Here is a 983883-nt window from a genome sequence, read left to right as displayed (position 1 = left end):
GTGCTCTTCCAGCACCACTAATCCAGAATTTGGTTTCCAGCATCTGCAGTCATTGTTTTTTCCTTGTTTTTACCCAGCCACATGACCTCCCAACTCCTATACTCAAAACACTGACCAATTAAGACAAACATCCCAAATGCCATATTCACTATCCTATCTATCTGTGACACCACTTTCAAGGAACTATGAACCTGCACTGTAAAGTCTCTTTGTTCAGCAACATTCCCAATGTCCTTACCATTAAGTGTTCAAATCTTGATCTTTGAAACAAAATGTTTGCCACTGGCCTCCTCCTTTCATATATTCAGTAATGACTTTGCACAACACTACTTGCTGGTTTTCTAATTAAGTTCTAGAATTAATTTATACAGATCATTTGCAAGGACCAATATTTATATGGAAGTTGTAATGCAAGAAACTTTGAGTGCACTGATGCTTGAGATATAATTCGGTGACTTAGCTGATGTTGAGATGCTTGCTTTCACCATTCCACAGAAATTGCATTAGAAATTTAGAAGATTATTTACTTGGAGCCATTTAAGTCATTCTAAGTGCATTTCATTGATGGGCAGCGTGAAATTGTTTTTTTTATTAAGATATCTAATATTTTGATTATAGAAGTAGTTGCTCTCTGAATCCTCAGTGGATTTAGAGTCTGTTCAACTCTTTCCTTAAAGTGGTAAGCCCATTGAATATTTTTAGGGAGAAATAGACAGAATTATTGATTAGTAAGGGTGTGTGCATCTTTAGACATTTGCACAAATTAATGTGCCCCAGTACCTCACTCTCAAACTTTACCTTTTATATGGTTTAGAATGTAAAAGTGTCACAAACATAAGTATGTACTAACTAACTACAGGAACTTTTCATAACCAGCCCCACATTATAATATAGAACCTGTCCTGAGTATATCGACACCATATGTTGGCCAAAATGATTAAAGTCTTAGGTTGCATGCAAGTTGAGAAATCAGACTTTACTGATGAAGCCAGGTATCCAATCACTCCTTCGTTAACAATTTTGTACTCTGTACCCTTTTGAAGACTGACATCTGTCTTGAGTATCCGAGTTCTTTTATGATTAAATTTCTGTAGTTAGTTAACACCTTTTATTGACAATGAATACAAGTTAAACATTTTTGCAGTTATACTTGGAGGGGCCTCTAGTGTGTATTTAAGGAATTGCACACTTTTTCCTTAAATGTTTTAACTGTCACAAAAATACAAACTTTTTTAGTGCGTTTGAACATTACATTATATATTTCTTTTAAACAAGTAATTTTTTTTACTGTGAATTTCGGCCATGTAAATTTGGGTTCAAATACTTAACATTGGAACCCAGTTCATTTTATGCTAATAAAATAACTTTGAATTTCCACTTGACTCTTGAAGAGTGTCATTTCATTTTCTACAGATCAGAACTGCATTTTATAATATTTCAAAGTTGCATGTGAAAGTCATAGCACTAATGAATATAAAAGGACAAAACTAAATTTCATAGTGTCGTACAGCATGGAAAAGACCCTTTAGTCCAATCAGTCCACGCTGAACATAATCCCAAACTAAACTAGTCCCACGTTCCTGTGTTTGGCCCCTATCCCTTCAAATATTTCTTATTCATGTATTAATCTAAATGTCTTTTACACATTGTAACTGTACCCGCATCCACCATTCCTTTGGAAGTTCATTCCATACACAAATGACATTGTTTAAAAACAATTGCCCCTCACGCCTTTTAAAAATCTTTTCTTCTTTCACCTTAAAAATATGTTCTCTGGTCTTGAAATACGCTACCTTAGGTGAATAGCAGGTGTCTTTTCTCTATACCCCTCATGATTTTATAAGCCTCTAAAAGGTTACCCTTCAATTTCCTATGTTCTAATGAAAAAAAAGTGTCTCAGCCTCTCCTTATAACTCAAACTGTCCATTCCTAGTAAATCTCTTCTGAATGCTCTCCAGCTTAATAATGTCCTTCCTAAACAAGAGATGACCGGGATGGGACACCGTACTCACCAACTCTACAACTTCAATGTAACGTCCCAACCCCTATACTCAAATGTCCAAGCAATGAAACGAAGTGTGCTGAATGCCTTCTTAACGCATACCCTCTCTATATGTGATGCAAGCTTCAATTGATTATGTACATGAACCCCTAGGTCTTCTGTTCTACAACACTACAACTTAATGACTCTCCACATAAACACAATGGTTACAAGAGCAGATCATAGGCTAGGAATATGGCAGCGAGTAACTCCCCTCCTGACTCCCCAAAGCCTGTTCGTCACTTAGAAGGCACAAGTCAGGAGTGTGATGGAGTACTCCCCACTTGCCTGGATGAGTGCAGCCCTAACAACACAGAAGAAGCTTGAGACCATCCAGGACAAAGCAGCCTTCTTGATTGGCACCACATCTACAAGCAGCATTCCCTCCACCACCGACATTCTGTAGCAGCAGTGTATACTATTTACAAGATGCACTGCAGAAATTCACCAGACAGCATCTTCCAAACCCATGACCACTTCCATCTAGAAGGACAAGGGCAGCAAATATATGGGAACACTCAAGTTTCCCCTCCAAGCCACTTTTACCATCCTGACTTTGAAATATATCCCCATTCCTTCACTGTCGCTGCATCAAAACACTGGAATTCCTTCTGTAATGAGATTGTGGGTTAACCCATAGCAGGTGGACTGCAGCAGTTAAAGAGGAGTGCTCACCCCCACCTCCTCAAGAGGAACTAGGGATAAGCAATAAATGCTAGCCAGCCAACAACACCCACATTCCACAAAATGAATAATTATAAATAAACTACCCAGGGTTCTACTTTCAGTTGTACAAGTCCTGCCCTTGTTTGTTTTACCAAAATGCAATATGTCACATTTATCCAAATAAACCCCATCTGCCAATCTTCAGCCCGTTGACTCAATTGATCACTATCTTTTTAATCTTCAATAATGTTCACTGTCCACTATAGCAAAAATTTTGGTGTCATCCACAAATTTACTAACCATATCCTCTGTATTCTCATCTTAATCATTTATACAAATGACTAACAAAAGTGGACCCAGTACCGAACACAGTGGAATACTGCTGCTCACAGACCTCCAGTCTGAAAATCAATCATCCTCCCTCACTCTGTCTCCTGCCGTTAAGCCAATTTTGTATCCAATTGGCAAGTTCACCTTGAATCCTGTGAAATCTAATTTTACTAATCAGTCTACCATGCAGAACCTTGTCAAAGGCTTTACTGAAGTCTAAGTAAACAATGTCTACTGCTCTGACAGGCACGATAGCAATTATCCAGTTTATTACCATTTCTGATATATATTTGCACTGTTATACCAATTGCATTGAGAAACCTTGATGAACTCTAAAATTAATCAGATTGGACACCAATATTCCTTCAAATGTACACTTTTACTACAGATAAATAGCATTGTAAAACATTGTAAATAGCATTTCATTTTGAATTTCTAATGTTAACAAATATCTCAATACCGTCTGGAATAGATACATATTTGTCATAACGGTATGAAATATTGTCCATGTATCTTTAAATTTGATCAACTGTTTTAATATCTGGTACTTTCATGAATGGAAACAATTTTGTAAAAGGACCAAAACTGACTTTAAATATCCACAGGGGTCATCAGACCCACAACGGCTAGCCACATTTCATAAAACTAAAGTGCATTAAGATCAAAGATAGTCTGAGCTGAAGAAATTAACACCTTTCTGAAGGGTAATGAAATCAGTTAATCAGACCACATAGGGAGTAAGAAAACTTCCCCATCTCCTATTAGATTTACACCATTATGAGAATCTTGATATGCTGGAGATGAAACGTCACCTGCTGGAAAATATAACCTCAGCAGACAGAGAATCTACAACAGCTGCTATTTCAAGGAGTCTTTCAGAAGACCAAATATTGTCGAAATAAGTCATGCAGAACAGGGGTGGCACGATGGCTCAGTGGTTAGCCCTGCTGCCTCACAGCACCACGGACCCAGGTTCAATTCCAGCCTTGGGCAGACTGTCTGTGTGGAGTTTGCACATTCTCCCTGGGTCTGCGTGGGTTTCCTCCCACAATCCAAAGATATGCAGGTTAGGTGAATTGGCCATGCTAGATTGCCCATAATGTTCGTGGATGTGTTAGTTTGGGGTAAATGTAGACTAATAGGGTAGGGAATAGGTTTGGGTGGGATACTCTTCTGAGGTTGGTGTGGACTTGTTGGGCCAAAGGGCCTGTTTCCACACTGTAGGGATTCGAGAACTAACTATGAGCCAGGAAGTCTGTTTCTCCCTCCACAGGAACAGAGGTTTGATAATTTGGCAGCACTTACTTGAAAGAAGCATCAAAGAGTTTAAGAGATGACTGCAATATTTGCTACAGCATCTAAGAAACCAACTAACCTACTGTGGTCTCAGGTAAAATCTTTGAGGAATGAGAAGCAGAAGACGGTAATTCAGTCCCTTAAGCCTGCTCTGTCATTTGATACAATGATGGCTGGTCTCATTTCAGCCTCAACTCCACTTTCTTGCTCGTTCTGAATAACCCTTTAACCCATTACTAATTAGATATTGCCTATCTCCTCCTTAAATTTACTCAGTGTCCCAGAATCCACTGTGCTCCTGGGTAGGGAATTCCACACATTCACAATTCTTTGAGAGAAGTAATTTCTCCTCAGCTCTGTTTTAAATCTGCTACACTTTATCCTAAAACAATAATCTCCCATTGTAGATTGCCCCAGATAGAGTCATAGAGATGTACAGCATGGAAACAGACCCTTCGGTCCAACCTGTCCATGCCGACCAGATATCCCAACCCAATCTAGTCACACCTGCCAGCAGCCAGCCCATATCCCTCTAAACCCTTCTTAATCATATACCCATCCAAATGCCTCTTAAATGTTGCAATTGTACTAGCCTCCACCACATCCTCTGGCAGCTCATTCCATCCACGTACAAGCCTCTGCGTGAAAAAGTTGCCCCTTAGGTCTCTTTTATATCTTTCCCCTCTCACCCTATGTCTACTTTGTCAGTGCCCTTTTGTATCTCAATTAGTTTTCCTCTCATTCTTCTAAACTGAAGACAGTATAGGCTTAGACTATTCAATCTCTATCCATAAGGTGCACCCTCATCGCTGGAATCAATCTAGTGAATCTCCTCTGAGCTGCTTCCAATACAACTACATCCCGCCTTAAGTAAGGGGACCAAATTTTATGCAAACTCCAGGTCCTGTCTCACAAATGCCTCATACAGTTACAGCAACATGTACCTGTTTTAAAACTCTACAATAAATGCCAAAATTCCATTTCCCTTCTTTATTGCCTACTGTTTCTGCATATTAGCTTTCTGCAATTCATGCACAAGGACAGCCAGATCCCTCTGCAATGAAGAACTCTGGAGTTTCTCTTCAACCAGATAATAAGTTGGCTTTCTATCCCTCTGACCACTTATCCATGCTAAACTTCGTCTATCAAATTTTGGCCAATTCATCTATCATTGGGCCAAATGGCCTGTTTCCACACTGTAGGGATTCTATGATTCTATCCATATCCAAATATATTAAGGGATATGGGAAACAACATTATATGGAGTTAGTCACAGATCAGCCATGATCTAGTTGAATAGTGGAACAGGATCAAGTTCTTAGTCTTGTTCCTAAGTTCTGTATCTTTGTAAATTTCCTATTTCTTTATTGTAACTTACTTTCTGTAGTGATTGGAACCATAGCCAGATGGATCTCATTGAAAATGAGATTCTTGTTTGGGGTTGTTAACCTGGGACAATCAGGAAGCCCTGGCTGGCAGATACAAAATAGGAAATTCAGAAAGTCTCCTTAGTCCAGGGACTGGCTTTGAGCTGGCTGGTCACAGCCCATGTACTGTGCACATGTGAAGTAAGGGTGATTTGGTGACAGGGCACTGGTCTCTGTGCAGTTATTTCACTTTCCCATTTATTTTAGTGTCATTTGCAAATCTGTCTATAGTACTTTCTATCCCTGCATCCAAATCATTAATATAGAGCACACATAATTGTGGCACACTAGTTACATTTTGCCAATGAGAAAAAGACCATTCTATTCTGATTCAGCTTTCTTTTGATTAGCTAATCCTCTATCCAAGTTAATATATTCAAGATTCTAAACTGTAGATTACTTTATCTTCCTCTGTACTATCCCCTTTTAACTTGTGTATGTGGCGGTCCAAGTGACTCCTGAAAGGTTTGATGTCAAATCTTTAATATTTTCCTCAGGGTTAGTAGGCAATACATTTGGGTCTTTCTTTAAAAAAATCTTGTGGTTGGTTCTTTGTTACTTACAGTAAGAATAGTTAATCACATTTTTAATTGGAGAGAGCTATACCTTGTACTACAAAGAACTTACACTTTTATGGCCAACTGAGGAGGTTAAAAAGTGGAAAGTCAGCCCAATACTTCTCATCTGGTTGAAACAATTTATTAATTTTGTGAATAAAATTTGACTGATTTAAATAATTTCCAATATAAATTAAGGCTTGCAGTAAATCATTTACTTTTCTTCATTTTTGTTCATATTCTGTCTCCATCCTATTACTAACTCACATAATTTATTTTGTACTTGCCACATTAATTAGGAAACTGGGTTGCAAGGTGATATAAACGAGTTTAGGTGTGTAATTGTGTAAGTGTTTATTAGCAAGTGAACAGCTAAACAGAGGCCAGATACTTCACAGAGGGGAAATAAAAATCAGAAAGAATGAATTTACAGTGAAAGACCTTTCTGTCATTTGTACTTCCCATGGTTTGCATTGGTGCAATCATCCAACCTATTTAGATTATACTCACCAGGAAAAATAATACATTTGGTGATTTAATTGAAATTACTCAAGGCACCTAGGCATAGCCTGAGGAGGTCACAAAGAGAACATCTGCTTGAAATTCTAGGATTACCATACATGCCCCTCCCAACTCTTTATCAATAGCTGCATGTCTAAAAACTGGGAGTAACATTGCTGAGAAACTCAGCAATGATTTCACGTAGTAATTCAATGAAACATCACGATGAGATTCCGGTGTCTTGTATTCAGTAGGATTCTATCAAACAATCCAAATCATTAGCAGTTTTTCTCTTGTGGCTAGGGTTTCAATTAGATGCAACATGGATAAAAATGCTAAACATAGAACATGGTAGTTTGCACATCAACCCTGAATTTTCTGGTAATTTATTTACTACTGCATTCACTGTTATGAATGTTCTGTGGAAATCTGATTTGAATTGAAGACCTTCACATTTTCAGGGCTGCTTGACTTTGGTAGCAGAAGGCATCCTACAAGATGATTCATTGGGATGCCTCTCAAAGGTCAGATTTGATAGATTTTGTTTGACTGTGCCTTAATTCTGCAATAGGGCTTTGTAGTGGCTAACACCAGTCCAAACGCAACTAAGAACAAATCAAAACAATGAAAGAATATAATACATTTTCACCACAATAAATAAGCCAAAATTTAATATATTGAATGATCCAAAGAGCTGGGACACTGAAATGATTTATATTTGACTTGTTCTCAGACACTCACATCACAACTTGCATCCAATAACAGTGACATTAGCAGGGAGGGCTATCAACTAACTACAATGAAACAGTTTCACTGTAAAGCAGAAGAAATTAGAATTTTGAAGCGACTGTGTACAAGGTATATTAATAGATTTGGAATCATAGTTAAGTAACCTAATTCAGATCCTTGTTTTATTTTTAAATATTTCTTCTACCCTTGTACAGCAGACACAGTGGGGAAACTTAATTGTAATCAGCATATTTGTCTCTTTAATTGCATAAAAACAAACTAAGGACAATATATTTTTGCTGAGGTTGAAAGTACATATCTTAAGCTACAACAAAAAGATTTTATAAACACAGTCAATGTTTGTAGGTTTTCCCATGTGCTCTTCCTTCATTCCCACTCTGGCAATAGGTGCCCATCAGAAAGTTTACTATGAGTTCACTCCATGTCCTTTACTCCATGTGATACGTTTTGAGTGTAACTCAAGTGCAAATAGTTATTTGTACAATGGTCGAGTCCAAATGAACTGTTTTATTTGACAATATTGCTTGACACAATTTATTTTTAAAATGCAAATTACATTTAAAACTAGTTCTTAGTTACAGTGAGTGAAAGCAAACATAAACTTAGAGTAAAGTTTTTAGAAACACAGGCAGTATTGAGCAGTAAAAGATCCAAATTTCTTATTTGCTTATAGATAAACCAGTTATTCTGTAAACAGAAAAAAAGCCATTTGACTACAATTTAAGAATTTTGGCTGTGCCATGACATAACATATCCAAAGTTGGAATAGGTGTTACCTCTCCGCTGAAATTCTGCTCAAAGCGAGCGTAGAAGTCGTTGAGACGATCTGGGAGGGATGTGTCATCGTCTGCTATCTTGCACTGTCTCTTTTTAGAACATTCAGTCCTTGCCATAGTCACCAGGTGTCTGTCTGGGTCTCTAGTTTGGATGGGGATTGGTCCTTGGCTATCTTAATGGCTCTACAAAGGTCATTACTTGGATTCCTTATATTTGTGTGGGTCTCCTGATCTAAGGCCTCGTGCCTGGTTTTTAGCAGGTTCTGTATGTCCTGATTCATCCAGGGTTTTCTGTTGGGGAACACCTGGATTGACTTCCTCAGTATGCAGTCCACCACACACTTGCTGGTAAAGTCTGTAACGGTCATGGCATACTCATCCAAGGTACTTGTGGACTGTTTTGAACATAGCCCAGTCAGCCAATTCCAGACAGCATCGGAGTTGATCCTCTGCTTCCTCTGACCAGCACTGGACCTGTATCTGTGAGGGGGATCAGCCCCCGACTGTAATCACTGCATACCCATGACTATGTCGCCAAATACCAGACTAATGCCATTTACAAGTTCACTGATGACACCACTGTAGTTGGTCGAATCTCAGATAGCGATGAAACAGACAGGAGGTGGAAGACTTGGAAAAATGGTGCACTCAGAACAACCTAGCTCTCAATGCTGGCAAAACCAAGGAACTCATTATTGACTTTCGGTGGGATGTTAGTCACGCCCCCCTACACATTAACAGCACAGAGGTGGAACGAGTGGAGAGTGTCAAGCTCCTGGGAGTAGTCATTCATAACAAGCTTTCTTGGACTCTTCATGTGGATGCACTGGTTACAAAGTCCCAACGATGTCTCTTCTTCCTCAGGCAGCTGAGGAAATTTGGCATGATGGCGAATACCCTTGCCAACTTTAATAGGTGTGTCATCGAGAGCATTCTTTCTGGATGTATCACTACCTGGTATGCCAACTGTACCATTCAAGATCAGAGACGGTTACAGAGAGTGGTGAACTCAGCCCGCACAATCACAAAAGCCAGCCTCCCATCTACAGAATCTATCTACCAGGCCTGCTGTCAAGGAAAGGCCGCCAACGTTCTTAAACTCCATCCCACCCTGGCAATGTTTTTCTACAACCTCTACCATCGGCAAGAAGGTACAAAAGCCTGAACACATGCACCAGCTGGTTTTGTAACAGTTTCTATCCTACTGTTGTTAGAAACTGAATGGACACAAAAGAGTGAGTTAACATTTGCCTGTACCTGTGTTTTTGTTTTTGCTGCTGTTTACCTATAATTTATATCTATGCTACTTAGCTCTGTGATCAGCCTGTATTGCTCGCAAGACAAAGCTTTTCACTGTGCCTCGGTATACATGACAATAAATTTAATTCAATTCAATTCAATTTTGTTAGAAATTTGTTTGTCCTGAACTAGACAGTATACAATGCAAATCCAGCAGGTTTAGACATGATGGATTCACTTCAGGACAAATACTTAAAACGCTCCTTTTTAATGGGATTGAAAAGATAATGAAATGTAGTTGAAGCCTATCAGGAACAAATACATTTACCATATAAAAACTATGAGATTTATATAATTACCATTACAAACAACAGAGTAAACTATTTTATTACCTAAACGTATTGTCGAGAAAGTGCCTTTAAACTCTCTTCCTATAGTTAGGTTAGAGACCTTAGGGTATAGTTTTCTCTTCACCATTTGAGTGTTTCTTAGATTAGATTCCCTACAGTGTGGAAACAGGCCCTTCGACCCAACAGGTCCACACCAATCCTCCAAAGAGTAACCCACCCCCCTCTGACTAATGCTCCTAACAACTATGGACAATTTAGCATGGCCAATTCACCTGGCCTGCACATCTTTGGAATAGGGGGGAAAACCAGAGCACCCAGAGGAAACCCACACAGACACAGAGAGAACATGCAAACTCCACACAGACAGTCAGCCAAGGCTGGAATCGAACCTGGGTCCCTGGTGCAGTGAGGCAGCAGTGCTAACCACTGAGCCACCATGCCACCTGAGGCAGAAGACAGAAAACAAAATACAGCAGGGAGGATTGATATTCCTTACAGAATCAAATAGAATTAAGGAGAATCCAACGGGTTTTTACAACTATATCAAGGACAACAGAGTAACTAGGGAGAGAATAGGGTCCCTCAAAGATCAGTAAGGCAGCCTTTTTGTGGAGCCATAGAAAATGGGGGAGATACTAAATAAATATTTTGCATCAGTATTTACTGTGGAAAAGGATATGGAAGATATAGACTGTAGGGAAATAGATGGTGACATCTTGCAAAATGTCCAGATTACAGAGGAGGAAGTGCTGGATGTCTTGAAACGGCTAAAGGTGGATAAATCCCCAGGACCTGATCAGATGTACCCGCGAACTCTGTGGGAAGCCAGAGAAGTGATTGCTGGGCCTCTTGCTGAGATATTTGTATCATCGATAGTCACAGGCGAGGTGCCGGAAGACTGGAGGTTGGCAAATGTGGTGCCACTGTTTAAGAAGGGCGGTAAAGACAAGCTGGGGAACTATAGACCTGTGAGCCTGATCTCGGTGGTGGACAAGTTGTTGGAGGGAATCCTGAGGGACAGGATGTACATGTATTTGGAAAGGCAAGGACTGATTAGGGATAGTCAACATGGCTTTGTACATGGGAAATCATGTCTCACAAATTTGATTGAGTTTTTGAAGAAGTAACAAAGAAGATTGATGAAGTAGATGTGATCTATATGGATTTCAGTAAGGCATTTGACAAGACTCCCCATGGGAGACTGTTGAGCAAGGTTAGATCTCATGGAATACAGGGAGAACTAGCCATTTGGATACAGAACTGGCTCAAAGGTAGAAGACAGAGGGTGGTGGTGGAGGGTTGTTTTTCAGACTGGAGGCCTGTGACCAGTGGAGTGCCACAAGGACCGGTGCTGGGTCCTCTACTTTTTGACATTTACATAAATGATTTGGCTGCGAGCATAAGAGGTACAGTTCGTAAGTTTGCAGATGACACCAAAATTGGAGGTGAAGTGGGCAGCGAAGAGGATTACCTCAGATTACAACAGCAACTGGAACAGATGGGCCAATGGGCTGAGAAGTGGCAGATGAAGTTTAATTCAGATAAATGCGAGGTGCTGCATTTTGGGAAAGCAAATCTTTGCAGGACTTATACACTTAATGGTAAGGTCCTAGGGAGCGTTGCTGAACAAAGAGACCTTGGAGTGCAGGTTCATAGCTCCTTGAAAGTAGAATCGCAGGTAGATAGGATAGTGAAGAAGGCGTTTGGTATGCTTTCCTTTATTGGTCAGAATATTGAGTACAGGAGTTGGGAGGTCATGTTACAGCTGTACAGGACATTGGTTAGGCCACTGTTAGAATATTGCATGCAATTCTGGTCTCCTTCCTATCGGAAAGATGTTGTGAAACTTGAAAGGATTCAGAAAAGATTTACAGGAATGTTGCGAGGGTTGGAGGATTTGAGCTATAGGGAGAGGCTGAACAGGCTGGGGCTGTTTTCCCTGGAGCGTCGGAGGCTGAAGGGAGACCTTATAGAGGTTTACAAAATTATGAGGGGCATGGATAGCATAAATAGGCAAAGTCTTTTCCCTGGGGTCTGGGAGTCCAGAACTAGAGGGCATAGGTTTAGGGTGAGAGGGGAAAGATATAAAAGAGACCTAATGGGTAAATTTTTCATGCAGAGGATGATACATGTATGGAATGAGCTGCCAGAGGAAGTGGTGGAGGCTGGTACAGTTTAAGATGCATTGGGATGGGTATATGAATAGGAAGGGTTTGGAGGGATATGGGCCGGGTGCTGGCAGGTGGGACTAGATTGGGGTGGGATATCTGGTCAGCATGGACGGGTTGGACTGAAGGGTCTGTTTCCATGCTGTACATCTTATGACTCTATAATCCATTTGACTTTCCCTCCATTAATTTTAATAAAAGGAAAGTTCAACTGGTTCTGTAAGAAATATATAATCCTCTGCCAGCTTTTCTTTTGTATGCTCCATCCCCACTTATGTGGATTTTTCCCCAGCAAAGGATATTACCTGAAGTGGCAATGCTATTCATAACATAAGAAATTAAATGTAGGTAATGAGCATTGTAGGATCCAACTGCTGTTATTATTATGTATTATTATTATTTATTATTGCTGTTTTATATACAATTAATATATTCACAGTCACATTGGTGAGTAGGTTGAACTTAAGCTATGAAGTTATAAAGGGCAGCAGACTTTTATGAGTGTGTCAAGTGGACCAAATTAAGATGGAGTATGCAAACCTGTTTGGAGGTTTAACAACTCGTCCTGATTTGGTGATTGTACTGCCACCTGCAGGAGTGGTGACTACTGTCAACCAGCATCAGAGTCTTCGTCCTCCCTCTCTTCATGAATGATTGGTTTGTCGTACGTTGATCCGAACTGATTTTCATTCTTTTGCAATGGAGTACAATGTTCAGTGATGACTTCATATGACTTGATCTGGTTGCACATTTTAGAAATGTTTTGTGGTATCTAAGTATTTACATCTGGATTTCTAATTTACATCCAGTACCCAGTTTTGGTGGTTATTTACCTGCCTGATAATTATGTATCTCTCTGTCTTTGAAGAAGAATGTCCAATGTCTGAATGGTTAGATATTGGCTGCTAGACAAGGTCATTTCCACTGAACATAAGTTGTGCTGGGGTTGGTAATCCCTTCTTCACTGTTGTTGTATGAAAATGTAGTAATGAAATACGAAAACCTTGTTTTTCACTCAGTGCTTAATAATCATTGATTTGATAGCATGCATCAAACTGTTGATAGTGACATGACAAAATGATGTAAGTCACTCCATAAGACTATAAAAATAGGAACAATAGGCCATTCAGCCCCTCAAGCTTGATCTGCCAAACAATACAATCATGCCCCTTTATTTTGAGACTATGTCCTTGATCCTAGATTCTCCCATGAGAGGAAACATGTTTTCAGCATTTATCCTGTCAAGTCCCTTAAGAATCCTGTATGTTTCAATGAGACCCCTGTCATTCTTCTAAATTCCAATGAATGGGTTCCAAACTGTTTAACATTTGCTGGTAAGACGATTCCTCCATACTGGAGATCATCCTCATGAACTTTCTTTAAACTATCTCCAACGAAATAATATATAATAAAGGGAACAAAGCTGTTCACAGTACTTCAGATGTTGTCTCACCAGCACCTTGTGCAATTGCAGTAAGACTTCCCTACTGTTATACTCTAACCCCCTTGAAATAAGAACCAACATTCCATTAGCCTTCCTGATTGCCTACTGTACCTGTATGTTAGCTTTCTGTGTTTTGTGCACAAGTATCCCCAAGTCCCTTTGTGTTGCAGATTCCATTTAAATATACATTGTTGTTTTCCTTTTCCTTTCCAGAATGAATAATTTCACATTTTCCCACAATACACTCCATTTGCCAACATTTTGCCCACTTATTTAATCTATCAATATCTCTCTGTAAACTGTTTGTATCCCTCTCACAACCTGCCTTTCCAATTATTTTTCTCTCATCTGCTATAGTACATTTGCTTCCTTCCTCCAAGTCATAAATATACATTGTAAACATGAGTTCTGGGATTCTTTGTCACACATTCTGGTTTCTTTAAAAAGACCTGAAGACCATTGCCACTAGTAGCTTCTTTTCTGTACTATTTCTCCTCTCCGCCTAAATAAATCTACATCCTGATCTTCTTAGTCATGTCTAACTATTGCACAAGTATCATTCATGTTTAAAAGTGCAATCCTTCCACTTGTATCAAGTTTCATATTTCCCTTAAATGTCCTATGATTCTCAATATTCAGGACCCAATCCTTGCCATCCTGAAGCCATGTTTCTTTAATGGCTATCAGATCATATTTAATTACTTCATTGTGCATTATCAATTCATTTTTGTTAATGACAAATAGCGTTTAGTTTTGGCATTCTGCTATATTTGTAAAATCTGATTTTGATTGTTGGTGTATTTTATGTATTTGTAGATTGTTTATCCTTTGCCCCTTCCTAGCAAATATTCACTGCATTTAATTTCCCGTATTAACAATTTCTTCTCTTACCTTGTTCTTACTCTTGGATATACAATAAATTTTGACATTTGATCTTTTGCCCCACTATTTAGTTTAAAACCTCCTACTTCCCTAGTTATGTGGTTCACAAGAACACTAGCCCCACCATAGTTGAGGTTTTGACTAAGTCAACAGTAAAGCCACCATCTTTTCCAGTACTGGTGTCAGTGGACCATGAACTGGAACCCGTTTCTCACATGCCAGTCTTTAAGCCACTTATTCATCTCTCTGAATTTATATACCCTATCACAATTTGCATGCAGTTCAAGCAATAATGCAGAAATCATAAACTTTGCATGTGCATGTCCACTGACTCTTGGTGCCCCCTCATTCCTGATGAAGGGCTTTTGTCCAAAACGTTGATTCTCCTGCTCATCGGATGCTGCCTGCCCTGCTGTGCTTTTCCAGCAGCACACTCTTGACTCTTGGTGCGACCTGCTTTCCAGGTATCACAAAAGTTTGGATAGCTTTTGGGTAGATATGATATTCTGCATCAATTCCAGACTTTGTTGTTTGGTTGTATTTTGCTAATTGTAGCAATAATGTTGGCTACACTTTGGCTTCATATTTGAATCCATCCTCAAGTAATGTATCAACTGTACGCCCCTTTTCCTCACCCAAAATATCCTTCCTAAAGGCATTAATTGGTGTAGATGTAGTCATTAATTGCATAAGCCTCTCTCCAGAAAAGTTGCTTTGCTACAGCATCATCTGACAAACTGGTCAATAGATTCTTGGGATTGCTGATATGAATTAGAGTCTGTTCTTCCTAAATTTAATTAGTACCTTTATCTCGGATGACTTTCCATATCTTTCCTGGATCTTTCTGATCATTGATGGAAAAATCAAAAATGTTAATTCTGCAAAGCTCCTCCTTGCTGATGACAAGCAGGATTAGTAGAACTCTTTTCTTGGAATCAACTATTGCTCAGTCTTTAAAATAAAACTGCATACATTGTTTGCAAGGTTGTATTTCAGTAAGGGTATAATTGGATGTGCATTCCATAATTAAGTCTTTGCCTTTCATTTCTCTTTAGAGGATCTTTCTATTTTGTTTAGAAGTAGAGCCCAATGCAATGTCTGCTTTATTTCATGTCTGTTTCATTTACTGATTCTGTTTCTCGCTCATTTTTTCTCCCTTTCCTGTCATTGTTCTCGTTTATTTTTCCTGTTGCTGGTCCTTTAGGAATGTTAACTTGAACAGTACAAGTTTCAAAGTTTGAAGTCACAGGTTTGAGAGTGCTTGCAGTGTGGTGGTAGTGTTCTTCCCTCTGGAATAGAAGACTTTGGTACAGTTTCACCTGCTCCAGATGTTGTCATAACATCCTTGAACAGGTTGATTAAGAAGATTTGAAATTGCAGGTTTCTCCATCCAGGTGGTGTTTGCACCAAATTAGGACCGATGGCATCACAATTTTTTTTAACTTTTGAACATTTGAAGAAAGAAAATGATTGATACACCCTCGGTCTGGACAAAGATAAACCTTTTCAAGTGAAAACTGCTTTTCTAGTTTTTTTTAGCTGAATTTTCCTTTGGGAAAACTTTGTAATTTTGCTTCTAGAATGGTTAAACTGCAAGTTTTTTTTCTTTTGAATTGGAACTGTAGGGTCTCAGCATTAACTGGTGGAGGTCTATTGTCTTTGATTTTCATTGTATTGATAAGTCAGTCTTTTCGGTTTTAAATGAAAAATTTCTTCTAACTTGAACTAAACTTGCTTTTAATCAGAAATAAGTTTGCGCTATCTTCTGGATGGTCAATGCACTATTTGCAGATTTGTATGGCTATCCGTATTCACCGAAAGTGTTTTCCCAAAAGTTTGCCAGCAAGATTTTGGACTCATTTTTATAGATGGCCACCACTGCTAACCATGATGTGGGTTTTGCCTGTACCAGACAATATTATCTGAAACAGCAATGCTTGTGTTATCCCCCGTACTTAAGAAACTAGGCCAGAATAATATGGTAGTGAGGCATCCATCAGATGTTTATTACATCAAGCTAGTTATTTTTACATTTACAGACACATCAGTCTCTAATCACCATAACATTAAGCTATGAAGTTACATAGCATGTTTCCATTAACGTAATGTGCCTCAAGCGATTTAGGTTAAGAGTATGTGGACGCTTTGTGTTTACGTCACATGTACAAGTGACAAAGTACAAGTGATAGTATCATGAAGATGTCTTTTGAAAGTATATGAACATGTCATGTATGCTGAAATTCTGACTGTGAGACATAACCCAAGTTCAATAAGTCCAAGGTAAAATTAAAAATATCACAGCATGTTGTCATACCGTGTGTGAGAAGATGTATTTATTTGGTAATTATGCAATGTTTACAAGTTTTAAACAGTGCTTTTGAAATGCTCTTATAAAATGCACAGTACACCAATAAGGTTCTGTAGTGATTGGAATGTGGTCAGCTAGGTGGACCTCATAGAATATGAGTTCCTGAATGGGACTATTAACCTGGTCCAATCAGGGAGCCCTGCTGACTGATATAAACAGGAGTGTCAGGGGTTCTTTTCACTCTAGGAGCCAGCTCTGACCTAGTACTAAGTACTGTGTATGTATAAATAAAGGATGACTTGGTCACGGGATACTGGCCTTCAAGGAATTATTTCAGGTTCATGTACAACTGTTAAATGCATTACCATAGAGAAGTTACTGAATGTCAAGCATGAGTAAACCGACATAAACATAATGCAATCAAACATTCAATGACTTGTGCGTTATCATTTAATTTCTTACAGTGAAGGATCTTAGCATTTTCTACAAATTCATCTGCTAATGGTTTAATTGTTTTAAGAAAGTTACATTTTTAAATGAACAATTAAAGCACTTGAAAGGTTGACTGCACCATGCTTAGAATGAAATTTCAAGAAGCATTTTTTGATGTTTATGAGGATATTTTAAAAAGTCTTAAATTGATGTTGACATTTATGAACAAGAAGCACTTTATATTTCAAAATAGTGTCAATTCAGAAAATCGTATGTCTTTCTGTGTAATCTTCACAAAGTTTTGCACTGTAAAAATCAAAGTTCACTCCATCTTCATGTAGCTGCACCATTTTATTCATTTGAAGGTTGTTAAATGGAAAGTCTAGTTTTACTTTAATATTTGTACAACAGGGCCTGGCCTAATAACTGCTAAACCAGTAACTAGTGAAACATAGATCTTTATTAGAGTCACAGCGTCATACAGCATGGAAACAGACCTTTCGGTACAACTCATCCATGCTGACCAGGTTTCCCAAACTAAACTAGCCCCATTTACTGAATTTTGCCCATATTATTGTGAAAATCATGAATATCTCAAACATCATTTTTATACATTTACTTAGCATTTTGTAAGGAGAAAGTGAAGACTGCAGATGCTGGAGATCAGAGCTGAAAATGTGTTGCTGGAAAAGCGCAGCAGGTCAGGCAGCATCCAAGGAGCAGGAGAATCGACGTCTCGGGCATGAGCCCTTCTTCAGGAATGGGGGAGGAAGAGAGCTTCTTCAAGGAAGGCATCCTTGCAAGAGGATTCGCAGTAGGTTAAAATCTTCGAGGAGAAAGTGAGGACTGCAGATGCTGGAGATCAGAGCTGAAAATGTGTTGCTGGAAAAGCGCAGCAGGTCAGGCAGCATCCAAGGAGCAGGAGAATCGACGTTTCGGGCATGAGCCCTTCTTCAGGGCTTATGCCCGAAACGTCGATTCTCCTGCTCCTTGGATGCTGCCTGACCTGCCGCGCTTTTCCAGCAACACATTTTCAGCTCAGCATTTTGTAAGCCTTGGTATAAAATTGAACCCACCTTCAATACATCTGGCTTTCTCGTCAGTTTTGAATAAGGTTAATAAATAAAATGTTAGTTTTCATTTTACAAGAATATATATTCTGCACTCTGATAAATTGCCTGATGTACTTGTGTATGATATGATTTGCCTGGATGGCAGGCAAAACATTTTTCACTATATTTCAGTACATGACAGTAAGAAATTCAAATCAAATCAAGACTTTCCCTCCAAAATCTTGAAAGTTCAAGGATGTGGTCAGTTATCCTTTGAAATTTCCAACAGAAACTGAGTCTTTCTCCATTTCATGAAATATGTTCCAATTATAACATGCTGTTTTAATATAACTCTGATTTCCATTCTACTTCTTTTGCCATTTTTTAAAATCTATGTTCTGTGGTTGCTGATCCATTTACCAACAGAAACAGGTTCTCCCTGTTTGCTCCATCCTCATAGAGTTGTACAGCACGGAAACAGACATCCCAATGTAAACTCGTCCCATTTGCTAGCATTTAGCCCATATCACTCCAAAACTTCCTATTCAAGTATGCATCCAGTTGCTTTTCAAATGTTGTAATTATACCCACCTTCACCATTTCTTCTGGCATCTCCGTCCATATGTGCATCACCCTCTGCATGAAAAAGTTGCCCTTTAGATCTCTATCAAACATTTCCCATCTCATCTTAAACCTATGGTACGGTATTTCTCTCTTAGGTCTTTCCCTAACCTTCTGTGAACTAAGGAGGATAGTCACAGGTTTCGCAATCTTTATATTGAACTGAAAAATTTGGTGCTGAGTATATCTTCTCCATGCCCTCTCCCAGATTTCACAATCAAACTAAATTATGTGTAGCATTTCATACAATCTCCAGCTGAGGCCGAACTATTCTGCATTCTTTTCTATTACCCAGATGTTCTTATGTAAGGTATGACCTGTCTAGTTAGCACACAAAACAATACACTGTATCATGTATATGTGACAATTAAAAAGTCAAATCAAATCAGTTGTTTGAAAGGGTTCCTTGATTTTGTATGCAGTACCCCGTTTAGAAAATAAATTTCCTGTGTGTCTTAACCGTTTTATCAAATATGGTGAAAGACTTATAAAAAACATACGTTGTCATTCTACCGTACTGACACCTAGTCTTGAAGTAGTACCATTCAGACAATACAAAGTTCACTCCAAACTGCATCATCCACGTTGCTTCATGAAGTCGCATCTTCCTGGGCGCTGAAGTAAAACGAATCCTGATTTTTGTTTCTTCCTCTGGAATACCCACTGCACCCAATGTGAGTTTGGGCTGGGAACCGTTGTCACGCGTGAAGCGTCGCGTCAATTGTGAAGGTGTTGGAGATGATACCACTTCTCAGGCGTTTCCCAGATTTGGCCAAAATGGAAACACATAATCTAAGAACAAAATTGAAAACCTCGCCCCCTAAACCTTATACACCAGCCCCTCATGAATTGCTATTGATTTGTAATTGCATATTTATAAACTAGAAGTTGGTTCCTTTTGTCAGACAATAAGTTCATGTGAAATGTCATGTCTACACAATTGGGATTTGTGGGCGAGGTCGTGGGTCGGTGAAGTTGCTTTATTGTGGGTTTGGACTTGCACTGGGCGGTGCTGAGGATGCGTGCTGCCCTTAGCCCGCACACACTCATCGCTTCAACTTCCTTATGATGATGATGATGATGATGGTGATGTGTTAATTACATAAGCACACGCAAATAAATCGCGGGAAAGAGAAAAAATGGCGGCCGATGGGGCAGGGAGCTGTGAGTGTGACTGCACATTGTGTCTGTGTCCCCCTAGCAGCACAGGCGACTCCGCTTGACTGATTGTTCTGAGAAAGGACTTTTGTCGATCAAGGGGAAGCGGCACTTTCATCAGACTGACCACAGTGAAGTGGAAACGTGTGTGTGTGAGAGAGAGAGACAGACAGGCAGAGAGGGTAAGGCTGGAGCTGGAGCAGGTTTGTCTTACACTAGGAGAGAGAGAAGGCGGGGAATGAGTTTGAAAAATTCAGAAATGTTTTGATGTTTAATATGAAGTTAACTATGATTCGGATCAAAGTGTTCGGAGATTCGGAATGCAGCCTGAAGTATTCTTTTTAGCAATTAACTGACTTGCTGAAACTCTCAAAACTCCAGCTAAAGTTTCCCCCTCTAAATATAAAGTATCGCCCGATGATTATTGAAAATATGCATGTGCAAGTACGTGCAAAATATGTAAAACATTAATTAATTTCGCTGGATGACGCAGACAGTGCTCGCATGCGAATTAAAATTGATCATGTATAAATCTACTGAAGTATTTATCGTTTCAGAAGCCTTCTGTTGCCGGCATCTGGAATTTATTTGCTTTTCAATCAATTAAACAGTATAATATGTTACACTAAATGTATGTTGATGAACGCACAATTGTATATTTTTCAAAACTATTGCCTGAAAAGCGGCCATATTTGACATATAGGTCTTTTAGCTCTGGAATGTCCTCTGCTCAAGTTGCACTTTATTTGTGATTTTATCTTCTGAATTTTCTTTTGCTTAAGGTGTCTGACCAGTTTGGACTGAATTAGGGCGGGATCTGACTCAGTGTTCTCAGACAGTGTCAAGGTTGGTTTTGGGTGGAAGGTGCATTTTTTTTCATGTATGAACTCAATCCTTTCTTCGCTGCTAGTGAGATAAAATTTGCAAAAAGAAAGTAACGGCGCTCCTGTCAATGTCAGAGACGCAGAGAGGCTGCCAGTGACCACCCCGAGTCTGACTGACATTGAGATGGACCACTCACAATCTACCAGTAGGCCACTGTAAACTTTGGACCAATCAGAGCCATCGGGGGCGGGGCTAGAGGGCGGGTTGTGCTGGACGTCATTGGCTGCTGGGATCCAAAGGGGCGGGTCTTTATTGGCGCGCTTTGACATTCTCAGGAAGTGCTTGGTGTCGAGACAATCATTTATGCAGCATTAGATGACAGGCTCATTCACCTCAGTTGACATCAGCGTCATTACTGCCGAACCTGCCCCCAGTAGGTGAAGTCAAGCTTTCAGCAAGTGAAGTAGTCGGCAGAGAAGTTGAGTTACATTGAAGTCACATGCTGTAACAAAAACAGAAATTGCTGGAGAAATTCAACTGAAGTTCTGAAGGAGGGCCACTGGATCGAAACGTTGACTCTGCTTTCTCTCTACAGATGCTGCCAGAGCTGCTGAGTTTCTCCAGCAATTTCCGTTTCTGTTTCAGACCCTCAGCATCTGCAGTTCTTCATTTTATTTTTGTGCTGTACTCTAAACATCGGCAATGAATCGGCATTCTGTCTTAGTATGAAATTGTTACTTAAAATTTATTTGGTAAAATTAAGAGTCTTTTTTTTCAAGAATAAATGAAATCTAATATGTTTAAAACATAATCATGGTACAGGGGATAGCACTGCAGCCTCACAGCACCAGGGACCCAGATTCGATTCCTGCCTTGGGTGACTGTCTGTACCATCTTGCCATGTTTGCTTGGGTTTCTGCTGGGTGCTTCAGTTTTCTCCCACAATCCAAAGATGTGCAGGTTAGCATGTCATTGTTAAATTGCTGTGTAATGTCCAGTGATGTGCAGGCTAGGCAGATTAACTATGGTTAATACAGAGTTAGCTTGGGAGTGTGAGTGGGATGCGCTTTGGAGAGTGGGTGCAGACTCCATGGGCAAAACGGCCTCTATCTGTACTCCATGATTCTAAAGAAAATAGGAGCAGGAGTAGGCCATTCAGACCTTCAAGCCTCCTCTACTGTTCAATATGATCATAGCAGATCATCTAACTCCATGTCCCACTTTTTCTCCATATCCTTGCACCTCTTTCAGGCTAAGACGTAATGAAAATATTTAAGGAGTTTATAGAATTGTAGAATGTGTTTAGTATGGAAGGAGACGATTCATCCTGTCAAATTAATAGTGGGTCTCTGCAAGAATAACTTCGTTAGTTCCACTGCCTCTGTCCTTTCTCCATGGTCTTGTTACTGCTTTTCTCTTAAGGCACTTATCTGATTCCCTTTGAAAGCCACAATTAAATCAATTTCTCAGACTGTACAATTCTGATTCTGAACACTTGGTATGTTTTTTAAAAAAAATTTGCCTTTGGTTCTTTTACCGATCATCTCAAATCTGTGTTCTCTGGCTTTCAACATTTCTGCAAATGGGAACAGTTTTTTCTTGAGCTATTCTGCGTGAACAACTCATAATTTTAAACATCTCTTTTATATCTCCTCTCAAACCTTTTTAAGGAGACCAACCCCAGCCTCTCCTATCTACATAACTGAATTTGCTTATCCACAAATCAAATCTCCTAAGTAGTTTCTGCACCCTCTTTAAAACTTTATATCCTTCCTCCTGATGACTATATCAACATAGGTCTTTGATAAAGAGTTATGTTACTGAGCAAAAGTTGGTGTTTTCACAAACCTTGTTTGGATCCAGAGTAACAGGGTTGAAGAATTGCCCAGGAGTTCTTTCAACGTAATTGGTGCTGTTGTGACCAATATTTTGAAAGAATGTATAAATAGAATTAAATACATTTGTTCAGAATGACCCTTAAATTGTCCACTTTGTGATGTGCTTTGCAATAATAAATGTATTTCGTAAAATTGAACAATTGAAGAACATAGGTTGTGGATGTAAGGACGTTCAGAAGATTACAAGTCCAGCATAAATGGGTTACAGAATGTCAGGTTCCACTGCAACACTATTATTTCTCAAACCATTGTGCAGTTTCAATATTTCAAAATCAGGTTATGTTGATATTATTCTGACAATCTAGATCCCAAAAGAGAGAATCACATTTCTGGCACCTAAGTCTGACATCCTTGTTGGAGGATGTAGTAAGAAAATGTGCACCTCTGTTGCATCTGTAATAGCATTTATTTTGAGAAAAACATTTGTAGCCCAAAGGCTGAATTGTAGCAATTTGCATCAAAAACATCCAAAGACCCAATAATAAACTTGAAAATACGCAACATTGTAATAATGACAAAAATAACCATTCAACAAGTAACAAAAGTTGATATTAAAAGAAGGTAATGTTGAACTAAAATTGCAAACCAATTCACCATTTCTGTGAATTTCAATTGAAGCTGCAGAATTCACAATGTGTGTTGATTGATATCCCAGAGACAATGAACAGAATAAACTAATTTGTTTTTCGGATTTAATTGAGCAAACAAATTGACTGCAACATGGATGTGTTTTAAATCTTGGTGTATTTCAATATGAAAATAATTGACATTAATTTTTTCCTCCAAAATATAAATACATCTGTGCAGATTTTTCACAATTTTATTTTAATCTTCCTTGTTACGTTGTTTTATTCTTCAAACTCTCATGTAGATTCATTTAAACAGATGCCATGATGTGGAGGAGCAGGTGTTAGACTGGGGTGGACCAAGTTAAAAATCACACAACACCAGGTTCTAGTCCAACAGGTTTATTTGGAAGCACTAGCTTTCAGAGCACCACTCCTTTATCATGTGGTTGTGGAGTATAAGATCATAAGACACAGAATTTATAGCAAAAGATTATAATGTCATGAAATTGAAATGATATATTGAACAAACCTGGCTTGCTGTTAAGTCTTTCATCTTTTATAATGGTTGCAAGTTTCAGTTCATTAATATGTAAATCACAGAACTTCTTTTAAGTCACCTTGAGATAACATCTCAACTCAGACAATGCATTAAAGATGTGAGGACAGAGTCTGTCTGTATTCTAATCTTGAATCAGACTGGTTCTATTTCCAAAGTGGAATTTACAAACTATCTCATGGATTGACTGCCTGCAGATGGTGCATCTTTCAAGAATGTATCTGTAAATATAATTCTGCAAAAAACAAATTCAGGCCATGGACTTATATGTGTGTGTGTGCATGAGAGAGAGTGTGAGTGTGAGCGTGTGAGTGAGTGTATGTTTGCATATGTGAAAGCTTGCTAACACGTGTGTGTGGGCCTGTGAAAAGGTGTGAGTCTGGGGTGTGTGTATGAGAGAGTGTGTGTGTATAAGAGAGGGTTCTGCATGAGTGTGTGAGTATATGAGAGTGTGTGTTTGTGTGTGAGAGTATATAGTGTAGTGGGGTCACCTGTAGTGTGACTTGAACGTAAGATCCCGGTTGAGGCCATTCTCATGGATACTAAACTTGGCTGTCAGCCTCTGCTTGGCCACTTTGCATTGCTGACTATCCTGAAGTCTGCCTCAGGGAATGGTCACCCTAAGATCCAAGGCCGAATGTCCCTTACCGCTGAGTGCTCCCCGACTGGGAGGGAACATCCCTGTCTGTTGATTTTTTGTGCATGTCCATTCATCTGTTGTCATAGCATCTGCTTGATCTCGCCAATGTACTATGCCTCAAGGTATCCCTGCCCGCAGCATATGAGATAGACAACGTAGACCAAGTCATATGAGTACCTGCCACGTACACGGTGGGTAGTGTCCCCATGGGTAATGGTGGTATCTGTGTCGACACTCTGACACACTTTGCAGTGGTTGACATGACAGCGTTGTACCGTGTTGTGGTCAATGTTGTCCTGAAGGTTGTGAATGATCGTCTGTTTAAGGTTTGGTGGTTCCATTTAAAAGGAAGGGAACTATAACAGAGACAATAAAGATTTCTAAAGTATCTTATAATTGCATTGTTTCAAAACTTGTTTTAGGGAGTGGTGACCATTATTATGGAGGTAAATCTGGTTTTAAATGAAGGAAGGATATTGGTCAGTTTATTAGGGGAACTTCCTGCTTGTTTTCAAACAATGGTGCACTCCAGCTAAAATAGGCTCCCCAAAGTGGTGGCTGGAACCCAGAGAGGGATTATGAACTGAAATTCGGTGTCCAAGGCTCTGAGGCAACAATGGAGCTCCGACCAAGTTACAACAGCTATGGTCCCAATCTAACAGGCCTCTGCTTCCACAGTTCTCACTGAGGAGATGCATTAATATCAAAGTTTCAAAATGGTGACAGTGGGAAGGTGTTTGGGATGCACTGAGGTAACACATTAGTTGTCTCTTCTGAAGGACATCTATCAACATTACATGTCCCAAAGTTGAATTAGTGTATTAACTTTAATTAGGCACATTAAATTAGGCACTTAAATTACAATAATTACCTTATTGTAACATGTTGACACCAAAACATGGATACTATCGGCTGACTTTAGCTGATATAATATGTACAGTATTGACATAAAATTCATTTCAAATTTGTTATTTTATATACAGAAATGTCAAAAAGTTGCCAGTTAATGTACAGCATGTACAATACACGTAAAGGCATTTTAATAACAAAAGGAGAATTTAGACAAGGATCAGATAAATGTGATGTTAAACTTATGAATCTTAGTACTAAAATTGTAATAGATACTTTCTGGTGATTCTTTCTAAAGATGCTACCAGAGGAAATCTTCAGAACATTTGTGGAATAGAAAGTAAAGTTTAAAAAAAAGAAAGATGCAAAGCAAGCAATCCAAGTTTGGGGAGATCTAGATGCCAAATCCAGATGTATTGCAACCACGGGCACTGAAAGGTAGTGAGGAGAAACCAGAGGCACTAGTGTTTAGATATAAAAGCAGAAATGCCAAAGCATTGACAACAAGCATATACAATTCTTCATTGCAAAAAAAAAGTATAACAAGACCTTGTGTTTAATAAATTGCCTAAGTACAGCTCTCGCAAGAAATGTAGACTCATAGAGATGTACAGCATGGAAACAGCCCCTTCAGTACAACCTGTCCATGCCGATCAGATATCCCAACCCAACCTAGTCCCACCTGCCAGCAAGCGGCTCATATCCTTCCAAACCCTTCATATTCATTTACCCAACTAAATGCCTTTTAAATGTTGCAATTGCACCAGCCTCCACCACTTCCTCTGATAGCTCATTCCATACACGTACCACTCTCTGTGTAAAAAAGTTGCCCCTTAGGTCTGTTTTATATCTTTCCCCTCTCACCCTAAACCTATTCCCTCTAGTTCTGGACTCCACCACCCCAGGGAAGAGACTTTGTCTATTTATCCTATCCATGCCCCTCATGATTTTATAAACCTCTATAAGGTCACCGCTCAGCCTCCAACCCTCCAGAGAAACCAGCCTCAGCCTGTTCAGCCTCTCCCTATAGCTCAAATCCTCTAACCCTGGTAACATCCTTGTAAATCTTTTCTGAATGCTTTAAAGTTTCACAACATCCTTCCAATAGGAAGGAGACCAGAATTGCATGCAATATTCCAACAGTGACCTAACCAATGTCCTGTACAGCTGCAACATGACCTCCCAGCTCCTGTACTCAATGCTCTGACCAATAAAGAAAAGCATACCAAACGCCTTCTTCACTATCCTCTCTACCTGCGACTCTACTTTCAGGGAGCTATGAGTCTGCATTCCAAAGTCTCATTGCTCAGCAGCACTCCTTAGTATATAAGTCCTGCTAAGATTTGCTTTCCCAAAATTCAGCACCTCGCATTTATCTGAATTAAACTTCATCTGCCACTTCTCAGCCCATTGGCCCATCTGATCAAGATCCCGTTGTAATCTGAGGTAACCTGCTTTGCTGTCCACTACACTTCCAATTTTGGTGTCATCTGCAAACTTACGAACTATACCTCCTATGTTCAAATCCAAATCATTCATGTAAATTACGAAAAGTAGTGGACCCAGCATCAATCGTTGTGGCACTCCACTGGTCACAGGACTCCAGTCTGAAAAACAACCCTCCACCACCACCCTCTGTCTTCTACCTTTGAGCCACTTCTGTATTCAAATGGCTAGTTCTCCCTGTATTCCGTGAGATCTAACCTTGCTAATCAGTCTCCCATGGGGAACCTTGTTGAACACCTTACTGAAGTCCATATAGATCACATCTACTCCACTGCCCTCATCAATCGTCTTTGTTATTTCTTCAAAAAACTCAATCAAGTTTGTGAGACATGATTTCCTACACACAAAGCCATGTTGGCTATCCCTAATCAGTCCTTGCCTTTCCAAATACATGTACATTCTCTCCCTCAGACTTCCCTCCAACAACTTGCCCATCACTGACATCAGGCTCACTGGTCTATAGTTCCCTGGCTTATCCTTACCACCCATCTTAAGCAGTGGTACCATGTTAGCCAACCTCCAGTCTTCCAGCACCTCGATGATACAAATATCTCAGCAAGGGGCCCAGCAATCACTTCCCTAGCTTCCCACAGAGTTCTAGGGTACACCTTATCAGGTCCTGGGGATTTATCCACATTTATGCTTTTCAAGACATCCAGCACTTCCTCCTCTGTAATATGGACATTTTTCAAGATGTCACCATTATTTCCCTACATTCTATATCTTCCATGTCCTTTTCCACAGTAAACACTGATGCAAAATACTTGTACAGTATTTCCCCCATCTCCACACATAGGCTGCATTGCTGATCCTTGAGGGACCGTATTCTGTCCTAGTTACCTTTTTGTCCTTAATGTATTTGTAAAATACTTTGGATTCTCCTTTAACTCTATTTGCCAAAGCTATCTCATGACCCCTTTTTGCCCTCCTGATTTCCCTCTTAAATATTCTCCTACTGCCTTTATACTCTTCTAAGGATTCATTTGATCTATCTTGTCTATACCTGACATATGTTTCCTTCTTTTTCTTAACTAAACCCTCAATTCTTTAGTCTTCCAGCATTCCCTACACATACCAGACTTCCTTTCACCTCAACAAGAATATACTATCTCTAGACTCTGATTATTTCTGAAGACTTCCCATTTTTCAGCCGTCCCTTTACCTGCGAACATCTGCCCCTAATCAGCTTTTGAAAGTTCTTGCCTAATATCGTCAAAATTGGCTTTTCTCCAATTTAGAACTTCAACTTTTAGAACTGGTCTATTCTTTTCTATCACTATTTTAAAACTAATAGAATTATGGTCGCTGGCCCCAAAGTGCCCTCACTGACATCTCAGTCACCTGCCATGCCTTATTTCTCAAGAGTAGGTCAAGTCTTGCACCTCCTCTAATAGGTACATCCACATACTGAATCAGAAGATTTTCTTGTACACACTTAACAAATTCCTCTCCATCTAAACCCTTAACACTACGACTGTCCCAGTCAATGTTTGGAAACGTTATAATCCCCTTCCATAACCACCCCATTATTCTTACAGATAACTGAGGTCTCCTTACAAATTTGTTTCTCAATTTCTCTCTGATTATTAGGGGGTTTATAACACAATCCCAATAAGGTGATCATCCCTTTCTTATTTCTTAGTTCAACCCAAATAACTTCCCTGGATGTATTTCCGGGAATATCCTCCCTCAGTACAGCTGTAATGCTATCCTTTCTGAAAAACGCCAATCCCCCTCCTTTCTTGCTTCCCTTTCTATCCTTCCTGTAGCATTTGTATCCTGGAACATTAAGCTGCCAGTTTTGTCCATCCCTGAGCCACATTTCATGAATTGCTATGATATCCCAGTCCCATGTTCCTAACTATGCCCTGAGTTCATCTACTGTCCCTGTTAGGCCTCTTGCATTGAAATAAATGCAGTTTAATTTATCAGTCCTACTATGTTCTGTGCTTTGTCCTTTGTCCCTGTCTGCCCTGACTGTTTGACTTGTTTCTGTTCTCAACTGTCCCAGTCACAGATTGATCTCTTTCCTCATTATCTCTCTGCCCTCCCCCACCCCCTCCACCTTACTAGTTTAAATCCTCCTGAGCAGCTCAAGCAAATCTCCCTGCTAATATTAGTCCCCTTCCAATTCAGGTGCAATCCATCCTTCTTGTACAAGTCACTTCTACACCAGAAGAGATTCCAATAATCCAAAAATGTGAATACTTCTCCCATATGCCAGCTCCTCAGGCATGCATTCATCTGCTCTATCCTCCTATTCCTGCCCTCACTAGCTCATAGCACCAGGAGTAATCCAGATATTGCTGCTCTCGAGGACCTCCTTTTTAAATTCCTGCCTAACTCCCTATATTCTCCCTTCAGAATCCCATCCTTTTCCCTTCCTATGTCATTGGTTCCAATGTGTACAATGACTTCCTGCTAGCCCTCTCCCCCTTGAGAACATTCTGCACCCTCCCTGAAACATCCTTGATCCTCACACCATTCTGATTTTTCGCTGCTGGCCACAGAAACTTCTGTCTGTGCCTCGGACTAGAGAGTCCCCTAACACAATTGATCTCTTGGAACCTGAAGTACCCCTCATTGCATTGGAGCCAGTCTCAATACCAGAAACTTGGCTGATTGTGGTACATTCCCCTGAAAGTCCATCACCCCCTACATTTTCCAAAACAGCATATTTGTTTGAAATGTGGATAGCCACAGAAGACTCCTGTACTACCTGCCTACCTCTCCTACCTTTCTTGGAGTTAGTTCACCTACCTGACTGTATCTGTGGCTTTTTCCCCTTCCTATACTGCCATTCATCACACCTCCAGCTCTTGTAAATTCCTATTTGCATCTCCAACCGATCCATTTGATCTGATAGGATTCGCAACTGACATTTATTGCAGATATACTCCTCAGTGACTCGTAAACGCTCCCTAAACTCCCACATCCATTAAGAAAAGCATCTCACTCTCCTAAAGGTCATTTTTGCTTCTTTCAATCTACAGACCCAGAAAATAGCACTGTCTTATTTCTCCACTGCTCCAGGCTAACTTAATACTTATGGCTTATATTTTTAAGTTTAATCAAGAGACATATCTCAATGAAACATAGAATCAAGAAAGAACTTGCTCTACTCACTACTGCAGACTGCTCACTTCAAAATATTCACTTATCTGTTTCTGTGCTGTTAACTGTCCCAAACAGGTTCCTCCAAGATCAATTGTGAATTTCGCTGTTTGTTAATTTTTCCAGATGCACTCTGATGTCCAGTGATAAAGATAAAATTTGTCCAAGCCATGTATCCTACTACAACTGTTAGCCAAATGCTTTTTCAGCGATAAGTTAGATGGAGTATCTGTAAGGAGGAAAATAAGGTTAAGGGAGGAAATTCCAGAGCTTAGGAATTTAATTAATGAAGGTATGGCCACTGATGGGGAAAAGATTAAAGTGAGAGATGTTAAGAGGCTGGAATTTGAACAGCACAAAGTTGAGGTTTTTTTTTGTAAGAGGACAAATAGGGCAGCTAGTTATTCACTGAAAGGTAATAAATCTCCAGTTATTCTCCACTCCAATTAGTTTAAGTGAAGCATTAACCTGTTGAGCTGATTCTATTTTCTGTACTGTTGTTTCTGCAAAATATTAATCAACTTTGCTATGACTTACATTTGTAATAACTTTGAACCAAAAGTCTGGAGGTGGTGAGGATCTCCAGAAATAATGGATAGTGGTTCAGAACTTAGTAAATGTTTGCTGCAGCAATTGCTTCTTCTGGAACAAAATAATCACTTCATTTGAGTGTAATAGAGATTGTTAATTGACTGATCTTCATTAACATTACTGAAATGTGAATTTTCTTATTTTGATTTACAGCATTAGGAGGAACTGATGGAGAAAAGTACATTGGAACCACAACGGAGAGATGTTGGTGCTATCTCCAAATGCATCCAGAAGAATTCTAATAAATCCCTGCAAAATGGAGCATTGTATATAGAACAGGGTTGTGCATTTTCTGAAGGGCAGTATGTCTTATCCAGATGGACAGATGGTTTGGTCTACCTGGGAAAAATCAAGAAGGCATGAATATTCCTGAAATTCCTAATTTAATTTGAAAATGCCTCTCTATATAAATTTCTATCTATAAGAATGTGTTGCAGTTTTCCTATTTGCCGCTCTCTCAAGTTGAGGATATGAGAACCCAAATTGTGTGAATCTCTACTTTTCTTAATTAAGCTTTCAACAGATTATATTTGGCCAATGTGGAAAGGAATGTCACTATTTCCACCAACTAGATATTCTCTCTTGCACTCTTTCTCGCTGTTTGTCCTCCCCACACCCCCACCAATCCACCAATGGCCCCACGCCCAGAAAATACGTGTGACTTGCAGTGGAACTTCAGATTCAGAATACACTACTTTGATACTCTTCATTGGGCCATTTTTATATTTGTATGATTCATACAGCGCAGAAACCTTCAGACCAACTCATCAGTGCTGACCACATTTACTAAACGGAACTGTTTGCTTGTGTTTGGCCCATATCCCTCTTAACCTTTCTTACCCATTACCAAATGTTATTTAAATGTTGTAATTGTACCTACCTCTATCACTTCCTCTGGCAGCTTGTTCCATATACGCACCACCTTCTGTGTGAAGAAGTTGCTCCTCAGGTCCTTTTTAAATCTTTCTCCTCTCACCCTATGCTGTCTAGTTTTAGACACCCCTACCCTACCTATTGCTGAGAAGAAAATCAGTTCAGTTCTGCAGAGTTCATCCTTGCAGTAAATTCACTCCCACATTATACTCTCGAGCCTTATTTTGATTTGCACTTTTTAAAAAAACTAGTGCCTTGTTTGAGAGATTATTCTAAACATTTAGGGTTTTTTGAGTAAAGATTGTTTTATTTTTTCTGTCTTTGCACTGATGCACTGTGGGTACAGCAGACCCTCAAAGAGAACATGGAGAAATAAAATGAAAAAATAACATTTATGTTCATAATGATTAAAGCAAGATCATCTGTTATTATTACTGAAATATTAATCATCCATTTGGAGCTGAATTAGTAAATTGAGCTTTTTCTTAAAAATACTTTTCAGGTGAACAAGCATAAACACAGTTGCCTTTTAGTCTTTGAAGATAATTCTGAATTTTGGATTTTGTGGAAAGATATACAGCATGGTGAGTACAACTCAAAATTGTATTTAGACTCACTATCTTCTCAGTATCAAATCACTCCAGTATTTAAAAAGATTAATATTCTGACTTTTCACAATAATTGACTCTCCCTCATGATATTAGTATTTTTTCTACCATTTTTATTATGAGTAAAGTAAGGATGAACTGGATCGTATTTTGTTTGACTATTTTACGGTTTCTCCACCTTTAGGTAAGGTATCACAGGTGCCAGAGGCCATTCTTCAAGTGTAAACCCAGAGTGTAGAGTCATAGAGGTGTACAGCATGGAAACAGATCCTTCGGTGCAACCCTGTCCCTGCTGACCAGATATTGAAAATTAATCTAGTCCCATTGCCAGCATTTAGCCCACATCCCTCTTAAACCCTTCCTATTCATATATCCATCCGGATGCCTTAAATGTTGTAATTGTACCAGCCTTCACTACTTCCTCTGGCAGCTCATTCCATATATGCACCACCCTCAGTCTGAAAAGGTTGCCCCTTAGGTCCCTTTTAAATATTCCCCTCTTACCTTAAACTTATGCCCTCTAGTTTTGGACCCCCTACTCTGAGAAAAAGACCTTGTCTATTTACCTTATCCATGCCCCTCGTGATTTTACAAATCTGTGTAAGGACACCCCTCAACCTCAACGCTACAGGGAAAATAGCCCCAGCCTATCCAGCCTCACCCTATAGCTCAAACCCTCCAACCCTGGCAACATTCTTGTAAATCTTTTCTGAACCCTTTCACATTTCACGACATTCTTCCTACAGCAGGGAGACCAGAATCGAAAGCAGTATTCCAAAAGCGGCCTAACCAATGTTGATACTGGCAAAGTTGTTGCTTTGTGCTTCTTATGTTACTCACCCTCCCATTTATTGTTCATTGATTGCAGTCCGAAATGGGGACCATTTGCCATTCTTCCACTTCCTTCACTTATTTTCTTTCTTGAGTTCTCTATCTGTTGGAGGTTCTTGGTGATTTTTTTTTAAAATAGCAGGTAAATATTTTCTAATCAACCTGTTCCGTGATGTTATGACACATATCTGGTATAGGTAGACTTAACCTGTGTCTCGTTGCTCAGGTGTGGACAGTAGAAAGCGCCGTTGTGCTGCCCCACCCCCCCAGCTGTGACGTTCATCATATCCATGTGGTAGATATCTGGTGTACTCACTCTCACACGCACATGGAGACAGGCTTTAACATGTATTTCTCTCATCAAATGGAATAATAGGTATATTTAGTTCAAAATGCCCTTCAGTTTTATCTAAGCTGCAATTAGTGACATTGAAACCTGCAAACAAAGCTTCTTCTGCCAATTTCCTGAAGACAGTGATTCTTGCTAAAATACAGTTCACTACAACTTCCTCCAAGTGACTTAGAAGGTGAGTGTCAATGAGCTACCTGAATAAGGGGAAAAATCACAGCTGTGCTGATCCAGATGCTCCCCTGAAATTGACACAAATGCTGTCCAATTGCTGTCAGTGGGGCAGATGCTGACAACCAGGTTGGTGTTAATGAATCAGCAGCCCATTTTGCTTTCTGTTCTTTCTCTTCTCCCTGTTGACTTTAATTAAGATAAACCTCATGAAAGATGTATAGCATTCACCAAATTCACATTTTGTACAATCACACAAAGTCCAGCTGTACTTTAACGTATTGCAATCAGGGCAGATACCTAGTTAAATTTTTACCCAACCTTATTCTGCAAACTTAAACCATTTGGAAGCTGCAGCTCTTGAAATATATCAATATTATTTCATTCTTGTTTATCCTCTTGTTTCTTCTCATGCTTGATTCTTTGTAAAAACAAAAATTTGCATTAAAAGGTCATTTTGTATTAAACAGCTGGTGTTCCTGGAGAAGAGCCGAGGTGTAACATCTGCTCGGAGAAAGCATCTGCACCACCGAATGAAATATTGATTTGTGGCAAGTGCGGGCTAGGTAAGAGGTACTGTTATAATCCCCTTTGAAAAAGTCCAAGCCCAGCTAAAGATATGCCTGAAAGGTCATCAGAAGAAATGTCATCATGGTAACCTGCTTTCCACAAGATGAATTTCTTGTCATTTCTAGTACTCCTAGGGTAGTGTCAGGGATTTGCAGGAACACCAGAATAAGAAATATGGGCTGAGAAAGTGGCATGACATGTGAACACTTAAAAGTGCACATCACTTCATTACCAGGCAGAGGAAGTAACACAATGGGAGGAATTAAAACAAAACTGAAGTGAAGGATTATTTTTAATGTAATAAGACCAGAAAATACTACAAACATTCATCATGTTAGGCAACATCTGTGGTGCGAAAAGAGTAAATGTATCAAATCAAGATGACCTTTGAATTCAAATTTGTTAAGTGCATCCAGGAGGGATTCGTGAAACAATGTGTAGATAGTTCATCTCGGGAATGAGATACATTAGATATGGGTATGGGGTATGAGCCTGGCCAAGTGATCACACTTTCTGGGGAGGTGGGGGGGAGGCTGCATTTTGGGAATAGTGATCATAAATTTTGAGACAATTATACAAAAGGATAAGACTGAACTTCTGGTGAAAGTGCAAAATTGGGGGAAGGCTAATTACAATAGTATTAGGCAAGAATTGGATTGGGAGGCTGTTAGAAGGTAAATCCTAAAAAAAAAACCACAGCAAGCCTTGCAGCATCTGAAGCAGAGTTAACGTTTCAGGTCCAGTGACCTTTCTTCAGAATTGAGGTTAGTGAGGAAAAAGTTGGTTTCTATGCTGAAGATTATGTGGACAGAGGGAGTGAGGAGTAAATGGTAGGTAGAGATGGAGCCCACAAAGACAGAGGGAAAAGTCAAAGGAATGGGTAATGGTCAGCCTGGGAGAATCAATAGCTGCTAATGGAGACCATTAGTGGCTGATGATGGATTGAGTGTGGTAGCAACCTATGTGGTGACAAATTCTGGTGTGTAGGGATTGGAGTAAGGACATGGGAGGGGGTGCTCAGGTGCTGCAATTATTGACTTGATATTGAGTCCTGAAGGCTGCGAATAGAAAATGATTTGCTGTTCTTCCAGTTTCTCTGAAGCACTGCAGTAAGCCTGAGACAGATTTTGGTCAGGGAATACAGGGGTGTGTTGCAGGCAGCAGGAAGCTCAAGGTCATTTTTGCAGACAGAACATAGGTGTTCAGCAAAGCAATCACCTGTCTGTGCTTCATTTCACCAATGTAGAGGAGACCACATTGTGAGCAGCGAGTACAGTAGATTGGATTGAGTGAAGTGCAGGTGAATCAGGAGTTATACCTGGAGTCTTGGATCGTGTGGAGGGAGGATGTAAACGGACAGGTTTAGCACCTTCTGCGATTGAATGGGAAGATGCTTTAGGGGTGTGGGGAGGTGTTGGGAGTGGAGGAGGAGTGGACCAAGGTGTTCCTGTGGAAAGCTGACAAGGGAGGAGAGGGGAGTATTTGTCTGGTGGTGGCAGTCCACTGGAAGTTGTGGAATTGGTGGCTAATAATCCTTTGGATGTGAACACTGGAGGGATGGTAAGTGAGGATTTGGAGTCCCTATCGCTGTTCTGGGAGGGAAAAGAAGAAAAGAGATGTTAACTACATGGACTTACTAAAGCATTTGACAAGGTCCGGTATTGGTAGGCTGGTCCAGAAGATTAAGCTGCATGAGATCCGTGATAAGTTGGCACTTTTGATACAAATTGGCTTGGCTGTAGAAGACAGAGGGTAGTTGTGGAGAGTTGTTTTTTTCTGACTGGAAGTCTATGATCAATGGTGTTCTGCAAGAATCAGTGCTGGGACCTGTTTTTGGAATATACATAAATGATTTGGATGAAAATGTCAGGAGTCTCTGATTAGTAGTTTGAAAATGACAATAAAATTGTTGGAGTTGTAGATAATGAGGAAAAATATCAAAGAATGCAGCAAGATATTGTTTAGCTTTAAAACTGGATGGAGAAATGGCAGATGGAATTTAATCGGGACAAGTGAGGTGATGCATTTTGGGGAGGTCAAATGCAAGAGGGAGCTATATAGTAAACGCCTGCACTTTTAGGAACATTGATATATGGAGGGGTCTTGGGACATAAGTCCAAAGCTTCATGAAAGTGGCAACTCCAGTAAAGAAGATGTACAGCATGCTTGCCTTCATCAGTCAGGGCATTGAGTATAAAAGTTTGCAAGTCATGTTGCAACAATATAAGACTTTGGTCAGACCACATTTGGAGCACTGTGCACTCTTTTGGTCGCTGTGCTATAGGAAGGATGGAAAAGGTTTAAAAGAGGCTTACCAGGATGTTGCATGTATTGGATATAAGGAGAGGTTGGATAAACCTTGATTGTTTTCACTAGAGCGTTGGAAGCTAAGGGACAACCTGATAGAAGTATATAAGATTATGAGGGACATAGGATGAATAGTCAGGGTCTCTTTCCTGAGATGGAAGTGTCAATACTAGGTTTCAGGTGAGAGAGGGAAAGTTTAAAGAGGGAAAGAGATGTGTGAGGCAAGTTTTTTTTCTACATAGGGTGTTAGTACCTGGAACATGCTGCCAGGGGAGGTGACAGAGGCAAATGGAACAGTGAAGTTTAAGAGGCATTTAGACAGCCACATGAACAGGCAGGGATTAAAGGGATATGAACAATCCCAGCTTCCCCAGTCTTTTCAATAACTGAGCATCATTATCCTTGGCTTGCTACGGACTGTCTTGTAATCTTTACATGACAGAATATTTTAACTAATTAAGTGAATTAACTGAAAACCCTTGATTTTTATGTCAAATATTCAGTTATTATGTGAAGATGACATATCAACCTTATCTGCGAATCTGATTCATTTGATTTTAAAAGTTTGTTTAGAAAAGGATCTCATTTTCCACTGTTAAATTCATGTATTTCAGTATTTCTGAATATGCTAGTGCAGAAACAAACTCTGGAATACACTAACTATACTCTCAGGAGAATATTAAAAGAGGTTAAATGTCTTATTTCCAATTGAAAGCTAGTAAAATAGAAAGCTGATCATCAAAGTCATATGTGAAATGAGCTTGGGCACTTCAAACAATGCATGCGTAGGTGCACAGCTCAGAATTGCTTTTAATTCAGCATCATTCAGCATGAGATCAATAATCTCACACTGTAAATTTTTATTGTATACCACACTGATACAGAATGGAACGTTCTTCTGTGGATAAGCTAGCTTGTACAAATGAATTGTATCCTACAGCCACATCTCTTTGACTTGTGAGAGGGATTGATTTAGCTCAGTTAGCTGAATGGCTGACTTGTTGTGTGGAGTAACACCAACAGCCTGGGTTCAATTCCTATGCTGGCTGGGCTACTATAAAGGGTTCCCCTTCTCAACCTCTGGCTTTGCCTGGGGTGTGGTGATCTTCAGGTTAAACCACCACTGGTCAGCTCTCTCTTTCTAATGAGAGTGCAGCCGTATGGTCTGGTAAGAATATCATGTCTTTATCTTTAGCTCAATTTTGACACTGGATTCCTGAAATTGCAAGATATTTAATTCTCAACAAAACACACCTCATCTCGATGAACACAAAATGTTCCCATTTGTCTCCTAATATCTTATGAAACTGGTTTACTTGTTTCAATTACACTTTCATGTCTGGTACCAGAATGCAGATTATTTGTCACTTGCCATCTAATATAATTTAAGTTCAATTTGAATAGTAAATCTTTGTTTCTGTTTAGGTTACCATCAGCAATGCCACAATCCCAAAGTAGATAGCACAACAAATGCATCCACTTCACCTTGGTTTTGTCGGCAGTGTATATTTGCATTGGCTGTCAGGGTAAGAGCCATTATTGCTTAAGTAACTCGTGGGTTTGACATCTTGGTGCAATACTGTGTGTGTGCTATTAAAATTACAAATACATATTTATAAGATTATTCAGGTTGTCCAGCAGGTGAAAGAGTGCTGAAGGAAGAATAATAGTGATGATTTGTTAATATTTAGGATTTGGGAAAGAGCTTAAAACAATTATGCATTTATAAAACTCAAAAAGACAGGTGTGGACAAGAGGAAAGAGGAATTAAATTATAGATCAGCAAGAAGTATATAATAAATTGTTGGCCAAGAGTTATGGAGCTTGTATCCCAGTTATTGGTGATTTTCAATGATCATCAGTGCATGTGTGATGGATATATCAACCTTACAAAGACAACAACATGACACAGTTTATTGATATACTCATCATAACACCCTCAATGAGGAACCTAAATTATGCTGTATTACATCCTCAGGATGTTCCAAGACATTTCAGAGCTGATGAATTACTATTACTTGTCATAGTTACCATTGGTATTGAGGCTAACAGAGCAGCCGTTTACTGCACAGTAAGATCCCACAAAAGCAAGTGAAGTGAATGACTTTTTCAGGCTCATTTAAAATGAGGAAGGATGCTGGACAAGAGAACTTTCTATTGCTTTGAACTCTGAAAAACAACAGAAATTCTCTTTTCTCCACCTGATTATTGATGGTCCTCAGTATGCATGCTATTGTTGGTATTAGAAGTGACCAGGACAAAATCTGAATATTTAGCCCTGAAACACAATACTTGCCTCCATATCTGGTATTATGCCAGGATGTACAGTGTGCAAGACTAATTCTTAGGAATTTCAAGTGTTTAAGCAACTTTGCTGTGATGTTTAGGTTTTTTTTTGTGTGAGTAACAGTTCTCCATTGAAATTGTGCACCACAAATTGTGTGATTTTCATCTAAAGGCAACCATGCACTGTGTAATGTACATAAATTATTCTGTTGGAAAGATGTCCTTTTTATACTACAAAGTATAATTGTTTTGAATAGGTATTATCTGATCTGAGGGAATTTGCTGTTAGATGTATCGAATCCCTACAGTGTGGAAAGAGGCCATTCGACCCATGTCTGCACCCACTGTCCGAAGAGAATGCCACTCAGACCCAGCTCCCGACCCTATCCCCAAACTTTGCATTTACCATGGTTAATCCACCTAGCCTGCATATCCCCGGATAGTAAGGGCAATTTAGCATGGCCAATCCATGCTCTGTGAGAGGAAACTGGAGCACCCAGTGGAAACCCACAGACATGGCCACTGTGCTGCCTACATCCTAAGTTCAAATAGGGCCTAATTGCCATTCCTTTGTCCATGCCTTTTATTAAATTGTTTCATTTGTTGGTTAGTTTTCTGTCCATTCAGTTGTGATTTACTGCTATTTGATGGCAAATATCATGTTTGTAAGTCAGGAGCAAATGTTATAATCAAGTTAACCAATGTACTACCTCTGAAAATAAAGCAAAACAATTGATAAAGCACCGAATTTGGTGCAAATGATAAATTGCTAAATCTAAATTCAAAAGTAAAATATGAATGCTGGAAACTGGCTTCTCAGGAAAGCTGATTCACATACAGAGGAACCTCAATTATCCAGCATTTGATTAACTGAATTTTGGATTATCCGAACAAGATCGTGAGGTCCCAATGCTTGGCTGACTATGTTATCTGGCATTCGATTTAACCCAACGAAATACTCCCTGCCCTTGTCCTTTGGATAATCGAAGTTCCTCTGTATAACCTGTTTTCATCCACATGGTGCACAGGTGAAAATAAATTATTACAGGCAGCTTGCGTCAGGAACCCGAGGTTGAGAAAACACTTGAGCTTAAGTGAGGTACATACTGATCAGTGTGGAATTAAAAGACAATGAAGAAAGATAGTAACACGTTTTGGGTTGGCTTGGTCATTAGACAGTAAGGGAGCAATGATGTACGCTCTCCTCCTACTGAGCGCTAATGTTGTGCACAGCTTCTAGTGGAGTTGTAATAAATGAGATGCAATGATGCCTAAATGGTAACACTGGATTTGTTTTTGTTTTGTCTCCTTATAACAGAAAGGAGGTGCTTTGAAAAAGGGACCACTTGCTAAAGCTTTGCAGAGTGTGAAAAGAGTTTTGCCATACAACATGGATGAACTTAACTGGGATTCTCTGCATAGAACCAACCTACAGCAATGTTACTGTTACTGTGGGGGACCTGGAGAGTAAGATTTGCACTATAGACTTTTTTAAAATTCCAGATATTTCAAATTTTACTTCGTTTATCTTTCACTACCTCTGGTGCTCCTTCCTATTGACTGATTGTTTGGGAACATCCTGTGAGACTGGAACAGGAAGACCTGTCTTCAGGTCTTTGACTATCCCTTTTTCCTTTTGGTAGAACTCATTTATTACATTTCAAGAATTCTTATTAAACTGAAACAATAGAATCTCTGTAGTGTGGAAACAGGCCATTCAGCCCAGCAAGTCCACGCTGACCCTCTGAAGAGTATCTCTCCCAGACCCATTCCCCTACCCTATCTCTATCCCTATAACCCTGTATTTTCCCATGGCTAATGCACCTGTGGGCAATTGAGCATGGCCAATCCACCTTTCACATCTTTGGACTGTGGGAGAAAATCAGAGCACCGGACAGAAACCCACACAGACACAAGAAGAACATACAAACCTCGTATAGACAGTCACCCCAGGCTGGAACTGAACCCGGGTCCCTGGTGCTGTGAGGTAGCAGTGCTAAACACTGAGCCACTTTGCCACCGCATTGTGAATTAAATGAACCACTAGCCAAGTTTGACTCTAAAAGAGCTACAAATCACTGCTAAATGAATTCTGTATCCGTTGCCTATAAGGAAAGCAACTTTAGTATTTCTTATTCCATTGCCCTTGCATAGTTAGGCCTAAAGAATATTTCTTTCCTGACGAAATTTCCATGGCCAGTACTGTCTCGCGTAGGCTAAAAGGAGTATGACTACTGAGGGGAAATTAAAAGTTTGTTCTTGGGGAGAGGAAGGGAGAACGGATTACCTTTTTAAGAAATCTCATTATTTATATAATGCCCAAGAACGGTTTGATTGTATTTTTAAAATCAAATTGTTAATCATAGCTGTGGGAGTATGACAAGGTTTGTGGTACTGGTAGCTCATGATCACTTGAGAAATCAGTCCTTGGTTCCTCAGACACTATATATTTCAGTTCTGCAAATCATCGTTGTCTGTATTCTTTCTTTTCTTTCTCTCTGTCTGTCTCTCTCTCTGTCTTTCACTCTCTCACTGTCTCTCTCTGTCTGCTTTTTGGGCCACCTCAGATGTGCTGATGCTGCATTCACCTGAGATTATCACATGATAGCCATCAGTGAACTGAACCATCAGATGAGCTTCTATTGGCTGCATGTCCTCTTCTTTATTTCTGTCTTCCACATTGGATGAGTCAGTGACAGGCCTTATAGTTCTGAATATATACATTCATAAGTCATAAGTGTTAAATTCACATGACCTCTTTGACTGATTAACTGATCAGAGCTCACCCCATAGGAATCAAAAGCAAAAACTTGCATTCATTACTACTTATTGCTTCAAAACAGCACCTTTATACATAATAAAGAAAATGATTGGATAGGAAAGGGCATTAAATGTAGTTTCACCTTGTTTCAGCACTCAGCTTTTCTACAGTGAAAAACTGACAGACCAGTTTGGTCCTGTACCATATGGTGCTTTGACATTTTAACAATTCTTTATTTGTGTGAAGGATTCAGTGAATCATCTTTGCGCATCAATCTTCTGTTATATTAGTGTGGTGAACCTGGACCAAGTGGGCAAAAATGCTGAGCCACAAACCATGTGGTGCCAGATTCTTTTTGTAATTTCTGTTGGAATAGCTACTGAGGTGCAGCACTTGGCCAGGGTTTAGAGGATTAAAGCCAGTTAATCACATCCCTAAGTGTCACCCCGTGCTTGCTGCTGGAAAGATCTCCTAGAGTGTGATGATGTTGGGTGTCAGGATTGGCCACAGCCATGATGTCATCAATGGTCTGCCACACTTTGATTCATTTGCAAAGGGTAACCATTTGGTTGAAATACTGGAGGGATGCCATCACCATGGAAATATATCCAAGGAGTGTCTTCATAAGGAAAGGCAGGAGATTTAGGGATGAGACTGAGGATATGCAGTTCATTCTTGCAAGTCCCAATACCATTAATTTTTGAACAATCAGTGCCAGGAAACTCTTAATGTGATCTTTCTGCGAGAAAATCTCCTTTGAAATTTTATGTTTTTATTACCTAATCTTCGGCTGTTTACTTGTCAGAAATTGCTGAAACTGACCATGTGTGGTATTAGCCAGGAAAGGTTAAATGTGTTATATTGTAAATGTGTTGGTACTTCATTCTGAGGTAAATGTGATTCCTCTTATCTGTTAACACGAGGTGGTACCTGAAGATGCTTCAGTGCTGCAGATGTAAGCAGTGGTTCCATGAAGCCTGTACCCAGTGTCTGAATGAAGCCATGATGTTTGGAGACAGGTTAGTTCACATTCATTCATTTTTCTAACATAATGATAAATGACAAATCTCAAACTGGGTTGGGAGAAAGTATCTGTAGAGTGTTATACTTTCACTCACTGCCACACCATGTCTATTATGATTGACCTTTGACTTCACTATTCCCTTATAAAATGGAATGCATTCTTCTGCTGAGCAACTGTTGGCATCAATACACTCATGAGATTGATGCATCCATATTTACTTAAAGGTCACAAACCTTGTTTGTTTTTCTCTTTTCTTGTTGCTACTTTCTTTATAAATTAATAAACAAAATGTTTATTTCGGTACATATTTAATAAAAAGGGGTATCCCCCCCACACCCATTTTGTGAGACACAGACTATGGCTGGAACAAAGCACTTCAACGAGAATTTTGCCCAGGACATACCGTGATGCTGCAGTGTCTGGGGTACAGAGGCTAAACCAGCAATATGTTTGCATCCACCTGGCACCAGATCTAAAATAACCTAACCAATCACAGGCTCTGCCTTCTATGTACAATGGCTGCCACATCACACAGTGATTGGAAGAGCGCTACATGACCTTGTTGCTGGGCAGTATTAGCTCCTTTCGTGATTGACTGTAAAATATGTTAACCCATTTGAAGTCTGTGAAAGATCTCTTGAAGGTTAGCTAAGACATATTGTGGATCTTGTGTTGTGATCATATATTATCCTCTTCACACCTTAATTTGCACCAATTTACACCTTTTTCTCTTTTACCACCATTAATAACTCTGTCTTTTGTGTTGGGCTTCTACACCATTTGCTTCCTTGTTCCTCCTCCACCTGTCAGAAGAATATAATAAACTTATTTTCAAACACCTTCCACTTCTGAGAAGTCCAATCAGACCCGAAATTTTCCCTTTCCACAGATACTGCCAGACTGTTGAGTTTCTCCAGCATTCTCTGTGTTTGTTTCAGATTTCCTGCAGCCACTGTATTTTGCTTTTGTATGTCAAATATTTTGTTAGATTCTATGAGAAACATGAATTCAGTGAAATGATAGCTAATCTCCTACTTTCTGGATTAGTGGTGCTGGAAGAGCACAGCAGTTCAGGCAGCATCCAAGTAGCTTCGAAATCGATGTTTCGGGCAAAAGCCCTATATCCTACCCCTTATATATTTTCCTAACACAACTTGATGGCCTTCATCCTGTGCTTAATTTGAAAAGGAGCAGTCAAATGAACTTCCTTTTCTTGATGCCATAGTTGAGAAATCAGCCATGGAGTACACTACTAATATCAATTGCAACCTTCATAAATCAGTAAATGCATTGGGATTCTTACAGTTCCATGTGTTACAAGATTAGCTTTATCAGAAACTTCATAAATAAGATGCATCAAAATTATCTGTGGGATAATGGCTAACCTAATCAGATTTTTTTTTGTTTCATATATTGTGAAAATGTCATGAACAGGCCTAAAGTGCAATATGTCTTATTAAAATGACTGCATTTTCTGTTCTCCTGTTTTCAGATTTTATTTGTTTGTCTGCTCAGTGTGCAATAAAGGACCCGAATATATAAAGCGCCTACCCCTTAGATGGTAAGTAGTAAAAAGGTAATCACCATCGACTTGCTGTTTCATTAGAAAGAGACAACTGGTAGTGGTTTAACATGAGAGTTATCACACCTCCATTGATGAGAGAGATTGAGATAGAGAATTCTTCTTGGTAACTTCAGCCAGTGTGGGAATTGAACCCACGCTGGTGTTACTGTGTAATCATAGACCAGCTATTGAGCTAACTGAGCTAACAAATCCCAGCAAGTAATGCAAAGGTATTTTGAAAGAATTATTTCTCTCTTAGTGTTTCCCACTACCTGGAGTGAACACAGCATAGAATGTGTTTGAACACCCAGTCATATGTGAAAGATAATCCCCAAAGAGCATAAAGAAAGACATAATCATAGATAAAGCAACTGTATTGAGATTGATGATGCTGAAAGCTGTAACAATGCTATGTGTGAACTATCCATTTACATAAAGCAGAAGTAATTGGGGACAATTTGCATGCTGTAGTTGTACACAATGAATTAATGGTATGATCAGAGGTACAACCAAAGGAATGCAACTGTATTTTTTTCTTGGTTAATGTTCCCTGTTTAATTAGCTTTTATTAATATTATATGACTGTATAAAAATATGTTTGGCTTTCAGTATGGAGTATTGTTAGAAAGGCTATTAAATGGGAAATTGAGTTTTACAATGAGTTAGCATGTCATCTTTTACTCGAACTTGAAGTTGTTAGGGATAAACGTCTTTTTCTCATTGCTGTTCTAGTGTCAGCTAAATTTGCTAACCCTAGCTCACTTTTGAATAGGCACAGCTCAACTACGAAACCACACAGAGCACCAATTGACAGTAAATCAGCAGTCTCGTGCAGTGCCACAATGAAATTCAGATGTGAGGAATGTAAATTCACAGTAGTGGATTTTGCAAGTTCTGTGCTTAGGCTGGCTCACAATATCAATTCAAAGTAAAAGAGTACTCTGATCTAAATTATGCCATATGTGCCCAGAAATGAGGGAAACAAAATTGTTTCAATTAGTGTAAAAATTCACCCATGTAAAATAAAAGTAAGGAGCAGGTAAAAATCTTCTCTAAAATGGAGGTTATTTACAAAAATGAAGTATGGATTTCCAATGCAGGTGATGGGTGCTCCGTTAAATGACTATCATAATCCATTTGCACATGTACAGTTATACCGTAATCTCATGCCAATTAATAGGGGGTGGGGGGAGTGGGGGAAGCTGCCTTTTAGCGAAGTTCTGAATAAGTCAATCTGACCACAACCAGTTCACTCTGGTAAAACCAGATTGAACATGAAGATGAGGCAGAGGTGGAGGTGATTGTCCATGATGAACCATGATGCAAAATCAATAATAAACTAAGATAATTCAATCAAGGATAATGGAAAACATTGAACAAAAATAGGAATGTTTTGCTTCTGAGAAGATCAGGGCAGGCTTGCTGATATAGATAATTATGCAGCTACCATAATTCTGTATTCTCTCTAGAAAGAAGGTAGTTCGATGCAGTAAGTCACCATTAAGCCATGAAATTATTATAAAGACATTATCAATGTTTTTAAAGTTACCTTTGTTGATTCCCCTTCCCCTGAGATGGCCACTGATGGGCAACAGAGATATTTCAGTGTAATGAAATCTTCTTGATGCATATCACGTTCTACATCAATTTCTTCTCAAAGCTGCATGACTTGTAGCAACTCTGTCCTGTAAAATTATGGCTTTATTGTTGCTAAAAGCCATTTCAGAAATCTGTTGCCTACGTTTAGGTTTTGAACTTTGCTGCTGGTTATGATATTCATTATGATCAATATATACAGGCCTCAATATTTCGTAGGGGTGTTCTCAAATAGAAATTGTTGGCTACCCACAGCAACTACATTTTAGCCATGTATTGCACACATAATACAGGCAAATGTACCACAGGTATATATTTGCACAAACACATTTTATCGTTCACTGCAAAATGTTGCAATCTTTTGTGGTCAACAATATTTGAAATTCAAGTTTGAATTTTTCTGTCCCAGTCCATTTCTGTGCAGCTTCCAGGTTTTCGTTGTTGCAAATGGTATCCTGGTGATGGCTGAGAACATTTAAATGGACAAAGAGACACACCAGACACCCCCCTCTCTCCCTCCGTTTGGAGAGACAAATGAAAATGCAGTAAATCCAGATGCCACATGCAGAAAGCTTCAACTACCCCATTTCCATATTTCTGATAACTGTACTGTCAGTAAATCATAAGGATATTTGGAAGCACTTAGTTCTTTTATTAAAATCTTGTCCTTTTGTTTTTAGGGTAGATGTCGTGCACCTTGTTTTGTACAATTTAGGGGTCCGTGGGAAAAAGAAATACTTTGATTTTGAAGAGGAAATATTAATATTTATTAATCAAAACTGGTTGAGCCTCCAGCTTGGAAAGGTAGGTCTGCATGTTACTGTAGAGCTGTTGTATAGTTCAGCACTCTCCTGCTCTGACAGAGGTACAAACAGTATTCTACATCAAAGAATTTTTCTAACATTAAAACTGGCTTGTCTCAAGCAATATTTGGAGAACTATTAGAAGCCTGTTGATGAGTGTTAAGTAATGAATCTTAGTGCTGGTATCTCTCATTTGAAACCAACTCATTTCAGGCTCTTAGACCTTAGAATGAAATTGTGAAATCAGAAGAACAATTATTCAAAAAGATGATCTAATGTGAGGTTCAATATAAAATTCAGACTCTGCAGAAACAATCATAATTGCCAGTACTTTTTAAAATACAGTCAGGGGTTATGACTTGGTTTCAGTAATTATAGAAAAGGCATTGAGAGCATTAATGAAGTTCTTAGTTTTATGATTACAAGTGTTTAATTGCTTTAAGAAACCTCAAATTGGTTGTCTTAGGACATTTTCAGTCAGGCAACCAACCTTTTGCCTCAGTATGCATCCCTCCAAATGGAACAACTGACCAGTTCTCCACTGGACTTTGCCCTGGTTTTATCTGTGGGTGGGAATCAGGCTGGGGGCATGTAGAGTTTTTTAAAAAAAGCATCAGCAAACCATGCAGTCCCCAAGTTTTATTTCTGTTCTTCCTGAACTGGGAGAGTATGAGAGTTGTGGTGATAAAATGTTCCCAATTCACTTAAACTACCAAACCGGTGCATAAAGATGAAGCACTAAATATCTTGGATACTGAAATCAATTCGAAGATTGCGAATTTTTTAACTTGCAATTAAATAAAAGGTAAAGTCACCATAGTCCTATCAGACCATGGGGCTGCTCTCTCATTAGAGAGAGAATTGATGGTGATTTAACTTGAGGGTTACCACGCCTCAGCCAGGGGCGAGAGGTTGAGAGGAGAGTCCTTCATAACAACCACATCTGGTGCAGAAATTGAATCCACGTTGTTGACATCACTGCATCGCAAACCAGCCATCCTGCTGTAAGGGGTACAATAGAATAAAAAGGCTTGATTTTAGCTCCTCCTAAATAGTTGGGTTTTGAAAGAGTTAAAAAATCAGACAAATGAAAAATAAATTCAAGAATAACAAAGTTCTGCACACTTGGTGAAAAACCTGCAATAGAAATACATTCAACCAGATTCAAGTTATTGTATTATTCCCTTTGGCCGCAGGTGACCATTTTGCAATGTTATTTAAAATTGTCTATTTAAATAGTGGATAACTTAAATTATTTGGCAACAAAGAGAAAAATCACTTTGAATTGTCAAGTATAGAAGTTACTATAATAATTAAACTATACAGTGGGTTTTGTGACAGGAGTGGTGAATGATGAAGTTAAAACCAAGTTCTGAAGCAGTTAATTAAAACAAACCTAATGTTGATATGAATGGCCAGAAAAATGGAGTACCTGACATTTTAGTGGTTTTGAAATGTTTCTGGTTACAATGCCACAGTTGAAGTTCGTTTGGGTTCAGTTCTGATGACTGTGTTGCAAAGAAAATTCATTTAAAGATACAATGAAAGGCAACAAAGATGACTCCCAAGTACAAAGGGAATGAGTTATGAGGGAAGGGAAAGTGAAATCCAGGCTGAATGTGTTAAATACCAGGAGATTAAAATATTGGCACAAAGGATGGGTGGGAGGGTGAACTGTGAAGAGGATACATAGATGTTGTGATTTGGATAAACTCAGTGAGCGGAAAAATACTAGCAGATGCAGTACAATGTGGACAAATATGAGTTATGTACCCAGAGAGTGGTATGCCAGTGGAATCTCTTGCACAGAAAGCAGTCAAAGCCAAAACATTATATGATTTCAGAGAGTTAAATATAGCACTTGGTGCTAAAGGGTTAAAAGGATCTAGGGGAGAAGCCAGATCAAACTGTTGATATGGATGATTAGTGATGATCATAATGAATAGTAGCGCAAACTCAAAGGGCTGAATGGCCTACTTATGCTCATATTTACTATGTTTCTGGGGGTAGGCAGTATCGAGTCATATACTTAATTCACACACCACAAGCTCCCAACATCACTGATTACTTGTGCCACATGTTAAAAAAAATTATAATGTGTGTGTATGTACACTAGCTGTCACCCAATTGTCCTATAATTAACATATCTTTTTCCTAGTTCCATTTGGTCTCTGCCATTCCTGACAGATCCTACTTGATGATAACAATAGTTTTCTTTTGGAACGTGATTCTCTATATTCCAGCCTAAAATGAAATTTAATCTTAATCATCAGCATTGAATTGAATTTTCCAGCTCTTGGTTAGCTCATGTACCCAGCATGCTGGGTGAGAGCGATATATTCATCTCAATTGAGTTAGTGAGGAAACTGTTGAGACAAAATGAGTGTGGTTAATAATTCTGTTGTCAAGTGTGGACCAAAAACATTTCTGTGTTAGTTCTGCAGCATTTTTTTTTTTAAAAAGATCAATAAAATTCCATTTACAGATTAAACTCTCTGGAGATGTTGTTGAAATATTGCAGTGTTTCAGTGCTGAATAAACACTGTTACTTCTCTTTAGCTGACAGAAACAACAGTGCTCGAACGAAAACAGCATCTCCTCAATGCTTTAAACAGCTACAAAAGCCGGTAAGACTTTATCTGTGCTTTATGTGTAACACTTAACACAATTGCAAATGCCCATCGATAGTTTATTAATTTGATTAATGAGAGACTTAATCATGAAAAGACCATGTGCAGTTCATTAAACTACTGCATGTCAATCTTGTGTCGTGAGAGTTCCTGTGGTAAAGTAGTAGTGACTCTACCTCTGAGCCAAGAAGCCTGAGTTTAAGTCCCATCTGCTCCAGAAGTGTTTAGTCGCAACTCTGAACAAGTTGTTAAATCATTTTTGCTTTTCATGAAGAACATTAGTTTACAACATATCTATTCGAACATATTTTATTAAGAACTTTGCAGTTTCTGTCCACATATTTCATTTCCTTCTCTCATTTTTCATGATGTTTTTTGCCTTAACATAAGATAGATTCATATAATGGCTATGATGTAGATTGAGACCATTAAGTGCATTGTTTCTGCAATTGCTTTGTGCAGGAGTATTCCATCTAGTCACATTTCCACATTCTTCACCCAGAGCTCTGCTGTCATTTTTTTCTCTGGATGATTGTTCAATTCTCCAGCACATGCTGAAGCAGTATATTCCAGATCCAAACCATGTACTCTGTAAAAGGTTTTTCTTTATTTTTACATGTCTTTTCTCTTTCCATTCACCATAAATTAGTGTCCTCTGATTCTGGATGCTTTCTGCATATCTAGCTTGTTCATATCCTTTATATTCTTTCCTAGAATGTAGCGCCCAAAGCTGGGCACAGTATCGCATTTGAAGTTGAACCAGTGTTTTATACAGATTTATCATAGCCACCTAGCTTCTGTACTCCACACCCCTATTAATAAAGTTCAGAATCCCATATACTTTATGAACTGCTTTCTCAAACTTTTCTGTCACTTCCATTAATTTGTGCATTTATAACCTTGGTCCGCATGCTTCTGAATCCCCTTTAGAATTGCACTCTTTATATATTAGGGTCCTCTCATTCTTCCTATTAAAATGAATCACTTCACACTTATTTACATTAAATTTCATTTGCCTGTAAATGCCACCAGCCTTGTATAATCATTCGAAGTTTTGTAACATTGAATGTTAATATGGCATTTTCGAACATAAACTGGTCCTCTAACAGTGTTTGCTTGCTGCAACCACTAAATGGTGCTGTAGCTCTACTGTCCTCTAGCATTATTTACTTTGTGAATAGGTTGTAGAACAGACCATTCAGAGACATAAGACATTCAGACATGCGAATGTTGGTATTACTGCATGAAGCACAGGTCTGGCCCATTCCCCCAAGTTTGTGCCATCTGAGCCATTTTCTATATCATCTGAAGGTCAAAGATGGACTATGTCCACAGGGACACCAGGTACAATGCTCTATACAAGCAGAAGGAGAAGAATGTACCCAACACTGCTCTCCCCTGATGATCACCTTTGTGTGTGGCTGCATCAAGCTGAGTGTAGATCCTAGGGAAACAAACACCAAGTGTCACTACCTATTGAAGTTCTACCTGTCTCCAGTGTTGTGACAGATGGATCTGGCCTCAGTGTTGTGGAGGGTGCTGTAGTTGGACTGTTCCATATCATCTGCCCCTTGTGAAAAAACTTGCAAAGAGAAACACCCTTCATAACAGGTCCATCAGGAAGTGGGTAGCATGTAGCAACTTTGAGATTCTGCTGGGAAAAGGAGCAGGTAGGTGCTGTTGTGGGTTCCTGAAGCAGGCTGTCAAGGTCATCCAGCAGAATGCCTCATTGCCAGAAGTTTCCAACAGGCACCAAGATGTACCTTAGCTGTGGTGAGAAGGGCACAGCCTGTGAGATCCTTCATGCACATCTGGACTCTGTGCACCACTGCATGCTGCATGATAGGTTGTGGGAGGTAGAAACTTTCACACATCTCATTCTTGAACATGCCTTTGCAAAGAAGGTCTGGAAAGAGGTGCTGTGTGTTTGTCGAGGATTTTCTTGAGCAGCTCTGTGACACAGGACTTGTGGTCCAGTACATGCACTGAGACAAACATGAACTGTGCCTGGAGGACCATCAACTTGATGAGTGACTCTCTTGGTCTGCCTGAATCTTGTTGGTCTTCCGATCTAAAGAGTTGGTCTCGATTGAGTGTTGTAGACTGGCCCATTCCAGTGTCCAGGACTACATGCTGAGGGACTCACTGAAGCCTGGGCAGCTGTTGCCAAGGTGCAATGGGGGAAGATCACCACCTAAGGTCTTTCTGCCAAGGTATAATGAAAGTCTGTTCAGTTTTCAGAACTTCTCCTTGCCTCAGAATGATTGTAAATAAGGTCTAGAATGAATAGGAAATGCCTTTTGATTTTTGCAACTGCTGGAATGTCAAATTCCAATGTTTGTTTTCTCATTTGTATGCAAAGACTGTACAGAACTGCTTTAGTACCTGTGTATGTACATAAAGATTTTGTTTATGAATGAAGTATATTTTTACAATAAAAAATTCAAATGTGTAACAGTTGGCATTGGGTTGATGGGGTGCAGTAATGGAAAAGAAGCTGATTGCTGTTTTAGTGTGCACTGGGGGGAGAATGACTGTGTTGCTGGAGAAAATAGAGAACTTAGCTGAAACCTGCATGAATACATAAAACAATAACATTTTATAAAGTACTTTTTAAAAGCAGATTTTCTGTTTATGTAATGTATTATTTTGGGTAAACGTTAATAATTATGAAATAAATGTTCGTGTAATGCTCTGTTTTTGCTGACATCTGGAGTCACAGTAATTTTCAGACATTAAAATAGGGTCACATCAGCAAATAATTTGGGAAGTACTGACACAGGGTTACAAATCAAAGTAGCAAAATATTTAAACGCACCCTAGTGTTGAGAAAGGGCCAGTTGAATTGAACTTGCTTAATTAGGTGTAACCAGTCCCCTATGTTGTGCAGTCTATCACACGGCTGCTTATGCATCACATCATAATGGAGAGTTAAGACTTCTGTCTGGAATGGTACCCTTCTTCTATTTGAGGCATTCAAGATGCTTTGGATGATTAATTGAATAGAAATAGTGTGCAAAGATATGGGAGAAAGCAGGAGATTGGCACTAAGTAATGATAATTATTTGACGAGCTGGTGCAGGCACAGTGGGCTGAATGGCTGTAACAATTCTGTAATTCTGCTATCATTCATGACCGTACAATATAAAGAAAAATCACACTTCTGCTGGTGGGACAACTTTTGAATATTCAATTAATCACTTAAATACTAGAACATTCGATTAGAAAAATGATCAGTTAACACAGACCTAATTAGTTAATGTTTCTGTCTTTCATATTTAGAATGTATTGTTGTAGTACAATCAAATTTACCAGAGCGAGGAGAAAATAAGTTTAATGACAATTCTGAATCAAAGCCTTTGCTGAGTTTTATTATATTGTACCTCACTGATTGATGTGAGGATATGAATTTGAAGGAATAAATTAAATCCCAGAAAATATCTCCATGTCACATAAATGATTGCAGAACTTTAAAATGACAACTAAAACCTTCATTCTGACTCACAATTATTAAACCCATCCCTTGAGATGTGGAAGTATTTGGCAAGGCTAATCCCAATATAAAAGCAAAATATTGCAACTGCTGGAAACCTGAAATAAAAATGAAGTGCTAGAGAAGCTCAGCAGTTCTGTGGAAGGAGTGACAGAGTTAGTGTTTCTAATCCGTTATGACTCCTCTTCAGAACCAGATTCTTCACTTCAAGAGCTTCAGTTCTGAAAAGCAATTGTATCAGACTTGAAATATTAACTCCGTCTCCCTCTGCACAGATGCTGCCACACCTGCTGGGATTGTCATTATTTCAGGCTATTGCTAATCTCTGGTTAATTTTGGAACACTTCTCCCCTTCATGCAAAGTAAAGAACAAATATGCTATTTAAAAATGAAGGGAATGTTTCACTAAGAAGCCTCCTTCACTGACAGTTTAGAATTTAAATTGCTAGAGGTCATTTTTGCAATTACTATCTGGTGTTAGAAGGGAGATTGTTCACTTTGTGTGGTTTAATCCAAAACCCATTTGCAGCTTCTGAACTTGTGCATATTATAAAATTGAGTTCATCCTCACTTAGAAGTACTGTATCACATATTGGTTGGCTCCATGCTTTCACTTAGTGAGATGTTGACTCACTATCGGTTCAAAGGTATCAGTTCAAAGCTGGGAGTCTATTGGCTTGTTACCTGGGCTTCTGTAGTGAAAATCAATAGAGAGACACTGTCAGCAGTGTAGGGACAAGCCTACAGACTGCATTCGCAATCAGAGATAGAATAGTGGCATAGCGAGAGGGAAGAAAGATAAATGACTGTTGACAAGAAGTTTCACATTGATTGTATTCAAAGACTGAATTTTCGTTCTATTGTATGTTCACTAATAAACATCTGGATTACTCTCTTGCAAAGAATTTCATGAAGTTTATTCATGTGAGAAACACCATAATTTTTACATTGCTAACACAGTAACTGTGTTAGAGGGGAAGGTGGGTACAGTGACTGTGTTAGAGGGGAAAGTGGACACGGTAACTGTGTTAGAGGGGCAAAGGTGGCTACCGTACCTGTGTTGGGGGGGAAGGTGGGTACAGTAACTATGTTAGAGGGAAGGTGGGGACGGTAACTGTGTTAGAGGAGGGAAGGTGGGCACGGTAACTGTGTTAGAGGAGGGAAGGTGGGCACGGTAACTGTGTAAGAGGGGGGAAGGCGGGTACAGTAACTGTGTTAGAGGGGAAGGTGGGCACAGTAACTGTGTTAGAGGAGGGAAAGTTGAAAGTATGTTAATGTTATGATGTCTATTGGAGTCCAAACTAAAGGGAATCCCCAGGTTGATAAGAGGGCTTTAATGTATTAACCTTTTGTGTTAAAGGTTTATCTGTGGTAAAGAAATTAAAAAGAAAAAATGTATTTTCCGCCTCCGTACTCGAGTACCTCCAGTTCCTCCGAATATTATTTTGCCAGAGAATATTGGCCAGTTGACTGATAGTGCTTCCAACGAGATCAAGAGAAGGGGGAAGAATATGTTGGTGTTTGCACCTAAGTATGGGTGAGTACAGAGCATGTTTACAGACTGACTATGCTGTAGGTACATGATTTCGAATAAATATGTTAGGTTGCTGAAAAATCATGATTGGAGTAAATGCCCAGTGTCTTTAGTCATGATAATATAATAACTGTTGAGACTGACCTCAGTTTATTATAGCCAGTACCTGACGTTAGGATGGTTGCATCTAGTATTTACTTGCCTTTGACTCAGTCTTGTTTGTGGTGTTACAGTCCCCTACCAGAAGTGCCTCAACCTCGCAGGCGGAGGCTTCCGTTGAAGTGGGGGATGAAATGCAAGAAGTCAAACTGGTTTCTGCAGGATGCTGTTCCAGAGGTTAGTTACATTCTGTCTTGCTTCAGCTAAGAATGGGAAAAACCCTTCTGTATGAAAGCCAATAATTGTAACCAGTAAATCAAGTTTATTCTGCTGCAAAACCCTGGATGCAGTGTGGAAATGTTGGTGACACAAACAACATGGAGTCTTTAACCATCCTTTCTCAGTTATCTCATGGTTAATGTCAGTCCCTTGGTGAGGGTGCAGAGAAGAATTACGAGAAATTTACCAGGAATGTAGAACTTCAGATAGGTCAAGAGAAACTGAGATTACAGCATGAAAGGCCAAGGGGAGATTTAATGGACCTGTTTATAATTATGTGGGGTTTTGGTAAAGATGAAGAAAGCAATTTGATTGGAGGTTAACTTAGCCAACAGATTGGTTTCACAAAAAGGCTTGAGATTTATTGTCTGAAAGAGAATCAGATATTATTTGAAAATATTCAGAGCTCTGGGGAAGGAGCAGGGGTTAGTCTTTGCAAGAAAAGACTCACCAAGGGCCCTTTGACAACACCTTTCAAATATAGAAAATAGGAACAGGAGTAGGCCATTCAGCCATTTGAGCCTGCTGCACCATTCGTTATGAACATGGCTGATCATTCAACACAAACAGTATGTTCCTGCTTTCCCCCATATGCTTTGATCCCTTTAGCCTCAAGTGCTAAAAAGGGTTTAGAAGGATATGCTGGCAAATGGGACTAGATTAACTTGGGACATCTGATTGGCATGAACAAGTTGGACCGAAGGGTTTGTTTCTGTGCTGTACAACTCTATGATTCTATATCTAACTCCTTGAAATCATAGTTTTGGCCTCAACTGAGTGACCTGTGACCTTGATCATCTAGAAGAACGAGAACAGCAGCTGCATAGGAACACCACCACCTCCAAATTCCCATCCAAGCCACATGCCCTTTTGGCTTGGAAATATATTGCCATATCTGCAATGTCAGATGGTTGAAATCCTGGAACTCTGTCCCCAGTGGAACTGTACTGACACCAAATGGACTGCAGTATTTCAGCAACTAGCCACCGCCATGTCGAGGGCAACTGGGGATGAAATATTGGTCTTGACAATGTTATGATACAAAGGTGAACCTTTTCTGTTAATTCAGCTAAACACCCAGAAAAGCTCGCCTTGCCTCATAATCTGTTAAAATATGAGTGACAGAGAGTTCCCAAATTCCACTATTTCAAGAAAGTAACATCAATTTATTTTCTTGCTCTAAAAGTGAACATGAACCAAAAAATCTATTCACAAATCTAAGCCCCCGCTTCTCTTAATTGTTTACTCTCTGACTCCAAATCTATAACAATATGCTGTTCCAATAAGACACTTATTAAAATTAAATTAGCTTAATCTCGTAGTCTTTGTCTTTTCCACTATCTTCAGTTTTCCAGCTGCTAATCTCCCTGGATCGTCTTCTTTATTTGTACTGCGAATAGGCTTTACATGAAAAAGTACCTTTGATAGAGAGTGTTTTCTAATTTCTTTGAGAGCAAGATGTTAGATGGGCAATTAGTTCTCCAGCAGTTTCTCTCTCTACAGCAGTTGCTCTCTGACGAATTTTCAAATTGTCCACATTCTTATATCCCCCAACATTGGATCGTCTCATTTTAGATTAGATTCCCTACAGTGTGGAAACAGGCCCTTTGGCCCAACACGTCCACACTGACCCTCCGAAGAGTAACCCATCCAGATCCATTTCCCTCTGACTAATACACCTAACACTATGGGCAATTTAGAATTCACCTGACCTGCGCATCTTTGGGAGGATACCGGAGCACCTGGAGGAAACCCATGCAGACACGGGGAGAATGTGCAAACTCCACACAAACAGTCGCCCAAGGCTAGAATCAAACCTGGGTCCCTGGTGCTGTGAGGCAGCAGTGCTAACCACTGAGCCACCGTGCCACCCATTGGTTCGATGTTGGCAAAATAGTAAATTCAAACTTGATTAGGTTTTAATATCCTATGGAATAATTTAAACTGGTTAAATTTGAATTGCCGTCAAAACAGCAATCAATACTCAGGTATTCATTTCACAGCGAAAGGTTGCATATTTTCAACTTTCTAGTACAGTCTGGTACTGCCATTCAGTCATATACACAGATGATTGTAATCTCTAAGTTCAGAACAGCATTCTCTCACTCTTAAAGGTATAGTACACGCCTTCATAACAACAGTGATGCTCAGATTACCTGAACAAGTAAAGCAAATCAAAGGGCCAGGTGGATCATCCTTTATACTGGACTGTGTGGTTTAACTTCTTTTAGCATTTTGGCAAATTGTATTCTCTGTGCTCTTGCAGAAAGTGCATTCCCTAAATTTATTTACAAAAGGATGTTGTACAATGCTGGCAGGCAGACAGCAGAAAGCACGCTGGGCTTTAGTGCAAAAGAGTGGTTGCCATAAGTTAGTCTGTGACCTATGATGAGCTAATGGTTGATTGTACCTCTCTGTGCTGTAGCCTGAGGTAATCCTTTGCTCCTTCCATACCTAACCCCGATGTGGAGAAATTTAAAGGGGAGAACGCAGTGGCTTCAGAATTTTACAGAAATGGTGTGAGTAAAGTCAAAGGAAGTCTGACAAAAGTCAGGGACTCCGAGTTCCCCACTTGCATTGGGTCAGTCCATTTTCCACTCAGTTTCCAGCTTGATAAGCACCTTGGAATTGGGAAACAGCCAGTGATCAGTAAGAGGGAGGAATGAGGCCAGAAATCTGGATGGGGGAAGACCACAGTTACCTGAGTGGGGGCACTCCTGCTTCTCTTCCCCTTAACCAAATGTTCCAAAAGCCCATTTTACTTTGGGAAGATGGTAGGTCCCTGCTTTGTTTTACTGCCGAGTTTCCTGATTCCCTGGAAACCCATGCAGCACAAGACAATGTTATACTTGCCTCTAATTGCACTGTATAACCAAATTTAAAAATATTAATAAATCTGTTGCCTTTTCATGGTGGGATAGTTTGATACCCAATATTCACCCAAAGCATTGGTTGTGTGTTGGGGTTGTGCAACTAGGTTCTTAAACTTTGACCATTTTTTTTCCTGTCTGTCACCGGGGCTTGGATCAAGGATATGGAGTAAAGTTCCAGAAGCCGTGGGAGCCCATTTGCAACATAGCACTGAAAGTGACCATGAATCCAAAGAACTGTGGTTTCTGTAAATCAGAAACAAAAACAAAAATTGCTGGAAAAAAGTCAGCAGGTCTGGCAGCATCTTTGGAGAGAAGGCAGAGTTAAGGTTTCAGATCCACTGACCTGTCTTCACAACTCTCTGAAGAAGGGTCACTGGACCTGAAACATTGGCTCTGCTTTCTCTCCACAGATGCTGCCTGACCTCCTGAGTTTTTCCAGTAATTTCTGAAGGCAGCAGTGACTGTGTCACTAGAACCAATGTTCTGATTAAAGCACTTCGTTTATGAGAGTTAACGACAATATCCTTGATATGACAGAGTGATGGCAGCAATAATTGATTTTATTTTAAATGTACATGGGAGTTCTTCTGAAACTAGTTCGTAGTTTGACTTTGGCCATTGCAGAAAGCAAGAACAGGAAGGTGTATGGTGGGGCACCCGATATTCTCCTCATGATTAAATGATGGAACGAATAGATGTTGATGATCAGACATAAATGTCTGAAACTCTACATTTTCTTTGGTATCCAGCCTTTGCTTTAGGGAATGCATTGATGGCTTGAGCTTGACTTGCTGATAGTGGGATTGTCTCTGCCTCTGACTGTATTACCAGATTTGACCCCATAATGAGGAGAAAAGACCAGAGAGTGTGCAATGTAGAGAGGTGGAGAGAGGGGTCAGAAGGAGCCTACTGACCAATATTACCCATTTATGCCAAATTACCACCTTCCCTGCTGTAAATTCAATCAAGTCTACTAGAAAGACTGCATCCTTTGGTTGATGTTAAACTGAGGCCCTGTCTCTTAGGCGAAGTGAACTTTAAAGATTCCAAGGCACTAACTGAAGAAGATTGCAGAGGTCTTCCATTGACCAACTAAATTTCTTCCCTCGCTCATAGTACCAGAAATTGGTTCTTCGTCTCGTTGCTAATTGTAGGACTCTATCAGCAAAAAATGGCAATCACAGCATGTGTAAAGTAATGCACTGCATGAAATATTGACATATTTCCAAACGATGAGGTTTTTAATAAGTTTTGATTGTAATTGTAATAATTTGCAAATAACTATCCCATTGTTGTTCATAATTTGACTTTTTTCCATCTGTAGAATGACTTCTCAACCGCTGAAAGTGCCAGCTACCATTTGGCGAACATTTTTGACTTTACTGTAGATGACATTCAGAGTTTGAAAAGGTGAGTGAGTTCCCAACTGAACAGGTTGTATGTTGGAAAAGGTCTTAGACGTGTGCATGGGGTGAAAGGACAGGATGAAACTTCTGAGGACAGGCTCCAAAGCTGCTTCCAGCCCTGCAGCTTTGTTTCCCCGAAGCCAACCAATAGATAAGAGCAGCCTTGCCAGAACGGGTGGATAAGGCGGTCACATGGCATACAGCAAGCTTGCCTTCACTGGCCAGGGCATTGAATATAAAAGTTGGCAAGTTATGTTACAGCTGTACAAAAATTTAGTTAGGCCACATTTGTGCAGTTCTGCTTGAACACTGCCAGAAGGATGTGGTTGCTTTGATGAGGGTGCGGAGGTTTACCAGGACATTGCCTAGCCTGGAGAGTTTTAGCTATGGCGAGAGGTTGGATAAACTCTTGATTGTTTTCACTGGAAGGACTGAGGCTGAGGGGCACCTGATGTAGTCGACAAAATTGGGAGATATAGACAGGGTAGATAGTCAGAGGCTTTTTCCCAGGGTGGAAAGGTCAATTACAAGAGGGCACAGGTTTGAGGTGAGAGGGGGAAAGTTTAGGGGAGACGTGCATGGTAACGTTTTTCACAGAGCATGGTAGATGCCTGGAATGCACTGCGAGTGGAAGTGGTGGAAGCAGGCATATTAGCCACGTTTAAGGCATATCTTCATAGACACGTGGGAGGCGAACAGAGGGATAGAAACTGTGCATGGACAAGATGTAGCAGATCTAAATAAGGATTAGAATTGGTGCAGACTCAGTGGGCTGGAACGCCTGCTCCTGTGCTGTATTGACTTGTATAATAGCTATTCAGATATTCTCTCTTTTGTCCTGGGCAAGATTCTCACTTCTGATCATTACTGCCCTATAAGTTCTGGCAGAGCTGGTCTTTGAGATGCATCACCATCTCCTGGCCTTATAAAAACCTCTGTCTTTGTGATTGTTTCTTCTCTGTCTAGATTTAACTCCTGTCATTTCTTTACCTGCTTTCAGTGATCGTTCTGAGGGAACCTTTTACTCTGACTTAGACTCGACAGATGCAGCAAGTACATCTGGCTCAGCCTCAACAAGTTTATCCTGTGACTCTCTGTAAGTCCAATGTTGTGATTCAGAATCATTTACTTGTGTACAAATCTGCCACCGAGTCTTTGTTTTTGTGCCTAATTACAGAAAGAACCCATAGAAAACAGGCAGTAAGAATTTTAATCAAAAATGGCACATTGCATTAGAGCTCAGGCACAACTGGGTTTGAAGAGAGAGTTCCTAAAGAGCTACACAACTGTATCTTAACCTGTCTGCAGTAAAAGCAAAAAAGCTGCAATTGTTAGAAATCTGAAACAAAAATAAAAATTGCTGAACAGGTCAGGAAGCATCTGTAGAGAGAAAAACCGAAGTAAAGTTTCAGATTTGTGAATTTTTATTATTTATTTTCGTGACTTTCCTTGTTCTGTTTTATTTTCTTGCTTTTAGAAAGACTATGGGGAGCCGTAAAAGGAAAGCACCAGTAGAGTATTCACTGAGCAACAGAAACAAACAGAAGAAAGGCATTTATAATCATCCAGAGAATGGAATGGATCAGACGGAACAATCTGTGGATAATAATTACATTAATGGCCACACCTTTGAAAGTATGAGTGATGATGAAACCTCCCTTTCCCATCTTAAGTCCTCGATCACTAATTACTTCGGTGCTGCAGGAAGGCTGGCTTGTGGTGAAAAGTTCCAGGTGCTTGCTCGGAGAGTGACTTTAGACAAAAAAGTGCAGTACCTGGTAGAATGGGAAGGTGCCACTCCCTATTGAATTGAATCACAATTGGGATTCCATTTAGTCTGCTTAGCAACAAGCAGACCAGAGCTGAGCAAGCGTCTATAAACTGCCTCCTGAAGTTTTTTTTTGAAAAAATTACAATAAACTACAGCAGAGTCACCTTAGTTTCCAGAAACAAACATTCAATTGAAGATATGAGATCTTATTAGGTACCTGCTGTACTAATATATTGTTTTTATGAATGGTACAGATGAGGCTTTCTGCTGCTGTTGGTAGTTAAATTTTACATAGTAAGTATCTGGTTGAAGAACATTTCCAGAACATTCTAACTATCCAGTGGCAATGAATGAGCGATGCAATAGTGTTATCGAGCTGTGCACGTGATTTGCTATCTCTCAAGTCAGCAGCAATGAAACTGTCTGTTTTGTTACATCAAGAAAGTGGAGTTGATGTAGAAATTCAGTCATGATTGGATTGAATGATGAAGCAGGCTTGACAGCTGTTTATTTTACTGCTGCTGCCATTTCTTAACTATCAATACTCAATTTGGATTGTTTTGCTGATGTTGATGTCACTGGCTAATGACTTGGTTTGCCACCCTGAGAATCCGTCGTAAAAATTTGATTATAGAGGAGGTTTTATGCATTGGGATGGACATTAGGCAATTCGGTTGCAAGTGACTGAAAAGTTAGGTTGAGATGTGAATGTTTTGATTCTACAGATTTAAGCGGCAACGTTTGATGTTGCAGTGAGTGGAGATTTGTGTCGTATACTGAGAATGTTTGGAAAAGTGGAATTAAGCCTTCGCAAAGTTGATTTTACATAGGCTCCACTGAACCTGCTGCACTCTTAACTCCTTTTTATTAATACATTTCCATACACATCTTTGGTTTAGAACTATCCCAGCTCATTATGTAGCCAGTTGCTATGTAACTGATCAAACTACAAGTAGCTTTTGAAAGTCTTTTGTATTTTCCCAGAGCTCTACTGCTTACATCTTCCTATTAGCCAGCTTTGCTAAAAGTTTTATTTTTGGCAAAAAGAAAACCTTGTTTATTAGATTGAAATATCTCGCTTCAGCGGATGACGTGATATTTAGTTGAGTCTTGCTGCTCTGGAGTGCCCTGTGCCAGGGTACCAACATGTTCCTTGTTGGGACAGGAATTTCCAAAATGGAGAATATATAAATTTTTATGCTTGAGAGAATGTGAATGGACGGATATTTAAGCTGCTGCTCTTGCTGTGTGAGTTTGTCTTATTTGTGTAGAAGTCACATGCCTTGCAGTTTTTACTCTTTTTGAGAAAAGGCTCGACATTCCTCTGCCAACAGTGTAATTGTAAAGGGCTGAAACTTGTTTCTTTTCACTTCCAAGTTGCTAACTGTGACATTGTGTGCAGGTCACACTGTGTTAGGTTATTTCTTCTGTTGCCTTCCTTTGGTTGGGAATTTACTTTGTCACTTCACTTTTGTTCCTTCAAAGGTTTTGTTGGCAGGCACTTTAACTTGTGTGTTAGGTTTTGACAGACCTTGAGGAGCCAAGTCCAACTCTCCCAACTTTACCAAGTGTCCTGTATCTCCACCATTTGAAACATTGAAAACAGTGTGGAGGCATGGCACAGCACTTCAAATACTTCAGCTTCAAAAACAAAGTAGACTCTGACTAAAACAAAGATGTGGAGTGGGGAAACCATTTTAAGCAATCCATCGTTTGGGAAACTGACAGGACTGTCAATGATCTTCCCTTTTTTAGGTGAGTTTCAGCAGGTTCTTTTAGTCATAGAGTCATGGAGATGTACAGCACAGAAACAGACCGTTCAGTCCAACTGGTGCATGCTGACCAGATATCCTAAATGAACCTAGGCCCATTTGCCAGCATTTGGCCCATATCCTTTAAACCTTTCCCATTCACATACACATCTAGGTGTCTTTTAAATGTAGTCATTGTACCAGCCTCCACCACATCCTCTGACAGTTCATTCCATACACACCACCTTCTGTCTGAAAAAGATGCCCCTTAGGTCCCTTTTAAATCCTTCCCTCTCACCTTAAACCTATATCCTCTAGCTTTGAACTCCCCTACCCTTAGAAAAAGATCTTGACTATTTACCCTTTTATTGCCCCTCATGATTTTATAAACTTCTTTCAAACCCAGGGAGCAAAGTTTGCAGTAGAGCAAAGTTTTACAAAACCTTTGAGGACCGATTCGGAGGCAGGAATACTGGCAAGAGGAGGTCAGTGGGTGGTATGCCCCCTGCTGTATTGCCACTTTGTCAGGCATGGGAAAGAGAGCTCGCTTGCTCAGAGCCCAGTGAACCACCTAAGTAGTTGAATTAAGGGCCTGTTGCTGCCTCTGTTTGCATTTTACTGATGCAGTGGAGGTGACCTCTGTGAGCAGGTAGACCCTTAGGTAAACTCAGCTGCCCTCCTGGGGCAAGGCAGCTCTTTCGGTCCAGGGCTGATAATACACTCCAGCGCCTGTGATGCTCCGTGTTCACAGAAGGCTTAAAGTGTATGACTGGATACTGCATACTCCTTTCCCATGGACATCAGGATATGGATAGGCAGGTAGTCATCCCTAATGACCCCCTATGTGGCCTGGCCACATCCGGCTGCAGGGTTGTGCTGAGCTCCTCTGATCTGCCTATCCTTCCCCTCTTACCCATGTTCTCCCAAACAGTACCGCCGCCACCACCCCCCCCCCCCCCCCCATGCCTCCATCTCTGGCAGCAGGACCCTGTCTTTTCCAAGTATCCCTGCTTATACCTCAGCTTATGTGAACACTTTCTGGCAGGAATCACAGGATTGCAATCAGGAGAAAGAATCAGATTGCATTTGCTTTAATTTCGACCCCTGGAATTCCAAAACCAAATGTAATGTGTCTCACAGCCAACTGTGGCTGAGAACCCCACAAAAACAAGGATCAAACTGGGGACATTTCTCTTCTGCCTGAGTCAGCTCCACACTATCTATGCACTAACGATCAGAGCAGTCGTGGGAACTGAACCTGTTTCACGAATTCCCTTCTGCAGACAGGTGCAGAAAGGCTGTGCACTTTGAAAACTGCAGAAATTCTGCTTGATCTCAAAAGTTGAGCTTTAATGTCTTTGAATGTACCAACCCATGTTCCAAATGCAATTCTTGGATGCTATAGTTATTATTGATAATCAAAGTGTATGATATATATTGTCATGGTAAAGTGTTGCTAAAGATGTTATGGTCCCATGCAGCTTAAAAATTAAAACGGTTGTATGAACTCTTAAGTTAGTTTGAAAGAAAACTAGTGTGTTTCAACCAGATTAAAGGTGTCGGTGAATTGTCGTTTTCTCTCAATTAATACAGAGGTATTTTTATTGTGAAAAACCTAGTTCTTTCTCTGAATTGATCTGAGTGGGATTGAAATTGACATCAATGACCAATCACTCAAATCATGTTTTCAAGAAAACTGGCAAGTTAATTTTTAAAAATGCTGTTCTTGATAATATCTTGCTTTAAGTCTCCAATGGAGAAAGATCATCTTCTTAACGTTGACTGTGGCCAAAACAAAACACAATAATTTTAGTGGCTCTTTCATGTGTGCAATTTGGAGGTTAATTTGATTCTGATTTTAGACTCCATAGAATAAGCCTTGCTAGCCAAAGACTTGGTGTTTTTGTGGCTTTATTTTTCGATAGACAAAAGATTTTTTTTTAAAATTACCAATAAATTCTATGGCAATGAGGGAGCGAAACTGGTTTTGATAAGGAAACAGGAGCTAGTGAAAAAGCTGCTTGAGCTACATGCCCTAATTCACTTTTAATAAGTGGGGTGTGATGGAAGACATTTCGTCTGTTTGTTATCCCTAGTTTTGGATTATGACCCAGTAGTAACAGGTTTGAAAGGAATGTCTATCTGATAAAGACCAGTAGGAACCTTTACATTAGAACTTGCACACAGGCGGAGGAAATTGGAACTTAATTTTACCTGTTTGTATGGACAGAATGCACCTACAAAGTGTCAGTTTTGTGGATCAATACCTTACTCTGCTAAAAGGCCTGATAAAGCAGATCCAGAACCAGGGCCTGTTCAGATGTGGGATGACAACATGCTGCCGGATATGTGCTCAACAATGGGCTGAAACGAGTTCAGTATCCCAGGCACTGTACATCTGAACCCAGCCCAGCTTCCCAGCAGGACAATCTAAAGCAAACTGAATTATATACTTAAGTAGTAATACCTCATCTGTCAGGCTTCGTGGGTCTCTCAGACTTTCTGGTTTGATTTCCCAAAGACAAAAGTTCAGTTTCCTCTCTCATGTTCCTCATTCAGTTTTCATTGTTCACTTTGTTGGGAGGACAATGTTTTGCTGTTGCTATCAGACCCAGAATCTGGGTGGTGTAAGACTGTGATCGGAGCCAGAAGGGAAAACCAGAGAGCAAACAGTAAAACCTGGAAATGGACTACTGGAGCTCCATTTTTTGAGATATAGAAGACAAGTTGGATGAGTTTACATCATTCTTAAGTTTTACTGGCTTTTCCTTTGCAAGACCTGCACATTGTTGAAATAAAACCCACCAAACAATTCATCTGAAAAGTTCTATCCATGTCAGTTGTGATGAAATAAAGCTTTTCTCTTCACAGGTTCTGTAAGTTTAAGGTAATTCTGCTTTTCAGTGATGGTATGACTTGCATAGTGCTCAGTCCTGGCTTAGAAAACATGAGAATTTCCATTATTGTGAATAAAAAATGTTCAGTCTGTTTTATGAAGTTCCTTTCAATGCTCTTTGCTTTAGTAATCTTTGTGAGAAAGAAAATGAAGTTGCAAATAGCAATATTACTTCAGAAACCATGAATAGCAAAATGTTTTGTTGAGTAGGTGGCATGTAAAGACTTACTTTGCTGTCAAGATTGTTTAACATACAGACAATCAACTTTTCTTAGTTTATTTTATTATTTATGTCTGACCAGTTATCACAGTGGTTTAAACTGACAATAACCAGAATTGAGCAAATGCTATGACTTTCACATATGGCCACACAACCTTTTGGTATCGTAAGAGAAAGTGAGGACTACAGATGCTGGTGATTGGAGTTGAAGAGTGTGGTGCTGGAAAAGCACAGCAGGTCAGGCAGCATCCGAGGATCAGGTGAGTCATCGTTTCGAGCATACGCTCTTCATCATTCATTCCTGATGAAGGGCTTATAATTGAAACATCAACTCTCCTACTCCTTAGGTGTGGCCTGACCAACTGTGCTTTTCCAGCACCATGCTCGTTGGCATTTGGTACTGTATGCCTAATGGGAACGTTATAGGTTGCAAAAGGAACTGAAAATGGTGAGTGCTTGGTACTGTACCAAGTCTCTAGCACTGGAATGCATCTTGCTGTTGGGATTCTTATGCCTCCTGAAGTGTTTGATTAAAATCAATTCTAACATTAGAAAAATCTGACATGACAATCATTGTACAAATGTTACCTACACAATGTGATTTGCATAACCATTAGTGGTTTCACAGTATTACTTTAACATTGTACATTTGTAAGCAAGCACAATACATAATCACCCTTTTCCCTGTAATGAAACATGTACCTTTCTTATGCAGTCAGTATTCTTTTCTGTATTATCCAGCTTTGCAAAACAATTGGCAATAAATTCTTGGGCTGTTATCCTGTGCTGTTGTCACCTTTCTCAATTTCAATACTTGCCCACAGAAGGGATTGGAAAAGGTGATTTCCTAAAAAAAAATCCCATGCGCTCTCATGATATGTACTTTTTCAAAACAAAAGGGGGTAGAGGGTAGACACTTTGACCAAGTCAGTAGCTGTCATGAAAATCTTGTAGTTCAGTATGCTGAAATCTTTCATCTGAACTAGAAACTCAACACAATTATTTTTGTTTGGGCTGAGCCACTAGTTGAAGAAAGGAGTTCAGTGGAGGAGCTGTCTTTTGACACTGGAGTAGTAGTTTTACTGGGAAATCGTTATAGCATTCAGAAGCTTTTTTTGTATTTATACAAGTTGACAGTTTGTCAATACTGGATCCGTGACAAAATAGAAATGTCAATATGTACAGCAACACTTAGGTTATCACCTTGTTGTTCAATCTTAAAATAAAACAAAGAAAACAAGGAACTGTCTATTTCCAGAATTTTAGTACAGATCTGGTTGTAAATTGGACATGTTAAATAGACAATTATCCTGGAAGAAAAAAAAGATATGTTTATGTAATAGTGGTAGTGTTCCTACCTCCAAACCAGGAGGTCCAGGTTTCTATCTGACCTGCTCCAGCCATCTGAATTTGTTGCTTCCAAAATATCCTCAAACTAGCCAGATTCTGATTTCGTGGTGGTGGTTTAAGATCCAGATTCGTTCACTGGACCGGTCAACCACATTGTAGTTACTGGCATGTCCTCTCCCATCACTACCCATGCCTCAAAGCTTCCTGTTGTTGACTGAAGGCAGAGTAGTCCTGTCTTTTACAAACTGTTTTGATCAGGGTTTCCTTGTTAATTAAGAAAATTCATGCACCTTAAAAGATAAGAACTTCCTATACCATGTTATTGCATACAGCAACAAGAATCAAGGAAGATTGGGAATTTATCTGGCATGGTCTCAAATTTAGAACCAGTATTTTGTTCCAAGTTCAATTTTTTAGTGATTTAGAGTGAACTGATCAGATTGCCTTTTACACTAAATTGAGGAAATATTTGCTTTTACTATCACAGTCACAGTGATCCTACACTTTTCACCCCACCCCCCCCCAATATCTCATTCGTCTCCTCTGTACTCTCGAGCTGATGTTGTTAACGGCATTATTCCTGGACCTCTCCCAGTACCCATTCTACAATGGTTGCTGGGTGGTATGTGAACAGTGCACTGTGGAACATGCTTACGATGCTGAATAAACTATCCCTTTAAAAAGATGTTGGCAAATCTCCTGTATGTTTTGAGCATTTCCAGATATGGGTGGGTAATAACAGACAGTAATGGTGCAGATATGGTACATTAGACAAAAGGAAGTCTGTGATTCATCATAAATCTCAGGAATAACTCTTACCTCAGAATGTACTGCTATCAGTTACCAGGAATTAAGAAGCTGGTTCTGCTTTTAGTTTATTTCAACCATCCTATCCCTCAACTCCACCCACAGGTTTTTTTTTCCCATTAGTTCATGGGATGAAGACATCTCCAGCTAGGTCAGCATTTATTTAACTAACCATCTCAGATGGCAGTAAGAGCCAACCATATTGCTATGAGAGTCACATGTAGGCCAAACCAGGTAAGGATGGCAGTTTACTTTGCTAAGGGACACTAGTGAACCAGGTGGGTTTCCCCTGACAAACAATGGCTTTATGGTCATCATTAGACTCCTAATTCCAGATCTTTATTGAATTCAAATTTCACCATCTGCTGTGGTGGGATTTGAACCCAGGTCCCTGGGTTGACAGTCCAGTGATAATACCATTAGATCATTGCCTCTTTAGCTCTATCATGAAATGTACATGAAAGATTTTGAAGGAGCTTGGCAGGCTAGAATCAGAAATTGTTTCCCCTGGGACCAGGAAATCTAGAACACAGGAGTACAGTTTCATGGTAGAAGATCAATATTTAGGGCTAAATCAAGGAACAGCATCCTCACTTAAATGTTGTGACCCTTTGGAATTCTCTCCTACAGCCTGAAGATACTATTGTTGAATGCATTTAATTTATAATGGGTAGACATTTGGTCTCCCAGGCAATTAAAAGAATAAAGAGAATGTTTGAGAAAGTTAAGGGGAGGCAGAAAATCAGCCATGATTGTATGGAATGAGAACAGCACAATCTATCCCTGCTCCTGTATTTATGTTCCCACTTCTCAGTTTGATGTCACAGGCTAATCAAAATATAAAAAAGATAATTAACAACCATTTATGGTGCATAATAATCATACATTTAATGTATCTCACCTAGTTACATTTTTAAAGAAATCTGAGTTGCACTTTAAAAGAAAGTTGTGGTTTCATAGAACCTTCCCAAGCAATAGAAAATATTCTAAATTGACATATTAAGCCAGTTACACAATTACAGAACAATAAAACCCTGTACAAAGTCATACAAATTCTTGTCTTTGTATTGCAAAATCACCTCAATACCTACATGCAAGGCCACAGGAGACTGGATAAGTTATTTTTTAGAACTCCTGGTTAGTAAGCTCTCAAAAGTTGTGGGGAAAAACAAACATTCTACTGTTTAGTTATAAAGGTATTAATCAGGTTGCATTAGTGACATTCAGCTCTTTTGAAAAAATACCTATTTCTGAACTTCTGGCATCAGTTCCCATTTTAAAAAAGGCTTTAAATATTTCTGTATTAAAAACTAAAAATTCAATGAGATTACCAATCTAATTTCAAGATATTTCACTTTTATACATCTTAGACTATAATTCTCTCATGTCACCAGCGGGACTGTAAAATCTACATTAAAAAAAGTCTTACCCACACTACAGCCTCACAAACCTTTTAATTCATGTGGGATGAGAAAATATCTTAATATTCAATCAAAGTTTGCAGACATTTTGGCTACATTTACAGACATACAATTTAGATACTCTGAAATGAAAGTAAGTGTCTTATTTCTGAAAACCTGGGCATGGCTTATCTGTGAGATTGAAATTTTGTAAATGTGGGAAGTTAATGTGTTTGCACATCAGTGAAAGAGCAGGGTTTTGATACAATGGTTTTAGATTCTCTTAAGTAAAATGAGAAGGTCACTCAAGACAGCATACAGTGTAAAGATATAATTTCCCTGAAAAACAATGTATTCACTATCAGGAGTTATGACAACATTTTTATATCAAAACAAGACAAGCATTCAATTCTACACCCATCTTTTTTAAAAACCTGTAATGGAAATCAAATTCTAGGACTTGATATTGCATATCCCCACTACATGTTTTGGTGAGGGTAGCATATTATATACATCAAGTGGTTAGGCCATCACCTCCTTATTCCCAGGACTTAGAGGGGTGGGATGTAGTGATTGGAATAATGCCAACCAGGTGGATCTCACAGAATACAAGTTCCCTGACTGGACCGGGTTAACGGCCCCAGAGGGTCCTGGCTGACAGGTATAAACAGGAGTGTTAAGGGTTCTGTTCACACAGCTGGCTCTGTGGCATCTGGGTCAGTGTCATGTATTATGCATGTGTAAACAAAGTGACTTGGTGATGGGATACCATCCTCTGGAGTTAGTTCAGTTGCAACAAGGGGAAGAACATGCCTCTGAAGAGATTTGCCTACAATCACCAGCTTGGAGTTAGGGTAAGCATTTCTAGCATCATACCATTGTTTGGGAAACTGGACTTTAGTCCAGTCTTCAACAGCAGGATCAAACATGTGGAAAGAATGCATAATTGTTTCTGGGCAAATGACATTGGGGCAGACAAAAAGCAATGAGTAATTCTCCTGACAGCTTCTGGACAGTTTTTTGGTTATTAGAAGCCTAATTTTTTGTGAGGTACCAGATACGAAAACCATCCAAGAGGTTTTAACTAAGGAAGATTATGATTCCAAGCCTCCTGTAATTGAGATTTATTCGATTTTACTCAGCAGATTGATTAACAGCAGGAAAGTTAAGTATTATTTAAGTCACATGGCATTTGGCATGTCAGGACAGCTCCATACCATCCATCATCCAACGGTATGGTGGAAAGAACAGTCCAAACTTTGAAGGCAGTCTTAAAGAATCAGGCTACAGCTTCATTGGATACCGAACTGTCTTGTTCTTGTTTGATCATAGGACCATCTCAACTACAGGGACAGCTCCAGCAGAGCTGCTAATGGGGGAGAAGACTCTGCACCAGGTAAAACCTGATCCTCCCAAACCAGGGGAGAGATGAAACTGCATCAGAAAGGCCAGTACTGGACACAAAACTCCTAAGCAGGAGTGGCAGTTTACTTCAGAGTTTGGTGTTGAAACCATAAGAATGGCCCTGCGTGGATAAGAGGTGTGATTGATGCATGGTCAGGTCCTGACACAAAGTTCAGGGAGTCGAGGCAGTCCTGAGCACATGGGCTGCTTGAAAGCTGCAACCTTGCAAATGAGGCAGGAGTAAAACATCTCATGGCCCCTCAGAACAGCCATGAAGGCTGTCAGAACCTATGGGTTCTCCTCCTCCACTTAGCATTGAAGAAACTTGAGGACGAGATGAATACAGTAGATGTTGCAGCCTTGACACTGTTACCACCTGAAGATGAACTTTGCCGAATCACTCAGGGGGTGAGTGACAGGCCACACAGTCTGATACATGCCATGAGTATCAGAGGCAGAGTTGAAGGAACCAGACCTGTTGTGAAAATGCCCCAGGAGAGGCTACAGGGAAGAGAACGGACCTACATCCCAGGACAGAGGGGAAGTGATTGGAGCGAAGTCAGTCAGATAGACCTCAGAATAGGAGTTCCCTGATTGGACCGGGTTAACAGCCCCAATTGGAGTCCTGATTGACATATAAACAGGGGTGTCAGGGGTTCTGTTCACTCTGGGAGGTGGCTCCATGCTAGCTGGGTCAATGTTTAAATAAAGGTGACAGTGATGAGATACCGGCCTCTGGAGTAATTTCAGGGACCTAATTTTTTACAATGTGTCAGGGGGTTGTCCTCTGTGACAGAGGTAGAGTGAGCTCTGTTTGCCCACCCATAGCACTCAATGGAGCTTCTAACTGGATAATGAGATGATCACACCAACTTTCCCTCTGGGAGGCAAGCCATCTGCACACTCCTGTAATTTTCCACTCTTATCTAGTTTTTAAGGCAGTGAGTAAATCAATCTTCAAGTACTGTCTCTTCTATCCATTTCAAGTATAAAGGATTGCCTTGATCCACCAAAATGCTTATAACCTCAGGAACTTCAAAAGGATGAACTGATCTGGGAGAGAAAAGAAAGCAAGAGTTTACAGTATAGATCTTCACAGGTTTTCAGACAAAAGTTATTGTCCATTTACTCAAAACCCAGCAATGCCCTATTATAATGCTGAACATGTGAATAAAACCACAAGAATAAGACTTAACTAGATCAAACAATTACCAAAGCAGGGACTTGAATCTAATTCCTGCCAGTAATAGGGGAAAAAGAACTTGCACTGTATAACATCTCAAAAAATTAAAAACATCTGAAAGCACATGACAGGAACATTGTAAAGCAAATTCGACACCAACCCACAAGGCAATATTTCAGGTCAAATGGCTGAAAGCTTCAGGTAGGTCTTGAGTTTCTTGAAGAAGGAAAGACAGAAGGGAAAGGAATTGCAGAGCTCAGAGCTGAGGTGGCTGCAAGAGCCATCATACATGAGCATATCATGGGTGAGCATTCAAGGGGATTAGGACACAGACAGAGACAGACTCAGTCCCACCACTTAATGGTGACCATAACCAAACTAAACTAGTCCCACTTGCCTATGCATGGCCCATAGCCTTCCTGTCATTTCTTATTCATATACTTATCCAATGTCTTTTAAAATGTTGTACCTGTACTCACATCCACCATTTCCTCTGGAAGGTCATTCCACACACTGAACAGTACAGCACAGAAAAGGCCCTTCAGCCCACGATGTTGTGCCGACCATTGATCCTCAGGTAAGGTAAACCTAATGTACGAACCCTCAAATTTCTGTGACCATATGCATGTCCAGCAACCTCTTCAATATCCCCAACGACCTCACTTTCACAACTGCTGCTGGCAGTGCATTCCATGCTCTCAACTCTCTGTGTAAAGAACTTGCCTCTGACATCCCCTCTATACTGTCTGCTTAAAACTATGACCCCTCATGTTAACAATTTCTGCCCTGGGAAAAAAAAAGTCTCTGGTTAACAATGCCTCATTATCTTGTACACCTCAAGTAGGTCCCCTCTCTTCCTTTTTTCCCCCCAATGAAGTTCAAGCTCAGTCAACCTCTTTGTAAGATAAGCCCTCCATTCCAGGCAGCATCCTGGTAAACCTCCTCTGAACCCTCTCCAAAGCATCCACATCTTTCCTACAATAGGGCGACCAGAACTGGACACAGTATTCTAAATGCAGTCTAACCAAAGTTTTATAGAGCTACAACAAGATCTCATGACTTAAACTCAATCCCCCTGTTAATGAAAGCCAAAACACCATATGCTTTCTTAACAACCCTGTCCACTTGGGTGGCCATTTTAAGGGATCTATGTACCTGCACACCAAGATCCCACTGTTCCTCCACACTGCCAAGAATCCGGTCTTTAATCCTGTACTCAGCTTTCAAGTTCGACCTTTCAAAATGCATCACCTCCCATTTATCCAGGTTGAGCTCCATCTGCCACCTCTCAGCCCATCTCTGCATTCTGTCAATGTCACGCTACAGCCTACAACAGTCCTCTATACTGTCAATGACACCTCCAACCTTTGTCATCTGCAAACCTGCTAACCCATCCTTCAATCTCCTCATCGAAGTCATTAATAAAAACTACAAAAAGAGTAGAGGCCCAAGAACAGAGCCCTGTGCAACAACATTCACCACTGACTTCCAGGCAGAATACTTTCCTTCCACTACCACTTACTGTCTTCAGTTGACTAGCCAATTCTGTATCTGACAGCTAAATTTCCCTGTACCCCATTCCTCCTGACCTTCTGAACGGTTCCATGTGGAACCGTATCAAATGCCTTTAAGTCCATATATACCACATCCACTACTCTACCCTCAACTTGTCTAGTAACATCCTCAAAGATTTGTGAGGCATGACCTGCCCCTCAAAGTTGTGCTGACTGCATTTAATCAAGCCATGCTCTTCCAGATGGTCATAAATTCTATCCCTCAGAATCCTTTCAAACACCTTGCAGACGACAGACGAGACTGACTAGTCTGTAATTGCCGGAGATTTCCCCATTTCCTTTCTTGGAGAGGAATTACATTTGCCTCTCTCCAGTCCTCAGGTACGACTCCAGTAGAGCGTGAGGGAGGCAAAGATCTTCGCAAGCGGCGAAGCAATCCCATTTCTCGCTTCCCAAAGCCGCCAAGGACAAATCTGGTCTGGCCCTGGCAACTTGTCAGTCTTAATGTTTGTCAAAATTTTCAGCACATCAGCTTCCTCAATCTCTATCCTTTCCAGCATGCTTACCTGCTCCTCAATGGTTTCATTCACTACAAGGTCCTTTTCTTTAGTAAAGACAGAAGCAAAAAACTCATTTAGGGCTTCCCCTACTTCCTCAGACTCTATGCACAAGTTCCCTATGCTATCCCTGATCGGCCCTACTCTTTCTTTGATCATTCTCTTATTCTTCACATACGTTTAAAATGCCTTTGGAATCTCCCTAATACTTCCTGGCTTTCCTCAGACCATTTTTGAGCTCCTTCCTCGCCTGCCTGTAATCCCCTAGAGCTGAGCAAGACCCTTGCTTCCTCCACCTTACGTAAAGCTGCCTTCTTTCTTTTGAAAAAGGCTCCTCTGCTCTCGTCATCCAAGGTTCCTTTATCTTACCCCTTCTTGCCTGTCTCAGAGGAACACATTTATGCATCACTTGCAACTGTTCCTTAAATGGTCTCCACATGTCTATAGTGCCCTTTCCATGGAACAATTGCTCCCAGTCCATGCTTCCCAACTCACATCTGATAGCATCAGTTTCCTTCTCCCCAATTAAATATCCTCCCATTGTGCCTGCTTCCCTCCTTCTCCATAGCTATGTAGAATGTGAGGCAGTTGTGGTCACTATCACCAAAATGCTCTCCCACCACAAGATCTGACACCTGCCCCGGCTCATTGCCGAGCACCAAATCCGAAATGGCATCTCCCATCGTCAGCCTGTCAACATACTGAGTTAGGAAACCATCCTGAACACACCTTAAAAAAACAGCTCCTTTCAAACCATCTGCTCGAAGGAGTTTGCAATCAATATTGGGAAAGTTAAAGTCACCCATTACAACAACCCTACTACATTCACACTTTTCCAAAATCTGCCGACCTATGCTTTCTTCAATCTCCCTGCTGCTATTGGTGGGCCTGTAGTAAACACCTAATGAGGTGACTGCTCCCTTACTGTTCCTAAATTCCACCCATACTGACTCAGTAGGCAGACCCTCCTTGACAATGGTAACGTCTGTAGCTGTGATACCTTCTGATTAGCAGTGCTACACCCCCTCTTTCCCCCCTCCCTCTTCTTTTTAAGTGTTCTAAGCCCTGGAACATCCAGCAACCATTCCTGCCCCTGAGAAATCCACGTCTGTTATGGCCACAGCATTCACTGATCCATGCTCTAAGCTCATCACTTTTATTCCTGATACTCTTGCATTAAAGCTAACACTTTAACCGATCCCTTGGTTCTTTCCCACTAGCTACACTAGCTCTTGCTATTGCCTCATCTCTAACTCTCACCAGTGGATCACATGAACCACTTCAAAGTTACCCTTCATGTCTTTTTCAAAACCTCTCTCCTCACTTTATAAAACGTGCCCCCCTAGTCTTGAAATCCCCCATCCTAGGGAAAGGCACCTGTCATTCACCTCATCTGTACCTCATGATTTTATAAACCCCAACCTCCTACTCTGCAGCCTACCCAGCCTCTCCTTACAGCTGAAGCACTTCATTCCTGGTAAGTCTTTCCCGAATCCCCTGCAGCTTAATGTGCTTCCTATAACAGGACCACCTGAACTGGACACAGGACTCCAGAGGTTGAGCGGTGTTATGGAGGTGGAGTGTCAGGCAGGATTGCAGAGGTAGAAGTGGTATCAGTAAGTGCAGATATGTGATCAGAAGCCCACCAACAAAACGTGAGGATTATTTAAATCTTGAAGTTCTCTTACTGACTGAGTTCATTCAGGAAGCCAATCTCCAGTTTCCTTACAGGTGAGGTGGGTCCATTCACTTCCAGATCCTGTCCCATTTGCAGTTGAATAACTCCTCTGATGAAGGCAGCAACCTCAGTACTTCAGCTCAAAACACTGCTTACCAATAGACTACAATGCCACTTATGGCATCAGTAGGTTTATGGAGGAATCACTTCAGTGAACTGATGTATGGAAATCTCATTTGTGGCTTAGAAACTTCTCCAGAATGGATTCCTGAAGCACTTGAACATTTATGAACAAGATGTACAGGTTTCTGTATTGAAAAACCTTTTAGTTGGAAGTTGAGGCAATCTGTTCTGTGCAGCTAAATACCTTTAAACATTAAAGATTCACTTCAGACTGTATTTCTAAAGTGTTAATGAAATACAGTACTGTTTTTTGACCCCCATGGTTACACACTTTAAGGCCCTTTAGTGTCATTCCCAAATTCTGAGTTTTCTCCTTCACTCTTTATTCACGTTGAATGGAACATCTAATTGAGTAAATTGTAAACTAACTACACCTGTGAAAATCCACAAGAATTATTCTTTATGAAATTAATGGTGGTAAATGAACAGTCCATCCATTTATACAAATACAACCAATTTGATATTAATATTGAAGGTACATGCTGATATTCTAGCGTTCTTGCTTGATTTCCTTCACAGGTCATTTCAAATTAAATAGTAATCTTCAATGTAATAAATGGGTCAAAGTTCAGCTCAAGGGAAATTGTATATGATTTGTGGAAAGGAGTTGAGGTGTTGAATGTTTTTCATACTTTATATTCTTGAGTTAAAACAAAACCAACACTGATTGGATAAATTCTGCCATTCTATGAGTAATTAATAGACTCACCTGATAAATTCTGAGAGTTTGTGGATTTTTGAGGTTCTTGTTTTTAATACCTATGGAAATATTTTAAAAATCACTTAGTATCTTTCATGGGCTATAAATTACATTCTAACTATAGATATCGGTTTTCTGTATCTGGTATTCTAGGCTGTGATTGTTGAATACTGGTCTACAGGGTGGAACCGGTGTTGTTATGTTTGCTTCTCTGTGCAGTACTGGAGTTAGAATCATTGAATTTAGCATGGCCAATCCACCTAGCCTGCACATCTTTGGACTGTGGGAGGAAACCCACATCGACGCAAGGAGAACATCTGTGTAGAGTTGGCACAGTCCATTGAGGGTAGAATCAAACTCAGGTCCCTGGCACAGAGAGAGCATTCATTGCCCAACTCTCCATGTCTTTCAGATTCTGTCAGCCACATACCTATCTTTTTCCTGTATAATGGGGATGGAAAATAAATTTCAAAATATTGTAAGTAGCAATAGCAGTAGTCTTTACTCCGTGATCTTGAAAGACTGATGAGAGATAGAACTTTCATAAGCCTTTTGGGAACTCCTACCTACAGGCCTAAACCAAGCGTGAAGGGTTGGGTACAATACTTGTCGCTCAGTCAATTAAAGACAGATAAAATAGACAACTACAGACAAAAATCAAAAAGCCTGAATTCAATGAAACTGCAGCCATGTGTCGAGGGAAGGGGGTCACTGAGCACAGCCGAAGTTGTAGCCTACATGGTCACCCTGTGTAGGCAAAGGAGTAGCTAAAAAGGAGATTCCACATCCACACTCCAATTCTAGTATGCATGGAGAGGCTGCAAGAGTGCACAAGCTGCTGATAGCTGCCTTTCAGATTCTGACATGTACACTTGTGGCTCAACTGGGCTCCAGTAAACCATTTTCTACTTTTCCTGGCACTGGCAAAACAACAAGATGATGGGAATACCATTATGGTTCAGAATGCCATCTTCCAATTCTTCATTGCCAACCTCCCTAACAACCTGGAGAGAAAGGCCAATAAAAGTCAGCTGGAAGGACAGATATGACAGCCATTTGCAAGCAGTTTAGTTTTTTTCAGGTAATAATAGATGGTTAATCTAAAACAACTGTACAAAATATGCCTAAGCTCCAAGTTTGCAGATGACAAAACTAGGTGGGAGTTTGAGCTGCGAGGACTATGCAGAGAAACTTTATGGCGATTTGGAAAGGTTAATTAAGTGAGCAAAGACATGACAGATGCACTATGACGACAAATGAGGTTCATCACTTTGGAACAGGGTAAATGCTAAAAGGATGCTCTGGTGACTGGAGAGTCTAGAATCAGGGTCACAAAGGATAGGCATTTTAGGTCAGAGGTGAAGAGAAATTTCTTCACTCAGAGACAGATAAGCCTGTAGAATTTATGCCATATGAAATTGGATTTACCAAAATTTTAAAACCTTTTAATGATGTAGATACAGTTCTTAGGACTAAAGGAATCAAAGAGTACGGAGTGAAAGTGGGTTCAGGGGACTGAGTTGGATGATCAGCAATGGCAGAGCAGGATAAAAAGGCTAAATGACCTACTCCTGTTCCTACTTACTTTCCATGTAAAGATGGGATAAACAGATTTTAAAAAGGTTTTGTTAATTAAGCTTAGAATGCTCATTGAGAATTTCATCAGCTTTATTAAACATTTTAGAAATTTAGCTTTCAAATAACAACAATTCCCAATTCGTACCAATTGTTGGATATTGTATTAAAGACAATCTCATCCATTATCAGGATAGTTGACACTTAAATCTCCACTGGAATGTTCTAGGTTTATGCATCATACTTACTCCACAGGATGGGGTGATGCATTTGACACCAAATGCCTCTGAAAATAATTTTCGTATTGTGAACAATTGACACATGCAGCAACTCACCATCAGAACTTCAGTAGTTTCTGTTATTTCATTGTCCCAGTTGTATCTGAACACAGAATGGAAAGAAACAGATAGTCAGCAAAGATGGGCAAGGACATTCCTATTTCCAGGAAAGTGATGCTGCCGTTCAGGAATTGCTTTACAGCAGACAGACCAGTAGAGTGTGGAAAAGGATGGTTTAACGTCTGCACATATGGCTTTCAAATACCAGTGTTTAGATTAGATTAGATTAGATTAGATTACTTACAGTGTGGAAACAGGCCCTTCGGCCCAACAAGTCCACACCGCCCCGCCGAAGCGTAACCCACCCATACCCCTACATCTACATCTACATCTACCCCTTACCTAACACTACGGGCAATTTAGCATGGCCAATTCACCTGACCTGCACATCTTTGGACTGTGGGAGGAAACCGGAGCACCCGGAGGAAACCCACGCAGACACGGGGAGAACGTGCAAACTCCACACAGTCAGTCACCTGAGTCGGGAATTGAACCCGGATCTCTGGCGCTGTGAGGCAGCAGTGCTAACCACTATGCCACCGTGTACATTATCAATGTACCTTACCATTAAGTGTATAAGTCCTGCTAAGATTTGCTTTCCCAAAATGCAGCACCTCGCATTTATCTAAATTAAATGCCATCTGCCACTGGCCCATCTGATCAAGATCCCAACTGTACATTATCAATGTACAGTTCAATTGCAATGGCTGCTCCTGACATCATTCACATGTTACACAGACATGAGATTTAACAGGAATAGTTTGCTCTGTCCTTTCTGATTTTGGATGTTAAAAACATTAAGAGTTGCAGTTTGCCCAATGACAAGACAGATTTGTTATGTGCAAAGATCATTTTCTTCAGACAGCCATCTTCAGAGAAGAGCCTGAGATTTCCAAACAAAAAGGGCCTGGTGCTCTTAAGCTTAAGTAGAAAAGTGCAGGAGTTCAGAAACTTTAGAAGGAAGCAGCAGGATTAAAAAGAGTTAGAATTTCAGAAGACATCAGTATGATCACTGAACGATCTCTAAAGTGGAAGCATTGGGAGGTAAACAGTAATCCAATGAGACAGAAGCATAGGTTGATCACTTTGTTGGGGTGGAGTAAGATTATAGAGAAATTAGAGGGTGAGAATACTGGTCAAATTGTTGGGACATAAGAGTGCCAGTGAAGCTTGAGAAGGATCGTCTACAGGATATAATATAGGAGGGTATTCAAGTTAGGTGGTTTTAACTTAAGTTTGTGAATGTCCAAAAGGTGCTGAATATGCAGACTAAGGACTCTGCAACAATGACGATACTCAGCAGCTGACAGCAGTCTTGCCAACTGATTTCAGAATTTCAGTTTGTAAAACATGCTGAGGTTGTATACCTCTGGATTTAGCATGTAAAGGCAACTGGATAGGTTGACAAGTGGAGGCTAGAGATATGATCTTGACAGGAGCAAAAAAAGTTTCAGCTCACTGATGTTGAGCTAAAAAAAAAAGGATATTTTGACTCTTCTACATTTTCATATTGAATAATATAGTTGGCAAATCCAACACAATTAGGGAGCTGCTGAAGAAACAATAAAAATAAACTTCATTCAGAAGTGTACTGTGTACTCTTAGATGTTGCTCCAGGGTTATTTAAAGGACTTGCATGCCATCAAAAGAAATATTTGTGTTCACCTAAAAACACTCAAGATGTAGTTTGTCTTGGAAATGACCTGAGGGATAAGAGGGTAGTATCATGGAGAAGACTGAAGGAGGTGGTGGTAGAGATGACCAAAATGATCATTGGTCCCACAAGCAGTGAGAGAACAAAAAGGAACAAACTGAATACTGTCCTAGCCGTATTATTTACTTGAGTTCTCTCGCAACCTGGAAACTGATCTTAAGAAACAAAGTGATGTTGATGCACGTAATTTCTTTTGCTTTTTGACATATTCAAGGTGGGATAAAACAGGACGATATCTGGATATGCACTTGGTCTAGAGATATTGTGGTTTATAACAATCCCAAGAATTAGCTATCTTTTCTCTTTCAGAGATGTTAATGTTGTCAATACTGAATATATTTTAAATTCAGTAAGTGAACAGGACAATTTGTATCTAATTATATTTGAGGCTAGAATTCCATTCTACTAGATTACAAATAAATGAAGAAAATATTACCGGAATTAATACCAACATAAAAGTAAGTTTAGTGACAAAGTAACTTAAGTATGAGAGTCATTTATCTGTTCAATTTTTTAAATCCCAAATCTCATATACTCTTGACTTCCAAGTAAAGATTTCTCTTTTAATGATCTTGCTTGATTCTGTAATTAGGATCCTCTGGGGGCAGAACAAATTCTCCCAATTGTTTGGGTGGAAACTTTTCTTTGCTTGATCACAAGACTATATGTTTGTACTTCTGAAAGATATGATTTTTTTTAAAAGATCCAATGGTTTGAACTGTAGCAAACTGAACTGAGACGAGGTTGATTGCTTAAAAATATAAAGCCACTGAAGTAACTTCAGAGGCTGGTAACCTGCCAGCATGTCACCCATTATTTACTTGTGCACAGTACACAGTAGCCAGCCAGCTCAAAGCCAGTCCACTCAGCTGAGATTCTAATCTCCTGATAATATTTTTTTGATCCATGAAAAAGTAGGATTGACTGTCACATGCAGCACATGAAAGCTATGTTTTATAAACCAAAAATCACAAGGTCAACCTTTGAGATTGATTTTTACATGTCTCTGAAATAACTGCACAGAGGCTGGTTCCAGTCACTAAGTCACCCTTGCTTGATTAGTGCACAGTGCATCAGTCCTCACCTGAGGAGAATCGAATTTATTTTCTTCCAGACTGGAGACTTTCTGAAACTTCGTTTTTTTCCCCTTAAACTCCCACACTGCTACCAGTGTCACTGCTTATTTTCCCCAGTAACCATGTATGTGCGCACAGGTGCAGGACAGTGAAGAAATCTTTACTTATATTCCACTACCGGAAGAAAAGAAAACACCTGAGTGGCCAGTGATGAGCATGGTCTTTCTCAAGAAGGGCAATGACTCAAAGTAAAAGGGGAGGGCAAGGACTAAATCAAAATAGAACCAGAGAGGGAAATAAAACACTCTGCACCCCCACAGTACCCACTTCTCCCTGAAATCCTTGGGTGTTGGTAGATAGTGCATGCTCCTTCTCCAGGGACACCCAGGCCCAAGTGTACCTGCAGAAGAGAGGCAGGTAATCAACAATAACGACCCCTCTCTCCTGATTATACTTGGCTTTTCCCTTTAGTGAAGAAAAAAGATGCACTTATTTATTTTCCACCACCAGGAAGGAAGGAAACACCCGAGTGTCCAGTGTACAAGCAGTGACCAAAGGGCAATGCTGCGTGGTCAAAGAGTGAAAGGGGAGGGCAGGGACAAAATCAAAATAGGAGTTGGAGGGGGGAGTAAAACATGACACACCCCACAATGCCCACCTCTCCATGAAAATGACCCCCTCTCTCCTGGCTATAAAAGTTTAAAAATTTCTATTTCTTTTGTTATTTTCTTCTTCCTCCACCCCCCCCCACCCATCCATCCACCCCCCCCCCCACCCACCCACCCACCCCACCCCCAATCCTGGTAACATCTTTGGAAATCTTTTCTGAACCCTTTCAAGTTTAACATCCTTCCAACAGGAAGGATATCAGAATTGCAAGCAATATTCCAAAAGTGGCCTAACCAATGACCTACAGCCACAGCATGACCTCCCAACTTCTGTACTCAATACTCTGACCAATAAAGGAAAGCATACCAAACGCCTTCTTCACTATCCTATCTACCTGCGACTCCACTTGCAAGGTGCTATGAACCTGCACTCCAAGGTCTCTTTGTTCAGCAACGCTCCCTAGGACCTTACCATTAAGTGTATAAGTCCTGCTAAGATTTGCTTTCCCAAAATGCAGCACCTCGCATTTATCTAAATTAAATGCCATCTGCCACTGGCCCATCTGATCAAGATCCCATTGTAATTAGAGGTAACCTTCTTCACTGTCCACTACACCTCCAATTTTGGAGTCGTCTGCAAACTTATCTACTCTACCTCTTATGCTTACATCCAAATCATTTATATAAATGAAAAGTAGTGGACCCAGCACCAATCCTTGTGGCACTCCACTGGTCACAGGCCTCCAGTCTGAAAAACAACCCTCCACCACCACCCTCTGTATTCTACCTTTGAGCCAGTTCTGTATCCAATGGCTAGTTCTCCCTGTATTCCATGAGATCTAACCTTGCTAATCAGTCTCCCATGGGGAACCTTGTCGAACGCCTTACTGAAGTCCATATAGATCACATCTACTGCTCTCCTCCATCAATCCCTGTTACTTCTTCCAAAAAAAAAACTAAATCATGTTTGAGACATGATTTCCCCTGCAGCAAGCTATGCTGACTATCCCTAAATCAGTATTTGTCTCTTCAAATACATGTACATCCTAACCCTCAGGATTCTCTCCAACAACTTGCCTGCCATCGACCTCAGACTCACTGGTCTATAGTTCCCTGGCTTGTCCGTACCACCCATCTTAAATAACGATACCACATTTGCCAACCTCCAGTCTTCCGGCACCTCACCTGTGACTATCAATGATACAAATATCTCAGCAAGAGGCCCAGCAATCACTTCTCTAGCTTCCCACAGAGTTCTAGGGTAAACCTGATCAGGTCCTGGGGATTCATCCACCTTTATGCTTTTCAAAACATCCAGCACTTTCTCCCTGCAATGTGGACATTTTTCAAGATGTCTCCATCTACTTCCCTACATTCTGTATCTTCCATATCCTTTTCCAGTGGACACTGATGCAAAATACTCAATTAGTATCTTCCCCATCTCCTGTGGCTCCACATAAAGGCCGCCTTGCTGATCTTTGAGGGACCCTATTCTCTCCCTAGTTATCCTTTTGTCCTTAATGTATTTGTAAAAACCCTTTGGATTCTCCTTAACCCTATTTGCCAGAGACATCTCATGTCCCCTTTTTGCTCTCCTGATTTCCCTCTTAAAGTATCCTGCTACTGCCTTTATACTCTAAAGATTCACTCAAATTTTGTCTACACTTGACATATGCTTCCTTTTTCTTAACCCTCAATTTTGTTCGTCATCCAAAATTCCCTACATGTACCAGCCTTTCCTTTCACCCTAACAAGAATATTACTGTCTCTGGACTTGGATTTCTGAAGGCTTCCCATTTTCCAGCCATCCCTTTACCTGCTATGGTCTGCACCCAATCAGCTTTTGAAAGTTCTTGCCTAATACTGTCAAAATTAGCTTTCCTCCAATTTAGAAATTCAACTGTTAGATCTGGTCTATCCTTTTCCATCATGATTTTGAAACTAATGGAATTGTGGTCACTGGCCCCAAAGTGCTCCCCCACTGACACCTCATTCACCTGCCCTGCCTTATTTTCTAAGAGCAGGTCAAGTTTTACACCTTTAGTAGGTACATCCACATACTGAATCAGAACGGTTTCTTGTACACACTTAAATTCCTCCCCATCTAAACCCTTAACACTATGGCAGTCCCAGTCTATGTTTGGAAAGACAAAATTCCAAACCATAACCACCCTATTATTCTTACAGATAATTGAAATCTCCTTACAAATTTGTTTCTCAATTTCCCACTGGCTATTAGGGGGATCTATAATACAATCCCAAGGAGGTGACCATCCCTTTCTTATTTCTCAATTCCACACAAATAACTTCTCTGGATGTATTTCCAGGAATATCCTCCCTCAGCACAGCTGTAATGCTAACCCTCATCAAAAACACCACTCCCCCTCCTCTCTTGCTGCCCTTTCTGTCCTTCCTGTAGGATTTGTATCCTGGAACATTAAGCTGCCAGTCCTGTCCATTCCTAAGCCATGTTTCTGTCATTGCTGTGATATCCCAGTCCCATGTTCCTCACCATGCCCTGAGTTCATCTACCTTCCCTGTTAGGCCTCTTGCATTGGAATAAATGCAGTTTATATTATCAGTCCTACCTTGCTCTCTGCTATGTTCCTGCCTGCTCTGACTGTTTGACTCACTTTTCTCAACTGACCAGTCTCACATGGATCTCTTTCCTGTCTCTCTGGGTCCCACCCCACCCACCTTACTAGTTTAAATCTTCGAGCAGTTCTAACAAATCTCCCTGCCAGTCTATTACTCCCCTTCCGATTCAGATGCAATCCAGCCTTTTGTACAGGTCACTTCTACACCAGAAGAGATTCCAATGATCCAAAAATGTGAATTCTTCTCCCAAACACCAGCTCTTCAGGCATGCATTTATCTGCTTTATCCTCTTATTCCTACCCTCACTAATTCACAGCATCGGGAGTAATCCAGATATTACTACTCTAAAAAGGATCTCCTTTTTAAATTCCTGCCTAACTGTCTATATTCTCCCTTCAGAACCTCATCCTTTTCCCTTCCTGATCATTGGAAGGAATGTGTACCATGACCTCCTGCTGGTCCCTCAGAATATTCTGCACCCTCCCTGAGACATCCTGGATGCTGGCACCAGGGAGGCAACACCATTCTGATTTTGTGGCTGGCCTCAAATGTCTCAGTGCCCCTGACTAGAGAGTCCCCAAACACAACTGATCACTTGGAACCCGACTTACACTAGAGTTGGTCTCAATACCTGAAACTTGACTGCTTGTGCTACACCCCCCTGCGAATCCATCACCCCCTACATTTTCCAAAACAGCATAGTTGTTTGTAATGGGGCTAGCCACAGAAGACTCCTGCACTAGCTGCCTACGTCTCCTACCTTTCTTGGAATTAGCTCAGCTACCTGACTGTATCTGCAGCTTTTTTGCCTTCCTATAACCACCATCCATTACACACCCAGCTCTTGTAATTTTCTCATTGCCTCTAACTGTCATTCCAACCGATCCATTTGATCTAACAGAATTCACAACCAACATTTATTGCAGATATAATCCTCAGTAACACATCCTCTCCCTAAACTCTCATATCTGGCAAGAGCACATCACTCTATTAAAGATCCTGGCACCAGGCAGGCAACATATCATTCTGATCTTGTGCTGCTGGCCACAGAAATGTGTCTGTGCCCCTGACTGGAGTGAAGGCTCCCTGCCTCTATTCTTGAAGGTCTTTTGCCCGAAATGTCGATTTTCCTGCTCCTCAAATGCTGCCTGACCTGCTGTGCTTTTCCTGGACCACTCTGATCTAAACTTAAATCAATATAGAGTTGAGGGGGAAATAAAACACTCCACTCCCTGCAGTGCCCACCTCTCCCTGAAAACCTCAAGGAAGACAGAGTAGACACTGCATGCTCCTTTTCCAAGGACACCCAGGCCTGAACATAACTGTGGAAGAGAGGCAGGCAATCAGACATAATGACCCCCTCTTATTTTTTTTTCCCCTTTTTGAAGAAGAGGGCAATCTCCTGTTTATTTTTTTTCCACCCCCACACTACCACCTAACTGCGGTAGTGCTTATTTTTTCCCCAGCACCCATGGTGTGTGTGTGTAGGTGTGAGACACAGTGAAAGACACAAAGTGCATGAATCTTTATTCAATTTCCACCACCAGGAAAATAGGAAAAACACCCGAGTGGCCAGTGACAAGCACTGCCCTTCAAACCAAAGGGCAATGCTGTGTGATCAAAACAGTGAAGGGGAGGGTAGGGACTAAATCAAAATAGAGTTGGAGGGAGAAATAATACACTCCACTCCCTGCAGTGCCTACCTCTCCCTGAACAACTCCAGGGTGTTGGTGGACACCACGTGCTCCTTCTCCAAGGACACCCAGGCCTGAACATAACCATGGAAGAGATACAGGCAATCAAACATAATGACCCCCTCTGTTATGTTGGTCAGCCAGGTCCTTCCTGCTTGGCCCAGATTAACAGCCTCAATCAAGTAGTTAACAAGGTCCACCTGGTTCCAATCACTACAGCAAAGAAAAGAAAGCAAAAATAATTGGCTTCTGGAACAAACACTAAAGTATCAGGGAACAGCCACATTTCCATGCCAAAGGAATCAACTAATTTCCCTCAGCCCTAGGTTTAAACATTAATTCTAAAGACAATGAACTCTAAACTGTGTAATTTTCTTTTATACTGATCACCACCATTCTCCTTTAACTCTTTGAACATGTAAGAGGATGTCATTGGGAAGCACCAAGTGACTGCATGAGCTGTATGCTTGATGTCACGCAGTAAAAATTGGTCTTCACGCAAGAAAACCCAATGATTGGCTCCTTATTTCTTACAGTAAAAAGAATTAAAAGGAGCTGAAAAATAAAAATGGAAATCAGTTCACTCCTCCTCACCTAGTAACAACAGATTTTAGATGGTTTAGTTTGAATTGCAAGAGGAGATGTTTAGCTTTGGAATAACCCATGGACTTTCACAGATGTGAAACATTCAGATTTGCTTCCTGACAGGCTAAACATTTAAAGAAAAAAATCCTTTTTGTTCACTTACATGGAAAACACCTTTGGTAAGATGCTCACACAAGCAGCCAGCTTCTTCTCCACAATAGTCCTAGGGAGGGAGGTCAAAAAAATATCAAAATCAAATGAGCCCACTATTTTTGAAAGGTAATCAACAAATTTACACTCATTTTATTATTGTAGTTATTCTTTATCTTTAATATGTACCCAGAACTGCATAGGCCTCAATTCAACATGTTACCATGACAACCCAGATAGTGGTAGCAAAGCATGACTATTTGCTATTCTCACAAAGTGTAATTAGTGTGACAGTTCTGCATTTCCTTTAAAGTCTGCACAACTTGAAGAATCCATCCTATCCTTTATCATCAGCCAGTTTCTACTTTAGTAGAATGGGAAATGTTGCTTAACAGACAATATTTTAACATACTGAATAATAGAGAAAAGATGTTGCTTTCAGGGGTGGTGATTGATGGAAAAGTGTCACTGATATCACCAACAACTGCACCATCTGAGAGATTACTGAATAGTTTCCATTTTGAGGTGAAGTAAACCAATCCATATACAGAAGTGTTCAAATGTGGCCAGTAGTCCTACATGTACCCACATTACCCAAGTGATCACAAAACACCCCTCTAACTTCAGAGAGCAAGGGGTTTCATCCCACAAAAGTCTCCGCATTCAAAGGATCATCCTCTGCTATTGTTAGAAATTTAGTTAAGTCAATTGCAAGTACAGGGCTACAAACTACTATGAGAGTGAGTATTTATTGGGAATCAATGATACTTCTTGTTCATTAGACCTGCCTTTGTGTGTTCAATTTCCATGAACAGTTGAAAGGTTAACATGAAGGACTTGGGTGGATAGGCCAAGCTATTGAGCATCTCCTGAGTGAGATTAGACTATTGTTAATGAACAAGGCAGAATTTGAACGGTGGTAGGAGATTGAAGTCAAATGAGGTACAGAAATTTAAAAATTAAAAGATTGCATATGAGATATGGCACAGAAATGGACCAGCCAATCCACACTATTCTCGTGTTCCTGCTGCACTCGCGTTACCTGTCATCTTACCCTCTAAAATCAACCATACCAGCCTCCTTTTCTTTCTCCATGAAAATCCTCATCCCACTTCAATTGAAGACATCTGTGCTATTTGTTTTTACCACATCCTTTGGTAGCAGGTTCTACATCATTTGGGGGTAAAGAAACTTTTTCTTGAATTCCTATTTGTTTTCTTATCACTCATTGATGGGCCCTAGGTACACTGCACCCCTACAAAGGTAACTTTCTCTGTATATACTATAAAAACCCTTAATTTTTAATAGCTCTATAAAAAAGTTCTTTTTCAGGAGGCAAGACCCATTCAGTTGATCCCTTCTATGTTTTTATACTAATTTCTGGCATCATCCTAGTCAATCCTCAACACCATTTTTTAATCCCTTTTATAATATGGTGACCAGAACTGCATGCAAGACTCAAGTCTGAAACAATCAAAATATGATAGTCAAACAATTTCTCTTTAAAAAGTTTACTTGTTTAGAAATAGAACACTGGAATAGAGTGGATTGGCTGGTCCATTTCTGTGCCATATCTCCTTTGCAATCTTTTAATCATTTTAAATTTCTGTACCTCATTTGACTTCAAAATCTCATACCACCGTTCAAATTCTGCCTTGTTCATTAACAATAGTCTAAATCTCACTCAGGAGATGCTTCAATAGCTTGTCCTAATCACCCAGGTTCTCCATGTAGTTGTGTTATGGCTTTCCTACCCTATGGTATAACCTAGTGAGTAATTGTACAAGAGTTCCCTTTGTACCTCTACAAGTATTAATTGTGCTGCCTACTAAAACAAAAATTAAGTGGGAGAGAAAAAGACAAAGAAAAAAAGGTTATAAAATGTACAATAATTAAAATCTGAAGGAATGGAGATTTACACTCAAACGTATCATTTTCAGTGTCAAAGATTGTTTGGTTGTCATTAAAATCTATTATGCCATTGAGGTTACTTAAACCCACCACAGATTGTTAGGGCACATCTGTTTCAATAAAAGATAACAACAAGAACTTCACAGTGTTCAATAAGTTTGAATTGTACATGACTTTTGGTACAGTTTACTGAGCAAAGGTGACCTTTAGACTTCTGGATTTTCACCTTTAACTGTATGTATTTGCTGAACTGGTTACCAACTTGGACACAAAAAACTAAAGCGCCATTAGCATAGTTGTTATATAATAGTAAATTAAAGGTCTTATTATTTAAAGGCTACATGAAACTAATATGGGTGTAATTTCAGTACCTCATGCAAAAATTAAACAAAGTGTTGAGTGAGCCAGTTGGACTTGTTAGTGATTTTTTTGGGGTCAGTGGAGCCTGAAAGCAATCAAGCAGTTTAAAAACTAGGAGTATCCACTTCAAAACAAAGTATTATTCAGCTGTTAGCATCCATCAGTTCTAGATATCCATGGAATTATTTTTTTTAATAATAACTGGACCTACAATATACCATTTACAATATACCTTTAATGTTTGTGGTTCAAAACAATTGACTTTGACTGTCAATTTCAAATAAAATTTCTGCTTTTTTGCTCCTGGAATGGGGACACTGCTGCCTCCAAGTACACTTCCAAGCCCAATTTGATACTAGAATCACCGTTCCTTCCCTGTTGCAGAGTCAAAACCTTGACATTCCTTTTCTGACAGCACAGAGAAAGTATCTGCTCACATGGATTTAAGCAGCTAAAGAACACATGCAAGACAGAATTTCAAGACTGCAAATGAAACAAAGTGTAGAATTTATGAACTGGGAGGGGAGAGAGAGAGAGAGAGAGAGAGAGAGAGAGAGAGAGAGAGGGAGAGAGATAGTGATGACTTCAAAAGGACTGGTCAAGTGGGCAGACAAACCTCAGGATGAAATTTAATCTAGAGAAGTATGAAATGATACATTTTTGTAGGAAGAATGCAACAGAGGCAACATAATATAAATCGAAGTGTTGAAGTTGGAAAGGTAGGTTGAGGAAGTGGTTAATAAAGCTCCTGGGCTCTAAGTAGGTGCCTAGATTACAAAACGAAGAATGTTTTGGAAACACTGGTCCAGCCTCAACTGGATTATTATGTTCAATTCTGGGCAATAAACATTAGAAGAATGTGAAGGTATTAGAGAAGCTGCACAAAAAGTTACTGGGAGGGTTCCAGGGATGAGGGACTTATGTGGATAGACTGGAGAAGTTGGGGCTGTTTCCCTTACAGAAGGTTGAGAGATTAGTTCATCGAAGTGTAAAAAATCATGAAGATTCTGGATGGAGTACATCAGGAAGAAAATGTTCCTTAAGGACCCTGCTGTGGGCAGCAACAAAAGATCCAACAGGAATAGGTGGAAATATCCAGTTGTGTTTAAAAAGGTAAGAACAGGAGGTGCACTGATGGAAAGGGTAGGTCAGAAATGGTAAGGAAATGACTGAGTTCTTATAAAAAACCACCACAGGTCTGGACCCCTCCCATGTTGTGACCATTCTATACCAGTAGCTAAAGCACAAACTTAGCACATCTCACTAAAGATTTCATATGATCTCTCTTGTCCACATTCTATGTTTAGTTGTGCTTAATTTATATCTGATAAGTAATTTCATTTTTTTCACTATTATCTGTTTATTTAGTTCAGTAATCAATCAACTCAAACATGACAGATGGAATATGATAAGATCTAAAATCAATTTCAAAATTCTATTAGATGCATGAAGTTTGTGACTGGATTATGAAGAAATTAAACCCCTTGTTCCAACCTGGAAAATATGCTTGCATAATAAATAAGATTCAAGTTACAAAAGATCAACTAGGTCAGTTGAGACATGGCATGATGTACAGGCTTATTTTCAAACACTGAGTCAGGGTGTAACTAACTTCAGTAGTGCCCGATATACTTGACCATTGGCAGGAGCAGTTAACCACACTGCTGCTTCAAAGAAGTCAGAGATTGGTGTGGCCTCTTCAAGAGCGCAATCAGCTTGATGCTGGAGCCTTAATTTAGTTAGAGCCATAGAGATATTGAGCATGGAAACAGACCCTTCAGTCCAACTTGTCCATGCCAACCAAATAGCCCAACCCAATCTAGTCCCACCTGCCAGCACCCACCCAATATCCCTCCAAACCCTTCCTATTCATATACCCATCCAAATGCCTCTTAAATGTTGCAGTTGTACCAGCCTCCACCACTTCCTCTAGCAGCTCATTCCATACACGTACCACCCTCTGAAAGAGTTGCCCCTTCGTTCTCTTTTATATCTTTCCCCTCTCATCCTAAACCTATGCCCTCTAGTTCTGAACTCCCCCCACCACAGGGAAAAGACTATTTACCCTATCCATGCCCCTCGATTTTATAAACCACTATAAGGTCACCCTCAGCCTCTGACACTCCAGGAATACCAGCCCTAGCCTATTCAACCTCCCTATACCTCAACCCTGGTAACATTCTTGTAAATCTTTTCTGAACCCTTTCAAGTTTCACAGCATCTTTCCAATAGGAAGGAGACCAGAATTGCATGCAATATTCTAACAGTGGCCTAACCAATGTCCTGTACAGCTGCAACATGACCTCCCAACCCCTGTACTCAATCCTCTGACCAATAAAGGAAAACATACCAAATGCCACCTTCACCATCCTGTCTACCTGCTCTTTTCTTGGGGGGCCAAATGGGTTAGAACTTTAAGTGAGGATGAAATAAGGTTTGGTTGTAAATATGCCCATCAATACTCATGGTCGAGGTTCAAGGTTGACTATAGAGGTGGAGGCAAGATGTACAGGGAATCACAATCCAAAAGTAGACTTTCAGGGAGAATGGAAAAAAGGAAAAACATTTTTAAAATGTATTGAAATACAGAATAAGCAAATAGAGAGTTTAAGATAGTGTTATTTTATTGCATGAATTTTTTGAAACATTTCTATGGACAATCAATGTGAGAAATTTCGATTCAGATGCTTTTTTTATTCCAACCAAACCTCTGGGAAGGCAGTATGGAACACAAACTAAACCTTTAATCCTTTTCTAGATTATATGCTTATACAACCATAATTTCCTTTTAAATTTTTAGTTAATCTGTAGAGAATTAAATGAATATAAGCTGCTAGTGGTGCATGTTTCTTAAACATTTCTGAAAGACTAACATGAAAGCAGTAACGGTATTAACTTTGATATAATTTCAGAATTATCATAAGAGTGTGATTTACATGGTAAATCCATGATTTTGCCAGAATTTCAATTATTGAAGGGACAATACAAAGGCATTTTGGAAGATGCAGGGTACAGAACCAAAATATTAGTCAAGCATTCTTCCCTCTTCCAAATACTGGCTGACTTGTGTCTTTCTAGAAAGAATGAATCTAGTTATTTTACTTTGGGGAGTGATAATTTCACAGCTCTGAATTTCAGGTAATGAATTAAACATAATGCTAGTAATTAACTATTTATTTTTTACCTTGCAATGACTTTGCCAACTTGTTCATTGGGACAGCTGAGAAAAACTAGAGAATGTGTTCCAGAAATGTAGCTCCCAGTAACTGCTGAGTGCAAGTATACAGCAACATTCTTTAGCCCTGGATATATTAACAGGCCCATAAGCAGAACCTAAAGACAAAAAGATGGCAGAAAGCCACTGGTTAGTTAATTGTCAAAAATTTAAAGCAGATGTGAGATTGACACTAACAGACAACACTAAAGACTTTCAATTTCAGTGATTAGAGAAAAGCTCAACCAACTGATGTCAAGTCTGTCCCTCAATCAAACCTAGACCTGCTTTCAAGATGCCAGACCTGCAAAACTTCGGAGAATGAATTCAAAGTTACCAAGCAAACTAGTTTAAACACCTCCTAACCTGAAATTATATTCTGATTTTGGTAAACTAACTCAAACCAGAGCCAGAGCCACCCTTTTCTGTAAGCAAGAAAAAAATTTAGGCAAGGCTTTAAAACAAGAACTCCTCTTGCTAAAAATGTTTTAGCATATTTTAAATTGAGGAATATAATGTTATTCAGTCCAAGATAACATTTGAAACAAAAGCTATGGAAAGTGACAGATTCAGTCTTTTGCTTCAAGTTAAAGTCTACAAAATGAGCAAGCTAAGCTCCAAATGTCTATTTAACTTTATGCTTTACATCATTACTACAGATGATTTGGCAGATTGCCATATTCAGTTTGCTGTGTACAATACAATTTAAAAACACCCAAATTTGCATAAGCTCTAGAGCCAGTAGAGTGATCAAACCAGAATTTTCAGACATATTAACCAGAAGCCAGTTACGGAGTTCAGTTATTGCTTCGTAAAACCAACATCAGAGGCATCTAAACACATGGATGTAAATACAGAATTCTGGAAACTGTTGTCAGAGATATCCTGCACCACATTCATATGATGTGACAGTGCAGTTTTCACCAATGGAATTAACAGATTTGATATAGGCATACATTTAAATTAATTGCTCTGTTTTTGCTGTACTAAATTTTAAAAACAAAATCTATTTAGTATAACTGAGCTTTTAACTGTATCAAATTATAACCTGATGAAAAACCTCTGGCCCTGAAAAAAGGTGCAGATTCTCATTCTCAAGAAATGAATTAAATGTTGCAAGGTTTTTTTTAAAAGAAAAGCTTGTGTTTAGAGATTTAGATTTTCCCTTAATCCCATATGGATCACCTGATCTGTTTCACATTCTGTAGAATTAAGTGAAATTTATATATAATTTGTTTTTTTACTGTCTGCTTTGCCAACTAGGAGGATTTTTCAACCTGACTGATCATGGATCATCAGTAGAGAAGGTATCAAATTTGAATTGACCTTAGAAGACATTATGTTTTACAGCACATGAAAGGTTTTATTTGAAGTGCATGGTGAATAATATTTCTTCATCGCAAAACTCAGTCTGACACTTCTGAATGGATTTGAACAATGAAATTAAATGTAGAGTGTAAAACTAATCTTACACTGTAGTCAGTAGTAATGTTTTAAGAAGCATTTGATCATTTATATCTATACTTTAAATTTTCTACCTAATTCAGAGGTAAATATTCAGTCAAGTTTATATTAAAATGTATTAATCACTGCACTTTTTTGGTTAAATAGTTCCAATTATCATAGTACCTGTGGCAGAAATAAAGTTTATTGCAATCTCATCTCACTAATTAGAGTTGTATAGTCCAAATTTTGCAAAGTAGCTTTTTTGTTTTGCATCATCAATTTGTCTCAGCCGCTTTAGAGAGAATACTATCTATATCTGAGCTTGAATACTGTTGAAAAGCCAAAAGACCCTTTGGACAGCATCTTCCAAACCCATGACTACCACCATCTGGAAGGACAAAGGCTGCAGATACATAGAGTACCTCCACCTGCAAGTTCCCCCTCTAAGCCACTCCCCATCCTGATTTGGTAATATCAGACTATTCCTTCTTATTGCTGAACCAATATCTTCCAAACTCTGTCCCAAACACCATTGCAGGTTTACCTACAGCAGCCCGTATGGCCTGCAGCTGGTCTCGAAGCAGGTTCTCCATCACCTGCTAAAGGGCACCCAGGATGGGCAATAAATACTGGCACAGCCAGTGAAATTCACATTCCTCAAAAGGAATAAAAAAATTGAGGATGCAAAAAGACCCTTCTGTGATTACATAGTTGTAATACTAGTGATCTTGCTTCTGCTACATACATGTGTAGCTTTAAGTGAATGAATGCCAGGAAGAGGTTTTGCCATTTTATTTTTATTTCCTCTTCCCTTGAATAAGAACAGATTAATCACAATGTTTGTGGGCCACTGGTTGCTTAAATGAATCAACAAATAGCACACAAAAGGAGAATCAGCACTAAGCTCCTTTGGATTTCTGACTCAGCATTGCTGCATGACCCAGGCTTTTGTTTTAATGAGTGCGAATAAGAATAACTGCCTGGATTTTGGTGGCCAAATTGACATTCTTGCAGCATAGAAGGTTGTGCATCAGAATCCTACAGAATATGCAACTTAATGTAACAATGACTAAGGAAATTGAAAATTTCCACTGGGCATTTCCCCTGCACCTAGAACTGTTCGAAAGCAGTGTGAATCAGAAAATTTGGAGAGTTCCACAGTAATTAATAGCTGCCCAGGAAGAGAGTTAGAAGATTAAAAAACCTAGTCTAACTTCTTAGACAATAATACCATAAGAAATAAAGAAGAGTAGGCTGTTCAGCCCCTCAAGCTGGAACTGCCATTTATTAGGATCACAGCTGGTCTTTGGTAGCTGTTAGATTGAACCCCCCCCCCCCCTCCAAAGAATCACCATTCTCTCCCCAGTTACACTACCCCAGACCGCTTAAAGCATCCCAGCCCAGAGTGGTGCACTCACCTGCCTCTGCCTGAACACCAACACACCCTTCACCATTTAACCCTTGACCTAAATTCAATACTCATCTCTTGCCTGACAAACAACCCATTTTACAGTATGGCACCCTAACCCCACACTTACTCTTTCTCAGGCACTGTCAAAGTGTCTGTCTATGCTGTTGGATGTTGAAGTCACAAGATACAACAACTAATTGCTATTTATACAAATATCTTTATTTCCTCTTCATCTAGAACGTTGCAGTGCAGTACAGGGCCCTTCGGCCCTTGATGTTGCATCAACCTGCGAAATTAATCCAAGTCCATCTAACCTACACTGTTCTATTATTATCCATATAGATGTCTAATGCCAGTTTAAAAGCCCTTAATGTCAGTGAACCTACTACCATTGCAAGCAGGCCATTCCATTCCCCTACTACTGAGTAAGGAAACTACCCCTAATGGCTGTTCTAATCTATCCTACTTGAAAGAGAACAGATTAATCAATGTATGTGGGCCACTGGCAGCTTAAATGAATCAACAAGTCGCACACAAAGGAGTATCAGCAGCCCACCCCCACCCCATTACCTGTGTTACTCAAAATCATTACTATTTCAGGCACACTGCATTTCTGAAGGAGCTGTGAACATAATTTCTATCTGAAATTTTAGTGGGGAACAGCAGCAGCAGAGTGACATCCTGACTGTGATCACTTACTACTCCACTGGAAAAGTATCCTGCCTCAAAAAGTTTAAAGTCCTGGAAGTCCCAACTTAATTGTTGCTCAGCAACTTCCTTCTTCCCCAACATGGGCTCCCTTCTTGAAAGTCTACAGCCTATAACCACCTTCTCATGGACATCTCAATGCCAGCCCTGTCCACAAACCCAGTCACAAATTGATCATGTGCCAGTGTGTTGAAGCAATGTGTCTGCTGTACATGAGTCAATCACCACAGCTATTTCAGGATGGGAATCTAGCTACACAGCTCTTACTATCCAAATCGGTTCCCTCGCCTGAGGCGTGCTGGCCATCAGTTTAAATTCGCTAGCAGTGACTCCTATGAGAGAAGTCCTCTGGCCCCCTAGGACGATAACTTGACGCCTATAGTGACGGTCACGCTCCTCCCCCCCCCCATGACATGGTGTCACCTTTATCACTGACCCTTGACTTTTTCCCCCCCACTTTCTTCAACCTTAATATTGCACTGCGGAGCCTGTCTCTTTTGCTTTCTTAAGAGGAAGATCCTTAAACGAACTTAAGGTCATCGCTTTAAAAAAAAATCGTGTGGTAGACAACTTCTAATCCATTCGGTTTATTTATAACAGACACGGTCAAAAATAGCCACCCGCGGTGATGTTATTGTCCGTTCAGAAGGACAGCTGCAAACTCACCAAGAGGAGTGTGGTAAGCACCAAGCGCAGGGAGCCTTGGAAACGCTGCATGAAGCAGCCCGGTCCTGCACACACTCTCTCCCCGTACGTCTCTGGGTGTGACAAGGGGACAAGACACCGAATCAGGAATCGCTGCTCTCTGGGGCCATAGCGGAGAGTCAGGCTGTCACCACACCCGGCGATAGGATCTACTCGGTGATTCCTCTTCACTCGATCCCTCCGTCCCGCCCTCACCTAAATCTAAATCTAAATCTATCTATCTCTCTCTCTCTCTTAACCCTCCCACCTTTCACTCCAACTTTGACCTCTCAAGCACCCTCAAATTCCCTCTAGATCCACCCGCCCCTGCCCTGGCTCGGTTAAATCCCTCATCAGGGATCTCCGCTCCTTTCCTGACAGGTCACCTGGAGATGATCCTTCTCCCGCCGCCAATCACAAAGCAGCCTCACACCCCCAGCCTCTGATTGGTCAGTGTAACACTGTGCATGTTTCAACTTGACACCCATCACATGGACCTTTACCGAGCTGCCGGCTGGCGAGTGGGGTCAACTCTGACAAGAGAAACTCCTGGGTACTGCTGCCTCAATCTGCTTGAAGTGGTTTGCCATTTATCTCTCTATTTTATTCGCATCGATTAATCCAATCCCCACCATTAAAGCTGGACGCTCTGGATGGTATGTATGCCTGGAAATTTCCAGGGATATGTTTTAAAGACGAGTTGTCTATTTGCACGGTGGTGTGCAAGAAGAATATGATCATGAGGGATACGCGAGTGGAATTGCAATCTCATTGGTCTATTAATCCAGAGACCTGGACTACATCTCCAAGCAGGCGAAAGTGAGGACTGCAGATGCTGGGGATTAAAGTCGAGAGTGTGGTGCTGGAAAAGCACAGCAGGTCAGGCAGCATCATAGGAGCAGGAGAATCAACGTTTCGGGCAAATGCCCTTCATCAGGAATGAATTTGATGAAGGGCTTTTGCCCGAAACGTCGATTCACCTGCTCCTCGGATGCTGCCTGACTTGCTGTGCTTTTCCAGCACCACACTCTTGACTCTTACTCCAAGGACCTGAGATCAAATTTGCCACAGCAGTTAATGAATTTGAATTCAATGAATTAGTAAAAGTGAAAGATCTATCTGGTTCTGCATTCTTTTTCAAGAAAGAAAATCTGATGTTCTCACTGGTACAATGGTGGATAAGAACCCCAATTGTTTTTAAAGACGTTTTTTTACTTGTAGTTCCAAAATGTGCTTTTTTTTAAAATAGAGGACTGCTACAGAGAGGGAAAAAAAGGATATGAATTCAGTGATTGGCAAAAGCCATGGTGTTCAAAACAAAAGAGCAGTGTTTTTGTGGATTACTTGATTACAATGCAAAGAGGTGCTAGTGGAGCCCCCAAAATGTATGTCAGGAAAAGAGTCATCTCAGGAGCAAATTTGATTTTGTAAGTATTGTCTGCTGCTTTAGTGTAACCAGGTTGGTCGATTTCATGCAACTATAGAATTATGTTTTTCTGAAATTTACCACTTGGCCCATCATTGATTTTGTTTTGCATAGGAATCAGTTAATCAATATTCATCAGAAAGGTAAAATGCTGGAATTCTGCCATTAAAATGGGCAATTTTGGAAATGCTCATGATGTCTAACAAAATTGGAGTTAATGGGAATCGGGGAAAACTTTCCACTAGTTGGAGTCATACCTGGCACAAAAGAAGATGGTTCTGATTGTTGGAGGTAAGTCATTTCAGCTTCAGGACACCTCTGTAGGAGTTCCTCAGGGTAGTGTCCAGGTAGGTCCAGCCATTTTCAGCTGCTTCATCAATGATCTCCCTTCCATTGGGCGGCACAGTGGTTAGCACTGCTGCCTCAGAGTGCCAGGGACCCACGTTTGATTCCCGCCTCAAGCAATTGTCTGTGTGGAGTTTGCACATTCTCCCCGTGTCTGCGTGGGTTTCCTCCGGGTGCTCCGGTTTCCTCCCACAGTCCAAAAATGTGCAGGTCAGGTGAATTGGCCATGCTAAATTGCCCGTAGTGTTAGGTAAAGGGGTAAATGAAGGGGAATGGGTCTGGGTGGGTTGATCTTTGGAGGGTTGGTGTGGACTTTTTTCCACACTGTAAGGAATCTAAATCTAAGAAATCTAAATCTAAATTATAAGGTCTGAAGTGGGGACCTTCACTGTAGTTTACACAATGTTCTCTGCCAATGTTCTGCAATTCCTCAGATATTGAAGCAGTCCATGTCGAAATGCAGCATGAACTGGACAACATCCAGGCATGGGTTGAAAATTAGGAAGTAATGTTGATGCTGCATAAATGCCAGGCAATGACTATTTCCAATAAGAGACCATTTAACCATTCTTCCTTGAACTATTCAATGGCATTACCATCACACAACCTCCACTGTCAAAATCCTGAGGGTTACTATTGACCAGAAACTGAACTGGAATAACTGTAGTCAACAATGATATAGGTAATAAACGGGATGAGCTCATTCAAGCAGAATTTAGGGAGTTAGGAGCCAAGTTAAAAGAAAGGACCTCAGAGGTAGTAATCTCAGGATTGCTACCACTGCCACATGCTCGTCAGAGTAGAATTGAAAAAATAGGCAGGATGAATGAGTGGCTTGAGGGAGAGTGCATCAGGCAGGGTTCAGAGTTTTGGGACATTGGGTCTGGTTTGGGGGAGGTGGGACTATTACAAATCAGACGGTCTACACCTGGGCAAGACTGGAACCAATGTCCTGGGGGTGCTTTTGCTAACGCTGTTGGGGAGGGTTTAAACTAATGTGGCAGTGGATGGGAACCAAATGAGGAGGTTAGTGGACAGTAATGAGGAAGTAATTAAAACCTGTAAAGAACTAGATAATGAAGTCAGCATGACTAAGGGGAAGAGTAGGCAGGGAGCAGATGATGAATGCAAAGGGACAAGTGGTCTGAGGTGCATTTGTTTTAATGCGAGAAGTGTAGTAGGTAAGGCAGCTGAACATAGGGCTTGGATTAGTACCTGGGAGTATGATGTTATTTCTATTACTGAGACTTGATTGAGGGAAGGGAAAGATTGGCAACTAAATATCCCAGGATATAGATGCTTCAGGCAGGATAGAGAGGGAGGTAAAAGGGGTGGAGGAGTTGCATTACTAGTCAGAGAGGATAGGACAGCTGTACTGAAGGAGGCCACTATGGAGGACTCAAACAGTGAGGCAACATGGGCAGAGCTCAAAAATGGGAAGATTGTAGTAACAATGTTGGGGCTGTACTACAGGACTCCCAACAGCGAGTGAGCAGTAGAGGTTCAAATATGTAAACACATTATGGAAAAATGTTGGAGCAACAGGATGGTGGTGATGGGAGATTTTAATTTTCCCAACATTGACTGGGATTCACTTAGAGTTCGAGGTTTAAATGGAGCAGAATTTGTAAGGAGCATCGGATAGAGCAGTATATAAATAGCCCAACTCGGGAAGGAGCCATACTGGACCTGGTGTTGGGGTATGAGCCTGGCCAGGTGGTTGAAGTTTCAGTAGGGGATTATTTGGGGGCTGGTGATCATAATTCCATAAGTTTTAGAATATTCATGGACAAAGACAAGACTGGTCCTAAATGAGGAGTACTAAGTTGGGGGGAGGCCAACTATAACAAAATTCCGTAGGAACTGGAGAACGTGGGAGGTTTTTAAAGAGAGGTTTATTAGAGTGCAGAACAGACATGTCCCTGTGAAAATGAAGGATAAAAATAGCAAGATTAGGGAACCGTGGATGACAGGCGAAATTGTGAGATGAGCTAAAGAAAAGGGAAGCATGTGTAAGGTCCGGGTGACTGAAAACAGAAAAAGCTTTAGAAGAATATCGGGAAAATAGGACCAATCTGAAATAAGGAATTAAGAGGGCGAAAGAGGATCATGAAATATGTTTAGCAAACAGGGTTAAGGAAAATCCCATAGCCTTTTATTCATTTATAAGAAGCAAGAGGGTAACTAGAGAAAAGGTTGGCCCTCTCAAGGACAAAGGAGGGAAGTTAAGCGTGGAGTCAGAGAAAATGGGTGAGATTTTTAATAAGCATTATGCATCAGTATTCACTGTGGAGAGGGACATGACGGATATTGAGGTTAGGGATAGAAGTTTGATTACTCTAGGTCATGTCAGCATAAGGAAGGAGGAAGTGTTAGGGATTTTAAAATGCATTAGGGTGGACAAGTCCCCAGGTCCAGATAGGATCTATTCCAGGTTGCTGAGGGAAATGAGAGAGGAAATAGCTGGGGCCTTAACAGATACCTTTGCAGCATCCTTGAACACGGATGAGGTCCCAGAGGACTGGAGAATTGCTAATGTTATCCCCTTGTTTAAGAAGGCTAGCAGGGATAATCCAGGTAACTATAGATAGGTGAGTCTGACATCAGTGGTAGGGAAGCTGCTGGAGAAGATACTGAGGGATAGGATCTGTTTACATGTAAAAGAAAGTAGGCTTATCAGTGATAGGCAGCATGGTTTTATACAGGGAAGGTCATGTCTTACCAACTTAATAGAATTCTTTTGAGGAAGTGATGAAGTTAATTGATGAGGGAAGGGCTGTAGATATCATATACATGGACTTCAGTAAGGAGTTTGATAAGGTTCCCCATGATAGGCTGATGAAGAAAGTGAAGTTGCATAGAGTCCAGGGTGTAGTAGCTAGATGAATAGGGAACTGGCTGAGCAGCAGGACAAAGAGAGAACTATGACCAGTGGTGTTGGGACTGTTGTTTGTGATATACATAAATGACCTGGAGGAAGGTAGAGGTGTTCTGATTAGCAAATTTGCAGATACACTAAGATTGGTGGAGTAGCAGATAGTGAAAGGGACTGTCAGAGAATGCAGCAGAATATAGATCAATTGGAGAGTTGGGTGGAGAAATGACAGATGGAGTTCAATCTGGGCAAATGCGAGGTGATGCATTTTGGAAGGTCTAACTCAAGAGCACGCCATACAGTAAATGTAAAAATCCCTGGGGAAAATTGATGTACAGAGTGATCAGGGTGTTCAGATCCATTGTTCCCTGAAGGTGGCAATGCAGGTCGATAGAGTGGTCAAGAAAGCACACGGCATGCTTTCCTTCATTGGACGGGGTATTGAGTACGAGAGTTGACAGGTCATGCTACAGACATATAGGCCACATTTGGAATACTACATACAGTTCTGGTCACCACGTTACCAAAAGGATGTGGATGTTTTGGAAACGGTGCAGAGGAGGTTCACCAGGATGTTGCCTGGTATGGAGGGTGCTAGCTATGAAGAGAGGTTGAGTAGATTAGGATTATTTTCATGAGAAAGACAGAGGTTGAAGGGGGACATGATGCCTACAAAATCATGAGAGGTGTAGAGAGGGCAGATAGCAAGATGCTTTTTTCCCCAGAGTGGGGGACTCAATTACTCGGGGTCACAAGTTCAAGTTGAAAGGGGAATAGTTTAAGGGAAATACTTGTGAAAAGGGTGGTGGGTGCCTGGAACACGTTTCCAGCGGAGGTGGTAGAAGCAGGCCTGCTAGCATCATTTAAGATGTATCTAGTCAGATACATGAATGAGCAGGGAGCAGAGGGATACAGATCCTTAGAAAATAGGTGTCAGGGTTTAGATAAAGGATCTGAATCGGCACAGACTCGGAGGGCTGAAGGGCCTGTCCCTGTGCTGTAATTTTCTTTGCTGTTTGTTCTTTTCTTTATATAAATACAGTGGCTACAAGAGCAGGTCAGAGGGTAGGAATTCTGCAGCAAGTAATTCACTTCCTGATTCCCCAAATCTGCCCACCATCTGAAAAAGAACTGTGAACGTTGGAAATCTGAAACAAAAAGCAAAGTTGTTGAAGAAACTCAGCAGGTCTGGCAGCATTTGTAGAGAGAAATCAGAGTTGATTTTTTGAGTTCAGTGACCCTTCTTCAGAGCTTTCCATTGTCTGCAAGACACAAGTCAGGAGTGTGATGAAATACTCCCCACTTACCTGGATCACTGCAGTTCCCACACTCAACAGATTTGAGACCATCCAGGTCAAAGCAATCCACTTGATTGGCACCACATCCACAAACATTCATTCCCTCCACTACCGACACTCAGTAGCAGTGATGTGTTCCATCCACAAGATTTATTGCAGTAACTCCCTAAAACTCTTAAGACAGCACCTTCCAAACCACAACTACTTGCATCTAGAAGGACAAGGGCTACAGATATGTGGAAATACCACCACTTGTAAGTTCCCATCCAAGCCTCGACTTGGAAAATTATCGCCATTCCTGAAGTGTTGCTGGGTCAAAATCCTGGAATTCCTTCCCTAACAGTAATGTGGGTCTATCTGCAGCACAAGGACTGCAGCAGTTCAAGAAGGCAACTTCCCACCATCTTTTCAAGGACATTTTTGGATGGGCAATAAATGCTGGTCCAGGCAGTGATACCCACATCCCATGAGTGAGTTACAAAGTTAAAATGATTTGGAGAGGGAAAAACTGAGTTAAGATTTTGAGTTGATAACTTTTCAGCAGACATGTTCCTCATGAAAAATCATCATTTGAAGATTTAAATTTTGTTTCTTTCTGCACAGTTGCTAACTGACATTTTGAGCATTTCCACTGCCTGACTTGCTGAGTCAGACTAACAATTTCTGCTTTCACGTTTGGCTAATCTCATTCTCCTGCAGAGGTATATCTCTACTTTTTACCAACTGTATAATTCCCCATTTTTGTATTAGGTGATGGTTTTGAAAGGGTTAGTGTTGGAGACTGCAACATTAAGCTGCAGCCAGTTTAACGATAATTGTAAGGAATTGGGTCAGAAAAGGTAGAACAGCTTAGGACCTCAAATAGGACAGACCAATCATTGAAGTATTCTCATAGTCTTTGTAACAATGCCTAACTATTTTAATGAATTATTTAGAGGTGCTGGTGGTGGACTGGGGTGTACACAGTTAGAAATCACACAACACCAGGTTATAGTCCAACAGGTTTAATTGGAAGCACTAGCTTTCGGAGCAGCGTTCCTTCATCAGATGGTTAGTGCTTCCAATTAAGCTTGCTGGACTATAACCTTGTGTTGTGTGATTTCTATTTTAATGAATCGGTTTATGACTCACCTCAGGAGCAAGTGGGACTTGAACTAACTCGTCTGGCCCTGAGTTCTGCCTACTACCACTACACCATAAGAGCCCTCAAACTTTCTAATCTAACATGTATACAATTGCTAATATGCAATGAACTTCATGTTGTTTAAGACAAGACCCTTTTCTTGTCAAGATTTTTGTTCTATCCATGCTTTTTATCCCAAACAAGGAGAGAAGATTGTGACAATCAAGTGCTCCAACTGCATGTTTGTAGTGGGTGACATCACAATACATATAGAATTCAGAACAGTTATGCTCCAATAAAGAGCTCTAACCAAGAGTGTCTGCTTCTATGTATCCTTTTGATCATGGAATTTTCTTTATTGCTTCACTTTACATTTTCCTACATTGGCTAGCAAAATGGATGGATATGGAACAATCTCTTTCACAGTGTACTATAGGTTTGAAAAGAAAATGCTAGTTCTCTGAGGAGACCTTGGAATGTTTAAGCCTCACAAAGGAACAAGCAATAGCTGAAGTTCAATATTACCATCCACATCTAAACCTTGGTACTTTGAACTCAAACAAAGCAGTGACCTGATGTCTATGTCTACGATTCACGTGGTTCAGGTTTTAAAGGGTGAATAAGTCAACAATTATAGACATGAAAGATTTTACCATTTTTGATTATTTGTTTTATTAAGATCTGTCTCTTGATTAAATTTTAAAAATATAAAAGAGAGGTACTAAGTTAGGTTGAAGCAGCATTTTTAGAGCAGTAATAAGGTGCTATTTTCTGGGTCTACAGATTGTTAAGGAGCAAAGATGCTCTTTAGCAGAGTGATGTGCTCTTCCTGTCGGACGTGGGAGATTAGGGAGCGTTTCCATGTTACTAATGATTATGTCTGCAGTTTGCGAATCCTATCCTATCGCATGGATCGGTTGAAGCAGCAGTTAGAGGCAATGAGGAATTTACAGGAGCTAGGTAGTGCGATGAATGGCATTATAGGAAGGGAGAAAAGCCACAGATACAATCAGGTAGGTGTGTTAAATCCAGGAAAGGTAGGTGAGAGAGGCAGGTGGTACAGGGGTCTCCTGTGGCTATCCCCATTTTAAACAACTATGCTGTTTTGGAAAATGTAGGGGGTGATGGACATTCAGGGGAATGTAGCAAGAACAGCCAAGTTTCTGGTATCGAGACTGGCTCTAATAAAATAAGGGGTACACCAGGTTCCAAGAAATCAATAATGATAGGGGACTCTATAGTCAGAGGCACAGACGGATGTTTCTGTGGCCAGCAGTGAAAAATCAGAATGGTGTGTTGCCTCCCTGGTGCCAGGATCAAGGATATATTGGAGAGGATGCAGAATATTCTCAAAGGGGAGAGGGACCCGCAGGAGGTCATTGTGCACATTGGAGCTAATGTTATAGGAAGGGAAAGGGTGAAATTCTGAGGGAAAATATAGAGAGTTACGCAGGAATTTAAGAAGGAGGTCCTTGAGGGTAGTAATATCTGGAGTAATCCCAGTGTTATGAGCTAGGGAGGGTAGGAAGAGGAGAATAGAGCAGGTGAATACATGGCTGAGAAGCTGGTGAGAAGGGGAGAAGGGCTCACATTTTTGAATCATTGGAAACTCTCTCCTGGGGTAGAAGTGACCTGTACAAGAAGGACAGATTGCACCTGAATTGGAAGGGGACTAATATACTGGCAGGGAGATTTGCCAGAGCTGCTTGGGAGGATTTAAACTAGTAAAGTGGCAGGGGTGTGGGACCCAGGGAGATACTCAGTATCAATCTGAGACTGGTGCAGTTGGGAAAAGGCGTAAGTCAAACAGTCAGAGCAGGCTGGAGCAAAGCAGGGAATGACAAATTAAACTACATTTATTTCAATGCAAGAGGCTTAACAGGGAAGGCAGATGACTCAGGGCATGGTTGGGAACATGGGATTAGGATATCACAGCAATTGTGGAAACATGGCTCAGGGATGGACAGGACTGGCAGCTTAATGTTCCAGGATACAAATGCCCAGGAAAGATAGAAAAGAGGAGGCAGGAGAGAAGGGGGAGTGGCATTTTTGATAAGACATGGTGTTACGGCTGTACTTGGGGAGGATATTCCTGGCAATATGTCAAGGGAAGTTACTTGGGTGGAAATGAGGAATAAGAAAGGGATGATCACCTCCCAATAATCAGGAAGAAATTGAGAAACAAATTTATAATGAGATCTCAGTTATCTGTAAGAATAATAGGGTTGTTTCGGAAGGGATTTTAACTTTCCAAACATAGACTGGGACTGCTGTAGTGTTAAGGGTTTAGATGGAGAGGAATTTATTAAATGTGTACAAGAAAATTTTCTGATTCAGTATGTGGTTGTACCTATTAGAGAAGGTGCAAAACTTGAACTACTCTTGGGAAATAAGGCAGGGCAAGTGACTGAGGGGCCAGCGACCATAATTCTATTAGCTTCAAAATAGTGATGGAATAGGCTGGATCTAAAAATTGAAGTTCTAAATGAAGGAAGGCCAATTTTGATGGTATTAGGCTAGAACTTTCAAAAGCTGATTGCGGGTGGATGTTCATAGGTAAAGGGATGGCCGGAAAATGGAAAGCCTTCAAAAATGAGATATCGAGAGTCCAGAGAAAGTATATTCCTATTAGAGTGAAAGGAAAGGCTGGTAGGTGGAGGGATTTGCTGCATGACTAAAGAAATTGACAGTTTGGTTAAGAAAAAGAAGGATGCATATGTCAGGTATAGACATCAGAGGTTGAGTGAATCCTTAGAGTGTAAAGGCAGTAGGAGTACACTTAAGAGGGAAATCAGGAGGGCAAAAAAGGAACATGAGATAGTTTTGACAAATAGAGTTAAGGAGAATCCAAAGGGATTCTATAAATATATTAAGGGCAAAAGGGTAACAAGGGAGAGAATAGGGCCCTTCAAAGATAAGCAAGGCAACCCATATTGATATTAAATGAGTATTTTCCATCAGTGTTTACCGTGGAGAAGGACATGGAAGATATAGATTGTAGGGAAATAGATAGTGACATCTTGAAAAATGTCCATATTTCAGAGGAACAGGTGCTGAATGTCTTGAACACGTTAAGGTGGATAAATCCCCAGGACCTGATCAGATGTACGCTTGAACTCTGTGGGAAGCTAGGGAAGTGGTTGTTGGGTCTTTTGCTGAGATATTTGTACCATCGATAATCACAAGTCAGGCACCGGAAGATTGGAAGTTGACTAACATTGTGCCTCTATTTAAGAAAGGTAGTATGGAAGAGCCAGGGAACTATAGGCCAGTGAGCATAATATCAGTGGTGGGCAAGATATAGGAGGGAATCCTGAGGGACGGGATTTATATGGATTTGGAAAAGCAAGGACTGATTAAGGATAGTCGACATGGCTTTGTGTGTGGGAAATCATGTCTCATTAACTTGATTGAGTTTTTTGAAGAAATAACGAAGAGGATTGATGAGGACAGATTAGTGGACGTGATCTATAAGGTGTTCGACAAGATTCCTCATGGTAGAGTGTTCAGCAAGGTTAGATCACTTGGAATACAGGGAGAACTAGCCAATTGGATACAGAATTGGCTTGAAGGTAGAAGACACAGGGTGGTGGTGGAGAGTTTTCTTTGAGACTGGAGGCATGTGACCAGTGTGTGCCACAAGGATCAGTGCTGGGTCCATTGCTTTTTGTTATTTATATAAATGATTTGGATGTGAACATAGGAGGTATAGTTAGTAAGTTTGCAGATGACACCAAAAGTGAAGGTATAGTGGACAGCAAAGAAGGTTATCTCAGCGTACAATGGGATCTTGATCAGATGGGCCAATGGGTTGAGGAGTGGCAGATGGAGTTTAATTTAGATAAATGCAAGGTGCTGCATTTTAGAAAGACAAATCAGGGCAAGACTTATACTCTTAATGGTAAGGGCCAGGGGTATGTTGGGCAGCACAGTGGCTCAGTGGTTAGCACTGCTACCTCGCAAAGCCAGGGACCCAGGTTCGATTCCAGCCTCGGGCAACTATCTGCATGGAGTTTGCACTTTCTCCCCATGTCTGTGTGGGTTTCCCTTGGGTGCTCCGGTTTCCTCCCATAATCCAAAGATGTACAGGTTAGGTAAATTGGCCATGCTTAATTGCCCATAGTGTTCAGGGATGTGTTGGTTAGGTGCATTAGTCAGGAGTAAATATAGAGTAATAGGGAAGGGGAAATGGGTCTGGGTGGGTTACTCTTCAGAGGGCCAGTATGGACTTGTTGGGCTGAAGGGCCTGTTTCCACACTGTATGGATTCTATGAACAAAGAGTGCAGGTTCATAGTTCCTTGAAAGTGGAGTCTCAGGCAGGTAGGGTAGTGAAGAAGACGTTTGGTATGCTTTCCTTTATTGGACAGAGCTTTGAATATAGGAGTTGGGAGGTCATGTAGCAGCTTTACAGGGCATTGGTTGGGCCACTTTTGGAATATTGTGTGCAATTGTGGTCTCCTTCCTATTGGAAAGATGTTGTGAAACTTAAAAGAGTTCAGAAAAGATTTATAAGGATGTTGCTGGGTTTTGAGGGTTTGAGCTATAGGGAGAGGCTGAATAGGTTGGAGCTATTTTCCCTGGAGTGTCAAAGGCTGAGGGGTGACCTTACAAAGGTTTATAAAATCATGAGGGACATGGATAGGGTGAATAGACAAAGTCTTTTTCCTGGGGTGGAGGAGTCCAGAACTAAAGGGCATAGGTTTAGGGTGAGAGGGGAAAAATTTAAAAGGGACCTGAGGGACAGCTTTTTCACGCAAAGTGTGGTGCATATATGGAATGAACTGCCAGAGGAGGTGGTGGAGGCTGGTACAATTGCAACATTTAAAAGGCATCTGGATGGGTATATGAATAGGAAGGGTTTAGAGGGAATTCGGCCAAGTGCTGGCAAATGGGACTAGATTAAGTTAGGATATCTGGTTGGCATGAACATCTTGGACTGAAGGGCCCGTATCCATGCTGCACATCTCTATGGCTCTATGTAGGTTGTGCTCAATTAGCTGATCTCAGCTGAATTCATGTTGTGATTAATAAACTTAGAGTCATAGAGTCAATGTATAGCATGGAAACAGACCATTCAGTCCAACCTGTCCATGCCGACCAGATATCCCAACCCAATCTAGTCCCACCTGCCAGCACCCGGCCCATATCCCTCCTAACCCTTCCTATTCATATACCCATCCAAATATCTTTTAAATGTTGCAATTGTACCAGCCTCCACCACTTCCTCTGGCAGCTCATACTATACATGTACCACCCTCTGTGTGAAAAAGTTGCCCCTTAGGTCTCTTTTATATCTTTCCCCTCTCACCCTAACCCTATGCCCTCTAGTTCTGGACTCCCCGACCCCAGGGAAAAGACTTTGTCTATTTATCCTATCCATGCCCCTCATAATTTTGTAAACCTCTATAAGGTCACCCCTCAACCTCCGACGCTCCAGGGAAAATAGCCCCAGCCTGTTCAACCTCTCCCTATAGCTCAAATCCTCCAACCCTGGCAAAATCCTTGAAAATCTTTTCTGAACCCTTTCAATTTTCACAACATCCTTCCAATAGGAAGGAGATCAGAATGCACACAATATTCCAACAGTGACCTAACCACTGTCTTGTACAGACGCAACATGACCTCCCAACGTCTGTACTCAATACTCTGACCAATAAAAAAAAGCATACCAAATGCCTTCGTCACTATCCTATCGATCTGCGACTCCACTTTCAAGGAGCTATGAACCTGCACTTCAAGGTCTCTTTGTTCAGCAACACTCCCTAGGACCTTACCATTAAGTGTATAAGTCCTGCTAAGATTTGCTTTCCCAAAATGCAGCACCTCGCATTTAGCTGAATTAAACTCCATCTGCCACTTCTCAGCCCATTGGCCCATCTGGTCAAGATCCTGTTGTAATCTGAGGTAACCTTCTTTGCTGTCCACTGCACCTCCAACTTTGGTGTCATCTGCAAACTTACTAACTGTACCTCTTATGCTTGCATTTATGTAAATGACAAAAAGTAGAGGACCCAGTGTGAAAAACAACCCTCCACCACCACCCTCTGTCTTCTAACTTTGAGCCAGTTCTATATCCAAATGGCTAGTTCTCCCTGTATTCCATGAGATCTAACCTTGCGAATCAGTCTCCCATGGGGAACCTTGTCAAACGCCTTACTGAAGTCCAGATAGATCACATCTACTGCTCTGTCGTCATCAATCCTCTTTAAAAAACTCAAATCAAGTACTTGGACTAATGCTTCTGGGTTGAGAGGAACATGATTCATGGTTGCTGCTTTTTATTACTTTCCCATGATCTTTGCTATAAGGGCATGTATGTAGACAATGGTCAAGGATAAAATCAGAGTCATCTCCAGTTTGTTTATGAAAAATTAGCCTGATGCAATTCACTGTGTAATTATTTGTGTGCCAGTAAATTGGACATTTGGTGAGATATTGCAATTCATGGATCCTTAAGCAAACAAGGAGGCAACACCTTCAACAGAGGTGTGTGGATAAAAATAGAAATGATATAAAGGTTTATGTATACTCTTGAGAGCACTTTCATTATCTAGGGTTAGGATTGATACAAACAACAACATCATTGTGCCAGTGCAGCTACCTTATTGATGGCTGATTTCCCAGTTGACTTGAATCACTTTACTACCCTTGTAATTAGATCTGAGACTGGGATCCTTCATTGCTATGTCAAATTGATAAATATAAGCTCAGCCAATTTTCACATTAATATTAGCTTTATCCTATGCTTCAGATTCTTGCCATATTTTGAAATGTCCAGCCATATCAATCACCAACTCAATCATTTTAAACTTTGCTATGTGTATTCTGTCCACCAGCAGGGCATCAGCAGATTTTGGACTTGCAGTACATTTAAAAATCATCTTTAGATTCATAGAAAAAAATGGAACCACCTCTTAATGACCTATTAAATGTTATGTGACCAGAATCAGTGGAAATCCTTGATTTGCCAGACTCAATTGGTTAACTCTAGCACCTAGCCGTTTCAAATCTAAATAGGATTCCACATTCATCCTTATAAAGATGAATTTTGAAATTATTTTAAAGGTTTAAGTAAATTCAACAATTTTGAGCAGTTCGAATATCATGGCAATGCCATTGAAGGAATGTTAATAATCCCTAGTAAGTTAAGGAGACATCTGTGTAAATGGCATCCCCAAATTTGACTGACCTGGAGAGCAATTTGCTGTCGGTTGCACTGGTGAAGTATAAATAGATTGCAGTCATGTTGTAACCTCAAATAAACATATTTTTCGATCACTTACATTTCAAGCAGCAATTATTTATGATGGAGAACTAATTAAATTGTTCATTAATAAGTCTATTACCCTTTCTGCACTCGTCATCATTGTTTTAGCTTGCAATTTGTGAGTTCCTAGAACTCTTACTTGAATTCCCATTAAAATCTCATGTAATACTTTTATGTCTTCAGGGATGACCAATGCAAAACATTGTGTAATGAAAATGGGTAAAGTGGGGTAGACTGACTTCTCTATTGCAAATCTTCACAGAAAGGAAAACTATTTCATCAGTTTTGCGTTTCGTTCAGCTAACATGCAAAAACACAAGACCTTCTAAACAGTTGTTTAATTTTTGGTGCATGGATTTCTGAACACAACAATTAGATATATGTGTAAAATGTGTCTCTGGATGACAGTAGAAAACCATCAGATAAGAATTAGATTTTATTCTCATGTGTAATCAAGTACACAGTTACAGGAGTACAGTGAAAAGTGTACAATGTTGCCATTGCTGGAGCCATCTTGGGTATAAAGTAACCAAGGTACAAAGCAGAAAGATAATGAAATATAGTTGAAGGTTCAATATGCTTCTTCATTACTTAGCCATGCTGGGCTCACACTCCCTACAAGGGTTTGATTTCCTCTGTGGTGGGCTCAACCTTCCCCGCATTGGGCTCAATCTCCCCACACTTGATACCACAGCAGATGCATATTTACATGTGCATAAATTCATTTACTTACTTATACAAATTTATGTATCTGAAAGAGACAAAAAGGAGAAGCAAATGGGTTGAGGAGAGGCAGATGGAATTTAGTTTGGATAAATATGGTGTTGCATTTTGGTGAAACAAACAAGGGCAGGACTTATACAATTAATGGGAGGACCCTGGGTGGTGTAGTAGAACAAAGGTTCAGGTTCATAATTCTTTGAAATTTGTATCACATGTAGACTGAGTGATCAAGAAGGCGTTCAGCACACTTGCCTTCGTTGCTCAGACCTTTGAGTATAGAAGTTGGGATGTCATGTTGAAGTTGTAAAGGATGTGGGAGAGGCCTGATATGGAGTACTGTGGACAGCTCTGGCCACCCTGCTATAGGAAGGATATTTTTAAATTGGAGAGGGTTTGGAAAAGACCTGTGAGGATGTTGCCGGGAATGGAAGGTTTGAGTTCTCTGAATAGGTCGGGACCTTTCCCAATGGAGCTTCATGGTTTCAAGGTAAACTTTATAGAGGCTTATAAAATCATGAGGGGCATCGATAAGGTGAATAGCAAGGATCTTTTCTGCAGGGTGGGGGAAGTTCAAAACTAGGTGGTATATTTTTATGGTGAGAGGAGAAGGATTTAGAAAGGACATGAGGGGTAGCATATTTTTAAACAGAGTGATTCATATGTGGAATGAGCTTCCAATGGAAGTGGTGAATGCAACTATAGTTATAAGGTTTAAAAGACATTCATAAGTTCATGAATAGGAAAGTTTTAGAGGGATATGGGCAAGTGCAAGTAAGTGGGGCTAGTTTGGATTGGGAATATGATTGGCGTAGATTAATTGGACCGAAAGGTCTGTTCCATGCTTTATAACTCTGACTCTAAGTAACTTTCATTACTTGTAGAGTTATGCAATCGCTTTGTCTAAGAATCAGGCAAAAACTTTATTGTGTCAAGTAAGGGGAGAGTTTTTTTTATTATGGAAAAATTTGATGATGTCTAGTCAGATGGCAGAGTATCTAAGCTCACTTCTTTTTCTCTCCTGTCCTCTTTCCTTCATGAACAGAAGATGAGCCCGAGCATGACTACTATCACCTTTAGCCCAGTCTTGGAAATTTCAAACTTTGAAACATAGTAACTCATGGAAGTAGCAAAGCTTCAATTTCAAAGAAACAGATGTAAGTTCTAGTCTAAGTAGTTTTGCAAAACTGCCTCCCTTTTACTTTACCAATCTCTCCCACCTAGAGGCCACCTCTCAGTACACCGTATGGTCACTTTCAGGGACAGGGACATTTTTTATTCCCTCATGAGAAGGAAAGACCAGCATTTGTTGTCTTATCTCTAACTGCTCTCGAAAGTGGTAGTGAGCTGCCATCTTGAACTGTTGCAATCCATCTGAAATAGGTACACGCATGGTATGATAGCAAAGAAGTTCCATGAATTTTATTAAATGTGAAAGAGCTGTGATACAGTTCCAAGCCAGGAAAGTATTGGCTTAAAGAAGATCTTACAACTGGTAGTGATTTCATACATTTTCTGTCCTTCTTCTTCTGGATGGGAAATGTACTTGTTTGAAAGTGCTGTTTTAATAGACTTGGTCAGTTTCTGTAGAGTATCTTGTAGATTGTACACCCGTTGCTACTCTATATCAGTTTTGCAACAGGTGATATTGATGGGGTGCTGACAAGCAGGTTGCTTTGTCCTGGATGGTGTCAAGCCTCTTGCCTGTTATTCTAGTCAGAGCATTTAAATGACTAATCTAGTTAAGTTTATGGTAAGTAGTGTCCCTCAGAATGTTGATTGTGGGTGATTCAATGATGGTAATGCTGTTGAATGTAAAGGAGGGATTTAATATCCTCTTGTTGGAGATAGGCATTGGCTGGCACTTGTTAGATGCAAGTGTTACTGACATTTATTAGGCAGTGTGTAGACTTGTGGAAATTATGGGGGACCTTGAATATGTCCCTGTTTCATCTAATTATGATAAGGAATATGAATGATGGCCAGGCAGATTGGATCCTAAAAGAACACAGAATGGAAACAATGGCTAACATTTTTGGGCACTGTTTCAGTAGAAGGGGGCTCTCTCTCCCATTTTACTTTGCAGAGCACAACTACACCACTCCCAAACAAGAGCACTTGTAAAGGAAAATTCTTGCCAGTGTGTCCAACATGGGAGAAAAAGTTATATTAATCATCAATGACATCCTTTAACTTGGTCATTCAAAAATCTCCCCTCACTGAATGCCTTAGCAAACTCATTACATTTGATCCAACAGATCCAACCTCTGTTCCTTGACCAACCTATGCCCCCACTCAATTCATGGATTTTATTTTCTTGTGCATTGGCTTCTGAATATTTTTAAACAATTTTTGAAAATATGTGACAAGTAAATAGATCATTTGTTGGGTAAGCAAACAAACTACAGCTGCATTTAATTTTTGTTGGAGAAATGGATCTGATTTCCATATTGTGACTGATAGTGTCATCCTATAAATAAGGGACTTCAAATTTATTGGGTTTTAATTAGCTCAGTTTCAAAATTTAAAATGCATCTTCTACAGAAAATATAAGCCACTTCAGCTAATGAACCTTCAAAGAGTTGACAGCAGATGGAGAAGCAAACCAACATCTGGAGTCACTGTGAATTATTAAATTCTTCAGGTTCAAAACTTCCTAGTAATTAGAATATCAGAAAATTCAGGGTTCAAAATGAGCTGCTTTACAATTTGATTAACATGAAATAAAATGTATGTATATATTTACTTTGTTTACAAAGAAAAGATTTTTCAATGTATAATAAGGAATTGAACAACTGAAAATTGTGAATATTGCAAGACTTGAGCACTTTTATATACTATCTCCTTTGAGGTCCTCTCTGTTGGGGAGGTTTAAATAAAGTTAGAGTGTCTACCTGGTGTAATTTTGTTTTTAATTCATTCATAGGAGGCACACATCTCATTTTGCACGTTCCTAATTGCCTTTGAGAAAATGATTAGATTAGATTACCTGTAGTGTGGAACAGGCCCTTCGGCCCAACCAGTCCACACCAACCCTCCGAAGGGTAACCCACCCAGACCCATTTCCCTCTGCCTAATGCACCTAGCACTATGGGCAATTTAGCATGGCCAACTCACCTGACCTGCACATCTTTGGACTGTGGGAGGAAACCAGAGCACCCGGAGGAAACCCACACAGACACAGGGAGAATGTGCAACCTCCACACAGACAGTCGCCTGAGGCTGGAATCAAACATGGGACCTTGGTGCTGTAAGGCAGCAATGCTAACCATTGAGTCACTGTGCCACCCCAGTGGTGCTCAGGTTCCTTCTTGAACCAGTACAGTCCATGTGGTACTCTCACAGCACTAGCAAGCTTTGAGAAGCTTAGATTGAGAATCTGGATGTAAGGTTGCTCGCTGACCTGGAAGGTATGTTTTCAGACGTTTCATCACCATACTAGGTAACATCATCAGTGAGCCTTTGGTGAAGCATGGATGTTAATGACTCGCTTTCTATTGGTATGTTTAGGTTTCCTTGGGTTGTTGATGTCATTTCCTGTGGTGAGGACATGGCAACTGGGATGGGATGGAATTTATTTTTACATTTCATTTAAGAATTTAAGGATTGAAAAGCATCATGACATGTTTTGATATTCCAGGTTTTAAGGAAGTTTGACTGGTTTGCTTCATTTGTGCATACTGTATTCAAATACATAATAGGTCAGCACAGTAAGTAATTGGAAAATAATGGAACTGAAGACATATATTTGAAATAATGTGGAGCTCAAGCCGAACAAAGAGAACCAATGTAATTAGAAACAAAGGCTACACATTTGGCTGAAAACAGACAAAATAGGAGATGAGGATCATGTCCCCATCATGATAGGACCAGAGGCTTTTGAGAAAGTGACAAAGCAATGTGCCCAGGAAACCCCAATGTAATGGAACATATTTAATTTAATGAAATTCTGAAATTGTCTCAGCATGATTAAGAATGAGGTTACACAGAGTTATATTCTATCAAAGAAAGCAGTTGCCAAGTGAGACTGTTACAAATACCATTCTCAAATGAAGGGAGCCTTCTCACCAATATGGGTATGGTGTGAACTTAAAAATCAACCTTATAAACACGTTCACAGGAAGCCTAAGGAAGAATAAAATCCAAATTTAGCTTCTGAAATAATCTGCTGCGGGGGGAGGCCAGTGAAGAGGCCACCGCTATGGAAACAGCAGAGAGAGTTGAAAATTGAAAAGGAATGATTTTCCTCAGCTAATAGAGGAGGTACACTTGATTTGAACAAGATTCATACCGTATCAGCTAGGTTTTACAATCTGGAGAGTCAGAAATTCAGATGCTACTTGTTGCCATGGTAACAGTTTAAGTGCCTTCATTTCCAATCAAAGTGCCTTAAAAACCAAGCGAGTTGGTCACATCCAGAAGGCATACAGTGTAAGAGAAAACAGTAATGGTCCAGATCACAGTAAAGCATCAAGTTGTAGTGGTGCACTAGGTTGAGGTTGTCATATCTAAAGCTAGTTCAGGAGACTGGAAGCCTTGACTGGAAACAAAAATTGATACTGTCCAACAGAAAGATCATGAGCTTTACAGGGAGAAGAGAAACTGCACATGGAAGATGAGATTAAAGGGGCTGAAGATATGTTCCCAACACTCACTGTAAAAATTCAAGTCAGAGATTCGCAACTTACTTTCATCATTAATACAACTGCAGCTACATCTGTAGTCTCAGCAAGCGAGTACCTGAAATCCAAAGTCACATTGTGTTAAGCAAAGCAGACTAATTTTTCCAATAATATTATTCCAGTGTTTATGTGAAGTTAATGTTGGGGTGAAATATGACAATGCATCCTATTATTTGTCACTGATTATAGGAAACAAAGTCTCCTTGAAAATAAGCATTTATTTTAAGAAAATAAGGTTAAACTTCTGGAACAGAGGAGCAAATGGTAAAAATATACAATAATTTTAGTGTCCTAATTCAGCAGATCATGCGAATGACAATATTCTTGACAAATTTCCTCTGAAGAATGATTCACTTCCAGTTACATATGCAAACAATATGCCAGATTAATGAGTAGAAACTGTCAATGCTATTTGTGGTGCTCAGTATACTGCTCAATTAGATAATGAATGGCTGGCCGAAAGAGTGTGAGCATTTCACGCAGAGAAATTAACTGAGGTTGTTTCAAGGTTATATCCAATGGAGTTTGAGTCATTGTTCTACTCAGGTTTAGCAGGCGATTGTTGGAGGAATTTCATCAGGAGCACATTAGAATAATCCACATGACAAGAAGCTATATTTAGTATCCAAAGTAGATGGGAAAATTGATGAGCTGGGGAAAAGTTGAGGTGTGAATCAGAATGAGAAATGATTTCAACAAGGGTTCCTTTTACTCAGTGGTCAAACATAAGAAAATATAGACATGAGTTAAGATTGAAGGGACAGAACGCTTTGTTGATAACATTTATCCACTTGCTATAGATGAGATTATGCCCAATACCTCAAATGTCAAAACTAATAAGGTTTTGAAAATTAGTTTGCAATTTATAGATTACCAGAGGTGTTGGTGTCAGAAAATGGTGCCATAGTTTGTGTGAGAAGAGGTTGAAATATTTCTGAGTAAGAGTAAAATGGAACACATCCTAATAGCTCCATACCACCCAGAATAAAAGAAAACACACAGATTATAATGATATCTTTTCAGAGATATTTGCTAGGTGATAGGTTAGGCAGTAGGTTCCATGTTTCATTTTGACTTAGGCTAGACAATTTTCGGCTCTTTTACATACTAACACTACAGTCCACAACAGGTGGTTCACCTTACATGTTAGTTGTTTTTTTGAACACATTTCAAGGATAATGTTTAGTTTACTTCAGCCTGAGGTCCGTAGCAAAGTAAGAGAAAAGCAATTCATATTGAGTGTGAGTCTTCATACACCAATCATGAAACTTAGAGTTCAGTACTGGTCAGAAGATCATGTGAAAAGCTACTGAAGTGAGAAGGAGAAGCACGTGAGTAGAGTTAACATTAAAAAAAATCACGTTTTGGTTGAAGATTGGAGAGACTTCATTTCATGTAGATTATTTGCATTAAAGAAGAAAATTGACAAAGAGTGAACAGGGTAAACATTCTTCAGGCCAATTTCCTCCACAGTACAAACTGAAAATTAGAAAGAAAGAGTAAAAAAAATCTGAAGGTTTGCCAATATTCCAAAATCTAGTCTTTGTAGTTTGTAATTTACTAAATAATCATAAACAATGTTAAAACTCATTAAGCATTACTGGTGATTGTGTAGTCCAGGCTGTTATATATGCATTACAATTTAATATTTCTCTCTCATTTATGAATTCACAACAAAAGAAAACAGTTCCAAAAGCAATAAAGTCCCCTATGATCTTTAACACAAGCTGTTTCACATGCTGTGCATTAGTTTTGAGCCCAGGTTTATCAATTAATCCCTAATTACTGCATATTTAATGGAGTTCATGTGGAAAGGCCCACCACATCATCCTCCTGTGTCTGTCTTAAGGCAAAAAATGCCATGCTGCATCAACTGTGCTTACAGCCTGACCCTATTTGGTTATGTTTTATTCACAGATTACTTAATGCAGAGAAGTTGAATGATATCATAAGACACCAAACTTCAACAGTACTTTGAGAATTAAAGTAGAATATATAGAAATCATTAAACTGAATATTTTTGAAAGTATTTCTTCAATATTTAATAAGCTAAATGAATGACAGGCAAAACAGATTTTTATTTTGGTAGATTTTCGAGACATGATAAGATGATAAGAATCTTACTTCATGTCTTAATTCTTATTTTCCTATTAGCAATTTTTCAAGAAATCACCACTACTTATCTGATCTAAAGATCTCAAGTTGTTTGAATTGTCAATTACCCGGTCTCTCAGACAAGTTAAGGATGTTATTATATTATTATACAAATGAAGGTTTGGCTTCAAGTCGTCTTTGCCCTGAAGATTTGTCATAACATGTCCAATTAGAATAACTAGAATGATTAGAAAGTTAATGAGCAGGTCTGTGCATCACTAGTTTCCAAGTTCCAGTTAATGCCATGAACCATAAACAATAGATTTGTAACCTGGATGCTGGATTCATTGCAGGATTTACTTCAGTTCAGCTAAATGCAGGATTCATTTTTTGGGTCAATCAATAGGACAGCTCTTCCTTATTTACATTTTGAGGTGATCCTATTTTAGGGTTTTAACATAACTTGATTTAAAAAGAGAATATTGAAGTCTCCCTCATGTATCACTGATAGATTTATGCAATCTGTTCCCCAGCTGATCATTTTTAAAGTTTTTGCATTATAAGAAATTCTGTTAACATGTATCTATGTAATACGGATTTGGTATAAATGACTGTTGAGATATGTTCAGTGCAACTTGAGAAATCTTAAAGGTTGCTTTCATTGGAAATCTCCTTCAGTTACCAAATGACATTAGTTAGTCCTAAGTTCTCATATTCCACAAAAGATTCATAGGCAATTCTCTGGTGATGAAAGATGATCATATGAAGGCTTGTTGAACACATGAGATAGTCTAGTTTGCCAAAATAGTGCATGGATATTCAAGGAAAGGTTGGGGAATGAAAACCTAAAATCTAAAAGGGAAAAATAATCTTTAAAATATATTTTGCTATAATTGTGGAGGCAATGGTCGTGTGATATTATCGCTAGACTATTAATCCAGAAACTCAGCTAATGTTCTGGGGACTTGGGTTCGAATCCCGTTACAAGAGGCTGAAGATATTGACTCTGAACTGTCCTCTGAAAAAGCCCAGCAAGGCACTCAGTTCAAGGGCAGAGAGGAACAGGCAATAAAAGCTGGTTAGCCGGTGATGCCCACATTCCATAAATGGGAAAAAAACCCAAAATATCGCCAAAGTCCAATGAATATCAAGTGGTATGATAGAACAAGTGTGATTACTATTCTCCAGGCACTTTTACAAAGTTATGTCGAAATTTATAGTAAGGCTGATTTGATTTCTGGGTTTAATACAAATCTCATTGAGCATTATGCCTGTTAAAATGAGAGAAAATGCATTGTGACAGATATAAATTGAGTTTCCTCATCCCTGCTGTGCTCCACAGTACTAAGATTCATCAAAGGAATAGCTTGATGAATCATACATAATAAGCACATTTTGTTTTCTCTAAAGTTGGAGTATATTACTAAACTTTTAAACGTCATGATAAGAGGAATTTTATTTTATGTCTACGAGCTAAGCAATATAAAGATTTAATGTTTCATTGGGATTGGAAAGCAATTTTGTTGTAGCTATTGGTTTTTGCCATCTGTATCTGTTACTGTTGACTTTGACAAATTTTAGCATTTGGTGTACAAGGTATTGCGTCATTGTTGTTTAGTGAGTAATATATAAAACTAGACGATTGAAAGCAAATCACAGGCTTTTCACCGAATTTGAATTAATTCTTATCTATTATATGCATGCATTACATTTTAAAATTCAATGACAAATCTGTTACTGTTCCTTTTTATTGTTCATCAGTTTAAACAATAATTTCTTTTAAATGTAATTAAAGATTTTGTGCAATTGCTTTTGCACAATTTCAATGCATAATATTATATACAATACTCATTTTTATAAAATGGTTTTCTACAGCTGCTTCCTTGATTGCTATTTGTGCATTATTTTGTGACTGCTGCAGCATTTTAAGAAGGTTGCTTCTAAAGATAATGCATTTAGTTATTGTACCCACTGGTAACCTAGAGCTGCAACAGCAAATGGCACTAGGCAATGAATGCCTTGTGTCTAAAATGTAAAATGGGGGGAAAAAAAACTCAATGTGACAGCTTTCAATATGGTTAGAAACATAGAAGGTGGGAGCGAATTTTGAGAAGATCTGTAGCTCAGGTTGAGGTTCTGGATGTAGGTTTGCTCACTGAACTGGAAGGTTCATTTCCAGACGTTTTGTCACCCTACTAGGTAATATCTTCAGTGGGCCTCAGGCAAAGCAGTGTACATGATTCCTGCTTTCTATTTATATGTGTGGGTTTCTTTGGGTTGATGATGTCAATTCCTGTGGTGACATCATTTCCCATGGTGATGTCATTTCCTGTTCTTTTTCTCAAGGGATGGTAGATGGGGTCTAACTCAATGTGTTTGTTGATAGCGTTCAGGATGGGATGCCATGCTTCTAGGAATTCTCGTGCTTGTCTCTGTTTGGCTTGTCCTAAGATGGATGTGTTATCCCAGTCGAAGTGGTATCCTTCCTTATCTGTATGTAAGGATACTAGTGAGAGAGGGTCATGTCGTTTTGTGGCTAGTTGGTGTTCATGTATCCTGGTGGCTAGTTTTCTGTCAGTTTGTCCAATGTAATGTTTGTTACAGTCCTTGCATGGTATTTTGTAAATGACATTAGTTTTGCTTGTTGTCTGTATAGGGTCTTTCAAGTTCATTAGCTGCTGTTTTAGTGTGTTGGTGGGTTTGTGGGCTACCATGATGCCAAGGGGTCTGAGTAGTCTGGCAGTCACATCCAATATGCCTTTGATGTAGGGAAGAGTGGCTAGGGTTTCTGGACGTGTTTTGTTTGCTTGTTTGGGTTTGTTGCTGAGAAATCAGCGGACTGTGTTCATTGGGTACCCATTCTTTTTGAATATATCATATAGGTGATTTTCCTCTGCTCTGCGCAATTCCTCTGTGCTGCAGTGTGTGTTGGCTCATTGAAATAATGTTCTGATGCAGCTTTGTTTGTGGATGTTGGGATAATTGCTTCTGTAATTCAATATTTGGTCCATGTGTGTTGTTTTCCTGTAGACGCTGGTTTGAAATTGCCCATTTGCTGTTCGCTCTACTGTGACATCTAGGAATGGCAGTATGTTGTTTTTTTCCTCCTCTTCAGTGAATTTTATGCCAATAAGGGTATCACTGATGGTCTTGAAGGTTTCCTCTAATTTGTTTTGTTTAGTGTTGACAAAGGTGTCATCCACGTAGCGGACCCAAAGCTTGGGTTGGATGGTTGGCAGAGGTGTTTGTTCGAGTCTCTGCATTACTGCCTCTGCTTTTCTTATTCTTAAAATTATTTCAAATGACATTGAATCGTGACGACAGTGGAAAGGCTTTTCATTGTATTTTACTGCTTTTCTTGCTGTAAAATACATGTGAAAATAAAATTATTCATTCATTCAATGTGAGGTCCTAATCTCAATGGTCTAAGCAACAAAGGCAGGTATGCTAAAAGCCTTCCTAAATGCCCTGTCTATCTGCAATGCAACTTTCAAAGGACTATTCACCTGAATCCTTAATGTGATGAAAATACACTGCACTTGCTTGAATGAGTGCAGCTCCAACAACATTCAAATTTCAACACCATCCAGTACAAATCAGCTTGCTTGAATGGCACCCCATCTGACACCCTTCAACATTTACTCCTCCAATAGCACACAGTGCCAGCAGTATGTGCCATCTACAAAATGCACTGCAATAACTCACCAAGGCTCCTACCAACATCTTGCTGCTGACCAAGATCTGAACTAGACCAGCCATATAAATACCATGGCTACAAGTGCAGGTCAGAAGTTGGGACTTCTTTCGTGAGTAACCCAATTCCTGACTCCTCAAAGCCTGCCCACCATCTACAAAGAACAAGTCAAGGAGTTAGGTGAAATACTCTGTCTGGATAATTGAAAGTTTTTGGATTTTCAAGAAGTTCAACATCCAGAATAAAGGTACCTGATTGATTGACAACCCATCTAACCCCTTCAAATTTGCTCCTTTCATTAACGCAGAGAGTAAGCAATTGGTATCATCTACAAAGTGGACTGTAACATCTGACCAAGATCCATAGACAGGTCTTTCAAACTCATGACGCCTAACACTCGGAAGGACAAGGGCAGCATTGGAACACCACCACCTACCTGTTCCTCTCAAGTCCACATCACCCTGACTTGGAACTGCATCATCATTCCTTCAATGTTGCTGGGTCCAAATACGAGACTCCCTTCCTAACCATACTGTGGGTATACCTTCACACACAGACTCCAGCAGGACACGAATGAATTTTTTTTAAAAACTGTTAATTGTGAAGCTCGTTGGAACTACCTAGCGATGTGAAAGGTGCTATACAAATTTGAAATTACATTCATATTTGAATGTTTTCTGCTATTATGCCCTCGTGTGCATGTTTCGAGAATCTGACTTGGCTGCAAATTCTGCATCATGTTTGGATGGCTCAGTCATTTTGACATCAGAAAGAATAATGTTTCTGAAAGGGTAGCTTCCAAACAGAGCAGCATAGACCAAATGATTTTTTTCATTCCTTTGGATATCTAAGGTGGTATTAATTATTTATGAATGTCTGTCTCAGCTTCTCTCTGCTGCAGGATCTTTAACATTTCTTGAGTGAGTGTGATAAAGCGTAACACATTTCTATCCATGGAGTGGTAGAAAATGAAAGTCTCCATGTTCACCTAAAAGGGTCACTGGAATAAGAGTAATAATAAAAATTCTTGCTAAAAATAGTATTATGTTACAAGCATAACTGATCACCATGATTAGATTAATACATTATGTTGTATGTGTTGTTAAATTACTGTAATCAGAATTGTCATTCATTTCAGCACATTTCTTTTCCTGATGTATGCATTCATGGATTTCCTAAGTCCCTGTTCTCCTTGTATAGATCCAAAGGGCTCTATGAAGCACCTCAGCCAAGAACTGTTCAAAGTCAATCAAATAAGTTGAGCAAATCCATCTGACAGTTATAGCTAGCCCCAAGGCATCAATACAGGTCCTTTGGCTAGGAATCAAATCCTTTGGTTGCTTGAGTTACTGGGCCATGTAAGGATTGTTTGTTCATTAATCACTTTTTTTCAATTCGTTTGAAATAATTATTGAAAGTATTTTTCACAGTATCTTGATTATTTTGTGACAACAATCAAAATCCATTTACAAGAGCAACATTTGTCATAATTATGCCAAATGACTTTCAGAATAAGCTTTGTAGAATAAGCTGAAATAACTAATTATAATGTGAAGGCATTTCCAAAATCTAGCCTTAGGTCAGCAATCTGTCCTGCTCTTTCAATTATTTTTCATTATTTCTGTAAAACTCCAAAAGCTTTCAAAGACAACGAAGAAAAAAACATGCCAGAGGGAAGGTGGAGGAAAACAATGCTCCAACTCCATGCCCAGACATTGTGATACCTCACCTAAAACTAATAATCCTCATTAGGCAGAACTGTCATGTTCTACCCTGTCATCAAGACTGAAACCTGTTACTATAGCAATGCCAATCAAATAATCTTACTGTTGCTACATGGTCTGCTGCTCAAAGTCTAGTCTCTGACTTTACAACCATGGGGACATAATATTGTGGTGTTATAATGTAAGACTGCCTCTTGAAATTTATTATTCCCTGCAAGAAATATTGATCTCTTCTGATTCATTTCACATCAAGGGAAAAATAAATAATTTGTCAAACTAGATCGACTCTTCTGAACTGAAAATGTGCTGACTTGAAAGGAACTTCCTACAGGTGTGAATATATAGTTTGTGGATGGCTGTGAGTGAATTACAATGCAATATTGCGTTATAATTGAATAGGTCATAAGCCTGAGTAGTTTGTATTCCTTGCCTTAGCCTTGAGATGGATTATTATCTTTATCCTTCGAATGCCCTTCAATCAAGGAATGAAACTACCTTTTATTAGAATTCCCTGAAGGTAGTTGGTCACAATTCTCTCAGGTTCAGTGCATCTCTAACCTCTGCTTTTACTTGTAGCTCTTGATGATGTTTTTAAAACCAATTGATGTTTTTAAATGCACTGGGATTGTTTTTCAACTTGTCACCCAGGGATTAATCTGATGTTGTGGAACAGCCATCCATTATAGAAATGATTGGATTTTCCATTATGTTGATCTCAATATTAACACTGTTTCTCTAGACATTGTTCTATTCTTCCTGCTAGGCTCTGTATCGTTACCTAGCATGACTTACCGGCATCATCAGTGTGTTTAAGATCAAGATTTATCAAGCTGCCTAATACTCTATCTCTTTTTTGTAGACCCTAAAAGCTGTGGACCATTTTTAGTTTTTCTTTCATTCTATGTGCCTTTGCGTCTTCTTGATTCAATTCATCCTTTCTTTTTGCCAGTAATGATGTTCAAAACTGTGCACCTTGCCCTTTGCAGGGTAATCACTTTAAAAGAGGCTACCATGATACTAATGACTTATTTCACAAGATTGTCTTTGGGTTGCTGAGAAAAGTTGTTGAGTACTTTTTTTTTAAAAGGAACCAACAAATCATTACTGATTAACATAATTAGCCTGTTGCCATTAAAGATAATGTAGCACAGGATCTTACAGGGCTATCAGCAGCATGAGATCTGGTGAGATTTATGGTAGCATTGGCTGAGAGGTCCAGTGAGGCCTATCTCGACATCAGGAACATGTTCCTACATCTTTTCTGCTTTTCACCAGTGGCAAGGCGAGTTTCTCAGTGGCAAGTTGCCAATTTAGGGGAAATTATTGTTTGTTAAACACCTTATTGATGCCACAACCCAACTCATTAGCATCCAGATTCCTATCCTATCAAACTCGCCAATGAAGGTAGACGTTGAGAATTCCTGACATAGAAATCAGAGCAGGTACTTGGCTTGGCCCTAGCTGTGAGGATCCTTCACGTTGCTCATCACCAACCAGCTCCTTAGGGCACTAATTGTGTGCACATCTCATCCATGGACCTTGACATCTTCAAAATCATTTTGGCATCTCCCAGAATCACAGATTTACATTGCAGGACATGCCAACAGTATGCGCAAAATTGTTACTTGATAAAGGAGACTATTCAGCCCATTGTGCCCACACCTGCTCTTCAAATGAGCCTCATTAGCTAGGGCTAATCTCCTGCTTTTCCCACATACACTTGCACACTACTTCTGTTCAAATAATCATCCAGTGCCCTTTGAAACACTCTAATTGGATCTGCCTCCACTACGTTTCCAGACAGTGTAGTCCAAGCGCTAACTACTCACTGAATGGAAAAAGTTTTTCCATGTCACCCTGCTTTGTTTGCACATCACTTTAAATCTACCTGCTTTATTTCTTGTTCTGGTTTTGAGTGCAAGCAGCTTCTCATTATCTACTCTTTCTAGCCCCCTCATGATTTTGAAAACCTCCATCAAGTCTCCTTTCAGCCTCTTCTCTCTATATCTGTCACCTTTCCTCTGCTAGCCAACAGGTATTGAAAGCCTACAGCAGGGACACTTTGTGCACATCGTCAGCTACCCAACCCATGGATTGGAGCAGGCTGTTTCTCAGAGCTGCTCACTTGCTCTCTTAGCACCCACCTGCATGTTCATAGCAGCAATGCCTTGCCTTGTCTTGCCTGTTGGTGTTGGTGCACCATTCAAAACCATAATAAGATGCTCTTTTATGCAGATGTGGAGATAGGTTGCTTGTTATGCTTGTTTTAGGGATCCATCCAAGATCCAAGCTGTACATCGGGGTGTCAATCCAGCACCTACAGCATATGCCAGCTGCCTGCACAACCAACACACAATATGATTATTCAACCAAATGGTCATGTTGGAAACTGGGTGGGAGCTGGTCCTCAGTCCAGTCAATGAGGGTAGGTCACTGTTGGTCAGAGGTCCCAGTAAGTCAATCAGAGGTACAGTTTTCATACATTTCAGGGGCTTGGCCAAAGTCTATCAGCAGCTTGGGCTACTCACAGTCAGAGAATCTGTTCAACTGCAGCCTGTGGACTGGGCAATTTTCGACTTTGAAAAGCCAGAGGGGTTAGCTCAGGCCTAATGCCAATGGATGAGGGATGCATAAGGCTGATGCCAATGCATTGTGCCTTGAAATGTAATTTGGTTTTGCACAACACGGAGGTTATTCAGAGCAAGCGGTGGTTTCCATGTCAAGTTTTCTTGTCAGCTAGCTTATTTGGAGAGTTTGGCAAGAAAGAACGCTCATCATTAGTAAGGCGAGTTATGCCATCAACAAGGTAGTTAACAAGCAGTAATCCTCCTTAATTGGCAACTTGGTGCTCTCCAGTATGTCATCATGGCATCTGTGAAAAGCATAAACTTTGGGGTGAACAAGGCCTCTTGTGGCACTGTGATCGTGTCCCTATGTCTGGGCCAGAAGGCCTGAGTTCAAGTCCCACCTGCTCTGAATAGGTTGACTAAAAATATCTATAAGTGGCATGAGATCCTCCTGATGTTTATATGAGCCTTAGCAGCCTTCAAATTCAATTCAGTCACAAATCTCACTGTTTCCTATGTCTCTCAGATCTGTGTAAGATGCTGTCTTTTTGATGGGATAGCAAACCATGGTCCCTTCTCCCCTGTCACATGGACACAAAAGGGCTTATGTTACTATTCTGGAGAAAAACAGTCTTTTCTTTGCTTATATCAACTTAGGATGCTACAAAAGTCTAAATTAATGACAAATTTATGGCATTTCATGTTGGGTTTAAGAAATAAAGAATTAAAAATAGAACTAATTAGTTTCCATTCAGCCACCATTAGATAATTACATTTTGTTTACTTTCAAATTACCCTTGGGTAGCAACTAATTTGTTTTTTAAATCATCGCTACATTTCCTAATGCATTCTTAATGGTTAAAAATTGTATGATCATTTCACTTCAGAAAAATATCAGTCTTTGTTGCTGACTGATTATTTTCAGTCCTATATTTTCAGTATAAAGAATTGCTGGGACACCTCCAGACTAAAATCCAATTTGACTATTTTATTTCAAACCTAGTTTTTAGTGTGATTGTTAGGTGATAAGGCGAGAAAAGGGTCAAAATTCATGAATAGTAATTTATGCAGTTTCAAGAAGAAGAAACATCAAATGTGATTTACATCTATATTCTCAACTTTGGTGTGCTAAAATAGACTATGGGGAAAATGTATCATGTATTCGTGAAATAAAAGTGTTGAGTTTTCATTGTATTTGTTTTTTACATGGCTAATGCAGTGTGATTTTTAAATTAAGCCTATTCTTCCAATTATCGTAGAATCACATAATTGTTATAGCCATTTGGTCCATTGTGCCTTCACTGGATCTTCAAATCAAGCATCATTACCGAGTGCTAATCTTCTGTCTTTTCCCCATACCCTTGCATCCTATTTTTATTCAAATAACCATCCAATTCCCTCTTGAATGCCATGGTTGAACCTACCTCTGCCACATTTCCAAACAGTGCATTCCATACCCTAACTATTGCTGTGTGAAAAGGTTTTTTTCTCATATCAGCTTTGCTTCTTTTGCAAAAAAAATCAAAGAACCATGGATGCTGGAAATCAGAAACAGAATCAGAAATTGCTGGAAAAACTCAGCAGGTCTGCAGCATCTGTGGAGAGAAAGCAGAATTAATGCTTTGGATCTGGTGACCCTCCTTCAGAATGATTCTGGTGAAGAATCACTGCATCCTTAACATTAACTCTGCTTTCTCTCCATAGATGCTTCCAGACCTGCTGAGTTTCAGCAATTCCTGATTTTTGCTTCTTTACAGATCACTTTAAATCTATGCCCTGAATTGTGAGCACGAACAACTTCTCCCTATTTATTCTATCCAGCCCACTCTGTGTGTCTGAAAGTTCAACAAAACTGCTGAGTTAAATCATCTGATTATAATATTACTCTGTTCCTCCTATTTTAAAATTTGTCTGTTGTATATATTCACTTTTCATTACATTTTAGAAATATGTAGAGGACAGTGTTTTGCAATATATTAGCAAATTTAATAGTATTGGATAGTTTTGGGGATAATTAAACTTTTGAAATTAAAATATTTAATTATATGTGAAGTAATGCCTTCATACATCAAATCAAAATAATTGCAAGTGCATACCGAATGATAGATTGTTTATTAAAATATTTTCCCTTGTAAATATCTGGTTGTTTTATTTATTGTTTTATTTGATAAGAAATGCTTTCTTGCCACAAGAAATGTTTCTTCCTCATTTAATTTGCATATGTATTAATAAATAAATTGCAAATTATTTGTAACTGGCAATTGATAAAGCTGCCAAACACTTTTTTTAAAGATCTAAAAGATTACTACTAAAACTGTAGTTGTAATTTAGGAAATAGATTTCATTTGGAATTGACTTACCCATGGAGGCGAAAGTAGGTACTGCAGGTGCTGGAGATTAGAGTCAAGATTAGAGTATTCCTACGTCATTTTTCCTGCTCCTCGGATGCTGCCTGACCTGCTGTGCTTTTCCAGCACTACTCTAATCTTGACACTGATCAACTTGCTCATGTTGAATTTGTAGAAATCAAGAAGAGAACTTCTATAACATTAATCAGTCTATAAGCAAAGAAAAATCAAAAAGTAACTCCGAGTTACCAGGGAGCAAGCAATTCTAAAGTAGGAGCAATCCTGAAAATGCAAGGCTTGGTTTTTGATGAGCAAAATCTAAATTTATACATGTTCTTGAAATGCATGTCTTCATTTAACTTTCTTTAAATGAAGTATTCTCTTTGTGTGATAACTAAAATCTCTGGATTATACAGAGCCATGAAACTGCTGCAGATTATCATCCAAAATTCCCAAGATGAATTCAAGTACACAGCATTCTCCAGATTATTGGGTTAAAAGTTGGACTTCACCGCACACACGCATGTACAGTTCATAAAACTTTGCAGGGAATGTTGTTTGTGTGTAAGCTGTTGAAACATTATATAAAATAATGCTGAGGGGATCTAAGATGGCGGCGATCTGAGAAGATCACACTGCAGAGCTTCGCATCGCAGCAGGACCAGGACGGTCCTTTAACCCACCCAACCCAGGTCATCAGGATTTCTTGGGCCATTGGAAAGATTGTGGAGCCCCAAGAAACATTTAAAAATTGACTTACCTGTATTTTCAGCTGTCCAGAAATGCCTAAAAAGGGAGGAGGAGCATCTGAGGCCAGGCCTGCAGCAGCCTCAGAGCTGATTACTCTCCAGGACCTGGTGAACCAGCTCTCGAAATCTCGTGAGATGTTGGGGAAACAGATTGAAGAGAAGCTGGCTCCAGTCTCTCTCATGCTGCACAAGCATGAACAGCAGCTGGGAGACCTCGAGAAGAGGACGGATGAGGTGGAGCACAGGGTCACAGTGGTGGAAGCTGATGCCAGTTCATTCAAAGAAGAGATCCAAGCCCTGAAGACGCAGGTTCGTAATTTGCGTGGCCAAGTGGATGATCTTGAAAACGGGCAGAAGAAAAATCATTCGGATCATCGGTCTGCCTGAGGATAAGGAAGGTGAGTGGCCTGCGGAATTTGTTGAAGATTGGCTTCCAAAATTCCTTGACTTGGAGACTGGCATGAGAGGATTGAAGATAGAGAGGGCTCACCGGATCGCAGCACGGAGGTCGGGTCTTGGTCAGTGCCCTCGTCCTTTCCTGGTGTGGTTCCATCATTACTGGGATAAGGAGAGAGTCATGGAGGCTTTCAGACTCCAGGGGAAGGATCCAAAGGCCCTAATTTATGAGGGGTCTAAGATCATGTTTTTTCAGGGCTTTTCAGCGGCGGTGATCCAGAAACGAAAATCTTATGATGGTGTCAAGCGAAGATTGAAGCAGCTTGGGATTCAGTACTCCCTGAGATATCCAGCAGTGCTTCAGATCACCTTAGATGGATGAATGCATCTCTTTGACACAACAGAGAAGGCAAGAGACTTTGTGGACAAACTAACCTAATTTAAACAATTGTAGTGTGTTTGTTGCTTGGGTATGCATTTATCATTCTGTAAAACAAATGGAGGAAATCCGTTTGGAGCTTTGATTTTCCCCTTTTTTTTCCTCTATTGATAATAATTTGGTTCAAACCATGTCTGGCAGTGGTAAAGATGTACATTTTAAATTTCTAAGTTAGGACATACCAAAGGATGGGTGAGGTATTTGTTCCCCTTTTTTTAATGAAAGAATTTTTTTTTATTCGTATTGATATTCTATGGGGTGTTTATTCTTTTTAGCTTGTGCTTGCGATGCGGCTCTAGCTGGGAGAAGTGAAGGTGGTTAAGATGGTTAGATGGAGGGGATCCAAGATGGCGGCAACCCAGCAAGTCTGAGTCGACAGTGCTCCTCCCAAGACTTGGGCAAAGTGGGTCACCCACCCCCACCACACTCACCAAATCTTTTAAAATAACTGTTTAATTTAATTAGTTGCTCAGTGTTGAATTTAAACAATTTAATCTTCAGCAAAAATGACCAAAGGGAAGGGAGCCGGCAGCTCTCAGCAAGCAGGACCCCCTCCCCCACCCTCCCCAGCTGCAGCAGAGGCGTCCACTGCCGCCCCGGGGGATTTACCGATGGTGGCAAGCCTCGTGGAAATGATCTCTAAACTCGATGCGAAGATTGAGGCTTTCATTGAAGAATCTCGAGGTCGATGGGACTCACTTGGCCGCGCTGCAAAAGCACGACCGAGACATTAAAGAAATCAAATGCCGAGTCGGAGGGGCGGAGCTAAAGGCTGCGACCTCCGAAACTACACCACAATCGGCCATGGATCAGGTCCGGACTCTCAAACAGCGAGTCATATTGATGACCTCGATAATCAAAGTTGTCGAAAAAATATTCATTTGCTGGGCCTCCCCAAACAGGAAGAGGAAGGCCAGCTTACAGCGTTTCTCGAGCAGTGGCTGCCACAGCTTTTAAATTTGGAAGCTGGATCAGGCCAGATAAGGGTGGAATGGGCCTACCGGGTCGCAATACGCGGGCCCGGCTCGAAACAGCGCCCTCGCCTAGTCCTGTTCCAGCTGCAGAGCTATAGGGAGAGGCAGATACTCCTAGAAGCCTCTAGAAATCTTGGAAAAGATTCCCAAGCCATGATCTATAAAGGATCCAAGATCATGTTATTCCAGGACTTTTCCCCAGCTCTGGTCTGAAAGAGGAAGGCATTTGATGAGGCGAAGAAATGTTTAAGGGACTTAAATATTCAGTACTCCTTACGCTACTCAGCGACGCTATGCTTTAACCATGAAGAATCATGTATAACTTCAGATCGCCAGAAGAGGCTAAGGGATTCTTGGACTCTCTTAGATAAATTGTAAGAGACAATGGATGTTGGTTTGCCTTTCCCCCACTCCGGTTTATATCCCCCCCCTTTTTTCCTTTTTCTTACCTTACTGTTTAATATTATCTTGGGGGGTGGGAAGAGGGATTTATTTATTTGTTCTCTATTTAACTATGTATGTATGTGTATATGTCTATATATATATATATATATATATGTGTGTGTGTGTGTGTATATATGTGTGTGTGTATATATGTGTGTAGGTATATGTATATATGTGTATATATATAAGCCGGGGGATTTAGTTAATGTTGGTGGGGGGAGGTGGTAACCTTATTCTATTTTATCTCTGTCTCTAGGAGCGGGGTTGTTTTTCCCTTGTTATTTTGTATTATTATATTTAATCATTATTTGCTGAGGTTGTAATTTTATAGTTATATATGTTTATACATGGCATTAACATTACCAAATATATCCAGGTGTGGGTGGGGGGCGCGGGTGGGGGTAGGGTGCTTACTGTTAACTCTAGCTTTGTATTATATCTGAATTCTCCTCATTCTATTGAGGAGCACCTGGGTCAAGGGTGGGGCATTGGTTGGGAATGGATACGATGGACCTTTGGAAAGGAAGTGACACCCCCTGGGAACAAGGGGGGAAATCTCCATTTAAAAACGTTTTATTCCTTTTTTTTATTATTTAGAAATAGTTTTTTGTTATACTGTAGTGAGTATATTAGAGAGCCTTTATTTTTGTGAATTTTATATGCTCTATGCTCGGGATGTTCTGGATAGGGTTTCCCCTCCCGAGGGGTCTCGGATTTGCCCGGATGATTATGGTTGATCAGTCAGTTAAGTGGTGCACCTGGAATGTCAAGGGGAGTAATTCGCCAGTCTAAAGGAAGAAAATATTATCAAATCTTAAGAAAAAAGAGTTGATATAGCTCACCTACAGGAGATACATCTGTTGGATAAAGAACACTTGAAATTACAACAGGGTGGATTTGATCAGGCCTTTTTTTTCTTCTTTTAGCTCAAAAAGTAGGGGAGTTGTTATTCTTATTTGGAAGAATTTCCCTTTCAAAATCCTAAATCAGATAAAAGACGAATCTGGACGATATATTCTGATTAAAGACCTTATAAATGGAGAAGAATATGGGTTTTTAAATTTGTACTGCCCCCCCCCCGGCACACCCCTTTAAATTTATAACGGAAACCTTCTCAAAATTGATGGCTCTTGGTGCCCGTCATACAATTATAGGGGGAGACTTTAATTGTATTATGGATCCGGAAATAGATAGGATTCCCAAGAGTACTGCAGGAGTATCTCCCAGATCTAGTCAATTGGTGGATCTGAATAAACAATTAGGATTAGTAGATGGATGGAGATGTCTTCATCCACAGGGCAGAGATTTTTCCTTTTACTCTAATCCACATAAATGCCATACCAGAATTGATATGTTTTTTGCCCCCTCGATTTTTTTAAATTCCATATCATCCTGTAAAATAGGTAGTATAGTAATTTCTGACCATGCTGCTGTATATATGGAAACCAAGGCGAGGAACAATGGGACATCCCTTCAGCATTGGCGTATGGACCCCTTCCTAATGAAAGACAGTAAATTTGTAAACTCCTTTTCTCAAGAATTTAAAACTTTTTTAGAAATTAATTTAGGTAAGGCTAGCAACCCATCAATGATGTGGGAGACCATCAAAGTTTACGTGCGAGGTTTGATCATCTCCTACTCAGCGACCCAGAAAAAATTAAAGGGAGAACAGCGTCTGCTGGAAGCTCACTTAAAAGCAGCTGAAACAGCATACACTGATAGACCTTCTATTATTAAATTGCAAAGGATTACGGCCCTTAGGACAGCTCTAAACAGTACGCTTACTCAAACGGCTAAGAGGGAAATATTATTTGCAAAACAAAGGTAATATGAATTTGGCGACAAACCAGGTAGATACTTAGCATTTCTTGCAAAGAAAAAAAAGGCCCCTCAAACGATCAGGTCTATCAAGGAAAGTACGGGTATTTTGACTCATGATCATAAAAAGGTTAATGCAATCTTTAGAAAATTTTATTCTGATTTATATAAATCGCAGGATTGTGAAGACAGGACAAGGAAGATGCAGTCATTTTTTAAAAATTTGACCTTGCCAGGCCTAACTCCGGAAAAGGTATCGGTCCTAAATGCTCCCCTAACAGTCCAAGAAATACTTGATGCAATCAGGCAACTTCAGAGCGGTAAGGCTCCTGGCCCAGATGGCTTTCAAGCTGAATTCTATAAAGAATTTACAGAAATATTGGCTGGTCCACTTATGGACATGTATAACTATGCATATAGTCAGGGCTGTCTCCCGCCTTCGCTGAAAGAGGCAAATATCTCTCTTATCCTTAAAAAAGGAAAGGATCCAAAAGATTGTACGTCATACAGACCAATATCCTTGCTAAATGTAGATTTTAAAATCCTTTCTAAAATGTTAGCTTTGAGACTAGAATGGGTACTGCCATATATCATAAAGGAGGATCAGATGGGGTTTATTAAGGGCCGTAGATCATCCAATAATGTTAGAAGGGTTTTGAATATGATTCAAGCCTGTCATCAGGGAAAGATATCAGGAGTAGTAGTTTCATTAGACGCGGAAAAGGCATTCGATAGGGTTGAATGGTCATATTTGTTTTACACATTGGAAAGGTTTGGCATTGGACAGGTGTTTACCAAATGGGTCTCACCATTGTATAGTGATCCCAAAGCAGTTACCAATGGATTAGGTTCGGATAGCTTCAGTGTGGGTAGGGGCTGCCGTCAGGGATGCCTCTCTCGCCATTGTTATTTACGCTAATAATTGAACCACTAGCAGAAGCTATATGAGCTGATCCTAATATAACGGCCCCAAGGATTGGTACAGGTAAACATAAAATTACCCTGTATGCAGATGATGTTCTTCTATTCCTCAGTAATCCTCTGATGTCCGTACCTCGCCTAATCCGAATTATTAATACATTTAGCGCATTCTCAGGCTATAAAATTAATTTCTCAAAATCGGAGGCTATGCCAATGGGTGGCCTTGCTATGATATCCCACTTAGTGGATGGATCCCATTTTCCCTTTCATTTGTCCCTGGAGGGCTTCTTATATTTAGGCATTTTGTTTACCCCAGTATTTGGTCAGTTATACAAGGCTAAATTTGTGCATTTACTGGAAAGGATAAGGCAGGACCTCCAGCGATGGGGAGACCTTCCAATTTCCTGGCTGGGTAGAATAGCACTAATTAAAATGAATGTTCTGCCCCGTCTCCTATACCCTATGAGAATGCTTCCGGTGATGCTGCCGAGGCTAACACTACGTAAATTATATGGCTGGTTGGGTTCCTTTATCTGGAATCATAGACGGCCCCTCATTAAGCTGAAGAAGCTACAGCTTCCACAGGCAAGGGGAGGATTGGACTTCCCAGATTTTAGGAAATATCAGTTAAATTCCTTATTAAGTTACATAGCTGATTGGGTCTTGTCTGATCCACAATCAATCTGGCTGGACATCGAGGCTTCTCAAGTAAAATGCCCACTTATTAACCTTTTATTTTCAGACAAGAGGAAAATCATTACGGATCACTGTAAAAACTCTATAATACTAAACACAATTAAAGCTTGGAATATAATGCGGCAAAATGAGGGTAATTCACATAAAACATCCCCCTATGCGCCGATAGTGGGAGCATGGGGATTCCAACCGGGGTTTACAGATGCCACTTTTAAACTCTGGAGATCCAGGGGTATCTCATGTCTAGGGGACCTCTTTAAAGATGGGGTCTTGATGTCTTTTGAACAGCTGCGTCAGAAATTCGGATTACCTAATAAAGACCTCTATCGATACTTCCAAATTCGAGACTATATACAGAAGAAGACTATGTTATTAGATAGTCTTTATAAATCAGATAGAGAATGTAGAGTACTACGACCAATGGGGGTATCTTCCGTCAGTACTATTTATCATTTACTACATGATGCAGTATCGGGAGATATGGACAATCTACTTAAAACATGGGATCAGGAATTGGGACTAGAAATCTCTATAGAAACATGGAATGATATTTGGGAAAACGCTAGAAGAATCACCATCTGTAACAGAACTCAGGCTATCCAGCTGAAGATACTTCATAGGGCCCATATAGCACCGGATCGATTGGCAAAATTTAAGGCAGGGCATCTCCAATGTGTCCCAAATGTAAAATAGAGGTGGGCACTCTTGTACATTGTCTATGGACCTGTCATAAGATCCGTAGATACTGGACTAAAGTAGCAAGTGCCCTGACAGAAATTTTAGGAACGGAAATTAAAGTGGACCCCGTATCTCTCCTTTTGGGCTTTTCGAACTTGTCCTCCCTGGACATGCATGGGAAGAGACTATTTTCTATTCTCTCTTTCTGTGCAAGGAAAAATATTTTGGTAAACTGGGTGGCTGAGGGCCCCCCTGGACTTTCAAATTGGCACAGATTAATTATGGAATGTATTCCCCTTGACTTCCTTACAAATATGGTGCACCGAAAGACCGTATTATCTTATAAAATATGGCAGCCCTTCTTGAATTATATGAATACAGATATTTCGGCTATCCTAAAAAGGGCTTTTATTTAATTGAGATTATGAACCTGGCTGATCCGGGGCCCCTTGGGAGAGGAATCCCGCACGAATACGGGTTTTGTTACATTTGATGTTAACACATTCCGAGCATGTATCTCACTACCCAATTTCTACGTTATCCGCTGTTTTTTTTTTCCTTTCTCTTATTTGAATAATGTAAGAGACTTAAATCTACACTCTGGTTAGTTATAGGTTAGATTAGTAGTTAGTTGAGATTTTTTTATTTTTCTCGGTATTTTTCTTTTGTTAAATTTTGGTCATTATATATTTAAGATTTAATTGTATATCAATGCTTGTACTTGAGAGTTTTATTTATTTTTGTAAACTTGTAAAAATGTTAAATTTCTGATAAAAATATCTATATAAAAAAATGGTTAGATGCCTATTTATGGGCAGTTCGGGACGGGTAGTTGCCCCCTCCGGGCAGGGGGTGAGTTCCCCTACTCAGCACTATTAGTGCTTTATATGTTGGTTTGTTTTCTGGTTTTTGTTGTTTTTTATTTTTAATAATTTTGTATGTTTGTTAAATGTAGTGGTTTTAGTTTATGTAGTTTTTATATTTGGTGGACCATGCGACACTAAGGCTCAGCAATTTGTGGTTCGGGTTCCTCCTCTCTGGAATTTAAATGTAATTGCAGAAGATTATGGCTAATGATTTGATTAAATGCTGTACCTGGAATATCAAGGGAAGTCACTCACCAATTAATAGGAAGAATGTACTCTTGAGTCTTAGAAAGGAGAAGGTGGATATTGCTTTGTTACAGGAGATACATTTGGATGACAAGGAGCATCTGAAATTACAGCAGAATGGCTTTGACCAAGTTTATTTTTCATCATTTAATACCAGAAGTAGGAGAGTGGCTATATTGGTAAGGAAAAATCTCTCATTTAAATTGTTGGAATGTGTTAAAAACACATACGGGAGGTTTGTAATTCTTAAAGCCTGATAAATGGGGAAGAATATGGCATTTTAAATGTTTATTGTCCCCAGCTCATCCTCTTACATTCTTGGTAGATGCTTTTTCTAAACTGTTAAGTCTCAAGTCTTGGCACATCATTATAGGGGGAGATTTTAACTGCCTCATGGACCCCACAGTAGACAGGTTGCCTAAAGGTCCCTCGATACCCTCTGTACAAACTAAACAGTTATTGGGTCTGTGTGGGAATTAGGGTTGGTGGACGTCTGGAGATGTCTCCACCCTACAGGTAGGGATTTCACGTTTTTCTTCAATCCGCACAGATGTCACACGAGGATTGATTTTTTTCTGACCCCTGCAGTAACCCTGGATCTGGTGGCATCCTGTACGATTGGTAATATTGCCAGCTCTGATCATGCTCCAGTGTACCTCATGGTTAAAATTAAGGATGTTACAGTGGATTCAAGGTACTGGCAAATGGACCCCTTTATTCTCATGGACAGCAGATTTGTGGAGTATTTCTCTAGGGAATTTCGGGCATTCCTAGACATCAACATAGGCTTGGTTGATAGCTCATCTGTTCTCTGGGAAACTGCTAAAGCTTATGTCAGGGGGTTAGTTATTTCATATTCCACCAGTAGGAAGCTGCAGAAGGGTGAGCAGCAACGTCTCCTTGAAGCACGTTTGAAGGCAGCCGAGAAGGCCTATTTTGACAGACCCTCGTTGGTCAAACTATAGAGGATTACGGCACTGTGGTCTACACTAAATTCTGTGCTCACGCAGACAGCAAAGAAGGAGCTGGCTTTTGCAAAGCAAAGGTTATACGAGCATGGTGACTAGCCAGGCAAATACTTAGCATACCTTGCCTGAAAAAGAAGTGCCCCACAAACCATTACAACGATTAGGGAAGGGTCTGGGAACCTAACGTGATTCTAAAAAGATTAATGTTGCGTTCCAGAGATTCTACTCTATATCAGTCTGAGAATTGTGAGGAGGGGCAGGCCAAAATTGAATCCTTTTTTAGAGATCTGAAGCTCACAGGTGTAACTCCCAAATAACAGTCCTTTCTCAATGCCCCATCATCAGAGCAAGAAGTGCAGGAAGTTGTGAGGCAGTTTCAGATTGGAAAGGCGCTCGGTCCTGATGGACTTCCCAGTGAATTCTATAAGGAATTTATAAGTATACTGTCAGGCCCGATGCTGAATATGTTTAATGATTCATACAGTCATGTTTGTCTCCCACCATCTCTGAGAGAGGCCAATATTTCACTTATCCTTAAAGAAGGGAAGGATCCGGAAGACTGCTTTTTCAGGCCCATCTCGCTCTTAAATGTGGACTTTAAGATCCTCTCTAAGGCTCTTGCATTAAGGCTGGAGACTGTGTTACCCTCTGTTATGAAAGAGGATGAGACATGCTTCATAAAGGGTCGCAGATCCTCCAATAACGTTAGGAGGCTGTTTAATGTAATTCAAGCATGTCAACAACAGTCAATACAGGGATTGGTGATTTCTTTAGATGCAGAGAAGGCATTTGACCGAGTTGAGTGGCCGTACCTTTTCTATCCTCTAGACCGGTTTGGTCTGGACGAAGTTTTTATGAGATGGATAAAGGTTCTCTACAGTGTACCTCTCGCTGCAGTCATTACCAACAGGGTACAATCAAGCAATTTTAATATTTCTAGGGGCAGCCGGCCGGGCTGTCCCCTTTCACCATTACTTTTTGCGTTGGTGATTGAACCGTTGGCAGAGGCCGTTCGTGGGGATCTCAATATATCAGCTCCAGAAGTGGGGTCAAAATTACATAAGATCTCACTGTATGCAGATGATGTTCTAATTTTCTTGACAAATCCAGCAGTCTGTGCCTTGCCTGATACAATGCATTTACGCGTTTGGCGCTTTTTCAGGGTATAAGATTAATTTTGCTAAATCAGAGGCTATGCCTATGGGTGGTTTTACGAAAGAGTTGGCTCTTGAGAGTGACTATAGATTCCCATTTAGGTGGTCACAGGGGGTTTTTGTGTATTTGGGCATATTCATTACACCAGTTCTGGATTGGCTGTTCAAAGCCAATTTTACTCAATTATTTGAAAAAATTAAACAAGATCTCCAAAGATGGGAGGCACTTCCAGTCTCATGGTTGAGTCGGATAGCGCTTATTAAGATGAATATTCTCCCTCGTTTGCTATACCCTATACGGATGCTCCCCCTGATTTTCAATAAACCAACACTCAGGAGACTGAACAGTTGGTTCAGCTCCTTTATCTGGCACCATAAACAGCCCCTCATTAAATTAGCCAAACTGCAGTTGCCTCACAGATCGGGGGGAGTAGACCTTCCGGACATTAAAAATTACCAATTAAGCTCGCTTTTGACCGATGTAAGTGATTGGGTTTGTGGGGACCCTCTTTCACTATGGCTAGATATCGAAGTCTCCCAGGCAAGGTCCCCCCTTACCAGTTTGCTGTTTTTGGACAAAGTGAGGACAGTTAGGGAATATAGCCATAACCCAATAGTCATCAATACTGTTAAAACATGGAGGGCAATTTGGCAGAGGGAAGGCAATATTGGCAAAACATCTTTGTTTACACCTTTAATGGGTATGCCGAGTTTTCAACCAGGTATGATAGATTCAGGATTTAAACGCAGCTAGGGGTATATCTTGCATGGGTGATTTATTTGAGGGAGATGTAATGATGTCCTTCGATCAGTTAGTACGGAAGTACGAGTTACCTAATAGAGACCTCTTTCGTTTTTTTCAAGTTAGGGATTTTATTCAAAAAAAGACCACACTTTTGACTGATCTCTACAAATCGGACATAGAAAGAGGGGTACTAAGGGCTAAGAGTACACTCTCTGTCAGTACTCTATATCACCAATTGGGGGGTGCCACCTCAGATGAGTCTGATCGACTCTGCAAGATGTGGGAAAGAGAGCTGGGTGTTGAAGTTTCTTCAGAGGCATGGGAGGATATTTGGGAGAATGCAAGGAAGATATTAATTTGCAATAGGACCCATGCTTTACAGTTGAAGATTCTCCACAGGGTCCACTTAGCCCCAGACCATTTGTCAAAATTTAAACCAGGGGTATCTTCAGCATGCCCCAAGTGCAAAGCCTGTACGGGTACTCTTACCCATTGTCTTTGGTCTTGTGACAGGCTTCAAACATATTGGAGTGCTGTGGTGGGTGCAATGGAGAGGATTTTAGGTGTAGGGGTGGAGAGGGACCCTATTTCGCTCCTTTTGGGCCAACCCATTCCATTTCCTGCAGACTCGCATAAGGAAAAACTTTTCAATATTCTTACATTCTGTGCAAGGAAGAATCTCTTGCTAGGTTGGATATCAGAAACCCCCCCAGGCCTGTCGGGTTTGGCGGAAGATTGTTATGGAGCATATTCCCCTGGACTTTCTCACAAATATGGTACACCAAAAAACTGAGAATTTTTACAAGACATGGCAACCCTCTTTGAAATATCTGGACACAGATTTATCTGCCACACTAACAAGGGCTTTTATATAGCTGTAACGATTGTGTTTCATGAGTCCAATATCCAGGGAGGAGGAACTGTGAATGTATGAGTGTTTTGTTTGGCTGGGCTGAGTTATTACTATTTATTTGTTTGTTGTTAGGTATTTATTTAGTTAGTTACACAGCTAGTTTAGGTTTTTTAAAAATTTTATACTTCTCTATATATGTTTATACATTTGTATAGGAGGGTGGGTTGGGGATTTTTTTTATTATTTGGGTTTAGTTTTGTACTATTTTTGTACTGTTTTGAATTGCATTGTTTTGTATTTGTTGTAATATTTAAAAATCTATTTTTTCTTAATAACAATGTATTATATAGATTGCAAAAAAAAATGCTGAGCTTTGGTTTCATTATTTCTCTATGGATTTGCAACAGAATGCTATTCTCCATAGCTTTATTGAGATGTCAGTTTGAGGTATGGATTCTAGATTTACAAATGATGCTTAATCCGCATTCATACATCATTAGCTATAAATCTGAACCAAGTGGCACTTTATGAGCAGTTTAAAAATACTTCTGTTGCCATACAGTAACTTTATAAACTGTCTAACCATAACTAAGGACATAAAGTGCTTTGTAAGGATATAAAATTTGACAAATAATGCAACATTTATTCCAAGATGATATTTTCATATTTATTATAGGTATAAAAGTTGAAATTTAACGGTATATTGCAATTTTAAAATAATGCACAAATAATTGCTTTTGAATTTGAAATTAATTTGAGTAACTCATTGGATACAATGTATACAGAATAACACCAAAGACCTACTAACGTGGCTAGAAGAGAACAGGAACCACTGTTACATCCAAAGTAGTGCCCTTTATCAATGATCTCCCAGTGGTGGACCACCCCAGGAATAGTTTTGGCAATGCTGCTCCCATAACAGTATTGGATAGAGATCAAACATGTTAAGAACATCAGAACATAAGAAATAGGAACGGGAATTTACCACATTGTCCATTGAGCCTGAACTGCAATGCTAATCATCTGGATCAACTCCACTTTCCTGCCTGAACTTTATATCCCTTTATTCTCTGAGAGAGCAAACATCTCTAAGTATATTCAACTATGGAGTCTCCACAACAATCTTTGGGAGAGAATTTGAAAGATCCACAGTTTTTTGAGTGATGTAATTTCTCCTCACGAAGTCCATCTTTTTGGAAAATGGTGTTCCTTTGTTCTAGATCTCCCCAGCATGGGCAACAACCTGTCAGAATCTATCATGTTATTCACCTTCAGAATCTTGCTAAACAAGGCACAGCAACATGTGACAATATCAGGATACTGTACAACTGTGCAGAAACTTGGAATAAAGGCATGCTTGTCACATGTTGTTGCTATCCTTCTGGTGATGATGGTTGTTGAATTTGGCCACGTAAATATTTTTAATTAACTCTTTCAAACATGTAATTATACAATGCCCGAACAAATGGGACTTGAACCTAGGCTTTCTGGCCAGGCAGTAGGACACTACCATTACTCCACAAGAGTCTACTTCTGGCAATGTATCCTGAAGTTAATAATGCCCAATAATGGAGCAGCTGCATATTTATCTCAGTGATAAGGCATTGAAAATTGCTTTATCTGGTATTGTGCTGGGTCTTCCTGTTAAGTACTTCTGATGAATACCTATTGCAGATTAATTAATCTCAGTTCTGCTCAATTTAATGGAGCTGGGTCATCTTCTGGGTGGTTTTGGTTCTCAAGAAATTAGTGCTGAGGACCTTACAGAAGATCAGCTCTCATTTAATGTACCACAAATGTTAGTTGGTACTTGACACTTTAAGCCTGGGTGTTGTCCAGGCCCCATTGTAAGCAGACCTGGGCTCTTTCCTTATTGAAAGAGTTGTGAAAGGGAGAAATTGTAGATGGATCTGCAAATCTTCAGGGATCAACCCCATCCGAACCTTTTGATGACAGTACATTGAGAAGCTGAAGATGGTTGGGCTGAGGAATCTGTGCTGAGGAACTCTTGAGATGATGTTCTGAATTGCAGTGAAAGACCTCCTTTTATGTCTGATATAATTTCAGCCACTGGAGGATTTCCCTTTGTTCCTCAAATGATTTCTTTTTTTGTTAAGCTTCCTGATATCATAGTTGTTTGAATGCTGTATAAATGTGGAAGAAAATAAAATACAAATGTATAGATTAAAAAAATGACAAGTACATCTTAACAAAATAACACACATGCACTACAAATGTATAATAAGTCACACATAATATGAAATATCCAGTTTATATTCTCATGGATAAGGTTGTTAACTATTTATTATATTGTTCTTCCCTGTTGAGTATCCTTTAGAGCTGTGACCTTGACTATAACCTGTGTATCTGTTTATAGCTTATTTCATGATTTCAACTGAAAATGTTTTTATTTTACTTTATTCAAAAACTGATTTGTTTTTAAGAAGCTGTATAAACACAACCTGAAAGGAGAATCAAACATTAAGTTACATCTAAAATATATCTAACAAGAAATTGTGGTTCATTATCTCAATGCAGCAGGACTGCATGTACATTTTATAATGCTGCAGGCAAAATTTACCTTGAAATTCATTGGAGGCAATGTTGCAAAGAAATTGTAATTCCTTTGACAAGTGAATTAAAAAGCTCCAAAAATGAAAAAAAAAGGAAAATCAGTTAAAGGGGATTTAGGAGACAGATAATGAACTGAGAGCTTTCAGCTCCAGTGAAATCACTAGGGATGTCCTCTTGGCAGAGAAAACCTGTGCATATTCATGAAATTGATCTGTAATAGCTTGCTGTTTTCCATAATCTCCATTAAAACCTATTCTGAAAGAATAGCACATCAATGCATTTCTTATGTTTGGAAAACTTCAGTTTCCAAGTGTTATTTGAGACCAGAGTTAGGGGCATATGTTTTATCCTTTTATTTTGCTGTTCTAAAATGGCAAGAAGAAACTTTGGGAAGAATCCTTCCAATCCCTGAATGACAAGGGTAAGGGCGAGCCAGTTGGGAAAATATAGTGAGATCAGAAAAATGAGATTCTCAATGTAGAGGAAAGAAACCAGTCGAGTTATTCAGCCAAGGTTTCATGGCAACATGTGAATCTCTTCAGTGAGCAACAGGAAGCCTGCTTGCATGTACTAACATCTCATTATTACCAATTGTGCCTCATTTATATACAGCTTGCTATTTTAACCAGGCAGTGGAGAGAAACTGATGGTGACAATTTCCAATATTAAGGCCAGACTTGTTAATTTATGAGGGTTTTTGTCTCTACCACCCTTACTGGTAGTGAGTTCCAGATTCCAACTGTCCTCAGAACTAAAAATATTTTCCTTGCATCTCCTCTAAACTTCCTGCCCCTTTACTTAAATCGATGCACCCAAGTCATTGACTGCCTCCACAAAGAGGGAATATTTCTTCCTGTCTCTACCCCTCAGAAAGTGGAATTTCCAATCAATGGTGCCCTCATGATCTGGTTCAGGTACAGGAGACCTTTAGAGACTTGTTTGCATGGCCTTTCATTGAAGGCAAGAGAGAGGCAGTAGCACTGTACTCTGTGGAGACGTGGCAGTCAGGACACCATGTAGTGATGTCCAGTGTATCTGCAATGCAATACCTTCTTCCAGTGGGGACACCGAAGGCTCCACATCAGTTCCCATGCAGGTCATGTCTGGGGGTTCATTGCAGTACAGTACTGACAGAGGATGCCACTTAATCCTTGGATATTTTGCTCCAGACAACTGGATTTTGCAATGGGGTGTTGTGATGGATAGTGAGGATCTGAGAGAGCCGCAATGTCATAGAGAGTGGGGAAAAGAGAATGTTCTTTTAGATGGAACAGCGCTGCAGCATTCTATAGCTCAGCAGCATCCAACAAAGCAACACAAACAGGACTTCTTTGTGAGCTTCATTCAATGGAATTGAGTTGCGTGAAATTATCTCTCACTAACTGTAAACATTTTGATGCTGCTAAGGCCAGCATTACCTGTATAATTCTAACTGCAAGTGCAGTTTCTTGGTTTGATCCTCTTATGTTTTTCCTGTTGTTTAATAAAAATTGAGGTTACAAACTGTTGGAAACCTTCACAAACTCTGATGCTTCCTAATTCAATCATTACAAAGTTTCATGCTGGTATGAAACTTGGTCTAGATGCTATGGAAGAGTAGCTATTTTTCAGACTGGGTTATAACATCATGTGGTGCTAAAAATGGTGAGCCTCTCAAGAACCTTCATTCTTGTAAATGCAGCTAAAATGACAGTCACTCAGAGTTGCTGATGATAAGTGAAAACGTTTTTTAAAATTCGATGATGCCTACAGGGAGCCTGCCCTATAGATGAACCAATTCACCTTGGAGTTATAGGCAGGTGACCCCAGGGTGTCTGTGTCCAGGCATTATGGGGGTGTTCTGCTCAGATACAGGCTAATCCTCCTTGCCTCAAATTTCCACAGATTTGAGGGTTGCACGCAGACTGGAGGTGGAATGGCTGGGCCCCTCTACAATGTCCTGAGAGGAGATTTCTGCAGCTAGTTCCTCCTCTGACTGGGTGTTTTCTGCCCCTACCCTCCCTCCTGGTGAGGAGGGTCTGTGAAGTGAGGTCACATTCCATCATTCCCCCTGCTACCATGCCATATGGATTGCAGGTCTGTGCATATAGCCAACAGGCACTGAGTGTGCTGGAGAAAGGCAAAATCTTGTGGATGCTGGAGATCTGAAATACAAACAGATAGTGCTGGAGAAACTCAGCATATCTAGCGTCATCTGCAGAGAGAGAAAGACACAGAGCTAATGTTTCAAGTCCAATGGCTCTTCTAAAGCGATGCTGCCAGACCTGCTGAAGTTCTCCAGCATTTTCTCTGTGTATACTGAGGACCTTGCTCTCCTTGACAGCCAGCAATCTGTCCATGGAGACAGCCAAACGTATGCCGCATGCTACTGAGTGTGTTGGTGGACTTCGCAAACCTTTGATTCAGTTTCCTGAGTGTCTCTGACAAACTTGCCTGCTGTTCCTGTGTATTTGTGCATTTTAACGATGTTATTAATGACAGTCACCATTGAGTCCTCTCCTGCCTGGGGTTGAGAGATGCTTGGTCTCCAGAAATCCTCTGAGTGGCAGCAAACTGGAAATGTGCCAGTGATACACCTATCAGACTGTGCTCCCAGCTCTCTCGAATGTACCCACTCAGGTTTCACTACCTGAGCCAGTGAAGAGTGCAGGAGGCAACTTTCCTAGTGCATCCTCTGAGGAGGTGTGGTCTGCGTCTTCCTCCTTCGAGTTGGAGGAGGGGCTGATGTCCAGAGGGACTGGTCTCTTCAAGGCAGAGTATCTGGATGTCAGTGGTGCCTGCAAGAGAAAAGAGAGAGATTGAGTTGTGAAATCAGGGTAGCAGCTTGGTCACGTTAATAATACATTCACAGCGGTGATAATGGGACAGGAGGATAGCACTTGAATCTTACTTAGTTACCATGATATAGCAGTCTCGTCAGTCATCATCATCCAATGAACAATCTCTGTCCTCATTCACTAAGGCAACTATTCTTTCTTTGGCCATTTTCTCCCAAATTGCGATAAACGAAGGGACTGAGTGAGATGGAAGTGCTGGCAACAACTGGTCGTGTTGGTGCAGGTAGAAGAAAGATAGTAAAGTGACCCGAATGAGTGACTAGGAAGTGCAGAGGACATGCAGAGGGAGTCTGGAGGATGGGTGGTGGGAGGTGGGAGTGATTGAGTGAAGATGCTGCGTGCCATGCTGAAGGTTGTAGACCGTGAGCCTCTGGAAGTGAGAGCAGTGACAGAGTATGAGTAGCAGAGAGCAATTGGTGCCACCTATGCTTGCAGAGAGAGAAGAAGGTCATTATCCTTCTCCCTGCATTGCTGGGGAATTCTTCTGGACTGTGAGCACCACAGACCCAGGTGGTAACTTCACACCAGGTTGGCAGGGTCTGGGCTGTGGTCACCTGTAGCGCTCCTGAGGGAAAAGGGCTGCCCTCCACTTCACACCCCGCTCACCAGTAGCCTGTTGGTAAAGTGGGGTGTCAACTTTTCTTTCTCAGCCATGTCCTTCTGAATTCCTCAGAAACACACTTTGACTGGCAGCTCCTGGATTACAGTGTTTGACCTGGTGCCCAGCTGGGATTTAAATATGGCACCAGTAGTCTGAATCCCAAAAGGTCCCAGCAGTAGTGATAACTCATTGCAGCTCACAGAGAGAAGCCCTTCATGAAACTCCTCAAAATAAACCCTTAGCCAATTTTTGGTAAAATTTAGACTTTTGTTTTAACTATGTTCTCCTTTAAAGCTCTAGATGGAGCTATTGTGCAGCATAATCATAATTCACTTTTAGGTAGCTCAGATGAAGGCTATACAACTGTAGCAAAAACAGTTATGTGGAGTAAAATTGAATAGTTGCAATGAAAGTTAAATCTTAAAGATCATTATTTATCAGCAGCTTTTGGAATTGGATTGCAAAGTACCTTTTCACATACAAAATTTTATGATCTACTCCACAGAAGGTGCACAGTGGCACCATAAGGGCAAAGGCTGGATGTTCCTAGAAGTGACCATGGGAGGTGGGTTACTGATGATGGTGATTGGGGTTGGGGTAGCAGGAAAGCAACAAGTGAAGAGAATTCCATCTTTTCTGAACCAGACAGTTGAAAAGTTGATGGGGAGTTGTCAATTCTAGAGTGCCAGAGTTCTGAGAGTGTGACCAAACAGAGAGAGAGCTTTGAAGCAGGCTGTCAGCATTGTAGAGTGGCACTATGAGAAGATTTGAAAATAAGAATTTTAAAATTAATGCATTCTGGAGAGATGGGCATGGCATATCATGAAGAAAAACAAGGGGGTGACATTTTTGTTCCCCTAACACAGCCATCAATTTGTGCTGGCACTTTGAGGAATTGAAAGCATTCCAAAGTTAGGAATTCTTATATTCAGTATAGGGCTGCAGCATAATTAACCGGATCAGAAGATTTTAACAGAGGTGCAAATAGAATGCTGACTTTCACCTTCAAATTTGGATAAGTGGAAAATAAAGAAGTAATTTTGACAAGTTTAAATCCAGATATAACTACTACACTTCTTTTTCTCTTCCGTTTGGAATCACAGAATTCTCATCCAGTTCTTCATTGTTTTTTTTAACCTGGCAAAGAATTAACAAGGAGTACATTCTTGCAAAATGACCCTTTTAATCTGATGCACTGATTCTCCATATATACAGGAAGGTGCCATGTATAGTGTATAATAGTGCACTCAGCACTTGAGATGTCTGATCAAGGAAGAGAGCAATTGGTAAAAGAAGCAGAATGTTGAACTATATTGGGGGTAGATTAGTAACAATAGAAGTCACTGGATGTACTCTGTGCAAAGGTTACATGTTAAAGCTACTGAAAGATTAATTTAAGACTGATGCCAAAAGCTTGTTCATGCATAAGATGATAGGCATTTGAAAAATGTTTGGAATTATTTAACAAAAATCTTGGATGGATGAAGATGCTGTGATGGGAACTGCATTTTTTTTCAGATGAATGAGCAAACATTGCTATATGAGCTAAGTGTTTGCATAGCAGTATGACCACCATAACAAATGCAGAACTAATTCAATTGTTTTATTTAATTTGGTAAGGAAAGACCCCCAGGTCTTTGTAATTTATTTCACAGTAACACTAGCTGCTAAGATTGAAAAATATTACAAACGTCATGAACCAGATTGAGAAAAAGGTTGTTTTGTTCAATAATGGTTGATCTTCTCCAAGTGAATTAAATGCTTATCAGGGTGCTAGGGATTATGGCCTGGATTTTCATCCTGGAGGTGGGTAGCTGAAGTCAGGAAAATCCCCAACTTGGCCTATGTGCCTCAGGAGAAGGAACCTGCAAGGTTCGGATTTTAATTGTGAGAGGGTGAGTTTGGGCTGCATTTGGGCCAGCTGACTTGGGAAATGGTCAGTGGCAGTCAGAGGGCTGCTGGATGCCAAGACATGTTGTTTAAAAAGCCCACCTTGGTGCTGTGGGCCTCCAATATAAACAGCTCTTACCCCCTCACTCAGTCGCTATGGCCCCTCATACAGGTTATGTCACTTTCATGCCTATTCACCCCCATTGTAGACATTAAAGAAATGAAAGAAATATTGACAGCAGGTGTTTAAAAAAAGGACTTTAAAAAATGTCATTCATTCTTAACTTTCTACTATGTTTAAAAACATTCTTTTTCACTTCAGCCCATTAAAACTGTCAATCAACCAGACCTTTTAAATCATATGAAACCTCTTACCCTTATAAGTGTGGTGAAATGACAAATCCAGGAAATAGGCTGTGGAGGGGTCAGACCAGCTGAATGCCCTCTTCCACAGATACGTTTGCATCCAGGTGTCCATGGAAAGACAGCGAGCGGTGTCCACTAACACCCTTGTTGCAATTAGAGAGAAGTAGGTACCAAAGGGGTAGAGTGCTTTATCTTCCCTTCCAACTCCATTTTGATTTAGACTTCTCTCTACCTCTCCAAGGGGTTTATACATAAATTAATCAATTGGAAATCACAGATAATTATGTGTGGTGATAATAGATGAAAAAAGGTATCACGGGTGATTTGGTAATGGGGATAAAAATATTCAATAGTGTACAAGAGCATTTCTGGATATATTTTTTTCAAATTTGAAATTGAAAGTAGAAAATGGATAGCCAGAGCTGTCAATCAAGCAGGGTCATGGGTGTTCAAAGTGAATTGACTGAATTTTCGTAAGTTTGGAGAGGGTTTCCAGCTTGAACAAAATGGCACTGATGGTAATGAGTCATGATTCCAACATCCCATCCCTCAAACTCAGCACTCACCACTTCTGCTGGAGGTAATGGGAACAGGTACTTTATACATCTACGATTCATGGAAGCAACAGTGCAAGCTCAAGTGCAGCTGCTTTCAGTCAGATCACTAGCGGGATGTCTAAAACACAATACATGGGCTTTAAACCTTACAAGAGAAGGTCTAAAGCTGCTGCAGCTCTTTGAAGAGTATCCTTTTGGACAAGTACAAAGACATCCTCAGGAGAGTTCAGGTGGCCTTTGGGAGAGGTCAAATGAGTTTTACATAGACAGGAATGTGTAAAAACCAATAAACTCATGGGAACTATCAAGTTATCAAGGGAACTGTCAAACTCTGAAGGCATTTAAACCTGCTGGCATTCATTTTCCTTCTGAAGAAAGCTGTCCACATGGTAATAAATGATCAAAAAGGAATATTTCATTCTGTCCATTGGCATAAACCTGAGGGCTGTTATAAAATTTGTGTTGTGTGATTAACTTAATAACATAAGTTTGTCAGAGTGTGATGCCTGTCAGTTCAGTTTGATTCACTGCTCCAAGTGCTCATGAACTCTTTGAAGTTGGGCTTTGGATGCAAATAGTTGTTTTTATCAGGGATTAGTTGTTGAAGAATGTTAATTTATAATGAATACGTTTTCATCAATGATTTAAAAAAACAGTGAATTTGTCAATGATTGCTTAAGAATCTCATTTAATCTCAACATGCATCATTAAGTCTGTCCATGATTGATACTGGGTGAGTAGGCACTGAAGATAAATGGCTCAGTGGTTAGCACTGCTATCTCACAGTGTCACGGACTCGGGTTATTCCTGCCTCGGGCAACTGTCTGTGTGGAGTTTGCACATTCTCCCCGTGTCTGCATGGGTTTCCTCCGGGTGCTTCAGTTTCCTCCCACAGTCCAAAGATGTGCAGGTTATGTGAACTGTCCTTGCTAAATTGCCCGTAGTGTTAAGTGCATTAGTCAGGGGTGAACGTATGGGAATGGGTCCAGGTGGATTGCTCTTCGGAGGGTTCGTGTGGACTTGTTGGGCCGAAGGGCCTATTTCCACACTGTAGGGAATCTAATCCAATACCTAGAGGGAAAGGATTGGCATGAGGTAGGGCTATAAAGGGCTTCAAGAGTGAATAGAGAGGCATAGAGTAGCATGGAGGGTGGATAGAAGGGTATTGATTAACATGGAGTGTATATAGGATCATGGGGTTTGAATGTAGATTCATAGGTTGGATGACATTTCTGAGAGCGATGATGGATCTGTGGGGAGCATGAGGTGTCATAGGTTGGCATGGAGAGAGAGTGGGAGATGGAAGAATTTATTTGTTACGTTTTTAAAGTTAGGGCAAAGTGCTGGAGCACTAAGGGCAGTCTTTCAGACTGTCTGTGTCTTCATTCCCTCCAGCTTTTTGGATGCCTCTAAACACCCTTTCTGGGATCTCTGGGTCTGAGTTCAGCTATCTCACACTTTCCTGGCATCAAATTCCATCTATCTATGCATGTTTTCCAGTGTTGGGTGCTAACTCAGTGCTCAGACTCAGGAGCAAAGTGTAGGCTTTGGAATAAAAACCTTGTGAAGTAATTTACGAAATCACAAAAAAAACAACTGATTCGTGAATTTAGTTTTGTGCAACAAAATATTTAATTATTTGATTTCAACATTTTGTTTAAGACCTTATTTTGAGCAGTAAAAATTCTGAATTGTTATGAAAACCAGATTTTTTTGTTTAAAACATTTTAAGTGATTTATTTAGTTCATTAACAAGGCACAGAGACAAAACCTTTATGTATTGATTCTTATATTCAAATGTCAACATATTTATCCAGAGTTTTCCATTACAAATGTTGACATAGCTGATTTACATTATAAATATTAATGTAATGCTCCAGGAAGTGATGTTTGTATATCTGTGTACACAATACACAAGGTTTTAAATAATTTATATAGGACATATTTAATTTTCCCACGCCCTGGGGCAACTTGCATGATTACTTGGAGGCAAGACTTTTCAATCTGTTTTATGTCAAATAACTTATTGACACTCTTAAAACAGGATTGATTTGAAAATCTATTTTTTAAAAAAAATGCAAAATCAATCCTTTTAATATTTGAAAGCTTAAATTAATTTGAACACTGCAAATGAAAGCAGTTTAATTAGTCATTAAACTTAGTAGGTAATCTAGCAATGAAGCAGATAGCATCTTGTCACTGTATCTTTTCTAAGTGTTCTTTCCTGTCAAAGGGTGTAGCCACCTCAGTAGTTACTGAGGTGAAAAGTCACAATGTTTTGCATGCTGGAAGTCTGAAATATGAATCTTGAGAAAAGCTGGAAAAACTCAGCAGCTCAGGTATCATCTATCGAGAGATGATCGTTCATATTGTCATGAGTTGTGAATCTCATGAATTCTGTGGAAGTTCTTAACAGCCCAAGTTAAAAAAGGAACTTGTATTTGTTTTTGATATTGGGATTTAAAGCCTGCAGATAAAATCTAGGCCAATTGGTTTCCTGCTCCACACGTTACCTTGCCTGATGAGCATTTCCAGAATCTTCTGTTTCTGTAAAGGCAAGCTTGGATCTTGTTCTTCCTGATGCCTGCACATAAAACTACTTCTTTGGATCATTGAAGAGCAATTAGGAGTGAGGAAAGAGCTGAATTGATGTTATTCTTCTGTTTCTGATGAAATTTGTTTGTAGTGTTGCTTTGGCTGACATCTTGGACTGAAGGGTGTGTTCCAGTGCGGTGACAGGAGATACAGTGAGATATATCAACTGAAGGCAGCAGTAGGGTTTGCTTTTCTGAGGTTGAGAAACCCTAAGGAACAGATTTCCCTTAGGTCCTGCTGAATTTAACCTGATGATTTTTCTTTGTGTTTCTGTTCCTTGCATTAAAATGTTAACTAGCTGTTATTAACTAAGATTTCAGCACTAGGTTGCTACTGGGGTGCAGAAAAATCAAGGATAAACTCTGAGACCTGTGGGATGGAGTTGCTGTGGAAATATCTGGAAAGGTTGGTACGGAGGAGATTAGAAGCCTTAAGGGTAGGCAAATCAGAAAAGTTTAGGGGAAGGGGTACACTGAGTTTGCAAAGAATGTAGAAGACTTGAGAATAGGTCTTGGTGAAGATCGAAAGCATGTGGGGTTGGTTGGAGGGGAAAGGTTAGTCAGAGAACAGAATGGTTGGATTCAGGAATTGAAGGGTCTCAGGGAGATAGGGGAAGATTAGAGGCCTTTGGTTGGAGATCTGAAATGCCTCCGATGGTGAGATTAGAAGGGTTGGGATAGTGAGTCAAGTAAAGTATGTGAACTAGTTCCATGTGGAAAGCCATTTACCTTCTGGATAAACGATCCTCACTTCCCAGAAAATGTCACGTTTACAAAATCTAGAAAATGCATTGACCATAGTCAACAGTAAGATAGTGTTTAAATAGGAGAACACAGTCTCATTATAATATTTAAATAGACAATCCATCTCCTGGGTGCAGGTTAATTGCTCAGTTGCCCATCCCACCTCTATTAAATTTGAAAGTGATAAACTGGAGCCAGATTGGTGTCAGGATTTGCATTTGTTTTACATCTTATCCCATCCCAACCCATCTGTGTTTGGGAGTTACATTTTAAATCAAACCTGGTGCTCAGCTTTGTATTACTATAAGGAGAGCTTGTAGAACCTCTTCCTTAAAAGAACCTCACAAATTTTGAGGAGATGATTCCTTGTCTTCAAAGAGTTGGGACCATCAATAGATTTTAGTATGAGCATCTACTAATGTATTCTTTGTGAGGATTATTAATACTGTATGAAATCATTGAAAAACTTGTACATGCATTTCTCACATTGACATTGTGTTGTTTTTCTTTAAACACCTTTGATGTGAAATCTGCCAAATGCTAAGAATTCTGCCAAACTCTTCGCTGTTTGAACTTTGTTGCAGTAATGCGATGCTGACTAGACATCAGAAATATATAGTCTTCAACATAGCAGAACTTGCAAGAGTCCATTTTTGTCTAGTGACACGCCTAACATACAAAGCGCAGTGCATGTAAGTCTTAATAAGGTCCTTTTTGTGGCTTTATCAATGCACTGGATTTCTTCTTGGCAGAGATTCAAGTCACCATGAAGGTTAGTTTAACTAATGTGAAGGTTGGTTTACAATCCGCTCATGCTCTTATATCAACTGCCTGAGGCATTGCAATATAATCTGTGCAGTATTCTCGTTTTGCTGACATACAGGTTGGAACAGATTCAGCTCTGACAGATTTGGATGACATTTGAGACAGCTTGCTGTGTGCACTCCAAGAAAGACTAACAGGCATACAGGATGTCATCCACAGTAGCCTGACCCAAGTAGATGACTAGCTGCTCTGCAAAATCTGTTTACACTCATGGTGGTGTGTAAATAATGCGAGAATCTGAGTTTACAGTTCTAAAGTAGTTTTTAATATAGTTAGAAAATTCTGCTTCTACATGCTGGAAGCATATACCACAAAAATGTGCAACCTGAGCGCATGATTTTCCTGATTAATGATTTGGAGGTAGAGAGGGAGAAAATAGGAACAAGGATATTGAATTGCAGAGCAAGTTCAAAGAGCCAAATGACCTACTGCTGCTATTGTTTTCCATGTTCTAGGTAGAAGGGTGTCTGAGGCCCTGAAAAGTTCTATATAAATGCACGATTCTTCTTTAAAGCATTATTTTCCAAGTGGGATACATGTTTTTCTTATGTGTGGCAGTTCAAAGAACAAATTAACTGTTGACATGCAGATTCTTCATTCACTCTATGACACAAGTTAATACACAATGAATAGAAATAATAGAGAAAAAACTTTACCACAAGTATTCAGTCAAGGATGGCTCTCAGTTAGCAATGATTTACAAGATATTACTGGGTTTGGAGCACATGCAATTTCACATTGGACTTTACTTTATCTCCTATTTATGTAGCAGAGCTTGAGGCACCTGTATGAAGTTTTCAGATGGTTTGCAGTGACACATCGTTTTATGTGGCATGGTGAGGCCGGGTCTGTGATGAGGTTCAAAATTAAAATAGGAGGAATTCCAATCAGTCGTTTGGAACGGGCATTTGCATTGCTCTGTACAAAAATTAGTAGATGTACCCATTATACAATATGTGAGTTTTCTTGAAAATTCCAGTAATTATTAAGATTTTTGTTTTAGAAATAATTAACGTTAACATGCAATAAATGTTCCAGGATGATCTAACTTATTAGCTCTCGCATACATTCTTGCCTGGCAACTGAGGAAACAAAACATTTCTCAGAAAAAGAACATCTAGTGAGAAAAATGGAATTGAGGAATTATACAGATAGTGTCAGATAAAGAAGGGCTTGAGAAGTATAAAATTCAGCACAGATCAGTGCTTGGCTGAGTAGCCTGTTCCTGTCGTGTAAGTTCTATGTAATCTTCCACTGATCGACTTTTCGGTGAGAGTTTCAGTTGTTAACTAGAAGGGACTTTGCTTGGACTTAATACATGTCAGCAGATTCATTAATTGTCAAATGTGAGATTATTAGGAAATCATTATATTCATTGATTATTGCTTCTTTTCTGAAAGATTGTGATGATACACGTGAACTCAGGGAACCGGACTGACCTTGTTGTTTACAAGACTCCTGGAATTACTCTCATGGTGGTTTGCATTTGCATCTCAACAAGATTCAAAGAGGTAAATGACATTGTTTACCTTATTATGTCTGCTCAATGCTCCAGTACAGCTAATATCATCAGCAAGGCGACCAAACACTGGTTTAAGAAGGGATTAGTGGGATGCTATATTTTATTACAACATAAAGTTAAAGGCATTATGCTTCAGAAAGACAGGGCATTGGTGAAACCACATCTTGAACACTGTGTGCAATCTTGGTCTCCTTATTTAAGGAAGAATCCCAATGCATTGGAAGTTGTTCAAAGTAAGTTTACTGGATTCATAACTTGAATGAGAGTTTTGTCTTATGAGAAAAGATTGGACAGGCTGAGCTTCTTTCACTGGAATTTAGGAGAGTGATGGGCGGTTAATTTGATATTTGTAAGGATCCTGAATGGTCGTGACAAGATGGATTTGGAAAGGATGTTTATTTTTATGGCTCAGCTCAGAACTAAGTGGCACTTTTAAAATTAGGAGTCACGCTTCCAGGACAGAGATGAGCGGAATTTGTTTCTCATTTAGGGTCTTGCAACTTTGGAACTCTATCTCAGAAAGTATTGGATGTTAATTCATTGAATATTCTTAAGGCAGAGACTGCTAAGTTCTTTTTGGCAAGGTAATCAAAGGCTATTGGTGGTAGGTGGAAATGTGGTATTTGGTATATTAACAGCTCAGCCATCATCTTATTGAATGGTGGAGTAGGTTTAAAGGGCTTTTTTCCATTGATTTTCCTGTTCCTCGGATGCTGCCTGACCTGCTGTGCTTTTCCAGCACCATTCTAATCTAAACTCTGGTTTCCAGCATCTGCAGTCCTCACTTTTGCCCAGGCTTGAAGGGCTGAATGGCTTAATTCTGTTTCTAACTTGTCTGTTTGTATCATTGACAGCCTTCTGGTCCAAAGATCGACACACAGTGAAAGAAGTTAGATCACATGGGATTCAGGGTGATCTTGCCAATTGGATACAGCATTGGCTTAATGACAGGAGACAGAGACGTATGATAAAGGTTGTTTTTTGGACTGGAAGCCTGTGACCAGCAGTGTTCCACAGGGATCGGCACTGGGCCCACTTTTAATTGTCATTTATACAAATGATTTAGATTAGAATTTAGAAGGTATGGTTAGTAAGTTTGCAGATGACACAAAAATTGGTGGCATAGTGAAGAAGGTCATCTAAGATTACAAAGAAATCTTGCTGAATCGGGTCAGTGGGCTGAAGAGTGGCAGATAGAGTTTAATTTGGATAAATGTGAGGTATTGCATATTGGTAAAAGAAACAATTAAAAGTAGGGCCTTGAGCAGTATTGTAGAACAGAAAGACCTATGGCTTCGGGTACAAACTTCTTTGAAGCTTGTATCACACATACAGGGTGATAAAGGAGGCATTTAGCATGCTTTGGTTCATTACTCAGATCTTTTAGTATAGGAATTGGGACATCATGTTGAGGTTGTCGATGTTGGTGAGGCCTCTTCTGGACTATTGTATCCAGTTCTGGTTGCCCTGTTATAGGAATGATATTTTGCAGCTGGATAGGCTTCAGAAGAGATTTACCAGGATGTTACCAGGTATGGAAGGTTTGAGCTATAAAGAAAGGCTGGATATGCAGGGACTTTTTTCACTGGAGCATAGGAGGTTGAGAGGTGACCTTAAAGAAATTTATAAAATCACGAGGGTATAGATATGGTGAATGGCAGGTCTCTTTTCTCTGGGTTGGGAGTTGCAAGATTTAGGAGTCATAGTTTTAAGATGAGAGGAGAAAGATTTAAAAAGAACATGAGAGACAATTTTGTTAGACAGAGAGTGGTTTATGGGTGGAATGAATGTCCAGAGAAAGTGCTGAATATAGGTACAGTTGTAATGTTTAAAAGACATTTAGATAAGTACATGAATAAGAAATGTTTGGAGAGATGTGGCCAAGCGCAGACAGGTAGGAGCAGTTTAGTTTGGGATTGTGGTTGGACTGAAGGGTCTGTTTGTGTGCTGTATAACTCAATGATTCTAAGGCAGTATTTCTGTAGTAAATGTGACTTGAATCCAACTTAGAGTCACTTAAAAATAATTGTAGCAAATGGGTAGATTGCAAAAAATTTCATATACTCCTTGGACTGCTGTCTATTAATAAACTAAGGTGAGAAGAAATTATGCTGCTATACATGTTGTACTTCCAATCTGTTTGATGTGCTATTAATAGCACATAAAATGTTATTATTACAATGCTAGCAGTAACTGAAAAACCAATTTTGCTTATTGGTAGTCCCAGCTAAAATAAGTTGTTTGTCTTGATAATTCTATTTAGTCAATTAACATATAAATCTGAACCAACTTTGATGCATCTTCTCTTTGATGCAATTTTTGAAAATCAATTAGTGACTTGGATATTCCAATATAAATGTGTTTGTAGAAAACAAAATCAAAAAGACAAATTCAATCTAAACACTTCCAGTAACAACCCTGTGTTAAAAGAACACATTAATTACATGAACTTGTGTCTGCCATTCTCATCTGGTTATGTGCAATGACTTAAAAACTGTTATTTCATCTAATTTTAAAATTAAATGTTCTGCTATAAATTGCAGATAAACAAAAGAAGCAATGATGGAATTTAGAATGATTTGCAGCCCTTTTTTGGTTCATCTTTTTTTCGTAGAATTTTCAATAGAAGACAAATGACACTGAAATTTCTCAGCAATCTTTACAAAGTATCCCAATCATTCGAAAGAATGCAATTTCTAATTAATCACTGAAATTTAAATATAAGAAAGGCCTATTTTTACCAGGGCCATGATTAATACTGCATTTTGATTCCTTATCTCTTTCCCAATATCCTTTAGAAGTCAACATGGAAATATAAACAAATCAGAAATAATTATTTCTTATTTTCAACTGAATCAGTCAGAAACTGGCAGGAGTTCAGATTAGAGTTTGTCTGCAAACAGTGATGTCCTGGATAAAATTACAACCAGTTGTTTAGGTTACAGTAGCAATGTTGGATGAGCTTAAAGTTTTCATTCATTCATGGCATGCGGGGATTTATTGTCCAGAGGGCAGTTAGGAGTCAACCACATTACTGTGAGTGTAGAGACACATGAAGACCAGAAATAGCCTGCTAGGCAATCCATAGTTTTACAATGCGGTGGTGAACCCTTCTGCTCATTAAATCAAACACACAGAAAATCTCACCTCACCTTGTAGTCTGATGAGCAGCAGAATTGATATTTTGGGCAAAAATCCTTCATCAGGAATGAGGCCGAAAGGTTGATTCTCCTGCTTTTCGGATGCTGCCTGACCCGCTGTGCTTTGAAGCACCCCACTCTCGACTCTGATCTCCAGCATCTGAAGTCCTCACTTTCACCTCGTAATCTGTTAAACTATGAGTGACAGAGAACTCCCAAAATTCCACTGTTTAAAGAAAAATATCAATTTTATTCTTTTCACTCTAAATGTGAACATGAAATAACAACTATTTACAACTTTAAGTCTCCTTTCTCTTAAAGGTATAACAATATACTGATCCAATGAAAGCCCCTATTAAAATTACATCAACTTAATTTTCAAAACCAGATAGTCGTCATCAGCGTCTCTCTTCCTCATGCTATAGATCACCCTGGGTTATCTTTGGTCTTTTGCTGCAAAGATGTTTCATGTGAAAAAGGTATCTTTGATAGAGTGTGTTTTGAATAGCAGTCTTGCTCTAGATGATGGTTTGTTGCTCTCTCTTTCTGGTTAACTCTCAAATGCCACCTACTTTATACCCCAAACAGTGGATTCTCTCATTGGTTTGATGTTGCCAAAACAGTAAAATTCAAATTCGATTGGGTTTTAGTATCCTGGGACATAATTTAAACTGATTGGTTAAATTCAAATGGCGGTCAAAACAACTGAGGTATCGAGTTTACAGCCAAATGTTACATATTTTTAATTTTCCAGTACATTCTGAGACTGCTAGTCAGTCATATGACAGTTGCCTACAAACTCTCACTGCCAAAACAGCCTTCACTCTCTCCTAAAGGTACAGTACACACTTTCAGCTTCATTACAATAGGTATGGGACATTTACTGTACTTTGTTTAAGTAAATACAGGAATGTAATGGAATCCCAATTCCAATTCTGTATCACTAACTATTTAAGGTGGACTTGGAGTAAAAACCCAATTAGAACAAAGTCAGATTAAAACTGATAAATAACAAACAATGACCATTTACAACAAGAGAATTTACAACGTGGGCGGCACGGTGGCACAGTGTGGGCGGCACAGTGGCACAGTGTGGGCGGCACGGTGGCACAGTAGTGGGCGGCACGGTGGCACAGTGTGGGCGGCACGGTGGCACAGTGGTTAGCACTGCTGCCTCACAGCGCCAGAGATCTGGGTTCAATTCCCGCCTCAGGCGACTCTCTGTGTGGAGTTTGTACGTTCTCCCCATGTCTGCGTGGGTTTCCTCCGGGTGTTCCGGTTTCCTCCCACACTCCAAAGATGTGCAGGTCAGCTGATTGGCCATGCTAAATTGCCCGTAGTGTTAGGTAAGGTGTAGATGTAGGGGTATGGGTGGGTTGCGCTTCGGCGGGTGCGGTGTGGACTTGTTGGGCCGAAGGGCCTATTTCCACACTGTAAGTAATCTAGTCTAATCTAGAATCGAACCATCTTTCCATGACATTCAATAGCATTTCTATTGCTGAGTCCTCTGTATTAACATAATGGAGTAATCAATGTCCAAAACACACTACTGGACCAGCTCCATAAGTATTGTTGGTACAAGAGCAGGTTAGAGGCTGGGAATCCTGCAGTGAATAATTAGCCTCCTGACTGTTAATTACCTTTTGATCATCCTCAAAGTACAACTTAAGAGCATAATAAAATATTCTTCACTTGTGTGGATGAGTGCTGCTCTAGAAACCCCTAAGAAACTCTACATCATCCAGGGAAATAAACAACTGCTTTTAATGGAACCCCTTTCACGACCTTAAATATTCACTTCTTTTACTGTGGTACCATGTTACCAAAATGCACTTCAGCAACTCACTAAGACTTATTCAAAAGTACCTCTCTAACCCATGCTTTCTGCAATCTAAAAGGACAAGGTCAGCTCTGCAGGGGTCACCACCACTCCGAAGTTACCCTCCAAATTAGGCATCAGTTGACTTGGAAATATATCCCCATTTCTTCTTTGTAATTGGATCAAAATCATAGAACTTACTGCCAATCAACTGAATGTTCCCCTCATAGACTGTAGCAGCTCACCACTAGCTTAGCTTCTCAAGGGCATCAGGAATGGGTAATAAAGTTTGGCCTTGTCCACATCCATAAATAAATGGAAAACAAATTACTTTTTGTTAATACTAACAGGGACTTCTCACAAGAAAAAAGTTGATTTTAAGGATCAAGCTTTTTTATATTACATTTATTTAATATTAAAGGATTTTAGAATTGCTGAGATTTTAAACTATATTCAATTTTGCATGAGAGGTTTGTATAATTACATTTTGGATCACTGATTAATATTAGAACAATTCTTGCTTTCTTGGAATGATGATTAGAATGTAATTAATAGTTGGCTGCAATATTCCCATAAGCTACTTCTAACAAATTTCAATGAATAATTTGAATGCAAATCTAATTCTTAATGATTCTACAATATATGGATAATGAAGTGTGTATTTTTTTTTCATGATAACTTGATGATTCCACTCAACCATTGTTTGACCAGGGTTTGAAATTGAATACCACAGTATAGGTTTTGTGTGAACATTCCTGTCACGCAGGAGACAAGTGCAGCCAATTTGCCCAATGTTTGATGGAGGGGTTCAGAGGCCTAAACCTTGCCTTCATATTCAGTTCTCAATGGAAATGTAAAGGAGTGCCAGTAACCAACCTGGTAATCAGAAATATGCAAATCCTCCACGAAGCCCAGCTGGTCACTTAAATAAAAGACATTCCTGAGGAGAGCCTGGATTTAGGGATAGTTTTTGCATTGGTCCTCCTCCTGGGCACACAAAAATTCTATTTGCAAATAACTCATATGGCTTTTGGAACAGCCTGCAGCAGTCTTTTAAGAAGCTGCTGGTTTGATGGCTTAATGTTATGAACCACTCTGGTGGAAGTTGAAGCTTGCATGTCTGTCCATTGGTATTTGGAAATTTACCTTGGGATCTTAGTGACATGTTAGGATTACTGGTGGATCAGGAACAGGGACTGAATAAAATGAATCTAAGTAAAACATTGGTAATGAAAAAATTAGTGGAATTAAAGAGTGACAAATCTCCCAGACCTGATTGCTTCCTTTCGAGGGTGTTAAAGGAAATAGGGGAGCACATTGTATCTGCCCTAACTATAATCTTTCAGAATTCCGTGGATACAGGAGTTGTCCCTTTGAATTGGAAGATTGTACACGTTGCTCCACTTTTTAAGAAAGGTGAAAGATGTAAACCAGGGATTTACAGATCAGTTAGCCTAACATCTGTGGTGGGGGAATTGTTGGAGTCTATAATCAATAATAGGGCAATTGAACACCTTGATAATTTTCAGGTTATCAGGGAGAGACAGTATGGATTCATGACAAATCTTATTGAATTCTTAAAGAGGTGATTAAGGTAGTGGGCAAGGGAATGATTATGGATGTTGTTTACATGGACTTCCAGAAGACCCACTTAAGCCCACGGAACTAGGGGCAAATTATGGCTGGGAAATTGGTTGAGTGGGGTGACAGAAACTAGAGATAACTGGTAAGTACTCCAATTGGCAGGATGTGACCAGTGGTAACCCATAAGGATCTGTGTTAGGTGTCAAATATTCACATTATTTATTAACAACTTGGAGAATGACTTAAAAAGGTGGATATCCAAATTTGCTGATGACACAAAGTTAGGCTTCATTATAGACAATGGAGATGACAGCACAAAATTACAAAGGGATATAGACAGACTAAAGGGAAAAGCTGTGGCAGATGGAGTTCAATGTAAACAGGTGTGAGGTTATCCATTTTTGGACAAAGTAAGGTACTTTCCAGATGTATGAAGTTAAATACAGTGGATGTCCAAGGACACTTGGGAGTTCAGGTGGATACATCTTTAAAATGTCATGAACAGGTGCAGAAAATAGTCAAGGAACGTAATGGAGTGCCGGCCTTTATATCTGGAGGATTGGAGTACAAGGATGCAGAGGTTCTGCTGCAGTGAAACAAAACCCTGGTTAGTCCATACTTGGAGTACTGTGAGCAGATCTAGGCACTACACCTTAGGAAGGATACATTGGCCTTAGAAGGATTACCACATAGATTTACAAGAATGATAGCTTGACTTCAGAGGTTAAGTTATAAGGAGAGTTTATGCAAATTAGACCTATTTGGTGTAGCATATATAAGGTTAAGGCATGATCTGATCAAAATCTTCAAACTATTAACAGGAAAAGACAGGAGTGATAAAGTAAACTATTTTCACTGAATTCTAGAACTAAGGCTTGAGAATTAGGGCTAGACCATTCAGGAGAGATGTTAGGAATCACAGAGGGTGGTAGATGTTTGGAACTCTTTTCCACAAACAGTAATGGATGCAGAATCAGCTGTTATTTTAAATCTGAGACAAGTATATGTTTATTAATCAGGGGTATTAAGGGATATGAGTCAAAGTGGGTACATGGAATTAGGCCATACATCAACCATGATTTTGTTGAATGGTGGAACAGGCTTGAGGGGCTGAAAGACCTACTGCTGTTCCTATTTTCTCCATTTTGGGTAATCAGCCATTTGGCCTGTTTATTTGGGTACCTCCCGTTCCAGGGCTCCGCCAAAATGACACTGGCTGGAATGTCAGGGAATGGTTCATCAAATGCTGGACTTAAATTTTCATTTTACCACCACTTTCTTTCTGAAGGTAAAGATGGATATCAACCCATATATTACTGAAATTACTTTACTGCAATGATCAATACAAGTTCACACGTTTGTGGAAGTATTGAAATCCATTTATGTAATTTTCAGCTTTCAATCTGATATCTTTGAATATTTAACCATTTGTGTGATGTGTTTGTTATGTATGAAGTATTAATTTAAGATTTACATTTTAACAATCATTATTAAATTGAGAACAGATGAATTTAATTCAATGGATTTAATTTCTTCCAAACACATGACCCATTTGTAGAAGAGAAAGGGCAGCAGATACGTGGGAACTTCACCACCTACAGGCTCCCCTCCAAGCCACTCTTCATCCTGATTTGGAAGTTTACCACCATTCAAGTCCTGGAATTACTTCCCTAACAGCATTGTGGATCTACCTGTAGCACATGGACTGCATCAGTTCAAGAAGGCAGCTCATCACTGCCTTTTCAGGGGCAATTAGAGAAAGGCAATAAGTGCTGACCATTCAGGGACACCCAGGTCCCGTGATCTAACAAAAAAAATTAACAACTTTGGTGCTAGTCATCTGAATGTACTCTGCAGCAAAAGCAATATTATAATGTTTAAGAAACTTGATAACAAACTAATAAAGTTATCTTAGTGGAAAATCTCCAACATTTAATTAAATTTGATACATATGACTAAATGTTGCTGTGATGGTATAGGATTTTGAACCACCAATTCATATGCCAAGATAATAAAATATCCAGATTTCATTCTTGCACATCAAAATGCCAAATTCAAGTAATATTGATGTGTGAAGATATCCTAGGTATTTGGCTGCTGGTTCTCTGTTGTAGAAGTAATTCTTTCAATACCAGCTGCACTGTTAATTTCCTCAACATCAACTACACCAAGAATACCTTCCAGCAACACAGGAAAAGAATAAATTCACAAAATCCAAATACATTTTAAAAAGAAATTTAGAATACACTTTTGAAAATAATGGCTGCACTTGTACAACACAATTTCCTTTCTGTTTAATCCACAAATGCACAGGTACCACCATTGAGAAGATGATTTTTCTTTATTAACTCAAACTATATGGGCATGGCCTGCTTGGCCATTATTTAGTACCCATCACTAATTATCCTGGAGAAAGGAATGGTGTGCTGCTTTCTTAAACCACTGCAGTTTATATATTGTAATTACTCCTGCAATTCTGTAAGGGAGGGAGTTCCAAGATTCTGATTCATCAATGATGAAGTGAGTGATGATATAGTTACAAGTCAGGATGTGACTGCCTTGGAGAGGAACTTGCAAATGGTGGTGGTCCCATATATACATAATATATATATAAAATACTGTATATGCTCCCCTTGTACTTCAAGGCAGTAATGAGGATGAAGAATTCCTGTAGTGATATCTTATGTTTGGGCTGATTTTGTGTTTTTCGGAGGTCAATCATCTTTCTTTGTGCTAAGTACGGCTGCAATCAGTTGATACGTTACCTCGTAATTCCCATTGATTCCAGTTTTGCTAAGGCCCTTGATGTCATACTGGAACAAATGCTGCTTAGATGTCATTCTCATTTTCACTTTTGAGATCAGCTGCTTTGCCTATGTTTAGACTAAACATTGTTAGCAATTGAGTGGGCTTCGTGGAACTCAAACAGAGCATCAGTGAGCAATTTATGGTTGAGTAAGTGCCGCTTAATAGCACTGTTGTTACACCATTCATCTTTACACTGATGATTAAGAGTAGATTGATGGGACAGTAACTGGTTGGGTTGGATTTGCCCTGTTTTTGTGTACAGGTCATGCCTGGATTATGATTGTATTGGAAGAGCTTGGCTGGAGGGTCTATTAAAAATGTTGTCATGCCCCCATAGCTTATGCAGAATCCAGTGCCACCGAAGAAACATCAACAGTCCATCTTCAGCAGACGTTTTCCTGCATTATGTTATCCCATAAGATGAACAAGACATCAGTGTAAGCATGTTAGCAAATGATTTAAATCAATGTTCAGATTAGTAACATAGTCTGCCATTTTGTTCATGTACCTAACGGTTGATTCAAATCCTCTGGGTTGCCATCACACAGAAAATGATCATACAATGCAATTCCAGAATCAATCCCAAAATTTAAATTTGCAAAAGCTGTAAAAATTATTTCTGAGTAAAAAAAGTTCAATCCAAGTTTTGTGAAATGAATTGGCTATCAGAATATAATTATTACAGCATTTTTGAGCACAGTCCAGAGATTTTATTCAACCAGCAGATGGAAGAATCCTGAAAGATACTTTTAACTTCTAATAGCTTATTTCAGGGCAACATTAATACAAAACTGAGAACAAGTGACCACAGATCCAAAATTGAGGAATGGAGAGAAAGTATATATTTTTTGGGTTCAGGTGTTGATCGGAGCTTCTATTTAATACTTTCTAAATGTTAAATGTTTATATATTTCTCAGTATTACTTTTATACATTCATTTTTTAAAAAAATTGACATGCCCGGCTAGAGTTCTGCAAGATGTTTTGAATATCTCATAAAGTATCTCCTTAGAAACTGCAACAATTAGAGAGCATGCGTCAATCCATCTGCACTTTTATTGACAATAACCCACCTTGTGCGAACATGTGATATGTTTAGTACAATCATCCTTATGAATAAGTGATTTAAGGTGATGGCATTATTCACATTCCTTGTGCTTATGCATATTTTATATGGTATATACATGCATGATGATTGACAGAAAAGCCGTAAGTTACGTTATAATTAGTGTGAACCTGACATATCACATCCTTTTTAAGCTACCCACACAATATTTTCTTATTTAGTCAAAAAACAGTGTATGTCAAACAAATAAATAAAAGGAATCCATTGCCTCTAGCTTCCAAAAGGGTTCCTCTTTCTGCAATCTATGTATGCCTGTACTACTAATAGCTGTCAATCAATTTTATAGTAAAAAAATTAAGTATACAAAGATATTCATTTATATTCTCCAGTTATTCACTTCATTGTAAAGTGGTTTAAATAATGAAATAGAAATCCTGCCTTTCAAAACAACCTTCCTAATCTGAGGATGTGCAACACACTTGACTGGCAAAGCAGCTGAAATTGACTAAAAGAACAATCCAGGGATGGAATATGAGATCTTCCAGTTGGAAAGCTTGCATCATTGCTCATGCTCAAAATATCCAGCCTCATCCCATTTTTACTCTCCGACTGCTTCCCACCTCTTCTTGCTAATGTATCATTGCTTTTCTACTCCAGTTCCAAATCCTCCTGTTTCAATCCCTTGGTCTTCAAACTTCTTCCAATTCCAAAACCACACTCTTCAAAGAAAAAAAAACCTATGAAATCATATTTTCCTCCTTTTCGATGTTTAATCTTCATTTAATCTGATTGACCAAATCTTCCTTCATAATTTTCATCCATGTTACAGCTTCATGGATTGCCATTGCATGGTTGCAGTCATAAACTCCAAATTCTTCAAGAATCTTTGGTTGTTTCCTCTTATATTTATCTTATCAGTCAGATATCACATCTCACTGACATAATTTGAAAGCATTATGCTAGCTTTGACACACTGATGTCACCAACTGCAACTTATTATTCTTGAACATTGCCTCTACACTGCCAGATGGCTAGTCCAATGTGTAGATGAGTTACAACTACTGCCAGCTTAATGTTAGGATGACAAAACATTTTAATTGAATTATATCATAAATTCTATTCTTTTGCCATTGATTTAGGAATATCCTGGAATGTGAAGTTGAAGTTAAAATTGGATCAGCAACAAACTTATTGAGTGGCAATGTAGGCTCAAAGGGCATGTGGCCTACTCTTGTTCCTTGTTTGTATGTTTGTACTTCATCTTGTCCTCTAGCAAGACTGCTTACAGCCTTAGTGTCCTACTTGACCACCAGCTGAGCTTTAAACCCCATGTACCCACCAATGATATAAAAGCAAGATGCTGTGGATGCTAGAAATCTGAAATAAAAACAAAAAAACACAGAAAATACACAATAGGTGTGAAGATTTATGAAGAAATGTCACTCATCTGCTAACTCTGTTTTTATCCACAGATGTTGTGCAATGCTTACTGCTGCTTTGATACTTATACTGTCAGCATGCCCTCCAAAAACAGATTCTCCACAACTTTGCGATACATAGCCCATGGGACATTCTTAGCATTTCCCATCCCAATTGACATACTGGCATCTCATCACCCACTAAATTAAACTTTTTGTCTTTATCACAACCCATCTCTTTAATTTCCTTTACTCTTGAATGCTGCATGTTCCCCATCAGTGTTTTTCAACTTGCACTTCTTTCAGTTTACAATCAGCAGCATAGCATTAAGTTGCTTCTTTTCTAGTCTTTGAATATTCTTCTCAAAAACTGCTTTTCTTCTTTATTCATTTTTAAATGATAAAAACCTTCTCAAACCAAATCTCTTTGGAAAGCTTTTGGTCAACTCTGTATTTTTGACCACACTTTCCTTGTGCCTTATTTGTGATGTAGTTTGGAACATTCCTTCATATCAAAAGTATTGAATATAATTTGTTCCTTTATGGTTTAAGAACACATCAAATGTGTTTAATATAGAACAGTCTATTTACTAATTTTATCCATGATCTGTAGAGACGTGCTAAATGGAAGTGAATAGTTTTCCCACCATTGCTTTTGTAAGTTAATCTTTCTTGAGCAGTATTGTATTGTTAGCTCACTCCTCTAGGGCAACATTAACAGAAACCTGTGAGCACATATCTGCCTGCTTTCCTTCTGTGATGGCAGACACATAGCCTAGGAAACTGAGGAATTAGGGAGATAATAAAAGGATTGCATGCTATCCAAGTGAAGGAAACATTAAAAAAAAACTATTGTTTCCCTGTCTGTTTCTGCTGAAGCATGTGCTAATGACATCCTGGATCATGAAAAGCTGGAGTCACTACGGAGGCCATCAATGTGGCAATGGAGCTGAATCAATCGGTAGTTACAGTTATTAGCCCGGCATGATTCAAAGATTTGCCATTCAATTGTACATGCTAATTCACTTCCTTCATGTCGCCTGAGTCAACTGACTTCTCCCAATTAGGTCATCAATACTTGTTATTTACACAATAGTCAGTAAACCAATAATATTCTCGTTCACGTTGTTTAAGAAAAATGCTTGATATGCACATAATTTTCTAGATTTGGACAATCCATTGGGTCATGTTGCAATTAAAAATCATGTACAGAATCTATCAGGAATCTAAGTGACATTGGCTAAGGTGAGATTTGTGGCAGAATCAACAAGAAGTCCCATAATGCTGATCTCAAAATTGGGATGCATCTTTTATGGTTATGACAAGCTGTATGACAACTTCCTTGCTAGGCAGCAGCGAGGTGCCAATTAATGAGGATTATTGCTTGTTAACTGCCTTATTAATGGCCCACTTTGCCTCAGTATCCAGCTTCCTATCCTATCAAATATTCCAAACAAACAAGATGTTGAGAAATACAACATGAAAATCAGAGTACGTGGAGAATTCAGCTTGTCATGTTCTCCAAAGGATTTCCATATTGGACAATGGGCACCAACATCTCAGGGCAGGCTCCATGGTGTGATGACAAGTGCCTTTAAGAGGGATTTGTTCTGTCCTGTTTCTCTTAGAGTCATAGAGTCATAGAGATGTACAACATGGAAACAGACCCTTTGGTCCAACCTGTTCATGCCGACCAGATATCCCAACCCAATCTAGTCCCACTTGCCAGCGCTTGGCCCATATCCCTCCAAACCCTTCCTATTCATACACCCATCCAAATGCCTCTTAAATGTTGCAATTGTACCAGCCTCCACCACATCCTCTGGCAGCTCATTCCATACACGTACCACCCTCTGCGTGAAAACGTTGCCCCTTCGTTCTCTTTTATATCTTTCCCCTCTCACCCTAAACCTATGCCGTCTAGTTCTGGACTCCCCAACCCCAGGGAAAATACTTTGTCTATTTATCCTATCCATGCCCCTCATAATTTTATAAATATCTATAAGGTCACGACTCAGCCTTCAACACTCCAGAGAAAACAGCCACAGCCTGTCCAGCCTCTCCCTATATCTCAAATCTCCAACCCTGGCAACATCCTTGTAAATCTTTTCTGAACCCTTTCAAGTTTCATAACATCTTTCTGTTAGGAAGGAGACCAGAATTGCACACAATATTCTAACAGTGGCCTAACCAATGTCCTGTACAGCCGCAACATGACCTCCCAACTCCTGTACTCAATACTCTGACCAATAAAGGAAAGCATACCAAACGCCTTCTTCACTCTTGTTCCTTTCTTCCAAGTGTGACTCCACTTTCAAGGAGCTATGAACCTGCACTCCAAGGTCTCTTTGTTCAGCAACACTCCCTAGGACCTTACCATTAAGTGTATAAGTCCTGCTAAGATTTGCTTTCCCAAAATGCAGCACCTGGCATTTATCTGAATTAAGCTCCATCTGCCACTTCTCAGCCCATTGGCCCATCTGGTCAAGATCCTGTTATAATCTGAGGTAACCCTCTTTGCTGTTCACTACACCTCCACTTTTGGTGTCATCTGCAAACTTACTAACATCCAAATCATTTATGTAAATGACGAAAAGTAGAGGGCCCAGCACCGATCCTTGTGGCATTCCACTGGTCACAGGCCTCAGTCTGAAAAACAACCCTCCACCACCACTCTCCGTCTTGTACCTTTGAGCCAGTTCTGTATCCAAATGGCTAGTTCTCCCTGTATTCCATGAGATCTAACCTTGCTAATCAGTCTCCCATGGGGAACCTTGTTGAACACCTTACTGAAGTCCATATGGATCACATCTACTGCTCTGCCCTCATCAATCTTCTTTGTTACTTCTTCAAAAAACTCAATCAAGTTTGTGAGACATGATTTCCCACGCACAAAGCCATGTTGACTATCCCGAATCAGTCCTTGCCTTTCCAAATACATGTACATCCTGTCCCTCAGGATTCCCTCCAACAACTTGCCCACCACTGAGGTCAGGCTCACAGGTCTATAGTTCCCTGGCTTGTCCTTACCACCCTTCTTAAATAGTGGCACCACGTTAGCCAACCTCCTGTCTTCCGGCACCTCACCTGTGACTATCGATGATACAAATATCTCAGCAAGATGCCCAGCAATCACTTCTCTCGCTTCCCACAGAGTTCTCGGGTACACCTGATCAGGTCCTGGGGATTTATCCACCTTTAACCGTTTCAAGACATCCAGCACTTCCTCCTCTGTAATCTGGACATTTTGCAAGATGTCACCATCTATTTCCCTACAGTCTATATCTTCCATAACCTTTTCCACAGTAAATACTGATGCAAAATATTCATTTAGTATCTCCCCCATTTTCTGTGGCTCCACACAAAGGCCGCCTTGCTGATCTTTGAGGGGCCATATTCTCTCCCTAGTTACCCTTTTGTCCTTAATATATTTGTAAAATCACTTTGAATTCTCCTTAATTCTATTTGCCAAAGCTATCTCATGTCCCCATTTTGCCCTCCTGATTTCCCTCTTAAGTATACTCCTACTTTCTTTATACTCTTCTAAGGATTCACTCGATCTATCCTGTCTGTACCTGACATATGCTTCTTTTTCTTAACCAAATCCTCAATTTCTTTAGTCATCCAGCATTCCCTATACCTACCAGCCTTCCCCTTCACCCTGACAGGAATATACGTTCTCTGGATTCTTGTCTCATTTCTGAAGGCTTCCCATTTTCCAGCCGTCCCTTTACCTGCGAACATCTGCCTCCAATCAGCTTTTGAAAGTTTTTGCCTAATACCGTCAAAATTGGTCTTTCTTCAATTTAGAACTTCAACTTTTAGATCTGGTCTATCCTTTTCTATCACTATTTTAAAACGAATAGAAATATGGTCGCTGGCCCCAAAGTGCTCCCTCACTGACACCTCAGTCACCTGCCCTGCCTTATTTCCCAAGAGTAGGTCAAGTTTTGCACCTTCCCTAGTAGGTACATCTACATTCTGAATCAGAACATTGTCTTGTACACGCTTAAGAAATCCCTCTCCATCTAAACCTTTAACACTATGGCAGTCCTAGTCAATGTTTGGAAAGTTAAAATCCCCTGCCGTAACCATCCTATTATTCTTACAGATAGCTGAGATCTCATTGAACATAGAACAATACAGCACAGAACAGGCCCTTCGGCCCACGATGTTGTGCCGAACATTTGTCCTAGCTTAAACACCCATCCATGTAGCTATCCAATTGCAGCTTAAAGGTCGCCAATGATTCTGACTCTGCCACTCCCACAGGCAGCGCATTCCATGCCCCCACCACTCTCTGGGTAAAGAACCTACCCCTGACATCCCCCCTATACCTTCCACCCTTCACCTTAAATTTATATCCCCTAGTAACACTCTGTTGTACCCGGGAAAAAAGTCTCTGACTGTCTACTCTATCTATTCCTCTGATCATCTTATAAACTTCTATCAAGTCACCCCTCATCCTTCGCTGTTCCAATGAGAAAAGGCCTAGCACTCTCAACCTATCCTTGTACGACCTATTCTCCATTCCAGGCAACATCCTAGTAAATCTTCTCTGCACCCTCTCCAAAGCTTCCACATCTTTCCTAAAGTGATGTGACCAGAACTGCACACAGTACTCCAAATGTGGCCTAACCAAGGTCCTGTACAGCTGCAACATCACTTCACGACTCTTGAATTCAATCCCTCTGCTAATGAACACTAATACACCATAGGCCTTCTTACAAGCTCTATCCACCTGAGTGGCAACTTTCAAAGATCTATGAACATAGACCCCCAAGATCCCTCTGCTCCTCCACCTTACTAAGAACCCTACCGTTAACCCTGTATTCCACATTCTTATTTGTCCTTCCAAAGTGGACAACCTCACACTTGACAGGGTTGAACTCCATCTGCCACTCCTCAGCCCAGCTCTGCATCATATCTAAGTCTCTTTGCAGCCGACAACAGCCCTCCTCACCATCCACAACTCCACCAATCTTCGCATCATCTGCAAATTTATTGAACCACCCTTCGACTCACTCTTCCAAGTCATTAATGAAAATTACAAACAACAGAGGACCCAGAACTGATCCCTGCGGAACTCCACTTGTAACTGGGCTCCAGGCTGAATATTTACCATCTACCACCACTCTCTGACTTCGAACGGTTAGCCAGTTTTCTATCCAACTGGCCAAATTTCCCTCTATCCCATGCCTCCTGACTTTCCGCATATGCCTACCATGGGGAACCTTATCAAATGCCTTACTAAATTCCATGTACACTACATCCACTGCTCTACCCTCATCCACATGCTTGGTCACCTCCTCAAAGAATTCAATAAGACTTGTAAGGCAAGACCTACCCCTCACAAATCCGTGCTGGCTGTCCCTAATCAAGCAGTGGCTTTCCAGATACTCATAAATCCTATCCCTCAGTACCCTTTCCATTACTTTGCCTACCACCGAAGTAAGACTAACTGGCCTGTAATTCCTGGGGTTATCCCTATTCCCTTTTTTGAACAGGGGCACAACATTCACCACTCTCCAGTCCCCTGGTACCACCCCCGTTGACATTGAAGACGAAAAGATCATTGCCAATGGCTCTGCAATTTCCTCTCTTGCTTCCCACATAATCCTAGAATATATCCCGTCAGGCCTGGGGGACTTGTCTATCCTCAAGTTGTTCAAAATGCCCAACACATCTTCCTTCCTAACAAGTATCTCTTCTAGCTTACCAGTCCGTTTCACACTCTCCTCTTCAACAATATGGTCCCTCTTGTTTGTAAATACTGAAGAAAAGTACTAATTCAAGACCTCTCCTGTCTCTTCCGACTCAATACACAGTCTCCCACTACTGTCCTTGATTGGGTCTACTCTCGTTCTCGTCATTCGCATGTTTCTCACATACACATAAAATGCCTTGGGGTTATCCTTGATCCTATCTGCCAAAGATTTTTCATGCCCTCTCTTAGCTTTCCTAATCCCTTTCTTCAGCTCCCTTCTGGCTATCCTGTATCCCTCCAACACTCTGTCTGAACCTTGTTTCCTCAACCTTATGAAAGCCTCCTTCTTCCTCTTTACAAGACATTCAACCTCCCTCGTCAACCAAGGTTCCCTCACACGACCATCTCTTTCCTGCCTGACAGGTACATACATATCAAGGACACGTCGTATCTGTTCCTTGAAAAAGTTCCACATTTCCACGACATCCTTCCCTGACAGCCTATGCTCCCAACTTATGCTCCTCAGATCCTGTCTTACAGCATCGTATTTACTCTTCCCCCAATTGTAAAACCTACCCTGTTACAAGTTTGTTTCTCAATTTCCCTCTGACTATTGGAGGGTCTATAATACAATCCCAATAAGGTGATCATCCCTTTCTTATTTCTCAGTTCCACCCAAATAACTTCCCTGGATGTATTTACAGGAATATTCTCCCTTAGCACAGCTGTAATGCTATCCCTTATCAAAAATGCCACTCCCCCTCTTTTGCCTCCCTTTCTATCCTTGAAGATGGTTGTTGAAATCTGGTACCAAGGTGTTTGCACCATGGAAAGCAGAGTAAGTAGCTTTGGATTTTAAAAAAAAGTTTGACAAAAGAAGCATGAGAGGTGGAATCAGGCTCACACAGACCCAAGGTTTTAGTTTCAGCTTTTAGTTGTTGAATCTGAGGTTTCTTGGGAGTTGAAACTGCTAGATATGACTCACTACTGCCACAGAAGGTCGAGTTTTCTCTCAGCCGCTCGGTTCATTCTGTTGATGTTCCTTCTCCTGGATTAGGGAAGATAGCAAGTGAGAGAAATCTGTTTTACTGAATTTGCTTTTGCCAAGAGTATGTTTATAAGATGCTGCTATATTGGAACAGTTGGTGAGTAGGAGTTAAATAATTTTTGATTTGTTAAGGAATTCAATTGAGTTAAAATTATGCCAACTCTTCTTTTGTATTTTAACTGGGGTATAAGAATAAAGTGTATATTTGCTTAAAGCCTAGCAATTTGACCAATTGAATCACACCTGGAACACAGTACCTCACACTTGCCTTTAAATAAAGTTAGTGTCTAGGCAATCTCCTTGATATGTTGGAGGGAGTTTGGCCTGGTCCATAACAATGTACACTGGCCACACACACGCCATATCCACAAACATTGGCAACCAATATGTGTGCACCTGTAAGGTTCCACATGGCACATGCCTGGTCTAGAGTCATAGAGATGTATAGCATGGAAACAGACCCTTCAGTCCAACCCGTCCATGCTGACCAGATATCCCAATCCAATCCAGTCCCACCTGCCAGCACACGGCCCATATCCCTCCAAACCCTTCCTATTCATATACCCATCTAAATGCCTCTTAAATGTTGCAATTGTACCAGCCTCCACCACTTCTTCTGGCAGGTCATTCCATACCCGTAATACCCTCTGTGTGAAAAAGTTGCCCCTTAGGTCTCTTTTATATCTTTCCCTTCTCACCCTAAACCTATGCCCTCTAGTTCTGGACTCCACAACCCCAGGGAAAATACTTTGCCAATTTACCCTATCCATGCCCCTCATAATTTTGTAAATGTCTATAAGGTCACCACTCAGCCTTCAACACTCCAGAGAAAACAGCCACAGCCTGTCCAGCCTCTCCCTATATCTCAAATCCTCCAACCCTGGCAACATCCTTGTAAATCTTTTCTGAACCCTTTCAAGTTTCATAACATCTTTCTGATAGGAAGGAGACCAGAATTGCATGCAATATTCCAACAGTGGCCTAACCAATGTCCTGTACAGCTGCAACATGATCTCCCAACTCCTGTACTCAATACTCTGATCAATAAAGGAAAGCATACCAAACGCCTTCTTCACTATCCTATCTACCTGCGACTCCACTTTCAAGGAGCTATGAACCTGCACTCCAAGGTCTCTTTGTTCAGCAACACTCCCTCAGACCTTACCATTAAGTGTATAAACCCTGCAAAGATTTGCTTTCCCAAAATGCAGCACCTGGCATTTATCTGAATTAAACTCCATCTGCCACTTCTCAGCCCATTGGCCTATCTGGTCAAGATCCTGTTGTAATCTGAGGTAACCCTCTTTGCTGTCCACTACACCTCCACTTTTGGTGTCATCTGCAAACTTACTAACTGTACCTCTTATGCGCGCATCCAAATCACTTATGTAAATGACAAAAAGTAGAGGGCCCAGCACCGATCCTTGTGGCACTCCACTGGTCACAGGCCTCCAGTCTGAAAAACAAGCCTCAACCACCACCCTCTGTCTTCTATCTTTGAGCCAGTTCTGTATCCAAATGGCTAGTTCTCCCTGTATTCCATGAGATCTAACTTTGCTAATCAGTCTCCCATGGGGAACCTTGTCGAATGCCTTACTAAAGTCCACAGAGATCAATTCTAGCACTCTGCGCTCATCAATCATCTCTGTTACTTCTTCAAAAAACTCAATCAAGTTTATGAGACATGATTTCCCACGCACAAAGCCATGTTGATTATCCCAAATACATGTACATCCTGTCCCTCAGGATTCCCTCCAACAACTTGGCCACCACTGAGGTCAGGCTCACTGATCTATAGTTCCCTGGCTTGTCCTTACCACCCTTCTTAAACAGTGGCATCACGTTTGCCAACCTCCAGTCTTCCGGCACCTCACCTGTGACTATCAATGATATAAATATCTCAGCAAGAGGCCCAGCAATCACTTCTCTAGCTTCCCACAGAGTTCTCGGGTACACCTGATCAGGTCCTGGGGATTTATCCAACTTTAACCGTTTCAAGATATCCAGCACTTCCTCCTCTGTAGTCTGGACATTTTGCAAGATGTCACCATCTATTTCCCTACAGTCTATATCTTCCATATCCTTTTCCACAGTAAATACTAATGCAAAATACTCATTTAGTATCTCCCCCATTTTCTGCGGCTCCACACAAAGGCTGCCTTGCTGATCTTTGATGGGCCCTATTCTCTCCCTAGTTACCCTTTTGTCCTTAATGTATTTGTAAAAACCCTTTGGATTCTCCTTAATTCTATTTGCCAAAGCTAACTCATGTCCCCTTTTTGCCCTCCTGATTTCCCTCTTAAGTATACTCTTATTTCCTTTATACTTTTCTAAGGATTCACTCGATCTATCCTGTCTATACCTTACATATGCTTCCTACCTTTTCTTAATTTCTCAATTTCTTTAGTCATCCAGCATTCCTTATACCTACCAGCCTTTCCTTTCTCTCTGACGGGAATATACTTTACAGGATGCTCCTGCACTTCAATGCTGTACTGGCACCATTCATAGTTATGCTGCTGCGAGGACACTGTCGCTTAGGAATATATACCCAGCTCATGGACTGGAATGGGCTGCATTGTTAATCTCTTTACTCACTGTCATGGCACTCACTTTGAATGCCGGCCTGGTTGCACACAGCATTCCAACCTTGCGTTGCGTTTTAGTGCTTAATTTCTTCAGCCAGAGTTATCAGGCTCATATGACTTATGTCTCGTTTTGCTGTATAGTGCAGACATAAAGTCAGGAAGTTTTTCATGGTTGTCCATCAAGTCAAGGGAGATAGTGTTCAATCAGTGGGACCTGGCAGCAGAATTAGGGAATTTGGCCCATTAGTCTGCTCCATTATTTGATCATGGCTGATATGTTTCTCAACCCAATTCTCCTACCTTCCCGCATAACCCTTGATCCCTTTCCTAATTCGGAATTTATCTATCTCTGTCTTAGATACACTCAATGACATAGCTTCCATGCCTTCTGTGGCAATGGGTTCCACAGATTACATACTCTCTGGCTAAAGAAATTCCTTCTCATCTCAGTTCTAAAGGATTGTCCCTTCACTCTGAGGTTGTGCCCTCGGGTCCTAATTTCTCCGACTAGTGGAAACATCTTCCCCACATGCATTCTATCCAAGCCTCTCAGTATTCCAAAGATTCATTCAGATCCCCCTATTCCTTCTCAACACCATTGAGAACAGACCCAGAATCTTCAACCATTCCTCGTATGACAAGCCCTTCATACTCAGAATCATTCTTGCAAACCTCCTCTTAGCCTCCTCCAATGCCAGCATATCCTTCCTTCATGACAGGGCCCAGCACTGCTCTTATTATTCCAAATATGGACTGACCAGAGCCTTATATATGCTCAGCAGTTTGTATTCTAGCCCTCTTGAAATGAATGCTAACATTGCCTTCCTAACTGCCAACTGAAAGTGCATGTTAACCTTAAGAGGATCCTGAACTCGGACTACCAAAATGCATACCCTTACACTTTGTCACATTGTATTCAATGTGCCACTTCTTTTCCCACTCTCCTAGCCAGTCTGAGTCCTTCTGCAGTCTCCCCAATTCTTCAACACTACCTGTCCCTCCAACTATCTTTATGTAATTTTCAAATTTTGCAACAATGCCCCCAGTTCCTTCATCCAGATCGTGTATATGTAAGGTGAATAGTTGTGGCCCCAGCACCGACCCCTGCAAAACTCCATTAGTCACGAGCTTCCATCCTGAAAAAGATACCTTTATCCCTCTTCTCTGCCTTCTGCCAGTCAGTCAATCCTCTATGCCAGGCCCTTGCCCCTAACACTGTTGGCTGTTATCTTAATTTAGCACCTTGTCAAAGGCCTTCCAGAAATCCAAGTAGATCATGTTCATTGGCTCTCCTTTTTCTAACTTCCTCATTACCACCTCAAAGAATTCTAACAGATTTAACAGGGATGACCTCCCTTTGACAAAGGTGTGCTGACTCACCCTATTTTACCATTGACTTCCAAGTACTCCGCAGTTTCATCCTTAATAGTGGAATCTAAAATCTTATCAATGACCGAGGTCAGGCTAATTGGCTTATAGTTTCGATCTTCTGCTTCACCTCCCCTTCTTAAACAGATGTGTTAAATTAATCATTTTCCAATCCTCTGTCACTTCTTGACTCTAGTATTGCTGAAAGATCACTACTAATGCCTCCACAATCTCCTCAGCTGCCTTCGTCAGAATTCTGGGGTGTAGTCCATCTAGTCCATCTTATTTATCCATCTTCAGTGAGTCAAGGGCAGTTTCTGATACCAGTCAGGAGCTTCGACACATCAGCCACCGTGATGATCAAAATCAAAATTCTGTCCAAATAAAGGGTAAGGAGCTGAATGTCAGGCAGCCATGCACCAGCATTGAATTTTTCTGTCTTATTGGAGGCTGCTTTCCTCCTGGAATGAGAAAAGGTAGGTATCTGATGCAACTCGGACTTAGCCAAAAACCTGTAAGATTCAGCTGTTTGGTTCTAACGAATGACTAGCAACACAGTGAAGGCACATCAACATTCTTGTTATTGCCAAACCCAATTTTTTTTTATTATAGATATTTTTATTAGAAATTTAACATTTTTACAAGTGTACAAAAATAAACAAAACTCTCAATTAAATCAAATATACAATAGCCAAAATTTAACAAAAGAAAAGATACCGAGAAAGAAAAAAAACCAAAACTCAACTGTCTACGAATCTAACCTACAACTTACCAGAGTGTATATTTAAGTCTCTTATATGCTCGGAATGTGTTAACATCAAATGTAATAAAACCCGTATTTGTGCGGGATTCCTCTCCAAAGGGGCCCCGGACCAGCCAGGTTTGTAATCTCAATTAAATAAAAGCCCTTTCTAGGATAGCCGAAATATTTGTATTTATGTAATTCAAGAAGGGTTGCCATATTTTATAAAATAATTCGGTCTTTCGGTGCACCATATTTGTAAGGAAGTCAAGGGGAATACATTCCATAATTAATCTGTGCCAATTTGAAAGTCCAGGGGGGCCCTCAGCCACCCAGTTTACCAAAATATTTTTCCTTGCACAGAAAGAGAGAATAGAAAATAGTCTCTTCCCGTACATGTCCAGGGAGGGAAAGTTCGAAAAGCCCAAAAGGAGAGATACAAGGTCCACTTTAATTTCCGTTCCTAAAATTTCTGTCAGGGTACTTGCTACTTTAGTACAATATCTACGGATCTTATTTCAGGTTCAAAGGCAATGTACAAGAGTGCCCACCTCTATTTTACATTTGGGACACATTGGAGATGCTCCTGCCTTAAATTTTGCCAATCGAGCCGGTGCTATATGGGCCGTATGAAGTATCTTCAGCTGGATAGCCTGAATTCTGTTACAGATAGTAATTCTTCTAGCGTTTTCCCAAATATCATTCCATGTTTCTATAGAGATTTCTAGTCCCAATTCCTGATCCCATGTTTTAAGCAGATTGTCCATATCTCCCGATACTTCATCATGTAGTAAATGATAAATAGTACTGACAGAAGATACCCCCACTGGTCGTAGGACACTACATTCTCTAACTGATTTATAAAGACTATCTAATAACGTAGTCTTCTTCTGTATATAGTCTTGAATTTGGAAGTATCGAAAGAGGTCTCCATTAGGTAATCCGAATTTCTGACGCAGCTGTTCAAAAGACATCAGGACCCCATCTTTAAATAGGTCCCCTAGACATGAGATACCCCTGGATCTCCAGAGTTTAAAAGTGGCGTCTGTAAACCCCGGTTGGAATCCCCATGCTCCCACTATCGGTGCATAGGGGGATGTTTTATGTGAATTACCCTCATTTTGCCGCATTATATTCCAAGCCTTAATTGTGTTTAGTATTATAGGGTTTTTACAGTGATCTGTAATGTTTTTCCTCTTGTCTGAAAATAAAAGGTTAATAAGTGGGTATTTTACTTGAGAGGCCTCGATATCCAACCAGATTGATTGTGGATCAGACAAGACCCAATCAGCCATGTAACTTAATAGGGAGCTTAACTGATATTTCCTAAAATCTGGGAAGTCCAATCCTCCCCTTGCCTGTGGAAGCTGTAGCTTCTTCAGCTTAATGAGGGGCCGTCTATGATTCCAGATACAGGAACCCAGCCAGCCATATAATTTACGTAGTGTTAGCCTCGGCAGCATCACCGGAAGCATTCTCATAGGGTATAGGAGACGGGGCAGGACATTCATTTTAATCAGTGCTATTCTACCCAGCCAGGAAATTGGAAGGTCTCCCCATCGCTGGAGGTCCTGCCTTATCCTTTCCAGTAAATGCACAAAATTAGCCTTGTACAACTGACCAAATACTTAAATATAAGAAACCCTCCAGGGACCAACAAAAGGGAAAAAGGGATCCGTCCACTAAGTGGGGTATCATAGCAAGGCCACCCATTGGCATAGCCTCCGATTTTGAAAAATTAATTTTATAGCCTGAGAATGCACTAAATGTATTAATAACTTGGTTTAGGCAAGGTACGGACATCAGAGGATTACTGAGGAATAGAAGAACATCATCTGCATACAGGGTAATTTTATGTTTACCTGTACCAATCCTCGGGGCCATTATATTAGGATCAGCTCATATAGCTTCTGCTAGTGGTTCAATTATTAGCGTGAATAACAGTGGCGAGAGAGGACATCCCTGACGGCAGTCCCTACCCACACTGAAGCTATCCGAACCTAATCCATTGGTAACCACAACTGCTTTGGGATCACTATACAATGTTGAGACCCATTTGGTAAACACCTGACCAATGCCAAACCTTTCCAATGTGTAAAACAAATATGACCATTCAACCCTATCAAATGCCTTTTCCGCGTCTAATGAAACTACTACTCCTGATATCTTTCCCTGATGACAGGCTTGAATCATATTCAAAACCCTTCTAATATTATTGGATGATTTACGGCCCTTAATAAACCCCATCTGATCCTCCTTTATGATATGTGGCAGTACCCTTTCTAGTCTCAATGCTTACGTTTTAGAAAGAATTTTAAAATCTACATTTAGCAAGGATATTGGTCTGTATGACGTACAATCTTCAGGATCCTTTCCTTTTTTAAGGATAAGAGAGATATTTGCCTCTTTCAGCGAAGGCGGGAGACAGCCCTGACTATATGCATAGTTATACATGTCCATAAGTGGACCAGCCAACATTTCTGTAAATTCTTTATAGAATTCAGATTGAAAACCATCTGGGCCCGGTGCCTTACCGCTCTGAAGTTGCGTAATTGCATCAAATATTTCTTGGACTGTTAGAGGAGCATTTAGGCCCGGAAAGGTCAAATTTTTAAAAAATGACTGCATCTTCCTAGTCCTATCTTCACAATCCTGCGATTTATATAACTCAGAATAAAATTCTCTAAAGATCGCATTAATCTTTTTATGACCATGAGTCAAAATACCCGTTCTTTCCTTGATAGACCTGATCGTTTGAGGGGCCTTTTTTTTTGCAAGAAATGCTAAGTATCTACCCGGTTTGTCGCCATATTCATATAACCTTTGTTTTGCAAATAATATTTCCCTCTTAACCATTTGGGTAAGCGTAGTGTTTAGAGCTGTCCTTCAGGGCTGTAATCCTTTGCAATTTAATAATAGAAGGTCTATCAGCGTATGCAGTTTCAGCTGCTTTTAAGTGAGCTTCGAGCAGACGCTGTTGTTCTCCCTTTAATTTTTTCTGGGTCGCTGAGTAGGAGATGATCAAACCTCGCATGTAAGCTTTGATGGTCTCCCACATCATTGATGGGTTGCTAGCCGTACCTGAATTAATTTCTAAAAAAGTTTTAAATTCTTGAGAGAAGTACTTTACAAATTTACTATCTTTCATTAGGAAGGGGTCCATATGCCAATGCAGAGGGGATGTCCCATTGTTCCTCGCCTTGGTTTCCATATATACAGCAGCGTGGTCGGAAATTGCTATACTACCTATTTTACAGGATGATATGGAATTTTAAAAAATCAAGGGGGCAAAAAACATATCAATTCTGGTATGACATTTATGTGGATTGGAGTAGAAAGAAAATCTCTGCCCTGTGGATGAAGACATCTCCATACATCTACTAATCTTAATTCTTTATTCAGATCCACCAATTGTCTAGATCTGGGAGATACTCCTGCAGTACTCTTGGGAATCCTATCTATTTCCGGATCCATAATACAATTAAAGTCTCCCCCTATAATTGTATGTCGGGCCATCAATTTTGAAAAGGCTTCCGTTATAAATTTAAAGGGGTGTGCCGGGGGGGGCAGTACAAATTTAAAAACCCATATTCCTCTCCATTTATAAGGGCTTTAATCAAAATATATCGGCCAGATTCGTCTTTTATCTGCTTTAGGATTTTGAAAGGGAAATTCTTCCGAACAAGAATAACAACTCCCCTGCTTTTTGAGCTAAAAGAAGAAAAAAAGGCCTGATCAAATCCACCCTGTCGTAGTTTTAAGTGTTCTTTATCCGACAGTTGTGTCTCCTGTCGGAGAGCTATATCAACTCTTTCTTTCTTAAGATTTGATAATATTTTCTTCCTTTTGACTGGCGAATTACTCTCCTCGACATTCCAGGTGCACCACTTAACTGACTGATCAACCATAATCATCTGGGCAAATCCGAGACCCCTCGGGAGGGGAAACCCTATCCAGAACATCCCGAGCATAGAGCATATAATATTCACAAAAATAAAGGCTCTCTAATACACTCACAACAGTATAATAAAAAATCCATTTCTAAATAATTAAAAAAAAGTATTTAAGTGGAGATTTTCCTCCTTGTTCCCAGGGGGTGTCACTTCCTTTCCAAAAGTCCATCGTATCCTCTCCCAACCAATGCCCCACCCTTGACCCAGGCGCTCCTCAATAAAATGAGGAGAATTCAGATATAATACAAAGCTAGAGTTAACAGTGAGCACCCTACCCCCACCCACACCAACACCTGGATATATTTAGTAATGTTAATACCATATATAAACATATAACTATAAAATTACAACCTCAACAAATAATAATTAAATATAATAATACAAAATAACAAGGGAGAAACAACCCTGCTCCTAAAGACAGAGGTAGAATAGAATAAGGCAACCAAACATTAACCAAACCCCCCGGCTTTACACACACACATATACATACATACCCACATATATACATAAAATAATAAAAGAAAACAACCCCGGGGAGGGGGGGGAATTAAATCCCTCTCCCCACCCCCCATGATAATATTAAACAGTAAGGTAAGAAAAAAGAAAAAAAAGGGGGGAATATCAACCAAAGCGGGGGGAAAGGCAAACCAACATCCATTATCTCTTACAGTTTATCTAAGAGAGTCCAAGAATTCCTTAGCCTTTTCTGGTGATCCGAAGTTATACACGGATCCTTCATGGTTAAAGCGTAGCGTCGCTGGGTAGCGTAAGGAGTACTGAATATTTTAGTCCCTTAAACGCTTCTTTGCCTCGTCAAATGCCTTCCTCTTTTGGACCAGAACTGGGGAAACGTCCTGGAATAACATGATCTTGGATCCTTTATAGATCATAGCTTGGGGGTCTTTTCCAAGATTTCTTGAAGCTTCTAGAAGTATCTGCCTCTCCCTATAGCTCTGCAGCCGGAACAGGACCGGGCGGGGGCGCTGGTTCGAGCCGGGCCCACGCATTACAACCCGGTAGGCCCATTCCACCCTTACCTGTCCTGATCCAGCTTCCAAATTTAAAAGCTGTGGCAGCCACTGCTCGAGAAATGCTGTAAGCTGGCCTTCCTCTTCCCGTTCGGGAAGGCGCAGCAAACGGATATTTTTTCGACGACCTCGATTATCGAGGTCATCAATGTAATTCTCTAAAGTCCGGACTCGCTGTTCGAGAGTCCAGACCTGATCCATGGCCGATTGAGCTGTAGTTTCGGAGGTTGCGGCCTTTAACTCCGCCCCTCCAACTCAGCGCTCGATTTCCTGGATGTCTCGGTCGTGCTTCTGCAGCGCGGCCGAGAGTGAGTCCCATCGATTTCGGGATTAGATTAGATTACCTACAGTGTGGAAACAGGCCCTTCGGCCCAACAAGTCCACACCGACCTGCCGAAGCGTAACCCACCCATTCCCATACATTTACCCCTTTACCTAACACTACAGGCAATTTAGTATGGCCAATTCACCTGACGTGCACATCTTTGGACTGTGGGAGGAAACCGGAGCACCCGGAGGAAACCCACGCAGACACGGGGAGAATGTGCAAACTCCACACAGTCAGTCGCCTGAGTCGGGAATTGAACCCAGGTCTCTGGCGCTGTGAGGCAGCAGTGCTGACCACTGTGCCACCGTGCCGCCCTTCGATAAAAGCGTCGATCTTCGCATCCAGTTTGGAGATCATCTCCACAAGGCTTGTCACTGTAGGTAAGTCCCCCGGGGTGGCTGTGGACGCCTCTGCTGCAGCTGGAGAGGGTGGGGGAGGGGTTCCTGCTTGCTCAGAGCTGCGGGCTCCCTTCCCTTTGATCATTTTTACTAAATATTAGATTGTTTAAATTTAATACAAAGCAACTAATTAAATTAAACAGCTATTATAAATGATTTGGTGAGTGTGGTGGGGGTGGGTGACCCACTTTACCCAAGTCTTGGGAGGAGCACTATAGACTCAGACTTGCTGGGTCGCCGCCATCTTGGATCCCCTCAAACCCAAAGTTTTTTAATGCAACTTCCTGGTTTTGGTCAGTAATAAGTAAACTAAAATCAATAATTTTTGATAACGCACCAAAACTGAGTAGACCTAATCAAGAAAATTGCAGTGCTAATTTAGTAACTCTTATAGCTGATACCTTTTGGGTCCAATGAAGTTAATCCAAGAGACTTTGCTCCAGCAGTGTATACTTTTTCTTTAAACTGAATTTGATCAAAATTAAATGAAGATAGGAGTGAGTTGATTTTTTTTAAGTGCCTTAATGGTAAAAATCTATTAATTATTCATGGCTAGATTTAAAAGGAAATCTACTAATGCAATTACGTATTATCTGTTTAGAAATTTAATTTTGTAGAATAACATCTAGAATAGCATCTAATTCAACAGTAAATTCATTTAATTGGAACTGCACTCTAAATAGTTTGTTATAGCCTGAGCTAGTATTAAACACCTGCCCAACACAACAACTTTGAGGGATATGATTACAAACAAATTTTAACAGTATTTTCATGATGTTAAATCCTTTGAAATCCTGTTAATAGCCTAATTTATTGTTAGGCTATTAATCCAGACGTTCAGCTAATGTTCTGGGGGCCTAGGGTCAAATCCTGCCATGGCAGAACTAATCAAAATCTGGATTGAGAGACAAAGGATGACCATGAATTAATCATGACAGGAATAATTTGTCTGGTTCACTAATAACCTTTAGGGAAGGAAATCTGCTATCCTTACCTGGTCTGGCCACATGTGATTCCAGACTCACAAAATAATTCTTTAGTTGTTCATGTATATCAGCAAACACCCTAAAGACATAGTTACTTCCTTAAAATCCCTGATAACAATTTGTTATAGGGAATAGCATAAATAGTTTTATAATACCAAAATTGTGTATTTTTTTCAAATTAAATATTTTTTGATCTCAATTAAATGAGAATGTTACACAAGGATCAAATAGACTGTCTCCAATCATTTTTACATTTTAAAACTATAAAATTTTATTTCATACTTAGAATATATGCGGAATATACAGACAGAGAGTAGCTCATAGCAATATTAACATTAGCTGTGTAATCACGATGAGGCTTGGGCCTGTGAAGCATATCAATTATTAGATTGACATCATTTTCGATTCTATACTTTTAACACAAATTGACATGTAGTATGTGTCCTCAGAAAGCCTCTTCCCAAAACTTGTTCAAACTGAGTCAATTGATAATTTTAAACCTGTGATGGATTTTAATTCAGCATTTGAAGCGAAGATGACTAATTGGAATAAAATTACAGATTAGCCATGATCTAAGTGAACATACCATTGGAATAACCTTTAGCGATGGAAGGAATGTCTGATTTTCCCAAGTTCTTGAGTATCTATTCTCAGCTGCCAAATTATAAACTATGGGCTCAATTTGACATTCTTTGTGCTGTGATAAATATACATTGACACCGCATTTCATGATATGTAGTCAGTTTGCAAATCTATTCACACTGTTGCCTGCTGTGCCACATTTATTTTGCATTGCACAAACAGCTGAAACCAAATTCTTATTTGTATGGTCCCCAGATGCTTCTGCAAAACAATAGAGGGAAATGCTGCCTGAAAGATCTCAACCTGATAGTTAGGAACAGGTAGCACATTCATAATTCTGAATAGCAATTAGTGCATGTCGGGAAGTTTGGATTATTCATTTCCTATTATAGGATCAGGCTTGATTCAGTTAGCTGCTCCATTTACAGCATGAGTTATAAGAAGCTTCAGAATTTGATGTTAGCTATTTACAGGTTTCTAAATGAAACTGTGTTATCTCTTTTGTGAGAAATTGTGTTATGAAGTACATATCCTTTCATCAATTCATCCTGCTTAGAACATGATGGAAATACTCAGCAGATTAGCTGTCTATGAAACGTTGGTCCCCATCATAGCTTAATTACACTGACTTTAAACCTGTTCATTGACTGTTTCTTTATAGATATTGCATGATCACTGAGTATTCATAATAATATTGAAGTCTTGGCTGTGCCATGAGCCAAGCTGTTCCAATAGAAGCCACAACACTGAGATCTAGCAAACAATGTGTAACAGTTCCCAGATATGTCCTGTCCACAAAAAGAGGACAAATCAAATCCCTCCAATTAACAACTTATCAACATACTCTCCATCATCAAAATGATGGAAGGGTCATTATCAGTTCTATTAAGCACCATTTGCAAATAAATTAACCTGCTCACTGAAACTCAGTTTGGTTTTAACCAAGGCTACTCATACATAGAACAGTACAGGACAGGAAGAGGCCCTTTGGTCCACCTTCCATGCTGACCAGGGAGCTATGGACCTGGAACCCAAGATCCCTCTGTATATCAATGCTTCTAAGGGTTCTGTCATTTTCTCTCCTGACTTCAGTATAGCCTTTGTCCAAACGTGGAAACAAACTAAACGTTAGAGGTGAGGTGAAAGTGACTGCTTTTGACATCAAGGCAGCAGCACGATGGCTCATTGGTTAGCATTGGTGCCTCAAAGCACCAGGAACCCGGATTCATTTCCAGCCTTGGGCTATCTGTGTGGAGTTTGCATGTTCTGTCCATGTCTGCGTGGGTTTCCTCCGGGTGCTTCAGTTTTCTCCCACAATCCAAAGATGTGCAGGTTGATGATTTGGCCGTGCTAGATTACCCATAGTGTTCAAGGATGTGTGGTGTCAGGTGTCAGGTGCATTAGTCAGGGATAAATGCACTGTATGTAATCTAATCTAATCTAATCTAATAGGGATTGAGTTTGGGGTGGGATACTCTTCAGCGGGCTGGTGTGGACTTGTTGGGCCAAAGGGCCTGTTTCCACACTGTAGGGATTCTAAGATTCTAAAATTTGATTGAATTTGGCATCAAATAGCCCTAGCAAAAAAAAACTCAACATGAACCAAGGAGAAACTTTCAACTTGTTGGAATTGCATTTAGCATAATGGAAGATGTTTGTGGTTACTGGAGATCCATCATCTTAGAATCATAATATGCCTGCAGGTGTTCACCAGGATTGTGTCTGAGGTACAGCCACTATTAGCTGCTTCACCAATATACTCCCCTCCATTATAAGATCAGAAATAGCAATGTTTAATGATGATTGATCAATATTCAGTATCATTCGTGACACCTTAGATACTGCACTAGTTCATGTCCAAATGCATCAAGATAAAGACAATATCCATGCTTCAGCGACAAGTGGCAAGTGGCATTTGCACCACAAAAGTACCAGGCAATGTTAATCTCTACAAAATAGAATCCAACAATAATCCTTTGATTTTCATTGGAATAGCCATTGCTAAATAGTATTATTACATTTTTATTAAATTTTTGGGGGTTATCATTGACCAGAAACTGAACAGGATCAATTATACTAATACTATGGCTATGAGAGCAGATCAGAGGCTTGTTTTTTTTTGGAGAATAACTTAGGTTCTGCCTCCCAAATTCCAGCCCATCATCTAGAGATCACAAGTCAGGAGTGTGATGCAATATTATCCATTTGCCTGGATATTGACAACAACTTTCAAAAATGTTGACATCATCCAGGACAAAGTGGCTTGCTTGATAGGCGACACAGCCACCATTTTTGACATTAAGTCCTTTCACCATGGACACACTGTGTGCACTCTATAAAATGCACCACAATATTTCTGCAAGGCTCCTTTGACAGCATTTTCCAAAACTGCAACTTCTATTACTTGGAAGGAAAAGAACAGCATGTGTATCGGAACGCTACCATCTGCAAGTTCCCCCCTAAGCCATTCACCATCCTGACTTGGAAATATATTACCGTTCATTATCGCCAATGGGTCAAAATCTTGGAAATGTCTTTCTAACAGAACTGTGGGTGAGCCTACATCCTAAGGGCTGCAGCAGTTGAAGAAAGCAGCTCACCACCACCTTTCCAGCGCAATTAGGGACGGGCAAGAAAATGCTCGCCCAGCTAGCGAAGTCCCCATCCTATGTAAGAATAAAATCACAGCATTTCATTTCTTACTTCATATTTTCAACATTTAATTTATGCTTCATAATCACGACTGGCTGCAGCCTGCAGTCGTTTCCTCGAAGATATTAAAATGACATTTAACCTGCAGCAATATCAAATGAAGCCACGCACACTACTGCCTGGACGAAGTAGTGAAGACTCGTCTCTTTGACACATGGGACACACTACTGATTGGCTCTTCCGCATGAAACCCACCCTATTATCGCATTTGCGAATGGCTAAGGTGGTTATCAATCAGAGCACATGCGGAATTTGGTTGGGTATGGTGGCTGCCTATCAAACCGACTCCGCGCTCGTGATTGGGCTCTCCATCCGTTGATCTCCCCGCATCCTTCAATCAGGTTGAACGAAGAAGGCGGGAGGCTGATCTACCCCCGCCCCAGAAGCGCGGAGGCAGGTGATTTAATTCGGAATGAATAAAAGGCGCTGAGTTTGACCGAGGGTGGTGGGGAAATTTTTTTTTGTTTTAAAAAAAGTTCTTTTCGTTCGCCTGGATAATTGAAGGAGAAGAAAAGAAATAAAGGAAAAAAAAGAAGGAAAGGGGTTGAAGAAGGACGTCGAGTGTTTTCTGTTGGTGTTTGGGTGTGGAGCGAGACAGGACCGTTAGTCGAAGTCATGGTGATGTGAGGCGGCCACTCGGCACTGACCGAGGTTCCATGGAGGCGATCATCGAGGGAGAGTCGCTCCTTTACTTTGCTGCCAGTTTATACCAGGGTTGGCTCCGAGTTTACGGTGAGTCCTGTCAGGGAATAAGGGGCACCGGGCTCGGGAGGGGGTGGGGGGGATGTTAATGATGTACCGCCGTGAGAATTCTCCACCGCGCAAAATGTCTTGCCGCTGCCCATGTGTGGGTGACAGGTGCAGTCTGTCGCCTGGATCTTCCCATCCTCTCCTCAAAACACAATAAAACATGACCAGCGTGAAGTTGCCCGGCCTCAGCACGTTGGCTTGGCGATTAATGTGAGGAAATCGGCAAGGTGCAAAAACGTACGTAAGCCCTATCCATTTGCTTTATTCCAACCTGATTTTTAGTTGTTGTATCAAGCTGTGATTTTGCTTTAATCCCTCGGACAGTTCCCCGGGCGTGAGGGATTTGCCTCACTCCCAGGGCTGTGTTGTTCTTTGGGTGTGGGAAGGATGCACGTGTGGTGGGGAAAGTGTGCACGAGGCAGGGTGAGGGTGTGTGCATGCTGCTGTGGCACATGCCAAAGTGCCAACGCAGTGGTCAGATTTATATCAGGTTCACAACACGCTGACAATAAATCTAAGCAGGATTGGGTCCGTTTGAGGAGAACACATAAGATGTTATCACATCTAGAATTGGACACGAGTCAAAATGTGGGCACAGCACATCAATCAGGGGATGTGCCATTGTTCAAACTGGATGAAGAATGTGTGCTAATCACTACTTCATATACTAGTTAGGTAAATCTGTTGGAAGAGAAGTGAATGTTTTGGAGGCTTTTCAAGATGTGGAACATGTGAAGAGTGTGTGGGTGGTGCAATTGAATTGTGGGTGTGGTGTCAAGCTTGCAGTTTGGCCATTGAAGGCATGCATAGACTTTGAAGGACACAAAGAGGCTCTTATGGGTGTATACTGTATGAAAAACACTTAGAGGTGAGACAGTGATCAGGCATAAGCAGTGTGTTTTAGCAAACTTTTGTTTCCTAGGCCTATTTTGGATGTTGTGCTAAAGCATATTAACACAAGATGTTGTATTTGCAGCCAAGGAACATGTTATCCATGTATTTAAGTGTTTGATTAACAAATTTTTATTCAGTTTTAGCACATTTCATGCTTGCTAATCAAACACTGCTTTCTGTAAAAGCATTAAGAATCTTGGTCAACTGAACAAAATACTAAAATTAGTAACTGACAGATTGCATAATTGCTGATTTGTTTAGTATATAATAAAGGCTTGGGAATGTTCTTGCTGTATTGCTAGTTTTTTTTGAGTGGATACTACTAGTTCTATCTTGTGTCCCATGTATCTTAATCAATTATATATTGTCCAATTTGAGTTTGATTGCTTGCAAATATCCTGAGTCCTAAAGGAGTTGACTGATTTCTACAAGTCCATGATGCCAGCCACACTTCATGCTTTGCATAAATTCATATTATTCACTTGTTAGCATAGTGAATGTTGACAGGCTGCATGATGAGGGATAGTAAGGGTTACTGTTAAAGAACTTTCATTTTTATATAGTGCTTTTCAAAACTGAAGTGTTACAAACACTGAAATACCTAAGTGTAACCATTTATAAGTAATCGGGAACACACCAGACAACTTGTGTATGCAGGAAGTACTTAAAATATTCTAAAATTACAAAGGTGATTTGTGATAACTGTGAAGTACAATAATTTGCCCTTGTGAAATCGTGCCATGAGATATTTTACATCAAATGAGCAGGTAGCTGGAGTCTTAATGGAATATTATCTCATGTGAAAATGGTACCTCTGATATTGCAGCTCTCTCTCGGCACTAAAGTGTTAGCCTAGACACTTTATTCAAGGTCTGGAGTGGGACTTGATGGAACATGTGACTCATGAGCTACAGCTGTCTTTCAGTTTAACAAAGCTTAATCTTACTCTATGAATAAGAGGCTCAAAGGGATTGTGTGTGATACATTATAGTGTGCCAAGATTGAGATGGAATAACCAGAGAAATCATGGCTTTTGGAAAAGAAAGATGAGTTTTGCTAACTTGATCAAAAGGTTTTTTAAATGTCACTAGCTTAGCTGAGGTTATCCCAATAGTTGGTAACCTTAGTTTTTTTTTCAAAAAGCTTTTCATACAGTACATCATCTTAGATTGCTTGTAGAATTTAATGAGAAGCTGTGATAGGATGTGAGTTTTTGGCTTAATGCTTTTAAGGATAGTTATTCTCAATCACCTATGGATCCATCTGGAGACCAGTTTCCAGTGGTGTTCCAAAGAAAGCTGTATTGGGGCCTTTTTGCTTTTTACTAATTCCATTAGCACCCTACATATAGAAAGAATCTTATGGGTGATGCATAAATCTATGCAAGTCTTAGACTCAAGAAAACAAACAACTGCAAGCATTCATGATAATGTTGTGGAGGAATAGACTGATTTTAGCAACCAATGTTGCATTGTGAAAAAATGTGCACGTTGGTGTTCTGTGGATTTAAAAAATCTCTCTTTAGGGAACTGAACTAAAGCCTGGGAGATTCCTGTTTGAGTTTCTCAAGCATTCTGAAGCTTAAGGTGACTATCTTGAAGAGTTCAAGTGACCATCTTTCCTGGTAAGGAAAAGGATGCTGATCTTATATTGAAGAAGCTGTGCTAACTTGGATCAAGGCTGCCTGAGCGGAGAACATTTCCATATCTGGCCTAAATCCTGGCAGAGGCTAGGCAACAAGGAGTTAACCTGAAATGGATGGTTGGACCATCTCAAAGTGTAGCATGGCAGGAATGATTGGTTCCTGAATAGTCTTGTCTGAGTGTGTGCCAAGAATCTGGATTTGAATTGCAAGCAGAACTTGGAGGATCATTTGAGCTGAGCTGCATTTGGTGGATCTTTATGCTGGCTTTAGCCTAATGCCAACTGTGACCTGAGGTGAGGGCCTGTTTCCATCCGGTCTGCACCATTGTTTGTTTTCCTGAACCAAGGAACTGAGCTGTTAAAATCCAAATGTACAGCCCCCATGTCCTGGCAGCAAACATCCTAATCTTCCTGGGAAGGTACATACTGCTTGAAAGAGGCAGTACCAATATAGTGGGGCCCCTGCAGAATCTTGACCAGCAAGTGGCAGGTCAAAGTGACCCTGAAGGTGAATGCTATGGTGAAACCTCTAGTTTCACGATTGGACGGAGTTGAGACTTCCTAACAAATGGGACAGCCTAAGAGAATGATGAACTTGGGAGGTCAGGGCATAGTGCAGTCTGCTGCGATGTCACCCTCTACAGGAATTGCAAACAGGAAGTCCATCTCCTTTTTAAGGATTGTGAAGAGTCAAAGTGCTGCAACTGGTCTGGGGAAATGAGCCCTACCCAAGATGGAGAGGGCACCATATATGCTCAGATGGCCAGAAGTGGCAGTGAGAGCCAGGGACACAAGACAAGTCACAACCCATCAGCAAATCTGAAATTAGGGGTGCCCAGAAGGTAGGACAGACTGGCAAGGAGGAAAAAGTGCTTCCACACTGGCTACATCAATCTAACCTCCACTTGAACAGGTGGAGTCAATGGAAGAGGAGGAAATTAAGGAGGCAGTGGAGTGAGTATCTGAGAAACCACTAAAGGAAAACCTATCAAGCCCCTCCTGGTCTACAGCAAAACTGAGGCAGCTGCATGATGAACACCAGCAGATTCTCTGAAGGTGTGTGGAGGAATGGTAACAGGCACCGCACCATTTACAAGGAGAGGAACAGCTGCCAGCCTAGACACCAGACAGAGTGAGGGAGTCACCTGAAGCCCAATCTCTACCTGTTGGGAACTAAGGGGTACCCACCACCGCTCCAGGCAACTGGAAGCAGTGACGTTCCAAGTTGGGAACAGGAGCGCAATTCCTCTATTCTATTCAGAACGGAACCTTCCTGGTTTTGCTGTCACTCTGACACTGGATCAGGACAATTCCTCCAGGGAGGAACAAGATTGCTACCTCTACACGGAGTGTCTAACAGGTCACTCATGACACAAGAATACAGGGACTCCCCTAGTGACCAGACCATGAGTGAACAGGCCTTTTTGGTCTAAAGGGTTACTTTATGAATCTTAAATGAGTTTTAAAATTGCCTGGTTTAATGTGAGCATTTTTACATCTAGTAATGTTTCCACATTGGTCAGGTAAGCCAATGTCAAAGCAGACCTTGTTTCTGCAGGAATGTGGGGTACTGCATCTCAACAGCTATAGGAAATGGAGTTTAGTCCCACAGGCTTACAGCTTGGTCAGCTGATAACATTTGCTGTTCACCTTGCCTGGTATTCTGAATTTTAAGGAGGCAACTTCACCCCCCCCCCCCCCCCCCCCCCCCCCAAAGTTATGGAGTTGGTGGGCAGGCACTTCTGAGCAGATAATGTACTGAAATGCACCCGGACACTAATTAACATGCATGTCCCAGTGGTAAAGAGTAAGTGGTTGGTTGTCCTACAGTAGCACTCATGGTTGCTAGTAATGCCCAGGCTGGTCATTCTGGGTGGAGACTTCCAGTGCATCACCAATGCATCTGGATGGGTTGACCGCAAACCAACACCATGTCCAGATTCCTGACTTTGAAAGACTGTGCGCAGCTTGGCTTCAGCACCCCTGCGGACAGTGCAGTGCAGATAAACCTGGATGCAGCCAGACCAGTCTAACCACTTGATGGGTTTCCTGTTTGTGTCCCACATGTCATCTGTCAGATCCACTAATGCTAAGCTGGTGTTCTTCTCTGACCACTGCCTCCTGCTGCTTGACTGTCCTCTAACAACAGTCAACCAGCAGGCTGACAAGGGAACATGGAAGCTGAATATGAAACTGTTGATCCCAGAAACGATTTGAAGTGTTGAAGAAAATTTCTCAAGTTGGAGAGCCATGAAAGCCCTCTTCAGTCTCCATTTGAAGTGGTGGAAAACTGTCAAGTAGCATTCCAAGAGGTTCTTTGCCTTCCAAGGTGTTTAGAAGGCAAGAGACTGGAAAACTCAAATCCACAAAAGGCTGTGGCACCTACTCCTGCAGCAGACAATGGGGTTGATGCCACAGAGGGTCTCCAGGAGGTGAAGAGCCACCAAGCCTCTGCCAATGCCTCCTGCCTGTAGGGTAATCTTCTAGTCCAGCTCTACACTGTATGGAGCAGGATGAGATGTGAACTACTGCAAGAAGAAATGCAAGCACAAGGAGAGCTCTGTACATAGCAGCCTGAAATAACATGGCTCAGTAATGTTTTCAGTCTGACGTCCTGAGGATTAGTAAATCCTTAAGACTGCATGATATGAAGCCCACAGTACAGCCTCCCAGTTGTTTCTATCCTCTATCACAGAGCACATGGGAGGGGCTGGACCCTCTGGATGAGCTGACCAAGGCCATTGAGTCATCGTTAAGAATAAAACTCCCAGGAGCAAGGGTATTCTGGCTGAGTTGTATTTGCCTTTGTGGGATTTGATTTGGCCAGAACCTGGAGATGTACAACAGTTATTTCTTGTCCTGTGTTGTACAGAGCCTTTTGAGTCCATGAAGGATGTGAGCCATAGAGGAGTTCCTGCTGATCACAGCCTCTGTGCATCTGTGAGGTCACTTTTTTGTTTTCTTCTGGTCCGGTGGCAGTATTCTGACCTGAGCATGTGTAACCAGTTCAAACTGGCCTTGGGAGCCAAGGTAAATCAAGGAAGAATAACATTTGGGAACTGGGCCAACTGATCCTTCCCCTTCCCCAGCTGGACAGATTACCTGACAGCACTGGAATGTGTTTGAGGGACTGGGGAATATGCTAAACCTTGAGGTGCACATTGCCAAGATGAGGCAGAAATAACTGGGCTTTTGGAGTACCAGTTAGAGTACTAGAGCTGGACAGCAAAAAACCCTTTGGTCCCAACTCCTCTATGCTGACCAGATATCCCAACTCCATCTAGTCCCACCTGCTAGCACCTGGCCCATATCCCTCCAAACCCTTCCTATTTATATACCCACCCAGATGCCGCCTCTTTTTAAAAAATATTGCAATTACACCAGCCTCCGCCACTTCCTCTGGCAGCTCATTCTATACACGTACCACCCTCTGTGTGAAGAACAAATTGTCTCTTAGGTCTCCCACCTTTTTAATACGTTTCCCCCCCCCCCCATCTCACCCTAAACCTATGCCCTCTAGTTCTGAACTCCCCAGCCCAGGGAAAAGACATAGTCCATGTATTCTATCCATGCCCCTCTTCATTTTATGAGCCTCTAAGGTCACCAACACTCCAGGGAAAACAACCCCAACCTATTCAACCTCTCCCTATAGCTCAAATTCTCCAACCCTGGCAACGTGCTTGTAAATCTTTTCTGAACCCTTTCAAGTTTCACAACATCTTTGATAGGAAGAGACCAGAATTGCAATAGTCCAACAGTGGCCTAACCGGTGTCCTGTACAACTGCAACATGACCTCCTAATTCCAGTACTCAACACTGACCAATAAGTATCACTCCCTCTGACCTTACCATTAAGTGTATCAGTCTTGCTCTAATTTGATTCCCCAGAATGCAGCATCTCATTTACTTAAACTCCATCTGCCACCTCTCAGCCCATTGGCCCATCTGGTCAAGGTCCTGTTGTAACCTGAGGTAACCTTTTTTCCTCGTCCACTACACCTCCAATTTTGGTGTCATCTGCAAACATACTAACTATACCCCCCTGCTCGTATTCAAATCATTTAAGTAAATGATAAGTAATAGATCCAGCACCGATCCTTGTGGCACTCCACTGGGCATAGGCTTCTAGTCTGAAAAACAACTCTCCACCTCCGCCATCACCCTCTGTCTTCTACCTTTTTTTGGGCCAGTTCTGTATCCAAATTGTTCTCTCAGTATACCATGAGATCTAACCTTGCTAACCAGTCTCATTTGGAACCTTGACGAACACCTTAATGAAGTCCACAGATCATGTCCACCGCTCTGCCCTCCCCAATCCACTTTGTTACTACTTCAAAAGATTCAGTCAAGTTTGTGAGACATGATTTCCTACACAAAGCCATGTAGACTATCCCTAATCAGTCCTTGCCTTTCCAAATGCATGTACATCCTGTCTCTCTGGATTCCCTCCATCAACTTGCCCACCATTGATGTCAGGCTCACTGGTCTACACTACCTTTTTCGTAAACAGTGAGACCGCATTAGCCAATCTTCCAGCACCACACCTTTTTTTGACCATCTGAGATACAAATATCTCAGCAAGAGGCCCAGCAATCGCTTCCCTAGCTTTGCTGAGTTTGAGTGTACACCTAGTCATGTCCTGGGGACTTATCCACATTTTATGTGATTCAAGATATCCAGCACTTCCTCTGTAATGTGGACATTTTTTTTTTCAAGATGTCACCATCTGTTTCCTTCCATTCTGTCTTGTCGTTTTCCATAGTAAACACTGATGCAAAATACTCACTTAGTATCTCTTCTCTCCTCCTGCCCTGCCCTTCTGCAGTTCCACACAAAGGCTGCCTTACTGATTTTTGAGGGGCCCAGTTATTTTGTCCTTTAATGTATTTGTTTAAAATCCCTTTGGTTTCTCCCTTTAACCCTAATTTGCCAAAGCTATCTCGTGTCACCTTCTTGCCCTCCTGATTTCCTTCAGTACACTCTTACTCCCTTTTATACTCTAAGGATTCACTCGCTCTATCTTTCCTATAATTGACATATGCTTCCTTTTTTTTTTCTTAACCAAATACTTTTTCTTTAGTCATCCAGCCTTTCCTTTCACCTTGACAGGAATATATTGTCTCTGGACTCTATCTCCTTTCTGAAGGCTTCCCATTTTCCAGTCATCCCTTTATCTGTGAACATCTGCCCCCCAGTCAGCTTTTGAAAGTTCTTGCCTAATACTGTCAAAATTGGCCTTTCTCCAATTTAGAACTTCAACTTTTGGATCTGGTCTATCCTTTTCCATCACTATTTTAAAGCTAAAAGAATTTTGGTCGCTTGCCCCAAAAGTACTCCCTCACTGACACCTCAGTCATCTGCCTTGCCTTATTTCCTAATAGTAGGTCAAGTTTGCACCTTCTCTAGTAGGTACATCCACATTGAATAGAAAATTTTCTTGTACACACTTAACAAATTCCTCTCCATCTAAACCCTTAACACTGGCAGTCCTAGTTTGATAAGTTTAAAATCCCCTACCATAACCATCCTTTTTTTTTTCCTTACAGATAACTGCAGTCTGCTTGAAATCTGTTTCCCTCTGACTGTTAAGGTGTTTACAATACAATCCCAATAAGGTGATCATTGCTTTCTTATTTCTCAGTTCTACCCAAATAACTTCCCTGGATGTATTTACAGGAATATTCTCCCTCCATACAGCAGTAATGCTATCCCTTATCAAAAATGCCACTCCCCCTCCTCTCTTGCCTCCCTTTCTATCCTTCCTGTAGCATTTGTATCCTGGACCATTAAGCTGCCAGTCCCTGAGCCACATTTCAGTAATTGCTATGATAGGGCATGGTTAGGAACATGGGACTGGGCTGAGTTCATCTGCCTTCCTTATTGGGTTTCCTTAAATTAAACTGCATTTATTCCAATGTATCAGTCCTACCTCTTGTTCTCTGCTTTTGCTCTTGCCTGCCCTAACTGCTTTAACTCATTACTTTTCTCAAGGATGTCTCCGTATTCCCATCAAGAGGAAACCCTCCTACTCTTTTGATCTTCATTGGCCAGATAGGCAGGGCCTCCATGATCCTGACCTTGCCAAATTCACTGTTTGCTATCGAACAGCCATGGAGCCTTCCATCCTACCAGGAATGATCCCTGCTGTTTGACAAGATTGTTCATCAGAACAGCACTGCGCTTTGTCAAGCTCATCTGTTTTTGAGGCTGTTCTGCAAGAAAGTAAATCAGGCTTCCTAATATCATGCCTACCCCAATCCACTGCATATTCTCAATCACATTCTAGTTCTTAAATACTAGGTTTAAAGACATCAATACTTGAAGGCTGTCAAGACGAGCTTTAGCAGAGTAACCCAAGCGTGATGCATTGTATGAAGGAAAGGTAAAAGTTACAATTTGCAGTCTTAAATGTTAACCGTTTTTGGGAACCCAGCTTACTGTGGATGATGGCTTAGGTAGAGACCATTAGCTATATTTGGATGGCATGAATCTTAGTGAAGTCAAGTTGTCATAGTCCCAGAAAACTATAGGACCTCTTTTTCTTTGGAGAAATACAACATGGGGAGTTTAACCTGAGGGTCATCATGCTTTGGGAAAGGGGCAAGATTCAAAAGCGATTCAATGAATGAATGCCAAATCCAGACATCGATCTACCTCCGGTACGAAAGTCCTAGCCCAATGAATATTGCTATCATTACATAGTTTTACAGTCCCTTCTGTGGTGAATCCCAGCAGGAAATGGCTGAAGCAACCAGATGACCAGAAAGGTTCTTGTAAATCTTCAAACTTTTGTTTCTTTTGAATTCCTTATCAGTCAGAAGGAGCAGGAATGCCTTCTCAGGCCCAATATAGCATCAACCAATCTCTGATTTTTGACCTTTTTTTTTCCTTATCTCTCTGGATCCACCTTTACTAGTTTAAATCCTCTGGCAAATCTCCCTGCCAATATATTAGTCCCCTTCTAATTCAGGTGTAATCTGTCCTTGTACAGGTCAATTCTACTCCAGAAGAGATTCCAATTATCCAAAAGAGTCCTTCTCAGCCATGCATTCATCTGCTCTATCCTCCTATTCTTACCCTCTAGCTCGCAGCACTGGGGGTAATCCAGATATTACAGTACTACTCTTGACCTTTTTTAAATTCTCTGTATTCTCTCAAGAATCTCATCCTTTTTTTTTCCCCCTTCCTATGTCATTGTACACATTGGAGCCAATGGCTTCCTGCTGGGCCCTCTTCCCCCTTGAGAACATTCTACACTCTGAGACGTCCTTGATCCTGACACCAGGGCAGCAACACCATTGAGTGTTTTTGCTGCTGGCCACAACTATCTATACCTCCGACTAGAGTCCCCTAACACAATTGATCTCTTGGAACTTGGTGTACATATCATTGTAATACTGCCAATCTCCATACCAGAAACTTGGCTGTTCTTGCTAATTCCCCTGAGAGTTCATCACCCTCTACATTTTCCAAAACTACTTGTTTGAAATGGGGATAGCCACAGAAGATTCCTGCACTGCCTACCTACCTGTCTTACCTTTTCCTGGAGTTAACCCATCTCTGACTGTGTATCTGCAACTTTTTTTCCCTTACATTTTAAATGCCATCCATCATGCCCTCCTTGCTTTTAAATTCCTCATCGCCTCGAACTGTCTCTCGAACTGATCCATTTGATCTGATTGGGTTTGCAGCCAATGGCATTTATTGCAGATATAGTCCTCAGTAATATGAACTCTCCCTGAACTCCCACATCCAACAAGTGCATATCGCTGTACTAAAGGCCACTTTTCTTTTTGCTTCTTCCAATCTGCAGACCCAGAAAATAGCACCGTCTTATTCCTCAACAAAACACTGCTCCAGGCTAACTTGATATTTATGGCTTGATTTTAAGTCTAATCAAGATACATATTTCAATAAAAATAACATCAAGAAAGAACCCACTGTATTTACTACTGCAGACTTATTGTAAAGCCACACTTAAATGAATAGTTTTATCTGTTTGTGCTGTAACCTCTCCAGAAGGTTACTTCAAGATTAGTTGTGAATTTCACTGTTTTGTTAATCTTCCCAGACTCCATCTGATGTGTAATGATATGTGAATTCAGACAACTACCTAGGGTTTCTGTCTCTGTGAAAACCTGGTCATCAGGTGTGCTGCACTCTGTTCATGGTGTAAATCTGGCCCACTCCCAGAACCTGCACTGTTGCAGTCAGCAGAGCCATCTTTCTCTTGAGGTCCAACATAAACTGTCTGCAGGGACCTCATGTACAAATCCTCTGGATGGGGGAAGGGTGGTGTGGAAGAAGTAACCCAGCACTGCCCTCCTCCTGATGGCCACTTTTTCTTTGTGTAGCAGCATCAAGCTGTGCGTAGACCCTTATAGTGATACTTGGTGCTTGTGTACCATATACTGAGTTTCTACCTGAAGCTGGTGTTGCGAAGGATGGGGTCTGACCTTGTTGCAGTTGGACTGTTCTGTATCACCTTTTCATTCATGGAGAAATTTGCGAGGATTAGTGGTCAAAAAGACACTTCTCTTTTTTTTGATCAGGAAGTGTTCAGCATTTGGCATACTTTAGACACTGTGGGAAAAGGAGAGGATTGTTCCCCAAGCAGACTCAGTCATTTGGCAGACTGCCTCAATACCAGAACTTTCCAACAAGCATTGGGGCATCACTTGCTGATGGTGAGCTAGGCGGTACCTGAGCTCAATCTTCTATGCCCAGACTCTTTACACCACCACCTGTGTTTCAAGCAGTTCTGGTTTGGGGGCAGGGGGAGGCAGGGTAGTGGTGGTGGGAAGGGGAGATGAGTTCGAGACTTGCGTAGCTACCTTCTGGAATGCAGGTTTTGCAAAAGTTGGGAGAAAGATGTAATGGTTTTTGTCAAGGTTTGTCCTGAGCAGCTCTGTCGATTTCCCTGAGACAAACATTGACTACACCTGGAGGACCACCAGTTTGGTCTGCCCAAAACTTGTTGGCCCTTCAGAGCAATGAGTTAACCTCGACCTCCACCAAGTGTTGCAGTCTGGTATATCCTAAGGTCTAGGACTACACCCTGAAGGGGCAGCTGCCGCCAAGGCACAGTGGAGAAAGACCACCGTCCAAGTTAAATGAAGTCCATTCAGTTATTGAATTCCTCCTCAACCCCAATGCTTCAAACATAAGTTTTACTTGTACAAGATTATACTATTTGAGTTTGGCTTGTGACTCTATCCAGCAAACAATATTTGTTTGTTCATATGCTGTACAGAATCAAACTTTTACTGACAAAGTAAACACCTTTTTTTTTGGAAATAAAAGTACTTTTAATTCATAAAAATCACCTGGTAATTTTTGTCCTCGTGTGAGCACTCTGGGCACTGTTACAGGCAAGCAGCGATGTCTTCATCTGATTCTGGCTACTAAATATAACTTCATTTTATATTCAGTGGCAACTTCTTTTTGCTTTGGACAATCACTCTTGTCATTCTCCTACTGTGACCTGGTCTCTCTGGGTCGAAAATAAAGGCTTCTGGTCTGGTTTTCTCTCCTCATCACCAGCTGTTTCCAGTTTTCTTTTGCCAGGACTGGATAGTGTCAGCTGTGACTGAAGTGTCCAGAAAATTTTAATCATTACGGACTCTTCCAGTTGCAGGACCACTGGTGTATCTGCCAGTGGGAGATGGCTCCAGCTCAGTGCATTTACAATTTCTACTTGGCGTCCTGGATGGTGTTCTAATTTCTACATAGCTGTGGGCTCTAATATTGGCTGATTTCTGCCTGAAGCAAAGGGTGGTACTTTCTTGCCGTCCTCTTTAAGTAGACCTAGTAGGGGTTTGTGGTCTGTTATTACAAATTAACACTCCAAGATATTGGTGACTCTAAATATGACCAAGCCTGCCTTTTCTAGCTGGGTGTAATTACATTATCAGCCAAAATCTGGGGAGCATATGCTCTTGGGCATTCCTCTCTCTGGCCCACCAAATGAGCTAAACTACCCTGATGCTGTATGAGAAAGCATCGCATGTTAACATAAGATCTCACTTCAGATCATTAGTGTACCAACATCTTAAGAGGATAATCGCTTTTGGGGAAGTGAAGAAACAGCTGTAGCTTGTCTGTGACGACTTCCAAGGCTGACCCTTTTTTATAGGAGTTGATGCAAAGGTGCTAGGATGAAGGCAAGGTTATCTATGAACTTCCACCAAAAAGAGGAGAAACCAAGCTCCTCGGAGCTTAAGAGCCGGGGACATTTTTTTGATCACCTTCCCTCTGTCTCCAACAGGTGTAGCTCAGTCTTGGCCACTCTGTAGCCTAAGTAGGTCACCTTTGGGTACCTGGAACACACCCAACTTTTATTTTCTACTCCTAAGGCATACACCTTCCTGGGAGAAGTGTCTAAGGACTGTCAAATTTCTTTTTAAGTGCTCCTTTATTGGTCTTCTGTTACTAGCAATTCCTCTAGATAAATGGCTACATGGAGTAAAGGAGTAGACTTTTTAAAATGTTCTCCATTGTCTGCTGAAATTTAGTAGAGGCTGAAAATGCCCCAAATGCCAGTCTCTTGTATTGGTACAAATCCTTCAATGGGCATTAATTGTTAAAAATAATTCCAAGAATCCACATCTAACCAGAATTGCAAGTACACATTGCTCATGTCCAGCTTTGAAGGACAGTCCCCACCAACTTCTCTTGTAAATCCTATGAGAGGGATTGGATTATTGAGTTGTGAAAATGGGTACATCTGATTTGCTTGACATCACCACAAGGCAAATGGACCTGTGCAAACCATCCTGAAAACTGGACTGGTTTGATTCCTACTCTTTTTTTTTTTCAGACTTTCTGCCTGTAATTTTGCTTGTAAGGCAAATGGCACTGGGTGGGCCTTGCGGAACTGTGAATTTGCTTCCTGGACAACTTGCAAGGTGGCCTTGGCTCCTTTGATAGTCCCCAGACCTTCCTGGAAGGAGTCTAGGTATTTAGAACTTCACTCAAGCAGCCATTTTCCTAATTGCAACATGTTGAGCCAATCTAGGTGAATCTTTCTCAATCAGTTTTGCCCCCATCAAGATTTAGGCCTGAACCTTTTGCTAAGTCAGTGGTAACTGAATCAACTGCTTGTCATAAGTGACCAGAACTGAAGTTGTAACCTTCACCTGTAAAAGTTCCCCAGCTTAGGTTCTCTGTCTAAGAGTTGGCATCCAGTGCAAACTTTGGTAAAGACTGGTTCTGTGGTCACTAACAACTGAGCTTCTGGTTGTATGGTCACCTGGTTTTAATGGAGGTCAATAACAGCAATTTGATTTGGTCAGTAGTATCCAAATCAGAGCAATTTAACTGTTCTGAACCAGATGTAGATGGACTTTACAGGGTGTGTACTCCCTGGGTACCAGCTGAGGTTTCACTCCATTTAGGTCCAGTTGGACTCTGTCTTGTCTGCATACCAACAGCAACTAGAATGGCTTGCTGGCTGAGATCCTGAAGAAAATTTTAAACTGTTTGGCTGAAGCTTGGTTTTGCTGGGTGCTGTATATATCACATCCGTGTTTGACACTACGATCTTTTCGCTATAAATTGCCCTACTCCACTAGCTACCTGACAGTGAAGAAGCAGCTCTCCAAAAGTTTGTACTTCCAAATAAACCTGTTGGACTTGTACCTGGTGTATTGAGTTTTAAACTTTGTCCACCCAGTCCAACACTGACACCTCCACTTCATGAATGTTTTTAAGGCAGAGGTAGTTAGATGCTTGTTAAACAAGGGGGTGAAAAGGTTGTCAGGAGTCAGTAGGAATGTGGGCTTGAGGTTACAATGAAATTATCCATGATTTTAGTAAACTCAGGCTAAATAACCTCCTCCTCATTCTTGTGCTTGTGTATAAATTAGGTTTTATAGTGTAGCTGTTGTAGTGATTATCTACAGTTGCTTAATTTTGTGGTGCTTAAAATACTCACCTCCACAAAATGAATGTATGGAGGAAAACTGATTTGTGAATTGCTGATTGAAATGCAGTATGCTGATCATGTTTGTGAACAATACCTGGGACTCTTCAGCTTAAGGATTTGTTGTGAATGATTTAACCAAAATTGTATATCAACAAAATAAGCTCTTGCTTCTGCAGTGGCAGTTCTATCATTCTGATTCAGATGTGAGGTCAGTAGCTTTCATGACAGCATATCAACCATGCTGATGAAGCTTGTTCATGGTCATGATTTAGTGCCTGTTGATTTTTGCTGCTTCAAATTTTATAGGTTAAAGACTGAGCTAGCAGCTTTTATGAATACATAAATGAATATAATGTTCATATTTGAAAATAGTTTTGGAATGTTTTAATGAAACTTCAAAGAATGCTGAATGATTTAATACATGGCATTATGGTGGTGGTTTCAACTTGGTGATTTGTGTGCTAGCCAATGCACAGCAAACCTGGGTGTAATGACAGTATGTTTTTTGACTTTTTAATACAACCTTTTTTGGGGTTCCTGACCAATTAGTTCAAGTAGGTCTACTGAGAGTCCACTTCAATTGACCTGCTTCTTAAAGGGCTGTTGTGAGAATCTGTTCAAGTCTAGTTGAGACATTTCTCCAGAAGAAACTGGAGCAATTAATTTCTGAAATGACAAGACTGCAGCTTGCTTCACAGATGCCTTTCTAGAGCTCTTTTGTTTCTCTCCTAATTTGGACTAGCTTCTGTCTTGCTCACAGCCCCAACTGTTCAGCTACCTGACAACCAAGTTGTTGGTTGCAGTGTTGGCAGACTTTTTTGGTTTGTGGACTAGGGACCAAATCATAAATAGCTGCATTTGTAAACAAGTCCTCTGCTCCAGTTCATCTACAGATTGCTGGAACTCTAAGATACAAAACAGGGTAAGAACCTCTAAGGAGAGAGTTTCCCTGTTGATGGGATGAAGAAATGCTATCTTTCAAACAAGTGTGGCTGATTTAGTTCAAGGACATTAATAAAACAAATGTAGTGCCAATATCATGGACACCGGCTTGGTGTTAGGGCAGGATAGATGTATGTATCCTGAAGGTTCTTATGACCTTCAAGAACAGTCATCTTTAAAAAGAACAAATGTGAAATCCTAGTTAATTACTGAGAATGAAATGACAAAACTTATGCTTTAACACTAAACTTGACAAAAGTCAAATCAAGTAAACACTTATCATGGTAATCACCTATACTTTCCTCAGACAAGGAAGTTTAATATAGATTCAGACTAAGTGTGCCGACTATGAATTACTGTTGAGATTTTTCAATTTTTACTTAATTGTGGACTGAAATGAAAAGGAACGGTTTTAAAGCCAGGGACTTGCAAACATTATTAAATTCCTTGCTTCCAAGGCATGAAATAATTTGCATCAACCCTGTTTTGTATCTTTGAGTTCCAGCAATTTGCAGATGAACTGGAACCAAGGAATTGTTTACAAATGCAGCTTTTTATGATTCACACTTTGGTCCCTAGTCCACAAACCAAAAGTCTGCCAACACTTGCAACCAAGTTGTTGGTTGCACACGTAGCTGAACCACGTGGGCTGTGAGCAAGACAGAAGATAATCCAATTAGGAGAGAAACGAAGATCTGCAGCAACCAAAAACTGTCTCTCTTGGCAATAAGCCATTTTAAAACTGAAGAAAACCAGCGTATTTCATCAGTTGTTTTGCACAATGTGACTGTGACACTAGTGAGTCAGTGCCTGTGTCTCTTGCAAACCAGTGGAAGCATTTGGCATTTGTGAATAAAGGTTAAGAGACCTTGTTCAAGTGAGCAAGAGCCAAATGCTACAGATGTTTTGACTCCTTTTTGAGTAGAGGAGTTGGGATGTTATGTTGAACTTGTACAAGATGTTGGCTAAGTCTCACGTACAATTCTATTTGCCTTCCTATAGGAAGGAGCCTCTTAATTAAATTGGGAGAGGAGTCAGAAAATATTTGCCAAGATGTTGCCAGCAATGGCTTTTTTGCATCATGAAGATGAGACTTTCTTCACTGGAGGATAGTGGGTGGTGACTTTTTTAAACCGATTTTATAAAATCATGAGGGGCATCAGTAAGGTATATAGCAAGGGTCTTTTCCCTAGGGTGGGGTAGTTCAAAACTAGAGGGCATATTTTTAAGGCGAGGAGAAAAGTTGAAGGACATGAGGGGCAACTTTTAACATTGTGGATACAGGTACAGTTACAACATTTAAAAGACACCCTTTTTGGTTAAGTACATGTATTGGAAAGTTTGCAGAGAGATGGGCCAAATGCAAGAAAGTGGGACTAATTTAGTATGGGACCATGGTCAGTGTGGACGAATTGGACTGAAGGATCTGTTTCCATGCTGTATGACTCTAGGAACAAAGACTATGGGACTGTTTTCACAGTTGTCTCTTTGCCCATGTGGATTTTTGTTTACTTAATATTTTAGTTTTAATTGCTTACCTGTATTTTAGAATTTAATGACCTGTAACATAGCAATTTCTTAATGGTCCATATTTTTTAAACAACTTTTTGGATCTGAAAATCAGTTCAGGGATTTTGCATATTTCTTGAACTTTTGTGATGACTCTGACAGGGCTTGATTTACAGTGCACTACCCCCAGTAAGTAATTATGTCATATTTAAATAGCAGCTAAAGACTGATCTTGCAAACTTGGCTTGTAAATCTGTCAAAACTTTTTTAAAACTGTCTTTAGAAATTAGGAAATTTTGTTCTTTTTTTCTATAGTTATGCATAATTTCATGTTCTTGGTCTTCACTTAAATAACAGATGTCTGCAGAACCTCCTCCACTCTGCTTATGGCAGTCTGGATAGTGGATATCCACCAGTGTTATAACTTTAGAGTCATTTAGACAGTAGAAAATCTATTCCTGCATGCAAGTAGTCTGCTCTATAACATCGTGCAGTAGCATGGGTTTCTTTTTTTATTTAAGTTGTGCATAAGGGTCAACCAGGTAATCGGTGGATGATTCTTGAAACCAAATGGCAACTTTTTGACTGTTCTCAGTCTGTGGATCTAGCCCCAGTCTTCAACCTCTGTGCAGCAACACAAATCATTATCTGAACTCTGACTCTATATCCTCTATCAACCAGTTTCAGTCTCATGGTTTTTTGTTTCCAGTTTTCACTTCAGAATAAACCAGAGGATATAATTTGTCCTTTCAGTTTCCCCATTTCAATTAGGATCTGTCTCAAAGATTTGAAACCACAGACTTCATTGCAGCATTTTGGAATAATCACAAGCTTACTTAAAGGACCTTTTTTTGAAAACCCTGCCCCAAGCACCAAATTCCCACTTGGAATAAAATTCTCTTGTTTTGTAAACCAGATAACAACCACTGTTTGTTCTAGCTCTAAACTTCCACCCTAGCTCCGAGTTTCTGCCTTAGATCTCCACCTTCCTTCCTACCTATGTTATTGGTTCCTATGTGGACCACAACTTGGGGCTGCTTCCCCTGCATCTCAAGGATCCAGAAAACCCAATCAGACATCGTGAACTCTGGCACCTGGGATGCAGTGCACCAACCTGGAGTCTCTCTCGTTCTCACGTAACCACCTAAGATAGTTGAAAATTGTATGTGGAATCTGAGGACGTAAGGGAAGCATGTGGTGAATACTTTTAATCGGTATTCACCTTTTTGGAAAAGGGAAATGTTAGTGAGAATAAAGATACAATCTACAAGATTAGGTGGGATTGGGGTTAACAACAGGTTTTAGCAATCTTGGAAGGTCTAGAAATAAATTCCATTGGCATAGGGATCTTATCTTCTGATTCTCTGGGAAGCCAAGGAGGAGATTGCAGAGCCTTTGGCTTTGATCCTTATGTCATCATTGTCGACAGGAGTAGTGCCAGAAGACCTGGAGGATAGCAAATTTTCCCTTATCCAAGAAGAGGAATCAGGACAACCCTGGTAATTATAGGCCAGTGAGCCTTACTTTGGTTGTGGAGAAGGTGTTGGAAAAGATGATAGAGGATTTATTATCATCTGGAAAGGAATAACTTGATTAGGAATAGTCAACACTGTTTTGTGAAGGGTAGGTCATGCCACTCAATTTTGAGTTTTTTTTTGACAAAACATGGGTGAAGGCAAAGTGGTTGTGTATATGAATTTCAGTAAGGCATTTGATAAGGTTCCACACTATAGGCTACTGCACAAAATATGGAATTTTGGGATTGAAGGTGATTTTAGCGGTTTGGATTAGAAACTGGCAAGCTGAAAGACAACAGTGGGTGGTGGTTGATTGGAAATGTTCATCCTGGAGCTCAGTTACCAGTGGTGTGCCACAAGGATCTGCTTTGGGTCCACTCTTTTCAGTTCCATAAATGATCTGGATGTGGGCATAGAAGGATGGTTTAGTAAATCTGTTAACACCAAAGTAGGCAGAGTTGTGGATCGTGCAGAAGGATGTTGGTTATAGAGGGACATAAGTTGCAGAGCTGGGCTGAGATGGCAAATGGAGTTTCATGCAGAAAAGTGAGGTGATTCACTTTGGAAGGAGTAACAGGAATGTAGAGTAGTGGGCCAATGTAGGTGAAGAGATCTGTGTCCAGGTGTATAAATCCCCAGAAAGGTGCCACCCAGCTTGATAGGGTTGTTCAGAAGGTGTATGGTGTGGTGTTTTTATATTATATGATTTGAGTTTCGGAGCCACTAGGTCATGCATCAGCTGTACAAGACAATGGTAAGGCTGCATCTGGAGTATTGCATGCAGTACTGGCCACCGTATTGTAGGAAGAATGTGGAAGCTTTGGAAAGAGTTAGGAGATTTACTACGTTGCCTGGTATGAAGGAAGGTCTTGTGAGGAAAGGCTGAGGGAACTGAGGCTATTCATTGGAGAAGGTTGAGAGGTGACTTAAGACGTATAAGATTGGACAGTGAGAGCCTATCTTTCACCTTGGATGGTGAAGGCTAACGTGAGGGGGCATAGCTTTAAATTGAGGGGTGATAGATTTAGGACAGATGTTGACGTAGTTTTTTTACTCTGGGCATGGAACAGCCTACCTGAAACAGTTGTAGACTTGACATTTTAAGGGCATTTCAGTAGGCATTGGACTTGTGGATAATGGAACAGCGTAGGTTAGACAGGCAGATTTTCATAGGTCATTGTGACCGAAGGGCCTGTACTACGCTGTAACATTTTATGTTCTATATCTTTAGTGTAGTCTGGTGTGGTTTAAAAGGACAGCACTTTTTTTTTCTTTCAGCTGTCTGTGTCTCTGACTGTCTCTCTCGAGTACACATGAAATTGTGTGTCTGATATTTGAGGTAACCCACTGTTCCAAATACATTGAATCACCAGGATAAATCAAGAGATGGTTATTGGCCCTCTTGTGGCAGGCTGGTAGTGTCCCTACCTTTGACCCAGGAGTGGCAGGTTTTAGGTCCTACCTCCGAACCATGGAATCCCTACAGTGTGAAGGCAGGCCATTTGACCTTAAGTCCGCACCACCCCTTTGTAAAGCATCCCACCCAGAGTCACCCCATACCTGTAACCCTGCATTTCCCATGGCTAATCCACATAGTCTGTACACTACGGGGCAATTTTTAGTATGGCCAATCCACTTAACCTGCACATCTTTGGACTGTGGGGGGAGATTTGAGCACTGAGAAAACCCATGCAAAGACTGAGTGTGTGAACTCCAGAGGGTGGAATTGAACGTGGGTCCCTGGCACTGAAGCAGCAGTGCTAACTACACTGAGCCAGTATGTTGCTTTCAGCCACCTGCTCCAGAGGTGTGTTGTAATATCTGTAAGCAGGTTGTTTAGAAAAATAAATCTTTAAAATTTAAAGATTTTCAAGGACTGTCCACTGGCCTGGTTGACTCCTATGTACAAGTTATGAAAAGAAATCCATGCAGAGCAGACTATTGGCATGTTGAAATAGCTTCTCTACTGTCTTGCTGTGCAATATTCAAGAGTTGCTATCAAGGTTAAGATTGGCCTGTAGTATGCAGAACCTTGCCACCATAAGTGGATAGGGCTTGTCCTGAGCTATATGGTGAGTAGCTGAAGAACAAAAGCGTGAGATCATCCATACTCAACATAACTCCGTTTTGATCTTGGCTGTCTCTATTTCAGAGTACAATATTCCTTAACCTCAGTTTCCCATTTACCAGCAGTCTCACACTTTACCCTTCCCTTTTATCACTGTCCAAACCAGTATCAGTTTGGCACAAAGCAAAACTAAAAGCCAGCACAAGAAGATGACAAACTAAACTGAAAATGTTCCACTAGGCATACAGTCAGTTAAACTTTGTTTGCTTGATACATGCCTTGGTGCTCTATGGTACTGTGCCAGATGCCATGACACAACTGGTGACTTTCATTGGGGGAAGCTGTAGACAGCATTGAAAAATAACTATTAAACTGCTACCATTCAAACACCTTTTTATAAATTGTTGTGTTGGGAGGACTGATTTTGCTAGACTGTTACCCTGCAAAACCTTTGAATCCAGGAATCCACACTGGTGGCAGCTAGCTAAAATTTTTAATCTGAGTTTTCACTGTTGTAGCAAATTTCTTTATGGGAGGAGATTTCAAAAACAGCAAAGGTGCTAATAGACTTTTTTCACCACAAAATTGTGTGCTCTAGATTGTGTACATTTTTGAGAACTGTACTCCACCTTACTTCATTGATTGATCGCAGGCATCCCAACGGGTAACTTGCTGTACCAACTATTTCATTGTGGCGACCCATCTGTTCTCTTGTAGGTTAATCCATTGAAGTGCTTGAGTGCTCTGCAGCAAAGATGAATATGATGACACCTGTGCTATCCTTGCCTCCTCCTCTGGAGGCTCACGCTTTGCAGGATGTTTCACCTACATGCAAATCCTACCACCATGCTATCCTTAAGTTATGCTTTGTATCAATCCCTGACTGCGTCATGGCTATCTTTTTCCTTTCTCCATACCTGGCTGGTCTGCACAAAACTACTATGTCCTCCTAGAAATAGAGTGCAGCAACTTGATGTTAGAGCCATATATTTACAGCACCTGCAACTTGTAAATCAGGTTTTTTCCTCTTTTTTTTTGAGATGTGGTTATTGGTGAGACCAGAATTTGTTGTCCTTGAATTTGAGTAGCTTAGTAGGATATTTCAGAGTACTGAAGAATCACCACATCACTGTAGGTCTGAATTTGCATGTATACCAGACTAGTAAAGATGGCCAATTGCCGTCCCTCAAGGGCATTTAGTGTACCAGGCATGTTTTCTATAGCAATAGATAGTTGTCATGGTCATAATCTAGAAAGATATTCTAGATTTATTAATGGAACATATGAACATAATAAGAATAGGCCACTTGGTTGTTCAGTAAGTCAACTCTATATATTCTTGCATATCCCCAACAATCTTTATTCCCTTATTAATCAAGAATCTATCTCTGTCTTAAAAAAAATTAAGATTCTACATTTTGTCTTTTAAAGAAAGATAATCCCAAAGACATTCAGCCTTCAGATGAAAATGTTTCCTTGTGTTTTCAATGGGTGATCTCCTTTTTTATTTTTAAATGAGAATCCCAAATTCTCAATTCTCCCACAAGCAGAAATGTCCTTTCAACCAGTCAGGTCCTGTCAGGATCTTATGTTAACTCACTTCTGACTTTTTTTTTTCTCTGCTTCAGAGGATACAGGCCCAGTGTAGTCTTTCCTTTTTAGAAGGCAATTCACTCATTTCCATTTATTAGTCTGGTAAACCTTTTTTGAACTGCTTCCAATACAATAACATCCTTTTTCATATGTATAATGGTCAGTACAGAAGACTGTACCAGAGCTGGGAATTTGTCTTGCAAACGTTTCGTCCCCTGTCTAGGTGACATCCTCAGTGCTTGGGAGCCTCCTGTGAAACGCTTCGGTGCTGTTTCCTCCGGCATTTATAGTGGCCTGTCTCTGCCGCTTCCGGTTGTCAGTTCGAGCTGTCCGCTGTAGTGGCCGGTATATTGGGTCCAGGTCGATGTGTTCGTTGATAGAGGCATGGCACTCATCCACAGACTCTGGGAATTCCCTGGCTGTTCTCTGTTTGGCTTGTCCTATAATAGTAGTGTTGTCCCAGTCAAATTCATGTTGCTTGTCGTCTGTGTGTGTGGCTACTAAAGATAGCTGGTCGTGTCATTTCATGGCTAGTTGGTGTTCGTATACGGATCGTTAAATGTCTTCCTGTTTGTCCTATGTAGTGTTTTGTGCAGTCCTTGCATTGGATTTTGTACACTACATTAGTTTTGCTCATGTTGGGTCTTGGGTCCTTCGTTCTGGTGAGTTGTTGTCTGAGAGTGGCTGTTGGTTTGTGTGCTGTTATGAGTCCTGGTGGTCGCACCAGTCTGGCTCAGTTCAGAAATGCTCCTGATATATGGTAGTGTGGCTAGTCCTTTGGGTTGCGGCATGTCCTCGTTCCGTTGTCTCTCCCTTAGGCATCTGTTGATGAAATTGCGAGGGTATCTGTTTTTGGCGAATACCTTGTATAGGTGTTCCTCTTCCTCTTGAAGGACACAACAGCTATCCTTAGTAGCCCCTCACAGATGACAAGCAACATGAATTCAACTGAGACAACACTACAATTTAGGGCAAGCCAAACAGAACAGCCAGGGAATTCCCAGAGTCTATAGATGAGTGCCATGCCTCTATCAACGAACACATCGACCTGGACCCAATATACCGGCCACTACAGCGGACAGCTCGAACTGACAACCGGAAGCGGCAGAGACAGGCCACTATAAATGCCGGAGGAAACAGCACCGAAGCGTTTCACAGGAGGCTCCCAAGCACTGAGGATGTCACCTAGACAGGGGACGAAACGTTTGCAAGACAAATTCCCAGCTCGGCGAACAGAACCACAACAACGAGCACCCGAGCTACAAATCTTCTCCCAAACTTTGAACCGTACCAGAGGTGGTGTCTCACCAATGCCTTTACAACGGAAGCATAACTACCCTACTCTGCATTTCTATTTCCATTGCAATAAAACATAACTTTTTTTTGTTAACTTTGAATTCAAGTTAGTGGTGGAATTTGAATCCATGTCCTCAGAGGAAGAGCATTACTAGCCAGTGTCGTTGCCACTTCTTTATCAGCTGCCCCTAAAGAGTCTGGATGCAGGTGAAATGTGTAGTGAGAAGGACAATGAGGATACAGTTGTCTTTTATTTGTTTCTCTGCTGACCCTGGCTTTGGCAATGGATATTCCAATTATGGCTAACGTTCCTTCCTTCCCCCCCCCCCCCCCCCCCCCCCCCCCCAAAGGAGGTTAGTGTCCACCTCTAGTTCCTGCTACTTCTGGTGATATCTTGCCTTATCCAGCAAGAATCTATATCCTATAATCTGAGTGATGTGCCTCTCCTGCTTAAATAGCTGGTTAGTGTGGGTGACAATTGCAGCAGTGCTAAGTGTGAGGGCATAAAGCTAATATGCCCTGATGAAGGGCTTATGCCTGAAACGTCTACTCTCCTGCTCCTCTGATGCTGCCTGACCGGTTGTGCTCTTCCAGCACCACACTCTTAGACTCATACATGTTAGGGATCACTCCCAAAAGAGGTTACCTCCGACACTGCACAATTCATCACTTCCTTATGGACAAAGTAATCACTGATTTTGACCACCTCCGATAATTTGAAGCTCTACTGGTATTGCTTTTGGATCCTTGGACTTGACTCTCATTGACCATGTATCTGTTCTCATTGCCCTTTCGAACATGCCCTTTTGAGGACTTTCTGACTAGTTGTGAAACAAGCATGTCTTCTCATTTTATCTCCTGCTTAAAGTCCTAGAGTGTAATGTCTGAAATGTGCACTTGTTTCCATGTTAAACCTTTTTTCAGTGTTTTCCAGGTCATGGGTATTTCTGTGCACCCACTATCAACCTAGCCAGAGTGCACTTGTTAAAAAATTTAAAATGGTCTAGGTTAAATGTGGATGCGAGTCTTTGATAATTATAGTCCTGTGATGCATCCAGTCAAACAATAGAATAGTTGATTTGTGGCTGGAGGCTCATGAGCAGACATCACAAAATTTGACAGTATGTGTAAGTAGGAGGTGTGTGTGAATTATATTGTGATCGTTGCAACCATTGTGGAAGTTACTGTATTTGGTTTGAGACTGAAACTTCTTTTCTTTTGTAGTAACAGAGGCAGAACCCATGCAAAAAATGTTTCATTTTGTTTAAAAACCTCGAAGTAGCGGTTACAAATTCTGAACAAACCTTTGCATTGAGAAGAAAATAGATACAAATTTTGAGTTCATCTGAAAGATCATTCAAGTCATGTAAGCTAGCTTGTTTTACAAATGGATTATATGAAACCTTACTGGATAAGGTGCTGTGCTATATTTGAGGAACAATAATATATAATTGAGAAATGGTATAATTTTCAAACCAGGAAATATAACATTGGAAGTGACTAGATTAAGTGAGCTGGGAATTCAGAACAAATTGTTTAATAAAACACAGCAAAAATTGATAGGTTTCACTTAATGTAAAATATAATTGTGTATTTTGCCACTTTCCCAGAATGAAGGCTATCTTAATTGTTGAATTTTATTTTTCTAAGTGATGTGCAAATTTAAACAAGGTGAGTGACTTGTTTGGATATGAAATGTACTGTCTGGAAATGGAGGTAGGTTCAATTGAGGCAGGTATGTTGAGGTATGTTATGATGGCCACCTTCTGCACCATCATAATTCTGTGACTGACCAATGTAGTTCATGCTTTATAATGACATCATTCATGAATGTCTCCTCCATCTTGCCAAAGAAAGGCAAACATTTGAGTAGATATTTTCCAATCAACTGACTTCTGATGTCCCACTCCTCTAGTGCAGGTGGGACTTGAACTCTTGGCTCAGAAGGAGGGATCTTACCACTGCACCACAAAAGCCCTCATGCACACAGTACACATCACTTCACTTCACTTCACTTATCACTTCGACTGTTGGTAGTTTGAGAGAGAAGTTATTTATGCTGTAATACTCCATCTTTTTTGAACTAAAGTAATAACATGACAGACACTTGAAGGATGCCCTCATAAGTATAGGATACAATGCTCAACTCTTCAATCACCAATTCCAATGTGCCACAGTGAGAAACTGTAATCTCCTCCTCAGGAGACAGACACTGGATGCGACCAGTAGGATACCCTTCATTGCCCAGTACTTCCCTGGTGCAGAGAATCCTTACAACCTGCAACACATTATTGATTAAGATGTGCACCTCACAAAGAACTTCCCGATGCCTCCGCTTGCCTTTAACAACCGTAAAACCTTAAACAGGCCATTGTTCACAGCAAACTGCCCCAGCCTTCAGGACAACATCAACTACGAAACTGTACAACCCTGTCATTGCAACCACTGCAAGATGTGTCCATGTCAATGTGAATACCACCATTGCACGTGGGGACACCACCCACCATGTACATGGTAGGTACTCTTGACCAAAGGGTCTGTTTCCATGCTGTAATCTCTGACTATGACTCAGCCAACGTTGTCTATCTCATATGCTGCAGGCAAGGATCCCAAGAGGCATGGTACATTTTTGAGACCAAGCAGCTGCTACGACAATAGATGGATGGACACCATGCAACAACTGCCAGACCGGGATGTTCCCTCCTGGTCAGGAATATTCTGCCTCTGAACTTTGGGTGACTGCCCACCAAGGTGAGCTTTGGGGTACGCAACAATGCAGAGTGGCTGAGCAGAGGCTGATAGCCAAGTTTAGTATCCGAGGTTGGCATCAACCAGGACCTGGGTTAATGTCATACTACAGGTGACTCCACTACAGCCTGGAATGGTAGGCCTAAACATATGATGATTGGCTGAGGATCCTGGGATTATATTCATTAGTATTTAGAAGGTTGAGGGGAGATCTAATAGAAACTTGCAAGATAATGCATGGCTTAGAAAGGGTGGATGCCAGAAATTTGTTTCCATTAGGTGGGAATACTAGGACCTGTGGGCACAGCCTTCGAATTAGAGGAAGTAAACTTAACACAGAAATGAGGAGACATTTCTTCAGCCAGGGTGTGGTGGGCCTTTGGAATTCATTGTCAGAGTGCAGTGGAGGCCAGGACCTTAAATGCCTTCAAGGCATTCATAATTCCTTAAGAATTTAAGGGATATGGGGAGAGTGCAGGTAAGTGGCATTGAAATGCCCATCAGCCATGATTGAGTCCACTCTGCCATTCAGTGGGCCGAATGATGTTATCCTGTCTTCTGGTCTTCCACTATATACACTCGAACACACACCCTTTACATACACACACACTCGTGCAGACCCTTTCTCATACAGGCATGCTCTCTCTAACACACCACCAATATTCTCTCTCCAGCTTCTACTTGGTCACGTGCACACTCATTCGCTCGCTGTCAACTTCATATGCATGCACGTGCACCCACTTCTATGGGGGTGAATTTGCATTCGCACATATGTTCTATTTTGCTCAAAGCACACAATCTGCAGGCAGCCAAGTCATCTGACATTTTATAAATTCCTACTTTGGAAATAGAACCAGTTTGACTCAAGTTTGGGATACAGACTGACTCTCTAACTTCACCTTTTAATGCATTCTGAGCTGAAATGTCACTTGTTTTATAAAACTTTAAGTTATCTCAAGTGACTTAAAGGTTCTGGGATTTGCATATTAATGAACTGAAACCTGCAACTCTTAAAGATGAAAGACTTCATGGTAATCTAGGTTTCTTCAAATATATCAAATCATTTGCATGACACTTGTGCTATAAATTCTGTATCTTTTGATCCTGATCCGCAGCCACCAGTACTTCCAAATAAACCTGTTGGACTATAACCTGGTGTTGTGATTTTTTAACATTTTCGATTTTAGTTAAGATGTCCCTTATCATAAGTATAAGGAAGGGAATATTTTCAAAATCAGTCAATTTATAGTATGCCAAGTTAATTTTTTTTCTGTTCTATTGTTTTAGTAAGTCTAGACACTGTCAGTCTTGGGTGCCATAAATGATGATGCTACTATTTTTAGAGTAACAAGTCCCAAAGTGCTTTAAGATTTTTGTAAAACAGAATTTGACATTGAGTCACATTAATATTAGGGAAGATGACAAAAAGCTTGGTCTAAAGTTAGGTTTTAAGTCTTATTAAGAGAGGCAGAAAGGTTTAGTTAGGGGGATTTCATATCCTCAGTTCTTTGACAACTGAAGATATGGTTACAAATGCTGAGTAAATGTGGGTATTCAAGAAATAAAATTTAGAATGTAGATACCTAAGGATTTTGGAGTTGAAAGAAGTTAAGGATGGGGGAAAACCAGTGATTTAAAACCAAAGATGAATATTTCAAAATAGAGGCATTTTTTTTAACAGGGGCCACTACAGTCTAGTGAGTACAGAAATTATGGGTGAATAACTTGATTGGTCACACACATCTGGACAGGTCTTGTCTGTATTCACGACATTAGTGCAGTTTGCTTCAGTATCAGGTAATTACTATGGAAAAGGGTGAGTTGATGTGTACTGAACTTCTTTGGACACACCAGAAACCAAAGATTTCAGTCTTTGCAGTTATTTGTGGAATTTTTTTCTAATTCAGTACTGGATGTTGGGTAAGCAGAATGAAAGGCTAAAAGCATGGCAGGTTAGAATGATGCAGAGTTCTGCATGGCTTGCTTAGATGTGGAAATATACAGGTTTTTCGATGTTTTTTTAAGGACCATTATCTAAATGAAAAACAGGCCAAGAATTGAACTTTGGGGCACTGGTAACAATGGTTTGGGAACAAATCTGGTCTCTGAATTCAGTTTGAAAATTTTATACAGAAAAACCATTTTCTTTTGTGTTTACCACTGATGGTTTAGTTGTGAATTTAGCTTCATTATTGATAGCAAATTTTTCACTTGCTAGTTCCTCTTACAATGAGCAATTGCTGGAAGCCTGTTTTAAAACTTACATTTTGCATTCAGTTCAGTGTGAATTTGAGTCTAAAATAACATTTGAAACTTTGTTTTGCAACACATTCAATCTTCCAAGCAGTACTTGGTATTCATATTAAAGGCCTGTTTTGCTAGTTAATTTTTTAACAAGTTCTTGTGCAGTCAGGTTCCAAACATGTGTGCTTGAAATATTTAAACCTTTTTTATAAAATTTGAAAATGTATTGTGCAAAAAGTGCTGAAATGAAATGTATCTTTCATGTCTATTAATCAGTATTAAACTGGTTTTAAGGTATCAAGATATTACTGTGGTGTACTGATGTAATCTGGATTAAAGATTATTTCGAATTACTGATTAGCTGGGGTATACAATTTTTTTTTAAAAAAACACGACACCAGGTTATAGTCCAACAGGTTTATTTGGAAGCACTAGCTTTCAGAGTGCTGCTTCTTTAGATGGTTGTGGACTATAAGATTGTAAAACACAATTTATAACCAGTTTAGTGTGATGCAGCTGAAATTATATATTGGAAAAAGACCTGGATTGTTTGCCATGTCTCATCGTTTAAAATGACCATGTTGGTTTCATTCTAAATCCCAGGATCTTTTTTAAAGTTACATTCTCAAGTGAATTTTAATGATAGAAGCCATGTCAGTTCAGATAATGCATTGAAGGTAAGATGCCCTGTGTGAGGCTGTCTGTGCCCCAATGTTCAGACTGATTTTTATTTCTTTAAAAATGGATTTACAGAATCTTGCTTGGACTCATGCAGTTTTTAAGCAAAATAAAATGTAATTCTGAAAGTACAAAATCACCCCACAAACCTGTGTTTTGGGAGCTGGGGAGACTGATGTGAGATTGTAAGTGTGTGGTGCAGTGAGGTTACCTGCAGTGTGACATGAACCAAAGGTCCCAGCTGAGGCCATTCCCATGGGTACCAAATTTGGCTATTAGCCTCTGCTTGGCCACTTTTTGTTGCCTCTCCCAAAGTCCCTTTTTTTTTTTGGAGGATGGTCACCTGAAGGTGTGAGGTGGAGTATCCTGGACTGCTGAAGTGTTCTTTGATTTGGGAGGGTGACAGTCCTGTCTGTGCAGTATCCATTCATCCATTGCTGTAGTCCCTGCTCAGTCTCGCCAATGTACCATGCCTCAGGGCATCCTTGCCTGCACCATATGAGATGGGTAATGTTGGCAGAGTTGCAGGAGTACCTACCATGTACATTGTGGGTGGTTAGTAAAAGACAAGTTGTGTTGGTAACTTTTTTGTTTCAATCAAAAATGAAAGGAGAAAACACAGTTACAGAAGTGGTTTGTTGCAATGGTCAATTGATTTTTTTTTTTGATTTTCCTTTTTTATTTTGCAAAATGTTCTTTTCAGCCTGAGAACTTTTTTTTAGTTGAGAGACCCAATTTCCTATTACTTATGCAGTTTTACCTGAGAAGCAGTGCCTTTTTTTACTACCTGCTCAAAATTGAAATAAATGCAGAAATAGTAAAGCAGGGAATCTTTATCACTAGTGTTTGGTTTTTGGGCTATGTGCTGTGATTTGACTTTTCTTTTGGATGGTGTAAGTAAATGTACTGTCACTACCAATTTCAGGCTATAAACAAATAGGAATTTACATCAAAAGTATGTTATGGACACAACCAAACCCGCCCTAAACATACCAGGGAGAGATCCTTGACCTTGCACTTAACATTTATATAAAAAGGAATGATGCTGTGTTATAGATGTAATTTGGTTACACTACTTGACTTTAAGCAAAGCATATTTAAACTGTAGGGTAAGATTAAAGTATGAACTAAAAGAATTGTAACTTTAACAGTATTGGAAAAACTGAACAGGAATATTAGATTATTTAACTACTAAACAGCAACTGTTCAAATACAGTAACCTCCCATAACCTACCCTTAGCAAAGACAAACTTAGAATCGCATGGGAGACAAGTTATTTTACTAACAAGAGACCTCCAGCTTTTTGTTGTGGTTGAGGGAGATGTAACCACAGCTTCCACATCCACCTTCCAAACGTCAGCAACTAAAATTAATCTAAAACCCTGGTTCTGTGGAAGCCTGACTTTGCCCATTTATGCTGCTTCTATTGTTCTAACTTTGTATATATTTAGAAAAAAAAACCAAGGCCTCACAAGCTGTTTACTTTATTGACTTCATATAGATAGCTTGACACCTATGGCTCAAAACCTCTTTTTTTCAAAAAAATGGACAAAATACACGTCCCCTTAAAGCCAATGTTTTGTCACCTCTTCCCCGCCCACTTTTAAAAAAAAAACCCATCATTTTCAAAGATGGCTTTATTTATAAGCATCTTTAGTTTTACGCTGTTAATATAATTCAATACATGTACATTACAATGACTCTAAGAACACACCTATTCAATACTGCACTCTATTTCAGTCAGTTTCTTTTGCCATTGTCATTCCTTTTGAAAGAAGACTGTGCCAGCAATTACATTCACTTGACCTGCCACATGTGCAATTTTTCAAATTTGTGTGTAACAATAAACTCTATCTAAACAATCTGGTATTTTTATCCTTTAAATTTTTTTTCTAAAAATGTTAAGGGATTATGATCAGTATATACAATTGTCTCAGACATGTGACTGGCAATATTTAAATGTTGAATCTTGCAATGCCACATCAAGCTCATTGTGGAATATTTCTGTTCATGGTCATTCTTTTTTTTTTTCCCTGGAAGAATACCAGAGGGGTCTTTCCAGCTTATGTTGGAAGTGTACAACACTAACACTCTCTCATCATTTGCAGCGATAGCTATGTTGAATAACTTGCAGTTAGGTGTGGTTAACACCTTTTTCAGGCCTTCTGACATTCCTCTGTCCACTGAAATTTGCTGCCCTACTTCAAGTCAGTCAGGGAGCAACCATGCTGCTAAAATTTGGTATCAAATTTTTGATTTAAAAACCAGTCAGTCCTAGAAATCATAGTATTTCCCTCTTCTTCAATTTGGTATGGTAAACTCCTGAATAATGTTTTTTTTTGTTTTCACATCCTGTGGACAGTCTATCCATGTCCAATGAAATGGCCCAGGAACATGACTTGACTTGAGCTTTTGAGAACTAACTCTTAGGTTTATTACTAAGCCTGCCTTCTGAAGTCGATCCAACAATTCCAAAAGAGGCTCCAAATGTTTCTCTTGTGAGACAAAGTAACTACACCACACAATTGGGTAATCCTGAAATAGCTTGAAAATACATCTCTTAAAGCCATAGTATCATCTCAAGTAGTTGCACACTTTACTGTTCTTTTTTTAAAATTTAAAATGTCAAAGCAAAATGCTTCTCTTAAACCAGCCCTGAAATCATCTGATCTTTGAAGTATAACATTACAAGCTATTAAAGCCTTTTTCTTTAGCCCAATATCTTTATGACCTTTTGACTGACTATTGGTATAATTGCATAGGAACGCTTCTCAGTCTTTCAGTATCCTTTTAGAAGATATTTCTGGATTTCTTACCTCTCTACATAAGTGTATCTTGATCTTTGTTGTCAATAACATTGGATGCTAATGTTATCTCAGGCCTGCTTGTGATCAGCTGACATGTTAAGCTCACTAATCAAATAGAATAATATTGAAATAAAAATACACCAAAGCATTCTTTTGTAGTATTAGTGCCTCTGGTGACACTTCATTTCCTTTTCAGAATCTAATTTATCACTTTTTCTACTGTGGGCAGCAAGAAAGCATTTAATAAATCCTGTATGGAGAAAGATGTTTCAAGTGCCTCAGTGGTAATGACAACTCAAACATTTAGTGGTGTTTTAGTTCTCCAACTTACTCCTGAATCTCTTGGGCTTTAAAGTAACCAACACTGACTTAAAGCATAAATGTTGGAAAATTGCACAAGAGCATTGAACCTCTGCTCCGATTCCACTTTTTCCCACTGATTCTAAGTGAATGAGGATGTGGCTGGGGATTGGGATTAGATATGGTGGCAAATCTTATCACAATCATAAAATACTCGTTTGAAATTTAAAATATTCATTGCTAAAGTTTCAGTTTCAGAAAATACAGTCAAAGGTTTGTTTCCATGATCTTGTTTAATTTATGCCTGAAGTTAACAATTTGAGTAATTTCCTCCTATTTGACTTGCTGTTTTTCCATGCAAAAGCAAATAACCTTCCATGAAGTTGTACTGCAGGCATGAATCTCAGTTTCTAGTGAGAACCAACCTACTTCCTTCATGTTTGACAAAACTTCATTTAAGATTATAGACTTCATTAGAAGTTTTAGAACTTGTGTTTACAGTTTTTTTTAAAAGATTAGCTAACAATGTTAAATTTTCTAAAGCACCTACTAATGTTCTTATCATAAGATTGCTTATTTACTGGCAATTCTGCATATTAATGGCATGGATTATGCTGCCACATGAAAAATGTGTCCAACCTTTCAATAATTCTAGTATTGGCTGTGTTAAAGGAAGATTCTTGCCTAGCCTCTGCCATTCCCCATTCCACTGCTCTAACCTTCTTTTTCCCCTCCCCTCCCCTCTTTTTTTTTTTTCCCCCCCCCACCTCCTAAATGCAATAATGAGTTTCCCTTGTCTTCACCTACCATCCCACCAGTCTTTGCATCCAGTGCATCATCCTTAAACACTTTCTAAACTCCAAGACCCCACTAGTAAGAACATCTTCCCTTCCCCACCCCTCTCTCAACTTCTACAGGGACTGTTCCCTTTGCAATACATACCCTTCGATTGTACTATCTTCCGAAATCCTGATGAAGGGCTTATGCCCAATACATCAATTCTCTTGCTCCTCTGCCTGACCTGCTTTGCTTTACCAGCACCATGCTCTGTACTCCAATGAGAAAAGCCCTAGCTCCCTCAACCTTAAAAATTAATGGACAGTTGGCCCAAATGTACTGGGTTCCATTTTATTTGCATTTGATATGGCAAATCACTGATACGCATAATGGTTTATTCACTGCAATGTTCTAGATGAATGCATTTTAGCAGTTGCAGTACTCTTCTGACATCCAGTAGTAGCCAATGCAAAATGTGTCACTGCTACTGACACTGTAAAATCCAGACAAATTAATTTTGAACTATAAAATCTATATAGAGTGAAGACTCTTTTTGATGTACTTAATGTTGAAGGCTTACACTTGGCAGAGACTATGCTTCCATCTCATGAGACTGAGCCTGTTTCAAATGCATATCCTAAAGCTGAAATACATTAATGCTGATTTTAATTTTTTTCATCATGTGTTTTTGTTTGACCAAGATTGTTGGGAAAATCTGTGGATCAAATGCAATGTTATATTGATCTTTTTTAGAATTCATTTTTGGTAAAGTTTTTAAAATGGAGTGGTTTTAGCCCTTGAGCATTTTCTAATTTAGCATTTCTGATAATCAAGAACTTTTTGAAATCTCATATTGCCTTTGTTTCAAAGTTCTGAAAAGTTAGTATAGAAAAATGTAAAATTTTTATACCATAGAATATGGTATTTGAAGTCTGAATTTTTAAGCTCAGTTGTAAACATTTGTAAAACAGTTTCAATTTCTCTAATTTTGTCACTTTGAAGCATTTCTTGCCAAAAAAAAGTCATTCAGGCAAGATAGTTAGTTATATGAACAATAGCAGTCAGTGTAATGAATCTAATGGATGCAAATTTAAACGATTTAAAATATGTAGGATCTTTGTATGGCCTCTTCTGATTTTGCAAATAAATCTGCATCATTTTGTGTACTGCAAGTTTGATCTTGCCTGCGATGTATGCCCTTAGAAGTATATCTAAACTTCTTCTGAATGTTTGTTCGTACTATGTACAGATTGAATGAATAGTTTTGGATAGTAGTATAATCCCTGTTGTGGTACTGTCTTTTGAAACCCGTCTGTCTTTTTCAGGCTGGAAGAACAAAGACCATCATAGAGATGTACAGTATGGAAACAGACCCTTCAGTCCAAAGCATTCATGCTGATCAGATATCCTAATCTAATCTAGTCTCAATTGTCAACACTTGGCCCATATCCCTCCAAATCCTTCTAATTCATTATACCCATTTGGTTGCCTTTTTAAATGTTGCAATTGTACTAGCCTCCACCATTTTCTCTGGCAGCTCATTCCATCCCCCCTCCATGGACAAAATTGCCCCTCGGGTTTCTTTTATATCTTTCCTTTCACCCTAAAGCTATGCCCTCTACTTCTGGACCCCCACCCCAGGGAAAATACTTTGCCAATTTATCCTATTCATGACCTTGTAAATCTCTATAAGGTCACCCCTTAGCCTCTGCTCCAGGGAAGACAACCTTAGCCTATTCAACCTCTTCCTATAGCTCAAGTCCTCCAACCTTGACAACATCCTTGTAAATCTCTTCCAAACCCTTTCAAGTTTCCCAACATCTTTCTGATAGGAAGGCGACCAGAATTGCACGCAATATTCCAACAGTGGCCGAACCAGTGTCCTGTATAGCCGCAATATGACCTCCCAACTCTTGCACTCAATACTCTGACTGATAAAGAAAAGCATACCAAATGTTGACTTGACTATCCTATCTACCTGCAACTCCACTTACAAGGAGCTATGAACCTGCACTCCAAGATCTTTGTTCAGCAACACTCCCTAGGACCTTACCATTTAAGTGTATAGGTTCTGCTAAGATTTGCTTTCCCAAAATGCAGCACCTCTCATTTGTCTGAATTAAACTCCATCTGCCACTTCAGTCCATTGGCCCTTCTGGTCCAGATCCTGTTGTAATCTGAGGTAACCTTCGCTGTCCACTACACATCAAATTTTGGTGCAGTCTACAAAATTACTAACTGCACCTCATGCTCACATTCAAATCATTTATGTAAATGATAAAAAGTAATGGACCCAGCACTGATCCTTGTGGCACTCCACTGATCCAGTCAAAAAACAACCCTCCACCACCACCACCTGTCTTCTACCTTTTTAAAAATTTGAGCCAGTTCTGTATCCAAATGGCTAGTTCTTGCTGTATTCAATGACCTCTAACCTTGCTAGCCAGTCTCCCAATGGGAACCTTGTCGAACGTCTTACTGAAGTCCATATAGATCACATCCAATGCTCTGCCCTCATCAATCCTCTTGTTACTTTTAAAAAACCTCAATCAAGTTTGTGAGACATGATTTCCCACACACAAAGCCATGTTGACTATCCCTTATCAATCTTTGCCTTTCCAAATACATGTACATCCTGTCCCTCAGGATTCCCTGCAACAACTTGCCCAATACTGATGTCAGGCTCACTGGTCTATAGTTCCCTGGCCTGTCCTTCCCACCGTTAAATAATGGCACCACGTTAGCCAACCTCCCGTCTTCTGGCACATCACCTGTGACTGTCGATGATACAAATCTCTCAGCAAGAGGCCCAGCAATCGCTTCCTTAGCTTTCCAGAGTTCTGGGGTACACATGATTAGGTCCTGGGGATTTATCCATACTTTGTGGTTCAAGACATCCAGCACTTCGTCTGTAATGTGGACACTTTTTCAAGATGTCACCATCTATTTCCTTGCGTTCTATATCTTCCATGTCCTTTTCCACAGTAAACACTGATGCAAAATCCTAATTTAGTACCTCCCTCCTCTCCTGTGGCTCCACAAAAGCAGCCTTGCTGATCTTTTGAGGGGCCCTATTCTCCCCTTGGTTACCTTTTTTATTGTCCTTTTTTTAAAGTGTTTGTAAAAATGTTTTGGGTTTTCCTTAACTGTATTTGCCAAAGCTATCTCATGTCCCCTTTTCCCCTCTTAAGCATACTGCTATTGCCTTTTATATTATTCTAAGGATTCTGGATTAGTGGTGCAGGAAAAGCACAGCTATTCAGGCAGCATCTGAGGAGCAGAAAAATCTAGTTGATTTTAACCCTACTGCAAATCCTCTTGCAAGGATGCCTGCCTTGAAGTTTTCCTCTCTACTTGAATCTCAGGGAGTCCCTCTCCCACTGCAACTCCCAGGTCATTTACTCTATGCTACATTCTCCCACCCTCCTCTCATTTATCTCTCCACCCTTCAGGCACTCTGCCTGTATTCCTGATGAAGGACTTTTGCCCGAAACATCGATTTTACTGCTCCTCTGCTGCCTGAACTGCTGTGATTTTTCCAGCACCACTAATCCAGAATCTGGTTTCCAGTGTCTGCAGTCATTGTTTTTACCTATTATTCTAAGGATTCATTTGATCTATCCTGTCCATACCTGACATATGCTTCGTTCTTTTTCTTAATCAAACCCTCCATTTCTTTAGTCATCCAGCATTCCCTATACCGACCAGCCTTCCCTTTCACCCTAACAGGAATATACTTTCTCTGGATCCTCATTATCTCCTTTTCTGAAAGCTTCCTATTTTCCAGCAGTCCCTTTACCTGTGAACATCTGCCCCCAATCAGCTTTTCAAAATTCTTGCCTAATACCATCAAAATTGGCCTTTCTCCAATTTAGAACTTCTACTTTTTTAGATCTGGTCTATCCTTTTCCATCATTAATTTAAAATTAATAGAACTATGGTTGCTGGCCCCAAAGTACTCCCCCCACTGACACCTCCGTTGCCTCCCCCTGCCTTATTTCCATGCTCATTCTGGTTCGAACACAACCTCTAAATCTTGCGTATTTTGCTAAGATGTGATTATTGACAGTAACATGTTTGCTGAGGTTAATGAATGAATGAAGCATGTGCCTAGTCTTGTTGATTACTAAATATTTATTGAATTTTTCTTTTTTAGTGATCTTACTCCAGGTTTAAATTCAGATTTTGTGTTACTTATTTCTGCTTTAAAGCAGTTATTTCTTCCTTCTAGTATGATTTTCATGTTCACTTTAATGAGATGACTCACCAAAGCTTAATTCTAGGATATTTCCACTCCGTTGCTTTAGGGTGTTTGGCTGTCTTTTCAAGTGATGACTATCTCAAGTCACTTGGAATGTATCCTTTTGGTTTATATAAATATGTTTTTGATCACACTTCATTATCTCTTTTTAATTCTGTTTCTCCAAGCGCTTTTATGTTGTTACTTTCTCCAGGCCTAGAATTTTTCTTGTACTGTGATTTTTAAAGGTATCGTTAGCAATGAATATAATATTTGGTTCTATGTCTGCATTTTGAAGGCACTCAATTTGGATCACTGTACAACTTCAATTCTATATCTTGTTTATCATTTGTTTTGGTACTGTATTCCTTTAGAGCAATATTTTGCCACCTTTGTCATTTTAGACACCCAGTAGCTGTTATGTTTTTGTTAATGATGCACCTTTTTTTTGATGCATACAAGATGATCAGAGGATTAGATAGGATAGACAGTGAAAGTTTTTTTCCCTAGGATGACAACCGCTTGTATGAGGGGGGCATAGCAACAAACTGAGGGGTGATAGATGTCAGAGGCAGTTCTTTAGAGTGGTAAGGGCATGGAATGCCCTGCCTGCCAATGTGGTTAACTCAACTTGGCCACATTACAGGCACTGAAACCATCCTTGGATACCCATAAGGATGATGGGTGGTGTAAGGATAAGGCTTAGATTAGTTCATAAGTCAGCACAGCATAGAGGGCCAAAGGGCCTATTATGTACTGTATTGTTTGTTCTAGCTCAAATTTTGTGATTTCTTTCTAGCTCCACAATTTCATCACATCTCCTTCTTGTAATATAATTTGTTTAGCCTATCTACATGCATTCCTTATTTTCTTTTCAATTTCATCATTGTTTCTTCTTTTAGAATAATTGCTCATGTCTTCCACTACTAAGTCTTTTGTTTTGCTCCTATTTCCTTTGCAGCATGTTGTATAGTGCTCCTTTACGTTTTTCCATTTCTTCTACATCTGATTTTGTGACCTCTGTTTATTTTGATTATGGTCCCATAATTATAAGATATTACTTTTTTTCTTTACTACTTGGTGAAAAGTGGGCGAATAAGGTAAAAATGTTCACTTTTATATTACCAATCTGTTAGGCTGGAAATGTCACTAACCCCTGCTGAGAGCTGTTCAGGGTGAGTCAGTTCCTGACTTAAATGGAGAAAGGAAACAAAGATTTATCTCTGTAGTATTCATAGTGCACATCTTGTTGTAGATTTGAGAATAGAATGCAGTGGCATAAGCTTGTACCTTTAAAAGATTAGAACATTTAAAAAAAAAAATCATTCTTTTGCAAGCTCATGCTTATGAGAAGATGCATAAAGTTAAGAACGTTTTGAACCACTGATGTCAAACTGCTGTTCATGCAACCATAGTCCTATTGGATTGTTTGTAGTGTTTCCTCATAAAGGTTCTGCAGTCCTATCCAACCTTCGATCTGTGCACACTCTTCAGTTCCCTGCTTCTATTTGAGTTTTCATTATTTGTGGTGCCATTCATTGGTACTGCCTCCCAAAAGGAACACTTAATTCTTTTCCTGCTTCTTTTAAAGACTCTGCTTTTTAAGTGGCATTTTTTGTCATCTTCCCTTGTGACAAAGAGCCATGGAAGAGACGACAATGAGCTGATTTAGACATTGTACCTTGGTGCAAATGTTATTGGAAAACAATAACATTGAATTATCACTAATCTAAATCTATAATACTGTGTACATGTCACTGCAATTTTCCTGGGAACCAATAAAGATCATCCTTAGTTTTAATATATCAAAATTTAACACCATATAAATTTTTCAAAAATGGTGTCTGGTTTCTCTTAACACTCGGAGGAGATCTAACTATCAGAATAGAATATATGCATTTTAGCTTTGAGCAATATATTTTGCTCTGCATATAATTTAAGTAGGAATCTGTGATCTTTTGAACTATAATCGCAACAATTTATCCACTTTTGACTTGCTTTTTGGTGGCAGCATTGGATATGTCATGTTTGGTCATCATTGAAAGTTGTTTAGGAATTGTAATAAGAATTAATTTAATTGGCTAACGTAATTGTTATTTCACTGGCTTGAAATTTCACAAGGAAGGCAGATATGTTCCAAACATCAGCAGCATAACAAGTCTGTCAATGTCGCAGATTATCTTTCCTTGCCATTAAAAGGAATAGATTGGAGAGTGTAAAAATGAATGCAAACAATTTTTTTATTGTTGTGCCATGAAATTCAGTATTTACGTGTTATGGGAGTATCTGAGTTTGGAGTCCCAATGGTAAAGAGGCTTATAGTGGCTAACAATCTCAGCATATCAGAATTTATAGTTTTTAATTGTAAGCAAAACAAGTGTGGTCATCAGTAAAATGATAGCATTTACCCTCCTTAATACTAGATTTAAAACAAAATCTATTTAACTACTGATGAAGATATTATTAGCTATTTGACCTTCATGTGAGTACTTTGGTAGGGGCCTTAGCATAAGCATTTAGCTTGTATTGTGAACCAAGGCATATAATTAAAATCATCTCTGCTGGAGAACAGTCCTTTTTTTTTTCAAAAAAATACTTCAACTCCATTTGATTTCATCTACCTAAAATTCAGCTACATGTCATGTGTTTAGTCTAACTGTATCAAAATCATCTCAGATTTTGAGATGAACAATAACTGTAAACATTGCTGTAATTTAACTTTTACATGGAAAATCTGCTTAATGAACAGAAGCTATGCATTCAGATAGCTGCACTGGCCTGGCAGGTTTCTAGGCTCTGTCTGTCGTCCTCTCTCTGCCCTCTGCCGTTATTCAATAGAAATACCTAGGACAAGTGTTGACTTCTATCTGATCTGCCATGTGCTAGTGATCTGTCTCTGGCATCTTATGTGGAGGCCAATCTTGACACTACACTAGTAAACGTTGGTTTGGGAAAGCTACTGCTTGTGGCTAGGTCCATGTATATCAGCCTCTTTGGTTGTAGATTATAAACTGCTTTAGGAAACAAAAGAAATGTTACAACTGAGTGTTTTTGCTTTTTTTATATAGTGGAAACATGCAAACAGATCTAAGATTTGTGGTATAGCACTACATATTAAGTTTGAAAAAGAGTAAACTATAGGCAATTAATGATAGTATGTTGATTTTTAAAAAAAATCCTAGCAGTTGATGTTTTAAAGGAGGCAGTAAGTTCTATAGTTATCTTTTTCACTGAAATCTCAGATATAGACCCTATATATGGGATTCTATATATTCTCTCTGGCAGCATTGTCTTGCCATCCCAAAATTTAAGTTTGTCTGTACAATTAGTACCTAAGTGGTCTTTTAGTGTCTGAGGGCCAATGCACCTCTGACATTGTCTTCTACTGGAGCTGAATCTCTTTACCAGAAACACAATTTTAAAAAAACTGTATAATGGCAGGATACTAATCTAATTTTATTGGAACACTAAGCTTACAGAGAAATGAAAACTTTCTGCTTTTTCAGTGTCCCATGAACTTGGTTCTTTTCACCTGAGTCCAATCCGATCACTAGACCAGTCAGGCAAATGACTGGTGCTGATAGATCCCTGAGTACAATTACAAAAAATAATACCACAATAATTGAGCTCTGTGATGTCACTTGTAGAGTTTTTTTTTTGAGGAGGAATGTACAGCAGGTTGACAACGTCCAGCACACAGATGGTTTCTTTAATATCACCGGTAACACCCCTGGTGCACCATCCCTTCTAATGCATTAGTATATCTGTCACGTGGGTTGCAGTGGTTCAAGAAGGTTTTCATGTCACCACCTGAAGGGCAATTAGGAAACAAATGCAACCTTGCCACTATTGCTTTAATGCTACAAAGAAATAAAGTAGAAGTGCTGGAGTCAAGAAAATGGATGATTTTGGGAAGGAGATTGCACACTTTATTTTTGCAGTTTATCTTTCATGTTGGTGCACTGTCCCTGATGGCAATGCAATAATTTTAAAAGGTTACTAATTTCTTTTAAGGGCCAATCTAAAGATATGATGTAGATCCCTGGAATTCACTTTATTTCTCCTCCTCTTTGTCCTCTGAGAAGATTTTATGTTGGCATATCCTTTCCACGAGCTGTTGGGTAGTTCTAACTTCCACTTTTTTTATTTTCCTTCTTTTACAGGTCTTATAACAGTGGATGTCGCTAATCCTTGTTTAGTTTGCAGATAGTTTACAAGTTATGTATAGGCAAATTGCTAATTGAAACCAGTGTAGATTTTGTCCACTAGCTAAAAGCTAGATCAAACCTTTCAGCTGTTTTTATCTTCACAAAATCCAAATTAATAGTCCCACCTGCATTCCATGCAATGAAGAATTTAGTATCATCTCTATGAAATATAAGTCTGTGTCTTGATTGCCAGTCTGAGATAGTTTGTTATGGTGTATATTGTAACCGCCCCTTTATTTCCAACTGAATTGTTAACTTGTATATTTGCTGAAAGAAACAATTAAACTCTTCCACCATATGGAATATTTTGGAGCATCTTAAAATAGGAATGTTAAATAATTCTTTTGTTGCCCATATAATTCTAAATGTTTTAATTGCCACTCACCACCATCAACTCTGACATTATAGAACAATTATCAGTTTCTTAACCAAAGTTTTCCATTCGTCTTGCATTTAACTTGTACTAAAAGTTACATTACCAACATCTGAGTAATGAACTATTTATAGACTAGATATGCTTGTAACATAATCGTTTAAATCTTTGTCCTCTGGTTGTACCATAACCAGTTTCTCTACTTGTTTTGGAAAAAGAAATTCATGTTTTTGAGTATTTCTAAAACTTTGCTTTCAATTTCCTCAGCCTCAAGAAAAACAACTCTAGCCTTTCCACTTCACCCAACTGCATAACTTCATTCCTCACAACAGTGAAAGGCCTTGAAAACCTTCCCAAAGTGTGTTGCTCAGAATTGAATGGAGCTCTCTAGTTTTAAAAGCTTTTAGCACCGTTTCCTTACTTTTTCTAGCCAGTACCTCAATCAAATAAACCAACATTGCCTTCTCAATTTGTCCTGCTACCTTCAAGAATTGTGTACATGTGCTCCCCAAGGCACTCACTTCCTGCACTTTTTCTTTTCATCATTTAAGTCCACATTGAGCTCTTAGTACAAAATGTGACCTTCTGAAGTCTGCTAGTCTCCCCATTGTTTGTTGTATTTTTGAATTTTGTTTCATCTGCAGAATTTTGGTTTACGCTGTGTAAACCCAACTCTTAGTTAAATAGTACACATTATTGATACATTAATCTATATAATTTGTACTTTTTCAATATAAAAATAGTCCACTTTCAAGCTAGTTCTAATTCATGAAAGATCCAAAGGCTATCAATGCACTAATAGTTAATTTATTGAACCCAGTAAACCTTGCGCAGTACTTCCTTTTATCCGCTGTCCTGTTTCCTGGTTTCTGGGAATAACCTATTGTCTGTGTTTGTGAATGCAAACACAGATCTTCTAACTGTGTTCAATAAAGTAAATGTTCTACATGTAATTGGTCTTGTAAATTTCTCTCCCCGTAATAACGGGAATGCAGTTGAACAGAGAAGGATTCACAAACTTTGTGTAGCGTGCAATGAGTGGATCTGTTTTTACATTAACTCTGGAACCTGTAATGCAGAGTGCATTTGAAAAACAGTGATGGAGTGGTTTCAAAGTAAGTACACTCTCTTCTATTAATACAAACTACTTTGTTATGGATGTCGTGCAATGCTACATGAATGCTGACTAATCAGCATAAAATTAAGCTGAACTGCAGTTGAGAAGCAATATATGCACTTGAAACAAAGAATTGACACTTTTCACTTCTGCTGTTCTTGTATTATTTCCAAGAAAAATAGCCAGATGACAGTTCCTCAACAGGTTTTTACTTAATATCTGCTAAATTGGCAATATCAGGAAAGGTCACTAGACTCTAAATGTTACCTTTTGATTTCTCTTCACAGATGTTGCCAGACCTGCTGATCTCTTCCAGCTGTGTGCATGTTTCCAGCAAGTCTCAGGCAGAAGTGAGGACTGCAGATGCTGGAAGCCAGTGTTTAGATCAAAGTGGTGCTGTAAAAGCACAGCAGGTCAGGCAGCATCCGAAGAGCAGGAAAATCACCGTTTTGGGCAAAAGCCCTTCATCAGGAATAGAGATAGGAAACCTCCAGGGTGGAGAAATAAATGGGGGGGTGGTGGGATGATGGAGTTGATACCTTAGGTCAGAGGGGAGGGTGGAGTAGATAGGTGGGAAGGGAGACTGGCAGGTCATGAGGACAGTGCTGAGCTGGAAGGTTGGAACGGAGGTAAGGTGGGGGTGGAGGGGAAATGAGGAAACTTTTGAAGTCCAGATTGATGCCCTGGGGTTGAAGTGTTCCGAAGCGGAAGATGTGTTCTTCCTCCAGGTGTCGGGTGGTGAGGGAGCAGCGGTGGAGGAGGCCCAAAACCTGCATGTCCTTGGCAGAGTAGGAGGGGGGAGTTGAAATGTTGGGCCACTGGACAGTGGGGTTGATTGGTGCGAGTGTCCCGGAGATGTTCCCTGAGGCGCTCTGCGAGTAGGCATCTAGTCTCCCCAATGTAGAGAAGACTGCATCAGGAGCAACAGATACAATAAATTACATTGGATGTGCAGGTGAAACTTTGGATGTGGAAGGCTCCATTAGGGCCTTGGATGGTGGCAAGGGAGGTGGTGTGGGCACAGGTTTTGCCATTCCAGCAGTGGTATGGGAAGGTGCCAGGATGGGAGGGTGGTTTGTTGGGGGAGTGGACCTGACCAGGTGTTCATGGATGGAATGGTCTTTGCAGAAAGGGGTGAGGAGGGAAATGTATCCTTGGTGGTGGGGTCTGTTTGGAAGTGGCAGAAATGTTGGCGGATGATATGGTTAATGTGAAGGTTGGTGGGGTGGAAAGTGAAGATGGGGAGTGGGGGTTCTGTCCTTGTTACAGTTGGAGGGGTGGGGTTTGAGGGTGGAGGTGCAGGATGTGGATGAGATGTCTTGGAGGGCATCTTCTATTACATGAGAAGGGAAATTGTGATCTCTAAAGGAGGAGGCCATCTGGTGTTCTGTGGTAGAACTGCTTCTCCTGGGAGCAGATACTGTGGAGGTGGAGGAATTGGGAATACAGGATGGCATTTTTGCAGGAGGTGGGGTGGGAAGAGGTGTAATCCAGATGGCTGTGGGAGTCGGTGGGTTTGTGTGTTTATAATAAAAAAAAAATCCATGTCAAGTTGGATGTCATTAATGGAGGTGGAGAAGCCCAGGAAGGGGAGGGAGGTGTTGGAGATGGTCCAGGTGAATTTTAAGATCTGGGTGGAATGTGTTGAAGTTGATGAACTGCTTAACCTTCTCGCGGGAGCACGACAGTGCTAATGCAGTCATCGGTGTAGCAGGGGAAGAGGCGTGGAGTGGTGCCTGTGTAAATACAGAAAATGGACTGTTCTACATAGCCCACAAAGACAGGCATAGCTGGGGCCCATATGGGTGCCCATGGCTACACCTTTTTGGTCTGGAGGAAGTGGGAAGATTCGAAGGAGAAATTAGTTTGACTGAATTGGTCCTCACCCTTAGTGTGTCAGTGGAAGGGTATGTCGGGAGAGGAAGAACCGGAGGGCTTGGAGGCCCTGTTCATGGAGGATGGAGGTGTAGAGGGATTGGATGTCCATGGTGAAGATGAGGCGTTGGGGGCTGGGGAAACAAGTCCTGGAGGATGTGGGTGGTGTCCCTGGACTGGGGGATAGAACTGTAAGCCATCTTTTCCCAGTATCTACTGTGCACCCCGTAGCAGCATAACTGAGAATGCAATTCGTTTGAATTTTTAAAAAAACTGGAGGATTAACATTTAAAAGGACGTGATGCAAAGTGCTTTGGATAATGTAAATGTTTTCAATAGTCAATTACATGTTTCTTCTATTTTAACACTTTTTCTGTTTTGTCCTCTTGTTTTTTTTTCTTGGTTTGCATCTCTTCTGCAAACCTAGAATTGTAGTTATTTTTAATCTCCCTTTTTGAAGCAGCAGTTGGCTTTTGCCTGACTGATCTGTAAACTGACGTAGGCTTGACAAGTAAAGCACATCATTCATACTGTGTTCTGTTTTGCTGGGAAAATCTTCAAAATCCTTGCCTCTAAGTGGCTAACTTGGCAAAGATTGACTGCATGAAATAGATTGGAATCCTGTTGATTTGAGGCACTCATTTAGCCCAAGATTGATCAGCATTCTGTTGTTCAAGCCTTGAACTGCTTAATGCATGTCTCTATCTACTTTTGGCTGTAAGCTGCGTTAGGTTTTGACGACAAAGCAGAGGAAAAAAAACACCAGGATAACTAGCAGAAGAAGTAACAGTTGAATTCCAAAATATGCTTTCCTTCTGTTAGAATGTTATCTGCAGCACTCATTCTGTTTTTTTCCCACAATTATCAATTATCTCCTCTTCTGACAAAAGGTAATGCTTAATGCATTGTTTAGTAGTTCTCTAATCTCTTATCCAAATATATTAGCACTCTGCCATTAATGGTGCGATGTGTCATACAGAAGAATCCCAAGCAATAAATCATTAAGAGCAGGATTTTGTGCTGTTTATGAAATGATGCAATGCAATCGTGAGTTTTTTTGGAGTGTCACTCCTTGATCAGGTGGTCACAACCACCTGATGGAGTGGTGCGTGGTGCTCCAAAAGCCAGTACTTCCAATTAAACCTGTTGGATTATAACCTGGTGTTGTGATTTTTAACTTTGTACATCCCACTCCAACATCGGCATGTCCAAATCATGAGTTTTTCAGTTTACTTTTAATGTTAAAATTTATTGTGCACACTAAGTCCATGGTATGACGTGGAGGAAGAGCAATCAAGGACAAGGTTTTGATGAAAGGTCTTGTTAATTTCTTCAGGTGCTGAGTATTTTCAGTAATTTTATTTCAGATCCCCAAAATCTGCAGTAGTTTGGTTTTTTTGTATGTAATAGTTATCATTGGATTTAAGTCCTGAGCTAGCTAAAATGTTTCAGTCAATGTGTGTACATTAAGTATCCTGTGACGAATTATGTGCAGAAGTAGTCTACTTGCATTCCGGAAGTTCCAGGTTCACATCCCACATCAGGATGTGATGGCCACGGAGGTCAATTAGAAAAACAATCTTTTTTTTCCCCAACATGGGAAAATTGAATTAAATTGCAATTGAGCAGCATGTTAAATGACAGCACTTGCAAAAGCAAATTGGTACTTGTCAGCCCAAATAAAGATTAAGTTAAACATTGCATGAATCTGGTTTGCTGGTTGGTAGCAAGATATATGCTCTTATGTGAGGTTGTAATTTTCCTGAGTCACCTGCTTAAGAACACTTGTTTGTTTTTTGCTGATTGGTCTGTCATTTCTGCCCTGACAATTTTTTGTTTTAAGTGGATTAAAAGTTGTTTGAGTCTTTTTTTACTGTAACTTTTTGGGTTCTAACATTAAAAGTATAAGTCAATAGGGGGGCTGTGCAGTAAGTAAAAGCCCTGGAATTTCAGTGATGCAGCTATGAGTCCAGTCTGAAATAGAATGGAAATATAGAACATATAGAACATTACAGTGCAGGACAGGCCCTTCGGCCCTCTGTTGCGCCGACCTATTATACCAATCTGAAGCCCGTCTAACCTACGCCAAATCACGTACGTTCATATGCTTGTCCAATGATGACTTAAATGTACTTTAAAGTTGGCAAATCTACTACTGTTGCAGGCAAAGCATTCCATACCCTCCTTACTGAGTAAAGAAACTACCTCTGACATCTGTCCTAATCTATCACCCCTCAATTTAAAGCTACGCCCCCTCGTGCTCGCCATCACCATTCTTGGGGGGGGAAAGCTTCCCCCTGTCCACCCTACCTAACCCTCTTATCTTATGTCTCTAAGTCACCTCTCATCCTCCTCTCTAACAAAAACAGCCTCAAGTCCCTCAGCCATTCCTCATGAGACCTTCCCTTCATACCAGGCAACATCCTAGTAAATCTCCTCTGCACCCTTTCCAAAGCTTCCACATCCTCCTCATAATGCAGTGACCAGAACTGTACACAATACTCCAAGTGCAGCCGCACTAGAGTTTTGTATAGCTGTAGCATAACCTCATGGTTCCGGAACTCTGCCTTTATTAATAAAAGCTAAAACACTGCATGCCGCCATTAACAACCCTGTCAACCTGGGTGGCAACTTTCAAAGATCTGTGTACCTGGACACAGATCTCTCTGCTCATCTACACTACCAAGAATCTTTCCATTAGCTCAGTACTTTGCATTCCGGTTACTCCAACCAGTGAATCACCTCACACTTGTCCGCATTAAACTCCATTTGCCACCTCTCAGCCTAGCTCTGCAGCTTATCTATGTCTCTCTCTGTAACCTACAACATCCTTCGTCACTATCCACAATTCCACCGACCTTAGTGTCGTCTGCAAATTTACTAACCCACCCTTCTATGCCCTCATCCAGGTCGTTTGTAAAAATGACAAACAGCAGTGGATCCAACACCACTAGCAACTGGACTCGAGGATGAACATTTCCCATCAACCACCGCCCTCTGTCCTCTTTCAGCAAGCCAATTACTGATCCAAACTGCCATATCTCCCACAATCCCATTCCTCCGCATTTTGTACAATAGCCTACTGTGGGGAATCTTATCAAATGCCTTGCTGAAATCCATTATACATCACATCAACCAGTTTACTCTCATCTACCTGTTTAGTCACCTTCTCAAAGAACTCTAAAGTTTGTGAGGCACGAACTACCCTTCACAAAACCGTGCTGATTATCCCTAATCAAATTCATTTTTTCTAGATGATTATAAATCCTATCTCTTATAACCTTTTCCAACACTTTACCAACAACTGAAGTAAGGCTCACTGGTCTATAATTCCCAGATTGTCTCTACTTCCCTTGAACATGGGAACCACATTTGCTATCCTCCAGTCTTCTGGCACTATTCCTGTAGACAATGAAAATTTAAAGATCAATGCCAAAGGCACAGCAATCTCCTCCCTGGCTTCCCAGAGGATCCTGGGATTAATCCTAGCTGGCCCAGGGGACTTGTCTTTTTTTACACTCTGCAGGATTTCTAATACCACCTCCTTGTGAACCTCAATCACACCTAGTCTAGTTGCCTGTATCTCAGTAATTTCCTCGACAACATTGTCGTTTTCTAGAGGGAATACCATTGAAATATATTCATTTTAGTGCTTCCCTATCTCCTGAGTCCACACACCACTTCCCACTACTATCCTTGATTGGTCCTAATCTTGTCATTCTTTTTATTCCTTAAATACCTATAGAAAGGATCAGGGTAAACCCTAAGGATATCTGCCAACAACTTCTCATGTCTCCTCCTGGCTCTTCTGAGATCTCTTTAGATCTTTCCTGGCTAGCTTAACCCTCAAGCGACCTAACTGAGCCTTCACATCTCATCCTAACATTAGCTGCCTTCTTCCTCTTGTCCAGAGATTCCACTTCCTTTGTAAACCTTAAGCACTCTGTGTAAAATGTTATGTAAAACACATTGAAAGTGCAAACCTAGCCATCTTTTGGTGCAGATTTTTGTATTCTTGTTTTGAATTAGATGTAGAAATAAAAAGAAATTGCATCGTAGCATTTTGTTTCTTTTTGTGTATGATTTGAGATTCATGCAAATTTCAACAATGTATTGTTGGTGGTTGAAATAAATTCAGTGCTGCTTTTAAAACTCATGAAGTGCTGTGTATTAGCCTAGAACACACTATGACTATCCAGTTTATTTTTAAACTTCTGGATTTTTTTTAATCCAGGGAAGGAAGCCAGTGAAATTGATTCAAGCAGATATGACAGCAGGAGCCAATTTTGTTTTCTCCAAGTAGTTTAAATTATTGTTTTAACTGTTTGAATGCTCAAGAATAGAATAGATTAGTTTTGTTCTGGATGTCACACTTTTTCTGATATCGCAATATAGCCTTAGACAGTGATAAAGCACATGATTAAAGTTCACACTACTTCATTTTTAATTCTCGTGTGTTCATTTGGCTGGGAAATGACTTGTATTGCATATTCAATGATATTGTTTTGATTTACTTGAATCTGAGATAAAAATGTGTGGTGTGTTGGAGGTTTTACAGCATCTTTCTGTGATGTACTGACAATGATTTCATCTGCATGACTTTTTTTTTTCTTCAAAGACTGTGGTTAGATTGTGAAAACTTAGCCCATCTTTTTATTTATGATCAATTGTAGTTATTCTTTGCTTATCTCTCTTTTTGGGGTAGCTTCTTAATTTTCAGTGCTGGATGGAAAGTGTGAATGCACATTAGCTATTCTTGGTCAAGCCTGTCCACTTTATTTCTTTCTGACTATTTCCATCTTTCAGTCCAATAGAAAGTTAAGATCCACCTCTGTCTCTGTGAAAAGTTCAAAAGTTTTCAATTTAAAAATTAGAAATGCAATATGGAATGTGTAAATAACAAATACATTCTTCATTGTTTCTCCACCCAACGGGTGGAATTGTACTTGGTTTAATTCTTATCTTTTAGAATTATCTGTCAATGGTTTGGATGAGGCTAGATGTACAGTAACTGATTTGGTGATGAACCCAAGAAAGTTAGGAAGGAATTTATCAAGAGGCAGTAGTGAGTCTGCAGATGAATAAAAAGATGGGTTAAGGGACTACATTGCTTGTATGCGTGGTGTGTTGCTGCCTTGCCTCCTGAACAGGCAGATTTAGCAAGTGCTCGCTATGTCAATTTTAGGTGCTGGATGTGACTTCCTCGATCTCCAGGAGCAGCAATTACTGTTTTATATGCTGTTGCATTGTTTTGGGACTTTTGGGGGGGATAAAAGTTAAAACCTTTTTTAAAAGGGAGAAGGACAGACCAAGGAAGCACACGGTGAGGTCAGTGCAGGGGAGAGCAAGAAACTGACGCTGCCTTTGCTGTCTTGAATTCATGTATTGCTGGACATCAGAGTGCATCTGGGAAAATTAACAATCAGGAAATTCACAACTGACCTTGGGGGAACTGTTGGGCAAAGTTCACAGCACAGAATCAGATAAGTTAATTGTTTTAAGTGTGGCCTACAGAAAGATTGCAATAGTGAGTAGAGTGGGTTCTTTGTTTTTGGAGAGTTGTCTCGAGTAAACTTAAATTAATAGCTATAGCTTATTTCAACCTGAGGCAGTGTTTGTAGAGGAATAAGACTGTTTTATTTTCTGGGTCTGTAGATTGTGAAGGAGCAAAAATGGCCTTTAATAGTGATATGCACTACTTGCCAGATGTGGGGGTTTAGAGTTTGAGGGTTACTGTGGATTATATCTGCTATAAATGCTGTTGGTTACAAGTCTTGCAGATCGAATCCTTCTAACTGCCTCTCCAACAGATCCAATGAGGAATTTGCAACAGCAACAGTATGCAATGGATGGCAGTTATAGGAAGGGGGAAAGTCACGTAGATGGGTTAACTCCAGGAAAGGTAAGAGGTAGGTAACTAGTGCAGGAGCCTTTTGTAGCTATACCCATTTTAAACAGGTATGCTGTTTTGTAAAATGTAGGGGGTGATGGATTTTCAGGAACATAGCACGAACAGCAAAGTTTCTGGTATGGAGACTGGCTCTAATGCAACGAGGGGTATGTCTGGTTCCAAGAGATCAATTGTGTTAGGGGATTCTCTAGTCTGAAATACAGACTGACATTTCTGTGGTCATCAGCAAAAAAGCAGAATGGTGTGTTGCTTCCCTGGTGCCAGAATAAAGGATGTCTGAGGGTGCAGAATGCTCTCACTAGGAAGAGGGGCCAGCTAGAGGTCATTGTCCACATTGAACCAATGACATAGGAAGGGAAAAGTTGAGATTCTGAAGGGAGATTAGTTAGGCAGGAATTTAAAAAGAAGGTCCTCAAGGGTAGTAATATCTGGATTGCTCCCAGTGCTATGAGCTAGTGAGGGCAGGAATAGGAGAATAGAGCAGATGAATGCATGGCTGAGGAACTGGTGTATGGGAGAAGGATTCACATTTTTGGATCACTTGGAATCTCTTCTGGGGTTGAAGTGACCTGTACGAGAAGGCCCGATTGCACCTAAATTAGAAGGGCACTAATATACTGGCAGGGAGACTTGCTAGAGCTACTCAGGAGGATTTTAAACTAGTAAGATTGGGGTGGGACCTAGGGCGATTTAATGAGGAGGAAAGAGATTGATCTGAGACTGGTATAGTTGAGAACAGAAGTGAGTCAAACAGTCAGGGCAGGCAGGGACAAGGTAGGACTAATAAATTAAACTGCATTTATTTCAATGCAAGGGGCCTAACAGGGATGGCAGATGAACTGAAGGCATGGTTAGGAACATGGGACTGGGATATCATAGCAATTACAGAAATATGGCTCAGGGATGGGCAGGACTGGCAGCTAATGTTCCAGGATACAAATGCTGCAGGAAGGATGGAAAGGGAGGAGGGGGCGGGCATTCCTTTTTGATAAGGATAGCATTACAGCTGTACTGAGGGAGGACATCCTTGGAAATACATCCAGGAAGTTTTTTGGCTGGAACTAAGATAGATTATCACCTTATTGGGATTGTATTATAGCCAGAGGGAAATTGAGAAAAAAAAACTTAAGGAGATGTCAGCTATCTGTAAGAAAAGTAGCATGGTTATGGTAGGGGATTTTAACTTTCCAAACAAAGACTGGGACTGCTATAGTGCTAGGGGTTTAGATGGAGAAGAATTTGTGTGTACAAGAAAATGTTCTGATTCAGTATGTGGATGTACCTATGAGAGAAGGTGCAAAACTTGATCTATTCTTGGGGAAAAAAGGATGGGCAGGTGACTGACGTGCCAGTGGGGTAGCACTTTGGGGTCAGCAACCATAGTTTTAAAATAGTGATGGAAAAGGATAGACCAGTTCTAAAAGTAGAAGTTCTAAATTGGAGAAAGGCCAATTTTGACGGTATTAGGCAAGAACTTTCAAAAGCTGATTGGAGGCAGATGTTTGCAGGTAAAGGGACGGCTGGAAAATGGAAAGCCTTCAGAAATGAGATAATGAGAATCCAGAGAAAGTATATTTTTTGTTGGGGTGAAAGGAAAGGCTGGTAGGTATTGAGAATCTGGGTGACGAAAGAAATTTGAGGGTTTGGTTTTAACAAAGAAGGAAGCATATGTAAGGTATAGACAGGATAGATCGAGTGAATCCTTAGAGTATAAAGAAAGTAGGAGTATACTTAAGAGGGAAATCAGGAGGGCAAAAAGTGGACATGAGATAGCTTTGGCAAATAGAATTAAGAAGAATCCAAAGGGTTTTTACAAATATATTTTCGGGACAAAAGGGTAACTGGGGAGAGAATAGGGCCCCTCAGATCAGTAAGATGGCCTTTGTGTGGAGCTGCAGAAAATGGGGGAGATAAGTTTATTTTGCATCAGTACTTACTGTGGAAAAGGATATGGAAGAGGTGGGGAACCTTTTCATGTTGGAAGGCCGCATTATGTTAGTTGTAATCTCATAAGGCCGCATCCAAGAAACCTCAATTATATATTCTTCAGTCTGAGGATTATTTCATTGAATTTTCTTTTACTCTCTCTGGTATTTTAAAGATTCATTTTTAAGATTCAAATAAAAATAAAGGATGAAAAAAACGCTAATTAAAAAATAAAATTTGTTCTGCAAAATTTGGATTCATTCAAAAGGCCACACACTGGCCTAGAATGCTGCATATAGCCTTGAGGCTGCAAGTTCCCCACTCCTGATATAGACTGTAGAGAAATAGATGGGGACACCTTGCAAAATATCCATATTACAGAGGAGGAAGTGCTGGATTGTCTTGAAATGCATAAAGGTGGATAAATCCCCAGGATCTGATCAGGTGTACCCTAGAACTCTGAGAAGCTAGAGAAGTGATTGCTGGGCCTCTTGCTGAGATATTTGTATCATTGATAGTCACAGGTGAGGTGCTGGAAGACTGGAGGTTGGCTAACGTGGTGCCACTGTTTAAGAAGGGTGGTATGGATAGTCTAGGGAACTATAGACCAGTGAGCCTGATGTCGGTGGGCAAGTTGTTGGAGGGAATCCTGAGGGACAGGATGTACATGTATTTCACAAACTTGATTGAGTTTTTTGAAGAAGTAACAAAGGATTGATGAGGGCAGCACGGTAGATGTGATCCAAATGGACTTCAGTAAGGCATTTGACAAGGATCCCATTGGGAGACTGATTTGCAAGGTTCGATCTCACTAAATAAAGGGAGAACTAGCCATTTGGATACAGAACTGGCTTGAAGTTGGACAGGGTGATGATCGAGGGTTGTTTTTCAAACTGGAGGCATGTGATCTGTGGTGTGCCACAAGGATCAGTGCTGGGTCCTGTACTTTGTCATTTTACATAAATGATTTGGATGTGAGCATAAGAAGTACAGTTAGTAAATTTGCAGATGACACCAAAATTGGAGGTGTAAATGGACAGCGAAGAGGGTTACCTCGGATTACAGCAGGATCTTGACCAGATGGGCCAATGGGCTGAGAAGTGGCAGATGGAGTTTAATTCAGCTAAATGCGAGGTGCTGCATTTTGGGAAAGCGAATCTTAGCAAGACCTATACACTTAATGGTAAGGTCCTAGGGAGTGTTGCTGAACAAAGAGACCTTGGTACGTAGATCCTTGAAAGTGGTATTGCAGGTAGATAGGGTAGTGAGGAAGGTGTTTGGTATGCTTTCTTTTATTGGTCAGAGTATTGAGTACAGGAGTTGGGAAGTCATGTTGTGGCTATACAGGACATTGGTTAGGCCACTGTTGGAATATTACGGGCAATTCTGGTCTCCTTCCTATCAGAAAGATGTTATGAAACTTGAAAGGGTTCAGAAAAGATTTACAAGGATGTTGCCAGGGTTGGAGGATTTGAGATATAGGGAGAGGCTGAACAGGCTGGGGCTGTTTTCCCTGGAGTGTCTGAGGCTGAAGGGTGACTTTAGAAGTTTACAAAATTGAAGGGCATGGATAGGATAAATAGGCAAAGTCTTTTCCCTGGGGTCGGGGAGTCCAGAACTAGAGGGCACAGGTTTAGGGTGAGAGGGGAAAGATATAAAAGAGACCTAAGGGGCAACTTTTTCACGCAGAGGGTGGTATGTGTATGGAATGAGCTGCCAGAGGAAGTGGAGGCTGGTACAATCGCAACTTTTAAAAGTAATCTGGATGGTTAATGACTAAGGATTTGGAGGGAGATGGGACAAGATTAGTTTGGGATATCTGGTTGGCGTGGACAAGTTGGACTGAAGGGTCTATTTCCGTGCTGTATGTCTGACTCTATAACTCTAATCCCGTTGAACTGATGGGGGTGGGTGGGATGTGGGTAGCTTCAGCAATGCTGTAGGTCACTTACACAAATGTCTGCTCCAAAACAAGCCCTGAGACAGAGGGAGCAAGGCAGGCAGAACGTGGAAAAAGGTGTGTTTTTATCCTGGGTTGTTTTGAGGTTTTAAGACTGAGGAGGTGAAGAGCTTTCTATTTAAATCCAATAAAGTAAACTGCTTGTGAGGCCTTCATTTTTGTTTATATAAGTTGGAACAATAGAAGCAGCCTGACTGCTCAAGCTTCCACAGAACCAGACTTAATTTTAATTTTTCTGCAGCAGCAGCAGCTGCTGGGATCTTTTTGAAACTAGGTTTGGAAGCTGCATTATATTTCTCTCTGCTACTCCCTCCCTGAAATATTTCTGCTTTTTCTCCTGGGCTGGAGAATTGCCTGAGAGATAATGTATTTTGCCGTTATCAAGGGCCTGTTTTATGGGATGTTACTTTATTGGAATAGTTACTGTTTAGTAGTAAAATAAGTTTTCCAATAGAGCTAAGTGTTTTTTTACTTTAAGGTTTAGTCTATCTTTTTTTTTGAAAATATATTCTGAGGGGGTTTGCTCTGGTCCATAACACCACCACATTCTCCACATGTTCCTTTGCAGTAGCTCCTGAAATTTAAGATCTCATTTGGATAAAGTGCTACTTTGGGCACCCCTTGGAGGCACATGCAGGAGGGTTTCTTGAAGCAATGTAATTGGCCCATGTATGGAAGGTGCCATACTAGACTGGGTATTGCAGAATAAGTCCAGCCAGGTGATCAAAGTTTCAGTAGGTAGCATTTAGGGAACAGTGGCCATCATTCTGTAAATTTTAAACTACTTGAGGATAAGGGTAAGAGTAGTTGTTGTGCTTCTGTTCGCCGAGCTGGGAATTTGTCTTGCAAATCTCCGACAACAACTCACCAGAACGAAGGACCCAAGACCCAACATGAGCAAAACTAATGTAGTGTACAAAATCCAATGCAAGGACTGCACAAAACACTACATAGGACAAACAGGAAGACATTTAACGATCTGTATACACTAACACCAACTAGCCATGAAATGACACGACCAGCTATCTTTAGTAGCCACACACACAGACGACAAGCAACATGAATTTGACTGGGATAACACTACTATTATAGGACAAGCCAAACCGAGAACAGCCAGGGAATTCCCAGAGTCTGTGGATGAGTGCCATGCCTCTATCAACGAACACATCGACCTGGACCCAATATACCGGCCACTACAGCGGACAGCTCGAACTGACAACCGGAAGCGGCAGAGACAGGCCACTATAAATGCCGGAGGAAACAGCACCGAAGCGTTTCACAGGAGGCTCCCAAGCACTGAGGATGTCACCTAGACAGGGGACGAAACGTTTGCAAGACAAATTCCCAGTTCGGCGAACAGAACCACAACAACGAGCACCCGAGCTACAAATCTTCTCCCAAACTTTGGGTAAGAGTAGTCCTCGGGTGGCAGTACTAAATTGTGGAGGGGGCTAACTATAACAATATTAGGCAGGAACTAAGGAATGTAGATTGGGGCTGAATGTTGAGGGTAGGTTTGCATCTGTCATGTGGGAATCTTTTCTTAAATACCAGTTGACTTAGTGGTTAGGACTAATATGTTCCTATGAATATCAAGAATAAGAATAGCAAGATTCGGGAACATTTGGATGGATGAGAGAAAGCGAGCTTCTTCCAAGAAAAAGGAGGCATACACAAGGTTTAGGAAACTGATGATGGACCAACCCCTTGAAGAATACCAAGATAGCAGGAAGAGTGTTCAAACAATGAGTTCGGGAGTTGGGAGAGCTAAAAGGGGCCAGGAAATGTCCTTGTCCTTGTTAAAAGGATGATGGAAAATTCCAAAGTCCTTTTTATACATAAGGAGCAAGAGGGTAGCTAGGGAAAGGGTAGGTTCACTCGAGGACAAAGCAGGGAATTTGTGTGGAGCTGGAGGAAGTGGGTGAGGTCCTTAATGAAGACTTTGCATTGGTATTTACAAAGAAGAACATATTTTAGAGACCAGACCAGCCTCCACACCCATGCGTGCCCCCCCCCCCCCCTCAAAAAGTTAAGAGCTAATCTAGACCCTAACTTTTGTTGTTTTAAAATGTTTTCGGATCCAGGGCTCAAGATTTACTTTTTCAATCCTCTGCTGCTTTACTCGCACCAAAGATATGACGCAAAGTGTACTGCAGCTTAATGGAAATGTTATCAGGGTTACAAGCTCCTCCAGAGCATCTTGGTCCTCCAACTGTTAGTGCACACTCTTGCCCTCCTTCGACTACATGCTCTGCTCCAATCAGTGCTTTTAAAGAAAAACAAGAATCCTAATTTATCAGAAATCAGTAAGGAAGAATTGACTAGAGATTGTAGTCAAATTGATAACAACATGTAAGTTTAAAAATCATAACACCAAGTTATAAATCACAGGTTTATTTGGAAGCACTAGCTTTGAGCACTGCTCCTTTAACCACCTGATGGAGTGGCACTCTGAAAGCCAATACTTCCAAATAAACCTGTTGGTCTATAACCAGATGTTGTGATTTTTAACTTTGTCCACCCTAGTCCAACACAGACACCTCCAAATCGTGATATGTAATAATAGTAGCATTGCAATTTGGCCTGACTAGGGAGTAAATGCACTTGTATGGTCTGAAGTCTAATGCTATTTCTTAATATGAACTGGAAACTATTGATGGTGGCAGAGCATCATTAGATTTATCTCCTCAATAGAATTAAATGTAACTTTAGTTGCAACAAACATGGCATTGAATCCAGAACACTGAATAGCAGAGGTCTTTTCCCTATATTGGCAGAATTCAAAACTAGGGGCTATATTCTTAAAGGGAGAAAGATTTGAGTCCTGAGGTGAAATATTTTGTGGTTTGTATGTGGAATGAACTGCCAGAGGAAGTAGTAGATGTAGATACAATTACAACATCTAAAAGAAATTGGGATAGGAATAGGAAAGATTTAGAAGGATATGGGCCAAATGTAGGCAAATGGGATGAGTTAAAAGTGGACAAACTCCCAGGACCTGATCAGGGGTACCCTAGAACTGTGGGAAGCTCGGTGGTGGGCAAGTTGTTGGAGGGAATCCTGAGGGACAGAAATTACATATATTTGGAAAGGCAAGGACTAGTCAAGCTGGCTTCATGCGTGGCAAGTCCAGTTTCAGAACTGGATTTATATGTACTTCAATAAGGAATTCGACTAGGTTCCCCATGGGAGACTGATTAGCAAGGTTAGATCTCACGGAATACAGGGAGAACTAGCCATTTGGATACAGAACTGGCTCAAAGGTAGAAGATAGAGGGTGGTGGTGGACGGTTGTTTTTCAGACTGGAGGCCTGTGACCAGTGGAATGCCACAAGATCAGTGCTGGGTCCTCTACTTTTTGTATTTATGCTCACATCCAAATCATGTAAGAGGTATAGTTCGATGTTTGCAGATGACTCCAAAATTGGAGGTGTAGTGGGCAGCGAAGAGGGTTACCTCCGATTACAAAAGTATCTTGGCCAGATGGATCAATGGACTGAGGAGTGGCAGATGGAGTTTAATTCCGATAAATGTCAGGTGCTGCATTTTGGGAAAGCAAATCTTAGCAGGGTTTAACATTAAATGTACAAGGTTCTTGTGTTGCTGAACAAAGACCTTAGAGTGTAGGTTCATAGCTATCAGAAGGATGTTGTGAAACTTGAAAGGGTTTAGAAAAGATTTACAAGGATGTTGCCAGGGTTGGATGAGTTGAGCAAAAGCAAGAAGTTGAATAGGCTGGGGTGGTTTTCTCTGGAGCATCAGAGGCTGAGGTGTGATGTTTATAGAAGTTTATTATGTCCATGCCTCAGATTTTATAAATAGATAAGGTCTAGTTTTTTTTCCCCCTGGGGTTGGTGAGTCCAGACCTAGAAGGCATAGGGTTAGGGGTGAGGAGAAAGATATGTGACACCTAAGGGGCAACTTTATCATGCATATGGTGTTGTGGGTGTGGAATGAGCTGCCAGAGGAAGTGGTGGAGGCTGGTACAATTGTAATTTTTACAAGGCATCTGGATGGGAATATGAATAGGAAGGGTTTGCAGGGATATGGGCTGCGTGTTGGTAGCTGGGACTAGATTGGGGTGGGATATCTGGTCGATATGGATGAGCTGGACCAAAGTGTCTATTTCTATGCTGTCTGACTGACCCTGTATGATTTAATTGGTCCATCATGAAGCTTTAATCAAAGCATACTTTTTATTTTTACAGTTCAATTAAAATGCAACAAAACACAAACTTTGTCTTATTAAGTTTGTCAGTAAGTATTATTTAACCATTACTCATCAACTGTTCCAATGTAAATAGCCTCTTCCTGCTCTGTTTTAATTAATCCTTGCCCCCTCCTTTTACCTTTTTTTTGATCATGCAGCATTGCCCTCTGAGAAGGGCCTTGCTTGTCACTGCTACCCTGGTGTTTCCTTTATTCAACTTCCACCGCCAGGAAGAATGATTTGTACACCTGTTGTCTTTCACTGTCTCTCACCTCCGTGCGCGCACAGCATGGGTGCTGGGGAAAATATAAGTACTACTGCTGTTAGGTGGCAGTGTGGGGGAAATAAAAGGGGGGGGGGGGAGCACAAACAAAAACAAATATAACCAGCCTCCTGCAAACACTCTGCCAAAAATGCATTGCAGCAAAACCGTTGTTATTCTTACATGTGGTCTCGAGTCCAATAGAAAGTACCAAAGAAAATCTGCCTCTTTTGATTTCCAAGAGGAAGCCTCTAAGTGTTTAACCAAGCAGCAGCACAAATTCTATGTCTGCTCCAACAACTGAATGACTTTTTCAAATAAAAAGAATTGAAAGTAAAACTAAAGTCCCCCTGGGTGTGTGTGAGCTTGACCCCCACCCACTTATGATTCTTTTGTTTTACTCTTTTCTTAAAAAAAAAACCCATGGAGAAACCCAAAGTTATTTGCAAATTGCCTGCTGAGGAGGCACCTCTGTGACAAGACCCAGTTGCAAGAGAAACAAGATAGATCACAATGCATGCACAGGCATAGAAATTGCTGGAAAATATCAGCAGGTCTGGCAGCATCTGTGGAGAGCAATCCGTTAACACTTTGGGTCCAGTGACCGTTAAGATCTGGTGGTAATACTAACACTTTGGCCCCATGAACTAAACTTATTTTTCTAATCTCTCATCCGCTTACTGTTTGTCACATGCTGTGTACTACTTTTAAATGCTGTCTAGCTAAGTCACCTCTATTTAATCTTTCCCTGAAATTTGAGTAGTTTGATAATGTAGTCTGAGTCCTGACTTGCTGATTTTTTTTCTTTTTAAATGGTCTTCTCTCATCATATCAAATCTAATTCAAATCAGCTGAATTTAGGTAATTCATTTAGGTGTATCCTTCATTGCATAAGTCTATTGATGGAATTCTTTTAGCCAAACGATCTGGATATTCTTGACTATAGGCCCTCAACATGGTCTTTAAAGTTTGCTGCTGTTCTAATGCTCTCTGCAATTCTGAATGGTAAGCAGTGGATTTCAATTGTTTTATTCCTAAACTAACCATAATTCCTTTGAATAATTTTGTAAAATTTGACTCCTGATCCAATTGATCTCTTTAGGTAGTCTATTTCTAGATTTAAAAAAAACAGTAACTCTTCTACATTTAGCCATTAATACTGCATAATGAAAAGGCCTCTGGAAATCTAGCAGATGCAAACATTATGGTCAACAAATATGGATTCCCACTTTTCTACACAGGGATCCTGTGCAATTATTTAAGACTGATAACAAGATCACAAGAGTCAGGAAAAATCCCAGTATATACGACCTCAATTTTTCCCCTATTTTCCCACAGACTTTTCAATCACAGTAGACATCAATCCCACCTGGACTCCAGCAATATCATTGAGGATAAACTATATTTGTGGAACAGAATTTATCTATTACTCCTACACCAGTTCACTACTTTTCACCAGACTCTCCAGCCTCCCCTTATATAATGGAACACTTCTTGTCTTAGCATGAATTCCACATATCAGCATTTCTTGCAATATTTCTTCTAGATTATGTATTTTTGCATCCCTCTCCATCAAAGATGGACTTGCTCCTATATCCCTTAAGATCTAATTTCTTTATTTCCTCCTGGTACACATGAGTAAACCTTACCACCATAAGTAAATTCTTTGGAGAGATCTGGCAATTTCTTATAGTCCAAGATGGCAGTGGAGTAGCAGCACTGTGTCTGAGCTCCTGACCCGAGACTTGCCTGCTTCCATCTGCTTTCTTTGTATTTTCACTTTTGCTGTCTTTTTTACTTTTTTCCTGTTTTTTTTTTTCCTCCTTTTTGGAGGTCTTTTTGGCATCGTCAACAGGGCAAGAGCGGGCCTCTCCAGTATGCACATCAGCAGCAACAGGAGTCTGCTCCTCTGGGAGTTGGTGATGGCAGCGAGTGTGGTCCCCGTAGCAAGAGATGGTGCTGGAGTGTGGTGATTTCATTGATGGGCCCAGCACAGAACTCTAGGCAGTAGCAGCAGCAGCACCAATTTTCAAAATGGTCATGGCAGGATGGCATCTGCAGTTAGTGGACAAGGCCGCATCTGCTGTCAGCATCAATCAGCTGCGGCAATGAGGTAGGCCTGTATCAGTGTTCCTGGTGGATTGATGGGAGTGGTTGGTCTGATGTCCCACTCTGAGCCAGGAGTGCCAGTCCTGGAATGGACTGCCATACCTCCCTCCGCCCCTCCCCCAAAAATTAGAGTGGTGCAAAAAGGGACGAAGGAGCCTGTTTTTTAGTTATACCTTTAATATTTTCAGTTACTCAACATGGTGCTGGAGCACAGCATGTATTGCATTTTTTATTTGTTTTTGATTTTTATTTCATAAAACATTTAGTTCAAGTCAATTAATCACTGACTAGACTGTACATTCTTTTGCAGCTTTTTAGCTTCCACTGATTTCCTTTATCACTTTAATAAATGCTACTAGCATATCCAGTTTTACCACATCTGTCTTCTCAGTACCATTTTTTAAACCTCCAGCAGTGTGACTTGGTGTACAGTTTTTATTATAGTCAAAACGCCAGAGTTTATTTAAATTGCTCTTCCGTTACATGGGTTTCCCTTTTAACCTCTGGTAAACTCACTTTGCTATCTTCAGTGAGACCTCCTGAGAATTTCTCTTCCCCAAGATGCAAGATGTTAACATCTTACTAGCTCTGCCTAGCAATTTTGTTTGAATCAACAATACTTACGTGGTCAGTGGCCGTTTCATTTATCAGCCACTATGTTGCTCTCGTTGAACCTTGACAACACTTTGACATATTTAAACATAGCCTTGGCTGCGATAGCTTTGTTCTTCTTAACTGCCCTCATTACTGCACCCACCTTCCACCTCTGCCATTTTAAGATGACTTTTTCAGATACAACTTTTGAAGTTCAAAACCTCTTTTATCCTAATTCAAACTGTTTTATTTCCTTTTGGTATTCAAGCTGTTTTAATTCTTTGTTCCTCTGCAGTTGTCTCTTTTGCTTTTGCTTCTAATTCAAGCTGCAATTGAATTTTAGCTATTTCCAATGATTCCATTTGCATTTCCAGCAATTATAGATGCTAAGCTGTAATTCTCTCTCATTTCATCACCTACAAAGGCAACATCAACTACAGCTTGTCTGCCAATTCCAAAAGCTCTGCCTTACCTTCAGTAAACCACCCAAGTGACTTCTTACACATACATGAAACTCTTAACCACTGAAAGCCATTAGTATACCAGGCACTCCTATTTAAACCAACTGAATGCAGAACCTGGGGGGGAAAGAAAACCCCAACACTCACTGCTTACTGTCTTTTGAGTCCAACAATCTTTAAAAACCCAACTTGGAATGATGTCACCTGTCCCTACAGCCTTGGGTGTACGTGTACTCACAGGCACTGCTGCAGACATCAGATTGGCCTTGTTGAGGATGAAGCCACAGAAAGTGATTGGGTTAGATGGAGTCCCTGGCTGTGCACTCAGCTCCTGCTCTGACCAGCTGGTGGGAGTATTTGCAGATAGCTTTAACCTCTCTTTACTAGAATGAGTTCCCACCTGCTTCAAGAAGACCACTATCATCCCATTGCCAAAGAAAAATCAGGTAACATGTCTTGATGACTACTGCCCAGTGACTTTAACATTCATTGTTAAGAAATGTTTCAAGAGATTCGTAATGGCACCCATTGACTCCAGCCTATCTGATTGTAACACAAAGGCAATTTGCCAACTGTCACAGTAGATCTATGGCAGACACCATCTCCCTGGTGTCTTATACTCATCCCTGGAACATCTGGATAACAACGAAATCTATATCAATTTCTGTTTATTCATGATAGGCAGCATGACTTTGTGTGGGGAACGTTGTGGCTCAAACCTGTGTTTTGAGGAAGTGACAAAGATGGTTGAGGACAGGGTGGTGGATGTGATCTATAGGGACTTTAGCAAGGCCTTTGATAAGATTCCTTCTGGCAGGCTGATTTAAAGGAGGTGAAATCTCTCTCGGGATCTGCAGTGAGCTTTTAAGATGGTTACAGAATTGGCTTAGCCAGAGAAGACAGTAGTGGTGGAAGTGTTTTTCTGACTGGAGATTTGTGACCAGTGATGTTGTGCATGGAGCAGTGCTAGGACTCCTGTATGTTTGTGTGTTTTTTGTTTGGAGAATGTAGGTGGTCAGCAGTTAAAGTTTGTGGACAACATAAAGACTGGGGAAGTTAAGATAAGGAGGAATGCCAGAGGACACAGCAGGAGCTAGATAGGTTGGAGACTTGAGAAGAGAAATGGCAGTTGGAGTTTAGTCTGGACAAACGCAAGGTGATCTATTTGGGAAGGTCTAATGCAGGAGAGAACGCAGTAAGTGGCAGGAACCATAGAAGCATGAACACAGAGGGGTTTAGGCGTACAAGTCCACAATTGCCCGAAAGTGGCAACACATATCTATTTGGCAGTGGAGGCAGTTTAAGGTGTTCATGTTTTGTTACATGGCCTCCCAAAGAGTGTTCCCACTTGTAATTGCAAGAACTCAGAATGGAAGCACACCTGGAAACTATGGGCGGTATGGCTTTGTCCTTTTTTTAAGTAGCCCAGCAGGGATTTGTGGTCAGTTTCTATTATAGACATCTGTAGAGGTATTGGTGGAACTTACTTCCCTATCTGCATATATTTGTACTCTCTGCATCAGCCAAAGTCTGGGAAGCATATGCTATTGGACGTCCTTCTCCAATGGGCCATGTATGAGCCAACACTATCCCAAACCCATAGGGGAAAACGTATGTCAGTAAAAGTTCTTGCTTGGGGCCATTGTGTACCAACATCTTAGACTATGATGGCTGCTTCTTCATTTCCCTTAAGGCTCTGTCTTGGCTACAAGACTATTTCAAAGGCTGACCCTTTTTCAGTAGCAGGTGTAAGGGTGACAGGCTGGAGGCTAGGTTATATGAACTTTCCATAATTCACTAATCCAAGGAAACACCTAAGCTCCAGTACAGACGTGGGAGCTGCAGCACTTTTGCGCTCGCTTTATCTTGCAGCAGCTGTAACCTGGTCTTGTCAATTCTGTAGCTAAAGTAAGTCATCTGGGGTGCCTGGAACACATGGTAATGCAGGAAACGTTAGGTGCTCAATAACCAAAAAGCAACGGGTTCACAAGCAGTCAGAAGAATTACTTGTCTGGGAAGATGAAAAGCAATGTCCTTTTGCCCAGGGGAAAAAAGTTAGAAATCTCACCATGATGGAGTAGTACTTTAGCCTGGTATTGTGATTTTTTTTTAACTTTGTCCACCCCAGTCCAACACCGGCTCCTCTGCATCAGAAAAATAATGCATTCTTTCCATATACTGGGCCTAATCTTTGACAGCAGGATCGAACCAGTCAAGCTTCCCAAATAATATCATGTTACACTAACTCAAAGGCAAGTATTGGAAGTGAATTTCTTTGGGAGTGTTTTTTTTCTCGTCCCCACTGAAGTAACTCCAGAAGCTAGTATCCTATGACCAAATCACCCTTTATTTACATGTGGAAAGTACTTTACACTGGTCTGGCTTTGTCAGAGCCAGCTCTTTTAGTGAACAGAACTTCCACTGCTGTTTTTGTTTTTCATGACACTGATCCAGCACAGAGTGAGCAGAACCTCTTTCTTTTGTTTTGCTTTCTTTTTTTCCCCCACACTACTGCCTAACAGCGGTAGTGTTTATTTTTCCCCAGCACCCATGTCATGTGTGTGCAGGTGTCGGAAACAGTGCAGGCCAACCAGTGTGTAAACCTTTATTCATTTCCCACCACCAGAAAGAAAGGAAACACCCGTGTGGTCATTGACAAGCAGTGCCCTTCTCAACAAAGGGCAATGCTGTGTGATCAAAAAAAGGGAGGGCAGGGATTAAATCAATAGAGTCGGAGGGGAAAATTACTGCTGTTTAGATTTCAGTCAGAGCTCCCTGTTTGGACCAGATTAACAGCTACCATCAGGGAACTCGTTCTCTGGTACTCCGTTATAATCGGGTGGTGAACAGATGGTAGGATTATAATTTTAACTATAATCTGAGGCAATTTGATAAATTATTAGCATAAATAACTATTTTGGAGAGCATGAAAATTAAGTTACATTGTAATCCCTTCATGTTAAGCTTGTTAATTTAGTTGACATGTAGTTCTTAAATATTGATTGTGACAACTTCTTCTATTTCAACAATATTTTGAAAAAGAACATTTTTTGGTATGATTTCCGTTTGGAAAAACTCCATTCTGATTTCCTCCCTTCACCTTTAACATTTGAACAGTCTCAGCTATTCTCCGCAATGCTTCCAGTGACTGAAAGTCTCCTTTGTTTCTTGATAGCAGTGACGACTCCTGGATCTAAACGACACAACTACAGGGTATTTATCTGCCTGTCTCTGCTTGTATCCCTCCGTACTCCACTGTTCTTGCTTTCTTAATATTATACTGAACAGGGTGCAGAAAAGGTCTACATGGATGCTATTGGGACTGGAGAAGTTGAGTTGTAGGGAGAGGCTCGATAGGCTGGGACTTTTTTCTCTGGAGCACAGGAGGCTGAGGGGTAAGCTTATAGAGGTTTCTAAAATCATAAGGAGTTTAGATGAGCTGAATAGCAAAGGTCTTTTCCCTGGGATGGAGAGTTCAAAATGAGAGGGCATAATTTTAAGGTGAGAGTTGTAAGATTTCAAAGGGATCTGAGGGGCAACTTTTTCATAGTGCACACCAGTTTGTGGCTGATCTCATAATCCCTAACTCTACTTTCTTGCTTTGTCCACACTCCATCTGATCCCTTACTGATTTAAACATCTCTATCTCAGCCTTGAATATACTTAATGACCCAGGCTTGTTAGCACTTTGTGGTAAAGAATTCAATTCACTACTCTCTAAGATGAGCAATATTTACTCTTTTTTTTAAATGGGTGATTCTTGCTGTGAGATTATACCTTTGGGTCCTAGACCCCTCCACAGATGGGGTGAGAAACCTTTTCTGAATCTATCCTGTCAAGTTTCCGAAGAGTCTGACATAGTCAAGAAGGTTGCATCTCATTCTTTAAATTTCATTGAGGATTCCAAAGGCCCAGTCTTTTCTTTGTCTCCTCATAAGATCATCATTCCGTATCTAGATCAATCTACTGAACCTATCTGGGCTGCCTCTAATTCGTTATTTTTTTCTTGGATAAGAGGATCAAAGCTGTTCATAGTATTTCAGCTGTGCTCTGACTAATGCCTTTGTATAGTTTCAGCAAGACTTCCCTATTTTGATAATCCATTTCCTTTAGAAATAAAGGCCAACATTCCTTTGCTTTTCCCATTACTAGGTGAACTTTTATGCTAACTTTTTGTGATTTATGCATGGGGACTCCCAAGTCCTTCTGTGCTGTAGCTTTTTGCAGTTTTTTCTGCCCGAATAATTTTATTCTACTTGCCATAATGCATTCATTTCCCACATTATATTCCATCTTCCAAGTTATTACCTACTTAACCTGTCTATCCCTCTTTAAATATCTGTTTATTCTCAATACTAGCCTTCCCATTTACTTTGGTGTCAAATTTTACTATAGTAATTTTCTCATCCAAGTCTTAGTCAGAGATGTATAGCACAGAAACCGTCCCTTTGGTCCAACTTGTCCATGCTGACCAGATATCCCAACCTAATCTAGTCCCACCTGCCAACACCTGGCTTTTATCTCTCCAAACTCTTCCTATTCGTAGACCTATCCAGATGCCTTTTTAAATGTTGCAATTGTACCAACCTCTACCACTTTGTCTGGCAGCTCATTCCATACAAGTTCCACCGTCTGTGAATAAGTTGCCCCTTAAATCTGTTTTCTATCTTCCCCTCTCACCCTAAATTTATGTCCTCTAGTTCTGGACTCCCCCCATCCCAGGGAAGAAACTTGGTCTATTTATCCTATCCATGCCCCTTATGATTTTGTAAAGCTCTGCAGTCACCTATCAGCCTCCGATGCTCCAGGGAAAACAGCCCTAGCCTATTCAACGTCTCCCTATAATAGCTCAAATCCTTCAACTCTGGCAACATCCTTGTAAATCTTTTAATCCCTGTGGCATGCTGGTATTGCAGGTTGCTGTCCTGAAAATGCCACTCTGCAAACCCCACCCCATCCCAACTCTGACTTCCATTTGTTCGCCAACCTTATATCATGCTAATATATGATCTCCAGTGCTAGTCTTGTCTTTTTAATTAGCCTAATGTAAAGTTCCTCTATCAAAAGTCTATAAAAATCCCAATAAACAGTATCTACTGCATCACCTTTACCCAGGTTGTTACCACCTCCGGAATTTTAACAAATATGTCAGGCATGATTTCCCCTTCATGAAGTCATCTGACTTTGCTTGATCATTTCACTGATTTCTGCGATTTCAGATAGGTATGTTGCATCTGAAAACTTAAGTACTTCAGATAAAGAATACTTTAGGATTTCAGAGACACTGTCTCGCCAGTATGGATTGTCTCTATCTTGAAACTCATACAGCTGAAGGGCTGCTTTAGCCTCCTGCTACAGTTGCTCATCAGAGCCTGCTTTTTAAACTGCCAGGCAGGAGGCTGGAAGAACACAGCAAGCCAGGCAGCTGCCAGCAGTTCTGTTGACATGATAGGACACCAGTTTGCATAGATTTAAAGGCTCCTGATCTGCTTTAAGCAAGCACTACTTTCACTTGCAAAATCAGAAATCGAGATAAGTGGGTAAATAGTCTGCTCTTTTCTAACCGGCCCATTGCACATTGCTTTCCCCCCCCCACCCCCCAAGTTTGACCAATCCGCATGATGTGCACTGGAGGTGGAAAATAATTCTATTTTAAACTTTTGAAAATGTAGGATTATGCAAATTAGGTCAAATTTTACTGATTAAAGCATTTGGGCCATTCAGGGGGAAAATAAACTTCATTTGGCTCAAATGGACTTGAACGGACATTCTAAATTTGGGCCCCTGTTAGGGGAGAAAAAAATCTTCAGTTGACCTGAAGTGATCAAAAGGTGAAGCTTTTTTTTAAGAACTCCAAACTCCACATGTCTTCAAGTCTGTTTGGGTCTGCTTTCAAAAAGGCCTTTAGTTTTTAGGTCTTTTGTTGGATGTGCAAATAAAGGATACCCAACCTGTACATGTTTATAATAGAATTTAATGTTTTACCAATAACCTGTTAAACTATCTGGTGTTTTTTTAAGCTTTTTTGAAGGGAAGGGGACAAACAAACAAGAATTGATACTGTTTTCCAATTCTCTGGAACTTTTCCAGAATCTAATCCACTTTCTCTGTCGCAAGTCTGTGAGTACACATACTTTGCTAATTAACTTCTGAACCTAAGAAGTGCAAGTATAGGCTTGCTGCAGGCTACAAGGTTAATAGAGGGTGACTGTTGGTCAAGGCTATTTTAAACCAAAGCCTATTGAATGCAAGTTAAATTCAAAACTGCCCAAACTCAGGTGATATGAGCCAGTCATTAAACAATGACAATATCATGACAATGTAAAGTAGAATCTCATTAATATAACAGGGAAGTAGTTGCGAATGGGAACCTGTTCATATTTTTAAGGGATATAAGTTACTGAACGTGGACGTAGCAGGATCCTTATCTTAGTCATGTTTTGGAGATGCCGATATTGGATTGGGGTGTACAAAGTTTAAAAATCTCTCAACTGGTTATAGTCTAACAGGTTTATTTGGAAGCACTATCTTTCATCAGGTGATTGTGGAGTATAAGATCATAAGACACAGAATTTATAACAAGTTTACAATGTGATCCAACTGAAATGATATATTGAAAAAGACCTGGATTGTTTAAATCTCATCTTTTAGAATTAACATGTTGGTTTCAGTTCTTTCATATGTAAATTGCAGAACTTTTCAATTTACATTCTCAAGTGAGCTTTTACAATTGGTGTCATGTCGGCTCATACAACGCATTGAAGGTGTGAGGTGCCCTGTGTGAGACTGTCTATGCCACAATGTTCAGACTGATTCTAATCTCAAATTGATTTATAGAATCTTACGTGGATTAATGCAGTTTTTGAAGAAAATAAAATGTCATTCTGCAAGTACAAATTCACCCCACAAACTTGTGTGTATTTGAGTCTAAAGGGGTATAAGTCAGAGGGGGTGTGTGGGAGTGTCTGAGCATGTGTGTATGGGTCTGTGGGTGTGTGTAGTGCAGTAGGGTCACCTGTCGTGTGACATGAACCCAAGGTCCTGGCTGAGGCCATCCCCATTGGTAATTTTTTTAAAAAGTTCTGGGATTTACATATGAAAGAACTGAAACCAACATGTTTGTTCTAAAAGATGAAAGACTTGAACAATCCAGGTCTTTTTCAATACATAATTTCAGTTACATCACTAAACGTTTGCTATAAATTGTGTCTTATGATCTTCAACTCCACAACCACCTGATGAAGGAGCAGCGCTCTGAAAGCTGGTGCTTCAAAATAAACCTGTTGGACTGTAACCTGGTTTTGTGATTTTTAGCTTAAGAGTAATTTGAGTTGTTGATCTGAGTCAAGAATGCTGTATTTCCTCTTCTCTGCATTGTGGAATGTAGTGTCTTTTCAGTTTAATTACTCTACCTTTTTTGCAGCAGTAGTCCGTAAATAATTCAGGGAGGCACATACTTTCCCAAAGTGTAAGTAAAATGGAATAAAATTTGAGGTTGATGAGTATGAGAAGAGAAGGAAGTTTGTTTTTATTTAAATATCATTTTGCACAAAGACCTGCTGACTATTTCCAATACTGACAACATCTGAAAAAAACGTTTCCAGTTGAATATGGTTTCAGTACTAAAGAGTGGAAAAATGTCTTTGACTTCCTGCTGTTTTGATTGGTGGGAAGGTAGAAGAACAAAGGGTGAAGGCAAGAGTGGTTAATTCCTGAAGACTTCTTTGAAAGAAAAGGCAATGGATTGCAATCATTTGTTTAAAGAAACAATGCATTTATCTAGAGTGCACATTCACAGCAGAATAATCAACCTTATCTTGATGCAAACATTAAAACGAGTTACACATTGTCACTTGGAAAAGAAGAGTGTCAAAATGAAGGACAATTCATGGTCTGAAGTTGTGACATACAATATTGAGTCCAGAAGGCTGTTAAGCACTTCACTGGAAAATTATTTGGAGATGCCGGTGTTGGACTGGGGTGTACAAAGTTAAAAATCACAACACCAGGTTACAGTCCAACAGGTTTAATTGGAAGCACACTAGCTTTTTCAGAGTGCCACTCCTTTAATCACCTGATGAAGGAAACTGGAAAATGAGATGCTGTTTCTCAAGCTTGCATTGGGGTTCGCTGGAACATTGTAGCAAGTTGAGGACCGAGAATTGCAAGAACAGGATGAATTAAAATAAGTAACTGAAATGTTGACATTGTGCCTCTGGGACTTAGCAGATTTTTCTTGAAGCATAATTTGGTCTTCCCAATTTCCAGGTCAGTGTACATTTAGAAGTTCTGCTGAGATGGTGAAAGAATGCAAAATCCTGAATTTAGCCTTTGTCGAAATCAGGGAAGGGCAGGAGAGCAGCATTGTGAATTATTCTTGTAGGGAACTAGCTCAAACATGAGGCTATTGGCCTCCTTCTCTGGCATAATCATTTTATTATTCCTATCTCATTGGGGAAGGTTTAAAAAAGTGAGGGCATTGAAAGGTATGAAACTACATTTTTGTGTGCAGGTAGTTCTCCTATAACACCATGTGATGCTGTGCTATAGAAAATAGAGCAGAAGAATGATAGGACCTTTGGGAAAAACCACCAAAAAAACCACAAATTCAAAACAAATATAGTAGTTAGCCTAACACAAGTAGCACAGTCTAAATAAATTTTAACCTGTTGTAATTATTGTGTAGTATGGTACTATATAGTGCAATTTATTAGAATCTTCAACTGATTACTCAATTGGCATCTATACCTGCTGGCTGCACTACATTCTAGCCAGTCTTCTGATCCCATCCAATGGTAACACTGCTCAAGTTAGATCCCAGAATTAAACCTGTCTTGATAGATCAAGGATCAAATCTTAACTGACACTTAGCAAAATAAATTGTCAAGTTTTTCGTCAAGTTTCACAGTGAGATGCTTGGGGATGTCTATCACTTTATTTTACAAAACCTGCTTGCTTCATTACCTATCCCACCCTTTGGTGCCCCTCTCGCACATTCTAGCACTATCATACCATGTGCCATTTCCAAAACAGCACCACTTCCTGGATATTCCAGAATTGACCAACATTTGTGGTACAGCACCAACTTTGAAAAGATATTGTATACCCAGACAAGAGCTGTCACTTCAGAACTGCCCTGTATGGTTCCTGACATTGGCCCTGGACATGGCTGACACTGGAAAATTGGTGCATCTCTTTCTGGCAGGTATGGCGATACAGCTGATGGTAATGGGGTGTTGCAGAGGCAGGATGTCCTTTTTTCTCCCAAGCCAACACAGGACACCATTTTGCTGGAACAATGCCAAACTGGACCAGGGTTACCATTCAGGCCAGTGCATTCTCAACCATTTTGAAGGAATGTTCAGAATGTAGGAAGAAGATCAATGACCTTCTCCACTCTGCCAATGAAAGTGCCACTAATTTCTCATTGATACCTCACCCACTCTGTCTGATACTGTACCCACCACTTCCTGCAACGTCTTCCCCATTCACTCTCCTCCTTTGCTAACATCTGACCCTGACTAACCCTGAATCTCTTCTGCACAGCCTACGCACACCCTCAGGACATCTCCACATATGCACCAAAAGTAAGTGTGCCTCCCACCTTTCTCTCCCTCACCCACTATGGGCAGAGTTTCCTAACTCTGACCAAATTGAGCAGCTGGTTGACCATGCCCAAGCCCCTCGGAGAAAGTGAGGACTGCATGCTGGAGATCAGAGCTGAAAATGTGTTGCTGGAAAAGCGCAGCAGGTCAGGCAGCATCCAAGGAACAGGAGAATCGACGTTTCAGGCATAAGCCCTTCATGCCCAAGCCCCTGTCTGGTGTTTTTTGCAGTTGATTACCATTGTGATTAGTCATTGAAACAGATTCACCTGAGTCTGCAGATATTCTTTAACATTTAAACATCTTTAAACAAAAAGACAGTTTCTTTAAAAAAAAGCTCTTAATACAATGACAACGCCAAGTGTCAAACTTCTCCATGCTGTCCTTTTTTGTTTTGTTAGTAAATTCCAGTGAAATTTCATTCTTATCTCACTCAAGTTTTTAAATTAACAGACTTCTCCCAGCTGCTTGTCCTCTGGCTATAGAGGCATTTTTACTATGCTTTAAGTCCTGATTTCACAATACCTTTCAGAGCTGTTCATGAGAGTGCATTAGCCAACTGATCAACTCAGAGTCCAGTCCTCCACGCACTGACACCTAGTACCAGGGCTGAGAATCATGTAATTGAAAGGGAGTTCGCTTTATAATAAAAGTCCACAATTTATAAATTGTTACAGACAAATCACATTTACTAAATGCATCTTTATAAGAGAGCTACCTGTATCCACCTAACCTGGTGTGTTACTTCATTTTTCAAGCAGAGAAGCTTATCAATATTTTTTAACCTGGGAATGCATTGTAATTAGGAATATCAAATAGTGAACAGTTAAGTAGTTAATCAATAAATGTTGGTCCTGCCATTGCTGTTAACATAAAAAAACAAATTTCTAACTTTTCTGTGCCATATACTGTTTTTGGAAAAGCATTAGTAATGTTTGAGTATGCTATGTCAGATGTTGCTACAGATTTGCCCACTGTTGCTTTTCAATTGAGTATAAATGACAGAGCTGAAAGAAATTTATTGGTAATTTATTTTGGTAAGCACACCTGTTAATGTGTTTAAATGGCAAACTGACATAACTTCAGTAGTTTAAATTGGTATTTTTTAAAGTGATATTGATATTCCTTATTGTAATAATTCTTAGAACCATAAATCAATAAATGCACAAAATATGAAGGCTTGTTCAATTTAAATCATAACTTTATGAATTTATTCAATTGTTTGATTTGTTGGAAGTGCTGGTTTGTTTTTATTGTGTAGCTATTTGTACCTGAAACATGTTGCTTTCATTGAAATTTGTGGTGGGTAATTTTTACAAAATAGATCCATTGTATGCTGTTAATGACTAGTACCTCGCGATAGAAACAAATGTAACAGGAATATTTTATGACCTATAGTTTACATTGCTTAATTTAAACTTGATTTTGCTATCGAAAGAAATTCCAACAGATATTGCAAGTATATACAATTCAATGTAACTGCGTATGCTTCTCTGTTTTGTATCTATCTGTTCTGTTCAAATAAAGGGAATTTTCCCTCTGCTCCATTTTTTGAAGTTTGGACTTAATCTTTTAACTCTGTTCCTTTTTTTTTATTAAAGGACTTTACCTGAACAAAATATCTCTCTTACCTATTGTGCTCATTTTCCTGTTGGTTTCAGATGCTGTTGTCTGTTACACCACCTTAATTTGAGAGGACAGAGTTTGACTTAGTCACTCTTAAATTAATGGTTCTGTTAATAATAGGGATTCATGCCATGTGACACACTATCATTATAAAACAGCATCTCTTCAGTTGCACTGCAAACTATGCTTAAAGAGATCTAGCTCTTTATGACCTCTTCCATGCATTTGGAAAATTTACTAAAATTTTTGAATGTTTTTGAGCTTTCATTCCTGAAGGTATTGATTTTTGCTTGGACATTATCTGCAGAGACAATAGTGGATATTCTGCATGTATGCCCCCAGATGCTGTGTGAGAGAATCACAGGGGCCTCTGTAATTGTATTCTAACCAGTCTTCAGTTGTAATGTGTGCGCAATTCTGGCATTTCACTATCCCACCCTCCCGCCCCATACATTTTTCTCTCTAGCCTTTGTCTTTTAGGCTGTCAGACCACGTGGTTTACTCACTAAATTATCAGAAAGACTTGAACATAAGGAATATATTTGAGAGATATCAGTCCAATCTAAATGAAGCTCCAGTAACTTAGCAGCTTTAATATGTTTTAAGTATTTTATCTAATTGACTACTAATTCTCCGATTTATAATATGAAGATAATAGAACAGAATTAAAATCAATTGAGGTGAAATTAAACAGTGATTTTGCTGCTTGTTTTAATGAAGCAATCTATTTGAATGTATTTTGTAGTTCTTATATAAATATAAAAATAAAATGCTTTTGGGTTCCATTAACTTAAGAAGTTAAAATGGAGGAAGAAAAGGAATAAGACTAAGCATTATGTGCACTATATTAAATAATCCAGTATGTTGCTCATTATCCATCGAAAGATTAGAATGATAAATTAACATTCTCCCATGAATTTTTATTCTCACTGCTTTAATTTTGGTCTTGCAAATTTCTAAAGGTGGAAAGAGCTAATTGGTTCTTCTACTTCCAAAATGTTATTTTTAAAGGCATATGAGATCAGAGGCATGAGATGCACTCCATATTAATACATGAAGTTATTACTGAGATGCATGTACTTTTTTTGGGAATTATGTTGCATTTTTAATTTGTGCAATGGATCTACATACTACTTAATTAAAAGCTTTGAATCTAATTCATTATGCCTTTTTAAATGCAAAGCATCACCCACAAAAATATCAGGCAGATTTAAGGCACCAAGGTAATCTATTGACACAAGGATTCAAATTACTGAATGTTCAGTTATAAGTGAACTAGCTAAATGCAGTTGATTCATTTATTCCAATGAACAGCAGAAAATTCCGCAAACAAACTAATTATTTTAAAGCTTCTAGTTAGGAATGGACAGGTAACAGAAAATAACTACCTGAATCCTACCTTTTATGATATTCTTACTTTCTTGTTTTTTTTTTGAATAATGCAAAGAACAAACCATTCCTTGAATTTGAAATGACATTTTGGACTTAAACCTTTTTTACTTGAGCTTTGGCTGAAGGGAAGAACCGGCAGTTGATTGGTAAATAGGGAAAATGCATGTTCTGTTTTTCTTAGTATTTGATGCAAAGAACAGGAAATGTAATTGCCTTTTATTGTAAGTGGTATGAGGGTGAACAAATATCTATTTTCTTTTATCCATAGGGGCACTATTCTCCACTAACTAACAAAATGACTTTTTTCTTTAGTATCAGCTCAATCAACATGTTGTTTAGTTTATTATAAATTACATAATAATATGAAAGAGAGGATTCTGAATAACTATTTGGTTTGTCTGGCTGACCATATGAGTCAATTGTTGGATTGTGCATGAACATCAAAAACAACAATTCCATCAGGCTCCCATATTAAGGTTTTCCTACTTTGCTACATTTCATGTGATATTTATAAATAGTACAAATAGATGTTGAGTTTTGTTGATTTCAAGATCTCTTGTCATGATTCCAACCCACTTCATGTATCACTGCTAACTGCATTGAAATAAGCTTGTTTTCATTTCTCAGGAAGTAACAGATTTGCATATAAAATAAGGAAAGGAATGGGAGATTTACTGACAGCTTCACATTATTCACCTGTTCTGTTGATAAAGAATGTTGGCCTAAATGAAGAACGTATCCAAGAGTGGGCTGAAAGGTGACACTCTGACAAATGCTAAGCAATGACTATATCAAGTAGATGGGTACCTGGGTTTTCTCTTATTACCAACATCAGCGTTACTATATTGGGATTCAATATTCACCAGAAGCAATATAGCTGAATCAGGACAGAAACTGGATATTTTAGACTGAAATATTGCCCTTAGTTGGGACCCCAATATTGCACGATGAGCGTGAGAACTGCAAATGCTGGAGATCAGAGTTGAGAGAATTCCTGATGAAGGGCTTTTGCCTGAAATGTCAATTTTCCTGCTCCTTGCATGCTGGCTGACCTTCTGTGCTTTTCCAGCACCACACTTTACCCCAATATTGCACAGCATGATATGAATGCATGATTTTTGATTGAAGATCAGTTAAGAGCAGTGGATTCTGGAAGCTGATAGCATTACCTCTCATTTTGTTAATTGAGGAGCTGCACCTTTTTTTCAGCTTGAGACAACTGCTTCGTTAAGATGAAGATTGCTTTCAGCATTTGGAAAATCATGCACTTTAGATGCTCACAGTCCCTCAAGGCAAACTATGTCAGCCTGCTGTGGGAAAAAATGGATAAATAGTGAAATAGCTGTAGATCTCAACCCTCCCCTGTCTGTTGCTGGGAGCTACCTATTTTACATGGCCATGTTATGGCTGCTACAGTGGACAAGTACCTCACTAATAATTTCCAGTCAGCAAAGAGTGGGCTTGATAAGCCCTGTTAAATGGCTCATGTAGCTATTTGCTGCTTTGGGTAAGTAGGTATTCCATCCAAGTTTAATTTCTTGGAAAAATGCCAGGCCAGAATTTTACTAGCAAACTGCACCAACAATTTGTGGGAAATGCTATACTCGCCACGTGCTGATTTTAAATATTTCCGCATTCTTTACCTCCCCTTGACCCTCAAAAGGCAGAAAGAACCTGTTGACTTTATATATCTTTGTGTCAAAGATTCAGATGCCAGGCATTTCACTAGTATTGCCGTTCTTTCATGTAACCATATAAATGACTTTTCCATAGCCTGTTGTAACTGAAACAACAATAATTCAGCAGAACAGGCAGTAATGAAATCCTAGATAATATGTACTTTCCTACCACACTGTATCATTGATATATACAGTGTGCAGGCTATTTAGGAAGTTTTAACAAGATTGCTTGAATAACATCTCTCCACCTTGCTGTGTTACCACTCTGAAGACTCTTCACCATTATCAATGACATCTAGCATTGGGCTAAAGAAAGGTAATATATTTAAATATCTTCATAGCCCTATCATTTTTAAAAATTACTTTTGGTGTTTGTACTTGGCTTAGTCTCTCCCAAAGTAGGCTTTGGTCTTTTTGCCCATTGTGATTACTTAAGTCACATACAAAATGTAAGTTTGAGCTTTTGTTGTATACCTTAATTTCCAGATTTCAGTGGAGCCATTTGATCAATTAACTCATGGACTATTTTCTTTTAATTGTTATTGAATCACACAGTACAGCAGAAGTCATTTGGCCATAGAGTTTGTACTGCCTAACCAGCATTTTATACACTTCCAACATAATCTCCTTGTTGTATTTTGTGCCTTAGCTGATAAAGGCAAGTATTGCATATTTCTTCTTGACCACCAAGGTATCTGTCCTGCTACCTTCAGGTATCTGTGGTTAGCCACACCAGTATGTCCCAGGGTCCTAACATTACAGTGTAATCCCTTGCCTCCTTAGCCTTCCCCAAGTGCATTACCTCTTGCTTTTCTGGGTTACATCTCATTTGTCACTGCTGTACCCAGCTGACCAATCTATTGATATCCTCCTGCAGTCTATGGTGATCTCCTCGCTATTTACACCCTACCAGTTACTGTGTCTCCTACGAACTTCTTGATCATATTCCCTACATTTAAATCCAAATCATTAATGTACACCATAAAGAGCAAGAGGCCAGCGCCAAGCCTCACTGAAGCCATTATTGGGATTTACTGTAATTGATCTTGTTTGCCATGAGAACTTCCAATAAGCTGGTGTGTTGACCATTCTTTCCCCTATACTGGATTAGTGGTGGTGGAAGAGCACAGCAGTTCAGGCAGCATCCAACGAGCAGTGAAATCGACGTTTCCGGCAAAAGCCCTTCATCAGGACTAAAGGTAGTGAGCCTGAAGCGTGGAGAGATAAGTTAGAGGAGGGTTGGGGTGGGGAGAGAGTAGCATATAGTACAGTGGGGGAGGAGATGAAGGTGATAGGTCAAGGAGGAGAGGGTGGAGTGGATAGATGGAAAAGGAGATAGGCAGGTCGGACAAGTCAAGGAGACAGTGCTGAGCTGGAAGTTTGAAACTAAGATGAGGTGGGGGAAGGGGAAATGAGGAAGCTGTTGAAGTTCACATTGATGCCCTGGGGTTGAAGTGTTCCGAGGCGTCTGGTGGTGAGGGAGCCCAGGACCTCCATCTCCTCGGCAGAGTGGGAGGGGGAGTTGAAATGTTGGGCAACGGGGCGGTTTGGTTGATTGGTGCGGGTGTCTCGGAGATGTTCCCTAAAGCGCTCTGCTAGGAGGCGCCCAGTCTCCCCAATGTAGAGGAGACCACATCAGGAGCAATGGATACAATAAATGATATTCGTGGATGTGCAGGTAAAACTTTGGATGTGGAAGGCTCCTTTAGGGCCTTGGATAGAGGTGAGGGAGGAGGTGTGGGCGCAGATTTTACAGTTACTGCGGTGGCAGGGGAAGGTGCCAGAATAGGAGGGTGTGTCGTAGGGCGGTGTGGACCTGACCAGGTAGTCACAGAGGGAACGGCCTTTGAGGAAGGTGGAAAGGGGTGGGGAGGGAAATATATCCCTGGTGGTGGGGTCTTTTTGGAGGTGGCGGAAATGTCGGCGGATGATTTGGTTGATGCGAAGGTTTGTAGGGCGGAAGGTGAGCACCAGGGGCGTTCTGTCCTTGTTACGGTTGGAGGGGTGGGGTCTGAGGGCGGACGTGCGGGATGTGGACGAGATGTATTGGAGGGCATCTTTAACCACGTGGGAAAGGAAATTGCGGTCTCTAAAGAAGGAGGCCATCTGGTGTGTCCTATGGTGGAACTGGTCCTCCTGGGAGCAGATACGGCGGAGGCGGAGAAATTGGGAATACGGGATGGCATTTTTGCAAGAGATAGGGTGGGAAGAGGTGTAATCCAGGTAGCTATGGGAGTCGGTGTGTTTGTAAAAATTGTCGGTCGTCACTAATGGAGATGGAGAGGTCCAGGAAGGGGAGCGAGGTGTCAGAGATAGTCCAGGTAAATTTAAGGTCAGGGTGGAATGTGTTGGTGAAGTTGATGAATTGCTCAACCTCCTCATGGGAGCATGAGGTGGTGCCAATGCAGTCATCAATGTAGCGGAGGAAGAGGTGGGGAGTGGTGCCGGTGTAATTATGGAAGATCAATTGTACTACATAGCCTACAAAGAGACAGGCATAGCTGGGGCCCATACGTGTGCCCATGGCTACGCCTTTGGTCTGGAGGAAGTGGGAGGATTCAAAGGAGAAATTGTTAAGGGTGAGGACCAGTTCGGCCAAACGAATGAGTGTCAATGGAAGGGTACTGTTGGGGACGTCTGGAGAGGAAAAAACGGAGGGCTTGGAGGCCCTGGTCATGGCGGATGGAGGTGTAGAGGGATTGGATATCCATGGTGAAGATGAGGCGTTGGGGGCCAGGGAAATGGAAGTCTTGGAGGTGGAGGGCGTGGATGGTGTCTTGAACGTATGTGGGGAGTTTCTGGACTAGGGGGGATAGGACAGTGTTCAGGTAGGTAGAGATGAGTTCAGTGGGGCAGGAGCATGCTGAGACAATGGGTCGGCCAGGGTGGTCAGGCTTGTGGATCTTGGGAAGGAGGTAGAACCGGGCAGTGCGGGGTTCCCGGACTATGAGGTTGGAAGCTGTGGGTGGGAGATCTCCTGAGGTGATGAGGTTCTGTATGGTCTGGGAGATGATGGTTTGGTGATGGGGGGGGGGGGTGGGGTCGTGGTCGAGGGGGCAGTAGGAAGAGGTGTCCTCGAATTGGTGTTTGGCTTCAGCGGTGTAGAGGTCAGTGCGCCAGACTACCACTGAGCCACGTTTTATCCGCTGGCTTAATGGTGAGGTTGGGATTAGAGCAGAGGGATTGGAGGGCTGATCGTTGTGAGGGTGAGAGGTTGGAGTGGGGGAGGGGGGTCGACAGGTTGAGGTGGTTAATGTCCCGGCAGCAGTTGGAAATGACTAGGTCGAGGGCAGGTAATAGGCCAGCGCGGGGTGTCCAGGTGGATGCAGTGTGTTGGAGGTGGGCGAAGGGGTCCTCGGAAGGTGGGCGGGAGTCCTGATTTGTGAAAGTAAGCTCTGAGGCGGAGGCGGCAGAAGAAGTGTTTGATGTCACGGCGTGTATTAAATTCAGTAATGCGTGGACTGAGGGGGATGAAGATGAGTCCTTTGCTGAGGACTGATTGTTCATCCTCAGTGAGTAGGAGGTCTGGAGGGATGGTGAAAACTCGGCAGGGCAGGGAGCTGGGATCTGGTGTGGGTGTGGAGCTGGGAGTGGGGTCGGAGCCAGTACCTGGAGTGGGTGTGATGGTGGGGGGAATGGGGGTGGAGGCATGAGCTGGGGTAATGTTCCCCTCTGGGTTCTGGGGTGTGGGGACAATGGGGTCTGTGGGGGGCGTGTCAGCAGAATGCAGGTGAGTGGCATTGGTGGGGGTGGAAGTGGTGGTGATCATGGCAGTAGGGATGGCGGAAGTCACTGAGCGTGTGGCATCAGTGATGATGTGAGGGCCGGAAGTGGCTGTGGGAGTGGCCATGATGGGGGTGGAAGTGACATCATCACTCAGCGTGGGGGGTGGTAGCTGCGTCAACTGCATGGCTAATGGCGTTTCAGAGGCCAGGGGAATCTTCTGGAATGTTTGAGGAGCACTGGTTATGGAGGTGGGTGGATACAAGTTTGTTGTACTTACAGTTTTTGATGTTTGAGATGGAATTGAAATACTGTTTGTTGAGAGTACTCACCCATTGTACACCTTCATCTCCTCCCCCACTCACCCATTGTACTCTATGCTACTCTCTCCCCACCCCCACCCTCCTCTAGCTTATCTCTCCACGCTTCAGGCTCATTGCCTTTATTCCTGATGAAGGGCTTTTGCCCGAAACGTCGATTTCACTGCTCGTTGGATGCTGCCTGAACTGCTGTGCTCTTCCAGCACCACTAATCCAGTATTTGGTTTCCAGCATCTGCAGTTATTGTTTTTACCTCATTCTTTCCCCTGACAAGGCAACAGTATACTCATGCCTAGTTCAGATCCAGTCCATAATAATCTTTTAAACATACTCTGTGCCACTATCTGACTTAGCATGTTAGATCAAGTGATGGGACTACCTGTCAGTGGTGTGGTGTTGCTGTTTTTCTTATGAGGGCTGAATCAGCAGGACAGGTGGTTGGCATTAGAGTAAAAGTAGACAAATGGAAGCTTGTGTTGAAGTCAGAAGCAAAAAAGGTTCCTTGGTTATGCGATCAGCAAATTTACCCTCATGCCTGATGGCAGGATATGGGTGAGCTGCAAGTTAAGACACCGCATAAGGTAGGAACATACGGTTACTTTAATTTCAGTGATTGTTGGATGCTGTGGACCAGCCACAGTGGAGAACCATCTTCTCTATTAAGTTCAGTGTGTGCACGTATTATTGAGCTTTGCTGGTTCTGGTCTAATCCCTTCAACTTTATGCTACCCTGTCCTACATGGAAGGAATGTCAATGATTGTGTTGCATGATATGCCTGCCAACACTGAATAGTTGAAGATGTGGAGAAGTCATGGGACTTGTATGGTACAGACATTTTATTGTGTTCAAGGTGCAGTGGAGAATAAGAGACACTGTGACTAATGTGTGAGGTTGTTAGGTATCGTATGGTACTGATGCTAAATCCGAGGAGTTAAACATCAGGAATTGTCTACCTTGACCATGTGCTTCTAAACTCATGATCATCTCTCTTGGTCTTCTAGTCACATGAAATAAGTATTTGAGCGAAACCTTTTAGTTTACTTCAGCATAGAACAGATAAGAATGATTTTTGTGGTGCAGTGGTAGCATCCCTGTCTCTGGGTCACAAGTTCAGGGTTCAAGCCCCACCTACCTTTTTGGAGGCATATCGCTAACATGACTGAATAGGTTGATTAAACTAATTTAAGAAAATGGTGGTATATTTGGCTTGTCACTGGACTGGTAATACAGAGGTTGAGGTTAATGGTCAAGATTCCTATGTTAAAATCCCTACATAAAAACATAATCTTTTAACCACTCGACTGCTCTACCATTCAATCCAATCATGGCTTATCTCCTCTCAGCCTCAGCTCCACTTTCCTGCTTTCCATATCCCTTCAATTCATTACTAATTAAAAATCTGTCTAGCTCCTCCTTAAATTCTTCAAAGTCCCAGCATCCACCACACTCTGGGCTATGAATCTGTGACATTCGATACCTTAATGAGAGATGCAATTTTTCTTCATCTGTTTTAAATCTGTTACCCTTTTCTTAAAAAAAACTATGACCTCTCATTTTCTCTTGCCCCAAAAAGGAAATATCCTTTCTACATCTATGTTGTTAATCCCCTAGAGAGTCTTGTATATCTCAATTTGATCTCTTATTCTTCTAAACTCTGAGTATAGGCCTGCACTGCTCAATTTAACAAGACAACCCCTTCACTTCTGGAATCAATCTAATTAATCTCCTCTGAACTGTCTCCAATGTCACTACATTCCTCCTCATGGTGACCAAAACTGTACACATTATCCAGGTACAATACCATTAATGTCTTGTACAATTGCAGTAACATTTCCCATATTTATACTCTATATTCCATTGGCAATAAATGGCAGAATTCCAGATCCTTTTGCAGTGAAGCAATCTGAATCTTTTCTCCATTTAGATAATAAGTGGCCTTTCGATACTCCTGACCAAAATTGATAATCTTACTAATCCAAGTTAAACTCCATCTGCTAAAGTTTGGTCCATTCACTTAAACTGTACCCAGTTGTAAATTTCTTAATTCTTTATTGCAGCTTAATTTCCTTTCCATAACAGCTAATGGAATTTAAAAATCAATTTGGGATGGCTCAGGGGTTAGCACTGCTGCCTTGAGCACTAGGGACCTAGACAATCACCAGAGGCTAGAATTGAACCTATGTGGAATTTGTACATTCTTCTTGTGTCTGTGTGCATTTCTTCTGGGTGCTCCAGTTTCCTCCGAGTCCAAAGATGTGTAAGTTAGGTGAATTGGCCAAGCTAAAATTGCCTGTAGTGTGCTGGCTAACTGCGTTGGCCATGACAAATGTAGGGATGATGTAGAGAGGTGGAATGCTCTTTGGATGGTCAGTAGAAAGTTGTTGATGGGCCGAATGGCCTCTTTCTACTCTGGAGGGATTCTGATTCTAACTAATTCTAGGGTCTTGTGGTATACAGAGGTACCTCGATTATCCGAATACCAATTATCCGAAAATCTGATTATCTGAAGGACATCTTGAGGTCCTGATAGAAGCATTACATCAAAGACTGTGTTTCCAATAGTGATTGCGTCTTTTGTTTACAGTGATTTAAACAGGCACAGTCTCGAAATGAGTGACTTCCTGCCCTCTCTCTATCCCCATACTTACCATGGAGTGCTACAGAGTGGTGTACCCTAAGCCCGCCCCCCCCCCCCCCCCAGATAATCTTTCCAACATTGTCCTGGACAGGGCAAATGTGGAACCTGTCAAAACGTTGCAGTAAAAAGGTGTGTGTTTGTGTGTGTGCGCGTTTGTGTGCTATTTGGAGACTTACCCCACAAAGGTGGAGGCAACAACAGAAGTCTGCCCCGGAGAGGGGCGGGGGCTCACGTCCTCGGTGCAGTGCTGGATGGGGTTGGGGGTGGGGGGAAGAGAAGAGAGAGTTGGTGGTGTTTGGGGCGGGGCTCGCGTGCTGTGTACTGCTGTAGTCTCCTGAATAAGGAGCAGACTTTTAAAAACGGCAAGCCCCAGAAGTAGGGTATTAATCGATTTTAACTGAATAATCGATTATCTGAATGAAATGGTTCCCGCCTATCTCATTTGGATAATCAAAGTTCCCCTGTAATGGTGCTGGTCCAATAAGTTCAAGTTCCACCTGTCTCAAAGGTGGGTTATAATCTGTCCAAAAGTAATGACTAAAAAAACCTTGGCTGGAAATACTGTCTTAATGGCTGAAAAATGTCTCTCTTGCTAGGTTCTGTAGTCTCGTTTCTCAAAATGGCCAGAATTCCAAGGGAGAACAAAGAAAACGGCAACAACAAAAAAAGACAACACACTCTGGCTCTCCTTAAAGTATGGCAACATTGATGCAAAAAACAGAAGGCGCTAGTTAAAATGGTGACATCTAGATCACCAAGTTACACCACACGTCTGGTCCAAACACCTCATTGATGAGGTGGAATAAGACATAGGTTTTGAAGTAAGGCCATTCGGCCCATCGAGTCCACTCCGCCATTCAATCATGGCTGATGCGCATTTCAGCTCCACTTACCAGCATTCTTCCCGTAGCCCTTAATTCCTCTAGACAATAAGAACCTATCAATCTCGGCCTTGAAGACATATAGCGTCCCGGCTTCCACTGCACTCCGTGGCAATGAATTCCACAGGCCCACCACTCTCTGGCTGAAGAAATGTCTCCGCATTTCTGTTCTGAAATGACCCCCTCTAATTCTAAGGCTGTGTCCACGGGTCCTAGTCTCCTCGCCTAACAGAAACAATTTCCTAGCATCCACCTTTTCCAAGCCATGTATTATTTTGTACGTCTCTATTAGATCTCCCCTTAATCTTCTAAACTCCAACGAATACAATCCCAGTATCCTCAGCCGTTCCTCATATGCTAGACCTGTCATTCCAGTGATCATCCGTATGAATCTCCGCTGGACACGTTCCAGTGCCAGTGTGTCCTTCCTGAGGTGTGGGGACCAAAACTGGACACAGTACTCCAAATGGGGCCTAATCAGAGCTTTATAAAGTTTTAGTAGTACATCTCTGCTTTTATATTCCAACCCTCTTGAGATAAGAGACAACATTGCATTCGCTTTCTTAATCACAGACTCAACCTGCATGTTTACCTTTCGAGAATCCTCGACTAGCACTCCCAGATCCCTTTGTGCTTTGGCTTTATTAACTTTCTCACCATTTAGAAAGTAGTCCATGCTTTTATTCTTTTCGCCAAAGTGCAAGACCTCGCACTTGCACACGTTAAATTCCATCAGCCATTTCCTGGACCACTCTCCCAACCTGTCTAGATCCTTCTGTAGCCGCCCCACTTCCTCAGTACTACCTGCCTGTCCACCTAACTTCGTATCATCGGCAAACTTCGCTAGAATGCCCCCGGTTCCCTCATCCAAATCATTAATATATAATGCGAACAGCTGTGGCCCCAGCACCGAACCCTGCGGGACACCGCTCGTCACCGGCTGCCATTCTGAAAAAGAACCTTTTATCCCAACTCTCTGCCTTCTGTTAGACAGCCGATCCTCAATCCATCCCAGCAGCTCACCGCGAACACCATGGGCCCTCACCTTGCTCAGCAGCCTGCCGTGTGGCACCTTATCAAAGGCCTTTTGAAAGTCTAGATAGACCACATCCACTGGGTTTCCCTGGTCTAACCTACTTGTTACCTCTTTAAAAAAAAATAGTGGTAGACAAGGTTCGGCCGGGGTTAAAGAAGCAAATCCTGCAGTCGAAGTCTCAATATCTCATGACAAATATGGCCAAAAGTCTGCAGATTGAGAATCAGTTTGTTGAGTTATATGAAGGACCACAGCAGAAACTCATCCTGAAATCAAGGGATAGCAATGAATGACATTAGCAGAATTTGCTTTGCTGTACAATTCCACTGGTATATTTTGGAAAGCAGAATGAGGAAAAATAGCCAAAGTTGGCTTAGTGCATTTGAGGTTTATTAAGCATGCAGAAAAAGGGAACAACTGATGTTTGATCAATACTTTTTTTTTCCCTATAGTCCCCTCACCCTCTCAGATCTTATTATAAAAATATAAACTTATTCTTGTGCTTAAAAATATTCAGTGACTCTCTTCCTCAAAACTGGAATCAAAATTCCAAAGACAGGCAGCTCAACTTTCCTGGCTATTGGGTCGCAGTCACATAGCATGGAAGCAGAGCCTTCGGTCCAACCAGTCTAGGCCGACCATGTTCCCAAATTAAGCTAGTCTCACCTGCTGACGCATGGCCCATATCCCTCCAAACCGTTCCTGTTTATGAATGTATCCAAATGTCTTTTAAATGTTGTAACTGTATCTGCATCCACAACATTTTTCTGGCCGTTCATTCAACAGCGAATCATTCTCAATGGAAGGAAGTTGCTCCTCTTGTCCTTTTTTAAACCTTTCTCCTCTCCCCTTCGAAATATGCCCCTAGTTTTGAACTCCCCCCACGGTAGGGAAAAAGTCCTTGTCATTCAACTTATGTATGCCATTCATGATTTTAAAAATCTCTATAAGGTGACCTAACAACCTCCTATGCTCCAGTGAAAAATGACCAAACCTTTTCAACCTAATTTTATATCTCAAAGCCTCCATTGTCAGCAACATCCTAGTAAACCTTTTCTGAACCCTGTTCAGTTTAACAATATCCTTCCTATAACAGGGTGGCTAGAATTGCACACAGAATTCAAGAGGAGGCATTTGGATACAGAAGGCTGGGGTGTACGGGGGGAAAAGAAAGATGCTTGGGCAACTTGAGTCTTCACTCAAGTTATGATTCATTATTCACCCAAACCACCACCGTAAAAAAAAAGCACTTTTTTGTTTATAGTTTATGTTGGCACAATGAGTTACTGATTATAAGCTTTTGCCTGATTGGTGTAGAGCACAACTGCCAGGGATTACTTCTGAAGACAGGAAAGATCGTCATGTCGTATCATGCAGCTGCTGTCCAAGCGGGCAACCCTAGTCAGTTGGATTCTTTTTCAGCTTTACCTACTTGCTTAATATGTGCATGAAGCTTTGACAATCCTGTCTTTTGACAGGCAGGTTGGTAATGTATGCAGAGGCAAGATAAATGCAACCTGGATTACTGATGGCCTTTTCTTTATGGTTGATGAATGCAGAACCTCTGTGATCGAGAATGCGCTGTAAGTTCTACGTGCACGTTACTTTCTTGCGACAGAGCAGACTGGCTGAAAGTGCATCTCTTTGTAGAGAAATGCTAGATGCCTTTCTGACAGGAGAAAGTTGAAGTGAAATGAGAATGGAGTGGGTTACACAGTAGCAAAATCTGCTAGTTGTAGTGATTTGAGTGCCTCCTGTCCTCCGCAGGGGCTCAGGTTTCTTACTCTTTTTTTTGTTTGTAAACAAGTGGGGTCCTAGATAACCTTTTTATGTGCATCTGTGCTCTGACATTCCCCTTCTCCCCTCTTTTTCCCCCCCACCCACGCTAAGACTGGATGAGGGAATTTCAACACCAGTCTGGTACTAATTATGCAACTTGACCAATGTGCACGTGGGACTGTGGAATTGAGAAGATGAACAATGCTGAGTATAGAACACTGAGTTATACTGTTAGTGTGGCTACTGTGCGATTAATTCTACTTACATATTGGGAAATGGTGCATGGTATCTTGGAGACCTTTTAAGATTGCACCACTGGTTCCAGCAAGATCTCATGATCTCCAGACAGGTCACCTTTAACAGTGTCCTTGTTACTCAGTGCTGACTGTGGTCCCAACCACTTCTCTGTATGTAGCAAGGACATCAACTAAGGAATGATTCGAAGAAGAACAGACGTCTGTAGATTAACTGTACCACTGACCCAGAAAGCACCCATTATTTTCTTGACATCCTTGATCAGACTCTTTTGGATAGTATCGTACAAAACCAGATTGCAGTGTCAGAGTGATATCATCTGCATAAAGCCATCTAAAATATTAATTGTTGGTTAATTAAGTTGAAGAAGCTCAGATGAAGACATTGTATGTGCTGTTAGTTGATAATCAAACAAGGAGAGTTAGATGTCCTTGTTTTTATTTTAAAGTTCCAAAGGACATTTTGGAACATTTACCTAAATAAATTAGTTTCACAGAAGTAGAAGAGTGATTGCAGAAACAATATTTATTCTGCAGCATTCCTGATGGGCAGAGTAAGTACATTATGGCAATTTTGTTTCCTTTTGACATGGGAACAGAAGATTCAAAAGTTAGTTCAGAAGAATCTGGATTTCCACTTGGAAGGTAGAGCAGTTTCTCCAAGCAGGAGAATATGCCACCTTGGTCGTGTTGATCCAGTGGTTTTGATCTGTCATCTTGTGCAAGCAGTATTATATGAATCCTGCACTGGTCATTGGGATGTCTGGTCCTGATTGCATTGACATTGAAGCAAAGCAATAGCAAAAGTGTGACTTAAAATTCAGACTTTTTGTATATCGTTTTTCAAGCAATGTTTTGTTCTGGGATCAGGCTTGTCTGATCAGCTGGGATCATATTTAATAAAACTTCAGTGATTTGAACATGCAGTCAATTGTGCTGTTACAGAAAAAGAAGTCATTGTCATATTAATATTTATTTTTAAATCCAACTAACCATATTTTAGTGCTTCATTGACACCTGGACAACTGTCAGTTCTAACGTGTGTAATTACGTGGATAATCATTTTACAAATGATGAAAATGTTTTTGTTTATTTAGGATATGATATCTTAAATTGCAGGTTTTGAATCTGTGGCTATATTCCCGAAATATAATGAGGTGCTTTGGTTAACATTCCCTCCCGTATTACTGTGATATGGATTTGCCTCTGCTCTGAGAACACTATTTAAGTATGAATATTTGCATCACCATAGCCTTTCTCCCTTAATGTCGGGAATGGATAGTGTTAAATTAAAGATCAGGATTTAATAGATGATTCCATTCTTTCCTTTGTATAAAATAAGCATAGCTGATGACTTTTGATTGTTCTGATAAATGAACAAATTGACAATTATGGTCAGCTGTTGTTGTCTTGTGTGGAATGCAATCTTTACAGAGTAACAGGAAATAGAAGATCCCGAATCAGCTAACATGGCTGATTGGGGTCAAGCTAGGATTTGTTTTACACTTGACATATTATTGTAATTGATAGGATGATTAGTCTTTGCAGCTGCCAAGGATTTAACTGTTAGAATTCTGTCTGTCATTAGATTCTAGGTTATTGAGAAAGGTTTCGTCAGAATGAGTCCTGGTTTTATGGTCTGTGAAATGAATTTAAGCACTTGATATTACCATTTGAATATTTTATTATCAGAAGTGACTGAAAAAAATTACATCTTATCTTTGAGACTTTAATTATTTATCAAACTAAAGATAGTCTCTCCTCAATGTACAGATGGCCAACTTTGTGTATAAAAATACTCTACCACAAAGCCAAACTTCACTGTGAATTGCTCCTTAAATCTTCCATGTTAGATTTTCTGGCTGAATTGTCTTTTCTCCAATTAATCTGCTTTGCTAATTGCAAGAATAGTTTAATGGTAGCAATTGTGCCAACTCTCTAATACCTTCAGTCATTCAGGGACAATGAATGTCAGCAGACTACTTAACTTTGATCATAATCTTTTCCTCTCTTCCTTTTGGGATGCTGAAGTGAATTAAATGTTTTGCCAAATCTTCTGGTTAAGGCCAGCATACTCTATGTAGATGAACAGTTGCGATAAAGATGAATAATATACTATTTTCTTTTGGGATTTGGATTTTAACGTAGAGGTGAAATAGATGTGAAGTTTCATTTCTGTGAAGGGAGTTATTTTTTAAAGAGGCCAGAAGTTATTTGACGTAGAGAACAAAAAAACACCATTTCTAAGAAGACACATGATTTGAAGTGTCCAGCAGGATACCTGCGGTGCTAATTGATAAAAAATACAACCTCGTAAATACTTCATGCCCTACAGAAAAGCAGGCCAGGGGTCATGAGTTTAGTGCAGAAGAACACATTTAATCTAGTTTTTAACATCTCCAAGCTGTGAAGATTTATGTTTTCAGTTTTCAAGCTGTCTGAACTGACGGGTTTCAGCCATCAGAATGGAAAAAGAATCCAGGTCGTCTGAGCTGGAAAGAATGCTCCAGGCCAAAACTATGAAGTGTTGGCTATGTAAGAAATTTTAAATAAGGTGGGAGCAAACCTTCACGGGGATTGAGTATTGAAAAGGATATTGCTCGGATAAAGGTTAAAACTTTTTGATTTTAGATCATCTTGAATTTTTAAAATATTTCTTATTAGATTTTTTTCCTTGGTTAGTAAAATTGCTTTTTGTTGAAGAACATGGTTGCCTTATGTGATTGTGTTCAGTGGCTAGCCATGTAGTAGGTAACTTCAAAAATTTAAACTTGTGATCCATCAATCCAGGTTTCACCTCTGCGACCTGACATCCAGTATTACCATCAGCTAGTAAAACTGGGGAACTGTCAGATCTTTGTGAATCAATGGCATGGCAAATGGCATATTGTGGTAAACATCTAAGAGTTTTGAGGGTTCAATGCCAGTTATTTTAATTCTCTGCTGTATGTGATTGTACTGTATATGAACATGCTATAGGAAATGTTCCAAAAGATCAGTACTCCGTTTAAAACTTTATGATAATGATAACAGTGGTTTAATTTTCTTTGTATATTTGTACCAACTAATGCTGGTGTCAAAGGATTTCAATTTATAGGTATTGCAAGGCAATTTAATGTAACAATCAAGAGAAAATCATCAGTCATTAACTTTGTATCTGCATAGCGTAAATTTATTTCCAGAAGTGGTGGAGGCTGGTACAATTACGACATTTTAAAAGGGATCTGGATGGGTATATTAGTAGGAAGGGTTTAGAAAGACATGAGCTAAGCGCTGGCAAATGGGACTAGATTAATTTAAGATATCTGGTTGCCTTGGGCAAGTTGGACCGAAGGGTCTGTTTCCATGCTGTGCATCTCTATGACAATGTTTTAAGTGTGGAAACACAAATCTCTCAATATCATGAATAAAGAAGGCAAAATAAAGGTGATTATAATTCTGTACTATACAAAGATATTAATTTTACTATAAATAATGCCAGTTGGTGCACATATGTAGGTTTTAGCAGCATCTTGTAAAAGTTACGCAAACCAATTTTTAACTAACGCTCGAATTATTGTCAATTTTATTCTATTTTGCATTTTCTTTCCAACTTTAATTTTTATTTTGAAATAATTTGGAGTGTTCTTCCTCACAAAATCTGTCTTCCTTTTAACATCCTCATTATTTGAGGATTTCTGTGCCACAGTACCACTCTGGCAAGACCCCAGGAACTACCTCACTCAGTATGCATGTTGGACCTTCAATGTTGGTGCTCTCTGCACTACCAATTGAACTAACTAGCTTCTGCCTTCTTGAGAATTACTTTAATGGAAGTATTGATTGTGCATCTCACTAGAATAGGAGCCCACAATAAAATTTGGAAGTTTTATTGTGAAAATAATATCAAGTTTGTGATTGTTCTTTATAGTCAGTAGTACAATGTAGGAATACTAGGCTGTGGAATCTAATACACTTATTGCCTGATACTATTGCAAAAATACTTTATAAAAATAAGTTTAATAAAACTGAATATGTTCCAAGGGAGTTTTAATCTTGTATGACCTGTCTAGGTATTAATTTTGCACATGTATTGAGTGAACTAGTTAGCTATCTCTGTTTTTGTGAAATATTTTGTAACGAGGTTTGATATATAGGCAGCCCAATAAACATGAAGTGAGGATTCTTTGTTCCACTGGTGTCAAGTCATTACAAATATGAAGGTTAAACAAGGAAGGTGCAGTATTTACATAGAATTGATTCTGTGGTTGAGGAAATTCTTTGTCTGATCCTTCACCTGTCTGTGGGAGGTCTAGTGAGAGGGAACAATTGCACTTGATGGGGTTCTTGCCTGAAGGCGGTGGTTGTTGAGATCACTTTCATTTATTTTTTGAATTAAAGAAAATCGATTGTTAGCACATTACGGTTTGTGAGAGTTTGCAGTTTAAAGTTTGGTTTTTTCTTTACATAGCACTTTGCATTACAGTCAATGATATACTTGTAGATTGGGACATCCTGAAGTCATGACAGTGCTATATAAATGCAAGTAATTTATATAGTGTAAAATGAAGAACAATCCATGTTCCCTCACCAAGATGTAGTGAATAACTGAAACACAATGGTTTTGAACTGTCCAAAAGCTAAATACTACAGATGATGGAAACCTAAATAAAAACAGAAAATGCTCAAAATACATAATAAGTCTGTATTTTCATCATTTTGTGTTTATTGTATTTTGACTCCTAACCATTTTTATCTTTTTCCCTAAAAATACACTTGATGTGCACTTTGTGGAAGTACACTATGGAAAGTTGAAACTGTTTTTATTTTGGTTATTTTAACACAGGATGTGGCTCTCTGTGGCACTTTGCTTTATTTATAACTCACATTTGCAATGCACATTTACTGTTCATGTCAAAATAACCTCTGCAGCATACCATTCAAGAAATTTTACACAGGTTCCAACCCAATGAAGGGAGGGTACAGTTGGTTGTTTAACAACCTTCTTCCAGCTTCCTTGTTTTAAATTTCTGTTTTAGTGATTTTGAGGCCAAGGCTTGGAACGTGGGTTCATGTCACCACAGTACTGATGATCAAAATTCCTTTGACTTCCAACATCTCTTCAATTAACAAAAGAAAATAAGTTATTGATGGAAATACTGCTATGCTCCGTTCTCCTTTAAGCTTGTTTACTTTTAACTGCCCACAAATATCATCAGAAAGCCTAATTTTTCAATCTGTAGAAATGTAGCATTTGTAATCTTTCTCTGTTTAAAGTCAAATTATCATTGAAATTTGATTTACCTTGTTTTCCTTTTGTTCTTTGTGATAACACATGGTCATTGTCCTTTCACCTCTGCTTAGCTAGTAAATAGTGAGAGACAGCTGATGTGAATTAATGGAGGTGATACTGTACACTCAGAATTTTCTTCTAAACCTTATTATAGTTTTTACTGAAGTGAAAACCAATATAGACTTCATAATAAATAATTACTTTATTTTTGTCAGGTCAATGTTCCCTTCATAAAGATGAAAATTGCATTCTGTGTTTCAGATGTGAGAGGGCCACTCACACACAGGATATCATGTGGAAAATCACATCATGGACATGCAATATGGAACACCAAATTTTGTGTTGTCACGGATGGCCAGTTGCTATTGCTGGACAAAGAAGAGGTATGTGGAAACTTACCTATTTAAAAAAAAATGATGTGATATTGTGAATGTAACAATACAACCCCTATAGTGTGGGAACAGGCCATTTGGCCCAACAAGTCCACACTGACCCTCTGAAGAGTGTCCCACCCAGACCAATTCCCTATTACTTTACATTTCCCCTGACTAATGCACCTAACCTACACAACCCTGGACACTATGGACAATTTAGCATAGCTAATTCTCCTAATCTGCAATCTTTGGACTGTGGGAGGAAAATGGAGCACCCAGAGGAAATCCACACAGACAGAGGGAGAATGTGCAAACTCCACAGAGTTGCCCAAGGCTGCAATCGAACTGGGGCCTCTGGTGCTGTGAGGCAGCAGTGCTAACCACTGAGCCACCATGCAGCCCTCTTTCTATCAACTTCGCTTTGGTCTTTTGGCCCTCTTATATGAAGACAGATGTTTTGGTGACAGCAGGAGTGCAACAAAGGTTTACCAGACAGATTCCTGGGATGGCAGGACTGATGTAGGGAGAGAGACTGGATTAGTTGGGATTATATTCACTAGAGTTTAGAAGAATGAGGGATGATCGCATAGAAAACTATAACATTCAAACAAGAATAGACATGGTGAATACAGAAAAGATATTCCTAATGACTAGGGAATCCAGAACCATGGGTCACAGTCTAAGGATACAGGGTAGGCCATTTAGGACTGAGACGAGGAGAAACTTCTTCGTCCAAAGTGTGATCAGCCTGTGAAATTCTCTGCCGCAGAAAACGGTTGAAATGAAAACATTGACTATTTTCAAGAAGCATTTAGATATAGTTTTTGGGACTATAGTGATCAAAGGGTACAGGGAAGTGGGGACAGGGTATTGAATTTGATGATCAGTCGTGATTATATTGAATGGCAGAGCATGGGCTAAATGGCCTACGCTTCTTATTTTCTGTGTGTTTTTTAATATTCCTATTTTTTTTTAAAAGACCACCCCTCTTATTTTCCTATACCTTTGATGTGGACTGAAATGGGAAAAGGATTTTTTTTTAAAGCAGAGTATTGTGGAAAGGAACGCTGTACTTTTAAAAAATAATTTACAAAGTCATTTTAAATCATGTGTACATTGCTGCTTGTTAAAACAGCCATGGAGAATGTGTATATGTATGTATGTATGTACATCCATCTGTAGGACGTGTATAAAATGAGATTCGGCTGGCAACAAGTAGTCGGTTTTGTGGAGTCCTGACACGTTGTATCTGACCAAGGCTGTCAGTCTAACAACAATGTGATCAGCTCCTGAGGAGCTGAAAGTCTTGTGGTATGAGTGATACTCGCAGAAGTCTTTGCACCTCTGAAAGGGTAGGTGGTCTTTTCTCTCCAGTAAAATAGCTAAAGTGAGAAGAAAGCCAGATTATAATCATTCATCAACTTCTGTTAGCTGTGGTTTTAAACAGTAACTAAGAGACTTCGCAATTGGTATTCTAATCACCTGTGTTTCCTTAGAGAAGAGCACCTTGAAGAACAATTAGTCCTGGAAAGCAAAAGGATCATCTCAGTGAATCCTGTGGACTGGGGCCATTGAATTATTTTCAGTTTTACCTCTTCACCTATAGTTCATGTCATTTTCTCGTGTGTGTGTGTCTGTGTGTGTGTTAAATAAGGAGGTTACAGTTTAACAAGTATAATTATGTGTCAACACTTCATGGTTGTTAACTGTAGATAGGCTCTATTTATCTTTACTAAAAAAACTGGCCTTATTTTCTATTGGCCTTTGTCTATCTGACAGGATGATTGGGGACTTAGTATACTTTGAACTTCTTGACGTTTGTGATGATTCTGGGAGTAGTGGGGCTTGGTTTTGAGTATGCTACCCCAGTGAGGTGAGTGCTTCAAATAGTAAACTGAGCATTCTGCAGGTCGGGTTTCCAGACACCATCGTTATTCTCAGCTGAATTAGTTGATCTTAGTGAGAACATAGGTTGGCTTGCGCTGATTTTTTTTTGTCCTCAGGTCAAGGAAATAAATCATGCTTCCTGTAATCCTTCTTGAAAATTATACATATTGATGTTGCAAGAGAATAAATTCTCAATATTCTGAGTTTTGCTGCTATACTCAGACAAAATGCAAGACCTATTTGACCTCTTTCATATTATCACTTCCTATTCTAAGACTTGCTGCACGACTTGCTGCACATCTTTCACATGCTTACTTGTTAAATTGCTGAATCTGACAGTGAGTAATGACTGTGAATGAAGGAGACCCACTGAAAAGCTGCTTAGCAGAGTAATTGGATTTGAAAGTTGCAATTTCTCATGGATCTCAGACCTTAGAAGGGGTAGTTGAGCCCAGATCTCTGGAAAGCCTGCAAGCAAAGAGAGATATCTCTCTCCTTCATTCTGAGTGGAAAAGAGAGTATTTGTCTCTGGAAACAACGCTTAACTTGAGTGAACACCTAAGTTCAACTAATCAGCTATTGAATGGAGGGTCTGCTATTGCTCTTCAGTTGAAAACTTTTCATATAATTGTCAAAGGTCAAACGACTGTGTGGGGAAAGTCAATTAATTCTCCTCTTGGCTTGGACTCTTCATCTACAGAATTTGTTCCTTTTTTCGTCTATGCTTTCTACTTGTGATATTTACGCAGAGCTGTCTGTCCTATTTATGAACTAATATGTACGTATTTGTGGGGATATAGTTTCAGTTTGCAAAGCAATGGTTAATACTCTGTTTTGCTGCTTGTTGAAGGATAAAATTGGTAAAGCCCAGCGTGAGTTTCTTTTATCCTAGATAGCAGTCAAAGTGAGGCAATTTAACCGATTTGAGAATTCATTTATTCATTTATGCACGATGACAGCTTGTAGAGTAGCGGAGTTTGATTACCCGTCCATTCCTTCCACCAGGGTCACAGTGTATTTCTGGCCAAACTCCCAGCTTCCATCCTGTATAAATTTGGCATCCAGACAGTCCAAATCCTGACTTTCAGCAAGTCTAAGTAATTAATCACTCCTGTATTCACTGACCTTCACTGCCTCCTGGTTAAAAAAACCTTTTTTTTATTATTTGAGAAGTTCTCCTCCTGTTTGCAAACCCTTTCATGGCCTTTACCCTCTGTCCTCTGGTATTATGAATCTCTATCCTATACACATTCCATTGATTTTAGCTGTTTATATATCCCCTAATTGCTATGTTACTGGCTGTGACTTTCCCTGTCCTAAACATCTCTGCCTCTCTACTTATCTTTCCTCTTTTAAAATCCTCTTCTTTTAAGTTTTCTTTAATCAAGTTTTTGTTCTTCTCCTCTGTTAGCCCTTCTGTATGGTGTCAGATTTTATTTGACTTCTTTCTTGAGCAACACTTTGCGATGCTTTCTTATGGTAAATATTTTTAATGAATGCATATTTTAAATTAACATGCTGTTTGTTGTACATTTTAGATAGTACTATGACTCCTATTTTAAGCAGGAGAATCGAAGTTTTGGGCCCAAAACATCGATTCTCCTGCTCCTCGGATGCTGCCTGACCTGCTGTGCTTTCCCAGCACCACACTTTCTCCTCTTAATTTAAGCAACCAATAATGCTTAATTTTTATCCTTTTATTTTGAATTTCTGATTTTTTGTTCAGGAAATACACTGTGCACTTACTTTTGTTTACTTGCCAAATGGATCATTTTAGAAGCAAAATGCCATCCCCAGTGGCATTGATTTTGAATTTTAGCTTATCTAAATTAACATGATTAAATTTTGTAAAATGGCTAATTTGAGTAGTGTCAAAAAATGCTAGATTTGTGGCACAAACATTTGATTGTCTTTTGTTGGAAGTATTTTGCATGAAATTAGAAGCATTGTTCTGAACTGAAACAGGCCATTCAAGTTGATGCCAGTAATTATGCTTCACATATGTATCGTCCCACCCCTCGTTATTCCCTGAATACATAACATGTTCGAGTGTGTTGTTGGAAAACCATTCCTGATAAAGGGCTCCGGCCTGAAATGTTGATTCGTTTGCTCGAATGCTGCCTGACCTGCTGTGCTTTTCCAGCAACATGCTCTTGACTCTGATCTCCAGCATCTGCAGACCTCACTTTCTCCTACCTAACATGCTGTTTGAATCAGTGACTGCTTATGGAGTGAGTTATGTATTCTAACCACTATCTTGATAAAGATATTTCTCCAGAATTCCTGATTAGATTTATTAATGATAGGTGCCATAATTATCAGACTAAGTTTTGGCCCAGAGTGAAAATATCTCTGTCCATCCTTACTTTTTTTGAAGAAAATGTAATTCAGACTTTGGTTGATAATTGACCAGATGACAAAACAAGCTCTGGGACTTTTAAGGTGTTTATTAAATGACTAAACACAATACACTTTCCAGCAACTTGAACAAACCATCATACAGCATTCCCTTTTTTATTTATTTTTAACACAACTGAAAGTGCACCACTAGGTTTAATTTGTATTGCCATTCAAGACATTCTGTTCTCCTGGGACACGCCCAGAGTAGTTAATTATATGCTAAGGATTTACTTCTGTACATTTCCCTTTGAGACCAGGAACTACTATATCTCAAATTTTAATTTCATGTCTGCATGATGACATAGATTGGGACATAGTTAACAGAGCTACGCCACCACTTTAACACTGGTATTAGTACAATAGAGAGGGATTCCCCTAGGTCAGGAAATCAGAAGTGAATTAGATAGAGATGAGAAATTGTGAAGGTAGGAAATTACTTGGGGTGTGGGTGGTGGTGGCATAGTATACAGGCCCATTACAGAAACCACATGGTAGATGGAGTATGAAGGAAGAAATAATAAAAACTTTTCAGAAAGGTATCGTGACAGTCTTAAGGATCTTAATCTACATACACGTTGGGAAAAATCAGATGGAGCAGGAGCAGGCCTTTCAGTCCTTTTGAGCCTGCTACATCATTCAATATTATTGTGGCAGATTATTCAACTCTGTATCATGTTCCAACTTTATCCCTGATCTCTTTGATTCTGTTAACCCTAACATCTAAGTCCTTCTTGAAAACGTTGCAATGTTTTGGCCTCGACTGCTTTCTCTGGTAGAGAATTCTAGAGTCATACAGCATGGAAATAGACCCTTCAGTCTAACCAGTCCATGCTGAACATAATCCCAAACTAAACTAGTCCCACCAGTCTACTCCTGGCCCATTTCCCTCTAAACCTTTCCTATTCATGTACTTCTCCAAATGGTCTTTTAAATGTTATAATTGTACCCATATTTAACACTTCCTCAAGAAGTTCATTTCACACATGAGCCACCCTCTGTTTTAAAAAAAAACCCTTAGGCTTGTTTCTTGCCGAAATGATCTACACTGTATTTTTAAACCGTAACCCCTAGTTCTGGACTCCCCAGTCATGGGATTATCTTTCATATATTTGCCTCTTAGAATTTTATAGATTTCTATGAGACCCTCTTTCTAAACTCCAGAGAACATAGTCCTAATTGGTCCAGTCTCTCTTCATATGTCAGTCCTGTTATTCCAGTAATCAACCTGGAATAAATTGCACTCCCTCCATAGCCAGACATTCTTCAGGAGATGAAGAGACTAATGATGCACGCGATAATTCAGGTGTTGTCTCACCAAGGCCCTGTACAACTGCAGCAAGATGTCCAACTCCTTAATCGAATCCTCTCTGTCTATGAAGTCCAATATGCCATTTGCCACCTTCTGTGCCTATTGCGGCAGCATGTTTACTTTTACAAAGATAAGGTGCCCAAAGATAATCTACGTCTAATTGCATCCTCCCTTTCCAAATCTGTCACCCTCCACCTTCTCCAAACTTTCATTTCCCCAGCCCCCAACACGTCAACTTCACCATGGACATTCAGTCTTTCTAAACTTGTATCCTTCCATGAGGAGGGCCAAAAAGCTCTCTGTTTCTTCTTCTTCCACAGTCCCAACAAGTTCCCCCTCCACCAACAGACTCATGTGCTTGGTGGAATTGATCCTCACCCTCAGCAATCTTTCCTTTGACTCCTCCCATTTCCTACAAACCAGAGGGGTGGCTATGGGCACATGCATGGGTCTGTATGTAGGATATGAGGAATAGTCCCTCTTCCGCAGCCACACTGGCGTCATCCATCACCTCTTCGGTATATTGATGACTGTATTGGCACTGTCTCCCACAAGGAGCTTGAACACATCATCAACTTCAACACTTTGCACCATCTCTGACACCTCCCTCCCATTCCTGGACCTCTGTCTCCATCTTGTAACCGACTTAGCACTGATATCCATTTTAAACTCACTGACTCCCACTGCTTCCTCAACTACATTTCTGCTCATCCACCCTGCTGCAAAAATGCAATCCCATATTCCCAATTTCAGACACATCTGTTGCCAAGGTTAGGGATTCCACTTCAGGGTATCCCAGATGTCTTCCTACTTCCAGGATCGAAATTTCCCCTTTCTCTTGATTAATAATGCCCTCAACTGCATCTCCTTCATTTCCTGCCCCTTTGTCCTCCGTTCTCCTCCCCCAACAACAATAAGGATGGAGTTCCCTGGTCCTTGCATACCACCTCACCAATTTTCAAATCTAGTACACCATCCTCCACCATTTTCACCACCTGCAATCAGACCCATCATAAAAATGATATTTCCTTCCCTACTGCTATCTGCTTTCCATAGGCACCATCCATTCTGTGACTCCCTCGTCAGTTCTACACTCCCCATCAACCTCTCCTCCACACCTGACACCTGTCCCTGCAACTGCAAGAAGTGTAACACTTACCCCTACACCTCCTCTCTCACCTCTGTCTAAGGCCCCAAACAATCATTCCAAATCCAGCAGAGAGTCACCTGCACTTCTTACCTGGTTTATTGCATCTGTTGCTCCTGATGTGGTCTCCTCTACATTGGAGAGACCGACTGGATTCTGGGTAATCCAAGATGGAGGATGGGAAAAACTTCTGGCTGTAGCAGCTGCTCCTTTTGAGGTATTTTAGGTGTTGGAGGTGATTTCCTCAAATTCCATGAGCAGCAATTACTGTTTTATATGCGGTGGCATTTTTTTTGTAACTTTGGAGAGTTACAAAACTACAGCACTTTTAAAAGGGAGAAGTACAGACAACGGAAGCACATGGTGAGGTCAGTGCAGGAGAGAGAGAGAGAGAGAAAGAAACCCACACTGCTAAATGACACAGCAGTGAACCTGCACAGTTGCTGCCTTTGCTGTTGAATTCATGTATCGCTGACATCAGAGTGTGCCTGGGAAAATTAAAAAAAAGTGAAATTCAGAACTGATCTTGGAGGAACCTGTTTGGGAGTGGTCACAGTACAAAACAGAAGTGCATTTTAAGCGTGACTTTACAATAAGTCTCTAGTAGTGAGTAGAGTGGGTTCTTTCTTGATTATATGTTTAATTGAGCTATGTCTCTTGATTAAATATAAGCCATAAGTATTAATTTAGCAGTGTTTTGTAGAGGAATAAGACAGTGCTATTTTCTGGGTCTGTAGATTTGGAAGAAGCAAAAATGCCCTTTAGCAGAGTGATATGCTCCTCTTGTTGGATGTGGGAGATTAGGAAGAGTTTACGGGTTACTGAAGATTTATATCTGCAATAAATGCCGGTGGTTGCAAATCCTATCAGATAGAATGGATCGGTTGGAGAGGCAGTTAGAGGCAATGAGGAATTTACAAGAGCAAAGAGATGTGATAGATGGCAGTTATAGGAAGGGGGGTGTGGGGGGGGGGGCGGGGAAGTCTCTGGTACAGTCACATAGATGGGTTAACTTCAGGAAAGGTAAGAGAGGTAGGCAGGTAGTGCAGGAGTCTTCTATGGCTATCCCCATTTCAAACGAGTATGCTGTTTTGGAAAATATAGGGGGTGGTGGATTCTCAGGGGAACGTAGCATGAACAGCCAAGTTTCTGGTATTGAGACTGGCTGTAATGTAATGAGAGGTACATCGGATTCCAAGCAATCAAATGTGTTAGGGGCCTCTCTAGTCTGTGGTACAGACAAACATTTCTGTGGCCAGCAGCGAAATATCAGAATGGTGTGTTGCTTCCCTGGTGTCAGGATCAAAGATGTCGCAGAGAGGGTGCAGAATGTTCTCAAGGGGGAGAGGGGCCAGCAGGAGGTCATTGTACACATTGGAACCAATGACATATGAAGGGAAAAGGTTGTGATTCTGAAGAGCGAATATAGAGTTAGGCAGGAATTTAAAAAGGAGGTCCTCGAGAGTAGTAATATCTGGATTACTCCCAGTGTTACGAGGTAGTGAGGGCAGAAATAGGAGAATAGAGCAGATGAGTGCATTGCTAAGGAGCTGGTATGTGAGAAGGATTCAAATTCTTAATCATTGGAATCTCTTTTGGGGTAGACGTGACCTGTACAAGAAGGACAGATTACACCTAAATTGGAAGGGGACTAATATACTGCTAGAGCTGCTCGGGAGAATTTAAACTAGTAAGGTGGGGCATGGGACCTAGGGAGATAGTGAGGAAAGAGATCAATCTGACACTGGGACAGTTGAGATCAGAAGCGAGTCAAACAATCAGGGCAGGCAGGGACAAAACAGAGAACAAGGTCGTACTCAACTTGCTTAAGTTGCACTGAAGCATCTTTGTGTTTTACACCCATGTCTTTCCCTTATTGAAACCATTAATATATTTTGTGAAAAGCTGGGGTTCAAGCTCTGCTCCATATGTCACCCATATGTCACTGCCTGCCACTCAGGGAAAAAAACCCACCTATTTATGCCTATTCTTTGACTTCTGTCTGCCAACCAGTTCTATTCATGCCAGTACACTACTCCAAAATCCATTTGCTTTACCTTTATATGCTAATCTCACATGTGAGACCTTATGTATACCCTTTGAAAGTCCAAATAATCATATCCACTGCCTCTGTCTTATCCTCTCAAAATTTCAGTTTATTTGTCAAGAATTTGATTTCCCTTTCTTACACAGTGGGTTCTGATATAACACAATATGCTCTCATTCGATCTCGCGTTTTAAGATAATGGTGTAGTAGCCAAGCCATTTAAACAAATGGGGCCAGAATCGCATTGTGGCCAGTACAGGTAAGTAAAGTTTAGCGTTCTACAAATAATGGTCTAAATTCTTCTATCGTGCTAAAGCCAATTCACGTTGAAGAAACACACGTTACAACAAAACTGACTGTATGTGTTTACTCGGTCTGATCCTGTCATTGCTTTCCAAGTGCTCTGCTTTTAAATCTTTTATTACGGATTCTAGCATTTTCTCCAATATCAGTATCAGGCTAATTGATCTATAATTCCCTGTCTTCTTAGATTAGATTAGATAGATTACTTAGTGTGGAAACAGGCCCTACGGCCCAACAAGTCCACACCGCCCCGCCGAAGCGCAACCCACCCATACCCCTACATCTACATCTACCCCTTACCTAACACTACGGGCAATTTAGCATGGCCAATTCACCTGACCTGCACATCTTTGGACTGTGGGAGGAAACCGGAGCATCCGGAGGAAACCCACGCAGACACTGGGAGAATGTGCAAACTCCACACAGTCAGTCGCCTGAGGCGGGAATTGAACCCGGGTCTCTGGCGCTGTGAGGCAGCAGTGCTAACCACTGTGCCACCGTGCCGCCCACTATTTTTTAAATAGTGTGATTCTATTACCAACACCGTTCCATCCATAGGGACTGTTTCAGAGTTTATGAAATCTTGAAAGATGACCACTGTGCAGCCACTATTTCTGGTAGCACTTCCTCGGATGTGGATTATCAGGCCCTGGGGATATATCTGGGTTCAATCTCAATTATTTCTGCAACACCGTTTCCCTAATGATTTCATTCAGTTCTTTCCTCTCGCAAGACCAACGCTAAAATTAGTTCTTCTATAACGCGGTGATTGTGTTCTTCTGCAACCCCTGTGTTGTAGAAAAATTGCACTTTAGAAAAAGCATTTAATTGCGTTACAGCTAACACAGATTTTAAAAGTTCGCACTTTAGAAACAGCTCCCCTAATTAATCAATCGTGTTACAGTGAATTTGTGTTGACGAAGCATGCATTATAAAAGAACAACCTGCATATTCTCAGGTGCTACTGCAAAGGAACATGTGGAGAATTGGAGGATGTGTTTTGACCAGACCAGACCCCCTTCAAAATAAATTAAGAAAGTAGTGTACAACCTAACTGTTTCTTATTTTAAAGGTAAATGTGAAGTGCTGTGTTCCAGATGAAATTCAATTGGTCAAACTACTTGATGTTAAGCAAAACAACATTTATTCACACGCTATAGTTAAAATACAAAAAAAGAAAGAGCTTGGTTTAGCTGTAACTCTCTTGGATTGTTTAACAAAATAATAGATACAGTAACTATTACTAATTAACTGATCCAATGCAATAACATCGGATAAACAAGCCTTTGGCAAAAGGCGAATTAAGAAAACCAATTGTCTCACATGCAGTTTTCTAATCCAGGAGGGCAGAACCTCAAAAGACAATTCTGAGAGAGAGAACTTCAGCTTTGAGTTGTGGCAGCTTTTCACAACCTCAGCAGCTTCTGCTGTAGGAGCTGGATCATGCCCATTCAGGCTGCTTCCATTATTTTAACTTTTTTTTAAAAAAACCTAAGGCCTCCACAGCTATTTACTTACTTACAGACTGTTCAGTGCCTCTTGTTCAATGTTTCTTTTAAAAAAAAATCCAGGACAAAAAAACCTCTTAAAGCCAAAGCATTGTCACAGTTATAGTCATAGAATCATAGAGATGTACAGCACGGAAACAGACCCTTCAGTCCACGCCGACCAGACATCCCAACCAAATCTACTTCCACCTGTAGGTGCTCTCAACCTTGCAGGTAGTCCACAGTATCCTCCAGTCCCTACTCCAGCTCTGAAATATGGGTTTCCAGGAGCTGCAGCTGGAGTTGCTTCTTGTACACGTTCCGGTCCCAAGCACTGGGACTGTGCCTGACTTTCCATGTAGAACAGGAGGAGTACACCAGCTCTCATTCCATGTCATATCCCTTTAACTTAAACTCTAGATTACTCTTAAAATCAAATAATATTAATTACTCTAGGGCTCTTCTCTGGACCTCTGCGCTATTGACGTTAGAAGCTATCAGCCCAAATAAAGACCTCAAACTGTAAGCGATAAAATTGGTATAAATACTCAACCGACCTTACTAACCCTGTCTGATGCTTCCTGTTGTCCTGCGTCATCTTTGAAACCTGATGTCACCGCAGGAACTCCTCCTGTGGATTCAATGATTGTTTGTTCTGCTCTGCTTCTGCTGCTCTGACTGAGCTTGATCTCGACCTCGTCCCTCAGGTTTTTATTAGGATACACTGCTGCTGCTGTTTAAACCCAGCTGCTCTGACACCAAAGGTAGTCTAGATGAGGAGTTCACAAAATCTTTCTCGATAATTTCTTTGAACAGCACATTCTAGAGCTGACCAGAGAGCAGGATATACTAATCTTGATATTGTACAATGAGATGGAATTACTTTATGACCTCATAGAGAAGGGCCCCCTTGGTAGCAGTGATCACAATATGATTGAATTTTGCATGCAGTTTGAGGGTGAGAAGAATGAGTCCAAGAATAGTATTTTAAAATTAATTAGGAACAGAACTGAGCTACATTCCCTCTTTCTTTTCTCCAGGTGCATGGATTACAAGGTCTGCACAGTTTGAAGAAAACATTGGTTATTAGATATGTAAACAGAATGAGCTAAAATCAACTGGAAAATTAAATTGAGGGGTAGGTCATGCCATGGAAGACATTTAAGGGGATATTTCAAAAAAATACAGAATATATACATTCCAATGATTCAGGAAAATATTCAAGGGCATCCAACATCTGTGATTAACTTTTTAAAAAAAAGTTAAAGATTGAAATGTGAGAGACCACATATTTTTATTGTAGGAATTATTAATTTAAATGGATGCTGGATTGCTATAACTGAAGTACAAGGGAGTTTTGCAACTTGAAAATCAATTGTTGTATATTGTATAATGCAATGCAATATTGCTGTATGAAGCGGGTGGGGGGGGGAGGGGGGCAAATAATTTGAGGCAGAGCAAGACAGAGAATCTTTTATGTTAATGAAGATCTGCCTGCCAGTAGCCCTCTCTATTGGTTGATCTACATAGGTTTCGAATGCTGCAAGTGTTGGGGGAGCAAAAAACTCCCAGAGCTTGCGTTTGTCTGTCAATGTCTTTTGCATGCTCTCTCTCTCGCATATGCACTCGCACTTTCTCTAGATTCATTTGATCAACCATCACATCAAAGAATGACCATTCCCTACAAACAAATTCCAATGATACATAAAGTTTATGGATGATGAATCTGGTATCCACTTGAGAAAATAATAGTTATGTTATTTACTTGAAAATGCAGTTTTCTATATCATAATTCCATGAAACAGGTTATTGCTACCCTTTTACTTCACTTGTCTAAAATACAAGTTTAAACAAGGTCATGCCCGATGCCTTAATTACTGAAGATGCATCTAATCTGAAATGAGATACTCACCGTGTCAAGGTCATGTTTTGCTCCTGAACTGATTTGCAATGGAGTTCAAACATTTTCAGGCAAGAGACAGAAACAGAAGCTAGTTTCTGAATGTCATTACTCATCTGTGCCCTCTGCTGGAAAAATGTGTAAATTGAGATTATTTCATTTAGTTGTATAGTCAAGAGTTTAATTACCATTCCAGAACTTCCATACACTTCCTGCATTGTTTGAGATGCTAATTTTTAGATGACTTGTTTGCCTGTTCATGAGCGTAAGAATGCTTGACTTTTTCAGGAATGGAAAAATCCTGCTCATGTTCACCCTTCAGTTAACATCACTGAAAGAAAATACTCCCCATTTTAATTGTTTCAAAAATAATTTTAAGTGGCTTTGGTGTGCCTGAAATAAATAGTTATACAGCATAGAACCAGACCTTTAGGTCCAATTTATCCATGCCAACAAAGTTGCCCAAACTAATCTAGTCCTACATGCCTGCATGTGGCCCATACCTCAAAAAAAAATCCTTTTCCTATTCACGGACCTGACCAAATATCTTTTAAATTTTGTAACTGTCCCTGCATCTACCACTTCTTCTGGCAGTTCATTCCACATATGAACCACCCTCTGTATGAAAAGGTTGCTCCCCAGGTCCCTTTTAAATCTTTCTCCTCATCTTAAAAATATACCCTCTAGTTTTGAATTCCCCCACCCTTTGGAAAAGACCTTTGCTATTCACCTTTTCTATGCCCCTCACAGCACTGAGCTATTTGACCCTTCGATTCTGCTCAATACCCTAATTCTGTCCTTTTCCCCCATATCCTTTGATCCCATTAGTCACAAGAACTAGTGATTTTTGAGAAGTTTTTTTAGCTCAAGTTGAGGTTTTGGATGTAGGTTTGCTTGCTGAGCTGAAAGATTCGTTTTTCAGATGTTTTGTTACCATACTAGGTAACATCAACAGTGAGCCTCCAGTGAAGCACTGGTGTTATGTCCCACTTTCTATTTGTGTCTTGGTTTCTTAAGGTGGGCGATATCATTTCTGATTCTTTTTCTCAGAGGATGGTAGATGGAGTCTAAATCGATGTGTTTATTGATGGAGTTCCAGTTAGAATGCCAGGCCTCTAGGAATTCTTGTGCATATCTCTGTTTACTTGTCCTCGGATGGATGTGTTGTCCCAGTCAAAGTGGTGTCCTTCTTTGTCTGTATATAAGGATGCTAATGATAGTGGGTCATCTCTTTTGGTGGCTAGTTGGTGTTCATTTATCCTGATGGCACACACAGACCAAACACTTAATCAAAGAAGCAACATCCCAACACCCACAAACAGAGCTGCATCAGGACGATATTTCAAAGAGCCACAACACACTGCATCACCCAGGAACTACGAACAGCAGAAGAAAAATACCTATATAGCGTATTCAAGAAAAACAGTCCACCGATTCCTAAACGACAATCCCAAACAGACACATCGCGCCCAGAAACTCTAGCCACATTACCTTACATCAAAGATAACTCTGAAATGACTTCCAAACTACTCCGATCCCATGGCATCATGGTAGCCCACAAACCTAACAACACACTTAAACAGTGACTAATGAACCTAAAGGATCCAATAGAAACAACAAGCAAAACTAATGTCATTTACAAAATACTGTGCAAGGACTGTAGCAAACACTACATTGGACAAACAGGCACAAAACTAGCCACCAGATACTCGAACACCAACTAACCACTAAAAGACATGACCCACTATTACTAGTATCCTTACATACAGGTGAAGAAGGACACCACTTTGCCTGGGGCAACACATCATCTAAGGATAAACTAAGAGATGTGCACAAGAATTCCTAGAGGCCTGGCGTTCTAACTGGAACTCCATCAATAAACACATTTATTTGGACCCCATCTACAATCCTCTGAGAAAAATAACCGGAAGTGATATCGCCCACCTTAAGAAATCAAGACACATAAGTGGAAAGTGGGACATAACATCATCAGTGAGCCTCGAGTGAAGTGCTGGTGTTATCTAGCGTGGTGATGAAACATCTGAAAATGAACCTTTCAGCTCCGTGAACAAACCTACAGCACAAGAACTCTTCTACTTTCTTGAAAACATTTCATTGTTTTGATCTCAGTCACCTTATGTGATAGTGAATTCCACAGCCTCCCCAATCTTTGGGTTAAGACTTTTCTCATCTCAGTCCTGAAAGTTTTACCCCTTATCCTTAAACTGTGACTCCCTGGTTCTGAACTAATGCGAGGTTGCACAAGGACACAACCACCATATTATAGAAGAACTATTTACTTATTTAGGTGCAGAAGAGAGATTCGGAATCAACACTGGAGGCTTTCAAATTGAAGCTAGAATAACAAGAGAAAGATTGTCCTTCCCTAGATCATCCAGAAAAATAATGTTATGCCAGCTTTTTTAATCTAAATACCAATAACTAAGTTTATTGGTCGTCTGCATAAGTTTTTAAGTTTGAGGTTATTGACCACCATTGTGCCCCACTTTTGCTTCTGACAACGATGTGAAAATGATATTACAAAGAGAATGTTTTGTACAACATCATTTATTAATGAGGGACATTCATACAGATGTAGAGGCCATGGTAACATGTTTCACTGAACAGTGTGAGAATTGCTGCAATGAGTATTGCTATACTGAAAATAAAACTTCCTGGTGCTTAATGGATCTTTCACTGTGTGAGTCCTGTTAAAATGCAATACGATGGCCAGTGATTTTAGATAACAATGCTTCAAATGGATTTCTTTTTCATTTTTTGAATGGAGACTCAGTTAGCCTATGAATTTGAAAAAGTTTAGTCTAGTGATATGTTGTCAGTGGAGTCAATCTTGATTCTTTAATCTTCTAGTAATGGTTTCCATCTAGGTAGTGATATCCTGTTTTGAAGAAGGCTGCAGTATTTCCAAGTACCAGTTTCCAACTTTGTAGTTGAAAGAAGAATTATGGGATTAAATCTTACGACAAGTCTGTGTATTTAAGCAAAACACATCAGATAAGCCAACAATAAAAGCTGTATGTTTCTACTCTAATTCCAGATCCTATTTAACAATATATATAAGTAAAATTGTAACCAGAATCTTCTGAACTCAAGTACATTGCCGCAGTTAGCAATTCATGGTAATTCCACTACACACTTATTAGTGTTTGAGATTTGCATATGTTGCGCATTATTCTCTCCTTGTTCAGTAATATATTGAATTACCTATGAAATGATTTTAATATGAACTACTGCTTAAAATATTATTTCCATCATATATTGTGGCAGTCTTACATGAGTCATTGTGTCTTATGGTCTGGTACAGTTTGTTTGATATGATTTCAAGCTGTGTGGTTGCAATTAAGTCACACTGCTATTATTTACTTAAGCAAATCAATTTGGTCTTTAATTTCATTAGCAGCATTATTCCTTCTGGTGTTGAAGACCTACATAGATGTCTGATAATTATCATAGATATGCAAAGGGTCTATGCTTAAAATAGTTTACATTGTATTTATTGTCCATTTGCTTGATGCTGTTATATTGAATGAAATTTTGAGTTGATCTGAAAATATTCACATAAAACCAAAGAATTTTGAAAGCATAGGATCACACAAGGCAGTGACTTATGGGCTATAACATATAATAACTCAAATACATAATTAATAGTAAAATAAAGTATAAAAATGGCAATCTCTAGAAATACCACATAGATAAATATACATTCAAGAAATTAGTTATTAACCATGTTGGCAGGGGATTCAGAGCAGACAGTTTTTGTTTGAGCTTCAAATTCAGCTTCTTGTGATCAAATCTTCATTTATCCATAACAGAAAGTTATAAACGTGTAACTTTCTGTTATGGATAAATGAAGATTTGATCACAAGAAGCTGAATTTGAAGCTCATAAACAAAAACTGTCTGCTCTGAATCCCCTGCCAACATGGTTATTAACTAATTTCTTGAATGTATATTTATCTATGTGGTATTTCTAGAGATTGCCATTTTTATACTTTATTTTACTATTAATTATGTATTTGAGTTATTATATGTTATAGCCCATAAGTCACTGCCTTGTGTGACAACATTTGACACTTAATGCCTTCTCACTTCATGTTAAGTGAATTCAGCAAGTTGCTGAAAGTGGTGGCATCACTAGCTAACTTCATGGGTAGACACTTGTTTGGAGCATGAGGGAGACTTTTAGAAATCAGTAAATGATAACCAAGAAATTGACAAACAGAGAAAGTAGAATATAGGAAGAAACTTTCCTTTAAGAAGAAAAGCAGAACTGGTTATAGAAGCTTTTATAGGCAAGTAAAATGGAAGAGAAGTGATTTTACTTGTAGGTCCACCACAGGCAGAGGCAGGAGAATAAGAAAATGGCGGAGTTATAACATTTTTCAAACGTGCCAGAAAATGGAAGATGCAAATAAATATCCTGCAAAAGTGGGGAACCAATATAAAGAATGAGGAAATTAAAAGTTAATTTGTCCAGTGCATATAAAAAAAACTATTAATAGAAGATTTGTCATCGTTTACTCCTAAGATTTATCCTAGGATTTATAAGAGATGGCTGCAATTATAGTGGGTCAGCCTTCCAGATTTCTGTCTCTGTAGATTGACAGAGCTACAGTCTCTGCAAGACAAGGTAAGAGTAACAACACAGGTTACTGGTTAATATGATGTCAGTGTTGATTGTTCACTGGTCCATATGACATCAGTGGTAGGAAAGATGCAAATAATCTAATATTAGGGATTTTATAACAAGGCTAATGTTATTTTGAAAATGATTAATCAGTCAGCACTATTTTATGAAAGGGAAATTAACTTTGACAATTCCTTTTTCTTTCGAGGCCGAAGCAGGTGTTGGGAATACATAATGTTTAAGGGCTACAAGGATATGGAATATTGAACTATTTAGATATTCAGGATTGAAAATCTTGGGAAACCATTTTTAAAGAACATTTCATTTGTTTGAATTGTTCAACATCAATGTGGGCTGTAACTTAATTGCTGGTTACTGAGAAACCTAACAACCTGTAGAAGAGAGCTAAGCAAAGCTTTGAAGAGATAAAAGATGAGGTTTATTACTTTTATTTGCTAGACAGACTTGATTTAGAAGAGATGGTGGTGGGGGGGGGGGGGGGGCTAAAAACTGGAGGTTGCTTGGCAACTCTTCTAGAGTTGGTTTCTGTTTCTCCAGGACATCTGGACCTGGTTGTAGAAGTTCTCCTTGGCTTCCATCAAGATTTGTTTTCGCTCTTTTTTCTTTAGGTGTATCCTGAGAGTTCTAAAACATCAGTATCTTTGCCTCATAAATCATAAAAGCTGAACTGTTAACTCTGTCCAAAGAACATAAGAACTAGGAGCAGAAGTAAGCCCTTAGAACCTGCTCAGTCAATCAGTATGATCATGGCTGATCTTGTGGACTCAGATCCACTTACCTGCACTCTCACCTTATTGTTAATTACTTTAATGTTTTTAAAAAAAAAGTACATTAGCTTTAAGAACTTTTCCTGAAGTAGGGTCAACTACTTCACTGAGCAAGGAATTCCATAGATTAACAACCCTGTGGGTGAAGAAGTTCCTTCTCAGATCAGTCCTAAATCTGCTCCCTCTAATCTTGAAGCTATGCCTTCTTATCCTAGTTTCACCTGGCAGTGGAAACATCCTCTCTACTTTTATCTTATCTATTCCCTTCATAATTTTGTTTTTTACAAGATTTCCCCCCCCCCCCTTCTGAATTCCAGTGAATTTAATCCCAATCTACTCAAGCTGTCCTCAAAAGCCAATCCCCTCAATTCCAGAATCAACCTAATGAACCTCCTGTGCACCCCCTCCAGTGCCAGTACATCCTTTCTCAAGTAAGGAGACCAAAACTACACACAGTTTGGTAAAAACAATGACTGCAGATGCTGAAAACCAAATACTGGATTAGTGGTGCTGGAAGAGCACAGCAGTTCAGGCAGCATCCAACGAGCAGCGAAATCAACGTTTCGGGCAAAAGCCCTTCATCAGGAATAAAGGCAGTGAGCCTGAAGCGTGGAGAGATAAGCTAGAGGAGGGTGGGGGTGGGGAGAGAGTAGCATAGAGTACAATGGGTGAGTGGGGGAGGAGATGAAGGTGATAGGTCAAGGAGGAGAGGGTGGAGTGGATAGGTGGAAAAGAAGATAGGCAGGTAGGACAAGTCAAGGAGACAGTAACTGAGCTGGAAGTTTGAAACTAGGATGAGGTGGGGGAAGGGGAAATGAGGAAGCTGTTGTAGTCCACATTGATGCCCTGGGGTTGAAGTGTTCCGAGGCGGAAGATGAGGCGTTCTTCCTCCAGGCGTCTGGTGGTGAGGGAGCGGCGGTGAAGGAGGCCCAGGACCTCCATGTCCTCAGCAGAGTGGGAGGGGGAGTTGAAATGTTGGGCCACGGGGCGGTTTGGTTGATTGGTGCGGGTGTCTCGGAGATGTTCCCTAAAGCGCTCTGCTAGGAGGCGCCCAGTCTCCCCAATGTAGAGGAGACCACATCAGGAGCAACGGATACAATAAATGATACTGGTGGATGTGCAGGTGAAACTTTGTTGGATGTGGAAGGCTCCTTTAGGGCTTTGGATGGAGGTGAGGGAGGAGGTGTGGGCACAGGTTTTACAGTTCCTGCGGTGGCAGGGGAAAGTGCCAGAATGGGAGGGTGGGTCGTAGGGGGGTGTGGACCTGACCAGGTAGTCACGGAGGGAACGGTCTTTGCGGAAGGCGGAAAGGGGTGGGGAGGGAAATATATCCCTGGTGGTGGGGTCTTTTTGGAGGTGGCGGAAATGTCGGCGGATGATTTGGTTGATGCGAAGGTTTGTAGGGCGGAAGGTGAGCACCAGGGGCGTTCTGTCCTTGTTACGGTTGGAGGGGTGGGGTCTGAGGGCGGAGGTGCGGGATGTGGACGAGATGCGTTGGAGGGCATCTTTAACCACGTGGGAAGGGAAATTGCGGTCTCTAAAGAAGGAGGCCATCTGGTGTGTCCTATAGTGGAACTGGTCCTCCTGGGAGCAGATACGGCGGAGGCGGAGAAATTGGGAATACTGGATGGCATTTTTGCAAGAGATAGGGTGGGAAGAGGTGTAATCCAGGTAGCTATGGGAGTCGGTGGGTTTGTAAAAAATGTCAGTGTCAAGTCGGTCGTCACTAATGGAGATGGCGAGGTCCAGGAAGGGGAGCGAGGTGTCAGAGATAGTCCAGGTAAATTTAAGGTCAGGGTGGAATGTGTTGGTGAAGTTGATGAATTGCTCATCCTCCTTGCGGGAGCACGAGGTGGCGCCAATGCAGTCATCGTGATGGTATTAGCAATAACATTAGCAAATTTGCTGATGATACGAAGCTGGCTGGCAGGGTGAAATGTGAGGAGGGTGTTAGGAGATTACAGGTTGACCTGGATAGGTTAGGTGAGTGGTCAGATGCATGGCAGATGCAGTTTAAAGTGGATAAATGTATGGTTATCCACTTTGGTGGCAAGAACAGGAAGGCAGATTACTACCTAAATGGAATCAATTTAGGTAAAGGGGCAGTGCAGAGAGATCTGAGTGTTCTTGTACACCAGTAAATGAAGGTAAGCATGCAGGTACAGCAGGTAGTGAAGAAGGCTAATAGCATGTTGGCCTTCATAACAAGAAGGATTGAGTATGGAAGCACGGAGGTTCTTCTGCAGCTGTACAGGGCCCTGGTGAGACCACACCTGGAGTACTGTATGCAGTTCTGGTCTCCAAATTTGAGGAAAGACATCCTGACTATTGAGGGAGTGCAGCGTAGTCAATTCCAGACAGACAGACACCCACACTTTCTCTCACGCGCGCACACACTCCCACACACTCCCTCGCTCTTTCTCATGCGCGCACACATTCCCTCGCTCTTTCTCACGCGCGCACACACTCACACTCACAGGCACTCCTATACGCACAGGCACCCACACACCCTTACAGACACACACACTCCCACACACACTCATGCACCCTCTCACAGACCTAAGACACTCTGCACTCACTATATATACACACACACACACACACACTTTCTCACACTCTCAACCCCCACCCCAGACAGACAGATACACACACAGACAGACAAAGACCCACATGCACACATATATTTTGTGGGGTGAATTTGTACTTGCAGAGTTACATTGTACTTTGCTCAAAAACTGCATGCATTCATGTCGAACTCTGAGCTCAAAAATGCATGAATTTATGTAAAACTCTGTTATCTCACTTATTAGATTAGAATCTATCTAAACATCATGGCATAGACAGAGAACACAGGGGGCCAGCACTTTCAATATATTGTTTAGCTATCACCATTGTTAACAGCTAACCCGAGAATACAACTTTTTAATTTTAAAAAAAGGTTTTGTGATTTACACATGAAAGAAGTGAAACTATCACTGTATTCTAACAGATGAAAGGCTTAACAGACCATCAATTTTTCAATGTATAATTTCAGTTACATCACACTGTAAATTTTTGCTATAAATTGTGTTAGGATTGAGCCCTCCACTACCACCTGATGAAGGAGCGTCGCTCCGAAAGCTAGTGTGCTTCCAATTAAACCTGTTGGACTATAACCTGGTGTTGTGATTTTTAATTTTGTATACCCCAATCCAACACCGGCATCTCCAAATCTTGTTTAAAGTTATACAGAAACAAACCAGTCAGAGATTTTGAGTTAGAAAGAGAAAGGGCCTGTTTCAATATATTTGTGGTTGAGATCCTCTGAAGACAGCTCTTAAACTGCAATCAGTCCTTTTTCTGCAATAGCTGGTTTCTCAGCTGAACTTGCTATTTTTTTCTAAAATTTCCCTGATGTATTCCAACATCTCTGATGTATTCCAACTTGAACAGATAGGTTTGAGCCTGAAAACACTGTTGAGAACTCCTATCTCCTCCATCCAATAGAATATTTTGATGTTGCTATTTCTGTTACCCACCCACAAGTTTATAATCATAGCTTTTGACAACTAACGAGATACCATTAAAATAGAGGTCCTACTTCTACCTTTGTTTTGCATATTGAGTTTTGGTGTGGTTCCTTTTGTGCCTGACTACTTCTGTAGAAAGTTATCTGATTTCTATTTTAATTTTCTTAATGTGAATCTTTCCCTGAGATGTTATTTAGGCTCCATTTTGTAATTTGCGTGTGTCTTGGCCAGCTTGCTGGTCACTTGGCTTCCGCAGTCATTTTAAGACAGTGCACTGGCTCATTTAGAGTTGTTTTCTTTGAAAAGCAAATCTGAGGTATTAAATCAGCTGATGCCATTAAACATTAATAGTCCATGTTTTACAACTTCATGGCAACTTTAAGAAGGCAGCATTTAACTGAGTATGGAATCCAGGGGCTCAGTAAAGCTGGAATCCAAAGGAATCTGGGGGGAAATCTCTTCACTGGTTGGAGTCATATCTGGCATAAAGGTGGTGGTTGATAGAGGCCCATATGTCAGTCCCAGAATATTACTGCAGGAGTTTCTCAGCATAGTGCTCTGAGCCCTATCATCTCAGCCACTTCATCAATGATCATTTCTTCAATACAACGGGTTTTGGTTAGGGATGTTTGCTGCTGATTGCATGGGATCCTCAGCTGGAAGCCATCTTTGTCTGCAGGTCAGCAAGACTTTGATAACATTTGGCTTGGGCTTTTAATTCACAGCTAACATTTGCAACACGCATGTCAAATAATGACTATCTCCAACAAGTGAGAATCGAACTGTCTTCCCTTGACATTCAGCATTACCACAGTTGAATCTCTCACTACTGAGGTCCTGGGGTTGACCATTGACTGACGAGAAGCTTAATTTATGGACAAGCCATATAAAATCTAGCTATTAAGCTGGACAGAGAATGCAAATGTTGTGGCCAGCTCCTTATACTTGTAACCTGCCCACTACTATATACATTTATGGAGAGACAGTGCTGTAGTAGTAATGTTCCTTGAATTAGCGATTCAGAAACTTGGACTAATGCTCTGGGAACATGTGTTCAACTCCCATGACAGCAGTTGGTGATTTCATAAAATCTGAAGCTAGTCTCAGCGATGATAACCATGAAACTTTATTGATATTTGGAAAATCTGCCATTTTCACATGGTCTGGCATACATATGACTCTCTGGACTTACAGCAGTGTGATTGACTCTTCATTGCCCTCTGAAATGGCATAGCAAGAGCAATTGGCTATGACTACAACCACTTTCGAGACTTGTTTAATGACACATTCCAAATCTGTGAACTTTATGGCTAGCATACCAGGGAATCAGATGGGTAGGAAAACCACTACCTGCAAATCCCCATCCAAACTTCACACGATCCTGTCTTGGAACACTATTGACATTCCTTATCTATTGTTTGGTCAATCTCCCATATCTCCCTTTCAAACAGCACTCTGGCTGTACCTCCACAACATGTACTCTTGAAGCTTAAGAACGTGGCTTGCCATTACCTTCTCGTTAGCAATTAGGAATGGGCAATAAATGCTCGCCTTGTTGCTGACACTAAAATCTCAGGAGTGAATTTACAGAAAACCAAGAAGAACTGGAGCAAAAATTGGGAATTCATTTTTTTCCTCATTCTGAAGTAAATATTAATAAAACTGAACATGGAGGCAAATCCTAACCAGCAACTCGATATGCATTCATTATTTCATAGTTTAAACTTTTATATTTTGCCTACAGATACAGGAACAATTAAAGACAGCTGTTGTCCGCATATGCATTTTTCATATGACACTTCAGATTTGAGTTTCCCTTTAGCTGTTGCATCAAATTCAATGACCTATCTGTAATTAAAATGCATTAGATGCTTTTGATAGCCTAAACTGCATGAAGGCAGATAAAGACCCAATGAATCCCCCAGTTGTTGTAAAAATTTATTGACACAGTTGACTGATGAAGAAGATATTCCAGTCAAGATGTTATTCTCTTGTGGGCTTGAAGAATCAGACTGTATTTTTCTTTCCAGATTCATCCATTGCTGCTGCAAGAACGGCGAGCAGAATCATGTAGAGCAAGGCTACTATTTCGAACAGTTAGTGTTCCTTCTGAAAGTCAGTTTCCAGAATGTCAACCAAGTGGATCGGAAGAGCATGGTGAGTGGTTGACATTGTCAATTGTATCTTACTGAGCATATCTGTTCACTGAAATAATTGTTCTTCCAGTTCCAATTTTAATAAAGTCTGTTTCAGATGGCCAGTTTTGAATGTCCTTTGTGGAAAAGATATCAAATTTCAATTTCTCTTTTATTGGCATTGTTCGATTTAATAGTAGATATAATAGTTAATTGCCAAGCATTAACTATTCATATTTGAGTTTTTAAAAACATGAAGTCAAGGCAATTTGCATTGTAGATTTATATTTAGGCACAGGATGTAACTGTGGAGAGGCTACGAATACAACTGTTTTAGCCCAAGCAATGTTTCTCTGTCAAGGTTCAAAATAAAAATATCGGCTCCACTGTATGCAACAGAAACAAATTGTCTGTATTAAAATGGTGGTTTAAGCAACTATTGGTGCAGTGAAATGATATTGATTTTTTTTTTCCTGTGATATAGTATTTGCTCAAGTTGTGAACACGTTTTTCTAAATGCAAGTAATAATGGAAATTGCCGTCCAGCACTACTTGTTTTGAAATGACAGCTAGTTCAAAATTCTGTTTCTAATGATTTAGTCTTGAAGATAACCGTGATTTGAAGGGAGGGATTTTCAGGTCACAGACATACATTTCGAGAATCAAGGATTGATTAGGGATAGTCAGCAGGTTTTATGCAAGGAAAATCATGTCTCAACTTGATTTGAGTTTTTTTGAATGAAATAACCAAAAAGATTGAGGGCAGAGTGGTAGACGTTGATTACTTTGCCCTGGACAGGGTTCTGTATGGTCGACTAACTACTAAAGTCGGATGACATGGGATTCAGAATGAGCTTACCAATTGCATATAAAATTGGTTTTATGGTAGGAAACAGAGGGTGGTGGTGGAGAGTTGTTTTTCAGACTGGACGCCTGTGACCAGCAGTGTTCTACAGGGATTAGTACTAGGTCCTCTTTTGTTTGTCATTTATATAAATGATTTGGCTGAGAATATAGGAGGCGTGGTTAATAAGTTTGCAGATGATACCAAACTTGGTGGTATAGTGGACAGTGAAGAGGATTATTTAAAATTACAAAGAGATCTTGATCAATTGGGTCAGTGGGCTGAGGAGTGGCAGATGGAGTTGAATTTGGATAAAGGTGAGGTGTTGCATTTTGGCAATACAAACAAGGACAGGACTTATACAATAATGGTAGGGCCCTTGGTATGTTATAGAATAGAGAGGCCTGAGGGCCCAGGTATATAGTTTTTTGAAATTTGTGTCATTGGTAGACAGGGTGGTTCAGAAGGTGTTTAGCACACTCGCCTTTAGTGCTCAGACCTTTGAGTATAGGAGTTGGGACAACATGTTGAGGTTATATAGGATTTTGGTGAGGCCTCTTCTGGAATACTATGTGCAGTTCTGGTTGTCGTGTTTATAGGAAGATGAGGATTCAGAAAAGACTTACTAGGACATTGCTGGGAATGGAGGGTTTGAGATTTAAAAGTAGACTGTAAAGGTTGAGGGCTAATCTTATAGAAGTTTATAAAATCATGAGGGGCATTGGTAGGGTGAATAGAAAAGGTATTTTCCCTAGGGTGGGTGAATTCAAAACTAGGGGACATTTTTTAAGGTAAGAAGAGAAAGGTTTAAAAAAGTCTTGAGGGGCAATTTTTTTTTTACACAGACCTGACCCTTTAAAACATTTTTAAACAGGCAGCCCAGACTGCAATTTTGCTGTTAGTTTTAGGTATGTGTATAGTGGTTATTCCTGGAGTGAATTAGCTGATCCAACTGCCAAGTTTCAAACAAAAGGTTTATTTACAAAATTAATAAATGAAAGACAAAGAACAGAAAATAGAATACCTGATAACTTATCCTATCCAAAACAGGACAGACTATCCTGACTTAATGATGGTGTTCTGAAAATACTTGCAACAGTCCCAATAAACACATCCCTGAGCACAAAGTGTAAAAATGAAACAAACCAGAGCTTACAGGTTTTAAGTCAGAGAGAGAGAAAGAGAGAGAGCGCCCGGCTGGACTTGCCAGCAGTCTTTCTTCACGCACACTGCTACTGAATTGAATCAAAAACTCTAAACGAAGGATAGCTACATAGCTAGCTGGCTACTCACCTTTGATTATACTAGTTTTATTTAAGACATGAAAGCCTTAGACCAGAGGTGTTATCTGTTAGCAGTAAACAAAAAAAGGCCCCAATAAACCTTTCAAACCCAGCCTAGTTGGAACCTGGCCAATTACCCCCACTCTGGAGAAGAACTCAAGGGCATTGAAAAAACCTGCATTGTGGCAGTACGTCCAGTGAACTGCCAGAGAAAGTGATGGGTGCAGATATAGTAATCGTATTTAAAACCCATTTGGAAAGGTGCATGAAAAGGAAAGGTTTGGAGAGATATTGGGCAAACGCAAGCAGGTTGGACTGTTTAGTTTGGAAACATGGTCACTGTGGACTGGTTGGGCCAAAGGGACTGTTTATATGCTGCATGACGCTATGACTCCATAACTTCAGTTCTTGGTGCTGTAATATACTGTGCCATGATTGCTAGAATGAAGGCTTGGCTTGTATGTACTTGTCTAAACATGGTGAATTCTTCAAAGTTTTGATTTTGGAAGTCATCAACATTGGCTGTGCTTTTATATGTGGATGATGTTTAATCAGTATCACAGGATTCTTCTGATCTTTGAATACAGATTTATGGGCACATTGGCTAGGATATCCTATAAGGCAGGATTGCCAGTTTAAACAATTGTTAGCCCTGTCTCCCCTTCACTGTGAATGCCACTGCTTTTTAAGAGCTTCAGTTTCTCTCAAGTCTTTTTTGCCTTTGTCCTCCTTGGAGCATTGACAATTTGAAAGTTGAGAAAACAAGAACTGGTAGGAGAGATGCTATTTGCTTTCCAGACAGTGTTGAGTCGTTGTCAAACACTTACTGCCACTGTTTATAGAAGGTGGAGCTGTTGCCAGTTTTAGTTCTAATTGATAATGGTGGCCTTTTGAGAGGCTGCCAAGGCATGGGAAGTACTAAATGTGTATTCGAGTCTCTTAGCTTATATGGCAAGTGGAATATATGGATGTCCAAATGAGTTGTAATTAATTTTGTTATGCCAAATTTCGAATGCACACATTGTTTCTTTTGTGCAGAGTTGAGGAGAGAGATGTTGACTTGCAAATATGTTGTGGACTGGGCAGGGACACTGCAGTCCTTATCAAATGTGAAATTTCCAATTTATGGATATGTACAGTATTCTGAACGTATAAGGGGTACTGAACTACCTGACACAGCATCAAGTGTTCTGAACATGGTAACAATGTAACATTTGGTCGAATTAGCTGGGTTGCCAGGATACAAAAACAAATTTGTATTCGGTCAGTCAGTTTAAATTATGCCCAAGATGCTAAACTCCAATCAATGTCAAAAAAACTGTAAATTGTAAAGAAGGCTATCTTGCAACCTTAATCCATGTCAAGATAGTGGCAGCAGTGTAGGAAGTGTTTCGTCTCCTGGGCCTGTCTGCTCCTGTGTGCCTGGCCGACTGCCTCCTTTTTATTTATTTCTTCCTTTCGTATCAAAGTCATTATTTCTTCTTTTTTGCGATTATGATGAAAGAGGGAGGTTGCAGAGAGTTGCTGTGGCAGTGGCACTTGTCCGTTTCCTCATGGCCATGGCCGTTGCTCAAGTCATGGCCACGAGGTTGCATGGTGATTCCGCTTCCGCAGGAATTTGGATGGTCCTGTGGTCCTCCGGGGTTGGGAGGGACCTAGTACTTAGGAATTGGGACAATCTCCTGGCTGTGGAAGTGCTTGATACATGGCTTCGGAATCAGTGGCTTGGTGGATCCTTTCCATTCTCCTGGCAGTGCTGCTTTGGCTTTGTCAGTGATGGTGTGGTGGGTGCTGTCTGAGGTCTTTGTGGTGGCGGTGGGAGGCTCTGTCAGCAGTGGAGGCATTGTAGCTCTGATCCTCCCTCCTTGTATCTTTGGTGGCATCATTTCGTAGCCACTTCAGAAACCCAGGACCTAGGAGGGAACAAAAAATGAGCTTTGTCTTAACTTTGTCTCAATTATTTCTGTTTATAAATTCTGTATTTAAAATGGCGACTTATACACTTTTTTCACGGTATTTTCATAAATACAAGTGGCAATAATTTACTGTGCTATATTATGTCCAGAAGGCATTTGTATCAGATCTTTCACATAAATACTGTTGCTGTTATATCATTGAAGTCATTAGATTGAGATGAAGTTTCTTGAACATCTTAATCTTTGTAGCACAAAACCCAAAGCTTTGTGACGTATTAAGCCACATGCTTTGAACAAGTTGACTAAATGCAATGGAAAGTATTGTGTTATCCTCAAGTATTTTTCTTGCCTGGCAACAATGAATATATTTCCTTTTGGAAGTCTAAAGATAAGACCTCCAGGATTCCAGGGGAATGCATGGCAGAATTTACTGTGCAGTGGACAAGCTGGAGTGCCTGAGTTACCACAGCAAGATTTATCTCCCTTTCTGAAGAGCAAGTTGTCATGTTCCTGAAGTTGAGGACAGGGTTCGTCCATTTGAACTTGGTCTCTACATGGTCCTGGTGGTTTCAAAATGTTTTTGCATGTCATGATGGTCAGCATATTGTTCGATCTTGTACGCTGTCTCTCTGTCTCACCGTCGCGTACTCGTTCTCTTGTGTTCTCCAGCTCTCGCTCTCTCTCTCTCTCTCGCGCTCTCTCGCTCTCGCTCTCTCTCTCTCTTTCTCTCTCGCTCTCTCTCTCGCTTTCTCTTCCCACTATATTTAACTTGTCTTTAAGATTTGACTTTGGATGTCAGCTTTGAGCTGTTGAAATGCTACTGCCTCAACATATTATCTTGGGTTGTTCTGCCAAGCAATGAAGGCTGTTTCTCATCCTCAATAGTTGTGTGGAGATGGTGTTATGTGGAGATTGTGTTTCAACTAGGTGAGGTGGAGTAGAATGGCTTCACTCTTCCCACTCATTTGCAACAGTTTTACGTTTGCCAATTCAGTGAATGTGTAATTGATGGGATAGTGTGTCTCATTTGCAAATTGTACTGTTTTTTATTTGTTCTGGGCGTATAGGTGACATGCACTGCTATGACTGCATTGATAGTGGAGGGAATGAATGTTGAAGTTGGTGGATGACAGTCATGTAGGTTACTTAGTTCTGGGTGAGTTAGAGCTTGTTATGTATTGTTGGAGCTTCACCCATCCAAGCAAGTGGAGAGTACTCCACCAAATTTCTGACGTACGCCTTGTAGATGATGGACAGGCATTTGTGGAGTCAATAGATGAGTTACTCACCTCAGTGTTCCTAACCTCTGACCTGTTGTAGCCTCAGGCTATCTTTGCATTGTTGTGATCCCAGTACTGGACAAATCAAATCTCAGACTCAAATCTGGACTGACAGATCATGTTTTGGTTACAATTAGGTGGTCTTGCTGACCTATACACACAGTTGCACAATTTGTTTTAACAATAAAGCAGAAGTTTATTAACCAAAAAATAGTATAAGCCAAATGATTTATTCACCATAATAATACTACAAAGATATTTAAACACACAGTAAAAGTGTGTTTAACACACAGTAAAAGCCCATTCATCACAAAGCACTCCTTTACAAATTTGAAAATTAAGCAATATCCCTTGTACTGTATGCAAAAATTCAGCATGTCCACAAGAGCTCTACCAATTTTTATAGATGCACCATAGAAAGCATTCTATCTGGATGCTTCACGGCATGGTTTGGCAACTGCTTTTTCCAAGACTGCAAATAAACTACACAGAGTTGAGTACAGCCCTGTCCATCACACAAACCAGCCTTCCATACATTGACTCCCATCTACACTTTCCGCTGCTTTGGGAAAGCAACCTTCATAATCAAAGATCCATCCCACTCAGGTTATACTCTCTTCCATCAGGCAGAAGGTATAAAAGGTATCCCGTATGAATAGATTCAAGAACAGCTTCTTCCCTCATTTTTCACTCTGTTCTATTACCTTAATGCACTTTGTATGCCAGTTTTTTTTATACAAAGCAAGAAATTTTTCACTGAACCTAGGTACATGTGACAATAAATCAAATCAAATCAAATGCACCCCTAGTTATATCCCAGGGATTTTTTTTCTAACACCTTGATAAGCTTAAGATAATTGTAACTCTAACTTATAAATTGGATTTGGAGATGCTGGTGTTGAACTGGGGTGCACAAAGTTAAAAATCACACAACACCAGGTTATAGTCCAACAGGTTTAATTGGAAGCACTAGCTTTTGGCGAACCGCTCCTTCATTAGGTGGTTGTGGAGGACACAATTGTAAGACACCGAAATTCTCCCATCTATACTTTCCGCTGCTTTGGGAAAGCAACCTTCATAATCAAAGATCCATCCCACTCAGATTAGACTCTCTTCCATCAGACAGAAATTCTGTGTCTTACAATTGTGTCCTCCACAACCACCTGATGAAGGAGCAGTGATCCGAAAGCTAGTGCTTCCAATTAAACCTGTTGGACTATAACCTGGTGTTATGCGATTTTTAACTTTGCAAATTGGAAACATTGAACACTTTTTTCCTGGAGGTATCATACCTGGGCTTAAATGTATTCAGCTTTCAGGGTTTTAACCCAACACTTCTGGTTTGAGAATGCCACTAACTCTTTACGCTAAGGTAACATAGTTTTGCTATATTCTCCTCTTCTCAAGAACCCTACTCTACGTAACCATCTCCATTCAAGGACTTTGTGGAACTGCTCAAAATAAAACTGAAAACAAAGCCTTTTTCTCTAAAGATATGAGTGTTTCCCCTAAGCTTAAAAACGATCTGGAAATTTCTCACATACCTTAAAGTACAGTGGTTTACCTTGCTATGTATTATGACATGCAGACAGACAGTTGAACCAAATAAGCTTTTCTACATCTGGATTTGCTACAAGTAAAATTAAAACCTTCAATGACTGTCTAAATTGACCCCAGGAGTTCTTAACCAGCCTTTTTCAATAACTGATTCCGAGTCTATAGCTTAAACAAAGGACTGAGCATTTGTTAACAATGCAATCACGTTAGTAGAGCAAATTAAATAACAAGTAATTTAATTGGTCTATGCTTTAAATCCCAACCCTTTGTTTTACAGCCCCATTCACACAAAAGACAGATCAACAAACAAACAGTTATGGAATAAATAAAAGAAAATGACAGAAGTGGACACATTACTGAAGTGGTTCTACAGTGTTGTTTCACAGGCATAGATGATGATTTTCTGCAAATCTCAATCGGGGTCACCAGTTACAGTTCATTTGGATAATGGCAGTAATACTTAGTTTTTTTTTTATTTTCTGACCTTCCAAGATAAGCGATGCAAGGTAGGGAGCTTTCACATTTTCAAGCTGTAGCATCAATGTCCCACATTCCTTTTTCACAAAGTCCAGTCCAAAACTCCAACTCTGACCACATGCTCCATGAGATCCCAGTCACTCTTCAACATCTGCCATCTGCTTGAGCATAAGGTCTTTTCTGGACTTGCTGGAACCTGTTCCCAAGTTAATAACCTGATCTTGTTAATAACCAATTTCTGTCTATTTAAACATAGCCTCCTCCCTGGTAACAATGCATCTGCAGAGCTTTTTTTTTACCAGGAACTAAACTTCAATTAACTTTCACACCTGGCCTTATGAATAAAAAAAACAACTTGTTTATTCCATTTTCCTTTTAACATAAGCTGCTATCCAAGGTACAAAAGTCATCTTTAGCTCACAGTTCCTAGTTTACAATTCTAAATCAATATTAAATCAAAGAATGATATTAAATATAATAAGTAATCAGTGAGGGCTCTACCTCTCAGTGATAAAACATCCTAAAGTAAATTTTAAAAACCCATAAATGCTGCTACAGTGGTGCTCTCAAACGATTTCTGAAAATAATTTTGGCTGTAGAAATACTTGCAAATTAATTACTAACCTCTGATGCACAGAAAACCAATAAGCGCTAACCCCAAAATCCAACTTAAATAAAATGATATCAAAATACATAAGTTTATATTGGTGTGGCTTGTCAAATTTATTTTTGGTCAGTGATAACTGACAGGATGTTGATAGTGAGGGTTTGTGATTGTATTGCCTTTTGAATGTGAAGAGGAGATGGTTAGATTATCTCTTGTTGGAGACAGTCATTGTCTGACACTTGTGTGGCACAGTTTAAGATCCGTGGTTTGTGTGACTTTGTCCACCCTGTGCCTTTGCTTTCTGCCCACTCCAGATTTTGGAATTCTGGCCAACTGTACCATGTTAGTGAGGACTCAATCAAACAGTTTTGGAACTACTTGGTAGAGAACATGTTATTTAAAGCTTTCCATGCATGTCCATCTCACATTCAGTTCATAAACTACACCTGACAGAGATCTGACAGCTGATTCCTCATCTATACTTCTTTCCATTATTTTCCTGTTCCTATTGTGCTGAGTTGGGATATTCAAGTGACTATTCCCCATATGTATGTTTTAGACTGTGTAAATTTTGATCAAGGATCTGTTTTGATCAATTGAGTCTGAATCTGATTCTACTGTATTTTCCTTCTGTTGAATGAATTGACTAAGATATTCAGAATTCTTGTGACTTGGAGGTGCTGGTGTTGGACTGGGGTGGACACAGTTTTAAAAAAAAAATCTTACAACACCAGCTATAGTCCACCAGCAGGTTTATTTGGAAGCACTAGCTTTTGAGGTGTTGCTTCTTCCTCAGGTGGTTGTGAAAATAAGATCATAAGACACAGAATTTATAGCCAAATGAGTACAGTGTCATGAAGATGTGACGACACATTAAACAATTTTAGATCAAGTTTTTAATTTTTTTAGAATGGCATGTGTTCGTTTCTGTTTCTAAAGAAATTTTTCTTAAAGCTTTCTGTCTTCGGTTTCATATTTCTGGGCATCACTGAAATAAAGGCAAATTCAGGGGGATTTTAAGGAGTCCAACAGCATTGTCATCAAGATTATGTTAGTGGACTGTTACTCCAGTGCATGAAATGATTTGGATGTGAGCATAAGAGCTATAGTTAGTAAGTTTGCTGATGACACCAAAATTGGAGGTGTAGTGGACAGCGAAGAAGGTTACCTCCGATTACAATGGGATCTTGACCAGATGGGCCAGTTGGTTGAGGAGTGACAGATAGAGTTTAGTTCAGATAAATACGAGGTGCTGCATATTGGGAAAGCAAATCTTAGCAGGACTTATACACTTAATGGTAAGGTCCCAGGGAGTGTTGCTGAACAAAGAGACCTTGGAGTGCAGGTTCATAGCTCCTTGAAAGTGGAGTCGCAGGTAGATAGGATAGTGAAGAAGGTGTTTTAATATGCTTTCCTTTATTGGTCAGAGTATTGAGTACAAGAATTGGGATGTCATGTACAGGACATTGGTTAGGCCACTGTTGGAATATTGCGTGCAGTTCTGGTCTCCTTCCTATCGGAAGGATGTTGTGAAACTTGAAAGGGTTCAGCAAAGATTTCCAAGGATGTTGCCAGGATCTGAACTATAGGGAGAGGTTGAATAGGCTGGGACTGTTTTCCCTTGAGCATTAGAGGCTGAGGGGTGAGTTATAGAGGTTTATGGAATCACGAGGGGCATGGATAGACTAAGTAGACAAAGTCATTTCGCTGGGGTGAGGGAGTCCAGAACTAGAGAGCATATGTTTTTCATGCAGAGGGTGGTACGTGTATGAATGAGCTGCCAGAGGAAGTGGTGGAGGCTGGTACTTTTGCAATATTTAAAAGTCATCTGGATGGGTATATGAATAGGAAGGGTTTGGAGGGATCTGGACCGGATGCTGACAAGTGAGACTAGATTAGGTTGGGATATCTGGTCGGCATGTACGAATTGGATCGAAGGGTCTGTTTCCATGCTATACATCTCCGACTCTGACTTGGCATCTTGCATTTGGTAGTTAGAGATTGGTAGTTAATTAAATAAAATGAGGAAGTAAATTGTAAAACCCATCTTGATCCATGGAATATTCATAGTCAAGAAAATGTTCTTCCTTGCCTGGTCTGGTCGCATATGACTGCAGAGTCAGCAGGGCGGTTGAAAGTTCATTGCCCTCTGAAGTGTCCTAACAAACTGCCTATTTGTACAGGGATGGGAAGTAAATATTGGCATGTTAGCAGTCCATGTTATTATTATCGCTACAATTGTATCATTAAAAATATTGCTGACTGCATTATTTTTTTGAATTGATTGATGAATCAATGATCTCGACTATTAATATTGTGATATCAGTTCAAATGATTGGGTCATTGGATATATTTGTATAATTAAATTAGAAAGATTTACATATCTGTTTCAAGTATGGTATCAGCTTTGTGACTCCCAGAAATCAGAGCTATTTTCTCTCTCTTTCCTGTTTTGAGAGAGCAGAAACTATATTTTTGCCATTCTGTCACACTAGAATTTCAGATAGTATTTGTGTATATATATAGTTTAAATTGGAACATTATTTTAATAATCGTGTTGCTTTCTTCTTCTGTGCATGTAATAGTATTTGTTGCATTGTTTAACGATGAAAAGACTAAGAATTTACTGAATTCAAATTTGATTTTCTTGAGTAAAATTATAAAATTATGAGCATCTGTAAGAATTTCACACTCAACTCTCTACTAAACTTGCTAACAACTGATTCCAAACAGAATAGGTACTTGGAATATAGTGAAAAGTCTCACAATTAAATTGGCACTGTTCCTATTCCATTTGTATACCAGTATTCTTCATTTCCACATGATTTCTCAGTACCAGAACTTATTGCCTTGTAGAATGCTACTGCTTTCTTACTAGCTTTGTACAGGAAGCTAGAGCTGCATGGTTGGCATTTTGTGAGGGTCCAATCTTTTAAATTCATGTAAATTCAAATCACATTTTTTGATGTGCATAATGTAAATGGAAACATCTGTCTGTTCATCAGAAGCTTGTACAGTACAATCAAAAATCTTTCCCATTATCTTTGTAAAAAGCACACATCATCTGGGTTTTTTATTCTAATGTTTTATAGATGGCCCTTAATGGCTGCTCCCAGTTTTTGTACTCCCCATTGGTCTTGCTTCATCAGGATTCATGATGAAAAATATGGAACACTTCTGTGGAAGCTATGAGAGGCTGACATTGGCATAAAAATCGCAATATTGTTTAGAATATGATTGTGCAGCCTTTGTTCACCTGGGAAAAGAGTTTTAGATTGCAACATCAAAAATGAAACCAAGCTTAAAGCCTACCATATAATGTGATATTTATGTTGTAGTACAGGACTGAAACATAGACAACATAGAGGAGCAATCTCAAGGCATTGGAGTTATACTATCAAAGTTGCTAATAGTAGAACCTATTAAAGTAAACTATAAACTTCAAGTAAACTATATAAACATTACTAGATAGCACAGGTAGTGGAGGTGAAACATGGCTGGGGTGCTGAGAGTTGTTGAGATGCATAAACCTGGAATTGGGACCTGTAAATAAAGGACTGAAATTATTCTAAAACACAAAGAGGATATAACCATATAAATAAGACCACAGGACCTTAAAAACAGGAGGAGGCTGTTAGGTGCCTCAAGCCGGCTCCACCATTCAATAGGATCATCATCAGTCTGACATTCCACAATGCTCATGTCCTTTGTCAAACTAATCACGTCTCCAAACATGTACAACATTGACTTGTGCGTTTAAATACAAGATCTTCACCTTATATGGTTGTAGCAATTATTTCATCCCCAGATCAAACTTTGTTTTCCAATTTAGAACACCATGGTCTCCTTCCCTTTGTAACATGGAATGGTTTCCCCTTGATCTATCTATGACTATTGGCCCTTGTGGAGATTTAAGGCATTTCCTAGCATTTGTGTTCCTAGCATGAAGTGGTGCTAAATTAAGATTGAGATGAGAAGGAATTTCTTCTCTGAGGGTTGAGTATCTTTGGAACTCCTTGCTACAGATAGCAGTGGACCAGAGTCCTTGTGTCCATTTAAAGCTGAGATAGAATCTTGATCAGTAGGGGAAATTGAGGATTATGGGGAAAATGCAAGAAAATGGACATGATCTCCATCATTATATTGACGAGACACTTGTTTATTTCACAGCATTGTGAAGTACTGTAATCATTTTGTATTTCCTGTAAATATGATAATTGTAAGTGCATAAGTGTGTAACCTAAACAACAATCGATGAGGCAGACTGAGTACTGTGTGTCTTGTGTGCAAATTTATAATAAGCTCATTGTGTTGTTTGTATCAGCAATCTCCAATAGCATTCGGAATACAACAATATGTATCAAGTAGAAAGAACAAGTGTATTAATACCTGGATCTTCTCAAAATGTAGACACAACAAACATTGAAAATATGATCATCAGGATCAGCTTCTTTCTGTTAATCATGTAAACTCAAACATCAGCATTCTCAAAGCAGATTATCTTCTCGCAGCTTGGTCTTATGCCCTGGAGGAGAACAGAAATGTTTCAGCAATCTGCTAATGGTAGCATGAAGAAATTCAACGTTGACTTCAGCTTTTGGGAAACCATCACCCTGGACTGAAACTGATGGAAATAACGTCAGTGGAAATTATCACAGCTTTTGAGATCCAGTAATAACAGCATGAAGAGGAAAAGCAAGACCAGCAAAAAATCCACCTGAATCAATAATGTGATCAGACATTCTCTGTGGCAACAAATGCCCTGTGGACTATGATGTTTGTAAGGTTCCAAATCAGTCATTTTCAGAGTTGTGGAATATCACAATCATGTCTATGAAGGTTAGTTGATGATGTTAACAATACTGTGAGTTTAGCAATACCATGAAATCCATTCTTCTCAATATAATGAGGACCAACCAAAAAATCCCATTCTTTTACTTCCTTGACTGATCTGTGTTACTTTGAGCACTGTCATCCAGGAAAAGCAGCCCTATATTCATTGACATACTTCTGGGAATATAATCATTGATCCAGAAGATGAATACTGTTGCATCTATTTTTGTGGTGCACGAATTGGCAAATATATCAGTGTCATGGTGTCTGTCTCATGGCTCAAGATGCATAAAATATACCTGATCCCCCATATTAGGTTGGAAGATAATCGAACCGCCTGTTTGTTGTTTCCTTTTATAGTGTGAGGCTATGTAACAATTGGGAAGATTAGATTAGATTACTTAGTGTGGAAACAGGCCCTTCGGCCCAACAAGTCCACACCGCCCTGCTGAAGCGCAACCCGCCCATACCCCTACATTTACCCTTTACCTAACACTACGGGCAATTTGGCATGGCCAATTCACCTGACCTGCACATCTTTGGACTGGGGGAGGAAACCGGAGCACCCGGAGGAAACCCACGCAAGCACAGGGAGAACGTGCAAACTCCACACAGTCAGTCGCCTGAGGTGGGAATTGAACCCAGGTCTCTGGCGCTGTGAGGCAGCAGTGCTAACCACTGTGCCACTGTGCCACCCACTAAGTTCCCATACAGGCCACAAAAATGTGTCTATTTAAAGTTACTATGTGGGCATGGACACATAAAAATATCTAAAGTTCCCAAATTGACTGCTGATTTCAAACAGTTTAGCAGGGGTATTTGCTCTGGCTACTGTATAATGCTCGTATTCAGCCCTTTTTACAGATTCATTTGGGGTCTTAATGCCTGTTTTGGAACTTTTTGTTTTATTAGAATTGAGCAAAGCATGCGCCAGAAGTACATCGCTCAGTGTTGTTGGTTTTTCAGTGTTCTTTAAAGGTGTATGATGGCCAAAATCAACAAAACTGCATTTAAAGTTACCTTCATGTGGAGCTGAGAGGAGCACTCTTGTTGCTGTACTTAAATTTGTACAAAAAACGTGAAGGTATAAAATAATGTAAATAGAGCCCTTGACCCTAATCCCACTAGACTGCTGACCATTCAATTTCCCTTCTTGAATTCCATCCTAGCTGATACTTCAACAGCATGGATAGAAATAAATAGATTTGGCATAATGACCGTGAAGGACAGAATAAAGACAGGAGAGAGAACATATCTTCGATTGGACAATCAAGTTGTAAGACTAGTTTGGACAGAACTAATGAATGAGGGACAGAAAGCTAAGGTCTCTGAAGGTGTTGGAATGACTAATACATCGGGAAATTAGAAGTGTATGTAATAAAGGTAATGTAGGTATAATTTAACCTTCAGATACTGTATTGTGGAAAATCAGGGGATGGCAGATACTTTCAGATACAAATCTTTCTGTCCTAGCAACCAAAAGTTCTGTATTTCTTTCCCCATCCTTACTCTATTTATTTATATTGAATCTATCTTACATAAAGAGATCTAAATTAGCTGCAATTTAGATGTCATATCTGTCTTAAGGAGGAAGTTATCAAAAGGGGGAAAAAAGAGAATTAGTGGAAAAACAATGGTTTTGTGACAATGAGGAAGTGAAAGAAATTAGTATGAAAGAAGGTAAACTGAACTAAGTCATTTTATCATGTGGCTGACTAGGAATCTCTCTCACTCTACTACCTGCCAATGGAATGTGATGGACAAACTTGTAAGTAGATACTCAACCTGTTTGTCCAGTTTAGGAATGCACATACATTCCTTTGCCGTCAAGTTCGGAATTGAGACGTGAACCCAGAGCTCCTGGCTTAGAAGTAGGGATGCTATCCACTGTGTCATAAGAATTCCGCACAAGGTAGTCACTGGAAGGTTATTTCCCTTGGCTGGGAGTGTGGAACTTGGGATCACTGTCTCAATAAGGTGTATGTCATTTAGAATTGAAATAAGCAGAAATTTATGTGCATATTTGGATTGCTCTACCACTGAGCAGTGGATTCTGATTTATTGAATATATTCAAAACAGTGCCACAAGTCATGGGGGTAGTTTGCTGAAAATGGAGCTGCACTATTTCTGGAGTCACCACAAATGTGAAGATTTAATTAAACTCTGACTAACTGCTACCCTATGAAAGGCCTTGCACCTTTTATTAATGCCTTAAAGTTAGAGCATAAATGCAATTTGTTGTACATCTTGTGGGTAAGATTATAGGTTCAACCTCTATCTACTATTTAGTGGGAAGTAATTTGCAGCTAATTTGGATCTCTCTATCTGAAGTATGTAAAATAGATTCAATAGAAATATAGAGTAGGGATGGGGAAAGAAATGCAGAACATTAGTTGCTCAGACTGAAAGATTTGTGAAGAAATCCTATTCTGTCCTTTTGAAATTTTTTTTCAAAGTTGATAACACATGCAACATTACATAATTGTAGATGATTCATTCCTTTGACAGAATATAAGAAAAAAGATACATAGCAGGGTATAAATGAGAAGAATTTGTATCTGTTAGATAAAAAGAAAGGAGTCAACAAAGAAAATAAATTCTGCCATATGTAAAGCTAATATTTTATTGGTTATTAATCACCTGTTTTGCATGATTACATCTTCAATCTATTATTTTACATTTTCTTTGTTAATGTGTGTTGTGATTGCTTTGACCGTTCTCATTTTGACAATTGTGTAAGTAACAACAGAAATTATCTGAAATAAAATGTAAGAACTGTGCATACATTTGTGAAATTAGTGTATATTATGCTGAGTGCATATTAAAGAAGTGAATTCATTTATGTTGTGTTTGGCTGTTTGCCGTGCATATAAGTTACTGAGGAAAGGTTTATACTTGAAAGACCAACTGTTGTGTGTTTTTTTATGGAAACTGCCCTGGCCAACTGAGTGTCTAGTGTTTTCTGTTTTTGATTGCATATTTTCAGTACCTGCAAGAGTTTTCTTTTCATCTCTGCTGTTATCCTTCTGTGATGAAGTTCTGTGTATTGTGTTCAGCTGCCTTTTTTTTTCACACTACATTGTAGATTGCATTTTGGTTTTGTAATTACTGTGTTTGCCAGAAATATCCTACATCTTGCCGGTTTTGCTTCATAATTAGCTGTGTTTTTATTCACATTAGCAATTATGCACATCTTGAATAATCCAGTTATTTTGTTTTAAGTGGATGACAGAAGAAATTTCTTCTGCATGCTTATGAAATCATTCATGTTGCATTTGTTTCCATGCAGATCAACCATCTGCTTGGTTTTGTCTGTTATGTTAATACAGTTTGTCATTCTGTCAGATTCTTTGATCTGTATATTTCATGAGCTGGAGGCCCTGAATAACAAGGTTGATGTATATTTTGAAGGTTGACATATATGAAAAGAAATTTGTTTCAAGCTAAAATGTTCTCTTTAACATTTAGAGAATATACAGCAGGCATTTGGAATAATTAGGAGAAAAATCCTTTTTGTTTGTTGAGGCCTATGCTATGTTGTGTTCATACTTTCTATAGTAGTTGCTCTCAGAGCAGTTTGAACTTAATGGTGAATAGAATGAAAGTGTTTTTGGGTAAGTTCTGATTAATCTTTTGAAACACTGAAACCAGATTTTAATTTTTTTCAAAAAAACTGCTTAGTGTTACAGGCAGTAATAATAAATCTATTCTTGAACATTATAGGGTTCCTAAAACATACAAGAATGATCAAATTAATGCATAAATCATTCATGTGTTTATTAACATTATTTTTTAATGTACTTAACTTTTATACTTGAGGCAATTTCACCTGAACTATTTATTCATCTAAGCTCAACACTTCAGGTGGAGAGATCCAAAATATTCTTACTATTTCAAGTCTGGTATGACGACTCCTCTTCAGAACCAGTTAAATAGTTAACCCTGTTTCTGTCTCCACAGATGCTGCCAGATGTCCTGTGTTTCTCCAGCATTCTCAGTGTATGTTTCAGATTTCTAACATTCGTAGCATTTTGCCTTTTAGAAGGTTTCTATTAATGTCTTTTCCCCTTGACATACTGTACAAACATTGTTCAGGAACATTTTTTTTAATTGAAAGAACCTATCTGCTTATTGAGAAATTTCCTTCTGTAGATAAAATGGAAATGCTGCTAGATCAGTATAGCCACTACAGTTTATTTCAAGAGAGCATAATTGCTTGTTTGTGTGATATATAAATGTATGTTCATGCATGTACAAGTAGTTCCTGGGTTGTGACCAAGTTTTGTTCTTGTGTCTGTTCGCAAGTTGATTTGTGTGCAAGTCAGAACACTATTTTATGTTGCCTGCAAAAAAAAAGATACCTATACATATACATATAGGGAAACATTAGTATGTTGGACCTTCGAAAATTGTTACACGCTGTAGGATGGCAACTGTAAGTATGAGCGTTCATAAGTTGGATGTTCGTAAATCAGGGATTCCCTGTGCTTTGAAATTACCAGCTGTGGGGTGAATACTGCGATAAATGCCAATGGAAATATATGTGCCGTATATTATACCATAACTTGAACTCTACCTTATTGTCGTCTTTCCCTTAATTATTCAAGTGTTGCAAAACTGTGAATTATGCTGTGATGTTTACTATGGCCTTGACAAGAAGGCTGGCTGCAAGTCTCAGCTGGAACAGGGATTAGCCTCCACATTCTTTGTGTTACTCTGAATTTACTGGCCCCCTGCACCAAGTTTCATGAACAAAAAAATTGTGAAGTTTCCATATAAAGAGCTTTTGTAAAAATGTTACTGAAATACTAACTCTCTGATGGTGTTAAACATAGACTTAACACTGTCTATTCCTCTAAATTCAAATTAAGCAATTCTGAATTACCTGTTAATTGGAACTGATAGAACACACTTCAAAATGCCTCCTGTGCCATTTTATTAAAAGTGCTTAATTTGAATTGTTGCATAATTCAGACTTTTATCGGCAAGAATGATTTTCAATTAATTAGAATAGACTCCTTCACATGTTTTAGAATATTATAGGGTTTTGAATATTCAGCAGTATGACCAATTTCATATTAACATTTTATTGCATAGTGTTTTGTTATGATTGTTTTTATTTTTGTTTCTTTAAATTGTGGACTGAAATAAGAGAACTGTTTTAAACCATGTTTTAAAGGACTGCTGCATGTTTTTAAAAAGCCAGTTACTTGATACTTACGGCAAGCGTATGTAAACAGTTGTTTGAACTAGTAGCAATTGAAATCATTGCAGACGAAGTGGATTGCAGGGGTTCTGTGTTATATGCAACTGGATGGCAACAAGAGTTGATTGATAACTGGTCACTAATCCATAGACCAATGACGAAAACCTTTTTTGCCTGCCAGTAACTGTGTGATTTGCTCATGGGTGACTGATCAGCTTGAGGTTAGGAACAAGGTAGAGAGCACTCTCCAAGAGTATAGGAATGCACTGTTCTAAGCAGTCAATACTCATTTTGAACTGAAGACAACCAGTTCTAACAAAACTGGATTCATTGGGAATCACGGGGAGAACTCTTCACTTTTTAGGGTCATACCTGGCACATAAGAAGTTTGTGGTTGTTGGAGGGCAGTCATCTCAGTTCTGGGAGACCTATGAAGGAGTTCCTCAGCATGTTGTCTTACACCCACATTTTCAGCTGCTTCATCAATGACCTCCTCTCCATCATAAGAACAGAAGTGGGTTGTTTGCCAATGATTGCACAATGTTCAGTACCATTTGAGATTCCTCCGATACTGAAGTGGTCCATGTTCAAATGCAACAAGATTAGGACAAAGTCTAGGAGTACTGCAGAGAATAACTTGCATCCTTGCTCCCCAAAACCTGTCCACCATCTCCAAGGCAGAAGTCAGGAATGATGGAATACTCTTCATTTGTCTGAATGACAGCAGCTCAAACAACGCTTAAGAAGATTGACATCATCCAGGACAAAGTAGCCTGCTTGGTTCACACTACATCTACAAATGTCCGCTCCCTTCACTACAGACACTCAGCAGCAGTGAGTACTGTCTGTAAATTGCACTGCAGAAATTCACCAAAGATCCTTAGGCAACACTGTCCAAACACACGATCACTTCCATTTGGAACACTAGCACCTGCAAGTTCCCCTCTGAGCCAGTCACCTTTCTGACTTGGAAATATAAATCAGTTCTTAAACTGTCGCTGGGTCACAAATCCTGGCAATTCCTCTCTAAGGACATTGAGAGTCTTAACAGAACATGAACTGCATAAGTTTAAGAAAGTTAATAATCTCACAACATCAGGTTATCGTCCAACAGTATTTGGAAGTACTAGCTTTTGGAGCACTGCTCCTTCATCAGGTAGCTGTGGAGCAGGATCATAAGACACAGATTTTATAGCAAAAGATTACAGTGTATTGAACTAAAACAATATATTGAACAAACCTATATTGCCATTAAGTACTTCATCTTTTAGAATGGGTTGCAGGTTTCAGTTCATTACTATGTAAATCCCAGAACTACTTTCAGGTCACATTCCTGAGGTAACTCAAGGTTTTATTTAAAAAAGTGACATCTCTGCTCAGACAGTGCATTAAAGGTATGAGGTTAGAGTCTGTCTGTATTCCAATCTTGAGTCAGACCGGTACTGTTTCCAAAGTAGGAATTTATAAAATATTAAATGGATTGACTGCTTGCACCTGAAGGATACCCTCAACAGAATAGGGTGTGATGCTCAACTCATCGATCGCCAGTTCTGGCATGTCACAGCAAGAAACCATAATGACCTCCTCAGGATCTCCTCGGGATGCAACCGATAATGTACCCTTTGTTGTCCAGTACTTCCCAGGAGTTGAGAAACTGCACCATGTTCTTTGCAGCCTGCAACAATTATCAGTGAGGATGAACACCTCACCAAGACCTTCCCTACGCCTCCACTTCCTGCCTTTAAACAACAGCCAAATCTTAAACAGACCATTGCTCGCAGCAAACTAGCCAGCCTTTAGGACAACATTGACCACAACAATGTACAGCCCTGTCTTTGCAATCACTGCAAGACATGTCAGACTGTAGACTTGGATATCACCATCTGCACACGCACAAAAGCGCACAACCTGCAGGCAGTCAATGCATACAATATTTTATAAATTCCTACTTTGGAAATAGAACCAGTCTGATTCAAGATTGGGATACAGACAGATTCTAACCTCACACCAAATGAATTTTCTGAGCTGAGATGTCACCTTTGTTTTAAAACCTTAAGTTATCTCAAGATTGTGACTAGAAAGAAGTTCTGGGATTTACATATTAATGAACTGAAACCTGCAAAGCATTCTAAAAGATGAAAGGCTTGTCTTATGATCCTGCTCCACAACTACCTGATGAAGGAACAGCATTCCAAAAGCTAGTACTTTCAAATAAACCTGTTGGGCTATAACTTGGTGTTGTGTGATTTTTAACTTTGCCCACCTCAATCCAACACCGGCACCTCCACGTCATAGGTTTAAGAAGGCAGCTCACCACCACCTTCTTGAGGGCAACTAGAAACCGGCAATGATGCTGGTTGTCTCATGAGTGAATAAATAAAACTTTACTTTTGATTCAGCAGCTGTTGTAATCTGTGACTTTTAACTGATGTCAGTGATCTTTGTTTCGAAGAGAACCAACCACCCTATGTCTGTTGCAAACCAGTGGGAGCACCTGAGAAGCATTATTCTGACTGGCATAAGACTACTTAAGATAATCTTAGCAACCCATCAATAGGAATCACTGAATGGTCTTTCTAGTTTTCCTCTGCCTTTAACTAACTTTTTTCCTTGTCTGTTTGACTGTGTGCTCAAGGGGGAGTTTGTTAGCGGCATAGAGTTTTAATTTGCAGTTTTATATAATGGTTTGTAACTGTTTACCTGTAGTTAGAATCAAATTACTTGCAATAAATAATCATTCTTGTTCGGTGCAGAAACCTGGTCTGTGCTTTCTTACAATCTAAGTTTGGGTAAATTGGGGAGTTCAAAATCTTTGTTGGAGAAAGATTTTATAGAAGTGTATTGAGTCCTGTATTCAGCAGCACAAATCGATCTTTATATGAAGTGCCTTACCAATGCAGCATGTGAGATGTCTCTAGGACACTGATTCTCCCAGTTAGGTACAACATATTTGTGTTCTGTGTTACAATGATTACATGCAACATTTGACATCAATGCTTGCCACATCCTTTCTGATCTACGCATCCAAATGTGTGAATGGACAATCAATGATGGATAACTTCATGGTCAATCCTAGGTTCTCCCATCATTTTGTGATGTTTGCCAGACTCCCTGGCCCCTTACAATACATCTTATGGACCACATTTCCATACTAACTGTTATATCCCTTCCTAGATGTTTGCCAGCGCATCATCTAATTGCTTATTACTGATGAATTTTCAAATTCTGTTCTGCAATTTATAATCCTTGCTAACCTTAATATAGAAAGTTAGAAATGGCATTAATTTCTACCAATTATTATTGTGTGTGGTATCAGCTCCAATATAAAGTTACTTTAAGTTAGACATAATTACACCTAATACTACAATTCTGCGACAAAGTCGACAATATTGGGAGCAGTTTTCTTCTTACTCGATTTTGAAAGATCAAAACAAACAACTTTTTGTTTAGCAACTACAATTTACCACCTCCTCTATTTGCATGCTGTAAGGTGGTTTAAAACAGAAGTTTAATACTAGGAAGGACTGTATTGTCATTACTTTAAATACTTTTCATGCTAGTTCTCTTTACTAAATATAATAGCACCTATTCAAATCCCATTGATAAGAATGAAACTCGAACACTTTTTTATAACTTTATCCAGTCATTTAAAAGAAGCTTATTTTGATTCTTTAAGATTCTGCAGGACATGAGTCTAGATTAGAGTGGTGCTGGAAAAACCCAGCAGTTCAGGCAGTATGAGAGGCTCAGTAAAATCGACATTTTGAGCAAAAGCCCTTCATCAGGAATTCCTGATGAAGGGCTTTTGCCCAAAACGTCGATTTTACTGCTCCTTGGATGCTGCCTGAACTGCTGTGTTTTTCCAGCAGCACTGTAATCTAGACTCTGGTTTCCAGCATTTGCAGTCATTGTTTTTACCATTCTGCAGGACACGACCCTTGCTCTCCCTTGTCTTGTTTTTCTCTGTCATGATAACCTTAAGAGAATGAACAACAGCCGCTTCACCCCCAAATGAACAGACTAAAGATCGGGGAATTGCCATTCTTCCCTTGTTCTTTAGGCTGTTCGTTAGGTTGTGAAGCAGCAGTTGTTTATTCTCTTGAGATCATAATGACCCTGTTTCAGAATTGTTTCTGCCCTCCTTGCTATGTTATTTGTCTCTTGGTACCCTGACAAGGTTATCTTGTTTAAACTTTTTGTTGTTCTAATCTCCCTGCTTCTCTCTACTACCTATATCTATTTAGGTCGTGACAATTACCTAAAAGTTCTTGATTATTGTGGGATCGGACTTTTTTAAACTGTACTAAATAACAACTTTCAAACTAGCTGGTACCAGAGCCTTGTCAAGGTTCTCCAAAGATGTTTATCGAAACCATTCTCTGCATCGAAGGCTTACTGTCTACAGAAATCTAACTAAATTCCCTAATGTTTAATACATTACTACCATTATTATTATATGAATATATGTCTACTCTAATATGTAATTATAATTGTTTATAAGGCCTCATCTAAGGTGGGTCAAGTTTTCTCCTTTTATTTCCTATTAAAATAGGAAGTTTCAAATGGGATATTTTCCAGCTGAGCCACCCTTATCAGAAAAGAGGAGTCTTACTGTTTGCATTCTAGCCCCATTGTGACTCTGTTGCGATTGTCAGAGGCATTGTGTTACCTATGTGTGAAGGCCTATCAACCATAATTTTTTTTCAGCCATCTTATGTCATCTTAAAAAAAAAACATGGTTAGAGCCAAAAACCTGCAGATGCTAGAATCCAAAGTAGACAAGCGGGAGGCTGGAAGAACACAGCAAGCCAGGCAGCATGAGGAGGTGGAGAAGTTGACCTTTTGGGATGGAAGAAGGGTTACACCTGAAACATTGACTTCTCCACCCCTTGATGCTGCCTGGCTTGCTATGTTCTTCCAGCCTCCTGCTTGACTATCTCAAAAAAAACAAGCAGCCATTTTGTCACATTCAGCCACGGGTAACTACAACAATCTTTTAACTTTTGAGGTGACTCTGGGAATAGCAGGTGTTGAATTCCAGCATACTTCCCCAGTGAACCATAACAATTGTTATTTAATTGGCTGAACATGATTATGCATGTACTAATTATTATGTGAGCAAATTTGTCAGCTTCCTTTTGGAATATGTTTGGGCAACATAAAGCCTACAGTCATTACAGTAATGCTGTTCAAGCATACGGAACTGTTGAAGGTTTAAAAACTATTTCCATTTGGAAATAAGTCCATCAAGGTGACATTCCTTTGATCTGTTCAAGGTTCCAGAAGGGCTTTACACTCTCCACCTGATTCTGAGGCTACTAGCTGAACAAAACTATGATTTTTAAGAAAGCTCTGGTAAAATAAAATCTGAGATTTTTAATTGAGATTCAGCTGAAGTGTTTAAATTTATCTTGGTGTTGTTGACTTTCAATTAGCATGTTCATTGTATAGAAGGAAAGGAGTCTGGTGTGAGAATGTAGACCTGCTGCTGAATTTTGCAGACTGTATAGTAGTATCTGGATAGCCACAGTACATGATTTTTCAACCTTAACTGCCTTTGCCTACTGAAATGTCTAATTATCAAGCTTAAGTTTCCTGCACTGCCTTTTTGGGTCTAAAATTATTTAGCAAAACTATCTTCCTTCCAATGTTGCTATGGTTTCATGCCGATAACTGTGTGTGTGTGTGAGAGACAAATACTATTAGCTAACTAATAGTGATTTTGCATGTTTGACACTTGTGCAGAAAATGCCTAATACAGAATGAGTACAAATTGACTGCCACTTGAATAAGGTTCATTTTCATTCAGAATGTACCACGATATATCATGATATTTCCAGCTGCTTCTATCACCTCATTAGTCATCTGATTTTTCAATAGGAGCCAAGGGGTTAATCCATTGTTTTAATAAGTTGTGCTTGACAGTGATGTTGAGTATATAGATAATAAAACTACCACAAAAGAATCCCTTGTCTAAGCAAAATAAAAAGGTAAATACCTCAAAGTTTTGGTGATCTCTTGATTGGAAAAAGTCAATATTTATATATTAGCTTTGTGTTGAAATTTTGTTCATTTAAATTAGGCTTTAATTTTTTTTGGAAATAACCTGTACATTCATAGTTTAGCAAGTAAAGTGAGAAAATAAAATGGATAAGTTTGGATGGATAATTTAAATAGCATTTTTGGATATTCTGTTAAATATTCCAGTTTAAATTCAAGTATTTTCAATGAGTAAATAACAAATGAGTGGTATATTAATGCTGTAATATTTTATTGCTACTTACAATATATTAACAGTAATAGAGTGCCAAAAACAATTAACAATATGAGAAATGCTATTATCACTTTCATAACAACATATTTATCCTCTGTTCTTCAAACATAAATTTATAAAATGTGATAATGTCTCAAATATCCAGTGATAACATGACATTTGACTGATCATGCGAGAGCTGAGGACAATGAAAAGTATATTCTAATTTTAATTGAAAGAAAATGGGTTGAAGCATGGAATGTAAGAGTCTATAAATTGAAAAGGGAAGAACATTAGACATTAATAAAGGCAAATTATAAATGGAAGAAAAATATGGATAAATGAAAATCTGCTCAAGTGCATTTCTGAAACAAGTTGGGGCAAAACAACTTTTTAGAAAACTTGTTGTACAAAACTTGAATTAGATGGACTGTTTAATTTGGCAAAAATAATTTGTATTTCTTTAGGTCAAAGGAAAAGTGCTACGTTGGGGAAGGACAACTGTAGCAAAATTTGGCAGGAGCTGGGGAATGTGAATTGGGAGCAGCTGTTTGAGGGTAAATCCACATTTGATATGTGGGAGGACTTGTAAAGAGAGGTTGATTAGAGTGCAGGACCGGCCTATGCCTGTGCAAATGAGTGATAGAAATGGCAAGAGTAGGGAACCATAGTTGACAGGTGAAATTGTGAGACTAGCTAAGAGGAAAAAAGGAAGCATACCTAAGGTTTAGGTGACTGAAAACAGACAAAGCTTTGGAACAATATCAGGAAAATAGGACCAATCTGAAATGTGGAATTAAGAGGGCTAAAAGGGGTCATGAAGCATCTTGAGCAAACAGGGTTAAGGAAAATCCGGAAGCCTTTTATTCGTATATAAGGGGCAAGAGGGTAACTAGAAAAAGGGTTGGCACACTCTAGGACAAAAGAGGTAAGTTATGCGTGAAGTCAGAGAAAATGGGTGAGATTCTCAAGTACTTTGCGTCTGCATTCACCATGGAGATGGACATGACGGATGTTGAGGTTATAGATGTTTGCTGACTTGACCTAGAGTCATCATAAGGATGGAAGAAGTATTGGGTATTCTAAAAGGCAAGGTAGACAGGTCCCCAGGTCCGGATGGGATCTATCCCAGGTGATAGAGGGAAGCAAGAGAGGAAACAGATATCTTTGCAGCATCCTTGAACACAGGTGAGATCCCGCAGGACTAGAAAATTGCTCATGTTGTCCCCTTATTTAAGAAGGGGAGCAAAGATAATCCAGGTAATTATACACTGGTGAGCCTGATGTTATGGTCGGGAAGCTGCTGAAGAAGATACTGGGGGATAGGATCTATTTACATTTGGAAGAAAATGGGCAACATGATTTTATGCAGGGAAGGTCATGTCTTACCAACTTAATAGAATTCTTGGAGGAAGTGACAAAGTTGATTGATGAGGGAACGGCTGTAGATGTCATATACATGGACTTTAGTAAGAAGTTTGATAAGGTTCCCCATGATAGGCTGATAGAGAAAGTGAAGTTGCATGGGGTCCAGGGTGTAGGAGCTAGACGGATAGAAAACTGACCGAGCAACAGGAGACATAGTAGTAGTGGAAGGAAGTTTCTCAAAATGGAGAAATGTGACCAATGGTGTTGTGGCAGTTGTTTGTGATATACATAAATGACCTGGAGGAAGGTACAGGTGTTCTGATTAGCAAGTTTGCAGATGACACTAAGATTGGTGGAGTGGCAGGTAGTGAAGGGGACTGTCAGAAAATGCAGCAGAAAATAGATTGGAGAGTTGGGTGGAGAAATGGCAGATGGAGTTTGATCCGGGCACATGCGAGGTGAAGAATTTTGGAAGATCCAATTCAAGAGTGAACTATATGGTAAATGGAAAAGCCCTGGGGAAAATTGACGTACAGAGAAATCTGGATGTTCAGGTCCATTGTTCCCTGAAGGTGGCAATGCAGGTCGATAGAGAGGTCAAGAAAGCATACGGCATGCTTTCCTTCATTGGACAGGGTATTGAGTGTAAGAGTTGGCACGTCGTGTTACAGTTGTATAGGACTTTGGTTTGGCCATATTTAAATTACTGTGTACAGTTCTGGTCGCCACATTACCAGAAAGATGTGGATGCTTTGGAGAGGGTGTAGAGGATGTTCACCACGATGTTGCCTGATATGGAAGGCTCTAGTTATGAAGAGAAGTTGAGTAGATTAGGACAATATTCATTTGAAAGACTGAGTTTGAGGGGAGACCTGATTGAGGTCTACAAAATCATGAGAGGTATAGACAGGGTGGATAGCAAGAAACTTTCTGCCAGAGTGGGGGACTCAACTACTCGGGGTCACGAGTTCAAGGTGAGAGGGGAAAAGTTTAAAGGAGATATGTATGGAAAGATCTTTACGCAGAGGGTGGTGGGTGCCTGGAATGCATTACCAGCGGAGGTGGTAGATGCAGGCACGATAATGTCATTTAAGATGTATCTAGACAAATACATGAATAGGCTGGAAACAAAAGGATACAGATCCTTAGAAAATAGGTGACAGTTTTTGATAGAGGATCTGGGTTGGTGCAGGCTTGGAGGGCCAAAGGGCCTGTTCCTGTGCTGTAATTTTCTTTGTTCTTTATTCAGTCTTAATTGGTGTTCGTTGATTTAAGTTTGCGTTATAGACATGGTGAACTTCAGATAACTGGTGAATAAGTCCAGTAATGTGCTTGTAGAGAATATGCCCTGCCCCCCTCCCCTACAAAGTGGAATTTTTCTTACACTTTTAGCAACATATGCTTGTAATGTAAATTAGTTGATTCTCAAAGCTGCTTTTTTGCACAAGGGATAAAATTTCCAAGGGAAATCTTAGTCAGTGGCCAGTGATTAAGGTTGGAATCATAGAATCCCTACAGTGTGGAAGCAGGCCATTTGGCCCATTGAGTCCACACCAAACCTCTGAAGAGCAGCCCACCCAGACTCTCAGTTGACTCTATTCTATTCCTAAGATTCAATATAGCGAGATTAGTAAAGCATATAAAAACATTGGTAAATATACAATAAAATAAAATAATTATTCAGGTCCATAGAAAAACATCAAGAATGGCAGAACAGCTGATCTTTCATAATTGCTGCATATGGGTGCTCTGGATGCCATTTTGGTCCAGAACTAGCATGCCTACAACAAGTGTTTGAGGTTCAAGCAGCTTCAACTCACAACATATGAGAGCTGACTGAGCAACAAATACAGTGCTATATCAGGGCAGAGGTTACCTTGATTATTTGTACCAGGAGGCATCATAGTTAGTCTGATTTTGATCAATGATCATGGAGAGGAGAATGTTACTGTGAGTGAGGCAGTTAAGAGGACCCAGAAGGGAGGAGTGTAGGAGATACTGCCTTTCCAACTAAAAGGCTGGAAGATGTTTCAGCTCCCCTGGATGAGAGTGAGGATTACATAACCGTGGCACAGGAAGCCATTCAGAGAGGGGAGTAAGAAGGAATATAATAATAGGGGACAGTATAATGGAAGCAATAGATGTCATTCTCTGCAACAAGTGAGTCCAAGTGGCCGTGATGTTTGCCACTTCCAGGGTTCCAGGACGTCTTAGTGTTGTAATGAAAAGGAAGAATCCAGTCGTCCAGGACCAATTGTTGCAACATAGGGATAGCAAGCCACGTCAAATCAGATTTGCTAACACTGGATATCACAATGCAATGAAAGTAAAATATTCAATGACCCTCAAAATTGCCAACTGTTTCTAACCAGACTATGAATAATAGATGTCAGACACCAAATTTATAGCTTATATAGAAATTAACAATATTATTACAACTGTAACTTTAGCAGAGCAAAATTAAGCAGAAAAGTTATCCAATTATTGGAATTAATTAGTTAAACACAATCTTTTAATTTTTAAAAATTTAACTTATTTTTTTCTAATCAAACTATTTAAAGACACAGGTCCCCACCGCCAATCCACGGGTGATACATTCCAAGAACTACCGCTGATAGTAGCGAGCCCTATCATTTACCTCCCCGGCAGCCCCTGGAATTATTTCTGCAATGTTCCACGTAATCGTTTTGGGCGGATAACTGAAACCGTGGAATCCGTAGATAAGGGGGTTCTAATGTATTATTGCACACCTCTGGATCAGGTAGGACTGGAACCCAGGCTTGTCAGTTCAGGGATAGGGACACTACCACTGCCACAAGCAGGCTCCAATCTTCCTTTACCCTAACTCACCACTCTCTCAAACATAGGTAGAGTTAAGAGGTAAACGTTATATAAAAAAAAGACTTGTAACTGATCAATAGATTTTAACAGTTTTGAATGATGCATACTAAACCTTCATGCAATCCTTGGATAATGAGTTGCACATCAACACATGGGACTGTATATTTTGCTTGAATACTGAAGTGAGCAGTTAATGCAGACCGCAGAACACATTTACTTGTATCTGACAGTGAGGGGCTCTTTTCTCAGAATTTTCAGTAATTCTGTAACTGGAGGATAACCAGAGAGCAACTAAAACTCCATCTATGCCTTTCACAACCTTCTGTCCAGAACCCAGTCCAAACCAGATCAATTTATGGTTCCTTTTTGTTTGCTTTCAATATTCTCTCTTTGTTTGATTTGCTCAGCACCAGCCTATCTTTGACCATTTCAACAGCCAAGCAGCTGCCGGTCTTTGAGTATAATACACCTCAGCTGCCGGAATATCTGGAGCGGTCTTAGGGTAATAATCAACCTGAAATTGAGTTCTGAGGCTAGTTCCCATAAACAAAATAATAATAACTAGGATAACTGCAGATGCTGGAAATCAGAAACAAAAACCGGCATTGAGAGAAAAATTCAGCAGGCTTGGCAGCATTTGTAGAGAGAAATCAGAATTGGTGGTTTGCATCCAATGATACTTCCTCAGAACTGATGTAGAAAAAGTTGGTTTTTATGCAGAAGATATGTTGGAGGATGAGGGAGGAATGAGTTAAAGCCCAAAGAGAAGAACAATTGGACAGACAAAGGATTGGATATTAATCAGGCTAGGAAAATGAATAGCTATTAATGGGCACTTTTATCAACTCACAATAGATTATGTCTAATAGCCGACCATGTGATAACAAGGCTTGGGGTGTGGGGGTTGGGTTAACGACATGGAAGAAGCTCAAGCCTTAAAGTTGAAAGTTGAACAAAATAAGAGATGGTTGTTGACTTCAGGAGGGCATGGAGTGGCCATTCTCCACTGGACATTGGCTCCCAGCTGGAGATCGTGAAGAATACCATTTTTCTTGGTGTCCACCTGGTGGAGAATCTCAGCTAGTCCCTCAACACCAGCTCCAAAATCAAGAAAGGCTAGCTGCATCTCTTTTTTGCATAGGTTGAAGAAAGCTCATCTCCCATACCCCCTCCCCATCCTCACCACATTCTACAGAAGGTTCAGTGAGAGTACTCTGAGCAGCTGCATCACTGTCTGGTTCGGGAATTGCGCCATCTGGGATTGTAAAACCCTACAAGTATAGTGAGGAGAACTGAGAAGATCAACATGGTCTCCATTCCCTCCAATACAGACATTGACACCTCTCTCTCTCTATCTTCCGTCCGTCCTTCCTTCCTTCCTTCCTCTCTCGCGCCTCTCTCGCGCCTCATGTCAGTAGGCTGAGTACCTCGCCAAGACCTCACCCACACCTCCACTGCTTGCCTTTAAACAACCCCCAAGCCACAAACAAATCAACATTCGTAGCAAACTGCCCAGCTTTCAGGACAACGCCAAAGAACCCTATCACAGTAGGCACTGCAAGACATGTCAGAGTGTGGACATGGCTACCACCATTATGCAGTCAATGTTGTCTATCTTAAACGCTGCAGGCAAGGCTGGCCTGAGGCATGGTACATTGGTGAAACAGAGCAGAGGCTATGGCAATGGATGAATGGGCACCGCACAACCATCAACAGACAGGCGTGTTCCCTCCCAGTTGGAGAACACTTCAGCGGTCCAGGACCTTGGACCTTTGGGTGACGATCCTCCAACGCGGATAATTCGGGACAGGCAGCAGCGAAAAGTGGCTAAGCAGAGGCTGATAGCTAAGTTCTGTACCCATAAAGAGAGCCTCGACCAGGACCTTTTGGGTTTTTGTCACATTACTGATGACCCCATTGCACTATACACGCACACAGACGCACACACACACCCACACACTGATGCACACCCCACACACACAGGCACTCCTACACACAGACACTCCTATACATACACACACTCACACATACACCCTTTCACAGACTTGCACCCCTTTACACAAACACACACACACAAACTCACACGCACACATACATTTGTGGGGTGAATTTATAATTGCAGAGTTACATTGTACTTTGCTCAAAAGCTGCATGAATCCATGTAAAATTCTGTTAATTCATTTTTTTTAGATTAGATTGAGTCTAAACATTATGGCACAGACAACAGAACACTGGGGGCTAACACCTTCAACGCATTGTCTGGGCTGACACCAGTTGTTAAAGTTCACATGAGAATGGAACTTTTAAAGAGTTTTGTGATTTACGTATGAAAGAAATGAAACTGATGTGGTTATTCTAACAGATGAGAGACTTAAACAATCAAGGTATTTTTCAATGTATAGTTTCAGTTACATCACACTGTAAACATTTGCTATAAATTCTATGTCTTATAACTATGTCCTCCACAACCACCTGATGAAGGAGCAGCGCTCCGAAAGTTAATGCTTCCAGTTAAACCTGTTGGACTATAACCTGGTGTTGTGTGATCTTTTCAACTTTGTACAGCCCAGTCCAACACTGGCATCTCCAAATCATGATTACTATCGACACCACTAACTGCCAGCTTAAAGTGGAGAGGATCTCCAAGAAGATCGTGCATATTGACACAGACATCAAGTTTCTATAGCAATGCAGGCAAGCAGGAAAGATCCCAAAAGGATTACTGATCACGAACCTGCTCAAGTCGACTTATAACATAGACTTACGCAGAGAAACTTTGCCTCCACACCTCTCTCAAACTCCTCAATCATCTCATGCACCGACTCTACAGCAGGTGCCACAACTCTGAAATTCAGATGGAGTCCGCACTCTCAGCCTGCACTCAGGATACAGCAGTACAATTACGCGACGTTGCCAAACAGACAAGGCGACAAAACTACACCACTTACATGCACCAAAAACAAGAAGCTGGAGAAACTTGGCATTCTTACTAGTAGTAGCGAAGCCCACCCTGGCACCACAGTGGATAACATTTTCACTGCGGGGAAATTGATTGTGAACTTATCGGACCACACGCTTTGACCGGAAGAGGTTGAAGTCCTGAACAGGGGTCTCAATTTCTGCCCCACAACCAAAATGGACCCCTTGGTTCTTGCAGCAGACATGGAGGAATTTATCAGATGAATGAGACTCTTGGAATTCTTTCAAGATGCCAGCAGTGATCCCAACAAGCCCACTGAAGAACTGAAACAACAGTCATCACAGGGATCTGTGGAGAATCGACCAAAGAAGGAGTCAACTTGGACCCCACCAGAGGGCCGCTGCCCTCAGCTTGACATGTATGCTCAAACTGTCAGGAAATATATAAATGCCAGATTCATCAGCTGCACCCACAAGGTAGAGCAAAACATCACCCATTCACAATGTGACACCATACATGCTCTCAAAACCAATTGCAACATTGTCATCAAACCAGCAGATAAAGAAGGAGCCGTCGTCATTCAGAATAGAATAGATTACTGCAAGGAAGTGTACCGACAACTGAACAACCAGGAACACTATGGGCAACTACCAGGCAATCCAACCAAATAGCACACCCGTGAACTAAACACATTGATCAGGACTTTGGATCCAGTCCTTCAGAGTTCCCTATGCGTCCTCATCTCACATATGTCTCGTGTAGGTGACTTCTACTGCCTTCCAAAGATATGCAAAGCCAATACACCAGAACAACCCATTCTATCAGGCAATGGGACCCTGTATGAGAACCTCTCTGGCTATGTCGAAGGCATCTTGAAAATCATTTGTATAGGGGATCCCCAGCTTCTGCGTTAACACGACGGATCTCTTACAGAAACTCAGCACCATGGACCGGTCGAACCGGGAACATTCCTCATCACAATGGATGTTTCAGCACTTACACCAGCATCCCCCACAATGACGGCATCGCGGCAACAGCCTCAATACTCAACACCAACAACTGCCAATCTCCGAGCACCGCTTTATCCTCGATCCCAACGCCTTCACCTTTGACAACAGTTCTTCATCCAGACACATGGAACAACCATGGGGACCAATGTGCCAATATTTTCATGCACAGGTTCGAACAAGGCGACGTCTCTACGCAGGACCTCCAACCAACACTATACACCAGCTACACTGATGACATTTTCTTCCTCTGGACCCATGGCGAGGAGTCACTGATAAAACTACACAGTGATATCAACAAGTTTCATCCCATCATCAAACTCACGATGGACTACTCTCTACTATCTGTCTCATTCTTGGGCACCTGTATCTCCATTAAGGATGGACACCTCAGCACCACACTCTACCGCAAACCCACAGACAACCTCACAATGCTACACTTCTTCTTCAGTTTCCACCCAAAACATATTAAAACAGCCATCCCCGATGGACAAGCCCTACACGTACACCAGACCTGTTCAGATGAGGAAGAACGTGACGGGCACTTGGAAATACTCAGGGATGCCCTCATATGAATGGGGTACAATGCTCAACTCATCGACCGCCAGTTCTGATGTGCCACAGCAAGGAACCGTAATGACCTCCTCCAGGAGACACACGTGCTGCAACCGACAGGGTACCCTTTATTTGTCCAGTACTTCCCAGGAGCCAAAAGCTATGTCATGTTCTTCGGCCTGCAACACCTTATCAGTGAGGATGAACACCTCGCCAAGACCTTACCCACACCTCCACTGCTTGCCTTTAAACAACCACCAAACCTTAAGCCGATCAATGTGCGTAGCAAACTGCCCTCTTTCAGGACAACTCTGTACAACCCTGTCACAGAACGCAGGAGGCTAACACCTTCAACATATTATCTGGGCTGACACCAATTGTTAAAGTTCACCTGAGAATCTAACTTTTAAAAAAGGTTTTGTGATTTACATATGAAAGAAGTAAAAGTATCATGGTCATTCTAACAGATGAGAGACTGAACAAACAATCAAGGTATTTTTCAATGTATAATTTCAGTTACATCACATTTGTAAACTTTTGCTATAAATTCTGTGTAGTCTACAACCACCTGATGAAGGAGCAGTGCTCCGAAAGCTAGTGCTTCCAATTAAACCTGTTGGACTATAACCTGGTGTCATGTGATTTTTAATTTTGTCTCCACAATAGTAAAGTCATTCTTTCCTAGCAACAATGTTGGAAAGAAAAGATTTCTAAAATAAAACAGGTGATGCAAGTCGCCAATTGTCAGACTGTTTCACAAAGAGAAATGTTTACTAAAGAAATTATTGGATGTTTTCCAAGAGTGAGAGATCTTCTGTTATGTTGAGAACATGGAAGAATGACATGAGAACCTGGAATATTATGAAAATATGGATGGCAATTTTTCTTTAACTGCTTTGTAATAATTTTCTACCTGTAGGAATTTTAAAGAATGGGAATATTGGAGTGGTTAACGCTTTGTTGTATTGTCTTGTGGAACATAGGAAGAAAGCATATTTAATTTCTTTGACCAGTTCCAGAGAGATTTTTAATTAAAAGTCTGCATCTACTAATGTCTGGTTAATGACATAAAGTTTATTAATACTTTAATGTCATGGCTATTAATTGTATTAGCACATATTAATGCAGAGCACCAGCGACACATGGTGTGAGATTAGGTGAGTAAAACTGAGGAAGACATTAATCTCTGTCCATTACAAAAGAAACCTTCATTTCAATATTGCAGACTGGTTAAGAATAGATAAAACCTGTTTATTCCTCATTTCTCCACCTGAAATTTCTCTGTTAAATTTTCATCTAGCATCGAGCCAATCTATTAACTTGTTTCTCTTCCTCACATCGCTTTCAGATGTTTTGTTACTTCTCTAAGTTGGTGCTATCTACAAATTACAGCATTGTGCCTCCACATTCAAGTTCAATTTATTTGTACATACTACATTAAGAAGAAAAGTGGCCCATTTGGAAACCACAGGGGAGTCACCAGAGTTGTCCTTCCTGAAGGTTAGCAAATATCTAATAACCATAACGTTTCCTGGCATTTAACCAATCTTCTATTTTTATTTTTAACACTGTGCCCACTAATTCTATTAAAAACCCTAATCCAGTGTTTTCAGTTAAATTGATGATTTAAATAGCCCGTTGCTCTTTCAGAAAATTTATTTGGGGTTGTCTCTTTACAATAATGAATTGTAAAGCACAAAAAACATTCTGTCTAATGCATCTGGGCAATTTTTCAGTTTCTCATCTCTGAATTGTGACCCATTTTCCTGCTCCGTCCTCATTTTATTTTTCTTTTGAATATTTATTCACTTGCCTTTTGAAAGTTTTATGGTAGAAATTGTAGAGATTCTCACCACAATCTTCCATTACTCAGATACACTAGTGATGTCTGAGGACTGCAGGATTGCAAATGTGATACTATTGATCAATAAAAGGATGAAAGGATAAATATGGAAATCACAAATCAATACAGTGGAAGGGGAACTTCCTAGAACCAGTAACTTTGGAGAAAATAAATATCCACTTGGACCAATGCCTTTTTAATAAAAGGGAGTTTACATGGATTTGTTCAGGGCAAATTTTGTTTGTTATGTCATCCAACTCAAATCAAGTTGGTCAAAGGATGGATCTCAGTTGATATTGTGTATATAGATTTTCAAAAGGCATTTGAGGAAGTGCTATATATTAGGCCTGTTAGCAAAGCTTGCCTTAATGGAAACAGCCCCGATTCCTCAGGTCCCTCCTCATAACTCTGGTGTTTCATCTCTTGAATAAACCAGTAAATCAGTTCGCTGGATGTAGCACATGAACAGCTCATTTTGTGTGGGTAAATTTTATAATGAATGGAGGATAGAAGCCCTGAGCATTTATCATAGATTAAAGATCTTAAATCTGTGCACACTTGCATGGAAAGCAAGTGACTTAGCACAATGTTTCTGTCTTTGTTTCCTTTAACACCAGCTCCTGCTGCCAGTATGGAAAAGAAAATTGAAAGTTGGCTCTTACTGCATCCACCAGCATGAGTACAGTTTCTGTAACTGCTTATGTCAGTGTTATGCATCTGCTGCCTACTATCATAGAGTCATAGAGATGTACAGCACGGAAACAGACCCTTTGGTCCAACACTAACAAACCGACCAGATTCCTAACCTAATCTAGTCCCCTTTGACAGCCCTTGGCCTGTATCCCTCTCTTCATATTCCTATTCATATACCCATCTAGATGCCTTTTAAATTTTGTAATTTGTACCAGCCTCCACCACTTCCTCTGGCAGCTCATTCCATACACGCACCACCCTCTGTGGATAAAGTTGCCCGTTAGGTCCCTTTTAAATTTTTCCCCCCTCACCCTAAACTTATACCCTCTAGTTCTGGACTCCCCCACCCCAAGGAAAATACTTGCCTATTTGTATTATCCATGCCCCTCATGATTTTATAAACCTCCATAAAGTCACCCCTCAGCTTCCGATGCTCCAGGGAAAACCGGTCCAGTCTATTCATCCTCTCCCTAAAGCTTCGATCCTCCGACACTGGCAACATCCTTGTAAATCTTTTCTGAACCCTTTCAAGTTTCACAACACGGCATGGCGGTTTAGTGGTTAGCACTGTTGCCTCACAACGTCAGGGACCCAGGTTCAATTCTTGCCTCAGGCGACTGACTATGTGGAGTTTGCACATTCTCCACGTGTCTGCATGGGTTACCTCCGGGTGCCCCGGTTTTCTCCTACAATCCAAAGATGTGCAGGTTAGGTGAATTGGCCATGCTATATTCCCCATAGTGTTAGGTGTATTAGTCGGGGTAAATACGAGGTGGGGGGAATAGGTCTGAGTGGGTTAGTCTTTAGAGGGTTGATGTGGACTTGTTGGGCCAAAGGGTCTGTTTCCATACTGTAGGAAATCTAATCTAAAATACATCCTTCCTATAGCAAGGATACCATAATTGTGCACAATATTCCAAAGTGGCCGAAACAATGCCCTTGTATAGCCACAACATGACCTCCCAACTCCTACACTTAATGCTCTGACCAACAAAGGAAAGTATACCAAATGCCACCTTCATTATCCTATCTACCTGTAACTCCACTTTCAAGGAACTATGAATCTGTGCTCCAAGGTCTTTGTTCAGCAACATTCCCCAGGACCTTCCTGTTAAGTGCATAAGTCCTGTTCTGATTTGCCTTTCCAAAACTAAGTGCCTCACATTTACCTAAATTAAGTTCCACCTGCAATTCCTCAGCCCATTGGCCCATTTTATCAAGATCCTCTTAAACGGTGAGGTGACCTCCTTCGTTGTCCATCATCTTCCTGTAATCCTGTTCCCTCATACTATTTGCTTCCTTCTTCCTCCTGTTTCCCTCCATGTCTGCCACAGGTACCTTTGGCACATCTGGGAGTAGGGAAAGTAGCAGAGGCAGTGTGAACTGGTGAAGGGGGAAATTAGTGAGGGAAGCCAGGGTGGAAGCTTGGACAGTGCTGCATTTTATGACTTCATTTGATGTTTGTCATGTTTATGATTTTGGATGGTTTCAGAAGCATGCCTGTGCTGTGCACTCAGCAAAGCGTAAGTCAGCAAAGGTGCATCCTATCTTCAGGCCTTTCTACAAACTAGCCTCTTCCACAGTCAGGAAACCTGCCTGTTCACCCCACAGGTTGATGGCAGCCCTCAATCTCAGTTGGTACATTACCAACTACAAACTGGTAATTGGCCTGAGTAAGTGAAGACTTAGCTTTCAGCCTTCAGTGGAAACTCTGGTATACACTCAAATTCTTGAGAATGAGCCAGGAAAGATGTGGCCACTTGCTGCCTGAATGGAACATGAGGAACAGCTTAAATGGTAACTACAGCTATCCAAGTTAGATTGTTATCTACATGCTGAATTGTGGGATCCATTCTTAGTAGCAATGCAACTATTTATATTGTCAGCTGAAGTCACTGAATTGATTTTTAATGACACATCTAACTACAGTTGTTTCTCCAGTAAATGGAAGAAAATTAGAAGAAGCTTTAAAATGAAATGCTTTGACCTTTTGTACATTTTTATAATGTCAGGAGTTTAATACCTCTCAATATATTTGAATGATGAACCAGATTGATGTTTCCATGCAGCTTGCAAAGGAGCATTGTATCTCCAATTGCAGTTTCAGGTCTTGCTGATGAATCACATGCATGTGCTTTCCAGAAATTGATAACTGAATTTGTGCTTAAATTGCATAAATAAATTTGCCGTCATTTTGCAGTAAAATGTGACTTTTATGAGAAATATGGAAAAGTAAATCTTGAATAGAGAAATCATCTAATTATTACCAACTGTTCGAGTTCAGATTGTCATGGTCAAGGCTTTTTGTCAGTGTATAAATACATGATAAAAGCAGTCTGTTGTGTTCTATAGGCCCTTTGTGTAATGTGGTCAAAGACTTTATAAAAAAAAAATTGTACTTAAGATTTCCGTGTGCTAGTTTCCCTAGAGTAGAAATGCTTTTTCTTCTTTGTACTTTCACATTACTGACTGGGGTCAGTTATAATCAACAGGAATTTGGAAATTAACAGATTTATTTTGATACAAGTTTGTATTCCGTATTGAAAAATAGTAAATGAAAATACTCCAAGTTTTGGGATCTTGAAGAACGTGAATACATTTTTGTCCATCTGACCAAAGCTAACATTCTTCACAATGCACATTTGATAGAAATACAGCATAGGCTGTATATTCATTTTTAAAGTAAACTTAACTTTTAAAAAATTTTTTTACTGCATCATCTTCATAGTGAAATTATCCATCTTATTGTTCTTGCGGCAGAAATATTTTGCTACCTTTACTCTTCCCAGTGATGCAAAATAAGGAACTATATTTTAATAACACACTAATTAAACAGCTGCGTAGATATACATAAGGCTCATGCAGGTATACAATAGGGCTCTGATTGTATCAGTGTAATCCTGAAAGTATTTTTAGCGTGGGCCAAAGTAGGAGCGTCATCTAGACTTGAAATGTTAGCTTGCTCTCTCTCCATTGATACTGCCTGACCCGCTGTGATCTCCAGCATTTATTGTTTTCAGTAAAGATTGCAGCATCTGCAGTAATTTGCTCCTACTAGGAATGTAGTCATAACTTTCCCATCAGGCGCCTGGTTCGCAGCTATCAGGAAGGACACAGTGGCTATCCAGGTTCTGAAACGTTTTCCTTTGGGGGTCTCCCCTTATCTTCACTTTTTACCAAGCTTTTTGTTAAACAGCAAGTGGGTGCATGTTATTAAGACCTGAGTACCCTCCCTGAATTTTGCTAATCTTTTCAGAAGCATTTCATTTTCTACTATTGTCTTGGGCAGTTGAAAAACTGATTAAAGATATTAGCTTTTGTTAAACCTCTGCCCTGCCCAGTTAGACTCTCCCCTTCATCACTGAAGCATTCTACTGTTGCTTCATTTGCTTTTATTTATTGCAGTGTTTACCATTTCCATTAGTGACCTACATTGTCCTACCTTAACTCACCTCACTTCCAGTTTTGATTTTTCTGATTATATTTTTAAAAAATCTTATGTTTATCTTTAGTAACTTTGCCTCTTCTTAAGTTTCTGTTTACCTTTTGATCTCCTCATTAACCACACATCTCTATAATTTACAAAGCAGGCCGAGCAGCATATGTGGAGGTCTTCTGGCATTCATTGGCATTCTGAAAAAAAATTCATACTGGGTTCGAAACATTAATTCTCTTTCCACAGATGCTGCTAGACTTGCTGAAGTTTTCCAGCACATTCTGCTTTTATTTCAGATATACAGCATCTGCAGTGTTCTGCCTTATTGTATAATGCATCCAGTTTTTTTTGTCTTACATCCAAAATATTTATTTTGAGATTTATTGTATTGGAAAGTTTCCCACTTCCAGTTTCTCAAACCCGTTTGCTAAATTTTCATTCCATTTTATTTGTGTTAAATGTGGTAACTATTGAAAATTTGCCATTTTCCAAAAATGCAGCACTTCAGTATTCGAAGAACTGGTATAGTAAAAAAAAATTGTAATTGTGAGAATGCTGCTCCTTTAACAAAGTTTTGTTGTCCTTGGTTATTTTTTTCAGAGAGGTAATAAAAGTCACAGACTCTGGGTTTGGATGGGTTTTAGGGCCAGTTTGACTGTAGCTAACAGATGCTGCCTCAGGCAAAAGGCACTCAAGCCAGATGTAGGAAAACTGGATAAGCCAGTAAATTTTGTTGGAATGGTAATAGCAAGTACAGCGGAGGCTAGAAAGCTGCACCAGATTGTACAAGCTGATCAGAGGTTGGTTAAGGAGGAAGTGCCAGATCACCTCAAACCATATACCTGCAAAGGTAAAGTTTACTCACATAGGCCAAGAGCAAAAGGTAAAGAGTTTACAATATTAAGAGATACAGAATCCTCTCAATCTGTGATGTTGAAAGATGAGGAGAAATGTACCTCTGAAGGTCTATTGCCAGAAAAAGTACTAATAACAGGAATTCATGGTGAGACAAGAAACACTTAATTCGGTAAAGTGAGATTAGTGTGTCCAATGAAGAGTGGAGAGGTTGTGGTAGGGTACTGGACAACACTCTCAGCTCCAGGAATACAATTTGTCCTTGATATTGTTGATTCACTGGTAGGAGTGCTACCTACTGTGGTTGAAGGACACATATTCTGGGATTTTTCCTGACTGTGTGGTAATGAGGTCACCAGTTGAAACAGGAGAGATCAAAGAAAGTTAAGTAGAATTAGCAGAGTCAAGACGGTGCTGGAAAGGTACGGCAGGTCAGGCAACATCCAAGGAGCATGAGAATCAACATTTTGGGCATAAGCCCTTCATCATTCCTGCTCCTTGGATGCTGCCTGACCTGCTGTGCTTTTCCAGCACCCTCCTCACTTTCTCCTAGGTGATTTCAACCCTACTGCAAAGCCTCTTCTACGGATGCCTACTTTGAAGAAGTTCTCCTCTCTACACGCAGATCCTAGTGAGTAAGTTCCCCCTGCCGCCGCCCCCCGCAACCCCCCCCCCCCCCACTCCCCTCCTCCCCCCCTCCCCCACCCCGGTCATCTCCTCTGCCCTGAAGCAGACACACCTCCTTCCTCAGTGCCTGCCTATGAGATGACTGATCCCATTTGGACTCTCGACTAACACAATTTGGACCTTAACCGGATAACCAGCACTTACTACAAATCCAAAACCTTCAGCAACGATTCTCTTTCCAGATCCTCCACTCCACGCTAGCAGCCATGTGCCGACACTTACTCTACCTGCAGTCAGCCCTGCCTCAGCTCAGGGCCACTCTCTCCCAGACCTGCAATGGACCTCTGCTGTTCTACATCCTCAGAAGAACTCACACGCTCAACAAATGGATTTCTCCACCATATTGGACATAAAAGAAAGTAAGTTAAACAACGTTCAGGTACTTACCTCAATACATGGGTTTTCTTGACCATTTCAGAGGCTTCTCCTGGTCTCTGGAACTGCTCAGACTCCCTTAACCACACGGCCAATCCTTCCACAACTGCTGTGGTGAATTATGACACCACCGCATGGACCGTAGCCCTGGGCCCACTTTTTCAATCAAGACTCCTGCCCACTCACCGAGGACCCCTTCTCTCGCCTCCAACACACCTCATCCATCAGGACACCCGTGCTGGACTGTTACCTGCCCATGACCTCTTCATTTCTAACTGTTGCCACGATATCAACCATTCCTGATGAAGAGCTTATTCCGGAAACAACGATTCTCCTGCTCTTCAGATGCTGCCTGATCTGTGCTTTTCCAGCACCACACTCTTGACTCTGATCGCCAGCATCTGCAGGCCTCACTTTCCCCTAGAATTAGCAGAGACCCTGTTTGATCAGATGGTTAAGCCAAACCAGGAGCAGATAGATGACAGCAGACATCTTTAGCTCAGATAAATTTACTGTTGGAGCAGAAACATGAAAATTTAGAGCAATTGTATTAATTGGCATACAGGCAAAAAGAATCTGAATGTATCCCTGAATGTTGCAATTCTTTAAAATGATGTCTTAATGAGGAAATGGAGACCATCACATACTCAGACAGATGAGACATGGACAGAAGTTCATCAAATAGTATTGCCAGTGGGTGATAGAAGGGAGAGGTTGCGAGTGGTGCATGAACTTCCTCTAGGGGTTCACTTAGGAGTGAGAAAAACTCAGGCTAAAATACAAATACACTTTTACTGGCCTGGACTGCACGAGGAGTTGATTTTTGGCAGATATATCGTGTCAGGTAATTCGAAAACCATAAGCAGTAACAAAACCCATCCACATCCTACAAGGATTGTAGAGGAATTACTCAAATTTTTCTTAAGATAAAGACTACCCACAGAGATACAATCAGATCAACGGTCAAACTTTACATTAAAATTATTCGAGGAATGTATGGACAGCTTAGGAATAAAACGATTCAAATCTACTGGTTACTATCCAGGGTTGCAGGGAATGCTAGAAAGGTGGCATCAGACCGTAAAGACCATGTTGTGGGCTTATAGTCAAGACTATTCGGATGATAGGGATAAGTGAGTTCCGTTTGTACTTTTTGCAATGTAAGTCAGAATTCAGAGACCGCACATTTGGACTATGTGTCAAAAGTTTGGGAATGATTAAATAGAGGGGGAAGGTGACTAGACAGCATTTAAAAGCATCATAGCATACAATGAAACAGGAAGCAGCGAAGAAATCAAAAACTCGCAATTTTGCTATGAGAGATTAGATGTCAGTTCTACTTTGTGATAGGTGAACTTTTAAAAGCAAGACTTAGTGGATCTTATGTCAAAAGGAAACTGAGTGAGGTGAACTATTTGATAAGGACCTGAGACATAAAGAAATATGTGTGTCATGTGAATATGCTCAAAAGGTATTTTGACAGGGAAGGAAAGCAAGAGGAGAATGTGTTATTGTTACGACACAGAAGGAAGAACGAAGTTCAGAGGATTCTGCATTGGTATTTCCTCAAATTAATTTGGACAATGAGGAAGTTGTCAAAAATTGGGATCAATTATTAAATTACCTTCCAGAGGAAAATCGAAATAACCTGAAAGAGTTATTGCTATCACATGAGGAGATATTAGATTAGATTCCCTACAGTGTGGAAACAGGCCCTTTGGCCCAACAAGTCAACACTGACCCTCCGAAGAGCAACCCACTCAGACCCATTCCCATGCACCTAACACTGGGCAATTTAGCATGGCCAATTCACCTAACCTGCACATCTTTGGGCTCTGGGAGGAAACCAGAGCACCCGGAGGAAACCCATGCAGACACTGGGAGAATGTGTAAACTCCACACAGACATTTGCCCAAGGTGGGAATTGAACCCGGGTCCCTGGTGCTGTGAGGCAGCAGTGCTAACCATTGTGGAAGTAAACTGGGAAGTACTAACTTAATTATGCATGATGTAGATATAGGAGATGCTGTTCTGATTTAAGCAACATTCTTTACAGGCATAACTCTGAAATTGGCACAGGTTCAGAAGGAAATTGAATCTATGCTTCAAGACAACATAATCATAGAACATTACAGTTCAGTACAGGCCCGTCGGCCCTTGATATAGCATCGCCCTGTGAAACCACTCTGAAGCCCATTGTAACCTACACTATTCCATTCTCGTCCATATGCCTATCCAATGACCATTTAAATATTCTTAAAGTTGGCGAGTCTAGTAGTGTTGTAGGCAATTCCACATCCCTACTACTTTGAGTAAAGAAACTATCTCCGACATCTATCCTATATCTGTCACCTCTCAATTTAAAGTTATGTCTCCTTGTGCTAGCCATCGCCTTCTGAAGAAAAAGACTTCCACTGTCAAACCTATCTAACCTTATGATTTTCTTATATGTCTCAAGTCACTTTTCCACCTTCTCTCTAACGAAAAAAGCCTCTAGTCCCTCAGTCTTTCCTTATAAGACCTGTCCTCCATACCAGGCAACTTCCAAATAAATCTCCTGTGAACGCTTTCCTAAGCTTCCACATCCTTCCTATAATATGGTAACCAGAACTGTACGCAATACTCGAAGTGTGGCCACATCAGAGTTTTGTACAGCTGCAACATGACCTCATGGTTCCAAAACTCGATCCCTTTCCCAATAAAAGCTAACACACCGTATGCCTTCTTAACAACCCTATCAACTTGATAGTTGGGTGGCAACTTTCAAGGATCTATGTACCTGGACACCGAGATCTCTCTGCTCATCTACACTACCAAGAATCTTACCGTTAGCCCAGTACACTGCATTCCTGTTATTCCTTCCAAAGTGAATCAGCTCACACTTTTCCGCATTAAACTCCATTTGCCATCTCTCAGCCCAGCTCTTCAGCTTATCTATGACCCTGTATAATCTACAACATCCTTCGTCACTATCCACAACGCTACCGACCATAGTATCATCCGCAAATTTGCTGACCTACTTTCTATGCCCTCATCCAGGTCATTTATGAAAATGATGAACAGCAGTGGACCCAGACAAATCTTTGCAATACACCACTGGGAACTGAACTCCAGGATGAGTATTTCCCATCAACCACTACCCTCTGTCGTCTTTCAGTTAGCCAATTTCTAATCCAAACTGCTAAATCACCCTCAAGTCCATGCCTGCGTATTGTGTACAACAGCCTACTGTGGGGAACCTTATCAAACTCCTTAATCAAAGTGAGTTACAACGACTGGAGCTCACCCATAGTAATGGGTACCAAAACCAGATGGTACCCAACAGTTATGTGTGAACTATTGAAAAATCAATGCAGTTACAAAGGTTGATGCATATCTGATTCTGTGTTTGTAAACTGTGTTAAGAAGGTGGGACAAGCAACTTATATTTTGGAGTTGGACTTGCTCAGAGGCAGGTACCTTTGTCCGAAAGAGCGAAGACAATTTTGGCTTTTGTAACACCGAATGGACTTTATCAGTTTAAAGCCATGCCATTTGGTGTGAAAAATGCACCAGCTGCATTACAGAGACTAACCAATAAGGTCATTGCTGAATTGCCCAACTGTGTCATATGCATAGATGACCTGGTCATTTTCAGTCACACATGGAAGGAACATTTGCAACATTTATCAGACTTGTCTGATCGATTTCAGAAGGCAGGCTTAGTGGTAAACCTGGCTAAAAGCGTATTTGCCAAAGCCCAAGTCACCTTCCTGGACCATATTATTGGACAAATGGCCCTATGGGATGCAAAAACAAAGGTAATTGGAGAGGTTCCCATACCATTAACAAAAAGAGCAGTACTACAGTTTCTGAGATTGAGTAGATTTTATTGAATATTCTGACCAATTTCTTAGCAGTGAATTGCTAAATAAAGGAAAGAGGTTTCAGTGGACAGTGACTGTGAGAAGGCATTTGACAGCCTGAAAGTTGTGTTAACCACTGCCCCAGTCTAGTCACACCTAATTATGCAAAGCCATTCAAGGTGGCTATCAATGCAAGTGAGGTGGGTGTTGGTGCTGTGAGAAGATGACGAGAAAATAGAAAGACCTGTTGGGTAATTTTTCAGGAAATAGCACATGCATCAGCAGAAATGTTCAACAGTTGAAGGAGACTTTGAACTTAGTGTTGGCATTACAACATTGCAATGTTTATGTAACCAGTAACATATCTGGGACATTCATATGCACTGATTATAACCCACTGAAGTTTGTGGAGAAATTTAAGGATAAAAATGTCAGACTGTTTAGATGGAGCTCATTGTTACAGCCATTCAATTTGAACATTGTGTATGTGGCATTAAGAGAAAACGTGCTTTACTGAAAATCTATTTACTGAATTTGCCTTTGCCAAGGGTGTATTTATGGGATGTTACTGTATTGTAACAGTCTGTGAGTAGTTAATATGTTATTTTGTTAAGCATTTTGATAGAATTACAGTTAAGCCTTTTTTAAAAATTTTGTCTGTACTTTAAATGTATTGTATGAAAAAGTATGATTTTGTTCTAAGTCTGGTAGTTTGACCAAATGAATTGTATCCAGAACACAATGCCTTACACTTACTGTTAAAATACAAAAATGTAAGGGTCTAAACTGTCATCTTAATATAGTCTGAGGGAGCTTGATCTGGTCTATACCAAATGTAACCAAGGACAATTGTGATATTTTCCCTGGCAGCTGGGAAACCTGATTGGTTGATTGGGAAGAGGATGGGGGAGGCAGCAGAAAGGTGTTGAGGGCTTGTCTAGGAGTGTGGTTGAACAAGGGTGGGGATTGTGAAAGATCATGAGGGTATTGGGAACCAAGTGGTCAGACTTGGAATTTTGAGGGAGGATCTCTATACATATTAACACGGTATTCTAGAATTGTAATCTAGAATTAAGCATTGTAAGCCTTTTGGACTGCCAAAAATATATTACTGAAATAACTAGAAGGCCAGTACCCCATCATCAAGTCACCCTTTTTTTTTAACACATGCACAGTGTATGACACTGACCCAGCTTACACGGAGACAGCTCCTGAATGGTCAGAGCTCCTGAATGGTCAGAGCCCCTGACACTCCTGCTTATATCTTCAGCCAGGATGGAGGACGGGAAAAATTTCTGGCTGTAACAGGCTGCTCCATTTTTGAGGCATTTTAGGTGTTGCAGGTGATTTCCTTGAACTCCAGGAGCAGCAATTACTGTTTTATACGCTGTTGCATTGTTTAGGAACTTGGGAGGAAAAATATCAAAACAACTGCACTTTTAAAAGGGAGAGGAACAGACAAAGGCAGCACATGGTGAGGTCAGTGTAGTAGAAAGAGAGAGAAAGAACCCACACTGCTCACTGACACAGCCATGAGCCTGCGCAGTTACTGCCTTTGCTGTTGAATTTGTTTATCGCTTGTCATTGGAGTGTGTCTAGGAAAATTAACAAACAGTGAAAATCACAACTGATCCTAGCAGAACCTGTTTGGAAGAGGTCACAGCATAGAGACAGATAAGTGAATAGTTTTAAGTGTGGCCTTGGGGCCTTGCTGTAAGTCTGCATTAGCGAATAGAGTGGGTTCTTTCTTGATTATATATTTTATTGAGATATGTCTCTTGATTAAACTTAAAAACATAAGCCATAAGTATTAAGTTAGCCTGGAACATTGTTTTGCCGAGGAACAAGACAGTGCTATTTTCTGGGTCTGTAGATTGGAAGAAGCAAAAATGGACCTTAATAGTGTGATGTGCTCTTCTTGCCAGATGTGGGAGTTTAGGGAGAGTTTGCGTGTTATTGAGGATTTTATCTGCAATAAATGCCGTTGGTTATGAATCCTATCGGATCAAATGGATTGGTTGGAGTGACAGAGGCAATGAGGAATTTACAAGACCAAGGGGGTGTAATGGATGGCAGTTATACCAAGGGAGCAAAGTCGCAGATACAGTCACATAGTTGGGTTAACTCGGGAAAAGGTAAGAGAGGTAGGCAGGTAGTGCAGGAGTCTTCTGTGGCTAACCCCATTTCAAACAAGTATGCTGTTTTGGAAAATGTAGGGGATATGGATTCTCCAGGGAATGTCGCACTAACAGCCAAGTTTCTGGCATTGAGACTGGCTCTAATGCAATGAGTGGTACATCAGGATCCAAGAGATCAATTTTGTTAGGGGACTCCAATCCGAGGCACAGGCAGATGTTTCTGTGGCGCGCAGTGAAAAAGCAGAGAGATGTGTTGCTTTCCCTGGTGCCAGGATTAAGGATGTCTCAGAGAGTGTAGAGTGTTCTCAAGGGGGAGAGGGTCTAGCAGGAGGTCATTGGCTCCAATGAGTACAATGATTCAGGAATGGAAAAGGATGAGATCCTGAAGGGAGAATATAAAGAGTTAGGTAGGAATTTAAAAAGGCGATCCTCGACAGTAGTAATATCTGGATTGCTCCCAGTGCTGCGAGCTAGTGAGGCTAGGAATAGGAGGATAGAGCAGATGAATGCATGGCCGAGGAGCTGGTATATGGGAGAAGGATTCACATTTTTGGATCATTGGAATCTCTTTTGGAGTAGAAGTGACCTATACAAGGAGGACGGATTGCATCTAAATTGGAAGGGAACTAATAAACTGGCAGGGAGATTTGTTAGAGCTGCTCAGGAGGATTTAAATTATTAGGGGGGGGGGGGAGACCCAGGGAGATAGTGAGGAAAGCGATCAATGTGAGACTGGCGCAGTTGAGAACAAAAGCAAGTCAAACAGTCAGGCCAGGCAGGAACAAAGCAGAGAACAAGGTAAGACTGATAAACTGCATTTATTTCAATGCAAGAGGCCCACAGGGAAGGCAGATGAACTCAGCATGGTTTGGAACATGGGACTGGGATAGCACAGCAACTAGAGAAATGTGGCTTGGAGATGGACAGGACTGGCAGCTTAATATTCTCGGACACAAATCTTACAGGAAGGACAGAAAGGGAGGCACGAGAGGAAGGGGAGTGGCCTTTTTGATAAGGGATAGCATTACAGCTGTACTGTGGGAGGATATTCCTGGAAAGACATCCAGGGAAATTAATTGGGTGGACCTGAGAAATCAGAAAGGGAAAATAAGGCAGGGCAGGTGACTGAGGTGTCAGTGGGGGCGCACTTTGGGGCTAGCGACCATAGTTCTATTAGTTTTAAAATCGTGATGGCAAAGGATAGACCAGACCTAAAAATTGAAGTTCTAAATTGGAGGAAGGCTAATTTTGACAGTATTAGGCAAGAACTTTCAAAGTTGATTGGGGACAGATGTTTGCAGGTAAAGGGGTGGCTGTAAAATGGGAAGCCTTCAGAAATGAGATAACGAGAGTGCAGAGACAGTGTATTCCCGTTGAGGTGAAAGGAAAGGCTGGTAGGTATAGAGAATGTTGGATGACTGAAGAAATTGAGGGTTTGGTTAACAAAAGGAAGGAAGCATATGACAGGTATAGACAGGATAGATCGAGTGAATCCTTAAAGTATAAATACAGTAGGAATATACTTAAGATAGCAATCAGGAGAGCACAAAAGGGACATGAGATAGCTTTGGCAAATAGAGTTAAGGAGAATCCAAAGGGTTTTTCCAAATACATTAAGGACAAACGGGTAACCAGAAAGGGAATAGAGCCCCTCAAAAATCAACAAAGCAGCCTTTGAGTGGAACCATAGGAGATACTAAACGAGTATTTTGCATCCGTGTTTACTGTGGTAAAGGACATGGAAGATATAGACTGTAGGGAAATAGATGGTGACATCTTGAAAAATGTCCGTATTACAGAGGAGGAGGTGCTGGATGTCTTGAAATGCATAAAAGTGGATAACTCCACAGGACCTGATCAGGTGTACCCCAGAACTCTGTGGGAAGCGAGGGAAGTGATTGCTGGGCCTCTTGCTGAGGTATTTGTATCATCAATAGTCACAGATGAGGTTCCGAAGGACTGGAGTATAGATAACGTGGTCCCACTGTTTAAGAAAAGTGGTAAGGACAAGCCAGGGAACTATGGACCAGTGAGCCTGATTTCGGTGGTGGGCAAGTTGTTGTACATGTATTTGGAAAGGCAAGGACTAATTGGGGTTAGTCAACATGGCTTTGTGCGTAGGAAATTATATCTAACAAACTTTTTGAATTTTTTGAGTAAGTGACAAAGAGGATTGACAAGTGCAGAGCGGTAGACATGATCAATATGGACTTCAGTAAGGCGTTCGACAAAGTTCCTCAGCTCCAACATGACGATCTTACTCTTAAATTCAGTCCCACAACTGATAAAGTCAAGTACCTGGTATGCCTTCTTAACTACCTTATTAACCTGTCCTGTGCCTTTAGGAATCCATGGACAAGCACCCCAAGATGTCTTTGTTCCGCTGAGCTTCCAGATGTCTTGCCTTTCATTTGTCATGTCTTGTTTGTTCTTCCCAAGTGCATCATCTCATATTTATCAAGGTTAAATTCCATTTGCCACTGATCTGCCTACAATATATTAATATCTTCCTGCAACATAACATCTCCCTCCTCACAGTCACCAACCCAGCCAACCTTTGTATCATCCACAAACTTACTTGTCATCCCTCCCACGCTTTCAACATCTATGAATATTATAAATAGTAAGTAATGTCTGTGATATGCCACTGCACACCAGGCTCCAGTCACATGAACAGATCTCTATTTGTGGATGTGGAGTAGTTGACCCAACAGTAGAAAGGAGTGGATATATTGAAAGATTTGTGGTGTTGTTGAAGTCAGATTGGCACATTGGGAGCAGGGTGTCAGGGAGAGTACTCTGGCTTGTGATCACAGGCTTGTCAGGAAAGATCAGGGAGGGTGGGGGTGATTCAGGCACTTGACAGGGATGGAGAAACCAAGAGAGATCACAGGGCTGATGGTAGATTAGTACAGGAGGGTACTGACTAATAATTGTGAAGAAGAGTGAATGGAGAGAGATCACTACGTGAGGGTGCTGGAAACAAAGTCGGTCTACTGATCAGGAAGGAGGGAGAAACGAAAGACATTGCAACCAAGAATTTGCTTTAGTGAACTCCTGCCCTCCTGCATCCCTTTACTGACTCGGAAGCTTTGAAAAGTCCTACTACCCAACATTACATTTAACTGGGTTTCAGAATATCAGAAATTTACAAATTTCACAAACGTTTCATAAAATTCAAATAATGTTCCTCTGCTATCTTTAACCTTGAATTAAAGAGGTACAGAAATGGAAAAGTTGGATAAAAAACAAGATGACCGTATATGTAAATAGCACTAAACTGCTTTCTTCAAATGATGTGGAGGTTCAGGTGTTGGACTGGGGTGTACAAAATTAAAAATCGCACAACACCAGGTGGATTAAGGAGCAGCGCTCCAAAAGCTAGTGCTTCCAAATAAGCCTGTTTAACTATAACCTGGTGTTGTGTGATTTTTAGCTTTCTTCAAAGTAATTGTTGCGGCAGAAAAGAGGTTCTTGTACTCCTATATTGTCTCTTTCTATTCAAATTCAATAGCTGTCTTGTCTTGAAATACGTGTCACGTAAAATACATGTCATCTGTAAAAGTTACCAGCATTTTTCTTAACTGGCTAATGAAAGGATAGAGTTAATCTTTTTCATTTTTTCCAGGAAATGCATGTCAGAAAATTAATGAAGTCTGTGCAGCCACTTTGAAAGAAAATGTCAGATAATTATATCAGATCAAACAGATATAAATATAATCTACATTTACCTAATCAGTGCTATTGGATTTGGTACATTAGGGAAGAGAAATGGTATTTTTCTCCAAAAGTTAGTGGCCCTATAAGATTAACTGAAGTATATGATTGCAATTTTATGTCGGTATTGGGATGATCCCACGCAAGAATGTGCAATGAGCTTATAGAATCGTGTAGCTCCAAAATAATGTCTCTCACACTTCTTTTTGGCAAATCTATAAATGTGGAAAGTGATCTTCAGTGCCATACTCTTTTTCCCAGCTCTTTGCTCCTTTTGAATCAACCAAGGCTGGTACTAAAGGGGTAAATATCATTGGGGGTTGTAGTCTCTGTTGTTTCCTGCTGTTTTCACTGTTGAAATACCTGGATTAAAAGACTGCATGTTTAGCTTGGGTATCCACTTGGTAGAAGGAGATTATTTTGTGAGAACAAGAGCCTAGATTAAATATTCAAATAACTGTTCAAAGAGGGCAAGACAAAAAAATTTTTAAAAATTTCTCCATTGCCTACACTTATGTGTTGGCACTTTACTCAATTATCATTGGATTTCTGAATGGAGCCTGTAGAAGTATTGTTACTAAATAAACAGCAGCCAGTGGGCATCTTCATGACCGGTAGACACCCCCAATCCTGTCACTCTCAAGGAGAGTATGAAGGTTATGGGGAAAGCCTGGTACATAAACTGCATTTTATTTTGTTGCAGATATATTCATGACATAAAGATTCCACAGTTTGGAAATGATGTGTTGATTTTAAAAAATAATTTTTTCTATTTTTCATATTGGGCCGGTGCGTCAACTTCATGCAAGTTGCAAGAATTAGTATCACTTTGCAATGGTGTTAAATTTATCTTAAATACTAACCAGCTAAAACTAAAGAATAATATATTATATTTTGCCTTTTGCTATTGCATGGTCGCATTTAAAGAGCAGATGCAATCTTTCATAATTGTACCTGCTGCTTTCTTTGCAGTTTGCTGACTGGCTACTCTTTTTCCAATATTGAGGAGTTGCTACCTTTTAGCGATACATTTGTATCTCACACTAGTGAAATCTTATTCATATTTTTATTTCATTGGAGTATTTTCCACATTTGATTTTTAAAATAGTGGCTCTGCATTGCAATGAAAACGTTAAAGAAAAAAAAATACACTTGTTAGAAAATATTCCATTAATGTTAGTTAACTTGGCAGTGAATGGAATTCTCAAATGCCTTTGCTGGTTAACAAGCTAAATGTAATGACTGTATCTCCAGTGTTGCACTGCAATTATACCACATTACTTTTTATGTTGAATTAAAGGGCACACCCTCCCAAATGTTATGTTTGCGAAAATAGTAAAATATTTGGATAAATTTAGATTATGTTTGAAGTTAAAAGTATAAAGTAAGTCTGTTGGAAGAGAAGACTAGTGAGGAAGGCCCATCAAGGATACTCTATGTAACCTGCAATTCTGTTATAAAACTCTAATTTCTGGAGGTAATACCTATGAACTATGGTTTTATTGAATCACAGATGCAGTTTTGTTGGATGTTTTGTATCCATGTCAGATTAAACTGGAATGGTATTGTGGCTAATGCAATGTTTTTCCTCTCAACGTTTAAAGAAAACTTTAGTGCTGAGGGGAGTAAATCACTTAGAAGTATTCCAGCTAACTATATATAATAAAAAAACCTTTTGTAAAAGAAGTTGCATTTATAATTCCAGCCAATTACTCTATTGAGATTAATGTCTACTATTCTCCTTGGAAAGAAGTGCTGTGCATGCTTAATTTGTAGAATACAATATCAGCTACCAATTCTGAGTCATTAGGTTTCCGCTCATGAATCAAATTCCATGCAATGGTTCAAAATCAGTTCTGCATTTAAAGGTTATATGGAAGGTACATGCTTTTTCCCCCTCTTTCTTCAGTTTTCTACCTTTGGAACAAATAAGTATACCTTATTCTCCTTTCCCATCCCCTCCCAATTCTTATATTCTATGCAGTTTTCACCACTTGATTAATGTTTGAGCAACACTATGCAAATGCAGGCATTTGTTATGACAGTTGCAGAACTAGTCCTAAAAGAAGGTGAATGTTTTCAATGTGGCCCCAAATTTAGCATACAATTGAAAAGCCTGGTTTGACTATAGAGTCATAGGGATGTACAGCACAGAAACAGACCCTTCAGTCCAACTTGTCCATGCCGACCAGATATCCCAACCCAATCTAGTCTTAGCTGCCAGCGCCCAGCCCATATCCCTCCAAACACTTCCTATTCATACACCCATCCAGATGCCTTTTAAATGTTGCAATTGTACTAGCCTCCACCACTTCCTGTAGTTTTAACTTAACTACTTTATACTGCATTCCAAGACTACATGAATGCAGTCACTTTTGAAATTATTAGACCATAAGACATAGGAGCAGAAATTCAGCCATTTGGCCCATTGAGTCTGCTCCACCATTCAATCATGGCAGATAAGTTTCTCAGCCCCATTCTCCTGTGTTTTCCCTGTATCCCTTGATCCCTTCAACTGTCAGAACCTATCTGTCTCTGTCTTAAGTATATTCAGTGACCTGGCTTCCACAGCCTTCTGTGGTAATGAAATCCATAGATTTATCACTCTGGCTGAAGAAATATCTCCTCTCTGTTCTAAAGAGTCTTCCCTTTACTCTAAGGCTGTGCCCTCTGGTCCTAGTCTCTCCTACCAATGGAAATATCTTCCCAACGTCCAGTCTGTCCATGCAGTTCAGTATTCTGTAAGGTTCAATTTGATTCCCCCCTCGTCCTTCTTAGCTCTGTCGAGTATAGTCCCAGAATCCTCAAACATTCCCTATGTGTTTGGCCTTTCATTTCCTGAGATCGTTCCCATGAACCTCCTCTGGACCCGCTCCAGGGCCAGTACATCCTCCCTGAGGTATGGGGCCCAAAATTGCTCACAGTACTCTAAATGTGGTCTGATCAGCGCCTTATAAAACCTCAGAAGTACATCCCTGCTTTTATATTCTAGTCCTATCAAAATAAATGCCGATATTGTATTTGCCTTCCTAACTACTGACTCAACCTGCAAGTTTATAAGATTATGAAAGGATTGGACACTCTGGCAGCAGGAAACATGTTTCCTCTGATGGGTGAGTGCCGAACTAGAGGACACAGCTTAAAATTACCGGGTAGACCATTTAGGACAGAGATGAGGAGAAACTTCTTCACCCAGAGAGTGGTGGCTGTGTGGAATGCTCTGCCCCAGAGGGCAGTGGAGGCCCAGTCTCTGGATTCATTTAAGAAAGAGTTGGACAGTGCTCTCAAGGATAGTGGAATCAAGGGTTATGGAGGTAAGGCAGGAAGAGAATAATGATTAGGAATAATCAGCCATGATCATATTGAATGGCGGTGCAGGTTTGAAGGGCTGAATGGCCTACTCCTGCACCTATTGTCTATTGTTCATCTTAGGAGAATCCTGGACTAAAACTCCCAAGTCCCTTTGCACTTCAGATTTCTGAATTTTCTCCTCATTTAGAAAATAGTCTATGCCTCTTCTTCCTACCAAAGTGCAGAAGCTTACACTTTCCCACCTTGTATTCCATCTGCCACTTCTTTGCCCACTCTCCTAACCTGTCTAAATCTTTCTGCAGTCCCTCTGCCCCTCCACCCATCTTTGTACCATTTGCAAACTTAGCCAGAATGCCCCCAGTTCTTCCATCCCGATCATTAATGTATAAAATTAAAAGTGTGGTCCCAAAACTGAGCCTTGCGGAACACCACTAGTCACCAGCTGCCATTCTGAGAAGGACCTTTTATCCTCACTCTCTGATTTCTGCCAGACAGCCCATCTTCCATTCATGCTAGTACCTTGCCTCTAACACCACGGACCCTCATCTTACTCAGCAGCTTCCTGTGCAGTATCTTGTCAAAGGTCTTCTTAAAGTCCAGGTAGATAACATCTGTTGGCTTTCCTTGGTCTAACCTGATTGTTACCTTTTCGAAGAATTCTAGCAGATTTGTCAGGCATGACCTCCCCTTGATGAGACCATGCTGACTTTGCCCTATTTTACCATGTACTTCCAAGTATTCAGAAATCTCATCCTTCACAATGGATTCCAGGATCTTGCCAATAACCAAGGTTAGGCTAATCTGCGTGTAATTTTGTCTTTTTCCTTACCCCATTCTTAAATGGGGGGTTACATTAGTGATTCTCTGGGACCCTCCCTGACTCCAGTGATTCCCGAAAGATCATCACTAATGCCTCTACTGTCTCCTTCAGAACTCTGGGGTGTAATCTATCTGGTCCAGATGATTGATTTATTCACCTTCGGTCCTTCCAGTTTTTTTAGCACCTTCTTCTTGGTGTTGGGTACCGTAGTCACTTCTGGCCTCTGACTCTCTTGAATTTTTGGGCTATTACTTGTGTCTTCCACCATGAAGACTAACGCAAAGTACTTATTCAGTTTCTCAGCCATTTCTTTGTTCCCCATTACTACTACTTCAGCATCATTTTTCAACAGCCACTTGTCTTGGTTCTGCCTTCAGGAAGTACAGTATCAAACATGAGTTTTCTTTTGCCTTCCCTCCCTCATTTGAACCTTTACCTAAGGAGCCATTATGGATGTTAGTCCTGACATTTGCCATTATCAGATTGTAAGAGGCATCACTCTGAACCCAACCCACCTTTTCACCAACACCAGTCTTTCCTCTCCCTAATCCTAGGTTGGAGTTTGAGGCTAGCTATATGACTTTACTAAAATAACTAGTTAGGATCAGTGCACTTTCTTGATCCCTGCTGTAAACAGTTCTTGGTAATGGACTTAAAATGAACTGCTATCTGTAAGAATGTTAGCTGCGATTACTGCAGGTAATTATTATCTATGGTGCTGTGTTGTGTATCTTTGTGTAGTATCTCTTAGCAATTTTTAAATTTATGTCAGATGTATTTCCGTCTATGCAGAGAAGTAATTGCCCTTTTAAAAAAAAATTGTGAATTGATTGCTACTGTAAAATATTTTTGCTTTGTATTTGAGTATTTATTAAAGTAAGAATTCTGTATTTCCATTTTAATATGTAGATTAGATTAGATTATTTAGTGTTGGAACAGGCCCTTCAGCCTAACAACCTATACCGATCCTCCGAAGAACCCATTCCCCTACATTTACCCCTTCACCTAACACTACAGGCAATTTCGCATGGCCAGTTCACCTAACCTGCACATTTTTGGTCTGTGGGAGGAAACCTGAGCACTGAGGAAACCCACCAAAACAAACCAATAGTCTCACTGAATCTTAGAAAGGTGTATCTCTAATTTATGCAGTGGTAAATTGAAAACTTGGTTTGTGATTGCAAAAGGGTTAGAGGTTAAGCAAGGCTTTGATGTAAAATAGATGAGTTGAGAAGATGATTCTTGTTTTTGCTCTAATTTTTTGACTTTGATAGTGTAGAGTAGCCATAAGAGAAATTCATAATCTAGAAAGTGATATGGTCAGTTTTCTCTCATTGTCACTCACAGTATTGAAAATATAACACCAGGTTGTCATTATTGCAAGATAATTCCTGAAAATTTCAGGGAGTAGCAACAGTACAGAGAAAAGACTTGATGGCATGTAAAGGAAGAACTTTGTACTGTATACCAAAATAAAATCTATGGAGATTGTCTTTCTACACTTGGCTGTTGTTTTTTGTTTTGTTTCAGTATTGCTTGAATGCAGTGTTATGTCTCACACTTAGTATGTCAACATACACATCTGTCATGATTATAGCATTTGACCCGAGGGTATAAATTTCTCAGACTCCATCTTAGCTGGGCCATTTGAAGCATGCAGCTCTTTCCAACCAAATTTATTAATACTAATCCAGCACCTGTGTGCCTGTGAATCAAATATATGTACATAACAATAAGCTGTAGTAATCAGTACCACATTGCCCATGTTTAAGTTTTTGTTTTACAAGAACGTATTGTCACACCCGGTAGTGATACCTTACTGGAAGGAAAATGCGCACAGTAAGTAGTAGTGACCATTATAAAGAAGACTCTAAGAACTTGATGGTAGATCATTTTAAAAACTAATTGAAGTTCGAATGGGCAACAGCCCTGGATATCAAAAATAGTGGTTATTCAGCATTATCAGTCTCTGTGAGTAAAGATGATGGAGCAAATTCTTTTCTGATTACAATGTAACTTTCAAGTTAGAAGAAATTCCTGATTGTGAAGTAAATGTACTGAAAACTCCATCCCTCGATCCCATCCCTCTCAAAAGAAATACTGGGTGTCTGTAGTTAGGATTAAAGAAAACAGCTGTTTAATAATTCTGACAGTACTGCTCCAAAGCCCTGTTGAAAGCTAATTATTGCTTTTTAAAAAATACTTGAAACCATTGTTCCAAGACTTAAATGTGCAAATGGCAGTCGGTTTTGCCATTTTCTGTCTCTAATTTGGTGCAAGAGAGAAGCCATCTATCTTGATTTGGTATGAACATCAACTAGTCACTGAAATTTGCAACTACAAGCTTACAATATTATATCACCAAGGTTTTGGCTTTTAAATCAGCTTTCTTAAGGGGATAAAGGTGAGAAAGGGAATAGCATAAAGCAAAAATAAAGGAAATCCGAGAGAAAAGGCAAAAATTAAAGTGAAAAAATAAATAAATTGAAAGTGAAACCAATATAGATAGCTGAAGCTGACTGAAATCACCTCCATTTTAGTTGGTTCTTAATGTTGTTAAACCACCAAAATGTGTGTAAGCCTGGCCATAATGTTTAGAGTTCAGTGACCCTGCTTCAGAACTGAAAGCAGGTAGGAAAAGTTGGTATTGATGCTTATGATGTGAGGTGGGGGGAGGAGTGAGTGGAAAAAATCAACATTTCAATTTATTTTTGAAATATAAAAATCAAAGTCCAAACTGAATTTGAAGCAATTGTGTTGTAGGTGGTGAAGGAGTCAAGAGAAAGCGAGATGATCAAAAAGCATACGGTGGGGTTGTTTGATAGTAAGCTAGGGAAACCGAGAAGCTAGATGGGTATACTGGGGACCATGAGAATGTAAAAATGTCTTTCAGCTGTGCTAAATGCAACCTATTTCAGAACAAGTTTGGGAGTGTAGGGGTGGGTATAAATATGGAAGGAGGTGTTCATGTTTTAAAATTGTTAAACTTGATACTGAGTCCTTTAGTTTGTAAAGGTGCCCGAGTGAAAGATGAGATGTTCTTTGTCCAGCTTGAATTGAGTCTTGCTGGAGCACTGCAGTGAGCCTGAAACAGAAATGTTGGCGTGTGCACACAGCGGTATATTGAGGTGGCAGGCAACTGAAAGCTCGGGGCCATTTTTATGTACAGAATGTAGGTGTTCTGCAAAGCATTCTCTCAGTCTGCATTTCATTTCCCCAATGTAGAGGAGACTGCATTGTTAGCACTGCATACAGTTGACTACATTGAATGAATTGCAGGTATATTGCTGCTTCGTTTGGATAGTGAGGAGGGAGGAAGCAAACTGGCAAATGTTGCATCTTCTGTGGTTACATAGGAAGATGCTGTGGGAGTATGGGGAGGTGTTGGGTGTGGAGGAGTGGACCACAGTGTCCTGGAAGGAATGGTCCCTGTGGAACACTGACAAGGAAGCAGAAGGGGATATGTATCTGGTGGTGGAAATGGTAGTTTGGATCTTTTGGATGTGGAGGTTAGTAAGGTGGAAAGTATGGACCAATAGACCCTCTGGTTGTTTTGAGAGGGCAGGGGTGAGGAGAGAAATGTGGGATGTGGGTTGGATGAAATTATAGAATTCTCAGAGTACAAAATGCTTAATAATTACAAAACACAATTGCTTCAAATTCAGTTTGGACTTTGATTTTTATATTTCAAAAATAAATTGAAATGTTGATTTTTGGCTATAGTACATATTTTTGGGTAGTTAGCACCAACAAATACACATGGGATATGCTTACTTAAAGTTGATTATCTGATTTGTACAAAAATTAAAAAAAATGGATGCTATGCTTGTTAACAGTTATGTTAATTATCATATTTGATTTGTGTTTGAGAATTTTTACAAGTTTACTTGCGATCGATTATTACTAAAAAAATTTGCATTCTGCATTATATGCAAATTAAATGATACTTTTTGCATGTTGCTTGTTTGAAGATTTTTCAAATACTAATAATGTATTTGTATGTTGCAATATTCTTTTGTGCTTAATCTTTTATGTATTCTCCATTTTAAAAGCACATCCCACTTTCTGTCTGGAATAGCTTTCAGTCTGTATGCTTTCCCATTGTCGACAGCTTATTCATCTTGTTTTGGTAAAAGCTGTAGTGTTGTCTGTAAGACGCTGGGCTATTGAGTGCAGTCTCTTGAAAAGCCCTTGCTGATTGGCTGTCACATAGGAATTCAGCTTGTAGAGAATGTGTGAACACCATCTGCTGTAGGGGGTTGCAGCCAGTGTGCAGCTGGCTGAGCAGGCTTTCAGCTGAAGAGACTGCAGTAACTCCTGGTTTAACTTCCAAGTTTCTAAACTTAAAGCACTTTCCTCAAGTTTTACCTGTTGAGTACAATATCTGTTTGTTGTGATCTATTTATATGCTTTTTCTTTGGAGTTCTTTGAAATGCCCAACTGAAACTGAAGGAGGGAAATTGCAAAAGGATAACTTGTTGCATTTGGCCTCTGAGATGAAGAAGGCAATCCAACATCCTTTTAGCCATCGGTTCATGCCTAGTTAATCAGCAGTTAAAAGGTAGGATCTTAATTCAGATAAATAGCTCTAAATTAAAGGTGTTCTCGTTTGTGGATTTTTAAAGTAGATGTATTGCTTTTCGTACTAATTTGCTTACAGGAAGTGCCCTACGATTTTGTTTTATTTTGCTGCTTAAGGTTTGGCATGTTCATTAACAGCCAGTGGAATTATATTCTATGTTTCTTTAATTCCCATAGTGTATTTCTTTCACAAATCCTGTTTGAATCTATTTGGAAATACTGGTGATCATTTACAACTTACTGCTGTGAACGAAATCAAGATTAAAACCTCCTGATTTAATTTATTTTCTATATATGTTTGCGTGTTGATTGTCACTCTGAGCACTCTGTTGATTATTTTTCATTTATGACTGGTCTTAACACCATTTACAAGATGAGCAATGTTATTTATTTCTCTTAACCCAACCCCTCTAACCCTGCATCAGAGGTTCTTGTATGGCAATCAAATGTGAGAATCCTGTTGCCACTTCCTCTGCCAAAACTAATTATGAATCACTGAGGCCAATGATAATGAATCAACTGCAATTCAACTCAAAACCTTCCTGAATTGTGCAGTTTAGTTGTTTATTGGATAAATATGCCGAATTACCAAACCATGGGCAGGCAGATATAATGGCTTAAAGTTATGAATGTGAATAAGCCTTGGTTTCAATGTTATGTATATACAAAGTGAGCTTTCTAGGGCAGCATAGTTTTAATTGTTTTGAAATCATTATTATCTGCACTTGTGGCTGATTTGGACATCCCCTCAGCTGGAAATACAAAACTCATTTCTAAAATATTTCTAAGTGCTTAATATTCAAAAACTGAAGCAAATTGAAAATCAGATGTACATGATTGTAAATTTATGTTGCAATTTATTTTCATTATTCTCTGTTCTTAAAGATGGAAAGCTGAATGTGAGGCCTCTGTAATACTGGAAGATGTGAAAGGGTGGCAGGTGTTCATGTGATCTCTAGATTTCTCTCTTCAGGACTATCCAAATGTCATGGGTGTTCAATGAGAATTAACTACATAGACCTACATCCTGCCATTCTGTAGTGCTTTCCTTCTGGTCCTAGATACTGTGACGTTTTAATTTGCTGAGAAACAAAAACTATGGCAATGGTTGTTCCGTGTATACATGACACTTATACTTGTGTGATTTAAAGCAAATCATTTAAAATTAGCATTCATATAATGGTTCTAATGTTGAGAATCTGTACAATAGAAGCTGTACAATATAATTTGCTTTACATAACTAATCATTTGTATGCCTGTTTCATAAAATTCAAATCCTTCAGTGAAGAAATGTGTTTTTAGATTGGCATTTTCTGACTGTCAATAGCAGCAAGAGAAACTGTATATTTTCATTTGTATTAAATTTAATCTGGTAAAAAGAAAGCCTATCCTGCCGTCTAAACTAATGTACAGAGATAATATAATAGCTAGCCATAGTACTTTGGATTGTGTCGATCCTGCATCTTGTTTCAATGTGCTTGTCAGAAAATTGAAAACAACATGAAATTGTTCACTCATTCCCTTTTCACTTCCAGTTTCTCTATTTCCTTAAGTTTTCTTTCATACTCCTCAGGGAAGTGACTCATGTTGGCTACCATGATGTGGAGGTACCGGTGTTGAACTGGGTTGGACAAAGAAGTCACAACAGCATTCAACATCTCTCAGGTTATAATTGTGGCTCCAATATGTATCATTACATATTTGACTTCTGAACTAGGAATCCATTGCCATAGTAGGCTGTAAAGGCCAGATCATTGAGTATATTTAAGACTGAGATAGATAGGTTCCTGAATATCAAGGGGATCAAAGGCTACTGGAAGAAAGTGGGAGAATGGTTATGAGAAAATTATCAGCCACGATTGGGAGGTGAAGCAGACTCGATGGTCTGAATGACCTAATTTCTCGTCCTGTGATTTGTAATGTTATGAACCAAGTTCACATTCATATTCATCTAATCATTGTTTTTAAATGACTTGACACTTTGCTACAGTTCATTTTCAGATTTCATTAAGATTTGTCTTGAATCCCCAAATTGAATTATAAACACATATATACATAAACAGGAAACCATTGATAAACTGGGAGATCTACTCCGTACTGAAGTCCAGATCTGAGGTGTTCAAGTTGGGCAGCCCTGATCTATACAGGAATCCAAGCATGACCTTTGCAAGGTCATCAGGGATGCTAAGAGGCAGCACCAAGGTAACCACATGGACACCTGTTGTTTATTGCAAGGCTTATTTAACACAATGGGTTACAAAATGAAGTTGAGCAGAGTCACTGTACACTCCTACCTGATGAGCTCAATTTATTCTATGCTTGCTGTGAACAGAAGGGCAGTGAAAGGATGTCACCTTTCCCAACAGCCTCCAATGCACCCATAGCCTCGGATACAACCGCAGATGCTAGATTGGCCGCCTTGAGAGTGAACCCACGGAAAGCGACTGGGTTGGATAGAGTCCCCAGCTGTGCACACAGATCCTTAGCAGACCAGCTAGTGGGAGTATTTGCAGACTTCTTCAACCTCTTTATGATGATCTGAAGTCCTCACTTGCTTTAAGAAGATCACCATCATCTTAGTGCCAAAGACAAATCATTCAGCATGCTTCAATTACCACTGCCTGGTGACTGACATCCGTAATTATGAAATGCTTCGAGAGGTTGGTCATTGGCTCACATCAACGTCAGTCTCCCAGATTGCCTTTATCCCTTGCAATTCCCCTACCAGTGCAACAGGCCCATGGCAGATGCCATCTCCCTGGCCCTACATTCATCCTTGGAACATCTGGACAACAAGGAAACTTATGTCAGGCTCCTACATATTGACTACAGCGTCACCTTCAATTCAAGACAAAGAGTGGGGACCTAGGTCTTTGCTCCCCACTCTGTAACTGGACTCTCAACTTTCTATACTATAGACAACAGTCAATAAGGACAAGTGATAATCCTCAACACTGGTGCCTCGCAAGACTAGATACTCTGCCTCTTTCTGTACTCCTTATATACTCTCAACCATGTGGCCAAAGTTTGCACAACTCCATTTACAAGTTTGCTGATGACACCGCCGTTGCAGCTCTGATCTCAACAACAAAGCAGAGTATAGGAAGGAGTATGAGTGAGTGGTTAGTGGCATGATGAAAAGATAACAATCTGTTCATCAATGTGAGTAAAATGGCTGATCATTGATTTCAGCAAGTAGAGTGGAGGGCGTACCCTGATTTGCGTCAGTGGTGCTGAGGTGAATATGGTTGAGAGCATCAAGTTCTTGGGGTTGACAATCACCAACAATCTATCCTGGTCCATCCACATGGAGACTACGGTCAAGAAAGCTTCTATTTCCTCGGGGGCTAAAGAAATTCAACATGTCCATAAAGGCAATTAGATTTTTTTTATATAGATCCACCATAGAAAGCATTCAATCCGGATGTATCACAGTGTGGTATGGTAACTGCTTTTCCCAAGAATTCAAGACATTGCTATGGAAAATAAGGGCAGTATTGTCTCTCAGATCCTTTTGATGTAAAAAAATGTAATGCTTAGGCATATTCCTTTTTCCTGCAGTAGACAAATTCCCCACAAATGTAGATTACACAATCATTATGTGTAAATGATTGTGAACCCAACTGACTAACTTTAGGTTGGTTGTTAGTATAATTCCTGGTGTATGCCAGATTATCTAGCAAATGCTGTCCAATTGAGGAAGCATCTTTAATGTTAGACATTATGATCAGAACTTTTCAAGCATGGACTAGTGAAGCGTAATCTGTCCTTTGCCTATTGCAAACAATTTAAGAGATGTACTGTTTTATCTGAGTCATTTTATAGAAGTCACTAGGGCATATGGTCTACATACCTTGCATTGCACAGACACTGAATGTCACATGCTACATGAGTTATTTATCTGCGATTTAGGCTCTGCAAAAAGAGTAAAAAATAATGTCTAGGTGTTGCATCTTTGGCATGGAGACAATTGTTCTCTTGTGCATTTTCTATGACAGCGCTTTGACTGATCAGAGTTCACTTGCTGGACAAAAGTATTCCCTTAAATCATAAATATTGTTTCCTTTGAAATTTTGCATTATTATTGTGTGCAATATAAAAGCTTTGATAGCCTGACTTATCTTTGCTTTTTTCAGCAATACTTGACTGATTATTTTAAATTGGTTGTTAGTGTAGTTGTTGTACTGTCTAGATTGTTCATCAAATGCAGCCAATCATAGAATCACCTAATAGTAGGTATTTAGCCTTACGTTTTGCAAATGTTGACTGGTATAGTGCAGTCAGCACTTTGTCTATTATGAACAACCCAAAGAACATGCTGTTTGATTCATCAGTCAATACTACGGTATATGCCTATGTGCCTGGTATTACATTGGCACTGAAATTTATGTGGTAATTCTGTGTTAGACGAGACATCTTTTGGCTTGATAGCAACATCCTCCTGGCAGGAAATACTCCTCTTGTAAGCCACTGCATAGTAGTGCTCTGAAATAACTTGTTTAACTTGTATAAAGATCATTAAAATGGGAAATGATACTGCTTTAAACCAAGTAAACTGTAAGAGGATGTTAACAATTTTAAGAACACGTTGCTAGGATAAATTGTAAGTTATATCTATGATATGGCCTTATTCAAGCATTTTAGGAAAATTCTAGATAGAATGGCATCACCTTTTGTGTGTTCAGAACAGTTTTGCCCCGAGAGAGTCTGTTGATTGGCATTTCAGTTGGAATCAGTTGTTGTGGTCTCAGGACAGCTCATTGTGGTATCAATCACTTGGTTGGTTCCTGGGCAGGTGGCTGCAGCCTTGTGTGTGTGGACAATACAGCAGAAATATCCACACTGTAAAAATAAAACATATGGCGCTCTTACTCGCTCAAACACCCCCTCTCACTCACTCGAACTTGCATTCTTGCTCACTCACATTCTCTTGAATCCCCCACTCTCTCTCTTAAATTTCCCTTGCTGCTTGAAACCCCCCCCCCCCCCCGCCCCCGCTCACACTCGAATCCCCTGTCTCTTTCTAGAGTGGCCCCATCACTCGTGCTCTCTTGATTTCCCCTCTCGCTCTCTCTTGACCACCCCCCCCCCCTTGATTTCAACCCTTCGATTTCCCCCTGCTCTCATTCTAACTAACTCTCCCTTCCTTCCTTTTCCTTTTCCTTTTGTCCTCCTTTTCCTTTTCCTTTTCCTCCTCCTGAGTCACCCCTTGTGCTCTCACTATCGCTCTATCTCACGGTCTCTGGTACCCCCCCGCCCAGTTCATGTTCTCGAACCCTACCCCTGGTTCTTTCTCTCTCTCAAACACCCCCACTCAGCTGACTCTTTCTCGAACCACACACACCCCCCCCCCCCCCCCCCCAGCTCTGTCTTTCTAACTCCTCCTCACTCTCTCTCAAACTTGCCCTTGTTCTGTCTCTTGAACTGCCCCCTCGCTCCCTCTCGAATTCCCCTTGTGCTCACTCTTGAACCACACCTCGCTGTCTCTGTCAAACCCCGTACTTGCTTGTGCTCTCTTGACCCCCTTTCGCTTCATCTCTCTCTCAAACCCTTTCCATTGGTTTGCGTTCTATTGAACCCCTCTTGCCTGTTCACTTGATCATTCTGTATCAAAAGAACCCCTCACTCAGTTGTGCTCTTTCAAATCTCTACCTTGTCATTGTTTGTTTGTATGTACATGGGAATTCTAAGAAGGGGTAGAGATTTAAGTTTAACATTGATAAATTAGCAATTTAACTTTTTATTGTTTTACCATTGCTTGAAAGAAGTGTTTGATTACAATAAGTAGTTATTTTCTTGTTTTATGGCAAGAGTTGGCGAGCTTTGTTTCTTAATCTGAATTTAGACAGGCATGTAAAATTGGGCAAGTCAATGATTAATCAAATTGTCTTTTTGGTAACAATTCCAGGAATAGTGAGACTTGATTTCTTGCGCTTTATCTACTGAGTTATGATATTTGAGAGAGTTTGCTTTTCCAAGATAATTTGAGATAGTTTGGGCACTTTTTAGCTGTACAAGTGGCGGTCTTCAGACCATTTGAGTATATGCACAATTCGCAGCAGATGATGACTTCAACCGGATCGATGTTATCATAAAGGAAAGCTCCAAATCATTTTTATGTCAAGCTTGCAAGGTGTGCAAATGGCCAAGGCCCTTTTGAACAGATTTCTTATAAGATCAATGTTAAAGCTGTGTAGCTACATGAATCCTAATATCTGTATTGACTGGTATGATGAAGATAGGCTTGCGGTACACAACAGCAGAGAACCCATTAGCAGGTTTCTCAATTAGCATGTCAAAGAAAGGGAATATATTTGACTGCTTCAATTCAAAGGTGAATTTCAGCAAATGAATTTTTGATACCTGTGTTTTTTCAGGTAGTTGGGCTGCATATCCCACTGATTTGTTGAGTCAAATATCAAATTGGTTATTTGTAACAAGCAGAATACAGACTATATTCAACTATTCTCAGCTTCCAAATGCAAAATGAAAGTTCGACTTTGGATGTGATCTCATGATTAAGCAGCACTTGCTGAACAATTCTGGTTGTGCTAACATCAATACGAAAATATAATTTAAGGTGATCAGTCTAGTTCATAGAATGGCTTATGTATACTTGTTAATAGTGGCATGTTTATTTGCAGAGATCTCATTCCTCACAGACAAATGGGACATGTTCAAGCCTTTCTCCTTTGTTGAATTTCTAGGAGCTTGGTGAGCTGATAGCTCTCTATTGCTTTCTCCATGATAATACCGTGGCCAATTTAGTCAACATGTCAACCAGTCAGCAGAGATTTCTCCTGTAGCATCACCTTTTGTGATAATTTTGAAATTTGGCAATCTAGCATTTTCTGAAGAGTGCGTATGGAAAAACTTCAGCATCATCTCTTCTTTAAGCAATATTGAAGTTCTATAATACTAAGTGGGTGAACCTTTGTGCTTCATCTATGGCAATAATATCTTTCCTTTGAGGAGACCAAAACTGCGCACACTACTCTGGGTGCAGTCTAATCACGCTCCAGTACAATAAAAGTATGACCTCAATACACTTCTAATCAAATCATCTTGTGATAAAGGCTAACATTCCATTAGCTTTGCTAATAGCTCACTGCAACTGCATATTAGCCTTCAGTGAATTATTGACATGGACACCTAGGTCCTTTTGTATGTTTACACTTCCCAATCTCCTACCATTTAAGAAATACACTGTGCATCTGATTCTCCTAATGAAGTGGATGGCCTAACATTTGTCCACATCATCATTGATCTGCCCTGTTATTGCTCATTCACTAAGCCTACCCAAATCTACCTCTCAACTCAGATTTCAACTTAGCTTTATATCGACAGCAAATTTGGAAATCTTGCATTTAGTCCCTGTGCCTAAGGCATTGGTATATATTGTGAACAGCGAGGCCCTAGGGTACTGATCTTTACAGTACCCCACGTGTCACAGCCTGCCAGTGTGAAAATATCCTATTTATTGCTACTCTCTGTTTTCTGTCTGTTAACCAATATTAATTGATGCCAATAAATTACCTACTATCCCATGTGTTTCAGTCTTCTTAGACTCTATGGGAGACCTTAAGCACACTATTATAGGTAATAGTCATATTATAGGTAATACGCATTCTTTTATACAACTGTGAAGTCAAAGAAGTATATGTTAAAGCTCTATTTATCATTGCTACCTTTTAACCAATCCTGTTCAAATCTTTGGTTTAATTTGTTATGTAATTTGCAAACTGAGATACTGTAGACTATATGTGGTTGTCTAAGTCATGTATATGTTTTAAAAGTTACCCTTCATCATCCAGTTTCGTTTGACCACTCTGTTCACTATTGTAATGCTGTTCAATTCATTCTTTTAAATTGCCATCTATCTTCTGAAATGCTCTGTTATCTGATAAGATGCCTCCTTAATTTTAAGGTTAATGAGACCCTGACATAATCTGTATGGGTAAGATTAGAATCACAGGTGTTAAATTACAAAATTTAGCCTATCTTTTTTTGAAAGATGGGATCTACGCTTCTATACTTTGACAGAAAAGGGAAAATATTAGTGCCAAATGGTGTGTATTTTGGATTAGATTAGATTAGATCACATTATAGTGTGGAAACAGGCCCTTCGGCCCAACAAGTCCACACCGACCCACCGAAGTGCAACCCACCCAGACCCTTATATTTACCCCTTACTTAACACTACGGGCAATTTAGCATGGCCAATTCACCTTACCTGCACATCTTTGGACTGTGGGAGGAAACTGGAGCACCCAGAGGAAACCCACACAGACAGTAGTCCGAGGTGGGAATTGAACCCGGGTCTTTGATTACATGATATGGAAGATTACCAGGTTGTTGCTGTTTTGTTTCCTCTGTAATGAAAGGTTTATTTTGGCAATTACTACTTAATTTTACTTTATGGTTTGAGGCTTTGTTTTGGACATCAAAAGGTCTTGGACATCAATGAGAGTTTGCTTGCAAATACCTTACATGATTGCATTCATAAAAATATTATTTCTATTGTTATCAATACTAATGGTGTCCCTCATTTAAAATTGATAGTTTAAATAAGGAATCCCATTTAACTTTAATTGAAATCAGAAAACTCCTTTTGAAGGTACTCAAAGAATTCTGATAAAATTAGTTTCATCTATTAAATCTGTGTGGAGTTTGCACACTTTCTCCATGTTTACGTGGGTTTCTTTCAGGTGTTCTGGTTTCTTCCCACAGTCCAAAGATGGCAGGTTAGGTGAATTGGCCATGCTAAATTGCCCCCTAGTGCCCAGGGATGTGCAGGCTAAGTGGTTAGCCATGGGAAATAAAGAGTTACAGGGATAAGGTAGGGGATGGGTCTGAGTGGATGCTGTTTGGAGGGCTGATATGGATTCAACGGGCCAAATGGCCCATTTCCACACCATAAAGATTCTGATTCAAATCATATGGTGTTCGAACACAAAACAGTCCACAATAACTTCCAGTAGAGCAAGGTTTCTTTCATATTGCTTGTAGCAAAATTGTGCAAAGTTCTATAGTAGTGTGTAGAACTTGTATCTGGAAATAACTACTAGGCATTTGTGACTTCTAAGGCTTCTGTTAATTGGACTGCTAAATGCAAGGCTGGCACCAGTTGATTATCTTTGTTTTTCATTTTGAAATGGGAACGCTGCAAATGATTATAGCACTTCACTACTGTTCCAATTAAGAATAACATTTCTGCTAAGCAGGGTGAGAGAGTAAAAATCACAGTTTTTGATTTAGTAAGGTGGGAAACTTATTAAAATTTGCTTTTGGTAATGACATAACAACCCAAAATCCATTTTGAGATGCGATGGTAGGATTGGTTTCATATTTACAATCTAAAGCAATATTTAATGGGACACTATAAGTATTTGCATAAATTAGCATCACAAAGTTTTGATTCCTGCAAAAAAATTTATTGTGTTTTGGAAAATCAAAAGACTCAATGAGTGTTGACCCGGGGCGCTTGATTGTAGGAAGGAGAGGAGCAGTAGCAAGCTGTGCAACGTCAATGAGCAGTGGTAACTTACTGTGTAAAAAAATATACAGGTTTGTCAGTGGAGTGCAGAATGTACAAGGTCAAAGATTCCATGACATGATTTTGAAAAAGAGCAAGGGAATTAACCCTGTCAACTTGGCAAATATTTATCACTCCATCAACACTTCTTTAAAAAGCTGATCATTATCACCTTACTGCTTTTGAAGCCTGTTGTATGTGAATTGGTTGTCACATTTCTCCTATTACAGCAGTGACTACATTTCAAAAGCACCATGAAAGCCTGTGAATGACTGTGACATGCTGAGCTTTGGGACACCCAGAGGTTGAGAAAAATACTATATAATGAAACACATTTGTCAAGGCAACATTTTATATTAAATTACTGGAAATGTTAGATCTTAATAATTAGAGAACATTCAGTTTGTCCCTATTTTACCTTCTTCCTCCCAATAATTCTTAAACCATGTCACAAGGCCACCTCTGTTTTTCTAATAAATATAATTAAATGCCTCCAAAATCTCCATATATATAGCAATATTGACACTCCTGAACTACAATACTGGACACTTTTATAAAATTGAACTAGATTTGTTCAATATGATCTAATCTTCACACATCATGATACTTGTCCAAATGCTCAGTCACTATGCTGAATTCTAACTGCATTATAGTAAAGTGTTTAGTGGTAGGTTGGATGTTAACATTTTCAAAATCTTTTCAACCCTTACGTGAGCAGTTTACTTGCTTCCAGGTTTTGGGCTGGCTGATTTACTCATGATAATCAGGCTAGCTGGCAATTCAAACGAGGGATGGTTTCAAGAATTGTTTAGTGACAGAACTTTATCAACAATTTAATTTCAGCATTGTACAATAAACAGCAGTCATGTTTTAAGGAAGAAGAGAATTTAAATGTGTGCATTATTTTATTACATCATCTAAGATATTTCAAGTTCTAAGAATATCGAGCTGTGTTACTCAGTTTATGATGAGTTAAGTTCCCTTTACTGAAGGTACTTGTTTATTAATTGAAAAAACTGCTTCAGTTTTCACTTCAGTCCTCATGGATGTTATAATATTATCTCAGGAGTGGTCATCTCAATCAGATTGCCCCTTTATTCATTTTTCTTTCTTTTTTGCTGAGCTCTGCATTCCTAGCCAGGAGTTCTGATCCCAGTTGCTTCAGAAATGTGAAGTGTAACTGAAATCAGCATAGATCCCCTGTAGTACAGGATATTCAGGGAAGTTGAGCCACACTCCTCTTTTTTTTTGCAGCAGTCAATATGTTATGTTCTGAGATCCAGTAGCACAGTCAGATGCGATGATAGTTACTGTGAAGGGGTAAGTACATAAGGCAAGTCAGGGGTTGGTGTGGCAGTTGGTTAAGAGGATTGAGTGCCAGGTCAGTGATAGATATGTAGGATGCCAGGTCAGCGAGAGTGTTTGGGGAAGATGACAACAGAGAATGTCAGGTCTCTGGAGTTTAGGCTAGTGTGTGAGGTTGGATTGGGGTATATCAGGTCCTGGATGGGGAGTGGTTGTCAGGGGCTCAGTGGAGATGTCGGCTTCAGTGTATCTGATTCAGTAGAATCTTGATGGATAACTCCAATTTGTGCTGCTCTGAAGAAGAGTTATGCCTGAATCGTTGACTTCTCCACCTCTTGGTGCTGCCTGGCCTGCTGTGTTCTTCCAGCTTCCTGCCTGTCTGTTTTGGATTACAGTCTCTGCAGTTTTTTTTGTCTCTAACCAATGACTACCTGGCCATTGGAATGTCTGAATCGTTTTATTTTGGGGTTTGGATTGTAAAATAGAGGCAGACACATGTGGGTTATTGGATTATAAAATAGAGGCAGACGCACGTGAGTCCTTTTTTTTTAAAACAGCCCAGAAATTGGATATAGGTTTGTTCGCTGAGCTGAAAGGTTCATTTCCAGACATTTCGTTACCTTACTAGGTAACATCTTCAGTGGACCTCACGCGAAGTAATGCTGAAAACTCCTGCTTTCTATTTATATGTTTGGGTTTCTTTGGGTTTCGTGATGTCATTTCCTTGAACATCCCCATGAACACCAACTAGCCACAAAAAGACACGACCCGCTCTCACTAGTATCCTCACATACAGGTGAGGAAGGGATACTACTTAGACTGGAACAATACATCCATCCTAGGATAAGCTAAACAATGACACGCATGGGAATTTCGAGAAGCATGGTATTCCAACCGGAACTCTATCAACAAATACATCAAGTTAGACCCCATCTACCACCCCTTGAGAAAAGGAACCGGAAGTGACTTCACCACAGCAAATAACATCACCACAGGAAATGCCATCACCAACCCAAAGAAACCCAAACATATAAATAGAAAGCAGGAATTTTCAGCATTGCATCGCATGAGGTCCACTGAAGATGTTACCTAGTAAGGTAACGAAACATCTGGAAATGACCCTCCAGCTCCGTGAGCAAACCTACATCCAAAATGTCAACCTGAGCTACAAATCTTCTCACAACTCACTTAAGCCAAGAAAGTCTATGAAATAGTGACCTATATGCATCCATTCCAAGCAAGTGTGAGAGTGTATTCAAGTGTTTGGCAGAGGGATGGTGGTTTTCTGGAAATCACTGCCTGCATTGGTGGTAGAGGCCGAGACCCTAAACTCTTTAAAAAGTACCTGGATCTGCACCTAAAAGAGCTGTAAGCTGAAGGGCTATGGACTTTGTGCAGGAAGGTTGGATTAGAAAGGGCATCTTGGGTGTCTTTGGGTCAGCATGGATAAGCTTTGATGAATGGCCCCCTTCTACACTCTATCATTTCCACATTTATTGTTCTATCCATATGGCATTAATAGATCAAGTTTTTTAATTTTTGAGTTTGCAGTAGAATATGAAACAAATACATTAGTTTTTAAATTCAGTTCAGAAGAATCGGGAGTTCAGTTCAAAAGGGAGAATAGTTTGCTCACAGCATCCCTGCTTTGCATTGCCTTGCCTTCTGTACTTTTCCTCCCTTGTCAAACCGAGATGCTATGTTCATATTAATTATCTTTCGCTTGCCATTTAGCGCAGACATAAAGAAAGCTTGCCATTGTTATCAGTTGGCTTCATTTAGGTCAAAGGGAAATTGGGGGATCCAGCACTGTAAGTCAAACAGCTTTTGGTTTCATTTAGGATCATGGACACTATCAGTCACCTGCTTGGAGGTGGTCAGAGTTAGGGTTCCTTTCATGTAAGGGGTGAGAAACCGAATGTGTTGGGCAACTCACTACCCGTCACAACTCTTATTCTCCATCTGAGGGCTGTTTCTCTCCTGGAATGAGAGATATGTAGATATTAAGGGAAATGAAAGTGAGTGGCACAGTTGTTACTTTGGGAGTTGGGAGGTATCCAAAGGAAGTGTGGAGGGTGCCGGGCTAGTGGTTTTGAGAGTTGGAATGTGTGATAGTGAGGGAAGATGTGAGCTACAGTGAGCATGGTAAAGCATGAGACTCTGTGAGAAGCGAGTAGAGTAGCAGTGAGAGTCAGCTATCAGAAAAAAAAGTGACACTTTTGCTGGCGAAATGGGGACGTTAGTTAGCCGCCTTCTTACATTTCTGTGCATCCGTCCAAACGACTGAGATTGCTTTAAATCCAAGTGGCAACCCTGGACCAGGCTGGCACGGTGAAGTGTTGTAATGTTCACTGCTGGTCCTAGGGAGGATGAAGTTCTTTCTCTGCATCACTCTTATCTAGCAGGACCTGCAAGATTCTGCCCGCAAGGAGGGGCACTGATTTTCCTGTTTCCTGTATCTGGTGAAAATGTCAGGAAGTATGCATTGCAGCTCTCAACTGAGTGTTTGTCTGCATGCACCATGGGCTTTAAAGGTTGGTGTAAATGTTGGGGATCCTGGTCTACTCTAGGACATCTGCTGAGTGATGAGCTGTTCTGGGAAAGGTCCATGTTAAGATGGAGCTAGACTTTGACATTGTGGACTTTCTAGGAGTAGGGTAGGTAGTTAATGAGGTGATTTTCGTAAGATATGACAAAATAACTCTCTAGGCCTTATGTTGACGAAATCCTCTTTTGCAGGTTGTAAGTTTGCTCGCTGAGCTGGAAGGTTTGTTCTCGGATGTTTCGTCACCATGCTAGGTAACATAATCAGTGAGCCTCTGGTGAAGTGCTGGTGTTCTGTCTCTCTTTCCACTTATGTGTCTTGGTTTGTTGTGGTAGGTGATGATCACTTCCGGTTCTTTTTCTGAGAGGTTGGTAAATGGGTTCCAGATTGATGTTTATTGATGGAGTTCCAGTTTGAATGCCAAGCCTCTAGAAATTCCTTTGTGTGTCTTTGTTTAGCCTATCCCAGGATAGATGTCCAAGTTGAACTGGTGGTGTCTTTTGGTTAGTTTCCTGCCAGTCTGTCCAATGTATTTTGAATATGACTTTCATCTACTGGTTGTTGGGATAGGATCCTTTAGATTCATCAATACCTGTTTGTGTTTTGATAGGTTTGTGGGCTACAATGATGCCAAGGGGTCGGAGTAGTCTGGTCATCATCTCTGAGATGACTTTAACGTGTGGTACTTGGATGCTGCCTGAACTGCTGTGCTCTTCCAGCACCACTAATCCAGAATCTGGTTTCCAGCATCTGCAGTCATTGTTTTTACCTCTTTTTTAATGTGTGATAGTGTGGCTAGAGTCTCTGGGTGTGTTGTCTTCTTTAGGCTTGTTGTGTAAGAATCAGCGGGCTGAGCTTATCAGGTACCTGTTGTTCTTGAATACATTGTATAGGTGTTTTTCTTCGGCTTCTCATAGTTCCTGGGTGTTGCAGTGTGTTGTGGCTTGTTTAAATAATGTCCTGATGCAGCTCCGTTTATGTGGTGTTGGGATGATTTTTCCTGTAGTTGAATGTCTGGTCTGTGTGTGTGTTGTTTTCCTGTCGATGCTGGTCTGTAGCTGTCAGTTGGCTTTTCGTTCTACTGTGAAATCTAAGAAGGGGAGTCTGCTGCTGTTCTCTTTTTTTGGTGAACTTTATACCAGTAAGCATGTTGTTTGTTTTTGTGGGTTTCCTCTAATTTGTTGTTTTGTAATGACAAAGGTGTCATCTACATAGCAGACTCAAAGCTTGGACTGGATTGTGGCGGGGGGTATGGGGAGTGTGGAGCTGTTTGTTCCAACCTCTGCATAACTGCTTCTCCCAAGAATCCTGATATTGGTGATCTCATGGGTGTCCCATTGATAGATCTTATCATTGAAGGTGAAGTGGGTTATGAGGTGCAGGTCTACTAGTTTGAAAATGGTGTCCTTGTTGATGGATGTGGTGCTGTCTGGTGTTTGTATCCTTGGTTCATCTAGTAGTGCAGCCAGTGTTTCTTCGGCCAGGGTGATGTTTATTGATGTGAATAAAGCCGTCACATCAAAGGAAGCTATGACCTTGTTGTCCTCTACCTTGGTGTCTTTAATGATGTTCAGGAATTCCTGGGTGGAGTGGCATGAGTCTTCTACAAGGTATTTCAGTTTACGGTGGAGTTCCTTTGCTAGTCTGTATGTCAGTGTGCCAGGAGGTGAGACTATGGGTCCTAGGGGGGGCCCATGGTTTGTGTACCTTTGGTAATCTGTAGAAACTGGGTGTGTTGGATCCTCCAGGTTTCATTGTTTGGAGGTCTGTCTTGTTAATTTCACCTGTCTTGTGGAGTTTCTTGCATGATGCTGTAGTATGGTTTTCTAGCTGTGGAGTTGGGTCCATTGTCACCTGTTGGCAGGTGTCAGTATCTGCGAGTAGCGGTTTGATTTTTCAATGTATTGTGTTCTGTTTGGAATGACTGTCATGTGCCCTTTGCCAATAGGTTTACAATATTTCTGTCTTTTCAAAGTCCTTTCAGGGCTTTCCTTTCCTGTGTGTTGAGGGTGTTTCCTCCTTTCTGCTTAGTATTGGTGCTACTGTCTGTCTGATAGCTTGTTACATTTCTTTAGTAAGTCCGTGTGTTTCAGGGTAGATTCCTGTGCTGCTAGGAAGTCATTTTTGTCCGTGTCCTTGTGGTTGAAGTTCACCTCTCATACTAGGCCAGCCTTTTCCGTGTCCGAGTGTGGTCAGTCCGACAGGTTTTTTTATCCAAGCTTCTGAATTATCTGTGTTATTGCTGTGTGTGAGATTGTCCAGTTTTTTCTTGTAGAGCTAGTTTTTTTCTTTGTCTTGAAACACTTAAACAGCTTTTGATGAATCTAAAGGACCCTGTACCAACAATCAGGAGAATTAACGTCATATACAAAATAGACTGCAAGTACAGCAACAATCATTACATCGGACAAACTGGCAAGTTGCTATCCGCCAGGATATACGAGCAGAAACTAGCCACCAAAGGACACCACCAACTATTGCTAGTATCCAGGCAATGAGGGACACCAGTTTGACTGGGACAATACATCCATCGTGGGACAGGCTAAACAAAGACCTGCACGGGAATTCCTAGAGGAACCCTGATGAAGCACTTATGCCTGAAACATCAATTCTCCTGCTGCTTGGATGCTGCCTGATCTGCTGTGCTTTTCTAGCACCACACTCTGATTCTGATCTCCAGCATCTGCAGTCCTCACTTGCTCCTAGGGAATTCCTAGAGGTCTGGCATTCAAACTGGAACTCCAACAAACACATTGATCTGGACCCCATTTACCAACCTCTCAGAAAAAGAACCGGAAGTGATATCACCAACCACAACAGAGACACACGAACAGAAATCGGGGCAGAACACCAGTGCTTCAAAGAGGCTCTGATGAAGTTGCTGATGAAACATCTGAGAACAAATCTTCTATCCCAGTGAACAAACATACAACCGAACAACAACCTGAGCTACAAATCTTCTCAAAAATAGCAAACATTCTCTTTTTAAAAGAAAACCTAACACAGCTCTGACTTAGCCAAAAAAAGTAAGATTCAGCCCTTAGAGTGAATTTTTTCTGGATTTGAGCATTGATTAAATGATGTTTTGTGCAACTCACTGAAATTTTATTTTGCTGTTGTTAAGATCATCCAAACTGTCTTATGTATATGTTTAAGGTTTTTTTTCAGTTGTGTAATAAACTTGTGTTTTGCTGCTAAAGAAATCTGTGTCCTCCTGTAAATGTCTCACTACGATACATCCAACTGTTTTTAAAAAAAAATGTAAACATATGATCTTCAAGCTTGCCATCAACTGGGGTCATAAACACATTGATGCTGCTGCAGCTCCACGGATCCCTTGTGCACCAGTATAACTTGAAAAGTACCTTAAAATAGCAGTCAGTTGGCTACCAAACAGTTTTATTGCTGCCTTGTTTCCACTGTAAGTGCTCTCAATCCTGTTGCCTAATCACCTCGGGAAACATTGGATTAGCACCTTGGACTTACATTCAGATGTACCATTTAACCAGGCTTTCTTTATGCCTGCCACCTCAAATTTTGTTGTCCTTGAGCTGTTAAAACTCAATTTAGAATTTCAGATTAACACACTGAAATAAGCCCTGTCATTGGCAGTTTGAATCATGTGACACAAAGTTAACAGCCACAGGTTACGTTGTCACCATAGTTTGAATTGTTGGAATTTGCTGTCCCTTTGAAATCTGATTGCTGTTTACTGCATAATTCAGATGAAATAGTAAGAAATGGCCAAATGTGTATTTTAAGACAGAAATTAAAGTGGGTCTAAGTGATATTCATAACTATTCAAGTTAATGTTATTATGGGAACAATTTCAAATATCATTGTTGTAATATTGATAAACAGGTTTTCTTAATTACTCCAGAAAAGTATTAGGTTTGTATGGATTTAACTTTCATAGGTATATATATTGAAGCTGCTGTAAAAGATTTAATATGTTTTGAGTTGGTGAGACATTTTACTGTTAAATACCACTTACTGAAGTTAAGTTAAATATAGAGCAATGAATAGTTGAGTGAACTACAAGGTAGTAATCTACTTCACGTGTTCAGATGACATCATTCTAAGAATACAAATTCATGGTTTATGATCAAGTGAACTTTGAGATTAGGGTGTGGATTTATAATTGCTTCCTGGTTTATCATTTTAGTTCATTGGTTTTTTTTCAGGGATTCATAATGAACTTCACGTTGATGAAAGAGTGATAACTTCTACACCAAAGCATTGGGTGTTGCTTTATAATACAAATTGATTAAGAATGAAATGTGCATTTTCTTGTCAACTTGTGTATATTACAATGCTTAAAGGATTGTACATAGACTTGATGTTACAGTACATAGTAATTCTGAAAATTGCATATTTGGCAATAATACTGATGTCTTTAGAAATAGGAAAGATGCTGTTAAACTTGAGAGGGTGCAGAAAAGTTTATAAAATCATGACGGGCATGGATAGGGTGAAAAGCCAAGGTCTTTTTTCTGTGATGCCATGACAGTATATGATGGAACATCTTTAAGGATGTGACAAAATGGTATAAATACAGAAAACTAAATAACCGCAGATGCGGAAATCTGAAACAAAATCAGAAATTGTTGCAAAAACCCACTAGGTCTAGAAGAATCTATGGAGAGAGAGCAGAGTTGACATTTCAGGTCCAGTGACCCTTCTTAAGAACTCATGATTTCTGAATTAACTCAGCTTTCTCTCCATAGATGCTGTCAGATGCGCTGAGTTTTTCTAGCAGTTTCTGATTTTGTTTCTGCTATAAGTACAGTCCAAGTTATGTTTAAGTTTGATCTAATTTCTTAAATTGACAAATCTTCTTGAATGTTTATAGCAAGTAACCAATATCAATTGTATGTGAAAATCATCCTGTCTACAATGAGATTTAAACATGATGATAGATATTTTTAAACAAAATCTAGTTATGTTGTTGTATTTTTTCCGAGACTTCAATATTTTAGATTACTATTCAAGATGTGGCCAATGCCCTACAACTTGACAATTACCTTTAGCAGTAATTTCTAGCTAGCAAAACATTTTTACTTAGTATTTTAGTTACTGGAATTTCTTCTAAATTTGTACAGGCATATTTTTCTCCCTTAGAAAATCAGCATCATTTCAGATTGGACCTTATTTCAGTCTTTGAATATGAAACAAATTTATGATAAATAACATTTCTACATTCCTTAAAAGAAGTCAATGGGTATTTGTACATTGTTTCAAATTAATAGTTTTCATAACATTTTTTTTAAATTTAAGGGAATGTTGGCATCGCTCGCTCGGCTCACATCAATGCTCATCCCTAGTTTCCCTGGACAAAGTGACTGTGAGCTGCCTTGAACCGCTACAGTTCTTGGGGGTGTAGGAATGGCCAAAGTTCTGTTAGGAAGGGAGTTCCTCATTTTTTTTCCAGTGACAATAAAGAAATGATTATATATTTCCAGGTGAGGATGGTGTGTGACTTGAAGGGGAACTTGAAGTGGTGGTATTTTCATACATCTGCTCCCCTTGTCCTTCTCGGGGGGGTAGGGGTTGAGAGTTGGTCAGTTGACCAGTGTCATAGGATCATGCATCATGTCCATGGCAGTCAGATAAAAAAACACTTAACTATTCTATTTATCAGCACTTGGCCCAAAGCCTTGTATGCCTTGGCATCGCAAGTGCATATTATAGATTGTGAACACAGCACTGAGAAAAGAGGCAGCAAGTTTAAAAAGGAATGCAGAGAATGGGGAGTAGCTTCATTCTGAACACAGCGCTAAGAGAAGAGGGAACAAGTCTTAAAAGAGCAGAGAATGGCTTTATTTTGTATACACTGTCAAATGTGAAAAAATTCAAGAATGATGTTACAGGAAATCTGTAAGTTTATTGATAGTTGAGAAGCTATTAGGGCATGAGTCTAAATAGTTTAAAACAGAAGACTCAATGATATTAATGAAGAGGCAGCTACTTAGATTTGAGGAAGGAGCATTAGTAAAAGGCGAGTAGAATTAAATCCAGTGTAAACTGTGGAATTTATATATCTAAGTACTTATTGTAAGTTTATATTTCTTGGGTTAATAATGGTAAGTTTCTGTGTCTGAAATTAATAATTAACTTGGAAGTATTTGTGTAGCCATGATTTCTTTTAAAAACAATTTTGAGGCCTGGCTTTAGAATAGATGAGTTTTGTTTATTTCAGATTGTTTACCTTGCTGAACGGCAAAACAATGAGGCTTTGAGATTTATTAGAGATTTCAGCAATTCTTTCTTTTTAAGCATAAGGGAAACACCCATGGCCTGCTTAGGGTAGCAGCAGAGGGGTGGGGGGAGCAGTTGGTTCCAGTTTTTACTTTAAGTTTGGAGCACTTCTGTCAAATTGTCTGAATAAAATGGCTATATAGACTCATAGACCTGAGAGGGGAAGGATATATAGTGAACTAGGATATCACAGAATGAGGAGTTAGTGTTATTCTCAGACCAGAATTGTTGATCTAAAACCCTGAAGAGGTCCCTTAAAACTAAGTACATTGAGGTGCTCCAAGCTGAAGCCATCTGCAGTTCCAATCTAAAAGTTTCAGTTGCAAGTGATTTAAATTAACCAAGGTGTTAGGTACAGGGACTCTGAGTATTGTCCAAGTGGTGTTTTGGAAACTGTGTGCACATGTTTTGACTAGTGTACAAATACTGTTTATATTCTATATAAAAGCTTTTTTTTCCAAGTTGTAAAGGAGTGTTTTGGTATTAATGGGAGTATACTTTTACTGTGTGTTTAAAACATTTTGCATTTGCATTATAAATGTAAGTGAATGATTGGGCTTATACTATTTTATCTTAATTTCTTTTGTTCATAAATTTCTGTTTTATCATTAAAGCAAAGTCTGCTGTATTGCATGTGTATATTTCAGAGACATAACTTCATTAAATTCAAAACAAATAAAATTGGTCTGTCAACCTGGGTTCCTGAAAGGGATCGTTCTTGTGACGCAATACTATCAATTGGGATCTTCTGGATCTCGTGTATATGGATTTTCAGAAGGCTTTTTGATATGGCTCCATAAAGGAGATTGGTTAGGAAATGGTGTTTATGGTATTGTATTGACATGGATTAAGCATAGCTAACAGACAGAAAACAGTGCAGGAATAAATGGGTTATTTTTGTCAGTCTGTGAGATACTGCATGCAACAGTACTTGGAATCCATTGATTTGGACATGAGAACCAAATGCAATATTTCCAAATTTGTTGATGATGTAAAGTTAAGCAGGGATATATGTTGTGGGGAGGATGTAAAATGTTTTCAGGAAGATTTGGACAGGCTTAGTCAATAGGTAAGAACATGGCAGATGGAATATAATGTGGAAAAATGTAAGATTGTCCACTTTGGTAAGAGAAACAGATCTTTTTCTTAATGGTGAGAGAATGGAAAGTGTAAATGTGCAAAGAAACTCTGGTGTCCTTGGCAACAGTGCTAATGTGTAGATGCAGCAAATTATTTGAATACAGATCGTTCTGCTATAATGCGATTGACGTTTCTAAAGCACAAATTTTTAAAACGTGTTGGCTGTAACACGATTGCATCACCAACACTTTAAACGTTGTTTCTAAAGCATGATTTTTCTATAATGTGGGGTTGCACAAGAATACAAACATCGCGTTATTGAAAACTCCCTATACAGGAGTACTGAAGTCTTGCTTCGGTTGTTTAGGAGCTTGGTTAGACCGCACCTGGAGTATAATTTTGGTCTCCTTATCTCAGGAAAGCTATTGTTGCCTTGGAGAGAATGTAGCAAATACTGAAGTTCTAGCTAGACCTGTTCCTGTGTTGACAGAACTGTCCTGTGAGGAGAGATTGGGCGAACGAAGCATGTATTGTCAAGAGTTTTGAAGAATGTGAGGTGATTTCATTGAAACTTACAAAATATTTTAAAGGAAGAAATAGGGTAAGTGAAAGTAAACTGTTTCCCCTAGCTGGGAGCCTAGAATCAGGGGACCTAATTTAAAAATTAAAGGGAATGGCATTTGGGACCAAGATGAGGACCTATGCTTTTACAAGTGTTTTGAGTTGTGATAAAAGAAAACATCTCATACTGTTTGACTTATGTGCTGGATGTGATTATGGAATATAGTTATACTTGAGAATTACCAGGCAATAGTTAATTGTTTGTTGTGTAGATGAAGGTTACATATGCACACCTGACCATTTTTTTGTAGATGTATCCTGTGTTTTTAATCCTTATCAGAAGATTACTGACTATGTATTAAATAAATAATCTCCGCTCCTCTGGTCGGAGAACCAAAACAAACAGCTTTGATCCAAAAATTAGAGCTGAGCTGTTCGAGGTGGTCAGGAAGCCTTCTTTTCATAGAGTGTAATGGAAATCTGGATCAGTGTCTGTTAACTAGCTGTTCAGATGAAATCAATTAAAAATTTCAAAACTGTTATTTGCTTAAGTTAATCAGGGATATGTAGAAAAGGAATATAGTTAAGGTGCAGGTCGGATATGATGTAATTGATTGATGGTTCAGTCTGAGTGAACTAGTTCTGTTCCTGTGTTGTTCCTGTTTTTGAAAATCAGCCTACAGTAGAATTTCACTGATGGACTTTATGGTAGGATATGAACAAGTAAATGGAAGCTAATGGACTGGAGCTGTAGAAAAGGTTAGGGTTATGATTAGGTTTAGGTTTTTAAAAAAATGCTATCCTTGGCTAGTGATTCAAGCTATTTTAAGATGGTTGGGGGGACTTATCTGATTTACCATTCAGATATATTTAAGAAAGAAAAGATTGAAACTCTGGAAATCTGAAACATTATCTGATTGAGTTAACTTGTTTAGTACTTACAAATTTCTTTGATCTTTTATGTTAATATTTAAGTATTTAATCATAATCCATGAGGCACGCGAGGCAACATTACTGTTAAAGAGAAACAAGTAGTTTTATAGTTTGAGAGCCATCACTCCAATCACTTGTAGACAAAGGAAAGAGAAAGATCTTCATTAACTATTACAGTTGGTACATAAATTGAACCAACACCATTGGTGTCATTTCACACTGTGGCCTAGTGGTATTATCACTAAACTATTAATCCAGAGATCCCAGTAATGTTCGAGGACCCAGGTTCAAATCCCACCAAGGCGAATGGTGGAATTTAATTTCAATAATCAAAAAAAAATTTGGAATTAAAAGTTTAATGATGACCATGAAATCATTCCTAATTGTGAGGAAAAACCCATCTGGTTCCCTAATATCTTTTAGGGAAGGAAACTGCTGTCCTCACCTGATCTAGCCTATATGTGACTGCAGACCCACAGCAATGTGGTTGACTCTTAACTGCCTCCTGGGTAATTGGCGATTGGCAATAAATGTTGATCTAGCCAGTGATGCCCTTGTCCTCTGAATGAATGAATGAATGAATGAATAAATAAATAAAAACATCTAGCCTTCAAGCTAACTTAAGAAAAGCTACCCTCACTAGAAATATTTAGAATATATTCTTTCCACAAATGTTCGTTGTGTTTTGCTTTTTGATTGAAGTGCACTTCCAGTTCATATCTATGCAAGGAAGTTTCCTCTGAACAGGGGACCTTTTAGAAAAGCAGCATCTTGGTCATTGGTTAGTTCTTTGCTTGGTTACGTAATGCATTTATTGCCATGCTCTCTTTAAGGTCTTGATGAGTCAATCATCTATTTCAAAACTTGAAATGATAGATTTGAAAGCATAGCATTTTCCAAATTGGTTTATAGCTCATTTTGTGTTTGTCTAGAATTGAATAATGTTACATAGAGCCATAGAGATGTACAGGATGGAAACAGACTCTGTGGTCCAACTTGTTAATGCCGACCAGATATCCCAACCTAATCTAATCCCACTTGCTAGCACCCGGCCCATATCCCTCCAAACCCTTCCTATTCATACACCCATCCAGATGCCTTTCAAATGTTGCAATTGTACCAGCCTCCACTACTTCCTCTGGCAGCTCATTCCATACGCGCATTACCCTCTGCATGAAAAGCTTGCCCCATAGGTCTCTTTTATACATTTTCCCTTCTCACCCTAAACCTCTGCCGTCTAGTTCTGGACTCCCCTATCCCAAGGAAAAGACCTTGTCTCTTTACCCTATCCATGCCCCTCATAATTTTTTAAGCCTCTATAAGGTCACCCCTCAGCCTCTGATGCTCCAGGAAAAACAGCCTCGGCCTATTCAACCTCTCCCAATAGCTCAAATCCTCCAACCCTGGCAACATCCTTGTAAATCTTTTCTGAACCCTTTCAAGTTTCACAACATCTTTCTCATAGGAAGGAGACCAGAATGGCACGCAATATTCCAAAACTGGCTTAACCAACATCCAATATAGCCACAACATGACCTCCCAACTCCTATACTCAATACTGACCAATAAAGAAAAGCATACCAAATGCTGCCTTCACTATCCTATCCTATCCTTGAAAGTGCTATGAGCCTGCACTCCAAGGTCTCTTTGTTCAGTTGCACTCTATAGGACCTTACCATTAAGTGTATAAAGTCCTGCTAAGATTTGTTTTCCCAAAATGCAGCACCTCACATTTATCTAAATTAAACTCCATCTGCCACTTCTCAGCCCATTGGCCCATCTGATAAAGATCTTGTTGTAATCTGAGGTAACCTTCTTCGCTGTCCACTACACCTCCAATTTTGGTGTCATCAGCAAACTTACTAACTATAGCTCTTATGCTCACATTCAAATCATTTATATAAATAACAAAAAGTAGCAACCTGGCTCTGATTCTTGTGGCACTCCACTGGTCACAGACCTCCAGTCTGAAAAATAACCTTCCACTACCACCTTCTGTCTTCTACCTTCGAGCCAGTTCTGTATCCAAATGGCTAGTCCTAACCTGGCTAACCAGTCTTCCATGGGGAACCTTGTTGAATGCTTTACTGAAGTCCTTGTAGATCACGTCCACCGCTCTGCCCTCATCAATCCTCTTTCTTACTCCTTCAAAAAACTCAATCAAGTTTGTGAGACATGATTTCCCACGCACAAAGCCGTGTTGACTGTCCCTAATCAGTCCTTGCCTTACCAAATACATGTACATCCTGTCCCACAGGATTCCCTCCAACAACTTGCCCACCATCGATGTCAGGCTCACTGATCTATGGTTCCCTGGCTTGTCCTTGCCACCTTTCTTAAATAATGGTACTGTGTTAGCCAACCGGCACCTTACCTGCGACTATTGATACAAATATCTCAGCAAGAGGTCCAACAATCACTTCCCTAGCTTTCCACAGAGTTCCAGATCAGATATACCTGATCAGGTCCTGGGGATTTCTCCACTTTTATGCATTTGAAGACATCCATCACTTCCTCCTCTGTAATATGGACATTTTTAAGATGTCACCATCTATTTCCCTACATTCTGTATCTACCATGTCCTTATCCACAGTAAACACTGATCCAAAATAATCATTTAGCATTTCCCTATCTCCCTGAGTCCCACCCCCACCCCACCTCCACACAACCCCCACCCCACCTCCACACAACCCCCACCCCACCTCCACACAACCCCCACCCCACCTCCACACACCTCACATCCCACCTCCACACACCCCACACCCCACCCACCCCACCCACCTTACTAGTTTAAATCCTCCCCAGCAGTTCTAGCAAATCTCCCTGCCAGTATATTAGACCCCTTCCAATTCAGGTGCAATCTGTCCTTCGTGTACAGGTCACTTCTACCTCAGAAGACATCCCAATGATCCAAAAATGTGAATCCTTCTCCCGTACACCTCAGCTACACATTAATCTGCTCTATCCTCCTATTCCTACGCTCGCTAGCTGTTTTAGCACTGGGAGTAATCCAGATATTACTACCCACGAGGACTTCCTTTTTAAATTCCTGCCTAACTCTCTATATTCTCCCTTCAGAATCTCATCCTATTCCCTTCCTGTGTTATTGGTTGCAATGTGTACAATTACCTTCTGCTGGTCCCTCTCCCCTTTGAGAACATTCTGCACCTTCTCTGAGACCTCCTTGATCCTGGAACCAGGGAAGCAACACACCATTCTGACTTTTCGCTGCTGGTACAGAAACATCCGTCTGTACCTCTGACTGACTGGAGACTCCTCTAACGTAATCGATGGCTTGGAACCCGATGTATCCCTCGTTACATTAGAGCCTGTCTTGATACCAAAAACTTGGCTGTTCGTGCTACATTCCCCTGAGAATCTATCTACCCCTACATTTTTCAAAGCAGCATACTTGTTTGAAATGGGGATAGCCTCTTATGACTCCTGCACTACCTACCTACCTCTCTTTACTTTTCCTGGAGTTAACACATTTCTATGACTGTATCTGTGACTTTTCACCCTTCTTGTAACTGCCATCCATCACACCCCTTGCTGTTGTAAATTCCTCAGTGCCTCTAACTTTTGTTGGCCTCTACTGAGACCTTGGGTTTATGTCACACTACAGGTGACCCCACTACACTGCATTACACAGACATAGACGCGCGCTCTCTCTCTCTCTCTCTCTCTCTCATTTGCTCACACATACACTCTCACACTCACATGCACCCTCTCACAAAATTATACCCCTTTACACCCACACTCTCACACACAGACTGTCTCACAGACACTCATACCCCCCCACCCTGCACACACACACATGTATATAAATTTGTGGGGTGAATTTGTTCTTGCAGAATCCCATTTTATTTTGCTCAAAGACTGCATGAATCTAAGTAAGATTCTGTAAATCCCTTTTTTAGATTAGAATCAGTCCGAACGTTGGGGCACAGACAGACTCACACAGGCCACCTCACACCTTCAATGCATTATTGAAGGGCCAACGTGATAGCTATTGTTAAAGTTCACTTGAGAATGTAATTTTAAGAATGTACTGAGATTTCCATAATAAAGAACTGAAACCAATATGCCCATTCTAAAAGATGAGAGACTTGGCAAACAATCCAGGTCTTTTACAATATATATTTTCAGTTACATCACACTGTAAACTGCTATCTTTGTGTGTCTGTTTGTTTGCTATAAATTCTGTGTCCTATAATCTTATATTCCACAACCACCTGATGAAGGAGCAGTGCTCCGAAAGCTAGTGCTTCCACATAAACCTGTTGGACTATAACCTGGTGCTTTGTGATTTTTAACTTCAGTATAAATGGTATCAACATATATTTTGATTTCATTTGTTTAATGTTGGTAACAGTTTGGAATTTTGGGTCTCTCCAGACCCAATGTAGAAAATAATTACTTTCTATCCTAATGAATAATATTTTACCTTTCTTTAAAATACTCTTTGAAATATCTCCACAAAGGCCAGTATCCCATCGCCAAGTCACCCTTTATTTACAGATGGTAAGGCCTTGACAATGATGCAGCTCCCTTAGATTCTGGATGAGTGGTGCTGGAAGAGCACAGCAGTTCAGGCAGCATCCAAGTAGCTTCGAAATCGACGTTTCGGGCAAAAGCCCTTCATCAGGAATAAAGGCAGTGAGCCTGAAGAGTGGAGAGATAAGCTAGAGGAGGGTGGGGGTGGGGAGAAAGTAGCATAGAGTACAATGGGTGAGTGGGGGAGGGGATGAAGGTGATAGGTCAAGGAGGAGAGGGTGGAGTGGTAGGTGGAAAAGGAGATAGGCAGGTAGGACAAGTCCGGACAAGTCATGGGGACAGTTACTGAGCTGGAAGTTTAGAACTAGGGTGAGGTGGGGGAAGGGGAAATGAGGAAACTGTTTGAGCGCTTTAGGGAACATCTCCGGGACACCCGCCCCGTGGCCCAACATTTCAACTCCCCCTCCCACTCTGCTGAGGACATGGAGGTCCTGGGCCTCCTTCACCACCGCTCCCTCACCACCAGATGCCTGGAGGAAGAACGCCTCATCTTCCGCCTCGGAACACTTCAACCCCAGGGTATCAATGTGGACTTCAACAGCTTCCTCATTTCCCCTTCTCCCACCTCACCCTAGTTCTAAACTTCCAGCTCAGTAACTGTCCCCATGACTTGTCCGGACTTGTCCGACCTGCCTATCTCCTTTTCCACCCATCCACTCCACCCTCTCCTCCTTGACCTATCACCTTCATCCCCTCCCCCACTTCCCATTGTACTCTATGCTACTTTCTCCCCACCCCCACCTCCTCTAGCTTATCTCTCCACGCTTCAGGCTCACTGCCTTTATTCCTGATGAAGGGCTTTTGCCTGAAACGTCGATTTCGAAGCTACTTGGATGCTGCCTGAACTGCTGTGCTCTTCCAGCACCACTCATCCAGAATCTGGTTTCCAGCATCTGCAGTCATTGTTTTTACCTCAGCTCCCTTAGAGCCAGCTCTTAAAGTATTCAGTCTGACACTCATGTTTATATCTTCTGTCAGCCAGGACTTCCTGATTGGACCAGGTTAACAACCCCACTCAGGGAACTCCTATTCGATGAGATTTACCTGGCTGACTTTGTTCCAATCACTACAGTCTTATTGCACTTTTTCTGGTTTGGCAGAACCTCCATCTTTCTAATCAACCATAATAGTATAATGTTAGTAGGTCTCGTATACTCGAAGTGTTCTGTGACTTGGGAACAGATGGAGTGAATATTTTTTCTTCTTTGAATTTGCTTTAGTTTTGGCATCATTTCTGTTGCCAGTGCAGTGCTTTGCAGGAAATGAATAATGAGACATCAGGTAATAAGACATTTCCAGGTTGGATGGGGAGCATATAGAGTTCAGCAGGTGGCATTCCAACTTAGTACCCATCTGGCCCTCACTAGTCAGAAGTCTTATAGGATACAAGCTACCGTGAGAGAGGTGCTCACTGACCAGTATATCCTTTAGATTCTTGAGACCAATAATTAGTGGAGAGAAGGGATATGCTTGCGGTATCCCTGGTAGTTTTAGATTTCATGCTGTCTCGAGTGTGTGCTCTTACTGCTTGTGCTTGTGCACTGTTGCTGTCCAGTTTGTGCATCTCACTCGCTCTACAAAGTGTATGTCTTGCTCCCTCTTATGTTGCTGTCAGCACTGGCTCTTCTCACCCTGACCTCCCATGCCCTCATCTTGTCTTGTCTTATGAGCGCCTCTTTGACTCTTTTTCTCTCCCCCTAACATTTACATTTTTTTCTGCCTTTCTTTGTCTGTCTGTTTGTTTGTGAATATGGTAATTAAGAGGTAAGGGTTAAGTGGAGTGATAATGAGTTGGCAATTCATTTTTTTCTTTTGTTCTCCATTAGTGAAGAAAATCAACTTGATTGGAATAAATTAGTTATTTTCTTGTTCATATCAGAAATCTGGTGTGTATTTCGTTTAACTTGAATCTGGCAGCTAGGTAAATTGGGCAGTTTGGTAATTTTATTAAATTTTCACATTTGTTGCTACTCAGAATTGTGGGACTTGATATTGACGCAGTATCCCAAGTAAGTGATGACAAAGTTAGGTGGTTCTTTGTCAGGATATTTTGGAACTAGTACAATTGCGAGTGGAGTTGATGAAAATGGTGAAGACTAAAAGGATAAATGCCGGGCTTTTGTAATTCAATGAGGTTGTGTCTCATAAATCAATATTCCCAGAGACATTACAAGATGTAACTAAACTATCCATAGTCCCCACTTTACCTGACTGACAATCTTGGGTTATGAGACAACATCTGCCAGGTTTCTATACTCAACAAGAAAATACCTTTTTTTAATGGACAAATTGTCTCTAATAAATGACAATTATGAAATATGAATTGCTAATGTAACTGTACAGCTTAACTCTATCCCTTCCAAAAATTTCCTGTTCACAAATAGATGGACACACCAAGATATGGAAAATATGAATGGAGAAAGGAATAAAAGATAAGCAAAATACAGCTCAATAACTTCAGAGGTAAAATCTGCTGAGTGTAGGTGAAATGAATAGGGATTTTATGAAAAGGGAAGGTAACCCTTTTTTTTCAGATATATCTAATCACGTAACTATATTAATGAACACAGGAACAACTCAAACTTCTTTGCTGCAGAAAGATTTTATTTTCTCTTTAGAGGGTCCAATGAAAAGCAAATTGCTAATAAACTGATAACATGAAGAATATACCCCAGTTCTGTTCTGTAAAGTAAAATTTGAATGTGACTTCTTGTCTATAACAGTTGCAGTCAAAAATGTAAGAAATACCCGTGGATGGAATTGATTTATCCTAGTGATTTAGCTGGAGTAACAGTTACAGCTTCACCCAAAATCTCAGAAAATCAGAATGAAGTTAAACAGGCAGAATAGTTACCAGGTGTTTTTCTGTTTGTGTAGTCACCAGAGCAATGGCTAAACAAAGTCATGATTTGGAGATGCCGGTGTTGGACTGGGGACAAAGTTAAATATCACACAATATCAGATTATAGTCCAACAGTGTGCTTCCAATTATACATGTTGGACTATAACCTGGTGTTGTGATTTTTAACTTTAAACAAAGTCAGACATCAAGTAATACTACAAGCTGACACTAGAGTAGTCAAAACTGTTTTTAAAGTTTTGGGATACACAAGAAGTATTTAACCTGCTTTTGCTAAGCAAGGTTCAGAAAACAGATCGAGTTAAGTAAGAATACAAGCAGCTCACATTGAAGTTGAGGCTAAGGAATTCTGGAGGTCATTGTGTTAAATATGAAATTCTGATGAGGAAGTAGAAACATCCTTATAGATCCCAGATGATCCCCCAAACTTTGTTATGACTTGCTTGGAAGAATGCGCAGATAATGAGTCCAAGTTCACTGTTCCCTGAGTTAGTTTGCAATTACAGCAAGTAATTAGGCAAGCTAACAAACAGAATGCTATTGTTCTTTGGAAGAGGAATTGAAAAGTGGGGAGGCTGTGTGTCTGATATATATGGTTGTGGAGGTGCCGGTGTTGGACTGGGTTGGACTCAGTTAAAAATCACCCAACACCTGATGAAGGAGCAGTGCTCTGAAAGCTTCTACTTCCAAATAAACCTGTTGGACTATAACTTGGTGTTGTGTGATTTTTAACTCTGATATACATGGTATTGGTGAGACCACATCTGGACTGTTGTGAACAGAATTAGTCTTCCTATTTAAAGAAGGATGGAAATACATCAGAAGTACTTCAGAGAAGTTTCATTAGACTAACACCAGGAATGGGTGAGGGAAATTTAGAAGGGCTACCATTGTATCCACTGGAGTTTATCAGATTAAGAAGTGGCTTGACTGAAACATGTAAAATCCTGTGGGACCTTGACAGGGTGAATGGATAGGATGTTTTCTGTTGTGAGAATCTAAAATTTGAGATCACTGCTTAAAAATAAGGATTGTAAATAATGAGAAATATTCTGAGCAGAATGTAGTGAGTCTTCCGAAGATGGTGGAAGCAGACCCTTTGATATATTTTAAAGCAGAGATTGATAGATTCTGGATCAATAATGGTTGAAAGGTTTTTGGAGGGTAGGTGAAAATGTGGAGAAATTCGATCAGACCGATCAGGCTCGAGGGAATGGGTGGCTGTGTCCTCTTCTTAATTTATATGCAACTCCATTATGTTGTTGAGCAGAATCTTGTTTACATTACTTGATCTCTGCAAAGTTACTCGAGAAAAAGTTCAAAGCATAATATACTTGCAGCCCTCTTCCCAAAGGAACAGCTCTGATTGGAACTGCTGGAGTATGCCTGCATAATTTTCTAGGAAATGAGAGTCTGAACACTGCAGACTTGATCTATGTTGTTTAGTTTTATAGCATAATATGAAACAAATACAGAAAAATAACAGTGAACAATTTGCAAATCTTACTTCATATATTTAGCTCGATTATTTCAAATTTAGAGTTTCTTTATTTAAAAAAAAGTCTATGCCTGAAAACTGAGGGAAAACATGTTTGCAGGATTTGAATTTAAAGGACAATTCAGCTTTTGTCTTTAAAAAACCATCACTAGCTAGGCCAATGCTCAGTCATACAGCAAAGAAGCAGGCCCTTCAGTTCAACTCACCCATGCCACATTTGGTCTTTTTAAAATTCATGATTGAGGGTGTCTATTTAATTTGACAGTTGGAATTACGAGTGGAAGATGGTAAATGAAAATGCAGATTCCAAAATATTTGATTGAGGCTGTAAAGATGTTTAATCTAAATGGGGTACATTTCTAGTTTGGGAATTCTCTATTGATTTTTTTGATACTTTCAACTTTCAGAATGGACGTACGAATTGAGACAGATCAGGTAACTGCTTATGGAATCCTGTAGCATGGAGACAGGCCCTTTGGCCCAAACTTGTCCATGCTAATCAAAATGTCCATCTGCTCTAATTCCATTTCCCTGCACTTGGCTCATATCCTTGTAAACCTTTCCTATCCATGTATTTGTCCAAATGCCTTTTAAATGTTGTTAATGTACCCTCCTCAATCCGTTCCTCTGGCAACTCATTCCATGTGCGTACCACCCTCTGTAAAAATGTTGCCCCTTTTATTCTTTCCCCTCTCCTCTTAAACTGATGCCCTCTAGTCTTTGATTCCCCAACCCTGGGAGAAACACTGAGTGCATTCACCCTGTCCGTGCCTCATGATTTCATACACTTGTATAATATCTTCCCTCAATCTCTAACTCACTAAAGAAAAAATGTCTTATTTTATCCAACCTCTCCCTATAACTCAGGTCATTGGGTCCTGGCAACATCCTTGTAAATTTCTTCTGCACTCTTTCCAGTTTAATAACTTACTTCCTATAGCAAGGTAACCAAAAACTGAACACAATATTCAAAGCGTGGTCTCACCAATATCCTGTACAACTGCAGTATAACTTCCCAACTTCTATTCTCAATGCCCTGACTGATGAATGCCAATGCACCAAAAGACTTCTTGGCTGCCCTGTCTGCCTGTGACTCCACTGTCAGAGAACCTTGTACCTGAACTCCAATGTCTCTTTGTTCCACTACACTCCTTAAGCCCCTACCATTCACCATGAAATTCCTACCTTCATTTGACTTTCCAAAATCCAATATCAAACTCATTTGCTTCTGAAATTTTCCCAACATTTTTCAATCTGCTCTTGTTGAGGTAGCACCTATTAGCAGTAGATGCACTAAATATTGAGATTTTTCCATGAATCATCTACTTTGGTCTCTCTGAAAATATGAATTATTTTTGTCTATATTCTTGAAATTTTTACTGTTCTCAACCAGCACATTTAATACCAGTGGGCTGAGGGAACCCTCGGGTCAATTGCATATTTTATTCGTAAATGTTTTGACATAGATTACAAAAGATTCCATTTTGAAAATGACAGAATTTGCAATGAATTCAATTTGTCACCATGCAACATGTTCCTCAATACCATTGTAATAGTTTTGACATTTATAATATACATTCAGTATCAGACATAGAATCCAATGGTTTCTGCACAATTTCCACCCCTTTGGTCCATTTTGGCTGAAAGGTATTGATAGTGGCTTTTTCCTGTTATTCGTCTATGGCTGCCCCAGCTATTCATATTATGTAAATGACCTGGATGAGGGAACCTAATACAACACTTCCAAAACTAGGCAGGATTGAGAGTCGTGAAGAGAATGCAAGGTGGCTTCATGGGCGATTTGAATAAGTTGAATGAGTGGGAAAACGCATGACAGGTGCACTGCAACATGGCTAAATGTGAAATTATGCACTTCAGTGTGAAAACCGGAAAGAGAGAATATTATTTAAATGGTAATATATTTGGAAATATACATGTAAAATGGATCTGGGATGTCATTGTACACCAGTCAGTGAAGGTAGACAGGTGCAGCAAGAGGAAAATCATGTTTGACCTTCATTGCGAGACAATTGAAGTTCAGAAATAGGCATGTCTTACTCAAGTTATGCAGAGCCTTTGTGAGGCCACGCTTGGAGTATTGCTTGCAATTTTGATTTCCCTACCAAAGAAAGGATATGTTTTCCATAGAGGGAATGTAGCAGGCTGATACTAGGGATTGCAGGAATGTCCTTTAGGAGAGATTGGTTTGATTGGGCCAATATTCACTTGAGTTTAGACAGTTGGAAATGGATCTGTTTGAAATGTATAAAATTCTAATATAGCTAAGTTCGAGCTAAATGCAGGGAGGATATTTTTCCCTGGTTGGGGAGTCTAGAACTCCAAAATCCCACAGTATCTCTATAGAAACGTCTGGATATAAAACCTACAGCTCAGCGAGCAAACCTACACCCTAAATCTCTATAGCCTTGTGGGTTCAGTTAGGAAACAGGCAGTTGAGTAGATGGGTTTTAATCAGAATCTTTTGGGCCATTGGCATCTCTGTCTCTTTGGTTAAAGAATGGATTGCATCTAAGATTGCCTCACCTGTCCATTTCATAATACAGAAGATGGAGTTGCCTATCTTGGTGTAAGCTTTTGTTGTTATCTCTGTCTGTCTCTGTCTCTGTCTCTGTCTCTGTCGAGATTCCAAGCAAGCTCCTATAGGCCAAAGAAGAAAGCTTTGTCATTTGACTAACTGGCTTTACTCTGCTTATCCTTTTTGGTATCTTGTGCAGTTGTAGTTCTTTTGAAATCTGAGTGGTGGAAACAGCTGCAATTCTGTCTTCTGTAACATCTTCCACACCTCCTCCATCATAAATATAGCCTGTACAATAGTTAACTTGTGCTCTTGCTTCTTAGCAATGGCTTTAAAAAGGTAAAGGATCAGCTGCCATCAGTTTTGGGTTTTCAAATTCCAAATCACCTCTGACCCATTACATGAGGCTTGACTGTGGTGTTTGGAGGCAGGCAATATTGAGCTGTGGTTGTCTGTAATGATAATAATCTTCCTTTTATTCCATTAATACATTCTGTCAACTTGCCTGATCTATGCCTTAAAAATGCTGTATTTCATCCAGGAGTCTGGAGTCTCAAATTGCGTGTGCAATATCTTGACATTTGCAAACAGTGTGTCATCTTAGACTTTGTATCATAAAAAGTTTTTGGTGGTATCTGTATCGGTGCAGAGTATAACAGTGGCGCATTCCTTGTTTCACTTTTTGCCATTACATGTTTTATCTTTAATTATCCAGGAATGCTGTGCCCAAGCACAGTAAAATGGTGCAGTTCCATCTGCATTAAAAACATCTCCTGGTGTATTTTTGTTCAAGATGTGGGTGAGACTGTTTTGTAGCACCTGTCTGATAATACTTCCATAACTTCCTCACTGCAAATTGTGTGGAAGACAATGCTGTGTCTTGTCTTGAATTGGTGTAGCCATCACTTGTTGAAGTTCACTTTCTTGTTGCCTAGCCTTTATACAAGATTGAAACCCCTTTCCTCCAGGAGTGGAGTGAAGATGGGAATGCATTCTGCTCTTGTTGCATTGAACCATATTAGCGGAGTTTCTTTAAACATTTGGATAGACAGTCATTGTCATCCTTCTTGTTGGAGATAATGTCTGCTTGCCAAACTGTTCCAAGACGTTTGCCTTGTGCTTCAAAAGGTTGATAAATTCAATAGTGAAATATCCCACCTTTTAGTAATGTCTGCTTTTCAGTTTGATTTTACTCTTTCTATAACAAGTTAACTTTGTCTCCAGTCAGTAATACTTTAACTTACTCACTGGTTTAGCCTTGTTCTAGGGTTTGGACGTTCTTTCACAGTGAGGTTTCAATGTCAAATGGTGGCTTGTTACATCTCTATGATTTTATGATCCTGTGTGGCCTAGTTTCACTGCAGTTAGTTGACATGTCATATGGCAAACTTGCATGAGTTTGGCTAATCTGGAGATACTAGTTCAGACCAACATTTTGTCATATCACTCCATTGGATTTGTTTTTCTTCTGGTGAGAATGGCTGATATCATCAACATACCTAGAATTTTGGGTTATCCAAATTTGAGTCATTGTGATTGAACTGTACAAGCATTTTGCGCATATTTCAAAATTAAAAGAAAAAAGCAGCATTGTACTAAATAAGGTATGAAAACAGTTTGGAAATAAGCATTTTATGTAAAGGACAAATAGTAATTAGTTAAATTGCTATCAGCTTGAAATGTCTTCTTTGGAAAATAACCTCATAAATACAACCAGATGTTTCTAGTCTTTGAGCTTTTCCCACCAAACACATGTTCATTTAATGGTTGACAATTGCTTTTCTTTCCCATACAAGGCAAATATGCACATTTATCATGCTTAAACACAAAAAGGACAAGTGACTTGCTTGGAAAGTTTAGAATTTGGTGTAAAGAAAATAGAATGTAAGTTAGTTTTTCAAAGGTTAAACAAATTTGCGTGGCCTAATGTGTTTATAGATGACATCTGGCTGGAAGAGTCAAGAGTAAGACTCTAAATTGTGTTTATCTTGAGCAACAGAATAAGAGTACTTGGAGAGTTGAATGTTTTTAAAGAAAAGTTTGCAGATCACCAACTTGTTTGGAAACTTCCAATTCTGAGTCCCCTTTGGACCAAAAGACAACTTTTTTTTCCCCTTTTTTATTTATTGTAGCTGCCGCTCTTGATTTCATCCTGCAAAGACCTGGCTGTTTTGGAATCTTTCACACTTCATATGTAACTTCTTTCAATATGAGGCAAGTGAGTAATGCATCATCAGCTTCGAGGTTCTTCATGAAGTCTTAGCCTCAATCATTTTGTTATCTATGCTTGCACTAAACTTAATTGACAAATGAGTAGTCAGTGTATTTCAAGTGGAATGAAACAGGTGATGAATCGTGAAAAACTGAGAACTTAGAAAATCTACATGATCCATTAAGTCTGCACCATTCAGTTTTCCTTTTATGGTAGGCCACTTTGATTCCCAACTGAACACTTTAAAAAGCAATGAAAAATTTCTGGAAATGCCATTGTTCAAGAAATGACTCCTAATTAATTTCTCAAAAAGAGAAGCTATTGATTTTTATTTGGCTAAAAATATGTACTCGAAGCTTTTCTCATTTGCAGGTTTAACAAGAGGTACAGAAGGTGGAAAAAATCTGTCCCGATTTATTATATCTGTACATATTAGTAAAGTTGACATACTTGCTACTTTATTTGACCTTGCTATGCACAAATCGGATATCTACATGCAGTAACAGTGCTTCAAAATATAATTTACAGGCTGTGAAATGTTTATGATTTTCTGAAGGCGTGAGTGTGTGAGATGGGGTTGGGGGTGTGTGTGGCGTGGAGGGGTGGGGTGATAAAAGCAGATCTTTAATGTGCTTCTAAAATCCTCTTGTCTCAATTAACATAACTGAGCAGCTAAAAATTTTAAGTTTACAAATTCTTCCTATTGTTGAAGCTACAGAATTTTAATAGGAGACAGCTTCAGAGATAAAATTGCATTAGTTCAGTGGATGTTCTAAAGGATTGAGCTTGTGCAATAAGTGCCAGCAAACTATTCCATTACAGGTGCCACCGTAACCTGTAATGCTGCTGTCCTTGCTCAGTGTCCAAGCATGCTTTTGAACACTTCCTCGGTAAGCTTCTGACATTTTCTTCCCACATTCATTACTGAAGGGTTGCAGAAGCTTTCTGCTACATTATCTCTGCTGCTTCTCCTTTTCAGGTTGGTTACATTGCAGACCAGAGGTTGAATCTATGACCATTCCGATAATTTGTGCTTAGATGTAAGGTTGCATAACGTTTGATATGAGGTTATTTACCCAGTTAACATCAGAATTTTAATTAAAAAATTAATATTTTGTAAGGGTGCTGGCTATCAGGAAGATTTTGTGCTGCCTTTCCAAAAGGTTCCAAGCACTCAGCACCTTAATTTGCCAGAAATCTGGAATGGGCAGGCCACCAATCCAGAGAACGATTGTCTAATTTTAATGCTAAAGCTGCGATGTGGATCACCTTATGGAGTCAGGTGGGTCATCTTAATTCTTGGTTGATTTAGGGCTACACAATCTTTGATTTGTTAGCAAAGATTAATGCCAGGAAGCATCCACTCCACAGGAGGCCCAGTATGTTTCTCCTGAACACAACTAGACAGATTGTGTAACAGACAATCCAGAGTTCAGATTGTGAGCAGGGTGATCACAGGTTAAAGAAAATATTGGTAATAGTGGCAGGTGGACTGGAGATTACTGGAAGTGGTGAGTGATGGACAAGGGATCCTGAGCTAATGGAAACCTGGCTAACCAGTGTTGAAACTGAAAGCAAGAGAAAGCCTTTGCCATCAATTGAATTATTTAAATGGGAAATTGGCCTCCTTGGAGCAGATTGGTAACTTGGCTCATGTTCTGATAAAAGTAGAAGAGGATAGGCTTGAGGTTGGTTGGGTTTGTGCTTGAACTTTTTAATTTTTGACTTCCTACCCCAATGCAAATGCATTTGTTCTTGGAAGTTGAAATGAATTCCCTTGTGACAGATCTTTTTTACCCAGAAGTGCTATCATGCACAACTGAGTGACCTCTTCACCACCAAAATCATTGTGACGTTTTTAAAACTTCCTTTTCATTTTTATATCTGCTAACCACCACCAGTAATTGCCCGTGTAGCTAATGAAATATTTACAAGCAAAGCCCATTATGGCCGGTGCAAGCCATCAAAAATGAGGGGAGAGGGGGAAGGGACAGCCCTTGTGACAGTTCATTTGTCATCCAAAATCAGTCAAGGGTGACAGTATTTGAATTAACTATTAATTAAAACCTGAATATATTCCTTTCTTCCTAGTGGTGGAAACTGAATAAAGATTCATGCACCTTGTGTCTTTCACTGTGTCTCACACCTGCACACACACAACATGGGTGCTGGGGAAAGAAATAAGCACTACTGCAGTTAGGCAGTAGTGTGGGGGTAAAGAAAAAAAACCAGACTGTCAGAAGGAAAAAAATAACAGGAGTGTCACACATCCTGTTCACTCTGAGAGCTGGTTCTGAGGGAGCTGGATCACTGTCAAGGACTTCCCATACGTGAATAAATGTTGACTTTGTGACAGGATACTGGCCTAAGTGGAGTTTTCTCACAAGGGTGGATCTTATGGCCTCTCAAGCCTACACACCATCAATAATAACATGGTTTCCAGTTCAACTCCATTTTCCTGATTAACCTTGTTTTCCAACAAAGAGTAAAACCTGAATATAGGAATGTAAGGTAAGAGTTTAATCCAATATGCATGTCACATCAAAGTTGAATGGACTTTTTTCTGATGTACATGAATTAAAATTCGACGTAATTAATTCTGCAAAATGTAGAATCTTGCATTTTGTTGCATGAAAGCGAGCTTAGGAATTGATAGGTGTCGTGATCTTTTAGTGTCAAAACGTGTGGCACTGGAAAAGCACAGCAGGTCAGGCAGCATCTGAGGAACTGGAGAGTCGACGTTTTGGGCATAAGCCCTTCATCACGAATATAGTTATCTTTTCACCAACTAAATAGTTTGCAATGTTCATTTATCCTTTGCAAAGTTTGCCATAACTTATTTAGTTATTCCTCCTATATGGACACAGATTTTGCGATTTTCTTTGCTCTACATTTTTTGTTCAGAGATTGGGACTTAAACTACTTTTCTATCAGCTATTCCAACTGAGCTATTTTAGAACTCAGAGCTGCAGAACATATTTTAATAATTTTTCCATGGGCTAATTCAAATTTCTTCCTCCATCAGAATTGTTTTTCATGTGAAGGTGTGAATATATCTTGAATTTGTGATTTCACTGAGGAATGCATCTGCTTTAGGTCCACATAGGGAATGTCTGAAAATACCTGCATTATTTGTGGCACATTGAGGTGGGCCTCCTTCATCGCCGTTCCCTTACCACCAGACGCCTGGAGGAAGAACGCCTCATCTTCCGCCTCGGAACACTTCAACCCCAGGGTATCAATGTGGATTTCAACAGTTTCCTCATTTCCCCTTCCCCCACCTCACCCTAGTTCCAAACTTCCAGCTCAGCACTGTCCCCATGACTTGTCTTCTTTTCCACCTATCCACTCCAGCCTCCCCCTGGCCCCGACCTATCACCTTCATCCCCTCCCCCACTCACCTATTGTACTCTATGCTACTTTCTCTCCACCCCCACCCTCTTCTAGTTTATCTCTCTACGCTTCAGGCTCTTTGCCTTTATTTCTGATGAAGGACTTTTGCCCGAAACGTCGATTTTACTGCTCCTCTGATGCTTCCTGAACTGCTGAGCTCTTCCAGCACCACTAATCCAGTAAGCCTGTACTGGTTCACTTTACACCCTAGCAATTTGTGCAGCCATATTTTCTATCCCAGCTCTGAGCATTGGTGAAATTAAGTATTTTTGAAATCCAAATTTGTCCTTTTTAAAAAAAAATCTTTAACAAGAATTTCAGGATGTGTTTATTGCAAAATAATTTGTGGAATACCGGTCAGAAATTAATTTGAAAATAAAAAGTAGAATTATTTACAAGCCACAAAACTCACCTCCATCAGGAGTGTATGAACATTTTGTTCATCACTTGAGAAATACATTCCTTTTTCATTGCCTAAATAGTGAGCAACAGTGTGTTTAAAGGAACCTTCTTCCATATCAAATTGCATAATTTTAAAACATAGCATGTGGCCATCATGCCTAAATAGCTCTTATTGAATAGTTATCCATTCAGTCTTGCCACATAATCTGATTAGAAATATCACTAAAAGTAATAATCATCTGTGAAAGTATATATTGATGAGGTAGATGTACTTAAAGGGATATGGATACACACAGATTACCATTGAAATTTGATGTTTTGGGAGGAATTAATTCAGAATCCAATGTGCAACTGCTCAAACTGCATTAACCTTTTCTTCCTTCTCAACTAAACCAATGAAGTTTTGTTAAAACTGAGCCATTCAAAAACAACCTTAAAACTTTTACAAAGACAATTTTGTTCTCAAATAGCACCATGTGATGGTCATTAAGGGAGATCAATGGAAAAGAAAGAGTCTATCAGTTTAGCAACAATTCCTATCTGTGTGCTTAATTTAGTTGAATTGGCAGTAACTCAATAAGGTTGTTCATCTACTTTCATTGTCGACTTTATTTATTCAGGGCATTTCTTCATGCTGTGATAACAAATTAATGTACTTAACTAAACTGATACATTTCAAATTAGATGGCTGTTTTTGTTTTCTTTATCATTATTTTCTCTCCCTAATACCTCAAGCATCACCTTCATTTTTGCTGACTGAGCAGGCACTTAATTTTCTGGAAGTTTGAGATGATCAAAAGAAATAACGTGATTTCCTTCTACAGCGACTCAAATACACAGGTTAATAAGCAAAACAATTGGAAATTGTTATTTTATACTGAAATTTTTGATTTAACCTTTCAACCACTATCTTAAATTGATAATAAGTGATTGTATTTGTTAATTGTTCATTTGTTTGTTCTTGAAGGGGATTATGTAACAGCAGTGAATCTTGAATAACTTTTGACAGATTTGTATAATTCTATGTATGCATCATCACTGTTCAGTGAGCGCACTTGTGTCTAAGATTGTGTCTAAGTACTCCCCATTTGGAGTACTGTGTCCAGTTTTGGTCCCCACACCTCAGGAAGGACATACTGGCACTGGAGCGTGTCCAGCGGAGATTCACATGGATGATACCTGGAATGGTAGGTCTAACATACGAGGAACGGTTGAGGATCCTGGGATTGTATTCATTGGGGTTTAGAAGAGTAAGGGGAGATCTAATAGAAACTTACAAGATAATACATGGCTTGGAGAGGGTGGACGCCAGGAAATTGTTTCCGTTAGGCGAGGAGACTAGGACCCGTGGACACAGCCTTAGAATTAGAGGGGGTAAATTCAGAACAGAAATGCAGAGACATTTCTGCAGCCAGAGAGTGGTGGGCCTGTGGAATTCTTTGCCACAGAGTGCAGTGGAGGCTGGGATGCTAAATGTCTTCAAGGCAGAGATTGATAAATTCTTGATGTCACAAGGAATTAAGGGCTATGGGGAGAATGCAGTTAAGTGGAGTTGAAATGCCCATCAGTCATGATTGAATGGCGGAGTGGACTTGATGGGCGAAATGGTCTTACTCCCACTCCTATGTCTTATGGTCTTATGGTCTTATTGGGATTGTGATTGTGTTCACTGGCTTTTAAGATTACAACAAGTAATCACTAAATATGGTGACAAGACACCCTGGTTTTGTTGGATAGTCCTGTTTTTTTCCTTAAACATCCCAGCATTCTGATAATTTGCTTGAACTAGTTGAAATTTCCTGGTTTGCAGCTTTCGGATCTTTGTGAACCATTATCAGAGCTTTCTGTCAGCACTTTATCTTCTCACACTGGATCACTCTTTTCATTTCTTTGTCTTCCTTCTGCTCTAGCTTGCACTTCATTTAATATCCATGAATCCCCCAAAAAAATGATCTTGGCTAAACCATGTAAATTGCAAGCTTTTCCATTTGCTGTGTTCATTTGTGGATGTTGGGATGATTGCTTCTGTAGTTCAATATTTGGTCCGTATGTGTTGTTTTCCTGTAGAAGCTGGTTTGAAGTTCCCCATTGGCTGTTCGCTCTACTGTGACATCTAGGAATGGCAGTGGTCTTGAATGTTTCCTCTAATTTGTTTTGTTTAGTGATGACAAAGATGTCATCCATGTAGCGGACCCAAAGTTTGGGTTGGATGGTTGGCAGAGTGTTTGTTCAAGTGTCTGCATTACTGCCTCTGCTAAGAACACTGATATTGGAGATACCATGGGTGTTCCAAAGGTTTGTCTGTGCACATACGGACCAAATATTGAATTACAGAAGCAATCATCCCATCATCCACAAATGAAGCTGCATCAGAACATTATTTCAATGAGCCAACACACCCTGCAGCACAGAGGCACTACACAGAGCAGAGGAAAATCACCTATACCGTGTATTCAAAAAGAATGGATACCCAATGAACACAGTCTGCCGATTTCTCAGCAACAACCCAAACAAGCAGACAAAACATGTCCAGAAACCCTAGCCACTCTCCCTTACTTCAAAGACATCTCGCAAATGACTGTCAGATTACTCAGATCCCTTGGCATCATGGTGGCCCACAAACCCACCAACACACTAAAACAGCAGCTAATGAACTTGAAAGACCCTGTACAGACAACAAGCAAAACTAATGTCATTTATGAAATACTATGCAAGGACTGTAACAAACACTGCATTGCACAAACAGGCGGAAAACTAGCCACCAGGATACATGAACAACTAGCCACAAAATGACATGGCCCTCTCTCACTAGTATCCTTGCATACAGTTGAGGAAGGACACCACTTCGACTGGGACAACACATCCTTTCTAGGACAAACCAGACAAAGAACACACGAGAATTCCTAGAAGCGTGGCATCCCAACCGCAAGTCTATCAACAAACACACCATCTTACCGCCCGCCCCCCCTTGAGAAAAATAACACGAAATGACTTCACCACAGGAAAGGACGTCACTAACCCAAAAAGCAGGAATTATCAGCAGTGCTTCGCCTGAGGCCCACTGAAGACGTTACCTAGTAGGCTGATAAAACATCATCGAGATATACAGCATGGAAACAGACCCTTCAGTCCAACCAGTCTAAGCTGACCAGAGATCCAAATCCAATATAGTCCCACCTGCCAGCACCTGGCCCATATCCCTCCAAACCCTTCCTATTCATATACCCTTCGAGATGCCTTTTAAATGTTGCAATTGTACCAGCCTCCACCACTTCCTCTGCCAGCACATTCCATACATGTACCACCCTCTGTGTGAAAAAGTTGCCCCTTATGTCTCTCTTATATCTTTCCCCTCTCACCCTAAACCTATGCCCTCTAGTTCTGGACTCCCTAACCCCAAGGAAAAGACTTTGTCTATTTACCCTATCCATGCCCTTCATAATTTTGTAAACCTCTATAAGGCCACCCCTCAGCCTCTGACACTCCAGGGAAAGCAGCCCCAGCCTGTTCAGCCTCTCTTTCTCTCTTTATAGTTCAAATCCTCCAAGTCTAGCAACAGCCTTGTTAATCTTTTCTGAACCCTTTCAAGTTTCACAAAATCTTTGATAGGAAGGAGACCAGAATTGCACACAATATTTCAACAGTGGCCTAACCAATGTCCTGTACAACCTCAACATGACCTCCCAACTCCTGTAACTCAATACTCTGACCAATAAAGGAAAGCTTTCCCATTGCCGCCTTCACTATCCTATCTACCTGCGACTCCACTTTCAAGGAGCTATGAACCTGCACTCCACGGTCTCTTTGTTCAGAATCACTCCCTTACCATTAGGACCTTACCATTAAGTGTATAAATCCTGCTAAGATTTGCTTTCCCAAAATGCAGTACCTCTCATTTATCTGAATTAAACTCCATCTGCCACTTGTCAGCCCATCTGGTCCAGATCCTGTTGTAATCTGAGGTAACCCTCTTTGCTGTCCACTACACGTCCAATTTTGATGTCACCTACAAACTTATTAACTGTACCTCTTATGCTCACATCCAAATCATTTATGTAAATGACAAAAAGTAGAGGACTCAGCACTGATCCTTGTGGCACTCTACTGGTCACAGGCCTCCAGTCTGAAAAACAACCCTCCACCACCACCCTCTGTCTTCTACCTTTGAGCCAGTTCTGTATCCAAATGGCTACTTCTCCCTGTATTCAGTGAGATCTAACCTTACTAACCAGTCTCCCATGTGAAACCTTGTTGAATGCTTTACTGAAGTCCATATAGATCACATCTATCGCTTTGCCCTCATCAATCGTCTTTGTTACTACTTCAAAAAACTCAATCAAGTTTGTGAGACATGATTTCCCACGCATAAAGCCATGTTGACTATCCCTAATCAGTCCTTGCCTTTCCAAATACATGTACATCCTGTCCCTTAGGATTCCCTCCAACAACTTGCCCACCACCGACGTCAGGCTCACTGATCTATAGTTCCCTGGCTTATCCTTACCACCCTTCTTAAACAGTGGCACCATGTTCGCCAACCTCCAGTCTTCCGGCACCTCACCTGTGACTATTGATGATACGAATATCTCAGCAAGATGCCCAGCTATTACTTCTCTAGCTTCCCACAGTGTTCTAGGATACACCTGATCAGGTCCTGGGGATTTATCCACCTTTATACATTTCAAGACATCCAGCACTTCCTCCTCTGTAATATGGACATTTTTCAAGATGTCACCATCTATTTCCCTACATTCTCTATCTTCCATGCCTTTTTTCCACAGTAAATACTGATGCTAAACACATGTTTAGTACCTCCCCAATCTCCTGCGACTGCACACAAAGGCTGCCTTGCTGATCTTTGAGGGGCCCTATTCTCTCCCTAGTTACCCCTTTGTCCTTAATATATTTGTAAAACCCCTTTGGATTCTCCTTAATTCTATTTGCAAAAGCTATCTCATATCCCCTTTTTGCCCTCCTGATTTCCCCATTAAATATACTGCCTTTATACACTTCTAAGGATTCACTCAATCTCTCCTGTCTCTCCCTTACATATGCTTCCTTCTTTTTCTTAACCAAACCCTCAATTTCTTTAGTCATCCAGCATTCCCTATACCTACCAGCCTTCCCTTTCACCCTGACAGGAATATACTTTCTCTGGATTCTCATTATCTCATTCATGAAGGCTTCCCATTTTCCACCAACCCTTTACCTGCGAACATCTGCCCCAAATTAGCTTTTGAAAATTCTTGCCTAATACCGTCAAAATTGGCATTTCTCCAATTTAGATCTTCAACTTTTTGATCTGGTTTATCCTTTTCCATCACCATTTTAAATCTAATAGAATTATGGCCGCTGCCTAAAGTGCTCCCCAATGACACCTCATTCACCTGCCCTGCCTTATTTCCCAAGAATAGATCAAGTTTCGCACCTTTTCTAGTAGATACATCCACATACTGAATCAGAAAATTTTCTTGTACACACTTAACAAATTCCTCTCCATCTCAACCCTTAACACTATGGCAGTCCCAGTCTATGTTTGAAAAGTTAAAATCTCCTACCATAACTACCCTATTATTTTTACAGATCTCCTTACAAGTTTGTTTCTCAATTTCCCTCTGACTATTAGGACAATCGCAATAAGGTGATCATCCCTTTCTTATTTCTCAGTTCCACTCAGATAACTTCCCAGGATGCATTTCCAGGATTATCCTCCATCGGCACAGCTGTAATGCTATCCCTTATCAAAAACGCCACTCCCCTTCCTCTCTTGCCCTCCCTTTCTATCCTTTCTGTAGCATTTGTATCCTGGAACATTTAAGCTGCCAGTCCTGCCCATCCCTGAGCCATGTTTCTATAATTGCTATGATATTCGAGTCCTATGTTCCTAACCATGTCCTGAGTTCATCTGCCTTCCCTATTAGGCCCCTTGCATTAAAATAAATGCAGTTTAATTTCTTATTTGGAAATGAACCTTCTAGCTCAGCGAGCAAACCTACCTCCAGAACCTCAACCTGAGCTCCAAGTCTTCTCAAAACTGGCTGAATATGTCTGTTGTTAAAACTCAACATACAAATTAACCAGCATTTTCCAATGGTGATTGCAGAATAGAAGATTCTGGAATTTTATGACATAAAAGGTTTGATTCAGTTTCATTTGAGAAAATGTGTTTTTTGTTATTCATGGGTTGTGGGCATCAGTAAAGAGTCACCACATTTCTGTGGCTCTGGAAGTGCATGTTGCCATGACAAGGTACAGACGGCAGCTTTCCCTATCTAAAGTAACATTAGTGAACCAGATGGATTTTTCAGACAATTGATAATGTTTTCATCATTAAACTCTTAATTGCAGACTTTTATTGAATTCAAATTCCACCATCTGCCATGGCAGGATTTGAACCAAATTCCTGGAATTTTCCCTGACTCTGAATTAATAGGCTAGTGATAAAACCATTAGGCATTCAATATGCCATTGAACAAAAGCGATTCATAACTGCTGACTTCAATGGTTGAGTTTCTTTGTAAGGTTGACATCTCTGGTTTGACGTACAGTTCATTCTATTATAATGTGCATTTTGTCAACCCGAATTTGCTGTGACGCAATTGATGAATTGGAGACATTGTTTCTCAAGTGTAAACTTTTAAAATGTGTGTTGGCTGTAACGCAATTACAGTACCAACACTTTAAGCGGTGTTTCTAAAGTGTGATTTTTCTATATAATGGGGTTGCACAAGAATGCAACCATTGCATTATAGAAGAACTGACAGTAATGTTGTTATGATCTCCTATCTTCAACTGTTCCTTTCTCAGACTGCTATCATTGATTACCGACCATCATGGAGCCCTGTCTTTCCGAGGCTTTTCACTTTTTGCTGGTTTTCACTTGTGAAAGCCTGGTCAACCTATAACTGAAGTAAGGCAGGCGGCATTTGATAGGCAGACCTGTCTTTTAGCAGCTTGGGAGTTTGAGTTGAAATTTTAAGCTGGAGTTCAATTCTGAACATTCCTTTCGTTAGTAACTTCTTTGTTTAGTATATGAAACACATCTTGGGAAGATATTGTGAAAGTTGAAGTTTCATTCTTTAATCTGTGAAACTACTGTAAGTTTCAATATGTACTATAATTATAAAAAGTAAAAATTGAAAGATGTAACCTTTGGGTATTGGGTATTGAATTAAAGAATTGAGTTAACAATCGTGCTTCGAAGGTTTTTCAAGTTGCTTGGCAGAACATACGTTGTGTCATGGATATTTATAAATTCTTTGTACTGTTTAGTTGCTTTATCCAGCATGAAGTCCCACAATTGTCACCGGTTTAAATTCAGCAGCAACAGGATGTGGCCTGTAAGTGGGCATTAATTACTGAAAGCCTTCCTGCCCCTGGTTTAATCAGGGAAGACAGTAGGCTCTACACTTTGCTACTAGAATGCAACCCCCTCCCCCCTCCAAGCAAATATCAAATTTCACCTGATGTTTCCAATCTCTTAAAATTGTGTTCACAGTTTGTGTTTACACTATTTGTTGAAAGTTTTATTTGGTGCCTCTTCCTTCAATCTGAATCTTGTAGCAATAGTCCATTTCAGGAGCATCTTGTTGGGTAGTTGATCATCCAAATTAAATGTAATTAATCCTTGCTACTTTCACATTTGAGACCAATCTGGATGAAAGACTATTGCATTCATCATAGGAATATCATTATATTTTGTCTTTCCTGGACTCCAGTTACTGCCACGACCACCTTATGGGACCTTGTCATTGTTGTTAATGTAGATTATGTAGTATATTTTAGACCTCTACAACGGGAAGTAATTTTACCATATCTACAACCACAATAATCTCAACCTTTTTAATCTAATCTTTACATTCCTGCCAGCATTACAAGTTTCTAATAGTATCCTGTAAGGTTTGTGTCAATATTTGTAGCTTGGGTACCGGTTGCAGTTGTTACGGATATGTTTGCTGAGCTGGGAATTTGTTTTGCAAACATTTCATCCCCTTTCTAGATGACATCCTTAGCAGTGTGGAGCCCCTTGTGAAGCACAGCTGTACTGTGTCGGTTGGAATTTGTGGTTTCATTCCCACTGCTTCTGGTTGCTGGTTCCAGTTATTTGTTGCAGTGCCTCACAGGAGGCTCCACAGCACTGAGGATGTCACCTAGAAAGGGGATGAAACGCCTGCAAACCAAATTCCCAGCTCAGCAAACATACCCACAACAACTGTATCATGTACATTTCTTGACTACTTTCATAAGCTTAGTACTAACGCTAAGGTCTTTTAAGTTGAAATGGCTCTATGGATTGATATAATCACAGAGGAAAGAAAGTATGACAGGCATTCTTTTTAAGTGCAGACATTTTGAATTAATCTGGTTGCAAGTAGCTTTTATGAAGTTAATCATACACCCTGTTAAACTATGCTAGATAATCATGAAGTATTAAATTGCAGTGTAAATGAAGCAGAATTTCTGCAGGGTTATGAAATTGCTGGAATAAAAACATTTTCCTTGAGGTGAACTGACAGAGGAAATCTGTCACCATTGAATGAGATGTGAGGCACAAGATAAAGAATTTGAAAGCACTTTAGACTCATCAAGTTGATTCTTTTCAAAAGGCTTTTCACTTGCAAAGAATGACAGACAGATGGTCTACATTTCAAAGTGAGATTTTTGTTTGCTTATAATGAGGCATATGTTCCTGTAAAGAGGAAGGTTGGTATATGGATATGGGAAGAGGGTGCACATCTCCACTGAAGTAAATTGGAAAGAGGTTTGATGTGGAATGTTAAAGGAACTATTCCTTGATCAGTCCCTTGAAGATAATGAATGTTTTTCTTTACCAAAATATATAATTGGCTCCTCACAAGGAATCTTGAGAAAACTTTTTGCATTGGCAAGTTTGTAAATGCCCTTTTTGTCAAGATTGCATAATTTATCCAAAATAACAGTGGCCTCAGACTGATGAGTGAGAGGACAATTAACTTTGATTGAATCACAAAATTTTTCAGGGCGTTCATATGGCTCTCAATATACCTGGTCATTGGTACTGCTGCTTGCATGTTTACTGTATGTAGTGCTGAGAAATAATAGCGAGCACTCATATAGCAGTCGTCTCACCTCAAAGCTCTATTGCAACAGCAAGAATAAGTTCGAGGATGCCTTCTGCGATAAAGGCTGTCTGGAATGGTTTCCTGGTTTGTTGTTTCAGAACTTGGAGCTACAATAGCTGTAGGGCACTAATGCAACAGGCAAGGATCCTTAGCAATGTCCCAGCTATTCTTTACAAGATAAACTTAGTTGAATGCTTTAGTGTGTTTGAATTCTGTACTAGATTGTGATCTGTGTCAGCTAATACCTGTTACTTAGCACAAAGCTACTTTTTCATGAGAACATAACTGATTAGAAGCAGACACATGAGCTGGTTTTAGTTCACACTTCACACTCTCAATTAGTTTTTGTTTCTCTCGCACTGCTCCCTGTTGTATCACCATGTAGTTAAGAGTGCTGACAATTAAAACATTCTCGCGCATAACCAATGCTGTGACTTTAGGCTTGAATTTAATTATTCTATGCTGTTTCTGCCTTCATTCCCATGAGAAATGCTGCATTTCTAATTAGAACTTACCATGACAGTAAAAAAAAATTAAGAATAGGAAATTAAGAAAAGTACAACTCTGGAATCTCACTTGGAATCAAAGCAATGTATATAATGCATTGTCTAATATTGGACTGGCACTAAAATGTTTCTAGATATTATATGTGGAATTGTGTTGAAAACACCAAAACATTACTTTGATCCGCTGAATTTTTACAGTTTCATTACTTCTGCCATTAACATTGATCTATGTTACTGTGACAGAAGTAAAATGTATCTGTTATGAGTTAATTGTTGTTTTAAGTCTGTCCAAGAGAGGCTGCAGTAGTGGGTACAGTGGATTCTTTCTTGATTATATGTTTTTGGAGATAACTCGCTTGATTAAACTTAAAATATAAGCCATAGCTATTAATTTAACCTGGGGTAGTGTTTGTAGAGGAATAAGACAGTGTTATTTTCTGGGTCTGTAGATTGTTAAGGAGCAAAAATGGCCTTTACAGTGACATGTACTTCTTTTCAGATGTGGGAGTTTAAAGAGAGTTTAAGGGTTACTGCGGATTATATCTGCCGTAAATGCTGTTGGATGCGAATCTTAGCAGATCAAGTGCATCGGTTCGAGAGACAAATAGAAGCAATGAGGAATTTGCAACAGCAACAGTATGTGATGGATGGCAGTTATAGAAAGGGGGGAAAGTCTCAGATACAGTCATGTAGATGGGTAAACTCCAGGAAGGGTAAGAGAGGTAGGCAACTAGAGCAGGAGTCTTTTGTGGATATACCCATTTCAAACAGGTATGCTGTTTTGGAAAATGTAGGGGGTGATGGATTCTCAGGGGAACTTAGCACAAACAGCCAAGTTTCTGGTATTGAGACTGCTGTAATGCAATGAGGGTTATGTTGGCTTCCAAGAGATCAATTGTGTTAGGGGATTCTGTAGTCAGAGGTACAGACAGATGTTTCTGTGGCCAGTAGAGGAAAAAGCAGAATGGTATGTTGTTTCCCTGGTGCCAGCATCAAGGATGTCTCCGAGAGGGTGCAGAATGTTCTCATGCGGGAGAGGGGACAGCAGGAGGTCATTGTCCACATTGACAATGACATTGGAAAGGAAATGGTTGAGACTCTGAAGGGAGATTACAGAGAGTTAGGTAGAAATTTAAAAAGGAGGTCCTTAAGGGTAGTAATATCTGGATTACTCCCAGTGCTACGAGCTAGTGAGCGCAGGAATAGGAGGATAGAGCAGATGAATGCATGGCTGAGGAGCTGGTGTATGGGAGAAGGATTCACGTTTTGGATCATTTGGAATCTCTTTTGGGGTAGAAGTGACCTGTACAAGAAGGACGGATTGCACCTAAATTTGAAGGGAACTAATATATTGGCAGGGAAATTTGCTAGAACAGCTTGGGAGGATTTAAACTAGTAAGGTGGTGGGGGGAGACCCAGGGAGATAGTGAGGAAAGAGATCGATCTCAGACGGGTACAGCTGAGAACAGACGTTGAGTCAAGGCAGGCAGGGACCAGGTAGGACTAATAATTTATTTCAATGCAAGAGGCCTAATAGGGAAGGCAGATGAACTCAGGGCATGGTTAGGAACATGGGACTGGGATATCCTAGCAATTACGGAAACATGGCTCAGGGATGGGCAGGACTGGCAGCTTAATGTTCCAGGATACAAATGCTACAGGAAGGATAGAAAGGGAGGCAAGAGAAGAGGGGGGAGTAGTGTTTTTGATAAGGGATAGCATTACAGCTGTGCTGAGGGAGGATATTCCTGGAAATACATCGAGGGAAGTTATTTGGGTGGAACTGAGAAATAAGAAAGGGATGATCACCAATGGTCAGAGGGAAATTGAGAAACAAACTTGTAAGGAGATCTCCGCTATCTGTAAGAATAATATGGGTTATGGTAGGGGATTTTAACTTTCCAAACATTGACTAGGACTGCCATAGTGTTAAAGGTTTAGATGGAGAGGAATTTCTTAAGTGTGTACAAGACAATTTTCTGATTCAGTATGTGGATGTACCTACTAGAGAAGGTGCAAAACTTGACCTACTCTTGGGAAATAAGGCGGGGCAGGTGACTGAGGTGTCAGTGGGGGAGCACTTTGGGGCCAGCAACCATAATTCTATTCGTTTTAAAATAGTGATGGAAAAGGATAATTCAGATCTAAAAGTTGAAGTTCTAAATTGGAGAAAGGCCAATTTTGACGGGTATTAGGCAAGAACCTTCAAAAGCTGATTGGAGACAGATGTTTGCAGGTAAAGGGACGGCTGGAAAATGGGAAGCCTTCAGAAATGAGATAGCAAAAATCCAGAGAAAGTATATTCCTGTCAGGGTGAAAGGAAAGGCTGGTAGGTTTCGGGAATGCTGGATGACTAAAGAAATTGAGGGTTTTTAAGAAAAAGAAGGAAGCATATGTTAGGTACAGACAGGATAGATTGAGTGAATCCTTAGAGTATAAAGAAAGTAGGAGTATACTTAAGAGGGAAATCAGGAGGGCAAAATGGGGACATGAGATAGCTTTTGCAAATAGAATTAAGGAGAATCCAAAGGGGTTTTACAAATATATTAAGGACAAAAGGGTAACTAGGGAGAGAATAGGGCCCCTGAAAGATCAGCAAGGCTGCCTTTGTGTGGAGCCACAGAAAATGGGGGAGATACTAAATGAATATTTTGCATCAGTATTTACTGTGAAAAAGGATATGGAAGATATAGGCTGTAGGGAAATAGATGGTGACATCTTGCAAAATGTCCAGATTACAGAGGAGGAAGTGCTGGATGTCTTGAAACGGTTAAAGGTGGATAATCCACAGGACCTGATCAGGTGTACCCAAGAACTCTGTGGGAAGCTAAAGAAGTGATTGCTGGGCCTCTTGCTTAGATATTTGTATCATCAATAGTCACAGGTGAGGTGCCGGAAGACTGGAGGTTGGCAAACGTGGTGCCACTGTTTAAGAGGGGTGGTAAGGACAAGCCAGGGAACTATAGACCAGTGAGCCTGACGTCGGTGGTGGGCAAGTTGTTGGAGGGAATCCTGAGGGACAGGATGAGGCGTTCTTCCTCCACCACCCCACCCCTTTCTGCCTTCCACAAAGTCTGTTCCCTCCGTGTCTACCTGGTCGGGTCCACGCGCCCCTACAACCTACTCTCCCATCCTGGCACCTTCCCCTGCCACCGCAGGAATTACAAAACCTGTGCCCACACCACCTCCCTCACCTCCATCCAAGACCCTAAAGGAGCCTTCCACATCCATCAAAATTTTACTTGCACATCCACTAATATCATTTATTGTATCCGTTGCTCCCGATGCGGTCTCCTCTACATTGGTGAGACTGGACACCTCCTAGCAGAGCGCTTTAGGGAACATCTCCGGGACACCCGCACCAATCAACCACACCGCCCTGTGGCCCAACATTTCAATTCCCCCTCCTACTCTGCCAAGGACATGGAGGTCCTAGACCTCCTTCACCGCCGCTCCCTCACCACCAGACGCTTGGAGGAAGAACGCCTCATCTTCCGCCTCGGAACACTTCAACCCCAGGGCATCAAGGTGGACTTCAACAGTTTCCTCATTTTCCCCTTCCCCCACCTCACCCTAGTTCCAAACTTCCAGCTCAGCACTGTCCCCATGACTTGTCCTACCTGCCTATCTTCTTTTCCACCTATCCACTCAACCCTCCTCCTTGACCTATCACCTTCATCCCCTCCCCCACTCACCCATTGTACTCTATGCTACTTTCTCCCCACCCCCACCCTCCTCTAGTTTATCTCTCCACCCTTCAGGCTCTCTGCCTTTATTCCTGATGAAGGGCTTTTGCCCGAAACGTAGATTTTACTGCTCCTCTGATGCTGCCTGAACTGCTGTGCTCTTCCAGCACCACTAATCCAGAATCTGGTTTCCAGCATTCTGCAGTCATTGTTTTTACCTTATATACTTAATGGTAAGGTCCTAGGGAGTGTTGCTGAACAAAGGGACCTTGGAGTGCAGGTTCATAGCTCCTTGAAAGTGGAGTCACAGATAGATAGGATTGTGAAGAAGGCGTTTGGTATGCTTTCCTTTATTGGTCAGAGTATTGAGTACGGGAGTTGGGAGGTCATGTTGCAGCTGTACAGGACATTGGTTAGGCCACTGTTGGAATATTGTGTGCAATTCTAGTCTCCTTCCTATCGGAAAGATTTTGTGAAACTTGAAAGGGTTCAGAAAAGATTTACAAAGATGTTGCCAGGGTTGGAGGATTTGAGCTACCGGGAGAGGCTGAACAGGCTGGGGCTGTTTTCCCTGGAGCATCAGAGGCTGAGGGGTGACCTTATAGAGGTTTACAAAATTATGAGGGGCATGGATAGGATAAATAGGCAAAGTCTTTTCCCTGGGGTCAGGGAGTCCAGAACTGGAGGGCACAGGTTTAGGGTGAGAGGGGAAAGATATTAAAGAGACCTAAGGGGCAACTTTTTCATGTAGAGGGTGGTACGTGTATGGAATGAGCTGCCAGAGGATGTGGTGGAGGCTGGTACAATTGCAACATTTAAGAGGCATTTGGATGGGTATATGAATAGGAAGGATTTGGAGGGATATGGGCCGGGTGCTGGCAGGTGGGGCTAGATTGGATTGGGATATCTTGTCGGCACGGACGGGTTGGACCGAAGGGTCTGTTTCCATTCTGTACATCTCTATGACTCTCTGACTCTGAGTATTCCTGTTTTCTTTTCAGCTCCATGGTCTAGTAAACAAGTTTTGCCTATCTGTCTTCTAACCTGGCAATTGAAATACTGTGCATTGCAGATGTCCTGCTACCCACAACATATGAGCACTTGTACATCCTGTTATGAGTCCCTGTACATAAGCAATTGCTGGATTGGGAGTAGAATGGTAATTTTGACACAAAAGATTTCAGAGTGTGACTGTATTGCTATTGCCTGGTGGAGTTAGAGAAAATCCCCCCATTGATACTCTTGGACTATTAGGATGACAGAACCTCAACTGAGAGATTAACTAATTTGTTCTCTTCAAGGATAAGTAACTGATCTGTTGAATGTTTCCAACAATTTTCAGTTTTGTTTAGCTTTTGACTAAATTTTCCATACAGCATGACACTTCATTGCAGGCAGTTGAACAAATATTTTGTGAATGATTGATTGTTGATTTAATTCTGCCAGATTGAGTGAATAATCCATCACGTCCTCTTCCAGTGGTCCCCAGCATTACAGATACCAGTCTTTAGCCAATTCAATTCATAGAATCTCTACAGTTCATATAGAGGTCATTACATCCAATTGAGTCTGCACCAATCCACTGAATAGCATCCCACCCAAACTCACCCATCCCCATAAGCTTGCATTTTTACCATGGCTAATCCACCAAGCCTGTACATCCCTGGACACTAAGGGGCAATTTAGCATGGCAGATCCAACTCACCTGCACATCTTTGGACAGTGGGAGGAAACCAGAACACCTAGCAGAAACGCATGCAGCTATGAGGAGAATGTGTGGAGTTTGTACATAGTCACCCAATGCTGGAATTGAACTCTTGTCCCAGGCACTGAGAGGCAGTAGTGCTAACTACTGTGCCACCATGCCACTTTTTACATGATATCAATAAATGATTGGAGACAAGGGGCTCAGTTGTTGTTTCTGGGGATGGAGTCGGATACTGGGCGAGGTATAGTTAGAATTGTGTGTCATGTTTGGTTGGGGAGTGGTGGGACTATCAGTTAATAGTTGTCAAGAGTTAGGCTGGGTTTATAATTGTCCCAACTATGCCTGGGTATCAGTTAACTTAACTGCAATGAACCCTTTGTAATCTCCAAATTAAATGGATACTTTCAGAGTGTTCCAGACGCAGAGCAATTGCCTTTGGATTCTTCAGTTTTTAAGACAATTCTCTCAGAATCTGCTACATTGGGATTTTGTGGAATCCCCAATGTGCTATACTCTGCAGAAATGACTAGTTGGCCATTAGAAAATTCAAGCAAATGTTTCACTTCTCACCCATTCCATCCATTTTAACTTCTTGAAGTGAGAAGTTGTTAATCTTAAACAAGTGTATTCCTAATCTGTCGTATTGAGCAGCACAGACCAAGTAAATGTAAGAGTATATCCTTGGCCTCAGATGACTTAACTGGCTTCAGTCATTATGATTGTTCATGCATTATAGTTGTCCTGAGCAACTTTGGAAAAAACTTAAAAGTTAATCTGATCCTTCTGTTTTCCGATTGACAGATGTTGGGTGAGGGCAGACTTCGTAATGGTGCACTGCAATTGACTGATTCAATTTGATTTCTAAGAATAGTTTTATAGGATAAGTACTAATTACACGAGGCTCTCAAAACACATGATTAGCACAGCTTGAAATCACTGCAGGAAAATGCTAATTTAAGTTAGCGAGCTAAATAGTACAGCAAAATGCAGAAGTTAAATGTTTTAGAAACAATCACCTTGGGTTTCGCCATAAAGTGATGGTCTTCCTATTAATATTCACAAATATAATATTTTAGGTGCATGTTTGATGTGTTCATTTCTGAACTAAAACCTTTAACTTTAACAATAAAGCATAAGAATATTCTGTGCCGATATGTAGAGATCAATAGAGTAAAACTACACTGTTCTTTAATTCATAAAATAACTAATTAATTTTGAAAACTAAATGTCTGAAAGCCTTGCTGAAATAGGTGATAGCACTGAAAATGAAAGGAAATTAATTACTGTTCCTTTATAAAATTCTTTCATGCAATATCAGCATTGCTTGCTTGGCCAACATTTATTGCATGTTCCTAACCCTCCAGGAGGAGGAGATGGTGAGGTGCCTCTTGAACTGTTATAGTCTTAAGGGTGCAATGTTACCCACATTGACTTTAAGAATAGCATTTTAATCCAGTGATCAGTAAAGGAACAGCAATGTAGTTCCAAGTCAGGATTATGTGAGAGTTGAAGAGGAACTTCAGATGGATGTGTACCAATGTACCTGTGCTCTTGTCCTTTTAGGTGGTAGGATTCATAGGTTTGGAAGGACATTTGGCAAGTCACTGCAGTGCATATTGTAGATGGCGTATACACTGTCACTTGGTGTTGGTGATGAAGGGAGTGAAATTGAAGATGACGGATAAGGTGCTAATCAAGTGTCTGCCTTGGTGCATGGATGGTGTTGAATTTCTTGAATGCGTTTGGAACTGCGTACATCAAAGCAAATGGGGAGTATTTCATTACACTCCTGACTTTTATGCTTTGTAGATTGTGAGTAGACATTGGGCTCACTGGAATTGAGTTGCTCACTGCAGAGTTCCTGGCCTCTGACGCACCTAGTTCAATTTATGGTTAATGGTAACCTCAAATATGTTGATTATGGGAGACTTAAATGTGATCATGCCAAAGCATGATAAGGGATTCTAGTTATTGCCTGTCACTTTTATGTGGTGCAAACTTTACTTGCACAATTGTTGTATTGCTAAAAATTTGAAATGATAAAAATATGTAGGACAACAGAAGTAATAGAAGAATCTCTTTCATAGAGCTAGCACAGGCAAAAAGGGCCAAACTCCTATCCCTGTCCTGTGCTTTAACTGGTCAAATGTCAAGGGCAGTTACTCTTGCCTCTGGAGTTCTTCTCTTTTGGTCCATATTTGGATCAAGGCTGTAATGAGGTCAGTGGTGCTGGTGGTAGTGTCCCAATTTTTGACCTAATGTCATGAGACTTCATTTAAGTTGAGAGTCAATGCTAAAGACTCCCAGTGCAACTGCCTCCTCCGTCTATACTGCTCTGTCACCACCTTAGTAGGTGTGTCTAGCCTGTGGGTAACATTCCCCCTAAACTGCATGGATCTATCTGTAGCTGGTGGAAGGCTTCAGGCAGGTCAATAGATATGCTGACACATTGGTTTCCACTTTCAGAAGCCGCTGCAGCACGTGAACTTCTGAGGTCTACACAATGAGGGATAGAAATTAGAGGAAATGTTGCTGGTAGAACAGGACATACCTGGGCAGTGATGGTGGTATCTGTGACAATCTCTAAGATATTATTTCATGGGCATGACTATTTCAGGCAAAGTGGAAAAGTAGTAGGTCTCGGGGTAGTGTCCACTGCAGTACAGCTCAGGACACTTTGATAGACCTTGTTCCTTTTGAAGCTCAAAGTTAATGACTATTTCATAGAATCCCAACAGTGAGGAAGCAAGTCATTCAGCCCATCAAATCCACACCCTCCGAAGAGCATCTTACCCTATCCAGTCACCAGAGTCTGGAGTCAAACCCAGCTCCCTGCCACTGTGAGGCAGCAGAGCTAATCATTGGTATGGGTAGACAAACAGGAGTCTGGGCGAACACAGCAAATCAGGAGATGGAGAAATCAATATTCCCAGGGTTACTATGGTTTCAGGAAACTATCTATATGGGAGGTGTTATGAAGGCACTTCATATTTACTATTTCTTTGAGGACTTGCGTTTTGACAGGTTGTGGAAAAAATTGATCTCCTTTACATTTACATATGGTTATCTGTATTAAGTTTAAAAAATACACATTATAAAAACTTTTATTTTTATAAACAAGTCGTCTTCAAAATTGTGTGACTTCATATAATCACAGAAACTCACTTCTCAAATGTCATCTGCCTGGGTTTTATGGATATCTTGTTTAAACAGTGTGTGGTGTGGAAAATTATTTCTGTTTAAAATTGGTTGCCCTGCTGGTGTCTCTTGTTTATGGGAAAAATCCTTTTGTGAGATCAGGGTGAAATCAGCTTGCTCTCTTGAAAGAGTGACTGCCAACGAACTTGTCTGTATTGCTTTTCCTGAGGAAGCTGTGTCTGCCAAGCTCCTAGATACAACCATGTTTGCTTTGTGATGACTACAAGTATAAGAATACTAAATTGACAGACTTAGAACATTCAATGTCTTGTCCTTTTGTCTTCAAGAATAGTCACCATTGACCAGAAATTATTTTTCTTTTAAAAGTGAATCTCTACAGAGAGATCCATTTTTTTCCCAGAAGTGTGTATGATTGTGTGTATGTTTTGAGTTAGTTGGAGAGGTAAATATTTATAATTTTCGTATTGTAAATCGCGTGCGTTGTTAATTTTGCATCATCTTTGGATTTTGTTTAAAAAATTAATAATTTTGTATTTATTTAAAGAAAGATGTTTGATAGCTCTTTTCATTATAAATCTACAGAATGCATACCTTGCCCATATCAGGACTTGGGTAAAATATCTTTATTATGACCTATGGAGTAGTGTGCTCCTTCCATCTCGGTCATAATTGAGGTCTTGAATGAGCATATTAAAACAACTAGCCTAATAGCTCCCATGTAACCATGATGAACAGTTATAAAAAGCCCCATTTGGTTCCCTACTTCTTTTTAGAAAATGAAATGTATGGTCTTTGCCTGATCTGGCCTGTTTGTGACAGAAACCCATAGCATTGTGTCTGACTTGTAATAGCTCTCTGGAATGGTCTGTCAAGCCACTCAGTTGTATCAATACTGGTACAACGTCTACAGAAAGCAATGAAATCAGATGGACCTTCTAGTATTGACCTCGGTACTGGAAGTGATCCTTGCAAACTCACCAAAGTTTTACAAATAACATCTTTGGGGCTTGTGCCAAAATTGGAAGAGCTGCCCAGCAGGCTGGCTGACTTCAGAGTGCTTGTTTTTGTCCCATGTTAGTTTGGCCCAAAGCTGATGAAGCATAGTCTTCAGAATGGTCAAGACCTTCTGCCAGAATTATTGGATGATCAGCCAGCTTACAAGTGAAACAAGGGTTTTTGATCTTTTTAATGGGGTCAGTTTGAACAGCATGGAAATAAAATAATTGATGTAAATTCACTTTATTTTCATATCAAAAATGTGCAATTTCTGCTGAAGCTATTTTTGACGAAGATTGATTTTCAGCAACATAAATTGAAATCTCATATAACTTTAATTTTGTTTGATTCTGTTGTGTTTCCTGATTTGGAAAGGTTACTTACCAAATACATCCATAAGTAATTATCTCCATTTTGGTTTGAAAATTGTTGGATACTTTTGTGAGAGAGCTACAGAAAAAAAAAACTATGGTTTCCGTATTTCGCATTAGATAGCAAACAGCAGTGAGTACTGCAGATGATTTCAGTAATAGCCTTTACTATTGATTTAGCTAATATTAGTAAACTTCACATGAAGTAAGGATTGAATCTGATTATCCAGGTCTGTACGATCCTGGTACGCACAGAGTAGTTTTATCAAAAATACATTGGATTAGCGTTCACTGTTGGATGAATGTAAATTTCACATTCACGTAAGCTCTTGTGTTTTTGATGAAATAATTTTACAACACTTTGTTTGCACAACCCTGTTTCTCCATTGCTTCTGTGAAGTCTGATACTGTCTTCCCATATCTCATTCTTTGTATAACTTCACAGTCTACTATGTACCTCTTCCTCTTGAAGTTAGCCTTGTATCATTTTTGGGGATCTCATCTTCTTTATCTTCTATTAACATTTATAGGAATATCTCCTTTTTGGGTGCATTTCCTTTATCTTGCTGTCCTCCAAAACAAAGACATGATGAACCCAGTAGGTTGGGTTTCACAAATACTGGTTTCCAAAATGACTGCAGAACAAGTGGCTTCAACTCAACAATCGCACTTAACTTACACAATTTTAAAAGGCTAACTATATGAAGAAGGTGTACCTGGCTACATTTCTTGTCAACCCAACTTCATATAAACAACAAGTTTTGTGTCCACATTCGTCATTTTGAATTCCTAAAGTGAATCTAGCCCCTGTGAACATGTAACTGTGATTCAGCAATCTAGCTACCTAGTTTTCACAAATCATTCAAAATGTCATTTGTCTTTTTAATTTGCCATTTGTTTTCCTCAGTTTAATAGCTTGAATATGAGGAATTCCAGCTGAGGGTTAAACAGAGTCAAAAATTTATATTTCTCTCTCAGAAATGTTAACATTGTGGTTATGTTACTGGACTTATTATTTATTAATTAATTGAACTGAGAATCTGAATACATAAGTTCGAATCATGGCAGTTGGCAATTTAAATTCTCTTCTTAATTTTTATTCTTGATTTATTTAATACTAGCAGCAGTGACAATGCAACTGCTGGGTAATTGTAAGATTCAGTCCTGGCCCATGTATCCTTTTAAAGAAAAAGATTCTGCTCCTCTTGCCCACTGGAGTCTATGTACAATGTGTTGATACTTAACTATCCTGCATTCACCCAGCTAGGATAAAATAGAGAGATAATAAATGTGACTATATGAATGTGTCAAAATTCTTTCATCTACTTTAATGCTTTAATTAAGGTATCTGTTTGGAAGCCTTACTCTCTCCCAAAAGCTGGGGATTAGATGAAACATATTTGCTCAGATTTCGATTGTATGGTCTGAACATGTTCAATGTACCCAAATACCATTTTTACTTCACCATAATTATACTAACTAAATACTGAATAGATCCTGTTCAGTAGTTTATCAAAGAAATTTGAATATACGTTTCTTTTTTTCTTTCAAGAACTTAGACTTACCCTTTCATCACCTCCCTCCTCACTGTCCAAGTCCAGCACTTCACTTGTACTTCTTTAAATCTATTAAAATCCATTTTGATTACAAATCCCTGTGTTTCTTGTCTTTCAGCAGAATTAACCTGTTTTCAGATCTATCATCTGCACCTATTTTCTATCTCAATGTTTCCCTTACCTCTGTTAGCATTCCCTTCGTTTTGCTCTAGGTACCCTTACCATCTGTCTCTCCTCCCCCTCAGTCAACAGCATGAAAAAAAAATTCCAGCCTCTTTCAGTTTTAAAAAATCATATTGGACTCAATATAGAAACTCTATCCCTGCAGATGCTGTCAGACCTGCTGAGTTTCTCCATAATATTCTCTTTCTCGGCCCTGTTGTAGCCTTTACTGTGTGCAATAGATGTAGAAATTGTATTAAGCTTGGCAAAAAATGGCATATTTTCCTCATTGTATTTACATTCACTTTCATAAAACATGAGATGAATTTTAAATCACCAGCCTTTAATTATCTCTAATGATTACTGCCAGTTTTGCTGACAGTCAGAATATAACAATTCTAATCACTGCCAGAGAGTTCAATTTTGAAATCTGTAATTACCTGTTTTGTTGCTATTTAATAATCAGTGTTTATATTCTGAATATAAACTGACAATGGGGGTAATTTTGATTTTGCTGGTTTAAAATGCAGACTGTGAGCTCTACCAGTTGTTAGATATCTCCTCACTTCTGTTTGAATTGGAAATTGAGAGAGTTGTGTTTTATCAGTTATTCAAGCTAATACTTTACACTATTGTCCAAACATGAAGCTGTGCTTTCAATGTGCATGCATGTGTGTCTGAAAGAAGATAAATAGTAACAACATACCAATTTGTGTATACAAATGTGTCTGAAAAAAGAATCGCGTTGTTATTGCTAGATGCTATTGCTTAGTGCTAAGGTCCTGGGGAGTGTTGCTGACCAAAGAGACCTTGGAGTGCAGGTTCATAGTTCCTTGAAAGTAAAGTCACAGGTAGATAGGATAGTGAAGAAAGCTTTTGGTATGCTTTCCTTTTATTGATCGGACCATTGAGAATAGGAGTTAGGAGGTCATGTGTGGCTGTACAGGACATTGGTTCGGCCACTTTTGGAATATTGCGTGCAATTCTAGTATCCTTCCTATCGGAAGGATGTTGTGAAGCCTGAAAGAGTTCAGAAAGTTATACAAGGATGTTGCCAGGGTTGGAGGATTTGAGCTATAGGGAGAGGCTGAATGGGGTAGGGCTGTTTTCCCTGGAGCTTCAGGTGCTAAGGGGTGACCTTTATAGAGGTTTATAAAATCATGAGGGGCATGGATAGGATAAATAGACAAGGTCTTTTACTTGGGATGGGGGTGTCCAGAACTAGAGGGCACAGGTTTAGGGTGAGAGGGGAAGATATAAAGGGACCTAAGGGGAAACCTTTTCACACAGAGGGTGGTGCGTGTATGCCAGAGGAAGTTGTGGAGGCTTGTACAATTACACCATTTAAAAGGTATCTAAATGTGTATATGAATAGGAAGGGTTTAGAGGGATATAGGCTAAGTGCTGGCAAATAGGGCTATATTAGGTTAGGATATCTGTTTTAGTTATGTTCGCCGAGCTGGGAATTTGTGTTGCAGACATTTTGTCCCCTGTCTAGGTGACATCCTCAGTACTTGGGAGCCTCCTGTGAAGCGCTTCTGTGATGTTTCCTCCAGCATTTATAGTGATTTGTATCTGCCGCTTCCGGTTGTCAGTTCCAGCTGTCCGCTGCAGTGGCCAGTATGTTGGGTCCAGGTCGATGTGCTTATTGATTGAATCTGTGGATGAGTGCCATGCCTCTAGGAATTCCCTGGCGGACTGTCCTATAATAGTAGTGTTGTCCCAGTCGAATTCATGTTGCTTGTCATCTGCGTATGTGGCTATTAAGGATAGCTGGTCATGTCATTTTGTGGCTAGTTGGTGTTCATGGATGCGGATCGTTAGCTGTCTTCCTGTTTGTCCTATGTAATGTTTTGTGCATAACCTCAACACCAAGGAGAGGGAAGCACTAAGAAACGATAAGAACATAATCATACTACCAGCAGATAAAGACAGAATGATGGTCATCCTGGACAAAGCAGACTACATCCAAAAAGTGCAACAACTACTTGCAGATACCAACACCTACCAAAAGAGGGAGTTTGACGCCACCCCACAGCTCACCAATAGGATGAACAACACACTGAGGAACCTACAAAAAAAAGACAGATAACCAGGTTTGACCAACAGAGAATGAAGCCTGAAAGCAACAACATCCCCAGATTCTATGGACTACCTAAAGTGCACAAAGCAGACATCCCACTCAGACCCATAGTTTCACTACCAGGGACACCATCACACAAACTGGCTAAAGAACTACAGCAGAAACTGAAACACCTGATCAGCGGATCCAGACACTCTATACAGTCAACACAGGAATTCTTGGACATCATCAGAAATATACACATAGACAATGAAGAAACTATGGTCTCATTCGATGTAACGGCACTGTTCGCCTCTATCGACAAAACCCTAGCCAGAGAAACAATAGCCAACCTGCTGGACATACAGAACAGACAAGATGGGGAACCTATTAACAAAGACTGCATACTCAAACTACTGGACCTGTGCCTCACGACATGCTTCACATTCAACAACCAAATATATGAACAAATCAACGGCACACCCATGGGTTCACCCATCTCTGGACTCATAGCAGAAGCGGTAATGCAAAGGTTAGAACAAAGTCTTACTGCAAATTCAACCCAAACTCTGGGTCAGATAGGTAGATGATACCTTTGTAATCATTAAAAACACAGAAATAGAGAACATACACTGGATCATCAATGCCACACTCACAGGAATCCGATTCACTAGAGAGGAAGAAAAGGACAACCAACTCCCATTCCCAGACGTGATGGTACAGAGAACACCGAACGGAGAATTCACCACAAAGGTATACAGGAAAGCCCACACACAGACCAAGTCCTAAACTACGAAAGCAACCACCCCAGCACACACAAAAGAAGTTGCATCAAGCCACTGTTCAAAAGGGCCACAACACACTGCAGTACACCAGAACTGCAAAAAGAGGAAGAAGAACACCTATACAATGTATTCACCAAAAACGGATACCCCTGCAATTTCATCAACAGAAGACTAAGGGAAAGACAATGGAACGAGGACATGCCACAACCCAAAGGACTAGCCACACTACCATACATCAAAAACATTTCCAAACTGACAGCCAGGCTACTGCGACCACTAGGACTCATAACAGCATACAAACCAACAGCCACTCTCTGACGACAACTCACCAGGACGAAGGATCTGATACCCAGCATGAGCAAAACGAATGTAGTGTACAAAATCCCATGCAAGGCCAACACTACATAGAACAAACAAGAAGACAGCTAACGATCCGCATCCATGAACACCAACTAGCCACAAAACGACACGACCAGCTATCCTTAGTAGCCACACACGCAGATGACAAGCAACATGAATTCGACTGGGACAACATTACTATTATAGGACAGTCCAAACAGAGAACCACCAGGGAATTTCTAGAGGCATGGCACTCATCCACAGATTCAATCAATAAGCACATTGACCTGGACCCAACATACCGGCCACTGCAGCGGACAGCTGGAACTGACAACCGGAAGCGGCAGATACAAATCACTATAAATGCTGGAGGAAACATCACAGGAGGCTCCCAAGCACTGAGGATGTCACCTAGACAGGGGACGAAACTTCTGCAACACAAATTCCCAGCTCAGCGAACAGAACCACAACAACGGGCACCCGAGCTTCAAATCTTTGCACAAAGTTAGGATATCTGGTCGGCATGGACAAATTGGATCAAAGGGCCTGTTTCTGTGCTGTACATCTCTATGACTCTGATTCTAAACATACAGTTCCTCCCTGTACTGAAACTGCCCGCTATCCATTTCAGTGAAAGAAGAATTTATCTTTTAAATTGCTGTGAGTCTTTTACTCTGATGTTAACAATTTTATGGCATTAGCCCACCTGTTCTTTTAAATAATTATTCTACTATGAATAAACATTTGAATTGTTCAAAAAGAAGAGAATATCTTACAGAAAAACCTCTTGAGATATAGCAGACATAAAGTGCTTATGGTTCTGTGTCTATTTCTAACCATTTTAACCTCCACTTCACTCCACTTTTTAGGACCTTGGCAAAAATTGGATACAATGGAATGACAGTGTACTAATGACCAGGTCTTTCATGCCTTAGACATGTTCTAATGGTTTAAGAATTAAACATTTAGTCAAAATATCTAATTTAATAAATGTGTTTGGTTGTATAGGACATTGTTGTCAAAGATTTTCATTGTGCACTTATTAGTACATCTTTCAAGAATACAAATTCACAGGGAAAACCAATATTTTATAATGCATGAGTACAGAGTGCAATCATGTAAGGTTTCCCATATTAAGACTGTCACTGTAATACAAAACTAAAACAATTATACACCATAAGGTGATTCCATGATTCTATAATACACTGAACTACAGAAAAGGTTTTCCTGTTAGTTTATTAATACAAATGAACACCCCATACCATATTTATACATTACTCTGCACTCTTAGCAGAATTGTGTGGCTCAGTCCTGGTTGCTGCTGGTACTGCAGTCAGGGCCATGAAGAACAAAGCATGGACCCCGGACTGAACAAGTCCAGGTTGTTAAGGGCTTGAAAATGTCAGGATGAAGGATTGGGGATAGAGTTTTCAGAGCTGGCAGCTAGTAAGAAGTGGGGGAGGGGAATGCCTTCCATGTGCAAAGAGCTTCTACTGAAGATAGCAGCCTAGCCCAGCGATCAATTTTATAAACTAAATTGAAAAGGCCTTTTGACATCCATTCAACTGTCTGTACCAAGTATATTTTGGTGTGGGAATATAAAGTTCAGTAGACTCTTTATAGCCTGACACCTTCTGTGCTATGGTGATGAGTTTGCAGGTGGATGGGAAGAGAATTGGCTAGCCACCTGAGTAAACTATTTGTCCAACTGTGAAAACAGATATCCTGGGATATGTATTATCAAATCTGAATTCTTGCAACTGAAGTCCCAGGCACTTCCTAGCTTACACAGGATATATACTACTTGCCCCACCAGGTCCCACCATTTTAATGTACTTCTCAGTCAATTTGAGCATAATTGCATTGACTTCCTGTAACAAGGCACTTCCTGGCCTCTTCTTTTGGTATTTAATTCTTTGCAAATTTTATTTCTTCAAACTGAGGATTCATCTTCCTCAGCACTCTGGTTTGAGCTTGACCGGATATCACACCTTTCCTTTGCTTGGCAAAGCTATATCGTATTATAGGTCTCGCACCATAAGTTTGGACTTGAGTTTCTGTCTCCAGAACAAGCAGGTTGCAGGTTTCATATGATGTCACATCTGGGTCTCTGTTTTGCCTAGAATTAAAAGAGACCAGCTAAAACAAGCATCCTATGATGTCTAGTGTTTGTAACACTAATAAGTTCAATTCTGTGTAAACCTGATATTCTCATTTGACATTAATTGTTCATAATATGGCACATTAATACATTTGGATAGTTTCAATTTTTGTTAAAATAACCAAATAATTCTAAACTTTGTGTTTGTTACAGTATAAATATTTTCAGGAGGGCAAAAAAAATTGATCTAACGTCTGCAAGGTGCTGGTATGTCTATACAAGGAGACCATGTAAATGGGTAAACTGAAACAGTACTTGTAGGAATTCAGTGGCTTAGCTTGGTAATGAGTTCGGTGTATTTTATCTGAGTAATTTAGAAAATAAAATAGATGACTAACTTTGTGATGCTTTACAAAGGAACCTGTTACATACAGTCTTTAAATATACAATGATAGCTTTTTTTTTGTTATTTATATAAATGATTTGGATGGGAGCACAGGAGGTATAGTTATTAAGTTTGCAGATGTCACCAAAATTGGAGATGTTGTGGACAGCGAAGAAGGTTGCCTCAGATTACAATGGGATCTTGATCAGATAGGCCAATGGGCTGAGAAGTGGCAGATGGAGTTTGATTCAGATAAATGTGTGGTGCTGCATTTTTGGAAAGCAAATCTTAGCAGGACTTCTACACTTAATGGTAAGGTCCTTGGGAGTATTGCTGGACAAAGGGACCTTGGAGTGCAGGTTCATAGCTCCTTGAAAGTAGAGTCACAGGTAGATATGGTAGTGAAGAAGGCATTTAGTATGCTTTCCTTTATTCGTCAGAGTATGGAGTACAGGATTTGGGAGATTATGTTGCAGCTGTACAGGACATTGATTAGGCTACTTTTGGAATAATGTGTACAATTCTGGTCTCCTTCCTATCAGAAAGATGTTGTGAAACTTGAAAGGATTCAGAAAAGATTTACAAGTATATTGCCAGGGTTGGAGGATTTGAGCTATTGGGAGAGGTTGAATAGGCTGGGGCTGTTTTCCCTGGAGCGTCAGAGGCTGAGAGGTGAAATTATAGAGGTTTCTAAAATCGTGAGAGCATGGATAGGATAAATAGACAAAGTCTTTTCCCTGGGGTGGGGGAGTCCAGAACTAGAGGGCATAGGTTTAGGGTGAGAGAGGAAAGATATAAAAGAGACCTATGAGGCAACCTTTTCACGCAGAGGGTGGTACGTGTATGGAATGAGCTTCCAGAGGAAGTGGTGGAGGCTAGTATAATTGCAACATTTAAAAGGCATCTGGATGGGTATTTGAATAGAAAGGGTTTGGAAGGCTATGGGCTGGGTGCTGACAGGTGAGACTAGATTGGGTTGGGATCGCTGGTCGGCGAGTTGGACCGAAGTGTCTGTTTCTGTGCTGTACATCTCTATGACTCCATATCCAACATCATAAAATCAGTGTGGATACAGACCATTTGGCTCAACAAGTCCACACTGACCCTCAAAGCGTATCCCACCCAGACCCATTCCCTTATCCTATTACTCTACAATTCCCGTGACTAATGCATTTAGCCTACACGTCACTGAACACTATGGGTAATTTAGCATGGCCAATTCACCAAACTTCACATTTTTGGACTGTGGGAGGAAACCGGAGTACACGGAGGAAACCCACACAGACACAGGGAGAACATGCAAACTCCACACAGACAGTTGCCTGAGGGTGGAATCAAACCCAGGTCTCTGGCGCTGTGAGGCAGCAGTGCTAACCACTGAGTCGCCATACTGCTCATAAAATTCCTTGCCATTTCTGTAATAAGCATGTTGCTTGTTACTTAATGGTGAATCCTTATATATTATGGTGAATCCCTAACCTGCACATCTCTGGACTGTAGGAAGAAACCAGAGCATCCAGAGGAAACGCAAGCAGACATTAGGAGAAGGTACAACCTCAATATCTACTACAATAGTTCCAGGAATGAGGGATTACAGATAAGTGGGTACTGAGAAACTGGGATTGCTCATCTTTAGAGCAGAGAATTCAATAAGTGATTTAATAAAGATCATTAAAATAATGAAGTACTAAGGTGGAGGTAATAAAGAGAATATGTTTCCAAAGGTTAAAGTGTTGATTTAAGGTGACATGGGAAAATTGTTTTTAATGCAGTAAATGGTTTGGATTGGACTGCAGTGCCTGAGGTAGCATGATGGATGCAGGTTTAATAGGAGTTTTCAAAAGGGAATTGGATCAGTACTTGAGAAAAAACAATTTCAGAGATATGGGGAAAGAGAGGTGGAATGGGACCAATTGAGCTATCTTAGAGTCTCTGGTAGGTGCTTTGACATGCTGTATTATCCTTATGATTTAAGTTTATAGATAATATTTTAAATATGTGAAATTTCCAGTTTGGCTTCATTATCAATTGATAAGATGAATTTGTCTCAATTTGATAAATGAACAAGCTAGTTAGCTTGTTAGTTTGGGAACATTGGTATTCAGTTCCTGCTGAGGGAAAGTGCATTATCTGAGATACTACATTTTGGATGAGGGCTATTTAGGTTAATATAAAAGAGCCCAAGGCATTACAAAGCCTGGTATACATCTGGTGCTTTGACCAGTATTTGTTCTTTTAACTATCAGTGAAAACTTGCCTCAATACAAATTATCTCATTGTTTCTAGGAAGCTTGTTGTCTGCAAATAAGATGTATTGAATGATTTTTTTTGGTTTAGCAAATAAAATAGCTGTGTAGCACTTAGAAATATCATAAAGTTGTGTGGAAATTTCAATATAATGTCTATCAAGTACTAGTCAGTCTAAACAACAATTGGATATTTGCTAGTTATTAGTTTTAGATATTGCAGTTTTGAGTATTATTTTAATGTCCAGCATATTGCGAGAAACACAATGATTATACTGTCTTATCTACTAATTCTGAAATTCATTGAGCTGAACGTTGAATTCAGTATTCTGCAGGAACTAACAATTGATGAGTTAACCAACTAATAAAAAGTGTTTTTCTTTATCTTCATGGCTATTTTTAGTTGAAAAGATTCTTGGGAGTGTTGCTGAACAAAGAGATCTTGGATTGCAAGTTCATAGTTCCTTGAAAGTGGAATCTCTGGGAGATAGGATAATGAAGAAGGCATTTAGTATGCTTTCCTTTGTTGATCAGAGCATTGAGTGTAGGAGTTGGGAGGTCATGTTGTGACTGCACAGGACATTGGTCAGGACACCTTTGGACTATCATGTGCATTTCTGGTCTCCCTCCTATCGGAAAGATGTTGTGAAACTTGAAAGGGTTCAGAAAAGTATGTTGCCAAGGTTGGAGGATTTGAGCTATTGAGAAAGGCTGAATAGGCTGGGGCTGTTTTCACTGGAGCGTCAAAGGCTGAGGGATGACCTTAGAGGTTTATAAAATCATGAGTGATAGGGTAAATAGACAAGGTCTTTTCCCTAGGGTGGGGGAGTCTAGAACTAGAGGGCATAGGTTTAGGGTAAGAGGGAAACCAGAGGGGAAAGGGACCACAGGAGCAACTTCACGCAGTGGGTAGTGCATGTATGGAATGAGCTGGCAGAGGAAGTGGTGCAGGCTGGTGCAATTACAACATATTAAAAGGTACCTGAATGTGTATATAAATAGGAAGGGTTTAGAGGGTATGGGCCAAGTGCTGGCAAATGGGACTAGATTTGGTTAGGATAGCTGGTTGGCATTGATGAGTTGGACTGAACAGCCTGCTTCCGTGCTTTACATCTGTGACTCTGACTTATGTAAACATTTAACCTTTTCAATATATTTAGCATGCAAATAATTTGTATCAATTTGGACAATTTTAGAAAAATTGTTTCTGTTTCTGCATATCAAGGTGCTACATAATATTTGTGTTAAACTATTTAACCTCCTTCCTGCAAATTTTCTTGATTTTATGAAATAACATAGATTTTAACTGATGAAAAGTAATTGCTCTTGATTCCATTCCTTATCATTTGCTAGTCAGGGTATTCAACAGGCCTTTCATCTTTGATACATGTTGATAATTTGATGAAAATATAATGTCAATTTCCGAATGTACCTTTTTAATGCAATTGGCATTCTTCACCTATTTTGGAATTCCAGGCTATTGAAATATTGATACTGATTTGAACTACATTCACTCTACAATCAGTGTTCTGCCATTTGTGCCAAATCAGTTCATTGAAACTGATCAGGTTGGTTTTGGAGTCAATGTTGATGGAAGGGGAACCCTGTCTTGCTTCAAATTTCTATTAGGTTTATTTCATGTGAAACCTGTTTTGGAGTTAATCTGAAATTAAATCATTTAGCTTTTTTCTGAAATTAATTATTTCCACTGAGAAATCTAAAAAAGAAATGAGAGTTTTAAAACCGATCTGTTGCTAAGTTAGGAACCAATATAAATCAGTTAAAGAGATGGGTGAGCAAGGCCTGGTGCTTGTTAAGTAATGGAAAACACAGACTTAATGATCACAAGCTTGCTGAAGGTAGAATTTAAGACACAAGCCAGGTGTGGATTAGAATAATCAAGTTTAGAGGTAAGGGATTCATGGATGATGGCTGCATCATTTTGGCCATGACATAAGTGGAGATGGATAAATGAGGTTTTAATAATGTGGATTTGTGTTGGAACAATAGTCTCACCTCTGGCCAATACCAACATTTTTGAACTGTCTGATTACCAAGGAGAGAGATGGAGTTTGTGGCAAGATACTGGAATCTTTGGGGACTGATGATAACAACTTGTGACTCTCCATTATTGGAGAACATTTCTGCTTATATAGTACATATGTTGAACAAATATCAGACAATTGGAGGTGGAGGAGAGGTCAAGAGAGATTTGGGATGCAGAGCTGTACTTGTGGAGGCTAACATTGTGGGGCCACCTTTTGTAATTAGGGAAACTCGATGAACATTTAAGAATGGCAGTTGGGACCAAAATATGCAGGTCCTATCCTTATTTCCAACAGATCCCATTTTCAGAAGTAGAGGAAACTGCAATATGTGTAACCCTCACAAAAAGGAAACCTGAACTCTGCAGGGCTATTTTGAATTTGGTGCAACCAAACATAATTCTCACTGCCACAAGGGATTTGATCTGCAGATACAAATCGAGAAGACCACACTGCTTGTGAAGGAAACATGTTTGTAGAATTATCAAGTAGGAAATTGGAAAATCCACAGGTGTTCACAAATTTAAATAATTAGAATTGACAGAAATCTGTGAAAGCAGTTATAACAGCTGTTTGTTGACATTGCCCTAACATTATGTCATAATTAAAATTTTGGTACTTTCCACAACCTATCATTATCTCAACAGGGGTCCTAGATTCACAGCTCGATGGACAATTGGAAGAAGTTATTAACAGATTAGCTATATGGTGTAGGATTATGAATATAAATGTGTTTGTTCTTTGACAGATTAAGTATGAGTGGATTTAATTTTTTTCAATATGTTTCCCGGTGGAATTTTTATGTTTGATTGGTAATGGCTGTAATAGATTTTTGGGCTCGTTGAATTTTACCTCAAAGTGGCTCCTGAGATCTCCCTATTGTAGATTTTGGGTGAGTTGGCATGTAGAGTGTAAGGAAAGGTTGAGTTGGCATGGGGTATTTGGGGGCAGAGTTGGGATGTGGACATGAAGAATGGGAGAGAATGTGATGGACGATGAGAGCTAACGGTCTTTGTCTCAGTAGTTTCACTAAATACTATGTTCTAGAGAATTGAGGTGAGCTATTTAAGCAGGCTGCCTCAGCACTTAAATGTTGATGGTTGCCTCAGATCTGTTTCTGAAAAAAGGGAATTTTTCCAACTTGCATGACCTGCCTCAGGAGTGAAAATCTGGCCCCAAGATTTCCGAAGGTCCTGAAATGAGAAAATAGTTATGAGAAAATAGATACAAGTGGAGATGTGGGAGGAAGTCTACAAAGCATAATACAATATAACTCAGAAGAGATATACTTTTGCCTCATCTCAGTACAATTCTTAAAATGAAATAAAGGAAGTATTTCATTGTTACTTTGCTAAAATTAGTCAAGTTTAGACTAAATTCCGTGCAATTGTTGGCTAAAACGGAACAGGAAATAAGTTTAGCAGAAGAAAAATTTTGAGTTGTGATCATAACAGAAGAAAATTTCATTACTGCTTTCTATTAGCTTTGCACATAATGTTTTTGTTAAATTTTCCATCCAGAGGAAAACGTTGCTCTTTGTTTGTTGTGCTACATACTTAGGCTTTTAACCACTTGTACAGTAAACCATTCATATAAGAATGATGTGGATTGCATGTGTACTGGGAAAGCATGGATGTTAACACAGGTGAAAAAAAAATATAGTTTCCAACGTGATGTTGAAAATATCCAACCAATTGAAGCTATAGGAAAGGTTTGTAGGGATTTGGGCCAGGAGCAGGCAGGTGGGACTAGTTTAGTTTGAGATTATGTTCAGCGTGGACTGGTTGGACCAAAGGATCTGTTTCTGTGCTGTATGATTGTGTAAGATGATAACTATGGGTTTAGTATAATTTGAGGAGATTTGATTTGAAGTTCAAAAACTTTGAGAGCTTTTAGTTAGGACGTTTATGGAATTTTCTATATCATTTAAAGTGCAACATTCCATATAGTTCTGCAGCAGCTTAGCAATTTAATGACCTAGTTTTAGACAAGTTATATTCATGATTTTGGTGCTAAATTGATTCCCAGAACTTAATCTGTTTTTCTTTGAAGAGATTGAAAGAGAATGTAGTCCAGCTCTTTGATTGCTGAGATTGGACACAAATCTTACAAACATTTGTACAAAGCTTTAAGCAGCTCTAGAATTCTTAGGATATTTTCTTAAGATTCAGTGGTAGCTGTGTTTTTTAAGTTCTTCAAAAGATTGTGTTCGAATAGCAAAATAAGCATAAATGTTGTTATGATCCTAGCAAATTTTATTATCAAAGAGGTCAGATCTCAAATAAGAAACAGGCTTGAAAGATAATATTTTTGAGTTGTTTCAGTTTTCAACAAAGTTGAAAATTTGCTGAAACAGAAGAATGCAATGTTGCAGTTTTGCTTTGCCAATAAAACGTGAATTTACAAACAAAAGAAATTAAGATAAACTGGATCAAATGAAACCAACGACAGATTCAAAGATTTTTAACCATATAGTAAAAGTATTTTCCCATTAATCCCAAAACGCTCCTTCATAAAGCAAAAAGAAACAAAATGGTTTTGGTACAATATCTAAACACATGTCTGGTACAGTACTCGAAGCACCACTGGAACAATACTCATTCCAGAGTCTATGCATCTACTACCTCAGTATTAGACACTTGTGACTTCGCCTTTCAGACTGGAACTGCAGATAGCTCCGTGTAATAGTTCCTGGAGCTAATATATATTTGTATATAAATATGCTCAGCTTTAACTAAACTCTTTAGAGTTTAGTCCCATTTCTGGTCTGGAATCCGCACTAAATTTTGATTCCAAGGAGACCTAGTTCTTCCCTTCTCATGAATACTGATGTGTACAGCCATCTTATTCTAAGGACTTCACAGGACTGTTCCATTTAACGTAATGAAGTGAAAGTCAAAGTTTCCCTTTCTAAGCATTAGGTGCTTTCCTTTAAGCTTGAAATCAAATGTTTTGGGTAAAATTTCTAGTTCTCAAACGTCCAGGAAAATTCAGTCACAGCAATGACCAATTGGAGAAAGGTTGTCCTCTGACACTAAAATGACAGATTATGCGAGGAGCTGCTGCTCCAGTCAAGTGCTGTTTCTTTCTGGAGCTCAAACTGTCAGCATTAAGCATGAGAGAGAAACACAACCTGTGATTGGAGGAGCATTGAAAAAGTTCACTGAGCAAGCTGTGGCAGTTTCTGTTGGTGGAGAAGCAGGAAATACCAGTCTGAGTCTCTTGCTAGAATCATTGACATTGCAGGGGAAAGGGGAAATATTGAACTAGGGCCATTTCTAGTTTGGGAGATGCTGGTCAAGGAACTTGAAAAAAGAGGAAAGGAAGGAAGCTGAAAAGGAGAAATGAGAAGGAGACTTATAGAAGGGAGGAGATAGCGGCTGCAAGAAGATTGGGCCAAGAAAGCTGTAAAAGGGAATGGGGGCAAGGATCATGCCGGAGGGACGGAGGGGGGTTGGAGGGGCAAGGATGCTGCAAAGTGGAGAGCAGTTTTAAATGTGTCAGCAAAAGAATAGTAATTGAAAATGAAAAAGGAGCCCCTGAAAACCCATGAGAAAATCTTAAGAAGAGACCTTGGCATGATGAGAATTTTTCATCCCTCTTAGGAATATAGGAACCAGAGTAGACTGCTCATCTCCTTGACCGATCATGGTTAATCTGATTCCTAACTGCACCAAACCCCCTTTCTTCAACGCCCTTTAATATCCTTGGAAGCACCAAAGATTAGAGGGACCTTGATGTGCATGTCACTCGTCCCTTTAAAAAAAAATCAGCAGAAGTGGATAGAGTGGTTAAGAATGCACATGGAATATTTGCCTTTAATTGCTAAGGGCATAGATTTTAAAGAGCAAGGAGGCTATGCTGAAACTATATAAACGTTGGTTAAGCTGCAGCTAGAGTATTACGTGCAGTTCTGGAATCCAAATTATAGGATATTACTGATAGGTGCAGAGGAAACTAATCCAGATGTTGCCTGGATTGGAGAGTTTTAATAATGAAGTAGAGATTGGACAGACTAAGGGGAGAAGAGGGTGTGATTGAGATGTATAAAATTGAGAGGCACATACAGTGTAGACAGGAAGGAACCTCTTCCTCTCGGTTGCGGGATCAATGGCTAGGGCACATCAAATTAATCATCGAATCCCTACAGTGTGGAAACAGGCCATTCGGCTCAATAAGTCCACACCGACCCTCCGAAGAGCATCCCACCCAGACCCATTCCCCTACCTTATTAGTCGACATTTCCAATGACTAATGCACCTAACTTATACATACCTGAACACAATGGGCAATTTAGCATGTGGGAGGCAACTGGAGCACTTGGAGGAATTCACACAGACACTGGGAGAACATGCAAACTCCACACAGGCAATCGCCCAAGGCTGGAATCCAGCCCAGGTCCTTGGTGCTGTGAGGCATTAGTGCTAACCACTGAGCCACTGTGCCATCCTAAAGATAAGGGGCAGCAGGTTTCGATGGGATATGAGGAAATACCTTTTCACTCAGAAGGTGGTAGAAATCTAGAACTCACTGCCTGTAAAGCTGGTAGAGGCAGAAACTCCTCATTATCTTTGAGGAGGTAACGAGCAAGTTAGACAAAGGAGAATCAGTGGATTTGATTTATTTGGATTTCCAGAAGGCCTTTGACAAGGTGTTGCACAGGAGGTTACTGATTAAGATAAAAGTCGGTGGTCTTGGGACAGGTTACTCGTGTTGGTATAGGATTGGCAGAAGGCAGAGAGTAGGAATAAAGAGATTTTTCAGGATGGTAGCTAGTGACTAGTGGAGTTCCACATGGGCCTGTGTTGGGACCACAACTATTCACATTAAACGTTCATGATTTGAAAGAAGGAATTGCGTGCATTATTGCTAAGTTTGCAGATGACACAAAGATAGGCAGAGGGACCATAGAACCATGGAAATGATACAGATGGAAGAGATCCTTTCAGCCATCTTGTCTATGCCATTCCAAAGACACCCCATGACTTTCTAATCCCATTTTCTTTCACAAGGCTTAAAGCCCTGTAGACAGGTAGTATTGAGAAGTTGGGAAGCTAGGAAAGGACTAAGACAGACTAGGAGAGTGGGAAAGAAGTGGCGGATGGAATACAATGTGGGAAGGTGTGAGGTTATGTACTTCGGTAGGAAGAATAGAGGTGTAGACTATTTTCTAAATGGGAAAAGACTTCTGAAATCTGAAGCAGAAAGGGAGTCCTAGTTCAGGATTCTCTTAAGGTTAACATGTGGGTTCAGTGGCAATTAGCAAGGCAAATGCAATTTTAGCATCAATTACAAGAGGGCTCAAATACAAGATACTGTTGAGGCTCTGATCAGACTATTTTTGGAATATTGTGAGCAGTTTTGAGCCCTGTGTCCAAGGAAGGATGTGCTGGCATTGGAGAGGGTCCAGAGGAGGTTTAGAAGAATGATCCTCAGGATGAAGATCTTGTCATATAAGGAACAGTTGAGGACTCTGGGTCTGTATCTGGGGTTTTGAAGGATGAGGGGCATCTGATTAAAATTTACACAGTACTGAAAGGCCAGGGATAGAGTGGACATGAAGATGTTTCCACCTGCAGGAGAGCTAAGGACCCAAGTGCACAACCTTGGACTGAAGGGATGACCCTTTAGAACTGAGATGAGGAACCATTTTTTCACCTAGTCTGTGCTAATCAGTGGAAACCATTGTTGCAGAGGTCTGAGGGGGGAAAGGCATTGAGTGTATTAGAGATAATTTCTTGACTGGTAAGGAGGTTAAGGGAGAAAACAGAGCAATGGGGTTGAGAAAGATATCAGAAATGATCAAATGGTGGAGCAGACTCAATGGACTGAATGTTGCATCTATAAAACAGGACCAGAACCATATAATATTGAGGCATTTATTATGTTTTTCACGAATATTTTCATCTTAAAAGCTCACCAAGTTTGACTGTAGAATCCTATTGTATGAAAAGCTGAACTAATTGATTTAAGATTCATACAATAAACTCTTATTGTAAAAGTATACGTGGCAGGCTTCCAAAAACTACAGAGCAGTTTTAATTGGTTGCCTCTACAATTTCTAAATAGAATGACATTGAAGAGAGAATCATTAGGGTTTATGCTGATTGACAGACTTACTTCTAGCTACCAAATTAAGATCAATATTTTTCATTGCTTTCAAATTAATAATAGAAAGAAACCATAAGATAATTCTCAGCTTGCTGTTCAAGTATTCAAGGCAATCAATGATAAGATTTTGAAAAAAAATTTAGATTAATCTCAAGTTTTCCCTGCTATGGATGAGTTTTTGCTTTGATTTATTTAAGATAGTTGTCTAAAATCAGTTGATATAAAATTTGTAATTTGTTTATAATGACGTGACCATTTTTCCACTTCGTTCAAAATTATTGGTTTTATTCCCTTTAATGTGGTTATCCTTCTCTTTGGTGACAAAATAACAAGTTATTAATCTGTGACTTTGGTTTTAAATGTTAAGCAATATTGTTAACTATTAAAAGAGCAAACATTCAACTTTCAAGGATCTGCACTAAAAACAAAAGTTGTTTTCAAGATTTAGCAGGTCAGGCAATATCCGTGGCTAGAGAAATAGTCCACTCTTCAGGTTGATGATCCTTCAGATACATCTGATCCGCTGAGTATTTCTGATATGTTCTACACTTATATATTTTTCAGTGGCATGATCCCCAGTTAATGGTAATACGAACCAAGTCAGCTTTCAGAGTGAAGTTTATTTTTTAATTTTGGCTACCATGGTGGTCAGTCACTGAACATACTCATAGGAGCTGCCAATGTTCTTTCAAAAAAACACAAATTTCCTATGCAAACAAAAGAAAAGCTATGTAGGAGACAATTTTAAAATACATAAATGGCAAAAATAAAGATTTAATCCTTTTCCCATTCTTTGCAGTTAACTAATCCCAGTGAATTATCACTGTTGTCTTAATTTTTCAATTTTTTAAAAATTTCGTGCACTACTTAAAATGCTTCAGCTGTCTAAGGAGACTTTTTTTTTCCAATTCTGATGATTTGAAGACTTCTTTCCAGCCTTTGAAGGTCTGGATAAAAGTATCTTACAGCCTGGAGATTCCTACAAACTAAACTATGTGGAGACTTATACAAAGTAGAATACTGCCCTTCTGACTTCGCTTCTTCTGAACTCTATTTGCTCGTTCCCATGGCTGTCTGACTTTGTGTATGTGATTAAAAGTTCAACTTTAACACTTCATCAATTAACTTCCCAGTTAGGTAATTAAGTCACATGTTTTCTTGGTAAAAAAAACTGCAATGCACTGTTCAAAATTACTTTGATAGTTGTTTCGTGAAAGTTGCCTTCATCGAACTGAAAATGAAAATCTATTTTTCTTCCACTTTGAATCCAGTTTCCTAAATAATAACAATATAGTTCAAATTTGCACCGAGTAAAAATTAAATTGATCTAGCTCCTCAATTGAGTTGAAATTGCCAAGCATTCATGATAGCAGCACTACATATTATGACACAGAGGTACTCTTTTACAAGACCACTGCCAGCACTTCCAGAAAACACAAACTTCTGCAGACTGTTTTGTGTTTTAAAATTAATGAACTTTTTTTTAGCCTTTCATTCTTCTACAAAGCAAGCAAACGGGTTCTCAACTCTGCACCTGAATCTTTCCAATCTAATTTTAGCAGCTCCTGCAGCATTGAAACACATTTAATTAAAGTCACAAAAGGCCTCTCTGCGACTGTGATATTGTCTCATTTCAGATGATTTGTCTCTCAGTAGTGTTTTCACCTGTTGCATTTACTGTAGTGTTAGGATGTGGCAGCTAATTGATTTCTTGGTCCTTCTCTAAAGATCACCTTTCTCAAATGATTGCACAACTTTGTGCAATGAATTTGAGCTTGTTAGAACCCTGCTGGTTTTCCATTTATTTTATTCTTTAATCAATTTTGGTTTGGAGTTTTTGGAGTTGTAAAGTGGGAACTATGATCCAAAGAACACTTTTGAACTGTGGGTAACAGTTTGTGTTAAAAAGAAAATTGACCAAACTTTTATTTATTCATGAGGCCATGCCTCAAAGTTAAGTACAGGTTGGTTCCTGATCATAAGTCTCTGCAGATGCTTCATCGTGGGGAAGAGCATTATGTTTAAACTGATAGCAGAAGTTGTCTGTTAATGAGATCAGTACCTGGGAATCGGTTCCAGCAAATCTCAAAAGACCTTATGCATAAGGAGTTAACAGAAGTTAATTGGTAATTGGGACCACGTGGAGGAGTTGATCAATCAGGAAATGGTCTGAGTTTGAATCGAGTTTTGCTGTGTGTTTTCTGTGAAAAAGATATCTGACTGTTGGTGATGAATCGTCAATTTTTCAAAGCTCCTTGTCTGCAGCCCCCTGAGCTCTTGGTGGTTCAGAGAATAGAAAACTAAGTTATATGTGTTACTGCCTTCATCTAACTGAACTGTAAAGGCCACCCCAATCGACGCCTTCAGAAAATTAACTAAGAAACCATCAAGTATGCCTGTGGGACAATGCATTGTGAAGACAATTAAGTAATCTGGCCAGTTCTCTCATTTTCTTTTATTAACTGTTTGCTTGCCTTTTGTATAAATGGGACTGAAAATAAAGGATTTTGTAAAACAGGACAATTACAGATTTCTTGCTATTAAAATGAAAATCTATTTTTCTTGCATTTTGAATCCAAGTTCCTAAATAATAACAGTATAGTTCAAACTTGCATCATGAGTAAAATTTAAATTGATCTGGCTCCTGAATTGAGTTGAAATATTGCTCAATTAAAATTGTTATATTATTAATAAATTGCTAAGACTTTGTTTATGTTACAAACTGGAATTGAGAACTGATTATTCACAGATTCTGGGATTTGGTAATCAAAAATTCTGGTTAGGTACCATTAGGGTCAACTTGGAGGATCTTTGAAGGTTTAAATGTTACTGTGGTCAGGATATAGAGGTAAGAAGGCTGATTTGGTTTGGCTGCCATTCTTTTTTTTTAGATTAGATTAGATTAGATTACTTACAGTGTGGAAACGGGCCCTTCGGCCCAACAAGTCCACACCGCACCCATACCCCTACATTTACCCCTTACCTAACACTAGGGGCAATTTAACTTGGCCAATTCACCTGACCTGCACATCTTTGGACTGTGGGAGGACGTGCAAACTCCACATAGTTAGTCGCCTGAGGTGGGAATTGAACCCGGGTCTCTGGCGCTATGAGGCAGCAGTGCTAACCACTGTGCCACCGTGCCGCCCACTAATTTTCAAGTGGTTGTGAACAATAACAGATAATGTTACATTCTGTGGCCAAGTTCTTTGATAATTTGAACTAAACTCCTATATTGAAATGTGTTCTGAGGCATGAATGCCACCTCAATTTCCATTCAGTATATAAGGAGTGCTATATAAAAACACTGCTATACTTTTAGCTGTCACTTTTCACTGAATCAGGTGATGTAGCTAGGAACCAAGTAATAGGTAACCAATAGGTAACTAAGCACCAGTACCCATCAAGATTTTTTTCAATTATGTCAATATTCTAATCTATTGCTGACTAGCTACTTAATTCACATGCATTTGTAAATTGGACCATGCTTCTAAAGAAAAGCACCTGACATTAAAAAGCTATTGTCAGCAAATTATATCATTTCAAAAGTAAGTTTCAAATGAAGCTAACATTAGAAATGGGGAAACACTTACAGAAAGCTGCCACATATTTAACTCAAGTTAACTATAAGTTTCCATTTATCACTAAGTCCATTGCGGGGGAAGGAACATATAGTTTATATGTAACAAATCAAGGCAAGCAAGTAGTTGACCTTGATCCAACTGTAAAATTATTACAAGAAAAGATGTACCATTATTGTCTAAGCAACTGAAAATAACACCGAGGATAGAGCAGTTAAATCAAGAGGGCTTCAGAAGCTAGAATTAAAGGAGCATCAATATCTTGGCAGGTAGTGAAATTGGACAGGATCACAGAAATGGGGGAGGAATAAGGCCATGGAGGAATTGGAAACAGGAACGAGAATTTTAAATTGCTTGATCAGGAGCCAATGCAGATCAGTGAGCATGGATAGCAGATGAACAGGACTGGATCCAAGTGAAGATTCAAGTCGCAAAGTTTTGGATGACTTCAAATTTATGAATGGCAGAATGTGTGAAGCTGCTAGACCAAGCATGAATGAGCATTTCAGCAGAGGTGGGCAAAGTGAGATCATCTCACAGAGGTGGAAAGAGGTTTTCTTGACAGTTACAAACACTGAAAATGCTGAAGAAATTCTGTAGGTCTGGCAGTATCTGTGGAGAGAGAAACATTGTTATCATTTTGAATCCAATATAACTCTTCAGAATAGCTTCTGAAGAAGAGTCACATTAGACTTGAAATATTAACTTCTTTTTTATCTCCACAGATGCTACCAGACCTGCTGTGTTTGCCTAGCATTTTCTGTACGATATTTTGGCATTTACTTCCGTGTTAGTGATTGCACAAAAATATCGTTAGAGCTTATTTCTGCTTCAGATATGATATCAACATTATGAACATTCTGGTAGGGAGAGAAATGGAATGGTTAGATAGGGAACTGAGTGTGGACTGTCATCCCAGTATTTAATTGGAGAAAACATCTGCTAATCTAGTACTGGAGTTCAGAGTAGTAGTCTGGTAATGCATTACTGGAAGAGTTGAAGGAGTTACTGGAGAAGTAGCCTACTTTTGAAACTGACATTGAGCTTTCAGATGATGTCAATAAGAGGGAGTAGAGACATAAACAGAAAATAGGAAGGTTAAGCATATATAGAGTCATAGAGATATACAGCATGGAGACAGACCCTTCGGTTCAACTTGGCTATGTCAACAAAATATCTCAATCCAATCCAATCTAGTCCCACTGCCAGCACCCGGCCCATATCCCTCCAAACCCTTCCCATTCATATACCCATCCAGATGCTTTTTAAATGTTGCAATTGTACCAGCTTCCACCACTACTTCTGGCAGCCCATTCCATGTAAGCATCACCCTCTGAGTGAAAAAGTTGCCTCTTGGGTCTCTTTTTTTATATCTTTCCCCTCTCATCCTAAACCTATGCCCTCTAGTTCTGGACTCCCCCAGCCCAGTTAAAAGGCCTCATCTATTTATCCTGTGTCCCTCATGATTTTGTAAACCTCTATAAGGGCACCCCTCATTCTCTGATGCTCCAGGGAAAACAGCTCCACTTATTCAACCTCTCCCTGTAGCTCAAATCCTCCAACCCTGGCAACATCCTTGTAAATCTTTTCTGAGTTTCACATCTTTCCGATAGGAAGGAGACCAGAATTGTATGCAATATTCCCAAAGTGGCCAAACCAATGTTCTGTACAGTTGCAAGGTAGAGATAGTGGAGTGAGAACATGAAGAGAAACTGTTGGAAGTGATACATTGAATACAATTAGATCGATGAGAATGGAGCTAGGTGACAGCAATCCAACCTGGATAACAGTGGAGAGGCATTGGAAGAGGAGTGATCACCTATGTTAAAGACTACAAGCAGATTGAGAACGATGAGGAAGGGATGGTTACCTTGTTGTGGTTCTGTTTGCCGAGCTGGGAATTTGTGTTGCAGAAGTTTCGTCCCCTGTCTAGGTGACATCCTCGGTCCTTGGGAGACTCCTGTGAAGCGCTTCTGTGATGTTTCCTCCAGCATTTAGTGATTTGAGTCTGCCACTTCCGGTTGTCAGTTCCAGCTGTCCGTTGCAGTGGCCGGTATTTTGGGTCCAGGTCGATGTGCTTATTGATTGAATCTGTGGATGAGTGCCATGCCTCTAGGAATTCCCTGGCTGTTCTGTTTGGCTTGTCCTATAATAGCAGTGTTGTCCCAGTCGAATTCATGTTGCTTGTCATCTGCGTGTGTGGCTACTAAGGATAGCTACTAAGGTCGTTTTGTGGCTAGTTGGTGTTCATGAATGCGGATCGTTAGCTGTCTTCATGTTTGTTCTATGTAGTGTTTTGTGCAGTCCTTGCATGGGATTTTGTACACTACATTGGTTTTGCTCATGTTGGATATCGGGTCCTTTGTACTGGTGAGTTGTTGTTTGAGAGTGGCTGTTGGTTTGTGTGCTGTTATGAGTCCTAGTGGCTGCAGTAGTCTGGCTGTCAGATTGGAAATGCTCTTGTTGTATGGTAGTGTGGCTAGCCCTTTGGGTTGCGGCATGTCCTCGTTCTGTTGTCTTTCCCTTAGACATCTGTTGATGAAATTGCGGGGGTATCCGTTTTTGGTGAATACATTGTATAGGTGTTCTTCTTCCTCTTTTTGCAGTTCTGGTGTGCTGCAGTGTGTTGTGGCCCTTTTTGAACAGTGTCTTGATGCAACTTCTTTTGTGTGTGCTGGGGTGGTTGGTTTTGTAGTTCAAGGACTGCACAAAACACTACGTTGGACAAACCGGAAGACAGCTAACGATCCGCATCCATGAACACCAACTAGCCACGAAACGACACAACCAGCTATCCTTAGTAGCCACACACTCAGATGACAAGCAACATGAATTCGACTGAGACAACACTACTATTATAGGACAAGCCAAACAGAGAACAGCCAGGGAATTCCTAGAGGCATGGCACTCATCCACAGATTCAAACCACTATAAATGCCAGAGGAAACATCACAGAAGCGCTTCACAGGAGGCTCCCAAGCACCGAGGATGTCACCTAGACAGGGGACGAAACTTCTGCAACACAAATTCCCAGCTCGGTGAACAGAACCACAACAACGAGCACCCGAGCTACAAATCTTCTCACAAACTTTGAATGGTTACCTTAGTCACAGTCACATAGGATATCATTTGTAGCATTGCTAAAAGTTGTTTTACTTCTATGACAAGGCAGAAACCTGAATGGACAGATTCAGCGAAAGATAGGTATGGAGCTGGGAAGTGCCAACACATTCAAAGAGTTTGGTAAGAAAAGGCAAGTTGAAAATGAGACAACAGTTTACAAAGACATTGGAGAAAGCCAATGATAACAAATTTAAAATAGAAGGGAACAACATGAAGAGCATATACTGTTAACAATATCATTTGATGTGAGATCAGGAGGGAAGTTGATCATTAAGATTTGTAGTCTAGTGGGCATACGGTCAAAGGAGAAGGACATATTGGATTAATTCAGAGACATGAACGTAGACAGGAAGGAGATTTGAAAAAGATGCAATTTTGTGGGGAATATTGATGGAACTTTGATCTGATGGATTAGTGGAAAGAAAGAATGTGACAGATGCAGCTGATTGGATGACCTTGCTGAAAGTGAGGGTGGAGAGCACATAAGGGAAGGTATTTATGTCATCAATTTATGGTGGAGAATTTACTTTGTATACACACTTCAGAAGTTTTAGATCTTCAGAATAGTTTGGTAGAATGATCACCAGTTTTAATGGGCATTGCTGACAGTCCAATCAAACTTGTTAAATATAAGAATGCAGTGGGAATGATTTGTGAACCCATTGTCATGGAGAATTGAAAAGTGCAGAGCTTGCTTCAGTTGGGATGAACTGTTTTTGTTTAATTTATTTTAAGAGAAATAGTATTATTGCCAACCCTGTATGCACTGAGGTTTGTCTGAAACTGCAGTTCAGATTTCTATCTTGATATCTGAACAATTAGGATTTGGAAGGCTTAGTCTAGATTGTATAGTATGTATAGGATGGGCATGCAGTTCTTCTGATTAACATAGTTGATTTACAGTAAACAGTGGAAATAGATTGAAGAATGGTGGTTGTAAAGATTAAGTAAATTGAAAACATACGGTGATTACTCTTTCTGAATACTTAATTTATTGCCGGTTAATTTAAATCAGGGTCATCTGCATCATTTGATAACAGTCTCACCTCTAACAGTTGCTAGTTTAAGTCTGGACACAAATCTAGTCAATGCAGGAGTGTTTTACTGTCAGAGGAGATGTTAAACTGGGGACCACATCTTTTCCTTTGTCTAAACATAAAAGAGAGAATGCTATTTTGAGAAAACAAAGCAGGACAGTTCTCCTTGGTGACCTGGCAAGTACTTACCTTTAAGCCAACATAATTTTATTGAAAAAAAACAACCTGGCCAGTATGATGTTGCTTGACACTCTTAATACCAATTTGATGCCAAAATGTCTTTGCTACCTGCAAAATGTGCTGGGCATGGCTTGCAGTGAATGCTGTCTTGTTGTGTGTGAGGAGTGTGCGCTATAAATATGCGAATAGACAGATCATGATGTCAGTCAGTGCGTCATACTGATGGTGGTGATAGAGCATTCATAGCCAGTCAGCTCAAATTGCTGCTACTATTCATTAATTATCCACGAGATGTGGACTTTGGTGGCTAGGTCAGCTTTTATTGCTGGACCTGAATTGTCCAAATGGCACCCCCATTGCCGTCTGGAATCTGTGTAGGCCAGACCATGTAAAGATGGCAGATCTACTTCTCTGATCAGCTAAGTGAACAAGGCTTTTTAATGACAAACAACATAAGGTAGCCTTTAAACTATTTCTTATTTCCACATGTTTATTGAATTTAAATTTCATCACCTGTGATGTGAGATTTAAAGCCATATCCCCAGAATATTAGCATGGGGTTCTGCATTAATAGCCCAGAGAAATTGCCATTACACCAACAGCTCCCTCTACTGCTCAAAGATGGATTCTAAGGTCATGGAAATGTAGCTTTCCATGAGCGGTGTTGCAACCATGAGGCCAGTTTCAAGTAGGAGCACTGGGTCAGGCAGGTACAAAGGAAATGTAGAAACATTATTTAGTTGACTTTTGGATTGTTTGTTGGATATATTTAGTGTGGTCATTATTATGATATTTTAAATGAATTTGTTAGCTGTTGTGGAATTAATTTTAAAATAGCTGAGTGACTGGCATTTATATCTGTCTTTCAATGATTATTCAGCACCAGTTGTCTGCCATGGATTTCAAAGATGTGATATTCCCGAGCCGATTATGCCCAGCAGGCTGCATGAACTTTGCAAGTCCTGTGCATAAGGCAGAAGATGCCTTGAGGATGCTCCTAGCTGCCAATGATTTTGATTTGCTTCTTTAGATAAAGATATCTCATCCAGAAAATAACTAATTTCCCATTCAAGGCAAGTTAAAATTGAATTCTGTTTGAATTTATTATAACGAGTCTTTTATTGTCAGTCTTTCCTCATCAGACTCTGCACATTTCATGAATTAAATTGAAATGTCAATTCTGAAATGAGAATAGTATGTGTGGTTATTTTATTTGATGCAGCAGACACAAAGCTAATGTAAACTATAGTGTAATGAAAATGGAGATAAGAGATTCCAAGGTCTAAAAATTTAGTGGGCTGTTTAGATTGAAGTTAGGTGGAAAAGATGATTTTGAAGTCCGTAAACAAGGTGTGACTAATGCATTAATTAGTTTTTATTGTGTACATGGAACATTTCCTTCTTTGGCTCTATTATAGCATTAAAGTGTGGTAACCAATGATGGATTAACAAAATGCTATTGCTAGTAACCTGCAATAATTGAAAACCAAGTAAAAACAGGAATTGCTAGATAAACTCAGCTGGTCTGATAGCAGCTGTAGAGAGAAAGCAGTGTTAACATTTTGGTCCGGTAGCAGTTCTTCAGAACTAGTAGCATCTATGAAAAGATGGTATCTATGCTGAAGACAGGGTTTGGGGGTGGGATGAGGAGTAAATGATCAGTGGAGATGGAGCGCAGAAGGAGAGAAAGATAAGCAGACAAAGAGGTGGATAATGGTAAACTAGGGAGAAAGTAGAAGTGTTAATGGGGAGAATAAGTATGTCTAAATGGGTTGGCTGTGCTGAAAGAAGCCCATGTGATGAAAAAGCTAGGGGCATTGGTGTGTAAAAGATACAGAAGATACCCACCCTCAAACCCTGTTTTCAGCGCATATACCATCTTTTCCTAGATGCTACTAGTTCTGAAGAACTGCTACCGGACCAAAATATTAACACTGCTTTCTCTCTATAGCTGCTATCAGACTAGCTGAGTTTATCTAGCAATTTCTGTTTTTACTTGGTTTTCAATTATTGCAGGTTACTGGCAATAGCATTTTGTTAATCCATCATTGTTTCCCACACTTTAATGATGTAACAGAGCCAAAGAAGGAAATTTTTCATGTACACAATAAGAACTAATTCATGCATTAGTGTTCAGGCCCTAAAATTATTGAACTCAGTATGGAGTCCTGAAGGCTGCTGGATTCCCAAGTGAAAAATGAGTTGACATTCTTTTAATTTGCGTTGAGCTTCACTGGAGCACTGTAGCAGGCCGAAGAGGAATGTTGGCCAGGGACCATGGTGATGTATTGAAATGGCAATATTAAAACCAATGAAACAATCCAATGCTTTGGGGTATAAATATCAGATGTTTTGAACAGTTATCCGGAGCGGCAAAGAGCATCAACAAAAACAAAACAATACAGACTGCCCGCAGAATCACTCTCTCAAAGGTACCTTTATCTATCAAAGACCTGTGAAACAAAATCCCTAAGAAGAAGAAAAGAAGACACAAGAATCTACAGAGGACACTCTGCTTAGCTGACTGGTTTTGAAACGTGACTTTTTGTATATCATAATTGGGATTTTTAATTGGAATAGTATTGTAGAGGGGAAGAGAAAGGAGTTGTAAATAGTTGTTAGTTAATTATTCTCTGTTAGACGTTTAAAAAAGTTGTTAATTCTTACTTAGCAACTTTTGGGATAATTCTTTGCCTCTCGAATTTTAACAGATTACAGCACAGGGTGAATCTTGTGTTGCTGATTTAAATTAGCAGAGGGGTTTACCCCATGCCATAATAACGCTGACTGTTTTCCCATGGTTACCACAGCAAAATCTGTCCAATATGTTGCAGTTGCTTATTTTTAATGAATACCTATGCAAAAGGATCTTTTGATTGTTGTATACAGATTAATGAGCAGTCGCCGATTTGCAGTGGAATTAAATTGACAATGCATAAGTAAAAGTTTAAACCTACTGAACACTTTGATCATACTGTACGACATCTTGGTTACAGATTACTCAAGCCAGCACTCAGTAATTTTTGCAGTTTAGCAATTTATACACCTAAAAGGCAAATTATATCTTCTACAGCAGCTGTAGGTTTTGCTTATTAGTATTTTTTTACACTAAGTATGTGACAGGAAAATATTAGCAGCATTCGACTTTGTTATTGAATGCATGTGCAGAATAAATCAATAGCTGTTTATTTTGTCCATGTATTTCTGTTGATATAGTTCCTTATAAATCTTTCATCCAGATATTATTTTGTTGTATTCTGATCTTAAGTGGACTTTATTCTGGGTAGCTTGGATTGGAAAACATTCTTGATGTGAAATTGATGTTCACGTTGTAGCTAATATACACTGCTACAAAATAAAGTCCAATTTTGTGACTAAAACAGTGGGTTAAAATTTTACATACATTTACAGAATGACCAAATCATGTTATATTGCTCTTCTTTTGAAAATGAAACAACGAATACCAAAACTACAACAGTGCTGTCTTCATAATCAGTGCAGTGAGATGAGTCAGCAATAAATGCAGACTGGCATTTACATGGTCATAGCTTTCCCATATATCTGTCATTATCTGTTGTCCAATGAAAAAAAAACAAATTGGTATTCACTGTACATTAATTTATCTAGATTATTGCTTTCTAAAAAGAGACTTTTGTTTGGTCATTCAGATGGTAAATCTCTAGGAGCATAATCATTATTGTTGGACAATCAGCTTGCTGCTTGAATTGTATGCCACGCCTCCTATACTAACCAATATTCATAACTCTTCATGATAACAATCTACTTTTCCAAAGAAACCAAACCTAATTTTTTTATCGTTGTTTGTGAAAATAAAAATACTTTTCTTTAACTTTCTTAATCTTTTGTAGAATCATGTCTGATTACAACCCTGTTCTTTCTTTCTTGTCCCTACCTTGGAATGAATTTTCTGACCTGCGGATGCCGGCATATTGTACGTTCATCGATGCAATCCTTCACCCTCATCTCTAAATCCATTCCACTATATTGTTGGATAACCTGTGATCTGCATGATCATTCTCTATAGGTGAGTACTTAAATCCACATGAACAACCTAGCTGTTTTGCTTTTCTTGCTGAAAAACAACTTGCATTTAATTTTATTGTTGGTACGCACGTGCTTTATTTATGCTGCTATATTTTATTAGAATTCTGTGACCGGTGAAATTCATAATGATAGGTATAGTAATTTTAGAGGCTTTATGAATACACTCAGATTACTGAATGCTGCAATACTGAAATGATGTGTCACTTGACTTTACAGTCTGACAAATTTCGAACAAAGTTGGTACCCGTAAAATTGCAGTTGTTGCTTCCCTTAAATAAGGAATTTCTTTTTTTTGTGAAAAGACTACTGGTGCTGGTTAAGCCACTTTTATATTATAGAAACTATAATCATACTTTTTGACTTGGTGGTATTGTTCTAAGGATGCTTTTATCTGTATATGTAGTAGTTCTTTGTCAAAGATACCACCATTATTTAATGTCGAAATCTAATAAATATCAGTTGTACAGATGTGATGCGCAAGTTGCTGTCTTTATGGTGACTCACTATATTTGCTTAGAGTTACAATGTCCAGTCGTGGAAAGTTAACATGTTGGTGACATCTGTGTCTCAAGTTTTCAATTTTTTTGCGGGTGACAAAAAAAGGGTTTAAGCAAAATACAACATTTAAAAAGCATTAATTCTTATTCATAGTTTACATTCAATTTGATTTCTTAAAAATAAAATTAAGATTTCTATTTTACGAACTTAAGCCTTTGTTCATTTCACATTCATTTTGCTTCATCCACGCAATATTGAATTACAATATATGCATCCTTTCCATGGTATTTGCTCATCCCAGATATTCAGAAAACCCATGAAAAGTTTGCTGATAATTCTCTAGCCCTGATTGTAACCAAAGCCAAGCAAGCCCTTTGGCCTGGATTCCCCCCCCCCCCCCCAAATTGTGTTGGCTTGTTAAGAAATTAGCCAGTTTTTGAGAAGATTTGTAGCTCAGGTTGAGGTTCTGGATGTAGGTTTGCTCGCTGAGCTGGAAGGCCATTTCCAGACGTTTCTAGGTAACCTCTTTAGTGGGCCTCCGGGCGAAGTACTGCTGATGATTCCTGCTTTCTATTTATATGTTTGGGTTTGTGATGTCATTTCCTGTTCTTTTACTTAGGGGGTGTTAGATGGGGTCTAACTTGTTGATAGGGTTCCGGTTGAAATGCCATGCTTCTAGGAATTCTCGTGCTGTCTCTGTTTGGCTTGTCCTAGGATGGATGTGTTATCCCAGTTGAAGTGGTGTCCTTCCTTATCTGTGTGTTAAGAAATCTACACTGCTTTTGCCTTCATGCCCCGTAGTTAACCATAGAGACCTCACTCTACATAACTAAAAAATAATCCCAATGTACAAACTCAAGAACATATAGAATAGCTCTATGGCCTCACAAACGTGCTTCTCCATGCAATATGATCATAGACTGGGAAAATAGAGAATAAAAATCTGCAGCTTTCTCCAAATTTCCTGACTTGCTTAGTCCCTAGAAGCTATTCTATCTGTTGTGAATATATCCATTGCATCAAGAGCTGTCTGGAGTAAAGTGTTTTAAATATTAAGAACTATGAGGAAGGAATTTACCGTAACATCTCAATCTAAATGAGACCTTTTATTTAATGCTATCATGAATGTTATCACTTACGAGTACGAATTTACTATAAATTCTGTGCCCTATGATCCTGCCCCACCAGCTATCTGCAAAAGGTCTCCAAAAGCTTGTACTTCCAAATAGACTTCCAAATATAACCTGGTGTTGTGAGATTTTTAACTTTGATCCTTTTGGAGTTCAGCAGATATGTGGCGGTGAACTTTGTTCAGGCCAATCACCTTGCTCCCCACAATAATATGATGTCCTCACCTGTGATCTGGTCTCTCCAGATCTAAGAACAACTTTCACTTCTGGTGGTTACTACTCTTTGGCTTCCCCCATCACCACCAGCTGTTTCAGTTTTGCCAGGACCAGATCTTGTGTCCAACGTCTAATGTTGTCAGCTGTGTGAAAAGAAATTTTAAATCCGTTACTGACTCTTCATAATTTTATAAGTTTCTACATGATCCTCCCTCATTCTTCTGAATTGCAATAAATATAATCCAAATCTGCTCAGTCTCTCCCCATGAACCAATCCCCTCAATTGCAGAATCAACCTGGTGAGCCTCCTCTGTACCCCCTCTAGTGCCAGCATATCCTATCTCAAGTAAGGAGACCAAAACTGCATGCAATACACCAGGGGTGGCCTCACCTGCACTCAATACATCTGCAACATAGCCTCCAGTTTTTAAGCTCCATCCCTTTAGCAATTAAGGGCAAATCTCCATTTGCCTCCTAAATTACCTGTTGTTCCTGCAGACTAGCCTTCTGTGATTCATGCACAAGGACACCCAGGTCCCTCTGCACAGCAGAAGGCTGCAATTTTTAACCATTAAGATTAATTATTTTTACTGTTATTCCTGCAAAATGGATGATTTTACATTTATTAACATTGTACTATGCCAGACTTTTGCCCACTCACTTAAACTATTTATGTCCCTCTGTAAAGTTCCACAGTCCTCTGCACACTTTGTTCTATCACTCATCCGCAACTTTGACATACTACATGTGGTGTCCAACTCCAAATCATCTATGTAAATGGTGAATAATTACAGTGCCAACACTTATCCATGAGGCACACCACTAGTCACTGATTGCCAACCAGAAAAGCACTCATTTATCCCCACTCTTTGCTTCCTGTTAGTTAACCAATCCGCTATCCATGCTAATACATTACTTGTAAAGGCAATACATCTTTATTTTATGCAGCAGCCTTTTGTGCATCACCTTATCAAATGCCTTTTGGAAATCTAGATACACCCTGTTGTCCACTGTGTTCGTATTATTTCCATAGAATTCCAATAGATGAGTGAAGCATGACCTGCTTTTCATGAACCCATGCTGCGTCTGCCCAATGGGACAATTTCTATCCAGTTGTCTTGCTATTTTTCCCTTTACAATAGATTCACGCATTTCCCCACTACAGAAGTTAAGCTAACTCGTCTATAATTCTCCATATTTTGTCAACCTCCTTTTTAAAACGGTTGCATCACATTTGGTGTTTTCTAGTCTGTTTGAACAGCCCCAGAGTCCAATCAATTTTGGATAATTACCAGAAGTGCATTAGCTATTTCTCCCTCCATCTCTTTTAGTACCCTGGAATACATTAATTCAGGGCCAGGACACTTGTCTACCTTTAGCTCCATTAGCTTTTAGCAAAGAGTGGTTTTGCAGTCACTGAAATGGCTGTGTCAGTATGAGCTCAGTTAGAACGGGGTGACTATTTAATCAGACATTTATTTTGATTAGTTAATTTGGATGTTGCTGAGTAATTTAACTGTTCCAAACCAGATGTATATGGACTTTCCAGAGTGTGTTCTCTCCTGTATACCAGACAATGCAATTTCTTATGCAATATAGGTCTAGTAGGAGTCAACATACTGGCATCAACTACAATGGCTTGCCAGCCTAGATCCCTAAGAAAATTTTAACTGTTTGGCCAAAGCTTGGCTTTGTTTTGGGGTTTTAGATTAGATTGCCTAGTGTGGAAACAGGCTCTTCTGCCCAACAAGTCCACATTGACTCTCCAAAGAGTAACCCACCAAGACCCGTTTCCCTACATTTATCCTTGACTAGTGCACCTAACACTGTGGGCAATTTAGCATGATCAGTTCACCTGACATGCACATCTTTTGGAATGTGGGAGGAATGCACCCAGAGGAAATCCACGCAAAAACAGGGAGAATATGCAAACTCCACACGGACAAGGCCAGAATTGAACCTGGGTCCCTGGCACTGTGAGGCAGTGGTGCTAACCACTGAGCTTTTTGTAGTGTCTGTTTGAAATCCATTTGGGCTTCAGCTAGTAGGCACTTTTGAAGGTTGCAACATTAATCCCATATGCCACCCAGTCTCTCAGCATCTCATTAAGGGTTAAATCAAAGTCCTGTTCCTCTGCCAGTCATCTTAACCTTGTCAAAAAATCCCAATATGGATTTCTCCTGGCTGTCATATTGCTGTGTCAAAATGATAGCATCTCAGAACTAGAGGTAGCTAGGGGTCATAACATTCCTAAACTAAATCTGTCATCTCTTGAAAGGTTTTAGTATCTGGTGCCTCAGGAAACATTAGGTTCTTAATAACCAAAAAAAAGCTGCAGTCTACAAGCTGTCAAGAGAATTACTCATGGCTTTTCATCTGCCTCACTGTCATTTGCCCGAAAAAAAAACCCAGTGCATTCTTTCCACAAAGAGTCCAGTCTTCTGCAGAGTTGAATGCATCAAGCTTCCCAAACAATGGCATGATGCCAGAAATGCTTACCTCAACTCAAAAAGATTGTCGCATTTTTTGAGGAATGTCCTTTACTCTCGTCACCACTGAAATAACTCTGCAGAAGCGAGCATCCCCATCACCAAGTCACATGTGGAAAGTCCAGCTCCGAGAGTGAAGAGGATGGCTGTCACTTTTTTTTTGTTTTTGTCAGTAAGGGCTCCCTGATTGGACCAGATGAAGAGCCCCAATCAGGGAACACATTCTGAGGTTCACCTGGCTGATCTTGTTACAATCACGAAAATAGGGAGGGAATTCTGGAGCTTACATTGCTAGACAGGTGAAAATGTGCTCACCAGTGGTGAAACACCAGTGGTGAATTCCAAAGTGGCCAGAGTTAGATGAATGCAGATACCTTAAAAGGTTATTGGGGTAGGGGGTGGAGAAGAGGAGGAAATTATAGGAATTGGAAGGGATGAGACACTGGAGAGATTTGGAAATGTAGGTATGAATTTTAAAATTAATTTCACCAACAATAAATTTTGACTTGAGAATGAGGGATTGTATTACTTCATTTTTGTTCATAAAGCATTTTGGGAATGCCTTTACTTTCTTGAAACCCCAGGTGTTCAGTAAAATATGTTCATTATTAATTTGATTTCCATCTCTGTAAGGACTTATTAAGTTAGCATTTCAGATGTAGACATTTTCAAAAACAGAAGAAGGACCAAACCTGCAGCAGCATTTTTTACTCCTGATCTCATGCTGATTTATCTGCTGAGTCTTTCTAACATTTTCTATTTTTGTTTAATATATTCAGTATCTGCAGCCTTTTGCTTTGTGATTAATTTGATTTTGCCCATTTCAATAAGCAATTACATCTAATTCCATATTCAAACTTAATGTTCCCTGTTAATTAGCATGTTTACCAATTAACCCATACTGAATCAAAGTTTTTTGTTGAATTAATTGTTTCTGAAATGTAGGGATAGCCCTATTTATTGCTCACCCCACTTCACCTTGGCAAGTTAAGAGAGGCTTGATAGGTTAATGGGTAGTAAAACCCACACACAATAAGGCTTAGAGTCACATGTAACCCAGACCAGATAGTTGAAGTTAGAACCCCTTCCATCAGAGGAGCCAACAGAACACCCCAAATTGTTTATCTGACCAACTGTAATTTATAAGACTGTAACTGATGTTGCTGTCTAAAGACCCCAGAACGTAGAGGTTCGTGGGGAGCTAGCTGCAGCTGCCTTATAGGAAGAGGAACATGTAGCAGTCACCAGAATGATTGTTTGTTTGAAATATTCCTTAGTGATGTCTATAGTGAAGTGCCTTCTTCCATTTAATAGAACCACTTTGTCACCACCGCAATGCCAGCTTCATTAGTCTTGTGCTCATTGAAACTTCATTCACCTGAAGGTAGTGGGCATGCAAATGTGTGGACCTCTCTGTTTTTAAATTGGATCAGCATCAGAGTTAATCTGTGGGCAGTAGTTTTGTTTTAGCAATCCAATACTAAATTAAACGAGGATGTGCAAGCTCTGGGGCCAGTGTGCATATTTTAATAGTGCTTCTATGTCTTCATTAAATATTCAGATATCTTTTCTAAAAGAAAGAACTGTGAATGCTGGAAATCTGAAACAAAAGCAAAAATTGCTGGAGAAACTCAGCAGTTTGGTAAGATCTGATTTCTTCAGCTCTGAAGAAGGATCACTTGATTTGAAATGTTAACTCTGCTTTCTTTCTACAGATGTTTCTAGATCAGAGTTTCTCCAGCAATTTGTATTCACATTTCTTTTGCTGTTTGTTATATTCATTGATATTATCAGTGCATAGAGCAGAATAGCACAGCACAGGAATAGGCCCTTTGGCCCACCACATCTGTTGTGACCATGATACCATTCTAAACTAATCCCCATGTGCCTACACTTGGTCCACATCACTTGATTACCTGCCTGTTCACATGTCTTGCCTAAAACTATTAAGACCATAATGTTTCCATTGTGTCTGCTTCTACCAGCTCCCTAGAAGTGTATTCCAGGCACATACTGCTTGTTATGTTAAAAAACATTTCTTGTACATTTCCTTTAAATGTTTCCCCTACTGCTTTAAATCAATGTCCCCAAATACCCTGGGAAAAAGACTCCAACAATCCACTCTATCCTCTCAATTTTATATACTTCTTCTAGGTTTCCCTTCAGCTTCTGATGTTTGAGTGAAAATAATTCAAGTTTATCCAATCTCTCCTTGTAGGTAATAAATATTAATCCAGGCAACATCCCCGTAAGGTCTCCACTTGCTTCCCATACTGTGGTGACCAGAGCAGTACACAATAGCCCAAATTTGGCCTAACTAGAGACTTATTCAACTGCAACATGACTTGTTAACTCTTAAACTCAGTGACCTGACTGATGAAGGCAAGCATGCTGTGCACCATCTTTGCCATCTTTATCCACTTGTGTTGCCACTTTCTGAGAGCTATGCACTTGCACTCCAAAATCCCTTTGTATATCAATGCTCCTATGGGCTTGGCTATTTACTGTATACTTTCCTTTTGCATTTGACCTCCCAAAATGCATTACCTCATACGTGTTTGGATTAAATGCCGTCTGCCATTTTTCTGCTCAACTTTCCAACTGATTGTATCCAGCTGTATTCTTTGACAACATTCCTCACTGTTCACAACTCCTCCAATTTTCATGTCATCTGCAAATTTACTAATCAATGTTTTCATCCAAATCATTTATACATATTGCAGAACACCACTGGATAGAAAACACAACTAACATTTCAGATTGAGTCACCCTTCTTCAGAACTGAGAAAATTAGATCTTACCAGATTGCTCAATTTATGCTTTTGTTTCAGATCTCCAGTTAGAAAAGCACCCCTGTGCAACTACCCTTTGTCACCAAGCCAATTTTGTATCCAACTTAGCAATTCATCATGGATCCCACGTGACTTTATGTCCTGGAGACACCTACCATGATGGACCTTGTCACTTACTTTAGTAAAGACCATGTAGATAACATTCACTGCCCTACCTTTCTCAATTATTTTCGCGACTTCCTCAAAAAACTCAATCAAATTGTGAGACATGATCTCCCCTGCAAAAAAGCCATACTGACTACCTTTAATAAGTCCATTCTTCTCCTGTAAATCCTGTTCCTAACAATCATCTTCAATAGTTTCTCTTCAGCTGGAAATGTTGAGTGGATAATCCATCTCAGACTCTTCCTGAAGTCCACATCATTGTAGATACTACCCTTCATAAATTTTACTTCTGTCCACATGATATCAAGAAACTATTAAAGGCGCTGGATATAGCAAATGCTGTTAATCCTGACTACTGAAGATTTATGCTGTGGAACTAGCTGTGTCCTTAACCAAACTCTTCCAGAGCTGAACGCTGGCATCTCAACAATGTGAAATATTTGTCAAGTAAATTCCGGCCAACTGAAAATAGTTTTTTCTTAACACTGTGTGAATCTACAATAAAAATTAAAAGATTGTTATTTCTTTTGAAGTGTAAACATTCTTGTGATCATGCTAAACTCAGTTGATTCTAAAACTGTTTCTCCTGTAACCCCGTTTTGAAACTTATTGTGATCCCTTGGTGAGAGGGGAGGAGAAGATCAATAAAAGCAAGAGGAGTTGGCCATTGCTATCTTGGAGCTCACAACCCAACCTGGGTTCCTGAAGCCCACAATTAGCTTTGTATCAACAATTGCTGAGTAACAATTGTCTAGCTTGTAAACTGTTTAAATCTGATACAAAGCCTATACCTTTTTTTTGTACAATTCAGGCAAAAAACACATACTTGTGCAGGTTGAAACAATATTTTGTGGCATTAACAGCAAATGTCTCTCTTCCTCTGTCTCCCATTATAATGAAGATATTAGATTTGATGGGTTAATTTTTTAAAATGCAAATTGCCCAAATAGTTTTATTCAGAAGGAGAATCTCATTAGATCCAAAACTTTTTAACTTTCTGTCCACAGACGCTGCCAGATCTGCTGAGTTTCTGCAACACTTTGTTTTTACTTTAATTTCTGATCTTGTTTAGGAGGGTGTAGTGGAAATAAATTTAAGTATGAACATACAAATTAGGAGAAGCAGGAGGTCATTTGATTCCTTGATCTTAATGGTAGATCAGGCACATGGTTGACCTGATTGCAGCTGCAACTGCACATTCATGCCTCCATCTGATATCGCTTGACTCTTGATTGTCAAGAATCTATCTAACTCTGGCTTAAAAAATTTAACTACCTCCATTGCCTTTTGGAGGATAGATTTCAAAGACTCATTATTTTCAGAGCAAAAAAAAAGACTTCCATCTTTGTCTTAAATGGAAGACTCTTCATTGTTAAAATGCTTCCTCTAGTTCTAGACTGCCCTACAAGGGACACATCTTTTCAGCATTCACCTTGTCGAGTCACCTCAGGATTTAATGTGTGTCAATAAGATCACCTTTCATTTTTCCGAAGTCCATGTTCAATCTTTCCTCGTAAAATAAAAATCACCCATCCCAGGTTTTAGTCAAGCGAACCTTCCCTGAACTGTTCCTGATGCATTGATATTCTTTTTTTGAATAAGGAATCCAAACCTGTACTCAGTAACCAAGATGAGGTCTCTCAAAATTCTGTACAACTGTAATAAAACTTCATTACTTTTATATATTATTCCTCCTTGCAGTAAATTACATTTTATTTGCCTTCCTAATCCCTTACTCTACCTTCATAAAAACTTGGTGATTTTGTTTTTTTATTTATTCACTGGACACCTACTGGATGAGGATGTTGCTGGCTGTGTCACCATTTATTTCCCACCTCTACTACCTTTGAACTTGATAGTGAGTTATTTTCTTGAATTGCTGCTGTCCATTTTGTGAATGTACACTCACAAGAGGGAGTTCCAGGATTTTGACCCAGCAATACTAAAGGAACATATACAGAAAATTGTTTTAATTCACACTTTATGAAAGGCTCCTTATGAACTGGCACTCATGATAAACTGGAGAAAGTGAGGACTGCAGATGCTGAAGATCAGAGCTGAAAATGTGTTGCTGGAAAAGCGCAGCAGGTCAGGCAGCATCCAAGGAACAGGAGAATCGACGTTTCGGGCATAAGCCCTTCTTCAGGAAGGGCTTCTCCAGTTTCCTGAAGAAGGGCTTATGCCCGAAACGTCGATTCTCCTGTTCCTTGATTGCTGCCTGACCTGCTGCGCTTTTCCAGCAACACATTTTCAGCTCATGATAAACTGGCAATACTTATATACCTCAACTATCATGAAGTTTACTCTATTATCCAATTATTGTAGTTTTTAAAATTTATTTACTTCAAAGTAAGTGCACTTGTTCAATCAAATTACCACATGAAATATCAACAGTTGATTAAATTTTGACTTAATTTCTTAAATACTGCGATGTGCTGCAATTTCCAAGTAGCCAGTTGAAAGTGCAAGTGCTTTCTGCTGGTAAGTTTTAGTTAAGGCAAAGTTGCATTATTATTTTAAGTGATTTATGTGGTAAATAAAGTAAAACAGTCATGTAAATAATATTACGTTTCAATGACTTATTGTGTGTTGTTACATTGTTTATGTGGACCTCTTGATTATTCAGAATATTTGATTGTTTGGCACATAGGTACCAAATAATAACAAGTTTACTGTATTTCCAAGTCTACTTGAAGAATTGCTTGGAGGAAAACTTTCACTAAGTTTCCATCCTCTTAAATGGTAGTGGTCGTGGGTTTGGAAGATGCTTTGTAAGGAACTTTGGTGAATTTCTGCAATGCAATTTGTGGGTAGTACGCATTGCTCTTACTGAGCATTGGTGGAGAAAGTGAATGTTTATGAATGTGAAGCCAATCAAGTGGGCTTCTTTGACTTGGACGGTGTCAAACGTCTTGAGAATTGTTGGAGCTGCACTCATCCAGGCAATTGGGGAGTATTCCATCACACTCCTGACTTGTGCCTTGTAGATGGTGGACAGGCTTTGGTGAGTCAGAAGCGAGTTAGTTGCTGAAAGGTTCCTAGCTTCTGACCTGCTGTTGCAGTCATATTACTTGTACAATATACGAATAAAGCATTTTTAATATATTATTGATTTGTGATTGATAAATCACAATTGATCATGGCACCCACATCCTCTGTACCTGAGAGTTCTCCAATTTCTCTCCATTTAAATAATATGCTGCTCCTCTGTGCTTCCGACCTAAGTGGACAAGTTTATATTTTCCTACATTATATTCCATCTTCCAAAATTTTGATTACACGCTTAACCAATCTGTATCCTTCTGCGTACTCCTTATGTCCTCTTCACAACTACTTTATTATAAAGGTGCTTTATATTGTATTGAATATTGCTCAGAGTACTTTTACTTGAAGTATTGTAGAAAAACAAATTGATTCCAAGTTTTTTGCACACAGCTGGAATGGTTTCTTTAAATGAGATCATTGAAAGTTCACTGTATATGTTATTTTTTTTACAAGACTTCCTAGAAATCACATGATTGGCGATAACTATATACTTCGCTGTTAGAGTTGTTTTTAAACAGTGACTAGGGCTTGTTTTGTTGGTTCAGTTGAAGGGAAGCTAACCAAGAACCAGTTAAATTGGTGGCAAGGCTACTACGAAACAGCTGTTTTAGAGGAAAGACTGCTAAGAAAAAGCTGAGTTTGAGAAAAAATTGCATTGAACAACTGTCCAGTTAATCCCAGTTAATTTCTGGAAAGTCAACCCTCTGCATCAATTTAGGGTGAAAACTGAATATATTGTTGGTTGAAAGAATATCTTCAGATTGTATTTCCTGTGCAAGCTGTGCCCACAAAGCTTGAGAGATAACAGTGTGTTGCTGGAAAAGCTCAGCAGGCCAGGCAGCATCCGAGGAGCTGGAAAATCGACGTTTCGGGCCAGAGCCCTTCATCAGGAATGACGCTGGGAGTATTGGGGGTGGAGAGATAAATGGGAGGTGGGTGGGGCTGGGGAGAAGGTAGCTGAGGGTGCAATAGGATGGAGATGGGAGTAAAGGTGATAGGTCAGAGAGGAGGGTGGAGTGGATAGGTGGGAAGGAAGATTGACAGGCGGGACAGGTCATGAGGGCAGTGCTGAGCTGCAAGGTTGGAATGGGGTAAGGTTGACAGAGGAGAAATGAAGAAACTGGTGAACTCCACATTGATGCCCTGGGGTTGAAGAGGCAGAAGATAAGGCGTTCTTCCTCCAGGCGTTGGGTGGTGAGGGAGTGGCGATGGTGGAGGCCCAGGACCTGCATGTCCTTGGCAGAGTGGGAGGGGGAGTTGAAATGTTCGGCCAAGGGATGGTGGAGTTGTTTGGTGCGGGTGTCCTGGAGATGTTCTCTAAAGTGCTGTGCAAGAAGGCGTCCAGTCTCCCCAATGTAGAGGAGGCCACACTCTCAACTCTGATCTCCAACATCTGCACACCTCGCTGTCTCCTAGATAACAGTGTGTGCTGAGTAACTTGATGACACATGCAAAATATCACAGCAACAGACTTCAGAACATTCCACACTTTGCCTTTTTACCTTTCAAGAATAACCGATTGGCCAAAGTGCTTTCTTTTTCCAGAATTCACAGGCACCCCACCTACAGATAAATCTGATTTTTTTTTTCCCCTGAGGTGTGTGCATGTGTTTTGGGGATATTAACAGGGATAAGCTTTTATACTTCTATATTCCTGACCTTTGTACATTAACCAATTATTGCACCTTTACTGAATACATTTTTATTTGCTGATAATCCCATAATTGTATTTATTGAGAAACCTGATTGATTTTTGTTTTGTTTCAAACCTGACCTGATACAAGATAATGAGAGGCATAGATAGAGTCGATAGCCAGAGACTATTTCCCAGGGCAGAAATGGCTAACACGAGGAGTCATAGTTTTAAGCTGGTTGGAGGAAGTAGAGAGGGGATGTCAGAGGCGGTTCTTTATACAGAAAGTTGTGAGAGCATGGAATGCGTTGCCAGCAGCAGTTGTGGAAGCAAGGTCATTGGGGACATTTAAGAGACTGCTGGACGTGCATATGGTCACAGAAATTTGAGGGTGCATACATGAGGATCAATGGTCGGCACAACATCGTTGGCTGAAGGGCCTGTTCTGTGCTGTACTGTTCTATGTTCTACTTAGGTATTTAGTTTATTATCCTGATAACTGGAAAAAAGTATTGTTATTTTATTTGTGACCTATGAAATAGGGATCAATGTAATTTTGCACTGCTTGAATGTGTTGCCACCAAATTTAGCACCCTACCTTCAGTTTCTTCATCCACATCCTTAATATTGTAATTAATAAAGACACCAGCACTGATCCCTGTGACTTTCTACTTGTCACATCTTCTCAGCCTCAAAATAGCTAACTAATCTCCAATCACACTATCCACTGCATTCTGAACACTTATTTTGCACTGAAATCTTTGTGGCACCTTGTTGAATGCCTTTTGAAAATCTAAGTGTATCCTAAGTACCAGTTTCCTGATGTCCAGGTTTAGACAAAGGAAATAGGGAGCATGAGTAGGTCGTTTGGCCCTCTCAAGTCGGCTGCATCACTCAGTAGGATCATGGCACATCTGACACCCCTAATGTTTCCTGCCCTTTCCCTGTAACCCTTGATTCTCCTATTGATATAACTATTTCAGCCTTAACTATATACAAGGATTCTTCCCCCACAGCTCCCTAAGACTATTGTTCCAAAGACACTCAAACCTCTGAGAGATGAAATTTCTCCTCATCTCTGTCTCAAATTGACACCCTTTTATTCTGAAATTATGCCCTCTGGTCCTAGACTCTCCTATGAGGGGAAACGTGCTCTCAGCATTTACTCTTCCAAGCCGTTTAAAAATCTGATCTGTTTTAATGAGATCCATCTCATTCTTCTTTACTCTGATGAATAGACTCCCACCTTTTTAGCCTTTGCTTATTAGATATTCCCTCCATACCATAGATTATCCTAGTGAGCCTTCTCTGAACTGCCTCCAGTCTGTGTTTTATGCACAAGTACCCAGTCCTTTTGTGTTGCAGCTCTCCTCCATTTAAATAATACTCTGTGTAAGTTTCACCATCTGCCATGGTGAGATTCAAACCCAGGTCCATATGATATTCGCCTGAGATCCTGGATTACTATTCCAGTGACATTACCACTGTATCAATTCTACTTCCCTGTTGCTTGTTACTTCCTCAATAAACTCTGATAAGTTAGTCAAATGTAATTTCCAATTTTCAAAACTATGTTCATTAGCTCTTTGCATTTTAAGTTGGAGTGCTCTATTATACCTTTCTAAATAAAAGATTCTGATCTTTTGAGACACAGAACAGAATTCATATGGCTGATTCAAATTGTTGGGTCTGTCTGTCATGGGTTTGCTATTTGAATGCTTCTGTTAGGCTGCAAAGAGATAGCTGGCTAATGACAAAGGAAGAAGTTTGTAGGCCATCCACTAGTGCCAGGAGAAACTTAAAAACTGCAAGTTAGATTGTTGGGGACTGCCCGAAGAAAGAATAGTCTGTGGATTTCATGGCTGGGGAAGAGAGCACAAGGAAATTCAATTCATAGGTCAGATTTCCTTAACTGTTATGTTTTGACCCTGCATATTAGAAACTTTCCTCTTAAAAGTTTGGTTTAAAACCAATTTTTGTTTTTGCAAACAAACAAGTTGGGAGCTGGAATAGAACAATCAGTTCCTTTTGCCTGCACTGCTGTTCCAGTACGTTCATGGCTGATCTGTTTACTCCATTGATTTTTCTAACCTCATTGCTTATGAAGAATATATCTATGCCTCAAAAATATTCAAAGACTCTGTTTCCACCACCTTTTGAGGAGAAAAGTTCCAAAGACACGCAACCCTTTCTGCTGTTCTTAGTTTAAAAGTATGGGGCAACCATTTAAGACAAATGACCTTGGTTCTAGATTCTCCCACAAGATAAAATATACTTTCCACCTACACACTGTGAAAACGCCGAAGGATCTTGTATGTATTTTGCTTACTACTCTTCAACTCTAATGTTGAAAAGTCTAGCCTATCCAACCTTTCTCAGTAAACCCTGGTAAACCTGCTCAACTATTTCCACACTTTTTACATATCACGTGGCAAGTACAGGTGTGAGCTCACTAGTGCTCTGTATAACTGAAGCATTACCTCCCGTTTGTTTTTGCTTCTCCTTGTAATAAACAGTAATATTCTGTTAGGTTTCCTAATTACTCATTGTACCTGCATACGAAACTTGAACTCTTGTCCTTTTGAAATATCTGTAGAATCATGCACCCAATGTTTTTGATATTTCTAGTTAGTTTTCTCTTATGCTTTGATTGTTCCTTCTTTCAATCTTTTAGTCAATTTTTAAAAATATTCTGACCTGCTGTCTATCTTTGTGCAAATATTTGCATTTCTTTATGTTTGATATTATCTTTAATTTTATTAATTGTAAGAGCTACCCCCGCTTAGAATTGTTCTTTCTTACTCATTGGAATGTATCCATTTTATGTATTCTGAAATATCCCCTTAAATGTGTGTCACTGAATCTTTGTTGATCCTTCCATGAACCTAATTTACTAATTCACTTTAGCTAGCTCTGCATTCGTGACTCCATAAGTGTCCTTTCTTTTAAGGGTTGAAATACTAGTCTCGGACCCACTATTTTCTCCACCAAACTGGATGCAAATTCCGATCATATTAGGCGATTGGTTCCTGCGGCTGGTGTTGTGAAATCCAAAATTTTTAACCCTCCTCAGGCTCAAACTGAAATTGCAAAATGGCACATTATTTGTACAGTGTTTCTCTCAGTTAGCATTTATTAAGAGTACAAAAATTTAGTGCAGTTAAAATGCAAGAAGCAGATAGGATAACGTCAGATAGCCAGGAAGGAAATCAAGCCAAGTGTGCTGGGAATGGAACCGATGCAGACAGAACTAAATAGAATCCAAAAATGAAGGACGTGGCTATGCCACTTAAAATAAAATTCCAAAAAAGAATGATGAATCTAATGTTTTGTATCTATTGAAATTTGGATTGAGGATAAATACATTCTAATGAGAGAGTACAACCACTCTTTCTCATATAAAGCAAACAGGTATTTTGTACTTCAGGAACCACCTTTGTTGCCCTGACAGACTTCTGGGAATTATGTAACAATAACGTGGGGAGCAGACATTACATTCTTTTTCTTATTTTTTCCTTACTACTCATTGGTGAGATGTTGGATATTCATGATGCCTCCAATGACAACATGACTAAGGTCAGTAATTCCAGGGAATGCCTCCATGGGTATTAAATCTGCATCTTACTTTTGTGCATTGCAGTAGACATTTACTTTCACTTCAGGAGCTTAGTCATTAAGTGGACTAGTAAGGACAAAAAATGTTTTCAGTTATACTGTGTTTACTCTGATAACTATTTGAACTTAAAACATTTAAATTGGTATCCTTATTTCAAATTTGTAAAATATTTGGCAAATAATAGATCAAAAGCAGAAGGTTGAGAAAATAGTGAATCATAATTGCAAATGAATTTTATACTTTCGAAGAACAGTTAAATTATGTCTTTTTCAGTGCTCTGCACCCTCTAGCTATTTTGAAGAATTGTCCACCTTCCTTCTCTGGGGTTGTTTATGTTTCCTTCCCTCTTACAACACATCATTATTCACAAAGTACTCAATGGTATCAATCCAAATCAATACCACATCCTGCTTGAGGCTTGCATTTTTGCTGCCTCTGTAATGGCTGCTGCTGCCACTATCAGGAGTAAAATGACCTGTTAGCCATTATATTTGAAAACAGATGAAATCGTAAATTGCAAAACAATCGTATGTAATTCTTGAAAAGATGCTTTTACTTTTGATGCATTTATATACACACATTTACCAGCTGCTTCATTGACCTGTTACCTTAGAATATTTGAGCACCACCAATCCCCAGAACTCTCTTTGGTACTGTGTGTAAAATTGTTTCAGGCTGGAAATTCTGGTCTGATTTTTATCATACATTCCTTCTACAAGGTTTTAAAATCTGAGTTTGGTATCACCTCATCACTAATCCCTGATCTACATAATCTCTTTATCCCTTGAGTCTTGCTATTGGCCTACATTATGTATAGTGGTACTTACTATTAAAAAAACACCATTTTCTCAATTCTAGTGTTTCCAGTTATTATGCTTCATTCCACTGTATCTGTCTGCCTTGTTAAAAACCATTTGACTATCATAAGCTTTATAATATTTACACTGATTCCAATGATGTATTTCAATCAATTTAGGAAGGTTACTATCCAGCACATTACATTTCAGATGAGCAAATGTATTAAAATGAAGAATCCTGACTTTACTGTGAAAATAACTAACTGCATTCATTACTGTTTATTTGCAAATGGTACAGAAATTCCCAGCCAGCACCAATCTATACTTAAAGCTGTAATATTGCACCATAAGCTTCCTGAAAATGGGATCTCTTGTTCTCATTATCAATTCAAATTTAACAAAGTGTGAATGAAGTTCCTATATGCATTTCATAGATATAAATTAAAGTCACCCAGAAAATATTGGATTTGTCCATTTCTAATATTAATTTATATTGTCTTAATTATTGCTAACTTAATTCATCTTTTCATCTCTCACAATCCAATATTTTCTCCATTTTATTTTGCTATATCTACCTGATTTGACTTGAATATTTCAACAATGCTGTTCCTTAATATTCTTGGTAAAGGTATATAGTTGTTTACAAAGGCTCTAGATACCCTGTTAAAAAGAGCCATGATTTAGAACAAAAGGTAAGAAATAGAAGCAGGCACAAGTAACATGGTCTCTTGAGCTAGCTTTGCCATTCAAGAAAATCTCCTTATGGTATTTACTTCACTTTCTTGCCTGCTTTCCATAGTCCTCATTTTCTAGTTCTAGGTTCTACCATGAGAGGAAACATCGTCTCTACCCTCTTAAGATATTTTGTTGCATTCTAAAACCCAGTAAGTAAAGGCACAACATCTTATCAAAAGACAACCCCTACATCCCAGGAATCAACCCAGTATATCTTCTCTGAACTGTCTCCAATACAAAAATGTACTTGACTACAATGCATAGTCCTTTGAGTATAGGAGTTGGGAGGTTGTGTTGAGATTGTACAAGACATTGCTGAGGCCTTATCTGGAATACAATGTCCAGTTCTGATTGCCCAGTTATAGGAAGCATATTATCAATATGGAGAGATTTACCAGGATGTTGCTGGATATAGAAGGTTTGAGTTAGAAAGAAAGGCTGGATAGGCTGAGATTTTTTTCACTCGAGCATAGGAGATTGAGAGGCGATTTGATGGAAGGTTATAAAAAAAATGAGAGGTATAGAGAGAGTTAATGGTGGTTGCCTTTTCCTTAGGATGGGGGTTTCAAGGTGAGGGGACACATTTTTAAGGTGAGAGGAGAGAAATTTATAAAAGACATAAGAAATTTACTTTATACAGAGGATGGTTTGTTTGTGGAATGAATGTCCTGAGAAAGTGGTGAATGCGGGTACAAATACAATGTTTAAAAGACATTTAGACACATACTTGAATCGGAAAGGTTTGGAGTGATATGGACCAGGAACTGGCAGGTGGGACTCGTTTAGTTGTGGATTATGTTTGGCATGGTCACTAAGTTCCATGTACAATTATAAGAAGACATCCCTGTTTTTATTATACTCCATTCTCATCGCAATAAATGCCAAATTTCTATTTAGCCTTCCTAATTACTTGCACCTACCTGCTAACATTTTGTGGTTTCATGTAAAAGTACAAACTTCGTTATTGGAGCATTCTGCAGTGTCTCTCTATTCAAATAGTATTCTGTACTCCTTTTCTTCAGTCCACAGTGGACAACCTCATTGTATTATATTCCATCTGGTAATTTATTTACCACTCTCATCCCTTTGTGTACACTTTAGCTGAAATTTTCCTTTTTTAAGACTAAGATTCGGGCAGATGGTTCCATTAACTCACCCCATCCCCTTCATCGAGAAAGCTTGTTGTATTGTGTTTCAGTAGCTTGTTAATAGCTGACCAGTGAGCTCTGTGGCCTATCTCAGCTTTTATCAGTGGCATTCCAGTTTGCCAGAAATGCTGGCCAATCAGAGGTCAGCACCTTCAGGGTCCTAAAGATAAACATTTGGTTAAGGCTTACTCTTCAGGGGATGCAATGGAATGAGGTGCTTTTTGTCTTTGACACTACCCTCAACCCTCCCTCTCCTGGCAACTTATACTTCATGGGTGTGGTTTGGAGGCCACATTCATGTCCGCATGTGTTTCTTTGCTTCCTCTCCTCCCCCCAGCAGGCTAGTTTCCCTGGCTTTCCAATCATAAAACCAGTTGGTTTGCTTGCCCACTGGGAAGGAAGGTGCTTGAGGAAGTTGAGGCTTTTAAAAGCCTTAATTTCCAATGTCTCATAGTCCTCAATAGATCTACTTTCCCGCTTGGCAAGAAGGAGACTATCATTCAAGGGCCAATGCACAAAAATATTTCCCCTTATGGCTCCATCTTTCACCACCTCCTGGGAGGGGGATGTTATGCCTTATGCGCCCTCCTCTCAGCTAGCTTTCTTACATATTTTTGTATTAGCTGCAAATTTAGTTACAATACTTCCCTTTCTTTTATAACATAAAATATCAGATGTGTTGGACAAAAAGATCTTATAAGATCAGTTGAAGAGAGATGGTTTGGTTCCTGTCTTGTCACATTATATGTTTTACCACAGTATACTTAAAGTATATACATACCCATTTGATAAGTCTCATTGCACCAGATGCTAATCTCTGGTTGATCCACAACAAACTATTGAAGGAAACTGTCTCAAATAGACTGAATTCTTCCTCATGGCTATCTTTGCTAATTTTATTTTCCCAATCTATTTGAAGGTTAAAGTTATTTATATGCCCTCGTCTTTGGGATTTATTTTGTCCTGCAGAACAATATTGTTCAGGGCACCTATAGACTATTCCTACCGACGGGGTATTCCTTTCAGTGTTGTCTTCGCCTTGTTATTTCTTTCTTCCACCCCATATGGAGTTCACATCATCAGATCCAAGATCATTTCTTGCTATCATCCTTACTCCTTCTCGTGCTAACAAAGATACCCCACCATGCTTCCCATCCTTGCCTGTGTTTTTGAAAAGTCACGTGCCCTGCAGATTTAGTTCCAGATTTGGATCTCCTTTTAAGCACACCTACATAACTGCTATGGGATCATAGCTATTAAACTCTTTTTGTACAGTCAGTTCACTTATTTTGTTCTAAATACTATTTGACTTTAAGTAAAGAGTCATTAATTTTGCCTTTGTGTTTTTTTTCTCACCTTTTGACCCTATTTGTTTTTTTTTAAGTGCTTGAGTACACTGACCCTTCTTCCTGTCCCACTCTGGCTATATTACAGACTAGTTACTCTGTGATGCTGGCATGTCCTTTTTGCTTTGTAAGCCAATATATTGTTCCTCCCAAACATTAACCTCTTCTAATTAATTTAAAACCCTCTCTATATAGCCCTACTTAATCAATTTGCCAGGGCATTGGTCCCAATATGGTTCAAGTGAAACCCTTGTACCTCTGTACTGTTGCCAGTGCTCCATGAATTGAAACCTATTCCTCCAATTCCAATCTTTAAGCCACACATTTGACTCCTTACCTTTATTTTCCCATGAGCCAGTTTGATCAGTTAAAGAAATCCTAAATTTATTACCTTGGATGTTGTGCCTTTTAGTTCAGCTCCTAACTGAAAATCTTTGAGCACAGCCTTTCTTTTTATCTTATCAATGTTGTTAGTATTAAGTGGGATGAGAACAACTAGATCCCTTCCCTCATACTCCAAGTTCCTCTCTAGCCCAGAGAAGATGTCCTTAAACCTAGCACCAGCAGGTAACGCAACTTTTCAGGCTCATGCTCATGGCTGTGGAGAACAGTATCTATCCCCTAATTATGCTGTTCCCTGCATTCCTATTTCCTCTACCTACTTGAGTAGCTCCCTTTACCACCGTGCAGAGGTCAGTTCGCTCTTTTTTTCCCTATAATCCCTACTCTCATTATTTAGTTTATAAATTGTTGGACAGTCGCAGAGACCGACACTCTTTTCTTCTGTCCGTTTTCCCTATTCCGGTCTCTTCTACAATCACACACTCCTGTTCATGATCCCAGAACAAATTTAAAGTACCTTCACCTCCTGGAGCAAAGTGTCCAGGTAAATTTCCCATTTCCTCACATGGCATAATGTCTGCAGTTTGTAGTCCATCTCATGAACTCAGATCCAAAATGGCTAAAACTAAAACACTTGCCACAGGTGTATTCATTGTGGATCCTCTTGGTGTCCAGCAGCTCCCACATGCTACAGCTGCAGCACATCACCCAACCTGCTAGCTGTATCTTCATTTCAGTTAAGGTATGAATTAAATTACTGTAGCGTCCCTGCTGTTTACACTGGAATAAGACAAGACGTGGCTCATTCATAAACTTCGAGAATATTATCTTTTTGTTCTTTCAGATCATTTGCTGAATTTTAATGTCGTTGGAATTTGTGTGGTGCACTGTAAATATTCAGCCATTCTCCGTTTCAGTCCTCAGTGGTTTTTAGCCAATAAATAATTTAGTCATTTTTTGTCAGAAAGCTTGGCCTTTATAACAGATCAAACTAACTCTCTCTCTCTTTGATTTAATTGGCACAAGCATCTCTTATTTTGGGGAAAAAAGGACTTCTGAAATACTGCTTTCTTGCTATTAATTTGGATATATCTACTTGTGTTTGGATCTAATGCACCAAAGAGCTAATAGGATAATTGTGGTAACTAAAGGCTCAAGATTAAGGAAATTGCAAAAGAACCTTTTAAAATCATTATTTGAACTACTTGTGTAATAATAAGCTTTAACTGAAATGATTTTAGAGCAAATCAAGTTTCAACAGAAATGAAAAAAAATTGAGTAGGAGGGAATAGGAGAAACTATATTTGATGTGACCTAAGAAAATCTTATTACTTAACAAATCTTAAATTTAAAATAAAGTACAGACTCTGGCCTGAAAAATCATTGTGTTAAAAAAAGACAGGCAGGCATGTCATTCAAATACGGTACCTTGCCTGCTAATTAGCAATAATTTCAATATTATTCTCTTTTAATTGCTCTATACTTTTAACATTTATTTATGTATGGTGCAAGATATTTCTGTGTGCAAATTAAAACATTAATTCTTGAATTAGCAAATTTGTATTCTAGATGATCTCTATAAATTTGAAGACAATTTGGCAATCAAGTGGAAAAACACAATGAATTCAATCAGTAAATTACTGATGAGATTTGTAGCTCAGTGTTGTACAAGTGTCAGGGCAGATTGTAGAGCAGGTACAGCTACTGAATCATAAAGATAATTTACAATTTTTTTTTCCTAATTTTATTGAGAAATAACTTATACATAAGTACATACGAAAAGTTTCTTATTTTGTTCTGTGCAATTTTTCCAATCAGGAAAAAGAAACACAAAATACACTGGAATTTTACATCCCACTGAGTTAACATGCAGTTGCAAATAGCAAGCATTTTTTTAACTCATGCAGGAAGAATATTTTTACATTTTTAAGCAATGAGAGGTCTAAAAACTCATTGTTATATTTTGGAAGGGAGAGCTTAGACAGTGCTCCTTTTCCCTCCGAGCCTAGGTGGCAGCTGCACCTAACTTTAATGCGTTTGTTAGCATGTAGTTCTGAATCTTGGAATGTGCCAGTCTGCAACACTTGGTCGAGGACATCTCTTTATACTGGAAACCAGGTTTCAGGCAGCACAAAGAACTGTTCACCAAGTTGTTGGTCTTTCAGGCACTGTCGATGTTTGTCTCCGTGTGCTTTGCAGAGAAAAGCCTGTAGAGCATAGATTCCTGCATCACAGAGCTGCTTTGGATAAATCTCAAATTAAAAATGACAGCATTGCTCTCAGGTCTTCTTTGCAAAGGCACATTCTCGAAGGAGGTGTGTGACAACCTGTATGATCCTTCCAGAAAAGAAAACTACATGGTGCAAATTAGTATCTCTGTCCTCTATAAATTCGCCAGTGTACAATGAGCATGTTTAAGTGATGAGAATTTCTGTATTTTTGCAAACATGCTAACTTTAAAAAGCCTTTTAAGTCATTCAGTGTAACCTGCAAAGGCTTCAAGCAATCTTAACATGGATATTTTTACAACTGATGCTGTAATTACCACATTACACAAATGCTTTCTGTATAAACATGTATGTTATGTCTGATCTTGCATTGAGATATTCTATTATGGAACAAATATGAAACAAAGCACAATTACTGAGTCCTTTTTAGAAAATCAGCAGTTGGTTCGCAGTGTGTTGAAGTTCTTCCCACTTCTGCCATTCTTGGAGCTTTTGAAATTTGTATGTTTATCTAATTCCATTAGTTTTCACAACAGATTACAACATTTTCCAGAAAAGGTTTACATGGATTGCTGCATTTTCTGGTATCCAAGTGTATAATTTGAAACCAATTGGTGTGATTTGAACTGAGTCTCAATCACAGACAATCATAGTCCAGGAGTGAAGTGTTTGAAAGTTGTCACAATTTGTTAAATTTATGTATGTAGTCATATAGGCATCAAAGGCAGCTTCCGATAGGCTGACATAACCAAATAATGAACAAACTCTTCCTATACATTTTTTTCAAATTTTTTCCCAAGAATTTCCCTCACCCTTCCATTTCAGTTGATATTGTATTCTATTATCTGATCTTTCTCTGGCACCTTGATGTCATTTTCACCAGTGTAATCTAGAACATAGAACATTACAACGCAGTACAGGCCCTTCTGCCCTCGATGTTGCGCTGATCTGTGGAACCAATCTGACACCCATCTAATCTACACTATTCCATTCTCGTCCATATGCCCATCCAATGACCATTTAAATGCCCTTAAAGTTGGTGAGTCTACTACTGTTGCAGGCAGTACATTCCGTGACCCTAATACTCTTGAGTAAAGAAACTACCTCTGACATCTGTTCTAGATCTATCACCCCTCAATTCAAAGCTATGTCTCCTGGTACTAATCATCCCATTCAAGAAGAAGAGCTCTCACTGTCCAACCTATCTAACCCTCTGATTATCTTATGTCTCAATTATGTTGCCCCTCAACCTTCTTCTCTCCAACAAAAACAGCCTCAAGTCCCTCAAACTTTCCTCGTAAGACCTTCCCTCCATACTAGGCAACATCCTAGTAAGTCTCCTCTGAACCCTTTGCAAAGCTTCCACGTTCTTCCTATAATGCAGTGACCAGTACTGTATGCAATACTCCAACTGTGGCCACACCAGAGTTTTGCACAGCTGCAGCATGATCTCATGGTTCTGAAACTCAATTCTTCTACCAATAAAAGCTAACACAGCATCTGCCTTCTTAACAACTCCATTGACCTATCTGCATTCCTGTTACTCCTTCCAAAATGAATCTCATCACACTTTTTCACATTAAACCCCATTTGCCACCTCTCAGCCCAGCTTTGCAGCTAATCTGTCTCTCTGTAACCTGCAACATCCTTCGTCACTATCCACAGCTCTACCGACCTTAGTGTCATCTGTAAATTTACTAACCCATCCTTGTATCCCCTCAACCAAATCATTTATATAAATGACAAACAATAGTGGACCCAAAACAGATCTTTGTGGTACCTCACGAGTAACTGAGCTCCAGGATGAACATTTCCTATCAGCCACTAGAGGGCATAGGTTTAGGGTAAGAGGGGAAAGATATAAAAGCGACCTAAGGGGCAACTTTTTCATGCAGAGGGTGGTACGTGTATGGAATGAGCTGCCAGAGGAAGTGGTGGAGGCTGGCACAATTGCAACATTTAAGAGGCATTTGGATGGGTATGTGAATAGGAAGGGTTTGGAGTGGTATGGGCCGGGTGTTGGCAGGTGGGACTTTGTATTTTGTGCAACAGCCTACTGTGGGGAAACTTATCAAATGCCTTACTGAAATCCATATACGCCACATCAACTGCTTTTCCCTCATCCACCTGTTTGGTCACCTTCTCAAAGAATTCAATAAGTTTGTGAGGCACGATCTACCCTTCACAAAACCACGTTGACTATCCCTAATCAACTTATTCATCTTTAGATGATGATAAATCCTATCTTTTATAACCCTTTTCAACACTTTACCCATAACCGAAGTAAGGCTCACAGGTCTATAATTTCTAGGGTTGTCTCTACTCCCCTTCTTGAACAAGACAACAGCATTTGCTATCCTGCAGTCTTCTGGCACTATTTCTGTGGACAATAATGACAAAGATCAAAGCCAAAGTCTTGGCAATCTCCTCCCTAGCTTCTCTGAGAATCCTCAGATAAATCCCATCTGACCTGGGCGATTTGTCTATTTTTATACTTTCCAGAATTGCTAACAACTCCTCCTTATGCGCCTCAATCCCATCTAGTCTAGTAGCCTGTATCTCCGTATTCTCCTCGACCACATTGTCTTTTTCTAGTGTGAATACTGAGGCAAAGTATTCGTTTAGCGCTTCCCCTATCTCCTTTGACTCCACACACTACTTCCCACTACAATGCTTTATTGGTTCTAATCTTACTCTAGGCAAAAGTGAGGACTGGAGATTAGAGTCAAGATTATAGTGGTGCTGGAAAGGGACAGCAGCATCCGAGGAGCAGGAATATTGAGTATTCAGGTGACCAACCTGTTTTGAACACACTAATTTTTTCAGGGTGGCGGTCTGCTTCGAGGCAAGCTACCACCTGTCCCAGCCCCTGCCTCTGCATGCTCCCTTGATGCTCTTAGCTGAGAGTCCTGGGGATCCGAATGTTTACTTTGAAAAAAATTAGAGTGCTCAAAGCAGGCTGGTTGTCTGAATACTCAATTTTTCCGTTCCTTGGATGCTGCCTGACCTGCTGTGCTTTTCTAGCACCACCCTAATCTTACTCTAGTCATTTTTTTTTCCTGATATAGCTATAGAAAGCCTTGGGGTTTTCCTTCAAGAGATTCAACTTCCTTAGTAAACCATGGCTCTCATGCTTAACAACTTCTTCCCTGCCTGACCGGTACATACTTTTCAAGGACCCGCAGCTGATCCTTGAGTAAGCTCCACATTTCTATTGTGACCATCCCCTGCAGTTTCCTTCCCCATCCTATGCATCCTAAAACTTGCCTAATTGCATTGTAATTGCCTTTCCCACAGCTATGACACTTGCCCTGTGGTATACACCTATCCCTTTCCATCACCAAAATAAACCTAACAGAATTGTGGTCACAATCACCAAATTGTGCTCACCTACCTCCAAATCTAACACCTGGCTGGGTTCATTACCCAGTATTAAATCTAATGTGGCCCCGCCCCTTGTTGGCCTGTCTACACATTGTGTCAAGAAACCCTCCTGCGCACATTGACCCATCTAAAGTATTTGAATTATAGTATTCCCAGTCAATATTTATCAGCTAAAGACTCCATAACCTCTGTGCTGACTCCACCAGGATGATTAACGCTGGCGGATAAACAATGGATGCTTCACCAGAAGAGCGGGGTGGGGGGGTGGGGTGGGGAGAGGATAGGAAATTAACAAATAATCAACAGTGTAACCGTGGCAATATTGGGAAAAATGTCTTAAAGTTGTTAGAAGTTGGAATGTTCTGCCTGGGAGTGTGGTGGAGGAAGATTCTGTATGAGGTTTCAACAGAGCTGGATATACAATTGAAAGTGATGAGTTAAGAGGGATATGGAGATAGGGCTGGAAAATGGGAGTAACTGGGTAGCTCTTTTGGGAGAGCTGTCATGGGTTAAATGGCTTCTGTTGTGGAAGATTCACTCAATACTCAATTTAAAAAATTACCAGGAAACGCAGAAAATCCTTCACGAAATTAAACTTTAATCTTGCAAAATCAAAGCTGTGTGAGCCAGCAAAATGTCTTACTGACTCCCCACAATCTCTCTGTTCTCCTGCAATTTATATAGTTATTCTTCCCGCGCTTATCTGATGACATTAGCATACCCAATCATGCTGGCTTACTTTGCCTTTCTAAATTAATCATCGTCTACCACACTAGTTTCCTCCATCACACTTAACCTATCAAATTACAATACCATGGTCTTCAGCATTAGCTCATCTCCCAGTGATTTAACTAACCTATCACAGTGCACTACCGTTATCTGTTACTGGAGCCCTGTAACCTGATCTCAGGCATGCATTCACTTAGTGTTCTAGTGAACCATATAACTGCCAGAATAACTTCCATATATTCCCCCCTTTGAGACCAACCGGTCTCGCACAGAAATAACATAAGGAGGCTGAACATCCAAAGGCCAAATCAATTGACAGAACCCCAAAAGCGGGCAATAACAATTTCCGGGGTCCAGACCTCAAAAGATTCTCCCTCCACACCTGGAGTCACAGGCCAAAACCCCGTCCCACAATAACAGGAACAGGAAAAAAGACCCAAAGGACCCCACACAACCTAAAAGCACACACGCAACACATGAAAGTCAGGCAACTCCATCAGAATAAGGCTTCAGCACTGCAGCAAACGTCAGATCACCGAAGCAGAGAGGTGAGCCCGCAGCAGAAGAGGCGGCTGGGCCAGAGTCCACTGGAACAACAGCGCAGCAAGACACTTTTAAAAAAAAGACTTAACAAGAGGAAGAGCACAGAAAAAGACAAAGGCAACAACAAGCAACACAAAACCTGCAACAATCCCAAATGTAGCGAATCAAGCCCCCAATCTGCACAGAACGCCATCCAACCAGCCCAAGGCCTGCTGAGTCCACCACACCACCTGACCAGTCGCATCCAATTGCTCACCCAATGCAGAGAGGGCATCAGCAGATTAATCAATAAATTGCTGCTGATCGTAACAGATATAACTAATCCACCCAACATTCATGCAAGTCCCAATGGTAGGGATAAGTGACTCTCAGCCTGCGGCAATCTCACTCCTGGCCCAAAACATATTGGGGACACCCCTTGGCTAACCAATACCAAGAAAGTGTTTTACCGGGTCAGGGACGTACTCCCATTTAGGGTGGTGCAGAGTCGGTTATCAAAGCCGCAGTGACACGATCAAGCAAGGTGCGCCAATAGGCCCCTTCCTGTTACCAAACACTGGCTCTCTCAGTATTTCCTGTGTGTGGATAAACTCATGTATCATAGTTAGCTGTTGCATGTATTACTTAAGTTCAAGTTCCAGTTGTTCCAAACTAGGCCTATCATATGGACCCCTCTACTTGGGCACTGGCACGGTCTACTGGTAAGCATTTCATGCAGCGCCAAGTTAGTCATGCAGTTAGTTTGCATTAGTGGCAGCGGCAGCGCATCAACCCAATTAAGATTGGAGCTGGCACAAATCTTACTCAGCTTAGCTTTCAAAATACCATTAATCCATTCCACCATAACCTGTGACTGGGGATGATACACACAGCCAAACCTTTGCTTAATCTGCCAAGTCTTCAGCAGATTTAACCACCATCTGGATAAAGGCAGACCCATTACCCAAACCGATCTCCAATGGTAGGCCAAACCATGGATAAATCGTTAAAAGCGTTACCACTGTCTGCCGCTGAATCTTTCGACGGGGTCTCTTTTACCCATCTACTAAACCTATCAATGACCACCAACATCCCGATTTTCTCACTGTCTACATAGTTGATCACCAAATGCTTAAATAGCCCATCAGGTACAGGCATATGTCCTATAGAGGTCGCTATCCCCTTTCTGACATTACTTTGAGAACAAACATCACATTGCGATAATATATAACTCACTGAACCCTGCAAGTAAGGTGACTAAAAGCCATCCATCTCTATTTACCTCAGCACTTTCCCTCTAGCACAGTGATCCAAACCATGTGCTGCTGAGGTGAGAATGGTCAACAAAGGGGTAGGTGCCACCTACAGGCCTTCCTGGTTATGCTTGCCCCCCACCCCCTCCTTTGTCCCTGCAACAGCTGCTTAGCTTAGGTCAAAGGAAGAGCCAAATACAAAGAAAATTTACAGCCTAGCAATAGGCCCTTCGGCCCTCCAAGCCTGAGCCGCTCCAAATCCACTGTCTAAACCTTCATGCTTTTGTAGACCTCAATCAGGGCCCCCCTCACTCTCCTTTTTTCTAAATGAAAACAATCCTAACCTACTCAACCTCACTTCATAGCCAGCACCTGCCATATCAGGCAATATCTTCGTAAACCTTCTCTGCACTCTCTCCAAAGCGGTAATGTGGTGACCAGAACTGTACTCCGTATTCTAAATGCGGCCGAACCAATGTCTTGTACAATTTTAACTTGGCCTGCCAGCTCTTGTACTCAATACCCTGTCCGATGAAGGCAAGAATACCAAATGCCTTCTTGACCACTATCCACCTGTGAGAAAACCTTCAGGGTACAGCGGACCTCAACTCTCAGATCTCTCTGCTCATCAATATTTCCCAAGGCTCTTCCCTTTATAGTATAGTTCACTCTAGAATTGGACTTCCCAAAATGCATAACCTCACGTTTGCCTGGATTGAGCTTCATCTGCCACGTCTCAGCCTAACTCTCCAGTCTATATTCTCCTGTATTCTTTGATCGTCCCCAATGCTTTTACTATTACTATTACTACTACTTCGTACCATCTGCAAACTTGCTGATCAGACCAAAAGTACCCTCTTCCAGATCATTCATGTATATCACAAACAACAGTGGTCCCAGCACTGATCCCTGTGGAACACACTGATCACCTAGTCACCTTTCTCTATATTGAGAAACTCCCTTCCACTGTGACTGTCTCCTGTTGCTCAACCAGTTCTTTATTCACCAAGCTAGAACACCCTGCAAACCATATGACTTCACTTCCTCCATTAGTTTACCATGGGGAACCTTATCAAATGCCTTACTAAAGTCCATGTATATGACATCTACAGCCCTTCCTTCATCTATCAACTTGGTTACTTCCTCAAAGAACTCTATTAAATTGGTAATGCACAATCTCTCTCGCACAAAACCGTGCTGCTGATCACTAATAAGGCCACTCTTCTCCAAATATAAATAGATCTTATCCCTCAGTACCTTCTCCAGCAACTTTCCCACCACTGACATTAGGCTCACTGGTCTGTAGTTACCTGGAATATCCTTACTACCCTTCTTGTATAGGGGGACAACATGAGCAACCCTCAAGTCCTCTGGCAACTCACCTGTGATTAAGGATGCTACAAAGATATCTATCAGGGCCACTTTTAGCCCACTTAATTCCTTGTTAGAGGGTGCTCCCTGGACCGGCATATTATTCATCAGAGTAGTTCCGATCAATCCTGCTGTCACTGGCAACATTGTCTTGCTTTCTCTAGTTCTTTCTTTTTAAGTTCCTGAGCTGCAGCAGTGTCAACTTTCATTGCACCTCCTCCTACTGGCCAGCCAGCTCCTTTGTCTTTCCAGTATCTTTCGACCGCATGGACTACATGTTCTCTGAACTCCTGGCGGGCCATGGACGTCAGACCCACTACCTCCTTCAACTTAAATTTGACTTGAGGGGGCCTTATCTCAGCAATAGCAGTCTGAAACTTCATGGTCAGCAGCTGACTACCTTCCACATCCTGTTCTGTTTTAAGTCTCCACCTTTTCAACTGGCTGTCCAAATAGGCTGCTGGGTTTTTGGTGTCTCCCAATGGATGCCCTCTCAAAGCTACTGGATCAATCTCAGGTAGGCAACAGTCTAAGGGCCTGCCATACCCTTTGTTTTATTCGATCAAACCCAGCACCATCAATCATCGGATTGTCCACCACCTTCCTCAGGCGGGCTCGGTCCATTACCATTCTTAATGTCGAGAGTCCCACCACCTGTAATAGCAGAGCCTTCAAATCCCCCATAGCCAACAACCATCCTGTGGTTTCATCTTCAAAGGCTCTAATCCACTTTCCTACTCCACCATGTAAACTGGGCAACACATTTCTCAGCCTTTCCAGATCCTGGGTCCCCCAAAGAATGTATAACAGCTGTCTCCCCTCTTTTACAGACAAATGCAACATCTTCCCCTGTGGGACTTTCTTTCCCTTTATTAAAATTGCTACATTGTGATTCCTCACCAGATTCCAATTCTAACTTAACTTGTACTTCAGCATTCTCCCCTGTGTTACTGCCATGTTACCTGTCCTGCTTTTCGTTTCTTTATTTTAAACACATTCTGTTCTGGGTCAGTTGCATCCAAATCTAATTTCCCCCATTATCTCTATTGTCCCCTTATCACAAGACAACGTCTTACATTCTCCTCCCCCAAATGGGGGAGGGTTACCCCAAGCCTTCCAACCTGGGAAATACAGATGTAGACCCCTGGTGGGCCTTCATACTGGAAGGCTCTTTATTCTGCACTAAGCACGTGGAGATGTTTTCATCCCAGCCTTTGTGCAGAGAAACTGCTCATCCTACTCTCTAGCACCCCATGATTGCAATTGGTGCCTGAAAAATCATTCCCAAACCTCCCCTACAATTCCATACAGCCGTAAAATTTCCAACTCCTATTCCCTCTTCAATATTGTCTTGTCTGATTTACCCTTAGGTCAGTAATTTTTAATTAACCCTTTCATTTCGGTGCGCATATTTCTATCAAAGGTTATCCTCTTTCGGCCATTTAGTTAATAAATACTTGGTTCTTCTTTCATATTTTCCAGAAATTTTTACAAAACTGTGTCTTACTACTGGAAATTTCTTACTCTGTATCTAAATTGCAGTCCCTTATCAATCTATCAGTTCCTAAACGTCCTCGATTGCAGCTAGTTAATACAAACAACCTATTCTCATTCATTCATAGAGTCATAGAGATGTACAGCATGGAAACAGACCCTTCGGTACAACCTGTCAATGCCGACCAGATATCCCAACCCACCTGCCAGCACCCGGCCCATATCCCTCCAAACCCTTCCCATTCATATACCATCCAAATGCCTCTTAAATGTTGCAATTGTACCAGCCTCCACCAAAATCCTCTGGCAGCTCATTCCATACACGTACCACCTTCTGCGTGAAAAAGTTGCCCCTTAGGTCTCTTTAATATCTTTCCCCTATCGCCCTAAACCTATGCCCTCTAGTTCTGGACTCCCCGACCCCAGGGAAAAGACTTTGTCTATTTATCCTATCCATGCCCCTCATAATTTTGTAAACCTCTATAAGGTCACCCCTCAACCTCCGACGCTCTAGGGAAAACAGCCTCAGCCTGTTCAGCCTCTCCCTGTAGCTCAGATCCTCCAACCTGGCAACATTCTTGTAAATCTTTTCTGAAACCTTTCAAGTTTCATAACATCTTTCCGATAGGAAGGAGACCAGAATTGCACGCAATATTCCAACAGTGGCCTAACCAATGTCCTGTACGGCCGTAACATGACCTCCCAACTCCCGTACTCAATACTCTGACCAATAAAGGAAAGCATACCAAACACCACCTTCACTATCCTATCTACCTGCAACTCCACTTTCAAGGAGCTATGAACCTGCACTCCAAGGTCTCTTTGTTCAGCAACACTCCCTAGGACCTTACCATTAAGTGTATAAGTCCTGCTAAGATTTGCTTTCCCAAAATGCAGCACCTCGCATTTATCTGAATTAAACTCCATCTGCCACTTCTCAGCCCATTGGCCCATCTGGTCCAGATCCTCTTGTAATCTGAGGTAATCCTCATTGCTGTCCACTACACCTCCAATTTTGGTGTCCTCTGCAAACTTACGAACTGTACCTCTTATGCTCTTATGTAAATGACAAAAAGTAGAGGGCCCAGCACCGATCCTTGTGGCACTTCACTGGTCACAGGCCTCCAGTCTGAGAAACAACCCTCCACCACCACCCTGTGTCTTCTATCTTTGAGCCAGTTCTGTATCCAAATGGCTAGTTCTCCCTATATTCCATGAGATCTAACCTTGCTAATCAGTCTCCCATGGGGAACCTTGTCGAACGCCTTACTGAAGTCCATAGAGATCACATCTTCTGCTCTGCCCTCATCAATCTTTGTTATTTTTTCAAAAAACTCAATCAATTTTGTGAGACATGATTTCCCACACACAAAACCATGTTGACTATCCCTAATCAGTCCTTACCTTTCCAAATACATGTACATCCTGTCCCTCAGGATTCCCTCCAACAACTTTCCCACCACGGAGGTCAAGCTCACTGGTCTATAGTTCCCTGGCTTGTCTTTACTGCCCTTCTTAAACAGTGGCACCACGTTAGCCAACCTCCAGTCTTCCGGCACCTCACCTGTGACTATCGATGATTCAAATATCTAAGCAAGAAGCCCAGCAATCACTTCTTTAGCTTCCCACAGAGTTCTCGGGTACACCTGATCAGGTCCTGGGGATTTATCCACCTTTAACCGTTTCAAGACATCCAGCACTTCCTCCTCTGTAATCTGGACATTTTGCAAGATGTCACCATCTATTTCCCTACAGTCTATATCTTCCATATCCTTTTTCACAGTAAATACTGATGCAAAATATTCATTTAGTATCTCCCCCATTTTCTGTGGATCCACACAAAGGCCGCCTTGCTGATCTTTGAGGGGCCATATTCTCTCCCTAGTTACCCTTTTGTCCTTAATATAGTTGTAAAACTCCTTTTGGATTCTCCTTAATTCTATTTGCCAAAGCTATCTCATGTCCCCATTTTGCCCTCCTGATTTCACTCTTAAGTATACTCCTACTTTCTTATACTCTAAGGATTCACTCGATCTATCCTGTCTATACCTGACATATGCTTCCTTCTTTTTCTTAACCAAATCCTCAATTTCTTTAGTCATCCAGCGTTCCCTATACCTACCAGCCTTTCCTTTCACCCTGACAGGAATATACTTTCTCTGGATTCTTGTTATCTCATTTCTAAAGGCTTCCCATTTTCAAGCTGTCCCTTTACCTGCAAACATCTGCCTCCAATCAGCTTTTAAAAGTTCTTGCCTAATACCGTCAAAATTGGCCTTACTCCAATTTAGAACTTCAACTAAACCAGTCTAAACCAATTCAGTCTAAACCAATCTAGGAGTGCATCTGCAAATTGCACTAATTACTAACAGTTTCTTGAAAAATCTCTCTCAAAAAATTCTTGAATTCTTTGCACAATAAAATCAAAACACCCCCGGATCTCGAGCTCCAGGGAAACAAAACACAAACATTCAACCACCAACAAAAATTATGCGTACAAACCAGATCATAATGGTTAAACTATAAAATCTCTCTCTCTCACACACACACTCTCACATGCAGAAACATTCTGCAAATTACAACTGCTCTCTCTCTCTCTTTCTGTCTGTCTCTCTCTCTCTCTGCCTCTGTCTCTCTTTCTGTGTCTGTCTGTCTGTGTGTGTCTCCCTCTCTTTGTCTGCCTGTCTGTCTGTCTGTCTGTCTCTCTCTCTCTGAGCTTTGGTGCGAACAGCCAGAACTCAATCTTTGTCAGCCAGAGCCTTACTTAAACAGACCCTTTGTTCATTTCCTATTATCCTACAGCCTTATCTAAAACATTTACCAGAGTAGTAACACTATAACACTGATTATTCTCTGCTATTTTACCTTTAATCATCCACTACCAATCTGCTAGCTTTCTAAACAGGTCTATCAGTGTTTCCAGTAAAACAATTTCCTCTTATTTATTCTGCCCAATAAGTTCAGGCCCTCATTTCCTGCGAGGTGGTATCTATAGGGTCTTACATTCACCATGTGGAATTTTACTATCACAATGTGGACTTTTATTAATCAATGGACTTTTTACTATCACCATGTGGACTTTCATTATCACCACATGGACCTTTTACTAATCTCTTTATTTTATACTACTCACCCCTCTGCGCAGTTTTCCTGAACAATCCTCTGCATCTCCTCAAACTTTAATTTATCATCCACCTTCTAGTTCTTTGAATCGGAGACCCACCAGCAGCTTTCTTTTCACTTTGCATTCCCAAGGACCTCCCTTACCTGACAGATTACAGTCTGAATTAACAACAAAATGCTTATCTTTGTTGTGGGTGGCCAGCCCTTCTCTGTCCGCTACAGAGAAGTTCTTGGTTCAGCTGAAAAGTACCTTGAAGCTGCAACCTCTTTTCAGAGGGAATGGTCTCTTTCCGATCCCATCCTCGTCGCCAAATATGTTGTGGAAGAATCACCAATGTTCTATTTAAAAAAATTACCAGGAAACGCAGAAAATCCTTCACGAAATTAAACTTTAATCTTGCAAAATCAAAACTGTGTGAGCCAGCAAAATGACTCCCTACAATCTCTCTGTTCTCCTGCAATTTATATAGTTATTCTTCCCGCGCTTATCTGATGACATTAGCATACCCAATCATGCTGGCTTGCTTTGCCTTTCTAAACTAATCATCGTCTACCACACTAGTTTCCTCCATCACACTTAACCTATCAAATTACAATACCATGATCTTCAGCATTAGCTCATCTCCCAGTGATTTAACTAACCTATCACAGTGCACTACCGTTATCTGTTACTGGAGCCCTGTAACATGATTCCGGGCATGCATTGCAACACTAAGTGAACCATATAACTGCCAGAACAACTTCCATACTTCCTTCTGTACTGTAAAATTCTATGATTCTGTCAGTCTTACTATAATTGAATTTACAAAATTCTAAAGGAAAGCGAAAGTTAGCCACATGACAACTGATCTTTGGCAGTACGTTTCAAACATGTGAGCTCTACCTTCTCGAAGGCCAGGTGGCACGAAATGCATGTGAGCACCACTACCTGCAAGTTTCTTTCGATGCCACACAACATCCTGATATAGAATTATATTGCCATTCCTTCACTATCACTGTGTCAGAAACATGGGGTGAGGTGAGAGGGCTGGTGATAAGAATTCTGAGGAATTTGTGCAAGCTGGAGTGAGAAGTATTGAACTCCATGTCCCTATAGGATGTCTGACTTGTTAACTGTTACGTTCGAAAATACAGTCGTATTCATTGTTTTCTGTAAAATTTTAAAAGAAACAAGAGCTCAATTTATAATTCACAAAAATCACCTTCCATAAAAATGTCATAAGACATGCAGTAGAAGCATGATGTGGGGCAGAATGTTATTAATCAAATAAACTGTCCTATTGTGGTAGAATACGGACAGCATCCATCTGCCCTTATGTCTAAAATTGAACAATTTGGAAAATGCAAAATTTAGTAATTATTCACAAAGGATGAAAAAGTTATAAGGTGTACTGCCTTGGATCACGTCTCCATGTTTCATAGTAGCCATCACAGGAACTGCAGAAATGGAGATCCTGTATGTGTCTTGTGTTGTCCCTTTCATCCATTGAAGGGAATCATTGAAATTGAAGGAGTAGTTAAATGTCTCATTAAAATAGGAGTTAAGTATGAAATAAAAGCTACAAAACTAGAAAGTTGACATGCTGCAGTTTACTGAGCACTTGTTACTGACCCAGGTTATTTCTGACTAAGAAGGACTGTATGTCGAGAGTGTGGTGCTGGAAAAGCACAGCAGGTCAGGCAACATCAAAGGAGCAGGAAAATCAATGTTTCGGGAAAAAGCATATCATCAAGAATTTCCTGATGAAGGTCTTTTGCCCGAAACATCAATTTTCCTGCTCATCGGATGCTGCCTGACCTGATGTGCTTTTCCAGCACCACACTCTCGACTCTAATCTTCAACATCTGCAGTCCTCACTTTTGCCTAAGAAGAAATGTATACCAATGTATTTAACTGGCTGTGGAAAATTGCAAGTTTTGTAGCCTGCATGTTAAAAATAGAAAACTTGAATTTCTCATCTCATGTTTGAGTGGTGTATTCATCAAATGTTTGAAAACTACAAGTTAAACATCAGACAAAAGAAATAAAAAGCTCCCTCTGCTGGTTATTGAGACTTAGCAGGCAGTTAGAAGATGAAGCAGAACATAACCAACCCTATCTACATAAGAAATATAATTCTGAAAATAGAGGGGACCAATGAACAAATTCTCAGAATTCCTATTAGAATTCACCCTGGGTTTACCAATTAGAGAAAACTTACCACGGTAAACAGAGTGGAAAGATACAGTGAGGAGCTACTCCTCCAATCACAGGCTCTCATGTTTTTTTACTGATGTTCACTGGTGAACCTAGCAACCGACATGAGAGAAGCAGCTATGATTGCAGAAGCACTAAGCAATTAGGTAAGCAAGTGTTGTCAATGAGGGAGTTGCTGTCAGAATATATTGCTGGGGACCAGCACTATGGGAGAATAGAGGGAAGGGGGGAGAGGTGGCGGGTTGATATGGCTGTAGATGGTGGTTGCTAAGGTGTAGTAGGAGATAGGGAGGCCAGAAGGACATGGATGGGGTTGGCAAAATACACAGGGCTACAAGAATAGTTATGGAGGCGGGGAGGTTGCAAGGCGGCTGGGAGGGAAGATGAAGGCCAAATGAACATGGAATTTATAGTTTAACGCTGCATGTGAATGGGGTAAATGCATTGGATGTTGTTATAAAGAGTACTCGTTAAACCATTTCAATTTTGTAATATATGATAAAAATATGTGATCTCTTCAAGATAGGTGTGATAAGGGTGGTATCTTTTTGTATATGGAAATATATGTAAATTATTTTAAAAGAATACTTTTGGTACTAACTTTTGGTCTTTGATTCTCTGCCAATTTAAATACTGCTGTTGCTTAGGAAATGTGACTTTAAATCTAATACAAGGTTGATTATTTATTGAAGGTTTTGATGTGTTATTTCAGTTCAGTTTACGTGAGCTCAGATGCCCTGTATATCAGAACATATATAGATGGTAATATTGCCATGTGACTGCATCATCTAATAAGAGTCAATGAAAATGAGAAAGGGTGCCCCCCCACTGCCGCCCCCCCCCATCAGAAAAGTAACCATTGAGAAAATCTCAAGAGGAGCCCTGAAAACCAAATGCCTTGAATGATTGAAAAAAAGAGAAGTGTTATGTTATGTAATGACTTTACTTACAAATTTATTAAAGGAACTTGAAACATTTCTAGGATTTTCAAAATTTAGGATTTTGCGAATGGAATTATGAACACCAGTTATTTTAAAGTAACTGGCTTACATATTGTCATGACAAGAAGCTTGATATTTCAGTATTCCTTTACAACACAAAGAAGGAAATCAAATTTTGCAAAAAACTGCTTGAGAACGACAATGGAGACATCTTGAAAAATTGGATATTAAAATGATTTGTTTGTTTAAAAAGGAAAAGATATTAGAAATGAAAGACTATTTACAGCAATGAAAATCATTCTCCAAACTCTGTACAATTTGGTAATTTTCACTAGTTTTGAATTTGATTTATTTGATTTTAGGAGAAAGTAAAACAATTTTGTGTAGTCATGGCAATAATTATCATAATACATCACTTAATGAGTGTGTATTGGTAATCTTGAAAATATTTCTTATGTCAATGTACTATAAGTTAGGTAATTTATGTAGTATATTCTCATGATTAACTTTTAAAAATGTGGCTTAACCTCATGAAGGCAGAAGATCAGACAGTGTAAGACATTAGTAATTATTTAATTTTTTGCAATAAGGTGAGCATAATAGTGAGAGCCACCTTTTTTTACTATCTATAGTGTAATTGTAAATAAACATAGTTGTGTAATTGTAATAGCTACGATCAGAATGAGGGAGAATGCAAGTCTTTAATTTGGGTTAGTATTTATTTTTAATTTGATAATCCGTAAACGTATAATTGCATACGTGTGAAAAGACATGGATGATTCTGATTATGCTGCTGTGTACTTCTTGTAAATGGATACAAAAGACAAAATGTTGACAGTTGTTTATGTCAAAATGTCTAATTAAGCAATTGAACAGCATCTAAAGTTTTCTAGAAATTTAACAAATCTTTGTTAGACAAATGCAATCTTAGAAGCAGAGAACTAAAACAGGGAAAACATCTGTTCACTCGTGTTTTAAAAAATGTCATGTGTTATCTTAAGGAAGACCATTAACTTTTGAAAAGAAAGTAAAGCTCTTAGTTATTGACTGAAATAAATTATACCATAAGATTTTATACTTTAAATAAAAACCATTACTGCGTAAGAATTAGACAAAAAAAGTCCTACTTGTTTAACACTATATTTCATAAATCCTGAATAGTTAAGCCAATAAACCTCAACAGTTACTGTTATATATGATTCCATCCAAAGTACCCTTACACATTGAGATCCTGAGATTCATTCACTTCTCCTATTGGAATCACCAAATATGAAATAATGGGCGGCACGGTGGCACAGTGGTTAGCACTGCTGCCTCACAGCGCCAGAGACCCGGCTTCAATTCCGGCCTCAGGCGACTGACTGTGTGGAGTTTGCACATTCTCCCCGTGTCTGCGTGGGTTTCCTCCGGGTGCTCCGGTTTCCTCCCACAGTCCAAAAATGTGCCGGGTAGGTCAATTGGCCATGCTAAATTGCCCGTAGTGTTAGGTAAAGGGGTAAATGTGGGAGAATGGGTCTGGGTGCGTTGCTGTATGGAGGGTCGGTGTGGACTTGTTGGGCTGAAGGGCCTGTTTCCACACTGTAAGTAATCTAATCTAAGAATTTGCATTGATTTTTCCTTAATTATTTGGCCTTTCTGTGGTATGAAGTGTCATGGGGAACTTTCCATAAACTATCCTCCAATTTTCCCTCAAAACCTCATGACTCTGGACTTTTCAGCTCAGACTTGGATCTCACTCCATTTGTGCTTAGTATTTTAAAAATCAGGAACATCCTTGGACTTGTGATTTCTGTTCCCTTTGTCCTAGCTATGGACAGGTACTGTTTTCTCCCAATTTGTTCTCCTGGCTCTGCAATAGTTCTTAGTCTCATTTCAGTTTTTCAGCTCTGAGCAGACTCTACCTCTGCTTCCCCTAAGCCCTAACAAAGCTGATTGCTGACTGGACTACTATCTTTTCCTGTGAAAAATCACACATGAATAAATTTAAAAGAAAGGATGTCCCTTATTCTCTCAGTCTAATCTGGAACACTCTACAATGCTCCAAATAAAAGTGTAAATTAATTATATTTTACCTTCGAAACAACTTGTTTATTCTGTGCCCCACATGACTAATTTATATCTCTAATGGAGTTAATGGTCTTCTTTGCAGACTTCCTGGTTCCACTAAGAAATTCAACATTTACAAGTTGCTTTTAACCTTTTTGATCTGGGAAGCCAACATGAATAATTGAAACCTTTCCAGTTTACCCTTCAACTTCAAATCATTTTCAAAGATATTTTGAGACATACTGGGTGGTCAGACAGATCCAAAGTAGCCATTATAATCTTAGATGGGAGTACCACTTTTCAGCACCCAAGCAACAACACAAAACTTTTTTGCATTTCAATTACACCAGATCTGATTGAAATCTATTTGCTTTGGAGTTGATTCCTAGTGTCTCAAGCTATGCGCTTCCATTATCTTATTCAATCCCAACCTAAATGTCTTAACAACTAAATCATAGGAATCATGGAATTGAACATTTTCATAGCACTTGGGTCGTGCAGAGTGGGTGGTGGGAGGAGAAAAGGATGTAGGGGAGAGAAGTGTGAGGTGTATAGGTGACCTTCACCTGTACCTTAACCTAGACAATGGAACGTCTCTGATGTATTGGAAACCAATTGTAAAATCCTAGCTAGCTCACTAACTAGCATTTATTTAACAAAGCCCTTAATACTGGCTATATCCAATGGGGAACAGCTGGGTGGATTTGCTGGACATTTAATAAAACCTGAGTGAATGCATTCAATGAGAGTGAACACATTGTCACCACGCAATGACGAACCCCTCTACTAATTAAACCAAACATCCAAAGAAGCTCACCTCGCCTCGTAATCCGTTAAAGTATGAGTGACTGAGAACTCCCAAATTATAGTATTTAAAGAAAATAATATCAATTTATTCTTTAACTCTAAAAGTGAACATTAAACAACAGCTATTCATAACTCAAAGCTCCCCCTTTTTCTTAACTGCGTATTACCTGCCTCCAACTCTATAACAATATGTTGTTCCAATAAGACACTTATTAAAATTGCACCAACTTAATTTCACAACCACACAGTGGCTGTTGTCTTCGGTGTCTGTCTTTTTCCAGCTGAAGATCTCTGTGGGTCGTCGTCTTTTCTTTTACTGCGAATATGTTCCATATGAAAAGGCACCTTTTATAGAGAGTGTTTCTTAATTTCTTGGATCTGTGTTGATGGCAGTTGCTCTGTCTCCAATTTTCAAAATGTCTGCATTTCTTATATCGCCAATATCAGATTGTCTCATTGGTTTGATGTTGGCAAAACAATAAGTTCAAACTTGATTGGGTTTTAGTATCTTAGGGCATAATTTAAACTGGTTAAATTTGAATTGTTGTTAAAACAGCAACCAACTCAGGTAGCCATTTCACAGCCAAATGTTACATATTTTCAATTTTCCAGTACACTGAGACTGCTATCTAGTCATATCACATGTGCTTGTCGGCTCTTAATTCGAAACAGCATTCACTCTCTCTTAAAGTTACAGTGCACACCTTCAACTTCATAACAAGATGTAAATTATTTTTATATATATAGTAAATTGGAGAATGGCAATATCTAGATGTCAGGCCAGTCCGGTTTTTACAGCATTTGGTCTCCAATATAGAAAGCTGACCTCATTTAATTAATCTATTCCCACATTCCTCCTTAGCTTCTCCTTCTACTACCATTCCTGAGAAATGACTGACCAGAGTTGGAAATCTTATTACAAACCCTTTTTAAAATTCCAAACATTCCTACCATAATACTGCACAGTCTGAATTGTTATAACTAACAGTTTTCTCAAGCCATTTCTAATATTTATATTTACTGGTAGACAGCTTTGTAAATCTGTCTAAGGTGTATCCCTCCTATGTTATGCTGACTAAAGCTGTATTCATTAACTGAAATTTTAGTAAGGTTCTACCTTTTTGTATTTTATTCCACATCTTCCTTGATTAAGACCTTAAATTTTGATTTTTTTGCAATTTTTTCTCAACCTGATCATTCCATCTTTAATGTCCTGAAATCTTCAAACCTCTACCCTGAGTTTCTCTGTACCGGTGACAAATTTTTAAACTGATTTACGCCATCATGCTGCGATGAATATCTGAGTCCATGTTTTTCCTTCATGGATGAAAAAAATACTGAGGGTGATTCATCCAAGGCTTTTCTCATGAACTTTTACCAATCAACCTAAGATTGGTATAGGCACAAACCTCTTCATCAATTTGTGCAATCTTTACCTTGTACTTCCTGATATCAGCAAATAATAGTCTTTCTCCTTTCTATTACTTGTTGCTCAGGAAAGACCATTTTCCACTGACTTCAGCCAGGTGGTAATAAAAGCAATTTTCTCAGTAGTGATGGCTTTTCAGCCAAGTTACATTCATTTTCAGCATTCTACTCCAAGAGTATAATAACTGACTTGTTATTCATCTCAGCCACAGAAACAGTAATGCAGACAGAAGACCAGGAAGATTATCATAGTGGAAAAAACCTCTGAAGTACATATTAGTGAATTCTTCACCAATGGAACTAAGCATTTGCCATTTATCATTTATTAATTGCCATTAAACAAAACCACTGTTGTATATGTTAAGGCATCTTTAATTATGTTATTTATTAATCAGGCGGAAGCTGCTGAAGGTTTAGCTCACAAAGAACAATCAGATGCAAACAATAGTTCTTGTCTGAAGAAGGTTGTCAGATTTTCTTTTGCACCTCATAATTGCTTCTTTTGGCAATCTGCGTATTATTTGCCAAATTGCTACCTGATAATCCATCTTGTAAAATTCACATGTTAGCTTAGATTATTATTCACAAAGAAGACAGGCCCTGGCATGCCATGGTGGGAAACTTGCTACAAGGACTATAATCATTCATGGGAACACGAATTCTCATGGCAGCAGCTGACAGGAATGGGCAATTAGCATGACCTGTAGCATCATCCACATTCCAAGAACAAATTTATATCATTAAAAATGTTGCCTAGAAATTATTTAGTCTCTGATAACAATGTAGAGGAATATGATGTCCATCAATAACCTAGGAGGTCAATTAGCTGTAATTCCACCATCACTAAATTACGCAAAGCTGATGGGGCAAACCTGTGAGACCTGAGAATAGTAATCTAAATATAGCAGCGGCATAGAGAAAGGTCATACTTGTATAAAGGCCTGTACCTGCATGCATTTAATGCAGTGAGCACACTCTGTTAAGAGGCAAAAACAATATGTGGTTTGGAAAGGAACATGGATGCGGCGGAGTTCCTATGCATCTGCTGCTCTTGTTCTAGGTACTAGAAGATGTGAATGTTGTTGAAGGTGGTTTCATAAGTTGCTGTGGCGCACCTTGTATCTAGCGCTGCCATTGTGTGTTAGTGGTGGACAGCTCGCGTTGCTTTGCCCTGGATGATGTCAAGCTTCTTGAGTGTTGTTGAAATCTGCAGTCACCCGGTGAGCAAGGAATATTCCATCACACTCCTGACTCATGCCTTGTGGAAGCAGTTATAAAATATGTGATATGGATAGAGAGTAGCCATTTTACATGAATAAGTTGCAAAAAATATTTGTCTATCAAGAGAAAATAAAAATGATTTGGGCCTTATTCATTTCTAAGTAGTTTGTCTACTCCACTGAGGAGAATATTAAGGTGGCCCATCTATCGTCAGCTGTTTAATCTTTAGGTCAAAAGGGACGAGCTCACTGATGTTTGCATCATTTGAGATGACTTTAGGAACTGAAACAGTCCAAGTCAAATGCAGCAAGTCTTAGACAACATCCAGGTTTGGACAGAGTGGCAACTAACATTCATTCCACATGAATGCCAGGCAATGACCATCTCCAGCAAGACTAAATGTAACCATTACTCCTTGAGGTTAAATGCCATCACCATTACTGAATCCCCTATTATTAACACCTTGAGGGTTACTGTTGACAAGGAACTGAACTGAATTGGATTTGCCATATGAATACTGAGCAGACACTAGGTCAGAGACTAAGGATTATGTAGAGAGTAACTTATCTCCTGACACCCCAACTACAGATAAACCAAGTCAGGAGTACGAAGAAATACTCTCCACTTACCTGGATAAAGTGCAGTTCCAACAACACTCGAAGAAACTTGATACCATCCAGAACAAATCCATTTACTTGATTGGCAGTGCAGCTACAAACGTTCAATTCCCCCACCTCTATAATGCTCAGTTGAAGCAAGATGCACTGCAGAAATTCACCAGTGTTCCTTAGACAGCACTTTGGAAACCCACAATCACAACCATCTGGATAGATGCAGCCAGCATGTACATGGGAACACCTCTATCTACAAGCCATTCATAAAAATATAGAAAAAAGGAGTAGGCCATTTGGCCCTTTGAAACTGCTGTGTCATTCGTTATGATCATTGCTGATCATGCAGCTCAAGCTTGTTACAGCTTTTTCTGCATATTCTTTGATCCTTTTAGCCCTAAATGCTATATCCACTCCTCTTGGAAATTTTGCAATATTTTGGCCTTAAATGTTTTCTGTGCACTTTCATGGCCTCCCCTTTCTCTGGGTGGAGAAATTTCTCCTCAAAGTCCTAAACTGTTTACCCCGTATCCTTCGACTGTAACCCCTCCCTGGTCATCATCCTCACTTGAAAATATATCACTGTTGCGTCAGCATTATACAATCAAAATCCTGAAACTCCGTCCCTAGTGGCATTATGGATGCAGAGGTTTAAGAAGGTAACTCACCACCATCTTCACAAGGATAACTAGAGATTGGCAATACATGCTGGCCCAGTCAGCAATGTCCACAGTCCATGAATTAACTTTTAAAAATTACATTTTGAAGACACTTTGGGATGAACAGTAAATATTGGCATGCCAGTGATAGTAAAATCCTGTGAGGTTTAAGTTTTAGAGCTGCTCAAATTGTGTTTTCCAAATTATGATGTTCCTCTGGACAGGTATTTACTTTTGTTGGAAGCTTGTTATAAAGAGTTTACTTCATTTAATTCATTCGTTATCTAACCTGTATTTCTAATTTCAAGAATTTGTTTTGTGGTCTGCAGGACAAAGTTTTTAAAAATAATTGAATTTGTAATAAACATAGCTTGTGGCATGTTAAAGTGAAAGATGTGGCAATTACTCTTAAACTTTCAAGTGAATTAGGAGCCTGATCATCATCTGTTCATAATGCACTGCTTCTTTGGGAACTGTTTCTTCTTATGTAGTGTGACATTTATTCTTCATGCAAACATCGTGACTGATATTGCTCCTTTGTGCAAGATGGTGCTTGATTGTATAGAAGTAAATTTATATACTGAATGTTTTTTAATTCTTAAAGTTTAATTACAGAATCACCAAACCACATTTTTTCTTTGTTTATTGGCTGTGCCTTTTCCTGGGGCAATATAATATTAGAATGTAAAGTTACTTCATGTTTTATTCATCCTATCCCTCTCTTACCTCAGAATATTCCTAGATATTGTACACTATACAAAACCCCAGAGGGTTTAGGGTAAGAGAGGAAAATTTTAAAAGGGACATAAGGAGCAACTTTTTCATAGAAGGTAATGCGCATATGGAATAAGCTGCCAGAGGAAGTGGTGGAGGCTGGTACAATTACAATTTTTGAAAGGCATCTGGATGGGTATATGAATCGGAAAAGTTTAGAGGGATATGGGCTAAGTGCTGGCAAATGGGACTAGATTAGTATAGGATATCTGATCAGCATGGGTGAGTTGGACCAAAGGGTCTGTTTCATACTGTACATTTCTATTACTCCATATGCAGGAAACATATTTCTGGCCGATTTTATGGAGAGTTGAAGGCCACTGGTGTCAATTATTAGGAAGCATAGGATAATGTTTGCATACATGAACTCATTAAACTGGAAGTAAAAGTAAATGAAACATAGATATTAGTTTAAGAAAGAAAAATTATGAGCAACTACAAGTGAGTTGTGTTACAAACAGTAATGATGAGCATAGTTCACTCTCAACCTTGTGATTCAGGAATTAACTAGTTTCTATTTTTGTTCGATTACAAATCCTATCAGCTGCAAAAAAATTTACAAATATTTCAGCTGGATTCCTGATGGTGGCAGTGATGGAATAGGAAGCTAAGATCTTGGTCAATTCTAAAGTTACTTACTACAAATTTTACATTTAATTTTTTTCTTGCAGTGTCATGCCATTTCCAAAAAAGCTGGAGCTTCTATGAACATAATTGATCATGCCCCATATCTGGCAAGCGTGTAATTTGTACAGTGATGCTATTAGTTAATAGTTGATATTTGGATATTTGCATTGGAAGAGACAAGTGACTGTGTAATTTAAAACTTTACTCTTTATTTCTGAGCTCAGTACTCTGATGTTAAAATTCCAACTGAATTGGGACAAGCTTTGGCAAGTCACTCCACCAGCTGAGCAATATCTATGACTGGCGTCAGAAGCAGTTCCCAAGCCGGTGTGACTAGCTTGGCCTTAACAAGCACTCCAGAGAATAGAATAGAATTCCTACAGTGTGGAAATAGGCCATTAGACCCAACAAGTCCATACTGACCCTCTGAAGGGTAACCCACCCAGACCCATTACCCAACTTTAACTCTACATTTCCCCTGACTAATGCACCTGAACACATGCCTGACCACTATGGACAATTGAGCATGGCCAATTCACAATACCTGCACATCTTTGGACTGTGGGAGGAAGCCGGTCAGGAGAGGGGCAGACAATTGGGAAGGAGTTGAACGGTCTTACTGTGGAGCTGGGAGGAGCACTACTGAACCATCTGGGATCACTTCAAGTAACAAATTCATTGGTGAGAAATTTCTCCCACGTGGCAAATTTCCAATATTGGCATATCAAAAATGTACCATTTAAAATATATATTCAGACTTTTGTGACTGGTATGAAGCTTCATCAACTATTCTGTTGGTGAAAGCAGGATTAGAAGAGCAATGAGTTTTGGAGAAGCAGAGTTGCCCCTGCAGTCACATATTCTGTCTCTCTCATGCTTGTTGCCTTATTCTTCCAATCACTTGTTCCCATCTACTCTAGCTGGTCTTCCAGAATCAGAATTTGATTATGTCTGGAGGAACAGCAAGAATGGGAGTGAAGGAATCTGAATGCAAGAGCTGGGACAGTTATTCTGGCTGATCAAGTGGCAGAAATGCAGGAGAATTTGGGCTGTACTGTCAATAATTAATTAACGTTTTCTGGGAGGCTGAGAAAACGAAGCAGAAAGTGAAAGAAAGGGAGTCTTAGCAATAACAAGGTCACAGCAATAACAATGACTCAGCCTTTCACCAGGGTGGACCCAGCAACTGTTCACATCTGCAGCACCAGCCACTCCTGGGAAAACTTGGTCACAATTTGGTCCCTTTACTTTCTAATGATATTGCATTAAACTACTGATAGGTTATTTGATGTATTGAATGATTGGGCTCGATATCACCCAGCTAAAAGCTTGTCAATGTCTTCTCGAGGTCAGTTAGGGGTAGGTAATAAATGCCAGCTTTACCAGTGATGCCCACACCTCAAGAGCAAACATAAAAAATATCTTTGGGGGTGCATATTTAGTGAGGAAGAGGAGTATTTATTTCCATCTCTCCTCCTTACTGACTCCTAAAATCCCACTCTCCTCCATTGATCTGAAGATGTCTTATAGTGTTTACACCGTCATTAATGCATAGTTATTTTAGATGACTTGGTCTATCATTCCCACATTTCTCCTACCTTCTGCTTCCCCTCTTGCCCCCTTCCTCCTTTCGTATACTTAGATTAGATTAGATTAGATTACTTACAGTGTGGAAACAGGCCCTTCGGCCCAGCAAGTCCCCACCGACCCGCCGAAGCGTAACCCACCCATACCCCTACATCTACCCCTTACCTAACACTACGGGCAATTTAGCATGGCCAATTCACCTGACCTGCACATTTTTGGACTGTGGGAGGAAACCGGAGCACCCGGAGGAAACCCACGCAGACACGGGGAGAACGTGCAAACTCCACACAGTCAGTCGCCTGAGGCGGGAATTGAACCCGAGTCTCCGGCGCAGAGGAATCTATATTCTGTTCCTGAAAGTCACCCTCCTGTTCAGCAGACAGAGTTGCCTTTCCCATGGTTGACTTAATAACAAATTAATATGACCTCATGATACTTCATGGGGCCCAGAACTAATGCTGAGGACTCCTAGGGTAACTTCTTTCTGACTGCATCCTATTATGCTGCAACTTTTGGCAGGTCTGTTCTACTGGTGAAACAAGACAAACCCAGTGATGCTAACGCTCTATCTGGGACATTTGTTTATGAAATATAATTCTGTATTTCCTTTGTCATTTTCTACATCATTTGATCATTTGTGCAAAATTCAATGTAAAAGTATTGCATATATTTGGTAAACGATTACTTTGTTGATATCAAGGCCGAGTATGAGACTATTAGTCCAGATACCCAGGCCCTTTTCAGTAGACCTGGATTTGAATCCTGCATGACAGATGGTAGAATTTGATTTCAAAAAAAATTCCAGAATTAACAGTCTAAAGATGCCTTTTGGAATACTATGTTCAATTCTAATCTCCCAGCTACAGGAAAGATGTTGTGAAACTTGAAAGGGTTCAGAAAAGATTTCCAAGGATGTTGCCAGGTTTGAGCTATAGGGAGAGGCTGAATAGCTTGACACTATTTTCCCTGGAGTGGCTGAGGGGTGACCTTATCAAAGTTTATAAATTCATGGGAAGCATGGATAAGGTGAATAGTCAAGGTCTTTTCCCTAGGGTACTTGAGTCCAAAACTAGAAGGCTTAGGTTTAAGGTGAAAGAGAAAAGACTTAAAATGGTCCTAAGGGGCACCGTTTTCATGCAAAGGGTAGTGCATGTAATGGAATGAACTGCCAGGGGAATTGATGGAGGCTGGTATAATTAGCAACATTTAAAAGGCATCTGGACAGGTACATGAATGGCAACGGTTAAGAGAGATATGGGCCAAATGCTGGCGAATGGGGCGAGATTAATTTAGGATAATAGGGTCTGTTTCCATGCTGTACATTTCCATGACTCTGTGACCATAAAACCATTGTTTGTCAGGAAAAACCCATCTAGTTCAGTAATGTCCTTTAGGAAATTAAACTGCCATCCTTACTTGGTCTGGCATACATGTGACTCTAGATCCACAGCATTTGAGACTGAAAGAACTGCGGATGCTGTCAATCAGAAACAAAACAGAAGTTGCTGGAAAAGCTCAACAGGTTTGGCAGCATTTGTGAAGAGAAATCTGAATTAATGTTTTGGGTCCAGTGACCTTTCCTCAGTTCTACCAGACCTGCTGAGCTTTTCCAGCAGCTTCTATTTTGCCACAGCAATTAAAGAGGATAATGAATACAGGCCTTGCCAGTGACACTCATGTCTTGTGAATGAATAAAAAAGGATCTTAAGAAGGTTTTCCCATTGTTGCTATTTTTTGCTGACTCTTGTCTGAAGGATTGTGAAAATTGTAGATCAGTTACAGTGTGAAGTTTTGGTGCTCAATTACAATGTGACTAATGATGAGATGAGACCCCCAAACTTTGACACCTTTCTGAGAAACCCTGTTAAGGATTCTGTGTGAGGGCTGATCAGCTGAAATAGCTATTCTCCATGAAAAGCTTTCAGAAGACGTCCTCTCCAAATCCTGAACAAACTGTGTCTGAAAAGATCTGACAGACAACCATCTATGTATAGTGACCAACTGGATATGCAAGGATGCCAGGTGGAAGTCATCTAGATTGTTTTGTATCTTATCCTTTTATTCCCTGTGAATTAACAATTATTTGGCCAAAGGTTTTTTTGCCAAAATTAATGTTTGCAGGGAAGATTCCTTTACTTTTCCTTTAACTGGTGTATGTGTTCAGAAGGGTAAATATTTATACCTTAATATTTCAAACAGTGTTAATTAACTTTGAATCTGTGTTGAATTAGACTTGTATTCATACTCAATCAACAATTTGTGGTTTTATTAAAGAAACCAGGTTGATGCATCTTTTTTGTTCTGAATCTAATGTTATTAAAGTGTATAATTGGCCAAGTTGGTAGCTGGATAAAGCATTTAAATATATGTTGTGACCAATGGAATAGTGGGACTAGAGGGAGAGACAATGCACTCCTCTGACCTTGATGTAATAGGGTGGTTGCCTGCCATTCCTTTCTATTATACCCCTCATTTGGATGAAATTTAAGATCTCTTAAATCAACTTTTCATTTGTAAGCAAAAATAATTTCTGTTTTCTAATGAGACTAATACAACTGAGCTTAATAATACCATCAACGACTGACCACTGCACGAACTTTCCAAATGTGAATGCAGAGACCAATTATAGTGCTGTCCTCACTAATTTAGCACAGACCAAGCCTGGAAACCATTCATTTGCAGAATTGTTGAGTTTAGGTTTGCTACAGTGTGGAAACAGACCATTTGGCCTAGGGTTTTCATTACCATTCTTTGGCAGTAATCTTTGAGTATGTGCTGACAGTGACAAACTTCTGTTGTCATCAGTGTACATCAGAAGAATGTACAGTACCATAGGTAATTTTAATCAATTGAAGTCATTGGATTAAAAATTGTGGATCTTTTTAATAAAAAAACATTTTGTGAGAAATAGTTTTTTCGATAATGATCTGCTTGTTTATTTCAGAAAATAGGCAATGAGAATTTTGAGAAAGCTAGGAAATTATTTTATAAATTCATAACAATCCCATTTATGATTTTGCAGTGAAGACACCACTTCACAATCAAAATCAGCAGGCTAGTGTCAGTTTAGATTTTGACATCTCTGCATTTGAAGCTTATGGGCTCAAAATCCTTTACAAAGCTAATCCAGGGGGTGGTTGGTACTTTATTGTAGCATTCAGTATGTTCTGACTGTGTTAGGATAATTCTTTTCAATGACTGTGGCTGCATCTGCCTATGCACATGGATAACAACAATTCCATGGCGTTATCTCAAAATGTACAGGGGTCTCGACCATGCAACATTTATACTGCAACTAGTATTACTACTAATACAGAATAATAGGTCCTTTTATTTCAGTGGTGTCTGTGTGACAATATGTCTTATTTGTTATTAAGATGTGGATGATGCTCAAAAACAGTTTTTATTGGTCATTACAAAATCAGCACAGAGCAAGGAGGACTCAGCAATTTTAAATTACGACACAAAGCATCAGAGACTTTATTGTAAATGCTGCACAGTAAGAGGAGAACCAGGCAAGTTTAGAGGAGCTAGTTTAATTTGTGGCTCCAGACAGGACCGACCGCATCTTAAGAAAGTTCCAAATGTGATGTTGTGGGAAAACAGGTAATTGATTGGTGATTAGTTTTGACGGTTTATCTTTAAAAACTCATTTATTAGTAATTGTAAGGTTTTACAAGTAATAGCAAGATTTACTTGCAGTAGGGAAGCTTATTAGAAGTGGTTGTATTTTAATATATAATAAAGGAGCAGATGATTTGTTAAGGGTTATAGCATGTGGGTGCTGATGGACTGCTTGATGAAGCTTCCTGGCTCCTGAGAAGATGACAGGACTGGGTGAGAAAAATTGCAAACATGGAAGCGAGGGAATCTGTAGTATCAGCAGCCCATTTTATTTTTGTAGAATTTGGATCAGCAATCTTGATGCTCCTAACCCCACAAAAATAATTTTAGCAGTTAAGTCTCTGGATCATTAAAATTGTTTTGAGAGATTTTACTGTTTTACTGAGTGTAGCATCCAAAGAAGTATAGCGATAAAGTATGGTTCTGTGATTTATTTAAGCAAAATTTGAAACTGTTAACTTTTTTAAAAAAACCTGAAAATTGATGAAATAACTGTAGCATAGAATGTATCCGTTGACATTTTGTGTGAAAACAGTGGATGTGAATTTGGATGATTTGTGCCACTCTGTTAGTAAATACATGAATGACATCTCATTTATAACCATTCCCTAATTTTATCACATTGCATTTGCACAAAATTAGTAACCAACAAATTAAAAATACGTTTTTAATAGGACAATAATGTTAATCACTGATAATCAACCAACCTTGCTGTGGAAGTGAAGAATGATAAATTCTGAATCCTGTTCTTTCATATTGTAAATTGTTTGAAGAAGTTTTAAAAATCGCATATTTCATAGTTCTACAAAAGGTTTCTTTCAATTCTTTAATCAACTCTATCTTTCCTTTTCTATTTCTCTTGCAGACCTTACTTGACCCGAATTCATTATCTTTCCTTCTGAAAAATAGATACATTATTTTTCCCATTATTCACAAGGTCCCAGATGCCCTCTTGTGCTCTCTTCTCTTTTCAGCTCACATTTTCAGCAACATTATGGCAAGGATGTTTTTTAAAAAAAAACTAAACATGATCAAACAATCCTGACCAATAAACCCTGACTCAATGTGTGATGAACTGTTCATGATTATTTTCAGCTTAATGTTAGAAGGAAGGACTGTCTAATTGTCTTAGTCCTTTATAATTAATGATGCCACATTTCCAATGTAGGGAAGTAACCTTGCACCAGTCAAAGACCAATAACAGCATGGATATTTGAACAATTCTTTGCCCATTGATTAACATACAGAAAGAAAGGAAAATCCATTTTAACCCATGCAACCAGAATGATTTTAGTTTAGATGTTTATGTTCCCTTTGGAAAAAAGTAGTATTGCATGGGATATTCCTGTCACATAATCACCTACATAATTTAATTTTGGGAGAAACTCAGTAGCATTAACAGCTCAGCGTTCACAAACTCTGTATTATATATTTTAAACAGGATGTAACGTTAAAATATTTTTCGATAATTTGAATATTATAGAAATTTGAGTTTAAACAAAGTTAGTCTCTATAATGACCCCTCAGTCACCAAGTTGCATCTTGGTCATTAATGTGAATAACTGTAAAAATCATAATGTCTATTACTGAATCAGTGTTGTGATCTCATAGAAACTGAGAATTTTTAAAAAATTACCCTAGTTTTATATTGTTTTGATTTAATTTTGTGTTTCTAATGAAGCAGTTATTCGCAGGCAGTATTGTGAATTTGCGTTAACATTGGTTTGTCTTGCATATGATACAGGTCATGTGACCTAACTGGTACCATCTTGGAGTGGTCCCTCACTTTCCCTGATTCTCCCTCTTCAGCACGTGGCTTTCTTTCATGGCCCTGGACTCGAAGCTGCTCTCACTCTGTAGGTTGCTTCCTTCCTCTTACTGATTATCTGCTGAGGCCTTGCTCACAATGAGGTTTTGAGGGAGGAAAGTGACAAATGGGAGAGTCTGGAAGGTAGTGAGCCAGAAAGGCTTGACGAGAAGATGAAGAGTGGAAGAGGATGCAAGTGGAAGAGAATGAGCAGCACTAAATTGATGGAGATAGCATTTGTTTTATTTTAGTCATTGATTTGGTTATGACAATAGTAATTTAGCAATGTACAACATTTGAATTAAGAGGATATAATACATTTTATTTTCTGATGAGAAATGTCCTACACAACCTGATTTAAGCTATTACATGTAAACCTAATTTGTTTAATATTGATTCAATTAGAACTGCACTTTTCCAGAATGTAACTGAAACATTTGAGTCACAGGAGCCTACAGAACAGTAAAAGGTCCTTTGGCCCATCTAGTGTGTGCCAGTTATAAACAACCATGTTGTTTATTATCCCATTTTCCATAATTTGGTCCATAGCCTTGTACACTTGGATGTCAAGGCATACATCTAAATTTCTGCCTCTACCACTCTTATAGGCATGAGATCTAGATTCCCATCACCACCTTTGGTGAAAAGTTTTCTTCACATCCATCTGAACTTTCTTCCTCTTACCTTAAATCTATCTCCCAGGCTTTTGTTTCCTCCACCAAGGGGAACATTTTCTTCCTGTCTACCTTGTCTACGCCCCTCACAATATTATACATTTCAATCATATCCACCCCTCAGTCTCCTCTGCTTCAAGGGAAACAATGCCACTCTATCCAGTCTCTCTTCAGAACTAAAATTCTGCAGCTCAGGCAACATCCTGGTAAATCTCTCCTGCACACTCTTCAATACAGTCATATCCCTCCTATAATGTAGATGCCAGAACTGCACACAATATTCTAGCCTAACTAATATTTTATGCAATTCCAGCATAATCTCTCTGTCTCAAACCATATGCCTTGGCTAATAAAGCATCCCATATGCCTCCTTAACCATTTTACCTACCTGTTGTACCTTAATGGACCAGTGGATATGCACACCAAGGCCCGTGTGATCCTTGGCGCATCCCGGAGTCTTACCATTCATATTGCCCTTGCCTTGTTTGTCCTGCCTAAGTAATCACATCACACTTATCCAAATTGAATTCCATTTTCACATTGATCAGCCCACCTAACCAGCCCATCTATATCCTTCTGTAATCTACGGTAATCCTCACTATTTACCACCCCACCAATTTTCATAACATTAACATTCAAGTCTAAATCAATTAAAAATGCCACAACCTATGGATATAGATAAATTGAAAATTATTGCCAATTTTCCTGCTATTCCTTCCTTGCCTCTCTTGCCTCACAATAGCCTACAATGCATTTCATCCGGTCCTGGTGATTTATTTGTTTTTAAACCAGCCAGACCACTGAGAACCTCCTCTCTGTATATGTCAGTTTCTTTAAGTATATAATAGTCCTTCTCCCTGATTTCTGTACCCACATCAGCCTTCTTGCGATGAATATCAATGCACAATATTAATTTAGAACCCAAACTACATTCTTTGACTCCACTCAAATTACCACTCAAGTCCTTAATAGACCATATTCTTTTCCCTGTTATCTTTTATAGGATAACTTAGTCATTTAATAGTACAGTGCTTGAGGTTTGTTTGAAAAAAAAATTATGTTGAAGCTTTCATCTTTCACCCATTGGCACATGTTCAAAAATGTGAAGGTAAGGGGAACAACAACTTATCCTTTATTAGAAAAGATTGCTGATTGGATGTCACGTGGATTCTGAAAGGCATTGCAATAGAGAAGGCACCAGATATATGATGATTGGCAGTAAACTGCAAAGCTTGTTTAAATTTAAACCAGGCAGGCTGATTCTGATTGGTCAAGATATTACCCTGAGGAATGAAGTATGGAATTACTGACACTTATTTTGTTAAAGTTGAATCAGGTACAATGTGTTTGCCTGTTTTTTCTGTCTGCAATAACAGCGTATGTATTGTAATAATATATATAGTTTCCAGTACAAGCAAATACACTATACTGTGAGCCCAACTGACAATCTTAAATTGGTTGTCAGCTTGATTCTTTGCACACTCTGAATTATTTAGCAAGTGCTGTCCAAACAGAATCACATATAATGTTGAGCAGTTTGTTTTGAGCTCTGTAAGCATTGTCTAGTTGGATACTGTCAGTACCTTGTTTGTTGTGAACAAACAAGGACATGATAAGATCTGCCAGCCTTTAGGATGTGTGGCTGATATTTCTAGCATTACACTGACAATGAAATTCATATACCATGTTATGCATTTGATTCTCATTTCACCAAGTACTAACTTTGAATGACCAGCTCCAGACATTTTCCTATGTTTCCAAGGAGTTTCCTCAAGCTACTAGTGGTAGTAAAGCTTGACCTCATGGTTCTTCCCCTCTGCCAACGCCAAAGTGAATTTCCTGGAATCCTTAGATGGCTGTGGGATGCATTTCTTCATGTAGACACCATTGTGCTCATGCATCTGGCTGTTGGCAAAACCAAATTGCCTCTTCTCTCTGACCACACAAAACGTCCGGCAGTTTGTCATTTACAAAAATATATGGGGAATCCTGTAATCTGATCTCAAAAATGGCTTCGTCTGTGTTCTTCTGCATGACAGTTTAGTCTTTCATTCAGATAAAAATGCTGATTAGTTATTTTTAACTTGCAACTTTTCCATCTGTTAAAAGGTTTGAAGCATGACTATATAATCTGATACTTCGAACACCTTTCTGCAACTTTGGGAGAACCACATCTCCACTGTTTGCACAAAGCTGTTCCATCGTCACCAAACTTAAACACCTTGCACTTTCTTCCTGGTTAAACAACCTAAGTCTTCCTTTCATCTCTAACATTCGAAGCGCCCATCCTTGCTGTTAGAAAGATTGCAGAACAGGTCACATTTAAAAAAATATGGTCCCAAAACATAATCTTTTAAGTCTCATATATGTAACACCAGGGAAAGTGGATCTAAAATATAAGTTGCTTTTTTAGTCCAGGCTATGTCTCAGGAGAGTGACTTAAGTGGATTGCTGTCTCATATTTATGCAGCCAGTCTCGCAGTAAACTAACTGCAAAGTGAGTCTGGTATGTGGTTTGCACATGTGTAGGCTAACTGTGACAGTTTTACTAGTATAGTTCTAGGAAGAACTGGGAGCCTGACTATATGGAAATGCCACAAATGCATATATATAGTAATGATACTACTATGATTTTATAGTCACCTTGGAATAATGTGTTTGCTTCCTCCTTGGAGATTTGCAGTAATGAGAAAAATATTTTTAAAAATTAAATAGATCTTGACATGCTCTAGAACAAATTTTGCTTAGCTTGCTTTTGCATGAACATTGAGGTTTGTGCATTGTTCTTGCAGTGCTGTATTCCAATGTAAAAACGTATTAGTGAAACAATAGTGGAAAAGTTGGTGTAAAATTATTTAAGCATGCAATAGTTTCACTGAAAATAACCAGAGAAACTAGTTTCATTTGTGCTCATCAGACTGGCTCAGTGTCATCATTCCCTGGCTCTCTAATGTTGTTTCTGACAGTAATTCATATTATTAATCAAGGTGTAACTTTGAGACTGAAAGATGCAGGTTGTGGCATGCCCAAGTTTGCAAAAATCTCAATTTATTTAAAATGTATTCATATCCAGTTTAATGCATATTTTTTCAAAGAATTTGTAAATTTTGACTCAGCTGGTGGTCTAAACCTCTGATTCTTCAGGATACTGGGCTGACACTTCATTGTGATACTGAGGAAGTGTTCCATCTTTCAGGTGAGATGTTAAACTAAGCCCTTGTTTATGTTTCTGATTTGCAAGAAAGCAGAGCAGTTCCCCATGCCTTTTTCAACACTATTCTCTCAAACAACACGTTTTTTCTACATGATCAATCCGTCAGGATTAATGACGCCTTGCCTCAATGTCAGTTTGATGGGTTCTGAGATGGCTGATAAGCCCAATGCATGATCTGTAAGTTCTGTCACATGCTGGCACATGGTGCTTGAAGGATCCAGGCAGATAGATCAATTGGAGATTGTGTCCATCCCAAAGCTTGAACTTTGTCCTGTGTGTTCTTAACAAAGCCCTCTTTTGGTGTCTTCTTGGATGGACCTTCTTTTTTTTTTGGTCACAAACCAGAGACATGAAATGATGCATCTCACTCTGTTTGCCATTCATAAATTGAGTGTCATGTTTCCCTACAAAATAACAATAGTTGCACTTCTAAATAAATCACTGGCTAATAAAGTGTTTTGGAATGTCCTAAATTCATGAAGGTGGAAGCTTTTTCTCCTCCTAAATTCTGTGGCAGCCGCAATGTAAAAATCGGCTAATCAAACAGCTAATCAAATTAAAAGATTGTTGCATAAAGTATTAAGTGATTCTGCACCTTATTTGTAAGATATTGAGCCTTTCAATATATGAGGAGGTAGTAATAGGGCTTGGCAATCATGCAATTCCTTGTGGCAATATTTTCTCCAGGGAAAGGTGAGGGCTGAAACTGAGAGGGCAAAGAGAGTAAATGAGAAAAATGTGCATACAAATGGTAGTTTTAATAGCATTCTATATTTAAAGTATACCATTGAACATTATAGACCTTGTTTCAAGTCCTTAAAGTGACATCAATAGGTCTATTCACTTTAAATATATTCTCCCTGTTGAGAAAATGATTGATTGCAGATAAAGATTTCTTGAACAAAAGGTCTAGAGTCTCACTTTTGGATGCAAAAACCACAGAGAAACACTGTTCCCTTATTACAGTGCTTTTAGCCATTTAATATATCCCAAAGTAAATTATTTCAGAACCATGTCAGACATCATGTAAATAACACAACAGAGGCACATCTGATAATTCTAGTCATACCAACATCAAATACAAAGTGCAATTTAATTGGTAAATAATTTCAAATGACCAATAATCAAAAGCATGATTTGAAACTGAGTTATTTATTAAAACAACTTTGTAAGACACCACTTATCATTGTAATAGAGATTAGAAGTTGTGATATACATAGTTGCCCCTTTCAGGTGGCATTACAAGCAGATGCTGTATATACTACTTTCTGCAAAGAGTAGTTGGTTTCACTCCGTTTGTTTCACTGGGTTGAGTCTGAATTGCATCACATTTTTTTTGGAGGGTTTTTCACTTCGTGGCCTTCTGGGTTTTCTTGTCCTGTCCTTCCAAATTTGTCACGCTAATTATCTACCCTGCCCGAATGGCATTTCTAAATGTTGCTTCCAGAACAACTCGCCACTCAGTGGATATTTGATCAAATAACAGCATCCATTGCCTCTGTGCCATCTTTAAAATCTATTGTGCAACGGGACGAATACTGGCTTTCTGAACCTGCCCTGCTTGGTGACATACAGAATCTGAACATACCAGCGAAAGGGAAGATGAAACACCACATTTCTCCAACAAAGTCCCAGAGATCCTAGTGGATGGGATGATTCAAAAGAGAGTTGTGCTTTTCTCAAAAGATCAGTAAAGGAGGCTGTACTTCCAACCATGCCGAGTTAGTTGGATGTCCCCAGCCAAGCCTCTGGGGTGCGTAAAAATGACCAGTAATGCTGAGAGAAAATCACTGACCTCTGCTGTGCCAGGATAAGTGCCACATTCTCCTCTCTGCCACCTCACACTCACTGTCTCACTCACTTCCCAACATGCTCTGCCACTCTCATTGCATAAAACATCTTCCTCATTTGCTCATGCCTCCTCCCCCTCCCCACCAAGTCTATTACAACAATAACCCTGCATGCTGTCTGTGCTGCTACCTTAGTCTTTTAGTACACTTCATCACTTTTTTTCCATATGCACTAGCATTTACTGACATTCCACCACTCTAATATCACTTGGTGGCCCCCTTTTGCTCATTACAGGAGAAGAAAAGAACACAGAGAGCCCATTCCGGATAGAAGGGTGTCCAATGTCCATGTTCTCACCTGGTATGATAGAATCTTGGCTATTGCAGCAGAAGACTGGGTCTGCACCTATGTGAATGCAGCAATATCCATAACTTGCAAAATGAGTAAGTACTATTATTTGTTTCAATGCATTGTTTATCTCACATTAACGTGCTGTCATTGTCAATCACTGCAACATCACATCTAACCACTGGCCACAATGTCTTCTCTTTTGTCTTACAGGTTCCGTTAGGCTGCCCTCAACCTCTGTGGAGAAACACTTAGCTCCACCAGAAGTCTCATTGTTGACCTTCAAGTAGAAGAGTATGGAAACATTCGCAAGGCTGCTTCATGCAATCTCCACCAGCCCAGATACTGCCATCTTTGTGGGAACAATAGACAATGACAGTGTGGCCATAAAGTATGTGGGTATACAGTCAGGTGAGCTTCTTATAGCTACACTGCTGTCCAAAGAAGAAATGGCCTAAGTAGCTGATGGTTGGAGGACTGTTGGGGATCCTGTGGCTCCTGGGGGCTCATTCCCCATGTAGAAAATCCTGTGGTGCTGGCAGTCTGTGATTTCATCCAAATGGAGAAGGTGGAATAGGAGCAGCAGAAGGGCATATGGGATACAATGGCCCTCATTGCCTAGAGTCTGCACCAGTGATTTCTGTGACCATTTGGCTGCCTCCATTTGATAGGTTGGCGGCTATCATGGAGAACCAGGCTCAGCAACCTCAGGGCTGCTGGAGAAGTGTACACACCGGTACTCCATATCCATTGATCTTTACAACTGAAAACATAATGGTAGGGGCTGGGCAACCTCGACCCCCATCTTCCAAAGAAACAGTGCAGTGCTATTAAGCACTCAGCCAGAGGTGGAACTTTCTACTCAGAACTTCTACAGAGGTGCCCAGGTACTCTACCTCCACCTTGCCTGCCATCACCTCGAACTCTTGCAAGTTCAACTCAAGAAGGCTCAACATGCCTCTGGCATCCCTAATGCTTGGCTCCCTTTGTGCATAAAGATGTAGATGTTGAAGAGTTATCCAGCAGCAACTGTGCCAGACAGATGCAAAATACAGAGATGGCCATGGAGTAGGCAGTCTGTTTGCCTGTGTGTTGTACATTGCATGCCCTTTCCCTTTCAAAGCCCTTTGATCATTGTTTGCTGCAGTAAACTCCCTCACAGTCATTGACCTTGCTCAATCTGAGTGTGGTCGCAGACATTTTCTTCTTCATTGCTCAGTTTCAATCACCAGTATGATAGAAGGTGACAATTAGTTCTCCCCTGCCAGTTGCTTCCAGCCTCAGCCTCAATGTGTCAGTGAGTCTCCAAATATCCACACACTCCTTTCCTAAGTAACCCATCCTGTTAACTCCACAAACTACACACCCTAAGTCCCCACCCAACCTGCCTATATGTGCCTACACCAGTCCACCTTTCCAGCAAGCCCCTGCAGCCCCTAGAATATGAAGTAATCATGCTCTTGCCCTCCCATCTCCATCGAAGCCAGAGTGTCCCTGAACGTTACTCCCTTCTCCCTACATTATTCCCTCCTCACCCATGCTTTACCATCCTATTTCCCCCTGCAATCGCTGTTGCCTGCCCCCCCCTTCACAATTATGCTCCGTCCCAGAGTCTATAGCCCCTCAGCCCTGAAGACTTGTCTGTGGAGGCTCAGTCCTACAGTAATGCCACAATTGCTTCCACTACCTGCCCCCTTAGTTTCTATAACTTGCCCTTTTAATTGAAATGACAGGACATCCCCGAGATTAATGCCCCAAATCCCTGACTGCTGCATGTGTTTCTTCCAACTGCTTTAGCCCTCCCTCTCAGACTTGCTGCAATGCACAGACTGACGATGACCTACTCCCTGGTTGCAGAGGCATGGACCTCTGACCACAAACACGCTGACTGGACACCTGACTCTAGACAATTCCATGGCCTGGTCAGGGAGGCTACCCTTGACTTACTGTGTCAGGACACATTGACCTTGGGTGACTTAAGTGAGCACGACTGCCCTAAGAGTTTAACATATGGCTACCTACTTGCTACACATGGGACTGGTGTGAAATTGATGTAGCAAAGCAAAGTTGTTGTCCCCTACTGGAGAATAGGTGTGGTTTCCCAATAATGAAATTGAGAGACACAATGATGGTGGTTTAACCCATGAGTCACCATGTCTAAAGTGGGAGGAGAAGTTGAGACAGAGACTTCTTCATGGTAACCTATATTGGTATGGGATTTGAATCCATGCAGTTTGCATCACTCTGCATAACAAACCAGCCATCCAGTCAACTGAGCTTACCAGCCCCATAAAGGTAGTGTCATTATAGTCTTATCAGGTCAAAGAGCAGCTCTTATTAGAGAGACATGACTGTAGTAGTTTAACCTGAGGGTCACCATGCCTCAGGTGAAGGGAAAGCTTAAGAAGGGGAATCCTTTTTGGGGATGTCAGCTGGTGAGTGAATTGAACCCATAGTGTTGGTGTCACTCTGTATTGCAAAACCAGCCATCTAGCCAACTGAGCTAAACAAATGACAAAGCATACTGCCATACATCAAGATGTGCACCCATAGAATGAGGACTGCGTAGCAGAAAGGCAATTTGCCTCTTTCTATGGTTACATTAATTGGCATGCAAATTAAGATGGAGATGCTGATAGTTGTGAGGTGAGCAAACACTTTGACAAAATGTGAGCCCTGAGTTTTAACCTAGCCCTGTAGGTGAGCTGGGTGCCTGTCCCTGTGCACAATGTGGTCTGACTGCAGCCTTTCAATGCCAGTTCTGCTGCTTCCTGCAAGATAGGCATGTGCTTTCAGTGTGCAGTGCCAGTGAATAGTAGAAGTGCCAGGATATTTGTGATAGGTTGGCAATGTGGAGATCACTCAGGTCAACTATATGAGCTGAATTCACCAGTTTCGTTGTTGAGGTTTCCTGATATCTAGCTTGTTTGTTAGGTTTTGTAAGATGGGAAATGGGATATTAATGAGGTGAGTTTGGCTTTAGCAAGTATTAATCTATTATTTGGCTCATATCACGTTCGACTGTTTGTGGAAAGCATCAAATGGAGCGAGATTTTCTCAATGTTGAGATTCTTGTCAGATTCTGCCACACATCTCACCATAACCCAGGCTGGTCAGACCACTAAGATTCCACCCTCTGCCGTTTCTGTCATCAGTTTCTTGATCAGGTAGACTTTTGTTTGTACCACTTGGGTTTGAAGTATCACACTGACCGATTACAAAGAAATATAATTTGGTGCATAAGATTGCACACAGATCCTCCTGGTTGTTCTTCTAATTTACCTTAAAGGAAGGAAAATGCCCTATCTGCAAAATTTCTTAACAGTAGTTCATTTAGATGTGTTTGCTGTCAAGGGCTGAAACGAAAAGTATCTACTTTCTTCATTCTGCTTATGTGCCTCTGTTGTTAGCTATTTTGTGTGCTGTTATAGATGCCCACATTCCTTTTTGCTCACCTGTTCCTTTGTCTCCTTTAGCATCAGTGTTGACAGTCCATGCTGTTTTTCCTACTCCAAGTAGGATCAAAGCAGAAATTAAAGGAAGAGAATCATAATCACAATAATGAATCAACAGTTAACAAAATTGCATAACTTAACCTTACAAATGTTGACATTTGTAAAATCACAAACATTTCATCTAATCTATAAAAATCTGTCTGCTTATATTGTATGACTATTACTGTCATTTATTTCTGTAGGATCATGCAATACTTGATTGTGCAACTGTTTAAAAGGATTCTACATTTACAACTTCATAACTAAACATCAAGGTATCTTTATTGTAGAGCAGAATTTAGACAATACTTCAAACTAAGCACTTTACTTTCAATTAGCCTATTGTACCACTGTACATATTCAATAAATCTGCAAATGTTTTCAAACTGGATTTTTTATTGTGCTTTATATTGCTCAAACTGTCCCCTTACCCTGAAAAAAACTGATGTCATTGTTAACTATACTAATAAGTTAGACATTTGCCCTCTGACATCCTGATTTCTTTCAATTACTGATTTGGAAAAAAAGCATGTCGTCGCAACTTCGTGAAAATATGGCAGGGCAGCCACGAGTGATCCTCCCAGTTAATTCAGAAGCTGATCATAATTGCCTAGTTTCTAACAAAATGTAGATCCAGACCCTTAACAAGACCAGTGTATTTTGTGGTGAGGTCATTTTCTTGACTTGTTTGTATTAATGACACCTTTACAGAGAAGAAAGGTATGGTATAGTCAGACTCTGGTATTTAGAATAGAAATCATTTTAAAATGATGAATGTGAACTTGTTTGTATACCTTAAATATGTCTAGGGCAAATGTGCAATCACTAAAGAAGCCTCTCAGTAACATAACATTTAGCAGCTGCCATGTGCTTCCTGGTGCCACCATTTATTAAGTAAATTCAATATGTTAACTCTCGAGGCAATTTCTTGAATTTGAGACAGGCCTTGAATTGTTTTGCAACTTGAGGAATTGCCCTGGAGCTTGAAAGCAAGTCTCTTTGGAATTGCAAGTCTAAAGTAAGGTCAAACAACCCATTTTCAGTTGAACAACCATTGTAAATAGTATTTTTATGTGCAATTTGTGCGTGTCTTTATAAACAGAAAATTCAGTTTAATAAATTAAGTTCCTAGAAATTGACTCTGTGGGATTGCAAGTATTTTGCATGATGATGATTAAAATAACAAATTCTAATGTATGTTGAAATGATGCCAAATCAAACGTGTGCAGAGTAAATGCTATAATGTTAAAATATCATGACCGTAGAGTCATTCAATATAGAAACAGGTCCTTTGCTCTACCATGTCTATGCTGATGAACAAACACCAAACTACACTAATCCTATTTGCCTCCACTTGGTTCCACACTTACAATGCCCTGGCAATTTAAGTACTCATCCAAGTGCTTCTTAAATGTTGTGAGAGTACTTGCCTCTTCCACCCTCTCAGGCAGTATGTTTCACATATTTAACTCCCTCTGGGTAAAAAATAATTTCTCAGATCTCCCCTAAATACTTACTCCTCACCGTAAACTTATGTCTGTTTGCAATGGGGAAGCAATTTTCACCATGTGCTCTGTCTGTGCCTCTCATAATTTTGCATATCTTAATCGGATCCCCCTCAGCCTCCTCTGCTACAAGGAAAACATTCCAACCTATACATCTGTCTTCATAATGAGTCTTTCATCCCACGTAACATCTCCTCTCTACCCTCTCCAATACAATCAAGTCCTTCCAATAGTTTGGTGACCAAAATTGCACAGACTATTCCATCTGTGGTCTAACCAATGTTTATAAAGTTGGAACAAAGCTTCCTTGCTCCTATATGCTATGCCATGGTGAGTGAAGGCAAAAGCATCCCCTATTCCTTCTTTACCACTCTGTCTGCTTGTGCTGGCACTTTCAGCAATCAATTGATTTGTGCACCAGGGCCGCTCAGTTTTCCCTCTGAACCTACCATCTATTATGTATATCCTTCCCTTATTAGATGTCCTAAAATGCATCACCTCATACTTATCAGGCCTAATTCCATCTGCCATTGGTCTGCCCAATTTGACAGCTGATCAATGTCAGACACTAGGCTGAGACCATCCTCTTCACTATCAACAACCATCAATTTTTGTGCTATCTGTAAACTTAATTATTATGCTTTCTACATTCATATCCAATTTATTAATAAACATAACAAACATCAATCTCTGTGAGACACCACTGGTCACAGACTTCCAGTTATAAAAACAACCTACCCCATGCCTCCTTACGCCTTGCCTTGGAACCAGTGGGATCTTACCTTTGTATCAGCCTTCCACGTAGGACCTTGAGAAAGACCTTTCTAAAGTCCATGTAAAAAAAAAATAAACACTTAAATCTTTTTAATTAACAATCTTTCAAAGATACTTTCAGGCATAAGTTTCAAGTGAGGACCTTAGGATCATCAAATTTTTGTTTGCCATGTTTATTTTGTAATCTCCAAAGCATTGCATTTGGTATATTAGGTTATATTATAGCAAAGTGGAAAGTGTTTTGATTGCAAGTGGAAATGAACCTTTCCCTGCATTAAGAATTTGTCTGCGTGTCATTGTCATGGGTATGTTTGCCGAGCTGGGAAGTTTGTTCGCAGATGTTTCATTCTCTGTCTGGGTTACATCTTCAGTGCTTTGGAGCCTCCTGTGAAGCGTTGCTGTACTGTCTCTTCTGGAAGTTATTTGGTACTGTTTCTGCTGCTTCCAGTTGTCGGTTCCTGTTGTTCGTTGTAGTGGCCGGTATATTGGGTTTAGATCAATGTGCTTGTTGATAGAGTCCGTGGATGAGTGACATGCTTCTAGGAATTTTCTGGCTGTCCTCTGTTTAGCTTGTCCTATGATCATTTGTTGTCCTAGTCATGCGTAAAAAATGTCTTGGAACTGACAGCTAGACTTCTCCGACCATTCGGATTCATGACAGTCCATAAACCAACAGCCACGTTTAGACAACAACTCACCAGGACAAAAGACCCTATACCCATCATGTGCAAGACTGATGTAATTTACAGGATTCCATGCAAAGACTGCATGAAACATTATGTAGGCCAAACAGGCAGACAACTAGCAATCTGCATCCATGAACACCAACTAGCCACTAAACGCCATGACCAGCTGTCCCTAGTAGCCGTGCACACAGATAACAGGGACCACATATTCGACTGGGACAACACAACGATCATAGGACAAGCTAATCTGAAGATAGCCAGAGAAGCATGGTGCTCATCCACGGACTCTACCAGCAAGCACATTGACCGAGACCCAATATACCAGCCACTACAATGAACAACTGGAAGCAGCAGAAACAAAAATTCCAGAAGACACAGTATAGCAGCACTTCACAGGAGGCTCCAAAGCACTGAAGATGTCACCTAGACAGGGGATGAAATGTCTGCAAATCAACACCCCAACTCAGCGAACATACCCACAACCATGACAAACGGCACCTGAGCTACAAATCTTTACACAAACGTTGAACTTGTCTGCATGTCTGTAGATACAGGTGTAGATCTTCTATAGATATTCTTTTCACCCTTGGGCTTTACACCTGCTATGGAATGTATTTTGTAGATATAAGTCAATTATAATCACAGTGAAATGAACATCCTGTATGGGAATAATTGAATATCATTCCAAATTTTGTAAGATGAAGGTTCAAATATTTTCATAATTGTTTTAATAAATTTAATGAATGAAATATATTCTTTGGGGTAGAAAAGGTATCCTATAGTGTTGCATCTTGTAATTCAAATAACTAAAGGAGCAGGTGTGGAAAATGAGAAGCACTTTTCATAATCTTCCAATTGTAGTAATCAGAAGTTAAGATGGATTTTGTACCTTGCCAGATCATGAAGTTTGTTGTTGTTCGATAAATATGGTCAAACCAATTGATTTATTTGTTGTTTGATTACTGAACTTTGCAAGTTGGAAAGTTTTTATAAATTTTAAGCTGCAGGTCAAATAGAGTTAGCATTATATTTCTGCTCTACAAAAAATTGATCATATCCACTTTGTGCTATGGTAATTTCTTGATGACAATATTCTTGCATTGAAGGGAGATAATGTAAGATAAATATTTTTGTTGCTGTTTACAAAGAAATACTATTTGCACTGCACTGTATTGATTTAATGACACCATTTTGGAGTCTTTGGAAGTGTGTCAGTAATTTCAAGTGTCTTCAGTAAAGAGAAATATTTAAGAAGCACTTGGAAAGCAGCCCAAGTAAAACATTCACAACAAATATCTATAGCATATTCCCAGTGCTAATTAATGCATGAGCCAGCCCTTTACAACAATAAAATCCAACCATGACCTTGCCTTTAAGCTGTGATTTATGATCACAAGCACTATGATTTTAAGATCACAAGTGGGAGGACCACCAACATGTGGTATATGTTTTATTATATTACCATGTAAACTTCCTAAAGCAGACAAGTAGTAAAGTGCCAAGTATAAATTTTGGTTTGTCTTATGTTAACTAAAGGAAACCTTGAACCACTAAAGTTATCTTCAACTTCCTTAAATGAGACAGATAGGGGAAATAAGCCAGAACTCCTGCTTCTGATTATTATCTAGTAACTTCAGCTGAAAGTGCACTTTTGAAAGCATGACTGTGCTCAGCAATGACTCACATCTATCTGACAATCAGTCAATGTTCTCACTAACTAACTGAACGCTTCTGTAAAACATTTCTAGGATTTGTGCCACTGGTGTGTAGGAATAAACCACTTCATAAGGCATAATTAAGGAAAACTAGTAGTGTTGTGGTTTGTTGCAAAGGGAATTGAATGCAAGTGTAGGGGGGTTATACAAGATATTGGTGAGACCACACCTGGGGTACAGTCCTGGTCACCATACATTCGTAAGGATGTTAATATATTGAAAGCAGTTTAGAGAAGTTAACTAAATTAACACCTGGAATGAGAGGATTGCTTAAAGAGGAAAGGCTAGGCCTGTGTCCTCCAGGCTTCAGTGGTAACTTAATTGATACATAAAATATCCTGAGGGGACTTGACTAAGTAGATATGAAAAGGACATTTCCTCTTGTGGGAAAGTCTAAAACTAGGGGTCATAGTTTAAAAATAAGGGATTGCACATTTAAAACAAAGATGAGAATCATTTTTTCTCTCAAAAGGTTGAGTGCTTTTGGAATTCCTTTCCTCAAAAGACAGTGGATGCAGAATCTTTAAGTATTTTAAGGCATAGACAGATTCTTAATTACCAAAAGGATGAAAGATTATTGTGGATATACAGTAATATAGAGTTGAGGTGAAAATCAGATCAGTGATGAGCTCATTGGATGGCAGAACAGATTCAAATGGCTGATTGACCTGCTGTTGTTACTTGTTCATAACTAAGAGCGCCTCCTTCCCACTGATACTTTCCTGAGGTTTGATGGCATCTCTTCAGCTACTCCAAATTTGCAGTGTCCATTGCTTGTATGAGCCAGTACAAACTGAAAAGACACACTTTATCATAGGTGACATAATGGAACAGAGAGGTTTCAAAGGAGATCAAAATATTAATAATTTAAGGGAAAATTATCGTTAAGTAGAAACCAACCACAGCTAATGGAACTGCCATAAATATTTGAATATTTGGAGGTCTTAAACTTATAATGTTAATTAGTAAACAATTTACTGTTGGCTTACCTGGAAATAACAATTATTGTGCTGTAACAGAATGACTGGGAATATCATTTAAATTCTTTGGTGCTATTGTAACTCAAACTTTGAAATTGTGACTTTTTAAATAAGCTTTACTTTGAGGAAAAATAATTTTATTACATTTATGGTTTAACATAGCGATTCTAATAAAAATTAAATGGAAACCTGTAAAAACTTGATCAGTACAACAAACAACTGTTAAGGATTAATTTGATTATGGCAGTCTTTTGTGAGGGATTGGATCATATAATTATCGAAGAAAAACAAAACTTTATGGCATGAGGAAATTATTTGAACCATCATGTCTGTACTGACAGAAAAGAGCTACCATAATCTTACTTGCCAGCTCTTGTTCCCTATGCCTGATGGTTATGGCCCTTAAAGTGTATATCCATGAGTTTTATTTTTCTGTCTATGTCACTGTGTATTCCAGATCCCACTATCCTCTCGGTGAAAAACATTTTTCCTCAACTTCACAATAATCCTTTACTTTTAAATCTATGTCCCCTATTTTAAGGTGTTTCTTTTCTGGTGCCCTCATATTTATATGTCAAATACATCATCCCTCCATTTCATCTGTTTCAAATTGAAAACAAAATCTCTCCAATCTTCCCTCATATCTAAAAGTTTCTATTCCTGGTAGCATCCTCATAACGCCTTTCTATACTCTCTTGTATCATCACTTTACTCCTTTTAAATAGTATACAAGAGTGCATACAGTACTGTAGTTTAACAGTCTAATTAATGTTCTCTACAGATCTACAATAACCATCCTGCTGTTGTAATCTCTGCTTTAGCCAGTAAAATAAATTATCCTGTATGCCTTTGTGATCATGTTATCTACCTATGTGCTACTGTAGATCTTCAGTCCAAAGTCCTTTAGTTTCTCTGCACTTCTCTGAATCTAATCATTTATTTTCTTGCCTCATTTATCCTGTCCAAATGCATTATTGTACAGTTCTTCAAATTGAATTCCATTTGCTACTTTTCTGCCCATCTGACCAGTCTACTAACATGTTCCAAGAGTTTACAACTTTCTTTAATATGAAAAATATTCTTGGGAGCTGTTTGAAAGTGCTATTAAAACATTCAGAAGAATGGCATGACTAGGAGGATCTTTTTTGTCTTAATGAACACCCCATGATCATGTAACGGTCTGTTGTAGGATCTAACTTCACTGCACCCTGTTTGAAACACTCAGATTGCTTGGGCATCATTGCGTCACTCTCTTCCCCCCCACCATATATCTTATACACACTGGACTTCAATAGGTAACCTTCCATAAATTCTGACTACTTCACATCATTGATGTGCTATATATTCTCTTCCTGCCTGGCTTATCATTAAGTTCTTTCTAGAATGTCTGCTGTTATATGGGGAAAAGCACAATAAATGCATGAATATGACCAAAAGGATTACTCCATCACTTCACACACCCTCTTAGGTTCTACGGATGATCAAATTAGACCTACAAAAAAAATTCTAACATGAGAGCGTGCTTACTTAAAAATTAACTTGTTGCCATGCTTTTCTAGAAGTTGCTGGAGATGCCAAGTAAGTGCACTTGTGGGCAACTTACAGTAGAGTGATGGAGTTAGTGATTAAGAGAATATAGGGGATGAAGAGAAATGGATGTTCTGTTGCTTTTGGTTTTCCTAAACGTTTTCAGCATCGGGAATTGATTGCTGTTCTGCTACTGGAGAAGCAGCTGGTTATTTGGTAAGTATCTGGTCACAAAATGTATTCTATTCATAAAGATTCAAAATAGTATGGCAACTGTTCGTAAACTCAATAAAATATATTGAACGTAAAATTGATTTTAAAAATTAAATAGTTCAGTTCAGATACAACTTATAGATTTGATTATTGAGATTCAGCTTTTCTGGATTTAAATCTTTATAAATTGATAGTTGCACAAAGGTGCAACAGGTAATCAGGCATACTAGTGGAATGTTGGTTCTTACTTTGAGGGGGTTGGAGTATAAGAGAAAGGAAGTCTTATTACAACTGTCCAAGGTGCTGGTGAGATCACATCTCGAGGACTGTGAGCAGGTGTATTCTCCTTATTTAGGGATATATATCATTTCGTTGGAGTCAAGTCAGGGAATGTTCTCTGGGATGGTCCCTAGTATGATGGATTGTCTTGTGAGCAGATGCTAAACTTGTTGGGACTCTACTCACTGAGGTTTTGAAGGATGAGAAGTAATGTCATTGAAACATATAGGATTTTAAAGGGCTGTGAAAGGACAAATGCTGGGAGGATTTTTCTCCTCATGGAAGTGTTTCAGGCCAGAGGGCATAGTCTAAAAATATGGGGCAGCTAATTAAGATTGAGATGAAGAGAAATTTCCTCTGTTAGAAGGTTGTAAGTTTTTGGAGCTGCTTGCCACAGAGAGCTAAGGGGGCAAAGTCCATGTGTACATTGAAGGCTGAGATAGACTCTTGATGAAAAGTTATGGGGCAAATGCAGGCACGTGGACATAAAGAATGTTGAGTCAGCCATGATCCTATTGAATGGCAGAACAGGCTCGAAGAGCCAAATCATCTACACCTGTTCCTATTTCTTGTGGTCTTATTCTGATGCAGTTTGGAAACAGGTTGGAAATATTGTTTTACTGTGTGTTTAAAGAATTGTACAAATTATGTTCTGTTTCTGAACAGTTTGTTTTTCTGTTTATGTCTTGAGTAGTAAACATCTTTTTTTATTTGAATTTCTGCAGCCTTACATGACTAAATGCTGGCAAATAGGACTATGTTAACTTAAGATATCTTGTCGGCAAGGATGAGTTGGACCAAAGGGTCTGTTTCTGTGCTGTACATCTCTATGACTCCTGACAAAAGTATTTCCTTACAAAATATTAAGAATGACAGATGATTTGTCAAAGCAATCAGCAGGATGATAAAAGGTACTTTCAGGAAAGGAATGTGGGTTTTTCGGGTACAGTTAAATTAACGGTAATCTTATTGAATAGTGGGGCAGGTTTGAGGGGCTTAGTGACCTGCTGTTGCCCCTTCCTTGATAACCTTCAGTAGACTTAAAGCCTATGCCAAAGACAGACGAGCTGTGCCCCCAGTCGTTTGGCTGAACTTTTGTAATATTCCAGGCATGTGCATCTTGCTATATAAGTTGAATTATACCTTCAATTGTAATTTTGGTCATATTTCCCTTTCTTCATTTCATGGAACACTTATAGTAAATTTGGTACCTTTTATTCAGTATTTTACAGCACAGAAAGAATACATTCAACATCGCTTCATGGAGGTCTTGCTCCACATTAATTCCTCTTGCTTTGGTAACATATCACTCTATTCCTTTTCTCTGTCATATGATGATTTATTCTTTTTAGGAAATCCCTTCGTATTGTTAGGTAGCCATCTGAAAGCACTGCAAGTGCTCCAGTTCAATTGACCTTTGAGGTGGCTGATAAGACCATTGTGCAACATACAGGGCAGATGACAATTGAAAGGATGAATAAATTGATTGTTTGGAGGTTTGTACACTCCCTTCAACACCTTGTCTTTGGTGAAACATGGTACTTACCAAATCTGCCAATGTGTTGATGACTTATAGATGCACCTTTTCTATTTTGGTTGGTCACAACTCAGGTATGTTTGATTTCTTCATGTATGCTTTGAAGATATCCTTAATTTGAGTTGTGCCCCAAGAGAATCCCTTTGTAATCCAATTCCAAGTAAACAATTGCTTCAGGAGTCCATGGGAGGCATGTGAACCATGTGTTTTATCAAGTAAAGGTGGTTTTAAGTGATTACTGCTTCGAAATTGGGCAAGTTGGCTTCATCGAGGATGTTGTTGTTTTGGACTACCTTTTATGGTAAAGAATTTGCAGCATCTTGTGAAGGCACCACTGCTGGTGGTACTTCAGTGTTTTTTGGTGCTTGGTGTGAGTTTGACCAAGAATCCAAAGGAAATAATAGGATGGCTGCCTGGTAAACTGTAATCTTAAACTCAGGGTTAAGATGTCAATCTCAAATACTGATTCTGTCAGTCAGACAAAGGTTGAACTGGCATGTTGGAGGTAATACTGAAGTTCATCAGCCATATCTGCCTTTGTCAAGAGAAGGCTCCCAAGGTACAGAAAATTATTTTAATTTTTCCAGGATTTAGCTGTTGTTGATTAAAAAGGGAATGTTTTGTGCTGTGGAAACTTGAGCAGAACCCTAGTTTTCCAGGAGATCAGGATAAGACTTGTTTCTTTTCATATGCTTTGGAGAAGCAGCTGTCAGTGACCTGGAGCTTTGTTTGGATCATTGTCCAAATCCACTTTCGATACTGTTCAAATGACTTTCTGATCTGTTTAAAAAAATTAGCTTCAGAGTGCACACCTACATCCATCTGCCTTTGTTTTGAAATCCAATTTCCAAAACATATGTTGTACATTTTTCATCACAGTATGCTGAAACTCTATGATTGAGGTTGGAGTGATTCTGCTTTTGGATTGAAGGTGGTGTAAGTTGAACAGTTTCTAATCTGTTCTGTAGATTGTCTTTATGCCTGTGGGTGTCTGGCCTCTCCTTCAATTCACCTATTCTGTTTACCTCAACCTTACCATGTTGCAGCAAGTTCCATTTCTCAGCACAGTCTGAAATAGTTTTCTATAATTCCTTATTTAGGAATGGTTATCTTATATTTTGTTTTGCAATGTGGAAGGAACAGATATTCACTCATCAATGTATCAAAATACAGAATATCGCAGATGTTGGTAAAATGGGGGAAAAAAAGTGCTGAAAGTCTTAGGTAATATCTGTAGAAATGCTTTGGTTTGCTGCATGTCTGAATGCTTTCTTTCCAGTTGTGAAATTGAGAACCAGGTGTTTCTTAAGTATATCCTTTCTGTTGTAATGTCACTCAGTTGAAATTCCACCAGAAGAGTGTTGCTGGAATCCGCCAATTTATTTCATTAGTAGAGCATTGCTGGCTACTTTTCTTAAAATTATGTATAGCTCCTGGTCTCGCATGTGGAAGTGGTTAACAGGACCTCCCAAGTGAGCAAACTGACTGTTGTACATTTCAGAGAAAGAGTATTATATCTGACTTGGGAAGTAATGAAGAATATGGCATCTTTGATGTCAGTGTGACTGAATCACTTGACTGAATCAGATGGTTGGGGTCCCAGTCCAGAATACTGAACACAAAACTCCTATTGGCAGTACCATTTTTTTCAGCTGAAATGATGTGTGCCCTATCAAGTGGAAATAAAAGGTCATTTCTCCAAGAAGAGCAGGGGATTTCTTCCTTTTTGTTCTGGTCAATATTTATCTCGTAACCAACATTTCAAAATAGATTATCCAGTCTTTGCTACTTATGCAAACTTGTTGTTTGCAATTGACTGTCATGTTTACAATAGTGACTTTATTTTAAAAGTTAGGCAAATTGTACTGAGGCTAAGAAAAGTTCTACATAAATCATTCTTTTATTGAACTAATATTGCAGAGGAAATAATAAGATTTTAATGATTTCTTTGTCTTACTTCTCCAAAACTGCTGATTGAAGACAAGAAGCTTAACCAAGTGCAAATTTTGATGGTGATGAATGAATTGTTGTCACATAGGAGTTTGATTCAATAGAGAAGTACCCCCCTGCTCTCTAGATTTATGAAGAAACTCTGGAAGACCAACTTGTAATGCAACCCTAGAACTTTGAACTATTGCTAAACAAAGCTAGCCTTGAGTGAATGCTTATTGTAACTTTATTACATGTGAGTAATATGGTCCCCTCATTGATGGAAATAAAAATCATATGTCACAGACCTCTGCAAAAATCTTGACACAGACAATCAGATAGGGACAAATTATACATTCATTATCACATAGCTAAAATCAAAACGACATTATATTTTGCTACAAAACTGGCAAGGGTGTAATTAATATCATTGTGAAACACAAGGGAACATAGAGGTCTGAACACGTTTGAAAAGCTATTTCAAATTATCTTTGTGACTCATTTATGCTATTCCAAGAAGTGCACTCATGTTTCTTGATGTAATACTTTGAGTGTAGCATAAAGAAAACTGATGTATTTGGCTGCTGAACAGCCTGTCTAATACAGTTCTTAAATTTTTGGTTTTCTAGGTGCTAGAAACTTGATTTCATTTTTCTATATTGCATATAAGTGCCAAATGTTTTGAAAATGCACAACACCTTTTCAGGTGGAAAATGGGTGACTGGTAAATGTTGAAAAGTTGAAGTGCAATTGTCATTTTATCATTCATTAGGAAGACCTGAGTGTCTGAAATATCACTTTGTTTGGATCATAAATTTACTCATCAGGAACAACCTGAGGAAAGTTTTGCTCTTTGTGACAGTAGCTCAGGTTCTTCTACCAGTAACAAAAATGTCATACCACAGTGTGTATGTACTGCATAGAGAACTATGGATGAAATTTCAGTCACATGCTAACAAATATCATGCCCAGACACACTTGCTCTAGTTTTTAAAAACTGAATGTACATAACCCGCAAAAATTTTAATAACATTATATTTCTTGATTTCACAGCGCATATGCCTCTTGAGCATCTATTGATATTTGATCAGTTGAGACATATGATATCTATTGGCTATAGCAAGAAATGTAGAAAATCACATGCAGAATTTGAAGGTGCTGTTAACCTTTCAGTAAATTTGTTTTTATTCATTATTAAGCATTTCTAAAAAGGACTTTGCAGCTTTTGATGTAGAATGGGACTTTCTGTTTTAGACATGAATGCAATCTGGGATGACTGTGACCTTGTGTAAATATGTTACTGACATAAATAAAAGATAATTGCTTCTGAGAACAGTTGCTTTAGTTTGTGTCATGTTCATTCCTACTTCTCATAATCGAGATGAAATTACACTGGTTTCACCCTGCTTTCCACGATCTTGCTTGCACTTACACACTAAAATGATGAGGATGATGTTCAGATAAGGAGAGATGCTTTGTAATGGTGTGTAAATTGTGGAAGTGCCTCATGTCATGTACATTCTGTTATTTGTGCCATTATATTTTTTAGCCATTCATGAGTCCTGAATGAGCCGGCATTTGTTGCCTATCCCTTCTTGCTTTGGAAAGTTGCCCCATGGGCATCCAAACCTGTTGTAAATGGCAAAAGCTTTTCAAAGTTTTAAATGGTGAACCTGACTTTTGTGAATACTGTAATTCTCTGGGAAGCCAGGCAGGAGATTGCAGAGCCTTTGGTTTTGATCTTTATATCGTCATTGTCTATAGGAATAGTGGCAGAAGACTGGAGGATAACAAATGTTGTCCCCTTGTTTAAGAAAGGGAATAGAGACAACCCTGGTAATTATAGACCAGTGAACCTTCCTTTGGTTGTGGGTAAAGTGTTGGAAAAGGTTATGAGAGATAGGATTTATAATCATCAAGCGAGGAATAAGTTGATTAAGGTTGGTCAACACAGTTTTGTGAAGGGTAGGTCGTGCCTCACAAACCTTATTGAGTTATTTGAGATGGTGAACAAACAGGTGAATGAGGATAAAGTGGTTCATGTGGTGTATATGAAGTTCAGTAAAGTGTTTGATAAGGGTCCACATGGTAGGCTATTGCACAAAATATGGGAGGTGTGGGATTGAGAGCATTTTAGTGGTTTGGATCAGAAATTGCCGAGCTAAAAGAAGACAAAGGGTGGTGATTGATGGGAAATGTTCATCCTGGAGTTTAGTTACTAGTGGTGTACCGCAAAGATCTTGTTTTGGGGCCACTGCTGTTTGTCATTTTTATAAACAACCTGGATGAGAGCATGGAAGGATGGGTTAGTAAATTTACGAATGACACTAAAGTGGGTGGAGTTGTGAATAGTACTGAAGGATGTTGCACGTTACAATGGGACATAGATATGCTGCAGAGCTGGGTTGAGAGGTGGCAAATGGAGTTTCATGCGGAAAAGTGTGAGTTGGTTCGCTTTGGAAGGAGCAACAGGAATAAAGAATACTGGGCTAGTGGTAAGATTCTTGGTAGTGTAGATCAGCAGAGAGATCTTGGTGCCAATGTACATAGATCCATGAAAGTTGCCACCCAGGTTGATAGGGTAGTTAAGAAGGTGTGTTAGCTTTTATTGGTAGAGAGATAGTGTTTCGGAGCCACGAGGTCATGCTGTAGCTATACAAGAACTCCGGTGCAGCTGCACTTGGAGTATTGCATACAGTTCTGGTCATTGCATTATAGGAATGATGTGGAAGCTTTGTAAAGAGTTCAGAGGGGATTTACTAGGATGTTGCCTGGTATGGAGGGCAGGTCTTTTGAGGGAAGACTGAGGGACTTGAGGCTGTTTTTGTTCGAGAGAAGGTTGAGAGATAACTTGAGACGTATAAGATAATGAGAGGGCTGGATTGGGTGGACAATGAGAGCCTTTCTCCTCAAATGGTGATGGCTAGCATGAGGGGACATAGCTTTAAATTGAGGGGTGATAGATAGAGGACAGATGTCAGAAGTCGTTACTTTACTCAGAGTTTTAGGGGTGTGGAACACTGCCTGCAACAGTAGCAGACTTGTCAACTTTAAGGGCATTTAAACAGTCATTGGATAGACATATGGATGAAAATAGAGTAGTGTAGGACAGATGGGCTTCAGATTGGTTCCACAGGTATGCACAACATCGAGGGCTGAAGAGCATTACAGCGCAGTACAGACCCTATGTTCTATTGCCAAATGATTGACAGCATGCAGATTGACACCTTTTCCAAATAAAGATCCGTCCATGTTTCTAAAATTATAACAGACTGTATAGAGAACCTCTGGCAAACTACAGTGTATCCAATCTCTAACAAGCATGATTTTGGCACCTCACCCTCTTGGACGATTTAATTGAAAGTGCTGAAAAATTATTCTTCCCCAAGGATGTTAGCCAGGATCAGAAATATATTTTAGTGATGTTTAAGGTGTACAGAAAACATGACCACTATTCTAGCATTCAGTGTGGCATAGATCTGGGTAATCTCAATGCAATTCATTTGTACAATGTATTCGACTAACCATAATTCAGCATTAATTGTCAGCAATACTCAGGCCAATGGGATGGCTGTAGTGGAGAATGGAAAAGGTTTTGCAGATGCAATAAGTTGTGCTGTGGTGATTTTAGAGCAAAAAGACACTGTTGGGTAGACTTGGAGGAGCTTTTTGCTTTGCATTAGACTGTGCCTTGTGATGAAGCGTTTTGATGCTAACTTTATATTCCTGAAATGCATGATGTTCCTAATTCTCTGCATTATCATTCCTTATCTTGGTAATATGAACTACTTTGTAAAAACTGTTATGTTGTGTAAGTACTTCAAAATATCTATGCAAATTGGATGGATTTATGCAGTAATTGATCAATCTCTTAAAGATCATCTGCACCTTGTCAGAAAATTGGAGGCAGGCAACTAGTGTAGATAGAAAATGCTAATTGAATTAAGAACATGTGCTGCTGATTGTGTTCTAATTACATCATTGTAGGCTTCTTCAGTTTAAAAATAATTTTCAAGTAATGTTATTTGCAGGTGACTAATAAACTGATAGCCATAGGAAAACAATTTGAGCTTCAAAGGAATTTCATATCCTGGAGGCAGCTGCCTACAGTGTCTATTAGATTTGTACAATACACAGGAGAGTGAAAGGACTCTGAGGAAATATAAAATTTTGGCCTTTACCTTTTTTGAATTCCTTGCTGTTTATACAATATCATTTCTGCTGTGGTTAATCTGCTTTTAAAATTACACTATTTTACTGACCTGAGCAAAACATAATTCCCTCAAACATTCCCAAAGTGAAATTTTGTGAAAAGTATAATTGTATAGTTGCTGTCTTTGAGGACTCACACTTCCTGAAAATCCTATTTCCATGGGCAACTGGTCAGCTTTTCAGCGAAATATACCTTCATGTCTTTATTGGCATTTTACTTGAATGTTTCCAGAAAAAGAATAGAGTTTTCCAGTCATTTGCAGATTTTGAAATGCTTAATTTTCAGTTGTAAATTGTCATTGTTCATGCCTCATAAGTTTGTATTAATGTTTGCTTGTAAAAAGTAAAAGAAAAATCAATTTTAGTAAAAGTTATTTCAAATTATTGATACCACTAGATATGGTTGAACCTGCTCTTTCTCATAAATGCTTATTTTTGCTCCCTAATAAAGTAAAACTTACTTGCTTATCCAGTGATGAGGTTTGTGTAACCCACTGAGATTAAACTAACACAATAAGTATTGAGCATACAAGTTAAAGTAGGTAGCTGAAGTAAGATACTTTCTTCTTTTATATAAGTTTGCAGGGTTTACCTGTTTCAATGCAAGTGTTGCATACAGACAAAGCAAATAAACTTGTATTGAATGCTGAACTTCCTGATTTGCTTATAAAACTTCATGACTCAATATGAATTTCAGTGCCAACCGTTGAGTACATTCCAAAGTTCACCTTTAATTCAAGTTGAAATTGGATTCATCTGTTGTCCAGCTGTGAACTTGCCTACTTGACCCGAACTCCTCTAATGTTAACTTGATTGGCTCATTTCCGTACTGCCTTTAACTCAGTATGGGCCCCATGTATTTTTTGAAAACCTGGAATAGATTCCTACAGATTAACTGCTTGCAGAATAGCTTGTGTTAATGTTTTAACTTATGACTTAATAGATGGTGGTAAAATTGAAATTGTACAATAATTTGTCTACATTACACTTAGCAGTAGGATATGAATGTCTGATGTATTTCTCTTACAATAGTATAAGCTATCATAATGTGAATGGAAGAACTCCAGTTCAGGATTTTATAAAGCTCAACTTTTGTTCTCTGGTCCATAGAACGCTAACTGCGTACAGTTTCCAAATGCTTATCTTCTCATGGTGCAGAAGTATGACTAGCAACAAGCTTGGACAAGCTTGCACTTTAAAAAAGTCCTGTTATGGAGTATTGCTACATGCATTAACCCTAATGAAGGGCTCACAGCACTGAGGAATTTGATTTGTACAGAGTAAAGAAATTACTGACAAAGAAACAGTTCACAAAATGTCAGTTAACAGCAGAAAAACCTCAGGACGTCCATCCTATTACTACAGACTTTTGGGCAGGTCACGTCTTCAGAGACAACGCAGTCGTTCCAGGAGTCGCAGCAGGCCAGGAAACAGAGGTAACAGAGTGTTAATCAAACTGCAGTGCTGCAAAGTCCTAATCTGCCTCCTGTTCTGGCTCCATATTTAAAACCTTTTTTTAGTATTATGAATGTGAAATTTCAAGAAGAACCTTACATACCTCCAGTGGTTTGCTTCCTATATTGTATTTTATTGCTGCAAAATAAATGTCAAAAATATCTCCATTTAAATTCTCAATTCATGATAAGGCTGTACTTTACTGCAATCATACTGAAGTATAGCTGAATTTTTTAATGGTTACAATATAACATTTAATCTTAAAACAAGAACTGATATTAACTCAAAGCAATAAGTTTTATTTATGAAAATACAATGATCAATCCTCAGATTTGGACAATTAACTTTCATTGAGGATCCAGATCACTGCCTGTGAGGATTACAGTTTGATGCTACTGTAGTCATCATACTTTCTAAATAACAGTTATAAATTTTGACTCTTTTTAACTGCTGATTTTGCTGTTTGCTGCATTATTGTAATGCAAAATTACAAAACATGCAAAGGTAATAACTTTTTTTAATGGTAACAGTAAGATAAGTAGAACTGCTATCTTCTTGTCTTTTGCAAATGAAATCGTATTAAGATTATCCAATTAAACTAAGGCTAGAAAATACAGGAAATCATACTCTGGAGATTTATTGATTATTCATTTTGGTCCATAATTGGGATTACTCCGTATATTGGCAAAGTCTATTGTGAAACTCAAGTGTATTATGTGATCAAAGATGTATTTGTCAGTGTTGTGAGGATTTCTTTTGTACTGTGTATAAATGGTCTAAAGTAACTTGACGAAAGTATAATTATTGCTGAAGACATAATTCTTGTAATTGTGTGTGCGCTGATTTAGTGAAAGTTCGTGGCAACACACAATAAAGGTCAAGTCACTAAGTCTGTTCTTGTGTGAAGGAGGTGTAGCTATTGTTAACTCAATATTGGTTACAGAGGTATTTGTGAAATAGAATGAAGTGCATTATTCTGAATTGACTTATAATGCACACTCTTGTAGAACAGAAAACTGAACATTCTTCACTATCCAAATAAAATTCTACTATAATTCTATTGTAACCTTTAGTAATAATCTTGTATTTCTTGATAGGGAAAGATTTCCTCTATTGACTTTAAAGTTCTTTATGTTTCTATTTTGAAGATGTGTTCAGAGCAGACTATCATATCTCTCATCTGATTTGGTAAAGAAAGGACTTCAAAGGTTTCTGTTTGAGCAATGCATTGCAAATATTGACACACTCCCAGACCTTCACGTTCCAACTTGCAAAAGAATACATCAGCTATGTAAGGGAAACAACAACTTCACGAAGAATTTTTTTATATAAAAGCCTGGATAAGCAATGATGACATTAATTTCCAAATAATTCAACAAATTAAATTAGAATTAAAAATTGTGCTAGAGGTATGCAACGTGCCTGCGACTCAGCTGGATTTCTGTGTTAAGTGGAATCTTAGAGTTAGGGTTAATTTTCAGGCTTTCAGTGACCTCCAATAGGGCCCAAAATGACAAGTGGTAAGTGCGCATGCATGTGCAATCTGCAGTTTTTGAATGAGGACAAAGAAGAGATGTTCTTTAGTCACACATGAAGCAAGTGTTAAAACTATTTGAATATGCAGGTAAGTGGTTTTAATACCTAATGAATCTTTGGTCCAATATCGTTTTGCCATGGGGCAACCGATTCCAAAGAAATCAATCCTAAACATTACCAAGGCTTTTAAAAATGAAGGCGGGTTATTAAAATCTGTAGACAGAACAATGATGCTGCACAGACCCAAGATTGCCAATCTTCATAACATGCTCTCCTTGCAAACTATGTCCACCAATCTTTCTAACTATAGATTGTGACCATTCTTGCCCCCCTGCTAACCCATTATTCACAATCCTCTATGTTACTGAGTACCTCTCCCTAAGCCCAGTCATCCTCTCCCTGTGGATCCAATTGTTCTTCAAGTCCTCTCACGACCTTTCTGCAGACAATAATTTGCAACCTTTAGCTATTTGCTGTCCTCCTGTAATGTTGGCTTCATTCTGATGAAGTTTGATGCACAGTATCTGGGTCTGTTTTGACCCACCATTCTGCTGCTCCAATTGTTTTTTATCTTCTTAATAATTCTTTGTGATATTAAGTTTTACTGATTAAGAGGCATGTTTAAACCTAAGTGAATATTAGCGAGTTTTGAGAAGATTTGTAGCTCCGGTTGAGGTTCTGGATGTGGGTTTGCTCGCTGAGCTGGAAGGTTCATTTCCAGATGTTTTGTCACCGTACTAGGTAACATCTTCAGTGGGCCTCTAGGTGAAGCACTGCTGCTGATTCCTGCTTTCTATTTATATGTTTGGGTTTGGTGATGTAATTTCCTATTCTTTTTCTCAGGTGGTGGTAGATGGGGTCTAACTCGATGTGTTTGTTGATAGAGTTCCAGTTTGAATGCCATGCGTCTAGGAATTCTCGTGTGTGTCTCTGTTTGGCTTGTCCAAGGATGGGTGTGTTGTCCCAGTCGAAGTGGTGTCCTTCCTCATCTATATGTAAGGATACTAGTGTGAGAGGGTCACGTCGTTTTGTGGCTAGTTGGTGTTCATGTATCCTGGTGGCTAGTTTTCTGCCTGTTTGTCCAATGTAATGTTTGTTACGGTCCTTGCACAGTATTTTGTAAATGACATTAGTTTTGCTTGTTGTCTGTATAGGATCTTTCAAGTTCATTAGCTGCTGTTTTAGTGTATTGGTGAGTTTGTGGGCTACCGTGATGCCAAAGGGTCTCAGTAGTCTGGCAGTCATTTCAGAGATGCCTTTGAAGTAGGGGAGAGTGGCTAGGGTTTCTGGATGTGTTTTGACTGCTTGTTTGGGTTTGTTGCTGAGAAATCAGCAGACTGTGTTCATTGGGTACGCATTCTTTTTGAATACACGGCATAGGTGATTTTCTCTGCTCAGTGCTGTAGTGTGTGTTGGCTCGTTGAAATAACGTTCTGATGCAGCTTCGTTTGTGGATGTTGGGATGATTGTCTCTGTAGTTCAGTATTCGGCCCGTGTGTGCTGTTTTCCTGTAGACACTGGGTTGAAGTTTCCCCATTGGTTGTTCGCTCTACTGTTGAGGAAAGCAACAACAAACTGTCATTCCTAGATGTCACAGGCTGAGTGACTGTGTTAAGCCGTACTAACCGTCAAGAGCTATCCTAGCAGTACAGTGTAGTCCAAACTGCTTCAAATCACGAGCCATCATTGAATCCATGGAACATGTACTGCCAGGCAGTATCGGTAAATTATAGAATAGATTAGCTGTCGAAGGAACATCTGGCTTTCACAGTTTAGGACTTGAACATTGATCTTTTAAATCAATTTTTGATGTGTTCATTTTGACAATCTTATTTAAATGCAAGGCTTTGTAACTTGAATTTCATTTTCTGCTCTTTTAAAATGTACAAGAGTTTTTAACTGATAATGACCAGTAGAAGCTGCTATTGGAGCAACAGTCTTTGTAAGGCTTATTATGTTTTCATGTGACACAGATTACAGATTACAGATTACAGATTACAGATTACAGATTACATTACAGTGTGGAAACAGGCCCTTCAGCCCAACACATTATTGTCCAAGCGTTCAGTAAGTCTGCACATGTAGTAGGATTTGGTTACAACAATATACATGCTACCACATTATATATGAAAGTATAACTTTTTCAGACTTTATTAATTTTAAATATTAAAGTGACTATACATTATATAAATGATTATAGAATGCAATGAAATGTTTGCAGTGGAATGACAGAGTCAATTGTGAGGGAGCAGCAAATGAGTATAACATGTGCTTAGCATACCTTTTTATAAAACATCTTTTTAGAAATGGGCAATTGAATATATTGATATGAATTGCATTTTCTTAACTGTTTATTAATACGGACACTCATTTTAAGGCAAGTCTGACTCTGAATGTCCTGAGCTTGCTGTCTTCTATTTATTCTGTTGCTGCATAGTAAGTAGAATCTTTAGGTACCTTCAGGAAAGATTTTTTGTAAAAAAAAAACTTTCTGTTGCTTACCATTAATTCTCACATCGTGCTGTACATCTCAATGACTCTATATGCAGTTTATCATTAATGATTCCCATCTATATGAATGAATACCGTAGCTAGTGAAATTATGGTTGCATATTATATTTTTCTGTCAAGTGCAACACAGTTTGCTATATGTGGGATTGGTTATCATAACCTCTCATCATTTCTAAGCAAAACACTGAATCAGATTCTGACCTTGGACCTTTTGGTAATTGTTTTTGGTGCAATTAGAAATGCCAATGTGCAGTTGAATTTTGTATGTCATCCTTGTCTTTGCTGTGGAATAATAGACTTGATAAAATTGGCTAGTTGTAAATTATTCTCATGTAATTCAATTAATTGCTTTTTGGCATGATATTGTTACATAATGGTATTTATCAACTGTAACCATAATTGACTTTATTTGACTGTAATGCAGTAATTAGTGACAATTCCTAGCATCTGTGCATTATAGTTTCCCTTACTTCACACAGAGATCTAGCAAGTAAAAACACAATCAATGCTGTTGAAATTTGAAATGAGATAATCTAAATATATTTCTGTTATTCCTGGGTATTTGATTGTAAGGCTAGGCAGAAAAATAAAGAAACAACACCTTTATTCTGCACTTATGTCTTGTCTAAAAGAGTTAAAGTATAAGTTAGCCTTAAGTTTTTGAATTCTGCAGAGGTACACTGTGATGAGCAGAATAGAACTATGTTTGAAACAAAGGTTAATTTTGTAATTAGATAAGGTGGTTCTTCTTAACTTCTCCGCTTACCTGAAGTGTGATGACCCTCCGGTTAAACAACCACAAGTCATTTTTCTCTAATGAGAGAGCAACCCTACTGTATGGTAAGACCCACAGCCATTTTATCTGTACTCCTGATGTGTGTTGCAAATGCTCTGCAATATTGAATAAGATTTTAACATTTCAGTAAGTTATCTTTTTAAGTCAAACCCTACAGTTACAACTTTTCATGTATATCAAGGCTGCAATGTATTCAAAAATATAGATTTAATAATGGAAGGATATTTTATCAGGTGCCACACTGCAGATATAATTTTTCCTATTGATTTTTGCATATTGTAAATGGATTTTAAAAACGCTGATGTTATAGAACAAGGTTCATTCCAGTCTTGGTTGTATATTAAAACATATTAAATATCGTCAAAAATAGATGACTGAGTAATGCATCCTGTTATGCGTTGAAGGTCTGGGAGATGAACTTTAATTTCCTTCTGATGCTTCTCATGTACCTCATAAAGGAATGGTAAAGCCAAGAAAAACAAAGCATGTTCTTTCAGTGTAGTGATAACAACGTTTAACAAAGACTACAATTGCCAAAAACCTCATCTATTTGTTTATAAAGGAAAATATTACATAGATGGTTTGGAGTTGGAGATGACGTGTAGTGTGTCAAAGTTTGCAGATGAAATTAAGATGAGTGGCAGAGCAAAGTGTGCAGGGGAACATAGATAGTATAAGTGAGTGAACAAAGGTCTGGCAGATAGAACAATGTTAATAAATGTGAAATCATCCATTTTGGTAGAAATAACAGTAAAAAGGACTATTACTTGAGTGGTAAAAAATTGCAGCATGCTGCTGTGCAGAGGCACTTGGATGTCCTTGTGCATGAATCATAGAAGGTTGGTTTGCAGGTAGAACAGGTAATTAGAAAGGCAAATGGAATTGCTAAAGGCATTGAGTTTAAAAACAGGGAGGTTATGTTGTAGCTGTATAGGGTGCTGGTGAGGCCACACCTGGTGTACTGCATGCAGTTTTGGTCTCCTTACTTGAGACAGAATGTACTGGCACTAGAAGGGGTACAGAGGAGGTTCACTAGGTTCATTCCGAAGTTGAGGGGATTGACTTATGAGGTGAGACTGAGTAGACTGGGATGATATGTATTGAAATTTTAGAAGAATGAGGGGAATCTTTATAGAAACATGCAAAATTATGAAGGAAATAGATAAGATCGGCATAGAGAGGATTCCACTGGCAGGTGAATCTAGGACAAGAGGACATTGCCTCAAAATTAGGGGGAGCAGATTTAAGACTGAATTGAGAACGAACTTATTCACCCAGAGGGATGTGAATCTGTGGAATTCCCTGCCCAGTGAAGTAGTCAATGCTACTTCAGTAAATGTTTTTAAAGCTAAGGTAGACTTTTTTTTAACATTAAAGAAATTAATGATTATGGTGAAAGGGCAGGTAAGTGGAGCTGAGGCCACAAAAAAAATCAACCATGACCTGATTGAATGGCGGAGCAGGCTTGAAGGGCAGGATGGCCTACTCCCACTCTTAGTTCTTATGTTTAAAAAATGCCTTGCAGTAAGTTGTCTTTAAACTTCGTGTACAGATGGACAATGAAGCTGCATATGATCCATTAATAGTATCTTGGTTGTTAAATGTTTGAGGGTTTGAGTTACAAGGAGAGGCTTGGATAGGTTAGGACCTTTTGACTGGAGCATAGAAGGTTGAGGAGTGACCTTACAGAGATTTATAAAATCACGAGGGGTATAGATAAGGTGAATGGCAAGCATCCTTTCTCTTGGGTGAGGAATAACAAGACTAATGGACATATTTTTAAGGTGAGAGGAGAAAGATTTAAAAAAGACGAGGGAAGTTTTTGTTTCCACAGTGCTTCATATACGGAATGCACTTCCAAAGGAATTGGTGGATGCAGGTACTGTCACAATGTTTAAAAGACATTTGGATAAGTACATGGATAAGAAATGTTTGGAGGGATATCGATCAAGGGCAGGCAGGTGGGACGAGTTTAGTTTGGGTCATCACGGACTAGTTGAACTGAAGGGTCTATTTCCATTCTGTATGACACTATGATTAGGTTGGTACTCTACTCATTTGGAGTTAAGAATTAGAATGATTCTTAAAGAGCTTGACAGGATAAATGCTGAGAGGATGTTTCCCCTTTTGGTAGAATCTGCATCCAGATGGCATAGTATTAGAATAAAGGGGCATCAGTTTAAGATTGAGATGTGGAGGAAGTTTTTCTCAGAGTGTGAGTCTTTGGAACTGCTTCTCTCAGAGAGCTGTGAGGGTAGAATCTTTGTTTGTATTTATGGCTGAGATACATAGACAGACAGAAGAAAAGTGATTGATGTTTGGTTCTTGATCGGTGGGAAAATCAAGAATTACAGGGAAAATGCAGGAAAGTGGATGTGAAGGACGATGGATGAAGGCTAGTTGAACACTTAAAAATTAACATCACTGTATAATAACATTATACTAATTGCAACTACCAATACAACTAATACTAATTACACTATAATGATCACTGTTGTGCTTTGTCTATGTTAAACAATTACACACTCCACTGGCTTGATTTTTTTTTCTCTTTTGTTCCTAGGCTGATCAAGCTTTTGTTTCAGCTTAATAAAAGCTTTGACAAAGGGTCAGTTAGACTCGAAACGTCAGCTCCTTTCTCTCCTTACAGATGCTGCCAGACCTGCTGAGATTTTCCAGAATTTTCTCTTTTGGTTTGTTTCAGCTTGCTTTCTGTTGATTTCCAATGATTTCAGTTTAATATTATTGGGTACTTTGAAGGGAAATAAATGTCTGCAGTTGGTGCACGTGGAGCATTTTGTGATTTGTTTTCATAGTCATTAACTTCAATAGATTAACTCTAGATACGAAGTGATAACTAAAGCCATGGAATGTGGAGAATCACAAATGAATGTGACCAAGTGCTGTTGAACACAGAATGGTTTGGCATTTTTCTGGAAAGGTGTTCCCTCAGAATCTGCCAGGAATCGGATAGATGGCACTAGTCAAGCAAGCTCTTTGCTGATTATTGCCAAACAGAATCAAACCACTGGATTCTAATTTAAAGGAAGAGGTATTTCTTTATTCTTTTGATCAAGAGGAAAAGAATAAAGATATTGAGAGATGCTGGCACAAGTCAGTCCCTGATGCTAGCTAATGATACAATTTGTCTTCCCAGTGGGGTTAATGAAGGAAGATATATTAACTGGAAATATACACAGATGCAGCTGAAACAACAATAAAGAAGCTCTACACCATCCAAGACACTGTCACTCCTTCACTGCTAATGCACAGTGACATAATTATTACCCAAATGTAATCTCATCAAGGTTCCTTCGACAGTATTTTCCAAACCCATGACCTCTACCAGTTAAAAGGACAGGGACAGTAGATGCATGAGAATGCTACCACATGCAAGTTATCCTCCACGTCACACAATGTTCTTACTTGGAGCTATAATGTAGTTCCTTCACTGCCACTAGGTGAAAATGCCAGCACTTGCTTCATAATGGTATGGAGTGTCCCTACACCCAAGAACGGCAGTGGTTCAAAAAGGCACCTCACAAGCATCTTCTCCAGGACAACTAGGGAAGTATAATAAACACTGGCTTATCCTGCAATGCCTACATCCATGAACATATCTTTTTTAAAAGACTATGAACCAGTTCTATTATATAGAGTTGGATTAAAGGCCAACTGAGTAGAGAGGATGTAGTTGAAGTAATGTGACAATTCCTGATAGAAAGAATTGATTTTGTCGTGAAGAATAGCCTGGCTGGCTAAAAAATAGTGGCCTCAAAAATAATGGGACAACCAATAGAAGCAAAAAAATTTAGATGCTACTGGTGAAACGTCCTGGCTTGTTTCCTGACATTTTTGTGATTGAACCTTAGGCTCATAGATTTGGTTGAGAAAAGGAATCTATGATAAAGAGATGATGTGAAAATTGAGTAACCTGATACTATTTTGTAAATTTAGAAAGAAGTAAGGACAGAGTAAGGTAAAGAGAATGAGGTTGATTATGTTTAATCCATCTGAAGTTGACACATTTAATCCATCTTTTATAGAAATGCAGGTGATTCAGAGAGCTGTATCTGACAGCCTACTTCAAAATCAAATCCGAGCCATTGCCAAGTATTATATTTTAAAAGGCAAAGTCTTAATGAAACATCTTTTAAAAATACCACCTCAAATACCAGCGGATGAGGCATGAGCAGTAAACCATCAAGTGGTGGGTCCACCTAAGTCTTATAAAAATTTTATGTGGGGCTCACAAAACTCCAATGACAGGTCATTTCAATATTGGAAAAACACAAATTAGAGAATCTAAAAAAATTTTATCAGCCAGGAATTACACAAAGATGTAGTGTAATTTTGTGGAGAAAACACAAACTGAAATTAAATCTGCGGCTTCAACTTTGATACAAGCTTTCAAAGAACCATACAACAGGGTATTATTAGATTGTGAAGGACTTCTAACTAAAACCAGCAGTGGGAATCGGTATATTTTAACAATTATGGACCTTTTAATAGGGTTTTCTGAGGTACTGTCTTTGTGGAAAGTTATAGCAAAAGTGTTAATGAAGAGGTTAGTTAATTTTTTTTACAAGAAATGAATTACTCATCTGAATACAATCAGATCAAGTTAAAATTCTCTGTTGCAAGTATTCAATTAAATAATGAATAGATTGGGAATAGAATTTATTAGCTTATCATCCACAATCTCAAGGAGCTTTGAAAAGATGGCATCAAACTTTAAAGGCCAAGATTAGAACTCATTGTCAAGAATATCTTAATGATTAGGATAAAGGAATTAATTTGTTATTTTTGCCATCAAGGATGTCCCTAATGATTGCACATTATTGAATCCTTTTAAACATATATACAGACATGAGCAAAGAGGACCCTTAAATGAATTGTAATGGACAAGACCAAACCCTCTTCCAATATATCAAGGAAATAGCCTTGACCCTAACTTTTATCTTATTTAAAGGCAAGTATAAAGTGCTGTGTTCCAGATGTAGTTCGATTGATCACACTGCTCAGCTCTAAGCAAAATACATTGTAGAAATCCTACGATTCTAAAATGTGGAAAGAGGCCATTTGGCCCTCCACCCTATCCCATAACCCCACATTTATCATGGCTAGCCCATCTAGCCTGCACATCTTTGGACACAATGGACAATTTACCATTTCCAATTCACTTAACTAGCAAATAAAGTCACACAGCATGGAAATAGACCCTTTGGTCCAAACAGTCCATGCCTAACATAATCCCAAACTATATTACTCTATGGACAACTTACTGTATCTATTCAATGGGTTCAATATTCTTTTTATTTTGAGATGCTGAGAACGGCATGAAGTTGTAACCTAATGATTGCCTTGTAAAAATTGAACATACCTTTATGCTTCGTTACTTATAAACAAATGTAATATGGCACTGTTAACATTTCTGCCTTATGTATGAGAAATTTAACCAGGGTCCTGTCTGTTTTATCAGGTGATGGAAACGTTTCAAAAGCACTGTGACGGAGAGTTGCTCTACCACAGTCCAACATTTAACCCTCAACCTTACGTCATTATTTGTGGGCTTTTATGTGTTTGAATTGGCTGTACCATTTGCTTACAAAAAAAATTAATAACATACTTCCAAAACTCCTGAAAAAATGAGTGAATGATTCTGTATAGATCTAAGTTCATTCTTTCTCAAGATACATAAATCAGAATTCCATTTATCTTTTTCATGGCTTTTCCTTTGTCACCCTCATCTCTAAAGGTTTTTGTATTTACATTCTTACTTTTTTCTCTATTATTAATGTTCTTACATTTTACTAGATGAGTTCTCTTCTATATTGTATGGGCTGGCAGCTGTCACCAGTCAACTCATTTCTCCCTGCAATATCAGTTTATCCCTGCTCTTTGCTTTCTTTCTTCTCTAGCCATCTTTCTATCGTATATACGCGTGTAAAAGTCGACCCTACTATATCGCATTATAAACCTCTTACAAAGGAAACTGCATGTTCCCATTAACCCACTTAAAACAAAATTGCATTCACCCACTCATACCGGTAACCCTATTAATTGTTTTTTGTTTACTATATTGAGCATCCGTCCCTCCCTCTGTCTGTTTCTCTATCCGTCCGCTCCCCCTCCCCCCAACTTGGTTTACTACAGCATGTTTTGATTCATTCAGACTGGTATGAAGTCGGTTGCTTCTTATCGCATTTTGCTCACCATACATCCAAAAGTTAATATCGTTAAAAAGTTAATCATTTTAATTGTGCCATTATATCTGAATAAATGTGAGTTATATTAGCTACATATATCTTTTTAATTCTTTGACAATATTGTTGCTGAAGTTCATTACGTTCGAGTTTAAATGGAAGGGAAATGGAAGAATTTGGTGGGAACATTCAAGATGCTTCCACATTCAGATTTTAATAAATGTTTCATTTTAAGTGTGCCACTATACCAGATCATGGTGATGTTGAACAGTGTGATTTTGCAGAATTTCATTGAATCTTTGACACGTTAAATTTTCATACTGGTATGTGTAAACAAAATTTACTGCCAGTAATTCATTCATGTTTCTCTTGCTTTTATCCAGTAATTATCTTTACCATAACTCATTGTGTTTTTCTTCTTTACCCGGCATTAGTTGAGCGACCAAATTGACTTCTGTTAATATTATGGTATCTCGAACTGCAGCATGAATTTCAGCCCCTCAAAACTAGTGCCTGTGTAATAGTTGACCCTATAAATTGAACCTTTAAAAATAATCTGAAAAAATTTGACTTTAGCACAAATGTACATGGTATCTACAATTCATGGTTTCTACAATATGCCTTTGCGTGGCATTTTATTGAAACACCTGACAAAAATGGCATTTGTATTTCTCTTTTTTTAAAAAAGTATTTTGATGCCTGAATGGAGTATGTCATTCCAAAAATAATATCCAAGAGATTAAAGTACTTTTTTTTAAATGCATTGTTTTAAAGTTGCTATTTGAAGTTCAGTAGTGATTGGACCTTGAGTTCATGTTTAGAAATACAAGCTTAGTAATACTAACCTTCAATAAGTGTCTTTCTATGCTGGCCTCTGGCTTGCTGCTTCAGGAGTGGTGAACCTTCTCAGGTTAGTACTTAAGTATTTGAATGGCACTTGATCCAGCCATTTTTCCTGCTGGCAGGGGCAATAGGCATAATAAATACTCACTTTTGAAGATGCCCCCTCACAGTACAAAAGAAATTCTGTCTGCACATTTAACACTGTCTATGTTAACTTGCAATAATGGCTTATCCATTATGTGATAAGAACTTGGACTGTTTGTATTGAAAGAGTCATCCAGTAGTGCAGTAATTTTTACTACAGACAAAGCATGCCTTATTTTCAACATTTTGAACAGCCTGTAACATTTCTCTTTATTTTTAGAAGGACATAGAGAAAATCAGTGGGTGATACTGATCTTTTGATTAAAATGTTCATTGCTGTTTAATGGTTACATAGCTTGTTTAATAAATTAACCTTTTGATAAGTTGGTTTTTAGACATGTTAGAAATCAGAGTGCAGTAATTCCTCACTTAATATTGTAGTTTCAGTCTTGAAAAGTGCAATTTTAAATGAAGCAATACTAAGCAAATCAGACTTTCCCTTCCCAACCAATGTAAAATTTGTAGTTAGGTTCAGTAGTATCTTTTTTTTTGTCTGAAAAAGATTAATACATTACTCTTATGTTGAAAAACTTTACATTGCAAACTTCCAATATTTATAAATAAATAACTTGTTAAAAAAAAATTTAAAAATAGAAAAGAATACATTCTAATGCTTCCAATTTACTCTCACTGACCCTTCTGCCCATGGGCTAAGCTTCCCTCCCACCACTTTAACCATCTTTTACATCATCTTAACCTTTCCTCCTTCCAGCCTCTCACATTTACCTCCTTGAGGGAAGGCTCAGATGAGTGGTGAGAAGCAGAAAGGGCACCTTTATTTTGTTGAGACAGCTGGCAGTGACTGAAAGGGTTAGTGAGAGGAGGGTCATAGAATAAGAGCTTGTAACAAAATGACATCAGTAAGATCAAGCTAGCCTCTGTCAGACTTGCCACAAAATAGTATTCAAGAAAACTTTGGATACAAACTTGAATATAAGATCACGTTGACTGCACAATGTTAAAGTGGAAATGGGGACTCAAGTAAAAGCAAAATGCTGTGGATGTTGAAAGTCTGAACTAAATGCAAAAAATACTAGAGAAATTCAGTAGGTCTGGATGATTTATACCAGACTAAAAATCCTTAATTGTTTTTCTCCCCAGAAATGCTACCAGACCTGGTGAGGTTCTCCAGCATTTCTTGTGCTTATTTGAAATGGGGAATTACTGAGTAAGGTGAAGTTCACTGAAGCTGGCTGGGAAAGGAGAATGAGTTAACAATCAGCACTACAGTTTTGAACCCCTAGCTCTAAGTTAGGCTTCTTTTATATATAAACTGTAAAGTTTAGTTACCCAAGGGTGTATTTTTTTGTGGTGGGAGGGGGTGGTGGTGGTGGAGGAGGAGGAGGAAAGAGAGCCATTATAAATTTGTAATGAGAAATGGGATTCCAGTGTACCCATTTTTCAGTTTTATGCCAGACTCATTGAGGGTATCATTTCTGGTCTCAAGAGGCAGACCTACCATGAAAATATGGTAATTGGCAGAGTGTGTAAAATTTCAGCTATGCTTTAAATTTATTATTTGTGCCAGATTTGGAACTTCAGGAAACCTGACAATTGAAAGGAGATGAGAATGCAGTTTTCCACCAATCTTTATGTTCCAGACAGAGTAGAACTATTTCTCTGACCCTTAAGCTAATCTGTTTTGTAATTCATGTGATCAGGCCTCCAACATTTCCCATGTCATCACCATCCCTCCTGAACATACTACCCTGCTTATGAACCAAGTCTCCTCCAAACTACCATGCTGTATTTCAATAAATATCCAACCCCAATATTCAACATTTATTTAAATTTCATTCTCAGGACCCGTGTGCAAGTGATCAGGTCAGTCTTGGCTGCCTTTAAGGTGGTGATGAGCTTTTGTTTTGGTCTGATCTAATATGTAAGATGTAGGTATTTTGACAGGATTGTTCAGTAGGAAGTTTCAGAATGTTGCACTGTGACATTGAAGGAACAACTATTTATGACGTGGTTTGCTGTACATTGGGGAAACAAAGCATAGACTGGGCGACTGCTTAATAGAACACCTATATCCTGTCTCCAAAACTACCCTGAGCTTTCAGTTGTCTGCCACTTCAACACACCGCCTTGTTCCCTGGCCAGCATCTCTGTCTCAGGCTTGCTGCACTGCTCCAGCAAAGTTAAACACAAGCTGGAAGAACAGTACCTCATTTTCTACTTGGGAATGCTACAGCCTTTGGACTAGTATTGAGTTCCACAATTTTAGGGCTTGAGGTACCTTCTCCCATGTCCTTATCCCAATCCCCACATGCCAGGCCTTGTTATCACATGGTCTGCTATTACACATAACACATTGTTTGTCACTAATAGTCTCCATTAGTAACTATTCATTCTCCTAGGCTGACTGTTATCTACTCCTTTGTCCTACTTCTTTCTCTCTCTTTTTGGGCTGTATTTCAGCCTATCATTTATTCCTTACCACTTGTCCGCCACGCTACGTTCTGCATAAAACCCAACTTTTTCCTAGCTACAATCAGTTCTGAATAAGAGTCACTCGACCCAAAATGTTAACTCTTGATTTCTTTCCACAAATGCTGCCAGAACTGCTGAGCTTTTTCAGCAATTTTTTGCAACTATTTATAATATCCATGTCAGAGTGTGAGTGTACGAGTTATGAATTACAAAAGTATGGAACTTATGAAATTGAGTTTTAGGATCTGTCAATTAACAAGTAGAAGGTAAAATAAAATGAATGCCTTGTAGAGTATTTTGTTTTGCAACTCATTAAAGCTATCCTTAACTGGAATAAATTGCTGAAGGCTGCATTACAGTAGTCTTGCACTTATTTTCAGAATTCTGTAGTGTTTTAAAGTGATTTGAGTATGTGGATGCCAAATTACAGAAACGCAATTCAATACATCTCGAATTGAAACATTGTTATGATAAGGTACTGGTCTTTCAGTGGGCTTTCCAATTATCATCTCGGGTGCACTGACAGGAGATTATGGCTTTTATTGATGCTACTCTCCTGTTCCCAATTGTACTTTGGTATATGTTCAGGGGTATGGTGGGAGGTTAAGTTCTGTGTGTGAAATGTCTCTAACTCACCCTGTATGCATGTTACAGTTTTGAGGGTGGCATGTTTCATGGGAGCTAAGTGTCCCTTATATGAAGAGTCGGACACTTCAATAACATGGCACTGATTGTTGTGGGAGTCGCGTTAAAATTCATTTTTGCTGAGCATGTTTTACAGAAAAAGGAAAACCTGGCTGTGAATAGAATGTAAGAATGGCCAGTTCCACAAGGTAATTGCCTTTCTCAGCACTATTCATGTGCCTGGAAAAGAAGCAGAAACATTGTCCCCAATCCTTCAGGGAGGCCTTTTTCTAAATACTGCCAAATTCTCTTAATCAGTTATTTCTTCCACCAATCCTCCATCTTGTCACCACTTTTGATTGCTGACCTTTACCTGCTGTCAGTCTCCTGATTATTGCAGCTTCTGTTACTATATCATTACAATGTGTTTAATTCGTGTTCAGTGCTGAAGCAAGGCTGCGTGCGAGTTGTTGGAAATAGTAAACTATTGTTTTGGTACACAGATTAGCCCTTCTAACTTAAATAAAAGTGAAAGGACATTTTAACTTCATTGTCTGTTTAGCTTCTTGGCAAATGGTTAACTGAATTTCATGAAAGCATTCCAGTAATGTTCTTTAAAACTCACTTCTGGTTCTTGTAAAAATCCTCTTGGATTCAAAATAAGCGATGAATGTGCTCTTTGTAAATATTCTACATATTGTACTGTACAAAACATAAATGCTTGCAATATTTTAATACTATATCTTATGAATAAAATCTGAGTGTATCACTAATAGCATGATTTTGTATATGTAGCCCAATAATAATTAAGACTAGTATAACATGAGACTTTTAGCTGAGCAAGTGTAAAAGCCATAATAAATTATATATAAATAGACTGTAATGAATTTTTTAAAAATCAGAAAATATAAATGTTGTACTTATCTTTGAGACAAATGGTTAGTTATCTTGAAGATTTTCTCTAATACTGGACAATTCTTTAGGATTAGTGAACCAAAACTTGCAGCCTTTTTTTAAAATGAAGGAATATTAGTTGCAGTCATAGAGATGTACAGCACAGAAACAGACCCCTTGGTCCAACTTACCCATGCTGACCAGATATCCTAAATTAATCTAGTCCCATTTGTCCTCATTTGGCCCATATTCTCCTCAACCCTTCCTATTCATATACCCATCCAGGTGGCATTTAAATGTTGTAATTGTACCAACATCCACCACTTCCACTGGCAACTCTTTCCATACATGCATGAAAAAGTTGCTCCTTAGGTCCCCATTAAATCTTTCCCCTCTCACCATAAACTTATGTCCTCTAGTTCTAGACTCCTCCAACGTAGGGAAAAGACCTTGTCTATTTATCTTATCCATGCCCCTCATGATTTTATGAACCTCTATAAGGTCACCCCTCAGCCTCCAACGCTCCAGGGAAAATAGCCCCACCTTATTCAGCCTCTCCCTATTGCTCAAATTTTCCAATCCTGGCAACATCTTTGTAAATATTTTCTGAAATCTTTCAAGTTTCACAACATCCTTCTCATAGGAGGGAGACCAGAATTGTGTGCACACTATTCCAAAAGTGACCTAACCAATGTTCTGTACAGCTGCAACATGATCTTCCAACTCCTATACTTAATGCTCTGACCAATAAAGAAAAGCGTACTAATTGCCTTCTTCACTATCCTATCTACTTGAGACTCCACTTTCAAGGAACAATGAACGTGCACTCCAAGATTTCTTTGTTCAGCAACACTCCTGGGACCTTACCATTATATGCATAAGTTCTGCCCTGATTTGCCTTTCCAAAATGCAGCACCTCACATTTATCTAAATTGAAGTCCATTTGTCACTCCTTGGCCCGTTGACCCATTTGATCAAGATAGTGTTGTACTCTGAGATAACCTTCTTCGCTGTGTACTACACCTCTAATTTTGGTGTCATCTGCAAACTTACCTACTATACCTCCTATGTTCACATCCAAATCATTTATATAAATGATGAGAAGTAGTGGACCCAGCACCGATCGTTGTGGTACACCTTTGGTCACAGGCCTCCAGTCTGAAAAGCAACCTTTCACCACCACCTGTTTTCTACCTTCAAGCCAGTTCTGTATTCAAATAGTTAGTTCTTCCTGTATTCCATGTGATCTAACCTTGCTGACCATTCTACCATGAGGAACCTGGTGGAATGCCTTACTGAAGTCCATATAGGTTACATCCACCACTCCTCCCTCGTCAATCCTCTTTGTTAGTTCTTCAAAAAACTCAATCAAGTTAGTGACATATGTTTTCCCACGCACAAAACCATGTTGTCTATCCCTAATCAGTCCTTGCCTTTCCTAATGCATATAAATCCTGTTCTTCAGGATCCCATTCAACAACTTGCCCACCAGCGATGTCAGGCTCACCGGTCTATGTTCCCCCACCTTAGCCAACCTGCAGTCTTCCGGCATCTCACCTGTGACTATCAATGATCCAAAGTCAACTAAGAATGTTTCGGCCTTGGTTCAGCCTGGTTGAAATGCATTGACATAATATGAAACTTTAATTTGTGATTCAAATTTTTGTAATACAAAATAGATGTAATTTCATCTGGTCTGCTAGAAATACATTTCAAGTTCCATGTGACAAACTTTATTGGCTCTTTCAATATACACAAGGTTTTATGGTCGTGTATATGTTTAAAATCCAGATTCCAGAGATCAAGTAAAAAAAATCTTCTGGTCCAAGTATACAAACCAGTTTATTTCATAATTATTTTTCATTTTGTATTTAGAAAATGGTGATTTATTTGCTTCAATTATGTGACACCTTGTGATGCATTCTGTGAATTCCTGAAGCATCTTTAAATCACATTTTTCCTTTAATTTTGATCCTTTAAAGAAATATTGAAAGTGATTATAGTTATTAATTATCCCATTAAATATTACTCTAAATTTAGATGTTTGTTCTTATTACTTCAACATTGCTTTGCATAGAAAAGTTATTTATACAGTTACTGTGATGGAATTCCATTGTATGACTGTGTTAAAGGTAGCTGGAAGCAAAATTAGATTTTTGTGTATAAATACATGTGTGCTGTTTTACTTTTAAAGCTAAAGCTGAATGGTGCTAGGTTGGCAGCTGACGCAAGTTTTACTAGCTGCAAGAGAAGGACTTGGTCTCAAATTTCTATATTTTATTAATGTTAGTTAAGATAGGAAAATACCATTTGAAGGTGTGACAATTCCCTCCTGTGGATCATTGATCTTGAATATGATGGTGATATATTTCTGCATAATTGTACATGTCTTGAAATCAATGTGAGGTTCATGAATTTCAAATTACAAATAGTAGACTTAAGCTTTTAGTTTGGGAGGGCTCTGGAGACAGACAGAGCACAAAAGTCTGAATCAAAAAACCATGGGAAGCACAGGGATATCCGGAATAGTAAAGAACTGAAAATAAGTTGAACAAGTGGTAAAGCGATATTCACTGTTATGTTTAGGAGCTGAGTGTAGTTTTAACAGCTCAGACCCTTTGCTGCAGACATTATACTCAAGTTTGTGATGTTCTTCTAATACTTTTTATTTCTACAGCACTTTTAATGTAATAAAAGTCCCAAAGTATTTTACAGGAGAATTTTAAACAAAATATGACAACAGTCTATAATGAGTCATTATATCTCTAATAACGAAAAGCTCTTTCAACAAGGTTACTTTCAGGAATGTCTGAATGGAGAAAAGTGAGGTGTGAGGGAGGAGTTGAGGTGTGGGGGCAGGATTCCCAAACTTTAGGCAACTGAAGACATGGCCACTGATGGTGGTACAATTTAGAAAAAAAGGTTGCTGAGGAGCCCACTGAGTTGAGTACAGAAATCTTGAAGTTGGGAGCAGGTTATAGAGATAGAGATAGGGATGGGAGAGGTTACGGGAGGTCCAGAAAAAGAGGATGAACATTTTAAAATCATGACATTGCCTGCATGGGAGCCAGTAAGCAAATATATAGGTAATTGATGAATGGGACTGAAGTGATTTAGAACTTGGGCAGCAGAATTTTGGATGACCTTAAATTTATAAAGGCTAGCATGTGGGAAGTCAGTCTGAAGTAGAAAGTGCATATAGCATGAAAATAGGCCATTTGGTGTGATCATCCATGCTAGTTTTAGTTTTCACTCAAACTTCCCTCTATCTTTCCTCATCCTATTCTACCATCTACTTTCTTCTCCCTTATTTGCTTGTATTGCTTTCTCTTAAATACCTCAATACTATTTGCTTCAACCATTTCATGCAGCTGTATATTAGGCTTGAAACATCCCTGTGTATTATTTATTGACACTGAAGCCTCATCCATGTCTACTGCAGTTATTTTAGTGTTGCTTGCATGCAGGACTATGCACTGATCATCATACCAATAGATACACTTAGGAATTTGAGGTATGTGTATTTTATATTTATTTTTTCCCCCAGTCTGACCACTAAGTTTATAAAGATAGGATCTCTTGTAGATTGGAGCAATATTGTATAACAATTTCATTGTGCATATTACCTGTAGCACTGAAAATGTATCACCAATGTCACTGAAGTATCCATGTACTTCATGTAACCTGCACTTCAAACAATCGTAATCTGTTACAGCTGATGAGCTTCCCTAAACCTGAGAACCATGACACACCTGATGTGAAGTCCTCACAATTTTTATTAATTCCTTGTCAGATAGACATTGCTGCTCTGTTTGGCAAAGCAGCAAAGTGATAGATTTTGCTGAGAGATAATGGCTGGCTTGTGAACTCTGCTTCCTCCAGGAGCAGTTGCATCAACATACTGTTATTAAAAATATTTTATAAGATTTATAGACAAACAATCAATGTCAAAATCCTTACTTGTGTTGAAATTAAAAAGATGCTTGGAAAAATTGCAGCAATGACAAAGTAGACCATAAGCATAATGAGAACCAAGTTAATAAGTGTTTCTCATCAACCTGTTTGGAGATGTTATGGCACACCTCTGGAGCAGATAGGTATCGAGAGCCCATTTGTTTCAACTTATAATGCAAGTATGCATGTAGCCTTTCGCTGTTACTTGTTGAAGTATCGTGGACAGCAGCATTCTAAATGATACCTAATTATGCAGCTAGGTCATTCAAGGTTTTCGTGCTTCAAGCTTTAAGATCTCTATCCATGGTTTCAGCTGTACATTATCACTTAAATTGTCACTTAAACTTGTCCAAAGTTGTTGCTTGTACAATGACCTGTTTCTCTTGCGGCAAGACTGCAAAGAATAAGCTTGGGTTAAGATCTGTCTGCACAAAATGAATTACAGGCTGTAATCTGCATACTTGAGACAGATACTTGCCATGAAAGCTAAACAGCGGTTTTACTGTAACAGCTTTCTTTTACTTAATAATTTTCTTGGTTTTTATTCTGGTCAGCTGAGATCTTCAAACTGATGAGTATGTAACAATTTGCAATCATGCTTGCTGAACTAATTACCCTTGTTGAATGTACTGTCCTGTGTTATACAAAACATTATCTTTTCTTACCCTTCATGGACGAGGATTTCCAATTTTTGTTAAGTAAGTTTTTTAAATATATATATATATATATCTATATAGTTGAATTTTCGCTCAATCTACTAACTTACTTTCTTTTATGTGTGAGCCAAGTCCTGTGTGTTCTTTAAATGAAGCAATAGGAGAAGATATTCGGTCTCACACTTTTAGTTTATTTTAGCAGTAAGTGGATAAAGCATACAGAGCTCTGAGTCTAGACCTTTCCGTCCCTGACAAACTATACAGTGTGTCAGTTCAGAAAAATACCACACCCTTCTGTCCCTGACCCAGTCTTTTATATAATAAAAAATGACATGCAATCACTGAGGTGGAATCATCTTCTGATTGGCTGTTGATCTGACTCCATTCTCCGCCTCCTTGCATTCCCGGATGTCTGACCCCACGTGACCCCGTTTTGCCCGTGAAACGGAGTACCACGTGAACCCGTTTTGCCTGCGAAACCGCGTACCACGTGACCCTTGCACGCCTCCAGCGCGTGAAACAGAGCATCACATGACCTTGTTTTGCAACGGAGCGGAGCACCACGTGACCTCCTTCTGCGCGCGCATAACGGAGCATCCCCAAAGGCTTCCGAATGCCGAGTATATTTATATTCACAGCCAGCCATATATTTATAAGTAAGCCATATGTTTACTATATAATATATATATATTGTTCTACAATAAATTTTGTCGCAGTAATCAGTTACCTGCTTTTGCTTATGGAGACATGGGTTTAAATTCATAATTAACTATATTAAGTACTTGTCAGCATTCTAATAGTTGCATTGAGCAGCCTCTTACATATGCAAAAGTATGCAAGATTCTTACTTGGTACTAATATTGCAATATTATGGATGAACAGCAGAGACAACTTAACGATGCCTCATTCGGAAGTTACATTACCTCCTGAATACTGTATCAATTTCAATTTCAGGACTGAGAAGGAAGACTTTTTAAAATTTGTTTGGTGAAAAACTATTTTTAGATATATACCTATCAATAACATCTCAAGGCTGCTGACGTACTTCAGATTTTCTGGTTTGATTTAAAGCAAAATGAGAATGCAACAGTAGAAAGTAATTGTGTTTCAGAGAAGCAGCAACACAGCTTGAAATGATGATCTACAATAGAACAACAGCCAAATTCAGTTTTTAGTCAGCTGTTTATCCAGCTACATCTTGGTTTCAAAGTCCTTTCCCATTATACCATCAAATTTGAGTCTTGTTTTTGCCGTTAGTAATCCTAGCTTATAAGTAAATAGTGCATTTCCCTTTATTGTTACTTGTTTTGCATGATTGTTTTGGGAGCAGGTCTGTTTGAACAGCTGACCACATTGCAAATTGAAATACTGGAGTTTTAACAAATGTTTGATAATCTTTCTTTTGTCTTCAATTTAAGTGTAACTTTCTAGACTATTCAAATAGGGCAGACTGAACTGTTAAAAACAGTAACTGGAAACTCAAGATAATTTACGTAATCTGACAGTATGACATCCTCATCCAAATCATTTAATATAAAGGCAAGATTTAGGTGGGCAAAGAATCAATCATATTTCAGAAATGTTGGGAGTATACACCATTCAGGAAAAAATTATAATGTAAGAACACTTCTTGTAATAAATTTTGACTGAACTAGTTTTACCATTCTTTTATATTACTTACATTAATCAACAATTTTTAATCATTTTAAAATAAATTTATCAATAAGCTAATACTTTTACAATAATTTATGTAGAGCTACATTCCTGCAGCAGAGGACCGTTATACATCAAAACATTTCCACTCCATTCTAAATGACAGACTACAAGTTGTGATGGGGCAGTTATCGTAGTAGGTCCTTTCAAAAATGAATTATTCTGAAACATGCTGCACATATCAATGAGAGACAGGATTATAGGATATAGCATCTTTTGTTAATGATTTACAGCCATATTGATGTTAGGGTTTTGCTTTGAAGCGGAAAGAAAGGGAAAATTATTCACTTTACAAAATAATATCCATCTAAGGGACTTCAAGAATATGTTTTCATTTTCAACTGGGGCAAAAAAAATTGTCTGATTTCTTGAGTTTCCAACCATGCTCTGTAGAAAAATTGGGGATCGCAAGCAATCAGAGTTAGAGTGGAGGATTGAGTGGCTGGAAGAGATTGAAGTGATGGATCTTGGAGGGATTTGAAAATAAGGATGAGAATTTTAAAATCAGGATATTGTCCTTGGAGGTATTGTGGGTTAGCAAGCAGAAAATAGTTGGGGAAATAGAACTTGCTGTAAGATAAGACATGCAGAGTAGATTTTTTGATGACTTCAGGTTTACACTGGGTATACAATATCTTAAGTTAGCCAGCAGTGCTTTCGAATAGTGAAATTATAGGTTTTAAAAGCATGAATAAGCACTTTGGAAGCAGGTATGCTGAGATGGAGGCAAAATCTTAGAACCTCATGTTAGTGTCAATTGTAAGAAACAATAAACCTGTGAACAAACTGGCTTAATCTCAAATTGTTGCCAGGAAAAAGAATGAAGCTGGTAGTTAGTGGATGTATTTTGAAGTACAAACCAAAAGTTGGCTTCAGTTTTCCCAGTATTTAAATGATGGGAATATCTGTACTGGATATCAAATAAGTAGCCTGTTAATTTAGTAAAGGATAGAGGCATCAAGAAAAATGATTAATAAAGGAGGGGGCCGAATGAAGATCCAGTGGTAACAGAGCAGAAAAAGAAGTCATTGCAAGTGATTTTCCGGCCATGGTTAAATAAGAATGGTGAAAGCAGTTTAACCTGGCTGTATGATAGTGGAGGTGACTTTAAGGAGGATCATCTGGTTAGTCATGTCGAAGGCAGCAGACCGGTTGAGAAGAATGAGATGGGGAAGGTATGCTTACCTTAAAACAGAATACTGTGAACGCTGAAAATTTGTAATAAAAACAAAGTGCTGGAGAAACTCAGCAAGTCTGGCAGCATCTGCGAAGAGTGAAACTGAGTTAACATTTTGATTTCAGTATGCCTCTTCAGTTTACCTCTGTTGCTGTTACATAGGATGTTATTTGTGACTTTGCTAAGAACTTTCATGACTGGAAGGGGCACCAACCAACCCCATCTTCCTATGGCCATCTACTTCAACTCCCCAACCTGCTCCCCTGAGGACGGGCGACAAACTGGAAGAGGAACACCTCATCTTCCGCCTCGGGAGCCTACAACAACATGGCATGAGCTTCAGATTTGCCAATTTCCAAATCTGCCCCTCCGCTCTTCCCCCCCCCCCCCCCACCCCATCCCAGAACCAACCCTTCAACTCAGATTTGCCCTCTTGACCTGATCAACCTGTTCATCTTACTTCCCACCTATTCATTCCACATTTCCCACCAACCTTTCACCACCACCTCCGATCTTCACCCACTTATCGCCATTCCAGCTAGTTGTCCCCTAGCTACCCCCATTTATCTCTCAGCCCCCTTCTCCCTTCCTATTCCTGAAGAAGGGTCCTGCTCGAAACGTTAACTCCCTTTGCTCATCGGATGCTGCATGACCTGTTGTGCTTTTTCCAGCACAGCACTTCATGAACTTTGACTCACCAGCATCTGGAGTCCTCACTTTCTCTCAATATTGCATTAAATGAAGACTACCTGTAAATGCAATCTTTCTTATTTGTTCTGTAGTTGTCAATTTACATGTAGTAATGCACAGAGATCATTTGTTGCCAACTTGGTCCTAATATCCTAATATTCACCAGACTCTTCATTAAGGAAGACTAAGTGGAAAAGTTTAGATGAAGCTGAGACGTGGTGGGACAAAATATACAACATTTGGTTCTTAAAATGAAATGACTGAGTGCATGTTCTACTGTTGCATTCAGAAATACGCTGTGATTTTGCAGCTTCCAAAACTTGTCCAACCATAATTTGTGTACAGATTGTTGATCCTTACTGGCTTATTATATTTTGTAATAATGAGAAGGGGGGAGGGGTTCTTTTGTTTCCTCTGACCTTTTTTTAACCCAATGTTTGGAAATTGTTCACATTCATTAGATTTTCTTTCTAATCTGTATGTAGCAAAACAATATAAACAAAGGATATTTATTATAAAATTTGGTTATTACAAATCTGCAATACTTTGTAAGTATTACCTAACATACGACATTGTCATTTATGGTTTATTGTAAATGTAAAGTTATATCATTCTCATCATGCTTTAATTCATTCTAGAGCTCTGTTTAGAAGCCCAATATAGGCAAGTTGAAGTTGCCTATATTGGTTTATAATGATTTGACAGTTCTTAGCTTTGCATACTATAATAAGGATGAAAGCGTTAGTGGCTGTTTAATGGGGCTACTGATTTTAAAGCCTGGATTAATGCTGCAGAAACATGAATTCATATCCCACCATGATGGCTGTGTGAATTTAAATTCAATTCATTAGTTTTCAATGCAGATGTCTTGATCTCGATGATGATCATGAAGCTGTCAGGTTGTAGTTAAAAATCCATCTGATTCGCTCATATTTTTCATAGAAGGAAATCTGTTGTTCTTAGTCTTACCTACTTGGGACTTCAAAACCACAGCAATGATACTGACTTGTGTTTGCCACAAAGGCCTAGCAAGCCTTTTTATCGTGTCAGGCCATCACAGAAAAGAATGAAAAATTGCAGATAGACCATTTCCCTGGTGATACCATTGATCAGAAATTTGATTGGACCAGCCACACAGTTACTGTCACTATAAATAACAACTCTGAGGTGGGGATTTAAAGCTTATCCACTGTATATAGGGCATAAGTTAGGATTGAAATGGAATACTTTCCATCTGCCTGGATGAGTATAGCTCCAGCAACATTCAAGAAGCGCAACACCATCCAGGACAAAACCCACTGGACTGGTATTACCATAAATGTACCCTCACCATCAATTAGTATAAATTGGCTGCAGTGTGCATACAATGTCACCATAACTCTTACAACAAGTTCCAAAGCCGCAATCAATCATAACTAGAAGAACAGGGACAGCAGATATATTGGAAAATCACCACCTCAACATTCTCCATACACCATTATGACTTGGAAAAATATTACTGTGATATAAATAGAGCCTCCACCGGCTCAAAATCCTGTAGTTCCGTTCCCAACAGCATTAACTATGTATTTACACCACATGGACTATGGCTGTTCAAGAAGGTGGCTCACAATTAACTGCTGAATGGCAGTTAGAGGTGAGTAATAACGGCCAGTGTACCCCTGAGTTGAAAGTCAGTTTAAAAACAGTGATGGATAATTTCCTTTCTGCTGCAAAGTAGCATATGTTCTATTCTAAACCAGTGTAATAATTTGATATCTACAGCTCAGTTTTCAATCACAAATCTCAAAGACAATAAAATGCTTTTTAAAACCTATTGCTAGAAGCTGGTTACCATGTGACTGACATGAAAGAATGTAAGCACATTTTTATGTTTAGTTCTTTGAGAAGGTGACAAAACAGGTAGATGAGAGTAAACTGGTTGATGTGGTGTATATGGATTTCAGCAAGGCATTCGATAAGGTTCCCTACAGTAGGCTATTGTACAAAATGCGGAGGAATGGGATTGTGGGAGATATAGTAGTTTGGATCAGTAATTGGCTTGCTGAAAGAAGACAGAGGGTGGTGGTTGATGGGAAATGTTCATCCTGGAGTCCGGTTACCAGTCGTGTACTGCAAGGGTCGGTGTTGGGTCCACTGTTCGTCATTTTTATAAACGACCTGGATGAGGGCGTAGAAGGGTGGGTTAGTAAATTTGCAGATGACGCTAAGGACAGTGGAGTTGTGGATAGTGACGAAGGATGTTGTAGGTTACAGAGAGACATAGATAAGCTGCAGAGCTAGGCTGAGAGGTGGCAAATGGAGTTTAATGCGGACAAGTGTGAGGTGATTCACTTTGGTTGGAGTAACCGGAATGCAAAGTACTGAGCTAATGGAAAGATTCTTGGTAGTGTAGATGAGCAGAGAGATCTCGGTGTCCAGGTACACAGATCTTTGAACGTTGCCACCCAGGTTGACAGGGTTGTTAAGAAGGCATACAGTGTTTTAGCTTTTATTAATAGAGGCATCGAGTTCCGGAACCATGAGGTTATTCTACAGCTGTACAAAACTCTAGTGCGGCCGCACTTGGAGTATTGTGTACAGTTCTGGTCACTGCATTATAAGAAGGATGTGAAAGCTTTGGAAAGGGTGCAGAGGAAATTTACTAGGATGTTGCCTGGTATGGAGGGAAGGTCTCATGAGGAATGGCTGAGGGACTTGAGGCTGTTTTTGTTAGAGAGGAGGATGAGAGGTGACTTAGAGACATAAGATAAGAAGGTTAGGTAGGGTGGACAGGGAGAGCTTCCCCCCCACCAAGAATGGTGATGGCGAGCACGAGGGGGCGTAGCTTTAAATTGAGGGGTGATAGATATAGGACAGATGTCAGAGGTAGTTTCCTTACTCAGTAAGGAGGGTATGGAATGCTTTGCCTGCAACAGTAGTAGATTTGCCAACTTTAAGTACATTTAAGTCATCACTGGACAAGCATATGAACGTACGTGAAATGGCGTAGGTTAGACGGGCTTCAGATTGGTATGACAGGTCGGCGCAACATCGAGTGCCGAAGGGCCTGTTCTGCACTGTTATGTTCTATATTCTAACACTCAAATCAGACTAACTCTGTTCAAACCTTTCAGAAACATAAGCAATTTTGCTCAATTGTACTTCCAGGTTTTGGATTTCTCAACATGCTGTGATTTTACAAGCCAGATTTTAAAAAATATTTCTGTTAGACAAGTTATTTTCCCAGCTTTAAGCTTTAAACTTTTTCTTTATCTGACAGGATATTTTTGCAAGGACATGTACTTCAGTTCACTAATGGTCTTTGCTATTGTTTGTTTTGACTTCAGCTATCAGTGTCAAATTTAAAGTGGAGTCATCACTTCTCTAAGCAGATTGCAGTTTGATTAGTTTGTATGCAGTCTCAAGATCTGTGACTGAACAGAAGATCTTATGGGAATAAGGATGCACAAATACTGTAACACTTCAGTATGGTGTTGGATGCAGTTCATTTCAGTCCATTTGGCAGATGACATGAAATTCTTTACAATGTTTTGACAAGTCACTTTTAATAAAATGAAAACTAAACTGAATGGATGTCCATGTATGTCTGAAAAATTGAGCAATGGAAAATAAAAATCTGAGTTATAAACCATCACACTATAATTGCTCATGCATTAGCTGCCGAACCAAAGTGCTAATCTATAATGAAACAAGATTCTGCTGTTTCACTGATATCCTTTAGTTACTTTTTCTGTTCTCGAGCTGTAGTTATTGGGGGGTATTCCAACATGATATCTTACAATAACTACTGCACTGTTGATTTATTGGTAATTTATCTTTTTATTGTTACTGTGCTGGAAAAAAGCAAGGATGTGAAATATTGCAATGTGTTTTTAACCTTCTTGAGGTAATGGGACATGGACTATTAACTATTGGGATGCGCACAGTGAAGTCCAATATTGATGAACATGTATGTATACTTTTAGAAATATGCAATCTAGGAATTGAAAACTAGTCAAATTTATTTTTCATTACCCAACATTTGGAGTAATTAATGCAACACAATTGTCGACTCCTGCACTTGTCATTGTCGGCTAAATCAGTGCTAACTAGGGATGTGTGGTACATTAGTAGCCTTGGTAAACCTAGACTAAACTAGGTAAGATTGCTGCTTAACCAACAGGGAAATTGCATTATTGTCAGTCAGCAGCAACCTCCTTTAATTGAGTGCAGCTCCCCTTGAAGAAGGGCCAGCTACCTTTGAGTTACAGCTTAGCTGGAGCACATGCCAACCACCTGTTCTGCTCGATTCCCTAGATGTTTTATAAAACAAATGCCCCTTTTTATAAAGTTTATTTTTAATGAATGCTCGGTTAGACCTTATTGATATCTGTATTTGAAACACTGTGTCTAATTTAGGTATTCCTCTATAACATAAGAAACTAAGTTTGGGCAACGTGATATTGAAAATGCTTATCTTATCTGGCTATTATATACAAACATTACCTTCACCTGCACATCTGTGTTTGGTCTAATGTTAAGCTGTTATGTTATATAACAGTATGTGTCTGTCATGCTCCAAGTGGCCAAAGTTGAGACCTTTTATACCCTCAAGTCACAAGCCATGATATAGTAATGGTATAATGAACATTTCTCTTAATGATATACTGACGTGTTATATGAAACGCAACACATCATTATTTATCTGAACTCTTTTTGCTTTGAAATTTCACTTACAAATAGTCAGTGTAAAACATTCTCTCATTTTCATCATATTTATGCAAAATGCTGATTAGAAATAATTATATGTGCTTTAAGTTTGCTTGTAGAGTTTTTAATGTATTATGGCTAATTTAACCCTTGTTCTGTTTAAGTTAAATGGTTCCATTTAGTTTTTAAATACCCAAGCTCTTGTCGCAAAACCCTTCCTCATCTGTTGACATCATGAGGAAGGCTTAGATTTTCCTCATCAGTAACGACAAGGCTATATTATACAATTCACTTGTGAGGTCAAATACCTGGTTGAAGTTGCACAATGAATCTCATGTGCTTGAATCCTTTTCAGTTGTCATTGGATTTTGGAACATTTGTAAAAGATACAGTATAGTTAAAAGGAATATAATATCACAAGCTAGCCTGACCATCTTTACAGTAAGTGTACATTTCATTTGGATTTTCTCCTCTAGGTTTGGTATTGTGAACATGAGTGAAAAGAGCAGATATTTACTGGCTAAGTTGGAGATTCAGAGGCCAGAATAGCTTGCCTTTTGCTGTGTGATCACAATAAATCTTTCGTGAAAGACTTAAGATACAATTGCAATGTCAATTTGGCACCTCAATCATTGTTCTCCGTACTGTGAAAATGTATGTACCTTCAAAATGCAAATGTTAAATTGATTCATTTAGTGTTAACTATTAAGTTATTAGTTATTAAGTTGTGACATAACACTGAAAAAAGTAATTCATAATTCAGTTAATAATTCAGGAGAGAACTATTGCATATTTTTGAGAAGGTTAAAGGGTGCTAACTTGATCAATATTGCACTCAGAAATGACACAGCATTAACTTTTGAACACGCGTTAAGACTTCACACCATCTATTATTAAATTTACAAGAACTCTTTTAGTTTGATTTTGAGCCTCGTATTACAACATGGAGACAGACTGCTGAACTAAATCAGCCTTTCTACCTCTGTATTTGCACTATGTCAAATTAAACTATCAAACAGTCTAATAGTTATTCCACTGGTTCTAAATATACTTTTGAATAACCAGTCCCAGTCTTTGCAAATAATTAATTTGCAATAATTATTAATTTATATATTAAACAAGAGACTTAATGAGTTATTCTATATTACAGAGGAGGAAGTGCCTGGATATCTTGAAATGCATAAAAGTAGATAATTCCCCAGGACCTGATCTGGTGTACCCTAGAACTCTGTGGGAAGCTAGGGAAGTGATTGCTGGGCCTCTTACTGAGATATTTGTACCATCGATAGTCACAGTTGATGTGCCGGAAGACTTGGAAGTTGGCTAATGTGGTACCACTGTTTAAGAAAAGTGGTAAGGACAAGCCAGGGAATTATAGACCAGTGGGCCTGACGTTGGTGGTGGGCAAGTTGTTGCAGGGAATCCTGAGGGACAGGATGTATTTGGGAAGGCAAGGACGGATTAGGGATAGTCAACATGGCTTTGTGCATGGGAAATGGTGTCTCACAAACTTGATTGAATTTTTTTAAGAAGTAACAGAGGATTGATGAGGGCAGAGCGGTAGATGTGATCTATATGGACTTCAGTAAGGCATTCGACAGTGTTCCCCTTGGGAGACTGGCTAGCAAAGTTAGATCTCATGGAATACAGGGAGAATTATTTATCCTAGGATTCTCTGGGAAGCAAGGGAGGAGATTGCAGAGCCATTGGCCTTGATTTTTGTGTCCTCTTTGTCTACAGGAGTAGTGCCAGAGGACTGGAGGCTAGCAAACGTGGTTCCCTTGTTCAAGAAGGGGAGTAGGGATAATCCTAGTAACTATAGGCCAGTGAGTCTCACTTCTGTTGTGGGCAAAGTCTTAGAGAGAATTGTAAGGGATAGGATTTATGCACATCTGGATAAGAATAATGTGATCAAGGATAGTCAGCATGGTTTTGTGAAGGGCAGGTCGTGCCTCACAAACCTTATTGAATTCTTTGAGAAGGTGACTAAGGAGGTAGATGAGGGGAAAGCGGTAGATGTGGTATATATGGATTTTAGTAAGGCATTTGATAAGGTCCCCCATGGTAGGCTACTGCAGAAAATACAGAGATATGGCATTGAGGGTGAGTTGGAGGTTTGGATTAGGAATTGGCTGGCTGGAAGAAGACAGAGGGTAGTAGTTGATGGCAAAGGTTCATCTTGGAGTGCCGTCACTAGCGGTGTTCCGCAAGGATCTGTTTTGGGACCATTGCTGTTTGTCATTTTTATAAATGACCTGGAGGAAGGGTTAGAAGGTTGGGTGAGCAAGTTTGCATTGATACGAAAGTCAGAGGAGTTGTAGACAGTGAGGAAGGATGTGGCAGGTTACAGCGGGATATAGAGAAGCTGCAGAGCTGGGCAGAAAGGTGGCAAATGGAGTTCAATGTAGCTAAGTGTGAGGTGATTCACTTTGGTAAGAGTAATAAAAAGATGGGGTACTGGGCTAATGGTCGGATACTTGGTAGTGTGGAAGAGCAGAGGGATCTTGGTGTCCATGTACACAGATCTCTGAAAGTTGCCACCCAGGTAAATAGTGCAGTGAAGAAGGCATATGGCGTACTGGCTTTTATTGGTAGAGGAATTGAGTTCCGGAGTCCTGAGGTCATGCTGCAGTTGTATAAGACTCTGGTGCGGCCGCATCTGGAATATTGTGTGCAGTTTTGGTCGCCATACTATAGGAAGGATGTGGAGGCACTGGAACGGGTGCAGAGGAAGTTTACCAGGATGTTGCCTGGTATGGTAGGAAGATCGTATGAGGAAAGGCTGAGGCACTTGGGGTTGTTTTCATTGGAGAAAAGAAGGTTTAGGGGTGACTTGATAGAGGTGTACAAGATGATTAGGGGGTTAGATAGGGTTGACAGTGAGAACCTTTTTCCACGTATGGAGTCAGCTATTACAAGGGGGCATAGCTTTAAATTAAGGGGGGGTAGATATAGGACTGATGTTAGGGGTAGGTTCTTCACTCAGCGAGTCGTAAGTTCATGGAATGCCCTGCCAGTAGCAGTAGTGGACTCTCCCTCTTTATGGGTATTTAAGCGGGCATTGGATAGGTATATGGAGGATAGTGGGTTAGTGTAGGTTAGGTGTGCTTTGATCGGAGCAACATCGAGGGCCGAAGGGCCTGTACTGCGCTGTAATGTTCTATGTTCTATGTAATTATCCATTTGGATACAGAACTGGCTCAAAGGTAGATGACAGAGGGTGGTGGTGGAGGGTTGTTTTTCAGACTGGAGGCCTGTGACAGTGGAGTGCCACAAGGATCGATGCTGGGTCCACTACTTTTCTTCATTTATATAAATGATCGGGATGTGAGCGTAAGAGGTATAGTTAGTAAGTTTGCAGATGACACCAAAATTGGAGGTGTCGTGTACAGTGAAGAAGTTTACCTCCGATTACAACGGGATCTTGATCAGATGGGTCAGTGGGCTGAGGAGTGGCAGATGGAGTTTAATTTAGGTAAATGCAAGGTGCTGCATTTTGGGAAAGCAAATCATAGCTGGACTTATACACTTAATGGTAAGGTCCTAGGGAGTGTTGCTGAACAAAGAGACCTTGGAGTGCAGGTTTATAGTTCCTTGAAAGTGGAGTCACAGGTAGCTAGGATAGTGAAGAAGGTGTTTGGTATGCTTTCCTTTATTGGTCAGAGTATTGAGTACAGGAGTTGGGAGGTCATGTTGCGGCTGTACAGGACATTGGTTAGGGCACTGTTGGAATATTGCGTGCAATTCTGGTCTCCTTCCTATTGGAAAGATGTTTTGAAACTTGAAAGGATTCAGAAAAGATTTCCAAGGATGTTACCAGGATTGAAGGGTTTGAGCCATAGGGAGAGGCTGAGCAGGCTGGGGCTGTTTTCCCTGGAGCATCAGAGGCTTAGGGATGACCTTATAGAGGTTTATAAAATCCATGAGGGGCATGGATAGGGTAATTACACAAGGTCTGTTCCCTGGTGTGGGGAAAATCGAGAACTAGAGGGCATAGGTTTAGGGTGAGGGGGAAAGATATAAAAGAGATCTAAGGGGCAACATTTTCACGCAGAGGGTGGTACGTGTATGAAATGAGCTGCCAGAGGAAGTGGTGGAGGCTGGTACAATTGCAACATTTAAAAGGCATCTGGATGGGTATATGAATAGGAAGGATTTGGAGGGATATGGGCCGGGTGCTGGCAGGTGGGACTAGATTGGGTTGGGATATCTGGTCAGCATGGATGGGTTGGACCGAAGGATCTGTTTCCATGCTGTTCAGCTCTATGACTCTAAATGCCCAAACTTAGAGAAAATAATTGAACAATAAGGTATTCTGACCAATGTCAATGTTTTAAGTTTGAAACGTTTGTTTTCATTCCCATGTTCACACAAAAGATAGATAAACAAGCACAGTTAAGGGATAAATACAAGCCGTTCTTCTATAATGCATATTTCATTAACGCAAATTTGTTGTAATGAGATTCACGAATTGATGACACTGTTTCTTCAGTGTGAACTTCTAAAACGTGTGTTGGCTGTAACGCGATTACATCACCAGCACTTTAAATGCTGTTTCTAAACAGTAATTTTTCTATAATGCAAGGTTGAACATGAACTCAAGCATCGCGTTACAGAAGAACTACCAGTTTAAAAAAAAAACTGGCCAGATTACTTAAATGGTTGTCACAATGTATTGTTTCGCAGGCATAGATATGGGCTCCTTGGTTGCTTTTCTGGCAACATTGGTCAGGGCCATCTTTTAAGTTCAGTCATGAAAATGTGGTAATATTTCTAACTAAGCGTTCTACTCTTTAGGCTTCTGGAAGTTGGTGTGGGAGATTAGGCAGGGAGCTTTCAAATCTTCAAGCTGTGTCACTAGCAGCAGATGCATATCCACAGAAAACATAATGAAAAAGAATTCAAGTGTGATACTGCTTTGATAGACTATCTCTTCCTGAGACCTCCATTACCATTCATCTGCTTGATTATAGGCTCTTCTCCAGACTTGCCAGAACCAATGCCAGGTACTGACTTCATTAACAGGCAACATCCAAGGAGCATGAAAATTGACGTTTCGGGCATGAGCCCTTCTCCTGCTCCTTGGATGCTCCTGGCCTGCTGCGCTTTTCCAGCAATACATTTTCAGCTCTGATCTCCAGCATCTGCAGTCCTCACTTTCTCCTCCCTGACTTCATTAACAGGCAACCTCTATCTATTTAAAATGATACTTTTCCCAAAGTTGCTGTGTCTGCAGAAACCTTTTTTAACCATGAATCAGCCTTCAATTAATCTCAAGGTCTGGCTTCACAAACAAAGAAATGAAAGCTTGTTTGACCTGTTCTTTTCCTTTTACCACAAGTTGTTTCCCAAAGCTCTCGAGTCCATCTTGAGCTCTTAATTCCTAGTTTACAGCTCCAAACCAACATTAATAAAATAAAGAAACGATAAATAATGAAAAGTCAGTGACTGTTCTAATATTTGGCAACATTAGCAAATGGGAGTTTTGTGGGTTCATATGATATTTCATCCATTAAGCTTTGTTAAAGTTAAGAGACATGGATTGTGAAACAAGTAATTGTCTTTGAGCACATATGAATAGGGAGCATTGCGATGCTGGGTATTTGGGTTGTGAGTAAGACTGATCAAGTCAATGAACTCTCTCCACAAAACAAAGATGGGTATCTTGGTTTCCATCCTGCCAACTATTTTGAATGTACAGACAATCCTCTTTTAACCTCTAGATATTTATCCTTTCTTGGGCACCTTCTTAGGATTGAGGATGACTTGCTTCCATTTAGTTTTGATGGGTACTAAGATTTGTGAAGTTGCAGATGTGGGGCAAGTGGCACTTTTGAAGGGTTTGTATGGATGAGATTTTTTCTAGAAGTTTGTGTGCTGTCTGACGCCTTAACATTACCTCTGGATATTCCTGACAAAGTCTGCGAATATGTTTGCTGTCATGGTCATAAGTCATGGATTCCCATTATTCTGCCAGATTATTTTGATTTCTTCAGAGATTCTTCATGATATCCTTAAAGTGTTTGCCCTGTCCTCGGGAGTTACCTGCAATAATAAGAGTTCTGAGTAAGTGGGATGCTCCAGTACCTCTGTGTCAAACATGCAAAAACAATGTCCTGCGCAGCAGAGCAGATTTAGAGTGACGAGTACCTTAATGCTGAGCATGTTGGTATGGGGAAGGAGGTTGCTGTTGTACTAGTTTTCTTGCTAGTGATTTTGAAGGATCTTGCACAGGTACCCTGGTAGCATGTCTCAAGTAGTTTCAGGTGCTTGTATGCCAGATCTCCAAAGCACTGATCCTGCTCTCAAATTCTTTTTTTTCTCTCTGTGAACCAAAGGCTGGGCTAACAAATTTGAAGCAATGATGAATTAATTTACCGTTGTCTGCTTTCAACAAGAGGCTCCACAGATGTGCACTGGTCTATATTTCCCACAAGACTGCCTTTTATCTTAAGGGATGGGGCGAGGTGTTTTGTGAAAACTGGTTGGAAGCAGAGCTGGATGCTTAGTAAAAGACCCATTTTTAAAAAAATTTGCTTCTGAGCAGGAATTCGCAATTTGATCTAGTTTCTGAGAAAGTGAACATGGGCATAGCCTAAATACTGAAGCTCAAAGCTTGAAGTGATTTTGGTTTGAATGAAGGGTTTTCATAAATTGACCAGTTTGCTTCAAAAGCACTGTAGATTACCTCAATGCCTATGGGTAGTTTGTTGAGATGAGGTATAATATTACAGGGAGGAAAATGGAGAAGAGAACTGGTGCATTGACACAGCCTGATTTGACCTCAGTCTTCACTGAATTATGTTCTTCTGTTGGTAACAGTTTGTTAGTTTGTTTGTTTGTCATCATGAAGTAGTTGAAGTTTCTCAAGTCTTCGGAATTCAGGTTTTTGTGAGTTTGCAAAAGGCTGTGCACAGCAACTGGTGCAGTTCTTTATAGTTCTGTTCCTTGCATTTCTCTTGCCTTTGACACACAGTAAAAATCATGTCTGTTACATTTTTCAATGGCCAGAAACCACATGGTGATTCTGAGAAGAGTGCTTCAAACACTGGCAGGATGTGTTTAAGGAGAATCTTTACAACTTTCCTTGCTGTGACAGATAGCAGAAAGATTTTGTGCCATCACAGCAATCAGATTGCCTCCCTTTGTGATCACGATCACATTGTACCTTTGACCTTGTTTACATGATAAACTGGAGAATAGGCATTTACCACCTTGCATTGAAATACAGTCTCAGACAGTGGAACTAGTATTTTTGTCTTTCTGTCTTGTGATGGTTTTGTCAGAAACAATCCAGATGGGATCACAACTCAATCATGCATTCCACTTTTGTCTCTAATTTCCAGTACAAAGTACTGCTGGAAGAGGATGCCACAGGGGGCGGGAAATTAGGGTACTTTTTGCCTTTCATTGGCAAAGCACACGTTAAGGTTTGTATATCTGAGTGTTTCTCAATATGATGGTTGTGGAGAGGAAAATCAACTTTTGGATGTTTAAATTATTTTACTTCTGTTAAATCATTTGCAGCAAGACTTTTCTCTTAGTTTAAAATGATTTTTATTTCTACAATAGTTGCTTAGAAGATGTAAGTTTTTGAGCAGTGTTTTCCTCTGGTTGTTTTGTGGCATACTACAACTCATTTGAAATCTAATTGTCTTAATGTAAATAACTTCATTTATTTTAGGGTAGCATTTTTAATTCAGAATATTTTGGTGCAATCCTTTAACTGCTCTCTTGAATGCTAATGTGGCGTATGAACTTTAAGTGGTTTGCTGTGAAATGTGAAAATGTTAATATTTCATGCTCGGAAGAGAATTTATGAGAGTAACTTGTCAATATGATCTTTGCTGATTCAGTAACCTTGACAATCCAGTATAATTTTCTACAATGTTTGCATCATTTTCTGTGTAAATTTGATCTGGCAGTCTCTAAATCCAGCTGAATTAACTTTCAATGAATGTAATCAAATTTTATTCAATCACTCCACTATTTGATTAGTGGGGAATAAATGACCTTGCAGATAACTGAAGCATATATTTTGAATTTTACACCTATGGTTTGGGCACATACGTGACCAGAATTCTTTGTGTGTTGAACCGTTACAAAGTAATTGTTACATCAATTCTTTGTTTATTACAAATCTAGTTGAATGTAATGTGAATTCAGCTTACAAGTAAGTAACTATAAAATGTTATGAAGTTTAGATAAAGTGTCCAAATGTTCAGCAATTAAAGCAACAAAGCTAATTGGAATTGATATTGAATATTTCTGGAAATGACCGATATTATTAGTCTGGCTTCTTGTAACTTGCCAGGGTGTGGCAGAAATCTGAAATTGCTAAGTAAATTTTCAGTAGAGAAAATATTATTACAGACTTAACAGACTTTTAAGTTTCAGGTAAAAGGGGATAAGTTTAAAAGAGATGTGAGAGGCAAATATTTTACACACAGGGTGGTAAGTTCCTGGAATACACTGCCATATGAATAGGCAGGGAATAGAGGGATATGGACTATGTCGAGGCAAAAAGTTTTGGGTTAGAAAGGCACCTGTGTTGGCACAGTCTTGTTGGATGAAATGGACTGCTGCTATTCTTTGTTTGTAACACACGAAGCATATAAGTATATAAGTAGCTGAGTATATAAGTATATGAGTATATAAGTAGCTGAAATATCTTTCTTCTTTGACATTTTGGTAATTTTCTGTTACCAAAGCAAACTACAACTTCAAAGTTTTCTCAAAAGGAATAGTTATCAATTTTCAAATTTAAATTAGAGATCGAATGATTTCAGGGATGAGACACTGCAGTCCTGAGGGGGGAAAAAAGTTGGGACTACTTTTCTTGGAGAAGAGGAGGCTAAGAAGAGATTTGATAGAAGTTCTCAAATTCATGAAGAATCTAGATAGTGTGGATGGGGCGAACTGTTACCACTTGTAAATGAACTGAGAAGAAAATTACTTAGTGTTCTGCAAAAGAAGCAAATGAGAGGTGAGGAAAAGGCTTTCCACAACAAGTGGTTAGAATATGGAATGTACTCCTGGAAGTGTAGTGGAGGCACATTCATTTGAGCCATTCAAGAGGGCATTGGATGATTATGTAAATAGAAACAATGTGCAATAATATGGGGAAAAGGCAGGAGATTGAGCATTTTAATTTAGCACCAGAGAGCTGGTGCATGTACGATGGGCTGAATAACCACCTCTGCACTATAAACTATTAAGTGATTCTGTGATTAATTCTAAGCTAACTTTTTTGTATTGGAATTTCAATAACATAAATTGATGGAAAATTCTAACCACATATCAATGTAGTCAATAGCATAGAAAAAGGTAATTATGTAACTATTCATTAATTAAAGATGAAAAATTGTGACTGACAATATTAGTACTCAGCTAGAGTTAACTTTCTGTACTGGTAGTGGCCAACTTATCCTACTGTTCCCAGGGGTAATTTGATTAAGTGTGTCAAACTATTTTTAATCTGTCTTAATTTTAATTGTTTTTGCAGCAAACAGTGACCTACAGCAATTTCTAGATGACTTCACAGAAAATAATTTGTACATCAAGAATGGCTGAACAACATTTGTTCAATTCTCCATCACAGAAATTCTCATAACTAAAAAGTGCATCCCATTATGTATGACAAGATACAGCACAGCTATAGTAACTAAACTCTAATAACCTCCAAGCCTTAAATTACTATTTTGAATCCATTTTGCTCCTTTATGTATCAGTTGGACTACAGCTGAAAAGTTTCTTCTGTCCACTCAGGGTATGTTTTCCCAAGGTGCAGCATCCTGTTTAAAAAAAAGTGGAAACCAAGGAATTGGGGCACGGCTGTGCAATCCTTGTTCAATGACATGGCTAAATTCCCAAAAGGAACTTTTGGCAGTGAAAGTGAAATCATGTCACCGTTACATGTTATGTGGACCATATGGAAATAGGATATTTATGATTATTTGGCTCCTTATCTCAATTTCCAACTAAAGCTGACGACTGTTGCTACTTGTCACAAAGTGGTTGGACTGGGATTCTCTAGGCCTTCCACTCAGTTGTAGCAGAGAAAACAGAATTACACACGTCCCCAACATGCCATTGTGATTAGTCACTCCACGTTTCTGTCCCGATTTCTTTTCAAAAGTGATTGATTGCTCTGATTTTCAAGCAAATAGCTTGGAATCATATTTTTCAATGTCCTTGGTCTCATCTTGTGGATGATGGAGGGGAAAGGAGATTAGCCAGGGCCAAATTATGATGCCAGCCATCACTGTAGACACAAGTGAGCCTATGTATTGATTCAGCTCCTTGGTACTGGCTGTTAAGTAATTTAGAACATTTACAGGTATTTTATAATTAGTCTGTGCAGTGATGTTATTGCACTCCTCAGGAGCATATGGGGCTTGAACTCGGGCTTCCTGGCTCAAAGGTAAGGACACTATTACCACACCAGAAGAGTCCTTTTGGAACATTATATATACTACGGAGCTCATTTTTTAAAAATTAAGTTGATGTTATGCAAAGCAAACATCAGTATTTAGTGCAAACTGATCAAATTCTATTCACATCTATTGTATTTGAAAAAGTTTATTAATAGAAATAGTAGGGACTTTGTACCTATAAATTCCCTGGACTTTCTAATGTAATGACGGAGGATCGTTTGTTGACTAATTTGGAATCATTCACTTCCTTTCATGCTACGATTATTCTTTTCACACCATTGCATACAGACCAGCTCTCTGCAGGACATCAACTCAGTTTTCACATCCTTTTCACTGTAGTACTGCAAGTCTTTCCTCTTCAGTTAACTATTCAATTTCCTTTTGCAATCCACATTTGAATCTGCATTCACCAAATACTCAGCTAGTGCATTCCAGGTCCTAAACATTTACTGTATAATGAAGCTTTTCATCAGTGATTTGTAGCTGTTTTGTCAATCACTTCAGACTTTAACTGGTTCTTGATTCTTCAGCCAGTGGAAACAGTCTCCATATCTACTCTGTCAAGGCCACTCATGATTTTGAACACTTCTGTCAAACTTCTGTCAACCTTATGTTCTCATAAGATAATAATCACAGCTTCACCAGTCTATGTACTGAACTGAAGTTTCTCATTGCCAAAACCAAATCATTAAGTTTTTTCTGATCACCTCTAAGACCTTAGCATCCTTTCTAAAATGCCATGCTCAGGATTTTGTTTTTAAATCAAAGGACGTGGCTGTTGTGGTTGGGCCAACATTTATTGCCCATCCCTAGTTATCATTGAGAAGCTGGTGGTTAGCTGCAGTACATTAGGTGTTGGTAAATCCACATTGCTGTTATTCCTGTTGTGCCTATATTGGTCATCCTAAAATGGAGTAGTTACTGTATCTGAGGTAAGGTCTCCTACTTTGAAGTAGTAGAATGTAAGTGGTTAGAATCAAATTTCAAATGTTTTTATGGTTTCAAAATTATTACATCTAAGTTAGTAATTTTAAAATAATTCAGGAGATGATTTAGGGTAATTATAATTCTTTGAATAAACTTTATTGATCAGACATGATTTTATGTGATGCTTCTGTTGATTTTTAAAAAATGCATTGAATCCATGAATCGAATCTGCACATGGATGACACAAAGTAACATTTATTCTTATGCCTCAAGTCTGCAACACTGACTCCCAATTTTGTAAATTGGGATTTTCAGTCAAACTTAATAACTATCTTAACATATAAAATGAGTCTTTGGTAGTGGGGAAGTGTATGATGTCATTTTTGAATGTAATCTGAAAATACAAACATTGCTGTTACTGGCAGTTTTTAGTTATTATCCAGATTTTTGTTATTATATTTCCACAAACAAAATTGTGAACGTCACAAAAAGAGAAATATTAAAATTACAATCCATTAGTATGTACTATCATTCAGCCAAGTTTCATTCGTGGTAGAATCATCAATTATATAACAATTCTATATTTACCATTAATCATTAAATGCACAAGATAAATCATTTTTAATCATTGAAATGAATATCAGATGATGGTTTAGGGCCACACTTTATCCTCCTCAATCAAGTTGGAAGACATATAAATAACTATTTTTCTTTTCACTCAATACCTCTTCAGTAAGCTTCAGATATTTTTATGAATTATCTGATTTAGATCATGTTGCATTTCTGGAGGACAAGCAATTGCATTGAATGTGAAGCAGAACGTTTGGCTATATTTTTGTAAAAGAAATAACTTTGCATTAATATTATACTGGGAAAGATATCACTGTGTCTGTCTCTCTCTCTTTTTCACACACACACACACACACACACACACACACACACACACACTCACTCACTCACTCACTCACTCACTCACACCCCCCCACCAAAAACCCTCACTTTCTCAGTACATTTTCTGATGAAGCCATTGTCTATGTTTTTGTTAAATCCAGATTCTCTACCAAATGCTCTCAGTACAACCTCCAACCACCTTCTTTTCCTAATTTTGAGCTCACCCAAAAATCTGCCACCTGTTTCATATCCTGTATCTCACCAAGACCTGGTCATCTATTGTTCTTGTTGTCACTAACCTAAACGTAAAGCTTCTAATATTCATATTTAAACCCTTTCAGAGAATTGTTCCTAACTGAAGGGATGCCACCATATAGGGGAGCAAATAAGTGATAGATGCATAAGATCAGAGTTGGATGGCCCCAAAAATCTTGAGGGAGAGGTTTGCCTGCTACAAGCTTTTTGGGGCCAACCAACTCTGACCTTGTGCATCCACCACTTCCTTTGCTCCTCTATATGATGCTATCCCTTCACTTCTTTACTAACTTGTTTCTCAGAAATTTACTTTCTAAATCTTTTTTTTTCCATCCTCTCCTTTCAGTCCTCCTTAAATTCCATGTCAACCAATTTTTAATCATCCTCTTAGCATCATCTTTGTTTGACATCCATTATTCTTGCAATTTTTGTGAAGTGCTTTGAAGTAAAGAGCAGCATGTATGGTGCCAGTTTTAGTAAGTTCCAATGACTGTACAAAGTTTGAGAGATGTAAGTACAATTCCTAGCAAATACAGATGTACGGCTAAAGGCCAGTACTAATTGCCTCTAATTGACAGCTTTACTCAGAGGTCAAAAAGTTGCTAGTATGTGAAATAGAAAATATGTCTCATTGATGCTCTGGGAATTGTTTTTCACCGGCATATTGATTGGATGGAGTAGAATGAGCTTAATTCTGCATCTGTTTGTGATCTGGTTAAAAGCTGCAGTATGTTACATTGCCTATTAGAGTGGCATTGACTTATATTTTGCTGTTGTAGTGATGGCTAAAACATCAACGTCCACTGTCATCTGGTGTAACTGACAGAAAGTTATGGTGTCTGTACATGAACTGGTAACTCTAAAAATCCTGATGTTGCTGTCTGCCCTTCTACGGATGTACTGTTGAAGTCCTTGTAGGTAGAATTTCATGTGACATTACTTCTGTTGCCTTGCTGTTTGGAAGTCAGGTGGATAGGGATAATGAATTGGAAAAGGCTGCTTTTGATTCAGTAAACCTCACTGCCTGTGATGGAGACACCTGAGGTCCCTTGTTCGAGTGAAGTACTTAGGCAAGTGTCAATGTTTAGATCATCGTTGTTACCACAAGATTGCAAGAAAAAATTAACATCATGAGCCTCACAGTTCCCACCAAGGTCATTCCTGGTCAGAGAGGAATCACCAGTTTCTTAACCTTCAGCCACCAGGAGCCACAGTGTACCCATAGTATTGGTCAAGCCTAATATCTAGCATAACAATGCATCTGAAGATGTCCTTGGTGTCTCTACCAGGAAACATTTGACTAGTTGTTAAAACAAACAGTTAAGACAAAAAAGCCTAAGCAAGCATAAACACAAAGCCATCACAGCTCAAGAAGAAAATAGTAATCCTGACAGTAGCTGTAAAAATGAGAACTAAAGTATGAATTCAGTGACATAAAGAACAAAATGGCTGGTTCAGAAGGTTATGGGGGATCCAACAAGCTGCTACACTAACAATATGTGAATTTTTATTCAGTGGTGTCATGATAATCAAGGGTGGTATGGCGATACAGTGGTTAGCACTGCTGCCTCATACCACCAGGGACCCTGGTTCGATTCTAGTCTTGGGTGATTGTTTTTGTCAAGTTTGCATGTTCTCCCCATGGCTCCCATGGTTTCTGCTGGGTGTGCTGGTTTCGTCCCACATTCCAAATGTTTGCTGGTCAGGTGGATTGGCCTTACTAAATTGCCCCACAGTGTCCAGGGATATTTAGGCTAGGTGGACAAGCTATGGTAAATGTTGGTTTACAAAGATAGGGTGTGTCTGGATAGGATGCTCTTGAGAGGGTTCAGTGCAGACTCAATGGGCTGAATGACCTCTTTCTGCACTGTAGGGATTCTGTGATGGTTTATGGTGCAAACACTCAACGACCCATCCTTTTAAGAATCAAGCAGGGAATAGGGAGATGGTCAATGAGGAGAACATTTTAATTAATTCCTTAAATAAGATCTGTCTTTGATTTCAATATCCTCAACTGAACTTCTAAATACCAGTCCATCTCAGTTGGCACTACTGTGGACGGATTTGAAATTGAAAAGGCCATTTAAAAAACAAAGCACATGGAGTAGATTGAATTCCAGTTGAAATTCTGAAACAGATTGGTGATATACTGACACTGCTGTACAACCTTATGACCCTATTTAGAAGAAGCAGGCAGATTATGGATCTCTCTCTGAATATAATAGTTCACAACATTCCAATAAGGGAAACAAATGCAGTTACATTAACTACTAAGGAGTGTTCTTCCTATTTTATTCAGGGAAGATCATTGCAAGGATCTTTCTGAATCACCACTTCTCAGTGGCTGTAGAACTCCTTGGATTTCACTTCTTAAGGACATCATAGACATTATCTTGATTCCATGACAAATTTGGGAAAAGAGGAAGGAACTGCACTAATCATTTTACTTGGGCTTTTTTTGACCACACAAACCTTGCCTGTTATTTCCTGGCTTGTTGATCAGAGAATTCTGTTGTGTGTTTGGCTGATTAATTTGTTTCTGGATGGTAAAGTTCCCTTATTAAATGGCCCCAGAATGAAATTAACATTGAGAAATATGAAATTCACACCATTGTGGACAGCTTCCTTCAAAGTCAACTGCAAGCTCAGTAATTTCATTGTTGACTGCAAAATCCAGGCCATTTTTTATGCTTTAATTCCAATTGCAGAAATATTCAGTTGAAATGCAGATACCATGAACCAAATACAATTGCATACACAGGCATTATACTTGCAGCATACCAGATTTCATTGTTTTAATAGGTATTATTAAACGACCTGTTTAATACATTTGCACACAGAAGATTGAGTTCTCTTTTACTGTAAATATTTCTGCAGCTTTTTCACCATAGCTCAGACTAAACTAAGGATTGGATTAAAATGCTTAGGCTCTGAAGTACATACAAAGTAAACTATTCTGCACTTGATACTGAAAAGGATATAAATGTATATCGCACAAAAAAGTTACTCAATTTCATTACTCATTATCTTCAGTATGATCATCATCAGGAAAATTTATGAATGTTATAAGCTAGCAGTCGCCATAATTCTCAGGTAATGCCATTTGACAACAAAGCAGTAAAATTTCCATCTCTTGAAAAAATCCATCTATTTGCTTGTGAATATGAATCATAAATTGCTTGTTATGAGATGCTGCATCCTATTTCTGTCTCTTCTTCTCTTTCACTTTCTTTCCTCCCCCACCCCCTCCAACTGCCACTACCCATTCCAAGCAAATAAAGAATTCAAATTGCTGTTTATTGATCAAAAGATACTTAACATGCACCAATCCATTGCCATGAGGTACATATTACTACTTCTGTCATTTGGAGACTGCACATTGATTTGCAGTACCACAAAATACAGTGAATGTAAGCTCTGCAGTGACTAATTCGTAGGAATGGCTGGGAGAGGGGAGGCAGACAGTTGAAGGCTATTCGTGATGTGCATATCTGGCTTTGTTTTTATTCCCCAGCACCAAGGTCAGGTCAGTAACAATGTATGACAAGTGGAACAAGCTGTTAAGTAAGATATCCCACCCACGATGTTAACAGCAATATTTTGAAGAGCATTTAACAAGACATAAATGTAGCAGTATGACAACTGCACAATAAATGGTTTCCTGGCATCAGGGTTTATGTAACGATTGTATTAGCATTCAACTGTTAAAGGAATATGAAACATCTGTCTTTGCTATATATGTCATAGTGAAAAGTAACCATTGTGTTTTTGAATAGTTTAGTGATTTTTAAAAAATAAGAACTATTCTTTTTCTTGAAGATTTAATTTAAGAAGGATTTAATGTTACATTGATATTTAGCATTTTATTTGGAAAAAACTCAGTTTTTTGCTTGCAAATTAAAATTTAAGGATGATTTCACTGGAAGTGAAACTGAAGAATTTTTAGTGTCCATTTTCCTCCCTGCCTTGTTTTCACTCCGTCACCAGGCACAAAGAATAATGGAGAAAAGGTCTATAATCTTTGGCTATTATCTTCTTTACATTGCACTGCTCTTGCATACTCCCATGTGTGTACTCAGCACAGAAATACCAAAACAAGTTAGTAATCAGTTTTGCGCCTGGCCTCTTCAAACCCGAGGAACACTAAGGCAAGGAAACAAGGCATATGAGACCTTAAAGAGTAAATATGCTCCTACTTTTCCAGCACCTTCCGAGTAACTGGACGCCTTCTGGTTTCTATCAAATCAATTGTGCTTCAGCAATTGAATTTTGTGTCCTGGACATGAAAGTGACATGAACCTAATAATATGAATGGTTATAGAACAGGTAAAGTACTATACTTTATTAGCGCTTAAGCAGAGCAGGGGAGGAAAATCAGCCCTTAAAACCCAATTATGGTGTGTCATTGAGGCTAATTGTAGAAGAGCATGAAGTACAGCCTTAAGTTGGAATACTGAAACTAAACACAATAGACAGCATTATGAATAGTTACTTTCACTTTTAAGGTGTGAAATGAAGATTAAACTATAACAGCTTGAAGTATGCACAGTTATATTTGTCTAAACGTTAATAGTGTTATGCCTAAAGCTAGTACACTGTCATTGTAGTCACACCACCACATGGGCTATAGCAGAGTAAAGCATACCTTTTTCCAGTTACCAAAGGTAAAGCCTCAGACATTCTGGATTCTTTTGCTGTGATGATCTGGTATGCATGGTCAAATTACTAATCATACACAGTTGTCTCTAAAGTCTTGCAGATGCAGCTTATTCAGGAAATATATATTCAGATGTTCTTTCAAACATGCTTCCAAAATAACAAATACATTTTATCCTGAACTGATGTAGAGGATTTTCTGTTCAGAGTTGGGATAGGCCAGCTGGGCAACTTGCTTAGTGCAGTTTTTCTCCCAAGTTCGTTTGACTTCAGCAAGCTTTGCACCAGCTCAGTTGGTTGTTAGCAGGTAGTCCTCCAGTTGAGCCAGATAAAACAAGAACCTCTCCAAGCCAGTCATTGCTCAAAAATCTGCTTCAGCAGGATCTACAGCAAAGCAAGCAATTATCATTGGTCATGTGATTTTTAGGCAAGATTGTTTTAAAACTGTCTTTAATATCCATAATGAACTTTCAATGATTACTGTTAAATAAGTCGCAAATTTGAAATAAGTACCTTTTTTCCACAATCATTCAAAACTTAAATCCTCCAAGCAAGATTAAATATAAAGCACCTTTGTAAGTATAGAAATGTACATTGCTAAAAACACGCAACAGATCGATTAGGAACTCAATGAAATTTCTTGCTCCATTCCTCACAGCTATAAATTCTTTGCATGTTCACCTACTCTATTTGAAAAGATTACATCTGCATTTCTTATTTTTCCTTGTTTTCAAGGAGTGGTGCAGTAATCCAAAGATCAGTAGTAGTGGTGCTGCCAAGTCATTCATGTTGGTGGACATTGAAGACTCTCAACAAAGTACATTCTGCGTTTTTGCCATGCCGTGCTCACTTCAAGTGCTGTTCAACATGGAGGAATACTGATTTATCAGATCAGGGGGCAGTATGTAATAGTCAGCAGGGGGTTTTCTTGCTCAAGATTGACTTGATCATCTTCTAAATTTTTATCATTAGAGCAGAGACCCAGAGTAGTCTATCTTCCCTCATTTGTCATTCTTTAAGTTCTGTGATGACCAGGCAGCCATTCACTGTAACTGATCCAATGACTGAATTTTTTTTATAAATAGAGAGACAAGATACAGTGTCCCCGCTACCAACTATAGTAATATTAACTTCTCAGTCTCAGGACTTGCATGCTGATTTTCCTTCTTGATATCCTGGCAATGTTGGGCACATAGTTTTAATTACCTTTCCGCTAAAACATCGAAAGACCACCATCAAAAGTATCCCACTTAGAACAATCCTCATCAACCAACTTCCTGCCAAGCTCATAATCTTACATTTTCTCATATTAAGTTGCACCTGCCATTTTCTTTGACCAAGCTTCACAAGATCCTTTTGAATTTTTTTTCAGAATAAATAAAAACAACATTTTTAATAATGATTCAATAATACAATCCAATAATACAGCACATGAACAGACCCTTCAGCTCACCAAGCCTGTGTCAATTCCGAGTCCTTATTTAGACCCACTACTTGTTGCCCATATGTGGTTTCTATCCCTCTGCTTTCCTCCCATTCATGTGTCTGTCAAGATACACTTTAAATGTGCCTGCTTCCACCACCTCTACTCGTGGTGCATTTCAGACACCCACCACCATCCATGTGAAAAACTTTACCTGCGCTTCCACCCTCTTACCTTGACCCTGTGCCCTCTTGTAGTTGACCTTTCCACTCTAGGGGAAAAAAGCCTCTGACTTTCCACTCTATCTGTGCCTTTCATAATTTTATAGACTCTGTCAGGTAGCCTCTCAGCCTCCATTGTTCCAATGAAAACTGCCCAAGTTTATGCAATCTCTCCTCCTAACCAAAGCCTTCAAGATCAGACGGCATTCTGGAAAATGTTCTCTGACCCTCTCCGAAGCATCCACGCCCTTCTGATAATGTGGCAACCAGAACTGCACTCAATATTCCAAATGTTGCCTAACTAAAATTTTATGCAGCTATAACATAACTTGTCAACTTTTACATTCACTGCCCCAACCGATGAAGATGAACGTGCTCCACGTCTTAATTGACCAATTATCCACTTGTGTTGCCACTTTCAGTGATCTATGGACTGTAAGCCCAAATTCCTCTATGTCAGTGTTCCTAAGGGTTCTGCCATTTATGGTATAATTCGCACCAAAATGCATCATCTCACATTTGTCCAGATTAAACTCCAACTGCCATTTCTCTGCCCACATCTACAATCTATCTATATTATGCTGTGTCTTTTAACAATCCTTCTCATTATCTGCAACTCCACCAATTTTTGTGTCATCTGCAAACTTTCTAATCACGCCACCCACATCTTCATCCAGATCATTTGAGCAACAAGTTGGTTGCTGCATATAAGCAACAAAGGTCCCCACACTGATCCCTGCAGAATCACTAGTTAACAATCTCCATTCCGAAAACCATCGTTCCACCACTAGTCTCTGTTTTTCATGACTAAGGCAGTTCTGTGTCCATCTAGCCAGGATTCCATGAGCTTGTACCAGCCTGCCATGACTTATCTTATGAAATGCCTTAAAGTCTATGTCGACAATATCCACTCTCCTATCATCTTCAGTCATTGTTGTCACCTCCTCGAAAAAGCTCAATCAGGTTAGTGAGGCATGACCTTCCCCACATTAACCCATATTACCCATCGCCAATAAGTCCATTAGTTTCCAAATGATATTAAGTCCTGTCTCTCAGTATCTTCTCCAACAGCTTCCCCACCAGTGGCATCAAGCTCACTGGCCTGTAATTATCTGGATTAGCTCAGTTTTCCTCATTAAAGAAAGCAACAACATTGGCCATTCTCCAGTCCTCGCCTGAGGACAAAGAGGATACAAAGATATCTGTTAAGGCCCCAACTATTTCGTCTCACATTATCCTGCAGTAGATCCCTCTGGCCCTGGGTCTTGTCTATTATAATGTATTTCAAGATAACAACACTTCCTCCTTCATTACGTTGACCTGCCCGAAAGTATTTGCATACCTTTCCCTAACCTCAACATCCCTTCTGTCCCTCTGTTGGGTGAATACCGATGTAAAGTACTCATTAAGGATCTCATCCATTTCCTGTGGCTCCACACATAATCTAACTTCTTTATCTCTGAGTGTGCCTACTATTTCCCTAGTTTCTGCCTTGCTCCTAATAAGTATATATGAAATTAGATTAGATTCCCTAAGTATGGAAACAGGCCCTTCAGCCTAACAAGTACACACTGACCCGCCGAAGAGTAAGCCACCCAGAAACATTCCCCCACCTTTTATTTATCCCCGACTAATGCATCTAACACTATGGGCAACTTAGCATGGCCAATTCACCTGATCTGCAGATCTTTGGATTGCGGGAGGAAACCGAAGCACCCGGAGGAAACCCACGTAGACACGGGGGGAATGTGCAAACTCTACATAGACAGTCGCCCAAGGTGGGAATGGAACCCAGGTCCCTGGCACTGTGAGGCAGCAGTGCTAACCACTGAACCACCGTGCTACCCTTTCATTAGACCCGTAATTCCAGATTTTTTTTGTGAATTCAAATGCTATCATCTGCCATGGTGGGATTCAAACTGGGTTTCCCAGAGCATAAAATGAGTCTCTAGATTAGCAGTCCTCTTTCCCCCCCCCCCCCCCCCACCCCCCCACCCCCCCACCCCCACCCTCTCCAAATGCCTCGGGATTCTCCTTAAACCTTGCTGGCCGAGGATATTTTATGGCCCCGTATAGCCCTCCTAACTCCCCATTTGACCTGTTTCCTACTTTCTCTATATTCTTCAAGGACGTCATTGGCTTTTAATAGTCTAGACCTTTTGTATGCTTCCTTTTGTTTGACTAAGCTGATAATTTCCCCTGTCATCCAAGGTTCCCAAATCCTGCCTGTCCTGCACTCTGATCAACTGATCTTTAAAAACTCCCAAGTGTCAGATGTGGATTTGCTCTCAAATAGCCACTCCTAATCCACATTCTTCAAATCTTGCCTAATTCACTTATAGTTGGCGTTCCCCTAATTTAAGACCTGCATCTTATGTCCATTCTTGTTCTTATCCATAAATATCCAAAAACGTACGGAATTATGGTCAGTATTCCCAAAAAGCCTCCCCACTGAAATGTAGATCACCTGGCTGGGCTCATTTCCCAGTGAGAGGTTCAGTAAGCTCCCCCCCCCCCCCCCCCCCCCAACCATGTTGGATTAAACACATACTGTTTCAAATAAAAAAAACCCTCCTGGGCACACCTAACAAATTGTTCCCCATCCAAACCCCAGCACTAAGTTAGTACAGAGGAAGTTAAAATCACCCACCACAACCCTGCTATTTTCACATCTTTTCAGAATCTGACTACATAACTCTTCTTCGTTCTCATGGTGGCAGCTGGGAGGATCTTAATATAATCCCAGCATTGCAATTGCACCCTTCCTATTCCTGAGCCCCATCCATAATGCCTCACTATAAGACCCGTCCAGGGTGTGCTCCTTCAACGTAACTGTGATATGCTCTCTAACCAGTAATGCAACTTCCTCCAACTCCTCTGGTTTCTCTTCTGAATCGTGTGAAACATTAATATTCTAGAATGTTAAGCTGCCAAATTCTGTCCATTTTTCAAACATTACTCTCTGATAGCAGCAACACCATAATTTCATGCATTAATTCAGGCTCTTAAGTTCATCTGTTTTACCTTTTGAATTATCTTCCTATTGGTGATAGGGTAATTAAAATCATGCTTGTTTCAAACTGCCATTTTTAATGTGGTTAATGTTATGGTTAGATTTGTGATTATATAACTACATTTTTACTTAACTCTCATCCAATTTTCAGAACCACTATTAGATTACGGGAACAAAACTAAAGGTGATGTTGGACTAGTGATGTTGGTGTTACAGATGTTTATAGTATGAGTTGTAAACATTTATTGAAAGCAGTATTTGTTTAATGTCATAGTGACAACTTCAGTCAGAACAAGAGTACACACAAATCTTCAATTTAACTGATACTGACAGCCAGTAAGATAGTATATCCAAATACACTGTCAGTCATCCATTAGTCATGTAGCTAGGTCTTATAGTAGATGAATCCATTCCTTTAGAAATTAAAACATCTCAGCTTCATTACATAATGTTAGAAAGCATTTATGTTGAATAAGACCGTGAAATATGATTTGTGAAATCGTTTTCAATGCTGTTGAAAAAGTGTTGTCAAGAGTTGAATTTAATACTATTTAATTAGGTAGAAAATATTTAATGCTGGGATTACTTGCACAATACAAATTAGAATTAAAAGAGGGAACATCAGTTATTAACTTCTACCTTTTCCCCCTTTTGTTTAAGTTTCTGTTTATAATGAAGGTTAGAATTTATTAATGTAACACAGGCTTTGAAAAATGGGTTCTGATTAAATCAGATGTCAAAAACATAAGTGCTTATTGATTTATTCATAAGGACCTTAGCAAAATAATATACAGATCTTCCTCCAGGTACTTTTTCTTTTTGGAGATCTTTACAAGTCATTTGGCTTGATTACAAAATTGGAAATTCCTCTGAAGTATACATTATGAAATTGAACAATATCTTATTTCATTTAATTTTTCTGGACAAAAGGACACTATTCAGTTCTGTAACTTTGGTTCTTTGAAAACTATACAGATTAGTAGCACTATTAGTTTTTTGCTCATAATCTAGTAAATTAACTTTTTCAAATATGTCCAGTTGCTTTTCGAAAATTGTGGATATTTATCTTGTTTTTATGTTAAATTAGTTAAAATCCATAACCACTGGTTACTTATTTGCCAGAAAAGCAAGTTTCTCTGTACTTTCTCTACCAAGTCCTACTATACCTGAATACCTCTATTGGTTCTCCTCTTTAACTTATTTGGTCTAAGGAAAAAAAAGCTTCTCATCTTTTTACATAAGTCAAGCCCCTCATTCATGATATCATCACAGCATTCCATTTTTGTACTCACTTCATGTGAGTACTAATAGATGATGCCCAGAATTATACATAAACCAGCTGAGGCCTAACTAGTGATTTGATCAGCTTTGAAGAAATATATTGTTCACTGAAGCCTAACAACATCAAACATTCCAGAAGTGAAATACAATTAGTTCTAATATAACACATTTCTTCTTCATGAGTTTGCTTAATGCAATTGAAGAATTTAGACAATTATTGGTAGAAAATGAACTTTCCTTACCTGTATTGGCTATACCGCGATTCCAGTCCTATTAGTTTAAATGGCGCTGCTATTGTGCGATTTTCTTGTAATACAAACTAGGCAACATCCTAGTAAATCTCCTCAGAGCCCTTTCCAAAGCTTCCACATCCTTCCTATAATGTGGCAACTAAAACTGTACGCAATACTCCAAGTGCGGCTGCAACAGAGTGTTGTACATCTGCAGCATGATCTCCTGGTTCCGAAACTCAATCCCTCTATCAATAAAGGCTAACGCACAATATGCCTTCTTAACAACTCTATGTAACCTGGGTGGCAACTTTCAGGGATCTATGTACCTGGCCACTGAGATTTCTCTGCTCATCCATACTACCAAGAATCTTACCATTAGCCCAGGACTCTGCATTCCTGTTACTCCTTCCAAAGTAAATCACCTCTCACTTTTCTGCATGAAACTCCATTTGCCACCTCTCAGCCCAACTCTGCAGCTTATCTATGTCCCACTGTAACCTGCAACATACTTTTTTACTATCTACAACTCTACCAACATTAGTGTCATCTGCAAATTTACTAACCCATCCTTCTATGCCCTCATCCAGGTCATTTATATAAATGACAAACAGCTGTGGACCTAAAACAGATCCTTGCAGTACACCACTAGTAACTGAACTCCAGGATGAATATTTCCCATCAACCACCACTTTGTCTTCTTTCAGCTAACCAATTTCTGATCCAAACCACTAAATCTCTCTCAATCCCATACCTCTATATTTTGTGCTAAAGCCTACTGTGGGGAACCTTATCAAACACCTTACTGAAATCCATATATACCACATCAACCGCTTTACCCTCATCCACCTGTTTGGGTCCTCCTCAAAGAATTCAAAGAAGGTTTGCGAGGCATGACCGACCCTTCACAAAACTGTGTTGACTATCCCTAAACAACTTATTCCTTTCTAAATGATTATAAATCCTATCTCTTATAACCCTTTCCAACACTTTACCCACAACTGAAGTAAGGCTCACTGGTCTGTAATTACCAGGGTTGTGTCTACTTCCCTTCTTGAACAAGGGAACAATGTTTTCTATCCAACAGTATTCTGGCACTATTCCTGTAGACAATGATGACATAAAGATCAAAGCCAAAGCTCGACAATCTCTACCCTGGCTTCCCAGAGACCCCTCGGATAAATCCCATCTGGTCCAGGGGACTTATCTATTTTTACACTTTGCAGAATTGCTAATATTTCCTCCTTGTGAACCTCAATCCCATCTAGTCTAGTAGACTGTATCTCAGTATTCTCCTCAATAACATTGTCTTTTCTAGTGTGAATACTGATAAAAGTATTAATTTAGCGCTTTCCCTATCTTCTCTCACACCAAGCACAACTTAATTGCCCCTATTCTTATTCTAGTCATTCTTTTATTACTGATATAGCTTTAGAAAGCATTAGGGTTTTCCTTGGTCCTATCCACCAGCAACTTCTCATGTTCCCTCCTGGCTCCTCTTAGTTCTCTCTTTAAGTACTTCCTGGCTAACTTTTAATTCTCAAGTGCCCTAACTGAGCCATCACACTTTATCCTAACGTAAGCTTTCTTCTTTCTGTTGACAAGAGATTCAACTTCCTTAGTAAACCACGGTTCCCGTGCTTGACAACTTTGTCCCTGCCTGATCAGTGGACTTAGAGAGCTAAATATTCCCTCTGCATCTCCATGGCAACCATTTACCTGTGGCTTCTCTTCTTCCTTTATTGCCAGGGTTGGAGGGGTTTGAGCTACAAGGAGAGGCTGAATAGCTGGATCTTTGGATGCTGAGGGGGGTGACCTTATGGAGGTTTATAAAATCTCGAGGTGGCATGGATAAGGTGAATAGACAAGGTCTTTTCCCTGGAGTGGGGGAATCCAGAACTAGAGGACAGAGGTTTTTACGGTGAGAGGGGAAAGATATAAAAGGGACCTAAGGGGCAACTTCTTCATTGCAGAGGGTGGTACGTGTATGGAATGAGCTGCCAGAGGAAGTGATGAAGCCTGGTACAATTGCAGAATTTAAGACACATCTGGATGGGTATTTAAATAGGAAGGGTTTCGAGGGATATGGGCCAAGTGCTGGCAAATGGGACGAGATTAGGTTGGAATATCTGGTCGGCATGGACGAGTTGGACCGAAGGGTCTGTTTCTGTGCTGTACATCTCTATAACTCTATGACTATGACTCTATGACATACTTATCAAGGATCTGCAGTAGCTGTTCCTTGAACAAGCTCCACATTTCAATTGTGCCCATCCCCTGCAGTTTATTTCCCCAAACCATGCATCCTAAATCGTTCCTAATCACATCATCATTGCCTTTCCCCCAGCTATAACTCTTGCCCTGTGGTATATACCTAACCCTTTCCATTACTAAACGAAATGTAACCAAATTGTGGTCACTATCATCAAAGTGCTCACTTACCTCCAAATCTAACACCTGGCTGGATCCATTTCCCAGTAGCAGATCTAATGTGCCCTAGCACCTTGTTGGCCTGTCTACACACTGTCAGGAAACCTTCCTGCACACATTGGACAAAAACTGATCCATCTAAAGTACTTGAACTATAGTATTCCCAGTCAATATTTGGAAAGTTAAAGTCCCCCAGAACAACTACCCTGTCACTCTCGCTCCTATCGAGGATAATCTTTGCTATCCTTTTCCGTATATCTCTGGAACTATTTGGAGGCCTATATAAAACTCCCAACAGGGTGACCTCCTTTCTTGTTTCTAACTTCGGCCCACAATATCTCAGTGGACGTGTCCTCAAAAGTCCTTTCTGCAACCGTAATACTGTCCTTGAATAGCAATGCCACACCACCCCCTCTTTTACCATTTTCTCTGTTCTTACTGAAACATCTAAATCCCAGAAACTGCAACAACCATTTCTGATCCTGCTCTACCCATGTCTCCGAACATCGAAATCCTAGGTACTAACCCATACTTCAAGTTCACCCACCTTATTCCAGGTGCTACTGGCATTGAAGTAGACCCATTTCAAACAACTTCTTGCTTGCTGGTGCCTTCTTGCAACCTTGAATCCTTACTTCTGACTTCACTACTCTCAACCTCCTGTATACTCGAACAACAATTTAGGTTCCCATCCCCCTGCTGAATTAGTTTGAACCCACCCGAAGAGCATTAGCAAATTCCCCCCTCAGGATATTGGTACCCCTCTGGTTCAGGTAAAGACTGTCCTGTTTGTAGAGGTTCCATCTCCTGCCCCAGAAAGAGCCCTAATTATCCAGGAATCCAAACCTTCCCTTCTGCAACCTCCTTGGAGCCATGTATTCAACTCGTCTCTCACCCTATTCCTCGCCTCGCTAGCACATGGCATAGGCACCACACCAGAGATAACTACTCTGTTCTAGCTTTAAGCTTTCACTTGAGTTCCCTGAATTTCTGCCTTAAATCCCCATCTCTCTTCCTACCTATGTCATTGGTGCCTATGTGGACCACGACTTGGGACGATTTTCCCCTCCCCTTCAAGGATCCCGAAAGCACAATCAGAGATATTGCGAATCCTGGCACCTGGGAGGCAACACACCAAACGTGAGTCTCTCTCATTCCCACAGAACGTCCTATCTGTCCCCGTAAACTATGGAGTTCCCAGTGACTAATGCTCTGCTCCTCTTGCCTCTTCCCTTCTGAGCAACAGGGACAGACTCTGTGCCAGAGACCTGTGCGCCATTGCTTACCCCCGGCAAGTCATCCTCCCCTCAACAATATCTAAAACGGTATACTTGTTGTTAAGGGGAACAGCCACAGAGGATCTCTGCACTGTCTGCCAGTTCCCTTTCCGTACCCTGATGGTAATCCATCTACCTACTTTTTCCTGAGGTGTGACTATCTCCCTGTAACTCCTCTCAATAATCCCTTCTGCCTCCCAAATGATCCGAAGTGCATCCAGCTCCAGCTCCAGTTCCCTAACGCAGTTTTGGAGGAGTTGGAGTTGGGTGCACTTACCGCAGATGTGGTCAGCAGGGACACTAGTGGTGACCATTACCTCCCACATTCTGCAGGAGAAACATTCAACTGCCCTAACCTCCATTTCCACTATTCTAAATTCCCAATGAGACGACTGAAAACCAAAAAAAAACTAGTCATCTTCCCAATCTGGTGCACAGGACCTATGTTTTTGGTTAGAGGAAGAGGATGGAAGGGAGACACTACCCGAATAGTGTTTCAGTTAAAGCACCCACCAAAATGTAAAGCCTCACTTACCCAGTAGTCCCATGTCCACTCCTGCTCAGTGTGCTCTCTCCTTTTACACGAGGTAAGATTTTATATTTTAAACGTACTGTCCTGTTGTGCCTCTGGTCCTCACTGTTGCTCCTCCCACTCTCACTGCCGCCAATAAAATGAAGAATACTGAACTCTTGAGGTAAGTTTTTATATTTTAAATTTACCTTCCCATCGGGCCTCTGGTCACTCCTCCCACTCCAATTGCCGCTAAAAAAATGAATTATTGGAGACAGGGTTTTCAGTGAACCTAAGCATCTTCATCCAGTTTCACAAGTTAAAACTGTTTGCTGACAATTCCATTTTCAGCTTCAGTTGCAGCTTCTCCAGTGATGAATCGGTCCTGTGCTGACCTGCAGCAGATCTTAGATTGCAAGGTGACATGCAAATAAATGACCATTTCCTACAGGAAGTCCACCACTGTGTGCTGACATCAGTGCATTGAGCATTGTTGAGTCCATCATATCTAACATATTGAGTTCGCCACTGACCAAAAACTTAATTGAACTAATTCAATCATTACTGTGCCACAAAAACTGCACACCAGGTTATAGTCCAACTGGTTTATTTGGAAGCACTAGCTTTTGGAGCACTGCTCCTTCATCAGGTAATTGTGGGATGAAGGAGCAGTGCTCAGAGAGGTAGTGCTTCCGAATAAACCTGTTGGACTAGAACCTGGTGTGTTATTTTTAACTTTGTTCACCCCAGTCCAACACCAGCTCCTCCACACCACAACAACTGGACAGATGCCAATCACCCTTCACTTCCAGAACTTGTCATGCAAAATGTTAAACTGCCATAGAACAGCATTTCAAATGGTCATTTCATATATAGTTTCTGGCATAAATACCTACAGTAAAATTTATGGTACCATTGAAAGAAAAGTGATCCGTTGATGAGTTTTATTTGGAATAATTAATTATAATTCCCAGGTACTCAACAAAAGGTTTTTAAAAAAAGGTAAAGGATCTCTGAATCCTGAAAGAGAAGTAACTTTATTTGATTCAAAGTAAAGCTTATAAAGTGAAAACTAATAATCTTATAATGCAAATGCAGCTAAGAACATTTTTCGAATGTCCTGCAATCTATTGAATTTAATAATTGTTAATGAATCTATACACACTTCCAATTGATTTTGGCTAGCAATTGATCAATGACCTTTTGCTTAAAATGGACAATATAATTATGACAGAACAAAGACTTTAAAAAAATCGCTCAGTTAAGCAGTCATCAGTTAGCATTGTTTTATAGTACAGTTGCTACACAAAATGTGTTGTCCAAAATATAACGCATTTGGGTAGGAAGTTGTCTAGCGCAGATAGTTCAGCACTGAATTTGGAAGAATTACTAACATTTACGAAGAAAAATTGTATAGAGTTTTTTTTAATGTCACTTGTCAGAGGATCTGCTCATTGTGTCAAAGTGGATGTCGAGCTGAAGATACAATACATTATTTAAAAAATCCAAACATTTATCCAGGTTTCAGTTTTAATTTGAAATGAGTTCTTGGCAGGAAAGAATTGTACAATTAATTAGTGATAAGATGAAGAATTTTAAGGGCTTCACAAAGTCACCTGCAATGGCTTCATTTGTAAATTATGTTTAAATCAGGTCTTCAAATTACACAGCAAACACCTGACTGTTCGGGTGTTAGGCCGCATGGTATTGGGGGCAAAGTACTAACTTGGATTGAAAGTTGGTTGGCTGATAGAAACAAAGAGTAGTGATAAACTGCTCCATTTCGGAATGGCAGGCAGTGACCAGTGGGGTACCGCAGGGATCAGTACTGGGACCGCAGCCTTTTACAATATATGTTAATGATATAGAAGATGGTATTAGTAATAACATTAGCAAATTTGCTGATGATACTAAGCTGGGTGGCAGGGTGAAATGTGAGGAGGATGTTAGGAGATTACAGGGTGACCTGGACAAGTTAGGTGAGTGGTCAGATGCATGGCAGATGCAGTTTAATATGGATAAATGTATGGTTATCCACTTTGGTGGCAAGAACAGGAAGGCAGATTACTACCTAAATGGAATCAATTTAGGTAAAGGGGCAGTACAGAGAGATCTGGGTGTTCTTGTCCACCAGTCAATGAAGGTACGCATGCAGGTACAGCAGGTAGTGAAGAAAGCTAATAGCATGCTGGCCTTCATAACAAGAGGGATTGAGTGTAGAAGCAAAGGGGTTCTTCTGCAGCTGTACAGGGCCCTGGTGAGACCACACCTGGAGTACTGTGTGCAGTTCTGGTCTCCAAATTTGAGGTAAGACATTCTGGCTATTGAGGGAGTGCAGTGTAGGTTCACGAGGTCAATTCCTGGAATGGCGGGACTACCTTACACTGAAAGACTGGAGCGACTGGGCTTGTATACCCTTGAGTTTAGAAGACTGAGAGGGGATCTGATTGAGACATATAAGATTATGAAAGGATTGGACACTCTGGAGGCAGGAAACATGTTTCCGCTGATGGGTGAGCGCCGAACCAGAGGACACAGCTTAAAAATACGGGGTAGACCATTTAGGACAGAGAAGAGGAGAAACTTCTTCACCCAGAGAGTGGTGGCTGTGTGGAATGCTCCGCCCCAGAGGGCAGTGGAGGCCCAGTCTCTGGATTAATTTAAGAAAGAGTTGTGGAATCAAGGGTTATGGAGATAAGGCAGGAACAGGATACTGATTAAGGATAATCAACCATGATCATATTGAATGGTGGTGCAGGCTCGAAGGGCAGAATGGCCTACTCCTGCACCTATTGTCTATTGTCTGTTCGCGTTCTGATTAGTGCCCACTTCTTAGTTGGAGGTAGCATTGGTAATTGTACATGTTGCCTGTTCAAGTGTTTGGTTTTCTCATTCCTGTTTTCTGTGTTGACGGTTTCTTTCTTTCAGTGTTATGTTGTGCTCTTATTCAAAGTCAATTCTTTTCATCTATGTGGAGCTGGAACTAACAGAAATTGATCACCCGGTGACCTTTATTTCTCTGTAAATACAAAAAGCAACAATCACAGAATTGTTGGAATGATTTAGTTGGAAAACTGATAGCTGCTTATGATAGCTTACACACACAAATGTTCAGTACCTTTCCAGCTCTTATTTTATGTCCTCTAAAATGATTTAAAATTGCCACCATCACTGGTACCATTCTATCAACAATGTTCTAGTCCCAGAAATGTCAATACATTGGACTTGTTGTTTTCACGAGAGCTGATATAATCTCTCGAATTTTTTGAGCTGATATAATCTGTAGACATTTTTGTGTTCACTCGTTCTGTCTAAGACATCATTGCTTGTCAAGGTATTTTGCCATGTTCTGTTTTTAGCTAAATGCCAAGTAACCTTTTGGATTTTTGAAACAACAAATCATTGCAATTTTTCTTTAATTACTTCTCATTTGAATTACATGAACCTTCTATGGATTGCACTATGCATTTTATTTTATTTTATTTCTTGATCAAATTCTGCACTCCTACCTCCATTAATTTTTTTTTCAAGAAATAAATTGTATGAACAGCTAATAGATGTTCCATTTGCATATTTTAAAGTGAATAGATGTCTGTCATCTTCCTCCATGTCCGATGTGGAATGCTAGTTGTCAAGATACTCTCCATTCTAAAAGATGTATTCAGTCTTAAGTGTCAGGTAGATTTTGAATAGAAATAAACAATGTACAACAGTAAAAAATCAAAATGTTACAGAAGCTTTTAATCTTAAATAAAAATAAAAAATGCTGGAAAACTCAGGTCAGGCAACATCTCGGAAGAGAAATAGAGCCAGCAGGTAGAATTTATAGTCTCTGTTGTGCGGTGATTGGAGGCAGGGACAGCATTTAATTAGACAGAACAGTGCCTGAAACTCACTGCCTTTCCGACTCTACCAGACTTAAGTTGAGGCTAGAAGGCTGACGGTCAGACTTCTGCCAATTGGAGCCCGTTAGTGCTCTTAACCCATTGGTGGGTGGGCCTGAACACAGCAGTAAAACTGTGCAGCCTGCTTTGGGTCTTTGGAGGAGTCCCTCTTTCAAGGCAGTCTGCCTGATCAAAAGGTACAACAGCAGAAAAAAGAAAGAGCCAATCCCCTGAGTGAATCCATGTGGAAAGGCATCATCACCCTCATCTACAAGCAGAAGGAGGAGAGGGAGGAAATCAGAAATTGGGAGACCAATCTCACTGTTAAATGTGGATTAAAAAATCTTGTCAAAGGTCATTGCAAACCAGATCAGGTCTGCTCTGGGATCGGTGATTCACCCTGACCAAACCTGTGTTGTACTGGGCAGGAAGATCGCTGAGAGTCTCGCATTCCTCAGGGATATGATCACTTTTGTGCAGGACAGGGGGTGGACACCTGTCTCATCAGCCTGGACCAGGAGAAAGCCTTTGACAGGACATCGCATACGTATATGAGAGATGTTCTCTTCAAAATGCAATTGGATCATACTGCTCTACACCAACATTGTCAGTGCAGTCTCAATCAATGGGTGGGAATCAGACAGCTTCCCAGTCAGATCTGGAGTTAGGCAGGGCTGCCCTCTCTCTCCTGCCTTGTTCGTGTGCTGCTCAGAGCCATTTGCCAAGTCCATTAGGAAGGATGCGAGCCTGAGAGGGGTGATTATTCCTGGTAGCGGGGGCCTACAGGTTAAGGCCTCCCTGTACATGGATGACGTTGCCGTTTTCGCTTGGATCCGCTGTCCGTGCATAGACTCATGTGCGTATGTGACCAGTTTGAACGTGCCTCGGGGGCTAAGGTAAACCGAGACAAGAACAAGGCCATGCTGTTCGGGAACTGGGCCGACCACTCCTCCATCCCCTTCACCGTCAGAACTGACCACCTGAAGGTGCTGGGTATTTGGTTCGGAGGGTATGGGGCGTGCGCCAAGTCTTGGGAGGAGTGTATCAGTAAAGTGAGGCAGAAACTAGGCAGATATGAGAAACGGTCGCTCTCCATCGTGGGTAAAAACCTGGTCATCAGGTATGAGGTACTGTCATTGTTGTTATATGAGGCACAGGTCTGGCCTATTCCCAGAACCTGTGCCACTGCAGTCACCCAGGCCGTCTTCCACTTCATGTGGAGATCAAAGATGGACCGGGTCCCAGGGACACCATATAAAGATCTGGGCAATGGGGGAGAAAACACACCCGATGCCACCTTCACCCTGATGCCACCTTTGTGTTTGGCTGCATCAAGCTGTGCATGGATCCCCGGTACGCAAACACCAAGTGTCACTACGTACTGAGGTTCTACCTGTCCCAGGTGTTGCAAAGGATGGGCCTGCCCTCGCTGTCATGGAACGCTCCAAGTAGTTCGACCGTTCCGTATCACCTGTCCTTCGTGGAGAAATTTATGAAGAAAAACACCTTTGACCACAAGTCCATCAGGAAGTGGGCATCACATAGTGTCCTTGAGACCCTTCGGGAAAAGGAGAGGGTGGATCCTGTTGAGCAGTTCCCTGGGCAGACTGTCAAAGTCATTTGGCAGAATGCCTCATTGCAAGAACTTTACAACAAGCACCAAGACTTGGCTTGTTGGTGGTGAGAAGGGCTCTGCCAGTGAGATCCTTCATGCACGCCCAGACTCTCTGCCCCACCGCACGCTGCCCTCGAAGTGGCTGTGGAGGGGACGAGACTGTCACACACCTCCTTCTGGAATGTGCCTATGCAAAGGAAGTCTGGAGAGGAATGCAGTGGGGTTTGTCGAGGTTCGCTCCATGCAGCTCCGTGACACGAGACTCCATGCTCTATGGTCTGTTCCCTGGGGGACACACCAAGACGAACCTCAACTGTGCCTGGGGGATCATCAACTCTGTGAAAGCAGCACTTTGGTCTGCCTGAAACCTGTTGATCTTCCAGCTGAAGGAGTTGACCCCGACTGAGTTTTGCAGACTGGCACATTCCAAGGTCCAGGACTACGTGTTGAGGGACGCGCTGAAGCTTGGGGCAGCTGCCGCCAAGGCGCAATGGGAAAAGACCACCATGTAGTATCTGCCTGCCTAAGAAGAACAGGGGGCCCATCCAGTAATTTGGCTCCGCTGATGCCTCAAAGAAACATCTGGATGGTCAACATACAGACATATATATACGAATGATTAATTCCAATCTCTGTATGTAAAGAAATGCAATGTATACATATGAATGGCATCACCAATTGTATAGATATCAAAATATTTTTATGAATAAAGTATATTTTTGAAATTAAAAAAAGAGCCAATCCCCTGCTCTTCCCTTTGGTACTACCCCAAAAAATCAATTTCTTATGACATCTATTCTCAAAAGCCTTCCTGTTGTTACATACCAGTGGCCTGGATCACTACTCAGTCCCAGGCATCCAGAAGATCTTACTCCAGCAACAGCCATGGTCTCTCAAGTGATGGTTTTTATACAGCTATCTGAAAGTAACATGAAGAAATAAAGAAACAAATCTAGACTAATCCAGGAAAAAAGATAGAAGATGAAGATAGCTGTTTGAATCTAATGTTGTTAAAATCGAGAATGCTGAACATAACTTAAGATGTTGTCTCTTGCCCTGGATTAGTTTGGTCTTGTTTTTTTTCTTCCTTCATATTATACCAAACAGCATATCAGCAGCAAACAGGAGAAAAACAACCTGTATTTGGAGGAAGAGCAAGATAAAGGGTAAATCAGACAGTGAAGGAGTCACTGTGGGAGCAAGACCCAGAGACATTGAGGTCCAGGGGCTAAAGCTGGGAAGGCCAGGCTCTAGGTGTGAGAGGTGGAGAGACCAAGGTCTGGGAATGAATTGCCATTTTGTTGAGGCCAGGAGGAAGAGCCACAGTGGGGAGCAACCTTTCAATCAATGCCTGGAAGGGAAGCAGACAGCATCTCTGTTGCCCTCAGGGTTAGAGTTGGGATGAAGAGGAAGGTTGTAAGGGGACTGGGGAAAGGGGGGAGGAATAGAGGGCCACAAGAGAGCTGGTTGGGAAGTGTTGCAAGGGAGATAGGGAAGACAGGGATAAAGGGGTGGTGACAGAGGTTTCTGAAGTGTATTAAAGGCATTAGGGAAAAGGTTGTTGGTAGATGGTGCTGTAAGGACCTGGAGGAAGAATAGAAGCTTCATGGGGTAGTAGGGGATGCAAAGGAGGCTGGACCAAATGGAAGGCTTCAACAGAGCTGGGAGAAGGAGAGAAGCTGCAGAGGGGCTCGGAAAGAGAGTTGCTATATGGATATATGGGGAAGAGAGAGGGAAGCCATGGCTGGTAGAAAGGTGGAAGAGAGAGGGAGACTTCAAAGGATGGGTGGTAGGAGAGAGACAGACAGTAAATGAGGGGAAGAGAGGAAGTAACTGCTAAGAATCAAGATTAGCTTCAAACCTGTCAACAAAGGAATACTCAGCTAAGAATTTTTTAAATCGCTGAAGTAATGAATTGCTTACAAATGTATGTGGTATCTGTGTTCAGGCCATCCATGTTACTGTAAGTACCTACATAATTATAAAATTTAAATCTGACATCCAAGACGCAGAGGAAAGGGTAATTACTGCCTTTTTCAGGATATTCCACCTTTGTGAATATGCAGAACATATGTTTAGGATGGTTGTTTTTTATGTGTGGAAGTTTATGTCAGTTGTTTTGAAAACACTTGTGTTAACTTATGTCTTGTGCCAATTTGTGTGATTTCTAAGCAATTAATGTTTTCCTGTGTGTAATGATGATGATTGAGGATGTTGATGAATTCATTTAATTTTGCATCTGTGTGCAATTCCACATACCCTATCAAACAATAGTCCCTGAAAACTAAAAGGTAGCCTTTGAAAATCTAAAGGGAGTAGTGGAGGATACCACTATTCAATTACAAATCTGAGCCAATGACAATACCATGTTAAGTCGGTAGCCACACACACACAACACACATACTTTGGTTACCTAAGTATTTTTGGGCAGTAACCAGAAGTGGGAACTTGAACTGATGTTTGCAGTGCTAAGGCTGTTTGCAAATTTCTGGACCATGTGACCTGCATGACTAGCCTGCCGCCTGCATTAACCAACTAAGCTATAAGAAAAGACTGATCAGTGCCATTTCCCTTTGATACTTTGAGGTCCTTTAGTGCATAGTCAGAGTTCCTTGGAAAATATTTGAAAGTTTCTTGGCATGGGCTTAATATTTCCAGATGAAAAGGCAATTTTTAAAAATCATTTCTACCTCCCTAACCCTCTCACTGGACTCATCCAACCTTTCTCAGAGATTTGGTGCATGTGTGCGTTTAGGACAAAAGTGTCTATTGAAATTACTCCAACAATTACCTGTGCTGATTTGATCTCATAAATATAATAATAGTCTTTTGCATCTATGATATATTTGGTAAAGTGTCCAGAGAACATGATTTGTTGCTGCCTGAGACTGATAAATTCTCCTAAATAATGGGTATTTGCATTTTTAATTTAATTACCCATTCACCTTATCAGCTTGTAAGCCCAACAAAAAATGGTAGGACATTAAATATGACAAGTGGATTCCAGTGACAAACAGCTTGAAAAGTCTATTACTGGATATGTTTTCATTTTTGTTATGACATACAGCACAGGAAGGTTATAATATGTGTGTAATTTATTATGTACATCCTTTTAAAATTGAAATCTTTTACAAAACTTATGGAATGGAAGTGAAATTGGCAAGCTTAGCATTATTGTTCGTCCCCTCCTTTTCCTTTCAAACAAAATAGATTTTTAAAAAGCCAGCAATTCTTATCATCAGTAAAAACTAATCTGCAAATAAAATGTTTTTAAAAAATCAACCTCTTCTTTCTTTCAGTAGATTTGGTACAGTCTAGTTTCTTTCATAGACTGAATTAATATTCCAGGCAAAGTATGGCATTTGGAGTCAGCATTCAGTATTGGAAGAGGAGTCATTGCTTATTGTTTCCATGCTGTCAATCAGGTTTAAACCAAGTCAGTTTTTACCTTTCTGTCTCTATCTCCCTGCCCAGGGTCACCCATGATGCTATGGACTTGACTTCCATTGCAATCCCTGGGAGGTTGTCCCCACAACAGTATGCAGAACAGTGTACTTGTTAGAGAGAAGTCAGTTACAAGGGACTGCCACACTACCTACCTTCTGCCTGGCGGTCATCCAGGCCTTTTCTGACTGTTCGTGTGACCACTTCATTGAATATACTGTCTATCTTAGTAAGTACTCCATATTGAGTTTACCTACACTCTAGCTTTAAAATGTAGTTAGCCGGTAGCTGGAGCTGGCACACTTCCTGCATATGTGGCTGCCAGAGACACTAGAAGTGTCCATGACTTCCCGCAAAATGCAGGAAGAGCATATCAAAGATGCATGCTCTGCTGCCAAGAATTCCCTTTTGATTAAGCTTATTAGTTACTCCCTTTAAAAAATGCTAATTATTGCTAGAGAACTTATTTCACCCCAAAAACTCTGTTGCAATGCAAGTCCTTCCCTTAAGTTCGGGAGACCTTACTTCCAATTCTTTACTTCCCTTATGTTACTTTTATTACCTTTATTGTATTGACCCTAACATTTTCAGTTAAATCCAAATATAGCTACTCGTTTAAAAATATAACAAGTTTGGGTATTACTGAAATAAAAGAATAAGGAACCAAAAATAAATGTTACCATAATGAAAGATAAAGTCAGTGTTAACAGTTGTTGAACACATCAGTTTTGTATGATATTCTGATCTGCTATTTTGACATTTACTCATCAAAATGATTATTAACTCTTACTCTTAAAATATCAGCATAAACATGTTAAATGTTGAACTTGATCTGATTAAGATCACATGTAATCAAGCAGATAATTAGAGTTAAGTATTTAATTGACTTGGTAGATACAAAGGTCAGACTGGTGTTTAGAAGGTGCTGTAAAATTTGCTAAATTTTCTGTATAACCTCAGCCTAATAAATGCCCATCTCTCTGCATAAATAGCACTCAAGCATTCAGAGATATTGGAACTAATTGTCGTTCATTCCCAAGCTGGGGGATGTAATTAATAAACTCCGTGTCCATAAATTTATCCTAGTTTGGACTGTGTTATGGACTGTTTGGATCAGGAATGATATTGGTAGCTGAGGATGTTTATCAGAAGGAGAAGATTGGAAACTAGGAGTTCTGTTCAGACAGAAGATTGTAATGAGAGGTTTTTGGAGAAGAATGGTTGAAACCAAGTGCTAAGTGTCAGGAGATGACTCCTATCAGAGTTTAGTGAAGCTCAACCTTCCAGTTAATGAAAAAGTGAAATGAATATGTGAACATAGGTTATGTCTTTAACAAGTTGTGGCTTCAGCACACACTCTTCCAACTAGAACCAGCATCCAGTATAAAGTATTCTCAGAGCTGGAACACCTAGAATACGAAGGAAGGTTTGGAAAATATGTTATTATTTATGAATACTTTTTAAAAATGACTTATTAAATGCATATGAGGCGTGGTCAGAGTTGATCAATTTAGAAAGCAGGATGGATACTCGAGAGAAAAATATACAATTGAATTTAATATACTTTATGCAATATTGCAAAAATTCTACTTGAAATTCCTGTTTCAGTGCATTCAATTGTTTAAATTGTTCTAATGTGTTGAACATGGATAGACTTCGTATTAATTGTAATTAGGTTTTCAGAAATAAATAATTTTGGAATAGATGTCAGAAGCCTTTTAAAAAAAAAACCTGGAAAAAGATTAATTCCCAGCCTCTTCCAGGGTTCAAATGGGACTTTTAGAAGCAACACAGAAGGTGGAGGATCCAATGGGAGCATCATTATGAGACACCAGATACAAGCCAAAAATGCAATTGTTACGTGGTGTGTGGCCATTGCAACAAGGCCAGAAATTAGTTGGCATTCCTAATTTCCCTTGTACTAAATGGTTTGAGGGCACTTAAGTGTCACCTAAAATGTGCTGTGGGTTTGGAATCATACATAGGTCATACAAGGTAAGGAGAGCAGATTTCCTTTCCTAAAGAATATGAATGAACAGCTGAGTGGAGTGTGTAAAATTAATTAATTCATAATAGATTAGACATTTCACAAAATCCTTTTACAACCAAGTTGTAAATTCACATCTATTCTGGCTTGGGCAATCTATGCAGAGGTCTCGCTGCAAATGATTGAAACTACAATTCTTATCAGTTGGGTTTTGGGACTGATCCAAACCTTCCTTCAATGATAAATGATTATCTGGCTTGGGAAGGAGTTACAATTAGTTCCAATTTTTCTGAACACTTGAGTGTAATGTATACACGAGATGGACAATCATCAGGCTGAGGTTTTAGAGAAAATTCGACAAGCTTTATAGTGTTGCATAATGCTATCAGAAGTAAATTTTAGTCTAGGGAACATGGTATTTTGCAATAAAGGAGCAAAAAGAGTGGAAAGGTGCATGTACAGTAGTTTTACAGTCTGGAAATGAACTGCTAAGGTGCTTTCCTCTCAATTAATTGGTATTAGCAGAATCTGAACAAGTTAGGTGATGAGATGTCATGCATTTTCTATATATGTAATTGGATCAAATTATGAGATCCATGTTATAACTTACTAAATATGGATGAAGTGATATTGCAATGAAGCTCTTTGCACCAGAACATAACAACCAAAAGAAATGTATGCTGAGTAATGGAGATACCAAAGTAACATACACACAAGTGAGAATTGTCACTATTACCATGAGAACAGAAAACCACTAGCAAATACGTGTAGGTTGACTAAATATGCAAGATGAGGAAGATAAAATAAGATTCATTGATTAACATAGTGAGGTAAAATAGTGGAAGGTGAGAAAATCTAGCGCAATTTTTGGATGTGGATCTGGAAGTGAACATAAACTTAGGAAAAGAACACAAACTTGTGAAAGGAATTTGATGAAAGGAGGGAGAGAGCTTGTAGTAATCCCAGTCGAGAGAGGAGGGTGAGTAGTCATTATCATTTGACAATAGCAAGGAAAATGGAACTACTGGGAGTGTGATGAGAAGTAGAAGCTCATATGATCAAGAAGTTTTAGTGGCTACAAACAAATCAGAAGATAAATTAATAAAGAATTCCAAACAAAAAAAGTTGGAGAGCTGGAAAGAATTCAGTATTTACACAAAGGTGATAGATAGAACACAGCTAGGCTTATCATGCACTAAAAATTAATAGAGAACTGTGGATGCTGGAAATATGAAACAAGAACAGAAATTGCTGGAAAAACTCAGCAGATCTAGTAGCATCTGTGGAGAGAAAACAAAGTCAACATTTTGGATCAAGATCTGAAGAAGGGTCACTCGACTCAAAACATTAATTCTGTTTTCTCTTCTCCATATATGCTGCCAGATCTCCTGAGTTTCCCTAGAAATTTCTGATTTGGTTTCTTTATCATACAGATGGATATGCACAGGTAAAATACTCACTGATTGATGTGAATATAAGGTTAACATCAGACTAATGTTTGGAATTTCAAAATGAAATGTTATGATCAAGATTTTAGACTAATTGCCCTATTATCTCATTTGGAGGTGCCGATGTTGGACTGGCACGTACAACGTTAAAAATCACACACCAGGTTAAAGTCCAACAGGTCTATTTGGAAGCACTAGCTTTTGGAGCACTATTACAGGAGAGGTGACATTGAAGACATTCTTAGCTTTTTTAGCTGTATACTGCTGGGAGTGTAAGTCATATTTATTATAAAAGCTGTATTTCTGCAAGGTAAACTTTCAAAGGGAAGTACATTTGAAGACGCTTTAAAAAGTAGGTGATCTCAAAGGGAAGCTGTGGAAATTGAACATTTCATGCAGCGGGAGTTTGCTTTTTCTCAGTTAGGTCTATCTTGCTGAAAGTGCATTTCTTTCAGTTTAAACCAAATGAGGGCAATGTTCTATCAGTATCACAGAGAATCTGGCAGGCATCTTTATAACATATGTTGATGATGTTTTGTAGCAAAGTGCTCAAATTCTGTAGAAATGTGAAAAAAGAAGATTTAAAGGGAATTTAAGATTGGAAGTCTGGCTTTGGGGTTCTTTGGGATTAGACATTAAGCAGAATAGATGAGGAGGAACTTTGGATCAACAATCCTACTTGGAAATGTTAATTATATCCTAATAAATCAAGCCAAGTGCTTCATAGAAAAATGATTATGCACCCAGGAATTAAACAAAAACATTGAGAAGTTTGCTTGGACATTTAAACTGATTTTACACTCAGGCTAGCTCCAGTGGTAGATATAACAAGTTGGAACTGAATGCAGCAAACTTTTTATTAATCAGAACCTATGGGATCAGGAATGTGCTGGTTGATAAAGTATTCCAGTTGTTCAAGAGTAATAGAAACATAAAGCAGGGGGTATACCCATCACTGTTATACTTTATTTATAGCTGACGCCCTTCTCATGTACGCCCTAAACTGACTACTTGGATGTCATGGAGATTGCGATAGTACAGTAAACTTCCAGTATTTGATGTATTTTGTTTTTGCCAGTTTTTTTCAAGACTGCCAGTTCATAAGGTACTGTTTAAAACAAAGTTTGTTGTACTGTGATGAAACATGTTACTGTTCAAGAAGTCATGAGAGAAAATAAAAATTTTAAAAATTAAATTCACAAAAATGCAAGTTTCCTGCCTGCAACAACCCAGGAGGTATGAAGCTAATTTTATTTATCGCATTGCTTCACATTGTCCGTCATTTGGATGGCTATTTGAGTATGATGGAGTTTATCATATACTTGTTGGTAAAGTATAATAACCATTGCTGAAAGATGAGAAGCTGAAGATTTTCATCTTGCACTTATCAGAACTACCAAGCAAGAAATAAAATGGTATCCCTTTGATCAAGTTTATACAGAATGAGAAGTGAGTGCTGATTGGTTGGGCTATCTTTGGCACGAGACAATAAAAACAGTTTACTGTCGACCTTAATTCTCAGACTAGGCAGGTAGATTCTGATTGGTTAAAGTTTTACCACAAGGATAAGGCACAATTTTTTTTAATCCTTGAAAAAGATACAAGATATGAACAAATTCCTTTTGCCTACACAAAACGGGGTTCCTGAGTATCTACGAGCATAGCTTCCAGCGCATGCAAAAGCATTGTATTGTGAGCCCAACTGATGATCTTAAATTATTTTCAAGCGTAACTCTTAGCACAGTCTGTGTTATTTAATAAAATGATTTCCAATGGCAGAGTTCCCTCTAATGATGGATATATTTTTCCATTATTAGATACAATACTTATCCACCATTAGATGTGATTTTAGCTCTACTAGATATGCTGGGTAGTTGTAGCATTTTCTGTTTGTATTTCAGATTTCTGGAAAATCCAATATTTTGGTTTTGTAAACAAGTAGCTGATTCAATGTGTTGCATAGATTAGTAATTTGTATCCCTGCTTTTCAGGAAACCTATTATGATCATGTTAAGTACCAATTTTTACAGAAATAGCTAGACCAAATTGTTAATATGCGTCTTAGAAATTTTGATAAAAATGAATTATTTCTGAGTGATTAAATTCCTTGAACCTTTCAGGGGCAGTAGAGGTCTAATACTTTTAAGGCAAAATCAATTGGTTATGTTGCCGGTATGTTTAAAAAAAGTTTTAAGTAGGCTATTTATGCTATACAGGAGTGAATAGCATGTTGAAGTTAATTTGACTGATTCTTAAGCTGAAGGTACAACTGTCACTATGCTTTATGCCACTAAATTGCCTCAATTTATAAAACAATAACAATAGCTATGAGTCCAACTGCATATAGTGTGTAGTTGTTGTGCAGATTTAATGTGTTTTTCCATAATATAAAACTCAAAATAAATGATGTATGCTACAATAATCAAACTCATTTGCCTTGTTGCACAGAGCTTTCTGTTCTCTGCTATACACCTAAGGGTGTTGTTAACAGCTACAACAATTTTTAATTTCTAGCTTCTTCTGTCTGTGACAATGATTTTTTTCCCTAATCTTAACCAATAGCTTAAATTAATTTGCCACTACACATTCTGAATTTCTAATATAACATAAAAGTGATAAGATTTTTGAATGTTATGCTATTTTCCCCAAAACCTGCTGTACAATTTGTAGGTATTTTTAAGTACTGCACACTTAAACAATAACTTCACTTTTAAAATGAAATTCACAATATTCTCTTTTAGACATTTCTGTATTGCTAACAAGGAGGACAGAATGATTCGGCTTATTTGGAGCAAGAATATACGATGAGGTTTCAAAACATCAAATTGTATATTCATGCTGACCTATTGAAAGATTCACTGAATGTTAGATGCGTGGGCCTCAGTATCCAGGCTGCAGCTGGTAGTTGGACATCTGACAAAATTGGACACTAGAAGTGTATCGTACACCAGGAGAGGAGTTAACATCAGAAGGAGATTTGACATTAGAAGAAATGACAGCAGGAAGGGTTTGTAGGGTGGGGGAGAGAGGAAGTGGTATTGAGTATTGAAAATGGAAAATCTATTTGACAGTGAAAGCCAATATTGTAAGGTTTGGAAGGGTGGGGTGCAGACAGCAGAGGAGTTGTAAACATTGATAGAATATTTTCACTATCAGGAAACAAAACATTGGAAGGAGATTTGGACTATTGAAGGAGACTCTGTATCAAGCAGGGAGTGGACATCAGGAAAGAAACTAAAATTAGGAAGGGCTCCATTCTTTGCTTGAGATCAGATACCGGGAAAGTGAACATCTTGAGAAAGAGTAGACAGTGAGAGGAGAATGTACATCAAAAATGATTTGAACAAGGAGTGGAAATGGTCGTGGGAGAAGATCACATGCAGAACACAAAGTGTTGGAAACATTACCTTCTCCTTTCAACTCATGTCTCCTCTCTGCAGTTGCTGTGTTCACCTGGGGATCTGTGTTAAATGTAAAATAGATCATAAATATGATTCATGCAAGTTCAACAAAATACTGGAAATTGAACCAGTTTCTGGATAACACATCAATTGCCCACTCAAACCTATCTAGTTGGCATGTTGAACTGTGTTTCTAATTTTTAAAAATATGTTTTAAATTCCGAACCCTAAATCCAAGGCATCAAATTTTAGAAGTGACGTAAAAATCCTTGGTAAGAATACAGGACAGATTTATAGAATCATACCAGTGATAAGTGGCTTGTTATGTGGAAAAACTGAAGAACTGGGGTTGTTTGCTTTAGAGCAGCAGAATGTTATGGTGAGATTTAATAAAGGTATTGAAAATGATAAAGTGTTATGATTGAGTGAAATAAGGAAAAGCAGGCAAAAGAACCAGAAGGGATACCAGGAGAATGTTTTCTTACACAAGAAATTATGATTATCTGGAATTATTGCCTGAAAGAATAATGGAAGCAGATTCAATGGTAATTATTTAAAAGTTTGATTTTCAAACTATATTTGCACTTTTACTTGAAAAGGAAAATAATTTAGAGCTATGGGAAAACAGTAGGAGAGCAGGACTGAATGAATAGCTATTTCAAAGTGCTAGCACAAACAAGATAGGCCCAATAAACACCTCCAGTGCTGTATAATTCTTCATTTTTATGTTAGATACTTCACAGGTTAGACCATAAGACATAGGAATGGAAGCAAGGCCAGTCAGCCCATTGAGTTCACTCTGCCATTTAATCATGGTTGATGGGTGTTTCAATTCCACTTACCCGCACTCTCCCCATAGCCCTTAATTCCTAGCAAGATCAAGAATTTATCAATCTCTGACTTGAAGACACCCAATGTCCTGGCCTCCTGCGCTCCATGGCAATGAATTCCACAGGCCCACCACTCTCTGGCTGAAGAAATGTCTCCTCATTTTTGTTCTAAATTATCCCCTTTAATTTTAAGGCTGTGCTCACAGGTCCTAGTCTCCCTGCCTAATGGAAACCTCTTCCCAGCGTCCACCCTTTTTAAGCCATGCACTATTTTGTACATTTCTATTAGATCTCCCCTAAATCTTCTAAACTGAAATGAATACAATCCCAGGGACCTCAGTCGCGTATCTTACGTTAGGTCTACCATTCCAGGGATCATCAGTGTGAATCTCCACTGGACACGCTCTGCAGTGCCAGTATGTCCATCCTGAGGTGTGGGGCCCAAAATTGAACACAGCATTTCAAATGGGGCCTAACCAGAGCTTTATGAATTCTCAGAAGCATGTCACTGCTTTTATATTCAACCCTCTTGAGATAAATGATAACATTTGCTTTCTTAACCACGACTCAACCTGCAAATCAACCTTTCAAGAATCCTGGACTAGTACTCCCAGATTCCTTTGTACTTTGGTTTTGTGTATTTTCTCACCATTAAAAAAAAGTCCATGCTTGTATTGTTTTTTCTAAAGTTCAAGACCTCGCACTTGCTCATGTTGAAAAAAAACCGGTTCACTTGTTTCGTCACAAAGATTTATGGAATGAGAGGAGGAGTAACCAGATGATATACTAAATCAGTACATGTTCTTTCATCTCTCAGATGTGGATCTGAATTTCACCCAGATTGATTAAGAATGAAGTTCTCTTTTCTTAGAAGCAGTTAAAACTGAAGTATAGAAGTAGGGCAAAATAGTGATAGTCTTATACGTAGTTCACCATCTCTGGAGTTCTTTAAAATATGCAAAAAGAGCCTCAGTGGACCAGAGTTTTCAGTTGTTGGTAGTGCTTGTGACTCTGAGGAGATGTATTTCTTTTCAGTTCACTCCTACTGGCACCTACCTGATAATGTAGAAGATTGCCTGCCTATGTCCTTCCCACAAATAAGCAGAACAAAGTTAACCTGACCAGTTACCAATCTCTAACAAACCAAAACTGAAATTGCTTTAGAAACTCAGCAGGTTTGGCACCATCTGTGGTATGAAAACAGAGTTAACATTTTGCATCCATTGACTCTTCATCAGAACTGATAGTAGTAGGAAGCATAGTATTTATGCTGACATTGGGGGTGCAGGGGGGAAAGAGAGGTGAATGGATGGTGGAGACAGAGCCCAGAGCAAGACATGAAAAGAGTAGGTAAACGAGAAGATTATGGATAGAAGAAAATCTGAATAAGTGATCATGAAGACTAGGAGTGAGAAAATGGGTTAGCTGTTCTAAATGCAACCCAAATGATGTGATAATGTGCCTAGGAGTACATGGGAATGTATGACTGTGCTAAAAACAACCCATGTCATAACTGGACTGGGTGTGGAGTGGGTTAAAAAAGAACATGAAAAAACGGAATCTACAGTTATTGAACTTGATGTTGAGTCCTAGAGGTTGCAGGGACACAAGCAAGAAATGAATTGCTATTCTTTAAGCTGGCAGTGAGGCTCACTGAAATACTACAACAGGCTCCAACAGAAATGTTGCCATGGAAACATGGTGGTGTGTTGAAGTGGCAGGCAATTGAAAGCTCAGGATCATGTTTGCAGACAGAGTGTAGGTGTCCTGCAAAGTGGTCACCCAACCTATGTTTCATCTCTCCAGTGTAGAGGAGACCACATTGTACACAGTGAATACAGTAGATTAAATTGAATGAAGTACAGGTAAATAGTTTCCTCGGGAAGGTGTATCTGGGGCCTTGGATGGGAGGAGGGAGGAGGTAAACAGGCAAGTATTAAACCTTTTGCAAATGCATGGCAAGGTGCGTGGAGGTGTGAGGAAATGTTGGGAATGGAGGAGGCGCTACCCAGAGTGTCCCAGAGAGAATGGTCCCTGAAGAATGCTAATGAGTTGAGAGGGGAATGTGTGTCTGGTTATCACATTACAGGTGACAAAAATGGTGGCTTATGATTCTTTGGGTCCTTCCAGCCCACACTTATCAGCCTCTGCATCCAATCATTGTTGAGGGAGGGAAGGAAAGTTGGGAGAGCAAAAGTGTGGGAGATGGGTGGAAAATGGCTAAAAGCCCCATTGACCACGGTAGTGGGACATTGAGGGAAAAGGTGCACATTTCTGAGGCCTCTGCTGTGGATGGTGGCGTGATGTGATGGAGATAGAGAAATTGGGAGAAGCAAACTGAGTCCTTACAGGAAGCAGGGAGAGAGGATGTATAGTAGAGGTAACTGTGGGAGTTGTTGGGCTTCCAGTGTACATCGATGGCCAGTCTTTCCCTCTAAGTGGAAACAGCTGTCGAGGAAGGGAAGAGAGGAATCAGAGATGGACCAGGTAAAGGTGAAAGCAGGGTGGAAATTGCAAGTGAAATTGATAAATTTTTCCAATTCTGAACAAAAGAAGGAAGCAGCACCGATTATGTCATTAATGTACTGGAGAAAGAATTGTGGGAAGCAACCTGAGTTAGATTGGAATAAGGAATGTTCCACGTACCCCACAAAGGAACAGGCATAACTGGAGCCCATATGGGGACCCACAGCCACACTATGGACCTGAGGAAACTGAGAGGAGTTCAAGAGGAAGTTGTTCAAAGTGAGGATGAACTCTGCTAACTGGGGTAGGGTGTTGTGGTGTATGGATTGGTTTAGGCTGTCTTTCCAGGAAGAAGCTGACCATCCTGATGGGGATGGATGTGTAAAGGGATTGCATGTCCATGGTGAAGAAGAGGCAGCTGCTGCCTGCAAACTGGAAATATTGAAACTGACGTAAAGTGCATGCATATAAATGGGGAGGGACTGTACAAGGAGAGAAGAAATAGGGTCGATGTTGGATGAAATAACTTCAGCGGGGTAGGAACAGGCAGAAACAGTATGTATGACCAGGCAATCCTGTTTGTGGATTTTGGGGAGAAGGTAGAAGTGGGCTGTATGGGGTTGGGGGTCTGTGAACAGTGAGTCTGTCGAATCGGGGGAGATCCCCAAGTGAGATGAGGTTAGTGACAGTCACGAACATAATGGTCTCATGCTCAGGTGGGACCATGGTCTAGGGGTGATAGGAGGAGGTGTCCAAAAGCTGGTGTTCAGCCTGCACAATGTAGAGGTCAGACAACAACAGCCCCACCCCAGCCGATAGCCTGATGATAAAATCAGGGTTGGATCTCAGAGCATGGAGTGCAGTCAGTTCAGAAGGAGATAGTTTCAAATGGCTAAGGGGGTGGGTAGAGAAATTAAAGTGACTGATGTCACATTGACAATTCTCAATGATCAGGTTAAGTGCAGTTGTTTCATTTTATTAGTCGCTTTTATTCCTTTGAAAATCTGTAAACTGATTACATCATTCTTACCCTCAAGTTACTGAATTAGCAGTACCTACCTCACAGCTGCCCTATTTAGGTTCCATCAGTTATCTCATCACAGTCTTGATCCAAACATTAACAAAAGGTGTAACTATTAGAGGAGAAATGATTTACAACCCACAATATCAGTGCAACAAGGAGCCCCAGCAAAATTTAGCTTATTGGAGATCCAAGGGAAAACCCTCTAGTATCTGAAGTTATATCTGACATAAGATTGTGGGAGAGATTTATAGCTGTAAAGAGAGAAAACTCAACCATTTCCATCATTGTTTTATAGCACACTTTCAGTATCCCATGAAAGGACAGTGTCACAAATCCGAGAGGGAATATAGAAGGAAAAAGTGTGGAGGGGATTTGTTAGAGGGGTGCTTTTAAACATTCTTAAAAAAGTCTGTTGACATTGCTGATATCAAGAATATCCAGTATTAAAGACTGTCTCTGTCTCTGAATTGCAGCTGCAGCTGTGTCACTGGGGAGGTGTGAAATGAAGGCCAGCAACTCCCGATAGAGAGGGAGAGAAAACTGGAGAGAGAACCGCATCTTCATTTGTAAATACAGAGGAGTATTGGGGTCAGGTCATCCGTTCATGGCTTGGAATGTTCTATAAAACACAGAAATCAAACTGGTCCAGGGTAGAAAGTTACATAAAAGGAAAAATCTTACCCTTCAATTGTCTTTTTCAGGTGTACCTTAGAATATTTAGTAAAGATAGCATTGCCAGATCCAGTGATATTAGTTATTTGCATCTTAGGGCATGGTTTGGGATACAGGGATGAAAAGTTTAAAATAGTTTTACTGTGGTAGCCTTTATTCAGCAGTACACTAAGAAAATCTCTTCTGGAGTCCCACTCCAGGCATTTGTCTACATTTTTGGATTGATTCTTCAGTTTAGTACCAAGGGGCAACACTATAGGAGGAGGGAGGTGGTGGCACGGTCATAAGGTAACTGGACTCTCAATCTAGAGTACCAGACTAATGTTCTTAGGACATGGCAGATAAAATTTGAATTCTGTGAGACCTGAAATGAAAAGCTAACCTAATGCCTGTAATGTAGCCATTGTCGGTCATAATAAAAATCCATATGACTCATGATTGCCTTTTTAGGAAGAAAGTCTGCCTATTATCTCTGGCCTACATGTAACTCCAGTTCCACAGCAATATGGTTGACTCTTAACTGCTATCTGAAGTGGCTTGACAAGCTACTGGTATCAAATTGCTACAAACCAAAAACAGAAAGGAAACTAGACTAACTGCCCAGCTTCTCCCCAAGCACCAGAAACCACAAACTCTGTCCCATTCATTCTGCAAAGTCCTGTGTACTAACATCTGGAGGCTTCTTCAAACATGGGAGTGCTGTCCCACAGACTAGTGAAGCAACAGCCTGAATATCATACTCACCGTGTTAAACCTTTACAGACAGTGTTCCAGACACCATCATCCATGGATATGTCCTGTTCCACTGACCGCCTGAATTGCCATTTTCAGTGGTATACAGTCAGCAGGAAATTGGCCTAAGAACCTCCTAAGAGGCATTTAGTAACACAATTGACTGAGCTGACTAGGTGCTAAAGGGCATAACATCTAGACTAATTCTACAACAAGTGGTGAAGAAAAGTCTGTCTTGATTTAATTCTCACCAATCTAGCTGTCATGAGTGTCTATCCATGACAATATTGGTAGGATTCATTATGGAGACAAAGTCCAGTCTTCACACTGAAAATGCACTCAATTTTGTGTGGTACTATCACCATGCTAAATGATAGAAGTTTTGAACATTCTAGCAACTTGTGACTCAGAATCTATGAGATGGTGTGGGCAATCAGCAGCAGAGTAGTATTCAACCAGAATTTCTAATCTCTTAGCCTGGCAAATCCAGACCAAAGAAGAAGAATGCCTGTAGCACCAGGCATACTGAAAGAGGAGGTGTCAATATGACAAAACTACTTGCATGCCTGAACCAAAAGAGCAGAATTGAGCCATTCGCCCAACAAGGCTGCTCCGCCACTTGATCATGGCTGATATGTTTCTCAACCCCATTCACCTGCCTTCTTCCCATAACCCTTGATCCCCTTATTAATCTGCCTAACATACGATGAACGACTGAGGATCCTGGGATTGTATTCATTAGAGTTTAGAAGGTTGAGGAGAGATCTAATAGAAACTTAAAAGTCTAATGCATGGCTTAGAAAGGGTAGATGCAAGGAATTTGTTTCCGTTAGGTGAGGATACTAGGACTCATGGGCGCCGCCTTCGAATTAGAGGGGGTCAATTTAGAATGGAAATGAGACATTTCTTCAGCCAGAGAGTGTGGGCCTGTGGAATCCATTGCCACGGAGCGCAGTGAAGGGTGGGACGTTAGATATCTTCAAGGCAGAGATTGATAAATACTTGATCTCGCAAGGAATTAAGGGATACGGGGAGAGTGCAGGTAAGTGGCATTGAAATGCCTATCAGCCATGATTAAATGATGGAGTGGACTTGATGGGCCGAATGTCCTTACTTCCACTTCTATGTTTTATGGTCTTTATCAAGAACCTATCTATGTCTGTTTAAATATGCTCACTGACTTGCTCTCCACAGCCCTTTTTGGCAATAAGTTCCACAGATTCACCAAACTCAGGCTAAAGAAATTTGTTTTCTTCATAGTTCTGAATGGTTTGCCTTCACTCTGATGCTGTGCTGTCATGTCCTATTATTTCCTACCAGAAGAAACATGTTCTCCATATCCATTCTACACAAGCCTCAGTATTATGTAAACTTCAATCAGCTTCCCCTTAACCTTCTAAACGCCATCGAGTACAGACCCATTGTCTTCAAGTGTTCCTCATATGACAAGCCCTTTATCCCAGGATCTCCTCTGGACCCCTGCTCCAATACCAGCACATCCTTCCATAGATACAGGGCCCAAAACCACCTTCAACATTCCAAATGCAATCTGACCAGAGCCTTATACAGCCTCAGCAGTAACACTTCTGTTCTTGTGTTCTAGCCCTCTTGAAATGAGTATTAGCGTTACATTTGCCTTGCTAACTGCCAACTGAACCTGCATATTAATGTTTAAACAAAGCTGAACTCGGGACTCCCAAGTCCCTTTGTGCTTCAGATTTCAGAAGCATTTCCCCATTTGGAAATTCGTCTGGGCCTCTATTCTTCCTACCAGAGTTCCATCTGCCACTTTTAGCCCACTCTCCAAGCCTGCCCAAGTCCTTCTGCAGCATCCTTGCTTCCTCAGCACTATCTGCCCCTCCACCTAGCTTTGTGTCATCTGCTAATTTAGCAACCATGCCCTCAGTTCCCTTTATCCAGCTCGTGAATGTACAATGTGAATAATTGTGGTCCCTGCTGAGCTCTAGTACTCACTAGCTGCCATCACAGGAAAGATCTCTTTATACTTACTCTGTGTCTTCTGCCAGTCAGCCAATCCTCTATCCATGCCAGTATGTTGCCCCTAGTTATAGGTGCTCTTATGCTATTCAGCAGCTTCAGTGCAACACTTTGTCAAAGGCCTTCTGGAAATTCAAATTGAACATATCCACTGATTGTCTTTTGTCTAATTTGCTCGTTACCTCCTCAAAGAATTCTAGCAAATCATACCAACGACTGAAACCCATTGAGTCTGCACCATTCATAGAACGTGGGCATCACTGGTCAGCTAGCATTTATTGCCTGTCCCTAGTTGCCCTTGCAAAGATAATGGTGAGCTGCCTTCCTGAGCCACTGCAGTTCATGTGCTGTAGGTTGACCCTCAGTGACCTTAGGGAGGAAATTCCAGGATCTTGACCCAGCAACGTTGAAGGAATATATATTTCCACGTCAGGATAGTGCACGGAATGGAGGAGAACTTCCTGGTCGCCCCATGTATCTGCAGCTCTTGGCTTTTTAAATGGATATGGTCATGTGTGTGAAAGATGCTGTCTGAGGATCTTTGGTTAATTTCTACAGTTTAGATAGTACACACTGCTGCTATGGAGCATTGGTGGTGGAGGGAGTAGATGTGGTGCAATCAAGCAGGCTGCTTTGTTCTGGCTGCTGTCAAATTTCTTGAATTTTGTTAGAATTGTGCTCGTTCAGGCAGGTGGTGACTATTCCATCACACTCCTGACTTGTGCCATGTAGATGATGGACAGGCTTTGATGAGTCAGAAGTGAGTTCCTTGCCAAAGCACTCCTATCCTCTGACCAGATGTTGTATCCACTAGTTATGTGGTGAGTCCAATTGAGTTTCCAGTCAATGGTAACCTCAACGATGTTGGTACATGGGGATGCAGTGATGATAACATCACTGAATATTAAGATTCCGGAGTTAAATTGCCTTTTAATGGAGTGGAAATTTGTCAAGATAAGTGGTGTGTGAAAGATTCATTACGAATGTGTTTTTAAAAAACGACCATCTGGAGAGATAACAGGTTGCAATATGATGAAATATACAATGGATTCCCAGAACATGCTCCAAAAAGGAGTAAAACAAGTGGAATCAAGGAAAGTAACAGCATAGGTGGAATGTTGGCTGACAGAGTAAATGACGTTACTTGAGCCAAAAAAGTGCATTTCAAGCATCACTACTATGCCCAACTTTTATTCTCAATGCTCATAAGTATTTATTCCATTTTCCAGCACTTTATTGCCTTGGCATCGCAAGTATACATCCAACTACTACTTAAATGTTCTGAGGGTTTCAGGTTCTAGTGTGTTTACAGACAGTGAATTCCAGATTCTCACCAACCTCTGAGTGAAAAGGTATCCTCCTCACATCCCCTCTAAACTTCCTCCTCCTTACTTTAAATCTATGCCTCTGGTCATTTATTTCTCCACCACAGGAAAAAGTTTCTTCCTGTCTTGCCTGTCTGTGCCCCTCAATTTTATGCATAACAATCATGATTCCCTCAGTCCTCCTCCAAAGAAAACAACTCCAGCCTAACCAAACTCTCTTCATAACTGAAACCCTCCAGCCCAGCCAACATTCTGACAAATCATCTCTGCGCCATTTCCGGTGCAATTGTAGCCCTCATGAAATGTGGATTCCAAAACTACACAAATATCCTACTATGGGAAAACCCAGCACATCAGCGTAAAGTGAAAGGCTGAAGCACTACAACCATAAATACTAAATGGATGATTCATTCCGTCTCCTGAAGTTTCTATCATCACAACTGACTGTATTACTTTTTGTATATCCAGAAGTAGTATCACACACAGCCAAAAATGGTCTTTGAGAACATTCTGGCTATAGTACTGAAGACTTGCATTTCAGAATAGCTATATGCCCCTTGCAAAGCTGGTCTAGTACAGCTACAACATGTACATCTACTGGTCAATGTGAGAAATTGTCCAAGTATATTCTATCTGCCTCTTCCCTTTAACGAGGGATTCCAATTCCTTGTTAAACCACGGCTCCCTCACACGACCCTTTCCCCCCTGCCTGACAGGTACATATTTATCAAGGATACTCAATAGTTGCTCCTTGAACAAGCTCCACATATCAATTGCGCCCTTGCCTTGAAGCCTACTTTTCCAAGCCATGCATCCTAAGTCGTGCCTCACCGCATCATAATTTCCCTGCCCCCAGCTATAACTCTTGCTCTGCAGTGCACACTTATCCCTCTCCATCACTAGAGTAAAAGTCACTGAATTGTGGTCACTGTCCCCAAAGTGCTCACCTTCCTCCAATTCTAACGCCTGGCCTGGTTCGTTACCCAGAACCAAATCCAGTATGGCTTCACCTTTTGTTGGCCTGTCTACATATTGTATCAGGAAACCCTCCTGCACACATTGGACAAACACCGACCCATCTAATGAACTCGAGCTATAGCTTTCCCAGTCAATATCAGGAAAGTTAAAGTCCCCCATAACAACCTCCCGATTACTTTCACTCTTCTCCTGAACCATCCTCGCAATCCTTTCTTCTACGTCTCTCGGACTATTAGGAGGCCTGTAGAAAATTCCTAACAGGGTGACCTCACCATTCCTATTCCTAACCTCAGCCCAAACTACCTCAGATGGCGAGTCTTCATCCATCGTGCTTTCCACCGCTGTAATACTATCTTTGACAAGCAATGCCACACCTCCCCTTCTTTTACCCCCACCTCTGACCCTACTAAAACATTTAAACCCTGGAACCTGCAACAGCCAATCCTGTCCCTGTTCTACCCATGTCTCCCATGTAATAGCCACAACATCAAAATCCCAGGTACCAACCCACACTGCAAGTTCACCTACCTTATTTTGTATACTTCTTGCATTGAAATATACACACTTCAAGCTACTTTCCTGTTTACAGGCACCCTCCTTTGAGATTGATGCCAAGTTCCTAACCTCCCTACACTCCAGATCCTGCACACCAGCTACAGTCCAGGTTCCCATGCCCCTGCAGAGTTAGTTTAAACCTCCCCCCAAGGATACTGGTGCCCCTCAGGTTCAGGTGTAGACCATCCTGTTTATAGAGGTCCCACCTTCCCCAGAAAGAACCCCAGTTATCAAGATACCGGAATCCCTCCCTCCTGCACCAACCCTGTAGCCACGCATTTAACTATCCCTTGACATTGAATGGCATTACCATTGCTAAATCATTCATTGTCAATATCCTGGGGACTACCATTGACAGGAAACTGATATAGGCCAGTCCTCAATACTAGAGGTTAGGAATTCTGCAGCAAATAACTCACTTTTTGTCCCCAAAAACCTGTCCACCATCCACAGGGCACAAGACAGGAGTCGTTCCAATAGCATTTACAAAGCTCATCACCATCCAGTACAAAACAATCCATTTGATTAGCACCCCATCCTTCACTTGTAGCATTCACTCCCTTCATCACCAATGCTCAGTAATTTAAGTGTGTACCATTGAAAAAATCCACTGCAGTAACTCACTAAGATTTATCTGATAGTACCATCCAAACCCAAAATGTTTGCCATTTAGAAAGACAAGGATAACATGAATATGGGAATGCCAACACCTGCAAGTTCTATTCCATTCATTCACTGTTGTCAAAATTCTGGAACTCCTTTTTAGTCCCTACATCCAAATGACTGCAATGTTTAAAGGAGTCAGCTCACCATCAAGGGTAATTAGAAATGGGGAACAAATGCTGGCCTAGCCAGTGACACCCATACCCCATTAACAATTTTTAAAATACTGCTCAAGTTCTCTTAAGACAAACCATTCATCTCTGAAAGTAATCTAGTAACCCGTGTCTGAACAGTCTCTAGTGCAATGACATCCCTCCTCAAAATTGCACTCAATACTGCAGGTATGATCTCTAATGTCTTGTACTGTTGCAGCAACACTTGTCTACTTTTATTCTATTTTCCTTTAGCAATAAATGTCTGTCTTATTACTGCTGTACTGGTATATTAGTTTTCTGCAATTTGTGCACCAAGCCACAGATTCCTCTGTACTGAAGCACCCTGAAATTTATCTACATTTGGATAATAAGTTACCTTTTTATTCTTCTGAGTTGAAAATGTTTTGCTGGAAAAGCGCAGCAGGTCAGGCAGTATCCAAGGAACAGGAGAATCGAGGTTTCGGGCATCAGCTCAGGAAGAAGATTGCAGGTTAGGAAGGCAGTGCTGAGTTTGAGGGATTTGACTGAGACAAGGTGGGGGGAGGGGAAATGAGGAAACTGAAGAAATCTGAGTTCATCCCTTGTGGTTGGAGGGTTCCCAGGCGGAAGATGAGGCGCTCTTCCTCCAACCATTGTGTTGCCATGGTCTGGCGATGGAGGAGTCCAAGGACCTGCATGTCCTTGGTGGAGTGGGAAGGGGAGTTGAAGTGTTGGGCTACGGGGTGGTTGGGTTGGTTCTTCCTGACCTCTCCGCCCCCACCCCACTCCGGCCTATCACCCTCACCTTGTCCTCCCTCCACCTATCGCATTCCCAACGCCCCTCCCCCAAGTCCTTCCCTACCTTTTATCTTAGCCTGCTGGACACACTTTCCTCATTCCTGAAGAAGGGCTCATGCCCGAAACGTCAATTCTCCTGTTCCTTGGATGCTGCCTGACCTGCTGTGCTTTTCCAGCAACACATTTTCAGCTCTGATCTCCAGCATCTGCAGTCCTCACTTCCTCCTCGAAGATTTTTATTCTTCTGACCAAAATAGATAACTTCACTTATCCACATTAAATTCCACCTGCCAATTTTGGCCCAAGAACCTAACCAATCCATATCTAATTGTACATTTTTTAATTTCTTTCTTGCAACTTACTTTCCCACCTATTTTAATGTCATCTGCAAATTTGACTCCAGTACTTTCCATTGCTGCATCCAAGTCATGAATATAAATTGCAAATATTTGGGGCCCATGGACCAATCCTGTGGCACACCTTGCCAACCAGGAAATGACCAATTAATCCAAATTCTTTTCATTCTGTCAGTAGGGTGTCCTCAATCAAAATTAATAAATTCCCCCAAACCTTAGTTCCTATTTTGTCTTCTATTTATAAGAGTCACACTTCTTCCTTACACTTAATCCCTTTTTCCTTCCTTAATTAGTTTTAATTTTACTCATGCTGCTATCGAAGAGGAGCATAAGAATTTAAGAAATAAGAGTCGGCTTTGCAGCTTCACGCGATGCAACAAAATCATGGCTAATCTGCCTAGGACTCAAATCCGTTTTCATGTCAACTTAGCACAGCTATCAATTTCCTGATATTTCAAAATATGTCTACCTCCATTTTAAATCTATCCTTCACAACTCTTTAAGGTAGATGAGGAACAGTAACTCATCTTCCACCTCATCTTACATCCATCAGGACTCAATACTGAGTTTAACAGTACATGAACAGCTTCCTCCATGTTAGTTACTTACTCCTAGATCCTGCTTTGAATGGGTTGCTCCCAACACAACTGACCCATTTTCAATCATTTACACTTCTTGTCAGCACCCTGCCCAGCATTTTTGTCTTTGTTTGCCTACTGTAGGGGTTGTAATGAGGTCAGCCAGTTAGACCCCATAGAATATGAGATTCCAGATTGGGGCAGTTAATCTGATCCAATCAGGGAGACTGAGCTGACATAATACGATAAATGTCAAGGATATTGGATTCCTGAATGCCTGACTCAGTGAGAGCACTGTTTTCAAAGGCTATGCATTTGTGAATAAAGTTTGATTGGTGATGGGATGCCAGCCTCTGAATTATTTCACCTGTCCCTTTTTCTCCTGTCTTTGGGCAGTGTCTCCTTGTACTCTATTCACCCAGCTCCTTCCATCAACATAAATACTAGCCTTTATAAACCATTTTCAGTTCTGATGAAGGCTCACTGGACTCAAAACATTATTTCTGTTTTTCTCTGTACAGATACTGCTAGATCTGCTGGGTTTCTCTCTCACTTTCCGTTATTGTATTTTTTTTAAAACATAGGGACCAAAACTGTGCACAGTATTCTAGATGCAGCCTCACCAACAACCTGTACAGTTGTAACAAGAATTCCCTGTTTTTAAACTCCAACTAGCTGGTAATAAAGGCCAAAATTCAATTGGCCTTGACAAAGCTTTGACAGAGGGTCAGTTAGACTAGAAACGTCACCTCTTTTCTCTCCTTACAGATGCTACCAGACCTGCTGAGATTTTCCAGCATTTTCTGTTTTGGTTCCAAAATTCCATTTGCCTGTTTACTGCATTGCATACTAACCTTTTTGTTTCATGAACAAGAATACCCAGATCCCTTTCTGCTATTCTTTTTTGGAGTCTCTCTCTGTTAAATAATTTTCTCCCTTTTGATTCTTCCTACCAAATGCAGTTTCCTACATTAAACTCCATATGCCAAGTTGTTACGCACTCATTCAGCTTATCCATATCCACTTTTAGGTTCCTTATGTAATCATCACAACATGTTTTATATCATTAGTAAATATGGATATATTGCAGTCTCTCTACTCTCCAAGTCATTAACATAGTAAATAATTGAGGTTCAGGGAGTTCTGGTGTGCTGGTCAACATTCTGCCCTCAACCAGTGCCACCACAAAAATTATTGCCTGTTACTTGTGACTCTTGTGCACGTTATATGACAGCTGTGTTTGGCTGTATTACAAAAATTGGCAACATAAACTGTGGTATGAAAGAAAGTTGTTACATCTAGCATATGATTTGGTAGAACACTTGCCAATTATCTTTTCTAATTTTCTCCCTATTCATTTCTGTTTCTGCTGCAGTGACAATAACATGCCAAGTCTTCATTCCAAAGGTTCTCAGAACACTTTTCTTTTAACATTGTCTCAGCTATCCATTTCCTGTGTGTAAACCATGACAGCAGTTGTTAGTTGCATAGTAAATTATGGAGAGCATTAGAGCTGAGCTCACTGTAATCTTCAACAGAATTTCAAGCAAGCTTATTTTGCCACCAGGCCAATCATCAGGCTGATGATCTTCACTTCCTGGCATAAAGACATTAATATCAATTGTAACATGTTAAAGACATTAACATCAATTGTAACATGACTAACACCATTCCACGTGACTGCACGAATCACTGGGGTTTTCTTAGTCTGTTGGCTCAGTACTACAGCATAATACGCATTACCAAGCATACAATTAAAATTTAAATTAAAATACATCAAAACTTGTTCAAATTCCAGCAACAATAAGTTTATGTGAAAATGATCTTGAAACAATAAAGTTTTCTAGGTAGATATCTTGTCATAGTCACCAAAATAGATTTGTCAATGTCTTCTTCATAGATTCTCCAATTGAGAGGCCTGGCCGGAGACGCAGCATGCCGGGGAACACTCCCGAGGATAACCCCACCGTGGAACCACCCACTTCTACATCCTTTCGTGTGACGGTAAAACTGTTTAAAAATTTAACGACTAGGTTAAGACTATTTGTTTGAATTTCTATCATTTGAAATATTTAATTTCCCTGGTCCTATCTCACTTATATGTGCCCCGGGCCATTTTTAACTCCCCAGCTTTAAACTTAACCCCTGCCTGAGTCCAGTATCAATGATGCAAGCTTGGTGGGTAAATGCAAGACAGTGCAGCCACGCACTCAGAAACAATTTACAGCAGTGGGTTAAGAAGGTGGGACAGCTTAGGGTAGAGCAGAAAAGGACATTAAACAGTTCAATACAAAGTATGGAACCTTAGGGCTTTAGTTTTAGTTATTATACATTGGTTAAGAGTGCTCCACCTTCTTACTCGCTAGAAAATTATTTATTAAAAATTAACTTGTCTGCCCTCTTCTGGTCTGTTCCTCTTTCACATCTTGTGCTCTGCCAAATGAAATCACAAGACTTTAAAATATAGTCATAACCCACTGTTATTAAACACAAATTTGAATTTATGTTTTTTTTGAGGCTCTGTTTTGCTTAGTGCAAGACCAGCAAGGGTCAGGTGAAAGTTCCCTACAAGGATATGAAACACTTGCACGCTTTGTTCTCACCAGACACAATTCTTGCTGTCTTACTGTTTGACGTTTCTTCTATGTAAAATGCCATGAGATATTCATTTGCTATGTTATGTATCTGCAAATTCCTGTTGTTACCTTGATTTATGAAATAGCCATTAGATCCACTCTGACTTACCCGTGCAATCTCACATTTATCCATTTTCTAAATAATTTGGACACAAATAGTAATTCTTGTGATGGATTATAATGCAAGTTTAGAAGGATAAAGACCCAAGAGTGGTGAAATATCTATGCATGAAATGTTATGTCTTCTTCTTCAAATTAAAGCCCAGAACTGGAAAAAAAACAAAATGAACTACCTGATTGAAATATAGGCCCGGATTTTCCACTGACTGGATGGTCATTATTCTCGTGTAGGTAGGAGCTAAGCATCGGGACTTCCAATCACAGCAAACTCCAAAGGAATTAGAGTGACTGAGTTATAGGATGTTACAGGATGGAAAGAGGCCCTTTGGCTTGTTATATTCATGCCAGTCATCAAACATTCATCTATTCTAATCCCATTTTCGAGCACTTGGTCCATTGTGTTGCATGCTATGGCATTTCAAGTGTTCGTCTAAATCATTCTTAAATGCCTTGAGGATTCCTGCCTTTATTATCCTTTCAGGCTTTGAGTTCCAAATATCCACAATTCTCTGGGTGAAAATATTTCTCAACTCCTCTATAAACCTCCCACTTCTTACCTTAGAACTGTACCCATGATTATTGACCCCTCCGGTAAGGGTAAAAGCTTCTCTTTGTCTACCCTGTCTGTGCCCTCAGAACTTCATAAACCTCCATCTGATTTTATCTAAGGCTTCTCAACTTTAATTAAATCAACCCCAGTCTATCTAGTTTCTTTTCATAGCTAAATTGCTCCAGCCCAGGCAACATCATAGTGAATCTCCTCTTCACCTTCCCAAGTACAAATGTATCCATCCTGCAGTGCAATGACCAGAACCACATACAGTACTCCAACTAATTTCCTGGGAAATTGTATTTTCTGTTGGCCAATTCCATTGCACCTGGAGCCCTCCACAAGGCCCTATTTAAGTCAAAGATTTCAGAGTTCCAGTGAAATTAATTAAAACAATTACAGGAAATGTTGGACTATTAAATGTTGCCCACTGCCTTATAAATATAAAACTGATTCCACAGTTAAGTGTCTTACTCCCAACAACATCTCCTCCCTGATTTCAACCTGAACCTCTGCTGCAGGACCTGACACCAGCCCCCCGCTTCCTGTAGTGGACCCAACCTGAAACCCCAGTCCCTCCCAACAGACCCAACATAATTTCTCGCAGCCACCCCAATCTACCTGAAACACCTGCATCCCTTGCCTTTCCACCTTGCACTCTGAAAACCTATCCAACTGGCTCCCTACCCACCTGCAGCCTACCTATTTGGCAACCTACCCCCTATTCATCTGGCATTTTAGCATTGGCACTCTACTTAACTGGCACCTGGCCCACATGGTATCCTATTACCTAACATCCTACCCCTATCCATGTGCTGTCCACTCAGATGGCACCCTACTTACCTCATACCCCATCCAGCTGGCATTCTGACCTGGTACCCTACTCGCTTTTCTTCTGGCATCATATCCCAGCATCCTGTACCCTCCCCAGCTGGTACCTGACCCTGACCCCAGTATTCTTCTGGTACCCTACACTACCACCAGTTTAACATCACATTTACCTTAAGAACTTACGGTTTGACAGCAGCTGTCAGGGTGACCGTTTGGACCCTTAAATTTCTGAATATAAAAGCTGACTGCTGTGAGAAGGTGGCATGCTTTGCTTTCCAGTCACAACTCTGTGCTGAAAAAGAACTGTCAGAATGGAAGTACAGCAGTACATTTCTTAGGGAGCTTCGAGTGCAATCTTCTCTCAGAAAGGGAGGACCCTGCTTTCATTAAAAAATAATCAATGGCCAGCCCCTAGGTGTAGTCACAACAGGGTTATATTCCAAACTGACATTTCCATCTGGAATGTGACCCATTGTAAAGTGCCCATTTTTAAGAATCATTGTATAAGGCTGCTAAGTTCCAGAAATTAACTTTAGTCAGATTGAACATAGAAGTTAATCATGAAATCCATAACATACAGGTCTGAAAAAAAAATTGGCTTTATTTAATTCATAATAAGCACCAACACGCTTTTTTAAAAGAAGAAATAATACTCTAGTAAGGGTATAAAATAGAACAAGATATTAAAACCAACTTTTAATCTCTTGGAATACTTCGAGAATTGTGTTATAAAAAGAACTTTCACATGACTTTACCTAAAAAAAAAACTAAGTAAACCTCGACCAGAAGTGATTAATTTTTTGCGTTTGTCTCAAATCAGATGGATGTTGACTTATCAATAAAGGTTATCTATCATAAAACCCTTCTTGCTTGTGCTATCTTAGAACTTAAAGCCATAACCAACTCAAAATGCAAATCCCATCAAAACCATCTATTTCAAAACTAGAAATAAAGTAGTTTATGTGGCTACAAATTTGACACAGTCTCTTGCTAGTAAATTACATTTTATTGAGGTACTCGGTTTTATACTTAAACAAAAGTCATAGAATCATAGAGTGAGAGGGACTGAAGGGGGTTTCTGCAGCAACAGGCGGGATTTGAGGATGGTGTGTTGCCTTCCTCGTGCCGGGATCCAGGATGTCACGGACAGAGTGCAGGGAATCCTCAATGGGCAAAGGTGAAGAGCCAGAGGTGGTGGTGCATGTCGGCACAAATGACGTCAGGAAGAAAAGGAGGGACATTCTACAGCGGGACTCCAGAGAACTCGGAAGAAGGCTGAAAAGCAGGACTTCCAGGGTGGTTATCTCCAGTTTGCTTCCAGTTCCTCGGGCTGGTGAGGGCAGGAACAGGGAGATAATGGATTTGAATGTGTGGCTGAGGAAATGGTGCAGGAAGCAAGGATTTAACTTCTTGGATCACTGGGGTATGTTTTGCGGTAAGGATACATTATACAAGAGGGACGGGTTGCACCCTAATAGGTGAGGGACCAGCATTCTGGCAGGCAGCACAAACTTGAAATTCAAAAAGGAAGGTATAGGGAAAGTGAGAATAAGAGAAGTTAAGAAAGACAACAGAATCAACAGAGCAGAAAACTCAAGAAGGGATCATACAATATGATCAAGTGAAATAGGGATTGATAGGATGGGTGAGAGGGGAGTACCAAATTAAAAATATTATGTATGAATGCACGAAGCATAGATATAAGGTGGATGAGCTTGAGGCTCAGTTGGAAATAGGCAGGTATGATGATGTGGGGATAACTGAGACATGGCTTCAAGTGGACAGGGCCTGGAAGATGAATATTCAAGTCTATACGTGCTATTGAAAGGACAGACTGATGGGCAGAGGGGGTGGGTTGGCCCTGTTGGTGAGGAATAATATTCAGTCCCTTGTGAGGTAGGACATAGAATCAGGAGATGTAGAGTCTGTATGGATAGAGCTGAGAAATTCCTAGGGTAGAAAGACCCTAATGGGCGTTATCTACAGGCCCCTAAACAGTAGTCTGGATGTAGGGTGAAAATTGAATAAGGAGTTGAAATTGGCCTGTCGCAAAGGTATTACTACAGTTGTTCTGGGGGATTTCAAAATGCAGGTAGACTGGGGGAATCAGAATGGTATGGACTCCAAGAAAGGGAGTTTGTGGAGTGCCTCAGAGATGGATTCTTAGAACAGCTTGTACTGGAGCCTACAAGGGAGAAGGCAATTCTGGTTCTGGTATTGTGCAATGAACTGGATTTGATCAGGTACCTTAAAGTAAAGGAGCCATTAGGAGGTAGTGACCATAATAAGTTATAGTCTGCAATTTGAGAGGGAGAAGGGAGAATTGGAAGTGTCAGTATTGCAGTTGAACAAAGGGAATTATGGAGCTATGAGGGAGGAGCTGGCCAAAGTTTAATACCCTAGCAGCGATGGCAGTGGAACAACAATGGCAGGTATTTCTGGGTATAATGCAGAAGGTGCAGGATCAGTTCATTCCAAAGAGGAAGAAAGATCCTAAGGGGAGGCAGGGGCAGCTGTGGCTGATAAGGGAAGTTAAGGACTATATAAAGATAAAAGAGAAGTATGGCATAGCAAAGATAAGCAGGAAGCTGGAGGACTGGGAAACTTTTAAAAAGCAATGGGCGATAACCTGGTGAGACCGCACTTGGAGTATTGTGTGCAGTTTTGGTCTCCAAATTTGAGGAAGGACATTCTGGCTATTGAGGGAGTGCAGTGTAGGTTCACGAGGTCAATTCCTGGAATGGCAGGACTGTCATATGTTGAAAGATTGGAGCGACAGGGCTTGTACGGACTTGAGTTTAGAACCGAGTTGAGCAGAAACGTCTTCACATAGAGAGTAGTGGATATATGGAATGCTGTGCTCCAGAAGGCAGTGGAGGCCAAATCTTTGACTACTTTCAAGAAAGAGATTGATAGAGCTCTTAAAGATAGTGGAATCAAGGGTTATTGGGAAAAGGCAGGAACAGGATACTGATTGCAGATGATCAGCCATGATCACAATGAATGGTGGTGCTGGTTCAAAGGGCCGAATGGCCTACTCCTGTACCTATTGTCTATAGACATGTACACCACGGAAACACATCCTTTGATCCAACTAGTCCATGCCAGCCAGATATTGTAACCCATCTAGTCCCAATTGCCAGCACTTGGCCATATCCCTCTAAACCCTTCCTATTCATATACCCATTCAGATGCCTTTTAAATGTTGTAATTGTATCAGCCTCCACTACTTCCTGTGGCAGCTCATATGCACACTACCCTCTACGTGAAAAAGTTACCCCTTAGGTCCCTTTTAAATTTTTCCCCTCTTACCCTAAACCTGTGCCCTCTAGTTGTGGACTCTCCCACCCCGGGGAAAATACTTTGTCTATTTTCCTTATCCATGCCCCTCATGATTTTAAAAACCTCTATAAAGTCACCCCTCAGCCTCTGACACACCAGGGAAAACAGCCCCAGCCTATTCAGCCTCTCCCAATAGTTCAAATCTTCCAACCCTGGCAACATCCTTGTAAATCTTTGCTGAACCCTTTCAAGTTTCACAACATCCTTCCGATAGGAAGGAGACCAGAATTGCACGCAATATTCCAACAGTGGCCGAACCAATGTCCTGTACAAACGCAACATGACCTCCCAACTCCGGTACTGCATACTCTATCCAGTAAAGGAAAGCATACCAAACGCCGCCTTCACTATCCTATCTACCTGCGACTCCACTTTTAATTAACTATGAACCTGCACTGCACGATCTCTTTGTACAGCAACGCTCCCTAGGACCTTACTATTAGGTATATAAGTCCTGCTGTGATTTGCCTTTCCAAAATGCAGCACCTGGCATTTATCTGAATTAAACTCCATCTGCCACTCCTCAGCCCATTGGCCCATCTGATCAAGATTCCATTGTAATCTGAGGTAACCTTCTTCGCTGTCCGCTACACCTCCAATTTTGGTGTCTGTTTTCATGGACATCAGAAGAGTTCTAATTTTGTACATTTGACAATATCTTCTGGCAGGTGTATTTAGATTGTGAATGAATGTGCATGCCAGATATATAGAATATCTCAATGTATGTGTAATCGGCAAATTTCTTGTGTTGAAAACCAGTAGGATCTATGGAAAACTTCAGAAGCTGGAAATCTGAAATGGAAACAGCAGGTCAAGCAAGAGAGAAACCGTTTCACAAATGTTGGCAGGCATGCTGAGTATTTCCAGCGTTCTCCTATCATTTCAGATTCATGTAAATTTTAATGCATTCCTCACTACATGTTGGTTTCTGTAAAATAGAGACAAGTTTTTTTTAACAGTATCATTAAAATGATTATTGAATTCAGAATAGGCTTGCTGAGTTGAGCTCAAATCTTTTAAGTGTTTATTGTCTTTTGAAGTACTCCTAAAGTGAAATTTCTCTTCGTGATGCACATTCATGATCACACAGACCCTTAAATCACAAGCCAGTATAAAGTAACCTTCATTAAAGCTGAAAAATAAATGGCCGTTCCAACATTATGCTATCATTTGTATCCAGATCAGATGCTTGCAATCTTTAGTTCATAGCACCTGATTGAATAGTTAAAATAAATGTATAATCATATCAACACACCCTGTTGAAATAACTTGGTTTACTGCCACATGCATTCTCCTTAGAAAGAAGATAGCTCTATAAAGTGTTTTGTCTAGTTATATCTTACAAACAACTCCTTTGTCACTAATAACACAGTGAAACAGTGTAACAATATCAACTAGATTATCTTGTTGGATAGTATCTGATCTATAATATTGATGGCAAGGAGATTGTCTGTTGAAGGTATTTTTCCAGTCTCTCTTTAGTACTTACTGTAATAAAAAGGAGACATTCATTGGTAATAAGTATGTGTACATGAGAAAATACTAATAGATTCACTGAATGACATTGCTTCTGGCTCAACCTGTGGTGTTGAGCCATGGATGGATTTATGGAGTACTTAGAGACCAAAAAAAGGCTGCAGATAATGGAATCCAAGGTAGACAAGCAGGAGGCTGGAATAATACAAAAGGCCGGGCAGCATTAGGATCGTTCCCTTCGCCAATCCTTGGTTCATGCCACTCTCCCCACTAAATCCCTCCCCCACCCCCCCGACCCCCGGTTACCTTCCCCTGCAACTGGAAAATATGCAAAACCTGCTGGTATACCACCCACCTCATCTCCATCCAAGGCCCCAAACAGTCCTTCCAAGCCTCTCCTCCAACCTAGTTTACTGTATCCGATGCTCCCAATGTGGTCTTCTCTACATTGGGGAGACCAAACATAAACTAAGGGAATATTTTGCTGAGCATCTCAGCCAGGCCCACAGGGGCCAACCGGACCTCCCAGTCATCATTCATTTTAATTCCCCTTCCCACTCCCTTTCCAACATGACCATCCTTGGCTGTCTCCTTTGCCACAACAAATCAAACCACAAGTTGGAGGAACAAAACCTCATCTTCCATCTGGCAGCCGATAGCCCAGAGCACTCAACATTGACTTCTCCAATTTCAAATAACCTCCTTTCCCTTCTCCCTTCCCAGCCCCTTCCCCTCCCTTCCATTCCTCTTAGCCACCAACCGGATTCATTCCTCCCATCAGCCATTCAGGTCATACCCTGTACCCGTGTTCACCTGTCCCCACCTCACCACCCTTGCCCCCAAGTCTCTTTATCTGCAGCTCCCCTTACACCCACCTCCAGTTCTGAAGAAGGGTTACAACTGAAATGTTAACTTCTCCACCTCGTGATGCTGCCTGGCTTTTTGTGTTCTTCCAGCTTCCTTTATGGAATAGTTAGCAAGGTAATGGCAGCCAGTAATTATTAATACTCTACAGTTATTGAAAAACTGATACACAAACCAATCAGAGCTGATAAATGTGTTGCTGGAAAAGCGCAGCAGGTCAGGCAGCATCCAAGGAGCAGGAGAATCGACGTTTCGGGCATAAGCCCTTCTTCAGGAATGAGGAGGGTGTGCCAAGCAGGCTAAGATAAAAGGGAGGGACTTGGGAGGGGTGTTGGGAATGTGATAGGTGGAATGAGGTTAAGGTGAGGGTGATAGGCCGGAGAGGGGGTGAGGGAGGAGAGGTCGGGAAGAAGATTGCAGGTCAAGAAGGCGGTGTTGAGTCTGAGGGTTGGGACTGAGAAAAGGTGGGGGGAGGGGAAATGAGGAAGCTGGAGAAATCTGCATTCATCCCTTGTGGTTGGAGGGTTCCTAGGTGGAAGATGAGGCGCTCTTCCTCCAAGTGTTGTGTTGCCGTGGTCTGGCGATGGAGGAGGCCAAGGACCTGGATGTCTTTGGCAGAGTGGGAGGGGGAGTTAAAGTGTTCAGCCTCAGGGCAGTTGGGTTGGTTGGTACGGGTGTCCCAGAGGTGTTCTCTGAAACGTTCCACAAGTAGGCGGCCTGCCTTCCTAACCTGCAATCTTCTTCCCGACCTCTCTGCCCCCACCCCCTCTCTGGCCTATCATCCTCACCTTAACCTCCTTCCACGTATCACATTCCCAACGTTCCTCCCCCAAGTCCCTCCTCGCTATCTTTTTAACTTAGCCTGCTTGGCACACCTTCTTCATTCCTGAAGAAGGGCTTATGCCCGAAACGTCGATTCTCCTGCTCCTTGGATGCTGCCTGACCTGCTGCGCTTTTCCAGCAACACATTTTTCAGCTCTGATCTCCAGTATCTGCAGTCCTCACTTTCTCCTACACGAACCAATCAACCTGACTGCTGTAGCCATGATATCTACAAAAGATATATGCATAGACCATTCTTGCAGAAGGTGGTACGTGAATGGAATGAGCTGGCAGAGGAATTGGTGGAGACTAGTACAATTGCAACATTTAAAAGGCATTTGGATGGGTATATGAATAGGAAGGGTTTGGAGGGATATGGGCCGGATGCTGGCAGGTGGGACTAGATTGGGTTGGGATATCTGGTTGGCATGGACAGATTGGACCGACGGGTCTGTTTCCATGCTGTACATCTCTATGACCTGCTTTATCCATACAAAACTTATCTAGAGTTTGAAGTGACCCAAAACACTAATTGCTGTTAGATTTAAATTTAAATCTGATATTGCAATAAAGGACACTAGCAATAAATTTACAGAATGGGCATATCGTTGACAAATCCATTTTGAAAGCAATTGTAAGGTGTAAAATTTGGTAGGAAGGTTAATGAGCTCATATCTGCTTGGATGATTAATCTAAACGGGAACAATGAGCAAAGGAATTTAGGGACATAGACTCACAAATACTAAAAATAGAAATGAAGGTTAATAAGGCTGAAAAGAAAAGCAAGCTATGCATAGGAGGTCACTTCTAGAGAATTGAAAGAAATGAAAATCTTGTTGGACTGCAATGTGAGTACTGTGCTGACGTCTGATTTCCATATTATTGGAAAGAATTAGAAATAATGGAGATGAGGCAAAATCAATTTACAAAATTGATACCAGAAGGGAGAGGATATATTTATCAGGAAAGGTGTACAGGCTGAGCTCTTTCCTTTTGAGACCTTTTCAGATTATGACTAGATTTGATAAGATAAAAGATAAAGATGTTTCTACATGTGGAAGAGATCAAAATTAAGAGTTATATTTAAAGTTACTTACCACTACATCCAAAATAAAATTCGGGAGAAATACCTTTACCAAGAGAGTGATAGAAATGTGTAACTTGGTATCCTATGATTAATTGAGGCAAACAGCATAAATGTGTTTTAAATGGGCATCTGGATATAACAATAGAGAGAAAGGAATATATGAAAATTCTGACAAGTTTAGAAAAAGATGGGCGGCTGGAGGCTCATGTAGAACATAGATCAGTGGGGCTGAATGGTCTGTTTATGCATTAAGCTGCCAATTTATGCAATTATTGTTATCTGAATAACTCAAGGGAAATATGTTAAATAAAGCTGCCACATTACTTGGTTGGCCAGCTTGTACATCATCTACTCCATAAGTGGAAATACTTTATTCTTGAGCAAAATCTTTTGTAATTTGAAAGATCTGTTATATTTGATGGATAACCCTTCAGCCTTATCTTTACAAGTGAAAGAACACCAAGCCTGTTTGTAACTTCAGTTCTGAAATCATCTGTGTAAGCTATTGCAATAAAAGTAAAGACACCATAATCCTACTGTCACAGGCTGTTCTCTCATTAGTGAGTGACAACCAGTGGTTTAACTTGAGGGTCACCACACTTCAGGCTAGGGGAGAGTTTGAGAAAAGACTCCTTCATGGTAATCTCAGTCTTAATCTCAGTTTGAATTTGTGACGGAATAGAAGCGGGAATATTGCCAAATTTGAAGCCAGTGTCAGAATTTGCAGTGGTTCTCATAGTCTTGTGGCATAGCAACTGATAAATGAGCTTGGAAGCAATGAAAAGTAAACAGAATAAGGGATTGAAGCCTCCAAAGTCAAGCAATGGTAAATGAAAAGTTTTACCTCAAACGTTTTTTTAGAATGAACATGTACTTTATTCATACAATATTATGTATAATTACATACACAAAGGTTTGCGTTTTGTTCTGTACAATCTATCTGATGAAAAGAAAGAAACACCAACAATACACTGGAATTTTACTGACTTTACAAAGCTACCATGAAGTTGCAAATAATGGCCGTTTTTAACTCTTATAAAAAGAAAATATTCCCACCTATCAAATGATTAGCTCTAGGGACACTATACTTCTGCGCCTGTCCATCTGCTCCATCATTATCTCATTTTTACTTTTGATGCACTCACTTACTTTAAATCGCTCATTCTCTCCTACTCTACTTATTCCTTTTCTATGCAAAGGAAAGAGCGAGTTGTCAAATACGTGGCAGATGTAGCACAATGTGGACAAATGTAAGGTCGTTCATTTAGGTAGCAAAAACAGGAAGGTAGGTTATTGCCTGAATGGCAATGAATTGGGAAAGGAGGACGTGCAAGAAGACCTGAGTCTACATTGTCGTTGAAAGTAAGCTTTTTTTTTATTCATTCATGGGAGTGGGTGTCACTGGCTGGCCAGTATGTATTGCTTATCCCAGTTTGCCCTTGTGAAGATGATGGTGAGCTGCCTCCTTGAACTGCTATTGTCCATGTGCTCTGGGTCACCCATGGTGCTGTTTGTTGGGAGAGGGTGGCCTGATTTGCACTATTTTGACCCTCAACAGTAATGGAACAGCAGGGTGCTGAAGGAAAATGTTATGTTGACTTTCATTGCAGGAAGATTTGAGTACAGGAGCAAGGATAATTTGCTGCAGTTGTAAAGGGCCTTGGTAAGACCACACTTGGAGTATTGTGTGCAGTTTTGGTCTCATCTGAGGAGGGAGCTTCTGACTCTTCAGGGAGTGCAACAAAGATTTACCAGACTGATTCCTGGAGTGATGTGACTGATGTGAAGAGAGGCTTGATCAGTTAGTACTATATTGTTTCGAGTTTAGAATAATGAGGTGGGGGTGCTCTCATTAGAAGTCAATAAACTTGGAAGAGGAAGAGATGTGTATGCAGGAAGGATGTTTCCAATGACCAGAGAGTCCGAAACTTGGGGTCACAGTCTAAGGACACAGGATAGGCCATTTAGGACTGAGATGAAGAGAAATTTCTTCACCCAGTGAGTAGTCAGTCTATGAAATTCTCAGCAACAGAAAGTGAATGAGGTCAAAACATTGAATATCTCCAAGAAGGAGTTAGATATAGTTCTTAGTACTAAAGGGATTAAATGGTATGGGGAGAAGGCAGAAACAGAGTACTGAGTTGGATGACCAGCTGTGATCATATGACCATATTAAAAGACAGAACAGACACAAACGGCTGAATGGCCAATTTCTGCTATTTTCTCTCTTTCTATCCTTTCTCTCACTATCTACTGAGCTTAAGCTGCCCTCCCTGTAACTTGGACATTAACTCAAACTCTTCTATTCACCACCATTCCCTAACTGTGCTCATTTGATACATGAGACCCAACTTCTGCTCTCCTAATCCCATTCCCACTAAACTGCTGACCAGCACATCCTCCTCTCCTGGTTTTTGTGAAATGAAATTGTAGATGGCTCCTTCTCCCCAGATACCATTTCCCTCCTTTTTAAAAGCTATTGTCGTCATCACCTTTATTACAGAAAAAACAGCTTCTGCTTCAATTGTCCTTGAAATAATTCCACAGAGCCCAGCATCCCATCACCAAGTCACCCTTTATTTACACATGGAAAGTCTGCACACTGAACCAGCTCCCTCAGAGCAAGCTCTGTGCATCATTTCTGACATTTCTGTTCTATCCCTCAGCCAGGACTCCTGATTAGACCAGATTAACAGCCCCAATCAGGGAATTTATTCTGAGGTCCACTTGGTTAATCTCATTATGATCACTATCCCTTCTGAATCCAAGGACATAGGCCAGTAGGTCTTCCTGGTTGCTGAAACATTCAGGTCACATTCCTCCAACTCTGCCTTGGATACAGTGTGTAATGCATATCTTGGGCCTGGTGCATCTTGGAAGAAATTCATTGTCTTCTTCAGGCAGCAAAGGTATCGAGGGATCAATATCTGCCGTGTCCATCTCAGAATCTGATGCCTGTTCAACGCTTGGTGGAAAGGGAGAACTCATGGGTTCAGACAGCATTTCTGACTGTTCTGACAAGTCAGGCACATTTTGCATCTGCCCTGTTTGTGAGTTTGCAGCTTTTGTACGATCCATGTGCTTAATCAGGACCGTCACACCTACCTGAACTGGACCTCACCTTGCATTGACCATGCGTCTCACCCATGCAGGGCCATTCCCATAGTTCTGACAGCAGACTTTGTCCCCTGAAGTAATCTGTCTCACTCACCTAGTGGAGACTTGTGTCTGGCATTGGGTTCCTTCTGCTGTTTCACCTTTCCACCTAGATCTGGGAAGATCAGATTTAACCTAGTGTGGAATCTTCTCCCCATTAGTAACTATGCTGGAACTGTCCCTGTAGTTACATGAGGGTTGGTCCTATAATCAAATAGGAGCCGGGACATTTGGTATGAAGTAAAGCTGCAGGTCATTTCTTTAAACCTGCCTTCAAGGTTTGCATTGCTGTTTATGCCAGACCATTGGATGATGGATTGTATGGAGCTGTCCTTACATGTTGAATGCCATTCAACTTTAAGGAGTACTCAAATTTAACAGCTGGTAAACATGGCCTGTAATCTGTGACCAACACCTCAGGGAGTCTGTGTATAGCAAAAGATGTGCACAGTCTTTCCATCATCATCTGTGTTTGATGAATGAACTCTATGCATCTTCAGCCACTTTGAGTGGATGTCCAGGAACTAGGAAGTTTAGAATAATGAAGTGGAAGAATTAATGAATAATTCAAAGAATTATGTATCTGAATCCCTAGGTCTCTGTTCTACAACAGTACCCAGGGCCCTACCATTAATTGTATGGCCTGACCTTGTTTCTTTTACAAAAATGCAATACCTTATGTTTATCCAAATTAATCTCCATCTGCCACTACCCAATTGATCAAGATCTCATTGTAATCTTAAATAACCTTCTTCACTGTCCGACCTTGTTGATCCTTAAGGGGCCCTATTTTGTCTCTAGTTGGTCTTTTGCTCTTAATGTACTTGTAGAATCTCTTTGGATTATCCTTAACTTTATCTGCCAAGGCCATTTCATATCCCCTCTTTATCTTCCTGATTTCCTTCTTAAGAATTCCCTGATATTCTTTCCTCATTTGTTCCTAGTTGTTTATGTCTCATATAGGTTTCTTTTTAATTCTTGACAAGAACCTCAGTGTCTTTTATTCATCCATTGTTCCCTAATCAGCCCTGCATTATTTCCCAAGAGAAGCTCATATTTTCCTCTTCCTCTACTTGGAACATTTATGTATTGATAAAATTTTCTTGAACACAACAAATTCCTCGCCATCCAAACCTTTGACTGGAACTGATCTAGTGTTAATGTTTGGAGAAATAAAATCCCCTGCTATTTCAACCTAGTATTCTTACATATATCTGAGATCTCTCTGTATATTTGCTCATCAATTTTCCTCTGACTGTTGGTGGCCTATAGTGCAATCGCATCAAGATGGTTATCCCTTTATTATTTCTAACTTCAACCCATATATTTTCACTGGACGATCCCTCAGAAATATCCTCTCTAATTACAGTAGTAATGTCCTTAATCAAAAATACCTCTTCCCCTCCTCTATTCTCTCCCTTGCCATTCTTCCTATAGCATTAAAACCCAGAACATTGAGCTGCCAGTCCTGTCTTTCCCTTAGCCAAGTTTCTTTAATAGCAATGACATTCCAGTCCCATGTTCCAATACATGCCCTGAGTTCATCAACCTTACTTGTAAGACCCCTTGCATTGAAATAAATGCGGTAAATTCTTCAGATTTACCTTGTTCTCTCACTTGCTCTTGTCTGATTTTTCTAATTAACTTGTTTTTTTCTGATTCAGAGCCATCGTCATCTATCTATTTTCACTGCTACTTAGGAAAGTCATTCCCTTTAATAGTTTACAGGCTTCCAAAATGGAACTAGCAAATCTCCCGTCAGGATTTTTAGTTCCGGTGAAACCCATTCCTTTTGGACATATCTTTGCTACCCCAGGAGAGATCCAAGAGTCTGAATCCTTGCACGTTGCACCACCTCTTCAACCATTGATGTGTCTTCTCTTTTACCTTTTTATTGCTTCCCTCATTAGAACGTGGCACTAGGAATAAACCAGCGATTACTACTTTTGAAGTTCTGTTTTTTAACTTTCTACCTAACTTCTTACATTCACTCTGCAAAGCCTTAACCCTTTCCCTAACTATGTAATTCCTACCAATATGTTCAAAACACCTGTCTTCTCACTCTCCCCTTTGACAGTATGCTTCAAACGTGGTGAGATGCTCTGGATCCTGGCACCAGGAAGGAAACATACTATCCTAGATTCATGTTCACTGCCACAGAATCTCCTTTCTGTACCCATGACAGGAGAGTCCCCTATAACAATTATTCTTGTAAATCTTTACAAACTCCACTTAACATAGGATTCATTCTTAGTGTCAGGGTCTGTCGACCACTTTTATTGTCCTCTGAGAGACTATCACCTTCAATAGTACCCAAACAGAATATCTGTTTGAGAGGAATAGCTACAGGTGACTTCTGAACTACCTTCTTCCCTTTCCTGACAGTTACCTAGCTACCTGACTTATTGTGCAGTGTAATCACTTCTCTAAATCTACTAGTCATCACACTGTGTCTCTTGAATGCCATCAGTGACATTAAGCCTAAAACAAAGAAGTTCTCAATAGCACCTTATATATAAAAATAAATTGCCCTTCCTTAACCACAAATTTTCATCTTAATCATGCAAGAGATTAAAAAAAACCTTTAAAAAAAATCAAACAATTAACTGAAACAGTGAAAAAAAAACCTCCTTTCAAGTCCTTCAATTGTCAGCTTTCAATCTCTGGATAAAAAAAATCTCTCCAGAGCCATCCACGTACAGTCCTCTCCACAAGCTCCATACGTCAAACAATCTTTCCTTCACATAGATTTTTTCGTGTAAATTTTTTAAGTGTTAAGTTTCAATCATTTTTTTAAAATCCTTCTCCAGGACGAAATTAAACAAATACTTGGAGGCCTCTCCCACACAAACTCCTTTTGAATAAAGTACTCTCCTTCGTAATGTAATTCATTCTCTCCTTAATGTTTTTGCATATATTTTTGAAGTATAAAAGTTTGAAACAGAAAAAAGAATCCCCCCCAGATTGACACTCAACATGCCAACATTTGGGGAAAAAAAGAAATCTCTCCTTTGCATTGTTTTTTTACGTATTCTTTATGGACTATAAAAATTCCAAAATTGATTTCAAAGTAAAATGTCTTATGTTTCTGATATATAATAACCACAAGAAATCTACAAGAGAGCCCACAAATCAGGAGCAGCTGCAAGATCCACGTTACTCTCAGTCCACCGTTTTTGTTTGTAATATTTCTTAACTAAATCTGTCAACTCTTCAAAGATTTTAGTATCTGGTGCTCCAAATAACTGTCAAAGTTCTGGGTCCATAAGCTCTTCATCTGCCCCAGTGTCTTTGGTGGAAGCAATGCTGCATTCTTTCCACATACTAGACCCAGTCTTCATGGTTTAACAAGTCAAATTTGCCAAATAGCGACATAATGCCAGAAATGCTTACCTCATCTCAAAGACGACTATTATGAGTGAATTTCTTCAGGAACATGCTTTATTCTTGTCACCACTTAAATCTTTCCACAGAAGTCAGTATTGTGTCACCAAGTCACCAGCTCTCAGTGTGATAGGGTATCTGACACTCCTATTCTTATCTGTCAGACAGGGCACCCTGATTGGGTCTGTTAATCTGGTCCAGTTAAAGAACTCATGAGGTCCACCTGTCTGACTTTGTTGCAATCACTACAATCCTTGTACACTACCATCAATCTCCAAGCTTTATTCCTCTCCAAAGTCTTGGAATGTGTTGACTTGTTCTGAATCTGTGCTAATCCTTTGACCAACTCTGTGTTTGTACCTATCACCAGATTTCCACAGAACATCCAGTGCGCTGAAATAGTCTTAATTTTGGTCACAACTAACATAGTTTCCAACCATGGCCATTGCCCACCATAGTATTCACATGCCTGTCTTTCCTATCTGGCTAAGGAAAATGGCTAATGCTCCCTACCATTCTTTCCTATTCATTTGCAACCACAATATCTCTGAAAATGGCTTCTTCCCAGCTGAGTTGGTATCTGTTAAATGCTTGCGATAGGAAAGCTACTTGCAGATGTAATTATCATTTGCATTGCACATTGTAATGCACATATCTAGAAGGAATTATTGTTTTCTGATATTCATTTCTGAATTTAAGAAAATACAGTAATTTTTAAAATTAATATTGGGACCCAAAACTATAAACTTTGGAATACAACATCCTAAAAACAAGAACACTGAAATAAGGGAAGAGTATTGCTCCCATACGAAGACTAATCACAGCTGCATAATTTTAAACTGAAATTGTCAATACAAAGCGTTGCATTCAGTCAAATGTTACCACATTACAATACTTATGATTTGGGGTCTAATTGTGATGTAATGGTAATTTCACTGAACTGGTCATTCAGAAGCCAAGTTTGTTTATTTTACTGCTCTGGGGTCATTGAGTCAAATTCCTCCATTGTAGCTCACGGAATTTTAATTCCAGTTTATTCATTGAATTTTAAACCAGTGTCAGTATTGATGACCGTGACAGCTATCGTCAATTGTTGTAAAAAAAACATGTCTGGCTCATTAACATCATTTAGAAAAAGAAATCTGTCATTTTTATCTGGCTTAGTTTACGTGAGGCTTAAGATCCTCAACATTGCAGTTGACTCTTAATCACCTTCTGAATTGATCTAGCAAGCCACTCAATTCAAGTACAATTAAAGTTGGGCAACAAATGCTGCCCTTCTCAGGGACATCCATTTCTCATGAAGTTTAAAAAAAAGTTTACAAAAAAAGGTATGTAAAACATGTCATGCAGAAAACCCTGAACCAGAATACTATAGCATCAAATTGTATTCTGGATCCCACAGACTTACTCATTCATAAAAGAAGGCTTGGCCATTAAAACATGATTTTCAATAAATTAATTCAATTATTATTATTTCAATTAAAATATGTTTAGATTATACAACCAGTTTTATGATTTCAAAACTTAAGTCTGAAGTAACTTTGTCAATTGTAAATATTTTGTGATTGTAACACATTTGTGTGGCTTCTTTTATTTTCCAGTCAAATTCACTTTATCTTAAATAGCAAACAATTTCACTCTTGCGTTTAATAATTTATTGCAAGACACATTATTCTTTTGGGATCTATTGATTAACACAAGTCTGGTCAAAATTTGAAGTGATTACTTATGCACTTATATTACTTGGTTTCATCAATGTGAATAAATCTTGAATTAAAATCAGAATAGTTGAGCACATAACAGTGCGCCCATAATGTAGATGGCCTATTCTTCAGGTAATTTGTTTAGACTCCCTATGTACTTGCAAGATTTATTAGCACAACTGAAATTCTGATATCTAGTGTGCCTTCTGGTATAAGCAGAGTTCTGTGAATGCTGTAGTTGGATTAGCAACCATGTCAGCTAATTTATTTTAGAGACTGTTCAGAGTGGCCTTTTTGTTTATTAAGTAATTTATTTTAATATTACCAACTTAACTACAGCTCTATCAGAAACAGCATTACAAACATTTCTAGTTGTTGTGCAGTGGCTTTAGAATTTGTTCAGATACTTTTAATAATTTTTTGAAAACACTGATTGACCACACTCTCCGGGCTCAATGTAGTGGAATCCAACAGTGCACTAGAATCAGGCAAGAGTACTCTGACTAGACACCACCCAATGGGAAAACTTGTCCTAGTCCAGGCTTTTCTTTTATTCATTCATGGAACTTGGTGTCGCTGGCAGGCCAGCTTTTATTGCCAATCCATAGTTGCCCTTGAGAAGGTTGTGTTGAGTTGTAGGACTCTGGCTGCTGGCAGCAGGAAGGTAATTCGACATATTAATGAATTCCTTGACTGAAATCATCCCTGATCCGACTGGAATTTAGTGATGCCGCAAAGATTGTCCCTACTGAGATAGTTGAATTTGTGTCATTGCTGCATGAGAGATCTTGCTGTGTGTGAGTGATTTTTTTTTTACAAAATTACTCACGATATTTCAGTCATAATTAAATGACAGTGATGTCAAGCTTCCAACATTTTGGTTAGGAGGTACTTTCATGAGATTATTATTAAGTTTACCAATGGATATAGAATAAATTGGAGCATACCAGTATTTTTAGAACGTATTGTCCATGTTTTATTCTGTGAACGTTTCACAAACACCAAGTCCCCACCTAGACAACAGAGAGATGGCATTCAGCTAGCACCCATTCACTGATATTTCTTAATGGCTGCCAAGAGGAGTGCATTAGCAGTCTTGAATAAATCAATGCATGGTCCACTGGTCCAGCTTGTTTTGGAGTGATGAACTACGGTACAAACCTTTAATTTAACCTGACTGCACCAGAAGAAACTTTGGACCATGCCTCTCCTACAAAATGCCTATGTTACATTGCAGAACACATTACCCACTCTGCTGGTTACATACCCCAGTCGCTACTTTTATCGAATTCATGCATGCATGCATGAGATAGGCACATGCTTTTCTAAATCTATAGCAACTCAAAATTCTAAAAGCATTGTCTAGTGTGCAGAAATGTATGTTCATGGTTATACTATTGAAATTTAAGCTAATCTACAACACTGTCAGGTTCACCAGTTCTTCTTTAATTAATCTGTAATTAAACTTTTTTGCATTTCCAATTTTGCAAAGGTTAATTCTTGTACATTTCTTTATTAGTCAGCAAATGTGAGTAGATCTAAATACTGTAATTAACACACACACTGATTTCTGTATTGTTCCAGTGGTTAACTTCTATGTTTCAGTTTTATTATTTGGTTCACTGGAACGAATCATCTTTCTGCATTGAAAACAAAAAGAAGTGTATATCAAGAAAGTGTCATAGACATATATTTTTAAGAAGTTCCACCCTGTGGGTATATGCAGATTTTTCAGAGTCATTTGCTTTATTACATTTCTTTGTAACTAACTCCAAGCTGAATCTGCCAAAAAGAATTTGATAAAAGCGCGGAGTTTGTAAATTGAGGCAAAATGGTAATCAGAGTGTGCCAGACAGAGTTATGTTGTCATTTAATGTTTTTGAATCTATTCACACTTTTCTGACATTGATTTCCTTTAGGATTCCCTTTTTGGTCAGTAACTGTTATTCAGTGAACTTTCTTGATAGACATGCACAATGACAATTATAATTTCCAATCTTTCCATTCTCCCAATTATATCTGTCCAAAGTTTATTTTTAGTTCTCTACATGATGGGCATACATTTTTTTTCATGTTACTGCAGCAGATGCCTTTAGGCATTATAAAATGTTTGCACCCTTTCATTAGAATTTTATACGTAGGAATAAAGAACACATTTTAAAATATTTTTAGACAGTTACTATTGGTAGCATGTTAAATATTTCAAGCCTAAAAATTGAGGAAGCTATTATGAATCTTTATAAAACCTTGGTATCGTATCCAATTCTGGGTAACACACTTCAGAAAGGATATGATGGTATTAAGGAGGGTAAAAAAGATTTATACAAGTAGTTCTAATGATGCTGGATATCGGTTACACAGACATACTGAAGAAGCTGGAGCTTCTTAGAGAAGGCCGAGAGGAGATTTGATGAAGATGTTCAAAATCTCGATGGTCTGGACAGACAAGAGAGGGAAAAAATAATTCCGTTGTCAAAAGATTCAAAAACATTGATTAAATATGAATGGCAAAATAATCAATTGTAATACAGGAGAAAACTTTTAAGTGAAGAATGACTAGGATTTGTAGTGCATTGCCAATGGTCAGGACAATCCTGGCTTTCTAAATGGAATTTCATAAGCATTGGAAAAGAGAAAATTTGCTGGGTCATGTACCAGCTGACGTGCTGTTGCAGAGAGCCAGCACAATCATTGTTTAGAATGACTCCTAGCTGTGTGGTAACCATTTTATGACTCTTTTAAAAAAAACACTAACTTTATAATGAAATGACTGAATTTTATTTGTATTTTGCAATGAGGGTTGGAAAGCAATTTAATTTACCAAAAAAAAGCAACTAGCAAAAGAGAAATTCCTAAAGTTCCATATATAAATATTTTGATATTCAGTAGTTAAATTACCTGCATTGTATAATTTCACCATTTCACTAGTTACATTGAAATTTTTGTCAATTTAAGTTTATACAATTTAATCAAATGCTTTTAATGCAAGTTAGATTTTAACAGTTGGCATGGGAGGTGAGTGGGGGAATTGTTTCTGAAGTGTGGGACATTTACAGGATAAAATTAATAATAACAGGGACAAATATGACTTAAGGAGAACCAGCATAAAATTGTGAAGGGGAAATCATGCCCAAGTAACTTGAGATGTAGTTACTAAGTTTACAGATGACACCAAAATTGGAGGTGTAGTGGACAGCGAAGAAGGTTACCTCAGAGTACAAATGGGATCTTGACCAGATGGGCCAGTGGGATGAGGATGGGCAGATGGAGTTTAATTTGGATAAATGCGAGCTGCTGCATTTTGGAAAAGCAAATCTGAGCAGGACTTATACACTTAATGGTAAGGTCCTGGGGCGTATTGCTGAACAATGAGACCTTGGAATGCAGGTTCATAGCTCCTTGAAAGTAGAGTCGCTGGTAGATAGGATAGTGAAGAAGGCATTTGATATGCTTTCCTTTATTGGTCAGAGTATTGAGTATAAGAGTAGGGAGGTCATGTTGCAGCTGTTTAGGACATTGGTTAGGCCATCTTTGGAATACAATTCTGGTCTCCTTCCTATTGGGAGGATGTTGTGAAATTTGGAAAGGTTCAGAAAAGATTGACAAGGATGTTGCCTGGGTTGGAGGATTTGAGCTACAGGGAGAGGGTGAATATGCTGGGGCAGATTTCCCAGAGCATCAGAGGCTGAGGGGTGACCTTATAGAGGTTTATAAAATCATGAGGGGCATGGATAGGATAAATAGGCAAAGTCTTTTCCTTACTGTTGGGGAGTCCAGCACTAGAGGGTATATGTTTAGGGTGAGAGGGGAAAGACATAAAAGGGCCCTAAGGGATAACTTTTTCCACACACAGGGTAGTGCGTGAATGCAATGAACTGCCAGAGGAAGTGGTGGAGGCTAGTACAATTGCAGCATTTAAAAGACATCTGGATGGGTATATGAATGGGAAGGGTTTGGAGAGATATGGGCCAAATGCTGGCAAATGGGACTAAATTAAGTTAGGATACCTGGTCAGCATGGACGAGTTGGACCAAAGGGTCCTTTTCCATGCTGTACATCTCTGTGACTCTATACCTTCTGGAGTTCTTTGAAGAGGTAACAGAAATGCTTCAAGAGGATGATGCTGCTAATGTTGTGTATTCAAACCTCCAAAAGGCATTTGGTACGATGTCTCACAACAGATATTAGAAAATGTTTAGCTGTTTAGCTCATGGGAAAAAAGGAACAGTAGCAATGTTGGTACACAATTATTCGTGTGATAGAAACAGAAAGAAATGGTTAATTGATCATTTTCAGGCTGAAGGATAGTTTGTAGTGGAGTTTTCCATGGGTCATTATTGGCACCCTTTTTCCTATTTTATACTAGTGATCCTGATCTTGGTATGCAGAGGACATTTTCAAAATTCCAGATGATACAAAACTTGGAAGTAATGTGAACTGTAAGGAGTATAGTAAAGATCCAGAAGGACTTTGACAATACGGTGGAGTGGACAGATATGTGGTAGATGAATTTCACTGCAGAGAAGTGTGAGGTGATGAGGTGACACATTTTGGTAGAAAGAACAGAGAGACAGTTTTATGTAAAGGGTGTTAACCAAAGGATGTGTCGGAGCAGAGACTTGAGTGCATAACGTGGATAGTCAGAGTCTTTTTCTTAGAGTGAGAGTGACAAATATGAAGGGGCATAGGTTTAAGGTGAGGGGGAAAGTTTAAGGGAAATGTGCATACAATTTTTTTTACGCAGAGGATAGGTGCCTAGAACGGACTATCAGGGGAGGTGATAGAAGCAGCTATGGCAGCAAAGTTTAAGAGGCTTAACAGGCAGAGAATATAATGATACGGACCATGTGCAGGCAGATGAGATTAATTTAGATAGCAGCAAGATTGTCCCAGACATGGTGAGCCAAAGGGCCAGGCCCTGTGCTGTATTTTCTATGTTCTAAACGTGCATAGATCATTAATTATAGGAAGACAGGTAGAAAGTGCAGTTAATATAGCATACAATTTCCGAGAATTGTTTAATCATGACAGAGTATACTAACAGGGAGGTTATGCTGAACCTGTGAGGCACTAGATATACCTTAGCTGGAATATTGTGTACAATCTGTTAGTTACGCTTCAGGAAGGAGGTGAATGTTCTGAATATATTGTAGAAGAGGTTTACAGGGATGAGAACCTTAAGTTATGAAGATAGATTGAAGATGTTGAGACTTATTTTTAAAGGGAAGTGTAAGAAGCGATTTGATTGGAATATTCACAATTATATGAAGGCTGGACAGATTATCATAGAATCCCTAGAGTGTGGAAGCAGGCCATTCAGCCCATCGGGTCCACTTCAAAGACCATCCCTCTTCGGACTCCTCCTCCTTGCCACGCCCCCCACCCCCAACCTGCATTTCCCATGGTTAAGCCACCTAGCCTGTGCATCTGTGGGAGGAAACCGGAGCACCTGGCGGAAATATACACGCACATGCACACAGATCAGCCACCTCAACGAAGTCATGTGCAAATGTCAGTTACTGGTTTATTTGTAGTGAGTGTTTTCTCATCTGTCACTGAGTGGACTGCTGAGCCTTGAATGCAATGGATTCTGATTAACTCCTACCTTTTGTGGGAGTGAAAATCAACAACTTGGAAACTCTTCATAGGGTCCCTAGAGTGTGGAAGCAGGTTATTCGGCCCATCTAGTCCACACTGACCCTCATCCCATAATGCTGAATTTCCCATGGCTAACCCACAACCCTGGACACTATGTACAGTTTAGCAAGGCCAATCCCACCTAACATGCACATCTTTGGACTGCAGGACAAAACCAGAGCACCTGTAGGAAATCCACACAGACACTTGGAGAGAATATGCAAACTGAGGGTGGATTCAAACCTGGATCACTGGTGCCGTGAGGCAGCAGTGCTAATCACTGAGTCACCATTCATCTGGTGGTGCCAGGGGACTGGAGAGTGGCGAATGTTGTGCCACTGTTCAAAAAAGGGAATAGGGATAACCCCGGGAATTACAGGCCAGTTAGTCTTACTTCGGTGGTAGGCAAAGTAATGGAAAGGGTACTGAGGGATAGGATTTATGAGAATCTGGAAAGACACTGCTTGAACGGATTTGTGAGGGGTAGGTCTTGCCTTACAAGTCTTACTGAATTCTTTGAGGAGGTGACCAAGCATGTGGATGAGGGTAGAGCAGTGGATGTAGTGTACATGGATTTTAGTAAGGCATTTGATAAGGTTCCCCATGGTAGGCTTATGCGGAAAGTCAGGAGGCATGGGATAGTGGGAGGTTTGGCCAGTTGGATAGAGAACTGGCTAACCGGTCAAAGTCAGAGAGTGGTGATAGATGGTAAGTATTCAGCTTGGAGCCCAGTTACAAGTGGAGTTCCGTAGGGATCAGTTCTGGGTCCTCTGCTGTTTGTAATTTTTATTAATGATTTGGAAGAGGGAGTCAAAGGATGGGTCAGTAAATTTGCAGATGATACGAAGATTGGTGGAGTTGTGGATAGTGAGGAGAGCTCTTGTCGGCTGCAAAGGGACTTAGATATGATGCAGAGCTGGGCTGAGGAGTGGCAGATGGAGTTCAACCCTGTCAAGTTTGAGGTTGTCCATTTTGGAAGGACAAATAAGAATGCGGAATACAGGGTTAACTGTAGGGTTCTTAGTAAGGTGGAGGAGCAGAGGGATCTTGGCATCTATGTTCATGGATCTTTGAAAGTTGCCACTCAGGTGGATAGAGCTTGTAAGAAGGCCTATGGTGTATTAGCGTTCATTAGCAGAGGGATTGAATTCAAGAGTCGTGAGGTGATGTTGCAGCTGTACAGGACCTTGGTAAGGCCACATTTGCAGTACTGTTTGCAGTTCTGGTCACCTCATTTTAGGAAAGATGTGGAAGCTTTGGAGAGGGTGCAGAGGAGATTTACCAGGATGTTGCCTGGGATGGAGAATAGGTCGTACGAGGATAGGTTGAGAGTGCTAGGCCTTTTCTCATTGGAACGGCGAAGGATGAGGGGTGACTTGATAGAAATTTATAAGATGATCGGGGAATAGATAGAGTAGACAGTCAGAGACTTTTTCCCCGGGTACAACAGAAATTTAAGGTGAAGGGTGGAAGGTATAGGGGGGATGTCAGGGGTAGGTTCTTTACTCAGAGAGTGGTGGGGGCATAGAATGTGCTGCCTGTGGGAGTGGCAGAGTCAGAATCATTGGTGACCTTTAAGCAGCAATTGGATAGGTACATGGATGGGTGCTTAAGCTAGGACAAATGTTCGGCACAACATCATGGGCCGAAGGGCATGTTCTGCGCTGTATTGTTCTATGTTCTATCCCCTCTAGATTAGGCAGCGAGAAACTGTTCTGCTTGTGAAAGGATCAAAAATGAGCGGTCACAAACTGAAGATGATTTGTAAAAGAAGTAAATGAAACGTGAGAAGGAATGTTTCCATGCTGCAAGTGGTTTGGGTCAGAAATGAACTGGCTGGAAGTGTGGTGGAGACAGGTTCAATCAAGCCATTTAGGGGGTCATTAGATGATATTTAAATATAAATAATATGCCAGGTTACTGGAAAAGCAGTCAATGATAGCCCTAAGCCATGATGCTTATTTGGAAAGCTAAAATATAAATAACAGGCGGAATGGCGTTTATCTACCCAATAAAAATTTTGTGCTACGTGATATAAAAATGTACTGAATTCCAAGTTTGAGATCTGCTGAGAACAAAGATACACCAGAGCATAATTCTGATTGAGTGATGCCATATTTGTCATCTGGCCAAGAAAATGGAGTCTAGTCAGCACCTTGCATTTCAGTTTAGTTTCAAGATTAGAACCTGACATAACAAAAAAGATAAAAAGCAATGTATAAAAATTTCTTGGAGATCTCCTTATTCTGGTGATAAATAAATCATGGCCGAGAAACGGCTCCAAATCTCCTCCCTAAATTTAATTTGAGAGACTTCATATTCAAATTACAGTAAACTGTTTTGGCTAATGTAGAGCTGACACCAGCTTTTGTTAACACTGACTGTGCAGTCTGCTTGGTCTATTATGTAGTCAAATCAATGTAACAGTTCAAAAGGGCACTTCTTTTTAATTTAAATTACTATTCGTTGCAAACACGTCACAATTTAGATCTGTTAACAATCATTATTTTTGGGAAATTGTCACTGTGGATAGAGAGTGCCACCTAATGGTTAGCTATTTCAATTCTCTCTACTTTCTGTTGGCTGGAGATGCATAGTTTGACATATATAGTTTGTGGGGCTTGGGGTAGGTTTGATTGCAACCTTAGCATTGTTTAAGACCTATTAAACTTATGTTTTAAAATGTTCCTTCATTCACCCCATGGCTCATGACACTTCTGAGGGTTGTGAAGTACAAGTTCTTTAAAAATCTGGTTCGACTTGATGAAAATTGCAGGAGACTTAGGCTGTGGTCAATGGATTAGTGGTGCTGGAAGAGCACAGCAGTTCAGGCAGCATCCAACGAGCAGCGAAATCGACGTTTCGGGCATAAGTCAGCCCAGTTAGGAGTGAAGAATATGATCACCCGAAACAGTGTGTGTATTAAGCAGCACCAGTGAAAATCAGAAACTTGCAATAGGGTCAAGAGTCCTAAAATTGGGTATCAGCTGCTGTTTTAAAATCTTTGTGGAATCTCCCCTGTTGCATGAAAATCTAGCCCAGGGTGTTGGAACCTAATATGAGCACGTGGGCAGACAGTGCTTGAAACAATGCAGCACTCCCTCAGTACTTCACTTAAATGTCAATCTCTTATATGCTTATATGCTAGAGTGAAGTTTGTATTCAACATTACGTCAGCAAGGTGTTTAGACAATGTTCCGCATGGTAGACTGGTTAGCAAGGTTAGATCCAGGGAGAGCTAGAATCTTGGATACAAAATTGGCTTGAAGATAGGAGACAGAGGATGGTGGTGGAGGGTTGTTTTTCAGGCTGGAGGCCTGGATCAATGGTGTGTCGCAAGGATCGGTGTTAGATCCGCTGTTTTTTGTCATATATACAAATGATTTGGATGTGAATAATAGAGGTTTGCATTTTATGGTGTAGTGCACAGCAAAGGAGGTTATGTCAGAATAAAACAGGATCTTGATCAGCTGGGCCGATGGACTGAAAAGTGGCAGGTGGAGTTTAATTTCGATAAATGTGAGGGGCTGTATATTGGAAAGGCAAATCAGGGCAGGGCTTATACACTTACTGGTAAGGTCCTGGGAATGTTGCTGAACAAAGAGACCTTGGAGTGCAGATTCATTGTTCCTTGCAAGTGGAGTCACAGGTAGAAGAAGGTATTTGGTACACTTACCTTCATTAGCCAGTGCATTAAGTATAGGAGTTGGGAGGTCATGTTGCAGTTGTGTAGGACATTGGTTCAGCCACTTGTGGAATATGGCATTCAGTTCTGGTCTCCCTACTATAGGAAAGATGTTGTGAAACTTGAAAGGGTTCAGAAAAGATTTACAAGGCTGTTGCCAGGGTTGGAGGGTTTGAGCTATAGGGAAAGGCTGGATAAGCTGGGGCTATTTCCCCTGGAGCATTGGAGGCTGAGGGGTGACCTTATAGAGGTTTGTAAAATCATGAGGGGCATGGATAGGGTGAATAGCCAAGATCTTTTCCCCAGGATTGAGGAGTCCTAAGCTAGAGGTTTCATAGGTTTCAGATGAGTGGTGAAAAGGGACCAAAAGGGCAACTTTTTCCATGCAGAGAGTGGTGTGTGTATTGAATGAACTGCCAAATGAACTGGAGGCTGGTACAATTATAACATTTAAAAAGGCATTTGGATGGGTATATGAATAGAAAGGGTTTAGAGGGATATGGGCCAAATGCTGGCAAACGGGAGTAGATTAATTAATGATATCTGGTCGGCATGGATGAGTTGGACTGAAGTGTCTGTTTCCATGCTGTACAACTCTATGACTCTATATATACTTATGAATATATTAATTGGAAGCATGTACACAAAAAATATTAAGAAACTTGTTAAACCTTATCAGAAAAGTCTCTGACTTAGTTGGGTTTGAGTTCATGGTGACATTACTTACTTTTGAGTAATGATTATTCATGGCCTCTTGAACATAATTGTCATCTTTTAAATGTTAATCAGGTTCAACTGTGTAAATCTGAGTCCAGAGTGAACATTCCAAACACTAGTTAAATGTTAGCGCAGACTGTTTTAATCTCAAGATTTGTGAATTTTATTTGATAACCTTGGAAAATTAGGAGAACAGAAATATCTAAACATCTATGATGTGATATATGGTATATCCTGTTAGCTCCTTAGAAAGGACAGCGTATAAAACTGGTTAATGCTTCTGAAAAGTAGCAGTCATGGAAATGCCTGAATGAATAGGAAAACAAATATCTATTAATATTGCCAAGAATAATTCCTAACCTTAAGTGACCCTCCAAATCTACAGATTGCTGAGATGTCTTAGAACTGATTCCGTCGTTATAGAAAATGATTGTAATCCAAGGATGTTATGCTTCAAACAAAATACTGACAGTTGATTTGTTTCTGAAAGAGCAAGTGTGGATTTGTATTGCGGAATACTGCTATGAATAGTTTTGCGTTATGCCAAGTTGCTTGTACCCTGGGAATGTTATGCTGCTGATATACCAAAATTGATTTATGAACAACAATGGTATTGGAAAAAGGATTGAACATTTGTGGTTGTGGAATCATCCATGATCATCTCCAATGTATGTAAATAATCTATATTACTAAACAATGGATAAAAACATTTTTTTAAAAATCAGTCAGTTGATGTCAGTTCAACCAATAATTAACAAATGATCAGTTCCAATTTGCAAATACTCAATTCCAATTCATTTCCAGTTTCCAATATCCAGTATGCAAATGAAATTTTAATGGTCAGTCTGAAATTAAATTGATGCTCATAAAATAGATTAACTTTGCTTTCATGTAGAAAATGTAGTTATTGCATTGACACATGGAAATATAGAATAAATTGGGAGTAAGCTTGAAGATTTTATTACATTATGTATTGGGAAGATTAATGCAACAGCATATAAACCAGTAATTGCAGATCCTGGAATTCGAGGAAATTACCTCCAACACCTAAAATACCTCAAAAAAGGAGCAGCTGTTCCAGCCAAAACTTTTTCCCATCCTCATAAGAGGTATAGTTAGTAAGTTTGCAGATGACACCAAAATTGGAGGTGTAGTGGACAGCGCAGAAGGTTACCTCAAATTACAATGGGATCTTGATCAGATTGGTCAGTGGACTGAGAAGTGGCAGATGGAGTTTAATTTAGATAAATGTGAGATGCTGGATTTTGGGAAAGCAAGTCTTAGCAGGACTTATACACTTAATGGGAAGGTCGTAAGGAGTGTTGCTGAACAAAGAGACCTTGGAGTGCAGGTTCATAGCTCCTTGAAACTGGAGTCACAGGTTGATAGGATAGTGAAGAAGGCTTTCCTTTATTGGTCAGATTATTGAGTACAGGAGTTGGGAGGTCATGTTGCAGCTGTAACAGGATATTGCTTAGGCCACTGTTGGAATATTGCATGCAATTCTGGTCTCCTTCCTGTTGGAAAGATGTTGTGAAACTTGAAAGGGTTCAGATAAGATTTATAAGGATGTTGCAAGGGTTGGAGGATTTGAGGTATAGGGAGAGGCTGAATAGGCCGGGGCTGTTTTCCCTGGAGCTTCGAAGGCTGAGGGGTGACCAATATAGAGGTTTACAAAATTATGAGGGGCATGGATAGGGTAAATAGGCAAAGTCTTTTCCCTGGGGTCAGGGAGTCTAGAACTCTAGAGCATAGGTTTAGGGTGAAAGGGGAAAGATATAAAAGAGACCTAAGGGACAACTTTCTCACGCAGAGAGTGGTACGTGTATGAAATGAGCTGCCAGAGGAAGTGGTGGAGGCTGGTACAATTGCAACATGTAAAAGGCATCTGGATGGGTATATGAATAGGAAGGGTTTGGAGGGATATAGACCAGGTGCTGGCAGATGGGACGAGATTGAATGGGATATCTGGTCGGCATGGACAAGTTGGACCGAAGGGTCTGTTTCCGTGCTGTACATCTCTGACTCTATGACGATTAAGCAATCAAGTTTACTGCACTTTAAGATAACAATATGACAAAGTATATTAATGAACTCAACTGACCAACATAATACTATGATACATTCCTTCCAAAAGGGCAACCAGAACTACAAGGCTTAGCAGTCATTGTTACTAATCAAAAGACCTGGCAAACTATTGTTGCATTGCTGCAAAGTCCTACAGGAAATGTGAGTTAATAACCTAAACATCAGTGACAAATTTAATGGCCTATTCAGATTTGATTGTAATACATCAACACAGTGGATTGTATTCTATGTGGCAACTATTTCATGAGGCATTTAATGGACTATAGCTTACTCAAAGTTCTAATTTGTAGGTTAGTGAGTCCTGATTCTCTCATGTATAAATTGAAATATATTTAGGAACTCGCCCAGTATGTTATTACACAAGGATATAAATGGATAATGATAAGACAGAATTTTCAAAAAATTGAAATAATCTACAATGATATTCACTTTTAATGTATTTAAATATAATTTTAGCTATCTAATTTTTCTAATGAATCCGAACATATGTATAATTGAATAACATTCAAAATTGTTTTTCCTTTCTTCTGTTAAACATGTGATTATCAGTTACATGATTAGAAAGTATCAATCAAATTGAAAAATCAAATTGTAAGTAAATGGAAAAAGTACTGATAATAATTTGTTAAATCTTGGAGCGCTAAACAAGGCCAGTCAACAAATTGTGCTGTTGTGAAAATAACCCAACTGGTGGCAAAATAGTTGCAGTTCCTCCATAGCTCTGCAAATTTTTCTTTATTTTCAAGTATATATATCCAATTCCCCTTTGAAAATTTGTATAGATTCTTCTAAAGCCCAGCAATGTATGCAGGGTCTTCCAGATCGTCAGAAGTCACTATATTATGAAGAAAATTATTCTCACTGAATTTGGCTGTTTTACTAGTTGTTATCTCAACACTGAAGGGGGAGGTGGGTGAGAATTCCACCCTTGATTGTTCACTTGTTTGTTTGTAACAATATATATCTCAGTTTTCAACAAAGTTTGGTATTCATTTGGCATGTCCTAAAGAAGGACTGATCAGTTTCTTGATGAAGATGTAGATATAGACTTGGGATTTTTAAAGGGTTCAAAGTTTGTGAGAAGATTTGTAGCTCGGGTGCTTGTTGTTGTGGTTCTGTTCGCCGAGCTGGGAATTTGTGTTGCAGACGTTTCGTCCCCTGTCTAGGTGACATTCTCAGTGCTTGGGAGCCTCCTATGAAGCACTTCTGTGTTGTTTCCTCTGGCATTTATAGTGGTTTGTCTCTGCCGCTTCCGGTTGTCAGTTCCAGCCGTCCGCTGCAGTGGCCGGTACATTGGGTCTCATTCGATGTAACGGCACTGTTCACCTCTATCAACAAACCCTAGCCAGAGAAACAATAGCCAACCTGCTGGACATACAGAACAGACAACAAGATGGGGAACCTATCAACAAAGACTGCATACTCAAACTACTGGACCTGTACCTCACAACACACTTCACATTCAACAACCAAATATATGAACAAATCAACGGCACACCCATGGGCTCACCCATCTCTGAATTCATAGCAGAAGCTGCAATGCAAAGATTAGAACAAACAGTCTTACCGCAAATTCAACCCAAACTCTGGGTCAGATATGTGGATGACACCTTTGTAATCATTAAAAACACAGAAATAGAGAACACACACCGGATCATCAACGCCACACTCACAGGAATCCGATTCACTCGGGAGGAAGAAAAGGACAACCAACTCCTATTCCTAGATGTGATGGCACAGAGAATACCTAACGGAGAATTCACCACAAAGGTATACAGGAAAGCCACACTCACAGACCAAGGCCTGAACTACAAAAACAACCACCCCAACACACACAAAAGAAGTTGCATCAAGACACTGTTCAAAAGGGCCACAACACACTGCAGCGTACCCGAACTGCAAAAAGAGGAAGAAGAACACCTATATAATGTATTCGCCAAAAACGGATACCCCCACAATTTCATCACCCGATACCTAAGGGAAAGACAACAGAATGAGGACATGCCACAACCCAAAGGACTAGCGACATTACCATACATCAAGAACATTCGTGGGCGGCACGGCGGCACAGTGGTTAGCACTGCTGCCTCACAGCGCCAGAGATCCAGGTTCAATTCCCGCCTCAGGCGACTCTCTGTGTGGAGTTTGCACGTTCTCCCTGTGTCTGCGTGGGTTTCCTCCAGGTGCTCCGGTTTCCTCCCACACTCCAAAGATGTACAGGTCAGGTGAATTGGCCATGCTAAATTGCCCGTAGTGTTAGGTAAGGTGTAGATGTAGGGGTATGGGTGGGTTGCGCTTCGGCGGGTGCGGTGTGGACTTGTTGGGCCGAAGGGCCTGTTTCCACACTGTAAGTAATCTAATCTAATCTAATCTAATTTCTGAACTGACAGCCAGACTACTACGACCACTAGCACACAAACCAACAGCCACTCTCAGACAACAACTCACCAGGACGAAGGACCCGATACCCAGCATGAGCAAAACCAACGTAGTGTACAAAATCCCATGCAAGGACTGCACAAAACACTACATAGGACAAACAGGAAGACAGCTAACGATCTGTATCCATGAACACCAACTAGCCACGAAACGACACGACCAGCTATCCTCAGTAGCCACACACACAGATGACAGCAACATGAGTTCGACTGGGACAATACTACTATTATAGGAGAAGCCAAACAGAGAACAGCCAGGGAATTCCTAGAGGCATGGCACTCATCCACAAATTCTATCAACAAACACATTGACCTGGAACAGTTGGAGCGGACAACCGGAAGCGGCAGAGACAAACCACTATAAATGCCGGAGGAAAGATCACAGAAGCGCTTCACAGGAGGCTCCCAAGCACTGAGGATGTCACCTAGACAGGGGACGAAACGCCTGCAACACAATTTCCCAGCTCGGCGAACAGAACCACAACATTTTTAAAGGGTTTGTTGATAATGGAAGATGAAACTACTTGCCTTTTGTTTTAGCCTGCTGTGGGTTGGTCTTAGCCATTTTTTTTAATAAGTTGAGCTTTTTGTAACCCACAGAAAAGGGCGGTAAGAATCCAGAAGAAGATTGCAGTTCAAAAGAAAACATCCATTCCCGCAGAAGGGCAATGTCGCTTTTGTCAGTCTCCAGGTCATAAGGGCTGGAAAGAATTATTATGCTGTTTTAGCAGTCCTTTATTTTTCTCGGAGTTCTGTGAGAAAACTCAGTGAGTTTGCCTGTGTTGGTTTGTCTCTGGGAGAGACAGTCATGGAGAAAATCATATTTGGTGAATATGAAGAAATCACCAAAAAGGAAATGCTTGCAATCTTATCAGATGAATAAGAAATTAAAGAGTGAAGATAGGATTGATATCGCTGGGAAACAGAGTTGGGTCTGTTTGCTGTTTATGTTAAGATCTTTGCAAATTATATGGAACTTGGTACATTTTCTGTTTTTGCATAATAAATTCGATTTTTCTATGAATGAAATATTGGCATTCTCCTATGAATATGTTCAGTGACTGACCATCACAGTAACTTTAAAAAAAGGAAAGAGGCATTGGTAGGAATAGTGTACAGATTTCCAAACAGTAACCACTCTGTAGAAAAGGCTATAATCACAGGAACAAGTAAAAAGAATAGGGCAATATTTACAGGTGACTTTAATCTTGTTGATTGGGTTAATCAAATTGGAAAGGGTAGCAACAACAACAGATTCATAGAATATATTAGGGATGGTTTCGAGAGCAATATGTCATAGAGTCAACCAGGGAGCAGGCTATCTTGGATCCGGCAATGAGACATGAGGAGAGATCAAATTGAGATATTCAGGATGATAAAAGATATGGATAAAATAGATGTGGAGCATTCTAGGACAAGAGGTCACAGTTTTAGATTAGATTAGATTACCTACAGCGTGGAAACAGGCCCTTCAGCCCAACCAGTCCACACTGACCCTCCGAAGAGTAATCCACCCAGACCCATTTCCCTCCGACTAATGCACCTCACACTACGGGCAATTTAGCATGGCCAATTCACCTGACCCGCACATCTTTGGACTGTGGGAGGAAATCGGAGCATCCCGGAGGAAACCCACACAGACACTGGGAGAATGTGCAAACTCCACATAGACAGTCACCTGAGGCTGGAATCGAACCTAGGACCTTGGTGCTGTGAGGCAGCAGTGCTAACCACTGAGCCACCGTGTTGCCCTAAGGATAAGGGGTAACATTTAAAACAGAGTTGAGGAGAAACTACTTCTCCTAAAGGGTTGTGAATCTGTGGAATTTGCTATCCCAAAGTGCATTGGATGCTGGGACAGTGAGTGAAATTAAGGAGGAGTTAGACAGATTTTTAATTGATAATGGGTTAGAGGGTTATGGGGAGAAGGCAGGAAAATGGAGGTGAGAAGCATATCACCCATGATCGAATGACGGAGCAGACTCGATGGGTCAAATGGCCTAATTCTGCTCCTATATCGTTTCAACTTATGTTTAATAAATGACCTCAGAGTAAAAGATTCCCAAGGAAATAGTGATCATAGAATTTAAAACTCCGTTTCAAGAGTGAGAAACTTGTTTTAACTTAAATAAAAGGAATGAGCATAGAGTTAGCTCAACTGAACTCGGTGGAGAGATTAGCAGGAATGACAATATGGCAGACAGTTAAGGAGGGAAGTCATCACTCTCAGCAAAAATATAGGATTCTAAGAAAGGGATTCACTGACCGTGGCTAACAGAGTTTTAAGTTGAAAGAGAAAGCAAATATAAGGAAGCAAAAGTCAGTGATAGCCTGAGATAAATTCAGAATCCAGCAACGAAGGACAAAAAAAGATAATAAAGGCAGAAAATAAACTGAGGGAAATCTCGCTAGAAAAATAAAACTAACAATAAGAGTTTCATATATATATATATATATATAATAAAAAAGTGAGAAGTCAAAGTTAATATAGGTCCCTCAGAAAATGAATCGGAGATTGATGGTGAACAAAGGAATGACAGAGGAGTTAAACAGATATTTTGCATTTCTCTTTACAATGGATGATAATCCAAATATCCCATTAATTTTAAATGATATGGGGAGGAATTAACTACCATCACCATCACGAGCGAAGTAATATTAGACCATCTAATGGGCCTAAAGGCAGATAGGTCACTTGACCCTGATGGTTTGCATCCTAGGATCCTAAAAAGGTCACTAAAGAGAGAGTGGATACATTCGCTGAAATTTTCCCAAAAAATCCTTGAATTCTGGAGAAGTACCAGAGGTTTGAAAAACTGTCAATGTGGCAGACAAGACTTTGTGGGTTTTACATTTTAAGTGAAGTGTAGTTTGTGAATAACAGTTTGCCTATGAAGGTTGATTCTAATTATCAAGCCTCATTACCATTTGATTAACAACACAACATATTTTCAAAATCCATAAATTAGTACTTAAGACTTTTAAAATGCAAAAGGAAAAGCTGTTTTCTAGTTCAAATTTGCATATGCAATTTGGGTCATAAATGGTCTAATTCATATTATGAAGTAATCTAATGCAGATATTATCCACATGCTCTTGTGATAAGACTTGATTCTTAATAATAGCCAGTTGCTCCCTGATTCGTATTTTGTGTTGATTCATTATCTGTAACTATAAATTTTAAATGCCCAACTTTAAAGTGGAAAATTAATCATTTTTAATGTGGAATAGATGCAACAATGTGCTTTCAAACTTAATTTACTGTTTTAGAAATTATGACACTGGTGCGTAACTAGATCAAAGAGAGATATGATGACCATTAAGGAGCAATGTGCCATTTTATTAGCATTAATTTAGTTGATACAATAGTATAACAGAACGTTTGCCTATATCAGTGCAGAAACCATTTTAATTACAATATTAAAATAAGCTAAACATTTTCTGTCCAGTGTACTACTTCATTGTTAAGATTTCCTAAACTTTTGTATATGATTTCAAGCCAGTAACAAGAGGTGTTTACATTTTGAAGACCTTTTGTGTATTCTAGAGATTAGCAGGAATGCAAGTAACAACAGCATTATGTAAAGAGCACTTATCACAGTAAAGTCTCCTCCTGCATATTATGTTGTACAATTATTAGAATATCTATGGATTGTGATAACCTGCCAAATTGACAGAAAACAGCAACAGAAGGTTCAAGAATGGATAGTCATCATTTAGATTCACCAAACCATTTTAAAATCTTTTTTTAAAGCCTGTTGGCTTTTGACCATATTTGTCTGTGGGATGTCATTGTAAGCCAAGTTGCAATATTTATACTCGTGCTACCCTGGTTTTGCCTCACTGCCTATCAGTATTAATTTTACTTCCATATTAGGCAATTTGGAAAATATGTGTATCATTTTCATACATACATTACTTCCAACAGTAGTTTAAAATTCAGCCTAGATTTTATCTCCCAAGATTTAGATAGTGGTGTTAAAACTAAAAATAGTCAGCAATTCTGGCAGTATCTGTAGAGAGAACGAGAGAGACTGAGCACCTCAGCAACCAAATTACAAGAACAAAAACTTATGATTCATTAGGCCATGTTTCACTCTGAAATCTGACTTGTCCAGTATTACCTCCAGATGGGATCATAGCATCAGTAAGGAAATAAATGAAGTTAACATATTTTCTTTTAAAGAATGGGACCAAGACTTGAACCTGAGTATTACCATATAAGTTAGCAATCCCAATAATCCTTCCATGGAAAACCCAGGGAGGGGTTTTTGTTTCTATCCTACCTGACTATTGGTTCTGAAATGTTTTTTTTAAGAGGGGCTTCAGAACAAATCAGTAACATTGTATCATCGAGCTGGGAGTGTTGACAACTCGGAAGGAGTACTGAAACTTTTAAATTGCTAGCATTAAATAGTGCATAGGAATCCCAATTACAGCATATCAGTTGAGATCCCAAATACATTCAGATTTGCATCAATTTTTACTTGGAGTACAGAAAGTTTTTATAGAATGCTTTAGGCAAAAAAGAGAAAGAAATAACTGTCAAAAAATATTATTGCTTTGTTGAAATGCAGCTACAGAGCAGCACTGACAGACGGTGAAGTTAGGAGCCCAAGATATCCTTTGTCTATCAAATATTGAGCGTGGTTGCAGAAAAGCTACAATAAAATATACTGACATAACTTTAATTATAACTTTAGTGTAGAATATAAATAGGTCAGGGTCAAAATAAATTACCTGTCAGAACATTGTGAACATCCTATTATAATCTAATATGGATTGTTCTTCCACTGAATCACTCTTGCTGGCATAGCTTCCATTAGTGTACTGAAATCATTTGGTACAAAGTGAAGTAAAGTTGTTCACATAACAGAATGGCCATACTGTTAGAGTAAATTAGATTCAGTGCTTGATTTAGGAATATTTAATAAAAATGTAACATAACTTGCATTACATAGCTTTAACTACAGCAATAATGTTGGTACAGTTTATAATCCAAAACTGCTACTGGAAATATTTGTTTAATGAGGATTTAGTATAATTCAGAATGCTTGTCTGAATTGCTCAAGTCTATTTACTATGAAGGGTAACTTTCTTATTTTTCAGATGTGGTTGTTACTGTTAAGTTTGACATTTGTTTGCTCACCCCTCAGTTATCCTGAGAAGGTGGTGATGGGCCTCTTTGTTCTATTAATAGCAATTCAATACAGTGTCACACAACAGACTTCCTCAAAGTTTTGGAATAAAAGGGACAGTTGCAACATGGATTTTAAAAAATGCTGGCTCACGGACAGGAAACAAATTAATGGTTAGTGGATTTTTTTTTGAGCTGGAGGGACTTTGAATTGGAGTTTCCCAGGGTTCAATATTGGAACAATTGCTTCTGTTGATATATTTTTGACCTAGATTTTGGAATGCAGGGGACAGTTTCAAAGTTTGTGGAGAATTGTAGTCTGTGAGGAGGACAATTTAGAACTTCCCAAGGACATTGAGAGGTTAGTGGATTGGGAAAATAAATGACAGATAAAGTTTAATACAGAGAATTGTGAGGAGATGCATTTTGTTATGAGGAACATGGAAAAACACCATAAAAATAATTTGGAACAGTGAACTGAAGACAGACTTTCCAAGAAATCATGTGATCAAAATGCCTAGCGAGTTACTGGACAGATAATTAGCGAAGTAACATAGCAGATACTATTCTTAAGGATGTGCAGGAGCAGAAGGATATGGATATATTGCATTAGTCATTAAAGGTGGCGGACCAAGTAGGGAGAGTTGTTAATAGAGCATACAGTATTCTGAGCTTTGTTAATAAGGGCATAGAGTATACGAGGAGGAAGATCATGATGAACTTGCATAGAACACTAGTTAGACATCAGCTAGAGTATTGTGTACTTATGGGAAGCATGTAAATGCATTTGACAGACACAGAGCAAGTTTATATGAATAGTTCCAATGATGAGAAACTTTAGTTAGGATGATAGATTGGAGAAGTTGGCACTGTTTTCCTTGGTGAGAAGGCAGACAGGTGATTTGATAGATATTTTTAAAATCATGAAGACACTGGAAGGAACAGATAGAGCTCATAGAAGGATTGAGAACCAGAGGGCCGAGTGTTGGTGTTTTGCAAAATGATGAAATGTAAGGGAAATGGTTAGGGTCTGCAATACCCAACTGGAGATATGAGGAAGGCAGGTTGAAATGAAGTACTTGAGAGGCCAGTAAATGATTGTTTAAATAAAAATGATGTGCAGCATTATGGGGAAAAGGCAGGACACTCTGAGAGACAGTACAGACCAAATGGATTGAATGGCCTCTTTCTGAGCTGTAAGAATTCCTTGATTCTGTGATTAGATGCTGCTTAGCAGTTTATGAAATGAAAGACCAGCTCAGAGTGAACTACCCTGGACTGCACTCAAAGGCTAAACATGGCTTCATGGCACTTCTGTTAATCCAGCTTTTTATTCTAGACCTTTACACAAACCTCAACTCATATTCTCAATCTGTTGTGATGGGATTTGAACTTGTTTAGTAGCAAATATCTTGAGATTATTACTCGAGTGATGTAATCACAATGTTTTTGTACCTTTGTACATACATAGTGTGGTGTAGGGTGACTGAATAATGGATTTATGAAAAATAACTCATGCTTTACAAATCTGCTGAAATTTTAAGATGTAACTAGTAGAAAGCCAGTGGATGTGATTTCTCTTGGATTTTCAGAAGGTTTCTAATAAGATCCCATGTAAGAGATTAGTACGTAATATTAAAAGGCAAGGGATTGGGGATAGTGTACTGACATGGATAGAGAATTAGCTGGCAGACAGAAAACAAAGAAAAGGAATAAATATGTCTTTTTTGCACTGGCAGGCAGTGACTAGTGGTGAACCAAGGGGTCAATGCTTGGACCCTGGCTTTTCACAATATATATTTATAATGATTTAGATGAGGGGACTAAATATGATATCTCCATGTTTGTGGGTCATGCAAGGGATGATGAGCTATAAGGAAAATGCAGAGTTGCTTCAGTTTGATTTGGATGAGTTGAGTGAGTGAGCAGGAAGGGATGCAAAGAGATCTGTGTGTCTATGTACACCAACTGCTAAAAGAAACATGCAGATGCAACAGTTGGATGAAAAAAGCTGGAATGTTGGCCTTCATATCAAGAAGATTCTAATACTGGAGTAGGGTTGTCTTGCAGTAGTTCTACAGGGCATTAGTAAGACCACATCTGGAAGATTGTGTGCAGTTTTGTTTTCTTTATCGAAGGAAAGGAGTTCTGCCTACGGAGAAATGTAGCAAAGGTTTACCAGACTTATTCCTAGGATAACAGGATTGACATGCGAAGAGAACTGGGTCAGTTAGAATTATATTCATTGGAGTTCAGAAAAACAAGTGGGTGGGGGGGGAATCTCATTGAAACATAGATTAGACAGGGTAAATGCAGGAGAGACCTTCCTGATGACTGCAAGTCCAGAACCAGATATTGTAGTCAAAGATATAGGGTAGGCTATTTAAGACTGGGACGAAGTGAAATTTCTTCAGATAGTGGTGAGACTGTAGAATTTTCTGCCACAAAGCGCTGAAAACCAAAATATTGAAAGTTTTCAAGGAGTTAGATATAATTCTTAGAGCTAAACATTTCAAAGGGTATGGGGAGAAAGCAGGAATGCAGTGCTGAATTGCAGTCATCATATTGAATGGTGAGGCAAAGCCTACTCCTTTTAATGTTTTCTGTTTGTATGAGGTAGGGAGGCCTGAGAGAAATTGATTAGGGGGTGAATGACTTTGCATTAACACACATCATCAGATTTACAAGCCAGTTATGGTGCATCACTGTCTTAGAGGGGATGTTTCCTTGATATCTTTAAGTTTTCTTTTTGTTACTAATTCTAAGTTAATTTGTTCCCTTTGTTCAATTTCTTGATTAGAATATGGAGTTACACTGGATTACATAAGGGCAGCACTTTTAAAACTCAAATCTCAGAGATATGGAGGGGCTAAACTATCTTGATTGACTCCCACAATCCAAAATTGCAGCTTAAGTTCCTGATTTCTGAGGTTATGTTTCTCCCTAAGAACAGCAGGGAATGAAAGCCTCAGCATTCTTTGCACTGCTTCATGTGACACTAATGTGAGATGTATAATGATTAGTGCCTTTCAAGGTAGTCAACAAGGAAAACAGTAGTTTTTTTTTGTCATTTCTACCATATAAAACTGATACAGTAAAAACGAGGCAGCATTCCTCTAGGACCGAGGGTGCTATATGGATAGCACAAACTACACACTTGTATACGGCGTAAAGTGCACAAGAAGTGCAAAACCCACAAGTTACAGTGTAATAGAAGAATGATAAATTGTAGACATTATTCTAGCAGCAATTCAAAGTCTTGCGAAGAATTTCAGATGGGAAAGAGTCTAATCATACTGTGTTAAGGAGCCTGATGGCTATGAGGAAGAAACTGTTGCACAGTCTGGCCATGAGAGACCAAATGCTTCTGGTATCTTCTGCCAGATGGCAGGAGGAAGAAGAGTTTGTGTGAGGGGTGTATGGGGTATTCCAAAATGCACTTATCCATTTGGATGCAGCATGTGCTGTAAATGTCAGAAATGGAGGGAAGAGAGATCCCGATGATCTTCTCCGCTGTCCTCATTATCCGTTGTAGAGTCTTATGAAGCTTTAACAAATTGAAACAGAACACAGGACACTCATACAAACAGTGACATGTGTTAAGTATCAGATTGTACAGAACTTTACACTTGTGCACCCAAAGACCTGTCACTGTTCTTTTACCTTTGTCTCTCTACTCCTATGCATCGGTGCTACAATTGCTGCCTAGCTTGAGAAAGCCTGCTGACTGCTTTGCTGGCTTGCCTCAGATAACTTTAGCAGATGAGTGCGGACAGTCTGAAACTAGTGAACTCTGGACTGTGAGTGTCTCCTGAACACATGCAGATGCAACCTCCTAAGCCTGACCTGTTGGAAGTATTTGGGTCCCTGGTAGATGGAGGTGATGAACAGGACACAGTTGGAATATGACAGATGACAATCCTGGGTGCTTGTCTCAGCACCTCCTCCTTTTTGGTGTGTAATGGGATTTCCATCTCAACTTCGGCAGAGGGAAGTCAAAAGCCTTCGGTCTCTTTTATTGCTTAGTCGGTCAATGAATGCATCATGGTTCAAGCAATGGAATGAGGGTCCTAACATATATCCAGATATTAATTGTCCTGCTAGACCTTGTTTTACATGATGCCTACCACTTGGTCTTTGGAGGTAGTCGCATGCTTAGACACAGAAGCCACAACATCTGAAAGAAATTTGCAGATTCCTGTCTTTCAATCCAATCTGTGTGAGATATCTGGCACTCCTGTACTGCCAACAGTTCCTTAGTGGTTGAATCCAGAGGCTCATCATTTTTATTAGGCGCAGTTGTGCAAAGAATGCTGTGATATGGGTGTTGCTTGAAACGTGATCAAATGGAAAAATCCCACAGGAAAATAGTAGTGAACCTTTATCAATAATTGGTTAGGCCTGAACTGGAGTATTGTGAGCAATTCTGGGAAACAGTCTTGAAAAAAGGATATTAAAGCCTGCGAGACCAATGCAAAGGAGATTTATTGTAAAGATACCAAGGAATGGGAGAATTTAATTAGTTGGAAGAAATTAAGAAGCTGAGATTGTTAAAGCTGGAACTGATATGATGAAATTGAATGCTTTCTCTGCACTATATTTTTGTGCTTGTGCTAATTTAACAGAAAAAAAACGAATAAAGTAGAAGGCATCCTGACCTTCCTAAAGTACAATTTTGCAAATATAAGTATTTTAGTTGGCATATATCAAATTGTCTATCAGTGACTACAAAAGGTTGATTGTTACTTTCTTTTAAAGATCCATATGAATTCATTTCTGTAATGAATTCAAAGTATTGCATGGAATTATTTAGTGTTTACAGCACAGGACCACTGTTATACTCTACTCAAGGCTCTTCACAATCTGTAATTACCTGTACCACCTTGCTTTATTACCTCATGTGCATCAGTACTTTCCTTAAAATTCATAAATGCTATAATTGCTTCAAACACTTGAAGTTTTTATGAATCCATTGAATCTGGGCACCACTGGTGAGATGACCATTTGATGCCCTTCTTTAATTGCTTTCAGCAGGTTGGCTGGCTAGCTCCGAATGTAGTTACGAGTTAACCACATTAATGTGTAACCTGAAGTGATATATAGATAAAGGCAGTAGATTACATCTCTAGGGATTACATTCCCCAAAGTACATTATTTACAATAGTGCTTGTAGATAACCATGAGATTGGTTTTTAATTTTATTTGTTGTTATTGAATTCAATGATTCTGGGCTCTGGATTGCTAGTCCAGTGACATTGCTACATAGGGAGAAGTGAGTTTTGAGATGATTTATGGCTCAGGTTGAGGTTCTGGATATGGGTTTGGTCGCTGAGCTGGAAAGTTCATTTCCAGACGTTTCGTCACCTTACTAGGTAACATCTTCAGTGGGCCTCTGGGTGAAGCACTGTTGATAATTCCTGATTTCTATTTATACGTTTGGGTTGGTGGTGTCATTTCCTGTGGCAACATCATTTTCTGTGGTGATGGCATTTCCTGTTCTTTTTCTCAGGGGGTGGTAGATGGTGTCTAACTCTAAGTGTTTGTTGATAGAGTTCCGGTTGGAATGCTATGCTTCTAGGAATTTTCGTGCATGACTCAGGTTGTGTTGTCTTAGAATGGATGTGTTATCCCAGTCAAAGCTGTGTCCTTTCTCATCTGTATGTAAGGACACTAGTGAGAGAGGGTCATGTTGTTTTGTGGCTAGTTAATGTTCATGTATTCGTGTAGGAAGCAGGAATTATCAACAGTGCTTCGCCCAGAAGCCCACTGAACATGTAACCCAGTAGGGTGACAAAACGTGTGGAAATGAACCTTCCAGCTCATCGAGCAAACCTACACCCATAGGCAGAAGTGGTGAATGGAGTAGTAAAGTCCTATTTTTAATTCGATTAGTTAGTAGCTATTGCATTAATGTCCTTTGATCTGAACTTATCCACAGGTGAAAATAATTTCTGTATATTTATCCCGTCAAATGCTTAATAATTTAAACCCTTTTTATTTCCAATTTTAAAATGACCTCTCTGCCTTTACATTCTATTCCTCTAGGAATAAACCCCACTATTTTTCTTGCATTAATTAATAGCCTTCTCAACTGATGTTACTACTTTTAGCAATTTACATACTTGTATTCTCAGTTCTTTTTGGCGCTCTAACTCATTTAGTTTCTTGCCTTACAAGGAATAAGTGATCTCTTTATTCTTCCTACTAAAGGAATCACCTAGCACTTTCCATTTTGAGGTCCATTTACCTGCCTACCTACAAATGACTTGCTGCATTTTTGTATCATGCTCCACATGATTACTGTGACAATACTATTGCTTTAAGAGATTATCTTGATTTCTTTTTTTAAAAAGGCAGAGGTTTTAAGGCAGAGATGATGAGTAGTCTCCACAGAACCATTGGAGTAAATTGTTTGTGAGGTCTTACAGATTTTGTTTTAATGTTGGAACAATAGACGCAGTCCAAATGAGTGTCATCAAGCACTCTAGAACCAGGATTTTTAGTTTCTTAGTTTTTCAATCGTAGTTGCTGCTGAGCTTTTGAAAAAGAGGATGTTATTTTTCCCTTTCTCGTTTACAGCTAAAAGCTGGGGTTATCTTCCTGCTGCTGGGATTACATGTGAGATAATCTGTTTTTCTGAATTTGCCTTTTGCCAAGGTTGTGTTTGAGATGTTACAATATTCAAACAGTTTATTAAAAATAGTTACTGTATTTTTTTAAGCTTTCTAATAGAGTGACAGTTAAGCCAATTCTTTGGTTTTTTTTTCTTTTGTAGTGTTCTAACCAGAGTGCATGAATGAAGTGTGTTTTGCTTCAAATCTGGTAATTTGACTAATTGTATTGTACCTTACAGTTACCTTTTAAAATAAGACAAAGATAGGGTTTAGGCTACCTTAATATATTTTAAGGGGGTCTGATCTGGTCCTGTACCCCAAAGTTGCTAACATCTCTAAATTTCACTCCAAATTTCCAATTTCTAATTGTAAATAATTTACCTAAAGCTGAACAATAATGTAGCATTACTTCCCATTTTTATGGCAGTGTAGGAAACCCTTCCTTAATTCCTAAACTCTGGTCTCTGGTTTATAGCCATCTTTCAATCCATTCTGCTGCCTTCACATGCTTTGACATTTGCTAGGTAACTCTTATGTGGCATATCAAAGGCCTTCTGAAAGACCATGAATAATACATCCACTGGATTGCGCTTACTGAATTATTTGAAGAAAGGTTGCTTCTCTATGACCTTTTGTTTACAAATCCATACCTTATATCTATAACACACACACACACACACCTTTTACATTATATACATAACTTTAGGTTTTTTTAAATCTGATACCTTAGCAAAGATTCTAGTATCCATCCTACTACCAATAGTAACTAGCTGACCTAGAGGTATGTCATCCAGTTCTACTTCACTTTTTGAAGATGGGAATTACATTTGCCATGAACACAAATCGTTTTTCTATAAAAATCTAATTTGTAGCTACTTATGCCCTGGCTGTTTCCTGCTTGTAATATCCTCAAATTTGTTTACTGCCTCATTTCTTAACTGTTACAGTAATGCCCTTGATGATTTCTCCTATTGTAATTTCTTCTTTGGTTTTTGTCTTATGGAAAATTGATGCCCAGTAACTATTCAGCATTCACCTTCTGAGATGATCACATCTAATTTTAGCTCATCTCACAATGGCTCTCACCCCATCTTAATTCTCTATGTTACTTATGTGCTGACAACTTTTAAATCCTTTTGTATTAATGATTCTGTTTAATTGTCTTTTAAAAAGCCCCTTTGCTAAACTCAGCCTATTAAGTTTTACCATTGTATCCTTTATTGTTTGTGCTTTGCATGCATGTACATTGATGTTCTTTTAATATATTACTTATTATTATTTTACTACTTTGCACTGTATACACAAAATCCTGCAAATCCACTGGCAGGTTAGAAGTACCAATGTGAACATCTTCTCTCAGGTCAATGTCCCTGGTAGCGAGACACTGGTCATACCCAACCAGCTGCGATGGGTGAGACACATCGCCCACACATGATTCCCTAACCAAGTGCTATACTCTGAGTTCCGCTATGGACAAGGACACCCTGAAAGCCTCCCTAAACAAATGACACATAGGAGTTGCTTGCCCTGGACCTCAAACTGGAGAAGAAGCAACTGCAAAGGCAGCAAACATTTTGAATGTCACCAAGTGGAACATGTGGAAGCCAAGTGTAAGCAGCAGAAAGAACATGCAAGATCCAGAGTGTTTCATCCACCAGCCTCAAACACCACCTGTGTCACCAATGACAGAGCCTGCAACTCCAGAGCTGGACTATGCAGTCAACGTGGAATCCACTTCCCAATGGGATTGTCAATGAAAGGAGAATAGGCTACTCATTATTGTACTACTTTGCCAGCAATTTTCTCAATTTTAGTTCTCCTAAATTCTATCCTCATTCCTTTTTTTACCCTTTGCCCCTATCTGTATTTGGAGAAAGTGAGGTCTGCAGATACTGGAGATCAGAGTCAAGAGTGTGGTCTGGAAAAGCACAGCCGGGCAGGCAGTATCCGAGGAGCAGGAGCGTCGACATTTCTGGCATAAACACTTCATCAGGAATGAGGCTGAAGCCTCGTTCCTGATGAAGAGCTTATGCCCGAAATGTCAACTCTTCTGCTCCTCAGATGCTGCCTGACCCCGTCTGTGCTTTTTCAGCACTACACTCTTCGACCACTGTCGGCATTTGTTTTTGCATCCTGACCTTTGTTCTCATCCATTTTACTTATTTTTAAATTGCAATTGTATTCACTCAAATCCTCTCATCTGTCCCTCTCCCCAGATTTTGTTAGTTGAAGCAAGTTAAAAGACTTGCATTTAAGTAGCACACCTTTCCTGACCTCAAAATATCCCAATTGCTTTATAGCCAGTTAAACACTTGAGAAGTGCAGTTGCTGATGTTGTAAGAGTGGCCCTTTCTTTTCAATCACATTTATGCTTTCTACTCTGACCTCAGTCTCAGTCAAGTTCAGATGTAACTCGTCTCAGTGGCACAAGACTATTGTCACATAAACTGAAAATCTTGCTACCCACACTCGTTTTTTTCTTCATACACTGATGTGTTGGTCTGTTTCTCCCGAAGTTATTATCACATTGCTCAACTCTAATCTGGAAATTACTACCCTTGGGGGTCCTTTTTATTTTTGTTTATGGCTGCTTTTATTCCAGAAGTAGGACTTCGTTCCTATTCTTTGTTGTTTTGAGATAAACCATGGTAATTGGTTCATCTCTATCATCTTCCAAATTCCTTCCAGCCATTTTGATATCTCATTTTCCTTTGTCATGAAGTAAGTAATGAACCCTCCTTGACTCCAGATTGCAGAACGCATTGATTATTCACAAGTTCATTCTGAAATCAGTTCACTCTACACACACCTTTTGATAAATTATTATTATTAGATGATTCATTGTGAGTTGCTAACATCTATCTTTTAATAGTATAATGAAGACAAAAAGAGTATGACTCTTTTGGGGATCATTCAATAATTCAACAGCCAGTACTAAGTTTGAGAATTGAATTCACAGCCACTTTCTTTCATAAGTAATTTCATAGCGGTTCATTATCACTTTAAGCTAGTGCAACTGAACACAATGAAATACCTATTATCTACTCAATACTTCATCTGTCCTGCTGCCAGTAGTGAAGGTAGTTGAAATGTTTAGTACGCAATAGAGAAAGCAAGAGGCAATATTAATGTACAATGTGATACACTAGGCCTTTTCCTTAGGCCTCAACATCTCATTAGAGTTTTAAAGTAATTTGGTTTTCTCCTTGTGATAAAGAAACAACTGAGATGCTAAGTACACCAAATCTCAGCAATCTCAATATTGAAGACTTGTACTTTAGAGTTAGCACACCCTTACCCAAGCTGCTCAGTATGGCCAAAACACAGGTATTTATTCAACAATGGAAAATTGTCCATGTCTTTCCTGCCAATAAAGAACTGGACAAATTCAATCCAACCAAATAACACTTTCAACATCAGCAAAGTGATGGAAGGTGTAACAGTGCTATCAAGCAGCATTTAATCTGCTTACTGATGCTCAATTTGTATTCCTCAGGGCCCTAATGTTATTAAAATCCTTTTGCAAACATGAACAAAGGAGCTGAATTCAACAGGAGTTGAGTGACTGTGTTTGACATCAAGTCAACATTTGACAGAATATGGAAACAAGGACTCCCTATCATGTTTGAAGTCGGTGGTAATCAGGGAAAACTCCCAATTGATTGGAGTCGTACCGAACATGAAAAAGATGTTTGTGCAGGAAACCAATCATCTCAGCTCTAGGATGTCACTGCAGGTGTTCCTTGTGTTAATGTTTTAGGCCCAAGCATCTTCAACTGCATGAATCAATTATCTTCTCACCATCATTAGTTCAGAAATGGGGATGCTGACTGATGCTTGTTCAGTAACAGTCATAGTGGTTCAGATCAAAAGCAGACTGAATCTATGTGCAACATAACCTGAGTGATAGTCAAACTTTGGCTGATATGTGTACATAACATTCATATTATACAAGTGTCAGACAATGACCATCTCCAACAAGAGAGAATCTAACCAGGAGACAGTAAGGACTGCAGATGCTGGAACTCAGAGTTGTTAATTGCAAAGCTGGGAGGATAAGGCAGATCAGACAGCATCTGAGGAGCAGGAAAGTCAACACTTCAGACCAAACCCCTTCATTAGGACTAGGCAGGAGGAGGGAGCCCAGACATGTAGAACGAGGGGATGTGTGGTGGTAGGGCTGGGGGAAGATTTGGGGGAATGGTGATAGGTGGATGCAGGTAGGGGGTTATTGTGATTGGTCAGTGGGAATGATGGAGTGGATAGGTGAGTAGGAAGGTGGACAATTTAGAGCAGGTCAGGGAGTGGAGGAGAAGGGGTGGGGCTAACATGGAATAAGGCTGGGTGTCGAGGGACTTTGAAGCTGGTGTAGTTGATGTTGAGGAGATTGGGCTGTAAACTTCCCAGCTGCTGTTGTTCCTCCAATTTGTGTTTGGCCTCACTTTGACAGTGGAGGAGGCCAAGGATGGACATGTCACCAGGGGAATTAAAGTGGATAGCTGCTGGTAGGTCAGGTTGGTTAATGCATGCAGAGCACAGATGCTCAGTGAACCAGTCCCTGAATCTGTGTTTGGTCTCCCTGATATACAGGAGACCACATGGGGAGCAACAGATGAGGTTGGATAACATGCAGGTGAATCTTTGTCAAATCTGGAAGGATTGTTTAGGGCTTTGGACAGAGGTGAGAAGGAGATATGGGGAAAGGTGTTACACCTCTTGCAGTTGCAGGGAAAGGTACTGGGTGTAGTGGAGAAGTTGGTGTTGAGTGTAGAGTTGATGAGGGATTTGCGGTGTTAGCAGTTCCTGTGGAAAGTGGACAGGGGCAAGGAAATATGGTTTTGGTGGTGGGGTCTGATTGTAGGTGGCGGAAATGTCAGAGGTTGATGCATTGAATGTGGTGATTGACTGGACTCCATCTCTGGAAACTGACACACACTGATCTCCATTTCAAACCCACTGACGCCCACAGCTACCTTGACTACGTCTCTCACCCACTCTTCTGCAAAACTGCTATTCCCATACTTCCAGGCAATAATGCAGAGACTCGAACAACAACTTTGCCAACCATCCAAACCAAACTTTGGGTCTGCTACGTGGATGACACCTTTGTCGTCACTAAATGAAACAAAATAGAGGAACCTTCAATAATATCCTTATTGGCATAAAATTCACTAAAGAGGAGGAAACAACAAAAAAAAACTGCCTTTCTGAGATGTCACAGTAGAGTGAACAGCCAACGGGGAACTTCAAACCAGCATCTACAACAAAACTACACATATGGAACCAAATATTGAACTACAGGAGTAATCATCCCAACATCCACAAATGAAGGTGCATCAGACCATCATTTCAATGAGCCACCACACACTGCAGCACAGAGGAACTACGCAGAGCAAAGGGAAATCACTTATACCGTGTATTCAAAAAGAACGGTTACCCAATGAACACAGTCTGCCAATTTCTCAGCAACAAACCCAAACAAGCAGACAAAACACATCCAGAAACCCTAGCCACTCTCCCCGACATCAAAGCCATCTCAGAAATGACTGCCAGAGTATTCAGACCCCTTGGCATCATGGTAGCTCACAAACCCATCAACACACTAAAACAGCAGCTAATGAACTTAAAAGACTAATAACAAACAAAATGAATGTCATTTACAAAATACCTTGCAAGAACTGTAACGAACACTGCATTGGACAAACAGGCAGAAAACTAACCACCAGGATACATGAACATCAAGTAGCCACAAAAAGACATGACCCATTCTCACTAGTATCCTGACAGACAGATGAGGAAGGACACCACTTTGACTGGGACAACACATCCATCCTCTGACAAACCAAAAAGAGAAACGCACAGGAAGTCCTCGAAGCATGGCATTCCAACTGGAACACTATCAACAAACACATCAACTTGGACCCCATTTACGACCCTCTGAGAAAAAGAACAGAAAATGGCATCAACCACCCAGGGGAACCTAAACACAAATAGAAAGCGGATCATAATACTAGCACTTCACCAGAGGCTCACTGATGATGTTACCCAGTATGGTGACGAAACATCTGAAAATCAACTTTCCACCTCAGCAAGCAAACTTACATCCATTGTTAAATGTTTCTAAAAGCTAAAGCTTACTACTTAAACACAGTATAGTGGTGACTAGACAGTCTCATTTAAAATGCTATCACTTCCTGTGTAAACTAGAAAAATCTTATTAATCCAAAGACCTGTAATTATGTTTTCATGATTAAACATACACCTTTTTAAAAAACTATCATTGTAGTGTCTGGACAGTAAACCTTTAAATAGTTTATTCCCTTGTGTAACTGGATATCATTTTCCAGGTTAATGAAATGAAGAAGCAACTCATTTTGGCCAAACATTGAAACTAAACTTTGACTTTATTTCCAATTTTTCTGTAGCATTTAAATTAATAAGCCTACGTGTGTTGTGTTTCAACATTTGTATATCTGGTTTAAATCGTTATTGTGCTCTTAATTTCATGGACAATTTAGCATTTTATCTATAGCTTACTGATGCTTAAAAATTCTTGTACTTAAGCAGAAATACTGATTGTACCCAGAAATACTACTTAATCTTCAGTTTTAGAAACAAAAAAATTTTATGGTTTGCATGGTAATACTGAACCCATTTTAAAATTATGTCCCAATGTGAAGGCACTTAGTTTAAGGTCACTCTCTCACCACATATTTGAAGGGGAGTTAAGAATAATTTGTTGTTAGCCCAATAAAATGCAATTTATTCTCGCTTTGCAACGCTGAGAGAAATTTGTGTAACATTGAGCTGCTACGTGTGAATATTTTCTTACAAGTGGTACATGCTACGTAAAAGTAACAGATATTGTCCTAACTAACGCAGGAATTGTAACAACCTCAACAGTGGGTAAATGTTAGTATTGTAGTTTTTTTTAAATGCAGAAAAGTTTCTCAGGTGCTGAGAATCCTTCGCTTTTTCTCTCTCTCTCTCACACACACAAGGCGGAGACGGTTATTCTGAGAGTTAGTGGTCGCTAAGGCAACCAGAAGGAGTATGCAGTGAATGCTGCCGCTTCCCACTGTTCCCAGCTGTGGGATGTGCTCTGGCGCTGACGATGCGCGCTGCTCGCAGCAAAGGCTGTACCGGCCAGTCACAGACTTTCACTCGGACGGAAGTGCCTCAACAGTCTCTCCTCTTGTCATTTGCCAACAGGGGTTCCTGAGCCGTCGGCTGAAAGGTTCCATCAAAAGGACAAAGAGCCAGCCCAAGCTCGACAGGAACAGCAGTTTCCGGCACATTTTACCTGGATTTAGGAGCGTGGAGAATGAAAGGTAAAGAGCGTCTCCGATGTCTTTCCTTCCTCCGTATCTTTTACTGCCGTCACAGTCCAAATATCTTTGCATTAACAAATGTCTTCTTTGTAGCGGACGTGTTGCCCAATTACTGGCTTCCTTAGCGATGGTGTAATGATTTTAAACAGCTGCCGAGGATTCAGCCCAAATATTAATCCAGCGGAATTCGAAAGATCTTTTCCCAGCGTAATTGTTCCCACATTTGCTTCCTGTGAAACGAGACGTGCCTTTATGGTGGCGATTTGTACTATTCCATTGTGATGTGTCGCTTTTCTAGATTTTGGAAGAAATTAATTATTTAAACAAGTAGTTTATTTTTTACAGCTGCACTGTCTGCTATTTTTCGGAAGAATGTAAAAAAAACTGCTTGCCTGGCTATTGTTCTTTTTCAGCATATGCTTTGTTTTTTGAACATCTACGTTTGACTGTTGCAGTTAGGGATGGGTTGTGTGAAATGCAGCGCTAATCTGTTCTGTCTGTACCTTGGCCGCGAGTTCTTGTGAGATGGGTTACTGTGATTGAAGGATGTCTGAAATATCAGTCGACGTTTCCCCCTGCAAATCCAGGTACCTATGCATAGGCGAGGAAGAGTTGCTCAGTCTGTCACCTGTCCGTGAAATTGTGTTTTATTTAAGCGGAGGTGGGGGTATGGTCCTGAATCCGACAGTGTCTTCAGCCAACTATATTAATAGATTTGTAGCGATGAGGTACTTACTGCTCTTTCTCTAACGCCATCATAACGAATAGTGAGATACTGCCCATATTGGTGGGGTATTTATTATTCAATTATCTCGACGGTCTGTGATGTGGTCACTGTAATTGATCTACTCTGTCGCATCAATCAGCTCGGACCACACATTATGGGCCGCCAAACCAATCTGTCAATTTTGCAATTCCCTTTCAAAAGTAATAATAATTAGCCATCTGTTTTATTCAAACAGCATAGACCACCATATATACTAAGAAAAATTCAATCTATTTCTCGTTAACTCAGGGACAAAGTAGAAGTTAAATTATAAATAAGCCAGCCACATACAGTATTAAGATGGAATGGGATAACTGAAATATTTAAATTTGACATGTATTTTTCTGGTTGGAATAAGTATTGTATAGCTATGTACGAAGAATGCTGTGGTCTCAGGAGCCAATGGATACCTAATTATGTCCTTTTTCCATGGATATTCTTTGGATATTGCATGAGGATTTGTCATGGAAGCAATGTTTGCATCAGTTCTTCAGCAGAAAATTGATAATGAGTGCAGTACAAACTCATGTAAATCATGTATAAGTGAAATTGAATCTAATTATACCCCATCCAGTCTGCACATGCTCTGTCTGTTAAAATGACAAAAGGGGAAACAATTGCTGCACTGGCCTTTTGAAAGACACTTTAAATCCATTCTAAATTTGGTGACAGATGTTTCCTATTAATTTAGTTGCAATTATTGTTTACCATGAAACAAATTTTGGCCCCTTGCCTTTTACATAAACCTAAACTGCATTTTAATAGCCCAATAAAATGTGCACTATGGCATCAGTGCTACAGCAATAATACTTACTCTTAATATTTGTCATTTGTTATATGTCAGACTTTCAAACTTATTTAAATTTGAGTGTCTCAATTTAGTTGTAGTCATTTAACAACATGATACCTATTCGCATCCAGCAAAATATTGGAATTCCAAAAGAGAAAACCTAGCAATCAAATTTGATGGGAAAAATAATTCCTTTTGATATCTTGGTTATGTGTGACATTCCTAGTTTAGTATTTTAAGCATGTTCATCAACAGTTATTGCACTTATTTCTTTCAGTTATCCTCTCCCAATCCCCATCCCCAAAAACCCATCACCGTACAATAAAATGCTTATTTTGTTGAAATTCAAGCTTTAGTAGATGAATGGCTATTCACATGGGAACTTCTGTAAGTTTTTCTGCATGTTTGACCTTGAGGGATCTAAGAAGAAAAATAGAGGGTGTTTTCGATTTAAGTTGCTTTTGATCAGCGCTTTTAATACATTATACATTATTTTTCAGCATCGGTTTTCTTTCCTCCTGCTACACTGGTGTGGAAGTATGGGACCTGTATTTACTGAACCGTCATGCTGCCACCTGAGTAACTATTGTTTTTGGGTTTTTGTGGCGCATTGGTAATGCCCTACCACAGGGCCAGAAAGTCCAGGTTCAAGTCCTACCTGCCCTGGAAGTGTGGCAGAACATCTTGAATAGGCTGTTTTAAAAATATTGGTTTTCTTTTGTCCAACCAGTGAAATAATAGCAATTTATCAAGGGCATGAAAGCTGAGCCTGGTCAGTCTTAACCCTCTGTCCTCGTGTGCTTTCCAGCAGGTCTCATCAGAGAGACTGGTACAGTATTGCTACCTCAGCTGAGATTGAGCTATTCACCTTGAATCATGTGTTTAAACTTGAGACCTTCTGGTCTGTAAGGTTTCAATACACATTTTCTTTGTCAACAGGAGTTATTGAAGAATGATGTGTTCCTCAAAACACTACATCTAATTTTATTCTGATGGTGAAGATCTTCAATATCTAAATACTGTAATTGCAAGTTTCTTTCATCACCACACTGAATACAAGTATGCCATCTTTTTAGGATCCTGATTCTTTTATTGTTTAGTTCAATGTTAAAATTCTGATTAAATGCATAGTTTGCAAAGCAAATCCTGTTAAATTGATTTTTCAAGACTTCTTATGGGCCCTTCACTCACCTCTGCACAAATGGCTGCTTCCTCAATCCACTTGTTTCTGGCAGACAAAAAATAGTTCACATCTTTTGACAAAAAGCAATGGGAGTTCATTGCCACAGACCTGGCTACCCAAACTATTAATAAGGCTGTTGACAGTACATGGTAAGCTCAGGTCATTTACAGTGTATCTGGACAATTGCTAAGGATAAATGGTTACTGATATGTTTTCAAGTGTGGAGCATGTGGAATGCAATCATGTAAAGGTCAAGAAAAAAGTTATATAGACTTTAACTACAATCAATCATTCTTTTCTGCAAAATATTTTTACACCTGAAATACACTTGTATCATTGTTTTCTTTTTTTTTGTTTAAAGACCCATATGTGTTCAAACTAGATGACTAATACTATATAATTCTCACTGCTGTCCCTTCTTTCATCTGCTGTCATGGATGCTGCTTTAACAGAGTGGCTCCATCAGAAGGAAAGACCATTTACTCAACAATGATCTGTCAGTTGTCTTAAGTAAGTCAGTTGCTAGGTTAATTTAAGAAGGTTTTGGAAAGTCTATTTTATGGTACTTTGCCTGATCATTATTTTTTTTTTAAAAAGTAAAAATTAAACTACTCCTGCAAAAAGTAGGTCAATTCTAATGGCAAAAAAATGTTGAATACAATATGTAGTGTGCAACATGAAACAAACAAGCCTCTCTTGGTTTTAGATGTCATAAGAATCCTGTTGTTTTACTATCTTTGTATGCTTTCACGTAGATTCTATAACAATATTATGCAGCAGTGAATTCCAGCAGATGCTTCATCACAGCTACTGTGTAGCATTTGACCATGCTGTATCTATGGCTTGTCCATCTCCAGTCAGAAAGTGCTCATAAACATCTTCAAGTTTCTTTGATGAGTAAAGTACTATACCTGCTAATTGAAGATGGATTCAATCTCCCTTTGTTTTTGGAATTTATGCATACAGTAAGTTAAGATCTTACCTTGGTATGGTTTATATTTTGTTTTTACAGCTGTGATCTTGCAATTCTAATATAATTATAATATTTGCTGTTGGTGCAAGACTTGACTGTCTTGGAGAACAGCCAGAAAAATATTTGTCATTGTTGCGGTTGTGGAAGAAACAGACTTTCATTGTTTTCAGTGTTGGAGAAAATTAAAATAGCTTCATACCACATATTCCCAAATCATAATTTTAATAAGTTTACTTAGAACTAGAAAATTTGTAAGGCTGATAGATGCACCTAAAATTAGAAGCATGGATTGGGTGCTTTTGATTTAATTTTGAGGCAGAGAAAATTTGTCAATAAATTGGATTTGAAAAACCATCTTTGCTTAGACCACAGACAACAAGCACAGTGAATGTGATGAAGCAACAGTGTACTTAATATGGTGTATAAGAAGGAAGGTTTTAAAAGGTTGCTATAATGATTGTATTTCCAATGTGTGATCAGCATGGTTTTCTGATTCCTAGTTTATTGCTCCTAGTTGTTAAAAATTGGGTTTTCTGAAAAGATTATTTTGAAATAATAAATAATGGGTAGAGAATAAGGGTGTGCAGTTTAGATAATTTGCAAAGGAAGCAGAAGAAATAATGAAGAAAAACATTTTTGGGCAGCAGTTGGTTAGCATCTGATGCATACTGACTGAGTGTGGTGAAGGCCGATTCAATTATAAGTTCTCTTTGAAAACAGGATTAAATAATTATCAGCCAGGAAAATTTTACAAACCTGCATGAAAAGGGATGGACTCTGGGTGAATTGCTTCTTTGGAGAGGTAGCACCAGACACAATGGACCAAATTGCCAGCTTCTGTGCTGCACACATTCGAGGTGAAGTCTTCTACCTAGTTGGAAGGTAATAGTAGTGGGAACAATTTGAGGTACTGAGTTGTGGGCACTGCACATGAAGCTTATATCACACCACATTATCGATTATTAGTCTATTTTTTTCCAAAAATAATCTTGCAGTGATTCTGTATCTGATTGTAAACTGTCTGTTTGATTTTCCCCTATCTCCTCCAGCAACTGATTCCCATTTATGGAATCTGATGATCTATCAAATATAAATGAAGTAATCTCGATAATAGCCCATCTTTTTTGTCTGTCAGTTTTTTTTTTACCTTGTGTTTTATTAATACATGTAGCTACCTGTCTGTTCCAGGTTTGGAGACGTTTCTTCCACATTCCAGGCTTTACTTTTCCTGTACTTTAGGTTTTCCGTGGTTAGATTCAAATTATTTGAGGAAGTATATTTAGATTTCATATTTATTGAATCAATGATTGAAAGTGTAACAAATGAGTCTATAGATAATTTTTTACATACTTTAATTATTTGGATTGATTTTAAAATTCTATCTCCATTGGGCACTAACCTTTGTGCCATTCAGTAGATTCCAGGGAAAAATTAAGAGTTGCATTTCCAGAACTACAGCTTCATTTTTGTAAGGCAGCTTGTCTTATTCACCCAAGGCTAGTGGATAGGGGTGCAAGGTCAAACACATTGAAGTCAGTGGTAGAAATTGATTTGCTGCTAATTAAGCAAGGGAAGTATTTTCCCAGTGTGTTAGTTCTTAAAGACAATCTGTCAATAACGACTGCAAGGAAAAAAGAGACATTCACCCTAATTTCATTTGTTCTGACAAATCACATTTCCTCAAAATTGCAGTATCTCTGCTTCTTCTGTATCTGCTACTGAAATGTTGCTATGTCTCACAAAGCTGACAAAACCATTATGAAATTAATGCTTTTGAAACTGTTAGATCCTGTTTAATTTCAAATATGTGAATTGTGCCTCTGTCGAATTCTCCTCAAATCCAGTCCACTTTGGTATATTCAGTGCTGTTGCTTCAGCAAGTTGATAGGTTGTTTGTTTTAATGTTACAAAAGAGACATTTCCTTTGAATGTGGATATGAAGAAAAGCTTGAAGTTAATTTGAGTTTTTCTGGTAAGAATATATTGGTCCAGTGTGCAACTTACTGATTTTAAGTGTAGTTTTTGTTTTTACATTTTTTAGGCATTTGTAGGAATTAGACTGATGCTCTTCATTGATATGAAGTGTTTCACCTGAAATTCCATTATGTAAAACCAAGCTAATATTACAAGCAAATCTTTATCAAGCATCACCGAACTTGTGATTTTTAGTTTTGCTGATAGCATACTCTAAGAGCTTTCATGATTTTAAGGAAATAACGTCTTACATAAGCATTTCTGCTTTAGTGATAATACATCATAGGAACATAGAAGATAGGAGCAGGAGTAAACCATTCAGCCCCTCACCAGCTCTACCATTCAATATGATCATGGCTGATCATTGAGCTGAATACCCTAATCCTGTCCTGCCCTCCTCCATATCCCTTCATTCCTTTAGCTCAAGAGCTATATCTACATCCTTCTGCAAACTCATGATGTTTTAGCTTCAACCACTTTCTGTGATAGTGAATTCTACAGACTCACCACTTTCTGGGTGAAGAAATCATAAGAGAACTTCTGTCAGAGCCAATAGTCCTTTGTAAACTTCGTCTGTAGTGAATGAACAAGGGACTGCATATTTTAGTGACTTACTTGGGATTCGCAGTTGTATTTGACCAAGTTCAACTTAGCTCAGATGAAACTTTACAGAGGCCCTTGTTGGCTATGCCTATTTAGAAGAGTAATATTTCAACACCTGATTAATTTTAATTTGAAAATAAAAATCCAAGCCCCACTTAACCATTCTTTCTCCTCTTAATTTTGCCTGAAAATTAACTAGTGCTTTTATCTAATACTTAATACAATCTTCACTAAGCATTAATTCTCAATTAAACCAGGTTCAAGCATTATGCATCTTATCAACCAATCAACTTTTGCCTCACCTGTTGAGCTCATTCTCTTCTGGCTTATCAGTAATTGTTGTTGACTACACACATCTATATTAACAAATAGAATTTAATAAAAATTGAGCAACAAATGAAAGTGAGTTTCAAACAGGAGAAGCTGACAAGCTTATGCCCATGCTACTATCATAATTCAAAGCTCACCAGGAAAACCTAGTTTTGAAATACAAAGACAGATCATAGTATACTACTTGAGGATCCATAATCTAATGTAGAAGACGACAAATCCTAACCTATGATATATTTACAATGCTGGCCATATAAGGAAAAAGCTTGAATGTGTATATTACCATACTTGAAGGATGGCCTGCACTGCTTTACAATCAACTAATTTGATTCTGAAGTGCAGTCGTATCTCAGACAAAATGTTAATATTACAGAGAATTAAACAATCTTGGATACAAGCAAAGGGTAAAAACCGAGACTACTTCAGGTAAGGAGTCAGTGGTTAAACTAATTTTTTTTTTACTCCTAAAATCCTTCACTCTTTACCTCTGTCAGCAAGCACTTAGACCACTTCCCCATGCCCTAAGGCTTGACTTCTGAATTCTTGATATGTTCCTTGGCTTAAAGAAAGAAAAGAAAGAAATAATGTTTTATAAAGCACAGTCCATGATGTCAGGATATCACGGAATGCTGCACAGCCAGCAAACTACTTTCAGCATATTTTTGCACTCATTGTGAAGGGAAATGTGGCCAATTTTCAGGCAATTAGGTCCCATAAACAGTAATGAAATAAGTGGTGATTTACTGTTTTTTGAGTAATAAATGTTGGAAAGTTCATTGGGAGAATGCTACTCATCTCCAAATAGTGTGAAGGATATTTTAAAATATCTATTTGCAAGAAGGGGTACAACCTCAGTTAAACAGCTCATCAAAAAATGACAATCTCTGATAATGTAACACTGCTCTTTAGCCCACCTTAGCGTCAGTTTAGGCTATTTGTTCAAGATTGGCTTTAACCTAAGATCTTCTGATTCACCAAGACAATGATGCCACTGAGCTACAGCTGACATGATTCAACACTCCACAAATTTCAACTTAAAGTGCTGCTGCCCACACCTTTGCCCAGTGTCGTCTTCTACATTAGATTATGGATCCTCAACCATTCTTTCCCAGTTTTACTTTGTGCCCCCCTCAAGTTGATATTCTCATCTTCAGATCTCCTAGTTTCTTTCCTCCACTCTTCAATGTTGGTTTCTTTCTTTTGTGAACCTGACCAAACCTCCTCAAAATATATTGAGGAGTTAGTCTAGACTCTAATGTTTTCTTACTTTAAAGATAAGTGTAAGATGTTGTGCTCCGTATGCAATTTGATTGGCCAAACTACCAGAATGAACAAAATACATTTTTATTCATTTACTGTTATTAAAATACAAAGTAAAATAATTGGCTTGACTGTAACTCTATCAAAATGCCTATCAAAACAATATGTATTAACAATTACCAATTAACTGTTTCAATGTAGTAACATCCCATAAACACGCCCTTAGCAAAGGCAAATTCAGTAAAATAGACAGTCACACATGCAATTTTAGCAGCAGGAAGAGAACTCCAGCTTTTAGCTGTAACAGAGAGGGGACAAAGAGCTTCCACATCCAGCTTCACGATCCCAGCAATTGCTACTGAAAGCTTAAACTTTATTTAAAAAGTCCTAGTTCTGAGGGAGCTTGAACCTACCCATTCACGCTTTTTCCATTGTTCCAACTTGAAAAAGAGCTAAGTCCTCTCAAGCTGTTTACTTTATTGGCTTTGGAGCAGACTACACATGACTTCTAACTCAATTTTTCGTTACTTATTTTTAAAAAAGGGCAAAATACACCTCTTAAATCCATAGCGATTGTTCCACTTCGGTAGAGCATTTTTGCATTCTTGCATCTGCTAATTCAATTCCATGATTGATAGCCATTTTAAAACTGCTCTGTATCACTGCTAATCAGCCTTTTCCCTTTTTCAGCTTTTTTTTTGCAAAACCCTTCTGAATGACTCTGGCTGTTGATATGCTGCTTGTCCCATTTGTTTCCTCTTGCTTGATGTCTATTGTTTTGTCCTTGTGTGAAAAACAGAGTTTTTTTTCTGTGTGTAAAGAATACTGCAGAAATACAAATTGTTGTTTCCAAGCAGGAAATTGTGCAACATGCAGCAGTTGTAGAAGTCAGTGGAGGTTATGATGGTTTGTGATGTTGCAACAAGTGATGTGCCTTAGCATGTGTGGATCAGCAGTTGCAGAAATCTGTGCAAATGCCCTGAAAGATTTATGTTACAAATGTAGTTAGAGTGCTAAGAGGATGAGGGTCCCCCTTGAAATCTTCTAGTCTTCAGTCACTGCCACCTTCAATTCCCATGCCTCAGTTCCTTCAGTGTCCATCTGGTGATTGTGCTGATTCTCCTTTTACCTCCAGATTGTCTCGTATTGTTCCCAAGGGTCCCTGGCTGTGAACTCCTTACAGTGGTTTGCAACTTCGCAACCAGTGTTCAATTTAAAGGAGAATGCAACATTCATCAAAGTGCAAATGTTAAGGAGAATGAGGTCAGAAAGGCATAATTATATAAGATCATTTTTGTACCTTGACCAGTTCAGTCTCAATACTGTGGGAATATGTGAATGGGGTGGTGATAGCCTATTGGATTAACAGCACAGCGATTTCATGCCAGATCCCCAGATAATGTTTTGGGGATCTGAGTTCGAATCCTGCCATGGCAGATGATAGAATTTAAATGCAATAAAAATCTGGAATCGAGTCTAACAATGACAATGTATCCATTCTTGATTGTTAGCAAATACCATCTGGTCCACTAATGCTCTTTCGGGAAGGAAGCTGCCATCCTTCTCTCGTGTAGCCCACATGTGACTCCACACCCACAGCAATGGGGTTGACTCTTAACTACCCTCTGGGTTATGGGGGGTGGGCAATAAATGCTGCCCTAGCCAGCAACACCCTCATCTTGTGTCATGAATTTTTAAAAATTGGATATCAGAATAGAGGGTGTCAAATGTTGTGGGAGAGAGGACTGATGGGATCATAGTTGCAACAACAGCCAGAACAAAATGCAGGTTGGTGTTCAACAAATATTTGAGGAAGAATTATGAATTTTGAGGAGAATTGGTGATTTTGATCATGAAGAAAATGTGTTCTTTTTACGAAGGTAATTACAGTGAAGGTCTGTATGGTTGCTTTCATTTCCGAGGCAGATTTCTGACTCATGGCTTTAATTAAAAAAGGTAGGTGTAAACCACACTAAAAATCAAAAGGAAATGCAGGTTAAAGAGTATAAAAACAAAGGAGGCGGTTGAAAACAAATTAGGAAGAGAATTTTGGAAATATTCCAAAACAATTGAGGTGAGATTAACAGCAGGTCAAGGATGTTCATGTAGGATGCTCTGGTACAGAAATCAAAGAGAAGTAGGTACACCTGCATTATTATTGATAGTAATTTTAATTCAAGTTTAAAGTACATGCTGTTTAGTGCTATCCTGCATGAGTAGTGTTAACCCTTTCAGTTTCTAAATACCTCAGTATTTAAAAACAGAAATAAACTTCTAAAATGGTACCAATAAGATTCGACTGTCTGGAACCCATTGTCAGATTTCACGGCTGTAAGAGCAAAATTACCGCATATTAAAATGCAGTTCGCAGTGTTTCGTTCTCACTTCCACAACAACAGCTTTGGATAAACAATGATGCTTAATGTTGCCAACTTGTGAAATTGCTGGTTTAACAAATTCATGGAACAAACCAGCTGTTTACTCCTCACTTTCCTTTCAAGTAGAGGATCAATAAAAATCCTTTGTGCAATTACTGCATATTTAACCTTGTTACTTATGAAATTGCTTGCCTTGACACGTGTTGTCATGTTCTTTTTGCTTGAGTTTGGAATCAATGAGATCAAATCCATGCTAAGATAAAGGGGTGAACATTTAGAAATGTAACCACAGTTCCATTGCTTATTGCATACAAAAATTGCAATGAAAGGGGTCATCACTTTGATTAATTCCATGAAGCTGATTGAATCCAGACCACTCTTCCTATTTTTCATACGTAGTTTATTTATAAAGCAGCATATCCACATGAGCGCATATGTCCTTGAGGCAGTTTTTTATTATAAACCTTTTAATACAATTATTCATTATTAGTGCATTAGGATGTCACAAGTGAATAGTCTATTAAAAGTTGTTTTTTGGGCAGATGGTTCCATAGGAGTAAGTTACTAAATGTATTTTCTCTCTTCTAAGATTGAAAATTACTATTGCAAAAATATTGCTGCTGAAAGTGGAATTTAAAAACTATTTTCTCACAAAACACTTTAACTTTTCCAGTACTTTAATTACAAAGCATCAGTAAAATCAGATCAGTCTTTGTCCTAATATCTCCATAGTTCATGCTTTGAACACATTCCACAAGATAGTGTACAAATTATAGAAATATTTTTACAATAAAGATTACCAATTTTTTTAGCTACCATCAAACTTTATTAAACCCTTTTTAGTTTTATGTATAATACCATTAGAAAAAGGTGGATTAATAAAACCTAATTTGACTTTAAGTTGTGATGTTAACTGGGCATACATTATGATAAATTGAGTTTCACAAGGGATAAAATCCATGCATTTCCTTTATAAAATTCAGAACTTATTAGAAATTATTTTTTATTCAGTCAGTTCTTTTTGTAAAGATTTAATGCAGAAGTTACTTAAATCTTTTTTACCTGAACAGAATTTGAATAAAGCATATCCTCAAAAACTATTATTCAGAATTATCCAGAATAGTTTCTGTTGCTTCTACTTCATAAGGTTTGATCTAGGATTGTGAAATTTTACTTGTACTCTGTGCTTACAAGAAATACCTGAAGGATGACTCTGATTGGGGAATGTATGTAATTTGCTGACATTAATGAGGCAGAAGAACGATCTAGATCTGCTGCTATTGTGCCTGCTGGTGATATTTTTTGTTGATGTTACAATTTTTGTTAGTGTCAATGATATTTATCCTTGCTTTAAATGAAAAGACATGCCACCTGTTTAACTGTCAGTTTTTTTAGCAGTTTAATGATGCTCGATTTGATACCTGCAGCTATCATTAGTGATTCTTATGTGATAATGTCAGTCCAGTCTAAAAGAGAAAAAAAAAATGATTGTACAATTTAATACTTCATTAATATGTGAATTTACGTTAGCTTGTGTTTGGTGGTATTGCTGGTATTTCAAGCAAATTCGATCTTTGTCTTGTAATGTGGTGTAGGTTAAAGAAGAGGTCAGATCTCTTTCAATAGAGTAGAATATCCTTTATTGTCATGTATACTCCATTGGAGAAGTTCAGTGGCAAGCTTTTACAATATCTGCCTGTTATGGCACCACCGTCTTAGGTTCAAGTACCTAGGTACAAATCTTGGATACAAAGGAGGAATTAAAAAGTAGTTGCATTACTTTAAAAATTAAGTTAGAAATAAAACGTTGTTAAAGCATTGACATTATAGTCTGGTAAGAAAATTTCAAATAAACAACATTTTGTGGTAGCTCAGTGCAGAGCCTCTGCACGTGGTCTGACCGCCTGCGCCAAACCCCAGTCGACAAGCCACCCCTGCTTTGCTCCAAACCCCCAGTCTGCTCCATACCAGCTCTCAGCTGCTTCAAGGTAAGTTCCAGGACTGTCTCCCCTGTGCCAGTGTCCGCCCAGGACACTCTGCCTGTCTGCTGCTCTGGGTTGCTGCAGTTGTTTGGTTGGTGGGTGGGAGGGGGTGGGGGGTGGGGGGTGAGGGGTGAGGGGAGGGGTGTTTTTCTATCAAATAATCTAGCTCACTGATTCATACCTCCTAATGCCTTGTACACTAAGAGGGAGAGGGAGGCAATTTGTGGCTAAGAACTAGGTCATAATGCAGGCAAAAGTAAACAAGGGTGTGCAAATAAAAATGTGCTTACATTTTAACATGACATGTTCAGTGGACTTAAATGCACAACCTTTTGACTTGGGAAATAATGTTGCCTTTGAGCCACAGTTTTGGAACTGCAACCCTAAATCTCCACAAATTTGTTACCTGCCTTTTAATCTTAAAAGCTACTTAATTGATCAAACTTCTATCTGCCTCTCATTATAACTCCTCCATTGGCCAAATGTTGATTGTTTGCTGCCCCTGTGTTATGCCTTTGATAATTTTCCAGTGCTAAGGACATATTACAAATGCAGCAGTTGTACTTGATTGTATTTCGAGTGGTTTTGAGTGTGGTGTGTACAGTTTCTTTATGCTCCCAACACAGTTTTAGAAACTTTTTAATGGAATATTCATTTTTGCATTTCAATCTCAGAACAAGTATCCTGAAGAAAATGTGAATTCTGCTACTTTTTGCTTGCCAACTCTCAAATGAATTCCTGGAAAATTGATAATGTAATCAGTTTCCATGTGAAATTCTAATGATTGGAAGGTCATTGGGTGAAGGAAACGCACAAGTATTGGTTATAGATATAACACTGTATTTTTCTTGTAGGTTGCCAGCAGCACTATGCAGGAGATTCCTCTTCTATTCCTGAAGACTCTTGGATAATCCGATGGATTGGCAAATCTTTACTCTAAATTCTGCTGTCGTATCAGTCAAGCACTGCCATTTATTTACAGAGATAAACACAGATTGCAATGACTAAATCCAACTTTGTTTGCCAAATTCTCCTCCCACACATCAGCTTTCAGTTCTGTTCACTTAAAATGCACCCCCATGTTGGCATAGGAATTTGTTTCTGTCATTGTCATTAATTACAATTATGCTTGTAGCTTGATGAGCAAAACAGTACTATTTTCTAACAGCAATGTTGAATTATACTTTATCCTCAGTTTAACAGTAATTTGCATTTGTACTTATCGTCAATGGACATAATAGCCTGGAATTGTTCTGATTTCTGATGCATTGAATATCAGAGACCACATACAAAGTCTAGATCCATGTTCTTTTTCCTGTTAATATAGATTTCTTTTTCATTCCTTCCTAAGTTTAACACATTTGATCAATATTTTTGAGGAAGTCATGAGGAATGTTGATGTGAATGATACATTTGGTGAAGTCTACGTGGATTGCAAAATGGTTTTAAAAAAACCCAAGGTTTTTCATGAGGTCCCCCATGGTGGATTGGTCAAGAAAGTAAGAGCTTATAGGATCCAACTCAAAGTGACATGTTGGATCCAAAATTGCCTCAGAGGCAGGAAGCAGTAGGGGATTGTAAAGGGATGATACTGTGACCATTTCATGTGTGGTTCCACCGAAATCGGTGCTAAGACCCTAGCTACTTGTATACATTAGTGATTTGGGCTTAAGTGTAGGTGGCACCAAAAAAAATAGTAGGGTAATAATTAGTGAGGGGCTTAGCTGTAAACTGCAGGTAGATATCAACAGAATGGTCAGGTGGACAGAGCAGTGGCAAATGGAATTCAACCTGGAAAAGCATGAGGTAACAGACTTGGAGAGGACTAACCAGGCAAGGGATTGCACTGTGAATGTTAGGACATTTATAAAGTGCTGAACATCAGAGAAATTTGGCTGTGCATATTCATGGATCCCTGAAGATTGTGAGCAGATGGATAAAGTGGTTATGAATGCATATGAGCCACTTGCTTTTATTAGCTGAGGCATAGAATAAGGACGTTATCTTGGAACTATTTAAAGCTGGTTGGGTCACAACTGGAGTACTGCATGCGGTTCTGGTCACCACATTATGGGAAGGATGTGATTGCTGTAGAGAGAGTGTAGTTATAATGTACCAGGATACTATCTAAGCTGGAGAGGCTGAGTTATGAGAGAAGTCTGGATAGGTCTGGGTGGTTTTCTTGGAGCAGCAAAGTTTGAGAGTGGATCTCATAGAGATATACAAAATTTTGAAGGGCATAGATAGGGTTGATCAGAAGGCACTTCTATTACTAATAGAGGGGTCAGTAACCAAAGAACACCAATTTAAGCTAAGTGGTAAGAAACTAAGACAGGTCCTGAGGGTGGTGGCAGTCTGGTCAGAAACCTTCTTAACATGTTAAGCAATATTTAGAGATTCACTTTTGTGCCATAGCCTCCAAGAGTATAGATCAAGGCTGGAAAGTAGGGTTAATGTAGTTAGATTATGTTGACCAGTACAGACAGATGGGCCAAATAGTCTCCTGTGCTGTGTCTGGAGTTCAAGGAATTTGACCCAGGAGCAGTGAGTGAATGGCAGTATAGTTCCAAGCCAGATGATGTGTGGCTTAAAGCAGAATTTGTCTGTGATGATGCTCCTATACATTTGCTGCCCTTCTAGTTGGTAAAGGGTGCCTTTTTAGAAGGAACTTTCGCAGGAGACTTGTTGATTTGTTTCAGCATATCTTTATTGATGGTATTCAGTGCTGCCACTATGCATAGGTGTTGAAGAGATTGATTGATTGATTATTTAAGGTGGTGGATAACATGATCACGCAGATTGCTTTGACCTGGATTGTGTTAAATTTAGATTGTTATTGGAACTGCACTCATCTACACAAGTGGACTCTACTGCATCACCTGAACATGTCCTCACCAATCCCGTTGTTGCAAATGCATTTGTCAATGGCTTTGTTGGTAGGATTGACCATTGAGCAGTCATTGTAGATAAAAAGTCCCATTTTCACGTAATCCTCTATCATTTTCTATGGCGTTACCACAGTACTAAATTGGACAAGTTTTGGGCGGAACTAGTAACTCAGCTGGATATTCATAACATACTGTGGCCTGTAAGCAACAGTAGAATCGCATTCAGCATTGATCTGTATCTCATGATCTGGCATATTCCACGTTGTCCCTATTACAATCAAGCTGGGAAATTAACCCAAGTTCCATGAAGAGTACAGGAGCAGCCCAAGTCTACATAAAATTGAAGATACATGCTTGTATGCCATAGAGCAGATGCAGCATGCAATAAGCAAAGAGAGGTGATCCCACAAAAACTGATCAGATCTAAGCTCTGCAGCCTTGGCACACCCAGTTGTAAATGGTGGCAGATAAATAAACAATTAATAGGAGAGGAGGTTCTACATATATCTGCATCCTCAAGGATAGGAGATCCCAGCACAAGGGTGCAAAAGACAACACTGAAACATTTGGATCCATCTGCTGCCAGAGTGAGGTGGGCGATCATCTTTGCCTTCTGTTGAAGTCCCCAGCATTACGGATACCAGTCTTCAGCCAACTTGATTCATTTCATATATTTTTAAGAAACAGCTGAAGGCAATGGATACTGCAGAGTCAAGGAAATGAATTGAATTAAATTGAATTGAATTTATTGTCACTTGTACCGAGGCACAGTGAAAACCTTTGTCTTGCAAGCAATGTGGGCAGATTGCATAGTTAAGTAGCATAGATAAGTAAATAATAGGTAAACAGCAGCAAAAACAAAACAAAGGTACAGGTGAATGTTAAGAATTTGAGAGTCCATTCCGTATTCTCACAACAGTAGGGTAGAAACTGTTTTGAAACCAGCTGGTGCTTGTGTTCAGGCTTCTGTATCTTCTCCCCAATGGTGGAGATTGTAGAAAAACATTGCCAAGGTGGAATGGATCTTTGAGAATGCTGGCCCCCTTGACAGTGGGTCTGTTAGATGGATTCTGTAGATGGAGGTTGGCCTTTGTGATTGTCCGGACCAACTTCACCACTCTCTGTAACGGTCTCCGATCTTGAATGGTACAGTTGCCATACCAGGTAGTGATACGTTCAAACAGAATGCACGATGGTGCACCTAGGAAAGTTGGCAAGGGTCTTCACCATCATGCCAAATTTCCTCAGCTGCCTGGGGGAGAAGACATGCTGTTGGGCCTTTGTAACCATTGCATCCACATGAAGAGTCCAAGAAAGCTTGTAGATGACCACTTCCAGGAGCTTGACCCTCTCCAGTCGTTCTACCTCTGCTGTTAATGTGTTGGGGGGGCATGAGTAACATCCTGCCGAAAGTCAATAATTTCCTTCGTTTTGCCAGCATTGAGAGTTTGGTTGTTCTCAGTGCACCGTTTTTTCCAGGTCTTCCACCTCCCGTCTGTAGTCTGTTTCATCGCCATCTGAGATTCGACCGACTATGGTGATTTTGTAAATGGCATTAGTCTGGTATTTGGCGACACACTCATGGGTAAACAGTGAGTGTAGTAGTGGGCTGAGTAAACACCCTTGCGGGGGCTCCCGTGTTGAGTGTTAGTGAGGATGAAATATTGTCCCCAATCTTCACTGTGGCCTGTGGGTCAGGAAATTGAGGATCCAGTTGCAGAGAGTGGGGCTTAGTCTGAGATCACTAAGTTTAGTAATTAGTCTCGAGGGGATAATAGTATTGAAGGCTGAACTGTGGTCAATGAGAAGGATTCTTACATAGCTGTTCTTGGTGTTAAGACATTCTATAGGTTGTTCTGCTATAACACACATTTTGATAACACAAATTCATGATAATATGATTGACAAAATGGGGACACTGTTTCTAAAGCACGAAGTTTTAAAATATGTATTGTTTATAGCGGGATTCCAGCCCCGTTAGTTTAAATGGTGCTACTATTACACTATTTTCTTATAACACAGGATTACATGAGAACGGAAGTAGCATATTATAGGCAGAACTGACTCTTTTTTTTGGGATACAATCTAATAATCTCTTAACATTAAATGGCATTACTATCACTGAATCCCCCACTAATCATTTGAAGATGACAGATAAACAATGAGTTAGTCACTGCAGAGTTTCCAGCTGATGACCCCACTGTTTATTTAGCTTGTCCAGTTCTGTTTCTGGTCAACAAAAACCCTGAAAGGTGGTGTTAGTGGAAAATTCAGTGATGGTGATGTCATTACTGTCAAAAGGTGATGTTTAGATTTTCTCTTATTGGAGATGATCATTGCCTGGCACTTGTATGATGAATGTGTTACTTATCATTGAGCAAGTCCAACTTGAGTGTTTTCCAGGTCTTGCTGTAAATGGACATGATCTACTTCAGTGCCTGAGGAACTGTGAATGATAGTAAATGTTGTGTAATCATCAGTGAATATCCCACTACTGTACTTGTGATGGAGGGAAACTCATAAATGAAACAGCTAAAGATAGTTGGACCTAGCCCACTAAACTCCTGGGACTGAAGTGATACCAGGGTGAACCAGCTTCCTTTGTGCTAGGCATGATTCCAACTACAGGTTCTAACTTTCTGATCTGATTTAGGATTCATTCATCAATGGAATAACAATGCCAAAAACAATCCTTCCATAAGTTTCAGGCTTGCAAAATTTAACAGTGCAAACGATAATGGTCTGCATATCTCTACTTGATGTTTGAGGATGTATTGCACAATGTTAAAGGACAACGTTGTTCTAATTAATGGCGCACCAGTAAAAATATCATCAGAATCCAATCTGTTTAATTTATCACTTCATCACATTTCACCAAAATCGGAAGAGGTTTTCAACTGTATCGCTTTCAAATGTACAATTCTAGATGTCACTAAATGTTGGAGAAGAATGATTACAAAAGTGAAATGTTTTATGAAGTTGAAGAAACAAGGTAATAGCATAGTTGAACTAAAATATAACGACAATAGAGCGACAAAATAGCAGGTTGAGGAAGACATGTTGATATCCTGGATGTATTTCATTTGCTTTATTCTGTCTTTTAAAATAACAGCTGCAGTGATCAAAATTTCTAAACACAATAGCAGTAAGTTAGAAATCTATGAAATTATAGTGTCATAAATTACATGGGTTACAGGACATTAACACAATCCTTAGAACTATTCCATTCTAATTTCTGACACAACTGCAAGTTCTGCTGCTGTGACAAAACCAGCTTTCATAAGGAGATCTGAGTTTATGCCCTATTTCTGAAGGATATTTCACTGTTGTCAACAATGATGATTCCTCAATCAAAAAAGTCTCCTGTTAATGCAAACTAAAAGCTGTACAAGAAATGTGCTAGCTAACAGACTAAAATTATTATATACTTAGATAAATTCAGAAGCTGAATATCCTACTTTGACCTTTTGTACATTGTGAATGCGCCCTCCTCAAGTTTCCAAATTACTAATGAAAGCTGAGTAATAAAAGCAAGGCTTGACTAATTTTCTTTTCAAAATTTGAAGAAATGTATTAATTAGTTAAGGCTGTAAGACAGTAGCTTATTTTAAATCACTCCCAGGAAAGAAGTCAGTAAATTCGCCAATGTGCTAATGTGAGAGTTTCAGGGAACTGGCTGCAACTGAAGAGATTGTTCAGTGCACTAAGAATAAAGGAATGTGCATGCAGTGCTTCCAGTTTCTTTTCTTTATTCACGGCATTTCTTTATCTTATAATTGGCTGGGCAGTATTTTAAGCATCAGGTGTTATTTGGTCATATTAACTTCTTCCACTTTACCCCTCAGTTTTTCTATTATATTCTGTGCCTTTTCTGTCACCATCTATTAGACTTCCTTTATTTAGATGGTGTTTTACCCTCTGGTTTGCCAGCTATAAATTTATTCCTCTGGAGTTCTCAATAATCTTAATCTCTGTCAGGTTATATAATTTGTCATTGTTTTTGCCTCAGGTATTTGACCATTCATTTTTTGAGTAAATGCTAGCTGTTGGGTTAGAGGGCGAGGAGTCATTCTCTATTCAGACTATTGCTAGTTGCTCAAGTGCTAAGGAAAACTCGAGTGGCATCAGTTGGTCCTCTAATTTTTCTTCTACGTGGCATCTCCTTTGTAGCAACCAAGCTGAAATAGGGAACATAGTAGTGAGGCAGATTGAATCTGGGTACAGTTGTCGATTGTTCTGGCGTTATACTGTAATATAGGGTCACAGTCAGAGGGATTGCATAGATTGCAAATCAGGAGTTGGACATTAATATAAGCAAACTGGAATCTTTCTGTTCTTGTTTTTCTTTGGGCTAGTTACACTGTTTCCCTTTAAAAATCATATATGCATGTGCAGACCTAATTATATGGCATTAGTAGAGGGAAATACAGAACATTATTTTGTTGTGGGTTTGCTGGACTCCATATGGGTCAGGTATATTCAATGTCAGAAGAAGCTGAAGTAATGGGCACCAGAACTGCTGCATACTAATGGAAATGAAAATACATCACATTGATAAAATATTAAATAGAAGCCTGTTTTAATCGGTAGATGGTTCAGTATGCTTTAGTGATAAAGTTTAAAAATTATTTTAACACAAATCATGAGATTTCTATTACTCAGGTAATTGAAACTGCAAATCTTATTTGGATTCCTTTGCTATTCGTAGTTGTGATATGTTGCTCTTGCTTAAAAATGAACTGGGATTAAAGATGTTATTTAATATCACTCTTTAAATGATAAATTAATATTAAAAGCTACTTAGGTGTCTTGTGAATTTAATAATTTCAGTTGGGTTTAGCCATTTTGCGATATTCCTGCAGAACAGTGATATTCAAATATTAAGGTTTTTGCATTTGCTAAACCATTTCTGTGTAGGAACATAGAAACAGGAATTAGATGGTGCCATTTGTCCGTCATTTTATATTTTTAGTGTATACAAATTCAACAATGTTTGGGGATGTGCATTTTACTCATACCAAGTGGATTATGCCACTATTTTAATCATACATTAAAAACAGGTCTGAGCCATTAAACCAAACTGTGCAGCTGATTGTTCATTAAGCAAACTTCCCAAGGCACTATTGTGCTATTAATAATGAATCTACATGTATGTTTATTACTAAAATATAAAATAATTGTTCAGTGGGTAGCTCGACTCATGTCCAAGTCGAATCTTTATTTCCTGAGCATATAACATATGCTGATTGGACAAATAAGAGGTAGTAATAATCTATTGGTCTATTGATGCATTCAGTAAAATCATAGCTAATTTTATTTTGGTCTTAAATTGAGTTTCCTGCTTGTCCCATATACCTCCTAACTCTTATGACACTCATAAATCTGCTTGACTCAGGTTCATTGAATTTGTTCTGGATAGTCTTCCTTGCTCTCTCTGCAAGAGAATTCCAAACGTTTAATGACCCATTGAGAGAAAAGAATAATTCTCATCTCCATCTTAAGTGGAAGACCCTTTGTTTATGAAGTGTCTCCCCAGCCCAGTTCTGGATACCTCCTGAGAAAAAGACTTCACAGTATCTCCCCTGTCAAACCTCAAGATCACTACCTTGCATTTTCCTAAACTCCCAATGAATATAAGCACAAGCTGCTCAGTATTGTTTTCATAAGAAAATCCCTTCATCCTAGGAATCTGTTGATGAATCTTCTGACCTGCTTCCAATGCAAGTATATCCCTCCATAGGAAATAGGTCCAAAATTACACACTGCATTCTAGGTGTGATGTCATCAATGACCTATTCAGTTGCAGCAAGACTTCCCTACTTTCATACTCCATCCTGTTTCCAAGGAAGACCAACATTTATTTGCTTTTCTAATAACTTTATCTGCATGTTGACCTTTCTGATTCATGTACAAGTGCACACAGATCTCACTGTACTTAGCATTTTGCATTCTTTCTCCCTTTAAATAATGTTTTTTAAAAAATTCTTCTGGCTAAATCAGACTCCAATAGTTAGGATTTGCTGAAAATGACCCATCAAGTCGGCTAAAATTCAGGCCTGAATTTGGCACCCACCCCTACACAGGCAAGTTGAGTGACTGTATACCTAGGGACTGCTTCAATCTCATTTAGTTCTCAAGACCAACCAGATTCCTTCCCTCCCCCCATCCTGACTTCTCTTCCAATTATGGATTTTGTGTTTTCTGGAACAGCGAGAGAGAGAAGAAACCTTCAATTGGAGAAGCAGATGAGTGACACAGTTTCTAATCGGAGGAGCAGCTCCTTGCAGATTGTCTCCCACGTACAGGGATGACTTTTTTCTGACGGTCACCCCATGATTGATTTTTCCCAGATGGTTTGAGGGCATGTTCACCAGCACCCTCCCTCATGCAGATTGTTTGAAGAAATACACATCATCTGCTTTTGTCACAAAGGTCCTGTTGGATAAGACACTTCAAGTAGTCTGTGTTAATGGAGCATGGTAATTTATAAGTAAGTGCTGCTACATTTGGGTCTCTGCCAAGTACTAACCCAACCAAACAAGATCGGAGGCATAATAACACCAAATTTGCTTCAATTTCCTTATCCTTCAATTCTTCTACCTCTTGTAGCCACAAATGCTTGCCATCTGTGTCCTAACTTGGAAACTGAAAGTTTCCCAGCCAATTCATAAGATCTCTAATGTTGCTTTAATCTGCAATTTCCACATGCAGTTGTGTACCTGAAGAATAATACGTCATGACTCAACGAAAAGGTATCAACTATATGCAGTCACTTCAAAATTATCAGTTAAGTTCATTATCAGGTTCTTCGATTTGTAGGGGAGGAAAAAAAACACTATATTGTTACAAAGATGTGGGTGTACTGTACCTTTAGGAGAGTTTAAAAACTACCTGACAGCACCATGTTCTGAAAAAAGATACAATGCAACATGTTCCAGCTGCTAGGGTAGCTGGTTGCCTGGAAACGACTAAACAGATTTGGATTAGATCAATCAGTTTAAATTTTACCTCAAAAGTACCAAACTCCAATCCAGTTTGAATTTAGTATATTGACGTACTTTAAAAGCTAATGACACAATCCGATGCTTTGGGGGTAATAGACCAAGGAAAATTAAACCGTTGAGAGGAGAACTGCCAAGCGACCAGCATGTAAAGACTGTATGCAAAATAGCTCTCTTAAACAGTATCTTTATCAGTCGATAAGCTGTGAAGCAGAATCTTCAAAAAGAAGAAAAGATGACAGGAATACAGAGAAAACTGAAAGCTGCCTGGTTTTGAGATAAGACATTTTGTTTTATAAATCTTGATCGGGAGTTTTATTGGACTAGTATTATAGAAGGAGAGGTAAAAGATAGGGTAGAGAAGAGTTATTTTAAATAGTCTTGACCTCTCAAATTTCATAGATTACTGCACGGGATAAACCTTTCCTGTGTTGCTGGTTCATAGTAGACAGGAGAATTTACCCTGTGTCTTAACAATATTCTTTTCATTTTAAATCCTTTTGCAGGGTTGATCTGAAAATTATTCAATATGGAAACTAATAGATGAGTTTATTTATGGTGTGCCTCTAGTATGAACCAATTCTCTAACTGCCACAGGGCGTTGTCTTCTCACTATAATCCACTATGACATGTGTCACAGCACATATTTTAAGGTTGCTGATGTAAGATAACACATAAAGGGACAATTTTTTATCGTTTTGAAACTACATTTATAGAATCGTTATTTTGACATAATTCTGTCCAATGAGCCATCCGAGCTCAGCTGGAGAAATTTGCAAAAGACCCAAAAAGTAGTAAGATATTTTTTAATCAAGTGTACCAAACTTCCCAATCTTTCAAACCAATATTACTAACTTTATTACTACCTCACTAACGTTTTTACTTCTAGTGATCCTACAAATTTTACTTCTACTCCATGTTTAAAAAAAAATCGATGTCTGCTGCATGAGGTACTTACAAAGCCATTTTTACCTATAATATACTGACTGCACACTTCTGCTCTTTAGAATAATCATTATTGTATTTTAATGACTGAAAATCAAATGAAACAAATTTGAAAGACAGCAATATAAACTTTTTAAAACCTAATTTAACTCAAAATCATTGATGATAACTGTCCATGTTCTGCTTCGTAGTGTGTTTTGAATTTGACATCTAACTTGAGCGTGACGGCAGTGAATGTATATCGTATGTTAGCATTCATGTATTTCCCTCATGACAAGTTTGGTCTTAGCTATGGAATAGTTTACTGGGTGTTAATGTAATTCATGTAAGTGGTACAAGTAGCATCCTAAAGAAAATATGCTCAATATAGTTCTTATAAGATTGTTTTTATGGCACTGTGCATGATGGTGCATTGAGCTTCATTGGTATAATTAATGATGACAGGATTAACCTTTTTCCAGCTGATTCACTAAATCCTCATTAGCAGCATGCAACCAAGTGGATTTACTGGGGTGAATGCATGACTTGTCAAATGTGCAAATTAACATTAAAATTATATTAATTCCGGCGCTATATTGAAGTAATACAGTAAAATATTTTTTAGAAACAAGCTTAATAAATAATGCAACATGGTTTAATCTGACCATCGATTAATGTTACTGAAAATTGGCTAACAGTGCATAGTTTCAACATTTGAGTTCTCAATTATTCATAAACTCAACAATTATTGTTTACATTTACGTTAGCTTGTCTTTTTTATTTTTATTAGTATTTTGATTGAAATTCACTGTTCAAAGCTACCTCAAAAGCTCAAAGTTGAAGGATATTAATCTCTTGAAGGAGGCTGACAGACAGGAATATGATGTGTCTGGACACCTAAATGGTTCATAAACATTAGAGGATAGTTCAGACTTAATTTTTGTTCTCCCTTTCGCAATGCTGCCAAACCCTACTGGTATTGCTTTGGACTTCCCTTAAGCTCTTGAACTTCACAGCTCCTTCTTAATGATAGTAGAACTCCACTATTTATCGATAAAGATACTCTTTAAGAGAGCTATTTTTCATACCATCTTTACATGCTGGTCACTTAGCAGTTCTCCTCTCAACTGTTCAATTTTCCAAGAATACGCCTTTACCATGACTCAGCTTCCAGTTTTGAGATCCTGAGATCTTCCTCAAAGTACTGTAGACTTCTAAGGCATTATTTTCAGCTTCCAGTAGGCATTGGAGGAAAGAAGGTGGTAAAAATAGATCTGGTTTCCTGACTCTATCTTTTTGTTTTTTCACAGAATGCCAACATTGCTGGCACTTATTGCCCATCTCGAATTACCCTTGAAGTCATGATTTGAAGGAGCTAGTGTTGGACTGGTGTGGACAAAGTTAAAAAATCAAACAACACCAGGTTATAGTCCAACAGGTTTATTTGGAAGCACTAGCTTTTGAAGCACTGCTTCTTCTTCAGGTGGTTGTGGAGCAGGACCATAAGACACAGAATTTATAGCAAAATGTTACAGTGTCATGTGGCTGAAATATATTAAGCAAACTTAGATTAAGTCTTCCATCTTTTAAAATGGTTTTGCTAGTTTCTGTTCATTAATATGTAAATCCCAGAACTCCTTTTAAGTCACATTCTCAAGATAACTTCAGTTCAGACAATGCATTAAAGGTGTGAGTTTAAAGTCTGTCTGTGTCCCGGTCTTGAGTCAGACTGGTTCTATTTCTAAAATCTTACATGGATTGACTTTAGGTTATGCATTTTTTTTGAGTAAATTAAAATAAAAGCTAATGCTTCCAAATAAAGCTGTTGGACTCTAACCTGGTATTGTGTGGTTTTTAACTTTGCCCTTGAGAAGGTGGTGGTAAGCAGCCGCTACATACCAGGAAGTGTAGATGCACTGTCAAAGCTTTTGGGAAGGGAGTTCCATGATTGTGATCCTGATATGGTGAATGAACAATACTATAGTTCTAAGTTAGAATGATGTATGGCTGAGAGGGGAACTTGTCCAAGGTGTTGCCATGTATCTGTTGCCCTTGTCCTTCTACTTGACAGAAGTCCTGATTTATAAGGTGCTGTCAAAGGAGCCTTGAACCATTTGTTGCAGTGAATCTTTTAGATCAGCCTTGTACAAAAGATGGCAGTGGGAATGTGGCTGTCCAAGGAATCCTATCCGGCCTGTGTCCGGTGTTCCAAATACCATTAACTGCAGATTCTGCAAGGCGATTTTCTTCCATTCAGAAGCCAATTCTCTTCTGTCTTCTGCTGCTAAAGGCTGACCATTATTTAACAGTAAATCAGAGACTGAAATAACTTCGAATTATAAGAGTAGTGAGCAGACTGAATGTTCCTGCTTGAGAACGGTAGCTTGTCTGCTGGGCATATCAGAAGATAAGACAGTGGTTCAGGGTTAATACTTTATGTTGCAAAGCTAAACAGTCTAAAATATAGCGGTGTCCTTTGCAGCCTGTGCAATTTTGAAGAGCCATTGTGAATTGTGGCAGTTTTAAAGTCACCTGTGGTTATTTCTGCTTCATGGTGACTGAGTATGATCAGTTTGTAATGTTTAATGACATGGTCAAGATTGCTTGTGACCACTATTTGTATTCAAATTATGTTGTCACTGTACGGCATTTCACATTCAGAAGTTTATGATTACAGATATCTTAAACTTGTACTCTGTAAGCATCTGACTGAAAGAATTGCCTCTTGAAAGGCTTAACTATTGCTCACAAATAGAACCTGCATCTTGAGACAAAACAAACACTCACTCTGCCTGTTCCAGATGTGGTGGCAGTTGGTTTTAATTTCCTTTTGTGTATTTGCAATTTGGATAATGATGGAAGGCTGCACAGGTTGTGTTTCACAGAGAACGTCATTGACTCAGCCTGGTAATGTAGAGGATGACAACCAGTCTATGCCACCGAAGCCTTCATGTCCCCTTTTTTCAAGTGTATTTTCTTTCAATCTCATTAGTTTTGAACTTGCACACATTCCAATCCAACTCTTGCATTTAAGTCTTTGCTTGTCACCATCATCTGTTGAAGCCAAGGTGGTAGTGACCACTGATGACCGTCTCCCTTAATAACATATGTCATCAATGCATTATTATCTTACACCTTTATTTGACTTGCCCCATTGAATCCCAACATGCTGCACTCAGTCCCCACAATTGACATCCCCTGACCTGCCAATCACAGCTGTGATCCCTGATAATCCACCTTGACTGTGTCCAAGTTCCTGGCCTGAGAATGGACAATGCCTTTGACTGACTAGTGGGACCTTGACTGAATATTGTCACTTCTCCACATGCCTTCTGTTTTGACTAAGAACTCATCCCCCTAGACTTTGAGACATGGCCATTGGTTGATGCTCATGTAATGCGTTTGCCATGTAACGTGCTGGCACATTCCGTAGTTGTAGCATTGACATTGTACGGTGCCGTACAGCAATATGTCTGTTCACTTGAATGATCACCGCTGGAAACCATGGCAAGCTGTCTGGTTTTGTGTTAACACTAAAAGATAAGACAGGAGTACTGTGAATGTGTAAGTTCTGATCAATGTGGCAAAGTTCTAAAAGGCAAAGCAGGGTAGAGATGCAGTGATAATGTAAGTAACTGCAAAGTGAGTAAGTGCTGAGAGAGCCAACTAAGAGCCCTGACACGCACCCTAGTCCAGTGTGTGACACATGTCTGTTGTCATGCGTGCTTATTAGCCTGGCAGCAGCATTGCTGTGAAAACTATCAGCACGTTTCAAATTGCAATGCTAAAGTGGTGAACTGCACTTTGAGTGAGAGAAATACTTTATTAGTCTGTGTCTGATGCCACCCTCTAGGACTAAGGATGCAGATTGTAGCTACCTATGGAGTGAGCCATGAGATGTGGAACGTTGGCCAAGGTGGAGGCCTGGAGCAGCAAGCACTGGGCTGGCACCACCAGTTACCCACTTAGTCTTTCATGTCAAGAATTGTTGCCATCTAATTTCTTTTCACAGCCTGACAAAATAGCAGACTGCAAATAAATGAGGTTAGATTCAGTGATACAGATCCAGTAGCCTTTATCTGAAAATCTTGGAACCAGTTGTGTATTGAAATTCAGCTTTCAGATCAAGGATAGTCCGCGCTTACCTGAGAGAGTTTATTTGCCAGGTTTCATTGAGGAAAGTATGATCAGATGGACTGTAGATTTCAACAATCCAAAATTTTGTACAGTAATATTACACGAAGCAAACCTTCTTAGAGATTGCTTATTTTTGGCTTAAAATACAGAATGTACAGGAGACGATGCAACTAAAACTTTAATTAACCCTCCCTAAAACTGACAGTGAACATTGCCCCCAAAACCTCGAGACCAGCTACTGTATGTGAATGAAATAAATTGGCTGCAGGAACAGGTACATATAAAAACACTGAGTGTAGTTACCTGTGTAAACTAGCATGACATTGCTGTCAATTTAAAAAAAACTTTGCTTCTTAGGTTATTTTAATTTTTGGATGTGCAGTTAAAGGATACTCTGCCTGGAACAAGGTGTTAATGCATGCTGTGACCTTGGTTGGAAAATCAGCCTCTCTTCTGCCATCAAGAATCTCATTTTTTCAATCTCATCATATTTTCCGAACTGATTCAATATTGCCCACATTGTTGGAGGCTGAGCAGATTCTGCTGTATATCTCCATTCCTTCACTATCGCCAGATAAAAATCCTCAAAGTCCCTTCCAAAGAGGGCTATGGTGTCAATACACCCTAAGGACTTCAATGGTTCAAGAAGGCTGCTCACCACCAACTTCCCCAGGGCAATTATGGATGGACAATGGATGCTGGCCTAGCTAGCAAAGCCTGCATTCCTTGAGCAAATATGTAAGAATCAGAATAGAAAAGAAATTTCTTTTTGCAAGCATATTATGTTGATCTGAAAGCACCACCTGAAGGGATAATGGAAATGGATTCAACAGAATTAACTAACTTGCAAAAGAGAATTTGATGTATATACTTGATAAAAAGTGTACAGGACTGTGGAAGAGGTGAGCCATGCTCATGATCTCCTTGAAAGAGACAGCATAGAGATACAATGAGCTAAATTATCTATTCTATATGATTCTGAGAATTACTTCCATGATATGAAGGTAGATTAAGAGAAAATTGGCTGATGAGTTGATAACCAGAGGGGACAGATTTAAGGGAATTGGCAAAAGAACTGAAAGTAAAATTAGGAGAAACTTTTACATAATATGTAGATATGGTTTGTATGGAGTGCTTGATAGTTGGTGGAAATTGATTCATTAGTAGTTAGTATTTAATCAATAGTTTAAGGAGAAAATAATTGCAGAGATGTGGGAAAAAACTGGAGAACAGAATAAATGGATTGATTTTCAGAAGATTCTGGGTAATCCAAGATGGAGGATGGGAAAAATTTCTGGCTGTAACAGCTGCTCATTTTGAGGTATTTTAGGTGCTAGAGGTGATTTCCTTGAATTGCAGGAGCAACACTTACTGTTTCATATGCTGTTGCATTGCTTTGAAACTTTGGAAAAGAAAAGTCAAAACAGCAGCAGTTTTAAAAGAGAGAAGAACAGACAAAGGAAGCACATGGTGAGGTCATTCCAGGAGAGAGAGAGAACCTGCACAGTTACTGCCTTTGCTGTTGAATTCGTGCATCACTGGACATCGGAGTGCATCTGGGAAAATTATCAAACAGTGAATTCACAACTGATCTTGGAGGAACTGTTGCGCAAAGTTCACAGTGCAGAATCAGATAAGTTATTCGTTGTTTTAAGTGTGGCCTACAGAGAATTTGCAGTAGTGAATAGAATAGGTTCTTTTTTGATAATATGTTTTTAGAGATATGTCTCTTGATTAAACTTAAAATATAAGCCATAACTATTAATTTAACCTGGGGCAGTGTTTGTCGAGGAATAAGACAGTGTTATTTTCAGGGTCTGTAGATTGTAAAGGAGCAAAAATGGCCTTTAATAGAGTGATATGTGCTTCTTGTCAGATGTGGGAGTTTAACGAGAGTTTAAGGGTTACTGCGGATTATATCTGCTATAAATGCTGTTGGCTGCGAATCTTATCAGATCAAATGGATCGGTTGGAGAGACAGTTAGAAGCAATGAGGAATTTGCAACAGCAACAGTATGTGATGGATTGCAGTATAGGAAGGAGGGAAAGTCTCAGATACAATCACATAGATGGGTTAACTCCAGGAAAGGTAAGAGAGGTAGGCATCTAGTGCAGGAGTCTTTTGTGGATATACCCATTTCAAACAGGTATGCTGGTTTGGAAAAGGTAGGAGGTGATGGATTCTTGGAATGTAGCACAAACAGCCAGGTTTCTGGTATGGAGATTGGCTCTAACATAACGAAGGGTATGTCGGGTTCCAAGAGATCAATTGTGTTAGGGGATTCCCTAGTTCAAGGTACAGACGGATGTTTCTGTGGCCAGCAGCGAAAAATCAGCATGGTGTGTTGCTCCCCTGGTGCCAGGATCAAGGACGTCTCAGAGAGGGTGCAGAATGTTCTCAAGGGGGAGAGGCCAGCAAGCGGTCATTGTCCACATTGGAACCAACGACATAGGAAGGGAAAAGGTTGAGATTCTGAAAGAAGATTACAGAGTTAGGCAGAAATTTAAAAAGGAGGTCCTCGAGAGTAGTAATATCTGGATTACTCCCGGTGCTAAGAGCTAGTGAGGGTAGGAATAGGAGGATAGAGCAGATGAATGCATGGCTGAGGAGCTGGATCATTGGAATCTCTTTTGGGGTAGAAGTGACCTATACAAGGAGGACAGATTGCACCTACATTAGAAGGGGATTTGCTAGAGCTGCTTGGGAGGATTTAAACTAGTAAGGTGGGGGGAGTGGTGGGGGTGGGACCTAGGGAGATAGTGAGGAAAGAGATCAGTCTGAGACTGCTACAGTTGAGAACAGAAGCGAGTCAAACAGTCAGGACAGGCAGGGACAAGGTAGGACTAATAAATTTAAGCTGCATTTATTTCAATGCAACGGACCTAATCGGAAAAGCAGATGAACTCAGGGCATGGTTAGGAACATGGGACTGGGATATCATAGCAATTACAGAAACATGGCTCAGGGATGGGCAGGACTGGCAGCTTAATGGTCCAGGATATAAATGCAACAGGAAGGATAGAAAGGGAGGCAAGAGAGGAGGGGACAGGCATTTTTGATAAGGGATGGCATTACAGCTGTGCTGAGGGAGGATATTCCCGGAAATACATCCGGGGATGTTATTTGGGTGGAACTGAGAAATAAGAAAGGGATGATAACCTTATTGGGATTGTATTATAGACCCCCTAATAGTCAGAGGGAAATAGAGAAAAAAAACTTGTCAGGTGATGTCAGTTATCTGTAAGAATAATAGGGTGGTTATGGTAGGGGATTTTAACTTTTTAAACATCAACTGGGACTGCCACAGTGTTAAAGATTTAGATGGGGAGGAATTTCTTAAGTGTGTACAAGACAATTTTCTGATTCAGTATGTGGATGTACCTATGAGAGAAGGTGCAAAACTTGACCTACTCTTGGGAAATAAGGCAGGGCAGGTGACTGAGGTGTCAGTGGGGGCCAGCGACCATAATTCCATTAGTTTTAAAATAGTGATGGAAAAGGATAGACCAGATCTAAAAGTTGAAGTTCTAAATTGGAGAAAAGCCGATTTTGACGGTATTAGGCAAGAACTTTCGAAAGCTGATTGGGGACAGATGTTCGCAGGTAAAGGAACGCCTGGAAAATGGGAAGTCTTCAGAAGTGAGATAACGAGAATACAGAGAAAGTATATTCCTGTCAGGGTGAGAGGAAAGGCTGGTAGGAATAGGGAATGCTGGATGACTAAAGAAATTGAGGGTTTGGTTAAGAAAAAGAAGGAAGCATATGTCAGGTATAGACAGGATAGATTGAGTGAATCCGTAGAAGAGTATAAAGGAAGTAGGAGTATACTTAAGAGGGAAATCAGGTGGGCAAAAAGGGGACGTGAGATAGCTTTGGCAAATAGAATTAAGGAGAATCCAAAGAGTTTTCACAAATGCATTAAGGACAAAAGGGTAACTAGGGAGAGAATAGGGGCTGAAGAAGGACTTATGCCCGAAATGTCGATTCTCCTGCTCCTTTGATGCTGCTTGACCTGATGCGCTTTTCCACAACACATTTTTCAGCTCTGATCTCCAGCATCTGCAGTCGTCACTTTCTCCTAGAGAATAGGCCCCCTCAAAGATCAGAAGTGTGGCCTTTGAGTGGAGCCACAGAAAATTGAGAGACACTAAATAAGTATTTTGCATCAGTATTTACGGTGGAAAAGGATATGGAAGATATAGATTGTAGGTGAAATCTTGCAAAATGTCCATATTACAGAGGAGGAAGTGCTGGATGTCTCGAAACACATAAAAGTGGATAAATCCCCAGGACCTGATCAGGTGTACACTAGAACTCTGTGGAAAGCTAGAGAACTGACTGCTGGGCCTCTTGCTGAGATATTTGTATCATCGATAATCACAGGTGAGGTGCCGGAAGACTGGAAGTTGGCTAACGTAGTGCCACTGTTTAAAAAGGGTGGTAAGGACAACCCAGGGAACTATAGACTGGTGAGCCTGATGTCGGTGGTGGGCAATTTGTTGGAGGGAATCCTGAGGGACAGGATGTACATGTATATGGAAAGGCAAGGACTGATTAGGGATAGTCAACATGGTTTTGTGCATGGAAAGTCATGTCTCACAAACTTGATTGAGTTTTTTGAGCAAGTAACAAAGAGGACTGATGAGGGCAAAGCGGTAGATGTGATCTGCATGGAGTTCAGTAAGGCGTTAGACAAGGTTCCCCATGGGAGACTGATTAGCAAGGTTAGATCTCATGGAATACAGGGAGAACTAGCCATTTGGATACAGAACTGGCTCAAAGGTAGAAGACCTCCAGGAGGTCAGGCAAAGTGGGTGGTGGAGGTTGTTTTTCAGACTGGAGGCCTGTGACCAGTGGAGTGCCACAAGGATCGGTGCTGGGTCCTCGACTTTTTGTCATTTACATAAATGATTTGGATGCGAGCATAAGAGGTACAGTTAGTAAGTTTGCAGATGACGCCAAAATTGGAAGTGTAGTGGACAGCGAACCGAGTTACTTCAGATTACAACAGGATCTTGACCAGATGGGCCAATGGGCTGAGAAGTGGCAGATGGAGTTTAATTTGGATAAATGCGAGGTGCTGCAAATCTGAGCAGGACTTATACACTTAATAATAAGGTCCTAGGGAGTGTTGCTGAACAAAGAGACTTTGGAGTGCAGGTTCATAGCTCCTTGAAAGTGGAGTCACAGGTATATAGGATAGTGAAGAAGGCGTTTGGTATGCTTTCCTTTATTGGTCAGAGTATTGAGTTGGGAAGTCATGTTGCAGCTGTACAGGACATTGGTTCGGCCACTGTTGGAATATTGTGTGCAATGCTGGTCTCCTTCCTATTGGAAGGATGTTGGGAAACTTGAAAGGGTTCAGTAAAGATTTACAAGGATGTTGCCAGGGTTGGAGGATTTGAGCTGCAGGGAGAGGCTGAACAGGCTGGGGCTGTTTTTCCTGGAGCGTCAGAAGCTGAGGGGTGACCTATATAGAGGTTTATAAAATCATGAGGGGCATGGATAGGATAAATAGGCAAAATCTTTTTCTTGGGGTCGGGGAGTCCAGAACTAGAGGGCATAGGTTTAAGGTGAGAGGGGAAAGATATAAAAGAGACCTAAGGGGCAACGTTTTCACGCAGAGGATGGTACGTGTATGGAATGAGCTGCCAGAGGAAGTGGTGGAGGCTGGTACAATTGCAACATTGGCATTTGGATGGGTATATGAATAGGAAGGGCTTGGAGGGATATGGGCCGGGTGCTGGCAGGTGAGACTAGATTAGGTTGGGATATCTGGTCGGCATGGACAGGTTGAACCAAAGGGTTTGTTTCCATGCTGTACCTCTCTGTGACTCTATGAGAAGAACTTATGCAAACTCAGTGAGCCAAATGTTATCTTTTGTGCACTATCGAAAAGAACAGCACTAGTATTCATCTTTTTTAGACGCAGCTTTAGGTCCTTGTAAGAGTTCTTCAGAAATTTGGTCGTAGATATCAAGCTTTCACTTCCAAAAATGATCAATATTATGTTTTGCTCTGGCCTCAATGTTAAACTGCTACAAAATTCAACACAGCAGTGACTTGCATGCAATGAACTTGAAATGTAAAACAGTCTTTTATTTTGCACTTATTAAACCAACAATTTTTCATTGTTCACTTTAATAGAAATTGGGGAAACATAATGGACTACTGAATGCAGAAGGCAAAATCAGCTGTCTATCCTTTGAAATTAAAACTCATCCCTCGAGTAAAATGAAACAAATAATTCGCCAGTAGCAGCATTGGGAGTGAGCAAGCTTATATATTCTTAACAAAGAGATGGTCTTTGTTCAATTACTGTACTCTTTTATATTCAAGTATTTCTGTAGCCAGAATTTTCAGCATGACTAGGCTCAGTTTTTTTTTTAAAACAACTACCTTAGCATGTAATTCTAACTTTGTAATAATGCACGTAATATGCAAATAATATGGAATGCTTAACTACTTGAATGATAACTTTCATTATTAAACTATTTTAAAAATTAGTGTTTTTAAGAGTTTATCTCTGGTTCTTTAGTCAATTTTGGTTTTCTGGGTGGACTGCCATTTGAAGATGCAACAATTATTACTTACATGCAGAGATTTAGAAATGGCATAATTGAAAATATTTGTAAAGATGTCATCTACTGACAAGAGATCATCAGCAAGTTTATTTTCATGAGCCTGCAGAAAACTGTTTGTCTTTGAGTTATTCCCAATATTTTACCCATATTGTACATTTTTCTTTAAATAATGTACTGCATTGACACTCTAACTCAATTTTCTTCAAGACATTGAATTTTCTATACAGCTTAATAAAAAGTGCAATACAATTGCACTTCCATCCAACCTGCAATGCAACATAATATCAAGCCCTGGATAAAATGTGATAGCAGTCCGATAACCAAAGAGTAATAATTATCCTGGCAGTCAAAGTAAAATAAAAAGTTTCATAAATATGGACTTTAAAAACAGGATACATTTTCCAGATTTAAAGTCCTTTAGAGAGTGGTATTAGCCTTAGATGAAACTTGAATAGCATGCTGAGCAATTTTTCCATGTAATTTTAATGCAGTGCAATTGTTAATAGCATACATGAGATTAATAATTTAAAATTTATAACCACTGGAGATATTTGGGAAATATTACAGCCTATAGCACTCCTCTCTAATGTGGGAACTTACCAAAGCCGGGAGGATGAGACTTCTAGCTATTTACATCATGATTGCTGTCAATTGCAGTGAAAATATGATAGAACATTATTTAAGTTTTTTTTTCTTTTATACATCTTTGTTAATGTTTTTAATGGCAGTTTTTTATTTTTCTCTTCACTGTTTTTGCTAACTTTTCAATTGTACTGCATTGTATTGCACTTTGTGAAAGTATTGACACACTCTTAATGGTTTTTTTCATTATTGAAGTCCTTCTTAGTTCCAAAGTCATGTTGGAGGTTAGTTGTTAGTTACCTTTACATCAAATATTTTTCTCCTTAGCTGGATGAAAAATGGTAAAAAAAAAAGCAGTACTCTCATCTGTAGGACAATTGTAAAAACATTTACCATCGTAAATGTGCAAATAACAGGAAACATATCTTAAAATTAACTGCTGATTAATGGAATCACAGTTATTTTCGAGAATTGTAACAAAAACGTGGCCATTTGACCCATTAAGCTTATACTGGCTCTTTGAAAAGCAGGTCCAGCTTGTCCTGCTTCTCCACTCTTCTCCTTATCCCTGCATAGTTTTCACTTTCATGTATATTCCAATTACTTTATGTTGCTTAAGTCTGCTCGTCAAGCAGAAAGGAAAGATTAGTGAGCCATGTGAAAATGGCTCTTAATGCGTTTTCATTTTTTGGGGATGTTTCCATTGGATATTTAAGGTGATTAAATTGGACAACTTAGAGAGCTTGTAACACACTTTCACCCCTGGAGCAGCACTCCAGCAGTACGGAGACTGCTAGCTTGAAGGAGTTGGCCATTCCATGCAAAAAAATAAGAGGGATATGAGGAGGAAAAGCACCCTAAGCAAGTCTAACAGTGCATCTGCTGCATTTTCCCCTGTAATCTAAGGGTTCAGCCTTCTGAAGTCACCTTTGTTTTGAGGCTTTCTTGATATCTCCCACCTGTCATTCCCAGGGGGACAGACAAGGCTCTGATGCTGCTGGCTCTCAAACTGGGCTGTCAGCATCAGGAACCCAACCACCATCCTTAATTGAATTAAGTAGAGATTCTGGACCCCTTGTCCTGCTTGATCCAAGCATCAAGGTTATGTAATCTATGGTTAAAAAGAAACTGCCCACTGTTTCTGGCCAACTACCTTTCATCAGAACTGGAAGAAGTTAGAAGTAAAATTCTCACTAATAAATCACATAAGGAAATTGGAAGAAAACATTTTACTCAGTGGTTAGAATATAGAACTTTATGCAATGATTGGAGGAGAAAGCATCAAGTTTTGAGACCATGAGCTATGAAAGCAGAATTCGGCCATTTGGCCCATCAAGTCTGCTCGGCCATTCAAACAAGGCTGATAGGTTTCTTTACCCCATTATCTTGCCTTCTCCCCATAACCTTATCAATCAAGAACCTATCTATCTCAATCTTAAATACATCCAGTGACTTGAGCTCCACGGCCTTTCTGTGGCAGTGAGCTCCATGAATTCACCACCCTCTGGATAAAGAAATTCCTCTTCATCACAATTCTAAACGATTGTGCCTTCACTTTGAGGCTGTGCCCTCAGGTGTGTCTCCTACTAATGAAAATATCTTCTCCACATCCACTGTATCAAGGCCTTTCAGTAATCTGTAAGTTTCAGTCAGATACCCCTCTTCCTTCTTACCACCATCGAATAGAGACCCGGAGTTCTCAACTGTTCCTGGTATGACAGGCCCGTCATCGCTGGGAACATTTTTGTAAATCTTTCTGGATCCCCTCCAATGCAAGCACATCCTTTCTTAGAAATGGGTGCAAAACTGCTCACAATATTTCAAATGCTTTCTGACCAGACCCTTCTACAGCTTCAATATTACATTCCTACTGTTGTATTCTAACTCTCTCATATTGAACGCTTAAAAGAAACTTGAACTAGTCTCTTTGTGCTTCAGATTTCCAAAGCCTTTCTCCATTTAGAATATAGTCTACAGCTCTGTTCTTCTTACCGAAATGCATGACCTCTCATTTTTCCATATTGTATTCTATCTGCTATTTCTTTACCCACTGTCCTAGTCTGTCCAAGTCCTTCTGCAGCTTCCCTGCCTCCTCAACATTATCTGTCCCTCCACCTATTTTTGTCATTTGCAAACTTTGCAACAATGCCCTCAGTTTCTTCATCCAGATCATGAATGTATGCTGTAAATAGTCCCAACACTGACCACTAGAACTCCTTTAGTCAATAGCTGCCAATCAGCTAATCCGCTATCCGTGCCAGTACCTTGCCGCTAACTCCATGGGCTCTTATTGTATTTAGCGTTGTGCGTGGCACACTGTTAAAGATCTCCTGGAAATCCAAATAGATCATGTCCACTGGCTCTCCTTTGTCTATCTTGTTCATTACCTTCTCAAAGAATTCTAACCGACTTGTCAGGGATGGCCTCACTTTGACAAAACCATGCTGACTCAGCCCTACTTTATCATGCACTTCCAAGTATTCCACCATCTCATCTTAATAGTGAACTCTCAAAGCTTACCAGCAATCAAGGTCAAGTTAACCAGCCTAGAACTTCCTTTCTTTTGCCGCCCTCCCTCCCTTCTTAGGCAATGGTGTTACAATAACCATTCACCAGTCCTGCAGGACCCTCCCTAACTACAGTGATTCCTAAAAGATCACCACCATCAATGCCTCTACAGTCTCCTGTGTCCTTCAGAACTCTGGGGTGTAGTCTATCCACCTAGCTGATTTAGCCACCTTCAGACCTTTCAGCATCCCTAGCACTTTCTCCTAGAGTTACCTCTGCCCCGACACTCTTGAAGCTCTGTTGATAGCTTGAAATTAATTAATTAGAATGAGATTGAACTAAGTGAAGAACGTGAACATCGTTGTTATGGGCTAATTCGATGATTCATGCCGTACTTGCAATTACTTATTGACTGGATTCTTTCTGTTGATGGCATTAGTTTACTTCCAAAAAATACTTGTTAGCACAAGAAAAACTGTAGTTTCAGTTCAGTGATGCTGCACTTTTATGACATTACAATACTTGTATTTTAGTTTTGTGGGAAGAATAGAAGCCATGAAAAACAATGGATTTGACTACTATGATTGCCATAAGTGCATTGTTATGTCTGAAATCTAGTCTGAAGAAACGTTCCTGCCTTTTGCATGACAGTGTATTCTCATCCTATTCTGTCTACAAAGAGAACTAATAGCTGGAACTCCAAGCAGCCAGGACCATTTAACTTTCTCATAATATTGATCAGAATTATCGTGTCACAGCTTGGAACAAATTTTTTGTCTATCTTGCAATCAATTCACTCCTTTATTGTGTTCCAAGATACTGTGCTACTATTTCTAAACATGCTTTTTCTTTTAAACCAGTACATTTCTAATAGTCAGATACAACAAGCTTATCATGTGCACTTCACTTTTTCATAGCATAAGATATGATCAAATGGTTAGCTCTTGGTTATCTTGGGGATTTAAGGTTTTTGTTAAATCAAAATGATAAGTTCTGGAAGGTCATGCAAAGCTAGATGATTGCAGTAGTTCTCCGTTGATATGCAGTAAAGGCAAGGAAATGTGCATGTAGTCAGGAACGTTGCCACATGGGGAGGTCAGTCCTCACTTGGTTGTGTGCTACCTCCACCATATGCTCTCTAACGAGAGAATGAAATGTACTCGCACACTCTGAAATACAGAGCCTCGACGACCACTTTAAAGCATACATCAATGGTAAACTCAGATTTTTGCAAATAATTCCCTACTCTTGGCTGGCGGAGTCTAATGGAAAGAAGATCATGGGCACAGTCACCACCACAATCACTTGTAATGGAGTCCTTACTTCGATTTGAGGTTGTGGCTGCAACAGATGACAGGTGAGAATGCCTACAAAAGAGCAGGAAAAAATTAAATAAAATGTATGTGCAATCCACATTGTGTTACAGGCCTGATTTAACAGCCAAATTACTTTTACCATTGATCCTTTCAGTATGAGGCTATATGCTTCTTGTTTAAAATCTAAAATTTTAAAAGCTTGCCAGGAAAATATTTAAATTAAGGAGCCAATAAATTATTACGACTGCTGTCTTTTAAATTAAATTGCTTTATATACTGGTCGTTGTAATGTTGATTCTAAAACAAATAGTTTACACAAAATCTGCTTTCTTGACTTAATATTGCTTTTTGAACGTAATTAATTCTATCTCAAGTAATTATAATCATTTTTCAGAAATAGTAATTCATCACACTGAATGCAACTTTTTTGCCATATATGTGTGCTGGTTGCTTGTTTTAATTTTGTAATTATTACAAACTTGGTTGATATGGTATTAGATGTAAATTTTACAGTAAAGATTTTAATGACAACTTGTAATCAGATTATGTATCAGAGAGAGAGAGAGAGAGATAAATAGGTATTTTTTGCAATTGAAATTGTATAAATTATATTACTTGTTTACCGTACAAGAAAACCTCTTACAATGTTATTATTCTTGATCTGAGCCTTGAAGCCTCTCCAGTCATGGATTTTAATGACTATTGACATTATGTAATCAGTCCCAAGAATAAACATGGATAACTTCACACCTAAACATTGCATAAATAGATTTGCAAGCTTCATGTTAATTAATTGGTGTGATCTCATCAAATTTTCTTTTAAATGTGTTGAAATATGCAACTTCAAAGTTTTAATCCCAACAATTTGACTCGAGCAAGTAAAATCTTGTAGAACTTCTGTCCCAAATGCTTGCTTAGCTACATTTTTGTCTTGATTGTACTTTTAGAAAATAAGCACGATACAGCAGTGGGAAATAAAGCATGTCCTTATACCTGGTGTTCACATAAGGCAGCTGAAAATGTGTTGCTGGAAAAGCGCAGCAGGTCAGGCAGCATCTAAGGAACAGGAAAATCAACGTTTCGGGCATAAGCCCTTCTTCACATAAGGCACTCCTAGATTCAATACTTGATAGTAACTTAAAAATCTAAAGGTGCTATGTTCTGAGTGAAAATGTTTTTGAAGTAACAAACAGTCCCTGTGACAGCAATAGAGGCTAATCATGGAGCAAACCGATAGCATTAGATAGACATCACAGAATGTATAGTAAGCATTACACTACAGAATGACCATCTGGTGAACTGTCATCACACCACAAAAGCAAAGTTTTGTGAGAGTTGGCAATCTGTAAAGTAAAGAAAATTATGGAAGAAGTCAGCAAATTTGCAACATGTGTGCAGCGAAACAGAGTTAATGGCCCAGAAATTTCAGCCAGGTTAAAAAGAATCCTGTTTCTGATCCTAATCAGATTAAAAAATACCAACCTGCCTTCTGATGGGTTCTGCATTGGAGATTTCTGGTCAGCAGTTTCCTATTATAGACCAGCAATGGAGGAGTTCATTGTCAAAATTAGATCCCCTTTTTGTAGCACTGTATATTGTATGCTAAATGTTCAGACATTTTGTTAACTACTCTGAAAGAGTACATAAGAAAGTAAGATGGAATGGAAGGATATGGGGGATAAGTCTGTGGGGATAAGGTGTAAAATTGATGAGGGTTTAGGCTGTGCAGTGGTGATGGGGTAGGATATCAGGTGAGTGTGAAGGTATAGGGTACTTAAGTGATCTAGGGTTTGGTAGGATGATAGGAAAGCGGATGAGTGGTAGGAAATTTCAGGGCTGTGCTTAGGTCTGGCAGAGCCAGGGGCATCTGGTTTGGAATGTTATTTGTGGTTCATTGACAGAGTAATTGGGGGTGTACTTGCTGACTCCAGGGTAGACAATGGCCTGGTGGTATTATCACCAGATCATCAATCCAGAGACTCAGGTCATGTTCTGGGGACTTGGGTTTGAATTCTGTCATAGCAGATGGTGGAACTTGAATTCAGTAAGAATTTGGAAAGAATGGTCTAATGACCTTGAAATTATTGCTGATTGTCAGAAAAAAATTCCATCTGGTCTACTAAAGACCTATAAGGGAAGGAAATCTGCCATCTTTACCTGGTCTGGCCTATATGTGACTCCAGATCTACAGCTATATGGTTGACTCTTATTTACCCTCTGGGCAGTTAGGAATGGATAATAAGTTCTGGCTTAGCTAATGATGCCCATATCCCATGAATGATTTTTGTTTTTTCGAAATTCAGTTACACAGGAATTAGAGCAGGTTGTTAATCTCTAATTTTTTTTTCTTGGGTAACTATTGAGTTAAGTAAGTCAGAATTCTTTTAATTTTCTGAATTTAAGGGGCACTGCCTGGAAAATTGAAATCTCTGATAGCTATTTCCCTCCATACTTCTGCATGATTGTCTTCTGAGCACAGTCTCTGGCCATTGCTTCTGGTCTGTGACTTTTCATCAGAACTAGGGAAATTTGTTGGTGTAATAGGATTTGAGCAAGTGAAAGGTAGGTGTGTGGGAAGAACAGAGCTGAAAATGTGTTGCTGGAAAAGCGCAGCAAGTCAGGCAGCATCCAAGGAGCAGGAGAATCGACGTTTCGGGCATGAGCCCTTCTTCAGGAACGAGGAAAGAGTGTCCAGTAGGCTAAGATAAAATGTAGAGGAGGGACTTGGGGAGGGGCGTTGGAAATGCGATAGAAGGAAGGAGGTCAAGGTGAGGGTGATAGGCTGGAGTGGGGGTGAGGGCAGAGAGGTCAGGAAGAAGATTGCAGGTTAGGAAGGCAGTGCTGAGTTCGAGGGATTTGACTGAGACAAGGTGGGGGGAGGGCAAATGAGAAAACTGGAGAAATCTGAGTTCATCCCTTGTGGTTGGAGGGTTCCTAGGCGGAAGATGAGGCGCTCTTCCTCCAACTGTTGTGTTGCTATGGTGTGGGAAGAACAAGAAAACTGAAGATCTCTGGCAGGATGGAGGGCAGCAGAGATTAAATTGCAAAAGTTATCATTCTCTTAGCCTTGTGTCATTAACCCTTCTGTCAACTAATCTCTCCTGCCTCCAACTATCACAGATCTTCCTTTTTTGGGGGGTTCTTTCCTACCTCATGCCTTCTCGTGTTCAAATCTTAAATTCTAACTTTCTCCATTCTGATGAAAGGTTACAGATTTGAAACATTAACTCTGTGTTTCTGTATCCGTAGATTCTGTCAGAACTGATGAGTATTTCCAGCATTTTTTTATATTTGTGGTGAATTTTCTTCCCTGCCTCACCCTGACGATGGATGTACACATCCTACATGGACTGACAGGCAGGCAAAGAGCAGTTGGTGCCTTGTATCTACCATTGCTTGATGTTCAGAATATTGTGACTAAATGAAGGGAGATTGTGACTCTTATATCCTCCAGACAATTGTACACTCCAGAATTTCTGATAGACCACTGTACCACTTAAGTACCAGTTATAACACTTCAAGAGTAGAAATTTATAATACATCCTTTGGTGGCTGTATGAATTTTATAATTGGATCAGGGTCATTTTGGTGATTTGAGGCAAAATTTTATAAGATATAGCATGTAACTTTTCACAGATTTCTTGAAAATGTTCCCAGTATTTCTCGAGTGATACTGGCCGTCAATCTGGGCTGCACTCGAAGGTAAGCCATGGAAGGGAAGGATGATAAAAATGTTTGAAGAAATCAGAATTTTTTAGAAAAATGCTGTTGTTAAAATTTCAGTTGATCTTATCTCTGCTGATATTTATTTACATCAAGAAGAAATTGAATAATAGATTCAAAATCCTGATCTCTGACCTTTTTGGAAATAACTAGCGAAGGTTGAAATCTGAATAGTTACCTTCAGTACTGAAATAGTTCAAGTAATTTAAAACTCCATTGTCTAGGAATAAAAGTAATGTCTTTTAGTGAATGTAATTGTCCAAGAAACAAGAAAGTATTCTCAGTATTTCATTATTTCTGTTAAATATCCTTTTCAACAAGGTTTTTCATAATCTAGCCTTAACTATGGATTTAAGATTAGAATAAATTAAACATCCCAAAGCAATAAGTGTCTGTTTGTTCACTGTTCACTGTATTGATTAATGAAAACAATGATAAAAGGGATCCGATGATATAGCACCGCAAAAAGTATGTTTGACTTAATGCAACAAAGGTGCATGAAATACATGATATTCCAAATATATTGGTGCACAATGGCAATGTAGCATCAACACAATGCTTATAGATAAATGAAAAGAGTAATTAACTCTCACTACTGAGAGAAGAAAAGCAGAAAATTACATGTACCAAATGCACTTTCACAATTCCGGTTGGATTTATTTTGAAAGCACTGGAGGAGCAGACCTAGATGCCAGAGAATCCCATTAATACTTTTTATCTTAATCCTAAATGATATACAGTACATTATCGAATTGGAACTGCCCGTTTTCTACCATGTATAGCCACGTAAGAAGCTCAACAGACTTTCAGTGGATGTGGGAGACGTTTTGGAAACACTTTCTTTTAAGTATGATTGGAAACAGCTGTTTTATTTTAAACAATATATAAGGTTGACTGATTCATTATTAGTATACTTGAACTGGTTTCCTTATTTTCCACACTATAGGGATATGCCACTAAGGTTACAAGATAACACACAAGCTTTGTCTGCTGTCAGTGCACTTTTAGAATGATCAGAAAATTGTGCACATATTCAGATTTCCCATAAAATACTTCCTGTAGTACAAGACTCCCCATTGCAGCGCAGCCTCTCAGTATTTACCGCATCACATTCAGAATTGTGACAGTCGTAATGGTCTGTGGAGCATATCCTATTCCTGTTTCTTACTCTGTCAAGTTGAAAAATTAAGCTTTGATCTTGCCTGACTAGATTTTTTTTTGAGTGCTGTGATAAACATGATATTCTTGTGTATACTAAAAATTATAGTCAAACTTTTAATACAAACCTGTATACATTAAAACTGTTTATAAGGAGTTCACCTCACCTGAGGTTCTTCAATACACAATGGTATTTCCAACAGAACTTGGCTGATACATTAGTTACAATAGAAGATTTATAATTTTTACTGATAATGTACTGTATGTTCAGGTAGTTTTACCTTATTTTGAATTAGTTTAAATTGCTTTAAAATTGCTTATATTCAAACCTAAAACAGCAGCATGTGTATGTTTTTAAAATGCAGCAACATGAGTCTAGAGAACAGAACTAATCTTTCAAATATAAACCTGATGTTTGCTGATGTTCCATGGTGCTTTAATATCTCTCCCATAAATTTGTCAAGAAGATATCCTTTGAAAATGCCTGATTAAATCTAAGGAAGATACAAGTACAGATGAACCATGTGCTGAGCTTGAAGTCTCTGATCCAATGCAACAGAAGTAATAAATTAGAAACAATTTTGTGGACGTAGGGCAGTTACCAAGTCTAAAAGAGAAAATATGTACTTCTGACTAAAATTATTTGAGTGCAATCAAAGATTTTCAGGAATTATAGGTTAATATAGCAAGATTCAGCATTTCTGTTTGCAGGCATATGTCTTTGTTGATGGTTGATCGAGAAAGATTTTAATGGTACTCGTCCCTACCAGTTTTCCCACTTTCTTAACTAGTCTTTGCAAATAGAATAAACATGGTAACACAGATTTTTCCAAAGGGAGTAAAAGAAAATGCAGTTCAGATTTTATTTCATTCAGTAAGAGAATAATACAAATGTAAGAGGATTTTTACTGGAATTATATAATCTAGAGATTAAATTGAAATGCAATTGAAAAGGAAAATGTTGCTTGAAATGGTAGCCTTACTTGTAAGATGAAAGGCATGCAGTATGTATTTGTAATTTATTGAGAAGATATTTCCCTGGCAGGATAGAGATTTTGTGTTAGAACTAAGCTGTATAGAATATACGGGTGACACATTACCAATGGAACAATGTAAGTTGCAAGTTGAATACAAAAGTCCTGCTTAGCATTCAGTAATTGAAGATGGCACTTATCAGGCAAGCTTACGTTCTTTTAAAAAGCTTTCTGTTGATACTTACAATATTTGCTACAGTATATTTTTGAGTTTGCAGCAATCCTGGACTACTTTTCAAAGGTCACAGCTAAAATGCTGTTGTATTATGTATATCTTGGATCCTATTATCTGCCTTAGTATCGCCTAGGGTGCTAGACTTGTAAACTGTTGTGAAGTACTGTTGCCGACTGGGAGAATTGAAAATGTTGCAGCAAAGCTTGTCATCTGGTTACAAATGATGACTGGAAAAGAGAACTACTTTTTTTTACATATATTACAATCAACATGTGCCCACATTAATTTATTGTACTGCATAACTGAAAGTGATTATTCAGAAATGTACATTAAATAATATATATTTTAATAAGAAGCTCTGAAAAGTTAACTAAAAAATGTAACAAGATGTAGATTCATTATGCAACTCACAACCAGAGTCATTGGGCACTTGCAGAAGGTTAAAGTGACCTTCCCTTGCTGGCTGTGAATATTGAGACATTATGATCCCTGTGGATCACAAGAATCAAATTGACTGACTGATGCTCAAATGAAGAAATTGCCAAGTAAGGTTTCATCTTTTGTAACCTTTACTTGAACTCAAATCAGAATCAAGGTAATTTAAACATAAATTGGTAAGTATACATTACAGAGACAATTTTTGGGAGAGTTTTTAGGTGATCCACTCTATCAGTATAGCCAATATTTTCAACTACAAACTTCTATCATGGCTTGGATTTTCAGAGGGCAGAATTCCAAACTCTTCAGGGTCTTACTTCTGCATCTCTATGGACTGCATTGTCTGTGTAAATTGGGTTTTGGCTGCTTATAGCAGAGTACCTAGTTGATGCATAATGTAGTCACAATGTTAATCTAGTTTATTCAGGTAAACTTCACTTCAAAATATACACATATTGATAGGGCACAGCATTGGTGGTGGTATTGAAAGTTAGGCAGTGAAGGTTTATTTGAGATTTGTTTCCTGGCACTTAAATATGGCATGAAATATTTGGGCTCTTCCAACTCTAACCTAAAACATCTCTAATTTTAATCATTCCAGGATAATCAATCATACCTTCTTTCCCCCAAGCTTTGGAATTCCCTTCCTAAACCCCTGTGCCTCACTACACATCTCTTCTCTTAAAAAAATGTGTTTCTTTGATCAGGTTTTTGTTCAGTATCCTGATTTCTTCTCCAATGGCCTGATGTAAAATATGACAAAACTTACTTTATTGATATTGCTCGTTTTAAGCACCTTGAGTGGTTTTGTTAAATGCACTATACAAATATAATTTCTTGCTAATAATGATGCATACAAAGAAGATAATGATTACCAGTCATTTATCAGCCTAGGCATGACTATTATCCATGTCTTTCTCTTGAACCACATGGACTATTCATTAATATGATGAATTCAAATGGAGCTGAAATCTCCAGTGATCAGCCACTCCTCTGACTTTGAGGGAAGGAAAATCTTTGAAGCAGACAAAGATGTTGGATGAAGAGTGTTATTACCTGCTATCTTTTTTTAATATTTAGGGCAATGTAATCTTAAAGTGAGTAAGATTTTAATTGGTTGGTATTTACTTTCTAACCCTTAACTTTTAATAATTCTTTATACTGTGTGACCTTTTGCTGAGATGTCAAGCACGTAAGTTGCTGTCAAGCCTTTAACATTTGAGATGTGCAGAGACATTGTATCAATGGGTCGGTCATTATACTATCTCCTTTTCTGCCATTAAACATCAACCCTGATCTAAGTTTGTTCAGTTCAGGTTTTAGAGATTTGCTCTGTAGCTTTGCCATTTAGATCAGGAAGGTCCTGGATTTGTTTGATCTTTGGAACAGGTTAGTTGATATCAGGTGGGCAACATTAAAGCCATCATGGGTGTTTATAGAATGCATTGCCTGCCGATGAACTCCATCAGTATCCTCTTGCAGCCAGAAGCCACGATTCCAGAAATAAATATCAGTAGGAGTTCCTATACATAGATAAAACCATTCATATTATGTTAAGAAAGGGGATCAGTACAGGAAGAAAAAAGTAGTGGTACATTCAAAATGTAGTACACATTGGGCTCATTGAAGTCCTGCATTGGACATGAAGTGGGAGGTGGCACTGGGTAGGGTGACATTAAGCACACGGACACACAAGATGGCTGCTGAGCCATCAGTTGTCCACTTGACACATAAGATGGCCACCGGACCACAATATGGAGAGAGACAGCAGAGCAAATGCAGACACTGCCTGGAGCCGTCAGAATGCCAGCACAATGCACTCGCAACCTAGTTGATTAGTTTAAGGCAGGTGGGGAAGAGAATACACATGAGTAATGTACACTGCCCACTGAAGTGTCTGGGTCCAGCCAACACCTTTTAATAGAAATGCTAACAACTTGATGTGGAGTCAATACAAAGTGCTAATAGCCAGGGCTGCAGTAATCGCCTTCTCAGGAAGAGTGGTTAGCGCCCATTACTACAGCAATGGATTTCCACGCAGACATTGAAACTGACAATGTTTGCGCTGGAACTGACAATAACTGCATCGAAACTATCAATGATTCTTCAATGTTTGCAATAAACAAACCATGTTACAAAGACAATAATCTCATCACTGTCCTATTGTCTCACAAGATGCATAAAAGTATCTTGATGTGTGCTCTGGGTTGAGAGAAGAATCGCAGCTGACCACTGTGCTGTTGGTATCTTTCTCTCCCCAGAGCTCTGGTCTTTCCTTGTGCAATAAACTTTGTCATTGAACCCTGACTCTGACTCCTAGACTGATGATTTTCCCTATAACAGACAGAAACAAAGACTGTAAAACTGACTTCATATTGACAGTTGCATGATGGTGAAAATTCACTAAGTATGGTTGGCACTCCTGAAACAAGCCTGTCTTCTGGAAAGGACAGTAAACGGGGAAAGGAAATGACTGTAGTTCACTATAAAGCAGAAGCCAATGATCAACAGTGGTGCACTGATCATCTGGAGATTTAAAAATAATTAATTGCTTGGTAGAACAAAACTTTAAAAATTGCTTAAAAAAAGAACAGCTTCAACCATGTCTCTTTTTAGCAATTTTAAAAACAATTCCTGCTTCTATTTAATATCATCATCTTTGCCTTTCTTTTTGAGCACTTCAGACTCAATAGTGAGAAGGGAGCCATATTAAAAACATAATATCAACTTTTGCTGTTTTTAAAACAGGATACAATTTCTGGCAAATTGATCGCCATAGCTTTCCCCTGATAGTTGCATGTGAGAGAAAGATGTGCCTTGATGGCAACTGTCTAGTAAATCAGCCCATTGATGCCCCTGGACTTTGCATTGGACGAAATTGCAATATTTATAGTACGAAAGCGATTTGGCCCAAATGATCCATGCCATGTTTACAACACACAAGTATCTCCTAGCTGTCCTCCTTCACCCAATTACACCAACTTACCCTATTCCTTTCTCTCTCATATGCTTGTCTCATTTTCTCTTAAATCTGTCAAAACTGTTTGCTTCAATTGCTTGTTCTGGTAGTGAGTTCCACATTCTCACCACACTGGATAATCTTTCCATTGCATCAACTCTGCAGTCCAGTTTTATCTGACAGCTGTTTTCAGTTTGATATCCTAATGAGTAGCACAATCATGCATAAATGGGCTGTAAGTGCTATTTGGCAATTTTTTTAATTTAAAAGGGCATTTTATTTGATTGAAAATGATACCATGTTCCCCGATGGGCATGCACACTAAGCTCAGAGACAGAAGACTCCAAATTGTACAGGATTATGGATGGATAGAATAACACGAATTACCATAATTTTGTTTTGCTAAACATCAATTATAGTGTTCATTTCATAAGTAAAATAGAAGATTAGTGTTTCTACATTTGGTGTAGATAGGTAGTAATTTTATTGTAACTATTATAACAGGAGAATAAGTCCCTTCACTTTCTGAATTGACATAGCTGAACTGAGAGAAATTTACTGTTTTCTTTTGAAAAGAAGATACACTCAATAATAATGATACATCACCATTCATGATCTCTGGAACACCCCAAAGCGTTTTACAGCCAACGAGTTACATTTGCAGTGTAGTCAGTGCTGCAATGTAGAAAACACAACAACTAGTTTGCACATGTATGGTCCTTCAAGCAGCTAGTCAATGATTAGATCATTTGCTTTAGTGCTAGTGGTTGAAGGTTAGCACAGATCACTGTGCTTCAAATCATTGTTGTAATCGAACTTTTATGGTCCACCTGAGAGAACAGGCAAACCCCATTCAAACTGTGGTGACTTCAGCATTACTGTGGGAATATTACTTGGATTCAACATGACATGAATACTATTTTTGCTGGATGGGGAGTCTAAGACCTGAGGAAAACCTAAAAAGAGAAGCTACACCTTCCAGAAATTAAGAAAAATATTTACACACAAAGGGTGGTGGAATTTCAAACTTTCTTCTGCAAGCAGTAGTTGGAGCTAAATTAATGATTAATTTTAATTCTCAGATTTATCATTTTTTTATTGACAAAAAAATTGAAGGATAAGCAAAAAAGAGAATTAGGTGACAGAAGGTGGTGATGTCATTTGTGGTTCGAGGAACTAAGACATCCACTCCTATTCCTTTGTTGCTATAACTGTTACTTAACTATCGATGTTGATTCTCTGAACTTTTATATCTGTATTTATTGAGAGAATGGATGTTCAGTCTATTTACCGACTCCCTCACTGTCCTCTAGAAACCAGATTTTAGGAGACACTTGAGATAACCAGGTCTTTTCACAAGAATTTACTGCAGCTTCTGCTAGTTTCTTTCTCATACAGCATATCTTGAATAAGGGGTCACACATACATGTGTGATCCTTTAACCTTTATTCTTGGCTCTTCACCATTGCAGCGGTAATTTTTTACTGGGTAAAATTTCTGCCTTGTTTGCAAAATGTTTTCCCTTTTCCTGTTCTGTATTACTATTTCAAACATTATTGGAAACATCAGAATATATAGACCTTATGGAATTAGAAGCATACGAATATAAAATTAATACTCCTATCTATTTATTCAGTAATTTCCCTTAGGTCTTGTTTTAAACAGACTACTAGCCCATGAGCTTGGCAATAGTTGGGAGCTGGAAGGTAGAGCACTGTTTGATAACCAGTTCAGATATCATTGTGTTGTCATGGAAACAAAACCCACATGACATCTGCAGTGCCTAATTTGGACTAAAATTAAAGCTGTTGGCAGACGTATATAAAAGCTCCTGTATGAAAATTGCACATTAACAAATATCAAAAAGCACATTTACTGAACACAAGAGCCTATGGTACTATCATCTGTTTGTTCTGAGTTATGCCAACACCATGATGTCATCAGTGTTGCAATGTTCAACATGTAAAAACAAGCCAGGTACATCTGATAGTGTACATGAGTATCCCTCCTGCTTAAAACTGTGATGGGTGACCCTGATGGCAAAGGAAATTTGTGTCTGTGTGGAAAATAGTACAAAGCCATCTATTAGGAGTCTACATTTATGGTTTGATAATGCTGGGTGGCATCTAAAGGAGGCCAGATATCTTTTTCAAGCAAGAAAACTGAATCAGAAGCAGGTTGTGGTGTGTCATTCTCATGCAATTCCTAGTGCATTATCATAAAGTAACACTGGCTGAGTAATGTTTGGTAGAAATGTGTGACAGACTATTTCCAGTTTTGTCAGTTAAGGCCATTCTCAAATTGAAGAGAAAGAAAATATTGCTGAGAATTCTTTTTCAGAAGTTGCATGGTTAGATTTCGTTAATTTTATTCTGATAGCTACCTAATTTGTTTTGTTACCGCTGTCACAAGGAATTAAATTGCTGTACGGAAGTTAAATTCAGGGCAGTGTGAATAATAAGGCTGATGATTCAAGCTTAGAAATTTGGCTGCGTGCAGTACCCCAGCTTAAAATTGGCTTTGAGCCTATTGTGCATGGAAGGTAAGGGTCCTAATGTGTATTTGAGGCTCCAACTGTAAAATGAGTTCACCCTTACCCAGCCAGTATATGAGATCCTGGTCTAGAGGTATATATCTTGAATTTCTAAAGCCTGCCCTCGATATCTCAGAATGTTGACAGGAATCCTGGTTGTAAGAGTAGATAACTGACCCGTCTAATCCTGAAATTGTCTGTAAGGACCATTTGATTAAATGCCTACTGAATGACAAGGAAGAAAATGTGCAGGTTAGCTTCCTTTCTTCCTACTGACAAAAGGAAATATCTTTTGATACTTGTGGAATATTACAGCATTAATGCCAAGCTAATCTGCTGGCTGATGTAAGCCTGTATTTTATTTCTGGTATGTTTTTCGTACAATCTATATGGTTGTCAATCTGGGTGTGTGCTGTGAATTTTGTGTAAAATTAGCTCCCATTGTGAAACAGTTGGAATTGAGTGATTCCTTTACTGTCTGTTGTAATGGCAAACTGAATTTTGAAACCATCAAAAATGCTAGTAGGTAAATGTGGAACAGGATCAAGAGTTAATTATTGAAACAAAGAACGGCCACATGGTTAAGATGTTACTAATACCATGTTCACAGTGTTTTTGTCGGGTCACAGTAAAGGCTCAGTTGCTGCCTTGTGAAGGCCAGTCACCTGATAAATGCAGGACAAAGACTACACAGTCACCAGCTCTGACCCGCTGAAAGTTGCTGATTTTCTTTATCTTCTCATGCTGAATACTAGTGAGATATGGAAGGATTGGATTACACTGCGGGAGAAAAAAAGCCTGTACATCAGCTGAGCTTTGAGAGTGGAGCAACTATTAACTGCAGCGGAAACAGGATAGTCTGAGTTGGTGCCTGGAATGTATTGAAAACCTTGTGATGTGCCAGATGAACAATTTAAGAGTGGAATACATTACACTGGAAAGGCAAGTACATATTTATATTTATTTTGAGGAAGGAAAAATTGGAGTTTAAATTCCCCAGAAATCATTAGAAGTAGATTTTATTGAATCAGTTAACTTTGAGTTAATGGTGGTAGGCTAATGAAACAGCCAAACTTTACAGTGAGCCTGATTTTAATCAAGAGCTGGAAGCCATTCAGGAGCATTCTAAAAGTTTGACAGCTGAGGCTTTTGTCTTACCATTAATTCATAGTTGTTCGCATGTAAATCTCAACTCCTTTGGAAATGGAAAACATCTCTAGTGCTGAGACATGCTCTTTCATTGTATTTATGCAGCCTGAACACTCATTGCTTTTTTTCATTCTATTACAAAGAAGCGTATTTAGATTATGGCTTATAGCCATTTCTCTGAGTAGGCAGAATACATTGTGAAAAATGCTAGATTCTTGATTCATTCAGAGTCAGTTGGTCTAACATTTTGAGAGTTCATTTTGAATTCCTTTCTCTGCTTATTCTTTATTGTAATGTATGTTTTCTTGTTGTCTGCTCTTTGTACACTTGGACCAGTTCATGCATTAAAAAAAACCCAAGTGTTCTTGTCGGTGAGATGAACAAAGGGACACAGAATTCAGTTTGCAGTTCAACTCTATTTTATTAATAAAATATTCCTTATTAAAAACCACCATGTGAGAGGTTCCCAAATTCCCACCATATTTACTCTCTAGCTTTATCTGTCTGAAAAACGATATTACCTATAATGATCCACATGCTTGAGTTGGGCCATTTGGAGTCTCCTTCCTTTCCAACATAGGGCTGGCTCCCTTCCATGAAGATGGGTCTCACAGGTCAGGGTGGATCTTCTCCTGGTCTGGGGTTCCTCCACAATCTTCTGCCATGAGTCCTTGCTGAGCGTATGGCTTCCAGGTGTGTCCTTTTTATGCCCCCTTACTCCAGACTTCCCTGAATATTTTTTGACCTTTCGCCAATGGGTCATGAGTGGGTTCAAAACAGCCAATGGGATCACACCAACACCCTTCACTGTTGCTATGTCACAGAAGTGTAAAGTGCACATCCTCAGGTACTGGCTGGAAGTCGAGGTGCCAGAAAGTCTAATCAATATTCCTCAAATACACAACCCTCAGGTTGGTTGTAACAGGCTCCTCTGAACCTTTGTGACCTCTTTGATTTTTATTTCTATTGTTCTCTATAGTCAATAGCTGCTGGCTGTTTAATTTAGTATGACTAATTATCTGCAAGGAGAAAGTGAGGACTGCAGATGCTGGCGATCAGAGCTGAAAATGTGTTGCTGGAAAAGCGCAGCAGGTCAGGCAGCATCCAAGGGACAGGAGAATCGACGTTTCGGGCATAAGAAAGTCAATTCTCCTGTTCCTTGGATGCTGCCTGATCTGCGCTTTTCCAGCAACACATTTTCAGCTGTAATTATCTGCAAGCCCAATTTCTTTGACTATAGGTAATTTAAATCCAAATTCATTGGATTTAACATGTAACTTGAAGCAACTTTTGGAGATTCAAATTCTTTTGTTTTTACATTGTTTTGAATTGTGATTTGGCTGAAAAGCATTGAAATAATTGCTGCAGTATTGTACCATACTCAATAGGCAAACATCTAGTTATCTTCATCAATTTACTACTGTGCTAAGGCCCCTGAAATACAGCATTGCACAATGTCTAGGAAAGTAGTCAGTTAAGTTCCAGTGATGAGTTTAGAAGATATTGATGGAGTGATTGTTGTCTTTACACCGTACCGCTAACCACTCAATCTTCTTCCTGTATTCCGTCTCGTTATTGTTTGAGATCTGACCTATAACAATGGTGTCGTCAGCAAACTTATAAATTGAGTTGGAGCAGGCATTGGCCACACAATCATGAGTGTATAAGGAGCATAGTAGGGGGCTGAGTGTGCAGCCTTGTGGGGCACCGGTGTTGAGGATTATCATGGAGGGTGTGTTGTTGCCTGTTCTTACTGATTGTGGCCTGTGTGTCAGGAAGTCGGGGATCCAGTTAAATAGATGGGAGCTAAGATCTAGGTCTTGGAGTTTAGGAAAGTTTGTTTGGAATTATGGTGTTGAAGGTAGATCTGTAGTCAATAAATAGGAGCCTGATATATCTATCTTTGTTTTCCAGATATTCCAGATTTGAGTGTAGGGCCAGCGAGGTGGTGTCTGCTGTGGATCTGTTATGAAGGTAGACGAATTGCAAAGGATCAGGGCAATTTGGTAGGCTTGAGTTGATGGGAGTCATGACTCATGTCTCAAAGCACTTCATAATTATCAAGGTTAGAGCCACTGGGCAGTAGTTACTGAGGCATGCTGCATGATTTTTCTTTGGCACTGGGATGGTGGTGGTCTTCTTGAAGCAGGAGTCGGACTTCAACTTGTAGTAAGGATAGGTTAAAGATGTCTGCGAATACTCTCGTTATCTGATCCACACATGATCTGAGCGCACAGCCGGGGACTCCATCGGGGGCCAGTCACTTTCTCAGAATGCTGATCTAACATCTGTAGCAGTGATCATGGGTACAGGTGCATCTGAGGCTGTTGGGACAGGTGACATAGTTTCACTGATCGTCTTTTGAAAATGAGCTTGTAAGGTAGGGGTATACTGTTGCTGACAATTCTGTTCAACTTTGCTTTGTAGCCCATTTTGTTGTGTAAGCCTTGCCACAAACAATGGGTGTCAGTGTGGTTGGTCTGGGTCTCAAACTTAATTTGGCTGCATCTTGAAGCCAAATCTCTTATGAAGGTCGTACCTGGATTTCTTGTATTGGTTAGGATTGTCTGACTTGTATGCCTCAGACTTGGACTTCAGTAGAGAGTGGATCTCCTGGTTCATCCATGGTTACTGGTTGGGGAACATTCAGGTTAATATCTTCAGCACAGTTTTGAGACCTTGTTAGTTGTAGCCAGTGACTTCAACCAATCTCAAGACCTTGTAGCATTATATGCATTATATACTTCATTAAGTGCACTGTTCACTTCTGCACAGGGTGGGATGTAGACCACTGTCAGGATAATGGAAGTGAACCTGCATGGCAGGTAATGTTTGCTTAACACAGCTATAATCAAATACTTGTCAGCAAATTTCTACATTTGTTCAGTGTTGTTTTTTAGTTAATAGCTCATCATGAGACCCTTAAACAAAATGTTAACCCAACTCAATATGAATTCTTTAATGTCCTCTTCCATAGCCTTCTGTTTCTAGAGCATTGTATTGATGTGAAGCCATGCAGAACTTCTGTTCTTGTGTCATGACTGGAGACTGCTAAATTGTACTGCTGCTACTAACTTTTTTTCCTTTAATGGCCTGCTCTCTCTGAAAGAAAACTGTACACTCTTTAACTTTCTGGATGGTTCTGCTTTCTAAAAGAATTTATTTCTGCCTCTCTCATTGACTGTCTGCCTCAAGTAGTTTTTAGAGTTAATGGGATGGCAGGTCAGAAGAGTCAAATGGAATGTACATCCTACAGTATGTGTGAAGTCATGGATGTACCTAAACTGGATTTGAGTCCCACTCTACATCTCTGAACTGGTTGATTTAAAGTGTCTGTAAACTAGGTGGGTAAACCAATTGAGCACTGAAGCTATGGAGGATAAGTTTCTGGAGTGGGTTGAGGATGGCTTTCTGAAACGGCATGCTGAGGAGCCAATGAGGACATGCTATTTTTGATTTAGTTACTTTTTTTTATACATCATACTAATAATCTTGTTGTGAAAAAACCTTTAAGAATTAATGGCCACAGTATGGTGGAATTCTACATTTGTGTCTGAAAGCATTCATTCTGAAGCAAGGATATTACATTTGAATAAAGGGAATAAGGAAGACTAGGCAATTGGCTGAGGTGGATTGGGAAAATAGAGTGAAAGGTACATAATTCCTTAAAGACAGTCCATTGACTATGCCATGATTTGCAGTAACTAAATATTGCTACGAGGTGCAAAAACTCAAAAGTCAGTCAAACTTAGCTGACAAGGGAAATTCAAGATTACATAAGATTAAACAAAAAAAGTCTATGAAGTTGCTAGAAATTTCAGTAATTCTGAAGTTTAGGAGGGTTTTATAATTTAGCAAAGGAGAACCAAGAAACTGCTCAGGACAAATAAAATAGATTACAAGCACAATCTAGCAAAAATAGAAAAATGGACTAGTAACTTCTAAAGGTACGTTAGAAAGAAAATATTTGACTAAGATGAATGTGGGTCCATTGCAGCCAGAATCAGGAGAATTTCTAATAGGGAACAGAAATTTGGTAGAGAAGTCAAATGATTACTGTTAAGTCTGTTTTCACTGAGGAAGCTGCAAGAAATCTCCCAAAACTAAAGTAGCTGGGTGATTGATGCATTGAAGGAAATATCAACAGTAACAAGGTTGTATTGGAGAAATTAATAGGCTGAAAGTTGACAAATCCCTAGGACCTGATGAAGGAGGTGACTAGACTTTGCCAATGCGTTGGTGATTATCTTCCAAAATTCTATGTAGGTTCAAGGATAATTCATGCAGATTGGAAGGTAGCATGTCTTGCCTTCATGTTTAGGCAGGAAGCGAGAAAGCAAACTGGAAACCACTGACCTGTTAGCTTTATATTGGTAGTAGGAAAAATGTTAGCATTTATTATGAAGAACAGGATAAATAGATACTCAGTTGATAATCTGGGCATAGGTCAGCAAGGATTTGAGAATGGAAAATGGTGTTGGATGACCTTGTTGTAATTTGTTGAAGATCCAATCACATTTATTAAGGGGTTTTTGTTTTTTTTAACTCAAGGTTTGTGTAACTCCACTGTTAAGGGATGTGGAAGCTCATTCTTTACGAATCTTTAAGGTAGAGATTGATTGATAAATTTCTGATTACCAGTAGTGTAAAGGGTTTTGATGATGGAGCGGGTAAAAGGCATTGAAGTGTTCAATCATCCATGAATGATGGGGTAGATTCAATGGGCTGATTGCCTATTCCTATTCCTAAGTTTCGATTGTCTCAGGATACCTCAGCCCAATCTTTTTCATCTTTTCTGTATTTCTGTCTAATCTCTATTTCTGTCATAATTGGAATCAGGAATCTCATTGACTACAAGATTGTTCATTGGAGTTGTTAACAAGGACCAATCAGGAAAGCAGTAGCTGACCAATATAATTAGGGGATTGAGAATCTCCTCAGTCCAGGGGACCAACTTTGAGCTATATGGCCACAGCAAGTGTCTTGTGCATAAATAAATAAATAAATAAAAGGTGACTTGATGACAGGATACTGGTCTCTGTGCAGTTATTTTAATTTCAAAGTCATTGAATTCCTAAACTTGAAGACTTTAAAAGTCTTCCATTTAAATTTATGTAAACGTGTTCCCAGATAATCCTTCACCATGCTCAGAACTCAGAAGTAAAACTAAAACTAATGTCTCCACTTCTTAGTACATGTAGATGCATAATAAAGAATGTAGAAATACAGATCAAATTTAAAGCTATATGTGATTCTGTCCACTTTCGAACCCAAGTTTCCATATAAAAATGTATCATGAACCTTCATCTTAGTAAACTCAGCAGTGATGCTCTTCAAGGTCAAACTGCTCCTTGACAAGAATATTTGTGCCATAATATAGTGTTTGGTGAAAACTACAAAATAATCTAATTTCGTTGAGTGTTTTTAGTGATTTCTTTGAAACTCATTTATTAGCAAATACTGAGTTTCAGTTTACATCTTAATCTACTTGTATCTAAGTATTGTTTAATTTTTTGAGACCAATGCAGATGACAGCTTAAACATGGTTCATGAGTTCTGAGAAAGAGTTACTGAAATGTTAATTCTGATTTCTGTCCATATACGTTGCGAGACCTGCTGAACTTTTCTGGAAATTTCTGTTTTGTTTCTTAAACATGGGTTTTCATTCTGCCTCTAAATTGAACGCAGTACCAAATCAATAAATGGAACAACTTGCTCAAAGCACACTAAAGAATTTAAATTTTACTTTTGTGCTTTCCTGTGTGTTTCATTGAAATTAAGAAGCTATGTACAAATTAAGTGAATAGAAATCTTTAGCAGTAGAAATTGCAGTTGTATTCACAAATGATGATAATGCAGATTTTCCTGTGTGTAGTATGCGAAAATTACTAAAAACTGAAAGGAACGTGGATGCTATAAATCAGACAAAATTAGAAATTGCTGGAAACGCTCAGCAGATCTGGCAGCCTCTGGAGAGAAATCACAGGTAATGTTTCAGGTCAAGTAACGCTTTCTCAGAAGTGGTTCTGAGGAAGGGTCACTTGACCTGAAACATTAACTCTGACCTCTCTCTACAGAGGCTGCTGGACCTGCTGAATTTTTCCAGCAATTTCTATTTTTGTGTCTGTGAAAATTAGTAAATTGTGTGTTATGAGAATTCAGGATTTACTACCTTGACAATCCTTGATCATGAACCTTTTAATGATAAACAGTGTAATGCAGGTGTTTCCACTGACTTTGCTCACATAGACCTTTTACTCCAAGTTCTCAATTGCTTCCAGAATACGTTACCTGTTCACTGCAATCTCCTGCTGGTACAGCAGATTTCCTAAGCACATACGTTTTGCAAGATTCACAGCTGACACTAATTTAATCTTGGCAGCCAATTGAGCACTTGAATTTTCACCCACAGCATAAGGGAAACTGAACTGCACATGCTTAAAAGACCTGGATGCACTGCATAGATACATAGATTATTGTAGAGCCCACCATTGGTATCCTGTTACACTATTTCTGAAACAATGCAGCAGATGCAAATAGCATTAACTGCAAATATCTTGATGTCTGCTTGGCTCCAGTTCAATTCTGACACAATGGTATCAGAGGTCAAGAAGCCACCTTTCTAATTAACTCTCATTTTGGGCAACGTAGGACTGTATATGTTTGTGTTAAAATGAAAACATTTGGAGAGTTTCAGCCATTTCCCTACCCCCTACCCATCACAGGATGAGGGAGGAAGAAAATACACACAATGCAATCACAAACAACTATCTGCCACCTTTCTTAAGACTCAGTGATGTGTCTGTGTTTTCCTCTCAAGGCATAACACTAGATTCTGACAGTTTTTGGGCCAGAAGAAACCTCTGTGCTCTTCCTTAACTGCTTAGACAGAATTTTTGCTGCAGTCTCCTACCCCCATCCTCAAACCTGCAAAGCAAAGTCTTTTATTTCACAATCTCTCCTTCCACTTGCTGTTTCAAGCACCATCCCTCATACCTTTTTGTCCTGTCAGTCTGTCTGACTGCTGGGCAAGTAATTAAATGACAACAAGGCTCTGCCATTAACTTTGGGCTGAAGGGACTCTAACTCTTCAATGTCTGCAATGACCAATCCACACTAATCCCACTTTCCAGCACTTGGCCTTTTAAGTGCTCATCCACATACTTTTTTAAAGGTTGTGAGGTTTCTCACTTCTACCCTCCCAGGCAGAGCATTCCAGATTTCTACTGAAAGAACTCCATCGAAGTGGGTATCCCATCAACAAGTTACCTTTTATTTACACATGGAGAATGATCCAGCTCCCTCAGAGTCAACTTTGAATGAGCAAGATGTCTGACACTCCCTTTCTTTTTATTCAGGATGTCTGACGCTCCTGTTCTTTTTTTATGTTTTTTTCCTTCTTCCCCCACACTACCGTATAACTGCGGTGACACACACACATTCTTTTTTTTTCTATAGTGAACAGAACCTCTGACATTCCTGTGTAATTTTTTTTTTAAGAATGTCTGACATGCCTTTTTTTTTACCCCCACAAGACCGCCTAACTGCAGTAGTGCTTATTTTTCCCCAGCACCCATGGTGTGTGTGTGCAGGTGTGAGACACGGTGAGAGACACAAGGTGCATGAATCTTTATTCAATTTCCACAACCAGGAAGATAGGAAAACACCCGACTGGCCAGTGACAAGCAGTGCCCTTCACAAAAGGGCAATGCTGTGTGATCAAACAGTGAAGAGGAGGGCAGGGATTAAATCAAAATAGAGTTGGAGGGGGAAATAAGGCACTTCACTCCCTGCGGCGCCCACCTCTCCCTGAACAACTCTAGGGTGTTGGTGGACACCGCGTGCTCCTTCTCCAAGGACACTCTGGCTCTAACGTAACCACGGAAGAGGGGCAGGCAATCGGCCCTAACGACACTCCGATTCTTTTTTTTTCTTTTTTTTTTCTTTTTTTCCTGTTTATCATTATTTTTTTAAAACCCCCCACACTACCGCCTAACTGCGGTAGTGCTTATTTTTTCCCCAGCACCCATAGTGTGTGTGTGCGTAGGTGTGAGACACAGTGAAAAGACACAAAGTGCACGAATCTTTATTCAATTTCCACCACCAGGAAGATAGGAAAAACACCCGAGTGGCCAGTGACAAGCACTACCCTTCAAACCACAGGGCAATGCTGTGTGATCAGAACAGTGAAGAGGAGGGCAGGGATTAAATCAAAATAGAGTTGGAGGGGGAAATAAGGCACTTCACTCCCTGCGGCGCCCACCTCTCCCTGAACAACTCTAGGGTGTTGGTGGACACCGCGTGCTCCTTCTCCAAGGACACTCTGGCTCTAACGTAACCACGGAAGAGGGGCAGGCAGTCGGCCCTAACGACACTCCAATTCTTATCTGTATGCCAGGGCTCCCTGATTGGACCAGATTAAGAGTCTAATCAGGGAGCTCATATTCTGTCAGGTCCACCTGGCTAGCCTCCTAATAATCACTACATCCCTCCTCCTCTGCATCAGAGGACATAGGCTAGTTCTGTTTTGTTTCTTCCAACACTGCCTCTGATACATGAGTGTAATGCACAGTAGCTCGCTTTGAGCACCTTGGAACAAATTAATTCTCTTCTCCAGGTGGCAAAGACGTTGAGGCGACGACGTCCGCTGTGTCCATCTCAGATTCTGAGGGACTTCAAAGCTTGAAGGAGAAGGAGAACCCATGGGTTCTGGAGCACTTGCAAAAGCTGTTGAGTCGGGCAGTGTTTGCGAGTTTGCTTTTGTGTGGTCAACATGCTTGTTCAGGACTGTTGCACCTACCTGAACTTTATACATCACTGGACCCTAACCATGCATCAACCATGCCTCTTACCCATGCAGGGCCATTCCCATGGTTCCTACACCAAACTTCAATTGCTGAAGTAAAATCTTTCTTTTGCTTAGAGTCTTGTGTCTGGCATTGGTGTTCCTGATGCTGTTTCATCCTCCCACCCCAGGTCTGAAAGCATCAGGTTTAACTTAGTGCGAATCATCTTCCCATTTGCTACTTTGCTGGAGCTATCCTTGTAATTGCATGAGGGTAATACCATTCAACTTTAGGAAATGCTCAAATTCCCTGCTGGCAAACAATGGCCCTTCTGTGACCAACACTTCTGGGAGTCCGCGTATAGCAAACGATTCACACAGTTTTTCTATCATTATCCCCGCGTTTGTTGAATGAACCCTATGCACATCCAGCCACTTTGAGTGGGCGTCGACAATGACTAAGAACATTGAGCCCATGAAAGGACCTACATAACTGATATGTAACCGAGTCCAGGGTTTACCTAGCCATTTTCATGAATGTGGGGAAGCTGCTGGCAGCAGTTTTTATCCTTGTTGGCATTGCCTCACCTATGTCTGCATCCAGTCCTGACCACCAGGCATAACATTTCACCAACACTCTCATTTTGGAACCCCCTGGATGACCCTGGTGGAGGTCAGCCAGCATCTGGTGGCAACCTTTGCTCAGGAAATCGCTGTTGCTCCCATAATAGTCTGCTGTCCTGTACTGTGATCCAGTCTCTCTGGGTTCAAAGAGGTTTCAGTTCGGGTTGTCTCGGCCTTTGGTTTCCCCATCACCACCAGCTGTTTCAGTTTTGTCAGGATCAGATCTTTCCGCATCCAAAGTCTGATATTGTCATCAGTAACTTGCCGTGTGTCTAGAAAATTTAAAACTGTTACAGTGGTGGTACCACCGTGGTGTATCTGCCAGCGGGAGACGGCTCAATACATTTACATTCACTATTTGACCTTCTGGACAGTGTTCCAACTGTAATTACATGCACGAAGTATTAGAGCATGCTGCTGAATTTGGCCTGAAGCTGTGGGTGGCTCTGCATTGTCCTCTTTAAGCAGACCTGGCAGGGGTTTGTGGTCCATTATTATTATAAATTTACGTTTGCAAAGGTATTGGTGGATCTTTCTGACTCCAAAGATGACCATCAAACTTTCCTTCTCTTCTGGGCAAATTTATACTCTGCGTTAGCCAAAATCCTGGATGCATATGGTATTGGGCATTCCTCTCCATTGAGCCACCAATGAGCTAATACTACCCAGAAGCAGTACGGGAGACATAGCTGTCAATAACGGATCCCACTTGGTAAAATATTGTACCAATACATTAGAGGAATGATAGCTGTTTCTTCCCTTCCCTAAAAGCTGTGACTTGGCCACGTGACCATTCCCATGGCTGATTCAAAGGTACCAGGATGGAGGCAAGATTATGTATGAACTTTCCATAACAATTCACCTGCCCATGGAAAGACCTAAGCTCTGGTACAGACATGGGAGTCGGGGCACAATTGATGGCCCTCACTTTTATTTTCCAATGGGTGTAACCCAAACTTAGTGACTCAGTAGCCCAAGTAGGTCACTTGGGGCACTTTTCCCTTCTAAGGCATGCACCCACCTAAGAGAAAGGGCTACGTCCAAGTTCTCTAAATGCTCCTTACTGGTTTCCCTGTTATTAGCACGTCATATAGATAAATGGTAACCTGGGATACACCTTGTACAATGTTCTCCATTGAACACTGAAAAATTGTACTGGCTGACAATACCCCAATGGAAGTCCCGTACATTGGTACAAACTCTTATGGGTATTAATTGTAGCATACTTCTGGGAATCCTCATCTAACCACAATTGCAAGTATATGTAACTCTTTATGAAGGACAGCCCCCTCTGCCAGCTTTACATATACTCACTCACTCACATAGAGGATTTATATGTCCAGCTGAAAAACATGGTTTACTATTCATTTAAAATTCCCTCAAAAGTGAATCAACCCATCAGGCTTCACAATTGGTAGGACTGATGTTGCTCATTCCACAAACTGGACTGGTTTAATGATTCCTTCGCTTTCCTCCCTCCTGATTTCAGCCTCTTCTTTTGCTGTACAGGGATAGGCCTTGCAGCATCAAAGAATTGCTTCCTGATGAACATGCAAAGTTGACTTGGCTTCTTTGGTAGTGCCTAGACGTTCCTACAAAAAAGCTTCCATGCTTTTAATTAGGACTTCACTCAGGCAGCCATTTTCTAATTGAAAAATGTTGAGCTAATCTAGGTGAATCTTTCTCAACAAATTCCACCCCTTCAAGTTTGGGGGTGAGCCTTTTACTACAGTCAGTGGTAACTAGACCAGCTGCTTCTCATCAGGGACTGGAACTGAAGTTGTACCCTTATTCTCAGACAAGCTGAAGTCTTGCGCAAACTTAAGGATTGGAGTCCAGAGTGAATTTTGTTGAAGACTGTTTCCATGATCACTAAAACGGCCACACTAGTACCAAGCTCCATTAGAACTGGGTGACCATTTAACCAGGTGTGATTGATTCTGATTTGAATGTTGCTGAGCAGTTCAACCAGATATACGTGGATTTATCAGGATGTACAGTCTCCTGGATACCAGTGTATGAGTCCTCTTACTCAGTTTGGATCTAGTTGGACTCTTTTACTGTCTTGAGTCTGCATACTGGTAACAATTTCAATGGTTCACTGACCCGGATCCTGAAGAAAGTTCCAACTGTTCGGCTGAGGCTCAACTTTGTTTTGGGGTTTTGCTGTGGGCTGATCTAGGGTTCAGAATATGTCTTGAGTGTGGCTATGCAATTGCCTTCACTTAAGTTCCCCAAGCTCAGTCGGAATGATGAGGATGTTCCACTTCCATTGGAATACCCTGCAACGCACGTGCTCCACTTTCCACACCTTCCAATGGTATAAAGCAAATTGTAGTGCCTGTTTGAAGTCCATTTGGGCTTCAGCTAGTAGGTGTTTTTGTATGGTTACATCATTAATCCCACATATCAAGTGGGGTCTCAACATCTCATTAAGGGTTAAAGTCATATAAGTCACATGCCTCTGCCGGTTGTCTGATCTTTGTCAAAAATCCTGATACAGATTCCCCTGGTTTTCAAATTGCTGAATAAAACTGATAACATCTCAGAATTAGAAGAGACTTGGGGTCGTAACATTCCTTAACTAAGTCCGTCAACTCTTGAAAGATTTTAGTATTTGGTGCCTCGGAATGTTAGGGTCCTAATAACCAAAAAAGCTTGGCTCAACTAGCTGTCCAGAGAATTACTCATTGCTTGTCATCTGCTCCAATGTCCTTTTCCCTGAAAAATAATGCATTCATTCCACATACAGGGCCCTGTCTTTGGTCAAGCTTCCCAAATAACGACATGATGCCAGAAATGTTTATTGCAACTCAATGGCAACTGTTGCAAGTGAATTTCTTCAGGACCGTACTTTTCTCTCATTGCCACTGAAATAACACCACAGAAGGTGGTATCCCATCATCAAGTCACCTTTTATTTACATGTGGAGAGGTGTTGACACTGATCCAACTCCCTCCGTGCCAGCTCTGAGTGAACAGAACCTCTGACATTCCTGCTTATATCTGTCAGCCAGGGCTCCCTTATTGGTCAAAATGATCAGCCCCAATCAAGGAACTCATTTTCTATGAGGTGTACTGGCTGACCTTGTTACAGTCACTATACCTACCGTCCTCTGGGTGAAAATATTTTTCCTCAAATTCTCTCTTAACTCTCTCTTCACCTTAAAATTATACCCTTTCTGTTAGTGACCCTTCAACAAAAGGGACCAGCTGTTTCCTATCCACCACTCTATGTCCCTCATAATCCTATACACCTGAATTTAGCCTACCTCAGCCTTCTCTGCTCTGTTTTAAAAAAAAGTTTTGTATAGCTCCAACATAACGTCCCTGCTGTTATAATCTGTGCCACAGCTGGTAAAGCCAATTATCCTATATGCAGCTTTAACCATCCTTTTAACTTGACCTGCTCCTGTCAGGCATCTGTTAACAAGTGCCCCAAGTTTCCTTTGTACCTCTGAGGTACCTAGTGTCCTGCTGTTTATTGATTATTATCTTGTTTTATTATTTCTTCCAAAGTGCATCACCTCTCACGTTTCAGGGTTAAATTCCATCTGCCATGGCAGGGCCCCTGCTTTCCAGGAATTTCTGGGCTCAACCATGACTGTGGATCTACTCCCCGGTTGTACCCCTGTCAGTGGAGTAAATGTCAGAGTCATAGTGACTCTTGCTTGGAAATCAGATTACCAATCTAGTGATAACACTAATGAATGGAACCCATTTTCATATAGATCCTTCTACTGTAATAGGGATCCTCAACAGCCAAATATTTTCTATCAATGAAAGCTTTACTTCACTGAAATATAGTGACATTTGATGATACTGTTATGTTGTTGCTGTTCCCTTGGAAAGATGATGCAGACATTGGTCGAGATGAACTATGTGTCCCTGATGTTTGATAAAGTCATAGGCTGTAAATTCTCTGCTAGCACAGGTGTGCCATGACTTTGACTGAAATGAACTGGCAACATATTAGTTGAGGCCATTGTGACTGCCATTTCGAGTACTACTGGTTCTTTTGGACTTTGGCAACAGACCTCCTTGTAGAAATATTTTTTGTTTAGTTTTGTTTGGGGCTGATAGAGTTAAGAGAGACATGATGGTGGATGTAGCTACCTCACCTTGTTCCCTCTGAATTCTTACACCTCTTCATCTTCATCTTCATCCTCTTCCAATAAAACAAATGAGAGTAATCACCTTAGCTGGCAAGTGACTAAAAGCAAAAGGAGTGAACAAAAACTGCTTTAATTGATCAATTTTGAATGCAAATTAAATAAAAGTTCTTGTATTCATATCTTTCGAGTCTGAACTGAATTCTAAAGGATTATTGCCAGTAATTTTAGTTTTACGAAAGCAATTGCCATTTAACTGCACCACAGCATAGTGATGCACAAGTTTATGTTTACAATCTCCCATGATGCTACGTTTACATTAACCTTGACCTGTGCAGTGAGACATAGACACTTCATTATATGGAGAGGCTGTACTTCTCAATGGGTCATGCGAAGACCAAGACCTTCATGAACTTTTCTGAGGCCTGCTACAAATTATTCTGGGAAGTGTTCCTATCATGAGTATTCAAATATGAGATTATAGCCTTTTTTTCCAAAAAGCTTAACCAAATAAGTACTATAAAACTTGATTCATTGTATAATTTGTTTAATGTTCATTAATCAGTTTTAATTTGTTATTCAGTAACTGTAATATAACAGTTTAGTCTATCTTAAGTTTGAATAAATAAAAAATGCAAACAGTATTAAGTAAAGTTGGAATTTTTTTTAAACTGAGCATCATTGAGGAGGAGATTGATTAGCTTCATTTGAAAGTCAAATTCCTAAGTAGAGCACATTCTGCCAAATTTTAATACTATGTAATTTTTAAAATGAAATGCATATGCACAACTCTATTGAAATTTACTTGAGTATTTCATAATCAGTAACAGTTTTCAGAAAATTAAATTTTGCACTGTAGCAATTTTCAAAGTGAGTTGAATAAATGTTTTAATAAACCTTTTAGTATTTGGCAAATATGGAATATGAAGAAAGAGCCTGAATGTATTTCAATTTGTTATTGTTTGCTTTCCAACAAGCTCCAAAATATCATGCAACTATGAATTCTGCCATAATTACTAGATATAACAATTTCTCCCTCAGGACTTTTTTTTATATAGATGATTTTTGCTATATTAACAGCCAATTATGAGCTTGTGGAAGGATTAGCTTCTACAATGAAGTTAAACATCTCTTAGAAACCTACCAGAGTATGAACAAGAATTTTAGCTGAATTATTAATAATTATTACTGTTGTTGCTTGTGAAAAGTGTTCACAATAGTGCACGTTTGCACTGCAGCTTCCCAGCAACAGGATTTTTTTTAATACTTTAACCATATATGGCGATCATTGTTTTTGACTCATGGTACTTGGAGACTCCCATTTCCTGCTAACACAAAAACGAATACTTCTGTGGGAAAGACTAAAGCACATTTGAAAACTTTCTGAAACATTTTAAATACATTGATTTGTGGAAAAGTCTAAATAGCGATTTAATCCAGGCAATGTGACTGGTAAGTCTCTTTTTGGTCCAATCTAAAGGTATGATAATGACAGTTATATTCATATTATAGTTGAAGTGTTGTTTTGTGGGCAGGAAAATGTAATTTTTATTGTAATGTGCTCATTATAACAAAAAAGCCCTAAGATAATTCTAACTGACTGTGAACTGAGAGCGCAGTTCTATTTGACATCCTGTTGTTACTGAATGTGTAGTTAATTATTTTTACTTTTTAGGTATGAATGTGTGCCTGATGCCCAGGAAGAGGAATTCATTTTATATGTGTATAATAATTCTAGTAAAAGAGTTCTTTTAAAAAAGACACCAATCCAATTTGCAACAAAGGAAAGAGTAATTATTTAATGTTTTACCTTGTAACTATGGAGCAGGAGAAGTGTAACCCCAAGTGAACACCTTTTGTTGAGCTTAGAGCCTAAACTCCAGGAAGCCTGCTGTTCCTGTTGGAATTTTTCATTTTAAGCTACGTACTTGATTCTACCTTTATTGCACTGACTGTATTTTGAATGAAGAATATAATTTCTCAACTTGGCAGTGTGGGAGTCTGATTTTTTTTTAAATTGCAGCTGCACTATAGTGGAAAAGTCTGTGCTAGTTTGGAAAATGGTAGGCTGCCAAATCCTTAAATTGTAAAATCATCTTCTATAGCTAAATCAATTACCTCTTTTTTTTCACAGCCTACATTACTACATGAATTATACCACGAATAACTTTGGCTCCAGTGGTATTGTCTTTTTTTAAAAAATATTAAAAGGTTTTCTCATGTAGTGCATGAAATAGGAATGCCATTTTGAATTGCTAAAGTCTTGTTTTGCTTCCAGTTGCTGTTGTTAGTAACTTGCTATTATAGCATTGGTGATAGTTTTTCTATTTAGATAATTGTTTCAAAACAAAACAGCTAAATAATATAACAAGTGCAAGCTAAATGTTCATATGGGCCAGAGGGTAATAATGCAAAGGAACAGCAGACTCAATATTCCTGTTTTAAGCATTTCCTTGTTGAATCAACCAATTATTTTCCTCCTCTTCTCTCATGGTGTATTGGGCACAGGCATTTTCAGTTCAGGGAAATCCACTCCAGACTTATGAGATGTACGATTCCTGTATGTTCTAGCTGTAAGGCTCTGTGTGAAATTAATTTGAGAATTCTCAGTCCAGTTTCTAGCAGTGACAGACATACAGTTCAAAATTGCTCATAATCTCACTCAAGAGGCCACACGATGCAAAAATTGTCTGCTGGATTAGTATGGAGTGGTACTTAGGGTTGAGTTGAAATATGTCCGTGCAGACTGAAGGGAGGTTTACTCTTCTGTCAGCTGTGGTACACATGACCTGGGAGTGCTTATGATTGCCACCAAACAGGATGTGAAGATGCATATCACTGAGAGTTAGCCTTATCTTGGTGAACACAAATACAACAAAATACATGGTTTTGTTGTGAAATATAGAGTAATTATGCTTGTAAAGTTAATTTATACTTTTATATTTGAGTATCTTTAATGTTTTTAAGTAATTTTCCTTTCTTCCTGCTTTTCAACCCATGCGTTACCAGTTGTCCTCAGAAACATAACTAACCTGTCTCTTTATGGAGATATGTCTTTGCAAATCAAGCACCACCCCACGATAATATGGCTGAATGCAAGTATTCAGTGAAATGGAAAAATGAGCCTAGTTTGTTGATTACTTACAAGTGAAATGAAAATGCAATATTCTTGTTGTCAGTATGAAAATAGATAAGATACTGATGGCTTTGGGCATCATTCATATTTTAATCTTCTCAATTTCATAAATTTCAGAAGGTTTAATTAGCTTAAAGATGGAACAAGTTTAATCCTAACAGTACAAAATCAAAAGATTGCAAATTCTAGGCATCTAAAATAAAATTTGAAAATGCTAGAAATATCCAGTAAGTCAGGCAGCCTCTGTGGAGAGACACAGAGTTAACATTTCAAGTTCAATAACTCTTCCTAATCCTAAAGGTATCTCCGTTTCAGCAGATATATTTAAAATGTTCAGATGTGTTTTGATAATCATCAGTTCACATAATAGTTAGAAGAGTATTTCAGAATAATGTGTTTTTTAAAATCAATAAACATTGAGGTAACTGACCTTAAAATTGACAAGTAAAAACTAAATACTTTGGAGAAGAGGAAAGGTAAACAAAGTACTAGATGTGTAACCATGGCAAGACGAAAATTGTGCCATCTGTACTAAAATATATTTTTAAAATATTTGTCTTTTTTGTGAAATTTTATTCTTACAATTCTAGATTATACAAATTAAATTGATGGGACATATGAACTCGTTGAAGTTATTTTGTTTCAGGGTTCCTTCCTGTTTTTGTTGTTTTTTTTAAAAAAAAAGTGTTTGTCTCCCCTTTTTCCTGTCCCACCCTGCTACGCAATGTTCTGTATCCATGAAAACTCAGGCATGCTGCCAACAGTGCTTTAGAACCAGCCAGTATTGTGTGTTAGTGACACAGTTTAGAGGATAAAATATTTCTGGGGATATTTACATGGAATATTAAGTACTCTAATTTGAAATGCATTTTATATAATAGTGTCATAGGTCAAGCAGGTTTGCACAGAAGCTTGTCTTATTTCTGACCATTGCCCTCAATGTGCTTAGTTTTCTGTCAGACCCAAAGCTGATTGTCAGCTCTCATACATTTTAGCAAATCTCTGCTTGACTGAGTTGCATTATTAAATAGACCTGTCCACTTTGGAACCAGGCAAAGTTGTTATGTTTTATGCAAATCTCCCTTTTGCATTCAACCTTTTTTATTGCTTCTTCCTTACTACTCAATTATTATTAGCCGCAGTCAATGCCAACCCAGATGGCAGATGATTCAAGCAGGCTTGGTAACTTACTGTGTAGCAAATTGCAAGAGAAGACTGTAGAACAAACTATGTCACTTCATGTACCATTAGCACAATCATTCTAAAATTCTGTGTAGACTCAGACTTATTACTTATTATGTAAATTTGCATTGAATGTTACTTTTTTTCTTAGCCTTAGAATATGAAAAAATAATTGAATTTTAAAACTATTAATGAGCAATGGGAGGCCTTCAAGCAGGTGATAGACTGGGTACAGACTAGACATTCCCAAGAGGAATACATGAAATGCATTCACAACAAAGTTCTGTGAATGACTCAAGATATAGAGGTTAAAATGGGAAAAACATATAAAGAGCCTTATGATAACTCAGGCATATTATGCTTTTTTTCATTCCTTCTTTCTTTCATTCTTTTGTTCGGTCCTTCTCGCTCGCTCTCAACCAAATCTCGCAATTAGTTCCTTCATGTTTTCAATGAATGTACTATGTTTTAATCAAAAAGAAATTATCTTTGTCCCACACTCTCCTTCCCAAATTTATTGATATTTAAGACTATTTGTGTTTGAATATTTTTCTGTAGACTCCTGCCCATCATCTTATTAGTTTAAAACTTATTTACTCTTTACATTAGGTTCAACTCTCTTTCAACTGGAGTCTGCCACTTAGTACCTCCTTCCTTCTCAGTACTGATACCAGTATGCCACAACAGCCCTACTCATTTGCTTGACATCTCGGTCTCTATGTCAGTTGTCACATGACTCCAGTGGATTTTTATCTTTGTAGACTTGCTTCATTGTTTATTTCCTAACTTGTTGTTGATAAGAAGGACCCCAGCCCTCTGCTTATCTGTGTTGTTTGTTAGAATTAAAGCCCTCCCTTTCCAATTTCCATTCCAAGTACCTGGAACCATCCCTTATCATGGCAGTCTTCTCTGTTATAGACCAGTGCAACCTTACCAAAGTAAAGGCACCAAACTTAAAGGCTCTCCTGCTGGTTGGACAGGACCACCAAGCAACTCTTGGCAAAAAGAGCATTGTTGGCCATGAAGAAAAAGAATGCCACCTTCAACCAAAAACTATCTTTGGTGATGGACTTTCTGTCATAAGACAATAGTTTGAGCCTTAGTGGATAAGTCTCTGTTAGACATTGGCTGGTTTAATTCAAGAGCCTCATTCTGGCATGTCAGTCCCTGCCGTATTCACTGTAGTGGAAGACTGTGCTCTGTTTTTTCTGATCCCTTTTCTAAGCTTACTGAGCTTTTTGTTTATGCATACCTCTTTAAATGCCCTCTGAAATAGTCAGCCGTTGTTGGTCTTCGCCATTAGTAATTATCGCTTAATTATCAGTCTGAGTATTTGCCATCATCACATTTTGCTAACATGCGATGCCCTTATAGTAGTGGAATATATGTTCAGGCAGTTGTGATCCAGTAGCCAATTCATCTTATGGCAGCCTTGTGTACACAGCCATTTCCAGCTAATGAATGCGGCCAAGCCAATCCATGCCTGGTGTGTAAGTATAGAGTTCGAAGAGGGGCGAAGGTTTTGAATTGTATTTGGCAAATACAGGAATAATTTTTTAAAAATATATGGTAGTAAAATGAAAACGGTGCAAGCAGACAGGTGTGATTGTCTGAAGGTTAGCCAATAAACTGTTGTAGGCCGCAAAAGTTTTTTTGCCTTACAAAGAAGACGTTAAACTCATTTGATCTGGAAAGGAAATGCAAGGGAAAAATGTGACATTATTCACATTACTAATCAACCTGGTTGCTGAATAAACAGCTGTGTATCTTAATGTAATTAAATCTCAGAGGCCAAGGAGATGCATTCATGTACCCTTGAGGACATTGTAGGAATTCTGATACAAATCTTCCCAAAATCACTGAATACTGAAGAGGTGCCTGGGGACTGATGAAAGGCAGATGTTGCACCTATTTTTAAAAAAGGTAGCAAATGTGACCCAGAAAATTCCAGATAGTGGGATTACTTAATTGTGGGTAAAGTTATGAGGACTCTTATTGAATATAACATCCTGGAGCAGATGGATGAGAATAATACTGTCCATAAAAGATCACTACCTCATAATGCACATGCCAGAAATAAAGTTATTTATATATTCATGGCAATATCCAATTTTTGAGAAATCACACAGAATCACAGGGTCATAACTGCACAAAAGGAGAGCAGTCAGCTCCATGAATCCATGCCAGCTCTCTGGAGCTATCTCCCACTCTAACCCTCCAGTTTTATTTTCTTTAATTGCCTACCCGATTTCCATTTGCAATCATGATTGTCTCCACTTTCATCACCTTTGTGGACGGCAGATTCCTGGTTATTCTCACTTCCTTACATTCGAGCCTTTTATTGCTTATCTTAAATCTCTGTCCCATAGTCCTTGTATCACTGGCCGACTAACAAGATGACTTTTCTTTGTTTACCTTTTCTAAACGTGTTATAATTTTGTAAGATAGTTTCAAAGATCCATAGGGATCCTCTCATTAGAGAAAAATGATGGTCAGTGAGTTTAACCTAAGAATCACCACAACTCAGCTGATGGGTGAAGTCGAGAAGGTGGGGCTTTCATGGTGAGAATTGAAACCCTGCTGTTGGCAATACTTTGCATCATAAACCAGCCATCCAGCCTATGGAGTATCATTTGTATTCTTTAATCAGATCTCCCATCCATCATCTTTTTGTATCAAGGAGACCAGCTCTTTCACCCTAAGCTAGCCCTCAGTATTGGAACCATTGTAGTAAATTGTTTTGTACCTGATCAAAAACACATCACCAGGTTATAGTCCAACAGGTTTATTTGGAAGCACTAGATTTTTGGGGCGCTGATCCTTCAGGTGGTTGTGGAGTATAAGATCATTAAAGGCAGAATTTATAGCATAAGTTTACCCTGTTAAAGACAGATTTTAACCTCGCATCTTCAATGCATTATCTGACCTGACATGGTACCTATTGTTAAAGTTCACTTAAGAATGTAACTTTAAAAAAAAGTTTTGGGACTTACACGTGAAAGAACTGAAACCAACATGGTCATTCTAAAAGATGAGAGACTTAACAAACAGTCCAGGTCTTTTTCAATATATCATTTCAGTTGCATTACACTGTAAATCTTTGCTATAAATTCTGTGCCATACAATCTTATACTCCACAACCATCTGTTGAAGGCGCAGTCCGCCGAAAACTAGTGCTTCCAAATAAACCTGTTGGGCTATAACCTGGTGTTGTGTGATTTTTAATTTTGTAAACCTCAGTCCAACCCCAGCGACACCACTAACTGCCAGCTCAAAGTGGAGAGGATCTCCAAGAAGATCACTCATATCGACACAGACATCAAGTTTCTGCAGAAATGCATCAAAGCAGGAAAGATCTCAAAAGGATTACTAATCATGAACCCACGCAAGTCGACCTCAACACAAACTACGTGGAGAGATTTTGCCACGGCACCTCTTGCAAACCCCTCAACCATCTTGTGCACCAATTCTACAGCAGGCGCCACAACTTTGAAATTAAGATTGGAGTTCACACTTTCAGCCTGCACTCAGGATACAGCAGTACAGTTAAGTGTCAGTGCCAAATAGGCAAGGCAACAAAACTACACCATGTACGTACACACCAAGAACAAGAAACTGGAGAAACTTGGCATCACACCAACAGTAGCCAAGCCTGCCCTGGCACCGCAGTGGAAAATGTTATCACCACAGGGAAGTCGATCGTCAACTTATCGGACCATACATTTCAACCGGAAGAGATTGAAATTCTTTCCAAGGGGCTCAATTTCTGCCCCAGCATCAAAATGGACTCCATGGGTCTTGCAGCAGACACTGAAGAATTCATCAGACAAATGAGACTCTGGGAATTCTTTCAAGGTGCCAGCAGTGATCCCAATGACCCCACTGACTAACCTGAACAGTCGTCATAGGGATCTGTAGAGGGGTGACCAAAGAAGGAGTCAACTTGGACCCCACCGGAGGGCCGCTGCTTTGGCTTGACATGTATGCTCGAACCGTCAGGAAATATGTAAATGCTAGATTCATCAGCCACATCCACAAAGTAGAGCAAAACATCACCCGATCACAACGTAATGCCATCCATTCTCTCAAAACCAGTCACAACATTGTCGTCAAACCAACAGATAAAGAAGGAGCCATCGTCATTTAGAATAGAACAGTTTACTGCAAGGAAGTGTACCAACAACTGAACAACCAGGAGCACTACAGACAACTACCAGCCGATCCCACCAAAGAACAGGTCTGTGAACTAAAAACATTGATCAGGACTTTGGATCCAGTCCTTCAGATTTCCCTATGCGCCCTCATCCCACGTACTACTTGCGTAGGCGATTTCTACTACCTTCAGAAGATACACAAAGCCAACACACTATCATATCAGGCAATGGGACCCTTTGTGAGAACCTATGTTGAAGGCATCTTGAAACCCATTGTATAAGGACCCCCAGCATCTGTCGTGACACTACAGATTTCTTACAGAAATTCAGCGCCCACTGACCAGTTGAACCGGGAACATTCCTCGTAACGATAGACATTTCAGCACTCTACACAGCATCTCCCACAATGACAGCGTCACGGCAACAGCCTCAACTATTCAACACCAATAACTGCCAATCTCCAAGCACCGTCCTACAATTCATTCGCTTTATCCTTGGCCACAACATTTTCACCTTTGACAGTCAGTTCTTCATCCAGACACACTGAACAGCCATGGGGACCAAATTTGCACCCCAATATGCCAACAGTTTCATGCACAGGTTCGAACAAGACTTCTTTTCTAGGCAGAACCTCCAACCAACAATATACACCAGGTATATTGACGACATTTCCTTTCTCTGGACCCAAGGCAAGGAGTCACCGAAACAACTACACAGTGAGATCAGCAAGTCTCATCCCACCATCAGACTTACCATGGACTACTCTTTAGTATCTGACTCCTTCTTGGACACATGCATCTCCATCAAGGATGGGCATCTCAGCACCTCACTCTACTGCAAACCCTTGGATAACCTCACAACACTACACTTTTCCAGTTTCTACCCAGGACACATTAAAGCAACCATTCCCTATGGACTAGCCCTATGTATACACAGGACCTGCTCAGCTGAGGAGGAACGTGACAGGCACTTAGAAGTACTCAAGGATGCCCTCATAAGAGCAGGGTACAATGCTCAACTCATCAGCCACCAGTTCTGACGTGCCACAGTGAGAAACTGTAATGATCTCCTTAGGAGACTGACAAGAGCTGCAGCTACCCTTCATTGTTCAGTACTTCCCAGGAGCCAAAAAAACTACACCATGTTCTTCACAGCTTGCAACACATTATTAAGTAACGAACAATGTTAATGCACCAGCAACATGACCTGTGTGAAGTACTTACCTCACTCAGCAAATGGGTCGTCTTTGTCTTTTATTATATATTTGGAACTTTAACTGTTTCTTAAATTAAGTGGTTTCTCAAATGATTCTTAAATTAAAGAAGCAGGTGCAGTCTTAAGCTCTTTTGGCTTTTCTAACTAACTAATAGGCATTCGCTGAAATGAGGACATACACATGGTGGGATCATTATCAAATTCTAGTTCCATCTTAGCAAACCAAATCCTCATTGCCTTTAGCATTTACAGCAATAGAGTCAACTGCAGTACAGAATGCAATCTTGTTAAACATTTAATGAAATTAAGTTATTGAAAAAAAGGCATTGTTTTAGTATTCTCCAAGTTGTAGGAACTGGTCAGATGGTATTCCTTATTCTCCATGTAGCTGAGGTGTTCAAAACTAGTGGACATAAATAAGTTAATTTTAGATCAGTCATAATCTCATTGAATAGCGGAGCAGGCTCAATGGGCTTGCTGGCTGATTTCTTCTCCATCTCGTTAATCCAATAAGGAAGCAGAAATGTAGTGGTTGAGGAGAATAGATAAATAAATTTATGGGAAGTTGAATAAACACAAGAAAGAAATCTTAAAAGAATATGTTGTATGATGAGCTGAACATAGTAAGCAGCTTATGTGGAACATAAACACTAGCATAGGGCAGTTTAACCAAATGGCTTGTTTTGCTGTGGTATGTGAAGATAAAAATAAAGTGGAATTTATCACTGACACACATCCTTCTATCTGAGCTTTATTTTTTATCTGAAGACATGCTTTCAAAGATAGTTGATTCACAAAATCGCAATTATTATAGTGCAGAAGGAGGCCATTTGGCCCATCCCATCATTGTCTCTTTGTGCCCATCTTATGTTTTATTTTGTACTTTTTAGTATTTGCCAAATATTTTATATGGCCCAAAATCCAACACCTTCATGACCAAGGCTATAAGTTTAGATTTGCTAGATTTTGTAAATTTCATAGCTAAATTGAGTGAATAAGAGAGACATGGCACTGCTGTCTCAGTGTCATGCACACAGGTTTGATTCTAGCCTTGGTGATTGTGTGGAGTTTGCACGTTTGCCCTGTGTCTGCATGGATTTCTGTCAGGTGCTTGGTTTTCTCCCACATTCCAAAGATGTTCAGGTTTGGTGTATTGCTAAATTGCCTTGTGTCCAGGATGTGCAGGCTAGGTGGATTAACCATAGTAAATGTGGGGATAGGGAGAGAAGGTGCGTCTGAGTGGGATGCTGATCGGATGGTTGGTGCAGACTCGATGGGCCACATGGCCTCTTTCCACACTGTAAGGATCTTATGAAAGATAATTTTTCTTAAACTATGATAAAGATTGTATTAAAGCATATATGTAATGTTTGAAAAAAGGTTTTACTTTCTACTTAGCAAGTCTTCCTGTTAATTGCTTCCATATTAAAAGCATAGGATAATCACATGATAGGGTACAAGAGAACGAACAGTAAGTAGACAAGGGTCGGGTAGTTTGCACCAGGCGGAGGTGGGTTTGAGGGTCGTTCAAGTTGATTCAGACCATAGGAATTGGATCGGCAAACAACTGTAAACAAAGAAGCGCAGTCGGTGATTAGTTCAATATGCCACTGAGAAATAATGCCTAGCTGAGTTGTCTCAGTATCCAAAATATATTTAACAGAAAAACAAATGGAATATTTTCAAAAAATGTCTGGTTTCCAGACAGTCAAATTTAGGACATGCAACTAGTTGTAAATGAAAATAATGGGTGCTACACTCTGTTAAACTAATTTGAAATCTGAAATAGGTACTGCTGGTGTACCAAGAAGACTGTTGAATCCAACAATCCATTAACTGCATGTAGAGTAATTGGCAAATTGCAGGTTGCCCAGGGTGATTTATAGGAGACAGCTTCTGTATTGTAGGGAACAATATCTGCCGATGGAAAGCACTGTGAAATCACTTACAGAGAAAATGGTATTATTAAAAGCTCCAACTCTAACACCTGCTCTGTTAATATAACCAAATATTAGGCCCCATAACAGGACACAGAACAGATAACATCTGTTTGGGTCTACAGCCATGAGAAAAAAATCTGGATTGTTAAAAGTATGAGACATTTCATAAATGAAAAGGCTGACAATTTGTGTCAGTTTGAGAAAAATAAACAGCTGTGCTGGTGAAAAGGCTGGCCTGGTGACCACGCTAGGAATCATTTTTACTCAGGAGTGTTGCTGATTACTTGCAGCAGCAGCTTCATTTTGAAATGCTGGCAATTATTTCTGTCTATTTTCCATCCTGTTATTGAAGTTGAACATTAATTGGTTCTCTCGTGGATAAGTCATTTGATTCATTGTTCTACTTTTTTATTGGAAACCTAAACAGCTATATTCTTGGCTTTATAATTTGTGAATTTGGAGCCCTTCTGTCCTTCTTCATTGCAATATGCTATGACTTTAATCCACTGATTTCCTAATCTCTGAACTGCTTCACAAGTAATTCCCTGTGCAACAACCAAAACAATACCCTGCTATTATTGTACATCTTCTGGTAATGGGTTAAGGTGCATCTATGGCTCATTTTGACTGCAATCAAATTTACTAATTCATTGTACATTGCAGTGCAAAAGCCTTGAATTATTCTTGAGCTGCTTGAGGAGATGGTGGTGAGTTTCCCTCTGAACCACTGTCGTCCATGTGCTGTAGATAGGTCCACAATGCTTTGATTTCGACCTAGCGATTGTAGAGGAATATGATATATCTTTATCAGGCTGATGAATAGCTTAGATGACAACCTAAAGGTGGTGGTGTTCCTATGTATCTTACTTCTGTTGAAGTTGGTTGGTATTGGGTTTGGAAAGTACTGTCTAAGGAGCCTTGGTAAATTTCTGCAGTGCATCTTGCTTATGGTAGACAGTCCTGTTACTGAATGCCAGTGGAGCAGCGAGTGAATATTTGTGGATGTGATGCAGGACTGTGCAGGCACAGAACTGTGTGTGGGGTGCGGGTGATAGTTGGCAGGGGTGTCAACAAGATCTGTCAGACAGGTGCTAGCAGCTCTTGCACTCAACTTTACCATGGAGTTTATGACTGCTACTGGAAGAGCTCATGAGAATTCCAAGACCATGGTCAATTCAGGACTAATGTAACTGATATGTGGGAGAAGTGGGGAGAATGTGGGGCAGGATGCATTGCAGGTAAAATAAAAGTGAATGGCCCCCGGCACAGATGTCTAGACTTTTGATGAGGCTCTGATTGCCTTTGATCAATGGGGCCCTGGTCATTGCTTTACATTTGTGTAGCTCAAATGTTTCTTGCCACTTGCTAGTCAAAATTAGAATGTTGTCCAGATGTTGCTGCGTGTGGACACTGACTGCTCAACTTCAGAGGATATGGTGGTGAATGATGTTGAACATGGCGGTCATCAGCATAATGTCATTAAGTTTGATGCCATTGGACAAGTGAAACTTTGCAGCATTATTTATAAATATGTTCACATAAATACACTGAAACTTAAGGTTTCTGAATTTGGAAATGGTTATATTTAAAACAATGTCTTTAAAGGATCCTATCTAAACTGCAATTACATATTGTGTAATATCTACTCATGATGTGGTTACTCTGGTAACCATTTAATAGGTAGAATTACTGAACTTTTCTTGTATGGTTGGAATGGTATTTGTGGAGCATTGTTACAAGGTTAAACCTGTCGCAGCTGACCACGCACCACTCACCCAGGGCTATTAAACAGGATCCTCCAATTTGCATTGTAAGAAGTGAAGAATTTTTTTAAATGGCAAATATATAGATTATTCATGCATTAAGGATATCAGATATTTTTAAAGACACTGTAACAATTTTTCTTTGAAAGTAAAGCTAATTAAAAGACCTACAAGGAAGTTGTGAAGAGAGCAATATGGTACATTTGATTAATTTATTTCTACCTTTAAGGGAACCTGAAAGAAATGTTTCTTTAATGTTGTCAGCACTTCTACCAGTCCCTTTTGGCTCAGTAATTACATTGTTACAGAGCCAAGTCTTATTGGAGTTAAAGATATACTGGTGACATTTCCACCAAATTGATAATAAAAGGAAGCTTCTTGACTCATAAGAGTACTGTCAGCCCAATTTTTTTTAACCAGTTTAAAGGCCCAGATAAATTCAATAAAGTGATAAAACTTTACTATTTTTTATCATGTGCTGTTTTTCAGCTATTTTTCTAAGCTGTGTGCAACTGCAGTTTGACATTTCTATAATGCACAATTTTGCAAAATTATATGAACTAATGCATTCAGAGTGTTCTGTTCTCTGATGAAATTGGTCTAAGGTCATTATTTATGATATTCACAGATATTTTTAACATTCACTTCAGCACAAAGAGGATAATGATTTATTCTGTGCGTAGCAGATTCCATTGAATGCAACACAGATTTTACATGAGTAAAAAGATGTTCGTTCTTGGTGCCAGGAGCAGTTGAAAGATAATTAACATAGGTAAGTTGAATAAAGGTATTTAAAAACACCCATTTATGACAACAACCTTGGGAATAGCCTTCAGGAATCTTTTAAGAGGGGATCAGTTAGCTGAGTTGACTGGACAACTGGTTTGTGAAGCAGAATGATGCCAATGGTGTGGATTCAATTCCCACATTACATGAAGTTACCTTGAAAGATTCTCCTTCTCAATCCCTCCCCTCACTTGAGGTGTGGTGACCTTCGGGATAAACCACTAAGAGTCATCTCTCTCTAATGAGAGTGCAGCCCTTTAGTTTGATACGATGGTCAGTTAGCTGAGCTAATTGGATGACTGGTTTGCAATGCAGAATGATGCCAACAACATAGATTCAGTGTTCATGCTGGCTGGAGATACCATGAAGGTCCTAGCTTCTCAAACTCTCCCCTTGTCTGAGGTGTGAGGTTTCTTGGGTTAAACCACCGCTAGTTGCTTCACCCTCTAATTAGAGAGCAGCCTGTAGTCCTCTGGGACTATGGTGACTTTGCCTTACCTTTTTACCTTTACAGGCACAGCATTGTCAAATTCCTAAGTCGAATTTTAAAAACTGGCATCTGAGCATTTTGAACAGCCATCATATTGGTATACACATTTTAAAAAAATGGCAAACAGGGCCTCATCTGGTATAGGCATTTGACCTTTTGCATAAACAAGTAAGACTTCACCATCTGTTTGATTTTCCTTTCTCAAATTGATTGTCCTGAACTCAGGCCTTAATGATACCTGCTGATCATAATACCGGACAAGTCCGATCCAAAACAGAGAATTAGCTTGACAGATCATATTTTATTTTATTTTGGTTTTGATGAAGTGGACTCTCACTGAAACCTAAGCATGTAATGCTGTAGATTTTCTTTAACAGCACAGTGGCTCAGTGGTTAGCACTGTTGCCTCTCAGTGCCAGGGACTTGGGTTCGATTCCAGCCTCAGGCGACTGTCTGTGTGGAGTTTGCACATTCTCCCTGTGTCTGTGTGGGTTTCCTCCAGGTGCTCTGGTTTCCTCCCACAATCCAAAAAAAATGTGCAGTTTAGAAGAATTAGCTGTGCTAAATTGCCCATAATGTTAGGTGTATTAGTCAGGGGTCAGTGTAGGGTCATGAGTCTGGGTGGGTTACTCTTCGGAGGGTCGGTATGGACTTGTTGGGCCGAAGGGCCTGTTTCCACACTGTAGGGAATGTAATCTAATAAAAAGGAAGTTTATTGGAAAAGAAATGAAGATAAAATAGAGTAATCCAAATGTATATTACAAACTCAAAGATTTTTAAACACACTAAAAAATGTACTATTGTCCCAAAGCACGCCTTTTTCAGTTGGAAAAAAAATTGTATAATACCCAAAATGCCACCATTGGTACATTAGCCAAAACACTACTCATATAATTGTCACACCTGAGGCCCTATATCTAACACCTCAATAGGCTTAGATCACTTGTGATTTAACTTTTTAGACTTGAACTACAGATAGTTGTTTGCATTGTTATCACACCTGCTTAAATGTAAACAACTTTAAGTAATCTCTTCAGGGTTTTATCCAACACTTCTGGTCTGAGGCTAATACTAACTCTTGACCCGAGGTAAATTAATTCACTATATGTCCTTCCCTTCTCAGGAGCGTTGCTCTTTACAGCCATCCTTATTCCAAGGTCTTCACAGGACTGCCCACACAAAATTAAAAGTGTAATTAAAATCTCTCCCAGGTATGTGTGTTTCCCTTATGGTTAACAAAGAAAAGGTTCCAGAATGCCATAATAAACCTTGAGGATGCACTATTTACCTTGCAGGGTCACAATACAATCTAAATAATAAAGGTCCATTAGCAATGCACAAAACTCATTAGTTCTAAAGCCAGGCCTGAAAAAACATTTTTAAACGGAATCACCATGGCTGTAGAAATGCTTAAAACGTAACTATTAAACTCAGACACACAGAAAACCAACTAGTTACTAACGCAGAAACCAGAAATTCAACCTCTCAACAAATAACATTTAAAAATTGCATTTAAACTTCGCCACTTTTGTCAGAAACCAACCTTCATCCAGAGAAACCAAGTCTACATGCAGCCAAACAGTTGAAAGCTGCCACAAAATTGAGAGTTATTTTAAATTTCTGACTGAACCATGGATCATTACTGGCCAGTGTTCAACTATATGCCCCCAAATCTCAGTTCCTTCTCTCCCAGTCATTTACCATTTTGTTAGTCTGGTCCCTACAGATGACTTCTAGGAGAAAGTGAGGACTGCAGATGCTGGAGAGCAGAGCTGAAAATGTGTTGCTGGAAAAGCGCAGCAGGTCAGGCAGCATCCAAGGAGCAGGAGATTCGATGTTTCAGGCATGAGCCCTTCAGGAATGAGGAAAGTGTACCAAGCTGGCTAAGGTAAAAGGTAGGGAGGAGGGACTTGGGGGAGGGGCGTTGGGAATGCGATAGGTGGAAGGAGGTTAAGGTGAGGGTGATAGGCCAGAGTGGGGGTGGGGGCGGAGAGGTCAGGAAGAAGATTGCAGGTTAGGAAGGTGGTGCTGAGTTCGAGGGTTGGGACTGACTCCCTCCGTTCCAACCCCAACATCACTATCAAACCGGCAGACAAGGGAGGAGCGGTAGTAGTTTGGCGCACCGACCTTTACACTGCTGAGGCTAAACACCAGCTCGCGGACACCACCTCCTACTGCCCCCTTGACCATGACCCCACCTCCCACCACCAAACCATCATCTCCCAGACCATCCATAACCTCATCACCTCAGGGGATCTCCCATCCACCGCCTCCAGTCTCATAGTCCCACAACCCCGCACCGCCCGTTTCTACCTCCTGCCCAAAATCCACAAACCTGACTGCCCCGGCCGACCCATTGTCTCAGCCTGCTCCTGCCCCACTGAACTCATCTCTGCATACCTCGACACGGTCCTGTACCCCTTAGTCCAAGAACTCCCCATCTATGTTCAGGACACCACCCACGCGCTCCACCTTCTCCATGAGTTTCGCTTCCCCGGTCCCCAATGCCTTATCTTCACCATAGACATCCAGTCCCTATACACCTCCATTCCCCATCACAAAGAACTCAAAACCCTCCGCTCCTTCTTTTCCCGCCGTACCAACGAGTACCCTTCCACTGACACCCTCCTTCGACTGACTGAACTGGTCCGCACTCTCTACAACTTCTCTTTCCAATCCTCCCACTTCCTCAAAACCAAAGGAGCAGCCATGGGCCCCAGCTATGCCTGCCTCTTCGTAGGATATGTGGAAGATATGTAGGATATCTTCCGCAGCTACACTGGCACCAACCCCCACCTTTTCCTCCGCTACATCGATGACTGTATCGGGGCTGCCTCATGCTCCCACGAGGAGGTTGAACAGTTCATCCACTTTACCAGCACCTTCCACCCCGACCTCAAATTTACCTGGACCGCCTCAGACTCCTCCCTCCCCTTCCTAGACGTCTCCATTTCTATCTTGAGTGACCGAATCAACATGGACATTTACTATAAACCGACCGACTCCCACAGCTACCTAGACTACACCTCCTCCCACCCTGCCTCCTGTAAAAACGCCATCCCATATTCCCAATTCCTTCGTCTCCGCCGCATCTGCTCCCAGGAGGACCGGTTCCAATACCGAACAACCCAGATGGCCTCCTTCTTCAAAGACCGCAATTTAACCCCCAGACCTGATCGACGATGCTGTCCACTGCATCTCCTCCACTTCCCGCTCCTCGGCCCTTGAGCCCCGCCCCTCCAATCGCCACCAGGACAGAACCCCACTGGTCCTCACCTACCACCCCACCAACCTCCATATACAGCGTATCATCCGTCGTCGTTTCCGCCACGTCCAAACGGACCCCACCACCAGGGATAAATTTCCCCCCCCCTCCCCTCCCCTATCAGTGTTTCGAAAAGACCACTCCCTCCGTGACTCCCTCGTCAGGTCCACACCGCCCACCAACCCAACCTCCACTCCCGGCACCTTCCCCTGCAACCGCAAGAAATGCAAAGCTTGCACCCACACTTCCCTCCAAGGCCCCAAGGGATTAGATTAGATTAGATTAGATTAGATTACTTACAGTGTGGAAACAGGCCCTTCGGCCCAACAAGTCCACACCGCCCCGCCGAAGCGTAACCCACCCATATCCCTACATGTACATATACGTCTACATCTACCCCTTACCTAACACTACGGGCAATTTAGCATGGCCAATTCACCTGACCTGCACATCTTTGGACTATGGGAGGAAACCGGAGCACCCGGAGGAAACCCACGCAGACACGGGGAGAACATGCAAACTCCACACAGTCAGTCACCTGAGGCGGGAATTGAACCCAGGTCTCCGGCGCTGTGAGGCAGCAGTGCTAGCCACCGTGCCGCCCTTCCATATCCGCCACAAATTCACCTGCATTTGTGGAGACAGGCCACCTACTTGCAGAACGTTTCAGAGAACACCTCTGGGACACCCAGACCAACCAACCCAACCACCCCGTGGCTCAACACTTCAACTTCCCCTCCCACTCCACCAAGGACGTGCAGGTCCTTGGACTCCTCCATTGCCAGACCATAGCAACACGATGGCTGGAGGAAGAGTGCCTCATCTTCCGCCTAGGAACCCTCCAACCACAAGGGATGAACTCAGATTTCTCCAGTTTCCTCATTTCACCTCCCCCCACCTTGTCTCAGTCCCAACCCTCGAACTCAGCACCACCTTCCTAACCTGCAATCTTCTTCCTGGCCTCTCTGCCCCCACCCCCACTCCGGCCTATCACCCTCACCTTAATCTCCTTCCACCTATCGAATTTCCAACGCCCCTCTCCCAAGTCCCTCCTCCCTGCCTTTTATCTTAGCCTGCTTGGCACACTTTCCTCATTCCTGAAAAAGGGCTCATGCCCGAAACGTCGATTCTCCTGCTCCTTGGATGCTGCCCGACCTGCTGCGCTTTTCCAGCAACACATTTTCAGCCCTTCAGATGACTTCTCAATCTTGATTATTTTACCCCCACCCCTGTTTAAGAGACCTGCATTAAGGCAGATATGGCCTTTGCCAAAAGCTGTATTCCCACCCTCTCCCCTTACCCCTTTTAATAGCCTGTCCTACTCTGCAAAGCCTGATTTGTTTGTTTATTTTCTAAATCATAATGGATTTTCAAAAGGAATGGTTCCTAGTGCCCCTTTGTCTCAAAGCATCAAGCTGGTACTAAGCTTCAAAGTCAGCAGAAACTCCTGAGCACTTACTGTAGACAAATCTGAATGCTTAAACTTTCTCAGTTCCAATAACTTGTAGATTTCTATCGAAATTTTCCTAACCTGGAAGCTGACCATACCAAACATTTCTGCTACTATAACTAGCTACCCTGAACTCCCACTAAAATTTACTTCTGAGCTTTGGGCAGCACGATGGCTCAGTGGTTAGCACTGCTTCCTCACAGCACCAGGGTGCCAGGTTCGATTCTAGCCTTCGGTGACTGTCTGTGTGGAGTTTGCACATTCTCCCCGTGTCTGCGTGGGTTTCCTCTGGGTGTTCCAGTTTCCTCCCATAGTCCAAAGATGTGCAGGTCAGGTGAATTGGCCATGTTAAATTGCCCATAGTGTTAGGTGCTTTAGTCAGAGAGAAAATTGGTCTGGGTGGGTTTGTCTTCAGAGGGTCAGTGTGGACTTGTTGGGCCGAAGGGCCTGTTTCCACACTGTAGGTAATCTTATCTAAAAAAAACTCAACTCTGTGTTCTGAACTCCAGTGAGTTCTGTATTCTGAAGTGAAAACTAGTGGCTAATGGTTTTCCACAATGTGTCACAACCAGGACTTCAGTCGCATCCTTTCTGAACAATGCTGAGTTTAGGTCGCTGTTACAGAATTACTTGTTTTTTTTTCTTATTAAACGTAAACCTTCAGAGAACGGTATTAGAAATCACACAACACCAGGTTATAGTCCAACAGGTTTATTTGGAAGCATTAGCTTTCGGAGCGCCGTTCCTTCATTAGAACCACCTGATGAAGGAGCGGTGCTCCGAAAGCTAGTGCTTCCAAATAAACCTGTTGGATTATAACCTGGTGTGTGATTTCTAACTTTGTCTACCCAAGTTCAACACCAGCCACTCCAATTCGGAGAACTAGCATCAATCAGCCTATATTTTTAAAACCATCCAATTTCCAAAATTATCATGTATAACACACCTTTCATCAGTGCTGAGAAGATAATGGTAAAATGAATTAGAGTCAGCATGGATTTTTAAAATAACAAACGTTTGATAATTCTTTTGGAGTTTATTTGAGGATGTTGCTTCTAGCATGAGGAAAGTAGAACCAATGGGTGTAGTGCATTTAGATTTTCAGCAAGTTTTTGACAAGGTTTCACATGGAAAGCTAGTCATAAATTGAGGAATGCATTAGATTTGTGGTGATATACCAGTATGGGTTGAGAGGTTATTAATAGATAGTAAGCAATGAGTAGAAATAAATGGGTCATTTGCAGGATAGCAGGCTGTTACTAATGGGGTAGTACGAAGGTACTAGGGCCACAGCTATTTGCAGTCTATTGAAGTGATTTGGATGTGGGAATCAATTGTTATATCTTTAAATTTGCTGATGGTACTAAACTGCATTGGAGTGCAAGTAGGATGCAAGGAATCTTTAAGTGGACTTGGACCACTCTGTGAATGAGCTAGAATATGACAGATGGAATATAATGTGAATAAGTGTGAAGTTATCCACTTTGGTAGAAAAAAACAGGAAAACACTATTTCTTTGGTGCAGGATTGGAAGTGTTAGTGCCCAAACAGACCTGGGTGTTCTTGCTCATGTGTTACTAAAAGTTAGTATGCAAATACAGCAGTCAATGACTGAAGCAAATGGCATGTTGACCTTCATCACAAGGGAATGTCTTGCTACAGTTGTAAGCAACATTGGTGACACTGCGCATGGAGTACTGTCTATAGTTTTGACTGTATAAAGAAGATCATATTTGCCATAGACAGAGTGAAACAGCGGTTCACTAGAGTAATCCCTCGGATGGTGAGATGCTCTTGAGGGGAAATTCTGGAAATTAGACCTCTTGTCTAGAATTTCAAAGAATGGGAGGTGATCTCATTGATACTTATAGAAATAGTACAGCACATAACAAATTGGATGTAGATAGAATGTTTCCATTAGCTAGTGAATCTAGAACCAGGGACTTGGCTAAGAATAAGAGCTCATCCATTTAAGATTGTGATGTGGAATAATTTCTTTACTTGCAATTCTTTGGGATAGAGTGCTGTGATGAATACGTTCAGGACAGACATTGTTAGATTTCTGGAGACCATGACATCAAGGGATATGGAGCTAGCATGGGAAAGTAGCTTAGAGGCAGATGATCGATCATGATTTAATTGAATGGTGGAGCAGGCTTAACAGGCTGAATGGTCTCCTCTTCCTGTTCCTTTTTTTTGAGTTTTCTTTACAGCACCTAAGATACATTACTGATCTAAATTATATATGTAACTTATTTTTTTGCCAGATTTAGAGCACAGTTGTGATTTTGAGGAAAATATTTCCAATCAAATTTAAGAATATCGATAATCTCAATCCTTGTATAATTGATGAGCACATATTTCTTTTGAGGTATCACGAAAACAAAGTAACAAAAACAGAAAGTGAAACTATCCTTGATACTGGTAACACCAGCAATGACTGCTGCTCAGTTATTTACTCCAACTTTCAAGCAAAGTATATTGTACTTGCAGTTTTAACTGTTAAGTATTTATTCACAGGAAAGTATCAGATATAGAAAATGGTGTATATTTATACAGCCAAATCTAAAGGTAAAGTCACTGTAGTTCTACCAGATCATAGGGCTGCTCTTTCGAGCGATACAACTGCTGGTAATTTAACTTGAAGATCCCCATGCCTCAAATGAGGAGAGAGTTTGAAAGAGAATGCTTCATAGTAACCTCAGCCAGTGTGGGAATTGTTGGTGTCACTCTGCATTGCAAAGCAGCTGTCCAGCCAGCAGAGTTAACTGACCCCATAGCGAAATCTATAATGTATAAGTATACTTCAGAATATATTTTGATCTTGTTCATCAAGGTCATCTAACTTTTTTTCCTTTTCTCTTTTCCAATCACTTTTTCAAAGTGATTTGTCTAACTCACTTATCCTGGGAGGCTTAAAGTGACTTGAAGTGAAGTTGCTGTCAGAGAGTGGCTGGCTTTGGGCAACCTTCCTCTTGCACTGTCAGTGATTGCCTGTATTTCATGTGCAAGTTTTGAAATATAACTTTCTTTAGCCTAAATCATGAAACACCTTAATCTAAATATGTTTTGCTTATTTCTGAAAAATTGAGGTGGCTAATTAAAATGGGAGTTGAATGTACTTCTGTGGTATCTGTCTATCACTACACTGTACACGTGATATCCATATGTCACCAGAATGTAACTATGTGGTACCTACTTGCTGAAGAATAACTTTACAGAATACTTCGTGTATTTTCTGTATCTATTGAGGTTTATCTCAGAACTATGACATTTTGGGTGTTTGCTTTAATAATGTAGTCAAGTTATGTAAAATTGTTTTCTGACATTCATTTCCTCAAAATGATGCATGCTGCATAATTGTTTTGGCATGACTATTTCATTAATTTCTCGTTTGAACTAAATACACTGGAAAAGGCTCATGGACATGGTTAAATATTAGCTTTTTTGTTTAAGTTCAAGGAGCTTTCAAGCATCCTGCTAAAATTTGAAGACCTCATTGGGAGTACAGCCAAAAGACACTGAGCACAGTGTTTGTGTGATGGAAGCAGAAAGTAGTAATGTTCTTGAGCAAAGCTTTATAGCTTTAGTAATTTGCGATTATTGTTGACAAGCTAAAGTTTGTCTTTAATTTTAAATGTGATATATTATGGATATTTTTAAGATTCAAAGTTTTACAGTGTGAACATTAGGGTACAAAACACATGTTTGTGTTTTTGTGTGAAATTTGGTCATCCATTAAGTCAAAATGGCAGGCAACTCAGTAAAAATTGTGGACAAAGCAGTTTCAATGCATCTTATGTTAATATTTGCTTGGTGCTCTTCAGTAACTCTTGATGCAATGGTACAATTTCAGTGGTTTTGTTGTCATTTGATACGATGGCAACCAGCTTCACAACACAAAATGTATTTTGCAAAGTACTTTTTTACTTGTTGAGATAAACACGCAATTCAATGCATTGGATAGTGGTTTTAAAGAAGATTTAAATTGGTTTCAGACAGGGTATTGAGTTTGGCCAATATACTTCAATCAACATCTTAAAATAATTACCTGGCCTCCTTCAGATGCTTTTGGCAAAAAATTGTGTGAGTGAATTGGCTGCTATTGTACATTTCAGTAGCAACCAGATTTCAAAAAGTATTCAACTTTCTGTAGAACACATTGAGGTCATGAAAGATGCTGTATAAATGCAAAATGCTTTCTTGCAGGTACTTCCTTTTTATTCCAAGGGCTAAGGAAGATGAGCTAGTAAACTGCTGAGGCCAACTGGAATGGACAGTGACTAGCAGGTGGATTAGCTGCTTGAAAGTATATTTTTAAAACATTGTGCATTAGGGTGTTGCAGAGTCATATACTTGCATACAATGTTATGTATTTGGATTTTCAAAAAACCTTTGAAGGGGCATTACACCGAAGGCTTGTGGTGAAAGTTAGGGCTTAAGTCCAATCAGGAAATAAGGCACTATTTGTTATTGCAATTGACTTAAGACTGTGGAACTTGCTGCCACTAGAAGTGGTGGGTGCAATTGCCTTAGGTGCTTTCAAAAGGAAACTTTGAGGGAAGAGAATAGAAGAATGAAGTGAAAGGTTGACATAAGATCATTGGAATAGATAGATAGGCATGAAATGTAAACACCAATATGGACTTGTTAGGCTGAATGATGTGCTTCTGTACAGTACATTCATATAATTTTGTGTAATACCTCATTGCATGCTATTCTCGTCACAATTTTTTTCTAATTTTTAAATTTTACACTGAGAAATATTGTTTCTTTCTCCAGCATTCTCTGTTTGTTAATATCACAAGGGGAAGAGTTCCAATTTCTGACAAGAGATTTTGAAAAGGGTTCCTGATGAAGGGCTTATGTCAAAAACGTTGACTCTCCTGTTCTTTGGATGCTGCCTGACCTATTGTGCTTTTCCTGTGCCATGCTATTCAGCTCTGATTTCTCTAGCATCTACAGTCCTCACTTTCTCCCTTCCTTCAGTAATGCAAAGCTATACTAGTATGCTGATAGTTCTCTCATGTTACAGAACTGTCAATGGAAGGCAAATCATATGGTTTTTAACAGCAGTCAGCTGCTGTATTCTGGAATGTAAAGGTCCAGGTTAACAGGCAGCCACTTCGATGACTACTGTCAGACAGTAATTACCAAGTAAGGGTACTAGCAAGGCAAGGTACCAGATGGGTAGGGTGCCAAATAGGTGGGGTTCAGAGCCAGGTGGATGAAATGTCAAGGAAGTAGAATGCCAGAGGTGTCAGATGCCAAGTGGGTAGGCTGTTGGATGAGTACAGTAAAAGATGGATGGGAGATATTGGATTGGGGATCAGGGGGAGTATAGGAAGGTGTGTCAGTTCCGAGGTGGATAGGTGAGTTGCAGAGGCAGCTAAAGGCAGAACAGGTCAAGCAGAGAGGGGGAAGGAGGAGAGAGCATGGCCGGAGTGTCAGGTACCAGAGGGGGAGAGGGATCTAGAGTCTGTAGGTGGTGTAGATGAAGGTAGGTATAGAGTCAATTGAATGGTTATTTGGGAGTGTAGTCTAAATTTTCCTATGAAATTATTTACTTACTTTCAATAGAACCTTCCAAATGCTTTAATTTTAAATTGATACTTTCAGAGGTTCCAAGCTTAGAGGAATTGCTGGGCAATTTTTGTGAAATTTTTTCAGAGCCTGTTACAGCAGGATTCTGCAGAGAGCCCATGTGCGACTCCAATGTACACTAGAACAACAACTATCTGGCTATCAGGAAATCTGAACGATCATAACAGTCTATGAAGAAAGAAGCATCACCACTGTTGGCTATCTCTTAATTCAGGAAGAATGTCAACTCAGGGTTGTGATTTTCTGCCATGGATTTTCTTTTGACTAAACAGGCCTTTTTTTAATGGGGTAGGACATCTCACAAAATACTGTAACCCAGAGAGCAGTGTTTGCTTTCTGCAGCAGAAAGGATACAAGCCAACATTTGTACATAATGGAGAGGTATTTGTAAAGCAAACCCTGGAGACGGATGTGTTTATAATTAGCCCACTTTTTGAGACTGAATTACTTTGCAATTAATTGCCTGTCCTTTCCATCCTTCAAGGTGAAGGTGCCCGTATTACTTGGCTGGGGTGTTCGCTGGGGTTCAGGTGGATGCACGTGTGATTGCTATGGCTACTAGTAGCTGTTCTTTAACCAGTTTAATTGTACCTACAGTATAATTAATTGTACCTACAGTATAATTAATTGTAGATTTTAAAATTAATAATTATGTAACTGTATTGTCTAGGATTTGAAAGAACATTATAAGAGTTATCTATAGATGTTTATATAAATTGAAATGAATGAATCTCCCTGAGAAATACTACTGACTTAAAAGTCTTCCTGAACAACAATTAGGACTCCTAGAACAAACAGATATGATAATCATGATGTGTGCTGATTCAAAATAATGACACACTTTGCTGGATGACACTGAGCAGGTATCAGGTTGGTGCCTGTAGCCTTCAGAATATGTCTTAATCATAACAAGTAAATTATCTTGATCTCTGTTTTCATTTCGTTGTTTATACACGGTCTAATTTTTGATCTCAAATTAATTTTGTTAATGAATAGCAAAATTGGTCTTGCCAGAACAGTGTTGACTGGAAATAAGTTGAATGTTATGCAAACAGATTTCCCTGTATGTACAAGTGATACAATCAAATCATTCCGGGGCAAAAGTAGTTCCAGCGGTTTGTTATAATTAGATTTTGTGGCAAGTTCAGATGTATTCTAGTTCTCTATTGTTTATCTCTGGGCTATCACTGAGGGGCGTACATGAATTTTAATGTGCTCCCTGTGTTTAAATCTTGCAGTCCTTTTATCAATTGATAATTGTTCGAAATGAGCACATATGATGCTTTTGCTATAAAATAACCAAATGAGAAAACTGTAAAAAAAAAATTTGAAGAATGTTAAATATTTCTGTTAAATCACTGTCGAGTTAACTGATAAGGGTATATTGCATTATCAAAATGCGCAAGGAGATAGCAGAATGTTGAAGGGTGCACAGCAAAGATGAAGATTTGCTGAAAACTGTAATCGGGTTGTTATGAAATTACCTACAGAGTTAACTATTGTGACTTAATGCCTTATTTCCAAACTCTGTTTATAAGGAGCAGCAATTCTTTGATGGTACTTGCTTTTAAATTAGAACATGACTTCAGGATACTCTTCAATGTACAGTATTTTGCTCTTTGATTTCTCGTTTATTAAACATCTGAATCGTGCTCATACATCGTCCACTTCACAAATAGTAATAGTTGTTGTTGGAGCCTGTCCCATGCCATCTGGAAACTTAAATAAAAGCATTTGTTCTTTGCTTTATCCTAGTGGTGATATTTAATTAACTCTTGTGTTTCCAGCATTTTCTATTATTTCAAGTCTCCATAGTTTACAACTTTTCTTTGTTTTCTGTGCTGCTGCTATTCAGCTCGCAGAATGTTCAGTTGGAATAATAAGAGTAAGATACCACTTTCTTATTGACTGTTTTAATTGGATTCTGGCAGACAGGCATTTGTGAACTTTGCTAAATTTGCATGTACCTTGCAAGTCTCGTTCTTTTATGCCACTGGCAAACTTGTATAACTATAATGAACTGAAGCGACAAGTCCCTGGTGGAATTGAGGGAATCAGGTTTAGTGTCTAAACTTGAGAAATCTGCTTTTCAACACTGGATTCTAAATAACAGCACTGGAAAAATGTAATAATGTCACTTTTTGCTCTCTACGGAGGAAATGTATTTAACTTGCGTCAGTGGGCCATTTAAGTACCAATTATGCTTTGAAACCCCCAAGACGAAATTCAGCTTGTTGTAATGACCCTAACTCTGAAATGCCTCTTTTCACACCATATCCCTTCCCCAGAGTTTTCAAAGAGGTTGCTCCAAGCCAGCTCATGAACAAGAGGCGTTAAATGTAATTTAATTACTGTTCAGCATGCAGGCTGACTTTTAATTTACAGTTTAAATCTGGTGGAAATTTGAATGAAGCGCTTATGGAAGTGACATTCAAACCACCTGCCTTGCACTCTGATACAAAGTCTGTGGGAGTTTCTATCTAAAATCAGAACTCATTAAGTAGCTCCTTTTTTGTGAACTGAATGCAGTTGTGCTGGAATTTCTCTATAACTTTAATTTTCTTATTAGCAGTTCACCTTGAAAATGCTCATAGTTTTAGTCACTGAGGCTTGTATTCCACATATATTTCTTTTTTGCGTTTTCAAAATTAGCATTGCCACTAGATGCTTCATCAATCTTGACGAAGTACTATGTTTTCCTTTGGGATAGGTATGAGGTACTCTCTGAGGTAGCTTTCAGGTTGCTAAGCCTGAGGTCAGTCACTGATTCTCTTCCCTCTACAGCTGTCTCCTAGAAACACAATTTTTTTTTCAACTTGTCCTGTAGGCAAAGTGATGAGCATATATTGAATGTTGTTATCAAGAGCATTGCAACAGACCTAAAACAGATGGTATTCACAAAACCTGCCTTATTCCAAAATTCTAAAATTGTGAATAACATTTTCACAGTTGAGAAAAATTACATTATTGTACACTAACTACAAAATGGATTTATTTTTAATATACAGACAGGACTGGATCACTTGTAGCCATGCCTATTGTGCATGAAATCTTGGGTGAGGTGGTGAGAGTTTTGGAACCATAATATTTCTAAAAGATTAGCTTCTGCTGCATCTAAGGTTTTATATGATGCTGTTTAATGCTGATACGTAGACCATTGCAGCTTTGGAAAACAAGAGAATGCCCCTTCATTTCCTATTTTGTAAGTAGGAATTTAAGGAAATGGAAAGAAAACAGATTTCTTGCGGACTCTACTGGAAACATCAGTACCAATGTTGATGTACTGACAGCAAATTTTCATGTCGAAGCATAACTAATCTTTCATATTTGATTAACTTGTCACTAAGATTTGAAAGGCATTTGCTTTTACTGAAATAAGGATGTCTGTACAGAAAATGTATCTAAATTATAATTTCCAACTCTTGCTTTTTCTGTGAAGCAATTATTTCAGCTGTTGTGCCGACATGGAGGGAGTTACTGTGAGCATTACTGTAGCAAAAGTAAAATAAATTTTTACAAAATCCATGTTATAAGTACATATTCTAAATCAAGTTTATCATTTGAGCAAAATACTTTCATTTCATTTAGATTTCATACTGAATTGCATATCTGCTGTACATTGGCAGCATCATGTACCATCTACAATCCACAGGAACGCACCAAGACATCTTCCACACTTATTCCTTGAGTAATAGATTTCATAAGGGCAGCAGAGATAGAAGAGTTCCGCCTGCAAGTTCCCTGCCATGTTGCAAAGTATCCTGATTTGGAACACTTTGTACCTTTGGACAGTTGTAGCATATCTCCTTACCCTACTTTTTAACACAGACAGGAAGCCAGTTATCATGCTTGCCAGCACTGGACAGTCAAGTGGGCAAACACAGTGTATGGCACTATGTGCTCTAAATGTCAAATATACATCATGTGCCAATAGCTTACGTGACAAACACACTGCGTGCGCTTCAACATGGCCAAATGTTTTTAGTTTTATTTTAGAATGGAATCCTTAACAGAAGATCCGATTATTGACTGAATGTGGGACTGTGCATTGTTTGTCTTTGCTGTCCTTGGAAAGGACTACCTATTTCTTTAACATTCATGTCTGATTGTAGATGTAAATTGATCCATTCAAAGCTCTGTCATTTGGCTAGTTGGTCAATATCTGGCTGATGGAATTTAGCTTCTCTGAACTAAACAGGGCTGTTTGAGGTGGAATGCTGTGAGTAAAACCTATAACATACCTTCTCTCATATAGATTCTTCTCTAGGCTATTTTGAAGTGGGAGATGCTGCTAAAATTTAATTTGTTACAAGTTGCAAAGGTGTGCTGTAGTTGGTTTCACCTAAGCACATCACCAGATCTGTATGGCACCATGTTGGCCAACAGAATGTTATTGCAGTTTACTTTGAGTGCAGGAGCTACATATCAGTGAAATTCTCAATCAAAATGTAGTTAAGTCTTGTATATATTTGCACCATATCTTGAAAGGAAACTGGAGTTTCTTTTTATTATAATGTGGACATATGTGCTTTTTTATTTGTTCATGGAATTTGGGGGTCAATGATTATGCAAGGATTGTTTCAAATCCCTATTCACCCTTGAGCAGTCTTTTTGAACCATTGCAGTCCTTGGGCTGTCTTTGGTATGTCTCAGTGAGTATGTCTGTATACGTGTAAGAGACATGCTCATGATATCATGTTCATGACATGACCTGAGGTTAAAAACATAATATGCATATGAATGAAGACTGATTATACCCAACAGTTAGGCCTTGTTGATACTTTTCCTTTATTCATGTACATATAATGGTTAATACTCAGATGTACCTCAATATGTTTTCATGATACAGTATGTATCACCCAACTACACACACATTTCTGAACAAACAATACATATTATGCTTGCTGTCATTCTTTTGGAGGCCATATTGTAGAATTTTTAATTTGCAACAGCAAAAATGCCCCAATCTCCTGTTAAAGTTAGAAACGTGTTAGGTAACATGCTATAGATGCAACATACTTGGGAGCTTTCAGTTTCAACCTGTCAATCTGTTTAGGAGTTTTCCAAGCTGCTTCTACTTCGACTTCCAAGTTTCCCCATGGGAATTATCTCCCTGTGCCTCAAAAATTGCTGAAAATTACTGATTTTTTAATGAGATGCAATTAGGAACCCATAGTTAGGGCAGTTGAGAGACATTCTGTGAAATCTCCAACTGGGTGGGCCACATTTTTAATGTGGAGGAATCTTCCTTTTGCATCTAGTTATACTGTACCCAACCTGGCAAGTGCTTCATATTTGCATTGTGTATAATATGAAATGTTTCCCATTCTGCAGAACTTAAACCTCACCATGAGAACAAATCCAATAACCTGTTCTTTTTTCTGCCTTTGCTAATTTGAGATTTTCGTCCATTTGTTGTTCTGCTTGCATGAAGTGTGATTGCACACTACTTGGTGGAATAATGATTTTCACCAAAGAAAAAAAAAATAATACAGGTACACAATCATTTATCCAAAACGCTCAGGACCAGCTGGGTTTTGGAATTCGAAATTTTTCACATTTCTGAATATGTGACAGTTCAACGGTGAAATTTTTAAAAAGTCTTACCGAACAACAGATTCACTGAGTAATGGGCCCTGCGACAGAATTGAGGACTACCATTGCTGGGCCACACCCCCTCCAGACCCCATGTTGCATCTGAGTGATATGCATCGAGTGGTTGTGGAGTTGGGTTAACTGTTTGCAAGCCAAACAACCTTGTTAATGAGATAAAAACTTCACAAAAAAACCTTTGAATTTTGGAGCTTTCAGGATTTCAGATAAAGGGTTGTCCACCTGTAATATATATGTGTGACTTCTACCTTTACTGTTGGCAAACCATGTTCAATTAATTCAAAGGTGAAAAGTATTGCATGATTATTTTGATGCAAGGTAAATTAAATGGCTGAGCAGGAATGACAAGTTGAGGATTTTTCATTTGTATGAATCACTGTCATAACTCACTTTGTGGCTGTCGCGTTGAATTATTGATATTTCTCACTTTTTTTTTAGATTAGATTACCTACAGTGTGGAAACAGGCCCTTCAGCCCAAAAAGTCCACACCAACTCACCAAAGCACAACTCACCCATACACTTACCCCTTCACCTAACACTACGGGCAATTTAGCATGGCCAGTTCACCTGGCCTGCACATCTTTGTGACTGTGGGAGGAAACCGGAGCACCCGGAGGAAACCCACGCAGACACTGGGAGAATGTGCAAACTCCACACAGGCTCCACTCCTCCAGCCTGAGGCGGGATTTGAACCCGGGTCTCTAGCACTGCATGGCAGCAGTGCTAACCACTGTGCCACCGTGCCACCCAAAGATATTGGTATTAAAAGATACTAATAACTCACTGTCATCAGTGCAACACTATGTCCAATACTTATACACCTAATAAAGGGCTGTCTTCACTGAAGCCATATGCAAAGGTTTTTAAAAATGGACAAATAAGATATTCAGTTGTGCATAACCTGAATATAGTTATGTATAAACTGGATAAAACTAAACTCTTCCATAAGGTTAAATGAATGGAGCTCCTTACAAGACCCTAAGAGTTTGTCTCATTGAATTAATTAATTTGGCTAATTTAAGTATAACCTATAATAAACATAACGCTGTCAAAATCTATTCCAGCTTATTTTTCAAACAAAATCTATTTTGGCTGTTTTGTTTGGAAAAAAAAGAACTGATTGTAAGCAGTCTCATCTGTATCTAAGAAACCCAAACAAACAGATTCAAGACACGTCTAAAAGTAAATGCAGAAGTGCAGGAACCCCAACAACCACATCATCAGCCAGAATTGCTACTGTTTTGCCCATTGGCATGTTTTTAATTGAGTTCAAGGCAGAACTGTCCAACAGACTATTCTGGCTCCAGCACTGATTGCTTCTTGTGAAGAGGCCATGAGATACGCAAGTTTTCTCCCATGAATAATAATCTTCAATGACCAGGAAAAAGTAAGGCTGACTTATAGGCTCAACTGCAGATGAGAAAATTTAGGCATTTGCAAATATTTCTATAGATTCCTGTAAGCATATTTAGTTTTCTGTGTGAAGGTGAGTAATACTTTGCACAAGAATAACTCACCCAGTCTTTCCTTTTCAGTTTCACAGTGGATAGGCTATTCCATATTACAGAACTATTTATAAAATCATAACTCAAGACTGCACAAGTATCAATAACTAGTAGAAGGAGAGACAGTTATTTCTTCAAATTGAAAGTATGAACTACTTTAAGCACACTATGAAAAATGAATATAGTTCTGTATGTATTTAAATAAGTTTGCAAATGGTGCCACTTTAGTTGCACATAAACCTGCATCTTGTCATTAAGATCAGTCATGTCAATACTGGTAATTTTTGTACAATCAACAGATCAGACCTAAGCTTTGCAATCTGGTTTTCTGGTGTGAATCGCATTGGTCAATTAAACAACTAACAGTAGGAGGAAGTTCCATAAATTACCTCAACCCCACTGATAGGGAAAACAGCACATCAGAGCAAAAGATATAGTTGGTGTATTTGATCTGTCTTCAGCCAGAAGTACTGATACTCTACCTCAGCCTCCACCTGACATCTCTGGCATCACAGATGGCAATCTTAAATCAATTTGATTCACTCCATATAATATCAAAATAACAGCTAAAGGCACTCAATACTGCAAAGGACTGTGGCTACAAGGGCAAGTCAGTAGCTGGGAATCCTGTGGCAAGTAACTTACTACCAGTATTCCCTGTCATTTGTTTTTCTTTTGCGTGGATCTCCAAGGTCTGTGCATGGCAGTAACATCTGGAACTGGAAGTCAATGTTGCAGTCTGAGTCAGCACACTAATTGCTGTGCACGAATGTTGACTGGTGTGCAGTTTGAAAGAAAAGTTGCTCACCACCTGACTCCACAATCTACAATATACAAGGCAGATTTGTCTAGGAATACTCTTCTCGTGCCTGGGTGGGTGCAGCTCCATCAATACTCAAGAACTTCAACACCTTCAAGAACGAATCAGCCCATTTGAGTGGCACCTATGCATCATCTTTAATAGTCACTCCCTTCACTGACATATAGTGGCAGCAGAGTGCATCATCTAAAGTCTGTACCAACAGCACCTTCCAAACGTGGGACCTTCACCACCTAGGAGGTCAAGGAAAGCAGATGCATGCGAATGCATCACCACCACCTTTGCAAGTTCCCCTCCAAGCCACACAGCATCCTTACTTAGAACGATATCTACTTTCCTTCATTGTCGTTGGATCAAAATCGTGGAACTCTTTTCCCAACAATGCAAAGGATGTACCTACACCGCACGGACTGAAGCATTTCAAGAAGGCAGCTCACCACTACATTCTCAAGGGCACTTAGACGTGGGCAATAACTGCTGACTTAGCCAACTGTGCCTAGAGCCTGTAAATGAATAATTTTTAAAAAGACTATTTGGGAAAAATAACTATTACATGAATTATGAGCAATTCATTTACTCTCTTCTTGGCATAAAAATCAATAGGGCAATGAAGGCAGGGTCTGTTATTCACTGACTGCTAATTTTAAATTTGTTAACTTGGCCTTGCTTCAGCACTCCATTCTCCTTCTTGACTAACATCTTGTAATGTTTACATAAAACGTCAATCTAATAGTTTGTCAATTGGCATCCCATTCCTAAATAGATGGGGACTATTCTTTAATAGAATGGTAGTCATAAGTTTGTTAATATGTTGATGTTAGTTGAAATAGAATTTAAGTATGTAAATATTAATATTTTTAAAATGGGGCAATTTGTCACAAGTTGAAATTAAGGGATAATGTGTTTCAGAGATTCAAGCCATGTTTCTATAGTAGTTGCATACTTGAGTTAATGTTATGTTGGTGCTTCATAAGAAAGATACAGGTGGTGAAGTTCACTGCCCATCATAGAAAATCCATTGGAAAAGAACCTCTGCTATTTTCCAACAATAGAACCAGCTTAAATTGTTCCAAGTTGCTTTGTCTTCATAACCAATTACTCTAGTTCACATGTTGATTACTGTTTGGGTAAAGGAGTAATATCTTGACTTATATGACCTAAATCTGCCTGTGGAGAACTTGGGCTTTTGTTGCATTGCTTTATTGTCATTGGCTCAATTTTAAGCAGTTTTCCTAAAGTATCCTTTTCCGTAATGTACCTCATAGTGCTTTCCCGTCATAAATCATTGATTAGTATCTGACTGTTCTCTGCAACCTAGTTGTTGTCCAAGATGAAAACTGCTAACTCATAAATACCAGCAGAAAATCCATGAAATATACCACTGTTATTTCAAATAGAACTTATGTTGGCTTCAAGTGTAGAGCCACTTAACATATTCATCCACCGTGCCATTTTCCTGCTGTCCTTAATTGAAAATAATGAGTCATGATTTCCTAACATCTAATCTGCCTCTCTCATTCCCCAAATAATGCAGTGACAGTAATTCATAAAACTATGCAAGTTTCCAGATGTACTAGTCTCAACCTTAATGAATTGAGAAGAATTTTTTTTGCAGTTTAAAATATTCAATATAAATGGCTGAAAAAAGTACATGGAGGAGTGTTAACATGGAAGATTACAGCTTTCTTAAGGTGAATGGCTACATCTCAAACAAATATTCAGTAAAATATTTTAAAATCCATACACTGTACTAATATACCGTGGAGTAACTTCCACTTAGGTGACATTTAATGTGGTGAAACATCACAAGGGACATTGCCAGGAAGTGGGCATTGGAGCAGGAGTCAGAAATGTTGTGAAGTAGTGGAGTTATAAGACATTTGTGCAGGCTTTGAACAGGTCAGGTATTCTGCCAACACTACAGTGTCATGTTTTGACTGTAGCTTTCCTTCCACATAATCTCTGAATTTGAAACTTTGTTGGAATTCACCTTTAAGTCATTGTACTATGATCCAGTTCCAAGCTACATTTAAAGTTGCCTCAGAGATTTTCATTAAGTGGTTCATTAATCTGAAGTCTATTGCTATTTTTAATATGTTTGAAAATGGCTTTCTGATGATTTTTGTGAAGTTGAATTGACTGAGGAAGGAACCAAATATAATTTGTGACCAATCTGACCCAGTGAACATGATATTGTCTCATCGTCAGCTCACTGACTCTCATTAAGTGGGACTCAATATCACGATTAATTTAGCTACAAAGGAAGGAGAATTGTTTCGGCACCTTTCTCAACCTGAAATCTTCATCTGTCTGCAGATATCCTGAGAGTTTATGAATTTTGATGTGTGATTTATAATTGTTATTAAAGGTATCTCCCAGATTGGAGGATAAGAAGAATATATCTCAGATTGCCAATTCTATTTTGCATGACATCTTCATCTTCGCATTCTGCACTCACCCCACAACTCCATGGAGAAGAACCATTAATAAATATATTCAATGTTTTTGAATATTACATAAATGTCATAATGTGTAGGATTTGGTATTTACTCATTTTGAACATATAGGTTTTTCCACAGAATTCTACTGATCTCATTTTCTCACACAATTGAAGTGAGCTATGTGGCTTGGTGTGTATTGAGCAGAGGAGACTATCAATTTCCTTCTGAAGGAAAATTGCTGATAGTACCTTTTTAAAACAGTGTTATAGAGTCATAGAATCAGAGAGATGTACAGTGCGGAAACAGACCCTTCGGTCTAACTCATCCATGCCGACAAGATATCCCAACCTAATCTAGTTCCATTTGCCAGCACTTGGCCCATATCCCTCTAAACCCTTCCTATTCATACACCCATCTAGATTCCATTTCAGTGTTGCAATTGTACCAGCCTCCACCACTCCCTCTGGCAGCTCATTCCATATACGCACCACCCTCTGCATGAAAAGGTTGTCCCTTAGGTCTCTTTTATATCTTTCCCCTCTCACCTTAAACCTATGCCCTATAATTTTGGACTCCTCCACCCCAGGGAAAAGACTTTGCCAATTTATCTTATCCATACTCCTCATGATTTTATAAACCTCTATAAGGTCACCCCTCAGCCTTCGACGCTCCTGGGAAAACAGATCCAGCCTATTTAGCCTCCCAATAGCTCAAATCCTCCAACCCTGGCAGCGTCCTTGTAAATCTTTTTGAACCCTTTCAAGTTTCACAACATCCTTCTGATAGGAAGGAAGGAGATCAGAATTGCATGCAGTATTTCAAAAGTGGCCTAACCAACATCCTATACAGCCACAACATGACCTCCCAACTGCTGTACTCAGTGCTCTGACCAATAAAGGAAAGCGTACCAAACGCCGGCTTCACTATCCTATCAACCTGCGAATCTACTTTCAAGGAGCTATGAGCCAGCACTCCAAGGTCTCTTTGTTCAGCAACACTCCCTAGAACCTCAACATTAAGTATCTAGGTCTGCTAAGATTTGCTTTCCCAAAATGCAGCACCTCGCATTTATTGGAATTAAACTCCATCTGCCACTCCTCAGCCCATTGGCCCATTCCGTTGTAATCTGACGTAACCTCCTTCACTGTCCACTACACCTCCAATGTTGGTGTCATCTGTAAACTTACTAACTATACCTCCTATGTTCATATCTAAATCATTTATATAAATGATGAAAAGTAGTGGACCCAGCACCAATCCTTGTGGCATTCCAGTGGTCACAGGCCTTCAGTCTGAAAAAAACCCTCTGCCTTCTACCTTTGAGCCAGTTCTATATCCAAATGGCTAGTTCTCCATGAATTCTGTGAGACCTAACCTTGCTAACCAGTCTCCCATGGGGAACCTTGTTGAATATCTTACTGAAGTCCATATAGATCATGTCAACCACTCTGCCCTCATCAATCCTCTTTGTTATTTTTTCAAAAAGCTCAATCACTGTTGATAAATGGAAAAGATATGTATTTCATTCATTTAACTTTGATACAAGTTACAGGAACTATGCTGAGCCCTCTGAGGATATGTTTGGGATATTTCAATCCAATTACTTGACATATTTAAAAGCCTTAATTTTCATATTCAGATGTTAATTCGATTTTATGATTTTTCTTGGAACTGATAAACTCTCCTAGCCATATTTATAGTACTACTTTCCTTACTTGCTGATCTTTGTCTTTGAGAGCTTTTTATTCTCTTGTAGGACATGGGTGTCACTGGCTGGCCAGCATTCATTACTTGTCCGTGTTGCTCTTGAGAAGGTGGTGGTGAGCGACCTCCTTGAATCGCTGTAGTCCCTCTGTTGTAGGTAGACCCACAATGTCTTTAGGGAAGGAATTCCAGGACTTTGATCCAACAACAGTGAAGGAATATATTTCCAAGTTCGGAGGGTGAGTGGCTTGGAGGGGGACTTGCAGCTAGTGGCGGTCACAATTATCTGCTGCCCTTCCCCTTCTGAATGGAAGTGGTCATGGGCTTGGAAGGTACTGTCTAAAAGACTTTAGTGAAGTTCTACAGTGCATTTTGTAGGTAGTACACACCTACTACTGAGTGTCAATGGTGGAAGGCATGAAGGTTTGTGGATGTGGTGCCAATCAAGTGGCCTGTTTTGTCCTAGATGGTGTGAAACTACTTTGGTGTTGTTGAAGCTGTACTCATCAGAGCAAGTTTGGACAATTCCATCTGACTTGTGACTTGTATATGGTGGACAGGCTTTGGGGAGTCAGGAGGTGTGTTACTTGCTGCAGTGTTCCAAGCATCTGCCCTGCCCTTGTTGCTGCTGTATTTATATGGTGAGTCCAGTTGAGCTTCTGATGAATGCTAACCCCAGGATGATAGTGGGGGATTCAGTGATGGTAACTCCATTGAATTCAAGGGGCAGTGATTAGATTGTCTCTTTATTGGAAGTGGTCATTACCTAGTATTTCTGTGCCATGAGTGCTACTTAGTATTTTTCAGCCCAAGCCTGGATATTGTCCAAATCTTGTTACATTTGAACATGGACTGTGTCAGTATCTGAGGAGTCTTGAATGGTGCTGAATGTTATACAGTTCCACTTCTGACCTTATGTTGGAGTGAAGGCCATCAATGAAAGAGCTGAATATGGTTGAGCACAGGACACTACCCTGAGGAACTCCTGCAGCGATGTCCTGAAGCTGATATGACTGACGACCACAATCGTCCTCCAATATGCCAGGTGTGACTTGTAGGTATTTAGAGGAAGAGTTCAGACTGTTAAAGCTTCCCGAAGCTATTCCTTTAGATGCTGCCAAGCTTCATGATGAATTTGCATTTCTGTGTTTAAATTCTCCCAATCTGACCCATGCATTCTCTATGAAGAAAGCTATAATCTTCCATAGTACTACCTCCAACTTTTCTGCTGCCATATGTATTTATATCCTAAATTGTCAAAAACATTACCCTTAATTCTATTTGAAAATACATAATGCAGAAAGTTGCACACTCCTGTAGTCACTTGTCTCTGCATTGAGTAACAAGACTCACCATAACTGGAAGTACTTGTGTATATTTAATTAACCTTGCTATCAGATCAATGTTAGCTAATGGATATGGGTGTGCTTTTATTGAGTCACCATCTATGCAGAAATAAGATCAATAGACATCTATTTGACACCTTTGTAATAAAATATCCAACAAATGTAATTGGTCTAAAATTAACACAATTCCCACGGAGGTAATGTTAATATTTATGATTAAATAACCAGTAAAAGGTAGGTTTTATGGGGCATTTTAAAAGCCGAGCTTGAGGGTAGAATTCTGTACCTTAGAACTTTGACAACTGCGGGCATTACTAATAAGGGAGCAACCCTGGGAGTGGGAGATGCACAAGAGGCTGATGGGGAAGGATGGCAATGAACATGTTTTGTTAGTGAAGATTTGTGCTTTTTGTTGGTACGTTGCTAGTGTGAAGAGTATTTTTTCTATCCTTTTACCACTACTTTTAATTTTCCATAGAAATATTATTCTATTCCTTTGCTACCATCCTTGTTCTGTTACCAATTTTGCAGAACTGAGTGATTGCAAAACTTGTTGTTCCCTTTGGAGAAGCTTTGTTGCTTTTCCTTCCTGTCTGGAAGTGAATAGGCACTGACAATGTAGGGAATTGAATGTGTACAGCTGCTTCCTCCCTTTCCCAAATAAAATCTGTTCAAAATCTGTTATATATCATAAAGCACACATGGTCTCCATGAATGATATGGCTCATCTTTTCAGATGCACTAACAAGATGCAACATTGAATCAGACTTTATGAAAATAAAATCTCTCACCAAATTTTCAAATGTAAAATACCATAATTCTTCAAAGATTGCAATTAGTTTAAAGAAAATTGGATCTTGTTATGAAAATACTAACTGTAAAACCAAATAATGTTGTGCAATGAATTGTTTGTGAGAAATATCCAAATTAACACACCTTCAAATAGAACATGCATCATTTATTTGCCCCGAAGTGACACAAAATGGTTTTTAGTGTAAGATTGAAATTTAAGGGTAACTGATTCGATCTTTATGGAATGTTTTCTTTTCAAGAGAATCTTCAAAGAAATTAAATTAGTATAATGTTCTTCAAGGGAGGTGAAGGGGGTTGTGGGGATAAAAAATGATTAAAGTTGGGCAGCTGTAGCACATATTGGTCGCTGAAGAAATGTTCGCATTTGGACTGACTGGGACTGCCTGTCTGACTACAAAGAAGCCAATGGAAACATTATGCCTGTTCAGCTGTCAACCAAACTTTTGCTTTTACTGTTCAGTTCACTGCTTTCCAACTGTCCACTGTTTCAATCCTAAAGGTTGCACTCAGGGTTGCTAAGAAAGTATTAATTTTATACATAATACAAACAGTATTATAAACAGTTACTACCTCACAATTGCTAGACACCATAGCCAATTATTCTTTGTGCTTTGTTTTGGATTGTGATTGAACCACAGGCTGCTTGATGCTTTTATTTCAAGTATTTTTAACGACACTTTTTTAATGACAATACAGTATCAGAAATTAAATGGCTTTCAAGCTGTAGCCTGCAAGCAGATTTGAAACATCTATGTATTTCCTGTGATTATATGGGCAAACCCAGCTGTTATCAGATGTGAAATTTATGAACAGGATATTGTGTGTTCTCTTGGGAGTTGAAAAAGGAGGTAACTGCAGTACTGCATTCAAATAAGGCATTTTCAATTCTTAAACTGGGTTGGTAAGAGGTGACTGTTTTGTGCTGAGGAATAGCAATACCTTAAGGATTATTGAACAGAAGTTCAAGTTGGAATTTCTTTAATCCACAAAAAATACTTCAGGCTTGTATATTCAGTTCATTCTTCTATATGTTGTACTATTCAGTTGATTTATTGTGAAGCAAATGATACAGGAAGCGGCAACAATTTTATTTTTGCAATTCATTTTCTGCCAGAATTATGTTAAGTTTAAAATCACATGTAATCTTCCAGAAAGAACAAAAAAATGCATATTTCTTCTGTGGAGTTGTTCTCTGTGTAGGTAAACTTTTGAAGAATAATTCTGGAAAATTTTTTACAAACAAAAGAAGTCTGAGCTGAAATGTAATAGCCCATTTATTTGGGTGGTAACTATTTTGTTGACACACATAACAAAAGGTCAAGATCAGTGTAAATAAAACCATTTCAGGGATAATGACAGCTTTTGAAATTGAAGGAGCTGATTAACTTGCATTCTTACTTGAAGAGCATATACCTTTCTATGTGTTAAATAATGACACTTCTTCTGATATGTAATATAAAATGACACTTTATTCTGCATAGTCTTGATTTATGTTTTTCATAGAGCCCTTTTAACATTAGATTAGTAGTATGATTATTGCTGAGATTATAACAAGCTGTTTTGGCAAATCTGTCATTACTGCCAATTATGAAACATTACAATCAGTACAAGAAGACCTTCCCACCAGTTAATGTATTGGGGAGCTGAGACATTAATTTGCCTGAGTATTTCTGTGGGTGGAAAATCACTACTCTTCATTCCTATAAGAATTGAGCTCCGTTATAATGGTAGCACATCCATTAGGAGAAATAATTTATATCGGACCATGCAGTTAATTAATCTATGGGTAAGAAAAAGTACCATCACAGATTGCATTTCTTTGTGCCAAAAATCTTTGGGAAAAGTGGTTTAGAAAAATGAATGCAGTACAAAGAGGATTATCCTAGGTAGGAGTGCAATTAGTAAAATTCTTATTGAGCGAATGACTGTGCTATCACAGGTCTATTTTCTTAACATTTTCATGATTACACAGGCCATGATGTAATAGTGCCAGTTGAGTCTTATGAATCAAGACAATATGAAAAAGGAGGTACAGTTCTAATACTTGCAGTTTCTGATATGTACATGATTTTAAAAGATCATCGCTTTAATTACAATTGTTTTGTTAATTTTTGATTTGGTATTTGCTTATTCAGAATGGAATGCCACCCTACAAACATAGTGATGGAGTCCAATGTGAAGTCATGCTGAAACATAAGATTCACAACCCATTTTGTTAACATAGGAGTTTCTATCCATCCATATTGTTTCGTCAGCAATATGTTTCACAGCGTCTTTTTCATTTGTCTTCTCTTCATTGCTGTCTATGAAGGTTGAGAGATTGTGGAAATATCTTCAAATATATCAATAACTAAACACAGTTGGAGAGCTCACATGTCCATAATAGTATTGTCTATTTTTTTAAAAACGTTCTTGAATAACAACCCTTGTTTTATAATAATTCGTTGCTGTATATCTTTATTTACACACCCTTGTAAATGGAAGGTCCACAACTAAGACACCAAGTAGAATCTTCCTTCCAAAACTCTGCTGTTGTTTCCTTAGAGCCAGTATCTGAGAGAGAGTGAGACAAAAAAAAGTTGGAGAGCCTTATATTTGATTTTCTTTATCTCCCTTGAGAAAATAATAATCTTAGGCACTCCTTGGGCTTGAGGATGACTTATTTCAAATCCAGTTCATTATTTTCAGAAATGGCTGATAAGTCCAAAATGCAATCTTCAGATGGCCATATGCAGGGCACATGGTGCTTGAATGGTTGGATAGATAGGTTGTTCAGAGATTTGTGCAAGAAGTAGTAGGTTGTTTTGACAGGTGATAAGTGAAACTATCTGAAAAGGGAATAATCTTTGTTAAACATGTCCGTTAAAACGGTACAGTGGAGCCTTTTCACATTCTGATATGTACTTTAATGTTAAATCAAGTCTAACAAATTTTCCCAACTAAATTAGCTGTGACAATTAAGCTAAAGTACAAAATATTGAATACTGAGTATAGAAAGCTCAACCAGAAGATGGAGATGATGATTTTTTTCTTTCCAGTCAAGTATTCTATAGCAGAGACTGCTACACTTCATTATGTTTGGCAGAAGTTGGACTTCTGGGGGAAGAACAGTTTAATATAGATGCAGACATGATTTTCTTTTTGGTGATAACAAAATTATATCCATCACACTGCCATGAAAGTAACAATCTTTAACACATCTCAAATAGTAAATGTGATCAGAACCATTAACTGTATCTGTTATGCCAGGGGTTCCCAAACCACTGGTCGTGATCCTCAATGATGACACATCTGAAGTTGTAATCAGTCCCTTCTCTGAGGCAACAATAACAGCTGGGAGAGTCGACTGCTCAGCCTATAAGCCTGCACCCATTGAATCAGTATCATTACATAGCAAGGAAAGACAGTGAGATTGAAGCAGTCTTTGAACATCAGAAATAACCTTTGCGATAAGTTTGAATAGAACTGGGATGTTTCTGTACTGGTTGGTGCGAGCAGAGAGCAGCAAGTGAAACACTGAGTGTGGGGGAAAGGGGAGGGAGAGGGGCTGGTGAATGTGTCTGGGAGGGAATTTTGAAAGAGGCGCTGAGTGAATGTGTGAAGGAGGGGGATATGAAGAATGGAAAAAAGAGAATAGTGTATAGTTGCAGGGCAGGAAATCTGAGAAATGGGGCAAGTATCTGTATGATAGAGAGAAAGAGGGGCTAGATTCTTTTCAGGAAATATGGCAGAGTTCGCCTGAAACCTACATGGCTACATAAACCATTTTAACAGAGTATTTTTAAAACTCAGATTTTCAATTTATATGATGTGTTATTGCTCACTTTTTAAAAATTCACTCATGGGACATGGGTGTCTCTGGCTGACCAGCATTTATTGCTTTTAAGGAGGTGGTTGTGAGCTACCTTCTTGAACCACTGCTGTTCACGTACTGTAGATTGAACCACAATGCACACAGGGAAGACTTTGACCCATCAACAGTGAAGAAAGAGTGATACATTTCCAAGTCAGGATGGTGAATGCCTTGGAGGGGAACTTGCAGGTGGTGGTGTTCGCATGTGTCTGCTGCCCTTGTCCTTCTAGATGGAAGTGGCTGTGGGTTTGGAAGGTGCTGTTTAAGGATCTTAATACACAGACTATAATAATAATAATCTGAATGTTATTATACTAGTGTCTGGATTATGCTGATTATAAATGGTTAAAATGGGGTCCCATTGGAAAATAGTTTGGGAGGCAGTGTCACGCAATCATTTGCATTTGGTTGCATCTGTGCTGCTTTGTGTAGACCAGACTTCAAAGTATCAACTAAATTGTCCAGAATTTCAAAAAAGAACAGTGTTATATGAAAGGAGTATTACTTCAATAAAATGCCACAAGTATTCTTATTGTATACGATTATATATTCAGCAAATCTATGTGGCCACATCAAAGAAAAGGGGGTCAGACACCAGGCTACAATAGGCAGCAATGATTCTTTGCCCCTTCTCAACTTGGAACTTGGGCACAGAATCACTGCATCTACCCTGTATAGATTTGACCTAGTCTTGTAACAACTTCTAATTCGTACAATATGCAATTGTGTGATGTGTTATCTGATGAGGATTGTGTATAATGCTGCCTCATGAGGATCAGCCATTTCTTGTATTCTGTCATTTTCAATTATAGTTGCTTTCTGTTGAAAAAGTAGATAAAAATAATGTAACCTAGGAACACACCAGAATGGAATCCCAATTTGAACCCCATTAATTTCCTTTATCTTTCATTTCCCACATGAGTTTGATAAGATGTCCGATAATGAATCTCTGTATTCAGTGTTGAAACATTGTTGGATACTTCATTGGAAGTGGCTATCCAAACATTGAAAAGCTTGCCCAATCATTGTCAGATTTCTATTGACACTGGGAAATCACCGCAGCTGAACTTTGGTACTCTCCTCTCCTCCCTTACCATCTAATTGTAGCAGTGATCACCATGACCAGGAACAAAACTGAGCTAATTTTCTTAACCAACCAAAGTGGTACTGAAGTTATTTGTTAGTTAGCTCAATGCCTGTTGATTGCCTTGCTGATGTTCATCGCTTTGATCCAGCAGTCTGTACATGAATGTAACTCGTCCTGACTGTCTGTTTCAAAAGAACATTGTATCCCAACTGGACAACCAAGAATATCTCTAAATTTAATGATAAATGAAGTGATATACATTCAAGAAAACTGCATGCAAAACCTATTCTGATGATTTAACCTGTGCAACTATGTATTCACATCAGAAAGATTTGAAAGAGAGAGATTGCTTTTTGATCCTTCCTTGTTTGTGCTTTTTTTCAGATCACGTCTAATGCCGAGGTTGAAAGAATCGCGTTCTCACGAGTCTTTGCTCAGTCCTAGTAGTGCTGTGGAGGCATTGGATCTCAGTATGGAGGAAGAAGTCATGATTAAATCTGTTCACAGTAGTATCCTGGGACAAGATTACTGTTTCGAGGTAAGCAGAGAAGCACCAAAAATCAGTGTTTTCATCAACTAGTCATCAAGTCATTTTTCTGATTTGCACACCCGTAACTTGGTTCAACAATCCATTTGATAAACTAAATAATAGAACTCAGAACTTTCAACATCAAAGAACATCAGTGTTTTAGAGTGAAACTGTAAAGAAACAGTTTCTGAGCCACATTAGAAGAGTGGATTGAAAGGTTGATTTTTAAGTTGGCCTTTGAACCTACAAATCTAAGCAGATTGCTGAAGTGCTTTGGGCAGAGTGAAACTCTGGTGTCTGAAGGCCCTGTCACAAAGACTGGGGCAATGTACAACTTGCTGGAATAGGGAGAAAATGTATAGAAGGCCAAATTCTAAAGGATCTCAAAAGACTGAAGAGATTATGAAAGGATTTAAAGATGAAGTCAAGGCGTATATTAGTACCACAGTCTCAGTATTTTCTACTCAGTAATAGGCCTCATTTTTTAAACGTGGTTAAATTGCACTCCTCCCTTCACAAGTGGTGCTAAGTAGAGGATGTCTTTTTAATAATGCTAAGCTGTTTCATAAATTTCAAAACTCCAGTTCAGAGTTTTCACATGAATTAAAGTTGCCCACTACTGCTGCAAAGGAATGTTAAGTATCCAGAAGGCAGAGATCTTCTTATACAATCTTAACGATCTATTGTGGAACACCAAGCATTGCAGCAAAGTTATCAGGTGTAATTTTGCACCACTGATTTCTCAGTTTTGAACTTCACACGTATGAAGTAACAATCCTACAGTCAATGAAATTGACATCCAACCTTATTCAAAGGCACGTTATCACAGAAGACTGATTTCCAACTAATACTCGTTGCTTAATCTCTATTTCTGTAAGTTTTTATTGCAGCTGTACAAAGAGATTTGTTAAAAACATTTCAGCCTTGTGAAAGGTAAAGTATTTTTATCTATCTTTTCTAAATAATGTTTTTTGAGCTTACTTAGAATACTAAAAATATAAAGCTTTTTGCAGCTCTTATGCCAAACAGAAATTACTGTTGCATTGTTAACACTTGGAAATTCAATGGTTTAATGTCTCTGCTATTTCTGAAGGCTTTTAAATGTACTATTCCATCAAAAAATCATCAGACAGAGGAAATATGACAGCATTTTAAGCATTCATCCACTGATAGAAATAACAGTAACTTGTAAGTTTACATCTGGTGATGTAAGAAATCTACATATGGAAGTTCTTTTAGTTTTTAATAGTGATTAATTGTGTGAGAGCCTACTGGAAGTGCGGTTTTGGACAATTTGGAGTTTTTGAAGATTGGAGCTCCTAAGGGAATTGTTGGAGAATTTGAGTCTGGACAGTTTGTCATGGGTAGGTGATCCAATTTAAAGGTCAGCTCAGGGTTAAATAGGGAAAAAAGCAAAAGCATGGTTGACAAAATTGGCAATAGACGAACCAAGCCAGGACAGAGTCAAGCCATGTTACAAAGTTGGAAATGTGCACTTTTAATTTAGGAGATACAATTAGTAGTCTGAAACTCATCAGGGGTCAGATATGATACCAAAGTTAATTGTTTGATTCAATTTCAGGTAATTGCCAGGAACAGGAATGGAGTCAGTGTTGTCTAGGAAATTGTAGTATGGAACAAAGACAGTGGCTTTGGTCCATCCAGTATTTACTTGGAAGAATTTGTGAGACCATAATTCGTAGAAGCAGAAATTAGGTCATTCAGCCCTCAAGTCTGCTCTGCCATTCAATCATGACTGATAGGTTTTTCAAACCCACTTTCCAGCTTTCTCCCCATAACCTTTGATCCCCTTGGCAATCAAGAATATATCTAACTCTGTTTTAAATATGTTCAATGACCTATCCTTCACCACTACTCTCTGGTTCAAGAAGTTTCTCATTATCTCCATTCTAAAGGATCTTCCCTTTCCTCTAAGGCTGCACCTTCAGATCCTCGGCTCTCCTGTCAATGGAAGCATTTTCCCAATGTCCACTCTGTCCAGGCCGTTCAGTATTCGGTTCTGAGGAAGGGTGACTCGACCCGAAATGTTTAATCAAATTTCTTTCCACAGATACTGCTAGACCTGCTGAGGCTTTTCCAGCAACTTCTGTTTTTGTCTCTGATTTACAGGATACACATTATTTTGGTTTTTATTAAGATAATATCTTTCCTTTGTAAGAGTCACATTAGAAGCCATTTTTGACTTTGATATGAGCTGTCTGATACTGAGGTGGGGAAGACACCAGGTTGGAATGATGCAAGTATAGAGTTCAAGAGAAGATGGGCACAGTCATAGAGTTGTACAGTATGGAAACAGACTCCAAGGAGGTGACATGTACAAAAGCAGGAAAGGATGATTTGAAGTTTGGTGATAGTGTGTAGGGGGTTCAAATGTTTTTTTTCCTCAGGAGAAGATGGGTGATTAATGACAGCAGATTTGAAGATGGACAGCACCTCTGGTCAGTAAGCTGTTGAAAGTATCAGTTTGCTGAAGACCAGGAAAGGAAGTTGGGTAGTCAGCAGCTTAGGGATACAGTCAAAGGAACAGGAGCAGGGTCTCATTGTGTAAGAGGAGCTCAGAGCAAGCAGAAGAAATAAAAACAAGAGTCGATCAAAGAGCATCATGAGAAATAAGAGATTAACTGGAAGGAAATAGGAGAGAAACTACAGAAAGATACATTTTCGACGATTGGGCAATGGGAAGCCTTTAAGGAAGTTTGACCTTTAAAGGGCAAAGGGAGTGGAGGGATCTGACAGGCAGTTTATCAAGTGGTCTCAGGCTAATGACAAAGAGGCCCGTGAGTTGTTCACACTTATTTGGAGGTGAAGGAGCAGGAGATAGGTTTCAGTAGAGACAGTTAATGTTTTATTCAATTCAGGAATTATAGCAAAATTTTTTAAAAAGTCCCATTCTACTGTTTACGCTGAACATTATGGGAAGTAATTGCACAGAAAATTTTCTCCTACCTTAATAAAAGAGACTGTCTCACTGAAATGCTTTTTTTTCTCAATCTTTATTTCTCATTAATACCAAAATAGAGTTGTCCATTGATGAATTAAATGTGATATTTTATCATTTTTCTTTGCACGGTTTTCTATCTTCCTGGGAGTGTGCAGTCCAGACTCTAGACTTTTCCATAGCTGGCAACTGTCCCAGTCCTCCTGAAACTGTCGTAGGGCAATGTTAAAATATTTTTAATGCCTATATACAGTTGAATGATTTGATAACATCTGAAGCTCTATCCAGTAGTGGACTAATGATCAGGACAGAATAAAACAGTCCTACCAGCATGGATCCCTTACCTAACAACGTCAGGAAGTCAATCATTGTATAATTCGGGACTGGCACCCAACTGCATACCCTCCTTCATGTTGCAAGAAAAAACAAACTGGTGAAATTTTTTTTCATATTTTATCTATGTGATTCTTATGGTCTTACGCATGTGGAAAAAATAATAATCTTTCGTATGTGTTCATAGACAGTTGGAAAGAAGAGTTTCTATCAATACAGTAAAACAATTTAAGTAGTAAATAATATTGAATATGTATGTGTAGCAGTTGCATTTCTCATGCATACTATATTACATTTAAAAAATCTACACTTGAATGTAACCCATAATTCTAGTGATTTATCAATTCGTGTAAATATTTAATATCTCTTAAGCATATTACAATTTTCCTCAGACCTGTTCCAGTTGCCTAATTGCATATTCAAAAAACATTTTCTCTGCTACATTTATGTGTATACAGATGCTGGAGATTAGACTCGAGAGTGTCATGCTGGAAAAACAGGAGGTCATGTAGCATCTGAGGGGCAGGAGAATCAACGTTTCGAGCATAAGCCATTCATCAGGAATGAGGCTTCATTTCTGATGAAACGCTTGTGCCTGAAATGTCGATTCCCCTGCTCCTCAGATGCTGCCTGACCTGCTGTGCTTTTCCAGCACCACACTCTCGACACAGAATCATATAGTAGACTTAACATCAATACAAAGGAATTTTTAATTTATAGGTCTTTTGCTTGAAGGGTCAGACATATAATTTACACTAGATCTGGAGCACTTCTTAAGATGCACCATATTCTAGGTTTTGCAAGATTGATCGGTGTACATATTCCCAATTCAAAAAACTTTAGGTCTCTTACTGTGACTTATTAAAGTGTTTTTTTTCCAAATACTCCCTCAGGAGTACCTCAGGCATGATACTCTGATTCTTATTAGAAAGGCTAAGGTTTAATCACTATGTAACTTGAAATTTAAGCACATTGAAAGCCCAAAGATCATGAAGCAGAGATTCCTTATTCCACTGGCAGCAGGGCTTTACAAAGCGGGAGTGTGCTGGGCCCATAACCCAGAGGTCAATGGATTGAAACCATCCTCTGCTATGGACGGTATGGTGGCTTAGTGGTTAGCACTGCTGCCTCAGAGCCAGGGACCCAGGTTTAATTCTAGCCTAGGACAACTGTCTGTGCGGAGTTTGCACATTCTCCCCGTGCCTGTGTGGATTTCTTCCCACAGTCCAAAGATGTGCAGATTAGGTTAATTGGCCATGCTAAATAGCCTGTAGCATTCAGTGCATTAGTCAGGGGTGAATGTAGGGGAATCTGGGTGAGTTGGTCTTCGGAGGGTCGGTGTGGACTTGATGGGCCGAAGGGCCTGTTTCCACACTGTAGGGAATCTAATCATCATGAAGAAAAATTAGGATTTGAACATCTGGTTGTGTAAACCCTTTAACTGTCTGATCCTTTTCCCCAGCAGGTTACCCTCCCCAAAGATCCTTCCAAGAGGATCTTTTGACTGCCCCAGCTACCCTGCTTGGAGCATTCCCTTACTTTGACATTTGTTGCTGGACTTCCTCGTGCAGCTGCCCTGTTCACTGACCTTTCTCACCAATATCACTTGGAAGTTGTTTTACACACTTCCCTGTTTGAGAAATGCTGTCCTTGTAACTACATGTGGCTCACAATGACTGTTTGATAAGCAGGTTTGGTGTGCCATGGCAACTAGAATGTGATCATGGCAACTGATAACGGTTCGGCTGATATCCAGCATTTGCATTTGCTCGAGAGAAATTTCTCAGCCTCTCATCCTTCATGGCACCTTTCAAAAGATCCAGTCTCTGTGGCATATCACCCACATTGGGGTCTAGGTCAGTCAGCTTTCCCTGAAGCAGGTCATTAGCAGCACCTGTTTCTTCAGTTTTTGCCTCTGGGAAGGGTCTGCTTGCATGTTTTCCAGGCTTTCCCACACTGGATACACCCCTTGGATTCATGACACTCGCAGATCACTTCACAATCCTTGATCGCTGTCTGACACCACTCAAGCCATCTCGGAGTGGAGTCATATCGCATAGAAACAGGCTGTTTGCTCCACAATGTCTATGTCAGCTATCGAGCAACAGACTACACTAGTTCCCTTTTCCTGCACTTGGTCCATAGCCTACTGTGCCCTGCCATTTTAAATGCTCATCCAGATGCTTCTTAAACGTTACAGGAGTACCTGCCTCCACCACCGTCTTAGGTAGTTCCATATTTCTACCACCCGCTGGGTGACTTTCATTTTTCTCAGAAATCCTCCAAACCATTTACTTCTCTCTGTGAACTTATGCCCTTGGGTCTTGGACATATCTTCTGTGGGGAAAAGAATCTCTCTATCTCCCCTGTTTACGTTTCTCATAATTTTATATACCTCAATTAGATCCCCCCCTTAGCCTCTTCTGCTCCAAGAGAAACAAATCCAACCTATCCAATTTCTCCTCATAACTGAGACTTTTTATTGCAGGCAACATCCTAGTGAATCTCCTCTACACCCTCTCCAGTGCAGTCACATCCTTCAGATAGTGTGGTGACCAGAAACACAATATTCCATCAAGACCTAACCATGTTTTATAAAGTTGTAACAAATCTTCTTTGCTCCTATATTCTAAGTCCTGGCTGATGAAAGCAGGCATCCCATATACCTTCTTTACCATTCTAGCTACCTATGCTGACACCTTCAGGGATCTGTGAATTAAGGCCCCTTTGTTCCTCAGTACTCCCAAGGGATCTATCATTCATTGTGTATATCCTTCACTTATTAGACCCCTCAAAATGCATCACTGTGGATCTTGTTCTCAACGTTGTGCCTATGAAACCAATACGGAACACTGAAACAGACAAACTAGTCTTGTACTAATCCTCTGGCAAGAAGTGAAGGTTTTTGAACATGGGTGAGAATGGCCTGCATGAACTTGAAAACGTTTGAGAGTTCTATCACTACTGGATAAAATCCATTGCAAAGAATGTCTATACATTTCTTGATGACCAGCGATTCCATGCTGGGGAACTTGCTTCCCTGCTTCATCATCCATTAAGGCTGATGCCATTGAATGACGTCATCACCTCCAAGGGTACAGCGACCAGGTCCTTCACATTGCTTGTGCTCATAAAACCTGTCCAGTAGCTGCGTCGCTTACTGTTGTCCCCAAAATCCTTGTCAGCAGCTCAAAGATCCATAGCAGATGTTACTGAAAATCTGTATCTCTTCCCAATATTCCCCAATGGGCTTCCCCACAGAGATATTTCATCTTGAATGCAGCCTACTCATTTACGTTGAGGTCCTTGCATGTCATAACCAGCTTTGGGTCCTAAATCCATCTTTCAATCATTGGATCATTGTGTGTTTCCAGTCTTTCCTCAAATATATCCAGTTTTGTACTCTTTAACAATTAGGCATACTGTTTCCATCGTACATAGTATCAAGAAAATACATCGGTGGAGCCTCTCCCCAAGTTTGGCCTAAAGTTTCAATTTCTTGTGCTGATGCCTGGGTCTTAACTAATACCAGTGCGGTTTCAGCTTCCTTTGTGGAACATGCTGCTTTCAGTTCCTCTAGTATCAACTCCATCTTGACTAAGCATCTGTCAACTTCGTCTACCACACCTCTATGCTGTGGAATCCTGCTGATTATGCCAGAAATGTACCATGCAGTTTTAACACATGGCCAGCTGAAAGGTCATGAAGTAGGATTATTTATTCCATTGACATCCAGCCAATACAAACATGAAGGAAAATGTAAGATTCTACAAGGAACACGCAAGGAAACAGTATGTGCTGGATTCAAGCCTGTGGTTTACATCTGGTTGACAAAATCCTGTCTCTGTCTGATCCTTCTCCCCATCTAGCCTCCTTCCCCAAGACATCCTTTTCTCTAGGGGTCCATTCAACTCCCCTATCTGTCCTGATCAGTGCCCTCCATTCCTTCTGATGCTAGAGGTTCAGCTAAACCGAGTTTTTACTGTCTGTCAGCAAGAGTAGTGGTTTGGACTAATGGCCTAACACGTTTGAATAGTAGCTGGGGCATTTAAATTAAGTTAATTAAACAATTCTGGAATTATAAAGCTCATCACAGTACTGGTGACCATGTTATAAAAATGCAGCTGGTTCACTAATGTCCTTTATGAAGGAAATCTGCTTTCATTTTCCAGTCTGGCATATGTGCGATTCCAGATCCTCATTAATTTGGTTGACTCTGAACTGCTTTCTGAAATGGCCTTATGAAGATCCTCATTTGTATTAAAGAAGGTGACTCACCATTATTTTCTCAAGGGCAATTAGGGATGAGTAATAAATTATGGCCTTAGTAGTACACTACATTCCATGAATAAATGTAAAATAAAGTCAAGAGGCCCAATTCTTATTCGCAAAATGGGGCCTCTCCTCCATAATTTCAATAAGCTACGAGCATTCATTGAAACCTGCCAGGCAACTCCCAGAAATAAGCTAGAGCTTATTAAAAATAATGCTCGTTCAACAAGTTGGTAATTGTTAGGGCCCTTTCGTTTATTGCTAATCATACAATATTGCAGTACAATTCATAAGAAAACCAGAACTTCTCAAGGTGAGTATTGAATGAAGAATTGTATATGTGTACAAAATAAGTAATTAAGTTCACTAATACTTGCTAATATTGCAATCCTCTGAGGTTAGTCCACTTTTTAAGCACACGCATTTTTTGAGAAAAACATGTAAAGTACCCTGAGGGCAGACCTTAATTTCTTGCTTACACACTGTTGTTCAGTATGGATTATGTCTGTCAGACTATTTTAGTGCTCAGTTGACTATGATAATACTTTGTAACATTCTGTATGTATTAATAAGCATCCCAGGTCACCCATGTTATTACTTCCATGTTATTACTTCCATGTTATGGGAGTGGGTTAATTGTATTCTAAGAGTCTACACTTCAACCAAATCTTCTGCTGCATTTGTGTTATTGAGGTCAGTATGGATGTTTTTAAAAAAACTAAAGATCTCCAGACCATAGAATAACTGAAGCAAAACTATCAGTCTCCTCAAACAATGGTTTGTAGCACCTTTACAGTTTCATAGTTCAGAGGATGACAAGAATGGACTTTGGCTTGGTGCCATTCCTGCTTTGATGATGTGGCAGTTTGGATACAAAAGACCTATTTTTCATTATTTTGAACATGTTCTATGTGGAGTTATTAAATTCAAATATATTAACTGATTAACGTTGCATTATTTATTGTAATTCTAACTTGTGAATGTTTTGAAGACTACGCTACCTCCATTTTTAAATAACGTTTAGCAGTAATTTTGTGAAACTGCAGATCATTCAAATAAAATTCCATACATTTCAAATTTAATATTTGTATCTTAATAAGAAGGATGAGTCACTAATCAGCAACACCTACTATTTTATTGCATCATGACATCAAAGGATTTGTTTTCAAATAAAAATTCCCTCTATTTTGAAATCTAATTAATGCTTTTGTTGTCATTGTGAAATGACACCCTTGTTGTTGAAATGTGTCCATGTAACCAAAGTGACAGTTATTGTCTATTGAGCAAAATGCGGCACACTCAACCTGGGCAGTTTTTTATGAAATTGTTAAATACCTTCCAAGAATAACAACTTTGCCCAAGTTGAAATTATTCATCTATAAGTATATTTTTTGATCTCTGACATCTCAAGTAAACCTAAGTTTGTCCTTACCCAAAATGTGCATGCGCCCTATCAGAAGAAAAATTCCTCAGGAGGAGGAGGAACGTACACTATTTACTTCCCTAACAAAGTAATTCTACAACCAGATCTCCTCGATTCTGTTATTGCTGTCACTCTCAAATGAGATCTCGTAACTTAGTTACTGAATGAACTTGAATTCCTTTTGATTTATATGACAAAAAGGTATGGGCAGCTGATTGCCTATGTGTTTCACATTAGATGAAAACATTTTAATATTTCATAATGGGAGCTTACTGACAGATTATGTGGAAGACAAATTGAATTCAAATAATACTGGGAAATTAATTTATCATTAATGCAGGTGACAACTTCAACAGGCAGCAAATGCTTCTCATGTCGTTCAGTAGCAGAAAGGGATAAGTGGATGGAAAATCTACGCCGTGCAGTACAGCCAAATAAGGTAAAAAGAAAACTGACTACAAGGTTCAATGGTATTGTTGCTTGCCTTATAAATGAAAACAAAATGGTGCAGATGCTAGAAACTGGAAATACAAACATGAAGTGCTAGAGAAACTCATCAGATCTGACTATATCTATGGGAAGAAAGAAAATTAATGGTTGAAGTTCAATATGTCTCTTCTTAAAAACTGAAGAGAAAGTTAGAGAAGTGATGGATTTATGCCCATTTATATAAAACCCATCATTTGTTTAACTTTCTATAGTACAAAAGAACAGTCATTTTTGGACTTGCTGTGCTAACTATGTTTCTCTTTCCAGAGATTCTATTAGACCCGAGTTTCTCCACAACTTTCACTTTTTATTGCCGCCTTATAAAGTTCAATTTTGAGTATCAATTTGCAATTTTTCTTTTAAATGAGCTTTACACAGAGCAGTGTTTCAGACTTTCATAAAACTATCAAATGGATTTCCATGAAAGTTCCAGAAATGATTTTCTGTATTCTGTGACTCAGTTTAGTTGCCCTTTTGAACTAAGATATGGTACATCCTATTTGCCTGTATGCTGTCCTGCTTTGTGACCATATTACTTCTCAATCCATGAAGCCTTGGAGATCTTCTATGAGTGTGAATATTGCCATTATAATAATTAAATTGTTGCTTCTACAAGCAAAACACAGTTAGCACAAAACATTTTTAAAAACTCATCGTTTTAGACCTTCCACTTTAGTTCAGATGGTTGTAGAGTGACTAACAGCTGAGAGAAGCTGTACATGTTCTTGTACAGTCAGTTCTGATATAACACGATAGTTGCATTCTTGTGCGATCGCATGTTATAAGATAATCACGCAATAGCCATACCATTTAAACTAATGGAGCTGGAATCGTGTTATAGCCAATACAGGTAAGGAAAGTTCTCATTCTACAAATAATAGTCTAAATTCTTCAATCCTGTTAAAGCCAATTTGTGTTGAAGAAACACATGTTATAGTAGAACCAACTGTTGTCTGGTGACTAACATTTCATATTAGCCTGAATTCTGCATCAATTAGTGACTTTGAAACTGTCAATGTTAATCATTATTACCCTGTACAACTGATGCTGCTTCTGGAATCCACATGTTCAGTTATATGTGTAATCCTGAGGTTGCTATCCATGGTCATCATATTCTTCATAAGGTGCACTGTTGAGATTCCATGCAGAATGTAATTGTTTGGATGTCATTGAATTTCACAGTTATGCTTTTAAATATTTTAATCAACCTGTTGAGAGATATTATGACACACTTCTAAAGCAGGTGGGATGCAAACCTGGCTCTCTCGACTCAGAGATAAGGTTGCTACCACTAGACCCCCTCCCAGATGTAGATATTTTCTAACCAACCTAATCAGGGATGTGTGATAATATCTGTGGAGCAAGTGGAACTTGAACCTGGGTTTCCTGCCTTAGAGGTGGGGGATTACAGCTGCACCACAGGAGCTCTCAACGTACCTTTTGTTATGCTTTTAGGCTTTCTGTACCAATCCTTGTAAATATTATCCCTTGTTAACTATATATCTGGGTTTTAATGCCATGCTAAGTTTAAAGTTGTTGCTAACAGCCTCACAAATTTCATAAAGGTTTAGTATAATGTTTTTTTGTTTTTGTACTCAAAACTTCTATTTTTGAAGCCCACGATCCCACATGCTTTGATAGTTATTCTCTCAGTATGTGGATTCCAGAAGCAGCATCAGTATGTCCTTACACCTTCTATTCACATGAAGCTCCCAAGTTCCTCTATCCCAAGACACTACTTAGATCTTGGGCATTAGGTCAGATTGCTTCTCCCTCTGGTTAGATGCATCATTTCACACTCCTGCATATTCAATTTCATCTCATGTTCAGTAATTAGAAAGTAGACAGATACAAAAACACTGGTGCTGTGAATTATGGTGCAATATTTTCAGCCCCAGCGGAGCCTGGGATCAGAGCCAGATGAGAACTAAAATGTAGTCATGGTTCCTCCATTTTACCTCTGGGCTATTTTTAAAGAGATTGGGGGTCCTGGTGGAGGTGGAGAGGGTGCTATTGGTGGCAGGGCTACCCACCCGAATACATCTGGTATCCTATCCAGCTCCTTGAGCTCATGACCTCAAGGATCCTGCAAGTGGCGAAGCCAAGTTGGGTGTATGGAGGCAGTCTCCAATTAGGAGAGATTTTCTGTTCATGTTGTAAACTGCGGTGGCCTGACTGCAGAAACCATTTTTAAATTTGGATTTGGAAAAGCTGATGTGAGGGAGCCTCCATCTTGAAGTGTCCTCTGGATGACTTACTTAACCTTTCCTGCAGCCTGCTGCTTCAGTCAAGCTGGAAGGCCTCTTATTGGCCCTTACACTTTGTGAGAAAAGATGGCAAACAGTCCAGGCCAATAGAAGTCTGCTTCCTTGTAAACCATAGTGAGTGACTGTTTCGCCTGAGCACTGGGTAAAGGTCCCAAGCTGTTTCTCCCATGCCAGATAGGAAAATCCTGCATGGTTCCACTCGTGATGGTTTCAGTATACTCCAGCATCAATTTAGAACCTGACTGCTGAATAAGAAAGTAATGTATTTAATAAAAACAAAAATCTGCAAACCTTGGAAATTTGAAACAAACATAAACAAGGGTGTTTATGGGCTTTCCTCTTACTGAGTTATGTTGGTGTTCTTGCTTTGATGTAGGTCTAAACAGTTTCATGTCAGGACAAAAGCAGTTGAATTGACTGTTCTGTTAAATGGATTAAGTTCAAACAAACACATAATCAGCCCTGCAAAGCATCAGTCACACAACCGGTCATTAGTTGAGAGGATTAAGTCAGCTTGCATCTGACATTAATCTGCATTTCATTGCTGTATAGCTTTGGATTTTAAAATTGTTTTAGTTTTATAAAATAAGCAGATGACACCAACATTGGTGGTTTAGTGGATAGTGAAGAAGGTTATTTCAAAGTACAAGGGGGCCTTGATCAAATGGGGTGAGGCAGGTGGAGTTTAATTTGGATAAATGTGAGGTGTTGCGTTTTGGTAAGGACAATCATGGTAGGACTTATACAGTTAATGGGGAGTGTTTCTGCACTTGGGGTGCAGATTCATAGTTCCGTGAAGGTGGAGTCACAGGCAGTAGTACTTCAGCAATTCAATAAGGTTCCTTAAGCAGCATGTTCCTTAAATGGTAATGGATTTAAGGAATGCATGACCATTACTGTTCAGAAGGACAAGGGCAGCAGATAAACAGGAACAACACCACATGCAAGTTCCTCTCCAAGCCGCGCATCATCCTAACTTAGAAATTTTTAACTATTCTTTCAGTGTTGCTGGCATTAAAACCTTAGAACTCCCTCTCTAGTTATATTGTGGGATCTCCACCAAATAGACTGTAGCCATTCAAGGGCAATTAGGGGTGGGCAATAAATGCTGGCGTGGTGAGTGATGCCCACATCCTGTGAATGAAATTTAAAAATCTGATCAGCCATGGTCATTATGGCAAGCAGAGCTAGCTCAAGAGCCCCAGTGGTGTACTCCTGCTCAGATTTTGTAGGTTTGTACCAAGTATTTGGTCAATGTTAGAATATGTAAAGTAAAATATTGCTTTCAGTTGGACAGTTTAGCCACCTCAGCATTTACTGCACTGCAGACACAACAAAACTTGTGGCTGTAATGGCCTTACTACATTGCTTGAAACAAACTTCATTTGCAGTTTTGAAGTGGCAGTTCGCTCAGCAAAGTGATTTAGGTTGACCACTGCAAATTTCTATCAATATTTCTGTGAAGTTATAGTGGAACTCAACGTGAAGGAGTTGGCTTACTATTTGTTTGAAATCCCCTCTGAATTCTCATTGTAAGCTGTGAAAAAGCAGATTCTATATAAAAACAGGCCAGCTGCCAAAGAACAGCTTCATAATTTGAATACATTCCTAAGGCTGCAGCATGCAGAGCAAACCTGGACTGCAGTAGAAAGTGAAGGTATTTAGGTCTGAGCATAATCAGATACTCAGCATGTTAAATTGTACAAAGTAATTGGACCAGTATGTCCAACCTCCAGGGCTTTATTCCAAAAGTCAGAATTCCTTGCTTCCTTATAAGCAAACAGAACTAGTGATGAAACAGCCTATAAACCTGTACGAACCTATCACCAAAGCTTGAACTTTTTGCTATGTTAGAAACCAATTTTAAATGGCTTAACATTTCCTTCTTAACATCTTTTAAAATTTTCAAATGGCTCCAATTTAATGTGTTGATATATCTTGCAGATGGATGATCTGCAAATCTCAGAAACATGGCATGCACATCATGATATTATCAACTGTGATTTTAAAAAATTCATCATTAGGATGTCGGCTTCACTGCTCGGTCAACGGTTATTGCTGCTGTCTAAGTGCCCTGGATAAGGTTGCAGTGAGCTGCTGCCTTGGATTGCTGCAGACCATTTGTTATAGGTGCACCTACAATGTTCTATTCTCAATCATACAATGGCAGTCCAAACCCTGATTGATCTCTCTCTGATCCTTCAAATCAGAAATCAACTTAGATGTAATCCCAAAACCATCCTGTACAACTCTTTAGCACTGCACAACGTGTTTTAACCACTGTTTCAGAGATCCACTGGCTTCGCAAGTGGCCAAGTATTGATTTAAGTGGATAAAGCCGTAACAAGTGGGGACAACAGTAAACAATTTGGACTGTTATCTTAATATAGAAATTGCAAAATAGTAACAAGAGTGCACTTCAACAGATAAAAGTACTGCAGATCTTAACTTGCAGACAGTAGGGCTTTGTAAGTGCAGCGATAGTCTTCTGGTACCTCATTCAAGTGGCTGTTTATCATGTGAAATTTGACAGCCAATATGATTGTGGTGACACATTGTCAATGGCATAGTAATCAGCATCAAGGGTTCAGTGGAGATAAATGTATATTCTTAAGATATAACCTTGAGCTGAATTTATTCACCCTCTAAAATATTAAAAGCAAGAGTCCATTTGACAGTTCATGGGGTAATAAACAATTCTTTTAAAAGTTATATTTAATAACTAAAAACCATAAATTTCCAATTGATTTTCCACATTGGGGCCAGTTTATGCTGATAGTTAAATATAGGGAGTAATTCTGAGTGCATTCCAGAAGTAGGGGAGTGCTGTGCGTGTCAGCTCATTTTGCAGATTTGTCAGTAGCAGTTTCATAATGTTCCAATCTGTGCATTTCCATTTAAGCTCACTTCATTAGTAGGGATTTTGGGTAATAAAACTACACTTGATAGCACTGCTCCTGAATCCTTCTGCCATATGTTACTAATTGAGAAATGATTGGGCTCATTCCCCTTCTTTCACCACTCAACTGACCAAGATCTTTTCTTAGATCAGAAAAGAAGTTCAACTCCTGAGTGCTGTAACTGGGAAAGTAGTCAAATGACAGGTTTCTGGTTCAGTTTGAAAAGAAAGATTACAATTCAACACTCAAAAATATGCAAGATTACACCCACTCTTGCTCAGAGAAAAGATTGTGATTTTAAAAGAGGTAGCATTTATTTAGCTCTTGAAAATTCTTTGGTTGCACTGTTTTTCCCTGGAGTGAAGATTTGAAAACTGTGCAAGTTGGTCATCCTTTTGTTCCATTGAAGAAAAGAGTCTGGACTTTTTGGTAGATTGATATGCTGTGGTTTATTGTTTGTTTGCTTTGGTTTCTGATGACTGAGCCATTTTCCAACAATGGGATCTGGGCTTCGCCCATTCACATAATGCCATGATGGATAGATACCTTGCACACCCATTTTCTGGATTTCAACTTAGGCCTAAGTCTGCAAGCAGCATTGTGATTTTTTTTAATTAATAACTTGGAGAAGGGCAACCATTAAATTACAGGAAAATTATTTTCAAATTTAATCAGAAATATGTCCAGAAAGGTAATTTGCATTTTGATGATTTGTCCAGATATGAAGATTATCTCAGGGGTCTTGTTGTTCCTAGGGTATTAACAAGCAAGAAAAGTCAACTGACCCCTCAACTCCATTTTGCTTGAAAGTAATGTCCATTTTGAATTTATTGTGAGAGTGTCATGTATGGGCTGCACTAGCAGAATAGAAGAATATCTTGTCTTTTTTTTTCAACTGTTTCCCAATCAATTAAGTCTATATCTGATCAGTGTCTGATGTTCAGTGGTGCCAGCAGGCTGGTAGGATGCTACTATCCTGACACTACAAAGAATGTCAAAATAAAGCTTTTCACATAATAAGTGTATCAGAAGAACAAGCCTAAATAGAAATAAGTAATACCTGGAGATGAAATTTTAGAAATTGTTTGAGTTAGTTGATTCTGTGATTCTAGTATTAGCCAAACAATGATATAATATTTCCCTGTTTTTCTCTTGAGCACAAGCATAACCATTAAAAAGATTAACAATTTTTGTTGAAATTGTGAATTTCAAAACATACCCAATCATATTACACATTTCTCCATTTGTATCACTGACAGTTGTTTGCTAGACTATGGATCATTAAATAAAATCCATTTTTTTTATGAATTTACCTGATTTCCTGCTTTTGTTCCTCCATTTATTTTTGATGCATAGGCTTAAATATAATTTTGATGAGACAACTAACATTACTAGAACAAAATTGCTAATTTAACTTTTTATTTGAGTCAATCTGAAGAATGCAGTAGGGTCATGTTATGGTACTGGATCAGGAGCTAAGACATGATATGTTTCAATCTTACTGTCACAAGTTGTGAAATAATTTGAATATATCTGGTAATTTGTGGCTCCTGGGGAAAATGATCTTGTCATAAAAATCTAACTGGTTCGCTAATGTTCCTTGGGGAATCAATCCAAATCCAACCACTTTACTTGGTCTACGTTCTTGACATTTAATGCCTTTGAGGTGGCTTAGTGTGCTGTTCATTTTAGGGCTGAACAATAACTGTACACTCGGCAGTCCACATTGTGGAGACTGTTATGTTGATTTAAAAATAGCATCATAAGCTAATGGACTGACGCTAAACGTGGACACAACACTTGGGAATGTAAGTTGATTCCAGAGTTTAATTGTATTTCTCCAAGGATATGTTGACTCCAGGCAGGTAGTACCTCTTTAACAAGATATAGGAAATGGTCAACTGCTGGCTGCTATCAAATGCCCTTGAGTAAAGATTGCTTATCCACACACTCAGCAGTATGGAGGTTTGAGAACAAAAAAAAGGCATGATATCTGTACACAAATTACAGTATAAAGACACTTTTTTTATTTTCTTTCAGGAGTAAATTAAACACTTCATCCAGCCGTGTAAGTTAATGCTAGTTAACCAGATGATTAATCAAGAAATGAAAAATCTGCATGGTTCATTTTCTTCACTAATTAAGAGTAATGTTAGGAAGTAAACTGTTAATAAAAGTGGGAATTATTTTGATGTGTTGGGGATTATTACTGCTGAATATGGTGATGCAGTAGATGGTAGATCTCCAAAATTATGGTCATAACAGTACTAAGAGGAATCATAATCATGAAAACTTCTTATTATTGTAATTTTAAAAAAACGAAGAGCAGTTTATCAGAGGTTGAAATTAACTGTTACTGTTCCTTTCTTCTGTCTTAGGACAACAGCAGACGGGTAGAGAACCTGCTCAAACTATGGATTATTGAAGCCAAGGATCTGCCAGCCAAGAAAAAGTATTTCTGTGAACTCTGCCTTGATGATACACTGTATGCACGGACTACTTGCAAGCTGAAAACAGACAATGTTTTCTGGGGAGAGCACTTTGAGTTCAGTAACCTGCCCGCAGTCAGAAACATTACAGTGCACTTGTATAAAGAGACTGATAAAAAGAAAAAGAAAGATAAGAATAACTACGTGGGTCTGGTGAACATCCCAATAGCGACTGTGACAGGACGACAGTTTCTAGAGAAATGGTATCCTGTGAGCATGCCCAACCCCAGCAAGGGCAAATCAGTGGGGCCAATGATTAGAATCAAAGCTCGCTATCAGAGCATGAGCATTCTTCCAATGGAGCTGTACAAAGAATTTGCTGAGTACACTACTAATAACTATATGCTGTTGTGCTCAGTGTTGGAGCCTGTGTTGAGTGTCAAGAGCAAGGAGGAGATGGCTTGTGCATTAGTGCACATTCTGCAAAGTACTGGGAAGGCCAAGGTAAGCACAGAGGTTAAAATATTTTCAATTTTTAAGCATTCAACCATATTTTCCTGTTTCAGCAAAACATCCATGGGAGATTTAATATATTCGTTAATAAAGAGTTAAAAAGATGGCATTGGTTTGTGGTCTGGAACATATATTTATAAAGGTTCACGTGAAAGTAATCCATAATGATCCCACGGTTCAGTAGTTGCACAAATTGAGGTTTAGAATAGAAGGGATATATAGCTGAATTTATACTCTTTAAATCAATTGTCAATTTATGTCTAATGAGTGAGTAAAACAAAATAAAGGAAAGGATTAAAATCATCCAAAATTGAAAGATTAGAATTTGGTGAAACAAGTGACAGAAAAAAATATTCCTTTTATTTTGTGTTTTATTCAAATATAGTCAGTTCTGCTACAACATGATAGTTCTGTTCTTGTACAATCTCATGTTATCAGAAAACCACACAATAGCTGCTCCATTTAAACTAATGGGGCTGGAATCATGTTGTAGCCAATACAGGTAAGAAAGTTCACATTCTACAAATAACAGCCTAAATTTTTCTATCAGATTAAATCTATTTGTGTTGAAGAACCACGTGTTATAGCAGAACCAACTATATTCCCAAAAAATAGTTGCATTGTCTCTCTCTCTCTCTCTCTCTCTCTCTCTCTCTCTCTCTATTCCTGGCTCCCCCTCCACCCCAATTGGACCATAAGACATAGGAGCGGAAGTAAGGCCATTTGGCCCATTGAGTCCACTCCGCCATTCAATCATGGCTGATGGGCATTTCAACTCCACTTACCCGCATTCTCCCCGTAGCCCTTAATTCCTTGTGACATCAAGAATTTATCAATTTCTGCCTTGAAGACATTTAGCGTCCCAGTCTCCACTGCACTCTGTGGCAATGAATTCCACAGGCCCACCACTCTCTGGCTGAAGAAATGTCTCCGTATTTCTGTTCTGAATTTACCCCCTCTAATTCTAAGGCTGTGTCCACGGGTCCTAGTCTCCTCGCCTAACGGAAACAATTTCTAGCGTCCACCCTCTCCAAGCTATGTTATCTTGTAAGTTTCTATTAGATCTCCCCTTAATCTTCTAAACTCCAATTAATACAATCCCAGGATCCTCAGCCGTTCTTCATATGTTAGACCTACCATTCCAGGGATCATCCGTGTGAATCTCCGCTGGACACGTTCCAGTGCCAGTATGTCCTTCCTGAGGTGTGGGGACCAAAACTGGACACAGTACTCCAAATGGGGCCTAACCAGAGCTTTATAAAGTCTTAGTAGCACAACAGTGCTTTTATATTCCAACCCTCTTGAGATAATTGACAACATTGCATTCGCTTTCTTAATCACAGACTCAATCTGCATGTTTACCTTTAGAGAATCCTCAACTAGCACTAGTACTTGGCTTTACGAATTTTCTCACCGTTTAGAAAGTAGTCCATGCTTGTATTCTTTTTTCCAAAGTGCAAGACCTCGCATTTGCTCACATTGAAATCCATCAGCCATTTCCTGGACCACTCTTCCAAACTGTCTAGATCCTTCTGCAGCCTCCCCACTTGCTCAGTACTACCTGCCTGTCCACCTAACTTTGTATCATCGGCAAACTTCACTAGAATGCTCCTCGTCCCTTCATCCAGATCATTAATATATCATGTGAACAGCTGCGGTCCCAACACTGAACCCTGCGGGACACCGCTTGTCACCGGCTGCCATTCCGAAACAGAACCTTTTATCCCAACTCTCTGCCTTCTATCAGACAGCCAATCCTCAATCCATACCAGTAGCTCACCTCGAACACCATGGGCCCTCTCCTTGCTCAGCAGCCTCCCGTGAGGCACCTTATGGAAGTCTAGGTAGATACCATCCACTGGGTTTCCCTGGTCTAACCTACTTGTCACCTCTTCAAAGAACTCCAACAGATTTGTCAGGCACGACCTCCCTTACTAAATCCATGTTGACTTGTTCTAATCCGACCCTGCTCTTCCAAGAATTTAGAAACCTCATCCTTAATGATGGATTCTAGAATTTTACCAACAACCGAGGTTAGGCTAATTGGCCTATAATTTTCCATCTTTTGCCTTGATCCTTTTTTGAACAAGGGGGTTACAACAGTGATCTTCCAATCATCCGGGACTTTCCCTGACTCCAGTGACTTTTGAAAGATCTCAACCAATGCCTCCGCTATTTCCTCAGCCACCTCCCTCAGAACTCTAAGATGTAGCCCATCGGGGCCAGGAGATTTATCAATTTTAAGACCTTTTAGCTTTTCTAGCACTTTCTCTTTTGTAACGGCAACCATACTCAACTCAGCCCCCTGACTCCCTTTAATTGTTGGGATATTACTCCTGTCTTCCACTGTGAAAACTGATGCAAAGTACTTATTAAGTTCTCCTGCTATGTCCTTATCTCCTATCACTAGGCTTCCAGCATCAGTTTGAAGTGGCTCAATGTCTACTCTTGCCTGTCGTTTGTTTCTTATGTATTGAAAGAAACTTTTACTATTATTTGTAATATTACTGGCTAGCCTACCTTCATTTTTGATCCTCTCCTTCCTTATTTCTCTCTTTGTTATCCTCAGTTTGTTTTTGTAGCCTTTCCAATCTTCTGATTTCCCAGTGCTCTTGGCCACTTTATAGGATCTCTCTTTTTCTTTGATAGATTTCCTGACTTCCTTTGTCAGCCCTGGCTGTCTAATCCCTCCCCGGACAATCTTTCTCTTCTTGGGGATGAACCTCTGTACAGTGTCCTCAATTTTACCCACAAACTCCTGCCATTTTTGCTCTACTGTCTTCCCTGCTAGGCTCTGCTTCCAGTCTATTTTTGTCAGTTCCTCTCTCATGCCCTCATAATTTCCTTTATTTAACTGTAACACCATTACATCTGATTTTCCCTTCTCTCTTTCAAATGCAGACTGAACTCTACCATGTTATGATCGCTGCTTCCTAAGTGTTCCCTTACTTTAAGATCTTTTATAAAGTCTGGTTCATTACAAAGCACTAGGTCCAGAATACCTGCTCCCTTGTGGGCTCCATGACAAGCTGTCCCAAAAAGCTATCCTGTAAGCATTCCATGAACTCCCTTTCTTTGGATCCACTGGCAACATTATTTACCCAGTCCACCTGCATATTGAAGTCTCCCATGATCACCGTGACTTGCATTTCTGACATGCCTTCTCTATTTCCCGGTACATGTTGCGCCCCTGGTCCTGAGGAGGTCTGTATATAACTCCCACTATGGTTTTTTTGCCTTTGTGGTTCCTCAATTCCACCCACACAGACTCCACACCATCCGACGCTATGTCATTCAGTGCCATAGATTTAATTTTGTTCTTAACTAACAAAGCAACCCCGCCCCCTCTTCCCACCTCCCTGTCTTTTTGATAAGTTGAAAACCCTTGGATGTTTAACCGCCAGTCCTGACCCCCCTGTAACCAAGTCTCTGTGATGCCTACACATCATAATCATTCACAATGATCTGTGCCATTAGTTTGTCTGCTTTGTTACGAATGCTACGAGCATTCAGGTAAAGTGCCTTAATGCTAACTTTCTTATCATTAGAGATATTGGAAGTCATCAGATGTCCTAAGTTATCCTTCCTTTTTGCTGCATTCCCAGTCTGTCTCAAGTTTAAATCTGCCTGCACATATGCTATCTAGCCACTTATCTTTCCATTTAACTCCATACTCCCTGTCGCTTTCACTTTCCCTTCACCCCCACCCCCCCCCAACTCAGAAGGTTAAAGTCCTACCGATCACCCTATTTATCCTCTTCGCTAGAACATTGGTACCTGATCGGTTCAGGTGGAGACCGTCCGAACGGTACAGATCCCCCCAGTTCCAAAACTGATGCCAATGCCCCATGAAGTGGAATCCCTCTTTCCCACACCAGTCCCTTAGCCACGTGTTTACTTCCCTGATTTTCTTATCCCTATGCCAATTGGCACGTGGCTCGGGCAGTAATTCGGAGATTATGACACTTGAGGACCTGTACTTCAATTTCCTTCCTAGTGCTCGATAATCCCCAAACAGATCCTCCACCCTAGCTTTGCCTATGATGTTAGTCCCAACGTGAACCACAACAACTGGATCCTCCCCCTCCCGCTCCAATATCCTTTCAAGCTGGTCAGAGAGGTCCCAAACCCTGGCACCGGACAGGCAACACACCATGTGATACTCCCGATCCGGCTTGCAAAGGATACTATCTGTCCCCCTAATTATAGAATCCCCTATAACAACTACTTGTCTTTTTGCTGCCTCTCTTGAATGGCCTTCTGCACCATGGTGCCGTGGTCAGCTAGCTCATCCTGTCCAGAGCCCTTCTCCTCATCCGTACAGGGAGCAAGAATCTCATACCTGTTGGACAAAGTCAAGGGCTGAGGCTCCTGCACTCCTGAACTCAGGTCCCCCCTACCTGCCTCACTTACAGTCACACTTTGATGTCCCTGATCACTAACTGAATGTGAATTACTTAATCTCCCAGGCATGACTGCCTCCTGAAACAAAGCGTCCAGGTAACTCTCCCCCTCCCGGATGTGCTGCAGTGTTTGAAGCTCAGATTCCAGATCATCAAATCTGATCCGGAGTTCTTCCAGCAACCAACACTTGCTGCAGATGTGATCACAATGGGATCAGCCAGCTCCCACATCATTCAGCTACAGCACACCACCTGACCAGCCATCTCTGCTTAATTAATTACTTTATTACTTTGTACAGGTTTGAGTTAAAATACTTTCTGATACCTCTCTGCTATAATTTTTTTCTAAAAAACCAATTAATAGATAAGCAAAAACAAAGTAATTTTTTAAGCAGACACTGATAAAGAAATAGGAAATCCTTACCCTAAAATAACAATCAAACTGTCCCCTTATTCCTACTTGGTAATATTTATAATCGTATTGGCCTTATAGGCAAAGAAATTTCACCCATTTAAAATATCCTGCAATTTTTTCGATGGTGCAAAAGAAGAATACCTAAAGTGCCATTTTAATTTGCTTAGAAGATGGTCAGTTGAAAGGCAGACTGTAACAGAGCTCTCTTTCATCTATATGCATTGTAGACGTGTATGTAGAGATATTGGCCTGGATTTTCATCCCAGAGGTCAATAGCCAAAGTCAGAAAAATTTTTGACTTTGTCCACCCACCTCATGAGATGTCATAAAACAGCTCCAGAGACATGATTTTCACAGTCCATGAATGATGGCAGATGTGGGCTCCAGCAAGTAAACACATGAATTAGGAGCAGAACACTTGGTTCTGCAAGTGCACTCCACCATTCAATAAAATCATAACAATAGCTCCACATTCTCACTTGCCCCAATAACCAGCCAATCAACCCAGGAAAGAGGTCGGAGGCAGTGGCTGCTGGATGCCAAAGAAGTCTGTAAAGCCCTTTCCCAGTGCCAATAGACATCCTGGTTATAATGTGTCACACGTCACACACCTTCACCTTCACCCTCACGCACTTCTCATGCCCCGTCAATGCTAGCATATGTCAGTTGCCTACATTCCATGACCCCTCACACCCCTATGCCAAGATATGGCATTTCAATGACCGTTCACCCACTAATCACTATATAGAACCCTCTTGAGACAATAGACTGTGCTAAACATTTTCAAAGAAAGTAATTCATTTATTACTTTCCACGAGTGTCAATCACCACAGCCTTTAAGTATTAATATCAAAAACTTTTGACCTTATGCAAATAAATGTTGAGCTACTGACTATATTAACCAGAAATGCAGAGCTGTCAATCAAACGTGCTTTCCCTGGATCAGCTATTTGCACAGTCTAATGGATCACACAAATTTGCACCATTAAAAGGCACTCTGAAAAGACAAAAACTGTGGGAATGAGATCAGGAAAACATCAGGACCCGCCTGCCATTTTTAAAGAATTCCCTAATCCATCCTGAATTGGTGACAATCCAGACTATTACTACTGCTTAGTCACAGCTGTCAATCTTTGCCTTTATGTAGTTTTTATAAATTTTGAAAGTCAGTATCGCCCACTACCTGTAGGATAACATTGTGCTATGACATTCACTGAGATTTAAGTTAATGATGAGGAAAATAATAACCTAATTAATGCTCCAGTTCATTGTGTTTCCAGATCATAACTCTATGTTCCACAATGAATATTATGCATATCACTGGAAATATCGGTTGCATTATATTCAATGCAGATTTGAACATTTACTGTATTCTTAGAAATTGTGAGGTTAATGTGTAATTTGAGTGGATCTAACAAAAAGAATGAAATAACGGGGTGAAGAACAGAATGGAATATTGCTGAATCTTTTTTCATCTTGTACTCACCAGGAATTAATACAAGAATTAGTCAGGACTTTGGTAAGCCTTTAGTTCTTTCTCAGTGGCACCACCCTGGCTGGTCTGCGCTCTCTTCCTGTAGTATAAATCATTGTCATTTGAAATTTGGCATCCTTGCGTTTGTCCTGATGACTAGAAGACAGTTTTTGGCAACATATCTCTGTTTTCAACAATATTTAAGTTCTGTACTACCAAGTAGGCAGTTTTATTTTTGTGGAATGAATAATTGGTGCAATGTATGATTGTCATTCAAGCTGAAATTTGATTGATAATTACACGGAGAAATTTCTCTACACATTGTTGTAGCTACTGAAGGCTTGCATGAGTTTATAAAATATTCTAAAGCCATTGTTAATCTTAATAAAGAGATATGATTGATATATTGTACAATAACTAGTTTCCTTTTCTTACACTGCAAGACAGTTATTGTTTGATGATAATTTGGTTAACAACTGTCTGCAATATGAACTGAGAACTAACGAGGGCAATGCAGTGAAGTGGTGGAGAGTGAGTTTGGCTTTAATTACCTTTAAAACCCCTTATTCCCCAGCATATTACAACAAAACAGCTCACTAGTCTGTATTACCGCTGCTCATTATCTGAAATCTAAGATAGAGACTAACTGAACCAATGGAGCAGTTATTATCATTCTCTTGGATATAGGAAGCAATGAGTACCTATTGTCATTGGTTGCTTGTTCATTACTTGGATATAGATCTAATTGCTCTGTGATCACTCAAATAACATAACTTCCACAGTGATGAGCACTTCATTCTTAAACTGCACTGGGGAAAATATATTGACTAATTATAATTTGCACTAAGACAACTGATATTTAAGTGAATCATTCTGTATTATTCTCTGCTAAGATAATTATTGAATGTACTGGTACATCATTAATAATTTTAATTAAGCGGATATTTCCTGGATTAAGTTAATTGCTGTACTAATTATGCCGAAACAATCCTCTGCATGTTACAAGCACAAAGAAGTAGTACATTATTTTTGCAATATCTGACCAACCTTGCTCATATTGCTACAACAACTCTGCACTCACTTGTTCTATCACTCTGTATTCTAATCCTGCAAGTTTGATTGCAATTTGTCATTTCTACTGAGGCCATGCCACCTTGTAAAAGTGCAACTTTGGTCGTGACTTATTGCCCTGTATCTTGGATATGTTCTTTGCTGATTTTAAGATTATTGACCATGCAAATTATTTTACCATTTCTCATGACTCCTACATCTCTGCAGCTCTGCACCATCCAGGTTCCATTCCTATGTTATCTTCACTATTGAAATCACTTTATTTCTATTATTTTTCCAATGACTAGTGTTCCTCATGCTTCATCTTCAGTCCTATTTAACATATGAATGCTAACATTTTGTTGCATTATCCATAAATATAGGGTTAACTTGATACATTTATGATGGCACTCAACTTTATATGCCAATATTCACAGTTGATTTCAGAACTATCATAGTTCTAGCTGAATGACTGCTGTTAAATCCTGGGTCAGGTATTTATCCCAACTCAATGTAAATAGAACCAAAGCTGCCTTTTGGTTTCTGCCTACACATACAATCTTCTGGCACCACATCTGAAAACTTTCCCAGTTGTCCCCCTCAGTGAATTAAGATATAGTTTCTGCACTTTAAGACAAACTAACCTCTATGCGCCATCTGTAGTCAGTTTATAAAATTGCATTCATATATGAGGAGGTCCCTTGCTTTTCTCTCTTCATCACTGAAACATTAGTCTGTTTTAATCAAATATTAAGTACTCTTTTAAAGCAGTTCAAAGACGGTTTATTGAATCGTTCCTATGATGGTGGGACTATCTGATTTTAAAACAAAAATTGAACATGTTGGAATTGAGAAGAATGAAAGGTTATCTAATGGGAAGAAAAAAGGGCTTGAAGGCACTGGGTGGATACCAAGAATAGGTTTCCTTGTTGTACAGGAGACCAAAAAATGAAGAGGACTTAAAAATGAGTGACCTAATTTAAGACTAAGAGGCCCTTGTAAGACCGAAATGAGAATTTTTTTTTGAGGGTCATGAGAGTATTGAATTCTCTTCCCCAGAAGTTCATGGAGGCTATATTTTTGCATTTTCTTCAAGGCTAAATTGGATAGATTAGCTGATGTGGAGCTGAGATCACAACTACATCAGCCATAGTCTTTCAGAATAGTGGGACAGATTCAAAACACTAAATGGCTTGCTCCTGCTTCTAAACTCAACGTTCCTGTTAATCCGTGCCTTTGCCGCACCATGGATCCATTCTTGAATGCTTACCCTTCATAATCTCACCTTTTATGAGCTTACTGTTAGCTTCCCAAACTCATTTCCATGTGAGGCTGCAGTGATCATTTGGTTTTAACATCATTGTCCTTGTTTTGAAACTCTTCCATAGTTCAGCCATCCCTATCTAAGTGTACTCCTTCAGTTATCTGTCACACTATGCAACCTGCACTGCTTTTATCTCCACTGGTTTCATTCCAATGTTGGTGTGAATATAATTCCCCAAGATAATCTTTCAGTCGTGGTGAACATGCCCTGGAATTATCTGCCTAAATCACTTTACTACTACACTTCTCTCACTTGTTCAAAACTCTCTCTTCTTAAAACTTTCTTCTTTTATGCATTTAGTCTTCTACCCTCTCCTAATCTATTGTCCTCAATTTCTTTGAAACACTCCCTGATGTGAGTTAGATTAAACAACTAGAAAGAAAATTAAGAATTTATTAAATGTCAAAAGAAGTGGAAAAAAAACTGGAAGGGAAGAAACTAAATTAAGAATGTCTTAGAAGCGATTTCAAAATCAAAGAATCAGCTAGTTCCTCCAGTTGTTAAGAGTGAAATCCATTGTTTTTGAAGATGGTATTTAATGTTGGTTTTGAGTGTTCAGTGGAGGAATGTTGGTTTTGAGTGTTCATAACCTACAGAGGAGTAAACAGATCTATTGCAAGGTGAGGATGGATGGGTTGTAAATTTTCAATGATTAAGCTGTTGAAGATGACCACTGAAGGTCACTTGGCAGACTAACCTTTTAGTCAGAAAGCCTTTTTTGTGTAATTCTTCTGCTTAAGTTCCCATTCATTTATAGCAAAACAATATATTTTAAGGCCCTTTTTTAGAATGGAAATGATTGAGTCTTTAAGGGAATGCTATTAGCTATTCTTTATGATTTATTTCATTTATGAAGCTGGCAATAGGTAAGGGCATATGTTAACCATTAGGCAGCGGGGTTTCTGAAGGCAGTTTTTAATAAATGAAACCATTGCCTTTTTGGGAGGGTGGGGGGGATATACTCCTTGTTTCTTATATTTTACAATAACACTTTCAGTCTAAAAAACACCCCATTTTCAGAAAACTTATTGCAAGTGCAACTTACTTGATTTGTAGATATGTACAGCACATTTTCCGATGGAATGTGTATTATTTCAATTTGGTTAAGTCAGACCGTCAACAGAGAAAATAACAGAATATTTGATTGATCCATGTCGAGCTAGTAAGAGTAGAGATTTTGGATATTAACGTAATCCATTGCAGGAAATCCATAAATGAGTGAATGTGCTTTATGTCTATTTGTAATTCCAAATGTTCATACTAAAAGTTTTAGAATAGAAATTGATCATGTATGATGATGCAAAACAGTATTCAATTAATCCTCCTTTTATACAATATGCATGATATTGAGCCTTTTGACTGCAGTGGAACTGAATTTCTCATCCCACATTGTCTGAGCGATTGACTCAGTGCCATCTATTTTGCATCAATGCTTGCGCATTAGTATGTTTTGTAAAACATTGGAAATTTACAATATCCTAGCTGTTCAGCCGATCCTCCTTAAATCAAAAATCTGACGGCTACAATATCCCTGTACTTGTTGGCCTAGATTTGCTTCTGGCAAAACAAATCCTCGATTTTACATCTTCAAACTGGTTTTCAGTTCCCTTTGAGGCCTGATCCCTCCCTATCTCTCTAATCTCCAGTCCCACAATGTTTTAAGATATCCAAGTGTTATGGCCAAGTGAGGAGGGGTGATTTATACTTTTTTTAACTCCCCCTTTATCAGTCACTATAATTTGTTTTTTAGCATGTAGCTGTCATTTGGAGGTGCCGGTGTTGGACTGGGGTGGACAAAGTTAAAAATCGCACAACACCAGATTATAGTGCAACAGGTTTATTTGGAAACACTAGCTTTTGAAGCACTGCTTCTTCATCAGGTGGTTGTGGAGCAGAATCATAAAACACAGAATTTATAGCAACAGGATTGCAATGTCTTGGTTCTAATGTTAAACAAATTTAGCTGAAGACTTGAGACTTAATTGATTGCGCTGTATAAATGGAAGTCATTGTTGTGTAATTGCTGCACCTCAAATTTCTATGGAAACACAAACTTACCACATTGCAGTGTGTGGTCAGTCCCTTTTGCCTAGAGACTAGAGATTGAAACGGGAGATTGTAGCATTAGCCATCATCTCTTGAACAAGGCTGTTTGAATGTATGCTAATGTGTAAGTTGAAGAGAAAGCTCTAGGCTTGCACCTAGCTACTGCAGCAACAAATTATATGGACCTTTTGTGCTGCTGGCAACCAAGGAGCACAATTAGATGAGACATATGTCCTCATTATGGCAACCCGTGGTTTGCTATTACACTACCAAATGTGATATTTTTCTTAAATAGCTGCAGGGCTAATTCCTTATAGCTAGAGGTTAATCAAGCATTGTCATTTCTCTGATGAAAGTACTTGGAGTTGATTTCTGTGTTGCAAAGGCTTAGAATAATTGCAGGTGTTCTCAGTGACATAGCATCAAGCTGGGAAGTCTTTGTATCATAATTCTTTTCTATGAGAATATTGAGTTTGCCCTTCTGTGACATTAAGTGATTCACATTCAAAAATCACCATTATGGCCATGTGAACAGAAGAGCCTGATGGGAAGATTCAATTTTTAATGCTGTATCCCATTGCTACTGTTTTTATTAGTTGAAATAAGATAATGATCTAGTTCTTGCCTATTTTCCATGAAGTATGAAAATTTCACCTACTACTTTTCACTAAGCTGCATATAGAGGTAGATTCTTCTGCTCAGGGAGTTGACAAGCTTAGAAGAAGGAAGAGCCCTGAATTAGATAGGATAGTGTTGACCTTCTCGCCACACTACAAATTGAGACCTTAAGTGGCCAATTAAATACCACTCTCGTTGCAAGCAGCTCTTGTTGGAGGGACTTAAAGGGCCTTGATTCCAAGTCATTTCAACAAGATTCTACCTGGGTTTAACTATAATCTGAAAGGAAGTGTTGAGTCCAGTTTGGTTTATTCCTCAGTAACTTATTCCGATTCATACAGCATGGCAACAGACTCATTCATGCTGATCAGAAATCCTGAATTAATCTAGTCCCATTTGCCGGCATTTGGTCCATATCCCTATAAACCTTTCCTATTCACAAACCCATTCAGCTGCTTTTTAAATATTGTAATTGTACCAACCTTCACTACTACCTCTGGCAGTTTATTCCATACACGCACCACCCTCTGAATGAAAAGCTTGCCCCTTAGGTCCCTTCTAAATCTTTCCTCTCTCAACTTAAACCTATGCCCTCTAGTTTTGGATTCCCACACCCCAGTGAAAAGACCTTGTCTGTCTATTCACCCTATCCATGCCCATCATAGATTTATAAAGCTTTCTAAACCCTTCAGCCTCCGATGCTCCAGGGAAAATAGCCTCTCCCTATAGCTGAAACCCTCCAACCCTGGCAACATTGTTTTAAATCTTTTTTGAACTCTTTCAAGTTTCAAAACGTCATTCCTATAGCAAGGAAACCAGAGTTGTACACAATATTCCCAACAGAGGCCCAACCAATGTCCTGGACAGCTGCAACATGACCTCCCAAATCCTATACTCAGTGCATTGTCCAATAAAGGCAAGCATTCCAAACGCTGCCTTCACTATCCAGTCCACCTGTGAATCCACTTTGAAGGAACTATGAACCTGCACTCCAAGGTCTCTTTGCTCAGCAACACTCCCTAGAATTTCTTTTGAAGAATAGGTGTGAAATTATGGGTACGTATAAACGTGTTCATGCTGCAATTCTATCACTCATCAACAATTTGAAAAAAATTAATTAAAATCATCTCTTTTCTCTGGAACAGATACACTTAATACCTCTAGCAGATGTAAAATCTAGGAAATTTTGTAAATATAGAAAAAATCTTAACTTATGCAGGATAGTAATTTCCTTAGTGAAATTTAGATGCTGATAAACCTTTATTCAAAAATTGACCCTACACCTTCACATGCATGTTGTGTACACTAATATAAAGTGATCACTTTTCCATTTCTTCATGGCATTGGCAAAAGTGATTTCTATACTTCCCGAACAAAAACATATTTCTGGAAAATCTCAGCAGGTCTGGCAGCATCTGTGGAGAGAAAGCAGAATTAATGTTTCGGGGCTCAGTGTCTCTTCTTTCAGAACATCATTTTGACAAATGCAAACTAAGTTTGAATTTCCATGTTAAAAGTCAGTGAATATGTATACAGTAAGCTATTGGGCGAGCTGCTATAAATTTATGTAAAAGTCATGAGCATAAAGTATTGACCAGTTATGGTCAACATACACAATTGCCAAGTCAAAATGTATGTTTGCTCTAATATTAGTAGACCAATTCTTAATCTCCATTCTACCTTTATGTCAATAGAATTGGATATTAAACACAGTCCAGGAGGCTCACTTCAGTATAAGGAATATTAATTGAAGGTACTACAACCTTCACTTACCATTTAAGTTATATTTATAATAGGATCAAATAAATTAATTAACACTTATTTCTACAACCTTCAATCTTAACCTAAAAATTTGATCACATTTCTTTATTAGTCATAATATTATAAAATGTTATAAGTTTCTATTCATCTACCAATAGCTCATACTGCATAACAGTATTGCATAATTGTTACTCAAAAAACTATTGACATTCATAAGTAGATATTGCCCATCATTTTCAGGGTTAAATACATTAATTTAGCACCCAGGATTTTGACTGACCTACTGACATATGTCCCTGCTAGTAGCTGAGAGATGTGAATGAAAGCTTTAATTATTTTGGTATGTAACCTAGGGAAAAATCTAATTACAGGTTATCATGCTTACCCTCCTTCCATTTCTCACTGCTACTGCAAAATGTCAGTGAAATGGTCTTTTTTCATATCTCCATAAAATTATTCATTAATCTGCTTTGTGTGAATCTAACACTCTGGTTTGGAATGTTACATATTATGGGAGGATCAGATAATTTGATTTGAATGCCATGTGCTCAGTTCTATGTGTAGTTCATTTTTTGCCCTTGTAGGTATTCAGTCACTGTGCCATAAAATAATATGCTGTTCATCAGTAATTGTGATGTTCATCTAGTCTAGCAACTTATTAAGTTGATTCATAAAATCTTTCATGAAAAGACAACTGAAAAGATTATGGTAATGAAGTGGAGAGGAGAATATTGAAACGCAGAAATAGGTGTGGAGAGTGAAGTGTTGGAAAAGCACCGCTGATTAGGCAGCATCCGATGAGCAGGAGAATCGACGTTTCAGGCATAAGCCCTTCATCAGGAATGACGCTTGTGGGCCAAGGGGGCTGGGGGATAAATGGGAGGAGGGTGGGGCTGGGGTGAGGTAGCTGGGAATGCAATAGGTCGATGAAGGTGGGTGAAGTTGATAAGTCAGAGAGGAGGGTGGAGTGAATAGATGGGAAGGAAGATCAAGAGGACGGTGCCAGGTTGAAAGGTTGGATCTGGGATAAGGTGGAGGGAAGGGAAATGAGGAACCAGGTGAAATCCACATTGATCCTGTGTGGTTGGAGGGTCCAAAGGCGGACCTTCATTGACCTATCTCATTCCCAGCTTCCTTCCCTCCAGCCCCACGCCCCTTCCATTTATCTCTCAGCACCCTTGGCCCACAAGCCTCATTACTAATGAAGGGCTTATGCCTGAAATGTCAATTCTGCTCCTCGGATGCTGCCTGACCAGCTGCGCTTTTCCAGCGCCACACTCGACTCTGATCTCCAGCGTCTGCAATCCTCACTTTCTCCCATCAGAAATATGTATGTTTAGAAAGAGAAAACTGAGTCAGTTGCTGGTGCAGCCAGTTGCTGCTAACTAAAGGATATTGAGTATGTAAGCAGGTTTTGAAAGGCGAAAATTCAATGGAATCACAAGATTAAAGTATTAATATGCTGTCTGCTCCCCTTACCAGCTCGAATGCTAATTTACTCAGTCCTAATCTCACAATACTTGAGCATTAATTGCTCATAAGACATAGAAGTCGAGAGTGTGGTGCTGGAAAAGCACAGCAGGTCAGGCAACATCCAAGGAGCAGGCGAATCAATGTTTTGGGCAGAAGACCTTCAATAGGAACCTTATGCCCATAACGTCGATTCTTCTGCTCCTCGGATAATACCTGACCTGCTGTGCTATGCCAGTACCACATTCTTGATTCTGATCTTCAGCATCTGCAGTCCTCACTTTTTTTTCCATAAGATATAGAAGATGGAATGAGGCCATTTGGCCCATTGAGTCCACTCCACCAGTTGATCATTTCTAATATGGTTCTTGGCTCCATTCTCCCGCTTTCCTTCCATAACCCTTGATCCTCTTACCAATTAAGAACCTATCTATCACTGTCTTGAACATACTCAATGATTTGGTTTCCATACCCCTCTGTAGTAGTGGGTTCCGCAGATCAACCATTTAGCTGAAGACATTCCTCCTCACCTTAATTCTAAAGGGTTATTCCTTCTCTCTGAAGTTGTGCCCTCAGGTCCTAGTCTCTCCTGCTAGTGGAAACATTTCTCCACGTTCCACACTTTCAAGCCTATCAGTATTCTGTAAATTCAATCAGATTTCCCCCCTCAGCCTTCTAAAGTCCAAGTACAGACCCAGAGTCATCAACAGCTCCTCACGTAATAAGCCCTTCTTCCCTGGGATCATTCTTGTAAACCTCCTCTGGATGGCCTCCAATGCTAACACATCTTTCCTTAGATTTAAGCCCTAAATTCGCAATATTGACCAGTGCTCACAATAATCCAAACACAGTCTAACTAGACCCTTATAAAGCATCAGAAGCACATCTGTGCTCTTGTATTCTAGTCCTCTTGAAATGAATGCTAATATTGCATTTGCTTTTTGAATTGCCAACTGCAGCTGCATGTTAACCTTAAAAGAATCCTGAACAAGGATACCTAAAGCCCTCTGTGGTTCAGATTTCTGAAGCTTTCCCTGTTTAGAAAAAAATCTGTATTCTTCCTACCAAAGTGCATAAGCTCACACTTTCCCACATTGTATGCCATCTGCCAGTTCCTTGCCAACTCTCCTAGCATGTCCAAATCATTCTGTAGCTTCCCCACTTCCTCAGCATTACCTGTCCTTCTACTTATCTTTGTGTCATCTGCAAACATAGCAACAGTGCCCTCAGTTCCTTCATCCACATTGCTAATGTATAATGTGAATAGAGTAATAGAGATCTACAGCACAGAAACAGACCCTTCAGTCCAAATCGTCCATGCCAACCAGATATCCTAACCTTATCTATTCCCATTTGCCAGCACTTAGCCCATATCCCTCTAAACCTTTCCTATTCATATGCCCATCCAGATGTCTTTTATATGTTGTAACTGTACCAGCCTCCACCACTTCCTGTGGCAGCTCATTCCATACATGCACCACGCTCTGTGTGAAAAAGTTGCCCTTTATGTCCTTTTTTTATCTTTCCCCTCTCACCCTAAACCAATGCCTTCTAGTTCTGGACTCCCCCACCCAGGGAAAAGACTTTGTCTATTTATCCTATCCATGTCCCTCATGATTTTATAAACCTCTATAAGGTCACCCCTCATTCTCCAATGCTACAGGGAAAACAGTCCCAGCTTATTCAGTTTCTCTCCATAGCTCAAATCCTCCAACCCTGGCAACATCCTTGTAAATCTTTTCTGAACTCTTTCAAGAGACCAGAATTGGATGCAATATACTGAAAGTAGTTGTGGTCCCAGCACAGGCTATGCAGAAATCCATTAGTCACCGGGTGCTATCCTGAAAAAGACCTCTTTATCCTCATTCTTTGACTTCTGCCAATCCTCTATCCATGCCAGTGCCTTGCCCCAACACCACGGGCTCATGTCTTATTTAACAGTTTCCTGTGCGGCTTTGTCCAAGGCCTTCTGGAAATCCAAATAGATCGCATCCATGTGCTCTCCTTTGTCTAACGTGTTCAGCAGCATCTCATGGAATTCTAACAGATTTGTCAGACATGACCTCCCTTGTTGAGATCTACCATTTTATTGAAAAAAACCGTGGCGGTATAATTTTATCTTATAACAGCATCCAAATGAACATTATTGCAATATATTTATAATAAGCAGCAATATACGTAGAAAAGAAATATACAGTTATTACAAGGTTTCCAAAACCGCTTTATAGAACATGTACACCCTTTAAAGATGTAGACTTACTTGTGTCAATGCAAACTCATCTTTAAAATGGGCTGACTCTGCCAGCTCTTTTCCTCATATTAAGTAGTATAACAAAGCAATGAAAAAAATCACATGATACAGTTTTATGTAGTTAGTCTTGAGGAAATGTTAAATGTAACCATTCCTCCTCCAAAACTCACAGTAGTGATAGTAATGTTAATTCTGACAGAAATATTGCAGCAGCACCTGTATATATTTGAGTCTCATCAGGCCACATCCCATCCAAACAAACAAAAATGAAACATTAACCTTGATCACAAAGGAGCTGAAAAATAAGGGTAGCAAACTGAGCAGTAGTTATATAGGGTATTGGTTAGATCCTATCTGGAATACTGATTTCAGTTCTGAACATCACATCTCAAGAAGTATATGTTGTCTTTGGAGGCAGTGCACCCTAGAAATACCAAGCTGGTATTTAGAAACATGCCAACATACAAATTAGTTGCAAAAGTAGGCAATCCAATCCTTTGAGTCTGCTTTGGCATTCAATAACTTCATAGCTGATGTGTTTGGAATATCAAATCTGCACATGCACCTACTTTCATTCCATTTTTTAAACAATAATTTATATGCCTTTTCAAGATATTCCCAGACCCTGCTTTCACCTACTTTTCTAGAAAAGAGTTCCAAAGATATGAAAACTTTGGATACAAAAAAAATTTGCTTCATCTGTGTTTTAAATGGGTGACACCTGATTTTTTTTAAACGGTGACCCCCTAGTTCTAAGTTCTCCCATGTGAGGTAGCATCCTCTCCACATCTACTAAATCAAGACCACTTAGGACCTTAAATATTTCAATCAAATCACCTTCAATACATTTACATTCTTCCTTTTAAAAGGTGAGCAATATTGTGCACAGTATCGATGTCACCAGTGCCCTGTATAACTGAAGCATGACATTCTTTCTTTTGATGTGGAGGTGCCGGTATTTGACTGGGGTGTACAAAGTTAAAATTCACACACACCAGCTTATAGTCCAACGGGTTTATTTGGAAGCACTAACTTTTGGAGTGCTGCTCCTTCATCAGGTGGTTGTGGAATACTGATGGAAGGAGCAGCACTCTGAAAGCTAGTGCTTCCAAACAAACCTGTTGGATTATAACCTGGTGTTGCATGAATTTTAATTCTTTCTTTTGTATTTATTCCTCCTTGTGATATATGGTGACATTTCATCAGCTTTCCTAATCACATGCCATACCTGCATACTAACCTTCTTGCCATAAAGGCATGAGGACACTCAGATCCTTCTGACCCATTGAGCTCTGCAATCCTTCAACATTTAGATAATATGCTTTTTGATTCTTCATCCCAAAATGGACAGTTTCACATTTTATGTATTTATTCTCTATATGCCACATCTTTGTCCACGTGTTTAATCTATACATCCTTTTGAAACCTCCATGTGACCTCTCCCCAATTTATTTTCCTATCTTTCTTTGTTTCCTCATCAAATTTGGCAACCAAACCTTCCATTCTTTCATCAAAGTTATTTATATAAATTGTAAATAGTTGAGGTCCCAGCACTTAAGCTGTTTCACACCACTTGTTACATTTTGTAAACCTGAGAAAGACCTGTTTACGTCTACTTTCTGTTTTCTCTTGGCAAGCTAATCTATCCATGCTAATATGTTACCCCTGACACCGTGAGCTTCTATTTTCCACAAATACCTTTGTGGTTGTGACCCTATGAAATGTCTTCAGGAAATACATTGTACTATATCCAGTGGTTCCCCTTTATTCATAGTTTTTAAAAGAACTCTAATAGTTTAGTCAAAGATGAATTGCCTTTCAAAAAATCATGTTGAGTTACCTTACTTACCTTAAACTTACCTAACTATCCTACTTCAACCTCTTGTTCAATACCCTACAACAGGCATTGAACTAAGTGGCCTGTCTTTTCTCTTTTATGTCTTCCCTTTTTGAACCATGGAGCCACACTTGCTATCTTCCAATCTAATGGAACCATTCGTACATCAAGCCACTCCCTTTAAGACCCGAGGATGAAGTCCGTCAGGATCCAGGAATTTGCTCACTACTTCTCCGGAGAATGTGATTTTGCTGAGTTGTTCCATCCCTTTTCCTGATTTATTTCAGTTTCTGAGCATGTTACATATTTCCTCTATCATGAAGTCTGATTGAAAATACTTGTTCAATTATGCTGTCATTCCTCATTTTCCATTACTCATTCTCTGGTCTCATTTTGTATAGGTCCAATACTCACATTTTTAACTTTCATTTATAAGTATTTGCCAAAACTCTTACTGTCTCCTTATATATTTCTGACTGGTTTTCTCTTCTATTCTAATTTTTCTCTCATTGTTAATGTTTTCACAATTCCTTGATTTTATTTTAATATTTCATCCAATCTTCTGACGTGCAAGCCATCTTTGTATAATTATGTATTTTATTTTTAAAGTTTCACATTTCTAGTCAATGGTTGGTGGTTTGATCCCTTGGAACTTTCCCTAGTTGTTGTGATATATCCATTCTCTGAATTCTGAAATATACCCTTAAATGTCTATCGTTATATCTCTATTGACCTACCTTTTAACCTATTTTGCCAATTCATTTTCACCAGCTTAGCTTTCATGGCCTCATAATTTTCCATATCTAAATTCAAAAAGTAGTCTTGAACCCATTCAGACTGAACGTATAATTTGGTAAAATTGTGGTCACCATTATCTGGAGGTACTTTCATTACATATTATTTAATTAATTCTATCACATTGTACACTACTAGGTCTGTTATAGCCTACTCAAAATTCATGTTCAGAACATGTTGTTCTAAGAAACTATTCCAAAATATTCTGTGAACTCTTTTTACCTAGGCAACCTTTGACTAGCTAAAGATGCCTAGAGTTATAATACCTATGTATAGGTTAAAACTCATGATTATCACTGTCCTTGTGACAAGCTCTTATTATTTCTACCTGTATGTTTCACCTTACCGTGTGGTTACTGTTAGGAGGTAGGTACCAAGGAAATGGGAAAGACAAGGAAAGAAGTTCTGCTTAGACAATATGAGGAGCTATGCTCCAAATAGAAGAGCAAAACCAGATGTATAATAATCGCTCGATTACATGAGCCGTTCACCAGTTGGCACAGGGTGTTTAAGATTAGTGAAAAGAAGATGTAGCTCAAAGGCTGGTGCAGGGGAACTGAGTTCCCATTTGTAGGGCACTGGTATCAGTACTGGGAAAAAGTGGGGCTGTACCATTGGGGAAAGTCTGCATCTGAATCATGTAAATAGTATAACTAGAGAAATAGACCTTTAAACTAAACAATGGAAGTGAGGGATCAAGCAGTAAAATCAAGACAGGAGAGCAAGGTAGTAATTTGGAAAATGAAAGTCAAAGAATGACAGGAAGGGAAAGTGAGAATAAAACTAAGAATGGATCAACCATCAAGACTTGATGTTGTAAGGTTAACAAAATAGAAGATTCAATATCTGAGTAGGAATAGCATTCACAACAAAGTAAAATAAATAATAGCACACCCACAAGTAAATAAATATGATCTGATAGCCATTGTAGAGGTGTAGCTGCATGATTGCTAGAGTTTTTGTGTTGAATATTGAAGAGTATATGCTATCAAGGAAATATAAAAAGCTAGGTAAAGTTGGAAGGGTAGCATTGTTAATCATGGGTAGAATTGGAGCAATAATTAGTGATAGCTTGGTCTAGGAGATCAGGATGTAGATTTTCTTTCTGGAGGTAATAAATATTAGAGCAAAGAAGCCACAAGAAGGGATTGTCTATAGGCCCCCTACCAGTAACTACAGACTAGTATACAAAAGATTGTTTCTAAATCATCCTGTGGACAAATTTCACTTTGTAGGGCATTAATGTTTTACCAGAGGTTTGGGTCTGGAATGCATTTCCTGGAAAGTGAAGGCTGATTCAGTTGAGACATTCAAGAGAACTTTGTTTCTGTTTAAAAAGCCATCCAATGTACAAGGGTATGTGGAAAAGATAAGGTCATGGTATGAAGGCTTGATGCTAATCTGGAGAGCTGGTGCAGACACAATGGGTCAAATAACCCCCTGTGTTGTAATTACTAATCTTTGTTGTATTTGTAAAGCAGTATACTGTTAGTGTTTCAGAATCTCTCCACCCTGCAGGCACTCTGCCTCTATTCATGATGAAGGGCTTTTGCCCGAAACGTCAATTTTCCTGCTTCTCGGATGCTGCCTGAACTGCTGTGCTTGTCCAGCACCACTCTAATCCAGAATTAGGAGCCATAGCCCATTTTAGAGCACCTTTATATATTTAGCCATCCCTCTTGACATTTAAATTGGTCTGAAACCTACAGGCAATTAGGAAATCACACATTTTGGTAGGGGGAGCATCACAAATAAAAGTTACAGTTCTACAAGGGATGCAGGAGCAGAGGCACTGGAGTAATATGTTCTCAAATGATTGAAGGTGGCAGCGCAGTTATTAACTGTTTCAGAAGGTATATGGGATCTTGAACTCTCTGAATTGAGGCTTGGGTACTCAACCTAACAGGTTTTGAGGAACCTTTCTGCAACATGGTGTTCTCAACTGGAGTGGTGTGCCCAAATCTGAGAGATTACTGAAAAGATTATGCGAGTGGCTCCAGGGTGAGAAACTTTGGCTATGTAGGTAGAGCGAAGAAGCTGAAGATATCCTTCTTTGGCAGATGGTTGAAAGGGGATTTTGTAGAGATGTTTTAAAATCATGAGAGATGAGGGAAGAGTGCACTGGGAGAAACTGTCCCTTTTGGCAGAGTGGCCAAAAACCAAAGTACATCAATTTAAGGTGAAAGGCTAAAGAACATGTGGATTGCATTTTTATACAGAAAGCGGTGAGGATCTGGTTCTGTGCTGCCTTAGAGTGTGGTGGAGGGAGATTCTGTTGGAGGCTGACTTTCAGGAGGGAATTTACTAACTATCTGGAGATAATCTTATCTGCGGGCTAGGGAATAGGGGCATGGGAGTGGGATTAGCTAATCTGCTGTTGCAGAGAGTTGTGTGGGCATGAAAGGTAAATGGCTGCCTTCTCTGCTTTATCCCTTGTATGGTGCTTTCAAACGTATGTGGGCTGACAGTTTCAGCTGTCATTTATGGGAAGCACTGCAGTAGTGCTCTTAATCTAGTATTTCTACTGCTGAGCTGTTCAGCTCCCTTTAGGATTTTATTTGGCATTTTCTTATTCATTATTTTTTAAAATCTGGCTCTAACTGCCTGAAAGCACAAACATCCTTGGAGAGCAGTTTGGGCAGTTGTCAGTGTTTGTGCTGCCTCATGAATCATGAATCTAAGGCACGCTAGATTGAGACAAAGATGGATAAAGCTGCTAGTTTCAGCATTGTAGGTCAATTTATGAAATGCCAAGATTGTTGAAGAGGTTGACACTTTGGTCACCACTATGACGCTGTTTTATTCTGTAGCAATTTAGACTTTTCAGTATTGTTGCATCTGCCTCTTAAGAATTTGCTGTATTTCTATATTTCAGTGACGACTCAGTTAGTAGCTCCAATCTGAGGAGCTGCAGAGCAAAATATATGCAGAATTTTCTGATATACCTAGATTTTCTTCTGGCAATAGTTGTAGCCATTAAGGAAGTGCTATCGTGCAATACATTTAGAATAACTTAACTCTTCTTCAGGTATTCAATATTCAGCAGTGAATGTAGAAAAAATGTTAATTCCCATTATTATCCTGAAAGCTTAAATTTACTTTTGAAGTGAAGCATCACTGTTCCTTAGGTTTCCTGAGGTGCAAGTGAGGAGAACAAACACATTTGGACAGTCTGTTTAAATCATCTGTAGCAATTGTAAGCAAGTAGCTAAGAAGAAAAATGAGTAAAGCAGTTCAACAGTAGTTTATCCTCCCTCATTGTTGTACACTAACTTGTTTGTTGTGTAGTGGTCCCTGAAGACTAATAAATAAACTCAATGGCTTTTATTGATGTTACCTGTTGTCATTGTATCCAGGCTAACAGCTGAGTAATTGGTTATTAGGAATGTTTCAAAGACAGCAGGGGTGGGGGGGGGGGAATTACTTAGATAATGTCACTGCTTGCAGCACTATGTAAACTTACCTCCATTCCCTGGGAAGGTGGCAGTTCTGCATGCCCCTGTTAGAAAGTAGCAATATGCCTGATACATTTATAGCAAAATATCCTATTCATTTGAAATAGGAAGAGAATTTACATCCTGCTGAAAGTTTTAGTTTTGTTGAAATTTCATATGTTTTTCTTCTCCAGAAACCATAAAGACCACAAGAAATAGAAACAGGAGCAGGCTTTTTGGCTCCTCAAGCCTGTTCCACCATTAATAGGATTATGGTTGATTGGCCATTTCTCACATCTGTTTTCCTGCCCTTTCTCCATTACCCTTGATTTCCCAACAGATCAAGAATCTCTCTATTTCAGCATTAAATATCTCAACATTAATGACTCTGCCCTCACAGCTCTCTGGCAAGGACTTCCAAAGACACTCAACCATCTGAAAGAAGAAATCCCTCCTCATCTCAGTCTTAAATTGGTGCCCCTTTGTTTGGAGACTATGCTATCTGGTCCAAGACAGTATCTCCCTCTTAGAATGAAGGGCAAGGCTGGTTGGTATAGGGAATGTTGGTTTACTGGCAAAGTTGAGGTTTTGGTCAAGAAAAGAAGGAAACATGTATGTCAGGTATAGACAGCAAGGATCAAGTAAATCCCTGGAAGACTATAAAGGCAGTACAAGTATACTTAAGAGGGAATTCTGGAGGGCAGAAAAGGGACATAGCTTCGGCAAATAGGATTAAGGAGAATTCAAATGCATCCTACAAATACATTAAAGATGATAGGGAACTAGGGGGATAACAGGGCTTCTTAAAGATCAGCAAAACTGCCTATGTGTGGAACCACAGGACATGGGATAGATACTAAATAAGTATTTTGCATCAGTGTTCACTGTGGAGAAGGATATGGAAGCTAGAGAATGTGGGGAAATGCATGGTGATATCTTGAAAAATGTCCACATAACAGAGGAGGTGCTGGACGTCATAAAATGTATAAAGGTGTATAAATCATCAGGACCTGATCAGGTGTACCCTAGAACTTTCTGGGAAGTATGGGAAGTGATTACTGTGCCCTTTGCTGAGATACTTGTATCATCAATAGCCACAAATGAGATGCCAAAAGACTGGAGATTGGCTAACCTGGTGCCACTATTTAAGAAAAGAGGTAAGGAAAAGCCAGGGAACTATAAACCAATGAACCTAACATTTGTAGTGGGCAAGTTGTTGAAGAGATTCCTGAGGGACATGTTTACATGTATTTAAAAAGGCAAGGACTGATTAGAGATAGTCAGCATAGCTTTGTGCATTGGAAATGGTGTCTTACTAAATTAATTGAGTTTTTCTGAAAAAGAAACAAAGAGGGTTGATGAAAGCAGCTTGGTGGATGTGATCTATATGGACTTCAGTATGACATTTGACAAGGTTCCTCATGGTAGAATGGGTAGCAAGGTTAGATCACATGGAACACGGGGAAAACCAGCCATTCGGATACATAACTGGCTCAAGGTAGAAGACAGAGGGTGATGGTGGGCAGTTGCTTTTCAGACTGGAGGCCTGTGACCAGCAGTGTGCCACAAGGATTGGTGCTGGGTCCATTGTTTTTTGTCATTTATATAAATGATTTGGATGTGAACATAGAAGACATGGTTAGTAAGTTTGCAATGACACCAAAATTGGAGACGTAACGGACAGCCAAAGAAGGTTACCTCAAAGTACAAGGGGACTTTGATCAGATTAGCTGGTGGGCCAAGGAGTGGTAGATGGAATTTAATTTAATTGAGGTGCTGCATTTTGGAAAGGCAAATCAGAGCAGGATTTACACCTCACCGAAAGGTCCTAGTGAGTCTTGCTGAACACAGAGATCTTGGAGTGCAGGTTTATAGTTCCTTTAAGGTGGAGTTGCAGGTAGACAGGATAATGAGGAAGACATTTGGTATGTTTGCCTTTATTGGTCAGTGCATTGTCTATAGGATTTGGGAGATCATGTTGCAACTGTAAAGGACATTTGTGAAGCCACTTCTGGAATACTGCATGCAATACTGGTCTCCCTGCTAGAGGAAAAATGTTGTGAAAGGTTTAAAGGATGTCTCCAGAGTTGGAGGGTTTGGGCTATAGGGTGAGGGTGAATAGGTTGGGACTGTTTTTTCTGGAGTGTTGGAGGCTGAAGGGTTGATCTTTTCCAGGTTTGTAAAATCATGACAGGCACAGATAGGGTAAATAGCCAAGGTCTTTTTCCCGGGGGGGGGGCGCAAAGGTTTAAGGTGAGAGGGGAAAGATTTAAGAGGGCAAAGGTTTAAGGTGAGAGGGGAAAGATTTAAAACGGACCTAAGGGGCAACTTTTCCATGCAGAGGGTGCACGCATGCAATGGAATGAACTGCCAGAAGAAGTGGTGGAGGCTGGTACAATTACAACACTTAAACCTGGAATCTGGATGGGTATGTAAATAGGAAGGGTTTAGAGGAATATGGGCTAGATTAATTTAAGATATCTGGTCAGCATAGACAAGTTGGACCAAAGGATCTGTTTCCACGCTGAATTGTTCATTGCCTACCAAGCCTTGGCATCTTAAGTGCTCATCCATATGTTTCTTAAATGCTGCTGGAGTACTTGCATCCTCCACCCTCTCAGACAGCGAGTTTCATATTTCTATCAACCTCTGGGTCATTTTTCTTTCATGCAAAAAGTAGGAAAACTGATTTTCTCCTTCAAATCACTTACTCTTCACATGGCCTTTGGTCTTAGACAACATCTGTCATGGGGAAAAGATCCTCATGATCTACTCTGTCTGTGCTTCCAATAATTTTGTATACTTGAATTAGATCCCCCCTCAGCCTGTTCTGCTGCAAGATAAACAAACCCAGCCTATTCCGTCTCTCTTTTCATCCCAGGTAACATTCTGGTAAATCTCCTCTGCTCCCTCTCCAATGTAATCAAGTCCTTGTGTTAGCATGACAACCAGAATAGCATGCAGTATTCCACCTTTGACTTAACCAATGTTTTATAAAATTGTAAAGTTGCATGGGTTTCTGCCGGGTTCTCCGATTTCCTCCCACAGACCAAAGATGTGCAGGTTAGGTGGATTGGCCATGGTAAATTACCTCGTAATGACCAAAGCTGTGCAAGCTAGGCGGATTAGCCATAGGAAATGTGGAAATTGAGGCTGTACAGGACATTGACTAAGCCAGTTTTGGAATATTGCATGCATTTCTGGTCTCCTTCCTGTCAGAAGGATGTTATGAAACCTGAAAGGGTTCAAAAAAGATTTACAAGGATGTTGTCAGGGTTGGAGGATTTGAGCTATAGGGAGAGGCTAAATAGGCTGGGGTTGTCTTCCCTAGAGCATTGGAGGCTGAGGGGTGGCCTTGTAGAGGTTTATAAAATGATGAGTGAAATTGACAGGATAAATAGACAAGGTATTTTCTCTGGGGTGGGAGAATCCAGAACTAGAAGGCATAGGTTTAGGGTGAGTGGGGAAAGATATAAAAGGGATCTAAGGGGCAAAGTTTTCACGTGGAGGGTAGTGCATGTATGGAATGAGCTACCAGAGCAAGTGGTAGAAGCTGGTACAATTACAGCATTTAAAAGGCTATATGAATAGGGTGGGTTTAGAGGGATATGGGGCAAATGCTGGCAAATGGGACTAGATTAGGTTAGGATATCTGGTTGGCATGGACAAGTTGGACCAAAGGATCTGTTGTCATGCTGTACATCTTTGACTATTACGGGGATTGGTGGTGGCGGCGGTATGTCTAGGTGAGAGTTGGTGCAGACTTGATGGGCTGAATGGCCTTTATCTGCACTGTAAGAATTCTGTATGCCTCCTTCACCACCATGTCTACCTGTGCTGACACCTTCAGGGATCTATGGACCTGTCCACCAAAATCCCTTTATTCCTTAGTACTCCCTAGGGACCTTCCATTCATTGCATATGTCCTTCCCTTATTAGACCTTAAATGCATCACCTTGGGACTTATCTGTCCAGTTTACCAGCTGTTCAATGTCAGACTGTAGTTTTATAGCATCCTTCACACTTTCAACGACACAACCGATTTTTGTCATCTGCAAACTTATTAAACCTTCTAGACTCACATCCAAGTAATTAACATATGTAACAACAGCAAGTATTCCAGTACCAATCCCTGCTGTACACTGCTGGTCACAGCGATCCAATCACAAAACCATCCCTCCACCATCAGTCTTTGCCTCCTAGTTGTAATCCAGTTTGCCCACTTTCCTTTGATTTCACAGGTTCTTAGCTTTTAGACTAGCTTTCCATGTGGGACCTTGTCAAAGGCTTTACTGAAGCAGATATATACCATCAACTGCACTACCCATGTCAGTATATGTAGTCACCTTTTCAAGCATCAATTACATCAGTCAGGAAGAAACTCCCTTTAAAAAATCTGAGCTGACTATCCCTGATCAGTCCCTGCCTTTCCAAGTGTTGATTAATCCTGTCCTTCAGAAATTTCCCAATAATTTCCCTACTACTGATGTCAGACTTGCAGGTCTGTAATTAGGCCTATCCCTGCTGCCCTTCTTAAACAAAAGAACACATTAGCTATCCTCCAGACATCTGGCACATCACCTTTGGCCAATGAAGTATTAAATATCTCTGCCAGAGCCCCAGCAATGCCCTCCCTTTCTCCCATTGCAGCCTGGTGTACACCTCATCAGGTCCTGGGGACTTACTCCTTTGTTGGGAGGCCAACAAAATAATTGTCCTATTTTATTTCTAAGCTCTACCCAAAATGACGTAATTTGAAGAGCCTTCTAAGATATCCTCCCTCATTACTGCAGTGATGGTTTCCTTCACCAAAACCCCACCAACGGCAGAAAACCTCCCAGGAAGGATATTAAATCCATTCAGGTGCAATGTATCCAGCTTGTACATGTCCCACTTACCTCAGAGACTGGCCTAATAATCCAAAAATCTAAAACCCTCCCTCCTATACTATCTCTTTAGCCACACAGTCATCTGACCTACTTTCCTATTCCAGTACTCAGTAGGACATGGCATTGATAGTAATCTGAACCTTAATAGTGTGAATCTTCTACCTACTGTCTAATTTTCTGAATTCCTGTTGCAGGATCTCTTTTTTTTTCAGCCATGTTGTTCAACATGTATCAGAACTGCTGACTGTTCACCCTCCTCCTTCAGAATACTGTGTAGCTGCTCTGAGACATCTCTGACCCTGGCACAATAGAGGAAACATGCTATTCGAGAGTCTTAGTTGCTGCCACAGAACCACTTGCCAGCTCCCTTTACAGTCAAGACGTCTGTCCCTCTCCCAGTTTTTTCCTCCCCTGCTTTCCAGCAGAACCAAACAGGATGCCACAAACTTGATTGATTTTGCTTGCCCCTGAAAGACCATCCCCCCCCCCCCCCCCACCAACAGTATCCAACACAGTGTACCTGTTTGAGAGGCGGAAATGGCCATTACCTGTCCATGCTTACTGAACTTCTTGGTTGTTCCTCAACCTTTTTCTACCTGTATCGCTCTTACTTGTGGTGTGACCAGCTCGCTAAAAAAGGTCTCTGTGTTTATTTCAGTTTCCAGCATCTGCAGTATTTGATTTTATTATAGTTTCATCACTTCGTCTGGATAACCATTATGTTAGCTTATTAATGGGCTTTATGAACAGCTCCAGTTTTGTTTTAACTTTTCACTTGTGGGAAATAGGTGTCACTGGCTGGTCAGCATTTATTGCCCATTCCTAATTCCCTTAAGAAGGTCGTGTGAGCCACCTTGAACTGCTACAGTCCATGTACTGTAGAAAGACCTACAATGCCATTTGGGAAGGAATTTCAGGATTTGAGCCAGTGACAGAAAAGGGATGGCGATGTATTTCCAAATCCTTGTGGTGAGTGCTTAGAAGGGAAGTTGGTGTTTCCATGTATCTACTGCCATTTGTATTTTACAAGGGTCACCTTTTGTGTTTAATTTACTGGTAGAAGACAATTACAAGAACACGCTATATTGGCAAGCTCATATATTTACCTTTTTACTTTTCTTCTAACAGCTTCAGACATGTGTTTTTCAGAGGTGGGGAAAAATATTCTTTGACATTGCTTCAGTCTGTGTTTGACATTGCAGTAAGAAAAGTAAAACTATGAAGATCACTTGAGTGGCTTCTCAAGAGTTTTGATTTATGTTTGATTCTTCCTTTAGAATTTTTTTCAGTGTTTGTCAGAATCTGTGAAAATTCTGCCACTATTGTTTAGTCAGGTCAAAGAGGGGCTAAAGCTCCTTCGACTCAAAGGATTCATTAGGTCTAGATTGATAGATGCTGTGATTCCCTTCATAATTAAGTTCAAGGACCTCTTTCCCATTCCCAAAAGGCAAAACTAAGCTCAAAGCACAAAGAAAGCCTGCACTCTAATGCAGAATGCTCTGAGCTACCTCTAGGCTCGCATTATTTCTACTCTAATGCACACTTCTTCAAACAAAGGAGATATTTTTTACACTGTTGTTATTCTCTTAATAAGATACATTCCTTTTTAACCTCCTTCCTCCACACCCCACCCCCACCTTCCATTCCTGAAGGCACTGATTCTTGATGATTATTTTTCCACAAGTGGTTACCAACCTTGAGTCCCACACTCTAATGACCAGTTATGAGCCACAATCACCTGTCTTTCAGATGGGTGTCAAACTAAGGCCCTAGCTGCAATTCCAGGTGAATGTGAAACACCCCAAGTATTCTGTGGTTGAAGAGCAGGGGAGTTCTCCCTAGCTCCCTGGCCAATATTTATCCCTCAGTAAGTATTTTTTAAAAAGCTTATCCTTATCACATTGCTGTTTATGGGATCTTGCTGTGAACCAATTAGCTGTCTCATTCTCAATGTTACAACAGTGACTACACTTGAAAGGTTGGCTGTAAAACACCTTGAGACATCCTGTGGCCCTGAAGGGGCTATACAAATGTGTTGCTTTCAGTTTTACTGCCAAAATGTTGTTCATGGCACCAGAAAATATCTTAAGTGATGGTACTTATTCTGTTTCCTGTTTGAGCTAAACATATCCATTCTCTTAACAATCTGAAGAACTAAAGGAAACTGTTTGACTCAGTACAGTGTACATTTAGGCAAAGGAACTATGGCAATTCATGTGTTCATTTATTTTAATAATACTGGGTGGTTTGACAAGATGCACTTGATGCTGTTCTTTCACTGGCAGATTAAGATGATTTAGCACACATGAAAGGGAAATGTAGGTTTGTGTAATTTTGCAGAAATTCAACTGAAAAAAACATTAACGGAACAGAAAGACTTGCAACTACACCCGCCTGATCTTTTTTCTTGTTAGGCTTTATGCATTTCCAAAAATTTTTTTAACAGCAGCTTTTTTCCCCCAAGAGATTAATTAATTTGCTATTTCAAAAGCAAAAAAAACTGAGTTGCTTGACATCTAAAGGTCATCGACCTGAAATGTTAACTTGGCTGTTTAACTTGCTGAGTACTTTCAGCATTTTGTGTTATTCACAATGTACTATAATTGTCACAATGATTTAATATTATGACTGTACAGGACATTGGTTAGGCCACTGTTGGAATATTGTGTGCAGTTCTGGCCTCCTTCCTATCAGAAAGATATTGTGAAACATGAAAGGGTTCAGAAAAGATTTACAAGGATGTTGCCAGGGTTGGAGGATTTGAGCTATAAGGAGAGGTTAAATAGGCTGGGGCTGTTTTCCCTGGAGCATCGGAGGCTGAGGGGTGACCTCATAGAGGTTTATAAAATCATGAGGTGCATGGATAAGATAAATAGACAAAGTCTTTTCCCTGGGGTGGGAGAGTTCAGAATGAGAGGGCACAAGTTTAGAGTGAGAGGGGAAAGATATAAAAGCGACCTAAGGAGCAGCTTTTTCATGTTTAGGGTCAGGTGCTAGCAGGTGGGACTAGATTGGGTTGGAATATCTGGTTGGCATGGATGGGTTCGACCGAAGGGTCTGTTTCCATGCTGTGCATCTCTATGACTCTATGATTCTATAATAGAAATGTGCTTCCCTGTTGTTTTATATAATTACTTACACCATGAACTGAACAAATAAATGAAAATTCAAAAGCAAAATACTGTAGATGCTAGAATTCTGAAATAAATATCACTGCAAAGCATTTTTCTTGTATTCACCTTCAACTCTTTCTCAGGCTTTGTTTTCTGCTGAACTTGCAACTTTAAAAGACAGGATAAGACCTTTTCTCCTCCTGTGACTATTTAATTAATCAAGGTCTTTCACCTCGTATTGAACTTTTTTTGAACTGAATAGTGATTAACTCTGGTTCACATCATTAACATTCACATGATGTGGTTATTGTAAGCAAAAAACTGCCAGCAGTGTGGTTTGAAAATAAATTTAGTAATATGTTATATACATCGAAGCCCAATGCTGTGTAATGATGGAACCCAATCAGAATGCAAATTTAGCACAGATAACTAGATCTTCCGAAGACCTGTGAAACTCTGAAATTTAGTGCCATTTCAGGGTGATTGTAAACAATTGACCTGGCACTAATTTGAGTGAGGAGAAATTTGAAAGCATCATTTCTATCATTGCACTAAATCAAATGTGGTCTGTTTAAAAGCTGCACATCCATAGTAAAGGGAAAACGTTGCCTGAACTAACATTTAATTAAAATGATTTTGAAAAGGCAATTGATATGCTTCGCTATTCTATGGTCTCCACACTACTATCAGCCTCTCTTCTTTATTAGAAAAGTTATTTTCAATATTACAATGCATTTTGTTTTTTGAATATATAAAGGGTATGTCTTTTAAATATACATCATTATAGTTAAAATTAATATGACGAGCTGACTCCCAAGTACAAGTGTGAATGAATTTGCCTTTTATTCAGAGAGGTTCACTAGTTGGTTTACTGACTGGTATAAAATGTTAATTATCTTGGACATTGTCTCCGCTTGCCTTAACATGCAAGTACATTGAATGCCCTAACCACCTCTTTCCTGACTGAAGCATCTAAATGATGGTGAACCATGCCATTATTAAAATAAATGGGAAGGCTTATCACAGAATGATTTCACTCTTCTGATCATATTGTCTATGACCAAATGGTTTACATTTTGTAGCTGAATTTCTGAGTTGAATACAAGTTATTGTAGTCCAGCATTATGTTTGAGTAATATGGAAGTTACACAGAACTAATGCAATGACTATCATCTCACAGCAGGCTATTGTAGTAAAAGATTAGAAATATTTCATGTTTCTACTCCAGGAAAGAAGGTACGTATTTTTTCAATTTTGTGTAGTATTAGAATTAAATGAAATAAACCAAAAACTGTAGTTGCTGGAGTTTTGAAACAAACAAAAACAGAAATTGCTGGAGAAACAGCAATTCAAAACTGAAAAGGGGGCACTGGACTGAAAACATTAACTCTGTTTTCTCTGCACAGATGCTACAAGACATGCTGAATTTCTCCAGTAGTTTGTTGGTTGGTATTAGAATTGAGTGCTCTGGTTTGTTAATGATTACAAAGTAATTTGTTCTGCAATATCTGTAAAAATGGCATTTCATGTAGATTGATGGAAATACAAAACCTTTCTTTAAATAATGTTTGCCATGTCAAGCTTCACTTTTGAGTAGTTGATAGATTCTTCTGAACAGCCAGCTACTCAAAAGCACTAAGTACTAACTTGAGTATGGTTTCATCATCTAAACATATTAACAAATATTTCTGTGGTGTTTCAAAGTAAGTAGATATTTTGGTGATTATTTTGGAGATATACAATGAATACATCTTCATCTATTAGTCAACAATGTTGTGTTTTACTGTACCTGTTTTCCTACTTAACCTGTTCAGGGATGTTATTACCAGACCTCTGCAACAGATGGGACTTAAACCAGATTTCTTGGTTCAGGGGTAGGGACGCTACCTCTGTATCAGAAGAGGGCCCGCTAATTGATAGGACGGACTAATGCAGGTATTGGACAAACCTAAACCCACCGAGCATTTAATGAAGCAGCGACAAGAGTTATGTTGAATTCTTGTCAGAATGGAAAGATTTTATTTTCAAATAACTAGCATCACAAATAATAGTTTTAAGTTGTGGATGCCTCTGTCTGGTCAGCCAGTAAGAGTCAATGGTACACAAAATGGGAAACAACACTTAGAATCAAATATTGAGTCTTAATTAGAGGAATGAATCAAAAATCTCTGCTAATGGGAGATGTGTTTAGGGGATAGTCCATGGAATTTATACCAGCACTGTAACCATGACATCGGAGAACATACAAGCAAAAAATGACTGGCAGTAAAAACAAGGTTGGTCTGAGGCCTTGTGCTGCTAAAGAGCCTCTTATACAGCCAGTAGAAATCAGAAAATTACCGAAAATGTGCTTCTGATATGTACTAAATAGCTTGAAAAAATATTTTAGTATGTATGTCCTTAATAAAGCAAGTTTGTAAAGTGTGATACTGACTCGTGCTTCAGTCCTATTCTAACTTTTTATATTCAGGTATATTGGCAAATTTGTGAGTAATTGGTTGATTTTTTTTGTTTGCAGTAGCTGGAAATGTCTCCCTTTCTAAGTCGATTCAGTTTAAATGCTTAAATAATAAGACTGTCATAAGTAGATCAATCCTTAGTTCTACAGGTGTAACCGATACTACTTTGTTCAAATCTTTGTATGATTTGTATGAATGGTTTAACAATGGAAGAGATTCAAAACAAAATGACTGTCTTAAATTAGCAATATGGTCACCTCCTAAATTTGGGAGGCAAAGTACAGACTGAGCGACTGCTTTGTGGAACACCTATGTTCTGTCCACAAAAATGACTCCGAGCTTCAAGTTGCCTACAATTACAATACAGCGCCATGTTCCCTGTGTGTCTAGAGCCTGCTGCAGTACTTCAGCGAGGCCCAGCACAAACCAGAAGAACAGTATCTCATTTTCCACTTGGGGACCCTGCAGTCTTCAGGACTGAGTATCATGTTAAATAATTTTAGCCCCTCTTTCCATGTCCTTTACCCCCGCCCCATAAGTCCCAAGCCTTGTCATGACATGGGCTGCTTTCAGCACAACTAACCCGTTTTCACCTACCAATGGTCCCAATTATCAGCTTTCCTCTCTCCCTGGCTTACAATACTCCAGTCCTTCATCTGCCTATCTTTCTGTCCCTCTGGGCTCTGTTTCCACTATTGCATACTTGCTCTCCCCTCCCCACTCCCTTCAGCATAGCAAAAATCAGTTCTGAAGAAGGGTCACCTAACCCAAAATGTTAACTTTTTTTGTCTTTGTCTTTCTCTTCTCAAAATGCTGCCAGACCTCCTGGGTTTCTCCAACTATTTCTAGTATTGTTTCAGTTATTAAGTAACTTGGTTTTAATGTTCTCTTCCACAGGATTTCTTGACAGATTTAATGATGTCTGAAGTTGATCGTTGCGGTGACAATGAACATCTAATTTTTCGAGAAAACACCTTAGCAACCAAAGCAATAGAAGAGTATCTAAAGTTGGTTGGCCAGAAGTATCTTCAAGATGCACTTGGTATGCCAGGAGGAAGTTTGTAAAACAAACACTAAGCAATCAGAGTTGAGATTTACAATATGCTAAATTTTCTTTAATTGTGCCTTTTTAAGTATGTTAAAGCATTGCTATGTCAAAACAAATAAATTCATGAAATTTCAATTTCCAGTGATTCTTTATCTGTTAGTCCATAGGAAAATAGTCTGTTTTTTTGGAGGGCTCACTATAAGCATTCACCTTTCTACTCACCATTTTTAAATATACAAAATATTTTTAAATATTTTAATTTAAATATTACATTTTAAGGAAGGAAAGATGACCTCTTCACCTCTACTGTTTAATCTTGAAGGACGAGAATATGCAGCTATGGGGAGTAATTTGTAACTGTTGCAGATTGCAACTGAAATACCATTGTTAAATTTACTCATTTAACAAATTACAGAATTATTCAATACTAGTATGAAATAAAAAGAAAACTATTGCAGAATGTGTCTGTTTGCAGCCAAACCAATAAAAAAGTAATTGGTCTTATTCATACTTTTTTGGTGATGTGAAAATTATTGGACATTTTTATTTTCTTGTATCAGTAAGAATGAACAATGGAAGCAGAGAATTTTCAGCTAAATAGTTTAACTTTGATTCTAGCCTCAGGTAAAATTTAGGTATGCTTACTTTCTTCTCTGTGTTATTCTTCAGTTCTGTTTCTTCCCAACTTCAGTTTGGCTAATACCATCTACTTTTTGCAACTGGGAGAACAAGATCATGTAGTGCCCTCATTCTCTCATGATGAGACCAACCACTAGAAAATGTACGAGGACCTCCATTTGTTCTCTTCAGTTAAGCCTTCCTTTCTACGGAAGTGTGTTCTGCTGCTACAAGATTCCTTCTCACATAGGTTGACCAAGTTTATAAGTTTGCAATGTGTAGGATCACAAAAGTGAGCCTATATCCAGCACTTTTATAACACTTTGATCATCTGTTTATCATTGGTTTCCCTGGATCTTCACCCTGCTCCAAGAAAAAGTGTGATGCAATAGATTAATATGTCATCGCTGGAAAAATAATGAAAAGCCATCTAAACCAGATGTGCTGCATAGAGATGCATTTCCTGTTGTTTGATCAGAATCATATATCTTACCTTTACATCCAATTGTTATCTGTTGGCAGATGTTCCTTACAATGAGGGCACCCAACATCTGTGGGACAACATTGTAATGGAATGCATTGGTTTCAGAAGAAGCAAAATAAATAATGTGAAATTACAAGTTAATTTCTAGTCTACAGACATTTACTTCAAAGTTATATTTTCCAGAACCTCTGGTACAGTAACAGCTTGATGAGAGACATCAACACATCAAAAGAAAATTATTTGGGGAATATGTTTGCGTCAATAGTTGAACATAAAGTTTGTTTTAACATTTTTGTCTAGTCAGGAAAGACTAACTATTCCTCTAAATTGTATTTTGCCTTGGAATGTTTTCAGTTGCATTTTCAGGAATGTAGGAAATTGTTTTTGTCATGAATTCCTAGTAATGCTTTGCAACAATCTTTTGTTGAGAAAATGACAGATTTCTGATGCTGCTTATTTTTCTCAGTATTCCTATTGGTTTTAGTTCAGCTACCAGTAGTAATGCATTATACTCAAGTGTTTTAAATCCCTAACTGTAGATTGCATTTGAATACATTATTCAACTAATCATTATAGAAAATGTGAGAAGACACATTTTTTGCTTTTTACTGCCTTTAACTAAGTGCTGCCATGATCAAAGTTAAAGATTTCTTTTAAAAGAGAGAAGTGTTTAGCTGGCAATCATTTATTTCTGTTTTCAACAGGAGAATTCATCAAGGCTCTCTATGAATCAGATGAAAATTGTGAGGTGGATCCAAACAAATGCTCATCAGGAGACCTTGCTGAGCATCAGAGCAACCTGAAAATGTGCTGTGAGCTGGCATTCTGCAAGATCATTAACTCATACTGGTCAGTTATATTTCAGTGAAAATTTTCATTGATGTTTTTCTTTTATTAATCACTTGGTAAGTTCATGAACATAGTTAGGCCTTTGAAAGGAAAAAACAGCACATTGTTCAGTCTCTAAAAAAGGTAACATTCCCTGTCCTGATGAAGGGCTGCACCAGAAACCTTGCCCAATATTTCTGCTTTTCAGATGTAGATAGAACCATTAACAGTTTGAAATATCTTTTGTTTTAATCTTGAATTGTCACTTTATGATTTCATTTATTTTCGGACTTAAAGAGCAGATGTACATTTAGTCTGAAACACGTTGTATATTCATTACCAAGTATGTTTATTTATAAACAACAATTAATGTGTTTAAGCTTTATTTTGCTTCTATGACTCTAAATAGTTTTCATAGCAGTCATAAGGATTAAATACAAAACTTGTAATTAGTTTCCATCTGTGCAATGTTCCTTAATTTCTAAGAATTATAGATTTTAGATTTGAGCACGGAAAATCCAGTAGGTTATAATAAATTATTAATTATATTTAATTACTGTCAGCCCCAGAACAAATAATGAACACATGCATTATATCTATCCTTTTTATCTTATTTTTGTTGTACAATTCAAATAACAAACAACAAATATGAATCGCTACGTACAGCAGAAGCCTAAAGAACAAATTTAAAATTCCATCGTCTGACTCCTAAACTGCCTCACTGAATACCTATAATAATTTTTATAGTCTTCCTTGTAACTTTGACTGATCATTAATGCTCGGTAGCATTTCTTTTTAATTATTTCATGGGATGTGAACATTGAGGGCAAGGTCTGCATTTATTGTCCATGTCTAATTGCCCTTGACTAGATGGTAGTGAGCAATTTTCTTGAACTGCTGCAATCCATGGGGATAGTTACACCTACAAAGGTACACCCACAAGAGCCTTTAGGGAGGGAGGTTGGTGCTTATTGGAGAAATACATTGTAAATTAGCAGGGGTCCAGTTTGAATTTATAGCACTAGCAATATATTTTAATTTTATTAGGGGCCAGGGAAATCTAATGGTAATTTGAAACTTGAATGCATCTTGTCCACCTGTAGAAGAATGTGTATAATACTGTGAGGAAAGGTTTTCTAGGTAATTGTTTGGAATCATCACTTTTCCCTTAAATCTTCTGCAGGAGTTGTTCTAACATCTTGACAATTTTTTAACTAACGAATAAAACATTAGCAATGTCTCTATTCATTCTGATAGTAACCAGATGCTTAAAAATGTATACAAGGTTGGATTATTTTGCAATAGATGACTGTGATCATTATCACTCCAGTATTCAATAAGAAATATTTCTTTGGAAAGAGAAGCATTTTCCCTTAATGTATGTTTACGGACATTTTTGTCCAGCTCTTATCCCAAATAATTTTCCTCTTCACCTTTCAATCAGTCATGATAACAGTGGATTATCATGTGAAAATGAACTCAGATGGCATTATTATTATACAGCTTTAAAGTTGTTAGCAGTGATTTAATAATGAAAAAGGCTTTTATTTATACAGAGCCTTTACCACCGCCCAGTTCACTAGGTAGCTGCCGAGACATTTTCACCTGCAGCATCTTTTGAGCCTTTACTAGTTGGTATGCAGATGGGCAGATCTTTCACAGCCATGATAATTTTATCATGTAAAAAATATTGGGTGTTGTGATATTTTACATTGGCTATTTTTTAATATGCACAAATTTAGATTTAAAAAAGGTAAATGCATAATCAAAGACAACTGATTTTGGTTAAGGTCTTTAATCTGTGCAGTGCTGTAAAACTTACACAAAAGAATATTTTTCAAGCTCTTGTTAATCAGAATCAACTGATTACTGTTGCGTGCATGATATCTTACTGGCAAAAATTGATTTATCACAAAAATCAGGGTAATAACTGAGTATGTTAATTACTGTGTCAAAATGTTATTCATTCATATTCTTACACTGCACATTTGAGAGGATAGTTTAATTTTGGTTGTGTAGTGCATTAAATTTAATTAGTAACTCTATCATTATTAACTATTTATAAATCACATGGTTGAAAATCATATCACTATTAATGGAAACTTACTTACAATGCAGGCTAATATTTGAAGGTGCTTTTATCTTTGATATGTAGCCCTTAGGGAATAGGACTTAAATGGAGATGTATGACCTTTGTATGCTGTTGTCCTTGAAAATGTTATCTGCTACATCCCTCTACCAGTGAGAGACCTGTCAATGCTGGGAGCTCATAATTCCCTTTGATAAAACAGTAGCATTTAGCTGTGCACTTCAACTTTAAAATAGAGGAGACACAATACTAACTCCAATATAAAATGATAGGACCTTATTATATGAGTAAGATTTTATACTTATTTAACAGACATCTGTGGCTGCTTTTACAGCACACATACTAAAGTTGGAATGATACAGAGAAGATTAGCATGGCCCCTGCGCAAGGATAACACGCAAATTTGTGAAGCATTCCATATTTTTTGAAAAAAGTTAACTATCATTGGATGCACACTTCTCCGTAAAATAGTTTTTAAACAACGAATTGTAAAACTGTTCACAAAAAAATGTCACTTTGTTTACAAGTAAACTGGAGCATTACATATAAATTATTAACAATTTCAATATTAATCTGTTTTTATGTATAAATTGTTAAATATTTATTACAGACATGTATTATGAGTTTTGTCAATAATTATCATCAAAAAATCAATTGTGCAACTAATGCAACATAATTTCTTCAACAAAATGAAACTGAAAAGTACTGTCATGATTTATTGTGTGTTTTTAATGACTAGAGCCCTTATTTCTCCATTGGGTAAGTACATCACCATTACTATTAATCATGGAGGGCACAACAAAAGTTCAAACAACACTTATTCAGTAAAGAAAGAGTCTGTTCCTGTGCTACGCTGTTCTGTGTTCTAAATTCAGCTTTTTAATTGTGTAGAATCTCTGGAGTTTAGAAGAATGAGAATTCATTGCATAGAAACTTACAAATGTCTTAAAGAAATAGCCAGAGCGGACACAGAAAGTATGTTTCTCTTAGATGTGGGGTCTAGAACCAGAGGATACAGTCTCAGAATGAAAGTCAAGCCATTTAGAACCACGATAAGGAGGAAATTCTTCATTCAGATGGTGGTGAATCTTTGGAATTTTCACACCAGAGGACTGTGGAAGCTCAGTCATTAACTAGACAGAGATTGATAGATTTCTAGTTGCTAATGTTACTAAATGATATGGGGATGGTGTAGAAGTATGACAATGAGGATGATGATCACCCGTGATCTAGAATGATAGAGCAGACTTAAGGTATATTCCTGCACCTGAGTTAATATGATCCTAAAGGAGCTTTTTAACAATAAGAACATCTGGTATTTTTAGTAAACTTTTCTTGCATAAAACTGAGTTACCATAAATTTTATGCAACATGTTTTCATTTCTTTTGTTGTGTTGTGATTGACTTATAATATTTTTGTTATGTAATCATACAGTATTTCAAACTGAAGTAGAAATTTAGTTATTAAAATCTTAACATTTCTGATGATGAGCATGACTTTCACTAGCTTTAAAAGATATTTCTTTTCTGTTTAAGTACTGACAATATAAATGAAGGAAAATAACTTCACTTGACTACAACAAATTGTTCTACAGCGTATTTCCACGAGAACTGAAGGAAGTGTTTGCATCATGGAGACAGGAGTGTAGCAACCGTGGACGTCCTGACATCAGCGAGAGATTAATTAGTGCTTCCCTCTTCCTGCGGTTCCTCTGTCCGGCCATTATGTCCCCTTCTCTCTTCAACCTTCTGCAGGAATACCCAGATGACCGCACAGCCCGCACTTTGACTTTAATTGCCAAGGTTACTCAAAACTTAGCTAATTTTGCAAAGTAAGTATTTTTGTTGGCTTCAATTTAAATATTTCATCACATTAACTGAATCAAATGCCTTCATACTTTGCCTGAAATTAATCTATGAAGAAAACAGCAAATATAATGTGTGAGTGCACACACTAGAAACCTCACATAACTATATAGGCATGCAAATGTGTAACATGCTTTTTTCCATAGCTCTAGGTATCTCATCAGACAAGTTAAATTTATATATGCAGTTCATTCACTCTACCACTTGAAAGATAAAAGATTGCTGCAATAAATATTCTGTTATCCATGCTTTTGAACCAATGTAGTCAGTCAATCATACAGAGAAAACAAATGTACAATGACAGACCTCCCTGCTTCATGATGACTAGGACAGACCAAATCTCAGCAATTGAGTCTTATCTGAACCCACATAGGCAATGACGCTATACAGCTATAAATACAAGCTCAAATAGGTGACATTCTCATGTAATACAGTCATGGTTTAGATTTCATTTAATGTTTGAACTTTAGATTTGCTCCATTACAGAAACATTTGGTGTACATAGTAGGGTTGCTTTACAAGTTCCTCAATGTTACACAATCACATTTAAAGTTTTACTCACCTGAAATAATTAAATTTTTGATTTTGCTTCACCATATCCCTGAGGATAGTTTCTATGGTGTGGGGCAGAATGCAGATAGTTCGTCTGTATGTTTTTATTGTTCATGTCATTTTGCTATCTCTGTGTCTCATTGTCTTGGATTAAATGGTGTGCCAAGGGTTACGATTGTCTACTTCTGGAAATTGTTTCCTTCAGCTGTTGCCCTAAGCTGCTGATACACTATCTGTGCCTGCCATTAACTAACCTTTGAACAGCACCAGAAAGTATTGCCCAAAATTGATGAACTAGCCCTTTTCTTTAAAACAAACAAAAAAAGTTTTGCCATGAATCAAAGCAAAGTAAGAAAATCCATCAGTCAAAAAAAAAATCAGGAGAGCAACCAATCTGCTCTAAACTATTAAAACCCTAGACCAGCAATGTTAGGCTTCATTAGCAGATTCATCATTTGATAATTGTTATAATTGAGGAAGGCGGGGGAAGAAAAAAAAGACTCCATTTTGTTTCATGGCAATGCCGTATAAATATCTGAATTAATAAACCATTATCAAAAGTCCAGTTCCTTCTCCTTTTCACACTCCCACTCCCACTCCCACTCCCACTTTCAAATGCCCCCCTCTGTCACAACTCACCTGATGATCTCTTAGTTTCCCCTTTCTCTTCACATCTTTGTCACACCATTTCTCTCCATTTCCTCAAACTTGAGAACTGAATGCCCGATTCAGCTGTTTTCACCAATTGGTATTTAAGTTCTAAAGGCTGTTTCCTGATTGGTCTAATTGTATCAGTCACCACCTGTCTTTTCATGTCTACCAAACAAGTAGAAGCAAATCATTGAACCTGTGTTCCTTCCTATGTGTAAAAGGTCCATTACAACAATGGAAGGATCAGTTCTGAATAATAACCTGTAATCAAAATTGACTTTATTTACTTAAGGTGCTCCGTGAATTTGGTCAAATGTCTGTGTTTTGAACATGTTTAAGATCTGAAGCTGGAATGCACAAATTTTGTCTTGCGTTCCCGTTATGAATAATCTAATTCAGTACTGAGTCACTTTCGGTTTACAATAGTGCATGCAACAATAATATCCAAGAATGTCTTTGTTGATAGACTTATACAATGAGTTTTGTTGACATACCGATGTTATGAACAAAAAATAAAATTTTGATTTTCATATCTCAACCAATAGGTTTGGTAGCAAAGAAGAGTATATGTCTTTCATGAATCAGTTCCTTGAACATGAGTGGACCAACATGCAGCGATTCTTACTGGAAATTTCCAATCCAGAAACCATTTCAAATACAGCGGGATTTGAGGGTTACATTGATCTGGGCCGAGAACTCTCCACCCTACATTCACTGCTCTGGGAAGTGGTTTCGCAAATGGAGCAGGTGTACTTTCATGTCTTTAATTCAAATAATGGTATCTGCTGATTTAAGGTACAGATAACAACACATCAGAAGCATCCTAGGGAGTCCAAGATGGAGGACAGGAAAAATTTCTGGCTGTAAAAGGCTGCTGCTTTTTTTTTGAGGTATTTTAGGTGTTGGAGGTGGTTCCCTTGAATTCGAGGAGCAGCAATTACTATTTTATATATTGTTGCATTATTTTGGAACTTTGGGGAAAAAAAAGTCAAAACACCAAAACTTTTAAAAGGGAGAGAAACAGATAAAGGCAGCACATGGTGAGGTCAGTGCACTGTGTGTGTGTGTGTGTGTGTGTGTGGGGGGAGGAGGGGGGAGAGAGAGAGAGAGAGAGAGAAACCCACACTGCTAACTGACACAGCAGTGATTCCTGATGAAGGGCTTTTGCCCGAAACATCGATTTCGCTGCTCGTTAGATGCTGCCTGAACTGCTGTGCTCTTCCAGCACCACTAATCCAGTATTTGGTTTCCAGTATCTGCAGTTATTGTTTTTACCACAGCAGTGAACCTCCGCAGTTACTGTCATTGCAGTTTGAATTCATGTATCGCTGGACATTGGAGTGTGACTGGGAAAATTAACCAACATTAAAATTCACACCTAATGTTGGAGGAACCTGTTTGAGAGAGGTCACAGCACAAAAACAGACAAGTGAATAGTTTTAAGTGTGGCCTTACTGTAAGTCTGCGGTAGTGAGTAGAGTGTGGGTTCTTTCTTGATTATATGTTTTATTGAGATATGTCTCTTGATTAGACTTAAAAATGTAAGCCTAAGTATTAATTTAGCCTGGAGCAATGTTTTGTAGAGGAATAAGACCGTGCTATTTTCTGGGTCTGTAGGTTGGAAGAAGCAGAAATGGCCTTTAGAAGAGTGATATGGTCTTCTTGTCAGAAGTAGGAGTTTAGGGAGAGTTTATGGGTTACTGAAGATTATATCTGCAATAAATGCATTGGTTGTGAATCCTATCAGATCGAATGGATCGGTTGGAGACACAGAGAAAATGAGGCATTTACAAGAACAAGGGGATGTGATGGATGGCAGTTATAAGAAGGGAAAAAAGTTGCAGACACAGTCACATTGATGGGTTAACTCCAGGAAAAGTAAGAGAGGTAGGCAGGTAGTTTAGATTAGGTAAAAACAATGACTGTAGATGCTGGAAACCAGATTCTAGATTAGAGTGGTGCTGGAAAAGCACAGCAGTTCAGGCAGAATCTGAGGAGCAGGAGGAGGATTGGAAACAGGCCCTTCAGCCCAACGAGTCCACACTGACCCTCCAAAGACTAACCCACCCAGACCCATTTCCCTCTGACTAACACACCTAACTCTATGGACAATTTAGCATGGCCAATTCACCTGACCTGCACATCTTTGGAACGTGGGAGGAAACTGGAGCACCCAGAGGAAACCCACGCAGGACATTTCTGTGGCCAGCAGCAAAAAATCAAAATGGTGGGTTGCTTCCCTGGTGCCAGGATCAAGGATGTCTGAGTGTGCAGAATGTTCTCAAGGGGAAGATGGCACCTTGGAACCAACAACATAGGAAGGGAAAAGGTTGAGATTTTGAAGGGAGAACATAGAGAGTTAAGCAGGAATTTAAAAAGGAGATCCTCGAGAGTAATATCTGGATTATTCTCGGTGCTGTGAGCTAGTGAGGGTAGGAATAGGAAGATAGTGCAGATGAATACATGGCTGAGGAGCTGGTGTATGGGAGAAAGATTCACATTTCTAGATCATTTGCAATCTCTTCTAGGGTAGAAATGATGTGTACAAGAACAGCTGATTGCACCTGAATTGGAAGGGGACTAATACACTGGCAGGGAGATTTGCTAGAGCTGCTCAGGAGGATTTAAACTAGTAAGGTGGGGGGGTGGGACTCAGGGAGATAGTGAGGAAAGAGATCAATCTGAAACTGGTAGTTGAGAAAAGGAGTGAACCAAACAATCAGGGCATGCAGGTACAAAGCAGAGAACAAGGTAGGACTGATAAATTAAACTGCATTTATTTCCATGCAAGAGGCCTAACCAGGAGGTCAGATGAACACAGGGCATGGTTAGGAACATGGGACTGGGATATCACAGCAATGACAGAAATGTGGCTGAGGGATGGACAGGACTGGCAACTTAATGTTCCAGGATACAAGTGCAACAGGAAGAACAGAAAGGGAGGCAAGAGAGGAGGGGGTGTAGCATTTTTGATAAGGGATAATATTACAACTGTGCTGTGGGAGGATATTCCCAGAAATTCATTCAGGGAAGTTATTTGGGTTGAACTGAGAACTAAGAAAAGGATGATCACCTTATATTATAGTCAGAGGGAAATTGAGAAGCAGACTTATAAGGAGATCTCTGTTGTCTGTAAGAATAATAGGGTAGTTATGGTCGGGGATTTTAACTTTCCAAACATAAACTGGGACTGCCATAGTGTTAAGGGTTTAGATGGAGAGGAATTTGTTAAGTGTGTACAAGAAAATGTTCTGATTCAGTATGTGGATGTACCTACGAGAGAAGGTGCAAACGTGACGTACTCTTGGGGGAGAAAAGACAGGGCAAATGACTGAGGTGTCAGTGGGGGAGCAGTTTGGGGCCAGCAACCATAATTTTGTTAGTTTCAAAATAGTGATGGAAAAGGATAGACTGGATCTAAAAATTGAAGTTCTAAATGGATGAAGGCTAATTTTGATGTTATTAGGCAAGAACTTTCAAAAGTTGATCGGGGGGTGGATGTTCATAGTTAAAGGGATGGCTCGAAAATGGGAAGCCTTCAGAAATGAGATAACAAGAGTCGAGAGATAGTTTATTCCTGTTAGGGTGAAAGGAAAGGCTAGTAGGTGTAGGGAATGCTGGATGATGAAAGAAATTAAGGGTTTGGTTAAGAAAAAGAAGCATATGACAGGTATAAACAAGATAGCTCGAATGAATCCTTAGAAGAGTATAAAGGCAGTAGGAGTATGCTTAAGGGGGAAAAAGGGGACATGAGATAGCTTTGGCAAATAGAATTAAGGAGAATCCAAAGGGTTTTTACAAATACATTGAGGACAAACTGCTAACTAGGGAGAGAATAGGGCCCCTCAAAGATCAGCAAGGTGGCCTTTGTGTGGAGCCACAGGAGATAGGGGAGATACTGAACGAGTATTTGCATCAGTATTTACTGTGGAAAAAGACATGGAAGATATAGAATGTAGGGAAATAGATGGTGACTTCTTGAAAAATGTTCTTATTACAGAGGAAGAAGTGCTGGATGTCTTGAAACACACAAAAATGGATAAATCCCCAGGACCTGATCAGGTGTACCCTGGAACTCTGAGAGAAGCTAGGGACTCTTACTGAGATATTTGTATCCTCGATAGCCACACATGAGGTGCCAGAAGTCTGGATATTTGTATCCTCGATAGCCACACATGAGGTGCCAGAAGTCTGGAAGTTGGCTAACGTGGTGTCACCGTTTAGGAACGGTGGTAAGGACAAGGCAGGGAACTATAGACCAGTGAGCCTGACGTCGGTAGTTGGAGGGAATCCTGATGGACAGGATGTACCATGTATTTGGAAAGGCAAGGACTGATTCGGGATAGTCAACATGGCTTTGTGCATGGGAAATCATGTCTCACAAACTTGATTGAGTTTTTTGAGGAAGTAACAAAGAGGATTGATGAGGGCAGAGCAGTGGACATGATCTATATGGACTTTAGTAAGGTGTTCGACAAGGTTCTCCATGGGAGACTGGTGAGCAATGTCAGATCCCATGGAATACAGGGAGAATTAGCCATTTGGATACAGAACTGGCTCAAAGGTAGAAGACAGAGGGTGGTGATAGAGGGTTGTTTTTCAGACTGGAGGCCTGTGACCAGTGGAGTGCCACAAGGGTCGGAGCTGGGTCCACTACTTTTTGTCATTTATATAAATGATTTGGAGCATAAGAGGTATGCTTAATAAGGTTACAGATGACACCAAAATTGGAGGTGTAGTGCACAGTGAAGATGGTTACGACAGGATCTTGATCAGATGGGCCAATGAGCTAAGGAGTGGCAGTTGGAGTTTAATTTAGATAAATGTGAGGTGCTGCATTTTGGGAAAGTAAATCTTAGCAGGACTTATACACTTAATGGTAAGGTCTGAGGGAGTGATGCTGGACAAGGAGACCTTGGAATGCAGGTTCATAAGTCCTTGAAAGTGTAGTCCCAAGTAGATAGGGTAGTGAAGAAGATGTTTGGTATGCTTTCCTTTATTGGTCAGAGTATTGAGCACAGGAGTTGGGAGGTCATGTTGTGACTGTACAGGACATTGGTTAGGCCACTTTTGGAATATTGCATTCAATTCTGGTCTCTCTCCTACTGGAAGGATGTTGTGAAACCTGGAAGGGTTCAGAAAAGATTTCCAAGGATGTTGCCAGGGTTGGAGGATTTGAGCTATGGGGAGGGATTGAACAGGCTGGGGCTGTTTTCCCTGGAGCGTCGGAGGCTGAGCGGTGACCTTAGAGGTTTATAAAATCATGAGGGGCATGGATAGGATAAATAGACAAAGCCTCTTCCCTGGTGGAGGGAGTCCAGAACTAGAGGGCATAGGTTTAGGGTGAGAGAGGAAAGATATAAAAGAGACCGAAGGGGCAACTCTTTCACACAGAGGGTGGTACGTGTATTGAATGAGCTGCCAGAGGAAGTGATGGAGACTAGTTTGATTGCAGTATTCAAAAGGCATCTGGATGGGTATATGAATAGGAATAGTTTGGAGGGATATGGGCTGGATGCTGGCAGGTAGGACGAGATTGGGTTGGGATATCTGGTTGGCATCGACGAGTTGGACCGAAGGTTCTGTTTCCGTGCTGTACATCTCTATGACTCCATAATTGACATTGGATTTGATGATTAGTTCTATGCTTTGTATTGTGAGGTTTTGTTTACATGGCATCAGATACTCATTATGCTCTGTATTTGTCTTCAATAAATCAATATACTGTACAGTTTGTATTTAGATACTAATCCATCTCCAATTCCACTGGCGAGGACAGAAACTTGGATCAAATGTAAGGCGGACTGAGGAAGTGGTGGCTAATTGAAGAAGGATGTGCAGCTGTTTTGAAGTTTCCTATTTTAAAATCTTACAGTTGCGTTACAATATTGGATCTGGAACAGCCAGAGCTGAGATGCTGCAAAGCTTCTACTGGCAGGAGTGTGTCATTGTGTCATATGTTTAACAGCTAATTTTTATTATAAATTTGGAAGTGGAAACTTAGTTGGCAAGAAGGGCCCACAGACTTGATTTGTTAATGTGGTTTGAAAGGCATCACAAAGGTTTAGCTTAATAGTCGTGATCAGAAATCAGGCAAATTTAACTTTGAATTGTTGGGGCAATTTCCGTCAAAACATGGGGTACATATGGTTTACTCGTTTTTGAGATGTATCAAAACAATGGAAATTTCCATAAGAGATACAAAAAGTAACTCCACTAGGAATTTTGGTAAAGTTGAATGTAGAATTCAGTGAATGTATTTTAAAGTGGTTACTTTGTTTATAAGTTCTTCACTTTTAATTTCAATATTAACCTACTGCATTTTCTAAATTATTGTCAAATCATTAAAAACAAAACCTGCTACTCACTTGAATTAAAGATATAGGTAGTTCCCCAAGACTCCATTCTCTGCATATTTAACTTTCAAGCTTAATTTCCAAAAGAATTGCACGAGAGATGAGATTATAAAGGTAGAATAGAGAATTTCATATGCTAATGTTTCAAAGATTCAAGAAGAAATGAATAAGCAAAAATTTGTTGGAAAGGGAGGGTAGAAAGATATTGAAAAAGTATCTCCATTTACAGCAGAAAGAGATGCATATCATGTTTAGCCTTCACCAGATCTACATATTCAAATAGTCTGAAATGCACAATAAAAGGCAGCTAAAGATAATATTGCTAAGGAAAGCCTTAATGAAGATAAAAAAGAAATAGACATTTTACAGCAAGTTAGATATTAATAGAAGACTGCTGAGATAAATGAGGTGAGGTGATAAAGGCTAAAACTATCAACTAAATGCCACTTTTCCCCTGTTGAAAAAAATATAGAAACTGGATCCTCTTCAACAGGATGTCAACTTCTACCAAACCCAAACAGCAAACATTCTGCTATAGCTGCATGCTTCCCAAGATGTAATTGTTTGCCCTTACTCATATTAAAAAGGAAATCTGCCTTGTTTATCTAATCCTCAAGTCAGTCAGAACTTTGAATTCATGAGTTTAGAAAGGATTTCTGTTTCTCTGGTTTGTGTGTCCTTTCCTTAGAACACATATTCCCTTTTTGTATCATTCATTACTCAAATTATTGGTTTGGCAACCTCATGAACTTAATTCTTTTTCCACATTTCAATAAATCACTTGCACACATGTTTGTGTTCTATAAAGATGAATGTTTATTTCTACAGGCAACTTCAACAAAGCTTGGCCCCTTGCCTCGCATTTTAAGAGATGTCAACACTGTGCTGACCAACCCAGGAGCTGTACCTGTGCCAACGACCTCTGACCCATGCACCTCAACACCAAATCCCTCCAATAGCAGCATATCGTCAGGCCTGCAGAAGATGGTGATAGATAATGAATTTAGTGGGTAAGTGAAAACATAATTGCAGTTTATTGTAGCTGCCATTTTGTAGTTAATCTCAACAGTTCACTCTCAAACTATTAAAATAATGTAACAAAGATTGCTAGGAGAAATTTAGCTGAAACAATTTAAATTGATAATATGGCATTTGTACTTGTTATTCTTTCATTGCTTTTCTGTAGGAAAAACAGTAATAATGAGTTAGAAATTTATTTCAAGTATTACCTTAATGATTTAGCCTCTTGATTGTAAACTTAGAACCTTCAAACTGTTTGTTCGATTCTCCATTTTGTAGTTTTTGCTGATAATGATCCACCCTGTGTTTAAGAAAAAACTTCTTTTCAAAATGTCCTTTAAAATTGAGGCTGATATAGTGTGCAGTTCTGAGGTAGAAGTCCTTATTTTAAGTACAAAAAACCCAAATCAAGAAACACAAGAAAACCAAAAAACACAATCAACATTTATTTTAAATCAATTCTTATAGTCTAATAATAAATGCTTCAAAAATTCTAGGACTACTCAGCAGGTCCATCAACATTCCAAACAAGAATAGATTTGTTAACATTTCAGGTGCAGACCCATATTTTAATGTATTTTCGTTCTTTTTGCATGTGCTGATGTGAGCATTTGCTGTTTTTATTTCAGATTTTCTGCACTTGCTGTAACTTATGTTGATTTAAATATGGAAGCTACAGGATAAGAACTGTTTATGGCCTTGCACACTCCTGACAAGCCAAAGTTATCACTTAAATAAGTGGGAATTATAAGAGACTTCCCATCATCAGGAATCTTTCAAACAAATGGCTCTGCTGAGAAATAATTGCACATCAGGTTCATGCAACTGTAAACTGAATTCTCAGAAGGCAAGAGACATTTAAATTTAAATAAAATACTCGAAAACTGCATGAAATACACCTTAGAGAAGAGGGCACATGGAAAGAGAGGTGAAAAGCATTTCTGGAAGGAATTCCAAAGAAATGAGAAGAACTTTACAAATTCTGTTATTTAGCAATTAGCCTTTCTCTGTTGTTCCAACACAATGTGCAAGGTATGTTTTTTTCCTTCACAGTTGTCAGTGGGGAATGGAGAGAGAGGGTAAAATTGACAAATGTGCAATCAACCTTTAAGCTAACATTAGGCTTTCGCTCCATTTCTCTGCTTGGGTTTTTTTTTAAACGAGAAAGGTTCTTGACTGACCTATTCAAGTTTTTCTTCTCACTTCACAGACACATTTGCTGAGTGTGGATTCTAACGGTTACAAATAGAAGCCTTTGACAACACAATAAAGCAAGTGACTTTCCAGTCACAGTGACATTTTCAAATCAGGGTGCACTTTTTGAGTGCTTCTTAAAAACAATTTCTAAGACCTCTTGTTTTGTGGTGAGTGGTATTTGCGCGATTGCGGGCAGCTGGAATATGAATTTTAACCAATGGAATATTTTTCATAGGCTTACAGATCCTGCACTTTGCATTTTTTTTTCCTCATGTAAAACAACTGCTTTTTGATAATTAGTTGCTCACTTATTTTCATTAAAGGTAAGCCCATAAGTTAAAATGTAAACATCCTAACATCACATTAGGTGGTGGGGAAGGTTTCCATTAGTGTCAGCATTTAATGCCTCCATCATGAAGACAACATTCAAATTTTTAGTAGTTTGGCTTCTTTTGTATTGATTACCAAATGATCACATATTTTGTAATAATGGATTACTTTCGTTGGAATATTTTTTGACTTTTTACAAATTGAAGATAAAAATCAAACCATATTTCTTCCCTTCCCATTGGTTGGGTTCAAGTTTGAGATTGTAGCTGTCCTTGAGTAATCATGAAATGACACTGCAATTGGCCTGTGTGCATGTTGGTTAAGGAAGCTTCTTAATCCTGATCATCAGCCAATGAAAAGTATATGATAGAGCATCAGGTAAGGAGGGTTCAAGATTGAGTACAATACCACTCCTGGTTGAAAAACCTACCCTCAACCATTTTCTGAGCTTATGGATGAAATACAGTTACACAAATGAGATGGCAGAGGATGATTGCTTCCCATGGCACCTTATATCAATGAAGAACTTTGTACAAACATAGAAATTAAGAGCAGGGGTAGGCCATTAAGCCTGCTCTGACATTCAGTAAGATCATGGCTGATCTAATTGAAACCTGAAATCTACATTCTTGCATAACCATGACAAACTTTCACCATTCTGCTTGACATCTATCTACTTCTGCTTCAACTATATTTGCAGGAAGAGAGTTCCAAACACCTATGACCCTTGAAAGCATTTCATCTAATCTCCAATTTTAATGGGTGACTCCCTCTGCATCGCAGAGCTGTACAATTTACATCTCACCATTTATAATGTTACTTTATGCTTCTTACCAAATGGATAATTCCATTCTTTCCCACATTTTTCCACATCTCTGCCCATTTATTTCACCTATCTATATCTTTTTGTAACCCATGTCCTCTTCATGACCTACTGTCCTACCTTTCATTGGTTATCAGCAAATTTCACAACCACTACCTTCCATCCCTTCATCTAAATCATTTATATAAATTGTAAATAGTTGAAGTACCAGCACCAATCTCATTGGTGCACTATCTTTACATTTTCCTGCTCCTCGGATACTGCCTGACCTGCTGTGCTTTTCCAGCACCACTCTAATCTAGACTCTGATCTCCAGCATCTGCAGTCCTCACTTTTACCTATTCTTTACATTTTGCCAATTTGAAAAAGACTCATAGATACCTAGTCTCTGCTTCTGGTTAGCTAAGCTTCTGTCAATGCCAAATTCTACCCTCACCCCATGATATTCTATTTTCCAGAATAACCTTTGATGGGATACTTTATCAAATGATTTCTAGCTCACTGTTTTAGTTATCTCCTAAAAAAACTCTAATATATTAGTCAAATGTCATTTCCTTTAATAAAACCATGCTGACTCTACTTGATTACTTTGAACTTATCAAAGTGACCTGCTACCTTTTTAGTAATAGATTCTAACATTTTCCCTCTAACAGATGTTAAGCTAATTGGCCCACAGTTTCCTATTTTGTCTCCCTCTTTTTTTTGAAAAGTTCAGTTATATTTGTGATCTTCCTCAAATTCAGGGAGTTCTTGAAAATTAAACCCAATGTATCAAATATCTCACTAGCCACTTGTTTTAAGACTTCAAGATGTAGCCCTCCACTCCAATAACTTACTCAGTACCACTTCTTTGGTGATTGTGATTTTCCTGAGTTCCTGCCTCCCTTCCAGTTTTTGATTTATCACTGTTTCTGGGATATTACCTATATACACTCTAGTAAAGACTGGTACAAAGTACCTGTTGAATTATTCTGTCATTTCCTTATCTTCCATTATTAATTTTCTGAATTCACTTTTTGTAGGTCCAATGCTCACTTTGTTAACTCTTCAATACTTGTATTATTTCTTACAATCTGATTTTGTAAGTCTGATCAGACTTACAATCTATCTAGTTTTCTTGTGTTCTCCCCTTTTTCCTTCTTTATTAATCTTTGGTCATTCTTTGTAGTTTATACTCTGTCCAATATTCTGACTGCCATTTTTCTTAGCACCAAGCTAAAATTTTTAAAAATGTGTAATCAATAAAGTTTCTAGTTAGCCATGGATGGTGGTTCTGATTTGTTGTAATATATTTCTTCTGTGTATTCAGAAATGTCCCCTTAGAGTTACTGCCTCTCTACTGTCCTATCCTTTTACCGAATTTGTCAATTCATTTTTTTCCAGCTTTGCTTTCATGCCTTCATATTTCCCATACTTACATTTTTAAAAAGTCTCAAAACCCACTGCTGTCTCTATTGACTTAAATATAAAGTTCATTCATATTATGCTTGCCACTATGTAGAGGTGCCTTCACTATGACATCATTAATCAATCCTATTTCATTGCACAGTACCAGATATAGCATATCTATTCAGTGATTGGACATGCTGTTCTAAGAAGGTACTCTGAAAACACTCTATGAACTCACCAACTTTCTCGTCGATGTGCAGATTAAAGTCACCAATGATTATCATCATACCTCTATAGAACATAGAACATAGAACAATACAGCACAGAACAGGCCCTTCGGCCCACGATGTTGTGCCGAACTTCTATCCTAGATTAAGCACCCATCCATGTACCTATCCAAATGCCGCTTAAAGGTCGCCAATGATTCTGACTCCACCACTCCCACGGGCAGCGCATTCCATGCCCCCACCACTCTCTGGGTAAAGAACCCACCCCTGACATCTCCCCTATACCTTCCACCCTTCACCTTAAATTTATGTCCCCTTGTAACACTCTGTTGTACCCGGGGAAAAAGTTACTGACTGTCTACTCTATCTATTCCTCTGATCATCTTATAAACCTCTATCAAGTCACCCCTCATCCTTCGCCGTTCCAAACGTGAAAAGGCCGAGAACTCTCAACCTATCCTCAGACGACCTATTCTCCATTCCAGGCAACATCCTGGTAAATCTTCTCTGCACCCTCTTTGATAGGAAAGCTTCCACATCTTTCCTAAAGTGAGGCGACCAGAACTGCACACAGTACTCCAACTGTGGCCTAACCAAAGTCCTGTACAGCTGCAACATCACTTCACGACTCTTGAATTCAATCCCTCTGCTAATGAACGATAATACACCATAGGCCTTCTTACAAGCTCTATCCACCTGAGTGGCAACTTTCAAAGATCTATGTACATAGACCCCAAGATCCCTCTGTTCCTCCACCTGACTAAGAGCCTTACCATTAACCCTGTATTCCGCATTCTTATTTGTTCTTCCAAAATGGACAACCTCACACTTGGCAGGGTTGAACTCCATCTGCCACTCCTCAGCCCAGCTCTGCATCATATCTAAGTCCCTTTGCAAACGACAAATGCCCTCATCACTGTCCACAACTCCACCTATCTTCGTATCATCTGCAAATTTACTGACCCACCCTTCGACTCCCTCATCCAAGTCATTAATAAAAATTACAAACAGCAGAGGACCCAGAACTGATCCCTGCGGAACTCCACTTGTAACTGGGCTCCAGGCTGAATATTTACCATCTACCACTACTCTCTGACTTCGACCGGTTAGCCAGTTTTCTATCCAATTGGCCAAATTTCCCTCTATCCCATGCCTCCTGACTTTCCGCATAAGCCTACCATGGGGAACCTTATCAAATGCCTTACTAAAATCCATGTACACTACATCCACTGCTCTACCCTCATCCACCTCTCTTCCTTTATGCTCCACCTTACCATGTGGTTACTGACCTGGGGCCTGTATACCACGTCCACAGTGATTTCTTGCCTTCTTCACCTCTACCAAAATGGTTTCAACAATCTGAATTTGGCTTATCCCTCGATTATACTAATACCATCATTAACTAAGAGAGCCATGCTCCAACTTTTTCCTATTTTTCTTTCATTCTTAAATATTTTATACTGTCAAAATTCACATCCTAATCCATGTCATTCTGCAATCATGTTTCTGTAATCCTACGATCTTACTAATTCATTTCTATTTGCACTCTGTTTATCTGTTTTGTTTGAATGCTGTGTGCAGTCTTTAGCTTGATCCATTTCTGTCACAATCTGTTTATAATTTCCCATATTAATAAGACTTTGTATCTCTGAATCACCATATCTTCTCAAATTTGATTTCTTGCTTCAACTATGTAGTTTAAAAATCTACTCAATTTCCTTTGTTTTGCATTCAGCAACAACGCTGGCCACATTATGGTTCAGGCAGACATCCAGCATTGACACTCAGTAGCAGCAGTACCACTTACAAGATGCACTGCAGAAATTCACGAAGAGTCCTTGAACAGCAATTTCTAATATAATAAGCATTAGTTACTGACCAAATAACCTTTCTTCTCCTGTAACAGAGTAAGAATCAATCCCTTAGGCTGAAAACTGTTTAGGAAATGTTAAAAACAACAGAGTACTTGTCACATACTGCCTTTTCCTCTTAATCAGTTTACTTGGGCACCCTACTATAAGTTACACTCAAATGCAACATTGCACTAAGTCAGCCAATTTGTATTCTCCTAAGACAAAAGTCCATCTGAGTCACTTAATGAGGATCCAGTTTCAGCTGCTACTTAATTCTGTAGTTCTTCCACTGGAAGCCTTGTAAAACCTAGCTTAAGGTTGGCAACTAAGAATGTAAACTGTAGATTTCAGTTCAACATCAATAACAAGCTAAATTAGATTTTCTCAAAATAAAATCTTATTTTTTTTATCCAACAACTATATACACTTGGCAAAAGAACTGAGAAAATTTCCAAAAGAAAAATGAGTTCTAGCATATTTAGGTGTAATTGATTCTTAAAAATAGTTTAAAATCAATTACAGGAAACAACTTTTTTTAAAAATCGCTAGAAATCTAACATGTCATTTAACCATAAACCTTTGAAAGTAACAACAAGAAAGTGAAATGTGTGAAATTATTTTAAAAAATAGTTTTCACTGTTCCCAGATAAATAAATTGATGTTGAAAATTTAGCTTTCTGGTGGATACACAAGAATGTAAGTAAGATAGAAGTCATTTTTTCCAAAATTTTGTTCCTTTTTTTCTGTATGTTTTAAGCTAACTTTTTAAAAAATAAGTTAAGCAAAGTAATGTATATGGTTAATTAACTAATTCAACAAAAAAAATCAAAGAAACTCCATATGTTTTCTGATTTCTTCCCCTTTCAGTTTATTAGATTGTACAAGGTTACCGTCTCCTACCCCAGAAAACAAGGACTTGTTTTTTGTCACAAAGTCCTCTGCAGTACAGCCATCCCCTGCTCGCAGCTCAAGCTATTCCGAAGCCAATGAAGCAGAGCAACAAATGCCAAATGGTAACAAGAGCATATCAATGGTTGATTTGCAAGAGAACCGCAGTTTGGACAGTACAACAAGTGCTCCCAATACAGGTGATTCCCTAAATGACAGTCAAGGATCCAGTGGCCATTTACAGACAATGTGGCCTCCAAGACCCCCTCAAAATGCAGCGTCAACTGGGGTTGGGAATGTAGGACGTAAGCCTGGACAAACAGCAAGCACACCTAATGCAGATGGCACACCAGGAAGACCACAACTTCTGGCACCATTATCTTTCCAAAACCCAGTGTACCAGATGGCAGCAGGTATTCTAGTTTCACCACGTGGAGTGGCAGACTCAGGATCAGAATGCCTCAGCTCTATTAGCTCCCACAGCAATAATGAAGAACTGGCAGCCAACAAATCCACTTTTCTTAGCCATACAAGCACAGAAGACTTTACCAGGCGTTCTGGAGAATTCACAAGAAGACAGCTTTCCTTAACAGAGAAGGTTCCTCAGAGTGTAGTACCACGTCAGAACAGTGCAGGTCCACAACGCCGAATAGACCAACCTCCACCAACAGCTAGAGGCAGGACACCACCAGCTTTATTATTCAACCCCCCTCAGTATCCAAGGCCTTCTAGTGGAGGTATTACACCGTCCTCATCAGAATGGCCAAGCACTGGCACAAAGCTGCGGCAGCAATCATCATCATCTAAAGGGGACAGTCCTGAAATGAAACAACGCACAATACAAAAGCAGGTCAGTGGCTTTATCATCAATAAGCAACATATTTTGAGGAATGTAAATATAGGTTTAGAATTAAGTTGTTGTTGTTGTTGTGCTATATTAACATCTTAAAAACAATCAGTTTAAAGATGCAATGAAAGGAGTAGCTCCATAACACTTGTAATAAAGCACTGGCTTTCCAGTAAAAGCACGTTAGATCAAGGTTTGACCTTCACTGTCATTCTTACATTGCTCAAAGATTCTGTTATCTTTTGCTGAGCAATATTATCAACATTGATCTATATATGGATAAACATAAATTTGCATTATGTCACTTGCACGTGCATTACTGAAAAGAGAAACTGAAGGAGATATAATTCACCTTGCAAAGTCTACATTTTATAATATAGACATATTTATAGCCGTATGTATTTTGGCATTTATTTTGTAAGTTAAGTTGGTGAGATATATATTGATGAAACAAGCACTGCCATACAAACTGATAAGTCACAGGAAATGTATCAATGTTACAATCAACAGATTTATATTCCCTCTCGTTTTAAGACCATGGAGAATGTGTCCTTCATTCTGTTTGCTACACAGATCTAATAAAATGATCTGAAACACTGCATATAATACTTTTACTCTATTAACTACTTACAACTTAGAGGATGTTGTAAAATCCAGTTTCAACTAAACTATTGGTCATTTCTCTTAAAATGTCCTTTGGCTCAGTACTCATATTTTTACATTATACCTCTGCAAAGAGCTTAGGAACAGTTTCCCATGATAAATGTGCTGTGTAAATGCAGGCTGTCAACTTCAAGCTTTGGGCCTGAATGAGTCCACGGAAATGTGTGACACAAGATCTTCTGGCTGTTGGTTTAACAATTGAGGTTTGGCAATGAATTTGACTTTCATTGTAATTACATGAGTGAGGGTATCGATCAAGCTATTCACCAATGACATAGAAATCTAATTTGTAGCAAATCAATAGGTCGCAGTCCAGTCAGATAAAGTGAACATAATGCACCCGAATGTACCAAATAACCACAGCACCCTACATCTGAGATTGAAGAAACTCAAATAATATTTATAACGTGCAGGGGTTAAAGATTACAAATTGATAATTCACTAATGTTTCAGAAACAATGATGACTAAACAAAAGCCAAGTATTCTGGTTCTGTTGCTGGGATTATTGAAAGTAAAATCAAAGAACTGTATTTGGGGCATATCCTGCTTTGGTTCATTTACCTTTTAAGTATTGCTTCACTGTTTGACATCAGTCTGTGGTGAAAAGTGTGGCACTTGAAAAGCGCAGCAGGTCAAGCAGCATCCGAAGAGCAGGAGAATCAACATTTCAGACATAAGCCCTGAAGTCATTCCTGATGCAGGGCTTATGCGCGAAATGTTGGCTGTCCTGCTCTTCAGATGCTGCCTGACCTGTTGTGCTTTTCCAGCACCAGACTTTTCAACTCTGACCTCCAGCATCTGCAGTCTTCACTTTCTCCCACCCATCTGTGATGGCAAATATCTAGGTTCTAGAAAAGATACAGTATTCTTTGCAGCCTTAGAGAACAGAGTTGATTTTTTTTTGGGAAACACCGGGTTGACAGGGATATGATTGAGACATAGACCAGAATTTTGTGGGGCTAAGATGACCCTGTTCATTAGACAAATCCAGAGAATTGACAACTGTTCAGCCCTAGCAGTGACCCAGGACTGCCGATAAGTGAGTGAGTTCAGAGGTCACTGAAGTGAATCAAACAGGCCCTGACAGGGTAGGGTAGGAGGAAACTTGGGGGAATAGGGCATCTGTTGTGTTATCTGCACTGTATGATTGAATCTCTTAAGTATTAACAGGCCTTATTACCATTTTATTTTTAACTATAGTGGAGTGAAATGAAATAGTCATTGCTTGGAATGTGAACACATTCAACCAATATAAATCCCTGATGTACTGAAGCATTAATAATGCAGAATGCAAGATTTATTTCCAAAAGCGCTCAACCTGTTCTAAGTAATCACAGTTTGAGTTGTGATTTTTCAAATAATATAAATTTACTTCATAATTCTTCAATGAAGGAAAATTAAAGCAATTTCATCATTACTTACGTGAGACCTCATAATTTCAATGGAGCTGACAATTGACAAATTAATTTTTAAAACTTTCAGACGAATTAGTTTTCACTCAGAATGTACTATCCAAGTGAAAGAAACGCGACTGTTACAAATACATGTAAGACTAGAAAGTTGGATTAGCAATTACTAGGCTTATTTTCAGATTCAAATGTTATAACTCTCAACATTAATATGCTGCCTAATTATAACTGCTTCTACTCAGCATATCAAAAATTAATTGTCAAATGGAAAAATGACCCCATGAATTCTAAATATCACCATTTGCTCCTTCGGCGATGTTAAATAAAATCCTGAATTTCTGGTTAATTAAGGGCCTCTGTCAGATTCATTTTTACATTATAGTTGGTTCTATTATTCAGTGTGTTTCTTCAACACAAATAGTCTATAACGCAATTGAAGAATTTAGACCATTATTTGTAGAATGCAAATTTTCCTTACCTATTTTGGCTATAATATGATTCAGCCCATTGGTTTAAATAGTGCTGCTATTATGCAATTTTCTTGCAAAGCAGGATCACATGAAAATGGAACTATCGCATGAAATCAGACCAGACTGTGTATCCTTTTCCAGCATTCGTTCATAATTGGAAGTTCTTAAACCTTCTGACAGTATTTTATACAGTTCATCAAATTTGAACATTTAACCTAAAGTATTGTTAAAAACCGATCAATATTATTTAAAATTCAATTAAATAAAATGCTTGTTTCTAAAATAATGTGGTTTGTGCTTTGTTTTAATCCATTTAAAAATTAAGTTTTAAATCCTAATTTGTTTAAGTAGGAATTATGATGTACAGTATTTGAGAAGCACAGAGTCTTACTTCAGGCAATCTATGCAAACTCAATCTTAATACTATGCTGATCATGCATGCAGTTCAAGAATAGGTGACCTAACTGAACATTTGGGTTTCTGCAAGCTTGCTTGTTAAATCGCTGGTAATGCCTTGCCCACTGGCTATTTAGGGTATTAATATAATTTTTAGTATATCCCAGAATAAGTCAACTTGTTTCCATAAAGACAGTGTCCTGCTGCTGTCATTTTCAGCTTTCTTTTCCCTTTCAGACTGATCACGGATGTGGTTGTAGGATAATAATTATGCCTCATGTTCAAATGCATTTATTGCAAATGAAAAATTCAAATGAGATGGAACTTATTTCAAGTAAATGACTAGTATTTCAACCATAATACTGTCTGAATGAAACCAGAAGCTGTTAAATGCTAAGATTAACCTAATTTAACTTCATGTACAATATATTAAAGGTAGGAAATCAAAATTGTAATCTTTATTTGACTTCTAATTGTGATGAGAAGGAATTAAGTATAATCCCTAAAGTAGTCTAAAGTGTTCACCACAGACTTCACAGCCTCCTAATCAGAAGAAACACTTTATTACTACGTATTATTGTTTGTCTATAATTGTTAACCATCAAAAGCTTTCATAGAGTCATAGAGATGTACAGCACGGAAACAGACCCTTCTGTCCAACTCATCCATGCCGACCAGATATCCTAACCTAATCTAGTCCCGCCTGCCAGCACCTGACCCATATCCCTGTAAACACTTCCTATTCACATATCCATCCAGATACCTTTTATATGTTGCAATTATATCAGCCTCCACCACTTCCTCTGGCACCTCATTCCATACACGTACCACCTCTGCATGAAAAAGTTGTCCTTTAAGCCCCTTTTATATTTTGCCCCTCTCAACCTAAACCTATGCCCTCTAGTTCTGGACTCCACCACCCCAGGGAAAAGACTTTGTCTATTTGTCCTATCCATTCCCTTCATGATTTTATAAACCTCTATGAGGTCACCCCTCAGATGTCAACGCTCCAGGGAAAATAGCGCCAGCCTATTTAGCCTCTCCCTATAGCTCGAATCCTCCAACCCTGGCAACATCTTTGTAAATCTTTTGTGAAATTTTTCAAGTTTCACAACATCCAGCTGCAACATGACCTCCCAACTCCTATACTCTGAACAATAAAGGAAAGCATACCAAACACCTCCTTCACTATCCTATCTACCTGCGACTCCACTTTCAAGGAGCTATGAACCTGCACTCCAAGGTCTCTTTGTTCAGCAACACTCCCTAGGTCCTTACCATTTAAGTGTATAAGTCCTGCTAAGATTTGCTTTCCCAAAATGCATCACCTCACATTTATCTAAATTAAATGTCATCTGTCACTCCTCAGCCCAGTGGCCGATCTGATCAAGATCCCATTGGAATCTGAGGTAACCTTCTTCGCTGTCCACTACACCTCCAATTTTGGTGTCATCTGCAAACTTACTAACTATACCTGCTATGTTCACATCCAAGTCATTTCTATAAATGATGAAAAGCAGTGAATCCAGCACCGATCCTAGTGGCACTCTACTGGTCACAGGTCTCCCATCTGAAAAACAACCCTCCACCACCACCCTGTGTCTTCTACCTTTGAGCCAGTTCTGTATTCAAATGGCTAGTTCTCCCTGTATTCCATGAGATCTAACCTTGCTAATCAGTCTACCATGGGGAACCTTGTCGAACACCTTACTGAAGTCCATATAGATCACATCCACCATTCTGCCTCATCAAAATTGTTACCACTTTAAAGAAAATTCAATCAAGTTTGAGACATGATTTCCCACACACAAAGTAATGTTGACTATCCCTATCCCTAGTCCTTGCCTTTCCAAATATATGTACATCCTGTCCCTCAGGATTCCTTCCAACAACTTGCCCACCACTGACGTCAGGCTCACTGGTCTATAGTTCCCTAGCTTGTCCTTACCACCTTTCTTAAATAGCCTTACCACATTAGCCATTCTCCAATCTTCAGGCACCTGACCATGATACAAATATCTCAGCAAGAGGCCCAGCTTCCCACAGAGTTCTAGGGTACACCTGATCAGGTCCTGGGGATTTATCCACCTTTGTGTTTCAAGACATCCTCTGTAATATGGACATTTTTCAAGATGTCACCATCTATTTCCCTACATTCTATATCTTCCATGTCCTTTTCCACAGTAAACACTGATGCAAAATACTCATTTAGTATCTCCTGCGGCTCCACACAAAGGCTGCCTTGGTGATCTTTGAAAGCCCCACTCCCCCACCTTACTAGGTTAAATCCTTCCGAGCAGCTCTAGCAAATCTCCCTGCCAGTATATTAGTCTTTTCTAATTCAGGTGCAATCCAGCCTTCTTGTACAGTTCACTTCTACCCCAGAACAGATTCCAATGATCCAAAACTATGAATCCTTCTCCCATCCACCAGCTCCTCAGCCACACATTGATCTGCTCTCCCCTCGTATTCCCACCCTCCCTAGCTCATAGCACCAGGAGTAATCCAGATATTACAACCCTCAAGGGCCTCCTTTTTAAATTCCTGCCTAACTCTCATCCTACCTTCTTCCTATGTCATTAGTTCCAATGTGTACAAAAACTCCTGCTGGTCCCTCTCCCCTGTGAGAACATTCTGCACCCTCTCTGAGACATCCTTCATCTTGGCACCAGGGAAGCAACACATCATTCTGATATTTCACTGCTGGCTGCAGAAACATCTGTCTGTTCCTCTTACTGACTAGAGAGTCCTCTAACACAATCAATCGCTTGGAACTCAACATGCCCCCTCATGACATTAGAGCCAGTCTTGATACCAGAAACTTTGCTGTTCATACTTCATTCCCCTGAGAATACATCACCCCCTACATTTTCCAAAATAGCATACTTGTTTGAAATGGGGATAGCCACAGAAGACTCCTGTACTACCTGCCTATCCCTCCTACCTTTCCTGGAGTTAACCCCTCTGTGTGACTGTATCTGTTGCTTTTCTCCCATCTTATAACTGCCATCCATCACATCCCCTTGCTTTTGTAAATTCCTCATTGCCTCTAACTGTCGCTCCAGCTGATCCATTTGAACTATGGGATTCGCAACCATTGACATTTATTGCAGATATAATCCTCGGTAACACGTAATCTCTCTCGAAACTCCCACATCTGACAAGAAGAGTGTATCAGTCTACTAAAGGCCATTTTTGTTCTTTCCCATCCACAGATCGAGAAAATAGTACCATCTTATTGCTCTACAAGCACTGCTGCAGAGTAACTTAATACTTATGGGTTACTTTTAAAATGTAATAAAACATATAATCAAGAAAGAACTGACTCTATTCACTATTGTGGATTTACAGCAAGGCTACACTTTGAATATTGCACTTATGTGTTTCTGTGCTGTGACCTCTCCCAAATAATTTCCTCCAAAATTAGTTGTGAATTTCGCTGTTTGTTAAGTTTCCCTAGACACACTTCAATGTCCAGCAATACATGAATTAAAACAACAAAGGCAGTAACTGCGCAGATTCACTGCTGTGTCAGTTAACAGTGTAGATTTCTCTCGCTCTCCCTTCCACCCCACCCCTCGCCTTCACTGACTATGTACTGCCTATTGTATGTCCTTCTCCCTTTTAAATGGAACAACCATGTAAAATTTTAATTTTCACAAGGATAGCCGTGATGAGTTCATATAAATTGATTTGGGACAGTTTCTCAAAAGAATATTGATACATATGAAGTATAAAGTAAGCTCTTATGCAGTGGTGGTGTCTTTACCTCTGATCCAGGAGGCCCAGATTAAAGTCCCACATGTTCCAGAGGGGTGTCATAACATCTCTGAACAGATTTAGTAAAATTACCTACAAAGTATAAAGCTCACAAAGACCAAAAATAATAATTTGCCATTGAATCCGACAAAATGGAAGCTATCCAATTATTAATGGAATCATTGTAATTCTAATGGTATAGTTCTTGATTTAATGGCTCTTACAGAAGGTGATAAAATCTCATTGAAGGTTTTATGGGCTGAATAGAATATTGATCTGAACAGATAAACAAAAAGCAGTACATTTATGCACAAAGTATCCAAACAAATGCCCCTCAAATGTCTGCTATTGTAACAGTGATGACACAAATGATGATAACCGTTAAACTTGTTAAGATACTAATTATCAAATTAGAGGCAGCCTGGCATCATCAAAGAATTTCTATCCAATAAGCTGCAAATGACGAGAGCATGCTGAGCTAAAGGTTGCCTCTTGTGATGCCAAACTTCATCCAGAATCTAAGATTTGGTCAGAGACTCAATTATCAACTTTCCATCGTTCTGGTACAGAGGATGTTAATTGTGGCAGCCAAAGGTCAAGCTCAAGGACTCATCAAGTCATTGTTCTTGCTGCCCAAGGACATTTGAAGTCTGGTAATGGATTGCCTGCCAAGAACCTTTCTCAGGAAGCAGTAAGAGGAGACTTAAAAACTCTAGAAATATTTATGCTGACAATTGTTTAATTTAAGGGAGAAATATTTAATCTACATCCAGCTCATGCTTTTCAAGCAATCCTTCAGGGATTAATACAAAAATATCATTTTCTACTGCTAACAATATGTAAGTCTGATATTATTTACTTGTGTCACTGAAGTTAGTTTTCTAGGTTCATTAAAATATGTTTAAATGTTGAATACTAATTTAACGAATACAGCACAAAAGTAAGAATGAATTTGGCTTTAAATGTTAGTGTGGACTCAATTTGAATAGGGATCAGAAGTAGCAAGGGAATTAAGTCACCAGTCAAGTATTATAGATTACCTAACAATAGCTACACTGTAGGTCAGACTATAAATCAAGAAATAATGGAGGCTTGGAAGAACAACATTGCAACAGTGTGCAATTTTAATTTTCACAAGGATAGCCATGATGAGTTCATATAAATTGATTTGGGACAGTTTCTCAAAAGAATATTGATACATATGAAGTATAAAGTGAGCTGTTATGTAATGGTGGTGTCCTTACCTCTGGGGCAGCACAGTGGCTCAGTGGTTAGCACTGCTGCCTCACAGCACCAGGGACCTGGGTTTGATTCCCGTCTGTCTGTGTGGAGTTTGCACATTCTCTCCGTGTCTGCATGGGTTCCCTCCGGGTGCTCCAGTTTCCTCCCACAATCCAAAGATGTGCAGGTGAGGTGAATTGGCTATGCTAAATTGCCCATAGTGTTAGGTGCGTTAGTCAAGGGTAAAAAAGGGTAGGGGAATGAGTCTGGGTGGGTTTCTCTTTGGAGGGGCGGTATGGACTTGTTGGGCTGAAGGGCCTGTTTCCACACTGTAGAGAATCTAATCTAATCTAATCCAGGAGACCCAAATGCAAGTCCCACAGGTTCCAGAGGGGTATCATAACATCTCTGAACAGATTTACTAAAATTACCTATAAAGTATAAAGCTCACAAAGACCAAAAATAATAATTTGCCATTGAATCCTATAAAATGGAAGCTATCTAATAATTAATGGAATTATTTTAATGTAAATGAGATACTGATGGACATTTAAAGGTGAGACCATAGTTATGTTTTAAAACTATAATCTAATGAATGATAAAACTTGGGTAATTATTGGCTAATAATATAATATTTAATTAGATTCAAAATAATAGGCTGGTGCTCAAATTTGATAAGTGCGGTAGCATTCATTCCACATAGGTGATATTAGCATAAAGTTATTAGATCTGAATTTTTCAAAATGTTTTGAGAAAAATTCAGAAATAGGAAGACTCGGTTTTTTTTCTTATTAAAAAATCAATCTTGTCATTTCTAATTAAAGGAAGCGTGGTTGTGCTTTCTTATTAATTGTTGGGGGCTCTCTTGTGGTGCAATGGTAATGTCACTAACCCTGGACCAGGAGGCCCAAGTTCAAGACCCACCTGTTCCAGAGGTGTGCAATAACATCTCTAAGTAAGTTGATTAAAAAAGTAAGTTAATAAACAATTTATTTCCATCCAAGTCATAAGTAGGGGTATACCCAACTACCCCAGAATTGTTTATATGCAGAAGGAATAATCCCCTTACTGTCAAGTGAGATTGTTTAGACTGAGTCAGTATGAAGAAGCTGACTGGATTCAGTACTTTATTGTTTCGCTACATATTTAGCATACTGTTAAATTTTTCATTTTTGAACATTATAATCTGTACAATAAGTGTTCTTAATTTTGTCACAGAAAATTTAATTCTCTTCAAAGCTTCACGTGAATACTGGAGGAGATGAGTGGTAAGAATTAACTAGGTTGTTTGGGTTCCAAATCATAAATCAGTTGCTAGTATTGATATATTTGGCTCCACTTGTCTGCCAAAATTTATTTCTAAATATTCTAACTAGCTGAACATGGAGAGAAGCCACAATTATCAATTCTACAATTTGTATTCTACTTACAAATTGTAATTGAAGGGGTGGCAAATGAAAAGGAATTAAGAGGTAATTTCTGTTGTTGATAAACCAGCTGATAGCAACTTCTTCACTACTTTGTGAAAGTATGATAATAAAACAGGAATGTAAATCCCAGTCAGCCTTCACTGCTGTCAATTACAGTAAGAATCTATTCCTTAAATGTTGCAGTTAATAAAAGTGCTCCACTGTATTTTAGCCTTTATATTACAAATCTTTTACTCTGGCTTAAATTATAATAAATAGTTTCCTTAATTTCATTAGCTTTTCATTACAATCAATAGAGGAGGGTAAACTTTAGTGTGATTAATCTAAGGAATTAATACTGTAATGGAACCTTTTACATTGTATTTAGAAATTATTCATGATCAAGCAAATGACCTTACTTTGTAAAGGCTGCCTTCTAAAAATAATTTGTTACCGTTGATATGATCCTAGGCCTGAAAGTCAATGCTTCTTTATGCATATAACTTAGAAAACAATGAGATGGATATATAATGGAAGACTCTTCATGGGCTGAATTTTCCCTTTGTGGTCACTGGGAGTTGGTATTGTTTCTCAACTTTCTCCATAAAGGAAACGTGCTCTTTGGAACGTACATAGATCTGACTCCATAATAGGTATAGAGACATGTTCCCTATCAATTTAAGGACAGCAAGATGGAGGCTTCATCAGAGGTCTTCCAGAATGAAAGGAGCAACAGGCTGCAGTAGAAGGGATGTGAAAGAACACTCTCATTAATTTTTCAACTCTCTAAATAAAAAAGGTTATGGGTAGCAGGCAGAGGAGGGATGTCTCTAAAGGGTGGCTTTGGCTGTACTCGCAGGCAGAATGTGTACTCCCTAGAGGCTGATAGGGTAACCTCAAGTCAGCCTACAGTAACTACCGTTATCAATGAGCTTAATCCATCATCGCCGCAAGGATGAGCAGATCTGCCAGCCTTAAAACTGTCTTGGCAAAATGTGCTTGTGCAGGAGCAGCATCAAGAATCAGCAATAAGTAAATTGCTGGCGCTCAGTTTGGGTTCTATCAGCTCCAGTCAGTTCCTGACTTCATTACAGCCATGATCCAAAACAGACCAAAACATTCAACTCCAGAGGTGATAGTATTAAGGAGCCCTAACAAAACTGGGTTATGAGAATTTGCACGGATTGATATCACATCTAGAATAAAGGAAAATATTGTGGTCGTTGGAAGTCAATCATTCAAGTCTTTGGACATCTCTGCAAGGAGTTCCTCAGCATAGTGTCCTAGGCTGCTTCATCAATGACCTTCCCACCATGATAGGGCCAGAGGTTGAGTAGGCATCCAGGCTTAGGCTAACAGATGACAAATAACAATTGAGCATACAAGTGACAGGCAATGACCATCACCCAAAAGAGTAAACCTTTACATTCAAAAGGGTGGAGGTGCTGGTGTTGGACTGGGTAGGACAAGGTCAGAAGTCACACCACACTAGGTTACAGTCCAACAGGTTTACTGGAAATCACAAGCTTTCGGAGAGCTACTCCTTCACCAGGTGAAGTGGACTTGACCTGACAAAGGAGCAGCACTCTGAAAGCTTGTGATTTCAAATAAACCTGTTGGACTATGACCTCGTGTCATGTGACTTCTGAGTTTTTACATACAATGGTATTACCATAATTGAATACCCCTCAATCAACATCTTGGTGGGGGGGGGGGGGGGGGGTTACCATGTAACCATTGACCAAAAACCTGGATCAGTTGTACAAATACTATGACTATAAAAGTAGTTCAGAGGCTAGGAAACCCTAAAGTCCCTTGAGAGTTTATAAGCCACAGATCAGGAATGTGGTGGAATACTGTCCGCTTGCCTTGATGAGTCCAGCTCTGATAACATTAAAGAAGTTCAAAACCATCCAAACCAAAGCAGCCACATGACTGGCATCCAATTCACCACCTGAAACATTCACTCTCTCAATCACTGATGTGCAGTGGCTGCAAGTCTGTACCATATACCAGAATTACTGCAACAACACTGGAAAACTCCTTCAACAGGAGCTTCCAAATCTGTGACCTTTAGAGAAGACAAAAACAGTCAATGTGTGGGATACTGCCACAGACTATCCTGACTTGAATAACAATGTATTTCCTTACACTATCGCTTGCTCAAAATCCTGAAACTCCATTGTTAATAACATTGTGCACGTACCTACCCCATATTGGTGGCAGTGATTCAAAAGGCAGGCTGCCATCAACTTCAAGGGAATTAGACATTGCAAATAAATACAGCATAGCTGATATGCAGATCCTGTGAACAAATAATAAAATCTGGCACACTGACCAGTGCTGTTAACTTCAGGTCTCATTTGCCTCCATTCTCAACATTGCTGAGACATGAACCTTTATCCCCACAGCAAAGACAAAAATGGCATTTGACTTAAGTAACACAGAAGGGATCAACTTTATTTTCTATATATTTTCCTAACTATTGAAGCAGTGTCTAAACACATTTTAAATTTATTTTAAATGACAAGTCTCAGCGAATTATCAAACATGCTACAAGTACTCAGTAGGCCAGTTCAGATTTTGAAGGGAAAAAAAGGCAGACTATGATATATCAGCTGGTAGGTAGGCATTCTGAAATACCATATTCTATCATTTCTGCTCACTAATGCTGACTGATATGCTGTGTATGTCAGGGATTTTATTTTGGCAGATGAATTCCTTGAATGTTTTAATGATTTTTTTAAAAGATCAGTGTGCTGAGGTACCCATCAGGGAGCAAGCTATCCTAAAATTAGAATTTTACAATGAGAAGTGGTTAATTAATAACATTATATGAGGTATATTTGAGAATTGTGACCATAACATGACAACATTTTTAATTGGACTGTTACACTTTGCATCCTAATCCAAAACTAGGGTCTTAAATCTAAACTAAGCAACCTGCGAAGGTTAACTATAATATTGAGTAATCTCATTAAAAAGGCATGACCATGAATCGACAGTGATTAATATTAAAAGGAATTAATAAAAGCATTGCAACAGTTGCATTTCTGCAGCAGAAAGTTGTATTCAAACATGCAACAGGAAATGTGATCCAAACATGGCTAACAAAAATAAATTAAGGATAATGCTAGGTCCAAAGAGGAGTCACGTAAATTTGCTTGAAAATGTGGACAGGGACCACATTGAGGACAGGGACCGATTTAGAAATTGGCAAATTTGCGAAAAACGTTATGTAAAAAGAAAAAGATTAGTGAAGACCAAGTAGGTAGCTCAGTAGGTATAATTGTTGATGAAGATTCAGGAAATGGCAGAGCAATTGAGCAACTACTTTAGTTCTGTCTTTAAGGAAGAAGACACAGGTAACTTCACAGAAATGCTAGGGAAATGAAGAGTCTAGTGAAAAGAAGAATTGAAAAAAATTAGTATTAGTAAAACAAAAACAAAAGACTAGAGAAATTAATGGGACTGAAAGTTGTTAAATACCTGGAACATGATAATTCACACCCCTAGCAGATAGAAGGGTGGCAAATGTAACCCCACTATTTTAAGAAATAAGTGAGAGAGAACAGGGATTTACAGACTAGTCAGTCTAATATCAGAAGTGGGGAAAATGTTAGAATCAAATGTAAAGGATGTGATAACTGGGCACTCGAACATACCAATGAAATTAGACAACGTCAGGTGAACTAATGAAAGGAAAATCTTGATTGATAAACCTACTAGAGTTTGTTAAGGACTTGTGTATTCGAATAAGTAAGAGAGTACCAGCAGAGGTAAGTATTTAGATTTTCAGGAAACTTTTATTAAGTCCCACATAAGAGGGCATTCTGCTAAGTTAAAGAATATGATTGAGAATAATATACTGGTATGAATCAAGAATTGGTTAGCACACAGCAACAGTAGTAATAAGTGAGCCTTTTCAAGAATGCAAGGTAGTGACTAGTAAGATGTTGCAAGGATCTGTGCTTTGTTGCTATTTATTGTGAATATCTGAAACAAGTTAGATGAGTAAACCAATTGCAATATTTCCAAGTTTGCTGACGACACAAAACCAGGTTAGATTGTTAGTGGTGAAGAGGAGGTGAAAGGGCTTGTGGCAATTAACACAAGTTGAGTGTGAAGGCAAATACATGGCAGAATCGTTATCCACTTTAGTTCTCGAAATTATTATTAAAATGGTGATAGGTTCCAAAATACAATGAGACTTGGATATACCTGGGTCCTTGTACATGAGTAACTGAAAACAAGCTTGTAGGTGGAGCTAGCAGTTCAGAAAGCACAAAATGTGTCGGTCTTCAGTATATAAAAAATATTTGAACATAGGAGCAAGGATGTTTTAGGTTGGAAAAACTTTACTGGACCATCATGTACAATTACCACCTCTTTGCCCAGAATAAAGGATAACCCTGCTGTGGAGGGAGCACAGTGTAATTTCACCAGACTAATTCCTGGAATGGCAGGATTGGGATGTTAGGAAAATTTAGGTCTGTATTCACTGGAGTTAAGAAAAATGTGACAGCATCTCTTTGAAATGTTTTACATTTTGACATGCTGGCTGACTGAATACAGGGATGATGTTTCCCTGGTTGGGCTGTTGAAGAACATGTGGTCATGATCTCAGGATATGGGATAAGCCATTTTGAACTCAGATGATGGGAAATTTCTTCAGAGAATCATTTACGTTTGGAATTCTCTGTAACATAAAGCTAAGAAGGCTAAATTGCTGAAAATGTTTAGGGAAGGAATAATCAAATTTCTAGACACTAAAGACTTCAGGGATTTTGGAAGAAAGTGGCATTGAGCTATAAGGTCAGCAATAACTATAATGAATACAGGAGCAGTTTCAATGGGATGAATGGCCTATTCCTGCTCTTGTTTTCTATGTTCTGTTCAGATTTCATGCATTTGCCCTTTACGTTTTACTTTCTAGACAATCTTCCCTTCTGAACAAGCTGTTTTCCATATTTCAGACTCTTGTATAATAAATGTTTACACTAAAATGAACTATTTATACACAAAGGCAGACCAGTTCATATTTATATACAAACTGCTAATGTGATTTTAAAAACTGATCAAACTGTTCATCAATAGGTCATTGGAACTTGATGGATTAGATGTTTTCACTCATTTTCCAGCTTTTGATTGTAGCCCAGTAGTTGTTGATAATGGTACTATTTTACTGCCAAAAATTGCTTACTCAGATGTTTCAACTACAAGACTATCAAACCGGTTGATCTGCAAGCAGTTCATAAATGTGTAACTTGGAGATTTTTGACCAAAAAACATAAATCAGATACATCAAAGTTTTAAATATTTTAATGAATTAAAATGTGTAACTGATGTGCTTAGCAATTATTTTGTATTTGAACATATTTCAGCTAAAAACCATAGTGTACAGGAATAATTGTTTCATGTTTTTTTAAATTGTACCATGCAATATAGTTGTGAATTACCAGCTATTGACGAAAATTCTGTTACAATCTTCTCCCGGAACAAAAACAACAGTAGCCGGAATCTTAATTTTAGTTTATCCTTTATGATACATTGAAAATCTCACTTTTTAATCAACAAATCTGTCAACATGTTTATTAATCAAAATTTTCTAACAGTTGTTGAAATGAAAAGAAGGTCTCTAAGAAATTATGTGTTTTTCAGAAGGAGCTACAATTAAGTCAATTTTGTCTTACTTAATGCATACCAGCAGTGTTCAATAAACCGAACTCCATACTTTTCACCTTAAATTATCAAAGTAAATTCAATCTAGGTTTGTTGCTCATCTATGTATCTGTTGGAACAGTACTGCATTATGTCACATCCTCCTCATTTGGCCATTTGAACAGACTTGTATTACATTATCATTCCTCAAGGAGCTGATTAATTCATGATATGAAGGGACAGTTATTTAAACAATGTAAATCTTCCATATTTTCTAGTTTTACATCAAAATTGTCATAATAAAAATGAGCAACTTCTTTAGAAGAATATAATGAATTTTGTTCTGTAAGCATGTTGCATGATATTATTTGTAATATTAGTACTGTTTGAATGGAATACAACTTTCTTCCCATGGAATAGCATCAAGGAGCAGTACACACTAAACTCTGAAGTCAGGAGAAATATGCATCACTGATTGGAGAAAATGGCTAAAACATTTCATGGTTTACACAAATTCAAACTAATGCAAATGAGAGAAATCTGAAATAAATACAAAATGTTGCAAAATCTCAGCAGATCTCTCCTCGTGGAAGGTCGGCAATCTGTAATATGAACTTTTCCTGTATTAATTTTCTTAAAAAACAGGTTTCACTCTTTACAGGCACTGTCCAACTTGCTGAGAATTTTCAGCATTTTAATTCTTACTATAATTCTTAGTGTAATTTATTATTTATTTGCTTCTGTTTGGAATTTGTGGATTCATTCATGTAAACACTCTGGGAAAACAAGGATGAATGAATACAATGATGTCATAAATGACCTCCCACTAATGTCATGAAGTGTAATGGATGTGATTGAAAATAATGCTGGCATTACATTTTTTTGGGGGGTGTCATTTATACATCACATCTAGTTCTATTGAAATTGTTGATTAATGTGGCTTTCAAATTACTTTGCTGCCATTGACAATGTAATACTTTCTGCATGAATAAGTGCATTAGTATATTTTAGTACCACATACTGAAGCCCACTTAAAGATCAACTCTTGTTCACAATCCATTATTTATCAATTCAAGTGTGCAACTGCTCCTATTCTTTGCAATACAAAGTAGAATGTAGAAACACTTTCCATACTATCAAACTTCATTTAAACATAGTTAAGGTTTACTGGTCTTCCTTTATGAATTGCAGTGCAGTTATGACAGCCAAGTCAATGTCTAATTCATGGCATTGCGTCCCTGCAAGCAGGTTTTTAGTTCTTCACATTTCTTAGGTGTTTTAGTTTGGTTAAGTTGCCAAAACTTCATTTTCTCATGTTTTCCTCCTGTGAACTTAATATTGTGTTTGGAATTGGTGGCATTTTTGCTCACCTTCTTTCCTATTTACCTGCGACAAGAAGCTAGAACCTCTGTTTAGTCCACTCAGTCCCTCAAATGACGGACGCCATCTGAAGCAGGTCACAACAGTGAAAATTTGACAACAATGGGCAGAAGTGTTGAAGTTTCAAATCTAACACACGGTGGCACAGTGGTTAGCACTGCTGCCTCACAGCGCCAGAGACCCGGGTTCAATTCCCGACTCAGGTGACTGACTGTGTGGAGTTTGCACATTCTCCCCGTGTCTGCGTGGGTTTCCTCTGGGTGCTCCGGTTTCCTCCCACAGTCCAAAGATGTGCAGGTCAGGTGAATTGGCCATGCTAAATTGCCCATAGTGTTAGGTAATAAGGAGTAAATGTAGGGGTATGGGTGGGTTGCGCTTCGGTGGGTCGGTGTGGACTTGTTGGGCAGAAGGGCCTGTTTCCACACTGTAAGTAATCTAATCTAATCATAACTCAAAAGAATCAATGGATGGAATTTTCCTGGTACTTTAATGACATGGGCAGTGGCAAGTCAGTTGGGAAAACCTGGAGAGATCAAGAAAATGAGACTGGGCTTTTATTTCTCAACAATGACAATTTTGCACCCAAGGTTTGATCTGCATAACCACAATCTTGCTCATGATGAGAGACCCAATTGCATGTATTAACATCTCAATAATACCTATTCTCACCTCAGATGCAACATGTGAGTGAAGATAAAATTCCCAACTTCTATACTGATTGCTCTGGTTTGCTGTGTGCTGTTTTGGGCCTTTATCACTACCTCCAGGCTCTGTGGATAGTGATCACCTGATATTCCCTAAAGGAGATTGGCATCAGACAACCACCAGCCTTACCACATCATCACAGCATATATATGACTCACTTGGAAGACCGCTATCCACTTCAAAGCTGTATTTTGGAGCTCACCAATATGTTTCATTGTAATGTTACTGTCAGACTGCTTGGCAAACAAGGTCAGGCTCCCGTCTTATGGATGAGAGTATGATACACCTCAGGTCTCTTTGCTTGTGCTCTTAGAGCTCTCTCAATTCATGCCTATTTGTGGATACTCTTGCCTTTTCACCTTGCCAGACTTCACCATCTTGTTCAGAACTTATGTGCTTACAGTATTTCGGTCTTGTATGTCTTTTAGTGCAACCATAAAGCCAGACTATCGTGGCTATTGACAGTAATCAGTTAAAGGAGTGAACATATTGCTGTATGGCACCATGCAGCATCAATGTCACATCTGGAGTAGTTGCCAGTAGTTTTTATGGCAAACACACCACATGCTTCAAACAAATGGCCATGTCTTAAAATATAAAGGGATGTAGTCCTCCATGAAGTAGTCCTCCATGTAGCCTAACACCAGCAGTAATACTGGATTAGTGATGCTGGAAGAGCACAGCAGTTCAGGCAGCATCCAACGAGCAGCGAAATCAACGTTTCGGGCAAAAGTCCTTCATCAGGAATAAAGGCAGTGAGCCTGAAGCATGGAGAGATAAGCTAGAGGAGGGTGGGGGTGGGGAGAGAGATCCCCACCCCCACCCTCCTCTAGCTTATCTCTCCATGCTTCAGGCTCACTGCCTTTATTCCTGATGAAGGGCTTTTGCCCGAAACGTTGATTTCGCTGCTCGTTGGATGCTGCCTGAACTGCTGTGCTCTTCTAGCACCACTAATCCAGTATTTGGTTTTCAGCATCTGCAGTCATTGTTTTTACCAGCAGTAATACATAGAGTCTGAGCTCGGTCCAGGAGCTTGGATACAGGCAATCATCCTCTGGGGCAGCCAGGGTCAGAGATTCCATATCACTATGGTCTGATAAGTAGGCCATCAGTCCAACCCTCCTCTGTCACTCTTCTCGTTGGTGGAGACTGTTCTTTATGACCCAAAATGAGGAAAATTGCTCAACCTTTGCATCCAGGCTGGAACAACCTTCTGTACTTGAGCTGCAGTAAGCAGACAACACCTGCATGTGTGCTCAGAGGCCAAGCTAGAAACCATCATCACACATTAACTGAAGAAAATGGGCTTCAGACTAAACATCCAGAAAACAAAGGTTCCCTAGCAGTCCACTCCTGCAACATAATGACTCAATCATCAAAATCCACAACAAGTCCTTGAACAAAGTAGATAATTTCCCATACGTCAGGAGCCTTCTCCCAGTGTGAGTCGAGAGCTTGGTACTGGAAAAGCACAAAAGGTCAGGCAGCATCCAAGGAAGAGAATCGATGTTATAAGCATAAGCACTTCATCAGGAATGCATTTTTGATGAAGGGTTTATGACCGAAACGTCGATTCTCCTGCTCCTCGGATGCTGCCTGACCTGCTGTGCTTTTCCACCACCACAATCTACTCTGATCTCCAGCATTTGCAGTCCTCACTTTCTCCTCCCAGTGTGAGCAAAACGAGAGTTGATGGTGGATTTCATAGTCAACATACCAGTATAAATTTCAGATGCTCAATGGACAGTGTTTAAAGACAAACCCAACACCAAGCATTTATGGATCACCCCCCCCCCCCCCCCCCCCACCACCACCACCTCCTCAATGTATCAAGAATATAACCATGTACAATAGACACCTTAAGTCCCTGGCAAGTTATAACCAGCATTGCAAAGCCACTGACAATATAGGCATATCAACATAAGCATCCTGTCCCAGGCCAATATGCCCAAAATTGACACACTCATCCCACACGGCTAGCTGCAGTGGGTGGGCCACACTGTCTGTATGCTCAACACAACACTCCCTAAAAATGTTCTCAACTCTAAGCTCTATAATGATCAGTGATCGCTAGGAAGGCAGAGGAAATGCTACAAGGACACCCTGAAAGCCTCCCTAAATAAACCCAATATCCCCACTGATATGTGGGAATCAGTTACCCTAGAATGCACAAACTGGAGAAGCATCTGTGATGGCATCAAACACTTCGAGTGTCACCAAGTGGAGCACGTGGAGGCCACGGGCAAGGCGCAGAAAGAGCTTGCAGAATCCAGACTGTCTGACCCATTCAACCCCTCAAACACCACCTGCCCCATTTGCGGCAGAGTCTGCAGTTCCAGGATTGGACTATTGTTACTTTTTAAACTGGTTACACAATCCATACTTTTGAATTCCAAGACAGAGGAATTCAGGTTCTTAATGTCTTATTGCTAGAGTATACCAAGTAGTGCAGAAGGACAGTGTCATGATGATTAGAGATAGTTGATTGTTCTTCAACCAAAACGTTTAGCGGCCAAGAGTTTATCAGCAAGAGAAGAGGCAAAAGCACATTTTTATCGCAATTGTAATTAAAACATTATTGAATAGATACAAGAATTGATTTCACACTCATAGTCAAAGGAAAATGAATAGAATGTTCAATAAGTTAAAATAGATTCTTTGTCTTGTTCATTCATGAATGTGGACATCACTGACTGGGCAAGCATTTATTGCCAGTTGCCATTAAGCCGGTAGTGAGCTGTCTTCTCGAACCACTGCAGTCCAGATATTGTAGGTAGACCCACAATGCCTTGAGGGAGGGTGTTCCAGGATTTTAAGTGAGCAACACTGAAGGAATACTAGTATTTTCCCCATGTATCTGCTGCCCCTGTCCTAGATGATGGTGGTCATGGATGTAGAAGGTGCTGCGTATGGAGTCTTAGTGAATTTCTGCAGTGCATCTTGTAGATGGTGCACACTGCTGTTATTGGGTGTCAGTGGTGGTAGGAGTGGATTTTTGTGGATATGGTGACAGTCAAACAAGCCTGATTTTTCTTTGATAGTTTCAAATGTCTTGGGGGTTGTTCATGCAGGATTCCTAGCCCTGACCTCCTGTAGTCACAGCACACTTATAGCTATGACTCCTCCTCGAGACATTGGTTCATTCTGTTCCAGTAAATCCTTTTACCTTATAGAAATATTGCATGTGTACTAGCTGAACTAGTAGCACATAGCTGCAGAGTGTTTCATTATTATAAATCAAATCTTTTTAAGAAGCTAGATTAAAATCTTCTTTTCCTGTAAATCAAGAATTGATCTTAAAGCGGCTCCATTTGAACGTACTAAACGTTGAAAGGTCTCCATTGCTTCACTTCCTCTGCTTGATCTTTTTGTGTCACATTCAGATTCAAAGCTGAGCTTTATCATGCTTTTTTAGGCCCCCTCACCTGCAAATGCCTTGTCCTCAGTGGACCGTACTGCAGCATGGCTGATGAATATGAATATGCAATTCATAGATGACGAAACAGTGGACCCAGGCTCTAAGCGCAGGGATGATGTCAGACCTAAAGAGGAATTTAGCCAGATAGAGAAGGTAATGTCAGTTACCAGACAGCATTAAAAAGGTGCTGTTTTTCTGTTGCACAACCTGTTTGCTTTTTCTATTGCACATTAACTCGCATGTATATGATAATTTCAGGTATTTTAATTTGACTTTCAAAACTTCCAGTTCACAAAGGGTAGTTTGATCATTTTAAGTGATGAAATAATAGTGTCATATTATAAAAGTTAAAAAAAGGAATGAGATACTAAAAGCAGTTATTTATTTCAAATTGGCTGTTTAAAATTCTAATCTGTTTAGTGACAATGTATATGGTTTTGCTCATCTGTTTTGCAAGTTATGGTGAATGGGGAATTAGATTATAACATGAAATTACATATTTTTGCTACCATGTAATAAAGAAAGACTGTCATTTCTGCCAGCTTAAAGGGCATGTTAAGCTTTCATTAGAACCATGAGATTGCACTCAGGAATTTTGGTCTTCAGTACCAGTTGGAAAATAGAAACAAATCATGTGTCCCCCTCTATTTTAGCTAATCTACAGACTGAAATCAGGCAGCCGAATTGCCATTAGTACATCTGCTCCATTGAGCAGGAGTTTCCTTTTGTGGTTTTAGGCTGATCCCTACAGTGGCTTTACCGAAGCTATGGAAAAACAAAAGGAGACATCTTTACATTGGGCGGCACAATGGCTCAGTGGTTAGCACTGCTGCCTCATAGCACCAAGGTCCTAACTTCGATTCCAGCCTCAGGCAACTGTCTGTGTGGAGTTTGCACATTCTCCTCGTGACTGCGTGGGTTTCCTCCAGGTGCTCTGGTTTCCTCCCACAGTCCAAAGATGTGCAGGTTAGGTTAATTGGCCATGCTAAATTGCCCACTGGGGTAAGGTACATTAGTCAGGGGTAAATGTAGGGGAATGAGTCTGGGTGGGTTGCTCTTCGGAGGGTCGGTGTGGATTTCTTGGGCTGAAGGGCCTATTTCCACACTGTAGGGAATCTATTAAATCTCAGAACAATTTTGGAGACCCTGGAACAAACGAACTGGAGGGACTCATTTTGACTATTTCCACTGCTTGCACAGGAAAAAGAGTAGTCTGTTAAATCCCTCCAGTCTCCTCCATGAGTTGATTACATCATGCTGATGGCTGATTTATACTTTAAAACCATAGAAAGCCAAGTAAATAGAGCTGAAGTAGCTGCATACCCACAATAAATTTAATTGGTCATAGTTTCACATATTCACTTGGTCCCTCTTTATTCCCCTTCTTGAAGCAAAGACTTTCTGCTTCCATCTGTGTAATTATATGTTCCTTCCTAACTTACTGGCATCTTGATGGATTAGTCACTATTCCTTCGCCCAAGTCATCAACATACTTTTAAAAGGCGAGACCCCTAAACAAATCCTTTAGTAAACACCATTTAGTACATTCTACCAGAGGAAACACTGTTTATTCTATTCTCTCTCTTCCTCCCAACTAATTACTAACTCTGATCAAAAGGTTGCTGCCAATTCCATGACCTTTTGGAACTGAAACTAAGAAACACTTCTTCACCTGAAGAGCAGTAGAAGTTCAAAAGATTTGTTTGCAAATAGCAGTTGATGTTTGATCTTTGATCATTTTAGATTTGAGATAGATTTTTATTAACCATTGGTATTAAGGAATATGGGCAAACGCAGATACGTAAAATTAGATCAGATTCTCCATGATTTCAGTAAATGACAGAACATGCTTCAAACAGCTAAATAGTACATTCTTGCTTTTTTTTTCCCTCTGATTGTTTTTGAAAATAATTTATTTTATCAAACCTTATCGATAGCCTTGTGGAATAGAATAGAGGTACTTCTGTAGGCTCTTCCCTAGCCAACACATTACTGACCACCTCAAAATTAAATGCAGCTAGCTCAAATTGGACATAAGCTGTCTCCAATGATTGAGACATTCCAATGGTTTTCTGTATAAAGCAATTTAAACTGACGGGTCTGCAGTTATCAAGTTGTCCCAACCCCCCCCCCCCCCCCCTCCCCCCAGCTTAATGGAGTGAGATTTGTAATTTGGCAATCTAAACAACACTTTCCTAAATACTAGAGAGCATTATAAAATTATAAAGATCTCAAGAAATAGGAACAGGAATAGGCCAATCAGCTCAACAAATCTCTGCAGCCATTCACTAAGATTACAACAGTCCTGATTTCCATTCTTCTACCCACCCTCCATAAAACTGCTGGCTCCCTCAATCATCAAAACCCTGGACCATATTCAAATGAATAACCTTCAATGCTCACTGAGGGAAAGATTTCATAGACTACCTTAGAGAAAAAATTCCTTTTACTTTCCACTGTGAATGCGGGAGTATTCATATTTAAACTGTGTCCACTCGTTGTAGATTCCCCGACAAAGGGAAACATTCTCTTAGTATCAACCTCATCAAGCTCCCCACTCCCTAGTATCCATGTTTCAATAAGATTCTCATTCTTCTAAACTCAAATGAGTACAGATCCAAGCTTTTTGCGTAAGGGAACCATTTCATCTCAGAAATCAACCTGTTGAACGTCTCTGAATTGTTTTCAATGCAAGTAAAGCCATCACTAAATATGCCTCATTCATGCCTTTTGCACTTGCAATAGAACTTCACAGCCTTTACATACTATCTTTCTTGCAATAGATGTTACCATTCAATTTGCATCCCTTAATCCTCAATGCATCTGCATGCTAACATTGTAACATATGTAGAAGTATATACCTATCATTTTGTGCTGCAGCATTTTGTAGGCTCCCTCCATTTACATAATATTCTGTTTCTCATTTCTTCCTGCCAAACAGCCTGACACTTTTCCATATTCTGTTTGATCTGCCAAATTTTTGCAAGTGATCTTTGGATCATTAACAAATTTGTCTACAAAGTAGTTAGTCCCTTCATCCAAGTCATAAATATAGACCATAATTAGTTGAGGTGCCACCAATGATCCCTGTGGCTCTCTGCTAGTTACAATTTGCCAATCTGAAGTGACCCATTTATTCCAACTGTTTCCTGTTGATTGGGCAACTCCTACTCCGCTCTAATACATCACCCTAATATCACAAATCTTGTGTAGTAGCCTTTTATATGACACCTTATTGAATGTCTTTTGGATCTCCAAATCCATTACATCTTAATTCCCCTTTATCCACCATTTATTACATATTCAAAAGAATAGATCTGTCAAACTTGATTTTCCTTTCAGAAAACTGTATTCACTCTGCCTGATTGTATTTTAATGTTCTAACTGTCCAGCAAATGTCTCCTTAATAATAGTTTCCCAGTGTTTTTCAATGATATCAGACTAACTGATCTAAAAGTTCTGTGTTCTATATCCCTCCTTTCTTGGCTAAAGTTACTATATATACAGTTTTGTAATCCACTGGCATCTACCCCAAATCTGGGGAATTTCAAAAGGTTGCAACCAATATATTCGTTATCTCTGCCTTATATATATTTTTTATTTAACCTATTTTTCTAATCAACCTGTTCAGACATATCATTACACATCTCTAGAATAGGTTGGACCTGTATCTCAGCCTCCCGGTCCAAAGGGAGGGACATTGCCACTGCATGACAAGTGGGTCCCTGGGTCAGAGCTTGGGCTAGGCAGGCCATCAGAACAAGCTCCATGAGGAGATGAATTAGTGATTTCCCATTGGCCTTGTGTGAGTTATTACATTTAGCTATATTAAGTTTCACTTTTCCTTACATTTGTGCAAGCCTCTCTTTTAATTTAATACTATATATTTATTGGTTAAAATTTCCTAACTACACAATTAAAGGCTTTACAGTTTAGGGCTGCTTACTAGTTTTGCTTTCTACAGAATATTTGAATATTTCCCACTGTTTGTCCAGATGTTAAACAAAACACACAGTTGTCACTTTTCAATCCAGTTGAACTGGTGACTGGTACTGTAAAACATCAATTCCTGATCCCCTTGATTTTTTTAAAACCTTGATGACGCTCACCTTCTCAAACCTATTTGCAAATGTTCCCTTACTGTCAGATTGATAATTAATTGTGGTTCATTGCTCATCACTAAAATGTGATTCACTGTGAGGAGTCTGAATTAACGACTGAAAACTTAAGTAACACGCTTGTAAGTAAGCATCTTTGCTAAACAATTTTATTTTGGTAGAGACTGTGGTTATGGCACCACTTATAATGGTAGCTACTTCCTACAGAGTTGAATACTGCTGTTTAGTTTAAAAAATCCATTTAAACCTATCATTTCAAACACTTGCATCACTACATATTCTTAAAATGGCAGACTGCTGAACTAAAAGCTTATCTTTTACCTGCTTCTTATCTGAACATCGCCCATTACTGATGTACAGTCTGTTTTGCCTGGAAGGGTGAATGATGCATTTTGTATTCATAACAAACATTGAGAAACCACCAGTATAGTCATTAACCATGTTTCATACTATGAGCTGAGGGAATGAAGTAATCCCAAAAGCAAGAGGAAATGAAGTAATTTACTTTAGATGGACTTGAAGTTGGCTCTACAGTGAAGTGACAGGTATAAAGCGATTCTAGATTAGCAGCTTTTAAGTTTACTTACCAAAATTCACTGATCTATGCACCATGGTTTGCACTGTACGGTAGTCTTCCAAAATCACAACCCTTCAAGAAGCAGAATTTCTTATTTAGAAATAAAGAACAAAGAACAGGACAACACAGGAACAGGCCCTTCAGCCCAAGACTGCACTAACATATGATGCATTTCTACACTAAAAACCTTTTGCCTCCACGCAGTCTGTATCCTTCTTTTTCCTGCCTATTCATGTATTGGTTAAGATCCCTCTTAGACAGTGCTTTTGTATCTGCCTCCACCATCTTCTCTGGCAGCACATTCCAGGCACTCACCATCCTCGGTGTATAAAAGCTATCTCTTACATGTCCTTTAAATTTACCCTCATTTACCTTAAACCTATGTCCCCTACTAATTGATATTACTACCCTGGGAAAAAGACTCTGATTTTCCATTCAATCCACGCCACTCAATTTGGTAAACTTCTCAACCTTCAACGTTCACATGAAACCAAATTTGCCCAATCTCTTCTTATAGATAATACCCTCCAAACGAGGCGACATTCTGGTAAACCATTTCTGTACCCTCCATCTCCCTCTGGTAGTGTGGCAACCAGAACTGTACGCAATATCCCACAAGTGACTTAAATAAAGTACTACACAGCTGCAACATGACTTAGCAGTTTTTAAATTATACCCTCTGATTGATCATGGCAAGCATGCCATATGCCGCCTTGACCACCTTATCCATGTGTGTGGTGACTTTTAGGGAACTGTGGATCTGTACACTTAGATCCCTCTGTATGTTGGTTTTACTACGGGTTCTGCCAGTTACTATATACTTCCCTCCTGCATTAGATTTTTCAAAATGTCTCACCTCTCATTTATCCAGATTAAGATGCGCAGGTTAGGTGAATTGGTCATGCTAAATTGCCAATAGTGTTAGATACATTAGTTAGGGGGAATGGGTGTGGTTGCTCTTCGGAGGGTTGGTGTGGACTAGTTGAGCCGAAGGGCCTGTTTCCAGACTGTAGGGAATCTAATGTAATCTAAACTCCATCTGCTATTTCTCCGGTCAAGAATACTAAAAAGTCTAGTTTTTGAAAATAGCAAGTTTTGGATTTCTTGGCAATACTTTAATGACACTAAATGCAATCTCCCCTAAGCATGCCTCCTTTGCATCAGTATCAGCAGGAGATTGCCATACTTCAGGATAAACTGAGGGCCTCCAATCGGAAGCTGGAAGAATATGAGGTGCATTTAAAGAACCAAGAGGAGCATGCACAAAAGATGATGCTGGAATACCAAGCCAGACTGGAGGAGGGCGAGGAACGACTTCGCAGACAACAAGATGACAAGGAGGTGCAGATGAAAGGCATTATCAGCAGGTATGCAGCCAACCATCTGTTTTGCCTGGGGTGATGCAGAATTATGGAGAGTACACATTGTGAACTAAATGTTGATGTTGACAGAGTCCAATTACCAATGCATCATTTTGATATTCGAGGATTCTATTGAACAATTAGTCAAGTATTTCCAAGGGAATTGCATACCAAGCCAGTTTCATATTGTCATATTTGAAAGTATGTACCTGAAAGTCACAACAAACACAATCCTTGAGTTAGGATGGTGCTAGCAGAATCCATCAAGTTACAGAAGTTAGTTGGCACGATAGATGCCTGTTTGAAGTGTTTCAAGCTTTTTGATTAATTGTGCATTCTGGGATATTTACTTAATTGCTTACACGCACGTTTGGAATGAGCTAGAGAAGATTGGCTATAAACTATTTCATACACTAGCTGGATTTATTTCAGGCCATTTATACTGGTTTGTGTGCATGCACACGGGCATAAGTGGGTGGAAGATTTACTTATTACTAGTTGGGGTAGAATCCAAGCACCAGTGCAGGCAAGCCAGAGGTGACTGTGCTGAAGCTCCAAGCCCAGTTGAATAGGGAGAGTTAGTGGCAGGAAGGACAGTTGTAAGAGCATCCACAACTCTAAAAGGTTTAATGGATGATATACAATGCTGCTAATTTTATTTAATGTAAAGACTTAAGGTTTTGTGATGCACGTAGCAAATACGGAGGCTGTTATGAATATACTTCATACTTAAAAATTTCTGTGGATTTGGGTTAGATAAATTGTGGAGATGGGTTTACTTTTTCTAAAAAAAAATTCAATGAACAATGACATCACAAGACATAGAAGAGACATTGAAATTTTTTTTAAAGTTCCAGTGCCCTCAAGAATGTCATTTTACTGAGTATAGTGTCAAGGAGCCCTAGCAAAACTGGAATCAGTGGGAATCGGGGCCAAATTCCCCACTGGTTGAAATGCACAAAAGGAAAATGGTTGTGGTTGTTGTAGGTCAGTCATCTCTTCTCCCGCATATCTTTGCAGGAGTTCCTCAGGGTAGTGTCCAAGGCCCAGCTATCTTCAGGTGCTTCATCTATGGCCTTCCTCTATCATGAGGTCAGAAGTGGGGATGTTCACTAATGATTGGTGCTGAACTTTGCACACTTACGACTCCTCAGATACTGAAGCAATCCATGTTCCAATGTAACAAAACCTGGACAATATCTAGGCATGGGCTGAGAAATGGCAAATCACATTCACACCGCACAACTGCCTGGCAACAACCATCTCCAATAGCAGAAACAATCTAACCAACACCCTTTCATATCAATGATGTTACCATCACTGAGTCCTCCACTGTCAACATCCTGGGCTTTACCATTGACCAGAAATTGAACTTGACTTACCATATACTGTAGTGACAAGAACAGGTCAGAAGCTAGGAATACTGCACTGAATAACTCACCTCCTGAATCCCCATAGCCTGTCCACCACCTACAAGACACAAGTCAGGAGTATGAAGGAATATTCCCCACTTGTCTGGCTCCAACAACACTCAACAAGCTTGACACCATCCAGGACAAAGCAGCCCCCTTGACTGGCACCACATTCACAAGCATCCACTCCTTCCGCCACCAATACTCAGTAGCAGTAGTGTGAACCGTCTACAAAATACACTGGAAAAATTCACGAAAGGTCTTAGGCAGCACCTTTCAAACCATGACCACTTCTATCTAGAAGGACAAGGACAGCAGATACATGGGAATACCAGCACCTGCTAATTCCCCTCTAAGCTACACACTGACCTGACTTCGAAATATGTTGCCGTTCCTTCACTGTCTCTGGGTCACAAACTTGGAATTCCCTCCCCAACAGCATTGTGGGTTAATGGACATGGACCGAAGTTGAAAGTGGCAGCTCATCACCACCTTCAAGGGCAACTACAGGTGGGCACTAAATGCTGGCCCAGTCAGCGATGCATACGTCCCAAAAATGAATGAAAGGAAATTCATGCGAAACTGCATAATTCCCAATAAATTTCCCTACAGTTTGGAAACAGGCCCTTCAGCCCAACTAGTCCACACTGACCCAACGAAGAGTAATCAACCCAGATCCATTTCCCTGACTAATGCACCCAACTCTATGGTTGGACTGTGGGAGGAGACCAGAGCTCCCAGAGAAAACCCACGCAGACATAGGGAGAATGTGCAAACTCCACAAAGACAGTCGCCCAAGGCTGGAATCGAACCCAGGTCCCTGGTACTGTGAGGGAGCAATGCTAACCACTGAGCCACTGTGCACTCACTTCAGGGAATGCACCTCCGCTGTTTTGCATCTGGGGTTTCATGGCTATTTTGTTAGAACAATGTTTGCAGGCTGAGTTTGTTTTCCAATTTTCAGTCAGCTAAAGCCTGGTACAAAACAAGCTGTTCAGCTCACCTCTCCTGTTTCTGAAACTCCTTAATTAGAAGATCAGGGAGAAATCTGATGTTTTTTCAGTCACTCCTCCAGAAGAACAAATTGTCAATATTGCTTCTCCTGACCAACCTGTAACTGTTAAGACCAAGAGATAACCAAGTGTGATTAGTGACTTGACCACAGATGCAAGAACACCAGGTCAATAAACTTTGGAACTGCAAAGTTTCTGCATCTTACCTTTTTTGGGGGGGCTGTTAAGAATAACTATGCTTAAAAAGGAGAACACTTTGTGGCCAAAGTCAACCTCTGCATAGAGAAATCCTTATTTCCCTTCTCCCTGAAGAGAGAGACAGAGGGAATGAGTAAGCTGTCTGAGGCGGGTAAATATTTATTTGCATGTCATAAATTGTGTTAAACAAATCTGAATAATCTTGAATGGATTGTTTATAATGAATGATAATTTTGTGTTTATTTAAGAAATCTGGTTGACGATTTCATTCTAAGCTGAATATGATTGTCTATAATCAGCACTTGAGTGAAATATTTTCATTTTATGTTGCAAACCACGTACTAGTGCTTTTTCCCCTGTCAGTCACAGTATGGCACAACATTTATTTTGTGATAAAATGAAGAAGGGGTGATAGCAAAATCGGTGCCAAGTTGAGTCAGTCAAAGACATACCCATGAGACAAGGCTTAATTTTACTGGAAGTATGTGAAGAAAAGAGTGGTGCCACGACAGAAAATGTTAGTTTCCTTGCAACAAATGACAGTTCTAAATCTGATTAGCAGTTTGTCCTGGAAGCAGTATAACCATTTCTGAATAGTTATTAACTTCCAGGTAGTTTCACCTCTCTGCATTGTTATTAATTACTAGATGGCTAGAACATTACAGGTAAATTTAAGATATCACCTCCAGTTTTCCCTTCATTAGATTAGATTCCCCTACAGTGTGGAAAAAGGCCAATCAGCCCATCAAGTGCACACCAACCCTCTGAAGACTACCCCACCTAGACTAATGCACCTAACACTATGGGCAATTTAGCATGGCCAATCTATCTAACCTGCACAATGTGGAAGGAAACTGGAGCACCTGAATGAAACCCACACAAGACAGTCACCCGAGGCTGGAATTGAACCTCAAGTCCCTGGTGCTGTGAGGCTGCGGTGCCAACCACTGAGACACCGTGCCGCCCATCCTAGTGAATGTTTTGCATATGACTTCCATCAAAATTCAAAAATTATCAGTGTTGTATTCTGTATCCAAGGACTTCCTGAGAGCTAGTCAGTATCATTCTTAGTTACTTTTTTAAAGTACTTGCTGCTGTCCTCATGATTCACTCAATCAAATGAGCAGTAGGTTAACAAGATCCCAGATTTAGCTGATCTCCACCAAAATGGCAGAATAAAAGGTGATGTGGCCCAGGTTACAGTGCCACCTGTTGCAGAGTCATGTAATAACATCTCTGAACAAGTTAAGTAGAGAAAAAACAATTAAATGATTCTAAGGGTGTGGTGGTCATATCTTTTGAGCCAGAAGGTGCCAGTTCAAGTCTCATCTGATCCAGCGATGGTATAATAACATCTTTGAACAGGTTATTAAAAAATATCTCGAAAAAGGATCATTGAAGAAGGAAACTTCAGCTGGATTCTTGCTGTCCACTGTTAGTCAAGTGTGAATTTTGGGTCATAAGGCTTTGGATGTAATACTGCTTTGCTAACACCCACTGAAAATGTTCAAAAAATAAAATTCATGTGACTGAAGTACTGAAGGAGTACTTAAACAATACAAAACTGTAGGAGGGAGGGGAAAATTCTGACTTTCATGGGCCCAAGTTCAGTAAAACCTTCTCCCTTGCAATTAAACAGGATTGCTTCAATACATTACAGATTGTTGAATGTTAAAAGCGGTGTTGGTATCTTATTTACACAATGTAATGGACATTGCTTATCAGTGTGTTGATTTGTCTGATCTCTGCCCATGGCAGGATTGACTGAGCTTTAAAGTCTGTTTGATCAGTTAAACCGAACTAATTGAACCTGCTGTGTTGCTTATGTTTTCTCCTTATAGATTAATGGCTGTTGAAGATGAGCTGAAGAAAGATCATGCAGAGATGCAGGCAGCAGTAGACTCTAAGCAGAAGATCATTGAGGCACAGGTTAGATGCTGTTTCTCATCTTTTATACAACAAAGTTGGACGTAAACTGGGGATGCTACCCAACAATTAATGGAGGGTAAAAAGCAAGATACAAAAGTTACGTTGGAAGCCATTCAGCCCCTAAATAAGAAATGCGTGTGTGCTTCAGCAGGATGGTGTGCAAGCACAGTCTGAGCCATAAGGAAAGCTTGGATCTTTGCTTAATCGGAATTTAATAGCCTGGGCTGTAGCACCTCAAGTTCTACCTCTGAAGAAACTAGTTCAATAGATATCTGTGCTGCCTCTAGAAGTATTCACAATCAAAACTTCCAGATAGTATTTCTCCTGAGTCTGAAACAGATTATAGTAAAATCAATTTATAAAGACACTGAATGTTGGAATAGTCACATCATAGAAGTCCTTTCAATCCATTATGTCCATGTCAGTTCTCTGCAAGAATGACTTAGAATTTTCAGGGCTAAGGGGAAAATTCGATCTTTGAATTGTGGGATTATTGGTTAACAATCCCAGAATTGCTACAGCATAGGTGGTGGTCACTTAGCCCACCTTGTGTGCTTCATCTGTATTAGAGTGCCAACCTTCTAATTATATCCCCGTACATCATTTCTATCCAAATAATCATCCATTACCCTTTGAAGGCCTCAATTGAACCTGCTGCCACCACATTTTCAGGCAGCATAGTTTAACAACTCATTGTGTTTAAAAAAAAGTGAGTGTTCCTCACATCACCCTTATTTCATTTGCACAGCACTTCAAGTCTGTGGCCTCTTGTTCTTTTTTTCTTCTTTTCATGAGTGAGAACAGCTTCTCCCTGTTTAATCTATCCAAACTGCTTATGATTTTGAAAACCTCTACCAAATCTCCTCTCCGTCGTCTTCTCTCCAAGGAGACGGTCTCAACGTCTTCAAACTATCCTCAAAACTGGTTCCAAGAACATGAAACTTAATGCTTGTAAACTTTTTTAAAGACCTGATTGAATCTGCCTCCACCACATTCTCAGGCAGTACATCCCCACTCCTAATCACTTATTATGTAAAAGCATTTAACCCCCATGTTATCTTTATCTTTAAATCTGTGTCTGCTGATTCTCCACCCTGCTGCAAATGGAAATATGATGCCTTTTTAAACAACAAATCTTTTGCCTCTAAATGGTTTGAGTCCCTCTATTCTCTGCTTAATTATGTATCTGTCAAGTGCCTCTTAAATGTTGCTATTGTACCCACCTCCACCACCTCCTCTGACAGTGCATTTCAGACATTTACCGCCCTCTGTGTAAAAACGAATCTCTCACATCTCCTTTTACCTTAAACCTACATCCCTTAGTAATTGACATTTCTACACTGAGAAAAAAACTCAGATTATCCATACCCCTCATTATTTTGTAAACTTCTGTCATCTTGCTCAGTTTGCACTGTATGGTTTGAATCTTGCATTTTTATTTGGCCAGTGCCAGTTTTGATGTTGCAGTCACAATCAGTATCATCTGCTCATAAGGGGTGAGGAGGCAAATGACAAGCATGTTTTTCTTTCTGCTGCTATCGTGGTCTGTTTTGCTCCTGGAATGAATAGGGCACAGCTATTATGGAAGGTGAAAACTATGACTGTATAGTAGATGGTAGATTTCCTCAACAATTGAGCAGGTTGCAAAGAGGTCATGTAGGATGAGTTGTGATGGGTGGGTGTAGTGAAGAGATAGCAAAGAAAATTGGTGCATTCATACTGGCAGATTGGAGGAGGTCATTGGGTTTGGTAAGATTATGCAAGGCCAAGCCAGTTTTCTTGACCTGAGAATCATTCCAAATGCAACATGACTCCTGCTTCGCCAGAAAAATGAGAAGATTCTGCCAACTGGATCACATTTGTGACCTGTAAGCTCAGTATAAATCTAGTTACAAGAGATGTTTAATTACATAATATCATCCTCCCTGCATTAGTTTCCACAGTTTATTATTTGCATTTTTTCTGCAGAATCTGATTTATGTGAGTCAGATTTACTGCATTGCTCTCATGTTTTATAACAGGTCTTGTACTAAAATTGGTGCCTGTAATTCTGCTGCATTTGTTGAATTGATACAGGCTGACAGTGTAATTGCGTTGAATTTTGTCTCCAAACCATTTGTCATAAAAATTCTGACAATTGTTCAATTATATGACATGTGCTCCCAATGTTAATTAAAATAAATTACCCAAAATTTGAATTATTAATGGACTATTCTTGCTGTATTTGCCTTTGTTTCAATTGTTAAGCAATAAGTTTTAGAAACAGAATGACAACGCAGTCTTTGCTAATGTAAACTTAGAATAAAGGTGTTGCAAAACATGTGAGCAGCAGAACTGCTCTTACACATAACTTGCAAGTGGTTACGCATAGATATTGCCAGAGATCAAGGAGAAACATCCTTGAGTGGGAAATAGAATTCAGCGTTTAGAAAGAAAAATAGCCAAACTAGGGAGGGACAGGATGTGATCCTGTAAAGAAAAAAACTCTATGAAAAGATTAAAGTTAATAGTTAGCTTTCAGAGTGTCTTCATGTCTTTTGTGTAATTAATTGCAGACCTTAAATTTCAGACCTTACAATTCAGTCCAACCTCAGATATGTACATTAGCACAAACAAATATCAAAACAGAATAAATAAGAAATTTGCAAGAAGCCAAAGGCTTACAGAAATCTAAAGCACCTCTAATTCCCCAGCACGCGTGGTAACTCTTAGCTTCAGTTGATTGAATATTTGCCTCCATAAAGTTTTGGGAATTTTGGGAAACTCCAGAGAGGCAGCACAGGTCCCAACCTTCCCAGGGTTTTAAGCTTGAGCTTGATCCTGAAGCATTCCCTCCTGCTCGGTTTGTGGGATTTGAGTAGTGGGGTCTGTTCTAAGCAATGTAACAGTCTAGTGGCTTTGGAGATGCCACAGAGATTAACTTAATCTGTTTTCTTGTTAGAATGCTTCAAGGCTAGCTTTTGTTCAGGAGAATACTTCAGTTCAGGCTATACTTCAGGAGAAGTTAATTGAGAGCTCTTATGCTGAAATCTTCAAAAAATGATAGTCATTTTTATAAGTTTGTGTAACTTATGTTCTTTGTAAAACAATAACTGTATCTGACCCATTTAAACTGAAGGACACATTGTTTTCAACAGGAGAAACGCATTGTCTCACTAGATGCAGCTAATGCCCGACTGATGAGTGCCCTGTCACAGCTGAAGGAGCGATACAGCATGCAAAGCCGCAATGGCATCTCCCCGACCAATCCCACTAAACTACAAATCACTGAAAACGGGGAATTCAGAAATAGCAGCAATTGCTAGATTGATGATCCATAACTGCAAATGACATTAGTATGATGAGTGCTTACAACACAAGATGTGTTAAAGCACAGGCAACAGTTAGACTAACAGAGAAACGTGTGTCCAAATATCTTTTGATTAAGTTTGTTTGTTTATAAGAAGTTCCTTTACATGGTCACTTGGACAAAGAAGCATGTTAATCAGAAAAAAAAATGTAGTAAAAGCTTGGAAAGTTTCAGACCAACTTGTTGCACTGGAGTACCCCTGTAATGTTTAAGACGTGGGGCGTCAAATCTCAACTTAGCGTGCAGTCGGATTTCAAAGATGAAATTACCATAACCATAAAACAGTGCTGAAAAATTCTGTTTTACACTAATGCAGATTCTGTTTGATTACTCCTGGGCTTCACCATTTTTAATGCTCAACTATAATATCCTCAACGTCAAGTGGATCCACTGAACAGTTTACCTTGTGAAATGCCTCAGAGCAGAAACTGGGAAGTTTGGCTATTACTTTATTGCCACTATAATTAAGTGTACGGACCCTAATGAAACACCAGTTTTATAGAAGCTACAGTGCTTTATTCCCTCGTTATGTATCACTTAACTTACTGATAATTAGTATTTTCCAATTTTGAACTCCCATGTGCTTCAGCAGCTGCTTGTTGCTGTTGACAACTCTAGCTCAGTGTTTATAATCGCACTTTTACCATGCACATGAAGTTTTTTTGGGAATATGATTTTCTTATTTTTGAAGCCTTTTATAAGGAAACGCTACATCTTAAAGCTCATGGAAACATGCGGATTCACATATATTCACCTGGATTCTACTACTCAACATGTTCACCTAGGTAAAGCTATCCTCTAATTACAGAAGAATGCTTTGAGGGCTTGAAACTACAACAAGAAAGTTACTGAAGTGATATCAGAGTGAGGATTGCTCTGGGAGGTGCTGCATAGAAGTTACTTACTGAGAAAGCTTGATTACAATATGACTTTTTGACTGAATAATCGAAAGTGATACAAAATACAGCTCCTGAATCAAAGTGATATGTGAAAGAAGCAGATGGTAGGCTTGTACTCACCAAGTATGTGAATCACTACTTTTGGATGCATTTGATATTTATTTAATCTTGTCAATTATCTTCAGAAAACTTCTTAAGTTGGTTTTATTTTCGTTTATGCACCATTTTCTTTTAAAAAGTCCTTTAACTATAAAAGGCTTTTCTGTACAAATTGATGGTCTTGGTGCATTTTCCATATTCTGCTGTTCCCAGAGAAACAGATGGACACTGTTGTTTCAGAAACAATTCTGATTTTAAAACTAAACCTTTAAAATGATACAGTAAGATTAGTTCTATTAAAATTTATACTTTGTGTGTGTTTTGTGAGGGTATTTAAAAACCCAAGAGAAAGATTAACTTTCCTCCTGAAAATTTTTACTTTTAACTGTGTCAGTCAATTTTTGCATCAGTACTGTGTTAAAATTCTATGTATCTGAAAAACTGTATATAGTTAACATCTGTTTCTGGTACTGCTTGTTTCAAAGTCGCGGCAGAGTGACTGCATCTTTAACTGCTGTTTATGTTGTTAAAAATGTCTGAAATGCCAGTGGTGGCAAATTAAAACCACTTTATATAGGCAAACAAAATCACTGTGTGATTGCAATCTGTGGTTCTGTAGTTCAAGACCATTTGTTATACTTATTGACTTTTCAGATTTGCAGCATCTTAAGTTGCGTTTGTATTTAGCTACACTGACACATGACAAGTATCATGACTGCACCAGTGATTCGGTATAATAAGCCCACTAGCCAGTTCAGTGGTTTCACAGAGGGGGAAAAAGGGGGAATAATTCTGTGTACTGATTTAAGCACTGCTATGGAATGCTAGAAGCCAAAAGGGAAAAACAACATAACGTCCTGAAATTCTACACACTAGAATACATCCTACAAACAGCATAAAACAAGAAGTCAAATTTTTAAAATGCACTGCTAAAATCAGAACATTCCTAGCCATACCCATGTAGCAATTAAACAAAGATGGTCTTTCTTAGGATTTAAAAAATATTTTTTTGTAATTGCATTTAAAAAAGGTTATATAATTTTCAGTTTTTAAATGCATGTAAAATTCTCTGCATCTGTAAAAGACCATGTTTGTAATTTGAATTAAACTACAACTTGTTAATTTTATTTATTTTATAAACTGTGGAGGCCCTTTAAAAAGGTAAATGTGTAAAAGTCATAGGTATCATTTCTCAGTGTTTCGACTCCTGTGCAGTAAACGGAAAGCCACAGACCTTGAAGTGGTGCTTTCCCATGTAAATCACATTTTAATGCCTCAAACCAAAGTGAAAATTGATGGAGACAGAGAGAAACTTCTGGAAGAGTTAGAGGCTTGAGTATGTGGGAGTGTGTGGAGAAGAAATAGAGTCATAGAGATGTACTGCACGGAAACAGACCCTTCGGTCCAACTCATTCATGCCGACCAGGTATCCCAATCCAATCTAGTCCCAGTTGTCAGCACTTGGCATATATCCCTCTAAACCCATCTTATTCATATACCTATCTAGATGCCTTTTAAATGTTGCAATTATACTAGCTTCCACCACTTCCTCTGGCAGCTCTTTCCATACACGCACCACCCTGTGTGAAACATTGCCCCTTAGGTCTCTTTTATGTCTTTCCCCTCTCACCCTAAACCTATGCCCTCTAGTTCTGGCCTCCCCCATGCCGGGGAAAAGACCTTGTTCTGTTTATCCTATCCATGCCCCTCCTGATTTTATAAACCACTATAAGGTCACACCTCAGCCTCTAATCTCCAGGGAAAACAGCCCAGCCTAATCAGTCTCTCCTTATATCTTAAATCCTCCACCAATGGCAACATCCTTGTAAATCTTATCTGATCCCTTTCAAGTTTCACAACATTCTTCTGATAGGAAGGAGACCAGAATTGCATGCAGTATTCCAAAAGTGGCTGAACCAATGTCCTGTTCGGCCACAACATGATCTCCCAATCCCTATATTCAGTGCTTTGACCAATAAAGGAAAGCATACCAAATGCCACTAACCTATCTACCTACAGGTCTACTTTCAAGGAACTATCAACCTGCATTCCAAAGTCTCTTTGTTCAGCAACGTTCTCCAGGACCTTACCATTAAGTGTATAAGTCTTGCTCTGATTTGCTTTTCCATAATGCAGCACCTCACCTTTATCTAAATTAAACTCCATCTGCCACTTCTCAGCCCATTGGCCTATCTGATGAAGATCCTGTTATACTCTAAGGTAAACTACACCTCCAATTTTGGTGTCATCTGCAAATTTACTAACTGTACCTCTTATGTTCACATCTAAATCAATTTTTATAAATGATGAAAAGCAGTGGACACAGCACCGATCCTCGTGACACACTACTGGTCACAGTCCTCCAGTCCGAAAAACAACCCTCCACTACCACCACCCTCTGTCTTCTACCTTATGCCAGTTCTGTATCCAAATGACTTGTTCTCCCTGTATAATGTGAGATCTAACCTTGCTAATCAATCTCCCATAAGGAACCTTGTCGAACGCCTTACTGAAGTCCATATAGATCACGTCTACTGCTCTGCCCTCATCAATCCTCTTTGTTACTTCTTCAAAAAACTCAATCAAGTTTGTGAAACATGATTTCCCATGCAATAAGCTATGCTGACTGTCCCTAATCAGTCCTTGCCTTTCTAAATACATGTAAATCCTGTCCCTCAGGACTCCCTCTAACAACTTGCCCACCACCGATGTCAGGCTCGCTGGTCTATAGTTCCCTGGCTTGTCCTTACCACCTTTCTTAAATAATGGTACCACATTATCCAACCTCCAGTCTTCCAGCACCTCACCTGTGACAATTGATGATACAAATATCTCAGCAAGGGGTCCAGTAATCACTTCCCGAGCTTCCCACAGATTTCTAAAGTACACTTGATCAGGTCCAATGTTGGGTGGGAGGGGAGGTAATATTTGACTGAGGTGGGAGACTAACAAATTAAGCCACATCCACCAACAAAAAAAGATTGTGAACATTTAAAAAGTAAGCATACCACAGTACACACTGCAGTGTTACCACCACAGCTACAGAGTTAGTGACCCCAAAATCTTGTCCTGTGTCATCAAAGTGCAAATTTTTCACTGAAAAGAAAATGGACATATTTAGAAGATTCTGTAAAAGTCCTAAAGTGTTTTGAACAAGCTGCAGTAAGAGCTTTAACAGCACTACATTTCAAGATGCCAGTGGCCTGAAGGTCTGCAGATAGAAGCTTTCCAAAAAGGTGACTCTGCTCAGTCTCCTCAAACATAGCATCGTGCCAAAGATTTTGCATCTTTTGGCATCTTGGGATACTGCGAGTTTGTTATTTCTATGAGCAGTTCTTAGATTAAAATACAGAGTTATTCCCAGTCCATGAAAAATCCACAGACATCTACAATTTTTGTCTGTAATGTTGGAATGAAAAAAGATACAGGAACAGGTTAGTTCAAATAGTAATTGTTTTGTTTTGGAATTTCTAGCTTTTAAATGCTATGTTGAAAACAATAGCCATCATACTTTTTCTAGAACTGAATTTAAAATGCGATTGTACTATCACAGAATTTAAGGCACGTGTCTAGTACTTTAACTTGCTGCAGACAAAGAATTTAAAATAGTTCAAATTATTCTGTCCTTCGACGCAGTGTTAAAGGACATACCTCCATTAACTGGTGTTTACTGATACTTGTCCCTTGGAAAGCTGTTGTATGTTTTATATCCTTACACTTTTGTAAGTATGTTTAAAGTATTTGCTGGACTCACTTCAGCTTACTTAACCTGTAATAATGTACAAAGAAGTTGGTTGTGTTAAATATGTGGCTGTGCAATTTATGTACATTTGCAACTAGACTTATTAAAGTTTTATTTAGCTATTTTAACTGAATTTGTGTCATGTCATTGTTATAATGCATTTGATACTTGGAACATTATTGCTACAGACATTTCCACACAAATAAAATGAAGGCAAGACAAATTAGTATGGTTGATATTTGTGTAGTATGCATTGAGGAAGAAAACAGTTCAAGAGGATACAAACAAGCTGAAGGAAGATTTGGACACATGATATGCAATTCAATGCAGAAATAATGCACTGTGGAAGTAAGAATGAAAGGAAACTATACAAACACCAAATGTTCAGTTTTAATGCAGTGAGAGACAGGCAGACGTGGCAGGGGGCAGGACAGGAGGGCTGCAAAATACAGTACATGATCCGGGCCAGTCGGGTGCACATGGACAGGAGCTTGACTTGGTTCAAGTCAGGTGGTTGGAGCAATGTGTGGCCACTATACCCAGCACAGAATGAGTACTGTCTCCCCCAGAGTGGGGGAAGAATGATGGAGGAGCACTGTGTATGACAAAGAACAATCAACAAAGTAATCCAAGTTAAATCTGTATGTAAAAACTTGTTTCCTTAGAAATATCATTGTGAACACTTTAAGTGGAGCACTTTCAAGCATATTACGTAGTGGTCCATAACACAGCAATTTGTAAAAGGGATGCTTCAAGCTTAAACAATCGTACAGTGCCTACATGGAGTGCAAAATCAAAGGTGTCTACCATCTTTCTTTCTAAGACACTAGTTTGTCTCGGGCTGTTGTAATGTGTTTAATTCTGGGTCCTAAACTTTAGGAACAAATCAGAGAGGTTTAGACCGTAAGACACATTAGATTAGATTCTCTACAGTATGGAAACAGGCCATTTGGCCCAACAAGTCCACACCGATCCTCCAAAGAGTAACCCACCCAGCCATTTCCCTCTGATTAATGCACCTAACACTATGGGCAATTTCACCAAATCTGCACATCTTTGGATTATGGGAGGAAATGAGTACCTGGAGGAAACCCACACAGACACGGGGAGAATGTACAAACTCCACACAGACACGGGGAGAATGTGCAAACTCCACACAGACACGGGGAGAATGTGCAAACTCCACACAGACACGGGGAGAATGTGCAAACTCCACACAGACACGGGGAGAATGTGCAAACTCCACACAGACACGGGGAGAATGTGCAAACTCCACACAGACACGGGGAGAATGTGCAAACTCCACACAGACACGGGGAGAATGTGCAAACTCCACACAGACACGGGGAGAATGTGCAAACTCCACACAGACACGGGGAGAATGTGCAAACTCCACACAGACACGGGGAGAATGTGCAAACTCCACACAGTCTCCCTAAACTAGAATCCAACCCAAGTCCCTGGTGCTGTGAGGCAGCAGTACTTACCACTGAGCCACTATGCCAGTCCTGTAGACTATTTACTTTTCTGCAGTAAAATTGAACAGAGAGAAGATTTGATGAAGGCATTTAAATCTTGTCTCACTCTTCAGTTCTAAAGAAGCCCATTAGACTCTAAACATTAACTTGTTTTTTTTCTCCAAAGATGCTGCCAAACCTGCTGAACTTGATCTCACACAAAGTCAAAAGTAGCTTTCAAAAGGAAGTTACAGAAATACCTGAAATAAAAAAAATTGAAGGGATATGAGGAAGAGCAGGGACTTGGATGAACAAAGTGCTGAATGGTCTCCGATTTGATTTTAATTGCAATTTATGACCAATTTATGATGTCATGATGTTTATAAATTATGAATATAAAAGATTCAAGTTATGATATAAAATTCACAAATTTACATTTGAGATTAGAGAGGGAAAAAATCTCCACAAACTCACATGCCCATTTGGAATTTTTTTTAAAAACTGCATTGCAAACTAAGTAATTAAAATAGAGATGCAGGGCCAGGTGGTGCATTGGACCTCTGTGATATGGGAGCTGGTGGACCCTGGGAGCCAGTGTTGGTTGCTTGAGTTATCTCAGGAATGTGTCTTGAAAAATGTTCTGGGATTTACATATTAATTAATCATTTAGAGTGGGGTTGTAGGTTTTGATTAAAGAGTTAACAGTAATCTAGGTTTGTTCAATATGTCACATCACATGAATAACATTTTGATCTTGTACTATAAATCCTGTGTCCTATGCCCCAATAGCTACCTGATGAAGGAGCAGCACTTCCAAATAAACCTGCTGGGCTATAACCTGGTGTTGTGTGATTTTTTACTTTGTCCATCCCAGTCCAACAACGGCACCTCCACATCAATTAAGAAAATAATATTAGCACTTTTTGAAAATTATAATTTAAGTAACAAAGTGAAAAGGAAGTAGTGTCTAACTAATTTATTAAAATTTTGAGATGGTCTCAATCAGAATGGAGAGAGGGGTGCCAGTAGATGTGTTTTATTTGGACTTCCCAGGCATTCAACAAAGTACCACACAAAAGATTAAATCATCAGATAAGAATCTGCAATGTTGGAGGTAATATATTGACATGGATTGAGAACTGGCTCATCAACAAGAAACAGTGGGGTTCCGCAGGGATCAGTGCTAGGACCACAAGTATTTACAATATATTAAATGACTTGGAGCAAGGAAATGAATATACTGAAGACAGATTTACAGATGACAAAGTGGCAGAAAGGCGTGTTGGGATACGAATAGTACAAACAGACATTGATAGGTTCAGTGAGTGGGAAAATGTGGGAAGTTGGAGAATAAAAGAACATAATATTACTTAAAATTGAGAAAAATTGCCAGAACACTGAAACACAAACAGACTTGCAGGTACTTGTGCCCACAACACAGAAAACTAACACACACATGCATCAGGTAATAGAGTCATAGAAATGTATGCCCATGGTAACCAGATATCCTAAATTAATCCAGTCCCAGTAGCCAGCACTTGGCCCTTCTAAACCCATCCAGATGCCTTTTAAATGTTGTAATTGTACTAGAACTCCCCTTCCCTGGGGCAAATTCTTTGGTTATTCACCTGATCCATGCCCTTCGTGATTTTAAAAACTTCTATAAAGTTCACTCCTTAGCCTCAGACGCTCCAGGAAAAATAACTGCAGATTAGTCAGCCTCCCCCTGTAGCTCAAATCTGACAACATCCTTGTAATCTTTCACAAACCCTTTGAAGTTTCACGAAATCTTTCCTATAGAGGGAGACCAGAATTGCACAGAATATTCCAATTGTGGCCTAACCAATGTCCTGTACAACCGCAACATGGCCTCCCAACTCCTATACTCAATGCACCCACCAATAAAGGCAAACGTACCAAACACCTTCACTTACCTTCTCTACCTGCAACTCCACTTTCAAGGAACTATGACTCTGCACCCCAAGGTCTCTGACTGGCAATAATCAGGAAGGCTAATGGAAACGTAATCCTTTTATCCCCAGGGGGTTTGAAGTGAGAGTAATGATGTCTTACTGTAACTGTACAAGGTGCTAGTGAGACCACATCTGGAGTATTGTGACCAGTTTTGGTTCCCTCATTTTAGAACTTTTTTTTATTGGAGACAGTTCAGAGAAGGTTCACTGGAATGATCTCTGGTATGGAGGGATGGTCTTATGAATAAAGTCTTAACAGACTGAACTCATTGGAGTAAACAACGAGAGGTAATCTCATTACAGGATTAAGAGTTCTGACAGAGTAAATGCTGAGACAATGTTTCCTCTCATGGAAGCATCCAGGACCAGAGGGTGACTGAGGTGAGAAGAATTTCTTCTCTCAGAGTGTTGAGTGTCTTTGGAACACCTTGCGACAGAGAGCTGTGGGGACACAGTCTTATATGTTTAAGAGATAAAAACAATGACTCCAGATGCTGAAAACCAGATTCTGGATTAGTGGTGCTGGAAGAGCACAGCAGTTCAGGCAGCATTAACCCTACTGCGAATTCTCTTACAAGGATGCCTGCCTTGAAGAAGTTTTCCTCTCTCTACAAGAATTTCAGGGGTCCCTCTCCCACTGCAACTCTCTCTGCTACTTTCTCCCCACCCCCACCCTCCTCTAGCTTATCTCTCCACGCTTCAGGCTCACTGCCTTTATTTGTTTAAGGCTGAGATAAATTCTTGATCAGTAGCAGAATCAAGGGTTATGGGAAAAAAACAGGAAAGTAGATAGGGAATGCCAGATCCTATTGAATGACAGAGTAGGCTTAAAGGGGTGAATGGCCTACATCTGTTCCTATTTCTTAGGTCTTATCACCTTAGAGTAGGTAGTTGGCACAAAGTTCTAGAGTAGACACCATGGCAGTTAATTGTCTGACTTATACCTTTACTTGCATTGCTTTCTCTTGCTTTTAAGTCTCTCTCTCGCTCTTTTATCAGTCTCCCTCTTTCCTGTTTAGGAAGATCCTATATATGATAATGTTGCAGTTCATTGTCGACAGGTACCCAAGGGGCCTTCACTCTGGTCAGATAAAGAATGTTGTTGATCAGTCAGCCCTTGATGCTGACAGCTGATACACTCTGCCTCACTCAACTCAAGAGTGAAAAGCACAAGAACACATCCCTAAAGATGATAATATGAAAGTGTTTGTTTGAATAAAAGAGAGAACATTTTAGATATTTTAACAATCCCTTGGATTTCAAAGGTTGTGGTAAAATTCAAGGGGTGAAACCTGGTTGATACCAAATTGTGGACACAGATTTGGGGCAGCAGCTGTGTTCAGCTCCTCAGGCAGGCAAACTGTGCTCAAAATATGCGGCGTTGGAGAAGTACAGCCGATCAGACAGCATCCGAGGAGCAGGAGAGTCGACGTTTTGAGCATAAGTCCTTCATCAAGCTGATGCTCACAGCATCAACTTCCTTGCCCCTTGGATGCTGCCTGATCGGCTGTGCTTTTCCAGCACCACTCGCTTTGACTCTGATCTCCAGTGTCTGTAGCCCTCACTTTCTCCCAGGCAAACTGTACAACCAACTGCATTTTTGTTAGGAAACTTGCAACTCTGAATTTTTGCAATTGTCTCTCATAAAAAAAGAACAGAAAATATACTAATGTAAACTTGCTCCTTATATGCCCTCTAATCACTTTGAAATTTCTATCATATAGAATGGTCATTAACTGTGTTTTTAAATTAAAAGGTCAACTTCAACATTACACCTCTTTTAAATTTCCTATTCACTACTTTCCTGTTATCTACTAACTTGTTTGTCTATTTTTGTTACTATATGATTATTACATGTTTGCACATTTTTAACCGATTACTTTGGCAATTTGAATTTTGTAATGTAAAGTCAAACTGCATTTCAGCTTTCAGGCTGAGAGGGAGAGATTTCTGAATAGAATACCACTCTTAATTATTTTAATATGCAGCCCAGGGTAACCTATTCCATTGGTTGGCTGCACACAGACGATCTAATAGAATGCATAATACCTTCTAATTCTAACTAGCCCCCAGCTCCTAGAAGCTGCATTTCCCTCTTTAAAAATAATAGGATGCTGTGCCATTTCTTCATAGATTACGATTTTAGGAAAACTTGTATCATTGTTGCAGGTCAGCTGATAGCTAGCCAGGCCTGTGATTACCAGATTCTCCCACAGTGGGCACAAGTGAAGGTATAGCTGCTACTGGGACAATAGGATCGATCCCTCTTTCAATGCCAGTACTTCATTTGGTCTCATGGGTGTCTGTAATGCCCCGATATAACATCTCCTGGCATTACAATCCATGACCATCACTAGTGGGAAGCGTAGTACAATGCAACATAAAAAGTGAGACACTTCTTGAGGGAGTCCTTAATTTTTGCATGGAGCCACTCTGTTCCATTTACCAGTGGCCAGCTCTTTGGAAACCACATGATACTGGCAACAGGACACGCCCTACACAATTGGCTTTTGCACTAGGGGATGGCATTGATACTCTCAGTCCGTGTTTTCAATGTCTCTAACATGATCCTGCCACTGGGTCTTACCCACTAGAGAGACATACATTTTGGTAGTACAGGTCCCTGCCCCATATGGAAGGTGAGTGAGGACTATGGCTTTCTAGACTGAGCTTGGTTTGTGCTGCAAGACTGATTCAAAAGCAAACACTACGTTTCGCAAAAGCCTATTGTCGTCATGGACAAAGAAGTGGATAAATAAAAGGTGATGCTCCCAAATTAGGTAAATTGCTCAACAGTATTCAGCTCAGCTGATTCAATGGTGAAACTTGGTAGCCCAAACTCTTTCTGGGATGCAGATTCACCCAGGATTTCAGTTTTCTTTAAACTCGTCTTAAGATTTGTGCTGCCTTGGAAAACCATGTTCCTAAATATTGCAGGTCTGACTATGGACCAGGAATCAGCAAAAGGAAGTAAACGGATACATTTTTCACTGTCCACAAGAACCTGAAGATTCCCAAAATTCAAAGGACCCCCAGTCTGCAGACAAACTCTCCTCAAGGTCTTCTGTTGCCTGCTGCAGAGATCATGCAGACCAAGATCATGAAGGTGGACAGGGACAACAGGCGTCTCTGCTCCATGCTAATGGAAATGAAGAAATTCAAGAGCTCACTGATGTGCTGGACTTGTTCAAACTAATTTTCATGAAACTGCTTTATCGTAGCCAGGAACCTGGGTGGGAAATCCTGAAGACTTGGATGTCCAAAGTCCAATCCTGATCAGATGAATTGGCCCCAGAGAGAATACTTGTCCCTTCAGACCACCAACTAAGTTCTTGGTGAGAAGAGTCAAAAAGTGTGGCTGTGCTTTTCCAGTGTCAATCAGGCAGTATCTAAGGAGCAGGGGAGTTGACATTTCGAGCATAAGCTCATCAGAAATGTGGGGGAGGGGAGCCAAGGGGGCTATGGGGAAGGTAGCCAGGATTACAATAGGTAGATGAAGGTGGGGGGTGATGGTGATAGGTCGGTGGGGAGGGTGGAGTGGATAGGTGGGAAGGAAGATGGGAAGGTAAGACAGGCCAAGAGGGCAGTGCTGAGTTGGAGGGTTGGATCTAGGATAAGATGAGGAAACTGGTGAAATCAACATTGATGCAGTGTTTTTGGAGGTTCCCAAGGCAGATGATGAGGTGTTCTTCATCCAGGCGTCAGGTGGCTATGATTCGGCAGTGGAGGCGGCTGAGGACTTGCATTTCCTTGGTGGATTAGGAGGGGGAGTTGAAGTGTTCGGCCACAGGGGTGGGGTTGTTTGGTGCATGTGTCTCAGAGATGTTCTCTGAATCCCATCAACCCACCACCCACTACCGATAACTTCCTTTGCCACCACAAGAGATGTAAAACCAGTGCCCACACCTCCCCCCTCACCTTCAAATACAAGGATCTCTCGGTGCGAAGATCCATGGGGAACCAATAAAGGTCCTTAAGTTTAATTAACATAAAGACCTTGACCCACCACTAGCTTGATTAAGGATGGATGACCTACCTACTGGATTGGGGAGAGTCTATTTGCCCCAATCAGGGACAAGATTGGGGAGGAGGAGGGAAACAAGGTGTGGCCACAGAACTTCCCTTCAATCCCACCTGACCACCTGCCCCATGAATTCAAGACTCAAGAACAAAGCACTTCAGTTTTATCCCACAATGTCTAGTTCTCCAGCAATGATCACCATGACCCAGAAGCTTGGGCCTCTGATTGGCAAGCAGCTATTGGTGGGGAGAACATGTGTATCAAGGTACATGACTTATCACGAGTTAAGTTAACCTATGGAGCTACACTGAGTATTACATGACATGAACATCTTTTACTCAAAAAAAGACCTAAGGGGCAACTTTTTCACACAGAGGGTGGTATGTGTACGGAATGAGCTGCCAGAGGAAGTGATGGAGGCTGGTACAATTGCAACATTTAAGAGACATTTGGATGGGGATATAAATAGGAAGGGCTTGGAGGGATATGGGCCAGGTGCTGGCAGGTGGGACTAGATTGGGTTGGGATATCTGGTCAGCATGGACGAGTTGGACCGAGGGGTCTGTTTCCATGTTGTACATCTCTATTACTCTAATCAACACTGATATAAGATCATCAAACTACTTCTGGCACTGCTTTCAGGTCCTTGGGCCAAACTTCAGGCCTGTCTAACCACTTGTTCCCATTCATTAGAGGGCTGAGCTTGAGGGCATCCAAACAGCTCCCAGCAATGGAAATGTGCTCTTTGATTTAGAACAACATGCACTATGTGGCATAAGAGGTATCATTAGTAAGTTGGCTGATGACACCAAAATTGGAGGTGTAGTGATTACAGTGGGATCTTGATCAGATAGACCAATGGGCTGAGAAATGACAGATGGAGTTTGATTTAGATAAATGTGAGGTGCTGCATTTTGGGAAAGCAAATCTTAACAGGACTGATACACTTAATGGGAAGTTCCAAGGGAGTGTTGCTGAACAAAGAGACCTTGGAGTGTAGGTTCATACTTGAAAGTAGAGTCACAGGTAGATAGGACAGTGAAGAAGACGTTTGGTATGCTTTCCTTTATTGGTTAGAGTATTGAGTACAGGAGTCGGGAGGTCATGTTGCAGCTGTACAGGACATTGGTTAGGCCACTGTTGGAATATTGTGCGCAATTCTGGTCTCCTTTGTATCAGAAAAATGTTGTGAAACTTGAATGAGTTCACAAAAAATTTACAAAGACGTTGCCAGGTTGGAGGATTTGAGCTATAAGGAGAGGTTGAATAGGCTGGGGTTGTTTTCCCTGGAGAGTTGGAGGCTGAGGGGTGACCTTATAGATGTTTATTAAATCATGTGGGGCATGGATAGGGTCAATAGACAAAGTCTCTTCCCTGGGATGGGGGAGTCCAGAACTAGAGGGCATAGGCTTAGGGTGAGAGGGAAAGATATAAAAGAGACCTAAGGGGCAACTTTTTCACACAGAGGGTGGTACATGTTTGGACTGAGCTGCTAGAGGAAGTGGTGGGGACGGGTACGATTGCAACATTTAAAAGGCATTTGGATGGGTATATGAACAGGAAGGGTTTGGAGGGATATAGGCCGGGTGCTGGCAGGTGGGACTACATTGGGTTGGGATATCTGGTCGGCATGGAAGAGTTGGACCGAAGTGTCTGGTTCCATGCTGTACATCTATTTGACTCTAAGTCAGGATTGTCCACAATGTGCCTACTCATCCTGCTGCTCCTTATTGAGGTGGCCTCACCATCATTGGGTGGAGTATTTACAGATGTTGGAAATGTCTCATGCTTCCACTTGGAAACAGCCAGACTTTAAGTTCAATACCCTGTAACATTCAAGGCTACAATGAGTAGAAGTCTTCCTTCCCCTCCCCCCACCTCCTGTGTTCCATGGAATGGTCACTTTGCAGACACAGAATCTGCACCCACAGCCCTCTTGCAGAATTGGGTCACCAACTCTCTCTGACCCAAGTGTGTGTGACCGTTCACCACAAGACATCCAAAAACAAGCTGCAACACTTCAACTAACTTTAGTCAAAAGCACCCCTGCAACTTGGGACACCTGGCCCCTTTATTCTTCCATGGGATGTAGGCATTGATAGCCAAGCTAGCTATTGTTACCCATCCCCAGAGGCTCTTGAACTGAGTGGCTTGCTAGACCATTTGTCATTACATTGATCTGGATCACAGGTAGGACACACTGGGTAAGGAAAGTACATTTCCTTCCATGTTTGTGAAAACCAGACTGGTTTTCACAACAAGGTGACAGACAACCCAGGCTAACTGGGAGGGTGAGCTGCAAGGAGGATGCTGCAGTGTCATTTGGAGAAGTTGAGTGAGTGGGCAAATGCATGGCAGATGAAGTATAATGATGTATGGGAGGTTATGCAGTTTGATGGCAAAATCAGAAAGGCAGATTATCTGAATGGTGATAGATTGGCAAAGGGGGAAGAGGGGAGTGCAACCAGATCTGGGTGTCCTTGTACTCCAGTTGCTGAAAGGAAGCGTGTGAGGCAGTAGGTGAGGATGGAAAATGTTGGTCTTTGAGAGGATTCAAGTACAGGAGCAAGGATGCCATGCTGTAACTGCATAGGGCCTTAGCAAGACCATACCTGGAGTATTGTGCAGTTTTTGGCTCCTTAGCTGAACGAGGATATTCCGGCTATGGAGAGAGTATAACAAAGATGATTTACTAGACTGACTCCAGGGATGGCTGGGCTGATGTAGAAAGAGAGACCGGATCGGTTAGGACTAGGTATACAGTGTTTAGAAAAATCTGAAGGGTCGGTGAAAAATGGGGATCTCAGAAACATATAAAATTCTAACAGGACTAGTGCAGGAAGGTGGTTTCTGATGATCGGGGAGAGGGGGGGGTTCCTAGAATCAGGGGCCACAATCTAACGATAAGGAGTAGTCCTTTTACGACTGAGCTGAAGGGCAATTTCTTCACCTTCAGAGTGATGACCCTATGGAATTCCTGCCACAGGAAAGCAGCTGAGACCAAGACATTAAATGTTTTCAAGAAGAAGTTAGATATAGTTCCTAGAGTTAAAGGGATCAAAGAGCATGGGAAAAAGTGGCAGCAGGGTACAGAGTTCAATGATCAGCCATGATCATATTGAACAGTGGAGCAGACCAAAGGAGGGAGAGAGAGAGAGAGAGAGAGAGAGAGAGAGAATGATTAGCGCAGCATTCAAAAGGATGGGATGCCATATAACCATAGCCATTTTATCCCTCTCTAACCAAAAATTGTTACCCACAGTCAAGTAAGGTTAAACAAAATTGGAAAGAATTCCTCCAATTTGGGTTTCCCTCTCCCTCACTTACCTCAAAAAAAATGCCAACGACTACTTCTTTCAACTGGCATGTTTGCTATTTCCCTCCAATTTTGAAAGCCCACTATCTTTGAATTGGACAGCCATGCTACTCTTTAGGTACTAATGGTCAATTTAGGGAACATCAAGTTCCTGTTATCATCGCTGTGGTCCTGAAGACTGTCGGGTTTATTCCACTGAGTGATCAGAAGGTTAAAACTATGCAAGGTAGCTGGATAATTAGCAATGGAGGGATTTTGGCCAAACGTTAAAACATTGGACACTCAAAAATGTTGGAAGACTTGCTAGGGTGAGTGATGCTATTTGTGAAGGAAGAATAAGAAATCACTGAAGGCCACGTGACAATTTTGTTCCTAAAAGGTAATTTTTAAAAGGTGTACACTGCTGTTGGGGAATACTATCAAAGGAGGCTGTATCTCAGATTTTTGTTGGAATATGATTGTTGGACATCAAGATAGGGGTTCAAACATTGTGTATAAAGCTGAAAAGGAAGTTATAAATAGGAAAGTGAAAATCAAGTTAAACCAGTAATAACTTAAAGGTCATTATAGCCACAAATGTTATTATCAAGCTAGACTTCAATAGAACCAGGTTTCTAATCAGATACTTTTTGTAGACTAACCTTTGGAATGCGAGCCAAAATCTAGACATCAAAATGTTACACACAGATAACAAATCCCAAATCAGTCTCACAGTTAATTATGCTTTTGAACAAAAGTTTTTTTATTGCATCTAAATCACAGGAGACTGACACCAGGGGAAGTCCACCCTGCTGCCTAATTGGCTCAGATTGTTTGTTTATAGTTTCTGCATTCTGTGAAAGAAAAAAACTTTGTTTATAAGAATTACTGAATGAGGGGTAATTTGCAGATTCCAATGGTTCTTCCCAATCTCTATGATAAGTAATCATACATAATGGAGGCATCATGTTTAAAACCTATTCATAAAATTCACAACTTTGAATATTTTGCAGAAGAACAGCAAACTTGCTTTTGAATGCAATCAAATGGATTTGAAAGCAGGTATGCTAAAGTGACCGCTGATGTCGTGTAATCATACAATTCAGCACTTCAAAGAATAGTTTCAAAGTTAGTTACATTTTATATTTGCTGATAGTTTCAGATTTAGAATCAAAACTATACAGTATAAAAAAACGCCCTTCAGCCCATTGAGTCAACAAAAAGCTACACTAAATCTACACTAGTCCCACTTTCCAGTACTAGGTCCATAGCCATGAATGCTATGGCATTTCAAGTGCTCATCCAGATATTTTTTGAAGTTTGAGCATTCCCACATCTACTACCCTCCCATGCAATGCATTTCAGACCTGTCCCACCAATAAATCTTCTGCCCTTCACCTTAAAATTACAGCTGCTCTCTATCCACCCTGTCCAGTAACCTCAGTCATCCACCTTGTCCAGTAACCTCAGTCATCCACCCTGTCCAGTAACCTCAGTCATCCACCCTGTCCAGTAACCTCAGTCATCCACCCTGTCCAGGTGCCTCAGTCATCCACCCTGTCCAGTAACCTCAGTCATCCACCCTGTCCAGTAACCTCAGTCATCCACCCTGTCCAGGTGCCTCAGTCAGTTTCTCCCACCAAGTCAGCCTTCTCTGATCTCAAAGAAACAATCTAATCTTATCGAGCCCCTCTTCATTGTTAAAGTACTCCGTTCAGGAAACATCCTGGTGAATCTCCTCTGCACCCCCCTCCAGCGCAATCACATCCTTCCTATAGTTGGTGACCAGAACTGCACACAAAACGTATCTGTGGCCCAACATTATGTACATTTCTACCATAACCTCCTTGCTCTTATAAACTATTGCGCTGATTTGATATCACACAACTTAGAACATTGTTTTTAAAAAATTATTTTTGAAAACAATGCTGGTTAAAGTACAGGCTCACTCATCATCCAATTCATCACTGGATTAGTTTCTCTCATTCTCTTCTCTATTCATCCATAGGATGTGCATGTCACTGGCTGTTCTATTGCCTATCCCTAATCGCCCTGAAGATGATGTTGGTGAACTGGTGCCTTGAATAAATGCTGAAATGTTCGCTTCATAAAATATATAAATGTAATTAATAATGATCAAATTCTTCATCCTTATAGCAAAATAATATATATCAAATGGGAGAACAAACCAGTCATAAAACAGTATATCCCAGTTTTCTCAAACATAGAAGATATGGGTAAACACAAACACAGATACATGAACCTCCAAGACCTGTTATTGAAGTAATTGGAGTGATCGAGGAAAGATTCATTATTTACACATCTAGTCAACCTTTTCTAAAGAGCTAGGATGAGATATTACTCTGACCATAAAAAGGTCATCAAAGTCCATTGTTAGGACACTACCAAGATTACGTATATTCGCAATAATTTATAATACTTTAGATTAAAACACATCTCTTTGCATTGTCAGTGTCAATTTAACTATTCCAACACATCGACAGCTCTGCTCTGGGACTCCAACAGGACATCAGTGCACCAGTGAGCTCACCAGTCAGACTGACTGAAACAAAGACTGCAGTTCGCTAAAAACAACAAAACTGCTTCCTGCTATTAAGTGCATTTTCAGGCAGTCATATTAGGTACTTCTTGCCCACACTACAAACTATCTATAATTTTAATAGCACCATCTACCCAGTATCAAACAAATAGATCAAGTTAAAACCATGCTTTATCATGTGTAAAAAAAATGCTGGTTTGGTGAACTCTACTAATTTATACTGCATAATCTTGCAATAAATCCCTATTAAATGCCCTAGTTGTTTTGTTGATGAAAATAATGAGCCATGAATGACAGCAATTAAAACTAGGTGCTCATAACACTAAACTGCAACATAATTCATTCCGATGAGAACTGAAGTGTTATTAACACTGTTTTAACCCTTTGTGTCACTGCACTTAATTGCCTATTTGCAGAAATGCAAAGTGCCAGTCTGTTGTTGGTACACAGAGATTTAAGGAACATACCAATTTTGCAAGTGCAATTAATCAGTTGTCGACAGCTCCATGGAACAGCAGGAGAGAGCTGAGTTTTTAGGAATAGACAACTGTAAGATGATTTGTGGAAAATAAATCATGCAAAAAAGTGGTTAAAGTAGCAATGAAGCAAAGTTTTAAATAAAAACTTAAGGACCTAGAGGAAATCAATTTTGAATTAACAATTTTACCAATAGTGGTGAGAATGGAGAGCTTGCAACTGCAGAGGAGTGGCTGAGATGAACAGTATTTATGCATGAAGGGAAGGTTAGATCAATAAGAGAGAGAAATTAATGGATGGATATGTTAACAGAAGCCTCAGAATGGGTGGCATGGTGGCTCAGTGGTTAGCACTGCTGCCTCACAGTGCCAGGGATCCGGGTTTAATTCCAGCTTTGGGCGACTGTCTGTGAGGAGTTTGCACATTCTCTGCATAAGTTTCCTCTGGGTGCTCTGGTTTCCTCCCACAATCCAAAAATGTGCAAGTCAGATGAATTGGCCATGCTAAATTGCCCATAGTGTTAGGTGCATTAGTCAGGGGTAAATATAGGGTAGGGGAATGGATCTGGGCAGGTTACTCTTTGGAGGGTTGGTGTGGACTTGTTGGGCCAAATGTCCTGTTTCCACACTGTAGGGAAACTAATATAAAGGTGGCAGATCATGTGGAATATAACCAAGCATAGATCTGAGGGACAAAGTGACATGATTATATTCTGTACTTTTAATACATGTCTATAAAATTTGACATAGCCAATGAACATGCAAGTTACACTGCACATTTAACCAGTTTCCAGCGTTTTCACTTTTGGAGATTGGCAAAAATAGGATAAAAAGGAGTTGGTGAACAATTGTGTAGTTCACCAAGAAAAATTACAGTAATAAGAACACAGAAACTGAGCTACTCGGAAAATGTTTTAGACTCAATTCTTGGTCCATGCTGGTCTAAACCAGAGTAGGTTAGGTGAGCCAAGAGTTGCATCCAATATCCATCAGGAGTTGGAAAGCCTGATTGCTAAGCTCCATCCCCAGGTGTTAATGGATGTATTTCTGAGAGTAACATCTAGTTAGCTTTAATGGCTCGGGATGATTGAAGGCAAGAATTCTAGTCAAAACCTTATGGCTGTTAGGGACGCAGTTATATTTGCAATACGAGTGACCAGACTGTTTTTAAAACACTGGATGGAACAAATTTTACCTGTGAGATTGGGTCTAAATGCAAATAGCCTATGTTACGAATTAAGTTAAATGCAATCACTGGTTCAGTGGTAGTAATCTCCTTTGAATCAAAAGATTACAAGTTGAAATCCATCTTCTTGGTCTCGAGTATATAACTGAGGTCAACACCTCAAAGTAATCATGAATCTGGATGTGCTAATGGTATCTGCACTGCTAGACACATCGTTCAGGTGAGACACTAAACCAAGGCCCTCTCTTCTCTCTTACATGAAAAAAAAATCCATTGGCATCATTCCAAAGAGCAAAGACATCTTCCCTAAACCCTGCAAATATTTATCCTTCAACTAACCTCATGAAATACATTCTAATCATTATGTCAATGCTGTTTGAGAGAGCTTGCTGTGTGCAAAACGTTATAACAGAAGACTTCAAAACTACCTCTGCTTACAAACTCAGTTTGGGAAATATGAAAAGTGACATTAAAAGGTACTACAGAAATCATAGTTCTTTCTTGTGTCTGTTAATATTGGTACTGGAGAGAAAATGCAATTTTTAATGAGAGATTTCATACAGAGAAAATGTGTCATTTGGTACAACGGTTGCTAGTTAACTAAAAGGAGAACATTCAGTTGAGTGCAGGAGCATTCAGGGTGTGAATGGTTTCACAGATTCTCTTTGTGCAAGATGTTGCCATGGTAATGAAGCCGCATTCCAAAGCAGTTCTATTTCTATCCTTGAACATTTCATTTGCAAGGCCACAGAAGGCTGGAATGATTTGCTGGTTGGACATTTAAAAAAACTCCTGAAAGAAGAGCAATTTAGGAAGAGGATAAGAGCATAATATGGGAAAAAAGAACTACAAATCCAGGACAAACCACCTGAAGGTTTTTTTAATGTTTAGAGCAATGCGGCTGTAATACATTGAATTCATTATTGTTGTACAAGGATATTCAGGTCTGAGGAGAACAAGCTGTTGGGAGAACAAGCAGAGGATCTCAAAATAGTCCGACCTATGTGAGTTTGCATATTCTCCCCATGTCTGCGTGGGTTTCCTCCGGGTGCTCCATTTCCTCCCACAGACCAAAGATGTGCAGGTCAGGTGGATCAGCCATGCTAAATTGCCCATAGTGTCCAGGGATATGTAGTTCGCCCTGGGAAATGAGGAATTACAGAGATAGGGTAGGGGGTGTGTGTAGGTGGGAATGCACTTCAGAGGGTCAGTGTGAACTCAATGGGGTGAATGGTCTGCTTCTACACTGTAGGGATTCTATGAAATACCTAACATAAATCTCTGCAATAACTGTCCATTATATCAATGCAACTTGTACTCAGTTGCTAAAAGTTGCAATAAAACTACATCTTGTCTAAAGGGTTTTTCTCAATCACACCAGGCCCTGTAGTTTCCAATCCCAAAACTACACGGAAGCAGCAAACATTGCAATCAGCTTCATACACGAGACTGGTCAGCAGCTCATCACCACTTTCTCGAAGGCAATTTGTAATGGGCAAGACATGCTGGCTCAACCAAAGCCCAGCTTTCCCAACTCGGAAAACAAATTGATGGCAAACACTGCTCCTATTGTGCAGCATCACGGAGAGTGAATGTTGAAGGAGGTGCTAAGCAAACAGAATACTTCACCATGGATGGCACAGAGCTTCTCCTAGCAAGGAAAGCAAGGAGAATGTCATCACAGTCCATTTATAGATAATATGCAGCAACTGGAGGGGAGGGGGGGTGGGGGGTGGGGGAAGGTCAGGCAAGGAGCTACTCACAGCAGGATTCCTAGCCTGTCTGTGGTTACAAGAGCCGTTCACTTGCATGGCTTGCCCAATTTAGTTTTGATCAATGGTAACATTCTCTCTCTCTCTCTCTCTCTTTCCAGAGAACCTCTTCCAGTGACATGTTTGGATTGAGATGATTGATCTCCAATAACCACAATCATCTTCCTTTGTACTAGACTCAATCAGAGAGTTCTTCCTCTTGATTCCCATCAACTCCAGTCAAAGGGCAAGCACTGTCTCCTCACTAGTAGTGGAGCTACTGGGGTTGGACAAAGTCAAAAATCACATGACACCAGGCTATAGTCCAAAAGGTTTAACTGAAACCACAAGTTTTCAGAACCTTACTCCTTCTTCAGGTGCTAGTGAGAGAGGAAGACCTTAGACACAGAATTTATAACTAAAAGGCCAAAGGGTCACTCAACTGATGCAAATGAATTGAACACACCTAAGATGGCTGTTAAATCTTTAATCAGTTAGAATGGAAGTGCAGGTTTCAATTAATATGCAAATCCCAGAATTTCTTTCAAGGCACTATCCCAATATAACTTAAGGTTTTATCAGTATAAAAAGAGATGACATTCGTTCACACCAATTGTATGACCCTTTGATGTTTTATTTATAAATTGTGTGTCTAAGGTCTCCCTCTCTCACTAACACCTGAAGAAGGAGCGAGGCTCTGAAAGCTTCTGTTTTCAAATAAACCTGTTGGACTATAACCTGGTGTCATGTGATTTTTGACCTCACTTGTGTAGTTCAGCTACTCTGTCCACATTTAGACAAAGATTGTAATGACATCCGGAGCTGAGCAACTCTAAAATAACGTGTGTTGAATGCCAAGAAGAAGGTATTCCTTTGCATGTGCCACTTGATAGCATTGCCAGTTCCCCTCCCATCACAGCTGACAATAGAGAATAAGATGATAGGATGGTAATTGGCCAGGTTGGAATTTTTCTGCTTATCTCGATAGGGCCTACCTGCTGGTTCGGACATTGTCTGGTAGATGCCAGTGTTGTAACTGTGGAACAGCTGAACTAAGGGGATAGTAGCTTTGGAGCATTGTCTTCATTAGTATCAGTAGAATGTTGTCAAAGGCAATATCTAGTGCCTTCAGCCATTTATTATCACATGGAATGGACAGAGACCACATTCAGTCCTTCAACCACTGACACAGAGACAGCAGTGTATACCATCTATAAGGTGCACTTATAACAGTACCTTCCAAACCCTTGACTTCTACAACCCAGAAGGACAAGGATACCAGTCGCATGGAAACATCACCACCTGCTGGTCTTGCCAACAACACTCACTGGAATGAATAAATACACCTGGGGAGGAATTGGTGTCAAACTGTTTCAAACAGTGACTAGCTTTTAAAAAGCCATTTCTGTTGAGTTGCACAACATGGCCTCATGGTCCACTTTCTTTACAAGCTGACTGGACTCCCCACTTCAGAATTATACAAGCAGCTTGCAGCATTAGATGGTTTCCAGTTGTTTTCATGACAATCACAGTGACCTGACTGTTCATCTAAATCAGACTCATTGTACCTTGGGAGAGAAGTGGTCAGTGCTCAAAGCTTTGACAAAGGATCAGTTAGACTCGAAACGTCAGCTCTTTTTTCTCTCCTTACAGATGCTGCCAGACCTGCTGAGATTTTCCAGCATTTTCTCTTTTGGTTTCAGATTCCAGCATCTGCAGTAATTTGCTTTTATGGAGGGATATAGACCAAGGGCAAGCAAAAAGGATTAGTTTAATTTAGCATCATCGGTACAACATCAAGGGATGGAGGGCCATTGCAGAGCTGTTTTGTTCTATCTTCAGCTATCTCCCTGTTTGCTGAACAATTGGAACTTGTTTTACTGCCTCTCTAGGACATTGTGTACAGTACACAGTCTCAGTACCTCGTCATCCTAAAGGAAATATCTCAGTTGCATTAGCCATTGCCCCTCAGTGATCCCGCGATAACTTCACAGTGTACATGGAGGTAGGGGTTTGAGCATAGGCAAGGGATTTGGGAAACCAGCAGTTGATAAATGCCCATTACTCAGTGGCGAAGAAAATTGTACAGCAGTTTGCACCCAAAGCTGAGAAACGTGATCTTAAAATTAAAGCTAAAACAGTGCAGCACTTTGAGGTGGATCTGAAAAAATATTTTCCACAGTAAAAAAGATTAGTAGCAATGCAAAATTCTCTCCCACAAATGTCTGTGGATATTGGGATAATCAGAGCTTTTGATAAGATTAACATTTTTGCTCAGCCAGGATGCTAGAGAAATGGAGATAAGTTAGGTAAACAATAACAATAGATCAGTCATGCTCAAATTTAATTGTGGATCTGATTGATTTTCTCTGTTCTGATCTAAAATATCTTAATCTCAAATGCTTTTCCCTCGTTTTAAGTATATCCTGAGAAATGCACATCACATAATTATATGTGTTTAGATCAGAGTGGTGCTGAAAAAGCACAGCAGGTCAGGCAGCATCCGAGGAGCAGGAAAATCGAGTTTCGGGCAAAAGTCGTTCATCAGGAATTTCCTGCTCCTTGGATGCTGCCTGACCTGCTGTGCTTTTCCAGCACCACTCTGACTTCCAGCATCTGCAGTCCTCACTTTTGCCTAGTCAAGTAATTATATGTTGACAAATTGTGGCAAATCTTGATTCATATTCAACCCTATGAGGCCACAATTATTCTAATGCTCTCTGGAGCCATTCTCCGGTCTTCCACGATCAGTCAACCTGATCTCATCCAAATCTTTGCCATCTATATCCTTACTTGCACCAAATCCTTTTCAGCCACCACCCATACTGACTGACCTACACTGAGTTGGGGTCCCAAAAACCCCAATCTCAAATTTTTACCCTTGTTTTCAAGTCTCTCCAGGACCCCACCACTCCTCATCTCTGTAGGCCCCACAACCTCCAGGGATACCTGCATTCCTCCAACTGTAACATCACGTCTCCACCTACAACAACTCCAACATCACTGGCTGTACTTTCACATCTCTCGGATCAAAGATCTAGTATTTCCTGCTCAAACCTCCCCACTTCTCTCTCCAATACCTTCACATGCTCCTTGAAACCCACCTTCGGTGACCTGTATTTTCTCGTGTGGCTTGATGTAAAACTTTATTTGGTAATCACTTCTATAAAAGATGTTAGGGGTGTTTTACTATTAAATGTGGGTTGTTATCTTGTTCCTGCCCTTCTCACATTTTGAGAGATTTCTTTTAAACCATTCTTATAGTATATTAAGTTTAAATGAAAGCAAAATAGTTTAATATCAAAATCTCTTTGGAAGTTAAAGTCCTTCAAAATGTTATTTTTAATTTCCTTGTGGGTAGACCAACTGGAATCATTGTCAGTTTACTGCAGCTAAATAACACAACCATGGTATTTGTCTCATTAATCTAAGATTTCAAAATGCATGCTGTGCAGATGGCTTGGTTGTGAAGTGCAATCTATTACAAACCTGTCTCACTAGAAGCCAACACTATCCCAGCCAACAGCTAGAAGGTTGAATGTCACTGAACTCTTTCAATCTACATGGGAGCCAGGAACTAAACCACAAGGATATAAAGATGCCTCTAATGTCCCCCTGTACAAGTTGGGAAGGAACTTGCTGCCCTTCCCATAAGCAAAGCAAATTCACTTCTCTCAGACACCAGCACGATCTCCACCAAAAGCTTTCTGAAGCCCTTATTGCAACATCTTGACCAGGGCTTGCAGCCAAAGAGTTGGTGTAGCTTCAGAAAGATTACGGTGTTTGGAGTTAGACTGATCCTGAGAAATGCTACAGGAGAACATGGACTTGCACATCACCTTTGATGACACAGTTAAAGTCCAAGGTTATGGAGAAATTTCTCCATGGTTCAGTGACAGCCTGGATGATGGGCAATCCTCCTGATCCATTTCCAGTTAACCATTACTTAAGTAGGGCTCCAAACATCATCTAAGAGACGTTGGGATTTATGCTGAAAGAGCTGAAGTGAATCAGAGGTTGGGGAAGGGGAGGGGGAGATTTGGGGATTATTTTCTTGTCCATCTTCTTCTCTCCAGTCCTCATCCACCCTCACTCTTGGTGATCAGCATATAGGGTGGTACAGGTAGTTCTCCTATAACGTGGTATTGCATTCCTGTGCAACACTGTTCTAGAAAATTGCGCAATATAAAGATGGGAAAAACAGGGTCGGGGCAAAAGGAGAAAAATATCAGTAAAAAATCAAAGTAAAAATGGTAGTTAGCCTAACACAAACAATAGCACAGTCTAAATATATCTTAAATCATATATTTTAATGAAATAATACAGTAAATTTAACGCTAACACTAAAATCACTGAATACAGCACTGTACCTTTCACAAAGCTCTTCCCAGAAGGTGTGCAAGTTGACTGACCATGTGATGTTGATGTGGATGTCAAGTCGTCCTCAATATTTCAAACTGGGGGACAATAAAGATTTTTTTTAATGTAGACTACAATTCCCAGTTTCAAACAAAGTTTCATGACTTGCAGAGCTGGTTGCGTTCCTTTTTTAGCATTTTGCAGACAGAGGGTCCTGAGGCTGGGTTTTGCTGTTCAGCTAGTGCTGGGAATGGAATCGCGTAACAGTGAACTGGAGTTCGCTTTATAAAGAAAAGGTCTGCGATTCAACAATTGCATGACAACCAAATCTCATTTAATAAATGTACATTATAGGAGAACTACCTGTATTTATAAAGATGTGAATAGGGCCTTACAAAGACAAGATTGAAAGGACATTTCCTCATGTGGAGCAAACGAGAAAAAAAAGGCCATAACTTTAGGATAAGGATATCAGATTTAGGAAACAGAGGAGGAAAAAAATTACTTCTCTCATTTTAATGAGTCATGGGTTGAAAGGTTATGGAAAGTGGACAGCAAAGGGGAGTTGAGGCAGGTATGAAATTAGTCACAAATGTATCAAATTTGATTTGATTTATTATTGTCACATGTATCAAGATACAGTGAAGAGTATTGTTTTCTGTGTTATGCAGGCAAATCATACCTTACATAAGTAGATCAGGGTACTGGAAAGTGTTACAGCTCCTGAAAAGGTACAGAGAAAGAACAACTTCCATAAATTTGAAGTCCAATCATAAGTCTGATAACAGTGGGGAAGAACCAGTTCTTGAATCTGGTTGGTATGCGTTTTCAAACTCCTGTACCTTTTGCCCAATGGAAGAGGATGGGAGAGAGTATAACCAGGGTGGGAGGCCTCCCTTGATTGTGTTGGCCACTTTTCCAAGGCAGTAGGAAGTGAAGATGAAGTTAATGGAAGGCAGACAGGTTTGCATGATGAACTGGGCTGCAATCACAACTCTAATTTCTTGCAGTCTTGGGCAGATCAGTTGCCATACCACGTGTGATGCATTCTGATAGGATGCTTTCTATGGTGCATCTATAGAAATTGGCAAGGCATGCCAAACATGCCAAATTTCATTGGCCTTCTGAGAAGTAGAAGCATTGATGTGCTTTTATGATTGAGAGCCTGAATTGCCTCCTCCTAATTCTTATGTTATACTCTTACTTCCCAGCAGCTTTCAGATCTGATGGAAGGTATTGACGTTTGTGAACATTTTTGCCATTTGTTTGTGATGGACACTGGAGTCAAGATGGGCAGCACGGTGGCACAATGGTTAGCACTGCTGCCTCACAGTGCCAGAGACCAGGTTCAATTCCTGCCTCAGGTGACTGACTGTGTGGAGTTTGAACATTCTCCCCGTGTCTGCGTGGGTTTGCTCCGGTTTCCTCCCACAATCCAAAAATGTGCAGGTTAGGTGAATTGTTCATGATAAATTGCCCGTAGTGTTAGGTGAAGGGGTAAATGTAGGGGAATGGGTCTGGGTGGTTTGCACTTCGGTGGGTTGGTGTTGACTTGTTGGGCCGAAGGGCCTGTTTCCACACTGTAACTAATCTAATCTAAAAATACATCGATAAGCAAATGATGTTGTTACAACACTGCGGTGAATCCTTCTGTTAATTAAACCAAACACCCAGAAAAGCTCACCTTGCCTCATAATCTGTTAAAATATGAGTGACAGAGAACTCCCAAATTCCATTATTCAAAGAAAATAATATCAATTTGTTCTTTAACTCTAAAAGTAAACATTAAACAACAACTTTTCACAACTCTAAGCTCCCCTATGTCCAAACTGCCTTATTACCTGCCTCCAACTCTATAACAATATACTGCTCCAATAAAACAATTATTAAAATTACATCAACTTAATTTCAAAACTATATAGTGGCTGTCATCTCCAGTGAAGATCTCCCTGGGTCGTATTCTTTCTTTTACTGTGAAAATGCTTCATATGAAAAGTTATCTTTGATAGAGAGTGTTTCAAATGGCAGTTGTTCTGTCTGACTTTCAAACTGCCTGCCTTTTTTAATACCCCCAACATCGGATTGTCTCATTGGTTCAATGTTGGCAAAACAATAAATTCAAACTTGATTGGGTTTTAGTATCCTGGGGCATAATTTAAACTGATAGGCTAAATTTGAATTGTTGTCAAAATAGCAACCAACTCAGGTATCTATTTCACAGCCAAATGTTACATATTTGCAATTTTCCAGAACACTCAGACTGCTAGTTAATCAGATCACAGGTGCTTATAAGCTCTCAGTGCAAAACAGCATTCACTCTCTTAAAGGTACAGTACACACCTTCAACTTCATAACACCTCCCTCAAGAAAAAAAATAACCCTTCAAATTTTTTTTCTAATTCTTAATCCCATTACAATGAAATACATAGGACATTAATCTAAGTTCATATTAATTTCTGCACACACACACACGCGTATATAAAACATTGGTATCTGTTCAATCTTATCTATGCTTAATCCTTTAAATCCACGATAGCACGTCTGCTATCACATTTTTACAACTCGCAACATGTATAATTTGTAATTTAAAAATCTGTAACATAAGACTGCAAAGAAATCGTTTCATATTTTTGTCCAAGAATGTAAGAGGATTGTGATTCGTGTACACAACTGTCTCTGACACAACATTTTAATATTTACGTAACAAACAGTGTAAGGCCAGCACTAAATTCAATAATTATTTTTTGATCGTAGAGTATTTCCTCTGGTGGATATTGAGTTTCCTTGAAAAGTAGCCAATTGGCTGTTTGAATCCCATTATCATCCTCTTGTAGCAGTACACTAACATCGATTGCAACTTTGAAGGGTTTCAAAACATTTGTTGTAGCTAAAACTGGTGTGGGTGGCTAATATTGCTTTTAAATTCTCAAATGCCTCTTGGCATTGTTCTCTCCACCAAAACTTTGTGTTCTTCTTCAGTAAATCTGTTAGCAGTGTCACCAGACTCCTGAAGTTTGGAACAAACTCCCGGTAGAATCTGCTTAGTCCCAAACATCAAAGCACTTCTTTCTTTGAGGATGGTCGTGGAAATTCTTTAATGGCCTTCATCTTGGCAATCCTTGGAGTCAACCTTCTTTGAACGAAGTTATGTCCCAAGAGTGAGACCTCTGCCTTCGCGAATTCTGTTTTCTTTAAGTTTATTACCAGTTTTGCTTCTTGTAATTGTTCCAAGATATCGGCCAACTGTACCCTATGACGTTTCCATGACTTGCTAAAGATCACTATATCATCCAGATAAACTACACAGTTTGTTAACCCAGCCACAACTCTGTTCATGAGTCTTTGAAATGTGGCTGGTCTCTGGGTCTGATGCCACCTTTCCAAAGCTCCCTGGGATTCAGGATGGTATGTACTTGATTTAAAGTGCTGTATGCCTAAGCTTTCCATGACTTCCTAAAACAGCCGAGCAGTAAATTAGACCCTTGGTGGGACTGAATCTCTCTGGGTAGCCCATATACTGCATGAACAAAGTTACTAATTCATCTACCAACCTTTTTGCCTTAATATTCCATAATGGAATTACAGCGCAGTACAGACCTTTCGGCTCTCGATGAATTGCCTCTGGAAATCTGATATACACATCTATTATGGTTAGCAAGTAGTGGTTACCGCTTTTAGTTTTCAGGAGGAGACCTACACAATCAATCATAACCCTCGTGAAAGGTTCTTCAAATGTGGGAATTGGCAACAAATGTGCTGGTTTTATTACTGTCAGTGACTTACCTACCATTTGGCATAATGACATGTACAACAAAATTTAACCACATCCTTTTGCAATCCAGGCCAATAGAAATGCATTTTGGACCTTAGCCTGAGTCTTTCTCACACCTAGGTGACCTCCTCCAGGTAGTTCACGTGCTACCCATAACACCTCCTGTCTGTGTGCTACCAGCAACACAATTTGGTGTACTTTGGCCCATTTCTCCTCTGCACTAACCTGCCGTGGTCTCCATTTTCATCTTGGGATTCTATTTTTAAGATAACTACCTCTTACGAATACATTCTGATTCCTCTTCTGAGTATGCATCAATATATGTACTTTTTATTGTCTCGTCTTTCTGTTGTAAGTCCACTACCCTTTCAGGAGTAAACACTTCTGCCTTTTCAGGTTTTTCCTGCACCATTACATCAAAGAGGATATCCGCTAACTGAACCTCAACTCCTTCATCTTTCTCTTTAGTTTTTGCTTTGTGTTATGACTTATGATAGTGGGATCGTGTTACTACACAGTCTGGGAAAATTCCAGGATATTTTTCTTTTAATTCCTCTGTTCCCTGCTCTTCCTTGGGCTTCTCCACAACAAGGGGTGTCACTCCCACCTTGGACCCTGCCAAATCGTTCCCAAGAAGAAACTGTATTCCTGGATGTGACACTCTGTCAATCACTCCCACTGTTACTTCCCAAGTCTTGAGTTGGCACTCAAACCTGATCTTACATAGGGGAACGTTATATTTCTGTCCACCTATCACACAAATTACGAGTCTCTCAGGTAACAGGTCAGAAAGAGTGCAAATACGTTCATTTCTTACTATTGAAGACCGGTTAGATCCTGTATCTTGCAAAATTATAACTTCTTTCCCTTCTCCCCTGTTCTTTCTGAGTACACCTTACCCACAGAAGTGAAGTCTTTATAGAGATCAGGTATTAACTCTATACCCAGCCCTTGTGTAGGCTGTGAACTCTCCCTATAGCTCCTCGACTTTTCTTGGGGCTTCCTTTATTACTTTCACTAATGTCACTAGCTTAGCTTCTTTTACCATGTCTTTCCCACAGTGCCTTTCCTAACAACCAGCACTGTGACTTTACGTGTCCAACTTTATCACAGTGGAAACACCAGAGACCTATTACCTCCTTTTTATCCTCTTGGGCTTCTGTTTTAACTTGTAGTAAACAATTACTCTTTGTTTTGTACTTTGATCTCCCCTTCTCCCAATTTCTATCCCTCATAGGATGTAATTCTTGCTAGAAGCCAGACTTTACATCATGCACCAATGTATATTCAACTGCCATCTCTGCTGCTTTTCTCACTTCTTGAACTTTCTATTCATCCACATGAATTCTTATCATCTCTGGAAGTGAGCTTTTAAACTCATCTAGTTTAATAACCTCTCTCAGAGCCTCATAGGTCTTACCTATTCTTTAATGCCTGCACCCATTTCTCAAAATTACTCTGCTTAATTCTTTCATACTCAACATCAGTCTGACCTGGTTCCTTCTTTACATTTCTGAACCGCTGTCCATACGCTTCTGGTACTGATTCATAAGCACTCAAAATAGTCTGTTTCACATCTGCATAACCTCTTGACCACTTGTCTGACAGTGCTGCAAATACCTCACTGGCTCTGCCTATCAGCTTAGTCTGAACTATCATTACCCACAAGTTAGCTGACCATTCCATCTGCCTAGCTAATTTTTCAAATGAAATAAAGAAGGCTTTGACATCTTTCTCATCAAAATGTGGCAGAGTTTTAACATACTTATATACATCACTACCTTTTCTCCATTTCCATCTTGTTAACTTGACTTTCCTGAATAATTTTTGAAAAGCGTGGTGCTGGAAAAACACAGCAGGCCAGGCAGCATCCGAGGAGCAGGAGAATCGACGTTTCGGGCATAAGCCCTTCTTCAGGAAGGGCTCATGCCTGAAACGTCGATTCTCCTGCTCCTCAGATGCTGCCTGGCCTGCTGTGTTTTTCCAGCACCACGCTTTTCAACACTGGTCTCAAGCATCTGCAGTCCTCACTTTCTCCTTTCCTGAATAATTCACAATTTCTGAAGTTCAAATTCTCTCTCCCTCTCTCTTCCTTCTCTCTCTTTGTTCAGCTAAGAACCTTCTCTCCCTTTCTTTATTTTCTAACTCCATTTGCTTCAATTGTAATTTAACTTTTTCTAACTCTACTGCACCTTTTTGTTTCTCTGTCACACCGAAGTGCTTGACTAGCTCCTTTATAATTTCAGCTTTCCTTTGGTCCCTGGTTAGACCCAATTCTAACCTATTTGTTAATTCTAAAAGTATGGCCTTCCTCTGTCTTTCTAAACTTTCTTGGCAAATTTGAGTATCATTTTCAAACCCCAGAACCTCTTTAGCAATCTTAAGAGCCATTTCTCTCATTTTTATTTAACCAACCACCAGTAACCGAAATTAAACAAGTTGTCTCAGCTACATTTTATTTAAAGATCTAATTGGCAAGTGTTTAAATCTGTTGAGATCTTTTGTAACCCAAATCTGTTCAAATCTGTCCAAATCTCAGACTGGATCTGTCTAAACCAGTCCAATTCATGGACCCGAGCCCCTAAACTATTACAACATGGCAGTCAACCCTTCTGTTAATTAAACCAAACACCCAGAAAAGCTCACCTTGTCTCATAATCTGTTAAAATATGAGTGACAGAGAACTCCCAAATTCCACTATTTAAAGAAAATAATATCAATTTATTCTTTAACTCTAAAAGTGAACATTAAACAACAACTTTTAACAACTCTAAGCCCCCTCTCTCTTAAATGCTTATTACCTGCCTTCAACTCTATAACAATATGCTGTTCCAATAAAACACTTATTAAAATTATATCAATTTAATTTCAAATCCATATAGCGACTGTCATCTCCAGTGTCTTTCTTCTTTAAGCTAAAGATCTCCCTGGGCCATATTCTTTCTTTCATGGTGAAAATGTTTCATATGAAAAGTTATCTTTAATAGAGAGTGTTTCAAACGACAGTTGTTCTGTCTGACTTTCAAACTGTCTGCCTTTTTTTATACCCCCAACATGGGATTGTCTTATTGGTTCAATGTTGGCAAGAAAATATATTCAAACTTAATTGGGTTTTAGTATCCTGGGGATAATTTAAACTGATTGGCTAAATTTGAATTGCTGTCAAAATAGCAACCAACTCAGGTATCTATTTCATAGCCAAAATATTTCATATTTTCATTTTTCCAGTTCACTTCGAGACTGCTAGCTAATCATATCACAGATACTTCTCAGCTTTCCGTGCAAAATAGTATTCACTCTCTCTTAAAGTTACAGTACACACCTTCAACTTCATAACAATATCAAACAATTAAGGCATTTCTGTGGACCTACTCATGTAGGTTTACAGAAAGTTTGATTCAAATTAGATCAAAGGCAATTTTAAAAATATGGCTCATTGTTGTATGGACAATTTCAGAGAATACAGTTTATAATGCCATCTTTCAAAGGGCACTGAGGAAAATTCAAATGTGATGAGATGAATACAAATTGGGGCTTTCAAAAACAAATTGAATAAGAATGAAAAGTAAATATTTGGTAAGATATTGGAATGGGGCAAGAGAGGAATGATCGAAATGGTTACCCCTGCAAAGAACCAGCATGGATCAGAAAGGTGAATGGCTTCTTTGAGTTGCAATCATTCTATGATTATAATGTATGATAAATTCCATAGTGTTACAGAGAGGAGTCTTGGTTCATCCTGATCTTTGAGTCTCAGTTCCATATTATGCAAGAATTTATTTACTGAGTCAAGAGAACTCTAAAACACTAAGCAGCTATGGTTTAAACAGGAATGGGAATCATTTTACTGCAGTGGTGAAAGAGTCTTCTCAACAGACTCTCTTCATGAAACCTACTTGTAAATTAGATAGAGCCTGAGTGGAACTGCTGCTTAAGGCTAGAATTCAAATTCAGTTCCCCTGTTCAGACCTTAATACTTCAGCTTTTCACCAACTTGACTGCTAGCACCATGGCAAAGTTTCACACATGCTGCTCCTGTGCACAAGGACACACACTCTAGTTTCTTCTGATAGAAAATGTCAGAAGTCACATGAGATCAGGTTATAGTCCAATAGGTTTATTTGATATCACAAGCATTTGGATGTTTCGACATGGGGTAAACCACCCCTGCTAATTTAAACCAGCAACACAAAAAAATTTACTCCATGTGGTAATCTGTGAAAATTCGAGAGACCATGAACACTAAAGGTGACTAAAATTAACAACTTTATTTTTTAAAAGATTTAACAGAGAATAATTAACTAACAACTCCTTTCTCTAACCTATTTTTAAACTTTCCTTTCTATAACACTGGTCCGATAAAACCCCAATTAAGATTTACCAAAAAGTCCAAATTGCAAAACCAGCCAGCTGGCAAATATTCTCTTTGTATCTTTCTCAGTTTGCTTTTCTTCTTAGGGTTACTATTTCACAGGGCATTGATAGATAAAGGTACCTTTCAGAGAGCTATTCTGCATATGTTGGTGGCTTGGCAGTTCTCTTCCAACTGTTCAATTTTTTGGGGGTTTATACACCAAAGCATCAGATCGTTTCATTGTCAAAATACGAAAATCAAACTTAATTGGAGTTTCGTATCTTGGGGCATATTTTAAACTGATTGGCTGAATTTGCATTTGTTTTTGTCTCATAGCAACCCAGGTACTGCTAGCTGCTGGACCAAATGTTACATTGTAAATTCTCCAGCAATCTGTGTGCTTGCTAAGTTCATCAACTCGTTTAAAGGTACAGTATATCTCTACACCTTCATAACATGGAACACTGCCCCTTTGTCAGATGAAGCCTTCTGAAAGTATTGTAACCAGGATTCCTGGTCTGGTCAACTATATATGCATACATACTCACAAGTACGGCTTACGTATATTTTCTGTATATGTAAATTGTTGGGGTGGAGGGGTCAATTAAAGAAAGAAACATTAAACTTTCAGAAAATATTCCACTATTTTGAATTTGTTCCCTTATTGCTATTGAAGTCACCTGATGAAGGAACAGCACTCCAAAAGCTTGTGATTTCAAATAAATCTATTGGACTATAACCTGGTGTCGAATGACTTCAGACTTTGTCCACCCCAGTCCAACACCAGCACCTCCACCTCTGATAGAAAGGCATCAAGATTTCCAAAAATTGATCAGTGATAGCAAAAAAAGTTAATTATCTACAATATTGTATTTTGGACTGTTTCTATTTAGAAACCAACGTTGGAATGGAATGAAATTCTGCCGTTCTCAATTCAGCCTTCCTTGGCTGATAATCTGATAACAGTAGGAATCTATATACTTTAAAGAAGAACTGACTTCATCCAATTGCTCAGTTGGAACAGGCAACATGTAATTAAGTAATATAGCCTTGAGCCCAGACTCAATACTTTGGGCTGGATTTAGCTGATCTCAGAAAAGTGACAAAATTCACTTCAGTGCACAGGGAAAGTTCATCATGGTTCCCATTCTTGTTTGCTACTGAAACATACAAAGCTCTTAGGGAACTCTACAGGGTGGATCTGGAGAAGTTGTTTCTCTTTGTGCGACAGTCTACGACTGGAGAACATTCTTTACTTCAAAGGGAATGGGGTATGAAAGTAGGAAAGTTTTGATAAAATTTTACAAGGTGTATATCAGATCACAGCTGGAATACTGAACAGTTTTAGGTCCTTGATCCAAGGGAAGATTTACTGGTATTGCAGGCAGTCCAGAGAAGATTCACTCAGCTGAGCCCAGGAATGAAGGGACTGTCTTATGAGGCCAGGGCCTTTACTTGTTGGAAGTGAGAAGAATGAGAGGTGACCTGTTGAAACATACAAGACTCTTCAGGGACTTGACAGTAGGTGCAGAGAGGCTTTTTCCCTACGGGAGAGTCTAAGAACTGTATAGAGGGATAGTATGTTTAAGACAGATGAGGAGGGAGATTCTTCTCTCGGAAGGTGGTAAACCTGTGGGATTTGTTACCAGAGAGGGATGTAAACGTTGGGTTGTTATGTATATTCAAGGCTGAATGACAGATTTTAATCAGTAAGAGAATCAAGGATTATGGAGAAAAGGCATGAAAGGGGAGAGGAGGATTATCAGATTATTTTGATGTAATAGAATGAACAGGCAGACTCAATGGGCTGAATAGCCTACTGCTGCTCCTCCATTTTATGATCTTACAGAATTAATACCAATGCTAAAATGTATCATTTTGGGGACACCATGCAAGGTTCTGGTGTTTTAAACAGCTCCAAGTCTGAACCTCTTTCTCATCGTCACCTGTTGATGTTCTGTAATGATTAGAATTCTATAGCTTCCATTACAAATTCTTTACACTAGCCATACAGTTTTGATCACAATACAACTTTGTAGGATATACCTGACAATCCAGCACTGGAGCACTTTACTGTCACTCAGCATTTTTTGGTTCTTGAAATGTATCTTCTGAATACACCGTGGGGGGGGGGGGCACAGTGGCTCAGTGGTTAGCACTGCTGCCTCACAGCACCAGGATCCCAGGTTCAATTCCAGCCTTGGGTGACTGTCTGTGTGGAGTTTGCACATTCTCCCCGCATCTGTGTGCGTTTCCTCCAGGTGCTCTGGTTTCCTCCCACAGTCCAAAGGTGTGCAGCTCAGGTGAATTGGCCATGCTAAATTGTCCATAGTGTTAGGTACATTAATCAGAGGGAGATGGGTCTAGGTGGGTTATTCTTTGGAAGGTTGGTGAAGACTGTTGGGCTGAAGGGTCTGTTTCCACACTGCAGGGAACTTTTGAAAAAAAATTTTGTAACCAGGATTATTGGTTTAGTCAACTGTATATACATACATACTCATAAGAACTGTTTCCATATATTTTCTATATATGTATATCACTAGGAAGTGGTGGGGAGGAACAATTAAAAGGAAGAAACTAAAATTTCAGAGAGTAGTCCCCCAATTGTTCCTTTATTGCTAAATTGAAGAGGGTCCAATGGTATAGTGCTTACTGCACACAATGACTAATCCAAACATCTGTAGATTTATGATGGCATGAGTTCAAATCTGATTTTGACATGTAAGAAACTTAAATTCCAATTATGAAGTAAAGATCAGTATTGGTGAGCATGGAACTCCCTTTAGGAAGAATACTAACTCCCTTTAGGAAGAATATTTGCTGCCTTAACCAAGCCTGATGTACGGCCCCATTTGATGTGGTTGACTTTTGACAAAATAGTAGTGGGTCAGTCAGTCATCGAGAAAGTGACTCACCACCAGCTTTTCAACAGCAATTAACAATGGGGAAATAAATCCTGACCTCGCCAGCAACATCACATCCTTAAAATATAGCCATTCATGTGGTATTTTCTCAGATGACCACTCTTTACCTTGTGGTATTTGTCACCATTACTCAGCTATGTGGTATTGCTAAGGATTGTTTTGAGTTTGCTGTTACCAATCCTCCCTTGTCTTGGGCCCAAAGATTCATGGTATAGGATCCATCACTGTCCAGTATCTAAAAGGTACTGTCCTTGGATAACAAGGTCTATTGCATAATAACAATTAGTACAACCACATTTGGTGAGGCATAATTCCGAGGATATTGAGAAGCTTGTACAGATGCATCTCTCTCTCTCTCTCCAAAGAGACAGTACAAATGCACAGACTGATATCAGTAAAATGGGTGGAACTTTTAACATGAACATTAACCCCTTGAGAACCTTTACCATATATATTACCTCAAGGAATTTATTTAAATTGTTTTCACCTTTTGTTAAAATAGATTCATAAATTTACCTCAGTTATTTGCAGATGTTTATAAATCACTAAGCTGAAGCAGATCAAGTTCCAAATACTCTAAATGCTTGAATCAAATGAGGAGATTTAATATCTTCATTATGTCATGATCCCTAAAAGAGGAATTGTATTTGACATGGACATAACCAGTCAGGCAAAATGAAAACATTTGAAGCTCAAAAAAGCAATTTTGAGTTATATTCTAAATTCAGGGCTCATGTTGCACAGTAGTAGTGTCTGTACCTCTGGGCCGTGAGACCTAGGTTCAAGGCCCACCTGCTCCAGATGTGTGTCATAAGATCCCTGAACAGGTTGACCAGAAAATACTCTGTACTCTATGTTGAGACTCATGCTCAAACACAAGACCAGGCCTCTCCAAGAAAATATGTTTCCGGAAGTTAAAAATCAACCACAACTAATGTTGTGCCACTATTTAAGAAATGTGGTAAGAAAAAGCCAGGGAGCTATAGGTCAGTGAGCCTGACATCAGTGGTTGGTGAGTTGTTGGAGGGAATCCTGAGAGACAGGATTTACATTTATTTGGAAAGGCAAGGATGGATTAGGGATAATCAACATAGCTTTGTGTGTGGGAAGTTGTGTCTCGCTGACTTGATTGACTATTTTTTGAAGAAGTAATGAAGAGGATTGATGAGGGCAGAGTAGTGAATGTGATCTATTTGGACGTGAGTAAGGTGTTCAACATGGTTCCTCATGGTAGATTGTTGAGCAAAGTTAGATCACACTGTATAGAGAGAGGACAAGCCATTTGGATACAGAACTGGCTTGATGATAGAAGACAGAGGGTGATAGTGGAGGCTTGCTTTTCAGACTGGAGGCCTGTGACCAGCAGTGTACCATGAGGATCGGTGCTGGGTCCACTGCTTTTTATCATTTATATAACAAGGACTAACAGATGGAGTTTAACTTAGATAAATGTGGAGTGTTGAACTTTGGAAAGGCAAATCAGGGCAGGAATTGTACACCAAATGGTAGGGTCCTGGGAGTGTTAGTGAATAGAGAGATCTTGGAATGCAGGTTCATAGTTCCTTCAAAGTGGAGTTTCAGGTCGATAAGATTGTGAAGAAGGCATTTGGAATTCTTGTCTTTATTGGTCAGTGCATTGGTTAGGCCACTTTATTGGTCATGTTGTGGCTGTACAGGACATTGGTTAGGCCACTTTTGAAATATTGTGTGCAATTCTGGTTTCTCTCCGATAGGAAGGATGTTGTGAAACTTGAAAGGATTCAGAAAAGATTTACAAGAATGTTAAGAAGGTTGGAGGGTTTGAGCTATTGGGTGAATAGGCTGGGACTCTTTTTCCTGGAGCATTGGAGGCTGAGGGATGACCTTATAGAGATTCATGAGGGGTAAGCACAGTGTTAAATAGGTAAAGTCTTTTTTTGCCCAGAGTGGGGAGCCAAAAACTAGAGGGCATAGGTTTAAGGGGAGAGGGAAAAGATATAAAAATATCCTAACAAGCAACTTTTTCACACAGAGGGTGGTGTGTGTATGGAATGAGCTGCCAGAGGAAGTGATGAAGGCTGGGGTATATGAATAGGAAGGGTTTCGAAGGATATGGGCCAAATGCTGGCAAATGGCACTAAATTTATAAAGGATATCGGGTTGGCATGGACAAATTGGACCAAAGGGTCTGTTTCCATGCTGTATACCTCTATGACTCTGATGATGAACTTCACACCAAACAGATAATCATTTGGTGAATCATAATGATGTTAGTTTTAAATCTGTAATACTAGAAGATCAAAATGGATCCCAGTGATTTTACATCTTCAGTTTCCCTTGCTTTATATTGGCCATGATTGCTAACTTTCAATATTTCATCTGAAGTTTTATTTATATTGCAATTAATATTTTCACTGCAATTTACTATTAAATATACTTGTAACCCCCTTCAGTTATGTTTTGCAAATACAAAGTTTGACCCACTTGAATAATAATGTAGTAACTGTATCAGCATACAACTCTCACCCTTGTGAGAGAAGGATTTGGTCTCAACACCCACTCCAGAACTTGAAGACAAAAGTCAAGACGGGCAAACCAGTCCTGAGGAGTACTGCATTGCTAAAGATGCTCATTTTCAAATGGGAAGGACCTCACACTCTCAAGGGAAAAAGATCCTATGGCACTAATTTGAAATACAGGCGAGTAGATATTCCGCAATCAGCATCACAAGTACAGATTTTGGTCATTAGCATATTGTTGCTGGTGGGAATTTGCTTTGTGCTCATTAAGTACTCCGTTTCCTAGACCATAACAATGCCTCATTTCAAAAGTACAGCAGTAACTGTAAAGTGCCTCGACACATCCAGTGGTGATGAAAAACACTGCAGCAATACACAGAATTATTTCTTACCAGTGTGACATCAACATAAACTATTTTTCTTTACGAATGCAGACTTACCATCAAGCCCAGATTTAAATTGCAAATATTTTGTGCTGTTGGAAACTAACCCGCCCAGATTCACCTAGAAACCATGACAAAATTTGCTTAATGAGCACTCATACAAGCTATTACAGGAACTAAAACACACATCTGTACCCTCCTGATGGCTGATAGAAACCACCTGCTGGAACTCACTAATGGAGTATTTAATGTGCACACCTGCAGCCTCTTCATGCTCGCTTTCACACCCCCCGGGTTTGATCTAAACACCAATGTTACGGACTGTTACTATTCTCTTTCATTACAATCGTCTGATAGACTGAACAAGCAGGTGCATTTGCAACCTATATAAAAAAATGATTTTTTTCACACCACGACCTGGGTGATTCACATCTTTCATTCCCTTATTTTGATGTTAATTGCCTAGTCTCACTATTTCTTTCCTTGTGCCTGCGTTTCCACAGGTATAATTTTCCAAAATTGAAGCAACAAAAACCTCTTGTACAGATTGTTTAAAATTTGGTCAAATTTTAAAACACTCAGAAGTACTTAATAAATGAGGTAACTACAAATGCCTGTCAGACAATGGATTTTGCAATGTACAATATTTTGACATTTCATGTAAGCTGGAACTACAAACTGTCAACTAAACGTTTTTTCCCCCCTCTGGTATTATAAATATCTAAGAAACAACTGGAATTTTTATATCAGTCTAAAAGTACTTTAAATGTCTCCATCACATATGCTTCACATCAGCACACTCAGCTAGAAATTATAATTGGAAGAAACCCTTCTTTGTCTCTCAGCTGTTTGCTGATCTTTCCATCATTGGTTCCTTTCTTTGTATGACACTGCCATCTGGTTCACTGGATTGGCCAAAACTAGCAAAGGCACTGACCATTGATATTGATTGACCTGTTCTTTCACTCTGATGAGAGACAAAATTTCAGAAAATAATTTTAAGAAAGTACTTTACAGAAGAGGTAATTTGATTTGTAATATATTTTCACACAATTATCTAATTGTAAGTTCTTTTTACAAAATGAGGAGGAAGAAAACAGCATCATCTGGCCAGCTGTGAGGGGTATTGGGGGAAGCTGTCAGGCTGAGCAGCTGTGCTTTGAAGTCCCTGTGATTGCAGATATTTTTAAACAGCCTGTTCAGCCATATTATGACACACCTCTAGAGCAGATGGGACTTGAAGCCAGGCCTCCTGGCTTAGCGGTAGGTACACTACCACAGCATTTTGAAAGCCTACCCTGAGATTGTATCATGTCTGTTCCTACACAGGATGAAAAGTCCAACTTCTGTTCCCTCCTATTTTGTACCAAGGAAATGCTGTGAACTCCAAGTTTCTGAATACAGTGAGAATATAAACAAGAAGGAGACAACACCAACATTGAACATTTGAGTAAGTGGGAGTTTGTTATGCATCCTTGGTGGGGAGAACATGGCCTGGAGCAAACACAAGCAAAGAAAACTATGTAATGGAGGCAACTGTATTCTAACTTGATAGAAAAGTAAAATAATATGAATTCTGGAAATTTGAAGTAAAAAAACACAATGCTAAAAACAGCAGCTCTGGATTATCAGTGGAGAAGACACAAAGTTAATGTTTCAGAATTGTAACCTTTCATCAGAACTGAAAAGAGATGTAATAAATAGGATTTGTGTGAGTGAGTGAGGGTGGGGAGAAGAACAAAATGGAAGATCAGTGGTAGGGTGGAGTGTAGGAGAGATTAAATTATACGAAGTTTACAAAACCAAAGGGAATGGTAATACGTAGAGAAACAAAAGACGTATCTAGATGAGGTGTGAATTTTGGGATAGCCACTGTAAGTAAAGGATTTGAAAGTTTAAAAACAAATTTAAAAACAAACAAATGAATGGGGCCAGAGGTTATAATCTCAAAGAGTTAACCTCAATGTTGAGTCCCGAAGGTTGCGAAGTACCCACATGAAAGTTGAGGTATTATCCTTTGAGATTGTGTGTTAATCCTGATTGTCCTGCCGGAGTGTTTCAATGACAAAAGCTCTGAGCAGTAGCAAGGTGGAGAATTGAATGGAAAGCATCAAGAAATTAATTGTTCTGTTGACAAACTGAGTGGGGATGTTCTAAAAAACAGTTACCCAGTGTGTGTTTGGATGTCCTGCTGCAGAGCAAACAATCTTGTGAACACCCTATACAGGATACTAAATTGAAAGATTTATAAGCAAATCATAGTTTCACTTGGCAGGATTATCTGGGGCCTTGGAGAGTGAAGAGGGTAATCTTATATCTCCAGCATTTGTGTGAGAAGATAGCATAGGTACAATTGTTGTTGGTAATGGTGGAGTGGACCAAGCTATCAATAGAGGGAATAGTCCCTTCATAAAGAGAAGAGGTCAATGATATGTTTGGTAGTGAAACTACACTAGAAGTGGCAATAGCTAACCTAGCCTTGCATCTCAGTTTCCTCAAAGTCTTTTATGTTAATATCAAACACAATCACTCTGAAATCAGAGTATCTTGTGGGCTACAGTCTACAATGGGAAGTGATATCCTTCCATGAAAGAATTTCCTAGTCGATCCTCAGAGCTGCAGGCCTTATAGCTTTTGCTTTCAGAGACCAGGCGGGGAGGCACCTCAAACAGCTGGCATCATCTCAAGTAGCTGGCTTCTTTGGCCTGCAAAAATATCTGAATTTTCGTTCCTATTTTAAGATCAGGAGAGAACCAGTGCTTAAGAATATTGGTCAATGCATATCACCTAATCATGGTGATCTCGGTAGTTTTAGCTCAAATTCAGACAAGTGGATTTTAGAGTGGTGGGTCAGGGTTTGAAGAAGGTGTATCTTGTTAGTAGTAAGTATATTTGAACTCAAATCTAATCAGAACATTTCTTCAATCTGGGTATTAATACTAACACTCTCTTGCAGTGTTGTTCTGGTATGGGGCCCCATCCAAATGCTAGAGTGAATGCTGTGATGTAGAATGTGTGATTTATATATATTTTAATATCATTTGTTTGGATTTTTTGATTTTGAAGTATTGATGTATGGGTATTTTTCTATCTGTCTGAAGGAATTATTTATTATTTGACAATGTTTCTGTAGGCATGGTGACTTTAAAAAAACAGTTTGTGAGAGCTAGTTTTCAGAACTAATTGTTTTAATTTACCTCAGGAGGATTTACAACTTCACAAGGTAAACTTAACAATTGTGTCTCAAGGTTTCTGTTAGAAATTGCTGGACTGTTTAAGTTTAAAGGTAACATGCATAGCTAAGAATAAGACCTTTTTCAGTTTTGGGCAGTTCTGCAGATACTTCCATGTGTAAAGTTTCTCCTGAGAATGGGAGAGTATAATGTGATTTGTTAACACTAAGTTATTTGAAAGTAAGGAGTCAATGATAATTCCAGACCAGAAGTGTTTAGATAAAACCCTGACTATTCTAAATTAAGAATATTTAAAATCAGGTGTAGAATAGCTGCAGGGAGAGACTATCAGATTTTCCATACTGGGAATTGAAGTCAAACTAAATGTATTGAGTTTTTGGAATTTTCCGTATGAATAATGATATGGGATGTTTTTTGGTACGATACAGGAATGTCTTGGAATGTGTAAAAGAGTATTTTTGGGATGAGTGGGATTATATTTCATCATGTTTCAAAATCTTGAATTTTTGTTATGAGTGAATAATCTGGTTTATCTTCATTTCTTTTGCTTTTAATAAATTTGTTTTGTTGTTAAAAACAAATCTACAACATTGTGTTTATGTTTGAATGAGATGCCATCCATCATAAAACCAACACAAAATATCAAGTCAGGTTTCAGTCTGGGATCTAACTTGTCTAGTAGTAACATCATCTGGGATCATAAAGGTGTATAGTGCAATTCTTCTGGGAGATGGTACATGGACTCTTTAGTTTGACATCCCATGGGATATTAGTTCAGTGTGGCATTAAGTCAGGATAACAAAGATACTCAAGTGATACCTGGGCACTTCATAAACTCAACCAGAATTTATTGAAATGCATAAAGTGTGGGTGATCCTGTCTGTTTTCTCAATACTGTAATATTAACATCCAGACCCTGAATTTGACACATGAGCATACACCGTCTGTAATCTCTCCTGGATCTGAGTGCCATAGAAATCAGGTAATATTTTTAAAAAACACTGCCACTGTAAATACTTCCATCACAGTGTGCCCTTAATATTCTGAAAAAATTGTCAACTTCAGTGAATTCGCTTGCAGACACAATGCCCCATTGGAATATTAAATGATGTATGTATCTCTTGCGTCCTTGGTAATTGGCAGCTTTCCCTTTTCCTTCCCATATCTGTGTGCCAATGTTTGCAGAGATATTTATGAACCCTGACAGCATATTATTGTTCTTTATAAATGCGAATGAAACATTTTACAGTAGCCGGCTGGTGTAATTACAATTAAATATATTAGTTTGTTTGTTGCAAAGAGAATTGGTTTGAGAAAGACATGCTTCAGAAAATTAAATTACTGCAATTTGAATACAGTCTGGCGAACTATCGAATTATACTGATACACTATCTCATTCTCATACCTGTTTCTTTCTTTCATGCCCATTTTCTCTTCCTTTCACTTTTTCACTTTTTCTCTGTCTCTGTCTCTCTCTCTCTCTCACTCTCTCTCAACCACATGCATTGGCACATACATATTTTACAGTAAGTGCTCCTATTTATTATATACTGTATTTAAACAGTTATTTGGAGATTATCCATGAAGACCTTTTGGTTCAAAGCCTTGGTGAATTCAGAAAGGTAATTACATTTTCTTGAATCTTTTGAGTGTGCTTGATTTGGTTTTTCTTTTCCTTCCGATTTTGATAAATTACGATGTGCCATCTTTCACTGAAAAGGTATGTGAAAGGCAGTGATGCTGCTTTGTGCTGCTGCTGTGTAGTAATTGGTTAGCAATTCAACACTATCTCCAAGGATTAGAAGACCCATTTTGGGAATTCTTTGTAGAACCCATACTCTGCTGTCTCTGAGTCTAGTTTCACAAATGTATGAAGGTTAATAATTTGTAATTTTATGGTAATATGCAATAGGGTTCCCTAAAGCATCATTAAAATTCCTGGAACACCCTATTTAACAAACAAAATTTAAGGTATGCACTCAATGTGAAACTGTTAAGATAGCAGTATTCCCCCTCTGGAGGGAAAATCAAGCCTTTCTCCAGAAAAAGGAGTTACGTTCCCTTTCAACAAAAGTCCTGTATACTCCTTGTCTACCTTACACATTTGATTTACGAATGACAGAACTCACCTCTGGCCTTTTTTGTCATAATTAGAGCTACAAACTGGTCCATGGTGTCATCTTTTTGTGTTCCTTTCTTCTACTTAGTTTTACTAACTCCAATAAGCCCATTCCAAACACACATGGCCCGACCTATTACCATTTAAAAAAATTAACTTCTGAACTTCACCTCCACCCTCAGCAACTTTCTTCTTAATCTGACGAGTTCTTAGGGAAGTTCCTACTTTCCATTCTCTACCCTGGCTACCCGCTTTCTTTTCAGTTTCTCTCTTTTTTTATTCTTCTCAAATTTCTGGGAATTACCAAAAACTGGTTTACAGATGAGTTCATAATTGTCAGCTGTTATAGCTGTTGTTTTTCTGTTGCTACTGTCAGATCTTCTACTTGCATTCTGATTTCAGAAAGTAAGGAAATTTTAAATTCTTCTAAAACAATTATTTCTTTACCTTACACATTTGTAAATATTTTCAGTCTTTATTGTTTTCATCCACTTTTCAAAATTATTCTGTTTAATTCTCTCGAGTTTAATATAAAGTGCGTCCAGCTATTTCCTTAAACCTCAGCCTCTCCTCATAGAGACATACAGCATTGAAACAGATCCTTTGGTCCAACTGGTCTATGCCAATTATGTTTCCAGACTAAACTAGTCCCATCTGCCTATGTCTGGCCCATATCCCTCCAAACTTTTCCTATTCATGTACTTTTCCAAATGTCTTTTAGACATTGTAACTGTACCTGCATCCAGGACTTCCTCTGGTAGTTCATTCCACCTACTAGCCATTCTGTGTGTGTAAAAAAAAAAGTTGCCCCTCATGTCTTTTTTTAAATCTTTCTCCTATCACCTTAAAAATATCCCCCCTATTTTTGAACTCCGCCACTTTAGGGAAAAGACCTTTACTTTCCACTTTATCAATGCCCCATTATTTTAAAAACCTCTATGAGGTCACTCCTCAACCTCCTACACTCCAGTCAAAGAAAAGTCGCAGACTTTCCAGACTATGTTTTTATAACTCAAACTCTCCATATCTGCAACAACCTTGTAAATCTTTTTTGAGACCCCTCTAGGTTAATAATATACTTCCTATAACAGGGTTACCAGAACGATACACAGTACTCCAGAAGAGGTCTTACCAAAATCCTGTACAACCTCAACATCACATCTTAACCCCTGTACTCAAAGGTCTGAGCAATGAAGGCAAGCATGCTAAACACTTCCTTAACTACCCTGTTTACCTGTGATGCAAATTTCAAAGAACTATGTACCTAAACCCCTAGGTTTCTCTGTTCTATAACACTATCCAAGGTTCTATTATTAATTGTATAAGTCCTGCCCTTGGATGTTTTACAATGATGCAATATCCCACATTTATCCAAATTAAACGACATCTGCCACTCCTTGGCCCATTGACCCAATTGATCGAGATCTTTTTATAATCTTGGATAACCTTCTTCACTGTCCACTATACCACCAATTTTGGTGTTGTCTGTAAACTTACTATCAATGCCGTATCTATTCTCAATCAAATCATTAATGTAACTGACAAAGAAAAGTGGACCCATGACTGATCCTTGTAGAACACTGCTGGTCACAGGCCTCCAGTCCAAAAAAACCCTCCACAAGACTATAAAAATGTCTCGATCACTTGATTGGCACCACATCTACAAACATTCAATCCCTGTACCATCGACGCTCAGTAGCAGCAGTGTGTACTATCTACAAGGTGCACTGCAGAAATTCATCAAAGATTCTTAGACAGCACTTTCCAAAACTACAGCCACCTCCATCTAGAAAGATAAGGGCAGCAGGTACTTAGGAACACTACCACCTGCAAGCTCCCCTCCAAACCACTCACCATCCTGACTTGGAAGCATAGTGCTACTCCTTCACAGTTGTTGGGTCAAACTCCTGGAATTCCCTCTATACTGGCATTGTGGATCAACCCACAGAAAGTGGACTGCAGTGATTCAAGAAGGCAGCTCAAAACCACCTTCTCAAGGGCAAATAGGGATGGGCTATCAACGCTGGCCAACCAGTGATGCCCAAGTCCCACAAATGAATTTTTAAAAAAACTTACCTACCACCATTGTCATGCTGACAGGTCTATAGTTTCCAGGTTTCTCCTTACAGCCTTTCTTCAATAAAGGCACAACATTAACCATCCTCCATACCACACCCATAGTTTATAGATGATACAAATATTTCTGTTAGGGGCTCTGCAATTTCCTCCATAACTTCCCACAACACCCTGGGATATACTTGATCAGGTGTCGGAGAATTATCCACCTTTATTTTCTAAGACCTCCAGCTCTTCCTCTTCTGTCATGTGAACTGTTTTCAAAGCATCAATATTTATTTTTCTGAGTTCTCTTAACTCTATTTCTTTCTGTACAATAAAAACTCACAAAATATTCATTTACTATTTCTCCTACCTACAGAGGTTCATCACAAAGATGACCTCATTGATCTTTGAGGAGCCCTACTCTCTCTCTCTCTCCCTCTTGCTCTTTTGCCCTTAATGTACTTGTAGAATCTCTTTAGAATATCTTTAATCATATTTGCCAAGGCTCTCATATTCCTTCTTTGACTTCCTGATTTCCCTCTAAAGAATGCCTCTTCACTCTTTGTACAGTTGTCCCCCCTTTCCGCACCCCCCCCACCAAACCCATGAGGGATACATTCAAAGACCTACCATGGAAACCCAAAATCGTGGATAGGATCAAACCCATTCATTTAAAAGGGAAATTTACCTTCCCAGCAGCCCCCACTTCTGAGGTTCTATTTTGTTAACCTTCTACCTAACCTCCTCTTTTCACTCTGCAAAGCCTTAACTATTTCTCTAACTATTGTGTGCAACAATTTCTGGCTTCTCACTCACCCCTTTGACAATATGTTTCAAATGTTTGAAGAAGTCAGGAAAGCAACATACTCTCTAGATTCACGCTCACTGCTGCAGAATCTGTCTGTGCCTTTGACAGGAGAGTCCCCCATAACAATTATTCTTTTAAATCTTGACAAATTCCACTTAAATAAGATCCATTCTTAGTGCCCAAGATCTGACTGCCACTTCTATTTACCCCTGAGGGACCATCCCCTTCAACAGCACCTAAAATGGAATATCTGTTGGAAAGGGGAATAGCCACAGGTGACTTCTGAACTACCTTCTTTTTTTTCCTGACAGTTACCCATCTATCTGACTGATCCTGCTGTGTAATCACTTCTCTAGGTCTACTAGTCATCACACTGTGTCTCTTGAATGCCCTCACAACATTAAGCATAAAATGAAGAAGCACCTTGTATATAAAAGTAAACTACCCTTCTTTACCCACATTTTAATTGTAATCATCCACAAAAAATCTTTTTAAAAAATCAAGCACTTTTTTATACATTTTTTTAAAACAGAATCCCTAAAGTATGGAAACTAGCCAGCTATTTGGCCCATTGTGTTCACACTGGCCCTCCGAAGAGCATCCCACCCAGACTTATCCTCCCCAACCCTGTAATCCTACATTTCCCATGGCTAATCCACCTAGCCTGCACATCCCTGGACACTATGGGCAGTCAGGTATGGCCAATCCACCTAACCTACACATCTTTGGATTGTGGGAGGAAACCGGAGCACCCGGCAGAAGCCCACACAGACATGGGGAGAATGTACAAATGCCACACAGACAGTGGCCTGAGGGTGGAATCAAACTCTGGTCCCGAGTGTTGTGAGGTGGCAGTGCTAACCACTGAGCGACTGTGCCACCCACTTAGCTGAATCAGGTCAAAAAATGCCTCCTTCTCAAGTCCTCCAACTGTCAGCTTTCAATCTCTGAATCAAAAACAGTCTCTCTGTCCAGAGCCATTCACATGTAGGCCGCTCCACAAACTCTGTATGTAAAACAACCCCTCCTTCGGGTATTTATTTTTCACATGAATGTTTTTTGAAGTATAAAGTTTCAAACATAAAAATCCTTTTCCAGATCAAAGCTCGACAGACACTTGGTGACCTCTCTCATGCAAACTCCATTTAAGGATAAACCTCTCCTTCATTGAACAGTCTCTCCTTCACGTATTTTTATTGCATATAATTTTTGAAGCAAAAAAGTTGAAACAGGAAAAAAAATCCCTCTCCAGATCGACACTTGACAAACATATGGAGGCCTCTCCCATACAAATGCCTCATCAACACAAACTAATTCATACTGGGGAGTCTGTTCACCTTTTCTGAGTGTGGAAGGGATTCACTAATTCTTCCAAGCTGTGAATACACCAACAGGTTCACACTGAGTGTGAGAAGGGATATACTAATCCTTCAACCTACAGATAAACCAGTGTGTTCACACTAGCAAGAGACCACCCCACTCTTTTGGAACCAATGTGTTTTTGTGCTTAGAACAGCCATTTTTACCTCATCATAATGCCTAGAACGTTTCTCTGACAGGGATGTATAAATCATTTGTGCCTTATCAAATAATTTACTTTTGCATGGGCAAGGATCAATCTGCTCTTAGCCATCTCATTTGGGTTGCTAACTTCTCAGATAACATGAAAAGTGCTTCTATATTCTGCTCTTCAAATTTTGTAAAGGTAGCAGTAGTGTGCTTTTTATTAGATTAGTAGACACAATGATGAATGCTATTGGAAATTACATTGGTTATATTAAGGTTAACGAATTGAGTTTGCACTATTAGGCCATGTTGGATCTATTTTTGTTCATTCATCTGATATTATACTTTATGGCAGAGTTCTATACAATGTGGACAAGGGCAAAGATTATTGCAAGTGACAAGCCTGTTTTGAGAAAGTAGTTAGCAAAGCATGTGTGATCTTTGACTTCATAGAAAGGTATTGAGTATAAAGCTTTGAATTTTTGCTGTAGTTTTATAAGGCTGTGGTTAGACCATGAACTATAAGTATTGCACCCAGTTCTGGTCACAGCACACTGGGAAAGATGTGAGGATATTCTATGGGTTACTTATCAGAATAGTTCTAGGTTTAGGGATTTCAGCTAAAATGTTAGGTTTGATAAGTGGATTCAAATCTAATGGCCAAGTTCGAATATCACACAGAAGTTAGGGTATCTCCTATGATTGCAATCCGAGAAATATGATGTAATGCAATTTTGGTAGAAGTAACACGGAGCGACAGTTTCAATAGCACAACGTTGTGGGGAACACAGCAGCAGACAGACTCAGGGTACATGTGCATGGTTATCTAAAGGTGGAGAGGCAAGTTGAAACAATTGTTAAGAGGCTTATAGGATCCCTGGGTTTATAATTGGGGTGTAGAGTTTAAAAGCAAGGAAATGATGCTGTACTTCTACATATCACTGGTCAGACCACATTTGGAGTATTGTTTTCAGTTCTGGGCACCTTATTTAAGGAAGGACGTTAAAGCCCTGGAGAAAGTTCAAAGGAGATTTACGAGCATGATAGCAGGAATAAGGAGTTTTAGATGCAAAATAAGATTGGATTGGCTTATTCTTCTTGGAGCAGAGAAGAGGTGACCTTATTAAGATGTTTGAAATTATGAACAACTTTGACAGAGTTAAAAACTAATATTGTTTACATTAGTTGATATATCAGTAACTAGGTGGTCACTGTTTCAAGAGTATCAACCAGAGAGGTAGGAGTGAATGAAGAGAAATGTCTTTACGTGTTAGGATCTGGAATGCACTACCCGAGAGAGTGGTGGAGGTGGATTCCATAGGAGGTTTCAAAAGAGAGCTGGATATATATTTGAAAGTGATGAATAGTGGGCTTTGGAGATAGAGTTGGTGAATCGGACTGGCTGGGTGTCTCTTTCATGAGGCTGTACAGACATGAGAGGTTGAATAGCCTCCTCAGTACTGTAAAATTCTATGATTCTAACATCTGTCCTAATGAAGAGACTATACTCCAGCTTTTATATGTGGAACAACAACTGTTTTCAGCTATTAATACGTTGTCATCCCTAACCTGAAACAGGTTGAACGGTCCTTACCACTTGGAATATCTAAGTAACATTTCAGCCAATCCATTCCACAAATGTGCAGCCATTGTCCAACACAGCACAATTAAATGAATTTGCAGCCAGTACACTAGTTTCTATATGCTTCATATGAAGTTTCTTTGACCAGTAAAATGTCCTCAGACTGGTCATTATTTGCATCTTCTCCTTCTGAGCTTTCCACATCTTGTAACATCCCAAACACTTGTTTCACTGTAGATAGTTCATCACAATGATACTTGGAGTCACATTTGAAATAATTGTTGAAAATTACCCAGGCTTTCCTGGGGTATATTATTCTATGATTATTACTCAATTCCTGCTGTCTACCAGATCTGCCAAAAGGTCTTTATCCTCTTTAATTTTGTTTGTTCAGTTTACATATATCAGAATGGTCTTTAGAAGGTATGAGCACTAAATCTTCTGTATTTTGTGACATAACTGCATATCCAGTTTGTGTCTTGAAAACTGCTGCAAATCATAGAGTCTTGTTATTGTGAAGGAGGAGACCAGTTGGCCGATTTGTTTCTGTACCAGGTCTCCAAATGAGCACTTCACCTAATGCCATTCCCATGTACATCTGTCCTTTTGAGATAATTGCCTAACTCCTCCTTGAATGCTTCAATGTAACACGCTTCCATTACACGCAGGCAGTGCCCACCAGACTTTAATTACTCATTGTATGAAAGTTTGACCTCCTATCACTCTTGTTTGTTTTAATTATTTTAAATCCATGCCCCCTCATTCTTAATTCTTAGTGGGAACAGCTTCTCTGTCTACTCTGTCAAGATCCACCATTTTGAGCACCTCCATCAACTCTCCTTTAGTCTATTTTCCTCCAAGGAAAACACTTCCACTTTTCCAATCTGTCTATGTAACTGATGTTGTTAATCTGTGGAATAATTCTCATTAATCTTTCCTGCACCCTTTCTAATTTGTTCACATCCTTCTTAAAGGATTAGACACAATACACAAATGTATTGGGGAGGTAATGGCCAGTGGTATTATTGCTGGAATGTTCATCCAGAGACCTAGGTAATGTTCCAGAAACCTGGGTTCAAACCCAGCCATGGCAGATTGTGGAATTTGAATTCCATAAAAAACTTGAAATAAGAGTCCAACAATGATCATGAATCCATTGTTGCTTGTTAGAAAAACCCCTCTTGTTCATTACTATCCTTTTAGGTAAGGAAACTGCTATTTTTAGACTCACAACAATGTAGTTGATTCTTAGCTGTTGTCTGGGCAATTAGGGATGGGCAATAAATGCTGGCATGGTCCTCATCAAAGTGCTGCTCAGTAACAGGTACCAGATATTCTGAGGAAGATGTGTCACTGTTGCCCATTTATGTGGATGAAGAATCTAGGGAGGCAACAATTCCATTTAAAGTGAAGAGAAGGAAGATGGCAGACCATTTCTTAACAGGTACCCATTTGGTTAATTTAAATGAGTTTTGAAACGTTGAGTTTCTCGATTGGTCAAATGTTATTGGAAAGGGAGAGTTAATTGGAAAGGTTGTGACATTAATGACATTGAAATGATTGATTGCAAATAGGCTTTTAGCCACATGAAAGAAAAATTGATCTTGTCATCCAAAAATGTAATTGCAATATTTGAACTCGATGGCAAGAATCTAATCTTTAAACTCTTGATTCAGTCATTCTTGGTAATACAAGATGGGGGACAGAAAAAATTTCTGGCTGTGACAGGCTGCTCCTTTTTTTGAGGTATTATAGGTGTTGGAAGTGATTTCCACAAATTCCAGGAGCAGCAATTAGTGTTTTATATGCTGTTGCTGAACAAAACAATGGCACTTTTAAAAGGGACAGGAACAGACAAAGGCAGCACATGGTGAGGTCAGTCCAGGAGGAAGAGAGAGAGAGAAACCCACAGCAGTGAACCTGCGCAGTTACTGGATTCATGTATTACAGGAGTGGGAAAATTAACAAACAGTGAAATGCACAACTTCTGTTTGAGGAACCTTTTTGGGACAGGTCACAGCACAGAAACGGATAAGTGAATAGTTTTGAGTGTGGCCTTGCTTAAATCTGCAGTAGTGAGTAGAGTGGGTTCTTTCTTGATATTATGTTTTATTGAGATATGTCTCTTGATGAAATTTAAAAATATAAGACATAAGTATTAAGTTAGCCTGGAGCAGTGTTTTGTTGAGGAATAAGACAGTGCTATCTTCTGGGTTGGCAGATTGGAAGAAGCAAAAATGAACCTTAGTAGAGTGATAGGCTGTTTTTGTTGGATGTGGGAGTTTAGGGAGAGTTTACGTGTTACTGAGGATTATATCTGCAATAAATGCTGTTGGTTGTGAATCCTATCAGATTGAATTGATTGTTTGGAGTGACAGTTAGAGGCAATGAGAAATTTACAAGAGCAAAGGGGTGTGATGGATGGCAGTTATTGGAAGGGAGAAAAGTCACAGATACAGTCAGATAGATGGGTTATCTCCAGGAAAGGTAAGAGAAGTAGGCAGGTAGTACAGGAGTCTTCTGTGGCTATCCCCATTTCAAACAAGTATGCTGTTTTTGAAAATGTAAGGAGTGATGGATTCGCACGAACAGCCACATTTCTGGTATCGAGACTGGCTCTAATGCAATGAGGAGTATATCTGGTTCCAAGAGATCGATTGTGTTGGGGACTCTCTAGTCCAAGGCACAGACAGACGTTTCTGTAGCCAGCAGTGAAAAATCAGAATGGTGTGTTGCCTCCCTGGTGTTAAGATCAAAGATGTCTCACAGAGGGTGCAGAATGTTCTCAAGGGGGAGAGGGCCCAGCAGAAGGTCATTGTACACATTGGACCCAACAACACAGGAAGGGAAAAGGATGAGATTCTGAAGGGCGAATATAGAGTTAGGCAGGAATTTAAAAAGGAGGCCCTTGAGAGTAGTAATATCTGGATTACTCCTGGGGCTACAAGATGGTGAGGGTAGGAATGTGAGGATAGAGCAGATGAATGTGTGGCTGAGGAGCTGGTGTATGGGAGAAGGATTCACATTTTTTTGGATTATTGGAATCTCTTTTGGAGTAGAAGTGATCTGTACAAGAAGGACGGATTGCACCTGAATTGGTCGGGGACTTAAATACAGGCAATGAGATTTGCGAGAGCTGCTCGGGAGGATTTAAACTGGTATGGTATTGGGGGGATGGTAGTGTGGAGTGGGACCCAGAGGATAGTGAAGAAAGAGATCAATGTGAGACTGGTACAGGTGAGAAAAGAAGCGAATCAAACAGTCAGGGCAGGCAGGGACAGAGCAGAGAACAAGGTGGGACTGATAAATTAAACTGCATTTATTTCATTGCAAGAGGCCTAACAGGGAAGGCAGATGAACTCAGGCATGGGTTGGAACATGGGACTGGGATATCACAGCAATTACAGAAACGTGGCTCAGGGATGGGCAGGACTGGCAGCTTAATGTTCCAGGATACAAATGCTGCAGGAAGGATAGAAAGGGAGGCATGGGGTGGGGTGGGGGGGATGTTTTTGATAAGGGATAGCATTACAGCTGTGCTGAGGGAGGATATTCCTGGAAGTACATCCAGGGAAGTTATTTGGGTGGAACTGAGAAATAAGAAAGGGATGGTCACCTTATTGGGATTGTGTTATAAACCCCCTAATAGTCAGCGGGAAACTGAGAAACAAATTTGTACGGGGATCTCAATTATCTGCAAGAATAATAGGATGGTTCTGGTAGGGGATTTTAACTTTCCAAACATAGACTGGGACTGCCATAGTGTTAAGGGTTTAGATGGAGAGGAATTTGTTAAGTGTGAACAAGAAAATGTTCTTTTTCAGTATGTGGATATACCTATTAGAGAAGGTGCAAAACTTGACCCACTCTTGTGAAATAAAACAGGCCATGTGACTGAGGTGTCAGTGGAGGAGCACTTTGGGGCCAGCAACTATAATTCTATTAATTTTAAAATAATGATGGAAAAGGATAGACCAGATCTAAGAGGGAAATCAGGAGGGCAAAAAGTGGACATGAGATAGCTTTGGCAAATGGAATTAAGGAGAATCCAAAGGATTTTTACAAATAGACAAAAGAATAACTAGGGAGAGAATAGGGCCATTCATAGATCAGCATCGTGGCCTTTGTGTGGAGCTGCAGGAGATGGGGAGATACTAAATGAGTATTTTGCATCAGTGTTTACTGTGGAAGATTAGGTTCCCTACAGTTTGGAAACAGGCCCTTCGGCCCAACAAGTCCACACCAACCCTCCGAAGAGCAACTCACCCTTTCCCTCTGGAAAGGCAAGGACTGATTAGGGATAGTCAACATGGCTTTATGCATGGGAAATCATGTCTCACAAACTTGATTGAATTTTTTGTAGAACAAAGAGGATTGATGAGGGCAGAGTGATCTATATGGACTTCAGTAAGACGTTCAATAAGGTTCCCCATGGGAGACTGATTAGCAAGGTTAGATCTCATGAAATACAGGGAAAACTAGCCATTTGGATACAGAACTGGCTTGAAGGTAGAAGACAGAGGGTGGTGGTGGAGGGTTGCTTTTCAGACTGGAGTCCTGTGATCAGTGGAGTGCCACAAGGATCGGTGCTGGGTCCTCTACTTTTCATCATTTATATAAATGATTTGGATGTGAGCATAAGAGGTATAGTTAGTAAGTTTGCAGATGACACCAACATTGTAGGTGTAGTGGACAGCAAAAAAGATTACCTCAGATTACAATGGGATCAGCTGGGCCAATGGGCTGAGGAGTAGCAGATGGAGTTTCATTTCAATAAATGTGAGGTGATGCATTTTGGAAAAGCAAATCTGAGCAGGACTTAATGGTAGGGTCCTAGGGAGTGTTGCTGAACAAATAAACCTTGGAGTGCAGGTTCATAGCTTCTTGAAAGTAGAGTCACAGGTAGATAGGATAGTGAAGAAGGCATTTGGTATGTTTTCCTTTATTGGTCAGAGTATTGAGTACAGGAACTAGGAAGTCATGTTGTGCCTATATAGGATATCGGTTAGGCCACTGTTGGAATATTGTGTGCAATTCTAGTCTCCTTCCTATCTGAAGGATGTTGTGAAACTTGAAAGGGTTCAGAAATGATTTACAATGATGTTGCCAAGGTTGGAGGATTTGAGCTATAGGGAGAGGTTGAATAGGCTGGGGCTGTTTTCCCTGGAGCATCGGAGGCTGAAGGGTGACCTTATAGAGGTTTATAAAATCATGAAGGGCATGGATAGAATAAATAGACAAAGTCTTTTCCCTGCAGGGGTGGGGGACTCCAGAACTAGAGGGCATAGGTTTAGGGTGAGAGGGGAAAGATACAAAAGAGACCTAAGGGGCAACTTTTCATGCAGTGGGTAGTACGTGTATGGAATGAGCTGCCGAGGAAGTGGTGGAGGCTGGTACAATTGCAAATTTAAAAGGCATCTGGATGGGTATATGAATAGGAAGGGTTTGGAGGGATATGGGCTGAGTGCTGGCAGGTAGGACTAGATTGGGTTGGGATATCTGGTCGGCATGGACGAGCTGGTCCAAAGGGTCTGTTTCCATGCTGTACATCTCTGACTCTATGAATCTACTATTCCTGATACCTCAGGAAGAAGATGATTATGCCCTTCGTTTCCGATCTTCATATTTTGGCTTCCATCCACTGCTTGGATCCATGCCTGGTGGTGAACTGGGAACAAGGTGCAGCCCTCTTCCTTGAATGTAACCAAGAGTCACAGTCTAAGGTAGGTCATTTAGGATTGAGACGAGGAGAACTTTTGTTCACCCAATGAGTGTGAACTTGTGGAATTCTCTGCCACAGAGAGCTGTTGAAGCCAAAATATTGAATGTTTTCAATGAAGAGTTTGATATAGTTCTCAAGACTACAGGGATCAATCTGTAAGGGGTGAAAGCAGGAATAAGGTACTGAGTTGGACGATCAACCATGATTTTATTGAATAGCAGAGCAGGCTTGAGGGGCTGAATGGCCTTCCTCCTGCTCCTATTTTCTATGTTTATATGTTGCTATCATTAAAAGCATTAGAAAGTAAAATTAAACTTGCTTATTCAGCCTATGTATTGAAATAAATATTAATTGATTTATTAATCTTATTAGAAATGATGTAAGTTGTGTGACACATAACTAATAGCTTGTAGGTTCTGATCTATATTTGTGAGGAGGTTTAATGACTAACTTGTTCATGTTTCTGGATCTATGACTTTTTAAATTAGAAACTAGCACATGAGAGAGAGAGAGAGGGAGGGAAGGCTTCTGGCATGATAATAGGATTTATTTGCAACATTGAAAAGCATTAATTTGCTTTTAGTTTTGAAGAATCCAGTTTGTTTTTGTTCGAGGCTTGGGGGGAAGCTCACAGCTTGAAATGGTTTTGGTTGCAGTTCGCATAAATCCTGGTTGAAATTAGATGCAAGTGTAACAATTGCTGTTGAAGAGATTAAGATAGTTTAGAAGTAGTTATCTTGGAGTAAGGGCTTTAGCTTGCAAGTTCCACACCAATGTGTTTAGTTGGAACTCTGAAGGGGTTATTTGAAGCTGAGGAAGTCTTAGTAGGTTCTGTGAATAAGCAAGGAAGTGATTGACAAAGTCTGAAGATCAAATTTGAAAGAAATTGTTCAGTCATACCCATGGATGTGTTCGAAAAGTGAACTCTATCTGATATGAGTGATTTGCAAGGATGTTGCCAGGGTTGAAGGATTTGAGCTGCAGGGAGAGGTTAAATAAGCTAGGACTGTTTTCCCCCGATGAATGAATGGAAGCTGAAGTGTGACCTTATAGAGTTTTATAAAATCATGAGGGGCATGGGTAGGAGAAATAGACAAAGTCTTTTCCCTGGGGTGGGGGAAACCAGAACTAGAGGACATAGGTTTAGGGTGAGAGGGGAAAGATATAAAAGAGACCTAAGGGGCAACATTTTCATGCAGAGGGTGGTGCGTGTGTGGAATGGGCTGCCAGAGGAAGTGGTGGGGGCTGGTACAATTACAATATTTAAAAGGCATCTGAATGGGTACATGAATAGGAAGGGTTTGGAGGGATATGGGCTGAGTGCTGGCAGGTGGGACTAGATTGGGTTGGGATATCTGGTTGGCATGGATGGGTTGGACTGAAAGGTCTGTTTCTATGCTGTACATCTCTATGACTCTAATCTATCACAACATCATCAAATTATATTTTTACTGTATTTTGAAATCCTTTAATTTGTTCCACCTAAATAAATTGGTGTTCTATTTTATCTTCATTTCTTTGCAAAATAATCTTCTGTTTTTTTAATGTGAAAACCAAATCTGCTGAATTTGCTTGTGTGTCAGTGAAAGACTACCTTGTTAAATTTTTAAAAGGGGGTGGGGAGTCCAGAACTAGAGGGCATAGGTTTAGGATGAGAGGGGAAAGATATAAAAGAGACCTGAGGGGCAACGTTTTCACACAGAGGGTGGTACGTGTATGGAATGAGCTGCCAGAGGATGTGGTGGAGGCTGGTACAATTGCAACATTTAAGAGGCATTTGGATGGGTATATGAATAGGAAGGGTTTGGAGGGATATGGGCCGTGTGCTGGCAGGTGGGACTAGATTGGGTTACGATATCTGGTCGGCATGGACGGGTTGGACCGAAGGGTCTGTTTCCATGCTGTACATCTCTATGACTCTATGACTCTAAGATACATCAAGAAAGATTTCAGTCTAGGATTTAACTTGTTCCAATAATAACATGAGTTGGGATCATAAGTAACCTAATACAATTATATATTTTGCAACTGTGCATTGAGATGTAAAATCTTACAATTCATTCAAATATTTAAATAAAGTTTCTCCCACCTCCATCTATTCTCTCATACACAGATGCAAAACAAGCTGTCAAATATAGACAGTTATTGACATAGAGCTTGAAATTTACATGCAATTTATTGACTTCTAATTGGCCTAATGATTTACAATCCATTTCAATTATATGGATCCCTTTAGGGAGTGCTTGAACAAACATTTGACAGGACAAACCAAACATCACAACTATTCTTGAGATGATTTCCTCAGGGAGATACACCAGTTTTCAAAAAAAAATTGTGGATAGTTTCTGTAAAACGAGCTTAACCTTTTATTTCTTTGGGACTCGATAACTCAAAGCACTTAGTGGTCAGTTAAAATTTTGTGAGCTTTCACAGTTTTACGTTCTGTGCAAAAATTGTTTTGCTGCACTGTTTCAAGAATGAGTATTGCATCAGTTCAGTCTTGCTCAAATCTGTAATTTCGAATCAAATACAAACCCCCAAATTCACCATAGTTTCTAAGCAGGACTCTCCTTTGTACTTGTAAGAGCTGGTGAACCTCTGTGAACCTAACTGGTTTGCCTTGTTCAGGAAGCACACATGCCCGTGCCTCCCCTTCATTTGAAAGGAATTGTTTCAGGATTAATTTAATAAAATGGGAATCTGCGAGTGAGGCAGAAACACCTTGTGTTTCTGAATGAGGAAATTATTTCTCTGCAAACACCACACAACTCAAGAACATTGTTATTATGTTTAAAATCATGAATCACAGAATCCTTACAGTGTGGAAGCAGGCTATTCATCCCAGTGAGTTCACACTGACCCTCCAAAGACCATCCCACCCAGATCCAACCCCACCCCTGTAACCCTGCATTTCCCATGGCTAATCCATCTAACCTGTACACCTTTGGACTGTGGGAGGAAACTAAAGCACCTAAAGGAAACCCACTCAGACACAGGCAGAATGTGCAAACTCCACACAGACAGCCACCTGATGTTGGAATTAAACCCATAAGACAACAATGCTATCCATAGAGCCACCATGCCACCCATGCTTTAGCGAAAATATTAGATTGTTCTCTGTTGCTTTAGTGAAGTGGTTGAATTATCAGACCGAGAGGAACCCTGATTATTTCTTTCGACCTGCAGTTTGAATTTAATATATTTTAGATCTTCAGGAAGATGACCTAATATCAACAATGCAGAGAAGTGGCATGAGTTTGTTCATTTTGTGTCTACACATTTTTCTGTTCAAAACAGTGTGAAGTTGTGCAAGGTTGTGTGGACCAATTAACAGGCTACAATAGGAAAGTTCCTTCTACAGCCATAACCATAGTTTCATTTTGGTTTCTTTATCTATGTTAGGCTTTTTAGGCCCCCACAATTCAGGGGAGGAGGAAAGGAGAGCCACTCCCACCTCCAGAGAACTGAGTATCCTGTTGGAAACCAAGACAAAACTCAGTCTGAACTGATGTCCAACTTTCTAAATATCTTAATTGATCAGGAATCAAAAATTAATTTCTCTGAGCCAGGGAGCTGTAGATTAAATACCCAAATTTCATTACAGGGAACACAATTCATCGGTTGGAAATTATACAGCATGGAAAGGAATTAGCCACAGTGACTTTGGAAATTGCACTGCATGTGATTTAATGCCTCTGAGAGGAAAGAAGACACTTTACCAATGCAGTCAACTTTAGCTGTGATGAGATTTTCAGTAAGAAATATGGAAGAGTATACCATCAGCTTGTCAGGTAGCTGAGAAAACGTTGATATCAGCAAAGTAAGACTAGGAATGGGTCAACAGCCCATTAAATATGTATAAGCAAGAGTATACATATTCTAAGTATCTAGGAGGTCACAAGTTAGGGATCAAATTCTCTCATGTATTTATTAACATGACAGATACATCCATAATTGGGGGAAAAAAACTTACTTTGGACAACCTACTGGTCTGTAACTCATCCAGCCATCAATTTATGAATGTTAGGAGCTCCCTCTTTAATGTGTGCAAAGATCCTTAATTTTCTTCAAATTATATCCAACTTTCTCCTGCCTTCCCAATCTACACTGTTCTTCACTTGTGCAAGGAAATAGAAGAAAGAGTTGCCTCTATCTACAGATTACTATCAATGTAACTTCAAATAGTGTCATCAAAAGCATAGGAACTATGAAAAGAGGGATATTTTGGTGTGGGTGGGTAGTGTTGGCGGAACTCTTTTTGAGATGAAAATGAGGTATTTATTTCAGGAATAAGTCAGGAGATTTAACCATCCCTCCAGAGCATTTAGTCAGCTAATATAAAGACATGAGTATCAACCAGAACAAAAGGCCAGACAGCTTTATGATCACAAGCAATGAAGTTTTATCCAATATTTGAATAGAGGAGCTAATTAAAAATAAATAGATTATGCATTTTAAAAAGAAAATAAACTTTAATATTTCAGCTAATGTATTTTTGTTGTTTCAAATGTTGAATCGAGTGAACTTTGCTGTTAGTATTGATATCTTCTAATGTCACCTTCTGCAAATAGTTACCATCCTTGTCAGCTTATATCATTATGGGTTATCCCTGGTGAGTGATTAACAGATATACTGAGCTTCAGTTAATACTGAACTTCAAAATGGATGGGTCATAACTAATGTTAGAGGAGTTAAATTGACTTAATTGTTCAATTTACAAGAACATTTTGCTCACAATATTCAAATCTATTTTAAATCAATGTTTATTCGTGTTGTTTACTGCCTTTTAAAATAAAGGACCGCCAATAATGACATCACAAATAAAAGAATGTACCCTAATTGTACCAGGACTCACACCCGTGTACTTCTCCTGTATCTAATAAATTTATCAGTGATTAATAATGATGAATTCAATTGTGAAATAATAATTAGTGATCTGAAATCATTTTTAATGGTTTGTGGACCACCAGAGAGACAAAGTGTTTCCCTTGATATCTTAAAAGCTGCACTAATGAAAGCAACACTACTGCATTGCCACAATCCAGGCCAAAGCACAAGTCCCAGTGGAGCTGTTGTGATATATCATGATAGAAAAGAGACTCTTTCATCCAGGATAATGAACATAATTTAGTAAAATATTGCCTTAGTAAATAACCAAAATCCAAAAATAAACTGACCTTTTTCTCTCTAATGAATGCAGCATTGAGGAAAGCGGTTTTCAATTTCTATGAGGCAAAGTGATATTGTACATATTTTGCTGCAAAATCTATTATTAATTTAAGTTGGGAATAACACTGAAAAGTGGACCATTTTCTCTTAATTATCAAGCTACCAGTCAGATTAAATTATATTGTAACAACAGTTGTCTTTTCAGAGAGTTGTTGAGAGGCATATAGGCAACCATATTCATTTCTTAACTGCACAAAGAATAATCCCTGAGAACAATTAAAATATTTATAATCTAAAGTAAACAAAAGGATTTTCATCTCAGTATTCAAAATGTGGTAATCTGTGAAAAGCAATTAATTACAACAGACTTGAAATTAAGCTGTAAATTTTTTTATTCATGGGATGAGGGTGTGGTCAGCTGGCTAGGTCAGCATTTATTGCCCATCCCTTATTGTCCAAAGAGCAGTTAAGAGTCAAATACATTGCTGTGGGTCTGGAGTCACATGTAGGCCAGACTAGATAGGAATGGCAGTTTCCTTCCCTAAAGGACATTAATGGTGAACACTGCTGCCTCACAGCACCAGGGTCTTAGGTTTGATTCCAGCCTCAGGCGACTGACTGTGTGGAGTTTGCACGTTCCCCCCGTGTCTGCGTGGGTTTCCTCCGGGTGCTCCGGTTTCCTCCCACAGTCCAAAGATGTGCAAGTCAGGTGGATTGGCCATGCTAAATTGCCCATCGTGATAGGTGCATTAGTCAGAGGGAAAATGGATCTGGGGTTCGGAGGGTCAGTGTGGACTGGTTGGGCCGAAGGGCCTGTTTCCATACTGTAGGGAATCTAATCATCTAATCTTAATGAACCAGACCGGCTTTTCTGACATTTGACAATGGATTCATGGTCATCATTAGATTCTTAATTCCAGATGTTTATTGAATTAAAATTACACTTGACTTATTAAGTTTCTTTCTGTGCTTCATTAAAGTATACAGTAAATCCATTCAGAACGCTTCTGTTAAGATAGGAAATAAATCAATTTCACACAAATGTCCGAAGCAGCTGTATGACAATACTCACACAACATATTTTCAAGGGTAATGCAGGTTATAATTTATCAAAGGTGCCACGAGCTCGGCATGGACTTTCACAATGATGGGCAGTTGAGAAGCTGATGCACATTTCTTAGGTTTGCAATCTTTTTCTCAAGGCTAATACACAGACCAATCTGGATGTTGCCACTAGGCACTATACTGTTCATCTTACTCGCAAAGGGAATATAGGGCTAGGAGGAAGTTTCCTTACTTTAGCTCTTGGTGCACCTGAGAAGAAATACACAATCCAAAAGATGATAAGAAGATTAGAACAACACATAGAATAATCCTCGGATTTTAGAACAGTGATTACAGTATATTGTCATTTATTATAACACAATAACCATGGACTAAGTTACATTGCAGCTTTTAGAGGGTTTTCAGAGATATATAATAACTAGGTCACAAGAAAACATGTACTGTTACTATAGATTTTATGTCAAGGGAATAAAACTTACCCTTTGCATACCCATTGGGAAGCAAAATAATATTACTTTTTGCCTTAGTTTGTTTATTGGCTTTAAGATTAATTTTGGTTCACAAAGAAAAACATCAATAGATTAGCTAAAGTCTGCGGAATATTCCAAATTCTACTGTAAAGAAATAAGGAAATAATTGGCATTTATATAAATGTTTCATGACTTCCAGACGTCAGTGTTTTATTCACAGCCATTTTAAAATAATTGTCACATTATGGTAATACTTCAGTTTCCCATTTAAAATTAATAATTTGAATGGTTTTTGATGCATTGTATTTCAATACATTGACCTCTATTTATTGATGTAAAGCTATCGAGGGTTAATTTAGAAATGACATTAACAGAACTTAGCAACTGTGGATAAGGTTCAAGCAGTAACTGCACTCCATTGCACCACTGTATGCCTCCCTAAGGCATACGCACTAAATGTTACAACTGTTACTAAACTTAGACCATAAAAATTGCATATGCCCACTCTAACAGCTAAGGGCCCATCTGTTCACTGTAGCATTAAAAAGACAATATTGTGGATCCAGAAATGCTGCCTTTTTTGAGAGTGTTGAGAATAAGGTCAAGAAATACATCAGATCAATCAATCAAAAATGTCACCGCTGGGACAATGTAATGCAAAGCATGCTTAGAAATCAAGACACGTTGAAAGCAGAAGCTATCTTTGTGTTTATTCCCTATTTTGCTGTTCATGTGCACAGTGCATTGCCCTGCTTACTGAAAAGATGTGACAGCAATGTTAGTCTCATGTGCACAGGAATAAATTGGACCCTGTAGCAAAGTTCAATTTCAGAGCAAGAGTCCATTTTATGTTTTCAGATCTGTCAGCAGATACCCAAGTACTGAGCTGTGCTGTTTTGTTGACTTCATTTCTTTTTTTAACAGACATCACCCAAGACATGACAGTTTTGAAAAGGGTTTATTTTGTCTTCTATTTTAATGGAAAATATCAGGCACTTATCAAATGCTATAGTACATTTTTTTGTTCAATATTTATACAGTTTACATTTGTAATAGCAGCAGGAATAAAATTCTTAATGTCTTTTCTATATATAAATAATTCTAGGATTCTATGCTAAAGATAATCGATACTATATTAGATTTTTAAAAGTGACATTATATGAAGAAAATTGGAGAATATGAACTTGAGTGCTTAAACTATATAAATCTGGCTTAGATAATAATGTAGCAAAACATTTTAAAAGTTTTTTGTGTTTTATGCTGCAAGATCTGCATTCAATTGATCTCAGATGCATTAGATGTAAGGAGCATAGCATTGGAACCGTAATGAGAGCTCAAATCTTCAGAATTCTTGGTCCTGATCATTTCCATTGACTGCTGTAAAGAAGTGCACATACACGAAGAATGGGTGATGTTAACAGAGATTTGTAGCTAAGTAAGGAAAAGCTGCATGCGGCAATGGAAATAAACCCAAGAAGGAGTCAATCAGCAAAGGAGATTAAATCTATGAGGACGTTCACCATCATTCTGTGCTCACTCACTTACATTGACTCAAGCTCTGACAATTTCTTGATATCAAACTTTTCATTCATTTTCAAATCAATTTCCTAATTTACATTTATTTCTAAGGGGTTGCTTGAATTCTCTACAGTGAAGACCAATGCAAAATACCTGTTCAATTGATCAGCTATCTTTTTAATTTCCATTAATTCCCAGACTCATTTTCCATAGGAACAATGCTGACTTTGAAATGTTATGAAGATGTGGGTGTACTGTACCTTTAAGAGAGTTAAAAGCTAGCAGAACTACCTGACAGCACCAAGTGTTCTGAACAAGATCTAATGTAACACATGGTTCAGTAGCTAGGGTATCTAGTTGCCTGGAAATGACAAAACAGATTTAAATTAAGCCAATCAGTTTAAATTATACCCCAAAAAATACCAAACCCCAATCAAGTTTGAATTGAGTATACTGACAATCTTAAAAGCCAATGACATACTCTGATGCTTTGGGGTATAAGACAGGGGAAAATTTAACAGTTGAGAGAAGAACTGCCAAGCCAATGACATCTGCTGACTGCCCAGAGAATAGCTCTCTTAAAGGTACCTTTATCCATCGGTGACCTGTGAAGCATAATAAGAAGAGAGAAGAAGACCAAAATAGAAGATTTGACAGCTGCCTGGTTTAAAATTTGAAGTTTTTCAGTAAATCTTCATCAGGGGTTTTACCGAACTAGTATTATGGAAGGGAAAGTAAAAGATAGGTTAGAGGAAGGAATTGTTAGTTAATTATTCTCTTTTGATTAGATTAGATTACTTACAGTGTGGAAACAGGCCCTTCGGCCCAACAAGTCCACACTGACCCGCCAAAGTGCAACCCACCCAGACCCACTTATCCCCTTACCTGACACTATGGGCAATTTAGCATGGCCAATTCACCTAACCTGCACATTTTTGGACTGTGGGAGGAAACCGGAGCACCCGGAGGAAACCCACGCAGACACGAGGAGAATGTGCAAAATGAGATCTTTTAAGTTTAGCCAAGAGGGCAAAGAGGCACTGTTTAATTGTCAAATCAGAAATAAAAGCTCTTCTAACTACGTAGCATTCTCGGTTTGAAAACACATCTACTGCCGAGAAGTACTCTTTTACACTTTAAGAAATAAAGTTGTTAAGTTTTACTTTAAATAGATTTTGGCCTCTCAAACTTTCACAGATTACTGCACGGGATAAATCTTTTCTGTGTTGCTGGTTTAAATTAAGCAGCAGGGTTTACCCTGTGTTGTATCAGTTTGAGGGCCCAACATTGGGATTTGAACAGTTTAGACAGGTTTGAATAGACTTAGGGGTACGAAAAATCCCCGCAGATTTAAACACTTGCAGGTTAGTATCCTAGATCTTTAAATAAAATGTAGGTGAGACAATTCATTTAATTTTGGTAACTTGTGGTTGATTAAATTAAAAGTGAGAGAAATGGCTCTTAAAATTGCTAAAGAGGTTTTGGGATATGAAGATGATTCTCAAATTTGCCAAGAAAGCTTAGAAGGAAAGAAAAAGGCCATACTTTTAGAAGTGGCAAATACATTAGATTTGGGTTTAACTAAGGTCAAAAGTAAAGCTGAAATTGTGAGGGAATTACTCAAACACTTAAGTGTGTCACAGAAACAGACAAGTGCAGTAGAGGTAGAAAAAAGTAAATTACAATTGAGGAAAATGGAGTTAGAAGATGAGGAAAAAGAGAGAGAAGAGTGGGAGACAAAGAGAGAGAGAGAGAGAGAAAAGAGAGAAAGAAAGAACTTGGCTGAGCAAAGAGAGAGGGAGAGAGAGAAAATTTGAACTTGAGACATTGTCAGAAAGTGGGACACGTAAAGTCACAGTGCTAGTCATTAAAGAAAGGTACTATGGGAAAAGGTGTGGTAAAAGAAACTGAGCCAGTAGCATTAGTGAAAATAGTAAAGGAGACCCCAAGAAGAGCCGAGGAGCTGCAGGAGAGTGCACAGCCTAGACAGGGGCTGGGGATGGAATTAGTACCTGATCTCTACAAATAATTCGCTTCTGTGGGTAATATTTACTCAGAAAGAGCAGGGGGAGAAGGACAAGAAGTTATAATTTTGAGAGATACAGGATCTAACCAGTTGCTAATAGTAATGGATGAGCAAATATGCACTCTTTCTGAGTTGTTACCTGGGAGTGCGGTAACTTGTGGGATAGATGGACAGAAATTTAGCATTCCTCTATGTAAGATCAGGTTGGAGTGTCAACTCAAGACGGGGGAAGTTACAGTTGGAGTGATTAACAGAGTGTCAGTTCCAGGAATTCAGTTTGTTCTTGTGAATGATTTGGCAGGTTCCAAGGTGGAAGTGACGCCCCTTGTTGTCGAGAAGCCCAAGGAAGACCAATAAACTGAGGAGTTAAAACAGAAATATCCTGGTATTTTCCCAGACTGTGTGGTAACTAGATCCCACTATCATAAGTCACTGCACGAAGTGAAAAATAAGGAGAAAGATGGAGTTGAGGTTCATCTAGCGGATACCCTGTTTGACGTAATGGTGCAGGAGAAACCTGAACCGGCAGAGGGTCAGACAGAAACGTTTACTCCTGGAAGACTAAGAGACTTACAAACAGCAAGACAAGACAATAAAAAATATGTATGTGGATGCTTCCTCCGAAAAGGAGACAGAGAATATTCTAAAGGGTTATTATTTGAAAGATAGAATCCTAAGACGGAAATGGAGACCATGGCAGGTTAGTGCAGAGGAGAAATGAGCCAAAGTGTGCCAGATTGTGTTGCTGGTAGCATACAGACAGGAAGTGTTAAAGGTAGCTCATGAACTACCTGTAGGAGGTCACCTAGGGGTATGAAAGACTCAGGCTAAGGTACAAAAACATTTTTATTGGCCTGGAATGCATAAGGATGTGGTTAATTTTTGCCGCACATGTCATATATGCCAAATGGTAGGTAAGCCACAGGTGGTAATAAAACCAGCACATTTGTTGCCAATTCTCACATTTGAAGAACCATTCACATGGGTTATAATTGATTGTGTAGGTCCCCTCCTGTGACCTAAAAGTGGGAACCAGTACTTGTTAACCATAATGGATGTGCCTATCAGATTTCCAGAAGCAATTCCATCAAGGCAAAAGGGGTGGTAGAGGGAGTTAGTAGCTTTCTTCACACTGTATGGACTACCCAGAGAGATTCAATCAGACCAAAAGTCAAATTTTATTGCTAGGCTGTTTAAGGTAGTTATGGAAACCTTAGGTATACAGCACTTTAAATCCAGTGTGTATCATCCTGAATCCCAGAGAGCTTTAGAAAGGTGGCATCAGACCCTGAAGACCATGTTGAGAGCATACTGTCAGGATTACCCGAATGTTTGGGATAAAAGTATCCCATTCATATTGTTTGCCATTAGAGATGCCCCAAATGAATCTACTCAGTTCACTCCCTTTTAGTTAATATTCAGTCATGCAGCAAGAGGTCCTTTGAAATTAATTAAAGAAAAATTGACAGGACCAAATTTGGAGATCTCACACTTAAATTATGTATTGGAGTTGAGGGAGAAATTAAATTGAGTAGGTGAGTTAGCCAAACAGCACCTAAAGAGGGCATAGTATAGAATGAAGCAGGCGGCAGATAAAATCTCTGAGACTTTGACATTTTCCCGTGGGGATGATGTGTTAGTACTGTTACCAATGATAGAAGATCCCTTCAAAGCCAGGTTTAGTAGTTGCTATCAAATTGAGAATAAGTTGAGTCAGGTGAACTATCCAGTCAAGATGCCAGATAGAAAAAAAGTATCGGGTAGGTCATGTGAACATGTTGAAACTGTACTATACTAGAGAGAAAGAACTGGAGAAACAGGTGTTAGTTACTGCCACGCAGAGTGAGGAATCAAATCCAGATGATGTTGATTTTGATGTGCCTCAAAATAGATTATAGAATGAAGAAGTCCTTAAGGAGTGGGATAGGTTAGTAAGCTATCTGTCTCAGGAGCATAGAACACAGTTGAAAGATTTGTTACTGCAGTTTAAGGACATATGTAAGAATCAGATGGGGAGGACCAATGCTATTGTACATGAAGTAGATGATAAAACAACACCCCTATCGGTCTCAATCCTTTCAAAGCCAGACAGGTCCAAATGGAGGTGGAAGCCATGCTTGACGAGGGTATCATTGAACCGAGCCAGAGTGAATGCAATTTGTCAATCATTTAAATTCCCACACTGGATGGGACTCAACGATTCTGCGTGATTATTGGAAGGTCAACGCAGTTACAAAATCAGACTTGTATCCAATCCCTAGATTGGAGGACTGTCTCAAGAAAGTTGGACAAGCCAGTTTCATCACTAAGTTGGACTTAATTTGTGGTTAGTGGCAGGTACCTTTATCAGAGTTGGCGAAAGAAATTTATGTCTTTGTAACCCCAAATGAGCTATATCAGTTTAAAGTGATGCCCTTTGGAATGAAGTGTGCACCCGTCACATTCCAAAGACTCATGAACAGAGTCGTGGCTGGGTTAACAAACTGTGCAGTCCATTTGGACGATGTTGTGATTTTTAGTAAGTTCTGGAAAGATCACATGGTACCATTGTCAGAGCTCTTTGAACAACTACAGGAAGCAAAATTGGTGATAAACTTAAATAAAACTGAATTCGCGAAAACAGAGGTGACATTCTTGGGACATAACATCAGTCATGGAAGGTTGACCCCATGGAACGCAAAGACAAAAGCCATCAAGGAATTTCCACAACAACCTTTAAGAAAGAGGTGCTTCGTTTCTTAGGACTCAATGGATTGTATTGGAAGTTTGTTCCAAACTTCAGCAGTGTTGTCGCCCTGTTAACCAATTTGCTGAAAAAGAACACAAAGTTTCGATGGACAGAGTCATGCCAGGAAGCATTCGACCATTTCAAAGCAATATTAACCACCAAACAGTTTTAATGACACCAAACTTTTCAAAATCTTTTAAAGTTGCCTTCGACACCAGTGACATAGGAATTGGAGCTGTACTCCAACAGGAAGATGTTGATGGGATTGAACTGCCGGTTGGTTACTTTTCAAAATTCAATTTTTGCATAATTATGTACTTTGTCTTTCAGGTTTGATACTTTTTTAGTCAAACACAGTTTGGAATCCACAACTTGAAATTTTTCTTTCTTGTTGGAATATATCTTTTCTGTATGTTCTGAAATATTCCCTTAAACACAAACCACTGCACCTCTATTGACCTATCCTTAAATCTAATTTACCACTTCACTTTAGCCAGCTCTGTTTTTATACCCTCATAATTGCAATTCCTTACATTTTAAAATATTAGTCTTGGACCCACTCTGCTCTCCGTCAATCTGAATGTAAAAATAAATAATACAACTGTCGCTTGCTATCTAGGGGCACCTTCACAATGAAGTCATTAATTCCTCATATCTCATTGCACAACACCAAATCTAATATAGCTTGCTGTCTGGTTAGTGCCAGGATGTGCTGCTTTAAAATAAACTATTCCAAAATATTTTATGAACTGCTCATCTAAGCCACCTATTTTTGCCAGTTCACATGTAGACTAGAATACCCCATGACTGTCGCCATACATACCTGACATCTCTTATCATTTCTTCCATCCTACCATATAGCAACTTCTAGGAGGCTTATATATTGCTCCCACAAATAACTTATTGTCTTTACTGTTTCTAATCTCTACCAAAATAATTTCTATATCCTAATCATCCCTATTATGCTAATACCATCACTAATTATCAGAGTCATCTATAGAAGCTTCTTGTCATTTCTAAATGTCAAGTACATGTCAGTACCCAAAGTTATACCATCCTGCAGCCATATCTGAAAAGACTACAAGATCATACTTATTTATTGCTGTTTACACTCTCAGTTCATATGTTTCATTTCAAATACTACATGGGTGGCACAGTGGTTAGCACTGTTGCCTCACAGTGCCAGGGACTCAGGTTTAATTCCAGCCTCAGGCAACTGTCTCTGTGGAGTTTGCACATTCTACCTGTTTCTGCAGGGTGCTCCGGTTTCCTCCCACAGTCCAAAGATATGCAGGTCAGGTGGATTGGCCAAACTAAATAACCCATAGTGTTCAGGGATGAGCAGGTTGGGTGCATTGGCCATGGGAAATGCAAGGTTGCACAGAGGTCTGGGTAGGTTGCTCTTCGGAGAGTTGGTGTGAACTTGTTGGGTCGAATGGCCTGTTTCCACACTGTAGGGATTCTATTCTATGTGGAGCTTTAGTTCTGTCTTTCTATTAGTTTTGTAATTCCTTTGCCTAATAAGTTGATTTACTTTTAGAATTGTAGTTTTTATCCCTTCCTGTCATAGTCCATCATTTCCCACATGAAGATCTTTCTCTCTTGCCTTGTCTCTACTCTTTGATTTACCACATCAGCCCAAATTTGATTTCTTGTCCTCCATTATTTAATTTAAAGCCCTCTATACATCCCTAGTTATGATTTGTCCCAATGTAGTTCAGGTGTTGACTTTCACTGAAGAATAACCACGACTTCTGCAGCCAGTGGTCCTTAAACTGGAATTTACTACGTTTGCTCTAGTCTTTGAACTATGAATTCACTTCTCCAATTTATGTACCAATTTGCACTTGGTTTGGGTAATAGTCTGGAGATTATTACCTTTGAGGTTCTGTTCTTAACTTGGTTCTCACATTGAGCACCTTGTTCTTTGCCCTGTCCATGTGTTGGTCCCTACATGGACCACAAGAAATGGATCCTCCCCCTCCATTAGTAAGTTCCTCCTCATGCCTGAGCAATGTCCAAAATTCTGGCACTGGGCAAGCCACACAGTCGTGTGTTATGTTGTCCTTGTTTTTTTTTTCAGAGAAGTTATAAAGACACAGGTTTTGAAATGTCTGGGTTGATCTATTTAAGGAAGCTTTTGTGTTTTAAAAAAAGAACACTTGTACAATGAAAGGGGAATGGCCAGTTCTTCCAGCTCAGCTTTTCTCTGGCTTGGTTTGGTTTAGTTTTCACCGTCTGGCTGTTCAGAGCAAGCAGTCAGTTAGTTTGAGGCTGCTGGTCAAAGAAACAGTTGCATTAGCAAAGGTGTTTCATGCTGAATGTCTCTGCCATCTCCCTTACTCCTGTAAGACCCAGTGTATGATTTTACCTTTTTTGCCAAGGGATGTTTAAGGGAATTGTTGCAGGAATTTGGAACAGCATCATTAAGTTGGGACAGTCTGTTATGTTTTCAGATAGGTTAAGTTATTCTATATTTAGTTCTCTTTTGTTTGTGTTTCATTCGGTAATCTTGCAAATAAATTTTGTTTGATTTAAAACTAAGTGGTTGGGCCAGCTGCATCAGTCCTGGAGTATCCCCTCTATATACCTGCTTAAATCAACTTGCAATGTTATCACTCTGGTTACTTTCTTGAAATGTTTTGAAGGTGTCTGGCCTGGTGCTGAAATCTCGTGATCCTCAAGGTATCACTGCTGTCTGAGTCCTTCACTTGCCTGCTCCTCCAGCATGCCTTAAATGCTGATTATATTTCTTTAAAAAATATTTATTCGATCAAATTAAGATTGTATTTTATTGAGTAGTTCACAGATGTTAAGAGTTATAAATATTTATGGACCTTATGATTCTAAAACAGCAAAATCTATTTTTTTACTTTCAGAAGAGTTTAATTCATTTTCTCAACATTTATCTTTATTTTATATTAAATTAACAAAGGCAGTGAATGCATACAATCTTCTTTCATAAAAAATGAAAGAACTGTGGATGCAGGAAATCAGAAACAAAAAGAGAAATTGCTGCAAAAAAGCCTTCTGGATTTAATATCAAGTTCAAGAACTTTCGGGTTTGAGGCACCTTTCCCATGTCCTTACCCAACCTGCACATACCAGGCCTTGTTATTCACTTGATCTACTATTACATGCAACCCATTGTTAGCCACGAATTGTCTCCAATAGAAGCTATTTATTTTACCAAACTGATCATTAACCACTCCTTTATCTGACCTACTGCTCTTCTCTCTCTTTGGATTCCATCTCCACCTATCATTTTCCCCTTACCCCATCTTCAGCATTAAAAGTAACTTTTTCTTCGTTAACACCAGTTCTGAGGAAAGACATGAAATGTTATCTCTGATTTCTCTCCACAGATGTTGCCAGACCTGCTGAGCTTTTCCAGCATTTTCTGCTTTTGTTTCAATCTTCTTTCATATTTATTTGCTGCTGAGAAAAGTAAAGAACCTTAAATAAGCTGCATAGACGTTTCTTATTCTTGTGACAGCTGAGTTATTTTAAAGGAAGTGTTAGTTGCCTAACTTTATAAATCTCTCTGTTATAACCATTCCCTTCACTTTGATTTCTCCTATTTTTTATTTGCAAGCAATTCAACAGCCCAATTACCAAATTTGTTTAAAGCATCATTATTTACTGTTTTTCCCTCCATCAGTAGTCACTGCTGAACTCACAAATGACTTGGTGTGTTCAGCCAAGGAACTGCCCAAAACAGACTAAATTGTCCCGGGTATAACTCATAGCAAACTGATCTCCGTGAGATGGTGGAGGAAATGATAGTTGGTTTTCATCCTCAAAAGTGAGGGCATTACTTCTGATTGCTGTCCGATGATTCCTGTAGAGATAGGTGGATGCCAGTGATAGTAGATTGGTTGTCATGCTCTTGACAGTGGAATAGGCTGCCACTGTTCACTCCGATTTTTATACAGTAGCATGTCTGCTGTAAACCAGTTGAAGACTATGGTCAGTTTTAGTGAAGCCATCTCCACAAGAGGAGGAAGACCTTGTTAACCTTCACTGCTATCTCCAATTTTTGGATTATATCTGAAACAAATGATTCTTTTCTCACAGTTGGGATTTGCAAAAAAGAAATGAGATGTTTTAAAAATTGGCCCCGTAAGAGAAAATCCTGCAAGATGGATTTTAAGTACATTTTCCATCAAAGATTTCATTTAATTATACATTCCTGTTTTATATATTCCCACTTGCCAACTAATCCTCTGGTGGTTTAGGGAACAGGTAGCGGCATAGACAATAAATCAAACTGATGCTGCATTGCAAATCTAAATGTAGAGAGAGTGTCAGGTTTTCAGCATCTGGCGACTCAGCTAAAAAGTAAGAAAATTTTTTATGTATTAATGCTCTTAAACAATAGGTGCCCAGAACTGAATTTGAAATCAGTTGTTTTTAAGAAGCTCAGTTAAGGAAAGATTGTAATTATATGACTTTTTTCAAAACTTGAAGAAATCACAAAGTGCCTTACATTTCATTGGCTAGAATTTCTTTCCTTAGTATCCTAATCAATATTCATCACTCAACCAAAAACACCAGACCAGAATATTTGGTCAGTTCTCTTGTTGCTGCTTGTAGAATTTTATGCAAACTGCCTATGGAATTTCCAATATTATAACATTATACAGTACATCTAATTGACTTGGATGCTGTCTGGTTCATTTGAGGTTGTGAAATCTGCTATATAAATTCTCTCTCTTCTTTTTGGCATTTTTGAAAAGTGTAGTCACTATTGTAATATCGGAAATGGAGCAGCCAATTTGCACTAAATATCCCACAAACTGCAAGATAATCTAATTGTGTAATGTTGGTTGAGGAATGAATATTGACTAGACAACTGGAGAGAACTTGACTGATTTTCAAATAGTGTCATTGAGTCTTTTATATGCATCTGCGTTCTAATCTTAACAACTGTGTCAGTGGGTTGAGGAATGGTAGATGGAGTTTAATTCAGGTAAACGCAAGATATTGTATATTTTGGTCAGACAAACCAGTCCACAGCTAATGGTAGGACCCTGGGTGTGTTGTCAAACAGAGTGCCCAAGGGGCACAGGTACATAATTTTTTTTAAATGGCGGCACAATTAGACAGGGTGGTGGAGAAGGTATTTGGCACGCTTGCCTTCATCGGTCAGATTATTGAGTATAGGAGTTGGGAAGTCATGTTACAGCTGTACAAGATATTGGTAAGGCCACATTTGGAGTACTGTGCACAATTCTGGTCACCCTGCTATAGAAAGTTAAAAATCATCCAACACCAGGTTATATTCCAACAGGTTTAATTGGAAGCATACTAGCTTTCAGAGTGACGCTCCTTCATCGGGTAATTGTGGAGGGCTCGATCGTAACACAGAATTTATAACAAAAATTTACAGTTAGATTAGATTAGATTACTTACAGTGTGGAAACAGGCCCTTCGGCCCAACAAGTCCACACCGCCCCGCCGAAGCGCAACCCACCCATACCCCTACATTTACCCCTTACCTAACACTACCGGCAATTTAGCATGGCCAATTCACCTGACCTGCACATCTTTGGACTGTGGGAGGAAACCGGAGCACCCGGAGGAAACCCACGCAGACACGGGGAGAACGTGCAAACTCCACACAGTTAGTCGCCTGAGGTGGGAATTGAACCCGGATCTCTGGCGCTGTGAGGCAGCAGTGCTAACCACTGTGCCACCGTGCCGCCCGTACAGTGTGATGTAACTGAAATTGTACATTGAAAAATTAATTGTCTGTTAAGCCTTTCATCTGTTAGAATACAGTGATAGTTTCACTTCTTTCATGTGTAAATCACAAAACCTTTTTTTTAAAGTTGCATTCTCGGGTTAGCTGTTAACAATAGTGATAGCTAGACAATATGCTATAGAAAGGATGTTATTAAACTGGAAAGGATGCAAGAAAAATTTACAAGAATATTGCTGAGACTTGAAGGTTTGAGTTATAAGGCTGGATAGGTTGGGACTTTTTTTTCATGGAGCACAGGAGGCTGAGGTGTGACATTTTAGAGGTTTATAAAATCATAATGGGCAGAGATAAGGTCCAAAGTTGTCTTCCCAGGGTAGGGGAGTTCAAAACTAGGGGGCATAAGTTTAAGGTAAGATTTAAAAGAGACCTGAGAGGCAAATGTTTCATGCAGAGGGTGGTGTGTATGTGGAACAAGCTGCCAGAGGAAGTGGTAAAGTTGGCACAGTTACAACATTTTAAATACATATGGACAGGTACATGGATAGGAACGATTCAGAGAAATAGAGACTAAACTGATGCAAATGGAACTAGTTCAGTCTAAGAAACCTGGTCAGTATGGGCGAATTGGGCCAAGAGCTTGTTTCCATATATAAGTCCATGACTCTATCACTGAACTGAATTTGACAATGCAGCATTCCCACAATATTGGTCTGAATTTGATGTGCTTAAGTGTCCAAAGTAGGATTTAAACCCACAACCTCCTATCTCAGTGGGTATACAGCGACCATGAATCAAAGGCTGACTCTTTTAAAACTGTTTACAGTGCACCTCCAGTGGATTCTATCTGACATCTGATATTGCAGCCTTCATAAAGGAGTTTAATTCAGATAAATGTGAGGTGCTGCATTTTGGGAAAGCAAATCTTAGCAGGACTTTTACACTTAATGGTAAGGTCCTAGGGAATGTTGCTGAACAAAAAGACCTTGAAGTGCAGGTTCATAGCTCCTTGAAAGTGGAGTTGCAGGTAGATAGGATAGTGAAGGCAGCGTTTGGTATGCTTTCCTTTATTGGTCAGAGTATTGAGTACAGGAGTTGGGAGGTCATGTTGCGGCTGTACAGGACATTGGTTAGGCCACTGTTGGAATATTGCATGCAATTCTGGTCTCCTTCCCTATCGGAAAGATGTTGCCAGGGTTGGAGGATCTGAGCTACAGGGAGAGGCTGAACAGGCTGCCACTGTTTTTTCCTGGAGCATCAGAGGCTGAGAGGTGACCTAATAGAGGTTTACAAAATTATGAGGGGCATGGATAGGATAAATAGACAAAGTCTTTTCCCTGGGGTCGGGGAGTCCAGAACTAGAGGACATAGGTTGAGGGTGAGAGGGGAAAGATACAAAAGAGAGCTAAGGGGCAACCTTTTCACGCAGAGGGTGGTACGTGTATGGAATGAACTGCCAGAGGAAGTGGTGGAGGCTGGTACAATTGCAACATTTAAGAGGCATTTGAATAGGAAGGGTTTGGAGGGATATGGGCCGGGTGCTGGCAGGTGGGGCTAGATTGGGTTGGGATATCTGGTTGGCATGAATGGGTTGGACCGAAGGGTCTGTTTCCATGCTGTACATCTCTATGACTCTATAAACAGTGCCAGTCATAGGAGAATGCTATTCTATTTTGGTCAGGTGAGTCTATTCTCCCAGCAGGATGATGTATTTTCAGGAGGAAACATGAGTTAGGGGTAGAGTGAGTCTGTAGGGCAGAACTGCAGCTCAATGAATCTCCTTTACAATGTCCTTCAGCACTAATTCTTGGGAAATTATAAATTAACAAGTACAAAATAATCAAGTTCTAAACAGACAAATAATTCAATGAGATTGGTGGGTAGCAACTGATTTTTCAGGAAATATTGTATTTAAGTGACAGCTCTGGGAGGATTCAAACCCACATTCCTAGCTATGTATCTTTGTAAATTCTGAGAGCTTAGAGATAGTTCAGAGTGGATTATTGCTGAAAATGTGTTGCTGGAAAAGCGCAGCAGGTCAGGCAGCAACCAAGGAGCAGGAGAATCGACGTTTCGGGCATGAGCCCTTCTTCAGGAATAAGGAAAATGTGCCAAGCAGACTAAGATAAAAGGTAGGGAGGAGGGACTTGGGGGAGGGGTGTTGGAAATGCGATAGGTGGAAGGAGGTTAAGGTGAGGGTGATTAGGTGAGGGTGAAAGGCCGGAGTGGGGGTGGGGGCAGAGAGGTCAGGAAGAAGATTGCAGGTTAGGAAGGTGGTGCTGAGTTCGAGGGTTGGGACTGAGACAAGGTGGGGGGAGGGGATGCTGCCTGACCTGCTGCGCTTTTCCAGCAACACATTTTCAGCTCTGATCTCCAGCAACTGCAGTCCTCACTTTCTCCCAGAGTGGATTATTGTCTTTCAAAGCTCCTTACTCAGGCTGATGTGGATGTGAGTGTGGATATTACACACACTGCAGATTTAAGCAGTAGGATTTAGGGATCTTCAACCATATCTTAGTTTGAAGAATAATGGTAGAATAATAATTTTATTAATGATTCCAGAAGAATACTAACTCCAGATTCTATGCTTTTCACATATTTGAGCTGCTGCTTTGACTCTAAGATTTTCATATCCTAACAATATTTCAATCTCAACAAAACACTGCTGTTTGTATTGATCTGTCTAGATAATGTTACATTCAGGCCTATTGATATCTTCATGAGCAGTAACTTGTTTTAGTTGGTTATCCTGTGATGCATTCCTACATATAGTCTGTTTCTCTGTTATAGAATTCTAATTAGCCACATCAGATGTATTTTGGAGTTTAAGATCCACACAGAGCTCCTATTGTTTCATAACAGTATTTATAAATGTATTCTTTTATGACCTTGCTCCCTCCTGTATTTATCTAACATTTTAAAGGCATCTTATGCTCACACCAACTATGTGTTAGGGCTCTCCATCTATTTGCCAGTCTCTGAATGCCTTAGTGGATTTATTAGTGATTGTCTCATATTTACCATCCTTTGTTTTGACCTCCTCCACCAGCACAAACATATCAACTATATGTAATTTTTAAGAATTCATTTTGCAGGATGAAGACGTTGCTGGCTATAACAGCATTTATTGCCCATCTATAATTGTCCAGAGGGCAGTTAAGAGTCAACCACATTGCTGTGAGTCTGGAGTCACATGAAGGTCAGTCCAGGTAAGGATGGCAGTTTCCTTCCCTAAAGGACATTAGCAAACTGGATGGGCTTTTCATGACAATGGACAATGGAGTCATGGTCATCATTAGCCTCTGAATTCCAATTTTTTACTGAATTTAAATTCCTACCATGGCAGGATTTGAACCTGGATCCCCAGACCATTACTTGAGACTCTGTATTAACAGTTCAGCAAATAATACTGCAGGTCGTCACCTCCCTGTACATCTCAAACTTCTTCATAACTTTGAAATAACTTTGAAAGGACTCCATCTTTTTCAGATCTTCTTGAAAGGTAGGATGAGATGAGTTGTCTGGAGAACAGACCTCAATGTCACAGAGGCCGAACGCCAACTCTCTGACACCATGTCCTACCACCCCCTTGCACACGACCCCACCGTGACCCATCAGGCCAAAATCACCCACACTATCGGTGCTCTCAATGCATCCGGTGATCTCCCTCCACTGCCTCCAAACTCCGAGCACCCCAGCACTGTATTGCCCGGTTCTACCTGCTCCCCAAGATCCACATGCCCAACTACCCCTGCCAACCAATCATCTCGGCATGCCCCTGCCCCGAGAACACCTCTCATCCTACCTCGACTCCATCCTCTCCCCCTTAGTTCAGGCATGTCCCACCTTCATGCCTGAGACCAACCACACCCTCCAGCTCTTCAGGAACTCCCAGTAGCCAAGCCCACAGTGCTTTATCTTCATTATGGACATGCTGTCCTTATTCATGTCCGTACCCCACAAGGATGGTCTCCAGGCCCTCAGCTTCTTCCTCTCCAACAGACCCATCCAGTCCCCCTCCACCATGACCGTCCTCTGCCTCGCCAAACTGGTCCTCACCCTCAATAACTTTTCCTTTAACTCTTCCCATTTCCTCCAAATCAAGGGCGTACCCATGGGCACCTGGATGGGCCCCAGTTATGCATGCCACTTTATTGGCTATAGCAAACAGTCCCTCTTCAGTACCTACACAGGCACTGTGCTCCAACTCTTCTGCCATTAGATCGGTGACTGCATTGGTGCAGCGTCCTGCACCCAGACTGAACTGGAGCAGTTCATCGACTTCGCCCACAACTTCCACCCCGCCCTCAAATTCACTTGGTCCATCTCGGATACCTCGCTCCCTTTTCTTGACCTCACCATTTCCATCTCCGGTGACGGTCTCTTGACGGACGTTTATTACAAACCTACAGACTCTCATAACTACTTGGACTACACCTCCTCCCAACCAGTATCCTGCAAGAACTCCATCCCGTTCTCCCAATTCCCCACCACCACCACATCTGCTCAGATGAGGAGACATTCCACTTGTGAGCGTCCCAGATGTCGACCTATTTTGAACAATGTGCATTTCCTCCCCGCATACTCCAGACAGCTCTCTGCTGCTCCACCTCCATTCCCCGTTCCACTGCTCTAAACCACGCCCTCTCCCAATGCAATAAAGACAGAGTCCCTGTTGTCGTCCTCTACGCTCCTCCCCCCCCCCACCAGTCTCCACATCCAACACATAATCCTTAAACACTTTCAACAACTCCAACTAGACCTCACCACCAATAACATCTTCCCCTCCACACCACTCTGTGTTCCACAAGGACATTTGACAGTCCCTAGTTTGTGCCTCTCTCCCTACCGACCCCCAAACCCCTAGGTACCTTTCCCTGCAACTGGAAAAGATGCAAAACCTGCCAGTACACCACCCCCCCACCTCCATCCAGGGCCCTAAACAACCCTTCCAGGTAAGACAGACGTTCACCTGCCTCTCTTCCAACCTAGTTTACTACATCAGGTGCTCCCGATGTGGTTTTCTCTGTAACAGGGAGACCAAATGTAAACTTAAAGAACAGTTCGGCCAGCATTCAGCTGGGCCTGCAGAGGCCAACCGGACCTCCCAGTCACTGCCCAATTCAATTCCCCTGATCACTCCCTTTCTGGTATGACCATCCTTGGCCTCCTCCATTGTTGTTATGAACCAAACCGCAAATTAGAGGAACAACACCTATCTTCCGCCTGGGCAGCCTATAGCCAGGAGGACTCAATATTGAGTTCTCCAATTTCAAATAACCTCCCTTCCAATCCTCCAACTCCCTTCTCAGTCCCTTCCCCATCCCTTTCACTGCTCCCTGCAGCCAATTGGATTCATTCCTCCCATTGATCAACCAGATCGTACCCTCTGCCTGTCTTCACCTATCCCCACTTCACCACCCTGACCAACCATTCCCTTTATCTGCAGCTCCCCTTACATCCAACCCCAGTACTGAAGAAGGGTTACACCCGAAACGTCAACTTCTCCAACTCGTGATGCTGCCTGGCTCGCTGTGTTTTTCCAGCCTCCTGCCTGTCTACTTGGGATTCCAGCATCTGTAGTTTTTTTGTCTCTGAGGTGTACCATACTACACGAAGTTGTCTCTGTACCATACTACACGAAGCAGGCCCTTACATTCTACCAGGGAAGAAGATGGTGGCAGAAAATCTACCAGATGGGTCTTACACTCAGATGAGCTGTGGTTAGGATTCATCCGACAACGTTGTTAACCTCTGATGCTACTTTTAATGATTTGTGAGTCCCTAATCCTAAGTACCTTTGTGCCGATAAGCATAGATTGGAATTTTCAATTTTTTGACTAAATGTGGAAGAGTGTATCTTTAAGAGCAAGAGATCACCTCACCCCTAACAGTGAGAAAGCCAGCCAGATCAAGTGCCAGTCAGGTCCGAGAACATCTTGTCTGAAGCTGCTTCAGTAGCACACACAACTGAGACCAGCAAAAAGACATTTTTTGGGGGCGGAGTAGAATCGCAGGCTCAGGATTGCAGGAAGAAGGGGTCAGAGACAAGGACAGGGGTGGCTTTTAGCAGCGAAGCCCTCTTGAGCCCAGTCTGAGTCCTGATTGCTCCTAGACTGGGGCAAAAAGAGGTTATCCCTACCAGGCAGGCCAATCTGTTTCCTTGTTGGGAAAGCTAACTTTTCTCACTTATAGAATAAAGGCAATCTGGTTAGTGTCCAGTTGAAGTCTTTGTTAACTGATTACCTAATGATCATACAATCTCTGCAATACAGAAAGAGGCCTTTACGCACATCAAGGCCACACCAACGCTCCAAAGAGCATCCCACCCAGAGTCCATCCCCCCTCTCCATCACCAGATCTGGTTTTTACTCTGGCTAACCCACCCAATCTGCACATCCCTGGATGTTACAGGCAATTTCTTTTTTTAGCATGCTCAATTCAGCTAACCTGTGCACATCTTTGGACTTAAGGACCTTTTATCAGTGGTGGTTTAGCAGGGTTAGCTAAGGACGTTTGGGCCCAGAACTGGATTGCTAATGTGCCAGGAATCTTCCCAGTATCAATCTGCCTGATTATTTGCTCTTCCAGCTCCCATCTCCGCTACTTTAGCGAGGATAAAATGGCATCCTTATTTTCCAAAGAAAGAAGAAAGAACTTGCTTTTATATGGCACCATTTCCCACCTCAAGTTGTCCCAAAGTGTTTAACAGCCAATGAAGTGTTCTTAAATTGGTGTTACCATCTAGGAAAGGTGGCAGCCAATTTGATCACAGCAGGATCTCTCAAGCAGCTTTGAGATAAGTTATTGGCTATTCTATGTCTAGTTGAAGAATAACTATTGCCCCAGAGCACCAGGAAGAACTTTGTCCACTCTTCTTTTTGTAGAATGTTTTGTAGATGTTGTAGGTTGTTTTATACCAACAAGACAGCATTCCAGGGGCTTTGCTTAAACTAAATAATTGCTGGGCTGATGGGCCAAAGAGTGACAGATGGAGTTTAGTTTAGATAAATATGAAGTGTTTTATTTTTGTAAGGCAAATCAGGGCAGAACTTATACACTTAATATTAGGGTCTGGGGGAGTGTTACGAAACAAAGAGACATTGGGGTATAGGTACATAGTTTCTTGAAGATCGCAGGTAATGGGGTTATGTAGAAGGCATTTGGTACACTTGCCTTTATTGGTCAGTACTTTGAGGAAAGGACTTGGGATGTCTTGTTGCAGCTCTGCAGGACATTGGTTATGCCACTTATGGAATACTGCATTCAATGCTAGTCTTCCTCCTATGGGAAAGATGTTTTGAAACTAGAAAGGGTGCAGAAAAGGTTTACAAAGATGTTGCCAGGTTGGAGGATTTGAGGTGTAGGGAGAAGCTGAATAGGCTGGGGCTATTTTCCCTGGAGTGGTGGAGGCTAAGGGGAGTCCTTAGAGGTTTATAAAATCATAAGGGGCATGGATAGGGTAAATGTACAAGGACTTTTCCACAAGGAAGGGAAGTCCAAAACTAGAGGGCATAGTGTTAAGGTAGGAGGGAAAAGATTTAAAAGGGACCTAAAAGGTTACCTTTTCACACAGAGGGTGGTGCATGTATGGAATGAGCTGCCAGTGGAAGTGGTGGAGGCTTGTACAATTACAACATTTAGAAGGCATTTGGATGGGTACATGAATAGCAAGGCTATAGAGAGATATGGTCCAATGTCGGCAAATGGAACTAGATTCATTTAAGATATGGGTGGCACGGTGGCACAGTGGTTAGCACTGCTGCCTCACAGTGCCAGAGATGCGGGTTCAATTCCTGCGTCAGGCAACTGTCTGTGTGGAGTTTGCACATTCTCCCCGTGTCTGCGTGGGTTTCCTCCAGGTGCTCCGGTTTCCTCCCACAGTCCAAAGATGTGCAGGTTAGGTGAATTGGCCATGCTAAATTGCCCGTAGTGTTAGGTGAAGGCGTAAATGAATGGTTCTGGGTGGGTTGCTCTTCAGAGGGTCGGTGTGGACATGATGGGCTGAAGAGCCTGTTTCTACACTGTAAGTAATCTAATCATATCTGGTCAGCATGGACAAATTGAAACAAAGGGTCTGTTTCAGTGCTGTACAACTCTAAAAGATGGTACCTCTAACAATGCAGCAGTCCCTTAGTACTGACCCCAGAGGAAGTGGTCAGTCTGGATTATGAGGCATATATCTTTGAAATGGGGGCTTGAACCAATGACCTTCTATTTCAGACCCACAAATTCAGAACCACTGGTTCACTGGGGGAAAATTAAGATCACACTTTCCTTTTAACTCACTTAATGTGAGTCCTTCTTAATTATATTCCCAAGGTACACCACCTAACAGTGATATTGAAATTAATTTTCCATTTTCACACACATTCTGTAAGTTTTTTGATATTTTCTTGTATTTTGTAGATTTTGCTCATTAAAGTGACACCTAAAATTTGGTGTTGTCTGTAAATTGAGAAATAGTAGTCCCAATTCCTGAGTCCAAAATACTAATGTAAATTTTGAACAGTGATCCCAGCACCAATCTCTGTGGAGCACCACTTCCAACAGGCTGAGTCATGGATGTGGAACAAATCTTCATAATCTATGTTTTCTTATTTTAAAAGTCCAAAATTTAGTTTTAGTTGAGGGTTAGCCTGCAAAATATCAATTATTTGTTTTGTTTCACTCTCCAGTTAACATCTATGTCTATATTTGTTATGATATTCACTCAGATATTTTTCTCCTAAACGAAAAGTTGTGCACATTGAACACATGAATGCATGCATGCATTCCATTACTGTCACTGGAGGCAACATCAACATCATTCACCTTGTTGCACTTACTGCCACACAGTTACTAAGTGACATTCTAAGTTACTTTTCTCTTCTTGTATCTCAGTCTCACAGCAGAAGATACTACGAAAAGAGAGTAAAGCAAAACTACATATCCCTGCAGAAAAATACCATATGTACACATGTATATATTGATGTCATGTATAAGTAAACCCCTTATTTTTGGCCAAAAAATATTGTATTTTCTATATATCTCGTGTATAAGTCGACCCTAGTTCTTCACAGTTACAGATCAACATTTATGAGTCAGTATGTCTGATTGTTGGCCGTACCACTCTGTTCCGGGTCTTCTTGTCTGCCAGCCATCATGATCCGCTCATGGTTTTAGGAATTACTGTAATGATACGATAGTACAGGGCACCGCTGCACCTGCAGTGTTGGTTTCCACGGTTTCACTTACCCACGTTTTACCGCGGCCCGAACATATTATAGAGAACCGTCCAGACCTAGGGACCAGTGATGTGTGGGGAAGGTAAATTTCCCATTTGAATGAATGGGGTTTGCACCTATCCGCGGTAGGTCTGTGATCGTTCCCCCCCGTGGGTAAGGGAAGACTACTGAACCATTCTACCTTAGCAGGCAGAATGGAGACAGTTATTTTGTAGATAAATGTCCAATAATATCCATAATTCTTTTTGTTGTTCATTATTTTATACGGAGATTTTTGCATCTTCAATAACTGGTCAACCAAATCACTGGTATACATTGCACACAGCTGCATGCCTAGGACTGCACATGCTGGGGTCAGAATCAAAGAGTGTGGTGTTGGAAAAGCACAGCCGGTCAGGCAGTATCCAAGAAGCAGGAGAGTTAAATTTTGGAGCATAAGCTGTTCATCAGGAATGGGGAGGTGACCCAAGGGGGCTGAGAGATAAATCGGAGGGGGGGTGGGGCTGGGAGCAAGGTAGCTGGGAATGCGATAGGTAGACTACAGTCAGGATGAAGGTGATAGGTCAGAGAGGAGGTGGAGGATAGGTGGGATGAAAAATGGACAGGTAGAACAGTTCAAGAGGGTGGGGCCAAGTTGAAAGGTTGGATCTGGGATAAGGTGGGATGATGGGAAATGGGGAGACTGGTGAAATCCACATTGATCCCGTGTGGTTGGAGGGTCCCAAGGCAGAAGATGAGGCGTTCTTCCTTCCGGTGTCAGGTGGTTAGTGTTTGGCGGTGGAGGAGGCCCAGGACTTGCATGTCCTTGGCAGAGCAGGAGGGGGGAGTTAGAATATTCGGCCACAGGGCGGTGGGGGTGTTTAGTGCGTGTGTCCCAGAGATGTTCTCTGAAACGTTCCCCAAGTTGGCGTCCTGTGTCCCCCGTGTAAAGGAGACCATATTGCGAAGGACAGACACACTAGATGATGCAAGATTCAAACCCCTGCAATTGTCAGCAAAGTTTTGCTGAAGTTCTTGCAATGCCAGAAATGTACAAGGTTTACACGGACCTGATTCATGTGCCTTTTTCCTTTAAAAATGGGTGATTTTGTTATACCTGAATAATTTTACTATTAAAAGCAATTCCAGAAGTTCAGTAATGCAAGACATCCAACAATTTCTGGGTTTGTGAAACAATAAATCTGCAGTCATTATACACCATTGGGTTCTGTGTTAGGGCAGGGTGAGAGCCACAGAATCTGATAGTCCGCATTGTTTTTTCTGTGGATTATGAACTGGCACGTTCAACCACTTTATTTGTTTTAGGTTATGTGTAAAGGTTCATAAGTATAATTTCCCTTGTTTGCTAAAATAATTGTTTTTCTTCCCACCACCAGCCTTCCCCATTTTTCCATCATTGCATCTCATCATTCTCTCCCTCATACAGTTAGATTCATAGAGTCATAGAGACGTACAGCATGGAAACAGACACTTCAGTCCAACCCATCTGTGCCGACCAGGTATCCCACCCCAATCTAGTCCCACCTGCCAGTACCCGGCCCATATCCCTCCAAACCCTTCCTATTCATATACCCATCCAAATGCCTCTGAAATGTTGCAATTGTACCAGCATCCACCATTTCCTCTGGCAGCTCATTCCATACATGTACCACCCTCTGCGTGCAAAGGTTGCCCCTTAGGTCTCTTTTATATCTTTCCCCTCTCACCCTAACCCTATGCCCTCTAGTTCTGGACTCCCCTAGACAAGGGAAAAGACTTTGCCTATTTACCCTATCCATGCCCCTCATAATTTTGTAAACCTCTATAAGGTCACCACTTAGCCTCCGATGCTCCAGGGAAAACAACCCCAGCCTGTTCAGCCTCTCCCTACAGCTCAAATCCTCCAACCCTGGCAACATCCTTGTAAATCTTTTCTGAACCCTTTCAAGTTTCACAACATCTTTCCGATAGGAAGGAGACCAGAATTATGTGTCATATTCCAACAGTGGCCTAACCAATGTCCTGAACAGCTGTAACATGACCTCCCAACTCCTGTACTTAATACTCTGATCAATAAAGGAAAGCATACCAAACGCCGCCTTCACTATCCTATCTACCTGCGACTCCACTTGCAAGGAGCTATGAACCTGCACTCCAAGGTCTCTTTGTTCAGCAACACTCCCTAGGACCTTACCATTAAGTGTAAAAGTCCTGCTAAGATTTGCTTTCCCAAAATGCAGCACCTTGCATTTATCTGAATTAAACTCCATCTGCCACATCTCAGCCCATTGGCCTATCTGGTCAAGATCCTGTTTTAATCTGAGGTAGTCCTCTTTGCTGTCCATTACACTTCCAATTTTGGTGTCATCTGCAAACTTACTAACTGTACCTCTTATGCTCGCATCCAAATAATTTCTGTAAATGACAAAAAGTAGAGGACCCAGCACCGATCCTTGTGGCACTCCACTGGTCACAGGCCTCCAGTCTGAAAAACAACCCTCCACCACCACCTTTGAGCCAGTTCTGTATCCAAATGGCTAGCTCTCCCTGTATTCCGTGAAATCTAACCTTGCTAATCAGTCTCCCATGCGGAACTTTGTCAAATGCCGACTGAAGTCCATATAGGTCACATTGACCATTCTGCCCTCATCAATCCTTTGTTACTACTTCAAAAAACTCAATCAAATTTGTGAGACATGATTTCCCTCGCAAAAAGCAATGTTGACTATCTCTAATCTGTCCTTGCTTTTCCAAATACATGTGTATCCTGTCCTCAGGATTCACTGGTCTATAGTTCTCTGGCTTGTCCTTACCACCCTTCTTAAACAGTGGCACCACGTTTGCCAACTTCCAGTCTTCTGGCACCTCACCTGTGACTATAGGCCCAGCAATCACTTCTCTCGCTTCCCACAGAGTTCTCGGGTACACCAGATCAGGTCCTGGGGATTTATCCACCTTTATGCATTTCAAGATATCCAGCACTTCCTCCTCTGCATTGTTTGCCTCTGCTTGGATTATACCCTCCTGTTGATTCTGAAGCAGGAGAGATAGTGTTTGGAAAGAAATCAGTGGTCCATGCTGATGCTGAATGTACTATGGCAAGTTAGTTGCTGGGCTCTTTAAAACAATAAAACTGCATTTAATTGTGTAGATTTGTAATTTAGTTATTAAGAACCTGTTACATAAAGTGAAGCAATAATCACTTAATTACATTCTCAGAAAATGGGTGGCTGGATGCATCAGTAAGGAGTCCAAAGTAAGCTAGCACCTTTTCCAGCTTGCACCTCTTAAAGGGGAGCAGCACTGTGGCTGGATCGGGTGATGGGAATCATTGTGGAAAAGAATCTGGTGTGTGAAAAGAATAAGGAATGCTAGAGTGGTGTGATACAAAGTTTTTCAATTGTACATTAGAGGGCTGTGTAAGAATTGGAAAGTAAAAGAGGTGGTGGGGCATTCACAGGGTCAAAAATGTAAAGGAAAACTGGCCAGACATATAATAAAAGTTCAAGGAGATGGAAGCAGAGCCATAAGTTTAATAACCTCACAAGTGACCAAGGCCAGGAAATGTATCCTCTAATACCATAATCAACCAGTTGCAGTATTAGCCTCAGCCAAGTCTCAATTTCTAACACCCCCATTACTCATCTACCAATGATCTCTGATAATCAGGTCTCATAAGTGACATTCATGTACTTCACTACACCTTCAGACCCTTAGAACTACTGCAAACCACATTCATATCTCAGCTGCACTAACTGCTGTCAATACAACCATGATAGCCATGTCAGCCAAACAGATTAAATCATATTCGCTGAGAGGTCTACCCTCTGTTTTTCAGGACAAGCTCATACATTACTAGAGACAGCGGGAAATAATCAGTAGGAGTACCTGGCATGCATAATACACACTGCTGCCATTGTGCATTTTTGGTGTAAGGCCTGAATGTTGGTGGATGTGGTATCCATCGAATGGGCTACTTTGGTCCAGATGGTGTGAAGCTTCTTGAATGTTGTTGGAGCTGCACCCATCTAGGCAAATGAAGAGAATTCCATCACAATCCTGACTTTGTCCCTTGCTTTTGGGGAGTCAGGGAGTTACTTGCTGCAGGATTCCTAGCTTTTACCTGCTTGTGAAGTCAGTATTATATGGCCAGTTCAGGTCCTGGTCAATGTCAACACCTTAAGTGTTACCAGTAGGAGATTCAGTGATGGTAATGCCATTCAATATTAAGGGACAATAGTTAGATTCTTTCTCTTGTTGGAGATGATTATTGACTGTCACTTGTGTGATGCAAATATTATTTGCCACTTGTCAATCCAAATGTGGATATTGTCTAGATCTTGTTGCACTTGGACATGGACTGCTTCAGTATCTGAGGAATCATGAATGACACTTAACACCTGATATGTAGGGCGATAAGGTTATCGATTGTGTTAGAGCTCAGCTCTGATGATGCCAATGGCCCATAGTGCCTGATGGATACCATCTTGAGTTGCAAGATCTCTTCAAAATCTATTCCATTGAGCCAGGTAATAGTGCCACATAACATGATGCATGGTATCCTCATTGTGAAAACAGGATTTTGTCTCCACAGGGATAGTGAAACGTTCACTCTTATTGACAGTTATGGACAGGCACATCAGTGGTAAAAAGTTTGGTGAACATGAGGTCAAATATGTTTTTCTTTTTGGTTCCCTCACCATCTGATGCATACTCAGTCCAGCATCTGTGCCTTTAGGAGCTGACCAGGTCAGTCAGTTGTGCTGGTGAGCCACTCCTGATGGTAAACATTTAAGTTCCCCAGTCACAACACATTCAGCCCCCTTGCCACTCTGTGCTTCCTCCAAGTGGTGTTCAACATTGAAGAATACTTATTAACAGCCAAAGAATATGGGTATATAGTAATCAGCAAGAGATTTCCTTGTCCATGTTTGACCTGATGCTATGAGATTTTTATAGGATCTGGAGTGAATGTTAAAGTTCCCAGGGAAACTCCTATCCAATTGTGTATTATAGAGGTGCCACCTCTGCTGCGTCTGTTGTACTGGTGGGACAGGACATACCCAGGGATAATGATGGTACTGTGTGGGACATGATTTGTCAGTCACAACTTCCTGAGTATGAGTTCATTATGCTTGTTGAGACTTTGAGAAAGCTCTCCTAATTCTGGCACTGGCTCTCAGAAATTAGAAAAGACATAGTTCCTTGAAAGTCAAGGCGCAGGTGGATATGATAATGAAGAAGGCATTTGGTATGCTTTCCTTTATTAGTCAGAGTATTGAGAATGGGAGTTGGAAGGTCATGTTGCGGCTGGACAGGACATTGGTTCAACCACTTTTGAAATATTGTGTGCAATTCTGGTCTCCTTCCTATTGTTGTGAAATTTGAAAGGATTCAGAAAAGATTTACAAGGATGTTGCCAGGGTTGGAGGGCTTGAGCTATAGGGAGAGGTTGAATAGGCTGGGGCTGCTTTCCCTGGAGCGTCGGTGGCTGAGGGGTGACCATATAGAGGTTTATAAAATCATGAGGGATATGGATAGGATAAATAAACAAAGTTTTTTTTTCCCTGGGGCGGGGAGTCCATAACTAGAGGGCATAGGTTCAGGGTGAGAGGGGAAAGATATAAAAGGGACCTAAGGGGAAACTTTACCTCTGTGTGTAAATCAGTTCTGATCTCCTTCATAACAATTATCTCCATTCAGCCACTCATAGTTTTAAATGCTGACTATTGGACAGTGTTTAACATGATTTATAACTCATGTTATGGTAAAACTGAAATTAACAAGCTAAACCAGTTTTGGACAAGTGTCCACAGACTCAAAATTGAACATTCTAAGTTGACACGTCGCTGGAGAAATTGGACCTGTCAGAAAGTTTGCCAAACTAAATTAAACAGCAGCCAGCAGCTATTTGTCAAAGAGGTCACAAAAGTTCAGGGGACCCAGTTTCAACCAGCCTGAGGGGTGTGTATTTGAGTATTGATCAGACTTTCAGCCAGTGCCTGAGGATTTACCTTTTATACCTCTCTGGCATGGCAACAGGGAAGGGTATTAGTGTGACCCCACTAAATACTTTAAATCAACTCATGACCCCATTGGCCAAAGATCACAGAACATTCGGGAAAGTGCGGGCAAGGGGGAATAAAAATGCACATATGGAAGCCACCTTTCAGCCATGATTTTCAGCATGATTTGTGGCAGGAAACTGTATGGCAACCCAAGAAGACACAGGAGAAGATCTGCCTGATCTGTGATGGACAAGAATCAGTTCTACATTGGAGAGAAAGGAGAATCCAACGTTCCAGCTCAAACACAGGAATTATCTTTTCACAGACTAGTAGAGGAAGTAGAGAGTAAATATTGTGAGAATTTGGGAAATGCTGACATGGCGTTTTTAAAAAGGAACATTTTGTTAATAGGTTGAGTTGAACTGCAAACTGTGTCCTTTTGTCCGCCTCACTGACAAAAATGCTTGGACAAAGTGCTTTTAATACATAAACTGGTTGAAGTGTCCAAAGCACAGACATCAGGAACAGAAATATCAATAGAATGTAGGTTTAAGTAATATCCTTCCATGCTCAGACTTTGATACCATCCTCCTATGGTCATTCTGTGTAAATTTGGAAGCAATTCTTTGTAAAAACGCCATCAAATTGCTTCTCAAGCTAGATGATACTTCTCAATTTAGCATTCATAATTGCCTTTTGAAGGCAGAAGAACAAACTATTTAATAAGATAACAAAAACATCAAAGATTATCTGCAATCATTTTAATTGAAATGGAACCACATCCTGGCAAGAAAAAAGGTAAAAACATATTCAGCTGTCTATCAGATATTTTGGAGCATTCTAACTCAGAACCCAAAGCCTACACAACACCTTGACAATACTAGTGTCTCTTAGATAATGGAAGTGAGAAGAGGGTATAAAAGAGGACATAATAAAATCTCTGAAAGACTGTAAATTATTTTTAATCAACCTGTCCAGACAGGTTATGACACAACTTCATGGCAGGCGGTATGTGAACTTGGACCTTTTGGCCCAGATGTAGGAAACCAATACTGCACCACAAGAACTCCATGAAAAATCTGTGCAGTAAAAACAATGCTAAAAGCTGCCAAGTGCCAATATATAAAAATGTGCATTAACCACTATAATTCAGAGCAAAATAACATTCTATGCTATCCACAATCTGCGCTACAATATCTGACTTTAGTTTGGCTTTAACAATTCGATTAGATTCCCTATAGTGTGGAAACAGGCCCTTCGGCCCAACAAGTCCACACTGGCCCTCCAAAGAGTAACCCATCCAGACCCATTTCCCTACATTTACCTCTGACTAATGCACCTAACACTATGGGCAATTTAGCATGGCCAATTCACCTGACCTGTACATCTTTGTGACTGTGAGAGGAAACCCACACAGACATGGGAAGAATGTGCAAATTCCACACAGACAGTCGCCTGAGGCTGAAATTGAACCCAGGACCCTGGCGCTGAGAGGCAGCAGTACTAACCACTGAGCCATCGTGATATTAATATTTCTGTGCATGACAGAGGAATATCATCTAGGATTTCTGGTATCAATCAATACTCAGTGCCCTTTCTAATTTGCTGGTGGGTTTACACACCCATTAGTTCCTCTGAAGTAGCAGTACTAGAATTACATTGTGTCTGACGTACATCGTATAGTCCTATTTCACCATGGAGAGCTTGAGAGCTATCCTGTTCTCACCCACGATCCCTCTAGTGCACTTTTAAGCTGCTATCAAGAACTAGTGCTCTCGTGAAACCTTTCCCCCGAGGCCTCATTCCTTGTCCATCATTAACCCAACAGTCAAGGATGCTGTCACACCCAAAGCTGCTGTATTGGCTGAGGAATGAATTAACTCAGAACAGACTAGAATTAAATGCTTTGGACTTTTGGAAGACTTGATCGGTGAGCATCTTAATTACATGATATTTTAGAATTGTTATTAATTATATTTCTGTAGATGCAAAGGTTTTTCTTCAAAGTAACTTTAAATGGCCAGCCACAACTGTTGAAGTGTCATAGAATCATACAGCATAGAAACAGGCCCTTCAGCCCACCATGTCTAAACTGAGCAACAAACTACACTTGTCCCATTTATTTGCACTTGGTCCACAGCCTACTATGCCCTGGCATTTTAAGTTCTCATTCAGATGCTTTTAAATTTTTCAATGGTATCTGCTTCTACTACCCTCTCAGTTGGCACATTCCATTCATCTACCATCTTCAGGGTGCAAAAATGCTTTCTCATGTCTCTTATAAACCACTTGTGCCTCATCTTAAACTTAAGTCCTTTGATCTTAGACATGGGGAAGAGAGTCTCAAGATCTACTCTGTCTATATGTTTCATAATTCTGTGTACCTCTATAAGGAAACCATCTTGCCCCACCCCCAGCATTGTTCCAAGGAAAATAAACTCCCCCTATCCAGTCTTTCCTCATAACTGAGACTTTTCATCCCAAACAATACCCTAGTGAAGCTCCTCTGTATCCTCTCCAATGCAATCTGATTGTGTGATGACCAGAACTGTACACAAAATTCCATCTGTGGCCTAACAAATGTTTCATAAAGTTGTAACAAGACTTCCATGCTCCTACATTCTATGCTCAGCAAATGAAGGCAAGCATCCCATATGCCTTCTTCACCATCCTGTCTACCTGTGCAGATACGTTCAGGGATCTATGGACTTAACACCAAGGTCCTTTTGGTTTTCAGTACTCTCACTGGGACCTACCATTATTTGGGTATGAACTTCCCTTATTAGATCTCTCAAAATGCATTGCCTCACACTTATTGGGATTAAATTCCATCTGCTATTGCTCTCGCCAAATTACATATCTAATTTTCATGTCATCTGCAAACTTACTATTTGTACATTTACATCCAAGTCATTAATATAAATAACAAACAGCCGCAGTCCCAGCACTGAATCCTGTAGTACAGTACATTGCTGGTCATAAGCTTCCAATTACAAAACAACCTTTTACTATCACTCTTTGACTCCAAATTTTAAGCCAATTTTTGGATCCAGTTTGCTCATTTTCCTTGGATCCCATGGGCTTTTACTTGCTGGACCACCTTCCATGTGGAAGCTTGTCAAGTTACTGAATCCCATGTAAATCACATCAACTGCACTACCCTCATCAATATATGTATTCACCTTTTCAATTAAATTGGTCATACAGGCCCTCCCTCTAACAAATCTGTGCTGACTATCCCTGATCTATTGCTGCCTTTCCAATATTGATTAATCTTGTATTCACAATTTTTTCCAATAATTTTCCTACCACTAACATTAAACTTAACTGATTTGTAATAATTTGGCCAGTCCCTGCTGCCCATCTTGAACAGGAACCACATTAGCTATCCTCCAATCATCTGCCACTTCATCTGTGGTCAGCGAGATTTAAATACCTCTGCCAGAGTCACAGCAATCTCCTCCTTTGCCTCTCATAGCATCATGGAATAAATCTTATCAGGCCAAGGCGATTTATGTGCATGTAAGTCTGTCAAAACATCTAATACCTTCTCTTTATTAATTTTAATGTGTCCTAGAAATTCATGCCTACAAAGTCTGTCTCCTCTGTGTATATGAGTGAGAAGTATTCATTCAAAACCTAACCCATCCCCACTGGCTCCATGAACAGGTTGTCCCTTTGGTCTTTAATAGTTTCATCTTTTCTCCAGTCATCTTCTTACTCCTACAGTACTTATTAAAAGCCTGGGGGTTTTACTTGATCCCATCTGCCAAATGTATTTCGAGGCCCCTCTTTGTCTTCCCAATTTCCTTTTTAAGCAACATCCTTCCCTCTTTTTAATGCAATGCACCTGGCATATGCTTCCTTTTTCTTTACACAATTCTTGATATTCCTTTGACATCCAGCGTTCTCTGGACCTCCTGCCCTTGTCCTTTGCTCTTGTGATGCTGTTTATCCAGCAGCAGCACAATTCTAAAAATATAAAAGTTATTTATTTTGAAACCTGTACAGGTCGAGTATTGCTTTTATACTAAATTGTTCTGATCAAATATATGTCTCCTACACTGAAAATATCACAAAGGATCTTATTTTCATGTCACTAAATTGAGATCATTGCAACCATAAATGAAAGCTTGTTGTTCCAAGATGATAATAAAAGGAATATTACTTTCACTTTTCCAGCTATGTTTGTCTGAATTTAAACTCAACCCAAATAAGTCAGCACACTTCATCAATGCAAGTAAATTAATCATGTGTAATTTATGTAGGTCAGATGGACAGACATGCTAATTAGGTATTTAATA

The 983883-nt window shown here is 39.6% G+C and overlaps 3 protein-coding genes, 2 long non-coding RNA genes and 1 other non-coding gene across 16 annotated transcripts; 3 read left to right on the top strand and 3 right to left on the bottom strand.

The window, feature by feature from the left end:
* The first annotated feature begins 19977 nt into the window (after positions 1-19977).
* phf19 (PHD finger protein 19) lies at positions 19978-63081 on the top strand. Of its 2 annotated transcripts, XM_072565919.1 has the most exons (16): positions 19978-20180; positions 20781-20844; positions 30700-30903; positions 31922-32003; positions 33849-33944; positions 37681-37781; positions 39860-40008; positions 42226-42321; positions 43819-43887; positions 46167-46290; positions 48849-48916; positions 53773-53949; positions 54180-54282; positions 58522-58607; positions 59604-59699; positions 60081-63081. In XM_072565919.1, exons 3-16 carry the CDS (start codon positions 30715-30717, stop codon positions 60409-60411), a joined length of 1767 nt encoding a protein of 588 aa, XP_072422020.1. In that variant the 5' UTR covers positions 19978-20180; positions 20781-20844; positions 30700-30714; the 3' UTR covers positions 60412-63081. The 2 variants fall into 2 exon arrangements, with proteins under 2 accessions (XP_072422020.1, XP_072422019.1); XM_072565918.1 differs by lacking the exon at positions 20781-20844.
* A 5179-nt stretch (positions 63082-68260) lies between these two features.
* On the bottom strand, positions 68261-96430 carry LOC140469562 (divalent-cation tolerance protein CutA). Of its 2 annotated transcripts, XM_072566202.1 has the most exons (7): positions 96072-96430; positions 91811-91959; positions 86369-86428; positions 85630-85833; positions 77928-77973; positions 76027-76076; positions 68261-71255 (listed from the first exon to the last, which is right to left on the bottom strand). In XM_072566202.1, exons 1-7 carry the CDS (start codon positions 96120-96122, stop codon positions 71153-71155), a joined length of 663 nt encoding a protein of 220 aa, XP_072422303.1. In that variant the 5' UTR covers positions 96123-96430; the 3' UTR covers positions 68261-71152. The 2 variants fall into 2 exon arrangements, with proteins under 2 accessions (XP_072422303.1, XP_072422304.1); XM_072566203.1 differs by lacking the exon at positions 85630-85833.
* Positions 96431-188393: 91963 nt separating this feature from the next.
* LOC140469406 (disabled homolog 2-interacting protein-like) lies at positions 188394-893812 on the top strand. 8 transcript variants are annotated; one of them, XM_072565890.1, is made up of 18 exons: positions 188396-188716; positions 281391-281512; positions 304958-305084; positions 619219-619322; positions 670821-670939; positions 780361-780514; positions 789833-789931; positions 797527-798081; positions 832327-832471; positions 834284-834428; positions 838092-838328; positions 840111-840312; positions 846750-846931; positions 853628-854498; positions 874985-875140; positions 880847-881049; positions 885508-885595; positions 888733-893812. In XM_072565890.1, exons 1-18 carry the CDS (start codon positions 188641-188643, stop codon positions 888898-888900), a joined length of 3753 nt encoding a protein of 1250 aa, XP_072421991.1. In that variant the 5' UTR covers positions 188396-188640; the 3' UTR covers positions 888901-893812. The 8 variants fall into 8 exon arrangements, with proteins under 8 accessions (XP_072421997.1, XP_072421993.1, XP_072421991.1 ...); XM_072565891.1 differs by lacking the exon at positions 188396-188716 and adding an exon at positions 214812-214874; XM_072565892.1 differs by lacking the exon at positions 874985-875140 and having other exon boundaries at positions 188395-188716.
* Positions 429424-487798, bottom strand: LOC140469408 (uncharacterized). 2 transcript variants are annotated; one of them, XR_011956094.1, is made up of 4 exons: positions 487599-487798; positions 455146-455279; positions 436350-436388; positions 429424-430537 (listed from the first exon to the last, which is right to left on the bottom strand). It is a non-coding gene; the product is annotated as an uncharacterized lncRNA (long non-coding RNA). The 2 variants fall into 2 exon arrangements; XR_011956095.1 differs by lacking the exon at positions 436350-436388.
* Positions 836819-836921, top strand: LOC140469714 (U6 spliceosomal RNA). Its single transcript, XR_011956222.1, has one exon. It is a non-coding gene; the product is annotated as a U6 spliceosomal RNA (small nuclear RNA).
* LOC140469409 (uncharacterized) lies at positions 846714-875065 on the bottom strand. The gene is made up of 3 exons (XR_011956097.1): positions 874995-875065; positions 847151-847242; positions 846714-846896 (listed from the first exon to the last, which is right to left on the bottom strand). It is a non-coding gene; the product is annotated as an uncharacterized lncRNA (long non-coding RNA).
* Positions 893813-983883: the final 90071 nt, after the last annotated feature.

Source organism: Chiloscyllium punctatum, chromosome 49 (genome assembly GCF_047496795.1).
Source record: "Chiloscyllium punctatum isolate Juve2018m chromosome 49, sChiPun1.3, whole genome shotgun sequence".
In the NCBI taxonomy this organism is placed as follows: domain Eukaryota; kingdom Metazoa; phylum Chordata; class Chondrichthyes; order Orectolobiformes; family Hemiscylliidae; genus Chiloscyllium; species Chiloscyllium punctatum.
This window is presented reverse-complemented; position numbering and strand designations above follow the sequence as displayed.

What these genes read in the sequence shown, in the direction of transcription:
- phf19 (XM_072565918.1), top strand. Translation starts at nt 30,715, where the DNA reads ATGGAGAAAAGTACATTGGAACCACAACGGAGAGATGTTGGTGCTATC. An exon ending in TGAGCCTCCAGCTTGGAAAG is followed by an intron (nt 46,291 to 48,848) that starts GTAGGTCTGCAT and finishes ACTTCTCTTTAG; the next exon opens with CTGACAGAAACAACAGTGCT. An exon ending in GTGTTTGCACCTAAGTATGG is followed by an intron (nt 53,950 to 54,179) that starts GTGAGTACAGAG and finishes GTGGTGTTACAG; the next exon opens with TCCCCTACCAGAAGTGCCTC.
- LOC140469562 (XM_072566202.1), bottom strand. Translation starts at nt 96,122, where the DNA reads ATGCAGCGTTTCCAAGGCTCCCTGCGCTTGGTGCTTACCACACTCCTC. An exon ending in GTTGGCAAAGTCATTGCAAG is followed by an intron (nt 86,429 to 91,810) that starts GTAAAAAATAAA and finishes CTCCCTCCCTAG; the next exon opens with GACTATTGTGGAGAAGAAGC. An exon ending in CTGGAGTTGTTCAGGGAGAG is followed by an intron (nt 77,974 to 85,629) that starts GTAGGCACTGCA and finishes TTCTGTGTTCAG; the next exon opens with ATACAACTGGGACAATGAAA.
- LOC140469406 (XM_072565890.1), top strand. Translation starts at nt 188,641, where the DNA reads ATGGAGGCGATCATCGAGGGAGAGTCGCTCCTTTACTTTGCTGCCAGT. An exon ending in GGGTTGGCTCCGAGTTTACG is followed by an intron (nt 188,717 to 281,390) that starts GTGAGTCCTGTC and finishes TCTGTGTTTCAG; the next exon opens with ATGTGAGAGGGCCACTCACA. An exon ending in AGGAGCGTGGAGAATGAAAG is followed by an intron (nt 670,940 to 780,360) that starts GTAAAGAGCGTC and finishes GCTTTTTTTCAG; the next exon opens with ATCACGTCTAATGCCGAGGT.